General features: G+C 44.1%; 5 protein-coding genes across 7 annotated transcripts; 3 read left to right on the top strand and 2 right to left on the bottom strand.

Annotated features, from left to right (window-relative positions):
- Positions 1–58,723: 58,723 nt before the first annotated feature.
- FGF9 (fibroblast growth factor 9) lies at positions 58,724–155,794 on the bottom strand. The gene is made up of 4 exons (XM_030200307.1): positions 155,415–155,794; positions 154,769–155,055; positions 86,165–86,268; positions 58,724–59,859 (listed from the first exon to the last, which is right to left on the bottom strand). Exons 2-4 carry the CDS (start codon positions 155,043–155,045, stop codon positions 59,614–59,616), a joined length of 627 nt encoding a protein of 208 aa, XP_030056167.1. The 5' UTR covers positions 155,046–155,055; positions 155,415–155,794; the 3' UTR covers positions 58,724–59,613.
- Positions 155,795–253,315: 97,521 nt separating this feature from the next.
- On the top strand, positions 253,316–758,805 carry MICU2 (mitochondrial calcium uptake 2). Of its 2 annotated transcripts, none has more exons than XM_030200306.1 (12): positions 253,316–253,552; positions 486,659–486,803; positions 614,642–614,673; positions 615,958–616,033; positions 639,371–639,418; positions 650,376–650,458; positions 682,469–682,534; positions 702,627–702,724; positions 725,161–725,332; positions 728,991–729,099; positions 739,163–739,320; positions 757,970–758,805. In XM_030200306.1, the coding sequence occupies exons 2-12, from the start codon at positions 486,680–486,682 to the stop codon at positions 758,072–758,074; spliced, it is 1,071 nt and encodes a 356-aa protein (XP_030056166.1). In that variant the 5' UTR covers positions 253,316–253,552; positions 486,659–486,679; the 3' UTR covers positions 758,075–758,805. The 2 variants fall into 2 exon arrangements, with proteins under 2 accessions (XP_030056166.1, XP_030056165.1); XM_030200305.1 differs by having other exon boundaries at positions 757,967–758,805.
- Positions 758,806–787,195: 28,390 nt separating this feature from the next.
- On the top strand, positions 787,196–957,750 carry ZDHHC20 (zinc finger DHHC-type containing 20). The gene is given in 15 exon segments (XM_030200304.1): positions 787,196–787,395; positions 820,039–820,065; positions 852,949–852,960; positions 852,963–853,038; positions 863,522–863,646; positions 865,116–865,185; positions 877,440–877,472; positions 879,546–879,655; positions 892,327–892,337; positions 896,486–896,618; positions 915,429–915,555; positions 917,314–917,403; positions 921,202–921,317; positions 930,886–930,968; positions 957,146–957,750. Coding segments are annotated over 14 exon segments (1,128 nt in total). The 5' UTR covers positions 787,196–787,235; the 3' UTR covers positions 930,924–930,968; positions 957,146–957,750.
- A 25,157-nt stretch (positions 957,751–982,907) lies between these two features.
- On the top strand, positions 982,908–1,112,425 carry SKA3 (spindle and kinetochore associated complex subunit 3). 2 transcript variants are annotated; one of them, XM_030200301.1, is made up of 11 exons: positions 982,910–983,066; positions 1,007,118–1,007,232; positions 1,013,341–1,013,414; positions 1,048,364–1,048,529; positions 1,071,039–1,071,456; positions 1,094,160–1,094,260; positions 1,099,825–1,100,000; positions 1,105,122–1,105,196; positions 1,106,317–1,106,394; positions 1,111,547–1,111,668; positions 1,111,976–1,112,424. In XM_030200301.1, the coding sequence occupies exons 2-11, from the start codon at positions 1,007,130–1,007,132 to the stop codon at positions 1,112,007–1,112,009; spliced, it is 1,347 nt and encodes a 448-aa protein (XP_030056161.1). In that variant the 5' UTR covers positions 982,910–983,066; positions 1,007,118–1,007,129; the 3' UTR covers positions 1,112,010–1,112,424. The 2 variants fall into 2 exon arrangements, with proteins under 2 accessions (XP_030056162.1, XP_030056161.1); XM_030200302.1 differs by lacking the exon at positions 1,106,317–1,106,394 and having other exon boundaries at positions 982,908–983,066; positions 1,111,976–1,112,425.
- Positions 1,112,426–1,117,391: 4,966 nt separating this feature from the next.
- SAP18 (Sin3A associated protein 18) lies at positions 1,117,392–1,129,414 on the bottom strand. The gene is made up of 4 exons (XM_030200300.1): positions 1,129,265–1,129,414; positions 1,123,225–1,123,334; positions 1,120,409–1,120,531; positions 1,117,392–1,118,594 (listed from the first exon to the last, which is right to left on the bottom strand). Exons 1-4 carry the CDS (start codon positions 1,129,355–1,129,357, stop codon positions 1,118,438–1,118,440), a joined length of 483 nt encoding a protein of 160 aa, XP_030056160.1. The 5' UTR covers positions 1,129,358–1,129,414; the 3' UTR covers positions 1,117,392–1,118,437.
- Positions 1,129,415–1,153,433: the final 24,019 nt, after the last annotated feature.

Genomic DNA, 1,153,433 nt, shown 5'->3' with positions numbered 1-1,153,433 from the left:
TTGAACCCTTTTTAATATATTTTAATCTATCTTGAATTGCATTTGTGAAAAAAGTAGTTCTAGCAGATTTTAATAAATGATAAAGATTACTACGCGAAATTGCAGGAGGACCTTAGGAAATTGGAAGCCTAAGCATCCAAATGGCACATGAAATGTGGACAAATGCAAGTTTCAAGTTTATTTCAAATTTGAAGAGTTCTTCTAGTCCGTTGAATGTGTGTCTCACTTGGCTAGAAAGAGAAAACAGTCAAAGCAGATAGGTACCAAAAGAGGAACATTGTATTTGAGAAGAGCAGAAGACCAGGAGGAGGAAGCAAAATAGCGTCAATGGAAGATAAAAGCTTTTGGAATAGGAAGGATGCAGCTGTAGATCAAGGCTTTGGAAGTAGTGAAGAAGTACCTCCTGTTAACTCTTTACAGCATGAGCACTGGATAAGTATCTTCTTCATTATGTTTTCATAGAGGTGATGATATAAAGAGAAAGAGAGCACTTGCCTGAGACGTTACTGTACTAGAATCTATAGCTCAAGCAGATAAAAATATAAAAGTTATTTATGCCTCCTTTCCACATTTCTAATGGGAACTAATTTTCCATTAGAACCTCAGAACATATTCAGATAATAATGCCTTTCTGATAAAATAAACAGACTGTACTGTTTCTAATAGTTCAAGCAAAATAGCGTCAATGGTGTTGAATTTTTGAAACAGAATATTCCATTTTATGAAGTCCCTGCAAAATGCTTCATGGAGTAAGGCCAATAGGATGTATAATACAAACATGATGTGCCTGAATCTGAGTGATTGCCTCCATGAGACTCAAAAACTCTGTCAGGAACAGTGGCTAAGTAAAGATAGTGCTTTCAAATGACATTCTTTGATAGAAAACCTCTTGCAATATTGGATCTTTTGTCCTCTTTGCAGTCCTCTAAGTGATCTTTTTGTCACATTTACCGCAACACTCAAATTTTATGTTTAGCTGTGTATTGTTTTAGCATGCCACAGTTAAACTAATTGGAAGTACAATGCTGCTAAAACAGAGACTCAGGCATTCATAATCCCCAACAGTGCAATTAACCCTTCTTTTAGTGGAAGTTGAGAAAAGGAAAAGGAAACATTAGAATTATAAGTTGGAAAATTCATTAAGGATCACAGAAATTATACAGAAATTTTTTTTTACTTTCCTCCCACATTTATTAAAAGAAGAAAGAAATTGCTGTCTTGGTCTAAAACTATAGTTTGACTTGAAACGTATAGATGGGTCTGTGTGCTTATCAAAGGGAGAACTTACCTGTTGTTAATGTTTATTTTCCTCCATGCCTGGTCCTAGGGTTTAGGCTAAAGGCATTCAGTGCTACATGAGTGAGGGAGATCTCAGCTCAGATCACTGAAGAGATGAAACTGTAGAAAATATAAAAATTGTAGAAAAACATTATTTTGCCTTCAGACGCAGTTCTATATGTTACATGGCTAACAGCCTTCTAAGTCTCAACCAAGGCTCTATTCAAACATTATATGAAGAGAAAAAAATCACCTCATATTCCCTTCCAGAAGTCTATAATACAGCTGTAGTAATTCCAAAAGCTTATGTTCTACAAAGCCTTTTCTGTAGGTCTCATAAAAAGTGTTCCTAACCTAACCTGAAAGAACATAAGAATAGCCATACTGAATTAGACCAATGATCTATCTAGCACAGTATCCTGTTTCTAGCAGTGGCCAATCCAGGTCACAAGTACCTAGCAGAAACCCAAATAGTTTGAATAAACAAAAGGAGTAGCACAACTGAACAAAAGTGGTGAGAAACATAAGTCTATATAAGAAAAAAAAAGCCCAACAAAACTTAATAAGGAAAAACCAGATAGGAGGCATCATAGAGCAAATCAAATCGGCTATGTGATCTCCTGTAGCACAAAGCTATTCCAGATCTGCATAATTAAACTCTGGAATTCGTTGCCGGAGAACGTGGTGAAGGCAGTTAGCTTGGCAGAGTTTAAAAACGGGTTAGACGGTTTCCTAAAGGACAAGTCCATAAACCACTACTAAATGGACTTGGGAAAAATCCACAATTCCAGGAATAACATGTATAGAATGTTTGTACGTTTGGGAAGCTTGCCAGGTAACCTTGGTCTGGATTGGTCGCTGTCGTGGACAGGATGATGGACCCTTTGTCTTTTCCCAGTGTGGCATTACTTATGCACTTCATACATATTAATCACTTGCCTCCTATGCTGGATAAAACCTTTTGATTCTACTTTTAGAACATTGTTGGTAGTGAAGGGTAAGGCAAAGTTGTAACATATAGATGAGTAAGAAAGTAGGAAGAATTTAACTGACAGAACAATGGAACAGTGCTGAGAAAAAGACAAAGCTCCCGACACCCACTATGAGGACAGCATGGCGTTTGGATTCTACAGAACCTGCTTTCAGGGTAATTTTCAACGGGTCACTGAACAAACTTCAAGCCACAACACTTAAACGGCAACTGGAAAAGAGACACAAATGCTAAAACTATAGCGTCTTTTGAAAGATTGCCACCGATGTAACGCGGTTTGTTTTCTCATTCAGCAGTTTCTCTGGAACTAAAACGCCATGATGTTTTGAGCATGGGCGTTGGGAGTTTTAATCATCTCCAGCGCTGTGTTCCCTCTATGTCAGTTAAGTACTGGGGTCTCTGATGGTTGTTGAGAACAAAAAATAAAAAACAAAATTGAAGATTTGGTATCGGAGGCAGATGATTATTATATGTGCAAGTGCTGCAAATCTAGAAAAGTTGTGAGCAATAAGAGATCTCATAGCCTATAAAATTGATATATGATGCCTCTGAGCCACCATAATGCACAATTAGTTAATATACATGTAGTTTGGCAGTTGTTTCATATGTTTTAAAGAATTTGCCATTTTTGCTCTGCTGAAGTACTCCTTTATGTTTTGATTTTTCTGCTTTAGAATGCTATTGTTTCCCTCATTTTACTTGTGGATGAACCAAACCCAGGGCAAGCAGTGTCTTCCTCATATCTGTCTCAATAACAGATTATGGACTTTTCCTCCAGAAACTTGTACAAACCTTTTCAAAACCCAGGTACGCTAACCGCTGTTACTACATCTTCCGGCAAAGAGTTCCAGAACTTAACTATTCGCTGAGTGAAAATATTTCCTTCTATTTGTTTTAAAAGTATTTCCATGAGTGTCCTGTAGTCGTTGTACTTTTTGAAAGCGTAAAAAAAATTGATTCACTTCTACTCATTCTATTCTACTCAGGATTTTGTAGACCTCAATCATATCTTCCCTCAGCCATCTCTTTTCCAAGTTGAAGAGTCTTAACCTCTTTAGCCTTTCCTCATATGAGAGGAGTTCCATCGCCTTTATCATTTTGGTCGCTCTTCTTTGAACCTTTTCTAATTCTGCTATATCTTTTTTTAAATACGGCGACCAGAACCAAATGCAATACTCTAGGTGAGGTCACACCATAGAGCGATACAGAGGAATTATAGTATTCTCAGTCTTATTTACCATCCTTTTCCTAATAATTCCTTACATTCTGTTTGCTTTTATGGCCACCACCTCATGCTGGGCAGAAGATATCGACGTATTATCCACAACAACATCTAGATCTTTTTCTTGAGTGCTGATTTCAAAGGGTTGTCGGGAGCACATTTTTGAAGCGCAATTATACAGAAAAATATTTGAGAGTGGGGGATTAATTCATCCAGGGGCGTATCTGCTTGGGGCCACAGGGGCCTGGGCCCCCGCAGATTTCGCCCTGGACCCCCCTACCGCCACTAACACCTACCTTTGCTGGCGGGGGACCCCAACCCCCGCCAGCCGAGGTCCGCTTCCTCTAAAAATATTCGTTGAGCTGAGGTCTTTTAAGTTATTCATCCTCGCTCCTCCGTGCTGCTGTTGAAACTCTCCGGAATCCAGTTTCGGAGTCTGTCTGACGTCACTGCGCGTTGTACGTAGGGGGGTGGTGGTGATGGCGGCAGGGGGGTGGCAATGGTGGTGGCGGCAGGGGGCTGGCAATGGCAGCGGCGGGGGGGGGCTATAATGTGCCCCCCCCACTCCGGCTCTGGTCCCCCCTACGGCCGAATCCCAGATACGCCCCTGGATTCATCCACAGAGGGTTAGGGATCCAGAAGGTGAGTAATATAGTTTTATAATGTTTTTTTGTCTTTCCTTTCAAACAGGCATTTTTGTATGTTGAAAGGTTATACTTATTCCACAGATTTTGACATCTTGAATGGGGTCCCACAGGGCTCTTGTTTGTCTGCTATGCTTCTTAATATCTTTCTTTTATCGTTATGTAGACTTTTGAATTGTCTAGGTGTTCAGTTTTGAATTCATGCCAATGTCATTCAGTTTTTGGTACCTATCGAGAAAGAATGGAGTGATACTTCTGGGTTTCTTGGATTATGTCTTTCATCAATAAATCAGTGGATGATGGCCAATCGTCTTAACTTGTATGCTGCTAAAATGGATTTTACAGTTTGCTGGATATTGTGCTGATGATATTCCTGCCTTTTTCACTTTTGGCAGTGATGTTATTCCCTTAGGGCCCTGTTTACTAAGCTGCACTAAGGACGTGTTAGTATTTTAGCGTGCACTAACTGTGTAGGCGCCCACAATATTCCTATGGGCACTTACACAGCGCGTGATAATTTTGTGCATGCGCTAAAAATGCTAGCACCCTTAGGGGTCCTTTTTATCAAGCTGTGGGAAAAAGGTCTCTGTGCAGGTGGCAGGGGCCATTTTTCCCGTGCACCAGGGCCCTTTTTACGGAAGGGTAAAAAGAACCCAGGCACACATGGCCATGCGGTAAGAGAAATATGGACCTCTGGCCCACTGGACCACTAGAGGTGGGAGTTTGAATGGGGGGGATCCTGCATTGGAGCGATCAGAGTTTGATTGAGGGGGGGAGGTCCCAGATCAGCACTGTGCTTCTTTAAGACTCAGTGCAGGAGCAGCGGGCTGCAGCTTTGAAGCCCGATGTTTCCAGGCCTCTGGAATAATACTGCTTGCGAGGTAGCTCTCAAGTTGGATTATTCATTTAATACAGGAGTCAGCTGCCTGCAGCACTGAGATACCACAAGTTGCTGACTCCCATAGTAAATCAAGATGCAGTAAAACACCTTTTACCCGCACTATAATAACTTCCTCCTTTAGGGGGTCTTTTACTAAGCCATGGTATCTTTTTTAGTTCGCAGTAGAAATCAGCTGGCGGTAAACACTGAGACACCCATTATATTCTTATAGGCATCTCTGTATTTACCGCCAACTGATTTCTACTGTGAGCTAAAAATGCTGCCACGGCTTAGGAAAAGACCCCCTTAGTGTGTGCTAAACCAATTTAATGTACATTAATCTACAATTTTGCATTCATTAAAATGAAAATACAATGAGATGCTTATTCCTTATTTCTATTTTATCTACTAGTTCCACCACTTTCCCATCTGGGCTTTCCTTTATATGGTATGTTTCCCTCTCTTTTGACTAGGTCCAAGTGTATTCTCCACAATTTCCTTTAGATGTGATACAGTTTACACTCTATAAGATTTTCTTGCTTCAATATCCTTTCTTAGCTGTTGTTTTTTCCACTCAAGCAGTCTTCATAGATATGGCCCTGGTAATCTTTCTAATAAAAACTGCAAATCCTGAATGCCATTTGGACACCCAACACCATATTCAGAAAATTATTGAAAACTGTATTGTTCAAAAAGGCTTATTCTCCAGGCTCTTCATAATTTCAAATTAACTTCTAGTCTAACAATGATTCAAGGACACTAAGAGGGGCATAATCGAACAGAAACGCCTATCTCCATGGGCGTTTATCTCCGAGAACGGGTCCGTGAAGGGGTGGACCGAACCGTATTTTGGGAAAAAATAGACGTCCATGTTTTATTCGACAAATTGTGAGCTGGGCGTTTTTGGTTTTCAGCGATAATGGAAAATGAAAGCGCCCAGCTTAAAAACGAATAAATCCAAGGCATTTGTTCGTGGGAGGGGCCAGGATTCGTAGTGCACTGGTCCCTTCACATGCCAGGACACCAACCGGGCACCCTAGGGGGCACTTTTACAAAAACAAAAAAATGGTAAAAGAGCTCCCAGGTGCTTAGCACCCTTCCCTTGTGTGTTGAGCCCCCCAAATCCCCCTCAAAACCCACTGCCCACAAGTCTACACCATTACTATAGTTCTAAGGGGTGAAGGGGGGCACCTACATGTGGGTACAGTGGGTTTGGGGGGGCTGGACGACTAATAAGCATTAAGCAGCACAATTGTAACAGGTAGGGGGGATGGGCCTGGGTCCACCTGCCTGAAGTCCACTGCACCCCATAACAACTCCTCCAGTGACCTGCATACTGCTGCCAGGGAGGTGGGTATGACATTTGAGGGTGAAAATAAAAAGTTGTGAAACATCATTTTTTGTGGTGGGAGGGGGTTAGTGACCACTGGGGGAATCAGGGGAGGTCATCCCCGATTCCCTCCAGTGGTCATCTGGTCATTTAGGGCACTTTTTGGGGCCTTATTCGTGAAAAAACAGGGTCCAGGAAAAGTGTCCTAAATTCTAGCTAAAAACGCATACTTTTTTCCCATTATCGGTGAAATGCGCCCATCTTTGTTCGGCAGATAACCACGCCCCAGTTCCGCCTTCGCCACACCTCTGACACGCCCCCATCAACTTTGTCCGCATCCGCGACGGAGTGCAGTTGAAAACGTCCAAAAATCGGCTTTCAATTATACCGCTTTATTCGTTTTTGTGAGATAAACGTCCATCTCCCAATTTAGGTCGGAACTTGGGCGTTTTTCTCGTTCGATTATAAGCAGGTAAGTATCTTTGTTATCTTTTACATATTGTTGTTTTAAATGTTGTTTACTATCTTACTTTTAAACTGTATAATTGTACTTCACGCACTGTAGCCTTTTCTACAGATATGTGTAAGCCACATTGAGCCTGCAATTGGTGGGAAAATGTGAGATATAAATGTATTAAATAAATAAATAAATATTTCATGAGTTGTGAGGGTTTTTGTTTGTTTGTTTGGTGTTAGCAAAGCATAAAATGATTTGAAAAGCTGAAACTTTGTGTTTTAGAGAATGATGCATGTTCAAAGTTAATGGTCCTAAGATTTGCAACCTGCTTGCAATAATTTGTGCAGAAATAGAACAGACCGAATAGTACTTTTGTTTTACAGAGTACCGTGCTGCATTTGCAGCATCATGCTGACACATTGTACCGCTAATGATATGCCATAACACAGGCTATTTGCTGACTCACTGCAGCCTCAGTCACAAGAACTGAAAATCACACACCAGCCAAGCACTAAGATCTGCCAGAAACAAATTCATATCAGCTGTTGTAGTTTTGTAGGTTAAATCACAGAGGACCTGATTCATCCAAAAGCTTATGGGACAAACAGCAAGAAATATTCAGGTTCTACTGCATAGAAACATTATAAAAGGAGATATTTCCAATTTATTCCACGACACCAAAAAGAAAAAGATATTCATCATGCCCCAAACTAGATTTTTCCAATGGCAGGAGAAAATTCTTCCTCAAGGGGTCCATTAATGTCCATGACACCGCCCACAAACATGCCTATAAACATTCAACTTGCATGCTTTCTATTGACCTTCAGTAGATGCCAAGATAGCTACTTCTGCTGAAGACTGACATAAGTCCAAGCTAGACTGATCATGAGTTTGGCAGTTAAAGTTTAATGTGAAGAAATGCAGAGTAATGCACTTGGGGAGTAAAAATGCAAAGGAACTATATGCAATAAGGGATGATAGGGACCTTGTGGTGACAGTGTCTGAGAATCTCAAGGTTGTGAAAATATTTGAAAAGATGATGACCAAACCCAGAAGAATACTAGGCTGCATAGAAAGAGGTATAACCAGCAGAACAAAGGAGGAGTTAATGCTCTAGGATATGAATTGAGATGACAGGGAAGCAAATTTAGGAATAATATCAGGAAATATTATTTTAGGGAGAGGATGGTAAATGCCTGGAATACCCTCTTGATGGAGGTGGCGGGGTCAAAAGTTGTAACAAAATGCAATATACTGAAGGAAAATGGCCTTAATACTTAAGGTGTAACCCAAATGGCACGATAGGTGCAACCATAAAGTAAGGCATAGAAGGGTTATTCTGCACGGAGAAGCAGATACAATTCTAATCTAAGTCAGTGAAGAGAGGGAAGCAACGATCAGTAGCCCACAGCGAAAAGAAACCAAAATGAATGGCCACTGTTGGAAACAGGATGCTGGGTTTGATTGTCTTTTGGTCTGTCCCAGTATGGCAATGCTTATGTTCTTATGTTCTAGCATTGAATGTTGCGACTAATTGGGTTTCTGACAGGTACTTATGACCTGGATTGGCCATTTTTGGAAGCAGGATACTGGGCTAGATGGACCATTGGTCTGACCCAAAATGGCTATTCTTATGTTCTTATGAATACCTTCAAACTACTCCTAATAATCTACTCCTTAACACTGACCCACTTAACACTAACCACCCCTCTTGCAGAAAGTAACATTATACACATACTATACAATCATCAACGATTGATCAGATACACCACACCTCAACAAACTGACAACGTAAACAAAGGAAGACCACCAACATGCGGACAACCACCACAGAATGCAAAAGAAGGGTCCAAACAAACTCACCTCAACAAAGAAACGACAACTAATAAAAGTCCACACAATACCAAACGTAGAAGACCCATTCCAAACAATCCAAGTGGGCTACATCAACACCAGATCCACAGTAAACATGTCTAGTGCATTTGACATGGTAAACCACAATATATTAATAATAGTACTAGATAATTTCGGGATTGGTGGAAACATACTTAGCTGGATCAAGGGTTTCCTAACCACAAGAACATACCAAGTAAAATCAAACTCAAACATATCATCACCATGGAAAGCAGACTACGGAGTACCACAAGGATCACTGCTATCACTGATCCTCTTCAACCAAATGATGACCTCACTTGCCAAGTCCTTATCCAACCAAGGCCAAAACCCCTTCATCTATGCAGAAGATGTCACAATATACATTCCTTACAAATATAAACTGAAAGAAATCACTAACGAAATCAAGATCAGCTTGAACATCATGGACTCTTGGGCAAATGCATTTCAACTAAAACTCAACAAAGAAATAACACACTGTCTTATCCTCTCATCCCAACACAGCGTGGACAACCCCACAATTATCAACACCCCAGATTACACCCTCCCTATCTCAGACAGCCTGAAAATCCTTGGCGTTACATTGGACCACAACCTAACACTACAGAGCCAAGTGACATCCACAACAAAGAAAATGTTCCACTCAATGTGGAAACTCAAACGCGTGAAACAATTCTTCCCGAGGGAAACATTTTGCAACCTGATACAATCAATGGTACTAAGCCATTTAGACTACTGCAATGGAATGTATGCAGGATGCAAAGAATAAATATTAAAGAAACTTCAGACCACAGCTGGACTTATCTTTGGAAAAATGCAATTTGACAGCGCAAAACCCCTCCACGAAAAACTACATTGGCTCCCAATCAAAGAACGCATTGCTTTCAAAATCTGCACTCTGGTTCACAAAATTATCTACGGTGTAGCCCTGGGATACATGACAGACCTGATCGACCTACCAACTAGAAAAACATCCGAATCAACACGAACGTACCTAAATCTGCACTACCCAAGCTGCAAAGGACTCAAATACAAATCAACTTACGCATCCAGTTTCTCCTACATAAGCACACAACTGTGGAACGCATTACCAAAAGCCTTGAAAACTGTGTACGACCACCTAAACATCTGGAAAAAACTAAAAACTAACCTGTTTAACAGTGGCGTACCAAGGGGGGGGCGGTCCGCCCCGGGTGTCAGTTGGTGGGGGGGGGGTGATCCGCTTCGCTCCCGCTGCTCCCAATTTACCTTAAAAAAATTTTTTTTTGAAGCGTCGTTGCAGGCAGCGCCTTGCGTCTGCCCTGCTTGTTGTAAAAGAAGTAAATCTCTTCGCTTCGTCGTCGTCGGACCTCACTATGTCCCGCCCTCGCGGAAATTACCTCAGAGGAGGGCGGGACATAATGAGGCCCGACGACGACGAAGCGAAGAGATTTACTTCTTTTACAACAAGCAGGGCAGACGCAAGGCGCTGCCTGCAACGACGCTTCAAAAAACATTTTTTAAAGGTAGAGTGGGAGCAGGAGAGTCGAGTCGAGTCGGGTCGGGTCGGGGTGGGCTCCTCAGATGGGAGAGGGGTATTGTGGGGGTTCTCACATGGGGAGGGGAGGGGAGGGGGTTTTCATATGGGAGAAGGGGACTGAGTGGGGAGGGGGTTCTCAGATGGGAGAGGGGTGTTGTGGGGGTTATCACATGGGGAGGGGAGGGGGTTTTCATATGGGAGAAGGGGACTAGAGTGGGGAGGTGGCTCTCAGATGGGAGAGGGGTGTTGTGGGGGTTCTCAGATGGGGAGGGGAGGGGAGGGGGTTTTCATATGGGAGAAGGGGACTGGGGTGGGGAGGGGGCTCTCAGATGGGACTCATGGGAGAGGGGTGTTGTGGGGGTTCTCACATGGGGGGAAAGGGGTTTTTATATGGGAAAAGGGGTGTTGTGGGGGTTATCACATGGGGAGGGGGTTTTCATATGGGAGAAGGGGACTAGAGTGGGGAGGGGGCTCTCAGATGGGAGAGGGGTGTTGTGGGGGTTCTCACATGGGGGGAAGGGGTTTTTATATGGGAGAAGGGGACTGGGGTGGGGAGGGGGGTTCTCAGATGGGAGAGGGGTGTTGTGGGGGTTATCACATGGGGAGGGGGGTTTCATATGGGAGAAGGGGACTAGAGTGGGGAGGGGGCTCTCAGATGGGAGAGGGGTGTTGTGGGGGTTCTCACATGGGGGGAAGGGGTTTTTATATGGGAGAAGGGGACTGGGGTGGGGAGGGGGGTTCTCAGATGGGAGAGGGGTGTTGTGGGGGTTATCACATGGGGAGGGGAGGGGGTTTTCATATGGGAGAAGGGGACTAGAGTGGGGAGGGGTCTCTCAGATGGGAGAGGGGTGTTGTGGGGGTTCTCAGATGGGGAGGGGAGGGGGTTTTCATATGGAATAAGGGGACTGGGATGGGGAGGGGGCTCTCAGATGGGAGAGGGGTGTTGTGAGGGTTCTCACATGGGGGGAAGGGGTTTTTATGTGGGAAAAGGGGACTGGGGTGGGGAGGGGGTTCTCAGATGGGAGAGGGGTGTTGTGGGGGTTCTCACATGGGGGGAAGGGGTTTTTATATGGGAAAAGGGGACTGGAGTGGGGAGGGGTTTCCAGATGGGAGAAGGGGACTGGGGTGGGGAGGGGGGTTCTGGGGATTCTCAGATGGGAGAAGGACTGGGGTGGGGTGGGGTTTCCAGATGGGAGAAGGGGACTGGGGTGGGGAGGGGGGTTCTGGGGATTCTCAGATGGGAGAAGAACTGGGGTGGGGTGGGGTGGGGTATGGGTTCTCAGATGGGAGAAGGGGGCTAGAACTGGGGTCTGAGAAGGGGTCATGATGGAAAATGGGGCATGCCTGGGTCAGGTGGGAGAATGGGTCGGGCTGAAAAGGGGGGCAAGGCATGTGGATGACAGGGGCTGAAACTGGGGGCTAAAAGGAGGGTAGGTGGGATAAGGGGGCTAGTACTGGGACTGGGGGCTGAAAGGCGGCAGGGGCTGAAATTGTGGGGACTGGGGGCTGAAAAGGAGACAGGGAGAAGTGGCTGGGGCTGAAGCTCAGGACTGGTGAGAGAAAAGGGCTGGGGTTGAAACTGGGGGCTAAAAAGAGGACAGGGAGAAGTGGCTGGGGGCTAAAGCTCGGGACTGGTGGGAGAAAAGGACTGGGGCTGAAACTGGGGACTGGTGGGATAGTGGGGCTGGAACTGGGGGCTGAAAAAAAGGGGCAGAGAGAGGGGACCGATCCTGGATGGAAGGGGGAGGAGAGGGAGGGCAGACCCTGGATGGATGGGAGAGGGAGGGCAAATGATGGACTGAAAGGGCAGACAGTGGGTGGAAGGGATAGAAAGGGCAGACAGTGAATGGAAGGGGGAGAGAGAGAGGGCAGACAGGGGCAGAGATAGAGGGCACATATAGATGGAAGGGGCAGGGAGAGAGGGTAGACATTGGATGGAGGGAACAGCAGAGAGGGCAGACACTGGATGGCAGAGAGAGAACAAAGACAGATGCTGGATGGAAGGAAGACAGTGAAAAGAAGATGAGGAAAGCAGAAACCAGAGACAACAAACTGTAAATAAAATATATATTTATATATTTTTTTTTGCTTTAGGATAAAGTAGTATTGTAGCTGTGTTAATGTTTATAATAGAACTTGTAAACAATGTAATCTTTTTATTGGACTAATTTTAATACATTTTGGCTAACTTTTGGAGAACAAAACCCCCTTCCTCAGGTCCAGATAGGATATTATAACAGCACTATACTGTATTGACCTGAGGAAGGATGTTTTGGCCTCTGAAAGCTAAATGTATTAGTCCAATAAAATGGTATTATTTTATTTTCTATATTTGTTTTATTTCTATTTGTTAATTTGTAAAGTGGTGATTGGTACTTGTTAGTTTTTTCAAATTTACATCTGCTGTCTTTATATTTTGCACAGTACTAGGGGACATTTTCTGTTTCTGTGGTGTTGCATTGTATGCAGAGTCTGGCATCTTGGGGGTTCAGTTTAATTTTTGTCTAAATAGAAAGGTTATTATTGCTTATTCTATAGTGGATTAGGGTGTATCTGTGTTTGTGAAAAAGGCATGGCTTTCGGTTGGCATTGACTGTGCAAGATGGACGATCTGTGTTATTCTGCCTGGTTTCGTTTTACAGTAGGTGAATTGATGTTCTAGTGCTCACTATAGTGTTTAAGATGCTTTCCTTTTCCTTGTGTGACTTGTAGAAATTACTGCTTATGGTATGCTAGAATTGCTCTATAGGTCCTGAGTGTTTTGTATTCTCGGCATGATTAGTACTAGATTTTGGAAGGGGGGGGGGTGTTAAAAAATGACCGGCCCCGGGTGTCAACTACCCTAGGTACGCCACTGCTGTTTAAAAAGGCATACCCTACCAATCCAACATAAATGCCTGATCTCTGCAACACAACAAAACTAAAGTATGTAATGGACATAACACAACTCTTCCGTTGTATGATTCCTTAATGAGGCTGTGCCACATGAACATTATCTTACCACAATATCATTTTGTATTTGTTTACACCGGAGTCTGCAAACACCTTTCCGGTACTATGTAAGCCACATTGAGCCTACAAATAGGTGGGAAAATGTGGGATACAAATGTAACAAATAAATAAATAAAAATTAGCATGTGTTAGTGATTAAACAATTTAGTTAAAGGGCTCCTTAATGTTTATGTGTATGAAATATGCTATAAAAGTTTTTAAACTTGTTTGATATTTTTGTTTGGAATCTTATTTGTTGTCTTATTTGTTGTTTATATTTATTCATCCATTTTTTAAATTCTTGTTAGGAGTTTAGAAGGAGCATGGGGCCAAGGGAGACCATTGGGATGAAATGAGGAAGTCCAGGTTTGCAGAGGAAGACTGGTGTTGTTGCATCCCTAATGTTCTAATGTGTTAAAAATGTTATATTAACCAAAATATTTGAAACAAACAAGCAAGCAAAAAGTCCAAAAATAACCCAAGAATGAACAGCATTCCCTGTGAGCTAAAAATTCATAGAAAGTAATGCAACTGAGCAAATGTGGTAATATAGAGGGGCATTTTCGAAAGAAACGTCCAAGTTGCAATTTGGACATCCTTGCAAAACGGCGAACTCCAGGGGAGGGGAAACCCGTATTTTGAAAAAAGATGGACGTCCATCTTTTGTTTCAAAAATACCGTCAGAGATGTCCAAATCCTTAAATTTGGAAGTCCCTAGATTTGGATGTCCTTAGACATAGACGTTTCTGATGGTGATTTTCGAAACCAAAGATGTCCGTGTTAAAAACGTCTAAATGCAAGCCATTTGGGCTTGGGAGGAGCCAGCATTTGTAGTGCACTGATCCCCCTGACATACCAGGACACCAACCGGGCACCGTGGGGGCACTACAGTGGACTTTTTAAAATGCTCCCAGGAACATAGCTCCCTTACCTTGTGTGCTGAGTCCCCCAAAACCCACTACCCACAACTGTACACCACTATCATAGTCCTTACGGGTGAAGGGGGCACCTATATATGGGTATAGTGGGTTTGTGGTGGGTTTTGGAGAGCTCGCTGTTTTCTCCACAAATGTAACAGGTAGGGGGGGTATGGGCCTGGGTCCACCTGTCTGAAGTGCACTGCAGTACCCACTAAAACTGCTCCTGGGATCTGCATGCGCTGTCATGGACCTGAGTATGGCATCTGAGGCTGGAATAGAGGCTGGCACGACATATTTTTAAAGATGTTTTTGAGGGTGGGAGGGGGTTAGTGACCACTGGGGGAGTAACGGGAGGTCATCCTCGATTCTCTCCAGTGGTCACGTGGTCATTTCAGGCACCTTTTAGTGCCTTATTCGTAATAAAAACACGTCCTGGTGAAAATGTCCAAGTGTTCGTCAGGGATGTCCTTGTTTATTTTGATTATGGATCAAAGATGTCCAAGTGTTAGGCACGCCAAAGTCCAGCCTTCGCTACGCCTCCAACACGCCCCCTTGAAATTTGGATGTGCTTGCGACAGACTGCAGTTGGAGATGTCCAAAATCGGGTTTCGATTATACTGATTTGTACGTCTCTGGGAGAAGGACGTCCATCTTCTGATTTATGTCGAAAGATGGACATCCTTCTCTTTCGAAAATGAGCCCGATAGTGGCATAGTTACTAATGTGAGCCTCCATTAAGAGTTGTTATTTAACTGTTAACTGCCGTTATTAGTCCCATTGCATAAACTGGGACCTGTGCTAAAATGGCACCAGTTAGTGGTAAAATCTATCAAACATTTTTTCCCAATGCCACCAAAATGAGAGGGGAGGGGCTTGATAAATCATGTCCTTGTAAGCCCACAATAATTAGCTTGCTGCTTTACTGTGTATGAAGTTATTATTAAATAGTACATGCCTACTGGGGTAGAACATGTATATCTCTGATGTCTGCCTATTACCAGATTTTTATGCTCCACATAAATGCCTTCTGTTTTTTTTTCTGGTTTTTTTTTTAAGTCTCTGTTGGTTTAATTTCTTCTCACAGACTTTCAACATGTCACTTTGCCTCAAAATAGCTTTATGGTATTCATCAAAGACAATTTAATGGAAAGTCACATCATGTTTCTGTAATTTAATAATCATCTTAGGATAAAGTAATATAATTTTCAAAGATAGATGTTTCAAATGGGCAATTTCTGCTTCAGCAGATATAATTGATTTTATAGGCTGATTAGAGAGGCTTTTATCTAATATAGTTCAGGAAGACACCAGTGCAAGAATTATAAAGAGCAGTTTTAGGTTTAGAATGTGACTCATCGTAACTCACAGTTTTAATGAATACAGAGGTCACACTTTATAAGGTATTGAATTTGAAGACAACCTGTTAGTGTGCAAACCACATGGAAAAGTAAGGCGGAGATCCTGAGTGTTTGTTACATTTGGGGTTACTTGCCCTCTATAGTATGTATTCATTTCCTTGTGTTTTGGGGCTTCTTTAGTCCTGTAGAAGTATATTTTCAAAGCCATTTATGTATGGTAAAAAGCAATTAGGCATGTAAATTGGCTGTCTGAAGATCTGAATATTATTCCCCACCCCTCAGTTTCATTAAAAGTACCTATCTACTTTTATCTTCATTTAGAGGAAGCATTTCTGGAGAGAGGAAGAGCAATTTTTTAAGCAAAACTGAAAAATAACATATGGTACGTTTTAGGGCTTATTTTCAAAACAGAAAAACATCCATAAAGCAGCACAAAGCGGCAGATGGACATTTTGTTTGCAAAAACGTCCAAATCATTATTTTCAAAACCGTTTTTAAGACAGTTTTCTATGTAGTTTGTATGTAGTGCATCCAAATCAGGAGTATTGGGGTGGGTTTTGGGTATTCCCAAAACCTGGACATTTTTCTGCCATAATAGAACAATGCCAAAACATCTGGGGCTAAAAGTTAGACATTTTGGTCTAAACCTGCTCCAATCACAGCTAAGTCACAAAAAGATGCCCTAAATGACCACATGATCACTGGCTGGATTAAGGCATGACCCCCCTTACTTCCGCAATGGTCACTGACCCCCTCCCACTCCTCAAAGATGTGAAAGAAATAGTACATACCTGCTCCTGTGACAGCATCAGATGTTCTGGCCAGTCCTATCAGAGCAGCAAGCAGGTCCCTGGAGTAGCCAAGTCAGTGGTGTGCTGGTAAATGTTTAACTCAGGGGCGTAGCCAGACTTCGCCGGGAGGGGGGGGCCAGAGCCCGAGGTGGGGGGGCACTGTTTAGCCACCCCCCGAGCCACCACCACCCCGAGCCACCGCCGCCACATTTGACCCCCCCCCCCCTGCCGGCCTGCCCCACGATCCCCTTGAACCCCCCTCCCGCCATCAACTCTCCCCGCCGTCGCCGCCTGCCCTGCCGCCGCATCTGCTACCTTTTTTGAAGAGAGCGACTTTCTTCCGCGCTCCAGTAGTGCCTTTCTTCTACGAAGTTCCAGCAATCAGCTGTTTCGATCTGCTACCTTTTTTGAAGAGAGCAACTTTCTTCCGCGCTCCAGTAGCACCTTTCTTCTACGAAGTTCTGGTGATCAGCTGTTTTGACGCAGCGTCGAAACAGCTGATCGCTGGAACTTCGTAGAAGAAAGGTGCTACTGGAGCACGGAAGAAAGTCACTCTCTTCAAAAAAGGTAGCAGATGCGGCGGCGGGGCGGGCGGCGACGGCGGGGGAGAGTTGGTGGCGGGAGGGGGGTTCAAGGGGATCGTGGGGCAGGCCGGCAGGGGGGGGGGTCAAATGTGGCGGCGGTGGCTCGGGGGGGTGGTGGCTCGGGGGGCGGCTAAACAGTGCCCCCCCCACCTCAGGCCCCACGTAGCTACGCCACTGGTTTAACAGGCTCTCTGTAAAAACAAAAAACCTCCTGTAGATATGTACATACATTCTATTGGTACTAATGATATAATGCAGGCAGCAACCAATTTACAAATAACATTAAAACTTACAATATTATTTACTGTAGATTCGAAATGGCCAATTGACTTTCGCCACACTCTTGTATCTATAGCCAACCTATGTTTGTTATTCATCCCAATCTGCTAATTCTTTACACAATAAATTTATTGACATTAAATCTGGCATATGATTCACTGTCAGATTATTGCTTACCCTATATACCAATCTACCCAGTACTTGGAAACTGGAACAAGCTGGACTGTTACACATTCCTATATGGACACTACATGCCAGCAGAGTCCTTCACCTCAGTCGCATATGCAGGACATAGATCCTCAACTGATACAAATAGGGGACAACAAGAAACATGCAGACAAAAACTGGAGACACCACCTCCCTCCGCCCAAGAAAGCCAAATTATATATGCAGTGAAAATACTGGTAAAAGTAACAGAAATGCATTTTCTTCCATACTCCAATAAATACAAAATTAGAAAAGATATATATTTCCAAAAAAAAGCAAGCAAGCATGAGTTGCTTATCCCCCTTTTATTTTCCTCCCATCCTTGAGCAACATGTCCCCCTCTTCTCTCCATCCCCTTCTATATGATTTATTTCTCCCTTTTCCCTTCTCTCCATATAAGACATGTCTCCCTCTCTTCTCTCTTAAGGTCTCTCCCTCTCATTCACATGAAGCTTGTCTCCTTCTTTCCCTCTCATCCACGCAGCTTCTTCCCTTCCCTCCCTCTCATCCACACAGTTTGTTCGCTTCTCTCTCCCTCTCATCCACGCAGCTTGTCCTCTCCCTCGCGCAGCATATTTCTCAAAACCCCTTCCCCCTACCACCTCCCGATCCCCTCTCCTACCTTACACTGCCATGGTTGTCCAGTGGTCAGCTGGGGCAGGAGCAATCCTCCTACACTCCTGCCCATGCAGTCTCCTCTCTCCTCCATACTGAAAATGGCTGCCGTGAGTTCCTGCAGCAATCTTATGAGACTCATGCAAGTTCCCGTGGCAATCTCGTGAGACTGCTACCGAAACTTATAACAGTCACTTTCAGTATGGATGAAAGTGGAGATTGCATGGGCAGGACTGCAGGAGTATTGCTCCTGCCCCAGCTGATTAGTTTGTTGATTTGTTGTCCTCCCAAATCTATAAATTTAGGAATATTCCAATCTGATAAACCAAACCAGAGTAATTTTGTCTTTCCTGTATTCAGTTTCAGTAGCTATCTTTCATATATTATTCTGCTAGTAATTTGTATATCCAAAACCAAAATCTGAAAAAAAAGGCAAAAAATGAAAATTGTGCAAAAATCCAGAGTATTAAGTCAGTTCAAAAATGTTTTCAGAGGGGCCCTTTTACTAAGCTGCATAAGCGCTTACGTGTGCCCAATGCACGCCAAAATGGAGTAACCACACAGCTACTGTGTCGCCCTTGCGGTAATTTCATTGTTGGCAAGCGTCCACAACGCACGCCTCTAAAATATTTTTTATTTTCTAGAGCGTGTCAGCTACACGCACCAAGTGGCATTTGGCGCATGTAGGTCATTACTGCCTGGTTACCACATGAGACTTTACCACTAGGTCAATGGCTGGTGGCAAAGTCTTAGACCCAAAATGGATGCGTGGCAATTTTCATTTTGCTGCACGTCCATTTTCGGCTAAAATTTTAAAAAGGTCTTTTTTGCAGGCATGCTGAATAATGGATTGGCGCATGCCCAAAACCTGCGCCTACACTATCGCAAGCCATTTTTTTTAGCGCACCTTAGTAAAAGGACCCCAAAGTCTCCAACATGCCCTTCCAAATAAGCAGAACATCAACTATAATAGAACCAGGGGACACAAGATGAAATTAGAATGTGGTAGGTTTAAAACAAATCGGAGAAAATTTTTCTTTACTCAGCGCATGGTTAGACTCTGGAACTCATTGCCGGAGAAGGTAGTGACGGCAGCTAGCCTTGCTGAGTTTAAAGGGGGTCTGGACAGATTACTGAAGGACAAGTCAATTGATCGTTATTAAATTTGGGGGTTTTGCCAGGTTCTTGGGGCCTGGATTGGCCGCTGTCGGAGACAGAGTGCTGGGCTTGATGGACCTTTGGTCTTTTCCCAGCGTGGCAATGTTTATGTACTTATGTATTGCTGCCAAAATAAAAATCTGCTTTGACAACACAAAGGGGCCCTTTTGCTATGCTGTGGTAAAAGGAGGCCTGCGGTGTCCTTGGCACATGAATTTGCCGCACCCGAGGCACCTTTTACTGCAGCGGGGTTTTTGTGAAAAAAAGGAAATGGCTGTGCAGTAAGTATATACTTGCCACATGGCCATTTCCCGGGGGAGCCCTTACTGCCTCTCATTTAGGCTCCCATGCTAACCTGGCGGTAACCGGGCACCACCAGGTAAACAAGCCGGCAGTGGTGCCGGACTGGCACACGACAAAGCAGCGGTAACTCTACCACTGCTTTGTAAAATGGCCCCAAAATGTTCAACATAAGGGTTTTGCTACATCAGGTGCCATAGATTGGAATATGCCACGATATTTGGTACTTTTCTGTTGGAAAGGTTTTAGTGGATGTTAGATATAGAACTGGGTAAGAAGGTTCTGTAGCTTGGCCGCCATGGAATAGTAGTTAAAAGTTGTAAAATTATACTTCCATTTTTCCTTACTGAGACAAGAAATACTAATTTCTTATGTGCTCTCTAGCATTGCTTTAGAAGGTTTTCTTCTAAGTATTTATTTATTTAAAACATTTATATCCCACCTATTAACTAGGCAGGTTATAGAAAAACAAATGCACATCCATTAAAACAGTTCACATACATATACATATAATCAATTACTACACATTTTTATGAGTAACAATATTACAGAGCAGGGCCGCCGAGAGCCGGGCCCGGGGACTTTTGTCCCCCCTGTCCCCCCCTCTCGGCGGCCCTGTTACAGAGAAGGAATGACTAACAGCTCAATAAAGTATGAAGCTCCCATGCCCTTTACAATAACAAAAAATAAGACTCAAATTGCAATGCGTATGCTGCTACAAGCAGTGGCACTTCACTCTACCACAGTCGGATGAAAAGTAGGAGCTACTGTAGGCTAGTATAACTGGGCATACCTAGATGCCTCCAATCTGCAACACAGCAAAACCATAGACTGTATTTGACATTATCAATTACCTCTTCAATCAAGCTTACACAAATAACCTGAATTAAATAATAAGTCCATGTGTACCACTAGACCAATCTAAGAATTCAGAACCGGAACATACTCCTCTATTATTCCTTTAACATACTCCTTTTTTTACCCACCTCCACACAATCTATTATATCCTTCTTCTTACCCCTCCCCTACATTTTCCCTATAATAACTACATGTTATTGTAATAACTATATATCAATTTGTTATCCTGTAAGCCATCATTTTGTTAACCCGTTTTACTATGTAAGCCGCATTGAGCCTGCTATTGAGTGGGATAGTGCGGGGTACAAATGTTACAAATAAATAAATAAATTATATATTAATTCCTATCTTCAATCCCTAGGCACCTGAATATACTAACTTTACCCGACCCTAATATCAAATTGTATTTGTTTCCATACCGGTCTTGGCGATCGCCTTACGGTAAGATGTAAGCCACATTGAGCCTGCAAATAGGTGGGAAAATGTGGGATACAAATGTAACAAATAAATAAATAAATAAATGTTCATCGCCCAATATTGGGCTGCAGCAGAGATACAGAAAGTGTATGAACTCCTGGTCTCCTGGCTCTTCCTCCTCTCTTGTCCCTTCCTGTTTAGAAGGTAAGAAGGCAGGAATGCAAAGCATATGCTCCACATCTCTCTCTCTCTCTCTCTCTCTCTCTCTCTCTCTCTCTCTCTCGCCCTACATATCTGACCAGCTTCCTGTGGTTATGTCTGCTGAGGTCAACAATATCTTTAGCTTTAGCAAAGCAGCTCTTGCTGTCCTAGTATTTCTTTTTTCCCGCTCGGTAGTAGGTTCAGTGCGGCTTACATAGGATGGATTACATTGTATCACAGAAAGAACACAGCTGTAGCAATAGTAGAGGTATGATGTGGTTGTTAGGAAATAGGTTGAGATAGGTGAAATGGGCAGGGGATGTAGGGGTAGGAGAGGTGTAGAGTGGGTTCATAGGTTAAGTCTGGTCATTTGGGTAGGCTTGTTTGAAGAGGTAAGTTTTTAGCAACTTCAGGAAGGGTAGATGGTCGCTAACTGTTCAAATGGGTCTTGATAAGGCATTCCAGAGTTGGCTGCCTATAACGGAGAAGTTGGATGCGTAGTAGTAGTAGCAGGTAAAGTCCACCACAGGTAAAGCAGAAGGTCAGGCCTAACCTAAACACTAGGAGGGAGCAAGGGAGACGACAGAAGGCTGTGGCTCTCTACATGCCAGGAGTAAAAAGGGTAGTGTGTCTTTCTCTCCTCTGGAAAAGGGTTTTTTTTTTCTTCTCTCAAACTAGTTGGAATGGGTTTCAGGATAGACTTTGGGAGCAGTGCCTGAAAGTGGTATTCCAAAGTCTTGGAGATAAAGAAGCTCATTCTGCAGGCAGTTTTAACCAACCAGGTATTTCTATTCCTGCTCAATGGGAGAAGAGGATTTTCTAAGATCCACAAAGGAGATAAAAGCCCACAAATTCTTGCCAATATACAGTACTCAAATGGCCTCAGACACTGTATTTTTGTATTTTCTGGACACTCTATAAATTATTCTTATTTGTTTCTATATCACTGAACTCTATTTTTGCCATTCTAAATTTTTTGGAGCAACATTCTTTGTGTGTGGACTTTTATTGAGATACTGAGAATTGATCCTTTTTGGGCCTCTCATCTTTGCTGCCCCCATTGGAGCATCCTTATTCCAGAGCTGCAGCAATTGTTCAGTGCTTTGCTGCATTCAAAGGTGGCACCTTCTTTAGGCAATGCCATGAGGAAGGGGGTTGCAGAATCAAAACTGCAACACAAACATTTTTCCTGTGCACATCCCTACCAAATACTACAGGTAATTAAAATGCTTTGAATGCCCTCTATATCCTTTTTCATTTTCCTTCAGAGGTTATTGTACCTATTTTTATAATATATCCTGACTCATCCATTAGTGTTCTTGCAATCTCTTTGATCTGACCACAGAGGACACACCTCCTCTTTATAATATGTTATCATCATTTTTTTTCTATTCCTCAGTGATACATTTTCAGGTCCACTGTTCAAGTACACAGAATGTTCTTTGACTTCAAGTTTGCTCCCTACATTTACTCTGAGCAAAAGCTCCTTTTCTACCAGTTTCTTACCTGTTTTCTGAGTCACTATTGTTATTTGTAATACCCTCCTACCTTGTTCTTCGGGCAGTCACCCCAATCAGCTAGTCTCATCCCGTCATCAACTTCTCTCCCGCTGCCCAGCCTAGGTGGGATACTCCCTGTGGGATCCCTGCAACGTGAGAGCAGACCTAATTGGGCAGAACCACAAGAAGCTCTTCCTGTCTGTAACTGAACTCAAAAATCTGGGCAGATTTGAAATTTTGGTGTTCTCCATCTGTCACAAAATGCCTAGCCACCTGCCTGGGGTTACACCGCGCCACTTAGAGGGTCTATCCCCAGCACAGCTCAGGTCCGCCTGTGCCTGCCACTTGTGCTCTACACTAGCACCCTACTCCCACTGACTGAGTAAACACCGCCTCTAGGTGAGTCTCCCACTCTCCAATTATCCCCAGTGATTCCTAGGTTACTGGAGCCACACTCCCAGTGGTCCCACAATTCCCAGAAAGCACTTACAGACCCAACATACAAACCACCAGGATTCTTTATCAGTCCAGACAAGCAGAGCAAACAAACAATTGTGTTTATTCTCATAAAAAATTGAACAGTGGAACAAAAATGTGCAAATAGCAAACAGTAACAAGTAACTGAAAAATAGATAAATTAGAAAACTAACTAAGCATCTATATACTGTCTAAACAGTACCTGGAAAGATCAGGACATATAGGGGCCCTTCTACTAAGCCACATAGGCACCTACGTGCGCCAAATGCGCCCCAAATTGGAGTTACCACCCAGTTACCACATGGCCCTTGTGGTAATTTCAATTTTGGCACATGTCCGCTAAGCACGTCTGAAAAATATTTTTTATTTTTTTGTGCACGTAATGGATGCACGCCAAATGCCATTTGATGCCTGTAGGTCATTACCACCCAGATTCTTTATCACTAGGTCAATGGCTGGTGGTGAGGTCTCAGACCTAAAATGGATGGGTGAAAATTTTGATTTTGCCGCACGTCCATTTTCATCAAAAAAAGAGGCCTTTTTTACGGCACATTAAAAAATGGATCTGCGCACGTCCAAAACCCATGCCTACACTACTGTAAGCCATTTTCAATGTTCCTTTATAAAAGGACCCCATAGTTTGTTTACAGAGCCTTAGCAAAGAGAACTATCTCCCTCTTCTTCCAGGCTAAGACTGAAGCAACAGCCAGCCACTGCTGGGTAATTTTGAAAACTCCAGGCCAATCAGAGCCCAGAACAGTCAAGTTTCAAATAAAAACTGGTTACATCACTACAGGCACTTTCTATTATCTGTGTGCCATAAAAGAACGAGAAGTCAGTCTCCCGTAACAGCTTTAAGCATAAACATGCACCATCTGCTGGCCAAACAGGAGAAATACACTTCAGACATAATTAAGACAGGAAAATATCGAATGCATTTTACAGGCTTAAAACACTGTTTCTTCACATACTCTGCACTTCTGCATATCAGTTGACTCTAAGAATCATATGATAGGGACATTATGTAGTCCTATGAGGAAATGATAAGCTGAGGCAGCCATATGTTTTGTAGAGTGAGAATAATTGAGTCGTTTTGAATCCACGGACCCTGAAGCAGGACCCGAAACTCTGGCCACAGTTGGCCGTGGACTGCAGACAACTACACTATCACTCAGATAAGTTGCTATATGATATTTGACTCCAGATAGAGTATATCTGCAAGATATGGGGTTACCTCATGATACTTGAGGCTTTTTCCTCCATAAAAAAAAAAACAATATGTGTATCTGATATCGATCACATCCTTGTAATAACCTAAGGACTCCAAAGATTAATATATTTTGGAACACCTATGAAACGCCCATTTCCCCACACATAACCATGCCCCTTTTTGCCTGCGCACGTTAGAACTTAGGTGCACTGCATTATAGAATGCGCTTAGTGAGTTGTGCGTGTAAATTCTAATTATTGCCAATTAGTGCTCATTATTACTTATTAAGAGCTCTTATCAATGCTGATTAGCTTGTTAAGCCAATTAAGTTACGTGCGTTTTTATAGAATATGCTTGGATTTCAGCACAGATCTCTAGGCGCACTATATAGAATCCGGGGCATTATTTCTCTCTCTGTTCCCTGTACACATCCACCAACCTGTGAATGGCTTATGGGGGGTTGCCACAACTGTGGTGGTTTCCATGGTTGGCCCTCAACAATGTAATGTTGCCAATGTCACCCCTGGCCATCTCAAGACAATAGAAGGTTAAGAGATTTGCCCAACACTAGAAGGAGCTACTATAGGATTTAACCAGTGCCCTTCAGTTCCCAGCCCACTACTCTAACTTTTAGGCTCCTCTCCCCATACCTGTTATTTAGTACACACAAAATGTTTGAGAAAATATATGTATATACTTCTAAAAATCCAAAAGTACACATGAATGTCCAAACCTCTGCTCAGTGTGCAACGGCGGCTAAGAAAGCAAATGGGTATTATTAGGAAAGGAATGGAAAACAAAAATGAGGATGTTATAATGCCTTTGTATCGGTCCATGGTGCGACCACACCTCGAATACTGTGTTCAATTCTGGTCACTGCATCTCAAAAAAGATATAGCAGAATTAGAAAAGGTACAGAGATGGGCGACAAAAATGATAGAGGGGATGGGATGAATTCTCTATGAGGAAAGGCTAAAGCGGCAAGGGCTCTTCAGATTGGAAGAAAGACAGCTGAGGGGAGATATGATAGAGGTTTATAAAATAATGAGTGGAGTGGAACGGGTAGATGTGAATCACTTGTTTACTCTTTCCAAAAATATTAGGACTAGGGGACACACAAGGAAGCTACAAAATAGTATATTTAAAACAAATTGGAAAAAATATTTCTTCACTGAACATGTAATTAAACTCTGGAATTTGTTGCCAAAGAATGTAATAAAAGCAGTTAGCTTAGTGGGGTTTTAAAAACGTTTGGATGGCTTCCTAAAGGAAAAGTCCATAGACCATTATTAAAATGGACTTGGGGAAAGTCCACTGCTTATTTCTATGATAAGCCGCATAAAATGTATTGTACTTTTTTGGGATCTTGCCAGGTACTTGTGACCTGGATTGGCCACTGTTACAAACAGAATGCCGGGCTTGATGGACCTTCAGTCTGCCCCAGTATGGCAATACTTATGTACTTATGACTTTTATTGTGTAGCCGAACAAACAAAAGCAAACACTGGGCCTTCAGGATTGGGAAAAATGTAGTTCTTTAATATGACAAAGACCCGACATGGGCCATGTTTCGGCGTACAACCGCCTGCATCAGGGGTCAATAAAACTCTATTGGTCAACTTGCGAACTATTGCGCAAGAGGTAAGACAATCGGGTTGGAACTCCCGTTGTGTTAAACAATTCGTCTCTGTTCGAAAAGACGCCTTCGATAATGGCGGTTTTCATTATCGAAGGCATCTTTTCGAACAGAGACGAATTGTTTAACACAACAGGAGTTCCAACCCGATTGTCTTACCTCTTGCGCAATAATTCGCAAGTTGACCAATAGAGTTTTATTGACCCCTGATACAGGCGGTTGTACGCCAAAACACGGCCCGTGTCGGGTCTTTGTCATATTAAAGAACTACATTTTTCTCAATCCTGAAGGCCCAGTGTTTGCTTTTGTTTGTTCGGTTGTATTTGTATGCTTTTTTCCCTCTCTTTTGTGACTTTGATTGTGTAGCGCCATCACTTACACAATGTGTACACGTGGGATAAACACAATGGAATCCTTTTTAAAAGGAATGAATCCAGGGATTCTTAGCAGAGATTGGGTGGCAATGCTGGTAATTGGGAAGCAAAACCAGTACTGGGCAGACTTCAATGTCGCCTTAGGCCCCTAACCACCATACCCCTATTCAGGAAACCTAGACTGCCCCAACTTGACATTTCGCCCATTAGATTGTAAGCTCCTTTGAGCAGGGACTGTTCTTTTTTTGTTAATTTGTACAGCGCTGCGTAACCCTAGTAGCGCTCTAGAAATGTTAAGTAGTAGTAGTAGTACTTCTACGGTCTGTGCCCTGATCGTGACTGAATAGATATAGATGGGCTGGAGTGTAAATTTTAAGGGGCTTTGACGTTGCTTTCTGAACTTTTAGTAACAAGAAGAGTGCTGGGCAGACTTCTACGGTCTGTGCCCTGAGAATGGCAAGGACAAATCAAACTCGGGTATACATCTAAAGTAACACATACCATGCAAAATGAGTTTATCTTGTTGGGCAGACTGGATGGACCATACAGGTCTTTATCTGTTGTCATATACTATGTTACACTGTAGCATCGTTCACTAGTTTCTTCCTTACACATTAGTATTTCACATTACGATCTGTGAACTTATTTGCATATTTTTGGTAACACTGACCATTTTTCTTATTATATGCTGTCTTTATTAGGTTTCAATTTACTGTTTTCAAGTTTATCTCATCATTTTATTTATGTTTTACTTGGTCATTTTACTATTGTTATGCTGTTAACAAAATTGTAAGTTTTATGTTAAACTGTACCTGCTTTATACCACCTTTGGTGAATCTCTTCATAAAGACAACTTATAAATCTCAATAAAAAATCATATTTTGTTTTATGAAGTTTATTTTATATTTTTTAATCATTATTATTATCACCACTGGTTATTTATACTGATATATATGGTGTATGAGTTGGTCATTTTTATATTTACTGCTTTGTTGTATATAAATTGTATTTATTATTTTGTATTTAGTATTTATTTGTTATATGTTTCCATAAGGTTGAAAGACTCCTGTCTCAGGCATAATTGGCTGAAGCACAGCCATGTTGAATCCTCTCAACACATGTATTTCAGTACATTCAATAAATCTTCTGCATTTTTATACCATTTGAATCCATGTCTACTGGTGCCTCACTCCTTCCTTTTTGCTGCTGCATACTCATGACGCCGTCATCTCCTTTTTGTTGCATTTCAAAACTTACAGGTGATCTCTGATCATCTTACCCACTGGAAGATTAGTAGTGCTGGCCCACACATTTTGCAAAATGAGCTTAAGGGTAAATTCTATATTTGACGCTGTAAAACCGCACAGTTAGCACAATTCTATAAACGACCTAAAGTTAGGAGTAGTTTACAGAATACACTCACACACTCAGGGCCGTGCCGATGCGGTAAGCGAGGTAAGCGCCGCAGGGGGGCGCCCACCTCTGGAGGGCGCCGCCGCGGTGCTTACCCTCGCCCCGCCGAAGACTTTAAATCTTTTGGCACCAGAGAGGGGGGTGCCGCCGCTCCCGCAGCTCTTCACGATCCTGGCACCCCCCCCCCCCCCCCGCACCAGCCCTTTAAATTTACCTCGTGTGCAAGTAAAAGAAGCGGATCCAATCATCTCATTGGGCCTTCCCTCACTGTCCCGCCCTCCTCTGACGCAACTTCCTATTTCCTCTAGGGCGGGACAGTGAAAGAAGGCCCAATGAGATGATCGGATTCGCTTCTTTTACTTGCACATGAGGTGCTGCGCTCGCTATCGCGTCGGCATTGGCAATTTCTTTTTAAAGACGGGTGGCAGGGAGAAGACGAGGCAGGGTGAGGATGGGGGACAGATGGGGTGACCGTGAAGGTGGGGGGGGGGAGGACTCAGATAGCAGAAGGGACTGGATGGGAGACAGATGGGGTGAGGGGGATTCGGATGGGCAGAAGGGACTGGGTGGGAGACAGATGGGGTGAGGGTGGGGGGCACTTGGATAGCAGAAGGGACTGGGTAGGAGACAGATGGGGTGAGGGGGACTCGGATGGGCAGAAGGGACTGGGTGGGAGACAGATGGGGTGAGGGTGGGGGGCACTTGGATAGCAGAAGGGACTGGGTGGGAGACAGATGGGGTGAGGGGGACTCGGATGGGCAGAAGGGACTGGGTGGGAGACAGATGGGGTGAGGGTGGGGGGCACTTGGATAGCAGAAGGGACTGGGTGGGAGACAGATGGGGTGAGGGGGACTCGGATGGGCAGAAAGGACTGGGTGGGAGACAGATGGGAGAAGGGGCATGGAGCTGGAACTGGGGTCTGAAAAGTGAGCAGGAGGGAGAATGGGGTCAAGCCTGGGGCAGGGGTGGATGGGAGAATCAATGGATCTGGAACTAGGGGCAGCCGCAGGTGGGAACTGGGAGCCGAAAAGAGGGGGCAGTGAGAGAGGGGGGATAGATCCTGGATGGAATGGGGAGTGAGAGGGAGGGCAGACCCTGAATGGATGGGAGGGCAGAGAGGCATGGATGGGAGGGCAGGGCCCAAGGAGAGGACAAATTGCTGGAAGGGGAGGGGAGAGAGGATTGCTGGCTATGGATGGAGGAGGGAAGGGCAGAGAGGGACAAGGATGGACATGGGGGCCCAGGGAGAGGATAAATTGCTGGAAGGGGAGGGGAGAGAGGATTGCTGGCTATGGATGGAGGAGGGAAGGGCAGAGAGGGACAAGGATGGACATGGGGGCCCAGGGAGAGGACAAATTGCTGGAAGGGGAGGGGAGAGAGGATTGCTGGCTATGGATGGAGGAGGGAAGGGCAGAGAGGGACAAGGATGGATATGGGGGCCCAGGGAGAGGACAAATTGCTGGAAATGGAGGGGAGGGGAGAGAGGAGGATTGCTGGCTATGGATGGAGGAGGGAAGGGCAGAGAGGGACAAGAATGGACATGGATGGGAGGGCAGGACCCAGGGAGAGAGGAGAAATTGCTGGAAATGGATATAGAGCAAGAAATGAAGAAGAAAGGAGAAAAGTAAAGAAATAAATGGAAAGGAAGCCCTGGAAACGGAGTTAAGAGGACAGATAGCAGCAGAATCAGATACTGGGCCAGCATGATCAGAAAAAGAAAGTCACCAGACAACAAAGGTAGAAAAAAATCATTTTATTTTCATTTTAGTGTTTGGAATATGTCCACTTTGAGAATTTACATCTGCTATCTTATTTTGCAATGTATAGCAATTTGTTTCTAAGAATATTGCTGACAATTCCTTTCAGTGTGGCAAGTGGTGAGCGATCATTTTCATGGGGGGGGGTGATCATTTTCACGGGGGGGGGGCGCCAACTGATAGTCTGCAGGGGGGCGCCAGAGACCCTAGGCACGGCCCTGCACACACTTGTTCTTGTGCCTAAAATTTAGGCGCCCCATTTAAGCCACCGAAAACCAGGCCACATACCTGTGCCTGATCAGGTGTATTCTATAATAGTATACATAGTTTTTTGAATCACCCACAACCCGCCCATTCCACGCCCATGGCCATGCCCTCTTTTTGACTGTGTGCATTAAAATTTATATGCATTGTGTTATAGAATACGCCTAGAAAGTTGTGCGTGTAAATTCTACTTAAAACCAGTTAGTGCTGTTAATTGGTTGTTAAGTACCAATTATCGGCACTGATTAGCTTGTTAATCAATTCAGTTGTGTGCACAATTTGGCCATGTGACCAAATTAGCGTGCACAACTTAAGGCGCCATATATAGAATTTGGGGATTAGTGTCAGCATTGTAGGGGGAATGACATGCTGGAACAGAGGTTTTGGGTTGTCATCTGGGTCATGCATGCAAGGAGCTGCTGCCCCCTGCACTACACATTTTCCATCAAGAGGTCTGATTCAGTAAGCTTTATTCCTATTGGCACAGATTTGGAGAAATCAAGCCTTATGTGTTTCTCCAGTACAAGAACGTGCAAGGTTTCTACTGCAAAAAGAATTTACTTGAAACTAGATAAGAAAAAATGAAAAATCTGAGTCATCACCAAATGAAAAGAATATGACTAGAACAGCCATATGTGGTATTGAGACTGTAACAATACTTAATCACAGTCATCTGGAATCAAGACATCACAGTGGCAGAATCATTAAGTTTTGTGAAATTAAACATTTACACTGAAAATTCACTCAACAAGCTAAGGAAGATTTGAAGTAAAGCAGCATCACAATATTACAGCAGTGCCAACAAAATATTAATAAATAAATCTGATATTATGAAATGCAGCCGTGTATACCAAGGGTTCAAGTTGGTTAAGATCTGCAGGATGAATATCATAAAACCTTGAATAACATTTGTCTCATCTGTCACACTTAGTACTGGTCCAATAAAACAGCAAGGCAGATGGTTTGCAAGATCCAACATGGATAATAAAGAACAGCAGACCATATATAATTACAGACTTTATTCACTATGGGGATCTTTTACTAAGCAGCAGTAAGCCTAATGCGGGCTTGCCGCTCGCTAAACCAGAAGTACCGCCAGGCTACCGCACCTTTTTTTTTTACATTTTTTAAAAATTAAATTTGGCAGTACTGATAATAAAAGCAAGCATGAGATCTCTGAGCCATTTTTATGCTCAATGTCCTGCTACATCACCGCTCCCTCCAACATAAGCTTCCATTTCAGGGCTAGAGAGGACGTAGGGCTTTGAATACATGAATGGCTCAAAGGTTCTGCAATGACTTTTGTTTTCAGTACTACTAGGTGCTTCTTGAGCTGGTGCCTAGGGGTCACGGCTCCCTTCTGCTGCCTCAGCCCTCAGTACACCACTGGTCCCAATATTTTGTTACATGTTCACATTATCTCCCTGATGCAGCCATTGGAAGTGAAATATGGTACCAGGTCAGGGATTGACTCGGTGATATATTGCTAACATTCTTTCATCATTGTTCTTTGAGACAACGGATGCATTCTTCTGCAAATATTTCTGTTATACAATTTTAAGAGTGAATGAAATAGAGTCTGTACAGATTTTCTTCATGATGGATTAATCATTGTTTACTCACCTACGGGGTTAATTTTTGATCAACATAATTTTTTGAAGTGTTTTGTTTGAAACATTTTTATAAGATTTTTTTTTGTATTTGATTATCATAAAAGATTTTGATACAGAGGATTGAACCGTACACTTACTGTTTGAGATATACCATCAATAAACACACCTTTTTCCTTAATTTTTTAAAATTAAAGTTGGTGTTTGAATAGTTATTTAAACTATTCAGTAGGGTTTTTTGTTACATAATAATGATTTATGGACTTTTCTCTAAAACTTGTGTAAACTTTTTTTAAACCCAGCTATGCTGTCTGCTTTGACAAAAAGTAAATATAATGTTAGGAATTATTTGAAAAGAAATTTACACTTTTCACCATATCAAATAAATATCAATTTTATTAATATTCTACTCATCATAAATTTCCAAAGCAGAAAACAATATAGAAGGCAATATAATCCTCATTATACAATAAAAGTAAATAATAAACAGCATATGTTATCTATAATGTGGGTTAATACACACATGTGTGGCCTTATTAAAATTAATGGGGCCTAAGCAATAAACATGTACATTAAACTGGGTTGAAGTTAAGAACTTAAGAATCTAGTCCAGTATCCTGTTTCCAACAGAGGCCAATCCAGGTCAAAGTACCTGGCAGAAACCCAGTTTGCATTACTTTAGCATGGATTGCTGTGCTTTAGTGAATAGGGATAAAATGATAAAAATAAAATCAGATGCAACAAACATTCTTATCAATCCAAAATTAAATATTAAAATTATCATGATCCCCAATTTAGCTGGACAAATGCATGTCCATTTAGGGGGGGTGATGTTATAAAAGGATACCTTTGTGAGAAATCTAAAAAGGCACTTATTTTAAACCTATTTTACAAAACCAGCCCAGATACCTATCTGCTTTTATAACATAAGCTCCCGGAACCAACCACAGCAGTTCACAACTGCTCACGCACAAGTTTACATCTGCTTTGAACAAGGTGCAAATATGTGCATGTACTTTACATGTATATCTATGGGGCCCTTATACCAAGACCCATTCGAACAGTTAGCGACCATCTACCCTTCCGGAAGTTGCTAAAAACTTACCTCTTCAAGCAAGTCTACCCAAATGACCAGACTTAACCTATGACCCCACTCTACACCTCTCCTACCCCTACATCCCCTGCCCATTTCACCTATCTCAACCTATTTCCTAACAACCACATCATATCTCTACTATTGCTACAGCTGTGTTCTTCCTGTGATACTGTGTAATTCCATACTATGTAAGCCGCACTGAGCCTGCTACCGAGCGGGAAAGAGCGGGGTATAAATGCAACAAATAAATAAATAAATAAATAAGTTGCATTAGGTGCTAATGCACACAGTCCGTCCAATATTTAAAACCATTTAACCGACCAGGAGCTGTTAACCAGCTATTTGGCAATATTCAGCGGGAGATCGACGGTTTTCTCCTGCTGAATATTGCCAGTTAGCGCTTAGGGCCAGATTCTATATATAGCGCCTAGAAAATCCGCACGGAAAACATTTCTTCCTAAGCATATTCTATAAGGGGCACCTATATTAAGGCACGGTATATAGAATATGCTTAATTGATATCCTAGCACCTAAAACTATGTGCCATTCCACACTTCTTAAGTGAAAACACTTTTATCCTCCTAGCAAACTTCTGTCAGAATGTGTATGGGATCCTTGTATGTATTTTGCCTGTCAGGCAATGTTTTCAAAATAAATATACAATCTGTATATGAAGCTATAGCCATAGTCATAGAATGATTGATTTTATCATAGATGCCTATGTCAGAAGCACAGAACGGCACCTGTTTTAAACCTCTGTACCTTTATAAAATAGACCACCAGATCCAGCTTCAGTAGTATACAAATGTCAACATGCAAATGTATACCTGCTCTGAAGGTGTAAACATGTGCACATGTATTTTACACAATAACCCCCAGATTCTATCAGTCAATCAATATCCCCCAGTTGATTTTCGCGTGGAACTTAATTGGTTAACAAAACAATAGGCACTGATAATTGGATGTTAACAAGCCAATTAAGTTACGCACGTCGTTATAGAATATGCTTGGATTTCTGTGCGGATCTCTAGGCATACTATATAGAATCTGGGGGAAAACACAACTCCACCTCCACACAGCCCACACTATGCACCTGGAAACACCCAGGACTTCATTTGTAGGTAAAAAGGAAGTGGAACTGTGGAGCTGGGTGAGGGGGCAGGTAAGCCAAGGGCAGAAGCAACAGGAATCCAGAGGTGTTGGATTAGGGAGCTGAGTGACTGTTCTCTACTCTGCTCCAGGCTCACATCCTTCCCTACTCTTCATTATAGGCTGCCTAGGAGGTAGGGTTTAAAGAAAAACTCTTCTACTGCTCTGGAGTCTAAAAAGAAGTTTCAGAACTACATTCCAGTCCCTTCCCTCAGAAATTAAGCTCTAGAAACACCTATGTGTAGCTCGCATTGAAGATAACATGTACCTTCCATGTTGTACTTTTCACCCATGTAGGTAACATAAGAACATGGTCAATATGACGTCTAAGTCTGACTTTGGATGTTTTGTACAAAATGTCCAAAATCCGAATAGGAAAGAAGGTCATTTTCAAGAAAAGAAAAACATCTACTTTTTTTTCAAAAATGCTGTTTCAAACATGGTTTTGTGCTTTGGACGTTTTGGTTTTTTTTGGTCCATATTTTCAAAAAAATGAATAAGTGCAAAACTATAGATCCATGCCATTGGAGTGTAGGAACTGCCAGCATTTTTAGTAGACTGGTCCCCCAGACATCCCAGAAGAGCAATGGGGCACCCTAGAAGGCACTTCTGTGCACATCATGAAAATGCTCCCAGGTGCACATCTCACCCTTGCTCCCTTATTTTGTCCCCTGAGCCCCCCCAAAACCCACCCAAAACACATTGTCCCCCACTGTACACCACTACAATAGCCCTTATGGGTGAAGGGGGCACCTATATGTGGGTACAGAGGGTTTTGGTGACTATGGGAGGGGTCACAGTTTCCACCACAAGTGTGACAGGTAGAGGGAGCTAGGGACCTGGGTCCCCCACTGTGCACTCCACCAACCACTACACTACTCCAGGGACCTGAATGCTGCCCTAATAGACCTGACTCTAACATCTGCAGCTGTCATAGAGGCTGGTAAGTCATATTTTTGGGGGATGGGAGGGGGTCAGTGACCACTGGGGGGGGGGTTGGGGGGTCACCCCTGATTCCCTCCAATGGTCATCCGGTCATTTAGGGCACCTTTTTGTGCCTTATTTGTTCTGATAACAGGTCTAGATCAAAATGTCTTAGCTTTAGTCCTGGACGTTTTGATTTTGTTCATTATGGCTGTAAAACGTCCAAGTGTTAGGCATGCCCTAATCCCACCTTTAAAATGCCCCCAACATGCTCCCTTGTGATTTGGATGCACTGCAGATGAATTGCATACATAAACCTTCAAAATATATTTCAAAAATACTGATTTGGATGTTTTGAGAAGTCTGCCCAACAGTCATATCCATTATCAATTCAAGATTTAAATCAACAATGAAAGTGATATTATATACCTGACCACGGTCTTTCTTTGGTGTTTCTGGGACATTTTTATTTATTTATTTATTTATTGCATTTGTATCCCACATTTTCCCACCTATTTGCGGGTTCAGTGTGGCTTACAATACATTGTATTGATGGAAGTACAGTTTGTAACAACTCAATTGTGGTTACATTGTGAGGAGTAAAGTGAAAACAAAGTCTTTATATCGCAAGGGGAATAGGACAATGGAACAGAACAATGGAATAGTGGAAGAACAATGGATACTGATAGGATTACAGAGCAATAGCTAGAGAACGTTTGGTTATTACATTGTTACCTGTAGGTTAAGGTTTGAGTGTGTTAGAATTTCGGGGGATAAGAGTATAAATGAGTGTGTATTGATGCAGTATTAGCAGTATGCGTGGGCTTCATGTGTTTTAATCCTTTCGATAGATTTCTTCGAAGAGATAAGTCTTCAACGATTTGCAGAAGTCGGTCAGCTCGTAAGTCATCTTCAGGTTGCGTGGTAGTTTATTCCAGAATTGCGTGCTCATATAAGAGAAGGTCAATGCATGTAGCACTTTGTATTTTATGCCTTTGCAATTTGGGAAGTGGAGGTTAAGGACAGTTCGCCCGGTTCTGTCCCTATGTTCCAGTTACTGGAGTTGCCATCAAAGCCCACTCCAGCCTATCCAAATTCATCTTGTCACTTGCGGGACAAAGACTGTAAAAATCTGCCCGGCACTGTCCTCATGTTTCAAACCACTGGAGTTTCTGTTGAAGCTCTCTTCAGCCCATCCAAAACTGGATCGCCATATGAGGGACTCAGTCTATACAAGACAGCTCAGCACCAGCCTTAGTTGAGGCAGCCAGAGTTGTCATTAAAGCACCACTTGACATGCAAACACATATGCAACCCTTTAAGTTTTGTTTTTTATACCATTCATTTTCTAATTAGAGATCCTCTGTGTTCATCTCATGTCTTTTTGAATCCCACAACAGTATTTTTTTTTTCTACCACCTCCCTCAGGAGGTCATTCCAGGCATCCACCACCCTCTCCGTGAAAAAGAATTTTCTGACATTACTCCTAAGTCTACCACCCCACAACCTCAATTCATGTCCTCTAGTTTTACCACTTTCCTTTCTCTGGAAAATATTTGTTTCTATATTAATACCGTTCAAGTATTCAAACGTCTGTATCATATTTCCCCTGGCCCCATATCATTCTTGTTGTCTTCCTCTAGACTGCTTCAAGCCTTCTTACATCATTAGCAAGACACAGTTTCCAAAACTGAACACAGTACTCCAGGCAGGGCCTCACCAACGACTATGTGATCACACAATACTAAAAAAGCACTTTCACTGCATATAAAGTAGGTCTGCCATTTGTAAAACGTTTTATAACATTACGCCCTACATGGAGAGACAGTATTTTGCTTGTAGATAGGATGTTTTTGTATAAATAGATATGAAGTATCTGGATATGCAAGAAGCAAATTAAGAAAAAATGGCAAGAATAGCAGAACACCCAAGCTTAAATGTGGTATTCCATCTGTGCACATTAATATTCCAAATTACTCCAGAAATGGAATGTTCTCATGGTAGTATGATATTCATACAGAGATCTAAAACTAAAACTTTAGCCAGAAATTTGGTGGGCAAAACAGTGCAGGGTGGGGCTAGTATACATTTGAGTAATACATTCAAAATAGGTTTCTGGATGTCAGTGCTGCTGAATATAGCCAGGTAAAAATATGCAGATATCTTTATCCAGATATTTTGGAGATATCTGGTTATCTTAGGCTGCTATGTCTGTAGCCAACTTATCCTGTTTACCATAGTGGCTGAATACCATGGCTATCGCACACATTTAAATGTGCTGCTGTGATGCCTCTGACGCCTTCTCATTTTAAATAGATAACTTTTGACCAGAAAATTGTAAAAACAAACATTTATTCAGTTATGATAAACCCCTTTCAATATTGACCTCGGTAGTATCTTTTATTGATAAATAAACAAATAAATAGAGAGTCATTAGAACACGTGTTCATTTCTTCAAACACTTTGCTCATCGGGGGGGGGGGGGGAGTTGAAGACAATGCAGTTGTTTGATGAACATATTTTTTCCTATAGACATAAAAGAGGAGAACCTTTTATAAACTAAGCGCAATTAGTCTTCTTTAATGATTTGGAATCACCCTCCTCCTCTTGGTGTCTGGTAAATCAGAACATTAGGGACTAGATTATATATATGGCGCCTGAAAATTCCACAAGGAAAAAAATACGTCTAGGTGTATTCTCTAAAGTACACCTACATTTTATAGAATAGGCTTAAATTTCATATAGAATACGTATACAGAATATGTCGAGTGCTGGTCCATGCAACTAAATTTAGTCACGATCAATTATGGCAACGAAAACCTGGTGTAGATCCCAACTGCGAAATTAGGCACAGAACAGGTGTATTCTATAACAACACGTATAGATTTTAGAAATGCCCATGACCTGCCCATTCTACAACCATAACCATGCCCACTTTTCAACTATGTGGCTTAGAATTTAGGCAGGCCACATTACATAATACGCTTTGACAGTAATGTGCATAAATTCTAATTAATGCCAATTAGTGCTGATAATTGCTTGTTATCAGTACTGATTAGCTTGTTTACTAATAAAGTTATGTGCATTGTTCTAGATTACGCTTTGATTTCCACATGGAAATCTCAGCGAGATATATAGAATCTAGGGGTAGGTGGGTAATTTTATAAGGGGCATATAGTTTGAGGGAAAGTAGATGTCTGCAATTTATAAAGACATGTAGGCACCTACTTTATGAAATATTAGCGGACTTGTACACCTGCTCTTGAGGGCTTTCTTAAGATCCAAGAAGCCAAGCAGGAAATTGAAGAAAAATAGGCACATAAACCACTCCATAGACAAAAAAGATACTGAAGGAAAAGTCAACACATCCAAAATGTGACAGTTGTTTAAAAAAGGAACCTAGAAGAATGGACTCAAACGATGTATGGCAGCTCTGAAACAAATGCAATAAAGACTAAACTTGATAAAACATCCACTGACAGCAAGTGCCACCAATATCAATGTGGTTGAAAAGAAGCAGGTGTGGATTATAGATGCAGCAATACCTGGAGACAGGCTGAAGACAAACAGTTTAAGAAGATCACAAAATATCAAGACTTGAAAACTGAACCTGAGTGCTTCTGGTGAAAACCTGCAGTTATGGTTCCTGTAGTAATTGGTACCCTTGCAGCAATATCAAAAGACCTGGAACAACATCTGAACACCCTGGGCATTGAGAAAATCACCATCTGTCAACTACAAAAGGCAGCACTGCTTGGAACTACCCACATCCTGCATTGGTACCTCTGAATATCCTAGTTTTGGGGACAGGCATGACATTTTGTGTGCCAAATGAAGCCAATAACATCTGGCAGGTTATGCAAAACCACAATAATAACAATAATTAATTTAAATTATGGGACCTAGTGAACTGCATTACATAGTAAGATCAAACAACAATTAAAGGTATTCATCTAAATATAAAAAGCAAATCTATAAAATCGGTGCCTATAGATAGGTACCAACTGATCAGATAAGTTATAGGGGGGTCCTTTGACTAAAGGGTTGCTGTGTGACAGTCCAGAACTACCGCTGGCCCAACATGGCTGCCAGCAGTAGTTCCACCTCCAGCATGCACCATTTCTGGTGCTGCTGGATTTTTTTTTAAATACACCGCAGCAAGTTACATACCTGGGGTAGCGTGGGAGCCTTTACTACCACCTCAATGGGTGGCAATAAGTGCTTCCCCCGCATGACCATGTTGTAGGTGCAAGCTTACCCCATGACCATGTAATGTTTTGGGCTTTTTACCCACTGTGGTAAAAAAAAGGTCCTGGCACACTGCAAAAACAGCCACGGCCGCAACCACAGGGCCCTTTTTACTGCAGCTTGGTAAAGGGGCCACAGAATAAATAGCACGTATGTGCGTGATCGACGCCACATATTGACATTTAGGCATGTAAGTGCTAGTAGCTATTCTATATCATATGTGCCAATATCATTTACCCCCAGATTCTATAAAGGTTGCCCAAATTTGGTTGCCCAATTTCGGGCACGGATCACAGATCTGTGCATAAGCTAATTAGTTTACAAGTCGTTAACAATCAGTTATTGACGTTAATTGGCACTAATTAAGACTTATGCATGGATCTGCTTATGTATTATTCTATAACACTGCACATCTAAATTGTCTCGTGTGCAACTCAAAAGACAGCATGACCAGGGGAGGGGCATGGGCAGGTCAGGGGCATTCCCAAAATTTAGGCGCACCATTATAGAATGCAGTCATTTATATGTCCAGCTGTCAATGGTTGTGTGCCAACATTTACACCAGGCTTCAACAGGCGTAAGTCCTGGGCAAAGTTGAGCATGGGAATCCACACTAAGCACTATTCTATAAAAATTGCTTAACGCTTAACGACCTTTATAGAATTGGCACTTGACGTGGCTCTTCCTGGCGCCTAACTTTGGGTGTCATATATAGAACTTCCCCTTAGCATGCAGAAGCTGCACCCAAAACCACAGGAAGTATTTCTGTATCCTCCTGACAGAAACTGCATTTCTTGGTAGTTGAGGATCTTTTCTCTCTCCACAGTGGGAGTGGCATAGCCTGTGGGTAGACTGCTAGGTGGCTGGAGGAACAAGGATTTTGTAGGAACCATTCTTCAAGGCTACAGGAACATGAGGAAGGTGACCAGAAAAGCCAGAATTTCTTTGTTCCTTTTCTCCCTCCTCTCTGAGGGCACAATATTTTAACCCCCACACCTGGATAAAGGTATAAGGGAGAATTTTGCAGGGGTAATTCTCTAATCTCCTAACAATTGGTGTCAGTGTGCTTCACAAGACAGGCAAGCCAGCCACATATGTTTGTTCACCCAATGGCTGCAGTTTTCTTCCAGAGGCTATCTTGTTCCTGTCTCAATTCCTATATAAACCTAGTCACTATTCGTTTTCCTTGCCAGAGCTTGGTCTGCACTACTTGGTGTCATCTTGTGCTTTGGCTGCCGACTTCTTGCTGCATCCTAGTCATCTTGTTGGGTACTTCTTGATTGTGCTCCATTCCTTGGCCTTACACCTGCTTTGCTCCACATTGGTGAGTGCCCTGCACGTGTGTCTCCATTGGGGTTCCTCTGTTTTCTGCTTCTCTCCCCTGGCTCTGGGTTCAGGTAGTGAAGACCTGGTGGCCACCAGTACCAAAGAGTTCAAACCAAAGGGGAGGTAATTACTACAGTTAGAAGACCCCACTTTATCTTCTCTGGATCCTGGGGACCATGCCCTGGGGAGAATCTGTCCATGGACCTAATCTGTTTTCACTTCTGGGTTTTCTCTACTAATGAAAAGCACCACAAAAGGTGGGTACAACAACATCTTCATGAAAGATGTTGCAGAGCTTTTTTTATATATATATTTCAATATTTTTATTGATGACAAATCAAGCCAAAAACACTTCCAAATAGAGTGTAATACAAACATGCACTTACAACATCGTGCTCAACGAAGTCTAGATTATTCCTTTTATCATCACAATTTTCTCCCACGTTTATCCCCCCCTCTATTCTTAGTTATGAGTATCATCAATAATACTCATAACTAAGAATAGAGAGGGGGAATGGGGGGGATAAACGTGGGAGAAAAGAGCTTTTTTAGCACTTTGCTGACTCTGGGGTTGTCATCTTAGTTCATGGGTTTATGTTAAGTTAAAAACTATCAATACTATAAACTCAAATAAAATAGAAACTTTGCAACTGATTCACCCATTTTGTGGCCAGAAAGAAAGCTGATGTAAATAAGAACATAATAATAGCCATACTGGGTCAGACCAATGGTCCATCAGCCCAGTATCCTGCTTCCAACAGTGGCCAATCCAGGTCACAAGTTCCAGGCAGAAACCCAAATAGTAGCAACATTCCATGCTATCAATCCCAGGGCAACAGTGGCTTCTCCCTGTCAGTCTCAACAACAGACTATTGACTTTTCCACCAGGAACTTGTCCAAACCTTTTTTTAAACCCAGATACACTAACCGCTGTTACCACTTTCTCTGGTGATGAGTTCCAGATATTAACTATTCTTTGAGTGAGAAATGTTTCCTCCTATTTCTTTTAAAAGTATTTCCATGTAATTTCATTGAGAGTCCCCTAGTTGCAGATTTGTGAACAACAATATTTACTATTCAAAAACAGAGCATGGGCTGGATAGCAGAGCAAATGAGGTAAAAATGGCTGTTTAATAAGGCATTTTGGGTCTGCCCAACTCCGAGACATACAGTGTGTTAGTGCTTCATTTCCCCACATATAAGCATTATTATCCTTTTAAAAGATGCAAAGTTGCTTATAAAATATTGATCCCGTATAGAAAAAGGCTGAGAAACCATTTTGAGCAGACATGTCAGTAATATTTGTGCAATCTAAGGGGTATGTTTACTAAAGGACGTTAAGAATTAACACAGATTTTAGCACATGTGAGCTACAAATGTAATTTTTGAAGGAATGTTTTATGCAGGTCGTGCACTAGTGTAGTCATCAGCGGACATTAACTATAAGGTTTTTACATGGGAGCAGTTAGTGAATCCTTTGTAGGAGGTGCTAAGTGATCCAGCGGTAACTGACCTGTTTTCCCATTACCATGCATTAATGAGGACACACTAACAGGGTTATGTTTCCATGCCAATGCAATACCGACCTCACACCTTCTCCCAGAAAAATTCCCTAACGCACGCGCTAACGTATATTACTACAGAACACCTTATCACACTCATGTGGTAACCCTGAGTGCACATTAATAGCTTAACAGACTTTAGTACATATACCCCTAAGTGCAGAAGCCAAACAGGTGTGCCCATATTTGAGATTCATTTGCATATATCTTGAACCCCCCCCCCCCCACACACACACACACACACACACACACACACCAATTTACCTCAATTTAATAAAAGGGGAAAAAATCTCAGCACTGACGCAGATGAAAAAAAAAATCTTTATTGCAAATTAAAAAAACAAAATGTCAATGCCTTAGTGAGGCTGTCATATATCCAAATCAAAATCCAGCATGTTTCCACCTACACAATATACTTTCTGCATTCTATATATACAGCTGTCCAAGAAACACAGAATAAAATGGCAGGTAAAGGACAGGATATTATTTATTTTTATTCTTGACTGCTTTATGGTGAAATGTTTTAAAAAGAAAAAAAACAAAAGAATATAGAAAATGTTTTTCTTCCAAACTAAATAACACTGGGAATATAAAGAAAGTAAATGTAGATGAAAATTAACAAAATAGGAGAACGGTTTACTAAAGGGCAGGTAACACCATCCAAATAAGTGTGCAAGCCGCATTTATCACGCATCTTGATGGGCTATGTTAATGGGATGCAAATGAGCCTAGTAGGTAAGGTATGTGCAAACTTTATCTAGAGACTTTATTGCAAAAGCTTAGCTACCTGTGCTTGAGATGTACCTTATCTCTGCTTTGGTAGCTAACAAGATGCTTTACATACTTTTACATTGCATTAGCTCATTAATCTGGTTTTAAGTACACTTGGAAAGAGCATAAATAGTAGGTGAACACTGAGTTAATATACACTAACTGCACTATTTGGCGTGTACTCACATTTGCAAGTTTAAACACACTTCAGTACATTTAGAAAAGTGTAAGGCTAGCTGAGATAATATTTAACCATCTCTCTGACCTCATGTACAACTTTCTTTAAATCAATCACCTTACTTTCTAACTCTTCTAACTCTCTCACCTATATGTTCCATCTTTGCTTTACCCTTCACTATCAATTAAAATGTTCTATTACATATTGTGTTGACATTATAAGTAGTATACTAACCCATACTTTGTATTGTTATTTGAATATTTTTACTGCTGTAATTGCCTATTGCTCATGCTTGATCTATTCTTACTGTACACTGCCTCGAGTGAATTCCTTCAAAAAGGCAGTAAATAAATCCTAATAAATAAATAAATAATAAAATGGAAGCTGCAGAGAAGTCTGAGGAAAGACCATTGTGTTATGATAAGGAATGCAAATCAAATCAGCGGATAATAATGGGACATGTAAAATTCATTCCTAGGAGACCAGAGAACTAACGTTTTCTAAATAGATAAGTAATAGATGTATACTTTTCTAAGAGGATCTCCCTAAAATCTAAGATAATTTTAAAGGAGAAAATAATGTTAATTGAAGGAAGAATAGAGGTTGGGTCATTAATGTCATGGTGGTAGAAGGAGAATGGACCTACTAGGTCAAATGCCTTTTTTGGCCTGGTCAAGAGTAAGGAAGAAAAAGGGGAGCTCAGGGAGCAAGAGAGAAAAGAAATTAGGAGGGGCAGTGGGGCACAAACAGGTGAGTGAGGGGTGGGGTTGGGCCTTGGAATGGTAAAAAAGAAGGAATGAGGCAAAAGGGGGTATAAATGGGAGAGTTTAGGGTGGTAAGGGAGATGGGATTAGGGCTGGGCAAGATGGAAAGAAAAAGGAGGATGTGGGGGGAAGGAGGAAGTGGTGGGCAGAGTGAGGGAATTTCAGGGCACAAGGAGGGGGAAAGGATAAGGACAAAGAGGAGAGTATGATGTGGGTTTAGTAAGGAAGAGAGGACTATGACAACAGGAGGGGAAAAGAAGGTAATGGGAATGAGAGGGTGGGAAAAGATAGGAGGTAAGTGGGCAGTAGAATAAGGGGCAGGGGAGTCTGGGTGAAGGAGGGGAAATGAGTGAGTGGAAGTGCAAGAGATAAGAGAAACAAGGAGAGGAAAAAGCTGTTGTGTACAGTTTACAGGAGAAAAGAGGATTGTGAAGTGATACTGGTGGTATTTGGTTGGGGTCACTAGGTCCCACTGTCTCCACCGAGGGTGGGAATGATGTTGGGCCCCCAACCCCCACCCATCTTGTTTTTTGTTGGAGTGCAAGGTGTTTGATTGAGCCCACCAAGCCCTTCTTCCTGTTCTTGCTGAAGTGGGAGATATGGTATAGGGGCTGTTGAGCCATCTTGTTGTTTGTTGTTTTTATGAGGGTGGGAGGTTCTATATTAATGCCAATCTAAATAGGAGCCCCTATTCTTGTCGGCAGATTTACTGAATCCCCTGTTGTAAATGGCACTGCACGCCAATGCTATTTTTTTTTTATTAGGAAAATCTTGATATACCGCCTTAAACTTGTAGGTAGATCTAGGCGGTGTACAATAAAACATAAGTAATAAGAAAAAGAAAAGAACTACAATTGTTGACAGGAAAGTAAGTGCATTCATTCCACAAAGTTTAAGCAGCCATAAAGGAAGGTTACAAGAGTGGTAAGGGGAATAATGAAATAGTTTACTATTTAGGGAGAAGAATGGAGGGGGAGGTAAAATAGCAGTGGACAAAGAGAAAGAGAGTTGAGCCTTCAGCGGTAAACATCTCATGGGATTTTATAGGCCTGATGGAAAAAACAAGTCTTTATGGCTGATTTATTTTTTTAAAGAGGATTCAGCTCTAATTACACGAGGGGAGAGCTCCAGTGAAATGAAGCTGCAAAATATAATGCACAATATCTAATTGCTTCAAGAATAGTGTGTTTAGGAATAGGAAGAACTAACCGAAATTCATTTATAGATCGAAGAAGACACATTGGAGAGTAGGGAATAGTGAAATTAGATAAAGTGTTGTGGCAAACCTACACAAAAAGCTTTAAAGGTAATGGTCAGCAATTTATGAATGACTCTTTGGCCAATAGGGAGCCAATGATGTTTCTAGAGTAAAGGGGAGACATGATCAAATTTCTGAGCATGACAAAGTGGTCTGATAACAGTTTTGCAATGTTTAAAGTCATTTAAGTACATAGCAGGAGGAACCTAAATAAATAATATTGCCTTAATCCAGTCTAGAAATTAATTAAAATTAAAAAAGTCAAATGGAAATCTAAGATAACACCTAAAAAACAAAAGGAAGTAACTGGAATAATGGGAGTTTCAAACAAATTCAGGGCTGCAGTTGGCTACTGTTGTTTTCTTTATTTAAAGCCATCTTGTGATCCAAAAGCCATTTCTGAACTGCAGGAAGACATGCAATGGTTGGATGGAAGGGGAATATGGATTGATTGGGAATAACAATAGGACGGGCATCTATATGTCTTTCTAAAATACCGGGAGAAAAGCAGCTGAAACGGATGTTAAAATGTGGTTGCGTACATTTGCATCAGCTTGGGCAGCTGATGCAAATGTACGCATCATTATGCGGCTGAAGTAGATGCGTGAAGAACAGGTATCTTACAACCTAGGTGGGTAAGTTATGACTCTGCCCATCCTTCTCCCCTAAACTGCCTACAGTTAAGTCACGTACAAGTTAATGGCTATTAGCAGAGTGCATACTTGTATGGAAGGTGATTTTATAAGAGGAATTTTGTATGTGTATACTAACATATACTTCCTGTAGTCAAGAAGTAGCCCATGACCATCCTCTGGATGAAAGTATCCCTGATGAAATTGCATTTACTCAGATAGTGCCCAAATACATAAAGAACACAGATTAAAAAGATATATATAATAAAGATGGAGGTACATCAGATACTGTGGCTTTCACAGTAAACATAGGATGGAAACTTTGCTTGCGTCTTTAATTGATTCACTAAGCCGTGCTATCAATAGTTGTGAGTAGGAGAGGAAGAGAAGGGATTTTGGATTTAGATTGTGTCTTTTTTCTTTCGTAGCTCAAGGCAAGTTACATTCAGGTACAGAAGGTAGTTTTCTGTACCTGGAGGATTTACAATCTAAGGGGCCAATGCAGAAAACTACCACAAGCCAAACCATGCAAGTTACTGGTTGGACAACACAAAAAGGGGTTGAATGTGGGTGTTAACTTGCACAATAAACATGGCAACACACTACATTATAATGAATAACATAAGAACGTAAGTGTTGCCATACTAGGACAGACCAAAGGTCCATCAAGCTCAGTATCCTGTTTCCAACAGTGGCCAATCCAGGTCACAAGTACCTGGCAGGATCTCAAAAGAGTAAAACAGATTTTATGCTGCTTATCACAGGAATAAGCAGTGGATTTTCCCAAGTCCATCTTAATAATTTTCTATGGACTTTCTTTTAGGAAATTATCCAAACCTTTTTAAACCCTGCTAAGCTAACTGCTTTTAGCACATTCACTGGCAACGAATTCCATTGTTTAATTACATGTTGAGTGAAGAAATATTTTCTCCAATTTGTTTTAAATTTACTACTCAGTAATTTCATTGCATGCCCCCTAATACTTGTATTTTGGGAAAGAGTACACAAGCGATCCACGTCTACCTGTTCCACTCCACTCAGTACTTTATAGACCTCTATCATATCTCCCTTCAGTTGTCTCTTCTCCAAGCTGAAGAGCTCTAGCCTCTTTAGCCTTTCTTCAAAGGGAAGTCGTCCCATCCCCTTTATCATTTTGGTCGCCTTTCTCTGAACATTTTTTAATTCCACTATATATTTTTTGAGATGCGGTGACCAGAATTGCACACAGTATTTGAGGTGCAGTTGCACCATGGAATAATAAAAGGCATTATAATATTCTCATTTTTATTTTCTATTTCTTTCCTAATAATTCCTAATATTCTACTTGCTGTCATAGCTGCCGCAGAACGCTGAGCAGAGGGTTTCAACATATCATAAATGGTGACACCGAGATCCTTTTTCTGGGACTCCTAATCTGGATTCTTGCACCACGTAGTTATAGTTTTGATTCCTCTTTCCTACACGCATCACTTTGCATTTACTCATAAATGCCATCTGGGTACCCAGTCTTCAGTCTTGTAAGGTCCTCTTGCAATTTTTCACAATCCTCTTGTGATCTAACAACTTTGAATAGCTTTGTGTGATTAGCAAATTTAATTGTCTCACTAATTATTCCAACCTCTAGATCATTTATAAATATGTCAAAACGCAGCGGTCCCAGCACAGACCCCTGTGGAACCCCACTATCTACTCTTCTCCATTGAGAATACTGACCATTTAACCCTACTCTCTGTTTTCTGTCTTTTAATCAGTTCTTAATCCACAATAGGACACTGACTTCTATCCCATGGCTTTCTAATTTCCTCAGGAGGCATTCAAGAGGTACTTTGTCAAATGCCTTTTGAAACTCCATATACGTAATATCGACTGGCTCACCTTTATCCAATTTCCCAGCAATACAGAGAAAAAAAGGCTTTTGACACATACAGTGGCGTACCAAGGGGGGGGCGGTGGGGGCGGTCCGCCCCGGGTGCACGCCACTGGGGGGGGTGCCGTGCGCCTGTCGGCTCTTCGTTTTCATGCTCCCTTTGCCCCGGAACAGGTTACTTCCTGTTCCGGGGCAGAGGGAGCATGAAAACAAAGAGCCGACAGGCGCGCGGCACCCCCCCCCCCCTCAGCGGCGTGCACCCAGGGGGGGTTCTTTCGCCGGGGGATCAGGGGTTCTTTCGCCAGGAGGGGCATCGCGCTGTTCGGGGGGCGCTGCACCCGGGGAGTGGGGCACATCGGCGATCCGCCCCAGGTGTCAGCCCCCCTAGGAACGCCACTGGACACATATACAACACAAGAATTTTTTTGCAAGGTTTGGGGCAGTATTTCAGGGTAGAATGAAAGGAGTGGGTGCCTAGTGACATCGCCTGACCTGACTTACTCCTACCCCTGATAGCTTTCTGCATTAGTCCCTTGTGTCTAGTGCCCCCCCCCCATACTTCCTTCTGATCCAACACCTGTTCAAAAAATTAAAAATAAAAATAAATAGTAGTCTAGTGACCCCCTTTCCTACAACTCAAAGATTTCCCTAGCTCATTTTTAATCAAAGTAAGGCAAAAAAGGTGGGGAAAGCACAGGCCTTCAGTCGATCGGTCCCTGTGGCAAGCTGTCCCAGATCATCTGCAGCGTTTCCTTGAGTTCAGCGATTGTTTGCGGCTTTGGGTGGAGCTTGTGATAGGCCTCCAACATTGCTCCCCAGACAAAAGTCTACATCACTGTGACATCATTAACAGTAAGCTAATACACAATTTTTTTTTTCAAATTATCATAGTTTTACAGTGCAAACATATTTGAACGTGCAAAAATCTCTGAGTGGTCATGCTAAAAAGTCTGTAATTTCAACGTACTTAAGATAATCTCATTCCACTTAGCACGTAAATGTAGATATTAACAATACATGAATGTAAAATTTCGCTTGGAAATTCCAAGTGGTGACTGAGAAAACAGTAAAATAAACTCTAGGGGATTACCTTTTTTTTTTGCCTCAACCTGTAGAAACTGTGTGGAATTCTTTTGTCAGTGAATGAGAGAGGGACAGAGTACAAAACAGAAAGGGTGTGAAGAAAGAAATGTAAGGAATAGCAAATTTAGGTGGTCATAAAAATTAAATGGTAGCCATGTCTGGAGAAGCTTCTAATTGTTAGGATATGCCAAAATAATTTTTCAAAAGTGTACACCACCATTGCTTATGAGTACAGCATAGCTGGCCCTTAATTTTTTTTTTATTTGTTTACATTTGTATCCTACATTTTCCCACCTATTTGCAGGCGCAATGTGGCTTACATAGTACCGTAAAGGCGTTCGCCAATTCTGGTATGAACAAATACAGTAATGTTGTGGTAGAATAAGGTTCGTGTGTACAGACACATTAGGGAATCGTAGTTTATTTTGTTGGATTTTGCTCACACCTTTTCAGTAGTAGCTATGTGGTGCCATCACAGGAAATGTTAGCCAGTGTTTACAAATAAAGGTATGTTATTAAAAAATTGTTATGGGTATTATCTGAGTATCCATTTATTCCTGCCAGAGGAAATAATAGGAGCTATGTGACTGCAACATTTTTCTAACTAAAACTTTCTCCTTCATCAGTCAAGAGTAGATAGATTTGACATATGCTAGAAGCAAATTACACAAAGATGTGTAAAAGTTTCAGTAGGGATCTCAAGTAGAGGAGTGTGGTAGATTTGCTTATTTCCGATCTGACGAAGAAGGGCAACCTTCGAAAGCTAATCAAGAAATGTATTAAGTTATGTCCAATAAAAAAGGTATCATCTTATTTTCTTTTCCATGTTTTATTTTGTTTGATTTCTATTGATAAGTAGGGATCTCAAATGGTTCCATTTTTTTTCCAGACGAGTTTATTCAGTCTTAGCTTTTCCCTTTTGCATGCATGGATTTCTTGTTCTGATCCCTGCTGGGGTCATCTTTCCTCTCTTTCTCTACACATATCCAACAGACTGCTAAAACCCGTCATTTCTTTCTCTATAACATCACCAAATTCATCCCTTCCTTTCTGAGCACACTAGCAAAACACTTATTCACACTCTTATCACCTCTTGCTTAGACTACTGCAACCTCCTTCTCACAGGTCTCCCAGTAAGCTATCTCTCTCCCCTTCAGTATGTTCAAAATTGTGCTGCATGCCTTGTATTCTGCCAGTGTCACTATGCTCATCTTAGCCCTCTCCTCAAGTCACTTCATTGGCTCTCAATCCATTTCCATATACAGTTCAAACTCCTCTTGTTGGCTTACAAGTGCATTCACTCTGCAGCTCCTCACTACCTCTCCACTCTTATCTCTCCCTACACTCCTCCCCGGGAACTCCGTTCATCGGGTAAATCTCTCTTATCTGCACCCTTCTCCTCCACTGCCAACTCCAGACTCCTTTCATTTTATCCTGCTGCACCGTACACCTGGAATAGAATTCCCGAATCAGAACATCAAGCTCCAGCTCTGACCATCTTCAAATATAGGCTAAAAGTCCACCTTTTTGAGGCTGCTTTTAACTCCTATTCAGCTGCTCAGTACCCATGTCCGTTTTATCATTTCCTTAAGTAATTCCCTTAGCCCTTGTTTGTCCTGTTTGTCTGTCTTTAATAGATTGTAAGCTCTGTCTAGCAGGGACTATCTCTTACTTGTTCAGTGTACAGCGCTGAGTATGTCTAGCAGCACTATAGAAATGATAAGTAGTAGTAAAGATCTCAAATTGCAATCCTGGAAAACCACAAACCATTTGGGTTTCAATATTTTTTTTTTATGATTACTATTATTTTGTTATGACTTTTGCTTGAGTTTTTTTCATTTGGTTATAAGAACATCAGGTCAATTTACGAAGTACAAGTCAAGGCACTTTTCAATTTTTGATCTGGAGTTGTGAAATGACCTCCCTCTGTTTTTTAGTTGTAAGGGGAATATAAAAAGTTTCAAAAAACTAGTCAAAACCTGCTTTTTAACACTGAGTAAAAAGGATTTAAGTGTATTGAAGGGCTGAGGAAGATGACAATGAGTTGATTTTAATGTGGGTGGGATATATAGGTCTGGGGAAGACAAGGGTTGGACTTTATTGGATTTACATTTTAACCCACCCTTAGCATTTTGATAAGTTGAAATAAAATATGAGCTGTGCCAGCAATCCAGCTTGTCTCCGACAGTGGCAAATCCAGGTCATAAATACCCCATTGGATTCCAAAGAGTTGATCCATTCCATGTTGCTCAGTACCTAATAAGATCCTAGAGAAAATGCCCATACACCTTTATCTAAACCCTTTTTGCATCCAGCTACTCTAGACATCCTCTCAATAATCTCTTCTCAAAACTGAAAATGCCCTGACCGATTTAGCCTTTCTTCATAAGAGAGTCATTCCATTCCCTTTACCACTTTGGTTGCTTATGTCTGTTCCTTTTCAAATTCTAATTTTTTCTGAAATGGGCTAACCAGAAGTGCATACAATATTGAATTTCAGCACCATAGATCAATATAAAGAAAATATGACATTTGCCATTTTGTTCTCCATTTCTTTCCAACTAATTCCCAATATGCTATTTGCTTTTTTGATCACATAACACTTCGAACTAGGGATCCCCAGGATTCTATATAGCACAGTTGTGCATGCAAACCCAGTCATATTCTGCATTTGCACATGCAACTTAATTAGTTAACAGCCCAATCAGTGCCAATAATTGCCACTTATCAAGCAATTATTGACACTAATTGGCATTCATTAGAATTTATGCGAACTGCCTAAGCATATTCTGTAACGTGATGTATGTAAATTCTAAGTCGCATAGTTGAAAAGGGGGCGTGGTCATGGCATGGAATGTGTGGGTCATAGGCATTTCTAAAATCTATCCCCCCCCCTTTTTACAAAGCCTTGTTAGCGGCTGCCGCGTGGTAATGCCAACACAGCCCATTCTTTGAATGGGCTGTGTTGGCATTACCACACTGGCAGCTGGTAGCACGGCTTTGTAAAAGGGGGTATGTGCATGATTGTAGAATATACCCGGTCCGTGCTTAATTTAGGTGTTACTTGGTGTAACTGGCCATGACTCAATTTAATCATGCAGACAGACTTTCAGCATCTAATATAATAAAACGCACCGTGAACGTTCTAATGAGGACAACGTTCTGAAGCCATCTGACGTCACTCCCTGAGTCCCTGGCTGTAGGGTTCGTGGCGTTCGTGGTGTGAAGCCACCCAGCCGTCTCTGCCCCGCCCTCGTGTCTAAACAAACAAATCCAGAAGCGAAGCGTCAGGGAAGGAGGCGGCGCTCCCGACGTCTAGCCTTCCCTTCGCTGTGTTCCGCCTTCAAAAAAAGGCGGAACACAGCGAAGGGAAAGCTAGACGTCGGGAGCGCCGCCTCCTTCCCTGACACTTCGCTGCCGGAAACGCCACGGAGGTAAAGTTAAAAAGAATAAAAAAAACAAAAAAGGGATGCATGGATGCGAAGGGGGGGCATGGATGCGAAGGGGGGGAGAAGAGGGCGGGCCAGGCTGGGACATGGGAGAGAGAGGAGCATGGATGCGAGGGGGGGCCATGGAAGGGAGAGAGGGGACTTGCTGGAAAAGGATGAATGGAGGCAGCAGGGGACAGAGGAGCATGGATTGGGAGGGCAGGGCTCAGGGAAAGAGGGAAATTGCTGAAAAGGGATGAATGGAGGGGGCAAGGGACAGAGGAGCATGGATGGGCATGGATTGGGAGGGCAGGACTCAGGGAGAGAGGGAAATTGCTGGATAGGGATGAATAGAGGGGACAGATGGGCATGGATGGATATGGATTGCAGGTCAGGCCTCAGGCAGAGAGGGCAATTGCTGGATAGGGATGAATGGAGGGGCCAGGTGACAGAGGAGCATGGATGGGCATGGATTGGAAGGGCAGGACTCAGGGAGAGGGGACTTGCTGGATAGGGATGAATGGAGGGGACAGATGGGCATGGATGGATATGGATTGCAGGGCAGGCCTCAGGCAGAGAGGGGAAATGCTGGATAGGGATGAATGGAGGGGGCAGTGCCCATGGAGAGAGGGGAATTGCTGGAAATGGATGAATGGAGGGGGCAGGGGACAGAGGAGCATGGATGGGCATGGATTGGGAGGGCAGGACTCAGGGAGAGAGGGAAATTGCTGGATAGGGATGAATAGAGGGGACAGATGGGCATGGATGGATATGGATTGCAGGGCAGGCCTAAGGGAGAGAGGGCAATTGCTGGATAGTGATGAATGGAGGGGCCAGGTGACAGAGGAGCATGGATGGGCATGGATTGGAAGGGCAGGACTCAGGGAGAGGGGAATTGCTGGATAGGGATGAATGGAGGGGACAGATGGGCATGGATGGATATGGATTGCAGGGCAGGCCTCAGGCAGAGAGGGGAAATGCAGGATAGGGATGAATGGAGGGGGCAGGTGACAGAGAAATATGGATGGCCATGGATTGGGAGGGCAGGGCTCAGGGAGAGACTCACTCTCTCTCACACACACTCACACTTTCACTCTGACTCTCAAACAGTCACTCTCACATACACTCTCCCAAACATACACACTCCGAGGAAAACCTTGCTAGCGCCCTTTTCATTTGTGTCAGAAACGGGCCTTTTTTACTAGTATTCTATAAATTGCGCAGAAATTTAGGCTTATTCTACTATAAAGTACACCTAAATTTAAGCATACTTTGTAGAGTATGCCTAGGCGTATTTCATGCTGATTTTTTAGGTGTCATATATAGAATTTAGTCCAAGATCATTTTCCTGGATGGCAATTCCTAAAATGGATCTCAGCCTTGTGAACCTGTACTTATGATTAATTTTCCATTTAGCCCTTGTCCACATTAAATTTAATTTGCTATTTAGATGCTCATTCCCTCCAACTCCCCCACCCTTGTCTTGCAAGATCCTCTTGCAACTCCTCAAAATCTGCTCCTATTTTAACAACTTTGGTTAATCTGTGTCAGCTGCAAATTTGATCAACTTTACCAAATCTTGCCCCACTGGGACACTCCACTAATTTATTTCTCTCCATGGAGAAAACTGGTCATGTAGCCCTACTATGTGTTTCTTCCTTTTTAACCATTTTATCATTCCACAATGGAACATTTCTTCCTATTGCACGACTTTGTAATCTTTTCTGAGAAGCATCAAATGTCTTCCCAAAATGTAGTGCCCTATATTCCAAATGGTTTACCCAGGCAGGAGAGGTAATTTGCCCTTATATGGAGGGCTGACTCCATAGAGGTTATACTTTGAAACTATCTCTAAGGGTCAGCGCTATCGTTTTGAAACCCAGAGCCAACAGAGCAGGAGAAGAAAGGGAAATGCTTCAACCTCATCCCATTGGACACCAGAAATCACCTCTGGGTAAGTCCTAGGGTGTCTTGGGGTTTGGGAACATGACTGAGGAACAGAGTGAGAGGATCAGTGGAAATCGGAAAGAGAGGGTGACTGACAAAACCCTTATGTGAGTCCTGACTAAATATCAGCCAGTAAGATAGTAACATAGTAGATGACGGCAGGAAAAGACCTGCATGGTCCATCCAGTCTGCCCAACAAGATAAACTCATATGTGCTACTTTTTGTGTATACCCTACCTTGATTTGGACCTGTCCTTTTCAGGGCACAGACCGTATAAGTCTGCCCAGCACTATCCCCGCCTCCCAACCACCAGTCCCGCCTCCCACCACCGGCTCTGGCACAGACCGTATAAGTCTGCCCAGCACCATCCCCACCTCCCAACCACCAGTCCCGCCTCCCACCACCGGCTCTGGCACAAACCGTATAAGTCTGCCCTGCACCATCCCTGCCTCCCGCCACCGGCTCTGCCACCCAATCTCGGCTAAGCTCCTTAGGATCCATTCCTTCTGAACAGGATTCCTTTATGTATATCCCACACGTTTGAATTCCGTTACCGTTTTCATTTCCACCACCTCCCGCAGAAGTACCTGCACCCAGCAGATGCTTGGTCATGTCAATGCCTAAACATGGTTCAGCAATGAATATTCAAGTCTAATTTAACCAACAGTGGTCAGCACTTAAACGCTGACTGCCGCCTTCTGAATACTGACTGCTCAGATTATAGATCAACTGATTCATCCTTGTCTACATGTTTATTAACACCTTCAAAAAATCAAATGGATTGATAAAGCAAGACTTCCCTTCACAAAATCTATGTTGGCTCTTTCCTATTAAGACAGTTCCATCCATATGGCCCGTAAATTGGTTTTTCAGAATAGCATCTCCAGCTAACCTGACAGTGGCTCAAAATATCCCTATGAGCCCCTTTTAAAAATTGGCATTACATTAGTCACCTTCCAGTCCTCAAGAACAATGGCCAATTTTAATGACAGTGCAGAATCCTAATGGGTAATTTTAAGTTCTTTCAGTACCCTGAGGTTAATACCCTTTGGTCCTGGTGATTTGTTATACTTTAGTTTGTCAATTTGTTCTATCACATCTTTCAGTTTCAAAGTGATTTGCTTCAGGGCCTCTGAATCATCATCAAAGAAGGTAATTAGAAAGAGGGTTGGATTAATGTATGTTTATATATTTAGAGGGAAACATTCTCTCAGGGCTTATGTGGTTCTGTCTGTGATGTTTTTAATGTTGATTTACTGAGTTTGTGATTCACTTTATTGTATTTTACATACTCTTTTTCAACTGGAAAGGTAGATTAGACATTTTTAAATAAAATTAAATGTATAAATATGTAAGAGATTTGCATGCATGCACTGACTGAACCGTATACAAATATTTCTCATGCATATTTATTAGGGATATACTGAAAACCAGACTTATTTATGACCCTCTGGGGGTTGCACTTTGACACTCTTGGCACTGGAATAAAAGCACGACTATGCAGCCTGTCAACAGACAAAAAAAATCAGCCAGTCCAGAATTCTAGTACAAATGGGTGCTTACGAGTCTATATCTGGATGCAATAGTAAGCTTCTGTTCTGGCTCTTACATGCTCCAAATTTAGGGCCCTATTTACTAAGCCACACTATAGACGCGCTAGCGTTTTTATAGTGTGCTAAAAATGTGCGTGAGCTAAACGCTAGAGACACTCTTAGGAATATATGGGTGTCTCTAGTGTTTAGCGTGCGCGAAAAACACTAGTGCACCTTAGAAAACAAGGCCCATAATGTCAGTGGCGTACCAAGGGGGGGCGGTGGGGGCAGTCCGCCCCGGGTGTCAATGGGTGGGGGGGTGCTCTGCTGGCGAGTCCAGCTCCATCCACCCGGCAGCTATGTGGTGCGGCGCCTCGCGTCTGCTCTGCTGTAAAAGAAGAAAATCGCCTCGTCGGCCCTTCCCTTACTCTCTCTGTCCTGCCCTCGAGGAAATAGGATGTTACATCAGAGGGCGGGACAGAGAGAGTAAGGGAAGGGCTAAAGTGATTTTCTTCTTTTACAGCAGCGCAGAGGCGCCGGGTGGACGGAGCTCGTAAGACAGGTGGGGACTGGGACTGGGGGGGTGCCGTGTCACCTGGGTCAGAGGGGGGGTCATGCCAGGGGAGGCCGTGTTGCCCTGCAGCCAGGGGGGGTGCACGCAACAAGGATGCGCCCCAGGTGGAAGTGAACCACGGAACTCCACTGCATAATGTCAAGGTCCAGAACCAATATCTATTTCCTGAGTTATAAAGCTTTTTTAAAACAATCCCCTAAACATGCTTTTATGACAATAGTTTTTTGGGGGGAGAGGGGGACAGATAGGTGTTACCATTGTTTACCCTCTAGGAAGTCAAAGATGTTGTATGAACCAATTCCATACTTAGAAATGCTATTTGTTTCATTTTGCTAATGTGAAAGGCAATAAACAAAGTTCTGTCCACTGGTAAAAGGCTATTTCAATTCCCCCCCCCCCCCCCCCTCCATAGGCTTTATTACTGTTGTTTTCCTTGAATGTGGTATAAGTGCATTATAGTACATATCCCAAGAGTTGAACATGCATTTCTTGCACGGCAAGGGAAACAAGTATATAAATACTTTGGAATAATCAACATGATGCATGCACTTTTACTTTAAAAGTTCTCATACAGAAATCAGGCACAAATGTGTATGGGGATTTTTCCTTAGGCAATAATCAAAACAAAACTACCCACATTGTTCTGATTACCGTGTCAAATCTCCTGGACAAAAACGGTGTGGTTTTTCTTATCACAGGTAGTCTTATCATCCACTGCATGATGTACAAAGGGGTGTTAGGGCAGTTTACATTGCAAGCAATCTTTCTAAATATATAGGGGCCCTTTTACTAAACCGTGTAAAGCACCGACAGGTGCTTAATATGGGGGAAAAGGCTTACTGCAAAAACCTTTAGGAGCCTTTTTACAAAGCAATGGTAAGCCCAATGTGGGCTTACCATGTGCTAATCTGGAGCTACCGTCGACCCACCCCCCACCCCAGCGCGTGCCATTTCCCACGCTACAGAAAATAGGTCCCTGTTTTATAGCGCAGCAGTTACCCAGTGGTAAATAGGCACCGCATGCACTACCCGGTTACCATGGTCGTCCCTAGACTTGGTCGTTTCTGATTTTTGGCAATAATCGAAACCAAGGATGCCCATGTCAAAAACGACTAAATGCAAGCCATTTGGTCATGAGAGGAGCCAGCATTTGTAGTGCACTGGTCCCCCTCACATGCCAGGACACCAACCGGGCACCCTAGGAGGCACTGCAGAAGACTTCAAAAATTGCTCCCAGGTACATAGCTCCCTTACCTTGTGTGCTGAGCCCCCCAACCCCCCCCCCCCCACACACACACACACACAAAACCCACTACCCACAACTGTACACCACTACCATAGCCCTAAGGGGTGAAGGGGGACACCTAGATGTGGGTACAGTGGGTTTTCGAGGGCTCGCTGTTTCCTCCACAAATGTAACAGGTGGGGGGGGGCCTGGGTCCGCCTGCCTGAAGTGCACTGTACCCACTAAAACTGCTCCAGGGACCTGCATACTGCTGTGATGGAGCTGAGTATGACATCTGAGGCTGGCATATAATATTTTTAATCATGTTTTTTGAGGGTGGGAGGAGATTAGTGACCACTGGGGGAGTAAGGGGAGGTGATCCCGATTCTCTCTGGTAGTCATCTGGTCATTTCGGGCACCTTTTTGTGCCTTGGTCATAAGAAAAACATGACCAGGTAAAGTTGTCCAAGTGTTCATCAGGGACGTCCTTGCTTCTTTCGATTATGGGTCGAGGATGTCCAAGTGTTAGGCACGCCCAAGTCCCGACTTCGCTATGCCTTCAATACGTCCCCTTGAACTTTGGCTGTCCCTGCAATGGAAAGCAGTTGGGGATGTCCAAAATCGCCTTTCAATTATACTGATTTGGACGACCCTGGGAGAAGGACGTCCATCTTCCAATTTATATCGAAAGACAGGCGTCCTTCTCTTTCAAAAATGAGCCCAATAGTCTGCCAACATACTTTACATACAAGACCGTTCCTGTGTGCCTGGCATGTGACTCTTAGAATATCACACATTGTTTAAGCTGTTTAGGAAAATCTTAGGGATATATTCTGCAGTCTATTTGGCTGTTTCTTCCACATTTAGGAGCCTTTTTACGAAAGTGCGGTAAGCCTACCATGGGCTTGCCACTCAGTGATTAAGACCAGGCGCCAAAGGGAGCCCAGCAGTAATTCTGACACCCACCGCACACCATTCCCAGTGCTAGAAAATATTTTTAAATTTTCTAGCACCGGGGTGTGCCCGGCAGTAATCAGGCAGTGCTGCACGCTGCCTTGTCATTGCCAGGCTACTGCGGGAGCCCTTACCTAAATAGGAGGTGATAAGAGCTCCCCCGGGAAACTTACTGAACAGCCATTTCCTTGCTTGGTAAAAGGAGCCCTTAGTCCCCTAATTGAAAAAGGAAGTAAACTGCAATGGAAATGCAAATCTCCTTCATGCATATTCATTCTGGATATCCTGAAAACCTGACTGGCAAGGAAGTACAGCAAACAGCAAAAGGCGATGATCCGCAAACAAGCATAGCAATGAAGAAATGAGAAGACCAACAGTCTGATGAAGTGTGCGGTTTTATTAAAACAGTCACCCTTCATCAGACAGTTGGTCTGCTCATTTCCTCATGGAAGGGAGTACTCCAGGAACAACTTGGGAAACATTGGGGTCCTTTTACTAAGGTGCCCTGGAAAATGGCTTGCGGTAGTGTAGGTGCGGGTTTTGGGCGCACACCAATCCATTTTTCAGTGCGCCTGTAAAAAAGCCCTTTTCAAAAATGTTTTAAAGAAAATGGACATGCGGTAAAATCAAAATTGCCGCGCATCCATTTTGGGGCTGAGACCTTACTGCCAGCCATTGATCTAGTGGTAAAGTCTCATGCGGTAACTGGGCAGTAATGACCTATGTGCGCCAAATGCCACTTGGCATGCGTAACTGACGTGCGCCAGAAAATAAAATGAAAGTACCGCAAGGGCCACACAGTAGCCGTGCGGTAACTCCATTTTGGCATGCATTGGGCGTGCATAGACGCTTATGCGGCTTAATAAAAGGGCCCCACTGTGATAAGCCGAGCCCCTAATATGGCTGCCACCGTTGCATACTGATTTCTTGGATATCTGCTAACCAGCATATTGAGCATTTAAAATTAGATGTGTATATATCAGTTTGAACCTATGTATAATAGTGGAATACTGCAAGTCATTTATTAAAAAGAAAATATTAAAGACACAGAATAAAAATTGAAGACCCAACTTTATCTTTAATCCTCTGGGGTAAGCTATGAGACAAGCAGTCAGAAGAGTGAATACTCAGTGTCATGATTGGTGTGCATACCTTTACAATAATATGGGCACAGGATAGATTGCCACCTTTTGTACATTAGGGTCACTAGAATTTCATTGTATCCATGCATTTTTATATTTATTTGCATGAAACTTACCACAGGTTCATAGCGGCATTTGCCATTTAATGCTTACAGAGCCTAAAGCTTCCAAAATGCCTATCTGGCCTGTACATATTTCATTAAAAATAAACTCTATATAATAAATAAATATATAAAATAAATATAATGTTGCCTTTGGAATTTCTATAAATAAATTTTAACCTTTTATTTTACTAAGAGGTCTTTGCTTTGCTTTAAGCTCTATGGGCTGCTACCCAGTGAGCGGATTAACTGAAAAGTCTCTCGTTTAAGTAAGACTGCACCCTCCATGCCTTTGTAAATGCAGTGTACATTGGAGCAGGCCACCAGCCAATAATCCTGATGAATCGAAGTATGGCAGCTATGCTGATATATTGATGAAATACAACTGATCAAAATTTTAAAAGCGTGTCTATTTCCCTGCATGCATCCAGGCCTCTTCCCTCCTTCTTTCTTGCTCCTTTTCGTTCTTTCCTTTCTCTTTTCCTCGTTTTGTTCTAAATCAAGCACGTGGGCACAGACTCTCCTTCAGGAGGACAGACCCTTAAGTGCAGAATATAATCAGCATGTCCTCATCCAAGCCTCCTCATTCATTATGCATGCGACAAAGTTTGGCAACACTGGAGCCGATGTGATGACACAGCTAATCAATAAGAACCCACCGCGTGAAACCTTTTATAGTGGTTACTTTTTAAGGGCTCAGGTGAAGGAATTGTCTTTGTCAACTTTGGCTTAGAATATCCTTATATAGTTCTGGTACTTTGTCAGGGTCCACTGGTCTAGGTAAAAAATGTGTAAATTTTTGATGCCGTTTAGTCCTAGTCCCGTCTCTTGGCGTCCCGTCTTTATTTAATGCAACATAATATCGCCTTCCCGTGTCCATATGTTTGTATACATTTGATGAGTAGGTATTATACCAGTTTTCTTCAAATTGTTCTCTGAATACACATTCTTGGGTTAACTTGTCCTGGAAGACAACCAAAACAGGAAAACTATTAAAGATTTTACTCTAATCACATAAAATTATAAAAACTTAATTAAAATAGAACATACATGGCAGGCCACTTTTAGCACATCTTTGTAAATCGACCCCTAATTTTTCTATTAGCTTGTGAGACCTGCAAAAATATTAACACAGGAGCATTTAACACCTCGGTGCTACTAAGTGCTCCTGCGTTGCGTCTGCGTTATTCAGTTAGTTTGTGCTAGTACAAATGGGCTAGCCGGATAAAGTTTCCATGCCCATGACACGCCCATTCCCAAAAAAGTTGCTAAAAAAAAAGCCATTCAATTAGTGTGCACTGACAAGCAAGTTACCACAAAGCACTTTAGCATGTTTTGCAGTAAACCTGTTCTCACATGCTAAGCCCATATCAGGCTTTAGCACACTTCAGTAAAACGGCCCCCATGTATGAAGGTAATAACACACTGGAGTTGTGCATGTAGAACAGGGTTTTAGATGTTCAGTTAGGCCAGTGATTCCCAAACTGGGTTACAAAGAACCCTCTTCAGGGATTCCAAATCAGTCGGGGCAGGAGTAATCGTTAGTCACTTCTGCCCAGGCCAACTCCACTGACAAAATGTCTGCCGAGACTGCCACAGGAGGTCTCGGCAGCCATTTTATCAGTGTAGTTGGCCTAGGCAGGAGCGACTGGCAATCACTCCTGCCTCCTGTAGACCACCGACAGTACTGTAGGCCCAGGGGGGATAGGGGACGAGGAGGGGATTGGAAGTGGGTTTCTTGGTATATGAAAAATAATTTAGGGGTTCTGCCATAGAAAAAAGTTTAGGGATCACTGAATTAGGTGCTTATAAAACATACTGCAGCATGTAAATGCATACAGGTAGGTACTAGGAAAACACAGCACATACTTTAAAGTGATGCATAGGCATTCCAGGAGTGGAGAGTGGGTGGAGCTGGGAGTGGATCAGCACTTATGGGTGTATTTCAAAGCACATATGCATAAAACTGGCAATTTTTACCACACTTGCATGCACAAAGTCATTTGTGCCCTAGAGAAAGTGGAATTGTGTGGACAGTTTCAGGTAGGCTGTCTTTTTATTTAAAAAAAAAAAAAAAAAGACAACCTTTATTTTTAAATAAATATAATACATAAATTTTATATCTCAACATCATTAATCATGATAATATTTTACATTACCTTTTATACTACCCTTATTTCTAATACATTTTACTTAGAGTCCCTTGTACTGAGTTGTGGTAAAAGGGAGCCTGCGGTAGCATCGGTATGTGTTTTTGGTGCGCACCGAGGCCCCCTCTTACCGCAGCAGATAAAAGGCTTGAGGGATTTAAAGTAAATAGCCCTGCGCTAATCACTGGGATTGGCATGTGGCCATTTATGAGGGGGAGCCCTAACTTCCACCTATTTAGGTGACGTAAGGGCTCCTGTGCTAACCCGGCGGTAACCGGACAGCGTGCAGCGCTGCCTGATTACCACTGGGTAAGCTCCGGTGCTACAAAAATACAAAATATTTTTGTAGCATCAGAAATGGGGGCGCACTGGAGGTGGGAACTACTGCCAGGCTCCTCCGGTAGGCCGGCGGTAGTTCCAAATTGGCACACAGCAAGCCCAATGACACGTGGCAAACCCTTTGTAAAAGGGCCCCTTAATGAGCCATAAAAAGTTATTACTGAAAAAAAATGTAAAGTAATTAGAGACCATCTTCCTAAATCAAACCTTTCTGTACCTTTCTTAGGTTAGTTGATCCTTTTATTGTTTTCCTTTCACACAAATGATTTCATTTATTCTAAACATCAAATTGTAGGGTCAAAAATTACTATCTAGTACTTCTAATATATGACTTCTGTTTTCAATCAAATCTTCCATCTATTCTAAAGCAATTATAAATCAAAGTATACAACGTTTTAGACACCTTTCCCTTAAGGGCACACTGTCAGGGTTGATGAGAATTTCAATATGTGTATGAGATAATGCACTAAAATAACAAAATGTGACTGTTTAATGTGCCTTGTACTACAAGCATGCCATAGTTATAACAATCCTCAAAAAACTTTCATTGGACCCTACCTGCTTTTCCAATTATCGCACCATCTCCCTCATCCTTTCCTATACAAGATTCTTGAGCGTGCTGTTCACTACCGTTGTCTTGACTTTCTTTCATCTTAAGCTATTCTTGGTCCAATCTGGTTTTCGCCTCCTACATTCAACTGAAATAGCCATTGCTAAAGTCTCCAATGACCTATTCCTGGCCAGATCAAATGGTCTCTATTCTGTCCTCATCCTTCTCGATCTATCTGCTAATTTTGGCAGTGTTGATCACCACCTACTCCTTAATACGCTGTTCTCATCTGGAGTTCAGGGCTTTGTTCTTTCTTGGTTTTCGTCTTATCTCTCCCATCGCATTTTTAGTGTATGCTCTGGTGGATCCCCCTCTACTTCCATCCCACTACCAGTTGGTGTACTTCAGGGCTCTGTCTTAGAACCTCTTCTTTTCTCCATCTATACTTCTTTCCTTGGTGCTCTTGATCTCCTCCCATAGTTTTCAGTATCACCATTATGCTGATGACTCCCAGATCTACCTCTCCACACCAGAAATTTCAGCAGGAATCCAGGCCCAAGTATCAGCCTGCCTGGATGTCTCACCACAATCTGAAAATAAACATGGCCAAGACTGAGCTTCTTATCCTCTCCATCTCATCAGCTCATAACCTTGGGGTCATCTTTGACTCCTCTCTCTTTTTCTCTGCACATATTCAATAGACTGCTAAAACCTGTAATTTCTTTCTCTATCACCACCAAAATTCATCCTTTCATTTCTGAGCACACTACCAAAACCCTTATTCACACTCTTACTACCTCTCACTTAGACTACTGCAACTTAATTCTTAAAGGTCTCCCACTAAGCTATCTCTCTCCCCTTCAATCTCTTCAAAATTCTGCTTCATGACCTATATTCTGCCAGTATTGCTATGCTCATATTAGCCCTGGTACAAAATAAGTACCTGAATATATGTAAACTGCTTTGAATGTAGTTGTAAAAACCCCATAACTCTTCACAATGTAACCCATAATCGTACTGTAACAAACTGTATTTCCATCATTCACAATGTATTGTAAGCCACACTGAGCCCGCAAATAGGTGGGAAAATGTGGGATACAAATGCAATAAATAAATAAATAAACAAGCTAATCAGCAATGATAACAGCACTTAAGCAATAATGAACACTAATTGGCAATAATTAGAATTTACATGCGCAGTTCAAAGGGGGCATGGGCGGAACAGGAGCGTTCCTAAAATTAGCATGTGTTGATATAGAATAACGGGGATATGCGCCTAATTTAGGCATGTACATTTGCACCACATTTCAGATGGTGCAAATGGCCGAGCCTAAAGTTAGGTGCGATTCCTGGGCATAACTGCTATTATATAAACCGCGCATAACTTTAAGCACAGCTCATAGAAAAGTGCTTTTTTGTGCCGACTGTTTTGGTGCCATATATAAAATCTAGCTCTGAATGTGGAGTAGCATCTGCTTTCAATACATATGTGCTATAGGAAGCAATCTTTCAGCAAACAGTTATTAGTTGGTTTTCACAGTAGCGGTAGTATGCAGGTGCAAACTCACAAAAGGTCAAAATGCTGGTGATTCTGCTAATTTTTATTACCTTTAATGCCCTGGTACAAAAGCATCTTCATCTTAAAACATCATTTTCTAAGCCCTTTAATATCACAGCTGTAATGTTTACTATGAAAGGAACACCTCTCTCTCCATGTATTTGCAAAACTTATGGAGATAGTATTGGGCCAAATATCAAACTGAATGGCCCAACCAGAGAGAGAGAAAAGCAAGCATCATTAACTAGTTGCCATGGAGGGGCATAATCGAATGGCGCCAGCCAAACTGATGGCCGGCCATCTTCAGGGGCCGGCTCCGTGAGGGGGCGGAGCCAAGCATATTTTCAAAATACGCTTTGCACTGGCCAAATTGCTTGCCAGGTTTACAGCAGGATCGCCAGGTTTACATGAGATGGCCGGCTTCGTTTTCCAGCCATAATGGAAACCGGGCCCGGCCATCTCAAACCCGGCGAAATGCAAGGCATTTGGTCATGGGAGGAGCCAGCATTTGTAGTGCACTGGCCCCCCTGACGTGCCAGGACACCAACCGAGCACCCTAGGGGGCACTTAAAAAAATAAAAAAAAAAATAGCTTCCAGGTGCATAGCACCCTCCTTACCTTGGGTGCTGAACCCCCCCAAAACCCACTCCGCACAACTCTACACCATTACCATAGCCCTAAGGGGTGAAGGAGGGCACCTACATGTGGGTACAGTGGATTTTGGGGGGTTTTGGAGGGCTCATTAACCACCACAAGTGTAAGGTGGGGGGGATGGGCCTGGATCCACCTGCCTGAAGTGCACTGCACCCACTAAAAACTGTTTCAGGGACATGCATACTGCTGTCAAGGAGCTGGGTATGACATGTCAGGCTGGCATACAGGCTGGCAAAAAAGTTTTAGGGTTTTTTTTGGGGTGGAAGGGGGTTGGTGACCACTGGGGGAGTAAGGGGAAGTGATCCCCACTTCCCTCCGGTGGTCATCTGGTCAGTTGGGGCACTTTTTTCAGACTTGGTCCTAAAAATAAATGGACCAAGTCCGGCCGGCGAAATGCTCGTTCGAGCCGGCCATTTTTTTTCATTATAAGGTGAAGCCGGCCATCCTGTAACCACCTCCGCTATCCTACCAACATGCCCCCTTGAAGGTTGGCCGGCGCCACAACGAAAAAGCAGTTGGCACCGGCCAAAATCAACTTTCTATAATACCGATTTGGCTGGGATCAGGATATCGCCGGCGATCTCCCGATTTGTGTCGGAAGATCGCCGGCGAAACTATATAAAGAGGAAAGGTCCCACTGAACTTTCTTTCTGAGAAGTTCTGAGAGAAGAGGACATTTCTCTGGTAAGTGAACGCTATTTTGCTTTGTGCTTTGGGAACTTAAAGATTGGGGTTTAAAGGAGGAATTGTAGGTTAGTGTTAGGCAAAATAAAAAAAAGCTAATTTTATCAACTAATCTCCATAGTCTTTTCCACTTAGTTTTAAAAACTTTGTACCACAGCATTAACAGATAGAATCTAACAGGCACTGCAGGATCCAGTTTAGTCTTCCCACCCACCCCTAGGACAACTCTTCATTTATAGTCAGTTATTTTAATTAGGGTAACAAGCAAGGAGTGCTCTTACAGAGTTTTAAATACATTTCATTACCATCTAAGAAGGAAACACTAAATAAATCATACAATATACTATGTAAACTAAAAGACACTTTTATATTAGGCTAATATCCTTAATACTGTAGCAAGTTTTAAATTATTGAAAAACTCAAAAACACTAAGATGGAGTCAGCAGTCCAGCAGCAAGAGGGGTGCTATCCAGTCTTTTGCATTGAGTGTCACATGTATGATTATCTCCCAGTTGGTGAGATGTCATATGTGTGTGCCCGATGCAAAGAGCTCCCAGCTCTCAGAGAACGTGTCTGTTCTCTTGAGGCTACAGTAGCAGACTTGGTGGAGCTGAAGGAGACAGAGAGGTACATAGAGGCAGGGCTTTTTTGAGGGGGTACTAGGGGGTACTGAGTACCGGCACCTTTTCCACTGTCTGCTAAACTTGACCCATGGTTCTCGTATTTTAATGAAAGAGCTCAGGTTCTACATACAAATTCTGCCTTGCCATAGATTCTATGACTGGTTGTAGGGGTCCTGGCTATTGTGGGGTGAGTCCCTCAATGATCACTCCACTCCTGAAGGGTGGCCTGGTATTTCCGTACCGGCACCTTTTTTGCTAGACAAAATGCACTGCATAGAGGAGACCTACAGGGATGTTGTTGAGAAGTCCCACCTCCAGTCTGGTAGCCCCTGTGCTACCTTGGAGGAGGGAGGTCTCCTAGAAGGAGAGCATCACCATGGTGAAGTAGGAAGTACTCCTGTAGCCAGGACCTGCCCACCAGGGGATGTACTATCCTCTTGCACCGAGGATATGTCTCCAAGTGCTGACCACCACTGAGCGGAGGAGAAAGGTATAACTAAAAGAGACTTCCCAATGAACGGAGTTCCTGGGGAGGGATATAGGGAGAGATAAGAGTGGAAAGATACAGAGGAACTGCAGAATGAATGCACTTGTAAGTCAATAAGAGGACTTTGAACTGTATGTGGAAAAGGAGCCAATTAAGGAGCCCTTTTACTAAAGCACGTAGGCGCTTATGCACGTCCGATATGCGTCAAACTGGCACTACCACCTGGCAAACTAAGCAGTAGAAAATATTTTCTATTTTCTACCACAGGGCGCTTACCCAGTGATAATTGGTAGTTGGCGCGTGCTGGACACTTAGCGCCTAGTTAGCGCGTGAGTCCTTACCACTAAGTCAATGGGTGGTATTAAGGTCTCAGGCCAAAAATGGGCACGCGCTGGTTTTCATTTTGTTGCACATCCATTTTCCGGCACAGTAAAAACAAATCCCTTTTTTCTAGGCGCGCTCAGGAAATGGACCAGCACACATCCAAACACATACGTACACCAGTGCAGGCCACGTTTAGGTACACCTTAGTAAAAAGGCCCTAAGTGACTTGAGAAGACTAATGTGAGCGTAGCGACAATGACGGAATACTAGTCGTGCTGTAACATGAACAAATTCTGAATATCCAGACCTTTTTCAACTGCGGTGGCCAGCATTTTAAAACAAATGAACACACACACACACACAGAGTACAGCTCTATTAACTTCAAAACTGTGTTCACATATGACCATGTAAACATTACACACTGGAATAAAAAGATTTTTGGTGCTCTTACTCTTTGCAATTTGTATCTGGTCTATCTTGGTTATCTTCCATTCTTTTTGTTGTTTCTTGTTGTTTTTACGGGAGACTTGGACCTTCTTTTCGTTGGTTTAACATTACACACTGTACAGACAACAAGGGGGGGAATTCTATATATGTCGCCTAAAGTTGCACACACAAATTTGGCAGTACGGCCAAACTGCATGCACAACTTAATTGATTAACAAGCCATTTGGTGCCGATAAAAAGCAATTATTGGTACTAATTGGCAGTAAGTAGAATTTACACATGCAACTTTCTAAGCGTATTCTGTAATATGGTGCGAGTAAATTCTAAAGCGTGGATTAGAGACTTGCACAGGAACGGAGATCGTGGGAATCCCACGGGGATGGAAGCAGTTCTGCGGGGATCCCGTGGGGACGGAAGCAGTTCCTGTGGGGACAGAAGCAGTTCCTGCAGGGTTCCCGTTGGGACAGAAGCAGTTCCTGTGGGGTTCCAGTGGAAGTGTATGCTGCACTTGCGCCAGACTCTCACCTACCAAGTACCAAGTACTTTGAGTGCTGTGTCCTCCTCCTCCTTGCTTTAACAGCACAGATGCGGAAAGTCTCCATTAAGGAGGTGGTAGAGATAACAGATGGTGATGAAATTCAAAAAGGAATGGGATGAACACAGAGGATCTCTAATTAGAAAATTGAAGTTATAAAAAAAACCTAAACTTAAATGGCTGCATGTGTGTGGATGTGTCGAATGACAGTTAGATGGCGAATCTGGCTGTGATGAACTAGGGCCGATACCAGGAGACCAGTATGATCTGTGTCTCATATATGGCAATCTGGTTTAAGATGGGCTGGAAAGGGCTTAGACAGCAACTTTAGTGGCTGGAACATGAGGACAGTGCTGGACAAACTTTTACGGTCTGTGTCCAGCAAATGAGAAGATAAATAGGCTGGAGTGGGCTTCTAGGGCGACTCCAGCAGCTGGAACATAAGGATAGGGCAAGGTGGACTTCTATGGTCTATGTCCCAGAAACGCCACAGAAAGACAATAATCAAGTATATAATATCACATTCATTGTTGATTTAATCATAAATTGATCATGATTATGTCTATTGGGCAGACTGGATAGACCATTCTGGTTTTTATCTGCTGTCATTTACTATGTTACTATTAATCCTCTCTGCTCCCGGGCTGATGCACAGACCTCAGCTCTGACATAGGCACGAGCATCAGATGTCACCTGACCTACTGGCACGTGCATGTGGTGATCTCTTAGCACACAGTGCCAGTGAATCAGAGAAGTCTTACATGTGCGCACCAGAGTGTTCCAACTTCCGTTCCTTCCTTGCCTGCAGTGCTGCAGCTCAAACCCTGAGAGAGCAGACAGGATTTTTTTTTTAATGTACCATTAAATTCTTGCAGGACTGGGTGGAGACAAGTTAAATTCTTGCGGGGATGGGTGGGGACGGTTCCCACCCCCTGAACAGGAAGTAACATAAGAGGGGGCAGGGAACTTGTAGAGCCGACAGTCACACAACTGCTCCGTGCACCCCCTTGCTGCCTGCACCTGGGCGAACTGCTCCCACCGCCCCGCCCTTGGTATACGGCGGACCACCTATATTCTGTCCAAACTCCACCCATGTGAACCCCCCACCTGCAAAGTACGTGCCATTGAATATTGCCGGATACCTACTGAATAGCGCAGAGCTGGACATATAAGTGCATAAATAAGTAGACCACCATTTATATAAGTACTTATGCCTGAATCTAAGGCAGCTCCTTACAGAACTATGCCTAAATGTTTCTCATGAAGAAACAGATTCTAAAATATAACCAGATCTTAAAATGTACTTTTTTCCCTAGTGGTTTATATGATAACTAATGCAAACTTCATTTTAAAGTCTGAAAAACATAGAAATAAAGTCCAGAGTGGGTAAGCAAGACCAGTACCTCATTGTGGTCCAATTCTCAGGTTTAGAGAAATGATTTAAAATAGCAGGATCATTAAAATAAGGCTATGAATTAATACAATGAAGAACTCCGGGGTATCACAAAGAGCAGCCTGCTAATTCTTACACTGCAGATCCCTGCGGAGCAAGTCATTCGTAGTGTGAGGCTCTATGACAATGTTTAATCCATACAGATATTGGGTTGAAGCTAACATCTCTGGACTATTTTTTCTGAGGCTATATTATGATCACATTTGTGAATATTGTCTCCAAAGTAGTTTGGCCGAAGGCACAGTGGAAGAACCATAAAAACAGAAGTAGTATGATGGGAATTTGGATGCACTTTTTACAGAAAACGTTTACACGTATAAACAAAAGGCAAAGTCTGCTATCCTTAGGATGTGGACTCACTTCTTAAGAGTCTTCTGCAAGACTTGCTACGTCTATTCAGCTGTAGTTTTTTATTCCTCATTATATAGGTTATGGTGTGTTAGATCTCTACATTATTTGTTGTTGAGGTGGTTTATTAAATTTTGTATGTATATAGTGGTGATGTACACCACATTCAACAGCTATCAGTGGGCTGTCACATATAAATCCTGCATCTAAACATTTACATTAACCTGTTTATATACTTGCCTCCCTTCCTACCACAGGAATGTATCTTCAACCCTTGGATAAAAATAAGCACATTGTATCATAATGTACTTACTTATAACCACATCAGAGTGAACTATTTTTTAAAGCCTATTGTGGGGGGGTACATAGCATTTTACCAATGGACAGGGCTTTGTTTATTGCCTTCCACATTTGCAAAATAAAACAAACGCCTGGGTAAAGGTTAATATGGAATTAGTTCATGCAATATCTTTGTGACTCCTTCCCCCCTCCTCCCCCCCCCCCCCCAAAAAAAAAAGCAATTGTCATAAAAGCATATTTAGGGAATATTTGTACCCCTAACAGGAAACATAAAATTCATATACATATAGCAATAAAAACAAGTCACCATTAAGGACCACTGTCATAAGTACATCAGTATTGCCATACTGGGAAAGACCAAAAGTCCATCAAGCCCAGCATCCTGTTTCCAATGGTGGCCAATCCAGATCATAAATACCTGGCAAGATCCCAAAAAAGTACAAAACATTTTATACTGCTTATCCCAGAAATAGTGGATTTTCCCCAAGTCCATTTAATAACGGTCTATGGATGTTTCCTTTAGGAAGCCGCCCAAACCTTTTTTAAACTCTGCTAAGCTAACCGCCTTTACCACATTCTCTGGCAATGAATTACAGAGTTTAATTACATGTTGAGTGAAGAAAGAATTTCTCCAATTTGTTTTAAATTTACTACATTGTAGCTTCATCGCATGCCCCCTAGTCCTAGTATTTTTGGAAAGCGTGAACAGACGCTTCACATCTACCCGTTCAACTCCATTCATTATTTTATAGACCTCTATCATATCTCCCCTCAGCCGCCTTTTCTCCAAGCTAAAGAGCCCTAGCCGCTTTAGCCTTTCCTCATAGGGAAGTCGTCCCATCCCCTTTATCATTTTCGTCGCCCTTCTCTGCACCTTTTCTAATTCCACTATATCTTTTTTGAGATGCGGCGATCAGAATTGAACACAATATTCGAGGTGCGGTTGCACCATGGAGCAATACAAAGGCATTATAACATCCTCATTTTTGTTTTCCATTCCTTTCCTAATAATACCTAACCTTCTATTTACTTTCTTAGCCGCAGCAGCACACTGAGCAGAAGGTTTCAACGTATCATCAACGACAACACCTAGATCCCTTTCTTGGTCCGTGACTCCTAACGTGGAACCTTGCAAGACGTAGCTATAATTTGGGTTCCTCTTTCCCACATGCACCACTTTGCACTTGCTCACATTAAACGTCATCAGCCATTTAGACGCCCAGTCTCCCAGTTTCGTAAGGTCCTCTTGTAATTTCTTACAATTCTCCCGCGATTTAACGACTTTGAATAACTTTGTATCATCAGCACATTTAATTACGTCACTAGTTACTCCCATCTCTAGGTCATTTATAAATATGTTAAAAAGCAGCGGCCCCAGCACAGACCCCTGGTGAACCTCACTAACTACCCTTCTCCATTGAGAATACTGACCATTTAACCCTACTCTCTCTGTTTTCTATCTTTTAACCAGTTTTTAACCCACAATAGAACACTACCTCCTATCCCATGACTCTCCAATTTCCTCTGTAATCTTTCATGAGGTACTTTGTCAAATGCCTTCTGAAAATCCAGATACACAATATCAACCAGCTCACCTTTATCCACATGTTTGTTCACCCCTTCAAAGAAATGTAGTAGATTGGTGAGGCAATATTTCCCTTCACTAAAACCATGTTGACTTTGTCAGTGGATGTCATCAATTTCATAACAAACCATACATACATCAATGAATGAATGCACTTATAAGTCAATAACAGGAGTTTGAATGGCATGCAGAAATGGATAGGGAGCCAATGAAGTGACTTGAAGGTCTCACGACACACACACACACAAATATATGTATATATATATATATATATATATATATATATATATATATATATATATATATAATAGCAACACTGGTGGAATATAAGTCATGCAGCAGAATTTTGAACAGATTGAAGGGGAATGAGATTGTTTAGTGGGAGACCTGTGAGAAACAAGTTGCAGTAGTCTATGATAGAGAGTAAATAAGAGTGTGTATAAGGGTTTTGGTAATGTACTCAGAAAGAAAGGATGAATTTTGGTGATGTTATAGAGAAAGAAATGACAGGTCTCAACAGTCTGTTGGATATGTGCAGAGAAAGAGAGAGAGGAGTCAAAGATGACCTTAAGGTTACGAGAAGATGAGACAAGGAGATTGAGAGTGTTATTCACAGGGATAGAGAATGGGGAAAGAGGACAGGTGGGTTTAGGGAGAAAGATAAGAAGCTCAGTCTTGGCCATGTTTAGTTTCAGATGGTGGTGAGACATCCAGGCAGCAATGTCAGACAGGCACACTGAGACTTGGGCCTGGATTCCTGCTGAAATTTCTGGTGTGGAAAAGTAGATCTGAGAGTCATCAGCATAATAGTGATACTGAAAACTATGTGAGGAGATCAGAACACCAAGGGAAGAAGTATAGATGGAGACAAGAAAAGGTCCCAAGACAGAGCCCTGAGATACACCAGCTGATAGTGGAATAGAAGTGAAGGAGGATCCACCAGATCATACACTAAAAGAGCGATGGGAGAGAGAAGAAGAAAACCAAGAAAGAACAGAGTCTTGAAATCCAAGTGAGGATAGCATATCCTCACCACCACAGTAGATGGTGATCAACAGTGTAAAAAGCAGCAGACAGATCGAGAAGGATGAGGATAGAATAGAGACCTTTGGATCTGGCCAGGAACAGGAGATTGGAGACTTTAGGAAGAGCTGTTTCAGTTGAATGCAGAAGGCAAAAGACAGATTGAAGTGGATAAAGAATAGCTTGGGATGAAAGAAAGTCAGGACAATGGTGGTGAACAGTACGTTCAAGTATCTTGGATAGGAAAGGGAGGAGGGAGATGGGGGCAATAGTTGGAAGGGCAGGTAGGGTCCAATGAAGGTTTTTTTGAGGAGTGGTGTAACTACGGCATTTTTAAAGGCATCAAGAACAGTTGCAGTGGAAAGTAAAAGATTGCAGTTATGAAAGATAGAAGGGATGACAGTAGGAGAGATAGTGCTGAGTAGATGGGTGGGAATAGGATCAGAGGAGGAGGAAAGAAAACGTGCAGTTTCCTCTTCGGTAATTTCAGAAAAGGAAGAAAGGGCAACCTATCAAGGTGTTCTTGAGGGCAGTGTCTTGAAATTGATTAGTTTTGTGCATACCATGACAGTAATGAACCTCGCTCTGAAGCCAGGGTATGTGGAGTATGATCTCAGTCTCTCAAATTTACTGTTAATGCTCACTATAGTATTTACATCTTGCGAATGAGAGCTTCTTTCTGGAATTCATAAGATGTAATGTGAATAGGTAACCTATCTAGGTGTGCTGGAAAATTCCTTCTATTTAGGCCTTTGGTGCCCATAGTGAAAGAAAATATTTCTGTATCTTTCTGCCACATTTTCTTTGTCTCACACTGCATTTACTTGAGTATCTTCTCTCTGTCTACATGAACCACAGAGTAATCACTTGCCATCGACACCTCTATGATCAATGTTGTTCTCTTTATGACTATGTCCAGTTTCCTCGCATCTAGATTTATTATTTTGAAATGGAATTATCCCACATGATCATAATTCTCATAGGGTTATGATCCTAATACTTTAATACTTTTGTGGGACGGTGATGTTGTAACGTTTACAAAGGTTCCAATCAATGAATCGTGCTATCTCGTGCCTTTCTGTATAGAAATTTTCTGCAATCAAAATTTTTGCAGCCAGCTATGAGATGTGACCATTTCCAGCAGTTTCTTAAAGAAACTAACACCAACAGAAGGTAACCACTCCACTGAAGATCAAATGCCAAGCAAAGGATAGTAGAGCAAAAAACCTCTCTCAGATGGTGTCCACAATGAAGTCTTTATTCAAATAAGTAAAATGGGAGACCCGACACGAGTCACGTTTCGGCCCTACCGGCCTGCATCAGGGGTCTACAACAAGTAATGAAAAATGTAAAAACATCACCACATAAAATTATAAAGAATAAAGAATAAAATAAAACAAATTGTATATCATACATTTGAGGAAGAAAGCATGCCTAGCAATTTATAAAACAGTACATATTCCTAGAACAGTTGGATTACAGCCAAATCTCCTATAACGTATAAATAAAAAACAAAATGTTGATCAAAAGAAATATATACATATATCTATATAAATCTATATAAATAAAAATGTAAATGTTCGTTTGTTCAAAATCTTAAATCTCCAAAAGTTCTTCACCGATTGCTTTCAAATTTGGACACAACGTTGCATTCGAATATGTGCATGTTTTTATATACCTACTATTATATAGATGTCACAGCTGTCGTACTTGTGGAGCGGAAACAGTGCGATGAGTAATTGCAAATCAAACTAAGGAAGAACGGCCATCAGCGAACGAGCGAAACGCACAAAGAATGGCTCAAATACGTGCCGAGAAAGCAGCACAGCGACGTGCAGCCAGACTTGATGATGCACGGTTGCAAGCACCGCGATTGCGTTCTGCAGCTTCAGATCTGCTTTGTTCTCAACAGAATCAACACAACAGGCTGAGAGTGGCTTAAATCTCCAAAACTTCTTCACCGATTGCTTTGAAATTTCAACACAATGTTGCATTCGAATATGCGCGTGTTTTTATATACCTACAATTGCAAATCAAACTGAAGAAGAACGGGCATCAGCAAACGAGTGAAACAGACAAAGAATGGCTCGAATACGTACCGAGGCAACAGCACAGCGAAAAACATCGCTCGAGGCTACTACTACTACTATTTACTACTATTTAGCATTTCTATAGCGCTACAAGGCATACGCAGCGCTCTTGATCAATCATTGCAAGATTTGCGTGGAAACATCAGACCATTTGGGAACACATTAATATTGCTTGCAGGAGATTTCAGGCAAACATTACCTGTAGTTCCTCGATCGACACCAGCGGACGAAATAAATGCTTGCCTAAAATACTCTACGTTGTGGCAACATGTAAAGACGTTAAACTTAACTACAAATATGCGTGTCCAGCTGCAAAACGATCAATCAGCTCAGATATTCTCACATCAATTGCTGAAAATTGGGAACGGAAGGGTGCCGGTTGATCTGACCTCAGGACGAATTTCATTGCCTCATAACTTCTGCAATTTAATGACCTCAAAAGAACAATTGGTTGAAAAAGTATTTCCCAATATTCAAACCAATTATAAGAATCATGATTCGCTGAGTGAACGAGCTATTCTTGCGGCCAAGAACAAAGACGTCTACGAACTGAACAATATTATTCAGTCTAACATTCAAAGTGAGCCACTCACATACAAGTCCATCGACACTGTTCTGGAAGCAGATGAACCGCTTAATTATCCAACAAACTTTTTCAATTCACTCGATCTGCCAGGGATGCCACCGCACGTACTGCAACTGAAAATTGGCGTGCCAATTATCATGTTGCGAAATATCAACCGCCAAAGCTTTGCAACCGCACGCAGCTTGCAGTAAAAAAAGTAATGAGCAATGTCGTACAAGCAACAATCTTGACAAGACCTTTCAAAGGTGAACATGTCCTCATTCCTCGCATTCCTATGATTCCAACAGATATGCCATTTCAATTTAACAGATTGCAATTCCCAATTCGATTGGTGTTTGCAATCACCATCAACAATGCTCAGGGCCAATCTTTACAATTCACCCGTTTACATCTACATACGGATTGCTTCTCACATGGACAATTATATGTTGCATGTTCTACAGTCAGCAAACCAGACAACCTCTATCTCTGCACATACAATAGAACAACAAAAAATATTGTATACCCACAAGCATTGTGAAATTAAACATATTAGAAACGTGCGCTTCCTCTTTTCTTTCTTTTCCATTTAACCAGACTGAGCCACAGCAATGCGTGGCCGGGTAGAGCTAATATATATATATATATATATATATATATATATATATATATATATATATATATATATACACACACACACACACACACAAGACAAATCACATGATATACAGGTCACAAATATAAATAACAATGTAAGAGGCTAGGTTATTATGTGTATCCATTTAGATTACAATCTATACATAGGCATCTAAAATTGAAACATATTAACAAATAACCCAAGCAGAAACTTAGAAGATATTTCTTGTGAACAAACATACGCTATAGGAGATTTGGCTGTAATCCAACTGTTCTAGGAATATATACTGTCTTACAAATTCCTATGTATGCTTTCTTCCTCATATGTATGATATATAATTTGTTTTATTATTTATTATTTATAATTTTATGTGGTGATGTTTTTTACATTTTTTATTACTTGTTCTAGACCCCTGACGCAGGCCGGTAGGGCCGAAACACGACTTGTGTCGGGTCTCCTATTTTTCTTAAAGAATCTAAACATGTCCATTTTACCAGTTTTCCTACGCAGGCCGTGAACCATCTTGTCTGCAATCCACTGTCCTGGGCAGCCACTATCAATTTCTCATCTTTGGCTTTCAGGTTAATTCAATTTCAGCCGAAAATGCACTGGCATTTTTGGCCAAAACTGAAACAAGGCCGAATACCAATTTCAGACCAGTTTCAGCACCAAAATCATAATTTAGTTGGCCTCTTTTTATCTTCAGGAGCCAACTGTTTAGTCCTCTTAACTTTCTCATTATTTTCTGTGATTTCTCCTGCTGCAGTAGGTTCATGAATACATGCACCATGGCTTATTGTTGCAGTAGGGATATCTTCTTCTGAATATTTTGCACTACCACTGCCAGCATCATTAGCTCAACTGTAAGCTACAGATGGGCAACCTTTTTATCCTGGGTAATGTGCACACAGTATATATTCACATTTTTTCCTTCCTATCATACTTCCTCTGTAGTGTCGCCTTGCTGAGGTTTGGTATAGATCTTATACACTGGGGATCACCGTGTGAAGGCACTCAACAAGACCCTGAAGAAAAGTTTATATCCTCCCCCATAAAGATACACAGAAATTCTCCATCTTGGTTAATTCTATGCTGTGCTCTCTGTATGTAATGCCGCATGAATACACTGTAAAATAAATTTGGATCTTGACTGCTTAAAAGGCACTATTATATAATATACAACATTGCATTATAATTTCACTTGCATTAAGGTTGGATAAAATTGTTCAGATTAACACATCATCTCACCTACTAACCTATCACTAGTTGTGGACCAAATCTAAATCATATCCTGGCAATCTGATCTGTATGCAGATTTGTAGCACAATATCATAAATTTCAATGGTGCTATTACCATGGGAGGCTTATGCTGTGTTTTGTTTATGCTTTAATGTTTTATATATATTTTTTATTTATTCTGTTGTAATTCACCTTGAGAATGTTAAATGAAAAGGTAGTTATGAATTTGGTTGACCTTTAACCAGCCATTTTGATGTGTGTTTTTAAATGATTGGTCTATTGCGTAGGTACTAAATACGTTTGGACTGAGTCATAATTACAGCAGTGCAAATTCATGGACTCCCTTTTGGCAAGGTGCACCAGGTCAGGTCAGGTCAGGATTTTTACTTATCTGGTTCACAGCTGTCCATAATTTGGTACTATACATTTTGTTATAATACTCAAAGGGCCCTGTTTACTAAGGTGCACTAAAAATTAGCACGTGCTAATGCCAGAGACAACCACAGAGATATATGGGTGCCTCTAGTTTTAGCACATGCTAAAAATGTTAGCACGCCTACAGCGCAGCTTAGTAAACGGGGCCCAAATGGTTTTACTGAACTAATATTGTCCTCACATTCAGGCTGAAAGGCTAATATTGAGCTGGTCACCCTGCATAAAGATTAGCTCTAAATAGACATATGTGTATAAATAGGTATTCCGGTAGAACAGTATACCATTAGATACATGTACTAGGGGACTTATCCAGACCCGCAAAAAAAAAAAAAAATTCATGTCATTGGTTTTAATTTAGTGAAAAATGTAGTATGAAACTAATGGCAGCCCCTTTGTTTTCAGGAAAATGTTAAATGAATTACAGTACACAGGAGAAAGTCACTTTGTAAAGAGTATATATCTCTGTTAATACAGAGTTATTTTAGTGAGACAGAGGAGATGGACCAACCAGCAAGACCTCTCCATTCCGCTGAAGGCACCCACAGACCTCCTACACTTCCCCAAAAAGTACTTCGGTCTACCACCCTTCCAAAGACACCCCTTTTCCTGGTATCCAGTGGGCAGGTCAGGAGAAAATCTCAGTCATCCCTGTCCTGTTGGGAGCTGGGTTCATAAGGGTGCTGGTTGACCCTAGTGATAGTCACAAATAAAGTTCAATACAAGCTATATCATATTTGCATAATAATGAGGTGCTTTGCTTCTTATTATTATGTAGCATGCTTTGCAATTAACCACAGGTTAATTGGCAAAAATCCTTTGTTATTACCTTAACACACTTGAGTAACTACCCCCTCCCCACAGGTACAATCACAAATTGCTATCCTAACTAATCCAAAAAACATATCCACTTAAGTTCAGGGCCCCACATGGAATAGTTTGACTTAGATACGTTTACTGAAAACCCCCCTATGAGTTAACCGGACACATCAGCTGGTTAATTTTAACTGGGTTTACAATCGCTGATGATTGACCCCCCCTCCCCCTGTGTTTTTGTGTTATAAATAAACACAGTACATGGACCAAGGGGCTCTTTTCTGCTGTCATTTATGTTTCTCTGTTGTGGCACCTGCCAGCTCTCATCCAGTCAAATTGGGAAATATTCCATGTGTGTTATCAATTGCAACATATGGAACTATAGGTGGCAAGAGACAGCTTCAAAGAGCTATTTATTCACTACACATTTCACATCCTAAAAGTAGTTCAATTTCATACAAAAGTATAACAAAGGTGAGCTGTTCTAGAGTTTTTGTTCACTGTGACTTGCCAAATTATTTCGGAAAGGCATCAGTAATTACAAACCTTGAACTATTTTTCATTCAACATGAATACAAAGGATGCGAACACATTTTGGTTTTATGCAAACATTTATATTTTCTTTGTACATAAGGGCATGTCAGTTATATCCCAATATCTGCTTTTTAAAGATCTGTAACACTTATTCCTTTAAATATGTACATTTTGAGGACAATTCTCCAATGGGGTGCCTATAGCATGCATATACAGTAAACATGCCTATGTGTAGCCTATTCTATAAAGAAAAGACCTTGAGGCTTATTTTCAAAGCACTTAGCCTCCCAAAGTTCCATAGAAACATATGGAACTTAGCCTCCCAAAGTGCTTTGAAAATATGCCTCCTTATGTACTTTTCTTTATAGAATATCTGCGTACCACGGCAAGTAAGGCGTGATCACTTATAGCAGCCACTGAGCTGGTGCAAATGATCACACCTAAACTATGTATGCATTTTATAGTACTCTATAATCTAAGCACATAACATTGTGCCCTGTCCAGATTCCGCTGATGTGAATGTCCACTATTAAAATACACACCATCTTATAGAAGGTGCCATCTTATAGATAGTGTTTAGCCAGACTCCTGGCATTTCCAGTATATTTTATATATACCATAGTATTCTGGTCATTTATGTACATTTCTGGCCCCTTCTTTATAGAACTACTCCTTATCCTCAGATCTTATCAAGTGAAGGAAGGTTGCAGCTGAATTCTGCTTACCACTCATAAGCTTGGTCCTAACAAAGTGCAAACATAGGGCTGGAGTTACTAATGTGTACTACCACGTTAGTGCATGCTAATGCCATTAACATGTTATTTTACTACAGATCCATGTTATGCAATGGCACTCAGTTATTAGTGGATCCAAAAAAAACCTCTCTCAGATGGTGTTCTCAAACAAGGTCTTTATTCAAAATGATAAAATAACGACCCGACACGAGTCGTGTTTCTTCAAAACGATAAAATAACGACCCGACACGAGTTATTAGTAACACATGTGATATGTATGTGGGGTGGAGGAGTGATCTAGTGGTTAGGGGACCGGTCTTGACATCCAGAGGTGGCCGGCTCAAATCCCGCTGCTGCTCCTTGTGATCTTTGGCAAGTTACTTAACCCTCCATTGCCTCAGTAGCAAACATGGCCATTTTCAAACCAGAAAAACATCCAGCTTTTTGTTTCAAAAATTGCCTTTTGCAAGATGTTTTTGTGCTCAGTACAACTATCTTTTAGCATTCTTAGTAGACTGGCCACACAGAAATCCCAGCAGAGCAGTGAGGCACCCTTAGGGGACACTGCAGTGGACTCACATAAAAGGTCCCAGGTACACATCTCACCATTACCCCATTATATTGTATAATGAGCCCTCCAAAACCCACCAAAAACTACTGCACACAACTGTACAACACTACAATAGCCCTTATGCCTGCAGATGTCATCTACATGTAAGTACAGTAGGTTTTTGGTGGGTTTTGGAGAGCTCATACTTTCCACCACAAGTGTACCAGTTAGAGCAGGATATGGGCCTGAGTCCCCTTCTCTACAGTCCACTGCACCGACCACCAGCCTACTCCAGGGAAGCTGCCTGTTGCTGTAATAGGACTGGCCATAACATCTGAAGATGTCATAGAGGCCACCTTTGGGGGATGGGAAGGGATCAGTGACCACTTGGGAGTAAGGTGGTTATGCCTTAATCTCTCCAGTGATCATTGGGTCATTTGGTAATTTAGGGCACCTTTTGGTCACTTAGTCATGACTGAAACAGCTTACTAAGCCGCACTATAGGCGCGCTAGCGTTTTTAGCGTGCACTAAACTTTAGCATGCACTAACACTAGAGACACCCATATATTCCTATGGGTGTCTCTAGCGTTAGAATGTGCTAATTTTTAGCATGCACTAAAAATGCTAGCACACCTTAATAAACAGGGCCCTTAATTTTGGCCCTGAACATTTTCATTTAGTTCCATTTATTGCAGAAAAATGTCTATCTTTTGGTACCGACCATGTCCCACCCAAATTACACCCTAACATGCCCCCTTTGAAATTCAGACGAACTGTGGAACAAAGTGTCTAAAGTTAGGGTGTCAAAAATCGCTACTTGGACATTTTTGAGAGAAAAATGTCCTCCTGTCACCTTATCACACATTTTTTGGATGTTTTTTTGTTTTGAAAATGAGCCGCTAAGGGACTTAAGTGCACATTTTATAGAATAGCGCCTAGCTCATACTTGCATAACTGCCAATAATTGGCAGCAATCACCTGCGTAAGTGCTATTCTATAAATACGTCAATAATTTTCAAATCATCCCAAACACTAAACAATTATTATAAATGATCTTCTTGCAGTATATTCCTTATAAACTATTTCATATTGTAATATACGGGGATCCTCAGATATTATGCCAGCAGCAAACCATCTAAAAAACCTTACGTTATAATGATGGAGCTGTTCAACTCGTCATAGGTCCACCCGTTTTCTCCTGATTTCTTAGTTATATTTATTTATTCATTTTTTATAGGTTTTTTCTTGAAAAAAAATTTTTTTCTAATACTTTTTGATATTTCAAAAGAGTTAAAGTAATATAACTTAGCTTTTAACGTAACTTAAAGCAGCATTATCTCCAGAATAAACCTCTGCCGACTTGGCCAGGTTTCGAAGGTCTTCTTCAGGGAAGAGGTTTATATCATACTGCATAAATTCATATCAGCAAAATGGAGAAAACGGGTGGACCTATGACGAGTTGAACAGCTCCATCATTATAACGTAAGGTTTTTTAGATGGTTTGCTGCTGGCATAATATCTGAGGATCCCCGTATATTACAATATGAAATAGTTTATAAGGAATATACTGCAAGAAGATCATTTATAATAATTGTTTAGTGTTTGGGATGATTTGAAAATTATTGACGGATAAATTTAATCCTCACACCTACTTTATAAGGTCCCTTTAAAGTAGATTCTATAAATACGTGCACATTACCGGCACCTAACTTTAATCGTATCTTACAGAATTGAAGGCAGCCTTTAGTAACTAGGCCTCTTTAACAAAAAATATACAGACCACACACTTCTGAATGACCTTTTTGTAAAGGTGTAAATGGGTAGTTTGTACATTTTTCTCAGAGAGTTGCATGAGATTTTTTGCAAGTGTGAAACTTAATCAACTTCAGTCTTAACCCAATTGTCATTCTTTTAAGCAACTCGTGTGTACACACTTTCAGGGGAGGAGTTTGGGCAGGACTTGGGTGGAGTCAGAGCTATGCACCATGGGTGTAGTTTGCCTGTTTCATTTGGTGGGGCAAAGGGTGGGGCTTGGCACATTAGCATATTCATTTTGCATACATATATATTCATTATGGTTTTACACACAAACTAGAATAAAATACTGAATATGAAGTCAGCATATGAAAACAGTGAAGATATTTTTTCTTTAACTGAAATGAGCTAGCACCACAGGAAATTTCTCTCACTAAGCCCCCTCTCACATTCACATGAATTAGCAAGGGGAGAGTGCACTTTCCCTTTCCCTCTTCCCTAGGCCTGTCACCAGCACTCACCCATTTTCTCCTAAAAATCCCAGCCCTTTCTCCCTTCCTCCTTCTTACCTGCACTTCCCCAAACCATGCCACATGGATATATAAAATAGCAACCACTCCACCCTAAATAGGCAGCACTTCTTTCCTGGGGTCTTCCACAGGCAGCACTTTTTTCCAGCCAACCTCCCCCCAGAGTAGCACTTAAACCCCAGGCATTTTTTTCTCTTGGCCCCCTCCACTGACAGTACTTATTCCCAGGGGGTGACTCACGGTAACTTACTGCCTGAGGTGAGGGATGAGGTGGCACCCCACCCCCCAGGCACCCAAAAGAGAGGAATCCCTGAAAACTCTGATCACAGAGGAGGGCGAGGAGGTCCCTTCAACATTAGTCAGGCAGTTGCCCAAAGAAAGAATACAATTTATATTCCCAAGCTATACAAAAAAAAAAATAAATAAACGGTCAACATTGGTTACACTCAGCAAAAATTATTTGCATTACATTATGTTACTGACCCCTGACTCTGCATTGTCACAGTGTTAAATGCAAGCATACATTCTACATCCACAGGAGCCTTCTTCATGCAACATGGACAGAGAGCTGAACTAGAGCATTTCTGCCAGCTTTCTTCCCGGATATTCAATGCTGAGCCACGTCCAGGGAAAACGCAGCTGGATAAAATATAGCTAGTTAAAGGGTCCTTTTACTAAGGTGCGCTGAAAAATGACCTGCGGAAGTGTAGGCGTGGGTTTTGGGCATGCGCAGGTCCATTTTTCAGCATGCCTGTAAAAAAAAGGCCTTTTTTAAATTTTTGCCGAAAATAGGCGTGCGGCAAAATCAAAATTGGCGCGCGTCCATTTTGGATCTGAGACCTGACCGCCACCCATTGACATAGTGGTAAAGTCTCACTCGGTAACCAGGCAGTAATGGACCTATACGCATCAAATGCCACTTGGCGCAACCAATACACACATCCAAAACTAAAAATTATTTTTTGGACGTGCGTATCAGATGAACGCCAAAAATGAAATTACCGCAAGAGACACGCAGTAGCCTGGTGGTAGCTCCATTTTGGCACGCATTGGGTGCGCGTAGACACACAGCTTAGTAAAAGGGCCCCTCACTGTGATATTCGTCACGTAACCAGCTAGGATGAACTGCAAAAAGACAGGACTGTGTTTTATATGGTCATACTAGCTAGTTAAAAGGGTCTTTTACAAAGGCACACTAGCGTTTTTAGCATGCACTATAAATCAGCATGCGCTAAATGCAGAGACGCCCATTATATTCCTATGGGCATCTTAGCATTTAGCACACGATGATTGTTAGCATGTGCTAAAAACACTAGCACACCTTTGTAAAAGGGTAGGGTTACCATATGTCCGGAATTAACCGGACATGTCCTCTTTTGGAGGACATGTCCAGGCAACCGGGTGGGTTTTGCCAATCTGCCTGTTTGTTCGGATTTCTGGACAAACAGGCAGGCTGGTGGGCGACCCGTTTGTCCGGAAATCCGGACAAACGGGCAGATTGCTAGCCTCCCCTCCCCTTACTTACTACTGCCCTGGTGGTCTAGTGACCTCTTCCGCCTTTGGGGCAGGAAAGAGCCCCCACTTTCCTGCCCAGAGCGCTGCCCTGCATGCATCCTTCCTGTTTGTGATCTCGGCGCCAATTCAAAATGGCCGCCGAAAGTTGAAGTGACCTTGCGATACTTCAACTCTCGGTGGCCATGTTGAATTAGCGCCGAGATCACGAACAGAAAGGATGCATGCAGGGCAGCGCTCCGGGCAGGAAAGAGGAGGCTCTTTCCTACCCCGAAGTCACTAGACCACCAGGGCAGTAGTAAGGTAAGAGGAGGGGGGTGATGGGGAGGGGGAGTGACGGGGTGTTTGACAGGGGGGGAGGGGAAAATGTGACAGGGGGCGGAGTGAGGGCGTCAAATGGGGCGGGGCAGGACATGAAAGGGGCAGGGTGGGGTGTGAAAGGGGGCAGGTCATGTGTCCTCCTTTTTGGGGGACAAAATATAGTAACCCTATAAAAGGGGACCTAAGTGCTTTATCCCCCTTACAACTCACCATAGTATTTTATAATGGCACACAAACTCTTCTGAAGTATGGGCTTAGCACATTGCACAAAAAACAAAAAAACAAAAAACTACAGCATTAGTGCGCATAGACCTGCAGAGGATAACATTACGTACATAACAGGTCACCAATGTGTGAAGGCCGTCGACCCTATTTCCAGCCTATTTTATAAAGGCACACATGGGCAGATGATTGAAAGCCCCACGCTGTTTCAAACAGCATTCTAAAAACAGCGCAAATTTATGCTCACTATTATCTCTGATTATATAGTAAAGTGCGAGAAGATTATGCCTAAGGAGACCTGTCAAACACAGGGGCTGGAGGTCCATGGGACCACTAGACCTCAAACAGCATGGCCCTGGTGGTGTAGTACCCCCACCCCAAGCCAAGTGACACAGGGACTGGAGGTCCTGTGGACTTCCAGTCCCCCCAACACACACACACACTCACATAACACACACAAGTTCGGGGGGGGCTGGAGATCTGGTGGGTCTCCAGCCCCTTAACCCCCCCCCCCCCAGCATCCCCTCAAATAAATAGAGCCCTGGTACCCAGTGGGTGCGAGTCAACCCCCCCCCCCCCCCCACCTGGTGGTCTAGCGGCCCTCTTCCCTACTTCCCTTCCTTCGTTGGAGGAGGGAGGTGGCCTCCCTCCTCTTCCATCGGCACCCAGGATGCACTGGACAGGGCTCAGCACCACCATTTTTGAGGCAGCACCAATGGAAGAGGAAGGGAAGACACCTCCCTCCTCCAACGAAGGTAGAGGGTGGAGAAGAGGGCTGCTAGACCACCAGGTGGGGGGGGTTGACTCACAGCCCACTGGGCCACCAGGGCTCTATTTATTTGAGGAGATGCTAGGGGGGTTGGGGGGCTGAAGACCCACCAGAACTCCAGCCCCCCCTGAACTTGTGTCAGGTGGGTCAGGAGGACTGGAGGTCCATCGCTGGGGGGGGGGGGGTCAGGTTAGCACTCCTGCTCCTGTGGGGGGCGGATGCTGCATTATGGGGAATGGGGGGTCTGCTAGCAGGCAAATGCATGCTGGTCAGGGCTCAACATTCCTCCCCAATGGTCTGCAAACCCTAACGCCAGTTCTGAGCTGGCATAGGTTTTGCCAGGGACAGCATGCCAATGTTTGCTGCACTGCTCGCCGATCATTGGGGAGAATACATTTTTACCCTGAGCCCTGTTTTACATGCATTTCCATGACAGTTGTGTTCAGAGTCTGCAAGCCCGTTGTTTCACACAATCGAGGGCTCTGATCATGGGACAGTAGGAAACGCAAGCGCTATTATGGCGCTAACAACATCTAGCACCTGTGTTTGCTTCTGATCATCGGCCCAACAGGCAGGAATGTTCTCACCCCAAACAGCAGAAGGCAAGCCAAAAATCACACTGTTTAATGTAAATGCAGGCACGGTAAAATGCAAGTAGCATGAAAGTGACCTAATTAATCATTGCTGTGCTGTTTACTTCAAGAAATTGAGGCACTAGAGAACAATTTTATAAAATGGTGCATTGGCAGGGAAGACACTTAAGCAGATATTTTGTGCCTGTTTTTGTCCCTGGATAGTTTGAACCAGAGTTATCAGTAAATGAGTCCATTATTTTCAGTGAGGAAAGCACTGGTCCAAAACTTGAAATACTTAAACCTATTAGGGTACAAATTGTAATTCTCTCTTCTTCACAGTCAGTATGATGGTAGGAAGGTTACTTTATATCATTGTGTTTTTAGTTTAACCCAACTGTACCTGGGTAACACTTCTCCCTTCCCCTTTGGGAAAATCCACTGCTTATTTCTAGGATATGCAACATAAAGTACGTTTTACAGTTCTAGGATCTTGCCAGGTACTTGTGACCTGGATTGGGCACTGTTGAAAACAGGATACTTGATGGACCTTCAGTCTGTCCCAATGTGGCAAGGCTTAAGTTCTTATGGTTATAGGTATAGTTTTACTGCTTACTTTGTGGGGGGGGGGGGGGGGTAAAGAGGCTTAAGAGTAAGGCGGTCATATTGCTAGTGGGAGCAGAAGGACAAATTCAGCATTACAACCTGTAATATTTAGGTGGTACTGTCCCCCCCAATGGGTGCCCCAAAACGTTTGGGCAATCCCAGTACCAGGAACGCAACGCCAGGGCACTTAGCACAGAGGTGCCTGCAAACCTGTTTCTAAAATACTAGACTATTTAAAAAAAAAAAAAAGTGAGGTCCTCTTTTTGGATGAAAATCACATGAATCAGAGACACTGAGATATTCTAAAAGCAACATGAACATACCGATCCATAGAGCTCCCCCTTTTCATTCATTCCAAGGTACAGTCCACTGTCTACACCTCGAATGCTGACCAGTCCCACTGCTATACTGATAAATTCCAGTATGCCTACAAAACACAAAGAACAAGCAACAATTTGTAGACTGTTTTATTCATCAGCAATTCACTCGGTGATTAATGTTTAACAATTCTCAGCATGATAACATGAAAACCACTGCATCATTTTTTTTTTTTTTCGGATGCTGTCTCCAGCTGGTAGGAAATCCACTGAATAGATTCTGTCCATGAGAGCGTTTAACTTCTGTGTGCTAAAATGATGCAGTCCAGATAGCATAACAATGTTACAGCTCAAGAGATTAATGTATTCTGCACCTTTCAACATTTTTCTAACAAATCTCTACAACTGTTATGGAAAACAAATCTATAAAAAAAAATGTAAATAATATTACTATTTTTTCAAACTAAGAGTATACTTAAAACACACATATACACATCATAATTGTTGAAATAAAGAAACCACAAAAGAGAGCACGTACATTTATTGACGCCCTATGGCAAGCATTTGTCCCCGATCCACAAGAAACTTCCTTCTCTTATAGGCTAACATTGTGTCGTCATCTGCTGAGATTCTGAGGGAAGGAAAACCTGAGGTGTAATCCCTTTTCAATCACATCTGATCTGACAAGATTTCCCTTAAGAGTCATTTTGCCTCCTGCCATATCAATAACTTTTCTGATTTTAGTAATTACTCCTGTATAAATGCTTCATTTGCTTTGCCCATTTCCTTTAGACCTTGGAGAAGCATCAATACACTGGGCTATAATTTGCATTGAGCTCTGTAGAAAAAATGCCCTATTTGCAGAGAGTGTACACTGAGAAAGTGCATGGTACTCTACCCTGAACATCTGCATAAAACAGCTCAAAGTTATCTGGCTCTGGGGAGTATTTCTCTCCTCTGCAAAAATTGCTTAGCTCATCAATGAAGATAACACACACGCCTGCCTGGCACAAACCTGGAATTTTAATGAAGCAAACCAGATTCCATTTTTTAAAAAAGCAATAGTGTGAAGCTATTTTGATCCAACAATCGCTCAAAGAGAACATTAATATAGAATTCGCTTCTATATTTAGCCTTTGGATCTGCAGTTAAACAAGAACTACATGGTAAAGTGACAATCTGTAAATTGTGCAAAACAAGCTGATAATTATTAGAAATTCTCAGGTTCGCTTTTGAAAGCTGTTCAGAAAAAGAGCGTTTACAAAAATATCCAGTGCTGGCAAATGATAAAGCTTGGACAGACAACTTGATGTCTGGCCAAAATTTATTCATTTAAATTTAGGAGGGGCCATGGTATTTCAGTGCAAAGCCAAAATTTATGCAGATAGCAAGAATATTCAGCCACTATCCAGGAAATTTATCCACTTAGAAGGACCACACAAATAATAACCTTTAAAAAATTTTGGGGTCCTTTTACCAAGTTGCACTAAAAAGGGGTCAGTGCTGGTGTCAGTGTGTCAATTTTTTGTGCGCTGCGAAATGGCCACCTTGCCATATGTTTTCCTAATGGCCATGCGCTAAACTCCCTGTTAGCATGTGGCCATTACCGTTGAGCCCTTAATGCCCCCTATTTAGGAGGCGGTAAGGGCTTCCGCACTACTCTCACGCTAACTGAGTAGCACATAGTAATGTGCCTGTGATACCCAATTAGTGCAGGCACACCTAATTTCCACCCATGGACATGGCTCCTGCACTGGAAAATAAAAAATATTTTCCAGTGCGGGATTAAAATATGCTAAATGGAAAACTACCACGGGATGTCTCAGTGCGTCCTGCGGTAGTGCCCTTTTAGCGAGCAGTAGGCTTGCGTTAGGCCTACTTAGCATTCTGTGCCAAACTCCAAATGTATTCTGTAACAACACGTGTAACTTAATTGGCTTAACAGGTCAATCAGCATTGTTAACAGAACTTAACAAGCAACAATGAGCACTAATTGGCAATAATTATAATTTACGTGCATAACTCCCTAAGGGCTCTGTTTACTAAGATGCGCTAGCATTTTTAGCGCATGCACAAAATTAGCATGCACTGTGTAGTCGCCTATAACAATATTGTGAGCGCCTACTCAGTTAGCGAGCGCTAAAAGCACTAACACCCCTCTAGCGTGGCTTAGTAAACAGGGCCCTAAGTGTATTCTGCAATGCACTGCGCCTAAATTTTAATGCTCACAGGCAAAAAGGGGTGTGGATATGGATCTGGAAATAGGCGTACATTGGCCTTCCAAAATTTACGCTCTTTGTTATAGAATATAGCCCACTGTGCATAAATCTAGTACCAGGATTTACGCCACATTTTCACTGGTGTAAATGGAGGCGCATAGTCTTAGGCCCTAGAATATCAACTAAGCTTATTCTATTTACCACGTCTAATTATAGGCAACGCTTATAGAATATGTTTAGGCAGAAATGTTTTCTGTGCATATTTTCTAGGCACCATATATAGAATCTGGTCCCTTAGTAAAAGGGGCGCTAAATAAATAAGTTATTAATTTAAATTATGGATCACATAATCAGTGATCCTACTCAAATGAATAGGGCTACTGGTTATCGGGCATAAACACTGACCCCATTTGTATGTTGAATACAATACTACAGTACTGACGGTCTCATCTGACTAATAAAAGAGCACTCAGATTTTTAACAATTAATTTTGTATCTCCTGGAAAAATGACTGTCTCCTAATCAATAACATCCATAAACCACATAAATCTCAGCACTGGTTGAAGCGTCAGAGAAATGAGTGGCCAAGATAATGTAAACAGAAAACCTGCTCTTTACAAGGGAATATTGATCATAATGTTATATATTATTCAGAAGAAACAAGATGGAGCCCACTGTTTTGGCTTTAGTATTTACCTGGCTTACTATGACATGCACATTTCTCTAAATATATGAATAGACTTCAAAGAAAGGTTTGGAGGCAGGGGAAAATAAATGTATCTGTATATATTTGAAATATTTTCAATTTTCTAGAAATAAAATAATTATGCTTAGTAGGATATAGGTTGTGTGAAGTGTTTATAATGTTTTATATAGGCATTATCTGTCAGACTCTACATATCACGCCTTAATTTCTGCATGGACATCGAAGCATATTCTATAACAATACATGTAACTTAATTGGTTAGCTAATCAGTGCTGTCAATTGAATGTTTAAACAGTTATCAGCACTAATTGGCATCAAGATTTACATGCACAACTCATCAAGCGTATTCTGTAACATGGTGCGTATAAATTCAAAGTCGCATAGTTGAAAAGGGGACATGGCCATGGGTGGGCATGGGCGTTTCGAAAATCTGTGTGCGTTGTTATGTTATGTTACATGATTCTTCTATTCTGCAATAACCAATAATAGCTCTATGCGGATCACATAGTCAAAAAGAACAACAGGAACAATCCTCCTGGAATTACAGTAGCATATTACTACATAATTATATTAAAGGTGTTTTACAAATAAGTAGGTTTCAAGATTCTTGCGAAATATTAAATAATTTGGTATGACTTGAATCGACGTTGGTAGTGAATTCCACACAAAGGCAGCTTGATAATATAAGGAAGAATTAAATATTTTAAGTTTTTTAACCAGCTTGGGCGATTGAAAACAAAGTAGCATTTGATTACCAGTCTTACAATGAACACCATTGGAAGGAAGTGTTACCCAATCAGCTAAATACAACGAGGCCTCACCATACAGAAAACAATGAACTAAGGTACAGAGTTTGAATTGTACCCTGGTGTGCACAGGCAGCCAATGTAAATTCTTAAGCAATGGAGAGACAGAGTCTGATCATTAGACAGGATATATCAAGCTGGCAACTGTGTTTTGAACCAACTGCAATCGTCTTATCAAAGTCTTGGAACAACTCGTATAGAATACACCCGCTCTGCGCCTAATGTAGGCATCGGGATTTACGCCAAGTAATAAGTGGCATAAATGGCCACAACTAAATTTGGTCGCATGGAGAGGTGCTCGGCATATTCCATATACCGCACGGAAATTTAAGCTTATTCTATCAAATTTAGGCGTACTTTAGAGAATACGCGTATTTTTTTCCGTTTGGAATTTTCAAGCACCATATGTAGAATCTAGCCCTATACTTGTGTCTTAAGCCTGTTTACTTAAAATAAGCACTGTTGTATAGTGGGGATGGCAAGCCAGAAAATTTTTGTTTCGTCTTGCCTCACCAATCTAATGCATTTTTTTGAGGGGGTAAGCAAACATGTGGACAATGGGGAGCCGGTTGATATTGTATATCTGGATTTTCAGAAGGCGTTTGACAAAGTGCCGCACGAAAGACTCCTGAAGAAATTGCAGAGTCATGGAATCGGAGGTAGGGTATTATTATGGATTAAGAACTGGTTGAAAGATAGGAAGCAGAGAATAGGATTGCGTGGCCAGTATTCTCAGTGGAGGAGGGTAGTTAGTGGGGTCCCGCAGGGGTCTGTGCTGGGTCCGTTGCTTTTTAATGTATTTATAAATGACCTAGAGATGGGAATAACTAGTGAGGTAATTAAATTCGCCGATGACACAAAATTATTCAGGGTCGTCAAGTCGCAGGAGGAATGTGAACGATTACAGGAGGACCTTGCGAGACTGGGAGAATGGGCGTGCAAGTGGCAGATGAAGTTCAATGTTGACAAGTGCAAAGTGATGCATGTGGGTAAGAGGAACCCGAATTATAGCTACGTCTTGCAAGGTTCCGCGTTAGGAGTTACGGATCAAGAAAGGGATCTGGGTGTCGTCGTCGATGATACGCTGAAACCTTCTGCTCAGTGTGCTGCTGCGGCTAGGAAAGCGAATAGAATGTTGGGTGTTATTAGGAAGGGTATGGTGTGCGGATGTTATAATGCCGTTGTATCGCTCCATGGTGCGACCGCACCTGGAGTATTGTGTTCAGTACTGGTCTCCGTATCTCAAAAAAGATATAGTAGAATTGGAAAAGGTACAGCGAAGGGCGACGAAAATGATAGTGGGGATGGGACGACTTTCCTATGAAGAGAGGCTGAGAAGGCTAGGGCTTTTCAGCTTGGAGAAGAGACGGCTGAGGGGAGATATGATAGAAGTGTATAAAATAATGAGTGGAATGGATCGGGTGGATGTGAAGCGACTGTTCACGCTATCCAAAAATACTAGGACTAGAGGGCATGAGTTGAAGCTACAGTGTGGTAAATTTAAAACGAATCGGAGAAAATTTTTCTTCACCCAACGTGTAATTAGACTCTGGAATTCATTGCCGGAGAACGTGGTACGGGCGGTTAGCTTGACGGAGTTTAAAAAGGGGTTAGATAGATTCCTAAAGGACAAGTCCATAGACCGCTATTAAATGGACTTGGAAAAATTCCGCATTTTTAGGTATAACTTGTCTGGAATGTTTTTACGTTTGGGGAGCGTGCCAGGTGCCCTTGACCTGGATTGGCCACTGTCGGTGACAGGATGCTGGGCTAGATGGACCTTTGGTCTTTCCCAGTATGGCACTACTTATGTACTTATGTCTTGTTTCCCGTGTCACGTCTGGGAATGTTCTTTTTGATCATTTTCATTTGCCCATGTTTTTTATCATGGGAACAAGTCATACTGTATGCACGCAATAGCATATGCATGCACGGTGGTTCATGCATGTATGAGGGTTCACATACAGTGGGGGAAATAAGTATTTGATCCCTTGCTGATTTTGTAAGTTTGCCCACTGACAAAGACATGAGCAGCCCATAATTGAAGGGTAGGTTATTGGTAACAGTGAGAGATAGCACATCACAAATTAAATCCGGAAAATCACATTATGGAAAGTATATGAATTTATTTGCATTCTGCAGAGGGAAATAAGTATTTGATCCCCCACCAACCAGTAAGAGATCTGGCCCATACAGACCAGGTAGATGCTCCAAATCAACTCGTTACCTGCATGACAGACAGCTGTCGGCAATGGTCACCTGTATGAAAGACACCTGTCCATAGACTCAGTGAATCAGTCAGACTCTAATCTCTACAAAATGGCCAAGAGCAAGGAGCTGTCTAAGGATGTCAGGGACAAGATCATACACCTGCACAAGGCTGGAATGGGCTACAAAACCATCAGTAAGACGCTGGGCGAGAAGGAGACAACTGTTGGTGCCATAGTAAGAAAATGGAAGAAGTACAAAATGACTGTCAATCGACAAAGATCTGGGGCTCCACGCAAAATCTCACCTCGTGGGGTATCCTTGATCATGAGGAAGGTTAGAAATCAGCCTACAACTACAAGGGGGGAACTTGTCAATGATCTCAAGGCAGCTGGGACCACTGTCACCACGAAAACCATTGGTAACACATTACGACATAACGGATTGCAATCCTGCAGTGCCCGCAAGGTCCCCCTGCTCCGGAAGGCACATGTGACGGCCCGTCTGAAGTTTGCCAGTGAACACCTGGATGATGCCGAGAGTGATTGGGAGAAGGTGCTGTGGTCAGATGAGACAAAAATTGAGCTCTTTGGCATGAACTCAACTCGCCGTGTTTGGAGGAAGAGAAATGCTGCCTATGACCCAAAGAACACCGTCCCCACTGTCAAGCATGGAGGTGGAAATGTTATGTTTTGGGGGTGTTTCTCTGCTAAGGGCACAGGACTACTTCACCGCATCAATGGGAGAATGGATGGGGCCATGTACCGTACAATTCTGAGTGACAACCTCCTTCCCTCCGCCAGGGCCTTAAAAATGGGTCGTGGCTGGGTCTTCCAGCACGACAATGACCCAAAACATACAGCCAAGGCAACAAAGGAGTGGCTCAGGAAGAAGCACATTAGGGTCATGGAGTGGCCTAGTCAGTCACCAGACCTTAATCCCATTGAAAACTTATGGAGGGAGCTGAAGCTGCGAGTTGCCAAGCGACAGCCCAGAACTCTTAATGATTTAGAGATGATCTGCAAAGAGGAGTGGACCAAAATTCCTCCTGACATGTGTGCAAACCTCATCATCAACTACAGAAGACGTCTGACCGCTGTGCTTGCCAACAAGGGTTTTGCCACCAAGTATTAGGTCTTGTTTGCCAGAGGGATTAAATACTTATTTCCCTCTGCAGAATGCAAATAAATTCATATACTTTCCACAATGTGATTTTCCGGATTTAATTTGTGATGTGCTATCTCTCACTGTTACCAATAACCTACCCTTCAATTATGGGCTGCTCATGTCTTTGTCAGTGGGCAAACTTACAAAATCAGCAAGGGATCAAATACTTATTTCCCCCACTGTATGTGCAGAAAAAGAGTGTGTCCTATTATCCTCAAATAAAAAAAAAAGCATGAAATTTTGGTGTATTTTCTGCTTGTTTTCAGATTTTAACGACATACATGACATGGGATACGTCATTGACATTTCTCATGTTTTTGCAAACAACAGTCCCATGTACAGACCAGTTTCCGCAAGACAAAGGATGCCTCACTTTCTAACTCATACACTGTACAGAATCTAACAAGCTCAATTTGGAAGGCTAACAAAGAATTGCCATAGCTTTATATGCCTCATGTCAGCAGTATATGCTATTAAATCTGTTCCTAAATGTTAGTTAAATGACAACTACAAATTATCCGCAGGGATCCCTGTATTACTCGATGCAAAGTTTCATTATTATCAAAGGGAAAGTACCCACACAAGTGAGTCTGCTTTTTGGATAGGTACTTTAAGGTAAAAGGTGGGTTTGATGATTCAAAACTACACGCATGCTTCTTTCCCCACCTAACACCACATTGTAAAACACAAGCCGCACTAAAAAAACAGCCAATGCTGGTGTCAGCACGTGGGTTTTCCAAATGCTGCGGCCTCTTTTAGCATGGTGGTAAAATGGCCGTCGTGCCATATTTTATTGTAATGGCTATGCACTAATTTCCCTATTAGCACATGGCCTTTACCACCACCTATTTAGGAGGCAGTAACAGCTCCTGTGCTACTCCCTGCATTAATCGGGTAGCTCATGGTATTGAGCCCACGCTACCCGATTAGCACAGGCATACCTACTCTCCGCCCATGGGCGCACCCCCCATGCTGGAAAATAAAATATATTTTTCAGTCCAGGATTAGTGCGCACTGAGCGAGAAACTACCATGGAACACCTCAGCGCATCCCACAGTAGTGCCTTTTTAGCGTGAGGTAGGCCCACATTAGGCCTACTGCACCTTAGTAAAAGGGCCCCAGAATGGGCAAATACTAAAGAGCCCACTTCCCTCTACATTTCAGGCTCTCAAAAAACAGTCAAACCCTCCCAACATTAAAAAGAGACAACTGTATTATACAGTAAAAAAAAAAAAAAAAAAAAGCCAATGCAAAAAAAAAATGTGTATCAGGATGTTTTTAGTTCTGCAACATATCATCTTAACTTTCTTCGTACAAATAAATACGGTGCTCTGTAACTGTTCTAGACAGATTAGCACTGAAGATACCAGAGGTGTCTGCATTAAGTGTGGCTGGTGAAGGAAACCAATTATATCTACTTTAAGGGGAATAAATCTAACTATTCTGCACTTGGTCCTAGATCAACGATGTGACTATTTCTGTTCAGGAGTTTTTTGTGTGTGTGTGCTAACACATGAACATTCCTATCCCAGATTTGTAGTAAGGAGTTGTATTGCTATTGAAAAGCATTATCCACAGTGGGTTCAGAGTTATTTCACTGTCCATATCAAAGTACATTGGAACAGACCCTTGACAGAATTAGGAGGAGCAAAACTGTACAAGTCTTAGCTAGAAACAGTGCTGTTGTGATAGTTGGTTTAGTTCTGCTCTACTGCGTATTTTTAAAAATCTTTTCACTGGTAGTTGAAGACGAGTTACATTAAGGTACGGTAGATAATTTCCTGCCCCCGGAGCAGGGGCGTAGCCAGACACCCAATTTTGGGTAGGCCTGGGCCCAGGATGGGTGGGCAGAATAACTTTGCCCTGTCTCTCCCTCTCTCAACTACATGCCATTTGGTCACTCAAACATCCTCCCTCCCTCGCATGCAGTAACTAATACACACTGCTCATGTTGGCCCCACAGCCTTCCCTCTGATGCAACTTCCTGTTTCCGCATAGAAGGGAATACATAAGAGGGAAGGCTGTGGGGCTGGTGCAAATAATATGCATCAGTTGCTGCTCGCTGCAGGCGAAGATCTGCTATTTACAAGGTATGCAGGAGGGACAGTTGTTGGGAGTTTTTGGCTGGTGAGGCTTAGGGATCCCTGACAGCCATGTCATAAGTGTGCTACTACAGGGTGGGCCTGAGCCCAAAGTGGGTGGGCCTGGGCCCATCCAGGCCCACCCTTGGCTACGCCACTGCCCTGGAGGGCTTACAACCTAACAGATAGTAACATACATTGCCATTTCATGCAATGGGACCTAGTTAATAATAACAGGTATTAATGCACACTAATGACCAATAGTAACTCTAGCTGTAAGTTTTTGGCCCTGATGCAATAGAAGTTAAAGTGGTGTACCTTAAGTCACAAAACACACCAGCAGGATTTCAATCCTGTCTTCCCTGGATCTCAGCTTGCTGTTGTAACCACTAGGCTGCTGCTCCAGTACAACAGTTCCTAGGACACGAGTATAGATTAACTCCACAGGTTAAAAACAATAACATGCTAGCTATTGTTCTACAAAGATGGAAGTTGGATGTATTAGCATCCAGGGCCGGCTCAAGGGATAATGGTGTCCTGAGTCAACTTGCTTTGGTGGTGCACCCCCCACCCAATCATATCGTTTCCAGTGCCCCTTCCCTCCTCCCCCTCCTCATACTCCGGTCCAGTCTCTCTCTTCCCCCTCCCTGCGGGTCCGGCACTGCTCCCTCCCTCCAAGGGGTTGGCCGAAGGGAACCTGATATACTGTTGCTGTTGCCGGCGACCAATGTAAACCTTACAGGACCACTGGGGAGTGAGAGAGGTGAGGGATCAGGGAAGGGGAAAAGAGGAGAGACTGGACAGGAGGGGGGGGAGAAAAGGCTTACCTGTAGACCAGGCGAGGTCAGAGGCTGGGTGTTTTGGCATCCTAAACTGGGCCAGAGCCTCACCAGGTCCAAAGGTTAAGCCAGCCCTAATGGCATCCATAACAAAAAAAAATAAAGCATATTCTCATTTTTTGCCAAAACAATAGCTGACACATATCCCTGTGAAGCCACAGCAAATCCCAGATGGAAAGTTAGAGAGATTGTGTCCAGTGTGTATGCAATGTGACTCATAATTGACAGGCATGTGCTGAAAAGGTAGAGGAATGAAACAAGACAAAGAAACTTAGGAGTCACCATCATTCTACAAGAAGTCAGCCTGGGTACAGAATGATCTTCAGAGAAATTCCCCACCCCCACTCCTACGATGCACAAGAAGCAGTCTGGCGAATATCCAAAGCCCTATTATATTATTTGCAAGGACAATTTAAGCAGAATCTTAATTCTTGGTTGCATATTCTGCCTAAGATCCCAAGTAAATGAAAATTTGTGATTTTCCTTATAGATATATGCTTGTGGAAGGACATTTTCGATATGACATCTAAGCTGGACTTTGGATGTTTCGCGCTAAATGTCTCAAATCCAAATAAAAAATATGACCATTTTCAAAACAGCAAAATGTCAATTTTTTTTTAATGGCCACATGTAACATGTTTTTGTGCTCTGTGCGTTTATCTTTTCGATCCATTTTCAAAAAAAAAAACCGTACAAATGGAAAACAGAGAAAATCAGCCATTGGGATGTAGGAGGAGCCAGCATTCTTAGTCGACTGGTCACACAAACATCCCAGGAGAGCAATGGGGCACCCTAAGGGGCACTGCTGATGTCACATAAAAGTTCCCAGGTACACATCTCACTGTTACCCCCTTATCTTGTCTGCTGAACCCTCCAAAACCTACCACCCCCAACTGTACACTTCTACAATAGCCCAGTAGGGTTTTGGTGAGTTATGGAGGGCTCACATTTTCCACCACAAGTGTAACAGGTAGAGTGGTATATGGGCCTGGGTCCCCCTCTCTACAGTGCACTGCACTGACCACTACACTACTCCAGAAACCTGCTTGCTGCTCTAATAGAACTGGCTACAACATCTGCAGCTGTCATAGGGGCTGGTAAATTATATTTTTATTCACATCTTTGGGGGTAGGTGGGGGTCAGTGACCACTAGGGGAGTAAGGGGGTCATCCCTGATTCCTTCCAGTGGTCATCTGGGGCACTTTTTTGTGCCTTATCCATTCTAAAAACAGGTCTAGACCAAAGAGTTGACGTTTCAGCCCTAGACATTTTTATTTTGTTCTATTATGGCTGCAAAATGCCCAAATGTTAGGAATGCCCTAGTCCTGCCCTAATCCCACCTCCAACATGCCCCCAACATGTCCCCCTGTGATTTGGACACACTGCAAACAAATTGCATAGATTCGTCTGCAAAACAGGTTTCGAAAATACTGATTTGGACATTTTGAAAAGAAACTCATCCAAATGATGCTTTATGACACTTTTGAAAATGAACCCCATAGAGGGGCATAATCGAACGGCGCCGGGTTTAGAGAAGGGTCGCCGGGTTTATATGAGATGGTCGGCTTCGTTTTTCAGGCATAATGGAAACCGTGCCCAGCTATCTCAAACCTGGCGAAATGCAAGGCATTTGGCCGTGGGAGGAGCCAGCATTTGTAGTGCACTGCCCCCCCTCACATGCCAGGACACCAACTGGGCACCCTAGGGGGCGCTTAAAAAAAGGTAAAAAAATAGCTTCCAGGTGCATAGCACCCTTAACTTGTGTGCTGAGCCCCCCCAAATCCCCCCAAAACCCACTTGCCACAACTCTACACCATTACCATAGCCCTAAGGGGTGACGGGGGGCACCTACATGTGGGTACAGTGGGTTTTTGGGGGGGTTGGAGGGCTCTACATTAACCACCACAAGTGGAACAGGTAGGGAGGGGGATGGGCCTGGGTCCACCTGCCTGAAGTGCACTGCACCCACTAAAAACTGTTCCAGGGACATGCATACTGCTGTCAAGGAGCTGGGTATGACATTTCAGGCTGGCATACAGGCTGGCAAAAAAAGTTTTTTGTTTTTTTGGGGGGCGGGAGGGGGTTGGTGACCACTGGGGGAGTAAGGGGAGGTGATCCCCGTTTCCCTACGGTGGTCATCTGGTCAGTTGGGGCACTTTTTCCAAACTTGGTCCTAAAAATAAATGGACCAAGTCCAGCCAGCGAAATGCTCATTCGAGCCGGCCTCTTTTTTTTCCATTATAAGGCGAAGCCGGCCATCTCATACTCACGCCCCTGCCCCACCCCCATCCCGCCTTTGCTACCCTACCAACATGCCCCCTTGAAGGTTGGCCGGCACCGCGATGAATCAGCAGTTGAAGCCGGCCAAAATCGGCTTTTGATAATACTGATTTTGCCAGGATCAGGAGATCGCCGGCGATCTCCCAATTTGTGTCAGAGGATCGCCGGCAATCCCTTTTGAAAATAAACCTGATAGTGTCTTGTTGTATTGTTTCAAGTTCTGAATGGAATTCCAAAGAAAACAATGAAGATTTGCCAAAAGGTATATATATATATATATATATATATATATATATATATATATATATATAATTGGTCTGGTATTTGTATTAATTGTAAGAAAATATTAGTTTATTTGGGTGATTCTCTGGTCTCCAAAAATTATTTGTTTTTATTGCAAGTCTTATGATGTTAACACATACAGAACAAACTTGGCAACAATTTTTCTTTTTTCTTTCAATCATATTTCTCTACCAATCTTAACAAATACAACCAGTTACCATACTATAATACTCATAGATTAATTTACTCAAACATTTTGATAGATTTAAAGAACTAAACAACAAAAAAACACCCAACACAACAATGTATTTTTGAAATGGGGTTTTTATTACAGGGCTGTCCAGGGAAGAAAACAGGAGGGCTTCAGAATATTGCCTGCTTCCAGCTGGTATGGAGAATGTCTGTTTCTCTCTTGTGTTTTCTCCCTCCTAAGCACAAGGAAAAAGTCAATTACTACAGAATAATGTCAAACCTCCTTGAAATATTAGCCTACAATAGCTACAGTATGAATACTCGGTATGCAATCCTACAATGCAATCCTATGAGGACAGAGCAAAAGTAGAGGATAGCACGTGATGACATTTTGTAACATCACAAGTAGTTGAAAACATAATAAATTGCATAGTGCTGTTAACATTGAAAAGTCAAACAGCAGAGCCTGAAGTATCAACTGCTTCCTACAAAATGCTAATGTATGGTCATTATATAGTAGATGGTGCAGTGACAAGAACCAAGATGTAAGATACCAGAACTACAAAAATTCCAAGTACTAAAAAGTACTGAAATGTGGATAACAACAGAAAGAACAATCCTAGTTTTTCACCAAGGTAGTACAGACTCATGCGCAAAAACTGATCGCAGCACTCCTTGCTTCACACAAACAAATTTAAAAAAAGACATACTCAGGGGCGTAGCCAGACAACAGATTTTGGGTGGGCCTAGGCAAGAAGTGGGTGGGCACCAAGTGTTCTCTCCCACCCCCACCCAAAAAATGATCTCAGCTGGCAGGAAAACGCTTCTTTCCACTTTGGCAGTCTGCAGCAGGCATGCACTGAAAACTGAGCATGCTCAGGTGCTGGTATCATGGACAGTAGCATTTTCATTGCCATCAGGAGGAAGTCTTCAGCTGGCAGAGCTTGGGATCCCCACCAGCTACCGCTAAACGTGTGCTACTGTTAGGTGGGCCTGAGCCCTAAGTTGGTGGGCCCCTGCCCACCCAGGCCCACCTGTGGCTATGCCACATACATCTTAAAAACAAAGCAGCAGACATGCTTAAAACAGCACAAGCAATCAGGACAGGATACCAGTAAAGTACTCACATGGAAGGGAGAGAAAGAATACATCAATCGCACTGACTCAGGGAACAAGTATCTCTTTGGCCATTTGCGTAGCCACCAAGGTACCTTCCCATCCTCCAAGTGATCTCCCCTGTACTGAATAAGAAGGGTGCCTTCTTCAATGACCCATATCAACATGAGAAGGTTTATTTCACCTGTGTCTGTCTGAAAAGCAGAAGGGGAAAATATTTAGACTATCACCTCTTTTATGCCATGACTACATAATAAAGTGATAATAATCCGGTAGTTATACCAGTGGTTCCTAAACCTGTCCTGGGGGAACCACAGTCAGTAAGGTTTTCCAGATATCCATAATGAATATTCAGGAGTTAGATCTACATGCATTGCATCCACTGCATGCAAATCTAACTCAAAAATATTCATTGTGGATAGCCTGAAAACTTGACTGGCTAGTGTTCCCCCGGGACAGGTCGGGAAACCAAGAGTTATACATTAAATTACCACTTTTCGAGAAAGGGCAGATCAACTATTTCCAAACTATTGCCCTCATGTAAAATGTTATGTATACAAGAAAGTGATAGAAAGATGCTACTTACTGGTATGGGTAGGTGAGGCTGCCAAGGAACCCGTTCCAAGTCATGGTACTGCAATGAACAGTCAAGCTGGAGGAAATGGGGAAGGATTTGAGTGTAGATGCTGCAGCCCACATAATGATCAATAAGATTATACAAAAATATAATGGTTGCGCTTTTGTAGCCTTGGAGTTGACCATGAGAATAGCAAAAAAAGTGACAATGATCATGGCCTTCCAGAATGAATATCTTTTCATGTAGCTTTGTAGTCACCAGATCATTCTGGCTAGAAAGAATGACTGTCACTAGAAGAAGAGTAAGTGGTAGCATATCAGGTTCCTTATAATTGTCTAATTAAGCATCATGAAATATACGTGTACATGTGTGCATTCCTGAATGGTCATGTATTTCTCTGTCTACCCACTCTTCTATGCTAGGTGGCTCAGTATAGTGTTCTGAAGAGTTATCAGTTTGGTGGACAATAACATGTCATAGTTATGGATAACAGAGATACGTTGTTTGTGAAGGGAATGATTACAGCTGCTATATTGAACTCAACTATCAAGTAACATCTTGTCAGTGATTATGGCTTTTATGTGAACATAGACCAATTCTTGAATCACAGATTGTATTTCAATGGCAGATAGGTAAATATCAAACCCACATAACAGTGCTGAGATATATACATCAATGGTAAGACAATTTTGTTCAGACGGAAACATGCCCATATGGCAGATCCAATGCAAATAAGCAAACATCAGCATCCTCCAGTCCAGTGATTCCCAATCTTTTTACTCTATAGCACACCCAAACCTGTGTTCACTTTGTCACAACATACTATCACCTTCCTCTCCTGCTGACCTCACCACATTTCCTTGTGCCCCAGCCACCACCTGGAATCACTATCTTCCTTTCCCTTCCTACCAAGCCTTGGCAATACCACCTTCCCTTCCCTCACACTCCCACACCTGACATCATGACTTCCCTCCCGGTCCCCACCTATAATCACCATCTGGCAAGCAGTGCTTCTCACCTAATGCTCCTTTCTTCTCTGCTCATGTTCGGATATCTAGCTGTCAGTAGACATTTAATAGAGCAAGCATACTTACGGATTCTTTTCATTCCCCTTATTTCAATGAAGAGAGTGGAGTTGACTTTAAATAAAGCTTCTCTGGTGGCTAAACAGGGTACAAGCAATGCAGTTGTGTCATGTCAACACATGACTATCACACCCAAGCTATCTGCAAACAGGTCAGTGTCTAGCTGCTTCCAGTGGTATCTTCTGTCTGTGCCCACTACCACTTGCCCATAGCCACAAGACTTCACCAAGAATTCACCACCACCGGTATATTTTCACAATGAGATTCAACTGCGAGATGCATGGATAAAACTTTCCACTCTTTTCTTACATGAACATATGACCTCAGGCATGAAGTTTAGTAAATGTGAGCTCAAGAAGCTATTCAGATCTGGTGTCTTAATGACATTTTCACAAACTCTCATCTGTCCATAAGGATCACAGTTGCTTTCAGGTATTGTTTTGACAGTTAGCCTGCCCACGGTGGTATTTCAGCTTCCACCTTCACCACTGGCATAGTTCCAGAAAGCAATTCACCCTTTCATCAACAATGAGATAGTTGGACTTTGAAGATAATATTCATAGCTTTTGAATACTCATGTGTGCTGCTTGTAAAGGGAATGATCCAGTTGACATGTAGCTCTTCTTGTACGAGTGTGAATGAACACACACTATGCAAAGAAGCTTTCAAAGGGTTTGTTTACATCTACATATATGCAAGATTTCCTTAACTCCTTTACCTTGTATTCAATTTTCTTATAGGAATGTTTTTTCTACACAATGAAAGATTTTTTTTCTTTGAATTTTCCTTTTCACCATTAATTGGCAAAGAGATGGGCCTCGAAGAAGTTATGGAGCATTTTTAAAGGAGGCAGCATGATGACTGAGCTATAGGTGTGATTTTTTCCTTCTCATCTTTAGGTCAAGATATTATCACAGCTAGTCCATGTTCGAATGGTTTCTTTCACCCAATTTTAGACATTAGCAAAGCCTGCCAAGTAATGACAAGGTGACTTTATAAATCCTAAAAGGATACTGAGGATCATGAATATTGTAATGAGGCTGATAATGTATTACCACACACTATACCAAGAAGAAACATGTCTAAAAATAGACAGCCATAAAGGATGCTCACATGGTTTAATCAATATACACAAGGTCTCTGAGCCATTCCTCTAAAACACAGAATCTGATTATTTTTATTTGCTCAAGTCAGCAAATAGCTTTTGCACTACATTTCTCTAAGTCATAATTCTAATTGACTCTATGTTAGGGTAAAAGAAGTGATGAGGAAAGCCAGGAAAAAAAATAGTGCAAGTACTGCACATTACCATAGCATTAGAATACTCTCTGACTGCTATATTGCTGGATTTCAGTCTTTATTTTGACAACATACCCAAGCTAATATGTAATGACCAGGTAAAATACATCCACATAAAGTATGGCCATTCACTATAAATATCAAACAGGGCAAAAAATTAGAAACAAATATACCTATCAACATTATGACTAGTCTTTTTTTCTTGTTATACGTTTGTTTTATTTTACAGTCCTGTTTTACTTTTTATGAGTGTAAGCTGTAACCCGCTTAGATGTATTGGATAAGTGGGATATGAATTTGATAAATAAATAAATAATGACAGGTGAGAACTTTATGATCTACTCTTTCTTGAACTAGCAATTTCTTCATGCTCTCATAGAGGGGCATAATCGAACAGGGCACCCAAGTTTTGCTGAGGATGTCCTCGCAGGACGTGCCCGCAAAGGGGTGAGGAAACCCGTATTATCGAAACAAGATGGGAGGCCATCTTTCATTTCAATAATACGGTCGGGGATGCCCAAATCTCAACATTTAGGTCGACCTTAAAGATGGTCGTCCTTAGAGATGGTCGTCCCCGGTTTTCAGCGATAATGGAAACCGAGGTCGCCCATCTCAGAAATGACCAAATCCAAGCCATTTGGTCGTCAGAGGAGCCAGCATTCATAATGCACTGGTCCCCCTCACATGCCAAGACACCAACTGGGCACCCTAGGGGGCACTGCAGTGTACTTCAGAAATTTCTCCCAAGTGCATAGCTCCCTTACCTTGGGTGCTGAGCCCCCCAAAACCCACTCCCCACAACTGTACATCACTACCCTAAGCCCTAAGGGGTGAAGGGGAGCACCTACATGTGGGTACAGTGGGTTTCTGGTGGGTTTTGGAGGGCTCACTGTTTCCTCCACAAATGTAACAGGTAGGGGGGGTATGGGCCTGGGTCGCCTGTCTGAAGTGCACTGCAGTACCCACTAAAACTGCTCCAGGGACCTGCATACTGCTGTCAGGGAGCTGGGTATCATATCTGAGGCTGGCAAAAAATATTTTTAAAGTTTTTTTTAGGGTGGGAGGGGGTTAGTTACCACTGAGAGAGGTAATCCCTGATTCCCTCTGATGGCATCTGGTCAGTTCGGGCACCTTTTTGAGGCTTGGTCGCAAGAAAAAATGGACCAAGTAAAGTTGGTCAAGTGCTCGTCAGGGACACCATTCTTTTTTCCATTATCGGCTGAGGATGCCCATGTGTTAAGCACGCCCCAGTCCTGCCTTCGGTATGCTTCCAACACGCCCCCGTGAACTTTGGTTGTCCTCGTGATGGAAAGCAGTCGAGGACGCCCAAAATCGGCTTTCAATTATGCCAATTTGGGCGACCCTGGGAGGACGCCCATCTCCCGATTTGTGTCGAAAGATGTGTGCCCTTCTCTTTCGAAAATAAGCTTGTTAGGCTTCCAGCTCAATCACAGCCAGGTCTAGGATCAGGCACAATGACCTTTCCTTTACAAATACAAAAGTGTTCGTTTTCAACTAAGCTTCCTTCCCAATTTACTTTGAGTCCAATTATTTCAGCAACAGTCCCCAGCCAGAGGCTATACACTGGGTTCCTTCTCAAACTCTACAGTCATGGTCCCTAAGTCCAGCCATTAGGTTCACTTTTGTAGGCTAGGCATGATTCCTTTGGCCTCCCACAGACTGTGAAAATGATCTCTGGAGTACCTCAATCCTCAGTTGGCCTAGAAAGCAGATCTAAAGCAAAAAATGAAATCAGGTCCTTCGGTATGGCAGTGCACATGACTGCCACTGAGCTATCAAGCTAGTCCCACTTACACTGTATCTTCTGCTTAAAATGATCAGTTCTTCACAACAGCAAGGCTGTGAAACAATATAATGACATAAGAATTGCCATACTGTGTCAGACCAAAAGCCCATCTAGCCTAGTGTTCTGCTTCTAACAGTGGCCAAGCCACATCACAAGTAGCTGGCAGAATCCCAAAAAATAAGATTCCATGGCACCTAGCCCCAGGAATAAGCAGTGGTTTACCCTGGGTAAAAGTACTGTACCTGTTTTGTAGACTGGGAATTTATATTCATGCTTTCAATTGACCCTAAACAAAGGGCTTGATTTACTACTGTGTTTTAATGTGTGCTACTGTATATTAAAGAATGCACTTAAAATAACAAAATACACATTAACAAAAGTAATACACTTGAAATTGCACTAGTACACATTAATGCTCACTAACAAAACTCTAGCTCTAAGTTTTTCTTGTAATGATATGAATTAGGCAACAATTTTTTTTTTTACAGAGATGCATTGTAATCAATACTTAAAAAACAAAAAGCTTTTAAAAAATGTTTCTTCTGTCACAAATCTCGAATAAAGTGAGCAAATTATTTAAAACTAGTAAGGAAAGCCCGTTTCAAATCGCAATGAAACGGGCGCTAGCAAGGCTCCCCTCCGTCCCTTTGTGTCTCCGTGTGTCGCCGGCCCCCCTGCAGCCTCCGTGCGAATGTGTGACCCTGGCCCTTTTGGCACGCCCCCCGTGTGCTCCGCCCTCAACGTCATCGCGTTTTGACGCAAGGGCAGAGCAGAGGTACAGTGCAGTACAACGTTGGAGCAGAGAATGTGCTCCGCCCTCAACATCATAACGTTTGGCGCGAGGGCAGGGCCCACAGACTGTGATTTTCTGTGGCTTCAGAGCTTCGAACTCACGAACCTGGCTTCAGTGACGTCAGTGCAAATAGAACGTTGAGGGTGAGTTTTATATATATATAGATCATTTTATCATTAAGCTAATTACTTGCCTCAAATATTACAATCAGATTAGATTCCAGAATCAGCTATTTTATTTGCAGTTTCAATTACACAATTATACCCACTCACATCTTTTTCTTTAAAAACTTCTTTAACTATGACATTCTCCTAGCAAAATGTTGCTTAACTTTACTACAACTTGTGTAAGGAATCCTTTCCTCTAAAAAGTAATGAAATCTATTTCCGTAGCTTTAGAAGGTGCTCCCTTGTTTTGTTTCTCCAAATACCCAAAGGGTTCACCTGTATCTCCCCAATTCTATAAAAGTCACCAGTAATTGCATGTGCAAATTTAGGCATGCCCCTGATCTGCATGCACGATTTAATAAAATAAGCCAATTTGTATCAATAATTAGCTAACAATTAGATTTAATTGGGACTCATGTGCCTAAAATTTACATGCGGTCCGAAAAAGGGGGCATGGAAATGGGAGGGTCATGGGCATTTCAGGATGGATCGTGGGCATGATTTTGAGTTACACACATAATTATAGCCTATCAGTGCTCTGCGTGTAAATTTAGACATGGGCATTTGCACCACAATTTCATTGGTGCAAATGGCATCGCCTAAATTTATGTGCAGCCTCTCCACTTAACCATATAGAATACCAATTTGTAGGCACTATTTATAGAAATTTCTCCTATATGTGTACTTGTGGTTGACTATATATTATCTTTTTTCTAAAACAGAAAACAAACATTTCAACTTGGAAGTTCATTCAGTTCACACACAAACACACACTTTTGCACCCTTTGCTAAGGTCTGTGCTCCTCCCAGTGGAGAGCATATGAATACCAGTGAGTGTAGAATGGACCAAACCATCTTGTTATGATATTCCCCTCTAGGAATGACCACAGTGATAGAGCCGAGACTGATCAGTGTTGGCAGAAGGATCTTTGAGTCAGTTTTCTTTGACAGTAAGTGGAGGAGGTTCATTGAACATCTCTTGTTTGTGGTTAGTGGTTTGTGGAAGGGACAGGCAGCAACCTACTGGTCTGCTCCAGGGTACAAAAATAAAAGCACAGAGAGCCTTCGAGATTGTTGAATAAAACTCTGAGTTGCCGCCCCCACTCTCAAAGGCTCTCTGTGCTTTTATTTTCACTTCTGTGAGAGTGTACTTTTTATTCCCTCTTCTGTGGTTCCTGCTCCAGGGTTCACCAGCAGGAAGGACATGAGGATCCCGAAAGGCCACTGCTTCTCAGTCTTGTAGTTGATCATACAGAAGAGTCCCGATGTTGGTGCTTCTGACCTTTCATTTCCTGGAGCCTTTTCTATATGTGCCAAACCATGAAACGAGCAAAGAAGAAAGCTACCCAGCCAGAAGTAAGTTCAAGAAAAGTCTGCAAGAATTAAGTGCCAAACATTTGGGTGTTAAATATCAATTCTATAACAGCAGTTCTGCATAGAACGGCCATTATAGAGTACTAGAGTAAGGCCATATTTACATGCCAAACTTTAGATGCAAGCACCTACATCAGCTCAAAGATGAGTGTAAGTGCCCATGCCTAACTGTAGGCAGTTAGGTGCGTAAATGTTGGTATTTTGCCCAAGCCCCTCCTCAGTCCATGTCCCCTTACACCATGGGCTTTGCACAAACATTGTATAAAATACCAACTTAGTTGCATACGTAGCTGCTAACTTGTGCCAATTATTGCTAGTTTACATCAATTTTCAGCTCACATTATGCGCAACTGACCTTATTCTATAACTTGTGTGCACAACTTTGCACATTAAAGGCCAAATTCTATATATGGCGCCTAAAAATAAGTGCGGTAAATATTTCCATCTAGGTGTATTCTATAAATGGCGCCTAAATTTAGGCATGGTATATAAAATACGCCTAGGTGGAATTCATAGTGCCTAAAACTACATGCATCTATTTACACCAATGAAAATGTGGCGTAAATCCCAGCATGTAGATTTACGCGTACTAGGTCATATTCTGTAATAATGAGCATAAATTTGGGAATACACGAGAAATGCCCATTTCCCCACCTATAACCACACCCACGTTTGCCTGTGCGCATTAGAATATAGGCACAGTGCGTTACAGAATATGCTTAGGGATTTGTATGCGCAAATTCTAATTATTACCAATTAGTGCTCATTATTGCTTGCTAAGTTCTGTTAACAATGCTGACTAGCTTGTTAAACCAATTAAGTTATGCGCGTTGTTATACAGTCCTCTTGGATTTCAATGCGGAACTCTAGGTGTGCTACATACAATCCAAGGGAAAAGGCCAGATTCAGTAAATTGTGCCCACATATGGGAGCCAAAGAAAACAGTGCCCAGCATTATTCTATAAAAGGTGATCCAGGATGAGCTCATTACAGAATGGTGTACAGTGCTGAATTCCACACCCAACTTTGGAAGCAATGACTTACACTAACTGAAACCAGGTGCACATCCACAGCATTCTATAATACTGCGTGTAATTTCCGGAATGCCCCTGACCAACCCATGCCCCTCCCATGGCAATGCCCCCTCTGCAGCTCCAAGCAGATATACTTAGGCATTATCCCATAACTGGGTGTATAAATGAATTTCCACCCAGATCTGCCATTTCAACGCCTTGCAACCAAAAGTTAGGCACAGAATTAGCGCCTACCTTTAGGCGCCATTTATAGAATTTGCTAAAGACGTAAAACTGGGCACGCAAATTTCTAGAATTTGTGGGCCCAGTACTTAATCTATGATTCTGGAAGATTCCAGAAGGGAAAAGTTTTGGAGTTGTCAAAATATTCAGGAAGCTGGTTCAGATGTTATGGCTGAGTTGTTCCCTGAAGAAAGGCAGCTGGCACAAGTTCTGGAAATCAAATCTGATTTGCAGAGGAGATTTTCAAGTCTTGGCATATCAATGCACCATGTTCCTTGCGAAAGCACAGAAAGAACCCAGAGGAAGGGAAAGGAGGGTGTTTAAAAAAAAAAAAAAAAAAGTTCTGTTTTCTGCCTCTTGTTCTTGTAGGCTGTAAAACTGCATTGGAACCTGTTGCCATAGACAGTTTGCTTTGAAGAAAATCTATTCAGTAAATTTTATTTTGAAACCATCTACCATGACTCCTTGAACTAGAAATAGTATGATTTGGGTCCTGAAGTAGAACATCCTTCTTACCCATCCCACCCCTCCATCGGAGAGTACAAAAGCATAGAGGGATAAAGGGTCATGGATTTGATATGCTGCCTTTCTGTGGTAAAATCAAAGCAGTTTACATTTATTATATGCGGGTACATTTTCTGTCCCTAGTGGACTCACAATCTAAGGTTTTGTTCCTAGGGCAATGGAGGATTATGACTTGCCCAGGATCACAAAGGAACCACAGTGGAAACAGAAGCGTAGCCACGATGAGGGCGCGGGGGGAGCGGAGAGCGGACTGCCAGGCATCAAAAATAAGCGCCATCGGAAGTCCATTTGGGGGTGCGGCCGCTCCCTTGGCGACCCACCTAGCTACGCCTCTGAGTTGGAATCAAACCTAGATGCCCAGGTTCCAAGCCCACTGCGTGAATGACTAGGCTACATAGTACAGGAAGATTGCTTCCTTGCACTTTACTTCCTCCTCCATTTAACACATACCAACAGCTCTTTCTGCTGCTATAGCCTAGCCTTGCGTTCTCATGCCTGACTTTATCAGCTAATATACCAAAGCCTTTGCATTGATTAGCAAGTTTTACCGCTTCGGAATCCATTGCATCTGTCTATTCTTGTGTCTCAGATGCATTACCCTACACTTCTCAACATTAAATCACATCTGCTACTTCTCCACCCACTTGCCTAAGCTATCTATAACCCTCTCTGAAAACAGAGTGCATTTACAATGTAACAATGTAGTTTTGATGATATCTACAAATATCACTACATTACTACTTATTCCTATATCTAGATCATTAAAAACATTTATGTCTCTTGAAAATTAAGAAGATTCTCTAAGGGGCCCTTTCACAAAGCAGCAGTAGGGCTACTGCATGTGTAGCACGTACCAAATCAACACTACTGCCCGGTTAATGCGCCCACCTAGCGGTAATTTGGAAGTTGGCATGCACTGTTTCCTGCGGTTGACATTATTTTTCTATTACTGTCCCAATTAAAAAAGCCTTTTCCTTAGCCGCAGTAAAATATGGCCCAGCGCGGACCAAAAACACATGTCCACACTACCTCAGGCCACTTTCTACCACGGCTTAGTAAAACAACCCCTAAGGTACCTTTGCTTTTGAAATACATTTACCATTTTCCTTCATGATACCACCTCAGCAATGAAAAAGAGCAGTTTGTAGTAACAATTAAATTTTGGACTTATATAAAGAGTAGGGGAACAACCACTTCAGTATACCAATGGAGCAATTAGTAAACAAAGAAATTCTACGGTTTGTGAAGAGCTTCTAAACCAGTGCACAACTAGCCAGTCAGGTTTTCAGGATTTATTTCGTCAAGCCTTTCAGTGATAATGGTATATGTTGTTGGCAGACTAGGACATTTATATGGTACAAGCAACAAAGCCCGTTTCGTGAAAAACAAAACAGGCCCTAGGAAGGCTCTCGTCTAAGCGATTTCTCCTCTCTCCCCTGCCCTCCCCTCTATATCCAGCGATTCTTCCTTCCCCTCCCATCCCATCCATGTCCAGTGATTCTCCTCGCCCCTCCAATCCATGTCCAGCGATTCTCCTTTGCCCTGCCCTCCCCTCCGCATCCCGCGATTCTGGCCTCCCCTCCATGTCCAGCGATTCTCCTCTGCCCTGTCCTCCCATCCGTGTCCTGCGATTCTCCCCTCACCTCCCATCCCCTTCATATTCAGCAATTCTCCTCTGTCCTGTCCTCCCATCCGTGTCCTGCGATTCTCCCCTCTCCTCTCCTCCCATCCCATCCATGTCCAGCGATTCTCCCCTCCCATCAACCCTCCCATCCATGGCCACTGACTCTGTCCTTCCTGCCACCCTGCCTTTAAGCAGTTCATCTTACCTGAGGTCTAAGCGGCAGCAGGCTGGGCTTGTGTCACCTCCAGCCTTCCCTTGCCTTCCCTCTCAGTGTTCCACTCTCTTCTGACATCATTTCGTCTTTACGCGAGGGCGGGACACTGAGAGGGAAGGGAACACTGGAGACCAGCTGACGTCAGCCTGCTGTTACGAACCCAGCCATCCAGGGAAGCAGAGTTACCAATTATTATATAGATGTTTTGCCTTAATTATTACGGTGGATTCTGAATGATAACTAAAGGGCCCTTTCACAAAGCAGAGCTAAAAAGTGACCTTTGCATTCCCTTACACAGGTCTTTCCTGCACGCTAAGGCCAATTTTAGCACAACAGTAGAATGACCGATTTTTTTATTTTTGTATTAATGGCCAAAAAAGAAAATGCAACAAAAAAGAAAATAAACACCACAGCAAATAACAATCAAATATATACAAATGAAACTCAAGGAAACAGAGCGGAAAATGCTAAACCAGCAAAGCCCCAACTATGGAAAGGTCTCTTTGTCTTGCCTGCAGGAGTCTTACTGAGGGGAAAGGCATTGGATCTTGTCCCTGCTGCTGCTTTGTATCTGTAATGCAAGCTGCTTAAAGGATTGCAAGAAGCACTTTCTGTGTACAGATTTTGTGGTGCAATAGATCAACACAGAGAAGTGCTTCCCCAAATTTTGAAAAAGCCCATGGCATAGAGCAGTGGTAGATTAAACTAGCAGGCAATTTGTGTTGCAGCAAATGGCAGCTTGAAAAACGAGACCCCAGGATTACACTAATGAGGTCACAGGAGCAGCAGCAGCAGGAGCAGTATCAGTTGAATTTAGACTCAGGATGGAGGAGAAGAAAGGCAGATGCTAAGAAAAGAGGAAGCAAGCTAAGGAGAGGATGCTGGGAGAAGGGAGAAATACAAAAAAGAGGATGATTGGGAAGGAGAAAACAGGAGAGCCATATAACTGGAGGCACGAATGTCAGATATTTTTATTTTAGTTTTACAGAATAATTTAATATGCATATGCCCCACTGCCTTAACACCTTCACCTTAATGTATGTTTTCTTCTAATATACAGTGGTGGAAATAAGTATTTGATCCCTTGCTGATTTTGTAAGTTTGCCCACTGACAAAGACATGAGCAGCCCATAATTGAAGGGTAGGTTATTGGTAACAGTGAGAGATAGCACATCACAAATTAAATCCGGAAAATCACATTGTGGAAAGTATATGAATTTATTTGCATTCTGCAGAGGGAAATAAGTATTTGATCCCCCACCAACCAGTAAGAGATCTGGCCCCTACAGACCAGGTAGATGCTCCAAATCAACTCGTTACCTGCATGACAGACAGCTGTCGGCAATGGTCACCTGTATGAAAGACACCTGTCCACAGACTCAGTGAATCAGTCAGACTCTAACCTCTACAAAATGGCCAAGAGCAAGGAGCTGTCTAAGGATGTCAGGGACAAGATCATACACCTGCACAAGGCTGGAATGGGCTACAAAACCATCAGTAAGACGCTGGGCGAGAAGGAGACAACTGTTGGTGCCATAGTAAGAAAATGGAAGAAGTACAAAATGACTGTCAATCGACAAATATCTGGGGCTCCACGCAAAATCTCACCTCGTGGGTATCCTTGATCATGAGGAAGGTTAGAAATCAGCCTACAACTACAAGGGGGGAACTTGTCAATGATCTCAAGGCAGCTGGGACCACTGTCACCACGAAAACCATTGGTAACACATTACGACATAACGGATTGCAATCCTGCAGTGCCCGCAAGGTCCCCCTGCTCCGGAAGGCACATGTGACGGCCCGTCTGAAGTTTGCCAGTGAACACCTGGATGATGCCGAGAGTGATTGGGAGAAGGTGCTGTGGTCAGATGAGACAAAAATTGAGCTCTTTGGCATGAACTCAACTCGCCGTGTTTGGAGGAAGAGAAATGCTGCCTATGACCCAAAGAACACCGTCCCCACTGTCAAGCATGGAGGTGGAAATGTTATGTTTTGGGGGTGTTTCTCTGCTAAGGGCACAGGACTACTTCACCGCATCAATGGGAGAATGGATGGGGCCATGTACCGTACAATTCTGAGTGACAACCTCCTTCCCTCCGCCAGGGCCTTAAAAATGGGTCGTGGCTGGGTCTTCCAGCACGACAATGACCCAAAACATACAGCCAAGGCAACAAAGGAGTGGCTCAGGAAGAAGCACATTAGGGTCATGGAGTGGCCTAGCCAGTCACCAGACCTTAATCCCATTGAAAACTTATGGAGGGAGCTGAAGCTGCGAGTTGCCAAGTGACAGCCCAGAACTCTTAATGATTTAGAGATGATCTGCAAAGAGGAGTGGACCAAAATTCCTCCTGACATGTGTGCAAACCTCATCATCAACTACAGAAGACGTCTGACCGCTGTGCTTGCCAACAAGGGTTTTGCCACCAAGTATTAGGTCTTGTTTGTCAGAGGGATTAAATACTTATTTCCCTCTGCAGAATGCAAATAAATTCATATACTTTCCACAATGTGATTTTCCGGATTTAATTTGTGATGTGCTATCTCTCACTGTTACCAATAACCTACCCTTCAATTATGGGCTGCTCATGTCTTTGTCAGTGGGCAAACTTACAAAATCAGCAAGGGATCAAATACTTATTTCCACCACTGTAGTCTGACATTAAAATGGTTGACACTCCTGATCTAGAGCATTCTTTCCTTTGAGTGATATTTTCTTCTTATGTATCAACTAAAATGTGAGTATATTTGATTATCTCTATCATATCTACTCTATCTTTCAACTACTTTCAGATATACATATTTAAGTTCTAGTACTATACAAGTATATAATTCCTTCTCTGGATCACCTCTACCTTGTCTGTTTTCCATTGTGGAAGTATCACTTCCAAATCATATGAACTTATGAATAGCTATACTGGGTCAGACCATCTATCCCAATAATCTGTTTCCAACCATGGCCAATCCAGATCACATGTACCTGGCAGAAACTCATTTAGTAGCAAAATTCCATGCTACCAATCCCGGGGCAAGCAGTAGCTTCTCACATGTCCACCTCAATAACAGACTATGGACTTTTCCTCCAGGAACTTGTTCAAACCTTTTTTAAACTCAGATATTCTAACTGATGTTACCACATTCTCTGGGAATGAGTTCCAGAGCTTAACTATTCTTGAATGAAAAAATATTTCCTCCTATTTGTTCTAAACGTATTTCCATGTAACTTCATTGAGTGTCCCCTAGTCTTTGTATTTTTTGAAAGAGTAAAAAAAATCGATTCACTTCTACTCATTCTACACCACTCAGGATTTTGTAGGCCTCAAATCATAACTCCCCTCAGCCGTTTCTTTTCCAAGCTGAAGAGCCCTAAACTCTTTAGCCTGTCCTCATATGAGAGTAGTTCCATCCCCTTTATCACCTTGGTCGCTCTTCTTTGAACCTTTTCTAATTCCGCTATACCCTTTTTGAAATACAGCGACCAGAATTGAACACAATGCTCAAAGTGAGGTCACTTCATAGAGCGATACAGAGGCATTATGGTATTCTTGGTCTTATTTAGCATTCCTTTCCTAATAATTCCTAGCATCCTGTTTGATTTTTTTGCAGCCACCGCACACTAGGCAGAAGATTTCAGTGTATTGTCTACAATGACACCTAGATCTTTTTCTTGGGTGCTGACTTCCAAGGTGGACCCAAGGATCAGGTAACTATGATTTGGATTATCTTTCCCAATGTACATCACTTTTCATTTGTCTACGTTAAATTAAATCTGCCATTTGGATGCCCAGCCTTCTAATTTCCTAACAATTTTGAATAGCTTTATGTCATCTGCAAATTTAATTACCTCACTTGTCGTTCTAATTTCCAGATCATTTATAAATATGTTAAATAGTACCAGTCCCAGTACAGATCCCTGCAACACTCCCACTATTCACCCTCCTCCATTGAGAAAAATGTCCATTTAACCCTACCCTCTGTTGTCTGTCCAGTAATCAATTCCTAATCCACAACAGAACATTATACAAAACTCTCCCTTTGCACCCTAACATCTTCCTGGTTCTAACCTTCTTATCTTATTACACTGCTTTGCTACTTGAGATTAAACAGTCATCCCAAGGTTTATCGACTGGTTAGTGTGCATCCGTATCTCACCCTTCACTGTCTATGTTTATATTTATTAGAATATTGATATACCGCCTTATCTTATAGAAGTTCAAAGCATTGTACATTAAAATATATAAAAACAACACAAATCAGAAATGAACTCCATTAAAATAGTAAAAAATAGGTAATCAGTCGCATATTTAACAAGAAAAAGGAAGGGAAGCAGGGTGGGGGATGGGAGAGAGCATTTGTATCTCAGTTATTTACACATGGGTACCAGCATCCTGACAAGGGACACAGCAATAAAGCAGCTTGAAAGAAAAAAGGATTTTAGTTTGGTCTTAAATCTTGGCAAAGATTGTTCAGAATCCTTTCCTCTAAAACTAATAGCATCTATTCTTTCTTAGCTTGAAAATCTGTTCCTTGTACGCATGGGGCTGCACTATTTTGCACTGAATTTTAACTGCCATGCTCTTGCCCTCTCCTTGAGCTTTCTTAAGGGAAGGATTCGGGGTTTAGCTCACGCCTTTTCTGTAAGAGCTCAAGGCTAATTATATTCATATACAGTTGATATTTCCCTGTTTCCAGACGGTTTATAATCTTAGACCACATCTTAATCGGTCTAGTCCCTTCAGGGGAGGTGGGTCCATTCTGTTACCAATCTTATCACTTGCAGAAAAAAAAGCAACTTTTTGTTTTAACCCTTCTGCAACATCATTCACAAATACACTGTACAGAACTAGCCCAAGGACAGATCCCTGAGGCATTCCACTAATCAACCAATAAAGGGTGTGATGATAGATGAATATCACTCTGAGGAAAGAAGGTCTTCATTTAACCATTTTCTAATCCAGTCTATCAGCTTGTTCATTTTATTTACAAACCTCCTAAGACAGCACCAAAAGAATGCTGGGGAGGGGAATGTTAAGATGGCGTGATGATTAGATGTTTGTGTTGTAGACTCCCATTTGCTCTTTCTTGTGTTTTAGTGGTGCAATTATGAACTAAATAAATGCAAGATTTAAAAACGGCACCCAGTCATAATAGCCTTGACAAAATAGCCCCAACAAAAAAGCCCTAACAAAACAGCCTTGTAACAAAATAACCCTTGACATTTCACACCCTAACAAAATAGCCCTTGACAAAATGGCCCCTCCCACAAAACAACCCTTGACAAAAATAGCCTCTACACAAAATAGTCCCCTTAACAAAACAGCCCCCTAAGAAAAAATAACACCACAAAAAATATAATAAAACTACAACTGAAATCTTCACTGATAAAGACTCCTATCAGCATTCAATTGCATAAAGCATATATAAATAAACAAAATTCTATAGCTACAACCTGGTATTCATGACCTGTTCTACTATTTAAAGAAGCTATTCTTCCATCAACATGCTAATTAAAATATATATATATATTGTCATCATTTTCATAGTCTTGCCAACCTTATCCTGTTTGACAAGGTAAGATTATTAGGAAAAAAATGCAGTCCCATATTCTGGGCAGCCTGATCAGGCCCTTTTGTCATGTGGCTAACTTGTCATGGGTTATGTTGTGGGCAGGCCGTTTTGACAGTGGCTGTTATGTCGGGAGCTTTTTTTGGTTGGAGTTTTTTTGTTGTTGGGGATATTGTGTCGGGGTTATTTTGACCAGGAACCTCACTGGTATTATGCTGACATCATATTATATGTTATTTTAATATTATTCTATGCTGTCTATTATGGTATTATTTGCATAGTATCTGGCATCATATTTCCAAGTTGACCTCAATTATTATATTTATATTTGGTCATCTTACCATTGTTATGTTGTTATTAACAAAATTGTAAATTTTATGTTAAACTGGACCTGCTGTACACCGCCTTGGGTAAATCTGTTCATAAAGGCGGTTAATAAATCCCAATTGTAGCATGATATGAGTTTAATTGTCAGAGTTATTGATTTTGCTGGATCAGATACAAATATAAAAAATATACAGCTCCAAAGACTTCACTTCCCCTTTCCCCTGAAAACTAAACTAGCTGGGTGGTTACCTAAGCCCATCAACACATCTACTACAATTAACAAAAGACAGTGAAACTCCACCTATTCTCAGACAAAGACTCAGACTGAAAAGCCCATCTAAGTCCACTTACTCTCAGACAATGGACCAGCAGATGTGAAGATGTCATTAAACATGTGACCAGTTGCTAAAAATAGATAACTACAAATAGGTGAAACCAGTTGCTAGAGATGGATGGGACCAGCTACTACAAAACGGGCTTGAATTCTCTCTCTCTCTTCCTCTGGACACTTGGCTCATCGATTCCTGACTGGTCTCTCTCTCTCTTCCTGGGGATCTGCCTCCTGCCTCTCTACTGGATTTCAAACACACTCTGACAAGACTTTCTCCAAGCTCTAGGCTCCAACAGCTCTGCAAGAAAGACTTCTATTTCAACAAGGATCTGCTTCATCACTCCAACCAACTACCAGCAGACTCTATCAAAGTGAGTTACCATATCCAGTATAATTTATAATTCAGACTTGATATATTGAAAAGCACATTTCCACTTGTGATAAGATTCTTAAAATCTGCCTCTCTCTTGTAACATTATTACATTACCTGTATCGTAAATAAACCTTTTAAAGTTAAATATATGGCCTTTATGTTCTGAGCACGTCCTTAAACCTTACAGTGCAGGTTAATATAATTTAACAAATATAATATTTAATTCCCCTTGTCTTACATATTCTTATGCTTATCATATTACCTTATAGGTAATTGGTGGAGAATAAAATATATATTATTCTTACACAATAAATAAATAAATAAATAAATAAATAAATAAATAAATAAATATAGTGGCATCAGGACACCACTCTGTTACCACCATGAGGGGAGAATTGGGATCCTTGGAGGAGTTAAATGCAACATTAAGCTCCAACAGTAAGTCACCTCCCCCTTTCCCAATGATGCAATCACCAACCCAGGATGGAAGCCATGCCCAGACGAGGCCAGTATCACAGCCTCCAGCAGAAGTGGAACAGTAAGCCCAGAAAGATGAGGTTTCTCAGGCAGACTTATTTAGTAGCTGAGAATGTTGTTCCAAGCTCCTTGGGACATCCTCAAAAGGATATTGATGTCTCTAGCCTGGTGGGGAATTCCTCTTAGTCTCGTACTAGAGCCCCTATGCTGGTGGTGCTGTCATCTCTAGCTCCAAGGAGAAGCACAGAAAGGTATTATTAGAAGGTATCTGGGAGCTAATGGTAAGGATGTAAAGGACTTCATGCGATTCAGTTATCCAAATGTTGGGAGGGTTTCTACTAAAGGAACTGTTGCCAAGATAGAAAACATGATGGGAAGCTAACAGGCTCATTTTCGAAAGAGATGGACATCCAAATCGGTATAATCGAAACCCGATTTTTGACATCTCCAACTGCAGTCTGTCAGAAGGATGTCCAAATCTCAAGGGGGCATGCCAGGGGTGTGTCCAAGGTGGGACTTGGGTGTTCCTAAGACATGAACGTCTTTCAGAGATAATGGAACAAAACAAAGACGTCCAAGACTAAAACTTAGATGTTTTGAGTTAGACCTGTTTTTATAATGGATAGCTGCAGTGGGAATTGAACCCACTTCCCCAGGATCAAACTCTGCTGCACTAACCACTAGGCTACTCCTCTACTCCACACAAGAGGTGCCCCAAATGATCAGATGCCACTGGAGGGACTCATGGATCACTTCCCTTTACACCCCCAAATCACAAAACATTTTTCCAAACAGCAATTTCAAAAGGAAAAGATAGACTTTTTTTGTAGAAAAATGTCCAAATTCAGACTTAGATGTCATACCCAAAAATGCCCTTTCTGTATTTGACTTGCCCAAAGTCTGAAGGAGCAGCAGTGGGAATTGAACCCATGTTGCTGAATCAAAGCCCACTGCACTTACCATTAAGCCACTCCTCCTCTGTTTTGGACGTCTTGCATTTGGATGTCTTTTTGTTCAAAAATGGACCAAAAACAAGGGCATCCAAATCACAGGACGTCCTTGGTATTTTCGAAATGAAAGATGGACGTCCATCTTTTTTCGAAAATACGCTTTTTCCCGCCCCCGGATTTGGCCATTTTACAAAGACGTCCAAATCCAAACATAGACGTTTCTTTCGAAAATGCCCCTCCATGCCACCTAGAACAGCAGATGGATGAACCGGGGACTCAGGTGGCCTTATTGCATGCTGTTGGGGGCACTCACATGAAATGATAGCTTAGATCTTCATGGTACAATTGAACTGTTGGAGAATAGGTTGAGGAATAAGAAGGTTTTTGGCCCTCCAAGAACTATGGAAAATGTATTTGCATTTGAAAGAGACATTGAGCATATCTAATGTGGAAAATACTGGAGTCTCTAATACGTTCTCTCTCACCCAGGAGGCATATGGAAGCCACTGAGGAGGGTGAATTGGATACCACTGTATCAGCTGATAGCCTGAATATAACCTCTTTTTTGGAATCATCTCTGGATGACATTCCCCTTCTCCAATATTGACTTTGTACTCTGACATAGAGCCCAATTGAAATTAGTTTTCATTTTCAGATCTGGTGCCGAAAACGATCCATAAAACTGTTTTTGGCAGGGTTTGGTCCACAGAAAACAGCTGTCTTCCTTTTCTGTGGTTCAGCAGTAACTGATTCTCCAGTTTTCGGTGGTTACCGAACTCAGCTGCCACACTTTTAGATCCTCATTTCAAAGATGCATATCTTTCCAGGAAGGAAGCAGCGGCTGCCAAAGTGGAAATCACAGAATTTTTTCAATCAGCAACATCTGAACTGTCAAGGGATGATGCAACCATAGTGTGAGATGAGACATCGATTCCCCAGCAGTCTGAGTCTGCATCAACATCACCAGGATTGTGGGACGCACATGATAGCATGCCAACAAAGTCTGACATCACTGGAACTGAACGGGAGCCACTGTATGAACGAGAGCTAGAAACATATTTAAAAGAGCCATGTGTGCCTTGTTCCACCAACATTTTGGGGTATTGGTATTGTAGTTGGTTTCCAAGTTGGAACTAGCTGTCATCAAGTACTTGTCTGCTGCACCAATTACTATAGCAAGCAAGCAGCTGTTTAGATCAGCGCAGTACCTTGCTTGGAGAAGGATGCTGAAAAACTATTATTTATGGCTTAGAATATTCGCCTGTTGGACTTTAATTATTGGTCCCACTTAAGTTGGCGGGTTCGACTGCATAAATGTATTCAGGCAAAAGGGGGGCACTTTCAGCATCAGATTTAAATATTTCAGACTATTTCAGGTTGACATTAACTGTGCTAGAAACTCTCTTTGGGTAAGTGTTATTTAAAATTTGACATCTCAACATTAAGGTGGATTTCTACAAAACCACACAACATTGTTTGAAATAGATGTCACTTTGTGCATGTAAAATTTTAATTACTTTATTGCAGGTTTGCGGTTGTTATTGCAAAATGCTTAGGAGGCTCCCTTTTGCCCAAACATTTCAAAAATTATAATAATAAAAAAAAGTTTGTTCACATTCACACAACTAGACTCGAGGCCTTTTTTTCTGTTTTATTTTCAGTTTCGACTAAAATCAAGTGCCCAGTTTCGGGCACATTTTCAGTATCGGCAGAAAATGAATGAATAGTTTTGGTGGCAGTTTTGGTTACGGCTGAAAATGAAACACCCATTTTTGGTCAGCCTCTATTCTGACATGGACAAAAGTTTAACATTCATATAAGGATATTTCCTTTGTGGTCAGAGGATATATTTATTCCCAACGTGGCCAGATCCACCCAGCTTATGAGGAAGTTATTTCTCCAGCTTAAAGACTGTGTAGAGAGAGCAGGGGGATTTTTTTTTCTTAAGTTCCCCTATAAGTGTTTGGTAGATTAGGCTGAGAATAATTGTTTATCTTCTTTGACCTTGCTCAGGGTTGTTTCTCTGAGAAATAAATATTTAAAATATTCCTGTTTAAAAAATGTTTCTCCTCATGACCTGTTGGGAGTGGGAGATGTAGATAGCCTTGGAAAGTATACATACGGCTGGGGTTTGTTTCTCTTTTACTTTCTTTAATTTTCTTTGTTCCTTTTTGTATTGATTATATGCCCCCTCACTTCAATTATGAGGGCTCGAGTAGGATTCATATTTAGGGCAAGTTTACTAAGCCGTGCTATAGGCACGCTAGTGTTTTTAGCAAATGCTAAAAACGCTAGCGCATCTTAGTAAACAAGGCCCTCAATTTCTTATTATCAGTTTCTGGATTTGTTTAAGATTATGGCATATTTCCAACTTTTCCTGAGAATTTACTCTGTATTTTTTTTTTAAACAATTAAATTCCATCCAGTGTAAACCCTCAGTTGAAATCACTGATCATCCAATTAATGAAACTGACCAGAATTTTTTTTTCAAGAAAAATTTCCATTTAGTAAAACCATTCTGCCTTGGATTCTGCATCCTGTTGAATTCAAGATATTTAAATATTATTTTCTTTAGTACAGGCTCCATTGATTTATCCACCACCAAAATTAAGCTAACTGGTCTGTAATGTCCTACCTCCAAAATGTTACTATTTTTATGAAGAGGAATTTAATTGTCTTAATGGCATGCTGCCCAGGGCACTAAATAGTAATGTAGTAGATGACAGCAAAGACCCATCCAGTTTGCCTAGTTATTCTGTCCGCTTTGCTAAATCTGTATCCCAGTTGTCACCCATAAACAAAAACTTGACTACTTGTAGAAAACAGCTCCTTATCCAAGGGGTCCTTTTACTAAGGTGTGCTGGTGTAGACACGTGTATTGGACGGGCACAGGTCCATTGTTCAGCACACCTGCAAAAAAGGCGCTTTTTTTGGCCGAAAATGGACATGCGGCAAAATTTAAATTGGCACACGTCCATTTTGGGCCTGAGACCTTACTGCGTTAATCGGTATGTGTGGCATTTTAGCTTTTTCATTCAAATTAACTACCAGTTTTAAGACAGAATTAAATGGACACTGAAGCGATATTAAGATAGACATGTTCAAAAAAAAAGCTGAAAAAAGACCAAAGAGGCAAATAGAAAAACCAGGTCCTTCTTTTCATTATAAATATGGGAATGAACATATCATGAGGCTGAAGTCAGTAGAAAGAATAATATGGGAATAGTTAGAATTCCATGAAAGTTCAGTAAGTTTTTTGCGTCAACAGATCTGAGTTCATTTTTGCAAGCTTTATCACGTTACTTTTCTATGCGTTAAAAAGTAATGAGCTGTTTTGCATCTCATTACCTCAGTGGCAAAGGTGGTTGAGTTAAAAATCTTACAGGCTAATTAATGCATGTTAAAAATGCTGTTAATATGTGTTAATGCTAGCAATAGCATTAACACACATTCCTATACTGGCCACTCTAGATACTTTATCCAAAGAAAATTATTGCTATAATAGGATAACAAGGCTCATGTTTAAAAAAAAATCGTTTAAAATAAGCTCTTAATTCCCATTTTTGTAAAAAGCTGTTGATATTAACATTCTGAACAGTTAAATCAATGAAACAGGATTTCTAGGAGACCAGCATCATCTCTCTCAATAAGATAACTTACTCGTAAAATTAAATTAAACTACGAATTCCAGTTACTGATGTGTATATCAAAGTGCCATGCACCACTCAGAGACTGATTCTATATCAAAGATTAGAAAATTCAGTGATTATTCTGTTCTGTATTTGTGCATTCTTTAAATTTCTCAACATGCCATATTGCCTTTGCCTTGAAAACTTTTATAAAATAAAATTAATTTCCCAACCTTTGTTGTGTGCCTTTGGAATATTTTTTACGTTCTATTGCCACTAAATTCTTTTTTTAAAATCTTACGTTTCATTCTTTCCCTGGAGGACAGTAACAGTGCCACATCCTCATCCTGTGCTGCTCCTGTCTTTAGTGTCACTCTTTGAGCCACATGGCACACCATAGTCTTACACAGTTCAAAACGTGACCCTGGGGCAGCAGAGAGGCAGAATACGGCCCAAGGCACCATAGTGCCATACAGGGGCGTAGCTATGGGTGGGCCTGGACGGGCCCAGGCCCACCCACTTTTGCTCTAGTCCCGCCCCAACCCAACAACATCGCTGCCGGGAGTGTTGCCTGCCTGAAATTCTTCTCCCCGCTGCTGCCTCGGTCCCTGCAGTATTCTTTTCTTTCGCCCGTGACCAGCAGCGCTATGATTCACAGAGGCCGCTCCGCTCCCCACTGCAGCGTCCATTCGGCCCTACGAAAACAGGAAGTGCGTCAGAGAGGGCCGGATGGATGCTGCAGGGGGAGCGGAGTGGCCTCTGTGAATCATAGCACTGCTGGCAACGGGCAAAAAAAAAGAATGCTGCAGGGACCGATGCAGCAGCGGGGAGAAGAATTTCAGGCACAAGTTCTTCGAGAGTTGCTGCACAAGGGGGTAAGGAGTGAGGGAGAAAGTTGGACATGGGATGGGAGGGAGAGATGCAGAAGAAGAGAGAGGGAGAGAGAGAGAGAAAATGTTGGACATAGAAGTAGGAGAGAGGGTGACATGTGGGAGTAGGACAGGGGCAGAAAAAAATGTTGTGCCCATCCAATTTGGGCTCAGGCCCACCCAAAATTGGCTGTCTGGCTACGCCACTGGTGCCATATTCTCCTCCAGCAAGTGCAAATCACCATGCTGGAGAGCAGACCTGCTTACCATGCCTAGCATGCTGTTCTGCACTGGCTTCCCCTCCTTAGGAAGGAAATCGTGTGCAAATGAGCTAACAGCGAGCAGCTCATTTGCATGCGATTTCCTTCATGCATGCCCGTTCCTTTCCGAATCACTAAGGGATCAGTAAGGGAAGGGCTTTTTCCGTTCAGTTAGTCCACTGCAGTGCCCCCTAGGTTGCCCGGTTGGTGTCTTGGCATGTGAGGGGGACCAGTGCACTACGAATGCTGGCTCCTCCCATGACCAAATGAGTTGGATTTGGTCGTATTTGAGATGGGCGTCCTCGGTTTCCATTATCGCCGAAAACCGGAGACGACCATCTCTAAGGTCGACCTAAATGTTGAGATTTCGGCGTCCCCAACCGTATTATTGAAACGAAAGATAGCCGCCCATCTTGTTTTGATAATACGGGTTTCCCCGCCCCTTCGCGGGGGCATCCTGCGAGGACGCCCTCAGGAAAACTTGGGCGCCCCATTTGATTATGCCCCTCCACATGTTCTGATCAGTATCAGATCCCTTCTTTCACTACTACCTGTACTTTTCATCTCAGAGGCACCTCTTCTCTTTTATTTCTCATCTCTTCAACTGGCTCTCCTCTCGTCTGTTTATTCTCTTCCATCGCTTTCTTTATCTTCCCTCCATCTTTCCAAAATCTTTCATCCTTCCATTGTGGAGGAGTAGCCTAATGGTTAGAGCAGTGGAGAACCGGAAAAACCCAATTCAAAATCCCAATGCCGCTCCTTGTGACCTTGAGCTAGTCACTTAACTCCTAATTGCTTCAGGTACACAAATTTAGATTATAAGCCTTCTGAGGACAGAAAAATACAAACTGTACCTGAATGTAACTCACCTTGAATTACTGGGAAAAGGCATGAGCCAAATCCCTTCCAACCGACTTCTTATTCCTCCCACGTTTCCAGTCTTCTGTGCCTTTCGTTTCTGTCTCCTTTGAGTTTTTTCTCTCTCTCTCTCACTTGCCCAAACTAAGGGGTCCTTTTACAAAGGCACAATGAAAAATGGCTAGCAGTGGGTTTTGGGCATGCAACAATCCATTTTTTAGCTCGCCTGTAAAAAAGGCCTTTTTTAAATTTTTGCCGAAAATGGACATGCGACAAAATGAAAATTGACGTGCACTCATTTTGGGTCTGAGACCTTACCGCCAGCCATTGACCTAGCGGTAAAGACTCACACAGTAATGACCTTCTTGTGCCAAATGCCACTTGGCGCGTGTCCATTAAGCGCGCCCAAAAATAAAAAATATTTCAGATGCACGCCAAAAATGACATTACTGCAAGAGCCACACGGTAGTCGGGTGGTACCTCCATTTTGGCGTACATTGGGCATGCGTAGACACTTACACGACTTAGTAAAAGGACCCCTAAGTCCTCCAGCCTCACTCAAATGCAAAAGTACTTAAACAGCCCTTCCCCATAAAAAATAATGGGGAAAATTCTATATGATGGATATATATTTTTTCTACAGTGTCAGACCCCTGAAGCAGACAGTTGTTCCATCGAAACATGGCTCCTTGTCGGAATTTTTTGGTCCACCCTTACTTCTTGGATTTCCGCTTGGACTATACATAGAAGGGCATAATCGAAAGGGGCCGCCCATCTCTAAGGGCGCCCATCTCCAGGAACGGCTACAAGAAGGGGCGGTCCCAACCGTATTATCGAAAAAGATGGGCGGCCATCTTTTCTTTCAATAATACGGTTAGGGCCAACCAAATGCCTAGGATTTGGGCGGATTTGAGATGGCCGGCCTCAGTTTTCGGCGATAATGGAAACTGAAGGCGGCCATCTCAAAAATGAACACGTCCAAGGCATTTGGTTGTGGGACGGGCCAGGATTCGTAGTGCACTGGTCCCCCTCACATAACAGGACACCAACCGAGCACCCTAGGGGGCACTTTTAAAAATAAAAACAAAACATTAAAATACCTCCCAGGTGCATAGCTCCCTTACCTTGGGTGCTGAGCCCCCCACATCCTCCCCAAAACCCACTGCCCACAACTCTACACCATTACCATAGCACTTATGGGTGAAGGGGGGGCACCTAGATGCGGGTACAGTGGTTTGGGAGGGGGGGTTGGAGGGCTCCCATTTACCACCACAAGTGTAACAAGTGGGGGGGGGGGGTTGGGCCTGGGTCCACCTGCCTGAAGTACACTGCACCCACTAAAAACCGCTCCAGGGACCTGCATACTGCTGTGATGGAGCTGGATATGACATTTGAGGCTGGCATACAGGCTGGCAAAAAAAAGATTTTAAAGTTTTTTTTTGTGGGAGGGGGTTGGTGGCCACTGGGGGAGTCAGGGGAGGTCATCTGGGCAGTTTGGGCACTTTTTAGGGATTTGGTCGTGAAAAAAAGGGTCCACAAAAAGCGGACCAAATTTCGCAACAGCCACCCTTCTTTTTTCGATTATCGGCCAAGGGTGGCCATCTCTTAAGCATGCCCCAGCATGCCCCTGTCCCACCTTCGCTACCCTTCTGACACGCCCCCGAGAACTTTGTTCGTCTCCGCGATGGATTGCAGTTGGGGGCACCCAAAATTGGCTTTCAATTATACCGATTTGGGTGCCCACGGGAGAAGGACGGCCATCTCCCGATTTGGGTCGGAATATGGCCGCCCTTCTCTTTTGAAAATAAGCCTGCTGGGGTGTTTTTTACCTTTACCTTTGGGTTTTGATGGTGAAAATAAATGAAAGCAATACTCAAGTTTTGATCAACATATTTCAACTTACCAGAAAGATTATTGATAAAAATAATAGCAACTTTTAATGTGACCCACTCAGTATGAAAGTAATTAAGCACCTCTCAAGGATAGCATTAAAACTGAGGTGCCTAGGGGTGGCTAATGATCAGATATAATATAAATGATATAAACCAGAGAAGGTAGAGGCTAATGGAATTCAGGACATGGAAAAAAGTTATAATCAGTATGGCACCCTCAGCATTGGTCCTGAGGCCAGTTTTGGTCACTATTTTTGTGAGTAATATTACAAAGGGTTCAGAGGAAAAGTTTGACTTTTTTGAAATCACAGAATTCAAGAAGAGGCACGCAATCTACACAACCCAATATGTTGCATGCATATTTTTAATATTAAGATATTTTTCTCTATTAGCTATTTTATTGAGCAACTTTTCATATTACAAATGTATATTTCATTAATGTCTTGATCTGGCTTGGCAGTTTTCTCCTGCTCCATTAGACTTATAGCTAAATCATAATCTGCCTCTATGTTAGGTTATGACACCATGAGCCTTGATGTGCAAGAAATTATAGAAATATTTTATATTCCCTCCAACTTAGCCCAACAACCATCACAGCCACAATCTTTGGCCAGAGCCCATGCAGTGCAACTGCTTCAAAAATGTGTAATGTGGGCCCCGAATGCTGCCTGTAGGTGTCAGTGAAGAGAATTAGCTGAGATTTCCTGGGAGTTGTGAAGTCTGCTTTAACATCCAAGGCCCTGGCCAGCCCGGGGAGCAGAGTTCGGTCCCCAGGATCTCTGCCAATAAGCTACTGGGCCAGTCCTGCAAGGATAGTAGGAGAGAAGGGTTATGTTCTACCAAAGCCATAAACAGAGGGTCATCTGAACATGGATAAGTTTCACGATAAGTTTCACCATTTGCTACTGCCTGGTTTGTGATTGAGATGTGAATATTAACTTGTGTTATTGCTCATATGATTAAGATAAGGCAATGTCATATTGTTTATCCCTAGGTGCTACTGTTGATGATCCTGAATGTGCAAATGTTACATATCTTGTCAGCCAATGAAAGGTCAGGATATATCCCAGTATATAAAAATCTACGATACAAAAGCTGTGTTTGCACTCTGTTTTGTTTTTATTTAGGAGAGATTTGAGATTTTCATTTCGTTTTGTTTCTATTTTAGCATACTCTGTTTGCAAAAAGCATCTGTGAAAATGGAAACAAAACCAAAAGTTTTGTAGATTGTTTTTTCTTCTCATTTTTTAAACACTGTGAAACAAAACAGCTTGTTTTGTTGCATTTTCATATCATTTCAGAACAAATGCACATTCCTATTGCACAATCACACAGCTCTTCATGCATAAAGCCTCCACTGATCCCATGCCTTCCTCTATCAGCATTCTGCACAAACAATACAAAAAAAAAAAAAAAAAGTTTTACATGTTTTAAAATCCTTTTTTCAAAATTGCAAATCTGTCTATTTAGTAAGCTGTGCTTCATTAAAACAGATTTTTAAAAGTATAGGAGTTCACTGGAAAGAGACAGATTAATTCGATGAAATGGATGAAGCAAAAGGATTCTTCGTGCAAAGAAATGAAGGGACAACTGTGTTCTAATGATATCACAAAAGGAAGCAAATCTTGCAGACCAGAAGGACCTTGTCATACTCTAACAGGTCCATATTTGTGGTCGGTGATTTTTAAACACCAGCAATGGCACTTAGCTATAATCCAGATATTCAGTGCCTATATCTGAATAGTGGCTGGCATTGAATATTCAGATAAAGCAGCAACTGACGCCATTATCCAGATAGCTAAGAAGATAAAAGTAGGGCAGCCTTCTAGATGTCCTATCTGGTTAGTTATCTGATCAGTGGACTCAACAATTGCCACTAATTAAATAACTGGTAACTCTGTCCTAGCTCCACCAATGGACCACCATGGTACTATCCATCATGCACAACATAGTCCTTCAATCATTCTCCTATTTAAGGGGTCCTTTTTCCAAGCTGAAGGAAAAAGGGCCCTGCGCTGGTGGCAGGGGTCGTTTTTCCCGCGCACCATGGCCCTTTTTACTGCAGCAGGTAAAAAGACCCCAGGCACACATGGCCATGTGGTAAGAGAACTCTTACCGTATGGCCATGCGGCAGGGAGCTCTTACCGCCAACCACTCAACCGGGCAGCGAGTGGTGATGCCCAATTACTGCCAGGTTATCGATGCTCAAGTCATTTCCAGGGGTTTTCTTTTTTTTCCTGGAAATGGCACACGCTCGGAGTGGGACTACTACTGGCGGCTGCATTGGGCTGGTGGTAGTCCCGAAAGAGCAAGTGGTAAGCCCACTTTGGACTTACCGCCACTCTGTAAAAGGACCCTAATTTTCTCCTCAAATTATCCACATTCCTATCAAATCTTTACCCTCTTCTCTGTGAAGTGCCTCAGGGATCATTATTGGCCAACATGTTGTTCAACTGTTTCTCACCCACCAGCTATGCTGATCCAGGTCTATGGCAACAACAGTTACTTTTACTTCTATGTCATTTAGCTGGCTTTCTACATTGATCCTATACACTTGGATATATCTTCCCTCAGCTTCTGCTTGATAGGATTGCTTTCTGGTTCAATTAGCCAAGCTGAAGTCGAGTCCAGCTAAACGTAGGGCTCTTTGAAATCACCAGTAAGCCCAATAAGCAAGCTGTTGCTCCTCAACTGATGAGACAACCAATTTATCATATGGATTCCATTAAACTGATGAGTTGCTCCTCAAAATACAGACTATAGTTAATATTACAAGTTTCTTCAGAAATCAGGAGTTTTTTCTCTTGGTGGCAGGTCCATGCTGCTCGATCTTATGTCAACAAGCAAGCATTCATAACCTTGGAGCATTCATTACTCATTAGTCTGTTAGACTATAGCAATATCCTTTACTGTGGTCCTAAGCTTAACACCTTAAAATGCTTGTAGAATATTCAAAGCATTGTAGTAAAACTTCCTCACTCCACCTCAAAATATAACCATCAAATCAAATATTATATACCGCTAAAATCCCCTTTTCAGGGTTCAGTGCAGTTGACAAGGTACCTCATGAAAGGCTACAGAGGAAATTGGAGGGTCATGGGATAGGAGGAAATGTCCTATTGTGGATTAAAAACTGGTTGAAGGATAGGAAACAGAGAGTGGGGTTAAATGGGCAGTATTCACAATGGAGAAGGGTAGTTAGTGGGGTTCCTCAGGGGTCCGTGCTAGGACCGCTGCTTTTTTATATATTTATAAATGATTTAGAGATGGGAGTAACTAGCGAGGTAATTAAATTTGCTGATGACACAAAGTTATTCAAAGTTGTTAAATCGCGACAGGATTGTGAAAAATTACAAGAGGACCTTACGAGACTGGGAGACTGGGCGGCTAAATGGCAGATGATGTTTAATGTGAGCAAGTGCAAGGTGATGCATGTGGGAAAAAAGAACCCGAATTATAGCTACGTCATGCAAGGTTCCACGTTAGGAATTACGGACCAAGAAAGGGATCTGGGTGTCGTCGTCGATAACACACTGAAACCTTCTGCTCAGTGTGCTGCTGCGGCTAAGAGAGCGAATAGAATGTTGGGTATTATTAGGAAAGGTATGGAAAACAGGTGTGAGGATGTTATAATGCCGTTGTATCGCTCCATGGTGCGACCGCACCTTGAGTATTGTGTTCAATTCTGGTCGCCGCATCTCAAGAAAGATATAGTAGAATTGGAAAAGGTGCAGCGAAGGGCAACTAAAATGATAGCGGGGATGGGACGACTTCCCTATGAAGAAAGACTAAGGAGGCTAGGGCTATACAGCTTGGAGAAGAGACGGCTGAGGGGAGACATGATAGAGGTATATAAAATAATGAGTGGAGTGGAACAGGTGGATGTGAAGCGTCTGTTCACGCTTTCCAAAAATACTAGGACTAGGGGGCATGCGATGAAACTACAGTGTAGTAAATTTAAAACAAATCGTAGAAAATGTTTCTTCACCCAACGTGTAATTAAACTCTGGAATTCGTTGCCGGAGAAAGTGGTGAAGACGGTTAGCTTAGCAGAGTTTAAAAAGGGGTTGGACGGATTCCTAAAGGACAAGTCCATAAACCGCTACTAAACGGACTTGGAAAAATCCAAAATTCCAGGAATAACATGTATAGAATGTTTGTACGTTTGGGAAGCTTGCCAGGTGCCCTTGGCCTGGATTGGCTGCTGTCGTGGACAGGATGCTGGGCTCGATGGACCCTTGGTCTTTTCCCAGTATGGCATTACTTATGTACTTATGTACATTCTAAATGGACTTGACGTAGACCGATTAGAGAACATAAAAGTAATAAAAGGTGCATCATGAATAGTCTTGTAGATAGAAAAGGACACAAAAGTAGTAGTGCTTTGTTATATACCAGTTTTTGGAAAGAGACAAGATTTTAACGTCTTCCAGAAGCTGAAGTACCTATTATCTGACCTAATATTATCTGGCTTTCTCTGTAAGCCACATTGCGCCTGCATGAGTGGGAAAATGTGGGATATAAGTAACCCATAAATAAAATAAATAAATAATAGCAGTAGGTAAAGAATTCCATAATGACACTCCTAATACAGAGAAGAGAGAGCTAAAAGTCTTGTAAAGCAGCGACACTAACATGTATTGTTCAGTCTGTTAGATTAAACCAAACATAACGATGAGACATTAATCAACAATTCAGATGTGAAGCCATTTAAAATTTGGAAAATTAGACAAGCAGCTTTAAATCAGATGATTCTTTCAGCTATGAGCTCCCAATGGTATAGCCAATCCACTTTAAAATCCCGTTATGGGCTCACAAAGTCTGTTACACTGCATCCTCTGTTCATCGTCAAACCATCTGAACCCTTTGTCTTTTCGGCTGAGTCCCAGACACCGCCTTCTCCACATCTCCCCAGTTGCTTGTTCCCTATGGGAGGCCATACACCCAGAGACTCACTTATCTTACCCCAATACTTGAACTCCATGCCCAGATATCTTTGATTTTAATCCTGCAACCAAAGATCTAAAGAGGGCCTCATAACTTATTTTATCAAGACTGTCGATGAGCAGTAGAATAGTGGAGTTGCTGACAAATTACCTATTCTTTATCCCTCCTCCTATCTACTCCCAAGACCATATAGTGCCACTGAATATCAAGGTCAGCAGTACTTCTCTAGTTAGCTAACTGGATAATCGCTGCCGAAGTTTGACCTGTAGATTTATGTGCTGCTGGGAAGGAATGAAAATTAATGTTATAATTAGGCTCTGACACAAGAAACAGGCTCAGATTACAGCATCTGTATCTCAGGGAAGTATTAATACACTTTTATGTAGGTGGCCTACTGGTTAGCCTAATGGACTGGGAACCAAGAGGCCTGGATTCAAATCCTGTTTCTGCCACAAAGTCATTGTAATCTTGCAAAAGTCACATTTGAAGATAATTTTATAGCAGGATGCCTACGTGGAAAGTTAAAAAAAACTACTTGTTCTATTAAAGCAATATGCTGCCTGCTAAGCAAGAACACCGTTTCTGCTGTAAATCACATCTGAAGGAAAAGTGAACTTTTCTAACATTCCTTTGCTAGCATAACACTATGAGGCCCTTTTACTAAGTGGTGGTAAGCAAGAACACAAACACATGCTTACCGCACCCTAAAAAGGAACTACTGTGGGATGCACTCAAGCTTCCCCCACAAAAAAATACAAAATATTCTTTAGAATGGGGGGGGCATGTTTCGAGGCAGAGAACAGACGTGCCCTGAGCAAACTGACAAATCACTGCATGGTACCGCTCAGCATGGGTTTAGCACAGGAGCCCTTACTGCTTAGTAAATAGGTGTTAAGGGCTCCCGCGCTAATGGCCATACGCTAATTGGGAAAGTAAGCCATATTTTACTTGGCGTAAATCCCGTAGCCTAAATTAGGTGCAGAGCGGGTGTATTCTATAATAATGCACATAGATTTTTTAAATGTCCACAACCCGCCTGTTCCATGCCCATAACCATGTCCCCTTTTCAACTCTACAACCTGGAATTTACGTGCACCACGTCACAGAACACATTTAATGTGTTGTGCATTTAACAAGAGGTCTAGAGCTGTCACGACCGACAGCTCCAGCTCTCCCGTTAACTTTTCCACGGTAAAGCTAGGGACTGCTTCTGTGCATCACATCAGAAAATGGCTATGCATTGCCTTGCATGCACATTTGTATAGTAATTAGCTCATTATAATAGCTTTGCATTGCATTGCATTACATCTTTGTTAGCTGCTACCGTGATAGGAAAAGCGCTCGGAGAACCACTTTGTGTATGTCCCATTTTACTCCTTGCTTGCTAAACCAGCTAGAACTGGTATCAAAACCACATTGCTGGCTCATTAGGTATTTTGCATCTGGACCTTAGTGCTGTTAAAGTATGGTAAGATTCTGATGGGCCGATGCTCAGAACATAATGCTGGCACTGGACCCAATCAGCGCTAGACTAGCACCGGAAACAACATGCATGCCAAAGATTAGTGCAAATTGAATTTAAATATAGTCAAACAGATGTAAATTAGGTCATTTGATACTCCCAATGATCAGGGAACAGTGCACAAACATACCCTGCCCTTACCACTGAAAACCTAATGCCAGCTCAGAGCTGACATTGGTGTATTTGAAGAGAGGATTTCTAATTTTTTTAGCTTAAAATCTGCCAGTTTTGATTTGTTTCGGAGATGGAAGCAGGGCCGTGCCAATGCGGTAAGCGGGGTAAGCACCGCAGGAGGGCGCCCACCTCTGGAGGGCGCCACCGCAGTGCTTACCCTCGCCCCGCGCCGCCGAGGCCTTTAAATCTTTTACTTGCAGTCGCAGCAGCGTCTGTGAAAGCGGAGCGCTGCCGACGTCTCCCTTCCCTTGCACTCGTTGGTTCCCTCAGTGTCCCGCCTTCTTCTGACGTCAGAAGAAGGCGGACACTGAGGGAACCAAGAGCGCGAAGGGAAGGGAGACGTCGGCAGCGCTCCGCTTTCACAGACGCTGCTGCGACTGCAAGTAAAAGATTTAAAGGCCCCCAGGGCGCGCAGCGATCATCTTCACGGGGGGGGGAGAGGGGCGCGCGCGCCAACTGTTCTTCTGCGGGGGGGGCGCCAACTGTTCTTCTGCGGGGGGGGGGGGGCGCCAACAGTTCGTCTGTGGGGGGGCGGCATAGACCCTTGGCACGGGCCTGGATGGAAGGAAGCTCAAGCTCTAAGTGATGGGAGTGAAAACAAATGCGTGTGGGTCCAAGCAAACCTGAGAGTGAAAGCACACACTGGTGCCTGTTTTCTGCACTTAACTATAAGTCTTTCAAGTGAAAAAAATTTTGAAAAACTTTTAAAGGCACCGAACAGCGCTGAAATATGCTTCACTTCCTGGTTTGCCTGGGCATGCAAACAAGTGCTATGCCTACAGCAACTCTTCTGCACATACGACAGACACATTCTTCCCCCTTACTTTCTGTCTCACAACATGCATACCATTTGCATATCATTAGCTTTGAGCATTGGGGAAGTAAGTTTTGGCACTGTTCCCTAAAGCACGGGAGTTCTGAGCATCAGCCCATGAGTGCGTTTTTGCACAAGTTTGTTCATAGCGTTTTACAATGCAGGAATTGTGTGTTGGCCTTACTGAGGTGGCATCAAAACTTTAATCTAATATTAATTTGTCATAACATCAGACAGGGTTTAGAGAATTTTGCAGAATCTGTTGTGTGTTGAGGTGGTTGTCTTTATAGCAGTCTTGTATGTGATCAGGTTTAAGTTATGAAGCACTGCCTCTTGAGGGATCTTTAAATACAGTTGAATTGTTTCCATAGGTGTGTATATGGAGTTTGAAATAACTGAGTTTAAAATATGTAACATGACATCGATGATACAGAAATCCATTTTTTTTCAAGCATGTAAAAGCATTACTTGTCAATAAGAGTAGCCAGCAACCATTCGTTGGGCTTCAGTTCTTTCACCACCATGCCAAATTTATACATTGACCCCAGATTGTATAAACAGTGACTGAATGCATAGCCAATTTGTATGTACAACTTAATTGTTTAACAAGCTAATCAGTGCTGATAATTGGCCAACAAGCAATTATCTGCACTAATTAGAATTTATACACGCAACTTTCTAAGTGTATTTTGTAAAGTGGTCCGCCTAAATTCTAATACATGGCTCACAAAAGGGGGCCTGGGCGGGTCAGGGGCATTCCTGAAAATTACACACACTGTTACAGAATATATCAATCTGATCCCAAATAGGATGTGGACATTTAGACCAAGTTTTAGTTGGCATAAATGTTTGCATCCAAATTTTAGGCGCGGGATGGCTGCTACACGTATTCTATAAAACATGCCTAACCTTTGGCAAGGTTTACAGAATACCGTTAAGCGAGGTTTTTTCAGTGCTGATTTCTTGGGTGCCATATATAGAATCTGGCCCCGAACGAACAACAAGAAAAGCCTTACTCACTAACCTTCAAGTTCACTTATTTGGTAGTACATGTCACTGTTTTGGATGGAACCAGCAAAACCAAGGAGAGCTCACCCCGCAGAATACAAAGGAAAGACAAAAACAGCCATGGGATGCTGGGCAGAAGATCTTTATTTGATGAAAACGACCCATCAAATAAAGATCTTCTGCCCACCATCATTCACTTAGCTGTTTCTGTGTTTACTCTTTTGGATGGGCCACCCTTGGCATCCCTGCACTCTATTTGATTGCAAATCTAACTCACGCATATTCATTCTGCATATCCTGAAAACCCAATTAGCTGGGTGTGCTTTCAGGACTGGGTTGAAAACCACTGCCCTAAAGAGCAGAGGCTGGAACCTTATTGGAGCTGAAGCCACAAGTTACTGTGACAAGGTAGAAGTCACTGAATAGAGAATAAGACGGAAGGCCAAAGTACTCAGAGCCGCCCATAACATTGCACCGTACACCCATGCACCCACACCTCAGCTATGAGGGGGAGGGTGAGCTGCGATAGCTGGGGAGCCATGGTGACCGGGAGTTTTTGCGCCATGAGGAGCTCCCTGCAGGGAAGGAGGGACTGGAGTCGTGAGCTTGAAGCCTACAGCGTTACTGCACACTCCCCTCTTTCTTCCCTGGGGACACGAACAGGAGCAGCCTACCCTCCCACCCACCCTATGATCTAATTATATTGCATGTCGCAGCTTGGAGGGCGGAAATACCCAAGCCTGAGTGATTGGAGGAGCACTAATTCATCAAGTTACGGTTTGGTGCAGATGGGTTCACTGCACCTGGGTTGGACGCACCTTGCTGCGCAGCGGGTGCATCCTGTGTACTGCATATAGTGCATTTGGCAGTCTTGCTTATGGCGGCGGACTTGGTGCTTTCATTGTAGCTTGTTAAGAGCTTACAGTGTGGCTCGGATATCCTGTTTTTGATTGTCTGTATTATGTACAGTTTTGTCTTCTAATAAAGCTGCGGCCAAGTTGTTCCCACTTAATCCAAATTGAATTTGTTATTTATTAATTTGTGTTCAGAGTATTAAGGGGTTGGGACAGGGTGTCACGGTTGCCCATGTTAGTATCCTCTGGGCAGCATAAAGAGAGACACACTTTAGACCACCATGGGTGTGTCCTTGATTTGAGGCCAAATAGGGGTGGTGAGGATTCTCATTCTTTTGCCCAGAGGATAACTATTCACTGGTTTCTACAATGACTGTGCAGCTCCTTTGGTTTCAGCTGCAAGTCTTTACCCTTATTTGACTAGTAAGGGGTTATGGGTTTGATCCCAGTGCGCATCACATTAGCCAAATAAATACAATTTCCAATGGCCCCATAGACTAGACTGCTGCTGAAAGAAAATGGATTTTTGGATCATTCAGTTCATTTAGAGGGAAACCAAAACGGACCTCACTCATTGCATACTTACCATTTCAAAAAAAAAAAAAAGCACATCCCTATTATTGCTACTGCTACTAATCATTTCTATAGTGCTACTAGACGTAAGCAGCGCTGTACACTTGAACATGAAGAGACAGTTCCTGCTCAACAGAGCTTACAATCTAATCAAGACAGATAAACAGGACAAATAAGGGAATTACTAGGATGGGAATGATAAAACATACATGGGTACTGAACAAGTGAATAGGGGTTAGGAGTTAAAGGCAGCATCAAAAAGGTGGGCATCTAGCCTAAAGCTTAAGACAGCTGGAGCAGGAGCTTCACATACTGATTTAGGAAGTCTGTTCCAGGCATATGGTGCAGCAGGATAAAAGAAACGGAGTCTGGAGTTCACAGTGGAGGAGAAGAGTACAGATAAGAGGGATTTACCAGATGAACAGAGTTCCCAGGGAGAAGTGTAGGGAGAGAAAAGAGTGGAGAAGTACTGAGGGGCTGCAGAGTGAATGCACAACAGACTGAAAAATGATACCATGAAACATCAGTTTACAACCAATGTAAAACGTAGTATTGGCACTAATCTAAACTTTTTATACTAGAGGAAAATGTATAGAGCTCTCTTTTTCCTCAGTATTTGATTACAAGAACAACACTCTTTGAAGGACCAACTGAACCCTAATCACGCTTCCTTCTTTCCCTGCACCTGACCCTCCATATTCTCAAGGGAAATGCAGAACAGCTGAAAAGTTCTTGGGATAAGCGTTCCTTCAGATGTTTTCTCCTATTTTTACCCAATTATAATAAAAACATGAAAAACAAGGTCCAAAATGATACTTTGTGAGTAACTGAATCCCAGAAAGGCACAGCACATGTAAAATTAAAATATTGAATATTTCTTGTTATCATAGTATAACAAAGTTGTAATACGATAATCACTATGGGGCCTCAGCATGCATAAAAACACATGCTGACGATAGCACAGCAGGGGCGTAGCCAGACCTCGCAGTGGGAGGGGGCCAGAGCCCGAGGTGGGGGGGGCACATTTTAGCCACCCCACCCCCAGCTGCCTTGCCGTTTCCTCTCACCGCCTCGTCGCTCCCCCTGAAAAAACAAATATCTTTGCCGACAGGGGTCCCCAACCCCCGCCATCCAAAGCCTTCTTCAGTGCCGGTCTCCAGCGCAGCCGCGTTCGCTGCCCTGCTCTTTCTTCTTGTTGACATCCTGTGAACGCTCATTTACGCAAAACTGAGCATGCGCAGTTTCACTTAAAGGAACATGCAGGACATCAGGAGGAAGAAAGAGCACAGGGCAGGGAACGCAGCGCGCTGGACACCGGATCTGAAGAAGGCTTCGGCTGGCGGGGGTTTGGGACCCTCGCCAGCAAAGCCAGGGGCCCGGATGAAATTTTTTTGGGGGGGGCCAGGCCCCCGTAGCCCCACCTAGCTATGCTATTGTAGCGCAGGCCTCCTTTTACTGCAACTAAGTAAAAGGACCCCTAAATCAAGAGGATGCGCTCTATAAAACAAACAAGCAGGCTGAAAGTAAATCATGAAAAAGTATTTTCTCAGACTCGTAAGATAGAGAAACTGTTACCAGATGTGATCAAGGCAAGTGGCACAGCAAGGTTAGGGCTGAATATAAAATGTTGGCCTGTAGGCAGGGCTGGAGAGCAGAGGGGAAACCTCTCCTCAAATTATCATAGAGCACAGTGCTAAATCAAATATAATTTATCCCAGGTATTTGGTACCTTCAAATCTGATATCCTAAGGTAACTGCCTGTGTTACCTATACCTAAAACTTCTTCAAAGAGGTTCAAACAAATTCTTGGAGAGAAAGACTATTGAAAATTATTAGCCAAAGTAAACTTGGGAAAGCCACTGATTATAATTTGGAATGAACTATGAGTAATTAATCTACTTTTTGGGATCTTCAGGAAAGTTGTGACCTAGACTTTCCACACAGACAGGATACCAGTTTAAGTAGATCTTGGTCCTATGTTTGTTTTTATAAGTACAACATTTTTGTATCCCTGAATTTTACACTTTTCCTAGTTTTCTCTGCCTTAGCGTGCCCTTCATTTATAGTTTGTCCTGCACCCTTTGGTAGTCGATGACACTGTGCATCACTAAAGAGCAGCAATGTGTGTATTGAAAAGCTATACCAACTTGCATACAAAAATGCTTTTCCTGGTGTCTGGAAACCAAAGTCTCTTTGTCTGGTATGGACAACCTTGTGTCTGGTTGCCAATGTTGTCTTGAATGGGATGTTTTGTCTTTAAAGTTATCGTTACTTTGGTGCAGAAAGAAAGATTGGCATTCTGTGTTGGCAAGTTTTGAATAAGTACTTTGTAAGTAACATAGGTATACTGTATTTTTCAGATGACTCTGCACACATTGATGAGGATGATTTATAAAGCACCTCAAAAGAAGGAAGGTTAAAGTTGCAGATATAAAGCTGTCCTGAAAGAAAGATAAATTGGTGAAGACCTCAATGGCCATAAGAATGAAGAACATTTCTCTTGTTCCAGAACCAGTGTAAGTTTCAAGATGCTTTCATCACTTAATTTGAGGCCTACAGAGGCAATTTTTTTAAATATCTGTATTGATTAAAGGACAAGAACAGTATACAGTGTTTATGTATTTTGTACCTACAGGTCTGAAAGCTAAAGTTTCAAGAGGACATTCTCTGCCATGATTACCTTTTTAAAAATCAGGGCCAACCTGAACCCGTTTTTCAACGGGTGCAAAGTTGGCACTGTAAAGCAAGTGTGGAGATTTCAAAATTAAATCTTCACCCATTGCTGGCCTCACCCCTTTCACAGCATAGATCTTTTTTAACCACAGAGGAGGAGGGCAATTGTCACCAAAACCTTTACCTGGATAACTGCTTAGTTACTCAGGAACAATCAAAGTTGTCCTCTGCATGGTATAATTTGTGCAAAATGGGAAGAAGAATGTTAGCTATAAACAGATTGTAAGTTCTTCAGGAACAGGAAAATATCTACCTGCAGCTGAAGGTTAGTTGCATTCAAGTACAACTGGAAAAAAAAAACCCTGAGCTGAACCTAAAATCATTGCCCCCTGCAATAGATTTCAAAGTAAGACCTGGATTAGCCACTGTTAGAAGCAGGATACTAGACTAGGACCATTGGTCTGACTCATTATAGCTATTCTTATGTTCTCAGCTGCTTCAGCGACAGCAGTACGCCATCTTAAAAAACAGCTTTTCATATAAGGAAGTGCAACCAGTGATTTGTAGATTTTTAAAAAAAAACCTGCTGTCCTCTTTCCCTTTCTTGGTATGTGACCTGTAAAATTCTTAAATTGTTTAGAGTAGTTTTCCACAAGAAAAAAAAAAAACTAAAAGACGCTAAACTCTTTGGAAAGGTTATAATGGAAGATATTCAGCTACCAGAACAGAAAGGACTTTCTAGAAACATTCTAGACAAAAAAAAAAAAAAAGATTAGAAGTCAAGGAAAAGCATAAAAGCAATGTAGGTGTACAGTTAGAAAGAGTTACTTGAGATGATTCACAAATAAAGCAGAGGGCATGAATAGGATATCTATGGTGGTTCCACTTCCTGTGTTCCCCAGCTAGCTTTCTGACCACCCCAAATATCTAATTTTACAATAACTGCTCTAAGGTGCACTTTTACAAAGCAGCGGTAAAAACCACCACAAGCCTACCATGCGCCAATCCGGAGCTGGCATCAGTAGTAGTCCCACCCCAGTGGAACCCCAGCCTTTCCAGCGCTAGCAGCAATATTCAAAACATATTTGCGTAAGCGCTAACCTGGCAGTTAACGAGCAGCTCTGCATGCTACCCAGTTACCGCCGGGTTAGCACGGGAGCCCTCACTGGGTGGAGGTAAGTGTGCCTTCTCCCCCCCACCATGGCCACACAGCATGCAGTAAATGAAATCTTATCGCATGACCATTCAGCCTTTTTATCCACTGCAGCACAAAGGGTCTCACTGCATGACAAAAACAGCCTCCGCCGCTAGTGCAGGGCCCCTTTTACTGTAGCTTTGTAAAACCATCCCTAAATAATCTGAGATCTTTGATTTCTGGAGCCAAAATAGACAAGGAGTGAATTTAAATCTATTTTTGCTGTGTCAGCAGAACACATTCAACTTAATTTTCTCACACTATAATGTGTAAAATCAGCACCTCCAAAAACACATAGGCATAGTTGAACTGGATTACAAAGGAGATCATTCCATCTCTGCATGGTGTATACTGATTTACCGTGTCTAGTTTAGAAATTAGGATACCCCAACTAACAGCATTGAAATCACAAAAGTGAGGCATTGTGGGAGTATAAGATGCGCCAAGAACACTGGAAAGGAAAGATTTTAAGCATTTGAGACCACCTCTGGGGAAAGGTGACTAAAGAAACAAAAAAATGAGGTTTTAATTAATTTCTGCAAGAGCAAACAATTTGTAAAAGGACAAAAGCCCATCCTTTTAGGTATAAAAACAAGAGTTACAGAAGTTCAAACATGTATGTTTGATCTTCTATAACTCTTATTTTTTCACTTAAAAGGATGAGCTTTGGACTGTTTTACAAACTGTTCGCTCTATTGTTAGTGACAGTTGTCCTCCTCCTATTCTGCGGGTTAAAAAAAAAAGATCTGTGCTGTGAAAGGGGTGAGGCCAGCAATGTGCAAAGATTTAATTGTGAAATCTCCACTAATGCGTTACAGTGCCAGCGTTAAACGTGCTGAAAAACAGGTGCAGGTTGGCCCTGATTTTTAAAAAGGTAATCTCTTAAGAGAATGTCCTCTTGAAATTTTAGTTTTCAGACCTGTGGGTACAAAATACATACTCATCCTGCTTATGGATCCAAGTCAGCCATTCTCAACATTTAAAATAAATAAACAGCTGCAGGCTTTGCATCAATTATACATGCAAAAGAACACTAGTACAAAGTAAAACTCATCACTTATAACTGCTTTTCCTGTGGAAAGAGTTTTGCCAGAAAAGCATGAATACAGCTTTAATAACACCACCTATTCACATATTGTGACAGAACAGTGGGTTTTAAGCCTGTAAACTGTATCAATTCTTGAAATGTATTTATCTAGTTTGGCCAGCATGTGGTGCATGATTATGTTTAAAGCTGTTACAGAGAACTCTGACTGTTACTTCTTTAGTTAACACAGTGATGTGGCCAACTACTTTTAAAACTTGTTGCTCTGGACTCTGACCCAGGGACTCAAAATTCAGCTAGATAGTACTGGCTTTTTCTCCAGTCTTAGCCAGGAAGAATCTCCTTCCTGAGGCCCTGTGAACAGTTATATTTGATAACCTCTGAGCAGCTATATGTCCTGATCTCCCCAGGTACTAGATAGTAAACAAATGTTTAGATAGTTTTATAATTGATCCATATTTCAGTTACCTGTTATTGTTTGCAGACTGCACTTTTCGGTTCATTGTGCTACTACTACTACTACTACTACTTAACATTTCTAGAGCGCTACTAGGGTTACGCAGCGCTGTACAATTTAACAAAGAGAGACAGTCCCTGCTCAAAGAGCTTACAATCTAATAGACAAGTGAACGGTCGGTCCGATCGGGGCAGTCAAATTGGGGCAGTCTGGATTCACTGAACGGTAAGGGTTAGGTGCCGAACGCAGCATTGAAGAGGTGGGCTTTAAGCAAAGACTTGAAGATGGGCAGGGAGGGGGCTTGGCGTAAGGGTTCAGGAAGGTTGTTCCAAGCATAGGGTGAGGCGAGGCAGAATGAGCGGAGCCTGGAGTTGGCGGTGGTGGAGAAGGGTACTGAGAGGAGGGATTTATCCTGTGAACGGAGGTTACGGGCGGGAACGTAAGGGGAGATGAGGGTAGAGAGGTAGTGAGGGGCAGCAGACTGAGTGCATTTGTAGGTAAGAAGGAGAAGCTTGAATTGAATGCGGTATCTGATCGGAAGCCAGTGAAGTGACCTGAGGAGAGGGGTGATATGAGTATATCGGTTCTGGCGGAATATGAGACGTGCAGCAGAGTTCTGAACAGACTGAAGGGGGGATAGATGGCTAAGTGGGAGGCCGGTGAGGAGTAAGTTGCAGTAGTCCAGGCGAGAGGTAATGAGAGCGTGGACGAGAGTTCGGGTGGTGTGTTCAGAGAGGAAAGGGCGAATTTTGCTGATGTTAAAGAGGAAAAAGCGACAGGTCTTGGCTATCTGCTGGATATGCGCAGAGAAGGAAAGAGAGGAGTCAAAGATGACTCCGAGGTTGCGGGCAGATGAGACGGGGAGGATGAGGGTGTTATCAACTGAGATAGAAAGTGGAGGAAGAGGAGAAGTGGGTTTTGGTGGAAAGACGATAAGCTCGGTCTTGGACATGTTCAGTTTCAGGTGGCGGTTGGACATCCAGGCAGCAATGTCGGATAAGCAGGCCGATACCTTTGCCTGGGTCTCCGCGGTGATGTCTGGTGTGGAGAGATACAGTTGGGTGTCATCAGCATAGAGATGATACTGGAAACCATGAGATGAGATCAGGGAGCCCAGGGAAGAGGTGTAGATTGAGAAGAGAAGGGGTCCAAGGACCGATCCCTGGGGAACACCAACAGATAAGGGGATGGGGGTGGAGGAAGATCCATGAGAGTGAACTTTGAAGGTGCGGTGGGAGAGATAGGAGGAGAACCAGGAGAGGACAGAGCCCTGGAACCCAAATGAGGACAGTGTGGCAAGAAGTAAGTCATGATTGACAGTGTCAAAAGCAGCGGATAGATCCAGGAGGATGTGCTAACTTCTCATGACAATAAACATTTTTATTTTATTGCCTCTGCTTGTCTGGACTGACTAAGAATCCTGGTGGTTTATGTGTTAGGTCTGTGGGTGCTTTCTAGGAACTGTGAGACCACTGGGAGTGTGGCCCCAGTAACCTAGAAATCACTGGGGAACACCTTGAGAGTGAGAGACTTGCCCAGAGGTGGTTGGGACCCAGTCAGTGGGAGGAGGGTGCTAGTGTAGAGCACAAGCAGCAGGTGAAGGTGGGCCTGAGCTGTGCTGGGGACAGACCCTCTAAGTGGCCGCGGGGTAGCCCCAGGCGGATGGTTCGACATTTCGTGACACACACTTTAAAAAACATATCCCTCTTCTTCTCCTAAGAACTCTTACAAACACACTGAGGGAGCCAATTTTCAGACAGCTTTTTGAAATACAGTTAAAGTGCTTTTTATAAACAGTCTTAAAAGTAGTTTTCCTTATCCTGATATTCACTCCCAATCCTCAGGGGATGCCAATAAGTCAGGTTTTCAGGACATCCCTAATGAATAGGCATGAAGAAGATCAGCATGCCTACCGCCTTCATTGTATGCAACTTCTCATGTATATTAGGGATATACTGAAACCCAGACCCACTGGCGGTCCTCCAGACCTCGAACTGAATACCAAAGTCCTAATAAAAAGAAATACCAAAAATAATGATAGACATGCCAAATTAAACAGGTGTGTATAACACATTGCAAGGGGTTCTCAAATTGTAATTTCCCGATATTCTTAATGAATATATTTAAGACAAATTTGCATGCAAATCTTTCCTTTACCTATTCATTAGTAAGATTGTGGAAGTCCAATTTTAGCATAGAGACTGCTTTTTTAGTGGTTATTCTTTCAAATATCTTGCTTTGAGGAAAAATTTGTTTCTTGAGTTAAGACAATCAAAAAATATATACAAATGTTTTACCTAATCTGATTTTATTCACAACGTATCATTTTCAAAATGTGCCAAAAGCTTTCCCTACAATTATAATCCCCACCTATTTTTCAAATAACAGACATGATTTGTCTACACTTTCATCTTAAATGATACTAATAGGCCCTTTTACTAAAGGGTTGCTGCACAGCACCCAGAACTACCGCCGGACCAATACAGGTGCCGGCAGTACCTCCACCTCCAGTGCACGCCATTTCCAGTACCAGCAGAAATATTTTAAAAATATTTCTTCAGGGGGTTACCCAGCGGTAATCGGGAAGCACCACGCACTGCCCATTTACCGTTGGGTTAGCGTGGGAGCGCTTACCGCAACCTCAGTGAGTGGCGGTAAGTGCTCCCCCCCCCCCCAAAATGGCCATGTGGCAAGTGCAAGTTTACCACACAGCCATTTCTTTTTTCTGCCTTTTTACCCACTGCAGTAAAAAGGGCCCTGGCGTATGGCAAAAATGGCCACCGCCGCTGGTGCAGGGCTTCTTTTACAGCAGTTTAGTAAAATGGCCCCTAAGTAAATAAAACTCCCTACATCCCTTCCTGAGGAAGACACCCAGATACTGGCTAAGGTTTGTGACAACAGGTTAGAAGTCACATTTTTCAACTCAACTCCAAACCATGCTCCAGACTGGAGAATGCAAGATATAATAATAATAATAATAATAAAACACTTCAGAATGTAGACCAAGTGCTTGGGTCTCTTCGAAGAAAGCTGGTTTTGTGTTATATTACAAAATATATTTACAACATACATATGATATTTACAAAACACAAAATTATGCAAAATGTGCAAGTATTATACACTACTACCAAGGTCTTTTTAAAAAAAAAAAGCCCAAAATTAATTACAAATAATTAATGACAGACATATCAGGCAGAACTATCTTTCCACATAAGATGTTTTGTAAGAAAGAAAAAGCCCTATAACCACGTCAAAATTCACAAACACAAAGTATTGTGGGGGGGGGGAGGGAAGAGCCTGGGAAGGTTCCCAAGTTTCAAGAATTACATATTGCCTCTTGAAATTCTGAAAATAAAAAAGATAAAAGAAATACTAAAGAGCATGGGAAAACCAAGGTGCATGCAATTATACAATTAAAAAAAGGCGGGGAGAGGGTTTCTTGTACATAAAAATATCAAAGACAACTCTACTTTTTTCTTTTTTTATCTCCATGAGTTCAGCTTCAATTCCCTTCATGTTGCAATAAACCACACCAACATCAATGGAAGAGTAGACTTCTGATTAAAGCCACAGACTGAAAACTAGGGAAGCCAGGGTTCAAATCCCACTTCTGTCATGGATGTTCCTTGTAGCTTTGGACAAATTATTTCACCTGACATTGACTCATCTTCAAATTAGATAGTAAGCCAAACACCTTATGTAGTCGATTGTAACTTGCCTTAACAACAAGAGAGCGAGACAGACAGACAAGCGACAACATCTAAACAATTCAAGCAGACTTTTAAAAAAATTCTTATGAAATAATGTTTATCAAAATGCATTGATTAGTCAGCCAAGACTAACTACCTCCAACTTTGATGGCCAGCACAATCACCAAATCTCTAATCTTTAACATCCAAAAGGAATTGGCACAATCAACTCAGTTATTATTAACAAAGGATCACACCTACAGAGCTACATAATATCTACATCAATGTCCACATTTAAGATTTGTGGCTGTAATGGTTTTAAAAATAATCTACACTACTTTATCCAAAAATAATCCAACAATGTCCAGCAAAACTCAACAGTAGATCATAATCACTATAACAGACTTTGGAATCAAGTGTGCCATAGATATTCCCACATAAAAATGTATTATGCAGCTGTACTACCCCAATATTGACTGGGTAAATATAACATCAGGGCATGCTAGGGAGGTAAAATTCCTTGATGAAATCAAGGACTGCTTTATGGAGCAGCTGATGCAGGAGCCAACAAGGAGGAGGAAAAATTCTAGACCTAGTCCTTGGTGGAGTGTGTGATCTGGTGCAAGAGGTAATGGTGATGGGGCCATTTGATAACAGTGATCATAATATGATCAGATTTGATATCGGCTTTGGAGTAAATACACACAGGAAATCCAATACATTAGCAATTAACTTTCAAAAAGAAGACTTTGATAAAATGAGAAGAATGGTGAAAAATAAAACTTAGAGGAGCAGCAGCGAAGGTCAAAAATTTATATCAGACATAGAGGCTGTTCAAAAATACCATCCTGGAAGCCCAGGCCAAATATATTCCATGTATTAGAAAAAGGAGGAAGGAAGACCAAACAACAACTGGCATGGTTAAAAAGTAAGGTGAAGGAAGCTATTAAAACGTCAAGAAAATCCTTCAGAAAATGGAAGAAGGATCCGACTGAAAATAATAAGAAACAGCATAAGGAATGGCAAGTCAAATGCAAAGCACTGATAAGGAAGGCAAAGAGGGACTTCAAAAAAAGATTGCGTTGGAGGCAAAAACACGTGGAGGGGCATAATTGAAAGGGGCACCCAAGTTTTCCTGAGGACGTCCTCGCAGGACATCCCAGCGAAGGGGCGGAGAAACCCATATTATCGAAACAAGATGGGCGGCCATCTTTGGTTTCGATAATACGGTCGGGGATGCCCAAATTGCGAAATTTAGGCCGACCTTAGAGATGGTCGTCCCTGATTTTCGGTGATAATGGAAACCGAGGATGCCCATCTCAGAAATGACCAAATCCAATCCATTTGATCGTGGGAGGAGCCAGCATTCGTAGTGCACTGGTCCCCCTCACATGCCAGGACACCAACCGGGCACCCTAGGGGGCACTGCAGTGGACTTCATAAATTGCTCCCAGGTGCATAGCTCCCTTACCTTGTGTGTTGAGCCCCCCAACCCCCCCCCCCCCAAAACCCACTCCCCACAACTGTACACCACTACCATAGCCCTGTGAAGGGGGGCACCTACATGTGGGTACAGTGGGTTTCTGGTGGGTTTTGAAGGACTCACATTTACCACCACAAGTGTAACAGGTAGGTGGGGATGGGCCTGGGTCCGCCTGCCTGAAGTGCACTGCACCCACTAAAACTGCTCCAGGGACCTGCATACTGCTGTCATGGAGCTGGGTTATGACATTTGAGGCTGGCATAGAGGCTGGCAAAAACTATTTAAAAAGGTTTTTTTTAGGGTGGGAGGGGGTTGGTGACCACTGGGGGAGTAAGGGGAGGTCATCCCCGATTCCCTCCGGTGGTCATCTGGTCAGTTCAGGCACCCTTTTGAGGCTTGGTCGTAACAAAAAATGGACCAAGTAAAGTCGCCCAAATGCTTGTCAGGGATGCCCTTCTTTTTTCCATTCTTGATCAAGGACGCCCATGTGTTAGGCACGCCCCAGTCCCGCCTTCGCTACGCTTCCGACACGCCCCATAAACTTTGGTCATCCCCGTGATGGAAAGCAGTTGAGGACACCCAAAATCGGCTTTCATTTATGCCGATTTGGGCAACCCTGGGAGACGGATGCCCATCTCCCGATTTGTATCGAAACATGGGCGCCCTTCTCTTTCAAAAATAAGCCTGATAAAAAATTTTTTTAGGTATATTAAAAGCAAGAAGCTGGCAAAAGAATCAGTTGGACGGCTAGATGACCAAGAGGTAAAGGGGGCACTCAGGGAAGACAAAGCCATAGTGGAGAGATTACATGAATTCTTTGCTTAGGTCTTCGCAGAAAAAAATTTGGGAGAGATACCGGTGCCAGAAAAGATATTCAAAGCTGACAAGTCAGAGAAAGTGAATGAAATCTCTATAAACCTGGAAGATGTAATGGTGTAATTTGACAAACTAAAAAGTAGCAAAGCACCTGGACCAGATGGTATTCATCCCAGCATACTGATATAATTGAAAAACGAACTTGCAGAACAACTGTTCGTAATATGTAATTTATCTTTAAAATCAAGCATGGTACCGGAAGATTGGAGGGTGGCCAATGTAACGCCGATTTTTAGATATGTTCCAGAGGTGATCCAGGAAACTAAAGACCAGTGAGCCTGACAGAGCATATTCAAAAGCATGGATTAATGAAACAAAGCCAATACAGATTTAGTGAAAGAAAATCTTGGCTCGCCAATCTACATTTCTTTGAAGGGGTGAACAAACGTGCATAAAGGTGAGCTGGTCGATATTGTGTATCTGGATTTTCAAAAGGCATTTCACAAAGTACCTAATGAAAGACTCCAGAGGAAATTGGAGAGTCATGGGATAGGAGGTAGTGTACTATTGTGGATTAAAAACTTGTTAAAAGATAGAAATCTGAGAGTAGGGTTAAATAGTCAGTATTCTCAATGGAAAAGGATAGTTAGTAGGGTTCCCCAGGGGTCTGTGCTGGGACCGCTGCTTTTTACCATATTTATAAATGATCTGGAGATGGGAGTAACTAGTGAGGAAATTAAATTTGCTAACGACACAAAGTTATTCAAAGTTGTTAAATCGCAAGGGGATTGTGAAAAATTACAAAAGGACCATGCAAGACTGGGAGACTGAGCATCCAAATGGCAGATGACGTTTAATGTGAGCAAGTGCAAAGTGATGCAAGTGGGAAGGGGGAACCTGAACTATAGCTATGTAATGCAAGGTTCCATATTAGGAGTCACCTACCAGGAACGGGATCTAGTGTCATCGTTGATGATACTTTGAAACCCTCTGCTCAGTATGCAGCGGCAGCTAAGAAAGCAAATAGAATGTTAGGCATTATTAGGAAAGGAATGGAAAACAAAAATGAGGGCATTATAATTTATTTATTTATGCCTTTGAATCGCTCCATGGTATGACCGCACCTCAAATATTGTGTGTAATTCTGGTCAGCACATCTCAAAATAGATATAGTGGAATTAGAAAAGGTACGGAGAAGGGTGACAAAAATGATAAAGGGGATGGGACGACTTCCCTATGAGGAAAGGATAAAGCAGCTAGGGCTCTTCAGCTTGGAGAAAAGACGGCTGAAGGGAGATATGATAGAGGTCTATAAAATAATAAGTGGAATGGACCAGGTAGATGTGAATTGCTCGTTTACTCTTTCCAAAAATATTAGGACTAGGGGCATGCAATGAAGCTACAAAATAGTAAATTTAAAACAAATCGGAGAAAATATTTCTTCTCAGCATGTAATTAAACTCTGGAATTCGCTGTTAGAAAATGTAGTAAAAGCAGTTAGCTTATTGGGGTTTTAAAAAGGTAGATTAACTTTCTAAAAATCCATAAGCCATTATTAAAATGACTTGAAAATCCACTGCTTATTTCTAGGATAAGCAGCATAAAGTGTATTGTACTGTTTTGGTATCTTGCCTGGATTGGCCTGGAAACAGGATGCTGGGCTTGATGGACCTTCGGTCTGTCCCAGTATGACAATGCTTATGTACTTACAATGTTCAGTAACCCTCATTCATACTGTTCTTTTTGTCCTGCCCACATACAGCACCTTACAGGTACATATTATGACTGAGGTCTACAAAATCATTAGTGGTGTAGAATGAGTAGAAGTAAATCAAGTTTTTACTCATTCCAAACGTACAAAGACTAGGGAACATTCAATGAAGTTACATAGAAATGCTTTTAAAACAAATAGGAGGAAACATTTTTTCACTCAATGAATAGTTAAGCGCTGGAACTCTTTGCCAGAAGATGTGGTAACAATGGTTAGCATATCTGGGTTTAAAAAAAGCTTTGAACAAGTTCCTGGAGGAAAAGTCCACAGTCTGCTATTGAGACAGACATGGGGAAGCAACCAATTGCCCTGGGATTTGTAGCATGGAATGTTATCATGACTTGGATTTCTGCCAGGTACTCACCACCTCCATTACCACAAGAAAATCCACAAGTTCTTTAACATAAAAGTAAATACAAACATTCAATTACAAAGAAACCTAATCTAGTTTGGCCCCTCCATTCTCTTTCCTGTAATTTGTGACAAATGATGTATAATTTGATTTACCTTCCTCATTTTCTGATGTTATTTCTAATGACATTATTGATTTTCCTTTTTCTTGTCGCATGTTGAAATGTGTAAAATTTAAATGCAAATAAAAAAATTTAAAAACACTTTAGAAAATTATACTAAGGAGCTGCATCAGTGGCTGTACTGCGCAATGCTGTACAGAGAAAGTTGGATCTGATTCTTGGGTCTAGTGCTGACTCAGGTCGGAATGCTGCAGAGGCAGTACTCATAGCTATCGGGGAGCTTAGTCATTGTACAACAGATGACACCTAGTGGTCAATTTAAGGCTATGATTGCAAAGTTCTAGAAGTTGTTCTGGTTCATGGCCCCTGTCCGTCAGTGACTGGACTAGGTGAGGTGGGAAGGGATATAACATGGGGGGCGGGAACCCCAGGTCACGGAAAATGAAATGTCATGGTAGAAAGAAATTACCAAGCCCTTCCTACTACTCACCCACCAAAATATACATATATACTAAAAAGCATTGTTTCCTTTTACTCTTACCATCTGGTGTACCAAACAGCTTCTGACAATTTTATTTTCTTATTCACTTGAGAGGATGTCAAAATATACAGCACCAGTTCCAATGTTTCAGTTTAATGCATGGTACATATATTCTTTTAGTAGATGTACTCTCCAATCAGTCATGCATTTAAGTGAACTCAACTGCAGCTGTCCACTGCTGCTAAAACATATGATCTAACTGCATCAAGCTAAGCTAGTGAAATGTTTTCTACTGACCATTTCAATATGGTCATTACTCAGATTCAGTTAAAATTGTCCTAATCAGAACTATTCCAATACCAATGAAACTTAAGGATCAGGCCAACACTAGAATGGAGATATGAGCAAATTGATGCGAAAAAAAAATAATCAGGGAATCAATTCTTAGTTTATTAAGCATTTAAATAAAGAAAGCCACTTCTACAGAGCAGCATACATTAGCATTCACCAATTGGATGTGGATAGATTTGTATTGGAATCCAAACTGCAGCCACAAAACCCATCTGAAAGCAACTTTACACAGCTTTTTTTTGTGTGTGTGTTACATTTGTACCCCGCGCTTTCCCACTCATGGTAGGCTCAATGCGGCAGGCAATGGAGGGTTAAGTGACTTGCCCAGAGTCACAAGGAGCTGCCTGTGCCGGGAATCGAACTCAGTTCCTCAGGACCAAAGTCCACCACCCTAACCACTAGGCTTATTTCTGAAAGCCACACTTTCATTGTTTTTTTTCTTTTTTTTGCATTGCCACAATGGGTGGCTAAACAAGTCACTTACTAGACTACAGACTGTGGATGCTTTTCCTTGTTAGTTATCCTTCGTTTAACATTTTCATCTCTATTGTATGAGGCAGAAATCAGTTTCAAAAGAGAAAGTACAGAGCTGTCTATTTGACTGAAGTATAGATTTTCACCTCATCATCCTTAGCTAAAGGTGATGATAGTCTCAGTCTGCTTATGGCCCTAGTGCCTGCTACAATCCTAGACAAAACTAGAGGGGTTCTAGACAGCAGATCAATCTCTGCAAAGGGTGTGGAGCTGTCCTGCAGAGGAGGTCTTTTCTTTTCCTTCCATTGCCTGCTGTTTCTTGCCCTGAAGAATCAAGATTCAACAAAGGATGGGGTTAACTGTACTGATCATTTCTAGAAATTTATGAAAATATTCCCCCTGCTCAAAAACATTCAAACTACCCAATTTTAACTGTGGTCACTCACATTTTAGGAGACTGCCACTGGTTTTCTCCCCAATTGTTGTTAGCAAGTGTCCATGTGAACATTTTTTGTTGAGAGCAAGGTAACACATTGCACACATGTTCAGTATTTAAAGGCGATTATGTATCTAGAAATGTTGACCAAATGGGTTCAATCCAGAGATGAGACAACACTAGACATTTCCCCAAGCCAAGCAAGAGATTTCTGTTGCAGCATGAGAACAAAAATACCACAAATTACAAAAAAAACCTTCAAATATGTATACATTTACTCAGCTCAAGAATGCACACAGCTAAGATTATTAAATAAAGCTCTCAGAAGTCCCATAACCCAATTTAATATTCATCTAACTAATTGGGAGCACATTAGCCAAAGGCCTGCTGCATCTGCTAAATTTGAGAAATAAAATGCTCAATCATGGTGATGCACCAATAATACACTTACACAAATCACCAGTGCAGCCTACTGCACCAATCTGTCTTCTGGAAGATTAACACCAGTGTGTATGCATTGTAATTTAAAATAAAACCCTCCACCTCTGAACAGAGATACAGCAAGCTATGTGAAAGCTGCATGAAGCCTTTGTGTCTGTGCTAAACATCAGTTAAGAATCTTGCTTTCTGATTCTACCTGAATATGAGACTGCATAATACACATCATTTTCCCTGCCATTTCTCCAAGCTGCAGAGGTCACCTCCTGCCTTGGCTGATTCTTTCTGCATGCTCCTGTTTTATAATGCTGTGCCTGCAGTAGTTTTGCTGATGCAAGAGACACACCTCCAGTGAACAGTTACTGAAGCTACAACTTTACTGCCTACTCTGTATAACCCAGGTTAAAGGACTGCATAAAAATGTAAAGTCACTGTACAATAAATCTTTGACCAGACAGTGAAAACAAAGTTGTTGTCACTCCAAAAATTATTATTAAACCACTTCATTTTTACTTTCAGAAACAGATGCATATAAGAATTCTGAAAATTTTAATTTGGTAGCTAATGGCCAAAAGGACAGAATGTGTAGGATTTTAATATTCCTGTATACCACAGAATACAAGCTAGAAAGGCCTACAATAGATTTTGGCATTTGTGACACTGTATGTGGGCTACGCCCATACAGCCTTCACCAGCCTCAAAAATAATCCATTTATAGTATCAATATGAAAAATGTAAACTCCCTCCCCAACCCCCAGATGTCCATATACACACGCAGGTAAATACAGACATAATTCAGATCATGGGTAAAACCCAGTTATAAATGATCTAACACAAGCAAACCCACGTATAATAGGAAAGCTACACCACGGCACTGTGCAGCAGCTACATAAAAGTTTAATTTATCTGCACACTGGTTGAAAACGACCGAGCTGTCAATTCTCACCTTCTTGCCTGGATGCTAGTTTGTTTCAGCAAACTACTAGCCATGCTTCTGAGCCCGTGGGCGGCTGCTCTGGGTCACAGCAGAGCAGGTGCAGGGGCGGGACCACCTCATGATCGGGCAGGATTTAGGACCGCGCGAACGCCCGGGCGTTGTCCCGGCACCGGCGTAGCGCAGCCCAGCTGCCGGAGACTCCGCTACCTGCCGGAGGAGTGAACCAAGAGGCGTGGAAGAGTGGGGGGGGAGGTGTTTCGTCTCCTAGAATAGATCCGTGCTTACCTCTAAATTGTCCGCTGCTGGAGGACTAGCATTCCCCCTATCCCCATAGTGAAGTGTAACCCAGAGATCCAGCGACCAAAATACGTGAAGGAAAGAAAAAGAAAAAAAAAAACTTCTGCCCAGCTTTTACAGCCTATTGCCATGCCCGGCACACCGCTCCAGATAATAATAGTAAAACAGCTCTTACAGTTCCAGGGGTTTCTTTTTTTTTTAATCTTTGCCCTTTATAAGATATTTTCAGATTGGTTTATATTCCGTAAAGTGGCATTCCTTTCTCATTCTCACATTTTTAAAAAATAATTTTATTTTATTGTGCTGGGGAAGATGGCCTGACAGTTCTAGGTCTGTGAGGAAAATCCAGTTTTGGCTTTTTTTTTTTTTTTTTTAAAGGAAGAAAGTGTCCAGAAGGATGACATTTCATTAAAATGAAAAACGGGTAGATCTGATACCTCAGTGTGCAGGTTAAAGGTTTGGGTCCAGCATAAGCCCACCCATCAGACATTTGCACCGGTCTCGTTCATAGCATTGACATTAACTACAGCACCATAAAGCAATAAAATACAGTTTAGATCTTGTTCAACATCTGGTATTAAAGCGTAAAGTAAAAAAAAAAAACTGCCCACCCGACTTTTTATTTTTACGATCCCGTTTAAGTGTTGTCAGGTGGATTCACTCAGAAGTTAACTCCCTGCTAGAGACTTGCCTAAAACTATAAGTATCTGAAAGCAAAATACCGTCGCCTTTACTATGACTCGGTTGCTTTCATATACCATCCCGGGTATTTAAGACTGCATCACTACCATTTCCATGAAATCTGGTTTTAAAAAAAGCTCCACTAGACAGATACTTAAAGAGGAAGAAAGCAAAAACCCTCCAAGCTCCAGCTCCCAATACCAAGTCACAAATAACGTCCTATAGAAATGAAATAGGTGGAATGCTCTTTAAAATTAGCTGCCAGCTCTTACATTCATTCATATAGCACTGACAGTTCAGATTTTTGCAACAATTTGGTACCTTTTAAGCAAAGGATTTAGAGGTGTTGCCCAACGTAGATCCGACATCCAAACCTATTTGAACTCTTAATAAATCTAAATAGGTTATATGAAAATTACAAGCAAAATTACACGATTTCACTCACAGACTTCATGGTACAATGAGTTCAATTTGCAGGTCGCACACACATGTAATCAAAAAGGTTTCCAGGTTTTTATCTAGAACGATATGGTAGTCCCCCTTCAAGAAGCAGAAGAATGTATTTTAAATGTTTTACAGTACAGTTAACGATTAAAACCTCGAATCTGCCTATTCAGGTGAAAACTTCCTAACCCAGCCTTCCCGCAGCTAACCTTTACACTACCGGCTAGCTAGACCCTATTACATCTCGCGTGGCTTTTGTAAATGCTTCTATTTTAAGTGTTACAGCTGTGCCAGTATTACAGATTACCTGCAGTCCTTATGATCAGCCACACCAAATGCTTCTCCCCCACACAGTTTTTCATGTTTTTAGTTATTATAGTACTTGTTGGTAAATTCACCGTACGAGTACTAAAGGGTTAATGAAATACCTACCAAATCTGTTGTGATCTTGTCTTGTTCCCTGGATAGTACCATTAGGGAAGATTTCTAAATGAAATCCAGTCCTGCAGTATAGCTGCCTCCGTCTGAGGATCCCTTTTAAATGATCCAAGTCTGTGACTGCAGGCCCCCTGGGCAGTCCCCCTGCCTCAGACTGACCAAGGTGCTCACTTAATAAAACCGGGGCGTCCACCGGTAAAACGGGCACATTCCCAAAAGGTACTGCATCCTGCACACCGAAATAGTTCCCAACTTCACCTAAGGGAGCCATCAGATGGTTTCTGTTTTTAGAGAACAAAAATAAACAATATGATGGTGTCAAACCCAGGAGAGATTAGATTAGATATTTCCTCTCCCTCCCTACTGTAGTTAGAAAAAAAATGTCTTTTTTTTATTTCAATCCATTAAATATATAAATAAAGGTAATATTCTGTTTTGACTGGTACAGGTTCAAGGTCAAACCACTGTTAGTCTAAGAAACCACCACTTTATATTCAGACACTGACATATTTATAAACACATCTATCCCCAGCTCTCAGCAGGCAATACGGTCTTCAGCCCATCCAACTATAATAAGGCAAAAAATCCGTAGTTTCTCCATTTGGTTTAAAGATAAGGATGATCATAGCAACTTAAATACCTAGGCGTAACAGATTTTGTTTTAAGATGCACAGGCTACGTCAGAATTTATGGATTCTGACTCCAAAAAGGCATGCGCTGTTTTTACTCTATAACAGACTGCACACATCAGCATGAATCCTTGAACGAGAAGATCTCACGTTGTTGGCTGAGGCAAATCCCGGGGAGAGGAAAAAAAAAACTTTTGACGTCCAAATCTATTATCCAGATTTCTTATGGGGGTCAGTAGGTGTCCATTGGGTTAGGGTTAGTGGCAGCCGACAAGCAGAGAAAGAGCGTGCAAGTGCTTGTCCTCCTGGCTAGCTTGAGACAGGTGCTGCTTGTGCGGAGTTCCCTGTGAAATGTTGTACTCTAGCCCCGAGCTGCGGCTCTTCACTGAACCTCTCCATCCAGCACGCAGAGTGGCGCAGGAGCAGGCTATTGGGCTGGGTTTAAGGTAGTGCTGAGCGTCGCTGACAGGCTCTTTCTGGGTCCTAGCGCTCCCCTGCATCCACCGTGCGGTGTTCATCTGCGCCGCATATGTAAGTGTGAGAATTGCGCCTGGAGACAGCATCGTACGGTTTAATGTTCTGAAATAAATACTCTCAAGACTAGTCCTGCTTTCACCTAATGTTACAGTAGCCTATGTTCGTACATTCCTTACACTTTCAAGAATATAAGAGGTGTGGTAGCCGTGTTAGTCCACCTTTAAAGGTAATCAATAGAAATAAAACAAAATAAAACATGGAAAAGAAAATAAGATAATACCTTTTTTATTGGGCATAACTTAATACATTTCTTGACGAAGGATGCTATATTGGAGAAACAAGCCAGATGCTAAAGACAAGATTTAATTTACATAGACATCATATGACAAATGTCAGTGCCAGCCACGATGTCACGCCTGTGGGGCGGCACTTTACAAAACCAGAACACTGTACCAGTGATTTCATAGTAAGAATCCTGAAAGGTAACTTTAAAACAATACAGGAACCTAAGACCTTTGAAGTCAGAATGATTAAATATTTTGACATCCACCAGACAGGACTTAACAAAGAAAATGTACTGCTTTGTTGTCACCCTCCTGTCTCCATGCATATTCTCACCTATCCACCCCCATCCTGTTAGGCTGCCACTGAAATGCTTTGATATTTCACTTATATATACTGTCATCTACCAACATTTGCTTATTTCCGATCTGAAGAAGAAGGGCAACCTTCGAAAGCTAATCAAGAAATGTATTGTTATGTCCAATAAAAAAGGTATCATCTTATTTTCTTTTCCATCTTTTATTTTGTTTTATTTCTATCGATTACCTTAAGAATATAAGAAAACGATGCTGAAATCATACATATACAGAAATACTAATCAAAGACCTAAGCAGCTAGAAAGAAATAAGAAATTATACGTAGATTTATTGATCAAAAACTTGTAAACTCTAACTCACTAAAGTAAGAGTCAAGTTGTGTTTAAAAGGTCCACAATCACCGATACAGTGATCAGACACAATCATATACCTCATAACAAATACCAGAATGCAGCTAAACACAGAGAGTCTCATTTTTAATATGAAAGGTTCACACAAATTTAAGAGAGGAAAATGCCACCAAGAAGGATGGCATCCTACGCAAGGAAACGCACACAACAGGGAGTAGAAAGGGAAGGCTCCTACAAGAAACTGGGGAAGATGTATATACACAAATTTAAACCTCTGTGGCCAAAATAAATTATAAAGGGATCCTTTTATTAAGTTGTGGTAAAAATTGCCCTTATGTGGGTCTTTCCTCTGACATGCCCCCTCAAAAATATTTTAAAATATTTAACGCACAGAGGGGTCCTTTTACTCAGCAGCGGTAAAAAGTGGCCTGCAGTAGTGTGGACACGTGAAATTGGTGTGTGCTGGGCCATTTTATTCCACTGCTGGGAAAAAGGGCTTTTTTAATGGGGGGCAGTAAATGGTCACGTGGCTATTTACTGCCTGAGCCCTTACCACCGCCCACTGACCTAGCAGTAAGGGCTGACACGCTTCTCTTGTGGTAATCAGGCAGCACACACCAATGTGGCTGTGCTGCCGATTACCACCGGGAATGCTCCTGCGGTAGAAAATAGAAAAACAGAAACAGTATGCACCGACTTTGAAACTACCACAGGTCGCCCACACTACCCCTTTGATAGTGCTGATTTGACGCATGTTACCTGTGCATTAGCCCTACTGCTGCTTAGTAAAAGGATCCCAGAGTACACACATGACAAAACTAACACTGAATGCTTTTAGCACATCCCATGTCAGGCCATTTTTGCTGCATTACGTTTGCGTTAGCACCTAATGCAGCTTCATAAAACAGCCCCGAAGAGAGGCTGGCAATGAGTTATTTCAGCATCAGTTTATCTCTGCACTCTAATTTTTTTCCCTGTGTTGTGTTTACAAAAAACAAAATCTCTTTTGCTGGAAAAGAAAAATTAAGAAAATAAAAAATCCAACTTTCCCCTGAGAATTTGTCTGGGTATCAGAAATGATAATGGATGTTCTTTTGCCTTTTAGGGGTCCTTTTAGCGGCGTCGACACATGGATTTACCACACAGCGAGGCCCCTTTTACCGCAGCAGGTATTTTCTTTTTAAAAAAGGAAATGGCTGTGCTGTAAGTACATACTTGCCACATGGCTATTTCCTGGGAGAGCTCTTACCACCTCCTAATTACAAGGCAGTAAGGGCTCCCGAGCGAACCCGGTGGTAACCGGGCAGCATGCGGCGTTGACCAATTACCACCGGGTAAGCTCCTGGCACCAAAAAAAATCATTATTTTTTCATGCCAGACATGGTGCACGGTGGGGGCAGCACTACTGCCAGCTCCTCTGGTAGGTTAGTGCTAGTACTGTATTGGCGCGCGGCAAGCCCGCGGTAGGCTTGTCGCACCCTTGTAAAAGGACCCCTTAATGTGAAATTAAGATTTTGGGCTCCTTTTGCAAAGCCACACTAGTGATTCCCATGGAGCAAATCCATTTGCCGTGCCAGAATCTCTAGTGCAGCTTTCTAAAAGGGGCCCTTCATATTTTTTTCTAAGGTATTACATGTTTGCAATTTTCTGTGTTTTAATTCCACTCTTAATCATTGGTGCTTTTACCCCATTTTTTTCTCTTTGGTAACCTTTTACTAAGCTGCAGTAGAAGATGGCCTTAGCACACCTGATTTTCCATTTTCCCTAATAATGGCCATGTGCTAATGTTGCGATTAGCGCACGGCAAATTAAAAACAATTAGCGTGTGAGCCTTGGTTTTAAGCCGGGGGTTCTCAACCCAGTCCTCAGGAAACACCTAACCAGTCAGGTTTTCAGGATACCCACAATGAATATGCATGAGATAAATTTGCTTGTGCTACCTCCATTCTGTGCAAATCTATCTCACGCATGTTCACTGTAGGTATTCTGAAAATCTGACTGGCTAGGTGTATCCCGAGGACTGGGTTGAGAATCCCTGGTTTAAGAATTCTACTATCATACACCATAATCATATGAAGGGCAATTCTGTAACTGGGTACATGCAGTTACTTGTGCCTTGCACATGTAAGTGCACAGAAAAGAGCCATTTCTGCATGTATGTTCACTATGCACTAATCTATAAGATAGCTTGTAAGTGCCATAGCATGTAACTGTAAGGGGCTGAGCACGGAAGGAGTGTGGGTATGTCTCCAACATATGCACACAACTTATAGAATATTAGTTATACATTTTGCATGGCATCAGTGCGTTTTTTCTAGCAAAAAGGTGCCGGTACTCAAATGCTACGCCACCCTTCCAGGGTGGGGTGATCACTGAGGGACCCACCCCACAATAGCCAGGCCCCCTGCAACCAGTCACAGAACCTATGACAAGGCAGAATTGGTGTGTAGAGCCTGAGTTCTTTCATTAAAACTTGGGATCCATGGGTCAATTTTAGCAGGCAATGGAAAGGTGCAGGTACTCACTACCCCCAAGTACCTCCTCAAAAAAAGCCCTGCATGGCATACTTATGTGTGCCCATTTATGCCTGCCATTGACCTGACATAAATGATCATACCTACATTTAGACACACCAATCAGATTTGCACTAGTATTCTATAATGATATCTTGGCAACCAGATGCCGTTACAGAATTGGTGCTCAGAGCCTGGCATCAGTGTGCCTAAATGGAGACACCAAGTTATAGAATTGCCCTTTGTTATGAAGTTTTAAGACATCTGAAAATTACACCTCTGTGCCCCCCCCCCCCCCCATCCCCAATCCTCATGCACACATGGTGTTATGGGAATGGTAAAAGAGACTCCTGATTCAGTTTCCTGAAGCTGAGGCACATTAGTCCTGTTCAGGAGTTCTTGGAGGGAGGGGGGGGGGTACAATAAGGACACAGATCCTGAATCTTTTCAAGAGTCTCAATAAAGTTAACAGTGTAAATCCTCAGAAGGGTCACAAGAGGGAAGACAGATCACAGCTCTTTTCAAGATTTAATAATAATGGCATAGATTGTATTTTAAAGGGCTCAGAAGGAGGGGAGTGGAACAAGAGAACTGACATCTGAGATCTTTTCAAGAACCTCACTGAATGTAGAACTGTAAAGGGATATCTCCACTCACATGTGTATGGTGTACATTCCCTTAGCATGGTGTGGCAGTGCCCAGCTCTGGAACCTTCCACCTCATCATCTGCCAGCAAGACTCATGGGACCAAATACATTTCCAAGCACCCCTGCAAGATTTAACAAGGCAAATGGGGAGAAGGGGGAATGAAAGGGAAAAGGAAGGTGGAGAGAGCAGTGAATACTGAGATCTCTTACACTTCGGTACTCTTAATTAAATCCTTATCTTGGCATTGCCTTTATTTTGGCTGCAAATTTTTTGGTGGTGATGGATAACAGATCCACTTTGTTTTACACAATATTTGCAAAGATATTTGTGAGCATTGTAATTTTCAAGGCAGGTTGTTAGCTGTACTGGATACGTGGTAACATGAAGAAAAAAAATCATTATGAAAGCAGAGAAGTCAAAGGGTAGGACAAGATTTTATTTTATTATTAATTGTTTTTCTTTAGCAGAATTAATGGAACATTTCCCTGCTCTGCTGAAAAAAAATGCTTTTCTTTCTCTTTTGTCGTCACTAACACTTAAATTACGCTAATACTTGAATGAAACATATAACTCTAGAGCAGAGGTTCCAAACATTTTTTCAGTTGGGACACCTGAAGGATGATGCTCACATATGTGAAACACTGCACACATGAACCTCAAATGTAAACATACTCTGCAGCCACAAAAATCAAATTCCCCCCTCCCCCCCATTTCTTCATGGAAGTAACACTACAAAAATAAAAAAAGATATTCTGATTCTCACGTCATCTGACCAGTAGCTACATAAGTGCTCCTTTTACTAAACGGCGGTAAGCCCAACGCAGGCTTACCGCTCACTATATAGCAAGTACTGCCGGGCTACCGTAGCAGCCCGGTGGTACTTTCCACCCCTAGCACACCGTCATTTCCAGCGAGTGTACTTGGCGGTAATCGGGCAGTGTCGCGCGCTGCCCAGTTACTGCTGGGTTAACGCAGGAGCCCTTACCACCGCCTCAATGGGTGGTAGTAAGGGCTCCCCTGGAAATGGCTGCACGGCAAGTGCTTTACTTGCCGCCCAGCCATTTCCTGTAGGAAAATGAGACTTCCCTTTTACAAGCTGCGGTGAAAGGGGGCCTCAGCGCATGTGTAACACATGCGCAAATGCCAGCACCGGCCTCCTTTTGCTGTAGCTTGGTAAAAGGTGCACTAAGAGGCATATTTTCAAAGCACTTTGGGAGGCTAAGTTCCATAGGTTTCTATGGAACTTTGGGAGGCTAAGTGCTTTGAAAATGAGCCTCTAAGTCTCTAATAACCTGAAATAAAATCCTAATTCAACCTTCAGGTAGCAAACCTAGCATACAACATTAGCATTAATTTCTATCATTCAAACAAGAACTCTACCTATGAATAGGCAGCACTACAGATATTACCCTGGGCCCTAAAACACTAATATACTGGTAAAACAGAACAAGTGGGACTGCTACATATTTCTACACAGAAACTACATGCAAACAGAATATTGCACCTTGGTCACATGCAAAACACAGAAAAGTTCTCCCCATAATAAAGGACAAGGGATTACAAATTAGAAATAGAAATATGAAGGCAAAAATTGAACTGGTAGCCCCAACATACTACAACACTGGAAAATTTTGAATTAGTATGAGGTCAATATTCAAAGCAATTTAGTTGGCCACGAGAGGCTCCTGGCAGGTTAGCAATCTGCTGATATTCATTGCCACTTAACTGGTAAGTGCCGCTGAATATCAGCAATAACCACTAAAGCCATAGCTGGCTATTTTGTGGGTGGTCCGGGGTGGAGTTGACACTTATGCTGTTAAGGCTCAATATTCAGCACTTAGGAGCCCTTTTACTAAGCTGCAGTAAAAGTGGCCCTGCTCAAGTGGCAGTGGCCATTTTTGCCATGCACTGAGGCCTTTTTTACCACAGCAGGTAAAAAAGCCAATAAAAGAAATGGTCATGCGACTGAACTGGCCAGCATGTGGGGCTGCCCGATTACCACCAGGTAGCCCCTTGAGGAAATATTCTTCAAATATTTCCTCTAGCACCAGAAATGCCACACACTAGGGGTGGAACTACCGCTGGCACCCACATTGGGCCAGTGGTAGTTCCGGATTGCCAAACAGTAAGCCCAGGGTGGGCTTACATCTGCTTTGTAAAAGGGCCCCCTAACTGCCTGTGTTAACCGAACAAATCGGACCACATAAAACTCAGTCCTATCTTTATCTGGTTTCACTTAGCCGGCTAAGTTCTGAATATCACACTTAATAGGATAAGGGCAGTGGTGTGCTGGAACGGGCTCTCACGGGCTCGCAAGAGCCATTTGTTAAGTTTTTAAGTATTTTGGGAGCCGGTTGTTAAAGTAGGCCTCCCCATGGCTATTTTAACAACTGACTCCCAAAATGTGGGCTTGGGCCCCTTCCTGAATTCTCTTTTACTTTGCTGGCAGTGATGCTGGCCCCACCAGCCAAGTAAATAGACTGTTGCTGCTCCCTGCTCCTTGTTTCTGACTCTGATCATCAGGCTGGGACTTTTCATGCAAGTGCAAGAAGGTTCCATCATGTTGCTCAGAGCCAGAAACAAGCAGCAGAGAATAGTGGCAGTCCATTTATTGACTGGTGGGGCTCGGCAAAGGTATGCCTAGCGTGCCCGCACAAGGGAGAAGAGAGAGAGGCATGTATTCCCACACCCCACCCCCACCCCCAAATTTTCAGGGCCGGCTATGCCCAGAGAGAGAGCCCGTTGTTAAAAATTTACCAGCACACCCCTGGATAAGGGATAGCCAGCTGCATAAATCCAGATATTCAGTGCCAGTTTCTGGACATGGCCCAGCATTGAATATCCAGGCATAACACTGGTGATGACCAAAAAAAAAAAAAGTGTTGACCACAACCAGCTGAATATTTACCCCTATAACCTTACTTTTGTACAGAACACAATACAAAGATATCCGTGATGCACATTTCCCAAAACTAAGATATTCCAGTTAAGAAACCAAACCACTTTTTTTCTTTAAAAATGTTTTTAAAAATGCCATGCATTCTGCCTATGCATTCCAATAATGTCATAGGGAACAACATGATGGCCATGATTAAAACAGCCTTTAAAAACCTGTTTCAAGAACTAAAAGGTTAAAAATGAAGGGCATACCACCCAATCAAATCGTGTGGTTAAAACGCTTAACAAAAACTTCAAAAATCATGATTAATATCACTGAACCCATGTTATTTATTGTTTTAGGAACATCTCTGTGTGATTTTGATAAGTTTCTTACCTATATTTGGTGTTTTATTTAAGTAATAAGTGTCATCCTTGCTGTTGTGCCTTCAATGAGTCAATATGCAGGTCATGTGACCCATTATCAGTTCATTAGGCACACACTTGCCATATTCAAATGGTGTTGCCAGCACAGTGAGGTAGAGGTCCTGGTAAGGATTATTCTGGTTTATTTTTCTGTATGTTCCTTCAGTGGTTGTTTTATTTGGTTTATAGTTGAGTGTTATACTCACATATTGTTTTTACTGTTTTGTGTTTGCAATAATACCTATGATGAAATGAATGCTTTACCCCATAAGGGTTTGTTTTGAATTGTGGTTCCCCCACACACATTCTTGTTTTTATCTGTAGTTTGACACTTTGCAGGTTTCATGCAGAGTGCTTTGAGATGTTATCATTAATTGGTTTACGTACATACTCATTTTATTATTTATCTATTTTTTAGTTTATAATTCTGACACAATGGTTTTACTGTGATTATCTATGTTTTTTGTTCTCAAATTTAGATTTTATTTTTCTTAACAGTTATGTTGAGCCCTTGAGCAGCCCCTATTGGGCAAAATGTGGTCGTGTTGGGCGTTTTATTTTTAATAATTTGTTTACTGGAGGAGTTGCAATCTATGTGCATATTTTCTAAAATATGTGTGTATGTGCAAAGTGTACATGTTAACATTTGCATGTTTTACAGACCAGGGGCTCCTTTTACAAAGCTGTGCTACCATTAGTGACATGCTGAATGCAAGGAAGCCCATGGGAGTAGAATGGGCTTCTTCACATTTAGCATGCCGCTAATCAGTAGCATAGCTTCGAAAAAGGAGCCCCAGGCGTACATTTGTGTGTCAGCATATGTGCACTAATGGGGCTGATTCTGGGAGCCTTATTTATGAAACCACATTTGTTATAATGTCAGGCCCATAGAGCACTTGCACATTTTACTCCTTTGGAACAGGTATAAATTTGTGCACTATGGGGCCGGGAGGATATTTTAAAAAGGCACATAGGTGCATAGGTTTCCTTTTAAACAGAGGTGCCTTCCTGAAATCTTGGATCACATGTATGGACTTGAGTATAGTTTTCCTGTTAATGTGAAGCTTAAGCTTCACTTTTTTTTTCCTGTTTGTATTATTATTTTTTTTACATATTTTGTAGATTATTAGATACTTTTCCTGAACAAGAGGATTGTCTTGTAAAATATTGGATAATGTTAATAAATACATAAATAAAAAAAAATAAACAGAGGTGCCTTTTTGAAAATATTAAATAGATGCCCAGTGATGAAACTAGTTCCTAAGGGATCCTTCTGCAGTAGTGTGGGCACGTCTTTTAGGCAAGTGCTGAGCCATTTTTTTACTGAGGCTGAGAAAAAGGCTATTTTTTAATGGGCCAGGAAATGGGCCTGCTCTAATATTAAAACTAGCACGCGCCTATTTACAACCAGAACCCTTACCACATGTGATCTAGCGGTAAGGGCTCACACATCACCCACACAGTAATTATGCAGTGTGCACCAACATGGGTGCTGCCAGTTACCGCCAGGAATGCCCTCGTGGTAGAAAATAGAAAATTATTTTCTACTGCAGAATTCAGTGCATGCCAAGCTCTGAATTACTGCCAGGTGGATTCACTACTCCGGCAGTAGTGCCGATTGGGCGCACTCTACCCTCACGTTAGCCCCCCTGCACCTTTGTAAAAGGGCCCCTAATTGTCTAGGAAACCTTTAGTTCTGCCCCTACCAACAAGATGTATTTCCTGCTTCTTGTTTTATCTAAAATTAAATACTAGGTAAGATGGTTCCTTTTCTGGGTTTTCAAATTAGATTGTTTCCAGAGGGTTCTGTGTTTAATTTGGCAGACAGCATAGGTGCCAACTCTGAGGGATGCAGTAGGTGCTTAAGATCCTCCATTCATAGAAGCCAGGTCTGTGGGAGTCAGTAAGTACTGAGGGCCCCACAATATTGAGCATACTCCTACATTGTGTCCAGGAAGGAGTAATACATTTGTATTGTGTTTGGCACCCCCCAGTCTTTTTGAAATGTTGGTACCCAGTTTTGAGCAAACTCTTTCACTGTTGCCAGGGAGAAGTAATTTGTATTGAGTTCAGCATGCCAATTACTTTGAAATGTTGATGTCTATGGCAGACTGTATTTTAGGAGCTGCATGCTAGGGATGGGCATTTTCATTTGAAATGTAAATTTCCCAAGACATTGCAAAACAAACAAAAAGCACCAAGAACCTTCAAAATAGGGACAAATCTTTAACTCATGGATCCAACACGGGCTGTGTTTCAGCACACAGCACCTGTGTCAGGGGTCTTATTGTTTGAAACAACAAAATCTCAAATACAGTACACCCGATTCAGGGTTAATGACTGATGCAACAACCAAAGATGTTGTGCCTTCTAGCATTCCTGATGTAGGTGCTGTGCATAGGAGCCGGCTCTGTGGGTGCTGTGGGTGCTTGAGCACCCCCAGTGTTGAGAAAATTCCTTGTATATGTCCAGGGAGGGGTTATTTCCATTGGGCTTAGCACCCCCAATAATTTTGAAAAGTTGGCTCCCATGGTGCTGTGCACCAAAGCACGGCCCATGTCGGGTCCATGAGTTAAAGACTTGTCCTTATTTTGAAGGATCTTGGTGCTTCTTGTTTGTTTTGTGAGGTTTTTTTTTTTTTTCACCCTCTCCGTATTGCCACGCCAGTGCATGTCATTTTCAAATTTTATGTGTTTTCATGTGTCAGTAGTGTGCACGCTTTCAATTTTCACTGCCATCTAATTTAGACCCAGATATTCAGTGTCAAGCTATATCCAGGCACTGGCACTGAATATCCAAGTCAGCAGTAGTACCTGGAAGTTATGTAGGTATAGCCAATATTCAATGCATAGCTATCTCAGCAGTCCTTCTTGCCCAGTTTAGCAATGCAGTCACCAGCACAGAACATCACCGGTGCCCACATAACTCCTGGCTCTGCCCAAACTCTGACCCCAGCCCACCCTGGCACTGCCCCGAATAGTTAAGACAAGGGCAGACCCTTGACACTGCAGAAAACAAAATAAAATGTGTCACTATAATGACTATAATAAAAGGACACAATGGCATCAGATGCTTATATAAAAAGCTATAAGATCTCATAGGTCACAGCTATTCCAGATCAAAGCTGAAATCAATTCATCGATCACTTGCCATTGTGCACCACCTTGCTGTAACAACATTTTATTAGACACTACAAACATTTCTTCAAAAAGGAAAAAAAAAAAAAACAGCGACTACTTAGCTTGAAAGTGCTCCCTGAACTCTGTACTAGCAACATGGACAAAAAGGAGCACCTGACGCCCGCATTGAGAAATCAACGACATTTTGGTCTATTTATTTATTTATTTTTATTTATTTGTAGCATTTGTATCCCACATTTTCCCACCAATTTGCAGGCTCAATGTGGCTTACATTTGCCGAAGTGGCGATTGCCATTTCCGGTCAGTAGAATTACAAATGGTATTTCGCAGTGGCGTAGCAGGGGGGCTGCCACCCGGGGCGGGACGATTCGCCGTTGCACCCCCCCCCCCGGGTGCAGCACGATGACACCCCCCCCCCCCGACGACCAGCTCCCACACCCTATCTTTAAAAAGAATACCAGGAGTCGCGCCTGCCCTGCACGTACAAGAAATGTGGACCGTCGGCTCTTCCCTCGCTCTGTCCCGCCCTTGCGGAAATAGGCAGTTGCGTCAGCGGAGGGCGGGACAGAGTGAGGGAAGAGCCGACGGTCCACATTTCTTGTACGTGCAGGGCAGGCGCGTCTCCCGATATTCTTTTTAAAGGTGGGGGGGTGTCGATTCGCCGAGGGGGGGGGAGCTGGCAGGGAACACCTCCTCCCGAGCTGACACCCGGGGCGGACTGCCCCTCCCGCCCCCCCCTTGCTACGCCACTGGTATTTCGTTCAAGTGCGTACATACATGATAGAGGAATACATTAAGGTATTGCAAATAGATTCTTAAGTAATAGATTAGATTGTAACATATGTTGGGTCATCATTTATAGAAAGATCATTTTCAACATTATGGTAGAAGTGGTAACGTTTGTACATTAAAAGCAGTGAGGCTAGCCAGTCAGGTGATTAGAGATCGGTTCTGTCTCGTTCCTGATCAGTCTTATCGTTTAGTAATTATGATGGTTGTTTGTGGTATGCCTTCTTGAATAGGTCCGTTTTCAGTAGCCTTCGGAAGCTAGCCAGATCTATGACTGTTGCAGGAATTACCACTATTGTTAGCAGAATCTGTGGTCCTTCAGGAGTCAAACAGCACACACCAGAATGAGGGAGAAATCTTCTTTATTTGCCAGCAAACAAAGTAGAACATCAGCACTAAGTCTCTTCTTCTCTTTCTCAGCTCTCTGGATCTGATGGCTTCTGTCTCAGCTCCTTCTCTTCTTCTTAGCTCTCTCCTTCTTTCTTCTAACGTAAGCTGCTTCTGCTCCCAGTTATATACAGTTTTAAACCCCTCTAGCCCCCCTTACTTTCCAGATGGTAAAGAATAGATTGATTACCCTGCCTTGAACTAATCCTTACTTACACATTACTTAAAAATATCAGTTACATAGGTTTGATATTTCTTAAACTGACCTATGACCTGGGGCCTCTCACACTAGACATTGTGGCACCTATCTCTTGGCATTTTATTATTCACATAATCAGTTTCCCAATCAACTTCATACTAACTGGGTTCTGGCATTCATTAAGGGGTCAAGGGGCCAATCTTACTTAATCTCACACAGATATAGTTTGTTATTACTTTCAGGACCAGTCCTACACTTAGCTATTCATCAAGGAACAAAGTTGACTTTTCCTGACCTCTTTCACCTAGCTAGGACTGTGGATAATTCAAACCAGATGATCTATTTACACTTGCAGAAATATCACTTGAAAGGTCAGACAAAGTTGAATTGAAAAGATATTCTACATAGAAATAGAACTTAGTAATTACACAGAATAAACATATTCTAAATAAGCAGAAATCAGAATTCCTTATAAGACAAAATCTAACCCATCTAGAATATCTAGAATTATTTATCTCTACTCTATTTTCTTCTAACCAACATTAGCCTAATCTTTTTAAAACTATCTTCTAACACTGTTTGCTTGTTGATCCCTCGAGATTATCCACTATGCCCAATGGCCTTCAGATGTGGTAAATAATTACTTCTCTCTGACCTTTTAAACTCTAGTCTAGCAAAAGCTAGACATTCTTGAGCAATTGAAACCAGCTGGCATTCCTCCACTACTTGCAGAACTGAACCAAACTTTAAACACCAATTAACAAATATAATTTCTCTGCCCAAGCTGCCTCATTCCCCCATTGAGACTAAAATCAGCTTATGCAGAGATAAGTCTCACAACTCAAACTCTGGGGATTATAGTTTTTCTTCCTAATCTAAACAAATACAGCAAACTAATCAAGCAATAATATTTCAACAGTCTGTGCTAGTCACAGATTACTCTAATATAATGTTCTCAGTCTTTGAGTTCTTATACCAGTTGGGATAGAACCTTAACTGACAAGGATCAAGCTCTCAAATTCTAGGAAAGCCAGAATCAGGCAAGAAAGAGTCTCAGTATGAAGCCGAAGTCCAGCAGCTCCTGCGGTATGCAGTTGACCCTTCTTTTCAGCTAGTAGTTTCTTTGGTTCGGGTCAAGCGCAGCTTCAATGACTCCGCAGGATCACTTTCTGCTCTCCACTGTCTAGGCTCCGTCTGATCCGTACTGGGCTCAGTCTGATCAGCAAACTTGATTCGAGACCAATGGACCCATGGAGTTATCCCTGCGACCTTCATAGCTGTAGGGGTAGAAAGCAAAACAGTAAAAGGTCCTTTCCACCGGGGCCCCAAAGGCTGGAGCCTCCAGTCTTTCACCCAAACTCTATCCCTGGCAGGAAGGAATGTACCTGAGCCTGGAAGGGGACAGGGTTTATTTCTCTCACATAAGACTGAAGCTCAGAAATTATCCGGCCCAAGAGGGCTACCTGCTCCTGCACCTAGGCAGACCCTAAAGTCCCAATGTCTCCCTTAATTCCCTGCAAAATGGCTGGGGGCTTCCCATACACAATTTCAAAGGGAGAGAGGGCTGTTCCTTTAGTTGGGGTGCATCGGAGGCGGAAGAGGGCTAGTGGCAGTGCCTGTGGCCATTTCAGTGGGGTTTCCTGACAAATCTTTGCTAGGCTATTTTTCAAGGTTCTGTTTTCCCGCTCAACCTGCCCTGAACTCTGGGGACGGTAGGCCCAATGCAATTTCCAAGTAATGCGCAATGCGCGGGACAGGGCCTGAAGTGTGGCTTCAACAAAGGCGGGACCATTATCTGAACCTATGGCAAGGGGCAGTCCATACCTGGGGATAACATCCCTAAGGAGGGCTCGAGCTACTTCTGTGGCTTTCTCAGTGACTGTAGGATATGCTTCCACCCACCCAGAAAAAGTACAGACCATGACCAAGAGGTATCGGAGCCTACCGCTCCTGGGCATTTCTGTGAAGTCTATGACTAGGGACTCAAAGGGTGTTAGTCCTCTAGACTGAACTCCTGGTGGAATACGGGGTCCCTGACGAGCATTATTCTGGGCACAGAGAGTACATCGGGCAGAGGCAGTGGCAACCAGACTATCCAATCCTTCCAGCACCACTACTCGACTGAGTAGGCGGGCTAGTGCTGTTTTCCCTAAGTGTGACAGGTCATGAGCTTGAGACACTACCGGCCAAGCTAGGTGGCGTGGCACCAGAACTCTGGTATCAGGGAGATGTAACCAGCCATCAGGTCTCCTTACTGCACCTTCTTCTTGTGCCCATTTCTCTTCCGTTTGGGTGTACATAGGCGTCCATTCTTTGCAGTTGATTTGGAACAGGGGAGTCACAGTACCTACTGGGGGTCCTCGAGCAGCTTCCTTGGCCACCCGATCAGCATGGCGGTTCCCTCGGGCCACTGTAGTATCTATCCTTTGGTGTCCCCTGCAGTGAATGACAGCTACCTTCTTAGGGGCCCAAACAGCCTCTAGCAACTGCAGGTATTTCAGGTCCATACTTAACAGGTTTGCCTGCAGCATTTATGAGTCCCTTTTCCTTATACAAAGCTCCATGAGCATGTAGAGTTGTGAAGGCATACTTGAATCAGTATAAATGTTGGTCACCAGTCTGCTGCTAGCTCCAAGCTCGTATGAGGGCCACAAGTTCTGCTTTCTGGGCTGAAGTTCCTTGGGGCAGGGCCCTTGCTTCTATCACCTTGTCCTCTGTCACCACAGCATAGTCTGCCAATCACTTGGAGTTCTCCACGTAACTGCTTCCATCTGTGAAATAAATTACATCTGGGTCCCTCCAAGGAACATCTTTAAGATCTGGTCGACTGGAGTACACTTCATCCATGGTTTGGATACAGTCATGATCCGGTGGTCCCTCAGATGCTGGCAAAAGAGTGGCGGGACTGAATGTAGCTACTGTTTCCAGGTGTATCCTGTAAAGAGTATGTAGAAAGGGCTAGGGAACTAAAAGGGAAAAGGAGAGGAAGGAACTACAACTCCCAACATGCCCCAAAGGAACCCTGGGATAGGCAAGAGTACCCCTGTTACCGGCAGGCTTTCCCAAGAAAGACCTCGACATGAGAAACTACGACTCCCAGCAGGCCCCAAGGGAACCCGGGGATAGGAGAGAGTATGTGCATTCCGGGGAGTCACCAGAAGAGGGCCGCAGGGGAGTGAGTAAAGCCAATTCTCCAACCTGGGGGGGGGGGGGGATGGTGGAACAAGTGGCTGGAGAAAGAAAAGACACCAAAGAATCTTAATGAGGAAAAGGGGCAGCAGCTGGAAAGGGGGCGGGGTGCAGAGAATATGGATTGGGCTCCTGAGGAGGGAGGAGACAGAGAGGAGCCATTGCCCGATGGAGCTGACTGAACCTGAGAACGCCTTGGAAGAGCCGATGGACTGTGCAGCTCTGGCTCAGCGAAGGACAGAGAAAACCGCGGGGCCAAACCGGGTCAGCGGGAGGAGGTCAGGAGAGAGTGTGACTGACCAAGAGGGGTGGACCCTAGGCTTTGAGCCCGCGCAGAGCCATTGTTCGTAGAGAGCGAGAGAGATAGAGAGAGAGAAAAGACTGTTGCTTATTTTCTCAAGCTAAGGAAAGACTGCACTGTGGACATTGATACTGTGGTTTTTTTTTGCACTAACTACTGGGACTAAGAGGAGCCCAGGGGAGTTACTATAACTTGTAGGGCGTCACGGGTCGGGAACTAACCAGGGAGCCAGGAGCTGGCCATGACTCTCATTGTTTTTTTTTGTTTTTTCGAACCTCGGACTTTTTTGTTTTGGGTGATCCCAGAGCTACTTACCTTTGGAAGCTTAAAAAGGCAAGAAGTTGGTTGCTGTGTTTTTTTTTTGGCAATGCTCCAGGAGAAAAGAGGGAGAGGGGAAGTAGCTGCTGAAGCCTGGACTGTGTAACTGACCGGCCTTGAAAAGAGGGGAAGGGTGGTATGCCGTAAGAGGAATATAAAGGCTGAAAGACGGAGGGATTAACCTCCTATGCAATAAAAAGCTGTCCTGTGGATTTTTCTTTTGTTAAAGTGACCGGCCCCTGAGGTGGGGTTTTTTTTTTGGTTTTTGGAGCTGTACCAGACGAGAGAAGGAGGAGCAAACTTACAATTAGTGTCAGAAGTGGGATCAATGTGCGGACCTGTCGCTCGAGGAGGCCAAGACAAGCAAGAAAGAAAATCCCGACGGAGGGACCAACGCGGAGCACAGCGCAGACCCGTCTTGGGTTCTGGTAAGCAGGGCCAAGATTGGGTGGGGGGGGGGAATAGAGGGAAAACCTAAGTGGTGAAACCGCACTTGGAGTTTGTCCTCTGCTTTTCTTTCCTCAGGAGTAGCGGTTCCGGTGCAAGTATGGATCCCAAGGAGATCTTCGCCTGGATGACTATGCAGTTCCAGAAGCAGCAAGAACTGGCTGCGAAGATGGTGGAGGAGTCCTTGACTGCCGCCCGAGATCAACAACAACCAGTGTTGAATCTGCTCCAGGACTTTTTCAGAGGGGGAGCAGTACCCCTAGGGAGTTTGGATCCGGAACGGCCGGACAGGGGACCGGAGGAAACGGTGCGGTAGACCTATATCCATGAATTCACTTAACTGGGGGAAGTTATCTGAGCAGGATAATGTGGATGATTTCCTGACCGCATTTGAGAGGGTGGCGGCGGCCGCCGGATGGCCACAAGAGCAGTGGGCCATGCGATTAGTGCCTTCACTATCAGGGGAGGCTCTGGCCGCCTTTAGAGACTTGCCCACTGGGGACGCTGCCAACTATGGGAGGTTAAGAGAGGCCATCAAGGACCGATATGGACTAAGTACCCAGGCTTATAGGCGAAAGTTAGGTCCACGAAATGGGAAAAGGGGGAAACACCTAAAGCGGTGCCAATAGACTGATGGACTTAGTAAAAAAATGGTTGGAACCCGATCACCACACCACTGCCGAGATTCTGCAAGAACTGGTAGTGGAGCAATTCCTGCAGGGCCTACCCAGGGAGATTAGGGCAGGGCTGGTCCAAAGGGGCTGTAGGACGGTAGAAGGGCGTGGTAGCGGGGTTGGAATGGTACCTGGAAGCCCAACATTGGGGGGGGGACACGACCTGGAGGGCGGAAAGTCCCGGCCTCAGGAAGGCTGGGGTCCCAAAGTTTCCTTCCGCAAGAATGATCCCCAGGGAGGGCAGGCCGGTTCAAGTGGGGTGGGTAAAAAGCCAGTAGGGCCTGAAGGCCATGGTAAGAAGGCTACCTCTTATGAGGGAAAAACTATGTTATCAGTGTGGAAAACCAGGGCACTTCAAGAGGGATTGCCTAGGTCGGGAGGGGTGGATCTCGCAGGTTGCTCAGGGGTTCAGGCCACGTTATACAACCAAGGTGGAGGGTTTGCCTATTCTAGCCATGTTAGACTCGGGGGCCGACCAGTCCATGATCTCTAGGCGGTTATGGGAGCAACTAAGAAAGAGGAGGACACGGGGTAAGGATACCTATGAAGGAGCAGTGGCCATTCAGTATATACATGGCGCCAGTACGCGGTATACCCTCCATAGAGTTAATTTGAAGGGGCCCACAGAAGAGATAGAGATAGCCATGGCTGTTCTACCCAGGTTGCCACAGGAGATGATTTTAGGAAGGGATTGGCCGCCGTTTACAGACTGTATTAGTAAAAAAGAAGTGTTGGTAACTACCCGCGCACAGGCACAACAGGACCCTGAGGCGGAGGAAGAGGGAATAGGAGGTATTTTCCCTTTTCAGGGAGAGGTCTTAGGGGAGCCGGGAAAAGGGAGAAAGGGTAAAGCTTTGAGGAAAAAGGAGCAGAGGGGTAGACGGGAGGCATGGGAGCAGGTACAAAGAGAAAGTTACCTGCCGTAGCCCCGAAAGAATTGAAGGAACAGTTTCCCCAGTTTCATAGGGAGCAGGCCGCGGACCCCACTTTAGAATATGCCTGGGAGAGGGCACGCCAGGGGGGGGGCATTGAGGCTCCGGGTTTCATGGTAGAAGGGGGACATATTGTATCGTAGGGTGCCAAACTGGGAGAACGCTGAAGGAGGGAGACAGCTAGTAGTTCCGCAAACTTTTCGTCCACTAGTGGTAAGGCTGGCTCATGATCATCCTTTGGGGGGGCATAAGGGTTCTCAGGCGACCCTAACTCAGATATTGGCGCGTTTTTATTGGCTAGGAGTTTATGGGGAGGTGGAGAAGTATTGCAAGTCTTGCCCAAATTGTCAGAAGGTGGCAGAGCATCTCCCACCTAAGGCACCTCTAAGGCCACTCCCTAGGGTGGAACAACCGGGGAGGAGAATAGCCATGGATATTATTGGCCCAGTAACAAAATCTCTGAGAGGCTTCCTCTATGTGTTAGTGATAATGGATATGGCCACTAGGTACCCCTGGGCCATACCTTTAAGGAGCATATCCGCGAGGGGCATTGCCCGGGAACTGATAAAATTTTTGTGAGGTGGGGTTCCCCCAAGAGGTTTTGACAGATAGGGGATCCAACTTCATGTCAAGCACCTTAAGGCAAGTGTGGGAGGCTTTTGGGGTACAGCATATCCGTACCGCGGCCTACCATCCGCAAACAAATGGGATGGTGGAACGTTTTAATAGAACCTTAAAGGGGATGTTAAAAAAAGCGCTAGGCGAAGATAGGACGGGTTGGGACCAACTGTTACCCTTCGTGCTATATGCATATAGGGAGAAGGTGCAGGACTCCTTAGGAGTTTCCCCTTTTGAGCTAATGTTTGGCCGGAGGCCCAGGGGAATTTTGGATATCATACAGGAACATTGGGTACCTCCGGAAACGTCAGATCAGTCAGTGGTAGAATATCTACAGGATCTGAGAGCCCGATTGGATAAGTTACAGGAATATTCCCAGGAGAGGCTGGAACAGAGCCAGTCTCATCAAAAGGAATATTATGATAAAGGTACGCGGGAACGGGAGTTTGTAGCAGGAGATAGGGTCCTTATCCTGGTCTCTGAAGATCCTCATAAGTTTGCCTCTAGGTTGAAGGGGTCCATGGGTTGTGAAGAAGAGACTAGGGCCGCTTACGTATGAAGTGGCGAACGAGAAGGGTCGTGTCCAAACCTTCCATGTGAACCTTATGAAACCCTGGGTAGCAAGGGTAGACTTTCAGACCCGGGTGGAAGAAAAGGAGGGAGAGGAGTTGGGACCGCAAATAAGAGATATTTTCAAGCCCGGGGAGCCAGGGATTAATCCCCAGTTGCCCCAGGCACAAAAAAAGGAGATCGGAAGGCTCCTAAAAGGGTTTGACGATGTGTTAACGGCGTGTCCGGGGAATACTCACCTGGTGGAGCATGACATTAGAACAGAAAGGGGTAAAGTAGTTCGGCAAAGGCCATATAGGCTGTCCCCCTTGAAAAAGAGAGAGGTTATTAAACAGGTGCAGGAAATGTTAGATTTCGGGGTGATTGAGGAGTCAAATAGCCCCTGGTCAAGCCCCGTGGTATTAGTGCCAAAGCCCGAGGGGAGTGGAGATTCTGCATAGATTTCCGCCAGCTTAATACCATTTCTCAAGCAGATGCCTATCCTATGCCCTACATTGAGGAGCTGGTGGATAGGCTAGGATCCGCACAATATCTTACTACCCTGGACTTGACAAAAGGGTACTGGCAGATTCCACTTACCCCAGGGGCTCAAGCTAAGACGGCTTTTAGTACGCCCATGGGCCTGTACCAGTTTAAAAGATTACCCTTTGGCCTTAATTCAGCGGCTGCGAGCTGTCAGAGGTTGCTAGACAGGGTTCTCCGACCTCATCAGACATACGCCGCAGCGTATATGGATGATGTTGTAATACATAGTGGGGATTGGAATACCCATTTAAAACAGGTGGAGGCGGTTCTGCAGACTTTTAGGGATGCAGGACTTACCTTGAACCCCAAAAAGTGTTATTTTGCTCAGTACCGGGTGAAGTATTTGGGATATAATGTGGGCCGGGGAGAGGTGCGACCATTATTAAATAAGGTCAAGGGCATCCAGGAGTTTCCCCGACCAAACACAAAGAAACAATTACGTAGATTCCTGGGTATGGTAGGGTATTACCGCAGGTTCATCCCGCAGTTTTCCTCAATGGCCACGGCCCTTACTGACATGTTGAGAGGGAAAAAACCGGACCGATTGAGGTGGGGAGGAGTTGAGGGCATTTGAACGGATGCAGAGGGCCCTGTGCCAGGAACCGGTGTTGAAGGCGGTAGATTTCGAGAAACCCTTTGTCCTTCAAACAGATGCTTCGGGGAGGGGGTTAGGGGCAGTTCTGTCCCAAGAGCATGAAGGGGAAGAACATCCGGTGCTCTATTTAAGCCGGAAGCTCCTGCCTCATGAGGAGCATTACTCCACCATAGAGAAGGAGTGTTTGGCCATACGATGGGCAGTGCAAGAGTGTAGTGTCTATTTAGAAGGGAGGAAATTTAAGCTGGTTACTGATCATGCTCCATTGAAATGGCTAAATATGATGAAGAATAATAATGGGAGATTAATGCGATGGTACTTAGCTTTGCAGCCGTTCCAATATTCTGTGGAGCATCGCCCGGGTCGATGTTTAGAAAATGTGGATGCCCTGTCCCGGGTGGAGGAGAAGAAGGGGGAGAAGGAGGAAGAATGGGGAGAGGGAAGCTTAAGGGGGGGGGTAATGTAAAGAGTATGTAGAAAGGGCTAGGGAACTAAAAGGGAAAAGGAGAGGAAGGAACTACAACTCCCAACATGCCCCAAAGGAACCCTGGGATAGGCAAGAGTACCCCCGTTACCGGCAGGCTTTTCCCAAGAAAGACCTCGACATGAGAAACTACGACTCCCAGCAGGCCCCAAGGGAACCCGGGGAGAGGAGAGAGGAAGTGCATTCCGGGGAGTCACCAGAAGAGGGCCGCAGGGGAGTGAGTAAAGCCAATTCTCCAACCTGGGGGGGGGGATGGTGGAACAAGTGGCTGGAGAAAGAAAAGACACCAAAGAATCTTAATGAGGAAAAGGGGCAGCAGCTGGAAAGGGGGCGGGGTGCAGAGAATATGGATTGGGCTCCTGAGGAGGGAGGAGACAGAGAGGAGCCTTGCCCGATGGAGCTGACTGAACCTGAGAACGCCTTGGAAGAGCCGATGGACTGTGCAGCTCTGGCTCAGCGAAGGACAGAGAAACCGCGGGGCCAAACCGGGTCAGCGGGAGGAGGTCAGGAGAGAGTGTGACTGACCAAGAGGGTGGGACCCTAGGCTTTGAGCCCGCGCAGAGCCATTGTTCGTAGAGAGCGAGAGAGATAGAGAGAGAGAAAAGACTGTTGCTTATTTTTCTCAAGCTAAGGAAAGACTGCACTGTGGACATTGATACTGTGGTTTTTTTTTGCACCAACTACTGGGACTAAGAGGAGCCCAGGGGAGTTACTATAACTCGTAGGGCGTCACGGGTCGGGAACTAACCAGGGAGCCAGGAGCTGGCCATGACTCTCATTGTTTTTTTTTTGTTGTTTCGAACCTCGGACTTTTTTTGTTTTGGGTGATCCCAGAGCTACTTACCTTTGGAAGCTTAAAAAGGCAAGAAGTTGGTTGCTGTGTTTTTTTTTGGCAATGCTCCAGGAGAAAAGAGGGAGAGGGGAAGTAGCTGCTGAAGCCTGGACTGTGTAACTGACCGGCTTGAAAAGAGGGGAAGGGTGGTATGCCGTAAGAGGAATATAAAGGCTGAAAGACGGAGGGATTAACCTCCTATGCAATAAAAAGCTGTCCTGTGGATTTTCTTTTTTGTTAAAGTGACCGGCCCCTGAGGTTGGGGTTTTGTTTTTGGTTTTTGGAGCTGTACCAGACGAGAGAAGGAGGAGCAAACTTACAATCCGTGGATTCTCACATAAGCTGGCTTGGTACTTAACCATGCGGCTATTTGTAAACCAGTGGTTGCCCTTGTACTCCATGAGGGTGAGAACTGCGTGGGGGACTTTAACAACCAGTTCTTGCCCCAAGGTCAACTTGTCAGCTTCCTGGACCAGTAAGGCTGTCGCTGCAATGGCCCTCAGGCAGGCTGGCCATCCTTTAGCCACTCCATCCAGCTGTTTAGACAGGTATGCAACAGGCCTCTGCCAGGATCCCATCATCTGGGTCAACACACCCAGAGCAACCCCCTGTCGCTCGTGGACATACAGTGAGAAAGGTTTCTCCACATCAGGAAGGCCTAACGCAGGGGCTTGGAGGAGGGCTTTCTTTATGGCGATGAAGGATTGTTGAGCAATAGGTCCCCATTCAAATGGTTCCTTTTCACCCCCCTTTGTAGCCTGGTAAAGGGGTTTCGCCATCAGTGCAAAATTTGGAATCCAAATTCTGCAGAATCCGGCTGCTCCCAGAAATTCCCTAACTTCCCTTCTGGACTTGGGTTGGGGAATTGCAGCAACCGCTTGCTTCCTACTAACATCCAGTCTCCGACTTCCCTGGGAAATGCAGAAGCCCAGATACTTCACTTCTGACTGACAGAGTTGGGCCTTCGAGCGTGAGACCTTATAGCCTGCATCCAAGAGTAACTCCAGCAATTCTCTGGTAGCCTCGAAACACTCTTCCTGGGTCACTGCTGCAATCAGGAGGTCATCTACATACTGGAGTAAAACTCGCCTGGAAGGCTCAGATTTAAAAGTCTTAAGGTCTTGTCCTAGGGCAGTCCCAAAAATGGTGGGGGAGTTCTTGAACCCCTGTGGCAGGCGGGTCCATGTATACTGAAGCTTCCGTCCTGTTACTGGGTTTTCCCATTGAAAGGCGAAAAGCAATTGACTGGCAGGGGCCACCCGAATACAAAAGAAGGCATCTTTTAGGTCCAGTGTTGTGAAATGGGTAGCTCCAGAAGGTATCAATCCCAACAGGACATATGGATTAGGCACTACAGGGTGTAATGAAATAGTGGATTTGTTGACCACTCGTAAGTCTTGGACTGGCCGGTAGTCCTCAGTCCCTGGCTTCTGAACTGGCAACAGTGGCGTATTCCATGGAGACTGGCAAGGTCGAATAATTCCATGGGATAACAGACGATTCAGATGTGCTTGAATCCCTTCCAGAGCCTTTCGGGGAATTGGGTATTGGCGAAGATGGATTGGCCGGGCACTTGGAAGTAAATCTACATGGACAGGAGGAATATTTCGGGCCAACCCTGGGGGATTATCTTCTGCCCATACCCCATTGACCTGGAAGCTGTCGGCCAGGGATAGGTCAACTTGGCCCTGCGACTGATGCAACCGCCATTCTTCTTCAAGGGGGCAGCAGAAACTCAATATGCCCTTAGGGCTGGATATCGGGGGCCGAAAGGAGACTGAAGTCTGGCCATCAGAGTCAAAGGAAATTTGGGCCCTAAGCTTGGACAGCAGGTCCCGGCCTAACAAAGGGATTGGACAGTCTGGCATATACAGGAATTCATGAGTGACTGTGTGTGAGCCTAATTGGCATCTACGGGGTGGCAGAAAGGGCCTCCGGTTCTGCACCCCCGTGGCTCCCACCACTCGGACAGTTTTTTCCAGACACAGGCGCTAATCGCTCCGTCACAACAGAATGTTCAGCTCCTGTATCAATCATGAATGGAACTGAGCGGCTCCCTATGGTTAGCTTGACCATGGGTTCCTGGGAGCCCAGTTTGTAGGAACCCGATCTGTCCTATTCATCCCATTCTGCCATCTCGGGTATCCCAATGATGTCAGATTCAGAAGGCTCATATCTTCCCTCTCGAACTCGGCCTCGGCTTCCTCGATCTCCTGGTCCCCTTCTCAGTCCCTGGCGCCTCTGGGGGCATTCATCTTTCCAGTGCCCTCTTTCCTTGCAGTAGGCGCACTGATCCCTCTCCAATCGTGGTCTGGGATTCTCCCCTCATGGCCGGGATTGATTGAAGGAATCTCGGGGCCTGGCTGGCGGTCCGGGGTCCTACTTTGGCTTCCCATTGGCTAGAGGTCGACCTCGGTTAAGGGTGGAATTAGTAATGGCTGCCGCCAAAAGGTCGGCCTTCTTCTGCATCTTCCAGTCAGCCTCTCGGCGCACCTCCTGATCCCTATTAACGAAAACCTTTGTTGCGATCTCAATTAGCTGGGTGGTATTCATCCCTGCGAATCCCTCCTGACGCTGCAGCTTCTTCCGGATATCTGGCATACTCTGGGCCACCAATGCACTATTCACCATTCTCTGGTTTTCTAGTGCCTCAGGGTCAAATGGGGTGTATGTTCTGTAAGCTTCAATTAGTCGCTCTAAAAAGGCCCCAGGGGATTCAGTTGCCCCTTGGAGAATTTCAGAGACCTTTGCCAGATTAATGGGCCTCTTTATGCCTTTCCTCATACTTTCCAGCAAGTCCCGGCAATAGCCAGACAACAGTTCATAGTGCTGTCCATTATTTGGATCCCAAGCTGGAGCTGCGCGAGGGAACCGAATTCTAACCCATTCCTCTGGGTCCTGTGTCCCCTCAGGGACACGCACTCGCGTGATGGCCTCAGCATTTTGTAAAATCTTCCGCCTCTCCTCAGTTGTGAAGAGGGTCAGGAGAAGTTGTTGACAATCAGTCCAGGTTGGGTTATGGGTGGCCATAATGCTAGCCACTAGGTCCACCACTGCCTGAGGCTTTTCAGTATAAGAGGGGTAATGCGTCTTCCAATTCAGGAGATCGGTGGTTGTGAAGGGTACATACTGGTAGGCCTGTGCCTGTATAACCTGACCCTCATTATTAGGATCCGGTCGAGTGGTGGTTACCTGACGCAGGGGCAGAACTCTCGAGGAGGTGGGAATGGAACCTGAGGTAGAGCTAGGAGCTACCCCCCTATCATGCTCAAAAGTGATTGCAGCGGGTCTAACCCATTCAGGGGAGGCGTGTTGAACCCCTGAGGGATGGGGAGGGGTACTCATAGACTGAGAGGTGATCACAGGTGATTCAGTCCATTGAAAGGGATGCTGGGCCCCTGATGAGTGGGTAGGGGTACTAGAGGGAGAGGCTGGGCTGTCGGGAGTTGAGGAGTCAGGGAGTGGAGCCCAAAGCGGGTCTTGGGAGGTTAGCAGGGAAGGATGTGGCAGAGGAGGGTAGAGGCTGGGTGAAAAGTCCAACCTAGGATGTGGCGGGGTTCGCACAGAAGGGGAGGAACTATCCGGGGAAGCCTGTGCTAGAGAGGCTTCGGCTGGACGCCGTGGATCTCTGGGGGTGGCACGGAACCCCAACAATGGACCATAAGGTGGTTGCTCAAGATCTGAGGGGTCATCAGAGAGTATGGGTTTCTCGGACAGGGTAGGGGCGGAAGCCACCGATTGGGTGGTAGGCTTCCTGGGACTCTTTCCCTCCTCCAGTTTAGATTTTCTAATAATCTTTCTTTGAACGCGGCCCAGCATAAACTTCACTGGGGATCCCATATAAGTTTTCAACCAAGAGGGAGGGTCAGTCACAAGGCTGTCCCAGGAATCTATATAGGGGAGTTGTTCAGAATATTCTGGTTCTCCTACAATTATGCTAGACCTTCCGGATTACTTCAATATCTAAGCTGCCACTAGGGGGCCACCCCACTCCCATAGATGGCCACTCAACTTCACACAAGGTTCTTAGAGTACTTAAGCTTAAAGTCTGTCCATAATCATTGACTAAAAATCCTTTCTTAAAGTTCTTAAGCATACAATCTAGGGGAGTAGCAATTTGTCTAGATGATGTCCCCCCCATAATACTTACAGTTACAACACACAAAAAGAGAGGGAATTTTTTTGAAGTGTGGTAAGGGGTCCACACTCCCGAGACACAAGGTAAACAAACAACAATCGCTTCCTTCCGTCGCTGGCCAGTTGAACTCGCATTAACTGGAACCGCAGCTATAAGAAGTCCACACTCATTTAATCATTCATTCATGCATCACACACATACTGTACAAAAAATCCCACCCAACAATTTCAGATTTCTCAGATACAGATAAGCTCTGGCGGTTTCCCTACTAATGTCCACTAGACTAGAGGTACTAAGGCCTTCGCTGAGAGTTGATCAGACTTCCCTTCCCTCAATTTTTGAGGGGCTAGTTTACAGTTTCCTAGCTAGGATTACAATACAGAATACAGGATACAGAATACAAACCCGGCGAATGTTCCTCAGTCAGTTGGGTGCCAGAAATTGATGCAGGGTTCAGGACCCCACCGCTGCCACCAAGAATTGTTGCAGGAATTACCACTATTGTTAGCAGAATCTGTGGTCCTTCAGGAGTCAAACAGCACACACCAGAATGAGGGAGAAATCTTCTTTATTTGCCAGCAAACAAAGTAGAACATCAGCACTAAGTCTCTTCTTCTCTTTCTCAGCTCTCTGGATCTGATGGCTTCTGTCTCAGCTCCTTCTCTTCTTCTTAGCTCTCTCCTTCTTTCTTCTAACGTAAGCTGCTTCTGCTCCCAGTTATATACAGTTTTAAACCCCTCTAGCCCCCCTTACTTTCCAGATGGTAAAGAATAGATTGATTACCCTGCCTTGAACTAATCCTTACTTACACATTACTTAAAAATATCAGTTACATAGGTTTGATATTTCTTAAACTGACCTATGACCTGGGGCCTCTCACACTAGACATTGTGGCACCTATCTCTTGGCATTTTATTATTCACATAATCAGTTTCCCAATCAACTTCATACTAACTGGGTTCTGGCATTCATTAAGGGGTCAAGGGGCCAATCTTACTTAATCTCACACAGATATAGTTTGTTATTACTTTCAGGACCAGTCCTACACTTAGCTATTCATCAAGGAACAAAGTTGACTTTTCCTGACCTCTTTCATCTAGCTAGGACTGTGGATAATTCAAACCAGATGATCTATTTACACTTGCAGAAATATCACTTGAAAGGTCAGACAAAGTTGAATTGAAAAGATATTCTACATAGAAATAGAACTTATTAATTACACAGAATAAAACATATTCTAAAATAAGCAGAAATCAGAATTCCTTATAAGACAAAATCTAACCCATCTAGAATATCTAGAATTATTTATCTCTACTCTATTTTCTTCTAACCAACATTAGCCTAATCTTTTTAAAACTATCTTCTAACACTGTTTGCTTGTTGATCCCTCGAGATTATCCACTATGCCCAATGGCCTTCAGATGTGGTAAATAATTACTTCTCTCTGACCTTTTAAACTCTAGTCTAGCAAAAGCTAGACATTCTTGAGCAATTGAAACCAGCTGGCATTCCTCCACTACTTGCAGAACTGAACCAAACTTTTAAACACCAATTAACAAATATAATTTCTCTTCCCAAGCTGCCTCATGACCTATGTCCGGGGTAAATGAAGGTTATCGCAAATACCTTCTTCCATGCAGTGCAGCTTTCAGCATCTGGCCCAGCTTCCTTCCTTTTGGCCTTCCAACAGGAAGCCTGAATATTGCCATAACAGTCAGAGGGGGTATTCATTGGCACCTCCCAGTTAAGTACTGCTATATATCGCCTCCTGACTCGCTCAGTGTAATATTATTGGGCCCTATCTGGATCAAGTTAGGACAGCAAAAAGGCTGCCTTAATTTAAACTGAAATCGCTGCTATCCAGATAGCGGTGCTGGCATAGGCGCCCGGTATAAGAGGCTTGGACAGGCTAAGCCTCCCCTGCTGTGCTCTGAGAGGTTTAAATTGTTGATTTACCTCCATCCTCACAGCAGGAGCTGCAGTGAAAGCCCTCTAGCCTTGTCCAGTTGTAGAAATTGGTTTATGGTTTGTTTACCTTACTGCTGGGAGAGCGGGGGAGGGGGGGTTGGCTGGAGGTGTCATGGGTTGCCAGGGAGATATTTAAGGAGGATGACTTCCTGACCTGCACTGAGGACAGATAGCAGCAGAATCATACTGGGCCAGCAGGATCAGAAAACTCACCAGACAAAAAGGTAGAAAAGATCATTTTATTGTCATTATAGTGTTTGGAATATGTCCACTTTGAGAATCAGGTGCTCAACATTAAAAGTTTATATTTATTTACTTATTTATGGCATTTTATCCCACATTAAACATGAATTAGGGTGTTTTGTGGCTCTACATGAGAATTGTGATGATATGATCCCTTGTTTCATATTGTTGATGGTCTGCATTTTCCGTATGGGTGGTATATTGGTGTATTAGGTTCTGCTCAGTGTAATATTTATGGTACAGTAAGGTTCTGAGTGTGTTTTTGCACAAAGTTGTGCATAGTGTTTTGCAGTTGAGCGATTGTGCTTAGAATATGCTTTGAGCAACCACTTTATTCTTTGACATATGATACATATCTAATATCTAAATTTATAAAAGGTATTAATTGTGATTATTTTATTTTTATTTATTTTTTCTGTGTTATCAAGACAATTATGTATATAAGCTCCGCCCCTGGCTCCACCCCTAACCCCGCCCCATTTAGCCTCCCCAAACAGTTGGGCCACCGACTGCCTATGAGTGCTGGTCACCACTGAACCCATATATTCAGCTCCGGCCACTATCCGGATACTGGTACTAAATAGCCAGATTTATTTCAGCTGCAGCTGCCAGTGCTTAAAAGAAACACCGACCAAAGAGGCTGAATATCAGCTGGTGTTAGTTCAGTGAAAACTAGCTTAATTCCGCTCCATTATTTAGGTCAACCACTCAGGAGACAAAAAGAAGACTCACATGTTGGCAGCATATTCGAGCTTAACAGCAAAAACCATGGTTTCAAATATCCCATCAAACATAGCTTTGAGGCGGGCTTGTGGTGATTAACCGGCCTAAAGTAGTGACACTGCAGCTAATGGGGATCAGGGTGGAAAGTTCATGGCAGAAGATAGAAAGTTTGACATAAGGATAACACATTTTCTGTTTCTTTTACAGTGGTGGGTAACTGTCACCTGAAGTGACCTCATCCAGAAAAAAATAAAAAAATAATCCCAAACCCATAAAATTTGACCACAGACCGGGCTGGAGAGGAAGTTGCAGCAGTCAGATGTGCTGGAATTCTTCAGCAAGGCTTGCAGAACGTACCCTGGACCAAGACTGGGGTTATTTGTTATATCTCTTTTCTTTTTTTAAATTTATTTCTATGAACAATAATAATGCTTCCATGTGGTATTTATAATGTGCTAAATGTTTGCTTGCAGGTATGGTGGCAGACTGGAGTGGAGGGGACGTGTCTGGGTAGGGGAGTTCACTGCCCGCAAGAAAATTACAAGAGGGTTAGTGTTTTCAACATCAGTATTTACTGGCCAGGTTTTCCTGCTGACACAGAGAATGGCTAGATGGACGGTTAGACTGGTAGTGAAAATCATGCCTTTCCTGTGTGAAAACTTGAGAGTTCTGTTAATTTGGGTTAAAATTGTTGCATAAGACCAAAATCTTTATTTTGAACACCCATTAAAAATCTATGAAATCTAAAGTCCTCTGTCTCTCTGGTTTCCAATTAAAACTGGGACTATTTTAATCCTTTAAAATGATTTACTAAGCATTATCCATGACTGCATAACAGGACCTATCCCCCTCATTCTATAGCAGGTCACCTGAGCTCTGTTTCCTCTAAGCTGAATGGGAGTCCTCCAACTGCACTTCAGTCAGTGGGGGGCGGTGCCATAGGCGGTCGGTGGCCCAACTGTTTGGGGATGCTAAAGGGGGTGGGGTTAGGGGTGGAGCCAGGGGTGGAGCTTAAATCCATAATTGTCTGATAACACACAGAAAAAAAATAAATAAAAATTAAAGTCACAATTAATACCTTTTATTAAATTTAGATATTAGATATGTATCATATGTCAAAGAATAAAGTGGTTGCTCAAAGCATATTCTAAGCACAATCGCTCAACTGCAAAACACTATGCACAACTTTGTGCAAAAACACACTCAGAACCTTACTGTACCATAAATATTACACTGGGCAGAACTTAATACACCAATATACCACCCATACGGAAAATGTAGACCATCAACAATATGAAACAAGGGATCATATCATCACAATTCTCATGTAGAGCCACAAAACACCCTAATTCATGTTTAATGTGGGATAAAATGCCATAAATAAATAAATAAATATAAACTTTTAATGTTGAGCACCTGATTCTCAAAGTGGACATATTCCAAACACTATAATGAAAATAAAATGATCTTTTCTACCTTTGTTGTCTGGTGACTTTTTCTGATCATGCTGGCCCAGTATCCGATTCTGATGCTATCTGTCCTCAGTGCAGGTCAGGAAGTCATCCTCCTTAAATATCTCCCTGGCAACCCAGGACACCTCCAGCCAACCCCCCTTGCTCTCCCAGCAGTAAGGTAAACAAACCATAAACCAATTTCTATAACTGGTTACACAAGGCTAGAGGGCTTTCACTGCAGCTCCTGCTGTGAGGATGGAGGTAAATCAACAATTTAAACCCCTCAGAGCACAGCAGGGGAGGCTTAGCCTGTCCAAGCCTCTTATACCGGGCGCCTATGGGCGGTGCTTAAATATTGTGTTTTTAATCACTAGGGACAGGCAGGTTCCCTGGAGTCCGGCAGAGCTTACCTGTCTCTCATTATTGAAAAAGGTGATAGTGAAACAGCACCCCCCACTGGCAGGACTATCAGTGGAGGACACCCGCTCAGCTTAGAGGGCACCAGGTATCTGAGGGTAGGCTCCAATTGCACACATATGTTATAGGATATTAGCACGTAAGTGTGGGACTGTAACAGTTTAGCATGCGAGTGCTAGCTGTGAGCTCAGGGGGTATTCTATAAAATACATGCACAACTGTCTCAGTGTGCAAATGCAAGGGGGCAGTCATAGGGGGAGGGGCACAGGCATGGCTTATATTTACACATTTAACGTACAGAATACTCTTAGGTTATGGATGTAGCTGTCACATTTAAGCACACACATTTTTAGCTGCTATTGATATGGCATGAATGCGCATGCCTAAATGCTTGTATGAGGGTTAAGTGAAAGGTAATGCCTCTACCTCCATAATTCATCAACAGATGACAGCACTGACACACTCAGTTGGCAAGAAGTATCTGTGTGAAGAGAATATTTTGCTATTGCTTGTGAAATGAAAGCATGCAATAAGTACTCGGTGTGATTTAAGCAATGTGCCATGATAGAATTTCTGTTGAAGGAGTCTGTCCCAGGGGCGTATCTGCGTGGGGCCTCAGGGGCCTGGGCCCCCGCAGATTTCGCCCTGGACCCCCCTACCGCTGCCAACCCTCCCCCTCCGTTGCTCGCCTACCTTCGCTGGCGGGGGACCCCAACCCCCGCCAGCCGAGGTCCGCGTCCTCCTGCCGCTGCCGGCTGCCTCTGGTGCTTTCATTTGTCCATTGAAGCTGGCGCCGATGAAAGTTTCTTTTGAGTCTGACGTCGCTGCACGTTGTACGTGCAGGACGTCAGACTCAGAAACATTTTCTGAGTCTGACGTCCTGCACGTACAACGTGCAGCGACGTCAGAGTCAAAAGAAACTTTAGTTGGCGCCAGCTTCAATGGACAAATGAAAGCACCAAAGGCAGCCGGCAGCGGCAGCGGCAGGAGGACGCGGACCTCGGCTGGCGGGGGTTGGGGTCCCCCGCCAGCGAAGGTAAGCGAGCAACGGAGGGGGAGGGTTGGCAATGGTAGCGGCTGGGGGGAGGGGGATCGGCAATGGCAGCGGCGGCGGCGGCGGGGGGGGGGCTATAATGTGCCCCCTCACTCTGGCCCTGGCCCCCCCTACCGCCGCAGTTCAGATACGCCCCTGGTCTGTCCAAATGAAATTCACCACCACATGCAAGTTTATGGTGAGTACTGTGCTTTGCTAGGTCAAAAATGTAGAGACTGTGGACCAGGAAGGGCTGATTAAAAACAAAGCAGATGACCCATGACATCAATGGAAGAGTCTCATACATGAAAGGTTGACAAACTCATAAAGGCAATCAGAGGATCACTAAAAACATTACTTTGTAACCCTGAAAACTAAGAATGATTGAGAAGAGTTTGGAAGCACAAGACGAAAAATTTGTTGCAACATGACACTAGACATCACACAGCACAAAACACTATTGAGACAATTGCAAAGATGGGCTCACAGTCCTACCCCATCCACCATACAGCCCAGACTTACCCCCCTGATTACTAAAGCTTAGCTCAAGTTATCTGCAGCAAGGCCCATTTTATTCCTACGGGCCCTGCTGCAGAAAACTCAAGCTAAGCTTTAGTAAACAACCCCCTTAGCACCATACAATTTTTTCTTCTTTTTTTTTTTTTTGAAAATTGAAGGAATACCTTCGGGGGCATCTGTTTGACTTGAATGAAGAGGTGGAAAAGATTGTGAGCAACTGGTTGAAGAGACAAGATGTGCAGCTCATTCAAAACAACTTTCAAAAACGTGTCCATTGTTGGCAGAAATGTGTGGTGAATGGTGACAGCTATGTAGAAAATTGAATACATATAATACATTTCACTTTTATTTGATAGACTGCAAATAATAAAAATATATCTAAGCAATTTATATAGTCAAAACTGAAGGAAATTGAGGGACACACAATGTTAACTAGGTTACAATCCAGCTTATAATCGAACGAGAATAACGCCCAAGTTCCGACCTAAATCGGGAGATGGGCGTTCTTCTCACAAAAACGAATAACGCGGTATAATCAAAAGCCGAATTTGGGTCGCTTTCAACTGCACTCCGTCGCGGATGCGGACAAAGTGGACGGGGGCGTGTCGAAGGCGTGTCGAAGGCGGAACTGGGGCGTGGTTATCGGGCGAACAGAGATGGGCGCCCTTCGCCGATAATGGAACAGTTTTGAGCTAGAATTTAGGACACTTTTCCTGGACCCTGTTTTTTTACGAATAAGGCCCCCAAAAGTGCCCTAAATTACCAGATGACCCCCAGAGGGAGTCGGGGATGACCTCCCCTGACTCCCCCAGTGGTCACTAACCCCCTCCCACCACAACAAATGATGTTTCACAACTTTTTACTTTCACCCTCAAATGTCATACCCTCCTCCCAAGCAGCAGTATGCAGGTCCCTGGAGCAGTTGTTAGGGGGTGCAGTGGACGTCAGGCAGGTGGACCCAGGCCCATCCCCCCCCCCACCTGTTACAATTGTGCTGCTTAATGCTATTAGTCGTCCAACCCCCCCAAACCCACTGTACCCACATGTAGGTGCCCCCCTTCACCTCTTAGGGCTATAGTAATGATGTAGACTTGTGGGCAGTGGGTTTTGAGGGGGATTTGGGGGGCTCAACACCCAAGGGAAGGGTGCTATGCACCTGGGAGCTCTTTTACCTTTTATTTGGTTTTTGTAAAAGTGCCCCCTAGGGTGCCCGGTTGGTGTCCTGCCATGTGAGGGGGACCAGTGCACTATGAATCCTGGCCCCTCCCACGAACAAATGCCTTGGATTTATTCGTTTTTGAGCTGGGCGATTTCATTTTCCATTATCGCTGAAAAGCAAAAACGCCCAGCTCACACCTTGACGAATAAAACATGGGCGTCTTTTTCTTTTAAAAAATACGATCCGCCCCGCCCCTTCACGGACCCGTTCTCGGAGATAAACGCCCATGGAGATAGGCGTTTCTGTTCCATTATGCCCCTCCACGTAGCCATTAACACCCCCCTCCCCAGATTCTATATAGTGCAAATTAAGTTGCACATGTAAACACAGTCATATTCTGTATTTGTGCGCACAACTTAATTAGTTAACAAGCTAATCAGCACTGATAATTGCCAATTAACAATTATTGACATTAATTGGCAATACTTAGAATTTATATGCACAACTAAGTGTATTCTATAATGTTATGCATGTAAATTCTAAGTCGCATAGTTGAAAAGGGGCATGGCCATAGGTGTGGAATGGGCTGGTCATGGGCATTTCTAAAACCTCAGCGCATTGTTATAGAATACACCCAGTCCGTCCGTACATAATTTAGGCATTGGCATTTACACCAAGTAAAATGTGGCAAAAACGGCCATGACTAAATTTAGTCACATTGACAGGCACTCAATGTATTCTATAAACCACGTGGAAATTTAGGCTTATTCTATAAAGTATGCCTAAATTAAAGGCATACTTTATAGAACACACTTAGGCTTTTTTTCATTTTGGCACCAATTTTTTAGTCCTGGTATATAGAATCTAGCCCTAAAAGGGTCAAACATGAAAAGAAACAGCAACAAGAAATGGTGTAACACTATCAACTATCAGCAGGCCCCCACCTTCAGGCCTTCCTGCAGGTATGAACTCAGCTGACCCTGGAAGGGCCCTTCCCTGGACACAGCATTCCCAGAAGCAGACTCCAAAAATATGCTTAAAACCGCTTTATTCCATCAGCAAGGCCAAGACATTTCCTCTTTCAGACACAGTCCTTGGTTACAGCACAGATCACCCCTTGTTCCTTCCCCCCCCCCCCCCCCCCCCCCCCACTGGCCACAGTTTCTGGATACAGTTTAAATCATGCACTGCTTCCCCAGCATAGCCTGATTCCTGGACACAGTTTTAAATCACTCACTGTTTCACCAGCATGGCAGTGTTCTGAACACAGTTCAAGTCACTCACTGTTTCCCCAGCATGGCACCACTTCTGGACACAGTTTAAATTACTCACTGCTTCCTAGCATGGCATGACTTCTGGACATAGTTTAAATCACTCACTGCTTCCCCAGCATGGCATGACGTCTGGTGGTTACTAGGGCCTCCTTTTCTTTTAGACACTGAGAAAAAGGGGACCAGTCCCTGCCCAAAATAAGCTCCTGAGGAAGCCGGGAAAGGACAGCCACTGCTACCCAATTACTCCCCTTGTTCCCCCTTATCCTGACCTTATGCAGAGCATAGCGGGTCATAGCACCATGTATGCACTGAATCGCTACCTCCCCTTTATAGGATTTAGTTTCCATCCCTAACTTGTCCATAACTTGCTTCCACAATCCCCAAGACAACATCGTCTGATCAGCTGACTGGCATGAGAGGTGAGGCCCACCCTCCCATGACAGTCCTTGCGCCAATGCCCCTTCTTCCCGCACCTGTAACACAGCTTCCCCCTCTCCCCTTCCTCCTGTTGGGGACCCAATGGCACAGCCCGGTAGCTCTGACTACGCTCACCTCCTTGGGGTCCCTCCCCCCACCTTCCCATGGTGCTAAGATTCCAGTTAGCATTCCATACTTCCTATAGCCTCTTCTAAAGTTTTATAGCCCCTCTGCACCAGATCCACCCTTAATCTGGTAGGTAGGGCCTCTAAGTACTGTTCCAGGATTAATTCCTGCGTTATCTGGGGAACCGTTTTCCTCTCTGGCTATAACCACTTCCCTGCCAGATCCCCTAATTTCTGGGCCAAGGTCCTGAGTGTCTCCCCCTCTGCCCACCGTAACTCACTAAATTTCCTCCTATAGGTTTGCCTGCTCAGCCCATACCAGTCCAGAATTGCCCCTTTAAACTTAGCATAATTCCTTACCTCTAATGAGGGAAGGCTCTGGAAAGCCGCTAGAGCCTCCCCTGACAAGGAAGGGGCTAAGCTAATGGCCCACTGCTCCAGGGGCCACCCTGCAGCGCTGGCCACCCTTTCAAAAGCACCCAAATAGTCCTCTATATCATCTTTGTCCGCAAGCTTGCTCCATGAGAGCTAGTTAATATTTAAAGGTCCTACCGCCACAGAAGGTCCCTCTAAACTCATCAGGGCTGAGGTCAGACTCTCCGCCTGGGCGGCCCAACCTCCTCTCAAGAAGTCTTGGAATAAGTCCAATAAGGGCTGCTGCTGTGCCTGCGTGGCTGCCAAGGACTCTTCCATCAACTTCTGGGCCAGCTCCTGTTGCTTCTGGAACTGATGAGTCATGAAGGCAAACAGCTCCTTCGGATCCATAATGACCACCTTCCAGCGGCCCCTGAAAAGGGAAACACAAGAAACACACCAAGTGTGGCCGTCCAAAAAAAAAATGTTTCCCTTTTTTTTTTTCAAGCCCAGGTAAACACCTGAGAATCCTCAACTGCTTCCTTACACGCTTACCAGAAATAGGAGAGTATTTCGCCTTTAGCTGCGTCGGCCCCTTGGATAGGCTGCTGGAAACCTTGCGGCCTCCTGACCTCCATCCTCCCAATCACTATCCGGAATTCCCCCGAGTCTCCTGCACCTGGTAGTTCAACAGATCCCACCACTGCCACCAAAATAGGTCAGCAGGTCCCCACCTTCAGGCCTTCCTGCAGGTATGAACTCAGCTGACCCTGGAAGGGCCCTTCCCTGGACACAGCACTCCCAGAAGCAGACTCCAAAAATATGCTTAAAACCGCTTTATTCCATCAGCAAGGCCAAGACATTTTCTCTTCCAGACATAGTCCTTGGTGACAGCACATATCACCCCTTGTTCCTTCCCCCCCACCGGCCACAATTTCTGGATACAGTTTAAATCATTCACTGCTTCCCCAGCATGGCCTGATTCCTGGACACAGTTTTAAATCACTCACTGTTTCACCAGCACAGTACTACTTCTGGACACAGTTTAAATCACTCATTGCTTCCCCAGCATGGCACCACTTCTGGACACAGTTTAAATCATTCACTGCTTCCTCAGCATGGCACCACTTCTGGACACAGTTTTAAATCACTCACTGTTTCACCAGCATGGCACCACTTCTGGTCACAGTTTAAATCACTCACTGCTTCCCCAGCATGGCATGATTTCTGGACACAGTTTAAATCACTCACTGCTTCCCCAGCATGGCATGACTTCTGGACACAGTTTAAATCACTCACTGCTTCCCAGCATGGCATGACTTCTGGACACAGTTCAAATCACTCACCGCTCCCCCAGCATGGCATGACTTCTGGACACAGTTTAAATCACTCACTGCTTCCCCAGCATGGCATGACTTCTGGACATAGTTCAAATCACTCACTGCCTCCCCAGCAAGGCATGACTTCTGGACACAGTTCAAATCACTTACTGCCTCCCCAGCAAGGCATGACTTCTGGACACAGTTCAAATCACTCACTGCTTCCCCAGCGTGGCCAGGTTCCCGGACACAGTTCAAGTCACTACCTGTTTCTCCAGCCGGGTCTGACTTCTAGCCACAGCTGAAATCATTCACTGCTTTGCAGCATGGCACCTCTCTCCCCCTTGAATGGAACAGCTGCTTAACTTGTGCTCCAAGCTATCCCCAGCCTTGAAGAAGGTTTATTATGAAGCCTTTCAACCTCTTCCCTTGTACCTGAGCTAGAGCAGCAATCTCCATGGGCTCACTTCCCCAATCATCTTGGGCTTTGATCTCCTCTTCGGCCTCTTTCTCCACCTCCCATTCCATGGACTCCTCTCCCTTTATGGTCCCCAGCTGGTCCTCTCCCTCCTGATTATTCCTCCTCAGCTAATTCTCCCTCCTCTCCCTCGGGATCCTAGGACTTGTAGTTCCCTTGCTGCTCCCTTTGCCCCCAGGGCTTTGCAGGGGTTCTTGGGAACTGTAGTCCTCCTCCCTTCTCTGGCTGTTGGGAAACTTATGCCTCTGTGGGGGTGTGGCTTCCCAGCCCCTAGGATCCTGGGACTTGTAGTTGGAATCCCGGGTATGAAACCTACCCATCTTGCTCCTCTCCTGTATCTCTTCTTCCCTGACCCTCAGGGGTTCCTCACACAACCTTTTTGCTCCATGTAAAATTTTACTGCAGTGTTTTGAACAATCTGTTGTCTCCTAAGTTGACATTGCAATAGGTGTTACAAGGCAACTCTCATTGAGGAGACAGTTGCAATAGCCAACAGTGAACCAGTGGACACAGGGATGAAAAGTCAAAAAGAGCACACTGAGCAGATAAGTCGCAATGCCAGATATTTTCAAAGCACTTAGCCTTCCAAAGTTCCATAGGTTTCTATAGAACTTTGGAAGGCTAAGTGCTTTGAAAATATGCAGGAAGTCACTTAAGTCTGGACCAAAAGCTGACTAAATCACCAGCAGAGGGAATGAGGGCCTCAGAGTTAGAGCAAGTTAATGAGGTCAGTTCAGTCAGTACTGAATAGCATTAATGCTTTTAACCATCCAAAGAAGTTAAGTGAAGGGTAATAGGCTTTCTTAGAGTGATCAATCTCATGATGATATTGTTGATAAGTGGCTTTGTAATGAGCAAGAGAAGACAGAGTCAGATGCTTTCTCCATGATCTTTATGCATGATGTGGTATACCAAGGGACATTTAAAATGTTGAGATTGTTCAAGCCTTGGAATAGTTTTGGCCTCCAATATTTGGAGGTTCTGTTTGTTTCTTATTTTCCACCTCATTCTTTGAAGTCCCATCCAAGGAGTTCTTTTGGTTGTACTCTCATTCATGGATATAAGTTTCTCATTTGAAAGGATATGAGCATTTTTGATAGTTGCCCCTGTCCTCCATAGTGGTCTTCCTCAGGTAATGCCACAGGAAAGGAATTACTTGCCTTTCTGCAAAAAGGTAGAGGCTGGACTATGAAGGCAGATGTTTGCAGAAGGCTGAAGGATTGTAGATGGATGCACTCAATGGGATTTAGTGGAAGAAGTATTTGATGTATTAGACGAGGTGGAGATTTTATTCAGAATTTGATATTCGAGCGTTGATGTATATTTGGCTGTTTATTATGGGTGAGATGCTTTTGGAATATTTATTTGGATTTGCTTAGCTTCCTGTAGAGGTGTTTAAGAATTGAAGTAAATCAATTGATTTTGTTTCATTAGGATTGTTTCAATAACCCATCAAAAACTATGTCTTATAAGTTTAATTGAAGATGAAATACAATAAAAATAACTTTTTCTTGAGGTGAAAAACTTATTTACATGTGGCAAACGGTTCAGATTTTCCCATCCCTTGTGTATGTGAAACAACATACATGCTTTTAGCCATTGAAAGAAAGTGTTCCCAGAGGCATGTTTGTGCTGGAGAAAGAAAACATGCATGTAGACTGCATATTCAAGTCTTCATATTCAGAAATAGCAGACACAAATGACCATGTATACTTTATACTCGCAGCAATTTTCAAAACCAAAGTATATACAAACTTTTGCTTTCAGATCTATTGCAAAGCCTTTGAGTAAAATGTATGTGCTGTCTTTGCCCCAAGTTTAAAAATTGCATCCCTGAGGGACTAAATCCAGTGCTACTGATAAAGCTACCGTCCATATTATTCTCACTTTAGGGAGCCTTACTCTAAGATCAGACAAATAGAATGAGTTTCACAGAACTGCATGCTCAGTTTATGGATGCAATTGTTATCTGCTTCCAGCATAAAGCTAGAAATGAAGGTCACCTTGCCCGCAATTATTTCTTCATTTTCTGAGCCTTATGTTCACTTTGTATTTTGTTCAAAGTTCTCAACCTAGTTACTAGTAAGTAAAAGGCTATTTTAAAAAGGTGACAATACTTCTTTAGAAATCAAAAGTACATCTAGCTTACATCTTTTTAATAGCCCAAGAGCAGATGCATTTTTAAGAACATGAAAATTAATACATAGTAATTTCTTTTCTAAAATTCTACAAATTTTTCCCATTTCTTAAAAAAAAATTTTATTTAAAGATTTCAACAAATTACAATCAAGCAACAGCATACTTGTACAGAAAGTTGTAGAGTTAAAGCAAAATTTATTGAGCCAGATTCTATATATGGTGCACAAAAAATTGGCGCAAAAAAACATGCTTAGAGCTATTCTATAAACCCCATCTAAAGTTAGGCATGATTTATAAAATATGCACAGTAGCTATCCCTGTGACTAAAATTTAGGCACAGCCATTTAGCCAACTAAAACCTGGTGTAAATGCCCACATCATATTTAGGCGCAAATCGAGCATGTTCTGTAACAATGCGCATAAATTTCAAGAACGCTTATGACCCATCCATGCCCTCCTATGACCACGCCCCCTTTTGTGATCCACGCGTTAGGATTTACGTGCACGGCTTTACAGAATACGCTTACACAGTGCCAATTAGTGCCGATAATTGCTGATTAGTAGACAATTATCGGCACTGATTAGCTTGTTATACAATTAAGTTGAATGTGCAAATCGGCAATATGTGCTGACTTGTGCACACGCTTTAGTCGCCATATGTAGAATCCAGGGGGATTATGTAGAAATTTAGGGGTCCTTTTACTAAGGTGCGCTGAAAAATGACCTGCGCTGATGTAGATGCGTGTATTAGATGCGCGCAGGTCCATTTTTCAGCGTACCTGCAAAAAGGCTATTTTTGGCCAAAAATGGACATGCGGCAAAATTTAAATTGGCGTGCATCCATTTTGGGCCTGAGACCTTACCGCCACCCATTGACTTAGTGGGAAAGTCTCATATATTAACTGGGCAGTAATCATCAGTGCGCATATACTGCTGATTACTGCCCGGTTAGCATGTAGTGGACGCGTGTAAAAAATGAAATTACCGCCCAGGCCATGCAGTAGCCGGGCGATAGTTCCAAATTGGCACCTACGCGGCTTAGTAAAAGGGCCCCTTAGATAGGGTGCAAATACACTTTCTAACTAAGGAAATCAAACCTAAGTATAAATCTACAACTATAGTCTAACTAACTAACTACTAACTAACATTTCTAAAGCGCTACTAGGGTTACGCAGCGCTGTACAATTTAAACATAGAAGGACAGTCCCTGCTGAAAGAGCTTACAATCTAAAAGACAAGAGAACAATCTAAAGACAAGTGAACAATCTAGAGGACGAGTGAACAGTTAATCTGATAGGGTGGATAGATTGGGGCATTCTATATTTCTCGAGCGGTTAGGCACCGAAGGCAGCATTGAAGAGGTGAGTTTTAAGCAGAGATTTGAAGATGGGTAGGGAGGGGGCATGGCGTATGGGTAAAGGAAGATTGTTCCAGGCATAGGGTGAGGCAAGGCAGAATGAGCGGAGCCTGGAGTTGGCAGTGGTGGAGAAGGGTACTGAGAGAAGGGCTTTGTCCTGTGAGCGGAGGTTACGGGCGGGAACATAGGGGGAGATGAGGGTGGAGAAGGAGTGAGGAGCCGCAGACTGAGTGCATTTGTAGGTAAGGAGGAGGAGCTTGAATTGTATGCGATATCTGATCGGAAGCCAATGAAGTGATTTGAGGAGAGGGGTGATATGAGTATATCGGTTTTGGCGGAATATAAGACGTGCAGCAGCGTTCTGAACGGATTGAAGGGGGGATAGATGGCCGAGTGGGAGGCCGGTGAGGAGTAAGTTGCAGTAATCAAGGCGAGAGGTCATGAGAGCGTGGACGAGAGTTCTGGTGGTATGCTCAGAGAGGAAAGGGCGAATTTTGCTGATGTTGAAGAGGAAGAAGCGACAGGTCTTGGCAGTCTGTTGGATATGCGCAGAGAAGGAGAGGGAGGAGTCGAAGATGACTCCGAGGTTGCGGGCAGATGGGACGGGGAGGATGAGGGTGTTATCAACAGAGAGTGGAGGAAGAGGAGAAGTGGGTTTAGGAGGAAAGACGAGGAGCTCGGTCTTGGACATGTTCAGCTTCAGGTGGCGGTTGGACATCCATGCCGCAATGTCGGATAAACAGGCCGATACCTTGGCCTGGGTCTCTGCGGTGATGTCAGGTGTGGAGAGGTATAGCTGGGTGTCATCAGCATAAAGATGATACTGAAAACCATGAGACGAGATCAGCGAGCCCAGGGAAGAGGTGTAGATTGAGAAGAGAAGGGGTCCAAGGACAGATCCCTGGGGAACTCCAACAGATAGTGGGATGGGAGTGGAGGAAGATCCATGGGAGTGTACCCTGAAGGTGCGGTAGCCATAATTAAGCAAAAGGATCCACTATAAAAGGGAGGTTATATTAATATATCAGAAGAAAACAAAACAGAGATAAAAGCCAAGTACTAAGAGCCACATGAGCATATTTCTCTAGATACCTTCCATAACATAGGCAGGCTGCACATACTCTCACCCAACCCACATGAAGAAGGCACACAATAACTGGGCAAGAGACAGGCTTTGGGAATAAATGGCCACAGCTTTATTAATATACATTATCCTATTCCTAGGAAACACTCGAGCCTTGGGTTCTGTGCTGTAGATGGCTTCTCCCCACCTTGGCCTTCCAGCTAGGGAGCATGACTCACTGGTCAATGTGGTGGCCAACCATATCTCCTTCTCCAGCGTGTCCGCGGTGCTGGTCAGTGTGGTGGCCAGCCATATCTCCTCTCCAGCCTCGCCGCAGTATATGTGTGCTTTTTGACTCCACACCAGTCTGGCATTCCACCTGCCATTAGAGCCAGCTGGGGGATCAGCCCGTCGACAGTGGGTGTTCCTGTCCTCGGCTCAAGCGACCGAACTCCCTTTTGCCTGTTGATCCAGCTCCTCCGGCAGTTTCTAGGCTCGGGTGTCTTCGCAGCTGTGACAATGCTACTAATTATGCACAGACAATGTAAGAGAAGGTGACTAACAAAGCATGTCCTAGGCAGGCCCATCCCTTTACACAGTACAACTTAACATACAATACTGTTAAACTTTTTTAACTACATATCTGTACAGTTCACAACATCCTTATCAACTGATCGCCTTACACCTTGCGTAACCACATAGCAGAATTTAGTTGTCAATGCTTTCTAACACTTTGAACTACCTGAGAATAAACAGTGCCCCCATGATGCCCAGCTGTTTGTTAGGGAAACAAATAAAAAAAAGGGGGGAGGGTGGGGAAGCAATCCCGCCATCCGCCGCCAAAGAGGCTCTTTCCCTCCTTCACCAGCTCTTTATTTCTCCTCTTCCCGCCACTGTGCTTGGCTCACACCTCTTCCCCGGCTTCCCCACCAATCCCTGCTGGGTTTTCCTGTGAGATCACTCCGTGCAGCGGGGAAGCCAGGAAAGGGGCAGAACATGAGTCGGGAGCTTCCGCATGGCAGCCGCCATGTTATGTTCGGCTGCTCGCAAGTCAGCTCACCAGCCTTCTTAAACTGCAGTAGAAGGAGGCAACACGGTTGCTTTTTTCAATGCCAAAAAAGAAGTTAAATGTGGTTGTTCCCAAACTATATAGTTACTAGACTGGTATTGTATAAGGCATTTGCAGGGAAATTTCAGATAGAAAGATGCACCTAGCTGGATTACCCCAGGCTTAAGTAGTAAAAACTGCTTACACCTTTTTTTGAGTTTCACATGACACATCTAGAAATGCTAGAATCTTCTCCCCCCATAAATATTTGCTCACTAGGGGGTCCTTTTACTAAGCTGTGGCAAAAGGGGTCTGCAATGGTGTCGGCTCACGTTGACGCACACTGGGGTCCCCTTTTACCCCAGCAGGAAAAAGGCTGGGTTTTTTTTAAAAGAAATTGCCATGCAGCAAGTGAAGCACTTGCCACGCAGCCATTTTGCGGGGGGGGGGGCACTTACCACCATCCTTCAAGATGGCAGTAAGGGCTCCTGCGCTAACCTGGCAGTAACCATGCAGCACATGGCACTGCTCGATTACCACTGGGTAAACACCAGCACTACAAAGCTAAAAATATTTGTGTAGTGCCACAACTAGTGCACACTGGGGTGGGAACTACCGCCAGGCTGCTGTGGTTTACCGCCACTTAGTAAAAGACCCCCTACATCTGGAATAATATCTAAGTAGCAAATCCTTATCAATACTGCTGTTAAGTGTCACAACCAATATTGACCTAAATAGTTCAGGCTTCTTCCCAGTTAATTCTCTTGGTTCAGAAATGTCCAGGGAAAACAATGTAATATCTCTATTTGTAACTAGTAAACCCCATTTTTATTTGGAAGAGAGTATATACAAACAATCAGTAGAATAATCTCAGTAAACATGTATAGTACTTCCAACAGAAATCTTTTAAATAACTCCATAAGGGGCCCTTTTACAAAGCAGCGGTACCTGTACTGGCGCTTTGCCGTGCGCTAAATTGGGCCTACCGCCCAGGACCTCAGCGGTAGTTCTGGCTTCTGTAGGGAGATAGAAAATACATATATTTTCTAGTGCCGGGGGGGGGGGGGGCTGCCTAGTTATTGCTGGGCTACCACCGGACCCCTTATGGCTTGGTAAAAGGGGCCATAAGTGAAGAGTTTAGAACAAAAGGAAAGCTTAAGAGATGTAAATTAGCAGATGATGTTTAATGTGAGCAAGTGCAAAGTGATGCATGTGGGAAAGAGGAAGGTTCCACATTAGGTGTCATTGTTGATGATACCTTGAAACCTTCTGCTCAGTGTGCAGTGGTGGCTAAGAAAGCAAATAGAATGTTAGGAATGATTAGGAAAGGAATGAAAAACAAAAATGAGAATGTTATAATGCTTTTGTATCACTCCATGGTACGACCGCACCTCAAATACAGTGTGCAATTCTGGTCACCGCATCTCAAAAAAGATATAGCAGAATTAGAAAAGGTACAGAAAAGGGCAAAGAAATGATAAAGGGGATGAGATTACTTCCCTGTGAGTAAAGGCTATAGCAGCTAGGGCTCTTCAGCTTGGAGAAAAGATAGCTGAAGGGAGATATGATAGAGATCTATAAAATAATGAGTGGAGTGGAATGGGTAGATGTGAATCGCTTGTTTATGCTTTCCGAAAATACTAGGACTAGGGGGCATGCAATGAAGCCAATAAGTAGTACATTTAAAACAAACTGGAGAAAATATTTCTTCACTCAATGAGTAATTAAACTCTGGAATTCGTTGACAGAGAATGTAGTAAAAGCAGTTAGCTTAGCAGGGTTTAAAAAGTTGTGGATAATTTCCTATAAGAAAAGTCCATAAGCCATTATTAAGATGGACTTGGGAAAATCCACTGCTTTTTTCTAGAATAAGCAGCATAAAATCTGTTTTACCGTTTTGTGATTTTGCCAGGTACTTCTGACCTGCATTGGCTACTGTTGGAAACAGGATACTGCGTTTGATGGACCTTTAGTCTGTCCCAGCATGACAATGCTTATATTTTTAGCTCCTCTGAGTGTATTCTATACCTTCTCTAATTTTAAACGAACATTCAAATATGCAACACAATTGGTTTGTACCATTTTATCTGAGTAACTGTTGAATATCTTCCATCATATTTACTTACGTGCTAAATTTAGTAATAATAGATACCCTTTTACAAAGTGGCACTACCACTGACTCACCGCAGGAGCTGGTAGTGCCGCCCCCCCCCCCCCCATGCTATTTACAGCATGCCAGAAATTATTTTTTATTTTTTCCACTGGGGGCTTACCACTGGGTGAGCACACGAGCCCTTACCACCTTCTAATAGGAGGCAGCAATGGCTTCCCAGGAAATGGAAGCGTGGCAAGTATATACTTACCACACAGACATTTCCTTTTTTTTTTTTTTTAAACAAAAAGCCCACTGCAGTAAAAGGGCCCTTGGTGTGTGGCAGTACCAGGAGAGATAAAAATCTGCTTCAGATTCCAATCCGGAATCTTAGCAGCACACCATTTTTCATTTGGGTGCTGCCATTCCAGAGCTGGAGCGCTCGCCATACTGGGTTGCGGGGGCTGTGTCCATCCACCCAGGCTAAGTGTGACTTCTGGCCCAGGGAGCCACTCCTGCCCTCCTTCCACATTTGTAGTTTCCTGCAGGCTCTGCTCCAGATCTCTGTTCACTGTTGGTGTATGACAGGCATAGTGGTCGATCAGGCCCATATTAGGGAAAGCCGAGGTATAAGGCTGCCCATACACTTTTACCATGTTGAGGAAAACAAGAAAGAAGTACAGTGTGCACATACTGCTAGCATGCAGTGGTCATCTTGAATCTTCTTTCTTTTCAAATTTTTTCATATTTCTATGTAAAAGGAAATTTATTTAACAAGAATCACGTATCCCCAATGAAGTCTTCCTCTGACCTTCAAAATCATGAATGTTCTTAGTATGCTTTTTCTTTAATACAGACATCTAGTTCCAAAAACAGACCTGTCAATATTTATCCAGCAGGAATCAGCTTTATTTGAGGCTGAAAAATAAGTTTGGTATCAAATATTATTCCTAGAATATGCATTGAGTCTTGGAATAGAAGTATTACAGTCTCAGTCTGGAGGGGTTTCAATCAGATGGTGTAGGGATTAGGAAAATGAATTGTTTCACATTAGTTGAAATAAGTAAAAGATGACTGGATTGGCACCAAGTAGAAACAGCAGTTAAGCATTGATTGTGTATAGGGGAGTCAACAGAAGAGGCAGAGATGCAGAAAAGAATCTGAATGCCATCAGCGTACCAGTATGGGCAGCTCCCCAGAGACCTGAATGACAAGTAGAAGCAGTGAGAGGAAAATACTAAAAAGGCAAGGAGCCAAGATGGAGTCTTGAGGTGGAGGTAAGGGCTCCTGTGTTAACCCAGCGGTAACTGGGCAGCATGCAGCACTGCCCGATTACCACCAGGAACACTCTGGCGCTACAAAAATAATTCATTTTGTAGTGCCAGAAATGACAGTGCACTAGGGATGGGAAATACCACAGGGCTGCTATGGTAGCCCGGCGGTACTTCCTGTATAGCGAGTGGTAAGCCCATGTTATGCTTACCGCCATGTAGTAAAAGGAGCCCATAGTGAGCTAATCATGAACAATGCATTCTAGAAGTTTCAATATAAGCGGTAAATTAGAAATGGGCCTATAATTAACCAGGTCAGAGGAATCAAGCTGAAGTTTCTTCAATCTAAGTTTCCAAAGTGATGGCACATGGCCCAATATAAGACTTTCCTGTAGGGTGGCAGGTAAAGAGTTAACAAGAGGCTTGAGTACTTCTGGACCAAGTGGCCAGGCAAAGAGTCAGGTCCAGAAAAGATAAGTGTTTCTCTGCTATAAAGTGGGTGATGGGGTGAAAGGTAGCTCAGTGAGACTGCAGGGGAATGTCAGTAGTGCATTTGTCCAATAAATGCAATGAGGTATCCAATGGAAGAGAACCGGATCTAGTGGTGGAAGCCCAAGAACAGAGTGCAAGGAGGCAATTCTTTTTTTAAATTCAAACTTTTATTGTAACATTACATAACAAAGCAACATAAACAAAAGATAACATAGTATATTACTGTATAGCATTCCTATTAGAAGTACATAAGTACATAAGCATTGCCATACTGGGACAGACCAAAGGTCCATCAAGCCCAGCATCCTGTTTCCAACAGTGGCCAATCCAGGTCACAAATACCTGGAAAGGATCCCAAAAAAAGTACAAAACATTTTATGCTGCTTTTCCCAGAAATAAGCAGTGGATTTTCCCTAAGTCCATTTTAATGGAGTGGAAGAGTGGCCTAGTGGTTAGGGTGGTGGACTTTGGTCCTGGGAAACTGAAAGAAACTGAGTTTGATTCCCACTTCAGGCACAGGCAGCTCCTTGTGACTCTGGGCAAGTCACTTAACCCTCCATTGCCCCATGTAAGCCGCATTGAGCCTGCCATGAGTGGGAAAGCGCGGGGTACAAATGTAACATAAATTAAAAAAAATAATGGTAATGGACTTTTCTTTAGGAAGCTGTCCAACCCTTTTTTAAACCCCGCTAAGCTAACTGCCTTTATCACATTCTCTGGCAACGAATTCCAGAGTTTAATTACACGCTGAGTGAAGAAAACATTTGTCTCCGATTTGTTTTATATTTATTACTTTGTAGCTTCATGTAATGCCCCCTAGTCCTAAAGGGCATAGCGGCGACCAGCCCTGGGTGGCAGCCGACCTAGGTACACCACTGAACTATGATATAGAACATTAAAAGCATACGTTCACTTTCAGACTAATTAACAGTGTATCCCAGAGAGGGTACCAAAATGTTCAAGTGATATAAAAGACGGGACAGAACATTCAGGATCAAAAATATATAAAAGTATATCAGCTGCATACGCAGATAATTTAACCTCAGTGTTGCCTACTGGTATACTTGAATATTTGATTATCTCATAAACTTATAAGTAAACATTCTAAAGCCAAACTCAATAGTAAAGAAGAGAGAGGACATCCTGATGAGTGCCCCTGAATAAGCAAAAAGAATTAAAGTGGAATTAACATATTGCATTGTTTAGTACTTGAAATAAATAGAGCCATTCTACATAATTAAAAGCTTTTTCAACATCTAATGAGATAACACAAGCCGGGACTTGAAAGATATTTTGCAGCATGAAGTATGTGACTGAAAGCTCTAATATTATACATAGCTAAACAGCCTTTAACAAAACCATTTTGGTCCAGTGGCAATTAGAGAACTAAATGACTGATATCAAACAGTCTGCTAAAATTTTGACATAAATTTTAATGCCTAGAGTAGCGATATTGGCCTATAATTGCTGGCAAACATTGGACCTCTTCCTGGTTTAGCTAATAAGACTACTACTGCTTCAGTCATTGAATCAGAAAAACATTTGTCCTTAATAACCTGACAATAAAGTAGAAAAATGTTTGTAAAAGTCTGATGTAAGTCCATTACTCCCTGGTGCTTTTTGGATATCTTTACAAGATATTGGCTTGTCCAGAGAAGATAAGAACATAAGAATAGCCATACTGGGTCAGACCAATGGTCCATCTAGCCCAGTATCCTGTGTCCAGTAGTGGCTAACCAGGTGTACTACTACTACTACTATTTAGCATTTCTATAGCGCTACAAGGCATACGCAGCGCTGCACAAACATAGAAGAAACCTGGAAGTACCTGGAAGAAACCCAAATAGTAGCAACATTCCATGCTACCAAAGGGACACCAGGAATCAGAGTGCATCCAGTTTCCACCTTTGCAGAGCCCATGTCTCTGTGTAGATGTTTCACAGAGCACCTTTTTTCCTAGAGATTTGAACCCACCACTCATGAATGATAGGTCAACTGTTTTAACCACTAGGCCACCTCATCTGCTAATAAGCTAGTATTTGGATTAGAACATTTTATAGCTTCTTGTTTGCCAGGCTACTGCAAGCACATCCAGGGCTGATCTGTCACGTAACTAGAACAGTAGACAACAAAGAGTCAACAAGAGAGGTAGACTAATATTTTACATTGATGGTGGGGGTTATTAGAAGAACCTTCAATCAGATTGGAGAAATAGGAGCACCTGGCTTTATTGAGAGCAGGTCTGCACTTGCAATATGTGGTATGAGAGGAATGAAGCATCGAATAAGTTTACTGCTTGCACCACAGTTACTCCCACATGCCCGACTTGTTATTTCAGTAGTTTTAGGCAGATATGGTACTAGAGTGAGAACTGGCTGAGCCCCAACCATTGGTGTGCAGTGGGGCGAGGGAAATCAAGAATAGTGCACAGTGAAGTAGTTAAAGAAGAAAGTCAGGAGTCCAGAGAAGCTTCTGGAAGTGTGGAAGGGCTAGAAGATATGGTTGTGGTAAATTATTTTCATTAATCAGAGATAGAGACCATCTGCAATGAATAGATTGGGAGGGCACCATGGGATAGCAGGGAGTGGAAGAAAATATCAATTCAGAGCTCAGAAACAAGGTTCAACAAGTATCTCTTAAACTGAGCTATCCTCCTCTTGAGCTTCATAAATCAGCTTTTCAGCTACTCTTTGAACTCCACCAATAGAGACCTGTTATCAACCTCCATTCCCAGGTCCCCCAGTTGCTATGTGCCAGCCACATGATATAACTGTGTCTACCATGTTTTTCTGGTCTCTGAGCATACACACACCAGAAGGTGAAAAGTGGGCCCAGGTATCCTAGAGAAAATTAGTCCAAAGAAAAACACACACTGGAAAATACAGATGTCACACCAACATGTCAAACAGAACAGAGACTACTTGGAAAGACATTTTGCACATACATACTTGGCTCCATGATGGACAGTCACAGATTTGTATTCAAAAAAATACTTATTGCCTGAATCTCAGTCATCCACAGCATATCTTCTGGATCTTCAAACCACCGAAAGGGTTCAGACAGGGCCGGTTTTTGACATGCTGGGGCCTCCCTGATCTCCCCGCCTGCATTACTTGTGCATGCCAGACATGTAAAAGGTATATATGAATTCCAAACAATTCATACCAATAAATAAAGGATAAAACATACAAATCAGGGGGTTTAAAACCTTTTTTTTTTTTTCAAAAGAGACTTACCAACTCGTCTTTGAGTTGGTAAGTCTCTTTTGAAAAAAAAAAAAAAAGGTTTAAACCCCTGAAATTGCACTAGCTGAAATCGCCTTTGCACAAGCCACGATTCAAGGGAAGGAAGTGCACTAGTGCTTCCTCCTTACAGGCAATCTCGATATTGTGCCTCACCTTGTGATCGTCTTTAAAAATTTTATTCCTTTCTCAGAGGGGCCACGGCGCAGCAGCCATCCTCACAAGCTGCCTCCAGCTGCCTCAAGCTTTCTCTCTCTGCTGCGATCCACCCAGGCTGAAACAGGAAATTCCATCATAAGGGGGCAAATCACAGCAGAGAGAGGGAAAGCATCGGGGCAGCCGGAGGCAGCTTGTGAGGATGGCTGCTGTGCCGGGGACCCTCTGAGATGGGAAATTTTAAAAGAAGATTGGGAAGGGAGGAGGAGATAGAGCATGGTGGGGAGAAGGGACTGTGGGGCCCAGGGACATTGCCCTGTCCACCCCCCCCCCCCCGCCCCCCAACGTTGGCTCCAGTTTCAGAACAACATTCACACTAAACTGCATGTGAGACCTCCACCCATATTCCTGCCAATAAGAATGGTACTTCTTTATTGTGTTTTCATCTGCAAAGGGCATGTAGACCCTCTGAGAGTCTTCAAGAATCTGCTTGCCCCTTGCAATTGAAAGTGCAATATTGAAGCACCAGCCCCTCTGTCAGGTGGCAGACTCCCATGTAGCTTAAAGGGAAGACTGTCTCAGTGAGCACTTTTGCCTTCTCAAATTCTGCTTCCCACTAACTATAAGGCAGCAAATGCTTGAATCTGACTGATTCGGATCAGACACTTTGCAGATCTAAGTCTATCTGAAAAACCTCTGAAAACAAGAAGATACTCATTAGTGTACAAAGTCCAGGAAGTGCAAAGCAAAGTATTAATTTTGAGAAAAATGTCATTCTCATTTTGGCAGCATACACTTAATCAAGATAAAGAAGCTACCCCTCTCATGCTGAGACATAACAGCAGAAACTGCAGATTTATTGGAGTTGCAAGTGGACTTAACAGTGGTAGGGCTTACTGCAGAAAAGCTGACAGACTTACTGGATCTGGCTAAGATTTTGCTTTTGGCTGCCATTACAGCCTTTTCAATTAGAAAATGAGCATGATGCCTGCTTTTTAATGCTCTGTGCGTTGCCATTGCTGAAGTAGCACCTTAGCAACTTTTAAAGCAGCTGACATGCATCTTATGCTTTTTAGGGATTTTATACAAATGCTTGTGAAAAGGGACAAGAAGATGTACTAATGGAAGAAAAGAGTAACAAAAATGATTGTGTACAAAAGCAGTAAATAATGCACATTTTTTTTTTTTTTGTAATAGTGCACAAAAACACCATTAGGAAATTTTTCTTCTTCACAAAGTCTAGCATTTTATTTATAGTCTTCTTTGTGCAAAATTTATTCAAATTAAAAAAACTGCTGTGGTGAAAATCTGTGTACAAATCTTGCTTTACAAGCTTCATTTTGCAAAACAATAATTATACCTCAAGGATGTGCAAATGTGGGGGGTTTTTTCAAGCTATTTTTCTACTTTTTTCATTTGCATGGGCAAAAAAATATTACACAAAGAGGGGCATTTCCAATATAATTTCTAAATGGCATCCGAGACATTTATCAGAAAACGTCCAAAATAAAAGGTGTATTATTGAAAAAAATTAACAGTTTCAGAGAATTGAAAATATCATCAATAAACGTCTACAACTAATACATCCTGGAAGAGAGGCAAATTACGCCTCCGTGTTCGAAAATACAACACGGAAAATGTCCAGCTGAAAATGCCAGCAAGGTGTTCCCGCCTAGACATTCCCACAACGTGCACGATATCTATATACAGCTCTGCATGTGGAAGGACATCCCAGACAGAGTACACGTGTCCCTCAGGAGAGAGCCAAATTACTTTGTCCAAGAGGCACAGCTCCTGGTGCATCTATGCCTGAGGCCCAGTAGGCTCCTCTTCAAATTTCACCACCACCTGCCCCTAGAAATGTCTCCCTGCAAGCCTGGAGACAGATAAGACACATCCTGGCAAGATAAGTGTCCAGCATTGCCCCCTGGAGCACAGCAGCATTCATGTACTATACAGTGGTTGCAACACATGTTATTCCTGTCTTAGCAATGCATGTGTTGCAGTATCTCCCGTTCAGCATTAATCATGTGACATCATTAAAAATGTACCAGGTAAGCACCAACTAGCTCTGCTATCAAGGAGGAGGCAAAAAATCCACAATACCAGCAAGCCCAGCTCCTATATATATTTCTCACAAATTCACTTTAAAAGTCAGTTATAGAAGTACTGTTGGATCTATCAGATACACATGCTTCAACCATTAGGCTATGTTATTTGAGCCAAGCATACATATAGAATAAGCATGTAAAGCATGTAATCTTCATCAGTCCTTTAGCTATATATTTTTATTATTTTCATCTCAAAAGTAGTTAGTATATTTATCTTTATTTCTTCTTAAGTTTTTCATTTTGGAAGTACAGGTAAAATACTAGGAGACAATCAAAACCGTCATGAATCCATGTTTCGCCAAAAACTGTCTCAAGGTCTGTCTCCTGCAATATTAGAAAACAGTTTTACAGTATAATCTTCCTTAGAAATAGTCATATATCCAACAATATACTGTAAGTACCAACCGTATAGGTCCTAGCCAACGTCTTCTTCGCTCCAGAGCCGGGGGGCTCTGGAGCTCCGCCTACCTAGCACCAGATTGGAGGACCAGGGCGATGACTCCGCCTGGAGCTCGGGCAGAGCCAATCCTAGGGGCTCTGCCGACTCCCGGGGCCGGATTGGTGGGTTTCTTCCCCGAGGGCGGGGTGGCGCGATATTTAAACACAGAACCTAGCTGACATCCTTGCTTCAGGTTCTGTTCCCGAAGCCTGCGCAGCGGTTCCGTGTTACATCTTCCTGGACCCTGCCCAGAGACTGCTTGAACCGTCTATGATCCAGAGACTGTGTTATTCTTGACCAAGGATTGCTAGCCGTATCCAGGGACTGTGTCTATTCTTGACCACGGATTGCTAGCCGTTATCCAGAGACTGTGTTATTCTTGACCAAGGATTGCTAGCCGTATCCAGAGACTGTGTTTATTCTTGACCACGGATTGCTAGCCGTTATCCAGAGACTGTGTCATTCTTGACCACGGATTGCTAGCCGCTTATCAGAGACTGTGTTACTTGACCACAGATTACTAGCCGCCTGCCTAGAGAGCTGTTCTGCGCCGACGGCTGTTTACTGCTTGCCCGTTATCCCGACGCTGGTCATGTCAGCCATCTACCCCGCGGTTCCAGCAGTCCTGCTGACTGCCTGCAGCTGGGGGCTCAACCTCTGGTGAACGGCGGTCGCCGCGGGTGAAGATTGGGGTTGCACGGCTGTCCTCTGAGGTCTTTTGGGCCTTGCGGGACCTAAGGGCTCACTGACATTAAAGACAAGACAGAAGGAAAGAAACAGAGCCAAGGATTAGGCAAACTGCTATTTTGAGATGCATAGACAGTACCACTGCTTTAAATAAACTTCCCAGCATGCAGTCAATAAAGCTTTTCATTTTTAAAGCTGTAAGCAGTATTCTACATTGGAGTCCAGTGAAGTGATATTACAGCTCATCAGACCAATGTGATTGACATTACAAGCTTTGTGGCTCCAGAGAACCAATTTCACAGTGAGCACTGACATCAACTCAAACCAAACCAGTTTATTTACTGCAGATGTGGTTTCACTGTATACCAGATTGCTATAATGACCTTTACTTAGTAGTGCCATGTAGGGGGTCACAAACAGCTCTGGTTTCCAGCATGGCCAAATTATATAAACTGACCATAAACTGAAGCTATAGATTACAGTGACAAGTAGAGAGGTAAAGAATTAAAATATCATTCTTTTGCTTGGTATTCACAGTAGAAGGGGAAGGAGATGGAAATAAGATGGGACACTCCAGTGATAAATTCGAAATGATTAGAAATCAAATTACTGACTGAGGAAGAGGTGTTCAAAGTATTAACACAAATAAAAGCGGATAAGGCCATGGTACCTGATGGTGCACCAGAATATAAAAAAGTTCTAGACTGTGTCTCTTTGCAACTCTGTTTAAGTTGCCCCTTGGAAGCAGTACTACCAAGGGAGATGCAATCCCAGTACACAAAAGTGGAAGCAAGGGGGATGTAGGCAACTGCAGACCTCAGAGTCTAAATTCAGTAGCAGACAAAACTATGGAACCAATTCTGAGGAAAAAGACAATCTGGTATCTTGAGACATGCAGATTATTGGGCAGCTGGTTCCCAAAATTTCAAATACGCAAACTCTTTGTGCAGTTTCTATCTAAAGTAGATCTACTAGGAGGAAACGTTTTGGTGCAAACCAAACCATCACACACAACACACACTTATCACTTCCTCCCAGTATAGTGGATGCAGAAGTAAGTAGAAAAATTGGTAGGAAAGGCACACGCAAAGAAAAGCAACATATATAATGAGTATATGCTGATGATATATATAGCCTAGCAGTAGTTCTGGTTTAGCTAGTGTTAAGCCTGCGTTGGGCTTACTGCCGCTTCGTAAAAGACCCCTGAGTGCATAACTTATAAAATACCTACTAAGGGCAATTATGCATGTAACTGCTAATTGGTGCCAATTAGCATCAATTAAGACCAATTATAACCCATTATTGCTTATTAACACTGATTATCAGCTAATTATTAAATTAAGCTGTATGCGCAACTGACCTGATTCTATAATTGTACACACAAATTTGGGTGCACAGCTTTCTAGAATTAGGGGGGGGGGGGGGAATGAATAATATAGTACTAAATAGACCTCCCATGGTTTTCAGTTTCATCTTAAGCTAATAACTCCCAGAAATTTCAGCAGGAATCCAGGCCCAAGTTTCAGCCTGCTTGTATGACCTTGCTGCCTGGCTATCTGATTGGCATGTGAAACTGAACCTGGCCAAAATTGAACTTCTTCTCTTTCCCCCTAAATCCAACTCTCCTCTTCCCCATTCTCTATTTCTATGGATAACACTCTCATCCTCCCTGTCTCGTCAGTTTGTAACCTTGGGGTTCTCTTCCTCTTTCTCTGCACATATTCAAAAGAATGCTAAAACTTGTTATTGTATTCTCTATAACATCACCAAAATTTGTCCCTTCCTTTCTGAGCACTATCAAAACCCTTATCCACAGTCTCATCATCTCACAGGTCTCCCACTAAATCATCTTTCTTCCCTTCAATCTGTTCAAAATTCTATTTCTTGACTTCTGCCAGTGTCGCTACACTCACATAACCTCTCTCTTCAAGTCACTTCATTGGTTCCTTATACAAGTCCACGTACAGTTCAAATTCCTCTTGCTGACTTACAACTGCATTCAGAGATCCTTTTTTTTCTAAGCCGTGGCAAAAAGTGTCCTGCGCCAGGCCAGTTTTTTACCACATCTTGGAGAAAGGGCTTTGTTTTAATGGCAGAAACAAAAGGGGTTCGCAGTTCCCACAAAAATTCAACAAAAGAAGGAAGTGGAAAACACAACTTCAAGAGATCAATCCGAGACAAGGGGTGAGATGCTCCAGGAAAGCTTTATTAGGACCCTACACGGTATGTGTTTCGGCTTTTAAAAAAAGCCTTCATCAGGGGTCGATCAGTGGATGCACAAAATATATACTGATTGACAATGGAGCACATGAAATGTCGTCTCTGAATAAAATAAAGTGTACTGCCTCGTACCAACAGATTCAATTTGAAATAGTTTGAAAACTATTTCAAATTGAATCTGTTGGTACGAGGCAGTACACTTTATTTTATTCAGAGACGACATTTCATGTGCTCCATTGTCAATCAGTATATATTTTGTGCATCCACTGATCGACCCCTGATGAAGGCTTTTTTTAAAAGCCGAAACACGGACCGTGTAGGGTCCTAATAAAGCTTTCCTGGAGCATCTCACCCCTTGTCTCGGATTGATCTCTTGAAGTTGTGTTTTCCACTTCCTTCTTTTTTTGTTTGTTTTAATGGGCCAGGAAAAGAGCCTGTGGTAAAATTGAAACCAGTGTGCACCTACTTATGGCCTGAGCCTTAATACCACCCATTGATGTAATGTTAAGAGCTCATGTGCTACATGCACGGTGACCAGTCGGCATGTGCCAACTGCCACACCAGAAAAGCCACATGCGGTAGGAAATTAAAAAAATAATTTGTCCCAGAAGTATGGAAGCGTGCCAAATCTGAAATTACCACCAGGGGGCATGCTAGCCTGGTAGTAGTCTCATTTTGGTGTATGCTGCACGTGTATAGAGCCTACCACACCTTTGTAAAAGGGCCCCTCATTCAACTTCTCAGTATCTCTCCTCTCAAATCTCTCCGTTCACCCATCTCTGGGAGTACCATTCTTCTGGTAAGTTACTCTTATCTGTATCCTTTTCCTCCACTGCCAAATCTGGACTTTGTACCTTTATGCTTGGAATATACTTCCTGAGTCAGTACTTCCTGCTCCATCTCCGACCCTATTCAAATCTAGGCTAAAAGCCCATATTTTAAGGCTGCTTTTAACTCTTAATCCCTTATCCATCTGTTCAGTATCCATGTTTGTCCTAATCATTCCCATGGTAATTAGCTCCCTAATCCCTTATTTGTCCTATTTGTCTTTCTTGAATAGATTGTAAGCTCTGTCATAGTGCAGGCCACTTTGTAATGCAGCTTAGTAAAAGGGCTCCTAAATTTGTATTCATTTATAATTAGGTTTTACTTTCCTTAGAGTTAATCATTTTTGTATATTCCTGGGTATGCCTAGCTGTTTAATATAGTGACCCCCATTGAATCTCTAATTATGAAAGGTTGCGAGATATAACAAATGATATAATATAATGTAATAATGTAACGACTGTCTCTTATGTGTGTTGTGAACAGCACAGTGTATGTTTAGTAGTGTTGTTAGAATAAGTAGTAGTAGTAAGTAAATATAATAGGCATCTGAAAGACCTGGTGGAAGGAGGATAACCAATGGAACACTAGCGGGCTCTTTTCGAAGAGAAGGACGCCATCTTTCGAACACAAATCGGAAGATGGACGTCCTTCTCCCAGGGTCTTCCAATCGGTATAATCGAAAGCAGATTTTGGACGTCCCCAACTGCTTTCCATCGCAGGGACGGCCAAAGTTCAAGGGGGCATATCAGAGGCGTAGTGAAGGCAGGACTTGGGCGTGCCTAACACTAGGACGTCCTCGACCCATAATGGAAAAAAAGGACGTCCCTGACGAGCACTTGGACATCTTTACCTGGTCATGTTTTCTCACGACCAAGGCACAAAAAGGTGCCTGAAATGACTAGATGACCACCGGAGGGAATGGGGATGACCTCCCCTTACTCCCCTAGTGGTCACTAATCCCCTCCCACCCTAAAAAATATCTTTCAAAATATATTTTGCCAGCCTCTATGCCATACTCAGGTCCATCACAGCAGTATGCAGGTCCTGGAGCAGTTTCAGTGGGCGCAGTGCACTTTAGGCAGGCGGGACACAGGCCCATACCCCCCCCCCCCCACACCACACACACACACCTGTTATGTTTTGTGAAGGAAACAGCGATCCCTCCAAAAACCCACTAGAAATCCACTGTACCCACATCAAGGTGCCCCCTTCACCTAAAAGAACTATGGTAGTGGTGTACAGTTGTGGGTGGTGGGTTTAGGGGGGGGTTGGAGGGCTCAGCACACAAGGTAAGGGAGATATGTACCTGGGAGCAATTTCTGAAGTCCACTGCAGTGCCCCTAGGGTGCCCGGTTGGTGGCCTGGCATGTCAGAGGGACCAGTGCACTAGAAATGCTGGCTCCTCCATGACCAAAGGGCTTGCATTGGTCGTTTCTGAGATGGACGTCCTTGGTTTCCATTATCGCTGAAAATCAGAAACGACCAAGTCTAGGGATGACCATCTCTAAGGATGACCAAAATTTCAAGATTTGGACGTCCCCTGACCGTATTATGGAAAGAAAGATGACGTCCGTCTTGTTTTGATAATACAGGTTTCCCCGCCCCTGCATTGGGACGCTTTGCGAGGACATCCTCATCAAAACTTGGACACCCTGTGTTAAAATCCCATGCACTATAAAAAATTCCAGAATTTTTCTCAGATGGGGCTTGTCTTGGGGTGAAGAGTGGGTATGACAGCATGAGTCAGTGAATCCTTTGAGTGGAAGTTCCACAGTTTATACACTCCTGCACTAAGCATTTACTTTTTTTCCTGTGGAAGCTATTTAAAATATACAAGTTAGGCATTACAATGGTCATAGTTTAAGGTACATGACTGCTGATGCAGATATGAATTGCTGAAACACAGATCTGTGTTGGGTCCACTGTTGCATTAATGCTTCATTATAGTCCACTATTATTCTGTGCCCTTTTGGGCCCAATAACTTTTGTGTTACCATCTAACCTTCTTGGGCCTTCTCATTTGTGAGTGTTTGGAAGGTATATGTATCCCCCCCCCACACCCACTTTTGCCTTTTTATACTGTTTTTACATAGGGTTTTTTTTTTCCTTTTTTCACATGTGAATGGCAACATTAGCTCATGCAAAAATAGTTTGAATTTTGTATCACATTCACCTGTTCATATCACACCCAAGGGCCCTGTTTACTAAGCTGTGTTATAGGCACGTTAGCATTTTTAGCGTGCGCGCTAATTGTAGGCGCATTAAAAACTTTAATGTGCCATAGTAAAACAGGGCCACAAGGTCTTAATAATCAAGACCTCAAATCTCCTGATAGGGACAAATACCAAAATATTGCAACAAACCACTATCTTAAATGTAAGTAGGATATTATCATTGGTCAATAATCAAATATAGAAGGAGAAAAAGAATCAGCATTAAAACTATAAATGACAGAGAAAATCTACTGGTTCAAAATAAAACCCTCTATTCCATTAACTAGAACAAGTGAATGAAATACAAAATTATTTTAAAAATACATCAAAATCCTAACTTTGTATTATACTGAAAAAAAATGAACTTTCAAGCTGAGCCCCGCAAGTAAGCTTACTGCATGAAGTGTCAAAACTCAAGAGAAACAATATTTAAAAAACAGTCCAAAAAGCCCTACAGAGTCACTTAGCCACTCCTCTAATATTCAAACGTCCCTCGAAGTAGGCCCAAACTGAGCCTCCGCATACATCCACATCCGACACTAAGCAGTGCACTGTCGGTTCACATAGAAGAAAACATTTCTCTGCTCCACTTCTTCTTCACAAGAGTGCCTTGTTTCACTGTTTTCATTGCTGCTTTAGGAAGAATCTTGATATTTCCAAGGATTTTTACACTACTATCACTGACTCAAAGATGGCGCTGGGAAACCCACAGAGTACTGATAGAACTGAAAAATTAGCTTGCGGAGCTATTGTTAGTAATATGTAATTATCCTTAAAATCGAGCGTGGTGTTTGCTTACTTTATTTATTTTTTGTCTATTAGATTGTAAGCTCTTTGAGCAGGGACTGTCTTTCTTCTATGTTTGTGCAGTGCTGCGTAAGCCTTGTAGCGCTATAGAAATGCTAAATAGTAGTAGTGGTACCGGAAGATTGGAGGGTGGCCAATGTAACGCTGATTTTTTAAAAAGGTTCCAGAGGAGATCCGGGAAATTATAGACCGGCGAGTCTGACGTCGGTGCCGGGCAAAATGGTAGAGACTATTATTACGAACAAAATTACAGAGCATATTCAAAAGCATGGATTAATGAGACAAAGTCAACATGGATTTAGTGAAGGGAAATCTTGCCTCACCAATCTACTACATTCTTTGAAGGGGTGAACAAACATGTGGATAATGGTGAGCCAGTGATACTGTGTATCTGGATTTTCAAAAGGCATTTCACAAAGTACCTCATGAAAGACTGGAGAGTCATGGGGTAGGAGGTAGTGTTCTATTGTGGATTAAAAACTAGTTAAAAGACAGAAAACAGTGAGTAGGGTTAAATGGTCAGTATTCTCAATGGAGAAGAGTAGTTAGTGGGGTTGCCCAGGGGTCTGTGCTTTTTAACATATTTATAAATGACCTAGGGATGGGAGTAACTAGTTCAGTAATTAAATTTGCTGACGACACAAAGTTATTCAAAGTTGTTAAATCGCAAGAGTATTGTGAAAAATTACAAGAGGACCTTACGAGACTGAGAGAAATGACAGATGACGTTTAATGCGATCAAGTGAAAAGTGATGCATGTGGGAAAGAGGAATCCAAATTATAGCTACGTCATGCAAGGTTCCAAATTAGGAGTCACGGACCAAGAAAGGGATCTAGGTGTCGTCGTTGATGATACGTTGAAACCTTCTGCTCAGTGTACTGCTGCTACTAAGAAAGCAAATAGAATGTTAGGTATTATTAGGAAAGGAATGGAAAACAAAAATGAGGATGTTATAATGCCTTTGTATCACTCCATGGTGCGACCGCACCTCAAATTTTGTGTTCAATTCTGGTCGCCGCATCTCAAAAAAGATATAGTGGAATTAGAAAAGGTGCAGAGAAGGGCGACGAAAATGATAAAGGGGATGGGACGACTTCCCTATGAGGAAAGGCTAAAGTGGCTAGGGGTCTTCAGCTTGGAGAAAAGGCAGCTGAGGGGAAATGTGATAGAGGTCTATAAAATAATGAATGGAGTTAAACAGGTAGATGTGAAGCGTCTATTTACGCTTTCCAAAAATACTAGGACTAGGGGGCATGCGATGAAGCTACAATGTAATAAATTAAAAATGAATCGGACAAAATGTTTCTTTACTCAATGTGTACTTAAACTCTGGAATTCGTTGCCAGAGAATGTGGTAAAGGCGGTTAGCTTAGCGGAGTTTTAAAAAGGTCTGGACGGCTTCCTAAAGGAAAAGTCCATAGACCATTATTAAATGGACTTGGGGAAAATCCACTATTTCTGGATAAGCAGTACAAAATGTTTTGTACTTTTGGGGATCTTGCCAGGTATTTGTGACCTGGATTGGCCACTGTTGGAAACAGTTTGCTGGGCTTGATGGACCTTTGGTCTTTCCCAGTATGGCAATACTTATGTATTTATGCCAACAATTTAATGGCTAATAAGACCCAGATACTCTGTCAGGTACTAGTGACTTGGACTGGCCATTGTTGGAAACAGGACACTAGGCTAGATGAATCTTTGGACTGACCCAGTAGAGCAGCTCTTACATTCTTATGACACTGGTTCTCAAATTGTTCAGCAAATGCAGTAATGAGGCTCAATACATTGAACAATAATAGCAAGAGCACAGATCCCTGCAAGAGAACACATGACATAGAACAGGGGTGTCTGAATATCTGCCCTGCCAGACTAGTGATTGCAAAAGGTAACAATGATATAATCAATGCAGTATAACCCCATATACACCAGCCTAATTTTACTGATGTAGCAAAAGATCATGGTTCAGATCCACTTTGTCAAATGCTGCTGAAAGGTCTAAAAGCACTAACAGAGTCCAAATCTCTGTCAGCATCTAACTGTACCTCTTTAAACAGTGATAACAGCACAATCTCAGTCCCAAGTTCTCCATGAAATCCCAGTTGAAAAGGGTGCATAACTCTAACCCCCCTGAAATGGTTAAATAATTACCAATATTCAATCTTCTCCATAAAGTTTCCTAAAACCAACACTGGACAATAGAACTGGACATCATCTACATCCAAATTCAATTTCTTTAACAAAGATGGGCTCAGTGGTTTTTTTTTGACAATGCGGGAATATCCCTCGCACAAAAGAATTATACACCATCTCTGTCAGTAGCAACAGTAACAATTTTCAAGTTGTAACCAAGCCATCCAGCAAAGCATTTAATGCATATGTAGAGTATATGACTTCATAGAGCTAAGGGTTAACTTAATTGCATTCTCATACAGAGGCAGTATGCTGACATTCAAGATGGCAGCCACACACCAAAGTCTATCTGCTGCCCAGTCATATCTTACTGTTTGCAGTAGTTTGACCATCTTTCCTGATGGGCAAGGCAAGGAACCAGGATTGGCTCTCTCAGCTGGTTGTTCAGCCTGTGTCAGGCCCAATTGACTCATTTGTCCGAAGAGAAGAGTCCCCAGTATCAGGATCAGAAGGAAGAGAATGTGAGATTACTCACAATGTGGGAGAAGCAGAGCACTCTGTAGAACTGGATGTGCACTCAGTCCCAATTCAAGAACGCCTCCAATGCAGCCTCAGGCCTAGAGTTCACCAGTCCTAGTGGGTTTTGCTTGGCAGATGGAAAATGCTGGAGTATTGACCATGAGAGAGGGAACAAGTGAAAAGTTGCTGGCAGCTGCTTCTGTAAGTCCTGAGGCTTCTGGTAACATTGCAAATGTAGACTGCATTGGTAGGGTTTTGGAGAGACAGTAGCCTTCACCCAGGTACTTCGGTATCCCCAAGTGACAGCTATGGAGAGAGACAGGGTAACAATGGAGGAATTAATAGTACCAGACTTTATATTCTGAACCTTCTGTGGTGACTGTATTGTTTCTCTGGGTGGCGATTTCAGATTTGGCAAAAATAATGGTCCCCCAAGTCAAGTTTTGGAATCAAAATTTTCAAGCTGTATCTGCTAAGTTGGATGGTCATCTATCAGAGACCGGAGTGCTTCTCAAGAGCTGAATTTCTAGAAAAAGAATCTGAAAGTATTAAAGCTGTACAATAATTGATAATAACAGACTTAACTAGCTTAAGAGGTTAACCAGAGAATGTGAGAATGCGCTTAGGTGTGGGAATTTACAGTTTCTAAATTTCCCCTGATTGAAGAACATGTCACCAGTAGAAATTTAAAATTATCTGTTGGATATTCTGGGAATTCTCAAAGAGACTTTTATTTATGTATGTGTTTGTTTGTCTGTTTATTCGTTTATTTTAGTCATACTTATATCTCACAATTATCCAAAAAGAAGTTACAGTTCAATGTGGCTTACATTTAACAGTTGTTAGAGATTACATTGATTCAATTACATTTACAAGGTTGTATGATGCTGTGTTTTACAGTGGTTGGCAAGATAACTGTTAGTGCATATGGAATAATCATTGGTTTTCTTGAGAAATATGTCTTAGTTCATTTCTTATATGAAAAAATGCGTTACAGTTAGAGGTTGTGTTGTGCATTGTTGTTCCAGAATGATTAGTGCATATTTTACTCATAGAATTTCCTGAAGAGGTAGTCTTTAGGTCTTTTCTGAACTGGAGGTAGTTCTTGATGCTTCTTATGACTATGGCTGGTTGTTGAAGTTATATTTCAAGACTCACCATAAGTTATTCTGTAATCTAAAAATCTGGGTGTTCCAAAATGTCTCTAGAGAAACACAGAAGAAAAGGCAACAATTTATTCTGCTTTGGTCTGGTATTTTACAACTGGGTGTTTTATTTTTAACATTTCCCTGCAAATGTACAGTTAAATTTAATGCACAAAAAGTATGTCTTTTTATGTACCTTCTCAGCTGTCTGCTCTGTTGGCTGCCAAGAGGTTCACTGTCTGAATGCTTGGGATTCTCCTGATGATTAGTTCTATCTGTAATTTAGACTCTGTATTGGGCTGGGGGCTAAGTAAGCATTTTGACTTTGATTTCTTATATTTTGTTTTAATTTCTTGATGTTCTCCACTGTAGTTCTTGAGCACCCCTTTTTTGAGGCCTTAGATGAGTTCATGTTCTTTCTTCTTTTTAGAAGGAAGTTAGGGCCAAGTTCTATATGTCGCACCTGAAAAATCGATGTCGATTCTATAAATAGAGTGCACAACTTAACTGAACAAGCTAATCAACGCTGATAATTGGGTGATAATCAATTATCAGCAATAATTAGTATTTAGGCGCACATCTGATTCTAGAAAGGATTGCGTCTAAATCCTATCACACATAACAATTTGAGGGCTTGGTTAGGGGCATTCCTGGGGATGTTCCCAGATTTTATGCACATTCATACAGAATCACGCCTAAGTGCACCTAACTTAGGCACCAGTATTTAGACCTGTTTATTGCAGGCCTAATTGCAGGTGCCTACAGTTACGTGCAGCTTAGTGCTAAGCGAGATTCTATAAGGGACACATACTCTTTACAGAATCATGCTAAGAGTGACACATTATTGGCGCTGATTTTTAGGCACTACTTATAGAATTTACCCCTTAGTGTATTTTGTATACATTTCTTTTCTTTAAGAGCTCTGTTTCTGTAGAAGCTGTTTTTTGCTTGGTTAGTTTGTGAAAAATTGCATAAATTTAAAAAAAGAAACATTCTTTCTCAGACACAGTGTTCCAGTTCTCTGAGAGATTACCAAACTGGACACCTCCTCCATCTCCAAAAGATGTCTCAGATAACCTCCTCCCTATGCATTCCTACTTTCTTTGCAGCCCCCATTCTATATAAATCTTGGTCACTATTTAAATGACATCTGAATAGTGTCAACCTTCTTTAAAAAGATATCAAAGTCATACAGTAGAGCAATTCTTTCTTCCTCCTCCCCACCCCAAACTATTTCTGCTGTGGCCACTAAAATATTCTCCTTGGATATTTACCCTCAGTATAAACAATCAGGTTACTTTTGTCCTACGAAAAGAAACTTGAAGAGACTCTGAACTTAAAGTGCAATTCTGTAACCTAAGTGTCCACATTTATGTGTGCCTTGAATCCGTAAATGTTCAGAATACTAGCATTTATGCACAAATATGCACACAAACCCACATAAAAACACAGCCAGTTAAGTGCGATATTCAGCATTTAACTGGCTATGGGGAACTGCATAAAGACTGACTTTATGCAGTCCTATTTATGCAGTTACCTTGGCTGGTCAAGAGCTAATTTTCAGCACTTAACCAGCCAAGTGCTGACTCCACCCCTAGAATGCCCCCAAAATAACCAGTTTTGGTGTAAGCACTAACTGGATATTTTCATTGGCGCTAGCCAGTTAAGAGCCACTGAATATGCCCAGTTAACCCCAGAGAGGCAATTTAAACAGCCAGGACTTCTCCTAGCCATTTAAATCATTTTAAATATTGCGTCCTATATATTTGCGGGGGGGGGGGGGGGCATTCACAGGGCTCCCACTTAGACAGATACTTACAGAATACTGTAAGTTACATGGATCTCTGCTGCATTTAAAGGTCTGCATTTATGCCAGTTCTAGACCACCGGGTGCCTAAATGAACCCACTTACAGAATTGCCTCCTTAAAAGTGTAATAAAATCTAGGTAACATTATTTTTGTCTCTTGAAGATATGTAACACTTTTGAACAATTATATACACTTGGCTATTAATTCAACCTAAAATAGATGAAACTGATTACAGTAAATTAAAATATTTTTAAGCTGTATGGAAAGGCAAATGCTTCTATCTTTTCTATTTTAAAGCTGAAGTGCAATTAGAGACACAGCATGCCATCTACAGGAATTAACTTGTTGGGAATCTGACATAATGCTTCAATGGGTGATAAAAGTGTCATCACTATAATGCAATTAGTACAATTAGACTTAATAATTAGATGCATAGAATTACGAGATGAATAGGCATCACAGAACAATGGGGGTACTAAATGCACTGTTTTTGTTTCTTAAAGCTCTTATATGAATGTTCATTGTATATCCTTCTTCCTGCTCACTTTTTCCTAGAAGACTGCAGAAGGCAAGCAATACTTGGCACAAGAACACAATAAACATAGTTTGCATACTTATCAAGAACCATTGACCTTGTTCATTCTGCAGATTCCTCTGATAATATGCACAGGAATGTTTTGTTTGTGAGTGCATGGCATATAAAAATCTCTCAGCTCTGTTTTGGCTGCAAGATCAAGATGATCACAAGACAAAAAAAATTATATTTATTTTCACCAGAAAAAAAAGGTATTTAAGCATGTAAGAGGGTGAGCCATCATAAATGAAAGGTGAAAGGCAGGTGCAAATCCTTGAGCTAAGATCCCAGAAGAAAGTGAAAGGAGGAATCCCAATGAAGATTTGCAGGGAGAGAGCTGAGGGGCTCCTGAAAAGCTGGGGATGAGAGGAAGAGCCCTAGTGACCTGCTCAGGGCTTGCTGAACAAGAGGTAGGGTTTAACAGCAGTAGCTGGGCTGCTGGATTTTTAGAAGGTCAGTTTCTTGGGAGGTGATCCTGCTACAAGAAAGAAGAGACACCTAGAGGGGGTCAGAGCTAAAGTCAAAAAAGGCTGCTAAAGTCAAAGCTAAAGGCTGCTATAAATATGGCAACTGATCTTTACGCAAGGAAAGTAAACAAACCAAGAGAAACAGGAAGCCTATATGGTTCTCCAAACAAGTAGTTGAAAAAATAAGAGCAAAAGAGGCTTTGTTCAAGAATACAAAAGAAAGCAACGCGAGGATCATGGAAAGATTATCGGATTAAACTCAAAAAGTGAAGAGGAAATACGGCTAGATCTTTAGAGACAGGAGAGGTTCCGCGGGATTGGAGACGGGCAGATGTGGTCCCTCTTCACAAAAGTGGAGACAAGGAAGAAGTGTGAAACTACAGACCGGTAAGTCTCATGTCAGTGGTAGGAAGAATAATGGAGTCGCTGCTGAAAGAAAGGATAATTAACTTTCTAGAAGCCAAGGGGTTACAGGACCCGAGGCAACATGGCTTTACCAAAGGAAAATCCTGCCAAATGAATCTCATTGACTTCTTTGACTGGGTGACCAAAGAACTGGATGAAGGACATGCGCTAGATGTAATCTACTTGGATTTCAGCAAAGCCTTTGATACGGTCCCCCACAGAAGACTTGTGAATAAGCTGGAAAGGTTGAACTTAGGACCAAAAGTGGTGAACTGGATAGGAAACTGGTTGACCGACAGATGGCAGAGGGTGGTGGTAAATGAAATCCGCTTGGAGGAAAGGAAAGTGAGCAGTGGAGTTCCTCAGGGGTTGGTGCTGGGGCCTATTCTGTTTAATATATTTGTGAGAGATAGTGCTGAAGGGTTGGAAGAAAAGGTTTGCTTTTTTGTGGATGACACGAAGATAGCCAATAGAGTGGATACCCTGGAGGGAGTAGAAACAATGAGAAGGGATCTCCAAAATTTAGAAGAATGGTTGAGGGTCTAGCAGTTAAAATTTAATGCTCAAATATCAAAGAAACCCATACAAGACCTAAAAAGTGATAGCAAGTGTAATTTTTTTCTTTTTTTTAGATTGCAAATAGTGCTCAATGCATTACATTTGACCACAATCAATACAGCGGTAATGACACCGTCCAGACATCATCGCACAAGAGTCCACCTACCGACCACAAGTATTATTCAAGCAAAGTTTGCATCAAGTATCAAAATTGGATAACAAAAAGAGTTACTTAGCTTGTTGCGAACGACAGGCTGGCTCCTATGAGGGCTGAGTTATAATAGTTGAAATGGTTGTCATAGAACTTCCTCACCAATGTCTGGATCAATGTAATGCCACCAAATTAGTGAATATTAACCTTCACCGTGTGCTAAGTTTTGATTTCTTAGCACACGATGAAGGACGTATCTTGCTAAAGATGTAAAAAGACTGGAAGCGGTGCAAAGAAAAGCTACAAAAAATGGTATGGGATTTGCGTTGCAAACCGTATGAGGAGAGACTTGCTGACCTGAACACGTGTACCTTGGAGGAAAGGAAAAACAGGAGTGACATGATACAGATATTAAAATATTTGAAAGGTATTAATCCACAAACTAACCTTTTCCGGAGACGGGAAGATGATAGAACTAGAGGACATGAATTGAGGTTGAAGGGGGAGAGACTCAGAAGTAATATCAGAAGTATTTTCACAGAAAGGGTAGTAGATACGTGGAATGCCCTCCCGCGGGAGGTGGTGGAGATGAAAACGGTAATGGAATTCAAACATGCGTGGGATAACACAAAAGAATCCTGTTTAAAAGGAATGGATCTACGGAATCTTAGCTGAGATTGGGTGGCAATGCGGTAATTGGAGAGTAAAACCAGTGCTGGGCAGACTCCTACAGTCTGTGCCCTAATCGTGGTTGAATAGATATGGATTGGCTGGAGTGTAATTTTAAGGGGCGTCGAGTTAGCTTCAAAACTTTTAGTACAGGAACAGTGCTGGGCAGACTTTTACGGTCTGTGCCCTGAGAAAGGCAGGGACAAATCAAACTCGGGTATACATATAAAGTATCACATACCATGTAAATGAGTTTATCTTGGGCAGACTGAATGGACCATTCAGGTCTTTAACTGCCGTCATTTGCTATGTTACAGAGCCTTCAGGGAGCTGAGCTGGTGCTCCCAGGATAAAGAGAGACTAGAGGCCGATGATCAGAAGCAAATGCAGGCGCTAGAGGCTGTTAGTGCCATACCAGCGCCTGCGTTTGCTACTGTCCCATCGGCACCCGCCTCGAAAATGGCGGTGCCCAGTCCTGCCCAGTGCATCCTGGGATGCGCTGGGTGGGGCTTCACACCTTATAAGGCAGAAACTTCCCCCCGGATCTCCAGACCCCCTGAACTTGTGTTGGGGAGGTCAGGGAGACTGGAGATCCGCTGGACCTCCAGCCCTCGTGTCGCTTGGCTCAGGGTGGGGGTACTTGGGGTCTGGTGGTCCCATGGACCTCCAGCCCCTGTGTTTGTCAGGTCTGGGCTTTTGCTACCGTCCCATCATGGGACGGTAGCAAAGCCCAGACCTGACAAACACATGAAACAACGCGCTCGCAGGCTCTGAACGCAACTAGCATGCACATGCATGCAAATCAGGGCTCTTAGCGCAAGTAGCATACATGCTATTATCTGTGATCATAGGCTTGGTAGAGCCCCACACTGTTCCAATGCTATTTTTAGAGTGCTGTTTGGAACAGCGCGGGCTTTCGGTCATCTGCCCATAGGATAGGAAGGAATTCCTTGAGCTAAAATTAAGGACCAAAAAAAAAAAAACCTGGGAAAAGAGAGAGGGAAAGTTCCTTGGTGAAAAGGGAGTTAACTTAAGTGGGAAGCAGAAGAGAGCAAGCCCTGGTAAATGTTTTTTTCTTGCTGAAACAAACCCAGAAGAGAAGCTGGCAGGAAAAGGGTTTGGCAAGAGTAATTGCCTTATGAAATGTAAAGAAGGAAGAAATTCTGTTAGCTTGTGATAATGTGAATCATAGTTACCTGATGCTAAGGTCTACCTTAGAAGTCAGCACTCAAGAAAATGATCTAGGTGTCATTGTAGATAATACACTGAAATCTTCTGCCTCGTGTGTGGGGTAGCTAAAAAGGCAAACAGGATGCTAGGAACTATTAGGAAAGAGATGCAAAATAAGACCAAGAATATTATAATGCCTCTGTATTGTTCCATGGTGCAACCTCACACCTTGAGTATTGTGTTCAATTCTGGTTGCCCTATCTCAAGAAAGATATAGTGGAAAAGGTTCAAAGAAGAGTAATCAAAATGGTAAAGGGGATGGAACTCCTCCCATATGAGGAAAGGCTAAAGAGGTAAGGGCTCTTTGGCTTGGAAAAGAGATGATTGAGGTTTATGACACTCAATGAAATTACATGGAAATACTTTTAAAACAATAGGAGGAAATATTTTTCACTCAAAGAATAGTTAAGATGTGGAACTTGCTGCCGGAGAATGTGGTAACAGCAGTTAGCATATCTAGGTTTAAAAAAGGTTTGGACAAATTGCTGGAGGGAAAGTCTATGTTGTTGAGATGAACATGGGGGAAGCCACTGCTTGCCCCGGGATTGGTAGCATGGAATGTTGCCACTAATTGGGTTTCTGCCAGGTACTTGTGACCTGGATTGACCACTGTTGGAAACAGGATACTGGACTAGATGGGTCATTGGTCTGACCCAGTATGGCTATTCTTATGTTCTTATGAAATAAACCCAGAAGAGAAAGTAGGAAGAAAATGCCAAGGCAAAATTTGGTAAATGCAGACTGGTGCCTTCTTTGGAATGCTGAAGTTAATTAAGCTAAGGAGTGAGGGAGTTCTGTTGTTTCACTATTACCAAAGAGTAAATCTCTGAGGGAGGCTTAGTGAATGCAGAAGGCTGTTACTCCTAAGATTGCTGTAATTTAATTGAAAAGGGGGAAGGGTGAAATTATTCCTCTTTAGTAACGTGAGTCTCACTAGGAGAACCTGAAAACTTGGCACAAGATTTTGAAGCTGCCTGGAATACTGAAAGTCACAATGGTCTAGTACAGTGGTTCCCAAACCTGATCCTGGAGTTACCTCAGCCAGTCAGATTTTCAGGATATCTATAATGAATAGTCATGAGAAAGACTGAATGCAGTGGAAGCAGTGCATGCAGATCTCTCTCATGGATATTCATTGAGGATATACCGAAAACCTGACTGGCTGGGATGCCTCCAGGACCAGGTTTGGGAACCATTGGTCTAGTACATTTTAAAGTAGGTGTGACACTATTGTAATAAAATGTTTCACAGCTTGTTGTAAAGCAGAATGGTGATCTTCAATTCTTTATAATGTCTAGAGCCTGTGTGATTTAACAGTAACCCTAGGGAAAGGATCTTAATTTTCTTGTCTTTTATATAGAAGGGAGCTAGAAAGCTGTGGAGTTTAAATCTTAATGCAATTGAACAATAAAGAGCTCCAGTAACAATCCTGAGAGTTTGAAGATTCTTAGTTAATTAATATTTTCTTTATATTCTCTTCTGTTATGAGAACTGGAACTTCTAATTGTAGTGGGCTTGAACTGAATAATTTCTGGTTATTTTCATTGCTTAATACTAGGTTTCTTATGATAGCATTGTGCTTATTTGAAATAGTTTTTCTGTACAAGTTTTGCTTGATTTGTCTTTATTGAAATTTCATAAACAAAATATTTTAAAACACATCTTGTCAACAAGGGGTGGGACTAGGCAGGGGCCCCCGAATTGGTCTGCACAGGGCCCCACAACTGCTAAGACTGGCCCTGATAGCAATTGCACCATTAGCTCAAACAAATAACCAAGACAGAAGGGTCTCAGCTTAGGGCTATGCCTGGCTTTGGCCTGCCCACTTGCCACCACCCATGTAGCTCCACTTGCGGCTACAACCTATCACTGGCAGGAAAAAAACACGATTGGACTTTACCAAAACACATTCAAAAACAAAGCATCTTGTGGGGAACAAAAACACCCAACAAAATAAACCCCACAGGTAAAACAAACGAGAGTATCCCGTACCTTCAGACAGTGTTGCAACCTTAGACTAGGCTCAGGTGTCTCATACCTTGGCCTCCTTACACCTTAGACTCCTCCCTTATGCACCACCTCCCCCACCTGATTAGAGGCTCTACTGATCCATGCACTCTATTGGAAGGGCAAGAAGACCTCACTCTGTCATGTGTTCTCCCTGTTCTAGCTACTACTACTACTACTACTACTATTTAGCATTTCTATAGCGCTACAAGGCATACGCAGCGCTGCACAAACATAGAAGAAAGACAGTCCCTGCTCAAAGAGCTTACAATCTAATAGACAAAAAATAAATAAAGTAAGCAAATCAAATCAATTAATGTGAACGAGAAGGAAGAGAGGAGGGTAGGTGGAGGCGAGTGGTTACAAGTGGTTACGAGTCAAAAGCAATGTTAAAGAGGTGGGCTTTCAGTCTAGATTTAAAGGTGGCCAAGGATGGGGCAATATGTAGGGGCTCAGGAGGTTTATTCCAGGCGTAGGGTGCAGCGAGACAGAAGGCGCGAAGTCTGGAGTTGGCAGTAGTGGAGAAGGGAACAGATAAGAAGGATTTATCCATGGAGCGGAGTGCACGGGAAGGGGTGTAGGGAAGGACGAGTGTGGAGCGATACTGGGGAGCAGCAGAGTGAGTACATTTATAGGTTAGTAGAAGAAGTTTGAACAGGATGCGAAAACGGATAGGGAGCCAGTGAAGGGTCTTGAGGAGAGGGGTAGTATGAGTAAAGCGACCCTGGCGGAAGATGAGACGGGCAGCAGAGTTTTGAACCGACTGGAGAGGGGAGAGGTGACTAAGTGAGAGGCCAGCAAGAAGCAGATTGCAGTAGTCTAAACGAGAGGTGACAAGGGTGTGGATGAGGGTTTTGGTAGAGTGCTCGGAAAGAAAGGGGCGGATTTTACGGATGTTGTAAAGAAAGAAACGACAGGTCTTGGCAATCTGCTGGATATGAGCAGAGAAGGAGAGAGAAGAGTCAAAGATGACCCCAAGGTTTCGAGCTGAGGAGACAGGGAGAATGAGAGAGCCATCAACAGAAATAGAAAACGGGGGGAGCGGGGAGGTGGGTTTGGGGGGGAAAATGAGAAGCTCGGTTTTGGTCATATTTAATTTCAGGTGGCGTTGAGACATCCAGGCAGCAATGTCAGACAAGCACGCTGAAACTTTGGTTTGGATGCAAGGTGAGATATCAGGGGTAGAAAAGTAGATTTGGGAGTCATCAGCATAGAGATGGTAGGAAAAGCCATGGGATGAGATTAATGAACCAAGGGAAGAAGTGTAGATAGAAAAGAGGAGGGGACCAAGAACAGAACCCTGAGGTACGCCGACAGGCAGAGGGATAGAAGTAGAAGAGGATCCACCAGAGTGAACACTAAAGGTGCGGAGGGAGAGGTAGGAAGAGAACCAGGAAAGGACAGAGCCCTGGAATCCAAGTGAGGACAGGGTATCGAGAAGTATGCTGTGATCGACAGTGTCAAAAGCAGCGGAAAGATCAAGAAGAATGAGGATGGAATATTGACCTCTGGATTTAGCCAGTAATAGGTCATTGGAGACTTTAGTAAGTGCAGTTTCGGTTGAGTGGAGAGGGTGAAAACCAGATTGTAGTGGGTCAAGAATAGCATGTGAGGAGAGAAAATCAAGGCAGCGGCGGTGAACAGCACGCTCAAGTAATTTGGAGAGAAAAGGAAGGAGGGAGATGGGTCGGTAATTAGAGGGACAAGTAGGGTCGAGTGAAGGCTTCTTAAGGAAAGGTGTGACCACAGCAGGTTTAAAGGCAGCAGGGACAGTCGCAGTGGAAAGTGAGAGGTTGAGAATATGACAGATAAAAGGAATAAGAGCAAGAGAGATGGCATTAAGAAGGTGAGTGGGAATGGGATCAGAGGAACAGGTGGTACATTTTGAGGAAGAAAGGAGAAGTGTAGTTTCCTCAATAGTAACTTCAGGAAAGGAGGAAAGGGAATGAGGGGAAGGAGAGAGAGGGGAACGGACTAGTGGAGGGAGAGGTGGTGAGGTAGAGAAAGCAAGGTTTATCTTTTGAACCTAGCTGTTTCCCTGGTGAGCTCTGTTTTCCCCTTGCAGGACTGAAGCTGATTCTTTGGTGTCAGTCCCCACCTTCACCTTTTCTTCCCAGGTCTGAGATGGGACATAGACCCCATCACAGGTGCCAAAATTTCCAATTACCACTCAAATTTGGGCACACAGGTTATAGAATAGTGCCAGTTGTACGCCTAACTTTATTGTTAAATGAGGCACCAATTGGCATGAAGTACCATTAATAGCCCTTAAGTGGTGTTAATTAGCACTAATACGTAGTTATGCCCCCGTAACTACAAGGGGGCATGCCCATGAGTGGGTCAGAATAGGCTTTCAAAATAGGTATTCCTAACTATCCAGTCTCATGATTCCCTAAACGCCCACCAGGGTCCTTTGTTCTTTGAACGACCACCGTCTTGTCCTTCTAAGTCCTACATCTGCTTACTTTGAGTCTACTAGGTATAGTGCCTTCTTTTTTCTTTTTTCTTTTTTCTTTTGCCTTAAACTTGGAACCGTGTTCCTCTCTCTATTTGCAGTAATCCAAATGGCGCCTCCCAGACTTTGGAAGGAGAACAGAGACAAAAAAAAAGCTGACCGCTGAAAATTTCGTACAGACCTTGGACTATCCACACATGGATGAAAAGACAATTACAGTGTTAGAACAGGTTGACATTTGGAATACACACCTAGCCAAGACCTTAGAGAAAATGGCACCACTAACAAATTTCTTCACTCACAAACGCTCACCTTGATTTTCTCCAGAACTTTGGATCCTTACGTGCGAAGGATGGAAACTGGAAAGGAGATGGCATAAATCTTGCCTGGATGAGGATAGGCTAAAGTGTAGGAAACCCATGACAAAGTATCACCAAGAATTAACTGCAATCAAAAAAAACAGTATTTCTCTCAATGCATTGCATAAGCTGCCAATTCAACCAAGCAGTTGTTCAGTATAATTAACAGCCTACTGCAACCCCCACAACAGAACCAGCCTGCCCAGTCAAAATTAAATTGCAATGATTTTACTGCATACTTTGCCAACAAAGTTAAACATCTCCACCAGGATTTACAGGCAGTCCCACCCAGTCTCCAATCAGCTAACCAGGACTGCACAAACTCACACCCTCCTGACACAGACATATGGGACACTTTTAACCCAATAACAGCCTTGACAAAATCTTTAGAGACCTTTGGCCAACTACCTGCTCCCTCGACCCCTGCCCATCAAAGATAGTGCACAAGCAAGTAGGAGCCTCATAGAAGGAGCCACAAAAATCGTGAACTCCTCTCTTTCTATTAAAAAGGGCAGGGGTGCACTCTTTGCTAAATAAAAAGAACATTGACCAGGACAAACTTGAAAGTTACAGGCCAGTATCCAACATCCCATTTCTAGGAAAACTTATAGAACAAACAGTCTGTGTTCAACTCAGTGATTGACTAGAAGAGATAAACTGGCTAGATCCATGGATTCAGACCCGGTTATGGAACAGAAACGGTCCTCATATCCCTACTAGATGATCTTCACAAAAACCGGGAAAAGGAATTTGCTTCGATGTTAGTACTGCTAGATTTCTCAGCAGTTTTGACACTGTGGATCACGATATCATGCTAGCATGACTGGTAGAAACAGGTATCAGTGGAACAGTAATTACTTGGTTCAGATCCTCTCTGTCAGACAAACAACAATCCATAATGTTTGGCGGCACCTCATCACCACCATGGGTCCTGACCTGTGGGATACCACAAGGATCGATACTGTCACCTATACTGTTCAATATTTCAAGCCACCAGCCAAGCTGATTCAGTTTTTTGGACACTCAGTTCTACATCTACGCGGATGATGTGCAGCTACTCATACCCACTGAACCTGACTTACCAACAGCCCTGAATAAACTGATTAACTGTCTAATATCAATTCAAGAATGGGCTAAACACAACAAACTTTGCCTGAACCCAAGTTAAACCAAGCTTCTCTGGGTCCCTAACACAAGTGGCCACATATCTGACATCAAAATCTCTTTTGGGAAGTATGAACTCCCCCTCAAATCACAAGTCAGGAACCTTGGAATAAGTTAGATTCAACACTCACTCTGATTCCCCATATCCAAGCAACCTTCAAGAGTTGCTTCCACTATTTGTGACAACTACGCTGCCTCTCTCCTTACATTAAGAAGGCAAATCTTATCCCAGTTGTGCATGCCATGATAACATCAAGACTGGATTACTGTAATGCACTCTACACTGGTCTGACTACAAAGGGTCTGCACCAGCTCCAATTGATTCAGAATGCTGCAGCAAGACTAATAGAAGGTTTCAATCGACGTGACTAAATCACACCATTTTTGCAAAAACTTCACTGGCTACCAGTACAATATAGGGTTAAAATTAAAACTCTATGTCTGATCTTCAAGGCCCTTAAAGGAAATGGTCCAGAGTACTTGAAGAATAGGATCACCTTCTACACACTTCCAAGGACACTAAGGTCCTCTCAAGGACTATCACTAACCACATCCTCTCCAAAAGACATTACACAATGTGATACCCGCAAACAGCCTTTTCCGGAGTAGCCCCCGCACTCTAACACAAGACTATCTCTACTTCAGGAAGCAGGTGAAAGCTTGACTCTTCATCCAGGCCTTTAATGGAAGAAGTAACTAACTTGTTAGTCTCACTCACACACACAAGGAGTAACATGGGCTGCACAAGCCTGGGCCCGCAGCAGCCTTCAGGTATGCGCTGTCACTCTGCTGTTCTCTGCCCCTGCTGACGTCAATTTCCCATTCCAGGGGCAGAGGACTGGTAGAGTCGACAACACATGCCTGAAGGCTGCTGTGGCCCTGCACTTGTTTTTCTTCTTTTGCTGTGGCTGCGGTTGCTCATCAAGAGAGGTGGCGGCGGAGGCGGCAGCAGCAGTGGCAGCGGCAGTAGTGAATCTCAGCGGGAGACTTTCCTGCCTTGGCAGGAGTGCGGGAGATGACCCGCTAAATGCGGGAGACTTGGCAGGTCTGAAACTTATTTGTTTGGTGTGAAAGATATGGATTAATCTGAAGGATGTTTTAGAAGTCTAACTGTAACTTCCCAATTTGTGTGTAATTTTCCACTTATTGTGATCCACGTTGAATCCTATTCAGGAGATTTCATGTAATATAAGATATTGTAGCATAGCACAATTACGGGTGAATGGTGTGCACAATGAGAGACTTGGCCCACAAGGACGGGTGGGCAGCACAGAGACAGGAATCTTGGTCTATGTCCATGGGTAGGTGGTGTAACAGTGCCCAACTTTATAGAATCTGAGGGTAAATGTCTAGTTACCCTTGACTCATGGCTAGAAAGAGTAATAAGATCAAGAATTATGTTAAAGTGATCTGCTAGATCTACAGCTAAATTGATTTTTAGAGCGAAGAAATATGATAGACTTTTTCCAGTATTGATGAGGTTGCATTGGCTACCAATTTAGGCCTGCTTATTTTTTTTTAAGTGGCTTGGATAACTTTTAACACACTTTGAGGTTTCAGTCCAGAGTATTTTTATACTTTTTGTCTTTATTTACATCTAAACGGTCATTGAGTTGGCACGGTTTTTTACTCTAATTTCCGTCTAGCAGAGGTATTTGATTTAAATGAATTTTTGACTCTTCCTTCCAATTTCAAGCAACTAAGGTTTGGAATGCTTTCTCTTTATATTTAAGACAAGTTTCTTCTTATCAGAGCTTTCATCGGGCTATGAAGAGCTTTCATTGGGCTATGAAGACTTTCTAGTTTGGAAAATATTATGCTAATGATAATTAAGTTGTATTTTAGTATCTGATATTGTTTTAGTCTTGTAACTCCTGGCATATACACCAGTCTTACTTTTTGCATGTTGTTTAGAACCTAAATATTGAGGATTAGGTGACTAACAAATATAAAGAATGGAATAGAGTAGAATAATTTGCATAAAATATGGTAACAAAGAGAAAGTATGGCAAGTGAAAAAGTAACTAGTGCCAATGAATCCTTAAATGGAAAGAAAAGAAAGCCCAAAGCCTGAACAACTAGATTTAAGATTGCAAAGGAAATTCAGAGACAAGAGATGAAAACTATGAATTATCATGTTAAAGATTCTGTAGTGAGTGACCAGTGGCTAATGTGGTGTTTCTGTTCATAAAGGCTCAAAAGTAAGAATGGGATAAATTTATGCCCAATGGACTCCAATAAAGACTAATGTAGGTCGTGTATCATAGCAATAAAAATGAACATGCTGCATATTAGCTAAGTGGTAAAAAAATTGGTTATGGCAATACACGAAGGGTTCATGGAGAATGATTGATGACAGGCTGTAAATTTTACTACAATATTAAAATTAAGCAGATAAGAAATTAGCACCAAGAACTGTGGGCAGAGTTCAAACTTTCATCCTTGCACTGTGTTAATAATTCTAATGCTAGATTAGAAGTATGATTGATAGTGTTGGTCTTCCTATTTTGAGAGACAATAGATCCAGGAAATTGCAACACAGTGTCAGATTAATTAAAGGAATTAAATATTTGCCACATGAGGAATGGCTAGCCAAATTTACCTTAGAGAGGAGGAGATTAAGAAGCAATATCTATACACATTTCCAAGGTCAAAATGTAGATAAATTAGACAACATATTTACAATGGGACTAGAATCTTCGTAGCTTGTGATTCCTTTTATTGGGCCAAGCAAAAGGTTTTGCTTTCTTAGCTCTTTTATTCAGATGTGGCTAATGAGTGTTTAAAGATAAAAGCTAGAAAGACTGCTAAGGTCCCCTACAAGAGCAATATACTTCAAAAGAGGAAGAAATTCACAATAGCGGAGAAAATGAGCACAAGCAATAAATAGCCAGGTCGATATTCAATACCAATGGTGGGACCAACTGCATAAATGGTTTTATCTAAAAAAGCCCAGGTCACGTGAATGGACAATTTTGGCTTTATAAATTGTTATACAACATTATACAGCCAAAATTATCTATCCAAAAGAAGGCAGGATTTGAGGTTTTCCAGAAATGGTGCCACTTGGATATCTAAGTTAGGGGCATTTTTTTTACTAAGCTGCAAATTTAAATGCACTCCTGCAGCATTTTAGAAAAGCTCTCACCCCGCGTTACCAGAACACCTAAATGGAGGCGCCCTATTGTAGAATTGCCCCCTATCTGCCCTATTTTCTTATAAATGTCTCTTTTTGGACATACACAATTGATCTGGTGTCAGACTCCAACAGAAAAAGGCTAGGAAGCTATACAAACATAGGTAGATCATGATGTCAACATGATTTAAAGCAAAAAGTAACAAATAACTGCTTCAGTCTCGACATCACATTTCTTCCATACTCCCTGAAACAGTTACTCCCCTAGTTTCATAGGATTCAATAAGGAAAACTCCAAAAACTCACCACACCACACACTGGGGAGAAACCTTTTCTATGCCTTGAATGTGGAAAAAATCTCTGTAGGAAAGAAAGTCTAAAGATACACCAGAATATTCACACAGGAGTGGGGGTAGGATTGGCACGTATGCAAGAACTTTAGAAAATATGTGCCTATTCATCTTTTCTTTCTGACATATGGATGCCCTTGTACATTTTTGCAGATTTTGCTGCCTAAAAAATAAAATTCAAAGTGCATTAAAGCAGGAGTATGTTTCACTGATCTACACAATGTACCCTGCACTTTCACTGTGAAACTACAATTATAGAACTATTCAAAAAGTAATTAAATAAAAAAAAAGAAACTTAAAGGGAAAATTCAGTATAGGTCACTGTGAGGGGATTTATAGAACACTGCCCCTCACCCTTAAGAAAAATCCATCTGTAACTAGCCAGGGCCACCTTAAGAGCACTTATTCCACCTGGGATGAAAGTGAGCCAGGAGGGGTGGAGTCAATATCTAGGAGATTAAAAGGAAGGCAGGGCAAGGCTGAGTTTAAGAAGACCAAGGGAAGGAAGAACTGAAGCCCAAGTCTGTGCCTTTACTGAATACGTTTAGTGACTTGAACATGAGTTTAAGCACATAAAATTGCATTTTATATGGTCAGGAAGGCACTTGCAAATAGCCTGAAAACATTATGGGGCTCATTTTCAAAACAGAAAAACATCCAAAAAGTGGCACAAAGCAGCAGATAGATGTGTGTTGTGTTTTTTTTTTTTTTTTTACCAATTGCTATTTTTGAAACCCACTTTAAGACGTTTTGCTATGCAGTTCATCTGCAGTGCATCCAAATCACAAGGGGGCATGTTGGGGGCATATCGGGGGGGGGGGAGGTGGTGAGATTTGGGTGTTCCCAAAATATGGAACAAAACAGAAACATCCAGGGCTAAAAGCTAGATGTTTTGGTCTTGTTGTGTTTCAATCACGACTAAGTCACAAAAAGGTGCCCTAAATGACCAGATGACCACTGAAGGGATTAAAGCATGACACCCCCTTACTCCACCCCAGTCGTCACTGACTCCCTCCCACCCCCCAAAGCTCAGTGATTCTTTTACTATCCCACAGATAATAAAAGAACTGTTTTCCCATTCACTTTACGTTAATCTTACTACTTCCTTCCCCTCTTTTGAACTGTTTAAAATGCGTTACATAATCCCAGATTCTATGTAGGTTGCCCAAAGTTGGATGCCCAAATTTGGGCACATAGGGCAGATGCACACACAAATTAATGAGTTAAAGAGGTGTCTACAATCAATTACTGATGTTAATTGGCACTAATTTGGATTTCCGCCCCTTTCTTTCCGAGCACTCTACCAAAACCCTCATCTACACCCTTGTCACCTCTCGTTTAGACTACTGCAATCTGCTTCTTGCTGGCCTCCCACTTAGTCACCTCTCCCCTCTCCAGTCGGTTCAAAACTCTGCTGCCCGTCTCATCTTCCGCCAGGGTCGCTTTACTCATACTACCCCTCTCCTCAAGACCCTTCACTGGCTCCCTATCCGTTTTCGCATCCTGTTCAAACTTCTTCTACTAACCTATAAATGTATTCACTCTGCTGCTCCCCAGTATCTCTCCACACTCGTCCTTCCCTACACCCCTTCCCGTGCACTCCGCTCCATGGATAAATCCTTCTTATCTGTTCCCTTCTCCACTACTGCCAACTCCAGACTTCGTGCCTTCTGTCTCGCTGCACCCTACGCCTGGAATAAACTTCCTGAGCCCCTACGTCTTGCCCCATCCTTGGCCACCTTTAAATCTAGACTGAAAGCCCACCTCTTTAACATTGCTTTTGACTCGTAACCACTTGTAACCACTCGCCTCCACCTACCCTCCTCTCTTCCTTCCCGTTCACATTAATTGATTTGATTTGCTTATTTTTATTTTTGTCTATTAGATTTTAAGCTCCTTGAGCAGGGACTGTCTTTCTTCTATGTTTGTGCAGCGCTGCGTATGCCTTGTAGTGCTATAGAAATGCTAAATAGTAGTAATAGTAGTAATTTCCATGTGCATCTGCCTGTGCGCTATTCTATAACAGTGAGCACCTAAATTGTCTTGTGAGCAACTCAAAAGGGGGTGCGGCCATGGGAGGGGCATGGGCAGGTCAGGGGCAGTCCCAAAATTTAGGCACAGTGTTATAGAATACTGTGCCTATGCACCCAACTTGCACACCAGGATTTACACTAGGTTTCAGCAGGTGTAAATCCTGACGCCCAAAGTTGGGTGCAGGAATCAACACCAAGCACTATTCTATAAAGTACGTTCAGCCTGGAGTGCTCTTTTTGGAATAGCACTTAGCACGGATTTTTCCCAGTGCCTAAATTTGAGTGCCATTTACTGAATCTGGCCCATAGTGCGTAAATGTGACTGCATGTTAACCGTGGAGGGGCATAATCGAACGCGAACGCCCATCTCCATGGGCGTCTATGTCCGAAAACGGGTATGTGAAGAGGCGGGACAGACCGTATTATCGAAAAAGATGGCCGTCCATCTTTCGTTTAGAAAATACGGTTTGGACGGACCAAATGCCATGGATTTGGTCCCTTCTGAGATAGGCGTTTTTTTTTTTTAGCGATAATGGAAACTAAAAACGCCCAGCTCAGAAACGTCCCAATCCAAGCCATTTGGTTGTGGGAGGGACAAATGTACAACACTACCATAGCTCTTAGGGGTGAAGGGGGCAACTACATGTGGGTACAGTGGGTTTTAGAGGCCTCCCATTTACCACCACAAGTGTTACGGGTAAGGGGGATGAGCCTGGGTCTGCCTGCGTGAAGTGCACTGCAGTACCCACGAAAAGTGCTCCAGGGACAGGACTTGTTACTGGTGTATAACCTTGGCACAGCAGTTCACACCTGAAGACTAATCTCGCTGAAAACATCCTTTATTTATTTACTCACAGTTAACTGCAGATCAGAGGTTGTGCCCCACTGGCAACGAGTCTCGCTGGTACCGAGATTAGCAGTAGGTCCAAGCTGGCAGACTGGTGTACAACAGTGGCGTAGCCAGACCTGACATTTTGGGTGGGCCCAAAGCTAATATGGGTGGGCACTATCCATCCCCTTAGCCAGGCATTACCCCTTCCTTTCCCTCCCCATAGCTCAGCATTAGCCCTTCCCTATCCCCCATCCATCCATCCTCATAGCCTGCCATCAGCCTATCCCTTCCTTACCTCCATACATCCGTCACCATAGCCTGGCATCAGCCCTTTCATCCCTACTCCCCCCCCCCCCAATCCATCCTAATAGCCCAGCATCAGCCCTTCCCTTTCCTATCATCCCATAGCTAGGCATCAGCCCTACCCTACCCCACCCCACCCCCACTCCTCCCTGTAGCCTAGCATCAGCCCTGTCCTACCTCCTACCCACCACCCCCATAGTCTGGCATCTCCCCTCCCTCCACTCTGAAGTACACCAACATTTAAATATAAAACATTTGTTTTTGTTTTTTTTAATGTCTTAGGCACTGCAGAGACTAACCCCACCCAGAAACCTCTCCATTACATATAAAACATTTTTTTAAATTTTAACCTGGGTACTGCAGAACCATCCCCACTCAAAAACCCACACCAACATGAAAAATACACCTTTTTAAAAATTTTAACCTGAGCACTGAGCCCACCCCCACCCAGAAACCCACCAACCAGTGGCGTACCAAGGGGGGGGCGGTGGGGGCGGTCCGCCCCGGGTGCCAGTGGGTGGGGGGTGCTCCGCTCCCGCCGCCTCCCGTGGCCGTTCCCGCGGCGCCGCACATTAAAAAAAACGGCGAAGCAGCGTCGCAGGCAGCGCCTCGTGCCCTGCTTGTAAAAAAAAAAAATCAAATCTCCTTCCCCTCCTTCTCCTCCTCGTCTTGACGTCGACTCGGGCCTTCCAATCATTGGAAGGCCCGAGTCGACGTCAAGACGAGGAGAAGGAAGGAGATTTGATTTTTTTTTTTACAAGTAGGGCACGAGGCGCTGCCTGCGACGCTGCTTTGCCGGTGGGGAAGGAGAGGGGCGAAAGGGACTCGGGTGGGGGTGTTCAGAGGGGAGAAGGGGACTGGGGTGGGGGTCTCAGACAGGGGAGGGGAGAAGGGGACTGGGGTGGGGATCTCAGAGGGGAGAAGGGGACTGGGGTGGGGATCTCAGAGGGGAGAAGGGGAGGGGAGAAGGGGACTGGGGTGGGGGTGTTCAGAGGAGAGAAGGGGACTGGGGTGGGGGTCTCAGACAGGGGAGGGGAGAAGGGGACTGTGGTGGGGGTCTCAGACAGGAGAAGGGGAGGGGAGAAGGGGACTGGGGTGGGGGTGTTCAGAGGGGAAAGGGGAGGGGAGAAGGGGACTGGGGTGGGGATCTCAGACAGGGGAGAAGGGGACTGGGGTGGGGGTGTTCAGAGGGGAAAAGGGGAGGGGAGAAGGGGACTGGGGTGGGGATCTCAGAGGGGAGAAGGGGAGGGGAGAAGGGGACTGGGGTGGGGGTGTTCAGAGGAGAGAAGGGGACTGGGGTGGGGGTCTCAGACAGGGGAGGGGAGAAGGGGACTGGGGTGGGGTTGTTCAGAGGAGAGAAGGGGACTGGGGTGGGGGTCTCAGACAGGGGAGGGGAGAAGGGGACTGGGGTGGGGGTGTTCAGAGGGGAGAAGGGGGCTGGAACTGGGGGCTGAAAAAAGGGGCAGAGAGAGAGAGAGGGGACAGATCCTAGATGGAAGGGGGAGCGAGAGGGAGGGCAGACCCTGGATGGATGGGAGAGGGAGGGCAAATGGTGGATTGAAGGGGCAGAGAGAAAGGGCAGGCAGTGGATGGAAGGGACGGCAGAGAGGGCTGACACTGGATGGCAGAGAGAGAGAGAGAGAGTGAAGACAGATGCTGGATGGAAGGAAGACGGTGAAAAGAAGATGAGGAAAGCAGAAACCAGAGACAACAAACTGTAAATAAAATATATTTTTTTATTTTTTTTGCTTTAGGATAAAGTACTGTAGATATGTTAAATGTTTATAATAGAACATGTAAATAAGGTAATCTTTTTATTGGACTAATTTTAATACATTTTGACTAACTTTCGGAGAACAAAACCACCTTCCTCAGGTCAGGATAGGATACTGTAACAGCACTATACTGTACTGACCCGAGGACGGAGGTTTTGGCCTCTGAAAGCTAAATGTATTAGTCCAATAAAATGGTATTATTTTACTTTCTATATTTGTTTTATTTCTATTTGTTAATTTGTAAAGTGGTGATTGGTACTTGTTAGTTTTTTTTCAAATTTACATCTGCTGTCTTTATATTTTGCACAGTACTAGGGGACAGTTTCTGTTTCTGTGGTGTTGCATTGTATGCAGAGTCTGGCATTGGGGGTTCAGTTTAATTTTTGTCTAAATAGAAAGTTTATGATTACTTATTCTATAGTGGATTAGGGTGTATCTGTGTTTGTGAAAAAGACATGGCTTTCAGTTGGCATTGGACTGTGCAGGATCTACGATCTGTACTATTCTGTCTGGTTTCGTTTTACAATAGGTGAATTGATGTTCTAGTGCTCACTGTAGTGTTTAAGATGCTTTCCTTTTCCTTGTGTGACTCGTAGAAATGACTGCTTATGGTATGGTAGAATTGCTCTATAGGTCCTGAGTGTTTTGTATTCTCGGCATGCCTAGTACTGGATTTGAGGGGGGGGGGGTGTTAAAAAATGACCGGCCCCGGGTGTCAACTACCGTAGGTACGCCACTGCCACCAACAAAAAGTTTTAATGTTGGTGGGTTTCCGGGTGGGGGTGCATTACACTGTACATATATTTAAAAAAAAAAAAACATTTGTTTTACCTGCCAGCTGGGCTTATCTGTGTAAACGAGACAGCAATGCAGTGCTCCTGTGCCTGTTTGGAGCTGCGGGCTGGTGCAGAAACCTTTCAACTATTGTTGGCAGCCTGGCTGGAACAGTGAAGGAAACCCTCTAGGCCAAGAGTGAGCTGGGGCACTGGCAGCAGATTTTCCCTGCTCCCTGCGGGGGATGGGGACAATGCAAGGCAGGCATCCTGAGTGAGATGCTCATGGGACTGGTAGGAGAGCAGTGACTGCAGAGGGTCTTCAGCACTTTGGTTTCCTTTTTAAAGGAAGTTTTGAGGGAGTTTTCAAGGTGGCAGTTCTGGGCGTGCTCCATGGCTCTCTCTAAAGAGGAAATCCTCCAGATCTAACCAGTGCTTAGAAGACGGGCACCCATTGGAGCAGGACAAACTGGGCGGGCCTCAGCTAAGTTTGGGCGGGCCTGGGCCCACCCGGGCCCACCCGTAGCTATGCCCCTGGTGTACAATGCCCTCTTTCAGCAACATTCAAGGTAAGAACTAAGTGCTGTAACGTGGCTAACACATGAAAGGGATCTAAAAGTGTCTTACAAAAATGGTCACTACCTCATGGACTACCGGAAACAAAACAGGGCACACTCTGACCCAGTAAGCAGAGGGAAAAGCACCATGGGAGTAGAGCCTACCAACTACCAACATCGTGAGCATTTAACACAAGCTAGTGGAATCACAGAGCCCAATACCCTACACCCACCACAATGCATTGCTGATGTGACTCTGCAGTGCCCTTAACAGAAAAGGTGTCACACTCACCCGAGACCCACATCAGAACCAGGGAAAGGCTGTCAAAGGATAGAACACATTCTGCTGTCATGGAGGTAGGTACGGCATTTGAGGCTGGCATACAGGCTGGGACAAAAGTGTGTAAAGTGTTTTTTTTTGGTGGGAGGGGGTTAGTGACCACTGGGGGAGTCAGGGGAGGTGATCCCCGATTCCCTCCGGTGGTCATCTGGTCAGTTGGGGCACTTTTTTGGGACTTGGGCCTGAAAAAAAGGGTCCAAATAAAACAGACCAAATTCTCGTCAAAAACGCCCTTCTTGTTTCGATTATCAGCTAAAGACACCCATCTCTCCTCGGGCGATAACCACGCCCCAGTCCCGCCTTCGCCACGCCTCCGACACGCCCCCGTGATCTTTTTTCGTCTCTGTGTCGGACTGCAGTTGAGGACGCCAAAAATCAGGTTTCGATTATACTGATTTAGGTGCCCACGGGGAAACGGACGCCCATCTCCCAATTTGGGTCAAAATAGGGGCGTCTTTCTCTTTCAAAAATAAGCTGGATAGTGTCCTTGCGGGTTTTTGCCAGATGGTATGCAAGAAGTTCTTAAAACCTTGTTTTAATAAATGCTGATATTTATTTATTCATTTGTTTTGTAATCCAATTTTCCAAATGTAAGATCAAAGCATCTCACAACAGACATAAAATCATAAACAGATAATGCAGGAAAAGATGGCTTGACAGCATGCATACAATAACATTATGGCAATGAGGTCAAGTGTGGAAACAGGCACAGATATTTCATTTGGTAAATGACTACTGATACAAAATATTTCTGCAGATGTTTGCTATTATAGATTTAAAATATAACACAAATAATACATATCAGGTAAACAATCAATATCAAAGCTCCAGCTTCATTTTATAAAATTACAGATATAACAATTAATCCTTCAGCAACCTGGTGGTAAGCATCTCAGATCTCATTATAAATCAGTTTCAACATAACACTTTGACTGTTACGATTCATTTACTCCATATGACTGTTGAAACAGAAAGGTTTTCAAGTCTTTTTTAAACTGCCCCATGTTCTGAATTACGTGGAGGGGCATAATCGAACGTCGCCAGCGATCTATTTTGGCGGTGGCGCAACAGCTGGCCGGAACCGTATTTTTGAAAAAGATGGCCGGCCATCTTTTCTTTCGATAATACGTTTTAGCCCGGCCGAATGCCAGAGTTCGCCGGGTTTGAGTTGGCCGGTTTTGTTTTTCAGCGATAATGGAAAAAAATGCCGGCCATCTCAAACCCGGCAAAATCCAAGGCATTTGGTCATGGGAGGAGCCAGCATTTGTAGTACACTGGTCCCCCTCACATGCCAGGAAGGCAACCGGGCACCCTAGGGGGCACTTCTAAAAATGTTTTAAAAATACACAAATAGCTCCCAGGTGCACAGCTCCCTTACCTTGTGTGCTGAGCCCCCCAAATCCCCCCCAAACCCACTCCCCACAACTGTACACCATTACCATAGCCCTTATGGGTGAAGGGGGGCACCTACATGTGGGTACAGTGGGTTTTGGGGGGGGGTTGGAGGGCTCAACACTTAGCACCACAAGTGTAACAGGTAGGGGGGGGGATGGACCTGGATCTGCCTGCCTGAAGTGCACTGCACCCATTAAAAACTGCTCCAGGAACTTGCATACTGCTGTCATGGAGCTGGGTATGACATTTGAGGCTGGCATATAGGCTGGTAAAAAAAGATTTTTATTTTTTTAGTGTGGGACGGGGTTGGTGAGTACTGGGGGACTATGGGGAGGTCATCCCCCATTCCCTCCGGTGGTTATTTGGTCAGTTGGGGCACCTTTTTGAGGCTTGGTCGTGAAAATAAAAGGACCAAGTAAACCCAGTGAAATACTGCTTAATGCCGCTTTTTTTTTCCATTGTCCGCGAAAGCCGGCCATCTGGTAGCCCCGCCCATGTCCCGCCTTCGCTACGCTGCCAACACGCCCCCTTTAACTTTCGCCGGCGCGGCGACAGGAAAGCGATGATGGTGTCAAAAAAGCTGCTTTCGATTATACGGATTTCGACGCTTTTGAGAGATCGCCGGCCATCTCCCGATTTATGTCGGAAGATCGCCGGCGATCACTTTCAAAAATAAGCCTGATAGTAACAAAGTAGATAAAGACCTGTATGGTTCAACCATTCTGCCCAACAAGATAAGCTCATAGCTTAAGGTATGATGTGATACTTAATATCTGATTAATACCTGATCTTGATCTGTCCTTGCCATTTTCAGGGCATAGACCATAGAAGTCTGCCCAGCACTGTCCTTGTTCTCCAACTTCTGAAGTTTTCATCGAAGCTCCACTCCAGCCCATCAAAATCTGTCCAACCACGATCATGGCACAGACCATAGCAGTCTGCCCAGTACTGGCCTTGTTCTCTAACTTCTGAAGCTGAATCTGTCCAGCCGCAATCAGGGCACAGACTATAGAAGTCTGCCCAGCACTGGCTTTGCTTCCCAATTACTTTGTGAAACAGAATTCCATAATTTAGAGCCAATAATATAAAAGACAGCTATTCCTCAAGCCTTACTGTAGGAAAGGACAGTACATCAAGAGCATTTTATTAGATGATCTGAGAGCCCTCGATGGTTGATATACATCTAAGAATATCACAGATACAAAATTATTAGATACTTTGAAAACTAGCAGCAATATTTTAAATTTAATTCACTGTTCAATTGGAAGCCACTGTAGACTCTTTAGTACAAATGTAATATAGACTGCAATGCAAATATCTTGGCTAGCGGGGATCGCAAGGCCCAGCCAGCAGAAGAGGTCTTCCTCCAGCGCTGCTCTTCACCTTGCTCTATGCTTGCCCTGCTGCTTTTTCTCTCATAACATGCTTGGTTTCAAAACCGAGCATGCATGGCCTGAGAGGAACAGCAGCCACTTAACAAGCAATGGGCAGAGTGAAGAGCAGCAGTGGAGAAAGACCTGCAGTGTCTGCTCCTTCGGGTCCTCCCCAGCCTCCAAGGGGGGCCCAGTGCTGGAGTTTTCTCTCTCCTGATCCTGTCAGGACACAATCACCCAGGTTCCCGTCAGGAGCAGGAGAGAGAGAGAGAAAGACCCCGGCGCTGCCCCCCCCCTGGAGGCTCAGACCCAGGGAATTTTGCCCCCCATGCCCCCCCTCTCGGCAGCCCTGCTGTGGACATTTTTGAGGAAAGAAGTGCTACCCTGATAACTGCATTTAGGTTGAAACCTAGTTTGGGGGTGTGGGGGGGGGCATAGGTAGAGTAGTAATTTGTTATAAATCATAATCAGTGCGTCATTTTGAGGGACTGAATTAGGTTCAAACCTAGTTTGGGGGTATGGGGGAGGCATTGCTCCCCCTACATGAACTGCCATTTGTATTTATTTAGATCCCGGATTAAACATGAATTAGGTTGAAACCTAGTTTGGGGGGTCACATGAACTGTATGTGTGGAAGGGGAAAGGGATGTGTAAAAGATAATGTTGTGGGGGGTACTGCTCTCCCCCCCCCCCCCCCAATGATCTGGAAGAGAAAAGGGAGTGAAATTACTTGCTTTGTGTGTTTTGTATTTTTTGGGTTATGGGTGGGAATTGTCCAGATGGGAATTGGTGGGTGAGAACTGTCCAGTTGGGAACTGACCTAGAACCCCTGATATCATGGGGTCCAGGACAGTTTCTGTATTTCACACCCCACTAAAGATGGCTCTCTGTCCCTTTTATGTTTCAATCATTTTTATTAACAAATGTGCCAGATTCTCATTCTGTACATTGAAGCTAACAGGTTACAACCTGTCCCTTTTAAATCTGTTAACAAAATCACCTCTACAATACAGATAACCCAGTGAGGGTTTAACATGGCAAAATCATCATTCAATATCATGTACAGTTTTTCACTCTCTGCTTCTACATAATTAGGCCCCAACATATCTACCAACTAATAATCATAAGTATTAATAATGGTTAGTATTACTTCATAATATAAGGTTCTCAAAGCCTGAAACATTGTCATTCTGGGAACTGACTACTCTTTTTCTCTGAAATGAGATACTTCTTCTGCTTGCTGGTACGTGCCATTGTTCACACTTGTGTAAACCAATAGTTTGTACAGCCAACACTTAAAAGCTCTTAAGAGAGAGATTTGGGAGCAGAAAGAAGGAGATGCCTTAATCTCTCATTGAAGTGCAATGAAGTAAGGTAATTTTTAGGAGGGAGAACATGGAGAAATGGTCATTATTTTGGACAAATACAAGGGAGTCTGTATCTTAAACAGGGAGGGTTGACAGCTCTGATAGTCTTGAGATTAATCCCAGTTAGATTCATTTTCGCACTGTAGTGTTTTGTAAAGAAAACAACATAGAACCAGATTTAAGTTTCAGATGAAAGTCGGGGGAAAAAAAGGTGCAAAAAAATCTACAAGTTACCTTACTTGCACAATTTTTCTCCGAGGTTTTTGATCCTGCAACTTCAGTAAGATGAATGAATACACAGGAAAAAAAAACCCTGCACAAACAAAATGTTACATAATGGCACAGTGGACTTTTTCATTTATTTATTTATTTGTTCCATTTATATCCCACATTTTCCCACCTATTTGCAGGCTCAATGTGATACATATTTTAACACTTTCAGTCAACAGACCTACAGGACTCATTGTGGAAGATTTTGCTCGCACACTATTTTCCCTACATGTTTTTCATTCTTAAATTTCAGGAAATTAAAAGCCTCAGATAAAAGATGCACTATTTCAACACTGTACCACAAACTGACTTGCAGATTTCTTGCACTTCTGTGATCTGTTAATGTATATATGCCTTCCAAATATCATTCTTCTTTTAAAAATTACAAGAGTCAAGTAACAACGACTTCACTTTCACTACAGCATAAAACTACTTATTAATTGTAAATAATTTTAAGGACCATGTTGACAAATACATACCAATCAGCAATAACAAAATAAGATGGTTTTGTAAATTGTACCGAATATTTGGAACAAATGAAAAACACATAGCAGTCAAGCTCCTATGATTGACATGATCTATTTTTCTATAGTTTATTCAGCAACCTGATGTACTGCCTTTTAATCATGAGATACTTCAAGGCTGTATAGAATATTTATGATTAGGTTAAAGAAAAGAAAAATTTAAAGATCTTAGTTGAGCACGCTGCAAACCCCCCCCCCCCCCCCCCCCGCCACACACACTCAAGGAGAAGCATCTTAATCTCCTGACACCAACCTGACCCACCTCCATACTGATACTCCAAATGCCTGGGAAAAGTAACGTCTTCAGGGCAGATTTAGAGGGGTAGTTAAACTGCTAGGCTGCTAGCCTGTGTAATCTCCTGACACCAACCTGCCCCACCTCCATACTGATACTCCAAATGCCTGGGAAAAGTAACGTCTTCAGGGCAGATTTAGAGGGGTAGTTAAACTGCTAGGCTGCTAGCCTGTGTAATTTTCCCCTTAACACTGGTTTTAGTGCCTTAACATAGCATTTAGGTTACCCAGTGCTACATGGTAATGAGATGCAAAAATTTGGCCCGTAGTAAACACCAGGTGCACACTGTGAGCAATGTTATAGCTCACAGTGTAGGCCTGATGCTCCTGGACCACATCTTCAAGGGGCTGGCAACATTTTTAAAAAGCTGGTCCCAGAGTAACCCCAAGCACAAACCCCTCTCATGCAGCCACCCTCCTCAAATCAAGCTCCTCAAACAGTGTCTCCCCAACCTGAAGGAGCTCTCTCCAAATGTTGAACCTCTACCTGGAAGTTACTGTCCACACCAGAAGATCCCCCCCCCCAAGTTTTGAACCCTCAAATCCCCTCCCCCTCCAATGCCCGTCAGAGCCTACCCTTGAAAATCCCTGGTCCCTAGTAGGCTGAGCAGTAGCAACTCCCAGCGGTAGTCTCAAGGTGCTACCTCCATAGGCGCCCGGTATCGGAGGCTTGGGGAGGCTAAGCCTCCCCGGCCGAAGATCGGATCCTGATGACGACGACGACGGCGTTTGTCCCAACTGCCCACCCTCTTTCCCCCAAGATCCGTTTCCTTTTTTTAAAAATTTACCTCCAGTCCGGCAGCGCAGCGACAGACAGCGTCAGTGAAAGCGCTCCCAGTAAAAGCGCTTCTCTTCGCTCAGTGACCCGCCTTCTTCTGACTTCTTCTTCTGCCGGACTGGAGGTAAATTTGAAAGAAAAAAAAAAGTAAAGGGATCTTGGGGGGAGAAGAGGGTGGGCAGTTGGGGCAGGGGAGAGAGTGAGATGAATGGGATGGCAGGGCTCAGGGAAAGAGGGGAATTGCTGAATATGGGTGAATGGAGGGGGGCAGGGGAGAGAGGAGCATGGATGGGATGGCATGGCTCAGGGAAAGAGGGGAATTGCTGAATATGGGTGAATGGAGGGGGGCAAGGGAGAGAGGAGCATTGATGAACATGGATGGGAGGACTGGGCCCAGAGAGAGAGGAGAAATTGCTGGACATAGAGGGGAGGGGAGGGAAGAGAAGAGAGAGGAAAGAAATGAGATGAAGGAAAAGGAAAGGAGAAGAAAAACTGCACATGGATGGAGAAAATAGGCAGAAGCTGGATCCACTGGACAGTCAAGTCTGCGGAGGACCCAGCTTTTACTTACAGATGTAGGACAAGAAACGAAGAAGAAAGGCAGAAAGTAAAGAAATAAATGGAAAGGAAGCCCTGGAAATGGAGTTAAGAGGACAGATAGCAGCCGAATCGGATACTGGGCCAGCATGATCAGAAAAACAAAGTCACCAGACAACAAAGGTAGAAAAGATAATTTTATTTCATTATAGTGTTTGGAATATGTCCACTTTGAGAATCAGGTGCTCAACATTAAAAGTTTATATTTATTTACTTATTTATGGCATTTTATCCCACATTAAACATGAATTAGGGTGTTTTGTGGCTGTACATGAGAATTGTGATATTATGATCCCTTGTTTCATATTGTTGACGGTCTGCATTTTCCGTATGGGTGGTATATTGGTGTATTAAGTTATGCCCAGTGTAATATTTATGGTACAGTAAGGTTCTGAGTGTGTTTTTGCACAAAGTTGTGCATAGTGTTTTGCAGTTGAGCGATTGTGGTTAGTATATGCTTTGAGCAACCACTTTATTCTTTGACATATGATACATATCTAATATCTACATTTAATAAAAGGTATTAATTGTGATTTTTATTTTTATTTTTTTTCTGTGTGTTATCAGACAATTATGGATTTAAGCTCCACCCACGGCCCCACCCCTAACCCCACCCCTTTAGCCTCCCCAAAACAGTTGGGCCACCAACCGCCTATGGCTACCTCTGGGGGTCATGTTTCCATATAAGGGGTCTTATCCTAAGACCAGCACTATGGCAGCAGCAGATTAGGTGCTTTAACATTTCACTTGCTGCCAGGTCATATGGGGAAGAGTTTAAGGTCTGATTGGGAGGTGGTACAGCAGCATATTTAGAAGTAAGAGCAATGTTTGCCACACTCACCTCCTCCCAGCACCATCACTGCCCAGAGGTAGCTCAAGGGCAGTCTGCTACCTGAGGCAAGGAATGAGATGGCATCTCTCCTCCACCAGGAACCCAAAGTAGAGTGCCCCCTGAAAACTCTGGTCAGAGAGGAAGCTGAGGAGGTCCCCTTATTTAGAACTCTAGCCAGGCAATTGCTCCAAGAAAAAGAAACTGCAACATTGTTTCTAACCCCTGACCCTGCACTACCATGGGTTTAAATACAAATATATTAACTTGATTATCAATATGAAAGCTGTGACTGTTGGTGAACTAGGGCAAGTTTAGAGGGCAATGGGGGTGAGAGGAGAGAATGAGAGATGCTGGTCCACAGAGGGGAGAGGGAAGAAAGACAAAGAGATGCAAAGGAGGGCACAAGGGAATGGAGAGAGAGAGAGAGAGAAAGAAATGCCAGACCATGGCAGGGGCAGGGAGTCAATGCATTAGCTGAACAAGAGGGCCAAATGCATGTGCCACATGCCTAATGAGTGTAACTTGGCATGTTTGTAAGTTATGTACACTTTGCTGAATATTAGTTGCAGTTATTTGAGATTTTTAAAAAATGCAACATTTTCACAAAGAAAGTTCTCAGAAGGATCTGTAGGATACTTGTCAAGTAGACATTTATCCCCTAATTCTATAAAAGTCGTCAAAAAAATTGCACAATTTAATTGAATAATGAGCTAACTAGCACTAATAATTGGCTTTTTAACAAGAAATTATTGGCACTAATTAGATTTAATTGGCATATCTGCACCTAATTTATACATGATCAGAAAAAGTGGGTGCGGAAATAGAAGGGTCATGAGTTTAACCAGGGGCATTCTTAAAATTAATTCATGTTATAGATTAATGGGGATACACGCCTAACGTAGGTGTGTACATTTGCACCACTTTTCACTTGGTGCAAATGGCTATGCCTAAAGTTAGGCACAATTCTCAGGTGTAAGTACTATTCTATAAATGTGCCTAACTTTAAGCGCAGCTTATAAAATAGTGCATTTTTGCATCAATTTTTTTGACAACAATATACAATTTAGCCTTTAAAGAGCAATTGCCGGGCGCCAGCATCTACATGCCCTTGCACGTGTAAATGTATAGAATACTAGCACTTACATGCATAAGTGTACACTTCAGGGTCATAGCTTTATTTATTTATTTCAACATTTATTCACACATTTTCCAAACAACATTGTTTCAATGTGGCTTACAAACAAATAGGGGAGTTACATTTGATGAAAAGATTTCTATCCGTGGCAGGGAGGAAAGAAAGGGCATAGATTGGTGATATTCAAATTAACAAGGAACTATCTGATTAGCATGTCTAGTCTGAAGTCCCCTTTGAGACTTCATAGAAGAACTTTTGAAGAAGAATGCTTTTGTCATGTATTCAGGAGCTAGATCGAATATGATTTTGTAGGCTAGTGTACATAGCTTAAAGACTATTATTGCCATGACTGAGAGCCAATGCAAGGCCTGGAGTAGTGGTGCGGCTCTTTCATAATGAAATTTTTTGTGAATTAGTCGGGTGGTAGTGTTTTGTCTCATTTGTAATTTTCTTATAACCTGGTCTTTGTACCTGGCATATATCCCATTGCTGTAGTCTAGATGTGCTAAGGTTACTGATTGCACTAGCATGTGGAATATTTTGTTTGGAAAGTAGCCTCGTATGAGCCTTAGTTTCCACATTGTTTGGAACATTTTTGTTAAAACTTTTGTTGTTTGTTGTTCTAGAGATAGGGTTCTGTCTAGTGTGATCCCTAAGACTTTTAGGCTGTCTGCTATCAGGTGGGTATATCCATTTAGAGTGATGCTGGGGAAGGTGTTCTTGTAGTAGGTGGATGTGAGGATTAAGAATCGTGTTTTCTCTCTGTTTAGTTTTAATTTGAATGAATTTGGCCATGTTTCTAGGATATCCATTCCTTTGGTTATTTTTTGGATTTTTTTTATTATTTATTTATTGCATTTGTACCCCACATTTTCCCACCTATTTGCAGGCTCAATGTGGCTTACATAGTACTGTCAAAGGCGTTTGCCCAGTCGGTGGATAACAAATACAAAGTTGTATAGTGATCGTATGATGTATATGTGGAGGGTCGAAATGGATGAAGATTTAGTGTTGTCCTGTGCAATCATATTCATGCTGTGTTGGTAGGGGAAGAGGGTTACGTGGGGTCGTTGGGGTAGGCCTTTTTGAAGAGGTTGGTTGTGATGTCTGTCGTGCTCTTGTCAAATGGTATGTAGATTGATACAGCCATGTGCAGCTGTATGTGACCCTAAAAGACTGAGGTTGGCCACCCCTGATCAATATCTATATATGGTATATGGGCTATTACCATCCCTACAAGCAAGAGTGGAGGAGTAGCTTAATGGTTAATACAACAGCCTGGGGAACTGGGTTCATTTCCCACTGTAGCACTTTGTGAGTTTGGGAAGTCACTTAACCCTCCACTGCCCCAGGTACAAAATAAGTACTGGGTATAATATGTAAACCACTTTGATTGTAACTACCACAGAAAAGCAGTATGTCAAATCCCCATCCCCTTTCTCTTAAAATGATACACTGATGGTTCTTTGAGTTTGTGTAGCTCACAGAACCTATTACTTTTGTTTTTACTGCAGCTGCTCTTTGCCTAATCCTGAGATGCTACTGCCCTAGGCAACTTCTTCATGTACCTAATGATTAAGCTGGTTCTAGTTCCAACACACTTGGTTTTGATTGATCTGGATAGAAAGATCAAGAAATTTTTTTCCAGTGGCATATATTTAGTGTATTTTTGTATGTTGTGTCATACTGCATGCATACTTCTCATTATCTATGTCCTCTGCGCTGTCCTTTGCTGTTGAATCCAAAGAAAACACAGATATTGTGTGTCAAGCATGAGTGTGGTTTCTGAACTCATTACTTGCTGAAAATCCCAGTTCCCCTAGGCCAACAACAGAACCTAAGCATATATCACCTGCTGCCATGGGCCAATCTCACAGTAAGTTGGAGATGGGGTGTGTGTACTTGATCTTGCTGCTGGTCTGCAGAGCTGCCAAGGGGGCCCAGTTTTTGACATGCCTCCAGCCCCACTCCACTCTGCTTCCAGGCGTCACCCATGCAGATCTCAATTCTACAACCTTCTCTTCCTCCAATTCTTCAGCACCAACAAGCCAGCTTAATAAAATGTAATCTCCTGCTGCCATGGAGCCAGTCTCGTGATAGGAGCTGTGAAATTTTGCAGATCTTATTGCAAGACATCCTATATCAGCAGGAGATGACATCTTATTAATATGTCTCCTGCTGCCTATATCAGCAGGAGATGACATCTTATTAATATGACTCCTGTTGCCGATGGAGGGGGAGCAGAGATGCCAAGGGTGGCCCATCCCAAAGCTGGAGATTTAAGGCCAATAAATGAGCTTTCATTTCCCACAGGTTCCAGCCATTTCTAATACCTGGCACCAGCTCTAGCAGATAAATATTCCAAAAACTGAAATATTCTAATCAATAAATAGAAAATATAATTATTTTTTCTACTTTTGTTGTCTGGTTATTTTTTTTTTTAATGGTGTTGGTCTCACTCTTTGGTTTATTTTCCTCTGTCTTTTCTTAACTCTCATGCCATGGTCTCCTTGTCCATTTCATCTCTCTCCATGTTCACCACTCATCTTCCCTATGTGTTCTTATCTGCTCAGCCCAGCACCTTCCCTGTATCCCTACCTCAAATCACTGATATTGCTCACCTCTGTCCCTATGCCCCCCCCCCACATGCCCAGTATCACTCTTTGATATCTGTATACCCCTCCACATGTTGAGCTTTGTCCTTCTGTATTCCTATCCTCCTCCCCAAGTCCAGTATATCCTTCACTTTTCCTAAATTCTGCACCACTGCCTCACCCTTCTAGGGCCAGCATATCTCATTCTCTCTTGCTTTCCTTCTGTTCTCCACTCAACCCCACCCCAGGGCCAGCATGTCTCCCTCTCTCCATCTGTCACTCTTTCTGTTCAGCCAGCTAGCACCCCCAACCCTGAGTGAACTGGGGACCAGGGAAGTAGATGCAAAAATGTTTTTTGATGCTCTGTGGTTTTCCTATATAGGCAGCAGAGCAAGTAGCATTGATATTGAACATACTTCCTTCCCCATCCCCACAATCAAGTATTTAAAGTTTGCAACCCTAGTTTTCATGCCCAAGGCAGCACTGAATGAATACATAGAAACACCAGTGCTAAAACTCAGTGCTGAATTACAGCATAGGCAAACTAGGCACATGCCTAGGACCCAAACATTGACTGTGTAACTCAATGGCTACCAAGTCAGATTTTTGCTCTGCTTGTAAATCAGCAACTGGCAGAAAATTTTTGGGGAGAGGAAGGAGCACCAAAGCCATTCTTCCCCATCACCTGTGCTTTCTCTTCCAGTCACTTCCAGTCAGGAATTGGCTCTTTGGATTTCTGCCAGGTACATGTGAGCTGGATTGGCCACTGAAGCAGGATACTGGGCTAAATGGACCATTGATCTGACCCAGTATGACTATTCTTATGCTCTTTATTCCTTTGCTGGTTCTCCTCTGCAGTTAGAATCAGGCAGAGCCCCATTTATGGAAGCTTAAAAATGTATTTATAATAGGAGGAGAATCAATACTTGTTTGCCTAGGACCCAACAAAAAGTTAATACTGTCTTATTAAAACTGCAACTGTCTTTCATGTTAAGATACTATCCTTTTTACTTTAAATAGCAGACACTCCTCCACCCTTAGCTTTAGGGTTTGGGGGGGGGGGGGTCCGGTTATGGTTTGTGGAAATTAAAGTGGGCAATTCAACCTTGGGTATACTGTGAAGCAATGCCCTAGAAGTTAACATTGTAAAACTTATTCTATCAGACGTCAACCTACGGCACCAGGAGAAAGTGGAACTAAAGGACGGAAATTTCAAATGGGTGGGAAAAAGAACCGTTTTGTGACCGACAGTCCAGCACATCCTCTGAACGACATCACAGCGCGCCAGTCAGAGATGAGTCCGCGCGTTCATTTACTCTCGCGAGAGAAGCAGCTCATCAGCAGCCAGCAGTCACAGTCTGGTCACTTCCGTGAAGATGTTAGCTTGGCGGTTGGCAGTAAACGGGCTGAGGTGGGGGATAAGTGGGCTACGACCCCACGGGAGATCAGCCACTGGGTTGCTGCTTCTGTTTGGGGGGTGGCGTAGCATGGTACGGTGGCGGACGGGCCTGGAGGGAGCTGTGGAAGAGCGTGGACGGCGGTGACCGCCGGTTCTTCACAGTGTGGGCTCAGGTAAGGAACCTGACAGCTGCCATAAGGGAGGGGCGCGGAGTCTCGGACCTTTTCGACAACCAAACTTTCTTTCACTTGGTCTGTGTGAGTTTGTTCTGTACAGTTCAACACATGGAACAGTCCAGCGTGTGGGGTGTGTTTGTGAGGCGTGACATTAGTAGCTCCAAGACAAATGGAGAAGGGAAGGGCACCTGCGAGACGTCTGGTCCTTTAGGCTCCATAAAATACCCTATAGACATTTTGTTTCAATGCTCATTCTTCCCTAATTAGTGAACTCTGAGTCTGCTGTAAAGTTTGGAAACAGGAACGAAGAAGAAAATTTCCCAGGCAGTAGTTGCATGTGTTTGGGCTATTTGTTCATCTTAGTCTTCAGTGAAACTGTCTGTCATGATTTGGGCCAGGTATAAAGAATGCGCACCCTTTATATAAAAGCACTTCCTATCGTTTCTGGCACCCATTTTTTGAACGCTATTTATAGAATTCTCCCCCCCCCCCCCCATTCTACATTTTTAGTTAACTAAAAGTAAATCTACCATAATTATATTGAACTTGTACATGAAATAACCTTTCAAGGTGTGATTTCTTTGGAAAGCAAATCTCTCATGAATATATATTGTGGATGTCCTGAAAACCTGAATGGCTGGGGTACCTCCAGGACAAGGATTGGGAACCACTGAGCTAGTCATTACAATCCTTCAAATGGGAAAAAAAAAAAAGTCTTGGAACAATGTTATGATAAGCAAATTTTATTTTCAAAGTTAGCACAAAAATATTCTGCTGAAGGTGTTATTGCCATTCTCATGGCCATTCTCTTTATTTGTTGAAACATGGCCATTAACTACAAAATTTTTTTTTAAATACAGCCTGCTCTTATATTAAGAAATTGATGGGGTCTTTTACTAAGGCGCACTGGTGTTTTTAGTGCGCGCTAAATGTTAGAGACATCCATATATTCCTATGGACGTCTCTAACGTTATCATGTACTAAAACGCTAGCGCGCCTTTTATTAATTTGTACATTTGTACCCCACATTTTTCCACCTATTTGCAGGCTCAATGTGGCTTACATGGTACCGGAGAGGTGTTGATAGAATCCGGAGTAAAACAATACAAGTACTACGTTTGGTTGTGGTAGGAAAAGGTTCATGTGGTAGGAACCACATAAAGGTTCATGTGGTGGGACCACATAGAGGAAGACAAGAACAGATGAGCACTAGTAAAAGAGGCCCTGAACTTGGTTTGCCTGATTAATATATCCCCCCATTTACTAAACTGCGGCAATGCCAACATAGTCCATTTAAAGTGAATGGACTGTGTTGGCATTAGCGCAGCTTAGTAAACGGGGGATAGTTTGTAAAACTACTTAGAGCTAGAGTTTACAGTTTCTTGTAAGATGTTAGTGTATTATGGCATAATGTCCAGAGTACTACTACTACTACTACTTAACATTTCTAGAGTAACCAATTTATTTATAGCATTTGTATTCTGCATATTGCAATGTTGACTTACTACTGCCATTAGATTAAGTTGGCTGAATCTTTAATGTGATTATACTTGAAAAGCCAGTAGTTGTGAAAAATGTAAACCCAATCAAATGTAAACCCAATTTGTTGTTTCCAAAATGACTCAATGGCAAATATTTCTTGGGTGCCCTGGAAGGTGATCTGTGCTTTTATAGATCATAGTAGCCAATTAAAAAATAGGATAACATTCTCAAAATGTATATATTTATTTTGAGTTTTTGTATGACACCCATAGACAAAGTATCACTAAGGGCCCTGTTACTAAGGTGAGTTAATGTTTTTTAGCGTGCCATCCATGTAGGCGCCTATAAGGATATTGTAGGCACGTACATGGTTAGCATGCATACATGGTTAACATGCATTAAAAACGTTAATGCGCCTATAACGTTGCTTAGTAAACAGGGCCCTAAGAGTGGTTTTGTTTTCTGAGTGTATACCTAATGTGTCTCTGTTTAAAGGATGATTAAAGTTGTACAATTGAATTACTGTAACATGATATATTCATTGATATACTTTTCTTTGGTAGGCATTAAGCGGTTTACAATTACCAGTCATCCAAAAAATTTCCCCTTCTTTGTATGGTAATTTGATTAACTATAGAAGGATCCTATAAAATTCTTGTCTTTGGTACATAAAGAAAGAAGAGATTATTTCAAGATAGCTCAACATGGTTTGGACAAGCATGTTCTCAAATGACACACTATTAGGTTCCACAGGCCCTGGGAATATCCAAACAAGATTTAACATCTCAGTAACATCTGTGCAAGTCCTTTGGAATATTAACGAAAAATATTGCTAGTTTCAAATCGCACAAATACAAGTTTCAAGATTTGTAAAAAATCATATTTATTGTTAACAGATCATTGGAACTAGAGATACCTTTATTCAACAATGGCACCTTTTCTTCTGTAAGCTGCTTGGATGATAAATCGAACACATCGATATTGAACGTTCTGAGACTAGGTATTCCTTTGTGATGTTTCTGAACTGGCTCATCCCATATGCCAATTCTGAAATCTTCCTGACTGAATGCTATGGCTGTATTCTAAAATGATTTTTTGTAAGATTGATTAGAAATGCTTAAGACTTGTTTCAATATAGCCATCTCCTTGGTTTTACCCACTGAAGATTAAACATATCCCCAATTGTAATTTATCTCATCTTATTATAATTCTTGCATTTTAGTACTATTTTATTCCTAAATAGTTCCATCAGAAACTTTCAACAATTGCCTCACTTTTTGCAATTGTGATCTGCTCTGTAGCCAGGAAAGGCTGAATTGAAATATTAAATTATAAACCAGATAAAATGGTGGAAGCTGTAAGAACAGAAGTACTGACCATGTAGCAAACATGGATTAATGGGGGAAAGTAAATTTAGTAAATGGAAATCATAGCTTACCTTGCTATTAGTTTTGAAGATTTAACTTGCACAAAATCTGCTGGCTCCTCTTATTCAAATAAGTATCTTTTCTCCGAGGACAAGCAGGCTGCTTGTTCTCACTGATGGGTGACGTCCACGGCAGCCCCTCCAATCGGAATCTTTACTAGCAAAGTCCTTTGCTAGTCCTCGCGCGCCCGCGCGCACGCGCATGCGCGGCCGTCTTCCCGCCCGAAACCGGCTCGAGCCGGCCAGTCTTCTTTCGTCCGCACTCGGTACGGCTGTGTTTTGCCGTGTCGAGCCCCGGAGAGTCGACCTCGCGCGTCCGTTATTCAGATCGACGTGTTTTTTCTTCGGAAAAGGTTTAAATTCGTCGGAAAGTGCTCCGAAAACCCCCTTGGGTTTCGTTTGCCCCTTCCCGTACTTCCAGTCTTTGCCCCGGTAAGTTTTCTTTCGTCGTCGGGGTAGGCCTCTTTCGGCCCTCGGTCGAGATTTTTTTCTCCCTCAAAGTTTTGGTGCTCTAATTCGTCATTTCGGATTTTGACTTCGCCGGCGTGATTTTTCCGCCCATGACATCGAAGCCTTCCAGCGGCGTCAAGAAGTGCACCCAGTGCGCCCGGGTAATCTCGCTCACTGATAGGCACTCGTCGTGTCTTCAGTGTCTGGGGGCCGAGCACCGTCCTCAGAACTGTAGTCTGTGTTCCCTGTTACAAAGGCGGACTCAGGTAGCGAGATTGGCCCAGTGGAACGTTTTGTTCTCGGGCTCTTCGTCGGCATCGACACCAAGGTCATCGAGTGCATCGACGTCGTCAGCGTCCAGACCTTCATCCTCGGCCGCCAGTGCATCAAGGCATCGGCCCTCTGCATCGGCGCCGAGACATCGGATAGCTGCATCGACGTCGGTGGTACCGGGACCTCGTCTGCTGATGTCGTCGGACGGTGGTGCATCGTCAGGAGTGCAGGTGAGGGCTGTCCATTCCCCTGCTGGTGGCGGTGAGCCTTCGGGTGGGTCTCCCCCTACCCTGAGGGCTCCTGCGGTACAGCCCCCCCGAGATCGACCTCTTTCGACCTCGGCCCCGAGGAAGCGACGGCTGGATTCTACGTCCTCCTCGTCGGTGCCGGGGAGCTCCGGTGACATGCTTCGGAAGAAGTCGAAGAAGCATCGACACCAGTCTCCTCCCCGCGTTGGCACCGAGAGCTCTGGGTCGCCGAGGGAGTCGGCACCCAGCAGGCATCGGCACAGAGAGGACCGCTCACCCTCTGTTCAGGAGGTGTCGATGCGCTCCACTCTGGACAGCCCGGAACAGCCTCCACGCCCGGAACAGGTTCTGGACGTCGACGCCTGCATTGACCTCCATTGCCTTTCTCTGCAGCCGCTCTGAACGAGAGCCTCCGGGCCGTTCTCCCAGAGATTCTGGGAGAGCTGTTGCGCCCTACCCCTCCCGGTACCGGGCGGTGCTTGCGCCTCCGGTACCGTCGAGCGTGGCGCCGGCTGGCCCATGGCCCGGGGTGAGGTCCTCGACGTCGGTACCGCGTGCGGTGCCGGCTGCGGCCACCTCCCAGGAAGGCTCCCCGACTACGTCGGCGGAGGGAGCTTCGCCGATGCGGGCGAGGGAGTCTACCTCTCGACGCCCCCATCGTGGACGTGGCTCCACTGAGTCGAGCCGGGCGAGGTTGCAGACACAGGTTCGTGAACTTGTGTCTGACACCGAAGGTGAGGCCTCGTGGGAAGAAGAGGAAGACCCCAGATATTTCTCTGACGAGGAGTCTGAGGGTCTTCCTTCTGATCCCACTCCCTCCCCTGAAAGACAGCTTTCTCCTCCTGAGAGTCTGTCTTTCGCTTCCTTTGTCCGGGAGATGTCTACGGCCATCCCCTTCCCGGTGGTTGTGGAGGACGAGCCCAGGGCTGAAATGTTTGAGCTCCTGGACTATCCTTCTCCACCTAAGGAAGCGTCCACTGTTCCCTTGCACCATGTCCTGAAAAAGACATTGCTTGCGAACTGGACCAAGCCATTAAGTAATCCCCACATCCCCAAGAAGATCGAGTCCCAGTACCGGATCCATGGGGACCCAGAGCTGATGCGCACCCAGTTGCCTCACGACTCTGGAGTTGTGGATCTGGCCCTAAAGAAGGCTAAGAGTTCTAGGGAGCATGCTTCGGCGCCCCCGGGCAAAGACTCTAGAACCTTAGACTCCTTTGGGAGGAAGGCCTACCATTCCTCTATGCTCGTGGCCAAAATCCAGTCTTACCAGCTCTACACGAGCATACACATGCGGAACAATGTGCGGCAGTTGGCGGGCTTGGTTGATGCGCTCCCCCCTGAGCAAGCCAAGCCTTTTCAGGAGGTGGTCAGGCAGCTGAAGGCGTGCAGAAATTCCTGGCCAGAGGGGTGTATGACACCTTTGATGTTGCGTCCAGGGCCGCTGCTCAAGGTGTGGTGATGCGCAGGCTCTCATGGCTGCGTGCCTCCAACCTGGAGAATAGACTCCAGCAGCGGATTGCGGACTCGCCTTGCCGTGCGGACAATATTTTTGGAGAGAAGGTCGAACAGGTGGTAGAGCATCTCCACCAGCGGGATACCGCATTCGACAAGTTCTCCCGCCGGCAGCCTTCAGCATCTACCTCTACAGGTAGAAGATTTTTTGGGGGAAGGAGGACTGTTCCCTACTCTTCTGGCAAGCGTAGGTACAATCCTCCTTCTCGACAGCCTGCGGCCCAGGCTAAGCCCCAGCGCGCTCGCTCTCGTCAGCAGCGTGCGCCTCAGCAAGGCCCCGCGGCTCCCCAGCAAAAGCAAGGGGCGAGCTTTTGACTGGCTCCAGCAGAGCATAGCCGACATACAAGTGTCAGTGCCGGGCGACCTGCCGGTCGGGGGGAGGTTGAAAGCTTTCACCAAAGGTGGCCTCTCATAACCTCCGATCAGTGGGTTCTCCAAATAGTCCGGCAAGGATACACCCTCAATTTGGCCTCAAAACCTCCAAATTGTCCACCGGGAGCTCAGTCTTACAGCTTCCAGCACAAGCAGGTACTTGCAGAGGAACTCTCCGCCCTTCTCAGCGCCAATGCGGTCGAGCCCGTGCCATCCGGGCAAGAAGGGCTGGGATTCTATTCCAGGTACTTCCTTGTGGAAAAGAAAACAGGGGGGATGCGTCCCATCCTAGACCTAAGGGCCCTGAACAATATCTGGTCAAAGAAAAGTTCAGGATGCTTTCCCTGGGCACCCTACTTCCCATGATTCAGGAAAACGATTGGCTATGCTCTCTGGACTTGAAGGATGCCTACACACACATCCCGATACTGCCAGCTCACAGACAGTATCTGCGATTTCAGCTGGGCACACGTCACTTACAGTACTGTGTGCTACCCTTTGGGCTCGCCTCTGCGCCCAGGGTGTTCACAAATTGCTTGGCTGTAGTAGCAGCAGCACTTCGCAGGCTGGGGGTGCACGTGTTCCCATATCTCGACGATTGGCTGGTGAAGAACACGTCCAAGGCAGGAGCCCTGCAGTCCATGCAGATGACTATTCGCCTCCTGGAGCTGCTGGGGTTTGTGATAAATTACCCAAAGTCCCACCTTCTCCCGGCGCAGAGACTCAAATTCATAGGAGCTCTACTGGATTCTCGGACGGCTCGCGCCTATCTCCCAGAGGCGAGAGCCAACAACTTGTTGTCCCTCGTCTCGCGGGTGCGAGCGTCCCAGCAGATCACGGCTCGGCAGATGTGAGATTGCTGGGCCACATGGCCTCCACAGTTCATGTGACTCCCATGGCCCGCCTTCACATGAGATCTGCTCAATGGACCCTAGCTTCCCAGTGGTTTCAGGCTGCTGGGGATCTAGAAGACGTGATCCACCTGTCCACGAGTTTTCTCGAATCCCTGTATTGGTGGACGATTTGGTCCAATTTGACTCTGGGACGTCCTTTCCAAATTCCTCAGCCACAAAAAGTGCTGACCACGGATGCGTCTCTCCTGGGATGGGGAGCTCATGTCGATGGGCTTCACACCCAAGGAAGCTGGTCCCTCCAGGAACGCGATCTACAGATCAATCTTCTGGAGTTGCGAGCGATCTGGAACGCTCTGAAGGCTTTCAGAGATCGGCTGTCCCACCAAATTATCCAAATTCAGACAGACAACCAGGTTGCCATGTACTATGTCAACAAGCAGGGGGGCACCGGATCTCGCCCCCTGTGTCAGGAAGCCGTCAGCATGTGGCTCTGGGCTCGCCGTCAAGGCATGATGCTCCAAGCCACATATCTGGCAGGCGTAAACAACAGTCTGGCCGACAGACTGAGCAGGATTATGCAACCTCACGAGTGGTCGCTCAACTCCCGAGTGGTGCGCCAGATCTTCCAAGCGTGGGGCACCCCCTTGGTGGATCTCTTCGCATCTCGAGCAAACCACAAAGTCCCTCAGTTCTGTTCCAGGCTTCAGGCCCCCGGCAGACTGGCATCGGATGCCTTCCTCCTGGATTGGGGGGAGGGCCTGCTGTATGCTTATCCTCCCATTCCTCTGGTGGGGAAGACTTTGTTGAAACTCAAGCAAGACCGAGGCACCATGATTCTGATTGCTCCTTTTGGCCGCGTCAGATCTGGTTCCCTCTTCTTCTGGAGTTATCCTCAGAAGAACCGTGGAGATTGGAGTGTTTCCCGACCCTCATCACACAGGACGAAGGGGCGCTTCTGCATCCCAGCCTCCGGTCCCTGGCTCTCACGGCCTGGATGTTGAGAGCGTAGACTTTGCCTCTTTGGGTCTGTCAGAGGGTGTCTCCCGCATCTTGCTTGCTTCCAGGAAAGATTCCACTAAGAGGAGTTACTTCTTTCTATGGAGGAGGTTTGCCGTCTGGTGTGACAGCAAGGCCCTAGATCCTCGCTCTTGTCCTACACAGACCCTGCTTGAATACCTTCTGCACTTGTCTGAGTCTGGTCTCAAGACCAACTCTGTAAGAGTTCACCTTAGTGCAATCAGTGCATACCATTACCGTGTGGAAGGTAAGCCGATCTCAGGACAGCCTTTAGTTGTTCGCTTCATGAGAGGTTTGCTTTTGTCAAAGCCCCCTGTCAAGCCTCCTACAGTGTCATGGGATCTCAATGTCGTTCTCACCCAGCTGATGAACCTCCTTTTGAGCCACTGAATTCCTGCCATCCGAAGTACTTGACCTGGAAGGTCATTTTCTTGGTGGCAGTTACTTCAGCTCGTAGAGTCAGTGAGCTTCAGGCCCTGGTAGCCCAGGCCCCTTACACCAAATTCATCATAACAGAGTAGTCCTCCGCACTCACCCTAAGTTCTTGCCAAAGGTCGTGTCGGAGTTCCATCTGAACCAGTCAATTGTCTTGCCAACATTCTTTCCCCGTCCTCATTCCTGCCCTGCTGAACGTCAGCTGCACACATTGGACTGCAAGAGAGCATTGGCCTTCTACCTGGAGCGGACACAGCCCAACAGACAGTCCGCCCAATTGTTTGTTTCTTTTGATCCAATAGGAGGGGAGTGGCTGTAGGGAAACGCACCATATCCAATTGGCTAGCAGATTGCATTTCCTTCACTTACGCCCAGGCGGGGCTGGCTCTTGAAGGTCATGTCACGGCTCATAATGTTAGAGCCATGGCTGCGTCGGTAGCCCACTTGAAGTCAGCCTCCATTGAAGAAATTGCAAAGCTGCGACGTGGTCATCTGTCCACACATTCACATCTCATTACTGCCTGCAGCAGGATACCCGACGCGACAGTCGGTTCGGGGCAGTCAGTTCTTCAGAACCTGTTTGGGCTTTAGGATCCAACTCCACCCCCCGAGGGCCCTGTTTGTTCTGTTCCAGGCTGCACTCTCAGTTAGTTGGTAAATTTTTTAGGTCAATCTCAGTTATGTCCTCGCCGTTGCGAGGCCCAATTGACCATGGTTGTGTTTTGAGTGAGCCTGGGGGCTAGGGATACCCCATCAGTGAGAACAAGCAGCCTGCTTGTCCTCGGAGAGAAAGCGAATGCTACATACCTGTAGAAGGTATTCTCCGAGGACAGCAGGCTGATTGTTCTCACCAAACCCGCCCGCCTCCCCTTTGGAGTTGTGTCTTCCCTTGTATCTCTTTTGCTACATACGAGACTGGCCGGCTCGAGCCGGTTTCGGCGGGGAAGACGGCCGCGCATGCGCGCGAGGACTAGCAAAGGACTTTGCTAGTAAAGATTCCGATTGGAGGGGCTGCCGTGGACGTCACCCATCAGTGAGAACAATCAGCCTGCTGTCCTCGGAGAATACCTTCTACAGGTATGTAGCATTCGCTTTCAGAAGGCATTAGACAAAGTACCTCATGAGACTCCTGAGGAAATTGTAAGAAGTCTTGGGATTGGAGGTAGATTTCTGTTGTGGATTGGTAACTGCTTTAAAGACTTGGACATAGAGTAGGCCTAAATCGCCAGCTTTCCTAATGGGGAGATGAACATTGAGCACAGTACAGGTTCCGGAGATATTCCACTATTCAACTTATTCATTAATGATCTAGAGGAAGCAATAAATGATGTAATTGAATAATGTGTATTATGCAAATTTCTTAAGTAGTTTTAAAAATTAGTAGACTTGAGAATTGTAGGGGTGCCTTGCAAAACTGGGGAACAGAGAAGTTCTGAGAGAGGACATAAGAGTAACCATACTGGGCCAGACCAGTGGTCCATCTAGCTCAGTATTCTGTTTTCCAAACAGTGGCCAAGTCAGGTCACAAGTACCTGGCAGAAACCCAAATCGTGGCAACCTTTCTCTGTGTACATGAAAATTATTTTGCTCAGTGTTTGGTGATTTAAAGATTGGGAATAAAAGAGAAATTGTAGGTTTATTAATAAGACAGTTTGAATTTAAAAAGCTGACTTCATTAACTAGTTTCCATGATGTAAAACCCTTTTCCCCATAGTTTTAAATTTGAACTTTCTGTCAGAGGTAGAAACTTAACTGGCACTGCCTACAGCATTAACATCCTGTAGAGGGCACAGCAGGGCCTAGTTCAGTCTTCATGCCCACCCCTAAAACATCTCATCATTTATAGTCAGTTATACTAATTAGGATAACAAGAAAGGGGAGAGTTTTCATACAAAGTTTTAATTACATTTCATTACTTTCTGAGAAAGCAAACACTAAATAAATCACACAATATACTGTACCATATAATCTTATATTTTTATTTATTTATTTGTGGCATTATAACCCGCTGTTTCCAGCTCAATAGCAGGTTCAGTGCGGCCTTACAAAGTATGGTACATAGTATCACAGAGATAATACAAAGTATGGTACATAGTATCATGGAGATAACACAGTTAAAAAGAGTGGACAATAGTATGAGATTGGGGAAGGAATTGGAGTGTGGGTTTAGGTTGTGGTGTGGGTTAGGTACGAGACTTTGTAGGGTCGTTTGGGTAGGCTTGTTTGAATAGGTAAGTCTTCAGCAGCTTTCGGAAGGGTAGGTGTTCGCTGGTTTTTCAGATATGTTGAGGTAAGGCATTCCAGAGTTGGCTGCCTATGACAGAGAAGTTGGATGCATAATAGGTTTTGTATTTGAGGCCTTTACAGTTGGAAGATGAAGGTTGAGATATGTTCCAGAAGAGGTTGGATTGGTTCCTGGCTGGAAGATAGCTCAGGTTGGACATGTAGCTTGGAGATTCGCCATTGACAATCTTGTGGATCATAGTGTGGGCTTTGAAGTTTATTCGTTCCTTGATAGGGAGCCAGTGTAGCTTTTCTCGAAGTGGTGTTGTGCTTTTGAATCATAATTTGCCAAAAATAAGTCTAGCTGCTGTGTTTTGGGCAGTTTGGCGTTGTTTCATGATTTGGGCTTTGCAGCCGATGAAGATACTGTTGCAGTAGTCGGCATGGGTAAGTACTGTGGATTGCACTAGGTTGCGGAAAGTTTTCTGTGGGAGGAATGGTTTCACTCTTTCAGTACCCACATTATGTTGAACATCATCTTCGTCGTGGCTTTTGCATGAGTATCTAAGGTAAGTGTTTGTGTAATGTTACTCATAGGATTTTTAGATGTCAGATATGGGATTGTAATGTCTAGGGTTGTTCAGGGTAGTTGGGAGCAGGGTTAGAGTGTTGTGATGAAAGGATTAGACATTGAGTTTTTTCTTTGTTCAATTTCATTCTTGAAAGCGTTGGCCCAGGATGTTAGGATGTTCATGGCAGTGATTATTTTATCGAGATTTGTGTGAGGTTGGATTGGAAGGGAATGAATATTGTGACATCATCAGCGTAGATGAAGGGGTTTAGGTCAGATTTAGATAGGTATTTGGCCAGAGGAATCATCATGAGGTTGAAGAGGATCGGGGATAGGGGTGAGCCTTGGGGACTCCACATTTGATGGCCACGTAGGCGATATTGAAAATGTTGATTTGACTTGATAAGATCTGGTGGTGATGAAACTTTTTATCCATTTAATGATGTTTTCCGCCGATCCCTATTTTGTCAGTAATTTTGTGAAAATTTCATGGTCTACCATGTCAAATGCACTGGATAGGTCAAACTGCAGAAGAAGTATTTTGTTGCCAATTGAAATTTCTTGTTTGACTTGGATACCAGGGTGAGTAATACTGTTTCCTTGCTGTGTGCAGGTCGAAACCCGATTATGATTCATGTAGTATGGAGAACTTTTGTATGAATTCGTTAAGTTGGAAGGTTACTCTATTTTCCATCAGTTTGGTTATAAGTGGGATGGAGGCCACAGGTCGATAGTGGTGATGTCATTCGCTGGTTTCTTGGGTTTTTCGGTATTAGTCTAATATCCCTAGTACCTTAAGTTTTAATTAAACAACTCATAATATTAAGATGCCAGACAGTCTAGCAATGAGATGGGTGTTATCCATTCTGTTGCATTGAATGGTTATATATATGTGCTCGATGCAAAGAGCTCCTAAATCTGAGAGAACGAGTCCGTTCTCTTGAGGCTAGAGTAACAGACTTGGAGTAGCTGAGGGAGACAGAGGGGTACATAGAGGAGACCTAGAGGGATATTGTAGAGAAGTTTAATCTCCAGTCTGGCAGCCCCTGTGCTGCTTTGGAGGAGGCAGTTCACCTAAAAGGAGTGCCTCACCCTAGTGAAGTAGTAAGTCTTTCTGTAGGCAGGAACCTGCCCACTAGCAGATGCAATATCCTCTTCACCGATGATGTGTCTCCAGGATCTTCTGCCCAGGAGAGAAGGGTTGGGACAGCTGTTGTAATTGGTGATTTGATCATTAGGCATATAAATAACTGGGTGGCTGATGGCTGTGAGGATCGCTGGTTACTTGCTTGCCTGGTGCAAAGGTAGTGGACTTCACGTGTCACCTAGATCGGATTTTAGACAGCGCTGAGGAGGAGCCAGCTGTCTGGGTACATGTGGGATGGAGGTTCTGGAAGCCAAATTTAAACTCTTAGGTCCAGATGCTCAAAACTCCAGTGCTGTACCAAAACAGTGCCAGAAATACTGCCACTACAGCACGGCAAATAACTTCCCAATGCTCAGCGTTAATGGCATGCACATTTTATGATCGCTGTTAGTACTGAACATTGGGAAGTAAGGAGAGGGATATGTGCCCAGCACATGTGCACAAAAGAGAGCCCTGGATGGCCAGGAGGAGGAGTCACCAGTGCAGCAGCCCCGATACGAGGGTAAGGGTAAGTACCTTGTGGCAGGAAAATAGTACAGTTCCCTCTAATGTCTATATAGCAGCTAATACCCAACCCCACTCCCACCCATCTACTATAATAAAACTCACCCTCAACGTTCTGAGGACACTGACGTCAGTGAAGCCAAGCTCTGACTTCCTTCAAAAAGGTTCGAAGGTTCGTGGTGGTGAAGCCACCAAATCGCTCCGGGGCCCCGCCCTCGAGGGCGGAGCAATGGCAGAACAACGAAGGGTTGGCAGGGAGGGAGGCAGGGAGGTGGGGGTGGGAAATCGCTCCGGGCCCCGCCCTTGAGGGCGGAGCAATGGCAGAACAACGAAGGGGTTGGCAGGGAGGGAGGCAGGGAGGCGGGGATGGGTGGGAAATCACTCCGGACCCCCGCCCTCGCGTCTAACGTCATGACGGGGGTGGAGCAATGCCAGAACAACGAAGGGGTTGGCCAGGGAGGGAGGAGGGTGTTGGCGACGAAAACCTTGCTAGCGCCCGTTTCAATTTGCTCTGAAACGGGCTTCTTTTACTAGTCTTTTAATATTTGCTGTATATATTAGGAAATTTGGGAGAGATTTAAATTTAAAACCTAGGATCTTATCTGGCTTAAGCTCTGGCGCCATTTTGTAAAATGTTCGCTTAATTTTTTGTATCTTAAAGGCAACCTCATCCATTAAAGCATCTTCTAGCTTGCACGTAACGGTAGTCACCTTTCTTAAAAGAATTTCAGACCCATACCTTTTAGGCAAGAGTTCTGTATTTGCAAAGTCGCCTATTCAAAGTAATTTGCTAGGCTGCTTACCTAACGTCAGCTCGGAGCTGGCGTAAAATTCCCGTTGTAAGAGCGTCCTTGTTTGAGGCGCCTTTCTTTGAGCATTGTGCTGAATTGAAAATTACATAATTTAAATGCAATTAGCATGATATTTGCGTAATCTCTGTGCAGTTGTTTGTAGCTGTGGAGGAGCAGCGCAGACCTTTCTGATAGCGGTCTGCTATTGTTCCTGCGGCCTCTTCGGTAGTGCTATGAGGTCTCCTCCGGAGGGGAGAAGATTTCCTCTGCCTTTCGCGCTGTTAATTTGAAGGACGAACAGCCATTGCAGAATGAGAGGTTTGTGTGTGCGGGGGCAGACTCTCTCTATATTTTTTTTTTCTTTCAGCTGCTTTATGGTGAAGTGAGCTAGAGTGCAGACTACCATGTTTTGTGTTTGTCTGGAGTGGGAGGTACTCTCTCCTGTGGTTTCCCTTTCCTTGCATCGAAGCTGCCAGAATCTGATACAGTATGAGTGTAAATAAAAACTATCTCTGGTAAGGATTTTTTTTCTGACTACCAGATTCTGTATATGCAGGATAAAATAATTAATTTCTCTAGATTCTGGGTGTTGCAAGGACACAATATGCTGTTTTCTCCGACATCTAAATAGGGCACAGAAACTTCTCTGTGCTCTGTAGGTCTGTACTTCTTTACAGTTTGTATGGTGAATGGACAATATCTAATAGTTTTTTCTAGAATTGGAAATCTGCAAGGACATAACCTATTGGTTTTATACTAGTATAGTTTACTTGTTGAGGGTGTCTCGTTTGCCTGCCGAAAGCTGATTAATGCAGACACAAGTTATTTCTAATTTCTCTGGTCTCTATATAATGCCAGGGCATCTACTATAATAAAACTCACCCTCAACGTTCTGAAGTCACTCAGTCACTTCCTGAAGGGTTCATGGATTCATGGTGGTGAAGCCAGAACACTGACCATGTCTCTCTGCCCCACCCTCGCATGACGGACCAATCAGAAAAAACACCCTCAACATTCTGAAACACAAAGGACCATCACAACACCATTCCCAGGCAACACTAGGCAACGTAAGACGGACCAATCAGAGGAAACTACGTGACAATAAGGGAGGAGCATTCCCCAGCAGAATGGCTCATTATCTGTGCAGCACGGAGAGCACAGAACTACCGCTGGAACGAGAGAAGAATATTCCTGCTGTGGGTATGTGCAAAAATAGACCGGGGGGGGGGGAGAAATTTTTAAATGCCTAATGCCAGTACTGAAGAGTGCCAGAGGGCCCATAGCAAAGACTATATTTGGGATCGCTTGACATGGAGTCAGAGGAGCCGGAAAACAACGTACCCATCACCATCTGGGACGTGGGCGAACAGGACAAGCTGCGGCCCAGCTGGAAGGATTACCCGCGACCCAGCCAGCAGCAAACAGCGACCAAGGAAGGGGGAGGAGTGTTTCCCTACTCCTTCCCTGCCTAGGAATTGCTGGAGACTGGCTGCCAAACTAACGAAACAACCGCACACCAACGCACCACCTCCATCATTCAAAAGGCATCCACTCTTTCTTCAACAGAAATGCAAACTAATAATACAAAACAAAGAATACCCGTTTTCTCACGCAGCTACAGGTAACTCCCCACCCCCTTCCTCTTCCCCTTTTGCCAAAGCGGCCGTGCCCAACCATCCCCAGCCTCAGGCAAGCCGTCTCCCACCTCGGGGATTCCCAGAGCACCCGGAAAAAGATGGCGCAGCTTCCCGTAGCGCATGTTCCAGCATTCCCCTGCAGCCGGCCTGAAATGGACCGAACATACCAGATCACCACCTGATGGCCTGAGACCGTGCTCCTCTCCCTTCCGCCAACTTAAAACAACCATCCCCGTCCTCAGGCAAGCCGTCTCCCACCTCCAGGATGCCCAGAACCCCAGTCCAACGGAAAAAGACGGCGCTGCTTCCCACAGCACATTTCTCTTCCAGTGTTCCCCTACAGCAGCCCTGAAACGGCCCAAAAATACCGACAGACCAAGAACGTGCTCCTCTACCTTCCGCCCATCTAAAACAACACTGCTGCCTCAGCACAACACAAAAAAAAACCCCGGAAAAAACAATCCACCACTCAGCAAAGGCTGACCCCCCCTACAACCACATTTACATTTCACCAACAGAAAGACCCCCCTCCACAAACCTCCTTGACAGACAAAACCACACACACCCTCAAAGCCACACACCAATCCATCCCACTTTGCCAGCATAGCACAGCACATCCCCCAACCCCCCAAGCAAAAAAACAAACAAAAAAAAAAAGACACACATCAACAACCTGCACACACACCCCACCCTCACACAATCACACACACACACACACACACACACAAAAAAAAACCACATGCTAGCGCCCGTTTCATTGGTTTCGGAAACGGGCCTTTTTTACTAGTGATCTAATGTTTCTCTGCATGGTTCAGGTTTCTTTCCCTTTTGTATTCTTCTGGAATTTACACCCTTATTTATTTGAGGGTCTGTTTTTTTACAGTCTGTTTTATCCGCTGTGCTATGTTCTCTCTGGTATTCTAGGGTTCTAGATGTGTGCTAGCCCTGATAATCTCTGGGACTGTTACCTTTCGCCCATCTGTTCTGCTATTTGCTCATGCCTTTCAGGTTTGCAGCTAGTAGCTGCCCTGGTTCTGCTTGGTGGTTCAGCACATGCTTCTAGCCTTGCTCATGCAGGGTTTTTTTTTCCGGAGGGCTGTCTGACTGGTTTGGTATGACTAGTGAGTTGTGCTCTTTTAGTTAGAGCAACTTTTTGGGCACCTGTTTTTGTGGGCTCATCTCCCACTATTGTATATTATGGTGTGCTCTCTTGGAAGATCCTTACTGTTGGAAGACCTCCTTACTTTCTCTGGTCTGCTACATTAGGTGCTCATCTCCTCTCATCCCTCCTTACTTTCTCTGGTCTGCTACATTAGGTGCTCATCTCCTCTCATCCCTGAGTTAGGTAGCGAAGCACTATCTGTTGAACTGTTACGTTCCCCGTAGCCCAGTGGATGGTTTGGGGATGATTCTCCTATTCTGTCATGTTCTCTTAAGAAAAAAAAAAAAAGACTTTTACACTTTAGAAAAGGCACAACGTATGTCCACCGGAGATTGTGACAACATGTCAGTTTCTCATATTTTTCTGTTTCTGTGGGTCTATTCTCAGGGGGACCTTCTTTTAGCTTTGCAGAACCATATGGTTTTTTTCTCCTTCAATATTCCAGACGTCGAGAAATTTCTGTAATGTTTGTTACTTGCTGTTAAGTGTATTTTGCATTGACAGTTTTTTCTGTTCAAACGATCCTACTGAGGTCATACTTTACAGTTTGTTTCTCTGCATACCTGGTGTATCAGTGGTCTTTCCACAGCTGTTTGCAAGGAATTTATAACTGTCATTTCGAGCCAAAGCATTTTGTTTGTGGGCTCATGGTTTCTCTCCATACTTCATATATCAGTATCCTTTTCCCAGGTGTTGGCACAAGTTTTCTAGCTATCACAGCTTGCGTATATTGCCATTAGTGGATTTTGATTTACTTTCTCTTGCTTGTTTATTATCTTTCTCTCCTTTGTGATCTCTTTTCTCCTTGGTGACCTCATTTCTTTCACCATTTGAAGCAGCTAGCTGCCTTCTTGTTCTTCCTCTCTGAGATCCTCGAACTCTAAATTATTCAAAGGCTTGATGGTGCCTTTCTCAGCATGCCGTCTGCAGCCCTAACTATCTCCTATGGTGGTTATTGCATCCCGCGTGGCTTAGCATCGCCAGGGGTTGCTATCTTCAGCATTTCTCTTACATCCTTCCTCTGCTCTATTTAACCCTGTGTAGCTGAGATCCTACAGTTCGAGGATGGTGCACCAGGACTAACTGTTTCATCTCTCATTCCTTCAGTCAGACATGTTTTTAGCGGCTATTCTCGCACATTTGTCTTTTCCTCTGACTCCTATAAGTTTTCTGGTGGCTTCCTAATGAGTTGGGAACTCGCCAACATAAGATGTTAGGCATTTCTGCAGATTTCCTCCTGTTGGATTTGCAGAGTAGTCAGCTGTTTCTTTATCCTTTTCTGTGGAGGCTGATTGGCTTCCTGTATCTGTTATTTTCCAGGAGCTGGGAGTCTGAGGATGACTTTGCTCCTGAGATCTCAGTTGTTTTCCCTCCAGCAGCTCTATCGCTACTGAGCAGTTGTCGACATGGATGGAGTTCTGCCTAGCCCTCACACAGTCTTCCTTACTCGGTTATGCTTCCCATCTTGGCTGCTCAGCTTCTCGGTTAACAGTGGGAATTTTCTGGAGCTCATTTTTCTCTCTGCTCCAGTCTCTTACCGTGGCTAGGCTGGGATGACTGTTGTGGTTCCAGGGTCAAAGTGATTCGCTTGGAACATTGAGTGGTGCCATCTCTTTGGGAACTCAGCGCTGGTCTGTCAGGGAGGCCCCTGTGTGTCTGTTCTCCTCTGTCAGAGCAGCGAGATTGGCAGTCTCGATGAGCTGTGAGTCGTCTTGCAAGACAGAGAGTTTCCTCTAGGTTTTTCTTGAGGGATGATAAGGCACAGTTCCTGGATTTACTCATGTTTTTGGTTTGGTCTTCTAGGCCATGTTCAGTGGTTCTTCGTATCAGTAGTTTGGTAGTTCTGCCACTCACAGTTCTTTCCAGGGCCGACGACTTGGTCGTGTACAGCCTTTTGATGCCTTCTGCCTTGTCACTGATGGACCCGTTTTTCAGACACTGGGGATCCTCTTCTGTTGACTTAGCTCAGATGCTTGCTCTTGTCAAAGCTGTACTTCTTTGGCTTTTGTCTTAGTTTGGGATCCCTCGGACATCTCTCCTATACCCATGGACTGGTCCGCTGCCATTCAGTAGTGCCACATATTTTCTGGCACGCATAGCTGACACGTGTCATAAATGAAATTACCGCAAGGGCCACGCAGTATCCGGGCGGTAACTCCAAATTGACATGTGTTGGGCATGCATAGGCGCCTACGTGGCTTAGTAAAAGGGCCCCTAAATGTCTAAAAGTTTATATGAAACTTTCCTCAGGGGTCTACAACATAAAAAGATAAGTACAAAGCACAATATAAAAATGATATGTGTATATATGTATATATATATTTGTTATAAAAGTAGCAACACACAAAAAAGGACAAAATAAGGCACATACTTTAATGGTTCAAACCAATCAACTTCACAGTCATAAAAATATGGAGAACAAAAGGGCTATTAAGTGATGTTGCTAAAATGAGAATATACATAATAGATGCTAAATAATATATATAATAAATCTTCAGTTCTCCACATGGTGTGTGTAATGAACTCCACATGATATAAGATGATCATGTATATAAGAGTGATACCTCTGTGTTTAAAATCTCTGAGTTGGACCTTGAATTGTATTGCATTCAATGTTTGCATATTGAACAGGAATGAAATTTAAAAGCCAAAAACAAAAACCATTGTCTGTTCTCCCATTGGGGGAAAATAATCACAAGTGTGCTATTATGTGAAAAGAATGTGCAGTGAAAAATGGTGACGCAAAACATGCATAAAGACTAAAAGGCACCTCTGCGAGAAAAACAAACTGATGAAAAGGATGAACCAATCAGGCCAAAACGTGTGCTACAAACGTGTTGGAAAGTTTGAAAGCTATTAGGATGTTCAAAAAGCAGATCCATGATATATATAGCAGTGAAAAAAGGGGAAAAAGCAAGGGATTTATTTAAAAAATACAAATGCATTTGACCTAATGAATATAAAATACCAATACAGTTTGGCATTGTTGTGCATTAATGAAACACAGTGAGAAGTAAGTAAGTTGCCAGGTCATCTGCTGATGGGGTGTTCATGTTGGTTGAGGTAACCGGTGAGGTGTCAAGTAGTTTGTGCACGAGTTGGAATAGTTTGTTTGTCTTTGTACTCTGATCCAATTTTAGATTTGTAGTATGACTTTTTGGTTTGTCTTATTGTATATTTGTATTTTCTTAGCATTTGTTTCCATGCGTTGAGTGTGTGTTCATTTTCATTTTTTCCATGCACGTTCCAGTCTCCTTACTTGTGTTTTTAATTTTTTCAGTTCTTCGTTAAACCATGGTATTGAGATGTGCCTTCGTGAAGTTCTTATTTGTGTGCAATTATGTCCAGTATGTTCTTGCATCTATTGTCCCATTTTAAGAGGAAGTGTTTGGAGTCTGTTTTCACTGACCATTAGTTCATATAAAACTGTTGCCAGAAAATTCCAGGGTCAATTTGGCCTCTTGTAGTATAGGTTGTGCGTTCATGTTTGAGGTATGATTCTTTATTTCGCCATTGTAGGGATAGGTTTAGTTTTAGGTGGTCTGACCATGGTATGTCTGTCCATTTTGTGTCTGTTAATATTTGGGATTGATCTGAGGAGAATTTGTGTGTGATAAGGTCGAGTGAGTGACCTTTAACATGGGTTGGCTGCATATTAGGCCAGTTCAGGTCCCATAGTTGGAGGAAATCCTTGCATTCTCGTGTATTATTTGCGTTAGGATCTTCTAGGTGTAAATTTATGTCTCCTAATATAAGAAGATTAGAGTTAGATACACAGGTATTCGATATGAAATCCATGAAGTGTGATTGGGATTCCTGCCAATTGACTGGTGGTCTATAAAACAAGACAACATTTAGGAAGTTAGGCAAGGTAGTGTTGTTGATTCTAACTGAGGCAATTTCGAGTTGTGGTGTTATAGACTCAGCAGTAGTTGTTACGGTGAAATAAGATTTATAGATCAGCGCAATGCCGCCTCCTCTCTTTCCTTTTCTTGTCCAATGAGTAACTTTGTAGCCTGGGGGGCAAGGATAGAGGATTATGGGGTCATTCTGATCATGTATCCAGGTTTCGCTAATGAGTAATAGAACAAGATTGTCAGCCAATCTGTAATTATCTTAGCTTTGTTAACAGGTGATCTAGCATTTATGTATCCTACTTGAATTTTTTGGTAGGGATCATTTGGGCTTGAGATAGTGTTGATCTTCATTAGTTGTCTATTTTCCAGTGGTGTATGTTTGCTGTGTCCTTTCTTTCCTTTTTTATAATTTTGTCCATGTAAGGTAGTTCTACCATTGTTTCGATTATTATTGTATTGGTGATGAGTATAGTGTCTGGATGGTCTGTAGAGCTTGTATATTGTGGGAATGTTATTGGTTTCCAAGAGGAGGGTGGTTAGTGTGTGGTGAATTAGTGATAGTAAATTATAAGGAGCAATTTGGTAGTGTTCATTTTGAGCAGGTTAATTGATTAAAAGTGATTAGTTTACTCCTAATTAGTTGTGCAATCCTAGGGTTATACCAGTAGTCAAGGGTAATAGTAGTAAACCAGAATAGGCATATAGCTGGGGTGGATTGGTATAACAAACTTGGTAATAGGAGAGTATGATTTTCAGTTTAGGTTTAAACTAGAATCCCCTAAGTTGGTTGTAAGGGATTCACCCTTAAGTTGATTGTAAGGGATTCAGGCCCAGAGCTCGCGGTACTGCGACCAGTCTAGTTAGATGCCATCCTGAAATCTTTAACGTAGAGGTTATTTACTAAACAACAGGCATCAATTTCAGAAAAAAATGGGGTGCCTTTCTACAGAATAAAATTAGTCTTCGGCTAGCGGCGGGGGAACTCTGGGAGCGGGATCGTTTATTGTATGCTCCTCGTGGTGGTCTGCCCAGGGTCAGCCAGCTGCCTCGCTCCTGGGTGGTTAACAAATGGCAAGGGAGCTCCGGAAGCTTGATCGCCAGCGGCGATTTCCTCATGGTGGTTTACCCTAGGAGGGTCGTCGATTGCTTCGCTCATGGGAGGCTAACAGATGGCAGGAGAGTTCCGAAAGCTTGATCGTCAGCAGTATTTATGTATATGTATATTGCTATCATTTTTACATTGTGTATTTATGTATTTTTTTCATGTTGTAGACTCCTGAGGAAGACTTTTTAGCTGAAACACGGCCCGTGTTGGATCTTTTCTTTGGGTCAATTCACTTTTGGCAAATAAACTTTTAGGCACGTAATCTGTGGTTTACCTTGGTCCATTGGTGCATTTCCTCTTCCACCTGTGTTGTTGCTTTAAAGTTTTAAAGTGACAGTGCACTATGGCAGTGTCCACACTGTGCTCCGTGAATGGTGTCGCCCACATGTGAGAGTATATGCCTGCTGTCCTCGGAGAACACCTGCTACAGTTAAGAAACTTCGCTATATTGTCTATCTTAACTGCTGTGCCTTACTTGTCCTAACTGCACCATCACAGAAGTATAGAACAGCGGTGTTATGCAACCTATATTTTTGCTGGGAAATACAAAATGAAAGGCCAATGTTTTTAGTAAAACAGACTGGTAATTATTGGACAATGCTGGACAGACTAGATCCATTTTAAAAGAGTGAAATTTAGTAGTATGTAACTTTTTTAATGTTAAAAAAAATCCATCCAATTTAAATTTGAAAAAGTTCTAATTTAGGGCCTTGTTTACTAAGTTGTGCTGTTGGCGCGCTAACGATAGAGACACCCATTATATTCCTGTGGGTATGACTAGCGTTAGTGTGCGCTAATTTTAGTGCGTGCTAAAAAGTTTGTGCGCCTGCAGATCAGCTTAGTAAACAGGGCCCTTATTTTTTAAGACTGATTTTTATCTATCATGGTACTAGATAATTTCCACTGACTTTCAATTTAAAAACTGAATAAAGAGTGCACAAGGCCTTTGAGTCCAGTATGGTTTTATTTTGGTGGACATCTTTACACAATCCATGAGGGGTCCTTTTACAAAAGTGTAGGAAAATGTGGCCATAACACCTTGTCCTGTTTGCTAAGGATACTTTTTTTTACCGCAGCAGTAAAATGGCTAATTTCCCATTTTAAAAAATTAATGGCCATGCGCGAATGTCATTAGCGTGCAGCCATTAAATCAGATTAGTGCGTGAGCACTTAATGGCACCTATTTTGTAGACTGTAAGGGCTTACATGCTAATCATGCACTAATGATTAGTGCTGGCATGCCCACTGTATGGCCCTCCAACATGCCCCCTGTGCCATAAAAATGAAAATATTTCTTAGCATGCAGTTTGCACATGCTAATCCCAGACTTACTGTAGGACCTGCCACGGTAAGCCCTTTTAACCTGCAGTAAGCGTGTTCTAGCTCTTACTGCAGCATAGTGAAAGAACCTTTTTAGCACATCTACAGTGTTAATATCCATGGGACTTAAAGATTTTGAAAATAAATATAGTATAAATATAACACATTTTAGATGTGGCATAAGCAGGCTAGTGAACCACAAAAGATAAAAATAGAAAACACTTATAAAGGAAGAATTCAGAGCTTGTAATTAGTTTTTACCCAGCTAGGGAAATGTGTTAGGGCTTTTAATTTTATATTGCCACAAAGTAAAATATAAGAGGGGAAGGAAATGAAAAGGAAGACTTGAGTGGCAAGTAAATGAGGAGACGAGCTGATGGTGTTTGCTTCTAAGATAAGACAATCCACATTAGTGAATCGGTGTGCAAATAGAAAATCAAATGCATCCCAATATTGATCATCAACAGTTTTATGTTTAAAAATGGTATGATTTGTTGCATTTGTATGCTTGTCTAAAATTTCCACTTTACTAGATATTTGATATGAAAGATTGACATGAAAGCTTATCCTAATATACGTTGGGCACAGTTTTAAACATAAAAATGCTTGCTTTAAGTTGACCAACAACAGTCAGATGTGATAAGCACCATCTAGTCACCAGCAAACATGGTGAGAGAGCAACGAATGATGTGGCATTTTCTAGATCCTATTGGCTGCATCAGTAACCTCATCTTTGCTTGATAGTCAAACTTACTAGGGCAGCCTTGAAATCATTTAGGAAAACCTATAGTTTTAGAGAAGGTTTGCACCTGGTTGCTTTTGCATTGGGATTCCTAATGAGAGAAGCATTTGCAACAATGCAGAGGACCTGCTTATTGTGCCATTTGTTTTACCTATGGATAGTAGTGTAGAGATAAGAAGGTCAGGATATTTGATTGGCAAGGCATTTCAAAGGCAGGCTGAGGAATCTAAACTGGTCTAAGTGCCAAATATCAACCAAGTTTAAGGGACTTGTTGTCCTGGAGTTTTCCAGAGAGTATTGGTCTTTATACTGGTGATTTTTCTGGGAATAGTCAGTTTTTCTACTTCTATCTGCTGGTAAGCAGAGAATACAATTCACTAGTCAGGCAATTCATTCTTAGTCTCAAGTTTTTATGAACTAACAAGTCTGATAAGTTGTTTTTGCCCTATGAGCTAAAATATCAAGTTTGGTCCCAGTTGTTATCAAGTATGATAAACTCAGTTTTCAGACTTTTCCTTTCTCTGTTTTTTCCACAGGCAAATAAAAAAACTCTCAAAACAGGAGGGGAGAGTTCAGTTGGAATCTGTAACACCTTTGCAAAGCATCTAAATCTGTGCCAGAAGTAAAATTCACCTAGAGAAAATTGCTAAACAGGGTAATATTTTAACCTGCAGTGATCAGTGTTTTTAAAAAAAATGCTGGCCACCATGGGTTTTTCTTTATTCCTGACTGGTCTGTACCTCAGATACTGGTGCTGAGTATCTGGGTGTTTGACAGCCACTGGAAGTTACTGGGTACTGCGGATATTCAGCACCGATAGACAATTGTCCAGGCAAGTTGAGACAGCTACTGGTTTGGCCTAACTTGGATGGATAGTTATGTGGGTAGTACCCAGATAATTTACTACCCAGATAGTGCAGAGGTGTTCAGACATGATAATTCAGTGGCATTATTTGGATAATACCACTGAATATTGTTGCCTGGGTCCATTGAGGGCTACTTGGGTAGCCAATATTGTTACCTGGATATTTGGATTGATCTAGCAGGATGATCAGAAAAGTTAGGCTGACAGGTTATGTTGCCCTACTAGCAGATGGGAGGCAGAGAATTTGGAGTATTTTGGTGACAGAGAGGGGCATAATCGAACGCCCATCTCCATTGGCGTCTATCTCCGTGGATGGGTCTGCGAAGGGGCGGGCCAGACCGTATTTTCGAAAAAGATGGGTGTCCATCTTTTGTTTCGCTAATACAATTTGTGCTGGGCAAATTCATCGCATTTGGGCGGATTTGAGCTGGGCGGTATCGGTTTTCAGCGATAATGGAAACCGAAGGCGCCCAGCTAAAAAAACGAACAAATCCAAGGCATTCGGTCATGGGAGGGGCCAGGATTCATAGTGCACTGGTCTCCCTCACATGCCAGGACACCAACCGGGCACCCTAGGGGGCACATAATTAAAAAAAAAAAAATTAAAATACCTCCCAAGTCCATAGCTCCCTTACCTTGGGTGCTGAGCCCCCCAAATCCCCCCCAAAACCCACTGCCCACAACTCTACACCATTACCATACCACTTATGGCTGAAGGGGGGCACCTAGATGTGGGTTTGGGGGCCGTTTGGAGTGCTCCCATTTACCAGCACAAGTGTGACAGGTGGGGGGGGGGATGGGCCTGGGTCCATCTGCCTGAAGTCCACTGCACCCACTAACAACTGCTCCAGGGACCTGCATTTTGCTGTGATGGAGCTGGGTATTATATTTGAGGCTGGCATACAGGCTGGAAAAAAAAGTTTTTAAAGTTTTTTTTTTGGTGGGAGGAGGTTAGTGACCACTGGGGGAGTCAGGGGGAGTCAACCCCGATTCCCTCCGGTGATCATCTGGGCAGTTGGAGCACTTTTTGGGGACTTGTTTGTGAAAAAAAAAAAGGGTCCAGAAAAAGTGACCCAAATTCTGTCTTCTGGCGCCCTTCTTTTTTTCGATTATCTGCCGAGTGCGCCCATCTCTCTTTGACCAATAAACACGCCCCAGTCCCGCCTTCACCATGCCTCCGACACGCCCCGTCAACTTTGTCCGTTCCCGCAACAGACTGCAGTTGGAGACGCCCAAAATTGGCTTTCGATTATACTGATTTGGGTGCCCATGCGAGAAAGGTGCCCATCTCCCGATTTGGGTCGAAATATGGGCGTCTTTCTCTTTCGAAAATAAGCCTGAGAGTGGTGCAGCCTGGGACATCTTAATAGAATAGCACTTTGTGCTAATTTGTTTTCTTTTTTTGCCCCCAGATTTGTGTGCTGTTTATGAATTTAGTCCTTTGGGGTTTTTTTTTCTGCTTTACACCATTTAGTCCTTCGTTTTTTTTCTGCTTTACACTGAAGCTTGGCTGTTCTGTGGGTTCATGCCTCATGCTTGCTCACACTATCACATATTGGTACAGTATCTTTGAGAACGGTTGGGGTGCTCTGAATTCTTATAAGCAAGAGTGGGCATACTTGTGGCCTTATGGAAATCAAATAGTCTGAAATTTATCTAGATTAAGCTGATAAATATCTGTCTGAATCCTTTTTTCTAGTCCAGACTCCAAATGGACATTTAAACTTTTTGTCTCCCTTCGACTGTCCTTCAAAGCTAATGCTGTTGAGAAGTCTCATAGTAAAAGGAGTTGTCTGTTTTTGAGATTCTTTGACTTCAATTTTAGTTTTTCGTGCATCATAGAGGTTTTTTTTTTTTTTTTTTTTTTTATCATCATTTTGAAGTTTTAGGGCCCTGTTTATTAAGCTGCGTTATAGGCGCGTTAACATTTTTACCACGCGTTAACCATGTATGCGTATTAACTATGTATGTTCCTACAATATCCCTATAGGCGTCTACACAGCGTACGCGCTAATTGTAGGCGCATTACAAATGCTAACGCGCCTTAGTAAATAGGGCCCTTAATCTTTTTCCTGTGTGCTGAAAGTAATTTGGATCAGCATTGATTGGGATGAGTATGTGTGTCACCAGTTTGTCCTACTAGAGTTCACTGTAATCTATTCCTGGTTTTGTTTGTCCTTTTGAGAGTGGTGGCACAAATTCTAAGTGATTAAGGACAAATTATCAAAAATTAAAAGACCTCCCTACTATACAAATTTAATAATTTATTTTTTGAGTGTATTTCAAAATCATGATGCAGTTTTATTTTTTCAAAAATAAAGCTTGGTTTCACAATTAGGCAAAGCACACACACAAATTTTCGGAGAAAAACTTATGGTACTTGTTCTTAACATACATTAGAGCTTAGTTTTAACATAAATTAGATCTTAATATGCTGTTAAGTGGTAGCATATTGAGGACATGTTTGTTGGGAGGAATAGAAGAATCAGTTGTCTAAAATGTGGTGCCTATTACCATTACAGGGCTTGAAAGGCTTTCTTGTTGCGGCTGGTCTGGGGTTACAGGGCCCCACAGGAAGGGAGAGGAAAAGATGGGGGAGTGTAACAATTACTTTGTGCTATTGTGTTATGGTTTGCTTATTAACTACTGTATGCCATACTGAGCCTGCCCATGGGCGGGAATATTGTGGGATATAAATGTTATAAATAAATAAATAAATTAAGCAAAGTGACAAAAACATTTTTTTAAAGGGAAAATAACTGGTACCCATGTTTTCAAAATTAATTTTCTACCCCTGTTTTATTGACAAATACAAAAAAGATCAAAAGTCTATGACAAATTGATAGCTGGAAAATGTAAATGGAAGGACGCCAGTACTTCTAAACTCAACTGTGGTAACTGTTCCAAAAGAGAATGTAGAACTCTGTACTAACAATGAAAAAAAACAGGAATATCATATCCTGCTGATCGAATAAATATTTTGTGCTCAGACATATAAAATCATTAATCCTGCTTTTAGAACAAGACACTGTTGCTATCAATTGTAGCTATTTGTGAGAATCAATTAAATGAACATTAAAGTCCAAAAACTCAACGTAGAAGTACTGGCAAAATGTTTTTCAGGGGCAAACTGTACACTTATTTCTCATGGAAACGTAATATCATCTTCTTCCTTTCCAGGATCAGCATTTCATCAATTGACAATCTCCCAGGATGATGCTACATGGAAGAAATGAAGTGTATTATATGATATTTCAAAGCTTTTTCACTATCAGTACATTATTTTGTCATACATTCTCTTTTGGAATTATGGCTGTAGGGGATATGAAGAACATGGACTTATTACATCTTTATTGTATCTTGTGATATACTGCATTAGTTTCTCAACTGCAATACAGTTTGAAATTCCCTAAATGCCTAATTCTTTGAGGACAAGCAGGATGTAATAGCCTTACATGTGGGTGATGTTATCCAACAGATTCTGAGCAAGAATGCTCTCCAGCTTAACAACTTTTTAGAAAATTGCACCTTGCATGCATGGAGTGGAGGAGTGGCCTAGTGGTTAGGGTGGTGGACTTTGGTCCTGAGGAACTGAGTTCGATTCCCACTTCAGGCACAGGCAGCTCCTTGTGACTCTGGGCAAGCCACTTAACCCTCCATTGCCCCATGTAAGCAGCATTGAGCCTGTCATGAGTGGGAAAGCATGGGATACAAATGTAACAAAAAATATGCCTCTTCCTGCCTGCAGCTGTTATGTGGGCCTAACCATTCGCCATAGAGCATTGAAAGAACCCATCAGGAATGATCATTCTCTGAACTCCTCCCAAAGAATGTGAAGGATTCATCCCTGTCCTCGTGGCTCAGGGACAAAGATGCTGGTCATTGGACGGAGGCCAGGGCACACAGATATTAATCCCTTTCAAGGCACTGTGCTAAGAGCATTGAGGCATTGAGGTTACTGGTGTGCTCAACCCCTGACATGAGGTCCACTCATCCTTGGCATCAGAGGGGGTGCAATAGCCTCTAGGGAACTGAGACACAGCTTCTGATGCATCCCAAGAATTTTTTTGGGGGAGGGGGGATGTGGCCACTTCAACTGTATTGGTGTGAAGCTACAGCTTTCAATGCATTGATGCTGAGGCTCGAGGCAGTGCAGTCAAAACTCAAAACCCATTCACTGCCGATAGGAGCCGTACCAACACCAAAGTCTTTAAGGATTTCTGGGTTGGTGTAGACCTCACCAGTGTGATCTCCAGCTCATTGGGGGAGAAGAGTTCCCTGATGCCTTGACACCACAGGCCCAGACCTGAATAGGGAGTCAGTCGCACACGTAGGTTAAGCTCCAAGTGTCTTCTACAGAGAGCTTTGCGTCAGTTTGAGTTCTGGATATCTGAAATAGAACCTGAGGTGGTCTTTGAGTAGTGGTCCACCAGTTTTCTTTCAAATCCTCCTCCTTGCCACTCAAGAGATGTAAATCTACTCCAGAGGATCTCTTGTTCATCAGTTTTGTCAGATGACTAAATTCATCCCATTTCCTTTAGAGGCTGAGGATGAGCTCAGGGCAGAAACTTTTGGGCATCCTCAAGTTCAATGACCTCCCCCCCCTAAGGAAACTGTAATAGTTCCCATTTTCGGAATCCTGAGGCAACTACAAATGTGGGAGACCCTCATCTCTGTACAGCAAGTAAAGAAGGTCGACTATATGTATAAAGCTCAGAAGGCTCTGGGATTTGTGAAGCTGCAGCAAACTTACCATTCCATAGTGGTAGAATCTGCTCTGAAAAAAGCCAAGAGTACTAAGACTCATTCCTCAGTGCTCCTTGGAATGTTTTGGGGAAAAGGTTTACCAGAATGCTGTGTTTACAACCCACATAGCTTCTTGCCAGCTCTTCATGAGCTTGCACCTGCAGAATATTGTGCACAATGTGGCAGAATTTTCCAACGTTTTCCTCTAGGAGAATGCTGATGAACTTTGTCAGCTAGTAGCCAAAGAGTGAGGATGTTGAAAATACATGGTCCAAGCGGCTAATATTGTTGTTATAGCACCCAGAGCCCATCTTCTTTATCATTTTTGTTGCCCTTCTCTGCAGAAATGATAAAGGGGGTGGGAAAAATAAATAGGGAACCGAAGGGTATTCCATCTACTTTGTCAAAATTAGAGGAGGATGAATTTCATTCCTGTCTAGATCTCAAAGCTGTGAATGGTTTCTTCACTTTGTTGGATCTCAAGGTGACTTATCTCGATAATATGATTGGGCCATCAGTTCTTGATTTTGTGATCTGATGGATTTCCAGTTTTGAACAATCCCCATTGGATTAGTAATAGTGCACAAGACATTTTCCAAAGTCATGATTGGTAGTGGTGGCATTTGTCCACTGACAGGAAGTCAGAGTTGTCCTTATTCAGATGACTGGCCTATGTGAGATGGTACACACGAGGAGAGTAAATAAGTGGCACACAAGGTCCTTTTCTTACTGCAGTACAAAAATATTATGCACAGGAGTCACCTCTGTTACACAGAGCTAAATATCTATTGAGCTAACCTAATATTATTTGCTCAGCCTAAGAGGAAATGCCTCCATGTATTTGATCAATTATGTCACCAGGTTATTTTAAACATTTAAAGCCATATGATTTAATACAAATTAAGGGCATCTTTTACTAAGCTGCGATAATAGAGGGCCTGTGGTAGCACTGGTGCGTGTTTTTGATATGTGCCAAGGTCCCCTTTTACCGCAGCTGGTAAAGGCTGTTTGTCTTTTAAGGGAAATGGCCCTGCACTAATCACAGGGATTGGTGCACTGCCATTTCCGTGTGTGTGTGGGGGGGAGCCCTTTACTACCAGGTAAGCCCCAGCAGTACAAAAGCACAAAATATTTTTATAGCGACAGAAATGGTGTATGCTACCGCAGAAGCTCAGCGGTAGCTCAGAATTGGCGTTTGGCAAGTACTTCGTAAAACGGCCCCCTTAATTCTCAGAAAAGCCACATAGGGACATGCAAACTAATTCACAGTTCAATTAAGCAGGTCAATAAACTTGTAAAAATCTTGAGTGTATCAATTAATGGAACTAATTTTGCAAATCCAGTCAGATTTCCAGGTTTTCTTGGTAAGATTCAATAACTTCCCAAGATATCTGGGTTAAAGTTTAAAAAGTCTATCCAACTCAAGCCAGGTTGTAAAATTTACCTGGATTGAATCCAACCTCAAAATTTTAAACAGTTTTACATCAAATTTACTTTATGCACATGAGAATTCCAATCTGGATAGTCAGAACATCCAATTTGGGCACAGGATGTAGCCTGAGAAATCCAAATCGGGCCTCCAAACCAAGCTTTCAATTATCGTACTACATTTATTTTATTTTACATGATTTAATTAAATTTGATTTCCAGCTGTCCAGCAGTACTCTTAGAAATGCAAATAATGCAATTTGAAAATCAAAATTGTTATAAACCTTACTAGGGGAAACAGGAGCTAAGGAGTGGGAGATGCCATTAAATCTTAAAAATGCCAAACTATATGAAATATGCACAGAATTTTCCATTTGTTTTCAGGTCATTTTTCAGGCTGCTTAAATTTTCACATATTTGCATTAATAAAAATTGTGTCTATTTGACAAATTCTCTTGCCTCTAACCTTCGCCGCCTCTGACAAGCATAACCCCCTCTTCAAAGTGCCTCCACCTCTAATCCTCCTTCACATTCTGCCCCAACTATGGCTGTGTATTTCTATGACAGAGTTAATCTTGGTCACCAGGTCACCTCCATCTCCCCTTTTAACACTTCATTCTCACATCTGCCTTCAATCCCTGCCACCCTTTCTTCTTTCTCTAAAATCACAGTAGAAGACACTACACATCATCTTTCTTCCCAAACTTCTGCCTGTTTCTCTGATCCCATTCCCACCCATCTATCAAGTACATGACCTATCCATTTTCCATTGCAACTGTTTCTGATGCCTTCAAACAAGCTGCAGTTACACCAACCCTCAAGAAACTTTTACTGTACCCTAATTTGCCCTTTCAACCATTGTCTCTTCTCCTTTCTCCATTTGCATCCAAGCTACCTGAGCATGCTGTTTCCTTGTCATCAAGCAGATGAAGCCATTACGTATGGGTTGTGTCCATCAACCAGCAGGGGGAGATAGAGAGCACTCAACTTTTCACAGTGCCTCATGGCCAGCCAGCTCCACTGCCTCTTCAGTATTCTCTATCTCCCTAAGCAGGGTGGCTGCAGATTCTTCGAGCTCCATCAAAAATCTGCCTGGGGGTGGCTCCTGGCTTGCCAGTTGTTAGCCGGGGTGTTAGAGGCTATAGCAGCTTCACTTTGAAGGCACATAGGTTAGCCCTTTCCCTGCCTTACCCATGCCCCCGTGGATGTGGACATATTAGCTTGCTTTTCTCTGTCCTTTCCCACTCAGTGGATGCAGGCACATTGGTTCGCCTTTCCCTGCCTTTCCCACTCATCTGAGCCTCCGGAGTTCTTATTACCTCTGCTTTCCTCACAGCGTTAAAAAAAAAAAAAAAAATGGAACAGAGGTTTTCCTTTGATTCTTCTATGGGACCGGAGCTGTGATACTCGGTCCGGTGAGGTAAGAGTGTTTAATAACTCCTCCGGGGTGGGCCTGCGATCGGGGCGTTTTTGGCGCGAAACCACCATTTTGAATTTTCCCGCCGTTTTCGGCGATGGCTGCAGAGAATGTAAAGCGCTGTTCCCGGTGTGGCAAGCGCAAATCAGCAGCGGGGCTCTGTAAATCGTGCTGTACAGGTGTAACAGCCGGCCCGAGCATGGCGAGTGATGATTCTTCCCGCTCAGAGCTGGCAGTGGACGCCATTTTGAATTCTCCACATGGCGCGGCCTCCGTAGAGACGGAGAGCCCTGAGCCCGGGGGGGGGGGGGACCTCGAATTGAGGCTATTCAGGGAGCGGCTAGCCCCGGATGGGATCTGGGTGCCCAGGGCGAGTTTTTCTCCCCTGATTTTGTGTTGTTATTGCATAAAGCATACATGCTGAAAAGAGCTCTCCCTCAAGGGTCGTCTGAGGCCCCTTCTATTGTCCCCCCTGGTGGATTCTGGCCTGGGACTGCCCGCTGAAGCTATTTTCCCTGATAATTGGCATAAAGAAAAGCGTGGAAGGGCTAATTCCCCTTCAGATTATGGTGCACCTCCTCCCCCCCCCCCCCCCCTGTGGTCAGGCTGTGAGGATTCGGAGAGTCCCGGCAAGGCCTTCATGGTCTGAGGAGCCAGAGTCAGGTGCAGAATTACCACAGGATCTGGATGATCCCTCCGCGGTGAGGATTTTCCACCGTGATGAGCTGCCAACGCTTATTTCAGATGCCCTACAGGTCCTTTCTATTGAAGAGCCTGACAGTGGCACGGCCTCCTCTGTGAATCCTACGATGGTTAGTACCAAAAAGCCTGCTCGAGCCTTTCCTTTGCATGACTCCATCCAAGAGCTTATTTCCGCTCAGTAGGCTGACCCCGAGGGACCTTTGAAAGTTTCCAGGGCTATGGGGCAATTATACCCTCTGCGTGAGGAGCATTTGGCTCGCTTTGCAAGGCCTAAAGTAGATGCCCTAGTCACTGTGGTGACAAAGGCAACTACCTTCCCTGTGGAAGGAGGAGTTGCCCTGAAGGATATACAAGACCGTAGGCTGGAAGCAGCACTTAAACGGTCCTTTGAAATTGCAGGTCTTACTGTTCAGGCGTCTGCATGCAGTTGTTATGCTGCTAGAGCCTGCCTGGCGTGTTTGCAACAGGCAGTGGAACAGCCCGGAGATGGAGTGGAGCCCTTCTCGGATGTGGCTGTGCGGCTGGAGTCGGCCTTGGTTTTTTTGGCTGATGCCCTTTATGATATTGTCAGAACTTCGGCTAAACAAATGGCAGTAGCAGTGGCGGCTTGCCGTCTTATTTGGCTACGACATTGGGCAGCGGACATGGCCTCTAAGCAAAGGTTGGTGAAGTTGCCCTTTCAAGGCCTTCTCCTATTTGGTGAGGAGTTGGAAAAAAAAATTGTTAAAGGCCTGGGAGATCCTAAACCCCAGTGCTTGCCCGAAGATAGGCCTCGGCCTTCCTCCAAGGGCCAGGCGGTCCACTCCTCTTATAGACCTCGCTTCCGTGAAGCTAGAAGGTACCGCCCGGGGCGTTCTGCTGAGTTCACTTCTCGTGCCCGTTTTTCAGCAGAGGAACGCCTTTCGCTCGGACAAGCGTTCCACAGCCACCGGCTGTAGGCCTGGAGTTCAGGGGCGACCCTCTCAATGATGGTGCGCCGGCCCCCTCCTCGCTTCCTGTCATCGGAGGACGTCTTTCCCTCTTTGCCGAGGAGTGGGCCAATATTTCCTCAGATCAGTGGGTTCTGGACCTGACCAGAGATGGCTACAGAATAGAATTCAACGCCCCAGTAAGAGACGTGTTTGTGGAGTCCCGATGCGGTTCTGCCGCCAAACGGGCGGCGGTAGAGGAGACTTTACAAGGTCTGATTCAGTTAGGGGCCGTGTCCCCGGTACCTCCCGCCGAACACGGCTACGGCCGATACTCCATCTACTTTGTGGTGCCGCGAAAAGGTGGGTCTTTTCGCCCTATTCTGGACTTAAAAGAATTAAACAAGTCCCTGAGAGCGCGGCATTTCCATATGGAAACCCTGCGCTCTGTCATTGCTGCGGTACAGCCAGGAGAGTTTCTCACGTCTCTAGACCTGAAAGAAGCTTACTTGCACATACCAATTTGGCCCCCGCACCAGAAGTTTCTGAGGTTTGCGGTGTAGGAAAACATTTCCAGTTCCGGGCCTTGCCTTTTGGCCTCACCACAGCTCCCCGAACCTTTTCGAAGGTAATGGTGGTAGTAGCTGCTTTGCTCAGGCGAGAAGGTATCAGGGTTCACCCGTACCTAGACGACTGGCTCATCAGAGCAGACTCTGTAACAGAGAGCTATCAAGCTACAGCCAGAGTGGTCTCAGTACTTCAGTCTCTAGGCTGGGTTGTCAATATGGCCAAACGTCACCTGACCCCCTCGCAATCTCTAGAATATTTGGGGGCCAGGTTCGACACAGACTCGGGCTATGTATACCTATCCGAGCTAAGGCGGTGCAAGCTTCAGAATCAGGTCCGTCTGCTCCTGAGGGTGCCCCGCCCGCGAGCATGGGACATTGTCTAGCTGCTGGGATCGATGACAGCCACATTGGAAGTGGTGCCCTGGGTGAGAGCGCACCTGAGACCTCTACAGTATTCCCTACTTCAAAGATGGTCTCCAGTTTCTCAGGATTATCAATGCAGACTTCCTTGGCTCCCTGCAGCCCGACTCAGCATGGAGTGGTGGCTCTCAGACAGCATGCTGCGGCGAGGAATGCCGCTGGCGCTCCCCGATTGGTGTCTAGTAGTGACAGATGCCAGCCTGAAGGGCTGGGGCGCACATTGCAAGGGGAAGCATGCCCAAGGTCTATGGACACCCGAGGAGTCGGAGTGATCCATCAACCGCCTGGAGTTGAAAGCGGTGTTTCAGGCGCTTCTGGCCTTTCAAGTGACCCTGGAAGGATTGGCTGTCAGAGTGATGTCGGACAACACGACAGCAGTGGCCTACATAAATCGACAAGGCGGCACTCAGTGCAGAGCACTGGCCGCGCAGGCCGAACATATTTGCCACTGGGCCGAGCTGCATCTTCAGTTTCTGTCGGCAGCTCACATTGCAGGTCAGAGCAACGTGCAAGCCGATTATCTAAGCAGGCATCAGATCGATCCAGCAGAATGGGAACTAGCAGACGAAGTATTCCTGCAGATATGTGCCAAATGGGGCAAGCCCGTGATGGATCTTATGGCAACAAGTTCAAATGCCAAAGTCCCGTGCTTCTTCAGCAGATGGAGAGATCCTCGCTCGGCAGGGTTGGATGCCTTGACTCAGCCCTGGTATGCGGACCTCCGACAGATGCTAGTGGAGGCTCCCCTTCCTTTACCTCTGGTACCGAACCTGTTGTCACAGGGCCCAGTAGCCATGGAGGATGCCTGCCGCTTTGGTCTTATGGCATGGCGATTGAGAGGGCGCAATTGAGGGACAAAGGCTATTCAAACACAGTCATTTCCACTCTCCTGCAGGCCCGCAAGCGTTCCACTTCCGTGGCTTATGCCAGGATTTGGCGCCAGTTTGAGTCTTGGTGTGCTTCAAAAGCGATCACACTCATGCGGGCTCCTGTCTCGCCGATTTCTGGACTTTTTGCAGGATGGTGTACAAATAGGCTTGGCCTATAATTCCCTGCGGGTGTAAGTGGCAGCGTTGGCCTCTCTTCGTGGTAAGGTTGAAGGCTTGTCTTTAGCTGCTCATCCAGATGTGGCACGGTTTCTTAGTGGGGTGCTTCGGCTCCGGCCTTCCGTGCGAGCACCCTGTCCAGCTTGGAACCTGGGGCTAGTTTTGAAGGTCCTGCAGGCTTCTCCTTTTGAACCGCTTCGGTGAGCATCGGAGAAAGATTTGACACTAAAGGCCGTTTTTCTTGTGGCCATTACTTCGGCGAGACGGGTGTCAGAGCTCCAGGCGCTGTCCTGTAGAGACCCTTTTCTGCAATTCTCAGAGTCCGGGGTCAAGGTTCGGACCGTGCCTTCCTTCATGCCTAAGGTGGTTTCAGCGTTTCACCTAAACCAGCCTATTTTCTTGCCCTCCTTTGATAAGGAGGTGTTTCCAGAATCTTTTGGGCAGTTGCACCTGTTGGATGTGCGCAGGACTCTGCTGCAGTATCTGCGAGTTACTATCTCTTTCAGGATCTATGATCATCTGTTTGTTTTGCTATCAGGTCCTCGCAGAGGGTCTCCAGTGTCTAAAGCCACTATTGCCCGCTGGCTCAAAGAAACTATCTTTTCAGCTTATCTGCTTGCCGGCCAGTCTCCGCCTGTAGCCTTTAAGGCGCATTCTACCAGAGCGATTTCTTCCTCCTGGGCTGAAACTGGAGCACTCGCTTGTCAAGAGATATGCAGTGCAGCAACATGGGCTTCTAAGCTCTCTTTTGCCCGACATTACAGGCTGGATGTGGCTGCTAGGAGGGATGCGCATTTTGGAGCACAAGTGCTAGCGCGTGGTGTGACAACAGGAGGTAAGGGTTGGGCTCTGAATAGGGGACAAACCATTTGTAACTTTCCTCAGGTGCTGACCTGTCTGTCTGTACCTGAACCAAACTCCTGCAAAAGTAAAGCAAATTCTTCTCAACTTTCTGGCTATAGGTGAGATACCTGATATTCTCTTTAATTTAATGCTTATTCCTTAGCGTCCCTCCGGACCGGACCAGGATTGGACTGATGGGTTGTGCTCGCCTACCAGCAGGTGGAGACTGAGAAAAAACTCTGACTCTAGAGAGCCAATAGGAGCCCTGGCCATGTGACCTTAGCCTCAGTATTTTCTCAGTCTCCCAGCAGGTAGGAAGTGAGTCCATTAGTCTCTCTCCTTTTCTCTTTAGATATTACAGATATTTGTGATAATTCTTCTGTGCCTGGAATCTTATTTAGAGGCTTGACAGGGTTTCCTTTCTCTTCTTTCTTTGACAGCCTCGGGGGTGTTAAACTCGGGTGTCTCGAGTCCACCCCCCTTCCTCCCCATCTCCCTGGCTTAGCAGGGAAGGGCCGTCCCTTTCTCTGGAAAGGTGTACCGTCTTTGGGAGAGGCAGCCACTTTTAACAGGCAGCTGCTTTAAAAGAATTAAATCAAATAAAAGGAAATTCAAAGAAGCAGCCTTTCTTTCCCCAGACTTCTAATGAGCAGGCAGCTCCAGTGTTTTGTTGTGATTGAGGAGTTATAAAAAAAAAAAAAACAGAAGAAAATAATTCAGTGTCTGTGACTTTAAACAGCGATTTTTCTCGTCAGATTTAATTTCCTCCATTTTCTTGCGTTTTGGCGGCGGCAGTTTAAACAAATGAAAAAAAAAAAAAAAGAAAGGTGCGAACCGCGTAAGCGCGGCCACCTGTTTTTTCCCAAATATGGCTTAAAAGTTCAAACAGCTGCTGTCGGTCAGCGTTGCGCAGTTCACGCAGCCGGAACGTGTAAATTTTGCTCTCCCTTCAAGGTTTCTTCAGGTCCGGTGCTGCCTCCGGTTTTTTCGGGGCCTTTTTCGCCGGCTATTGTTTCTTCACTGTTCCACTGGGCTCCGCTTGTTCGGAGGTGTCGGGCGTGCTGTTGACGATCGCCACGGGACCAGTGGCGCGAACGGCGGCCATTTTGTTTCTCCCTACATCTTATCAGTCGGGGATCTCTCTGCTGAAGGTAGGGCTGCAGTTCATAGAGCAGTTCGGCTCCAAGATGTGTACACTTTTGTATGTGCTGAACGGCGTATTCTAAAATGCTCTTCACATCCGCAGGCAATATTTGGTTGAAAGGGGGCTCCTTTCATATATGGATATATAACAAGCTTTTCTTGTTTTAAATTTCTATGTATCACGGGGCTGTTAACACTAGTTTTTTCTGGTGCTCAGTCATTTTTTTCATTGCCTGGTGAAAAATCTACATCTTATCATAATATCATAATTCATTTCAAGCATTTTCCTCAATAGCTGTAGTATTATACAGTGTTTTAAGAACTTTAGAAACTTTCTCTATAGGCATAGAGTAAATTTCTGTCTTTCTCATTCCCTGGTGAATAGGACTACATTGTCTAAGAGTCAATTGATTGGTACTTTGCAATTCTGACCATAATATCTTAGTTCCTTTCAAGCATTTTACTCCATGCCTTTGATGTTATATAGTGTTTTAAGAACTTAACAGACAATCACTCTCAATGGCTGTAGTGTTATACAGTGTTTTCTTTTTCAGACTTTAAGAAGCCTTCTCTAGAGGCATACAGTAGATTGTTCAGATGCAATGGGGATATATCAGCTCTTTCATATCTCTGAGGGACAGTCCTGTCTACCAAGCTCCCAATCACTCAGCTGCCTTAGCAGGCATGCTTTATTCATGTCTTCCCTTCTTTTCCAGCTGCCTTGAAGCCTCTCATATTTCATTTTAGCTTTCTTCTGGGTTTTACAGGACATATGGTCACTAAGAGAATAAAGTCATCCTTTCATTTTGCATATTTCCCACTTAAAGATAGTGGAAGGTCCTCAAACCATCTACTCGTGTTTGTCTCTACTCTATCAGTTCAGCATTGGCAGATTATAAACATCCTGGTTTGGTCCAGTATGCCTATACATACCATCTGCTATCTCTTTCTCTTCCTTAGAGACCTGATGTTATATCAAGCTTTCTTGAATTCAGATACAGTCTTGTCTACACTGCCTTCACCAAGTGGCTGTGGCACAACTTCACTTTTTTCGTTACAGGTATTTTCCAAGTTTGTCCTTTTTCATTTTCATTCTATGCGCCTTCACTCCAGAGTGTTCTTTCAATTGGAAGGGGATTCACTCACTTCCTGTGTATTTATGCCATAGGTACATAAGTATGGTTATGCTGGGTAAGGCCTAAAGTCCATCAAGTCCAGCATTCATATCTAATGGGCATAGGTACATAAGTTTTGCCATTCTGGGAAAGCTCAAATGTCCACCTTTCTACAACCAGAACAGCATTTAAAAAAAAAAAAAAAAACCTCTCACGAGAGTATCGAACAGATATCTCTGCTCCAAAAGCAAGGCTTTGCAGTAATTCTGCAAACTAACGCATACAATATTTGCCATGGCTGTTCACCACTAGGAACACCGGGGACCCTGGGCCTAGGTTCGGTGTTTTAACCTGAAACAAACTCAACGTTCATATCTATTGGGTGTGAGTCTGGTACTACTACTACTACTACTTAACATTTCTAGAGCGCTACTAGGGTTATGCAGCGCTGTACAATTAATTAAAGAAGGACGTTCCCTGCTCACAGGAGCTTACAATCTACATCTCAGTGAGGGAGGACGCATGACCGTGGTATGTGGATTAGGGAGATCCAAGAAATTACAGGCCGGTGAATCAGACGTTCATACTGGGACAATTTTTTTCTGTCCGGAGCGTACTACCATAGCTGGTGGACTCCTATATTCAGAACTTTCTATATTCAGAACTTACCCAACTATGGAACGCCATAGAGATAGGGTTGGAGTTTGTAGCCCTATTTAACTGGTGTCCTTGGTCACCCTTCCTCTTCTCCTCAGGATCCAGAGAATGGCTAGTTTTTTGATTATGCATTAACCGGTCATTTTCAGCAGTACTCTCTCTTCCGTTCTTTTATAGATCTAAGAGGATGTTCATTGCGCTCTTAGGGTCATTTCATTCTTACCTAGATGACTGCCTAATTGGAGAAAGTCTTATCAGCAGAGTTCTCAGGTCACGCACCGGGTGTTGCATTTCTTACAGTCTCTAGGTTGGGTGGTGATTGTAGCCAGGCCTTTCATTTGATCTCTCATTTGATCTCTCATCAGATATCTCTGATTTTCTCTTTGTTTAGTCAGGTGGGCGCACAGTCTTTTGTCTCCTCTGCAAACATCCCAGTTTATATTTTTCTTGGTGACCTTGGGCCTTCGGCCATTTCCTCGCTCTATTCTGCAGAATGCAATTTTACTTTCTAATGCCCAAGAAGGAATTTTCCTTCATCCTATTGCGAATCTCAAGGTCATCAATCGCGCTATTTAAGTGTCATCTAGTTATCTCAAGAACCTTAGTTCTGTCATTGGGATGCTTTGTGCAGTACACTTTTTGGCAGAAGCTTGTTTGTATATATATATATATATATATATATTTTTTTTTTTCTGGGGGACCTCAGCAATTCATTTTACCTTCGGGTGAATTTTGTTTTCCCTACTGACAAACAAGGCGGAGAGAGCTATGTTGGTCCTTGCCATGGCAATGGGTTATGTCATCCGCCAAGGAGGAGTTAAGAGTATACTCTTGAGTTTGCAGTCATTTTTTCTTAGTTGTCTCACCCTGCATTTAGGTGAATGGACTCTCATTTTTTCAGCCTTACTTCCTCACTGTGACACTTCAGGGCTATCTCTTTTTGCCGTCAGGCTCACGAACATTTCTTGCTTCTTCCGTTCAGCAACAGTCTTGACGGAGACAGGGACAGATGCCAACGTCCAGCGGGGGGTTTTCAACCTTCTATATGCGTTTCTTCCGTCATCTCACTAGGTGTTCACGCAGAACCAAGGCACCTTTCTACATCCGGACCCCCAGTCACTCAAACTTATGGCGTGGTTACTGGGTCCGCAACGTCTTTGATATTTTCGCAGGAAGTACTTCAAGTTTTAATTGCTTCCAGACAGAAATCTACATTAAAGTCCTATGAATCAAAGGGGCGACGGTTCACTCTGTGGTGCTCCTCTCGCCACTTCATTTCACAAACAGTATCCATTTCGCATGTTTTGGAATATCTTCTGCATCTTGCGAAATCTGGTCTTTCTTACTTATCCATTTAGAGTTCATTTGGCAGCTCTATCAGTGATGCATGATACTGTTGACAACCGCACGCTTATGCAGCATCCACTGTCAAAGCGGTTTTCTTAAAGGAGTCCTGCACCTGTACCCCCCGCTTCGTCCCACCAGCTAGGTGAAACTACGTGAACAGACTCTTAAAGTTCTGTTTTCTAGTAGCCATAACTTTTTTCTATAAAGTTTTCCTCTTCAAGCAGTGTTTCCTAGTAGCCATTGCAGCAAGTAGATCTATGTGTGGAATACTTCTACGGTTGGTAACTCTTTTCGGTCTGCTGTAGTTTAAAGTTTTCACCTTTCCCAATCGTTTTTTTTCTTATTGGTTTTGTCCTTCTAGCCAGTAGGCGTAAAAGTTTTTCATTGTTTCTAACCCGCTATATCTCGAAGGATCAAGGAAATTAGAATGTCTATTTTTCTTCTCGCTGAGAGGGCAGTTCCACAGCGTATTACAACATATTCCACAACTTCAGAAGCGGGCTCTATTCTTACTACAGCGATTTTTGGTGCTCTTGGTGCACATTGGTAAGTTGGCAACTTAGTCCTAGTTTCATTTTATTTTGCTCATTGGGACACACTACATGTTAGTTGTCGCCAGGTGGCCTATGCAGCATGAACATTTCTCTGCAGTTTTCATAGGGTCCCTCCCTTCAGATTACTGCTTTGGTACTTCCCATCAGTCCAATCCTGGTCCGGTCCGGAGGGACGCTAAGGAAGGAGAAATTAGATCTTACCTGCTAATTTGCTTTCCTTTAGTCCCTCCGGCCCGGACCAGGCCCCTCCCATGTTCTCTCTACTCTTTAGCTTCTTTTATTAAGTAGGAAGTGTATTCATTCCTTTACGATTTGTGGAACAATACTATATATATACAGAACTTTACGTGGTCTATACCACTTCTCTGGTGGTTGCTGGTGAGCTCAATTGCTGGAGTCTATCTATAAAACCTTAAATACGCCATACCACTTCTCTGGTGAGAGTTGTGGCTGAGCTCAGTTGCTGGAATATCTATAAAACCTTAAATATGATTTACCACTTTTCTGGTGAGAGTTGCTGGTAAGCTCAGTTGATGGAATATATATAAAATCTTAAGTGGGCCATACCACTTCTCTGGTGAGAGTTGCTGGTGAGCTATAAGACAAGTGAGCCATACCACTTCTCTGGTGAGAGTTGCTGGTGAGCTATATTATACGTGAGCCATACCACTTCTCTGGGGAGAGTTGCTGGTGAACTATATTACATGTGAACCATATCGCTTCTCTGGTGAGAGTTGCTGGTGAGCTATAGTACAAGTGAGCCATACCACTTCTCTGGTGAGAGTTGCTGGTGAGCTGTAATACATATCGGGCCATACCACTTCTCTGGTGAGAGTTGCTGGTGAGCTCTGATACTTGGCATTGCCGAGTGCTTTGTGGCTGCTAGGATTCCATACGGCACAGAAGGTCTTTCTTTCTTTCCTGCTTTGTTATTCAAATACTGAGGCTAAGGTCACATGGCCAGGGCTCCTATTGCCTCTCTAGAGTCAGAGTTTTTTCTCAGTCTCCACCTGCTGGTAGGCGAGCACAACCCATCAGTCCAATCCTGGTCCGGTCCGGAGGGACTAAAGGAAAGCAAATTAGCAGGTAAGATCTAATTTCTCCTTGCTTAATTAATTAATTTGCCCTGTGAAACCTCTTATTTTCTTTTTCTCTTCCTGCCAAGCTCTGATAGAGAGGGAGGCTGCATTGCATTGTATTGAGGATCTAAAGTGCATTTTACATTGTTGAAACTGATATAATTATTGGGAATATCTGGATTTATATTACAACAAGGAAAGTTTTTTATATTCTAGGGCAATTTTGAAAATTAAATCATTTGAAAATTCTTTAACCAGACTGTACCATTTCTGGTCCCATCCAGAGAATTGCCTTGATAACAGCATTTAGCTGACCCATTGGGACTTATAATCCCACCCACCCCAGGGTTTTCCACTCATTTATAGACAAACCAAACCTCATTAACTTTACTCAAACATACACAGGCAGTCTTACAGACTGTTAACCCCAACTAAGTACACCTGTTCATACCCATTTCAACCAATGAGGATGACTTTTATTCTCTGCAATAATTGTGGTGCTTTAGTTTCAAGGCCAGTCATCTGGAGACTTAAAGCTTGTCCTATCTGTCTTCAGCTATCTAGTTTAAAACAAGAGCTCAGTAAAGTAATGCAAGAATTGGATACAATTAAAGCAGCTTCTAGGACTGCACACAATAAAAACTTCTCACCACTGCCTCAAAGAAAACCACATAAGAACAGATGGTTCACAGTAGGCTCAGGCAGACTTCGTCAGGTGACACAGAAGCATCCACCCGCACAAGTGTTGCCACTAAAGAATTCTTTTGGTCCATTACAGCACTGTGATGCTCCTAAAAATAAAACTGAGGCAGAGGAAAAAGCAAGAAAGTTGGAACAAAAAGATATGAAGGTTCCCAAAGTGAAAAGACACCCCCAAATCACTAATGTTGAAACACATACTAGGAAATATAGATGGAAAGTGATGGCCACAAATGCTCGTAGTCTAAGCAATAAAGTACATGACCTTCATCCCTGATGTTGGAGGCAGACTTAGACGTTGTTGCAATCACGGAGACGTGGCTCAATGGTTCCCATGAATGGGATGCAAACATACCAGGCTATAATCTATTTAGGAAGGATAGAGAGGGTCGAAAAGGTGGAGGAGTAGCTCTGTATGTAAAGAATGATATCATGGCGACTGAAATGACAAGGACCTGGGGAAAAGAAGAAGCAATATGGATCACCTTAAAAAGAGAGGATAGAACCTCTGTCCACGTGGGTGTTGTCTACAGACCCCCGACACAATTAGAGGAACTAGATAAAGATCTGATCGCAGATATTCAAAAATTAGGAAAGAAAAAAGAGGTTCTCTTGATGGGAGATTTCAGTCTGCCGGATGTAGATTGGAAGGTTCCGTCTGCAAAATCGGAAAGAAGTAGAGAGATTGTGGATGCCTTCCAAAGTGCTCTGCTCAGACAAATGGTGACGGAACCCATGAGGGAGGGAGTGACACTGGATCTGGTGCTCACAAATGGGGATAGTGTGTCAAATGTCCGAGTGGGTGCAAACCTGGGAAGCAGTGACCATCAAACAGTTTGGTTTGATATAACGGCTGAAGTAGAGGGCGGTCACTCTAAACTCAAAGTCCTGGATTTCAAGCGTGCTGACTTTAGTAAAATGGGGGAATACCTGAGGAAGGAACTGATGGGCTGGGAGGACGTACAAGAAGTGGAAGGATAGTGGTCCAGGCTGAAGGAAGTAATAAATAGGGCCACAGACCTTTATGTAAGGAGAGTAAATAAAAGCAAGAGAAAAAGGAAACCGATATGGTTCTCCAAGAAAGTGGCTGAGAAAATAAAGGCTAAAGTGTTAGCGTTCCAGAAATATAGAAAATCTCAAGAAGAGGAACACGGGGAGGAATACCGGGTGAAACTAAAAGAAGCCAAGAGAGAGATACGTCTGGCGAAGGTGCAAGCGGAAGAACAAATGGCTAGAAATGTAAGGAGGGAAGACAAAAATTTCTTCAGGTATATTAGTGAAAGGAGAATGACTAAAAAGGGAATTGTGAGACTAAAAGATACAGCGAGACGCTATGTAGATAATGATGAAGAAAAAGCCAATTTGCTAAATAGATACTTTTGTTCTGTTTTCACTGAAGAAAATCCTGGAGAAAGGACCGAGAGGGACTGGCAAAAGTAAACCTGAGAATGGAGTGGATAGAGCACCGTTCACGGAAGAGAGTGTGTATCAACAACTTGGAAAGCTAAAGGTGGACAAAGCCATGGGACCGGACGGGATCCACCCCAGAAGATTGAGGGAACTCAGAGAGGTTCTGGCGGGTCCTCTTAAAGATTTGTTTAATAAATCCTTGGAGACGGGAGAGGTTCCGAGGGATTGGAGAACGGTGGATGTGGTCCCTCTTCACAAAAGTGGTGATAGGGAAGAAGCTGGAAACTACAGGCCGGTAAGCCTCACTTCGGTTATTGGAAAAGTAATGGAAGCCATGCTGAAGGAAAGGATAGTGAATTTCCTGGAAGCCAATAAGTTGCAGGATCTGAGACAACATGGTTTTACCAGAGGGAAATCGTGCCAAACGAATCTCATTGAATTCTTTGATTGGGTGACAGGAGAATTGAATCAGGGACGAGCTATGGACGTAATCTACTTAGATTTTAGCAAAAGCTTTTGACACGGTTCCCCACAGGAGGCTCTTAAATAAACTCGATGGGCTGAAGATAGGTCCTGAAGTGGTGAACTGGATTAGGAACTGGTTGACGGACAGACGACAGAGGGTGGTGGTAAATGGAGTTTGCTCGGAAGAGGGAAAGGTGAGTAGTGGAGTGCCTCAGGGATCGGTGCTGGGGCCAATTCTGTTCAATATATTTGTGAGTGACATTGCCATAGGGTTAGAAGGTAAAGTTTGCCTATTTGCGGATGATACTAATCTGTAACAGAGTGGACACCCGGGAGGGAGTGGAAAGCATGAAAAAGGATCTGAGGAAGCTAGAAGAATGGTCTAAGGTTTGGCAATTAAAATTCAATGCGAAGAAATGCAAAGTGATGCACTTAGGGAGTAGAAACCCAAGAGAGACTTATGTGTTAGGCGGTGAGAGTCTGATAGGTACTGAGGGGGAGAGGGATCTTGGGGTGATAGTATCCGAGGATCTGAAGGCGATGAAACAGTGTGACAAGGCGGTGGCTGTAGCGAGAAGGTTGCTAGGCTGTATAGAGAGAGGTGTGATCAGCAGAAGAAAGGAAGTGTTGATGCCCCTGTACATTTCGTTGGTCAGGCCCCACCTAGAGTATTGTGTTCAGTTTTGGAGGCCGTACCTTGCGCAGGATGTTAAAAAATGGAAGCAGTGCAAAGAAAAGCTACGAGAATGGTACGGGATTTGCGTTCCATGACGTATGAGGAGAGACTTGCTGACCTGAACATGTATACCCTGGAGGAAAGGAGGAACAGGGATGATATGATACAGACGTTCAAATATTTGAAAGGTATTAATCCGCAAACAAATCTTTTCCGGAGATGGGAAGGCGGTAGAACGAGAGGACATGAAATGAAGTTGAAGGGGGGCAGCCTCAGGAAAGATGTCAGGAAGTATTTTTTCACGGAGAGGGTGGTGGATGCTTGGAATGCCCTCTTGCGGGAGGTGGTGGAGATGAAAACGGTAACGGAATTCAAAAATGCGTGGGATATGCATAAAGGAATCCTGTGCAGAAGGAATGGATCCTCAGAAGCCTAGCCGAAATTGGGTGGCGGAGCAGGTGGGGGGGAAGAGGGGTTGGTGGTTGGGAGGCGAGGATAGTGGAGAGCAGACTTATACGGTCTGTGCCAAAGCCGGTGATGGGAGGCGGGAAGTACTGCTGCGCAGACTTGTACGGTCTGTGCCCTGAATAAGGCAGGTACAAATCAAGGTAAGGTTTACACATAAGTTGTCTTGTTGGGCAGACTGGATGGACCATGCAGGTCTTTTTTATGCTGTCATTTACTATGTTTTTTTTTTTTTACTATGTTTACTATGTTCCCACCCTATATAGGGATTGCTTTGTTACATCCCATACGTAATGGCTTCATCTGCTTGATGACAAGGAAGGGAAAATTAGGTTCTTACCTTGGTAATTTTCTTTCCTTTAGTCATAGCAAATGAAGCCATGAGCCCTCCCTGTATGATTGTGTGTATGCTGTGAATCTGTTTCAGGTTCTGTTCTTGTTTCCTGAAGTTCCTTCCTTGGGAGAAAGTTCGAAAACAGTCTTCAGGATTCATGTTCACTTATAGGAGGATGAGTCCATTCCCTCCAATTTATGTTTTGGAGGATGAGTTTATTCCCTTCAGGAGGTTGCGTGTATCCCCTCCAGTTATACAATAAGGAGGACGAGTTTATTCCCTCCAGGAGGATGTGTTCATTCCCTCCTTTTGAGTTCATGCCCTTATTAAGGGGCCATCGTTCGCTGTGAGGAAAGTTCATGGTATTCCCATTGCGGTTTGCCATACTGCTTTGGAAGCTTCAAATACTGAAGAGGCAGTGGAGCTGGCTGGCCATGAGGCACTGTGAAAAGTTGAGTGCTCTCTATCTCCCCCTGCTGGTTGATGGACACAACCCATACGTAATGGCTTCATCTGCTATGACTAAAGGAAAGAAAATTACCAAGGTAAGAACCTAATTTTCCCTTACTGCTGCTGTCTTTGGCTTTTTCATATTAAGCTGGTCTTGATCCAGTCCAATCTGGCTTTCTCTTTCTACATTGTACAGAAACAGTGCTTACTAAACTTTCCAGTGACCATTTCCTAGCCAGATCCAAGGGCCTTCACTCAATTCTACATAAGAACATAAGTAATGCCATACCGGGAAAAGACCAAGGGTCCATCGAGCCCAGCATCCTGTCCACGATAGCGGCCAGTCCAGGCCAAGGGCACCTGGCAAGCTTCCCAAACGTACAAACATTCTTTACATGTTATTCCTGGAATTGTGGATTTTTCCCAAGTCCATTTAGTAGTGGTTTATGGACTTGGCCTTTAGGAAACCGTCTAACCCCTTTTTAAACTCTGTCAAGCTAACTGCCTTCACCACGTTCTCCTGCAACAAATTTGAGTTTAATTATGCGTTGGGTGAAGAAAAATTTTCTCCGATTGTTTTAAATTTACTACACTGTAGTTTCATTGCATGCCCCCTAGTCCTAAGTATTTAAAGCGTGAACAGACGCTTCACATCCATCTGTTCCACTCCACTCATTATTTATATACCTCTATCATGTCTCCCCTCAGCCGTCTCTTCTCCAAGCTGAAAAGCCCTAGCCTCCTTAGTCTTTCTTCATAGGGAAGTCGTCCCATCCCCGCTATCATTTTAGTTGCCCTTCGCTGCACCTTTTCCAATTCTGCTATATGTTCCTTGAGATGCGGCGACCAGAATTCAACACAATACTCAAGGTGCGGTCGCACCATGGAGCGATATAACAGCATTATGACATCCTCACATCTGTTTTCCATACCTTTCCTAATAATACCCAACATTCTATTCGCTTTCCTAGCCGCAGCAGCACACTGAGCAGAAGGTTTCAGTGTATTATCGACGACGACACCCAGATCCCTTTCTTGGTCTGTAACTCCCTAACGTGGAACCTTGCATGACGTAGCTATAATTCGGGGGTTTTTTTTTCCACTTGCATCACCTTGCACTTGCTCACATTAAACATCATCTGCCATTTAGCCGCCCAGTCTTTTAAGATCCTTCTGTAATTTTTCACAATCCTGTCGCGAGTTAATGACTTTGAATAACTTTGTGTCATCAGCAAATTTAATTACCTCACTATTTACTCCCATCTCTAAATCATTTATAAATATATTAAAAAGCAGCAGTCCTAGCACAGACCCCTGAGGAACCCCACTAACTACCCTTCTCCATTGTGAATACTGCCCATTTAACCCCACTCTCTGTTTCCTATTCTTTAACCAGTTTTTAATTCACAATAGGACATTTCCTCCTATCCCATGACCCTCCAATTTCCTCTGTAGCCTTTTATGAGGTACCTTGTCAAACGCCTTTTGAAAATCCAGATACACAATATCAACCGGCTCCCCTTTGTCCACATGTTTGTTTACTTCTTCAAAGAATTGAAGTAAATTGGTCAGGCAAGATTTCCCCACACAAAAGCCGTGCTGACTTGGTCTCAGTAATCCATGTCCTTGGATGTGCTCTGTAATTTTGTTTTTAATAATAGCTTCTACCATTTTTCCCGGCATCCTCATCCTCTTTGACCTACCTGCTGCTTTTGACACTATTGATCACTACTTATTCCTTACTACGTTGTCCTGTATAGGATTACATGGCTCTGTTCTGTCTTGGTTTCCTTATTTCTCCTATTGAATGGAAGGAGCCAGGTTTCAAATGAGTTATGATAAGTTTAAGATACCTTTCTTGGATATTATAATTCATGAGGATGGTAAAGTTAATACCACCTTATGCAGAAAGGAGACTGACATGAACAAATTGTTACATTATACGAGTTGCCACAGTCTCTGAAAAAATTCTTACCATTCAGTTTCTTAGGGTTAAACATATTTGCTCTGTAAAAGAAGAATATGATTTTCGTTCATGCATGGTGATGCACAGATTAGAGAGAGAGGATATCCTGTTAGTATATCAAGGCAGGTATGAACAGAACTAGGATATTAATAGAAAATCACTGCTGACACCTACAAATTTGAGTGACAGAAATAATAAGAAATATAAATTGGTATGTACCCTATTTTATGATCATGTCACATGAGATTGTACAGATACTTCATAGCATTGCCATGTAATTCAAGGTATTCCTAGTTTTTCTGAGAAAGAAATAATGGTTGCTTACAAGAGACAAAGGAACCTTCAGCAGTCCCTGTTACTCATAATACCAAAAGAAAAGAACATCTTTGGACATTCTTGTGGTAATAATTCTACTTGCGGAGTGAATCTCAAAACAAAAATGTTCATACATCTGAGGACTGGTGAGAAATATGAGCTAAGCCATCGCTCTAATTGTAGATCTGTAGTGATCTGCCCTTGTGGACTGCTGTATGTAGGAAAGACTAAAAGACAGTTTAAATCCAGGATCATAGAGCACAGAAGCGCAGTCACTCATAGCATTGCTAAAGAAACGACTGGTAGAACACTGCACACAAAACAACCATAAATTAAGATTCATGGTTATTAGTAAACCCACCATCTCATGGAGAGGTAGGAATTTAGTGAAAATACTGCTCCAAGAAGAACAGAAATTTATATTCAGGTTTAATACTGTGACACCTAATAGATCATATTTCTGGTTGTCCAACAGTTTTTTTTTTTTTTTTTGTAACTACTGTAATACATTAGTCTGTCTCTGTTTACCTATTATGAATGTAGTGTATCTTTTTGTTTTTAATTAAATGTTATAAGATATCATTTTATGGAATGCCCTTTGATGTATTTATTTATTTATTTATTGAAATGTGCCTTTTAATGGTTTTTATAAAGCACTGGATTATTTATCTTTTATAGTTAAGAAAAATCATTTGAACTTACTATCAAAGCAGCATTTTTAATTGATTGACTTTTCAGGTGGGTATAATGATTTTATAAGAATCTTAGCATTTTCTAGCTGGTTCCCATTCCAGTGAAGGCATTGCTGTGTCATGCACAAATGACTGCCGAATGCACATTTTTATTTTTTGAGCATTTTGACAGCGCTTTTGCAGTGATTTTTTAAAGTTTTAAGTGGGCAGATCTCTTTTTACTGAATGTGACTTATTTTATTGCAGTTTTTTTTAAATGGTCCCTTGGGAATGTATTTAAAGATGTTTTTCAGCTTTTTTTTTTTCTTTAAGACTTTTGGAATTGACTTTTGGTGATGACTTTAGTATTTTGAAGTTTTTAAAGAATTGTGACCTTTGACCTGCCACCATGCATATAAACCTCCAAAACGTAGGTTAGGTTGATTTGAGTAGGTTCTTAAGCGTTTTTTTAAATATATAATTGTCAGTATCTTTTAAAAAAATCTTTAAACAAGATTGATACCTGCTTTTAGAATGAATCCTCATTTATACTCTAGAGAGAAGAGATCATTCTGTTTTTACCTCTCTAGGTATGTACTTTATGTACTTTAAAATACAAGAAATGCCTGAGCCTTTTACTTGCTATTCTCATTTTTTCTGCCCACCTTTTATATATCATTTTTACACAACATTTTTCTGTACATTCCACTGTCACTATTCAAATGTAACTCTTTTTTGGCATGTTCAACATATATCTGCATGGTTTTGTATGATTTGATATGATTTCATGTATCACTTTTTCTCTGCATTTTCTACATAGTTATGCATGTTTGCTAAATGATTTTCTTACATTTATTTACTTGTTTTTTATTGATTGCTAATACATAATTTGATTGCCCTACAGTTCTGCTTCTGATTCATCCTTCTGACGGAATGTGCCCTTAGGCATATATGATTTTTGAATTAAAGTCCTTGATTAATCCTTTGTATTTGTTGGTCTGCTGTTTGTTCTTCTGTGTTTGCATCACAGATCTTCTGCCTCTTAATTATAATTCCATATCATCAAGCTGATCAATCCATAGACTGGTGGGTTGTGTCCATCTACCAGCAGGTGGAGATAGAGAGCAAACTTTTGCCTCCCTATATGTGGTCATGTGCTGCCGGAAACTCCTCAGTATGTTCTCTATCTCAGCAGGTGGTGGTCACACACAGCAGCAGCTCTGGCTAGGCCTCCAAGCCTAATCCTTAGGTTTTGTTGAGGCCTGGGGTTGAGGGCTCTTTGAGCAAGTGCAACCTGGTGGTGCCAGGTCCCTCCTTTTCTCCCCCTCCCGCTGGCTCCGTTTAAAAAAAAAAAAAAAAAATTTTTAAACGTCTTTAAAGGCGTTTAATTCGACGTTTCTTTAAACGTTCATTGCAGCTACTCACTGGGACACCAGTTCGTTACAGCTCGGAGCGGCAAGCAGGTAATTTTACCTTTTTATAGCGGGCAGGGGGTTCCCCGATTCTTCTCCTCGTGGCAATGGCGTCGGAGGGCGAGGGCGCAAAGGGTCGCTCCCCGGATCGCTGGAGCGCTTCTAGAGGGGATGCGGGGGTTTTACAACCTGATTCGCCCTTGATGGGTGATAGTTTAGTGACCGATGAATGTCCCGGTCGTTCCTCCGGCGTGGCGGTTTTTTCCCGCCATAAACGCCCATCCCCCGCTCCTCGCCTCCGCCATCTTGGCCGGCCACGCGGCTCGGACGGCTTCTTCGGGGCCGCCCTTGAGGTTGGAGACATTAATGCCATGAACGCCCTTAATTTGGGCGACGGCACAAAAGCGGCTAAACTTAAGCGCCGTTCTTCCCGCGCGGCTCCTTCACGGAGTTTCGCGCCGGACGCCATTTTGGATGCGCAGCATGTCTCTCCCCCGCTATTGCGAGCGCCGGTTGAGAGTGCGTCTAGGGCTGTTGCCCAGGCTGCGGAAGTGCACAGTCTGGGGGGTTTCTCCCCCGAGTTTGTTTTGCTGCTGCATCAGGCTTTCCTCATGCAAAATGCTGCCCCTGCTCCCTCTTCGGATAAAGAGGTTGAGGTTCCCAGAGGTAAACGCCCTCGGGTTGATTTCCAGGCCTTGGAGGACTTTTGTCTCCTCCGATGTAGATGAGGGCAGCGTGTCTGAGGTCTCCCAACGATCCTTTGCGGATTCCTTGGAGGAGATAGATCCCCGCTCGGATGGAGCGGATGACCCCTCTGCAGCGCGGCTTTTTAGCCCAGAGGATTTGCCCAACCTGTTGTTACAGGCCATGGACACTTTGAAGATTTCCTCTCCGGAGGACGTCTCTCCCTCAGCCCCTGTTGGCTCTGCCATTATGCTGGGGACGAAGCGCCCGCCTAGAACCTTCCACGTGCATGATGCCATGCACACCTTAATTGCGGCTCAATGGGATGTCCCAGAAACGAGCCTTAAAGTGGCTAGGGCTATGTCCCGCCTCTATCCTTTGGCTGTGAGTGAACGTGAGGCCTATCTGTGGCCTACCGTGGATTCTTTAATCACTGCGGTGACTAAGAAAACGGCGTTGCCGGTGGAAGGTGGCACGGCCCTAAAGGACGCCCAAGACAGAAGATTGGAGGCGGCCTTAAGGTCGTCCTTTGAGGCAGCTGCTTTAAGTTTGCAGGCCTCAGTTTGCGGCTCCTATGTGGCCAGGGCGTGCCGGACTATGGTGCAGCGGGCTTCCCCCTCGGTTCATTCCTTGAGGGCTGATTGGCCGGCCCTGGAATCGGGCTTAGCCTATTTGGCAGACTTGCTGTATGATGTCTGGAGAGCCTCAGCTAAAGGCATGGCTCAGACAGTCTCTGCGCGGCGGTGGCTTTGGCTGAAACATTGGTCTGCTGACCACGCCTCTAAATCCCGCCTGGCTAGATTGCCTTTTAAAGGCAAGCTGCTCTTTGGGGTCGAGCTGGACAAAATCGTGACCGATCTCGGCACGTCTATGGGCAAGAAATTACCAGAGGTCAGGGTTCGGGTTAGTACTCGTCCCGATACCTCCAGAGGACGGTTGCAGGAAGCCCATCGGTACCGCCCGGGCAAGTCGGGTTCCTCTGCCCCCTCTTCCTTCAAGAGGAATTTCTCCCCCAAGCAGCATTCCTTTCGCAGAGACCGCCGTCCCGGAGGTGCTCCCTCCGGTCCTCCCCCAGGGTCTCGTACCCAATGACGGGGCCTTGGTCCACGCCCCAGTGCAGATTGGAGGACGGCTGTCCTCGTTTCTGGGCGAGTGGACCACTATAACTTCAGACGCGTGGGTGCTGGAAGTCATCAGAGACGGCTACAAGCTAGAGTTCTGCCAACCCTTAAGAGACGGGTTTGTACTCTCTCCCTGCAAGTCTCCGGTCAAGCTGTGGTAGTGCAGCAGACCTTGGACAACCTGATCCGCCTGGGTGCGGTCGTTCCGGTGCCAAAAAAATCAGATTGGCAAGGGACGTTACTCCATTTACTTTGTGGTTCCAAAGAAAGGAGGTTCTGTCCGGCCTATCCTCGACCTCAAAGGGGTCAATCGGGCCTGGAAAGTGAGGCACTTTCGCATGGAGACTCTCCGCTCTGTTATAGCGGCAGTGAAGGCAGGAGAGTTCTTGGCTTCCTTGGACATCAAGGAAGCGTACCTGCATATTCCCATCTGGCCTCCTCTCCAACGCTTTCTGCGTTTTACAGTCCTGAGACGTCACTTCCAGTTCAGAGCCCTCCCTTTGGGGTTGGCTACTGCTCCGCGGACCTTTTCCAAAGTAATGGGGGTCATAGCGGCCTTCCTGCTAAAGGAAGGAGTACAAGTCCATCCTTATCTGGACGACTGGTTGATCCGAGCCCCCTCTTATGCAGAGTGCGGCAAAGCTATGGACCGGGTAGTTGCTCTTTTGAGCTCCCTGGGATGGATCATCAACTGGAAGAAGAGCCAGCTGCGCCCGACTCAGTCCCTGGTGTATCTGGGAGTTCGATTCGACACCCAAGTGGGCAGAGTGTTCCTGCCAGACAATCGGATTGTCAAGCTTCAGGCTCAGGTGGACTAGTTCCTAGTAGCCTCTCCTATTCGGGCTTGGGACTACGTGCAGCTGTTGGGCTCTATGACGGCCACGATGGAAGTAGTGCCCTGGGCCAGGGCTCATATGAGACCACTACAGCTATCTCTGCTGCTGCGCTGGACTCCGATGTCGGAGGATTATGCTGTGCGCCTTCCCGTGGACCCAGCAGTGCGCAAGGCGCTGAGCTGGTGGACGCAGACAGACAAGTTGTCTGCAGGATTGCCTCTGGTGACCCCGGAGTGGATTGTCGTCACGACAGACGCCTCTTGGATGGGCTGGGGAGCCCACTGCTTGGGAAGGACAGCGCAGGGGCTCTAGTCTCCTGCAGAGGCAAGTGGTCTATCAACCTCCTGGAACTCAGAGCCATTCGGTTGGTGTTGGAGTTCATCCCGGTACTGGTGTTGAAGCCTGTACGGGTCCTGTCGGACAATGCCACGGCTGTGGCCTATATCAACCGCCAGGGAGGTACCAAGAGCGCCCCTCTAGCCAGGAGGCTATGAGTCTTTGCCAGTGGGCGGAAGCGAACCTGGAGCAGCTTTCAGCGGCCCACATTGCCGGAGTCATGAATGTCAAGGCGGACTTTATCAGTCGCCATACCTTGGAGCCCGGAGAGTGGCAACTATCTGCTCAGGCGTTCTTGGACATCACGAAGCGCTGGGGCCAGCCGAGCCTAGATCTGATGGCGTCATCGGCCAATGGCCAAGTGCCGCGCTTTTTCAGCAGAGGACGGGACCCTCGATCCCTGGGAGTAGATGCTCTTCTCCAACAGTGGCCGACACAAGAGCTCCTCTATGTGTTCCCGCCCTGGCCCATGTTGGGCAGGGTGCTAGACCGGGTGGCAAAGCATCCCGGCAGGGTAATCCTGGTGGGTCCGGATTGGCCCAGACGTCCCTGGTATGCGGACTTGTTCAGGCTCTCAGTCGACGATCCTCTGCGGCTGTCAGTGGAGCAAGGCCTGTTACCTCAGGGTCCCGTGGTGATGGAGTATCCCTCTCCCTTTGGTCTTACGGCCTGGCTATTCAGCGGCAGCGTCTGAGGAAGAAGGGCTTCTCAGACAGGGTCATCGCCACTATGCTGAGAGCGAGGAAGCGCTCTACTTCTACTGCTTACGCCAGGGTTTGGCGTATCTTTGCAGCATGGTGTGAAGCAGGCTCACTTTCTCCCTTCACTGCTCCAATTTCTTCAGTGTTGGCGTTCCTGCAAGAAGGTCTGGAGAAAGGCCTGTCGCTCAGTTCCCTTAAAGTCCAGGTAGCGGCTCTGGCTTGCTTCAGGGGCCGCCTGAAGGGTGCTTCCCTGGCTTCGCAGCCAGATGTGGTGCGATTTCTCAAGGGAGTTAATCACCTGCGCCCTCCTCTGCACTCAGTGGTGCCTGCGTGGAATCTCAGCCTGGTGCTAAGAGCATTGCAGAAACCGCCTTTGGAACCCTTGTCGAGGGCATCTCTGAAAGACCTGGCGTTGAAAGCAGTCTTTTTGGTGGCTATCACTTCAGCCAGAAGAGTTTCCGAGCTCCAGGCGCTCTCATGTCGAGAGCCTTTTCTGCAGTTCACTGAGGCAGGAGTGACTATTCGCACAGTGCCTGCCTTCCTGCCCAAGATTGGTTCTCGCTTCCATGTGAATCAGCAGCTCTGTCTCCCTTCCTTTCGTAGGGAGGACTACCCAGAGGAGTACTCCGCTCTTGAATATCTGGATGTGAGACGAGTCATCATCAGATACTTGGAAGTGACCAATGATTTCCGGAAATCGGATCATCTGTTTGTCCTGTTTGCAGGTCCTCGTAAGGGTCTGCAGGCTGCTAAGCCTACAGTGGCAAGATGGGTCAAGGAAGCCATTGCAGCGGCTTATGTGGCCGCGGGGAAGGTGCCGCCTATCCAGCTGAAGGCTCACTCCACGAGAGCTCAGGCGGCCTCGATGGCAGAGGCCGGATCCGTCTCCTTGGAAGAGATATGCAAGGCGGCAACGTGGGCTTCGGCTCATACATTCTCCAAGCATTACCGTTTGACTGTGGCTGCACGGGCGGAGGCCCGGTTTGGAGCTTCAGTGTTGAGGTCAGGGATTTCTATGTCCCGCCCTGGGTGAGTACTGCTTCGGTACATCCCACCAGTCTATGGATTGATCAGCTTGATGATATGGAAGGTAAAATTATGTATAATCATACCTGATAATTTTCTTTCCATTAATCATAGCTGATCAATCCATAGCCCCTCCCAGATATCTGTACTGTTTATATTCTGGTTGAATTTTAGGTTCAAGTTTAGCCTTCAGTTACTTCAGGAGGACTTCGTGTTCAAGTTCTTCTTTCACTTGGATTCTTCAAGAGTTGAGACGAGTTTGTGTTACAGTGAGCTGCTGCATTCCTCTCCCCTCCGTTTTACGGGGCTGGATTGAGACATAAATTCTGCCGGCACTCCCTCCCGCTTCGTGCGGCTGTAGGGCAGCTTTGTACCCCTCCCGCTTCGGCGGTGTTAGGGTCAGTCAGCTCCTCCCGCGGTTGCGGTTGCAGGATAAGCCAGATCCCCCCGCATCGGCGGGTGTGGTGTCCCTCCCCCGCTCCGCGGGGATGAGCTGGACGGATTCCCCTCCCCCCACTTGTGTGGGGATGAGCTGGGTTAATTCCCCTCCCCCGTTTCGGCGGTGGTGAGCTGGGCAGAGTGTCCCTTCGTGGGTGTAATTCTCTAAGTGCTGAGTCCTGCGGATGGAGCTTTGATATCGACATACTGAGGAGTTTCCGGCAGCACATGACCACATATAGGGAGGCAAAAGTTTGCTCTCTATCTCCACCTGCTGGTAGATGGACACAACCCACCAGTCTATGGATTGATCAGCTATGATTAATGGAAAGAAAATTATCAGGTATGATTATACATAATTTTACCTTTCCAGTCCTTCCTAACAATCATCTGCAATTTTTCGCCAACACCACACCAACTTGCAGCATTGCTGTCTTTGCTCTAATAATTTTTCTGTAAACCAAGGAGACTTTACCTTCCTGTTTAATCTTACTTCTCGCTCAAGAGCTGTGTCATCTAAAACTTTCAAGGTGGAAAATTTCCATTTAAAAAATTTGTTTATGCAATCTACCTAATGGGAAAACAAACTGTAAAACTGATAATACCAAATACCAAAGTTTGTTTAAATCAAAAAATCCATAATACAGTAGCCTACACTCTTATTAGAGCTGCTGAGCTCCTAGCTTCATTGTAGCCTGCTCTTGGTGAATGCTTTCCTCAGCCATCATCTACCATCTTTCACAACATAATTTCAAACCAGGCAGATGGTTGGTGATGCCAGCAAGCACCTCCCACAATAGACAGCCTGTTTCTGAGGCATTCCTGAAGAGGCATGCCAAAGGGGCATGTCCCTTGTGTGTCCTTGCATGTGTCACTTCAAACTTTATCAAGGTGAGATCCCTCAGAAGAAGGTGGTCCCACTTTCTAGTACCTAATAAGGTTTCCTATCCTCTTTAAACTTGAATACAACTATTAAAGTGTCAAAATCCACCCTACACACTGTAAGCATCATTATTATATGCAGTTCAGAGCCGCAGTCCATGTTGGAGGCTATACTGGACCTTTCTTTACCACTGTATTGCAGCAAACCAATCAGAAGATGTGCTGAGTGGTTGATATCACCTCCCGCTCCACTTTGAATCTGCCTACAACTGCTGTGGCTTGCGCCCCTTCATGCATGACTTCGGCAGTCATCCAAAGGACTCTGGACCAGATTTGTTAGTCGATACCCTTCGTGAGCAACTTCAAGAGTAACTTGACAATATGCATTCCACTGACCTGAAGAACTGATAGCAATAGCGGAATATCAAAGTGCATCATTTCCTGCTACTTGGACTTGCTCAGATGTCAGTGAGTTTACTATTAAATTATTTATGTATAATTAGTTTCTCTCGTACACCTCTATTTTCTCATTATTTGACTCCTCACTCTTAATTCTGGTCATTTTAACGCTGTAGTCTAACACAGTATTTTTTACCATTGTCTGTTTTGGATTGCAAGAGTTGATAGATACCTTCTAACATCACTAGAAATCAACATTGTTTCTTCACCATCTTTACCTAATATTACATTGTGCACAGTTGCCAAAAAAATAAATAATAAAATCACTTTTCTCAGTGCTGTATAATGAGTTTCTAAAAATCTTGTTATACTGGTTACTTTACCTACTCTTTCTATCTAGACACACAAGTCATTTCACCGATGCTTTTGAACTCATCTATAATATCCCTGTGATGCACACCCCTTAGCACTATCCAAAAAGGTTACCTACCAGATGCCAAAATAATCCTTTTACTTTAGAATCTCAATACCTGGTTCATAATGCACTAAACATCACACTTTCCACTAAGTATCATAACAAAAAAAAACGTTCAAAAACTTCATACAACAAATGCATACTCACTAAAGTCCCATTGTCAATTACTGATAAGCATTTATATCTGTGTTTCCTGTGTTGTCAACAAGACCAAAATCATTAAAGATTGGATATCTGAAGCTCAATTCGGTCTAGCCCTTTTCGCCGAAACTTCAAAACATGATCCAGCAATCCTAGACATATGTCCACCTGGATACTCCAATTATTCATTTCCCCAGAGCTAAAAAGATAAGAGGTGACTTAGCTATTATTTATAAATCATTCTTCTAGTTAAAACCTATTACTGAATTTCAATCCCCTAACCTAGAAATTGTTGCCTTCTCTATAAAAGATGATTCCATATCCAAATCTGCCTCTTTTTACTACATTGTCCTTCTAATAGTTCAAACCTGGCCGAGGCCAGACTTACTGAGTTTATATTCAACATAAGTGTTGTTAATGGCAATATCATTATGATTGAAGATATCAACTTCTTGAAAATGCTACTAATCTACATACTAAACAATTCCTTGATTTCCTTAATGTCTAGCAGTGCTCACTCTTCAATGGACTGACGTCTCACATCAAAGGACATCAACTAGATTTATTAGCAACCAAATTTACAGACCCTATTAACTTTCACATATCTGAACCACAATGGTCCCGATACCTTGGTGAGATCATAGCAGCCTTTCTTTTAAGCTAAACTGGAAAGGATTCTCCCATTCATCTAAGCCTACTAACACATCACATACCTTCAAAACCAGAGGTAAAATTGACCCCTCAAAATTTTGGTCAAATGAACAATTTGGTAACTTGCTTTCCTCTAATTCATCTACTAATTTCATCTAACAATGGAACGACACTTGCAAAACTGTTGTAGATGGACTTGCACCAATTACAAACAAATCCCGACCAAAACAAATTGTCTTCATGGTTTTAACGATGACCTCCTACTAATGAAACGTAAGTGTAGAAGACAAGAATTTGGATTAAAAACAAATCCAATGAACAATGGACTAATTGGGAAAAAACCTCCTAAATCACAAGAGCATGATTATCCAAGCAAGAACCACTTACTATTCAACTTATAGGTGAAAAAACAGTTAATCCATGAAAACTTTGCACACTGGTAAATAAACTGTTGAGTACTCAACCTGTAATTACTACAAATGAACTTACTCCAACATCTGATCAACTGGCATCATATTTCTAGCAGAAAATAACTCTGACGAACTAAACTCCCTAACATCACTTTCTTAATCTATGTGATCCTTCACCGCTATGCTCCCAATCAGACAGAATCTGGACGGCCTTTCACCCACTTACAACTGATCAAGTCACATGCAGTCTTCACAAATACGCTAAATAAGAATGCCTACTTGATAACTACCCTAGTTACCTTCTCAAATCAGTCCCTAATTTACTCATAAGCTGTCACAGTCAAACATAACTTTAATGCTATCTCAGGGCCTATTTCTCCCTCAAAATGGCAACATTATTTTGACTCCCATACCGAAGAATACCCAAACCAGCCTAAGTGTAGTTAATAACTACAGACCAGTGGCTTTAATCCCATTATTGGTAAAGGTAATGGAGGGGTTAGTCATACACCAGCTAATGGACTATCTCCAAATTTACTCCATTTTACATAGCTCACAATCCAGTTTTAGACCTTCTCACAGTACTGAAACTGTTCTCACCACTCTTCTAGCTAAATGTAGATGAAAACTTAGTTTTAGTAATAAAATATTAATACTCCAATTTGATATGTCCAGTGCCTTTTGACACTGTTGATCATAATATCCTTCTAAACATCCTTGACCATTACAGAATCTGTGGAGCTGTGTTAAAATGGTTCTCAGGCTTCCTAAGGTCTAGATCATACCAAGTGAAACAATCGGGTACAATTTCATCAGCATGGTCCCCTGTTTGTGGAGTGCCCCAGGATCTCCATTGTCCCCCATCCTATTTAACATCATGTTGATTCCATTAGGCAGTTTACTGGAGAAAAATGGTCTCTCAACATTCATTTATGCAGACGATGTTGCCATCTATATTCCATTCACTAAAGAAATAAATGAAATTACTCAGATTAGATATCTCTTTTAATGGAATCTTGGGCATCCAATTTCAAATTAAGAACACCGGTAAAACTAAATTCTTAATAGTTACTAATCTTCATCACACTATAAATATTTAATCATTTACCATTGAGAACATCACAAAGCCCCTTGACTCAACTATGAAGATCTTAGTCACATTTGACCAATTTCTCACTCTTGATAACCAAGTTTCCAACATGGTTTCTTCAATTTATTATGTAAATTGAGGAGACTTAAGACCATTCTTCATAAAATTAATCTTCCGTACCCTAGTTCAATTCCTAGTCCTAACAAAATTTGATTACTGCAGCTCTATTCAAGCAAGATTTAAAGGTGTTCTCCTAAAAAAACTACAAACTACTCAAAACACTGCTGCATGTCTCCTATCCTATATAATAATTTGCACCTCCAACATTCTACGTCTGGATGCCTGGGTTCGTAACATCCATTCCCACTCATTGCCCAGCCCTCGCGTCAAAACATAATGACGTCAGAGGGCGGAACAATGAGGGGGGGGAGGGAACGCTGGAGGCGAGATGTCAGGAGGAGAGAATCGCGGGACATCGAGGGGAGGGAGGAAGGGGTGGCCAGGGCACAGGAGAATTGATGGGCATGGATGGGATGGGAGGACAGACGCATAGGCGCCCTGTAAAAGAGGCTTGAGGAGGCTAAGCCTCCCTAACCCAACCGTGACCTTCCCCTGGCTGCTGCCCCCCCCCCCCAACGCATGGTTGCCTGGCGCAGCAGCGCTGCAGCCAGGCAGCTCTCGGATGGTCCCTCTGCTTTTTCCTGCCCTCAGCTCCCCGATCGACAGCCCTCCTCTACGTTCCTCCCCCCCTTGTGCGTGTTTAACCCTTTTACTTTCAGGTGCAGTGACGGCAGTGAAGAGGACAACACAGTGGGCTTGCCTCAAGCTTCTCCCTAACCTCACACAGTGTCCCGCCTTCTGCAATGACGCATTTCCTGTTTCCACGAGGGCGGGACACTGTGCGAGGGAAGCTGTGTTGTACTCTTCACTGCTGTCACTGCGCCTGAAAGTAAAAGGGTTAAATGCGTGCGTGGGCGGGGGTGGAGGAAGGAACGGAGAGGAAGGCCTGTCAGGGAGCTGAGGGAGGGCGGGGAGAATCACTGGACATGGATGGGAGGGCAGGGGGAAAGAAGAGATGCCTGGAATTGGAGAGGAGGGCAGGGGGAAAAGAGATCGCTGGACAGGAGGGGAGGGTAGGGGGAGAGAAGAGATCACTGGACAGGAGGGGAGGGCAGGGGAGAGAGGAGAAATGCTGGACATGGATGGAGGGGAGGGCAGGGGAGAGGAGAATTGCTGGACATGGATGGAGGTGAGGGCAGGGGAGAGGAGAATTGCTGGACATGGATGGATGGAGAGGAGGGCATGGGAGAGGAGAATTGCTGGACATGGATGGATGGAGGGGACGGGAGAGAGGAGAATTGCTGGACATGGATGGATGGAGAAGAGGGCAGGGGAGAATGGAGAGTTGCTGGACATGAATGGGTGGAGGAGAGGGCAGGGGAGAATGGAGAGTTGCTGGACATGAATGGATGGAGGAGAGGGCAGGGGAGAATGGAGAGTTGCTGGACATGAATGGGTGGAGGAGAGGGCAGAGGAGAATGGAGAGTTGCTGGACATCGATGGAGGGGAGGGCAGGGGAGAGAGGAAATTTGCTGGATATGGGTGGATGAAGGAGAGGGCAGGAGAGAATGGAGAGTTGCTGGACATGGATGGATGGAGGGGAGGGAAGAGAGGAGAAATGCTGGAAATGGAGTCTGCGTACTCTATCTTTTAAAAAATACTATAAATAAAAATCACAAAGAAAAGATTAAAACAAAAAAAAACCCATAGATAAAACAATCCGTATCTCATACCCCTGGAGCATATTACTCAATATACACCCTTCCCAATTATTACTTATCATGACAGTACATTCCTCCTAACAGTTCTCTTAAAAACATAATCACCATTACGTGATAACCTTGCTAGCGGCCGTTTCATTTGTGTGAGAAACGGGCCTTTCTCTACTAGTTCAGAATAACATGCTTCACCAAAGCAACCCCCCTTCTGTATGATTTGCGTTGGCTTTCAATAAAAGGTAGAATATCATTCAAGCTATATACCTTCATTCACGAAATTTTGTATGGTTCGGCCCCAATATACATGAATAACTTCATTGAATTACCCTCACGTAATGCCTCTAAATCATTGCGAGAATATCTTCTCCTACATTTCTTGAATTGTAAGAAAGTAACCTACAAAACAATCCATACTGCTAACTTTTCAAATCAAGCCACTAAAATTTGGAACGCCTTACCTGAAACCATCAAATGCACCAATGATTATTTGTTATTCTGAAGTGTATTGAAAACTTACTTCCTCAGTCTAGCCTTTAAGGAAATAAGCACTCTTCTCAAATAAACTCATGGCATTAATTTTTACCTCATCCTACCTCCAGCTACTCCTGTCTATTCCAGCTAATCCTAGCCCTTACCTTTTTCCTCCATATTTCAATTATCTAGCTTAAATCAGTAAAGGGGTCTTTTACTAAGCCGCGGTAGCATTTTTTTTAGCTCATGGTAGAAATTGACTTGTGGTAAACGCTGAGATGCCCATAGGAATATAATGGGCATCTTGGCATTTACCACCAGCTGATTACTGCCATGAGCTAAAAATTCTAACTCGGCTTAGTAAAATTAGTAAAAGACCCCCTAAGTATTTGCTCCTCAAGTTTTACTGGTCTAACGTTATATGATACATTTTACTTTCTGTTAAAATATTTTGAACATGTTCGTACTTTTCTAATTGCTATGTAAGTCACATTGAATCTGAGTTCTACTTGGGCTAACGCGGGATATAAATGTCATAAATAATATTTTTTTTTTTGTTACATTTGTATCCCGCACTTTCCCACTCATGGCAGGCTCAGTGCGGCTTACATGGGGCAATGGAGGGTTAAGTGACTTGCCCAGAGTCACAAGGAGCTACCTGTGCCTGAAGTGGGAATCAAACTCAGTTCCTCAGTTCCCCAGGAGCAAAGTCCACCACCCTAATCACTAGGCCACTCCTCCACTCCTCTCTTGTAAGTAATTGGAACCTCAAATCTCCCAATAGGGGAAATCATAATAATTTTACCACCCTCTATCATAAAAAGGAGTCCTTTCTTATCATTGATTGCTTTAAGGGAATAAAATGAACCAGTGTAAAAAATAATAGTAACTAGTTAAAAAAGCCCCGTTTCTGATGCAAATGAAACGGGGGCTAGCAAGGTTTTCTTCAGAGTGTGCATGTGGGAGTGTCCCTGCCCTCTGCCCTCTCTCCCTCCCCCCTCCCAGTCCAGTCCTTCAGTGTTAAGTTTCCTGCTATGCTGTGTTTGTGTTACAGAGAGAGTGAGGGCATCTCTCTCCTCCCCCCTCTGAGTCCTTCACTGTTACAGAGAGAGGGATTTCGTGCTGTACTGTTTTCCTTCACTCATGGGGAAACCGGATATCTCTGGCGCTTCACACTTCTGGCTGGAGGCTTCATAGAATGTTGGGGTTGCCTTTTATATATATAGATAATCCCATCTTTTTGGAGAAAAACAACTGGTTTCAAAAACTCCCTTAAAATTATCATATATAAACCGGAGTGGAATAAATAAATAATCCTTTTTATATAGACAAAACAATCCCTCATGTGAGACACAAATTGTAGAAAATGGCAAGGCCAGCAATCTACAAAATACTTCAAAAAACCCCACTTGTGGAAAAGTGTGCACGTATCTGAAAAATGGTAGCACAGCTTGCTGCAATCTTCTGACATCACCGTTCAAAGCTCTTCCGCTAATCTATCATGTGTCTACAAAATGCAGTACACTGCCCATTCAACAATAGTCCAATCATATCATCTTCATTCTTCAACAAGAGTGCCTTGTTTCGCTATCAAATCTTGCTGCATCAGGAAGAACTCATTCCTAATGTGGAACTGTTACCTTTCAACTTACTAACTAAGGCTGCGTGGTTCAAAGAGACACCATTAACCCTGGTGAGCAATGAACAATCAAAACAAATTTAAATAAACAAATGCATGGTTAAAAGAATTCATTCCACTCAGCAGTCTTATTCAATCCTTGCAGTTCCACTGTATTCACAGACATGTCCAATAATGGAACTACTGAATACCAATACTGTATCTTATCAATTTTTCTTCTCCTGATTTTATTTTTCCTAAAAAAAGATTGTGGTTGGGATGAGGAATGAATGCTATGTAAATGTACAGTAGTGATGGTCAGACCAAATCAAAGGCTCCCAAATAAGAAAGGTTAATAAAGAAGAGTCATTAGCAATTACTAGGTCTAACAACACATGACCTTTTTCATCCACAGTTGTGGACCAGCTGGGTTCTCCTGTATTTTGGTGAAAGTTATAAATAAGAATTTTTTTGAAAAATAACACACACAAAATAAAATGTACTGGCTCTGACAGTCATCTCTTCCTGTATTTAAATTATGTAATCACGTTGCAATTATATTTGTATTCCTTTTCCAGCCTCCAGCACCTTGTCTTCTTCCCGTTGACCTCACAATAATCCCTAAACACCATCCTAAAGACTCACTGACTATAGATTATCCCAAAGTGCTGCCTCAACTACCCCCGCAATGGTCAATAAAAAGACATACTATAGCTGAAACTAATCATAGATCCTTAATACACATCATTTAGAGTAGTGATTCGAGAAAGCAGCACTTGGAGAAAGCCAAAATACAACTCTCCTCCCCCCCCCCCCCCACACACACACACAGATGTGGGAGCAGCTTTCTAAAATCTCTCTGTAAAGGACCCCAATCCCAGTATTAGTGGCTCTCCTTCCAATACCAGCCCTCCCCCCATCCACATACAGCCCTGCAGCCTCCAAAGCACCTCTCCTCCCTTTTCAGCCCCTTCAGTGGTGAAGGCCTCCATATATGTGCATCAACCCGACACATAGCAGCTTCCCCTCAGGTTGAACCCTCCCCCCCCGTACCACTTTTCTAACATTTCCCCTCCCAATAACCCCACCTATCCCAACCCACTGGACTTATTGAGGTCCCTTTTGTCTAGTGAGGTGGAAGCAATGCTCGCTCACTTCCACCTCATATCTCAGGCCATTCAAAACTGCTGCTGAGATCTCTAGCGCTGAATTCTGGTGATGCCTAACTCCCAGATCTGCCCAGACTCTGCCGTTGGATCACCTAGGCAATAACTGAATAATGCCATGGCGGACAGGTAGGATATTCAGCAGCAGCACTATCTGGTAATATCCTGTGGGGATCCAGTCAATGCTGGTTAACTGGTAGGAGCCTCTTCTACCTGGTTAACTAGAGCTGAATATCAACCCCAAGTTGTTTAACTAATGACTTAGTATATCACTATACAACTAGCAGATTTTGATTTAAAAGTGACCTTCAGATTTAATACTTAAAAAGTATAATAGCGGCTCCTACAAGCAAGAATGCAATCTTACCAGAATATGACCACTATTAAAAACAGACATAACAGTCACCATTTATGGCACTTCACTATAAGCAGGAATGGAAAAACAGAGTAAAAGCTTAGGCAGCAGCAAAAAATGTTTAGGAATGGGAAAAAAATGTTTTCTGCAATTTTTTCTATTTTATTTTTCTTCCACTCAGTTGGGCCTTCCTCCCTGGGCTTCACTTTCTCCTCCTCCTCATTCTCCCCTTCCTGACATGCAGTTCTACATGATTTCCTATCATACCCCTCCCTGTCTGTTACATAGTAACATAGTAGATGACGGCAGAGAAAGACCTGCACGGTCCATCCAGTCTGCCCAACAAGATAAACTCATACGTGCTACCTTTTGTGTATACCTGACCTTCATTAGTATCTGCCATCCTCACAGCACAGACCGTAGAGGTCTGCCCAGCACTAGCCCTGCCTCCCAACCACCAGCCCCGCCCCACACCACCGGCTTTGCCACCCAATCTCCGCTAAACTTCTGAGGATCCCTTCCTTCTGAACAGGATTCCTTTATGTTTATCCCAAGCATTTTTGAATTCCGTTACCGTTTTCATCTCCATCACCTCCCGCGGGAGGGCATTCCAAGCATCCACCACTCTCTCCGTGAAAAAGTACTTCCTGACATTTTTCTTGAGTCTGCCCGCCTTCAATCTCATTTCATGTCCTCTAGTTCTACTGCCTTCCCATCTCTGGAAAAGGTTCGTTTGCGGATTAATACCTTTCAAATATTTGAACGCCTGTATCATATCACCCCTGTTTCTCCTTTCCTCCAGGGTATACATGTTTAGGTCAGCAAGTCTCTCCTCATACGTCATGTAACGCAAATCCCATACCATTCTCGTAGCTTTTCTTTGCACCGCTTCAATTCTTCTTACATCCTTAGCAAGATACAGCCTCCAAAACTGAACACAGTACTCCAGGTGGGGCCTCACCAGCGACTTATACAGGGGCATCAACACTTCCTTTCTTCTGCTGGTCACACCTCTCTCTATACAGCCTAACAGCCTTATAGCTACGGCCACCGCCTTGTCACACTGTTTCGTCGCCTTCAGATTCTCGGATACTATCACCCCGAGATCCCTCTCCCCCTCAGTACCTATCAGACTCTCACCGCCTAACACATAAGTCTCTCTTGGGTTTCTACTCCCTAAGTGCATCACTTTGCATTTCTTCGCATTGAATTTTAATTGCCAAACCTTAGACCATTCTTCTAGCTTCCTCAGATCCTTTTTCATGTTTTCCACTCCCTCCCGGGTGTCCACTCTGTTACAGATCTTAGTATCATCCGCAAATAGGCAAACTTTACCTTCTAACCCTTCGGCAATGTCACTCACAAATATATTGAATAGAATCGGCCCCAGCACCAATCCCTGAGGCACTCCACTACTCACCTTTCCCTCATCCGAGCAAATTCCATTAACCACCACCCTCTGGCGTCTGTCCGTCAAACAGTTCCTAATCCAGTTCACCACGTCAGGTCCTATCTTCAGCCTGTCCAGTTTATTTAAGAGCCTCCTGTGGGGAACCGTGTCAAAAGCTTTGCTGAAATCTTAGTAGATTATATCTATAGCACGTCCCTGATTCAATTCTCTGGTCACCCATTCAAAGAATTCAATGAGTTTCATTTGGCACGATTTCTCTTTGGTAAAACCATGTTGTCTCGGATCTTGCAATTTATTGGCTTCCAGGAAATTCACTATCCTTTCCTTCAGCATCGCTTCCATTACTTTTCGGCCTGTAGTTTCCAGCTTCTTCCCTATCACCACTTTTGTGAAGAAGGACCACATCCGCCATTCTCCAATCCCACAGAACCTCTCCCGTCTCCAAGGATTTATTAAACAAATCTTTAAGAGGACCCACCAGAACCTCTTTGAGCTCCCTCAATATCCTGGGGTGGATCCCGTCCAGTCCCATGGCTTTGTCCACCTTTAGGTTTCCTAGTTGTTCATACACTGTGTTCCAGTCTCTGTTATGGTCCCATATTGTCACAATCTTCCCATAAACTCTCTCCTTGTGCGGCTCTTATTCCTTCTCCCCTTCATCTCTAACCCCTCCAAGAAAAAAAAAAGCACCTGCAATGTAAGCTTTAAACTGTGGGCTGACCGTAGCTGAACAAATAAAAATGAGCTATCCAGGGAGAGGTCAGGAAGGCATACATGGTGGCAGCAAAGGAGTCCAGAGTTGGCATAAGTGAAGGCGGAGCTGTATGGAGCCTAGGCCAGGGACGTTGATATAAAAAAAATACCAAGATTAGCAATCATTTGTGAATGTTACCCCCTTAGGATTAGTCATCAAGGATTTCCCCCCATAAGCCTTCCTCCCCTTCACCTCTCGTACGCTTTCTTTCTTCTTGGTGCACCTCCGCTTTATTACATACAGTCAACACATGTATGAGTCTCACAACACTACATAAATATTAGTTCCAGAAACAACCATCAACTCCTTCCAACCAGTTCCTGCTTGATCCTCAGGTAACTTCACCCGCAACAACTGTATTATTAACAAATCCCTCTCCAAAACCCCAACCCCTGCAACCCTCTTCCTCCTCCCCCCCCCTTTATTCTCTACCTGTCCTTCTTCCCTCCCCTTCCCTCCCCCCCTTGTTCTTAAATGTCTGAGTGGTCAGGGTAATTTCCACTATCTTATGCAATGGAAGGTGCAATTTTATGCCCATATTTGCCAGCCAGCTTATTGAGGATTCGTTGCTTTGACATGGGATGAAAAGTATTCCAGTGTCTCTCCCACACTTTTCTGAAGGCAGTCGGATCTTTCCCCCGGCCAACAGCGAAGGTAATTCCACACAACTCTAAGTGCAGTAGCTCTGTCATTTTCAATCTCCATAGTTCTCTTGTGGGTGCTTGCTCCTCCCTCCATTTAAGCAAGGTCACTGTCTTCCCAATCAAAGCTGTCCAGTGTAAAAATCCTACATATCCTGGTGGTAGGGGCTTCTCCATTGTAAAGACATCAAACAATCAGTGGATTGATCATTACTTTCCGCTTCCAGTATTGTCCAATTTCTGCCAGTATTTGTGACCAAAACTGTCTGATGCCCGGGCATAAACCAAAACATATGTCCCAGGGTTGCCATTTCGCTCCACACTTTAGGCAGTCTCCTGTTCCAAGCCCGCTTTCCTGTGCCCTGGCTGGTGCAATGTAGGCCCGCAGGGCAAACTTGTACTGTTGTTCCCACTGTCTAATGAATGGGAACCTTCGCAAGATAGCCAAAAGGAAATTCTGGAGCACCTCCACTGTAAGTTCAATCCTTAGTTCCTGCGTCCAGCTCCTTGCTGTTTTACAGTAATCAATGTCCTCTGTGGTATCCAGTAGGTGCCTGTGATGGAAGCGCAGTGGCACAATGTTTTGAGATCCCAGCGTAAGTGCTGTCAAGAGCGTGTCCTGCACATCCTTACTTAAGTTAAATGCTCCCAGGGAGTGTGCATAATGCTTTACCTGGGCGTATGCAAAAAGGTCTTTAGTCGGTAAGCCATATTCTCTCTGTATCTCCTCTTGGGGTTTCAGCTGCCCTTCCTCTTCCAGCAGCTGATATAGATAACATATACCCTTCTGCTTCCAGATCGCAAATGTTTTCCCCGTTGTCCCAGCCGAGAAATCCGGGTTCTAACTTAATGAGACAAAAGGGGTTGCCGCTGCCAAGAATCCGTGCCTGCGGCACAACCATCTCCACATCGCTCTCGCTGAGCGGACAAACCAGTTCATGGAGGGTATGCCCACAGGTCTCATCCTGGTGGTGTGTAATAGGCAACTCAAGTGCACCTCGGGCGCGAAAGAGGCCTCCAACTGGGTATTCGTAAATTGGTGACTTCCCTCCAGCCAGTCCCTGACATGTCTCATAGTGCAGGTGATGGTAAGATACCTAATATTGAGCAGTCCTATACCCCCATGTGTTTTAGGTTTATATAGCACTTCCAAGGGGAGTCTAGGGCGCTTGTTATTCCACAGAAATTTCCTTAACAGTGCCTGCAACTCCCTCTCCTCTCTCTCCCGCAGGTGCAACGGCAGCAATTGAAACTTATACAGCCACATAGGGGCTATCATCGTATTATAGAGGGCTATACGCCCTGCCAGAGAGAGAGGACAGGAGCCCCAAATTCCCAGCAAACGCCTGGTGTCTGCCAATAATGGCCGTATATTTTCTTTATATAGCATGGATAGATTAACCGGCACCTCCACCCCCAAATACTTCAGCTTTCCTACTGTCCACTTAAAAGGGAAGGGACCCCTCCACTCCCGTCGAGTGGAATTTGATATCGGAAGTGCCAGAGACTTGGAAAGATTTAAACAAAACCCCGAGAGTCTCCCATACTGCTCAATCTCTCTCAGTAGACAGGCCACCGAGTTCTGTGGGTCATCTACCAGCAACAACAAATCGTCCGCATATGCTAGTAGCTTTACCACTCCCCCCCCCCCCCCCCCCCCGGTCCTCATCCCTTTAATTTCCAGGGTTTTCCTAATGATGCCAAGCAGTGGCTTAAAGACTATCGAGAACAGCAAGGGGGAAAGTGGGCAGCCCTGTCTCGTTCCCCTCTTTATCAAGAACTCTGTGGTTCGGACCCCATTCACTAGCAGCCACACTTGGACCTGTATAGAGCGCCTGCATGGCTTTCACAAACCATCCCCGTAATCCGATCCATTGTAAAGTCTCATTCATGAATTGCCAGTCCACCCTGTCAAAGGTGCGCTCCACGTCTAGACTAATGACAAGGCCCTTGGGTGTCTTCTCAGGTGCTTCTGTCATGGCTGCTGTCAGTTTCCTCACATTTATCACAGAGTGTCGGCCTCGGACAAAACCTACTTGCTCCCCTCCTATTATGGAAGGCATTACTTGTGCCCCCGCGACAGAATTTTAATGTCTACGTTTATTAATGAAATTGGTCTATAGGCCGCCGGGTCCATTGAGTCTCTTCCTGGTTTTGGTATTAGGGTAATCAACGCTTCGTTAACATGTCTGGGAAACTGTCTCTCCTCCGTCACCTCCTCAAATAAGCTCACCAGTGGTCCCACTACCTGCCCTTTAAGCAACTTATAAAATTCTCCTGAGAACCCATCTGGGCCCGGGGCCGAGTGCATCTTTAATGCTTGTATGGCCTTCAACACCTCCTTTGCACCTAGGGGGAAATCTATCTGCTCCTTCGTTAGCTGTGGTATGTTTGACCTTTGCAAGTACTCCCTGATCTTGCCATGCACCCCCGATCCTGAGCACTCTTCTGAGTATAGCCCTTCAAAGTGCTTCCTAAAAATATCTGCGATCTCCTCTGGGCTCGAGGTGCATGCACCAGTAGAGCTACGTAGTCTGGCAACAATGTGCGAGGATAACGTGACTCCCATAATGTTTTTTAAAAAAAAAATCATTAAGACCTTAAGAAGCCAGGGTTAGTTAGTTTGTTTCTAAAAGAGCTCTGCAGAACTCTGTGCCAAATCCATGAAGACCAGGGGCTTTCCTCAAGGGCAGCGATTAATGGCCTCTACCACCTCAGAGATCAAAATAGGTTCTTCCAAATTCTCTCTGTCTGCATTGGCAATAAGATTAGTTGACCAAGCCCAAATAAACACCGGGATATCTGTACTTTTGGTACCGTAATCTCTGATGAATATGTATTTAAGGCATTTGATATACCGCTTGAGCCTATACATGGGCATAGAGCGGTACACACAAATGTCTGTACATCTACTTTCTGACCAAATGGGCTTACGGTCTAAATATTTTTTGCATCTGGCATCAGAAAACAACAAGGCAGGCGGTCCACCAAATCCAATGTGGAAGATAAAACCAGGAGGCAGACCTTGTGAAGAACAGTCTTTATTAATCAATTAAAAGCTCCCAGAAGTTCAGTGCTTGACATAGCCATATTTTGCCAGAGATTCAGACTACGTCGGGCAGTGGTTACTGGAAGTACAAATAAAAAAAATAAAAAAAAACATATTCAGATATTTACCAGAAGGAAAAAAACACCAAAATGAGACCAACAAATTAAAGAAGGAACTTTATAAAACAAGAATATCTTAAAACATGGTACAATATCTACATTACAAAATGAAACCTACAGTAGTCATCCAGGCTTAAAAATGTGAACTGTAAAATCATCATAAAAACAGTTGAAAAGACTGAGAGGCTTACCCAGCTGGTGTAAAACTTCAAACATCACCTTGGCTGGGTCCAACTGATTAAAAAGTGGCAAGCACTAGATTTATAAAATGTCCACCATATTTTAAAAACATTTTTGGGCTAGAAGGAAATTTTAGAACAAGATTCATAGAAGACCTTACACTCCACCTAAACTTCACGCTACAACAAGGTCTCTTCCCCGAGGAATATGGTAACATACTACTTACCCCAATACCAAAGACACTAAGAAAACGACAGACGACCTCACTTACCGCCCAATTGCGTCCATCCCTCTAGTAGTAAAATTGTTGGGAGAGTTTGGTAGCCAAACAGCTTACAAAATACCTGGACAAGTGCTCAATACTACACGACTCACAATCAGGATTCCGCTCCCACCATAGTACCAAAACCGTCCTAATCACTCTCCTGGCCAAATTCAAACAGGAAATAGCCATAGGTAAAAGCATACTTCTCTTTCAATTCAACATGGTAAACCATAATATACTACCAAGACTCCTCAGCCACTTTGGGATTGTTGGAAATGTACACAGTTGGCTCAAGGGCTTTCTAACCACCAGAACATACCAAGTAAAATCAATTTCAAACATATCACCACCGTGGAAAGCAGCCTGTGGAGTACCCCAAGGATCACCATTATCACCAATACTCTTCAACATGATGATGAGCCCATTGGCAAAGTCCTTATCCAAATGAGGCCTTAACCCATTCATGTATGCAGATGATGTTAAAATCTACATTCCCTTCAGACATGACTTGACTGAAATAACCAATGAAATAAATGATAGCCTGAACATCATGAACTCCTGGGCAAACTCATTCCACCTGAAACTGAACACCGAAAAAACACACTGCCTTATCCTCTCTTCTCAACATAACAACTTCAAACCTGCAACCTTAAACACCCCAGGACACACACTCCTATTTCATATAATCTAAAAATACTCGGAGTAACTATCGACCGCAACCTCACTCTCGAGAGCCAAGTAAAAACCGTAATACAGAAAATGTTTTACTCAATGTGGAAACTTAAACGAATAAAACCTTTCTTCCCGAGGGATACCTTTCGTAAACTAATACAATCAATGGTCCTAAGCCATGCAGATTACTGCAACGGAATCTATGTGGGATGCAAAGAACAACTCACAAAAAAAACTCCAGACCGCCCAACATACAGCAGCCAGACTGATATATGGTAAAGCACGATTCAAAAGAGCTAAACTCCTTCGAGAAAAGATGCACTGGCTCACAATCAAAGAATGGATCATCTTCAAAATCTGCACTTTAATCCAGAAAATCATTTACGGCATAGTCCCAGGATACATGACAGACCTCATTGATCTACCAACTAGAAACAGACTCAGATCAGCACGATCATACCTAAATGTCACATCCTTCGCTCCCTCCGGCTGCTCCTCTGCGGGAAGCAAGGGCCGGGAGGAAGGACCCACAGCCAGAGAGGACTTACCCGACGGTTCCCCGGATGGACGCCTGTCTCGAGTGCAGTCGGGGCCGAGCCAGTGTCCCTTGCGGCGATGGCCGGCCATTCTGAGGCCGCGGCTGAGAGCCAGGACCCATCACAGTGGTGGCCGCCCTGTCCGGGGCTGGGCCGTGGGCCGGCGATCGCGGCTTCCAGGCTATCGGTCGCCGGCTGCGGAGTCCGCGCTTGCACCAGCAGGGAAGATGGCGCCGAGACGCGATGGCCGGCGTTTACTCCACGTTCGGGCGTGGGAACCCAAAGCTCCGCCTCAGAGGAACCAGATTGGGATGCCCACCTTGGAGGCCAGATGGAACCAACCAGAGGGATTTCTTCAATAGCCGAGTTCCGATTGGCCGGCCATGTCGGCTGGGGCTGGGCGGTTGAATGCTGACAGTATTTAAGGAGCAGGGCTGGAACAGGACGTTGCTTCAGGTTCTGTTTCCCGAGGCCAGTCTTCGTGTGTTCCTGTTCTCTGTGCATTCCCTTGCTCTCCTGGTTTGACCTTTGGACTGTTACTGGACAACTCTGATAGCTGCCTGCCCTGACTTGTTGCCTGTTTTTGGACGACTCTGATAGCCGCCTGCCTTGACCTGTTGCCTGTTTCTGGACTTCTCTGATTTCCACCTGCCCTCCCCGCTCCCGGTTCCGGTGCTGGGTCAGTCCGTCAATCCCGTGGTTCCGGAAGTCCCGTTGGCCGCCTGCAGCTGGGCGTGAACGGCGGTCGCCGCGGGTGAAAACTTGGGGTTGCACGGCTGTCCTCCGAGGTCCTTCGGGGCCTTGCGGAACCTAAGGGCTCACCCTCTTCCCAGACAAGACAGGAACCTGAAGCCATGAGCTCGCCAACGCAACCCGATCTACGAGACCTGGCTAAGATTCTCCAGCAGGAGCAGTTGAATGCCCTGTCGGGGGCCCTGCAGAATGTCTGCTCCCAGTTAACCACGGTCCAGGCGCAGAACCAGGTCGCTGTGGCGAACCAGGCTGCTGCAGCGGCTCCCTGTCAGGGAGGGTCCTTCCCGGGACCTCGGTTCCCTGAGCCTACCCGGTTTGATGGTGTCCCTGGAAGCTGCCGAGGGTTCCTCAACCAGTGCAACTTGTACTTTAAAATGCAACCAGAGGCTTTTGTCTCAGACCAGGTAAAAGTGGCCTATGTTATTTCTTTGCTAACTGGACGAGCACTAGCCTGGGCGTCTCCGCTATGTGAACAGCAAGATCTGCTTTTGGACAACTACGCGGAGTTCCAGCGCCGGTTCCGCATGGTGTTTGATCTCCCAGGAAGGCCGTCTTCTGCCGCTTCCGAGCTGCTGCGGATTCAGCAGGGCGAAGGGACTTTGGCGGACTATGCGATACGGTTTCGGACTTTGGCAACAGAATTGCGCTGGAATCAGGAGTCCCTATCCGCTACCTTCCTGGAGGGGCTTCAGGATCGGATCAAGGACGAGCTGGCCGGTCGGGAGGTTCCGGGGCAGCTGATCTCGCTTTCTGTTCGGGTGGATACCCGATTCCAGGAAAGGGCTAGAACCCGTGCCGACCGGCAGAGGGGGTCCGGAGGCGGGCCCCGGCTTAGTTGGGTACTCTCCCCCCGACGGGGCTCCAGAGGGCCGAGAGAGGTCTCTGAGGAGCCTATGGTCATTGGCTGTCAACGGTTAACCCTGTCTGAGAGGTCTCAACGCCTCCGGGGCGGCCTTTGCCTGTATTGCGGTGAGGCCGGTCACTTCATCAGCACTTGCCCCGCACGGCCGGGAAACGCTGTTCCCAAGGCGCCATAATGGGAGGGGTCTTGGGGCACTCTAATCCCCTACCAGACAATTGATTACTCTCCCGGTGACCCTGCGGTGGCAGGAGACGGTGGTTCACACCCGAGCCTTGTTGGATTCCGGGGCAGGGGGAAATTTTATTAGTCTAGAGCTCCTGCGACAGATGGGATGGCCTATACTGCCCTATCGGCCCGCCTTGCAAGTGACGTCCATCCAGGGAACGGCGTTACCCCAGCCGATCACTGAGGTGACCCCATTCCTGGGGCTCCAGGTGGGGGAAGACCACCGAGAGGAGGCTGAATTTCTGATCCTGCCCCGTACCATTCATCCCGTGGTGCTGGGCCTGCCCTGGTTACGGCGTTATACCCCTGTAGTAGATTGGACTCTAGGGAAGATTCAAGCCTGGGGTGGCGCCTGCGCCAAGACCTGTTTGAGGGGTCGGGAGTCCAGCTGCCCCGCTGTGGTGGCCACTCCTAGAACCGTGCCAGTCTGTCAAGTTGCTCTGCCAGAAGAGTACCGGGACTTCACAGATGTGTTCAATCCCGTGGAAGCGGACATGCTACCCCCACATCGGTTCTTTGATTGCGCTATTAATTTGATGACCGGCAAAATGCCACCGCGGGGCTGGCTCTATATGTTATCCCAAGAGGAATCGAAGGTCATGCAAGCCTACATTCGGGAGAATCTCCAGAAGGGGTTCATTCACCCCTCCACGTCCCCTGCCGGGGCAGGATTCTTTTTTGTGACCAAGAAGGATGGCTCCTTGAGGCCCTGTATCGACTACCGGGGTCTAAATGCCATCACCGTAAAGGACCGATATCCTCTGCCCCTTATTCCGGAGTTGTTTGATCGGCTGCAGGGGGCCCAGAGTTTTACAACTTGGTCCGAATCCGGCAGGGGACGAATAGAAAACCGCGTTCAACACACACGAGGGGCACTTTGAATACCGGGTGATGCCTTTCGGCCTGTGCAACGCTCCAGCGGTGTTCCAAAGGTTCATGAACTTTGCCCTTGAAGACCTACTTTATTCCACTGTAATTGTATACCTGGACAACATCCTGATTTTCTCTAAAGATCCCCAGGAGCATGTGGCCCACGTCCGGACCGTCCTCCAGCGCTTGCGGCAGTACCGCTTGTTTGCCAAACTTAGCAAATGCTCTTTCCACCAGCAGACTTTGCCTTTTCTAGGGCATATTCTCCTACCTGGTGGTCTGCGGATGGATCCAGACAAACTCCGCGGTATCCGGGAGTGGCCCCAACCCCAAGGCCTGAAGGCGCTGCAACGGTTCTTGGGTTTGCTAATTACTATCGTCAAGTTATTCCCCATTATTCTCAATTGACGGCTCCGTTGACAGCGCTCACTAAGAAGCATGCGGATGTCAAGAACTGGCCGGCTGAGGCGCACACGGCGTTCGGTCAGTTGAAGAAAGCATTTGAATCCGCTCCCATCCTTCAGGCCCCGGATCCGGACAAACCTTTTGTGGTAGAGGTGGACGCCTCTGCTTTGGGCGCCGGGGCTGTCCTCTCTCAAGTTAACGCCAAGGGCCGGCGCCAACCCTGTTTCTTCTTCTCCCGGAAGTTTTCCCCAGCGGAGCGCAACTATACCGTAGGGGATAAAGAACTGCTAGCCTTGAAGTTAACGCTGCAAGAGTGGAGACATCTGCTGGAAGGGGCAGAGCATCGATTTATAGTGATTACGGATCACAAGAATCTTTTGTATCTAAAGGAGGCACAAAGGTTGAATCCGCGGCAGGCCCGCTGGTCGTTGTTCTTCGCCAGGTTCCGGTTTCAACTAGTGTTCCGGTCGGCTGCGCAAAATACCCCTGCGGACTCCCTCTCCAGAGCCTTCGAAGTTCCAGAGGACCTCGAGGAACCTCATCCTATGTTGGATCCGGCCTGCCTCTGTGCGGCCCCGGATGGGGTCACCCCTACGCGGGAATTCGTGCCTCCGCAGAACCGGGAAAAGGTAATGCACTGGGGACACTCGTCTGTATTGGCTGGACACTTCGGGTTCCAAAAAACCCTCCGTCTGATTACTCGACAGTACCGATGGCCTCGTATGAACCAAGATATCCTTCAGTTTGTCACGACCTGCCCCACCTGTGCCCGGACCAAGTCTGTTGTAGGGCGCCCCTGGGGGAATCTGCAGCCCTTGCCCATTCCTGCAGCCCCCTGGGAAGAATTGTCTATGGACTTCATTATGGATCTTCCCCGCTCCCAGGGGCACACAGTGATTTGGGTGGTGGTGGACCGGTTCTCCCGCAAGGCACACTTTGTTCCCCTGCCAGGCCTTCTGTTGGCAGCACTGTTAGCCCAGCATTTCATCCAGCACATCTTCCGGCTCCATGGGCTACCAGTCAGGATCATCAGCGACCGGGGAGCCCAATTCACTTCGCGATTCTGGAGAGCCCTGTGTTCCGCCCTGGGGGGTCGTCACCCATTTCTCCTCTGCCTACCATCCCCAGACCAATGGGATGGTCGAGCGGATTAACCAGACGCTAAAGGGATTCCTGCGGGCTTTTGTCAACAGACAACTGGGCATCTCTTCTCCCTTGGGCCGAGTTTGCCTATAACCACAGTGAACACTCTGCTTCCGGGCAATCTCCATTCTTCATTGTATACGGACAACATCCGCGGCGTCCTCCGCCCATTCCCTCTGACTCATCTAAGCCCCTGGTTACTCAAACCCTTGCTGATCTGCGGGAAGTCTGGAACATGGTCTGAGAACAACTACAGAAAGCAGCCGCCAGGTATAAGTCGTTCGCAGACCGGCACCGGCGCCCCGCTCCGGTCCTTCAGCCGGGGCAAAAGGTATGGTTGAGTACTAAATACCTGAGGCTCCGGGTGCCCTCCCAGAGGCTGGGGCCACGGTTCATCGGGCCATTCATGATCCAGTCTCGGATCGGAGCTGTGACATACCGCCTGCGGTTACCTAGAACTCTGCGAATACATAATGCTTTCCATGTTTCGCTGCTGAAGGTCTTTCGGGGGTCTAAGTGGCATCCACAGGGTAAAGAGTCAGTTGTTCCAGAGGCTGACCCCAATCCTGAGTATGAAGTTGAAGAAATCTTAGACTCCAAGAGGCGCCGGGGAAAGCTGCTCTACCTGTTATCATGGAAGCATTTCGGTCCCGAGGACAACTCTTGGGAGCCGGCCACCAATGTACATGCCCCAGAGTTGGTACGGGCCTTCCATGATCGTTATCCTCAGAAACCAGGACCCAGAAGGAAGGGGGCATCCGGGGAGGATACTGTCACATCCTTTGCTCCCTCCGGCTGCTCTTCTGCGGGAAGGTCCGGGAGGAAGGACCCGCAGCCAGAGAGGACTTACCCGACGGTTCCCCGGATGGACGCCTGTCTCGAGTGCAGTCGGGGCCGAGCCAGTGTCCTTTGCGGCGATGGCCGGCCATTCTGAGGCCGCGGCTGAGAGCCAGGACCCGTCGCAGCGGTGGCCGCCTTGTCCGGGGCCGGCCCGTGGGCCGGCGATCGTGGCTTCCGGGCTATCGGTCACCGGCTGCGGAGTCCGCGCTTGCACCAGCAGGGAAGATGGCACCGAGACGCGATGGCCGGCGTTTTCTCCACGTTCAGGCGTGGGAACCCAAAGCTCCGCCTAAAAATCCTTGGAGTAACGCTTGATAACCATTTATCTTTCGAAAACCATGCTAAATCCATCACAAAAAAAATGTTCAACATGATGTGGATACTGAAATGAGTGAAATTATATCTTCCCTTGGATACTTTCCGGAACCTGGTGCAATCCACAGTACTTACACATGCAGACTACTGCAACAGTGTTTTCTTAGGATGTAAGACCTTTATCCTGAAAAAACTTCAGACTACCCAAAACACAGCATCCAAAATTTGAGGTTAACATCAAATTCATTCAAGATTTTGAAAAAAACCCTGGAGTTTGGCCACTTTTCCTTTCCAGATCATGATGTCATCAATAGAACGTCTCCTTAAAATAAGGAAAAAAAGTACCATCAAAACAAAAATAGTTCTTCAGAGCTATGACTACCAATTCAGCTATAATTTCTACCGGAATGCAGGGACAAAAACGTTCCATGGTCAACGCATCTCTGATCAATTCAATGGCTTCATCCTGTGGGGATATTTGTATACAATAACTCATTGCCTAATGTTACAAGAAATATGTTACATGCCACCTGTGCTTCTTTTAGTATGTTGTTGATATCAGCAGAGTCTCTAAATGTAGGCAGTAATTTTTGGAATCATGGGTCTTAAAAATCTAAAAAATACACTGGTTTTAAAACCAAGCCAATTGACGCCACAATTGGTCTGCCAGGGGGATTGGATAGTGACGTATATTTTGGGGAGGATATAAATAGTTTGTGTGACAGGATTCTTAACTTGTAAAAATTCAATCTCTTGATTTGTCAGGAATCCACCTTCCTCAGCCGTCTTGATTAGGGTGTCAATCTCATCCTTGATCTCCGTAGTGGCATCTCCTCTAAGTTTGGAATAAAAAACATTCATAACCACCATGGCTCCACCGTTATCCACTGTCTTGATTACAATGGAATGATCTTGAACAAGTCTCTGAATTGCTGCATTCTGGTCTTTGGTGGTGGTAAAAAAAAAAAGTTCTCATTTTCTTATCTTCCAGCTGAGAAATATCTTTCAAAACCAGCTTCTCATATGTCTGAATAAGTGAATTGGTGTTGCCTGGTGGGTTCCATTTACTTGAGTTTCTAACAGTTACTACCAACATTACCGAATTTTCAATCTCCTTGTGAATTTGTACAAGTCTATTCTCGTGTTAAAAGCATTATAAGCAGAGGTGGGAACAAAAGACAGACCTTTACTTAACACATCTGTCTTACCATCATCTAATGCTCTATCAGATAGGTTTTGAATCCTGTTTACAACTTGTCTGTTACTGATCTCTTAAGGGTCTGACTGGTGGTAGGGCTTGATGTAGTAGGTCCTTACTGATGTTCCTCTCACCCTGCCTCTTCCTCGTCCTCTCTGCTGAAATAAATGTTGATCCCTCTGTCTCTCCTGGCTGAACTCTTTTATCTTGTAGTTCTGTTTCCAAAGTTGGCTTATCTGAAAAACCTGTCTCTGGATAGTTCACATTTTTAAGTCTGGATGATCACTGTTGGTTTCATTTTTTTAATGTAGATATTGAGTTTTTGGACTGTGTACAATATTTTTATGGAGTTCCTTCTTTAATCAGTTGGTTTCATGTTGGTATTCTTTTCCTTTTTGGTAAATGTCTGAATACATTTTTATTTGTACTTCCAGTAACCATTGCTTCTGATCCCCAGGATTTCATTAGATAACTCCTCCACTCCAGGGGCAACGGAGGGTTAAGTGACTTGTCCAGGGTCACAAGGGAGCAGCAGTGGGCATCAAACCCAGTTCCCCGGGTCCACAACCTGGTGTACCTAACCATTAGGTCACTCCACTACAGAATAGTATAAATAGAACTGATCCCAGATGCCTCATCTATATATACTTCTGATTCAAGAAGATTCACCAATACTTGTATTCTACTCCTATACTTCTTAACCTTTAGATATTGGGCCAAGAGATGCGCTGCCTTGTTAGTTACCTCATATCTATCTGGTTGTGTGTAAATTAAGATACTAGATTTTTGACTCAAAAGAGAGTTATAGTGGCATTTTAGGTCTGGCAACTAAATGAGAAGTTAATAGCTGTATTTATCAACTGGGGCACACTAAACTGTAAATCTTACATTCCCATATTGCCATTTCTTGCTTCTGCTTTCTGTTCATCTTAGCAGAGTAACCAATTATTACCTCACTAATGGCTACCTTAAACTCATTCCACCATGTTTTTTTTTTTTTGGAGGGGAGGGGTTTCTTCACCAATTCGCAGAATCATGTGTGTTCAAGTCCTGGGGCACTTTTGGGCAAAGAAAAATATAAAGTAAGGCTAACTGAAGCATGATCAGATACTATTATTCTACCAATTTGTGTCTGTGTCATGAGGAATTGGATCTATTAGCTACCAATAAATCAGCTCTAGTAAGGTGATATTGTTGGTAAATTTCATAGCTGTCAGATAATATAGGCACCAAGGATCTACTAGGTCCATTTCTGCATACAATTGTAGAGTGTTCCTAGACTTCAGGTGATGCATAGTATCTGAAGATTAATCTCCCTCTTGTTCCAGTCACGGATAGGCAAAGTCCCTACCAATAATATGACCAGTAGCAATTTGCACAAGAGTATTGGCCAACTCTTAAACGTGCTTGAATTTGATAGTTGGGCGACATCACAGCGTCTGAAATTAAATAGAGACAACAAAATTCCTATTAGGCAGCTCAGAAAACATTTGGTCTACCCAACCATTTCAGATACATTATATAACTTTGATGTACAGCTGCCCGAATTTTAGGAATACAAGTCGATAATCAGTGACGATGAATTTGCAGTTCAACAAAATAGTGAAAATTGCATTCATGCTATTAAGAAAACTAAGAACAAGGATGTGGGTAAAATTCAAATAGTTCTTTGTATTCAGAAAGGCTAGACTGAAGAAATGTGTTTTTAGAAGTCTTCTAAAAGTTTGGTAATCATCTTTAAACTTGATTGATTTTGGAAGAGAATTCCAAATTTTGGTGCCTTGATAAGAGAAATTAGCAGAATGAATTGTTTTATATATCACATTCTTACAGATAGGCAAATGTAAGACAAGATATTCTCTAGATGATGAAACAGCATTTTGAGGGGGTAATTCAATAAGATTATTCATATGTGATGATGATTGTTTATCCAATAGCAATTAAAATATGAGTGTCTGGCGAGCCACCTCTTGAGTTGGATGGTATATAAATATATTATCCTCCTTTCCTTGTCTATCAACCACTCATTTACGAACAAACAATATTCACATATACTAAGGCAAGTAAGTTTATGCAGGCATAAATCTTCCTGAATTTGACTGCAGGGTACTATTTCTAAGAAGAACAGCTGCCTCCCTACTTACTGCTTGTGTTATTCACTCCATAGAGTCAACACACACACTCCACACAGATAGAGATCGAAGGATTACCAAATTTGTCCAAGATGTGAAAGTTATAATCTTCTACCCCACCTCTCCAAGCTTATAAAAAGCCAGTCATTAGTCTCTACTCAAAGTTCAACCATTTAACTGGAATGGTGATAGTTGCAAGAAAGTGATAAATACCACTCGAGTCCCTTTTACAAGGCTCTTTTAAGTGTTGCTGTCCAACTGAGTGATATATTGAATGGGGAGAGTCTTTCAATCAGAAAATTCTCCAGTAGTCTTAATAGGATGATTTCTAGTATACTTTAGCAAGATGTAATCATTGATTCTCCATTCTGCTGTGTGACATAATAAGGAAAGAAATTCTCTTAATGCCGTTGGCTCATCAAAGTTACAAGTAACGTTATTTGGTCATTCCCATACGAACAGGATAGAACAGAACTGTGCATTTGCTTTCTTTAATTGGTTCCACAGCTCCAGCAGCTTCTTCCTCCTTAAGCCTGCAGACTTGTCAAGTCTGGAAAAACAGATGCCAGCTGACCTTTGTATCTGAGTAGGTGTGTCTAGTGTTAGTGTGTGCTAATTTTTAGCACGTGCCTATCTCATGGCTTAGTAAACAGGGCCTAAATTTGTCTCCAACTCTGAAATTTAGACCACTGGTGTAGGGAAAGAATAGCATCTGAGTTCACTACTGTTTGTTGTTCAAATGTTTTCATTTTCATTGTCACCACTGCAGTTTGCTCCTTCATTTGGACAAATTCTGTTCCCATTTCCTACATGGTGGAATTATCATCCTGTAAGAGATCTTTCACCTGCAGTATTTCATGCATCAGTGCAGATAAGGTCTTGTTCACTGCAGCCTGGTGGAGGGGGGGAGGGGGGGGAGTCTTCCACCCTTCTACAACTGGAGCAGGACTACAGCAGTCTTAACTTGCTCATCACGTTAGTTATGATGGCAAAAATTACAGTCAGCTTATTACATTTCATAAAAAGTACTCTCTAAAAAAGGAAAAACTCAATTTTTCCAAGGAATCTCACAAAGCTTTTGCCTTAGGCAGCCATCTTGTAACCCACTCTCTAGCAGACTCTTACCGGTTTTCTTTTAGCAAAATGCTCATCTCATATTCTTGAACTAGATAATGTTCTGTGACTATGTGCAACCAAAGGCTGTTTCCTTAGCGTCCCTCCGGACCGGACCAGGATTGGACTGATGGGTTGTGCTCGCCTACCAGCAGGTGGAGACTGAGAAAAACTCTGACTCTAGAGAGCCAATAGGAGCCCTGGCCATGTGACCTTAGCCTCAGTATTTTCTCAGTCTCCCAGCAGGTAGGAAGCGAGCCCATTAGTCTCTCTCTTTCTCTTTTAGAGGTTTACAATAAGAACAACATTGCTACCTCTTCTTCTGTGCCTAGGAATTCTCTGTTAGACGCTGGTCAGGTAGGGACTTCTTTTCCTTTCTTTTACAGCCTCTGGGGGTGTCAAACTCGGATGTCTCCGGGTCCCTGCCCCCTTCCTCCCCATCTCCCATACATAGCTGGGAAGGACTACCCTTTGTTTAGAAAGGTGTATGTCTTTGGGAGAGGCAGCCACTATAGAAAGTTAAATCTTATAAGCATTTTAAGGAGCAAGCTACATCCCCCGGCTTCTAACGAGCAGACAGCTATGTGTTGTTCTATTACTCTTCAGCGGAGTTTTCCCCATTACTTTAACGAGCAGGCAGCTCTGGTTGCTGTTTTAGGTGTCTATATTATCTAGCTGGTAAAAAAAAAAAAAAAGAGGCAGCAGTAATTTGGAGGAGTTTAGGTGTAAAAAAAAAAAAAAAATACAACTTGTCCCCACTGACTGAATGAGCAGACAGCTATGTTTGATTGCATGGGAATGCTGTGAGTCAGCTGTGTAAAAAAAAAAAAAAAAAGAGAGTAAGCGGCAGCATTTTGTTTTCAGCCCTCTTTGAGTTGAGCTGTATTTTATTTAGCACTGCCGTTTGTGTTCTTCCCTTAGCGGTTTGTTCGGCGGAGCAGGGCTTAAAAAAAAAAAAAAAAAAGAGATTTTGGCGCGAATCGGGTACGCGCGTGCACGCGCGTTACCGTCATGTCCGAGAAGCTGAGACGCGCTGTATGCCAGCGTCGGGGATCTCCTCTTCCGGCTCCTGTAAATATTGTGCGCCACTGGGGGGTGCGTCGGGACTTTCTCTTTCGCCGTCTTCGGGCCGTTTGGGGCCGAACTTTCTCAGGAGTCGCCTATGTTCTTTAGGGGGGTCATTTCTTTGCTTTTTATGTTTTTAATGTTGAGTAGCTGGTTGCTGTAGCCTAATAGTCAGCACTACAGTCTCTGAAGCTGCTACTACTACTATTTATCATTTCTAAAGCGCTACTAGAAAAACGCAGTGCTGTACACTTGAATATGAAGAGACAGTCCCTGCTCCTCAGATCTTACAATCTCATTAGGTCAGACAGAACAAACAGGAGATAAGGAGATTTTAAAGTGAGCAGGTTTAAAATAAGTGTTCTGAACAGAGTGAATAAGAGTTAGGAGTTAAAAGCAGCATCAAAAGGTGGGCTACAGAACTGGGTGCAGGTCCAAGTTTTAGCAATTTATTTCTCTATCTTGGACTCCTGTATGTCTATGTCCCACTATATATTCATCACTTGGCCAGCCTGTTTGATGTTTGTTTCTTTATAATCTCGGGTGGCGTTTGTCTGTGGGCTAGGAGCCAACTTTTCAAAATTATTGGGGGTGCTAAGTCCAATGGAAATGACCCCTCCTTGGACATATACATGAGTTTTTCTCAATATTGGGGGTGCTCAAGCACCCACAGCACCCACAGAGTCTGCTCCAATGTGACTGTTGGAAGGTAGTTCACAGTTGTGTTTTTTTTTGTTTTTTTTTTTGTTATAGCATTTTTCGAAAGGTTGCTTTCCATTCCAGGATATTTCCTATATGTCAGCTATACGTTTGTTCTTCCACAGGCATGGGGGCAGTAAGGATGTTGTCATAGGTACATGCCACTCTCACCTGTTTAACTTTGTGTCATGAAATCATAGTTGCAGGCTACTCTTACATGACAGTCATTTTCTTATTTCCTCTGTCCAGGAGTTCTTGCGGTTTTATTTTTAGATGGTTATGCTTTTCATTTCGCCTCCTTTCTCTATCGCTCTCACGGTAAGGCATGTGAAGTAGGGGTCTCCCTACATAGACTCTTGGATCTTAGACCATTTTCTCTCTTGATTCTTCCGAATGCAATTTTAATTTCTAGTTCCTAAGAATGGATCTCCCTTCCTCCTATTTGGAATCTCACTGCCGTCATGCGCACTTTCAATGTCTCAAATCTTTATCACAAGAACCTAGTTCCTAAGAAGGAATTTTCCTTCCTCCTATTTCAATTCTAAATGCTGTCAAGAGCGCTCTCAAAGTCTCAAGTCTTTTTCATGAAAGCCTTCGATCCATAGTGAAGCTTCGTGCAGCACATTTTTTGATACAAACTTTTCTGCATATTTCTCTTAGGAGAGTTTCTGAGAAGGATAGAGCCCGGTGTGAAGGAAGCTAAGCAGGGTCCGCCCGGGCTGGGTCCTGGAAGGGTGACCAGCTCACAATGCGCAATAATGTCCCTTCACAACACTGTTTTCCAGTCTCTAAAAGTTCATCATAGTTATGCTACCCCTCAGAAAAGGGGAGATTTTTCTCTCATGGCGAGTCAGCTAGCTATTTAAAAAAAAACAAAACCAACAAAAAAAAAAAAAACCTCTTGTCGACAAGTCAGCAAGTCGCAGACCGAGAAGTGCAATTTTTATGGTTCTCAGGATGCCTAGTACTGGTGGTAAAGAGTCTTCTAAATATTTCGCAGTCTCCACAATATTTTGGGGTTACGTGCGACATAGTTGCAAGGTTTTTTTTTCCCTGGGCAATTGCCTTTTGCAATCTCATGAGCTGCATTCCCGTGCTCTTTATCTTTTTGAGTGTTCTGAAGCATTTGCAGCTTCCCTTTTGTTTTTTTCCCCGAGACTGCTGCTCTTCTTTTAGGCATTAGTTGAGTAGGACATTCCTCCAGGCATTTGGTTGTTACTTCCAGGACTACCATGTGGTCTCTTTACTTTGCAACTTAATTTTTTCCTTCTTGCCTCTTGGCATTCGGTTTGCTTTCAGGATTACCATGTGGTCTCTTTACATTGAAACTAGGGGACTGTCAGTCGCTCTCGGAGCAAGGAGGTATCCCTGAGGGCTAGCGTTTGATTCTGAGCACTCTGTCTTTGGTCAGCATTGTTGCCATGTTATGTTAGTCCGGAATGCTCTTTCTGGACTCTCATAGGACTGTTATCATCTTAGGTTACTTCAAAGACTCAATCCTGCTCTCTGGCAGGACTGTTTCTAGCTTATGTTCTTTCAGAATGGTCTGCGGTCTCCTGGTAGGTCTGTTGCCTTCTTAGGCTACATATTGAGGCCCCTGGTAGGTCTCTGGTCTTCTTGTGTATTGAAGGTACATCCTTTCTGTTTCTTTACAGGGCTTGCATGTGCCCCCTTTACACGATTGACATGTATGTCATTTTATTTTTGCATGTTTTCACTTTTCTCTGTAAGCTGCCTAAGGGGTAATCTAGCGAACAGTGCAGTGAGATGTCATCCGGGAGGCCCAGCTTCGGTTCTCACTCTGACTCTAGTCGTCCTGCCTCCTAGGTGGGTTCACATCCGCACTGACGTTTGGTTTATTTCATGGCTGATGTCTGTTTTATTCAAGGGGAGTCATTTGTATGGATCTACCATCTGACCAGCCCTGACGCATGCCATCCCCTTCTGGCATGGTGGCCTTTTCTTCAGGTCGGGCATTTCGCTTAGATATTTATCCTTGCAGATATACCAGGCTGCCTTTTAGGTTGTCATCTTGACTTTTTATGGAGCCGAGGGGGTTTTCTGTTTTCTCTAGAGGACCTTCTCTCTTCTCCAGTCCGGCCTCTTTGTTTCTCTCTTGCTCAGGCTGGTGCATGCTCTCAGTCTGGGACAGGCATTCAGCCTTGCTAAGCAGGATGGCATCTTTTGTAGTTGCAGTATTCTCTTCTCACCTTTTAGCCTCTGTGCCTTAGTGACATTGTCAGAGGGACAGGGTGTTATTCTTCTTCGCACGATAATTCAAAATCATCTTGTTTCCTTTAAGGTTTCTTTCTCCTTTCAGACACTGTTGTTAGTAGCCATGGCTTCAGCTAGCAGGGTCAGGACTGCAAGTTTCTCTCATACAGGTTTTCTTTTTTACCAATCAGCTAGTACGTCTAGGTAAGAGGTACTTCTTTACCTGGGTATTTCTTTTTCACTCTACCGTAGTTTCCCATTTTTCATCTTTTCCAATCACTTTTTTCTTACTGGTCTGGACTCTTCTACTGGCGTTCAAGATCACAGGAAATTATATGCCTTATATATTAAAACAGATCTTATATATTTAGAGAGCTGTTACAAGCTATTTGGTCCTTCCTTTTGGTACTTCTAGTCAAGGTAAGGTTGCCGTTGTTTCGGCCTCACTATATCTCGACGTATTAAGGAATTCATACCTTCTATTTGTCTACTCACTGGGGGACCATTTCCTGAGAGTGTTAACATATGCTCCATCTTGAGAAGCGGGGTTCTTTCCTTCGCACAGCGATTTTTGGTGCACTAGGTGCACATTTTGTACGGTGCCATTTTGAGCTTATCTTCATTCTCTTTCGATTGGTATACACTCTACATGTTCATTGTCGCCAGGAGGTGATCTATGCAACTCGGAGATGCTTAGGGGTTTGAAAGGGTCCCTCCCTTAAGGTTACTGCTTTGGTACTTCCCATCAGTCCAATCCTGGTCCGGTCCGGAGGGACGCTAAGGAAGGAGAAATTAGATCTTACCTGCTAATTTGCTTTCCTTTAGTCCCTCCGGACCGGACCAGGCCCCTCCCATATTTTGTCACTTTTTCAACGGGGTATTAAAAAAAAAACAAAGACGCTTGTACATATATAGGACTTTAAGTGGACCATGCCACGTCTCTGGTCGGAGTTGCTGGTGGGTTCAGTTGCTGGAATATATGTGTATGTATGTATTTATATTACCTCTTTATAGACCTCTTTCTGACTCCGTCACACGGGGGACTAAAGGTACTTATTTCATATATCAGGTTCTGTATAGTTTCTCTGACCTCCATTGTCACCCAATCATAAGGGGGTGGCATTAGGAGCTGTAATTGAAAACTAATTCCCATAATTACTGCTTTCTGTTTGTTTTCTGGATCTAGATATACTCTGGGCCATTTATGTTCCCACATAAATCTTATTAAACATCTGTCTAAGTTTCTGCAAAGACTGAGTGTCACTTGTATATGATCTACCTTGTAGACTAAATGTTAGGTAAAGAGAAGATAGAATCAATAAAAATAAAGACAGAGATAGGTTTAGATAGATAGGTACATTTTATTTCTTACCCAAACACAAGTCTTCAAGTTGATACAAATACAGACATCAGATTCTGGTTTCAGCCGCACAGGGCTTCGCCGTCTGACAGAAGCTTTGGAGAAGACTCTCAAACTAAGCCAAAATCTGCCATCTTTTATACTCTATCCTCTCCATAGAAGTGAATGGTGAGAAACCTTGCTCCTAATCTTTCTCACTTTCTGAGATCATACTTTCCCATGCGATCTGCTGTCGGATGTGCCCACCTCCTTCCGTTCTCAGCTACTGCTAATTATCAACATGTTTTGGGAAGCGTTGAGATAACAGTTTCACATCTTCCGGCTGCAATACTTTTTCATACTTTTCTCATGAACTCTGTATTACCTCTGTATCATTGTATACCAAAACTAATAAGCTCCATTTTATTCATCTGATCTTTCATTACAGGTGCTATATTTGATTTAAAAATTGTACCAATTTGTGTCAGAAGTCATTATTCAGACCTGCTCTTTGCAGATTCTCAAATATTAATTCACTTGCTTGTTCTTTGGCCTAGTCAGTATTTTTTCCAGTTGTTCTTGGCTGCATAGCTTTGGCCATCACTATTCCAGTGGTAGCCTTAAAGCTAGGCCATATATTAACAGTATGTATATATTTATATATCTATATATGTATAGAACTTTGAGGTCCTTAGCACTTCTGTGCTGAGAGTTGCTGGTGAGTTCTAATTCAAGTGAGCCATACCACTTCTCTGGTAGGAGTTGCTGGTGAGCTTTCCTACAAAAGGGACATACCACTTCTCTGGTGAGAGTTGCTGGGGTACCCAATTGCTGGTATATATATATGTGAACCTTTAAGTAAGCCATGCTAGTATACATATGTGAAACTTTAAGTAAGCAATACCACTTCTCTGGTGAGAGTTGCTGGTGAGCTATAAGACAAGTGAGCCATACCACTTCTCTGGTGAGAGTTGCTGGTGAGCTATAAGACAAGTGAGCCATACCACTTCTCTGGTGAGAGTTGCTGGTGAGCTGTAAGACAAGGGAGCCATACCACTTCTCTGGTGAGAGTTGCTGGTGAGCTATAAGACAAGTGAGCCATACCACTTCTCTGGTGAGAGTTGCTGGTGAGCTGTAAGACAAGGGAGCCATACCACTTCTCTGGTGAGAGTTGCTGGTGAGCTGTAATACAAATCGGGCCATACCACTTCTCTGGTAAGAGTTGTTGGTGAGCTCTGATACTTGGCATTGCCGAGTGCTTTGTGGCTGCTAGGATTCCATACGGCACAGATGGTCTTTCTTTCTTTCCTGCTTTGTTATTCAAATACTGAGGCTAAGGTCACATGGCCAGGGCTCCTATTGGCTCTCTAGAGTCAGAGTTTTTCTCAGTCTCCACCTGCTGGTAGGCGAGCACAACCCATCAGTCCAATCCTGGTCCGGTCCGGAGGGACTAAAGGAAAGCAAATTAGCAGGTAAGATCTAATTTCTCCGTTTTGGTTACAACACACTCAATCTTCAGGCAAATTTATACTCTTCAAATACTGGATTCATATATCTATCCCAAAACGGTTTTACATATCCAGTCACAGATTTTTAAAGGACTTAATCATATTTCATGCAGAACAATCAGTATCGTATTCAAACACTCGTATCTTCAAGTCAGATCTTATATCTTTCGATTCATCTCATACAAATTCCCCAGAACCTCAGTGATGTGAATTGCTGTCAATTTTAGGCTAACGCGATATATATCACATCAAAATCTTCACCGGTTCTTTTTTATATATAAAGCATCTTCACAAGATTTAAAAAAAAAACTAACTTTAAAGTTTTTTTTGTAAATCTTGTGAAGATGCTTTATATATAAAAAAGAACTGGTGAAGGGGCTAAACTGCTGCTCAGCTTAGCACCCCCTAAGCAATTAAAATGTCTGCAGAAGGACCAGGTGAGAATGGGGTGCCTCCAAGGATAAAACCACCTAGGAATAGATGGTTCACAGTAGGCTCAGGCAGACTTCACTATGTGCACCAGAGGCATCCGCCCTCACAAGTGTTGCCCCTACAGAATTCTTTTGCTCCATTACAGCATGGTGATGATCCTGAAAATAGAACTGAGGCAGAAGAGAAAGAAATGAAGTTGGAACAAAAGGATATGAAGGTATCCAAAGAGAAAAGACAACCCCAAATCACAAATGTTGAAGCATATACCAGGAAATGTACATGGAAAGCGATGGCCACAAATGCTCGCAGTCTAAGCAATAACGTTCATGACCTTCAAGCCCTGATATTGGAGGCAGACTTAGACATTGTTGCAATTACGGAGACGTGGCTAAATGGTTCCCATGAATGGGATGCAAACATACCAGGCTATAATCTGTTTAGGAAGGATAGAGAGAGTCGTAAAGGTGGAGGAGTAGCTCTATATGTGAGAAATGATATCACGGCGACCGAAATGACAGGGACCTGGGGAAAGGAAGAAGCGATATGGATCACCTTAAAAAGAGAGGATAGAACCTCTATACACGTGGGTGTTGTCTACAGACCTCCGAAACAATTGGAGGAATTAGATAAAGATCTGATCGCAGATATTCAAAAGTTGGGAAACAAGAGAGAGGTGCTGTTGCTGGGAGATTTCAATCTGCCGGATGTAGATTGGAAGGTTCCGTCTGCGGAATCGGAAAGAAGTAGAGAGATCGTGGATGCTTTACAAAGCGGTTTGCTCAGACAAATGGTGACGGAACCCACGAGGGAGGGAGCGACACTGGATCTGGTGCTCACAAATGGGGATAGCGTGTCAAATATCAGAGTGGGTGCCCACCTGGGCAGCAGTGACCATCAAACGGTTTGGTTTGATATTACAGCTAAAGTGGAGCGCGGCCACTCAAAACTCAAAGTTCTGGATTTCAAGCGTGCTGACTTTAGTAAAATGGGGGAATACCTGAGGAAGGAGATGATGGGCTGGGAGGAAATACGAGAAGTGGAAGGAAGTGGTCCAGGCTGAAAAAACGAAAAATAGGGCCACGAACCTTTATGTAAGGAAAGTAAATAAAAGCAAGAGAAAAAGGAAACAGATATGGTTCTCCAAGCAAGTGGCTGAGAAAATAAAGGCGTTCCAGAAATACACAAAAACTCAAGAAAAGGAACACGAGGAGGAATACAGGATGAAACTGAAAGAAGCCGAGAGAGAGATACATCTGGCGCAAGCGGAAGAACAAATGGCTAGAAATGTAAGGAGGGGTGACAAAAATTTCTTCAGGTATGTAAGTGAAAGGAGAATGACTAAAAAGGGAATTGTGAGACTGAAAGATACTGCAAACCGCTATGTGGATAATGATGAAGAAAAAGCAAATTTGCTAAATAGATATTTTTGTTCTGTTTTCACAGAAGAAAATCCAGGAGAAGGACCGCGATGGAGTGCAAAAAGTACAAATGAGATTGAAGTGGATAGAGCACCGTTCACGGAAGAGAGTGTGTATGAACAGCTTGAAAAGCTAAAGGTGGACAAAGCCATGGGACTAGGGTTACCATTTGTCCGGATTTCCCCGGACATGTCCTCTTTTTGAGGGCGCTGTCGGGAGTCCGGGCGGATTTCTTTGTTTGCTGGCTTTGTCCGGGTTTTCTCCTCCTCCTCCGCTCCTCCTCCTGACTTTCAGTCTCCTCCCCTCGTCCGACGTGCAGCGTCCGTGCGTGATGACGTACACGCCCCAGTCAGCTGATTAATTGATCGATCCGCCCTCCCTCCGTCCTCAGTCCTCCTGCACGCACGAGTCAACTAGTACGTAGTGCCTGCTGCTGCTGCTGCTGCTGCTGCAGCCACGAGGTAAATTTGTTTTTTATCCGAGTTGTGTGGGTCTGGCTGGGGTCGGACGGACTGAGCCACTTTCTTGATGTAGCTGCTACTTGCTTCACTTGTTGGCAGGCAGTCGCGGTGTGGGGATTGGGGGGGGGGGGGGGGGGAAGTAATAAAACCGGAGATAGAAGTAATTGTTAAAGTAGAAGAAAACTGGGGCCCGCCTGGGGGGGGAGACCAGAATGGAACTGGCTGGGTAATTCAATTGGTTTCTCTCTCCCCGTTGCTTAAAATAAATCCTCCTGTTCTCGATTTCATTTGGATTATTGGAACAAAGGTGCACAAATGTCGGCCAGCTTCTCTGTGCTATCTTTTTCAACTCAGGGCTTCCTTACTGTTCCTCTCCTCATCTATCTGTACAAGTGGTATCCTCTGTCCCTATCACGCTGGCTGGGTTTTTTTTCTTTTTCTGTTAAATGTTTTATTGCCCAATGTTGTTTCTCTTAAGAGTGCCCCGCCCCCCGGCCATGCGGAACTAATCATCTTGTTGTGGGTTGCAGGGTGACTTGTTATTCTGTGTCTCCAGCTTTTAAGTGCTGCTGTCTAACTTGCCTGCCTGCAACGGGAGCGGAATATACAGAAAAAAAAAATAGAAAGGCTACAAAGGTTTGTTCTAACTTCTCTCTTTCTTTCCTTAAAAGACAAGCGTGTTAACTATGGGCTTAAGATACAATATCTTTGTAGATTCTGACATATTTGAAGTGTTGCTTTTTCATAGGTTGGATTGATGCTGTTTGAGTTCTGGTAATGTTTTTAGGTATTATGTGCAAAGCAACTTAAAGTTATAAGATAGAATAGGGGGCGGGGCAAGGGGCGGGGCATGGGCGGGATGGGGCGGGGAAGAGGTGTATCAAGGGGGCGGGGCATGTGTCCTCTTTTTTCTTAGGGCAAATATGGTAACCCTACATGGGACCGGATGGGATTCACCCCAGGATATTGAGGGAGCTCAGAGAGGTTCTGGCGGGTCTTCTTAAAGATTTGTTTAATATATCCTTGCAGACGGGAGAGGTTCCAAGGGATTGGAGAACGGCGGCAGTGGTCCCTCTTCACAAGAGTGGTGATAGGGAAGAAGCTGGAAACTACAGGCCGGTAATCCTCACTTCGATTATTGGAAAAGGAATGGAAGCGATGCTGAAGGAAAGGATAGTGAATTTCCTGGAAGCCAATAAGTTGCAAGATCCGAGACAACATGGTTTTACCAAAGGGAAATCGTGCCAAACGAATCTCATTGAGTTCTTTGATTGGGTGACAGGAGAATTGAATCAGGGACGAGCTATGGACGTAACCTACTTAGATTTCAGCAAAGCTTTTGACATGGTTCCCCACAGGAGGCTCTTAAATAAACTGGATGGGCTGAAGATTGGACCCGAAGTGGTGAACTGGATTAGGAACTGGTTGACGGACAGAAGCCAGAGGGTGGTGGTGAATGGAATTCGCTCTGAGGGAAAGATGAGTAGTGGTGTGCCTCAAGGATCGGTGCTGGGACCGATTCTGTTCAATATATTTGTGAGTGACATTGCTGAAGGGTTAGAAGGTAAAGTTTGCCTATTTGCGGATGATACTAAGATCTGTAACAGAGTGGACACCCGGGAGGGAGTGGAAAACATGAAAAAGGATCTGAGGAAGCTAGAAGAATGGTCTAAGGTTTGGCAATTAAAATTCAATGCGAAGAAATGCAAAGTGATGCACTTAGGGATGCACTTAGGGAATAGAAATCCTCGGGAGATGTATGTGTTAGGCGGGGAGAATCTGATAGGTACGGACGGGGAGAGGGATCTTGGGGTGATAGGATCTGAGGATCTGAAGGCGACGAAACAGTGTGACAAGGCGGTGGCCGTAGCTAGAAGGTTGTTAGTCTGTATAGAGAGAGGTGTGACCAGCAGAAAAAAGGAGGTGTTGATGCCCCTGTATAGGTCATTGGTGAGGCCCCACCTAGAGTATTGTGTTCAGTTTTGGAGGCCGTACCTTGCGAAGGATGTAAAAAGAATTGAAGTGGTGCAAAGAAAAGCTACGAGAATGGTAAGGGATTTGCGTTACAAGACGTATGAGGAGAGACTTGATGACCTGAACATGTATACTCTGGAAGAAAGGAGAAACAGGGGTGATATGATACAGCCGTTCAAATATTTGAAAAGTATTAATCCGCAAACGAACCTTTTCCGGAGGTGCGAAGGCGGTAGAACGAGAGGACATGAAGTGAGATTGAAGGGGGGCAGACTCAAGAAAAATGTCAGGAAGAATTTTTTCACAGAGAGAGTAGTGGATGCTTGGAATGCCCTCCCGCGGGAGGTGGTGGAAATGAAAACGGTAACAGAATTCAAACACGCGTGGGATAAACATAAAGGAATCCTGTTCAGAAGGAATGGATCCTAAGGAGATTAGCCGAGATTGGGTTGCAGAGCCTGTGGAGGGAGGCGGGGATAGTGCTGGGCAGACTTATATGGTCTGTGCCAGAGCCGGTGGTGGGAGGCGGGGCTGGTGGTTGGGAGATGGGGATAGTGCTGGGCAGACTTACACGGTCTGTGCCCTGAAAAGGACAGGTACAAATCAAGGTAAGGTATGCACAAAAAGTAGCACATATGAGTTTATCTTGTTGGGCAGACTGGATGGACCATGCAGGTCTTTTTCTGCAGTCATTTACTATGTTATGTTTTAAATATGATTAAGTCCTTTAAAAATCTGTGACTGGATATGTAAAACCGTTTTGGGGTTGGTTACAACACAGCCACTGCAGAAGTTTTCACATTGTAGCCTTTGTCAGATTCCTATCTCACCAATGACAATTTTTAACAAAAAAATCTTTTACCCAGTTACTAGGTAAGACAGGGCATTCCTTTAATACAAGATCCAGTGGCGTACCTAGGGTAGTTGACACCCAGGGCTGGTCATTTTTTAACACCCCCCTCCAAAATCCAGTACTAGGCATACCGAGACTACAAAACACTCGGGACCTATACAGTGATTCTACCATACCATAATCAGTAATTTCTATGAGTCACACAAGGAAAAGGAAAGCATCTTAAACACTACAGTGAGCACTAGAACATCAATTCATCTGTTGTAAAACAAAACCAGACAGAATAGTACAGATTGTCGATCCTGCAGAGTCAATACCAACTGAAAGCCATGTGTTTTTCACAAACACCTATACACGTTAATCCATTATAGAATAAGTAATCATAAATTTTCTATTTAGACAAAAATTAAACTGAACCCCCAAGATGCCAGACTCTGCTTACAATGCAACACCACAGAAACAGAAAATGTCCCCTAGTACTGTGCAAAATGTAAAGACAGCAGATGTAAATTTGAAAAATACCAATCACCACTTTACAAATTAACAAATAGAAATAAAACAAATAAAGAAAATAAAATACCATTTTATTGGACTAATACATTTAGCTTTCAGGGGCCAAAACCTCCTTCCTCAGGTCAATACAGTATAGTGCTGTTACAGTATCCTATCCTGACCTGAGGAAGGGAATTTTGTTCTCTGATAGTTAGTCAAAATGTATCAAAATTAGTCCAGTAAAAAGATTACCTTATTTTCATGTTCTATTTATAAACATTTATTAACACATCTACAATAGTACTTTATCCTAAAGCAAAAAAAGAAAAAATATTTTATTTACAGTTTGTTGTGTCTGGTTTCTGCTTTCCTCATCTTCTTTTCACTGTCTCCCTTCCATCCAGCATCTGTCTTCGCTCTCTCCCTGCCATCCAGTGTCTGCCTTCTCTCTCTCCTTGCCCCTGCCATCCACCTTCTGCCCTCTCTCCCTGCTTCTGCCATCCATTGTCTGCCCTCTCTCTCCCTTCCATCCATTGTCTGCTCGCTCTCTCCCATCCACCGTCTGCCCTATCTCTCCCTTCCATCTAGTGTCTGCCCTCTATCTCTGCCCCTTCGATCACCATTTGCCCTCCCTCTCCCATCCATCCAGTGTCTGCCCTCTCTCTCTGTCCCCCTTCCATCCAGGATCTGTGCCCTCATCTCTCTGCCCCCTCTTTTTGGCCCCCAGTTCCAGCCACACTATCCAACCAGTTCCCAGTTTCAGCCCCAGCCCTTTTCTCCCACCAGTCCTGAGCTTCAGCCCCAGCCAGTTCTCCCTGTCCCCTTTTCAGTCCCCAGTTTCAGTACTAGCCCCCTTATCCTACCTACCCTCCTTTTCAGCCCCCAGTTCCAGTCCCCTTCATCCATCTGCCTTGCATTAGGGCCCTCCTTTTCAGCCCCAGCCCCATTCTCTCAGCTGCCCTCCTTTGAAATCCCAGGCCCATTCCCCCACCTGCCCCTGCCCCAGACATGACTACAGTTTAGATTGTAAGCTCCTTTGAGCAGGGACTGTCCTTCTATGTTAAATTGTACAGCGCTGCGTAACCCTAGTAGCGCTTTAGAAATGTCAAGTAGTAGTAGTAGTACAGTTCCAGCTCAGGCCCCCTTCTCCCATCTGAGCCCCCCGACCCAGTCCCCACCTGCCTACCCTCAGCTCCCTTGACAGCCCTCTTCTCTCTGCCACCTGGCACCCTGCCTTAAAAAAAATCTCTGAATCGGCAGTGCAGCGGATTGCCTCGTTGGGCCTTCCCTCGCTGCGTCCTGCCCTCTGTGCCGCTGATTCAGAGATTTGTTTTAAATGCAGGGTGCCGGGTGGCAGAGAGAAGAGGGCTGTTGAGGGAGCTGAGGGTAGGCAAGTGGGGACTGTGGCGCCAGCGGCCTTTGGGTGGGAGCAGCGGGAGCGAAGCACCCCCCCTCGTGCTTACACCTGGGGCAGATTGCTCCCACCACCCCGCCCCACCCTTGGTACGCCACTGACAAGAACAAAGATTATAGTTCTCGTCAAATCTCTATACATCAGTAAGTGCTGTGGAAACAGAAATGCTCATGACATTGCCCCTCTGTTTTTCAGTTTCTGCAGAATTTGAGGCACTACCTCTGCTCTTTATAATTCTTTGTTTTTGTTTTCCCATACTGTGTACTAGAAAAATGATGACAGCTTTCAGAATCATTTTATAGCCACATCATGCTCAATTATGTTCACTAAAGTTTGGTTGTGAAGACAGTGATATCACAGAAAATGTGTTATATTTTCTGCTACATGCAAAGCTGGGTTTCAATTTCACACTCTGGACTCACCGAGAAGTTAAAGCTGTATTCCATCATTTTTTATTTTAATTATGTGACTCTAGAAGGAGTTACTAAAGATTTTTTTTAAGGGATTTTATGAGACATACATTTTACCAGCATACTAAATATAATAAAATCTTTTAAATTGCAATGGTGGTATGAAAATAATATGGAATGCTAAATGTTAGCTGTTGAAACTTCTCTGCTGATACGCTACTGTGGAAAAATAAGGGTCCTAGACTACCTTTGTAGCTCTATAGAGACTTGTAGTAAACAGCTGTCAACAAGCCTATGCATGATTGCAGTCAAATTACAAATAGTGATGGAATAGGTGTTTGAACTTCGTGCCAGCAAAATATCACATATCTAATCCATGAAACAATTACAGACCTTCAGATTACTATTACTTTATTAGCCATACCACTTAACATTTTGATCTCTTCCAGTAATGTTGTTTGAACTTACCTGCCAGTATCTTACAGAATCAATTATAATTGTTTCACCCTATATTCTGAAGAGCAAGTTTTCCGTTAAGTTTCCTGGGTTCTGAAATAACTGAAACATTTTAGTTGTCTTGATATTTTTTTTCTAAAAAGATAATATAATGATATGAACTAGCTTTCATCAAGCATAAAATTTCCAAACAGCACATAAAATTCCTACCATCTTTTAAGCAGCAAAAATTAATTGTATTTACTATGTAAGCCGCATTGAGCCCTGCAATATGTGGGAAAGCGCGGGGTACAAATGTAATAAATAAACCCAATGGCCATTACACTCCTGAGCATTAACAGGACAAAGTTAACAACTGCTCATTTGTGGGTACATGCACAACATAACAGTCTTCATTGAGTGTGCAACAAGCCACTTTTTGTTTAATATATTAATCTCCATCAACACATACACCTTTTCAGATCATACATCCATTGCTCTGTGCAATGACTTTGGAAGCTCACTATCTACTAAAGATTGCAAAAAAAAAAAAAAAAAGCCCAATCTGCCATTTTATACTTTATCTCAAGCTTGTTTTGTCATAATTAGTACAAAAACATGAAAAATCAAAATTTCTCTCTCTGAACCAATGGCAGCCCCTGGAGACCTCTGGAGCAGCCCTCATCATTCTATGTTTTTTTTTGTTTGTTTTTTAAATGCTACTGTCCACCTCTCTACCCAAGCTTGTGATAGAAAGGGTGAAGTGGATTGGGGGTGGATGGGTGGGGAAGATGAGCCACAAGCTTCAAAACAAAGCATTTCTCAATAGACAGAGAATGTATTTGGAAATGCCCACCTCCTTGAGGATACCCCCAATGAAAGTTTGAAGGCGGGCTGGTGTGGTCATTGATACCTGCTTGCCAGCAGTGTTGTGGCCCTATATTTGGCAGCTCTCCTTCAGCTCATTTGGATCCAAAGTGGCCCCAACTTAAAAATGAGTGAAGACCACTGCTCTAGAACATATTCAGGTCTTCATGTCTCCTCTCATACTATTTTTATCACATTTCTCTGAACCACTTTATCTCTCTCTGTTCTTAGTGAGATATAGCCTCCAAAACTGAACACAATATTCCATATAGCTTTGTGACATCTATGCCTGCCTGCTCTGTTTGAGCACACTGCCATCTGTGTTTTTCTCCAGACTTCCCCCTTCATTTGTCATCTGCAATGCTGTCTACCTGGAATACTGCTGTCCCTGCTTCCCTGTGACATGCTAGAGCGCAGTGTCATAAAGTTGAGGGTGATGCTGGAGGCGCTGTGCGCCTCATCGCACTGAAGGAGCATGACAAAGGAGTGTCCCTTTGTGCAGACATTGGGCATACAGAGGGGATACAGATCTGGTTGATTTTAAGGTTTGTTTAGTTTGGTAAATGACTGTTCATTCAATTCCCGTTCTCATGGGTAGGGGATGTCATGGAAAACGGCCTGTTGAAGAGGCGTGACTGTTTATCAAAAGATAAAAGTGGTCTTTGTTTGATAAATGGTTGATAAATGGAAGAGATTTTGGCTGGTTACATTAGATATTTCAGTGGCCTTTGACAACATTGATCATAGAATTCTATTGACCCATTTACAATCTGTTGGTTTGAGTGGACCGGTGTTGCAATGGTTTAGATTCTTTTCTGTTTGAGAGGAAATATTGTGTATTTAAGCAAGTAGAGAAATCTGAAATTGTAAGATTGTAGTACCTCAAGGGTCGTGTTTATCTGCTGTGTTATTTTATATTTTTTGTTGCCCTTATGCAGACTGCGGAATTGCTTGGATTTGCAATTTCGTTTATATGCCAATATCCAATTTTTGTTTCGCATTAGGATGTTGATGATGTGTTTGCGGTGGATGTCTGGTAACCATTTAAAATTAAATATGTCTAAAACTCAGGTAATGGTGTTGCCAGGATATCTTTCTACTGATATTCCATCTAATGTATTTATTGATGTGTTGATCCTGGTGGTGGGTAAAGCTTCATAATTTGGGTGTGGTCTTAGACTAGAATCAAACTATGACATCAAGAAGTCTAAGATCTGCAAATATGGCATTTGTTACATATTCCTTCTTTCCATGTTATTAGACAGGAGGAGTATCGATCATCAATTTTCTATGTAATTGATCTAGAGCTGTGGAATATGTTGCCGTGTCAACTCATAAGTGCAGAATATAGAAGTGTTTAAAAAGAGACAAACTTATTTCAGCAAGTGTATGAAAAGACTTGAAATGATAGCAGAGGTGGTTTTTAAATGTATGTTTTTTTTTAGGGGAGCAGATTTTATTGATGGATTGCTATTAATATGTTTTAATGTAAATACTTATTTTATAACGTTTTACGTTTATGATTGTACTGATTTTGTATGTATTGGATGTTATCCACCAAGAATATTAGATTGAGCAGACTATAAATATGAAAACAAAGTGGTTTTACATCCTTTGTGAGATATGGCCTCCAAAACTGAACACAATATTCCAAATAGGGCCTCGCTAACTTGAACAAGGGCATAAACACCTCCTTTTTTTCTGCTGATTTATACCACTCTATGCAGCCCAGCATCCTTCTAGTTATGGCCACCAGTCACATTGTTTCACCACCGTGAGGTCTTCAGTCACTACTATTGCTTCAAGGTGTCTCTCCTGAATCATGCTCATCAGTTTCTCACTTCCTATATTGTACATCTCCTTTGCATTACTGCACCCCAAGTGCATCTGTCTGCAGTTCTTCGCATTAAAATTTAACTGCCAGACCTTAGACCATGCATCTAATTTTTGGAGGTCTCTTCCCAGCCAATTGTGGTCGTCTTCCAGAATGTTCCTCCATATATACAGACCAGAATTATTTGTTTAGTGTGACCACTTTATCCTCATCATTCTCCACATAGTAACTCTCAGCATCTTTCACTCTTATACTCTTACAATTCCATTTCTAGCCTTCGTCCTTTCTCTAATATATCTGAAAAAGGTCTTGTCACCACAGTGTATGTCTTGCATTTCTTTAACGTGAAAAGGGCAAGCTGATTATTAAACAAATGCTGACTTTAAGGTTTGTGACTGAAGGTTCATGGTGAAATGCCTGTTATAACCCATAAGCCAGTTTCAAAAGCTATATTGTGAAAGGTCCCCGACAATGTAGAAGGGTTGGTTGAGAGAAGCAGGTGTCTAGCAGCATCTCTTCTCTTACTCCAATATGCATAACCCAGTGGCATAGCTACGGGAAGCTTTGGGGGCCCAGGCCCCCCAAACCTTGGTGGCCTGTCAAGTGCCTGTGTTTTGGACACTACTGACTGTTCTCCCTCTTCCTGCACCACCATCCTTCAATTTTCCAGGCTTCCGGCAGTGTCAGCGAGGTAAGCATGCTGCTTTCTTTTTGCTACAATTTCCTGTCCCGCATAGGTGAGACGCTGCAACAGAGGAATGAGTTTTTGGGGCCGCCAAAGTCAATGTGCTTACCTTACTGACATTGCCGGCGGCCAGGAAAATTGAAGAAGGGCAGTGTGCAGGGAGCGAGTAGGAGAGAGCTGACCAAGGAGATTAGATTGAGGAGATAGCATGACAGCTGAAGCTCATGAGGTTAATCTCCCATTTCCCTCTCCTCTGTGCACCACAGCTATCATCTCTGTTTACCCAAAACAAAGCAAGCAAACCTATGAGCTGCTGTGTCCATGTTGTCATTCTTTATTGTTGGTCGTATTTTCATTTGATCTTATTTATATTTTCAAGCATGCCAGCTTGTGCAGCATACAGATGTACAAAGAGGAAGCATTGGTTTCATCTGTTAGAGTAGTTGTTAGATCTAAATTGTAAATCATTGTGTAATTTGGAGGGGTTGGTTATAGGAACGCCCTGTATTTGTGCAGAGGTGTTTTCACCTAGTAAAAGGGCCATCATGTTATGAGTATCAGGTGCTTAACAATAAGACTTACTATTTATAAGTACAGTTTAAAAAATCATTAATTAGGTTGAGACCTGGGAGCATTAAACATATTTTTTTTCCTGTATCTACATCAAAACAAAAAGATGACATGTGGGAACTTGCTCCTTTGTTCTGTGGAATGCAGTGGTATATTATAAAAATGCATTTGCCTTTTTTTAATTACTACTATTTCACAGAGAGGTATTGAGTAATGAGGGAAGGGCTTCCTTCATGCTGACGGTCTGGCCAGAGTCAGTCTAAATGTGGCAACATTATCCAGTTTAGCACACTATTAGCCACCAAGTTCATACAAAGTTAATTTATGTTCAGTGGAATATAAATCTGTTGGCTGAGGCTGCTTGCTAAGTGAATATTCCATCACTGTTTCAGTATTGTTACCAGGTATTACATATTAAAGGCATTTGCTTTAAACTTTGTTTTAACTCGTTTATTCAGTCCTTACATGCAGGTTTTGCTGAATCCTAGGGTGGTTGAACAATTAGGTATAAACAGTGCCATTTCTGACTACTTGTTTTGGACTGCTTTGGGTTCTACTGATCTGTACATTTGATACCTAAAATTTTGGAAGATGGAAATGAGAACATAAAAAATTAAGATCTCTGTAGAAGTTTTTTTGTTTACTTTTGCAGTGTGTGTATAGATGTCTGTTCTGGTGTGTGCATGTCTATATATCTATGATTTCTGAACATTTGGCATCATTAAAGGACATACTTTTAAATGCCCATTTGGGTATATATGCTAATCGTAACTTTGTTAAATGTTTCAGACACATTCTTCTACTTGCTCCCATGATATAATTGAATTCTATTATTCTGTCTCACTGTATTTTCAAATGTAAGCCATATTGAACCTGAGTTTGCTTGGGATAATGTGGTATACAAATGTCAAAGAAATCCATTTTCCTCCGCTTTTTAAGACACTGCCTATCCAGATGGATGGTGATGGCATAAGGAATGCAGGTTTCGTCCATTGAAAACTAACTCAAAATAACCTGTTCCTTAGCTGGGCTATTGTATTACCGTATTGAAAATGTGTGGATCCATAGGATTCTGACTTGTCTGGCTTTTCCAATAGGAAGCATATTGTGGTTCTGTATATTCACTGCTGCCTTTTTAAAGGTACAATTACTGATATTTGTGTGTTCAGAATAGGTGCCATTAAGTTTGTTACATAGACTCTGAGAAACATTTTTGCAGGATTTAATGTTACTTCACAAAGTAATTTGGTAGACATCTTTATTTGTCTGCTCTTTGTAAGGAGAAGGGTGTAGAAAGAACACTATCAGGAACTAGAGACTTGAATTGGTTAATGTCAGCTTCAGAAAGGAGAAAGAGCAGTAGAACCAGAGGAAGGGACAAGAAGACTTATTTTATTAATACAGCTTAATAAGGCATTTTATATATTTGTTATAAAGCAAAGTTGAGGGATATGTGCCACTGCAGTAATTATTTTCCAGTATACTGTGATGTGTGTTGAGAGGTTGACCAGACTCAAGTCTACTATAATGGCAAAGTTTATGGGAATGCAACTTCATTTTAAAATGTCAGCATTTCCAAGGTTTCCATAAGTGTGCATGTAGTTTATGTTGATCAAGGACAGACTGTTTACTTTGAAATAAAGTGCACTCTAAGGCATTATTTAGGAGTATACCAAGCACTACTCACACTTATATGCCTAGTACCCCCCCCCCCCCCCAAATGTCAAGCCTGGCTGCACCCCTGGTACACCCTGCCTGGATTTACTTCCAACCTAAGAAAAATACATGCTTGCTATGCTCATCAGGAGAAAGATCAGAGTTGTCATTAAGTATGCTGCAAGTCCAATTTTCTGTTGTTGAGTATCCAAGGTGAGAAATCATCTTATAACCAGCATAAACTCAAGACACCTGAAGTTAGCCTGAAGAAAATCTAGCAAATCTAGCTATCTACATTCCTTTTAACACTCCTCTATGGAAGAAGGAAATATAAGCACTTGATTGAAACTGAATGAAGATACTACTTTAGGAAGGAAGGAACTGTTCTAATAGAAACTCTTGCTTTAGTAAAATAAAGGAAAGGTTCCCTGCACAATAGTGTTTTTAATTCAGCGATTCTGCAAGATGAAGAAAACCATCTGAAATATCTCCCTCTTGTGTCGCCCTCTTAAAAGGCTCAAAAGGTGGGAGTCCAAAAGACTTGAATATCAAATTCAAACTTCATTCAGGACAGGAGCTGTGAACAAGAGGTGAGAAACATGACGCACATAAGATATTTTATTTCTACACTACTTAAATCTTATTACAGTGTACAAAAATATATGAGCTGCTAAAGAGGTCCTTTTCAAATGGTCTCGAAAACATATAGTAACATAGTGATGGCAGATAAAGACCTGTACAGTCCATCCAGTCTGCCCAACAAGATAAACTCATTTTACTTGATATACGTTTAGTACAAGAAGAGTGCTGGGCAGACTTATACGGTTTGTGCCCTGAGAATGGCAAGGACAAATCAAACTCAGATATATATATGTCCTTGCCATTCTCAGGGCACAGCCCATATAAGTCTGCCCAGCACTCTTCTTGTACTAAAAGTTTTGAAGCTAACATCGAAGCCCCTTAAAATTTACACTCAAGCCCATCCCTATCTATTCAGTCATGATCAGGGCATAGACTGTAGAAGTCTGCCCAGCACTGGTTTCGCTTCCCAATTACCAGCGTCGCCACCCAATCTCCACCTGAACCGTTAAGGAACACTGAGGGCTTAGCCCTTGGGATTTCATCCTAAAGAAATGCTTTACTGTGAGCTACATATATAACAAAGGGGGATATTACTTCATCAGCATACCAAGATTCAAATACTCTCCAGACTCTAGCATACACTGTTAAAATGGAATGCTTTCTAACGTGGAACAATATGGTAATTAAGTCTTAAATGTGATCTTTCTGTATTGAAGCTGTATGATGGAAGGCAGCCAGGTCTTCCAAGATCACCAGCCCTTAAAAAGACCATTCTTCTGAGGAAGGAGCAACAGTTGATCTTGAAACACATGAGGTCTCCTTATTGAGCTACTAGGATCACTTTTGGCCAGAGTGGCACCGTATCCTTTTAAAGACTCTACCCAATACTGGACAGCAGCAACATGGGGCAGCTGTTCCAATAACTAAAGTAACAGTGTTCAAACTTTTGGATCCGCTCATTTTCCTCCAATTGTAGAAGCATACAACTCTGGCATTACCTTTTGTTGCCATGAGATCCAGTAGTGGCGTGCCTCAGGGGCTGTTACAGCAAAGGCCTTGGAAAACAGCTTCCACTGTCCCAAATCAAAGTACCATCTGTTGAGAAAGTTTGGCTGGATATTCTGTACCCCAGCTATATGCACCACCGATCAATTCTGTAACTTGTGTCTGCCCAGGCCAATAACAGACTCATCTCCCATACTCTGGCCAAGCTTCTGATATCCCTTTGTTTAAACAGCTGATAGACCAAGAGGCCTCTGTGCAAAACCATATGCCCTGTGCCATCAGTCCACTGCAATGAGCCCCCGCCCCCCCAACTGAATAGACTCAGTTGTGATCACTAATAAATTTTTGAAATCGGGAGGGGGGTATGCCTGTTCTGGGATCTTCAGAATTTCGGTTAAGTATTTTTTAAAAGTTATAAGAGGAGCAATTGAAACCTGTTTCGGAAAATGTATTAATCTCAATGTGTTATAGCGCTGTTGGTTTTCCAGGGTTTCAATCTTATTCTGAAGATATATATTCTCTTTTATCAGATTTACTTGGATTTGTTGGCAGTTTTGTATATTTTTAGAGTTATTCCCAATCTCTTTATCCATTGTGGCAATCTTTTCTTCTATTTTAGGAATTTTTTCCAATAGGGTTTGAGATTGTTGATTTAGGGGAATAAGCTTTTGTGAGAAGGAAGTTTGTAAGCCAATTAGAGCCTCCCAGATAGCATCTAAAGTGATTGTAACTGGGTTTTCTTGGGCAAAAAAGACTTACTTAATAATCCAGCTACTGGATCCTTTGACGGCTGTGCTTCCCTCGTCGTGCTGTTTTTTCCAAGAGCACTCTCTCCATTGTAGCCTGCAGCTGTTTGTGCAGACATGCCTGGCGTTGCATTACTCGACTTGGCACCCCCGCCAGGAAGCCCCATCTCCCCTTTGGAGCTAAGGGTTTCCTGGTCCCTTCTCGATGCGTCCACTGGCATAGGAGGAGGATTCCGTACCTTGGGACTGAACGAAAGTTCTGCTTCTGGCTGGGAGAGCAGCAGACCTCTCCCCACGCTTTCCAGCAGCGAAGCTATTTTCTATCTTTTAACCCATTTTTAATCCACAATAGGACACTACCTCCTATCCCATGACTTTCCAATTTCCTCTGGATTCTTTGATGAGGTACTTTGTCAAATGCCTTTTGGAATCCTATGTAACCACTGATTAAGGTTTTTTTTTTTTTTCGAAACTTTGCCAGGTTGGGTCCTGTTTCCATTAACATTGACTTGGATAAACTCTTGGGGTGTTTGTCCTTCCTTGGAGCGCTGCTGCCATTTGTTTGTCTGTAGTTCTTAAAATAAAATTTAACAAGTTAAGGTTTTATCTTGGATTAAACAGTAATAGTTTAAAAAAATTTAAATCTCTATTACTGTTCTGTTCAACATTGCATAATTATATCTGTGATTATGTTCTTTGTGAAACATAGCATTAACTAATAAGTAAAGAATAAAGCAGCATACAACGATAATGCACTTGTGTACACTGACAATAGGTTTAATTATAGAGAATTTGAGACTGGTATGCCAAGAATAATAAAGTTTACTACAGCATAGAAAAATGTAATAAGCATGAAATGTTATACACATCAGACTAAATCTTTTTTGCATCAGGAAAGCAGGAATGCAAAGAAGTTTTATTCTCTGTTGCCTCAGGTAAAAAAAAAAAAAAAAGTCTGTAGAAACAGATAAGTGATGACAAAGCTTTGATGTTAATAAACCCAAATGGAAGTCAAAAATCAAAGTGTGTAAAGGCTAGGTTATAAAAAGAAAGATGACAGAGTTATACCCTGTAATTAGATGTAATTTGTGCTTTTGGGATCACTGTTTGTCCTGCATGAATGAGAGGTTGTTTTATGTTTTCATGTTCTAATATAATGGAATTACAGTACTGCGACATCCCATTGTAAACTTGCAGAGACATTTTCTGAAAAAATTTAAGATAACAGATCACAGGCTCATTTTTTTAAATCTTATAAATATTCCTTTGCTTAGACAGCTTTTATCAAGTGCTTTTTGGAATAACTGCTCTGTTTGGTGTGGTAAATGGTAGAAGAGAGCAAATATTGTGGCACTTTTTCTGTAAATAAAGTAGGAAAACCAGCTTATTTCAGACATTCTAAAATATCAATTGCATACTGATTATACCATTTTATAAAGCTGTGACAGTGCTATGTTTTAGGGACAGGATTGTTATATATAATGTGGTGTTTTCAGTGATATGTGATTATCTCATATTTTAGGTTGCATATATGCTTTTGTATATTGGCTAAAGGCATGTTTGAATTTGGCAATCAATATCTGAAATTAACTAAGATTGGATGACAGAAAGTACTAGTTATATGTAGTCTGGAATGCTGTAGTTTGGAGTCTTACATTTTTGTTTTGTTTTTTAATGGCTAAAAGAACTCTTTAAAGCTAAGCCTTAGTATAGAACAAGAATCCACCTATGCTCTCTTGGCATCTCAGCCAACAGATGGAGGATCTTTCTCTTGAAGAATTAGTCAGCTATAACAGATTTAATTTATGGGCATACAAAGGAAATGCGTAACCCTAGACAACTATTTGAACTAGTAAAAGACTCCCAATAATTCTCCTTCAATATTCTTAACTAAATTTTGGATTTATTGTCTAATAATTTTGGAAATTGACTTTTATAACTTTCTAGTCTCCATTATTCATGTTTCTTCTGTCCAGTTCTTCAAACCTTATCCAGGACCCAACTTCTTGATGGATCTTCAAACTGTGCTGCTCCACACTTAAGTAATTATTTTACATTGGTTGTATGTAAAATATCTTGATATCATTCCTTTTTTTTTTATCTTTATACACAAAGTTGCTTTTGCTATGTACAGTCTCTACCTATCACTTTTCTCTTTTGAACCATAGGTTACGTCTTGTGCTCATTAACTGTAAGGATGCTTGAACATTTTGCTGTCAGGCTTCACCCAGGCAGATTCTAACCCAAAAAGAATACAGAACCATAGAAAATGATGGTAGATAAAGGTCATATGCCTATCAAGTCTCCCCATCCACACCTGCTACTAAACTCTACAATCCCTCCCTTCAGAGATCATCTGTGCTTGACCCCTGATTTCTTTGAAATCGCATATAGTTCATTTCTCCTCCATATACTCTGGGAGGCCATTCTATACATCCACCACTTTATGAAATAGGTAAATGGGATGGGAGTGTCACTGCCCTCTCTCTACCATTTAGTCTTTCCTCCTCTATTTTTCCTCTGAGGATCTGACTCTCACCTTCTATCCCACCAACTCATCCCCCCCCCCCCCCAAAAAAAAAAAAAAATCTGATCTTTCCTTTGTTCACTCACTTTTCATTTCATCCCATCAGACACTACAGTGGTCCTACCTTTTCTGTTGCAGATCCACACCATTGTGTCTCATCCAAATAGCCCTAAGAGGAGGAGACCCTGTGAGTGTTCAGTGTGTAGTGGACAGGGCATAGAGTTGACAGTGTGTTAGTAGGGTGACATGGACAGAGAGAGAATTTCCACAAGAAATGAGGTATGTACAGTTTGTGCAGATAAAGGAAATCAAGGCAGTGTGTGTAAGCACTTGGGAGGCACCCTTTTAAAAAAAGACTTTATGGAACCCATTTGAAACAAACTGCTGATTTTTCACAAGCTTTGTTAGATCAAGTAGGAAGATTCCTTTCAAAGTTTGCATGTTTCTAATTATGGACATGCATGGTTCCATCAATCGGTTTCAGAACATTTCTCATAAAATTCCTTGTCAGTGTAGCAGTCTCTGTTGTTTATTTCTTAGCCTTGGTAACTAGGAAAAAGAATTTGTTTCATGTCTTTTGCTTTCCATGGCTAATAGTCTACACTGAGGCAATTCTTTGTAGAAGTGGATGCCTTTAGCTTTGGAACTTGGAGCTGTGCCATCTCAGTGAAAGCACTGGAAGAAGTGCTGCACCCCTGTACCTTTTTTTTTTTTTTTTGTATCTCAAAATACAAATACAACCCAAATAAGTAGGACCCGTGCTAAGGGATTAGTGGCAGAAAGATACCACCTTCCTGCTTATTTGATTACAATATGATTTTGAAATTTTCTTTTTGTAAGTGATTAAAGTCTTCATAGATATCTTAAAGGTGTCATGCTAAGTCAACTTTTCTTTCCTGGATATTATAATGTTACTGATCAGGGCTTAATTTGTGAAGTGAGAATTGGGGGAAAGGATTGAGTGAGTCTGTAACAGAGGCAACAAGACATGAGGGGCTGGATTAGGAAGTGTTCTCTTCTCTAAGATCACCCCTTGCCCTCAAAGTTTCCGGGAGTGGAGGGGCTGAGGTAGAACATCTCTGTTGCTCTGGATTCTGAAAAGGAAGGGGTAGAACTGTGATCCAGGCCGTTCTCTTCCTTCCAAAAGAAATTAAACCCTGTTACTCACTTAGGGGGTCTTTTACTAAGCCACAGTAGCGTTTTTAGCTCGAGGTAGAAATCAGGTGGGGGTAAACGCTGAGATGCTCATTATTCCTATGGGTGTCTCGGCATTTACCGCCAGCTGATTTCTGCCACGCGCTAAAAACGCTTCCGCAGCTTAGTAAAAGACTCCCTTAAAGTCCTGGAGAATCTGATCACTGTGCTTTGGTCCTTCATAACTTTTTTTCATTTGCTGCTTAAAGGCTTGAAAAACCAAGATACCAGGTCACCATGGCAACTAGAAATTACTCTCTTGTGCCCAAGATTTTCTTGCCGTTATACATATATGTGTGCATATATGAATTTACAGAACACACATCTGTTCTAAAAAGGTTTGTATTTCCACTACTTCAAAGTCAAACAATGCCCGATACGGCCACGTTTCGCCTTCCTAGAGGCTGCATTAGGGGCTACAATTATACGGCAAAACATATAACATCATCAGTATATTAAAAAATAGTAAATGAATAGAGATATATTAAAAATACTCAACATTCATAAACTCTAAATTCTAAAACCATTAATAACAGAAGTGTTAGTGCAAAAAAAATATAAAACTCATAATATAAATACACAGGCAGTGGCAGAACAAGGTAAATTATACCACATAAACTGTGGATAAAATCATTAATATTAGAAGTATTGATGCACAACCCCCCTCCCATAAAACTCATAATACATATAATTACACAATTTAGCAAAGCAAGGTAAATTGTGCTACAAGACAGAACTAAAATTAAAACTTGCATCAAAATTATTTCCTTACCAAATTAAAGATCACAAAAGATTCACCAAAGGGACTTGCATCCTAAAACATATAAAAGAGAAACACACCAGAGGGCACTTGCAAATAGTAAGTTGTTAGTCCAAATTAAAAAAGCAGGAACTAGCAGCCCAGCTTAAAGGCAACAAAAGGGAATAACAATGGGGAATTAGTAAAAAGATCAAAGATAAACCAAATTAAAAATATAAGTATGGAAGAAAAAAACCACTATAACTCACAGCTAGCAGTAGTATTCTCATTCAGCACCAAACTGAATCAGGAAGCTGTTTTAAACTTCCTGGCTGAGGTCAGAGTTCATTCACATCAAAAATAACTTTAAAAACAGGCAAAGAAGAGCCAAAAGGCAAAACTAAACACATTAAGTTAGACACCTAAAGGCAAATTTTTCAAATAAAATTAAAAAACTCTCTCTTAAAAAAAATATATGGTTTTGTGAGGGAGTAGTAATCTTAGAAAACCACTAGTTTAAAAACCAAATCAGATCTTAAATCAAAAAATACCAGCATAGAGACTGGCATATACCAACACATGACACACAATTAGGAGTAATACAAAAATATACAATGTTAATCACTACAAGAGAAAAACCATAAATCATGAAAATTAGTAAATGAAAACAATTAGCATATCAAATTAAATATAATCGATTAATACATTCAATTCATAAATATAATATATTTCTTACAATAGAACCAAATATAAAATGCAAAATATCAGTAACTGATTTATAAAACATAAATCCTAATTAAAAAGATAAATATAAAATATGCTTTCCTCTATAAAAATAAATATGGCCCATCATTAAAATAAAAACAAAATGTGCATGTCCATCCTGTGGAGGGGAGGAGTAGCTTAGTGGTTAGAGCATCAGTCTTGACATCCAAAGGTAGCCAGTTCAAGTCTTATCACTGCTCCTTGTGATCTTGGGCAAGCCACCTAAACCTCCATTGCCTCAGGTACAAAATTAAATTGTGAGACCTCTAGGGACAGAGAAATACCCACTGTACCTGAATTTATCTCACCTTGAGCTACTACTGCAAACGTGAGCAAATTCCAAATAAATAGACGTATGTATCCCTTTTGTTACAATAAAACCATATGTTATATTTCTACTCAAATTATATCTTCAAGTATAACCTTAACCACCCCTCCAGTAAATGCAAAGAGCAAACCACTCTCATAAAAGAACTGACAAATACATTTCTTGATTCAAACCTCTTGGGGTTAAGGCCTGCCTAGGGTTACCATATCTCCGGATTTACCTGGACTGTCCGGGCGTCCGGACGGGTTTTGCCAGTCGCCCGTCTGTCCGGATTTCTGGACAAACGGGCGGCGGGCCTATCTTAGCCTCCCCTTCCCTTACTTATTATCTACTGCCCTGGTGGTCTAGTGACCTCTTTGGGGCAGGAAAGAGCCCCCTCTTTCCTGGCCGGAGTGCTGCCCTTGCCCTGCATCCTGTTGCTGTGACGGTCTCGGGATTCAAAATGGACGCCGAGAGTTGAAGTGGCCTTGCAAGACTTCAACTCTTGGTGGCCATTTTGAATCCCGAGACCGTCACAGCAACAGGATGTAGGGCAAGGACAGTGCTCTGGGCAGGAAAGAGGGGGCTTTTTCCTGCCCCGAAGAGGTCACTAGACCACCAGGGCAGTAAATAGTAAGTAAGGGGAGGTGACAGGGGGGCAGGGGAGGGGAATATGTGACCCGGGGGGAGGGGAATATGTGACGGGGCAGGTGCGGGACATGTGTCCTCTTTTTGAGAGGGTCGGGGCGAGGATGCGAAAGGGGCATGGGCGGGGCAGGGGGCGGGACATGTGTCCTCTTTTTGAGAGGACAAAATATGGTAACCCCAAGGCTTGCCACTTATGGGCTTATGAATGTCCAAGAATCTATAATCATCAAATTTGTGGTTAGCTTTCTTTGAATGTTCAACCATGGGCTTCTCTATTGCTTGCCTTTTAATTGTGCTTCTGTGTTCTATTATGTTCTATTAATCTCTTATTGAGTGCTCGCTCTGTTTTCCCCACATATAAAAAAGATTGCAGGGACACACAGCCAGGTGTTTTGCAATTTGTAAAGTGTCTTAACTCATATCTTTCATTTGTAATGGGATGATAAAAGCATTTAATTTTCAGATTCACATTACATACTGAGCAATTCCCACAAGGAAAATGCCCTTATAACTTCTTAGTACTACCAAAGTTGCTCTGTGGGAGTGCAGATGGTGCCAACAGATCCTTCAGATTCTAGTTCTTCCTATATGCCACTAAAAGTTCTATATCATAAAATGCATCTATATTTTGAACTATATACCAGTGTTTCTTCAAGATCCTAACAATGTTCTTGGAAAGATGATAGAATTGTTTGCACTTTAGGTTTCAATCTTCATTTTATCTTTATATTCCAATAACTATTTTCAATCCTACAGTGTTGGTGCATCCCATCGTTATGCTTGTTATTTTTTCATTTAAGATCTGATTTGGTTTTTAAACTAGTAGTTTTCTGAGGGGCCCTTTTACAAAGGTATGCAAGGGCCTATGTGTATGCAGTGTGTGTTAAATTGGCATTACTGCCCAGCTAGCGCATGCACCTGGTGGCAATACCGAGTTTGACGTGCGCCAAAAACCTGCGGTAGAAAATAATTTTTCTGTTTTCTATGGTGGGGGCATTCCTGGCAGTAACTGGCAGTTGGTGCTCGCTGGACGGTTACCACATGGGTAACACATGAGCCCTTACAGCTAAGTCAGTGGGTGGTGTTAAGGGCTCAGGCTGTAAATAGACATGCGCTGGTTTTCATTTTGCTGCACGTTCATTTCTTAGCCCAAACCCCCCCCCCTCTTTTTTTTTTTTTGACAGATGCGGTAGAAAAATGGTCCAGCATGCATCCAGTACACACGCCTACACTACTTTTTGGTGCACCTTTGTAAAAGGGCCCCTAAGTTTACTGCTTCATCGCAAAACCACATTTTTTAAGATAGTTTTTAAAAATTATATGATAATGTTGGCCTTTAGTTGATTTTATAACTTAGTTAATGTGTTTAGTTTTGCATTTTGGCTCTTTTTTGCTTGTTTTTAATTTTTTTTTTGTTGTGCGTGAACTCTGACCTCAGGAAGTTTAAAACAGCTTCCTGGTTCAGTTAGGTGCTGAATGAAAAGGAGTTCCTCTGGGAGTGAGAATACTACTGCTAGCTGTGAGTTATGGTGTTTTTTCTCCCCACTTTTTATTGTTAATTTGGTTTTATTCTTAATCTTTTTACTAATTACCATTTGTTTGACCAACTTCCGTAAACTACTAAAGACCCATCTCTTCGACAAGATATATCACAAAGATCAAATCATGTGATACTCTTACATATTTCCAGAAATGTCTACAATGCCTTCTATTATATTACTATCATGTTTTCCATTACCATGCAATCCAACTTCCTTCTGTAACACCAAATGCCTATTCTCTTTTCATTTCCATTATCCATGATGTTTTGTAAGCCACATTGTGCCTGCAAAGAGGTGGGAAAATGTGGGATACAAGTGCAATAAATAAATAAAATAAATAAATTATCTTTAGGCTGAGCTGCTAGTTCCTGGTTTGTTAGTTTTTTTTTTTTATTTGGACTAACTACTAACTATTAGGTGCAAGTGCCCTCTGGGACCTTAATAGGTATGTGTCCCTTTTACATGTTTTAGCATGTAAGTCCCTTTGGTGAATCTTTTGTGTTCTTTTATTTGGTAAGGATATCATTTTGATGCAAGTTTTAATTTTAGTTCTGTCTTGTGGCACAGTTTATCTTTGCTAAATAGACTGTGTATTTATATGTATTATGAGTTTTATGGGGGGAGGGTTGTGCATCAATACGTCTAATATTAATGATTTTATCCACAGTTTATGTGGTATAATTTACCTTGTTCTGCCACATAGCCTGTATATTTATATGTATTATGAGTTTATATATACAGTGCACTCCATTTAAGTGCACGTCGGATAAGCACGTGCTCTGTTTAACTGCATGCCGTACTTCGGTCCTGTTTTTGGCACCATCAATTTCTATGGGGACAAACTTCGGTTTAGCACACCGCTGATAAGTGCAAGATTTGCTTATATGCATGGTTCAAGACCGCTCCTCTGCAGGAAAGACTCCGCATAAGCACGCACATGGAATATGGAAGCCAATTGGCGCGTGACAACTAACGAGATTTCAAATTTACTGCCTCTTTAACTGCCACAGGCAGAATAAGCGAAATAATGTTGTTAGAGCGTACACTGGGGTCGTTGTCTTTACGGCAGAACTGTAAGATTTAAACACTGGCTGAACGAATAGAAGTTCTTAAAAAATTAGAAAACAAAGTCAAGCATCTATTGCTAAAGAATATGGTGTCAATCCCAGTCAAATTTCACGTGTCTTGAAGCAGAAAGACCAGCTTCTTGAAGACTGGCAAAACAATACAAATCCACAACGGAAACAAAAATAGGCGGGAAAAGCTGATGAGGTAGAAGATGCTCTTCGGTAGTTTTCTCGAGTCAGGAGCAGACAGTTTCTTGTCAGTGGTCCACTGCTTATGGAGAAACCTAACTAGCTAGCTGAAAGTCTTGGACTGACTGAATTCAAAGCCACTGTTGGATGGTTGGAAAGATGGAAGAAGAGGAACAGCATAAAATTCAAGAAACAGCATGGTGAGAAACAAGACACTGATGCCTTTGGTGGTGAAAATTGGGTTGTTTCAGTTCTTCCTACCATCTTGAACGAGTTTGCACCTCGTGACATTTTCAATGCTGACGAAAACGGTCTCTACTGGAGCGATTCCTGATGGAACACTTGCATTCAAACATGCCGAAACTACTGGAAGTAAACTGTCAAAGGACCGACTGACGATCCTCCTTTGCTGCAATATGGATAGGAGTGAGAAGTTGGAACCCCTCGTCATTGGAAAGAGCAAACAGCCCCATTGCTTCAAGAAAGTTAAGCGACTTCCTGTGTCATATGAGGCTAATGCAAATTCATGGATGACTGGAGATTTGAAAGCAGTGGCTAAAGAAGTTAGACACTAGAATGCGGGCACAAAAGCATCAGATTTTCCTGCTTTGTGATAATTTTGCTGCATACAGTGATGATGTCAGGCTGTCTAACGTCAAGGTGGTCTTCCTGCCACCAAACACTACCTATCTGATCCAACCTATGGATCAGGGCATAATAGCCAATTTCAAACAACATTATCAGGCTCTTGTGCTACGTCGTCTGATGAGTGTTATGGATGACCAGACTGGCAAGGATAAACGTGCTGTTGAACTGGCTCATGATAGATTTATCACTGTTGGATTCCCTACATGTGCAGAAAGAAGCCTGGAATCATGTTACACAGGCAACCATTGTGAACTGCTACAAGCGGGCAAGCTTTGTTAAGGATGTGGAGAGGGACAAAACAGGTGCAGCTGTTGCAAACGCGTCAGATGAAGAGATTATTGACATCCCAGCCGGTGTTACTGAAGAGGAGTTCCATCGCTACGTAGCTGTTGATTATGAGCTACAAACAGCTGAAGACAGCACTGATATCGAGATATGCGCCTATACGGAGGCAACAACGGCTGATGATGGAACAGATGACAAAATGAGCAGCGAGGCACATGCTGACAAAATTCAACAACCTCCTCCTGTCACTTTTGCAAGAGTGCTGGAGCGTCTCAACACCGTGCGGGCCTATCTGGAGGCCACTGGATGTCAGTGCTATGACAGTTTTTACCGTCTGGCAGACGTAGTCTATGCAACTCACAGACCCAAGATTGTACAGAGGACTATAACTGATTACTTCAAGTAAGCCTAATGTCAGTTAACAGAGACTGTATACTGTACGTACAATAATAAACAATACTGTACATATGTACGAGAAGAGACATACTGACCTGAACATGTATACCCTGGAGGAAAGGAGAAACAGGGATGATATGATATAGATGTTCAAATATTTGAAAGGTATTAATCCGCAAACAAACTTTATTCAGAGACGGGAATGCGCTAGAATGAGAGAACATAAATTGAAGTTGAAACGGACGGAGTCAGGAATAATGTCAGGAGGTATGGAGTGGAGGAGTAGCCTAGTGGTTAGTGCAGTGGACTTTGATCCTGGGGAACTGAGTTCGATTCCCACTGCAGCTCCTTGTGACTGGGCAAGTCACTTAACCCTCCATTGCCCCTGGTACCTGAATATATGTAAACCGCTTTGAATGTAGTTGCAAAAACCTCAAAGGCGGTATATCAAGTCCCATTTCCCTTTCCCTTTATCAGATGTGAAGCTTCTTTGGGTCACAGCGGTTAAGTGCACACTCTGGTTAAGTGCGTGCATTTCTTTGGTCCCAGACCCTTGCACTTAAGCGGATTGCACTGTATGTGTGTGTGTGTGTATATATATATGTGTGTGTGTGTGTGTGCGTGTATATATGTGTGTGTATCTATATATATATATATATATATATATATATATATAATGCACTAACACTTCTGCTATTTATGGTTTAGCTAGAGTTTATGTATGTCGAGCATTTTTAATATATCTCTATTCGTTTACTATTTTTCATGTACTGATGATGTTATATGTTTTGCCAAATAGCTGTAGCCCCAAATATAGCCTCTAGGAAGGTGAAATTTGGCCACACCTGGCATTGTTCGACTTTGAAGTAGTGGAAATAAAAACCTTTTTAGAACAGAAGATGTGTGTTTTGCTTTTGTGGACTGCTTTGTGGTTCTTGCACTCTACTATTTCCTCTTCTGGACTTTCCTATATGTATATGCATACATATAGTGTTTTTCTTAACTGTAACTGCCACTGGAAAAAAACATTTCCTCTGCTCAACACTTTGTGGCTGAGTTTGAGCGACATAGTGCACAAACTCTCATTCTGGTATCAGGTTCTCAAGTCTCCCAAGACCAGTGTGCTAATTACTGCACTACCTAGCTCAAACTTGCTGACAGCTGCATAGTACAGAGAAGAGGATTCTGATCTGGCAGTGGTAGCATATGCAAATTGAGTAGAGCTGCTTTAATGAGGAGCTCTACTTATTAAAGGGGAAGGGGAGATGGCTGTCTGGCAGAACAGTGACTATAAAGGAGGAGATTTAGCTGGCCAAATGGGAGGGGGGTAGTGGTTTGGGGGTGGCCAATTGACTTTCTAGGTGGTGAGGGAGGTAGAAGATAGTGACACAGGGGAGGAGGACTAATGGGAAAAGAAGGGTAAGAGAGAATGGGAGATGACTGGGGGGACTGATGTAGAAAGCTGTGCAGGAAAACCGCTGATCACTTGGCTTCTACCTTGAGCTTTCCACAAAAAATTACCCATGACAGACAGTATTGATTGGCATACAGCTTAAACCAGACTGTAGAACATCACTATGAGAAGACCAGAACTCTTGAGCCAAAATATTCTTTAATGCAGTAACAAGGAAAAATAACTTACAGTTCAGATGTGCTGGACAAGAGTTTTTGCCTGGTAAACCGGGAGTCTGTTCTCCACCAACTCTCTCACCATGCTGAATAGAGATGCTGTTTATACTTTTACACTGGTGAAATCTTGATAGTGTCACAGTAGCTTCCAGGGGGTCATACCACAAAATACAGCATAGGCAATTTCAGTTCACAGAGGAGAATGCTATAGACTAATTCTTAAGTCCTGATGGAGAGAGGGAAAGGATGGGGTTGGGAAGCAACTTGCCTAACGTGCACAGAGATCAATGCAAGCCAATAGAAGAGTCTCATAAAACACAGGGATCTGGAACGTGCTCTGGAAGAGCCTATTACATAGAACTACAAGACTACAGAGATTTGTAGTTCAGTGGCAGAACCTTAATTAAAGGTATAGGCAATGCAATCAGTTACAGACAATGCTTAACATATAAACAAACAGCCTGCCTCCATGCAAACGGGGGCAGAACATACAGAAATAATAGGAATTTGCATTTGGCATGCATTCATTCATTAGTGTGCCTTAAGTCAACTTAGAATATGCTAAATTTAATGCGTGTTGAGTCTAGTAGTTCACTTTCAAAAGTCCTAATGTGTTAATTAAAATGAAAAGTGTGAAAGAAAAAGGTCTCAAGATTCCAAGGTAATGCCGAAATGAACTGAAAATGAATAAAACTTTTTGTCCAATACACATTCATAAGAAGTAATGTTTGCAAAATTTGATAACAAACAAGGGTGGAAGAACGCCAAAAAATCCAAAAATGACCACTTCTGAAATCACGTTAGTAAGAGCACCAAATAAAAGTTGGATTTAGACATTAATTTCTCCATTGCGGACTGTGAACAGCACCGTGGTGTTAATTTTCTCTTCAGCTTGAGAGATCGAGAAGCCAATCTGTATACGTCAAGCTGTTGACCCCTGATGAAGGCTGTCTAGCCGAAACACAGACCGTGTAGGGTCCCAATAAACTTTTATTTGGTGCTCTTACTACTGTGATTTCAGAAGTGGTCATTTTTGGATTTTTGGGTGTTCTTCCACCCTTGTTTGTTTTCTGATTCCCTTGGTTTCTTTGTGGAAGTAGTGGACCCCCTCCTTTTTTTCTTTTTGCAAAATTTGATAGACATTCAGATGCAAGGCAGACTGATTCATCCTGTTAAAACAAGTTTTCTTCCCCAAATGTAAAAGCAGCTTATACAAGTCTTTGAAGCATCAGAAAAATTAGAATATAACATGTGAAGTAAGTTATACAGAGAGGGCTGACTGTAGTTTGCAATCTTCTTTTCAAAAGTGCACTACAGGGTTTATTTTCTGAGTGAATAGAGTTGTTTGTGTATTTCTGGCTTTTCCTGCTGTTCCAGTGCTCATTTCTACTTACTTCTCAATAACAATAAAGAAAAGAACATGTCTGTTAATGCAAACATCTTACTTTGTCACCATGCAGACCGTTTTGATGTTTACCTTAGTTCTGCTTTTGTCTGTAGCTTGTTTGAACATATCATTTGCACTATATTACAACAGTTTCTTTGTCAGTTTCTTTGTTTAATTTGTTTCTTATATAGTAGTATGACTTTCTGGTTACTGTGTGTTAATTACATTCTCTTTTTTTTTTTTTATTATTTTCTGGTTTGATAGCACATTGTATATATTTCATCAGATGTACCAAGCTATGGTATACCTAAGGAAATATGACCAATTATTTTTTATAAATATAACACTAGAACTTGTTTTATAACGTTAATAATGAAATTCATACTTAGAAATGTGGCACACAAAATGATTGGAAAAATTAACGAATTTAAAACTAGTTTCAAGCAATTATATAACAATAGGTTAAGGAGCATCTCACAAAATGCCCATGAGTTAGTTTTTTTTCTTTAACTTTTATTTTTAAGGGTAATGAGATTTAGACCTCCTATCTGTGGTACAATTGGAGTGGTTTGCAATTTTTATATGTAGATACTTTGTCCCTCGTGGGCTTTCACAATCTAAGTATTGTACCTGGGGCAATGGAGGGTAAAGTGACTTGCCCAGAGTCATAAGGAGCTGTAGTGGGAATCGAACCCAGTTCCCAAGGTTCTTAGCCCACTGCATTAACCACTAGGCTACTTAATCATGGCAAATTTTCACAGCAGTATAACACCAATCTCCCCCAACTCCCCTGCCCCCCCTACCAATTCCACCTTTAACATCTTTAATCTTTTAAGTTATTAAGCAGTTTAGCTTAGTAGTGCCAAATAGTATGTCTTATAGCATTATACACAAACCCTGGTATTCTTCTCAACAAACAGTCAGTATGCAGGAGTATGGTAATTTCATCTACCATACCATTCACACTTCACCCAGTCATATGTTTGATATTTTGCTTATACTTTATTTATGTCCAGGCAAGGAATGAAGCCCTCATCTGATGAAATTTCCCCACTATATTTTGATGCATTGCAGTCAGCCTACTTAGAAGATAGACGCACCAAAATCTCTTGTATATTAGCACAGGTGGCTATAGTGTCTTCCAGTTTCTTGCTACCTCAGTATGTGCCACAGCTACAAGAGAAGAGCAATCACCAGTGAGAAATGCAAAAAGTGGACATGACCTACTTTTACTTTGAAAGGCTGAATTGGATTCATTGAAGATATTGACAGTATTGGAATGACCAGTTCTTAGAAATGATACATTATAATTTCTTATTCCTTAGCATCCCTCTGGACCGGCCCAGATTGTGACTGATGGGTTGTGCATGCTTTCCAGCAGGTGGAGACTGAAAATTCTGAATCTACAGAGTGAGCCAATAAGAGCCCTTGCTAGGCAGAGAAAGATCCAGTAATCTCAGTCTCCAGCAGGTGGATGGTCATGAGCTCCTCAGTCTCTCTCTTTTTCTTGTCAAGATTTTTCTTCTTGGTATTTGTGAGTACTTTAATTTCTTCTGTGCCCCTGGGGTGTTTGCTGACATGTTCATTTGAGGCTGAGGTCCTCGGGGGTGTCGCATCTTGGGGGCCGGGTCCCTCCCCACACCCAATCCTCCCTTCTACAGCGTTTGTATCTGCTGTGCTGTGAATTGCCTTAGCCTCTTCAGCCTTTCTGGCTGATGCTTTGTATGATTTACTCTGTGCATCTGCCAGATCTATGGCTTTGGGGGTGGCTGCTAGGAGATCCCTTTGGCGTCGGGGCTGGTCGGCGGATGCGGTCTCTAAATCCAAAGTCAGTAAGTTTCCCTTTCAGGGCTCTTTCTTATTTGGTGAAGACTTAGATAAGCTGGTCAGTAGTTTAGGGGAGACTAAGGTTCTGAGACTCCCGGAGGACCGTCCGAAGGCTGGCAGGCGTGGTCTGTTTTCGGGCTGAGTTCGGGGTCCTGATTTCCGTCGTCTTAGATCAAGCAAGATGGCACCAGCCCAGCGATCCCGGTTTTTCCAGAGGAAGCAGTCCTTTCGGGGGGGTCTCGTAGAGGAGGTAGGGACTCGGCAGATTCTTTCCAGTCCTCTGCTTGCCCTTCCCAATGAAGATCTCAGGGCCCACCTTCCAGTTATAGGCGCACGTTTGATGCAGTTCTATGGGAGGTGGGCCCAGATCACCTCCGACCAGTGGGTTCTAGAGGTTATTCGGGAGGGGTATGCCTTAGAGTTTGTGCATCCTCTGCGAGATGCGTTTCTGGAGTCTCCTTGTCGCTCTCGTCTCAAGGTGGGAGTCAGGGAGACACTAGAAAGGCTTCTCTCTCTTCAAGCTATCTACCCGGTTCCTTCGGCAGAACTTCGTCAAGGACGGTATTCCATCTATTTCGTCATTCCCAAGAAAGAAGGTTCCTTCAGGCCTATTCTGGACCTCAAGGCAGTCAATCGGGTGCTCAAGGTGTCATCCTTTCGTATGGAGACGCTTTGCTCGGTTATAGTGGCCGTGCGCTCCGGAGAGTTTTTGACGGCCCTGGACCTTACCGAAGCCTATCTCACATTCCGATTCGTCCTTACCATCAACGTTTTCTGCGTTTCTCGGCAGACACTTTCAATTTCGGGCACTCCCATTCGGTCTGGCGACGGCTCCTCGCACCTTCACCAAGGTGGTGGTGGCAGCGGCTCTCGGGAAGGATGGGATCCTGGTTCATCCTTATCTAGACGATTGGCTAATCAGGGCAGAGTCTTCCCAGGAGAGTCGGCAAATCATGGAGAAGGTTGTCTGTTTCCTGCAGTCCCTGGACTATCTAGGTGTATGTTTCGACACTCAGAGGGGTCGAGTGTTCCTTACTCAGGCCAGGATTCTCAAGTTGTAGGGCTTGATTCACCAATTTCTGTGGACCTCTTTCCCGTGTGCACAGGATTACCTTCAGGTCTTGGGCTCCATGGTGGTGACCATAGAGGCAGTGCCATGGGCCACAGCACACATGAGATCACTGCAGAGGTCCCTCCGCTCCAAGTGATTGCCTCAGACAGATTCTCTCCAGAAGAAGTTACCTCTTCCGGTGCAGGAGAGGGGCGCTCTGCGTTGGTGACTCCGGTCATCCAATTTGATCAAGGGGATGCCTCTAGAAGCTTGTCAGTGGGTAGTAGTGACAACTGACGCCAGCCTGTCCGGTTGGGGAGCCCACTGTCGGGGTCAGTACGCCCAGGGTCTGTGGTCGCAGGAGGAGTCTTGCTATTCGATTAACCTCTTGGAAACCAGAGCAATTCGTCTGGCACTCCTAGCGTTTTGTCCTCTTCTGGAGGGTGCTTCGGTTCGCATCATGTCAGACAACGCCACAGCTGTGGCCTATGTAAATCGGCAGGGAAGAACAAGAAGTCATCAGTTAGAGCAAGAGACAACTCAAATAATGAGCTGGGCGGAGGCGCATCTAGACGCCCTCTCAGCAGCTCATGTGGCAGGAGTGGAGAATGTTCAGGCAGATTTTCTCAGTCGCACCACTCTAGATCCCGGGGAGTGGATCCTTAGCGATAGGGAGTTTCGGGCTCTGGTGTCTCGCTGGGGTCTCCCAGTCCTGGACCTCTTTGCTTCGGCATCCAATGCGAAGGTTCAGAGATATTTCAGTTGCTGCAAAGATCCGAGGTCTCAAGGGATCAATGCACTGCTTCAGCCCTGGCCGACAGACCTTCTGTACGCCTTTCCTCCGTGGCCTCTGTTGGGTTGGCTAATCCAAAGGATAGAGATGCATAGAGGTCGAGTGGTGTTAATAGCTCCAGATTGGCCTCGCAAGCCCTGGTACGCCGATCTCAGGCATCTGCTTGTCGAACTTCCTCTAAAGTTTCCAGAGGATCCCGGCCTGTTGGTCCAAGGTCCGCTGGCTCATCCAGATCCAGATCGATTTTGTCTTGAGGGGGTGCGTTTGACTAAGAGAGGCTATTCTTCAAGTGTAGTTTCCACTATGCTTCAAGCTCGATGTCACTCCACTTCTCTTAACTATATCAGGACTTGGAGAGTGTTTGTCATTGTGTGATGACTTGAGTATTTCTCCTTTTCAGGCCTCTGTAGCGCAGATTTTAGAGTTTTTAACACCGTGGTTTGGAGAGAGGTTTAGCACTCTCTTAGCTTAAAGTTCAGCTGGCGGCATTGTCTTGCTTTAGAGGGCGTATCCAGGGAAAGTCTTTGGCCTCTCATCCGGATGTGGTTCATTTTTTTTAAAGGGAGCAGGTCTGCTTCTTTGTCCTCCATTGCGGTCAGTCTTTCCCTTGCGGGATCTTAATCTGGTCCTGTCTGCTCTCTCTTGTGCTCCTTTCGAGCCTTTACAGTCCTGTACTTTGAAGGATCTAATTCTCAAGGTGGTTTTTCTGGTTGCTATTGCTTCAGCTCGGAGAGTGTCGGAGTTGCAGGCCCTTTCTTGTTGTTCTCCGTTTTTGGAATTTGCTCAGGACCGGGTGGTAGTGCGGCCCATACCTTCTTTTCTTCCTAAGGTCCTGTCACATTTTCATGTGTCCCAGTCAGTGGTTTTGCCCGTCCTGGGCTGCTGTTCCGGTCCAGAGGAGCAGCGTCGGCTAAAGTGTCTCGATGTCAGGAGAGCACTCAGATGTTATTTGAAGGTTACAGAGGAGTTCCATCAGACGGATCACTTGTTTGTGTTGATTGGAGGAGCTCGGAAGGGCTTGGCGGCCTCTAAGATGGCTTAAGGAAATGATAGCTTCAGCCTATCTTCTGGCAGGTAAACAGGTTCCTGAGGGAGTGAAGGCTCATTCTACTAGGGGGCAGGCAGCTTCCTGGGCTGAACGTTTTCTGGTTCCGCCCTTGGAGATTTGCAGGGCTGCAACTTGGTCTTCTTTGCACTCCTCTAAGCATTACAGATTGGATGTGCAGAGTCGTCAAGATGCAGTTTTTGGGGCGCATGTTCTCACAGTGGGGTTTCTGGGGTCCCGCCCATAATTTCACTGCTTTGTTACTTCCCATCAGTCACAATCTGGGCCAGTTCAGAGGGACGCAAAGGAAGGAGAAATTAGATCTTACCTGCTAATTTGCTTTCCTTTAGTCCTTCCGGACTGGCCCAGAACCCTCCCGTGATTTTTCTGTATGTGTGTTCAGGGAGAGCTGTGTTGTCTGTTTATTGTTCTGTAATTCTTTGGAAAAAAAAAAAGCATGATCCTATGTAATCTGAACAGGTCCCTGCAGCTCTTCTACTGTTAGGAGATTATCGGCATATGTAACTTTATGACACAGACTTGGTATACGTCTGTGGCTCGCGGCTGCTCAGGTTCCCAGGGGCATAGAACGCGTTTCTTCTACTGCTTGGTTATGATACTGGATCTTTCTGTGCCTAGCAAAGGTTCTTATTGGCTCACTCTGTAGATTCAGAATTCTCAGTCTCCAGCTGCTGGAAGGTGTGCACAACCCATCAGTCACAATCTGGGCTGGTCCGGAGAGACTAGAGGAAAGCAAATTAGCAGGTAAGATCTAATTTCTCCTTATTCTCCCCACCCTTACCATCCATTGGGTTAAGAAGGCTCCCCACCCTACCTTCCATTGGTTTTAGCAGGAGGGCTCAGACACTTAGTTTATTATTAAATTGTTAATAATAAAACTGTCTCCGTAATATCTACTCACCCATTTTATTGGGTCTCTGTGCATATTGTGAGTTATTTGTCTATTTGTTTCTCTAAGGATGTTATGGCTGCCCTTATAGCGATACATTTTTGGAAGGTCTTGTTGATCTTTCTTTACTAATTTAGAGGAATTGGCGATATGGGTTTATGTGGGGATCTTGAGTTGTAGGAGTGTATGGGTTGTGGAGGCTGGGGTATGAGTTGTGGGTGTGAAATGTTAATTTTTTTTCTTTTGTGAATGATTTCAGTCCAGCTGATTCTCTTGCTGCTTTGATTATTAGACGGTTATTTTACATGGTAATAATACATATAGTGTTGCAGAAGGTAAACCTAAGGTAAGTCTATATAAGGATACTAATGGAAGTAGAGTAGCTAAGGGAGTTTCCTGCCCAAAGGAACTTTGAATCTCTGATGTTATTTTCATCACAGTCAGGATTTCGATCCAACCATAGCACAGAAACAGTGCTAACCACTCTCATAACCAAATTTAAGCAACTAATTGCAACTGGGAACAATGTGCTACTCCTACAATTCGATATGTCCAGCGCGTTCGACATGGTCAGCCACCAAATACTCTCGAACATCCTGGACTACTTCGGGATTGGAGGAAACGTACTAAGATGGTTTACAGGCTTCTTAACAACAAGAACTTATCAAGTGACTTCCAAATCAAAAACATCATCACCATGGAAACCTGAATGCGGAGTACCACAAGGATCACCGCTCTCACCAACCCTTTTTAACTTAATGATGACACCTTTAGCCAAATCGCTATCCGACCAAGGACTCAACCCGTACATATATGCAGACGATGTCACGATATACATCCCGTTCAAACAAGACATAACCGAAATCACAAACGAAATCACACACAGCCTCCAAACAATGAACTCATGGGTGGACGCATTCCAACTAAAGCTAAACGCAGAAAAAACACAATGTCTCATCCTGTCCTCACAATACAACACAATCAAACCCAAGACCATAAACACCCCAGAATACACCCTTCCGGTCTCAGACAGCCTAAAAATTCTGGGAGTCACAATTGACCGAAATCTCACACTTGAAGACCATGCGAAAAATACAGCAAAGAAAATGTTCTACTCAATGTGGAAACTCAAAAGAATCAAACCTTTCTTCGCAAGGGATATATTCTGCAGCCTAGTACAATCAATGGTGCTAAGTCATCTAGACTACTGCAATGCCATCTACGCTGGATGCAAAGAACAAATAATTAAGAAGCTCCAAACACTCAAAACACAGCAGCCAGACTCATATTTGGGAAAACGAAATACGAAAGCGCCAAACCCTTAAGAGAAAAACTACACTGGCTCCCATTAAAAGAACGAATTGCATTCAAAGTTTGCACCCTGGTCCACAAAATCATCTACGGGGAAGCCCCAACCTATATGTCAGATTCTACTCCTCACTAAAGGTTGCAGTGTATCCCAAAAGTTCTCCCATGTCCTCTGGAAGTTCAATCCCTCTCTGGAGGACAAATCTAGTAGTCCGCACCTCTCCAACTTTAAGAGCTCTATCATATGTATTCTCCAGGTTCGTACAGTAGGAGCTCTGGTATCTCGCCAGTGCAATAAAGATGACTCTCTTTCCCATCAATATTGCTCTCTGCAAGAAGGACAGGAATCCTGGAAGTGTTGGCTTAATGCATTTGTATTCACCAAACAATAGCAAAGGATGTCTCTGTATTGTGCGACCCCAGTATCTCTTGATTTCACCCAGAATTTGGGCCCATAGCTGCAGCATGTGTGGGCAAAACCAAAACATGTGGCCGAGCGTAGCCGAAGCCTGGCCACACCAAGGGCATGCATCCGAGTCACCAAAACCAGCCTTTGAAGCTCTTGCTGGCGAGATATATAATCGTAGAGCAAACTTATATTGCATCTCCTAGTATCGAGTGAAGATGGAAACTCTCCAAATGGAGGATATAAACGTGTTCAAAACCTCTCCAGTAACATCGGACAGCAGGTCTGTGGACCAGCGTTGAGCTCTACTACAAAAGTCTATATCTTCAGTGGAATCTTGCAGAGCTCTGTGATGATATTTGAGGGGCACTGAATCCTGTGCCCCCAATGTCAGGTCTGTACTCAACATATCTTGAACATCTTCACTTAAGTTAGACCAGCCCAAGGCTATTGTATAATGCTGCACTTGTAAGTATGCAAACCGATCTATCTCCCTTAGTTTGAATTCCTGACGCAAATCTGTAAATGTCCGGATTTTACCCTCCTCAGACACCAATTGATATATGTACCTTATTCCAAGTTTCCGCCAGCGTCTAAAAGCCACAGACGACGTACCCTCCGGGAAATCTGGGTTATGAAGCAATGGCAAAAAAGGTGTCACTTTCCAGTCAAAATGGTGCCATCTGCAAAGCCATCGCCATGCTGCTCTCGCTGAGGTAACTAGAGGGTTCCTGCCCAGTTCTCTATTTAATCTCCTTCCGGGTGCATGAAGCACCCAGCCCAAGTGTGCAGTGGGGGACATAGCCAGCTCTATTGGAGTTGCAGAAAAGTCTTGACTCTCCAGCAGCCAATCCCTTATGTGCCTCATAGCACAGGCTACCATTAATTGTCGTATATTAAGCAAACCCATCCCCCCCTGTGGTCTCGGCTTCTGAATCACATTTATGGGGAGTCTAGGTTTTTTGTAATTCCAGAGGAAATTCTGTATTAATCTGTTTAGTATCTTTTCCTCCCTTCGCCGCAGATACAACGGCAACATCTGAAATTTGTAAAGCCACTTAGGAACTATTACCATGTTAAGGAGGCCTATCCAACCCATGAGCGAGAGCGGACATGAACTCCAAAGCTGCAACAAACATCTTGTGGTATCTAGAAGGGGTCGCACATTCCTATCATACAGGGACCCCAGATCAATTGGAATAGTGACTCCCAAATAACAAAACTGATGCTCTTCCCATTGTAAAGGGAGTGGACCCTTCCATGTAGTTCTAACTGCAGCATCTAAGGGTAAAGCCAGTGACTTCGCTTTATTAATCGTGTACCCTGACAGCTTGCCATATGCACTGATAACTCTGAGGAGACTCTCTAAAGAGGTCTGGGGGTCACCTAACAGCATCAGAACATCATCAGCATATGCCAGTACCTTAAGTTCTTTCCCAGAGACCTGTATGCCTTTGATGTCCCGTCGCATTCGAATCTCAGCTAAAAGGGGTTCCAATGTCAGCAAAAAGAGTAGCGGAGGGAGGGGACAGCCCTGCCGCGTGCCTCTTCCTATGTCAAACTCTGGCGTTCGAACCCCATTCACTCTAACTGTGGCTCTTGGTTGTGCATATAGGGTTGTTATCGCTTGGAAAGTCCATCCCTCTAAGCCTATGTTCTTTAATATTTCAAACATAAAGGACCAGTTCATCTGGTCAAATGCATGTTCTGCGTCTAGACTCACAATCATTCGACGGACCTCGGGTTCTGCCCTGGGAAGCATAGCCATAATTAGTTTCCTGACATTTAAAACTGAATGGCGGCCCCGCACAAAACCCGTCTGATCTTCCTGGATAAGTAAAGGCATCAAGGGTGCCAGACGGTCAGCCAAAATCCGGGAGAGCAATTTGGCCTCCACATTAATTAGGGAAATTGGCCTGTATGAGTTAGGCTGCAAGGGATCTTTACCTTTTTTTGGGATCAAGCTGATTGTCGCTGAGTTGGCATGTTGTGGAAAATGACCTGCATCTACTATAGCATTAAAATAGTCAGTTAGGGGCCCTATTATCTGTGATTTCAGCAGTTTGTAAAACTCTCCAGACAGACCATCTGGCCCCGGAGCAGAGTGTAGCTTTAATGCACCGATAGCCTTTTGCAACTCTTTTGCGTCTACCAGATTATTAAAAAGGGCCAGCCGATCTATAGGGATCTTCCCCAATCCCCTAGCTTGTAAATATCTCTGCATCTCTTCCCGGAGACCTACCTCCTCTGGGCCCCTTTCATACAGAGTGGCAAAATCTTTTCTAAATGTGAGTGCAATCTCCTCTAAATTAGTGGTTACCCCCCCTGTAGGCTTCTGTATGGCTGAAATGAAATATGTTTTCCGGGCCCCTTTCACCAATCTAGCCATCATTCCTCCCGCCCTGTCTCCAAACTTGTGGAGTTTATATTTCCGGTACAATAGAGATCTCATTGTCCTTTCATGTATTAAACTGTTTAAGGCTGCCCTAGTAGCTACCAGTAACTCATGTTTTCTCCGAGGACAAGCAGGCTGCTTGTTCTCACGACTGGGTTGACGTCCGCGGCAGCCCCCACCAACCGGAAGAAGCTTCGCGGGACGGTCGGCACGCAGGCCACGCCCACCGCGCATGCGCGGCCGCCTTCCCGCCCGTGCGCGACCGCTCCCGCCAGTTCCTTTTTTTCCGCGCCTGGAGAGAGTCGTGCTTTGCCGCTCTCTCTACTTCAGCCGCCGGATTCTTGCGATCGCGTATACGCGGATCGCGCTTCGTTAATTTAATTTAATTTCCTTTTATTATCTTTTCTTTCACAAAAAAAAACAAAAAAAAAAAAAAAAAGACTGCGCGTGTGGAGCACGCGCTCCCCTTTTCCCTCGCTTCCAGCGGGGACGCCTCATTGCGGCCTAGTGGCCGCTCGGTCGGCTAGTTTTTTCGTGGTGTGATTTTAGCCACCATTGCCGACTTTGACTTCGCCGACGCGATTTTTCCGTCGATGTCCTCGAAGGTCCCGAGTGGATTTAAAAAGTGTGGTCGCTGCGGCCGGCCGATCTCGCAGACCGACACCCACGCTTGGTGCCTCCAGTGCCTCGGGCCGGAGCACAATCTCAAGTCGTGCGCGCTGTGTCTCGGTCTCCGGAAACGGACTCAGGTTGCGAGGCAAGTTCTGCGGGACCGTCTTTTTGGAACTTGCGCCGGCCCCTCGACGTCGACCTCGACGGCATCGGTATCGAAGGCCGGATCTTCGGTACCGGTATCGATGCCCGAGACATCGGCACCGATGGCAGCGACCCCAGGAGAACAGGTCCCGTCGGCCCGCCGGTCCGCCGGTGAGAGTGGGGTTGAGAGGCCGCGTGGGCTGTCGGCCCCGGTCACTCCCTCAGCTCGTGAGCCACGGGACCGAACCCTGTCGGACCCGGTACCTCGAGACCGAGGGGGATCGACCTCCTCCTCCTCCATGCCCTCCGGCGCCGGTGACGTGCACCGGAAAAAAGACAAGAAGCGCCGTCACCGGGAGCCCTCGGTGCACCCTGAAGGGGAGTCGACGCCGAAGCGTCATCGCAGAGAGGAGAGATCTCCGTCGGTGGTGGAGGTACCGACGCGTCGGGGTTCCGGCACCTCGGTGCCGTCTCCTGGCCCCCAGCAGCTTCTGGCACCGACACCCTTACCGGCCCCACCGCCTTTCCCGGCAGCGGGCCTGGACGAGTGCCTCAGAGCCATCCTTCCGGGGATCCTGGAAGAGCTGATGCGCCAGGCTGTGCCGGCGTCGGGGGTGCTTGCGCCCCCGGCGCCGATGACTGTGGCGCCGGCGAGCTCTAGCCCGGCGCCGGGGCTGTCGACACCGCCGCCGCTTGCGGTGCCGGTCTCGACCGCCACGCAGGTGCAGTCCCCGTCGACGTCGATGGAGGGAGCTCCGTCCCCGCCGGCGCGGGAGTCCACCGCTCGACGACACCGAGGCCTCGGTGCCTCGACGTCGAGCAGGGCCCGGTACCGGACTCAGCTACATGAGCTAATGTCCGATACCGAGGATGAGGACTCGTGGGGGGAAGAGGAAGACCCGAGATATTTCTCCTCAGAGGAGTCTACGGGCCTTCCCTCGGACCCCACGCCGTCACCGGAGAGGAAGCTCTCACCTCCTGAGAGTCTCTCCTTTGCCTCCTTTGTGCGGGATATGTCTATAAGCATTCCCTTTCCCGTGGTCTCTGTGGAAGAGCCGAGGGCCGAGATGCTCGAGGTCCTCGACTATCCATCACCACCTAGAGAGTCCTCCACGGTACCGCTGCACAATGTCCTGAAGGAGACGCTGCTTCGGAACTGGGTGCGACCACTAACTAACCCCACCATTCCCAAGAAAGCAGAGTCCCAGTACAGGATCCACTCTGACCCAGAGCTCATGCGGCCCCAGTTGCCCCATGACTCAGCGGTCGTGGATTCTGCTCTCAAGAGGGCACGGAGTTCGAGGGATACCGCCTCGGCGCCCCCGGGGCGGGAGTCTCGCACTCTGGACTCATTTGGGAGGAAGGCCTACCAATCCTCCATGCTCGTGACCCGCATCCAATCTTACCTGCTCTATATGAGCATCCACATGCGGACCAATGTGCAACAGCTGGCGGACCTGGTCGATAAGCTCCCGCCGGAGCAGTCCAGGCCATATCAGGAGGTGGTCAGGCAGCTGAAGGCGTGCAGAAAGTTCCTGTCCAGGGGGATTTTTGACACCTGTGACGTGGCATCTCGTGCTGCGGCCCAAGGTATAGTGATGCGCAGGCTCTCATGGCTGCGTGCCTCTGACCTGGACAACCGCACCCAGCAGAGACTGGCTGACGTCCCTTGCCGGGGGGATAATATTTTTGGCGAGAAGGTCGAGCAGATGGTTGACCAACTGCATCAGCGGGAAACCGCTCTCGACAAGCTCTCCCACCGGGCGCCTTCAGCACCCGCCCCCGCGGGCGGGCGTTTTTCCCGGGCTCGGCAGGCTGCACCCTATTCTTTTGCGAAGCGTAGGTACAACCAGCCGGCCCGAAGGCCTCGTCAGGCACAGGGACAGCCCCAGCGCGCTCGTTCCCGTCAACAGCGTGCGCCTAAGCAGCCCCCTGCGCCTCCACAGCAAAAGCCGGGGACGGGCTTTTGACTGGATCCACGGGAACATAGCCGCCCTACAAGTGTCCGTACCGGACGACCTGCCGGTCGGAGGGAGGTTAAAATTCTTTCACCAAAGGTGGCCTCTCATAACCTCCGACCAGTGGGTTCTCCAAATAGTGCGGTGCGGATACGCCCTGAATTTGACCTCCCTGTCTCCAAATTGTCCTCCGGGAGCTCAGTCTTTCAGCTCCCATCACAAGCAGGTACTTGCAGAGGAACTCTCCGCCCTTCTCAGCGCCAATGCGGTCGAGCCCGTACCACCCGGGCAGGAAGGGCAGGGATTCTATTCCAGGTACTTCCTTGTGGAAAAGAAAACAGGGGGGATGCGTCCCATCCTAGACCTGAGAGGCCTGAACAAATTCCTGGTCAAAGAAAAGTTCAGGATGCTTTCCTTGGGCACCCTTCTGCCAATGATTCAGAAAAACGATTGGCTATGTTCCCTGGATTTAAAGGACGCATACACTCACATCCCGATACTGCCAGCTCACAGACAGTATCTCAGATTCCGCCTGGGCGCACGGCACTTTCAGTATTGTGTGCTGCCCTTTGGGCTCGCCTCTGCCCCACGAGTGTTTACAAAGTGCCTCGTGGTGGTAGTGGCCTACCTACGCAAGCTGGGAGTGCACGTGTTCCCATATCTCGACGATTGGCTGGTCAAGAACACCTCGGAGGCAGGAGCCCTCCGGTCCATGCAGTGCACTATTCAGCTTCTGGAGCTGCTGGGGTTTGTGATAAATTACCCAAAGTCCCATCTCCAGCCAACCCAGTCTCTGGAATTCATAGGAGCTCTGCTGAATACCCAGACGGCTCAGGCCTACCTTCCCGAAGCGAGGGCCACCAATCTCCTGGCCCTGGCTTCGCAGACCAGAGCGTCTCAGCAGATCACAGCTCGGCAGATGTTGAGACTTCTGGGTCATATGGCCTCCACAGTTCATGTGACTCCCATGGCTCGTCTTCACATGAGATCTGCTCAATGGACCCTAGCTTCCCAGTGGTTCCAAGCCACCGGGAATCTAGAAGATGTCATCCGCCTCTCCACCAGTTGCCGCACTTCACTGCTCTGGTGGACCATACGGACCAATTTGACCCTGGGACGTCCATTCCAAATTCCGCAGCCCACGAAAGTGCTGACGACGGATGCATCTCGCCTGGGGTGGGGAGCCCATGTCGATGGGCTTCACACCCAGGGTCTGTGGTCCCTCCAGGAAAAGGATCTGCAGATCAACCTCCTGGAGCTCCGAGCGATCTGGAACGCACTGAAGGCTTTCAGAGATCGGCTGTCCTGCCAAATTATCCAAATTCGGACAGACAATCAGGTTGCAATGTATTACGTCAACAAGCAGGGGGGCACCGGATCTCGCCCCCTGTGTCAGGAAGCCGTCGGTATGTGGCGTTGGGCGTGTCGGTTCGGCATGCTTCTCCAAGCCACGTACCTGGCAGGCGTAAACAACAGTCTGGCCGACAGACTGAGCAGAGTCATGCAACCGCACGAGTGGTCGCTCCATTCCAGAGTGGTACGCAAGATCTTCCGAGAGTGGGGCACCCCCTCGGTGGATCTTTTCGCCTCTCAGACCAACCACAAGCTGCCTCTGTTCTGTTCCAGACTTCAGACACACGGCAGGCTAGCGTCAGATGCCTTTCTCCTTCATTGGGGGACCGGCCTCCTGTATGCTTATCCTCCCATACCTTTGGTGGGGAAGACCTTACTGAAGCTCAAGCAAGACCGCGGCACCATGATTCTGATAGCGCCCTTTTGGCCTCGTCAGATCTGGTTCCCTCTTCTTCTGGAGTTGTCCTCCGAAGAACCGTGGAGATTGGAGTGTTTTCTGACTCTCATTTCGCAGAACGACGGAGCGTTGCTGCACCCCAACCTTCAATCCCTGGCTCTCACGGCCCGGATGTTCAGGGCGTAGACTTCGCTGCGTTGGGTCTGTCTGAGGGTGTCTCCCGGGTCTTGCTTGCCTCTAGGAAGGATTCCACTAAAAAGAGTTACTTTTTCAAGTGGAGGAGGTTTGTCGTTTGGTGTGAGAGCAAGGCCCTAGAACCTCGTTCTTGCCCTGCACAGAACCTGCTTGAATACCTTCTGCACTTATCAGAGTCTGGCCTCAAGACCAACTCAGTAAGGAATCACCTTAGTGCGATTAGTGCTTACCATTATCGTGTGGAAGGTAAAGCCATCTCTGGAGAGCCTTTAGTCGTTCGATTCATGAGAGGCTTGCTTTTGTCAAAGCCCCCTATCAAGCCTCCTACTGTGTCATGGGATCTCAACGTCGTCCTCACCCAGCTGATGAAACCTCCTTTTGAGCCACTGAATACCTGCCATCTGAAGTACTTGACCTGGAAGGTCATTTTCTTGGTGGCAGTTACTTCAGCTCGTAGGGTCAGTGAGCTTCAAGCCCTAGTAGCTCATGCTCCATATACTAAATTTCATCACAACAGAGTAGTGCTCCGCACTCACCCAAAGTTCCTGCCGAAGGTGGTGTCGGAGTTCCATCTTAACCAGTCAATTGTCTTGCCAACATTCTTCCCCAGGCCGCATACCCGCCCTGCTGAACGTCAGTTGCACACATTGGACTGCAAGAGAGCATTGGCCTTCTACTTGGAGCGGACGCAGCCCAACAGACAGTCCGCCCAATTGTTTATTTCTTTCGACCCTAACAGGCTAGGGGTCGCTGTCGGGAAACGCACCATCTCCAATTGGCTAGCAGATTGCATTTCCTTCACTTACGCCCAGGCTGGGCTGACTCTTGAGGGTCATGTCACGGCTCATAGTGTCAGAGCCATGGCAGCGTCGGTGGCCCACTTGAAGTCAGCCACTATTGAAGAGATCTGCAAGGCTGCGACGTGGTCATCTGTCCACACATTCACATCTCATTACTGCCTCCAGCAGGATACCCGACGCGACAGTCGGTTCGGGCAGTCGGTGTTGCAGAATCTGTTTGGGGTGTAAATCCAACTCCACCCTCCAGGACCCGAATTTATTCTGGTCAGGCTGCACTCTCAGTTAGTTGTTCTTCGTAGGTCAATTTCTGTTGTACCCTCGCCGTTGCGAGGTTCAATTGACCTGGGTTATTGTTTTGAGTGAGCCTGAGAGCTAGGGATACCCCAGTCGTGAGAACAAGCAGCCTGCTTGTCCTCGGAGAAAGGGTATGATACATACCTGTAGCAGTTGTTCTCCGAGGACAGCAGGCTGATTGTTCTCACCTACCCTCCCTCCTCCCCTTTGGAGTTGTGTGTTTCATATTTTATTGCTTGTCATTCAACTGGCGGGAGCGGTCGCGCACGGGCGGGAAGGCGGCCGCGCATGCGCGGTGGGCGTGGCCTGCGTGCCGACCGTCCCGCGAAGCTTCTTCCGGTTGGTGGGGGCTGCCGCGGACGTCAACCCAGTCGTGAGAACAATCAGCCTGCTGTCCTCGGAGAACAACTGCTACAGGTATGTATCATACCCTGTATCTGTGTGGGGTCTCTAGTGTACTTCCTTTTTACCACCCTCAATTTCTTCTCTAGGTCTGTTATGCCCTGCGTGATCTGCCGGTTGCATTTACTAACATAGGCAATTATTTCACCTCTTAATACCGCCTTGGCGGCTGACCAAAACAACACAGAGTCTTCACTATGGGCCTGATTGTGGGCTATGCACTCCTCCCATTTCTTTTGTAAAAAACTTGCAAAATCCTTAGAGGTGTAAAGATAAGCTGGAAACCGCCATCCCGGCCTCTGTTGAAAGTTTGGCATGGATTTCATGTCTACCCCCAAACCCACCTCCCCGCTCCCCCCGTTTTCTATTTCTGTTGATGGCTCTATCATTCTCCCTGTCTCCTCAGCTCGAAACCTTGGGGTCATCTTTGACTCTTCTCTCTCCTTCTCTGCTCATATCCAGCAGATTGCTAAGACCTGTCGTTTCTTTCTTTACAACATCCGTAAAATCCACCCCTTTCTTTCCGAGCACTCTACCAAAACCCTCATCCACACCCTTGTCACCTCTCGTTTAGACTACTGCAATCTGCTTCTTGCTGGCCTCCCACTTAGTCACCTCTCCCCTCTCCAGTCGGTTCAAAACTCTGCTGCCCGTCTCATCTTCCGCCAGAGTCGCTTTACTCATACTACCCCTCTCCTCAAGACCCTTCACTGGCTCCCTATCCGTTTTCGCATCCTGTTCAAACTTCTTCTACTAACCTATAAATGTACTCACTCTGCTGCTCCCCAGTATCTCTCCACACTCGTCCATCCCTACACCCCTTCCCGTGCACTCCGCTCCATGGATAAATCCTTCTTATCTGTTCCCTTCTCCACTACTGCCAACTCCAGACTTCGCGCCTTTTGTCTCGCTGCACCCTACGCCTGGAATAAACTTCCTGAGCCCCTACGTCTTGCCCCATCCTTGGCCACCTTTAAATCTAGACTGAAAGCCCACCTCTTTAACATTGCTTTTGACTCGTAACCACTTGTAACCACTCGCCTCCACCTACCCTCCTCTCTTCCTTCCCGTTCACATTAATTGATTTGATTTGCTTACTTTATTTATTTTTTGTCTATTAGATTGTAAGCTCTTTGAGCAGGGACTGTCTTTCTTCTATGTTTGTGCAGCGCTGCGTATGCTTTGTAGCACTATAGAAATGCTAAATAGTAGTAGTAGTAGTAGTACCCAGGTGAGCGAGTGATCCGAAATCTCTTCCGGGCCGATTTGGGCGCTGATTACTCTAGGAAAGAGATCTTGGATTGCAAATATATAGTCTATTCTAGACTGTGTGTGATGCGCTCTTGAGGTATGAGTGTAATCCCTCTCCTCCCCATGCAATAATCTCCATGTGTCCACTGGGCCCAGCTCCTGGCAGAAAGTTCCCAACAGCGATGTAACTGGCTCCCGCCGTAACTGACGGGTGCCAGGTCTATCTAGCTCCTCATCCGTTACTTGATTCATGTCACCCGCCAAGATCAAGGGGAGCTTCGTGGGGCTCTGATAACGTGCCAACAGCTGAGCATAAAAAGTATGTGCAGAGGAGTTTGGGCCATATATAGATGCTAGATGAAATTCCTTCGCCTGTAAATTAAGTCTAATCCCTACCACCCTCCCATCTCCATCTTTAAACATCATTTGTGCTTGACATAGCAAAGTTTTATGAATTAGGATGGCCACCCCCCCTCTCCGACCTGTTGCGGGGGGAGCAAAATACCTCACCCACTCAGTGTCTCTTTAATTTCTCATGCTCTTCCTGGGAGAGCCTAGTCTCTTGGAGGCAAGCTATCCCCATCTCGTGACGCTTCAGAGCTGCCAATATTTTAGTTCTCTTAATGGGGGAGGTAATACTTCCAACATTCCAGGAGATTATGTGCACTTTCCCAAAGGTCATGCTAGCTCTTTGACTGTCTAAACCTCATAGTAGCTCTATCTTCTATCTCCCCAGGGCACCCAGCCTTGCCCCAAGGGAGTGCGTCCCCCACCGCACACCACAGCATTGACAGTGTATTTTGATACCAGAAGGACCAGCAGGAATAGCGATACCCGAGTTCCATATCATCATCTTGTGCTCTTTCCCAACCTATAACCCCCCCTCCACCCTCCCTCTCCCTTCCTTTCCCTTCTCTCTCCCCTCCTGTCCCCCTCCCCCCTTCTTCGCCCCTCCAACCCTCGTAGAAACTACCCATTAACTGTGGGTCTCAGGGGTTCCTAGTCTCCCGGTCCCCGACTCCTATGTTCTAATTTTAACCAGTACAGCAACCCTGCATATCAAACAACAATGCTTAATGCCACAGCTTTAGTCAAGTACATTCATGTAAACAGCAATCCAGTCAATCATTACCAATGGCATCCCTTTCTCTCTGTTCCAATTGTTGTACATATTTCTTTGCTTCTTCTGGAGATCCTAAAACTTTCTATTGTCCTTGCTCTTTAACTTTTAATACCGCTGGGTATGCCAGCATGAACTGAATACTTAGCTCGTGCAGGCGTTTGCAGTGTGGAGTAAACAACTTCCTCTTTTCTTGTAAAGCTGCAGAGTAATCTTAGAATATGAAGATTTGATGGCCATCAAACTTAGTCTCGTTTCGTTTTTGTCGGTATCCTCGTAAAATCTCTTCCTTATGGATGTAATTGTGCACCTTTAAAATCACAGTTCGCGGGCTGCGTCGGCCATCTTGCTGCCGACCTATGCGGTGAGCCCTCTTTAAGCATAAGGGCCCCGCATGGTCAGACAGCGCGAACTCCTGCGACAGCCATTTCTCTAGCACCGACGATAGTACTGAGGCTCCCACTGATTCCGGTAAGCCTACTATTCTCAAGTTTGCCCGAAGAGACCTGTTTTCAAGTTCATCCAGTTTTTCGGCTAGAGATCCGGTTTTGGTTTCTAATGCTTTCAGCTGCTGCAAAGCAGAGGGTAGCGCCTCCTCCATCACCACGATCCGTTGTTCTATCTCTCCGGTTCTCCGTACTGTCTCTGTTAAAAGTTCTTCCAGCGTCGTCAACTGGGCAAAGACTTTATCAAATTTTAGCTGGATCGGCTCAATCACTGCTCCCACCATACTTGCTATTTAATGCAGCTGTTCATCGGAGAACACCGCGGGATCAGATTGTGGCGGGCTTTCTTCCACTCCGCCAGCCATCTTCGACTTCTCCTTATCTTTTTTAGTGCTTTTTGGCGCCATTGTCGCTTTTGAGGCACTTAAACAATTTTCCATGCGATTTGCTGACACTATTACCGTTAGTCAGCAATCTTTCTCCGCGGTATGCAGGGTTTATTAAAGATTAATTCGGGTTGGGGCCCAGGAGAACTCGGCACCACGTCTGCCTTGCCCTAAAGCATCGCGTGACCCCCCAAACATCCATCTTAAATACTAAATAATAACACTACACACGATCTATACAAAACCAAAATCGTATCACATAACAAGCACTACCACCTTAAACCTTTGTCAAACAGGGTCTCTCAATAGTCGATGACCTAAGGAAGATTATAATCCAATTAATTACTCAATGATGCAACACCATAATGTACTCTTCTTTACCATGTATGTACGCACATGGTATATATATATACATATATATATATATATATATATATATATATATATATACCAAGATCTGTTCCATATATGTTATGTTCCATGTATGTTATCATGTATGTATGCACCTCAACGCAATACCATTTGTAACTCTACCCGGAAATGGCAAGCGCCATTACGGCAAATGTAAGCCACATTGAGCCTGCAAACTGGTGGGAAAATGTGGGATACAAATGCTATAAATAAATAAAATACAAATCCACATAGATTTGAATATATATTAGTAGGTGCTCTAATTCAGTCTTTAAATTTGTTAGTAACATGTTTTAAAAATAATAGATTCTGTGTTATGTACAACATTACATAAGTACATTCTACAAGGTAATTTCTGCAGTATAACAGAAGGATAATTGCTAATGTTTGTGGCTTACACATCCTCTTGTGGTGTACAAAGATATAGCTGCACTTTGTTGCCTTTCTCTTGATTATATTGTTTTGTTTCCTTATTGCTTGTTTTATTATAATGTTTTCCTACTTAGACTGATTGAAGCCTTGCATATTATTTCCAAAACAGGGAGCATTTCTGTGTTAGTATACCTCCCATCTATGACTTTCATTAATTGTAAGGTATCCTTTAGATCATGAAGAAGAAAATTGTACAAGTTAGGTACTAGGACCAATCTGAAACATTTTAGGCTGCTTTTGTTTTGTGCAAGATGTTCATATTCAAGATGAGATGGTTTGATTTAGATTTTTGCCCTTATTTTAGATGCCCTGTTTTTGATTTTCCACATATAGATAGTGGCATTTACACATGTATATCTCATTTCAGAAAGCTGCTATTCCATAGCGTCCCACAGATCAATCCAGAGACTGGTGGGTTGTGTCCGTCTACCAGCAGGTGGAGATAGAGAGAACTTTTGAGGCTCTTATGTGGTCATGTGTAGTCAACCAAACCTCAGTATTCTCTCTATCTAGCAGGTGGATGGTCATAACTCAGCAGCTCTGGATTGGGGCCTCCTCGACTGTTCCCTCGGGATGAGTTGAGCTGCCTAAGGGGTTGAAGGCTCACTTTGGCTGAGCGCGGATACCTGGTGGTGCCAGGTCCCTCCATTTCTCCCCCCGTCCGCTGGTTCCTTGCCCAGGATTCGTGAGTGTACTCTCCTGTTTTTTTGTATAAAAGAAAAAAAAGGGGGGGGGTAATACCTCTTTAAATTTGCATTGCCGGTTCTCGGCACTCACAGTGAGCAGAAGTCTGCTCAGGCATCGGGTGGGGACCGTTGTTCTGTGGGTAGAGGGGCTGGTTCTGCAGATTTTACTCTTGGGCACTTGGCAGCCCCTTCAGAATCCATGAAGCGCTGCTCCCGGTGTGGGAACCAGAGAGCAGCGTCTGGCTCCTGCGATCTTTGCCCTCGGGGGGGTCTCCGGGGCTTGGGGCGTCGGGATCGGGTAGAGACCAACAGGATCGGGCTGCAGGTCAGCCCCATTGTCCTCCTCAGGCCGTTTTTTTTCCCGCCCTCCAGCGGATGATTTCGGAGCAGTTGCGCCTTTGAAGGAGAGAGAGGCTTCCAACTCGACAGCACGGAAAACAGCTGATTCTAAATCAGCTGTCGTCAGGGATTTTAGTGTGGCCGGGGGAGCGAAGGCAAAATCTGGTGCGGCTCATATGCTTTCCTGCGCGGAATCGCCACACAGATGTGAACCGGGCGCCATTTTGGACACAGGCACGTTGCAGGGTTCAGGGCCTCCCGTGGCAGATGGCCAGCGGGCGATGCCTGTCCCGCTGACAGGATTGCAGGCTGGGGATCCGGGGGAATCGGAAGTGCCATTTTCCCCCGAGTTTGTGTTATTGTTACACAGGGCCTTTTTATTGAAAAGGGCTGGGGGGGTTCTGGACAGTAGCAGTGACTTCGCGGGGCCTCAGTATAACGTTTTGGGATCTTCTTCCCTGTTGGCTAAGAGACCCTGCGTGGATTTACAGGAGGCGGATGCTCAGTCAAATTTTTCCGAGGTGGATGACGGTCAGTTGTCAGATGTTTCCCAACTGACCCGGTCGGTGGTAGCGGAGGAGGGGCAGTCTCAGTATGAGGGGGGTGATGACCCCATGGCGGCGCGGTTGTTTCGTCAGGATGAATTGGCAAATCTAATTGTCAAGGCCTTGGAGATACTGAACATTTCATCTCCGGATGGCAATGGCTCCTCTTCGTCAGCCCCCTCCATTATGTCAGGGACTAAGCGGCCGTCCCGTACATTTCACATTAATAAGGCTATGAGGATTCTCATTGCGGCGCAATGGGACACTCCGGACGCGGGTTTGCACGTGGCTCGGGCCATGACGCGTTTATATCCTCTTCCTGAAGGGGAAAGAGAAGAGTTGCGTTTGCCCGCGGTGGATTCTCTGTTCACGACTGTGACTAAGAGAACCACGTTGCTGGTGGAGGGCGGGACGGCCCTTAAGGACCCACAGGATAGGTCGCTGGAGTCTTCCTTGAAGGCTTCCTTTTGAGGTGGCAGCTTTATGCATGCAAGCGTCGATCTGCGGATCCTATTCTGCTAGAGCATGTCTGTCTTGGGTGCAGAAGGCGTCCTATCCAGAGGAGCTTGTGGCACATTTGCCGGAGCTCGAGTCGGGTCTGGCGTATTTGGCAGACTTGTATGATATTCTTCGGGCTTCGGCCAAGGAGATTGCCTTGGCGGTGGTAGCTCGCCGATGGTTGTGGCTACATCACTGGTCGGCGCATACGGCTTCCAAGTTACATCTGGCTTGCTTGCCTTTTAAGGGTAAGTTGTTGTTTGGTGAAGAGCTGGATCAGATTGTTAAGGATTTAGGTGATTCTAAGGGACGTCGGTTGCCGGAGGATAGGCCTGGATCGACGTCTCGGGCGGGCTCTTCTAGGGGTAGGTTTCGCGAGGCCAGGTGTTATCGGCTGGGCAGGTCGATTGCCTTCTCTAAACCCCGTATTCCTGCTAAGCAGCAGCCTTTTCGGGGAGAGCGCCGCTCAGGCAGCACAACCTCTAGACCCACCACAGGGTCGCGTACCCAATGATGGGGCCTTGGTCCATCTTCCAGGGTCCAAGGGGGGCAGCTGTCCCTTTTTCTGGGAGAATGGACCAGGGTTACTTCAGACGAATGGGTGTTAGAGGTGATAAGGAACGGTTACAAGCTGGAGTTGGTGCAAGACCCTTCAGAGTTTTTCGTGGTATCTCCTTGCAACTCCGCGAAAAAGAGGATGGCGGTTGCAAAATTTGATTCACATGGGAGTGGTGGTCCCCGTGCCAGTCTCTCAGTGGAGTCGGGGGCGTTATTCTATTTATTTCATCATTCCAAAGAAAAGAGGGTCTTTTCATCCGTTCCTCGATCTCAAGGGCGTAAACAAGGTGTTGCGGGTGCGACATTTTCGTATGGAAACGCTGCGCACTGTTATAGCCGCAGTTCAGCCCGGAGAGTTTCTGGCGTCGCTCGACCTCAGAGGCTTACTTGCACATTCCCATCTGGCCTCCTTATCACAGATTTCTAAGCTTTGCGGTGTTGGGACAGCATTTTCAGTTCCAGGCACTTCCCTTCGTGCTTGCTACAGCTCCTTGGACGTTTTCCAAGGTCATGGTCGTAGTCGCAGCGTTTCTGCGACAAGAGGGAGTGCAAGTGCATCCTTATCTCGACGACTGGTTGATCAGGGCTCCGTCTTTTCAGGACAGCATTCAAGCGACGGACAGAGTTGTCAGACTGCTGCAGTCGTAGGGATGGATTATCAACTCAGAGAAGAGCCGCTTGCGTCCCTCTCAGTCCCTAGAGTACCTGGGAGTGCTGTTCAATACCCGGGTGAGCAGAGTCTTTTTGCCAGAGACCCGGAGGGTGAAGCTGCAGTCACAGATTCAGTTTGCTGCGCAGTTCAGCTCCCAAGACCTGGGACTATGTGCAGGTGTTAGGATCTATGGCGGCCACGCTGGAGGTGGTGCCGTGGGCCAGGAGTCACATGAGGCCTCTGCAAAAGTCTCTCTTGAGTCGATGGTCTCCGGTGTCGGAGGATTACTCAGTTCAGTTGTCCTGGGAACCGATGGTTTGGATGGAGATGCGTTGGTGGCTCAGGGCTGACAAGTTGAAACTGGGGATGCCTCTGGCGGTTCCGGACTGGATAGTGGTGACTAAGGATGCCAGTCTGTCAGGATGGGGCGCCCATTGTCGGGGTCTCATGGCGCTGGAGGAGGCTTCTTGGTCCATCAATCGCTTCGAACTCTGAGCGGTGCAGCTGGCATTGCAGGCCTTTCTTACGGTTCTGAGAGGGAAGCCAGTCCGCGTGCTATCCGACAATGCAACGGCGGTAGCCTATGTCGATCAACAGGGAGGTACCAGGAGTCTTCCGCTGGCAAAGGAGGCAATGTGTCTTTGCCATTGGGCAGAGCAACATCTGGCTCAGCTGTCGGCGGTGCACATAGCGGAAGCGCTGAATAGTGAGGCGGATTTTCTGAGTCGGCATTTGTTGGATCCAGGAGAGTGGGAGCTCTCCGCACAGGCGTTTTTGTTGATTACGAACCGGTGGGGAGTTCCGGCAATGGATCTGATGGCGCGGGCGGACAATACCAAGGTGCCGCACTTTTTCAGCCGCGGCAGGGATCCCCAGTCTCGGGGGATAGAAGCGCTTCTGCAGCCGTGGCCTCAGTCAGTTCTGCTGTATGTTTTCCCGCCATGGCCCATGCTAGGCAGGGTATTGGGCCGGATGGCGTATCATCCAGGTCAAATGATCTTTGTGGAGCCGGATTGGCCCAGGAGTCCATGGTATGCGGATCTAATGTGCCTTCGAGTCAGCAGTCCGTTGTGATTTCCCATTCGGCGGGGTCTGTTGCATCAAGGTCCTATCCATTTGGTCTTATGGCCTGGCTATTGAGCAGGCGACTTTGAGGAAGAAGGGTTATCCGGATAGGGTGATAGCCACCATGTTGAGAGCTAGAAAGCATTCCACCTCGACAGCGTAAGCTAGGGTGTGGAGGATCTTTGAAGCATGGTGTGCAGCGGCAGGACTGTCAGCTTTTTCGGCGCCGGTATCTTCGATCTTGGCCTTTTTGCAGGATGGACTTGACAAATGTCTGTCGTTGAGCTCTTTGAAGGTTCAAGTTGCGGCCTTAGCATGTTTTCAGGGTCAGTTAAGTGATTCTTCCTTAGCCTCTCACCCTGATATTGTTTGCTTTTTGCGGGGGGGGGGGGGGGGGGGAGGGCAGTCAATCATTTGCGCCCGCCGTGATTACCCATTTTTCCAGAGTGGTATTTGAATTTGGTGCTGCAAGCTTTGCAGCAGCCTCCTTTTGAGCCTCTGTTGCGTCTGTCGGTTAAGGATTTGATGCTGAAGACAGTGTTTTTGGTTGCTATTTCTTCAGCTAGGCGAGTTTTGGAGATTCAGGCTTTGTCCTGTAGAGATCAGTTTCTTCGTTTTACAGAGGTGTGGGTGTCTTTATGCATGGTGCCGTCCTTTTTGCCTAAGGTTGTTTCTCGTTTCCATTTGAATCAGCAGCTCTCTCTTCCCTCTTTTCGGAGGGAGGATCATCCGACAGAGTTTCGGGTGCTTCGGTGTCTGGATGTTAAGAGGGCTATTATCAAGTATTTGGAAGTAATGAATGACTTCAGATGTTCAGATCATCTGTTTATCCTTTTTGCAGAGCAAAAGAAAGGACAGCAAGCTTCAAAGGCAACGGTGGCTCGCTGGTTGAAGGAAATGATTGCCTTGGCATATATCGCGTCTGGTAAGAGCTTCCGGCACAGTTATGAGCTCATTCCACGAGGGTGCAGGCGACTTCAGTGGTGGAGTCTAGGTCGATGTCTTTGGAGGAGATTTGTAGATCGGCCACTTGGTCCTCGGTGCATACTTTTGCAAAGCACTATAGATTAGACGTAGCGGCAAGGGCTGAGTCTGTGTTCGGATCGTCAGTGCTACAAACTGGGATTTCAAGGTCCCACCCTGATTAAGAACTGCTTGGGTACATCCCATCAGTCTCTGGATTGATCTGTGGGACGCTATGGAAGGAAAAATTAGTTATTACCTGATCATTTTCTTTCCATTGGTCCCTACAGATCAATCCAGAGGCCCCCCCTGGAAATTTTTGCTTATCTCTTGTTGTTTCTAGGTTCAGAATTGGTGTTCCAGTTTTTCGCTTGTTTGTTTGTTCTACATGCATTGGAGCAATTTTCTTACTTACTGTGAGCTGCATGAGTTCCTCCCGCATTTGCGGTGGCAGGGTATCTTTGAATTATCAAAAACAGGAGAATAATTCTCTACTGGGAGTTGGACATTTATATGGCTTTGATATGGATACTACTGTGGTTTGGCTGGCTACACATGACCACATATAGAGCCTCAGAAGTTCTCTCTATTTCCACCTGCTGGTAGACGGACACAACCCACCAGTCTCTGGATTGATCTGGCGGGACTAATGGAAAGAAAATTATCAGGTAATAACTAATTTTTCCTTTGCACATTACATGGGAAAGGGGGCATGGTAGGCAGGCCTTGGGTGGATCCAAATCTACATGTGTGTTCCCCATGTTAAAGGGAATATACATGTATGGGGATAATATTACATGCCATCTTTTGCAACTGCTCAATGGCATACACAGATTTTATTAAAACTATCATTTCGGCTACAGCTTCATATGAGGGATTAATCTCTTTAATCTCACATAGTTTTCAACCACTTCCAAAATGAAACCATGTTATAATAGCAGTATTGCAAATTAATTGGTGACATTTAAACTTCAAGTTAGTGAAATAGGGAGCCAAACATGTGTAAGTGCTGACACATATACATAGTTGTGTCTGGTATTGGTAAATTATGAGTTATCTTTATCTAGTGTCGCTGGTAGAAGCATAGGACTGTAACAGAGGTTGTGTATGCTATTCCCATTTGGTGGTGTTCACATTATCCCTGAGCTTCTAATTAAATATTAAACTTGTGACATCCTCTGACAGTGGTGAGCTAGCTTGCTGAATATTATTCAAATAATTTTAACTGGATTTTCAGCAGGACTTATCTAGATAAGTATGCAGCTGAATATATCTGGTTAAAGTTATCTGCATAACTTTAGGCCTGCTATTTTGGCTGCCTTACTTATCTTCCCCGCCCCCCTTCCTAAGTTTATTAAGCGCGCTAGCGGCTTTCGGTGCAGTAATTTCAACACAGCCCATTCACTTTGAATGGGCTGTGTTGGCAGTCGCTAGCGCAGCATAGTAAACAGGAGGGTAAGTTTGTCTGGACTGTTCTGAGTGTTAGTGTTGCCTGGACAAAGTTTTGCTGCACTCAGATAACTATCATTGCCTCTGATCAGGCTAAATTTTATCTGACCCAACATGTTGAATTTAGAAGTCTTGGCTGGTTAACTCCAAACCAACAAACCCTTTGAATATCAACAGCTGTGTGTTTCTGCATGATTTTCAGCATGTGACAATTTGACTGGTATGAATCCACTGGGTGTCATATTGCAGTGGTGATGAATTTCAAAGCCATATCTGTAACATTTGTGGGTGACACCAAAATGGCATGTAGTAAAGACAGGCAGCAGAAAGCAAGTAAAAAAAATTTTAGGTATTAAATGATTTGCTTCATATTTGTATCCTATGGGTTTATAATTTCCTCAGCAATCATGTTTTGCTTAGATAAATCAGTTTGTGAAAACATTTACTGCAGTTAAATGTTAACAATTGCCTAGATTGAGAGGGAAAGAAGGCACCTATTTCATAAAGACATATAGGTGCCTATGCTTCTTTATTAAGTATAAGGGTGAAACAGCAGAAATCACTGCTAGATTGAAGCTCTGGACATCTACACCTGCTTGGGAGAGGCAGAAATGCTTGTTCATAAAGTACATGCATATTTTATAGGATGTATGTAAAGTTAGTTCTCCAAGGACAAGCAGGCTGCTTGTTCTCACATGTGGTTCGACGTCCGCGTCTGCCCAGGAATCGGCAAATTTTGCAAGCAAAAAAGTTACGTTTTGCCAGAGTCTTCTGGCGCGCGTGGACTGATTTTCCACCCGTCGCGTGAGAACTTCTCAGTTTTTATTCGCGTTGAGGTGCGGCAGCGTTCGTTTTTCTGCTCCTCTCAGGCCCAAGAAGAGTCTTCTTCGTTTGCGATTTTGTTCGCTTCTGTTTCTTTGTTTTTTCTTCAAGATAAAAAAATAAATAAATAAGGTTCCCATAGTTTTCCCTTTAGTTATTTTCCCTATTTCAAGTTTTCTTTCTTTTTCGTCGCCGCCGGCCTTAGGCCGCGCGGTCGGGTTCTCCCCTTTTCTCTTTTGTACCTTTTTCTGATTTTTAGGCACAATCACGTCTTTTGATTTCGCTGAAGCCGTTTTTCCTTCCATGTCATCAAAGACTCTCAGCGGCTTCAAGCGTTGTACGTAGTGCAACAGGACTATATCAGGTACTGATACCCATGCCTGATGTATTCAGTGCCTTGGGCACTGCCATAGCCCAGCCACTTGCAGTCTGTGTCTTCGTATGAAGAAACGGACCCAAGCCTCTCGAAAGGCCCAACGTGAAAAACTCTCTGGGGCACAGTCCGGTCCTTCAACATCAACATCGGTACCGAGGTCGACGTCGGGGAGAGAGGTAATGGCTGCTATGAGACCAATTCGTGCTGGGAGCAGTGAGGCGTCAAGTGGGTCTCCACCTGCCTCGAGGCCTCCTGTTATGTAGGCCACCCGGGACCGGCCTTTGTCAGACCCGGCCCCGATGAGGTGTGAGGATTCCACATCCTCATCAGTACAGAGGAGTCTCGATGACGGGCTAAGAAGCACCGTCATCGTTCTCCTTCGACGCACGGTACCAGAGCTCCGGGACGTCGAGAGTGTCGGCACTGAGAAGATCGCTCACCCTCAATACAGGAGGTGCCGATGCATCAGTCTCCTAGCAGCCCGATGCCTGCGCCCGAGCCTCCACAGATACCGACCCCGCAACCTTCTCCGATGGTGGCTCTCGACGAGCACATCCGGGCCTTGTTTCCAGAACTTCTGGAGGGACTGCTACGTCAGTCAGCATCGGTGTCAGGGATGCTTGCACCTTCTGTACCATCTGCTGCAACGGTGTCTGGCCCTTTACCTGTGGTAAGGTCCCTGACCATGATGCCGCCTGCGGCATCAGCGTTGGCTGCCACCCAGGTCGACTCCCCTTCGACATCGGTGGAGGGAGCTTCACCGCAGTCGGACAGGGCATCAACCTCTCGGCATCGCAATAGAGGACATAGTTCTTCGGCGTCGAGGCAGGTCCATGTTGAAGCACCTTAACTCAGGTTTTATCCGACACTGAGCAGGAGCGTTTGTGGGAGTCAGATGAGGATCCCAGGTACTTCTCTTCTGATGAGTCCTTTGGGATTCCCTCTGATCCTTCCCTTCCACTAGAAAGGAGACTGTCTCCACCGGAGAGTCTGTCCTTTTCCTCTTTTGTCCGGGAAATGGCTACGACTATTCCCTTCCCTGTGGAGGTTGAGAATGAGCCCAGGACTGAGATGTTTGAGGTCTTGGATTATTCTTCTCCACCTAAAGAGGCTGTGACAGTTCCTCTGCATAAGGTACTGAAGGAAGTCCTTATGCGAAACTGGTCCCGAAAAAAGCTGAATCTCAGTATCAGATCCACGGTGAACCTGGGTTAATGAGGTCTCAGTTACCCCACAATTCCATGGTGGTGGACTCTGCCCTCAAGAGAGCCAGGGGTACTAGAGAGCCAGGCAGAGAAGCTAGGACTCCTGATTCTTTGGGGAGGAAGACTGATATATCAGGCTGCTCGCTGCCAAGATCCAGTCATACCAGCTCTTCACGAGCGTACACTTGCGGGACTCGATACATCAACTGTCCAGCTTGGTTGACACACTCCCTACGGAGCTGGCCGAGCCTTTTCACCAGGTGGTCAGGCAGCAGAAGGCGTGTCGCAAGTTCCTAGCCAGGGGTACTTCTGACACTTTTGATGTGACATCCAGAATCGCTGCTCAAGATATAGTGATGTGCAGACTCTCATGGCTGCGTGTCTCTGACCTGGATCATTCTGTCCAGCAGCAGATGTTCCTTGCTGGGGGGACAATCTTTTTGGAGAAAAAGTAGAGAATCTAGTTGATCAAATCAAGAAGCATAATGATGCTATGGATTGTCTTTCCCACCGGGCGTCTTCTGCTACTGCCTCCTCATCTAGGTTTTTTGGAGGGAGGAGGAGTGCCCCCTATACCTACTCTAGGCGTAGGTACACTGCTGCTTCTCGGCAGCCTGCCCAGGCTCAACCCCAGCGCGCTCGTTCTCGTCAACAGCCCATTCTGCTCCCCAGCAAAAGCAAGGGACGGGCTTTTGACTGGCTCCAGTTCAGCATAGCCTCAGTAAAAATGTCCATTCCGGATGACTCATCATTAGGGGGGAGGTTGATGTTTTTTCACCGAAGGTGGCCTCTCGTAACATCCGACCGGTGGGTTCTTCAGATTGTCCGGTTAGGATACACTCTCAGTTTGGAATCCAAACCTCTAAATTGCCCACCGGGAGCTCAATCTTACAGTTCCCAGCACAAGCAGGTACTTGCAGAGGAACTCTCTGCCCTTCTACAGGCCCCAGCGGTCAAACCTATTCCACCAGGGGAAGAAGGGCTGGGATTCTATTCCAGGTACTTCCTTGTGCAAAAGAAAACAGGGGGGATGCGTCCCATCCTAGACCTAAGGGGCCTGAACAAATTTCTAGTTCGAGAAAAGTTCAGGATGGTTTCCCTGGGCACCCCGCTTCCCATGATTCAAGAGAACGATTGACTATGCTCTCTGGACTTAAAGGATGCTTACACACACATGTCGATACTTCCTGTGAGCTGGAAGTATCTTTGATTTTGGCTGGGAACTTTCAGTACTGTGTGCTGCCTTTTGGTCTGGCGTCTGCACCCAGAGTATTCACAAAGTGTCTAGCGGTAGTTGCAGCGTCGCTACGCAGACTTGGGAGTACATGTGTTCCCGTATCTCGACTATTGGCTGGTGAAGAGCATCTCGAAGGCAGGCGCTCAGCAGTCCATGCAAATGACTGTTCAGGTGCTGGAACTACTGGGGTTCGTAATCAATTACCCCAAGTCCCATCCCACTCTGGTCCAAAAGTTGGAATTCATTGGAGCCCTGTTGAACACAGACAGTAAGAGCTTATCTTCCTGAGGCAAGGACAGACAACCTCCTGTCCCTGGTGTCCATAGCTCGAGCGTCTCAAGTCATGGCGCGGCAGATGTTGAGGCTTCTGGGCCACATGGCCTCCACAGTTCATGTGACTCCCATGGCATGCCTACACATGAGATCGTCTCAATGGACCCTAGCTTCCCAGTGGTACCAAGCTACGGGGAGTCTAGGGGAAGTAATCCCAACTGTCCACCGACTTTCGCAGTTCTCTTCAGTGGTGGACGATTCGATCCAATTTGACCTTGGGACGTCCATTCCAAATTCCTCATCCACAAAAAGTGCTGACAACGGATGCATCCCTCCTGGGGTGGGGAACTCATGTAGATGGGCTTCACACTCAAGGAGCCTGGTCCTTTTGGGAAAAAGGTCTTCAGATCAATCTCCTGGAATTGTGGGCGATCTGGAACGCTCTAAAGGCTTTCAGAGATCGGCTGTCCAAACAAATTATATTGATTCAGACAGACAATCAGGTTGCCATGTACTACAACAAGCAGAGGGGCACCAGATCTCGCCCTCTGTGTCAGGAAGCCATCTAGATGTGGCTTTGGGCTCGTCGTCACGGCATGTTTCTCCAAGCTACTTATCTGGCAGGCGTAAACAGCAGTGTGACTGACAGGTTGAGCAGGATAATGCAACCTCACGAGTGGTCACTGAACATGGGCGTAGTCCGCAAAATCTTCCGAGCGTGGGGCACCCCCTCGGTGAATCTTATTGCTACTCAGATCAATCACAAGGTCCCTCAGTTCTGTTCCAGGCTTCAGGCCCACGAAAGACTAGTGTCAGATGCTTTTCTCCTGCATTGGGGGACAGACCTTCTGTAAGCGTATCTTGCTGAAACTCAAGACTGCGGAACCATGATCCTGATTGCACTCTTCTGGCCGCGTCAGATTTGGTTCCCTCTTCTTCTGGAGTTGTCCTCCGAAGAACCGTTTCCAACCCTCACCTAGAACGAGGGGTTGCTTCTGCATCCCAACCTCCAGTCTCTGGCTTTCGCAGCCTGGATGTTGAGAGCTTAGAATTCGCCTCCTTGGGTCTTTCAGAGGGTGTCTCCCATGTCTTGCTTGCTTCCAGGAAAGATTCCACGAAGAGGTCGTATGCTTTTAAATGGAGGAAGTTTGCCGTCTGTTGTGACAGCAAGGCCCTAGATCCTCTTTCTTGTCCTACACAGACCCTGCTTGAATACCTTCTGCACTTATCAGAGTCTGGTCTCAAGACCAACTCTGTAAGAGTTCACCTTAGTGCGATTAGTGCTTATCATCGCCGTGTAGAGGGTAAGCCTATCTCTGGATAGCCTTTACTTGTTCGCTTTATGAGAGGTTTGCTTTTGTCAAAGCCCCCAGTCAAACCTCCACCAGTGTCATGGGATCTCAACATCATTCTCACCCAGCTGATGAAAGCTTCTTTTGAGCCACTGAATTCCTGCCATCTGAAGTACTTGACCTGGAAGGTCGTTTCTTGGTGGCTGTTACTTCAGCTCGTAGGGTTAGTGAGCTTCAGGCCTTGGTAGTGCATGCACCTTATATCAAGTTTCATCATAACAGAGTAGTCCTCCGCATGCACCCTGTGTTCCTGCCGAAGGTGGTGTCGGAGTTCCATCTGAACCAGTCAATTGTCTAGCCAACATTTTTTCCCCGTCCTCATACCCGCCCTATCAAAAGCAGGTTACATACCTTGGACTGCAAGAGAGCATTGGCCTTTTTCATGGAGTGGACAAAGCCCTTCAGACAGTCCACCCAGTTGTTTGTTTCTTTCTATCCCAACAGGAGGGGAGTCGCCATCGGAAAACGCACAAGCTCCAATTGGCTAGCACAGGGGTAGGCAACTCCGGTCCTCGAGAGCCGCAGGCAGGTCAGGTTTTCAGGATATCCACAATGAATATGCAGGAGATAGATTTGCAAGCACTGCCTCCATGGTATGTAAATCTATCTCCTGCATATTCATTGTGGCTATCCTGAAAACCTGACCTGCCTGCGGCTCTCGAGGACCAGAGTTGCCTACCCCTGGGCTAGCAGGTTGCATTTCCTTCACTTATGCCCAAGCTGGGCTGACTGTAGAGGGTCATGTCACGGCTCATAATATTAGAGCTATGGCTGCGTCAGTGGCTCATTTAGTCAGCCTCCATTGAGATTTGCAAGGCTGCAACGTGGTCATCAGTCCACTCATTCACATCTCACTACTGTCTTCAGCAGGATACCCGATGCGACAGTCTGTTTGGGCAGTCGGTGCTGCAGAATCTGTTTAGGATCCAACTCCACCCCCCCCTAGACCCATTTTTATTCTGTTCCAGGCTGCACTCTCAGTTAGTTGTTTATAGTTTCAGGTCAATCTATGTTATGTCCTCGCCGTTGCGAGGCCCAATTGACCAATGTTCATTGTTTTGAGTGAGCCTGGGTGCTAGGGATACCCCACACGTAAGAACAAGCAGCCTGCTTGTCCTCGGAGAAAGCAAAGATACTTACCTGTAGCCAGGTATTCTCCGAGGACAGCAGGCTGATTGTTCTCACAAACCCGACCATCTCCCCTTTGGAGTTATTTATTTCTCTATATGCTTTTGGATTTAACTGAGGAGAAGTGCTCACACAACAGGTGGGAAATCAGTCTGCGCATGCGCAGTGTGCGCTGCACGCACGCCCTAAGACTCTGGCAAAACTTTACATTTTTTGCTTGCAAATATTTCTGATTCTTGGGCCGATGTGGACATCGACCCACATGTAAGAACAATCAGCCTGCTGTCTTCGGAGAATACCTGCTATAGGTAAGTATCTTCGCTAAATAATATAATTGACAGGGTAAGCAATATATGTAAAAGGGGTGAAAGTGATTTGTTTTTGCTCATTAGATTTGGCCTTATATAACCCCTGCTATTTCCATGCTTATGATGTCATCCTTAACTTGTGAAAATAAATCTGCCCTCATAACTCCTACTGTGTTTTTTTGTACCTCCACCTTTCCAGCCGTGGAAGAAAAAAAATGTTCAGAGTTAAATTCACAAAAACAATGAAATGCTAGCACTTGGTATTTTCACAACTTGAAAAAGGAGAACACTGAAGTTTACTGTACCCTGCAATTAATTTTCTGTATTACCTGTGCTCTTATTGCACAGATTTCTGGTAAAGAGCTTATTTTTTTTCCAGAAACCCGCTTCTGTTTGCATTTGATCATACAGTGAAGTCATATAATCTGATTGATTTATCAAAGGATTTTTCCCCATAGGCACATAATAGGAGAAAACCACTGGTAAATCGGGCTTATAGTTATGTGTGTGATATCACCCATGAAATGGTTATTCAGTTATAAAATATAGCATTCCCATGACAAACTGAAGCTACACGTTGGGACCTTTTCAGAGTAATTTGTAGCATACGCACCTGTTCCTTGAGGGGCACAGGTTAGATTCCGGGAGAGCACAAGATGTGTAATTTGCTGTAACTTTACTTGTAAAGCAAAAGCTAATTTTAACTATTTGTTTGGGTGGAAGATGACAGGGGCTAAAAATATTAGAGATTAGAAAAGGAGCACAACCAAAACAGCATGTGAGAAAGCTAGTTTGAGGTACTTTGCTATACAAAACGTTTTTTGTTGTTGTTTTTTAATTTTAACCCTATTGAAAAGTCTGACAACATTATTACCATTTGATATTGCGAATAATAATTTTGCATTTGTGAAATGTAGTGTGGAGAACTACGCTGTATAAACACATAAATATTAACAGCCGTTTTGAAGAAAAATCATTCAGTGGAATACAGCAATAGAACTGGACATAAGTAATTTAAAATTATAGTAATAGTTTGATCTTAAATGCACAGGTATAAACTTTTTGCACAATTAGAACAGCTAATGTGGGATATCTTATTCGAGACGTGCGAATCTTTCAGATATGCCATTCTGATGTTTGGTCAATAAATGAAAATCATCATATGGGCCATAAAAAATGCTGCAGTTGTTCATTTTGTGACATTATGGTGGAGACCACTAAGTTTTGGGACAATATACATAATAAATGGCTTCACATTAATTGTTCAACTACCTGTAACTCAACAGCTGTAATTTATATGATTACATGCCTATGTGGACTTAGATACATTGGCCAAACTAAACGCAAGCTTAAAACCCAGTTGACAGAACACAAACATACCATCAAGTCAAAGAAACTACATATGCCATTAGCTAAACATTGTGATCGTCAACAACACTCTTTTGATCAACTATGTGTTGTTGTGATTGACAAGCTGAGGAATAATGGACAATCGGGAAGTGTATCCTGATACCTTCATCAGAAGGAACAAAAGTGGATATTTAAACTGCAAACAATGTCACCTATGGGCCTGAATGGTCCAATAGAATAGGAGGCGTTCTATTAACATCACTGATAGGTGATTGGTCATTAGATGATGACGTCGGCACGAAAAGGCGTGTTTAACAGCCAGCGCCTTATAAAGTGAGAAGCCATTTTGTACTAGTTTGCGATCATACTCTGGTGATATAAGAAAACTTCTTTTTCCCCTGAAGCAGGATTGAAATAGGGGTTTCCCCTGTCGGGATATTGAAAATGAGTGGCCACTCATGAGGATTATAATTTTGAAAAGTCAACTGTACTTGAATTGGACTAACTGGCGTGGTTCCAGGTTTCAAGCCAAGTACTTTGGTTTTTCCCTCATTTATGTGGTGCACCCCATATTTTTCTAAGAATTGAGGTTTCCCAGGTTAGATTATAGATTCTTTAGCTAGGAATTTTCCATTGTATAAAATATCCTCCGTTTTTTGCCACAGTGTTTTTTTCTCCATACAGGAGGTTTTTACACTATGATTGATTTCGGAGGTTGGTAGGGGAACCTATGATGAGGCGTGCAATAAGGGTTAGACCATCATTGTAGGTCACCTGGACTTGTGAGGTTCCATTTATTAAAATTGATTTTGATGTTGGAAAATGTCCTACCTATTTGAACTACATGAGAGAACTTAGTTTCTATATTTAGTTCCTATAATAGGGGCATGTGTCAACACAATTCATATGAAAACATATTAATAGACTAATATGAAGAACTTGAAGGATAAATTGCATGTACAATTTGGTAAGGTATAATTGATCTTGATGTGTATGTGGTATGCTAGTTCTTCTAAGGTGTGTGCAGTTGATCTCAGTGAGGTTGGAGATAGAGGGAGAGATCCCAAGATGGTGGTTGTTAGTAACTGTCATCTTGTCTGAGTTCTGGATAATGCCACTTGCTTTCTTATTAGAATAATGGCTAAAGTGACATATAAGTTTCTTTCCTCATGTCCAGACACACCTAACTTGTGTACTCATACATTTGTGAAGAGATTTAGCTAAGAGTAGTACCAAGGACCCAGGGATGGCTACAGCTTAAGCAGCTTTTCCCCCTAGGGACAGCCTGGTCCCCAGTATAGAGGTTATATAGCTACTCAAGTGTTAAAGATGGGAGGTGGATAATATTGAGCAGTTACTGCAGATGGATTCTTTGTATATGATTTCTATTCCAGTGAGAGGTCGTTTGACAAGCTCTGTATTTGATGAGAAATTTTGGCACACCACAGGAGGTTGCTAGATTTAGTCAACCACATAATTGAACTCCACTATTGATGAAGTCATCCAGAGATGATGACGATGAAGAACTGTTGGAAGACACACTGCTATGGCAGGGGAGTTCTTCTATCATATGGACTGTTTCACTTTCTCCTGGCTGTAGCAACTTGAATGCAGTGGCTCCCTGTTGCATTCTCTTTGGAACTGTACTCTAAGGCTAACTCTAATTCCCCAGAAGATCAATTCAAGTTATTTAAGAAGAATGATAGTCTACTTAAAATTTTGTTGAATTCTCTGTTTTCCAAAAAATCATTTAACTTTGTTTCTACCTAATAATTTGAATAAGCAATATTTGATTTTAGATGTCAGTGACTTGCAAGGTTCTTCTAACAGTGCAGTCTGAGCCAGTGAATACTTTATGGAAAACTTTTTCAAGGCTGGAGTCTGCTGTTATGGTAGGAATAGAGCTTCACCGCAATGTTGTAAAGTTTTCAAGAAAGGATTCAGCATAGTGAACAGACTGGGGCTAAAGTAGAAGGAAAATTTCCTCTTTGGAATCTGCAGTGGTTTCAGTTAAAGATGCTTGCTAAGTCTGAATTTTCTATTGTTTGCACAATGAAGAATATGTGAATTCTTTCTTTTTAAAAGAAGGAATATCAGGCTATCAATTTTTGCTCAAGTATCAATGATTACCCTGAAAGATATATTTCAGAGTTACTTGAAAGGAAGTTTTAGCAATTCCTGAGTCTGATTTGCCTCCTATTGTGACCACATATTTACCAACTCAGTCATCATTGAACGCTTCTAATATTAAGAAGAATGGGAAGAAGTTGAAAAATGTGAACCCTAAGATATCTAATTTAGATGTATTTAAATTTGTTGCTAGAAAATTTGGAATTTGCTACTTTGTTGGTTACTTTTCTTTTAGGGTCAGACCAAGATTGGATATTTTAGATTTTTTTTCCAAAATATGAAAAGAAATTTCTTGGCCAAATTATTCAATCAAAAAATCCCTTACGATCCTGAACAAGTATCAAACTTTTTGTCTGATCATTTGCAGGAATTAGCATTACAGAAATTCAGCTTTGAATTGGCCTTGGACATTTATTAGTGTTAGTTCAGGTTTGAGATGGGATAGGCTAACACATTTGTATTTTTTTTTTACTATATTGAGGACTATAAGGGAGTGAGTGACATAGCAACAGGTGTCCCTAAGAGCACTCCTTCATTGATTGTGTATTTAAGCCACCTAACAAAGATGGCGCTAACATGTCATGGCAGAGGCAGAGTTGGGGGCAGGGCTCAGACCATGCTGGAGTTAAATGCCCTGAGTCAGTGTAGAGAAGAAGAGGTCCCAAGGGAAGAGGATTCCATTCTAAGCTGAGGATCAGGGAAACTGTGTGGCTGAAGCTTAAGGCTCTAGCATAGGCGCCCCGTATAAGAGGCTTGGGGAGGCTATGCCTCCCCAGCCCAATCGTGACCATCTCCTTGTGTTTCTTCTGCTGCCCACCGTCTCGTCGTCATTTTTACTGCCCTGAAGCGTTCTGCCTCGGCACCGGCGATTCAATCAAATTCAGCCTTCTGCCAGCGTTGGGGCTTTCTCTTCAGGCGCGTCCCACTCCGAGTCCTACCTCTGCGGAAAAGAAGAAGTTGCGTTAGAGTAGGCGGGAGTACAGGACCCGCCTGAGGAGAAGCCCCGACACTGGCAGAAGGCTGACTCTGAATCGCCAGTGCTGAGGGGGAGAACTCTTCAGGGCAGTAAAAATGACGACGGGAGACAGCAGGCAGCAGAAGAAATGGAGAAAGATGCAAGACTCCGGGGGGAGAGCTGCCCAAGGAGGTTTAATAGACGAGTGGAAGTGAGGGGGAGAACTCTTCAGGGCAGTAAAAATGACGACGGGAGACAGCAGGCAGCAGAAGAAATGGAGAAAGATGCAAGACTCCGGGGGGAGAGCTGCCCAAGGAGGTTTAATAGACGAGTGGAAGTGAGGGGGAGAACTCTTCAGGGCAGTAAAAATGACGACGGGAGACAGCAGGCAGCAGAAGAAATGGAGAAAGATGCAAGACTCCGGGGGGAGAGCTGCCCAAGGAGGTTTAATAGACGAGTGGAAGTGAGCCTTTCTAGCCCAGTAAGTAAGCAAGGAAGCCAATTTGGTTAATGTGTTTCCCCCGTGTAGCCGTCATCGTCACTGCCTTCTCCCCAAACAAAACTAAGCAAACTTATGAGCTACTGCATCCACATTGTCGTTCCTTATTGTTGATCCGTAACAAGGCTAAATCTGTTTCTGTTAATAGGCAATGCCTTAAAAGCTGGAGGAGAAAGGAAATAAAACAGCTTCAAAAATTATTGCAGCTGGTAGAAAAAGCAATTATAAACTATGTAGTTTGTACTCATTTTTCTTCACTGTTCTTCTATACAATACATATGACCAAGATTTAAGTGAGGATATCCTGTTTCCTGATGAGTTTATCTTAACTGTTGTTGTACTCTGCCTTGGGAAGCTGGTGTTATAAAGATGATAGAATATATTTAAATTAAATGGAAGTAGAATTAAACTCACCTTTCATTGGGGCACATGGATGCACATTTTAACGTCATCTTATTTGTAGGAATTTACATTTTAGATACACAACTGGATTATTCTGTTTTTAGGTATGTTTCAGGGACAAGTGGTTTTATAGGTCAAAATAAAAATAAATAATTTTTTAATGCAGATCTCTTTTGTTTAAACATAACTAAATGGGCTATAAGCCCCTAATGGTGTATTAGGTTCTGCCCAGTGTAATATTTATGGTACAGTAAGGTTCTGAGTGTGTTTTTGCACAAAGATGTGCATAGTGTTTAGTAGTTGAGTGATTGTGGTTAGTATATGCTTTGAGCAACAACCACTTTATTCTTTGACATATGATACATATCTAATATCTAAATTTAATAAAAGGTATTAATTGTGACTTTTTTATTTTTTTTCTGTGCGTTATCAGACAATTATGGATTTAAGCTCCACCCCTGGCCCCACCCCTAACCCTGCCCCCTTTAGCCTCCCAAACAGTTGGGCCACTGACTGCCTATGGGCTCTAGCGTCTGTGTGTGAAGACTATCAAGGAAGGAGATAACCTTGAATTGTATGCAGAAAGTACTTGTTTTTGGTATATGTCTAGAGGGGACCCAAGATGATGATGATAATCAATGTATTGGGCTAGGCTGGGAGCCAGCCCTAGGAAGAGAGTGCTGACAGTGAAATGTGAAGAACCAGAGAGAAACAAAGACTTGACTAATGCTAGACTAAAGCCTGTGAAGTAACAGGAGTGCACATGTTGAGTTATAACAATAAAGGATTGTCCTTTGGCTTGCAAACCCTGCATATATGACTGTGTTTGTGACAGATCCAAGCCACACCCTCGTTCATGCTACCACAAGGGCTTCTTTTTTCAAGTTGCAGGGGTTAGTAAAGGATACTTCTGTGGAAACCTGAAATAATTATTTTAAATTTTTGGTATAATGCATAAGTACTAGGTATATGAATTATTTTTTTCTCTGTAATTTTGCTATTAGAAGGTTAATTTAAAAAAATTAGGTTGTATATGACTAGCTAGTTAGTTACCTGACCCATTAAAGGCATTGGAGAAGATCCAGTCTTTCATACATGTCCTGAAAAAAGGCTGTCTTGTGGAAGGAGAAGTCCTCCTGGAATTGAATTCCAGACTGTAGGGTCTGCTCTTGAGAAGACACAATAGTTGGTGACATATTGCATGGTTTCTTAGTGGGTAGGGTTCGGGGTGCTCCTTTAGAGGACCTTAGAGATAGAAAAAATGGGAAAGAGTAATTTAACAGGCATCCTCTATACACCTTTAACAAGAACCTTGAAAATCAGAGTTTAATTTTTTCCTGTAGTGAGGATTTCCAGACAAATGTATAATCAGAGTATTTCATAGGATTATGGAGACTGAAAGTACCTAGCTTTTGAGGACTAAAGCAAGAAATGAGAACAGGAAGGTGGTTTGTAGTTTTTGTTTCATCTGGCCAGTAGCAAAGATTTTGAGAAAACATTGGCACATAGTGCAAGACATTGAATTTTTTAAAACTTTTCTTAGAGACAGCGATGGTTCCTTGGGATTGGAGAAGAGTGGATGTGGTCCTTCTTTACACAGAAGAAGCTGGAAACTACAGGCCAGTAAGCCTCACTTCAGTTATTGGAAAAGTAATGGAAGCTATGCTGAAGGAAAGGATTTTAATTTCATGAAATCCAATAGGTTACCAGATCCGAGACAATATGGTTTTACCAAACGTAAATTATATTAAAAAAAAATCATTGAATTTTTTGACTGGGTGACCAGAGAATTGGATCGAGGACGTGCTCTAGATGTAATCTACTTAGATTTCAGCAAAGCCTTTGACACAGTTCCTCATAGGAGGCTCTTGAATAAGCTTGAAAGGCTGGAGTTAGGACCAAAAGTGGTGAACTGGATGCCACTAGTAAAAAAGAGTGTCTGGCCTTAGTGTGGGTCCTTAAGAAGTTACAACCATATCTATGTGGGCGAGACTTTACTGTCATCACAGATCACAATCCTTTGGTCTGGCTTAAGAGAGTCTCAGTAGAGAATGGGAAACTACTCCGGTGGAGCCTGTCCCTACAATTGTATAACTTCATCATACAGCACTGGAAAGGCAGTGGACATGGTAATGTTGATGGCCTCTTCAGAAAGGAAGAGCCAGAACCACCCTGACACTGGACTATCGAGACCCAATTAGTGTCTGTAGAGGCCGCAGTCAGGGGTCTCTCTCTTAAGGGGGGAGGTGTGAAGAAAGTATGTTTTAAGCCTGTAAAATATATTGGATATTTTCCTGTATTAATTATGTCTTTAAGTGTACTTCTCCTATTTGGCCAGCAGGTGGTATTTCTTTGTTGTGAAGCTGTTACAGAGAAGTTAATGTTCTTTTCTTTAGTTTTAGCACACAGACAGGAAGCAAGAAGCAGTATATTTTTGAAATTTTCTTGTTCTGTGCTCTGATTGACCCAGGAGCTCATTTTCATTGGAGAATACTGGTTTTTGCTCTAGTCTTAGCCAGGAAGAAGAGAGACAGATCTCTTTGCTAAACAGTTACATTTGATAACTTGTGAGCAACTGTATGTCCTGATCTTCCCAGGTACTTTTTAGAAAGTAAACAAATGTTTGGTTAGTGTTTATAATTGATTCATATTTCAGTTTACCTGTTATTGTTTGCTGATTGCACTTTTTATGTTACACTGTTCAATTTTGAAGACAATAAACAATTTAGTTTATTGCCTCTTTGTCTGGACTGATAAAGAATCCTGGTGGTTTGTGTATTGGGTCTGTGAGTGCTTTCTGGGAACTGTGGGACCACTGGGTGTGTGGCCAGTAACCTAGAAATTACTGGGGATAATTTGAGAATAGGAGACTCGCCTAGAGGCGGTTGTGACCCAGTCGGTGGGAGGAGGGTACTAGTGTAGAGGACGAATGGCAGGTGGAGGCAGACCTGAGCTGTGCTGGGGATAGACCCTCTAAGTGGCTGCGGGGTAACCCTAGGTGGGTAGCTAAGTGTTTTGTGACAGTTATGTTTGCCTTTTTGCGTATAATATCAAGATTTGTAACAGTGGACACCCTGGAGGGAGTGCAAAAGTTAGAAAAATGGTCTAATGCAGAGGAGTGGCCTAGTGGTTAGAGCACCAGTCTTGACATCCAGAGATGGTCGGGTACAGAATTAGATTGTGAGCTCTCTAGGGACAGGGAAATACCCAGCTACCACTAAAAAAGGTATGAGCAAAATCCAAATAAATAAATATAATTAAATAATGTTTGTTAATTAAAATTCAATGCAAAGAAGTGCAAAGTGATGCACTTAGGGAGTAGAAATCCAAGGGAGATGTATGTGTTAGGTGGTGAAAGGCTGATATGCACAGACAGGGAGAGGGATAAGAACATAAGTGTAGCCATACTGGGTTAGACCAATGGTCAGTCTAGCCCACTATCTTGTTTCCAAACAGTGGCCAAGCCAGGTCATAAGTACCTGGCAGAAACCCAATTAGCAGCAACATTCCATGCTACCAATCCCGGGGCAAGCAGTTGTTTCCCCATGTCTGTCTCAATAGCAGACTATGGACTTCCTTGTCATCAAGCAGATGAATCCATTACGAGTGGGTTGTGTCCATTAACCAGCAGGAGGAGATAGAGAGCACTGAAAAACCATAGTGCTTCATGGCCAGCTAGCTCCATTTGCCTCTTCAGTATTCTCTATCTCCCCAGCAGGGTGGACGCAGCTTGTTCAAGCTCCTTCAGAAATCTGCCTGGGGTGGCTCCTGTGCTGTTGCCAGTTGTAGCAGGGGTGTTGTGGCTGATGATGCCCACTTTAAAGGCACACAGGTACGCCCTGTCCCTGTCTTTGCCCACGCTGTGGATGCAGGCACATAGGTTCGCCCTTTCCCTGCCTTTCCTATGCTACTGATCCTCCAGAGTGGAAAAAGTTGCCTCTTGAGCTGTTGCCTCTAACTTTCCTCACAACGTCAAAAAAAAAAACCTTGCTTCGCGCTGTAGCCCTGCGATCCAAGAAAAGAGGCTTTCCTTCAGTTTGTGCAGCGGATCGGAGCTCTGTCGACTCGATCCGGAGAGATAAGAGCATTTTGAAGCTCCTCCGGGGTGGGCCCGCGTTCGGGGCAATTTTGGCGCAAATCCACCATTTTGAATTTCCCGCCGTTTTCGGCGATGGCTGCGGAGGTTGTAAAGCACTGTTCCTGTTGTGGCAAGCGCAGATCAGCAGCAGGGCTCTGTAAATCGTGCTCTTATGACGTCAGAGCCGGCCTGAGCATGGCGAGCGAGGTTTCTTCCCGCTCTGTGGAGCTGGCAGCGGGCGCCATTTTGGAACAGCATTGCGCGACCCCCACTGAGGCCGGAGGGGTGTGAGTCTGGAGGGTAGCCTCGAATGGAGGCTAATATGAGAGCCATTTCCCCCAGACTGGAAACGGGAGGCCAGGGTGAGCCATTCTCCCCTGAATTTGTTTTACTGCTGCATAAAGCATTTATGTTAAAAAGAGCTCTCCCACAGGGGTCTCAATCGGCCCGGCTGCCTGTGTCCCCTCCAGTAGAGCCTGGCCTTGAATTAACGTCAGGTGCGTTTTCCCCTGACAGATGGCCGCAGGACAAGCACAGAAGGGTGGATTCCCCTTCAGAGAGTGGCGCACCCCCATTCCCCCCCCTCCCCCCGTGGTCGGGATGTGAGGAGTCTGAGGGGTCTGGCAGGCCCTCGTGGTCTGGAGAGCCAGACGAAGGTGGATTGCCACTGGATCCGGGTGATCCTTCTGCGGTGAGGATTTTCCATCGCGATGAGCTGCCAGCGCTGATTTCTAATGCACTGCAGGCCCTCTCTATCGAAGATCCTGCGAGTGCTGAGCTCTCCTCTGCTAATACGAGGATGACAAGTACTAAGAAGCCTGCTCGAGCCTTTCCTTTGCATGACTCCATCCAAGAGCTTATTTCAGCTCAATGGGCTGACCCCGAGGGGCCTTTGAAAGTTGCCAGGGCTATGGGGCAGTTATACCCTCTAAGTGAGGAGAATTTGGCGTGCCTAGCTGTGCCTAAAGTGGATGCCCTAGTCACAGCTGTGACAAAGAGAACTACCCTCCCGGTTGAAGGAGGAATTGCCCTGAAGGACTTGCAGGACCGATGCCTTGAATCAGCTATAAAGCGGTCCTTTGAGATTTCAGACCTATCCTTACAGGCGTCTGCATGCAGCTGTTACACTGCCCGAGCCTGCCTTGCTTGGTTACAACAGGCAGTGGAACAGCCCGGAGATGGAGCGGAGCCCCTTGCAGAGGTGGCACCGCGGATGGATCGGCCTTGTCTTTCTTGGCTGATGCCCTTTATGATCTGGTCAGAGCTTTAGCTAAACAGATGGCTGTGGCGGTGGCGGCTCGCCTCCTGTTGTGGCTACGGCATTGGGCGGCTGACAAGGCCTCTAAGCAAAGGTTGGTGAAGTTGCCCTTTCGAGGCCTTCTCCTATTTGGTGAGGAGTTGGAGATCATTGTTAAAGGCCTGGGGGATGCTAAACCCCAGCGCTTACCCGAGGACAGGCCGCGGCCTTCCTCCAAGGGTCAGGCGGTTCCCTCCTCTTACAGACCTCGCTTCAGAGAAGCTCGAAGGTACCGCCCGGGGCGTTCTGCTGGGTTCACTTCTCGTGCCCGTTTTCAGCAGAGGAACTCCTTTCACTCAAACAAGCGTTCCGCAGCAGCTGGCTCAAGGCCTGGAGTTCAAGGGCGACCCTCTCAATGGTGGTGCGCCGGCCCTCTCCTCGCTCCCTGTTATAGGAGGACGACTTTCCCTCTTTCACGGGGAGTGGGCCATGATTTCCTCAGATCAGTGGGTCTTGGACCTGATCAGAGATGGCTACAGAGTAGAATTCAATGCCCCGATAAGAGACGTGTTTGTGGAGTCCCGATGCGGTTCTGCCGCCAAACGGGCGGCGGTAGAGGAGACTTTACAAGGCTTGATTCACCTAGGGGCGGTGTGCCCGATGCCTCCCGCTGAGCTCGGCTCTGACCATTACTCCATTTATTTTGTGGTGCCGTGAAAAGGAGGGTCTTTTCAGCCAATCCTAGACTTAAAAGAAGTCAACAAGTCTCTGTGGCATTTTCAAATGGAAACCCTGTGCTCCGTCATTGCGGCGGTGGAGAGTTTCTCACGTCTCTGGACCTGAAAGAAGCTTACTTGCACATACCAATTTGGCCCCCGCACCAGAGGTTTCTGCGTTTTGCGGTGATGGGAAAACATTTCCAGTTTCGGGCCTTGTCTTTTGGCCTCGCCACAGCTCCCCGAACCTTTTCAAAGGTAATGGTGGTAGTAGCTGTCTTTCTCAGGCGAGAGGGTATCCAGGTTCACCCGTACCTAGACGACTGGGGTAACATGATGACTCTTTCTGCAGAAGAGTCGTCATGTTACAGCCAGAGTGGTCTCAGTACTGCAATCTCTGGGCTGGGTCGTCAATATAGCCAAAACTCACCTGACCCCCCTCTCAATCTCTAGAATTTTTGGGGGTCCGGTTCGACACAGCCTTGGGGTATGTATATCTACCCGAGCAAAGGCGGTGCAAGCTTCAGAACCAGGTCCGTCTGCTCCTGAGGATGCCTCGCCCGCGAGCTTGGGACATTATCCAGCTGTTGGGGGTCGATGATGGCCACCTTGGAAGTGGTGCCATGGGCAAGAGCGCACCTGAGATCTCTGCAGTGTTCCCTGCTTCAACGAAGGTCTCCAATATCTCAGGATTACCAATGCAGACTCACGTGGCTCCCTGCGGCCCGACTCAGTATGGAGTGGTGGCTCTCAGACTGCATGCTGCGGCGAGGAATGCCGCTAGCGCTCCCCGATTGGTGCCTGGTGGTAACAGATGCCAGCCTGAAGGGCTGGGGTGCACATTGCCGGGCAAAGGCATGCTCAGGGTCTCTGGACACTCGAGGAGTCGGTGTGGTCCATCAATCGCTTGGAGTTGAAAGCGATATTTCAGGCGCTTCTGGCCTTTCAAGTGACTTTGGAAGGATTGGCTGTCAGAGTTCTGTCGGACAACACGACAGCAGTGGCCTACATAAATCGACAAGGCAGCACTCAGTGTCAAGCACTGGCCGCAGAGGCCGCTCAAATGTGCCACTGGGCCGAGCTACATCTGCAGTTTCTGTCAGCAGCTCACATAGCAGGTCAGAGCAAGGTGCAAGCCGATTATCTAAGCAGGAATCAAATCGACCCAGTGGAGTGGGAACTTGCAGACTAAGTATTCCTGCAGATCTGTGCCAAATGGGGGACGCCCGTAGCGGATCTTATGGCCTCAAGTGCAAATGCCAAAGTCCCGTGCTTTTACAGCAGACGGAGAGATCCTCGCTCGGCGGGGTTGGATGCCCTGGCTCAACCTTGGCCTCAGGGCCTCCTGTATGTGTTCCCTCCTTGGCCCTTGATAGGGCGAGTTCTCCTGCGGATTCGGCTACATCAAGGAGAGGTGGTTCTCATCGCCCCGGATTGGCCCAGGAGGCCATGGTATGCGGACCTCCAGCGGATGCTGGTGGATGCTCCCTGGCCGTTACCTCTGGTACCAAATCTGTTGTCACAGGGACCGGTTACCATGGAGGACGCCTGCGGCTTTGGTCTTACAGCATGGATATTGAGAGGGCGCAATTGAGAGACAAGGGCTATTCCAGTAAAGTCATTTCCACTCTCCTACAGGCCCGCAAGCGTTCCACTTCCATGGCTTATGCCAGGATTTGGCGCCAATTTGAGGCTTGGTGTGCTTCTAAAGCGATCACATCCAAGCGGGCTTCTGTCTCGCCGATACTTGACTTTTTGCAGGATGGTTTACAAAAAGGCTTGGCCTATAATTCCCTGCGTGTTCAAGTGGCAGCCTTAGCATGTTTTCAAGGGAAGGTCACTGGCCTCTCTCTGGCTGCCTGCCCGGATGTGGCACGGTTTCTCAGAGGGGTGCTTCGGCTCTGTCCTCCCATGCGGGCTCCCTGTCCGGCCTGGAACCTGGGGTTAGTTTTAAAGGCCCTTCAGTGTTCACCCTTCGAGCTGCTTAGGCGAGCTTCGGAGAAGGATGTGACCTTAAAAACGGTCTTTTTGGTGGCCATTACATCGGCGAGATAGGTATCTGTGCTCCAGGTGCTATCCTGTCAAGTCCCATTTTTGCAATTCTCAGAGTCCGGAGTTATGGTACGTACGGTGCCTTCCTTCATGCCTAAGGTGGTTTCAGTGTTTCATCTAAACCAGCCTATTTTCCTGACTTCCTTTTCTAACGAGGAATTTCCGGAAATATTTGGGCAGTTGCACCTTCTGGATGTGCGAAGGGCTCTGTTGCAATATCTGCGCATGTCAAATGCCTTCAGGATCTCTGACCATCTTTTTGTTCTATTGTCAGGTCCACACAGAGGGTCTCCAGCCTCTAAGGCCACTATAGCTCGTTGGCTCAAAGAAACTATTTTTCAGCATATTTGCTGTCTGGCCGGCCTCCGCCTGAAGCCTTTAAGGCACATGCCACAAGAGCGATTTCGTCTTCCTGGGCTGAAACTGGAGCACTCTCTCTTCAAGAGATATGCATTGCAGCGACAGGGGCTTCTAAGCTCTCTTTTGCCCGACATTACAGGCTGGATGTGGCTGCCAGGAGAGACGCGCATTTTGGAGCACAAGTGCTGGCGCGTGGTGTGGCTTGTTCCCACACTATCTAGGGATTGCTTTGATACATCCCACTGGTAATGGATTCATCTGCTTGATGACAAGGAAGGGAAAATTAGGTTCTTACCTTGGTAATTTTCTTTCCTTTAGTCATAGCAGAAGAATCCATGAGCCCTCCCTCAGTGGTTCATTATGTGATTGATGTTTATTTTATGTTCATTTTTTCCTGTAGATATGTTCCCTCATTGGGAGAAGCTGGAAAACAGTGTTCAGTATTTCTGTTCTGTTACAGGAGGTTGAGTTCGTCCCTCCTTTGAATTGTTGCTCCTGTTCTGGGGTGTTCATCCGCTGTGAGGAAAGTTCATGTTGTTATGCTTTGCGGTGTAACACTGCTTTGGAAGCTTCAAATACTGAAGAGGCAGATGGAGCTAGCTGGCCAAGAGGCACTATGGTTTTTCAGTGCTCTCTATCTCCCCCTGCTGGTTGATGGACACAACCCACTCGTAATGGATTCATCTGCTATGACTAAAGGAAAGAAAATTACCAAGGTAAGAACCTAATTTTCCTTTTTCCTCCAGGAATTTGTCCAAACCTTTTATAAACCCAGATACGCTAACCGCTGTTAGTACATCCTCTGGCAAAGAGTTCCAGAGCTTAACTATTCCTTGAGTGAAAAAAAATTTCTTCCTATTTGTGTTAAAAGTATTTCCATATAACCTCCTCTAGTGTCCCCTAGTCTTTGTACTTTTGGAACAAGTAAAAAATCGATTTACTTCTACTTGTTCTACACCACTCAGGATTTTGTAGACCTCAATCATATCTCCCCTCATCTTTCTCTTTTCCATGCTGAAGAGCCCGAACCTCTTCAGCCTTTCCTCATACTTGAGGAGTTCCATCCGCTTTATCATTTTGGTCGTTCTTCTTTGAACCTTTTCTAGTTCTGCTATATCTTTTTTGAGATACAGCGACCAAATCTGAACGCAGTACTCAAGGTGCGGTCGCACCATGGAACGATACAGAGGCATTGCAGTATTTTCGGTCTTATTCACCATCCCTTTCCTAATAATACCTAGTATCCTGCTTGCTTTTTTGGCCACTGCTGCACATTTTTCAGAAGATTTCAGTGTATTATCTACAACGACACACAGATCTTTTTCTTGAGTGCTGAACCCCATAGTGAACCCTAGCATCAGGTAACTATGATTTGGATTATTCTTTCCAATGTGCATGACCTTGCATTTGTCCACATTAAATTTCATCTGCCATTTGGATGCCCAGTCTTCCAATTTCCTAAGGACTTTGTGCAATATTTCACAGTCTGCACATGTTTTAACAACCTTGAGTAGTTTTGTACCATCTGCAAATTTAATCACCTCGCTCGTCATTCTGATTTCCACATCATTTATAAATATGTTAAATAGCACCGGTCCCTGCAGCACTCCATTGTTCACCCTCCTCCATTGAGAGAAATAACCATTTAACCCTATCCTCTGTTTTCTGTCGAGGGTAGGGTTAAATGAAAATTTCTCTCAATGGGATCTTAGAGTGATAGTTTCTGAGGATCTGAAGGCGACGAAACAGTGTGACAAGGTGGTGGCCATAGCCAGAAGGATGCAAGGCTGTATAGGGAGAGGTATACCAACAGAAGAAAGGAGGTGTTGATGTACTTGTACAAGTCAGTATTGAGGCCCCAGCTGGAGTATTGTGTTCAGTTTTGGAGGCCATATATTGCTAAAGATGTAAGAAGACTTGAAGCGGTTCAGAGGAAGGTGACAAAAATAATATAAGGCTTGCACCAAAAGACATATGAGAAGAGACTGGAAGACCTGAATATGTATACACTAGAGGAGAGGAGGGACTGATGCCAGACTATGGGGTAGGGGATAGGTCAGGGCTGATGCCAGACTATGGGGAAGGGGATAGGGTTGGGCTGGCACTAGTTACAGGGAGGGGTGGGGGTAGGAAAGGTTAGGGCTGATGCTGGATTGTATGGATGGGGGAGTAAGGAAGGGAAGGGTAGTGCTGATGCTGAGCTATAGGGAGGAATGGGGGAGTAGGGAAGGGTAAGGCTGATTTGGGGCTATAGGAATAGATTGGGGGGGATAAGAAGGGTAGGGTAGGGCTGATGTCTGGCTATGGGGATGGATGGGGGGTAGAGAAGGGTAGGGCTGATGTTAGGCTACAGTGATGAATGGGGGGGGGGGGGTAGGGACAATTTCAAATTTTTGGTCCTTTATCCTGTAATTGATCAGGGTTGATCTGTGTTCTGCATGTGACTGGGGTGAGAGATTCTGCTGGCATATGGTTAGTGTCGGGATCTATATTAGTCTGACTTGTCCGGTGCTGTTGTGTATATTCACTGCTTCCTTTTAAAGATACTGTCATTGGTATTTGTGAGTTCAGAATTGTTGTTAAGGTTTGCAGCATAGGTTCTGAGAAGCTTCTTCACAGGATTTAGTGTTACTTCACTAAGTATCTGGCAGTGAAGGAAGTTTGTGTTGCTATTATTGAGGTGCTCCCAGAATTTGGATATATTTTTCCTATGGAAAGCTGTAAGAGGAAACGTTTTGTATGCTACAGATTCCACAATAGGTGGGAGAAAAAAAAATCTTGATGTTGACAGTGTGATTTTGCTTATTTCATCAGTGAGAAATCTGGGCTTTGCTTCATGCAGTTTTTGATGTGTAGACAAAGGGTTAACATTTGTGAAAAATGTAAATTTATTAATGTGTGTAAATGAATTGATATTGAAATGAAAGTAAATTCTGTTAAGAGCAGTTTATATTTCCCTTGCTTCCCTTTAAAAAAATGAAAATAAATTATATTTGGGCTGTTTTTAGTTCTGCCACAGACTGCAAATTTCAGTGTACCATCAACATGAACATTTGCTATAAAGCAAAGTTTGAAGGATATGTACTATTGCTATAATTATTTTGCAGGGTATTTTCATTATAGTAGACTGGTCAAGTTTAAGTTATGGGACAACGTAACTATATTTTAAAATATCAGTGTTTCCATTAAGTATGTATGTGGTTTATGTTGATGCAGAACAGTTGTTGGGCAGATTATTTGGAAATCCATCATCAAGTGTACTCTAAGGCATTATTTAGTACTATCCCAAGAAACATACCTATATACAGACCCCCTGATATTCAGTGTTAAACCCAGATATTCAATTCCAGCCATTTCCGGCGTCTGGCAGAATATCCAGTTTCATTTTTGACTGTGGCAACTTAACTGGTTAAGTCAATATTCAGTGCTAACCCATTAAGTGCTTAGCGATTAAAGATAGGCCTGCTATTTATGCGGCCTAATCTAACCGCTAAACATACTTGGTTTGGCACTGAATACCCGTGCCTAGCCAGCTATGTTGCATGATATAGCCAGTTAGTGGCTAGCTGCTAAACGTAGATATTCAGCAGGAGATGACTTGTTATCTCCTGCTGAATATCCATGGTTATGTGCTAAAATGCTATTTAACTGGCCAGGAGCCATTCCTGGCTGGTTAAATAATTTTGAATATCAGGCCCATAGTGCCCACCCATATTAGCTCTGGGCCACCCAAAATGTCAGGTCTGGCTACGCCACTGGCGGCCAGAACTTCCCTAAATTCCTTCAGTAATCTTGAATGAATCCCATCTGGCCCCATCACTTTGTCTACCTTTATTTTAGCTTGCTCCTCAGGAACACAGTCTTGAAAGTTCGTCAAGGTCTATCATACATCCTTTCCTATTAACATTTGTGCTGTCCTACTCCTAGCACTTCATCTGTGAACAATCAACCCACCCTCACTGGGGGAGTCAGTTAAAGAATTGGTCATTTATTTATTTAACTATCAACTTGTTTTTTATTGAAAGAAAATAAATAGTACAAACACTAGGTTTTGTACTAGTTGGGTTTTGTTGTTTCAAAATATTTATGGAAAGCAAGATTTTCAGAAGTGTGCTACTACCATTAGCACACATTATTAATGAATAGATCCCATGGCAGCAGCATATGTCAGTGTGGCAGCACGCTTTAGTAAATGTAACCCAAAACATTTTACAACTTCAGAGTAGATGTTCTAAAGTTTAAACTATGCCTTCTGTGTATTTTGTTCTCTATTTCTCAGAAACAGGCACTAGAGCCATAAATATACATTTTAATGTTGAACAGCTATCAAAGTTAGGGGGTAGGTGAATTGCTCTTACATAACAGAAGGGCTAATATGATTAAAGCGGTATGAAGCTATTTATTTTTATCTGTATGGCACAAAAATATAAGTTAAGATTTCTTGCTTTGATCTCTGATAAACTAGCAAATGATCCAGGTCTTTTGTTTTTAAATATATCTTACCATGAAGGTCAGTATAATTAAATGAACTTCCTTTGAAAGGAGCTAAGTTGCCGTAGGGTATTGAAAATAATGGAAACTGTAATATGTCCTTAGTAATCAGAGTGAATTATGAAGACAGCCTCAATAGTGTATTTCTTTATTGAACTTTGTCTTCACTGTTCCAGTTGTGTGGGCCTACATGTATATAGCTTGCTTCTGATTTAGATAAAGTAAATATTTTCCATATCATTTACTGCCAGTTATAAAACAAGTTTTAAAAAATGGCATGTGACGTTATTCTGTTGTAGTATAGTGAATAACTGTTGACTATATCTAAGGTAGTAAAAAAAAGTATATCATAATTTAAAGTGATTTAGTAGCTGGGGAATAATGGTGGTAGAATGATCAAAGTGGTACCAAAGTGCTTGTTAAATCTGTTCTGTTGCATGCAATTGACCATTAAAATGCCAGGTTTAGTGAGGCCACTTAGATAAAAACAGTTTGTTTTAATTTTAATATTTGTTAAAGTTTATATTTAGTACAAATTTCTGTTAAATCCATATCCCAACAAAGTATTAATTAGAGAGAATAACACAGTATCATAATAAATTAGTTATTATAAGCGAAAGTGTGCTATAAGATAGGAACCAAGAATCACAGAGAAGAATAAAACTCTAAATACACATATAATACATAAACAAAAAGAAATCCATTAACACAGCATAAGTTCATACCAAAAGAAATAAACAGGAGTAAATAGGCAGTTTCTGTTACCCATACAAGGTACTTGAAAGAGAGACTGGTATAAGATTTAAGGGAGTAGTTAGCAAGCTGTGTTATAGCCCCTAACATATGTTGTTTGGCCCTTAAAGATCACTAAAGTGTGTTTATATTACCATAATATATGTTAATTTTAGGCACCATGGGTTACACAGTAATGAGATGCAACGCAGGTCAAATGCATGTAAAACAGCTCATAACTATGTAAATCCAATTGTGTTTTCAGAATGTCCATAATGAATATTTATGAGTTAGATTTGAATGCACTTATGCACATTCATTGTGGATATCCTCAAAACCTGATGGGACTAGGACCCAGATGCACCAAAGTCCCGGTAAAGCACCGATCGCTATTTCCACCTTGGTAAAAATTACTGAGGTTGGAAATAGCGCAGGATACGCAAAAGGAGCAAGATACGTATGAGTGACTCCCAAAAACAGCGAGCAGCTTGGCAGAGGGAAGCCAGTTGGTCACCAGAGCATGCGCAGAACAACCAATTACTAAGAGTGGCTGCTCTGCGCATGCTACAGACATCGTTCATACACATACAAGCTACATATATAAAAGTGTGTAGCTTTTTTTTTTTTTTTTTTTTTCATTTTTTTTTTATTGCCGCCAGCTGTCTCTTCTCAGCACTTTCCTGCAGCCAGACCTGCCCTGTCTGATCTGACCCTCAGCAGCAGTACAGCCAGGGAGCTGGTGTCAACTCTGCAAGCAGGCAAACAAGGAAACAAGGGAGAGTGAGGCAAAGGAGAGAATGAAGGATTGTGCCTGCATGCTTGGCGAGTTGGGGAGGGTGGACTGGGCTCTAGAGATGCTGCAGTTCTCTTCGGCTATCTATCTGCCACTATTTCATCAGTAATGTGAAGGAAACAGCACTACTGACAGCTCCTGACCACCCATAAAAATTTCATCCTAAAGGTAGGCGGTCCATAGGAAAACAGCTGTATATCACTCGGAATGCACATTTGATTAGTAATTAGTTCATTAAAATAACTTTGCATACAATTATCATTAGCTGCTACCGTGGCAAGAAAAGAGCCCACAGAACCCCTTTTGTACATGTCTTGCTGAACTCCATGCTTGCTTAACTGGCTACAACCTGTATAAAAAGCACATTGCTGGCTCATTAAGTTTTATGCATCTGGGTCTAGGTGTGTCCTAAGGACTGGGTTGGGAGTGGCTGGCCTAGTGGGTTCTGGGTAGGAGTAATGCCCAATTGCTCCTGCCTTTGCTGGCTGGGTTTAAAATGACACCAGAAACCCCTAATGGTAGTCTATTTGGTACTACCTCTAGGGATTATACTGCTATATAAGGGCAAAAGACAGCTTGACCCTTATCGGTTGTACTGTGATATTACCACTAAGGGGTCGCAAATGGCAAGGGCAGAGATCACTTCTGCTCAGACCCCAGGGATTTTTAGATAGTCCAAGGGAATTTGTTGATCTTAGAGTCTTGTGTGTGTGTGTGTGACACCTTAAGGGAGAGGTGCTTTGTAATTGTGTGTGTGTGGGGGGGAACCTGTCTGCTGAAGTAATCGGGACACACATTCTAGAGCCACACCTTGCAATAGCAAAAGCCAGTAATGACTACATTAAACTCAGAAAGGTACTTTTTGTAGGTATTAAGGAACTTTGTCCAGACTAGCTCTGAAAACTCTTAAGAATACTGCCATAGGGCTGTTCAGTGCTGTAACTCTTCAAATGCCAGCAGCCCAGCATGCTCAGTTTCACTAAAAGGAGCATGGCGGACGTGAAGGGAAGACGGAGCAGGGCAAGCAACATGGCGGCGCCGGAGACTGACGCTGGACAATACTTCAGCTGGTAGGGGTTGGGGACCCCCACCAGCAAATTCAGGGGCCCACAAGAAATTGGGGGGGGGGGGAGGCCCCTGAGGCTTGACATAGCTACGCCACTGAAACAATAAAACGTGGGCTGAAGGCTAGGCCATCTGTATATAGGCAACTAGGGGGTTCCCTCAGAATGGTTCTCTTTATCTGATGATTGTGGGTAGTTTTAGTTGTCTATTAGATTGTAAGCTCTTTGAGCAGGGACTGTCTTTCTTCTATGTTTGTGCAGCGCTGCGTACGCCTTGTAGCGCTATAGAAATGCTAAATAGTAGTAGTAGTAGTATCATTTTGGCCAGCCCCTTAAAGACGTGCCCAGGAACCTCAGGCTGCTGCTTTGTGGGCCTATGCTCCCAGACAGTAAAATAACACTGCTTATGAGGTTGACCACAAGCAAGTATTAGTCATATATTGTGGGAGTAACTAACCTGTAGTACTGATCTATCACAGATTTATCACTCCCATGTTGAATTATTCTCTGGTTTTGAGGGGCTAAGGACCTTAGTGCCATAGATAAATATGAAAAGGGAGATGAATAAGTGTACAGTGTAACAGCTTCAAAATTAAATCTATATTGTACAGTTGTGGCTTTTTGACATTGATATTTTTTCACTTTACTACAACTGAAAAGGCTAATATAATAATGTACTTCTACTTCAAGCAAATTACAGAAAGACTGGTACAATCCCATATTTCAGGAGAAATAGTTTTAAGGCAGATTTCCTGGGTAATTTAAATACTGTCGTGGGCTGAAACTGACGAAAAAAATTCTTGTAAGGATCTTCAGGGAGAAGATATACTCTGATCTGTTTTTCATTTAGTTGCTCTTACCCATCTTATATATAGAGGAGCCTGTAACTTTAAACTATCGGGTCAATTTTCAAACTGCATGGTTGACGTTTCATTTAAATGCTGGCCCATAGTGTTCGAAGTTACGCCTGAGTATTCAGCAAACTGACTGATATCTATATTGGTGCTAAATATCTGGGAATAATGGGCAAATAAGTGATTATCTGGATAACGGTGCTATTCAGCATCATTGCCAGGATAACCATCCATATAACTCAGGATATCCTAAATAAATTGAGATGATCAATAGCCAATCTGCTAAATGGCTATTAGTGACTAAATTCTTGATTGTTAGGCCACTCATATTTACAATGTAATGTTTCTGTGGGAGCCTAGCATATACCAAGGATCTACAATGAAATTTCTGAATCTCTCATTGCAAGTGGTTCCTCTTCTGAAGAATTTATAACACTTTTCCTAGTATTAAAGGGGTCAAGTAAGAAACAGACCCATCACATTAGATTAATTTAATTTGTCATTAGGTCAGGCAAGGACTTCTGCAGATTTCAGCAGTAGCTAAGCTATTTTGAGCTTTATATTACAGCTAGTTATTTAGTAGTAGTTTACCATTAGTATTCAACTAAAATTAAAGTTTAATGAAGCTTACCTGTGGTTTGACAAGCTTTCAGTTGTAAAAAGTTGCACTGTTGTATCAGGAAGTCATTACTAGCAAGCTGGCTCCAACCACAGCTTTCAATCCCACATCACCACTAGCAGTATACTTTATAATTCTAGCAATTCAGAAGCATACTTCTATGGTAAATTATTCTCGGTTGTGAGGGGCAAAGGAGGCTTTTCAACTCCCTTTTCATATTTATAGCACTAATAGTGATCTGCTCAGAAGCTTCCTAAGGGTGTTTACTTGTATCTCTCTATGCAGTAAGTCACTTGTTGAGGGTGCCATCCTCTTCCAGTGTACTACGTTTGGTTTATTTCTTGTTCACTCAAGGCATCAGAACAGTCTACACTCACACAGTGGATGGGCAGTTCTCCTGATACCTTAATTAGAATTGTGCCACTTCAGGGTTGTGCTCAGCCTTGCAAACATGAATCCCTCTGGGAACAGATTTTGTTTAATCTCTCTTCAATTAGCGGACTATCCAAATATCAGTGCTAAATATCCAGGTATAACAGGCAAAGCTATGTGATTACTGTGGTAGTTAGTGCTATGTTTCAGTATTTCAAAGTACCAGGCACTGATGTTTTTGCTTCTCTGAGACCCCAACGCTCAAAACTCTGGCGCTGTAAAGAACAGCACCCAAAAATAATTTCCTCATGCTCAAAGCTAATAGTATGGAAATGATATGTATGCTATTAGCTTTGAGCATGAGGAAGTAAAGTGGGAGGATTGTGCCTGGGCATGCACTCAAGAGCAACAAAAACAGAAGCAAAACACTCTGCAAATACACCACAAGCAGCAAAGCAGAGGTAGTCCAGAGAAGGAGAGATTAAGTAGATTTATTGAGAATTGACCCGACTCTAAAAGAAATGAGTGTAAATGTATAAATAACCAATATCAAATCATCGCTAATACATTACCAAAAAACAACTTCTCCTTGACACACACAAGTAAGTGGCACATGCCGGGTCCTTTACAAGTAAGTCTCTTTTATAAGCTAATCTATATATAAAAAAAGGTTCTATAAATATTTGAAAAAATATATTTATACATAAAAGTTTCATTAAAGTTATGATGAGACTGATGAGGATATTTTCGAGTCACTGGGTGAAGTCCAACAAGGAAAAAGTTCCAATCAATGTGGAAACTCAAACGAATAAAACCTTTCTTCCCGAGGGCAATATTCTGCAACTTGGTACAATCAATGGTACTATTTTGTAATGCAATCTACACAGGATGTAAAGAACAAATCATAAAGAAACTCCAAACCACTCAAAACACTGCATCCAGACTGATTTTTGGGAAAACGAAATACGAAAGTGCCAAACCTCTACGCAAAAAACTACATTGGCTCCCGATCAGAGAACGGATTGCCTTCAAAATCTGTACTCTAGTGCATAAAGTCATCTATGGTGAGACCCCGGGATACATGACAGACTTCATTGACCTTCAAGCCAGAAACACTACAAGATCAACACGCACATACCTAAACCTACACCACCCAAGCTGCAAAAGAATTAAATACAAATTAACCTATGCATCCAGCTTCTCCTTTATAAGCACGCAACTATGGAACGCACTACCAAACGCCTTGAAAACAATGCGCGACTTATCAAACTTTCGGAAATCACTAAAAACTGATGACCCAACTTAAATGCCTTGATCCCGCAACACAATGAAACTAAGACTCAAACTGATCACAACTCAACCCTTCCTCCTTATTCCCTGATGTGTCTATCCCACACGAACCTTCTACATTGTCACTCTGTATCTGTTATACCGGAACTGGCGATCGCCATCACGGTTATTATGTAAGCCACATTGAGCCTGCAAATAGGTGGGAAAATGTAGGATACAAATGCAATAAATAAATAAATATAGTCGCTTCTGAGGTCTTTGAGCACAGCTTTTGAAAGTTTGACTTGAGCGTTGGGATGGTCAAGGTATGTTTTAAAATTAAGGAAATCTGAGCAGCCCCCACCTTTGCTACCTTAGCATTAAACTGTATCAATTCTAGCACAGCCAAGCTAGGTCAGTGCTCAGAGCTTGTTTTAAAAAAATATATATTTTTGTCAGTGTGATTATAGGTGATGGCACGGCTGTTTTCAAAGGCAGTAGGTGAGCTGGCTGAACAGCAAATTTAGGCTGAAATGGATGAGGCCTCACACACAATGAAAGAAATCCCTGAGTATAAAGAGGAGTCCTTCTCCAGACCTCACAGACTATATAAGCTTACAGAGAAGTCCTTACTGAAGTATAGTGCAGATAAATAGGAACAACTGTCTAACTTAAACAGATAATGGCACAAAGTTGATCAACTTATATAAAGTGTTTAAAACCACCTCAAACATCAGTTACCGTATAGTGCATTTACAAACCAGCTTTACAGATTATCAACCAGCAGCAGAGAATTATCTTAAGTTCTCAGTAAGAACTAATAATGAGGATAACTTTAATGAGCACAGTCTTCAGTAGAGTCTGCATCAAATGTTCTACAGAGTGGTAGATGCTATTAACAGGGCAGAATCAAATCAAGAAAAAGATGGCATGTCACAGCACTCTGGTACTGCAAGGCATACCTCCAGTTGCTCCTTAAGGTTACATAGATCAATCCATTCTAGCAAGTCCACAACCAGCTCAGTGGGCATCCAGGCACAGGCAAAGAAGAGGCCATTAAATCGCTTGCTTCCTATAGTAAGCAGGAAGCAGCCCTGAAGCTAGAGAAACTTAAAATAGAAGAACAGAAAGCAGATGCTACCACTGCATGCGGGAGAGAAGAATTAGAAGAAGTGGAGGTGGAAGCTGCTGCTGTACACAGGAAAGCTGAGTTAGACATTGCCATGGAACTACTGCAGCAAGAGAAACAAGCAGCTGCCATTGAGGCCAACGCCAAGGCCCTCGAAGCAGTTACAAGGCAAGATGGCAGGGAGAACCAGCTTAGTCACATTACCTCTGAAGACCTTGCTCAATGAACCAAAGACTATGTATCAACCAGTGCTTCAAAGCACCATAGCACACAGTCACAAGCTGACTCAGAGGAGTCCTCAGATTCTGAGGAAGCAGATCTGTTTTTTTTTCCAGTGACTGGCTTGCCCAAGGTGCAACACACCGTGGAACCTAACTGCCACCACAGTGATCCATATGCTTACACATATACGGATGCACTACCACTGTATCATGATCCAGGTATATGCACCAAGGAAGATGCTCAACTTCAACCACCGAGTCCAGTGTTACATGGGAACTGGGCACAAGAGAGTCAGGCAGTTGCTTTCAGAGAGAGCTCCAGCTAAATGACCTCTGCTCAAGCAGGAAGCACCTGAGCAGCCACACTCCACAGCTGTCTTCAAAGAAACCAAAGCGAATAAACAGAGGAAATCTCCTCCACCTGAAATTTCAGAAAAAGATCTACTAAGGTATCTGGCTTGCAAATACCTGGGGGGGCACAAAGCTTATCCAGTTCAATGACTGCCATGAGCACTACAGGCGATGGAAATCTGACATCATGGATGCTATTGCAGATATGAAGCTTACTCCAAAGCAGGAAATGAGAATGATGCTGAATTGGCCAGGAAAGAAATCAGCTAAACATGTGGAAGGGTTGAAACATATATATCTTAATGACTCTACAAAAGGGTTAAAAGAGATGTGGGAAAGGCTTGAATGTTAGCGTTGGTAACGCCAACTATAAGCTGCTGGAGTTAGACCTCCTTCAAGAGCTAGAAGCAGCCAAAGCTCAACAGATCTTTCCAGGCCTTGATCAGTTGAACTCAGCTTGAGGCACAAAGTCCATTTTAGCAAAGCTACCATGTGACGTAAGAGGAAATGGTCAGCAGTTGGTACAAAATATAAAGAAGAAAATCAAGGGAAATATCCTCCACAGTCTTCATAAAGTTCATACAAGACTTGGCAAAAAGGAGAAATGATCCCAGCTTCATGACTGAAACAACCGAAGCAAGTAAAACAAGCCACTTCCTGAAGGGTAAGCCAGCCAAGGAGTATGGCAGCACTAGGAAGCCTGCATCTGTCAGTAAGACAGAGTGTTGCCCACAGCACACATTACATAAGTATTGCCATACTGGGAAAGACCAAAGGTCCATCGAGCCCATCATCCTGTTTCCAACAGTGGCCAATCCAGGTCACAAATACCCGGCAAGATCCCATCCCAGAAATAGTTGATTTTCCCCAAGTCCATTTAATAACGGTCTATGGACTTTTTCTTTAGGAAGTCGTCCAAACCTTTTTAAAACTCCGCTAAGCTAACCGCCTTTACCACATTCTCTGGCAACGAATTCCAGAGTTTAATTACATGTTGTGTGAAGAAAAAGTTTCTCCGATTCGTTTTAAATTTACTACATTCTAGCTTCATCGCATGCCCCCTAGTCCTACTGCAGACAAATTAGAGGACCAAATCGGCAGTGTTTTATACACATGCAAAAAAAAACTTCATCCTCTCAAAAGATGTTGAGGGTTTAGGGGAAACCCCTTGAAAGAATAAAAAGAATTGTTGTACAGAATTTGTTACAGATGTTGCTCATCAGCTAATCATACAGCTAAACATTGCAAAGCTACCATCAAATATACAGAATGTGATAGTGATCAACATGTCAGTGCTCCATCCCCTACGAAAGGATATAGAGCCCTTGAGTTAAGCTAAGATTGACAGAAGAAGGCAGAGATTGTCTATATTGCACACAAGTATGTGGAGAAGGTGCACTGCAAAGTTCTGCGCTAAGATATGATTAACCTAAGTATATCTTAAGGAGCAACTCAAGAAAGCAGTCAAAATGTATGTCATCACAGGTGAACAAAATAACAAGTCTCTGGCAAGGTCAGAATTCTTCAACTTGTTCAACATTCAAGGAGATTATTTTCATTACAGCCTCAAAACCTTCTCGGGGGTTGCACGAGTAATGGGAAGAAGAGCAAGTGGGTATATCATAGAAGCAATTGATGGCAGAAACAAGACATGCCTACTCTCATAGAGTGTAATTAGATACCTAATTACAAGGATGAAACTCCCATACCAGAGGTCGCACAGCACTACACTCACCTAAAGCCTATAGTCAAACACCTGCAACCTATTATCATTACAGCTGACTTTGGTTCAGGATCTAAAATGAGAAGAAATCTTACAGGCCCATAACTCTAACCTGAACTTCAAGTGTGACTGCAGAACTCATGATCTGGTGTGACATTCATGCAGCAGAAAGAGGAACGGGATGTAGGTGGAAAAACAGAATAACACTGTTTAGCAACATGGTGGTCACAGATGTTTTGGTGAAAAATAGAACAAGATAACTCCTCAGGAAGATGACTTAGTCTTCCAGGAACAGCTAGTCTATTATTAACTTTTCCAGTAAATGCTATTCAACTCATTACCATAGCCAATCAGTTTTAACTATGACATTAACATATATCCAGTAAGGTGTGAATATGTCAGATTACTTGTATCCTAAATGGACATATAAAAGTGATTGTACTTCCTACTTCAATGGGAGAGAGACGGTCACAGCCAGTACCTTTGTGCAAGCAGGGCTGCTCTCATGAGAAACCAATCAATTGTATCTGCATTGGCAAGTAATCCTATTGCTTTCTCATAAGTAACCTTGAGTCTTTTATATCTGCAAATTGGCTTTAGCTGGTAATTTGGGGTGAGGGCGGAAAAAGATCATAAATAAAACATTAGAGACTCAGACACAGAGAACACCTATGTGTAGTTGTGATACTGTACTCCCATAAGCAATTGATTGTACATATCTTTGGAGAATAGTAAACAAAAGTATCTGATTGCTTATATATTCTTTGGAGTCTCAGATATAGCAGTACTTTTGTACAGTAATGTTCCATACTTCCAGTGAGATATCACTGATTTGCTAATTGTACAAATACTTGATAAGAAATAAGGTATCTAATAAAGAGCAAACTGCTGCAGCCTTGGGTGATTTATTTCTTCCTAGGTTGCACCCTAAAAAAAAATACAAACCTTTGAACCCAAATGCTGAAATCCTACTATTAGGGAGAGATGTGCCACCATTGGTTAGATTTTGAAGATTACATACTGGTCCACCTGATGCTTCATATGCCTACTTACTCAACTTGGGATGGGTGACAGTAGATGGTCTGCCTCCACAGAATGAGAAGACCAAGTGTCGGTGTATATACCATAGATGTCCTAGAAAATGGGTGTACCACTTTAGTCAAGCCATGTCCTAACCATCTACATACAAAAGAGATTTTTAGTCATGAAGATTCAAGTCTGGTGTTAACCATCCGCCAGACTACTTCATCAGATTTGGGAGAACACTTAGGGAATACAGTGTTCTAAGCTACAAAATATATTCCAAACAGCTGGGTGGGTCCTCTACTGTTCCGTCGCCCTGTAACTTCCTAACGGAGACCAAGCTCTGTCTCGACTCACTTTCTTGCAAAAAAACTCTAAGGAGAAAACTAGAGACAAAACTAAGATTTCATAAATTTCATGCAAGACATGTTAGCTAATGGCCATGCCAGTGCCAGCTCCACATTTAAAAGAAAATGAAGAGTGTTGGTACCTACCCACCTTCGATGTGTACCACCTATAGAAGCCAAACCAGATCTGAATTGTGTTCAATTCCAGTGCCGAGTTCTAAGGAATTTCATTCAATGTACTACTGTCTGGTCTGACATGACAGTGTACTGTTTTATCATACGCCCAGATTACAGAAGCTACCTAAGCTTCTTGACAATGACACCAACAAAGAAATTGTGGAATACAGAATGAGAGTCCACGTATTTGGCAACAGTCTCACTGGCAGTAGCCACATATAGGCTCACTAGGACAACCCAGGAACGAAAGAGAGTATGGCGCAGCCACCAAACATTTTGTATAAAGAGACTTTTATGTGGACAGTGGGTTGAAGTCATTACCCACCACTGAAGAAGCACTGACTTGTTAAAGAGAACACAAGCAATATAGCAGAAGCTAATCTGAGACTTCACAAAATTGCCTCTAACAGTCCAGAAGTAATGAAAGCATTTCCTATAGAAGATCATGCTAAAGACTTAAAAGATTTAGACCTGAGTGTAGACACTCCTCCACTTCAGCGAAGCCTCGGATTACACTAGGACCTAAAGAGATGTCTTTACTTTCCAAGTCTCAACTGAAGATAAACCATATACTCATAGAGGTGTCTTGTCAATAGTCTATACAACCTACTGGGGTTTGTGGCTCCAGTCATCATTCAAGACAGATCCTTGTTAAGAGAATTGTTCCAAAGTACTGATGGGTGGAGTGACCCACTACCATAAGAAATTAGACAAGAATGGGAAAAATGGAGGGGTTCCCTAAAGACTCATGAACAGCTCCAAATACCACAAATATACATTCCTGCACCACCAGCCACAAGGAGATTTGCATCTTCTCAGATTCTTCTCTAAAAGCCATAGCTGCAGTGGCCTACTTGAAAGCAACATAAGCAGAAGGAGTATTTCACATAGGCTTTATCTTTAGCAAGGCCAAGTTAGCACCACAGCCTAATCGCACTATTGTGTGCCAAGAATTATTTGGAGCAATGCTGGCAACAGAGATGATAGAGCTGATACTGAGTGGCATGGACATTCAAGTAGACAGTCAATTTTTACACCAACAGTAAAGTAGTTCTGGGCTACCTATATAATCAAACCAAGAGATTCTATGTATATGGCAGCAATAGAGTGTATATGGAAGTCAACGTGACCAGAACAATGGTGGTATGTGCCCACTGACCAAAATCCAGCAGATTGTACTACAAGAACTGTTCCAGCATCTCAACCAGTAGAGACAAAATGGCTGACAGACCCAGAGTTTCTTTTGAAATCTGAACAGATATCTACAAATGCAGATCATTCCTTTGAGCTCATAGACCCTGACTCAGAAATCCATCCAGAAATGACTGCACTGGCTGCAATCGATGTTCCTGAAAGTGGCTTGGGAGCTCATCGCTTCTCTTGCTTTTGAAGTTGGGCTTTGATCACAAGAGCCATAGTGTACCTCATCCACATCACACTTTCATTAAATCAACCAATGAACCAACTGGTGGAAGTCCAGACACCTGTCATCAAATTGCCATTAGAGATGCAGACTTAGAAATTGCCAATGACAACTTGGCACCAACAGGGACTTTTGACACCATACTCCTGCAGAAAATGAGCTGTTTCATCAGAGACATCACTGAGCCAGTGTTCCTCATACCTCATGAAGAGATATGAACTCTGTGGACCATTGGCCACTCTAGAGACTCAGACTTTTTTTCTCTCTCTCTTTCATGTTTGTTTTGTGTTGTCTCTCATTTCAGCTACTGCAAGACAGAGAGAAGAGGTCACATGGATGAAAAACAGCCTGAGATAACAAGAAGTTGTCAAGCAACAAAGATCCAGCTTACATGAACTTGCATTCTTAAAATGTTTATTGGTAAAGGGTTAATAGTGGTATCTACCAATATTATGTGGGGAGTGTTCTTCCCCCATTGCATGGGGTAGCTTGTGCTGTCTGCATGTGACAGAGTAAATATCTGTATATTTATTGAGCTGTGTATATGGACCAGGTATTTCTGCAGTCCTCTTATTAGCCTTTTATGAACACCTGTGTTCTGCTTTCAATGCCTTCTGGAGCTTTGTTGGTGCTGCCTGCCTCACAGCATGCTGGGAGGAGCAGAATTCCCCACCCCCTTCCTCTGATTGCACTCTCCAGGAAAATAGCTGTGCCTAGGTCATAGATCCAGCTTGTTGAGAGAACTGAATCTGTCCATGCGGAGGCAGTAAACTATTGTTTGTTTTTTCCTCTCAGGGTACTAATTCATACTGATATTCAGTGCCATTGCCCAGATAACCATCTGAATAACTTAGAGCAGCTTTTTTGTTTGCTGTATCCTGATTACAAAGAGGACATGTCTTTCTTTACTTAATACTCCTAGTGGTCTTCTCTTTACATAAGCATCAATTAGATTGTAAGTCTTCCAGGGGAGAGGAAATAAACCACTGAACCTGAATGTAACTCGCCTTGAGCTACAGCTGAAAAAGGCATGAAGTAAAAAAAAAACCAAAAAACAATCCATTTTTTTAAACATCTGTTTATTATGTATGTAAAGTACAACACCAATAACACGATGCATAATCAGTGATGCAAAAAATAAATTAGAGTGTATATATGCACACATCACCAGACCTTCATAACAAGTAACAGTAGCAGCTACAAACAAGCAAATACCACAGCCGTATACCTACAATTTGCAGCAAGAAACTAAGTAAAGAAAGCACCTTTTCATTTTATAATTAAAAACCAACACCTATATCCTAAAGGGTAACAGAACAATGCACAACAGAGCAAAGTGGAATCTCCCTCCCCTAACCTTCCCCCTCCCTCCCAGAAATATAGCAGAGATGCTCGAACAAGCACAAATCAGAAACTAACTTTCATGGACATAATGTTCTATAGCCACTACGAAGAAACAGAGGCCAAGATGCACTAAAGACTCGTTAAAGCCCTTTCCTTATCGATTCCCTTAGCGAATCGGTAAGGAACGGGCATGCATCAAGGAATAGGAATGCAAATGAGCTGCTCGTTGTAGCTCACTTGCATTCACTATTCCATCGTTAAACAGTCGGCCGGTCGAGCATGCGCAGAGCAGCCAAGCGTTATGCTGGCTGCTCTGCGCATGCCAAGGACGTCCTTTACTATATAAGTTACTTACGTCAGACGAGGGCGGGCCAAGGAGGGAAGTCTGAAGGGAGGCGATAAGCTGTTGCATGCTGTAGCGCCTTCACACGGAGGTGAGAGGCGCTGTGAGGCCAGCCCGGTGGAGGGGGAGCGGCGGCGGTGACGACCTTGGGAGGCGGGGCCTGGGGTGCAGAGGATGGCAGGGAGGCCGGGGCTGCAGGAAGCTGTTATTTCAAGGGAGTGGGGAGCGGCGGCGATCTCGGGGGGGGGGGGGGGGCAAAGGACGTCCATTGGCACAGCTTGTCTTTTTTTAAATATTTATTTATTTTATTTATTTACAACACTTATATCCCACAATTTCCCACCCAAGGGTAGGCCCAATGTGGCTTACAACAATCTACATAAACATACAGCAGGCAAAGTCAAAACAATTAATGTTCTAGAAGTATAATGGGAAAGGACAGAAGTGAGGTGAAGAGAAAGGGAAAAAGCAGAGGTGGTAATATGACAGCGGGGAAGACAGTTCAGAAGTTAGAGATGCCAGACAGTAGTGGTGTGTACGCTTTGCCGAATAGAAAGGTCTTGAGGCGCTTTTTGAAGGTTGGATGATCAGTTTTGAATTTCACTAGCTTAGGTAGATCATCCCAGAGATGGGCACTAGTGTAGGAGAAAGTTGATGTGTAGGTTCTTTTGTATTTAAGTCCAGAATATACTGGGTAATGGAGGTTTAAGTACAATCGTGCAAACTTGTGTGCGTTCCTTGGTGGCAAGTTGATCAAGGTGTCCATGTATGCTGGGGCTTCGCCGTAGATGATTTTATGTACTAGGGCGCAAATTTTAAAAGTGATACGGTCCTTGACGGGAAGCCAGTGCAGTTTCTCTCGCAGTGGTCTTGCACTTTCAAATCTAGCTGCACCATAAATTAGCCTGGCAGCAGTATTCTGAGCCATCTGTAGTTTTTCAGGAGCACATTTCTGCACCCTGAATAGATGCCATTGCAATAGTCAAGGCGGCTGAGGACCAGTGATTGCAATAAAGTGCGAAAGACACCTCTAGGAAAGTATGGTTTTATACGTTTAAGTTTCCAAAGAATAAAGGACGTCCATAAACACAGCTCGTTTTTTTTTTTATATATAGTGAAGGATGTCCATAAAGGATGTCCATAGGCACAGCTCGTCTTTTTTTTTTTTTTTTAATAGTGAAGCACGTCCATAAAGGATGTCCCTGATGAGCACTTTTTTCCCCGATTTTATTTTTTGGTAACATTATAGACGTTTTTCAATCCCGCGCAGCCCCAACGACAGGTACAGACCTCTCGTTAGATTTTCCAGCGTTAAGGCAATCGGAAAAGGTTAGTGCATCTCATTACAATAGGGTTTCTACACAATTTGCTCATCTGCATTCCGTTTTCGTTAGCTGCTACTGTTGTCGGAAAAAGGCTCGGAGAAGTCTTTACTGCATGCCAGGGTTTACTACTTGCTCGTTGATGGCTCATTAAGTTTAGTACATCTGTCCCACAGTGATTACTACATTATCTCTCTATATAAAACGCACCTCCAACATTCTAATGAAGCCTCACTTTCCCAATGTTCTAAAATGAAGTGGCTGAGAGAAGTTTTCGTCCATGAGTGTCTGCCCCGCCCACGCGTCAAACGTGATGACGTCGAGGGTGGAGCAATGACAACGAATGGAGCAATAACGAATCACATCACCCACCCACCCCCCAACATCAAACACTCCCCTCCCACCACCCGAAGCACATCCACACCCCCCCCCACACACACACACACATCACTCCCTCCCTCCCTCCCTCCCAGTTCAAGGCCCATCACACACCTCCCACCGAGTTGCAGACTCCCCCCTCCCTCAGATTTGAACACCCCCCTCCGCGTAAATGACCCTGCTCGGCCCATCAAACACCCCCCTCCCACCACCCGAAGCACATCCACACACCCGCCCCCACACACACACGTCACTCCCTCCCTCCCCTCCCAGTTCAAGGCCCATCACGCCCCTCCAACCCAGTTGCAGACTCCCCCCTCCCTCAGATTTAAACACCCCCCTCCGCGTTAATGACACCTTGACCCCCCTACCGCGGCACTCTGGACACCACCCTTTCCTCGGAAATACCTCCCCTCTGCTGACGGATCCGAAGTTCTGTCCTGGGCTGCGGGGCGTGGCTTGATGAATGAGCATCTGTTGAAGTCTCTGTGCGTGCGTCTGACATCAGACGCCTGCACAGAAACTTCAACAGATGCTCATTCAACAAGGAACGCCACGCAGCCCAGAACAGTACTTCGGATACGTCAGCAGAGGGGAGGTATTTCCGAGGAAAGGGTGGTGTCCAGAGGGTCGTGGCAGGGGGGTCCAGGAGTCAATAACGCGGAGGGGGGGTTAAATCTGAGGGAGGGGGGACTCTGCAACTCGGTGGGAGGGGCGTGAAGGGGGCCTTGAACTAGGAGGGAGGGGGTCTGTAACTCTGGAGGGACTGAAGGGGGGGCAAGGGACCGAGCAGGGTGGTGTCCAGAGGGTCGCGCCACGGGGGGGGGGCAGGCAGTAACGTGAAGGGGGGGTTACAATCAGAGGGAGGGGGTAGTCTGCAACTCAGTGGGAGGGCGTGAAGGGGGCCTTGAACTGGGAGGGAGGTAGGGAGGGGGGTCTGCAACTCAGGAGGAAGGGAGACACGAAGGGACGGAGGGGGGTCTGGAGGGAGGGAGGGGGGTCTGCAACTCGGAAGGGAGGGAGGGAGGGGGGTATGGAACTCAGCAGGGAGGGAGGATGGGTGGAAGTTTACCTTGCTAGCGCCCGTTTCATTGCGTTTCGAAACGGGCCTTTTTTTTTTACTAGTAGCTATATAAAAGTGCAATAAACAGTACACACATATAACAAGTAGTTTCCCACCATATATGCAAAATATGTTGATAAACTTTGTCTGAAGAGAAACTCAAATGAAAATGTGCAGTGGGAACACCTCTAAAACAAATAATAAAGAAGGGTCGCAAATAACATCTATTAGATGTAAGGAAAAATGCATAAAATCATTTAACAACAAACTTTGATCCCTGTGAAGCAGAGAGAGCCAATATGGCTTCCTCCACTGAGGGTCACTTCCAGAACCAGCATCCTTCCATTCCAGCAATGCCATTTCAAAGATAAACCACTGCCAATGGTCATATTTGTGGAGGATATCTTACCCATTACCAGAGCCCTCTGCACAAATAGGTCCTGCCCCTGCAAAAGAACCCAGAGATCACCACCCTTCTGGAAGAGTTTACTCGCTGGTTGCAGAGCAAAATCAGTGGCGCATAATTGAATGACAACATTTCATACCTGTTTCCAGAAGTGCTGAAACTGCCCCCCCCCCCCCCCCCCATGGCATTCCCAAAACATGTGACCAAGGGTAGCCTTAGATGCTTTGCACTTTGTGCAACTACCATCTGTTTACCCCATCCTAGCACTAATAGCTCTCCATGGGAATACATACGTATGAAGAAGAAATTTATACTCTACCTCCTTTATAAGCATATTGATAGATATGAGGAATATCACTTGTTCCACCTTAGCAAATTTGTGAAAATGGGTAAGTGACAACCACACATACTCCTGCAATCTTAAACTCTGTTTCAAAGTTTGAGCTAAATCTATCTGTAAATCCTTTCCATCAAGGCTTAGAATATGTCAGGATTGAAAAATGTTTTAAAAAGGTCCCGAGATTGCAGCTCATACATGGAGCTGAGTACCTCATAAGAAAATAGTTTTCCTTGGCCATCCAGCATATACCCTACCCATTTCAGGCCCTTAGCATGCCACTGTCTGAATGGTTCCCCATCCATTCCTGGCTCAAAATTCACATTTCCTTTCAAAGGCAATAAGGGTGTCATCAGGTTACTGCATAGCCTGTGACACAACTGTCTCCAGCTCCCCTTCATATAAGACCAAACAATGGTTAGCAGCTCTGTCTTCCAAATGCATTGCTTTGCCATCACATTTTAATCCTGATGCATACCTACATTCTCTGGTATGAGCAACTCCGGCTGACAAGCATTCTCAATGGAACTAAAAGCCTATTTTTAGATCACCTTGTGTTTTTTGCTATTGCAGGATTCTTCTATAGCAAGGTCATGTTTCTATAGTCTTAGTTCTATTTTTTTTTTATTTATTTTTGTTTTTAACTTTGAACACTTTGTATTTTTATCATGGTCATCCAGTTTTTGCATGTAAGTTGAGCTTTACATGATTTTGGGGAGAAATTTCTTCTATTTCTTCTGCATAAGCCTCAAAAGCAAGGATAATCTGCTAAAAAGGAATTGAGCAAGTTTTCAAGTTAACAGAAAAGTCCAGTACTGTAACTGTAAACATGCAGACAGTCCTTGCAGTTGGTACTAGAAGAAATATAGTATAGCAGTTGTCTATCCTTTTCTGATGTTTTTCTGTGTCCAGGGCATGACAGTTTTTCTTCAAAGAAGTGCATGCTGCCTTTAATTTTTACCAGCTGCTTTTATCTTGGGTCAAAAGAAAGATTGACCCAGTGATCCTGTGAATGACCTCACATCTATATTTATCTGGGAAACATAATTGCTGAGATAGACCAACTGTTCTGTGTATTCCATTTGTTTGCTGTCAATAAATAATCTTTTCAGCTGGAGTTGGTTTGACCAGGAGCAGACTAGACTGATGGAGAACTTTTTTTTCCATTGACAAGCAGGTTGATCAGGTGTACAAGTGGATGATGTTATCCATGGTGCCTGTATGGCACAGAGCTCAGAGCTAAATTTAATGCTCTGAGCATACATGATATTTTCAAAGCACTTAGCCTTCCAAAGTTCCATAGAAACCTATGGAACTTTGGAAGGCTAAGTGCTTTGAAAATAATGGTCTTTCCTGTATGCAGATATCTCTTTAGCCCTTTGGTCTTGTTTTTTTTTTTCCCTATACTGCCATATAGGCATGAAAAGAAAGCTCTCTCATCAAATGTTTCTATGCCTCTGATGTTAGTTTTCATTATTTAAAAAACTTTTATTACGTTATTTTAAAAATTTGATATCCCAGATGAAGCTGAGATTCCACCCTTGCCTTTACTATGAAAGAAACATGCAGAGCAAGATTTTAATGCTTTTTATTGTCCAGAATCTTGAAAATAGTGCTTTACAATTGCAAAAAAATACTTCCTATTGTTCTTTACGACATTCAGTCCAGGCATTACTCAACAAATGTAGTCCTGTTTTTGTCCTTTTCTAACCTCTAACCTTCTTCAACATTCTAATTAATATATAAATAATATGCTGTGCAATTACTCTTTGGAAAACCATAGAATTTGGTTCTCCTGTTTGCTTTCTATTTATTCCTTTCTTGGCAATTTTATAACATTAGGGCCCTTTCCCTTTAAAAATTTTCAGACTGACCTTTTAACATCCATGTAAGCTTGTCATATTTCATCATCTCTCCCCATTTCCCCCACAAATCTCTGATTGTCAGCCTATACTCATCCTTCCATCTCCATGCAACTATCATTCTAACAACCAATAACATCTGCTGTATTAGCTCTACCCTTTTAGTTTCTATGTCTTTGGTACCAACCCCAAAAGAAAAATATAGAGTCCATTTCCCTCTCAATTTGATCCCTTACCCTCTTCCAAAATTCTCGATTATAAGGGCCTCATGCCCTGCACCTTTTCTAGCATCGGCTTGTTTGGAGCTTCCCTATCTTAAATAGTTGCAGTGGAGCATTATATATATTCACCTCACGATTTTATGTTGTTTATAATAAATGGCAAATGAACACTTGTGCACATATTTATATACTGTTTCCCGTTCTTTCTGAATCAGTGATCTTTCCCACCCCTCATACCATTCTTTCTCATGGTTTTTCAGTCTCCTCTCCCCCCCCCCCCCCCCCATCCTCCTTCTTTACCTCATACAATCTTGTAAAAACTTACTATAAATTCCACTGGGTGGTGGTTTTCCTGAATGTTAGCCATATTTTTCTCTGCCATGACAAAGTACCTTAATTGAAAGTATTGAAAATAAGGTGTCCTCTATTCTCCATTTGACTTGGGTGAAATAATCACACCCTGCTCCAGTAATCTCAAAATTTATTGTACCCTAAATTGCTTTTACCCTTGTTGTAAAAAATGTAGAAGTCTACAATTTTCTTTTGCAGAAATACTGATGATCTGAGTCCTATTTTCTTTACATCTTTCTACACTCAGAGTCATACAAACAGGGATATCCCTCCTTTCCTTCCCAGACTACCCTTGTTGATGCCCATAAACTCAAACATTGAGTGTGGGCTGAGCACTGCTCTTTCCATTCTCGCCCATTGCATCTCTTCAGTCTTACCATAGTGATACTTGACCACTTTCACCACCTCTGCTTTATAGTAGTCATTTAGAATTGGGAGTCCTAATCCCCTTTCCTCTTTACTCCATGACAACCTGTTTTGAATAATTCTCGCCCTTCCTCTCTCCTACACAATTTTCTATATCACTCACTGCCATTTTTGCAAATATTTAGTTGGGATAAATATTGGTAATCACATGAAAAGTAATTAAAGTTGGAAACTATTATTTTGTATTCCACTATTCTACCCATCAGGTAGTCTAATTTAACAAGCTCTTCTGGTTTACTGATATATGAGCACCTAAATATCTTTTCCCGTGCCTTGGTAATTTAAAAAGAAAGTCTCCTGGCATATTCTGTTCAGAGAATCCCACTGCTAGATCTTTGATTCCCCCCCCCCCCCCAATAAACATTGAAATCTATATACAGTACCTCAAATGTTCCTTTATCTCCTTCATCAACTGAGGAAGCAGATTCTCTGGGTCCTTCTTCATCACCAGGATATCTACATATATCAAAATTTTATGGCCTACCACATCCCCATGAACATTGGTTTCATCCTTTTATTTTGCCTAGTAAACACTCCTAATGGTTACAATCAAAGTGGTTTATGTATTATATACTTATTTTGTACCTGGGGCAATGGAGGGTTAAGTGACTTGCCCAGAGTCACAAGGAACTGCAGTGGGAATCAAACCCAGTTCACCAGGATCAAAGCACACTGCATTAACCACTAGGCTACTCCTCCACTCTACAGAGTGGAGCCAAGTTTCTAATGTAGTGCCGCCATCCACCTTACAAAGTTCTATTTGGGTCATCAGGGTAAGCAGAAGTTTCCATTCTACTGATGAATGCTTCGTGTGTATCCAACACCATACAGACATTTTCTTCTGTGAGATATTGATCATCCTCTATACATTATCCTGTTATGTGTTAAACTGCACGTTACTGAATTTTTCAGAATTTGTCTGTCAGGGTGTGGCATGGGTAGAGAGTGGGTGTGGAAGTATTAGCCAGCTAATGCAGAGTTAACATGGGAGCACTTAGTAACTCCTAAATAGGTGGTGGTAAGTGGTCCTGCATTAATTCTCAGCAGATACTGTGCACTAATGAAAACATTAATGCATGACCTGCAATTTTAACATACTGAGTACACCCCTTCTTGATGCAGTATTTGTTTTGGGCCTGCTGTGTAGTATAATCCTGTGTTAAACACATTAAACCCAAAACAAAACACTTTAGTAAAATGGCTACTTAGTAAATAGATCCTACCTATCTACTATAATAATTTGCACCTCCAACGTTCTGAAGCTGACTGCCAAGAAGTTGAAGCCCAGTTCGTAATGTCTGAAGCCTTCCGGTGATGTCACCGTGTTGCCTGGGAAACCGTGACGTGACTCAAGCATCTCCATCCCCTCCCAGTTCAGCAGTCCAGCCTCCTCCCCCCGTACGTCACCCCCCTCCCTCTGTCTCTGTGGCCTCCGAGTGCAAGGAGGACATGTGCGAGTACCCCAGCCCTTCGTACGTGGCAGCTGCTGTTTAAAAAGTTTTACCTCCTGCTTGGCTTATCAACCTGTAGTTCCCAACCTCGTCCTTCCACGTTTTTGGAGAGGGACCACATCTGCCCTTCTCGTCCTCTGGGACCACTCTCTCCTCTAATATTGAAAAGGTCAGTCAGCAAAGCCACCAAAACTTCCCTAAATTCCTTCAGTACCCTCAGATGTATGCCTGCTTAGTCCCACCTTTAATTTAGCTAGCTCCTCATGAACACAGTCCTCTGAAAATCGCTCAGGGACTACCACACTTCCGTTCCTATTTGTGTTTGTCTTCTATATTCCTGCTCCCGGCCCTTCGGCTGTGAACAGAGAACAGAAATATTTGTTAAACAATTCCACCTTATTTTTATCAGCTTCTATATATTCTTCCCCTTTACCTTTGAGTCTCAGAATGCCATTTTCACTTTTCTTCCTATCACTAGCATATCTAAAATATGTTTTGTTCCCCCATTTTACCATATTGGCTATTTTTTTCCATTTGCATCTTTGCTTTCCTGAGTACTCTTCCAGTTTCTCTTAGCTTTTCCAGGTTCTGTCGCCTTTCTTTTTCTTTCTGTGACCTCATGTAGTTTATGAAGTCTAGACTCTTTACTTTTTCAGCTAGTACTTTTGAGAACCAAAGTGGCCTTCTTTTCATCTTACTTTCCTTTAAAAAAGGTTTTTGCCCTTACAATAGCTCTTTTCAGTTTTGCCCACTGCTTTCCTGCTTCTCCCAGATGTTCTCAGTGCAGACAGTTCCTTGAGGTAATCCCCCATTTGAAAAACGTTATTTTGTTTTAAGTATAGAACCTTCACTTTCGAATGAACCCTCTCCACTACTGTATCTTAATATTAAACCACACCATCTGGTGGTCACTGGATGCCAGATGATCACCCACTATAACATCAGAAACATAAGCACCAAGTCTAGTATGGCCTCATCCCACCCCTATAGAGAATCCTGGATCTCCCTATGTCTAGAAGACCCTGCAATAGGGATATCCCAATCAACATATATGACACTTTAAAATCACCTATTAGTAGTACTTCCCCTTTCACAACTATATTTTGAATGTCTTCAATTAAAGCTATTTCTTCTGTCTGTGGAGAAGACTTGTATATCACACCAATGTAAATATATTTTCCATTCCCTCTTTCCAGATAGACTCATTGTCTCGTCTCTTAGCTTGTAGGTCCTGCAATTGTGTGGCTTTAATAAGTACATAAGTATTGCCATACTGGGAAAGACCAAAGGTCCATCAAGCCCAGCATCCTGTTTCCAACCGTGGCCAATCCAGATCACAATATACCTGGCAAGACCCCAAAAAGTATAAAACATTTTATACTGCTTATTCCAGAAATAGTGGATTTTCCCCAAGTCCATTCAATAACGGTCTATGGACTTTTCCTTTAGGAAGCCGTCCAAACCTTTTTTAAACTCCACTAAGCTAACTGCCTTTACCATATTCTCTGGCAACGAATTCTAGAGTTTAATTACACGTTGAATGAAGAAATATTTTCTCTAATTCGTTTTAAATTTACTACATTGTAGCTTCATCACCTGCCCCCTAGTCCTAGTATTTTTGGAAAGCGTAAACAGACGCTTCACATCTACCTGTTCAACTCCACTCATTATTTTATAGACCTCTATCATATTTCCCTTCAGCTGCCTTTTCTCCAAGCTGAAGAGCCCTAGCCGCTTTAGCCTTTCCTCATAGGGAAGTCATCCCATCCCCTTTATCATTTCCGTCGCCCTTCTCTGCACCTTTTCTAATTCCACTATATCTTTTTTTGAGATGCGGTGACCAGAATTAAACACAAAATTTGAGGTGCGTTCGCACCATGGAGCGATACAAAGGCATTATAATGTCCTCATTTTTGTTTTCCATTCCTTTCCAAATATTACCTAACATTCTATTTGCTTGCTTAGCCGCAGCAGCACACAGCAGAAGGTTTCAACATATCATTAACGATGACACTTAGATCCCTTTCTTGGTCCGTGACTCCTGGACCAAGAAAGGGATCTAAGTGTCGTCGTTGATGATACGTTGAAACCTGCTCAGTGTGCAGCTGCGGCTAAGAAAGCAAATTACATATATAATGCCACTCCCCCTCTCTTTCTTCCTACCTTGTTTTCCTGAACAGATTACAGCCCAGTATAACTATATCCCAGTCATGGTTCTTCATGATCAGTGTCTCCATGATCACCTCTAAATCCAAATCAGACTTTTCTGTCAGTATCTAGATCCAAAACCTTATTACCCATATACTGCTTTCCAGACATTGCCCCTTTTCCCCATTTGTATAGAGGTATTTAATGCTTCACTTACCTAAGAGCTATGATCATTTAGCTCTAATGATTTTAGTTTAAAGCCCTTGTGAAGATGAGGCTATTGTGAAGATGAAGCTCCCACCTCAGGATCCAACGTCCCTCTTTCACTCAGGGTGAGCTGGTTCTCAGTATGCAGATTTTATGCAAATTATTCTACTACCCCTTTCTGCTCAGGGTGACCTGCTTCTCAAAGGCAAACACAGTCAGGTCTCACCAACAGGATATTCTCTTACAAATCTTTTATTCCCCCTTCCTGGGGCACACTTCTTCCAGCTTAAAACACTTTTACAAGCTTAAACAGTCCTTCCAGCTTAAACATTTCTTCCTAGTCAGTTCAATCTTCCAGCTTAAGCACCTGGACACTCAGTCCTTCCTTGTAACATGAACACCCCAGTCCTTCCTTGTAACCCGGACAACCAGTCCGTCCTTGTAACACACAGTTCTTATACCTGGCACTCTAGGGCCTTCTTACCCCAGCCAGCTTCCTTGCTTTGCACACAGTTCACCACCAGTCCAAAGGGCTCAGCCAGTACTTCACATGGGGACCTCCTGCTTCAGCTACCAGCTCTCTTCTTCCGCTGCTAGCTCTCCTCTCCCCCCTCACCACTCAGGTGGGGTATTAAGTGTTTAATGGCCAAACAGGACCCAGCCCATAACCAGCTGCACCTGTTTCCACCTCCAGGACTCTCCCTGGTCCTAGCGACCTCCAGCTATACCTCCCCTTACTGGCTCCCTTCAGCAACTCACCCAGCCCTTCTCCCTGGACATTTTAGGGGAACAGCGCCCTCTAGGGGCCTAACCAGGGTAGGACAGCCTCTCCCTTCTCACACCCTCTTCTTAAGATTAGTCAGTCTGCTGCTGAAGACACTTCTTCCTGTCTTTGATAGATGGACACCATCTCTACTCAGCAGCCCTTGGAAAAGCATCTCATGATCTAGGAAGCCAAAACACTCTCGATGACACCATCTGCTGAGCCACATACAGTGGTGGAAATAAGTATTTGATCCCTTGCTGATTTTGTAAGTTTGCCCACTGACAAAGACATGAGCAGCCCATAATTGAAGGGTAGGTTATTAGTAACAGTGAGAGATAGCACATCACAAATTAAATCCGGAAAATCACATTGTGGAAAGTATATGAATTTATTTGCATTCTGCAGAGGGAAATAAGTATTTAATCCCTCTGGCAAACAAGACCTAATACTTGGTGGCAAAACCCTTGTTGGCAAGCACAGCGGTCAGACGTCTTCTGTAGTTGATGATGAGGTTTGCACACATGCTGGAGGAATTTTGGTCCACTCCTCTTTGCAGATCATCTCTAAATCATTAAGAGTTCTGGGCTGTCGCTTGGCAACTCGCAGCTTCAGCTCCCTCCATAAGTTTTCAATGGGATTAAGGTCTGGTGACTGGCTAGGCCACTCCATGACCCTAATGTGCTTCTTCCTGAGCCACTCCTTTGTTGCCTTGGCTGTATGTTTGGGTCATTGTCGTGCTGGAAGACCCGCCACGACCCATTTTTAAGGCCCTGGCGGAGGGAAGGAGGTTGTCACTCAGAATTGTACGGTACATGGCCCCATCCATTCTCCCATTGATGCGGTGAAGTAGTCCTGTGCCCTTAGCAGAGAAACACCCCCCAAAACATAACATTTCCACCTCCATGCTTGACAGTGGGGACGGTGTTCTTTGGGTCATAGGCAGCATTTCTCTTCCTCCAAACACGGCGAGTTGAGTCATGCCAAGAGCTCAATTTTTGTCTCATCTGACCACAAGCACCTTCTCCCAATCACTCTCGCATCATCCAGGTGTTCACTGGCAAACTTCAGACGGGCCGTCACATGTGCCTTCCGGAGCAGGGGGACCTTGCGGGCACTGCAGGATTGCAATCCGTTATGTCGTAATGTGTTACCAATGGTTTTCGTGGTGACAGTGGTCCCAGCTGCCTTGAGATCATTGACAAGTTCCCCCCTTGTAGTTGTAGGCTGATTTCTAACCTTCCTCATGATCAAGGGATACCCCACGAGGTGAGATTTTGCGTGGAGCCCCAGATCTTTGTCGAATTGACAGTCATTTTGTACTTCTTCCATTTTCTTACTATGGCACCAACAGTGTCTCCTTCTCGCCCAGCGTCTTACTGATTGGTTTTGTAGCCCATACCAGCCTTGTGCAGGTGTATGATCTTGTCCCTGACATCCTTAGACAGCTCCTTGCTCTTGGCCATTTGTAGAGGTTAGAGTCTGACTGATTCACTGAGTCTGTGGACAGGTGTCTTCATACAGGTGACCATTGCCGACAGCTGTCTGTCATGCAGGTAACGAGTTGATTGGAGCATCTACCTGGTCTGTAGGGGCCAGATCTCTTACTGGTTGGTGGGGGATCAATACTTATTTCCCTCTGCAGAATGCAAATAAATTCATATACTTTCCACAATGTGATTTTCCGGATTTAATTTGTGATGTGCTATCTCTCACTGTTACCAATAACCTACCCTTCAATTATGGGCTGCTCATGTCTTTGTCAGTGGGCAAACTTACAAAATCAGCAAGGGATCAAATACTTATTTCCACCACTGTATCTCCAGGATTCAGTCTTCTCTGCCTTGGCATTTACCCTCGAGAGGGAGGTTTGATGAGAACACCAACTGCGCTCCTGTCTGCTCACCTTCTTTCCAGAGCCATGAAGTCACTTTTGATACATTAGGAGAGAGGTACCTAGCAGTATCATTTGTGCCAACATAGATGAGAAACATTAGGTAATAGTCATTAGGCTTGATAAGTCTTGGCAAGGTCTCTGTAACATCCTGAAGTTTGGCACCTGGCAGACAGTTCAACTCCTGGGACATTGTCTGGTCTGCAGATGAATGCCTCTGTATCCCTCAGAAAGGAATCACCAGTCACCACTACCTTCTGTTTCCTATTGGCCACTGATCCAGCAACTTTAGGGTTTGATTCCTCCTCTCCCTGGGATGCTCTCATCTTCTCCACTTCCAGGGTTGCATACTGGCTCTTCAGTTTGAGGGCAGGTGGAGTCATAGTATCGATCCTGCAGGGTCTTGTGATCTGAGTCAAGTTGTCCTCTTTTAGCGCAGCTTCCTCCCCACTGCTAGAAATCTTTGATGCTTCATGAAGCATTTCATCGATGTATTTCTCATTTTTTCAGAGGCTTCCCAGCCTTGCCACCTCTTCTCTCAGTTCTTTCATGATTGATTCAAGCTGAAGACATGTTGCACATGAAACCAACCCCTCTCTTTGGATCTTATTTTCTGTCTGCTCAGACAGAAGTTGTAACTGGGTCAACAGCTTTGGTGACACGATGTTTCCCAGCCATACTGCAGTTGCTGAAGTATTTGCACCTTCTTCCAAGTTTGAATGCAATTTCCAGCAGATAAGATACTCTAGTGAAGTTTTCCTCCCCTCAGCAGGTCCTCTCTCTGCACCTCTTCAGGTTAAAAAAAATGTGTGATTATTTTGAATAATGCTACCTATTTGCAAGGGAATTGTAATTGAATTTTTGAACCTAACAACAAGAATTCTTGTCTCATAAGCAGAAACATTTTCCTCCTCTCCTGTGTCCAGTGAGAAATTTCATGAAATTTGCTTTCTGTCACCAAGAAACCAAACTTCAAATGGCCTTACATATAATGGAGGAGTAGCCTAGTGGTTAGGGTGGTGGACTTTGGTCCTGAGGAACTGAGTTCAATTCCCACTTCAGGCACAGGCAACTCCTTGTGACTCTGGGCAAGTCACTTAACCCTCCATTGTCCCAGGTACAAATAAGTACCTGTATACAATATGTAAGCCGCATTGAGCCTGCCATGAGTGGGAAAGTGCGGGGTACAAATGTAAGAAAAAAAATCTTACTATTGCCTTTATATCTTGGAGAAACACAAAAGAAACTAATAGAGTAGATCTACTTGAGACCTCTTCCTGTGACCTTTCCAAGATATAAGTCACATTCAAACTATCCGAGGATAGCTCTTCATGGACTAATTCTTGCCAAAATTCACGTTTTCCGAAGGAAGTTAGCAGATAATATAACCTTTGTAAAGGTGAAAGACCAGTCTCTAAAATTTTAAAGAATGTTTTCCTAGGTGTAACATGTTTCAAAATTGGAATATTCAGTAGTCTCAATGATTTCACACTGTTCTCCAAATTTTCATTCTTATGAATCTGGACATATTTGTCTTGAACTAAGTTTGATGGAACCCATTAATGTGATTCACAGTCTTTTCAACATCGGAGACATTTTTTTCTTGAAGAGATAAAGATTTTTAAGTTCTTTAATCTTAGTCAAATTTCCCATAGTGGCAGAGGCAAAAGTTATACAGACCTTCTGGAGTGTGTTCAAGCGCTGTTCCTCCACCAATGACTGAGAATCCATGCTCTTCTGAGCTGCCATTTTTGCCATTGTGGCTCTCAGCATGCATTGTGGGTCCAGAAGGGAACTAGGTGTCTGCGGACTTGGTGATACTTAGTGACCCTCCAGGTCAGGGCTCTTCTTCACCCTGACCACTGCAGAGACACCCACATGAATGGGGGCTGAACTTGTGAAGTAACTGATGCCTGACTCAGCATTGGGATTGCTGGTTGAGCAGGTGAAGAACCCTTCAACTTTCCTTTTTGCTTAGACATTGAGATAGGTAAGGTGAAAATAAAGAAATGCAGAACAACCTTCACAAGCAATCCTGTTCTGATACCATCTTGGTGTCACCACCTGAATTGCAAAACTCTTTTTTATATGAAATTTGAATGCTTTAATGCACAACCCTAAAAAAAAAAAATCCTAATCAACTTCTTATCAGTCTCAAACTGAGATTTGTATTTACTTTTATACTTTTAAGGTAATTGAATTATAAATGTTTAGAATGATGCACAAATGACCAGTAGCTACACCTGAAGACTTGATGATTGGCACTACTGTTCACAGGTTTCAAATTTGTGCTTATTCCAATTCTGAGCCACAAGAATGATTTCATACTGAATAGAACTGAAAAATAATGTGAGTAGTTATTTTTTAAACTTTTGTTTCTAGGTACTCAAGTATGAGTTAGTCCCTGATTAAATCAGCTGCAAATTTGAATTTATCTCATTTTACTCTGTTGAACAGGTGTGCTAATTGAAACAATATACTTAAATTTCTGAGACATATGAGGTCATTTAGTCTTACTAAACAATGAAAGAAATAACAGTTTACATTACCTATTAAACAAGGAAGCTTTTTGATGAAAACGTAGGTTGTTAGCTTGAGAAAGCTGTTATGTGATGTGCTGCATGTGCAGAGTTTACTTAATTTCAAGTAATTTGAGGAAACATAATCTGAAGATTAGAAATATCTTGTGTTTTTGAAACGACAACTGTTCATTAGTAAATAAAGCACTACTCAAGTATTGTTGGAACTATCTTCTATCATATATTTAAAGGTTCTAAGCCCTTCCTGTTTTCAAGTGATTTTTTTTTCCCCATAGATGTTGAATAAAATAAACCATTTTGGACATTGGGCCCTCTGTGTTTGTGTGGTATTGGGAATTCCTCTGGGAAACACCAGTCTGCTACAAGCTACAGTGGATGCAGGAAGGGCAGACTCACAAGGTGTGTGTGTGTGGGGTGGGAGGAGGGGAGGCAGTTAGGGACTTGGGAAACTAGAGAACTACAGATAGAGATTTTAAACCCTGAAAGATCTTCTGGAAATTAGTGTAAAATTCTGCTGACTTCTGGAAAAAGCCAGAGAGTTGGCAATCTTGACCACCTGAGTCCTGTATACATTTCACAGGGCCCCCCTTACAGATGTGGACACAAATATGTGCATAGTTAGCCACTGGCTTAATCTGACCCTGCTCATGGTAACAGATGATACTTGGCAATACACATAGCAATCAATATGAAAATATATGATTCTTGAAGTAGTTTTCAGAGTAGAATTAACAACAAAGAAAATGAAATAAAAAGGGGTCAGGAAATATTAGCATTCCATATGTGTGCATCTTTGAGTTCTGTATGTGTTTTTGTGTATGTTTCTGTTCTGTGTTGTATGTATGCTGGGTATCTGTTGTGTCTGTGTGGGAGATAGCTGGGGTTGTGGGGTGGCAAGTTTGGGGGAGGAGTTAGGACTGCATAGAGGTAGTTGTGGAGAGCTGGTTTTGGAGATGTTTTCAGTTCAGGTAGGTAGTTTTTGAGTGTGGAATTAATTTGTTGGGGGGCAATTTGGGGGTGGTACAATTTTTACATGGGATGGTTTTTGAGGATGGGAGAGTTTGGAGGTAGCATGTTGGAGTGGATCAGTTTGCAGGAGGTAGTTTTAGATGTGGGGCAATTTAGGGTCATTGGGGTAGAGGAAAAATGTTTGAATACTGATCAATATATGCGGGGTGGTATATAGCAGTTGCAGGGACTAAGTTCTGGTGGAGGGGCAGTTGGAGAGGGGTTTTTGTGAGGGAGCAAGTTTTTGGGGGGAGTAGTGTACTTTGGGGATTTAGATTAGGCATTCATCTTTTCGGCTGACATGGCCTGCTCTCCAATTGTGACATTTCACTCCTGTGTTTCTACACTACAGAAGCTGGAGCATCTTTCCCCATAGAAATATATTGGGCCATATTTTGGAGGGACTCGTAACTCTGGAACCTTTAGTCCGATTTGGCACATTTTTGAACTTGGTACATCAGTTTACTGTTTTCCCACATGCCAAGCGCTTCATCCCATTCTGTAAATGTTTCTATGCTATAGAACCTGGAATTCCTTCTCTCATAGCAATGCATTTGGGTTTTTTTTCAGGTAGTGTGTGTGTGTGGGGGGGGGGGGGGGGATTATATCTCTGGAACTCCCTGTCCAATTTGGCCCATTATCAAACTTATCTTTCTACCAGTTTTTCCCTCTTGTCACGTTTCATCTCATTCCATTAAATTTTTAGAAAGTTATTTTGCCCCTGCACAAAGACAGTCATTCTCTCCTCCTCTTGTATAATTCTTTCCAATTTCTATTGGATTGGAGAAAATAACAAATACATGATAACAAAATAATGCAAATAGTTTTCCTTTGAGAAATGTCACTTTGTTTCTCTCTTAGAGCCCTGTTTACCAAGGTGCGCTAGTATTTTTAGTGTGTACTAAAATTAGTGCATGCTAAGCGCTAGACAAACCATATATTCCTATGGGTGTCTTTAGCATTAGAGCTCGTTAATTTTTAGCGCGCACTAGAAACGCTAATGTGGCTTAGTAAATAGGGCCCTTAATGTGTTATTTTATCTGTGAAAGCGTGTAGGCAGATTTTAGAAAGGAAGTCCAAGTCAATACATTGCATATGGATGTCCATTTCTCATGTATTTTAGAAAAGGATCTGCTGATATACAGCCTGTTCTAAAAGAAATGGATGTACAAGGGCTGGCTACATACAGCACGAGTATCCATTTTAAAAACTGAAAATCAAAAAACTATGAATAGGAAAAAAACAATGCTGCAGCGGATGTCATTGTAGCAGTATAGGAATGTCTATGTTATATATATAACACTAGTAAAAAAGGCCCGTTTCTGACACATATGAAACGGGCGCTAGCAAGGTTTTCCTCATAATGTGTATGTTTTGGAGAGTGTATGTGAGAGTGAGTGTGTGTGATAGAGAGAGTGAAAGTGTGAGTGTGTGTGTATGTGTGTGTGTGAGAGAGAGAGTGAGTCTGGGTGTGAGCGTGTCTGTGAGAGAGTGTGTGTGTGAGAATGAGAGTGTGTGCAATTGTGTATGGGAGACACAGTGTGATAGAGAGAGAGAGAGTGTGTTTCACACAGATACAGTGTGTGCGTGAATGAGAGTGTGTGTGAGGCACAGATTGTCTGTGAGACTGAGTGTATGAGACCAAGCGAGTATGTAAGTGACTGTGTGACACATAGAGAGTGAATGTGATACAATGTGAGACATAGAGTGTATGAGAGTGAGAGACAGAAACACATTGTCTGTGAGAGAGAGAGTGTGTGTGTATGTGACAGAGATACCTCCCTCCCTGTCTCTCTATGGTGTCAGGCCCCCCTCTTTCTCTGGTGTCTGAGATTGCTGCCACTGCACCTAAGCAATTGGTGTGCTGGAGGAGAGGAAGAGAGAGAGAGAGTGTGTGTGTGGGGTGGGGGGGATGTGTTGGAGGGGTTCAGCTTGGAAGAAGAGGGGTGTGGGGGATTCTGGATGTGCTGCCAGATGAAAGTAAGTGAGTATGTGTGTGTGTGGGGGGGGGGGGGGGGTTCAGGAAGCAATGGCAGATGACAGAGTGAGGGAGTGTGTGTGGGGGGGGGGGCAGGGGGTACAGGAAGCGCTGCCAGATGAGAGAGTGAGTGTGTGTGTATGGGGTTTCATGAAGCGCTCCCATCCTTGAACCCCCTCCCCACCTCAGTCCCCTTCTCTCATTCAAGAACCCCCTCCCCAGTCTCTCCCATCCAAAACCCCAGTCCCCTCCCCACCCGTCCCCTTCTCCAATCCGAGAACCCCCTCCCCAGTCTCTCCCATCCAAAAACCCCAGTGCCCTTCCCACCCGTCCCTTCAAGCATCCAAGAACCCCCTCCCCATCCTTGAACCCCCTCCCCACCTCAGTCTCCTCCCATTCAAGAACCCCCTCCCCAGTCTCTCCCATCCAAAAACCCCAGTCCCCTCCCCACTCGTCCTCTTCGTATCCAGAACCCCCTCCCCACCTCAGTCCCCTTCTCCCATTCAGAATCCCAGTCCTCTCCCCATCCGTCCCCTTCTCCCATCCGAGAACCCCCTCCCCAGTCTCTCCCATCCAAGAACCCCAGTCCCCTCCCCACCCGTCCCCTTCAACTATCCAAGAACCCCCTCCCCACCCCCTTCTGCTTCTCCCATCCATGAACCCCTCCCACCTCAGTCTCCTTCCCATTTGAGACCCCCCTCCCCCCCACCTGAGAGCCCCACACCCTTCTCCCATCTGAGTCCCTCCCCACCTACCAGCTCCATTCTCCTGCCGCCCAGGCCCACCACCCTCACTGCCTTAAAAAAAAACCCAATTTGAAGCACTGGAGTAACAGGCAGCAGCGCCTCGCGTCTGCCCTTCTACTAAAAATCTCTTCCACGACGTCATTGGGCCTTCCCACATTGAGTCCCACCCGCCCTCGCGGTAATTGGAAGTTACCTGAGGAGGGCGGGACTCAATGTGGGAAGGCCCAATGACGTCGTCGAAGAGATTTTTAGTAGAAGGGCAGACGCGAGGCGCTGCTGCCTGTTATTCCAGCGCTTCAAATAGGGTTTTAAAGGCAGGACAGCGCCGGGAGAGGACTCGGAGCACCCCCCACCCGCTGACATCTGGGGCGGAGCGCCCCCACCACGTCGCCGTCGCGCGTTGCTGAACTTGGGAGGGAGGGAGAGTGGTGCTCGGTCGGTCGGGGCGGGGCTACCTGAGGCGCGCGGCGCGGTTGGTAGCCAGCGTTTCCTTGGCAGGGGGAGGAGTAGGGAAACACGCTCCGCGTGTTTCCCTACTCCTCCCCCTTCCTTGATGCGGTCCCTGCTTTCATTTTTCTGTTGGTTTTCCGCCCTCGACGTCATGACGTTTGACGCGAGGGCGGGGCAGCAAGTCGTTCAGTGGCTTCACCACCACGAACTTACGAACCGTTCTGGGAGTCTGAGTGACTTCAGAACGTTGTCCTCAGAACGTTGAGGGTGCCTTTTATTATATTAGATTAGATGGCCACATAGATATCCATGTAGAGGAGTAGCCTAATGGTTAGAGCAGCTGGCTAATAACCAGCATAGAGAACCAAAGGACCCTGTTTCAAGTCCCACTGCAGTTCTATATGAATTTCTTATTTTTAATTGTTTTAAATTAAATTGTGAGCCTTCCAGGGACAGGAAAATACTTACTGTGATTTTCCTTACTCCCTCCAGTGGAGAACTACTCAATTGCAGTACCTCTTTGTAACCTGGATGTGCTGGATATCAGGTCTAAATACTAACGTTCATTTTTTAAAATATATATGGGTGCCCTTTCTCTTTCTAAAATCAGTCAGATGTCCATATTTTGGCCCCTCCCTAGTCCTACCCGAACCACACCCAGGCCATGCCCCCTTGCCATAAGAACGCATTGTAGTTTTAGACATCAATATCCTAGCTTTATAAAACAGGGATTTGGATGTCCATGCAATATTGATGTCTAAATGGCAGTTTTCAGATGTGCAAAACACAAATAGAACTTCTAAAATAAGGGTTTTAGTCTTCTTTCATTTTTTACTTAGTTCACTGATGTAGCATATTTTGAATTGCACTGGAGTGGAGGAGTAACCTAATGGTTAGTACAGTGGACTTTGAGCCTGGCAACCTGGGTTCAATTCCCACTGCAGCCCCAGGTACAAAAAAAAATAGATGGTGAGCCCTCTAGGGACAGAGAAAAAGGATTTTAGATAGTGCTGGGGAGGAGTCCGCTGTCTTGGTACATGTGGGTACCAATGACATAGGAAAATGTGGGAGAGAGGTTCTGGAAGCCAAATTTAGGCTCTTAGGTAGAAAGCTCAAATCCAGATCCTCTAGGGTAGCATTTTCTGAAATGCTACCTGTTCCACGTGCAGGGCCCAAGAGACAGGCAGAGCTCCAGAGTCTCAATGCGTGGATGAGACGATGGTGCAGGGAGGAGGGTTTTAGATTTGTTAGGAACTGGGCAACATTCTGGGGAAGGGGGAGCCTATTCCGAAAGGATGGGCTCCACCTTAACCAGGGTGGGACCAGGCTGCTGGCGTCGGCATTTAAAAAGGAGATAGAGCAGCTTTTAAACTAGAAATGGGGGAAGGCCGACAGTCGCTCAAAAGCGCATGGTTCGGGAAAAGGTATCTTGCAAAGATACCTCACAAACAGGGAATATAGGGTTTCTGGATAGTGAGGTTGCACAACAGACCGTGGTAGACCAGGTTGCCTTTAAATACAACTAAAGATCAGACAAAAGATGTCAAATCAATAGTGTCAGGTACTAAGCATCATGCAAATAAGAACAACAGACATACTCTGAAATGTCTATATGCAAATGCTAGGAGTCTAAGAAATAAGATGGGAGAGTTGGAATATATTGCACTAAACGAAAAATTGGATATAATAGGCATTACTGAGACCTGGTGGAAGGAGGATAACCAGTGGGACACTGTCATACCGGGGTACAAAGTATATCATAGTGATAGGGTGGACCGGACTGGTGGAGGGGTAGCATTATATATTAACGAGAGCCTTGACTCAGATAGATTACAAATTCAGCAGGACACAAATCACACCTTTGAATCATTGTGGGTTGAAATTCCATGTATAAAGGGAAAAAAAACGGTGATAGGAGTGTACTACCGTCCGCCTCGCCAGGATGAGCAGGTAGACACAGAAATGATAAAAGAAATCAGAGACAAAATGGGCAATGTGATAATAATGGGTGACTTCAATTATCCAAATATAGACTGGGTAAATGTAACATCGGGACACGCTACAGAGATACAATTCCTTGATGAAATCAAGGACAGCTTTATGGAGCAACTGGTGCAGGAGCTGACAAGAGAAGGAAAAATTCTAGACTTGGGCCTTAGTGGAGCGCATGATCTGGTGAGGGACGTTATGGTACTGGGGCCGCTTGATAACAGTGACCATAATATGATCAGTTTTGATATCGACCTTGAAGTAACTGTACACAGAAAGTCAAATACATTAGCGTTTAACTTTAAAAAAGGAGACTATGATAAAATGAGAAGAACGGTAAAAAAAAAACTTAGGGGGGCAGCTGAGAGAGTAAAAACTGTACAACAGGCGTGGACGCTGTTCAAAAATACCATCCTGGAGGCCCAGGCCATACATATTCCGCGAATTAGAAAAGAAAGACGGAACTCCAAAAGACAGCCGGCCTGGTTGAAAAGTGAGGTGAAGGAAGCTATTAGGGCTAAAAGAAATGCCTTCAGAAAATGGAAGAAGGAACCGTCTGAAAATAACAAGAAGCAGCATAAGGAGTGTCAAAGCAAATGCAAGGCGCAGATAAAGAAGGCCAAGAGGGATTAGGAAAAAAAGATAGCATTAGAGGCAAAAAACATAGTAAAAAAATTTTTCAGTATATTAAAAGCAGGAAGCCGGCAAAAGAATTGGTTGGGCCGCTGGATGACGAGGGGTAAAAGGGGCGATCAAGGAAGACAAAGACGTAGCGGAGAGACTGAATGAATTCTTTGCTTCGGTCTTCACCGAGGAAGATTTGGGTGGGATACCGGTGTCGGAAATGGTATTTCAAGCGGACGAGTCGGAGAAACTTACTGACTTCACGGTAAACCTGGAGGACGTAATGGGGCAGTTCGGCAAACTGAAGAGTAGCAAATCTGGACCGGATGGTATTCATCCTAGAGTACTGATAGAACTGAAAAATGAGCTTGTGGAGCTACTGCTAGTGATATGCAATCCTTAAAATCGAGCGTGGTACCGGAAGACTGGAGGGTGGCCAATGTAACGCCCATTTTTAAAAAAGGCTCCAGGGGAGATCCGGGAAATTATAGACCGGTGAGTCTGACGTCGGTGCCGGGGAAAATGGTAGAGGCTATTATTAAAAACAAAATTACAGAGCACATCCGAGGACATGGATTACTGAGACCGAGTCAGCACAGCTTTTGTGTGGGGAAATCTTGCCTGACCAATTTACTTCAATTCTTTGAAGGAGTAAACAAACATGTGGACAAAGGGGAGCCGGTTGATATTGTGTATCTGGATTTTCAAAAGACGTTTGACAAGGTACCTCATGAAAGGCTACAGAGGAAATTGGAGGGTCATGGGATAGGAGGAAATGTCCTATTGTGGATTAAAAACTGGTTGAAGGATAGGAAACAGAGAGTGGAGTTAAATGGGCAGTATTCACAATGGAGAAGGGTAGTTAGTGGGGTTCCTCAGGGGTCTGTGCTAGGACCGCTGCTTTTTAATATATTTATAAATGATTTAGAGATGGGAGTAACTAGCGAGGTAAATAAATTTGCTGATGACACAAAGTTATTCAAAGTCGTTAACTCGCGACAGGATTGTGAAAAATGACAAGAGGACCTTACGAGACTGGGAGACTGGGCGGCTAAATGGCAGATGACGTTTAATGTGAGCAAGTGCAAGGTGATGCATGTGGGGAAAAAAGAACCCGAATTATAGCTACGTCATGCAAGGTTCCACGTTAGGAGTTACGGACCAAGAAAGGGATCTGGGTGTCGTTGTGGATAACACACTGAAACCTTCTGCTCAGTGTGTTGCTGCGGCTAGGAAAGCGAATAGAATGTTGGGTATTATTAGGAAAGGTATGGAAAACAGGTGTGAGGATGTTATAATGCCGTTGTATCGCTCCATGGTGCGACCGCACCATGAGTATTGTGTTCAATTCTGGTTGCCGCATCTCAAGAAAGATATAGTAGAATTGGAAAAGGTGCAGCGAAGGGCGACTAAAATGATAGCGGGGATGGGACGACTTCCCTATGAAGAAAGACTAAGGAGGCTAGGGCTATTCAGCTTGGAGAAGAGACGGCTGAGGGGAGACATGATAGAGGTATATAAAATAATGAGTGGAGTGGAACAGGTGGATGTGAAGCGTCTGTTCACGCTTTCCAAAAATGCTAGGAGTAGGGGGCATGTGATTAAACTACAGTGCAGTAAATTTAAAACAAATCGGAGAAAAGTTTTCTTCACCCAACGTGTAATTAAACTCTGGAATTCATTGCCGGAAAATGTGGTGAAGGCGGTTAGCTTAGCAGAGTTTAAAAAGGGGTTGGACGGTTTCCTAAAGGACAAGTCCATAAACCGCTACTAAACGGACTTGGAAAAATCCAAAATCCCAGGAATAACATGTATAGAACGTTTGTACGTTTGGGAAGCTTGTCGTGGACAAGATGCTGGGCTCGATGGACCTTGGTCTTTTCCCAGTATGACATTACTTATGTACCTATATATAACATGTACAGTGCTGTGTACCCTTTTTTATAAAAAGGTATATATGTGTATTCATGATTAAGATGTTCCTGTAAATTGGGTTGCTGTTCATTAAGGGGTCCTTTTACTAAGGCACGCTAAATGATGTCACTCATAAGAATATAGTGGGCACCGTATCATTTAGCGCGTGCTAATCATTATCGTGTGCTAAATCTGCTAGCACGCCTTAGTAAAAGGACCCCTAAGTTTCCCTCTCAGTAATGTTTCCAACCATGCTGCCATATATGTGGTCATTGCATGATTGTGGCTATTATTTTTAAAGTATATGGATGTCCCAAAATGCTGAAACAAACATCCATATGCTTGAAATGTCCAGATTCCAATTTTTCAAAGGCAGGTTTTGGACATCTGACACTGTTGTACTTCCAAATAGCAAGGGGACATGTTGTGTGCATGTTTTGGGTGGGACTAGGGAGGGCCCAAAATCAGGATGTCCAACAGTGATTACTGAAGGGGAAGAAGGATATTCTTATTTAGACCTGTTTCAGGAACGTTCAGGGTTCAAAAAGTACTCTTGAGCAGCTATTCACTGAAGGGATTAAGGCATGACACCTTAATACCTCGGTGGTTGCTGTCCCCCTTCCGCTCCCCTAAAAGTGAAACTGAAAGGGGATTTACTGTCTGATTCCTACAGATATTAGGCTTTAAATTTATTTGTCCTGGATCTAAAGTACTAATAAATATAACTTGTTTACCAGTACTTTAGATCCAGGATATATATATGATAAAATTGCCATATATTATAATGTAAGTTTTTATTTTGAAGCTGGAGTCAGTACATTTTTACCATCTATGACTCCATCCAAAATTGCTTCCAACTCCACAGCCCTGATAGTGTAGTGGACTGTAAACCAAGGGACCTAGGTTCAAATCCCACTTTAACTCTTTTCTTTTTTATTTTGAGCCCTCCAAGAACAGAAAAATACTTACTGTACTTAAATATATACCACCAACAGAAAAATGCTTACTGAGTTATATATGTATCTCAGGAACTGTTTATAGAATAGCGCTTAGTACCAGGAACCACGGCTACTTTTAGGCACGGCCATTTACACCAGTGAAACCCTAGTGTAAATCCATGTGCCTAAATTTAGATGTGGATCCCCCAAATTCTATAAAAATGTGCATAAATTAAAGGAATGCTCATGATCTGCCCATGACCCTCCCATACCTATGCCTCCTTTTGGACCCATTCCTAAATTTACGTGCATAAATTTTAATCCAGTTAGCACCAATAATTCTTAGAATTCCAATTATTGACACTAACAGGCTCATTATTTAAATTATGCACACAAATTGGGTGTGCACCCAAATTTGCACATGCAATTTAAAGTGCCATTTATAGAATTCGGGGGTTAGAGGGGAATTCTGTAGGTGGCTAGAATGTGTAAATGCTAGTATTCTAATCATTTATGTGTGTAAGTAGACTTAAACTAGATGAGCATATTCCAGCTATGTGCTATTCTGTAAGTAGACACTTGTATTTGATAGCACATATTTTGCAAGTGGGGTTTCACATAGGTGGAGTACACACTTAAGGTCCACTCCGATCCACTCAGGGCCTCCGCTCTAGCTGCCCAGCGCTCCCACCAGGTGCTGTGGACTCCGCTCTAGGTTCCCAGCGCTCCCACCAGGTGCTGTGGAGGACTTGCAGCCCTTCTGCATTTCCTCACAGCTGTATCCAGGGTGACTCCCAGGTCCACCCCGATCTTCCCAGGGCCCTCGCTCCAAGTGCCCGGGTTTTCCAGGTGCTGTTTGGCTAGGATCAGGTGACCCTCAGGGGGAGGAATGCTGGCTTCGGGCTAACCCCTGGTAAGCTTTTCCTTAGCTGAGAGATGCCCAGCTCTACCGCCGGCTACCTTTCAGGTGCTGTGGAGGACTTGTAGCTCATCTGCATATCCTTTACCCCCTTCTCCGTGACTCCCAGGTCCCCTCCGATCCACTCAGGGCCTCCGCTCTAGGGGCATTTTTCTCTTTACATTTACTTTTCTCCCAGTTACAACTTATGGCTCCAGTACACTTTTTCTTCTTGGTACTGGCCCTTCCTAATCTGTTTCTCCATCTGAAACCACTGTACACTGCAGGAACATGTCCACCCCAGAAGCGTAGCCACACCTGACATTTTGGGTGACCCAGAGCTAATATGGGTGGGCACTAGGTGTGAGTAGTGTTTCTTGGGATACTGCTTAGTAATGCCTTAGAGTGCACTGGATGATGGATTTCTAAGTAAACAGTCTGTGCAACAGGTCTCCTGCATTAACACAAACCACATACCTGGTTCATGGAACACCGACATTTTTAAATATAGTGATTTTATCCCATATCTTAAACTTGACCAAATATGACTGCTATAAGGCAAATGTGGCACATATCCTTCAAACTTTGCTTTGTAACAAATGCAAATGCCTGATTAAGCTGTATTCATAAAACAGGTAAATTCTGAAACTGACTTTCCCATTTAAAAAGCCAGAGAAGTCAGACTCATATAGATCCCCACACGAACTACATGCACACAGAATCTTTTACATCGGTCACATGTAGAACACAGACCACCCCTTACCAACTGCAGAATAAAGCACAAAAAATTAGAAATTGCAGAGATGCCAAGAACACAGACCACCCCTTACAAATTGCAGAATAAAACACAAAAAATTAGAAATCTTAGAGATGGCAAATTACCCAGTTCCAGGCTTGAGATTTTGTGCAGTCCTGATTTAAACTTTATAACCCAAATCAGTGTGGGATTTGCAGTGCCTGATTCTGCCCATGGAAATCAGTGCTGCAAGTCCCATAACAATGGGGTGGTCAGAAATGCAGGACTGTACCAAAATCTCCAGCCTGGAACTGTAGCCCGGCATCAACCCTGCCCTTCCCCCTCCCCCATAGTTTGGCATCAGCCGCGGGAGAAAAGGCAGCGACAGCGATCAAAGCAGTGGCGTACCTAGGGCAGTTAACACCCCACTCCAAAATCCAGTACTAGGCATACCAAGAATACAAAACACTCAGGACCTATAGCAGTGATGGCGAACCTTTCAGAGACCGAGTGCCCAAACAGCAACCCAAAATCTAATTATTTATCGCGAAGTGCCGGTACTCATTATGGGCGGGGTCACCACATATGACTCCACCCCTATGATAGCCACACCCCCTTACACCAGCCATGGCACATATAAACAGACATCATTGAAAATATTATACTAGTATAGGAGGAAAAAATAACATGATTTTCTTTCATAATAAATCATTTCTGTAAGTTGTTACAGCTCCAGTATACCCAGTGCAAAATAAGACAGCAGATGTAAATTCTCAAATTGGACATATTGCAAACACTAAAATGAAAATAAAATGATTTTTTCTACCTTTGTTGTCTGGTGATTTTGTTTTTTCTATCCATATTGGTCCTAGTCGCTGATTCTGCTGCTCTCTATCTGTTCTCTTAACTCCGTTTCCAGGGCTTCCTTTCCATTTATTTCTTTACTTTCCTCCTTTCTTCATTTCTTGCCCTCCATCCATGTCCAGCAACCCTCCTCTCCCCTCCAGCCACAAATGTCCAGTCACCCTCCTCCCCCCTCCAGCTGCCCATGTTTAGCCACCCTCCTCTCTCTCCTGCCCTCCCCTCCAGCCACCCATGTCCAGCCTCCCTCCCACCCAGCACCAGGCAGGCAGGCAGGCCTCCCTCCCACCCAGCACCAGGCCACCCAGCACTCCCACCCACCCAGCACCAGGCTTTCCTACCTCCCACCCAGGCCACCCAGCACCAGGCCTCGCACCTGGCACCCCTGCCTCCCACCCAGCACCAGGTACCAGGCCATCCACCCAGCACCAGGCCATCCACCCACCCAGCACTCCCACCCAAGCACCAGGACTGCCTGCCTCCCTCCCACCCACCCACCAGACCTCCCACCCAGCACCAGGCCTCCCTCCCTCCCATCCACCCGGCAGCAGGCACCAGGCCACCCGGTGTCAAGCATTCCTTCCTCCCTCCCACCCACCCAGCACCAGCCCGCCCGGCCTCCATCCCTCCCTCTGAGCAGGAAATGTAAAAGTCTTCCCTTGTCGGGGTTAAGGCAGCGTCAGCAGTAACAGTGAAAAGTGTGCTGCTGGTTCGGCACACCTTCAGCCTTCCGTCTCTCAAACTATGGTCCCGCCCTCATGTCCTGTTAGGGCGGGACCAGAGCTTGAGAGACGGAAGGCTGAAGGCGTGCCGAACCAGCAGCACGCTTTTCATTCCTACTGCTGACGCGGCGTTAACAGCGACAAGGGAAAACTTTTAAATTTCCTGCTCAGAGGGAGGGATGGAGGCCGGGCGGGCTGGTGCCGGGTGGGAGGGAGGGAGAAAGGAATGCTTGACGCCGGGTGGGTGGGAGGGAGGGCTGGAACGGGCTGAGGCAACGGGCGGTGCGTGTGCCAACAGAGAGGGCTCTGCGTGCCCTCTCTGGCACGCGTGCCATAGTTTCGCCATCACTGACCTATAGAGCAATTCTAGCATACCGTAAGCAGTCATTTCTACAAGTCACATAAGGAAAAGGAAAGCATCTTAAACACTACAGTGAGCATTAGAACATCAATTCACCTATTGTAAAACGAAACCAGACAGAATAGTACAGATCGTCGATCCTGCACAGTCAATGCCAACTGAAAGCCATGTCTTTTGTCACAAACACAGATACACCCTAATCCACTATAGAATAAGTAATCATAAACTTTCTATTTAGACAAAAATTAAACTGAACCCACAAGATGCCAGACTCTGCATACAATGCAACACCACAGAAACAGAAAATGTCCCCTAGTACTATTCAAAATATAAAGACAGCAGATGTAAATTTGAAAAAAAACTAACAAATATCAATCACCACTTTACAAATTAACAAATAGAAATAAAACAAATATAGAAAATAAAATAATACCATTTTATTGGACTAATACATTTAGCTTTCAGAGGCCAAAACCTCCGTCCTCAAGTCAATACAGTATAGTGCTGCTACAGTATCCTATCCTGACCTGAGGAAGGGGATTTTGTTCTCCGAAGGTTAGTCAAAATGTATTAAAATTTGTCCAATAAAGAGATTACGTTATTTACATGTTCTATTTATAAACATTTATTAACACATCTATAATACTATCTTATCCTAAAGCAAAAAAATAAAAATATATATTTTATTTACAGTTTGTTGCCTCTGGTTTCTGCTTTCCTCATTTTCTTTTCACCGTCTTCCTTCCATCCAGCATCTGTCTTCGCTCTCTCTATCTCTGCCATCCAGTGTCTGCCATCCCTTCCATCTACTGTCTGCCCTTTCTCTCTGCCCCTTCAAGCCACCATTTGCCCTCCCTCTCGCTGCCCCTTCTTTTTGGCCCCCAGTTCCAGCCCCATTATCCCACCTGCCCGTAGGTTTTTTTTTTGTTTTTGTTACATTTGTACCCCATGCTTTCCCACTCATGGCACGCTCAATGTGGCTTACATATTGTATACAGGTACTTATTTGTACCTGAGGCAATGGAGGGTTAAGTGACTTGCCCAGAGTCACAAGGAGCTGCCTGTGCCTGAAGTGGGAATCAAACTCAGTTCCTCAGTTCCCCAGGCCCAAGGTCCATCACCCTAACCACTAGGCCACTCCTCCACATCTCCCACCTGCCCCTCCTTTTCAGCCCCCAGTTTCAGCCCCACTATCCCACTAGTTCCCAGTTTCAGCCCCAGCCCTTTTCTCCCACCAGTCCCAAGCTTCAGCCCCAGCCACTTCTCCCTGTCCCCTTTTCAGCCCCCAGTCCGCACAGTTTCAGCCCCTGCCCCTTTTCAGCCCCCAGTTCCAGTACTAGCCCCCTTATCCCACCTACCCTCCTTTTCAGCCCCCCGTTTCCCTTCATCCATATGCTTTGCATTAGGGCCCCCCTTTTCAGCCCCAGACCCATTCTCCCTCCTGCCCCCTTCTCAGACCCCAGTTCTAGCTCCAGGCCCCATTCTCCCATCTGAGCCCCTCTTCTCCCCACTCCACCCCACCCAGACCCCTTCTCCCATTTGAGTCCCCCACCCCGACCCAGTCCCCACCTGCCTACCAGCTCCATCGTTGGAGGGCCAGACCGACCCTCTTCTGCCACCCGGCTTCCAGCCTTAAAAAAAGAAGCGGTGAAGCGCCTCGCGTCTGCTGTTCTGCCCTGCTCTGCTGCAGCTGTAAAGCGATTTGCTCATCGGCTCTTCCTTCACTGTGTCCCGCCCTCGCGGAAATAAGGAGTTACATCAGAGGGCGGGACACAGTGAAGGAAGGGCTGATGAGCAAATCGCTTTACAGCTGCAGCACCGCAGAGCAGGGCAGAGAGAGCAGCAGACGCAAGGTGCTTCACCGATTCTTTTTTTAAGGCTGGGTGCCGGGTGGCAGAAGAGGGTCGGTCTGTCCCTCGATGGAGCTGATGGGCAGGTGGGGACTGTGACGCCAGTGGAGCACCCCCCCCCCCCCACCACCACCACCTGCTGACACCCGGGGCAGACCGCCCCGCCCTTGGTACAAGGATGTTGGCTGGGTGGGCCTGGAGGGAAAGTGGCTGGGCCTGGGCCCATCCAGGCCCGCCCGTGGCTACGCCCCTGGTCCACCCTCTTTATTCATCACCTCACCATCTCTTTTTTCCTCTTCTTTTTTTTCTCTGCTCTCAACCTTCAACATTTCTTTCCTTCCTTCCAATCATCCATCTCCTTTCTATCTGAGTGCATCTCGCCTTCGTCGCTGTCGAAATACCTCTCCTAATCTTCTCCATACTCTCTTGCTCCTTCTCCTGCTCTCCGCTGGGGACATTAATCCCAATCCTGGTCCTCCACATCAGCTCTCATCCTATTTGTGCAGGTCACACTGTGATATCTCCAATCTAATTTCTGTTCCTCTGCTCCCCCCCCCCCCCCCCTTCTTCCCTGCCTTTCTCTTGCACTCAGTGGAATGCAAGCTCTGTCTGTAACAAACTTTCCTACGTCCATGGACCTCTTTATCTCTCGTACTCTCCATCTGCTTGCCCTAACTGAAACTTGGCTTTACCCTGAAGAATCTGCTTCAGTTGCGGTCCTATGCCATGGAGGTTATCTTTTCTCCCATACTCCTCGCCCGGTTGGCCGCTGAGGTGGTGTCAGGCTACTACTTTCACCCTGTTGTAGATTTCAACCTCTTCTTCCACCTCAGTCTCACTGTTTTTCTTCCATCGAAGTCCATCCGTCTATTTGCTCTTCTGCCTCTCTAAGTAGCAGTCATTTATCAACCCCCTGATAAGTCCCTTTCTTCCTTTCTCACTGACTTTGATGCCTGGCTTTCCTCCTTTCTTGAACCTTCATCTCCTTCCCTCATTCTTGGGGATTTTAAAATTCCTGCTAATTATCCCTCTGACTCTTATGCTTATTAGTTTCTTGCTTTAACATCCTCTTTCAATCTTCAACTGTGCTCCACTGCCCCCACTCACCAGAATGGCCACTGTCTTGATCTTATCCTCTTCTCAACTGCTCACTCTCCAGTTTCTGTGCCTCAACTCTTCCCCTCTCTGACCATCAGCTGATAACTTTCACACTTAAACACCCTCCTCCCCGGTCCCGTCCAATCTTAACCAATACATTTAGGAATCTTCAGGCTATTGACCCTTCTACTCTGTCCTCCAGTGTTTTAAATCTCTTCTCTACCACTATGTTATCCAAGTCTGTCAATGAGAATGTCTCTTCCTATAATACTATTCTCTCCTCTGCTCTGGATACTCTCGCTCCTCCCATTCCCCGTTCTGTAAAACGTACCAAACCCCAGCCTTGGCTGACCTCTAGAATCCGCTACCTATGTTCCTGTGCCCACTCTTCCAAACGCCTTTGGCTGAGATCCCGGGCCCATGCTGACTTCATACATTTCAAATTCTTGCTGACCTCCTTCCAGTCTGCTCTTTTACTTGCCAAACAGGACTATTACATCCAGTTGACAAATTCTCTTGGCCCAAACCCTCGATGTCTCTTTGCCACACTGAACTCTCTCCACAAAGTGCCTTCACCTCCAACCCCCCCCCCCCCCTTCACTTTCCCTCCAGACTCTGGCTGAGTTCTTTCATGATAAGGTTCACAAGATTAAACTTGAATTCTCAACCAGGTCACCTCCACCTCTCCTTCCCTTAGTCCATTCTCTCAACCCTCCACCCCCTGCCTCCTTTTTTTCCTTTTCTGAAATCACTGAAGAGGAAACTACACATCTTATTTCCTCCTCGAAACTAACTACCTGTTCCTCTGATCCTATTCCCACCCATCTACTTAAAAGGGATGACAGTAGGAGAGATAGTGTTATCTGTCATATCCTCAATCTTTCACTGTCCACTGCGACTGTTCCTGATGCCTTCAAGCATGCCGTAGTCACACCACTCCTTAAAAAACCTTCATTGGACCCTACCTGTCCTTCCAACTATCGCCCCATCTCCCTCCTCCCTTTCCTATCCAAGATACTTGAACATGCTGTTCACTGCTGTTGCCTTGACTTTCTTTCATATAGTAACATAGTAGATGACGGCAGAAAAAGACCTGCACGGTCCATCCAGTCTGCCCAACAAGACAAACCCACATGTGCCACCCCTTGTGCACACCCCATCCCGACCTGCACCTGTCCCCCCCAGGGCACAGACCGCACAAGTCTGCCCATCACTATCCCCAACTCCCACCACTGGCTCCGGCACAGACCGTACAAGTCTGCCCAGCACTATCCCAGCCTCCCAACCACCGGCTCTGGCACAGACCATATAAGTCTGCCCAGCACTATCCCCGCCTCCCAACTACCAGTCCCTCCTCCCACCACCAGCTCTGGCACTGACCGTATAAGTCTGCCCAGCACTATCCCCGCCTCCCACCACCGGCTCTGGCACAGAGTGTATAAGTCTGCCCAGCACTATCCCTGCCTCCCTACCACCAGTCCCGCCTCCCAACCACCGGCTCTGGCACAGACCGTATAAGTCTGCCCAGCACTATCCCCGCCTCCCAACCACCAGCCCCAGCTCCCACCACCAGCTCTGGCACAGACCGTATAAGTCTGCCCAGCACTATCCCCGCCTCCCAACCACCAGTCCCGCCTCCCACCACCGGCTCTGGCACATACTGTATAAGTCTGCCCAGCACTATCCCCGCCTCCCAACCACCAGCCCCCCCCCCCACCACCAGCTCTGCCTCCCAATCTCAGCTAAGCTTCTGAGGATCCATTCCCTACCCAAGCTATTCTTGATCCACTTCAATCTGGCTTTCGCACCCTTCATTCAACTGAAACAGCGCTTGCTCAAGTCTCCAATGATCTGTTCCTGGCCAGATCCAAAGGTCTGTATTCTATCCTTATCCTTCTCGATGTATCTGCTGCTTTTGACACTGTTGATCACAGCCTACTCCTTGATACGCTGTCCTCACTTGGATTTCAGGGCTCTGTTCTTCCCTGGTTTTTTTCTTATCTCTCCCAGCATACCTTTAGTGTATACTCTAGTGGATCCTCCTCTACTTCTATCCCACTGTCAGTTGGTGTACTTCAGGGATCTGTCCTGGGACCTCGTCTTTTCTCCATCTATACTTCTTCCCCTGGTACTCTGATCTCATCCCATGGTTTTCAGTATCATCTTTATGCTGATGACTCCCAGATCTACCTCTCCACACCAGAAATTTCAGCCGAAATCCAGGCCAAAGTATCAGCCTGCCTGTCTGGCATTGTTGCCTGGATGTCTCAGCGCCATCTGAAACTAAACATGACCAAGACTGAGCTTCTCATCTTTCCCCCTAAACCAACCTCTTCTCCTCCCCCATTCTCTGTTTCTGTGGATAACATTCTCATCTTCCCTGTCACATCAGCTCGTAACCTTGGGGTCATCTTTGACTCCTCCCTCCTTCTCTGCACATATTCAGCAGACTGCTAAAACATTTTGTTTCTTTCTCTATAATATCACCAAAATTCGCCCTTTCCTTTCTGAGCATACTACCAGAATCCTCATCCACACTCTTATCACCTCTCGCTTAGACTATTGCAACTTGCTTCTCCACAGGTCTCCCACTTAGCCATCTCTCTCCTCTTCAATCTGTTCAAATTCTGCTGCATGACTAATATTCTGCCAGTGTCGTTATGCTCATATTAGCCCTCTCCTCAAGTCACTTCACTGGCATCTTATCCGTTTCCGCATACAGTTCAAACTCCTCTTATTGACCTATTAGTGCATTCACTCTGCAGCTCTTCAGTACCTCTCCACTCTCATCTCTCTCTACATTCCTCTCCGGGGAACTCTGTTTACTGGGTAAATCTCTCTTATCTGCACCCTTCTCCTCCACTGCTAACTTCAGACTCCGTTCCTTTTATCTTGGTGCACCATATGCCTGGAATAGACTTCCTGAGCCGGTACGTCAAGCTCTATCTCTGGCCGTCTTCAAATCTAAGCTATAGTAGAGGTTATAGGTAGGTGCAGAATTAAGGGGTAGAAAGCAGATGGAGGGATCAATTGTGATTTAGGCAATAGTAATTGTGAGCTCATCTACCCAAGTTATTTAAAAAAAAAAAAAGAAGAAAGTTTTGCAGTTTGAACAGACTGGATGGACTGGTTGATTTTTATCTGCCTTCATTTACCACATATACAGATACTGTATATTTATTAAAAATCTTAAAATCATATCACATCAATTGATAAATTGAGTATGATTTAGTACCTCAGACTTAGAAAAGAATGGAATTGAATTTAGTACCCTTTTGTGTAACTTTTCTGCAGACTCATGATTAATGAGAAAATGTTCTCTTTTCCTTACCTCTCTAAGCATAACACACTTCTCTTCTACAAGCTTTTACTAATCTTACACCCCAACTTTATAATCTCTTGAGCTTCCCAGTACTAGGTACAGTATTTCACTATAATCGTAGAAGTATAATTAAAAGAAACCTAAGGATAGATGAAAGCTGTCCTGCTTAAAAAGAGTACATATAATAGAAAGTTTTAAAATATAATCATGTGTTTGGCACTTCTTTTTGGTTATCTTTTCTATGTGAATTATGAATAATATAGTAGTGCCAATAATATGATTAATGTATGTCATCTTTTCAGATATGACATGGCTATGTAAAATGTGGTTTCCCTTTGACTAAAAAAAAATATATATATATATTCAAAGTACCTACAGAGATAATTCTCATAAATAAAAGGAGAAAAGCCTTTTTCTTTCTTAAAAAATCATTATTGAGCAATTACGGAAAGCAGATTTGGTTTGTAGTATTCTAATTATTAGCTTACAAAAACTTACCCCCCTGTTTACTAAGCCATGCTAGTGCTGACATGGCCCATTAATTTTAAATAGGCTGTGTTGGCATTGCCATGTGCTCAATAAATGGGGGGGGGGGGGTTATTCTGAGTTCACTAGAGACAAAGTGCCTGCATATAATAAAAAAGTGAACCACGAGAGAGGAAATGACGTCACGATCTAAGGTGGCGGTCTAATCGAGGAGCTCCGCCGGGGCTGATAAACGGTGGTGCCAAAAACTTACCCTCACGACGAGCGACGGATCGGGAGAGCAGGAGGGCGTCCCATCGAGTTATGCCACCTAAACAAACTTTGGAGCAATATCGTTACACACCAGAGCGTCGCGAAAAAGAGAGAGAAGAGAAAGCGGGTCCGGAGCTGAGATGATCTAAGATGGCGGCCGCCTGCACCTCGCAGGAACCAGTGGTACGGGGCGAAGAGAAGGCAGAGGCTGCTAGCATGCTGCATTCCGATGTTGCGGGGTTGCTGCAGGAGTTAAGAACAGACTTTGCGGGAATCAGATCGGATGTCCAGAACGCCCTTAACGATATAAGAGCAGAGATCCACGAGTTGGGGTCCCGCTTGGGCGAAGTGGAAGAGGGGATGGTGGCCCTGCAGTCGGAGGTGGACACAATGCGGCGGAAGGCGGCTGAAGACCAGGGAGAATTGAGTCAGCTCAGGGATCAGGTTGAAGACCTAGAGAATAGGTCACGACGTAATAACCTCAGATTCAAAGGTATCCCTAAGCTTGATATTTTTGCTGTGAAGCTGTGATTAAAGAACTTTGTCAGCATATTTTGAGGCTTGGCTCAGAAGCTCACCCCCCCCTGAGATTCGTATACAACGGGCACATAGAGCGCTGGATCCGTGCAGGGACTCCCAACCTCGAGATATGGTCGTGTGCTTCTTGGACTTCCCTATAAAGGAGCAGATCTTGCGACAGGCCAGAGAGAGCAAGGAAATTACCTGGAAAAACTATAAAATTGAGGTTTTTCAAGACCTGGCCCGCACGACATTGTTGAAACGCGGAACATTTAAGGAAGTTACTAGGTTTATGCGCTCTAAAGGGATCAAATACAGATGGTTGTTTCCCTTTGCAGTCTGGATCACACTGGATGGGAAATCACGCACAGTCATAACGCCGGAGGAAGCGTGGTCGGCGCTGCGGGCCCTGGGATGTAAAGACGTTCCAGTGCAGGGTCCGGATTTGTGGACCCCGGCTGAACCGAGATGGGATTTTGCCTGGCAAGTGGTGGTCGGGAGAGGAAAGAGCAAGGATAAACAGGCGTCCTAAAGTGAACATTGTTGTAGACCACACAATTGCCTGGGTGACTCTGGTTTAATTTGTTGGGCTGGAAAAGTCTCTTTGGATGTTTCGCGTATGAGGACTGGCAAGAGTGTGGAGTGTTGGATTATTTGTAGTAAATAATTAGCAGATTTTAGTACACACAGCTTCAGCTTTAGAAATGTTAATTTCTTTCTTCATCTCTCTCTCATTCACCCCAGAATAATTCACTGCTGAGTCACTTTAAAGTTGAAGTAACAAAACATCTGTTTACTCACAGTTTGTAGTTAGATTATAATCAGACAGGCTTATATATACATATTACTATACATTTGTATTATCAGCTCCTTCCATGTGCTTAGATGGTAATGGATGCTCACACCACCATAGATCCTCTCAGGTTAGGAGAGATCATGAGCTCCATGTGCTCCATGTGCTGCATGTGCTGCATCTATCCCCCACAGGAAGTTGCATAGCTGTGTGACCTCTCTAAGTAATTCACATCAGAGGTCACAGAGTAATCACAGAGAAATAATAGCTGACAGGCAATGCATGTAAAATACAATTACATTCCAACAAACCCCTTCTCATGCATAACTGTCATGCAATTATTTATTCATACAAAGTCCAAGCTTTATACGCAGATTCACAAAATGTTCTCTGGGTAACGGTTTGGTCATGATGTCAGCTGTCATCTCACTGGTGTGACAATAGTGTAGACTGATGACCCCTTCTTTCGCCAACTCTCGCACGTTGTGGTATTTCGTTGCGATGTGCTTGGTGCGTGACTGAACCTTGTCATTCTGTGACAGTCGGATGCAGCTCTGATTATCTTCCATTATCTGGATTGGTCTCTTTTCAGCTATTCCGAAATCCAGCAAAAGTTTTTCAATCCACATCAGTTCTCTGCACGCTTCCGATACTGCCACATATTCAGCTTCTGTAGAAGACAAACTCACAATACTTTGTTTATGACTGGCCCATGAAATTTGTACATTTCCATACATAAACACATATCCACTTGTGGATTTATAATCAGAATGATCCCCTGCCCAATCTGAATCACAGTAACATATTAGTTTTGGATTACTATTGGCTGAAATCTTTAATTTACAATCAATGGTACCCTTTAAATACCTTACCATCCTTTTAACTGCAGTCCAATCTGATTTGGTAGGTGAGCTGACCCTTCTGCTCAAAATTCCTACTGCATTTGCTATATCAGCCCTGTATGTGGTAGCTAGATATAAAAGCTTACCTATGGCTGATCTATATTGGATGTTATCTGGTAAAGGTTCTCTTACTGTTTCATCCTTCAGAAAATCAGTGATCATGGGAGTGCTTACAACTTGGGCATCTTGCATACCTAAACTTTCAATAAGCTCATTTATTTTCTGCTTCTGGCTTAGAAGATAAGAACCATCATTTTGTTTCTCAATTTCTATACCAAGATAGTATGACACATTACCAAGTTCTTTTATCTCAACATTCAGGTTTAAACACTTTACAATGTCCTTGTACTCTTGCTCACTTTTGCTTGCAATGAGCAGATCATCAACAAAAGCTAAAATGTATGCATATTGTCCATTTGTGCACCTAGTGTACAAGCATTTATCTGCTTCACCTTGCTTAAATCCTAAATTTGTCAATATTTCATGCAATTTTTCATTCCAACATTTTGCACTTTGCTTTAATCCATAAAGACCTTTGTTTAATTTACACACTAGCTGTCTTTGTTTTGTATTTATGAAACCTGTTGGTTGTTCCATGTACAAGTCTTCAGTTATATCTCCATGAATAAATGCTGTTTTCACATCAATGTGTTTGACTTGCATGCCTTTTGAGACTGCAATGCTCAGAAGTGTTCTGATTGTCGTGTGTTTCACTACAGGTGCAAACACTTCATCAAAATCTTCTCCATATTTTTGAAGATATCCCTTTGCCACTAATCTGGCTTTATACCTTTCCACTTTTCCTTGTGCATTCCTTTTTAACTTGAATACCCATTTGCATCCTATAGCTTTCTTGCCAGGAGGTAATTTTGTAAGAATCCAAGTATTATTTTTATCCAATGCATCAATTTCTTCTTGTGCAGCTTTACGCCATTCAGCAGCTTCTTCTGCTGGCATTTTCTCAATCTCATCCCATGTTAAGGGCTCTTGAGCTTCTGCTGACTTTGTTAGGTAAGACAGTCTTGGGGGTGGAACACCTTTGTTTTCCCTGGATGAGCGTCTGACAACAGGTTGGTCTGACCTTTCCGCATCCTCTAAATCTGAGAGTCCTTCTCCAATTGATTCCCCTTCTCCAACTGTACTGTCTTCTTCAATGATCCTTTCTGTGTCTGCTTCCTCTGCCTGTTCCTCGTTAGATACAGATGAGTTGCTTTCAGACATCTGCCTTGGTATGGCATTTATATACACTGGCATGTCTATTATGGTTCTAGTTTCATATTCTGGATGATAAGGCTCATCTGGGATAATCCAGCCTTTATCAACCCTTTTGTTTTCATCAAAATATGTAACATGTCTTATGCCAACAATGCCAGTTTTCAGATTCAAAATTCTATATCCTTTGTGTCCCTGGAGCATAGCCAACTAAAATGCCCCTTTCTGTTGTGGAATCCAGCTTATGCCTTCTTTGCTTTGGTATATGAGCATATGCTGTACTTCCAAATGTTCTTATGTGTGACAGGTTTGGCTTCCTACCATGCCATGTCTCATGTGGTGTGCGCTCAGCGCCTTTAGTTGGCATTCTGTTTTGTAGGTACACTGCTGTGAGAATGGCTTCCCCCCATAGTCTTTTAGGGAGATTGCTATCTGACAGCATACATCTGGTCATTTCCACAAGTGACCTAAATTTTCTCTCTGCAACAGAATTTTGCTCTGGTGTATAAGCTACTGTTGTGATATGCTGAATGCCTTCTTGTTCTAGAAATGTGCGCATGCTTTGTGAAGTGAACTCACCACCATTGTCGGTCTGAAGAACCTTTGGTTTTCTTTCAAATTTATTGCTCACCATGGCTACGTATTTCTTCAGCATGTCTGTGACTTGACTTTTTTCTTTCAGCAAATAGGCCACACAATATCTAGAGAAATCATCCAAGAATATTAGCACAAATCTGTTATTTCCCAATGATGGGATATTAAACGGTCCACATAAGTCACTGTGTATTAAGTCCAGTACTTTATTACTCCTATTTCCTGTGTATGCAGGAAATGAGGGTCTCACACCTTTTTGAGTAACACAGTCTATGCATTTCTCCATTTTACCAGCATCTGCACTTATCTGAATGCCAGTGGCTAGATGCTTACTGTAAAGATCCTGGATCACCTTAGAATCACGATGTCCCAGGCGGCGGTGCCAGATTTCCAGACTACATTTACCATCATTCTTCCTTACTTGCGCCATATGTGAGGCTTCACCTGAAATGCTCAGTTTATAAACATCATTATGCATAAAAGCTTCAGCATACACTTCATCATTTTTAGAGATTGTGCACTTACTGTTTTCAAAATGAATCACAAATCCCTTCTTATCTAATGTAGATACACTAAGCATATTGCAAACTGCTTGGGGAATATACAAGACATCACTTACAGGAATTTCTTTAACTTCATTAGACACTTTGCATTTTAAGAATCCAATACCTTTTGCTTGGATCTTAGCAGTCCCTGCGTTTGCAGTTTTAAGAATTCCTTCTTCTGGACACATTTCCTGAAAGAAATCTTTACAATTGGTTAAATGGCATGTGCTCCCCCGAATCCAAAATCCAAGTACTTTCATTTGAATTATTATTTACCATAGTCAAAGATTTTTCTGCCATTAGAAAACCCTTGTGTTTATCTTTGTCCTTCATACATTTCCTGGTTTGAAAATTCTTTAGTTCCATTGGCTTAGGTGAGCTAGAGGGAGTGTTTTGTGTTTCCTTACACCATTTAGATACATGTCCCTCCTTTCCACATGAGTAGCAAATCAGCTTGCCCTTGGGTGGAGTTTTCCCATAGCTCCGCCTTCCTCTGTTCTTTGCCAAGAAATTTGTTTCATTTCTCTCTGACTTGCTTTGAGAACACATCTCCTCAGAATCATTTATTATGCATTCCTGCCTTAGTTTTGATGTTGCCTGTTCAAAAGATTGCCCTTCAATGGCCTCATTTACAGACCTAAAAACATCAAACTTCTTTGATAGTGAGGTAAAAAGAAATGCTCTTTTCAATGCATCACACATGGGAATTCCTGAAAGTTCTAACTTTTGAAATGAAGACATAAGATGCATAATGTGATCATTACATTTACTTTTATCCCTTAATTTGGTTTCATTCAACTCTGCCAGCCAAATTGGTTGCTGCTTTGCATATGTAGTTGCATACATAGTTCTCAGTTTATATAAAATGTCCTTTGGTGTATCTTTTCCCTCCACTAATATGGCTTGTTTCTCTGAGAGAGCTTCCAAAAGCATGCACTTCACATAATAGTTTGCATTGTCCCATTCAGCCATATTTTCAGCTGTTCTGTCTTGGTCTAAGCATATATTTAATCTTTTTGCTCGAAGGAGACATATGAATCTTAATTCCCACTGCTGATAATTAAACTCAGTTAATCTAGGCACCTTGAGAGAATAGAACAATGGTGAATTTCTTCCCTCAGCCATTTTCTTAGCCTTCTGTCTGCTGTGTGGGGGGAGAGAGAGACAGACTGAATCTTTCCTTTAAAACTTAAGAGAAAAATGTGGCCTTTTTTTCTGCCTGGTAATATTTCTCTTCTTTTTCAATTCCTGAGCCCTGGGCCCATAACCCTTTTGTTGGATTATTTGTAGTAAATAATTAGCAGATTTTAGTACACACAGCTTCAGCTTTAGAAATGTTAATTTCTTTCTTCATCTCTCTCTCATTCACCCCAGAATAATTCACTGCTGAGTCACTTTAAAGTTGAAGTAACAAAACATCTGTTTACTCACAGTTTGTAGTTAGATTATAATCAGACAGGCTTATATATACATATTACTATACATTTGTATTATCAGCTCCTTCCATGTGCTTAGATGGTAATGGATGCTCACACCACCATAGATCCTCTCAGGTTAGGAGAGATCATGAGCTCCATGTGCTCCATGTGCTGCATGTGCTGCATCTATCCCCCACAGGAAGTTGCATAGCTGTGTGACCTCTCTAAGTAATTCACATCAGAGGTCACAGAGTAATCACAGAGAAATAATAGCTGACAGGCAATGCATGTAAAATACAATTACATTCCAACATGGAGGAACTGGAGATAGATAACTTTCTTGCTATTTGTGCACTTTCCTTGGTCATGTGGATGAGGCTGCAATGCTGCTAATCGACAAGAATGCTTATCAGACCCAGAGGCGGGAGGTGAGAAGACTGTGCTGAGTGGTGGTCGGAGTGGTGGATGCAAAAGAACTGAGCTGTTACAAAGGAGTTACTGACGTTGTAATAATGGGGGCCCCCAATTTGTTTGATAGCTGTCCGGGAAGTGGGCTAAAACAGGAAGTTATGTTCAGTGCTGTTGGTGGGAGGAGGGGGTTGGTTGGGTGGGAAGCTTGGTTTTAAGTGGGGCAGGGTAAAGATGGGGATAAGGGGGGTTGACGGGTGTGTATATACATTAGGAGATGTGGGGAGAGGGGTTAGTTTTAAAAGGCTATTTTTGACCAAAGCTCTGGACCAGTGCGTACAATTTCCTACACTGGCTGGCCCTTTTATTAAAGGATCAGTAAAGGGAGGGGGGAGGGGAGAGGGGAGGTTTAGAAGTGGGGTCGTGGAATGTAAATGGGCTGAACCATCAGGGGAAACTTTGCCGAGTTTTTAAAGAATTGAATAGGCTGCAATGGGAGGTGGTAATGCTGCAAGAGACGCATCTGAGACCAAGGGATGCGCATTTGTTGCGGCATAGGTCCTACCGGGATGTGCTGACACACCAGGGACAGGAACCCAGAAGGGCTGGAGGGGTTGCTATTATGGTGCGACACACCTGTGGGCTGCGCATACAGGAGGAATTTCGAGATTTGAGCGGTCACTGTCTGGGAGTTAGGGGGCATCTACAGGGTGAAGAAATTACAATTATTAACATCTATGCACCAAATGACGGTCAAAAACAGTTTTTTGATTTGTTGAAGGGAGAACTTCAAGGCTTCATTAAAGGTCAAGTGATAATAGGAGGTGATTTTAACATAGCCCCAGATGTAGATTTGGATCATTCCAGAGGACGAGGAGGGGCGGGGGGGGGGGGGGGGGGGGCGCAAGGCCTTGTCATTTTTGAAGGAGTGTGAGGTGGTAGATGGGTGGAGATTGTTGCATGGGACACAAAGAAATTATACACATTTTTCTAATGCGGCACAATCATACGCTCGATTAGATAGTATTTGGGTTCATCGCAATAGCTGGCATCTGTTGGAAGCGGCAGAGATAGAGACTTGCCAGGTTTCTGATCATGCTCCCGTATGGATCAGGCTTCAAGGGTTAGGAGGCAGAAAGAGGGGGGGTTGGAAACTCAATGAAACTTTATTGGGGGATGAAGTGGTGAGAGAGGATGTCAGGAGGGCAATAGAGGAATTTTATCTGTTTAATGATAACGGTGAAGTCTCAGATGGGTCCTTATGGGATGCCATGAAAGCTGTGGTGAGAGGTGTTTTCATCAAATGGGGGGCGCGGGAAAAAAAGAGAAAGGGGGCGAAAATCGTTGGAGTTACGTACACTCTTTGGACTCCTGGAGAAACAGCATAAAAGACAACCCACTAGGAAGTTGGGGGAGGAACTCAAGGAGGTGCAGGGGGCGCTTGCACAGCTGCAAATAATAGACATAAAATATATGCAAACCAAGATGAAGCAGAGAACCTTTGAGTTTGCAAATAAGTCTAGTGCGCTTTTGGCGCGCAGGCTACGGGCTAGGCAAGTCAAGACACTCATTCAAAAATTAAAGGATGGTAAGGGTGGTTGGTACTATGGGGACACAGAAATAGCTAAAAGCTTCAGGTTATATTATGAACAATTATACGTGGCTGGGACGGAAATGGATGGGGGAGGGATGGGGCCATTCCTTGATCGGATACAGTTACACAAACTAGATGAAGCCACACAAGCTCGACTGGGGGAGCCGATCCGGAGGGGGGAAGTGGAGGGGGTAATCAAAAATCTCCCAAATGGAAAAGCCCCGGGGTTGGACGGCTTCACTGTGCGGTTCTTTAAATGTTATGTAGTAGAATTGGGGCCTCAGCTTGTTCGATTAGGGAATGGAGTTTTGGAAGGAAAGGATTTGGCAAATTCAATGATGGAGGCAGGGATCTCCTTGCTGTTAAAACCAGGGAAGGATCCCACTATATGTGGCTCATATTGTCCCATTTCATTATTAAATGTTGACGTTAAGATAATAGTCAAAGTGTTGGCTAATAGGCTGGGGCGGGTACTGCCTGGGTTAATAGGGGAAGACCAGTCAAGGTTTATTCCAGGCCGACAGGTGGGGGATATCATACGTCGTACCCTCCATTTACTACTACTACTTAACATTTCTAGAGCGCTACTAGGGTTACGCAGCGCTGTACAATTTAACAAAGAGAGACAGTCCCATTTACAGTGGGAAGCACAACAGAGACTCCCAGGGACCCTGATGTTAGCGATAGACGCTGAAAAAGCGTTTGACAGGGTGGACTGGGAGTTTTTGAGGGAGGTGATGCGACGTATGGGTATCAGTGAGAACTTTTGTAGGTGGATAGCAGCTCTGTATAGAGCCCCAACAGCTTGTATTCAGATCAACGGTCAATATACACCATTTTTCACAATTGCACGGGGAACTAGGCAGGGCTGCCCCCTGTCACCGCTATTCGCTATTTATATAGAGCCTCTAGCTGAGATGATACGCAGCCATCCTGAGTTTTGGGGCATTAGAGTGGGCAAGACGGAACATCGTGTTGCCTTATATGCGGATGACCTGCTGCTGTATGTGACAGACCCTGGGCAGACACTGGAGGTGGTGGAAGAGATGATGAGGGAGTATGAACGGTATGCTGGGTTGCGAGTTAACATAGATAAATGTGAAGTACTGGGCATTTCGATCTCTCAGGAGGAGGAAACCACTCTGAAGGTTAGATTTGCGTTTAAGTGGGCCAAGAATTTTATTCGATATTTGGGGGTTCTGATTCCCAAGGATCTGAATAAACTCTTTCACCTTAATTATGGGAAGATAATGGACCGCATTCGGCTGGAATTATCGCAGTGGAAGGGGTTGTGGTTGTCTTGGTGGGGGAGGATGGCGGTAATAAAAATGAACACCCTACCCAGGCTGTTGTTTTTGTTTCAGTGCCTGCTGGTGGCAGTGCCTAAGGGGAAACTGCGTCGGCTACAATATCAGATTTTCCAATTTGTCTGGGAGGGCAAGCACCCCCGTTTAGCAGGGAAAGTGCTTTGGGGAGAAGTAGAAAGAGGGGGCAGAGCTATGCCGCGGTTGGAATGGTATTATCAGGCAGCGCAGGTAAAGATGATTCTAGAATGGGAAAGGAAAAAATTAAAACCAGCAGGTCAGGTGGAACAGGAGTACTTTCCAGGGAGACAGTTAAAATCATTATTATGGACTACTGAGGGACTGGGGGGAAGGTTAGTGGGGGTAGACAACCCATTCTTAAGGCATCTCCTGCAGGTCTGGGAGGAGTTTCGGAGAAAAGGGGGACAGGGTGAGGGAGTATCTACTAGGGCGGGGATACGATGGGAGCCGAAATTTGGGGCAGGGAAAGATAATAGTGTTTTTTGGAGATGGGAACAGTTGGGCCTTTCCATTTTTCGGGACCTACTACAGGGTGGTCAGATAAAAAGCTTTGAGGAATTGAGACAGCAATATGGCCTCCCTGAAGCTGATTTCATATGCCCAGGTCAAGTTTTTTATGGGAGCAATGGGTTGGAAGGGGGAGAGGGGCACAGGAAAAGGAAAGTTTGGAGAATTTATGGGGTATATTACAGAGGGTGCCTAAATCCATTTCAGTGCTTTACAGTTTTATTAGAGGAAGTGACCCCACTCCTTTTAGCTTTAAGGGAGCATGGGGAAGGGATTTAAACTGTACCTTTAATGATCAGGAATGGGAAAGGATATGCGGGGAGGTCCAGAAGGCCTCTACATGTGCCCTAGTGCAAGAGAATGCTTATAAGGTACTTACCAGGTGGTATTATACCCCTGAGAGACTTAAACGTATGTACCCAGCAGCGTCTGACCGGTGCTGGAGATGTGGACAGGATAGGGGCACATATTTACATATTTGGTGGTCATGTCCACGATTATTACCCTTTTGGATAGCAGTAATGAAGGCTATGGTAAAAATGACTTGAGAATCTTTGGTGTGTAGCCCGCGGGTGTGTCTACTTGGTTTGCAAAATAAAAGGGAATCTTGGGAACGGAGTAAACTACTACGGTGGGGCCTGGCGGCGGCAAAATGCTTGATAGCTTGGAAGTGGAGAGCTATTTACCCTCCTTCCATAGGACTTTGGGGTCCTGTGAAATATTTTGGCATAGTTTGCAACTGGATAATGAAAAACTGAGGAAAATCATAAGAGATCTACAACCTATACTCCAGGAGGATGAATTACTGAAAGAGATATTCCCATCCCCACCAGTACTGGCCTTCCGACAGCCACCCAATTTAAAACACAAGCTAATCAGAAGTAAACTTCCTTCACAGACTGAAAGGAACAGAAGGGCACACTTCCCTGTAATTTATCCAGTTGCAAACTATGCCAAAATATTTCACAGGACCCCAAAGTCATCCACAAAGGAAAGATATTCAACATAAAGGGATCTTTCACTTGCTCATCTTCCAATGTGGTATATATCATTCAGTGTAAAAAATGTAACAAAGGATGCTATATTGGAGAAACAGGCCAGATGCTTAAGACAAGATTCAATTTACATAGACATCATATAAACAATACTGGTGCCAGCAGGGTTCCCACGCCTGTTGGTCAACATTTTACAGGACCAGGACACTGTACCAGTGATTTCACAGTGAGAATCCTGAAAGGTAACTTTAAAACCATACAAGAACGTAAGACCTTTGAAGTCAGAATGATTGAATATTTTAACACCCAACAGAAAGGACTTAACAAGGATCTGGGGTTCCTAGCCCATTATAAACCATAAAGCTGTATGTCTCTGTTGATCACCCTCCCCTCACCTATCCACACCCACCCTGTTAGAATATCAATGATATGCTTTGATGTCCCCATGCATACTTCCTACCCACCCTCCTCCTCCCACCCTGTCAGACTGTCATAGTAATGCTTGAATGTTTTCACTTATATACACTGTCAGCTAGCACATTTGCTTATTTCCGATCCAGAGATTAGGTGGAAACTGGTTTGAGGTCTTAGTTATTCTCAGTTACAGTGATAGAGATGCATTGATGGATTATTTGATATGTATGGTTTCTGCATTAAGTGTGGTTGTTGTTTCACATTTATTGTTGTACATGTGACATCAAACTTGTTCAATTAATAAAAATTAATAAAAATATTTAAAGATAAAAAAAAGTGAACCACATTAGTTGTGCACTAGAAAGGTAGTATGCCAAATCCATGACCCTTTAGCTTATTTCTTAGTTATGATTATGATGCTTAATTATAACTTAATTCACTGTTTTTTAATCAGATGTTTTGTTATAGTCACTTTGAAAGAAAAAAATATTAAGGCAAGCTCTTATCACACCTTGATTTACCACGGGATTCAGGAACCTGATAACAGTCCTGCAGATAGTTGAATCCCATGGTAAAAGAATAATGTTGCTTGCAAGGTGGCTCACAAGCAATGTTATTCCAGTGGCCAGGGAGCATCAGTGCTCCCGGGCCAGAGATTGTCAGTCTTCCTCACTCACCTGGTGGTGCACTGGTGATGGGGCAGGTGTGATCCCCAGTCATTCCTTCCCTGGCCAATGCTGTATCCAAAATGGCGCCGCTAGTGGTAATCTCATGCTACTACCCATGATCACCTAGCAGTAGCAGTGCAAGATTACTGCTGGGGTGTCATTTTGCAAATGGCGCTGAACAGAACAGGAACAACTTGAGATCGCTCCTACCTGATCACCACTGAACTACCATAAAATACATTTGGTAGGTCCTGCTAGGTGTAGACACCTTTTGGGGGGATGGGGGCTTGGGTTAGGGGATGGGGATGTCATCAGGGAGTGAGCGAAAGGATCTGACATCTCTGTCTCCAGCCTGGGTAATGGGGTATATCACCCCAAGTCGCATTAGGGTATTTGCATAGTAATGAAATGCAAAACATGCATTTCACATTTTACATCTCATTATTGTGTAACCCATGGCGACTTAAATATCATTGCAATGAATTAAGATAAGCTGCATTAGGGCCCTTGAAGTCACATTAAGGGGCAAATAATGCAACTTAAATCCCTAATACAGTTTGATAAATTTGCCCCCTAAGTAGTCTATTTTTTCTTTTCAGTAACCAGTTTTCATTCTGTAGGATATTGTAAAGAATCTTAAAACTTATTTTAGCATCATATAAATATTGAGAATAATTTAAAAAAAATTGTTGGCATCATTAATGGTACCAAAGAAATAATGTTTATCTGCCTCACTTCTAGCCACTCCAGTTATAATCATATTCCAAATGTTTTATGCAGCTGTTCTTCTTGCATAGAGTTGTTTTGATATAATCAAAACAGTATAACTTATCATGCAGTCATTTTTGTGAATGGTTATTTTTTGTTTGTTTTATTTTGCCTTAACTTTTGGTTTATCTCAAAAGCCAGTGATCGTATAAACTCCAGGACATTTCTAGAAGGTAAACATAACATTATTGCTGTTTCAGTTAAACAGCTTGCCTCAGAGGTAATTTCTGTTTAGTGAGCAGATTAGGTAAGCCAAATTATATGACTGCAAAATAAGTTTTGAGAGACTTTACAATATCCTACTTGTAATTATTGCAACATATTTGGAATTTTTAGAAGATTATACTCATTCTTTTGATTAGTTACAGTCACTAATAGATTCATATTCATGTTAAAGTTCAAGTACAATGTAAAGCATTGCACTGTTTCTTTGACACTGGGTTCATAGATTTCTCATTTGATTACACTTCTATAAATGAAAAATACTGTTTTAATTGTAATTTGTTTCCTTTCTCCAGAAGGAAGATGATGCTGATGAAATGGCAGAAAAGCAATCCATTCGAAAGCAACGTTTCATGAAGTTTGCTTCCTTAGAATATGAAGGGGAGTATTACATGACTCCAAGAGACTTCCTGTTCTCAGTGATATTTGAGCAAATGGAACGTAAGTATTTATTATTTACTTGTTATATTTATATCCCACATTTTCCCACCTATTTGCAGGCTCAATGTGGCTTACAAAGTACCGTAAAGGCGTTTGCCATTTCGGTTGATAACAAATACAAGATTGTGTTGTGATCAGATGAGGTAGAAGTGAGTCAGATGCATTTTTAACAGCTATTAACAAACAATAACGAGCACTAATTGGCAATAATTACAATTTATTTGCAGAAATTGCTAAGCGTATTCTATAAAGAACTGCACCTAAATTACAAAGCATGCAGTTCAAAATAAACATGCATAACTTAAAAGGGGTGTGTTTATAGGCGTATTTATGGGCATTTCATTGGCGTTGCAAAATTTCCATTTCATATGTATATTTAAAAATGGACAGGAGTGATAAATTAAGATCTAAGAGCCAGATTTGCTAAAGGGGTTTTCCCATTATGTGAAAACATTCGTGTTACATCTGACCCATAGAGAGGAGTAACTGATAGCCAATGCTTGAGTATAGTCACCAAGAGGCCCTTTTAGTAAGGTATGCCAAGTGTCCTTCGGTAATCATACATAAACTATTTTTTCAATATTTTGTTATGAGGGGTCGTGGAAGCGCTAACCACCTTGTACATTCACATTACTGCACGTTAATTGGTTAACATCGGGATTAACATGGAGGCAAGTGCTCCTGCGTTAATATTTTTGCTAGTCCCTCATACTAATTGAAATATTGACATGAGACCTGCAAAAATAAAATAGAAAAAAGTCCTATTTCACTTGCATTCGAATGCACTGTCTATTTTTTACCGCAGCTTAGTAAAAGGGTCCCAAATATTATTAAACATTTATCCGGAAAGAGAGCCAATAGAACAGATTTGTGATGTTACTAGAAACTTACATCAAACCCTCTAAAGGAATTGTGAGCATTTATGTAATTAAGATGATGAAAGAGAGAGGACAGTGTCAAAGAATCCGACAAGTATTGATCCTAATTGAAGGGGTGGGTACATGCTTGAGGAGACCTTTATAGTTAACTCATTCCATAAGAATATAAATACAACTGGAAGTGAATGATGTATCTTGCTGGGTAAAGATTGGGTAAATGTGAACAAGCTTGAATTCTAGAGCTAATTATTTCACCCAGCCCCTCCTACTACCGTAATCTTTATAAGAACAATGCAAATTTTTTCAAAAGTATACAAAGAGGGGCATTTTCGAAAGGGACATCCATGTTTTGATTTGGACGTCCTCGCAAAACGTCCCAATCTAGAGGCGGGGAAACTCATATTTTCGAAACAAGATGGACGTCCATCTTTCATTTCGAAAATACCGTCAGGGATGTCCAAATCCTTAAATTTGGTCGTCCCAAGACTTGGTCGTTTCTGATTTTCAACGATAATTGAAACCAAGGACATCCATCTCAGAAGCGACCAAATGCAAGCCATTTGGTTGTGGGAGGAGCCAGCATTTGTAGTGCACTGGTCCCCCTGACATGCCAGGACACCAGCCGGGCACCCTAGGGGGTACTGCAGTGGACTTCATAAATTGCTTCCAGGTACATAGCTCCCTTACCTTGTGTGCTGAGCCCCCCAAAACCCGCAACTGTACACCACTACAATAGCCCTTACGGGTGAAGGGGGACACCTAGATGTGGGTACAGTGGGTTTCCAGTGGGTTTTGGAGGGCTCGCTGTTTCCTCCACAAACGTAAGAAGTTGGGGGGGGATGGCCTGGGTCCACCTGCCTGAAGTGCACTGCAGTACCCACTAAAACTGCTCCAGGAACCTGCATACTGCTGTCATTGACCTGAGTATAACATCTGAGGTGGCATAGAGGCTGGCAATCCAATATTTTGAAAGATATTTTTTGAGGGTGGGAGGGGGTTAGTGACCACTGGGGGAGTAACAGGAGGTCATCCCCGATTCTCTGTGGTGGTCATCTGGTCATTTCGGGTACCTTTTTGTGCCTTGGTTGTAGGAAAAACACGACCAGGTAAAGTCGTCAGTGTTCGTCAGGGACATCTTTGTTTCTTTCAATTATGGGTCGAGGACGTCCAAGTGTTAGGCACGCCCAAGTCCCGCAGTCGCTAAGCCTCCAACACGCCCCCTTGAACTTTGGCCATCCCTGCGACGGAAAGCAGTTGGGGACATCCAAAATCGGCTTTCGATTATACTGATTTGGACAACCCTGGAAGAAGGATGTCCATCTTCCAGTTTATGCCGAAAGATGGGCATCCTTCTCTTTCGAAAATGAGCCCATTAGGGCGTCCTTCTCGTTCGAAAATGAGCCCAATAGTGTACTTTATTTCAGAGAATGTTAAAGGGTTTTGTATTTCAGATCAGCAGCATCTTCTTGGGCTGCATATCAGTGGCATCCTTGGGATAACATTTCACTGGGTAAATCTCTTATCTGCACCCTTCTCCTCCACTGCTAACTCCAGACTCCGTTCCTTTTATCTGTCTGCACCATATGCCTGGAATAGACTTCCTGAGCCGGTATGTCAAGCTCTATCTCTGGCCGTCTTCAAATCTAAGCTAAAAGCCCACCTTTTTGATGCTGCTTTTAACTCCTAACCCTTATTCACTTGTTCAGAACCCTTATTTCCTTAGCGTCCCTCCGGACCGGCCCAGGATTGGACTGATGGGTTGTGTACGCCTACCAGCAGGTGGAGACTGAGAAAATTCTGACTCTAGAGAGTCAGTAAGAGCCCTGGTTATGTGACGTTAGCCTCCGTATTTTCTTAGTCTCCAGCAGGTAGGACGTGAGCCCATTAGTCTCTCTTCTTTTCTTTTCTTCTCTTGTTTCTTTTAGTAGTTTCAATATTTCTTCTGTGTCTGGGGAATCTTTTTGAGGTTCAGTAGTTGGGAGTTTATTTTTCCTCTACTGCCTCTGGGGTGTTACACTCGGGTGTACCTGGGTCCCTCCCCCCCTTCCTCCCCATCTCCCTTTATTTTGGGAAGGGCTGCTCTTAGTCAAGGGCTTTGCCTTTGGGAGAGGCAGCCACTGTTAATTAAAAAAAAAAGAAAGAAAGAGAATCTTTTATTTCCCAAACAGTCTAACGAGCAGGCAGTTCCGTTGTCTCTGGGGAGAATTTTTGCTCTAAATGCTGCTCAGCTGTTTCTCTTTAAAAAAAACAAAAACTAAATATTATCGTTATTCCTGCCCCGTAGTTTAAACGAGCATTTGATTTACTTTTGTTCCGTTTTGCTCCTGTGTGGCGTTTAAAAAAAAAAAAAAAGCGCAGAGTGCTTAGCTGGCTGCAGAGTCAGCTCCGCTTTGTCGGAGAAATTTAAATTATGTGCGGTTTCCCAGCGCCGAGGAGTGGGCGTGGGCGGAGCATGTGAATACTGTTCGGCACTAGCAGAGGTAGCGATGCCTTAGTTTCCATCGCCGGTTTTTCTACCACCTCCTCAAACCTCCTCCATCGCGGTTTCTTCAGAGAGCTCCACGACGGCTAGGGATCCCGACTCGGCGATTTTGGTGCGAAAGGCGGCCATCTTGCCGGCAGCTGCAGGTTCTACTACTACTACTACTATTTATCATTTCTATAGCGCTACAAGGCATACGCAGCGCTGTACACCAAACACACCTGCATGTCATGTTTCTACTTTTCAGGCTTCGGGACCGCACAAAGAGTCATAGACAAGGTTCCTGGTGCAGTCAGGAGACACTCTGGAAGGGGGATTTCCTCCTAAGTTTTTCCTCCACATATACCAGCTCCTTTTTTAATGAAGAAAGCTGGTTTAGCAGCAGCAGTTTCTGTGGAGTTTTCAGGGTCTGTTTCCCCTGCAAAGAGGTCTAGAAGCTGGGATCCACAAGTTGATTTTTATTGATCCTGGATCAAGATATGCTTTTCTTAGAAGAGGAGAAAGGTCTAGCGGAGGAGGTTTGGGAGCATCAGTCTCCCATAGATCCTGTTTCTCTGCCCTTTTCACAAGGAGAACACCCTTCTGTAGCTAGGATTTTTCTTACAGAGGATTTACAAGAGTTAATTTCTTTGATTTTCTCTACGTTGCATTTTGAAGGGCTTCCTCTGGTGCCAGAGGTTCGTAAAGTTGATTTGTTAGTTAAAGGCACTAGATCTTCACCAAGAACTTTTCCTATCCATTAGGACATTTGGGATATTATTAAGGTACAGTGGTGGGCTGTTCCTGAAACCTCGTTTATGACAGCCAGGTCCATGTCCCGTCTTTATCCTCTGCTTAGGATCTTGGTAGTTGATGCGGTGGTGTCGGCAGTTACCAAGCAATACACGGTTCCCGTAGACAGAGGAACAGCCCTCCGAGATGTTCAGCACAGGAGGTTGGACTCTCTGCTTAAGCATAGTTTTGATGTTTGTTCTTTGGCAGTGCAGGTGGCTATTTGTGACTATGGTGGCCAGAGCCTGTTTTTCGCTAGGCGGAGAGAGACCTGGATAGGTCTTCAGATGATCTTCCTTCTATTGATGTTGGGGTGGCCAACATTGAGATGGGTTCTGCCTTTTTGCTAGATGCTTTGTGTGATATGAGACCATCTTCTAAATCCTTGGCTTTGAGAGTTCCATTGCGAGGTTGGCCGGTGGATGCTGTGTCCAAGTTTAAGTTTCCTTTCACAGGTTTGTTTCTGTTTGGAGAAGAATTGGATAAATTAGTGCATTCTTTGGGAGATGCTAGGGTTCCTTGTCTCCTAAAGGAGAGACCTCGTATGTCGAGTCGAAGTTCTTTGTTTGGTCGTGGTAGACCGAGAGATTTCCATAGGTTTTTAGTCTGGTCAAGGAGCTCAAGCTTAGAGGTCTAGATTTTTCAGTAGAGCTCAGTCCTTTCGAGGTTTCCATAGGGGAAGTAGAATCGCGGGCGCGCTCTTCCGGTTTCCTTCCCGTTCTTCACATTGAAGGTGTGAGGGCCTCTCCTCTGATTCTTGTAGGGGCTCGGCTTTCTCAGTTCTACCAGAGGTGGGCCCACATTACATCCGACCAGTGGGTCTTTGAGGTTATTCGAGAAGGTTATGCCTTAGAATTCGCAGCACCTCTTTTGGACGACTTTCTGGAGTTTCCCTGTCGCTCTCGTCAAAAAGCAGGAGCTATTCGGCAGAGTCTGCGAAGACTTTTAGACCTTCAGGCTATTTGTCCAGTCCCTCCTTCTGCGTGCAGACAGGGCCGGTATCTCTTTTACTTTGTGGTTCCCAAGAAGGAGGGGTCTTTTCATCTTATTTTGGATCTCAAAAGTTCTTGCGTTTCGCAATTCTCAGGCTCTGTCTTTTGGACTCGCGACAGCTCCTCGCACGTTCTCCAAGGTAATGGTAATTAAAGTTACCTCTGCGTTCCCAAGAGTGCAGCAGTCTTTTCTGGTGGTTGCGGACAAATAATCTCACCTTAGGAATGTCTTTGGAGTCTCCTCGGTGGCTAGCGTTAACGACAGATGCCAGTCTTTGAGGCTGGGGGTCTCATTGCTTGGACAGGTGGATCCAGGGACTGTCATCTCGTCTGGAGCTGTCTCAATCCATCAATTTTTGTTTGGAGATCAGAGCTATTCATCTAGCTCTGCTAGAGTTCCATCCTCTATTGGCAGGCGAAGTAGTGCCAGTTCTGTTGGACAGTGCCACGGCAGTGGCTTATGTCATCCGCCAGGGGGGAATGAAGAGTTGTCTTTTGAATCAAGAAACAGCGACTCTCATAGCTTGGGCACAGATTCATCTTTCTGCCATTTCAGTCTCTCATGTGGCAGGAGTCGAGAACTTTCAAGCACATTTTCTCAGTCACAGCGCTCTCGATCGAGAATGATTTCTCAGCGATCGGGCGTTTCAGTTGATAGTAGCACAGTGGGACACTCCAGTCCTAGATCTTTTTCATCTCCAGTCTCAACTCAAAACTTCTGTGCTTCTTCAGTCACCGAAGGGATGCATGAGCAGAGGGAGTAGACGCACTAATGCAGCAGTGGCTCTCCGGTCTCCTCTACGCGTTTCCTCCATGGCCTCTCTTAGGTCGTCGTCTTCAAAACATCGAGCGGCACCGGGGCCGGTAGTTCTGGTGGTTCCAGATTGGCCCCTCCGTCCTTAGTATGCAGACCTTCAGCGTCTTCAATCGGCCTCTCCTCTTCCTATACCGGTTCACAGGACCCTGCTGTTGGAAGGGTCAATTCCACATCCAGACCCGGCTCGATTTTGTCTTACGGCATAGCTCTTGAATGAGCCCGCTTAGCTAAGAGGGGGTTTTCAGCCCCAGTGATTGTTACCATGCTTAAGTCTAGGCGTCGATCGATCTCTCTGTTATATTCTTACCTGGCACATTTTTCAGGCTCATTGTGCAGATGCTGCTATTGCCCCCTTTTGGGCTTCAGTGGCACAGATGTTGGATTTTCTTCAGCGAGGTTTTGATAAGGGCTTGTCTCTTTCTTCTCTTAAAGTGCAGGGGGTGGCCCTTTCCTGTTTCGGAGGCCAAATCCAGCGGGAAAATCCTTGTCAAGTCTTCTTGACTTATCTCGTTTTCTGTATCGTGTCAGTCTTCTTTGCCCTTCAGTTAGATCCTTCTTTCCATTTTGGGATCTCAATCTGGTGCTTTCTACTCTCACAGGCCCTCCTTTTGAACCGCTGTTCAGCTTGTTCCCTAAAGGATTTGGTCCTCAAGACAGTGTTTTTGGGGGCCATTGCTTCAGCTAGAATTGCAAGCTTTTTTCTTGTCGACCTCCTTTTTTTTTTTTTTTTTTTTTTGCAGTTTTCCAAGGAGCGAGTAATTCTACGTCCAGTTCCTTTCCTGCCTATGGTAGTATCTAGTTTCCATCTTTCCCAATGGGATTTTTCTTCCGGTTCTCGGTTCTGTCTCGGGCACTGAGGAACAAAAGAATTTACACACTCTGGATGTTAAACAGTGTTTTAAAAATTATATGACAGTTACTGAACACTTTCGCCATGCAGATAGTCATTTTGTTCTTTTTGGTGGTCATCGCAAGAGTTTGGCCACTTCGAAGCCTACCTTGTCTCGATGGATTAAAGCGCTGTTACTTTCCTCTTACCTTCTGGCGGGCAGCGCAATCCCAGATAGTCTCAAAGCTTATTCCACGAGGGGACAGGCGGCGTCATGGGCGGAGTGTTTCTTAGGGCCTTCAGCTGGCATTTGTAGGGTGACGACATGGTTCTCGCTTCACACTTTTTTCCAGACATTACAGGCTTGACATACAGTGTAGGCACGAGGCAGTTTTTTGCTTCTCGAGTACGTACAGCGGTTTTTCTTGGCTCCCTCCTGTAGGATTACTGCTTTGTTACTTCCCATCAGTCCAATCCTGGGCCGGGCTGGAGGGACGCTACGGAAGGAGAACTTAGACCTTACCTGCTAATTTGCTTTCCTTTAGTCCCTCCGGACCGGCCCAGGTCCCTCCCGTAATTTTTTTCCATAGTTTGTTCAGTTGTTTCAGTCAGGGCTGTTTGGCAAGTTATGGTCCATACGTTTATTTAAAAATATTTTTATATATATTAATAACCGAAATAATAAATCTTAATCAGCTAATGATATTCGTGAGCCATACCACTTCTCTGGTCAGAGTTGTTGGTGAGCTCTATCTTAATCAGCTAATGATATTGGTGAGCCATACCACTTCTCTGGTCAGAGTTGTTGGTGAGCTCTATGTCACGGTAAGTCCGTGGGTTAAGTACGTTTCAACAGTACTTTGTGGCTGCTTGAATTCCACGGGACATAGAAGGTTGCTTGTTCTTTCTCTCCTGCTTTGTTATTCAAATACTGAGGCTAACGTCACATAACCAGGGCTCTTATTGGCTCTCTAGAGTCAGAGTTTTTTCAGTCTCCACCTGCTGGTAGGCGTACACAACCCATCAGTCCAATCCTGGGCCAGTCCGGAGGGACTAAAGGAAAGCAAATTAGCAGGTAAGATCTAATTTCTCCTTTATCATCCTCTCTTTAATATTCCCTTATCTCTTGTTTGTCCTGTTTGTGCTAATTAGATTGTAAGCTCTGTCGAGCAGGGATCTTCATGTTCAAATGTACAGTGCTGCATACATCTAGTAGCGCTTTAGAAATGATAAGTAGTAGTAGCAGCAAATTCTTGGGCTGTACATCAACTGTCTTTGGTTGGGCTGTATGTCAGTAGACCCTTATTAAGTTCATTTCAGTAGTCTTGTTTTAAGCTGTGTATCAGCAACTTCTTAATGTCTGCTTCTTAGTAGCCTCTTACTGGGCTGTGATTCAGCAACCTCTTAATGTCTGCTTATTGGCAGCCTCTCGCTGGGCTGTGGTTTGGCAGCCTCTCACTGAGCGGAGTATTGGTAAGCTCTTGTTAGGCTAATATTTGCAACTCTTATTAGGTTGTATTTCAGCATCCTATTAAGGTGCTGTATATGGGTAACTACTTCAGGGGGGTACATATGGTCCATTTTACTGGGAGGCATAGTGCAACATCTTAGTAACCAACGGCTTCCTGGGCTGTCTTTGGTCAGAAAATTTGTGATAAGCTCTTTTACAGCAGCTCTAGTCTCCATAAAGCTTGCATGTTTTACTGCATACTGTCACCGTGATCCTGTGTGACTCACTTGCATCAACATGCAAGGTTATGCATGGGGGCAGCCACTTGAGCTGCATGAAATCTTTTCTGTTCTTTAGAGGCATATTTCTCCTGGGGGTACAGTATTTTCCAGCAACAATACTTTGTCTTGCTTAACTACTGAGAAGCTACCAGTATGGTCCTCTAGTGCTTCTTTCCAATCACATTCTGGATAACAGATCCTGGTGCTGCTTTGCTATTTTTGTTTGGTGTCTGCATCCTCTTCAACTCCGGACGTGTTAACATGCCTGTATTCCCCCGTCCAGGATACATGCTATGTCTCTAATGTTTCAACGACTGGTTATTTCCTACATGCTTGGGCCATGTACAGTGGGGCTGGGGCTACAGCTGCCTCTATACCTACTAGTTATTCTGTTGTCCTTCTTTTCTTGGCTGCACATTACATCTGCCCCAGTAGCCTGTATGGCTTCTTCCAGCCAGGGTCATTACAGTGTAGTGCTTTTTATAGCCTCTATGGTACTTTACTTGACACAGTCTCTATGATAACCTTCCTGTACACACAGATGCAGTGGCTGCACCTTGATGCTGAGAGGCTACATGATTATTTAATTCACCTGTGGCAACTTCACACATAACATCTGGAAGTTTCTTCCTCAAGTATTGGGTTTTACAACATTCATGGTTTTGTTGGTGATATCAGTAGTTGTGGTTCAAGTGCTTCAGCCACGGGCATGGAATCTGATGCTGTATCCAGTGGCGTATCAAGGTGGGGGCGGTCCGCCCCGGGTGCACGCCGCTTGGGGGGGTGCTGCGCGCCGGTCAGCTTCGTTCGTTTCCATTCTCCCTCTGCCCCGGAACAGGAAGTAACCTGTTCCGGGGCAGAGGGAGCATGGAAACGAACGAAGCTGACCGGCGCGCGGCACCCCCCCCCCCCCAGCGGCGTGCACCCGGGGGGGGGTGCTTTTTCACCGGGGGGTGGGGGTGGTTACGCTGCACCCAGGGGGCGGGGCACATCGGCGATCCGCCCTGGGTGTCAGCCCCCCTAGGAATGCCACTGGCTGTATCCACTGGAGGAGCCTCAGGTACAGCTGTCACAAGTATGGTTGCAGATGCAGAAACATTAGAAAGAGTCCTAGATGCTACGTCTAAAGCCGTGGTGGCAAATGCTGGCTTGTACAGTGGAGTGGAGGAGTGGCCTAGTGGTTAGGGTGGTGGACTTTGGTCCTGAGGAACTGAGTTCGATTCCCGGCACAGGCAGCTCCTTGTGACTCTGGGCAAGTCACTTAACCCTCCATTGCCCGCCGCATTGAGCCTGCCATGAGTGGGAAAGCGCGGGGTACAAATGTAACAAAACAAACTTCAGCTGCAGCCTCCTCAGTCTTGCATCAATAGCCTCCCTTATACTATCTGTTGGAGAAGAAATATCATTTGATAGCAGCCACCTGTAATATGTTTCCAGTAAGGGCAGTGATCTCTCTGTTGCTGGTTTCTATGGCTTCCTTAGTACGTGCCCATACTACTGCAGGCCACTTCGTACCATGGCTTAGTAAAAGGACTCCTTTGAATGGGCTGTTGTCAGCATTGCCGCATAGGAACCGCTAGTGCAGCTTAGTAAACAGGAGGGTTAGGGAGGAGGGGAGAATAAGGTAGTGATGCCCTATTGCCTGCATTTCAGCTTCACAGTCAGCATCCCAACCTAAGGGAAACCTGGGACAGAAAGAAAAGTTCAAGACCAGCCTTAAATCTCTAACAAACTGATTCAGCATAAAGGGAGAATGGCAAAATATTCTAAAGCTAGATAAGAAAAGTTAGTCTGTTGGGTGATATGTAGATAGATGACCACAGGGGAGAGCATAGTAAGAAGACTCTCAAACTGTAAGTGGAGAAGTCATGGTGAATGGTAAGAGATAGTGTTTTAATAACTGTGTAATGATAGCTGAATAGAAAGCTCTGTATCTTGTAATATGGATCTTGAATTTAAGCCTGAAGATAAATGAAAACCAGCATTGAGCTTCCAGAGAGAAGTCACTTGATCTAACCCTACATATGAATAAGTTTGACAGTTATATTTTGGATGACCTTCAAATGATGTAATAATGATGTCTTCAAACCATTATACAGAGAGTTACAGTAATCAATGTGGTTCATTATCAGTGCTAGCATCAAAATCTTTAGAATCTGACAGAGGCTTATCAAATCAAATTTGTCTAAGAGTAACAAATGATGTATTCGCTACCAATAAAATGTGTTGCTCAAACATCAGGAAAGAGTCCAGTCGCACTTTGGATCTTACTGACTTTCTAGAATCTTCCAGGGATGAAAGCTGCAATAACCTCAACACTATTGGTCACATTGGTGTTAGAGATGGTCTACTGAGATGGTCTACTGAGACTTTATTTTAGGCATAGAAATTCTTCTTTGTTTCCTTAAAATGTGAGGATGTTTCCTGATGGTGCCTAAAGTTACTCAGAAGTGGTGTAAACAATTTCTTTAAATGTATCCTACAGTCTTTCCTCTAGGCATATTATTTTCATTAAAATTTCATTGTAAATGTGTTATAAAATATCAAAAACAATCCTACTTCATGAACCATTACAGTTAGTACTGTTTTTGATCAATAAAGTTGTGGCAGAGGACAGAGTGGATCTACCTCAGATTAGTAAGGGATCTAGTTTTTATTTGTGGTGGTGTGCCTGCAAGAAATGTTATGGAAAAATCTCTTCTCAAGGTATTTTCCTTTTAGGTTAGGTTTAGATTGTTTATTTTTTCCCTGTATTGTTTGATCTCTTAGATCCTACCACAATTCAGGACTTCCATTAGTTGTATAGAACTATTTTTAATATTTTGTTTTGTTATATATGAGTGCATAATTTTCTTCTGACAACTTGATTTCTAGTTCAAGATTATTATCAACATTCATGTTTAAGATGAAATAAAATTAAAAAAGAGTACAGTCAAACCTCTTGAGTCATGATACAATTGCATATTACAATCTTGTAACCACAGATAGTTGGAGATAATTGGGGTAGTGATTTTTTCTTAGTAATCTATATCACTTTAGACTTAGTAGGATTTATAGAGCCTATTTTTAGTAACCAGTTAGAAATGGTATTAAGAGGACCAAAATCTGTTGATAGGTCAATATATACTATTTCTAGGATATCATCTGCACAATTGTAACCACTAAGTTCATGATTTGGTCTGTAGCGGCCTATAGTGAGAAGTGATTACTACTGGTGCTAGTATTTAGCCTTGCAGAATGCCATTTGGCTTTAAAAAAATACTAGAACATGATCTACCAGTAGTGACATGGAACAATATTTAAGAAAGCGGTCAATGAACTAGTCCAGCAGAAATTACAAAAAAGAGATATAGGCTAAATACAGAAGAGGTTATAGTACATTAAACTTAACTCAGGAGTCCTGGTGGCTAGCTTGCCTGTAACAGCTGTACTCTGCACATAAGACATCACCAATGGCATATTCCCTTCTTTACTCTCTTCCTGAGTTAAACGTATTAATTCTAACAAAACTGAGAAGCAATGCTTAATTTCAGTGTTGTGGGAATTGTTACCCATGCCTACAGGGGGTTTTCCTGGGAAGCTCAGAAAATTTGTTAATGCCCTTTAATAATGTCACATATCAGGTTTAAATGGTGGTGATCCTCCTGTCTTCAAGAAGCTTTTCTTTCCCTTCTGATATTTTACTGGAACCAGAGCCTAAGATAAATGATCATCATGGTTTTCCTGAATGATGGTAGTTAACAAGATATTTTTAGTCATGTTCTGCTCAGTGAGGCAAAGTGAAAATGTTCTCTGTTCTTTCTTTCTAGTTAAGCATAATGACCCATTCATTTCATGTTTGTATATGAGTTTTCACAGGCCTCAAAGGGTAGGCATTACCTTTCTCTGCTTTGTACCCTCTTAGGGCTACAGTTCCAGCTTATAAGAGGCGGTTCTGAGTTCTCCAGCTTTCGTCTGCTTTAAATCATTGATATTTAATACATAGTCAAATTGTTTATCCAAACTTCATCAATACTAAACAAAAGTGCACATTAGATTAGTCCTATAACTAAGCCTGTTAAGCTTTTTGGCTCAATTAAATTCATCATTGTTGGCTATGTAGAAGTAATACATCAACCCATTGTGTTGAAATAGAATTGGTGCAATATTTCTCAAATCCATTGTGAGTCAGAAAGAAAATGATTCTCTCCCTGGCTATAAGAGTTTGCATCATTTGGAGTAGCCATTTGATAGCATCCAAAGAAACACAACTAATATGTTGTGATTTTTGTAGGACTGGCCCTGCCAAGAATGATGACTGTAAAGACAGAAACAATCATGAACTTAATCTTAGAGAGCATGTTTTATTTCTTTCTTTCTAGAATATTACTTCATCTGTTTATTCCAGCACATAGTGAAACACGGTATGGTTTTATTTGACATTTATCTGGACATGAATGTTAAAGGGAGGGCATTGAGGAACTAATTATGTAACAGTGCACATATGTGAAAAGTCCAAAAAGCCATATGTTTTATAAACCAATTACAAATTATGCGGTAAGATTATTAATCCACAAGAAAAACAGGAGAAAACTTCTATGAAGAACACAAGATACGACGTCTGATGACAGCATTGCCCTTGAACCTCGCTACTGTTTGACATAACTGCCCTCCGCTGGCAGTATCCTTTTGCTGTGTATACACTTGCACATACACATAACATAAGGTACCATAGAACAGTGGCTCAACCCAGGGGTGTAGCCAGACCAATAATTTGGGGTGGGCCCACTGTTAACTCCCCCCCCCCCCCACCCTCAAAGACTGGCATCTGCTCTGTCTCTGAATCTCCCCATCCCTCCCAGGTGTACCTCAGAAGCATCCTGCAGCTGCAGTGATTCATCTTCAGTAAAACACTGGGCCGCTCTGCCGCATCCTGCCCATGCTGACATTATTTCCTGTTTCCTCATTGGCAGAAAGCGGCAGAGGGAAGTCTGTGGGGACTGACAAAGATGAATCACTGCAGCTGAGGAATGCCTCTGAGGTACACCGGGGGAGGGTCAGGGGTATTCAGAGAGGGAGCAGATGCCAGGCCACTGGATGAGGAGAGGAAGAGAGGGGACTGAGGCATTGCCACCACTGGGTGGGCATGAGTCAAGAATGGTTACGTCTGTGCCCACCCAGGCCCACCCATAGCTATGCACAGAAGTGCAATTGAATACGCTGAGCTGTTTTTCCTGCAGCGGATTACAATTGTAGCAGAAGCCTTGCTTTCATCCTCTTTGAGCTTAATATTAGTATATTTATATATCACAAGACTCCTGAAGAAGGCGTCTGTAGCGCTGAAACACGGCTGTGTTGAGTCGAGTGTATATTTAAATAAAGAGATTGTTCCTAACCTACGTCGCCTACTAGTGTTCAAGAGCCTACTCCTCCTACTCCCCCTTTCCACCCATAGCTATGCCACTGGCTCAACCAAGTCCTATGACCCCTGAGGCAGGCAGCAAGTCTGCTGAAACACAGACCTGTGTCCAGTCTTACTTTGGTGCCTTAATAAAGACACTTTAAAGGGGCTCATTTTCAAGAAACCTATGGAACTTTGGAAGGCTAAGTGCTTTGAAAATATGCCGCCACGACTACTACTCTCATCTTGAGAATAGCAAGAGTATTAATGGAATAATTAGAAAAACCCATATATTACAAATGGAAATGTTATCTAAAAAAGTTATTAAATTTTATTTCAAATTTTAAAGAAACCATAAATTTAAAAAATAACATGCTCATATCTCAGAGAGACTGCTATGGCTATCAAAGTTGAACACCTTCAGATACATATAATCATAGCACTTCCTTGGACATATATACTAGATAAAAGATTAAAAAAAATAAACTTGTTTATAAAAGGCTTAGCTTGTATAAATGTCTTCCAAGAGTAGCTATTCAAGGGTCCCAACATGGACCATATTTCGCTGTATTATATCCAAATATTTACAAAATGTAGCAGTCTATATTTTATCATATGAATGTTCAAATGAGTCATTGATATTTGATAAAATCTAGACTAAACTATAGCAAGACACTGAGGGGAAAGAGTATGGACATGAATTGCTTTAGCAGAGCTGTATATTCAGTCCCCCTATCTGCATGGAAATAGAGGGAAACCAAGCAGGGGAAGTTTTGTCTTAAGGAACAGCTTTTCCACCAAGTATAGTGCTTGCCATGAAATGATATGGATTTGCAATATCCCCAGCCTCCATAATTTTGAGGTTTTGTACAACACCTTTGGAGCTGCTGCTTCAACAAGCGTTGAGGATAGACAGAAGATGAAAAGCCAGAGACATCCTTCACACTTTTTATTGCTATACTTGCAGGGTGCCCTTGACCCTGGAACTATCATTTCCTGTCTCCTCGCCACTTAGCATGCTAACAACAAAATTTTGAAGACTCACCTCATCTACTAAACTTTCAATATCTGTTTTTGGAAATTCCTCACATGAGGATTCATCAGATTCTGTATTTGCCAAAACCCAGTCCATATACTTCTCACAGAGAACACAATGTGCCTTCTACTATGCTGTCTTCTTAGTGACTTTTCCTGTTGCAGCTGTCCCCCCACCCCCAATACACACACACAAGGAGTCAGCAAAACAAAGAAGCAAATGGAAAACATTTTAAAAAGTCAATACATTAAAATGGGGAGACAAGACATTTTTAGATGTTGGTAAGAGGAGGAAGTATAAATGTGGCAGTGGAAGTCTCAAAGGGGAAGGGAAAGAATATGTAGAAGCTGAGTGTAAAAAACAGAATTGCTTAACAAATGACTTTTCTGTGTTCACAGATGAAGGGATACGAGCAGGAACAGAAAATAAAAACTCAGATAGGAATGGAAATGAGATGGTCCTTGAACAACTTTCATCAAATTGCATTCATGGGGACCTAGCTAAACTAACGGTTGACAAATTAATGGGGTGAGATAGGATGCATCTGACGGTATTGAACAACTTAGGTAACTTCTAGTGAGACTGCTGTCCTACATTTTATGTTTAACTCATTTTTATTAGAAAATTACAGGTAAAGAAGACATTCAATGACATTCACTTAATATAACAGGATATCTCAACATTCTGTGGCTTGCCAAATTGGTATTTATTTTTCACCTTCCTTCCCCCCTCCCCTAGGTTCCTCCCTCCCTTAACTCCCCTGTACCCTCCCCTGTCCCTCTCTACTCCAATTTCTAGCATATTATCCTCTATCATATAAGATTACATTCTCAGAAGTTTAGTAAGTGACTTCTTGCTGCCGGAGTCATTGTGTTCCAAAATGGGCTCCATCGTTGCTGAAATGCCTTACCCAACTTTGAGTCAGGGTCCTTTATGGCCATGCGCTCCATGCGCATCAGGAGTATCATTTGTGTATGCCACTGTTGCCAAGTAGGGGGTTGGTATGACATCCACTCAGATAGTATCGTTTGTTTGCCAACTAGAATGGCTCTGAGTACAAATACTTTATAACCTCGTTTAGCCACCTTCCCCAATTGTGGGTGGCCAAATAGCATGCGGGCGTCATAATGCCATTGTTGTCCCCAGACATTAACCACATTGGCTATAATCTTTTTCCAAAACTTCTGGACACCCACGCAATGCCAAAACATATGACCCACTGTTGCACCTGGAGCACCACATTTTGCGCATTCACCCCAAGGTGAGAGTCCCATGTGGAATGCTCTCTTCGGTGGGATATGCAAACGAAGGGCCATCTTGTATTGCAGTTCCCAATGCACAGCAGAGTCTGTAACTTTTCTTATATGGAGAATGTGGGTTTGTAGCTGTTGCGCCGTGATTATAATTTGTAAATCCTTGGTCCAGGCCTGCGCTAATCCCTGATAGTCTAGCTCCAGGGCTGTGTCTCTTATGTGTCTGTGGTGGTATGCCATGGGTACTTTCTGCTGTGACTCCAAAGAATATGCAGAGGAGAGCTCCTCTTGCACGTTCTCTGTCAGCGATATCCACTTTAGTGTTGATATGTAATGTCTTAACTGTCCATAAAAGAAATTATCGCTTGCTGGCAAACCATATTCTTTTTGCAAGTCCCCGAATGGTCTAATGTGACCTTCTCTATTCACCACGTGAAGGAGATATTTAATACCTTTGGTTTTCCATCTCCGAAATACAGAATACATTTGCCCAGGTACAAAGGCACAGTTATCACATATAGACAAATATGGTGTTGTTTTAATTGAAAAACGATGCAAGCAGCATACCCATCCCCAAACTGCCCTAGCAGTGGTCAGTATCCCAGAAGCTCTCAGCGCATGGGGCATGGGCACTCCTACACTGTGCAGATAGTTACTAAAATGTATCCCTGGTGTTAAACCCAACTCCAGGGACGTGTTAGTATAATCATTGGTGTGCCTGTACCAATCATTTATGTGTCTCATGCCACAGGCGACACTCGGGAACCTTATATTCAACAGTCCCAATCCCCCATATTCCACCGGTATACTTAACAAAGAGATAGGGAGCCGGGCTTTTTTCCCTTTCCAGAGAAAATGTTGTAAGTGGCGATGCAATAAACGTTCATCCCCCCTTTTCAAATACAGTGGTATTGTTTGAAAAGTGTATATACATCTCGGGGCAATAACCATGTTAAACAACGCAATCCTACCTAATAGGGATACAGGAAGTGCGTTCCAGGCCTTTAAAGTCTGTTTAGTCTCATATAGTAGTTTATGTATATTAAGCTCGTAGAGCTGGGATAGGTCTGCTGGTACACGAAATACTTGATAAAGGTCTTTTCCCAGGTAGGGGGAATTTTATCTTTCCAGCCCTTACGTATGCCCTTTACTATCTCGAGGGCTAAGTTTAATTTAAACCCTGAAATCCTACCAAAGTTTTCTATTTCTTGTAACAAAGGGTCCATGGATCTAGTGGGGTCTGTCACCGTCAATAATAGGTCGTCAGCAAAGGCCAGCACCTTTATGGTCTGACCCGCCACCGATACCCCTGAAATTATTTCCTTACTCATCAGTGTGCGCAGCAGCGGTTCTAGAGACAACACGAATAGTGCCGGTGAGAGGGGACAGCCCTGCCTGGTGCCCCTCTTTATGTCAAATTCACTTCCTTTTATGCCATTGACTAGTACTCTGGCTCTTGGTTTACAGTAAAGGGCTCTAACTGCCTGCATGAACCATCCCTCGATTCCCATCACTTTCATGGTCTGGAATAGGTATCCCCTACGTTCGAAATGTTGTTTTGACTTGACTTTGTCTTCCCATAACTCCTCATAATGTAACCCATAATTGTACTGTAACACATTGTATTTCCATCATTCACAATGTATTGTAAGCCACCCTGAGCCCGCAAATAGGTGGGAAAATGTGGGATACAAATGCAATAAAATAAATAAATCAAGGGTTTTGCAAATTATCAAGATGTTAGAAATGTAATGAGGGGTATTCTGTTGCAATGCTTTATGAATCAAGAGTAAAATGTTAAACCTTATCCAACACTCAGTCAGTAGCCAGTGTAATTTAGTCAAATATGGTGTGATTTGATGGTACCACGAAGCCCCTGTCAGTAATTGAATGGCAGCATTTTGGATCACTTGCAATGATTGTGGGCTAGTAGATGACAAACCAAGATATGAATTCCAATAATCTAATTTTGAGAGAATTATATTCTGCAAAACTGTTCTAAAGTCTTCAGCTTGGATCAAGGACTTTAGCTTACTCAACAAACATAATTTTAAAAAAATGACTTTCAAATCACAGCCCACATGTGGGTTTAAAGGACAATGGTGAATCCATAATTTATTTATTTATTTTACAGTGCTTGTATCCCACAATTTCCCACTTCTGGTAGGCTCAATGTGGCTTACAACAATTGAATAAAAAATAGACAGGGTACAGCAAATGGAAAGAGATAATTAGGGCAGAGACGTAAGGATAAAGAAATGAGTCCACAATAACAGCGCCAGAGCGCAATGGCAGCGTCCTGAAGTTAGTGAAGCTGGCCTGGATCTTTGGGGTATGCTTGCTCAAATAAGCAAGTCTTAAGTGACTTCGTAAAAGCCAGATGATCCTGAAGACTACAAATTTAGTGAACAATTTAAACTATCTTCCCTCCTATAGATACCTGTGCAGGAATCTGTGTTCCGAGGATCTATTCACCGTTGTGATTTCTCGTTTATTTCTCATGGTTTCTATTCCCTCTGGGGTATCTACTCTATTGGCTATCCTCATGTCATCCGCAAAAAGGCAAACTTTCCATTTAACCCATCAACAATGTTTCTCACAAATATATTAAACAGAATCGGCCCCAGTACCGACCCCTGAGCCACTCCACTACTCACTTTCCTTTCCTTTGAACAGATTCAGTTTACCACCACCCTCTGCGGCAGGTCATATAACCATTTCCCCTAAGTTCAGCCCTCTCAGCTTACTCAGGAGTCTTCTGTGAGGAACTGTATCAAAGGCTTTGCTGAAATCTAAATAGTTTACAACTAGTGCATGTCCTTCATCCGATTCTTTGGTCTAAACAGTCAAAGAAAGCAATCAGGTTCGTATGGCAGGATTTTCCTTTGATAACATATCTACCAACTTTCGTAAATCTCTGAAGACATACCTCTTCAACAAGGCCTACAAAGAAAACCCGTAGCCTTACTAAATTACTTTGCCAGCCCAACCAGTTAAGAAAGTGTACCTCTATACTCACCCACCTAACTCCCTTCTTTTTTCGCTCACTTAATCTCTGTATTTCACTAATTGTATCTGCTACCCTAGAATGAAAATGTCATAACAGGACTCTGTAAGCCACATTGAGCCTGCAAATAGGTGGGAAAATGTGGGATATAAATACAATAAATAAAATATAATAACCCACTCTATCGAACATCTTGTCGGCGTCTATACTCACTACTGCTGAGGGGACTTTCCTTTATTGGCAAGATGCCATGGCCAATAATAGGCATCGAACATTGTGTTGCTTGTCTATTTCTAATAAAGCCTACTTGTTCCAGGCTGATCAATTTGGGTAGACACTTTGCCAATCTTTCTGCCAGCATTCCTGCTAATATTTTGGTGTCAATGTTTAACAAAGATATAGGACGAAAATCTTCTGCTCTATTCAGGGGCTTCCCCGGTTTGGGTATTAGTGTAATTAATGCTGAATTGGCATACTTTGGAAATGCTCCTGTCTCTATTACTTCCTCATAGTGTGCCAATAATGCTATCTGCGCCTCCAGGGGTAGGGTCTTATAGTATTCCCCAGTATAACCATCAGGGTCTGGTGCGGATCGATATTTTAATTTTTTAATTTCCTGTTGGAGTTCCTTTAAGGTCAGTGGGGCGTTAAGCATTCTAAGGTCCTCTGGAGTTAGTGTTGCTAGACCTGCTTGTGTTAAGTATTCCTGTATCGACTTCTCGTTTGGTAGTGTCCCATCGGAGTACAGCCCTGCAAAATGTTGAGTAAAAATTTTCCCGATTTCCTTTTGTTCTACTGTTAATTTGCCTTGTTTGTCCCGCAGTGCCGCCACCACCCTGGGTCCACCCCAGTTCTTTATAACTTTAATGAGTCGTCCCGCCTTGTTCCCAAAGCGGTGTAATTTATATTTATAATATATCGAGGATCTAAGCTCATTTTCATGTAACAGGATGTTAAGAGTAATTTGTAAAGTCTTCATTTGTTCTAGAGTGGCCTGGGAAGGTCTACGAATATGGGCACACTTAGCACTAGTAAGTTGCTTTTCCAACTGCAATATTGTCACCGCTCGGCGTTTCTTTTTCAAATTACAGTAAGCAAGGATGTCCCCTCTAAGAACTGCTTTTGAAGCCGACCAGAACAGAACCGGATCCACCCGAGCGTGCTCCTTATTGTGAAGTGCATATTCTCCCCATTTTGCCACCAGGTACTCTTGGAATTGAGGATCATTACCTAGGTATGCTGGATATCTCCATCCTGCACTATCCCCTGGTACCTCTAACTCGATCCACGCCAAAGCGTGGTCCGATATCTCCTCCGGTCCTATACAGGCTGCCCTTACTTGATGAAATATGGTTCTTTCTAAGAGAATGTAATCTAGTCTCGATAGTGTGCCATGCGCCCTAGATCTATGCGTGTAATCATGCTCTCCTGGGTGCAGTACCCTCCATGCGTCTACCAAGCCCAACGTCTCCATAAGCATTTGTAACTCCCCTGCCCTCTGCCCTGAGTAATGTACCGACTGAGGGTTAGTGGTATCCTCTTTGGGATTGAGAACTAAATTAAAGTCCCCAAGTATTACCAGCCTACCCTTTGAGTGTTGAAGGCACCTACTCCCCAGAGTATGATAGAACTCTTTGTCATGCTCATTGGGGCCATACACTCCAACCAGTAAAAATTCAAAGCCCTGTACCCATACTTGTAATATTATGGAGTGCCCCTGTTTCCCCCTCTCTACTACTTGCACCTTACATGCCAAACCTTTACGGAAGAGCACTGCTACTCCTCCTTTTCGTCCTGTGGCAGCGACTGCATAACACTTGCCTACCCAGAACCGTTGTAATTTGGCATGTTCTACATCGTTAAGTCATGTTTCCTGTAAACAGACGATGTCCGCTTGGTGTCTTTTAAGGGCCGTTAATATTTTACTCCGTTTTATAGGGGACGTTATGCCCCCTACGTTCCATGTTGTTATTCTGATTGGCATGTCTGCGTTGTCTTATTTAACTCTCTCTGTCCTTTGGTTATAACAGGTGTTAGTGTGAGATGTTGGAATGTAATTGTATTTTACATGCATTGCCTGTCACCTATTATTTCTCTGTGATTACTCTGTGACCTCTGATGTGAATTACTTAGAGAGGTCACACAGCTATGCAACTTCCTGTGGGGGCTAGATGCAGCAGACACAGCACATGCAGCACATGGAGCACATGGAGCTCATGATCTCTCCTAACCTGAGAGGATCTATGGTGGTGTGAGCATCCATTACCATCTAAGCACATGGAAGGAGCTGATAATACAAATGTATAGTAATATGTATATATAAGCCTGTCTGATTATAATCTAACTACAAACTGTGAGTAAACAGATGTTTTGTTACTTCAACTTTAAAGTGACTCAGCAGTGAATTATTCAGGGGTGAATGAGAGAGAGATGAAGAAAGAAATTAACATTTCTAAAGCTGAAGCTGTGTGTACTAAAATCTGCTAATTATTTACTACAAATAATCCAACAAAAGGGTTACGGGCCCAGGGCCAGGAATTGAAAAAGAAGAGAAATATTACCAGGCAGAAAAAAAGGCCACATTTTTCTCTTAAGTTTTAAAGGAAAGATTCAGTCTGTCTCTCTCTCCCCCCACACAGCAGACAGAAGGCTAAGAAAATGGCTGAGGGAAGAAATTCACCATTGTTCTATTCTCTCAAGGTGCCTAAATTAACTGAGTTTAATTATCAGAAGTGGGAACTAAGATTCATATGTCTCCTTCGAGCAAAAAGATTAAATATATGCTTAGACCAAGACAGAACAGATGAAAATATGGCTGAATGGGACAATGCAAACTATTATGTGAAGTGCATGCTTTTGGAAGCTCTCTCAGAGAAACAAGCCATATTAGTGGAGGGAAAAGATACACCAAAGGACATTTTATATAAACTGAGAACTATGTATGCAACTACATATGCAAAGCAGCAACCAATTTGGTTGGCAGAATTGAATGAAACCAAATTAAGGGATAAAAGTAAATGTAATGATCACATTATGCATCTTATGTCTTCATTTCAAAAGTTAGAACTTTCTGGAATTCCCATGTGTGATGCATTGAAAAGAGCATTTCTTTTTACCTCACTATCAAAGAAGTTTGATGTTTTTAGGTCTGTAAATGAGGCCATTGAAGGGCAATCTTTTGAACAGGCAACATCAAAACTAAGGCAGGAATGCATAATAAATGATTCTGAGGAGATGTGTTCTCAAAGCAAGTCAGAGAGAAATGAAACAAATTTCTTGGCAAAGAACAGAGGAAGGCGGAGCTATGAGAAAACTCCACCCAAGGGCAAGCTGATTTGCTACTCATGTGGAAAGGAGGGACATGTATCTAAATGGTGTAAGGAAACACAAAACACTCCCTCTAGCTCACCTAAGCCAATGGAACTAAAGAATTTTCAAACCAGGAAATGTATGAAGGACAAAGATAAACACAAGGGTTTTCTAATGGCAGAAAAATCTTTGACTATGGTAAATAATAATTCAAATGAAAGTACTTGGATTTTGGATTCGGGGAGCACATGCCATTTAACCAATTGTAAGGATTTCTTTCAGGAAATGTGTCCAGAGGAAGGTATTCTTAAAACTGCAAACGCAGGGACTGCTAAGATCCAAGCAAAGGTATTGGATTCTTAAAATGCAAAGTGTCTAATGAAGTTAAAGAAATTCCTGTAAGTGATGTCTTGTATATTCCCCAAGCAGTTTGCAATATGCTTAGTGTATCTACATTAGATAAGAAGGGATTTGTGATTCATTTTGAAAACAGTAAGTGCACAATCTCTAAAAATGATGAAGTGTATGCTGAAGCTTTTATGCATAATGATGTTTATAAGCTGAACATTTCAGGTGAAGCCTCACATATGGCGCAAGTAAGGAAGAATGATGGTAAATGTAGTCTGGAAATCTGGCATCGCCGCCTGGGACATCGTGATTCTAAGGTGATCCAGGATCTTTACAGTAAGCAACTGGCCACCGGCATTCAGATAAGTGCAGATGCTGGTAAAATGGAGAAATGCATAGACTGTGTTACTCAAAAAGGTGTGAGACCCTCATTTCCTGCATACACAGGAAATAGGAGTAATAAAGTGCTGGACTTAATACACAGTGACTTATGTGGACCGTTTAATATCCCATCATTGGGAAATAACAGATTTGTGCTAATATTCTTGGATGATTTCTCTAGATATTGTGTGGCCTATTTGCTGAAAGAAAAAAGTCAAGTCACAGACATGCTGAAGAAATACGTAGCCATGGTGAGCAATAAATTTGAAAGAAAACCAAAGGTTCTTCAGACCGACAATGGTGGTGAGTTCACTTCACAAAGCATGCGCACATTTCTAGAACAAGAAGGCATTCAGCATATCACAACAGTAGCTTATACACCAGAGCAAAATTCTGTTGCAGAGAGAAAATTTAGGTCACTTGTGGAAATGACCAGATGTATGCTGTCAGATAGCAATCTCCCTAAAAGACTATGGGGGGAAGCCATTCTCACAGCAGTGTACCTACAAAACAGAATGCCAACTAAAGGCGCTGAGCGCACACCACATGAGACATGGCATGGTAGGAAGCCAAACCTGTCACACATAAGAACATTTGGAAGTACAGCATATGCTCATATACCAAAGCAAAGAAGGCATAAGCTGGATTCCACAACAGAAAGGGGCATTTTAGTTGGCTATACTCCAGGACACAAAGGATATAGAATTTTGAATCTGAAAACTGGCATTGTTGGCATAAGACATGTTACATATTTTGATGAAAACAAAAGGGTTGATAAAGGCTGGATTATCCCAGATGAGCCTTATCATCCAGAATATGAAAATAGAACCATAATAGACATGCCAGTGTATATAAATGCCATACCAAGGCAGATGTCTGAAAGCAACTCACCTGTATCTAACGAGGAACAGGCAGAGGAAGCAGACACAGAAAGGATCATTGAAGAAGACAGTACAGTTGGAGAAGGGGAATCAATTGGAGAAGAACTCTCAGATTTAGAGGATGCAGAAAGGTCAGACCAACCTGATGTCAGACGCTCATCCAGGGAAAACAAAGGTGTTCCACCCCTAAGACTGTCTTACCTAACAAAGTCAGCAGAAGCTCAAGAGCCCTTAACATGGGATGAGATTGAGAAAATGCCAGCAGAAGAAGCTGCTGAATGGCGTAAAGCTGCACAGGAAGAAATTGATGCATTGGATAAAAATAATACTTGGATTCTTACAAAATTACCTCCTGGCAAGAAAGCTATAGGATGCAAATGGGTATTCAAGTTAAAAAGGAATGCACAAGGAAAAGTGGAAAGGTATAAAGCCAGATTAGTGGCAAAGGGATATCTTCAAAAATATGGAGAAGATTTTGATGAAGTGTTTGCACCTGTAGTGAAACACACGACAATAAGAACACTTCTGAGCATTGCAGTCTCAAAAGGCATGCAAGTCAAACACATTGATGTGAAAACAGCGTTTCTTCACGGAGATATAACTGAAGACTTGTACATGGAACAGCCAACAGGTTTCATAAATACAAAACAAAGACAGCTAGTGTGTAAATTAAACAAAGGTCTTTATGGATTAAAGCAAAGTGCAAAATGTTGGAATGATAAATTGCATGAAATATTGACAAATTTAGGATTTAAGCAAGGTGAAGCAGATAAATGTTTGTACACTAGGTGCAGAAATGGACAATATGCATATATTTTAGCTTTTGTTGATGATCTGCTCATTGCAAGCAAAAGTGAGCAAGAGTACAAGGACATTGTAAAGTGTTTAAACCAGAATGTTGAGATAAAAGAACTTGGAAATGTGTCATACTATCTTGGTATAGAAATTGAGAAACAAAATGATGGTTCTTATCTTCTAAGCCAGAAGCAGAAAATAAATGAGCTTATTGAAAGTTTAAGTATGCAAGATGCCCAAGTTGTAAGCACTCCCATGATCACTGATTTTCTGAAGGATGAAACAGTAAGAGAACCTTTACCAGATAACATCCAATATAGATCAGCCATAGGTAAGCTTTTATATCTAGCTACCACATACAGGGCTGATATAGCAAATGCAGTAGGAATTTTGAGCAGAAGGGTCAGCTCACCTACCAAATCAGATTGGACTGCAGTTAAAAGGATGGTAAGGTATTTAAAGGGTACCATTGATTGTAAATTAAAGGTTTCAGCCAATAGTAATCCAAAACTAATATGTTACTGTGATTCAGATTGGGCAGGGGATCATTCTAATTATAAATCCACAAGTGGATATGTGTTTATGTATGGAAATGTACAAATTTCATGGGCCAGTCATAAACAAAGTATTGTGAGTTTGTCTTCTACAGAAGCTGAATACGTGGCCGTATCGGAAGCGTGCAGAGAACTGATGTGGATTGAAAAACTTTTGCTGGATTTTGGAATAGCTGAACAGAGACCAATCCAGATAGTGGAAGATAATCAGAGCTGCATCCGACTGTCACAGAATGACAAGGTTCAGTCACGCACCAAGCACATCGCAACGAAATACCACAACGTGCGAGAGTTGGCAAAAGAAGGGGTCATCAGTCTACACTATTGTCACACCAGTGAGATGACAGCTGACATCATGACCAAACCGTTACCCAGAGAACATTTTGTGAATCTGCGTATAAAGCTTGGACTTTGTATGAATAAATAATTGCATGACAGTTATGCATGAGAAGGGGTTTGTTGGAATGTAATTGTATTTTACATGCATTGCCTGTCACCTATTATTTCTCTGTGATTACTCTGTGACCTCTGATGTGAATTACTTAGAGAGGTCACACAGCTATGCAACTTCCTGTGGGGGCTAGATGCAGCAGACACAGCACATGCAGCACATGGAGCACATGGAGCTCATGATCTCTCCTAACCTGAGAGGATCTATGGTGGTGTGAGCATCCATTACCATCTAAGCACATGGAAGGAGCTGATAATACAAATGTATAGTAATATGTATATATAAGCCTGTCTGATTATAATCTAACTACAAACTGTGAGTAAACAGATGTTTTGTTACTTCAACTTTAAAGTGACTCAGCAGTGAATTATTCAGGGGTGAATGAGAGAGAGATGAAGAAAGAAATTAACATTTCTAAAGCTGAAGCTGTGTGTACTAAAATCTGCTAATTATTTACTACAAATAATCCAACATGAGAAACCCCTCATGTTTATCTTGAAATGTTTCTCCTCGTGTAACCTTTATATCCTTTCCCTTTAATGACTCCTTGTCCATTTCCCAATACTTGATTGCTGGAGTAGATCCTCCCCCCCCCCCCCCCCAATATTCCCGCTCCCCCCTCCCATCCCTCCAACTTCCCACCCACACATGAACCCTATTTCCAGCCGTCTAGCCATGCCAGGCGGATGATGTGGTACCCCAATGAACTATCGGGACCCCGAACCCCACAAATCTCCAAAACATTATATACTTTAACTATATAAACATTCACTATGTACATTTTGCAGCGCGTCTCACCAGTCCTTAAAGTAAGTTCAGTTCAAGCAGTTTCGAGTATCCTGTTATCCTGCTTTGCTTCTGCCACTGTGGAGAATGAATGCCATCTCTCCTGCGTAAACACTTTTAGTTGGGCTGGGTATTGTAGTCGGAACCACACATTCTTTTGCGCCATAGCTGAACACAGTGAGTGAAATTGCTTACGTTTCTCTTGTACAATTGTTGAGTAATCTTGAAAGATCAGAACATTTCGGTGATTGTATTTTAGCGATTCTCGCTTAATTTTGAAACCTTGCAAAATTTCAAGCTTGTGGCGATAGTTCAGCAGCTTTGCCACAACTACATGTGGTCAGGCTCGATCTTCCGCTCTGCGGCCCACGCGGTGCGCCCGCTCAATAACAACTGGGCCCATCGTATCTGTGAGTGCTAGTTCCTTAGATAGCCATGACTCCAACCATGTTTCGAGGTTTCGTTCTGGCAGTGCTTCATCCAGCCCCACAATGCGGATATTGTTTCTGCGCGCCCTGTTGTCATAGTCGTCGAGGAGGCTGCGTTGATCTGCTAGTTGTTGTAGCAAGGTTGCAATGTCGGGCCCGTATCCGCGGGAGTCGTCCTCTACCGCTGAGACCCTGGTCTCTAGGTCTCCCAGTCGGATGCCAAAGCCATCCAAGGTTGTCTGGTAAGTCTCCAATTTATTGTTCAGGGCTATCCACTTTGGCTCCCAGGCCCGTTCAATCGCCTGCGTGAGCTGTAATAATTGAGACTCCGTAAATGCATGCCCCGGCGTTGCGGTCTCCTCCGATAGTTTAGTATCTCCGCTGCCCGCTTTACTCCCTTTCTTTGCGGATTTTTGCGCCATAGTTAAGGGCGAAGTTTAAGGTATTTTTCCATATATTGAGGCCACGCTGCAACGTTTTGATCTGCATAAATTAATGTTTTGTAGGGTCAGGGCCTCGGAGCTTCGGATGTTTGCTGCTCCTCAGCTCATGACGTCACCGGAAGTTGCTGTCTGACATTTTAAACACTTCTTTAGAATGGAGTATGGTCCCAGTGGACAGGAGACAGGCAGATGTGGTTCCTCTTAACATTGCAATGTCTAGAATTCAATGGATTCCAAGATCCTAGCATGCACAGCCCTTCCTGCATGCAGCAGTCTTCTCAGCTTTGTTTCTTCTGCTGTAGAAAACAGACACAAGTCCAAGCTCTCCCTCTACTTAAAAAAAAAAAAAAAGGTATTTGCCCTGTTCTGGCATTGTTGTCCGTTTTTTTTTCTTCTCAAGATGACACATTTGTTGCTTTATTTTATTAAAAAAATAATAATAATGTCATCTGTCAGTTTTTACCTTGCCTAAACAGCAGGAGAAAAATCTAGAACTTCAATATTCATTCCAGTTGTCTCCTTTGTGTGGATCCTGGCCATGCTTAAGTGCATTGCACTCAAATATCTCCCACAGTGAGAAGAGTGTGTTCAGTGCAAACTCTTTTTAGCTTTTTCTGTTGCAGGAGATTCTTCTCAGTCTCCAACTGGTCACAATTCAGACAATCATTGGTAACGTCTGCACATACAAGTCCAGAATCTTCCAGGGAATTGCCTTCAACATCTGGGCATGGTTATCGCCACACCTCTACTGCCAAAGGAGGTTTCAGATTGTCTCTTAAGAAAATCTAAAACTGAAGTCTACTAGACCTATAGCACAGCTGCCATCAAATTGCCTGCAAGGCCTGAAGATGGCTGTTTCTGCCCCTTCATTGCATTTAGAGGAGCTTAGGTACAGTATGAAAGCTATCCAACACTACCTCCACTATGCCTGCACAGTCATCCACATCAGATTCCTCCTCCTACTCCAGTGCAGGTCACCATTTCTGATGAATCCTTTTCTGTCTCCATGCCTCTTCAGAACAACTGCACTCATTCTTGCAAATTTGATATAAATGTTGCATCGATTATATTTTTAAGCGGTGGAGAAGTACTTCAGATCAGCTTTGTCAGTTTCACTCAAGGCTTAACACAAGAGATGTCAATCTCAAAATGCATTTCCATCATGAAGAGTTTAATTTTCTTGACATTTTGATTTTAAAAATACTAATTGTTTCAATACATCCATTTACAAAAATCCACAGACAGGAACACATAGTTGCACTACACCAGTTTTCATGACAAGAATCTTAAAAAAAAAATTTGTCCTTTATGCCAGTTTCTAAGACTGCACAGGCTTTGTAGTAATTATGATGATTTTGATAGACATACAACTTTGATGATATCAAAATTCACAAGTAGAGGTTATCTGAGCAAATTTATGTATGAGGGCTATCATAGGGCTAAAATCAATGTTAGAGACACATTACTCATGAGTAGGTCAGACAGGGCAAGTCCAGACATTGTTAGCACATTTTCACATTTAGCTGGTGATATAAAGAAAATTATTTATAAATACTGGAACATATTGGAAAGTCATGAATGTTTTAAAGATTAAAAAAACTTGTAGTAGCTCACTCTAGGGAGCACAATCTGAAAGACTAGTTAGTAGCATCTGATCTCACAAATATTTTGTCTCCAGCACAGATTGAACAGTTGATGGGTCGTTCCAAGTACCATTCTTATAGTGTTTGCACACGTTCTTTAAATATCAGTCAATTTACACACCCCAAGATTGGATAAACCTTTAAGTTTAAAACGTACCTCTAACTGTAATACATCTTATGTCATCTAAATCATTATATGTCCCTACATTCTTTTTTATATGGGAAAAAAACAAATAGTTGATAAAAAAACATAATTATAGAACACAGTAGCTGCATCAATAGAAATATTCTTTCAGCGCCTCTGGGGGAACATTGGAATGACCTAGAACATTCCATAAGTGATTTAACCTTTTTTTTTGTTTTTAAAACATTTCAACAACGTTGGAGAGGTGGTAATTTTGATTCATATTTCCATGAAGAACAAAAGTCGAATTTTTTTTAATCAGTACTATCTCCCCATGGTTTAAACTCACAGTTTGATTACAGACCTTTTTTGTGATTCTCCTTTGTTCTTTTTTATTCCCCCTCTTTTATCTCCTCCTTCCTCTCCCTTTCCCTCATTCCACCTCCCTTCCTTTTCCCCTTCCCCTCCCTCCCTCCCCCAATTCCTATCTTCTACTTTTCCTTTTTTCTTTCCTGTTTCCTTTATCTCCCCCTTTTCCCCTCTTATTCCTTTTCCTCCTACCCCCGTTCCCTCTCCTTTCTCCTTCCCTTTTTTCCTCCTCTTTATTCTTTTTTCTTTCCTTCCCCCTTTGTCCCTTTCATTTCTTTTGCCCCTTTCCCTCCCCTTCTCCTTTACTCCCTTTTTCTCTTTTCTCCCTCTTTCCATTTTGCCACTCCAGTTCTTTGTGTCCCTTTTATTTACCTTATATTGACTTAACTCTCCTATTGGTTTTCAGTGTTTTCTATTATTTGTTATAGCAGTTTCATTGTTTTTGTTTTAAGTGTGGTGCAAAATAGAAGCAAAAGTTCTCCCTATTTTGTCACTTCAGTTGTTTTAAGGGTTCTGCAAGCCATATTCTATGCTAATTCGATGATTCGTATTTGTTTTTAATGCTTTCTATTGCTTTTGTTTTTTATTGTTCTCGTTTTAAATGTGGTACAAAATAGAAGCAGGAGTCCTTTGCTTGCTTTTTTGATATTGCTGGCATTTAACTTCTTATTGCTTTCAGAGATGTGACTTATCTCCTTTTGTTTTGTCATATAATATATATTTTTCACACACCCCACGATATTCCATACTTGTTTTTAATCTCCCCTTGTGCTTTAGCATACGTTTTCTTAATAGTTATTGAAAATAATAGTTTTTGAAAATATCAGGACTTTTTAATATACATTTTTGTGTCCCAAACTTTGGTGCAGCTTTTCCCAAAATAAGGCTTGGTACTCACTTCTAGCTTTTTCAAAACGAGGCTTGACCCTCATTCCCAGGTGCTGCAAATGATTTACTTGTTAGATGTCTTTTCTGTTTTTTCGACAACCACTATAGGAGTATATGAAAATAGTATATCCAGTGAATCTTCAATAAATCTTCAAAAAACACATATCAGATGTAGAAAAAGAAATCTCTTATAGCTACTAGAAGCTCAGCAGCACAGCTCACAGAAATATACCAGTAAAAATCCGGAGACTGACAGCACCCACTTCCTTATTGGTTCTTTTAAAACTTAGCAGTATAACATTTCATATTTTATATATAAATAAATAATAAACTTGTGCTTACCTTATTAAAGGTCAGCTCGGGGGATCATTCTCCGACATGTTCTGGTGTGTGCATGTCTATATATGTATGATTTCTGAACATTTGGCATCATTAAAGGACAGCCTTTTAGATGCCCATTTGGGTATATATTCTAATTGTAAGTTTGTTAAATGTTTCAGACACATCCATCTACTTGCTCCCATGATACAATTGAATTCTATTATTCTGTCTCACTGTATTTTCAAATGTAAGCCACATTGAACCTGAGTTTGCTTGGGATAATGTGGGATATACAGTGGTGGAAATAAGTATTTGATCCCTTGCTGATTTTGTAAGTTTGCCCACTGACAAAGACATGAGCAGCCCATAATTGAAGGGTAGGTTATTGGTAACAGTGAGAGATAGCACATCACAAATCAAATCCGGAAAATCACATTGTGGAAAGTATATGAATTTATTTGCATTCTGCAGAGGGAAATAAGTATTTAATCCCTCTGGCAAACAAGACCTAATACTTGGTGGCAAAACCCTTGTTGGCAAGCACAGCGGTCAGACGTCTTCTGTAGTTGATGATGAGGTTTGCACACATGTCAGGAGGAATTTTGGTCCACTCCTCTTTGCAGATCATCTCTAAATCATTAAGAGTTCTGGGCTGTCGCTTGGCAACTCGCAGCTTCAGCTCCCTCCATAAGTTTTCAATGGGATTAAGGTCTGGTGACTGGCTAGGCCACTCCATGACCCTAATGTGCTTCTTCCTGAGCCACTCCTTTGTTGCCTTGGCTGTATGTTTTGGGTCATTGTCGTGCTGGAAGACCCAGCCACGACCCATTTTTAAGGCCCTGGCGGAGGGAAGGAGGTTGTCACTCAGAATTGTACGGTACATGGCCCCATCCATTCTCCCATTGATGCGGTGAAGTAGTCCTGTGCCCTTAGCAGAGAAACACCCCCAAAACATAACATTTCCACCTCCATGCTTGATAGTGGGGACGGTGTTCTTTGGGTCATAGGCAGCATTTCTCTTCCTCCAAACACGGCGAGTTGAGTTCATGCCAAAGAGCTCAATTTTTGTCTCATCTGACCACAGCACCTTCTCCCAATCACTCTCAGCATCATCCAGGTGTTCACTGGCAAACTTCAGACGGGCCGTCACATGTGCCTTCCGGAGCAGGGGGACCTTGCGGGCACTGCAGGATTGCAATCCGTTATGTCGTAATGTGTTACCAATGGTTTTCGTGGTGACAGTGGTCCCAGCTGCCTTGAGATCATTGACAAGTTCCCCCCTTGTAGTTGTAGGCTGATTTCTAACCTTCCTCATGATCAAGGATACCTCACGAGGTGAGATTTTGCGTGGAGCCCCAGATCTTTGTCGATTGACAGTCATTTTGTACTTCTTCCATTTTCTTACTATGGCACCAACAGTTGTCTCCTTCTCGCCCAGCGTCTTACTGATGGTTTTGTAGCCCATTCCAGCCTTGTGCAGGTGTATGATCTTGTCCCTGACATCCTTAGACAGCTCCTTGCTCTTGGCCATTTTGTAGAGGTTAGAGTCTGACTGATTCACTGAGTCTGTGGACAGGTGTCTTTCATACAGGTGACCATTGCCGACAGCTGTCTGTCATGCAGGTAACGAGTTGATTTGGAGCATCTACCTGGTCTGTAGGGGCCAGATCTCTTACTGGTTGGTGGGGGATCAAATACTTATTTCCCTCTGCAGAATGCAAATAAATTCATATACTTTCCACAATGTGATTTTCCGGATTTAATTTGTGATGTGCTATCTCTCACTGTTACCAATAACCTACCCTTCAATTATGGGCTGCTCATGTCTTTGTCAGTGGGCAAACTTACAAAATCAGCAAGGGATCAAATACTTATTTCCACCACTGTAAATGTCAAAAAAAAGAAAAAGACATGCACCTTGTTTCGCTTTTGCTTTTTCAAGGATTACCCCCCTACAAAAAACTTGGAAAACTTCTTAATTATAGAGAACAGTTTTAGATTTTCAAACTGAGAACAGTTATACCACAAGGATTAAATATGGAGATAGAATGGATGATGCTGTTATGGGGTATTGTGCTCTGATTGGTGAGTTCAAATTTTACGGCTTGTATTTAAGAAAGTGATACTACCTAGCCACCATCTTGGCTGCATAAGGTTATGGTCGGCAAGACGAGTCAGGCTGACTTTCAGGTAAGAGGGGAATTTAGTTCCTTTTAGTGTTAGGTAAGAAATTGGTCAAGTGCAACATCTTATTTTGTTGTCTGTTTTTTCAGTATTGCTGCTTCTTGTGACCATGTTTTTTGAACCTGCAATTTAGTTGGTAAGTCTGCTTGCCCATTACATATTTTTCCTCCATATATACTTTTTTTTTTTCTTTCATCATTTGAGGACCAGCATAGTTCCTCACATTCTGAGGGAAATCGATCTTATCTCAGCATCAAGACTTACCCCCCCCCCCCCCCCCCCCCCCGTTTACTGTCTAAATAATGGACTTTCCTCCAGGAAATTGTCCAAACCTTTTTTTAAACCAAGATACACTAACTGTTGTTACCACACCCTCTGGCAACGAGTTCCAGAGCATAACTATTCTTTGTGTGAAAAAATATTTCCTTCTATTTGTTTTAAAAGTATTTCCATGCAGTTTCATTGAGTGTCCCCCTGGTCTTCGTACTTTTTGAATGAGTGAAAAATTGATTCACCTCCATCCGCTCCACACCACTCAGGATTTTGTAGACCTCAATCGTATCCCCCCCTAAGCCGTCTCTTTTCCAAGCTGAAGAGCCCTAACCACTTTAGCCTTTCCTCATATGGGAGCAGTTCCATTACCTTTATCATTTTGGTTGCTCATCTTTGAACATTTTCTAATTCTGCTATATATTTTTTGAGATACAGCAACCAGAATTGAATGCAGTACTCGTGAGGTTATACCATGGAGCAATACAGAGACATTATAATATTTTTGGTCTTATTTTGCATCCCTCTCCTAATAATTCCTAGCATCCTGTTTGCTTTTTTGGCCGCTGCCACATACTACGCAGAAGATTTTAGTGTGTTGTATACAATGACACCTAGGTCTTTTTCTTGAGTGCTGACTCCCTAAAGTGGACCCTAGCATCAGATAACTATGAATTAGATTATTCTTCCCAATTTGTATCACTTTGCATTTGTGTACATTAAATTTCATCTTCCATTTGGATTCCGAGTCTTATAGTTTCCTAAGGTCTTCCTGCAATTTTTCACAATCCACATGTGTTTTGACAATTTTGAATAGTTTCGTGTCATTTGCAAATTGTTTTTTAATTTTTATTTATAATTTTCAAAAAATAAATGACAAGTTTCATTATACATTGTCAAGGCAATACAGCAGTAATAGTACATGAAAATACAAGGATTAACCATAATATATAGAAAAAAGATAAACGTATATAAAGACAAAAGAAACTACATCTCAAACATCAGGAAAAATAAGAGTAATTGCTTCCTTAGACCACTATCAAAGGGGGGGGGGGGGGCGCATACATATTAGAGAAGGTTTTTGTTTAACATATAAGCATATAAAGCAAGACTTAATGCTATCCCCCAAATCTATTCTTTTGGCTTCACTTGCTTAGAATCTAGAAAGGATTTTAAATGGTCTGGGGGAGAAGAAAACGTATTTTGTCAATCCTAAACAGATTATACACTTAAAAGGGTAGGCCAAAACAAATTTCCACCCAAATCCAGGGTTTTCTGTTTCATTTCAAGGAAAATTTTTCTTCTTTGCTGTGTGGATTTAGTAACATCGGGGAAAATCTACATCTTCGCCCCAGCAAATAACATATGTGAGTTTCTGAAGTATAATTTTATTACTGCATTCAAATCTTGTTCGAAGACGAACAACACTAAAAGTGTCGTTCTCTCAGTTATGTTGTCCATGGATTGCTCTAATATAGCAGTTAAATTATTAAGATCCAAACTTTTATCTTCTAAATTTCCTTCATTTCCCAATTCCTTACTTTTCCATTGAGGGAGATAAAAGATCTTATTTATCGGGGGAAGTTCTTCAGGTGGCATCTTTAAGATCTCATTCAAATATCTTTTAAACATCTCCAGGTGCAAAGTTCCAGAAGATTTTGGGAAATTCAATATCCTTAGGTTTAAACGTCTATTAAAGTTTTCAATTTGTTCAATTTTGTTATGGAGAATAGTTTTATCTTTTATAACAGTTACTTTAACTTCACAAAGCTTATCTACTTCTTGTTGTAAAGTTTTAACTTTTGTTGAAAACTCGTCTTTCACTATTTCAACCATACCTTGTACTTCTCCAAATCTGGAGGCTAACACTTTAACCTCTTCTCAAGATTCTTGTATGATCGTGTCATCTGCAAATTTAATCACCTCACTCATTGTTCCCATTTCCAGATCATTTATAAATATGTTAAATAGCACCAGTCACAGTACATCCCTGTGCACTCCACTATTCACCATCCTTCATTGAGAAATTTGGCCATTTAACCCTACCTTCTGTTTTCTGTCCAATAACCAATTCGTAATCCACAGGACATTAACTCCTATCCCATGACTCCGTAATTTTCTCAGGAGTCTCTTGTGAGGTACTTTGTCAAAAGTTTCTGAAAATCTAGATATACTACATCAATCGGCTCACCTTTATCAACATTTTTATTCATGCCTTCAAAGAAGTAAAGCCAATTTGCTTTACTTCTTTGAAGGCAAGACCACCCTTGGCTGAATCCGACTCTGTCCATTAAACCATGTTGGTAAACATGTTCCCTAACTTTATTCTTTATAATAGTATCCACTATTTTGCTCGACACTGAAGTCAGGCTTACTAGGTTGTAATTTCCCATATCACACCTGGAACCCTTTTTAAAAATCAGCATCACATTGGCCACCCTCTAGTCTTCAGGTACTACTTTCGATTTTAACGACAGGTTACAGATCGTTTGAGTTCTTTCAATACCCTGGGGTATATACCATCTGGTCCAGGTGATTTTTCACTATTTAACTTGTCAGTTTGACTCAGTACATCTTCAATGTTCACTAAGTTTTCTTTCAGATCCTCCACTTCGCCACCCCTGAAAACCATTTCCAGTATAGGTAGATCTTGTACATCTTCTTCCATAAAGTCTAAAGCAACAAATTCATTTAATCTCTCCGCTATGACTGTCCTCCCTGAGTGCTCCTTTTGCTCCTCCCTGATCTAACTGTCCCACTGATTCCCTCGCAGGCTTCCTGCTTCTGAGATACCTGAAAAAAGTGTTACAATGAGTTTTTCTTTATCTGGCTTGAGAGTGCTTATGTTACTTCTCATTTTGTTCATTCAGTTCCTTCCATTTTTTTTTAAAAGGATGTTCTTTTGGCTCTAGTTGCCTCTTTCATCTCACCTTTTAACCACACTGGCTATCTTTTGCTCTTTTTTCCACCTTTGTTAATATGTGGAATACTTCTATGAACAACTAGGAAACCTAAAGGTGGACAAAGCCATGGGACTGGACGGGATCCACCCCAGGATATTGAGGGAGCTCAGAGAGGTTCTGGCGGGTCCTCTTAAAGATTTGTTTAATAAATCCTTGGAGACGGGAGAGGTTCCGTGCGATTGGAGAACGGCGGAGGTGGTCCCTCTTCACAAAAGTGGTGATAGGGAAGAAGCTGGAAACTACAGGCCGGTAAGCCTCACTTCGGTTATTGGAAAAGTAATGGAAGCGATGCTAAAGGACAGGATAGTGAATTTCCTGGAAGCCAATAAGTTGCAAGATCCAAAACAACATGGTTTTACCAAAGGGAAATCGTGTCAAACGAATCTCATTGAATTCTGTGACTGGGTGACTGGAGAATTGAATCAAGGACGTGCTATGGACGTAATCTATTTAGATTTCAGCAAAGCTTTTGACACGGTTCCCCACAGGAGGCTCTTGAATAAACTGGACAGGCTGAAGATAGGGCCTGAAGTGGTGAACTGGATTAGGAACTGGTTGACTGACAGAAACCAGAGGGTGGTGGTGAATGGAATTTGCTCGGCGGAGGGGAAGGTGAGTAGTGGAATGCCTCAGGGATCGGTGCTGGGACCGATTCTGTTCAATATATTTGTGAGTGACATTGCCGAAGGGTTAGAAGGTAAAGTTTGCCTTTTTGCAGACGATACTAAGATTTGTAACAGAGTGGACACCGGGGAGGGAGTGGAAAACATGAAAAAGGATCTGCGGAAAGTAGAAGAATGGTCTAAGGTTTGGCAATTAAAATTCAATGCGAGGAAATGCAAAGTGATGCACTTAGGGAGTAGAAATCCACAGGAGAAGTATGTGTTAGGCGGGGAGAGTCTGATAGTTACAGATGGGGAGATGGATCTTGGGGTGATAGTATCTGAGGATCTGAAGGCGACGAAACAGTGTGGCAAGGCGGTGGCCGTAGCCAGAAGGTTGCTAGGCTGTATAGAGAGAGGTGTGACCAGCAGAAGAAAAGAGGTGTTGATGCCCCTGTATAAGTCGTTGGTGAGGCCCCACCTGGAGTATTGTGTTCAGTTCTGGAGGCTGTACCTTGCTAAGGATGTAAAAAAAAATGGAAGCGGTGCAAAGAAAAGCTACAAGAATGGTATGGGATTTGTGTTACAAGACGTATGAGGAGAGACTTGCGGACCTGAACATTGTGAAGATGATGAGGCTATTGTGAAGATGAAGCTCCCACCTCAGGATCCCAGGTCCCTCTTTCACTCAGGGTGAGCTGGTTCTCAGTATGCAGATTGTATGCAAATTAGTCTACTACCCCTTTCTACTCGGGGTGACCTGGTTCTCAAAAAGGCAAACATAGTCAGGTCTCATCAACAGGATTTTTCTCATACAAATCTTTATTCCAGCCTCTGGGGCACACTTCTTTTAGCTTAAAACACTTTCACAAGCTTAAACAGTCCTTCCAGCTTAACCATTTCTTCCTACTCAGTGCAATCTTCCAGCTTAAACATTTCTTCTTGCACAGTTCAATACCCAACAGATTTCTTCCCCCTGAGCCCTCCCACACAGGCATCCGGGCTCAGTACTAACTCAGTCCTGGACACACAGTCCTTCCTTGTAGCACACAGTTCTTATACTTGATACTCAAGGCCTTCTTACCCCAGCCGTATTAACTCAGCCCTTCTTTGTAACACACAGTTCACCACCAGGCCATAGGGCTCAGCCAGTACTTTCCATGGGGATCTTCCTGCTTTAGCTACCAGCTCTCTTCTGCAGCGGCTAGCTCGCCTCTATCCCTCACAACTCAGGTGGGGTATTAAGTGGTTAATGGCCAAACAGGACCCAGCCCATAACCTGCTGCACCTGTTTCTATCCCCAAGACTCTCCTCGGTCCTAGCGACCTCCTGCTATACATCCCCTTACTGACTCACCCAGCCCTTCTCCCTGGACATTTTAGGGGAACAGCGCCCTCTAGGGGCCTAACCAGGGTAAGACAGCCTCTTCCTTCTCACAACATGTATACCCTGGAGGAAAGGAGAAACAGGGGTGATATGATACAGACGTTCAAATATTTGAAAGGTATTAATCCGCAAACGAACCTTTTCCGGAGATGGGAGGGCGGTAGAACGAGAGGACATGATATGAGAGTGAAGGGGGGCAGACTAAAGAAAAATGTCAGGAAGTATTTTTTCACAGAGAGAGAGGTAGATACTTGGAATGCCCTCCCGCGGGAGGTGGTGGTGGAGATGAAAATGGTAGCAGAATTCAAGCATGCGTGGGATAAACATAAAGGAATCCTGTGCAGAAGGAATAGATCCTCAGAAGCTTAGCCAAGATTGGGAGGCGGGGCTGGTGTTTGGGTGGTGGGGCTAGTTCTGGGCAAGACTTCTACGGTCTGTGTCCTGAAAATGGGGCTAGTTCTGGGCAAGACTTCTACGGTCTGTCCTGAAAATGGCAGATACAAATCAAGGTAAGGTATACACAAGAAGTAGCACATATGAGTTTATCTTGTTGGGCAGACTAGATGGACCGTGCAGCAGGGGCGTATCTGCGTGGGGCCACAGGGGCCTGGGCCCCCGCAGATTTCGCCCTGGACCCCCCTACCATCGACCCTCTCCCCCTCCCTCCCGCCCGCCACCAACCCGTCGCCGATCTTTGCTGGCGGGGGACCCCAAGCCCCCGCCAGCCGAAGTCCTCTCTTCCATGCAGGATGCAAGTACGCTTCGCTTCCTGTTCTTCTGAGTCTGACGTTCTGCACGTACAACGTGCAGGACGTCGGACTCAGAATTTGGAACTCAGTCTGTCGTCCTGCGCGTTGTACGTGCAGGACGTCAGACTCAGAAGAACAGGAAGCATTGCAACTTGCAGCCTGCATGGAAGAGAGGACCTCGGCTGGCAGGGGGTTGGGGTCCCCCGCCAGCAAAGGTAAGTGACAGCAGCGGGGGGGGGGGGGGGGGGATCGGTGACGCCGGGGGGGGGGGCTAAAATGTGCCCCCTGGCTCTGGCCCCCATACCGCCAGAGTCCAGATACGCCCCTGCCGTGCAGGTCTTTTTCTGCCATCATCTACTATGTTACTATGTGGAATACTTCTAGTCTGGGTTTCCACAATGGTATTTTTAAAGGAGATATAGACGGAGATTTAGGTGAGTTTTAAGGTCTCAGTCTATTTCCCAACATCTCCAATTTATGATGCAGGGATAAAGAACCTTTCATTCTCCGAGGACAAGCAGGCTGCTTGTTCTCACTGATGGGTGACGTCCACGGCAGCCCCTCCAATCGGAACACTTTTCTAGCAAAGTCCTTTGCTAGTCCTCGCGCGCCGATGCGCACCGCGCATGCGCGGCCGTCTTCCCGCCCGAACCGGTCTTCTTTTGTCCGCGCTCGGTACGGTCGTGTTACGCCGTTCGCGCCCCTTAAGTTGACCTTGCACGTCTTTTTTGGCTTTTCGCTAGTTAAAAAAAAAAAAAAAAAAAGGATTTCAGAAGGCGACCTTTTCGGTCTCTTTCCCCTTCCTGTATTTCCAGTTTTTGCCCCGTTAAGTTTCTTTTCGCTTTCGGGGTAGGCCCTTTTCAAGCCTCGGGTCGAATTTTTTTCTCCCCCTATTTTTTGGTGCCTTACCGCAATTACGAGTTTTGATTTCGCCGGCGTGATTTTTCCGCCCATGTCATTGAAGTCTCCCAGCGGCTTCAAGAAGTGCACCCAGTGCGCCCGGGTAATCTCGCTCACTGACAGGCACGTGTCGTGTCTTCAGTGTCTGGGGGCTGGGCACCGCCCGCAGGCCTGTAGTCTTTGCGCCCTTTTACAGAAAAGGGCTCAGGTAGCGAGCTTGGCCCAGTGGAACGTTTTGTTCTCGGGCTCTTCGTCGGCATCGGCACTGGGAGTATCGAGTGCGTCGACGTCGAAAGCGTCAAGACCTCCGTCCTCGGCCGTGACTGCATCGAGTGCATCGAGGCATCGACCCTCTGCATCGGGGCCGAGACATCAGAAGGCTGCGTCGGCGTCGGTGGTACCGGGACCTCCACTTCTGCTGATGTCGTCGGACGGTGGTGCTTCGACTGGAGTGCAGGTGAGGGCTGTCCATTCCCCTGCTGGTGGCGGTAAGCCTTCGGGTGGGTCTCCCCCTACCCTGAGGGCTCCTGCGGTACAGCCCCCCTGAGACCGACCTTCTTCGGCCTCGGCCCCGAGGAAGCGACGGCTGGATTCTACGTCCTCGTCGGTGCCGGGAAGCTCCGGTGACATGCTTCGTTCGAAAAAGTTGAAGAAGCATCGACACCGGTCTCCTTCCCGTATCGGTACCAAGAGCTCTGGGTCGCCGAGGGAGTCGGCACCCAGTAGGCATCGGCACCGAGAGGACCGCTCACCCTCTGTTCAGGAGGTGTCGATGCGCTCCACTTTGGACAGCCCGGAACAGCCTCCACACCCGGAACAGACTCTGACATCGACACCTGCATCGGCTTCCACGTCTTTCTCCACAGCCGCTCTGCATGAGAGTCTCCGGGCCGTTCTCCCAGAGATCCTGGGAGAGCTGTTGCGCCCTTCCCCTCCGGTACGGGGGGTGCTTGCGCCACCAGTACCGTCGAGTGAGGCGCCGGCTGGCCCCTTGCCCGGGGTGAGGTCTCCGACATCGGTGTCGCTTGCGGTACCGACTGCGGTCGCCTCCCAGGAAGGCTTCCCGACGACGTCGGCGGAGGGAGCTTCGCCGGTGCAGGCGAAGAAGTCTACCTCTCGATGCTCCCACCGTGGCCGTGGTTCCACGGAGTTGAGCCGGGCATGGCTTCAGACACAGGTCCGTGAACTTGTGTCTGATACCGATGGTGAGGCCTCGTGGGAGGAGGAGGAGGACATCAGATATTTCTCTGACGAGGAGTCTGATGGCCTGCCTTCTGATCCCACTCCCTCCCCTGAAAGGCAGCTTTCTCCCCCCGAGAGTCTCTTTTGCGGCGTTTGTCCGGGAGATGTCTACGGCCATCCCCTTCCCGGTGGTTGTGGAGGACGAGCCTAGGGCTGAAATGTTTGAGCTCCTGGACTATCCTTCTCCACCTAAGGAAGTGTCCACAGTACCCGTGCATCATGTCCGAAAAAAGACATTGCTGGCGAACTGGACCAAGCCTCTAAGTAATCCCCACATTCCCAAGAAGATCGAGTTCCAGTACCGAATCCATGGGGACCCAGAGCTGATGCGCACTCAGTTGCCTCACGACTCTGGAGTTGTGGATTTGGCCCTAAAGAAGGCTAAGAGTTCTAGAGAGCATGCTTCGGCGCCCCCGGGCAAAGACTCTAGAACCTTAGACTCCTTTGGGAGGAAGGCCTACCATTCCTCTATGCTCGTGGCCAAAATTCAGTCTTACCAGCTCTACACGAGCATACACATGCGGAACAATGTGCGGCAGTTGGCGGGCTTGGTTGACAAGCTCCCCCCTGAGCAAGCCAAGCCATTTCAGGAGGTGGTCAGGCAGCTGAAGGCGTGCAGAAAATTCCTGGCCAGAGGGGTGTATGACACCTTTGATGTTGCGTCCAGGGCCGCTGCTCAAGGTGTGGTGATGCGCAGACTCTCATGGCTGCATGCCTCCAACCTGGAGAATAGACTCCAGCAGCGGATTGCGGACTCGCCTTGCCGTGCGGATAACATTTTTGGAGAAAAAGTCGAGCAGGTGGTAGAGCAGCTTCACCAGCGGGATACCGCTTTCGACAAGTTCTCCCGCCGGCAGCCTTCAGCTTCTACCTCTACAGGTAGACGTTTTTATGGGGGAAGGAAGACTGTTCCCTACTCTTCTGGTAAGCGTAGGTACAATCCTCCTTCTCGACAGCCTGCGGCCCAGGCTAAGCCCCAGCGTGCTCGCTCTTGTCAGCAGCGTGCGCCTCAGCAAGGCCCCGCGGCTCCCCAGCAACAGCAAGGGACGATCTTTTGACTGGCTCCAGCAGAGCATAGCCGACATCCTAGTGTCAGTGCCGGGCGACCTGCCAGTCGGAGGGAGGTTCAAAGCTTTTCACCAAAGGTGGCCTCTCATAACCTCCGATCAGTGGGTTCTTCAAATAGTCCAGCAAGGATACACCCTCAATTTGGCCTCAAAACCTCCAAATTGTCCACCGGGAGCTCAGTCTTACAGCTTCCAACAGAAGCAGGTACTTGCAGAGGAACTCTCCGCCCTTCTCAGCGCCAATGCGGTCGAGCCCGTGCCATCCGGGCAAGAAGGGCTGGGATTCTATTCCAGGTACTTTCTTGTGGAAAAGAAAACAGGGGGGATGCGTCCCATCCTAGACCTAAGGGCCCTGAACAAATATCTGATCAAGGAAAAGTTCAGGATGCTTTCCCTGGGCACCTTTCTTCCCATGATTCAGGAAAATGACTGGCTATGCTCTCTGGACTTAAAGGACGCCTACACGCACATCCCGATACTGCCAGCTCACAGACAGTATCTGCGATTTCAGCTGGGCACACGTCACTTCCAGTACTGTGTGCTACCCTTTGGGCTCGCCTCTGCGCCCAGAGTGTTCACGAAGTGCTTGGCTGTAGTAGCAGCGGCACTTCGCTGGCTGGGGGTGCACGTGTTCCCATATCTCGACGATTGGCTGGTGAAGAACACATCCGAGGCAGGAGCCCTACAGTCCATGCAGATGACTATTCGCCTCCTGGAGCTACTGGGGTTTGTGATAAATTATCCAAAGTCCCATCTTCTTCCAGTGCAGAGACTGGAATTCATAGGAGCTCTGCTGGATTCTCGGACGGCTCGTGCCTATCTCCCAGAGACGAGCGCCAACAACTTGTTGTCCCTCGTCTCGCTGATGCCAGCGTCCCAGCAGATCACAGCTCGGCAGATGTTGAGATTGCTGGGCCACATGGCCTCCACAGTTCATGTGACTCCCATGGCCCGCCTTCACATGAGATCTGCTCAATGGACCCTAGCTTCTCAGTGGTTTCAGGCTGCTGGGGGTCTAGAAGACGTGATCCACCTGTCCACGAGTTTTCTCAAATCCCTGTATTGGTGGACGATTTGGTCCAATTTGACTCTGGGACGTCCTTCCCAAATTCCTCAGCCACAAAAAGTGCTGACGACGGAAGCGTCTCTCCTGGGGTGGGGAGCTCATGTCGATGGGCTTCACACCCAGGGAAGCTGGTCCCTCCAGGAACGCGATCTGCAGATCAATCTTCTGGAGTTGCGAGCGGTCTGGAACGCTCTGATGGCTTTCAGAGATCGGCTGTCCCACCAAATTATCCAAATTCAGACAGACAACCAGGTTGCCATGTATTACATCAACAAGCAGGGGGGCACCGGATCTCGCCCCCTGTGTCAGGAAGCCGTCAGCATGTGGCTCTGGGCTCGCCGTCACGGCATGGTGCTCCAAGCCACATATCTGGCAGGCGTAAACAACAGTCTGGCCGACAGGTTGAGCAGGATTATGCAACCTCACGAGTGGTCGCTCAATTCCCGAGTAGTGCGCCTGATCTTCCAGGTGTGGGGCACCCCTTTGGTAGATCTCTTCGCATCTCGAGCCAACCACAAGGTCCCTCAGTTCTGTTCCAGACTTCAGGCCCCCGGCAGACTTGGCATCGGATGCCTTCCTCCTGGACTGGGGGGGAGGTCTGCTGTATGCTTATCCTCCCATACCTCTGGTGGGGAAGACTTTGTTGAAACTCAAGCAAGACCGGGGCACCATGGTTCTGATTGCTCCTTTTTGGCCGCGTCAGATCTGGTTCCCTCTTCTTCTGGAGTTGTCCTCCGAAGAACCGTGGAGATTGGAGTGTTTTCCGACCCTCATCATACAGGACGAAGGGGCGCTTCTGCATCCCAACCTCCAGTCTCTGGCTCTCACGGCCTGGATGTTGAGAGCGTAGACTTTGCCTCTTTGGGTCTGTCGGAGGGTGTCTCCCGCATCTTGCTTGCTTCCAGGAAAGATTCTTTCTATGGAGGAGGTTTGTCGTCTGGTGTGACAGCAAGGCCCTAGATCGTCGCTCTTGTCCTACACAGACCCTGCTTGAATACCTTCTGCACTTGTCTGAGTCTGGTCTCAAGACTAACTCTGTAAGGGTTCACCTTAGCACAATCAGTGCATACCATTACCGTGTAGAAGGTAAGCCGATCTCAGGACAGCCTTTAGTTGTTCGCTTCATGAGAGGTTTGCTTTTGTCAAGGCCCCCCGTCAAGCCTCCTACAGTGTCATGGGATCTCAATGTCGTTCTCACCCAGCTGATGAAACCTCCTTTTGAGCCACTGAACTCCTGCCATCTGAAGTACTTGACCTGGAAGGTCATTTTCTTGGTGGCAGTTACTTCAGCTCGTAGAGTCAGTGAGCTTCAGGCCCTGGTAGCCCAGGCCCCTTACACCAAATTTCATCATAACAGAGTAGTCCTCCGCACTCACCCTTGCCAAAGGTGGTGTCAAGTTCTTGCCAAAGGTGGTGTCGGAGTTCCATCTGAACCAGTCAATTGTCTTGCCAACATTCTTTCCCCTTCCTCATTCCTGCCCTGCTGAACGTCAGCTGCACACATTGGACTGCAAAAGAGCATTGGCCTTCTATCTGGAGCGGACACAGCCCAACAGACAGTCCGCCCAATTGTTTGTTTCTTTTGATCCCAACAGGAGGGGAGTGGCTGTGGGGAAACGCACCATATCCAATTGGCTAGCAGATTGCATTTCCTTCACTTACGCCCAGGCTGGGCTAGCGCTTGAGGGTCATGTCACGGCTCATAATGTTAGAGCCATGGCAGCATCGGTGGCCCACTTGAAGTCAGCCACTATTGAAGAGATTTGCAAAGCTGCGACGTGGTCATCTGTCCACACATTCACATCTCATTACTGCCTCCAGCAGGATACCCGACGCGACAGTCGGTTCGGGCAGTCAGTGCTTCAGAATCTGTTCGGGGTTTAGGATCCAACTCCACCCCCCTAGGCCCATGGTTTATTCTGTTCCAGGCTGCACTCTCAGTTAGTTGGAAAAATTGTTAGGTCAATCTCAGTTATGTCCTCGCCGTTGCGAGGCCCAATTGACCATGTTTGTTGTTTTGAGTGAGCCTGGGGGCTAGGGATACCCCATCAGTGAGAACAAGCAGCCTGCTTGTCCTCGGAGAAAGCGAATGCTACATACCTGTAGAAGGTATTCTCCGAGGACAGCAGGCTGATTGTTCTCACAAACCCGCCCGCCTCCCCTTTGGAGTTGTGTCTTCCCTGTCTTTGTCTTGCTACATATGGGACTGACGAACACGAGCCGGTTCGGGAGGGAAGATGGCCGCGCATGCGTGGTGCGCATGGGCGCGCGAGGACTAGCAAAGGCTTTTGCTAGTGAAGTTTCCGATTGGAGGGGCTGCCGTGGACGTCACCCATCAGTGAGAACAATCAGCCTGCTGTCCTCGGAGAATACCTTCTACAGGTATGTAGCATTTGCTTTTTCATACTGTAGGGTTATTTCTTAATTTTTGAGTCACTTAGGAGCCCTTTTCCTAAAGCTTAACGCGTGCTAAATGCTAAGAATCCCATATTTTATCTATGGGCTTCTTGGAATTTAACGCATTCTATGTTTTAGGAAAAGGGCCCCTTAGGTTTTTTGGGGGGGTTTTGCATAATGTGTAAAATATAACTACAGACAAAATACACATACTACTGCCCAATAATTATTGTATTTGGGAGGGGGGGGGGCATTAGGAGTACCTGGTGTTTTCACATTCTCCACCCTATCCCATTATAGACATTTTACCCCCCTCCACACTGCAGTTCACCCAGTCCTCTTTCTCCTTTTCCACTCCTCCTCTCTTCCTCAGTCTATCTCCCCCCCCCCAAAAAAAAAAAACTCTGTTGCTTCTTCGTGTTTGCTGCTGTCCTCCTCCTCCTCCTCCTTTCTTCAATTCTGCTGTTGCATTCTAGGTTAGGATTGGAGTGAAGATGCAATCACCTCCTGCTCCCAGTATCATCTTGCCATACACAGATGACAAATTTGGGTCGCTTCATATCATTCCCTGCCCCTTACTGAGTGGAATTTGATGGGCATTTCATGGGCGTTCCAAAATGCCCATTGTTATAGAATATGGCCCTCTTTGCCTAAATCTACATGCCGGGATTTACGCCACATTTTTGTTACTGTAAATAGAGGCTCGTAGTTTTAGGTGCTAGCATATCAACTATGCATATTCTATTTACCATGCCTAAATATAGGCGCTGCTTATAGAATACACTTAGGTGGAAATGTTTTCTGCGTGGATTTTCTAGGCGCCATATATAGAATCTGGCCATCTATTGCTATCTATAAAGGCATTCTGTTTCCTTTAATAAACTCATTTTTGAAAAAAAAAAGTACTTAACAGGCTTTGGACCTCACCTCTTCATTTGCCTGAAGAATACATTATAAGGAATCTCAGACTGCTACTTCAGATGGACTAGTCCAATTGAAACAGGCTAGTAAATCAGAAGACAAAAGGCCAAATTTGGTTCCAAACAAGGCAACTTTATTACTAGCAAGTGAACAGTACCGAGTAGTCTCAGGACACTGTGTGTCGCAAATCACCTGACACTTACATTTATACTTCCCTACTGGGCCTGCGCACTAGGCCCCTTACACGTCACATTTGGCATGCGCAGTAAACAGTTGTAGTTCTTACAGTGCATAATTGTAGTTCTCAGTACGTACACACGTCATAATACTGAAAAGATACTGGCAAGAGAAACGAAACTTAGCAGCTTATTCTACATACACACAATGCTCCTTTCTAGCACAGGAGATAAGGCGCGTCGGCTCAGAGATGCAGGGCGGGGGTGTTAGCACCCTCCAAGGCCACCTATTCATGGGGCATCTACGTGCAAGCTGATCTCGTATACGCCTTGCTACTACAGTTACAGTTACAAGCTATATGTCTAATAGCCCTGCATTCTGTCTTACATTAGTAAACAATAAAACTGAGTAAGGCACAATGGTCCAGTGCAGTGATAAAATATGGCTAAAAGCCAAAAGCAGAGGTAGAATACATAAGTATAAGTCCATCAAATAGGCACAAAACATGAGGTTGTTCTGGTAGGCAGTAGTATTCGGGTAGTATCCGGTGTTCCACTCCTACAATTCCCCCCTTTTGATACTAGACAGTCATTCTGATGGAGAGTATCATTTCCAGAACCCTAAAACAGAAGGGAGAGACAAGAAGTATTAGCAAGGAGGTCACAAGGAGCCCTAAGCCTTTGTGCAGCCGCTGGTTACTTCGCCGGGGTTGAGACGGAGGGCCCCTAGTGGAATCCCCCCCCCCTTTGTAGCCGGTCTTATGCTGGCACAAGGGTATTGGCTCATAAACTGATTCGGGAGGACAGAAGTCCGTGTCAGCCACAAGGTTCTTCTTCGTCAGCTTCGTCAGCCTGGGGAATGGGGGAATACACCTGGAGAGCCATAAGTTGGGCAGCAGCCCGGCGGTCAGCGATACTTTCCATGGTGGAGCGGAGACACCTGAAAACTAAGGGAAGAGACAAAGGAATTAGTAGGCAGGACAGCAGAAATAGGCCACCCATGACCAGGAGGCCTTGCAGGCTCCCGGAAGTCGGCAACCAGCTGGTAAGGGAGGAAGTCCAATCCCAAGCGCTGTTCCAGGTTTGGACGGGGACGTGGGCTAATTTGACCATGCGGTCAGTTATCTCGCTGATGACTTGGCTTTGGTCATCAATCTGTAAGCAGCAATTACTGAGGTTAAACTTGCCACACACCCCGCCTTCCTGGGCTAAGAGGTAGTCGAGAGCCAAGCGATTTTGGTAAACTGCGGTAATGAGCTTAGTGTTCTGTCGGGCTAAAATGTTGAGGGCAAGTGCCGAATCGTTGGTAAGGATCTCGAGCACTGCCTGCAAGCGGATAATGCGATTCAGCATGTAGATAGGAGTACGGTACCCGTATGTGCCATCTTCAGCCCACGTGGCCGGTCCATAGTAATGAATGATACGTTCTGGCGGCCACTCGTTGTCTTTCCAGTCTCCAATTTGGACTTTAGGTTTGGTGCTTAGAAGAGACCGTTTACGTCTGGCAATGTTATCAGGCCCCTTTTCCACGTACAGGGGGATGCCCAACGTCTCGCCGACTCGCAGGGGCAGAAGGAAGAAACTAGGTCGGACGGTGCCTAAGAGACAGGTACCGTACCAGCGGGCCGGGAGCTGTTCATAGGCCCTGCGGCCGCAAATATAGTAGTAGCCCTCCGGGGCTACCCATTTAAGGGAGGCATTCCCTCCGTGTGTCCACGTTGCGTTCAAGGTGGGTTCAGTCCAGATGGGCTCCGGGGCAGGCAGGCGGTCCGTCTGCCACCAGGTATGTCGACTGCCGTTAAACTGAAGGACCCCCGTGCAAGCGGAATCTCCCACGGGTACAGAATAACGCTTCGATGGCGCTCGACTAGCGCAGAGGGTACCGATGATATTGGTTCTCAGGGCCCATTCGTACGGCTTCGGGCGCTGGGGAAAGGTAATGTTAGTAGTGTTGAGCGCATCCCATGTTTGCTGCCGGACCTCCTTCGCTTCCCAAGGCCATTGCTCACCCATATCCGTGCTTCCACAGACGAAACAGTTGGTAATTCCCAGGGAGAAGGCGATGTTTTCGGCCAGGTTGAGGAACATATTCCGCGCTTCTGTGGAGATGGGGAACTTAGTCGCTGCCTCTTCAGCGCGAGCGATTTCATCGAATACCTCTTGGTACCCAACGACAGTAGTCTGGTAGTGCGTGGGAGGCTTTGTTTCAAGGCTTTGATATATGGTAATATACGTCAGCGGATCCATCCCTCCGCCGTCAATGCCAAGGCCCCACGTTCCTCTCCAGGGCATGTCGTGGCCTCGGATGGGCCAGTCCAGGGACACATAGTTACCAGAACCTCGACGAAATTCGCCCAGGCCGGTGCATCCGGCATATCCTCCTCCCGTATAAGCGCATACTCGTTCCCAGCCCGAGGCTCGAGTGTCGCCGGCACAGGGGAGCCAAACCCAAGGGGAGCAGCATCTCATATCTGGACTGAAGGGGCAGACATACTTGTGGTCGTTCACATATGCCTGACGCCAACTTTGGCTTCCACACTTACGGGACCAAGGGTGTTTGTCCATGGCGGCGCAAACGTCGAAGGTGAGTGTAGCCACAGTTGGGATACCGCCAGCAAGGATGCGAGTGGAATTGACGTAATACAGAATGCCATCACCTTCAACTCCCGGGGGCCCGGCCACATACGCAGGGAGTCCTACACTGAGGGTGACATTGTAGTATCTCGGCTTGGTGGGACTATGGCAGACAGTGAGGTTGCCTTGGAGACATCTGTGGAACTGTTGGAGGCCATCCGGGGTGATGATGGCGCACGCCGGAAGGAGCTTGCAATTACCTTCCGGGGGCTGCGTCTGGTGGATGAGGGTGGTAACTAGGTGATATCCTCCCTCTATACGATGGCGCACCAGGCGCAAGCATTCAGTGCAATTCTGGCTCAGGGTGTTAGGACAGCTCGGGACTGAGCAAAGGAGGAGGAGTAGGCTCAGCATTATATATATGGTGGGAGGTATCCGAGCCTTTGCAGCAAGAAGACAATGAGGCCCACGATGAAGGCTGCAATGAACACAGAGCCAAAGACGCAGTGGGTCCAAAAGCTGAGCTCCTGTTGCGAGGCAGGCATGAATCTGTCGGTTCACGTCTTTCTTAGGGTCAGCCGTAGTAGAGCGTCAGGATGTTGATGCGCAGTCCAACGCTTCGGGGCGCTGCTAGTAGGAGCGGCAGGCTTCAATCGGGTCCAATGTATCCACACTGGGTTTCCTGCAATTTTAACAGCGGTTGGGGTCGTTAGGAGAACAAGGGAGGGCCCTTTCCATTTGGGTTTCAGACAGTCAGAGTCATCCCACTCTTTCACCCACACCTCCTCTCCTACCCTGAACCGGTGTATAGGACTGGTAAAAACCAGGGGAGCTACTCTCTCAGTGTATTGCTGGATGTTCTGCACTACCTCGTGTAAGGCTTTCATCTGTCTCACTAAGGAATTCTCGCCCTGTATCTGCAGGGAGTCGGGGAAAGAGGGTAGTGGCGGTGGCCTAGCGTACATCATCTCGTAAGGGGTAAGGCCGGTAGCCTTGGGGGTACACCTGAGATGTAGCAAGGCCAGTGGAAGCAGGTCGGGCCATTTGGCTTTGGCTTCTTGGCATAGCTTGGCTAGCTGGTTCTTCAGGGATCGGTTAGCTCTCTCCACTATTCCACTGCTCTGGGGTCTCCAGGCACAATGCAACTTCCAATCGAGGCCCAGTCTTGTACTGAGCTGTTGAGTTACTTCACTGGCAAAGGCTGGCCCGTTGTCGAAGTTTATCTGCTTGGGGAGACCGTATCTGGGTAGGATATGATGAATCAGTAGGGAGGTGACTTCTTTAGCCATTTCCGTTCTAGTGGGCTGGGCTTCAATCCATCCGGTGTACGTACACACTGCGACTAGGATGGCTTTGTAGCCCCGGGCCGGGGGCATATGCGTGAAGTCAATCTGGCAAACGTGAAAAGGGCTAGTGCCCCGGAGCACGTGTCCTGGCGCAGGACTGGGTCCTGTTCGGGGGTTATTCCGGGCACAAGTTACACATTGACTGGAAGCGTTTTTGGTCCACAAAGACAGTTTGTTGATGTAGTAGGTCTTCTCAAGTAGGCGCCCCAGAGCGTCCCTGCCCAGGTGGGTGCGATCATGAGCCTCTTTGGTCACTGCCCAGGCCAGGGCTTCGGGTATCCATATGCGCCCGTCCTGTAGTATCCACCATCCATTGCGTGACTCCAGGCCCTCTTGTCGGGCCCACTCCGTTTCTTGGGAGGTGTAGATAGGGGTCTCTGCGGGGAGCTGGACGACGAGTACGGGGTCAGGAGGATGAGATGAGTAAGGGAGCTGACTTGCCCTTTTTGCGGCATCATCCGCCCGTTGGTTACCACGGGCGATAGGGTCCGTCCGGCCGGTGTGGGCCCTGCAATGCATCACAGCTACTTTCTTTGGCTTCCAGACTGACTCGAGTAGTTGGCAAATCTCGGTGGCATTTGCGAGTCCTTTTCCCTCAGCTGTCAGAAATCCCCTCTCCTTGTACAGGGCTCCATGCACCTGGAGGGTGAGGAAGGCGTATTTGGAGTCGGTGTAGATGTTAACAACTTTTCCTTCAGCCCACAGGAGGGCTTTGGTGAGGGCGATCAGCTCCGCCTTCTGGGCTGACGTTCCGGGCGGCAGGGCCATAGCCTCGATCACGTGATCCTCAGATACAACAGCATAGCCAGCTCTTCGACTTCCCTCTATTACTTGGCTGCTTCCATCGGTGAACAGGGTAATGCCCCCTTGCCAGGGTTGGTCCTTGAGGTCAGGTCTGCTAGAATGCACAGTGGCCATTACCTCCTCACAGTCGTGGAATGGTGGTTCAGGGGCTGGAAGGAGAGTGGCGGGATTGAGGTTAGTTGTGTCCAGGATCCGCACCTCCGGATTTTCGCACAGGAGGGCTTGGTATTTAACCAATCGGGAGTTGGTCATCCATCTGGGTCCGTGACTCTCGAGTAGGCCGCGGATGGCGTGGGGTGTGGTCACAAAAAGTGTTTGGCCAAACGTGAGTTTATTGGCCTCGTGTATCAGCAGACAGGCTGCCGCAATGCTCCGGAGACAGCCCGGCCATCCTCGTGCTACATTGTCCATTCCCTTGGAGAGATATGCTACAGGGCGTTGCCAGGTGCCGACCAGTTGGGTGAGGACTCCAAGTGCCAATCCCTTCTTTTCGTCGATGAACAAGTGGAACGGCTTAGTCACATCTGGCAGTCCGAGCGCTGGTGGGGCCACAAGGGCCTCCTTGAGGTCCTGAAGGGCTTTCAGTTCGTGTTTTTCCCACTGGAGATTTTGGCCCTCGAGTTCAGGTCCTTTCAGTTTAGCGTACAAGTCTTGGGTCAGGACAGCGAAGTTGATGACCCAGATCCGGCAGTATCCAGCGGCTCCGAGGAGTGCCCGCAATTCCTTCTTATTCGCAGGAGTGGGTTGGTTGCGAATGGCTTGGGTTCGGGGGGTACCGAGCCTTCTGGTTCCTTCTCGGAGACGAAACCCCAGATACTCGACCTCGATCTCGCATATCTGGGCCTTTTTGCGACTGGCCCGGTACCCCTGGGCTTCCAGGGTTTGCAAGAGGTAAAGGGTAGCTTCTGCACAGTCCGTGTACGTTTCACGGGCCACTAATAAGTCATCCACGTATTGGACGACCGGCCCGTATTCGTCCTGGTACGTTTTCAGGTCCTGGGCAAGTTGCTCACCAAAGACGGTGGGTGAATTCTTGAACCCCTGGGGGAGCCGGGTCCATGTAAATTGCTGCTTATTTCCCGTTTGTAAGTCTTCCCACGTGAAGGCAAACAACTTCTGGCTGTCGGTAGCAAGGGGAATGGAGAAGAAGGCGTCCTTCAGATCAATGACACTATACCACTTGCTGTGGGCTGGCACTTGGGCTAGAATGGAGTAAGGGTTCGGTACGAGGGCAACTATGTCGGCTACCTGGTTGTTGACTTTCCTCAGGTCCTGGACGGGTCTGTATTCTGATGTGCCTGGCTTCTTAACGGGCAGTAATGGGGTGTTCCACGCGGATCTGATCGGTTTAAGGACCCCCTGTTGAAGAAGTTTGTGTAAGTGAATTTGCATACTATGCCGGGCCGCATAAGGGATATGGTATTGTCCTTGGTTGACGACTTGGGCATTTGGTTTGAGTTCAATCCATATGGGGATAGCATTTACGGCCAGTCCGCCTGAGTTCACTTCTGCCCATACATTAGGCACTTCATCCATTAGGGCCCGCCTCTGCTGGGCAAAAGGGGTGTTCTGGTCATACCGACAGTCGCCGGGCCCTACAGTTGGGAGGGCGTGTAGTCTCCATTCTTCTCTCACTGGGCAGACAAGTGTTACTGGCCGATCTTCAAAGCTAGCTTCCACCTCCCCCGTGGTCTTGAACTTCAAGGTGGCCTGGAGCTTACAGAGTAGGTCTCGACCAATCAAGGGGACTGGGCATCCGGGGATGTGTATGAACTGATGAGACACCATCGTCCCTCCGATCTGAACTTGGCGTTCCTTGAGGAGGGGCGCCGCAAGGGACTTCCCGGAGGCCCCCACAATTGGTATGGTTTCTTTTGTGGCCGGGGCTATGGCAGTGGTGATTACAGATCGTTGGGCCCCCGTGTCTAGTAAAGCTCTCATTAACTGCGTCCCCACCCGAATTTCCACCAGAGGGTCAGTGGGGACTCTGCCCTCCCGGTCTCTTCATGCGGTACTGTCCCGGGTAGCGTCAACAGCCATCTGCCATTCCCTTTGGTCATCCCATCCTCGACCTCCTCGGCCTCGGCCCCGACCTCGTCTGGGGCCCCCTGTGCGGTCGTTAGTCCCCTCCTCTCTCGGGCGGTCCCATGGTTCCTCCTCTCTCGGGCGGTCCCGTATCTCCTCTGGGCAGTCAGCCCACCAGTGCCCTTGCCGACAATTTGCACACTGGTTACGTCCTATGGGGGACCGTGTTCCTCTTGTCCTTTTGCCCCTCCCCTTTGGTCTAGACCTCAGGCGCTCTTCCAGTACCGTGGCCAACACATCCGCCTTCTCCCGCATCCGTCTGGTCGATTCCTTCCGGGCCTCCGTCTTCTCTTCTTGGTCGCGATATCCGAATACGCGATCAGCTATAGCTTTCAGTTGGCTGATGCTCATCCCTTCAAACCCCTCCGTTCTCTGCAGCTTTCTTCGTATATCCGGTGCTGACTGACTAACAAAACTCATAACCACGGTTGGGAGGTTCTTGGGATCTTCAGGGTTTATTGGACTGTGCCTTCTGAATGCCTCCATAAGTCGTTCAAGGAAGTCCCCCGGGCTCTCGTCCTTCAGTTGGACTACACTATGGATTTTCCCCATATTTGTAACCTTCTGCTTCCCCTTCTTCAAGGCTGCCAGGTACGCCTGCTGATACCGGCGGATAAAGGCCTGGCCTTCAACGGTCCGGTAATCCCACGCAGGGGCAGCGAGGGGCGCCTCCGTTTCTATTAGATTCTGTAAGTTAGCATGAGTCGGGTTCGCATCCCGGACAGCTTGCTCCATATTCTGTTGTAAGAGACGGCGTTCTTCCGTGGTCAGAATATGGGCGCTTAGTTGTCTAAGGTCTCCCCACGTAGGATTATAGCTGTATATAATGCCTTCCACTAATTCTACCAACTGCTCGGGCTTCTGGTCGTAAGATGGCCCATGCAATTTCCAATTGTACAAGTCGGCACTGGAGAAGGGAACGTGCTATAAACTGTTGATTCAATGGCTGACCCCTTCTTCTGTCGGGTTTGGGGTAAAAGTGGTAGATAGTCGGACTGGGTATATATTGATGGGCCCCCCTTTACGTGCCGGGAGGGATGGCCTTTTGTGGACTTAATTGGGGAAACCCGGGTATGTTCTTCACCCCCCGTGTAATCTTCGGGTAGTCGCGTGGCCCGTTGTTCAGGTGAGGCTGGTCGGGAAATCTCTTCGGCCTCCGACTCTGACCCGGAGGCTCCGGCGTTATCCGGGCCTCTGCTAGGCCCGCGAAGCCGGGGTACATAGGGGCATATGGCGGTGGCGCAATATCGTCTTCGTATGCTTCCGTCGTAGCAAGTATCGGGGCCTTTGGGGGCTTCTTTTCGGGCAAACCCTGAACTTTCCCTCGGGTTTCCTTCGGGGTTTTCATTCTAGAAAGTGTGTTGGTAGTACTGGGCGTGGTTTCTGCCTTAACAATGGTAGCAGGGGGCGTGGTCTCAGTGGCCTCTACGCTAGGGGCGGTCGGCCGTATAGGGGCGGTCCCTGCGGCCTTCTGAAGGCAGCGGTTGCCGGGCTTTGGAGAGCGAAGGCATAGGTCGGCAGGGCTTTAAGTTTAGTTTTCCGGCCCTTCCTCTGCTTCACCACCATGAGGGCGGCTTTCTCTACCTTCCGTTGGGCCCAAGCCGGCGGATCCCGGACTACATCCAACCACGCTTGGATGTATGGAATGTCCTCGGGGCAGCCTGGGTTCCCTTCAACTATGACAATATTCATGACCGCCGCCACCTTTTCATACTCAAATGACCCTCCCGGGGGCCATTCAGCAATCCCTAGCCCTGGCCACATAAATTGACATCGCTGTATCATCCCGGCCCTGCTACACTTATCTTGATCGAACACTTCGCTAAAGTGTTTCGTCATTAAATCTAACGGTGTGGACCCACCCCCGCCCATCCTAACCTGAGTGCCAAAGGACAGGTGACGGACAAAGGGGGAAAGGGGTGGTGGAGGAGTAAGGGGTCTCGTTCCACCAGACACAAAAGGTTCAACACTCGGCCTGACCAGATCGCGGTCGCCCGGCCTGGAACTGCAAGCCCATTCACACACTTTCATACGCCACAAGAAACCCTCCCGTTCGCCGCTCGGTTTTGTCGTCGGAGCCTAGTGAGTTTCGGGACCTAGTCTTATACCAATAGTCCGTATTAGTCACTGGCTAAAAGAGGGTGATCACGCCTCTTCTTCGGTCCTACTGGGCCGGTCACTACGTAGAGTATACTCGCCTGTCCGCCGGGGTCGCAGGCCGCGCCATCGTACGCTTCTCTCTGAAATAGAAAAAGGTGCCTTGCCGGAACCACACAGCCCCCTCTACAGTCAGGCGGAGTTGATCGGCCCTCCTCCGGGAGATGGACGCTGAAATCAGCGGTGGCCACTCACCACCTTCTCGGAAGGGGATCGGTGACCCGATCCGACCGCAGTGGGGGAGGGGAAGAATATAATCCGATTTCCCTTTTGATAACACTCCTGGCTGGCTCGCCAATGAAACAGGCTAGTAAATCAGAAGACAAAAGGCCAAATTTGGTTCCAAACAAGGCAACTTTATTACTAGCAAGTGAACAGTACCGAGTAGTCTCAGGACACTGTGTGTCGCAAATCACCTGACACTTACATTTATACTTCCCTACTGGGCCTGCGCACTAGGCCCCTTACACGTCACATTTGGCATGCGCAGTAAACAGTTGTAGTTCTTACAGTGCATAATTGTAGTTCTCAGTACGTACACACGTCATAATACTGAAAAGATACTGGCAAGAGAAACGAAACTTAGCAGCTTATTCTACATACACACAATGCTCCTTTCTAGCACAGGAGATAAGGCGCGTCGGCTCAGAGATGCAGGGCGGGGGTGTTAGCACCCTCCAAGGCCACCTATTCATGGGGCATCTACGTGCAAGCTGATCTCGTATACGCCTTGCTACTACAGTTACAGTTACAAGCTATATGTCTAATAGCCCTGCATTCTGTCTTACATTAGTAAACAATAAAACTGAGTAAGGCACAATGGTCCAGTGCAGTGATAAAATATGGCTAAAAGCCAAAAGCAGAGGTAGAATACATAAGTATAAGTCCATCAAATAGGCACAAAACATGAGGTTGTTCTGGTAGGCAGTAGTATTCGGGTAGTATCCGGTGTTCCACTCCTACACAATCAACATCTGGCAGATCAAAGTCTCCCTCCAGCAACATCTCCCCCTTCATTGTAGATTTATGTATGTCTTTTTTTTTTTTCAAAAATACGTAAAAAAAGAGGCTTATATATATAGAAAAGGAACGAGACTCGTATATTTTTGAAAGAAAAAAAAAAAAGGACATTTAGGAAATAGGTCATATAGCCTCAATAAAGACCTTAGCCAGTAAAAAAAAATAGGAAATAATTTACAAAGAAAACCCATAACTTCAGGTACACTCAATGCTACCTAATTCATCCAGATAGTAAGGTATTTCTACCTGTATCAGAGGAGTAAAATTTACTCAACAATCACTTCAGCTGTAATAGCTCAACAAAGATATAGGTCTTGGGCTGCCATTTAATAATAAAGTTCTCAGAAACAAGGCTACACATGACTTCCTAATATACTGGATAATAGGAGGGACATTAGGGAAAAACATTTTTGTGGTGGTGGTGGTTGTTGGGGGAGGGGGGAGGTTAACCATGAAACAAAGCCATCCTAGCTCTAAAACAAAACAATTTTAACACTATATACTGATCAGACAGCAAGGTGGCCCTGGTTGATAATTACATCACTGATGATTCCAAAAGGTTAGATACAATTAACCTGTCAAAGAGAGTAAACCAATCTTTCTCTTCTCCCCCACTCCCTAATTCTTCACACAGTGTTAGGAAGATAAGCCTATAAGCCTGGCTGAGAGCAAATCGGTATATAAAAGCAAAGCCTGTAGGAAATAACTTTTAAGCATGTCATACAGTGAAATTACTTTATAAAATGGAAAGTTAAGAATGCTTTAAACACACAATCTTATTCTGAAGCAATAGATTCCATTTGAGTAATGCTGCAGCTGAGCTATCTTCAATTTTTGAGCCTGGGTCTCTGCATAGTAGTTATCAATAGCTGTGCTATAAGAAGGCATCTTAGAAACAACTACATTAAAGAATTTACACAGCTGTTCTAAACAATTGGACACATCCTGAAAATTAATCTTCACAGTTCCAAATTAGTGACTTCTTTGAGGAGTTCCAGCAAGATTTCCAATACTCATAGAACTATATAGAAAAATAGGCAGCTTAATAGCCATCATCTATGGTTAATCTGGATCTTTAGATGCATGGAAGAACCCCTTGCAAAAGGAATCTTGATATCCTCCACCAAATCTCCTGTATGTAGATGCAATGTCCCAACCCCAGGTGCTGACCTCTTCCTCCGATCTGTGATGAGAATAAATTTGAGTGACTCCATATCATTCCTGCCCCTAGCTGAGTGGAATTTTCCACTGTGTCAGGGTTAGGAGAACCTGATACTGGGTTTGAGAGTGGAACATAGGAAATAGGGCTTAGATCTAATATGGGCTTTCTGCTTCCAGTGATAAGATTATCCACCTCCACATTTTGAGTTCCTGTACAGTCAAGTGCAGATAGTCTTTAGTCTTACCCTTCTGCTTACCTTCTATTAGGGACTAAATCTCTCTACAGTAGTCCAAGTCTGAATCCAGCAGTTTCATAGATCTTAAAATTATATGACATGACTCTCTCACCACTTTGGTGTTTCATAAAGGGCTCATTCAGGCATGTGCTTATGTTCATTTTCCACAGTCCTTTTCTGGGTTTTAGTCTTTCCTTTGGCGTTTCAATTATGTCATCAGATGGCTTGGCAATTTTCCAACAGGGCCCAATTGCTCTACTCTATCACACTGGCAACAATGGAAGTGGCATAGTGAGGAAATCCATTCTGTCCATGATATGTTGCCTTGAGCTCCAAACTGGGAAGTAGGTGACAATTCACCCCCACCCCGACCTATATATTTCTTTGACTTGAGTCACTATCCAATTATTCTGCTTTTGCTGACAGGCTGTAGATTAGACCAATGCAAATGAACTTCTATCTTTCCATGATAACTCCTACTATGTATCCCCTGCATTTCACTTCTCTCTTTTTTTGCCTCCATTGACCTTCTCAAACAGACTGTAGTATGGTATGATTATATCACAAACAAAACAAAAACAACCATAAAAGTGGAGAAACTGGATCTGCTATGAGGGGAAACGCAGAAACAGAAGAGTAGCATGATCAACAAGACACTTCCAAAGAGACCAAGGAGCCGAATAAATAAAGAATAAAAATGTACTTTAATAGTGGAAGATAAGACTCGACACGGCACCGTGTTTCAGCAATAAATTTCTGCCTCAGGAGTCTGTATGTGGCAAACGCCAGTAGGTGGAGCTGATCCAAATCAAGTCTTTAAAAAGACTGATGAGTCTTATCTTCCACGCTACTCTTCAGTTCATGATTATATCCCAGTCTGGAATTTATTAAATCAGTTCTGTGTGATAGCAGCAATATTTAAATGTGCCTCAATCACTATGACTTTAGTCTAGGTTTTATTGCGCAGAAATAAAATATAGGTAAGGCAAATGCTGGGAGAATAACATAATTTAAATATTATTTTCTCTAGTGCAATAAGGAGAAAAAGACCTTTAAAATTAGTCTTAGGTCAAACAAGTCTAAGGAAGGGTAGAGGGGAGAGGTATATAAGGGGGGGACATGGCTTTTTTGCATATGTTGGAGATGTACATGTGTATTGGAACGTGTTTATGCATATGGCAAGTATGGCTATGTTGGATTGCTGGGAGGGTTGAATGCTAGACTATAAGTTGATTCAGGTTGCTTAAGAGAGGTGATGTATAAATTGGATTAAATATATTTTATTTTTTCTTTTAAAAAATCAGCCTGTTCCTTAATGACAGCTGTCAAATCACTGGATGCTATCTTAAACCAGCTCATTTCAGTAGTTTTTATATTCCTGCAAGAATACTATCATCAGCTATCAAAAGAGTTATGACCAGGCAAAGAAAGAACACTGGACACCTTTTGTGCAATTATATACTACTATTTATAGGTGCATTTATCTTTGATACTGGTTCATTCAGCATTCCATTTAATTTTTGTGCTGTACAAAGGGATCCATTTCGTACTAAGTTGTTTCAGGATCTAACAGGCATATATGCCTTACAATCCACTGCATTTTCCCACAGCATCTGTCTCTATTTTTTCTTGGCAATTATTTAAGCCTTCCTAATTCAAAGCAGCCAATCATTAAGCAAGCACATGATCAGTGAGAGCTGATCAACAGTATGAACGTGAACCTGGCCATTTAAATCAAATACTATGGCATTTAAATAATGTTTTAAAAACACACTTTCAAATTAGTGTATTCATTTAAACTATACAGTTCTGTTGTGTTCAAATGAAAGATCCACCTTTGTTGTAACTGAAATAAGGCTTTCTCCCTATCACCCCCAGGTACGTTGTCAGTCACTTGGTGTATTCTGCTATGCCATGGAGAAGAAAGCCAATGACCTTTTTCCATACAATGGGAAACAAATGAGGCTTCTAAGTTAACTTTCTTTAAGCAATATTTTTGTTCTGCAAGCTGGGCTGTTGGGGGCCCTTTTACTAAGTCACAGTAGGATCTACGCGCATGCAGTGCACACCAAAATAAGACTACCGCCAAGCCAGCACACCCTCCTGGCGGTAATTTCAGGTTTGGCACGCACCTATAATGCCTGGATGATTTATTTATTTCCTTTACGTTCACCGGTTCTGGTGCTAATCGGCACTTGGTGCGTGCCGACTGGTCACCACATGTGTAATGCATGAGCCTTTACCACTAGATCAGTGGGTGGCGTTAAGGGCTCAGGCCAGTTTTGGGTGTGCGCTGGCTTCATTTTTACTTCATTTTCCCTTCCCATTAAAAGTGAGAATTGATGTTTTGTTAAGTTTTTTTTTTTAAGAGTATTCTTTTTGAACTAATGATTAATAAGGGTTGCCTAAGAGAAGTTTTTAAAGTTAGCTATATCTGAAGTTCTTTTTCTCATCTTTCTTTCTTTCTGTATTGTGTTTTGAGAGCCAGAGATTTTCATGGTGAATTATGGTACAAGGGCAATGGGTGTATTTTGAATTGTTCTTTTGCGCCTTGTTTGATCTGTGTTTTTTTTTTATCCTATAGAATCATGTACACCTTGAAGGTAGAACTGCATATAGTTGTCTGTTTAAATGTATACATTTTTTTATCTTGTTACAGTACTCATAGAAGGAAAAAATTGAAATTTTGGGATTTTTGTTATAACTAACTTACCTTCTAAAGGAGGGGAATCAGAAGTCTAAGTGAATTAGCCAATAACAGCAGCATTTGGATATAAACAGAATCATAAGGGCAGTGTTTTTAATTTTAAGCTATTACAGACCTTGAAAAACTGCAAATATTTAATTGAGGAAGATCAAGGAATTAATGAAAGTGGAAGGACTTGTCTATTGTACAGTCTAATTTCATCTTGCACTTGCTGTGAAAATGAGAAACAAGAAAAAGAATGGGAATTTGCAGAAACAAGGAAGTTGTGCATAATCTCTCTTTACAGAACAGAAAAGAATGGGCACACAAATACAAGCTGACCTCATTCAGTTTCAGGTTGCACAATTAGCTCATGTATAGTAGATCGTGTTATCTTTCAGTACCTTTGGCATCCTTATAAGAGATTATATATTCAGGTATTATGGATGAACTGTTCAGGAACAATTTCTTATTGAATTAAATATTAACAGACTTTTGTTCCACATGAAGTACACATCTCTTTTCATGATTTTTACCTTCTTTTTCTTATCAACATGTCTATTCCTAGTCTAACTCTCCATTGCAACTGCAATGGAATGCATCACTTTGGATGACTTTCATGAGAAATATCATCATCAGACAATAGGAAGGTTTTGTTTTATGATGTCATCTTCTGAAAGAACTATTCCAAATGCTTATGCAGTAAGTAATGGTAACAGAAAGGATAAGAGGATACGAACATAGGAATTACTGTAGGTCAGACCAAAGGTCCATCAAGCCAGGAGTCCTGTTTCAACAGTGGCCAATCTAGGTGACAGCTACTGGCAGAATCCCAAAAAGTAGCTAGATTCCATGTTGCTTATTCCCAGAGATAAACACTTAATTTCCTTCAAGTCTACTTTAATAATGGATTATGGGACTTTTCCTCCAGGAACCTGGACCAAATATTCTTTCAATCCAGGTATACACTATATAAGTAAGCAGAATAATACAGCGAGCTTGCCTATGGCAGTGTAAAATTCAGCTTTATCCAGTAACCTAAATAGGTACACAGTAACTCAAGTATGAGTAACAATGGGTGGGTTTCCTTTTTTCCATTTACCATGACCATTTTTATAACCAGTCAGAAAACAGAAATTTTTAAATAGAGGATAATTTTATAAAGGCATTTTTGTGCTATTCTAGGCAAAGTATAGAGTAGCATCACACAGCCAGCTTAAACCATCCCCAAGTACAAGCTTTACCAGTAGACTAACTCAACAAAGGAAATAAAGGGGAGAAACTCAGGATAAATAAAAGAGGAATAACTTGGGGAGATGGTGAAAAATCTTGAAAGAATTACAGTAAATTAAAGAAGGATCAACCCTTAAAACAGCTGCTGATCACAAAAGCATGCAAGGAAGACTGGGGCTTTCTCACATCAGCCCGCAGGGGCGAGAGGGAGAGCTGACCCTAGCCTCGAACCAATAGTGAAAGCTCACAAGGAGTCAATCACAGGATATTGTAAACGATAGGGGGAGAAACCCCAGTACACAGTACTACCTATTACACAGACAATGCAATTGAATACAAATAATACTATATACTCTGCCTCCATGAATATGGGAATATATAATGAACCAGGGTCTAACAGGGAAGGAGTAAATGAGAGAACGACAATAATATAGATAAACCAATCAACTCTTATAAAAATATTTAATATAATGGTGGAGAGATCTCAGAGTATAAACTCACTCAAGCGAGACTACACCGAAGTGATTTATGTCTCTGGGGGTGGATAAGCGTCTCAATTACAGAACTGCTCCACTACTTTTTATTTTTGTCATTAGTGAGCAAAAAACCTTTGTGCTCTTATGTCAACTTAAACCGTGAACTAAATGTCGTGCTTTAAAATATCTAGGTCAATTCTCTCATGCACTCCATCCGGTGTAAAGCACCTACACGAACACCTGACATATATTATGGAGATTCTCTCTCCCATAATTATTTTTCCTTTCTCCAATCTTATTAATGTGCTGTATTTCCTTAGCATAATTGGTTGATGGAGATCAATATAATTAATTCTAAAACAATATGGGCACTTAGCTTGTAAATTGGTGGTCCACTTCTGAATCATCTTTTGATTCGTGGTCGCCACATATAGTGGCGTCCGATGATACCACCGCTTCTACTTTGGAACATGCAGCGTGTAAAGGTGTAGGATAGTCGCAATCCTTAGGCGTACCCCCGCTCTGCTACATTGAAGCTTAATTATCCACACTCAACCTCTACAAGTTCGACTCTGCAGGGTTTCATGTTCACTTCTTCAGGAACTCCAAAGGTGATTTAACGAAATTAAGCTGGAAGAAAGCGAGCCACTCCTAGATTAGTGCTCCACTGTGGTCTAGCAATAACTATTTAAATGTTCCCTGGCAGGAAATGATGTCATACTCAGACTCCACCTCAAATTAATTAGTAAATGTTCTTAATAAGAAAATTAACAGAAAGATGATCAAGTAATAGTATTCCACTCAATCAGATCATTAAGTCCATTTGGAGTCAACGTATCCAGTTCAAAGATCCAAAATTGCTCCTTCTGGTTGAGGTACTTTGTCAAATGCCTTCTGAAAATAGATATAACTGGCTTCCTTTTAGCCACGTTTGTTCACTCCTTCAAAGAAATGTAGCAGTTTGATGATGCAAGACTTCCCTTGACTAAATCTGTGTTGGCTTTGGCCCATTAATCCATTCCTATGTATATGCTCAGTAATTTTGTTATTTATAATCTTTACCATTTTGCCCAGCACTGACATCAGGATCACCAGTCTATAATTTCCTGGGTCACCTCTGGAACCCTTTTATGCTTCTATCTTTTTATTAATTTTTGCAATTAGGCAACAAATTGCACAATAAAACAAGCAGCTAACAATACAGCAAAAACAACGAAATGCAAGGAGCCTGTGTTCTTATGGCTCCCCACAAAACTATCAGCAATATACAGATATATAGCGAAAAACTGAACCCTGTTTCAACTCCCAACCCCCCCCCCCCACCCACTCAAACCTATCAATTTACAATCGGTCCCAGTAGCAAACAGATCAACACTAAAATTACAAATAGAGATTATTAAGCACTAAACTATATGCCCTGGATGGAAGAGCTTGGATATAAGGCCCCCATATAGCCCAGAAGGTCTTCTGGCGTGTGTTAGTTAAAGAAGCATTTCTAGATTCCATCAATTAACAAAGCATGAAAGGCAGTTTTCCACATCCAAAATGAGGGAGTGTCCAAGAGCCAATGCAGCAGTACACATTTCTTCCCAACAATACAGGCTTTGGCCAAAAGGGACCGTTCATACCTGGAAAGGGGCACGCATGTGCTTATCAGACGTGCACTTAAATGGAGTGCACTGTATTTATAATATAGTTGATACTCTGGGAAGTATACCACAGCATAATTGGATTTGGATGTGGAGGAGTGGCCTAGTGGTTAGGGTGGTGGACTTTGGTCCTGGGGAACTGAGGAACTGAGTTTGATTCCCACTTCAGGCACAGGCAGCTCCTTGTGACTCTGGGCAAGTCACTTAACCCTCCATTACCCCATGTAAGCCGCATTGAGCCTGCCATGAGTGGGAAAGCGCGGGGTACAAATGTAACAAAAAAAAATACCATCTGATCCAGGTGATTTGCTACTCTTTTTAGTTTGGCAAATTGCCCCATTACATTTTTCAAGGTTTACAGAGATTTGTGTCAGTCCCTCTGACTCATCACCTTTAAATACAATTTCTGGCACTGGTTCTCCCTTACATCTTCTTTAGTGAAGACCGAAGTAAACAATTCATTTAGTCTCTTCGCTATGGCCTTGTCTTCCCTGAGTGTCCCTGTTACCCTTTAGTCATCTAGTGGTCGAACTGATTCTTTTACTGGCTTCTTGCTTCTAGTATACTAAAGTTTTTAGTATGCAAGTTTTTAGTATATGTTTTTGCTTCCAAGGCAATCTTCTTTTCAAAGTCTCTCTTTTTCTTCATTATCCGCACTTTGTATTTGACTTAACATTCCTTATGCTGTTTTTGTTATCTTCAGTTGGATCCTTCTTCCATTTTCTTTTTTTTTTCCACTTTAATTTTTATAGTATTTTCAATTAAAGATATAGTACATATACAGCATCTAATATACATTTTCTGAAGGAGGTTCTTTTAGTTCTAATAACCTTCACCTCACTTTTTAACCATGCTGGCTGTCATTTGATCTTCTTTCTGACTCTAATACGTGGGATATATCTGGTCTAGACTTCCAAGATGGTATTTTTGAGCAACATTGATACCTTTGCAGCTGCTCCTCTAAGTGGTTGGGTTTTTTTTTAACCATTCTTCTCATTTTATCGTAGCCTTCTTTTTGAAAATTAAATGCTAATGTTTTGGATTTTCTGTGTGTACTTACTCCATCTATTAAATATGATCATTTTGTGATCACTGTTGTCAGGTGGCCCCAGCATCATAACCTCTTGCACCAGATTATGCACTCAACTAAGGATTAAGTCTAGAATTGCTCCCCCTCTTGGTTCCTGAACCAGCTGCTCCATAAAGCAGTCCTTCATTTCTTGTAGGAACTTTGCTGGTTTCTCTGAGGACAAGCAGGCTGAATAATCCTCACAAGTGGGTCGGTGATCCGCGCCGGCCCAGGAACTGGCATTTCAAATAGCAAAAAGTTTGCTAGAGCCTTTTGAGCGTGCTGCGCAACCGACTGCCCATGCACTGAGTGTCTTCCTGCCCGATGTGCGGCTGTGGTCCTCAGTTACCTTTTTTCCACGTGAGGAGTGGTTGCTGTCTTCTGGCTCCAGTTCTTTGCGCAAGAGAGTCGTCAGTGTTTTTTCGCGGCATTTCACCAGTATTTCTTTATTTCTTTTTCATAGTGTTTCTGTTTAAAAAAAAAGCAGCCCTTTATTTTCTTAGATTATTTTGTCCTGTGTCAAGTTTTCTTTTCTTTTAGTTGTGGCCGCCCTTAGGCCTGCTCAGCTGGGTTATTTCCCTTTTTGTGCACTATTTTTCAGCACAGTCACGTTTTTTTATTTATTTATTTATTGCACTTGTATCCTACATTTTCCCACCTATTTGCAGGCTTAATGTGGCTTACAGAAATCTGTTATGGCATTACCGTAACAGAGAAGAAATACAATTGGTATTACAAAGGGCTAGGGCAGTCTTCCCTTCCATGTCATCAAAGACTCCCAGTGGCTTCAAATGCTGTTCTCGGTGCAACCGGACCATCTCAGGTAGTGATACCCATTCATGGTGTATTCAGTGCCTTGGCCCGACCATAGCCCAGCTCATTGTGCCCTTTGTCTTCGTATGAAGAAAAGGACTCAACTGGCTCAAGAAGCCCAGAGAGAAAAACATTTTGGGGCTCGGTCCTGTCCGTTGAAGTCGGCATCAACATTGGTACTGAGGTTGGCGGCGTCGACATCGAGGGATGTATCGACATCAGGAGTGGAGGTAGGTATGGCTGCTGAGAAGCCACGGCACACTGGAAATAGCGAGGCATTGAGTGGGTCTCCACCTGCCTTGAGGCCTCCTGGTATGCAAGCCTCCCGGGACCGTCCATCGTCGGACCCGACCCCGAGGCGACGTGGGGATTCGACATTATCCTCGTTGGCAGTGAGGAGCCTCAGTGAGTGCATTGAGCGAATGCTAAGAAGCACTGACTCCGTGCTCCCTCGACGCATGGTGCTGGGAGCTCCGGGGTGCCAAGGGAATCAGCACCCGAGAAGCATCAAATCTGGGAGGCCCGCTCCCCCTCCATACAAGAGGTGCCGACGCGTTGGTCTCTCAGCAGCCCAGTTCCTGCTCCCGAGCCCCAGTCATCAACTGCTCCACCGGCCCCACAGCCTTTTCCGATGGTGGCTCTCGATGAGCGCATTCGGGCCTTGCTACCAGAGCTTCTGGAAGGACTGCTGCGTAAATCTGCATCAGCGTCAGGGGTGCTTGCGCCAACCTTGCCGACTGCTGCAGCTGTGTCTGGCCCTCCACCCAAGGTGAGGCCCCTGAGCTCGGTGCGGCTTGATTCTCCAATATCGGCTGCCACCCAGGTTGACTCCCCTTCTATGGAGGAAGCTTCGCCGCAGTCCATGCAGGGGTCAGCCCCTCTACATTGCCATCAAGATCATGGGTCTTCGGCATCAAGGCGGATTCGGTTTTGGAAGTCACTGAGGGGGAATGCTCTCCGACACCGAGGAGCGCTCATGGGAATCAGAGGAAGATCCCAGGTACTCCTCAGATGAGTCCTTTGGGATTCCCCCTGAACCTTCCCCTCCACCTGAAAGGAGACTGTCTCCTCCTGAGAGCCTCTCCTTTTCATCTTTTGTGTGGGAAATGGCTCAGGCCATTCCATTCTCCGTAGACATGGAGGATGAGCCCAGGGCTGAGATGCTCGAGGTACTGGAATACACCTCTCCACCTAGAGAGGCAATGACAACTCCTTTGCATAAGGTACTCAAGGAAGTCCTTATGCAAAACTGTCCCCTGTCAGTCCCCATTGTCCCGAAGAAAACAGATTCCCAGTACCGGATCCACGGGGAGCCTGGGTTGATGAGGTCTCAGTTACCCCACAACTCCATGGTGGTGGACTACACTCTCAAGAGAGCCAAGAGTAATAGGGACTATGCTTCGGCGCCCCCAAGCAGAGAAGCTAGGACCTTGGATTCTTTTGGGAGAAAGATGTATCAGGCCACCTTGTTCGCTGCCCGTATTCAGTCATACCAGCTCTTCACGAGCTTCCACTTGCGGAACTCGGTGCAGTAGCTGTCTACTTTGGTCGATGCCCTTCCTCCAGAGCAGCTGGTCAAGCAGCAGAAGGCATTCTTGGCCAGGGGCGCTTACGACACTTTTGATGTAGCATGTAGGATCTCTGCTCAAGGTATAGCAATCCACAGACTCTCATTGCTGCATGTTTCTGACCTGGATCATTCGATCCAGCAGAGGATGCAGATGTTCCTTTCCAGGGGGATAATCTTTTTGGAGAGAAGGTGGAAGATCTGGTTGATCAGATGAAGAAGCATACTGATGCTATGGCTTCTCTCTCCCGCCAGGCGCCTTCCACCTCCTCCACTAGGAGGTTTTTTGGTGGGTCACAGAGCTCCCTATTCCTATTCAAGGCGTAGGTACACTCGGCGTCTCACCAGCCTCTTCAGGCTCAGCCCCAGTGTGCTCGTTCTCGTCAGCGTGTGCCCAAGGCACCTGCTGCTCCCCAGCAAAAGCCAGGGATGAGCTTTTGACTGGCTCCAGGAGAGCATAGCCGCTATAAAAGTGTCCGTGCTGGACGACTTGCCGGTTGAGGGGAGGTTAATGCTTTTTCACCAAAGGTGGCCTTTTATAACCTCCAACCAGTGGGTTCTTCAGATAGGATACACCCTCAATCTGGATTCCAGACCTCCAAATTGTCCACCGACAGCTCATTCATTCAGCTCTCTGCACAAGCAGGTACTTGCAGAGGAACTCTCCACCCTTCTACAGGCCAATGCGGTCGAACCCATTCCACCAGGGGAAGAAGGGATGGGGTTCTGTTCCAGGTACTTCCTTGTGCAGAAGAAAAAAGGGAGATTTTTATTTATTTATTAGGATTTATTTACCGCCTTTTTGAAGGAACTTACTCAAGGCGGTGTACAGTAAGACTAAATCAAACATAAGCAATAGACAATTACAGCAGTAAAAATATTCAAATGCATCCCATCCTAGACCTAAGGGCCCTGAACAGCTTCCTAGTCCAAGAGAAATTCAGGATGGTTTCCCTGGGCACCGTTCTTCCCATGATTCAGGAAAACGATTGGCTATGCTCGCTGGACTTGAAGGATGCTTATATTCATATCCTGATACTTCTAGCTCACAGGAAGTATCTTCGGTTTGGCTGGGAATGCAGCATTTCCAGTACCGCGTGCTGCCCTTTGGCCTAGCATCAGCTTCCAGGGTGTTCACAAAGTGGCTAGTGGTAGTTGCAGTGTCGCTACACAGACTGGGCGTGCATGTGTTAACTTATCTCAACGATTGGCTGGTGAAGAGCACCTCAAAGGATGGTGCTTGGGAGTCCATGCAGATGACTATTCAGGTGCTGGAACTACTAGGGTTCGTAATAAATTACCCAAGTCCCATCTAACTCCGGCCCAGAAATTGGAGTTCATTGGAGCATTGCTTGACACGAGAACGGTTTGAGCCTATCTTCCCGAGACCCGGGCAGGCAACCTTCTGTCTAGTGTCCAAGGTTCAAGCATCTCAGCAAGTCACAGCTCGGCAGATGTTGAGACTGTTGGGGCACATGACCTCCATGGTTCATGTTACGCCCATGGCACGTCTGCACATGAGATCTGCTCAGTGGACCCTAGCTTTTCAGTGACATCAAGCCACGGGAAACCTAGAAGATGTCATCCATGTGTCCACCAACTTTGCACATTCTCTTCAGTGGTGGACGATTCGATCCAATTTGGCAATGGGACGCCCATTCCAAATTTTTCAGCTGCAGAAGGTGCTGACAACGGATGCATCTCTCCTGGGGTAGGGGGCTCATGTAGATGGGCTTCACACTTAGGGAGCCTGGTCCCCCCAGGAAACAGATCTTCAGATCAACCTTCTGGAGCTCCAAGCGATCTGGAACGCACTAAAGGCTTTCAGAGATTGGCTATCCAACCAAATTATCTTAATTCAAACAATCAGGTTGCAATGTACTACACCAGCAAGCATAAAGATCTGAATGGGATGATAGGAGTCTGAAGACACTGGGAAGCCAGTACTTGGTGCAGCTAATACACCATCCCTTCTTGGATGTAAGCCTAATGACTCCATAAGGGTGCCAATATATTGTACTGGCTGATGATGCTACTACTTTTTCTGTATGGGTGGATGATCATCATCCATTTTATGCACTGGTTGATTTGTAATCGGCCTAAAATAATAAAGTGAATGCAGAATAGAAAATTTGAAAATAAATAAAAATAAGAGCTAGATTAAAACACGTCTTAGAGCCCCTCCAAACATTTATGTCCTATGGACATATCTATCTTGCCTATGCCTTACTCCCGCCCTGACAAAGTTATGCAGATAGTGGCAATATTCAGCTACTATCTGACTAACTTTATCTGTATAAGCAAACTGCATCAATAGCAGTCCTAACTTTAAACAGATAATTTATCTATTTAAGTTTATGATTGCATGTTCAGTGGCCCAACATTTACAGATGACTGGCTGAAGACTGTATAATTTATTTTATGGCCATCCCACTAAATATTATCCACTATTTCCATTTTTGGTGTTATAACAATTAGATTCAAGTTGTTTCACAAGGGTAAATGTTCTTTGTGACAGAATAAATTCTGAACCTTTTCACTTCCATCTTACACAGTCTTCAAATATTCTGGAAGGTAATTGTTTCATTTTATCTTTACTTCCTGATTTAGTAAAAATTAAATAACAGTTGTACTTTGAAGGTGAACCACAAAGGAGTAGAAATAGTAATAGAGTGGATTTTAAATGATATATTGAATTGAATAAATGTTTAACCAGAAAATAATCCAGATTTCAATATGATTTATGAAGTGGGCAATTCTTCTTGTCAAATTCTGTGTTTATGTGCTTTAGTATAGAAACCAACATAACTTATTTCATATGGGATAGTCTTTGGCAACCAATAGGCTGAAATGCCAGTCTTTGGAATGTATTTATCCACCAGTTGCATCTGGTTTCTTCATTCAGCCAAATGCTTAGACTTTTGGCCGTCTTAACTGCTGGCTGTCACAGACGCTCAGAATTGCCTTTGAGGTTTCTGATACGCTGTTTGGATGCTTTTAGGGGAATGTGCTCATAACTATATATTTCAAGGCAAGGCTATGTGTAAAGATTGCACAGAAGCTATTTAGAAGGCATTGCACAGTAATGAAAAATAAATATTTTACCATAACTGGGCTTTTTTGACACAGCAAGGAATATCCTGCACTCTCCTCTTCCCCCATTCTCTATTTCTGTGGATAACTCTCATCCTCCCTGTCTAATCAGCTCGTAACCTTGTGATCATCTTCGACTCCTCTCTTTCTCTCTCTCTCCTCTGCACATATTCAGCAGACTGCTAAAACCTGTTGTTTCTTTCTCTATAATTTCACCAAAATTCGCCCTTTCCTTTCTGAGCACACTACCAGAAACTTCTTCCTGTCTTTAAATTCCTGTCTTTAAATTAGTGGAGGGTAAAAAGGGATATAAAGATGAAAAAAATATTTGTAGTACCCAGTTGTAATTCAGAATGGTTGTATCTTACTTAAACAAGGTTAAAATCACCAGAAAACTGTGTATCTTTGGGTTATCATATGATGAATGTATTTGACACTTCCCCCAGATTCTATATAGCGCGCCTAGAGATCTGCACCATAATCTGTGCAGATTCTATAACAATGCGGTAACAGAAAGCTTAACAAGCTAATGAGTGCTGATAGCAGCACTTAACAAGCAATAATGAGCACTAATTGGTAATGTCTAGAATTTAGGCGCAGATGTCGCTAAGTATATTCTGTAATGATGTGCACCAAACTTCTAATGCGTGCAGGCAAAAAGGGGCATAGATATGGGCGGGGAAATGGGCTTTATGAAATTTACGTACCTACCATAATGCTTGGCTGCTCTGCACTGGCTTCCCCTCCTTAGGAAGGAAATCGTGTGCAAATTAGCTAACAGTGGGCAGCTCATTTGCATGCGATTTCCTTCATGCATGCCCGTTCCTTTCCGAATCGCTAAGGGTTAGGGAAGGGCTTTTTCTGTTCAGTAGTGCATCAGTTAGTCCACTGCACTGCCCCCTAGGGTGCCCATTTGGTGTCCTGGCATGTCAGGGGGACCAGTGCACTACGAATGCTGGCTCCTCCCATGACCAAATGAGTTTGATTTGGTCATTTCTGAGATGGGCATCCTCGCTTTCCATTATCGCTGAAAATCAGATACGACCAAGCCCTGGGACGACCATCTCTAAGGTTGACCTAAATTTGCTGATTTGGGCATCCCCAACCGTATTATCGAAATGAAAGATGGCCGCCCATCTTGTTTCGATAATACGGGTTTCCCCACCCCTTGCTGGAGCCGTCCTGCGAGGACGTCCCCAGGAAAACTTGGGCATCCCTTTCGATTATGCCCCTCTAGTCAGCACTGATTTCAATGCCAATTTCTTTAGGCGCCATATATAGAATCTACCCTTTTATGTGTTATGATGCTCTGGATGTACTGTTTGAGCTTTTCAACAAAAAGATTTGAACATTAATTAGTGGAGATGGGATGGAGAAAAACTGCATGAGGATAGGGTGGGGATGGAGAAAATATTGTGGGAATTATTTTCATTACCATGTCACTCTGCACTCTTTATACATCCTTATAATGACTCGCATATATTTTTCTGTTCACATCACTGCCACCACTGGGACATCTTACTAAATAAATCATATTTACAAATCATTACTGTTATTATTGCTGGCACACAGTTGTCTACTTGTAGTAGATATTCAAGGACACTGTGAGGCATATCAACCTTTTCCCTTCACCTGCCTGGGCTGGTCATACCCAAGAAAGGAATAAGAACATAAGAATAGCCATACTGGGTCAGACCAATGGTCCATCTAGCTCAGCATCCTGCTTCCAACAGTGGCCAATTAAGGTCACAAGTACCTGACAGAGGGGCCCTTTTACTAAGCCACATAGGTGCCTACACATGCCCAACGCGCATCAATTTTGAGTTACCACCCGGCTACCTAGTGGCCCTTTCAATAATTTCATTTTTGACGCATGTCCGCTACGCTCACCGTAAAAAGTTTTTATTTTCTGATGCGAGGGCGATAATTGGCATTTTACACGTGTAGACCATTACTGCCCGGTTACCACGTGAGACCTTACCGCTAGGTCAATGACTGGCAGTAAGATCTCAGACCCAAAATGGACGCTTGACAATTTTCATTTTTCCGCACGTCCATTTTTGGCAAAAAGTTTAAAAAGTCTTTTTTTTTTACAGGTGCTCTGAAAAATTATTCTGCCCCCCCCCCCCCCCCCACAGAAACACGCGTCTACACTACCGCAGGCCATTTTTCAGCGTGCCTTCGTAAAAGGACCCCAGAATCCCAAATAGTAGCAAGATTCATGCTACTGAGGAATGGTTGATTATAGTTAAGTTTGACAAAAGGGGAGTGCTGAAAAGTCTATTCAGAGCTAGATTTCATGATCGTATTCCCTTTATAATTGTAACTCAAACTGCATACCAAATCTCTGTACATTGTGAGCCCACTAGGGACAGAGAAAGTACCTACACATAATATATGTAAACCGCTTTGGTTGTATCCCCACAGGAAGGCGATATATCAAATCCATGAACCTTTACCTCTTTTGTATGTGTTATGTATTTTATGTTTTTGTAGTAGTAATCTAGAATCCTAACTTTTCCATGTTACAGATACCATTTAGATGAATACCAGGGACATTCCAGCTTTAACTGCCTGTAAAATAATTAACTATTGGTATACCTTGGTTGCTTGTCTGTTTTTAATTAAGATTGACAGTTAAAATGTGAAAGCCATACATTAATAGAATGTAATTGTGCCCTTGAAATGGTAGTTAGAATAATGTTATCCTAAAAAAACTATAGAATGCAAATGATTCTTTGCATGAGACTTGAGAATATCTGCACATAGCATTAACTTTCTTCATCGGATAGTTATTCTTGCATTATTCAATCTTTATCTCCTAAAGTGCATCTGATTTTTCTCTGAACTAGTAGAATATCTTCGTTCTCTGCCTGATTGGATTGTACTTGACTGCTGAAGTATGGGTTCAGCTTTACTATCTCAGAAATAGTTGAAATTAGCTTCCTTATTTCCTCATTCTAGTTCCTTGCTCTGCAGAATTACTGTCTAGCCATAGCCATTAAGGGGATAATATTACAACTGGCTGTGCAACTGGATGTGATTGGTATACATAGGAAAAGCAGCAATTTTGTAAAAGGACAATATATGTTTGGTCTTCCTTAAAGTGCTGCTTTAACATGCAACCAGAGGCAAAACAAATAATGCATATTTTCAGCATACTCTGGAACAGGTATAAATTTACATGTGTATATCTAACATGGAGGGGAATTTTTAAAAGAAATGTCCAAGTTGCGATTTGGACCTCTTTGCAAAACGTCGAAATCAGGGGCGAGGAAAACCGTATTTTTGAAAAAAGATGGTGCGTCCATCTTTCGTTTCAAAAATACCGTCAGAGACATCCAAATCCAAGGATGTCCTTAAATTTCGATGTCCCTAGATTTGGACGTCCCTTGACATGGACGTCTTTGGCTTTTGGCGATTTTCGGAGGGAGGGGGCCTGGAATTCAAAGGGAGGAGGGAGGGAGGGAACGAACTTCCTGTGGGTGAAATGTTGGGGATGCTCGAGCACCCACAGCACCCACGGAGTCGGCGCCTATGGTTACAGGATAGTTCCTCCTTGCCGCTTCCTTTCTCTTTTTCCTCTGACTGGTGGAAGTTTTCCCTTTTTGGGTTTCCCATTCTGCTCAGTATTCTGATTCAGGCTTAGAGATGATGACTTCAATTACTAGGTCTGGGTCTTTCTTCAAAAAAACAAAGAAACTCCTATATATGATTTCTATCTGCCACAATTGTTGCAGTTGGCTCTATGATAGTACTCCCGAACAGCTTTTAGCTGCTGTTCACTGTTTGTGGCTTTAGGATTACTTTTCCAGATCTGTAAGCATCTACTTTACTTTGGAAGATGTGCCTTCTGTTTTGCTGCTTTTTCATTAAGTTTCTTTACTAGAACAGGTGCTGTTTTCCTCATACCTCTTGTAATCCAGTTGCCTTCATTCCTGGAGAAATTGTAGTGCATTTGGTTTCATGCTATGACTTCAGTTCTTGTTAGAGCAGGCAGTTCCAGGTGTTCTCAAGGATAGCAGTATCAACTGTTAGGCTTCGCATGTGAACCAGATCTAGATCTGAAGAAAAAAAAAAAAAAGAATCTTCAAGCTGTGATGCCACAATATTCAGAACTTCTTAGTTCACCAATACCTTCCTCGGATGTAGTGAGGGGAGCTTGGCTATGCTTTGAGATGGAAATTAGCCTGATGCCTTAGACTGGGAGAGCTACACTACTCCCTTGGTTCTTGTGTGGAACTCCTGTGTTCTAATTGAAGAACTAGACTAATGGTTTGCTGCTGGAGAACTGAGCTAATCTCATGGTATTGGACAACTGAGCTACATGTTTCAACTGGCACAGTCATATGCGCTTAAGCAGAAATTAGCTCATGCATTGGGGCTGAGGAATTCAATTGTGCTTTTGGGCTTCCAAGAACTTTTATGCTTTAAAGTTGGAAAGCTTTATTATACTGCAGAACCAGGTAGCTTGACTGGCGAGAGGGTACTCCAGGACCAAATTGGGAAACACTGTTCTACATTTGTCTGAGTCTTAGAGTTCACCTCATTGTAATTCATGAGAGATTTGCTATTACTCAGGCTCCCAGTCAAGCCTCCCACAATGTCATGGGATCTCAGTATCGTTCTCACCCAGCTGATGAAAGCTCCATTTAAGCCACTTGATACCTGCCATCTAAAAGTTTTGACCTTGGTGGTGGTCACTTCAGCCCACAGAGTCAGTGAGCTCCAGGCCTTAGTAGCTAATCCACCATACACAAGATTTCATCAGAACAGAGTATTTCTTCACACACATCCTAAATTCTTAACTAAGGTAGTGTCGGAGTTCCATCTTAACTAGTCAGTTGTACTGCCATCATTCTTCCCAAAACCCCATGCCCGTCCTGGTGAAAGTGCACTGCACACTTCAGACTGAAAAAGAGTCTTCGCCTTCTATCGAGAACATACTAAAGCCCATGGACAGTCCATCCAGCTTTTTCTTTATTTTGACCCTAACAGGATAGGACCAGCCATCAATAAATGCACATTATCCAGTTAGCTAGCAGGATTGTATCTCCTTTGACTACACCCAAGCTGGATTGACTCTGGAGGATTATGTCACGACTCATAATAGTAACATAGTAAATGACGGCAGATAAAGGCCTGAATGGTCCATCCAGTCTGCCCAACAAGATAAACTCAATTTACATGGTATGTGATACTTTATATGTATACCTGAGTTTGATTTGTTCCTGCCTTTCTCAAGGCACAGACTGTAAAAGCTGTTCCTGTACTAAAGGTTCTGAAGCTGACGTCACACCCCCTTAAAATTTACACTCCAGCCCATCCATATTCAGCCACAATCGGGACGCAGACCGTAGAAGTCCACCCAGCTTTGGTTTTACTCTCCAAGCCATGGCTGCATCGGTAGCCCACTTGAAGTTAACCTCCATAGAGGCAATTTGCAAAGCAGCAACATGGTCATCTGTCTACACATTCACAACACTAGTATCTCGAACAAAATTCCTGAAGTGACAGGTGGTTTGTTCAATGTGCCCTTTAGAATTTAATTCCCACCCCCGGCCCGTTTGTTTCTTTTCTGTTCCAGGCTGTTTAAAAGAAAATAGTAGTTTGGCCTTAGCCTGTTGCAGACCTTGTTCTCCCCTTTTTATTTCAAACAGCCTGTTAGCTAGGGATTTCTACATGTAAGACTGTGTCCTGCTTGTCCTCAGAGAAAGCAACATTACTCACCGGAGGATAGCAGGACACACATTCTCACGTAACTGCCCACCTCACCTAGGAGTTGTAGTCCATTAGTTTTTATATTAGATTGTCTGGACCTGTGAGTTGGCAGTGGGGTGGGATTCTGGGAAGGAATGCACACATGCATGGTGCAGTCTTCCAAAGACTTCTGAAAGAGTTGCTAGGAAGTTCTCTGTGCCAGGGCTCCATCAGAAGATATCATCCACCTGGGAGAATATATATCCTCCTGTCCTCAGAGAACACCCTACTACTGGTGAGTAACTTTGCTTTCTCTGTGTAAGATGCTGAGCAGACCCCCAACAGTTAATGCATAGACTTTGAGGTTATTGTATGTTAATTTTTCCCATTAATGCACAGTAACTTCAAAATTTAAAGCATTTATTAAAGGGTGCCCTATAAATGCTAACATAAATTGAGTCATCAATGCAAGCCTTTGCAGACCAGGAAATTTTTAAGACCTGATTGTTCACTCACATTACAAAGTATGTTGAGATTTTTTTTTTCTTCAGGATATTGTATATAGTTCTGGAGTGTCTTTCAATACTCTGTGCACTGCTGCCACCTCCTGCATGCATTTATTTCACTCATATTTAATTAGTCATCATATCATTCTGAAGACCCAAGTTGACATGCAAATAGAAATTATAAGTTAACAATGTCAAACAGTTAAAACAAACACTTATTTCACCCAAATAAATCAGAGAGATTGCCAAATTACATTATACATCTATATATATAAAACTCACCCTCAACGTTCTATTTGCACTGACGTCACTGAAGCCAGGTTCGTAAGTTCGAAGCTCTGAAGCCACACAAAATCACAGTCTGTGGGCCCCGTTATGACGTTGAGGGCGGAGCACATTCTCAGCTCCAACGTTGTACTGCACTGTAGCTGTGCTCCGCCCTCGCGTCAAAACGCGATGACGTCGAGGGCGGAGCACACGTTACTCTATTGGTTCCTTTCGCCAGGTCAGTGGGGTGGGGGGGGCCTTCGGAGAGGGGGGAGCGCCGGCAGCCACGACATCGGTGGGGGTGGAAGGGGGTGCACTGCCAACACACACATTGGGGGGAAGGGAACGTTCACGGACGCTGGGGGGCGTGCCAAAAGGGCCAGGGTCACAGCACATTCGCACGGAGGCTGCAGGGGGGCCGGCGACACACGGAGACACAAAGGGACGGAGGGGAGCCTTGCTAGCGCCCGTTTCATTGCGATTTGAAACGGGCCTTCGTTACTAGTCATCAATATTAAAACAATCTTGTTAAGGGATACACTTCCCACAGTAAATTATCCAGGACCTGCAAAGGTTCAGCAACTATTACTCTGAATAAAGGTAAAAACAAGCCCTTGAAAATGATAAAATCCTCTTAAAGCAGCCATACTGAAGTCATCCTCTAGTTACATCATCCTTACTAGCATAATAAAAAGGTCTGAGAAAACAACCATGCTTTCAACTATTCTTAAACGTAAGGTATTTTTTCTCAAGGCAAATTTCTAAAGAGATATATATCTACAATGTTGTGACAAAATAACTCAAGATCTACCAAGGCTGACTTTTGAAGCATGGGACAAGTGTCAGTTTATATTTCAATACATTTCAGTGTAATTCATAAATTCAGAGAAAGCAATACCATGGTATGCAGGACAAATCACTTTCAGGTCTGCTTTTTGGACAGTAAGAATTATACACTTTACAGGGTAATTCTATGAAGTATTTTCCACATGTAAAATATGCTTATAAAAACAAAAATTGGTTACACACCAATATGTACTTTTATACTATCAGCCCTTATGCATTCCTAAGTACATAGTTTGAGCAGAATGCCAATGTACATATCTACTTTCTAAATATATGGAGTAATTTTTATTTAATTATTCATTTATAAATTTTGACAGAAATATCCAAGCATACCGCTTATACCAGCAATACAGAGAAAAAAATTATTTCAAGGAAAATAGAAGAACAATAAAGAAACATCTCTTCCTTACACCACCATTAAAAAAGGGGCAGCTAGCAATATAGAAGATTTACAAAAAGGGAAAACATTTTACAATAAAATTACTAATTATTTCCACATCTTATTAGATTAGTCAGCATTAGATGACACAACCTCATTAGAGATTTTCTTTAGGTTCAAAAATGATCTCAACTGTTCAGGAGCGAAAAACACATTTTTAACCCCAAAATATCAGATCTGGCATTTAAATGGATAAGCTAATAAATATGAAGCACCAAGCTTCTAATTTCATCTCTAAATCGATTGAAAAGTCTTATGCCTTTTCTGTGTTGACCTTGTCACATCTGGAAAAATCCAGATCCTGTGACTGCAGAATTGTACTTGACTAAATCTGAAAATAAAGTCTCAGAATAGCATTTGTCTTGCGCAAAAACCAGAGACCCTTAACGTCAATCTTTCCTTCAAATCAGAAAAAGATTCAATAGTCAAATTTTTAGCATTATTATTTTTGCTTATTTTTGATTGTCCATTTTCAAGAGTCCCGGTGTACCCTCTGGTTTATTAGAGGTGTCATGCAAATAATATATCTTATTAAGAGGGGGAATAGCTTCTGGAGGCAATTTAAAATTTTCAATCAAATATTTTTTAAACAGTTCCCGAAAAGGTATTGCTAGGACTTCAGGAAAGTTTAATAAGCGCAAATTAAGTCTCCTAATAAAATTCTCAATTTTGCGGTGAATCGCCATCTTATCTTTTACAACACCCTTGAGCTCTTTTTGTTCCACTTGTTCATCCATATTACATAAATACATAAGTATTGCCATACTGGGACAGACTGAAGGTCCTTCAAACCCAGCATCCTGTTTCCAGCAGTGGCCAGTTAGGTCACAAGTACCTGGCAAGATCCCAAAACAGCACAATACATTTTATGCTGCTTATTCTAGAAGTAAGCAGTGTATTTTCCCCTAGTCCATTTTAATAACAGTCTATGGACTATTCCTTTAGAAAGTCATCCAGACCTTTTTAAACCCTGCTAAGCTAACCAATTTTACTACATTGTGTGGCAGCGAATTCCAGAGTTTAATTACACGTTGAGTAAAGAAATATTTTCTCCAATTCATTTTAAATTTTCTACTTTGTAGTTTCATTTCATGCCCCCTAGTCGTAGTATTTTTGGAAAGAGTAAACAAGCGATTCACATCCACCCGTTCCACTCCACTCATTATTTATAGATCTCTATCATATCTCCCCTCAGCTATCTTTTCTCCAAGCTGAAGAGCCCTAGCTGCTTTAGCCTTTTCTCATAGGGAAGGCATCCCATCCCCTTTATTATTTTTGTCGCCCTTCTCTGTACCTTTTCTAATTCCACTATATCTTTTTTGAGATGCAGCGACCAGAATCGAACACAATATTCGAGGTGTGGTTGCACCAAGGACCAATATAAGGGTATTATAATGTCCTCATTTTTGTTTTCCATTCCTTTCCTAATAATACCTAACATTCTATTTGCTTTCTTAACCTCCGCAGCACACTGAGCAGAGGGTTTCAACGTGTCATCAACGACAATGCCGAGATCCCTTTCTTGGTCTGTGACTCCTAACATCGAACCTTGCATTACGTAGCTATAGTTTGAGTTCCTCTTTTCCATATGTATCACTTTGCACTTGCTGACATTAAACGCCATCTGCCGTTTAGATGCCCAGTCTCGTAAGGTCCTTTTGTAATTTTTCACAATCCTTTTGCAATTTAACAACTTTGAATAACTTAGAGGCATATTTTCAAAGCACTTAGCCTTCCAAAGTTCCATAGAAACCTATGGAACTTTGGAAGGCTAAGTGCTTTGAAAATATGCCTGTTAGTGTCATCAGCAAATGTAATTACCTCACTAGTTACCCCCATCTCTAGATCATTTATAAATATGTTAAAAAGCAGCGGTCCCAGCACAGACCCCTGGGGGAACCTCACTATCTACCCTTCTCAGTTGAAAATACTGGCCATTTAACCCTACACTCTTTCTCACTTTTAACCAGTTTTTAATTCACAATAGGACACTACCTCCTATCCCATGACACTCTAATTTCCTATGGAGACTTTTATGAGGTAGTTTGTCAAATGTCTTTTGAAAATCCAGATACACAATATCGACCGGGCTCCCCTTTATCCACATTATTGTCAAAGAAATGTAATAGATTTGTGAGGCAAGATTTCCCTTCACTAAATCCATGTTGGCTTTGTGTTATTAATCCATGCTTTTATATATGCTCAGTAATTTTGTTCTTTATTATAGTCTCTACCATTTTGCCCAGCACCAACATCAGGCTCACCGGTCTATAATTTCCCGGATCACCTCTGGAAACTTTTTAAAAAATCAGTGTTACATTGGCCACCCTCCAATCTTCTGGAACCATGCTTGATTTTAAAGAAAAATTACATATTACTAACAATAGTTCCGCAAGTTCATTTTTCAATTCTATCAGTACTCTGAGATGAATACCATCCAGTCCAGGAGATTTGCCACTCTTCAGTTTGTCAAATTGCACTATTACATCCTGCAGGTCTATAGAGATTTCATTCAGTTTCTGTGACTCATCAACTTTGAATACCATTTCTGGCACCGGTATCTCTCCCAAATCTTCCTTGGTGAAGACCGAAGCAAAGAATTCATTTCTTCTGTGTGCTATGGTTTTGTCTCTCCTAATTGCCCCTTTTACTACTCAATCATCTAGTGGTCCAATTGATTCTTTTGCCAGCTTCTTGCTTTTAATATAGCTGAAAAAAATTGTGTTGGAGGCAAAAACATATAGTAACATTTTTTTAAGTCCCTCTTTGCATTCCTTATCAGCACTTTGCATTTGACTTGCCATTCTTTATGCTGTTTCTTATTATTTTCAGTCTGTTCCTTCTTCCATTTTCTGAAAGGTTTTCTTTTAGCTCTAATAGCTTCCTTCACCTCACTTTTTATCCATACCAGCTGTTGTTTGGTCTTACTTCCTTCTTTTTTAATACACAGAATATATTTGGCCTGGGCTTCCAGGATGGTATTTTTGACCTTCATAGCGGCTCCTCTAAGAGATTTTTTCACCGTTCTTCTAATTTTATCATAGTCTCCTTTTAAATGCTAACGTATTGGATTTCCTGTGTGTACTTACTCCAAAGCTGATATCTAGGTCTAGAATTTTTTTTTCTCTTGTTGGCTGCTGTATCAGCTGCTTCATAAAGCAGTCCTTGATTTTGTCAAGGAATTTTACGTCCCTAATATGCCCTGATGTTACATTTACCCAGTCAATATTGGGGTAATATTGGGGGATATGAAGAGAAAGCAGGACAAAGCTAACATAATCGCTGTGGAAGTATCTGCTGTGATCTATAAAAGATTGTCTCAACATTATAGTTGCCATCCAAGATAAGTAACATTTGCGTTACATTGTTTATATATTACCGTGTCTCCATCTATGAAGTGTTGTTGAAGGTGGATGGACAATAAACTATGAAGTAATTGAATGTGGAGTTTTTTTGACTTATGATTAAAGAGGCATGCTTTCTTATTATAAGGTAATTCCTTTGGAAGGATGTGTTGCTGGTTATACTGAGGTCTTTTTTCTCCACAATTTTTCATGTATTTGAGTCCATGATCTCATCTCAACACTTTATTTATTTATTTATTGTTCGCTTATATCCCACATTTTCCCACTCATGCAGGCACAATGTGGCTTACAAAACATGAAATAAAATTACACAATAGGAAGCTTAGAAAAGTATACAAGGAGTAAGCAGGGGGAAAAGCATCTAACAGGGTGAACTAGCGGGGTAAGAGACAGGAGGGGTGTATCAGTCAGCAGTATAAAGTGAGGGGTAGGTCTTGGCAAAGAAGTATGTCTTCAACAACTTCTTAAAGAGGGCGTGGTCCGCTTGAGTTTTGAGGTGTTGCGGAAGAGCATTCCAGTGCTTAGGGCTCCAGTAGCGGAAGGACGAGGCGAAGATCTTCTTGTACTTGACACCCTTACAGTTTGGGAAGTGCAGATGAAGGTAAGAACGAGCAGCAGGATTGGCATTCCTGGGCGGGAGGTCGATCAAGGAGTGCATATACTCCGGGGCAAGTCCATAGATGATTTTATGGGTCAAGGAGCAGAGCTTAAAGGCAATGCGCTCCTGTACAGGCAGCCAATGTAATTTGAAACGCAAGGGTTCGGCATGTGCAAAGCGTCGTTCTCTTAGGATGAGTCTCGCGGCAGTGTTCTGAACTGTTTGGAACTTTTTCAACAGTGAGGCCTGGCAGCCTGCATAAATTCCGCTGCAATAGTCCAAGTGGGAGAGGACAAGCCAGTGGACAAGTGTGCGGAACAAATCTCTAGAAAGGAAGTATCTTATACGCCGAAGCCTCCACATGGCATGAAACATTTTTTTGGAGACCATGATTGTCCAGCTGGAGGTGTGTGTCCAATTGCACTCCTAAAAGCTGCAGGCTGGTGGCAATCGGAAGGGCAGAGCCCAGTACTGGGAGCACTGTGTCATTTACTGGGGTGTGGGTGGACGAGAGGATAAGACACTGGGTTTTGTCCATGTTTAATTTGAAACGGAAGACCTGAGCCCAGTGTTCTATGGAGGAGAAGCAGGCATCAATGAGGTGGACAATTTCCGACACGGTGGTGTGAAAGGGAATGTAGACTGTAATATCATCGGCATAGATGAAAGGGTTGAGGTCCAGTTTTGCAAGAGCAGCAGCTAAAGGCATCAACATAATATTGAATAAGGCAGGGTGAAGTGGAGAGCCCTGCGGAACCCCCACAGGAGGCCTTCCACGGATCAGGAGAGTGACCGAGTTCACTGTGAACCTGGTAAGTTCTTTGTTGTTAAAAAACCCTCAAACCAATGTAAGACGGACCCCCTATGCCAATAGAATCCAGCAGATGAAGTAAGCTGTCATGGTCCACCATATCGAAGGCACTAGACATGTCAAATTGTAGCAGTAAAACCTTCCGTCCAACGGATAGCTTCTCATTTGAAGTTTAGATAAGAGGGTAACCAGGACAGTCTCAGTGCTATAATTACATTGTAGAAAATTGTGAATTTATGGTAATTGAATCACCCATTATTATTTGTTGCCCAGTTTGTTAGCTTCCTTAATTTCTGATAACATTTCTACATCCGTTTGTTCAACCTGGCCAGGTGGACGGTAGTACACTCCTATCACTATCCTTATCCCCTTTACACATGGAATTTCAATCCATAGGGATTCCAAGATGTGTTTTGTTTTTGCAGAATTTTCTATCTATTTGATTCAAGGGCCTCCCTAACATACAGAGTTACTCCTCCACCAATTTGATCCACCCTCTCACTATGATATAATTTGTACTCTGGTAAGACAGTGTCCTACTGGTTATCCTCCTCCCACCAGGTCTCAGAGATGCCTATTATATCTAATTTTTCATTTAGTGTAATATATTCTAACTCTCCCATCTTAGTTCTTAAGCTTCTGGCATTCGCATATAGACATTTCAAACTATGTTTGCTGTGCCTATTTACATCTTCCTCATTTGTTGACAGTTATAATTTGCAATCTTTTGTCTGATTTTTATTTAAGGTCACCTGATCTACTATGGTTCTGTTTTGCAACTTTGCTATTGGGATACCTTATCTTCCTTATTTTGGTGATATCTTTGAAAGATACCTTGTTCCGAACCATGCATTTTTGAACGACTGTCAGCCTTCCCCCAAGGTTCTAGTTTAAAAGCTGCTCTATCTCTTTGATAAGGAAGCCTCAAGAGGGACTGCGGAAAAAAAAAGATTGCGTTGGAGGCCAAAAACACATTAGTAAAAAGTTTTTTAGGTATATTAAAGCAGGAGCCGGCAAAACGAATCATTGGACTACTAGATTACCGAGGGTAAAGGGGCGATCAGGAAAGACAAAGCCGTAGCAGAGAGATTAAATGAATTCTTTGCTTCAGTCTTCACCGAGGAAGATTTGGGTGGGATACCGGTGCCAGAAATGGTATTCAAAGCTGACGAGTCGGACAAGCTTAATGAATTCTCTGTTAAACCTGGAATGAGTGTAAGGGGGCAGTTCTAAAAACTGAAGCGGTAGCAAATCTCTGGACGGATGGCATTCATCACAGAGTACTGATAGAACTGAAAAATGAACTTGCGGAGCTATTATTGTTAGTAATATACTTTGTTTACTCTGTAACACCTCTCCGGTACTATGTAAACCACATTGAGCCTACAATAGGTGGGAAAATGTGTGATACAAATGTAACAAATAATATGTAATTTATCCTTAAAATTGAGCTTCGTACCGGAAGATTGGAGGGTGGCCAATGTAACGCCAATTTTTTAAAAGGTTTCCAGAGGAGATCCGGGAAATTATAGACCGGTGAGTCTGACGTCGGGTGCCGGGCAAAATGGTAGAGACTATTATAAAGAACAAAATTACAGAGCATATTCAAAAGCATGGATTAATGAGACAAAGTGGAGTGGAGTGGAGGAGTGGCCTAGTGGTTAGGGTGGTGGACTTTGGTCCTGAGGAACTGAGGTCGATTCCCGGCACAGGCAGCTCCTTGTGACTCTGGGCAAGTCACTTAACCCTCCATTGCCCCATGTAAGCCGCATTGAGCCTGCCATGAGTGGGAAAGCGCGGGGTACAAATGTAACAAAAAAAAAAAAGTCAAAATGGATTTAGTGAAGAGAAATCTTGCCTCACCAATCTACTACATTTCTTTGAAGGTGTGAACAAACATGTGGATAAAAGTGAGCCAGTTGATATTGTGTATCTGGATTTTCAGAAGGCATTTGACAAAGTAACTCATGAAAGACTCCAGAGGAAATTGGAGAGTCATGGGATAGGGGGTGGTGTTCTACTGTGGATTAAAAACTGGTTAAAAGATAGAAAACGGAGAGTATGGTTAAATGGTCAGTATTCTCAATGGAGAAGGGTAGTTAGTGGGGTTCCTCAGGGGTCTGTGCTAGGACCGCTGCTTTTTAACATACTTATAAATGACCTAGAAATGGGAGTGAGGTAATTAAATTTGCTGATGACACAAAGTTATTCAAAGTCGTTAAATCGCGGGAGGATTGTGAAAAATTACAAAAGGACCTTACCAGACTGGGAGACTGGGCGTCTAAATGGCAGATGACATTTAATGTGAGCAAATGCAAAGTGATGCATGTGGGAAAGAGGAACCCGAATAATAGCTACGTCATGCAAGGTTCCACATTAGGAGTCATGGACCAAGAAAGGGATCTAGGTGTCGTCGTTGGTGATACGTTGAAACCTTCTGCTCAGTGTGCTACGGCGGCTAACCACTGTAAAACACATCATACAACCTTGTAAATGTAATTGAATCAATGTAATCCCTAATGACTGTTAAATGTAAGCCACATTGAACCAAAACTCATTTTGGGATAATTGTGGGATTCAAGTACGAATAAAAATAAATTAAAAAAAACATAGGGAAAAATAATCCCAGCTACAGGTATAAAATGCCTTTCTTTATAAGGGAGATGTTCTAGCCCCTACCATTTTTGTCACCCTTTTCTGATCTTTTCTAGTTCTGCTACATCCTTATCAAGATGGAACAACCAGAACTGCATTAAGTACTTGAGGTCCAGTCGCAATTGGGACCTATATAGAGGTGTAATGATCTGTTTTGTTCTCTATCCCTCTTTGAAGAATAATGTTTGCTTTTCTAGAAGCTGCAGTACACTGGACTGAAAATTTCAATGTATTGACCAAAATGACTCCCAAGGTTTTTTTTTCTTGGCCAGTGACTCCTAATTCAGAACTCAGCATTTCAGCGAAGTCCATTTTCTGAAAGATGCTTTTTTGGCTTACACCCTCTCTTCTTCCTCACCATTATGCAACACTGCTGACTTTTTGAAACATGTTGTCAGAAAGAGGAACTGTTTCCATTTAGGATGCAATTTTGCTCTATCTTTCATCTGCTGGTAGGAGGGCATAGTCTGTTTGTTAGGGTGGTCTGACAGAACACAAGGAAAGACAATTATTAGATGAATATAATTGAACATTGGTTCGCTTTATCTCCTGCCCTTATTAGTAATAAGTACATATTTATCAAATTTTGGTCATTTTTAGTGCGTCCAAATCACAAGGGGACGTGTCGTGGGAGGGGGTTGAAAGCAGGATTAGGGCATGTCTAACACTTGGATGTTTTACAACCATAATGGTGCAAAATGAACAGTGGTCACTGACCCCCTCCCACTCCCAAAAAATGTGAATAAAAATAGTACTCACCAGCCTCTATGTCCACCTCAGGTGTTATAGCGAAGTCCATTAGAGAAGAATGCAGGTGTCACGGTCGCCCTCATTCTTACTTACCTCCCCATCGGGGCCCCATTGAATCGGCTCTGATGACCTCCGCGTTACTCCCTTCTCCGGCCAGCCAACTGCTGTGTTTGCTCTTTTGGGGAGGCTGGATTTGGGTTGACACTGCTTGGGCCTGCCCATTGCTGACATTATCACTCTGGGCCATCTTCTGCAGTCACTGCCCTCTGCCTCTTTGCTTTGCAACAGGTCATCCTGGTTTCCAGCTCTAGCTTCTAGCTCAGCTTCAACTTCCAGCCCTGGTTCCAGCTTCCAGCTCTGTTCCAGCTCAGCTGTCAGTTTCCAGCCCTGGTTTCTGCTTCCAGTCCTAGTTCCAGCTCCAGCACAGCTCCTGCTTCCAGTCCTTGCTCCAGCACAGCTCCTGCTTCCAGCTCCAGCACAGCTGGCTCTTCCAGTCCTGGTTCCAGATCCAGCACAGCTCCTGCTTCCAGTCCTGGCTCCTGGTTCCAAGTCCTGGTTCCAGCTCTAGCACAGCTTCAGCTTCCAGTTCTGGATACAGCTTCCTTGACACCTCTACTGGAGCAATCCCTTCTGCAGGGACTTGCCCGCCTCTTTCTACAGCCTGTCTGTCCCCTTGGCAGGCAGGCAGCACTGTTCCATCGTGGTCCAAGGGTTCATCATCCTGAAATGTGCCAGCAGGTCCCTGGACTAGTGTAGTTGTGGAACTGTGAGCCCTCCAAAACTCACCAGAAACCCACTTTACCCACATATAGGTGCCCCCTTCACCTATTAGGGCTGTTGTAGTGTGTACAGTTGGGGGTGGTTGGTTTTGGAGGGCTCACTCAGCAGACAAGGTAAGGGAGCAGATAAGGGTGCAATGGTGAGATGTGTACCTAGGAGCATTTATATGAATTCCCACAGCAGTGCCCACCCTAGGATGCCCTATTGCTGTCCTAGGATGTCTGGGGAACCAGTCTGCTAAAAATGCTGGCCCCTCCTACACCCAATGGCTTGATTTTCTACACTTTTTCACTTTTTCATTTGTTTTTTGGTTTTGTTTTGTTTTTTTTAATGGTCTGGAAAAAATAAATTCACAGAGCACAAACCTTGTAACAAACTGTATTAAAAAAGATAGACTTGCTGTTTCGAAAATGGTCATGTTTTCTATTTGGATTCAGAACATTTAATGCAAAACGTCCAGAGTCCAGCTTAGATGTCATATTGAAATTCCCTTCCACCTTGTTAAATTTTTTAGAAAGGATTTTTTCAAGGAATAGTCTATTTATATGATCAGCATTGGTGCTGATCATATAGCTCCCGATGCATTATTTCATACTTAGTGCTTTGGTGGCAAACCACTGTTAACTGGCACTGTGCGGCATGTCCCTCCGAGTTCTCGCTTCAATAACAGATGCACGGGCCAGCTGTACGTGGAGGTCATCATTTACATGTGCCAGTAGATCAGGTGATATCTTCTGCTTCTGCTTTGTTCATGTGTCAGTGTGAGCCTTTCTGCATCAGCCCGAGCAGAGAGCAAGTGCAGCTGCACTGAATTATTGATGGGAGGAGGAGGCAGGCGGTACTTGGATGTCTTGAAGGACCCTGGGTAGGTAAGTGGTCATTGAGAGGCTCATACGCATGGGAACCCCACAGGAACTACCTCCATCCCCATAAGATTTCTGCAGACCTTGAGGGGATTCCTGTGGAATCCCTGCAAACCCCATTCCTAATGTAGCTCTCAAGTGCAGCATATCTGGGGAGCAGCCATGGCACACCAGTTGAAAAATGCTGACTTATGTGGATAACTGTACTTATCAGTGAAAGTGCTAGCAGGGCACCCAAGCGCTAATCTGTAATGGTGCAAGTAAGTGGTATAGCACATAAATTTAAGGGGATGTGCACATATGCAGGCAATGACCCCGGATCCCATTTATGTGCATAACTTACAGAATACTGTAAGTTACATGCATCCCTGCTGCATTTAGGTGTTTGCAGGTCTACTAGGTTTATAACTGGCAAGTCACTTAACCCTCCATTGCCCCATGTAAGCCGCATTGAGCCTGCCATGAGTGGGAAAGCGCGGAGTACAAATGTAACAAAAATAAAAACATAAAATAAAAATTGTCCTTTCTATGCTTACTTGAATGTTGAGATAGTTAGATAAGGAATGAGGAGATTCATGTAAAATTAAGGGGAAACCAGAATGAAACATGCAGTGTATTAATACCAAGATTTTAAATGGGATTTTGTAAGACACAAGAAGCCAGTGAAGATCTCTCAACAAGGGAGTAATGTGGTCAACCTCTCTGACCCCTTCGTAAGTTTAGCAGCTATGTTTTGCACCATTTGGAGTTGTTTGATGTGTGATAATTTTCAGCCTTGATAAGATCATTACAGTCATTGTTGGCTCAAAGCAAGGACCAATTTGATAAGAGCAGAATCAACTGTGATGCTAAAAACTGACCTGAGTAAAGGTAGAGATGTGGGATACAAATGCAATAAATAAATAGAGTATAAAAATACATCTGTTACAATGTTGGAACACCGTAGTTCCAAAGTAAGCTGTTTAGTCAATATTACTGAAGAAAAAAAGAAGAGGGGGACAGCCTCCACACTTCAAAGCACAGTGACAAACAGTGAAGAAGGCCAAAATATCAGCGTGCAACCAAAGTCTTCAAAACGGTCCTTTATTAACAACAACTCACGTAAGTTGTATGCATTGTTATAATTACTGTTTTCATGTGCTGCTCTGATATGCGCACTCATTTATATACGCCAATCCATTTTACGTTTGGCACAGATTTTGTTATAGATATACATTTAATAAGACTCAGTGCGCAATCTGTTTGTTTTTTGCTTTTTATTTTTATGTACTTTTAACATCTTTTTTTGCAAATGGCCATTTTGGCCTTTTGACACATTTTTGCATTCTCCTTTTCTACATGCAAAGAGGTATATGCAAGAGGTCTACACATTAGTTTTTTAGATGCACGTCATGATGACATTTGTATGCACCTATTTCTTTAAACATCTCCCACTAGTGCCCTTTGTTTTGGTAAGATGGGATTGTTGACACTTGCTTGTCTTTCAACTTAGTAAGCTATTTCAGATTTTTTTGGGGGGGAGTGGGGAGATTTTTCAGTTAAATTTTAAAGATATTGTTGCTGTAGTTCCCCTAGAGCTTCCCCCCATTCCATTTCATGTCCACATAAAAGACCACCTCAGTTTATCTCCATTTGTATAAACATTATAGTGCTGCATTTGTGAATCACCATTATCTGTTGTATAATACTGCCATTTCAGAGTCACTCTCTCACACGTACTTGTATATCATTTGCACAGTTCCTTCATATGCACACAGTTTATTGCTTAATAGGCATCACATATTTTTACTATATTTTTGGTACCACATTCTCACTTTTATGCTTGACATCATCGTGTATTTATAGTGGACTTTTAAATATTTTTTAAGAATACATTTCCATATCATCAAGCTGATCAATCCATAGACTGGTGGGTTGTGTCCATCTACCAGCAGGTGGAGATAGAGAGCAAACTTTTGCCTCCCTATATGTGGTCATGTGCTGCCGGAAACTCCTCAGTATGTTCTCTATTTCAGCAGGGTGGTGGTCACACACAGCAGCAGCTCTGGCTAGGCCTCCAAGCCTAATCCTTAGTTTTGTTGAGGCCTGGGGTTGAGGGCTCTTTTGAGCAAGTGCAAACCTGGTGGTGCCAGGTCCCTCCTTTTCTTCTCTTCTCCCCCCTCCCGCTGGCTCCGTTTAAAAAAAAAAAAAAAAAAAAAAATTTTAAACGTCCTTAAAGGCGTTATTTCGCGTTTATTAAACGTTCATTGCAGCTACTCCTGGGACACCAGTTCGTTACAGCTCGGAGCGGCAAGCAGGTAATTTTTACCTTTTTATAGCGGGCAGGGGGTTGCCCCGATTCTTCTCCTCGTGGCATATGGCGTCGGAGGGCGAGGGCGCAAAGGGTCGCTCCCCGGATCGCTTGAGCGCTTCTAGAGGGGATGCGGGGGTCTTACAGCCTGATTCGCCCTTGTTGGGTGACAGTTTCGTGACCGATGAATGTTCCGGTCCTTCCTCCGGCGTGGCGGTTTTTTCCCGACATAAACGCCCATCCCCCGCTCCTCGCCTCCGCCATCTTGGCCGGCCACGCGGCTCGGACGGCTTCTTCGGGGCCGCCCTTGAGGTTGGAGACATTAATTCCATGAACGCCCTTAATTTGGGCGAGGGCACAAAGCGGCTAAAGTAAGCGCCGCTCTTTGCCCGCGCGGCTCCTTCGCGGAGTGTCGCGCCGGACGCCATGTTGGATGCGCAGCATGTTTCTCCCCCCGCTCTTGCGAGCGCCGGTTGAGGGTGCGTCTAGGGCTGTTGCCCAGGCTGCGGAAGTGCACAGTCTGGGGGGTTTCTCCCCGAGTGTTGTTTTGCGCTGCTGCATCAGGCTTTCCTCATGCACAACGCTGCCCCTGCTCCCTCTTCTGATAAAGAGGTTGAGGTTCCCAGAGGTAAACGCCCTCGGGTTGATTTCCAGGCCTGGAGGACTGTGTCTCCTCCGATGTAGATGAGGGCAGCGTGTCTGAGGTCTCCCAACGGTCCTTTGCGGATTCCTTGGAGGAGACGGATCCCCGCTCGGATGGAGCGGATGACCCCTCTGCAGCGCGTTTAGCCCAGAGGATTTGCCCAACCTGTTAGTGCAGGCCATGGGCATTTTGAAGATTTCCTCTCCGGAGGACGTCTCTCCCTCAGCCCCTGTTGGCTCTGCCATTATGCTGGGGACGAAGCGCCCAGCCTAGAACCTTCCACGTGCATGATGCCATGCACACCTTAATTTCGGCTCAATGGGATGTCCCGAAAGCGAGCCTCAAGGTGGCTAGGGCTATGTCCCGCCTCTATCCTTTACCTGAAAGTGAACGTGAGGCCTATCTGTGGCCTACTGTGGATTCTTTAATCACTGCGGTGACTAAGAAAACGGCTTTGCCGGTGGAAGGTGGCACTGGCCCTAAAGGACGCCCAAGACAGAAGATTGGAGGCGGCCTTAAGGTCGTCCTTGAGGCAACTGCTTTAAGTTTGCAGGCCTCGGTTTGCGGTTCCTATGTGGCCAGGGCGTGCCTGACTATGGTGCAGCGGGCTTCCCCCTCGGATCATTCCTTGAGGGTTGATTGGCCGGCCCTGGAATCGGGCCTAGCCTATTTTGGCAGACTTGCTGTATGATGTCTTGAGAGCCTCAGCTAAAGGCATTGCTCAGACAGTCTCTGCGCGGCGGTGGCTTTGGCTGAAACATTGGTCTGCTGACCACCGCTCTAAATCCCGCCTGGCTAGATTGCCTTTTAAAGGCAAGCTGCTCTTTGGGGTCGAGCTGGACAAAATCGTGACCGATCTCGGCACGTCTAAGGGCAGAAGTTACCAGAGGTCAGGGCTCGGGCTAGTACTCATCCCGGTACCTCCAGAGGACGGTTTCAGGAAGCCCGTCGGTACCGACCGTCGGGCAGGTCGGGCTCCTCTGCCCCTCTTCCTTCAGATAGTTTTTCCTCCCCCCAAAGCAGCATTCATTTCGCAGAGACCGCCGTCCCGGAGGTGCTCCCTCCGGTCCTCCCCAGGGTCTCGTACCCAGTGACGGGGCCTTGGTCCACGCCCCAGTGCAGATTGGAGGACGGCTGGCCCTCGTTTCTGGGTGAGCGGACCACAGTAACTTCACAAGCTTGGGTGCTGGAAGTCATCAGAGACAGCTGCAAGCTAGAGTTCTGCCGACCCTTAAGAGACGGGTTTGTACTCTCTCCCTGCAAGTCCTCCGGTCAAAGCTGTGGCAGTGCAGCAGGACCTTGGACAACCTGATCCGCCTGGGTGCGGTCCGTTCCGGTGCCAAAAAAATCAGATTGGCAAGGGAGGTTACTCCATTTACTTTGTGGTACCAAAGAAAGGAGATTCTGTCCGGCCTATCCTCGACCTCAAAGGGGTCAATCGGGCCTTGAAAGTGGAGACTCTCCGCTCTGTTATAGCGGCAGTGAAGGCAAGGAGAGTTCTTGGCTTTCTGGGCATCTAGGAAGCGTACCTGCATATTCCCATCTGGCCTCCTCTCCAACGCTTTCTGCGTTTTACAGTCCTGAGTCGACACTTCCAGTTCAGAGCCCTCCCTTTCGGGTTGGCTACTGCTCCGCGGACCTTTTCCAAAGTAATGGGGGTCATAGCGGCCTTCCTGCTAAGGAAGAAGTACAAGTCCATCCTATCTGGACGACTGGTTGATCCGAGCCCCCTCTTATGCAGAGTGCGGCAAGCTATGGACCGGTAGTTGCTCTTTGAGCTCCCTAGGATGGATCATCACTGGAAGAAGAGCCAGCTGCGCCCGACTCAGTCCCTGGAGTATCTGGGAGTTCGATTCGACACCCAAGTGGGCAGAGGTTCCTGCCAGACAATCGGATTGTCAGCTTCAGGCTCAGGTGGACTAGTTCCTAGTAGCCTCTCCTATTCGGGCTTCGGACTACGTGCAGCTGTTGGGCTCTATGACGGCCACGATGGAAGTAGTGCCCTGAGCCAGGGCTCATATGAGACCACTACAGCTATCTCTGCTGTTGCGCTGGACTCCGATGTCGGAGGATTATGCTGTGCGCCTTCCCTTGGACCCAGCAGTGCGCAAGGCGCTGAGGCTGGTGGACGCAGACAGTCAAGTTGTCTGCAGGAATGCCTCTGGTGACCCCCGGAGTGGATTGTCGTCACGACAGACGCCTCTTTGATGGGCTGGGGAGCCCAATGCTTGGGAAGGACAGCGCAGGGGCTCTGGTCTCCTGGCAGAGGCAAGTGGGTCTATCAACCTCCTGGAACTCAGAGCCATTCGGTTGGTGTTTTTGGAGTTCATTCCCGGTACTGGTGTTGAAGCCTGTACGGGTCCTGTCGGACAATGCCACGGCTGTGGCTTATATCAACCGCCAGGGAGGTACCAAGAGCGCCCCTCTAGCCAAGGAGGCTATGAGTCTATGCCAGTGGGCGGAAGCGAACCTGGAGCAGCTTTCAGCGGCCCACATTGCCGGAGTCATGAATGTCAAGGCGGACTTTCTCAGTCGCCATACCTTGGAGCCCGGAGAGTGGCAACTATCTGCTCAGGCGTTCTTGGACATCACGAAGCACTGGGGCCAGCCGAGCCTAGATCTGTTGGCGTCATCGGCCAATTGCCAAGTGCCGCGCTTTTTCAGCAGAGGACGGGACCCTCGATCCCTGGGAGTAGATGCTCTTCTCCAACAGTGGCCGACACAAGAGCTTCTCTATGTGTTCCCGCCCTGGCCCATGTTGGGCAGGGTGCTAGACCGGGTGGCAAAGCATCCCGGCAGGGTAATCCTGGTGGGTCCGGATTGGCCCAGACGTCCCTGGTATGCGGACTTGATCAGGCTCTCAGTCGACGATCCTCTGCGGCTCTCAGTGGAGCAGGGCCTGTTACATCAGGGTCCCGTGGTGATGGAGGATCCCTCCCCCTTTGGTCTTACGGCCTGGCTATTGAGCGGCAGCGTCTGAGGAAGAAGGGCTTCTCAGACAAGGTCATTGCCACTATGCTAAGAGCGAGGAAGCGCTCTACTTCTACTGCTTACGCCAGGGTTTGGCGTATCTTTGCAGCGTGGTGTGAAGCAGGCTCACTTTCTCCCTTCACTGCTCCAATTTCTTCAGTGTTGGCGTTCCTGCAAGAAGGTCTGGAGAAAGGCCTGTCGCTCAGTTCCCTTAAAGTCCAGGTAGCGGCTCTGGCGTGCTTCAGGGGCCGCCTGAAGGGTGCTTCCCTGGCTTCGCAGCCAGATGTGGTGCGCTTTCTCAAGGGAGTTAATCACCTGCGCCCTCCTCTGCACTCAGTGGTGCCTGCGTGGAATCTCAACCTGGTGTTAAGAGCCTTGCAGAAGCCGCCTTTTGAACCCTTGTCGAGGGCATCTCTGAAAGACCTGACGTTGAAAGCAGTCTTTTTGGTGGCTATCACTTCAGCCAGAAGAGTTTCCGAGCTCCAGGCGCTCTCATGTCGAGAGCCTTTTCTGCAGTTCACTGAGCAGGAGTGACTATTCGCACAGTGCCTTCCTTTCTGCCCAAGATTGTTTCTCGCTTCCATGTGAATCAGCAGCCCTGTCTCCCTTCCTTTCGGAGGGAGGACTACCCAGAGGAGTACTCTGCTCTTAATATCTGGATGTGAGACGAGTCATCATCAGATACTTGGAAGTGACCAATGATTTCCGGAAATCGGATCATCTGTTTGTCCTGTTTACAGGTCCTCGTAAGGGTCTGCAGGCTGCTAAGCCTACAGTGGCAAGATGGGTCAAGGAAGCCATTGCAGCGGCTTATGTGGCCGCAGGGAAGGTGCCGCCTATCCAGCTGAAGGCTCACTCCACGAGAGCTCAGGCGACCTCGATGGCAGAGGCCGGGTCCGTCTCCTTGGAAGAGATATGCAAGGCGGCAACTTGGGCTTCGGCTCATACATTCTCCAAGCATTACCGTTTGACTGTGGCTGCACGGGCGGAGGCCCGGTTTGGAGCTTCAGTGTTGAGGTCAGGGATTTCAATGTCCCGCCCTGGGTGAGTACTGCTTCGGTACATCCCACCAGTCTATGGGATTGATCAGCTTGATGATATGGAAGGTAAAATTATGTATAATCATACCTGATAATTTTCTTTCCATTATCATAGCTGATCAATCCATAGCCCCTCCCAGATATCTGTACTGTTTTTATTCTGGTTGCATTTCAGGTTCAAGTTTAGTCTTCAGTTTCTCAGAAAGACTTCGTGTTCAAGTTTTTTCACTTGGATTCTTCAAGAGTTGAGACGAGTTTGTGTTACAGTGAGCTGCTGCATTCCTCTCCCCTCCGTTTTACGGGGCTGGATTGAGACATAAATTCTGCCGGCACTCCCTCCCGCTTCGTGCGGCTGTAGGGCAGCTTTGTACCCTTCCCGCTTCGGCGGTGTTAGGGTCAGTCAGCTCCTCCCGCGGTTGCGGTTGCAGGATAAGCCAGATCCCCCCGCATCGGCGGGTGTGGTGTCCCTCCCCCGCTCCGCGGGGATGAGCTGGACGGATTCCCCTCCCCACTTGTGTGGGGATGAGCTGGGTTAATTCCCCTCCCCCGTTTCGGCGGTGGTGAGCTGGGCAGAGTGTCCCTTCGTGGGTGTAATTCTCTAAGTGCTGAGTCCTGCGGATGGAGCTTTGATATCGACATACTGAGGAGTTTCCGGCAGCACATGACCACATATAGGGAGGCAAAAGTTTGCTCTCTATCTCCACCTGCTGGTAGATGGACACAACCCACCAGTCTATGGATTGATCAGCTATGATTAATGGAAAGAAAATTATCAGGTATGATTATACATAATTTTACCTTATTTTTTATGCACTTATGTGTTTAGCTTTTTTTTCATATGATTTTTTATATTCACATTCCCCCTGATTCTGTAAAAGTCACCAAAAATTGCTTGCCCAATTTGTGTTCAATTTCATTAACAAGCTAATTAGTGCCAATAGTTGACTTTTTAACAAGCAATTATTGATGCTAATTAAATTTAATTGAACTTTACATGCATATACTTAGGTGCAAGATCCGTGCCTAAATTTTACACATGATCTGAAAAAGGGGGTGCAGAAATAGGACAGTCATGGACAGAAAGGGGGGGGGGGTCATTCCTAAAATTAATGTGCATTGTTAAAAAAAAAAATAGCATGGAAGCGCACCTAATATAAGCATATACATTTGCACTACATTTCAGTTGGTGGAAATGGCCGCACCTAAATTTAGGCACAATTCCCAGGCATAAACGCTATTCTATAACCGCATCTAAATTTAGGCACGATTCCCAGGCATAAGCGCTATTCTATAAACCCACATAAATTAAGTGCAGCTTATAGAATAGCACTTTTTGCACCGATTTTTGTTTGGTGCCATATATAGAATCTAGCCCATTGTGCACTTACACTACTTAAGTCTTGTTGTTAAGAAATTTTGTTTTACACATTGTGTGCCTATATATTTTGGTTTGTCTTTAGTCATTGTTCATTTTGGCTTATCACGTGCATCACTTTCCTTGTCATCAGCAGCAGAGAATCCATTAACTGATGGGTTTTATCCGCCTACCAGCAGGTGGAGATAGAGAACACTGAAAATCCACAGTGGACCCTTGGACGGCTAGCCCCATCTGCCTTCAGTATTTCTCTATCTCCCAGCAGGTGTGGACGCAGCTTGATCAGTAACTTACATCAGACGAGGGCAGGCCAGGGAGGAAAGGAGGGAAGTCCGAAGGGAAGCGATCAGCTGTTGCTTGCTGCAGCACCTTCACACGGAGGTGAGAGGCGCTCTGAGGGCCCGGCCCAGTGCCAGACGGAGGGGGGAGCGGCGGCGGTGATGACCTCAGGGGGGCGGGGCCTCAGGGGTGCGGAGGGTGGCGGGGAGGCAGGGGCTGTGGGAAGCTGTCATTTCAATGCAGGGGGGAGCATCGGCGATCTCGGGGGGGGGGGGGGCAAGGACGTCCATAGGCACAGCTCGTCTTTTTTTTTTTTTTTTTTTTATATATAGTGAAGGACGTCCATAAAGGACATCCACAGGCACAGCTCATCATTTTTTTTTAATGTAGTCAAGGACGTCCATAAAGGACATCCTTGGCATGCGCAGAGCAGCCAGCATAAACGCTTGGCTGTTCTGCACATGCTCGACCGGCCGACTGTTTAACGATGGAATAGAGAATGCAAGTGAGCTACAATGAGCAGCTTATTTGCATTCCTATTCCTTGATGCATGCCCATTCCTTACCGATTCGCTAAGGGAATCGGTAAGGAAAGGGCTTTAACGAGTCTTTAGTGCATCTTGGCCTCAGTTAGTATGTCTCTATCTCAGCAGGTGGTGGACGGCTTTTTCTTCAGCTCCTGGGCCCAAGGCTTCTGAGGGTGCCTCCTGGGCCGGTGGCCAGTTTGAAACCGGGGGTGGCAGACTGGTGGTGTCCCCTTTGGCAGCATTCGCAGTTGCTGGGTCCCTGCAGTACCTCTAATTCCCTCTGAACAGGCTTTTGCTGCTCCTTTCCTTCCCTGTTTGTTTCTGCCTCCTCGCTAAAAAAAAAAATTAAGAGAGCCATAGAATTTGTTTAAAAGAGAAACAGAAGCACAGGGAAGTGTGTTTTTGCCAAGAGCAGGTTTGGGTTACTGCTGTCCGAGTCCTGTTTTCTGTTGCCTGCTTGTCTGAGCCTGCGTCGAAGTGGAGTAGGAGAGTTTTTTTTTTTTGTTCGGCTCAGCTGTCAGTTCCCATGCATTCCCGGTCCGGGGTAAGTCCTGCTGGGTTCCTGTTCGGGGACGGGTGATGGCAGCGGAGGCAGTAAAATGCTGTTCCCGTTGCGGGAAACGGCGTTCGGTGGTGGGCCTTTGCAGCTGATTTGGCGGGACTCGACGGAGCGGGTGCCCCCCCCCCCCGAGAGCGTGCTTTTCCGCCTGGAGCCTGGCGATTCTCGCGCCATTTTGCGATCAGTCGCTGAGCCAGCTCCGGTAGCGGTTTTGGGCAAAGCTTCTTCTCCGCTGGTAGGGGAGTTGGGGGGGGGGGCCATCATGCACTGTGGGCGATGGTGCAGGTGCCATGGCTGCGACCTCCTCCGTTGCGAGGGAGGGGTTTTCACCAGAGTTTATTTTGCTACTCCATGAGGCGTTTTTGTTGAAAAGGGCCTTGCCCCCCCTCACACAGCTGCGACAGCTTCGGCCTTTGATTCTCTCAGGGTGTCTGGGGGTAACCAAGAGATTTTGGGTTTTTCTCCAGAGGATTTCTCCTCCCTTAAAAAGCCTAGGCTTTCTTTGGGGTCTGAGGAGGGGTCCTGCGTACGGTCGCCTGCAGCTTCCTCCGTGGTGGCTCTCTCGGAGCAGACGGGGGTAGAGAACATGGAGGACAGTGTCCTCACTGACCAGCCGGAGAGCTCTTCCACCATGAGGATTTTCCATAAGGAGGAGTTGTCCTCCTTTATCACTCAGGCGCTGGAAGCCCTGAATATAGAGGACCCTGAGGTTACGGCTTCTCAGGCAGTCAACCCCAAGATGGCTCGTACCAGACAACCTTCTAAGGCCTTTCCAGTACATGAAGCTATTGAACAGTTGATTTAGTCCCAGTGGGCGGATCTGGATGGGGGGCTGAAAGTAGCCAGGGCTATGGCCAGGCTGTATCCGGTTTCAGCGGACCGTTTAGAGCAGTTTGCTCTATCTAGGGTGGATGCCTTGGTGACGGCGATCACTAAGAAGACTACTCTTCCAGTGGAAGGTGGTGTGGCACTTAAGGTTATGCAAGACAGACGGCTAGAGGCCTCTTTAAAACGTGCCTTTGAGGTGGCCGCTTTGACACTTCAAGCTTCTGTTTGTAGTTCTTATGCGGCTAGAGCTTGTCTCGGTTGGCTACATTCTGTCATGGATTCGATTTCGGAGTCTGATATGCTGGGAACTCCTCAGATGTCGCTGATGGATATTGGGCTGGTGTACTGGTGGATGCCTTGTATGATTTGGTCTGTGCTTCGGCCAGACTCATGGTCTTGACCGTTTCCTCTCGGCGTCTTCTGTGGCTCCGTCATTGGGCCACAGATATGGCCTCTAAGCAACAGCTCATTAAATTGCCTTTCCAAGGGAAATTGCTTTTTGGGGAAGACCTAGAAAGGAGCCTCGCAGTCACTTTTCAGAGAGACGCGCCGGTATCGCCTGGGGCGGTCCATCACAGCCTTTCAGCGTCCTTGTTTTGGGCAGCGTTCTTCCTTTTGCAACGAGAAGCATCCGGCTGGACCCCCCGTCAGGGGGCTCCTTCTCGGACCTCCCAATGATGGGGCGTAGGTCCACTCGGGAGGAGAGCAGATCGGTGGTCGGCTTTCTTACAGAGTGGGCTAGAATTACTTTGGATCAGTGGGTCCTCGATGTGGTGCGAGAAGGTTACAAGCTAGAATTCTTCTCTCCCATCACAGACTTCTTTCTGGAGTCCCGCTGTGTATCGCGGGCCAAGAGAACAGCGGTTCTGCAGTGTTTGCAAGACCTGCTAAGGATATCGTGCCTGTTCCGCCTTTCGAAAGGCGCACAGGTCGGTACTCCATCTTCTTTGTGGTTCCAAAGAAGGGAGGGGCTTTTTGGCCTATTCTCGATCTCAGAAAAGTAAACCAGTTTTTGCGGTTTTGTCACTTCCGCATGGAGATGTTAAGGGCAGTTATTGCTACTGTTCAACCAGGCGAGTTTTTGACGGCTCTCGATTTGAGGGAAGCTTACCTGCACATTCCCATTTGGCAACCCCATCAGAGATTTCTCAGATTTGCGTTGCTGGGTCAGCACTTCCAGTTTATGGGCCCTTCCTTTCGGAATGGCCACTGCCCCACGCACGTTTTCCAAGGTCATGGTGTTGGTGTTCCTGCGGAAGGAGGGGATTCGAGTGCATCCATATCTCAACGACTGGCTGATTCGGGTGATGACAGCAGAGGAGAGTTGAGTGGTCACCAACCGAGTGATTGCGGTGTTGCAATCCTTAGGTTGGGTGGTCAATATGGACAAGAGCCATCTGGTTCCTACTCAGAGTCTGAAGTATCTTGGAGTGCAATTCGATACGAAGCGGGGGAAGGTGTTTCTCCCCGAGAGGCGAAGGATCAAATTGCTTTCTCAGGTACAGACCTTATTGAGTCGTCGTGCTCCCCAAGTGTGGGACTATGTTCAGATCCTCGGTTCCATGACGGCGACCTTGGAAGTCATTCCATGGGCAAGGGTTCACATGTGGCCTCTTCAGAATTTCCTTTTGAGCAGATGGTCACCAACAACGCTGGATTATCAACGACGCCTTTCTTGGGTTAGCCGGGCCAGGGACAGTCTCGTGTGGTGGCTCCTGTCAGCCAGTTTGCAGAAGGGTGTTTCTCTGGCGTCTCCCAATTGGGTGGTAGTCGTGACGGATGCCAGCCTTGCAGGCTGGGGAGCCCATTGTCTTCATCGAGTAGCCCAGGGATCGTGGACCCCTCTCGGAGTGACTTGGCCGATATATCGTCTGGAGTTGTGAGCAGTCGTGAATGCGCTGCGGAGTTTTCAGGACCTTCTGCAGGGGCAGGCGGTTCGTGTATTCTTGCACAACACCACAACGGTGGCCTACATCAATCGGCAGGGGGGCACTCACAGTCTTCCCTTGGCAGTGGAAGCGTCTCGTCTTCTATTATGGGTGGAAGCACATGTTCAGAGTCTGTCGGCAGCGCACTTTGCTAGTCAAGACTATGTTCAAGTGGATTTTCTCAGACGGACTCTTTTGGATGCAGCGGAATGGATGCTGCCGGACTCGGCTTTTTGGCTGAACTGTCAATGTTGGGGAAGACCAGCAATGGATCTCATGGCCATGACTTGCAATGCCAAAAGTTCCCCAGTTCTTCAGCCGCAAACAGCAGCCAGGATCTGCAGGATTGGACGCTCCTCTCCAGCCATGGCCGGAACAACAGCTACTGTATGTTTTTCCTCCGTGGCCTCTGATAGGGAGAGTTCTTTGCCGCATAGGGCGGCATTGGGGGCCGGTCATTCTAGTGGCCCCAGACTGGCCCGACGGCCGTGATATGCGGATCTTGTTCAAGCACTCTCAGAGCCACCATTGCGACTTCCGGTGACTCCCGATCTGCTGCATCAAGGGCCAGTTCAGATGGAAAATCTCTCCCGCTTTGGTCTTATGGCCTGGCTATTGAGAGGCGGCAGCTGAGGAAGAAGGGATTTTCAGGACCAGTCATTGCCACTCTTTTGGGGGCACGGAAGCAGTCTACGTCAGCAGCGTACACGCGAGTGTGGAAAGCTTTCTCGATGTGATGTGCTTTGCGTGCTGAATCGCCTTTTTGGGTGGACATTCCGGTTATTCTGGAGTTCCTTCAGAATGGTCTTCAAAAGGGATTGGCATATAATTCCCTTCGAGTGCAGGTGGCCGCGCTAGCTTGTTTTAGGGGCAAACTGGATGGTTCCTCTTTAGCAGCTCACTCTGATGTGGTCCGTTTCCTACGCGGGGCTCTTCGGCTTTGGCATCCTCTGCGGCAGCCGTGCCTGGAGTGGCATTTGAATGTGGTACTGCGTGCCCTCCAGGCCCCACCGTCTGAGCCATTGAATAAGGTTTCTAAGAAGGATCTAACACTTAAGACAGTGTTTTTGGTGGCCATTGTTTCGGCTAGGAGGATTTCTGAAATTCAGGCGTTGTCATCCAGAGATCCTTTTTTGCAGTTTTCTGAAGCAGGGGTGTCGATCCGGACAGTGCCGTCATTTCTACCTAAAGTGGTTTCGACTTTCCATGTCAATCAGGCGGTTTATCTTCCATCTTTTTGAAGAGAGGATTATCCGGGGGAGTTTGCCTTGCTACGTTTCCTGGACGTGCGGAGAGCCTTGTTTCGATACTTGCAGATCTCTAACAAGTTTCGACGCTCGGATCATCTCTTTGTGCTCTTGTCGGGATCGAAAAGAGGTGAGGAGGCTTCCATTGCTCGTTGGATTAGGGAAGCCATAGGAGCGGCGTATCTGCTACAAGGGCAAGCATCTCCAGTGGCCCTGAAGGCGCATTCTACTCGGGCACAGGCGGCTTCTTGGGCGGAGGAGTTGGCCTTATCTCTGGAAGAGATTTGTTGGGCGGCTACTTGGGCGTTCCGTAATACCTTTGCGAAGCATTACAGGCTAGACGTGTCTGCTTGGGAGAATGCGAGTTTTGGGCCGGGAGTGTTGGCGCGGGGAGCATCGGCTTACCACCCTACTTAAGGAATGCTTTGGTACATCCCACTAGTTCCTGGATTCATCTGCTGCAAGTGACAAGGAAGGTAAAATTATGTCTTACCTGATAATTTTCTTTCCTTTAACGCAGCACATGAATCCAGGATCCCTCCCTAGTTCAGCTGACCTTTTTTTTTTTTTCATTTTCCGCGCAGTGTGGCTATTTTTCCTTCCGGGTTCTCTTTTGCAGAGTTACAAGGATTCCGATTTCTGGATCAAGTTGCGATTGTTTCTAAGTTCTTATTTGGTTCTCTGTTTTTCATAGTGAGGTTGGTTTCTGGTTGTTATTGGTTTCATATTTTTGGCCTTGGCAAATGCTTACGAATGACATACTAACTGAGGAAGGAGCTGGCCGTTTGACATCACTACCTTTCGTTTGTGTTTGTTTATGTCTATCTCCACCTGCTGGTAGGCGGACTTAACCCACTAGTTCCTGGATTCATCTGCTGCGTTAAAGGAAAGAAAATTATCAGGTAAGACATAATTTTACCATTCAAGATACTGAGAACAGCTATTATGAATGACAACGTTTTCCATTTTTACCAGCTCCATTTTTTAGCCACTGTCAGTATCATCGATGTGCATTATATTCCACAGCTCTTCATTCCCCACATGGTACATCAGATACCGGGTGTTCTCTAGTTTAAGGGATCATGCTTAGTTTGTTCCATGCTATTAGACCACATGACAATTGTTCCGATGCCTTTTTATGTCTTTTATACTTTTTTTTTTAATTACCACATAACAGCTGGTATTAAAAAAGAGACAAATAACCAAATGTTGTAGCCGATTCTAATTTACCAGTTTTGGTTACACACATTTTTTAGTTTTTTTGGTTGTTTCATTACCATTGTTTGTTTTATACTCACTTCCCCCACAGTTTTTTACCTTTACACTTTTTTTATGTCTCTATTATTGAATATTTGGATTTCTTCAACCTTGTTATCCATTATCATTTTATCAATCACTGGAGAATGTTTTGCATTGTTTCCTGTCTTACCAAACTTTTTTCATGAAACTCTATTCATGGAGGTTTCACCAGTTATACATATCCGTTCATGTATTTACGTTTCTCACATTCAACGTTTTTTTTTTTTTCCTCTTGAAGTACCATTTTTCTCATGCAGTGTCATTTTTTTTAATTCCAGTATTTTCTCATTTCAGTGCAATCACACCAGTAAAATATAGACTTTTTCTAAAAATATATAATATATAACAATATAGATCATAATATCCATTGATGAACATAATAAGATTTCCATGTGGATATCTTCATAGACCATTCTATTTGACCTATTTGGAAGTGCTTCACATTTGGAATTCAGAAGTTCATCCATTTTTTAAAAATTAAGATTAGTAAGTTGTTTGAACATATACTTTTTTTAATATATTTTTTTACATGTACTAATAGGTTTATGCTCCTTAAAGTTGCTGCCCCTCATTTATGTACTATTATGATTCATCCAACTTTGTCCATTTATGAATTCATTTGTTCTTTGTGTTTTTATATATATCATTGTTTTTTTAAATATTTACCTTTGATATTGTATACATATAAATATTAGAAAACATTTTGTCATCTTTTACTTTATTGAGTTCTTTATGTTTACAAATGTATCTATTATCTTTTGTATTTATTTTCTTACTTATGAACGTATATTTCAAGCGTGCTGACTTTAGTAAAATGGGGGAATACCTGCGGAAGGAGCTGATGGGCTGGGAGGACGTACAAGAAGTGGAAGGACAGTGGTCCAGGCTGAAAGAAGTAATAAATAGGGCCACAGACCTTTATGTAAGGAGAGTAAATAAAAGCAAGAGAATGGTTCTCCAAGCAAGTGGTTGAGAAAATAAAGGCTAAAGAGTTGGTGTTCCTGAAATATAGAAAAACTCAAGAAGAGGAACACGGGGAGGAATACCGGATGAAACTGAAAGAAGCCAAGAGAGACGTACATCTGACGAAGGCGCAAGCAGAAGAACAAATGGCTAGAAATGTAAGGAGGGGCGACAAAAATTTCTTCAGGTATATTAGTGAAAGGAGAATGACTAAAAAGGGAATTGTGAGACTAAAAAATAACAGCAAACCGCTATGTAGATAATGATGAAGAAAAAGCCAATTTGCTAAATAGATACTTTTGTTCTGTTTTCACTGAAGAAAATCCTGGAGAAGGACCATGAGGGACTAACAAAAGTACATTTGAGAATGGAGTGGATATAGCACCGTTCACGGAAGAGAGTGTGTATGAACAACTTGGAAAGCTAAAGGTGGACAAAGCCATGGGACCGGACGGGATCCACCCCAGAATATTGAGAGAGCTCAGAGAGGTTCTGGCGGGTCCTCTTACAGATTTGTTTAATAAATCCTTGGAGACGGGAGAGGTTCTGAGGAATTGGAGAACGGCGGATGTGGTCCCTCTTCACAAAAGTGGTGATAGGGAAGAAACTGGAAACTACAGGCCGGTAAGCTTCACTTCGGTTATTGGAAAAGTAATGGAAGCGATGCTGAAGGAAAGGATAGTGAATTTCCTGGAAGCCAATAAGTTGCAAGATCCGAGACAATATGGTTTTACCAAAGGGAAATCGTGCCAAATGAATCTCATTGAATTCTTTGATTGGGTAACTGGAGAATTGAATCATCGACATGCTATAGACGTAATCTACTTAGATTTTAGCAAAGCTTTTGACACGGTTCCCCACAGGAGGCTTTTAAATAAACTCGATGGGCTGAAGATAGGTCCCGAAGTGGTGAACTGGATTAGGAACTGGTTGACGGACAGACGCCAGAGGGTGGTGGTGAATGGAATTCGCTCGGAGGAGGGAAAGGTGAGTAGTGGAGTGCCTCAGGGATCGGTGCTGGGGCCGATTCTGTTCAATATATTTGTGAGTGACATTGCCGAAGGGTTAGAAGGTAAAGTTTGCCTATTTGCGGATGATACTAAGATCTGTAACAGAGTGGACACCCGGGAGGGAGTGGAAAACATGAAAAAGGATTTGAGGAAGCTAGTAGAACGGTCTAAGCTTTAGCAATTAAAATTCAATGCGAAGAAATGCAAAGTGATGCACTTAGGGAGTAGAAACCCACGAGAGACTTATGTGTTAGGCAGTGAGAGTCTGATATGTAGTGAGGGGGAGAGGGATCTTGGGGTGATAGTATCCGAGGATCTGAAGGTGACGAAACAGTGTGACAAGGCGGTGGCCGTAGTGAGAAGGTTGTTAGGCTGTATAGAGAGAGGTGTGACCAGCAGAAGAAAGGAAGTGTTGATGCCCCCGTACAAGTCGTTGGTGAGGCCCCACCTGGAGTATTGTGTTCAGTTTTGGAGGCCGTACCTTGCTAAGGATGTAAAAAAAAATTGAAGCGGTGCAAAGAAAAGCTACGAGAATGGTATGGGATTTGCGTTACAAGACGTATGAGGAGAGACTTGCTGAACTAAACATGTATACTCTGAAGGAAAGGAGAAACAGGGGTGATATGATACAGACATTCAAATATTTGAAAGGTATTAATCTGCAAACGAACCTTTTCCGGAGATGGAAGGTGGTAGAACGAGAGGACATGAAATGAAATTGAAGGGGGGCAGACTCAAGAAAAATGTCAGGAAGTATTTTTTCACGGAGAGAGTGGTGGATGCTTGGAATGCCCTCCCGCGGGAGGTGGTGGAAATGAAAACAGTAACGGAATTCAAACATGCGTGGGATAAGCATAAAGGAATCCTGTGCCGAACAAATGGATCCTCAGGAGCTTAGTCAAGATCGGGAGGCGGGGCTGGTGGTAGGGAGGCGGGGATAGTGCTGGGAAGACTTATACGGTCTGTGCCAGAGCCGGTGGTTGGGAGGCGGGGCGGGTGGTTGGGAGGCGTGGATAGAGCTGGGCAGACTTATACGTTCTGTGCCAGAGCCAGTGGTTGGAAGGCGGGGATAGTGCTGGGCAGACTTATATGGTCTGTGCCCTGAAGAGCACAGGTACAAATCAAAGTAGGATATACACAAAAAGTAGCACATATGAGTTATCTTGTTGGGCAGACTGGATAGACCGTGCAGGTCTTTTTCTGCCGTCATCTACTATGTTACTATGTAACCCAAGAGAATATGTAAGCTCAACTAATATCCTCAGAGGGATAAGTACTCTATATAAAGAATGGAAATCACATTCATAACAGCAAGGTGCAAAACCATGTTCTGAATGCTATGATCAAGATTTCTATTGTAATCAGAATAGACTTCATAATCTATTATGGTTACTATTTGAAAACGTTCTTCATTCGTTTTCAGTCTTGTGGTATTCCTTAGCTGGGATAAAGGTTTAGAAACACTGAGTTTAAACTGACCATTTAATGACAGGTCACTACAGTTAAATATAAATCTTGTAAAGCTGGGCAAATTTGTGATCAGGATAACCTAGTGTTCTCCGAGGACAAGCAGGCTGCTTGTTCTCACTGATGGGTGACGTCCACGACAGCCCCTCCAATCGGAATCTTCACTAGCAAAAGCCTTTGCTAGCCCTCGCGCGCCGATGTGCACCGCGCATGCGCGGCCGTCTTCCCGCCCGAAACCGGCTCGTGCCGGCCAGTCTTCTTTTGTCCGCGCTCAGTACGGTCGTGTTTACGCCGTTCGTGCCCCGAAAGTCGACCTCGCGCGTCTTTTTTGGACTTCGCTACGAAAAAAAAAAAACCATTCGGAAGGAGACATTTTCGGTCTGTTCCCCGTCCTATATTTCTAGTTTTGCCCCGTTAAGTTTTCTTTCGTCGTCGGGGTAGGCCCCTTGGAGGCCTCGGTTTGAAGTTTTTCGTCCCCTTTTTTGTGGTGCCATCTTCGCCATTACGAGTTTTGATCTCGCTGGCGCGATTTTTCCGCCCATGACATCGAAGTCTCCCAGCGGCTTCAAGAAGTGCACCCAGTGCGCCCGGGTAATCTCGCTCACTGATAGGCACGCGTCGTGTCTTCAGTGTCTGGGGGCTGGGCACCGCCCGCAGGCCTGTAGTCTGTGCTCTCTTTTACAAAAGCGGACTCAGGTAGCGAGATTGGCCCAGTGGAATGTTTTGTTCTCGGGCTCTTCGTTGGCATCGGCACCGGGAGTATCGAGTGCATCGACATCGCCAGCGTCCAGACCTTCATCCTCAGCCGCGATTGCATCGAGGCATCGACCCTCTGCATCTGGGCTGAGACATCGGAAGGCTGCGTCGGCGTCGGTGGTACCGGGACCTCCTCGTCTGCTGATGTCATCGGACGGTGGTGCTTCGTCTGGAGTGCAGGTGAGGGCTGTCCATTCCCCTGCTGGTGGCGGTGAGCCTTCGGGTGGGTCTCCCCCTACCCTGAGGGTTCCTGCGGTACAGCCCCCCCGAAACCGACCTCCTTCGGCCTCGGCCCCGAGGAAGCGACGGTTAGATTCTACGTCCTCCTCGTCGGTGCCGGGAAGCTCCGGTGACATGCTTCGTCCCAAGAAGTCGAAGAAGCATAGACACCGGTCCCCTTCCCGTGTCGGCACCGAGAGCTCTGGGTCGCCGAGGGAGTCGGCACCCAGTAGGCATCGGCACAGAGAGGACCGCTCACCCTCTGTTCAAGAGGTGTCAATGCGCTCCACTATGGACAGCCCGGAACAGCCTCCACGCCCGGAACAGACTCTGACATCGACACCTGCATCGGCTTCCATCTCTTTCTCCACGGCCGCTCTGCACGAGAGTCTCCGGGCCGTTCTCCCAGAGATCCTGGGAGAGCTGTTGCGCCCTTCCCCTCCGGTACCGGGGGTGCTTGCACCACCGGTACCGTCGAGTGAGGCGCCGGCTGGCCCCTTGCCCGGGGTGAGGTCTCCGACATCGGTGCCGCTTGCGGTACCGACTGCGGTAGCCTCCCAGGAAGGCTCCCCGACGACATCGGCGGAGGGAGCTTCGCCGGTGCGGGCGAGGGAGTCTACCTCTCGACGCTCCCACCATGGCCGTGGTTCCACGGAGTCGAGCCGGGCACGGCTTCAGACACAGGTCCGCGAACTTGTGTCTGATACCGACGGTGAGGCCTCGTGGGAGGAGGAGGAGGACATCAGATATTTCTCTGACGAGGAGTCTGATGGCCTACCTTCTGATCCCACTCCCTCTCCTGAAAGGCAGCTTTCTCCTCCCGAGAGTCTGTCTTTCGCTTCCTTTGTCCGGGAGATGTCTACGGCCATCCCCTTCCCGGTGGTTGTGGAGGACGAGCCCAGGGCTGAAATGTTTGAGCTCCTGGACTATCCTTCTCCACCTAAGGAAGCGTCCACAGTACCCATGCATCATGTCCTAAAAAAGACATTGCTGGCGAACTGGACCAAACCACTAAGTAATCCCCACATTCCCAAGAAGATCGAGTCCCAGTACCGGATCCATGGGGACCCAGAGCTGATGCGCACTCAGTTGCCTCACGACTCTGGAGTTGTGGATTTGGCCCTAGAGAAGGCTAAGAGTTCTAGGGAGCATGCTTCGGCGCCCCCGGGCAAGGACTCTAGAACCTTAGACTCCTTTGGGAGGAAGGCCTACCATTCCTCTATGCTCGTGGCCAAAATTCAGTCTTACCAGCTCTACACGAGCATACACATGCGGAACAATGTGCGGCAGTTGGCGGGCTTGGTGGACAAGCTCCCCCCTGAGCAAGCCAAGCCATTTCAGGAGGTGGTCAGGCAGCTGAAGGCGTGCAGAAAATTCCTGGCCAGAGGGGTGTATGACACCTTTGATGTTGCATCCAGGGCCGCTGCTCAAGGTGTGGTGATTCGCAGACTCTCATGGCTGCATGCCTCCGACCTGGAGAATAGACTCCAGCAGCGGATTGCGGACTCGCCTTGCCGTGCGGATAACATTTTTGGAGAAAAAGTCGAGCAGGTGGTAGAGCAGCTTCACCAGCGGGATACCGCTTTTGACAAGTTCTCCCGCCGGCAGCCTTCAGCTTCTACCTCTACAGGTAGACGATTTTTGGGGGGAAGGAGGACTGTTCCCTACTCTTCTGGTAAGCGTAGGTACAACCCTCCTTCTCGACAGCCTGCGGCCCAGGCTAAGCCCCAGCGCGCTCGCTCTCGTCAGCAGTGTGCGCCTCCGCAAGGCCCCTCGGCTCCCCAGCTAAAGCAAGGGACGAGCTTTTGACTGGCTCCAGCAGAGCATAGCCAACATCCAAGTGTCAGTGCCGGGCGACCTGCCAGTCGGAGGGAGGTTGAAAGTTTTTCACCAAAGGTGGCCTCTCATAACCTCCGATCAGTGGGTTCTCCAAATAGTCCGGCAAGGATACACCCTCAATTTGGCCTCAAAACCTCCAAATTGTCCACCGGGAGCTCAGTCTTACAGCTTCCAGCACAAGCAGGTACTTGCAGAGGAACTCTCCGCCCTTCTCAGCGCCAATGCGGTCGAGCCCGAGCCATCCGGGCAAGAAGGGCTGGGATTCTATTCCAGGTACTTCCTTGTGGATAAGAAAACAGGGGGGATGCGTCCCATCCTAGACCTAAGGGCCCTGAACAAATATCTGGTCAAAGAAAAGTTCAGGATGCTTTCCTTGGGCACCCTTCTCCCCATGATTCAGGAAAACGATTGGCTATGCTCTCTGGACTTGAAAGACGCCTACACACACATCCCGATACTGCCAGCTCACAGACAGTATCTGCGATTTCAGCTGGGCACACGTCACTTCCAGTACTGTGTGCTACCCTTTGGGCTCGCCTCTGCGCCCAGAGTGTTCACGAAGTGCTTGGCTGTAGTAGCAGCGGCACTTCGCAGACTGGGGGTACACGTGTTCCCATATCTCGACGATTGGCTGGTGAAGAACACATCCGAGGCAGGAGCTCTACAGTCCATGCAGATGACTATTCTCCTCCTGGAGCTACTGGGGTTTGTGATAAATTATCCAAAGTCCCACCATCTTCCAGTGCAGAAACTCGAATTTATAGGAGCTCTGCTGGACTCTTGGACGGCTCGCACCTACCTCCCAGAGACGAGAGCCAACAACTTGTTGTCCCTCGTCTCGCGGGTGCGAGCGTCCCAGCAGATCACAGCTCGGCAGATGTTGAGATTGCTGGGCCACATGGCCTCCACAGTTCATGTGACTCCCATGGCCCGCCTTCACATGAGATCTGCTCAATGGACCCTAGCTTCCCAGTGGTTTCAGGCTGCTGGGGATCTAGAAGACGTGATCCACCTGTCTACGAGTTTTCTCAAATCCCTGTATTGGTGGACGATTTGGTCCAATTTGACTCTGGGACGTCCTTTCCAAATTCCTCAGCCACAAAAAGTGCTGACCACGAATGCGTCTCTCCCGGGGGGGGGGGGGGGGGGGGAGGGTAGCTCATGTCGATGGGCTTCACACCCAAGGAAGCTGGTCCCTCCAGGAACGCGATCTGCAGATCAATCTCCTGGAGTTACGAGCGGTCTGGAACGCTCTGAAGGCTTTCAGAGATCGGCTGTCCCACCAAATTATCCAAATTCAGACAGACAACCAGGTTGCCATGTATTACATCAACAAGTAGGGGGGGCACCAGATCTCGCCCCCTTTGTCAGGAAGCCGTCAGCATGTGGCTCTGGGCTCGCCGTCACGGCATGGTGCTCCAAGCCACATATCTGGCAGGCGTAAACAACAGTCTGGCCGACAGGTTGAGCAGGATTATGCAACCTCACGAGTGGTCGCTCAATTCCCATGTAGTGCAACAGATCTTCCAGGTGTGGGGCACCCCCTTGGTAGATCTCTTCGCATCTCGAGCCAACCACAAAGTCCCTCAGTTCTGTTCCAGGCTTCAGGCCCACGGCAGACTGGCATCGGATACCTTCCTCCTGGACTGGGGGCAGGGTCTGCTGTATGCTTATCCTTCCATACCTCTGATGGGGAAGACTTTGTTGAAACTCAAGCAAGACCGAGGCACCATGATTCTGATTGCTCCTTTTTGGCTGCGTCAGATCTGGTTTCCTCTTCTTCTGGAGTTGTCCTCCGAAGAACCGTGGAGATTGGAGTGTTTTCCGACCCTCATCACACAGGACGAGGGGGCGCTTCTGCATCCCAACCTCCAGTCTCTGGCTCTCACGGCCTGGATGTTGAGAGCGTAGACTTTGCCTCTTTGGGTCTGTCAGAGGGTGTCTTCCGCATCTTGCTTGCTTCCAGGAAAGATTCCACTAAGAGGAGTTATTTCTTTCTATGGAGGAGGTTTGCCGTCTGGTGTGACAGCAAGGCCCTAGATCCTCGCTCTTGTCCTACACAGACCCTGCTTGAATACCTTCTGCACTTGTCTGAGTCTGGTCTCAAGACCAACTCTATAAGGGTTCACCTTAGTGCAATCAGTGCATACCATTACCGTGTGGAAGGTAAGCCGATCTCAGCACAGCCTTTAGTTGTTCGCTTCATGAGAGGTTTGCTTTTGTCAAAGCCCCCCATCAATCCCCCTACAGTGTCATGGGATCTCAATGTCGTTCTCACCCAGCTGATGAAACCTCCTTTTGAGCCACTGAATTCATGCCATCTGAAGTACTTGACCTGGAAGGTCATTTTCTTGGTGGCAGTTACTTCAGCTCGCGAAGTCAGTGAGCTTCAAGCCCTGGTAGCTCATGCTCCTTATACCAAATTTCATCATAACAGAGTAGTCCTCCGTACTCACCCTAAGTTCTTGCCGAAGGTGGTGTCGGAGTTCCATCTGAACCAGTCAATTGTCTTGCCAACATTCTTTCCCCGTCCTTATACCCGCCCTGCTGAACACCAGCTGCACACATTGGACTGCAAGAGAGCATTGGCCTTCTATCTGGAGCGGACACAGCCCAACAAACAGTTCGCCCAATTGTTTGTTTCTTTTGATCCCAACAGGAGGGGAGTGGCTGTGGGGAAACGCACCATATCCAATTGGCTAGCAGATTGCATTTCCTTCACTTACGCCCAGGCTGGGCTGGCTCTTGAGGATCATGTCACGACTCATAATGTTAGAGCCATGGCAGCGTCGGTGGCCCACTTGAAGTCAGCCACTATTGAAGAGATTTGCAAAGCTGCGATGTGGTCATCTGTCCACACATTCACATCGCATTACTGCCTGCAGCAGGATACCCGACGCGACAGTCGGTTCGGGCAGTCAGTGCTTCAGAATCTGTTCGGGGTTTAGGATCCAACTCCACCCCCCTAGGCCCATGTTTTTTCTGTTCCAGGCTGCACTCTCAGTTAGTTGGATAAATTGTTAGGTCAATCTCAATTATGTCCTCGCCGTTGCGAGGCCCAATTGACCATGGTTGTTGTTTTGAGTGAGCCTGGGGGCTGGGGATACCCCATCAGTGAGAACAAGCAGCCTGCTTGTCCTCGGAGAAAGCGAATGCTACATACCTGTAGAAGGTATTCTCCGAGGACAGCAGGCTGATTGTTCTCACAAACCCGCCCGCCTCCCCTTTGGAGTTGTGTCTTCCCTTCTCTTTGTCTTGCTACATATGAGACTGGCCGGCACGAGCCGGTTTCGGGCGGGAAGACGGCCGCGCATGCGCGGTGCGCATCGGCGCGCGAGGGCTAGCAAAGGCTTTTGCTAGTGAAGATTCCGATTGGAGGGGCTGCCGTGGACGTCACCCATCAGTGAGAACAATCAGCCTGCTGTCCTCGGAGAATACCTTCTACAGGTATGTAGCATTCGCTCTATTGTAAGGAAAAAAAAAAAGTTACCTCTTATTGCAATATTGGAAGTGGGAAGAAGCATTGAAAGAAAAGAGCTGAGACACTTCTTTCACATAGCAGCAATTTTCTTTGACTATGTACTCCCTTTTCCAGTACTCCTGTCAGTTCTGCAAGAGAGAGAGAAATGAAGAATAAAAGAGCATGATTGAAGAAGATATGACCAGAAACATGTGTTTTATTATATCAACTCTGCTAACAGAGATGAAATCCAAGATTTTTCTTTACCTAAGGAATCATTGCCAAGCCCATTTGTCCCACTAGTTTTCCAGAGGACAGGGCGGGCCCAGCCACTATGCAAACTAGGTGTCTGCCTAGGGTGGCAGAATGTGTGTGTGGGGGACAGCAGTATGTGCTAGAGCCTTCCAGGCTGCTGCTGCCACTCCCCACACTGACTAAAGCTTAAAAGAAGATTGAGCATGGCTCGGGAGCAGAACTCCTGCCAGAGATCGGTAGCTCAGGGCCTTTGTGGGAAGAGATAGTGGAGGCAGCAGCAGCAGAAGGGGGACAGAAGAAAATGCTGAACATTGTATGCTGGTAGGGAAGGGGAGATGCTGGCAACCCTGATGCTGGATATGGAAGGGGTAGGTAGAGAGAGAGTAAGGGGAGATTCTGATCCAAGGTTGGTCTTGAGCCACACTAGGGGGGAGGAGGGGGGGACACAGCTGAAGGTTCACCAAGATCATCCAGTACCTTTGGACTGTCAGAGGATGAATGTATTTCTGGGGCTGGAAGTGTAGAAAGCAGATTTCTAATACACTTAGAGAAAACAGCAGGATGGTGAACCTCATCATAATGAGAGAAATGGGTTAGTAAAACAGAGCACTTTTATTTTTTTTAGCATTGGCTCAGTCACACATTTCTCAGTAGTAGCTTGCAGTGAGTTACACGCTATTCCTGTACTAACAAATTTGAGCGCAAAAATGTAGCTGCACTGATAAGGGAAATGGGACTTGATATACCGCCTTTCTGAGGTTTTTGCAACTACATTCAAAGCGGTTTACATATATTCAGGTACTTATTTTGTACCAGGGGCAATGGAGGGTTAAGTGACTTGCCCAGAGTCACAAGGAGCTGCAGTGGGAATCAAACTCAGTTCCCCAGGATCAAAGTCCACTGCATTAACCATTAGGCTACTCCTCCACTCTCTTAGCACAGGAATACCCACCCTTTGACATGCCTCCTCACAAAAAAATGTAAAATATTTTTAGCACGTACACATTTGGCATATACTACAGTATGACTGAGTGCGTCTTGCGGTACACCATTGAAAGTTGCATTAGGCACAGGTTAGCATCTAATGCAACTTATTAAAAGGGCCCTTAAGTTTATAACTCCCTTTAGTAAAAGTGACCCTAAACTTTTTATTGTCTGTATACTGTATTTTGTTGGAATCAACATTCAGAGCCTAAGACTTCATGTAAGTTGATTTTATGTATATAGTTTTGTTTTTATTTTTTATTGTAACATTATTTTGTAGGATGGTTTATTTGTAATTTCCTTCAGGTGTTTTGTGAAGTGTGTATTCAAATTTAAATAAGCTAAACAGAACAACAAATTTCCAGCAAAACCTTTGAACAGCTTTAAGTCAAAAGTCCTTGGAGCATATGGAAATGGGTTTTACATACAGAGAAAAAAAAAAGTTGAGTAAAAGAATTGGCAAAATAAAAATATGGAGTAACGGTATAAAGTAAGTGATAAACGGCCCTGTTTACTAAGCAATGCTAGTGGCTGCCGTGCGCTAATGCAGACACAGCCCATTCACTTTGAATGGGCTGTGTCAGCACTGCTGCACAGCAGCTGCTAGCACAGCTTAGTAAACAGGAAGTAAGACAGACCAGAAAAGGACAACTAAAGGAAGAGAAAATAACAAAGATGAAAAGAAACAATGCAAATTTAGTGGCCCTTTTACTAAACTCTGCTAAAAGGTGACCTGCGCTTTGACTAGCACGTGGGCTTCCCCACACACTGAGGCCACTTTAAGCAGTAAAATGGCCAGTTTTTCATTTCTTCAATTAATGGCTACACACTAATTTCCCAATTAACGCAGGAGCCTTTACAACACCTATTTACTAGGCAGTTAAAGACTACCGTGTTAACCATGTGCCAATCAGTTGGGTTGGTGTGCAGCAATGTAGCAGCAGCAACTGATTAGTGCTTGGTACACCTACTCTCTGCCCCCCCCCTTAATATTTACTGTTAAAGTGCGGTAAGTGCGTAAACTCACCACACTTTAGCAAAAAGGGCCCCTTTGTAGTCAGTGCTGGGATGAGAAGAAGGAGAAAGACAATAGAAGAAGGTGAAGAGATCTGGCGTAAGAGGGGGGGGAGAGAATCTCACCAGCAAAATGAAGAAGGGAGTAGAGGGATGGGGTAGAGGGAGGAAAAAAAAGAATTAGAGAACAGAGGAAAGATAGAGAAAGGAGGATGGGGAGGGAGATCATAGAGCTTATTAAATCATAAATGGTTCTGTTAGGAAATACTTACTTTTTTGAAGACATTCCATAAAATTGGCTTTTTTTTTGCTGTCCTAACTTTGTTCAGATACCTGATTAGCGAACTGAATATCAGGCGACCCTCAGGGGGAGGAATGCTGGCTTCGGCCTAACCCCTGGTAAGCCTTCCTCAGCTGAGAGGTGCCCAGCTCTACCACCAGCTGCCTTTCAGGTGCTGTGGAGGACTTGCAGCTCATCTGCATATCCTTTATAGCCTTCTCCGGGGTGACTCCCAGGTCCACTCCAATCCACTCAGGGTCTCCGCTCTAGGAGCATTTTTCTCTTTACATCTATTTTTCTCCCAGTTACTACTTATGGCTCCAGTACACTTTTTCTTCTTGGCACTGTCCCTTCCTATTTGTTTCTCCATCTTAAACCACTGTACACTGCAGGAACACAATTTCCACCATCTGTATTCGTCATCTCACCATCTCTTTTTTCCTCTTCCTTTTTCTCAGCTCTCAACCTTAAACATTTCCTTCCTTCTATTCATCCATCTCCTTTCTATCTGAGTACATCTCGCCTTCGTCGCTGTCGTCGTACCTCTCCTACTCTTCTCCGTACTCTCTTACTCCTCCTGCTCTCCGCTGGGGACATTAATCCCAATCCTGGTCCTCCACACCTGTCCTCGTCCTATCCATGCAAACAATTCCAGCATGTCTCCAATCTCATCTCTATTACCCTCCTCCCCCCCCCTCCCTCCCTTTCTCGTGTGCCCTTTGGAATGCCCGCTCAGTCTGCAACAAACTTTTCTTCACCCATGATCTCTTCATCTCCCGTTCCCTTCAACTGCTCGCCCTAACTGAAACCTGGCTCACCCCTGACAACTGTGCCTCAGTCGCAGCCCTATGCCATGGAGGTTATCTTTTCTCCCACACTCCCCGCCCAGTTGGCCGCAGAGGAGGCGTCGGGTTTCTACTTTCGCCCTCCTGTAGTTTTAAACCCCTCCTCCTACCGCAATCTCACTGCTTCTCATCCTTTGAAGTTCACTCCATCCGTCTATTCTACCCGCTGCAGAGTTGCAGTCATTTACCGCCCCCCTGATATGTCCCTCTCTTCCTTCCTTACCGACTTCGGTGCCTGGCTCTCTGTTTTTCTTGAACCCTTATCTCTGTCCCTCATTCTTGGAGACTTTAACATACACGCTGATGACCCATCTGACTCTTACACTTCTCAGTTCCTCACTCTGACATCCTCCTTCAACCTCCAGCTGAGCTCCACCACCCCTACTCACCAAACTGGCCATTGTCTTGACCTCGTCCTCTCCTCTACGTGCTCACCCTCCAAATTCTGCGCCTCAGTTCTTCCTCTCTCCGATCATCACCTAATCACCTTCACACTTCCATCACCCTCCCCCTCAGTCCCGCCCAACACTAACCACTACTTTCAGGAATCTCCAGGCTGTCGACCCTCCCTCCTTATCCTCTAGTATTTCTAATCTCCTCCCTTCCATCATGTCCTCCGAGTCTGTCAACAAGGCTGTCTCTGCTTACAATGCCACTCTCTTCTCTGCTCTCGACACCCTTGCACCATCCATCCTCCGTCCCACAAGGCGTACTAATCCCCAGCCCTGGCTGACACCTTGCATCCGATACATTCGCTCCTGTGCCCGATCTGCTGAACGCCTCTGGAGGAAATCTCGCACCCATAGCGACTTCATTCATTACAAATTCATGCTATCCTCCTTCCAGTCCTCCCTATTCCTTGCCAAACAGGACTATTACACCCAATTGACTAATTCTCTCGGCTCCAACCCTCGTCGTCTCTTCGCCACCCTCAACTCCCTCCTCAAAGTGCCCTCCGCTCCCACCCCCCCTCACTCTCTCCTCAATCACTGGCTGACTACTTCCGCGACAAGGTGCAGAAGATCAACCTCGAATTCACTACCAAGCCACCAACTCCTCTTCACCCTTTAACCCACTCCCTCAACCAACCAACCCAGGCCGCCTCCTCCTCTTTTCCTGATATCACTGAGGAGGAAACCGCCCACCTTCTTTCCTCCTCGAAATGCACCACCTGTTCCTCTGATCCCATCCCCACCAACTTACTAAACACCATCTCTCCTACTGTCACCCCCCCCCCCCCCCCCCCCCCAATCTGTCATATCCTCAATCTCTCTCTCTCCACTGCAACTGTCCCTGACACCTTCAAGCATGCTGTAGTCACACCACTCATCAAAAAACCATCACTAGACCCTACCTGTCCTTCCAACTACCGCCCCATCTCCCTCCTACCCTTCCTTTCCAAGATACTTGAACGCGCCGTTCACAGCCGCTGCCTTGATTTTCTCTCCTCTCATGCCATCCTCGATCCGCTTCAATCCGGTTTTCGCCCTCTACACTCGACAGAAATGGCACTCACTAAAGTCTGTAATGACCTGTTCCTTGCAAAATCCAAAGGTCACTACTCCATCCTCATTCTCCTCGACCTATCCGCCGCTTTTGACACTGTCAATCATAATCTACTCCTTTCCGCAGTATCCTCATTTTGGATTCCAGGGCTCTGTCCTCTCGTGGTTCTCCTCTTATCTCTCCCACCATACCTTCAGAGTACATTCTCATGGATCTTCCTCTACCCCCATCCCGCTCTCTGTTGGTGTTCCTCAGGGATCTGTCCTTGGACCCCTTCATTTCTCAATCTACACCTCTTCCCTGGGCTCGCTGATCTCATCTCATGGTTTCCAATATCATCTTTATGCTGACGACACCCAGCTTTATCTCTCCACACCTGACATCACTGCGGAAACCCAGGCCAAAGTATCAGCCTGCTTATCCGACATTGCTGCCTGGATGTCCAACCGCCACCTGAAACTGAACATGGCCAAGACAGAGCTTTCCACCCAAACCCACTTCTCCTCTCCCTCCACTCTCTGTTTCAGTCAATAACACCCTCATCTTCCCTGTCTCATCTGCCCGCAACCTCGGAGTCATCTTCGACTCCTTACTCTCCTCCTCTGCGCATATCCAGCAGACAGCCAAGACCTGTCGCTTCTTTCTCTATAACATCAGCAAAATTCGCCCTTTCCTTTCTGAGCACACCACCCGTACTCTCATCCACTCTCTCATTACCTCTCGTCTTGACTACTGCAACCTACTCCTCACTGGCCTCCCACTTAACCATCTATCCCCCATCAATCCGTTCAGAACTCTGCTGCGCGTCTTATCGTCCATCTAGACCGATAGGCTCATATCACCCCTCTCCTCAAGTCACTTCACTGGCTTCCGATCAGGTACCGCATACAATTCAAGCTTCTCTTATTAGAAGTGGAGGAGAAGTGGAGGAGTGGCCTAGTGGTTAGGGTGGTGGACTTTGGTCCTGGGGAACTGAGGAACTGAGTTCAATTCCCGGCACAGGCAGCTCCTTGTGATTCTGGGCAAGTCACTTAACCCTCCATTGCCTGCCGCATTGAGCCTGCCATGAGTGGGAAAGCGCGGGGTACAAATGTAAAAAAAAAAAAAAAAACCTACAAATGCATTCAATCTGCAGCCCCTCATTACCTCTCTACCCTCATCTCCCCTTACGCACCTACCCGTAACCTCTGCTCACAGGACAAATCTTTCCTCTCAGTACCCTTCTCCACCACCGCCAACTCCAGGCTCCGCCCTTTCTGCCTCGCCTCACCCTATGCTTGGAATAAACTCCCTGAGCCCATACGCCAGGCCCCCTCCCTGCCCATCTTCAAATCCTTGCTCAAAGCCCACGTCTTCAATGTCGCTTTCGGCACCTAACCATTATTCATCTATTCAGGAAATCTAGACTGCCCCAATTTGATTGCACTTTTTTGTCCTTTAGATTGTAAACTTCTTCGAGCAGGGACTGTCCTCTGTGTTAAATTGTACAGCGCTGCGTAACCCTGGTAGCGCTTTATAAATGTTAAGTAATAGTAATATCACCACTAACCAGATAACTGTGGGGATTGCCCTTGTGCCACCCTCAGACTACCACAGTGCTATCTGGATATTGCTTGGGCAGTCTGTAATAATTTTCAGCAGCACTATCATGGTTGGTGCCACTGAAAAATAAGAGGCGGCCCCAATAAGAGGCACGTAACCAGGTAGCCAGATAAGTGGCTTTGAATATTGGGCTGTAATTTTTTTTTTAATATGTAAACTAACTGTAAACTAACCACTAGCAGATTTAAAAGAAATTTTAAAATAGTATTTTTTTAAAGTCAGCATATAAATTTGTTGCTGGAGAATATGGTCAAAGCTAGTAAAATATCTGCGTTTTAAAAAAAGGTTCAGTAATTTCTTGTAGACTTGGAAATGAACAATAAAAAATGATCCTCCATAGTAGGATCTGTAGAGCATTTCCGAATAACCTGTGGTGGCCATTGTCAGAGACAGGATGTTGGGCTCAGTGTACAATTGGTCAAACAAAGGTTCTCTCATCCCAAGCCTTGGGACACACCCATCCAGTCAGGTTTTCAGGATAGCCACAATTAATATGGATGAGATAGATTTGCCTACAGTGGAGGTACTGCATTCAAATTTATCTCCTGCATATTCATTGTGGATATCTTGAAAACCAGATTGGTTTCCTGTGTTCCAAGGACTGAATTAAGAACCTTTGGTCTAACTCAACATTAGAACTTCATACATTAGGCTTCTCAAACCTGTCCTGGGGAACCAATAGCTAGTCAGGTTTCAGGATGTCTACAGTTAATATGATGAATTTGAATACACCAGAGACTTGTCATATGCAAATTCATCTCATGTACCTTTAGTGTGGATATACTGAAAAATCAGCTGGCTGTGGGCTCCCCAGGACAGATTTGGGCATTCTTGACTTATGTTTGTAAAGAATCATTAAATGACTATTCTCGAGAATGTAACCTTAGGTTAGTACCCAAAAATCTAGATTTTTTACCATAAGTAAATATGCAAATATCTGTCAAGCATAGCATGCACTGAACTTGAAAAGAAGGACTTGCATATCCATTTCAATGAGGACCTTGTTACTCCAGGCAAGTAGTACAGTGAAATGATTGAACACGAGTAGTGTAATAGTACAGTATGTCAGTACTGAATTAAATAATACATTGTACACATCACGCACATTGATAGCCTGGATCATCATTTGACCCAAAATAAGGTTGCAAAACATTTCTTCCTTCCTTTTGTATACTGCGCTGCTTCTTGTCTTCACTGCTTGTCTATGCAGATATGTTGTGCTATTGAAGTGTACTATTTTACATTAATTTTCTGTTGTAATTGCCTGCTTACTCTACCTTTTCAAAGGAAAAAAAAGCTATGGCCAAACTATTCATAAAACAGATGACAGCAGGGTTAGTTTTTCAGTACGATTTTTTTCTTATGGACCTTTTTTATAACAAGAATACCATGAGAATTCCAAAAAGGTGCTTATGTGCCTTTATAAAAGACTCCCAGAACTACCCCCAATAGTATGCAAATATTAATGTACACACCTACTATGAAGCTGTTGTACATGTGTGTGCATTTTACACGAATACTCACATATTTTAGAGAGTACATATGTACATCACAAGTCTGCCTGTGCTCCACCTGAAGTACATTCTGGGAAATACCTGCATGCATCTTGTAGGCAGGTGTGCTTACACCTGTGTAAACGATGTTGTACTTTAATAATAGTCCTTTTCTGCACATAAAACCAGCTTTTACATGCAGAAATAAACCTTTATAACATTTTCCCAACAGGATAATGATAACGTTATGCATAATTTTGTGATTTTAAAAAAAGCTCCTTTTTGTCTACTATTAGTACACACATGTTTTTTAAGATGAATCCCTATGTGTTCTGCTTCTCTGTTTATTTTTCACTGTTCTCCTCATTTTATCATAGTCTCCTTTTTGAAAGTTAAGTACTAACATATTGGATTTCCTGTGTGTACTTACTCCAGAGCTTAAATCAAATCTGATTGCATTATGATCACTGTTATCAAGAGGCCCCAGCACAATTACCTCCTGCACGAAATCATGCGCTCCACTAAGGACTAGGTCTAGAATTGTTCCTCCTGTTATTGGCTCCTGGAGCAGCTGCTCCATAAAGCAGTCCTTGATTTCATCATGGAAGTTTACCTCTCTAGCATGCCCTGATCTTACATTTACCCAGTCAATATCACGGTAATTACCCAGTTTGTTAGCCTCTCTAATTTCTGAAAACATTTCTACATATGTCTGTTCATCCTGGCCAGGCAGACGGTAGTACACTCCTTTCTCTATCCTTTTCCCTTTACACATGGAATTTTAATCCATGGGAATTCCAAGATGTGTTTCATGTCCTGTAGAATTTTTAGTCTATTCAATTCAACATACAATGCAACCCCTCCACCAATTCAATCAACTCTATCACGCAATATAATTTGTATCCTGAGTTATCCTCCTTCTACCAGGCCTTAGAAATGCCTATTATATCTATTTTTTCATTTAGTATCATATATTCTAACTCTCCCATTTTATTTCTTAGGCTTCTGGCATTTGCATATAAACATTTCAGACTATGTTTGTTCCTATCTATATCTTACTCAACAGTTGACAGTGATAATGTGCAATCTTGAAAATCTGTCTGCTTTTTTATTTAAAGACTCCTGGTCTACTATGCTCTCTATTGGTGATATCTTTGAAAGATACCTTATTCCGAACATTGCACTTTTGAGCGATGGTCTGCCTTTCCCCAGTTTCTAGTTTAAAAGTTGCTCTATCTCCTTTTTAAATGCCAATGCCAGCAGCCTGGTCCCACCCTGGATAAGGTGGAGCCCATCCTTTTGGAATAGGCTCCCTCTTCCCCAGAATGTTGCTCAGTTCCTAACAAATCTAAAACCCTCCTCCCTGCACCATTATCTCATCCACGCATTGAAACTCCAGAACTCTGCCTGTGTCTTGGGCCGTGCGCGAGGAACAGGGAGCATTTCTGAAAATGCTACCCTGGAGGATCTGGATTTCAGCTTTCTACCTAGGAGCCTAAATTTGTCTCCCTCAACGCCTCCAAGTCTGCTGCTCTAGCCTCAAGAGAACGGACTCATTCTCTGAGAGCTAGGAGCTCTTTGCATCGAGCACACACATATAACCTCTCACCAACTGGAAGTTAATCATACATGTGACATGGTGCAAAAGACTGGATAGCACCCCTCTCACTGCTGAACTATTGTCTGCATCTTAGTATTATAGAGTTGTTTAATTAAAACTTTTAAGGTACTAGTGATATTAGATGACTATAAAAAGCCTTAAGATTATATGGTATAATGTGTAATTTATTTAGTGTTTGCTTCCCAGAAACTAATTAAATGTAATTACAACTAATAAAGATGTAATTAAAACTCTAATCAAAACATTCCTCTTGTTATCCTAATTAGAATGATGATTATAAATGAAGAGTTGTGCTAGGGGTGGGTGGGAAATGGGGAAGGGAAGTGGGAGTGAAGACTGAACTAAGTCTTGCTGTGCCTGTTAGATGCTATCTGTTAATACTGTGGTACAAAGTTCAAGTTTTAAAACTAGGGGGGAAAGGGTATAGAGACTAGTTGATAAAATTTGCTTTTTCTTTTTTTTTTATTCTGCCTATCAGTAACCTACAATTCCTACTTTAAACCCAAATCACAGAGCCAAATAATGTTCTCTTACCAGAGAAATGTCCTCTTCTCTCAGAACATCTCAGAAAGAAAGTTAAGTGGAACCTTTCCTCTCTATATAGTTTTGATGCTAAAGGAACTGCTTCAGACAAACCCTTTGAAGCTAACTCAGTAATCAGATTTCCCTCAGTAACCTTTCCAAATATTATACTTCTTCACACCTTAATTAACACCGAATTCAGGTCAGTAGCAATGCTACCTCTCCAGCAGCCAAAGAGCAGAAAATAACTGTCTTTTAGGACAGAATCTGAGCCTTGCTACTATCAGGTTGTTTTAAAGTTCTTTGGCTGTAAGTTTCAATTTAAAACTATAGGTAAAGTTTCTACCTCTGCAAAAAGTTTGTTTAAAACTATGAGAAAAGGGTTGTACACTATGGAAACTTGTTAATAATGGTTGCTTCTCTCTTTTTTTTTTTTTTTTTTTTTTTTTTTTTAATTTCCCTAAGACTGAACTGAGTCCTGCTGTGCCTGTTAGAGGCTATCGTAATGCTGTGGTACAGTTTTAAAACTAGGGAGGAAAGGGTATAGAGACTAGTTGTTTAAAGTTTGCTTTTTCTTTTCTTTTTTATCATTCTGTCTATCAATAACCTACAATTTCTCCTCTACAAGAACCTGCTTGTGCCAAGAGCTGATGGACAATGCTCTCAGTCCATCTCGCTTACACCCTGCATTGGCATCAAAGACCATCAAATTGCTCACTATTTGAAGAACTCACTGGTCGTAGGTTACAAGGGGCCACCTGTGTTGGAAAAAAATCAGCCTCCCTCCCTCCCTACTGATAGGCTATCCAGGATGGTTGCTTTGAGTGTGACTATTCTGTCCTGGAGCCAGTCAAATGCTTGGCGCTTTCTTCGACTGGGGAGCCGGCTAGTACTTCTGAGGTCAGAACTGGCAAGGCTGAGAATGCTGGGCCTGGGGCAGAGCGAGAAGGCAGCAGAAATCTATGTCTTTGGGAGTAGTAGGGCCACCACCTAGATCCACTTGAAAAACACCTAGATGAAGAAGATGCAGTCTGGAGGTTGCCGAAACAGGGACTGGATGGTATCAATATGTTTCTTTATGAGGTCAGCGACCTCCTCCACCTTGTCCCCAAAAGATTATTTCCTTGGCAAGGTACATCCGCCAATCTCTCCTGAACTGCTGGTTCTAGGTCAGAGACATATAGTCATGAGAGTCTGCACATCCCCATACCCATGGCAGAGAGTCTAGACGCATTATCAAAAGAATCGTATGCACCCCTGGTCAGATTCTTTCTACACTCCAGCTGCTTACTAGCCAACTCGCGAAGTTCTGCGGACTGCTTCTGTGGGAGAGAATCAGCAAGACAGTGTACTGCTTACCAAAGGTTGCAAGTAAAGGCTTGTGTAGAGCTGGTAGGACTGGATACGGGCAATAAGCATTGAGGCCTGAAAAGTTTTCCTCCCAAACAAGTCTAATGTCTGAGCTTCTCTACCTGGGGGAGCTGAAGCATGAGCTCCTAGCTCGTTCGAGGGCAGAACTAATAACCAGGTAGTGGTGAGGTAGTTATGCCCTCTCAAATCCGGGAGCCTTCTGGATACAATACTGCTTATCTGCCTTCTTGGGTGTGACCTGCACTGAGAAGGGAGATTCCCAGTTCTTCGTCAGTTCATCTTTAAGGATAGTATGCAATGGCCCTGTGACCCCTTCCTTAGGAGGTGATTTATAGTCCAGAACAGATAAGATCTGTGCCCTGGGCTCCTCCTCCATCTCCAACTTAAATGGGATAGCAGAAGCCATCTCCTTGACAAAACTGGTGAGAGATCCTCAGGTAGAGATTTATGTCTCTCTTTAGGTGGGGAGGGATCAGAAGGTACCCCATAATACTGCTTCAAGAAGTAATGAGGGTTGGCTTCTGAGGCTCAGAAGCAGTCACACTCAGACTCCTCACAGTACCCAGACCAGACTGAGTGAATCTGTTCCTGCCTTGGCTCAGTGGAACCATGTCCACTTCCCGAAGAGTGCCGAGGTACAGCCCTACCCTCAGACTCCAGGGAAGCTTCCTCCCCCAACGTTGAGAGCGGTACTGCATGAGTTCATGTCAACACAGACACCCTTCAAGGTGCTGACTCTGAGGATCTCTCCACAGGAATGGATGGAGCCTCAGGAAGAACCTTGGGGCTGATCAGCGGTTGGCGCAAGCACCCTTGATGCCTAAGCAGATTACAACTTCAGCATCTGTGCCAGCTGCTCTATGAGCATGGCTCGGAGCTGCTCATCAGCAAAGACAGGGGAGGTAGGAGAGAGGCAGCCTGAGAAGGCATCGATGCCGAGCTGGAAGCTGGCTACTCGAAGTCTTGCACATCAGCTCCTCTACCAAAGAGAGGGGAGCACGCCTCCCAGTGCTAGTGCTTTCAGATACCATCTTTACCAATGCCCCGGAACTCCCGGCACTCTGCGTCAATGAGGACTGAATCTTATGCTTCTTGGGCTTACTCCAATGCTCAGCATCATGATCCTTCAGTGCTGATGAGGACAAAGTCAAACCCATACACGCCCTTGGTGTTGGCCAGTCCCAGGTCCTACTTTCAGCACCAGATGTCAAGAGAGGTGGAGACCTCCTTGATGCTGGTGCACTTTCAGTAGTAGTCGAAGTTTTAGCAACCTTTGAGGTCGATGCTTCTGGTGCCGCTGTTGATGGATCGGGCTTTGAGGAGCCAAAAAGTCTCTCCTGCTGGGCCTGTTGTGCCCTCTGTGTCCTCAACCTAATTTGCAAATAGAACAAGCGTTAAGCTCATGAATAGGCCCAAGGCACCCAATACACGAAGAGTGCGGGTCTGTCATGGAAATCACCCGATTTGCACTGGGCACACCTTGGAAGCCACTGGAGGCCTTCTAGGACATCAAGAAAAGAATCGCCGCCAAACTAAACTCTTCGATTATGAATTGTAAAAAGGAGCAACATTCAAATTGAGGTCGGTGCTTCGGCCTAAATGGGCCTAGCAACTTGTGAAAAAGAATGGAAATTTGAAGAGCCAAAAACACTACAAAAGTTAAAGGGTAACAGAATAAAATAAAGAGGGAGGAATAATCATGAAAGGGACAAATATACCCACGTGGGAAGGCACTGAAAATCTGGGAAAAAATCGCACTGAGAGGCAAACTCAATGATGCATGGCTTCCTGCTCCACAGAAAAATGAGGACTGAGGGAACCACGCTCGCTAGTTGGGCGGGAAGGCACCAGCACATGCGCGGTGGGACGCTGCTAGAAAATTGTACATTAATCTTGCTAGTCAGCATCCTCACTGGACTCCATCGGATGACGTCACCCAGCTGTGAGAATACAACTGGGCTGCTTGTCCTCTGAGAACACAGGAGCCCTTAGCACTTCCTTAATAAGAGGCGGTAAGTGCTTCCACAGTGCTTTTTTTCAATGGCCATGTGCTAATGCTAACATAAGCATATAGCCATATATTCAAAAATGGAACAGATAGTGAAAAAGCGAGGAAATACAAGTTAAGATAAGTTTGCTCCTTTCTGTTCTTCAACATTCTGGTGCTTTTGTGTATCTTGTATATTATAAATTTTGGATTTTATATGGACATACTTTTTTGATTATTTTTTTCAGTCAGTGGAATTGAGGAAGGGTGTATATGGATTTCTATTGAAGTTTTCACACTCCTGTTTGGATTTAATTACATGTATTGTGTGAAATATATGTTTTACATATAAGAAAAGAAATAAGGGTTACAAATAAGGAGTATAAATGATGTATAGAGCTTTCAAGTGAGCTGTTTTAACTCATTGAAATTCAAGCTCTGCTGTGGGAACGACCTATACTGAATTCTCCTTTTGTCCCTTTTTCAGTCAAGTTCTATTTAGTGCCACAGGATTGTGTAACTCTCTAGATATCTCTATACTTCCCATGTTTTGGGATTGGCTATTTTTGATTTTTTTGTAACAATTATTGGCATTAATTGGCACTAATTGGAACTTAACACAGATCTGCCTATTCACTATTTTAAAACATTGGGTGACTAAATTCTGTAACACACAACTCAAAAAGGGAAGTGGGCATGGGTGGGTTAGGTGCATTTCCGTGCCCAACTAAGCACTATTCTAAGTGCTAAGTGACCTTTTATAGAATTGGTGCTTAGCATGGATTTTAACAGTGCCTACCTTTGGGCCCCCTTGTACTGAATCTGGCCCTATATGTGTCACTGCAGTTTATAAAAAACAGATTGTATGCACTGTAGTTCTGCCCAGCTCCACCAAAACTACATCACCAGGAGCACCTACACACAGATCACACAAAATCACCCCCACCAGACATAATCTATATTTCAATTTTCAAAATGTCAAAAATTGCCATCTTTAGGTAATACTGACATATCTACATAGATGGCTAGATTGAGTTCATCAAATCCAGCTTCTCAGTTCCTGCTTCTGGAAACAATCTGTGGTTTCATAAGTGCTATAAGAAAATTTAACTCTGTTTCTTCATATTATCTGAGCACTGTAATATCATGATCATTGCTACAGTATGGAATCAAGACTCAGCTTTGTATTATATTCTTTAACATTTTCCTAAAAATATGTAAAACCTTTTTAAATGTTAAAGCAGAGTGACTTGCATGTATTATTAAATGTGGTTGTTTTTATTTCTTACAGGTAAAGCTATGCCTAAGAAACTGACAAATAAGGTAAGTAAAACAGTATCTCCTTTCTTAATTTTAAAACATGCCTACAGTCGTAACCATACAGATGTAGCCAATATCTGATGTTCCAAAATTTCAGTTTGGAAGATATATTTTCAGGCTCATTTTCAAAAGAGAAGGACATCCATCTTTCGACATAAAACCGAAGATGGATGTCCATCTCCCAGAGATGTCCAAATCGGTATAATCGAAACCCGATTTTGGACGTCTCCAAATGCAGTTCATCGCAAGGACGTCCAAATTTCAAGGGGGCATGTCAGAGGCATAGCGAAGGCGGGACTTGGGCGTGCCTAACACTTGGACGTCTTTCACCCATAATCGAGAAAAGCAAGGACGTCCATGACGAACACTTGGACGTTTTCACCTGGACATGTTTTTTTAATAAATAAGGCACAAAAAGGTGCCCGAAATGACCAGATGACCACTGGAGAGAATCGGGGATGACCTCCCATTACTCCCCCAGTGGTCACTAACCCCCTCCCGCCCTCAAAAAACATCTTTTAAAATATTTTGTGCCAGCCTCAGATGTCATACTCTGGTCCATTACAGCGCATGAAGGTCCCAGGAGCAGTTTTATTGGGTACTGCAGTGCACTTCAGGCAGGCGGAGGCGGACCCAGGCCCATACCCCCCCCCTACCTGTTACATTTGTGGAGGAAACCGTGATCTCTCCAAAATCCACCACCAACCTACTGTACCCACATCTAGGTGCCCCCCTTCACACGTAGTGGTGTACAGTTGTGGGTAGTGGGTTTTGGTGGGGATTGGGGGGCTCAGCACACAAGGTAAGGGAGCTATGTTCCTGGGAGCATTTTATGAAGTCCACTGCAGTGCCCCCTAGGGTGCCCGGTTGGTGTCCTGGCATGTCAGGGGGACCAGTGCACTAGCAATGCTAGCTCTTCCCACATCCAAATGGCTTGCATTTGGACGTTTTTGACTTGAACATCTTTGGTTTCGAAAATCGCCGAAAGTCAGAGACGTCCAAATCTAGGGACGTCCAAATTTAAGGACATCCTTGGATTTGGACGTCTCTGATGGTATTTTTGAAACAAAAGATGAACATCCATCTTTCTTCGAAAATGCGGTTTTCCCCACCCCCAGATTTGGACGTTTTACAAAGACGTCCAAATCGCACCTTGGACGTTTCTTTCAAAAATGCCCCTGTTTGTCATTAATTTTTAAGTGTGCATATTATCTACACTCTATTGTTCATGATATCTGAAAACTAATTTTATGTTGGGTTTTTTTTAATCTTTTTGTGAATTTGGAGGAGCTGGAGGCCACGTTGGCACAAGCCACAAGAGTTAAACCTGGAACAAACCTTTTTAGGGACCTTGGAGACAAAGGTAATATGTAGACACTGTAAGTCAGTCAAGCTTATATAAGCAGTGATTTTGTTTTGTGTGAATTTATATGCAGTACTAATAAGTGTGCATTTTGATTTTCATTCTACAGTACTCTCAACACCAAGACTGTTGTACAATTAAAAAAAAAATTTTTAAGTCTGCGAATAGTACTTGTTCATACAATAAAAATGTCAAATGTAAGGCTTCTTTTCTTTGTCAAAATGAAATATTTCATTGTACAGGTTTAAAATTATGCCAGTAATCAAGGGGGAAGACTGGGGGGAGTAAACATGGTTATTGGATCACTAATTTTGGGGTCTAGGGACTGTTGTGTAAAAGAAATACTGTACTTCAGGGCTAGATGACTATTAAGTTTGTAAACTAGCCTAATATATTAGTTACCCAGTGGGAGGGTTGAATTGTTTTCAGTTGTATATTTGTTAAGATGTAGAACTGCAAAAATTGATTGGCACCATGCAAGTTGAGTGTAAATAAAAGGATTTAAATTATAATATGAGGTACAGAATATATAATTCACAAATTACAGTAAGAAATAGAAGCTTTCTTTGATATGTATTGTTTAATATGTATTGTTTAAGATGAAAAGTCTTGACTATCCTGAGTAGATACTCTGTAACATAGAAGCAGGCATAATATGTAACCACTTGTCTCAGGCCTTTCCTCAACACATCTCCAAACTCAGCACAGCCCTGGTAATGATCTAAGGGTGTTTTGTGAGGGTGAGGAAGCTGTCCCTCCAGAGTACTGGGGACTTGGATTCAGTGCCATGAAAAGACACTTTTCACACACTGAGGGGGGGGGGGGGGTCTTTTACAAAGGCATGCTAGCGGTTTTAGTGTACGTTAATCATTAGCATGCACTAAACTCTAGAGATGCCCATTTTTTCCTATGGGCATCTCTAGCGTTTAGTGCGTGCTAAAAATGCTACATGCCTTTGTAAAAGGACCTCTAGATTTGTTATTCTCAGAAACGTTTTACTGAAGCAAATACTAAAGCTACAAGAAATTAACAAAAATATATTCTTGCAAAGTAGAAATACAGTCCAACAGAATACTTAAAAATAGTCAACGCTGACAGTTACCAGAAAGGCGGAAGGGTGAGCTGTTTGGCCTCTTCCTCCTTTAAGACACCCCAGAAATAAATTTGGGTTCTTCTGATTTTTGGATTGTCCTTGAATTGCTGCTGCTCTTCAGATAGGGAGCTCCTATCCTCTTACTGAGACAGATATATTTCCATAGTGTAGAGTTCTGAGATAATGCAGATGTCAGTAACTTCTGAGTCACTGAGGGAGTCTTTTACTAAGCTGCGGTAGAAATCAGCTGGCGGTAAAAGCTGAGACACCCATTATATTCCTACTAGGAAAAAAGGCCCGTTTCTGACACAAATGAAATGGGCGCTAGCAAGGTTTTCCTCGAAGTGTGTGTGTTTTACAGAGTGTGTGTGAGTGAATGTGAGAGTGAGTGTGTGATAGAGAGTGAATGTGTGAGTGTGTGTGACAGAGAGAGAGTGAATGTGTGAGTGTGTGTGACAGAGAGAGAGTGAATGTGTGTGTGTGCGCCAGGGGCCCCCTCCCTCCCTCCCAGTTTCAGGGTCCGCCCACCTCCCCCCTTCAAGTTCCAGGGTCGTTGCCCCCCCTCTCCCCCTCCCTCCCAGTTTTAGGGTCACCCTCCCTCCCAGTTTCAGGGTCCGCCTGGCCCCCCTCCAAGTTCCAGGGTCGTTGCCCCCCCCTCCCTCCCACCACCCAGTTCCAGGGTCATTGCCCCCCTCCCTCCCACCCACCCAGTTCCAAGGTAGTTGCCCCTCCTCTTCCCTCCCCCCCCCTTCAGGCACCCTGCGATGTTTAAGTGAAAAATTAGGGAGCTGTGAGTGTGTGTATGTGTGTGTGTGAGAATGAGAGTGTGTGCCAGGGGCCCCCTCCTTCCCTCCCAGTTTCAGGGTCTGCCCGCCCCCCCCTCCAAGTTCCAGGGTCAGTCCTCCCACCCACCCAGTTCCAGGGTCGTTGCCCCCCTCTTCCCCTCCCTCCCAGTTTCAGGGTCGTTGCCCCCCTCTCCCCCTCCCTCCCAGTTTCAGGGTCTCCCTCCCTCCCAGTTTCCGGGTCCGCCTGGCCCCACATCCAGTTCCAAGGTAGTTGCCCCCCCTCTCTCCCTCCCTCCCTCCCTCCCAGTTCCAAGGTAGTTGCCCCCCTCTCCCCCCCCCCCCTCCAGCCACCCTGCGACGTTTGTGAAAAATTAGGGAGCTGTGTAGTGTAACAAAACGCACCTGCAACGTTGTGAAGCTGACTCCATGGCTTCATTGAAGTGAAGGGTTGGTAAGGTTCGTCAGATTCGTCAGTCTGTCACCATCTCTCTCAGCCCCGCCCTCGCGCCTCTGATAGGTCCACCGTCCTCGACGTCAAAACGTGATGACATAGAGGGCAGCGGACCTATCAGAGGCGCGAGGGCGGGGCCGAGAGATGGTGACAGACTCAGGAATCTGACGAACCTTATGAACCCTTCACTTCAGTGAAGCCACGGAGTCAGTTTCAGAACGTTGGAGGTGCTTTTTATTATAGTAGAGATGGGTGTCTCAGCCTTTACCACCAGCTGATTTCTACTGCGAGTTAAAAACGCTACCGCAGCTTAGTAAAAGACCCTTTGAGTTAATAGACCCTTTCTCTGTCTTGATCTCCTAGAGCAGGAAATCAAAAGAGCTTTTGCTGCTGCTCCCTTTCACCAATTCCAACACTCCTCCTAGAGAGGCTGGGATATGCAAACTGTTAATAATATATATTCTCATAATAGTGGTTATATGATATTTGAAATTTGTGAATATCTAGCATCTCCAGCTATTCTAGAATAATAGGAAACAGTGATTTTCTAACCACATTTGTCAGTATTACTGATGGGAGGATGGTTAGTTCACGTTTCCTGCCTTCCTTTATTACCAAATGACTCAACTTCAGTTTCAAATGAAATAATAATTTTTTATTTACATAAGTCTCTTTTTTCATGTTTCCTCACCTCAAATAACAAACTAGGACAAAGCAGAATCCCTTGCTGGCTTGAAGACTAGTGAAATCTTTTATGAGACTAACACTGGCCCTATTATTGAAAAGAAAAAAGATGATCCCCATATATAGGGGTTGCTGCCTTAATTTGCTTGAGTCTTCCTAGTCAAGTTTTAAGTTATCTATATAAAGGCTTGGGGCTCAATATTCAAAAATGCTGAGCTCCTAAATTTAGGTCTTTGTTTTAGATAGGTTGTAGAGATTGGAATTCAAACATCCAGGCTAGCAATGGCTGAATTGCCTCTGAACTTTACAAAAGGCTCTGGTGAATACAGAGCTTTTTATAAAATACTTGTAAGCCTGTGCAGGAATGTATATGTATTTGCTGGCATGTACAGCAGGAACAGCCATTTTTTAAATTTACGCGTGCACAAAAAGAAGAACACAAACTCAGCATTTCCCTTGTGCAACTGCTGGCACTTACATGGGGTAGTTCCACATATAGCCAACACATTGTACAAACGTATACATTGCCATCAATTAAATAAAAAGGCTGCAATTTCAGTTTTTTGTTTTTAGTTTTTACAGGCAGAAATAAACAATGAAGGATTAAAGAGAATTACTTCCTTAATCCCTTGTGTCAAGCCCTGGGTGGAATGACACCTTTTTGAAATTATAAGTGTATCTAAGCTAGTGCAAAACTTAACAGGGCATAGATGTCTAGAGGTTTCCCTATTTAAGATAGGTGTCAGACCTGTGAGTTCTTGTACCAAGTACAGCGCTGCCGAGCCCGGTACTCGGACCAGGTTCAGCTTGGCAGCCGGACAACCCCGGGTTTCACCTGCGCTGACCGCCGTTCCCCAGAGGTTGAGCCCCTAGGTGCGGGCGGCCTGCAAGGCTTATGAGATGGAGCAGGAAGCGGGGTGATGAACGTGATGGCCAGACAGGCAGCAGACAAGAGAGTGATCCAGGTACAGGCAGAGTTAGTAGGCAGGCAGCAGGTACGAGAGTAATCCAGTTACAGGCAAGGTCAGTAGGCAGGCAGCAGACACGAGAGTAATCCAGGTACAGGCAGAGTCAGTAGGCAGGCAGCAGACACGAGAGTAATCCAGGTACAGGCAGAGTCAGTAGGCAGGCAGCAGACACAAGAGTAATCCAGGTACAGGCAAGGTCAGTAGGCAGGCAGCAGACACGAGAGTAATCCAGGTACAGGCAGAGTCAGTAGGCAGGCAGCAGACACGAGAGTAATCCAGGTACAGGCAGAGTCAGTAGGCAGGCAGCAGACACGAGAGTAATCCAGGTACAGGCAGAGTCAGTAGGCAGGCAGCAGACACGAGAGTAATCCAGGTACAGGCAAGGTCAGTAGGCAGGCAGCAGACACGAGAGTAATCCAGGTACAGGCAAGGTCAGTAGGCAGGCAGCAGACACAAGAGTAATCCAGGTACAGGCAAGGTCAGTAAGCAGGCAGCAGGCACAAAAGTAATCCAGGTACAGGCAGAGTCAGCAATGAAGAACAAAGTAGAGGAGAAACATACTACTGAGCAAGTAACACCTACCAAAGTAGAAGCCGAAGCAAGGAGTCTAGGGAGAGTTCAGCTGATAAAGTGCTGGCGTCTGACATCAGCATGGAGAAGGGGCACAGCCCTAGGAGAGCAGGGGAAGGAGGAACCGGAAGACCAATAGGAGAGAAGCAAGGGAAGCCAGGCAGAGGAAGAGCAGACCCAGGTGGGTGGAAGCAAAGCAATCAAGGAGCCTGGAAGCCAGGCAGAGAGAGAGCAGAGCCAGGTGCATGGAAGCAAAGCAATCAAGGAGCCTGCAGCAAGAAAAGAACTACACACATGGCTCAGGGATGTGCCAGTCAAGTGTGTGGGTTGACGGGAGCCTGCACAGCCCGAGGATGCCGCTTGCGTTGAGGTAGGGAACATGACAATAGGGAATACATGTGTAAACATTTTGCCCTCCTAAAACAAACCCAAGCCATACCCCCTTGAAAACATTGGGACCTGGTGATCTCCATTTGTAAATAGCTGCTTTCTGAAATCATCATTTACATATGTATGTGATCTATACATATAAATGCCACTGTTTGCATGTGAAGATGTTTTTAAACTAAAGACCTTAGGCTCCTAAGTTAGGTGTTTTCAGCCATAAGAGCCCGAATTTTCACCTGAAAAGTCACCTAAATTGAATAGTATTACAGGTTATGCTCCTAATTTAGGCCTCCACACCAAAATGGACCAGCTCCAAACCAATTAAAGATTTGTCTTACAGAATACACTTATATTTAGTAGCACTATTGGATCTATCGGATGCGCATGACACCACTACTATGGCTCAATTTAACGAGCCGAGCATTGCTTAGAGTGGGCATGTACTCGTCATTGATCCATAATGTTATTACTTTTTATATTTTTACTTATAAATTGTTATTTTTTATCAAAAAAACTCTTATTTTTCAAAATTAAAGTACTTTTCTTAAAAGCTTAGAAGCTTCTTCTTTTTGATTCTTAGTTCTATGCATATTATACTGAAGGAGACTTCTCATGCCAAAGCTGCTGTATCAAGGACTGTCTCCACTATAAAATAGACTGCATCTTCATCTCCCGTGGAATTAGGCATGTCATTCATTTACCTAGTATTAGGAGCCTGACGTAGGTGCCTAGTTTTGAAAAACAGTGCTAAGCTTTTACTCTTTGGTGGTCTTTTACTACAGCTTAGCTCGAGTTATCTGCATCAAGACCCATTTTATTCCTATGGGCCCTGCTGCAGATAACTCGAGCTAAGCTTTAGTAAAAGACCCCCTTTGTGCTCCAAGATTTAGGAGTTTAGTGAAATTTGGAACATAAATTACATCATCCCTCATAAATTTTCTCAAATGCCAATTTAGGAGAGGAGCCTAACTATTAAATTAAGGAGCATAAACCCTTTGAAAATTGACCCCATGATTTTTTAAAGGCTTTTTCTAAAATTATTTCTTAGTAATTCAGGTCCTTAGAAGGCCAAACTGATTTCAACATCATACAAGTCTGAGATTTGGAAAATGTGTCTTCATTAACAAGTTGTTAATTAGTGAATCTATGAAATAAATCAACTAAACCTTCACTTTTAAATAATGTGTTTTTTTTTTTTTAAATTTTAACTGGTCTATAATGGGTAATATAAATTTCAAAGAATTGGTTCTAGCTATATTTTCAGTCAAAGTAAGCTGCTTTCTTGCATTCCATTTCTCATATCATAATGGTTCCAGAGTTTCTCTCTGTCTAGACAAAACCCATCAGCACTGTTGTTCAAAGATCTGCTTTGTGCTTTTTAAATCATAACATAAAGGTTAGGCATTATCCATTGTTTAGAGAGATTTTTCCAGTATACTCAAGATAATAAAATAATTTCAAAGAGCATTCTAATTCAGCTCCAGCTGAGTCTCAGTCTCTGTGGTTAGAACTGCGTAAAATAAGCTGGTAAAAAAGTGTTTGGCTTGTAAGCTAGGCTTTATGGGAACAATTCCATAGTAAAAATCTGCTTCAAGTCAGCCAGATGTTTATTGATTATAGTACAATCTGTTGCAGTGAGAGAATGTAAAATGTTTCAATCTTGCATAAATGCTTTGAGGTACGTTTGGAAAACCAATTAGAATTATTTTTCTAAGTTGATTTTGCTCTGTGGAAAGACTATTACAGTTTAACAGACTTTATTATCCTGGATATCTATTAACCTTGTATTAACATTACTGGTGATTTTTAAGGTGGGAAATTGTTTTTCGGGGTTTTCCCCCCTTTTTTTCATTATTTATTTTTGAACTTTTTTGAAAAAACATAACAAAACATCCATTTGACAGTTTCTCCATTACAAACATCAGATTGCTAAATAAAGCTACAGTTATCCTTTATCCCTCACCCCCTCCCCAGACAAAACCGCCACCTTCTAGTATCTCAGCTTCGATAACAATATAGAAGGGTTAGGACCAGAAGACCATTACACATATGGGTCCCAGATGCGATGGTATGACAACAGGCTGCCAGTATGCATAGCTGTTAATTTAGACATTAAGTGAATATAGTCCAAGGTGGGAAATTGTTAAAGTTCAAAATGAAAGTTTCCATTGGTGCAGCCAGTGTGCCACACGAAGGTTTGGGACCATAAGTCCATTGGCTTTGATAGGCTGCCAACATAAAGGCCCTGCAATGGATGGCATCGTGAAAAGAGCTGACAAGGTGGTGTTCAATATGTCACTGATCCAAATGAAGCCAGTAGAAATGACATGTGACGTTGCCATGACAGGAGCCACACAGAGTTGTCTATACATGTTACGTCTTATGAACTCCAAGAAGAAGCTCTCTTTGGTATAATGCAAGTACTATGGCAAGCATTAGCTGTAAATGTGAGAGACTGAGATCATACTCACATGCACAGGCTTAAGAGTGAGGTTCATTCCTGTCATGGTATGAGTAAAATTAACCCATTTAGAGAAATACCCCCCCGCCCCCCCTCCCCGAGAGAGCCATATCCTTGTTTATTCTACCACAATTAGTCACTATGGAATATCTCTGTTAGCACTATCTGCCTTTAACTTTTATTAAAGTATTTCCTTCACAGAGATTTTAATATGGGAAATAACATTTGAGGGGAAGTTATCAATGTGGGCTATCATTAACGTGTTATTTTACTGTTAACCCAAGTTATTAGTAACGAGGTCTCATTGTATAAAATGGGACATGAGCTAAAATAGCATGAGTTAGTGGTAAAATAACACATTTTAACTATAGCCCACATTGATAGGTATACCCCTAATATAAAACCAACATAAAGTATTGTATGGTGGTATTTAGGGCTAGGCCTTTCCTTATATATTTTTCTTCTTTTATGTTCCCCTGAACAATTTTGACTCCTTCCTCTTTAATTGTGGTCAAAGGAAGATATGGTGAAATATTAATGTTTTTCTTTAGTTAATTTTGTTTCCACTTGAATGTTATGTATTAATCATATCTGTATTTCATGTTGCAAGTATAATGCTTGTAAAATTATGAAAATTTTCAATTATAAATAAATAAATAAATAATGCAACATCCTAAGCTTAAAGAAAACACTTCAGACAATAGTTCTAAGTTCCAAGTTTCCAAGCTAAGGAAGAATCCAAACTAACTCCCAGGTAATGCATCTCTCTCAATATGAAAATTTCAATTCCATTTATCAAAAAAGAAGCTGAAAATTCAGCACTATTAAAACCAGATAAAAATAAGACCTGTATTTTCTCAATGTTCAAACAAAATTTATTTGCAGTTAACCAAGCTGTTGTTGTCTTCAAACACAAAATCAAAACAGCAACAGATTCAGAAGATGATTTTTTTAATAGGGAAGAAAACCTGTATATCATCTGCATAAAAATGATACTTTACTCCCAAACATCTGAGTACTCTTCAAATTGATACCATAAATGTTGACAAAGCAGAGAAGATAAGCCTGAGCACTGGGAAACACCAGCAACACCCCAATTAAAACCACAACATATAGAATCCAAAACAGAAGTCAACAGTGTCTCAGTATTATAGAGCAACCCTAACTGGCATGGATCTAAAGTTCCTATTCCATCAAAAAATTTGCAACTGAGATAACACTAATTGCTCAATAACTTTTGCTAAGAATGGCAAAGAGGAAATGAGTCAATAACATAAAGGAATCCTTTTCAGAAGGAATGGATCCTAAGGAGCTTAGCTGAGATTGGGTGGCAGAGCCGGTGGCAGGAGGCGGGGATAGTGCTGGGCAGACTTATACGGTCTGTGCCATAGCCGGTGGTGGGAGGAGGGGCTGGTGGTTGGGAGGCGGGGATAGTGCTGGGCAGACTTACACGGTCTGTGCCCTGAAAAGGACAGGTACAAATCAAGGTAAGGTATACACAAAAAGTAGCACATATGAGTTTATCTTGTTGGGCAGACTGGATGGACCATGCAGGTCTTTTTCTGCCGTCATCTACTATGTTACTATGAGTCAATAATTATCTGGATTACATGTATCAAATTTACTGTTTTTCGGCAGTGGACTAATTATAGCCTGCTTTAATAAAGGTGGTAATTGTACCTTCATGAAAAGATTTGTTTACAATTATGGTTATTGGTAGAGGAATATCTTCAGTAAGAGATTTTTATAACTGCAGTAGAACAGACATTCAAAGTATAAGTTGAGTTATTCAGTGACTGAATAACTTTAGAAACTTGACCAACTGAGTCTTCAGAAAGTGTCGCATTTAGTCATGGCATCAAAATCAGTATCTACATTTGTCAAAACAGAGGAATCAAATGACAGCACTATATCAGAAACATTCTGATGAAATTAATCAGAAAATTGTTGACATGTAGGTAAATCAGCTGGTGACGATGAAATCATTCTAGAAACAACCATGAATCATTCCTTAGAGTTAGTCAAAACAGATAATGTTTGATAATCAAGAAACACTTTTTTGGGGGAGGAGGGGGGGCGGTGGCTATGTTAGTAGCTCTCTGATAATTATCCATTGGAAGACGATACTAAAGATTATCTCGAGTTATCTGCAGCAGAGCCCATAGGAATAAAACGGGACCTGCTGCAGATGACTCAAGGTAATCTTTAGTAAAAGACCCCCTTAGTTTCCTGAATAGGATTTCTCCTCCAAACATTCTCCTGTTTGCATAGTGAGCTGTTTTCATCTCTTAACTTTGATGTGAACCAAGGAACAGATCTAGTTATTTTCATTGTAACTTCTGAAAAAGGGATGATTTCTTGTAAAGCTGCTGCCATTGAAAAATTCCACAAGTTGACAACACTACTAACTGAGCATAAATCAACTTGTGTTGGATGTGGTAACCATAATTTCCTCAAATCAGCTAATTTTTACATCTCTTCAAAGTTTTAGGAGAAAAGTTATTTGGAAAAATTAATTCAACAGACAAGTAACACCAAATTAATGCATAGTCTCTGACCAAGGTACAAATTCAGCATTCGTCCTCGTCTCTTCATGTTCAAGTGTACAGCGCTGCGTACGTCTAGTAACGCTATAGAAATAAGTAGTAGTAGTAGTCTTTCCTAACTGAGCAATATGACCTAACATAGACTTATACGGTCTGTGCCCTGAAAAGGACAGGTACAAATTCAAGGTAAGGTATACACATATGAGTTTGTCTTGGGCAGACTGGATGGACCATGCAGGTCTTTTTCTGCCGTCATCTACTATGTTACTATATACGTGGGGCCTGCACTACTTGAATCCAGCCTAAAGATAAAGTAGATACAAAGTCTCCTGAAACCCTATCATTCTCAACCTGATCAACATACAAATTGAAATCCTCCAACAATACAGTATTATCAGATCTAATTCCATAAGAATAGCGTCAATCAATGGTGAAGGCCTGGGATCAATTAAATAAGACATTTTAAAAGGAGACACCAGAAATAAGACCCTGTAACCCTTAATATTTTAAGGGATAACTTATAAGAATGGCTAGATAGGTGAACAGTTGATATGTACTTTTAATCACAGAGGTTGCTCTAATCTTCAAAGGAAAATATACACAGCACTTCATTTTGGAAATTGCCTAAGAAACAGCATCTGGTCATATTTATCACCTGCTATGTTGTGCAAATACTTTTTTAAAGAAAAAATATACACTTTTTTTGAAAACTGAAGAGAATGCATAAGGCTTAGCGGACTTCAAAAAAAGGTTGGACGGCTTCCCGGAGGAAAAGGCCATAGAATGTTATTGAATGGACGAGGGAATAATACACTATTTCTAGGAGGGGCGGGACAAATTGCTTGTACTTTTGGCTGCTGTCGGTGACAGGGTGCTGGGCTCGATGGACCTTTGGTCTGTCCTAGCATGGTGATGCTTATGTACTTATGAAGTTCCATATCTTCCCCTGACCACAAGCTTTGTAGGTAAAGCATTGTTTCAGGGTATTATAATTTCTTTCTTAGTGTCCTTTATCATTGAATTATTCGTTATTCCTTTTTTATTTTAGTTGCACACTATATTCTAATTTTTGGTTGCTTTGAGTTCCTAAGCAAAAGTGATTTTATAAATCATTGATTGTTTGGTGAGATATATAGAGGAGCCTACAGAGACATAGTAGAGACATTCCACTTCTGGTCTGTCAATCTCTTGCTGCCAAGGAGGACAAAGGTCAGATCATCTGAAGGGAGAGCATCACCTTGGAAGTGATCCTGCAGCCAGGACCTATGCTCCAGGAGATGCAGTATCCTCTTGCAGCAACTAAGGATATGTCTCCAGAGGCTTTTGCACAGGAGGAAAGGGTTACGACAGCTGTTTTAGTAAGATATTCAATCATTAGGCATATAGATAGCTGGGTGGTTGGTGGATTTGAGGATTGCTTGGTCATGTGCCTGCCTGGTGCAAAGATTTTAGACGGTACTGGGGAGGAGCCAGCTATCTTGGTACATGTCGGTATCAATGACATAGGAAAATTTGGAAGGAGGTTCTGGAAGCCAAATTTAAGCTTTTAGATAGAAGATGAAATCCAGAACCTCCAGGATAGCATTTTCAGAAATGCTCCCCATTCCATGCATAGAGCCCTAAGACAGAGCTCTGGAGTCTCAATGCATGGATAAGACAATGGTACAGGGAGGGAGGGTTTTAGATTTATTAGGAACTGGGCAACGTTCTGGGAAGGGGGAGCCTATTCCAAAAAATTAACTCCACCTTAACCAGGGTGGAACCAGGCTGCTGGGTCAACATTTGTGTCCATATACCAATTCTAGAACCTAAAAAATAAGATGGGAGAGTTAGAATGTATAGTACCAATTGAAAAGATAGATGTAATTGACATCTCTGAGACCTGGTAGAAGAAAGATAACCATGGGACACTACCATACCAGGGTACAAGTTATTTTGCTGTGATAGGATAGATCAGATTGGTGGAAAAGTATTGTTATATCTTAGAGCTTCTTGAATCAAACAGACTAAAAGCTCTGCAGGACAAAAAATACACCTTGGAATCCTTACAGTTAGAAATTCTATGAGTAAACAGGAAAATGGTAGTGATAGGAGTATATTATCATCCGCTATCCAGAATTAACAAACAGATGTTGAAATATTAGCAGAAATTAGGAAACCTAACAAACTAGACAACACAATAATAATGGGTGATTTCTAGTACCCCTAGTACCCCAATATTTACTGGATAAGTGTAACATCAGAGCATGCTAGGGAGGTAAAGTTCTTAGATGAAATCAAGAATGGCTTTATGGAGCAGCTGGTTCAGGAACCAACAACAAAGAGAGTACCGTATTTTTCGGACTATAAGACGCACTTTTTCCCCCCAAATTTGGGAGGAAAATGGGGGGTGCGTCTTATAGTCCGAAGGTAGAGATTTGGCCGGCTGGCAGGCCGCCCACCCTCCCTCCGAGTTCGGGATCGCCCTCCCCCCGGCCCTGTCACCACTTCTCCCCTTACTCACGCGATCTTCCCTGGTGGTCTAGTGACGTCGGGGCAGGAAAGAGCCCCCTCTTTCCTGCCCAGCGCGCTGCTCTCCATCCTCCTGTATGCAGCCTGACGGTCTCGGCGAGATTCAAAATGGCCACCGAGACTTCAATTCTCGGCGGCCATTTTGAATCTCGCCGAGACCGTCAGGCAGCAATGCATACAGGAGGATGGAGAGCAGCGCGCTGGGCAGGAAAGAGGGGGCTCTTTCCTGCCCCGACGTCACTAGACCACCAGGGAAGATCGCGTGAGCAAGGGGAGAGGTGGTGACAGGGCCGGGGAGGAGGTAACCCTGAGGGCGATCCCGAACTTGGAGGGAGGGATTCGGACAAGACGCACTGGAGCACCTAGGTTTTAGAGGAGGGAAAAAGCAAATTTTTTTTTTTCCTATTTCCCTCCTCTAAAACCTAGGTGCGTCTTATGGTCCGGTGCGTCTTATGGTCCGAAAAATACGGTAATTCTAGATGTAGTCCTTAGTGGACCGCATGATTATAGGGCAAGAGATAATGGTGCTGGAACCACTTGACAACATTGACCATAACATCAAATTTGATTTAAGAACTGGGGTAAGTACACATAGTTAATCCAACATGTTAGCATTTAACTTTCAAAAAAGTGGGCCATGATAAAATGAAGAAATGATTTTAAAAAATCCTAGAGAAGCAGCTGCAAAGGTCAAAAATTTATGTCAGGTATGGATGCTGTTCAAAAATACCATCCTGGAAGCCCAAAGTGGATGTATTCCGTGTATTAAAAAAAAGGTGTAAGGAAGGCAAAATGATAGGCATCATGGTTAAAAAGTGAGGTGAAGGAGGTAATTATAGCTAAAATAACATCCTTCAGAAAATGGGAGAAGGATCCAACTGAAGATATGAAACAGCATAAGGGAATAGCAAGTCAAATGCAAAGTCTTGATAAGGAAGACAGAGAAACTGTAAAAGAAGCTTGCCTTTGAGGCAAAAACAGATAATAAAAACTATTTTAGATACATTCAAAGCAAGAAGCCAGTAAAAGAATCAGTTGGAGCGCTAGATGATCGAGGGGTAAAGGGGGCACCCAGGGAGGACAAGGCCATAGTGTAAAGACTAAATGAATTTTTGCTTTGGTCTTTACTGAGGAAGATGGGGAGATATCGATGCCAGAAATGGTATTTAATGATAACAAATCTCTGTAAACCTGGAAGATGTAATGGGCAATTTGACAAACTAGAGAGTAGCAAATCACCTGGACTAGATGATATATATACCAGAGCACTGATAGAATTAAAAAATGAAATTGCAGATCTATTATTAGTAATTTGTAATTTCTCTTTAAAATCAGGCTTGGTATCAAAGGATTGGGGGATGGCAAATGTAACACCATTTTGTAAAAGGGTTCCAGGGGTGACCCAGGAAATTATAGATCAGTGAGCCTGACATCAGTGCCAGGCAAAATGATAGATCAGTGGTTCCCAAACCTGGTCCTAGAGGCCCCTGCATCCAGTCAGGTTTTCAGGATAACCACAATGAATATTCAGGAGAGAGATTTGCATGCACTGCCTCCACTGCACGCAAATCTCTCTCCTGAATATTCATTGTGGATACCCTGAAAATCTAACTGGCTGGGGTGCCTCTAGGACCAGATTTGGAAACCATTGAAATAGACTATTATAAAGAACAAAATTAATGAGCATATACATAGGCACAGATTACTGGACAAAGCCAACATGGATTTAGCCACGGGAAATTTTGCCTCACCAATCTGCTACATCTTTGAAGGGGTGAATAAATTTGGATAAAAATGAGCCACTTAATATTGTGTATCTGGATTTTCAGAAGGCATTTGATAATGCAGTTCATGAACGATTCCTGAGGAAATTAACAGTCATGTGATAGGAGAATGGAGAAAGATAAAAAGTAGGATTCCCCAGGGATCTATGCTGGGATTGATGCATTTTATCATATTTATAAATGATCTGGAAACTGGAATAAGAAGTAAGGTGATCAAGATGAAGTGGAGGAGTGGCCTAGTGGTTAGAGTGGTGGACTTTTTGCTCCTTGTGACTCTGGGCAAGTCACTTAACCCTCCATTGCCCCATGTAAGCCGCATTGAGCCTGCCATGAGTGGGAAAGCACGGGGTACAAATGTAACAAAAAAAAAAGTTGCTGATGACACAAAGCTGCGGAACTCTTAGACTATTTGATTCAAGACCCTCTTTAAGTTATAACACTGCTCTTCCACCAATTTGATCCATCCTATCACAGCAAAATAATGTAGGCCGTGGTGTGACAGTGTTGGTTATCTTCCTTCCACCAGGTTTCAGAGATGCCAATTATATCTATCTTTTCATTTAATACTATATATTCTAACTCTCCCATCTTATTTTTTTAGGCATCTTGCATTGGTATATAGACGCTTTAAACAGTGTTTTTTATTCCTATTAACAAGCTAGGAATGGAATTGTAAGACTGAAAGGTGCTGAGAACAGCTATTTGGAGAATGATGAGGATAAAGTGAATGTGTTAAACAAGTACTTCTCTTCAGTGATCACGGAAGAAAATCCTGGAGAAAGACTGCAGTCAGCTGCTGAGGGTATATCCGGGAATGGAGTGGATATTACACCGTTCACAGAAGAAAGTGTTTATAAACAACTTGAAAATCTGAAAGTGGACAAAGCTATGGGGCCAGATAGGACACATCCGAGGATACTGAGGAAACTTAGAGAAATCTTGGTGGGACCTCTTAAGGCTTTATTTAATAGACCTTTAGAGACTAGAGAGGTTCCGCAAGATTGGCGACAAGTGGAAGTGGTCCCTCTTCACAAAAGCGGGAACAGGGAAGAAATGGGAAACTACAGGGTGGTAAGCCTCACATCGGTAGTAGGAAAAATAATGGAATCACTGCTGAAGGAGAAGATAATTAACTTTCTAGAAGTCAACGGGTTGCAGGATCTGAGACAACATGGCTTTACCAAAAGAAAATCCTGCTAATGATTGATTTCTTTGGTGACCAAAAAACTGGATAAAGGATGATGCACTAGATGTAATCTACTTGGATTTCAGTGCCGGGGCTGGTGGTTGGGCGGCGGGGATAGTGCTGGGCAGACTTATACGGTCTGTGCCAGAGCCGGTGGTGGGAGGCAGGGATAGTGCTGGGCAGACTTATACGGTCTGTGCCAGAGCTGGTGGTTGGGAGGCGGGGTTGGGAGGCGGGGATAGGGCTGGCCGGACTTATACGGTCTGTGCACTGAAGAGGACAGTACAAATAAAAAAGTAGCACATATGAATTTATCTTCTTGGGCAGACTGGATGGACCGTGCAGGTCTTTTTCTGCCGTCATCTACTATGTTACTATGATACGGTCCTCACAGAAGACTCATGAATAAGCTGAGAGGGCTGAACTGGTAGACTGGATTGCAAACTTGTTGACCCACAGGAGACAGAGTGTGGCAGTAAATGGAGTTCGCTCGGAGGAAAAGAATGTGAGTAGTGAAGGTCCCCCGAATTCCATAATACTGTATGCATATTTAGTGAACACCTCTGACCTGCCCATGCTTCTCCCATGGCCACTTCCCCTTTTCAATTGCATGCTAAAACATTTACGTGCACATCTTTCTCCGAGAACAAGCAGGCTGCTTGTTCTCACGACTGGGTTAACGTCCACGGCAGCCCCCACCAACCGGAAGAAAACTTCACGGGCGGTCCCGCACGCAGGGCATGCCCACCGCGCATGCGCGGCCGTCTTCCCGCTCGTGCGCAACCGTTCCCGCTCAGTTTTTTTTCTATTCCGCGCTGGAGAGAGACGTGTTATCGTCTCTCTCTCTGTCAGCCCCGGAAACCGGATCGCGGCCTAGCCGCGTTTTTTTTCTCCTTCGCGTACGCGTTCGTGTATCTCGTTTTGATTGCTAAAAAAAAAAAGAAGAAGAACGAACTGTGTCCTCGTCGTTTCTTAGCCGCGAGGGCGCTTCGTTGCGACCTTGTGGCCGCGCGGTCGTTTTCTTTTTCGGGTGTGCTTTTTCACCGCCACCATCGACGACTTTGACTTCGCCGACGCGATTTTTCCGTCATGTCCTCGAAGGTCCCGAGCGGATTCAAGAAGTGTGGTCGGTGCGGCCGGCAGATCTTGCAAACCGATACCCACGCTTGGTGCCTCCAGTGCCTCGGCCCGGAGCATAACACCAAGACATGCACCTTGTGTCTCAGCTTGAGGAAGCGGACACAGGTGGCGAGGCAAGTTCTTCGGGACCGTCTTTTCGGAACTTGCGCCAGCCCGTCGACTTCGACGGCATCGGTGTCGACGGCCGGATCTTCGGTACCAGTACCGATGTCGACGAAATCGGCGCCGACTCTGGCACCGACCCCAGGAGTACAGGTACCGTTGGCCCTCCGGCCTGCCGGTGACGGCGGGGGTGAGCGGCCGCGCAGGCAGTCGGCCCCAGCCACTCCCTCTACCCAGGGCCATCGGGACCGAACCCTGTCGGATCCGATTCCTCGAGGCCGGGGGGGGGGGTTCTACCTTCTCTTCATCTCTGCCGCCGAGCGCCGATGACGGGCACCGAAAAAGAGCCAAGAAGCACCGTCATCGGTCGCCCACGGCGCACGGAACTGCCAGCTCCGGCACCTCGAGGGAGGACTCGACACCGAGGAAGCGGCAGTGCCGAGAGGAGCGTTCCCCCTCAGTTGAAGAGGTGTCGCTGCGCCAGTCCGCGGGTGCTTCGGTACCATCTCCTGGACCCAAGCAGCTTCCGGCACCGACACCCACACCGGCCCCCCTGCCTTTCCCGACAGCGGGCCTGGACGAGTGCCTCCGAGCAATCCTTCCGGGGATTCTGGAAGGGCTGATGCGCCAGGCTCTGCTGGCACCGGGGGTGCTTGCGCCCCCGGCGCCGTTGATGGAGGCGCCGGCGTGCTCTAGTCCGATGCCGAGGCCTTCGACGCCGCTTGCGGCGCCGGTGTCGACCGCCACGCAGGTGGAGTCCCCGTCGACGTCAATGGAGGAAGCTTGATCCACGCCGGCGCGGGAGTCCACCGCTCGACGCCATCACCGAGGACGTGGTTCCTCGCAGTCGAGACGGACCCGGTTGAGGACTGAGCTGCAAGAGCTCATGTCCAACACCGAGGAAGAGGCCTCGTGGGGGGAGGAGGAGGACCCCAAATATTTCTCCACCGGAGAGGAAGCTCTCGCCTCTCCTTTGCCTCCTTCGTCAGGGATATGTCTATTGCATCCCCTTTCCCATGGTCTCTGTGGATGAGCCGAGGGCTGAGATGCTCAAGGTCCTCGACTATCCATCACCACCTAGAGAGTCTTCCACGGTGCCGTTGCACAATGTCCTCAAAGAGACACTGCTTCGGAACTGGCTGAAGCCATAATCTAACCCCACCATCCCCAAGAAAGCGGAGTCCCAGTACAGGATGCACTCTGACCCAGAGTTGATGCGGCCTCAATTGCCTCATGACTCGGCAGTCATGGACTCTACTCTCAAGAGGGCACGGAGTTCGAGGGATACCACCTCGGCGCACTCTGGACTCGTTTGGGAGGAAGGCCTACCAATCTTCCATTCTCGTGACCCGCATCCAATCATACCCAGCTCTACATGAGCATCCAATTGCAGAACAATGTGAGGCAACTGGCGGACCTGGTCGACAAGCTCCCTCCGGAGCAGTCCAGGCCTTTTCAGGAGGTGGTCAGGCAGCTGAAGGCGTGCAGAAAGTTCCTGTCCAGGGGTATCTATGACACCTGTGATGTGGCATCCCGAGCTGCGGCCCAAGGTATAGTGATGCGCAGACTCTCCTGGCTGCGTGCCAGGATGTCCCTTGCCGGGGGGATAACATTTTTGGCGAAAAGGTCGAGCAGTTAGTGGACCAACTACACCAGCGGGAAACCGCTCTCGACAAGCTCTCCCACCGGGCGCCTTCAGCATCCACCTCTGCAGGTGGACGTTTTTCCCGGGCCCGGCAGGCTGCTCCCTACGCCTACAACAAACGTAAGTACACCCAGCCGGCCCGAAGGCCTCCTCAGGCACAGGGACATTCCCAGCGCGCTCGTTCCCGTCAACAGCATGCGCCTAAGCAGCCCCCTGCGCCTCCACAGCAAAAACCGGGGACAGGCTTTTGACTGGATCCATGGGAACATAGCCACCATCAAAGTGTCCGTGCCGGACAGCCTGCCGGTCGGAGGGAGGTTGAAAGCTTTTCACCAAAGGTGGCCTCTGATAACCTCTGACCAGTGGGTTCTCCAAATAGTGCAGTGCGGATACGCCCTGAATTTGGCCTCCACTCCACCAAATTGCACTCCGGGAGCTCAATCCTTCAGTTCCCATCACAGGCAGGTACTTGCAGAGGAACTCTCCGCCCTTCTCAGCGCCAATGTGATCGAGCCCGTGCCACCCGGGCAGGAAGGGCAGGGATTCTATTCCAGGTACTTCCTTGTAGAAAAGAAAACAGGGGGGATGCGCCCCATCCTAGACTTGAGAGGCCTGAACAAATACCTGGTCAAAGAGAAGTTCAGGATGCTTTCCTTGGGCACCCATGATTCAGAAAGACGATTGGCTATGTTCCCTGGATTTAAAGGACGCTTACACTCACATCCCGATACTGCCAGCTCATAGACAGTATCTCAGATTTCGTCTGGGGACACGGCACTTTCAGTATTGTGTGCTGCCCTTTGGGCTCGCCTCTGCACCACGGGTGTTCACGAAGTGTCTCGTGGTGGTGGCGGCATACCTATGCAAGCTGGGAGTGCACGTGTTCCCGTACCTCGACGATTGGCTGGTCAAGAGCACCTCAGAGGCAGGAGCTCTTCGTGCATGCAGTGCTCTATCCACCTTCTGGAGCTGCTGGGGTTTGTGTTAAATTACCCGAAGTCCCATCTCCAGCCAGTCCAATCTCTGGAATTCATAGGAGCGCTGCTGAATTCTCAGACGGCTCAGGCCTTTCTCCCCGAAGCAAGGGCGCAGAACCTTCTATCCCTTGCCTCTCAGACCAGAGCGTCTCAGCAGGTCACAGCTCGGCAGATGTTGAGACTCCTGGGCCATATGGCCTCCACGGTTCATGTGACTCCCATGGCTCGCCTTCACATGAGACCTGCTCAATGGACCCTAGCTTCCCAGTGGTGTCAAGCTAACGGGAACCTAGAAGATGTCATCTGCCTGTCCATCAGTTGCCGCAATTCGCTGCACTGGTGGACCATTCGGACCAATTTGACCCTGGGACGTCCATTCCAAATTCCGCAGCCTACGAAAGTGCTGACAACGGATGCGTCTCGCCTGGGGTGGGGAGCTCATGTCGATGGACTCCACACCCAGGGGCTGTGGTCCCTTCAGGAACAAGATCTCCAGATCAACCTCCTGGAGCTCCGAGCGGTCTGGAATGCGCTGAAGGCCTTCAGAGATAGGCTGTCCTACCAAATCATCCAAATTCGAACAGACAATCAGGTTGCAATGTATTACATCAACAAGCAGGGGGTCACCAGATCTCACCCCCTGTGTCAGGAAGCCGTCGGGATGTGGCGTTGGGCTTGCCAGTTCGGCATGCTTCTCCAAGCCACATACCTGGCAGGCGTAAACAACAGTCTGGCCGACAGACTGAGCAGAGTCATGCAACCGCACGAGTGGTCGCTCCATTCCAGAGTGGTACGCAAGATCTTCCGAGAGTGGGGCACTCCCTCGGTGGACCTTTTCGCCTCTCAGACCAACCACAAGCTGCCTCTGTTCTGTTCCAGACTACAGGCACACTGCAGACTGACGTCGGATGCCTTTCTCCTCCATTGGGGGACCGGCCTCCTGTATGCTTATCCTCCCATACCTTTGGTGGGGAAGACCTTACTGAAGCTCAAGGAAGACCACAGCACCATGATTCTGATAGCGCCTTTTTGGCCCCGTCAGATCTGGTTCCCTCTACTTCTGGAGTTGTCCTCCGAAGAACCGTGGAGATTGGAGTGTTTTCCGACTCTCATTTCGCAGAACGACGGAGCGCTTCTGCACCCCAACCTTCAGTCTCTGGCTCTCACGGCCTGGATGTTGAGGGCGTAGATTTTGCTTCGTTGGGTCTGTCTGAGGGTGTCTCCCGTGTCTTGCTTGCCTCTAGAAAGGATTCCACTAAAAAGAGTTACTTTTTCAAATGGAGGAGGTTTGTCGTCTGGTGTGAGAGCAAGGCCCTAGAACCTCGTTCTTGTCCTGCACAGAACCTGCTTGAATACCTTCTGCACTTATCAGAGTCTGGTCTCAAGACCAACTCAGTAAGGAATCACCTTAGTGCGATTAGTGCTTACCATCATCGTGTAGAGGGTAAAGCCATCTCTGGAGAGCCTTTAGTCGTTCGATTCATGAGAGGCTTGCTTTTGTCAAGGCCCCCAGTCAAGCCTCCTGCAGTGTCATGGGATCTCAACATCGTCCTCACCCAGCTGATGAAACCTCCTTTTGAGCCACTGAATTCATGCCATCTGAAATACTTGACCTGGAAGGTCATTTTCTTGGTGGCAGTTACTTCAGCTCGTAGAGTCAGTGAGCTTCAAGCCCTGGTAGCCCATGCTCCTTATACCAAATTTCATCATAACAGGGTAGTACTCCGCACTCACCCCAAGTTTCTGCCAAAGGTGGTGTAGGAGTTCCATCTTAACCAGTCAATTGTCTTGCCAACATTCTTTCCCAGACCGCATACCCGCCCTGCTGAACGTCAGTTGCACACATTGGACTGCAAGCGAGCGTTGGCCTTCTATCTGGAGCGGACACAGCCCCACAGACAGTCCACCCAATTGTTTATTTCTTTCGACCCCAATAGGAAAGGGGTCGCTGTCGGGAAATGCAACATCTCCAATTGGCTAGCAGATTGCATTTCCTTCACTTACGCCCAGGCTGGGCTGACTCTTGAGGGTCATGTCACGGCTCATAGTGTTAGAGCCATGGCAGCGTCAGTGGCCCACTTGAAGTCAGCCACTCTTGAAGAGATTTGCAAGGCTGCGATGTGGTCATCTGTCCACACATTCACATCACATTACTGCCTCCAGCAGGATACCCGACGCGACAGTCGGTTCGGGCAGTCGGTGCTGCAGATTCTGTTTGGGGTTTGAATCCAACTCCACCCTCCAGGACCCGATTTTATTCTGGTCAGGCTGCACTCTCAGTTAGTTGTTCTTCGTAGGTCAATTTCTGTTATGCCCTCACCGTTGCGAGGTTCAATTGACCTGGGTTGTTTGAGTGAGCCTGAGAGCTAGGGATACCCCAGTCGTGAGAACAAGCAGCCTGCTTGTCTTCGGAGAAAGCGAATGATACATACCTGTAGCAGGTGTTCTCCGAAGACAGCAGGCTGATTGTTCTCACCTACCCTCCCTCCTCCCCTTTGGAGTTGCGTTTTACTCATTCCTTTGCTTGTCATTCAACTGAGCGGGAACGGTCGCGCACGGGCGGGAAGACGGCCGCGCATGCGTGGTGGGCGTGCCCTGCGTGCGGGACCGCCCACGAAGTTTTCTTCCGGTTGGTGGGGGCTGCCGTGGACGTCAACCCAGTCGTGAGAACAATCAGCCTGCTGTCCTTGGAGAACACCTGCTACAGGTATGTATCATTCGCTTTATAGAATAGTGCTGCACACATACTTACAAATTGTTGCCAACAATTGATAGCACCTTATTGGTGCTAAATGGCTCGTTACTCAAATTGCACAAGTCCAAATTTGCATGTACAATTTCAAGCAAAGCACCATATATAGAGTTTGGGGGAATGTGTAGAATTGGGAGCAAATTTGTTTTTATTAACCTGTGAATATTCACTTCTAAGGTATGATAGTTGAGTTAGCCCTATTTTATCACTGGAGTGCAGCTGGTTCCTACTATTAGTCAGAAATGAATTGACAGGTAAACCAACTCACCAGTTTCAATGATGAGCAATTAACTTTAGAAGATGTATGTATTTTATTTATTATAATCACAGATTGGCAGATTGTATAGTTTACACATGCCTTGTATATTATTTAGGTTAAGTGTTTAAAGTAGGTAGAGGACATTTAGAAAACCCTCAGCATAACATTGCCTTGCAAGATTTTGTCACAGTAGATGCTGACTGAATTCCAGTCTTCAACATAGTATTTATGTATGCTATGTTTATAAACTATATGTCGCTATTAAGATACTACCTTGTGTCCAGTCTTTTTCTGCAAATCATTAGTTCAAAAGGGAAATACTGGAATTGTCCTTTAAAAGGAGAAAAGAACATGTTCACCTTGTAGAAAGGACGTGTTCCTGTTATAGAAAGAAAAAGCCGTCTTTTCTTGGCACATGCCCAGCTGTACTATCAGTGTAATCCAGCAGCCTCCCAGCTTTCCGTGTTATATTCCGCTTGAGAATTAAAGGCAGGCTATTCTCTGTATTTTCAAGGCTGCCAAGGGATTCCACTAAGCAACACTGGAGCACTTTTACTCTCGAATACTAAATATGACAAAGCCTATTTAATTTATGTGCCCATTATATAATATTGCATATTTTCAGTTTTAGAAAAGTGTAAAATGTAAAACAGACTTTCTTAATTAAAAGAACAAAATAAGTCTAACCCTCTTAATTAAGCAAAAGCACAACACAGATGCTAGTCCAATATGTTCAAAATCACTACACTATGAACAAAAAATCTTATTCTAAACTCTACTGACTAAAATTTTGAACAGAGTTAAAAATAATGATTATTATATTCATAATAATGCAATTTATTTATTTCAAAGTACCACAATAAAACAACAATTTTCTTACAGTGAAAATAAGTCATATATTTTCAATTCTTGGAATATTTTATTGATTATCTTCAATGTGGGAATTGTTATAAGGTATGGAATAAGATGAGACCGTGATTTTATATATTTCAGTATATAATGTTATGCTGATCCAGTTTTTGCCCCTGTTTTTCAGGAGTGATCTCTTACACAGAATATTTATTTTTGCTGACAATCCTAACAAGTAAGTGACTAATTTTATCTTATAAATATGAAAGATTATCAGCTGCTCATGCTATTATATAATCTTTACTTCCCAGTTGTACTGTTTTATTGTCTTCTTATTTCCCCTTTTCTTTATGTACTCTTATCCTAATTAGCATGCCCCAGTGAATCAAATACCCTTTTAGTCCTGAGGAATGAAGGGAAGTCTCCTCTGAGATTATCTCTCAGGACAGCTCTGGTATCATCACTGCCTGCCACAGTAACAGCAGCCACCTTCTCTTCTTCTCTGGGCTTCAGTTCATCCTCTGTTTTATGATCCTGGGCTTTGTCAGACAGCAGATTGTTGCATGCCTTGCTGTAGCCAGAGACCAAGGGCCAATCTTGGCATTTTATTGTTATGCAGCAACCTGAATATGAGTTTGCAGTTATCCAGAACATCTGTATCTGATGTCAGTGGCATACTGTTTAATTCCTGGCACTGTCATTTGCCTTAATACATACAGGCGTCATGTAGCTTTCAGTTCAACAACATGCTCAACTTCCTCTCTCGCTTTCTGTCCTTTTTTTCTCTTCTGTGAAGTGCTAGCAGTTTTTAAAATCACCTCCTATTTAATTATTCTCAACATTATTTATCAAGTTAAATTAGTGAGTGATGGGGTGCTGTGCTCCTCCATCTCAGATCTTCTTGTTGGTAACCCAGTAGCATGCAGAATATAACACAAAGAATAGTATTGGGGAAAGAGGTGGGTTTTTTTTTAATTATGCTGCTTTAAAGTCTTTATAAAGCCATGCTACAAGAGTGACAGAGGGAAAATGCTGCTCAGAGACACAAAGATCCACATCTTAAAGGAAGTCCCCTACTACAGTCAATGTTTACAATATCAGTTTGGAACATCAAATAAGCACCCATAGATTTCCCGTTATACATGCAAAAAAGAAGTTGCTTAAAATAGGTTGTGATTGTGGGCATATATCCTTCAGCTATTATAATTAAGAACATAAATGCCAAATTGGGTCAGACTGATGATCCATCAAATCCAGCATCTTGTCTCTTCAACAGTGGCCAATCTGAGCTACGTGGAAATATCTGGCAGATCCCCAAATAGGAATTTCCATTTTCAGTGTCAGTTTTCTTTAATCTAACTGGGGTTTAGAATAGTTCTTAAAGGGCACAGAGAAAGTATCCTGCCAATCTGTAGAATACCAGATAATAATAGAAGGAAGGTTTGTACTTGATTGAATTCCAGTTCATTATCCACTTGTGAGATGAGAAATGTGCATTAAATGATGTAGATATTGCATGGTGTTGGTAGTTAAAAATGAGTGAATCTGCTAGGAATATGGTTAAGGAGTCGTCATTAAAGTGTGTTAAAAGCTTACATTACTGTAAACACCAAATAAATTCCTTTAATACAGAAAAAGTTCTTGTTGTCACATGCAAATGGGTGCAAATCAGTTCAGCATTAAAATGGCTTGATACATATCCCATGTGACTTGTATTAACTTCAAAAAATAGCTATACCTCAAGAGGTAGTTAACTTGTTTTGAGAGCATCAGCAGGCTAACATGTCAGCCAATATCTTGGTCACAACCCCTCATTCTCTGTAAAGTGTCCTCCTGAGTCACAAAGTAACTCTCCTCCCCTACTCCCCTAGCTGGAGACTGTCAAACAGCTCAAAGGGCTCTAATCTCCAGTGTCCCCATCCCCATTCAAAAAGCTTTGAGGAGGCTATGAACACCAAGATGCTCCTTTCCACTGGATTCTCCTACGTAACCAGAGTGGGCAAAGGTTTAGGTGGGGAACAAGAAAGATCTCTACTCGCTCCTACACATGGAAGCCTTCTGGTCAACTGGAGTCAAGTAGAACAGGAGTAAATTAGGCAGAGTGGCCCAGGAGAGAGAAAATGTAGAGGCTCTGAGCCTCAGTTGACACTCTTGGAGGGAGGGGACCATTAGAATGCAGAGCCCTTTAATACCTCTTTGGGAGGCCTTCAGGTAGAGGGGCTGTGCTGCTGTCAAAAGGAGGTATACTCTGCCAGTAGGTGTTATTTTGGGATGTGGAAGTCCCCTTACTGAGGTCAGTGGTGTCCACATTTGCAGGATTAGTAAAATCAGGCATACTAGGCTGCTTAAGCCCCATATTCCAAATCACTGTGAATTTTAGAAAACTGCTGAAGGTCTGTTTTTTTGTTTTTTATTTTGAGCTGGTCTGTGGCCATCTGCAATGATGCTATTTGGGAGGAATGATTTGTAATTAAACTGTGGTATCCAAAGCCTGATTTGTTATGAAAAGGAACAGGGAATATATGTTTTCACTCTTAGGCTAATTTTATGCATTAGATTTAGGATGATTTATGGAAAAAGCTAACTTTGGGGGCTCATTTTCAAAACAGGAAAAGTCCAAAAATGGCATAACAGTCAATGCAGGCCTCACTCAGCCCACTATCTCCAACTGCCTTGCCCAGTTCCTCGATGCCTTCCTCACCCACATCTCACACCTCAGACTATATTACCTTCTCCATTACCATCCAGGCAGTCCAGAACAACGTGGCTTAGTTCTATGCCATAGAGTTCTTCCCTTCAGTCAGAGGTATCAATTGCACACACGTTGCTGGACCTCCTGTGCATACAAAGCACCTACAGGAATAGAAAATCATATCACTCCATGAACATGCATGTCATGTGTGATGCCTAGGGGGAGATTGTGGATGTGTGTGCCCGCTACCCAGGCTCCACCTACGACGCTTACGTCCTTCAGCATTCAGAAATCTACCACAGGTTTGACTGAGGAGATATCACCAGTGGCTGGCTCCTAGGTAAGCAGTACAGGGATTCCCAAACCTCATACTCTCTACCCCTCCTAACCTTTAACACACTCCCTTCCTCTTGATACCCCCACAACCCAAAACCATTACCCCATCTCTACAATGTCACCTTACCAGTCAATACATATTCATTTCTGTGATTCTGCTTCTTCCCACAGATGACAGAGGCTACCCCAAGCAAGAGTAGCTCATGAATCCCATAGTCCACCCCTAAAATGAGGCGGAGAAGGAGTACAACAAGAGGCATAAGAATACACGCACCATCATAGAATGGACCTTTGGCCAGCTCAAATTTGCTTCATATGTCTGCACCATTCCGGAGAGGAGCTCCTCTACAGCCATGAAAAGGTTGCCAAAATTTTCATGGCCTGCTGCATGCTGCACAACCTGGCTCTCCAATGAGTAGGAACAGCAACTACAGCAGAAGCAAGGCTGCCATATAATCCTGGAGATCTCGCCGGATCCCCAGAAGCTACTGCCAAGATATTCTGGGATGCCTCCCAGCTCTCTTGCTCTATGGTATGCAGCAGCTGCCCGCATTCTTCTTGGAGCCCTTCACGCAACAACTGTAGCTTCTGCTGCCAGTAGTCTGCCAGCTACAAATTCTGCACCACCAGTTTCTTGGCCAGCCACAACACCTGCTGCAGTAGGGTCCTGTACAGTCCAGCTGTGGCTCCTCATCAGCCTCCTGTGCTTCTGTTGAGCCATCTGCAAATGCTGCAGGTAGGGTGGTGGGTTCCAATACTAATTGCTCCAGCTCTTCACCCTCTGTAGGCGTCTTCTGGCTAGTATCCTTAGTATGCTCTTCCTCTGCCCCCGGTACCCTCCTGTGAGCCCTCAGCTGCCACCAATTCGCCCTCCTCCTCCTCCTGATACTCCTGCGCTGCCTTCTGGTTCCTGGCTGTCCATCGGACTCTGTGCCCTCACCTACATAGGGAACATAGAGGTACCGTGTCTGTTGAACTAGTGAACCTGGTATTCTGCTGTAGCCTTCCTGAACGTACCCCTCCATATGCACTTCTAGACCCCAACTGATGAGGAATGGCAATGTCATGCAACCCAAATTTATATGCCTCTACATCCAACACTGCAGGAACCAAGGGGTATGGAGTACTGTGTACCTTAGAGGCCAGAGTGCTGGATAACCACACAGCCAGGTGGGTACAGAAGGAAGGCTTGTGGAAGTGGTGTGGAGGGCACAGTGAAAAGAACACAGAGGTGTAGAAAGCAGGAATAGACAGTGGTTGGTGATGGGCCAAGGTGGAGGGGGAGAAAAAAGGCATCTAAACACTACAGATACAGGGGTCCTCCACCTGATGAGCTGAGTGGCCCCAAATGTGCCCACTAACTAGTACTCCCTTTTGAATTATTGGGACATGGCCCCTGATAACCAGCCTTTCAGCATGTACTGAAGGAATGGATCCTCAGAAGCTTAGCTGAAATTGGGTGGCGGAGCAGTTGGGGGGAAGAGGGGGTGGTGGTTGGGAGACGAGGATAGGGGAGGGCAGACTTATACGGTCTGTAACAGAGCCGGTGATGGGAGGCGGGACTGGTGGTTGGGAGGCGGGAAATACTGCTGGGCAGACTTATATGGTCTGTGCCCTGAAAAGGACAGGTACAAATTCAAGGTAAGGTATACACATATGAGTTTGTCATGGGCAGACTGGATGGACCATGCAGGTCTTTTTCTGCCGTCATCTACTATGTTACTATGTACTCTAATATGCCTTCTTACTCCCTCCTCCACCTACCTGAGAATCTATATTATACATGGGAGTGCTAATAGTGAGGCCCCACACACACATTGTCCCTGCCTGAGGAAGAAAGGGTGAAACAGAGAGAACAGCCAGCACAGCTTTGTTCTCCCAAACTTGCCTGACTCCCCAGCCTTTGCTGTGTATCATGCGCTTTCCTAGAGATAAGTTTCTTGGTGTCTGCACCGGGGTTGGCCCCAGCCTTGTGCCTCACAGACCTCTTCAGCTGCTTCCATTTCCTTTTGCAGCCCTCTACCTCCCTATTTGTGTGGTAGACTGCATTAAGCTTGTTGCATGTGGTGACTCATTCATTTCCCTTGGTATATGCCTACATTGTTTCCCCTTTGGGGCAAAGAGATTGGCATAGCATGCTGTGATCTCCTTGACAAGTGCCTTAATCTCGCCATCGTTGGAATTGCACTTTCTGCTCGGGGCTTTTTTTGGGGTGCCATAGCAATTGCGGAATGTGGAGGGTTGAAAATCCCAAGATGCACGTTTTTGTAGGGCATGGTAGATGTTTCAGCTATGGCCACTTAGATGTTTGGGAGATGGACTTTTTTGGTTTTTTATTTTTGGGTTTTTTATTTATTTCATTTACATAATAGATTAGATTAGATTCAGGTTTTAGGAAGAATGATGCTAAATCCTGTGATTTAGACACCATTTTCAACCCTCAACGTTGCCTTAACATTCCTAAGAGAGAGGTAGCTTCTCATCTGCCTGGAATCTTCCACACCTGAGAAACTAATTCATTTGATCTCCATTCTGTTTCTGTAGCATCAGGCAGCTGAACCCCGGAAGCCGTGAGCCAGCTGGAGTCTCCTTTGACCACTATCTCTAGGTAAGCAGACACTTCTGATCCTCCCCTTCCCCTTCTGGAAGGGAGATGACCTGAAACCTGCTCTGCCTTATATTTCTGTTATCAATGGACTCCTTGCTTTATTGCAAGACCTGGCTGCTGGACAAGATAGAGCACAAGTCAGCAGGAACACAAGGGACAGTAGTGGACTATGATACAAACTACTATCATGCTATTTACCTATTTATTGTTTCCTCCAAAGCTGTTTATTATGCAAGTTTCCATTTTTATTCCATTGTTTCGCTAATCTTCTTTGTTTTAGTACTAGAAACTTGGAGTTAAACCATTTAAATTTTGGCAATAAATTGTCTAAAATGGACTCCCCTGTAACATTCCAATTAGTAATAAAAGATATGGGATTCAGACAGATTATCTTCCATTATTGCTTTCTGCCAAAAACACGTAGGATCAATCCTTTTTCTAATGCTATAATGGCTACTAGTTTTCATAGATCTTAGTTAAATGATTCCAGTTGATAGTAAAAGGTAGAGTATGATGGTCAGACCATAAGTTAGGGGACCAAGAGATATCTTGTCAACTGCTGTGATGGGCAACCTGTTATCGCAGGCTGTGGCAGGCCCTAAGACATTTGCTGTCACCTAATTTTTGCCTACTATAGGCACAGCATAATGGTTTGGGTTGTAGCCTGGGATCCTGGGAGGGGCGCCAGGTATGAGTCCCACGGAAGATAAGGGATCACAGGTACAGAAGTAAGGTTAGAAGGCTACAAGGGGCAGGAACTTTTATACCCCCTGAATGTTATCACCCTACAAGTAGGTACAAGCCTTTTAGATCTGTGCAGACTTGTTTGCAGCATATTTAGTCCTGGCCAGCCCAAGGTATAAAAGCCAGGGTTGAAAATTGCCTTTTCTATCATTTAAGGGGGTAATTTTACAAGAAAGTTGAGTGAGTTACAGTGTTCTGAATTGCCCCAGTGCATACATGCATAAAAACAGGTCTTCATAAAACATAGTACCTACCTTTACGCAATATGGGGGTTATTTTATAAAATAAAGTTACATACCTATAACAGGTTTTATTTGAGGACAGCAGGACTTGAATCCTAACAAAGTGGGTGATGTTAGTAAAGGAGCTCACTGCAGGAAAATGCTACTCCAGCAACTTTTCTAGAAGTGTTTGGACTGCCTCACCACACATGTGTGCCTGTACCACCTGCCTTGTGCAAGACCTCCTCAGCCTATTTCTAGCTAAAGGAATAGATTCTGATATTAGCCCATAGAGCAGTGGTTCTCAACATTTTTTCAGTCAGGTCATACCTGTGGGCACCTTTCACATAGAAGACACACTTCATACATGACTCACACAGACCTTTGGTCTGATATAGTATAGCAGTTCTTAGGAATTAAGTGTGAGTATGCTCTGTATCCACTAAAATCCTATCTCCCCCCAACCACAGGTGCAGGTCATCACTAACACATTTTCTCCATAGACGTTACAGTGCAAGAATCAAGGGACGGGGTTAAGATGGCAGCAGCATGTTGAGGCATGTGAGGACTACCTGCAGATTTTTACCTTTCACTTTAGTTTTCCTAATGTATCCGAAGTGCCGGGGTAGGGTTCTGACCTACCTGGCTCAGCAGGATTTAGCGGTGTCAGCTCAACAGACGATCACGCACTATGCCCAACCTCTTCCCATGATTTCCCTGGGCCACTCCTCTGCTGTGGTAGCTGTTGCTGGAACAGCGGCACTGCCTGGAGGGGGGGGGGGGATTGTACCCACTTCAGGTTCTCGCATCACCCCCGGTTTCTCTGCTTTGACCCCGGAAGTAATATTGGTAGTGCAGTCAGCACCCGCAGCAACAACTCAGGAGGTTCGGGGGCAGCATCTGGCACTGGGAGGAGAACAGGCAGCTTCCAGAAGAGGGGAACCACCTCGCAGCAGCCAGAGCAGAGTGAGGGTGGCCCAACGTTGTTGGTTGTGGCTGCCAGCTCCAAGATTGGGACTTGGGAGTCCTCTGGTACTCTAGGTATGTTGCCATCTTTGCCAGGTACAAGGGTCTCATTACACAAACTTTGGCAGATACTGGTTAAAATGGACTTGGGGATTACTAAATGTCCTTCGGAATTATCCTCTTCGGTCATTACTGTTGGGCAATTGTCTCAGAAACAAGAAACTACAACTCAAAAGCTGCAACATGATATATCAGAGGTGCAGGTCAAGGTTCATGAAAACCAGCAAGTGGTTAGTGGGGCTGGTTGAGGATAAATTTATGATGCATAGAAAATTGGAGTAAGTCAAAAATTAACTCAGACATTTAAATTTACAAATTTTGAATTTTCCTAAGGGTTATGGATAAACTCCAGTGATTACATGGAAGAATTTTCTGGTACAAGCTTATGGGATGGGAGATTAATCTTTTCCTCCAGTCAATAAGGTTTATTGTTTGTCTCAGAGATGCATCAGGTCTGAACTTAATCAACTAGTTCTCGACATTTCTGCAATATTGGAATCTTCTACTAAGGTAGTACAGGAAATAGCTACCTTATTGGTGAGCTTCATCTTTGAGCAAGATTTAAATGCTGTTCTGAGACTATACTTGTAATCCGAATTTGCACTATCTGGGACATAGAATATGGATATACCCTGATGTGGCTAGAGCCACACAAGAGAAACATAAACTGTTTCTACCCATGCGACAAGAAACAGTTTCCTTGGGTTAATCATTCTTTTTACGATGTCCTTGTAAATGTTTGGTAAAATATTTGAATGTTCAGTACATATTCTATTTATCAGACCAATTAGATTCTTTTCTTGATTTAAAGAAGTTGTCTGTATTAGCCGCTCTGCCAGTTGTTGAAGCTTATTGAGAATTTATGATATAGGGAAGTAGGTAGCTGTTAATGCCTTTTTTTCTCTCTCTCTCTCTATCTCTTTTCTTTACTTTACTTGATTAAGTGCTCTAATTATACCAACTCTGCCCCAGTTTGAATTGTGGGCTAAAGAGAAATACCAAGGATTTTGAGGTTTTCCTTGTGATATTATTATCCTTTTGGTTATTACATTTCCCTGTAATTTGTATGTTTCTATAAGCAAGATTACTTGTGATGATTATGTTTAAGCTTTGTAAATAAAATGAAAAAAAAAAGTTATAATGCAAAATATATTCTGATTCTCATGTCATCTAAGCAGTGCGTGTTTTCTAGCAAAAAAGGTGCCGGTACTCAAATGCCAGACCACCCTTCAGGGGTGGGGTGATCACTGAGGGACCCACCCCACAATAGCCAGGCCCCCTGCAAACAGTCACAGAATCTATGAAAAGGCAGAATTGGTGTGTAGAGCCTGAGCTCTTTTACTGTAACTTGGGGACTATGAGTCAATTTTAGCAGACAATGAAAAAGGTGCCAGTACTCAGTACCCCCAAGTACCCCCTCAAAAAAAAAAAACCTGCATCTAAGTAATACCAACATAAAACTGTCCACTACCAGGCACATTGTGAAATATTACAAAACTTGGAAAAAATCATAACTCTACATATGTCTAGCAAATCTAGCATACAATAGTAGCAATGATTTAAACAACATAAACCCTAAGATATTTACATGGTGCCCTAGAACACCAATACATCTATTACTGGTAAAACAGAACAAGTGGTACTGCTACAGAATTCTACACAGAAAGTATATGCAAACAGAATACCACACCTCAGTCACATGCAAAACACTGACAAACCCTCACTAAACACAGAACAAGGGATCACAAATTAGAAATAGAATTATAAAGTCAAAAATTGAACTGGGAACCCCAAGAAGTCACACTAGGCATGTACCATAACATAGAAGAATTAAAAACAGAAATGCATTTCCTCTTCTGCTGAACAAAATACAAAGATATCTGTGTTGCACATTTCCCAAAGCAAATATATTCCACCTAATAAATTCAAAGTAAAACATTTTTTTCCTACCTTTGTTTTCTGGGCATTTTTTTCCAAGCATATTGGTCCCAGTTTTTCTTTTCTGCTTTCTTGTCTGTCTTCTGCTTTGTTTATGGTGAGTGCTGTACATTTGTCCTTTCTCCGCTTCCCTTATGTCTTCTTCCTTTCCCTCACTACATCTTCCTGATATATTTCCTCTTTCTCCCTTTTCTGACTGCAGACTCAAATTCCACCCTATCACTCTTCAGTCCTTCACCTATATTTCACTTCCTTATCAACTTTCCATTTCCTCCTCTCACCCTCTAGCTTTTCTGTCTCGCTTCTTCCCTGATTCCTTCTCTTTCACCAACTCCCCATTGGTACACTTCTACCTTCTGTATTCACCATCCTTCTCTCACTCATCTCCTGGAGAACCCCCATGATTTCTCCCACTTGATTCCACCATGCCAAATATCTCCCCTTCCTCTTCTTCCCTAAGCCCTTGCAGCCTAGTGCCTCCTCTCTCTTTCTCCATCCACACTTCTAGCTTGACATCTCCTGTCCTACCCACCCCACTCTCTCTTCCACTCCTATAGCCCAGCAACTCCCTGTTCCTTCTCCCTTCCCTTCCACCCCTATGGTCTAGCAATTTCCAGTCCCCTCTCTTTCCCCTTCCCCTTTATGATGCAATTCTCTGATTCCTCATTCTTCCCCCTTCACCTCTATGGTCCATCAGCTCCTTGTCTCCCCCCCCCCCCCCCCCCCCCAAAAAAAAAGTGCACTTTCAATGTTCAGTAGGGCAGCAGCTCAGAAAACAGAGCAATTTCAGGAAGCCCAGTCTGGTGGCAGGAGATGCAGCTACACAAATCCCGATGCCATGCTCCTTCCTGTGTTGTGCAGACAGCTAACTATGCACTGGAAGTGAAAGCCTACTAAGTGTGGTTTACAATCTACATGGCTCAGGAAGGAGCACAGCATCAGGTTTTGTGTACTGTAGCTGCATCTCCCCCCCCCCCCCTTTCCTCCATCCCCTGCAGTCAGCACCTTTCTCTTATACTCACTCTCTCCCTCCTACCATGGTCTGACATCTCCCCAGGACCCCATAGTCTGACACCTTCTCCCGTCTCCCTTTTTTCCTCACCCATAGTGTGGCATCTCTCCTGTCCCCCTCCCTCTGCAGATCCAGCATCTCTTCCTCTCCCTCTCCTTCCTCCCTCCACCTCCTCCCCATGGGTCAACATCTCTCCCTTCCCCCCTCTCCCCACATGGGTGCAGTACCTCTCCCTCATCCTCCCTCAGCTCCCCCTCAGTGGAGTTTGGGTGGCGCATGAACAAAATCTCAATTTACATACTTTTGTAAAATAAACATATGTGTATACTACATTTTATACTAGTTCCTGAGCAGATGCAGATATATGGTGGGTTCACTTACCCACTGGTTGTCTGTAGGCATCTGTGTGTCTTTATAAAATAAGGCAATTTTTACCTGCACATGCACACACAAAGTTATGAGCTTTTGGATAGGTTATTTTATAAAGACACAGCCAGATAGATTGCCTTTATAAAATACATGTAATATATGCATCTATGTACCTTCCCTTTCCAGACTGTCCTATATGAGTACATGTATGCACCCTAAAATTTATTATTATATACATTATTCTAGAACCACAAACTGGATTCCATATTGCTTTTAAGATGCTGGATACAGATGGCAATGAGGAGGTTGAGAAAAAGGAATTCTTTAAGGTAAGCAAAAGTCATTTTGCCTTCCACAGATTTCTTTACACAAATGCTATTTTCATATTGTTGTGAATATGTGGCCCAATATGTCTAGCAAATTTGAAATGCATTAAGAAAATGAACTCAAAAGAAACTGTTCTAATTATTTAGGGGGTCTTTTACTAAGCCACGGTAGAAATCAGCCAGCAGTAAATGCCGAGATGCCCATAGGAATATAATGGGCGTCTTGGCGTTTACCGCCAGCTGATTTCTAACACGAGCTAAAAACGCTACCGCGGCTTAGTAAAAGACCCCCTTAGTTTTTTGGATTTTTTTTTTTTTTGAGAGAGAGAGAAAGGGGAGCTAACCCAGTGGTTTGGGCTTCCAGCTAAGTCAGAACCAGAGCTAGTTTTCATTTTCAACTAGTAGGGGGAGGAGATTTTTTCTTGTGGTTTATATCCCGTCCCAACTCACCTAGCCCAGTTCTCAGCCATGATCTATATGCATTAGGCCTCCTTCCAGATCCTGGCAAACTTGATCCCTAAATCCAGTCACTAGGTGTCACTGTTGCATGATGAATATGATTCTCTCCCCCAGGACCAACGAATGTTGCCACCACAGCATCTCGAGCCCCAGATGGGGTGCAGAGATGCTGCGGTAAAAGGGGGCTTGCGCTAACAGCACGTGTTTTTGACTTATGCTGAGGCCCTCTTTTACTGAAATGGGTAAAAGGCTGCTGTTTTATTTCTCAAAAAGAAATGGCCATGCGTAAGTGAACCACTTGTTGCGTGGCCATTTCAGGGGGAGAGGGGAGCACTTACTGCCACCTCAAGGGCTCCCGCACTAATCTGGTATGGTTCTGCCTGATTACCACCGGGCAAGCACCTGTGCTACAAAATAGAAATATTTAGTAGTGCCAGAAGTGGTGCACTCTGGGGGCGGGAACTACCGCTGGGATCCTGCAGTAGCCCGGCGGTAGTTCCGGACTTGCACGCGGCAAGCCTGTTGCCCGTACCAACGCTGTAGTAAAAGGGCCCCTAAATTAGGTATCAACCCAGGTTCCCCCACATAGTAGAATGCTACTAAGCCACTGGACTGGGCCAGCATTTGTTAAACATTATTTTTCAGTATAACAGAAGCATATAATTTTATTGGGTTGAAGCCAAAAGTAATAGATAGGAGGAAGCTTTATTAGAGTTCAATGGCAATATCTCATATTAAGTTAACATATTTCATATACAAACAAAGATCTGTAACATAGAATCAGATAGTAGATAAAGATAATAAGGCCTATTCAATCTGCCAAAACACCCCTTGCTGCAATACTGCTGATTCTACTTGGTCTCCAAGTTTTCTCTTTTCTTTTTCCATAATTCCTCAAATGATCTTCTTTGTTTTTCCTATGATTTCTTCAATTGTAATACCATTTCTCCGAGGATAAGCAGGCTGCTTGTTCTCACGAATGGGTGACGTCCACAGCAGCCCCTCCGATCGGAGATCTTCACTAGCAACAGCGTTTGCTAGCCCTCGCGTGCGCATGCGCAACCGTCTTCCCGGCCGAACGCGCTCGTGTTCGCCAGACTTCTTTTTACCGCGGCTCAGGACGGCTGTTTTTCGGTTGGTCTGTGCCCCAAGGAGACCCCTTGCGTCTTTTCGCCGCGTTTTTTCCGTTCGGAAGTGTCCGGTTTTTCTCTTTTTCCGTCGTGTGTTCTTAGTTTAAAAAAAAAAAAACTTCCCTTACGTCGAGTTTTTTCCCGTAAGTTTCCTTTCGTTGTCGGGTGCAGCCTTTTTTGCCGCAAGTACGGGTTTTTTCTAAATTTTTTTGTGCCATTAGCCATCATCACGAATTTTGACTTCGCCGGCATGATTTTTCCGCCTATGTCCTCGAAGCCTGCCAGCGGCTTTAAAAAGTGCACCCAGTGCAGCCGGACTATCTCCCTCACTGACAGGCACGTTTCATGCCTTCAGTGTCTGGGGGCCGGGCATCGCCCCCAGGCCTGTACTCTCTGCCTTCTGTTGAAGAAGCGGACTCAGGCGGCGAGATTGGCCCAGTGGAATTTGTAGTTCAGGGCCTCGTCCGGTGCTTCAACATCTTCGGTACCGAGGTCATCCGGTGCGTCGACATCTGCGGTACCCAGCTCTTCTGCCGGTGATCCAGCGTCTACGATACCGAGGTCATCGGTGCTATCGATGTCGTCGGAGGGTGCTTCGTCTTCCGGAGTGCAGGTGAGGGCTGTCCAATCCCCTGCTGGTGGTGGTGAGCCTTTGAGTAGGTCTCCGCCTGCTTCGAGGGCTCCTGCAGTACAGGCCCCCCGGGATCGACCTTCTTCGGACCCGGCCCACAGGAGATATTTGGATTCGACGTCCTCCTCTTCGGTACCAGGAGGTACCGGTGATGTGCTTCATGCGAAGGCAAAGAAGCATCGTCATTGGTCACCTTCCAGGCGTGGTACTGAGAGCTCTGGGTCACTGGTGCCACCGGCACCCAAGCGTTGACATCGGGAGTTCCGCTCACCCTCCATTCAGGAGGTGTCGATGCGCTCCCCTGTGGACAGCCCGGTACCGTCTCCGCGCCCTGGACAGATTCACAGCTCGTCGCCAGTACCGGACTCCTTGCCTCTCTCGACAGCCGCTCTGAACGAGAGCCTCAGGGCCATCCTTCCAGGGATCCTGGAATAGCTGTTGCGCCCTTCACCTGTACCGGGGATGCTTGCGCCGCCGGTACCGACGACTGAGGCGACGGCTGGGCCCTCATCCATGGTGAGGTCTCCTGTACCGGTACCGCTTGCCTCCCAGGCGGACTCCCCAATGACATCGATGGAGGGAGCTCCATCGCCGACGGTGCGGGAGTCTTCCTCTCGACACTCCCACCATGGACATGTTCCTACGGAGTTGAGGCGGGCACGGCTTCGGACAGAAGTTCATGAACTGGTGTCCGATACCGATGGTGAGGCCTCGTGGGAGGCAGAGGAAGACATCAGATATTTCTCAGATGAGGAGTCTGACGGTCTTCCTTCTGATCCCACTCCTTACCCTGAAAGACAGCCTTTGTCCGGGAAATGTCTACGGCCATTCCCTTCCCTGTGGTTATGGAGGATGAGCCAAGGGCTGAAATGTTTGAGCTTTTGGACTATCCTTCGCCACCTAAGGAATCGTCCACAGTACCCATGCATCATGTCCTCAAGAAGACATTGCTGGCGAACTGGGCGACGCCGCTAACTAATCTCCACATTCCCAAGAAGATAGAATCCCAGTATCGGACCCAGAGTTGATGCGGACTCAGTTACCTCACGACTCTGGTGTGGTGGATCTGACCCTTAAGAAGGTCAAGAGTTCTAGAGAGTATGCTTCGGCGCCCCCGGGCAAAGACTCTAGAACCTTGGATTCTTTTGGGAGGAAGGCCTACCATTCTTCAATGCTCATTTCCAAAATTCAGTCCTACCAGCTCTACACGAGCATTCATATGCGGAACAATGTGCGGCAGTTGGCGGACTTGGTGGACAAGCTCCCCTCTGAGCAAGCCAAGCCTTTTCAGCAGGTGGTCAGGCAGCTGAAGGCGTGTCGTAAATTCCTGGCCAGGGGTGTTTACAATACTTTTGATGTCGCGTCCAGGGCCGCTGCTCAAGGTGTGGTGATGCGTAGACTCTCATGGCTGCGCGCCTCAGACCTGGAGAATAGGCTCCAGCAGCGGATAGCGGATTCTCCTTGCCGGGGGGGATAATATTTTTGGAGAAAAGGTCAAACAGGTGGTAGAACAGCTCCATCAGCGGGACACCGCTTTCGACAAATTCTCCCGCCGGACGCCTTCAGCATCTACCTCAACTGGTAGACGTTTTTATGGGGGAAGGCGGACTGTTACCTATTCTTCTAATAAGCGTAGGTACAATCCTCCCTCTCGCCAGCCTGCTGCCCAGGCCAAACCCCAGCGCGCTCGTTCTCGTCAACAGCATGCGCCTCCACAGCCCCCTGCAGCTCCCCAGCAAAAGCAAGGGATGGGCTTTTGACTGGCTCCAGCAGAGCATAGCCACAATCAACATGTCCGTGCCGGACGATCTACCGGTCGGGGGAAGATTAAAAATTTTTCACCAAAGGTGGCCTCTCATAACCTCCGACCAGTGGGTTCTTCAAGTAGTCCGACTAGGATACTCCCTCAATTTGGTCACAAAGCCTCCAAATTGCCCACTGGGAGCTCAGTCCTTCAGCTTCCAGCACAAGCAGGTACTTGCAGAGGAACTCTCCGCCCTTCTCAGTGCCAATGCGGTCAAGCCCGTGCCACCGGGGCAAAAAGAGCTGGGATTCTATTCCAGGTACTTCCTTGTGGAAAAGAAAACAGGGGGGATGTGTCCCATTGTAGACCTAAGGGCCCTGAACAAATATCTGGTCCGAGAAAAGTTCAGGATGCTTTCCCTGGGCACTGTTCTCCCCATGATTCAGGAGAACGATTGGCTATGCTCTCTGTACTTAAAGGATGCTTACACTCATATTCCGATACTGCCAGCTCACAGACAGTATCTTTGATTCCGTCTGGGAACACGGCACTTTCAGTATTGTGTGCTACCCTTTGGTCTCGCCCTTCGCCCAGGGTGTTCACAAAATGCCTGGCTGTCGTAGCGGCGTCTCTACGCAGACTGGGAGTGCACGTGTTCCCTTACCTCGACGATTGGCTGGTGAAGAACATCTCGGAGGCAGGAGCTCTACAGTCCATGCAGATGACTATTCGACTCCTGGAGCTACTAGGGTTTGTGATAAATTATCCAAAGTCCCACCTTCTTCCAGTTCAAAAACTCGAATTCATAGGAGCTCTGCTGGATACTCAGACAGCTCATGCCTACCTTCCGGAAACGAAGGCCGACAATCTTCTGTCCCTCGTTTCCTGGGTGTGAGCGTCTCAGCAGATCACAGCTCGACAGATGTTGAGATTGCTCGGCCACATGGCCTCCACAGTTCATGTGACTCCCATGGCCCGTCTTCACATGAGATCAGCTCAATGGACCCTTGCTTCCCAGTGGTACCAAGCTGCTGGGGATCTAGAGGATGTAGTCCAACTGCCCACCAGTTTTCTTCGATCCCTGCAGTGGTGGACAATTTGGTCCAATTTGACTCTGGGACATCCCTTCCAAATTCCTCAGCCGGAAAAAGTGCTGACGACGGATGCGTCTCTCCTGGGATGGGGGGAGCTCATGTCGATGGGCTTCACATCCAAGGGAGTTGGTCCCTCCAGGAACAAGGTCTACAGATCAGTCTCTTGGAGTTACGAGCGGTCTGGAACGCTCTAAGGTCTTTCAGGGATCGGCTGTCCCACCAAATTATTCAAATTCAGACAGACAACCAGATTGCCATGTATTACATCAACAAGCAGGGGGGCACCGGATCTCGCCCTCTGTGTCAGGAGGCCGTCAGCATGTGGCTTTGGACTCACCGATATGGCATGTGTCTTCAGGCCACATATCTGGCAGGCGTAAACAACAGTCTGACCGACAGATTGAGCAGGATCATGCAACCTCACAAGTGGTCGCTCAATTCCAAAGTGGTACACGAGATCTTCCAAGTGTGGGGCACCCCCTTGGTGGATCTTTTTGCTACCCAAGCCAACCACAAGGTCCCTCAGTTCTGTTCCAGACTTTAGGCCCATGGCAGACTAGCGTCGGATGCCTTTCTCCTGGATTGGGGGGGAAGGCCTCCTGTATGCTTATCCTCCCATACCTTTGGTGGGGAAGACTTTGCTGAAACTCAGGCAAGACTGAGTCACGATGATTCTGATCGCTCCTTTCTGGCCGCGTCAGATCTGGTTCCCTCATCTTCTGGAGTTGTCCGAAGAACCGTGGAGATTGGAATGTTTTCCGACCCTCATTACACAGAACGAAGGGGCGCTTCTGCATCCCAACCTCCGGTCTCTGACTCTCATGGCCTGGATGAGAGCGTAGATTTTGCCTCCTTTGGTCTCTCCGAGGGTGTCTCCCGGGTCTTGCTTGCTTCCAGGAAAGATTCCACTAAGAAGAGTTACTTCTTTCTATGGCGGAGGCTTTGCCATCTGGTGTGACAGCAAGGCCCTAGATCCTCGCTCTTGTCCTACACAGATCCTGCTTGAATACCTTCTGCACTTGTCTAGTCTTAAGACTAACTCTGTAAGAGTTCATCTTAGTGCGATTAGTGCATACCATTACCATGTGGAAGGTAAACCGATCTCGGGACAGCCTTTAGTTGTTCGCTTCATGAGAGGTTTGCTTTTGTCAAAGCCCCCCATCAAACCCCCTACAGTGTCATGGGATCTCAATGTCGTTCTCACCCAGCTAATGAAACCTCCTTTCGAGCCACTGAATTCATGCCATCTGAAGTACTTGACCTGGAAGGTCATTTTCTTGGTGGCAGTTACTTCAGCTCGCAAAGTCAGTGAGCTTCAAGCCCTGGTAGCTCATGCTGCTTATACCAAATTTCATCATAACAGAGTAGTCCTCTGTACTCACCCTAAGTTCTTGCCGAAGGTGGTGTCGGAGTTCCATCTGAACCAGTCAATTGTCTTGCCAACATTCTTTCCCCGTCCTTATACCCGCCCTGCTGAACACCAGCTGCACACATTGGACTGCAAACGAGCATTGGCCTTCTATCTAGAGCGGACATGGCCCCACAGACAGTCCGCCCAATTGTTTGTTTCTTTTGATCCCAACAGAAGGGGAGTGGCTGTCGGGAAACGTACTATATCCAATTGGCTAGCAGATTGCATTTCCTTCACTTACGCCCAGACTGGGCTGACTCTTGAGGGTCATGTCACGGCTCATAGTGTTCGAGCCATGGCAGCGTCAGTGGCCCACTTGAAGTCAGCCACTATCGAAGAGATTTGCAAGGCTGCGACGTGGTCATCCGTCCACACATTCACATCTCATTACTGCCTTCAGCAGGATTCCCGACGCGACAGTCGGTTCGGGCAGTCGGTGCTGCAGAATCTGTTCGGGGTTTAGAATCCAGCTCCACCCCCCTAGGCCCATTTTTATTCTGTTCCAGGCTGCACTCTCAGTTAGTTGGTTAAGTTTAGGTCAATCTCAGTTATGTCCTCGCCGTTGCGAGGCCCAATTGACCCTGTTTGTTGTTTTGAGTGAGCCTGGGGGCTAGGGATAACCCATTCGTGAGAACAAGCAGCCTGCTTGTCCTCGGAGAAAGCGAATGCTACATACCTGTAGAAGGTATTCTCCGAGGACAGCAGGCTGATTGTTCTCACCAACCCGCCCGCCTCCCCTTTGGAGTTGTGTCTTCCCTTGTCTATGTCTTTGCTCTGTACTGGACTGGCGAACACGAGCGCGTTCGGGTGGGAAGACGGTCACGCATGCGCACGGTGCATGCGCACGCGAGGGCTAGCAAACGCTGTTGCTAGTGAAGATCTCCGATCGGAGGGGCTGCCGTGGACGTCACACATTCATGAGAACAATCAGCCTGATGTCCTCGGAGAATACCTTCTACAGGTATGTAGCATTCGCCCTTTGCTTCCTTATCTTAGAAACCTGTACTGCTTCCATCAACCTTTCTGTGATAAATGTTTTGGGGGTTTTTGTTATTCTTGAGTTCACCTTGTCCCCCATCTCATTTCACGATCCCTAGTTCTACATTTAATAAAATATAAAATACAGAACATTGTTTACGGAATCCAAATGCACTATTGGACTAAGCAATTTTCTGTTCCTTTAAATGAAAACATCATATAGTCCAATGTTAATGTTTCAGTCAACCCAACTGTACTTCTTTCAATTCTCTTCATCCTCTCTATAATGTTGTGACATTATGCTGTGTTTCTCATGGCAAACTTGAAGTGCATCTGAATATTTCCACATAAAATGTTTTATATATATTTTGGTCTTTATGTTTTAATGGTTTTATTGATGACAGGTCAAAAGACAATCCAGTTCGTAACCATAACATTGGTGCAATATCACATTAAACAGAATAACAACACGAGATACTGCACTCCTACTGCCATCGATTTTCACATTTATTAACCCCCCCCCCCCCCCCCATTTGACAAACAAAATTAAGGCTATTCAAACTCCTAGCCTGTACCTTATGTTAATCATCAGAATACATAAAATGAAACTATATGATAACCATCATTAGCCCTACCCCCCTATCCCCCCATCCCTCCCTTCCCGTTACTTGTTCAATTACAGGTATTAGCCATACTGACACACAGATACCAGTGCACTTGAGAACCCACACAGCTCCCATTGCTGTTAGCATCTGAGATACCTAGTACAAGGATATCGTGTACCTTAATTCACCCAAGTCCCATCATCCTATCCCCTCATCTCCGTGGCATTTGTGACAATCCACCCTCTTAGCCCCCCCCCCCCTTCCTTCCCGCTCCCCCACCCACCACCCACTATGGACCAGCATCCTTCTTAAAAATTCAACAAATATCTTCTGCCAGCCGAGGGAAGGGTAGTCCACAGTGGCTCCCACAATGTACAAAACTTACGGCCCGGCTCACTCTCAAAATCTGTGATACTACACCGGTCTAATCTCACGTGGTGTATTAACTGCGACCTCAGACCTGTGCTGAAGGTCTCGCTGAGGTCAACCAGGCCTGCAGAATTGAGGTGAGTCCAAAGAGCATAACCAGTTTAATAAACTCCTTAAAGCCCTTTGGAGGTTCTGATGTAAATTTATAGCTATGAAACAATATCAGAGGGTCTTGTATTAAAGTGCAGTTCCACATTCAGTCTACATTATTCTGTGAAATTTGACAGTGAACATATAATTTTGTGGAAGAGTAATTCTTCATCAACAAGCAGAATATAATCAAGCACACAAGTGGGTGATGTTACCACATGGTTATTGGAAAGGAACAGCTCTCCCAGAACTTAATGTAAAGTTCTGAACATGCATGGCCTTTCCCACATACAATGTCCTCTTCAACCTTTGTACTTCTCCTTTGCCAAATGGATGCAAAAACAAAGCTCTCCCATAGTTTTTGAAATTTCTCTTGTGTATAATTTTCTGACGTTTTCTGTTGTCTTTAGTTCTCTTGATAATATAAATTATTTTTTTCTAATTCTTCGGGCCTGAAGAGTATAGCACAGTCAGTCAGGTTTTAGGCCATGCATTGAATGTGTAAGAATTCAGGACTTCCACATCCATGCCAGGTGTTTCATCTACTTGAGCTAAGACTAGGCTGAATGCAAGGACTGCAGAAGAATGTCTTGCTCACAAAAACAGAGAAGCAAAGAACTTGCTCTGTGCAGAGATCAACTGACTCTACTCCAGTAGATCCTCCTCTGCTGATTTTTGCCTCTTCACCCCTAACTTCAGAAGTCCAGTTGTTGAGGGGAGCATCATGAATCTTTCAGCTCAAGTCTCAACTAAAACATAGATATTTTCAACATCGTTGCATAGCTCTGTGCACAACACAATTCCTAAAATGCACCCTAAAGTAATGGAAAAGTGCCATGACCTTTTGCATAGATGACTTCATCCAGGGCACATCCCTTCTGCAGTATCTGCACCAAGCAACAACCTCATCAAATGCACAGAGTTGACGTATGCCCCCTCACCATCAGAACAGAAAGTCTGACAGTCCTCTAGCGCAGATGCAGTTTCTTCAATGTGAACCAGTGCAGGTCAACTGGACTCCAAGACAGTGCCACGGCTGCTTCTATGCAATGATCAGTCCAGCACTGAGTCAGTCAATACAATGTCTTGTTCACCTATCATGAGTCAGGACTTTAGATTATCTTTTCCTACTTGATGATTCTCAAACTTTTAATCTGAAGATAATGAGGCCTCTGGCAACAACTCCACTGTTAGTCATGGCAGTAGATGAGTCTTCTGTCAATTTCACTGCCTCTACCAGAGCAGCTACATTCATTGTTCCAAAAGATGCTCAATGATTTTTTATGGGCTTTGTCATCCCTTTTCATGTGAATAAAGAAATGCTTCTGCCTTTTTTGTATCCTAAAGCATACAAGCATCCATATAAGAAATCTTTCTGTGCTCCAGACTGTAAATAGGCTCTTCCATACTGTCTTAAAAGAATGGAAAACCATCAGAATGTCTGGGTAGCTGTTCATATTCTTTGACCCAAACAGGTGTGGCATTCCAGTGAAATAGCAGATCCTAGCTGATTGGCTAATATCCTGTTTTCATTTCTGTTATGAGCAGATTGGTGTCCTTCTAACCAGTATAGTCAAATTTTGTTAAGTCACAGCCACTGCAACTACCATAGCTGTCTTGAGATCTGCTGTTCTGGAAAGCATCTGCAAAGCATCTACTTGGTTCACGCTTCATATCTTCTTGTCACACTGTTATTTGGATCAGTCTCAATGAGAGACAATGCATTCAATCGAATAATACTGACCAACCTGTCTTTGTACTAACCCATGAAAATGTTCACTAATTACATCCTTAGCTGTAATGTGCAGGAATTGTTTCACACATTTGTCCTTACCTGGCAATCTGACCCTTTGCAATATACCACAAGACTAGTATTAAGGGTCAGCCGGCAGACCGGGCGTGAGTAGGGGATCACTCCCATCCTCATAACTTCTGGACCCTTGAAATGAATCAGGGGGTGGAGGGAAGGTGAGCCAGGCCAGCCTATTGTGACCTTGTGGGGCTTCAGGGACAACTTTCTAGCATTTTGGCTGAGGTGGGGGGAGGGGCCATCGGAGCTAGTGGGCCACCAAGGATTGGAGGTCTTCCTTTGGGAGAGTTCCAGAAAATCTTCCAGTTCAAGACAAAGGATCCTTTCATTTTTTCTCAGCACTGCTGTATCAACAGAAATTTTGCTTTTTTTTGGCAGCACTTAAAAAAAATAACCATCTCTTTTTTTTTTTTTTTTTTTGCACACACTCATTTTCAGGATTTGTTTGGTTTGGGGGGGGGGGGGTTGCACTAATGAATTGCTTTGCATGATTTTACATCACAGCAGCTCATTGATGCAAAATTTACATAAACTTTCATATGAAGTGACTTTCACATGAAAGTTTACTACCACGCTTTTGCGTATTTCCAGGAACGTTTTGTGTTATTTTTTGGGTAAAGTGTACTTTGCCAAGTCACTTTCCGCTTTAGAACATATGGCTCTTTCTTGACATATGCAGCTCTTGCATCATCAGATCAAATTGCTCCTCACCGATGGAGAACTTATCTATAAAAGAGCTTATGTAAGTACATAAATACATAAGTATTGCTGTACTAGGACAGACCAAAGGTCCATCAAGCCCATTTCTTGTTTTCAAACAGTGGCCAATCCAGGTGACAAGTACTTGGCAATCCCAAAAGAGTAAAATAGATTTCTTGCTGCTTAACCCAGGAAGAAGCTATGGATTTCCCCAAGCCCACCTTAAAGGTTTATGGACTTTTCTTTTTATGAACTTGTTCAAACCTTGGACTTTTCTTTTAAGAACTTGTCCAAACCTTTTTTAAACCCTCTGTGCTAACTGCTTTTTACCAGGTTCACTGACAATGAATTCTAGAACTTAATTACATGTTGAGTGAAGAAATATTTTCTTCAATTTGTTCTAAATGGTACTACTTAGTAGTTCATTGCCCCCTAGTCTTTGTACTTTTGGAAAGCGTAAACAAATGATTAACATCTACCCATTGTGTTCCACTCCACTTGTAGGGCAGATGTATCTTTCCCTATATCATTTTGGTTGCCCTTCTCTGTACCTTTTCTAATTCCACTATATCTTTTTTTAGATGCAGTGACCAGAATTTCACACACTATTCTAGATGCAGTCGCACCATGGAATGATACAAACTCATTATAATATTCTGTTTTATTCTCCATTCCTTCCCTAATAATTCCTAATGTTCTATTTGCTATCTTAGCCGTCGCTGCACACTGAGCAGAGGATTTTAGTATATCATCAATGATGACACCTAGATCTTTTTCCTTGGCAGTGATACCTAATGTGGAACCCTGCCTCATGTAATATAGTTGGGTTCCTCTTCATAATGTACTTTACTTTACACTTGCTCACATTAAATTTGGATGCCCAGTCTCTTAAGATATTCTTGCAATTTTTCACAGACCTTTTGTGATTTAAAAGCTTTGAATAAATGTGTCATCAGATTTGACCACCCCACTCATTATTCCTTTTTCCAGGTCATTTATAAATATGTTAAAAAAGCAACAGTTCGAGCACAGATCCATGGGGAATCTGTGGAAGCTTATGAGTTACCCACTTGTGTGTTTGCTTTCATCCTGCTTATTGACAGATAAAGCTTGTTTGTTACAGGTTATCTCCATAGACAGCAGGATTTATCACTCAAACACTACCTCCCTCCTCCCCAGAGTTGAATTTATTCTTGATCTACAGAACTAATTGAGGTGCTGAGGAGGCAACTGCACATTGAAAGGGCCACGCATGCTCTGATCTTTAACTCCCAAGCTCCATGTTTATAGATAAATTTTTTATTGGTGAGGTCTAAGCATAGGGAGAACTGCTGTGCCCTGGCACTGTGTAATATCATAACCCACTTGTCTGTCCTAGATAGTTGGCTGTCTACTCTTCTCAGTAATTTTGCAGAACAGAGGATTCTGTGTTTTACAAACAGAAATTTTTAAAGAGAGATTTTACACATGTAGAAAACTTCCTTTTAATAATGGCTCCTCTCTGTGGGTTAAAGGGTGCTGCCGGGGTCAGGCTTAGGATACACAAACAGAAGGATATATAGGAATTTCATTTTTTTATTTTGAAATCCCCTACATGCTGTTTATCAATGTTCAAAGGAAAAAATTGAAAATTAGCTTGCAGGCCTGCAGGTACAAAGGGGTTAGATAGATTCCTAAAGGACAAGTCCATAGACCGCTATTAAATGGACTGGAAAAATTCCTCATTTTTAGGTATAACTTGTCTGGAATGTTTTTACGTTTGGGGAGCGTGCCAGGTGCCCTTGACCTGGATTGGCCACTGTCGGTGACAGGATGCTGGGCTAGATGGACCTTTGGTCTTTCTCAGTATGGCACTACTTATGTACTTATGTACTTATGCTAGCTGTCTGGAGGGAGGGACTAAAATGATAATAGCCCTCATAATTTTGCACATATGATGCCTTACACAGTAGAATAGTACTTCAGCAAAGGTATAAATCCATTCCAGCTGCCCAGATTACTTTCAATGTAACAAAATATTTTATTTCTATTAATATTTTATAATTCCTACCTTCTCACTCCCAGTGTTCCTTAGAATTTAACTACAAGGCTATTATTCAGTGTTCATGTGCAAGATGCTTTACTTTCCTCTCTAATAGCTGATATAGAGATCCCTGGGGCTGTACAAATGCATCCAGGTTTGGGAGGGTTCATGGTAATGATGTAGTAGAGAGGAAGGTCCTGCCTAATTCCAGCTGGGATAGAGAAGGGAAATTAATAAATAAGGGACTCAAGGAGGCCTAGGCCATCAAGGGGAGCCAGAAGAGCCATTCTCTTTGGGTTGGCCAAAGAAAGAAGAAAAGGTATTTCATTTCAGGGAGAGAGATTGTCCAGAGTGTTGAGAGGAGTTAGGAGGAGACTCTATGGGGTGTCCTACAGGAAGGTGATGATCCCACCAGACAAAGGAAGAATTAGCTGACCATGGATCACTACCTCACTAAAAGCTATTTTGTAGATTTTCTGTCTACGAAGAGGGTGACCAGGAGTTTCCCAGTTTCCTGTGGTTAGAGGAAAAGAAAATCCATAGAGGAAGCAGAGAGAGGCCCAAGGCTTGAAAGCAGTGAGTTTGCTAGGGTTTCAAAATGAGTGTACTTTGATTACCATGCTTTTGCTTTAGTGGTAGAGTTTCATTACAGCCTTGAACTGAGGACTTCCCAGATTGTTTTTATATGTCATATTTTTCCTACTGTGCTTTTGTTTCATTTTTGGGCTTAAGTAAATTTCTTTGATTTGGAACAAGAACACGGACTGGAGTATAGTTATTTGAGGGAGTGAGAAGAATGAATGATCCCTGAAGGCCAAGGCATTCTAACACCCCGGCCCCAGCCCAAAGAATGCTTTCCTAGAAGCTGTAGCAGCAAGGTTAACCTTTGGTGGACCCTAGGCACACAAGCATGGTGAATTCCCCATCATAATATACACTTGTGCATAAGCAAACAGAGCCATGCCTGATATCCTGAAATGACAATGTTAACAAAACTATGTAAGCCACATTGAGCCTGCAAATAGGTGGGAAAATGTGGGATACAAATGCAATAAATAAATAAAAAAATAAAAATGAGCAGCAGGTAAAATGAGCTGTTCACCGACTCTTCCAACTGGAGGACAGGGCTCAGGGTGGAAAGAATAGACAGACCTCTGGGCAGCAATGGCTCTTGTCCCCCTCCTTCTCTTTATTTTTTTTTTACAGCAGTTGACTTCTGAGGGCAAAGCTTCCTTGGGCATCACGGAATTTGCAGATGTAAGAGGACCCTTCCTAAGCATTTGGGTCCTAGGCCCTTGTCTTGTTTGCCTATTCCTTAATCCTGTCCTGTGAAGAAGTATATAATTGCTGCAGCACCCTTTGCCTTAACTTCTACCTAGACTGACCCCACCAAGAGTAAAAAGAAGGTTACACTGAAAAGTCAGATGCTTCATAATGTGACTTGTAATGCAGTAGTTATTTGGTGTGGGCAGCTCTTTGTTTTTTTTTTTACTAAAATGTTTATTGGTAGCATAGAGCTCATGACAACTTTATGCTTGCATAATATTATCCTAACTACTCTTTATTAAAAGTTGCCAAAAATTCTGTGTGCAATTTAATTGAATAATGAGCTAATTAGCACCAATAATTGTTTTTAAGAAGCAATTATTGGCACTGTTCTGCTCTGGTTTTACAGCCTGCCTCATTAACACAGACTACTCAACAATTACTGTGGATTCTTTTGGATTCGTATTAGGTAAATGAGACTTTTATTAGAGGTTCACTTTAAATGGAGAGTGTATAAGTCATTGTTGTCTAAGATACACAATGATTAAGCTATATAGTTGAAGAGAAACAATAATACCTATCTATAGTTGAAAAGAAACAATCATCACATCACTGGTCAGACACCATTACATCCAGGCTTTTTTGTCAGCGAAGCCAGGAGTCTGTTGACCAGGCAAGAAGCAATAATAAACAACCATAATATACATACATCACTGATCATGTATCACTACATCCAGGCTCTTGTCATCAGCTGGAGAAGCCCCATTTACAGTGATAGCCAGGAGTCTGTTGACCAGGAATGGTCTCTGTTCAATATGTCTACCCACAGATGAGCTTCTGATTTTGCTATAAGATGCCCCCCCTTTTTATTAGGTTTAGAACTCATTTTCAGAGCTAAGGAAAATTACAAAATGTGTTTAGGAAAGTGTTTACATGTTCTCTGTTCAGGTAAAGAAAACATTGGCCAGCTGTCTTATTTCCCAAGTCAGAGAGAGATGCCTCACTTTCCCACATGTATCAAATGAATTAGAGACGTGCCTTATCTTCTTACACATTCCAAATAATTTTCACACAAACAGAATTATTGTAATCAGAAACATAGGTTTAGAGTCACTGTCGGTTATACAGACAGAGTTGAAAAGTAATCTTTAAAATCCTTTTCATTACAGACACTAATTAGATTTAATTTGCATTTACAAGTGATCTGAAAAAGGGAACACAGAAATGGGAGGATCATGGCGTAACTGGGGCATTCCTAAAATTAACGTGCTTTATTATAGAATAATGTAGAATGGGGATATGTGCCTAGTGTAGGTGCATATATTTGCACCACATTCCAGTTATTGCAAATGGCTGCACCTAACATACATAGTAACATAGTAGATGACGGCAGAAAAAGACCTGCACGGTCCATCCAGTCTGCCCAACAAGATAACTCATATTTGCTGTTTTTTGTGTATACCCTACTTTGATTTGTACCTGTGCTCTTCAGGGCACAGACCATATAAGTCTGCCCCGCACTATCCCCGCCTCCCAACCACCAGCCCCACATCCCAACCACCGGCTCTGGCACAGGCACAGACCGTATAAGTCTGCCCAGCACTATCCTCACCTCCCCACCACCAGCCCTGCCTCCCAACCACCGGCTCTGGCACAGACCGTACAAGTCTGTCCAGCACTATCCCCGCCTCCCAACCACCAGTCCCGCTTCCCACCACCGGCTCTGGCACAGACCGTACAAGTCTGCCCAGCCCTATCCCCGCCTCCCAACCACCAGCCCCGCCTCCCGATCTTGACTAAGCTCCTGAGGATCCATTCCTTCGGCACAGGATTCCTTTATGCTTATCCCACGCATGTTTGAATTCCGTTACCGTTTTCATTTCCACCGCCTCCCGCGGGAGGGCATTCCAAGCATCCACTACTCTCTCCATGAAAAAATACTTCCTGACATTTTTCTTGAGTCTGCCCCCCTTCAATCTCATTTCATGTCCTCTCGTTCTACCACCTTCCCATCTCCGGAAAAGGTTCATTTGCGGATTAATACCTTTCAAATATTTGAACATCTGTATCATATCACCCCTGTTTCTCCTTTCCTCCAGAGTATACATGTTTAGTTCAGCAAGTCTCTCCTCATACGTCTTGTAACGCAAATCCCATACCATTCTCGTAGCTTTTCTTTGCACCGCTTCAATTCTTTTTACATCCTTAACAAGATACGGCCTCCAAAACTGAACACAATACTCCAGGTGGGGCATCACCAACGACTTATACAGGGGCATCAACACCCCCTTTCTTCTGCTGGTCACACCTCTCTTTATACAGCCTAACAACCTTCTAGCTACGGCCACCGCCTTGTCACACCTAAAGTTAGGCATGATTCCCAGGCGAGGCTTAAAGAATAGTGCTTTTTTTGGCACCAATTTTTTGGCACTATATATAGAATCTAGCTCTAATTGTGTGATATGCCACAATCAGAGACAAAGTTTATGGAGGGGGCATATATACTAAAAAAGCACGCTAAAATAGAGAGGCTATTTGTTAACAAGTAAGCATAGCAGTTTAAGCGTGTACATCCCCTGCTTTATCATTAACATATTTTTCTCATAAGGGTTAGCTAGCAGGATAAAAAAAAAAATGCTTTCCCAAAACAAATGCACACCAACCCTACTACCCTCAACAGTAATGTGTATCAACATGTAAGTTAATATGTTCACCATTTTGAAATAGACTGTGGATGTAACAGGAAACAAGTTGGTTTTCTGACCTCCTTCTGTCACTTCACCATTCCTGGGAGGAGTGGTGATGAATGTCTGCCTCATTTGGATTGACCAGCAATGTGTTTTTCTACTTCATGGGTGGGGGGGGGGGGGGCAGTGTATATGCCTTTATTGCTTTACTCTCTCTCCTCCCTCTTGTTTAACTGCTAGCCTGCCAGCACACAAGTAGCTACAACCCCAGGCTGTAGTTAAATCTCACACACTGAAGAAACCATATAAAATTTCACTCCAGCAACAAGAGGCTATATAAATAGCATGTAATGACTAATTAGGTAATTACCATGCCACTTTCATGTTTTGCATATGCAGCTGTATTAACTTGAGGTGAGCTTTTTGTAAATGGTATTATATCTTTTGTGCACATAAAGCACATTTACCAGTCACCCTAGATATTGTACAATATATATGCTCCTTAATTTGTAAGATAATTAAAAGGTTCTGAAATTTTGCTGAAAAAAACTATAGGGGGATGGATTGTGATTCTAAAGAAATTAGTATTATGGATTTTAATGATGAAAACGGAAGTTAGAGGTGCATCATGACAAATTTTTCCAGCAAGTCACTCTCCACTGAAGAATTCCAGTTAAAAGAACATTCTGCTCATAAAGCCTGGTTTCTTATTTCCTTTTTTTTTTTGTGGCAAGAATGTTTTTATAGGAAGAATCCATAAAACATCAGTATTTGAAACAGTAGCTATACTGAAAAATGAGACCAAAGAGCAGTGACTGGAAAGATGTAGCTGCTGTTATTCTAGAGAGAAAGAAACTATGGCAGAGGAATTGGTCAATACAAGAGAAAAACTTTTAGTATTTAGGTTAAAAGCGACATGTTTCATTGTGCAAGGACTGCTTTGGGGATAAAACAAGGCTGTAAGAATAAATAAAATAACATAGTCATAATAAAAATATACATATAAAAACAACTAAAAATACTCAGCCTCTAATAAATAAGATAACTTTATATAAAAAAAAAATAGTCTGAAAAGATCTTGAAAACATGCAAAGTGACATACAGCACCAAGAACATAGAAACTGTATGGGAACCAAAGCAGAGCTCTTTGACATTCACTTCATTAAAAAGCAATGCTGTAAGTAATGCAGAAATAAATATCAGTCCTAAACTAAAGCAATTGCAATCAAGCAAAACCTCAAAGTGGGTGAGAGATGAAACAAAGTAAAAGGGAGTAACCTACCAGGACCTCCAAACTCCAGGAGGGTCGCTGTTCAAACAGCATGTCTAGCTGTGGGTAAAGCCTTCTTTTAAAATGGTGCAGGGTCACATGAGCAAAGATGAACTATGCAGAATAAACAGTATAGCCTATATTGACCCTTAAAAAGCATGAATACACTAAAAAAAACTTTCTGAATCGGCTCAAAACCAATTTTAAAATGCATAACTTTAAAAATGCAAAAAAAAACCCGCCATGTTTTCTACAATGGCTGTGAGTCTGAATATTGCTGTTATAGTGTTTACATGCAACATGATCCTCCTTTTTTGACCACCTGAAAGTTAACATGGCTAAGACAGAACTTATAACCTTTCCCCCCAAATCCACTTCCCTTCTTCCTCCTTTTTCTGCCTCTATGAATGATAATCATTCTCCTGGTTCCTTTGGCCTGTCACCATGGAGTTATCTTTGATGCTTCTCATTCCTTTTCTTCATAAAAAATGTTTAAATTATGTAATTTCTTCCTTTATAGTATCACTAAAATGCATCTATCCAGGGATAGAGCTGGCAGAAAAGGAGGAGTGGTAGCTCTCTATGTCAAAAATAATATTTAGTGCCCAATATAACATAAGCATTGCCATACTGAGACAGACCAAAGGTCCATCATGCCCAGTATCCTGTTACCAACAGTGGCCAATCCAGGTCATAAGTATCTGGCAAGATCCCAAGTAAAAAAGATTTTATGCTGCTCATTCTAGAAATAAGCAGTGGATTTTCCCATCATAATAATGGATTATCATGTCTCTGGCAACGCATTCCAGAGTTTAATTACACATTGAGTGAAGAAATATTTTCTCTGCTTTGTTTTAAATTTATTACTTAGTAGCTTCATTGCATGCTCCCTAGTCCTTTTATTTTTGGAAAGAGTAAACGAGCGATTCACATCTATCCATTCTACTCCACTCAGTATTTTATAGACTGTATTATACTACTTAAGGGCTCTGTTTCCTAAGCCGTACTAGAGGCACATTAGAATTTTTAGCACATGCTAAGCATTAGTGTGTGCTAACCGTGTAGATGCCCATAATATTCCTATGGGTGCCTACACAGCCTGTGCTAATTTTTAGCACACGCTAAAAATGCTATCTCAGTAAACAGGGCCCTGAGTTTTATATCCCTTCCTTATCTAGGTTCAGAGCGGGTTACATAAAGAGCATAGGAAATAACATACAATAATTATGTCTCAACCCAATCATACATTTTTAATTTAATTAAAATAAGGCATCAAACAACCATGTCTTGACTCTCTTACAAAAACCAATATAAGATGAACTGTGGTGAGTATATAAAGGTAAGGAATTCCAGATTTCAACTGCACAATAGTAATAAGAACCTTGAAGCACACTGTTATAGTTAATATGTTTACATAATGGAAAATGCAACAGCAATCAATTACAATTTCAAGTTCCAACCTGCCCACCCAACAAACTAATTAAACAATGGAAATTATCACAGGTACATCTCCATATAGAGTTTTAAACACTAAGCAACACAGCTTAGTTGATCCACAATTCCACTGGAAGCCAGTGCAGATCCAGAAACAACTGTGTCACATGATCATATCTTGACTTCTGATATATCAATCTTGCAGATGTAGTCCGAACCAGACATAATTTCTCCATATGTTCTGCTGATAATCCAACATGCAAGAAATTACAATAGTCCAATGAAGACAATACCACAGACTGAATTAACACCCTAAAGTGGTGATGATAAAAATTCCTTTAATATCTCCCCTTAGCCAACTCTTTTCCAAGCTGAAGAGTCCTCGCCTTTTTTTTCCTCATAGGAGAGTCGTCCCATCTTTTTTATCATTTTTGTGGCCCTTCTCTGTACCTTTTCTAATTCCGCTATTTATTTTTTGGGATACAGTAGCCAGAATTGCACATAATATTCAAGGTACTGTAGTACCATGGAGCAATACAAAGGCAGTATAATCATCTCAACTTTGTTCTCTATTCCTTTCCTAATAATTCCTAACATTCTGTTTGCTTACTTAGCCACTCTACAGAGTGAGCGGAGGGCTTCAATGTATCATCGACGATGACACCTAGATCCTTTTCTTGTGTAGTGACTCCTAATATGGAACTTTGCATCATGTAACTATAGTTTGGTTTCTCTTTCCTACATGCATTACTTTGCAGTTGCTCAAATTAAATGTCATTTCCCAGTCGTGCTCAGCCTCCTAGTCTCATGAAGTCCTCTTGCAATTTTTCACAATACTCTTGTGATTTAACAACTTTGAGTAACTTTGTGAGTTGTCAGCAAATTTTATCACCTCGTTCATTATTCCCATTTCTGAATCATTTATAAATATGTTTAAAAAGCTGCGGTCCCAGCACAGACCCCTGGGGAACCCTACTTTTTACCCTTCTCCATTGAGAAAATTAACCATGTAAGCCTACTCTCTGTTTTTAATATTTTAACCAGTTCGTAATCCACAGTAGGACACTGCCATCTATCCTATGACTTTCTAATTTCCTCAGAAGTCATTCATGCAATACTTTGTCAAATGTCTTTTGAAAATCCAGTTATAAAATATCAACCAGCTTACCTTTATCCACATGTTTATTCACCTCATCAAACAAATGTAGCAGATTAATGAGGCAAGATTTCCCTTGACTAAATCCATGTTGGCTTTGTCCCAATAATACATGCTTATGTGTATGCTCAGTAGTTTTGTTCTTTATAATAGGCTTTGCCATTTTGCCTGGCACTGACGTCAGGTGTACCAGTCTATAATTTCCCAGGTCACCTCTGAAACCCTTTTTAAAAACCCCTTATATCCAGAAAATGCAGTTCTGTCAATCTGCCTTGTTAATAGTATACTTATAAATGGACCATCAGAGAAAGGTTCATAGCCATATCAGCATATCAAAATAATGTTTTGTGTTTTTTTAAGGCTTGCTTTTCTCAGTTATCAATCCCTTCAAGTACATAAGTCATATCTCCAGTTTAGAGCGGATACTTGTACATTAAGGATTTACTCCCCCCCCCCCCCCCCCACCCGTTTTAAGAAAATTGCTTTTTTTAAAGTGGGGGTTAGAGATAATAAAAAATATATTATTTTTTTTTCAAAAGTTTTTAATTGCAAATAAAATCTGGCATACAAAAACAGTAAGAAGTTTAGTTCTAAAAAGCTACAGGCTCTAAATGCCAATGTTGTTGTGAAAGCAGCAAGCTGTAAATACAGAGCTGACCTCTAATAATACTGAAAGTTGCTCTATTGTAAGATCAGACATTTATGTGTCACATACAGAAGCTTTCTTTCATTATGTAAATCTACTTATTTTTGTCTTGACTCTTCTCTTTTGTTTTTAATTAGCAGTTCTGCTTCTTTTGTGTTTTCAACTCCTGCTGTAACTTAGTCAGCAAAAGCCCACCCAGTACACCGAATAGGGCTTTGCCTGTCAATAATCTGTGCTAAAAAAAAAAAAAAAAACATCCACAATTGTAGCTATGCCAGTGCTTTCTGGTTCTCAACATTTTTTACCAAATAATAATAAGGCTTGGTCTTTTGATTCCCACACTGCTAAGATTACTAAATCGTGGGTGTTTTGGATAGAGGGGGTTTTCCATTGCATCTATTTAGATTTATCAGATTGCTACATCATAAACCACTGCTGTTTGTGCTTATTCATTCTTTAGTTATTAGTTGATCAACCATAAGAATAGCTATACTGGGTCAGACCGATGATCCATCTAGCCCAATATCCTGCTTCCATCAGTGACCAATCCAGATCGCAAGTACCTGGCAGAATCTCATATAGTAACGAGAATCCATGCTATCCAGAGAAAAGCAGCAGCTTTCTTCATATCTGTCTTAGTAGTAAATTATGGACTTTTCTCGAGGAACTTGTTCATACCTTTTTAAACCCAGATACGCTAATTGCTGCTACCAGACCCTCCAGTAACAAGTTCCAGAGCTTAACTACTCATTCAGCAAAAAAATATTTCCAGTTAAGAAGCTGGTGCTTCCAGTTAGGAAGATAGCATCAGACATAGATGTGCTGACTTGAGTTCCTGCAGAGCATTGAAACAGACTGCTGGTGAGAAGCTCTTTTCCCTGTATGGTGGGGAGAAAGAGAAAGGGAGCCACAAAGTCATTCCCTCCAACTCCTTGCTCTATTGTGGTTTCAAGGTAGCTTACCTTGGAAGCCTGTCAGGCATGAATCGAGGCTGCTAAAGGAGTTGTGACTTCAGCTGTGGGTCGCAGGGAGTCTGGCAGCCCACAGAGCAGATGAGGTGTCGTTTAGCCCCAGCTCCGTGGCAACCCAGAAGTGTATTTAGTGTGCTGGGAGAGCAGGACAGCATCTCCAGATTGGGCCAGGTGCCGGGGATTCTGCTGGAGGAACCCTCACTCACCTCTTCCACCCCAGCTAGGAAGGATCCAGGAACTATGTCTTCGTATGGAGATCTGGACCCGGTGAGCTCTCCTCCTGTGAAGAGAGAGGAAAATCTGCAAGCTGGATGCTGATGGTGAGACGGCCTGCTGTTGTGACTTTGGAGTCACTCTGGGAACCTATCCAGAGAGTGAATACTTATTTGAATAATGTGGTATCCCATTTGCAGAGTGACTTTGGTAGTCTTAAGAAGGTACAACGTGATCAGGCGCCTAGGAAAAAAACACACACACAAAAAAAACAAACCATAGAGATGGTTGTGTGGCACCATTCCTAGTAAATTGGCCACACAGTCAGAAAATTCTTTTTCACGGAGAGGGTGGTCGATGCCTAGAAACAAAAACAGTGACAGAATTCAAAAAGGCATGGGATGAAAACAAAGGAACTCTATTTAGAAAACAGATATAAAACAAAACATTTTTAAAAACCTTAAATGGCTGCAGGTGGGTGGATGTGTGAGTGACGTTTGGACAGTGACTCCAGCTGCAAAGAACTAAGGCCGGTGTCAGGCAGACTTTGTATGTTTGTCTGAATATGGCAGTCCAGTTTAGGATAGGCTGGAAAAGGCTTCAATGGCAACTTCAGTAGCTGGAATTGAGGACAGTGCTGGGCAATGCTGGATCCCACAAATGACTAGATGTATTTGGATAGGCTGGCGTGTGCTTTGAAGACAACTCCAGTAGGTGGAACATAAGGACAGAGCTGGGCAGACTTCTACGGTCTATGTCCCAGAAACACCACAGAAAGACTCGTGCTAAAGTATATAATATTACATTCTTTGTTGACTTAATCATGAATTGATAAGAGTGTAACTATTGGACAGACTAGATGGACTGCTCAGGTCTTTATCTGCCATCACTTACTATGTTACTATGACATCCCAGCAGAGCAGAGAGGCAGTCTAGTGGTCAGTGCAGTGGACTTCACGTATAGGAACCCAGGTATAAATCCCACCTTGACACCCTTATTTTGCCTTGTGAGCCCTCTATGAATACCTAAAAACCTATTGCACACCAATACAAAAGCCCTCAGGTCTACAAGTGTCTCTTATCTATAGGTACATTTGGTATTTTGGGGGTTTTGGAAGGCTCACAATGAACACCGCAAGAGTACTAGTTAGAGTGGGATATAGACCTTGGTCCCTTTCTCTACAGTCCATTGTACTGATCACTAGCCTACTCCTGGGAATCATCTTGCTGTTCTAATAGGAATGGCCATAATATCTGATGCTAGCTGTCAGAGCCTGGTATGTACTATCACTGGCACATCTTTGGGGGGGAGGGGTTACTGGCTACTCGGGGATTAAGGAAGGCCATGTCTTAATCCTTATCTGGTCATTTAGGACAACCTTTTTTGACTTAGTCATGATTGAAACAGGTCCAGATAAAATTCTCAATTTTTGCCCAAGACGTTTTTATCTTGGTCCACTATCCTGAAAAACGTCCAAATTCTGGACTCACCTGAAAAATGTCCCCAACATGCCCCCTTGTGATTTAGACAAACCCATCTAAAATCTGAGTTTCAAAAATCACGACTTCAATGTTTTCCAATGAAAAACATCCATCTGCCACTTTGTGCCACTGTTGAGATGTTTTTCTGTTTTAAAAATGTGCACCATATTATGCTAAAATGTGTACAGTTATTTGAATGTTTTTTTTTACTATTTTAAGCATGCTATTGCCTATGTCCAGGTTATTTTTGCTGTAAACCACCTGAGGTGAATTTCTTCAAAAAAAGTAGTAAATAAAACTTAATTAGTTAATTAATGAAACTGAAAAGTGACCATGAGCAGGAGTGAGCAGCAGTGTTGTCAAGCGTTATTAAATTATACAAATATATACAGTCATAGAAAATACCAACAATACATTTAGATAAATTGGAACATTAATTCACATTAAGCATAACTATTCAAGGAAAAGAAAGAATCTCCTATGTTTCTCTTTAAGGTGGTGATGTGTGTATTATATATTTTTTTTTTTGTAGTTATTTATGTATGCTGTAATCTGCACTGTCCATAAGGGTTGTGAAAAGTGTGGAATATAAATAAAGTTTAAAGAATTAAGTTACTAATCTCCACATATATTACCATATAGATAAAGAGAAGAATCCTATTTTTTTCATGTTCCACAGCAGTTTTCTTCTCCCTTTTCCTTTACATTTTGTCCCAAGTCTGCAACTGGACTGGTAGAAGCTGTGAATCTTCGAGAGGTGTGTCATATCTGAACTGACCATCTCTGTCACTAGGTCTTTCCTTTCTGGTGGACTGCTACACTACTGTCTCATTGTGATCGAGCCCTCTTTTACCATTTCTGAGCCCCTGGGCCACACTCCTCTGACCTAGGACCATCACTTCTCAGCTGCTGGGCTCCATTCCTCCTAGGGAGGAAGTTATCACTCCACCGCTTTTCCATGGGGGGGGTAGGGGGAATGTTGCTGCACCAGCTCCCAGTCTTGTTCTTCCTGCAGCTGTTAATCTGTTCCTCTAAGCTTTTGAACCCTGCTTCTCTTGGGGCCATTGGTCTGCCACTTCCTGGGCTACATCAGTGCCCCAATGTGCCTTTCTTGTTGGAAGGGGTTTTCAGGTTAGAGTTGTACTAGATCCATTGCTTCCCGGTTTGTTTAGTGATTCTAGCTTGGCTAAACCTATGGCCTGTAATTCAGTTTTCTCCAGATAGCAGGCATCCCCGCCTTTCTCAGTCATGGTGACAACTCATCACTATGACACTTCATCGTCATGGACATTTCCTTGTGCAACACTTCATCACATATTCAAGTTAAATATATTTAAATTATATGTACAGAAAACTTGCAGCCATTATGCATTAGCACCTGTTCTTGTACACCTAAATATGAGCCTTGCTAAAATTTCTTGCTCATATTTAGGTGCAGAAGAAGAGCTTTTCAATCACCCAACACTTCATCACGTGCAAAGCTAAATCTACTCAAATTATATGTGCAGCGAATTGAGCAAAGATATTTACATTTAAAATAGCACATCACATAATACACAATGAATATGCACAAAGGTGATGAAAGATCAAAACGTACTCTTCTATACCAGAATACAGTATAAGTGCAGTATAGACCTATTGCTTGAACTGTTCCTGTGTTATTGCTCGAAAAAGGGTTCCTTACTGGTGGCAGTCGTTCCTTCCCCACCCTTTCTTCTCTCCCCTGTTCTGACCCCAGTGGATTTCCCTTTCCTTTCCAAATGGAGCTCCCCAGGTGCTGCTTCCACTGCTCATGCAGTTGCTTTGGACAGCAAAGCATAGACAGGAATGTGACAGTGCTCCTACCAGTTGCTTTGCCAACATCACCCAGAGCCCTGAGTGTCTACCTTCAATGATTCGATAATATCTGTACATCATTAAAGGTGGATATTACAAGCTTCAGGTGAGGATGATAGCAGAGTGCTGGCATACTTGCCTCTGCTTTCCTCTTGGAGGCAATGAAAACAATGACACGGGCAATGGTGGGCAGGAGGGAATATAAAACTTGATGGTGTGGGTAAGCCAAATTTTAGGCCCCGCAAGCTGGGTTTAACAAATTGGCCATAGTTTGCCTGTCTCTAAACTGGTGGAAACATGAAATATTTTTCTTTACTGAGAGAATAGTTGTGCTTAAAACAGCCTATCAGCAGAGGAATAGTGGCAACCAAAACCATGGCTTGATAGTCACACATAATTTTGGTAAAAGGACAGTAATGGAAGGTGGTGGTATGAGCAAGATTGAGAGGCTAAGGAGGAAGCTGGTGTCAGTTTAGGCAACTTGGTGCTTATCTACCCCCAGTCCTAGAAAACTAGATGTATATAGTGAGTCATTCTCTGGATAGACTGGGTGGGCCAGGCAGCCTTATCTGCCATCATTTACAATGTTACTATATTAACATGTCAAAAAACTCCATTAACTAAAAAGATCTTTAAAAACATTGATGAATTCAACCACAAGCATGAAGCCAAAACATATCATAGTGCTATAATGTATATGCTGTATGGCTTCCTGCAAATCCTGTTATCTTTTAAACTGGAAAAAGTATTAATACAAGAGAGAAACTGTGTGAATTACAAATTTATATTCCATAATTGCTGAGGCTTAGTAATATTGTGCGCAGCCATTATATACTGTAATTTTAATCACAAACACATTGTTTTATTTCTGCTCTCCACTTGAGGAATCATACAAATATTTCTGAAAGGTATGTGTGCTTTGATGTACTATAAATTACTGTGCTTGAGAGACTAATGATTTTATTTCATGGTTGTAAAAAGGTTTTGTTTACTTGTTATTGCTAATTTCAGAACTTTTGTAATGGATTGCTACTACCAACAGTGCCAACTTTATGCAACCTCCGGTACTGTAACTCTAGAAGCACTGGGGGATTTGTAGAAAACTTTGATGACTGCTGAACCCCTGAAACTGCTGAAGTTTTAAAGCTACTGAATACAGCAGAGATTCTCTTTCAGGTTTCAAGGAAGGGGGAAAAAACTATTATCCGTGATAACCAAAAGTGCTGCATAAGTCACTTACCTTCAGATCATCCAGTTAGGGCTTGATTTTATTAACAGAATGATGAGAGATCCAAAAAGACACCTTTTTAATAAAGACAATAGAGATGTCCGTGTGCCTTTTATAGAACAGGTTTCCAGATCCAGTTCTAAAGCACACAAGTGCCTGCATACAAATTTGCACCCACTCTGAAAAAAGTGTGAATGTGTGTTTGTACTATACATGTGTATTTTATAAAATACCCACATATATTGGAACTCCACCCACACTCAACCCAGGAACACCTACACGCAGTTCACGTAAAAGCAGGTACTTACTTTCCAGGCATCTACTTCTTATGCACAATTCTCTAAAAGCCCTTTTCTCTCTATGAAATAGGCTTTACATGTGAAAAAAAAAGATTTATAAACAAACTTAGGACTAAATTTACTAATGTGTATTAGTGTATAGTAATGTGTTAATGAGATTTAAGTATGCCCCATTATTCTTAATGGGGTTTGTTTACCAAGGAGTCAAATTTGCATGTAAAGGCTTCCTAATTATGTAAAAGCATATGCAAGTATGCACAGTGACAAGAATGCATATACATACTTTTACACAACCCACATGTAGGTGTGTTCAGGTGTGATGTTTTGGAGGGGCATGAGTGGAGTAACACTCTATGCATGTTGTTTATAAAATAAGCATGAACTTTTACTTCTGCTCCTAAACATGTGTAAATGTTTCTGCCTTCATTCTAGCTGCCTTGAAACTAGTATTTTATAAATACAATAGACGCCTATATCTCTGCATAAAATAGGCACCTACTTGGCATTCACACATGGGCAACCTGTTATAAAATTAGCCTCCAGACACATAACTCACACTAAAGCACATTGATGTGCTAAAGTCTATTAATAAATCTAACTCTGGTTTTAAAGTGGCAGAAGGAAAGTTTAAAAAGTGTTATGATTTTTTGCTATTCTAAGCATAAAGTAAACTTTCTGCAGAGCAGATATCGGAGTGTAGTGGGTTACTATCTCTGACTCTTTTGTAAAAACATTTCTCAAAAAAGCTGTCTGCAGCAGGGTGATGCTTAATAATGTATCAGAAGTGTTTAGGCAAACCAATAAGCTGAGGCAGTTTTCTTGAAACCACAGAGTTCATTTATAGAATTGAGAGGTATACAAAATATAGACAAATTATTTTGTGTCATCGGTCTTCACAAGTGGGCATCGTGCATTCTGACAGTATTAAAATAGCTGCTGTCCTGATTCTAAAAAAAATAATTCTGAGCTAAAACTGATATGAATCTTTAAAGAGATTATATTAACTACTGTGATCACTATGTCAATTTATAACATTAATGTGTACTCTCCAGTGGCATCATTTATTAAACTGTTGATAAATTTCACTGGAAAATTAGGTCCTCATTTTATAACATGTGTTAACCAGGTAATGCATACTAAGGGACCCTTTTGCTAACTTGATCAGGGCCAGATTAACACTATATTGGGCCCTAGGCAAACATATATTTGTGGGGCCCCCTACCAAGGGTCCCCTCCCCTACTATCTATAGTTGATAGATGGTGATCATTAATAATATTTAGATTTAGCTCACATCTTTTCAAAATATTAAATAATAGCAGAACTCTTGTTGTAATCCAATCCACTGTGATGCCTTCATACCCATGAAGCTGAATGAGCTTTCTCTATCAAGAATGAAGCCATTTGAATTAGTTGTTCCTTAGAGAAGGAGGTTTGCTCATTGTAAGAGGCAGTGAGCCTGTGCTATGCCCTCCTATAGCACGTGTAGCTTCTCCTTCTGTGGCCAGGGATGATGAAATATGTCCTCTCTCTGACCATCATAATCCTGGCAAGCAGGAGTGTGTCTCCCTCAGAAAGGTTTGGCTGATGTCGGTGCTGAAATTTTCACAAGGAAAGTATCTGTGCAAAATTAGCCGCAGTGCTCAAGTTAGGTGTAGATATTTATAACTAACTTCCGCAAATCTCTGAAGACACATCTATTCAACAAGGCCTACAAAGAGAACCCATAGCCTTACAAAACTACCTCACCAACTCACCCAATTATTACAGTCTACCTTATATCTTGCCTAACACCTTCCTTCTCTTCTCTCCTCTCCTCCCTCACCTAATCCTAATTGTATCTGATATCATGGAATGATGATGTCATAACCAAACTCTGTAAGCCACATTGAGCCTGCAAATAGGTGGGAAAATGTGGGATACAAATGCAATAAATAAATGATTATTCAATAAAGGATGCCAAATAGATGGCATCCTTTATTAAATTGTGCTCTAAATATCCACACCTGTAGTTGATCACACATCCATTTATTTGGGTGCAGTTTACAGAATTTAGTCTAAATGTTTCAAATTATTCCCCAGATGTTATATTCAGAATTGGCCTTATAGATATATTTTATGAAATTATTTATACATATATATTAACATACTGCAACAAGGGATGGAATGATTTCTCTGTGAGGAAAGCCTAAAGAGTTTAAGGCTTTTCAGCTTAATGAAGAGATAGCTGAGCGGGAGATACGCTGGAAGTCTATAAAATCATGAATGGAGTGGATTAAATCAATATGAATTGACTGTTCATTCTTTCAAAAAGTACAAAGACTAGGGGACATGCCATGAACATACTAAATAATACATTTAACGCAAAGAGGAATACTTTTTCACTTAATACATGGGCTCTGGAATTATGTATAGCTTAGGGGCTTGGGCAAGTTTCTGGAGGAAACATCCATAAACCACTATTAAAGTAGACTTTGGGAAGGCCACTGCTTATCCTTGTGGATAAGTAGCATGGAATCTTACTACTTTTTTGTGAATCTGCCAGGTACTTGTGACCTGGATTGGAAATAGGATTCTGGGCTTACCAGCGCCTGTTTTCCCAGCTGCACTTTTTTACAATGGCAGGCCAGCAGGTGGCCCCCCTCCCCCCCCCCCCCCCCCAGCTATAGGCCCTCCCTGGGCCTACATTAAAAGCAGGAGAGATCCCCACTTGCTCCTCCCCATGTTAGTTTTGCAATCAAAATCGGTAGCAGGACTTCCCATGGCAGCTTTCAGCAGCCATTATGAGATGGAACAGGCATAGGTAGGAGCCACCAGTTCCAATCTTAAAAATGCCTGCTGCAACCTCCTCTGGCAGTCTCATGAGCTACTGAAGGAAGTCGTGGTAGCTATTTTGATTGTGAAATCAGCATGGGCAACGTGAGTGGGAGTGGGCCCCAAAGAGGGCCGCTAGATCACCAGGGCTTTTAAGGTAGGTCGGGACAGAGAGGAGCATGTGGTCATGTGGGGGGGGGGGGGGGGAGGAGGAAGAGACGTACTGGCACCTTTTCTCCTAGAAAAAAATGCACTGGATATAGATCACTATATAGCTATATATCTAGTTATATTTATATATTTTATGTATAAAAAATGTAAGATATATATTTAAAATGATTTTTTATTTAAGATTATTGAATATTTCTCACACACACACAGAACAATCTTTTGAATGCAAAAATATTTATGTCATTGCAGATGTATGTACAAATGTAGTAAGACTGTGCATTGTGGTAGAATATCAGCACTTCTTAGCAGTTTGGAATCATAATTCTGGTTTTCTGTAGTGATCAGCCTTGAGTAAATAGCTTGTGTTTATTCTAAGAATAATATAATGCATTATGTTTATGGACTCACATAATACATTCTTAGGAAAAGAGAAGCATGTTGCAGAGTAGTTTTGACATTCAAAAATATAAGCAAAGCTACTCTTACAATGATAAAGATACTTTTCATAGACTGTTGTATAGTATAATATGAAAGGGTTTAAGAAAGAAAATCGTTTCATTCTGAGAGCATTTAAGAATATTTGATTGTTTTAAGATTTGGCTGTTATAAAATTAATAATTAACAGAAAACAGTAAACCTGTTAGTAACATAGGGGCCCTTCTACTAAAGTACGCTTAATGCATGGTCATGCAGGATTTTAACACACACTAAGCCCAGATTTAATACGGCACCCTTGGGAGCATTACCTCTATTTTTTATTGCAAGTCATTCGTTAATATTACTATTGGTACATGGTAGCTGCAGAGAGTTCACGCGTGACCACTTACAGCCCCCTAAATAGGAGGTACACATGGGAATGCCACATGTTAAAATCCAGCATTACAGTGTGTTAAGCCCAAAACAATGCACTTAAATAAAAGGGCCCCTACATTTGTACCTGAGGCAATGGAGTACATGTAGTAAGCCTGATCTGTTTATATTTAAATTTGTTTATTAAATTTTTATAACAAGCAAAAACAAAAATTTTCTCTTGTAAAGAAACACAGAGCCACATTATTACAGGAATTAATACAGCAATTAAATATTCTCTCTTCCTTAGACCACAACATTAGTTGAGGGGGGCGATAGGTAACAAAGGAGAATTTATAAGCATCTACTACAACAAAACTCGACTTAACCTGATAACCGTATATTATTTATAACTGAAGTTATTATTTCTCTAACGGACTGCTTAGTTTTTTCTGGTCCAAGAACAGCTGTAGCTGTGATGGTTCTAGGAAAATATACTTATTCCCCAAGTATGTGATCTTACATTTACAGGGATATGCCAACATAAATGTAGCTCCCAAATTTTTTAACTCATTGCGCAAGCTCAAAAACATCTTTCTTCTATAAGCCTGATCTGTTTATTATTGTTGTTATATTTTATTACACTATAGCTGCAGAAGATCCTTGGACATAAAGATGATTTGACAACCGTTGCAGAAAGTTTGACAGGTTCCCAGGTAAATGTGTGTTTAGTAGCTAAAACCTTGTTTGTCTTGGAAGTCTGTGTGCACTGTTGGTTTAGTCTTTGAATGAAAGTTAATATAATGCAGTTTACCAAACAGTGAAGTTACTTACCTGGAGCAGATGTTCTCTGAGGACAGCAGGCTAGATATTCTCACATGTGGGTGATACCTTCCTACGGAGCCCAATGTGGACGCATGTTTCAAGAAAATTCTAGCAGCATCCCACTGAACATAACCAGGTTTCTCAATCAGGTAATATAGCAAAAGGAATATAATACCATGGGGGAGCTGGGAGGGTGTGTGAGAATGCCTGTCTTGCTGGCCTCAGAAAACAACTGCTACAGGTGAGTTACTTCTCTTTCTTCGAGGACAAGCAGGCCCAGTTGTATTCTCGCATGTTGGAATCCCTAGCTACCATGCTCACTGAAAATAATGCTAGGACAATAGGGTCTCAAAACATTAAGGCCTTAGTCAATTAACCTGAAACTACATACATACTAGTTGTGAAGGTGCAGCCTGGAACATAATAAAACTGGGCTTAGGGGGATGGAATTTGATTCTCGACACCAAACAGATTCTGCAGGACTGTCTGACCAAACCAGCTATCCTGCTGAAGGCACTAGTGAGATGTGAATGCGTGGACTGAAGACCACGTTGCAGGCTTGCAAATCTCCTCTATGGTGGCTGACCTCAAGTGGGCTACCGATGTAGCCATTGGCATGACCCTCAAGAGTCGGCGCAGCCTGGGCATTAGTAAGGGAGATGCAATCTGTTAGCCAATTGGAAATTGTGCATTTTGCAGATGACTACCCCCATCCAGTTTGGGTCAAAAGAAAGAAAAAGCTGGGTGGACTGTCTATGGTCACTGTTCGTAAGAGTGCTGGGAGTGTAGTGCCCAGCACGTGGTTTCATAGTTTCATCACAGCATTGGGATATCCAACGGGGTGGACGAATCAGAGCAACATGTAGTGGTAAAGTACATTTGAGCATGTATACAAAAGATAGAAGAAGTGTTCACAGATAAGTACAAGTTTCTGATGTTGTTTAGGGATATGTATATTGTATGATTACCCTTATGTTTCATTAGCACATTTGTTAGGCGTTTGAGTATTGCATACTGACTATATATATGCATAAGTTTCCCATGTTGCCTACCATTAATTATAATAATAAAATTTTATTTATAACCCGCTATATCTTTAAAAATTATTTCTTTACACAACAAACTATACAAAAAACTCAACAATTCAAACATACAGCAGATTAAAATTTATATGGTATTAAATTAATTTATACATCAGAGGAACCAAAAGCCTGAAGAAATAAATGAGTTTTCAATGCTTTTCTTAACTGGTCCATATTTTGTACTGAACGAAGTTCAATGGGCAAAGCATTCCATGATTTCGGACCTTTGATGTAGAAAGTAGATGATCTGCATTCTTCTAAATAAACCTGATGAAATGAAGGCACGTCAAGTAGCTATTTCTGAGATGATCTCATAGAGCGAATAGGTTGATAACATCTTTGAGTGGCACTAAGAGTTGGTGAAATATTACCATTCGATGCAAAATTTTACAGGGAGCCAATGCAGTGATTTCAAAATTGGAGTAACATGATCATAACAAGAACATCCTTTAATCACTCGGGCTGTAGTGTTCTGAACTATTTGTAGCGCCTTCAGCATGTTACCGGTAATCCCCATTAGGAAACCATTACAGTAATCTAACAGTGGACAAACTACAGACTGAAAAATTTTATGAACGTTTTCGACAGAAATCAATGATCTAATACGCTGTACAGTTCTTAAGTTATAAAATACCTTTGCTATTATGTTTCCAACCTGGTTTTTCATAGATAATGTAGTGTCTAGTTGCACCCCCAAATTTCTAATCTGATGGACAATAGGGATATTAGCAGAGTCAATGTTAAAACTCTTAGGACATTTTACCCCTTTTGTACCAGAGAGGAAAAGAATCTGAGTTTTTGAAATGTTCAATTTCAAACGATTTCCCTCCATCCATTGCAATATTTTTGAAAGGTAAAAGCTCAGTTTAACAAAAGTATCTTCAAACGAGTTCACCCCCAAACATCTCAACAATGTACATAAAGGTAAAAGAAAAAGATTAAATCACACAACTGAAAGACAGGAGCCTTGTAGAACACCTGTCAAACAGACTTTGATTTTTCTGCGTTTTTGAGTACACAGAACTTCCTGTCTTTCAAAAAAGATTTAAACCAGCTTAATACGAAGCCGGATAATCCAAGCGATTGTAATCAATTCAACAAAATAGAATGATCAATGGTTGGTGTGGAGATAAATACTGCACTATTTTAATACTTATATGTTAAATTTTATCTACTCTTGACCATTCTTCTAACTTTTGGAGATACCTTCTCATGGTTTCTACTCCTTCCAGGGTTTCCACTCTATTGCCTATCTTCGTGTCATCCGCAAAAAGGCAAACCTTTCCTTCTAACCCTTCAGCAATATCTCTCACAAATATATTAAACAGAATAGGCCACAGCACCAAACTCTGAAGCAATCCACTACTTGCCTTCCTTTTCTCCGAGCGGATTCCATTTACCACCACCCTCTGTCACCTGTTGGTCAACCAGTTTCCTATCCAGGTCACCACCTTGGGTCCTATGTTCAGCCCTGTCAGCTTATTCATGAGTCTTCTGTGAGGGACAGTATCAAAGGCTTTGCTGAAATCCAAGTAGATTATATCTAGCGCATGTCCTTCAACCAGTTCTTTGGTCACCCAGTCAATAAGATTTGTTTGGCAGGATTTTCCTTTGGTAAAGCCATGTTGCCTTGGATCCTGTAACGCATTGGCTTCTAGAAAGTTAAATATCCTTTCTTTCAGCAGCGACCCCATTATTTTTCCTACCACTGTGACTTACCAGCCTGTAGTTTCCTACCTTTTCCCTATCTCCACTTTTGTGAAGAGGGACCACATCTGCTCATCTCCAATCTCGCAGAACCTCTTCCGTCTCTAAATATCTATTAAATAAATCTTTAATAAATATTAAAATGATAGAGCGACATTTTCATGGATAGCCAAACACTCAAGTAATGAAAAGATCTATTGGTCCACCTCAACAGAAATGACCCACCCAATCTCATCAAACATGCTACGAGGAGGCCAGTGCCAAGGACTCTGTAGATTCAACTGGAATCCAGAGAAGTCACCACATTCCCTAAAAATTTCCATGTGCCTCAAGCTATTGTTGGGGATTAGAAGGATGAACCAAGAGGTCATCTGCAAATGCAGAGATTTTAAGTTCAAATGTCTTTATATCAGGATTCGCCAAAATATCCCTTATAAGGGAGTCCAATGCCAAAACAAAAAATAGAGGCGATAAAGGGCAGCCCTGATGTGTGCCCTGGCAGACCACAACTCACATAATCGCCTTAGGATTTGAGTAAACAACATGCACCGTGTCCAAAAAAAACCTCCAATAAAATAGGCCTGTAGAACTTTGAAAAGGAATGCCCAGTACACGTGATCAAAGGACTTCTCAGCATCAAAGCTTATTAAGAGAGAAGATAAATGTCTCTTCACCACTTCTAAGGAGGCCAAGAGCATGCAAATATTTTTAGTGGCCATTCTGCCCCGAACAAAACCTACCTGAGAACTTTCCACCAAAGATCGTCGGTGCATCTTTAAGGATATGGTTCAATAGAACCATGACCCCTTCCTTAAGAGGTGACTCATAATTCATGACAGATAACATCTCTGCCCTGGGTTTCTTTTCCATCTCCAACTTAAATGGGATAGCCAAAGACATCTCCTTCACAAAAACTGTGAAACAAAGACTCTCATGTGGAAGTTTACATCTCTCTTGAGGTGGAGAAGGATTAGAAAGGACCCCATAAGACTTCTCCAGTAAGTAATGAGGGTCCTCTTCTCAGTCCCATGAATATCCCAGTCAGACTCCTCATAGTACTCAGATTGAACAGAGTGAGTCTGTGCCTGCCCCGACTCAAGGGGACCAAGCCCATGCCCTGAAGTGCACCTGGGTACAGCCCTACCTTCCGACTTCGGGAAAGCTTCCTCTCCTAATGTCAAGACACTCATCAGGGCGCCAGCGTCAAAGACTGCTCCAGAGGCAAAGTAGGAGCTTCAGGAGGAAGCTGAGGCAGAGCTGCATCTGTTGCAAGCACTCTCAATGCTTGAGCAGTGTGCAGCTGCATCATCTGTGCCAGTTTATCTTGTTAGGCAGACTGGATGGATTGTACAGGTCTTTATCTGCCATTATCTACTATGTATGTTACTATGTAGCTCCTTCCTGAGCATGGCTTGGTACCACTTATCGAAGGTAGGCATCGGCAAAGGAACCCATGCCGAGCAAGCGGGAACCTGACTGCTCGAAGGCTGGCGCACTGACACCTCCATCAAGGAGGCTGAGTGCTCCTCCCCGGTGCCATCGCTTTTCAGGTACTGGTGAAGAGGACCGATGCTTGTGCTTCATGGGCTTCCCCCAACACTGAGTATTGCAGTCCATATCATCACCCTTGAAAACCATTTCCGGTACATGCAAATCTCTTATCTTTTTCTGTAAAGACAGAAGTAAAGAATTCATTGTTTCTCCATTATGGCCTTGTCCTCTCTGAGCACCCCTTTTGCTCCTTCATGATCTAATGGTCCCACGGATTCCCTTGCAGGCTTTCTGTTTCTGATGTACCTAAAAAAGTTGTTACTGTGAGTTTTAGCCTCTGCAGCAAGTTCTCTTCCTATTCTCTTTTAGCCTTCTTTATTAATGCTTTGCATCTGACTTGTCAGTGCTTATGTCGCTTCTTATTTTCTTCATTTGGGTCCTTTTACCATTCTTTGAAGGACAATCTTTTGGCTGTAATGGCCCACCTTTTAACCATGCTGGGTGATGTTTTCTCTTCTTTCCACCTTTGCAAATATGTGGAATGCATCTGGACTGGGCTTCCAAGTTGGTATTTTTGAATAACGTCCACGCCTGATCTGGAGGAGCATAATCGAAAGGGGCGGAAAGCAGTTGGGGACGCCCAAAATCGGCTTTCGATTATGCCGATTTGGGTGACCCTGGGAGAAGGACGCCCATTTCCCGATTTGTGTCAAAAGATGGGCGTCCTTCTCTTTCGAAAATAAGCCTGTTAGTGTCCTAACCTTTGCAGCCAATCCTTTTAGTTTATTTTTAACCATTTTAATTTCATTATAGTCACCCTTTCGAAAATTAAATGCAGCTATAATAGATTTCCTTTGCGGGTTTATCCCAGCGAAGAATTTAATTACGTATATTTTTTATACACTTTTTTGCATATTTAAAAAACAAAATAAAGTATCTAATGGGGTTTTTTTTATGTCTATGATTACTTTTTGCGCTGTGTGCACCTGAAAAGTGAGAGTGTTGCCACAGGAGTGTATGAGAGATTTTCCCCATTTTTTGAGAAGTCACATATTTTGGTCTTCACTGGTGGACATTCTGTTTCAGTAGTATCCTTCAAGGATATTCCACACTGAACCATATGCTCCTGGGCAACTGTCAGCTTCCCCCCACCCCCCATTCTAGTTTTAAAGCTGCTCTATCTCCTTTTTAAAAGTTAGCACCAGCATCCTGGTTCCATCCTGGTTAAGCCCATCCTTTTAGAACAGTCTCTTCCTTTCCCAGAATGTCGCCCAGTTCCTATGCACTAAGTGTGTGGGTCCATCACCGAAATCACCCAATTACATTGGGCACACCCCATGAAACCATTGGGGGTCATCTTGGACTTCGAGAAAAGAATTGCAGTTAAATTAAATTCCTCAATTTTGAACTACAAAAAGAGGCAGAATTCAAATTGAGGTCAGTGCTCAGGTCTAAGCGTGCCTGTCGAGCCTCAAAAAAGAAAGAAAACGTAAAGGTCCAAAAACACTAAGAACTAAAAGAGAAATAAATCAAAAGTGAAATCAGAGAAAATAAAGAAGAAAATAAGGGGGGGGAACTCACATGGAAAGGCAGAGAAAAAAGCTCTGAGAGGAGACCACATAGACGCTTCCTCCCTGCTGCACGGAAAAATGAAGACTGAGGGACCCATGCTCGCACATCAGGCAGGAAGTTACCTGCATGTGTGCGGTGGGATGCTTCTAGAATTTTCTTGAAACATCTACGTGCTAGCCAGGTTCCACACCAGGCTGTGTCAATGAACCCATTAGAACTTTGCACTGTTACGATAAGGTTAATACCTCTCACAGAAGATGTTTAGGAGGGAAGCAAAGGGTTCAGCCCAAACAAATTTTCCATGGGTTCTGTCTGCTTTAGTTTTGGGTCATTCTTAGCTACCTTAATTGAATTCTTTTCTTGGAGCTGAACTCTTGGGGAAAGGGGGTTCCCCCCCTGTACTTCTACCGTGAGAGGTGTAAGTGCATATGAGTGAAAGTGAGAATGCTAGTTTTGGGGGGGGGGGGTTTAATGGCAGCCCTTTCAGTGTGGGTTCTGTTTTTGTTATATATCATATGAAGATTAATCAGGAGTTCTTTTGTCACGATTTCCTGTTTGTAGCTTGTACATACTAAAAAATAGAAACACTAAATACAGTGCTCAGTTTATAGCAGGTTTTCCACAGATATACAAACATATATACATGCAATACTTATTTCATTTCTTGCATCCCAGAAAGGAGGAGAAGGAAAGGCAATGACATACAAAATAATTAAAATAGCACAGTATACATCAGGCACTATACAGCTATATATTACGTTTTGTTCTTGCTTCCAAAAACATGAACTTGTTATACTACTACATGTTCAGGTCAGGGACTCTTAATATTATAAAGGAACACATTTTCAACTATAAATTGTTCTGGCATTATCAGTTTTGGAATGTCGAAAAATATATGCGTTTTTGTTGGGTTATTAGGAGACAAAATTGTCAGCTTGTGTGATGTGTTCAAATTAGCAGAAGATACCCTAAGGCTTACGTGAAAGAAAGAGAACATATTCTAAAATGTACATTAGTTAAACATTATGAGGTGGTACCTATGGTTCAACTTTGTCTTACAGCAACCCTCTCAGCAGTTTCCTATTACATGTGTTCAGTTTTCAAGCAAGGTACTGTTCTGTACTGTTTGAATGCTGTCTGTTTTACTCCCACTAACATTGTGCTTGGAATTGTGCCAATTCTACCTTGGCATTTCAGCATATAAAGAGCCCAGCAAAACAAGTAGGTGCATATTTATTACAAACCTAGGAATATTCTTTGTCATCTTAGATAAACTAATACAATGCATTGTTTATATATGTCTTTTTGTCTGTATCTGTAGGAATCTAAGAATGGGAACTCTAGTCTTACTGGTATGGACTTAGTTTTAAAAATATTATTATAAGCACTCATCAATCAGAGTTTTCACTACAGCTCAACAGTAAGAGGATTTTAAATCCACTGAATTCTGCCCCTTCCCCCACCTCCCCATATATTTTCTCTTATTGCACATATTTTAATCTATCTTGAATATGCAGATTGAAAAGGCAAACCCCCCCCCCCCCCCCCCCCCCATGGTTAGAATTAATCATGTTGTTTCTTCTTTAAAAACTGTAGATTCTGACAAGGTAGAAAAATTTGCTTTAGCCATTCAGATAAGAACTGTAGATAGGAATGGTTGGTTTATGTATCAATCATGTTTGTAACCCAAGCACTAAACATCTTAAGTGCACACCTTGTGATATTGAAAAATGTTACCTTCAATCAATTAATGCAAATATGCATGTCGCATTGTTTTCAGGTTTGTTTAGTTGTTATTGGCATTTGGTGAACTGTTACATAGAATAGAAAAAGAAAAGTTATCTTTTAACAATAAAATACTTTACATGTCACATATGCAATAAGCATGAAACACACTGTAGACTAATGGGCCTTGTTACTGACGATGCTGAAAGCTAAATAACCATTAGTATTAAGTCTCATGAAAAGATTCTTGTCTTTCATCGTAGCTCCTCAGTGGGATAAAAGACAGAGAGGCTATTTAGATGTCATAAGAATAGTTCTGTTCAAATCCCTATGGACTTCCAAAACATCTCTCTTCATGTCGCTTAATGTTTTGTTGTATTCAAAGAATGCCACTATGCTAGTGGTGAAAGAAGAATATAAGGGAGAAATCCAGGGCACATTGTGCGGTTTTAGGCTTGCAGTTGTTGAGCTAAAGTATATTCTTTGTTTTCACTAGAGTTATTTTTTTTTTCTGAAGGAAAAAAATTACACAGCAAAAGAGCCTGTTTGATGGTTTACTGGTAAATGAATAGCTAACACAAACTGTCAGACTTAAAATAAAACATAACTACAAACAACTTATCTTGTCACATGTTGCATCTTGCTTTCTTCTGGTGTGGGAATATTTGGACAGTTTATATATTTATTTATATATTTATTGTTACATTTCTAGACTTGTGATTACACTGCAGGCAGGCAAAATTCAAATGAGCAAAAGTTAGCTCTACAACAAGTGGCTAAACATTAGTTTACGTCTGCCACTCATATCTACTGGAAGGAAAATCTTGTAAATCTAAAATTTGCTAAGTGCAAAATCTTCAGAGTTGGTAGTCATTTTTTAGCTTATAAAAGAGTGCATATTTTAGGTTGTAACAGGATGAAATGGGGTATTTTTGACAATTATGCAAGTTATCCTCAAATCTTAATAGCAGCCGCCTTCAATGCAATTATTAGGTATCTTTAGTAATAGTATTAGGATGTTTAAAAAGCACAAAAATACTTGGAAAATGAACCAAACATTATTTTATTTCTCTATATAATGCATTTGGGGGCCTAGATATAGTGTTCCTGTCTGTTGGAGTGTGTGATGCACTTTGCATGCATGCACACCCTATCGGCCATAGACTGACACGTGGCACTTCAGGCCATCCAGAACTGAAGAGAGATGCTGTGGGAGGAACTAGCAGGGGCAGGGGTAGAGAAAGGAGAGAGGGAAAATGTTTGTGTGTTTGTGCACCCAGTGAGGAGGGAGGGGGTTGAGGAGAGGAGAGACAGAGTGCCTAGGGGGAAAGTGGGAAAGAGTAAGTGCCTTGGAGGGGAGAGAAGAGAGAGTGCATGCCTGGGGTGTGGGGAGATAAGGGCAGTGGGTAGAGGACACCCTGTTAGGTGCCTTGGAGAGAAGAAAAAATAAAAAAGTCAGTGCTGGGTAGAGGACGAACAGAGAGTGTTTGTGTGTGTGTGCACATGCACACTTGGAGGGAAGAGAAAGCGAAAGTGCTTGAAGGAGGACACTTGGAAAGGGAAGAGAGAGTGTGCACACATGCTTGGAGAGAAGCACAGGGAAGGGAGGTAAAGGAGAGTGTGCTGCAGAGAGGAGAGGAAGTATGCTTGGAGAAAAAGGAAGGGGGAAAAGAATGTGACAGAATGTACCAAGGAGGAAGGGAAGAGAGAGAGTGCAGGAGAGGATGAGAGAGTGTGCCTAAGATAAGTGGGGGGAGGGGGGGAGAGAGTGTGCTGGGTGGAAGGGAGGGAGAAAGAGGAGAGAGAGAAAGGGAATGGACAAAGGGAGAGTGCCAGGGAGGGAAAGGAGGAAAGAGAGTGTGTGTGTCGGGGAAAGGAAGGGTGTGAGTGTGTTCTGAGGGGAGAGGGAGCATGCCTAGATCAGGTTGAGGTGGTGAATACTGAGTCCACCACCACATTTTGTTGTCTTCTAGTCTAGGTATATTATACATGTTGGATGAGAAGTCATCCTCATTTAGACCACCTATCTCAATACAAACCATTAGCCATAGCTACACATGAGCTATAAGGTTTGTTCAATGCTGAAAGTTTTTAGATAAACCTGCTCTATAAATGTGTCTGTTGTGATACTTCATGTTAAAATTTACTAATACTATTTTCAAAAGAATTTATTTTATAAGCTTGTAATAAAATACTTTTGAAAATATGAGCTTTATCTACCGTATGCTTTTATTATTGACAAGAAAATGTTTGTTTAGAGAAATTGCTATTTAGATAAAAGACTAAGGTCCATTTTGTGTGAGCCATTATCTGATATCTCTAGTTAGATACTATGTACCTAAATATGTATTGTTATAATTAACATTCTCCGAGGACAAGCAGGCTGCTTGTTCTCACTGATGGGTGACGTCCACGGCAGCCCCTCCAATCGGAATCTTCACTAGCAAAAGCCTTTGCTAGCCCTCGCGCGCCGATGCGCACCGCGCATGCGCAGCCGTCTTCCCGCCCGAAACCGGCTCGTGCCGGCCAGTCTTCTTTTGTCCGCGCTCGGTACGGTCGTGTTACGCCGTTCGCGCCCCTTAAGTCGACCTCGCGCGTCTCTTTTTGACTTTCGCGTTTAAAAAAAAAAAAAAGAAGGATTTCGGAAGAGGTCCTTTTCGGTCTTTTTCCCTTTCCGCTATTTCCAGTTTTTGCCCTGGTAAGTTTTCTTTCGTCTTCGGGGTAGGCCCTTTTCAGGCCTCGGGTCGAATTTTTTCTCCCCCTCTTTTTGGTGCCTGCCGCAATTACAAGTTTTGATTTCGCCAGCGCGATTTTTCCGCCCATGTCATCGAAGTCGCCCAGCGGCTTCAAGAAGTGCACCCAGTGCGCCCGGGTAATCTCGCTCACTGACGCGTCGTGTCTTCAGTGTCTGGGGGCTGGGCACCGCCCGCAGGCCTGTAGTCTGTGCACCCTTTTACAAAAGCGGACTCAGGTAGCGAGATTGGCCCAGTGGAACGTTTTGTTCTCGGGCTCTTCGTCGGCATCGGCACCGGGAGTATCGAGTGCATCGACGTCGACAGCGTCTAGACCTCCGTCCTCGGCCGCGACCATTCGGAAGGAGACCTTTTCGGTCTGTTCCCCTTCCTATATTTCTAGTTTTGCCCCGTTAAGTTTTCTTTCGTCATCGGGGTAGGCCCCTTGGAGGCCTCGTTCGAAGTTTTTCTTCCCCTTTTTTGTGGTGCCATCTTCGCCATTACGAGTTTTGATCTCGCCGGCGCGATTTTTCCGCCCATGACATCGAAGTCTCCCAGCGGCTTCAAGAAGTGCACCCAGTGCGCCCGGGTAATCTCGCTCACTGACAGGCACGCATAGTGTCTTCAGTGTCTGGGGGCTGAGCACCGCCCACAGGCCTGTAGTCTGTGCGCCCTTTTACAAAAGCGGACTCAGGTAGCGAGATTGGCCCAGTGGAACGTTTTGTTCTCGGGCTCTTCGTCGGCATCGGCACCGGGAGTATCGAGTGCATCGACTTCGACAGCATCTAGACCTCCGTCCTCGGCCGCGACTGCATCGAGTGCATCGAGGCATCGACCCTCTGCATCGGGGCTGAGTCATCGGAAGGCTGCGTCGGTGGTACCGGGACCTCCACTTCTGCTGATGTCGTCGGACGGTGGTGCTTCGACTGGAGTGCAGGTGAGGGCTGTCCATTCCCCTGCTGGTGGCGGTGAGCCTTCGGGTGGGTCTCCCCCTACCCTGAGGGCTCCTGCGGTACAGCCCCCCCGAGACCGACCTCCTTCGGCCTCGGCCCCGAGGAAGCGACGGCTGGATTCTACGTTCTCCTCGTCGGTGCCGGGAAGCTCCGGTGACATGCTTCGTTCCAAGAAGTCGAAGAAGCATCGACACAGGTCCCCTTCCCGTATCGGCACCGAGAGCTCTGGGTCGCCGAGGGAGTCGGCACCCAGTAGGCATCGGCACCGAGAGGACCGCTCACCCTCTGTTCAAGAGGTGTCGATGCGCTCCACTATGGACAGCCCGGAACAGCCTCCACGCCCGGAACAGACTCTGACATCGACACCTGCATCGGCTTCCACGTCTTTCTCCACAGCCGCTCTGCATGAGAGTCTCTGGGCTGTTCTCCCAGAGATTCTGGGAGAGCTGTTGCGCCCTTCCCCTCCGGTACCGGGGGTGCTTGCGCCACCGGTACCGTCGAGTGAGGCGCCGGCTGGCCCCTTGCCCGGGGTGAGGTCTCCGACATCGGTGCCGCGTGCGGTACCAACTGCGGTCGCCTCCCAGGAAGGTTCCCCGACGACGTCAGCGGAGGGAGCTTCGCCGGTACAGGCGAGGGAGTCTACCTCTCGACGCTCCCACCGTGGCCGTGGTTCCACGGAGTCGAGCCGGGCACGGCTTCAGACACAGGTCCGTGAACTTGTGTCTGATACCGAAGGTGAGGCCTCGTGGGAAGAGGAGGAGGACATCAGATATTTCTCTGACGAGGAGTCTGAGGGTCTTCCTTCTGATCCCACTCCCTCCCCTGAAAGGCAGCTTTCTCCTCCCGAGAGTCTGTCTTTTGCGGCCTTTGTCCGGGAGATGTCTACGGCCATCCCCTTCCCGGTGGTTGTGGAGGACGAGCCCAGGGCTGAAATGTTTGAGCTCCTGGACTATCCTTCTCCACCTAAGGAAGCGTCCACAGTACCCACGCATCATGTCCTAAAAAAGACATTGCTGGCGAACTGGACCAAGCCACTAAGTAATCCCCACATTCCCAAGAAGATCGAGTCCCAGTACCCGATCCATGGGGACCCAGAGCTGATGCGCACTCAGTTGCCTCATGACTCTGGAGTTGTGGATTTGGCCCTAAAGAAGGCTAAGAGTTCTAGGGAGCATGCTTCGGCGCCCCCGGGCAAGGACTCTAAAACCTTAGACTCCTTTGGGAGGAAGGCCTACCATTCTTCAATGCTCGTGGCCAAGATTCAGTCCTACCAGCTCTACACGAGCATCCACATGCGGAACAATGTGCGGCAGTTGGCGGGCTTGGTGGACAAGCTCCCCCCTGAGCAAGCCAAGCCATTTCAGGAGGTGGTCAGGCAGCTGAAGGCGTGCAGAAAATTCCTGGCCAGAGGGGTGTATGACACCTTTGATGTTGCGTCCAGGGCCGCTGCTCAAGGTGTGGTGATGCGCTGACTCTCATGGCTGCGTGCCTCCGACCTGGAGAATAGGATCCAGCAGCGGATTGCGGACTCGCCGTGCGGATAACATTTTTGGAGAGAAAGTCGAGCAGGTGGTAGAGCAGCTCCACCAGCGGGATACCGCTTTCGACAAGTTCTCCCGCCGGCAGCCTTCAGCTTCTACCTCTACAGGTAGACGATTTTTTGGGGGAAGGAAGACTGTTCCCTACTCTTCTGGTAAGCGTAGGTACAATCCTCTTTCTCGACAGCCTGCGGCCCAGGCTAAGCCCCAGCGCACGCGCTCTCGTCAGCAGCGTGCGCCTCAACAAGGCCCCTCGGCTCCCCAGCAAAAGCAAAGGACGAGCTTTTGACTGGCTCCAGCAGAGCATAGCCGACATCCAAGTGTCAGTGCCGGGCGACCTGCCAGTCGGAGGGAGGTTGAAAGTTTTTCACCAAAGGTGGCCTCTCATAACCTCCGATCAGTGGGTTCTTCAAATAGTCCGGCAAGGATACACCCTCAATTTGGCCTCAAAACCTCCAAATTGTCCACCGGGAGCTCAGTCTTACAGCTTCCAACACAAGCAGGTACTTGCAGAGGAACTCTCCGCCCTTCTCAGCGCCAATGCGGTTGAGCCCGTGCCATCCGGGCAGGAAGGGCTGGGATTCTATTCCAGGTACTTCCTTGTGGAAAAGAAAACAGGGGGGATGCGTCCCATCCTAGACCTAAGGGCCCTGAACAAATATCTGGTCAAAGAAAAGTTCAGGATGCTTTCCCTGGGCACCCTTCTCCCCATGATTCAGAAAAACAATTGGCTATGCTCTCTGGACTTGAAGGACTCCTACACACACATCCCGATACTGCCAGCTCACAGACAGTATCTGCGATTTCAGCTGGGCACACGTCACTTCCAGTACTGTGTGCTACCCTTTGGGCTCGCCTCTGCGCCCAGAGTGTTCACGAAGTGCTTGGCTGTAGTAGCGGCGGCACTTCGCAGGCTTGGGGGTACACGTGTTCCCATCTCGACGATTGGCTGGTGAAGAACACATCCGAGGCAGGAGCTCTACAGTCCATGCAGATGACTATTCGCCTCCTGGAGCTACTGGGGTTTGTGATAAATTATCCAAAGTCCCATCTTCTCCCAGTGCAGAAACTCGAATTCATAGGAGCTCTGCTGGATTCTCGGACAGCTCGGGCCTATCTCCCAGAGGCGAGAGCCAACAACTTGTCCCTCGTCTCGCGGGTGCGAGCGTCCCAGCAGATCACAGCTCGGCAGATGTTGAGATTGCTGGGCCACATGGCCTCCACAGTTCATGTGACTCCCATGGCCCGCCTTCACATGAGATCTGCTCAATGGACCCTGGCTTCCCAGTGGTTTCAGGCTGCTGGGGATCTAGAAGACGTGATCCACCTGTCCACGAGTTTTCTCAAATCCCTGTATTGGTGGACGATTTGGTCCAATTTGACTCTGGGATGTCCTTTCCAAATTCCTCAGCCACAAAAAGTGCTGACTATGGATGCGTCTCTCCTGGGGTGCGGAGCTCATGTCGATGGGCTTCACACCCAAGTAAGCTGGTCCCTCCAGGAACTCGATCTGCAGATCAATCTCCTGGAGTTACGAGCGGTCTGGAACGCTCTGAAGGCTTTCAGAGATCGGCTGTCCCACCAAATTATCCAAATTCAGACAGACAACCAGGTTGCCATGTATTACATCAACAAGCAGGGGGGCACCGGATCTCGCCCCCTGTGTCAGGAAGCCGTCAGCATGTGGCTCTGGGCTTGCCGTCACGGCATGGTGCTCCAAGCCACATATCTGGCAGGCGTAAACAACAGTCTGGCCGACAGGTTGAGCAGGATTATGCAACCTCACGAGTGGTCGCTCAATTCCCTTGTAGTGCGACAGATCTTCCAGGTGTGGGGCACCCCCTTGGTAGATCTCTTCGCATCTCGAGCCAACCACAAAGTCCCTCAGTTCTGTTCCAGGCTTCAGGCCCACGGCAGACTGGCATCGGATGCCTTCCTCCTGGACTGGGGGGAAGGCCTGCTGTATGCTTATCCTCCCATACCTCTGGTGGGGAAGACTTTGTTGAAACTCAAGCAAGACCGAGGCACCGTGATTCTGATTGCTCCCTTTTGGCCGCGTCAGATCTGGTTCCCTCTTCTTCTGGAGTTGTCCTCCGCAGAACCGTGGAGATTGGAGTGTTTTCCGACCCTCATCACACAGGACGAAGGGACGCTTTTGCATCCCAACCTCCGGTCTCTGGCTCTCACGGCCTGGATGTTGAGAGCGTAGACTTTGCCTCTTTGGGTCTGTCAGAGGGTGTCTCCCGCATCTTGCTTGATTCCAGGAAAGATTCCACTAAGAGGAGTTACTTCTTTCTATGGAGGAGGTTTGTCGTCTGGTGTGACAGCAAGGCCCTAGATCCTCGCTCTTGTCCTACACAGACCCTGCTTGAATACCTTCTGCACTTGTCTGAGTCTGGTCTCAAGACCAACTCTGTAAGGGTTCACCTTAGCGCAATCAGTGCATACCATTACCGTGTGGAAGGTAAGCCGATCTCAGGACAGCCTTTAGTTGTTCGCTTCATGAGAGGTTTGCTTTTGTCAAAGCCCCCTGTCAAGCCTCCTACAGTGTCATGGGATCTCAATGTCGTTCTCACCCAGCTGATGAAACCTCCTTTTGAGCCACTGAACTCCTGCCATCTGAAGTACTTGACCTGGAAGGTCATTTTCTTGGTGGCAGTTACTTCAGCTCGTAGAGTCAGTGAGCTTCAGGCCCTGGTAGCCCAGGCCCCTTACACAAAATTTCATCACAACAGAGTAGTCCTCCGCACTCACCCTAAGTTCTTGCCAAAGGTTGTGTCGGAGTTCCATCTGAACCAGTCAATTGTCTTGCCAACATTCTTTCCCTGTCCTCATTCCTGCCCTGCTGAACGTCAGCTGCACACATTGGACTGCAAGAGAGCATTGGCCTTCTACCTGGAGCGGACACAGCCCAACAGACAGTCCGCCCAATTGTTTGTTTCTTTTGATCCCAACAGGAGGGGAGTGGCTGTGGGGAAACGCACCATATCCAATTGGCTAGCAAATTGCATTTCCTTCACTTACGCCCAGGCTGGGCTGGCTCTTGAGGGTCATGTCACGGCTCATAATGTTAGAGCCATGGCAGCGTCGGTAGCCCATTTGAAGTCAGCCACTATTGAAGAGATCTGCAAAGCTGCGACGTGGTCATCTGTCCACACATTCACATCTCATTACTGCCTGCAGCAGGATACCCGGCGCGACAGTCGGTTCGGGCAGTCAGTGCTTCAGAATCTGTTCGGGGTTTAGAATCCAACTCCACCCCCCTAGGCCCATGTTTATTCTGTTCCAGGCTGCACTCTCAGTTAGTTGGATAAAGTTGTTAGGTCAATCTCAGTTATGTCCTCGCCGTTGCGAGGCCCAATTGACCATGTTTGTTGTTTTGAGTGAGCCTGGGGGCTAGGGATACCCCATCAGTGAGAACAAGCAGCCTGCTTGTCCTCGGAGAAAGCGAATGCTACATACCTGTAGAAGGTATTCTCCGAGGACAGCAGGCTGATTGTTCTCACAAACCCGCCCGCCTCCCCTTTTGGAGTTGTGTCTTCCCTTCTCTTTGTCTTGCTACATATGAGACTGGCCGGCCGAGCCGGTTTCGGGCGGGAAGACGGCCCGCGCATGCGCGGTGCGCATCGGCGTGCGAGGGCTAGCAAAGGCTTTTGCTAGTGAAGATTCCGATTGGAGGGGCTGCCGTGGACGTCACCCATCAGTGAGAACAATCAGCCTGCTGTCCTCGGAGAATACCTTCTGCAGGTATGTAGCATTCGCTTTTTATTTGGTCTGTATTATCAAGTTCATCATTATAGTAGCTGTGTATAATAAAATAGTGCTGTTTCACTGCTAAATACTGCTCTGAAAGGCATGTCTTATTTTTATATTATACAATTTCTATGCATACAAACTGACATGCCACTGTAAATTTTTTTAATCAATTTTTAAACTCTTTTAAACACCAGCCATGGTATTTATAGATATTCCAAAACATTCAGCACCTGCTGGTGTCTGGCTATTTGCTCTGAATATTTGGATATAGAAGTGGCTGGTGGCATTATCCGAGTGGATCCAAAACAAAGTCCTCTCACAATGAGTGTCTTCCTGAACAAGGTCTTTATTCAAATCTGCACAAATGACCCGACACGTGGCGTGTTTCGGCATAAAGGCCTGCATCAGGGGTCTAGTATTATCTGATGCAAAGAAAGCCTTGTTGGTCAGATGAAAAGCGGCACATAAACTGCTAACAGAGATATGCAATGCAACGCTGTGCTCCTCTGTCATGCGCTGATGCTCCTAAATAAATGATGTTACAGTAATCTAAGGAGCTCAAAATCATAGATTATACTATAAGTTTAAAGTGTTTTTGATTAAAATATTTTCTTCCATGTCGTAAATTTCGCATCATCAAAAATTATCTTTGTATTAGTTTAGAATCTGCGAATCTAATGACAACATATTATCCAGCTGAATTCCCAGAATTCGTATAGAAGAAGAAAAATTGTATAAATTCTGATTGATCATCACAGAGGTTTCAGTTTCTTCTCTAGAGTGACTAACTAACAGAAATTTAGTTTTATCTGAATTCAATTTTAACTTATGTTGTTTCATCCAAGAATCCAAGGTATTTAAAATATTGTGAAGCAAGTCAGATTGAGAAGAAACTGAAGAGATTATAGATACCATAATTGTTATGTCATCTGTATAGTTATACAGACACCAATCTTATCCAGGACAAAACCCAGGGAATATATGTAGATATTAACAGGGCTTTTTTTGAGGGGGTACTCGGGGGTACTGAGTACCGGCACCTTTTCCAGTGTCTTCTAAAATTGACCCATGAACCACAAGTTTTAATGAAAGAGCTCAATTCTGCCAATTGTCATAGATTCTGTGACTGGTTGCAGGGGGCCTGGCTATTGTGGAGTGAGTCCCTCAGTGATCACCCCATCCCTGAAGGGTGGTCTGGCATTTAAGTACCGGCACCTTTTTTGCTAGAAAAATTGCACTGGATATTAAAAAGTATGGGGGAAAGTGGGGATCCCTAAGGAACACCACTTGTTTTCTTCCATTTGTTTGAAAGTTTTTCCTTCCAGCTTAACTCTATAGGAACAGTCTTTTAAGAATCCAGAGAACCAGCTGTATACATTTCCTTCAATTCCTATTCTATCAGGTATCTGCAAAAGGATGTCGTGGTCAACCAGATCAAATGCACTGGAAAAGGTCAAACTGCAGCAGCAGAGCTTTTTTGCCTTCAGAGAGAAGTCTTTGGATGTTGTCAAAAAGAGAGCCAATAACTATCTCAGTGCTACAGTTTGACCTAAACCCTAACTGAGAATAATGCAGTACATTGTGATGTAGTCAGTATGCTGCAATTCCACTACTCCCGCCATAAATTTACAAAGCAAAGGAATAGAAGCAACTGGTCTATAGTTAGTCATCAAATAACTAGGCTCCTTAATATCCTTAATAATGGGAGTGATAATAATTTCACCCATAGGGGAAGGAAAAATCCTAAGATCTAAGGAAGATTGTAGCCATTCAAACAATAACAATTTACATTTGCTAGATGCCAATTTCATATATGGTAGACAAAAATCTAAGCTGCAAAAGTTTGTTATATATTTTGAAAACAAGTCTCTACTGTATCCCAAGATACAGCAGAAAAGTCTTTCCATATTTTATCCACTGGGGAAAAGTTCATTTCAGAAACCGAGAAGTCTTGTATTGGATAGCTGTTATCAAAAAGATTTCTTATTGTGCTGATCTTATCTCTAAAATATTTTGCCAACTGGATAGCTGAAGGTTTATTATCTACTGTTAATGTAGTACATGTTTCAGTATTGGTAAGACTATGAAGAATATTAAAGATCATCTTAGAAATCTACAGGATGTCCTATAATCAGTTTTGAGTAGTAATCTTTCCATTTTAGTTTTAGCTTTGTCTTATATTCCTTATTGGCTATTCTCCATAGCAACTTATTTTCCTTTGAAGGAGATTTGCGCCAATTTCTTTCTAATTTTCAACTTTTTTTGTACTTATAATCATTCAGTATATGATTGTCAACTATACAAAGCTGATTTTGTTTTTCTCCAAGAAAGGGAGCAATAATAATTAGACACTACTGAGGTATACATGAAAATCCGGCTTTAGAAAGAGGTACAATATATGAAAAGACCTTAGTCTGCTATTTTAAAACCTTGTACTTTGTTTAAACATTAGCAGCTGATTCAAGTTGCAGCACATGCGCTTTAATAACAATAAAAGACAACTTGTCTATGGCCCAATAGTGCGCCCAATGGTAGATAATACATAGAGTAAGGCAGGGGTTTCAGAAGCTGAAATGTGTGGTATGTTAAAAGACAGAAACACTGGTAGCAAATGACCTTTGAAAGCATAAACACATTTTGCTACAACAAACCACAATAAGGTTAAATCTTTAACCAGTGCTGCGCTGCAAAACTGAACTTGGAATCAATGTTCCTGAAACAGACATGAAAAGAAAACTTTATATCCAGCTACAGCTGTATGTGGTCTTTCTGTCCTAAGATTGCCTGCAGCTAATCTAATTATAAGTAATTATTTGGAACATATACTGTTAAGATGCTTGTTCTTTGCATATGGTGTATGTCAAAATTAGAAACAATTCTTCTAAAATGAGCTCAACTGGAAAATGCTATCTCTAGATAGCTGCAGATCTTTAATACATAGAGCAGATTCTTGAATCATTAAGTGAATTTGTAGATAAGGCTTTCAGTACAAGCAGAAGCATACTTATTATCACTATTAATAAGCAATGCTTGCTTTGTCATAAGAATATTACATAATGATAGATATTTCCAGAGATCATACATGTCAAAGTAGATGAGTAAAATTACATTGGGTTTCCATGTCATCAAAAATAAGCAACATTTATTGTCCAAGAGCAAAATAATGTTTCACAATTCTAAACTGAAAGAATCATTGTTAAGCACTGCACAGCAGATCATACCTCCAATAAGCAGAATTAAATGTTATTGGAAGACAGAGGGGTGTTCGTGGGATTTGCTTGAAATGTGAAATCTTTAGTTTTCTCTTTTTTTTAATAAACCTGTCACCATTTTTTACATGGAAAATATTTCTGTACTGAATTTGGAGGTTGAGCCAGTGTGTAATATACAAATGCCCATTGCTTTAGCATATTATTTTGCCTTACAGGAGTCAACTTTGGATGGTTCAGATATTAATACAACCCTGCTTGCTCATTTCTTTGGAAGGGGAGGTCAACACAAGCTGCAGTATTCTGAGTTTCACAGGTAGTGTATTGTAAGCCACTTTGAGCCTGCAATCAGTGGGAAAATGTGGGATATAAATGTAATAATAATAATAACATCCAATGTATTAATCATTCAGTACAATAAAGTCTCGTTTATTCAACCTAAACGGGACCTGTTGTCGGATAATACGGAAAACAATGGTAACTCCTCAAACAATGCAGAAACAAAAGCCGTGAAAGCAGGGTTCAGGCTCACAACTGTGGTAAAAGTAGGGTCCCGGGTTCAGAAAACAAAAAGAGAAGCCGCATGACATCACCAGTTGTTGTCAGATATGATGGATGGTCAAATAAGCGAGACTGTACAGTAGCTCTAGTTTGTACAAAAAGGTGGTATTTTGCCCATGCTGCTTCAAGTGGTGAACAAGGAAATACCAGTCCCTTGTTATGCAAAATATCCACAATAGCATCCTTGGTTTGCCATAAAAGGACACACAAGTATTTTTTAGAGTAATTAAATATTATTGGCACTAGCCAGCATCCAACTGGAAAAGAGACGGCTGAGGGGGATATGATTGAGGTCTATAAAATCCTGAGTGATGTAGAACGGGTAAAAGTGAATTGATTTTTTACTCTTTCAAAAAGTACAAAGACCAGGGGACACTCAATGGAATTACATGGAAATATTTGTAACTCAAATAGGAGGAAATATTTCTTCACTCAAAGAATAGTTAAGTTCTGGAACTTGTTGCCAGAGGATGTGGTAATGGTGGTTAACATATCTGGGTTTAAAAAAGGTCTGGACAAGTTCCTGGAGGAAAAGTCCATAGTCTGTTATTGAAATGGGGATTGGCAGTATGAAACATTGCTACTAATTGGGTTTCTGCCAGGTACTTGTGACCTGGATTGGTCACTGTTGGAAGCAGGATACTGGGCTAAATGGACCATTGGTCTCACCCAGTATAGCTGCTATTATGGTCTTCTGTGGATCCTCGCAAGCAGCAGCATTGCACATATGCTGTCTGGTCTGATGCTTTCCCTCTGACCTGTCCTACCCAGGCAGAAACAAGACGTGATGTTAGTGGAGGCAGACCAAGCCAGAGGTTTTAGCATAGGCCACAGGCAGCATATGTGCAATACTGCCATGCCCAGGACCAGCAGAAGACCACTTTTAAGATAAGACTAGTGGGGGTATTGAGAGTAGGGGCAGATGCTGAACCCTGGGTGGGGGAAGAAGTGTGAGCTACAGAACCGCAAGCAGAACTGGAGGGCTCACCGATGGAAGCTATGACCAAGGCAGTGAGCTCCAGAAGCCACAAGAAGAGCTTGTTGCTGCTCATGGGGGGGGGGAGGGGGGGAGAGAGAGAAATAATGGACCCCGGAAAGAAAGAGAAATAATGGACCTGAAGGAAGAGGAGAGGGAGGGAAGGTTGAGAAAGGGAGAGATATTGGATCTGGGGGTGGGAAGGAGGGAGATTCAGTCCTTTAGGGAAGGAGGATGGGATTTGATATACCATCTTTCTGTAGTTACAGTCAAAGTGGTTTAACAGGTACTTATTTTGTACTGGGGCAATGGATAGTTAAATGACTTGCCCCGAGCCACAAGGAGATGCAGTGGGAAATAAATAAAATACCATTAATTGTGCAATTAATCATGATTAAAAATTTTAATTGAAATGTGGCCCTACTACAAATAGTATATTACAAAGCAGTGGCGTAGCTAGGTGGGGCTTGGGCCCCCCCCCCCCCCCCCGCCAAATTTCATCAAGGCCCCTGGTTTTGCTGATAGGGGTCCCAAACCCGCACCAGCCGGAGGCCTTCTTCAGCACCGGTCTCCAGTGCGCTGCGTTCCCTGCCCTGTGCTTTTTCTTCCTCCTGATGTCCCTCATATTCCTTTAAGTGAAACTGAGCATGCTCAGTTTCACTTAAAGGAGCATGCACAGGACGTCAGGAGGAAGAAGGAGTAGGGCAGCAAACGCAGCGGCGCCGGAGACCGGTGCTGAAGAAGGCTTCAGCTGGTGGGGGTTGGGGACCCCCCCATCACCACCACCAGCAAAGGTATTTGCTGCTGTGGGGTGTGGTGGGGGGAGGCGAGGCGTTGGAGGAGGAGGCGAAGCAGCAGGGCGGCAGACTAAAATGTGCCCCCCCCCACCTCAGGCTCTGGCCCCCTCCCACTGCGAGGTCTGGCTACGCCCCTGCTACAAAGTGCCTTTTCATCTATAGATACAGATGGATAATTACTAATATGCATTAAGGGAATAACTTACAATTTTTTCTCTTTAATGCATGTTAAATAGCAAACTCATGTTATTTGGCCTTTGCCACATGTTAGTTTACCACAATATGAACTAAATGATAACAAAATGCAAAGCAAGCAAATATATGCAAAATACCTAATTATTATGTCAATTGAATAATGCAGCTTACATTTGTCTTTGCCAGCAGTATCATTCATGGAAAGTTATCACCAACTTTGAGCTGCTGTTATCCCTCTTCCCAAAGAGCATTGGGCCATTAACATTTTGACCTGATGCTCCCAGGAAGCCTCTTAAATAGGCCAGTAGCAGATACATATCTCCTCTCCCCCCCCCCCCCCCCATGACATAACAAGCCAAACTCCTCTCCCCTGAACCTCCCAATGACAAAACCATCTCCCCCCCTCTCCCCACTAGCCATGAGGGAGGTGCTATGTGTGTGAGGGGGGTATTATTGGCACTAGCTAGTCTCCACCATGACTTCGTCTATCATATTTGGCAGGGTGGAGTTCAGAATTGGAAGCGAGGGGGTTTAATTTAATTTGGAGGAGTTGAATCATGGTTAGTTTAGGGGGCTAAGAACCCTCCATTACACCAGGTACAAAACTTAGATTGTGAGCCACTGGGGAGAGAAAAATGTACTAGCCCCTTCAAGACATAGCAGGCCCAGGTGCTGTGTAGGACTTGCAGTCCACCTGCATATCCTCACATCCTTCTCTGGGGAGACTCCCAAGTCCACCCCAATTCACTTAGGGCCTTCGCTGCAGGCGCCTAGTGCTTCCACCAGCTGTCTTCCAGTGCTATGGAGGACTTGCAAGCTGCCTTCCAGGTGCTATGGAGGACTTGCAGCCCATCTGCATATCCTCACAGCCTTTTCTGGGGTGACTCCCAGGTCCACTCCGATTCATCCCGGTCCTTCACTCCAGGTGACTAGCACTTCCACTAGCTGCCTTACAGGTGCTGTGGAGGACTTGCAGCCCATCTGCATATCCTCAAAGCCTTCTCCGGGGTGACTCCCAGGTCCACCCCCATCTGTCCAGGGCCTTCACTCCAGTGAAACCTTTTCCCTATACACTTTGTATTTTCTCTCTGCTATTTCTTATGGCTCCATTACAGTTTCTTTTCTTGGGTACTGTCCCTTCCCAATCTCTTTCTCCATCTGAAACCACTGTATACTACAGGAACACATTGCCTACCTTCTGCTTTCATCATCTCACCATCCCTTTTGCCTTCTCCCTTCTTCTCAGCTCTAAACCTTCAACATTTCCTTTCTTTCATTCAGCCATCTCTATTCTTTGAGTACATCTCGCCTTCGTCGCTGTCATCATGCCTCTCCTACTCTTCTTTGTACTCTCTTGCTCCTTCTGCTCTCCACTGGGATATCAATCCCATTCCTGATCCTCCACATCAGCTCTCTTCCTATTCGTGCAGGTCACACTGTGATTTCTCCAATCTAATTTCTGTTCCTCGCCTCTCCCCATCTTCTCTGCCTTTCTCATGTGCTCTGTGGCATGCCCACTTTGCAACAAACTTTCCTACATCCTTTATCTCTCATACTCTCCATCTGCTTACCCTAACTGAGATTTGGCTTTGCTCTGAAAATGTTTCAGCCGCGGCCCTGTGTCATGGAGGTTACCTTTTCTCCCATACTCCTTGCCCGGTTGGCTGCGGAGGTGGTATCGGGCTACTACTGTCACCCTCTTGTAGATTTTTAACCTCTTCTTCCACCTCAGTTTCACTGCTTTTCTTCTTTTGAAGTCCACTCCACCTGTCTATTCACTCCTCTATCTCTTCAAGTAGTAGTCATTTATCAACCCCATGGTAAGTTCCTTTCTCACTGACTGACTCCTGGCTTTCCTTCTTTCTTGAACCTTCATCTCCTTCCCTCATTCTTAGGGATTTTAACATTCATGCTAATGATCCCTCTGACTCTTATGCTTCTCAGTTTCTCGCTTTAGCATCCTCTTTCAGTCTTGAACTGTGCTCCACTACCCCTATTCACCAGAATGGCCACTGTCTTGATCTTGTCTTCTTCTCCAGCTGCTTACTCTCCAGTTTCTCTGCCTCAGCTATTCCTCTCACTGACCATCATCTGATAATTTTCACACTTAAACACTGTCCCCTACCCCCAGTCCCATCCAATCTCCACCAATATATTTAGGAATCTTCAAGCTATTGACTCTTCTACTCTGTCCGCTAGGGAACCTCTTCGCAATTACTATGTTATCCAAGTCTGTCAATGAGGCTGTCTCTTCCTGTAATATTCTCTCCTCTGCTCTGGACACTCTAAATCCTCCCATGTCCTGTTCTGTAAGACGTACCAAACCCCAGCCTTGGCTGACCTCTAGAATCCGCTACCTGCGTTCCTGTGCCCGATCTTCCAAACGCCTGTGGATGAAATCCCATGCCCATGCTGACTTCATGCATTTCAAATTCTTGCTGACTCTGGCTGAGTACTTTCATAAGGTTCACAAGATTAACCTTGAAATTCTCAACCAAGTCACCTCCACCTCTCCTTCCCTCAGTTCATTCTTTCAACCCTCCTTCAACCCCTGCCTCCTTTTCTTCCATTTCTGAAACCACTGAAGAGAAAACTGCACATTTTCTTTCCTCCTCAAAACTAACTACCTGTTTCTCTGATATTATTCCCATCTTATCCCTTATTCCTTCTGATCGTATGCTCTCCTAGTGTCTGCCCTTCTATCTGTCATATACTCAATCTTTCACTTTCCACTGCAACTGTTCCTGATGCCTTCAAACATACCAAAGTTGCACCACTCCTGAAAAAACCTTCATTGGACCTACCTGCCTTCCAACTAATCACCCCATGTCCCTCCTCCCTTTCCTATCCAAGATACTTGAACGCACACTGTTCACTTCCATTGTCTTGACTTTCTTTCTTCTCAAGCTATTCTCGATCCACTTCAGTCTGGCTTTTGCCCTCTGCATTCAACTGAAACGGCTCTTGCTAAAGTCTCCAGTGGCCTGTTCCTGGTCAGATCCAAAGGTCTCTATTCTATCCTCATCCTTCTCGATCTATCTATTGCTTTTGACACTGTTGTTCACTACCTACTCCTTGATACGCTTTCCTCACTTGGATTTCAGGGCTCTGTTCTTTTCCTGGTTTTCTTCTTAACTGTCCCATCGCACTTTTAGTGTATACTCTGGTGGATCCTCCTCCACTTCTATCCCACTATTAGTTGGTGTACCTCAGGGCTCTTTCTTGGGACCTCTTCTTTTCTCCATCTATACTTCTTCTCTTGGTGCTCTGATCTTATCCCATGGTTTTCAGTATCACCTTTATGCTGATGACTCCCAGATCTACCTCTCCATGCCAGAAATTTCAGCAGGAATCTAGGCCCAAATATCATTCTGCCTGTCAGACATTGCTGCCTGGATGTCTTACCGCCATCTAAAACTAAACATGACCAAGACTGAGCTTCTTATCTTTCCCCCTAAACCAACCTCTCCTCCTCCCCCATTCTCTATATGTGTGGATAACACTCTCGCCCTCCATGTCTCATCAGTTCATAACCTTGGGGGTCATCTTTGACTCCTATCTCTCATTCTCTGCACATATTCAACAGATTTCTAAAACCTATCGTTTCTTTCTCTATAATATCACCAAATTTCATCCTTTCCTTTCTGAGCACACTACCAAAACCCTTATCCACACCAAGTAAAGTCGGCCAAGTGTTCGTCAAGGACGCCCTTCTTTTTTCCATTATCGGCCGAGGACGCCCATGTGTTAAGCACGCCCCAGTCCCTCCTTCGTTCCGCTTCCAACACGCCCCTGGGAACTTTGGTCGTCCCCGCAACGGAAAGCAGTTGAGGGCGCCCAAAATCGGCTTTTGATTATGCCTATTTGGGCGACCCTGGGAGAAGGACGCCCATCTCCTGATTTGTGTCGAAAGATGGGCGCCCTTCTCTTTTGAAAATGAGCCCCAAAGCCAACTTGGATTTAGTCAAGGGAAACCTTGCCTCGCCAATCTACTACATTTCTTTGAATGGGTGAATAAATATGTAGATAAAGGTGAGCCAGTTGATATTGCATATCTGGATTTTCAAAAGGCATTTGACAAAGCACCTCATGAAAGACTTCTGAGGAAATTAGAAAGTCATGGGATAGGAGGTAATGTCCTATTGTGGATTAAAAAGTGGTTAAAAGATTTTTTTTTTTTAAACAGAGTAGAGTTAAATGGTCAGTATTCTCATTAGAGAAGAGTAGATAGTGGGGTTCTCCAGGGGTCTGTGCTGGGGCCGTTGCTTTTTAACATGTTTATAAATGATGTAGAGATGGGAATAACTAGTGAGATAATTAAATTGGCTGATGACATAAAGTTATTCAAAGTTGTTAAATCGCAAGAGGATTGTGAAAAATTGCAATAGGACCTTATGATACTAGGCATCCAAATGGCAGATGATGTTTAATGTGAGCAAGTGCAAAGTGATGCATGTGGGAAAGAGGAACTCAAATTATAGCTACGTGATGCAAGGTTCCACATTATGAATAACTGCCCAGGAAAAGGATCTAGGTGTCATCGTTGGTATGTTGAAACCCTCTACTCAGTGTTCAGCTGCAGCTAAGAAAGCAAATAGAATGTTAGAAATTGTTAGGAAAGGAAAGGAAAACAAAAATGAGAATGTTATAGTGGCTTTGTATTGCTCAGTGGTGCAACTGCACTTCAAATACTGTATACAATTCTAGTCACTGAATCTCAAAATAGATATAGCGGAATTAGAAAAGAAGGGTAAAGAAAATGATAAAAGGGATGGGATAACTTTCCTATGAGGAAAGGCTAAAGTGGCTAGGGCTGTAAAGCTTGGAGAAGAGACGCTGAGGGGAGATATGATAGAGGTCTATAAACTACTGAGTGAAGTGGAACGGGTAGACTTGAATCATTTGTTTACTCTTTCCAAAAATACTAGGACTAGGGGGCATGCAATAAAGCTACTTAGTAGTAAATTTAAAACAAATTGGAGAAAATATTTCTTCACACAATGTGTAATTAAATTTTAAAAAATTAAAGTGAGGACCCCTCACAGGATTATACAAAACAGCTAAAAGACCTTATCAAAACATTTCCTACACAAGCGCAGCCTCATCTGAAGAAACTCATACCAAACCAGCCTTCTGTGGGCCCATTCTACATGCTACTCAAAATCCATAAACCTGGAAACCCTGGCAGACCAATCATATCAGGTATTGGCACACTCACGGAAGAAATATCTGGATTCATAGAGGGAATTCTGAAACCTCTCGTACACAAAACTAACAGCTTCATACAAGACACCACAGACTTTCTGAATAAATTGAAAAATATCAAGCAATTACCACCAAACACCCTTCTGGTCACGATGGATGTAGAATCACTATACAGCAACATTCCACATGCGGATGGCGTAGCTGCATGTGGGAGACTCCTAAAAAGATCCACACTGGACCATCAATACTCACCAGAAACTGTTACAAAATTAATCAAATTTATTTTAACTCACAACTACTTCCGCTTTAACAATGATATCTATCTACAAATAATGGGCACTGCAATAGGCACCAGGACAGCACCCCAATATGCCAACCTTTTTATGGCTGAGCTGGAAGAGACATTTCTGAATACCTACCAGACCAAACCTCTAAAATACTACCGGTACATCGATGACATTTTTATGATTTGGACGGAGGGGGAAAAAACTCTGAAACAATTTTACTATTCCTTCAATACATACCATCCTACAATCAGATTCAAAATTGACTACTCCCCAGAACAAGTCAATTTTTTGGACACCACAGTCTCAATCAGTGATGGCTGTATACAAACATCTATATACCCACAGACAGATGCAGCTACCTCCACAACTCCAGCTTCCACCCTTCACATACAAAAAGATCCATTATTTACAGCCAAGCCACAAGATACCACCGAATCTGCTCGGACCCAGGGGATAGAGACAGACACCTTGAAACCCTGACTGCATCCTTCAAACAGAGAGGCTACAACCCCAAAATAATCTTCAAAAATATTGCCTCCGCCCTCAAAACACCCAGGGGAAAATCTGCTACAGTACAAAGAAAAAAAAGCCACAGACAGAATTCCCCTTGTAGTGACATACAACCCAGAGCTGGAGAAACTGAGGAAAATCATAAGAGACCTACAGCCCCTACTCCAGGAAGATGAATTACTGAAAGAGATATTCCCATCCCCACCAGTGCTGGCCTTCCGACAGCCACCAAACTTAAAACACAAGCTAATCAGAAGTAAACTCCCAACACAGACTGAAAATGAAGAGAAGGGCATATTTCCATGCAATACATCCAGCTGCAAGCTATGCCAAAACATTTCACAGGACCCCACAGTCATTCACAAGGGAAAAATATTCAACATAAAGGAATCTTTCACATGCTCATCTTCCAATGTGGTATATATCATTCAGTGTAAAAAATGTAATGAAGGATGCTATTTTGGAGAAACAGGCCAGATGCTTAAGACAAGATTCAATCTGCACAGACATCACATGAAAATAGCCAGTTCCAGTCAGGCCCCCACCCCTGTGGGCCAACACTTTACAAGACCAGAACACTGCACCAGTGATTTCACAGTAAGAATCCTGAAAGGTAACTTTAAAACAATACAGGAACGTAAGAGCTTTGAAGTCAGAATGATTGAATATTTTGACACCCAACAGACAGGACTTAATGAGGATCTGGGTTTTCTAGCCCATTATAAACCATAAAGTTGTATTTCTCTGTTTATTTCTCTGTTTATCACCCTCCTCTCACCTACCCACATCCATCCTGTTAGAATATCAATGAAATGCTTTGATGTCCCCATGCATACCCCCAGCCTCCCACTCTGTCAGACTGTCAAAGTAATGCTTTGATGTTTCTCTTATATATACTATCTGCTACCATATTTGCTTATTTCTGATCTGACGAAGAAGGGCAACCTTCGAAAGCTAATCAAGAAATGTATTAAGTCCAATAAAAAAGGTATCATATTATTTTCTTTTCCATGTTTTATTTTGCTTGATTTCTATTGATAATAATTAAACTCTGAAATTCATTGCCAGAGAATGCACTAAAAGCAGTTAGCTGAGCAAGGTTTTAAAAAGGTGTGGATAATTTCCTAAAAGAAAAGTCCATAAGCCATTATTAAGATGGACTTGGGAAAATCCACTGCTTATTTCCAGGATATTTCTTTGGCTCTTTGTCTGCACCAGTTGCTGTTTAGTGTGGCCAGATGCCAGGTATATGCAAGTTTTCCCTTGACAAAGCGGGGTAACGCGAAACAGGCTCCTGTCGGGATAAGACATGATTTTATGACAACAGAGCAGTTTGTGGTTCTCTGCAAGACTAAGATAAGTCAAAACATTGTTTCTGTATTAGTTTGAAGCTCTGTAGAACAAACGCTGCAGTTTGTCTGCAGCACTGCAAATAATAGTGCACGATAAAAAATATATAAACAAAAAGAAAAGAAAAAGGAATTGATTGCTGCACAGAGATATTTGAAGCACCTAATGTCAAGGTGGTTGGGTGCACTATTGGTGGCAGGGGCTAGTCGATGATTATAAATAGTCACCAAAGCAGACGCTTTAAAGAAGCACAAAAATAAGTGCCTATGTGACGGCATGAGACATCCCCTTATTCAAGTATAATTTGTATATTGAGCTCCAGCTACTCCACCTTCAGTTTGTTGTGTATGTTTCAAGGTAAATTTGGTGGAGTGTTGCCATTTTTTAGCTATATTTTGATTATTTCTAGGATAAGCAACATAAAATCTGTTTTACTGTTTTTGAATCTTGCCAAGCACTTGTGAGCTGGATTGGCCATTATTGGAAACTTGGCTCTATTTACCTTCAGTCTATCTCACTATGGCAGCACTTATATGTTTAATGTGGCTTTTAACACGCATAACTGAATGATTCTGCATTAACAACATTCTGCAATTGCTGTGTTGTGCACCTATGAAGAAATTCCTGTTGGTGAGGAACAGATGGGAACTGTGCCTTGGAGTTAACATGGAGGTTGTTAACTACTAACACAGAAGATAACATATTTCAGTTATCTACACCTTTAGGGGTTGTAGCTAACTACACTTCATATTATCTGGCATACTCTTAATGCACAGTAGTGATTGTTGTTTTGGGTTAACTCCACAGCTGCCTTCCCCAGAGTGCTGGAAACATCCCTGACTGTTAGTGTAGAGGTTTTGCACTTAATGTATGTTAACAGCCAAAGTTAAGGTGTGTTAAGTGGAAACCCATACCACAGGTTAGTAAAAAAAAAAAAAAGGCCCCTTAGGGAAGAGTGTAGTTTTCACTATAACTACACTTATACAAAGGAATTTCTTAAATTGAAGAATCAAATGAGAAGGAAGACATGTGGCAAAATCTGATGTCATTGTTTTACTCATGGAGACACTGATTCAGATGTTCCACTATGCTGTGAAGGGCAAAGAAGCCCACTTTTCTGAAATCTCAGCAACTTAATGGCAAAGTGTGCAGAAAAGAACTCGTTTTTTTCTTGAGGGACTAGCTGATAGTCCTGACTTGCTATAGAAAGTTTAATCAGCAGTTTAATTTCAAGCACTCAGCTCTGATGAATACATAACTGATGAATACCTTTACAATAAGGAAAAAAAAGCCTTGTTCCTTGATTTCCTCCCTTAAGAAACAGCATAACCTTTTAACAGCTTCTGGCTTTACAAAGTTGTATCAGACTGCTGTCAACTCTGTTCTCACAGATAATTATTTCTGCAGTCACTGTAGCTTAAAGTAAAATTAAAGTAATAAAAAGACAGCAAAGCACAGTGGTAAGTGCAAGTGGAGGGAAATGGGTAGCAGAAATGAAGGAGGGGTCTGGTGTGTTTTTTCAGTCATATGAAATTTTAGAGGACCCAAGAGTACAAAATTCAATCCAAAATGTGGAGTGTGGTAGACAACTTCAAGATTAGGGTAACCAGCATGGAGGAGCTATAATTACAACTGCAACATTAATGAACATGCTTGGGACAAATATAGAGGGCATAATGCTTGGAATAGAGTCACTGGGTGTTGGTTTAAGTATGAGAGCGTATGGTACCCATCTACCCAAAGGAGTAGAAAGAGAGGAATGGCAGCTACACATACAGTACTATATGGGTCAAGTGGTCTTTGTCTACTACCATTTACATTAAATAAAGTTATTTTTTAACTCCTTGGTAAAGCAGCACTTCTATCTCAGGTTAGCCACAAACCAGAGTTCCAATATAAAGAAATTTAAAAATGCATAATGTAACAGTCTTCTTCACATGTCAGGTTTTCAAATACCCCTAGAATTAATTTAACATTTTCATGTTTTCTCTCCCACATAAACTGGCATTCTAACAAAACAAAGGACAGCCTACATCAGTAAAAGGTTTTGTTTGCATATACAGTTTAAACTGGAATGCCTTTGGTTTTAGATAAAATCCTGCTTTGACCCAGTGAGGCATAGCATTGATACAACTATGTACCTAGTACATTCAGAAAATGTTGTAGGTTAAAGACCTTTGCCTACCACACAGATAGAGGTCTGTAGTCAAAATCTAACTCCCACATCTTGCTCTTAAAGTTTCTGGGATAAGTGTAGGGTCTAATGCAGGTAATTTTTCAACAGTGGCAGGCTTTTTTTGTGTTTTTCTTTTCCCTTGAACTGGAATGTGCCTCTTTATCACCGCATGTACACCCCATTTAAATTGCAACATGACAGTGAAGTTTATTTAACTCAGAGAGCATTGTATGAAAGGTTCTATATCTTTTTAACCTAGTTCTGAGATATCACTTTTCACATAATTTTAATTGTAAGGAAATCAAGCACATCATTTCTTGTTCTGAGAAAATGCCCCCCCCCCTTCTGATGTCCTTTGACAACACGTAACCACCCATAGGAAACTTTTGTTAACAATCAAAATGTCACTCTTTTTATGCATCAGATGATTGATGAGCCAGAGCAACATGTATCATGTTTAAAAGGGGAAAATACATATATTTATATCATTTTGATCATGTCTAGGAGAACTGGATCAAGTTAAGGGAAGAATTTTATAAAGAATTTTTCATACATAAAGCCTTTTTATAAGTTATCTCTGAGATTACATAAAAGTATGTGTGGTGCCAAGAAGGAACCTGCTTTTATGCATTTAAAGTGTAGGCACGATCAGGGGAAGAGTTTGGGCAGAGTCAAGATTTATACATGTTTATAAAATACATATACATGTGTGTACTTTACACCTGCCCCTAAGCAAGCATAAATGCCTGCAGCTTCAAACTAGGCAAGGCGTTTTGCCCATACTATTATATATAGACTAGGGATACACATGCATGAAGGAGTGGGCACTATATGCAAACAATGCACCCACTTTAAGAAGAGTACACACTTTTAACGACATTCATTTGAAAAACAACAAAAAATGAACACAAAAACAAAACTTTTCTGGGTGCCTGAAGAAATTAGAAAAGCACCAGCACCTATCTAGTATAATCAGGTTTATAGTCACTAAAATGCACCATATTCATGCAACAAGTAAGGCAAAATTGTTCAAAAAAAATACACAAAACTTGAAGATAAGGTGCTAAAAATATATATTTTTTGGATTTAGCTTATACCTTTTTATTAGTAACTACTGTAGGGATTTATTGGTCTCCAGAGGGCTTAAACAGCTAGCATGGACATGACGGTCAGAGCAGAGGAGTGGCTGGCAGTGACAGCTAGCATATAGATCAGTACCATGCACTAGATGTCATAAGTGCCACTAGTGTGGCTGCACTTAATGCTACCTCAAGAGGCGGCATCAAGAGTACCTATGTTACCTGCAGTCTGGTAGTGGAGGTGTAGCCTAATGATTAGTGCAGCGGCCTGAGAACCAGGGGAACTGGATTCAATTCCCACTGCAGCTCCTTGTGACTCTGGGCAAGTCACATATGTAAACCGCTTTGATTGTAACCACAGAAAGGCGATATATCAAATCCCATCTCCCTTCCCTTTAGCTCAGCTGCTCCAACCTTCCACAAAATATGCACCAATTGCAGCACCTGTTTCCCTCAAAGCCCTCCATAGGTGATCTCCCCCCCCCCCCTGAATGCAGTACTGTGATCAAAGACCTCTCCCTGGTCAAAGCCCTCTCCCCTCACTCCAACCCAACTCTCTCCCCACCTCCCTGAGCTTCATCTGGAACTTACCTAAAGGTAACCTCTGGTCATCTAGTAGGATAGGGTGGGAGCAGGCTCCCTCCCTTCCACCCATCTGGCTCTGATTTTCAAAATAGCACCGAAGACCCCTACCAGTAGTCTTGCAGTACTACTGCTAGGGGTCAACCATCCATATAAGGGAAAATTAGCCATTTTGTCATCTGCTAATTTCTTTCCTTGAGTCCTGCTAGACCAGTCCAGCATCTGCCTGAGAGACTGGAGTTGGACTTCTTCCTTATGGTCCTCGGTCTCTAGTTATGCTCATCTTTGGGGTCATCTTTGGGGTCATCTTTGACTCTTCTCTCTCCTTCTCTGCTCATATCCAGCAGATTGCCGAGACCTGTTGTTTCTTTCTTTACAACATCCTTAAAATCCGCCCCTTTCTTTTCGAGCACTCTACCAAAACCCTCATCCACACCCTTGTCACCTCTCGTATAGACTACTGCAATCTGCTTCTTGCTGGCCACCTCTCCCCTCTCCAGTCAGTTCAAAACTCTGCTGCCCGTCTCATCTTCCGCCAGGGTCGCTTTACTCATACTACCCCTCTCCTCAAGACCCTTCACTGGCTCCCTATCCGTTTTCGCATCCTGTTCAAACTTCTTCTACTAACCTATAAATGTACTCACTCTGCTGCTCCCCAGTATCTCTCCACACTCGTCCATCCCTACACCCCTTCCCGTGCACTCCGCTCCATGGATAAATCCTTCTTATCTGTTCCCTTCTCCACTACTGCCAACTCCAGACTTCGCGCCTTCTGTCTCGCTGCACCCTACGCCTGGAATAAACTTTCTGAGCCCCTACGTCTTGCCCCATCCTTGGCCACCTTTAAATCTAGACTGAAAGCCCACCTCTTTAACATTGCTTTTGACTCGTAACCACTTGTAACCACTCGCCTCCACCTACCCTCCTCTCTTCCTTCCCGTTCACATTAATTGATTTGATTTGCTTACTTTATTTATTTTTTGTCTATTAGATTGTAAGCTCTTTGAGCAGGGACTGTCTTTCTTCTATGTTTGTGCAGCGCTGCATATGCCTTGTAGCGCTATAGAAATGCTAAATAGTAGTAGTAGTAGTAGTAGTTCCCTGAGGCTGGTTTTAGGACAGAATTTTATTTCCTGGAAGTGGCTAGAACCTGTGTGGTAGTTTGTGTTGTAGACTCAAGTTATGTTCCACAATTTTGATCTGGATTATTGCTCCATAAGAGTTCAGCAATGACACTACATAGCAATGATTCATTCACTAGGTTGGCCTATTGTGTTATAATTTTGTCTTATAATACTGTTCTGTGAAGTTCATTTATAATGCTATTTCAGTAGTATACTGGCAAGGTGATGTCATCTCTGAATTACATCACCTTTATTCTGGTGATGTCATCACTGAATTGTTAGAATTCACTGTCTCCATCTGCTTTGCATCAAGGAGGGGCTTGACCACAGCATCTGGGGGGGAGGGGCTTGGATGTGGGACTGAGTTAGGTGTGTGGCAGGCAGACAGGGCCAGGACTGCATTACATTCCTGAGCAGATAGCACTGGTTTTGCACGTTAATAAAAGGGCCCCAAAGTTTCTGTCTGAAGCAATGGAGGGTGAAGTGTCTTAAGGATTTGAACCCTGGTTTCTCTAGATCTCAATTTGATGTTCTAAGCCATTAGGTTACTACTCCACTAAAAGCAAGTAAATAATTAGCTACTTTAAGACCAATGACAAATTTAATTTTTCAGTGCCCTTTAGTGCTCTACTGAAATTCATTTTTGCTTACTATTAATTTTGTTCACTATTCTTTTTATCTTCTGCCTTTTTTCTTAGTTGATTTAGAGCTGGGGTGTTCAACCTCAGTCCTCAAGGGCTGCAATCCAGCCAGGTTTTCAGAATATCCCCAATAAATATGCATGCGTAAGATATATTTGCTTGCACTGCCTCCTTTGTATGCGAAAAGATCTCGTGCGTGTTCATTATGGAAATCCTGAAAACCCGATCTGGCAAGGGCCAAGATGGGACACCCCTGGCTTATAGCATTATACCTTACTAATTCCCTTCCCTGTAACTGGCATGTATCAAAAATCATGCTTTTGCCAATCGTAATGATTGTGTAATATCCCTTTAAGCTTCCTGTTTTCTTTCTAACACATTTCAGAAAAATGGCCAGGTAACTACATAACAGTAGTGTACTGAAATTTGTCAAAATGAACTGAGGCCATAATCATTAACTAATGAGGTACATAAGTACATAAGTAGTGCCATACTGGGAAAGACCAAAGGTCCATCTAGCCCAGCATCCTGTCACCGACAGTGGCCAATCCAGGTCAAGGGCACCTGGCACGCTCCCCAAACGTAAAAACATTCCAGACAAGTTATACCTAAAAATGCGGAATTTTTCCAAGTCCATTTAATAGCGGTCTATGGACTTGTCCTTTAGGAATCTATCTAACCCCTTTTTAAACTCCGTCAAGCTAACCGCCCGTACCACGTTCTCTGGCAACGAATTCCAGAGTCTAATTACACGTTGGGTGAAGAAAAATTTTCTCCGATTAGTTTTAAATTTACCACACTGTAGCTTCAACTCATGCCCTCTAGTCCTAGTATTTTTGGATAGCGTGAACAGTCGCTTCACATCCACCCGATCCATTCCACTCATTATTTTATACACTTCTATCATATCTCCCCTCAGCCGTCTCTTCTCCAAGCTGAAAAGCCCTAGCCTTCTCAGCCTCTCTTCATAGGAAAGTCGTCCTAAGATGGTATTAAAAGTATCCTTGATGAAAATACCTTCTCAAGTGGTTATGCTGTAACAAGATGATAGCATCAAGTTAAAAGTGTACATTAAAAGATATGGTAGGCCTGGGGAGCACCCTAGTGGTATATCTGTAGAAATAGCATTAAGAATGAAATGACAATAATACCTATTTATATTTGTCCATCGATAATAGAGACAGAAATATTTGAGCACAAGTTTAGTGTGCAAACTACAGAATGGTTGCTTACTACAAAAATGGTTTTATTATCTTGCTGTTTTCTTGTAGGAGGAATAGATTCCATAGCTAACTTGTGGCTTCAGCATTTGGCAGTTACAAAAACTCCTCATTCAACATAAGAATAGAATTTTGTAGTACAAATGTAGCAAGCAATTCTTTTGTAGAGTCTATACATAAATATTTGTAATGTACATACTAAAATTACACCTAATTGGTCATGAACAAATATTTTCTAGTTTAGCCATGCGCATGTGTGCAATCAGAGTATACATGAAACGACATTTTAGAAAGGATGCACAAGCCGCCTTAGAGACATCCAAGTTGGGACATCTACACTTAAGCAACTATTTTAGAAAAGGGACTGCTGACACAGAGATCCCCTTCTAAAATACATGCCAGCATGATCATCCCATCAACAGAACATCCAGCGGGAGCACTCATTTTACTGAAGCAGACAGAAAATAAACACCGACCACCCTGCCAGATAGGTATATCAGGACTGGCACTGCCACATATATGTGTGGATTTTATACCACAGATGTGGCAGTGCCAAACATGGCATACCCATTGCATCACTTCCTGATAACCCCACCATCTCATCTTCAAAATCCCCACTCCCTGATTGCACCTTCCAGACCCCCACCCTACCATCACTCTTCAAACCCCTCATCCCTGATTGCATCTTCCAGATGAGGAGGAGGAAAGTACAGAGTTGCTAGTATCAGTCTGTGCACCAAGTACAGGTACATGATTGTAATGCAGCAAAAATGGCCTAACACAGGGATGTGCTAAAGCTTTCTGCATTGGATTTTTGCCACGTGTGTGCACTAAATGCACACAATATTTTTTTGTATTTTTTGAATAGGCGTGTCAGGGACGGAGATTAGACATTACTACACTAATCAGTTAGCACATCTTCATTACCACGTGCTAACTGATTAGTTCACAGATAACCTGGGAGCCCTTACCACGTCCAAAATAGGTGGTAGTAAGTCCTTCTGCAGTAATTTTTTTAAATGGCCACGCGCTAATAACAATATTAGTGCACAAAGTAAATCTCACTGGCTCTAAATACATAAGTTATCACAACAGCTGTTCAATCAATGTCAAAATACTATACAATAATCGCTGCTGTTAAAAAATCTAACAAACATATAATAGAAAATATAGAAAACGGATCTTCAGAGGTGACCTTCCACTTAAGCCGTCGGCTTTGGAAATAATAGGAGTAGGTGTTTCACCTTATATCTTCATCAATCCGAAATCTTTTTGATCTTTTTATTATTTTTTTTGTTTTCTTAATCAAATTTTGTAGAAACAATCAATATATATAAACTTATTAACTTGCGCTATAACGCTATTGCTTCATCATGATAAGCGTTACTTATCTGAATTGCATAATGGGGGTAGATGTGCTAACACACATGTCACCCAAAGCTATCTCAAGTTATCCCCCCTCTCAATTCTTGTGTGGCATGTATCACGAACTGCTGAACAACCACTAATGAAACAAATACAAAATCAGGGTCTACAGCCATGGTAAAAATGGCATTAACAACTGGAAAATATCTGCATAAGGGCGCACGAAGGCCAATTTTTACCACAGCATTGAAGGACCCCTAATCCCTATATGGCTTGTGTTTTTTTCCTGCTGGTCAGTATTTTATGAGAGGTCATTTACATGTATATGTGACCACATACACACAACAATAACTTAATAAAATTACCTCCTAAGGGGGTAATTGCCATTTTGTTTTTTGTATATGTAATCTTTGTTCCTAATTGTTCTAAATCTTAGTGTTTAATTTGTTTGGTGTTTATTGATGGCTATTATCAACTGCTTTGATTAAAAAAAACAGTATATCAAATTTTAATAAACTAAACAAACTACAGTAAACTAATATTAGAAAAAATTTTCTATATGTGCTGCTTGTGGCATTGAACTTCCAGGTTGGTAGCCATACCTGAATATTAACTGGGCACAGCCATTGTACATGCCACATAAGGTTAGAACAGCTGTTTTGTTGTCCTAACTCTGCTCGGTTATTTAGCTGGTTAGCAGACTGAATGTCACCATTAACCAGCTAAGTTGCTGCTCCACCCACAGCCCATCCCTAACCTGGCCGGTTAGCAGGGATATTCAGCACCACCAACCAATTAAGTGCAACTGAATATTCCCGGTTAGCCCCACACAAGCAGTGTAAATGGCTAGGAGCCTCTCCTGATCGTGTAAATTGCTTTGTTTTGTTCTTATTCCTTTTTGATATATATATTTTTTGCAATTTTACATTTTAATGCAAGATTATAATCTTTATTCAGCAAAGTGTTAACATAAATCCAAATTTCAAAGAAATAATGTAATAAAGTTCTCACACCTCCGGTGAATACCTAGCAGATCGAACTTGGAATGACTTCGATCTGATAACCGAAGAAGCCATCATTCAAGCACTGAACAAATTCTCTAAAACCCACTCCAAACTGGATACTTGCCCCAGTAACCTAATAAGGTTTGCCCTCAAATGCTTCATAACAGACCTCACTTCACACCTGAACTGCATGCTCCAACAAGGACTTTTCCCCAAGGACAAAGGAAATATATTACTCACACCCATACCCAAAGACTTAAAAAATTAACGACACAACCAACTATCGACCAGTAGCATCCATTCCCCTGATAGTAAAACTAATGGAAAGTATGGTAACCAAACAACTCACCACTTACCTAAACAAATTCACAATAGTACATGAATCACAGTCAGGATTCCGATCCAACCATAGCACTGAAACAGTGCTAACCACTCTCATAACCAAATTTAAACAACTAATTGCAACAGGAAACAGTGTGCTACTTCTACAATTCGATATGTCCACCACGTTCAACATGGTCAGCCACCAAATACTCTCGAACATCTTAGACTACTTCAGGATTGGAGGAAACATACTAAGATGGTTTAAAGGCTTCTTAACAACAAGAACTTATCAAGTGACTTCTAAATCAAAAACATCAACACCGTGGAAACCTGAATGCGGAGTACCACAAGGATCACCGCTCTCACCAACCCTTTTTAACCGAATGATGACACCTTTAGCCAAATCGCAAATCTAACCAAGGACTCAATCCGTACATTTATGCAGACGATGTCACGATATACATCCCGTTCAAACAAGACATAACCGAAATCGCAAATGAAATCACACACAGCCTCCAAACAATGAAATCATGGGCGGAGGCATTCCAACTAAAACTAAACGCAGAAAAAACACAATGTCTCATCCTGTCCTCACAATACAACACAAACCCAATACCATAAACACCTCAGATTACACCCTTCCGGTTTCAGACAGCCTGAAAATTCTGGGAGTCACAATCGACCGAAATCTCACACTCGAAGACCATGCGAAAAATACAGCAAAGAAAATGTTCTACTCAATGTGGAAACTTAAAAGAATCAAACCTTTCTTCCCAAGGGAAGTATTCCGCAGCCTAGTACAATCAATGGCACTAAGTCATCTAGACTACTGCAATGCTATTTACGCCGGATGCAAAGAACAAATCATTAAGAAACTTCAAACCGCTCAAAACACAGCATCCAGACTCATATTTGGGAAAGCGAAATACGAAAGCGCCAAACCCCTAAAGAAAAACTACACTGGCTTCCATTAAAGGAACGAATTGCGTTCAAAGTTTGCACCCTGGTCCACAAAATCATTTACGGGGAAGCCCCGACATATATGTCAGACCTTATAGACTTGCCTATTAGGAACGCAAAACGATCATCACGCACATTCCTCAATCTCCACTATCCCAACTGTAAAGGGCTAAAATATAAATCCACATACGCGACCAGCTTCTCATACATTTGCACGCAGCTATGGAACACACTACCGAAAGTCATAAAAACAACGCAAGAGTTAACCATCTTCCGAAGGCAACTGAAAACAGATCTTTTCAAGAATGCATACCATAAATATCCATCCTAAATACTAAATAATAACACTACACAGGATCTATACAAATCCGAAAACTTATCACATGACTGATCAACCTCCTTGCTATTAACTATCAAGCACTACCTCCTTAAACCTTATGTCAAGTAGGGTCTCTCTATAGTCGATGACCTAATGTATGTTATAATCCTATTTATTGCTCAGGAACCTTCATTCAATACCATAAAGTATTATTCTTTAACATGTATGTATGCACATGATATATATATATACCATAATATGTTCCATTTATGTTATGTTCCATGTATGTTACCATGCATGTATGCACCTCAATGTATGTATATTAAGGTGCAATACCATTTGTAATGCTACTACCCGGAAATGGCAACCACCATTACGGCAAATGTAAGCCACATTGAGCCTGCAAATTGGTGGGAAAATGTGAGATACAAATGCTACAAATAAATATTAAACAAATCCAAGATTCCAATTACAGGATATTCAAAAGGAAATAATTACTAAGGTTAATAAGCATATAATACAGGACAGAAAATAATATTTATTTAAACTCCAACTGTTCTTTTAGAGGATATGAATGATGTCAAATGTGAAGGATCCACGAAAACGTACTTAAATGAATTAAGTCGAATAATGCATTTACAGGGGAACCTTAAGTAAAATACTCCTCCAAGTTGGAGAATGGCGGGTTTTAGTAGCAAAACTTGTTTACGCCTTTTCTGGGTCTCCTTTGAAATATCTGGAAACAAGTTTATTAAACCAAGGAAAGTCTTTTCCCGGTTCCTAAAAAACAATCGTAGAAGCCAATATTTATCAGGAATTAGGACAACAGTAGCTACTAAAGTAGCCGCTTGATCTATTTCAGAGGTTTCCAGAAATGTTGTCAAGTCTAAGGATTCTTTTCTCTCTTGTTGAGGCAATTCCTTCTGTGGTATGTAATACACTTGACCAAAGGGTAGTAAACTTTCTTCAGGAATTTCACGAAGATATCTCTTTAACATATCAATTGGCTTTATCATTTTTATCTTGGGGAAATTTATAAATCTTAGGTTATTATTCCTCATGAAATTATCATATATTTCTGTTTTTCTCCTTAAATTATCGGTTTTGTGAGTAATAGTTGATATAAACTGGGAGATTAAATCCCATAAAGAATCAAGCGTTGCCTCTGCCGGCGTCTCCAATATCCTTGGAGGAATATTACCAAGATTTTCTGGTTTCTTCAATAACTCCGTATCCTGTAATTCTGCAGACATTACAGCAGGACTGCTGTCCTCGGGCAATTTCACTTGTCCTTCGGATTGCCCCTCGGGTTGAATTTGAGCTTCTACCGCAGGATCTCTGCTCCTTAGTAGAGGTCCTGTCGGTCCCTCGAGGGGTGAGCTGGTTAACTGCTGCTGCAGAGGTGGAGCTCGATGATCAGGGCTCAGAGTGGTATCTAGGCCTGAAGACGCTGAACCTTCCTGCACCACGCGGGCGCCTTCTAGGGATTTGCCCATAATCCGTTGATTCTGTCCCGGGGTGCTCACTTATTCCTTTTTGAATAATCCCTGTCTTCAGTTCTTTTTAATATTTATAAGCTTTCTCTTTGTAAGCTTCTTAGAGGGTTGGGAGTGTTTTACCAGATAACTGGCCATTCATTATTCATACTCTCTGTAGTGTGAACATTGATGGCCCACCTTTTCTAGCCATCTTGCTTTCTTTAAATACCAGATTTTTACAAGGTTTTTAAGGAATTTGGTATCTTGGAATGGCACCATCCCCATCAATTGCTTTGATCACATGACTCCCAGATACACCTCTTTTTAACTAGTATTACAGAATTGGATACTCTGAAATTTTTCAAGTTGAAGTTATCCCAGTAGTGGCCAGGTCCAATGTAGATATATGCATGTACATGTCTGCAAGTTTGTGTATATGGATATTTAAACTGTTGTTTAAATATTTATAATTTCATTTTATTAAATTTTTAAGCATTTATTCATTTTACTTAATAGATTATAAAATACACATGATTTTCTTTGCTAATTTTTGATTTGTCATATATACCTGTTTCTAAATTATGCTTTTAAAAATTTAGATTCATGGAAAATTTACAAACGGAAGTGCAAGAAATGGAATTCATACAGTTTTCTAAAGGTTTAACCTTCATGAGGAAAGAGGACTTTGCTGAGTGGCTGCTGTTTTACACTGATGAAGACAACAATGAAATTTACTGGCAGAATGTGAGAGAGAGAATTCCAGCAGGCGAGGTTTGTAGCATTTTTGCCATCTCCATTTTAAACCATTCAGAACTAAGGAATTTCAATGGTAGATGACATAACATACTCAAGGTCATAAGGAGTACATGCGAGAGAAGCTGGATCTGAAACCTGGCTCTTAGCCTTCTCCTCCAAACAGTAGGCTAATATTCCACTCCTTTTTAAATATGTCCTGATTAAAGGACATGTTTCTGAGTTAATCTGCTTTCTTCATATTTTTGGGCGTAATGTCAGTTTTTAGGAAGTAGATGTAGCATGGCTTTTTCCCAGTTTCTTCCCACTTTACAACCTATGCTCCCAGACAATATGCCTGAAAATGTATGTTCCCTTGCTAACTGAAAACTGGAAGGAACATCTTCTGTTGAGATTTAACATCTTAATGCCATTCTTATGCCAGTAAGTTCTCTCTTCCCTAGAACCTGGACAAACCATTTTCATGATACATTCATACCCTATTAGCCCCATCAGAAAGGAAACTCAAATGTTAATCTCATGTACCATAGTCTAATGGAACTTCTGGCCCCCCAATATGACTTATTTTAATACAAACATTACAATTTTTATACTGCCTCTTTTAATCTAATCTAATATGGACATTTCTAGGCCACTTTACAGAGGAAGGGCTCAAGGTGGATTACAGAAGAAATAAATGGAACACAATACTATTGAATTATAAAAAATCAAATTAATAACCAAAATTATAAAAGCAGAGAAAAATCAAATTAAATTACAAAAAATCAAATAAATAACCCAAATTACAAAAACAGAGAATATCAAATTAAAAACTAACAAAGACGTCAGACATGAATCATTCAAATATAAAGAAAACAGATAAGAGCCTTTCTAAAGACTAAGGGGGTCTTTTACTAAAGCTTAGCTCAAGTTATCTGCAGTTGGCATTTTATTTCTATGGGCCCTGTTGCAGATAACTCGAGCTAACCTTTAGTAAAAGACCCCCTAAGAGCTCTGTTTACTAAACTGTGTTAGAGGTGTGTAACTGTGTAGATGCCCATAATATTCCTATGGGTGTCTACACAGCGTGTGCTAATTTTTATCTCGTGCTAAATACACTAGCACACCTTAGTAAAGAGGGCCCTAAATAAGAAGGAATACACTTGACTGAGCAAACTGTTCCATGATTGTGGATCCTTGCCGCTTATGGCTCTATTCCTGGTTAGCGTCTTATGATAAATTTGATGTGGCAGGCACTCTTAATCTTGTCTCTTGAGCTGATCGTAAGGACCTGGAGGCAGAATAAAGCAATACTTCTTGAGAGAGATAATCTGGCATTAAACCGTTTAAAATTTTAAAAACAAATGTAAGTAGCTTAAAATGTATCCTTGCACGGACCGGCAACCAAGGTGGTTTAACATAGAGCACTTAAAATAATACAAGTACAATAAATAAACATATTTCCTAAAGGAGGGGCAGCACTAAGTGAGTGCTGCTTATTGTTTTAGTGTATTGTAATAGCAGACCATGTATACACGAGACTGGGCTATGGAGGGAAGAAGCCTAAGTGTGTATATAGACAGATTTGGGAAACAAGGACAGAATTAGGGGACCATTGTTTATCTTTTTGTTAGAAAAAGCAACCACTTTCTCCCTTCATTCTCCATCAGTTGGAGCCCTGGTGCAGAGTACTGTGGCCAACTCAGGATTAGCATTTTTATTTAAATGTTAAAATACCCTCTGGTTCTAGTACTCCCAGTTCTCAGGGAATAAGACAAATACTGCTCTTATGGCAACACCTTAACTCATTCAGACTACAACAAAGTGTCTAGGCCATTTTTTTCTTAGCCACAGTGCATTACTGCAGTACTTACTACTTAACACTAAATGTAATAGCCCAACAGTAGAAAACAGAAAAGACATAAAGAGCCTTATTCTATAAAGGTTATGCTCCTAAATGTACGCTCCTTCATTTATGCTCTTAAATTTCGAGCATAATCTGTGCTCCAAAATAGATTAAGCTCGTAATTTAGGAGCATACATTTAGGAGCATAACCTTTATAGAATAGGGCTCCTATTGCAGCATAAACAAAAAGAATTATAACATGTTAACTGTTGGAAATCATAAGTTCATTGCTATCATATGAAGTAAAAGACTATTCTGCACTGCAAGAATTATTACAGCAATTCAGCATTTATGAATTATGTTTAAGTTTTGTTGCTTAAGACTGGCATAGCTAATAACATAATTTTTGGCCTTGGCAGAGAGAGACTAAAATAAGGAAAAATAGCTCAGAGAGAATGTGGAACAGTGGTCAGAGCAATGGGCTCTGTGGAAGCCAGGTTCAAAGCCTGCTTTTACCACTGACATTTTTTTGTGACCTGGGACAAATCACTTTCTCTCTTATTGCCTTGGGTACCCCCTTAGATGGTAAAGGGCCCTTTTATTAAACTGCGGTAAAAAGTGGCCTGTGCTAGTTTGGGCGCGTGAAATTGGTGTGCCCTGGACCACTTTTTACTGTGGTGTGAAAAAGGCCTTTTTTAAATGGAGCAATAAATGGCCATATGCTAATATTAAAATTAGCATGTGACTATTTACTGCCTGAACCCTTACCGCCACCGATTTAGTAGGTAGTAGGGGCTGCTACTCGTGCAGTAATCGGGCAGTGGTTGGCAATGTGATGATTAATGCCAAGAACACCCCCACAGTAGAAAATAAAAAATTGTTTTCTACCACGCGAAACTGTGCATGCCAACTTTGGAACTACTGCTGGGCTCCTGCACTACCCCCGGCAGTAGGGCCAATTTGGCACATGCTGCCCGCGTGTAGCCCTACAGTGGCTTAGTAAAAGGGCCCCTTTTAAGACAGGGATATATTCCATGTGAATATTTATCACCATTATTAGACTCAATAGCACTGTAAGAATATTATTACCACACATTCACATACCCCCAAATTCTATAAATGGTGCCTGAAGTTGTGTGAAATATTTTGGACGCATAGCCAAATTGCATGCACAACTTAACAAGCCAATTAGCACCAATAATTGGTACTCAACCAATTAGCGGCACTAATTGGCTTTAATTAGAATTTACGCACACATTCTAGGCGTATTCTGTAATGTGGTGCACGTAAATTCTGATGCGCACAGCCAAAAAGGGGGAGTGGAATGGGTGTTTCAAAAAACTATGCGCACTATTATGGAATACATCCGATCTGCGCCTGTGTTAGGTGCAGGTTTTTAGGCCTGGTTTTAAATGGGTGTGTCTAAATTTTAGTTGCAAGAATGGCATATGCTCATATTCTATAAAGTACGCCTAGCTTTAGCCGTAGTTTATAGACTTGTACTAAGCATATACTTTTTTGGCGCTGATTTTTCAGGCGCCATTTATAAAATTTGGCCTTTAGTATGTTTTTTCTTTACTTTTGATTCTTCTCTCTGCTTCTCCTCTACTGCCTTTTATTAAACCAACCGAGAAATTATAGAAATGCAGAATATAGTAGTTACTGTTAAAAAATAATATAAAATTATGAAATTAGCGGGGAAAAGATTAGAAATTATGTATTGGAAAATAACTCTTACACTTATGTAGCCCTAATCATTATCATCTTGGGTTTAGTGAATGTTTAAGTAAACTTCTCTTTTCACTTCCCATGATTTATATAGTAACCTATTTAAATATTTTCCATTTTAAGAGTATTAGCTTGGAAGAATTCAAGAATTTTTATCACTTCATGAACAACCTTGAGGATTTTTCTATCACAATGAAAATGTTTACTGTGGCCAATCGAGCTGTAAAATTGGGTAGGTACTCTTCTTACATCATATAGTTGATGGGCTCAGAGTATATGGATCCAGAAGACTTAATAAATATGGAAAGAATATAGGGCTTAAGCATAATTTGAATAAATGATCATATTCTGCTTTATCAACTTGATTAATCAGTTTTTAAAAGGTGAAATTGTCTTACCTGTTAATTTCCTTTCTTTTCCTTTCCTTTAGTAGGGCTGTAGCACTCAGAACAAGTGAGTGTTATCTCCTCCTACAAGCAGATGGAGGTAGAGAAAATTGATCATTTCCAGTGAACTCAGTGGTATAACCTGCTGGTTTCTCAGTGGAAAGTTCCAGTATTTTTCTCTACCTCTAGCAGATGGTAGGTCATTCAGGTTGGTGCTCCTGGTCCCTGGCCTAGCTCCCCGCTCTGCAGGCTGTGGCCGCACAGTGAGGTTGATCCTAAGGGCCACTTCCTAGTTCCTGACCCGTACCTGATAGAGCACAGAGCATGGCTCTGCTGCCTGCTGTCGCTCTTTTTAGCATCCACTGGGTGAGGCATTGGCTCCTCATCCCCTTATTGTGAGTAGAAGCGTCACCTAACCCTCCATTGTCCTAGGTACAAAAAAACAGATTGTGAGCCCAGTAAGGACAGAGAAAGTACCTGCATAGAGCATGTAAACCACTTTGGTTGTACCATAGAAAGGCGGTATATCAAGTCCATGACTCTTTACCCTGTTGGGTTGTTTTTCCCTTGGGCTCCTCTGCAGATCCCAGACAAAACAATTTTAATCTGGCTTGCCTGATTGGGGAAGTTCTGGGAGCTACGCTATCTGACCTTTTCGGTGCTTCTCGAGTCGGGAATGGTCCTGGAAGACTGGGGAAGGGTGTACAGTGGGGGAAATAAGTATTTGATCCCTTGCTGATTTTGTAAGTTTGCCCACTGACAAAGACATGAGCAGCCCATAATTGAAGGGTAGGTTATTGGTAACAGTGAGAGATAGCACATCACAAATTAAATCCGGAAAATCACATTGTGGAAAGTATATGAATTTATTTGCATTCTGCAGAGGGAAATAAGTATTTGATCCCTCTGGCAAACAAGACCTAATACTTGGTGGCAAAACCCTTGTTGGCAAGCACAGCGGTCAGACGTCTTCTGTAGTTGATGATGAGGTTTGCACACATGTCAGGAGGAATTTTGGTCCACTCCTCTTTGCAGATCATCTCTAAATCATTAAGAGTTCTGGGCTGTCGCTTGGCAACTCGCAGCTTCAGCTCCCTCCATAAGTTTTCAATGGGATTAAGGTCTGGTGACTGGCTAGGCCACTCCATGACCCTAATGTGCTTCTTCCTGAGCCACTCCTTTGTTGCCTTGGCTGTATGTTTTGGGTCATTGTCGTGCTGGAAGACCCAGCCACGACCCATTTTTAAGGCCCTGGCGGAGGGAAGGAGGTTGTCACTCAGAATTGTACGGTACATGGCCCCATCCATTCTCCCATTGATGCGGTGAAGTAGTCCTGTGCCCTTAGCAGAGAAACACCCCCAAAACATAACATTTCCACCTCCATGCTTGACAGTGGGGACGGTGTTCTTTGGGTCATAGGCAGCATTTCTCTTCCTCCAAACACGGCGAGTTGAGTTCATGCCAAAGAGCTCAATTTTTGTCTCATCTGACCACAGCACCTTCTCCCAATCACTCTCGGCATCATCCAGGTGTTCACTGGCAAACTTCAGATGGGCCGTCACATGTGCCTTCCGGAGCAGGGGGACCTTGCGGGCACTGCAGGATTGCAATCCGTTATGTCGTAATGTGTTACCAATGGTTTTCGTGGTGACAGTGGTCCCAGCTGCCTTGAGATCATTGACAAGTTCCCCCCTTGTAGTTGTAGGCTGATTTCTAACCTTCCTCATGATCAAGGATACCCCACGAGGTGAGATTTTGCGTGGAGCCCCAGATCTTTGTCGATTGACAGTCATTTTGTACTTCTTCCATTTTCTTACTATGGCACCAACAGTTGTCTCCTTCTCGCCCAGCGTCTTACTGATGGTTTTGTAGCCCATTCCAGCCTTGTGCAGGTGTATGATCTTGTCCCTGACATCCTTAGACAGCTCCTTGCTCTTGGCCATTTTGTAGAGGTTAGAGTCTGACTGATTCACTGAGTCTGTGGACAGGTGTCTTTCATACAGGTGACCATTGCCGACAGCTGTCTGTCATGCAGGTAACGAGTTGATTTGGAGCATCTACCTGGTCTGTAGGGGCCAGATCTCTTACTGGTTGGTGGGGGATCAAATACTTATTTCCCTCTGCAGAATGCAAATAAATTCATATACTTTCCACAATGTGATTTTCCGGATTTAATTTGTGATGTGCTATCTCTCACTGTTACCAATAACCTACCCTTCAATTATGGGCTGCTCATGTCTTTGTCAGTGGGCAAACTTACAAAATCAGCAAGGGATCAAATACTTATTTCCCCCACTGTATGTGGCCCTTCTCCACAAAAATAGAAGTAAGAAGGAAATTGGGAACTACAAGCTGGTTTGTCTGACCTCAGTGATAAGTAAATTAATGGAAATACTTTCTGGATTGCATGACCTGAGGCAGCATGATTATATACTAAAGACAGAAAGACAGTTCTTCTCAGACAAATGTGATTAATTTCTTTGACTAGGTGACCAGAGAGTTGGCTTGAGGAAAACTGCTATATAATATGCACTTAGATTTTAGCTAATCCTTTGGCACAGTTACACATACTGTAACTGAGAGCCTTCAGTATGGGCCCTAAAGAGACTGACTGGGTTAGGAACTATTTGAGTGGAAAGCGACAGAGGGTAATGGTAAATGGAGCTAAAAAGATGTTACCAGTGGAGAGCCGCAATGTTCGCTTCTTGGACCGATTCTTTTTAACAATTTTATAAGTGATATTACTGAAGGGCTGTCTGGTTTGCCTCTTTGCAGATGATACCAAAATCTGCAGTAGGGTAAATAGGTGTCCTCATCTCTAAAATATATGGCAAACCTGGGCTGCAATTTGCAATGATCTTTATAAGTGATTTCTGAAACATCTCACAGTAGTCTTTAGTTTTTGAACATTTTTTTTTGTAGAAATCAGTTAAATTTTTCTGATAGAAGCAACAAAACTGAAGATGAGGACTCCACTACTGTAACAAAGATTATAGTGAAAAGTAGTGGTGGTGGGGGGGGTTATTTGAAGACTGGATCTGTGCACAGAATAGCTGCACTGAGGATGCAGCAAAAGCATAGAGTTCTGAGCAGGAAATGGAGATGAAGAGAATATCTGCAGTTGCTTTGCACCAGTTGAGTCTGTACTGAGTTGTTGACAGTGCAGATATATGGACTGTATCAACATGTATAGAACATTGCACTGAAGCCAGCACAGGAACTTGATCCATGTTGGAATGCAGATGGTAGGACTTGCTGCCTTCTGTTCAGATTCTTCTGCACCTAACAAGTTTCTTTCATGTCAGAGTAGGACTATGTTTGAAGTCTTCTGCACTGAGGGAACAATGCTTGGAGACCTCACTGGAACTATGCATTTTTAGAATGCTGCTCCCTTTCAAACTTGTGTCAGTGCCAAGGAACCATCCACTTTTATTTAAGAAGTCTCATCCTGCGCCTGCTTTGTTCAGTTCTCCCCTTTCTTCACAACAGGACTCTTGACGACTACCTTAGGGGACCAAGGCAGCATCCAAGGAGGAAGATCTGCTGGACAGCTCAGAATCAGTCGGCTTTTGTGCCAAAGACAATGACTCCATTTTCAGGAGGCACCCTGAACGTCTTAGTATATCAGCCTGAACGTTTGCAAACCTGTAAGAGGTGCTGTTTTTCGGCCTTGGGAGACCTTTTTCATATGGCTATTGCTTGCCATTCTCCTCACAGGTGGGATCATATAATGACCCTGCCTTAAGAATGAGAACACAACGGGGGGTCACGTGATGCTGTGAGCGGCGGTGGACGTACACTAAACTGGCTGCTCAGGGACCCTCTTCCTTCGACTCCTTTTACAGAACGCATGGCGTTTTTTTGAAAATATCCATTATACTTATTAATCTGGGAGCCTATGGACAAATTTATAAATAGAACAACGCTCTCTATGTCGTCAAAATCATTGCAGAAAGGCCAGGATCAGACCCGCCCAATAGAGGACAAGATGGCGCCGTCTCCCCCATCGACGCCCCACGCATCAGAATTCATACCAGAACTAACCGAAGCTGTCGTTAAAGTGCTGGATTCTAGGTTCATGCAACTTTTTGGAACAAATTGCAGGGATTGCCCAGACTGCCTCGGATCTAACATGACGGACCGGCGAGCTGGAGTGTTGGGTTTCTGAGGTGGAAGATACACTTTGCAACTATCTTTCGACCTCTGCGTCAAGCTTGGTGATGGATATGTAAGTTTTACTCCATAAATCCTGAGATGTCCTTTCTACTCCCTATTCAGGTTAATCTGGCCTTCCCAGTGGTTGGTTCTTCTTTGACTTTTCGCAGGTGGTCCTCCAGGGGGATACATTATCTATTTCATGTGGTTACAGAGCGGGGAGTCATAAAGTCTTTTACGACTCTTTGCGAGGAATTTGGCTTAGATGGTGCAGATATGTTTGCCTATTTTCAACTTCGTCACTATGTACATTCTTTATCTCCTCTAGCATTGTCACTAGAGGTTTGGGAGCGTTTGAATGAGGTTCTAGATCTTGATGCTCAGCAACATACCCCGCTGAAATACTTTCACTCTTATTTAAGAGATTCGACTACAAAATATGACTTTTCCAAAGTAATTCAGCAATGAAACTCAGAACTGGGTTTGAAGCTCCAACCGGAGCAAGTAGAATCATGCTTATTATCAGTTTATCATTTGACAGAAAATGCTAACTGGTGGGAGCTACATTACAAATTTGTGCTACGACTACATATATCGCCTCATAGAGCCTTTCGAGCCATATTAAGAGACAATAACTCATGCCCTAGGTGTTCCGGTGGAGAAGCTCATATGGGATATATGCTCTGGTCTTGTTCTTTGACAGTGACTTTTTGGAAAGACCTATCTAATCATGTATCGAAGCTCTGGAACATCAAATGATATCCAACACCCAGCCAACTATTTGACATTTTCCATATTTCAGGTCCTGCACCTCAAGACTCGAAGGCTTTTCTAAAAAGATCTATGCTAATGGGAAAAAAAAGTAATCCTTCAGCTGTGGTTGGATCACAATGGCCCCACAATACCTCAGTGGTGCTCACCTATGATCCATCTCTGCTCCCTAGAGTGAACAGGAATCTCTGACTTAGCTTCAAAAAAAGGAGATCTACTTTGTAAAACCTGGTATCCTATTTGGGACTCACTCACTCCAAAATCTTTTCCGGAGATGGGAAGGCGGTAGAACGAGAGGACATGAAATGAGATTGAAGGGGGGCAGACTCAAAAAAGATGTCAGGAAGTATTTTTTCACGGAGAGGGTGGTGGATGCTTGGAATGCCCTCCCGCGGGAGGTGGTGGAGATGAAAACGGTAACGGAATTCAAACATGCGTGGGATATGCATAAAGGAATCCTGTGCAGCAGGAATGGATCCTCAGAAGCTTAGCTGAAATTGGGTGGCGGAGCAGGTGGGGGGAAGAGGGGTTGGTGGTTGGGAGGCTAGGATAGGGGAGGGCAGACTCATACGGTCTGTACCAGAGCCGGTGATGGGAGACGGGACTGGTGGTTGGGAGGTGGGAAATACTGCTGGGCAGACTTATACGGTCTGTGCCCTGAAAAAGACAGGTACAAATTCAAGATATGAGTTTATCTTGGGCAGACTAGATGGACCATGCAGGTCTTTTTCTGCCGTCATCTACTATGTTACTATGTTAACTGCACGTAGTAAGATTCTGAATTCTTGACTGAAAAAAACAAAAGGAATTAGTTGAGGGGGGAGGGATAGAAGGATTCTTGGGATAAAAATCAACGCCTATATTAGCGGTTTATTATGTCTGGATACTGTATTTTTTTTCTGACTGATGTTGTGAAGTCCCTTCATTTGTATCCTATTATACATATCAATAAACAAGATTTATACAAAAAAAAAAAAGAATGAGAACACAACTAAAAATAATAGTTTGGGGATTTTTTACTTGAGGACTAATGAAAAATAAAGTAAAAGAAAACAAGATATTGATAACATGAAGAGGATTCTCCTCAAAAATGTTTTGAGGTGGAGCTTTCTTTTTACATCTGTTTGGCAAAGCAGATAAAAATGAAACTGAGGAGACTTAGACGACTGCTGCATACAGGAAGGGTCACATATGTACAGTGCTGTGTATGTCTTGTAACACTACAGAAATGATTAATAGTGGTAGCACATATGCTCAGAATAAGTCTAAGCTCTGGTTGAGCTATTCAGTTCCAGCGCTATTGGATGTGTGGCTGATTCAATACCATTTCTTAAAAAAGAAATACTAAGACGTTTTCCTAAATATACACATCAGTTTTATGAAGTGTGTGCTGACACAGAACAATATGCATATTTGTTATTAAGAAATATCCCTCTGTGTAGACACAAATCCATTAGGGATACAGGGGAGGTTCAATAATACTGAATATATACGAGGTTTTGCTATGAAGTTTTCTGTACTAATATTTTAGGAGCCTGGGTAATGCTAGCTTCCCAACTGACCAAACTTAGGGCTCTTTTTCTAAGCGGCGGTAAGCCCATATTGGGCTTACCGCTCGCTGTAACGGAAGTACCACCAGGCTACTGCAGCAGCCCAGCGATACTTTCCACCCTTACTGCGCAGTCATTTCCAGCGCTACAAAAATGTATTTATTTTTGTAGCGTCGGACTGTACCCAGTGGTAATTGGGCAATGCTGTGTGCTGCATGGTTACTGCTGGGTTAGCGCAGGAGCCCTTACCGCCACCTCAATGGGCTTCCCCTCGAAATGGCTGCGTGGCAAGTGCTTTACTAGCCGCCTGGCCATTTCCTGCAGGAAAGCGAGATCTTCCCTTTTACCAGCTGCAGTAAAAGGGGGCCTTGGTGCATATGTAAAACACATGCCGATGCCATTGTCGGCCCCCTTTTGCTGCAGCTTGGTAAAACGGCCCCTGAAATTTGTCCTTTTGTCAAAAATATTTTGCAGCAATCAACATTATGCATTTCTTAATCACAATTTGTTAACTAATGTGATTTCTTTATATAACTGCAACAAATATTTATCAGTCTCATAAGTACTAGTATTAGAGATTGACTACAAACAGAAATTATAGTTTGATTGTTACATTTCTATCTAGTCTGGGTTTTATATACCGTAGTATCCCCAAGTAATGGTCCAGAGCGGTTTACAAAAGATAAGAACTACTACATATATCATTAACTTTTGAAAGTAAATTTAAAAGTCAAAATTACAAATCGCTCAATTTAAAAATGTATAGAATAAGGGGGAATAATGGGAGATGGGGATAACATGGGCAAATGTTGAACAAGTACAATTAACGTAGGTATATATAGGGAATTTATGTGAACAATAAAAAAAAAGAAAATTGAACATGATATAGAAGGGGGGAGGGAGGGTAAGAAGAGGGTAGGGTGTGGGGTAGATGTAAATGTTGCGCATGGTAGTGGAGGGATATAAGAGTCAAAGCTATCTACTGCCTTTATTGTGATGTATTGCATTTGGGGGGGGAAGGGTATATATGTTGGAATTGTGTATTATTAACATGTGGAAGTGTTATACTATATTAATAAAAAAGATTTCACATAAAAATGTATAGAATAATACAGTCTTAAGAAGCTTGTGAAATAATTCATGAGATGGTTGACATCTAACTGAAAGAGAGAGACCATTCCATACTTCTACAGCTTTATAAGAAAAAGTTGATTTCAATAATCTTTTAGAACTTATTCCCTTCAAGGATGGAAAGATCAATGTCAAATTACACCATAACCTAGAGTTACATCTACCTGAAGAAATTTGAATCAAATTTGTCAGTTTTGAGGGATGAAACTTTATAATATGTATGTCAGTACTAAACCCTGCACTTAGAAATGATTTTCTGTAATCTGCTAAGTAATACTTCTCGTAGTATACCAAAGATTTGATGAACTGTGGTTTTGTCACGGTCGTCGTCGCCGACGTCTGTGCCTTGCTCGTCTGTGCTGTATTCCTCCTCCTTACCTACTAAAATTACCTGCAGTTCTAGTTAGTGACCTGTGGGGTCACTGTAGAGTGGTGGAGGCCAAGCTGGTGATGTCATCAGCACTGAGCACGTCTTAAGCTGGCTTCTGAGAGTGCTCAAGGTTCTAGCCTGGGGAGTGCTAATTCCAACTTCAGTTCCTTTGTGAGGTGGTGGCCTGAAGCTTTGCTACATCTTTTCCTTATGCTGTGTTCCTGTGGAGAACTGTCTCCAAGCCAGGGCGTCCTGAGGAGTAAAAGCTTGGCCTACAGCTTTTCCTTATGCTGTGTTCCTGTGAAACCTGCTTTCAAGCTTGGGAGTCCTGAGGAGTAAAGCTTGACCTACAGCTTTCACCTTATGCTGTGTTCCAGTGGAAGACTACCTCCAAGCCAGGGAGTCCTGAGGAGTAAAGCTTTGCCTACAGCTTTCACCTATTGCTGTGTTCCTGTGAAGCTTGTTTTCAAGCTTGGTAGTTCTGAGGAGTAATAGCTCTGCCTCCAGCTTTCACCTGTTGCTGTGTTCCTGTGAAGCTTGTTTTCAAGCTTGGTAGTTAATAGCTCTGCCTCCAGCTTTCACCTTTGCTTGGGTCCAGTGAAGCCTGCTGCCAGGCCTGTGAGTCCAGAGCCTCCCGTGCCTCAGTTGAGATTCCAGTCGCCCACCGTGTGTCCTTACTCGCTGTATGCAGCGAGTGGCTTTGTGCTGTGTTTGGGACTGTGTGGGCTGGATGATGGGGAATGCTGCAGATGTATGTAGCGGCTGAGGCCACATCGCGAAGTATCTATGGACGAGGGAGCATTGCTTGCAGCGCGGAGGGGTCCGCGTGGGCTGATCCTGGCCGTTGGGTGCTGGGCAGGGCCGTTGAGTCTTCTACCTTGGGAGCATCGGCTCAGGTTTGGCTTCTTTACCTTGTTTGCCTTGGGAGCGTCGCCTTGGGCTTTGTTGCTTTATCTTGCTTGCCTTGGGAGTGTCTGGCTCAGGCGCCTCAGTGAGTGACTGCTTGTCTTAGGTGACATCCCTAGTTTTCTGTGAGCGGAGTGACCCACTCTTGCCTCCACAGTGCAGGTCCTCAAGAGACTTTCTTTTCTCTCTGTTTTGCTTCTGCTCCACTGGTTTTGAGGGAGCTTGCCGTGGTTGTTCCGTGGCTCTTCTGAGTGTACTGACAGAATGAACCCTTTCCTGAACCACTAGTGGTGTTTCCTCTATCAGCCAAGTATTGCCTGTTTGTCTTTAACCCGCTTGGGTGAGCCTTTTGCCTAGTGTATTGTGTTCTACTGTATGCATTGCTGTGCTAGTATTGAGAGGTGCAGCTAGGCTGCTTATGTTTGATTTCCCTATACAGCTAGGCTGTTTTACTTTACCTTTACTGTATACCTTATGCTTTGCATTATGTTTATTAGTATTGAGATGCGCAGCTAGGCTGCTTATGATACAGCTAGGCTGTTCTACGGTCTTTACTGTATATGTTATGCTTTGCATTGTTTCCACTAGTAGTGAGATGCGCAGCTAGGCTGCTTATGTTTGTTTCCCCTATACAGCTAGGCTGTTCTACTTTACCTTTTTATGTTTTATGTTTGCCTTGCTTCAACCAGGTTAGACTATATAGCTAGGCTGCCTGTTTTCCTTTCTGTGCCGTTTGGCTACCCTTTTAGCCCTATGTTTTTGCTGCTACTAAAGCTGCCTCAGTTCATCTCCACTTGTAGTCCAGTTCTTGGGAGCACTCTTAGTTCTGGGGGGACTCGGTCTACCCAGAGGTGGTTGGGTAATTCTCACACGGCCAGCTCTGGGCTAAGGGCTCACAAACATTACAGGTTTCATATCTACTGATACAATGTTATAATTTAATGACTGTGGTCATACAAGCCTTACATAGTATGTAATGCAACTGAGGGTCTCTCTTTTTTACTCTTTTTTTTTTTTTTTAATTAGCTGAGTTCAAGAGAGCTGTGAAAGTGGCAACAGGACAAGAAATTTCTAAAAATGTATTGGACACTGTCTTCAAGATCTTTGATTTAGATGGCGACAACTGCCTCAGTCATGGAGAATTTCTTGGAGTTTTGAGAAACAGACTTCACCGGGGCTTAAAGGTAACACAGGCTAGTTTTACCTAGCATCTCCCACTTGTTTACCTACAGTAGTTTAGTTTAAATCAGTATGTAGTGAGATATGTATAATTGCGCCTTGGATTAACTACCTTAAACCAGTAGCACTAATAGGTCTAGGTTTATCAAAATGAAATTCTAACATAATTGTGCATCAACATAATTTAACAAGTTCATTTCCTGTAGTTTTTCTTTTGAAAAAAGGAAATTCTGTAGAAAATGTGCACACAGTACTACTAGGAGTTAGGAAATGAATAATCATTCTTTCAGGCTGATATATTAATCTTTGAAAAGTTTTTACAAAAGGTTTTCACATCTTAAAATGTGCAAACATATCACCAAATGAAAAAAATAGCCCCCTTGCAGAAAATGTCATAAACATCAGCCAGGTGAGTAGTAAATTTTCATGCACAGCCCACTACACACTAAAGTTTAGTTGAATCTAAAATGAGCTACTGTAATGCAAAGCAGCACATTCATGTTAAATTTTGCAAAAAAACAAGTGCATGATAAATGTTCCACTGATCAATTTTTATCATGAAAAGGTATATCTTTCAAAAGACCCCAAAGGTCTTCATGCAGCAGCAGTAATGTATTAAAGGGGCTATGTGGCCCCTGAGACAGGTGAGCCACATGTGCACCAGCAATCCTTGTAGGACAGTGGGCCCCAGGTGCCTGTCGAGCACCAGTACCTGGCCAAAATAGAAAATAAATGGCATCATTTACAAACCTAACCTCCTTAAAACATAATGAATCCATAGATCCATGCTTCCTATCTCTCCCCCCCCCCCCCCCCCACAAGCTTACCCAATATTGGTGGCTTCTGTAGCAGACCAGAACGATCTCCCATCTCCCTTGCCCCACTAGTGCAGCAAATAAATAAATCTTAGAAAATGGTATAGCTAACCCCCTAGGGATTAGTGATGGGACTAAAATTCTTAGCCTCCCAACCAATGTTGGGTCTTATTAGCTAAATTCCATTAACCAACTAAATTGAACCACAATACTAAATAATAAGAATAAGTGTCTAACCCCCGTGTTTACTAAAGCTTAGCTCGAGTTATCTGGAACAGGGCCCATTTTATTCCTATGGGCCCTGCTGCAGATAACTCAAGCTAAGCTTTAGTAAACAACCCCCTAATAGTCTAAAATCCTCTCTAGACTTTTATAAATATTTCGGGTTAAAATAAGCACTTTTACTATATATGAAGTTTGTTACAGTTCTAATTTTGATTTGCTTGGAGTTGGAATTAAGCAGATTTAAAAAGTAATTACACAGAATGTATTCATTTATTTATATTTAGAGAAGAGAAAAAAAGAACCAGCCAACCTAACTGGAAGCATTGAGCATAAATACAAAAACCGTGGAAGCCAATTCTTTTATGAGTCTGGCAAACATACCCCTCCATAGTGGAGGAGTAGCCTAGTAGTTACAGCATCAGGCTGCTAACTGGTTGAAATACTGCTGCTGGTGCTTGTGATCTTGGGCAAGTCACTTAAACCTCCATTGTCTCAGGTACAAACTTAGTTTATAAGCCCTCTATGGACAAGGCCTGTACCTGAATGTACCTCAACTTGAGCTGATACTGAAAAAGATGTGAGCTAAATCTAAATAAATAAATAAAACCAAATGCAGAAAGTAGGAAAAGGTAGTTAAAAATGAATAGCTTCTCCAGATCAGGCAATACAGTCACTCTACAGCTATTTCTGTGTAGAATGATTATCCCATTGCCTACCCTCTCTCAATGAACCTTTTATTCCAAAGGCTACCGTATTTGTCCATCTTGTTAATTTATTTGAAATATAAACCTCCAGATAAGGGACATATAGTAACCATTGATCCCTCTAAGCTGTGCAGAAGTCCACTTATATTCTTGCCAGTCTCTAATTCAGTTCACCATTTTGGGTCCTGACTTCAGCCTGTTCAATTTGTTCACAAGCCTCCTATGAGGAATCATGACAAAGGCTTTACTGAAATCCAAATAGACCACATCTAGTGCACGACCTCAATCAAGTTATCTGGTCAACCAGTCAAAAAAATCAATAGGATTTATTTGACATGATTTTCCTTTGGTAAAACCATGTTGCCTCAAATCCAGTGGCTTACAAGATCCAAGACAACATGGTTTTAGCAAAGGAAAATTGTGTCAATCAAATCTGATTGATTTCTTTGACTGGGTGACTAGAGAACTGGATCAGGGGCACGTGCTAGATGTGGTCTACTTGGAATTCGCAATGCCTTTGTCACAGTTCCTCATAGGAGGCTTGTGAACAAATTGAACAGGCAAATGTTAGGACCCAAAATGGTAAACTGGTTGACAGACAGACATCAGAGGGTGTAGTGAACAGAATTCACTTGGGGGAAAGAAAGGTGAGTAGCGGAGTACCCCAAGGATCCCTATTGGGGCTGATTCTATTCGACATCGATCACCGATCCTTTTCAACCTCATGATCCATCCAAGGCCTTAATCCATTCATCTACGCTGATGACATGACAATATACATCCCCTACAAACACAACCTGGCAGAAATCACCAATGAAATCAAGCTCAGCTTAAACATCATGAACTCATGGGCAAATGCATTCCAACTAAAACTCAACACAGAAAAAACACATTGCCTTATCATTTCATCCCAATACAATGCATACAAATCCACTAACATTAACACCCCAGGTTACACCCTCCCTATCAGACAGCCTGAAAATTCTCAGAGTAACAATCGACCAGAACCTCTCACTAGAGACCCAAGCGAAATCCACCATAAAGAAAATGTTTTTCTCAATGTGGAAACTCAAACGCGTGAAACCATTCTTCCCGAGGGAAATATTTCGCAACCTGGTCAAATCAATGGTACTAAGCCACGTAGACTATTACAATGGAATTTATGTGGGATGCAAAGAAGAAATCATAAAGAAACTGCAGACCGCCCAAAACACAGCAGCAAGGCTCATATTTGGAAAAACGCATTTTGAAGCGCCAGTCCTCTCCGAGAAAAACTGCACTGGCTTCCAATCAAAGAACGTATTGCACAACAGTTCATAAAATAATTTACGGCGAAGCCCTGGGATACATGACAGACCTCATCAACCTGCCAACCAGAAACACTACAAAATCAGCACGATCATACCTAAACCTCCACTACCCAAGCAGCAAAGTACTCAAATACAAATCTATTTATGCATCCAGCTTTTCCTACTTAAGCGCACAACTATGGAACACACTGCCAAAAGTAGTAAAAACTATGCTCAACCACCTAAATTTCTGGAAAGCACTAAAAACAAACCTGTTCAGAAAGGCATATCCCACCGACCCAACATAAAAAACCTGGCCACCTGCGACATAACATAACCAAAGACCGTAATGGACATATCCTAACTCTTCCTCTTCCTCTCTAAGTTCCCCTAATGTATTTACCATACATGAACCTCATTCTACCATAATATCACCTTGTATTTGTTCATACCGGAACTGGCTAACGCCGTTACAGTACTATGTAAGCCACATTGAGCCTGCAAATAGGTGGGAAAATGTGGGATACAAATTTAACAAATAAATAAAATAAAACATATTTATGAGTTACATTGTCAAAGGGTTAGAAGGGAAAGTTTGCCTTTTTGCAGACAACACAAAGATTTGCAATAGAGTGGACACCTCAGACATGAGAAGTTATCTAAAACGATTAGAAGAATGGTTTAATGTTTGGCAGTGGAAGAGTGGCCTAATGGTTAGTGCAGCAGGCTTTGATCCTGGCAACCTAGGTTCAATTCCCACTGTAGCTCCTTGTGATCTTGGGCAAGTCATTTTAACTCTCCATTGCCCCAGGTACAAAAAATTCGGTTGTGAGCCCTCTAGGGAAAGAGAAAGTATCTGTAGCACTATATAAATGATTAATAGTAGTAAAACAAAGAAGTGTAGAGTGACACACATGGGGTATACAAACCAAAGAGAGTCATATTTGCTATGGGTTGAGAGGTTCATAAGCACAAACCGGGAGAGTGATAGTGTTGGAGGATCTTAAGACAGCCAAACAATTTGACAAGACAGAAGGATGTTAGGCTGCATAGGGAGAGGCATATCCAGTAGAAGAAAGGAGGTGTTAATGCCTTTGTGCAAGTTGTTGATGAGGTTCTGTTTGGCGCAGTGGCGTACTGCGGTGGGGGCGGTCCGCCCCAGGTGCACGCCGCTGGAGGGGTGTCGCGCGTCTGTCAGCAACGCTTGTTCTCTGCTCCCTCTGGCCCCGGAACGGGTTATTTCCTGTAACTGGGCAGAGGGAGCAGGGAACGAGCGTTGCTGACAGACGCGCGCCACCCCCCCCCAGCAGGTAAAGATGCACCGGGGGGGTCGTTTCGCCGGGGGGGAGCTGCCCCTTTCACATCCCCTGCCCCTTCCACGCCCTCACCCCGCCCCTGGCGCATATTCCCCTCCTCCCCCAATCACCTTGCCTCCCCCCTGTCATCTCCACTACCCCCCCATCACCTCCCCTCCCCTTACTCTACTATCCCTGGTGGTCTAGAGGTACCTCTTCGGGGCAGGAAAGAGCCCCCTCTTTCCTGTCCGGAGTGCTGCTGACAGCTGCCCTGCATCTTGTGGTGAGTCCAGCTCTCGGCGTTTCAAAATGGCCGCCGAGAGTTGAAGTCTTGCAGAGTAAGGGGAGGGGAGTCCCGCCCCCGCCAGCCAGCCTGTTTGTGTCCGTCGTTTCGCCGGGGGGGGGGTCGCGCTGCACCCAGGGGGGGGGCACATCGGCGATCCGCCCTGGGTGTCAGCCCCCCTAGGAACGCCACTGGTTTGGCGTATTGTGTTCAGATGATCAAAAGCCCCGCACTGTTCCAAACTGCGCTCTAAAAATAGCGCTGGAACAGCACGGGGCTTTACTGCACCGATGATCAGAGATAATACATGCAAATTTAAGCAGCGCAATTATCTCTGATCATCGGGTAGAGTGCGGGTGAATTGTGCCTGAGCATGCGCTCAGCACAATCCTCCCGCACTTGTTTGACAGGTCTGGGCTGTCAAAAGTCCAAACCTGTCAAACATCCGAAAGATCTGCCCCATCCCCTGCCCCGAGGCCCGAGCAACGGGGGCTGGAGGTCTGGTGGACCTCCGGTCCCCCCTATGATCCCACCCACCCCCCCACCCCCCAGGTTCAGGGAGGCCCCCCAAACCCCCTGAAATTGGTGCATGGTGGTTGTGGCAAAACCCCCTCCCACCCAGCGAGCGACGGGGGGGGGGGGGGGCTGGAGGTCCGGCAGACCTCCTGCCCACCCCAACTCCCCCCCCCCCCAGCGTTGTCCGAGCAGTCCCTAGTGGTCTAGTGTTAGGACAACCCCTACCTTCAGTTGGAGGAGGGACGCAGCCTGCCTCCTTCCTCTTCTTTGGGCTAACACCGCCGCAAAATGGCGGCGCTCAGCCCCGCCCAGTGCATCTTGGGATGCGCTGGGCGGGGCTGCAGACCATGCAAGGGAGCAATTCCCTTAAATGGTCTGTAGCCCTGCCCAGCGCATCCCAAGATGCATTGGGCAGGGCTGGGCGCCGCCATTTTGCGGTGGCATCAGCCCAAAGAAGAGGAGGGAGGCAGGCTGCGTCCCTCCTCCAACTGAAGGTAGGGGTTGTCCTAACACTAGACCACCAGGGACTGCTCGGACAACGCTTGGGGGGGGGAGTTGGGGTGGGCTGGAGGTCCGCCGGACCTCCAGGGCCCCCCTCCCCGTCACTCGCTGGGTGGCTGGGTGGGAGGGGGTTTTGCTGCGACCACCATGGAGCAATTTCTGGGGGGTTGGGGGGGCTGGAGACCCACCGGATCTCCAGCCCTCCCTGAACCTGGGGGGGGGGGGTGGGATCATCGGGGGGGGACCGGAGGTCCACCGGACCTCCAGCCCCCTGTTTGCAGGTTTGCTTTGGGGGGAAATGGGGGCCTGCCAGCATGCAACTGCATGCTGGACAGGGTTCACCATTCCTCCCCAATGATCGGCAAACCCTAATGCCAGCTCGGAGCTGGCGTAAGGTTTACTGCGGCCAGCGACCCAATCTTTGGCTCGCTGGTCGCTGATCATTGGGGATGAATGCACTGAGTCCTGTTTAGCATACATTTGCATGCTACTTGCGCAAAGAGCCCTCGAGCGCGTTGTTTCACTCGCTCGAGGGCTCTAATCATGGGGCAGTAGCAAACGCCAGCACTAGTATGGCGCTAACAGCCTCTAGCGCCGGCGTTTGCTTTTGATCATGAGGGTATGACATGAAGTGGTTCAGAGGAAGGCAACAGGGCTTGTGCCAAATGGCATATGCGAAGAAGACCTCAATATGTATATCCTAGAGGGATAGGAGAAACATGATATAGATGTTTAAATATTTTAAAATACTTAAAAAGCATTAATATGCAAACTAATCTTTTTTAGAGACAGGAATGTGATAGAACTAGAAGTCATGAGTTGAGGTTGCAGGGTGGGAGACTTAGGAGCAATGTTAGGAAATACTTTTTCACAGGAAGGGTGGTGGATGCGTGGAATGCCCTCCTGTGGGAGTTTGTGAGGACAAAAAAGGTGACAGAATTCAAGAATGCATGGGATAAACACAGAGGAACACTATATGGAAAAAGGATGGAATCCAATGAAAGGAAAACTTAAATGACCCCATAAGTGGCAGCTTCAGAGGTTGGGAAGTAAGACAAGTGCCGGGCAGACTTCTATGGTCTGGGTCCTGTAAATGGCAAAAAAAAGATCAGGATCAAGGCTGGAGTGAGCTTCGATGGCAACTGCAGTAGTTGGGAAGTAGGACCGGTGCCAGGCAGACTTCTATGGTCTGCACCTCAAAATGGGCAGGGAGAGACAGCGATTAAGTGTACCAGTGTTTAATTATGAAGAAGTGGAACCTATGCAGAGTGCCAGATTCAACTCCGGCCACCTTGTTGGGCAGACTGACCGGACCATGCAGGTCTTTATTTGCTAACATTTACTACCTTACTATGGGGTCCTTTTACTAAGGTGTGCCGAAAAATGGCCTGCGCTGTTTTAGGTGCGTGTATTGCATGCACACAGGTCCATTTTTCAGCACGCCTACAAAAAAAGGCCTTATTTTTTGGTCAAAATGGATATGCAACAAAATAAAAATTGGTGTACGTCCATTTTGGGCCTGAGACCTTACCACCACCCATTGACTTATCAGTAAGGTCTCGCACGTTAACCGGGCGGTAATAATCAGCGTGCATACACTGCTGATTACCGCCCGGTTAGCACCACACGGTAGAAAATATTTTCTGCAGTGCTTATTGGACGTGTGCGTAAAAAATGGAATTACCACTCGGGGCAAGCGGTAACCAGAAGACTAGCAAATTTTTTTTTGTTTTTGCTATGGCAAAATGCCGGTTCCCGGGCCTACGCGGACATCGACCCACGTGTGAGAATAATCAGCCTGCTGTCCTCGGAGAATACCTGCTACAGGTAAGTATCTTCGCTTTACTGCCTAGGGCACGTGGTAGCCAGGTGGTAGTTCCAAATTGACGCGTGTTGGATGCGAGGAGGTGCCTACGCGCCTTAGTAAAAGGACCCCATGTTACTAATTTCACATTTTCCACAGTGAGGCACAGGCAAGTTCTGCAGGACTCCAGAGGACCTGCCTGACCCTAGTGACACAATATTGAAGCACCACCCCCCACTGGTAGTAGTATGATTGGTGGACTCCTGTACTGCTTAGAGGGAACACTGATAGTAATAAATCATTGGCATACAAGTTGTTGTTCAGTCCTCCAAATTATTACTGATGCAGACTTCACTGACTCTATGTTAGAGAATAGAGTTTAAACCCACTGGGTTCTAAGGTGCCAGGTAAGTCAGATTATATATATAATATATATACACACTAGGAAAAAAGGCCCATTTCTGACAGAAATGAAACGGGTGCTAGCAAGGTTTTCCTTGGAGTGTGTGTGTTTTACTGAGCGTGTGTGATATAGAAAGAGTGAATGTGTGAGTGTGTGACAGAGCGAGAGTGAATGTGTGAGTATGTGTGACAGAGAGAGAGACAGACTGTGTGCGAGAGTGTGTGTGTGTGAGAATGAGAAGTGTGTGCCAGGGGCCCCCTCCCTCCCAGTTTCAGGGTCCGCCCCCCCCTGCAAGTTCCTGTGTCCGCTCTCCCACCCACCCACCCAGTTTCAGGGTCGTTTCCCCCCCTCTCCTCCTCCCTCCCAGTTTCAGGGTCCCCCCTCCCTCCCAGTTTCTGGGTCCGCCTGGCCCCCCCTCTAAGTTCCAGGGTCGGCCCCCCTCCAAGTTCTAGGGTCCGCTGTCCCTCCCACCATGTTCCAGGGTAGTTCCCCCCCTCTCCCCCTCCCTCCCAGTTTCAGGGCTCCTCCCTCCCTCCATCCCAGTTTCTGGGTCCGCCTGGCCCCCCTCCCACCCACCCAGTTCCAGGGTCATTGCCCCCTCCATTTCCCTCCCCTCCAGCCACTCACCTGCAACGTGGTGAAGCTGACTCCGTGGCTGAAGTGAATGCTTTTTTTTCTTCATGTTCGTCGCTCTGTAACCATCTCTGTCGGCCCCGCCCTCATGCCTCTGATAGGTCCGCCGCCTTCGACATCAAAACGTGATGACGTGAAGGGCGGCGGACCTATCAGAGGTGCGAGGGTGGGGCCGAGAGAGATGGTGACAGAGCGACGAACCTAACGAACCCTTCACTTGAAGCCATGGAGTCAGCTTTAGAACGTTGAAGGTGCTTTTTATTATAGTAGATTATATATATATATATATATATATATATATATATATATATTTATATATATATATATATATCATGAAGTATTACATTCTAAGCAGTGTTTTCTGGAGGTCCCTTCAGTAAAGTTGTACAGAAGCGATATCAGGAAAGAAGGGCATTTATGGAGAAAGAGTTGCTCGCTTTCAGGAAAAAGATTTGAAACCTATCTGTTTCTGCTTAGATGGTTACTTGATGGTCGTTTTCCTCAATGGTGGATTGATTTATACACTGTAGATCCCGTATGATGCTGCCGTTGAGATCCAAGATATTTGACTACATTATAAGTGAAACCATATCATATCAGACCTACAGTGTAAATATGTAATAAAAAAAGAAATGGAATTCAGCCTTAGACTGCCTTATAAGAAAACCCATATTATATTGAATCATGTTATATATGGGGTCTTCAATATATTTTACAAATGTCTGACTTGATGTAAACCACTTTGGATGTGCTTGGCTTAGGAATATGCAGTATGTAAGTTTTTAAATTAAAGAAATAAATAGAAAGGAAAACGGTGGTATCCCCTGCCTAGGTCCTGGACAAGGCTTGAAAAAGGCACAGGAGACACTATTCATTGACATTTCAGCCTTTTGGTATCTAGGGGGGCAATTCTACAACTCTGCACCTCCAATTTAGGTGCCACAAGGATGCATGTTGGGAGCCTATTCTATAATGGCATCCGGACGCCCACATTCTGTTATATAGTGTTAGCTTAACTACTACTACTTATCATTTCTATAGTGCTACAAGGCATACGCAGCACTGTACACCATACACAAAAAGACAGTCCCTGCTCAAAGAGCTTACAATCTAGATAAGACAAGCAGACAGACAGAACACTTAGGAGTAAAGGAATAAAGAGGTGAGCATAGGCGCCCGGTATAAGAGGCTTGGGGAGGCTAAGCCTCCCCAGCCACAGCAGGAAAGGGTCAGGCATCCGGGGGGGGGGGGGGGGGTTTGGCCGGCCGCCCGCCCGTTTGTCCGCATTTCTGGGCGGGCGAGCAGCGCCGTAAGTCTTCCCTTCCCTCCCCTTACTATACTCACGTCCCGAAGGGAGGGAAGAATAGAGACGTGCAGGGTGGGCTTTGAAATGACGTGGCCGCCGCAGCCTGGGAGTGGACAGAGGCAAATTAAAGATGGTGCGGGGCAGATAGTAAGTAAGGGGAGACTCACGGTGAGTGTCTCTGTGCCTTTGATTTGGAGGGATATATTGCTTGTGAGATTTTATTGATGGAGGCAGGAAGGGTCCGTGATTTGTGGGACAGAAAGTAGGGACATGGCCTGCCACTGATGAGAAATCTCTTAGCCTCCTGCAGTTGCCAGATTGCAAATTGCCTTCTATCTGGAGAAGCATTTGTGAGTCAATAGCTAAGCCCTGCCTGTGTTGCATAGCCAGGGGCTCTCAGGCAACTAGGTCATGCTAGACATATAGTCCTACTGGGAAAAATGGGAGATTGTGATTTTACAATTCCTGAAGCAGATATTACAGTCCTTGGTATGACATGGCTTTGAAAATATTTGTTGACATTGTCAGAATAAAAAAAAATAACCTTGAGGAGTTGAAAAGCACTTGTGCCTAGCTACACACCTTGGACAGTGCAGTAGAGTGTATTTGTTTTTCTCCGAGGACAAGCAGGCTGCTTGTTCTCACGACTGGGTGACGTCCGCGGCAGCCCCCACCAACCGGAAAGAAGCTTCGCGGGACGGTCGGCACGCAGGGCACGCCCACCGCGCATGCGCGGCCGTCTTCCCGCCCGTGCGCGACCGCTCCCGCCAGTTCCTTTTTTTCCGCGCCTGGAGAGAGTCGTGTTTTGCGCTCTCTCTGTTCAGCCGCCGGATCGTTCGATCGCGTATACGCTGATCGTGTTTTTTTCTAACTTTGTTTTTCGGTTTTAGTTACCGCCCGGTTTCCTTTAAAAAAAAAAAAAAAAAAAGAAACCCTGCGCGTGTGGGACACGCGCTCCCTTTTTTCCCTCGCTTCCAGCGGGGACGCCACATTGCGGCCTAGTGGCCGCTCGGTCGTTTGTTTTTCGTGGTGTGATTTTAGCCACCATTGACGACTTTGACTTCGCCGACGCGATTTTTCCGTCGATGTCCTCGAAGGTCCCGAGTGGATTTAAAAAGTGTGGTCGCTGCGGCCGGCCGATCTCGCAGACCGACACCCACGCTTGGTGCCTCCAGTGCCTCGGGCCGGAGCACAATCTCAAGTCGTGTTCTTTGTGTCTCGGTCTCCGGAAACGGACCCAGGTTGCGAGGCAAGTTCTGCGGGACCGTCTTTTTGGAACTTGCGCCGGCCCCTCGACGTCGACCTCGAAGGCATCGGTATCGACACCCGGCCCTTCGGTACCGGTATCGATGCCCGAGACATCGGCACCGATGGCAGCGACCCCAGGAGAACAGGTCCCGTCGGCCCGCCGGTCTTCCGGTGAGAGTGGGGGTGAGAGGCCGCGTGGGCAGTCGGCCCCGGTCATGCCCTCAGCTCGTAGGCCGCGGGACCGAACCCTGTCTGACCCGGTACCTCGAGACCGAGGGGGATCGACCTCCTCCTCCTCCATGCCCTCCGGCGCCGGTGACGTGCATCGGAAGAAAGACAAGAAGCGTCGTCACCGGTCGCCTTCGGTGCATCCCGATGTCGGAGAGGAGACGCCGCCGAAGCGTCATCGTCGTGAGGAGAGGTCTCCGTCGGTTGTGGAGGTACCGACGCGTCGGGGTTCCGGCACCTCGGTGCCGTCTCCTGGCCCCCAGCAGCTTCCGGCACCGACACCCTTACCGGCCCCACCGCCTTTCCCGACAGCGGGCCTGGACGAGTGCCTCAGAGCCATCCTTCCGGGGATCCTGGAAGGGCTGATGCGCCAGGCTGTGCCGGCGCCGGGGGTGCTTGCGCCCTCGGCGCCGATGACTGTGGCGCCGGTGAGCTCTAGCCCGGCGCCGGGGCTGTCGACACCGCCGCCGCTTGCGGTGCCGGTCTCGACCGCCACGCAGGTGGAGTCCCCGTCGACGTCGATGGAGGGAGCTCCGTCCCCGCCGGCGCGGGAGTCCACCGCTCGACGACACCGAGACCTCGGTGCCTCGACGTCGAGCCGGGCCCGGTACAGGACTCAGCTACATGAGCTAATGTCCGATACCGAGGATGAGGACTCGTGGGGGGAAGAGGAGGACCCTAGATATTTCTCCTCAGAGGAGTCTACGGGCCTTCCCTCGGACCCCACGCCTTCACCGGAGAGGAAGCTCTCACCTCCTGAGAGTCTCTCCTTTGCCTCCTTTGTGCGGGATATGTCTATCAGCATTCCCTTCCCCGTGGTCTCGGTGGAAGAGAGTCCTCCACGGTGCCGCTGCACAATGTCCTGAAGGAGACGCTGCTCCGGAACTGGGTGCGACCATTAACTAACCCCACCATTCCCAAGAAAGCAGAGTCCCAGTACAGGATCCACTCTGACCCAGAGCTCATGCGGCCCCAATTGCCCCATGACTCAGCGGTCGTGGATTCTGCTCTCAAGAGGGCACGGAGTTCGAGGGATACCGCCTCGGCGCCCCCGGGGCGGGAGTCTCGCACTCTGGACTCGTTTGGGAGGAAGGCCTACCAATCCTCCATGCTCGTGACCCGCATCCAGTCATACCTGCTCTATATGAGCATTCACATGCGGACCTATGTGCAACAACTGGCGGACCTGGTCGAGAAGCTCCCGCCGGAGCAGTCCAGGCCTTATCAGGAGGTGGTCAGGCAGCTGAAGGCGTGCAGAAAGTTCCTGTCCAGGGGTATTTTTGACACCTGTGACGTGGCATCTCGTGCTGCGGCCCAAGGTATAGTGATGCGCAGGCTCTCATGGCTGCGTGCCTCTGACCTGGACAACCGCACCCAGCAGAGACTGGCTGACGTCCCTTGCCGGGGGGATAACATTTTCGGTGAGAAGGTCGAGCAGATGGTGGACCAACTGCATCAGCGGGAAACCGCTCTCGACAAGCTCTCCCACCGGGCGCCTTCAGCATCCACCTCCACAGGTGGACGTTTTTCCCGGGCCCGGCAGGCTGCACCCTATTCTTTTGCGAAGCGTAGGTACAACCAGCCGGCCCGAAGGCCTCGTCAGGCACAGGGACAGCCCCAGCGCGCTCGTTCTCGTCAACAGCGTGCGCCTAAGCAGCCCCCTGCGCCTCCACAGCAAAAGCCGGGGACGGGCTTTTGACTGGATCCACGGGAACATAGCCGCCCTACAAGTGTCCGTACCAGACGATCTGCCGGTCGGAGGGAGGTTAAAATTCTTTCACCAAAGGTGGCCTCTCATAACCTCCGACCAGTGGGTTCTCCAAATAGTGCGGTGCGGATACGCCCTGAATTTGGCCTCCCTGCCTCCAAATTGTCCCCCGGGAGCTCAGTCTTTCAGCTCCCATCACAAGCAGGTACTTGCAGAGGAACTCTCCGCCCTTCTCAGCGCCAATGCGGTCGAGCCCGTACCACCCGGGCAGGAAGGGCAGGGATTCTATTCCAGGTACTTCCTTGTGGAAAAGAAAACAGGGGGGATGCGTCCCATCCTAGACCTGAGAGGCCTGAACAAATTCCTGGTCAAAGAAAAGTTCAGGATGCTTTCCTTGGGCACCCTTCTGCCATTGATTCAGAAAAACGATTGGCTATGTTCCCTGGATTTAAAGGACGCATATACTCACATACCGATACTGCCAGCTCACAGACAGTATCTCAGATTCCGCCTGGGCGCACGGCACTTTCAGTATTGTGTGCTGCCCTTTGGGCTCGCCTCTGCCCCACGAGTGTTTACCAAGTGCCTCGTGGTGGTAGCGGCCTACCTACGCAAGCTGGGAGTGCATGTGTTCCCATATCTCGACGATTGGCTGGTCAAGAACACCTCGGAGGCAGGAGCCCTCCGGTCCATGCAGTGCACTCTTCAACTTCTGGAGCTGCTGGGGTTTGTGATAAATTACCCAAAGTCCCATCTCCAGCCATCCCAGTCTCTGGAATTCATAGGAGCGCTGCTGAATACCCAGACGGCTCAGGCCTACCTTCCCGAAGCGCGGGCCACCAATCTCCTGGCCCTGGCTTCGCAGACCAGAGCGTCTCAGCAGGTCACAGCTCGGCAGATGTTGAGACTTCTGGGTCATATGGCCTCCACAGTTCATGTGACTCCCATGGCTCGTCTTCACATGAGATCTGCTCAATGGACCCTAGCTTCCCAGTGGTTCCAAGCCACCGGGAATCTAGAAGATGTCATCCGCCTCTCCACCAGTTGCCGCACTTCACTGCTCTGGTGGACCATCCGGACCAATTTGACCCTGGGACGTCCATTCCAAATTCCGCAGCCCTCGAAAGTGCTGATGACGGATGCATCTCGCCTGGGGTGGGGAGCTCACGTCGATGGGCTTCACACCCAGGGTCTGTGGTCCCTCCAGGAAAAGGATCTACAGATCAACCTCCTGGAGCTCCGAGCGATCTGGAACGCACTGAAGGCTTTCAGAGATCGGCTGTCCTACCAAATTATCCAAATTCGGACAGACAATCAGGTTGCAATGTATTACGTCAACAAGCAGGGGGGCACCGGATCTCGCCCCCTGTGTCAGGAAGCCGTCGGGATATGGCGTTGGGCGTGCCGGTTCGGCATGCTCCTCCAAGCCACATACCTGGCAGGCGTAAACAACAGTCTGGCCGACAGACTGAGCAGAGTCATGCAACCGCACGAGTGGTCGCTCCATTCCAGAGTGGTACGCAAGATCTTCCGAGAGTGGGGCACCCCCTCGGTGGATCTTTTCGCCTCTCAGACCAACCACAAGCTGCCTCTGTTCTGTTCCAGACTTCAGACACACGGCAGGCTAGCGTCAGATGCCTTTCTCCTTCATTGGGGGACCGGCCTCCTGTATGCTTATCCTCCCATACCTTTGGTGGGGAAGACCTTACTGAAGCTCAAGCAAGACCGCGGCACCATGATTCTGATAGCGCCCTTTTGGCCCCGTCAGATCTGGTTCCCTCTTCTTCTGGAGTTGTCCTCAGAAGAACCGTGGAGATTGGAGTGTTTTCCGACTCTCATTTCGCAGAACGACGGAGCGTTGCTGCACCCCAACCTTCAATCCCTGGCTCTCACGGCCTGGATGTTGAGTGCGTAGACTTCGCTGCGTTGGGTCTGTCTGAGGGTGTCTCCCGGGTCTTGCTTGCCTCTAGGAAGGATTCCACTAAAAAGAGTTACTTTTTCAAGTGGAGGAGGTTTGTCGTTTGGTGTGAGAGCAAGGCCCTAGAACCTCGTTCTTGCCCTGCACAGAACCTGCTTGAATACCTTCTGCACTTATCAGAGTCTGGCCTCAAGACCAACTCAGTAAGGAATCACCTTAGTGCGATTAGTGCTTACCATTATCGTGTGGAAGGTAAAGCCATCTCTGGAGAGCCTTTGGTCGTTCGATTCATGAGAGGCTTGCTTTTGTCAAAGCCCCCTATCAAGCCTCCTACTGTGTCATGGGATCTCAACGTCGTCCTCACCCAGCTGATGAAACCTCCTTTTGAGCCACTGAATACCTGCCATCTGAAGTACTTGACCTGGAAGGTCATTTTCTTGGTGGCAGTTACTTCAGCTCGTAGGGTCAGTGAGCTTCAAGCCCTAGTAGCTCATGCTCCATATACCAAATTTCATCACAATAGAGTAGTGCTCCGCACCCACCCAAAGTTCCTGCCGAAGGTGGTGTCGGAGTTCCATCTTAACCAGTCAATTGTCTTGCCAACATTCTTCCCCAGGCCGCATACCCGCCCTGCTGAACGTCAGTTGCACACATTGGACTGCAAGAGAGCATTGGCCTTCTACTTGGAGCGGACACAGCCCAACAGACAGTCCGCCCAATTGTTTATTTCTTTCGACCCTAACAGGCTAGGGGTCGCTGTCGGGAAACGCACCATCTCTAATTGGCTAGCAGATTGCATTTCCTTCACTTACGCCCAGGCTGGGCTGACTCTTGAGGGTCATGTCACGGCTCATAGTGTTAGAGCCATGGCAGCGTCAGTGGCCCACTTGAAGTCAGCCACTATTGAAGAGATTTGCAAGGCTGCGATAGTGGTCATCTGTCCACACATTCACATCACATTACTGCCTCCAGCAGGATACCCGACGCGACAGTCGGTTCGGGCAGTCGGTGCTGCAGAATCTGTTTGGGGTGTAAATCCAACTCCACCCTCCAGGACCCGAATTTATTCTGGTCAGGCTGCACTCTCAGTTAGTTGTTCTTCGTAGGTCAATTTCTGTTGTTTCCTCGCCGTTGCGAGGTTCCATTGACCTGGGTTCTTGTTTTGAGTGAGCCTGAGAGCTAGGGATACCCCAGTCGTGAGAACAAGCAGCCTGCTTGTCCTCGGAGAAAGGGTATGATACATACCTGTAGCAGGTGTTCTCCGAGGACAGCAGGCTGATTGTTCTCACCTACCCTCCCTCCTCCCCTTTGGAGTTGTGTGTTTCATCTTTTGCTAGTCATTCAACTGGCGGGAGCGGTCGTGCACGGGCGGGAAGACGGCCGCGCATGCGCGGTGGGCGTGCCCTGCGTGCCGACCGTCCCGCGAAGCTTCTTTCCGGTTGGTGGGGGCTGCCGCGGACGTCACCCAGTCGTGAGAACAATCAGCCTGCTGTCCTCGGAGAACACCTGCTACAGGTATGTATCATACCCTATGTCAAAATTGACCTTCAGAACTCTACCATCTATTAAAACTGTAGACACTGTACTTCCTCTCCCCTTCTTTCTTTCCTCCCCTGCTGGAATACTGGATCAGTCCCCATGGGAAAGTTTCCCAAAATTTAACTGCAGCCATTATAAACTTTGGAAGAATCCTAGAAAGGCTCATGCTTTGTAAAGGCATAAATTTTCTCTCCACCATACAGAATTCATTCTCCATCCTACAGCATATTCACTGCTGAAGTAATTGCTTTAGTTGAGCTGTTCAGTTTCTCTAAAATGAGCAAAATGAACACTAAAATTACTTGGTGTGATTGTGTCCTACCTTAAGCAATGCATGTTTAATTGAGAGGAGCAGAGCTGGTGAGAGCATCATGTAAGAACTTGGTTTTAGGGAAAGCCCCTTAACTGATAGCATATAACTGAGGAACACTCATTTTGATTAAAAAAAAATATCAGTTGTTTTTCAGTGGCATGCACAATAATTTGTTTCCATGAAGTGTTAAGATAGATTTCTCTCTCACCAACTTATCCATTAGCATTAGCCTTTGAAATTCTACTGCTGAACTCTTAAAAAAAAAAAAAAAAGCACAAACTCTGTGATGTGAAAACAATAGATTTTGTATCCCATCAAACAATGAGAGTTATTTCCTTTTTTTTTCCAGGACAGCTTGTCCTCATCACTTTTTTTACCCCATTGCATCAATGAACTTCTGGTTCTCACTTCCCAGTTCAATCCATTAAGTATACCAAGACTACACATACACACGATTGCAAAGAAATAAAACCACATTAAACATGAATTAGGGTGTTTTGTGGCTCTAGATGAGAATTGTGATATTATGATCCCTTGTTTCATATTGTTGACGGTCTGCATTTTCTGTATGGGTGGTATATTGGTGTATTCGGTTCTGCCCAGTGTAATATTTATGGTACAGTAAGGTTCTGAGTGTGTTTTTGCACAAAGTTATGCATAGTGTTTTGCAGTTGAGCGATTGTGGTTAGTATATGCATTGAGCAACCACTTTATTCTTTGACATATACATATCTAATATCTAAATTTAATAAAAAGTATTGTGACATTTTTATTTATTTTTCTGTGTGTTATCAGACAATTATGGATTTAAGCTCCACCCCTGGCCCCACCCCTAACCCCGCCCCCTTTAGCCTCCTCAAACAGTTGGGCCACCGACCGCCTAAGGAGGTGAGGATAAAAGGACAGGGCAAGTGAGCAGTGGTTAGGAGTCAAAAGCAGCTGGACTTGAAAACTGCCAAAGAGGGGACTAGACGCACAGGCTCAGGAAGTCTATTCCAGGCGTGAGGTGCAGCAAGCTAAAAGGAACGGAGTCTGTAATTAGCAGTAGAGGAGAAGGGGACAGATAAGAGAGATTTATCAACAGAACAGAGTACCCGAGGGGGGGCGTAGGGAGAGACAAGAGTGGAGAGGTACTGGGGAGCAGCAGAGTGAATGCATTTATAGGTCAATAAGAGAAAATAAGCTTAACCCAGTATAGGCATGCCTATCATTTACTTACCCACAGTTACACGAGCCAGAGACCTGATGTAGTAACTTCGCTCACATATATGTAGCATGGATGTGTTTAAAGTGCAGTATTCTGAGTTGCATGTGTAAGTTGGAGCCCCACCCATGCTCTTTGCTTGTATGTGCTGTGTAGATTCTGTCACGCTTGTGGAATAGCACTTAGAGCCCTGCTGGCACTTTCACAGGTAACACACCCAAGTGCCAATGTTCTAAGCATTTACGCATGCAAGGGTTACATAGATGTGGGCATCTAGATTATGGAATTGACCTTTATATGCTGTAATAATTTTAAAAAATACTCTCCCTAAAAGCAAAACATGCGCAAGGTTTCTCTTAAGAAAAGCCATTCTTTACAGTCAAAGGCCTTTTTTTTTTTTGTCAGGAGAGAAGTTGTGATGCATTTTTTTTGTCATTTGAGAAACTATGAAAGTGCAAAAGGGAGTTGTGGTAGCTTTAAATAGCCTGAATTCTCAACGTCATAATTTTTGTTTGCTGTATTAGAACTACAAAATTACTCTTACACAGTTTTTCTGAATTAATATATTTTAAATCATTATGAAATGGATGCACTGTCATCACTGAGTTGTCACATTGACACTGAAATATATTCATAAAGACTAAAACAATACTTGAGCCAATGTTAACTGCATCGCTAAAAAATATATGTACAAATAGTTCAGATTGGGATATTTTTAGCAGGTACCACAACAACAAGGGATTGAAGGATACTGGAAATGTGTGAAGAGAGAAACCATTAAAGGTGCCAAAGAAGCCTGGAAACAGACTGGAAAAAGTCCTTTCTGAAGGCCGCCTGAAAAATACCACTTGCTTCTTCCTGGTTGCATGCCATGGTATTGTGAGATTCTACTTATTTGGATTTTGAGGAGTGCCTTTTGTTTACATGCTTTAAAAAATATGTTTACAGGTATATAGCAAGTATAGTGATGGCATATAAATCATCTCCTGTTTTCAGTTTATATGTAGCCTAAGAATGTAACAGAACTGTTTCCTTTATGCGTTAATTTTACTATATGTATCATTATAGCCCACTTTCTACCTGATTTTTGTAACATTTTTAACATAATAAAAATGATGCAATAGGCCACGGGTGTAGTGATTACAAGAATTTATTTTCAAACAAATTCATATTGTGTTAAAATGTTCAGATGAGGGTATTTTCATGGTGATGGCTACTTTTTAGTATGAACTGCTTGCCTATTTAATTGCTATAACTTGTATTTTCTTGATTATGCTTTCAAGGTCCTAGAAGTTTGAAAGTTCAGTCTTCACTGGAAATAAACAAATGCTCTGTTTACATACTTTTTAAAAGTGATAAAATAGCTTTAATTTGTAAAATTCATATTATGGAGCCTCCCTTTCACTGCTGCTTCCTTCAGAAAGGCAGAAATGTTCAAAAATTCTGAAAATATGTTCTTGTTTTATAATTGAGATTGCTTGTAATTTTGAGGTTTCTTCATATCATGATTTAAGTTGTTTTGTTATTTCAAAATAAATGTCATGGTCCTATATCATGAGTATGTTTAGTCCATTTATTTTGCCTAATTTAAATTGCTTGATAAATAAAATGGCATAGTCCTGTCATTATCATTATATTAAGCGTCTTCACCAGGCAATACAGTATGAATGAAGGGAGCCACAATTTAAACACATAGAATGCCCAGCTTCAACTATAATTTATATAATCACACTTTTTTTGATCTAGTAAGTCTGGTATCATACCCTTTTTTTGAATCGTCAGATTCGCGCATCTGCCCCTGTTATGGCTAAAATGAGCCAAGCATATCTTGGGGGCAGTGACGTAATCCTCATTGATCCACTTTTTCCATTTTTTATAAGCAAATTTCATTTACAAATCTTCATGAATTTCTTAAATCTTGATAATAAATAGCTGTCACTTAGCTTTTTTAATTATAATGCACTTATTCTTTCATCCCAATGTACACAATGTACACAGCGGAGACCCGATTAAACCGACATGGTTCCATGTTTTGCGCAAATCGATGTATCAAGGTAGTCTCCTAGAAATTCAAATAGCAAAACAGAATTACCCACAAATAAACTGAAGCACTTTCATATCATAAAGTACAGATAAACTGATCCCAGACCTATAAATTGGAGAGCTTCAGATCTAGAACAGCTATACGCTATAGGAGATCCAGTAGTTTATTTTAGAGCCATATATGATGCCACGTTTTCTTTAAAAATTAAACAAAAATTACATATGTTGATGCAATAAATTGATTCATAGTGTGTTTGATTAGTAAGCATTTTGATATTGTTCCCACATAGTGTGCACTCCTGTACCTTTTGTGGTGTGAAAGTAATAGCAGGTGGGGAAATTGGAGGGGAGGCAGAGAGGAGTTCAGGGAGGGGGGGGGTCTCACTATTTTCTGACCTGGGCATGGCTACTAACATCAGTCCTGAATCTTGTGGTATAGCAGGTGGGGATCCCCAAGCATCCTGAGCTGTGGAATTCATCCAAAGACGGCCAAAACTCCCTTCTCTCAAGCTCTGCAGTCGATGACAGTATCTTTGAGCCACAAACAACTAAACGTGTGAGGGATACCGGCATCAGTGACTTAGGGATGACGCTGATGCCTGCCAAGCTTAGTAAAAGGGAATTGTGGCCTCCTTTAGAGAAACTGTCATTTATATTTTGAAGTGGGAGTAGGAAGGGGCAGAGAAACGTTTGAGCTCAGGCCCACCCAAAATTGGTTGTCTGGCTACGCCACTGCCCTGGAGCAGTAAGACTATGAAACAAGGGGCCCTAGGCTCGGATAACAAGTTTGAAGGCTAAGTACTTTTTCTGTGAGATTATGGATTTATTTTTTTTATGAATTACAGATTGTGGTTATGGCCCTTTATGTTATTTAACTGGTGGCTGTATGATACAACCCCAGCCATCACTTTGATTTTTTTGTTGAAGGGATTATTTTAAAATTTGAACAAGTGTGCTTTTAAAGATTATGGGCTTGCAATTATAAATGTATTATTGTGGGATTTGTTGACCTATGATAGACAAAAGCTATAGCCTTCTACACCAAGGGCTCTTTATGTGAGGGGTCCAGTTATAACACCCCCCCCCCCCCCCCCCCGTTTAAGGAATGTATGATTTAAAAGCACCTAGGGGGAAACATACCTAAACACAAGTACCAAATTCAGAATTCCCTTTAATTATCCACTGATGAGAAATACAGACCATGCAAAGCAAATAGAGGAAATATTTATTTACAAAGATAATGTGCAAAGGTGTATAGTGTAAATAAAGTTTTAGAACAGATTTATGTCCCTAATGCCAGCTCCTAATACAAACAGGATAATAAAATGAGAAGTCAGATGGAATAACATGCACCTCCCTACCTGCACAATCACCTGTAACCCAGCTGAAATAGTGATCACAGAACTTAAATTATATCACCTCAGTATGCTAGTAGAATTACCTCCTCATGGTGACAGCTGGCGTGGCAGACACAGCACTGCAGGACAGGGTGATTTTCTGTTGATGACATCATCATGTGTGCTCATTGACTCAAAAATGTCTTGGATGTCACCTTCAGATATCCTTCAGTTCTTGGGGGCACCAAGTAGTCTGGGGCTGCATGGACTATGTGAGCCAAGGTTATCTACATGTCTCCGACCTGAGTCAGATGAGTAATGTGATACAGTTCCTCAGGATCTCAGCCAGTGTCATTTTCAGATGAAAGGCGGGGCATCAGTCTTTCAGCATAGAGCATTCAATATATTGTGTATCCGGATTTTCAAAAGGCGTTTGGCAAAGTACCTCATGAAAGACTCCAGAGGAAATTGGAGAGTCATGGGATAGGAGGTAGTGTACAATTGTGGATTAAAAACTGGTTAAAAGATGGAAAACAGAGAGTAAGGTTAAATGGTCAGTATTCTCAATGGAGAAGGGTAGATACTGGGGTTCTCCAGGGGTCTGTGCTGGGACCGTTGTTTTTTAAACATATTTATAAATGATCTAGAGATGGGAGTAACTAGTGAGGTAATTAAATTTGCTGATCATACAAACTTCAAAGTTGTTAAATTGCAAGAGGATTGTGAAAAATTACAAGAGGATCTTGGGAGACTGGGCATCCAAATGGCAAATGACGTTTAATGTGAGCAAGTGCAAAGTGATGCATGTGGGAAAGAGGAACCCCAACTATAGCTACATAATGAAAGTTTCCACATTGGAAGTCACCAACCAGGAAAGGGATCTAGGTGTCATCATTGATGATTCATTGAAACCCTCCGCTCAGTGTGCGGCTAAAAAAGCAAATAGAATGTTAGGTATTATTAGGAAAGGAATGGAAAACAAAAATGAGGACGTTATAATGCCTTTGTATCACTCCATGGTGCAACCACACCTTGAATATTGTATGCAATTTTGGTCACCGCATTTCAAAAAAGATATAGTGGAATTAGAAAAGGTACAGAAAAAGGCAAAGAAAATGATAAAGGGGATGACTTCCCTATGAGGAAAGGCTAAATCAGCTAGGGCTTTTCATCTTGGAGAAGAGATGGCTGAAGGGAGATATGATAGAGATCTATAAAATACTGAGTGGAATGGAATAGGTAGTAATTAATTGCTTGTTTACTCTTTCCAAAAATACTAGAATATGGGAGTATGCAATAAAGCTAGTAAGTAGTAAATTTAAAACTGGAGAAAATATTTCCTCACTCAACATGTAATTACGCTCTGAAAGTCATTGCCAGAGAATGTGGTAAAAGCAGTTAGCTTAGTAGGGTTTTTAAAATGTTTGGATAATTTCCTAAAAGAAAAGTCCATAAGCCATTATTAAGATGGACCTGGGAAATTCCAATGCTTATTTATAGGATAAGCAGCATAAAATCTGTTTTACTGTTTTGGGATCTTGCCAGGTACTTGTGACCTGGATTGGCCACTGTTGGAAACAGGATATTGGACTTGGTGGACCTTCGGTCTGTCCCAGTATGGCAACACTTATATTCTTATGAGAAAAATGGGAATTTGTGTGGAAAAGGAGAGAATGTAAACAAAGAGCAGGGTACTCCATGCATGATTATAAGCAGACGTAGTAATCACTGTATAAATGTTAAAAAGTATTGTAAGCTAATGAGATCCTGGTGGGGTAAGTGAATATGGCAAGAAGGCTCCTTTAATCTTGATCAGATTGCTAAAGCTATGCAGCAGTTTCAGTTGTATACAAATGCTAAAATAGAAACAAATGTGAGCTGATTTTGTTTATACTTAAATCAGAACCAGACAGGTGTAAACTGGAATCTAGATGTCAGTTATTGCAAAATGAAATTAAGAATTCTGTTAAGAATCGAGAGGAATGGTATGGAGGTGAAAATGGAACTGACCATTTTTTCTGTGTCTGAATCGGTAGTACAGGAGGATGACAATGACAGATGATCTCTTTTTAGTATAGAGATGTCTACAGTCTTCTGCCTCTTCCCTGCCACAAGTCAGTGAAGAGGTGAGGCAGCTCTTCCCCAGTGTATCAGTGCTGGAGTAATCCGGCATCCATTTTTCTCCTCCAGACTCCTCCACAATACACTGAGAGTGCAGGGAGATTAGGGTTAGTGAGGAAAGCATTGGTAATTCAGTCCCCTGTGGATACTCGTTCCAGGGTTATGTATATAGGGACCAAACATAGCTTTAGAGCTCACCTGTGCACAATAATTGTGCTGGAGTCTCATGATAGTTACCACCTGGCAATTCCATAAGCCCTTTGGACTCCTACGGAAATGACTTCAATTTTGAAAGATTTTCCCACTCCTTCACAAGATATGACCCTTTTGCGGGCAAAACACCACTAATATATGAAGGCTTTGGTTGTAATATTGCAGATCTCCTTTCTTTGATGCAAGTTGCTCTCAAACCATACAAGTACATTAAACTTAGGGGCCCTTTTACTAAGTTGCATAGGCACCTCTGCCGCCCAACGTGCATCAGTTTGGAGTTACTGCCCGTCTACCGCATGGCCTTCGCGGTGATTTCATTTTTGATGCGCATCTGCTACGAGCACCGGATAAATCATTTTTATTTTCTGGTGCGTGGCAGAAACCGGGCGATAATCGTCATTCTATGTGTGTAGATGATTAACACACAGTTAACGCGTGAGACCTTAGTCAATGGCTTGCGGTAAGGTCTCAGACCCAAAATGGATGCGCACCAATTTTTATTTTGCCACACGTCCATTTTCGGCAAAAATTTTAAAAAGGCCTTTTTTACAGGCTCGCTGAAAAATGGATCTGCGTGCACCCAAAACATGTGCCTACACTAGCGCAGCCTATTTTCCGGCGCATCTTAGTAAAAGGGCCCCTTACTGAAACGCAAATCCCATTCCTGATCAACAAAAGTAGGAAGAGGAACCAGAATGTCTAATCGATTTGCTTGCTGAAATTCTCCCTACTCCTATTGATTGGGCTAAGATTCACACTTGTACACAGAGCAAGGGTGAATGAAACTTTGTGCTGTTACCTTGGCGCGTCGCTCTGGTCATTCCCATCCTTGTGGTTTGCTCCTGATTACTCTGAAACAGGGGTTCTTACTCCAGCCCTCAGGACACACCAAACCAGTCTGGTTTTCAAAGTATGCACAATGAATATGCATAAGATAAATTTGCAGTGATTCCCAGGACAGGTTTGGGAATCACTGCAGTATGTCATGAAGAAAGGCTTTTCTGTCCTTTATTCAGGAACAGGGCATCTGCCAGAGGCCGCTGGTGTATCTCTCCTCAAAGCATGATCTTGTAGCTGCAGCAATGTAAGCTTGTCTAGAAGGTGAACCTGCCCCAGTACTAGTCCTTGAAGGTTCTGCTAATCTGGTCCTAGGTCATCCTCTTACTGTGTATGTTGCTTATTCCCTGCATACGATTACTACTCAGTGTAGAGCACAAGAAGTTAAACTTAACATGTACTACAACAGTGGAGAAATAAAAATAGAAATGTATTTCCTTTTCTACTGAACACAATGCAAAGACATTTGCTATGCACATTTCCCAGGCTTAATAATTTGGTATTTATGTATTGTATTGTGGCTTCCCATCATCAGAGCAAATTAAAGCAGCATTTGCAGCAAGCTCCACGGGCAAACAGCAGAAAACTGACCTGCTGTCATCACCATGAAAGCTGACAAAAGATAAAGATGGCGCCGGTCCTGTGACTGAAGTTGCAGCAAGACTGCAGGAAATTATCACAATGCTGTTTGAAAATATATCTTTAATTCAAAATTTGCTTCCCTGGAATATTGCATTACTGAAGTGGAAATGAGAATCAGTCCTCTGGAAGATGACATGACACATGGCCATAAGCTACAAAAAAAGAAAATTGTGGGCATGCAACAAGCGATGGAGGATGCCAGTAACTGCAGTCGGCAGAATAATCTGAGAATCTTGTGGGTCCCAGAGGGATTGGAAAAAGACAGTGGTGGTGAGTTTCTTAGAAATATTTATTACATTGCTCCTCTCTCTACATTTTCACCGCCTGTTTGAGCTAGAGACGGTTCACAGAATACCTGCACATGCTTCAGTCATTCAGAAATATCCACATCCACTAATCTTCGTTTTCCACAAGTTATGCAATTATGTCCATTGCTAAATCCAAGCAGCAGCTTATCTGGAATGGACATCAAATCATGATTACTGATGACTTTGTTCAAACACCTGTAGATAAGTGTAAGCACTTCCTGGCCCTGCGTCCCAGATTGAAAAATATCAACACTAAATATGGGTTCTCCGAGGACAAGCAGGCTGCTTGTTCTCACTGATGGGTGACGTCCTCGGCAGCCCCTCCAATCGGAATCTTCCTAGCAAAGACCTTTGCTAGCTCTCGCGCGCCCGCGCGGCCGTCTTCCCGCCCGAAACCGGCTCGAGCCGGCCAGTCTTCTTTCGTCCGCACTCGGTACGGCTGTGTTTTTGTCGTGTCGAGCCCCGGAGAGTCGACCTCGCGCGTCCGTTATCTAAATCGACGTGTTTTTTCTTCGGAAAAGTTGCTTTTCGTTCGGAAAGTGCTCCGGAAACCCCCTTGGGTTTCGTTTGCCCCTTCCCGTATTTCCAGTTTTTGCCCCGGTAAGTTTTCTTTCGTTGTCGGGGTAGGCCTCTTTTCGGCCTCGGTCGAGATTTTTCTCCCTTAAAGTTTTGGTGCTCCAAATTCGTCATTTCGGATTTTGACTTCGCCGGCGTGATTTTTCCGCCCATGACATCGAAGCCTTCCAGCGGCTTCAAGAAGTGCACCCAGTGCGCCCGGGTAATCTCGCTCACTGATAGGCACTCTTCGTGTCTTCAGTGTCTGGGGGCCGAGCACCGTCCCCAGAACTGTAGTCTGTGTTCCCTCTTACAAAGGCGGACTCAAGTAGCGAGATTGGCCCAGTGGAACGTTTTGTTCTCGGGCTCTTCGTCGGCATCGGCACCGGGGTCATCGTGTGCATTGACGTCATCAGCGTCCAGACCTTCTTCCTTGGCTGCCAGTGCATCGAGTGCATCGAGGCATTGGCCCTCTGCATCGGCGCCGAGACATCGGATAGCTGCATCGACGTCGGTGGTACCGGGACCTCGTCTCCTGATGTCGTCGGACGGTGGTGCATCGAGTGGAGTGCAGGTGAGGGCTGTCCATTCCCCTGCTGGTGGCGGTGAGCCCTCGGGTGGGTCTCCTCCAACCCTGAGGGCTCCTGCGGTACAGCCCCCCCGAGACCGACCTCCTTCGGCCTCGGCCCCGAGGAAGCGACAGCTGGATTCTACGTCCTCCTCGTCGGTGCCGGGGAGCTCCGGTGACATGCTTCGGAAGAAGTCGAAGAAGCATCGACACCGGTCCCCTCCCCGCGTCGGCACCGAGAGCTCTGGGTCGCCGAGGGAGTCGGCACCCAGCAGGCATCGGCACCGAGAGGACCGCTCACCCTCTGTTCAGGAGGTGTCGATGCGCTCCACTCTGGACAGCCTGGAACAGCCTCCACGCCCGGAACAGGTTCTGACGTCGACGCCTGCATCGACCTCCATGCCTTTCTCTGCAGCCGCTCTGAACGAGAGCCTCCGGGCCGTTCTCCCAGAGATTCTGGGAGAGCTGTTGCGCCCTACCCCTCCGGTACCGGCGGTGCTTGCGCCTCCGGTACCGTCGAGCGTGGCGCCGGCTGGCCCATCGCCCGGGGTGAGGTCCCCGACGTCGGTACCGCGTGCGGTGCCGACTGCGGCCACCTCCCAGGAGGGCTCCCCGACTACGTCGGCGGAGGGAGCTTCGCCGATGCGGGCGAGGGAGTCTACCTCTCGACGCCCCCATCGTGGACGTGGCTCCACGGAGTCGAGCCGGGCACGGTTGCAGACGCAGGTCCGTGAACTTGTGTCTGACACCGAGGGTGAGGCCTCGTGGGAGGAAGAAGAAGACCCCAGATATTTCTCTGACGAGGAGTCTGAGGGTCTACCTTCTGATCCCACTCCCTCTCCTGAAAGACAGCTTTCTCCTCCCGAGAGTCTGTCTTTTGCTTCCTTTGTCCGGGAGATGTCTACGGCCATCCCCTTCCCGGTGGTTGTGGAGGACGAACCCAGGGCTGAAATGTTTGAGCTCCTGGATTATCCTTCTCCACCTAAGGAAGCGTCCACTGTTCCCCTGCACCATGTCCTCAAAAAGACATTGCTGGCGAACTGGACCAAGCCTTTAACTAATCCCCACATCCCCAAGAAGATCGAGTCCCAGTACCGGATCCATGGGGACCCAGAGCTGATGCGCACCCAGTTGCCTCACGACTCTGGAGTTGTGGATCTGGCCCTAAAGAAGGCTAAGAGTTCTAGGGAGCATGCTTCGGCGCCCCCGGGCAAAGACTCTAGAACCTTAGACTCCTTTGGGAGGAAGGCCTACCATTCCTCTATGCTCGTGGCCAAAATTCAGTCTTACCAGCTCTACACGAGCATACACATGCGGAATAATGTGCGACAGTTGGCGGGCTTGGTTGATGCTCTTCCCCCTGAGCAAGCCAAGCCTTTTCAGGAGGTGGTCAGGCAGCTGAAGGCGTGCAGAAAATTCCTGGCCAGAGGAGTTTATGACACTTTTGATGTTGCGTCCAGGGCCGCTGCTCAAGGTGTGGTGATGCGCAGGCTCTCATGGCTGCGTGCCGCCGACCTGGAGAATAGACTCCAGCAGCGGATTGCGGACTCGCCTTGCCATGCGGACAACATTTTTGGAGAAAAAGTCGAGCAGGTGGTAGAGTCTCTCCACCAGCGGGACACCGCATTCGACAAGTTCTCCCGCCGGCAGCCTTCAGCTTCTACCTCTACAGGTAGACGATTTTTCGGGGGAAGGAAGACTGTTCGCTATACTTCTGGTAAGCGTAGGTACAATCCTCCTTCCCGACAGCCTGCGGCCCAGGCTAAGCCCCAGCGCGCTCGCTCTCGTCAGCAGCGTGCGCCTCAGCAAGGCCCCGCGGCTCCCCAGCAAAAGCAAGGGGCGAGCTTTTGACTGGCTCCAGCAGAGCATAGCCGACATCCAAGTGTCAGTGTCGGGCGACCTGCCAGTCGGAGGGAGGCTGGAAGCTTTTCACCAAAGGTGGCCTCTCATAACCTCCGATCAGTGGGTTCTGCAAATAGTCCGGCAAGGATACACCCTCAATTTGGCCTCCAAACCTCCAAATTGTCCACCGGGAGCTCAGTCTTACAGCTTCCAGCACAAGCAGGTACTTGCAGAGGAACTCTCCGCCCTTCTCAGCGCCAATGCGGTCGAGCCCGTGCCATCCGGGCAAGAAGGGCTGGGATTCTATTCCAGGTACTTCCTTGTGGAAAAGAAAACAGGGGGGATGCGTCCCATCCTAGACCTAAGGGCCCTGAACAAATATCTCGTAAAAGAAAAGTTCAGGATGCTTTCCCTGGGCACCCTTCTCCCCATGATTCAGCAAAACGATTGGCTATGCTCTCTGGACTTAAAGGATGCCTACACACACATCCCGATACTGCCAGCTCACAGACAGTATCTGCGATTTCAGTTGGGCACACGCCACTTCCAGTACTGTGTGCTACCCTTTGGGCTCGCCTCTGCGCCCAGGGTGTTCACAAAGTGCCTAGCTGTAGTAGCAGCGGCACTTCGCAGGCTGGGGGTGCATGTGTTCCCATATCTCGACGATTGGCTGGTGAAGAACACATCCGAGGCAGGAGCCCTGCAGTCCATGTAGATGACTATTCGCCTCCTGGAGCTACTGGGGTTTGTGATAAATTACCCAAAGTCCCATCTTCTCCCAGTACAGAAACTCGAATTCATAGGAGCTCTGCTGGATTCTCGGACGGCCCGCGCCTATCTCCCAGAGACGAGAGCCAACAACTTGTTGTCCCTCGTCTCGCGGGTGCGAGCGTCCCAGCAGATCACAGCTCGGCAGATGTTGAGATTGCTGGGCCACATGGCCTCCACAGTCCATGTGACTCCCATGGCCCGTCTTCACATGAGATCTGCTCAATGGACCCTAGCCTCCCAGTGGTTTCAGGCTGCTGGGGGTCTAGAAGACGTGATCCACCTGTCCACGAGTTTTCTCGAATCCCTGTATTGGTGGACAATCTGGTCCAATTTGACTCTGGGACGTCCTTTCCAAATTCCTCAGCCACAAAAAGTGCTGACAACGGATGCGTCTCTCCTGGGATGGGGAGCTCATGTCGATGGCCTTCACACCCAAGGAAGCTGGTCCCTCCAGGAACGCGGTCTACAGATCAATCTCCTGGAGTTGCGAGCGATCTGGAACGCTCTGAAGGCTTTCAGAGATCGGCTGTCCCATCAAATTATCCAAATTCAGACAGACAACCAGGTTGCCATGTACTATGTCAACAAGCAGGGGGGCACCGGATCTCGCCCCCTGTGTCAGGAAGCCGTCAGCATGTGGCTCTGGGCTCGCCGTCTCGGCATGGTGCTCCAAGCCACATATCTGGCAGGCGTAAACAACAGTCTGGCCGACAGATTGAGCAGGATTATGCAACCTCACGAGTGGTCGCTCAACTCCAGTGTGGTGCGCCAGATCTTCCAAGCGTGGGGCACCCCCTTGGTGGATCTCTTCGCATCTCGAGTGAACCACAAAGTCCCTCAGTTCTGTTCCAGGCTTCAGGCCCCCGGCAGACTGGCATCGGATGCCTTCCTCCTGGATTGGGGGGAAGGCCTGCTGTATGCTTATCCTCCCATTCCTCTGGTGGGGAAGACTTTGTTGAAACTCAAACAAGACCAAGGCACCATGATTCTGATTGCTCCTTTTTGGCCGCGTCAGATCTGGTTCCCTCTTCTTCTGGAGTTATCCTCCGAAGAACCGTGGAGATTGGAGTGTTTTCCGACCCTCATCACGCAGAACGAAGGGGCTCTTCTGCATCCCAGCCTCCGGTCCCTGGCTCTCACGGCCTGGATGTTGAGAGCGTAGACTTTGCCTCTTTGGGTCTGTCAGAGGGTGTCTCCCGCGTCTTGCTTGCATCCAGGAAAGATTCCACCAAGAGGAGTTACTTCTTTCTGTGGAGGAGGTTTGCCGTCTGGTGTGACAGCAAGGCCCTAGCTCCTCGCTCTTGTCCTACACAGACCCTGCTTGAATACCTTCTGCACTTGTCTGAGTCTGGTCTCAAGACCAACTCTGTAAGAGTTCACCATAGCGCAATCAGTGCATACCATTACCATGTGGAAGGTAAGCCGATCTCGGGACAGCCTTTAGTTGTTCGCTTCATGAGAGGTTTGCTTTTGTCAAAGCCCCCTGTCAAGCCTCCTACAGTGTCATGGGATCTCAATGTCGTTCTCACCCAGCTGATGAAACCTCCTTTTGAGCCACTGAATTCCTGCCATCTGAGGTACTTGACCTGGAAGGTCATTTTCTTGGTGGCAGTTACTTCAGCTCGTAGAGTCAGTGAGCTTCAGGCCCTGGTAGCCCAGGCCCCTTACACCAAATTTCATCATAACAGAGTAGTCCTCCGCACTCACCCTAAGTTCTTGCCAAAGGTCGTGTCGGAGTTCCATCTGAACCAGTCAATTGTCTTGCCAACATTTTTTCCCCGTCCTCATTCCTGCCCTGCTGAACGTCAGCTGCACACATTGGACTGCAAGAGAGCATTGGCCTTCTACCTGGAGCGGACACAGCCCCACAGACAGTCCGCCCAATTGTTTGTTTCTTTTGATCCCAATAGGAGGGGAGTGGCTGTAGGGAAACGCACCATATCCAATTGGCTAGCAGATTGCATTTCCTTCACTTACGCCCAGGCGGGGCTGGCTCTTGAGGGTCATGTCACGGCTCATAATGTTAGAGCCATGGCTGCGTCGGTAGCCCACTTGAAGTCAGCCTCCATTGAAGAAATTTGCAAAGCTGCGACGTGGTCATCTGTCCACACATTCACATCTCATTACTGCCTGCAGCAGGATACCCGACGCGACAGTCGGTTCGGGCAGTCAGTTCTTCAGAACCTGTTTGGGCTTTAGGATCCAACTCCACCCCCCGAGGGCCCTGTTTGTTCTGTTCCAGGCTGCACTCTCAGTTAGTTGGTAAATTTTTTAGGTCAATCTCAGTTATGTCCTCGCCGTTGCGAGGCCCAATTGACCATGGTTGTTGTTTTGAGTGAGCCTGGGGGCTAGGGATACCCCATCAGTGAGAACAAGCAGCCTGCTTGTCCTCGGAGAAAGCGAATGCTACATACCTGTAGAAGGTATTCTCCGAGGACAGCAGGCTGATTGTTCTCACAAACCCGCCCGCCTCCCCTTTGGAGTTGTGTCTTCCCTTGAACTGTATTGCTACATACTGGACTGGCCGGCTCGAGCCGGTTTCGGGCGGGAAGACGGCCGCGCATGCGCGCGAGAGCTAGCAAAGGTCTTTGCTAGGAAGATTCCGATTGGAGGGGCTGCCGAGGACGTCACCCATCAGTGAGAACAATCAGCCTGCTGTCCTCGGAGAATACCTTCTACAGGTATGTAGCATTCGCTCTTTCTTCTCCAGCCACTGTGAAGGTTACCTATTGTAACTCCATGAAGTCGTACCAGTACTGTTGGGAAAATGTTTAGATGCACATGAGTTTCAAGGAATGCCATCCAATTAATGTTACTCTGTCTTTATTAGCCTGGATCACTTCATCATATATGTTATAAAGGAGATTCATGGAGTTTACCTCTCCTGCCACCTCTGCTCTCGGCCCGTTTTTTGCCTCAGTGGAGGGGCAGGTGACCTTTGCCTGATGTTATTGCTCTTATTTACTGTTTTGATCGTTATTTGCTCTCTTTTTTTTTTTTTTTTTACAGATTTTGGCCTTCCTTGAGATTATCAAAAGGCTTTTGGTTTTTGCTGGTAATGAACGGCCCGCTTTCTGAGGTGTTACTGTGACTTCCTCGGCATATTATCTTATATAATTTGTTTACTTTGTCTTCTGATTTATCTATATTATTTCTGAATGTGAAAGGGGTATCCCACCCAATTAAAAGGAAAAAATTACTGTTATGCTTTAAAAAATTGTACCCTGTTTTTATAAGTGACTTGTCTATCTGCAAATGAAGCTAGGAAGCTGAGACAGGACTGGGCTCAGGAATGTTATTTTTCCCCTGCTTTAGGTTTAAAAAAAAAAGGGACAACTATTTTGTTGTCTAACTCTTTCCATTACTCAGTCCTGTCCCATCTTTGTGATGCAGAAGGTAGATGGGTTATCACAATCCAGGTTGATAAAGTAAAACTGACGTTACTTTATGTATACACCCCTAATACTGGCAAACTTGCCATTTTTTTATACCCCGTCAGCTCGATTGACTTTGTTAAATGTGGATAAAGTAATTCTTGGAGGGGACATGAATAGTCCATTAAATCCATTTTTGGACTGAAAGCCTAAAGTAAAGGTTAGGCCATTGAAAGCTAATGAAGCACTATGAAATCTACATCAAATCTGGAATCTTATAGACTCAGGTGACTGCATCATCCATCTGACCTGGATTTCTCCTTTTATTCTGCGCCACATGATTCATTGTCAAGGTTGGACTATCTCTTTATATCAAAATCATTTGTACACGATATGGTTGGGCCAATAGAGCCTATACATACCTCCAACCATGCTTGTGTTACCATTACATTACGTTTATCAAATTCGGCTTCTCCCAAGCTTGGTTGGAGATTTAATTCCATGTCACTAGATGGTCTTTATAAGCATCCCATTGTGTGGGATGCTTATAAAACATGAGGAGAGAAACTAATAAATTTAGTTAATAAATCTAACAGATGCCATCAATAATCTGGAAAAGGAAATTATTCTACAGAGCTCTTATTTAAAAAATATTTAGTGCAACACTTTTGCTAAAAATCCAAAAATGAAAGTTTCAAATTAATCAAATACCTAGCACATCAGCTGGTATACATCTATTTTCCCAGCAAACTTCAAATTATGCTGGTTCAAATAAAGCAGGCAAAATGTTAACCCGTTACTTAAACAAAAAAAGGAAAAACACATACATTGCAGCCATCCGTAAAGAACCTAATATCCTTTTAACAAATAAAAATGGCATTCTTTACTATTTTGTGGAATTTTATTCTGAAATTTATAGTTCCCATGAATCTCCAACTAAAGAACAGTTTCCTAATTTTCTAAATCCTCTACCAAAACCATCACTATCATAAAAACAAGTGGAGCAACTTAATATCTTCATCACTACTGCTGAGATTGACTCTGCTATCAAATCTCTGAAATCTGGAAAAGCTCCAGGTAGAGATGGCTTTTCTATCAAATATTTTAATTTTTTTTTCTAGTATATTACCACCAAAACTATTAGATCAAATAATTGTTTTTTTTTTAATCCAAAAAAACTGCTGGATTATATTAATTCTAATGAGGGCGTTATAGATACTTTGGTTGCATCTAATAATTGAACTCGCTGTATATCGGCTGCGAACATTTGGCTCTCTACTGCTCTATTGATATAATAATTTTTTGTATTTCTTTATTTCTTAGTACTTGAATCTAAAATTGTGGACAAAGTGAAAATAATTATTATTGCAATTTATTATTATTTTTCTTGTTAATTAAGTTATGATAGTGCTTTAAACATTTATGTAAATATATAAATGTAAAATAAAATATATTGAAACAAAACTATTAGATCTTTATAATAATTTTTCATCTAGATCCGAAAGCCAGGGCTCTTTTCCTGAGGCAAATATAATTATCTTGGAAAAACCTGGCAAAAGACCCCTTACTTGCCAAGAATTATGTACCTATATCATTATTAAATCACAACTTTACAGTATGCAAAAATTTTAGGTTAACAGTTGTCCAGAGTAATTAATAACCTTATACAGCCATCTCAAAATGGCTTTGTCAAACATAGGATTTTTTCACGTCATTCCAGCTGCCCAAAAAATGACCACACCTGCATATGTCATCTCATTGGACGCCGAAAAGGCCTTTGATTATATTGAATAGCAATTTTTGTTTGAGGTCTTAGATTGGTTTGGCCTTGGAACACATTTTATTAATATGGTTAAAATCTATTACCCCAGGTCCCATTTCTTTATTTAGTGGAGGAGTAGCCTAGTGGTTAGTGCAGTGGACTTTGATCCTGGGGAACTGAGTTCAATTCCCACTGCAGCTCCTTGTGACTCTGGTGGGCAAGTCACTTAACCCTCCATTGCGCCTGGTACAAAATAAGTACCTGAATATATGTAAACCATTTTGAATGTAGTTGCATAAACCTCAGAAAGGTGGTATATCAAGTCCCATTTCCCTTTCCCCTTTATTAATGACATCCTGACCAAACTATTTTAACACGTGGTACAAGACAAGGCTATCCCCTTTCCCCAATTCCTTTCATTCTTACCCTTGAACCCTTACTTATAGCTATTTGTTCCTCACCACATATTCAAGGTATAAATATTGCAAACTCATCAGTAAAAATGTCTGCTTATGCTGATGTTTTGCTATATCATCACCTGAATCTTCCGTTCCCAGTTTCCAACTTATTGAACAATTTGGCATATTGTCTGGATACACCATTAATTGGACAAAAATGGAAAATGTTCCCCTTAATGTACATTGTGTTAAAGAATACATAAATGATCCCCAATGTACCTTCCTTGGTGGGGTAGATTGGCATCTATAAAAATGATGTTATCTGTTAGTTTTTTACTTATTGAGTATACTTAGGGTACAGTTTCCAAAATCATTTTTTAACAATGTCAAAAAGCTTTTAACTAATTTTTTGTGGCAACATAAACCCCCTAGAATAGTGCTCTGGAAATTAAAAGCTACTAGGGATAAAGGAGGCATAAAATTTCCTGACTTTGAACTCTATAATCAGGCTTTCCTACTAAGAGCTGCGTGGTGTATGTTAGATGTTCCTAATACCACCTCACCACTATGGCTTTTGATAGAGTAACAGTTATCTCATCCCATTCCCTTGAAAATCAGAATGGGTACCTCTTCTTGTGGCAATAACATTTCCGATATTGATATAATTCTTGATACACTTACAGCCATTAAACAATTAGATGCCACTTAGAAACTTTCAAATCACAATCCAAATATACACCTATATTGAAGAACTCCAAGATTTAAATTAATAACTGTCTTATAATATGGCATTCATGGATCTCCCTAGGAATCCAGAATGTGGCTGACATATCAGAGGATACGGATGTGTCATCATTTCATACACTGCACTCAAAACTCTCTGTACCCAATTCACTGGTTTTTAAATATCTTCAGCTCAGATCTGCCATTACCTCCAATTCTTAATCTCTCTTCAGAGCTTCCGGATATTTACTGTATTTTTACTGAGGCCCTATATAAAGGCAACTCTGCCTCCAAATATTATATCATCTTTACTTCCACATTTGATCAGCATGTTAGCATTGCAGCATGTATGGTCTAGTGACCTCTCGTTCTCTTTGATAATAATGGCACATTTTCTGGACTAAAGTTAATAGACCACTAGCATCTGCTTATATCTTGCAATCCCTTTATTTTCTGGTGCATAAGATTACCTGGACACCAGTTCAATTAACCAGGTTAAATAGTGATTCCTCTAACTTTTGCGGTTCCTATAAATCTATGGTTGGCATACTGAATAAATGCTATTTTCCTGCCCCCACCTACAATTATTTTGAAATCAAGTCTGGGACAGAATATCAATTCTCCTACATCTCCAATTGCCTTTGTCTTTCCATTAGATGTCAACAATATTGCTACAATAGATATACTATCGGCTATTACCATTAAAACTGTTATGTCAGAGTAGAAAGATAACACTAAGGTTTCATTCTCTTTTGGTGGAACTCTGTGTGTCTCATTTATAAACTAGTAAAAAAGGCCCGTTTCTGACACAAATGAAAAGGGCGCTAGCAAGGTTTTCCTCGGCTCCCCTGCAGCCACCCATGTCCAGCGACCCTCCTCTCCCCCTGCAGCCACCCATGTCCAGCGACCCTCCTCTCTCCCCTGCCCCCCCCTCCAGCCACCCATGTCCAGCGACCCTCCTCTGGCCATGGATCAGCTGTGAGGCATGTTTTTTCCCCCCGGGTTCTGAAGTTGACATCATAATGGCTACGGTGATGTCAGCCTGATCTACAAAGCCTAGCAGACCAACTCGGAATGAGCCACGGTCCCAGGCAAGTCAGAACGTTGGAGGTGAGAATTATTATGTAGGATATGTGAGAACTGCTGAAAAATTAAATCATAATAATTTTATTAAAATATGTTAACCAGTCAAATTCTTTTGCTGTAGTCCCATACAAGATTATTAAGTATGTGATAGTGTGACAAGATCTGTTTTATCTTGCCGATACATTGATTTGATGTGATTTGTAACTAGTTTTTTTTTTGTTAAAATTGTTAATAAAAAATATTTGAACTTAAAAAAATGTTTTAAATGCACTTAAAGAATGTATTTAATAATTTTATATAGATAGATACATTTTCAATCTGAGTTTTCCATTTATTAGTTCACTTATTGCACTGAACTAATTGGTTGTCACGTTTGGGTATAACAGGGGATGCCTGTGGTACCAGTATCCTTGTATGTTAAGAAATAATGATCCTGCATTTGTTTGCTGGTGGTCTGACCTGCATAATATGTGCCAACCCCCAGCAGAGTACAATCGTACTCTTACCTTGTGGTGTGCCTGGTCTGAGTAAACCACCTGGCAACAAACGTCTTCAGGATGGTGGACTGATCAAGGAGCAAAGCCTAGGATAGAGGAGGTTTATATTCTTGTCAGAACAAACTGGAGTTTGATAACTGCAGTTAATGATTACCTGATGAGTTCTCCTCCAAGACATAGCCCTTTCCGTGTTCTGGCTTGAATGTCTTGCCAGCCCATAAACCTTTTCTGATGAGTACAGTATGTGCCTCTGCAGTCTCACTTTTCAAATTTAACCTTTACTCCTGTGTAAAGAGTTTCTACCAGATACTTGTGAGCTGGATTGGCCACTGTTGGAAATAGGATATTGGGCTAGGTGGCACATTGGTCTGACCCAGTATGGCTATTCTTATGTCCCCAAGTATAATTTTTCTACTAACCTGAACTCTTTGAGGAAAGAATTGTATTATTGATGTGCTGAACACTCTCCCTTCCAGCAATGCAGATGTACCATGGAGAGTCAAACATTTAGACTCAAGCATGACCTAGGTACGATCTTATGTGTGGTGAAGGCTGGAGGAGCTATGATAAATTCCATGGCCCTTGTTGATAAGCAGTCATCTCAGATATCCCAGAATACTGCGTTGGGACTGGGCCTGTCCTCATCTGGCAAAGGTGAGGAAGAAATGGTTTCTAGAACGATAAAAGGGTTAAGATCTTGGGATACTTTAGCAGACTTGAGATAGAATTCTCTGAATCTGGCTGCTGAGTCTGCGAGGAGACTATTGGCCTCCATTGAAGCCTCCACCATGAATGCTGAAGGCAAGATTGCGTGCGCCTCTTCCCTCTCTGCAGTTTGGTATAGACTGCAAGGAGAAGCCAAGGAATGGAGACAGGTAATACTGGCCCCAATGTAAGCATACAGCTTGCACGTTTAATAAACTTTGCTGAGTGCAAGCCTCGGCCTATGGTAGGATAAGGTTCTCATTGGCCTTCATGTGGTTAAGAAGAGCCATCCCATATATGAGATACAAGTCACCTTTTCTATCTATGTAGACTTTGGGGCCACATTATTGGTGGGGAAGCATTCAGTGGCTCAATGCTCCCCTTTTCACAAATGGGACACATGGCATTACTGATTCTGCATGTTGTAGTACTCATCACTATATTCTGTGCTCAAAGAGATGTATTCCTCAAGTCTGACTTGTAGAGGGAGCACATCTTTATGTAGTGATCAGGGCAAGAGTATATTGTTTCTTTTGAAAATGGAACATACTGCCGGTAAACTGCAACACACAGTACTCATGAGCATACTACTTGCTCACTGCCTTCTGATTACTGTGTTGCATGTGTTATTCGCCCAGTGCATTTTTTTCTAGTAAAAAAAGGTGCCAATACTCAAATGGTAGGCCACGCTTCAGGGGTGGGGTGATCACTGACTCATCCCACAATAGCCAGGCCCCCTGCAGCCAGTCACAGAATCTATGAAAAGGTAGAATTGGTGTATAGAGCCTGAGCTCTTTCATTAAAACTTAGGGTCCATGGATCAATTTTAGCAGACAATGGAAAAGGTGCCGGTACTAGGTACCCCCAAGTACCCCCTCAAAAACAGCCCTGTATGCACCAATAATTAATGGACACTTATTGCCTTACCTCTTGTATTCATACTGTGCACTTAAGAACCAAGCATTTGACCTAGTGGATTGATTGAGGAAGCATGCAGACACGTTTATTTTATTAATATATTAAATGAATTTGATATTCTGCCATTGGCATTTGGCATACAACAGAGATATGACCCAGGAAGCCCAAGCCAATTATGGCAACGGACTCTGTTACTTGTGAAAAAGGAGGTATCCACCACAGTTGGACATACTCAACAAGATTTGATCATGCATACAAGCACTTAGGACTATACAGACAGAGTCATGGCTGAACTTCTTTAGCTTAGGAGACAGCCCAATTGTTAATTCTTTGAAGACAATACCCATGACTGTGTGGTGCTCCATCTTTCTCATGTGGATTGTCACCTGCTGTATGTATCATAGGGTAGTATGCAAAGGATATCATTTGCCAGTGGCTATAAGCACACTATCTTTCCCTATTTATGGGAGTCCCATGGATTCTGATGGAGCTGTTTATCTCAATATGCTGTGGAATCAAAGTAACAGTTATGGTTATAATACATAGGATAATTTATTATAAAGATGTGTGAATGTTGTGATAAATTAAAGAAATCTAAATATTCTTCAAAAGTGTTTGATTCTACTTTAGTTAGCGTAAGTTTATATATATATGGGTATGAACTGTGTGGAAAATTCTTTTGTAACCTAAACAGACTCCAAGGCTCACTGTTAAATCAGGAAAGTGTTGTATGACCTTTGCCATGAAATTTGTTGAGATCATGAGGTCAGGAGGGGGTCAACAAAAGGCATCACTGTCTTAACTAAGAATAGTATATCTGATCTTGAATATGTAACTAATACACTGGAACAACTGGTGAGCATAGGGAGAGAAAAAGGCTCTACAACCTTTTTAAGAAACTAATGTTTGATTGACAGGAATTTGGTTGCACAGCTGTGGAAACGTTTTATTGTATAAATTGTCTGTAAAGCACAAAGAAATGTTGAGTAGCCAATGGCAAGATCTAAAAGCGAGTCTATTGCATTACTTTGCAAACTACTGAGATTTTAAGAAGTGCTTAGCTTATCCTCCTTGACTCTGCTTATTTACCTACCTCAGGATTCCTTTCAAGGAATCCCAACAGCAGTGTTAACCAAAATGACCCAGCTCCTTGCAGCAATAGTAAATCTTCGCTTTCCTCCTCTGTGCCAAAACAAATCTGCAGACTGGACTGAAATGATCAGCCTCCAACACCCTCCTGGAATGGGAGTTGCTATAGACCCTTTCTTCTGCCTGCCATTCATCAGTCAGCTGCATCTTGTTCCAGCCTATCCAACTCACTTGCAGTAACTAGCACAGACATTCCTTCTGATGTAGCAAGATGTGAATGTTACTTTTCATAACTGAACCCAAGTTATGATGCTGTTCCTGCTCAGACCACTCAATTGTGGCGGTGACCAATTCGCAGAATATCATATGTGGATGATCTTTGTGTATCCTCTTGATTTCTCTCCTCAGGTTATCTCTTAACCCTGTAATAAATTGGTATCTCATAACCCTGTCATAAATTGGTATTTCTGGATCCCTCAGATAATCAGGGTCTTGTGACAATACTTTTTCCATCCTGTCCTGCAGGACTGGAGAAGGGCTGATGTGGTCCCTCTCCATAAAAGTGGAAGTAAAGAGGCGGTTGGTAACTACAGGATGACCTCTGTGGTAAATAAATTAATGATAATATTTTTAAAACAGACAATAGGGAGGTTTCTGGAATTCAATGGATTATAGAAACCAAGGCTTCATGATTTTACTAGCTGCAGTTCTGACTGAGTGAACAGAGATTTGGATCGAGGGAGAGGGTATTTAGATTTAAGCAGTGTGTTGTTTCTAGCAAAAAAGGTGCTGGTATTCAAATGCTAGGCCACCCTTCAGGAGTGGGGTGATCACTGAGGGATCCACCCCATAATAGCCAGGCCCCCTGCAACCAGTCACAGAATCTATGACAAGACAGAATTGGTGTGTAGAGCCTGAGATCTATCATTAAATGGGTCAATTTTAGCAGACAGTGGAAAAGGTGCCAGTACTCAGTACCCCCTCAAAAAAAGCCCTGGATTTAAGCAAAGTCTTTGATACAGTTATGCATAGGCAATTTATTAATAAACTGAGTGCCCTCAGCACAGTGGTTCTTAATTTTTTTTCATTTGGGACACTCCTGATGGGCGATGCTCACATATGTGACACACTGCATACATGATTTTCACTGACCTTTGTTCTGATACAATGACAGTTCTATGAATTAAATGTATACATGCTCTGCATTCACAAAAACCCTATCTCTCCCCAGCAACAGGCTGCAGATCATAACTAGCACATTTTCTCCATGGAACTTACTATAGGAAAAAAATATTTTTGATTTTCATGTTATCTGAGTAATAGCCCAAAATATATATACTCAAGTAACAAAAATGGTGTGTGAAAAACCAATATTAATATTATTACATCATATAATAATATAAATACATATATTTACATGAATGTACGCATATATAAGGCAGTTTTTATCAAACTGGGTTCCTTCAGAAATTAAATTGTAGAATATATTTGTATGAACATAAATATATGTTTACATAAATTGAAGGTTCCTCGGTGTGTAAAAAATATTTTAGGGGGTTCTACCATAGTAAAAAGTTTGAGAATCACTGATATATTACATACTTGCACTTTACCAGAACTAGAAATCGTAGCATATCAGATTAAAGATGATTCACTAGTCAATTCTTTCACTTGTATGATATTTTATGTGGCTCCAGGGAAGTGGTATGTTATTCAGGATAAATTTTATGATTTTATATTTCAAAATTCCTTACATTCTAAACCCCCGTCTATCCCAGCTTGTTCCAGTCCGCTGCTCTGCTCGTCCCAGTCCATCTGTTCCAGCTTGTTCCAGTCCTGCTGCTCCGCTGTCTTCTGCTCCAGCTCATCCCAGCCCGTCTGTTCCAGCTTGTTCCAGTCCGTCTGTCCCAGCGTGTTCCAGTCTTGCTGCTCCGCTGTCTTCTGCTCCAACTTGCTCCAGTCCATCTATTCCAGCTTGTTCCAGTCCGTCCGTTCCAGCTTGTTCCAGTCCGTCTGTTCCAGCGTGTCCCAATCCTGCTGCTCCGCTGTCTTCTGCTCCAACTTGTCCCAGTCCATCTGTTCCAGCTTGTTCCAGTCCATCTATTCCAACTTGTTCCTGTCCGTCTGTTCCAGCTTGTTCCAGTCCGTCTGTTCCAGCTTGTTCCTGTCTGTCCGTTCCAGCTGGTTCCAATCCGTCTGTTCCAGCTTGTTCCAGTCTTACTGCTGCAGTCTATCCGTCTGTCCATCTGTTCCAGCTTGTTCCAGTCCGTCCATTCCAACTTGTTCCTGTCCACATGTTCCAGCTTGTTCCAGTCCGCCCGTTCCAGGTTGTTCCAGTCACATCGCATCTGCCCCAGCCTACCTGCCTGCCTGCTTGTCAGCCCATCAACTACCTGCCTGCCTTCAAGCCTGCACTGCTACCTAACTGCCTCCCCGCCTGCCGGCTTGCCAGCCCATTAACCTACCTGCTCTATCTGCTTTCCTGCTCTGTTGCTTAACACCTCAGTCACTATATATGCACCCGTAAACACCTCAGTCACTTCTCATTGCCCCTATACACATTCTCTTCATCACCCTGTCCCTTCCTAATCTTTTCCCCCTCCCCCTACCGCTGTCTACCGCAGGAACTCATTGCCCATCCATGTCCTCTCCCGTCCTGCTCACTACTGCATTACCCTACCCACCCCCGTCCCTCACCACCTCACCATCTATCCTATCCCACCCTCCCTCCTAGCTCTCAACCTTCAACACTTCCTCCCTGCCATTAGCCCATCCTGTCTTCGTCACCCTACCTCCCCCACCCTCCTCCGCACTCTCTTGCTCCTTCTCCTGCTATCCGCTGGAGACATCAATCCCAATCCAGGTCCCCCATACCTGTCCTCGTCTTATCCATGCAAACAATTCCGGGATGTCTCCAATCTCATCTCTATTCCCCTCCTCCCCCCTCTTCCCTCCCTTTCTCATGTGCCCTGTGGAATGTCCGCTCTGTGTACAACAAACTTTCCTTCACCCATGATCTCTTCATCTCCCGTTCCCTTCAACTGCTCGCCCTAACTGAAACCTGGCTCACCCCCGACGACTCTGCCTCAGTTGCGGCCCTATGCTATGGAGGTTATATTTTCTCCCACACTCCCCGCCCAGTCGGCCGCTGAGGAGGTGTCGGGCTACTACTTTCGCCCGCCTGTAGCTTTCAACCCCTCCTCCTACCGCAGTCTCACTGCTTCTCATCCTTTGAAGTTCACTCCATCCGTCTATTCTACCCGCTGCCACTCAGAGTTGCAGTCATTTACCGCCCCCCCCCCCCTGATAAGTCCCTCCCCTCCTTCCTTACCAACTTTGATGCATGGCTCTCTGTTTTTCTTGAACCCTCATCTCCGTCCCTCATTCTTGGAGACTTTAACATACACACTGATGACCCATCCGACTCTTACGCTTCTCAGTTCCTCACTCTGACATCCTCCTTCAATCTCCAGCTGAGCTCCACCACCCCTACTCACCAAACTGGCCATTGTCTTGACCTCGTCCTCTCCTCTACCTGCTCACCCTCCAACTTCTGCGCCTCAGCTCTTCCTCTCTCAGATCATCTTCACACTTCATCACCCTCCCCCTCAGTCCCGCCCTACACTAACCACTACTTTCAGGAATCTCCAGGCCGTCGACCCTCCCACCTTATTCTCTAGTATCTCTAATCTCCTCCCCTCCATCATGTCCTCCGAGTCTGTCGACAAGGCTGTCTCCGCTTACAATGCCACTCTCTCCTCTGCTCTGGACACCCTTGCACCATCCATCTCCCGTCCCACAAGGCGTACTAATCCCCAGCCCTGGCTGACCCCTTGCATCCGATACCTTCGCTCCTGCGCCCGTTCTGCAGAACGCCTCTGGAGGAAATCTCGCACCCATACCGACTTCATTCATTACAAATTCATGCTATCCTCCTTCCAGTCCTCCCTATTCCTTGCCAAACAAGACTATTACACCCAATTGACTAATTCCCTCAGCTCCAACCCTCGTTGTCTCTTCGCCACCCTTAACTCCCTCCTCAAAGTGCCCTCCGCTCTCACCCCCCTCACTCTCTCCTCAATCACTGGCTGACTACTTCCGCAATAAGGTACAGAAGATCAACCTCGAATTCGCTACCAAACCACCTCCTCCTCCTCACCCTTTAACCCACTCCCTCAACCAACCAACCCAGGCCTCCTCTTGTCCTAATATCACCAAAGAGGAAACCGCCCACCTTCTTTTCTCCTTGAAATGCACCACCTGCTCCTCTGACCCCTTCCCTACCAACTTACTTAACACCATCTCTCCTACTGTCACCCCCTCCATCTGTCATATCCTCAACCTCTCTCTCTCTCCACTGCAACTGTCCCTGACACCTTTAAGCATGCTGTAGCCACACCACTCCTCAAAAAACCATCACTAGACCCTACCTGTCCTTCCAACTCTACCGCCCCATGTCCCTCCTACCCTTCCTCTCCAAGATACTTGAACGCGCCGTTCACAGCCGCTGCCTTGATTTTCTCTCCTCTCAGGCCATCCTCGATCCGCTTCAATCCGGTTTTCGCCCTCTACACTCGACAGAAACGGCACTCACTAAAGTCTGTAATGACCTGTTCCTTGCCAAATCCAAAGGTCACTACTCCATCCTCATCCTCCTTGACCTATTCGCTGCTTTTGACACTGTCAATCATAACTTCTTGCCGCACTGTCCTCATTTGGGTTCCAGGGCTCTGTCCTCTCCTGGTTCTCCTCTTATCTCTCCCACCGTACCTTCAGAGTACATTCTCATGGATCTTCCTCCACCCCCATCCTGCTCTCTGTTGGAGTTCCTCAGGGATCTGTCCTTGGACCCCTTCTTTTTTCAATCTACACCTCTTCCCTGGGCTCGCTGATCTTATCTCATGGTTTCCAGTATCATCTCTATGCTGACGACACCCAGCTTTATCTCTCCACACCAGACATCACTGCGGAAACCCAGGCCAAAGTATTGGCCTGCTTATCCCACATTGCTGCCTGGATGTCCAACCACCACCTGAAACTGAACGTGGCCAAGACCGAACTTATTCCCTTCCCACCCAAACCCACTTCTCCTCTCCCTCCACTCTCTATCTCAGTCGATGGCACCCTCATCCTCCCCGTCTCATCTGCCTGCAACCTCGGAGTCATCTTCGACTCCTCCCTCTCCTTCTCTGCGCATATCCAGCAGATAGCCAAGACCTGTCGCTTTTTTCTCTATAACATCAGCAAAATTTGCCCTTTCCTCTCTGAGCACACCACCCGAACTCTCGTCCACTCTCTCATTACCTCTCGCCTTGACTACTACAACCTACTCCTCACTGGCCTCCCACTTAGCCATCTATCCCCCCTTCAATCCGTTCAGAACTCTGCTACACGTCTTATCTTCCGCCTGGACCGATATGCTCATATCACCCCTCTCCTCAAGTCACTTCACTGGCTTCCGATTAGGTACCGCATACAGTTCAAGCTTCTCCTACTAACCTACAAATGCACTCAATCTGCAGCCCCTCATTACCTCTCTACCCTTATCTCCCCTTACGCTCCTACCCGAAACCTCCGCTCACAGGGCAAATCCCTCCTCTCAGTACCCTTCTCCACCACCGCCAATTCCAGGCTCCGCCCTTTCTGCCTTGCCTCTCCCTATGCTTGGAATAAACTTCCTGAGCCCATACGCCAAGCCCCCTCCCTGCCCATCTTCAAATCCTTGCTCAAAGCCCACCTCTTCAATGTCGCCTTTGGCACCTAACCATTATACCTCTATTCAGGAAACCTAGACTGCCCCAATTTGATTGACTGCACATTTTGTCCATTAGATTGTAAGCTCCTTTGAGCAGGGACTGTCCTTCTTTGTTAAACTGTACAGCGCTGTGTAACCCTAGTAGCGCTTTAGAAGTGTTAAGTAGTAGTAGTAGTAGTACTAAGCCATGTGGCAATGTCTACATGGCTTAGTAAACAGGGGGATAAATTTAATTTCTTGTTGGGTAATAAAAATCTACATCTAGACAAGGATGACACAAATGTGAATATATTTCATTTTTTATCTCATGCATTGTTATGTTCCAATTTTTGGAAGTACACATAATAAAGGACATCAACTACATTTAATTGCACTTTTCTAAAGAGGATATTAACTGATATTTTTTTTCAAGGTACTTGGTCAGAGATTCTTTGGTCAGATCACTTTATTTAACAATTTAATATAGATTGGAGACAATTAGAAAGAGCCAGACCATCACATAAAATTTCTTATTATACAAGAGGAATTATTGATAATGTTGCTTTTTGTTCACAGTTTGATGAAATAAGAGCATTTCGGGAGCCATTACAGTTTATTGAAGATTGGTTTCATTATAGCAAAGAAATTTTGAATAATTTGGCCCCCTATATGGCTTGAATTAAAGTAATCAGAATAAAGTGTATGGGGACAGACTTAAGATCTCAATATGTAAACTTTGGAAGAAAGGTGGGAGAGGGGAGATATAATAGACACATTTAAACACCTATGTGGCATAAATGCACAGGAGGCAAGCTCTTTCAATTGAAAGGAAGCTCTGGAACAAGGGGGCACAAGATGAAAGAGAAAAAGGATAGATTAAGAAGTAATGGTGAATTTGTGGAGCGGCCTCCTGGTGGGGACAAAAAAACATATCTGAATTCAAGACAGCTTGGGACAAGTACATAGGATCTGTAAGGGAGTGATGGGGAGAGTAGATGGTATGGATGGGTAAGCTGGATAGGCCATGTGGTCTTTATCTGCCTATACTTTTTCTCTGTTTCAGACAACAACAGTATGGAATCTGTGTTCTGCATAGGCCTTCTTACCCCGCCTCCCTGCAATGGTTTCCTGTTAGCTTGAGAAACCAAGGAGTGGGATCACAACAAGTGTAGCAGGCAGACTGCACTTCCTTTCTGACCTTTCCTGCTGCTGCTACAAAGTGAGAATGTCACAACAGGCACCTAGGACTGTTTGTGAGGTATGATACTGTCTCACATGCCTCCACCCCCAACTTTGCTCCTGCTGCAGTGCTGGCTAACCTCATCCCTCCAGCAGTGGAAAAGTGAGGCAATACATCCTTCTTGTGTCAGTGTAGTGGAGCCCTTCAGTAGTCAAACTCTGTACAAGATCCTTAGCACTGCTGGTAGAGTCCATCAGCAGTTGAAGGTCTGGAACTGCAGCAATCCGGACGGGGGAGAGAGGGTACTGGACAGGTAAGGAGGTGGGGTGCAATTAGGCAGTTGCCATGGGCTGCCATAGTACAGGGGACCCCAGCAAGCCTATATGAAGGAGATATATCCTGCTTGTGGGCTTTGGGCCCCCCTTCCAACTTTCTGCCCTGGGCTCCAGCACGTTTAGCACTGGCCCTAGCTAGGGAGAAAAACTTGTTGAGCAGGTGCTGGAAGACAGAAAGAGAAGGTATTGGTAATGTAATTGCACTATGAGGGCAAAGAAATTGGGGTGATGCTGTATGCTAGGTAGAATGTAGAAGGAAGAGAGCAAAATGCCATGAGGGAACAGAAATATGCTAAACCAGGAGGATAAAGAGGGAATGCTGGCCACTAATGCTGGATTTAGCTCGTGTTATTTATTTAAGTTAAAACAGTGTTCCTGGATGGCTTGCAATCTTAAGTTTGTACCTAATGGAATGGAGAGTTACGCGGCTTGCTGAGGATTATGACGAGCCGCACTGCAGGGTTCTCTTGTTCTCAGCCCACTTGTCTAACCACCTCGTTGTTTATAGCGTGTTACTGGACGGCCAATGGATGAAAAAAAAAAAAGATGTGCTAGATTCACCGTTACCTCAGACGGGATCACTGTGCGGGGATGCCTGCGTAGGCAAGCTGATCGAGGGCCACAAGGCTGAAGGTTCCCCAAGGATGCCTAATATCCTTCTGGTGGCCCTGGTCATAATATACCGAAAAGCAATAACAAGCCATGTGTCTCCCGACCTCACCCCTTCTTCTTCCGGCTTTGTCCTGGGCTTTCACTGGATTCATACATTTTGTGTCGTATAATCAATGAAATAATCACCTCGCGCCTTGAAGGCTTGTGTGTGTGTGGGCGGCTGCGCCCTGGCGGCGGCGCTTCTTTCTACCAGCCCCAAGATGGCCGCCGGAGGAGAAGGATGCGCTCCACCCCTTCGGCAGCTGAGGCCCTGCCCCTCGGGCCGCTGACAGCCGCTGATGAGTCTCGAGCCGCCGGTGCTCGGCTCGTACGGAGTCGTTATGGCGCCGTCGCACGTCCTCAGGTGCTGCCAGAAGGTATTTGGTTGGGTGCCGGTGTTCTTTATCGCGCTCGTGGTGTGCTGGTCATACTACGCCTACGTGGTGGAGTTGTGCATCGGTAAGTAATGGCGGGACTCTGAGCAGCTCTGTCACCTCTCTCTGGCATCTCACTTTTGGGGGTCTGTTCCCTGGGGTGCGCCAATTCTGTGCCCAACTATTCTTTTAGCATGCAGTATTGACGGTTCACGCCATGGTGTGTGGTTTCAATTTGGGGTCCTTAACTCTGTTTGCTCCTCACTTTTGGAACTGGCCTCAGGGTGTAGTAATACAGGGCCCCCTTTTGCTTATCACCTCTATCCCCCAGGGTGTAATAATGCTGGGACCCTTTTGCTTATGGCTGGGTGGTAGGGTGTAGTAGTCGGGTTGGGAGTCGGGACCCCCTTGGTTATGAGTGCAGTCCCCAGGCTGGGCCTCCTTTGCTTATGAGTATTGGCCCTAGAGTGTACTAACGTGTGGCCCCCGTTGCATATCCAGCACTGTCCCCAAGGCCCAATAACCCACGTGCTGTATCTCAGTGCGTGGGTTATTTCCGCCCCCACCCACCCTTTCCCATCTGGGGCTTGTGTAGTAATCTGTCAGATTTGCCTTCCTAGAGAGCATTGTTTGGGGCTTGCTGTAATATTTTTACATACACTGCACTTCAACGTTTTAAGAGACAAAGAACAAGAATATTATAGCATATATTCAACTGTGCTGACATCAAAGGAGGAAGTTTTGTCGGCCAATCTCTTGGTTTATGACTTTCTACACCACCATCATCTGTGTGGACTTATTATTGGTCAGGAGCAGAGATAAGGAAAGAGATGTTTCCTTGTTTTGTAACAGGAAGTTGGGCAAGTACAATTGAACACAAATCTGGGGGCTTTTTCATAGTCATACTAGAGATGAAAATGCTTTGTTTATTTTTGTACCTAGTAGTAGGGGAATAGGGGTTTAAGATTTAAGCATTTGTCAAGCTTGATGCTGCTGCAATGGTATTTTAGCAATTAGATGAACCTGGTGTGTATCCAGTGATCTATAATCTCTTTTGGTGTCTACATGTTATATGTTATTGCATATTGTAGCATGGTATGAAGAATCTATATTCTGATGCTGCCATTTTTGACTAGTATGGCAATCACAGTATGAAAGTCTAGGTTAGAGCCACCAGGAAATTGCTTTTTTAAAAAGAAATAATTTTATAATTGTAATAAACTGTGCAAGGATATATGTTGTACTTTGGTAATACACCTTCTTCCTGCTGCCTCAGCACACGTGCATTATTGTATAAAACCAAATGGAAACACAGGATATAAATTATTAAATTCAAACAATCGTTAGTACAAGATGGATAACAACAATAAAATAAGACAGCTATAAAATCAAAGAAAACAATGATACATTATTTTAAAAGTACAATAAAAGCAACATGATTAAAACAATCGGAAGTTAAGGTTTTCTTGTTGTTATAATGTTTGGAACATGTTTGTAAGGTACATTATGAGTACTTATATGGGCCATTTGTTGGGATATATGTTGCAGATCAAGAGGAACCCCTCTGAGGGGAACCACACTAAAAAAACAAAGGGGGGGGCATGGGGGGGGGAATATATATATAGATATATAATTTATTGAAACATAAAACAATCGGAAGCATCCTGAATAAAACGTATGACTGTCTGACTAAACCTAAGTCAAGATAGCTCACTAACATTTTCACTGAAGGTGTACAAATAACCACCCCTTAAGTTTACCCTCTAAACTGCTGATAATTTGCACATTATTTCAGTTCTGATGAGAGGGCAATCTACAGAGTGGGTGTAATGCCTAACAGCTGCCTGGCAAATGGCTGATATTTTGCCTAGGGTAGCATATATCCTTGGACCAGTCCTACTGATAGTTTGCCTAGGGTAGCATATATCCTTGGGCCAGCCCTACTATTCTGCATGTTTGTGTTCTTATATAAGGCTATTTTAATTCAGACTCATGCGTAGGTTTTGTGCATGAACTGCTCGTCTCAGGTCCTGCCACAGCATCTCTATTGAGGTCAAGGCAGGACTTTGACTAGGCTAATCCAAAGCTTTAACTTTGTTTCTCCTTCAATAAATGTCAAGTTTTCTGGGTCCTTTGGTGGCAAAGCATCTCACACTATCACACTACCACAACCTTGTTTGGCAATTGGTATGATACTGTAATTGTGAAGTGCTGTACTTGCTGTACATCAAACATAATGGGTCCTGTTGTCCAAAAATTCCACTTTAGACGTCTGCCCATAGAGCATTATTCCCAAAACCATGGGAATTATCCAGGTGTGTTTTTCTAAATGTGAGACGAGCATTTATGTTGCTCTTGGATAGCATCATTTTCTGCCTTGCTACTCTCCCATAAATGTTGTTTTTAACCAGTCATGAACACTGACCTTATCTGAGGGTAGAGAGTCATGAAGATCTGGGAAGTGTTATGATTTCCCGGATGAGTTGTCACTGTGCCCTTGGAGTAATTTTGGTAGGCCCACTACTCCTGGGAGGATTCACTACTGTTCTAAGTCTTCTCCATTTGGAAATAACGGGTCTCTCTCAGGGCTGTGGAGTTCGAGTTGGAGTCGGAAGCAAGTGGCAAATAGTTTGCCTGGGGTTTGGTCAGCCCTACTACTCAACATGTTTGTGTTCTTATATAGTCTAATTAAGCAGACCTTAATTTATAGTGTGGGGAATCTTTCAATATCAGTTCTATACCTTTCCCAAACACAAATTATTCATTTAAATTCTTCAAACTCACTTTTCACAAGTTAACTCCTACTGATAGACATTTAAGCGTTATTTTTGTTAGCTGGGGATCTTCAGATTTTTCAAGAATTTGCACCATGCGGGAACTACGCCCCAAACTATTAATGGTGTTCCTTATATCTTCATTGATCAACCAGTAGAGAACTTTTTCCTCTTTTTTATTTTTTCTTTATCTTAAACGGCATTTCTGTTCAATCGAGATTAATAGTTTGGGGCGTAGTTCCCCGCATGGTGCAAATTCTTGAAAAATCTGAAGATCTCCGGCTAACAAAAATAATGCTTAAATGTCTATCAGTAGGAGTTAACTTGTGAAAAGAGAGTTTGAAGAATTTAAATGAATAATTTGTGTTTGGGAAAGATATGTTCTTATATAGACATAGGGCTGGCTCTAGGCACCAGCAAGGCATGCACATGCTTGGGCTGTCGCATTTCTAGAGTCAAAAAAATTATCTTCAGTAGTGGAGAAAGATAACAGCTAGACAAAAACAAACGCTTCTTCCATTCGGTTAACTAAATTATATGTATGTGGATATAGATTTGTTGTTGGATAAGTTGTATGGGTATGGAATGACTGGAGTGGTATGGAAATGGTTTGCAACCTTTGTTAAAAGGATGCAGTACGCAAGTACAAAGTGGGGGACTTGTGTGTCACAAGTCATTCCAATGCGAAACATCCACAAGGTTCTTCACTTTCAGCGCTGTTATTTAATATCTATATGACGTCTTTGGGATGGGTCTTCAAAAGTTTCAGAGTACATTATAGGATGTATGTGAATGATGTACAATTCTTTTTTTGTGGTGCAAGATGGATTTGAATGGTGGCTTAGAAAGTTTGAGATCTTGTATGGATGAAGTGACGTTGTGGATGAGAGAGAATAGGTTAGCTCTGAATTTATCGATGGAGCTTATGTTTATTGGGAAGGATCAGGAATTGTTGGAGCTGCAGTCGGTAGTAGTAGGAGATACAAGTTTGCCAGTTAGATTGCAAATGTTGTGTGTTGTGTTAATTTTGGATTCTCAGTTGTCTACACAAAATCAAATTCTTTATGTGCTGAGTTCTTCTTTCTTCCAAGTGCATTTACTATCTAAATTGAAGCTGATGCTATCTGCAAGCGATTTTAGATCTGTGATACAGAGTTTAGTATTATCATGGATTGATTTTTGCAGTGCCTTGTATCTTGGAATCGTCAAATCTAGAGTGCAAGCATTGCAACTGATCCAGAATCCTGCTGCTAGGTTGATATTGGGGCCCTCAAGGTTTGAACGCATGATGCTATTGTTGAAACAATTGAGTTGGTTACCTATAAAACTTTTGTCATCCATCAGGCTTTGTAAGCGCTTGCACCTTTGGTACTTTCAGCAAATAATCGTCATTTATCGATCTGGAAGGGCTTTGAGAACTGAAACAGCAATGAAACTTTCTATGGAGAGAATAACAACTGTAAGGTATATAGAAATGCATTCAACAGCATTTTCCATCGCAGGGCAAATGGTGTGGAATAATTTGCCAGAAACTTTGTCGTGAGGTGAGAAAGTTTAGAAAAAGCTTGAAAACTCATTTCTTTGTTAGTGTTTTGCTGACAGTTGCTGTTGTGAGGGATGTGGGGGAAAGTATAGATTGTATTTTGTTTTATTTTATTGTGTGTATTATGTGTAATCTGCTTAGATGTAGGGGAAATAGATATTTAAAAAAAATATTACAATATTATTTTTGTTGGATTGAACAGAATAGTCAGATGTTCAGCACACTTGTAAATTCTTAGCATCAGGGCAAACTCTCATTCATCATTGATCCATTTTTTCCTTATCAGCAGCAGATGAATCCATTAACTGATGGGTTGTATCCGCCTACCAGCAGGTGGTGATAGAGAACACTGAAAAACCATAGTGCCTCTTGGACGGCTAGCCCCAACTGCCTTCAGTATTTCTCTATCCTCCAGCAGGTGTGGATGTAGCTTGATCAGCTCCTGGATTTCAGACTGCCTGGGGTGGCTCCTGTGCTTTGCCAGTTGAGCAGGGGTGTTGTGGCTGGTGGTGCCCACTTTAAAGGCATATAGGTTTACCCATTCCCCCCGCCTCCCGGAGTCCCTCTGTTGCTGCCTTCCTCCAACTTTCCTCACAGCGTTTAAAAAAAAAAAAAAAGCGTGCTATTACTGCGTGGCTGTTCTGAGGCTTTTTCCAGTGATTCTGGTTCTGTGCAGCTTGACCGGAGCTCGTTGAGTCAGTCCTCTGAGGTGAGAGTGGTGCCCAGCTCCTCCGGGGAGGTCCCACGGACGCCGTTCCGATCGGGGTAAGTTTTGGCGCGAAGCCGCCACTCTATTGCTATATTCCCGTCCTGTCGGGCAATGGCTGCTGAGGGAGTTAAGTGCTGCTCCCGTTGTGGTAAACGCAGATCAGCAGCGGGGCTGTGTAAAACGTGTTCCGTAGACGCTCATGCTAGTATGAGCATGGCGAGCGATGTTTCTTCCTGTTCGATGGCGCTGGCAGTGGACGCCATTTTGGAAGCAAATCCAAGAAGACAGGAGGAGCCTCCACGGAAAGTCAAAGCAAAACAGCAAAAGTAGAGGCTGACAAATGCGCAAACCAATAAGGAGATAATATCAAAAACCAGTTTATTCTGAATATTCATATCAAGGACCCGACACGGTCCGTGTTTCGGCGCCAAAGCGCCTGCCTCAGGGGTCACAATCAACTTTCTCTGAGAAGAAACTGATAGGCTTGAATAATTCCTTTATGTATGCTGATCGGTTGGCTGTTCTTTTGTTCTCTATGTGGATTAACTTGTATACATAAAGGAATTATTCAAGCCTATCAGCTTCTTCTCAGAGAAAGTTGATTGTGACCCCTGAGGCAGGCGCTTTGGCGCCGAAACACAGACCGTGTCGGGTCCTTGATATGAATATTCAGAATAAACTGGGTTTTGATATGATCTCCCTATTGGTTTGCGCATTTGTCAGCCTCTACTTTTGCTGTTTTGCCATTTTGGAAGCGCCACATATCTTGACCCTCGCAGTTGCGGAGGAGTCTGAGTGCAGGGGGACACCTCGTTTAGAGGCTATCAGAGGAGCTCCTACATCCGTTTCTCCTAATTCGGAGGCAGAGGGTCAGGGTGAGTTTTTCTCCCCAGTTTGTGCTTCTAATGCGTAAGGCTTTCATGCTGAAAAGAGCTCTGCCGCAGGTGTCTGACACTGCGTTGCATCCTGGGTTCCCTCCGGATGTTGATGCCCCAGGGATGGCTTCAGAGGTTATTTCCTCCCCCGAGCGTTGGAAACACGCTAAACATAGGTAAATTCCCCCTCTGAAAGTGGCGCATATCCTCCCTCTCCCCCCCCCCCCCCCCCCCCCCGGTCGTCTTGTGGAGAGTCTGAGGGATCTGGCAGGCCTTCAGGGATGGATGATCTAGAGGAGGGTGCCTGTTTGCCACTGGATTTGGGTGATCCCAGTGCGGTCCGGATTTTCCACCACGACAAGCTGCCAGCTCTCATTACCGACGCCTTGCAGGCCCTCTCAACTGATGATCCTACTGAAGGCGAGGCCTCTTCTGTTAATCTTAGGATGGTGAGTACTAAGAAGCCTACTCGGGTCTTTCCGGAGCATGACTCCATCCAAGAGCTTATTTCTGCTCAATGGTCTGACCCCGATGGGCCTTTGAAAGTGGCCAGGGCTATGGGTCAGCTTTACCCTCTGCGTGAGGAGCACTTGGCCCCTTTGGGGATGCCTAAAGTGGATGCGTTGGTCACGGTGGTGACAAAAAAGACCACTCTCCCAGTAGAGGGAGGGGTCGCTTTGAAAGACATGCAGGACCGGCGGCTGGAGTCCGCGCTGAAGTGGTCCTTGTCTTGAGGGCGTCTATTTGCAGTTCCTATGCAGCCCGGGCATGTCTTTCCTGGCTACAGCAGGCGGTGGAACAGCCCGCCGATGGTGCAGGCCCCCTTTCTGAGGTTGCCCCACGGATGGAGTTGGCCCTGTCATTTTTGGCTGACGCCCTTTATGATCTGGTCAAAGCTTCAGCTAAACAGATGTCTGTGGCGGTGTCTGCTCGCCGCCTTCTTTGGCTGCTGCATTGGGCAGCAGACATGGGAGAAGTTGGAAATCAGTTCTCAGAATTTCTACATGATGTTCTTCTACAGGGGGTTGAGATCGTCCCTTCTTGGTATGGTTATTGCTCCTGTTCTGGGGCGTTTGTTCGCTGTGAGGAAAGTTTATGTTGTTATACCTTTATGGTTCACTCTGCTTTGGAAATCTCAAATACTGAAGGCAGTTGGGGCTAGCCGAAAAAGAGGCACTATGGTTTTTCAGTGTTCTCTATCTCCACCTGCTGGTAGGCGGATACAACCCATCAGTTAATGGATTCATCTGCTGTGACTAAAGGAAAGAAAATTACTAAGGTAAGAACCTAATTTTCCCATTCCAAGTAGTCCATTAAATTAGTCCATTTGAGACCATTAAATATTGTGCAGTGTTAAACAATTGGAGCTAGACACCACCTTTCCAGTATTATTGTCTATGTTATAGTAGCCAATAATTAGCTTTTTGGATTCTCTCTTAATCGCGTGGGGGGGGGGGGGTGCAGTTGAGGATATTTTATTTTATTAATTGTTTTTGTGCTTGTTTGATTTTGTACTTGGTTCATAAAACTTTAGTAATAATGCTGACATGAATCCATGTTTTGCCATGCGGCTACATCACAGGCCAGTCTACTGAAAACAAATATAACATAGTAAAAAACATTTTGATCAAAAAATATATAATTAAAAATTTTTCCCCAAAAAACATATTTTAACATCCAAGAACAGAAACTGAACACATGGTTCACTAATTAAGTCAATTAGGGGCAACAGAATATAAGGTAAAAATCCCAAACTGTTCTTGTAGTTCAAATAACACTCAACATTACCACCCTCCCATTCTTCAGGAACGCAATAACTTGCCAATGAATTTCTGAAATCTAATGTTTTTTCAGTTCCCAATGTTGCATTACTGGAGCTGCACTATTATGTGTTGTTATCTTAGACTTATGTTCATTAAGACACACTTTTATAGAACGCTTACTCCTGCCTATATAAATCTTATCACTGGGGCATACAATAATATATCACCATGGATATAGAACAAACGGAATCCAAATGAGAATAAATACATCATTGAATTTGAGTGTCTATCCAAGATGGGCCTGACAAAGTACTTAAACGTAATTGACATTGACCACATGCTTTGTGGGAACCAGTAGAAGTATTCAGCCTAATTCTCCCATGATTCTTGGACAAAATCTCTCCTATATTTCAATTTCTCTGATAGACCACAATAGGAGGTTCATTAAAAAATTGTATGCAACTGTAAAATATGCCAATGAGACCAGCTGAGGAGATAAAGAAGAATATGGAAGGACATGTATGTTACTATGAAACACACCAAAACTGCCCTCTCATGTTCGCGATATCTTCTTCTATAATAAAACGCACCTCCAACGTTCTGAAGCTGACTCCGTGGTTTCAGTGAAGGAGTTCGTAAGGGTGTCACATCTCTCTCTGCCCCGCCCTCGCGTCAAAACGTGATGACGTCGAGGGCGGAACAATGAGAGTGCCCCGCCCTCATGTCAAAACGTGATGACGTCGAGGGCAGGTAATCCTACTATATAATGAAGAGCGCAGCACGACACAGGGGGGTGGAAACAGATTAACCAAACCGGCTTCTTTGCTTACAATGGACTACATAGGCTCACTTCCACTTCTGTCTATTAAAGCCTCCTTGGGCAGCTCTTTCTCCATTCCCCCCCCCCCCCCCCCCCCCAGTCTTACAGCTTTCGCGTTTTGCCCGCAGCCTCTCTACAGTGCACGTGGTCATTTTCAGTGCCCTGAAGCGTTCTCCCTCCGGCACCGGCGATTCATTGAGGCAGCCTTCCCAGCGTCGGGCCTCTCCTCAGGCGCATCCCACCTACTGTAATGCAACATCCTGTTTTCCGCAAAGGTGGGACGTGCCTGAGGAGAGGCCCCGACACTGGCAAGAAGGCTTACTCTCTGAATCGCCAGTGCCGGAGGGAGAACACTTCAGGGCTGTAAAAACGTGATGAGAGGAAACCTGATTTTAACAGATCCAGCTTCACTGATTTTGTCATGCTAAGGATCCAATATATCAGAATAAATGGCAGTTTCTCCAATATATTACAAAAAATCAGGAAGATCAAATCCAACCAACCAAGTTAAACCTTAAACTCACTATAGTAAACTTGGGTTCAGAATAATTTATCTTTTTATATATATATATATGTATGCACTTTAAAAAAATGCTAAAGTGTTTTAAATTGTTTTAAATGTGCTCAGACCATACCGTTTACACCCATTATATCCCCAAGAGGATTATGTGGTGGTGTCACAATGGAACCATCATTGCACATATGATGTTCCACCTCCTAATATTTGTGTATGTACATACAGCTGCGCCCAAGTAGATCTTACTCACCAATGTATGCGTATATCTATAATACATATGTATAAGTCATGGACTATTCACATTAAATATTGTTAGACTTGAGCTCAAACCTTTCTGATACATGGATAATAAAACATACAGTTCACCGTTTGTTTAAACCTAAAGGAGGAATATGTTAATTCATGACACCCTGATTTCTCTTCCCCCACATATCTTACACAAACCAACCCACAATGCGATATACACACATATTCACATAATTATTTCACTTCCCTTGGGGTATATTGTGCTCGTGCTTGTGCTTCATTAAAATCACATATCATTCATCCATTCCAATCTTGCCATCAAAATAACTGGGAGTTTCTCCAATATGTCAATTCCTTTGATCCTATCTCCATAAACTACAGTCAGTGAAAACATAGCTTCACCCCTAAGTTACTTAATGGAAGTGTGTAAAGTGTTTTTTTTTCTCACTTTTAAGCAAAACATCTTTCTATTGGTATGCATACGTGGAATGCTTGCAATACAAGGACAGTATGACTGTAGCCAATAGGTGAGTGCTCACACTTCCACACACAGACGCCGCTACACTGTCCCTCCCCACCCCACCCCCAACACCACCATCCACCCACATCATACATAAACTCTCCAAGGGACAATCAACAGACATACATTCCTTCAACCCCCCCCCCCCCCCCCCCAAATCATCATACACACACTCTGCCATAGAGAAACAGCATCTCTGTCACTCACACCCACACACTCCCCTCAATACACAAACTCTAAAATGGAAAATCAACATCTGTATCTCTCACTCAGACACACACACTTCCCCCAACCACCTCCACAACATCATACACAAACTCTGCCACAGTGAATCTAGATCTGTCTCTCACTCACACCCACACACTCCCCCCCCCCCCCCCCCCCACTAAATACACAAGCTGTACCATGGAGAATCACCATCTCTTACTCACACCCACACACACAACCAAACTCCACTCCCCCCCCCCCCCCCCCCCCAAGAACATACACACACTCTGCCATGGAGAGACAGCATCTCTCTCACTCACACACACACACACACTCCCAGCCCCACCCCCATTAATACACAAACTCTACCAAGGAAATTCAACATATCTCTCCGTGACTCACACACCCACAGCCCCCCAACCCCCCCCCCCCCCCCCAAAACACAAACACATACACTGATGCGGAACACCGCTACCATCCCCCCCCCAAGAATGGCAACGCAGATTGGTCATGCAACTCACACACTCCCAACCAAATCAATAACCAAGGCCCTTCCGCTACTGGGCTAAGGGAAAGTTCAGGGGAAGAAAGGCAATTGTCCCCCCTCCAAACACTCTCACACACAGACGCCGCTACCCTCTCCACAACCACCACCCACATCATACACAAACTCTCCAAGGGACAATCACCATCTTTCTGTCTGATACAGACACACATTCCTTCCACCCCCCCCCCCCCCCCCCAACATCATAACACACACTGTGCCATGGAGAAACAGCATCTCTCTCTCACTCACACCCACACACTCCCCTCCCACCCCCCTTAATACACAAACTCTAAAATGGAAAATCAAGATCTCTCTCTCTCTCTCACTAAGACACACACACACACATTCCCCCAACCACCATCACAACATCATACACAAACTCTGCCATGGTGAATCAAGATCTCTGTCTCTCACTCACACCCACACATTCCCCCTCCCCCAATAAATACACAAGCTCTAACATGCAGAATCAGCATCTCTCACTCACACCCACAACCAACGCAAAGAAAAAAAAAATGAAAAGCAACAAAAAAGATATTACATCTAATACAACAATGTAAATTATTCATTAGCATGACAACACATTTCTCCTAACAATCCCTTTCAAAACATTAATTGCAGGAAGCCAATACCTTTCTAGCGCCTGTTTCATTGGTTTCAGAAACGGGCCTTTTTTCCTAGTTGTAGTAATAAGTCTCGCTGAGCAAAACATGCCCTTAAATATGCTTTACGAACCACGGAATTTGGATAACCACACTGTCAAAAAAAGCAGCCTGTTTAAAGTCTGATGTAGAGGAGCATAATCTGTGTAATTACAGAAACTGACTTATTGGGAGGCTAACATTGTAACAAGGATGAAAACTATGAAATTGCAAATAATTATTGCAGTCAGTCTTTTAATGAAACAGTGTAGTAGAAATACACATTATGGAAAATAGAGGGTCTATCTCCCAAAAAAAATCCACATAATTTTAATATGCAGCAGTGAATTTCTAATTGTGATCTAAGGAATTCAGCCACTCAATAAAAACCCTCAATGAGTCCTCCGTATCAGTCCAGGTGAAAACATATCATCCAAAAAGTTTTCATGTTTGTACTGATGTAAAATAAGGTGACCCATACAGTAAATTTTCTTCAAACTGTGCCATGTACAAAGGTACAAAGTGTCCACTGAAGGTGCTAATATAGCCCTCGTGGCTACACCATGTGTCTGCTGGTAAAATGCCCCATCAATCCAAAAATAATTACGCCTAATCATTAAGTAAACTCAGAAGAGATGCAAGGAGTGGGTTGCCGCTTTGTAGATCTTCAGCAATAAGGTAAAATTATGTATCATACCTGATAATTTTCTTTCCATTAATCATAGCTGATCAATCCATAGACTGGTGGGTTGTGTCCATCTACCAGCAGGTGGAGATAGAGAGCAAACTTTTGCCTCCCTATATGTGGTCATGTGCTGCCGGAAACTCCTCAGTATATCGATATCAAAGCTCCATCCGCAGGACTCAGCACTTAGAGAATTACACCCACGAAGGGACACTCTGCCCAGCTCACCACCGCCGAAACGGGGGAGGGGAATTAACCCAGCTCATCCCCACACAAGTGGGGGAGGGGAATCCGTCCAGCTCATCCCCGCGGAGCGGGGGAGGGACACCACACCCGCCGATGCGGGGGGATCTGGCTTATCCTGCAACCGCGGGAGGAGCTGACTGACCCTAACACCGCCGAAGCGGGAGGAGTACAAAGCTGCCCTACAGCCGCACGAAGCGGGAGGGAGTGCCGGCAGAATTTAAATCTCAATCCAGCCCCGTAGAACGGAGGGGAGAGGAATGCAGCAGCTCACTGTAACACAAAACTCGTCTCAACTCTTGAAGAATCCAAGTGAAAGAAGAACTTGAACACGAAGTCCTCCTGAAGTAACTGAAGGCTAAACTTGAACCTAAAATTCAACCAGAATATAAACAGTACAGATATCTGGGAGGGGCTATGGATTGATCAGCTATGATTAATGGAAAGAAAATTATCAGGTATGATACATAATTTTACCTTCCATATCATCAAGCTGATCAATCCATAGACTGGTGGGATGTACCGAAGCAGTACTCACCCAGGGCGGGACATAGAAATCCCTGACCGCAACACTGAAGCTCCAAACCGGGCCTCCGCCCGAGCAGCCACAGTCAAGCGGTAATGCCTGGCAAAGGTATGGGCCGAAGCCCAAGTTGCCGCCTTGCAAATCTCTACCAAGGAGACGGACCCTAAGCCGCTGCAATGGCTTCCTTGCCCATCTTGCCACTGTAGGCTTAGAAGCCTGCAGACCCTTACGAGGACCTGTAAACAGGACAAACAGATGATCCGATTTCCGGAAATCATTGGTCACCTCCAAGTATCAGATGATGACTCGTCTCACATCCAGAAATTGAGAGCAGAGTATTCCTCTGGGTAGACCTCCCTACGAAAGGAAGGGAGACAGAGCTGCTGAATCACATGGAAGCGAAAAACAATCTTGGGCAGGAAGGAAGGCACTGTGCGAATAGACACTCCTGCCTCAGTGAACTGCAGAAAAAGCTCTCGACATGAGAGTGCCTGGAGCTCGGAAACTCTTCTGGCTGAAGTGATAGCCACCAAAAAGACTGCTTTCAACGTCAGGTCTTTCAGAGATGCCCTCGACAAGGGTTCAAAAGGCGGCTTCTGCAATGCTCTTAGCACCAGGTTGAGATTCCACGCAGGCACCACTGAGTGCAGAGGAGGGCGCAGGTGATTAACTCCCTTGAGAAAGCGCACCACATCTGGCTGCGAAGCCAGGGAAGCACCCTTCAGGCGGCCCCTGAAGCAAGCCAGAGCTGCTACCTGAACTTTCAGGGAACTGAGCGACAGGCCTTTGTCCAGACCTTCTTGCAGGAACGCCAACACTGAAGAAATTGGAGCAGTGAAGGGAGAAAGTGAGCCTGCTTCACACCACGCTGCAAAGATACGCCAAACCCTGGCGTAAGCAGTAGAAGTAGAGCGCTTCCTCGCTCTTAGCATAGTGGCGATGACCTTGTCTGAGAAGCCCTTCTTTCTCAGACGCTGCCGCTCAATAGCCAGGCTGTAAGACCAAAGGGGGAGGGATCCTCCATCACCACGGGACCCTGATGTAACAGGCCCTGCTCCACTGGCAGCCGCAGAGGATCGCCGACTGAGAGCCTGATCAAGTCCGCATACCAGGGACGTCTGGGCCAATCCGGACCCACCAGGATTAACCTGCCGGGATGCTTTGCCACCCGGTCTAGCACCCTGCCCAACATGGGCCAGGGCAGGAACACATAGAGAAGCTCTTGTGTCGGCCACTGTTGGAGAAGAGCATCTACTCCCAGGGATCGAGGGTCCCGTCCTCTGCTGAAAAAGCGCGGCACTTGGCAATTGGCCGATGACGCCATCAGATCTAGGCTCGGCTGGCCCCAGCGCTTCGTGATGACCAAGAACGCCTGAGCAGATAGCTGCCACTCTCCGGGCTCCAAGGTATGGCGACTGAGAAAGTCCGCCTTGACATTCATGACTCTGGCAATGTGGGCCGCTGAAAGCTGCTCCAGGTTCGCTTCCGCCCACTGGCATAGATTCATAGCCTCCTTGGCTAGAGGGGCGCTCTTGGTACCTCCCTGGCAGTTGACATAGGCCACAGCCGTGGCATTGTCCGACAGGACCCGTACAGGCTTCAACACCAGTATCGGGATGAACTCCAACAACACCAACCGAATGGCTCTGAGTTCCAGGAGGTTGATAGACCACTTGCCTCTGCAGGAGAGCAGAGCCCCTGCGCTGTCCTTCCCAAGCAGTGGGCTCCCCAGCCCATCAAAGAGGCGTCTGTCATGACAACAATCCACTCCGGGGTCACCAGAGGCATTCCTGCAGACAACTTGTCTGTCTGCGTCCACCAGCTCAGCGCCTTGCGCACTGCTGGGTCCAAGGGAAGGCGCACAGCATAATCCTCCGACATCGGAGTCCAGCGCAGCAGCAGAGATTGTTGTAGTGGTCTCATATGAGCCCTGGCCCAGGGCACTACTTCCATCGTGGCCGTCATAGAGCCCAACAGCTGCACGTAGTCCCAAGCCCGAATAGGAGAGGCTACTAGGAACTAGTCCACCTGAGCCTGAAGCTTGACAATCCGATTGTCTGGCAGGAACACTCTGCCCACTTGGGTGTCGAATTGAACTCCCAGATACTCCAGGGACTGAGTCGGGCGCAGCTGGCTTTACTCCCAGTTGATGATCCACCCCAGGAAGCTCAAAAGAGCAACCACCCGGTTCACAGCTTTGCCGCACTCTGCATAAGAGGGGGCTTGGATCAACCAGTCGTCCAGATAAGTATGGACTTGAACTCCTGCCTTCCTCAGGAAGGCCGCGATGACCACCATTACTTTGGAGAAGGTCCGCGGAGCAGTAGCCAACCCGAACGGGAGGGCTCTGAACTGAAAGTGTCGGCCCAGTACTGCAAAACGCAGAAAGCGTTGATGAGGAGGCCAGATGGGAATATGCAAGTACGCTTCCTTGATGTCCAAGGATGCCAGGAACTCTCCTGCCTTCACTGCCGCTATAACAGAGCGGAGGGTCTCCATGCGAAAGTGCCGAACTTTCAAGGCCCAATTGACCCCTTTGAGGTCGAGGATAGGCCGTACAGAACCTCCTTTCTTTGGTATCACAAAGAAAAAGGAATAACGTCCCTTGCCAAGCTGATTTTCTGGCACCGGAACGACCGCCCCCAGGCGGATCAGATTGTCCAAGGTCAGCTGCACTGCCACAGCTTGACCGGAGACTTGCAGGGAGAGAGTACAAACCCGTCTTTTAAGGGTCGGCAGAACTCTAGCTTGTAGCCGTCTCTGATGACTTCCAGCACCCAAGCGTCTGAAGTTATTGTGGTCCACTTGCCCATAAACGAGGACAGCCGTCCTCCAATCTGCACTGAGGCGTGGACCAAGGCCCCGTCATTGGGTACGAGACCCTGGGGGAGAACCGGAGGGAGCACCTCCGGGACGGCGGTCTCTGCGAAAGGAATGCTGCTTGGGGGAGAAGTTCCTCTTGAAGGAAGAGGGGGCAGAGGAGCCCGACCTGCCCGGGCGGTACTGATGGGCTTCCTGAAACCGTCCTCTGGAGGTACCAGGGCGAGTACTAGCCCGAGCCCTGACCTCTGGTAACTTCTTGCCCTTAGACGTGCCGAGATCGGTCACGATTTTGTCCAGCTCGACCCCAAAGAGCAGCTTGCCTTTAAAAGGCAATCTAGTCAGGCGGGATTTAGAGGCGTGGTCAGCAGACCAATGCTTCAGCCAAAGCCACCGCCGCGCAGAGATTGTCTGAGCCATGCCTTTAGCTGAGGCTCTCAAGACATCATACAGCAAGTCTGCCAAATAGGCTAAGCCCGATTCCAGGGCCGGCCAATCAGCCCTCAAGGAATGATCCGAGGGGGAAGCCCGCTGCACCATAGTCAGGCACGCCCTGGCCACATAGGAGCCGCAAACTGAGGCCTGCAAACTTAAAGCAGCTGCCTCAAAGGACGACCTTAAGGCCGCCTCCAATCTTCTGTCTTGGGCGTCCTTTAGGGCCGTGCCACCTTCCACCGGCAACGCCGTTTCTTAGTCACCGCAGTGATTAAAGAATCCACGGTAGGCCACAGAAAGGCCTCACGTTCACTTACAGGCAAAGGATAGAGGCGGGACATAGCCCTAGCCACTTTAAGGCTCGCTTCCGGGACATCCCATTGAGCCGAAATTAAGGTGTGCATGGCATCATGCACGTGGAAGGTTCTAGGCGGGCGTTTCGTCCCCAGCATAATGGCAGAGCCAACAGGGGCTGAGGGAGAGACGTCCTCCGGAGAGGAAATCTTCAAAATGCCCATGGCCTGCACAAACAGGTTGGGCAAATCCTCTGAGCTAAAAAGTCGCGCTGCAGAGGGGTCATCCGCTCCATCCGAGCGGGGATCCGTCTCCTCCAAGGAATCCGCAAAGGACCGTTGGGAGAACTCAGCTACGCTGCCCTCATCTACATCGGAGGAGACAAAGTCCTCCAAGGCCTGGGAATCAACCCGAGGGCGTTTACCTCCGGGGGCCTCAACCTCTTTACCTGACGAGGGAGCAGGGGCAGCGTTCTGCATAAGGAAGGCCTGATGCAGCAGCAAAATAAACTCGGGGGAGAAACCCCCCAGACTGTGCACTTCCGCAGCCTGGGCAACAGCCCTAGACGCACCCTCAACCGGCGCTCGCAAGAGCGGGGGAGAGACATGCTGCGCATCCAAGATGGCGTCCGGCGCGACACTCCGCGAAGGAGCCGCGCGGGAAAAACGGCGCTTAATTTTAGCCGCCTTTGTGCCGTCGCCCAAATTAAGGGCGTTCATGGCATTAATGTCTCCTACCTCAAGGGCGGCCCAAGAAGAAGCCGTCCGAGCCGCGTGGCCGGCCAAGATGGCGGGGGATGGGCGTTTATGGCGGGAAAAACCGCCACCCCGGAGGAAGGACCGGGACACTCATCGGTCACAAAACTGTCACCCAACAAGGGTGAATCAGACTTTAAGACCCCCGCATCCCCTCTAGAAGCGCCCAAGCGATCCGGGGAGCGACTCTTTACGCCCTCGCCCTCCGACGCCATATGCCACGAGGAGATAAATCGGGGAACCCCCTGCCCGCTATAAAAAGGTAAAAATTATCTGCTTTCCGCTCCGAGCTGTAACGACCTGGTGTCCCAGTGAGTAGCTGCAATGAACGTTTAAATAAACGTCGAAATAAACGCCTTTAAGGACGTTCAAAAAATTTTTTTTTTTTTTTTTTTTTTAACGGAGCCAGCGGGAGGGGGGGAGAAAAGGAGGGACCTGGCACCACCAGGTTTGCACTTGCTCAAAAGAGCCCTCAACCCCAGGCACTCAACAAAACCTAAAAATTAGGCTTGGAGGCCTAGCCAGAGCTGCTGCTGTGTGTGACCACCACCTGCTGAGATAGAGAACATACTGGGGAGTTTCCGGCTGCACATGACCACATATAGGGAGGCAAAAGTTTGCTCTCTATCTCCACCTGCTGGTAGATGGACACAACCCACCAGTCTATGGATTGATCAGCTTGATGATATGGAACTTCCAATGCTGCCTCCTGTGGGATGGCTTTATATACAGACAAATCGTGACAGCAGAGATATTAATTTGATCCTTCAAATGATGTAACAATATGGTATGAATCCTGAATAAATTATTTAACCTTCTTTATCTCTATTTGCAAAAAATAGTCAATAAATCTCAATATTGTCTCCACTGTCAACTCTGTATTTCAACCACTAGGTCTTCCTGGTGGTGGTTCCTGATTTTTATGTATCTTAGACAAGAAGTATATAATTGGAGTAAATGGAATCCGTTCCCTCAAAAAAATCTGCCTCTTTCTGTGTCAGCATACCTGTAGCCAAAGCTGGAAACACCAAATACACATAGAAGACGCTTGGACAGTTCTTGTGTAAATTCTAATTAATGCCAGTTAGTGTCAATTGCTTGTTAAGTGGCAATTATCAGTGCTGATTGGTTTGTAAAGTAATGCAACTTAAGTCGCACTATATAGAATCCCAGGGATTGTAACTTAGATTTGTACTTTTTTTTTGTCATATTTTGTGGTGTGTTTTTATAGCCACTCTTTATTCTAGTCCGGTCATATATTGGCCCTTAGAGGGATCTTGACTGACTAAAGTTGATAGTATGGTCCTTGCTTTGTAATCTGTCTTATAATTACATGATCTGTGTTATAATCGTAAACTAATACTTAGCGGTCCTTTTTCTAAGGTGCGCTGATGGATTTAGCATGGTCTATAATAATAATAACACATAGTAAATGTTAAGAAACCCATTTTATACCTGTGGGTTTCTTGGCATTTAGCGAGCGCTAAATCTGTTAGCTTACTTTAGTAAAGGACCCCTTAGGTTTCATGTGTGTATTCTTGCTGCTAATGAGTATTATGTTTATTATCTTCCTTACTTGTACTGTTTCTCACCTTAATAGCTAATATTTCTTCATTTTATATTGATTTTATGTTATGCATTGTGTCATGCTTTGCATTTCGGGAAAGCATGTAATAAATGATTTTGTAACTGGATCAAAGGAAGAAGGGAAAAGAATCTGTCATGTCTGAAAAAGATGCAGGGGATTTTTTTTTCTGTTCAAAGAAGGATCTCTATTGTTTCTGCCACTGTGGAGCAAAGAAGAACAATAGATTCCAGCAGTACTGTATAAGGAATGACCAGAGGTCTGCCAGCTTTTGCGGATGATATTCTTGTCCATCTAACTAATCCACAACACTCGATGGCTGTGCTTATGGACCTTTTTCAAGAATATGGTGTTTATGCAGGTTTTTGATTATATTGGAGGCATTACCTTCCTCTGATTTAGTGAAGCGGCAACGAGAGGGGGGTCTTCCTTTTACAATGGGTACAGCAATCTTTTAAATATCTGGGTGTTCAGTTTGTCCACAAGTGGCCTTTACCATTTACATATTACCAAATTACTTACCACTACGGAACACCATTTAATTCAGTGGGTGGATCCACCAATATCACTAACAGGTAGAATAAACCTTGTCTGGATGATTATTTTTCCTAAATGGCTAGATGTACTGCAGACATCACTGTTGCGACTGTTACAGAAAGATCTGAGACGTATAAACTCTTTATGTTCTAAGTTTTGCTGGGCTAACAGGAAACCTAAAATGAAATTCTCTTTTTTCCTAGGGAATTGGAGGCAGGGAAGATTGGGTCTTCCCAATTTGCACTCCTATAATACCGCCAGTTTACTTAGATATCAACTCGGGCATTCGGCACACACTCAGACGTCCTATCCCCTGTCCCCATCAATACCACTGCAAGCCGTATGTTCGTTAGAATTGGATTTATTTTGGCCGCAACCAGGTACATCAATACATTATAACTTGAACGAAATACATTATAATTTTAAATAACCATTATGTTAACAATTCTACCGGGGTACATAGCTTCTAAATGTAGATGTATATTCTAAGCCACAGGTCGTGCCGTCCCCAAGCCCCTGTGGCTCCTCTATGCTGTCTCCTCAAGCACACGCAGTCACTTGATGCTTCCTGTTGAAGGAGGCACCTACCACATTTATCAAGCGACGATCTCGGCCTTCCGGCCGTCGAAGCCAGGAGACAAGCTGTGTCCATGTTGCTTCTTTATTACAAGGCTGCTAACCTGCAAGCCTCACATTTGCATAAACTTGAAGTAACTTTGCACACAACTCTTTCTGCAGCAGTAGTTACCCCAAACTTGTAACTGCTAGGTATCAAGCTGCTGTGTACCCCCCTTGCTGGCTGTGCGAAAAACATTGTAGCCTAACGCCACAGGCCACGGTAACGAAACCTTGTTTGCCGTGGTCCCCCATCCCTCCTGTTTGCAGCCGTGCCCTAATGTTATGGCTTGTATGTAGTCTTGGATATCTGAATTGAAGATGTCAAGTCCTATGTCTGACAAGTGCACTCCATCGGCCCGGTACAGGCCCGCACAGGATTCTGCTAGCAAGTCGTGCGTAATCGTATGGCCCTTTAGTGTACACATGAATCTTGCCATCCACCGGTTAATTTTCTTTCGGGTGTTATCCAGTGCCCTATGTGATCGCTCCCCTCTCCACACTCTCCTCGGGATGATGTTGGACCAAGCCAAGTGTGACTGCGGCAACAAGCATGCCAGCTTTAGGATATCGTGCTGCATATTTTTCACTAGCAATACACTATTGACCAACGCCAAATCATTCCCTCCCAGATGCACTATTATTGCGTTTGGCGCTGGGGTGGACTGTAATGTCCATAGCACTGTTGGCATTAGCTGTGCCCAAGTCATCCCTCTCTTACCTAACCATGTGATGGCTACTTTATCTGCTTGAAAGCCCAGGTTCTCCCCGGTCGGTCTTATCGCTGCCCTTCTTTGCGCCCAGTGTACATACGAGTGACCGCATATCCAAATCCGCTGCTTCACATTTCGGATACCTGTAATACAATATAATGGGAAGTAACATGTTAGCACAGTGGAAGGAATTGACAGAAGTGATTGGCCTTCATACATTTTCCGGGGATGCCTGAACGGGTCTAATGTAACGCTTGTATACATTAGATCGCCAGCAGCCCAGGCGCTTTAGGGCCTCTGTGGATACTCCCCGTGCCGCTGCTAGCTGCCCCAATCCTAAATGAGTGGGTACTGTACATGTCTGTCATGCCTGCCTTTTCCACACACCGTTGCAGCACTTTGGTGAATTGGAAACGAGTTAATGGTGTCTTATCTGCGTGAATCAGGAGCCAGCCTGCACATTGTGGTCTGTGGTTTAAATAGGCTTGAAGGTTCATGACGGGGCATGTTTGATGTGCCTCCCTGCGGTGCAATATAATGTGAGTACCTTTTGCCATTTGATCCGTTTTGGATTTGCGAATAAGAAGGTCAATTGTTGGTGCTGTGCTGGCCACGTCACGTAATAGGAGGGCCATGTTCTGTTGGGCATGCTTGGATTTCGCCACCAGCTCACTGATGCGCAGAGCACCATGAAAAGCTAATGAGAAGGCGCATTTGAATAGGCGGCCCTCGAACTCACTGTGACATACCTCCTCTAGTGCAGCAACCTTGTCTGGATGATTATTTTTCCTAAATGGCTATGTACTGCACAACAAACTGTCAGTGGAGCAGCTCAAACTTATTTATGCTTTAATAAGGGGATGTCTCATACTGTCACACAGGCACTTCTTTTTTGTGCTTCCTTAAAGCCTCAGCTTTAGTGACTCAGTTATAATCATCGACTGCCCCCAACTGCTGATAGTGCTGTCAACCACCTCAAAATAAGTGTTCTGCAATAAATTAATCCATATTTCAACTGTGCTTATATAACAAAAAGTTATGTACTGCATATGTACTGTAGACATCACTGTTGTGACTGTTACAGAAAGATCTGAGACGTATAAACTCTTTATTTTCTAAGTTTTGCTGAGCTAACAGGAAACCTAAAATGAAATTCTCTTTTATCCTAGAGAATTGGAGGCAGGGAGGATTGGGTCTTCCCAATTTGCGCTCCCATAATACCACCAGTTTACTTAGATATATCTTAATGTTTGGCTTTTTTCTAGTGAGCGCTGTACACCTCTAGCTGTTGAACAAGCTGCTTATGCTCCTTACAATTTTTTTTCTCTTTTACATACTCCACTTAAGAAACTGCCTTCTCATGTGTCAAAAGTCTTCTGTTACACCCATTAAGAGAGGCCTGGAAAGTTTTGATCTCATGTCTTGGGGAGAACCCATCCATTACGGATTTGCTCTCGTAATGTCAGCTTTGATTTGGATCTCAAGAATACTGCTTTTTTGACCTGGGAAGTTGCAGGCTTTACATTGTTGGAACATACAATTGTAGAAGATAAATCTCTCCTCCATTTTGAAGACCTTCAAGCACATATAAGAGAATGATGGAGGAACAGATATGCATATTACCAGCTCAAGCATTAGATTTAGCACTTTCTTAACCTCTGCATGGGAGCTAAAGTACAGGCTTTTTTTCAGGATATCTGAGGAGGAGGTTTCAATTTCAGGTTTACATAAAGTGCTTACTAAATTGAAGGTAGTTAAAAATATGGAAGACATGACAGATGGGAACATGATATTGTTGGAGGATTGGGAGATGCTTAATAATATTAACGGTATTCCGGGTTTAACCACTAAGGCTGATTTTAGGGAATGTTACTTTTGTACCTTACATAGAGCTTATGCAGTCAAGTACAATTACATAATTCTGGTCATATTCAATCCCCTATTTGTGGTAAATGCTTAAACGTAGATAATACTCTATTTCACTCCTTTTGATCATGTCCTTTAATTAGACAGTTTTGGAATGTCATCGTTCAGTACATATTGAATATAACAAGTACAATTGGATTCACCAGTGAATCTTATCCTATATAATAATTCTCACCTCCAACGTTCTGTCTTGCTGCCTGTGTCCGTGGCTCCTTCGGAGTTGGTCTGCTAGGCTCCGTAGATCAGGCTGACGTCACAGTAGCCATTATGATGTCAACTTAAGAACCCGGGAAAAAGAAAAAAAACAAAACATGCCTCACAGCTGATCCATGTCCAGAGGAGGGTCGCTGGACATGGGTGGCTGGAGGGGGGGCAGGGAAGAGAGGAGGGTCGCTGGACATGGGTGGCTGCAGAGGGGGCATGGGGAGAGGAGGGTCACTGGACATGGGTGGCTGGAGGGGGGGCAGGGGGGAGAGAATGGTCGCTGGACATGGGTGGCAGGAGCGGGGGCAGGGGAGAGGGGAGGTTCGCTGGACATGGGTGGCTGGAGGGGGGCAGGGGAGAGAGGAGGGTCGCTGGACATGGGTGGCTGCAGGGGGAGAGGAGGGTCGCTGGACATGGGTGGCTGCAGGGGAGCCGAGGAAAACCTTGCTAGCGCCCGTTTCATTTGTGTCAGAAACAGGCCTTTTTTACTAGTTTTAGATAAAGCGGTGATTAATAGAGGATGCTCAAAGGGTGATACTCTACTGATCGGAAGCTATGCTTAGTGGCTCGCAAATGTATTTTACAGTCATGGACGGTTACTGAGCCTCCTACACGTTGGAAATGGAGAGGTCGGGTCCATCAGCTGCTTGCTTGGGAGGTGCATGGTTTCTGTAGACATAAAAAAACACTGACGGAAAATCCACAAAGCAAACTGTGATGAAAAAAATGTAATTAATAGATATTAAAAATTATATACAGTACAACCCGACACAGGCCATGTTTCACCCAGCAGGGCTGCAAAACAGATAAAATGACGTTTTAAAACACAATACAGATATGTCAAAAATAGTAATTATTATACACACATTACATATATATGTGTTTGTATATTGCATACCAAATACCTAAAGTAAATGTAACATGAAATAAATTTAACACAAATATCCCACACATATAATAAATGATTATAAATATATAATAATGATGTACATTTGCATTAAATAAATATAACACAAATATATCTCACACACATAATAGGTGTAATTATCATAAATAAGAGAACATTCCACAAATATGTCACACATTGTGATATCCCCCTTCTCACTCAGGGTGACCTGGTTCTCAATATGCAAATCATATGCAGATTAGTGTGCTACCCCTTCTCATTCATGGTGACCTGGTTTCCACTCAGCAAATTAAGCAGGTCTCACCAACTGCATATTTCTCAGGCAACTCTTTATTCCCGCCCCTGGGCACACTTCTTCTAGCTTAACACTTTATGCTTTCATACATCTTTACATTGAGCCTCCCCACACAGATACATGGGCTCAGTACTATACCAATACTTTGGGGACTCTCAACCCCAGGCTTTGCAGCCTGCTTCTCTCAGTACTTTGGACACACAGTCCCCTCTTTGAACACCCACAGTTCTGGACACACAGTCTTTTCTTCTTTGGACACACAGTCCCCTCTTTGAACACCCACAGTTCTGGACACACAGTCTTTTCTTCTTCGGACACACAGTCCCTCCACTGAACACACAGTTCCTATAAGTACTGAGGACTTCTTACCCCAGGACTTTCAGCCTGCTGATCTCCTTTGGACACCCAGTCCACCCCAAGTCCATAAGGTTAGCCAGTATCTTTCAGGGGCTCTCTCTTCTCCTGCTGCTAGCTCACTTCTCTTCCTTTCACAACTCAGGTGGGGTATAAAGTGGTTAATTAGCCACCCAGGACCCAGCCCATAATCTCCTACACCTGTGGACCTCCCAGGGCTCTTCCCCGGTCCTATCGACCGCCAACTTCTTCTAGCGCCCTCTAGTGGCCTACACTGTATAGGACACCCCCTTACTTATCACAACATACATAAATAATTAAAATAATAATAATAAAAATATATATATATAACATAAAAAACACTTTCTCATTGTTTGGGATAGTTATATTCAGCGCATGACACCAAGGGGAAGGAGTCTTATTTTGAATGCCTTATAGTCTATATACCTTAGGGATCATTGATGCTCTGCTTTTCTGCTTACATTGCCTCATTTATTACACTGCTATACCATATTTTCTTAAGTCACTGAACACCATAAGAAACAAGATGGACAGTGATGGCTATTTCTCTTTGATTGGGGATTCAACCGGGGGGGGGGGTTACTTACAATTTATGGTGAGCCACTTTTGTTAGTTTGCATTTCTTTCTTCTACGCTTATTGTTCCACTTGTTTTTCAATGTTATGTTTAGTACCTGCTTGTTTTTCCACCAATAAAAACATTTTTTTTATAAGGAATGTCCAGAGGTGCAGAAGGAAAAAAAATAAAGCAAAAACTCTCCTTTTTTTCCCCCAACCTGGAGAAAGGTTTTATGTGGATGGCTGCATGACTGATACTTCAACAACCCTATTCAACACATTGAAGACTGAAACTTCAACAACCCTACACATTCAATGTGTTGAAGACAATCTAGTAATAAGAAACTTAACCCATGTGTGGAGTCTGTAAGTTGTCTTCAGTCACATCTGTAGAGAAAAGCTGCAAGTGTCTGAAATGTCTTCTGATAGCGAAAACTGTAATTTTAACAAAAGGTTATGGGGTTTTGTCAAAGTTACAGCTTTTACGTATAAAGATAAAAAGGACTCTGCAGTGACTGTTAAGAGTTGCTGTTTTTATAATAGCCAGTCACACTGTGAGTCTGCGAGTCAGTTTTTGATCAGGCCAAGAAATTTGCAGTTCAGGCCTGAAAGAAAATCAGCAGCTAACAGGGGTCCAGGGATTCCCTCTCTAGCCCCCCCCCCCCCCCCCCCCCCCCCCCACACACACACACAAAAAAGAAGAAGCAATCTGCACAAGCCCAGAGATCCTCTCTCATATGCCAGAGAGATGCAGAAGATTACTGCATTATGGTAGTTGGTGAGGAGGTCTGGGGTAACTTTCCTCTGGGAAAGTTGCAGCAGTTGATGTGGGCTACGTATGAGCAAAGAGTGGATCCACACATCTGTAGCCACTTGTTCACATACTTGTAAGGAATGCACCCTATTTGTGTGGAAAACTCTATTAGGGGCACATTCTGTTGCTGTAAAGACATAGCTGAGATATGTTCAATGTTTTTATGAAAAGAAGGAAAGCATGTGGCACACGTGTCATGGAATTCTTTCCAACCCCTCCATATATGTGTATGGGTGTGTAGCTGCTTTCTCTTTGTGTCTTTTCAGAGAGGAGAAGGCTTGTTGGGGAGTGACGGATAGTTGTGGGGGTAGTTTGAGTGATGGGGTTGTTCGTGGGTGAGGGTTTTGTGGGGTTTGGAGGGTAATTTTCAGGCATCGTAAGGTTTGGGGGGGGGGGACAATTTGGGGTGGTTGTGAGGGGTAATTTTGGAAGGTGATGTGTGGTTGGAGAGGTCGTTGAGGGTAGTTTTGGTGGGTGTTGAGGTGGTTGTATGAGTTGGGGGTAGTTTTGGTGGGAGGAGGAGTGGTTGGGGAGGTAGTTTTGGGGGAAGTATTAGGCAGTTTGAAAGGAACATTCCTTGTCATCAAGCAGATGAAGCCATTACATATGGGTTGTGTCCATCAACCAACAGGGGGAGATAGAGAGCACTCAACTTTTCACAGTGCCTCATGGCCAGCTAGCTCCACTGCCTCTTCAGTATTCTCTATATCCCCAAGCAGGGTGGCTGCAGCAGCTTCGAGCTCCATCAAAAATCTGCCTGGGGGTGGCTCCTGGCTTGCCAGTTGTTAGCCGGGGTGTTAGAGGCTAAAGCAGCTTCACTTTGAAGGCACATAGGTCAGCCCTTTCCCTGCCTTACCCATGCCCCCGTGGATGTGGACATATTATCTTGCTTTTCCCTGTCCTTTCCCACTCAGTGGATGCAGGCGCATTGGTTTGCCTTTCCCTGCCTTTCCCACTTATCTGAGCATCCGAAATGTTTTTATTTACCTCTTTTGCTTCTGCTTTCCTCACAGCGTTAAAAAAAAAATAATAATAATAAAGTCGCGTTGTGCTTTAGCGCAGCGATCTTGGAAAAGAGGTTTTTTTCTTGAGATTCTTCTGCAGGACCGGAGCTGTGATACTCGGTCTAGTGAGGTAAGAGTGTTTTCTGATTCCTTTGGGGTGGGCCCGCGATCGGGACGTTTTTGGCGCGAACCGCCATTTTTGAATTTTACCGCTGTTTTCGGCGATGGCTGCAGAGACTGTAAAGCGCTGTTCTAAATGTGGCAAGCGCAAATCAGCAGCGGGGCTCTGTAATTCGTGCTGTACAGACGTTAGAGCCGGCCTGAGCATGGCGAACAGTGATCTGTTGCGCTCTGAGCTGGCAGCGGACGCCATTTTGGATTTTCCACATGGCGCGGCCTCCGTTGCGACGGAGAGCCCTGAATCTGGGGGGGGGGGGGTCCTCTGAGTGAGGCTAATAATAGAGCTGATAGCCCTGGGCAGGATCCGGGCGGTCAGGGAGCGGTTTTCCCCCCTGATTTTGTTTTAATGCTGCATAGGGCATACATGCTTAAAAGAGCTCTTCCACAGGGATCTTCGGACTCTCTGCCTGCCCCCCCCCCTCCCCCCCTCCCGGTGGATCCTGGCCTTTTGAAGTTGGCTTTGCCTGTTTCTTATCCTCCTGATAAACGCAGAAGGGCTAATGCCCCTTCTGAGTGTGGCGCCCCCCCCTTCCCCCCCCCCCCCCCCCCCCCCGTGGTCGGGCTATGAGGATTCTGAGGGGTCTGGCAGAACTTCTTGGGCTGAGGAGCCAATCAGGTGCAGAATTGCCACAGGAGCTTGATGATCCATCTGCAGTGAGGATTTTCCACCGCGAGGAGCTGCCAGCGCTTATTTCAGATGCCTTACAAGCCCTCTCGATTGAAGATCCTGGAAGTGGCACAGCCTCCTCTGTTAATCCAAGGATGGCTAGTACCAGAAAGCCTGCTCGAGCCTTTCCTTTTGCCTGACTCCATCCAAGAGCTTATTTCGGCTCAATGGGCTGACCCCGAGGGACCTTTGAAGGTAGCCAGGGCTATGGGGCAATTATACCCTCTTGAGTGAGGAACATTTGGCTCGCTTTGCAATGCCTAAAGTGGATGCCCTGGTCACGGCTGTGACAAAGAGAACTACCCTCCCTGTTGAAGGAGGTGTTGCCCTGAAGGATATTCAAGACTGCAGGCTTGATTCAGCTCTGAAGCAGTCCTTTGATTTGGCAGGTCTCACTGTTCGGGCGTCTGCATGCAGTTGTTATGCTGCTAGAGCTTGCCTGGCTTGGTTACAGCAGGCAGTGGAACAGCCCGGTGATGGAGCAGAGACCTTATCTGAAGTGGCTCCGCGGATGGAGTTGGCCTTGTCCTTTTTGGCTGACGCCCTTTATGATATGGTCAGAGCTTCGGCGAAACAAATGGCTGTAGCAGTGGCGGCTCGCCGCACTCTTTGGCTACGACATTGGGTGGCGGACATGGCCTCTAAGCAAAGGTTGGTGAAGTTGCCCTTTCAAGGCCTTCTCCTGTTTGGTGAGGAGCTGGAAAACATTGTTAAAGGCCTGGGGGATTCCAAACCTCAGCGCTTGCCCGAAGATAGGCCGAAGCCTTCCTCTAAGGGTCAGGCGGTCCGCTCCTCTTACAGACCTCGCTTCCGTGAAGCTAGAAGGTACCGCCCGGGGCGTGCTGCTGGGTTCACTTCGTGTGCCCGCTTTCAGCAGAGAAACTCCTTTCGCTCGGACAAACGTTCCGCAGCTGCCGGTTCAGGGGCAACCCTCTCAATGATGGTGCGCCGGCCCCCTCCTCGTTTCCTGTCATCGGAGGAAGACTTTCCCTCTTTTTTTCGAGGAGTGGGCCAAAATCTCCGCAGATCAGTGGGTCTTGGACCTGATCAGAGACAGATACCGAATAGAATTCGATGCCCCGGTGAGAGACATGTTTGTGGAGTCCTGATGCGGTTCTGCCGCCAAACGGGCGGCGGTAGAGGAGACTTTGCACAGTTTGTGCCAGATAGGGGCTGTGACTCCGGTGCCTCCCGCCGAACAAGGTCTAGGCCGCTACTCCATTTACTTTGTGGTGCCACGAAAAGGCAGGTCTTTTCACCCGATCCTGGGCTTAAAAGAGCTAAACAAGTCCTTAAGAGTGCGGCATTTTCACATGGAAACCCTGCGCTCCGTCATTGTGGCGGTACAGCCAGGAGAGTTTCTCACGTCTCTGGACCTGGAAGAAGCTTACTTGCACATACCAATTTGGCCCCCGCACCAGAAGTTTCTGCGGTTTGCGGTGTTGGGAAAACATTTCCAGTTTCGAGCCTTGCCTTTTGGCCTCGCCACAGCTCCCCAAACCTTCTCCAAGGTAATGGTGGTAGTAGCTGCCTTTCTCAGGCGAGAGGTTATCCGGGTTCACTCTTACCTAGACGACTGGCTTATCAGAGCAGACTCAGAAAAAGAGAGTCATCTAGCTACAGGCAGAGTGGTTTCAGTCCTTCAATCTCTGGGCTGGGTCGTCAATATGGCCAAAAGTTACCTGACCCCCTCGCAATCTCTAGAATATTTGGGGGCCAGGTTCGACACATCCTCGGGCTATGTGTTTCTTCCCGAACAAAGGCGGTGCAAGCTTCAGAATCGGGTCCGTCTGCTCCTGAGGATGCCCCACCCGCGAGCTTGGGACATTGTCCAGCTGTTGGGATCGATGACGGCCACCTTGGAAGTGGTGCCATGGGCGAGAGCGCTCCTGAGACCTCTACAGTATTCTCTACTTCAACGATGGTCTCCAGTATCTCAGGATTACCAGTGCAGACTTTCTTGGCTTCTTGCGGCCCGCCTCAGTATGGAGTGGTGGCTCTCGCACAGCATGTTGCGGTGGAGAATGCCGCTGGCGCTCCCCGATTGGTGCTTAGTGGTGACAGATGCCAGCCTGAAGGGCTGGGGCGCACATTGCCAGGGGAAGCATGCCCAGGGTCTGTGGACGCCCGACGAGTCGGAGTGGTCTATCAACCGCCTGGAGTTGAAAGCGGTGTTTCTGGCTCTTCTGGCCTTTCAAGTGACCCTGGAAGGATTGGCTGTCCGAGTGATGTCAGACAACATGACAGCAGTGGCCTATATAAATCGACAAGACGGCACTCAGTGCAGAGCTCTAGCCGCGCAGGCCTAACAAATTTGCCACTGGGCCGAGCTGCATCTACATTCCCTGTCAGCAGCTCACATTGCAGGTCAGAGTAACGTGCAAGCCGACTATCTAAGCAGGCATCAGATAGATCCAGCGGAGTGGGAACTATCAGACTATGTATTCCTGCAGATATGTGCCAAATGGGGCAAGCCAGTGATGGATCTTATGGCGACCAGTTCCAATGCCAAAGTCCCGTGCTTCTTCAGCAGACAGAGGGATCCTCGCTCTGCCGGGTTGGATGCCTTGGCTCAACCCTGGCCCCTGGGCTTGCTGTATGTCTTCCCTCCATGGCCCTTGATAGGGCGAGTGCTCCTGCGGATTCGGCTGCATCCAGGAGAAGTGGTGCTCATCGCCCCGGATTGGCCCAGGAGGCCTTAGTATGTGGACCTCTGACAGATGCTGTTGGAGGCTCTCTTTCCGTTACCTCTGGTTCCGCACCTGTTGTCACAGGGTCCGGTGGCTATGGAGGACGCCTGCCGCTTTGGTCTTGTGGCATGGCGATTGAGAGGGCGCAATTGAGAGATGAAGGCTACTCAAATAAGGTAATTTCCACTCTCCTGCAGGCCCGTAAGCGCTCCACTTCCATGGCTTATGCCAGGATTTGGCGCCAGTTTGGTGTGTTTCAAGAGCGCTTTCTCCGTTGCGGGCTCCTGTCTCGCCGATTCTGGACTTTTTGCAGGATGGTGTACACAAAGGCTTGACCTATAATTCCCTGCGGGTGCAAGTGGCAGCATTAGCCTTCCTGCGTGGCAAGGTTGAAGGCGTGTCCTTAGCTGCTCATCCAGATGTGGCACGGTTTCTTAGAGGGGTGCTTCAGCTCCGTCCTCCCGTGCGGGCACCTTGTCCAGCTTGGAACCTGGGGTTAGTATTGAAGGCCCTTCAGGGGGCTCCCTTTGAACCACTTTGGTGTGCTTCAGAGAAAGATTTGACGCTGAAGGCCATCTTTTTAGTGGCCATTACCTCGGCGAGACAGGTGTCAGAGCTGCAGGCGCTGTCCTGTAGAGACCCTTTTCTGCAATTCTCAGAGTCAGGGGTCACGGTTCGGACCGTGCCTTCCTTCATGCCTAAGGTGGTTTCAGCGTTTCACCTAAACCAGCCTGTTTTTCTTCCCTCCTTTGTTGAGGAGGAGTTTCCAGATTCATTTGGGCAGTTGCACCTTTTGGATGTGCGTAGGACTCTGTTGCAGTATCTGTGAATTACAAATTCTTTCAGGACCTCTGATCATCTTTTTGTGCTGTTTGCAGGTCCTCGCAGAGGGTCTTCAGCGTCTAAAGCCACTATTGCCCGGTGGCTCAAAGAAGCTATCTTTTCAGCATATCTGCTGTCTGGCCGGGCTCCACCTGAAGCCTTTAAGGCACATTCCACAAGAGTGATTTCCTCTTCCTGGGCGGAAACTGGAGCACTATCTCTTCATGAGATTTGCAGTGCTGCAACATGGGCTTCTAAGCTCTCTTTCGCCTGACATTACAGGCTGGATGTGGCTGCCAGGAGGGATGTGCGTTTTGGAGCACAGGTGCTAGCGCGTGGTGTGGCTTGTTCCCACCCTATTTAGGGATTGCTTTGTTACATCCCATACGTAATGGCTTCATCTGCTTGATGACAAGGAAGGGAAAATTAGGTTCTTACCATGATAATTTTCTTTCCTTAGTCATAGCAAATGAAGCCATGAGCCCTCCCTGTATGATTGTCTGTATTGCAGTGATTCTGATTTTAGGTGCTGTTCTTGTTTCCTGAAGTTATGTTCCTTCCTTGGGGAGTCGGAAAACAGTCTTCAGGATTCTTGTTAGTTATAGGAGGATGAGTTCATTCCCTCCAGTTCATGTTTTGGGAGGATTATTCCCTCCAGGAGGATGCAAGTATTCCCTCCGTTTATACAAAGTGGAGGACGAGTTTATTCCCTCCAGGAGGATGAGTTCATTCCCTCCTTTTTTGAGTTTATGCCCTTGTTAAGGGGCCATCGTTCGCTGTGAGGAAAGTTCATGTTATTCCCATTGCGGTTTGCCATACTGCTTTGGAAGCTTCAAATACTGAAGAGGCAGTGGAGTAGCTGGCCATGAGGCACTGTGAATAGTTGACTGCTCTCTATCTCCCCCTGCTGGTTGATGGACACAACCCATACGTAATGGCTTCATCTGCTATGACTAAAGGAAAGAAAATTATCATGGTAAGAACCTAATTTTCCCATTCCATAACTTCTGAGTGTGACTATATCTAAGGTTCTGTGCTGCAGATCTTGAACTGCGTCTCCCACAGAAATGCAATGGCCCATTTGTTGTTTGTTTTTTTTGTGGGGGGGGGGGGTTATTTCTCTGGAACCCCTAGTCCTGCTTGGTCCTTTTTTGAACTTGATGTGTCTTTTTTTTTTTTTTTTTGTGACAGTGATCTTAAAAGATCTGTATGGTGTCTTTTAAAATAGCCCATGTAAAAATTGCACAATACATTGGGTTCCAGTGTCATGGCAGTGCAAGACCTTAGATGCCCTATTGGGATGCAAGAGGAAAGAGAATGAGTGTATGACTGGTCAGTCCCTTTTTTGGGCCTCAGGAGAGAGTGAGCATACATAAGGTGAGGGATCTCTTCTATGGGCTGAAGCAGTAGTCTTGGGAATAGGTATGAGGGATTCCTCTCCCATCCAGTAAGAAAGATAGTGAACACTAAATAAAATGTTTTGAAAATATAATGGTTTTCTTTTCCCCAAATTCCCACTTATTGGATATAATACAAATCACTTCTGTATTCAGAATTGCATAGAGGAGCCTTTGAGACCAGAACTCCTGCCCATGTGTGCACAGTTGCTTTTTGGGGTCCTTGAGCCAGTTACTCTATTAGCTGTTTTTGTATTACCAGGAAGGATGACTGCCATGCATGAGACAGCAAAAACTTGTGACTTGACATGTGAAATTTGCAAAAAAAAAAAAAAATATTTATTGAATTGTTCTTAGAATTAACTATTTTGAGTTTTCAGCCTCCCTTCTTATTAACTCAGACTCTCTGTGCTTGCATTTATATTTTGGTTCTGTTAATACCAAAAATATTGCAGCATTTGAAACTATGCTTTAATCTTTAAGTCAAATCTATTTATCGCCTTCTTATTTTTTTTTCCAGTTACCATCGCTTCTACTGGAGAAAAAGGTAAAGAAATGGAAAATGTTAATATTTCTTGCACCATCTTGTATCTGTTATGAGAAGAAGTTCTTTAAACTTCCATTATTGGATGTATCATGACTATCCCAGTGCTTCCCTGCACATTCTAGTAGTATACAGATGTAATCATGTGCAATGTCTTTATAAGACAATGAAATTAAACTAATGTAAAATTTAATACAGAAAACCTGCAGTTGATGGCTGGAACATTACAAATATATTAATCTTGTTGTTTTATTTTGTTCAAGGTGCAAGTATTAATTAGTACTATAGAGGAAAACTCTATGCTCAAAGATGGTGCATAATGTATGTGTTTTACACGTAGGCATTCCCGGGGGAGTATTTTGGGAGCGTATAAGCAGAATTGCGGTATATGTATTTTATAAAATACATGTGTTTGTGCCAAGAGGGCATGAGCATATTTACATCTTTTGGAGCAGGTGTAAATTTATGTGCTACTGGAAGTCATTGGAGGAGCTCAACTCTTATAAACAGGCATCTTTTTTACATAGGTGTACCCTCTTATAAACTTCACCTTTAATTGTAAACCCTTGTGGAATGTGAGATGATTTATCCTGATGAGGGGTTCCAGTTACTGGTCATTTTATTCTATTAGTACTAGAATAGTGATGGAAATAAATGTTTTCCAGATAAAGAAATTATTATCTTTGAAAACATCACCAGGGGTCTAAACATTTATTAAAATTTTGAAGGCAAGTAGTGGGCCATAGTGGCCTGGGGAAACGGCAGGATTGACACACTTTGGTGCTACTACCCAGGCTTCCTTCTTTCTCCAGCCCTCACCACCTCCCCAAGCTTGATAGCTAGTTTGACCAACTGTATTGGAGAGGGTAGGGAAGAAGCAGTTCTATTGACTTTTTTTTTTCCAGATCTACAGGGACATGTTTCCTAAAGGTGCTCTTCTGATGCCACTTTCATCTTCGTGTTGCAAGAATGGCATTCACTGTGTTCTCCTTTGTATGACAGAAGAGATTACCCAAGCCTCATGATGCTGTCTCTGTTGTTTCATTTACTAACTTGAGGGCTATACTCTACTCTCCTTATGCACCTAGCACCTCACCCTTATGCCAGGGATACTGAAGATCACAATCTTCGTGATTTATTACTAATGTACTTTTCCTGTATAGTTAGTCCTGGAACAGGGAAAAAAGTTGAACTTACTGCTGTGTGATTAAGGCTTCAGTTTGGAAATATCAGGTGGCCTAATTTTTCACCCTTAAACTGGGTGCCAAGAAAGGGGGAGGGGGCCTCCCACCTCCAGGCTGAACGTCGGAGAACCCAAGCCTCAGGGTTCTCTAAAGCAGGGCCAGGCTTTTCCTTTGAACAGTTTTTATTCTTTTTCTTTTTTTCTTTTTTTAAATTTAATTTCCTTCCTTCACAACAGGACTGGATTGAGTCCCTTCACCAAGGCTTTTTGTAATACTCTTCTACCTGTCTCAAATCTACAAATTCAATTGGTCCTTGAGAGCCCACCTGGAAGGGGTAGGGAATAACACGTGGCAACAGAAAACAATGGCTGCTATTCCCGCTGATGAGTAAACCCAGTCTGATGCTGGAACTTTAGCCACCAGTATCTCAGTTGTGCCCAGGCAGCTGCTGCCTACCCAGACATGTTTATTTTTCTTACTGTACCACCCTTCAAACAGTGGTTTACAAGCTAGTTATAGCATAGCCAGAGAGGAGCTACAATTTATGGACAGGAAGAAACTTCAATTTATGTATAGGAGAAAAATAATAAAAAGGTAGCGGGTTATGGAGAGCAGAGAGTTACTGAGGCCACAGCTAAGTTGTATCTGCCAGTCCTGGGAAGGTGAGGGAGAAAAGGTGCATCTTCAGCATGGGTTTGAACTTCAGGAAAGACGGCTCACTGGAGTGGAAAGGGAAGTACATTTCAAAGGGAGAGGGAAACCCAGAAAAGGCACTTTGGTCAGGACAAATTGAGAACAGAAAACTGAAGAAATAGAAAAACAATGTTCTGTCACAGAGTGAAGAGATCTGGTGGGAATATAGGGTGAAATAGGCTTGCTGCCTTACTTTGCATCAACTATATGGTGTGCTCTAGGAGTTTAAGGTAAAGATTATGTGTTGTATCCTAAAGGGAACAAGAAGCCAGTGGTAGTGATGAAAAGAGTTGTCACTCTGTCAAATTGGTTAGCTTGCACTAATATTCTGATGGATGTGTTCTGAATAGCTTGTAAATACTTTAGGAGGTTAGAGTTAAGTTCAGCATAAATAGGGTTGCAGTAATCAAGTCAGTTTGCTACCAGGGCACAAGCTGACGTTGAGGTAACTTCAAACCCAATGAATGAGCCACAGAACATTGAAGCATGATCTAGAAATGGCAGAGGCCTGGAAGGAGTATTGATAATCAAAGTATATCCTAAGATATCGAAAGGATTAAGTCAATGCCAGTGGTGAACCATTAATAGTATGGACTAGTGATAGACAAAATGGTCATCTTATAATCCGTGATGCAGTTGATTTACTAGGAATCAGAACAAGGCACTGGGTCTGCAGCCAATTTGAGACACAATCAAGAGAAGTCTGAATAAGGGAGAGATTGGGTTTGTCTGACTCCTGTGGAGAGACTAAGAGGATATCAGCAGAGAAGTAAGCTGTGACTCAGAGCTCCTGAATAAGGGTAGCAAGAGGACTAGGGAAGATATTGAATAGGAGGGGCACCAGGTCAGATCCCCATAGTCATGAGTATATGTTGATGAAGTGGATGATGGCAGAGCGACAGAAAATGTACGGCCTGATAGAAATTAAGATAACCAGTGGAAGACTGTTCCTGATATGCCCACTTCAGAGAGTCTGTGCAGCAAGAGATGATAGTCTACAAAATCAAAGGCTGCACGCACTTAAGTCTAGGATGGCCTTTCCAGGTGTGAAAATAGAACGTAAGTCACTGATGAGAGAAGTAATCACATTTCAGTACTGTGGCAACAACAATAGCCTTATAGTCACAGATGGAGAATGTGAGATTCTTCAACATTCCAACTCAGTTGAAAGAAAACAATTTTTTTTCAGTCAGTCTGGAGACAAATCCAAGATTAGAAATTGGACGGTAACTAGAGGGAGAGGATCAGTCTAAGTTAGTACTTTTCACAATTGGACGAACGAGGGTATGTTTCCTTCTCCGAGGACAAGCAGGCTGCTTGTTCTCACTGATGGGTGACGTCCACGGCAGCCCCTCCAATCGGAATCTTCACTAGCAAAAGCCTTTGCTAGCCCTTGCGCGCCGATGCGCACCGCGCATGCGCGGCCGTCTTCCCGCCCGAAACCGGCTCGTGCCGGCCAGTCTTCTTTTGTCCACGCTCGGTACGGTCGTGTTTCGCCGTTCGTGCCCCAGAAAGTTGACCTCGCGCGTAGTTTTCGACTCGTTTCTTCTCAGAAAGTTTAAAAGTGTTCGGGAAGAGCCTGTTTGGTTTTTTCCTTCCCGTATTTCGAGCTTTTCGCCCCGGTAAGTTTTCTTTCGTCGTCGGGGTAGGCCTCAGTTAGGCCTCGGTCGAAATTTCTTCTCCCTATTTTTGTGGTGCCAATTTTCGTCATTTCGAGTTTTGACCTCGCCGGCGTGATTTTCCGCCCATGACATCGAAGCCTTCCAGCGCGCCCGGGTAATCTCGCTCACTGACAGGCACGCGTCGTGTCTTCAGTGTCTGGGGGCTGGGCACCGCCCTCAGGCCTGTAGTCTGTGTTCCCTTTTACAAAAGCGGACTCAGGTAGCGAGGTTAGCCCAGTGGAACATTTTGTTCTCGGGCTCTTCGTCGGCATCAGCACCGGGGGTATCGAGTGCATCGACGTCTTCAGCATCCAGACCTTCATCCTCGGCTGCCAGTGCATCGAGGCATCGGCCCTCTGCATCGGCGCTGAGACATCGGACGACTGTATCGACGTCGGTGGTACCGGGAACTCATCTGCTGATGTCGTCGGACGGTGGTGCTTCGTCTGGAGTGCAGGTGAGGGCTGTCCATTCCCCTGCTGGTGGCGGTGAGCCTTCGGGTGGGTCTCCCCCTACCCTGAGGGCTCCTGCGATACAGCCCCCCCGAGACCGACCTTCTTCGGCCTTGGCCCCGAGGAAGAGACGGCTGGATTCTACGTCCTCCTCGTCGGTGCCGGGAAGCTCCGGTGACATGCTTCGCAAGAAGTCGAAGAAGCATCGACACCGGTCCCCTTCCCGTGTCGGCACCGAGAGCTCTGGGTCGCCGAAGGAGTCGGCACCCAGTAGGCATCGGCACCGAGAGGACCGCTCACCCTCTGTCCAAGAGGTGTCGATGCGCTCCACTCTGGACAGCCCGGAACAGCCTCCACGCCCGGAACAGACTCTGACATCGACGCCTGCATCGACCTCCATGCCTTTTTCTGCAGCCGCTCTGAACGAGAGCCTCCGGGCCGTTCTCCCAGAGATCGTGGAAGAGCTGTTGCGCACCCCCGGTACCGTCGAGCGTGGCGCCGGCTGGTCCATCGCCCGGGGTGAGGTCTCCGGCGTCGGTGCCGCGTGCGGTACCGACTGCGGTCGCCTCCCAGGAAGGCTCCCCGACTACGTCGGCGGAGGGAGCTTCGCCGGTGCGGGCGAGGGAGTCTACCTCTCGACGCCCCCACCGTGGCCGTGGTTCCACGGAGTCGAGCCGGGCACGGTTGCAGACACAGGTCGTGAACTTGTGTCTGACACCGAGGGTGAGGCCTCGTGGGAAGACGAAGGAGACATCAGATATTTCTCTGACGAGGAGTCTGAGGGTCTTCCTTCTGATCCCACTCCCTCTCCTGAAAGACAGCTTTCTCCTCCCGAGAGTCTGTCTTTCACTTCCTTTGTCCGGGAGATGTCTACGGCCATCCCTTCCCGGTGGTTGTGGAGGACGAGCCCAGGGCTGAAATGTTTTGAGCTCCTGGACTATCCTTCTCCACCTAAGGAAGCGTCCACAGTACCCATGCATCATGTCCTAAAAAAGACATTGCTGGCGAACTGGACCAAGCCTTTAACTAACCCCCACATTCCCAAGAAGATTGAGTCCCAGTACCGGATCCATGGGGACCCAGAGCTGATGCGCACATCAGTTGCCTCACGACTCTGGAGTTGTGGATTTGGCCCTAAAGAAGGCCAAGAGTTCTAGGGAGCATGCTTCGGCGCCCCCGGGCAAGGACTCTAGAACCTTGGACTCCTTTGGGAGGAAGGCCTAACATTCTTCTATGCTCGTGGCCAAAATTCAGTCTTACCAGCTCTACACGATCATACACATGCGGAACAATGTGCGGCAGTTGGCGGGCTTGGTGGATGCGCTCCCCCCTGAGCAAGCCAAGCCATTTCAGGAGGTGGTCAGGCAGCTGAAGGTGTGCAGAAAATTCCTGGCCAGAGGGGTGTATGACACCTTTGATGTTGCGTCCAGGGCCGCTGCTCAAGGTGTGGTGATGCGCAGACTCTCATGGCTGCGTGCCTCTGACCTGGAGAATAGAATCCAGCAGCAGATTGCGGACTCGCCTTGCCGTGCGGATAACATTTTTGGAGAAAAAGTCAAGCAGGTGGTAGAGCAGCTCCACCAGCGGGACACCGCATTCGACAAGTTCTCCTGCCGGCAGCCTTCAGCCTCTACCTCTACAGGTAGAAGATTTTTCGGGGGAAGGAAGACTGTTCCCTACTCTTCTGGCAAGCGTAGGTACAATCCTCCTTCTCGACAGCCTGCGGCCCAGGCTAAGCCCCAGCGCGCTCGCTCTCGTCAGCAGCGTGCGCCTCAGCAAGGCCCCTCGGCTCCCCAGCAAAAGCAAGGGACGAGCTTTTGACTGGCTCCAGCAGAGCATAGCCGACATCCAAGTGTCAGCGCCGGGCGACCTGCCAGTCGGAGGGAGGTTGAAAGCTTTTCACCAAAGGTGGCCTCTCATAACCTCCGATCAGTGGGTTCTCCAAATAGTCCGGCAAGGATACACCCTCAATTTGGCCTCAAAACCTCCAAATTGTCCACCGGGAGCTCAGTCTTACAGCTTCCAGCACAAGCAGGTACTTGCAGAGGAACTCTCCGCCCTTCTCAGCGCCAATGCGGTCGAGCCCGTGCTATCCGGGCAAGAAGGGCTGGGATTCTATTCCAGGTACTTCCTTATGGAAAAGAAAACAGGGGGGATGCGTCCCATCCTAGACCTAAGGGCCCTGAACAAACATCTGGTCAAAGAAAAGTTCAGGATGCTTTCCCTGGGCACCCTTCTTCCCATGATTCAGGAAAACGATTGGCTATGCTCTCTGGACTTGAAGGACGCCTACACTCACATCCCGATACTGCCAGCTCACAGACAGTATCTGCGATTACAGCTGGGCACACGTCACTTCCAGTACTGTGTGCTACCCTTTGGGCTCGCCTCTGCGCCCAGGGTGTTCACGAAGTGCTTGGCTGTAGTAGCAGCGGCACTTCGCAGGCTGGGGGTACACGTGTTCCCATATCTCGACGATTGGCTGGTGAAGAACACATCCGAGGCAGGAGCCCCTGCAGTCCATGCAGATGACTATTCGCCTCCTGGAGCTACTGGGGTTTGTGATAAATTATCCAAAGTCCCAACTTCTCCCAGTGCAGAAACTCGAATTCATAGGAGCTCTGCTGGATTCTCGGACGGCTCGCGCCTATCTCCCAGAGGCAAGAGCCAACAACTTGTTGTCCCTCGTCTCACGGGTGCGAGCGTCACAGCAGATCACAGCTCGGCAGATGTTGAGATTGCTGGGCCACATGGCCTCCACAGTCCATGTGACTCCCATGGCCCGCCTTCACATGAGATCTGCTCAATGGACCCTAGCTTCCCAGTGGTTTCAGGCTGCTGGGGATCTGGAAGACGTGATCCACCTGTCCACGAGTTTTCTCAAATCCCTGTATTGGTGGGCGATTTGGTCCAATTTGACTCTGGGACGTCCTTTCCAAATTCCTCAGCCACAAAAAGTGCTGACCACGGATGCGTCTCTCCTGGGATGGGGAGCTCATGTCGATGGGCTTCACACCCAAGGAAGCTGGTCCCTCCAGGAACGCGATCTGCAGATCAATCTCCTGGAGTTACAAGCGGTCTGGAACGCTCTGAAGGCTTTCAGAGATCGGCTGTCCCACCAAATTATCCAAATTCAGACAGACAACCAGGTTGCCATGTATTACGTCAACAAGCAGGGGGGCACCGGATCTCGCCTCTTGTGTCAGGAAGCCGTCAGCATGTGGCTCTGGGCTCGCCGTCACGGCATGGTGCTCCAAGCCACATATCTGGCAGGCGTAAACAACAGTCTGGCCGACAGGTTGAGCAGGATTATGCAACCTCACGAGTGGTCGCTCAATTCCCGTGTAGTGCGACAGATCTTCCAGGTGTGGGGCACCCCCTTGGTAGACCTCTTCGCATCTCGAGCCAACCACAAAGTCCCTCAGTTCTGTTCCAGGCTTCAGGCCCACAGCAGACTGGCATCGGATCCCTTCCTCCTGGATTGGGGGGAGGGTCTGCTGTATGCTTATCCTCCCATACCTCTGGTGGGGAAGACTTTGTTGAAACTCAAGCAAGACCGAGGCACCATGATTCTGATTGCTCCTTTTTGGCCGCGTCAGATCTGGTTCCCTCTTCTTCTGGAGTTGTCCTCCGAAGAACCGTGGAGATTGGAGTGTTTTCCGACCCTCATCACACTGGACGAAGGGGCGCTTCTGCATCCCAGCCTCCAGTCTCTGGCTCTCATGGCCTGGATGTTGAGAGCGTAGACTTTGCCTCTTTGGGTCTGTCAGAGGGTGTCTCCCGCATCTTGCTTGCTTCCAGGAAAGAGTCCACTAAGAGGAGTTACTTCTTTCTGTGGAGGAGGTTTGCCTTCTGGTGTGACAGCAAGGCCCTAGATCGTCGCTCTTGTCCTACACAGACCCTGCTTGAATACCTTCTGCACTTGTCTGAGTCTGGTCTCAAGACCAACTCTGTAAGGGTTCACCTTAGTGCAATCAGTGCATACCATTACCGTGTGGAAGGTAAGCCGATCTCAGGACAGCTTTTAGTTGTTCGCTTCATGAGAGGTTTGCTGTTGTCAAGCCCCCTGTCAAGCCTCCTACAGTGTCATGGGATCTCAATGTCGTTCTCACCCAGCTGATGAACCTCCTATTGAGCCTCTGAATTCCTGCCATCTGAAGTACTTGACCTGGAAGGTCATTTTCTTGGTGGCAGTTACTTCAGCTCGTAGAGTCAGTGAGCTTCAGGCCCTGGTAGCCCAGGCCCCTTACACCAAATTTCATCATAACAGAGTAGTCCTCCGCACTCACCCTAAGTTTTCTGCCAAAGGTTGTGTCGGAGTTCCATCTGAACCAGTCAATTGTCTTGCCAACATTCTTTCCCCGTCCTCATTCCTGCCCTGCTGAACGTCAGCTGCACACATTGACTGCAAGAGAGCATTGGCCTTCTATCTGGAGCGGACACAGCCCAACAGACAGTCCGCCCAATTGTTTGTTTCTTTTGATCCCAACAGGAGGGGAGTGGCTGTAGGAAAACGCACCATATCCAATTGGCTAGCAGATTGCATTTCCTTCACTTACGCCCAGGCTGGGCTGGCTATTGAGGGTCATGTCACGGTTCATAATGTTAGAGCCATGGCAGCGTCGGTAGCCCACTTGAAGTCAGCCACTATTGAAGAGATTTGCAAAGCTGCAACGTGGTCATCTGTCCACACATTCACATCTCATTACTGCCTGCAGCAGGATACCCGACGCGACAGTCGGTTCGGGCAGTCAGTGCTTCAGAATCTGTTCGGGGTTTAGAATCCAACTCCACCCCCCTAGGCCCATGTTTGTTCTGTTCCAGGCTGCACTCTCAGTTAGTTGGTATATTTTTTAGGTCAATCTCAGTTATGTCCTCGCCATTGCGAGGCCCAATTGACCATGGTTGTTGTTTTGAGTGAGCCTGGGGGCTAGGGATACCCCATCAGTGAGAACAAGCAGCCTGCTTGTCCTCGGAGAAAGCGAATGCTATATACCTGTAGAAGGTATTCTCCGAGGACAGCAGGCTGATTGTTCTCACAAACCCGGCCGCCTCCCCTTTGGAGTTGTGTCTTCCCTTCTCTTTGTCTTGCTACATATGAGACTGGCCGGCACGAGCCGGTTTCGGGCGGGAAGATGGCCGCGCATCGGCGCGCGAGGGCTAGCAAAGGCTTTTGCTAGTGAAGATTCGAATTGGAGGGGCTGCCGTGGACGTCACCCATCAGTGAGAACAATCAGCCTGCTGTCCTCGGAGAATACCTTCTACAGGTATGTAGCATTCGCTTTTCCCTGGATACACCAGTACAGAGACTTTTGTTGATGCTTGAAAATAGCAAGGGGAGGAAACCAAGACTTGGGAGCTGTAAACATGGGAAGGGAATGGGGTTAAGGGAACAGGATGTCAGTTTGCAGGTCAACAGCATTTTTGAAAGGACAGTTAAAAATGAGTGTTGAAGTTTGACCAAGTGTTAAGAAGAGATTTTGAGGAAGAAGAGAGATTAATGTGCTGGGGAGAGGAATGGAAATGGGTAGGGCTAGGAGGTGGGTGAGGGAGGGGGAGGTGGGGGTATCATAGAGTCATGATTTTTGAGGAAAATGTGATGCAGCTCAGTAACTGAGGGGCATGAAGAAGTAGTTTGTGGACCAATGGAGGTTAACCTGTTGAGGATGGAAAAAGGTTCTTTGGAATGATTCACTGAGCTGTTGATCACCTAAGTATAGTAGGCACAGTGTAAGTCTCTCAAGTACTGTTGGTAGATAGGATAAATATCCATATCCCTACAGTGCTGTAGGTCATTGGATAAATAGGTTTTACACCAAAGTCATTCAAGTTGTCTGATTTGTCTTTTAAAAAGACAGAGATTGCACTGGTACTAAGGTTGTCGATCATGAGTTGTTTGAAATGGGTTTTAGGGGCGAAGCTTTTATTGCAGTAACAGAATTAAGATGGAGTCCCAGAGGGTGACGTGGTTAGAGGGAGAGAGACAGAGTCTGGCGGAAAGAAGGAGCAGAGATGTGAATAGAGGAGAGCAGGTTAGACCTATTAAAAGCTGAGTTGGGAACAAGGGAAGGGGCTTTACAAACTTCAGACCAGGAGAGAAGGAGGGAAGAAACATTAGAAAAAGTGAAAGCATCCAAGGAATGAAAGACGAGAAGATCCAAGCTATGGCCTGCGTCGTGTAGCAAACGGAACATGCTGAAGAAGGTCCAAGTTGGCAAAAAAGGACAGGAGATATTTGTCAGTGGGTTGAACAGGATTGTCAAAGTGGAGATTAAACTCTTCTAGAATAAGGAGGTTTGAGAAATGGATTGTGTCCTCAGTCAGCGTTTGGGTTAATTGATCAGGAGAGTTTGGGGCAGGATTTGGGAGAAAATATAATACTAGAATGTGGAGAGGTGTTTGGAGAATGGACATGGAGTAAAAGGACATCAGAGTGTGGAACCAAGTCAAGGTTGAATTTGGTTGTATCTAGAAATGAGAGAGCAATTAAAGCCAGCCCCCCCCCCCCCCTCCCCTGAGGTTGGAAGGTAAGGAAACCAATATAACCAGTAGGGAGGCATTGAGAGAGGAGGGCTTCCTGAACTCTTTTAAGCCAGGTTTTGGTCAGACAGTAGATAAGAGAAGGCTGATCCTTAATGAGGTCATGAATAATGGCAGTTTTAGAGCAAAGGGAGCAGGGACATAGCCAGACATATTTTTTTTTGGGGGGGGGGCTCAGAGTTGACATGGGGGGCACTAGGCATATAGGTGTGACTAGTGTTTAGGAGTATACCAAATAATGCCTTAGGGTGAACTTCATGATGGATTTCTAAGTAAACAGCCTATTCTGTGTCAATATAAGCCACACACCAAACAGTGGGAAATGATGGAAGGCTAGACAGACCACATGGTCAAACAAATAAAATTTATTGTGATATGTAAAATCAATACACAAGACTGTAGAAATATTTTGTTTGACCCTGTGGCTACTTTTCTCATGGGACTTTTTTGTTCATTACCTTTTGGTTCCTTCGTCAATAGAAACCACATGGAAACTTTGGCAACATTGATATTTTTAAATCTCTTCAAAGGAAAAGAGGAAAAAAGAAAGAGGAGGGGAGGAGAGGAAGAGAAGCAAATTTTTTTTTCCCTAAGTTGGGGTGGGAGGTGGGGGTAGGTATAGAGGACTAGCTAGTTTAGCTCATTTCTGCAAGATAAGATAACAATAATCTTATATTACTGTTGGGTTGCCTTTTGTGTTTTGAAACTTGAATTTGTAAATATTACATGGCAATGCTGTTGTTTTATTATTGTCATCAATAAAAACGGTTTAGCTGGGAGACGGGAGGCTATAAGAAACAAAGCCTCTTGTCTGGACAGTTGAAGGGCTTCCAAATATTGCACGACATGTGTGGTTACACTGAACTATGTCTTCTTTGTTATCAGATCATATGATTGTCTTGAAATGTGATTGCATTTGTTGCATGTACTGTTACTTTAACAAATAGACCCAGCCATTTTACAATCCTGAGAGAATGGTGGGTTATGGGAATGGACAGGGTGGGAAGAAAAGTGTTAAAATGTTGATGATATGATTAGTGTTGTGCTCTTACTCAGACGATTTGGTCCTGTAAAATGTATCTGGAGCTTGTTGGCGGTTTATTTGATATATCATCAATAAAAGGTTGAAACATAAATCTCTTACTTCAGTTACTTACAGAACACAGACCAATCTTCACCAATTACAGAATAAAGGACCCAAAATTAGAAAAGGAAATACTAAAAAATCACATTCTCTATAAGCAGTACAGCACAGGAGAAATAAAAATAAAAGTGCATTATATACTGTAGGAAGCAAAATGCAGATCACTTTCTACCACAAAATAAAACCCACAAATAAAATTATCTGGATACCCATGAAATATTAAAAAAAAAAAAAAAAACTTGTGGGACACAATGGGCCCCGATATTCAGACCACAGGAGGCAGCCCGCATAAGTGCCACAATCGGCGTTGACCCTGGATTTAATTTTGAGCTCCAACTGTTCTACTTCTGCTTTCCCTTAGCCATCATCCAGGGACTGATCTATATACAAAGATCACACACACACACCACACACACACCACACACACACGGAAATAGACTGACTCGAGGCGCTGCAGGAAAGTAGCTCTGCCTTCATTATTCATCTCTCTCTTATAAATAGTAATAAACAACATTAAGTGCATGTTTATAATATACCATTGCATTCCACAAACCATCTTTTCTTTTGATCTAGGCACAGGGAAAAACATTTTTAATGCTCTCAGGTTTCAACCTAATTCATGTTTAATGTGGGATATAAATGTCATAAATAGGTAAAACATATAATTAGACAGAAATTCTCTGAATGTTGAGCACCTGATTTCTCATAACATGATATCTCTTTTAGTGGCCCTTTACCAGGAGAAAAAAATCTCTGCGTGACTACAATGAGTACTAAGTTGTCCCTGTAACCAGCCTCTCCAAATGACACATTGATTACAATTTATAGCAAATTGTTACTCTACCTGTGAAAAGTTGTTCCATTACTAGTAAAAAAAAAAAGGCCCATTTCTGACACAAATGAAACGGGCGCTAGCAAGGTTTTCCTTGGAGTGTGTATGTTTGAGGAGAGTGTGTGTGAGAGTGACTGTGTAAGAGAGAGAGTGAATGTACGAGTGTGTGTGTGTGACAGAGAGAGAGAGTGAGACTGGGTGCGAGTGTGTGTGTGTATGAGCATGTGTGCCAGGCCCCCTCCTCCCTCCCAGTTCCAGGGTCGTCCCCTCCCTCCCTGCCTCCGAGTTCCAAGGTCGTCCCCTCCCTACCTCTCTCCGAGTTTCAGGGTCCCCTCCCTCCCCTGCATTATGCTCTCTCCCCTGCATTCATCCATATGCAGGCAACGTCATCTGAGCCCTGCTCCCTCCATCCATCCATGTGCAGCATCTCTCCCCGTCCCCCTCCCTCTGTCTGTCCCTCCCTCCCAGTTCCAGGGTCCCATGGAACTGGGAGGGAGGGGGGACGGACAACGTTGGAGGAGTGACGTCAGCAGGTGGTTACATCTCAGTGACACACATTGGAACGTTGGAGGAGAACGTTGAGGAGTGATGTCAGCAGGTGGTTACGATCCCAGTGAGACACATTGGAATGTTGGAGGAGCAAATTATTATATTAGATTATACTTCCTCTGTGTACATACATATACTGCATAAGCCGGCATGTTTGAAAATATAATGGGATCAAATAAAATGGTACCAACAAGAATGAGAATGTGGATGAAGTAGCTCATAGGTTTATTTGCTTTGTTTTGAGGGTACAGGAATTGATATGACGGCTGCGTGGGGAAACAAAAAGAGAGATTAACCTCCGTGGCTTCAGCTTTTTGACGTCTTACTCCTGTTCTCAGTCAGACCTCCTTGAACAGTGAGCCATGCAGGCAGTGCTGAAGACAGCTGCTTCTAGCTGTCTTGGTCCATCTCACTGCTTTGTCCCACTCACAGGAAGTTGAAAAGACGGGATGAAGCAGTGAACTGACCGGGGAAGCCAGAAGCAGCTGCCTTTAGTGTGCTGACCGTGCCGCAGCTCTCTGTTGGAAACAGGGAGGAGAGATGTAGCCAGCCAGACCAGAAGGAAGGGAGGAAGAGCTCAGCTGCCTGACGCAGGGACAGAGAGCAGGGAGCCTGAGGAAACAAAAAACAGCCTGGTTGGCTACTACTATTGGTGGAGACCTGAGACAAAAATGGGGGGGGGGGGCTGGGCTCCCGAAGCCCCCTGTATCTACACCACTGAAAGGGAATGACAAGCAAATAGATCAAAATGGAGAGAATGAATTCAGTGGCTATTTCAGGTTGAAATTGATAGCATTGGGTGGGTAGGAAAGTAGAAGCTACCAGAGAAGGCAGGGACTGAGGCAACAAGGCCAAGGTGCAGGAGGAATGGAGGGTGGGTGGGGACGGCAACCGCAAAGAACAGGGACTGGGTACATTATACTAACATACAGGAAGGAGAGGACAACATGCTTAAGGACAAGTGTCGGGTATAACAAAGCTGGCGAGGGAGGAAAAGGCATAGGAAGCTTTCTGGTGTGAGAGTTGGCCGAGAGTTGCCCCAAGGAGCATGACCTCCTCCTTTGTGTGCTGCTGAGGTGCACGTGCTGCAGTGGAGGAGTGGCCTAGTGGTTAGGGTGGTGGACTTGGTCCTGAGGAACTGAGTTCAATTCCATTTCAGGCACAGGCAGCTCCTTGTGACTCTGGGCAAGTCACTTAACCCTCCATTGCCCCATGTAAGCCGCATTGAGCCTGCCATTAGTGGGAAAGTGCGGGGTACAAAATAAATTACAGGCCAAGGCTCCTCCACCACACATGCCTATGTGGGTGAGTTTAGGGGGACCAAGGTCAGGCATCCAGTAGCAGAAGAGGCAGCAGGCAGCCATGGGCCAAGAGTCCTCCACCAGAGCTTCCCTAAGTGGGTGGAGTTAGAGGGACCAAGGTCAAGTATCCAGTAGCAGAAGAGGCAGCCTAAAGAGAGGGTGACAATCAGTGTACATCCAGAACAATAATACAATAGTACCCATTGAGGTGGCGGTAAGGCTTCCGTGCTAAACCCGACGGTTATCGGGCAGCATGCGGCACTGCCCAGTTACCATCGGGTACGTCCTGGTGCTACAAAAATTAATATTTTTTGTAGCACTGGATATGACAGCGCGATGGGGGTGGAAAGTACCGGCCGGCTGCTGTGGTAGTAAAGCACTTGTTGTGCGGCCATTTCAGGGGGGGGAGCCCTTACCACACTGCCCGATTACCACCGGGTACACCCCGGTGCTTTTTTGTTGTTGTTGCAACTGGCTATGACGGCGAGCGTGGGGTGGGAAGTACTGCCAGGCTGCTGTGGTAGCCCAGCGGTACTTTCAGTTAGCAAGCGGTAAGCCTAAAACCTAAAAATATAAACTTTCTAAATTATAGCTTAAATTAATTACTAAAGACAATAACATTAACATAATGTCTTATGGTCCGCTATCTACCTTGCAGTTCTGTACAGATTACAAAAATAGGTCAGAACATTACCAGCGAATAACAACCAAATAATATCAATAACAATATAAATTTCCATCAAATCATAATAATTTAATCTGATTAAACAGTAACCCCACCTTTTACAAAGCCACGCTGGTGAGGTCATGCCGACCACAGCTCATTCAATAGTATGTGACTTATGAAACGTAAAAACAGAAAAATATGTATAAATTAAAAAACTGAGGTCTTGTACAGCCGACATCCAAATGTCCGCTGAGACTCTACAGAAGAAACCACAAGTATATCGTCCTGATAGGTGCCTCATTACTGTATACTCAACAAGTTCTACCATACTACATGACTCTCAATCAGGATTCCGGTCAAATCACAGCACAGAAACAGTATTAATTACCCTATGACCAAATTAAACAATGATTGCAACCGGCAACCAATATACTCCTCTTACAATTTGACATGTCAAGTGCCTTTGATATGGTAGATCACGGATCCTATTACACATTCTCGAATATTTGGCATCGGAGGCAATGTCCTAAACTGGTTCAAGGGGTTCTTAACCTTACGCTCATACCAAGTCACATCAAACTCAACTACGTCTGCTGCATGGACACCTGATTGTGGAGTACCGCAAGGATCCCCCCTCTCTCCAACTATTTTCAATCTAATGATGACCCCCCTGGCAAAACTTCTATCAAACCAGAACCTTAACCCATACATATATGCCGATGATGTAACGATATACATTCCATTCAAAAAGACATTAATGAAATCTCTAACGAAATCAACCAAAGTCTACACATCATGAACACCTGGGCAGATGCATTCCGACTGAAACTGAACGCAGAAAAAACTCAGTGCCTCATACTAACCTCCCAATACAACACGAATAAGTTTACCGCATCAACACACCTAAACTAAATCTGCCAATCTTAGAAACCTTAAAATTCCTTGGAGTCGCTATTGACCGCCACCTAACACTCAAGACTCATGCGAACAACACAACAAAAAAAATGTTCTACTCCATGTGGAAACTGAAAAGAATTAAGACCATTCTTTCCAAGATCTGTCTTCCGCAGTCTAGTGCAATCACTCGTACTCAGTCACTTGGATTATTGCAACTCATTATACGCAGGATGCAAGGAACAAATACTGAGGAAACTTCAAACAGCCCAGTATACAGCAGCCAGACTCGTGTTCGGAAAACCAAATACGAAAGTGCTAAACCCTTACGGGAGAAACTACACTGGCTACCACTCAAGGAACGCATCACTTTCAAAGTATGCACCTTAGTCCATAAAATCATTCACGGTGAAGCCCCTGCATACATGTCTGATGTAATAGACCTACCACCCAGAAACGCTAAAAGATCTTCCCGAACCTTCCTCAATCTCCATTTCCCTAAGTGCAAAGGAATAAAATACAAAACATTGCACGGATCGACCTTCGCATACATGAGCACACAACTCTGGAATACACTACCACGCAATCTGAAAACGATCTATAAACTGACCGACTTCCGCAAACTACTGAAAACTTATCTCTTTGAGAAAATCTACGGCAAGGATCAAAACACATGAAGTCCATACAAAACTGATAGATACGCACCAAAACACTCTATCCTGAAGTCCCTTCTCCCGTATCCTCACCACCCTTAAAACCCTACCCACAAATAAAAATGTTAGACCTTTATGTTCCCTCGATATTGTTTGTCCCCCTCTCAACTCACCACTGTTATCTTCTGATGTTCTATTCCCAAATGATATCCTGTATTTACTCTGTCTTCTGTAACTCATCATAATGTAATCCATAATCGTACTGTAACCAATTGTACTTCCATCATTCTCAAGTATTGTAAGCCACACTGAGCCCGCAAATAGGTGGGAAAATGTGGGATGCAAATAAATAAATATAAACTTATGTCAAAAGTGACTTACCTTAAAAAAGACCTTTAGCAAATGCAAAATGCGGTGAGGCACTGAGTATATATCTCTCTGCATCGATGAAGAGCAAAAGGCGTATGTCAAACACATCAGCTGTTAAATAGTTCAGATTGGTGCCAAAAAACAAACTGAACTGATGTCATCAAATGCTAATGAGATAACATCAGAGAGACTCCGTCATAGAATTTAAATAAAGATAGAGGGCCATTTCCTCAAATCGACACATTGCAAGCCACAGGAATTATCGTCTATTTAAGACCACAGTGTGGTACTTGTAATTGCACAAACATCAGTAGGGCAGTGTACTACTTCTGTCAAATAAGATCATATGTTCATGCCTCGATGCCGATAATGACATTGAGCGTAGATGTGGTTCTTTTTGAAAGCATAATTGCATCAAACGGTTTCAAAGGGAAGATACTGATTAAGTGAATAATTATTGTCAATGGAATATATATGAGCATATGGGATATGTAAAAAAAAAAAAAAAACCCAAAAGATTGAAAAATGAAACATATAAAAAATAAACAGTAAGGGGATAAGCTGTAGAATGTGTAGAAATGGTCAAAAATAAAGCAAGTACAAAAAATAAAACGAGTGCAAAATTCTGCGCTACTATTGAACAGTTCGCGCTCTGGTTTAAGTGCATCTGCATGTATGAGAAAAAAGGTTTTTAAGGAAATGTCACCTGAGTACCACATGAGAACATAAACAAGTAAAATAACGAAAGAGCGAATTATAAACAGATTTTCACTAGGTTAAAAAAAATCCCTAAGTAAATGAAATAATAAAAAATATAGTAAACATGACTCATACTTGGATTATATATGAATTGTTGAAATTGCTATATGACCTAAAAAAAATCTAAACATTATTAGAAAAGTAATACCATAGGAGGGAGCCAGGATGTTTCATAAAAATACTGTGAAATGTATATCATTGTTGAGACCCATAGGTTGTTAGTGTCTGCAGATAAAAAAATAAGTCTCTGTTCTCTCAACAGAAGGCTATCCATATTACCCCTATTTGTTCACTTTAAAAGCTTTGAGAACCAGAAATGCCAAATCTTGTTTCGCCGTTATCCAATGGTCCACCAAGGGTGCATTTTTTATTTTCCTATTAATGCAGCTTCTGTACTCTATTATCCTAGTTTTAATTGCTCTAGTGGTTTTGCCTATGTATAGCATAGGACATGGGCACTGGATGAGATAGATAACACATGAAGTGTTGCAATCTGATGTGTGGTTCAAATGGTATTTTTGAGGTTCTTGGGTGTATGAATGTAGATGTGTCGAGTCTACATTAAAGTTTGTTTATTGTACACAACCACTGTCACGGTCTCTTTGAGTCAATGGTCCACTTCCCATTTCTTGTTATATCCTGACTTTTATACATCAGTTGAGAAACATCAGACTTACTTGCTGTCAATGTCAGAATCAAATGACTATGCAGAGAAATCCTTTGATGCCCACAAGGCAAAGACCAACAAGACGGAATTTTTAATAATGACATTGAAACTGCTAGCCTGACTACTACTACTATTTAGCATTTCTATAGCGCTACAAGGCGTACGCAGCGCTGCACAAACATAGAAGAAAGACAGTCCCTGCTCAAAGAGCTTACAATCTAATAGGGTGATCTGTCATAAAATCTGTCTTGATGTACATCACCTTGAGTGGAATTCCTCCAAAAAGGTGGTAAATAAATCCAAATGAATAAAATGAGTAAGAGCTGTATCCAATACAAATAGCTGTATTGATGCTATTGTTTGTTCTATTGAGCTTATTTTGTGCTTGTTGGGGGGGGGGGGGGGGGAAGGAATGGGACTTGACATACTGCCTTTCTGTGGTTTTTGCAACTACATTCAAAGCGGTTTACATATAATATACACAGTGGCGTCGCGAGGGCAGCTGACACCCGGGGTGGGTCGCCGCTGCGCACCCCCCCCCCCCCGGGTGCAGCGCGACGCACCCTCCCCCTCCGTAGCGCAACCCCCTCCCCCCCCCCCGCCCGCCCGCGAGAACATACCTGGAAGGCGGTGAGGGGCGGGTGGGCGGGCCAATCTGCTGAGAGCACGCCGCTGGGGGGGTGTCGGCGCCTCGCTGGTTCCCTGCTCGCTCTGCCCCGGAACAGGAAGTAACCTGTTCTGGGGCAGAGAGAGCAAGGAACCAGCGAGGCGCCGACACCCCCCAGCGGCGTGCACCCGGGGCAGACCGCCCCCCCCTTCCTACGCCACTGAATATACAGGTACTATGGGGCCCTTTTACTAAGCCTTGTAAGTGTCTACCCGTGCCAAAATGTAGTTACCACCTGGCTACCATGTGGCTCTTGTGATAATTTCATTTTTGGCTCGCATCTGAAAAGTAATTTTTATTTTCAGATACACATATCGGACGCATGCCAAGTGTCATTGATTGCAGTAGGTCATTACCGCCCAGTTACCATGTGAGACTTTATGCTAGGTCAATGACTGGCGGTAAGGTCTAGGACCCAAATGGACGCATGGCAATTTTATTTTGCCGCACGTGCATTTTCAGCAAAAATGTTTAAAAGGCATTTTTTACAGGTGCGCTGAAAATGATTCTGCGTGCGCCCAAAACATGCGTATATACTACTGCAGGCCATTTTTCAGAGCACCTTTGTAAAAGGGTCCCTTAGTTTGTACCTGGGCAATGGAGAGTTAAGTGACTTGCCCAGAGTCACAAGGAGCTGCAGTGGGAATCAAACCCAGTTCCACAGGATCAAGGTCCACTGCACTAACCACTAGGCTACTCCTCCACCAAACCTAAGTTGCTGGTTTACGTATAATATATAATAAAATATTGGTCTAAAATAAAAAAATAGGAAGGGGAGGTTTTCTGACTAGTGATGTGTTACAGCAGCTATGTTACAATTTTAGCGCTGTCTTACTGAAGTCTTTCCTCCACCTGAATGCAATTTGTCAGCAGCCTTTGTTTGTTCTGTCCGTTTGTTTTGGATCGTGCAGATAAGTGTTTTAAATAAATAAAATAACACCTCTAAAAGGTAATGGGACTTGATACACTGTCTTTCTGTGGTTGTTTGCAACTACATTCAAAGTGGTTTACATAATATATACAAGTACTTATTTTTACCCGGGGCAGTGGAGAGTTAAGTGACTTGCCCAGAGTTACAAGGAGCTGCAGTGGGAATTGAACCCAGTTCCCCAGGATCAAAGTCCACTGCACTAATCACTAGGCTACTTATCCACTCCCTACTGCTGTCAAAAGTGTCCAATGTGAGCTACAGTAGAGTAAAGGTCAGTAATGTCAGGTGAAGGGGATTAAAAAAACTACGCTTCCAAGCAGCAGATTAAAGTTGTAGCCACATACAGCAGGCAGTTGGCTTTCCAGTGCTATAGTCCAGACTATTAAGTAGCTTGAAGCGCTGTCTATGTCATTATATACATGTGCTGCGCACACACAAACATGTTTTCAAATGACAATGTGGCTGGATAGGAGGATTGGCTACATGTATGATTTCACTTGCATTCTTTCTATAGTATAAGCAACACCACTGCTTGAAATGCTACACTGGCTTCCAGTCACGACAAGGCTGTTTGTTAAAACCAGCATTCTCATTTTCAAAATAATGTTTGGAATGGCTCCTGAATATATGCTAGATTTGATTGAACTGTCCCCAAGCCCAGAAACTACTTACTTCATTTACCCAACTGTAAAACATAACTTACACACATAACTTACAAAACGATATACACGGCTGGATTTAGTTATCTGGGATACAAATGGTGGAACTCAGTCCCCAAGGCTACAAGAAGCATTGCTAACTATCTCCAGTTCAGAAAAAAAACTGAAGTCCTATCTTTTCAAAAAATTCTATAGTTAAATAAGAAATGGAACCGATGTCCTATACCACTTTCTAACTGTAATATTCTACTGTAACTTTGCCTAACTGTGAATTGTAAGCCACTTTGAACCGAAACTTGTTCTTGGATAATAGTGGGATACAAGACTGCATAAATAAGTAAATGTAGTATAATATGAATGCTTTGTTTCGTATTGCAAATCTAGCTGCATTGTTGTACCTTGACAGCGTGTCCCACATATTTTCATCTGTTTGTGTTCAGATAATGATGACGCAGGTTTTGGTTAATGTATGTTTGCCTTGTGTTACTGCAGATTCTCATTGAGTCATCCAGCATTGTGCTCGCTCTTATTATTATAAAAGCATTATTGGCTTTCCTTCTACTCATAGCAACAAGGTCAGATGCAGTTGCAAGAGCAGTGTTTCCCAAACTTTTCAAGTCCTAGTCATATCTACATTAATAAAAATGTGTAGCACACCTTCCACAGAGGCTTCTTTGAACAAAGGAATAGTCAGGGAATCGCTGAAAGGTCACTATACAAAGTGAGAAAGGGGACAGAGACCAACATGGAGTTACCACAACTGAGCACAATTCAAGTGGCTTTTGAAATTCACTGATACATATGTATTAGGGTAGGAAGTTCTGGCAGTTCCTCCTACCCAACCACCCCCCACACCACATACACACAGCCAACTTTGAGTGTAAATATATTTGTACATATTGTGGTGAATAAGTGACCATGCTGTCCCAGAAGTGGTGTTCCTTCCATTTGGTTTTGGTAAGGAGCTTCAGGAGAGTTTGGAGTTTCGGGTGGGGAGAGAAACACGGAATGGAATCCAGTTAAGTGGAAGGGAGTTGCCTTACCTGGGAGTTCTAGAGCCTGCTGGAGTTTGGCAGAGGTGGAGCATAGGCTGTGTTGGAAACTGGGATCTGTTGTGAATTGAGGAGGAGGAGGAGTTTCTAGGCTCCCTCAGTCCCCAGCAGTCCATCAAAGAAAGCCATGGTCTAGAAGGGGAGGTGTTGGAGGGCTTTAGCATGAAGGGTGGGGACAAGCAGGAAAAAGGAAGAGCCCCAGCCAAGAAGAGGAGGAGAGTCCCAGAGAGTGAAGCCTTCACACGGAGAAGAAAGGCCAGCCAGGAGTAGGCGGGCTACCCAACCCTGGGCAAGAAGGGACCCCAAAGTAAGGGCTGAGCCAGGAAGCTGTGAAAAGGAATGTGGTTCAAGCATATGGAACTTGCAGAAGCCGGTGAGCCGGAGGGGTGGCAGCGCATAGGGCTGGCCATGGTGTACTATTTTTCTCCAGTGGTAGCTAAGGGTGGGCAGTGTCTGCGGAACACTGCAACAAAGATGGCTGCCCTAGCTCTGGTGTCAGAAAACCTCCAGAGCTGGATATTTTTTCTGTTGCTAATTTGTGCTAAGGTATGTGTGTGGTAGATGCTATTGGACTGTTTAAACCCTTAAGAGCCATATGCGAAGTCTGTAAGACCTGGGTACTGCCTGGTAGATCTGCTCCAGAAAGCTCTGACTGTTTTGTTGAAACAGTAATGCACTGTGAAGGTGGTGAGAAGCTACAGAACTGTGTTAGTGGAAGGTTGAGCTGGGGAAAGGGCCTACATGGGCGAATTGTTGGAAGGCTACTTAGCGGTTCATAAGAAGACTGTTTTTTATTATGGGACACTGCAATAAAATTTATGTTGAGCACTGAAAGAGTGACTGCTTACGTGCCAGGGCACCAGGAAAATATCAGCACCTGAGCCAGCTTAACCCTGACGACATATACATATTTACAGAAGAAAGACATGCAGACACACAGTATACGGATAACTGTTGCAGATTTTTTTTCTTTGTTATCATTTCCTCCATGGCTTCTCTTGTACAAGAAGATGGAGTACAAGGTGCATTCTTGGGTTATCCATATCTCTAGCATGTTTTTCAGTAACATTTCCTTGGAATTCAGCCACATGTTTGTCCTGCTGTTGTGGGGAAAGTGAGCTTGGCTCATCATTTGGCTTATCACCCCCCCCCCCCCCCCCTCACCTTACCCCTCTCCACTGCTATCTTTCCTCTCAGCTATCATTTTTTTTAAGGTTAATGATTTTATTTTTGGGGGGAGATATAATTTACAACTTAGAATAGATATAAATTGTAATACCTTCATCATTCATATTGATCATTGTGTAGAAATCCTATATAGTTAGGCTACACTGGCAGCTCCATCTCATGGTACACAAGATTTATAAATGATTCTGCAAAGATACCTCCTTGGTGAATATTTTTTTTCCAAAAATTTGTGCACAGTACAGCTTGACAGCCCTTTAGTACAATGCAGACAAGGTCTCGGCTGTCTTTAACCATGGCACATTATCACCTGCCTTCCCTAGATCCTTACACTGCATATGCTGTCTGGGCTCCTCAATTGTCTGCAGCCTCTTACCCCTTCCCTACTCAACTTCTCACCAGGCATGGATTTCACTTCTCTCCATCCTGTCCCTTAATTTCTCACTGTACAGGGTGAAGCAAAAAAAAAAAAAGGTAACCCCTAGAGTTTATTGTTTTCTCAGCAACCACTTGGAATTTCAATGTGACATTTTACAGCTTTATTTGTTGTTACTATCTATGTGTATATGCTGAGTAGAATGAGATTATCTTTAAAAGCGGCAAAGTTAGATTTTTTAATGTGACAACCTAGTGATTTTTGCACATTCAAAAATGTTTGCACTGTAGAGAACCATTATTGGAAAACAAAAAGGAATACCAACTTACTGTTATTGACGTCATATTGACATAGATTTTTGTCTGGGGAGTAATTTTGTATATCTGTTACAAGCTCTACCAGAAGCCACAAATGATCATCAAACTCAAGGTAGTTCTGCAGATGATCTGGGACAGCCTGCCACGAGGACCAATCGACAAGGCTGTTAAGAACTTGCCAAAGCGACTGAAGACCTGTGTTAAAGCTGGAGTGGACACTTTGAGTATTTACAGTGACTGCGCAATTCTGACACATTGTAAATTGTATCGTTTGAATGACATTATTTACTGTGTTTTAGCTGAAACATTTTTAACGTGCAAAAATTGCTAGGTAATAATACTAAAATGTCAGTAATATCAACATAGCTTAAGATAGTTAAATATTGTTTAATAGTAATATGTAAGTATGATGACTAAGTATGTAAAATTTCTCATTGACATTCTAAGTGGTTGCTGAGAAAGGAGCAAACATTCTAGGGGGCAGAAGTTAATGTGGTTCCAACAGCAAACTCTGTTAGTTACCTTTGGCTTGCTGCTGAAAGTGATAAATTTGATTACCAGATCGTGGCTACTGCTGCTGCTCCCAGCACCCAGCATGAGTCTCATCTGGTACTGAATGGGTGGCACTTCACATCTTATGAGGATTAAATGAAAAGTAATGCCACAGTTAATTGTGACTTCACCCAGACACCTCCTAAATCCCATCCCCCAAAACACATATAAAACTATGTATGTCCTAGTCATCCTGCATACTTTTACATATGGGATAATTTTTATGAGGTATTTTATGTGTGTATACTCTCGTGTGCGAAAATGCCTTTATAAAAGTACCTTCTGTGTGTATATAGCTAACCAGTTTGTTAGGTCAGCACACTTTCTGGCCTACCTTAAACAGCTTAACTGTGAGTATTACCTCCAGGACCAGTTTAACCATTAAGTAGACTAGGCAGTCACCTAAGGCAACATCTTCCTGGCGGGTGGGGGGAGGAGGAGGCAGTGAAGAGTAGCTGCAATCAAAATAAAACAATTGGTCCTGACACATTTACTGAAAACCCATCAGCATATGCTTTACCTGCAGGGAGGGTGGGCATTTTTGAAATTCCTCTGTGTGTACTGTGTTCAATGTGTACATGGAGAAGAGACGGCTGAGGGGAGATATGATAGAAGTGTATAAAATAATGAGTGGAATGGATCGGGTGGATGTGAAGCGACTGTTCACGCTATCCAAAATACTAGGACTAGAGGGCATGAGTTGAAGCTACAGTGTGGTAAATTTAAAACGAATCGGAGAAAATTTTTCTTCACCCAATGTGTAATTAGACTCTGGAATTCGTTGCCGGAGAACGTGGTACGGGCGGTTAGCTTGACGGAGTTTAAAAAGGGGTTAGATAGATTCCTAAAGGACAAGTCCATAGACCACTATTAAATGGACTTGGAAAAATTCCGCATTTTTAGGTATAACTTGTCTGGAATGTTTTTACGTTTGAGGAGCGTGCCAGGTGCCCTTGACCTGGATTGGCCACTGTCGGTGACAGGATGCTGGGCTAGATGGACCTTTGGTCTTTCCCAGTATGGCACTACTTATGTACTTATGTACTTATGAAACTTAACATACTTTAAGTAGCATTTTTTTACTAGTTCTTGAAACAGTGACACTAGGATGATCATAAATGTTCAGTTTAATTATCAAATTCACAGGATGGGGGGAGATAGAGTCATGAAAGTTAATTTCTGGGTTACAAAGCTGATGTTTCAGCCAGACTGCTTGATACCCTTGCACCAGCCCTGATTGACGCTATCCTTGTAGAGGACCTGTCAAATAGTTGAGGCTGAGGTTGAACCCAGAAGCAGTTACACAAACAAATTTAGGCCCCCTTTTACCAAGCTGCGGCAAAAGGGGGCCTGCGTTGACGTCGGTGCGTGTTTTACATGCGCGCCAAGACCCCCTTTTACTGCACTTGGTAAAAGGGCCGGTCTCGCTTTCCTTCAGGAAATGGCCGGGCGGCAAGTGGCAGTAAGGGCTGTAGGATCGTTATCACAGCTAATAAATTATCTGCGTCCAAGATTCCCCCTATCTGCACACAGACTGCTCAGCACTCGGGTCTAGGGGGCGGGAACCTTGGATTAGAGCCTATACAGTTCTTCCGTAAGAAAGGAATGTGACTAGAAAAGCAAGCTGGAATATATATATATATATATATACAGTGGTGGAAATAAGTATTTGATCCCTTGCTGATTTTGTAAGTTTGCCCACTGACAAAGACATGAGCAGCACATAATTGAAGGGTAGGTTATTGGTAACAGTGAGAGATAGCACATCACAAATTAAATCCGGAAAATCACATTGTGGAAAGTATATGAATTTATTTGCATTCTGCAGAGGGAAATAAGTATTTGATCCCCCACCAACCAGTAAGAGATCTGGCCCCTACAGACCAGGTAGATGCTCCAAATCAACTCGTTACCTGCATGACAGACAGCTGTCGGCAATGGTCACCTGTATGAAAGACACCTGTCCACAGACTCAGTGAATCAGTCAGACTCTAACCTCTACAAAATGGCCAAGGAGCAAGGAGCTGTCTAAGGATGTCAGGGACAAGATCATACACCTGCACAAGGCTGGAATGGGCTACAAAACCATCAGTAAGACGCTGGGCGAGAAGGAGACAACTGTTGGTGCCATAGTAAGAAATGGAAGAAGTACAAAATGACTGTCAATCGACAAAGATCTGGGCTCCATGCAAAATCTCACCTCGTGGGGTATCCTTGATCATGAGGAAGGTTAGAAATCAGCCTACAACTACAAGGGGGGAACTTGTCAATGATCTCAAGGCAGCTGGGACCACTGTCACCACGAAAACCATTGGTAACACATTACGACATAACGGATTGCAATCCTGCAGTGCCCGCAAGGTCCCCCTGCTCCGGAAGGCACATGTGACGCCCGTCTGAAGTTTGCCAGTGAACACCTGGATGATGCCGAGAGTGATTGGGAGAAGGTGCTGTGGTCAGATGAGACAAAAATTGAGCTCTTTGGCATGAACTCAACTCGCCGTGTTTGGAGGAAGAGAAATGCTGCCTATGACCCAAAGAACACCGTCCCCACTGTCAAGCATGGAGGTGGAAATGTTATGTTTTGGGGGTGTTTCTCTGCTAAGGGCACAGGACTACTTCACCGCATCAATGGGAGAATGGATGGGGCCATGTACCGTACAATTCTGAGTGACAACCTCCTTCCCTCCGCCAGGGCCTTAAAAATGGGTCGTGGCTGGGTCTTCCAGCACGACAATGACCCAAAACATACAGCCAAGGCAACAAAGGAGTGGCTCAGGAAGAAGCACATTAGGGTCATGGAGTGGCCTAGCCAGTCACCAGACCTTAATCCCATTGAAAACTTATGGAGGGAGCTGAAGCTGCGAGTTGCCAAGCGACAGCCCAGAACTCTTAATGATTTAGAGATGATCTGCAAAGAGGAGTGGACCAAAATTCCTCCTGACATGTGTGCAAACCTCATCATCAACTACAGAAGACGTCTGACCGCTGTGCTTGCCAACAAGGGTTTTGCCACCAAGTATAGGTCTTGTTTGCCAGAGGGATTAAATACTTATTTCCCTCTGCAGAATGCAAATAAATTCATATACTTTCCACAATGTGATTTTCCGGATTTAATTTGTGATGTGCTATCTCTCACTGTTACCAATAACCTACCCTTCAATTATGGGCTGCTCATGTCTTTGTCAGTGGGCAAACTTACAAAATCAGCAAGGGATCAAATACTTATTTCCACCACTGTATAAGATTTTATTATATGGATATCATAGATAAGAAAATATAGCTAAGGTATACAAAATAGAACTCTGGCAAAGCTTTGGCTGTATACAGAATTACTGGCTGATAAAAATGACAATCATACGTCACACTACTAAACACTATTCTTACTGGTTACCAGATAAAATTAGACAACTGATTTGTCAGGTTACACTATGTTACGAGGTAGTACAGTTATTACCAGCTTATCTCCTGATCACGGGATGACTATACCCAGTCCTTGCTCAGGTAATTACCACTAACTAGCCCCCGACTAACAGGAAATAAATCACCGTGTTTCTCACCAGGCTGACCTCAGGGTCGTCTTCCGGGAATGCACGGGATACTCCACAGACTCAAGCTGAGATTGGCAGCGAGTCTTAGAGCTAGAAGGAACTCTGCAGCAGACAAGGAGGGCACAGGTCACTCAGTGCAGGTACAGCTGAACCACGATACTTTCCTCCAGATACACAGGTCATCAGTTGGTGGACCTTATTAGGTCTCACTGGTCTTCTTTCCACCTCCACCTTCTTCCAAGGTTTCTGACTAACCCTTTCTTGTTCCCGCTCTTCCCAGTACCTCTTGGTCCGGTGGCTGTAGGAACCAATCTGTATCTTCCTCGGCTCACTGCATGGCAAGACAGTCCGTTCTTGACCTTCAAGTTGTTACATTTTGGTATGCATTTTCTGTTTCTCACCCGCCTTGCTGGAGCCAGCTGCTCAGGGAGATAAGGGGGGCCTGGTTTGCCCACAGCATGTCCTTGGTTTTGAGCTTCTGCTGTAATTTTCCCACAAGCTGCAAAGCTGTTTCTTGCTGACACAGAGATGTGTGGGTCAGGGGTGGATGCAGCCATCTTGTTGTAACAGGATGTCATAGCTTGTATAGGCCAAGACCAGCAAGGTGAGACACACAGGGGAAATACTCCTACAGGGCTCTCGTGCTAACGCAGCACTGCCCAATTACTGCCAGGTAGTATCTGGCTCTACAAATTTGTGTAGCACCGGAAATGATGGCACAGTAAGGGGGGGAAGTAACCGCTGGGCTGCTGTGTTAGCCTGGCGGTACTTCCTAAATAGCCCACCATTTAGTAGAAGGAGCCCTTAGTAAAGTTGGAGGCCAAAATTATCTAAATCTCCTCCATAGCTGAACAACAACAAATCTAAATATTTTTTTTGTTAAAAATGATGTTAAGTAAGTTATGTAGAATATTTTTTAAACTTTTGTATAAGCAGTCAGTTGTAAAATTGTATTTTTGTTAAAGAAGTTTTAATCTTCATTTACTATATCAGTGAGAAATCTAGAACTGATACATTGCATACAGTTTTTTTCAATATTGGGTTTAATGGTAGGTAAATTCACACAGTTGTCAATATCAAGAAACTTTTACCTATTCTAGATTCTATACAGAGCATAGAGCTAGGATGTTTCCCTTTGCAGCTTGTCATATATTCAAATTCTGGTGTCACCTCAGTAACAGCAAAACAAATTCCCTCCAGTGCTAGATACTGTGAAGTAACACAAAACCTGCAATATGTTACTTGGAAACTACATAGCAAACAGAACTGATGGAGAGCTGACCTGCAACACTTCAGTTGGGCTGGTGACAGCAGTTATCACTGGAGGTAGTGGAGAAGCAGAAATAAGGATCAGTTATGAGGCATTCAACTACCCAGTTCCCTGAATCTGTGCTCTTTCTAGCTTCCAAGCACAGATGGTTGTTAAGGAGCACATAGGCTTGGTTTTCTGTGCCAGATGTTTGGTGATATACCTCCCATGTCTTGGTGTCACACCACTGTATCCCAGTAACACTGGCTGAGAACCACTAACTTAGAACAAAGTTTCTGGCAGGCACTGTAATTATATTTTAGAATAAGGAAGGAATCTGCTGTAGAGTACAAATAAAACTCCGGTTTATTTAATACCTCCCAATGCCAAAATATATACAGTAACAAGGACCCACAACACACACACTTTTTCTCTCTCCATTGGGTCTGAAGAGTTAGACTGCAGCATCTCCTCTATGAACTGAAATGGCCTATGCTGTATTTTGCTGTATGACCCCCTTCAAGCTACTGTGATGCTATCAAGATTTTATCAGTGTAAAAGTATGACTAGTATCTCTGCTCAGGGTGTTGTTGAATTGCTCCCAGTTTCTCTCTTGTATAGAGAGAGAGCTGTTGGAGAACAGCATATCGGAACTCGTTATTTTTCCTTGTTTGATTACTGCATTAAAGAAGATTTTGGTTCAAGAGTTCTAAATCATCTCATAGTGATGTTCTATAATCTGCTTTAAACTGCATGCCAATCACACCTAGTGAAAGGCCAGAACACGGTTAGCTATGCGAGTGCCAGCACTGGATATCTGCCAGTACCAGTGTTCCCGCTAAGGAACAGCCTGCTGCGTGCAAAACATTTTTTTCAATAGCCTGACAGCCAAAAAAGAGTGGGATGGGGGGTGGCCCCTCTCCCCCCAAGCTATCTGCATGGTCCATCTATAAAAAGTCAAAAGCTGTTCCAGTTGGATAGGCAGTGCCTTGAGAAGTGGAGGACAAAAGATTTTTTTTTTTTTGCTTATTCGACATCTTTTTAATTTATTTGAAAACTTCCCATATGTAGATATTCAGTTTTTATTTCATGATATTTATCACTAAAACAGCTTCAAACAGTAATATATGGCCAAATTTCAATGAGGATATCCTGTTTACTGATGGGTTCATCTTAACTGTTGTTGTAAACTGCCTTGGGAAGCCTGGTGTTTATGAAGATTGGAAGTAAAATTAAACTCGCCTTTCATCAGGGTACATGGAATCACATCTTCACCTCATCTCTTTTGTACAAATGGATTATTCTGTTTGAGTATGTTTCAAGGACAAGTGTTTTTCATAAGTCAAGTAATAAAAATAAATATTTTCTTTCATACAGAATCTCTCATTTGTTTAAACATAACTGAATGTGCTATAAGCCCCTAATGCAGTCCACTGGTTTTCTTATATTTTGTCCTTGTGGTGATGTATATACTATGCCAAAACTGGAAATACAGTGATACAGAATAATAGAATTCAGTAACTTCCAAAACTTATTATTAACATTATAATTGTGTTCACATCAGTGGCGTAGCTACGGGTGGGCCTGGGTGGGCACATGCCCATCCACTCTTTGCTCTGGCCCAACTTGTCTGGCCTCCAAAAGAGTTCAGCAGTGGCTGCCTCACTCCCCTCTGTCCCTCTCCTCCACCCCTGGATCTGGCATTTGCTTCCCGCTTGAAACTCCACAGCACCTGCCTTCTCTGTTCTACCTCAGCACCTTCATCAGCAGCAGCTGCGATGTATGTCTCTGTCACATTTAGATGCTTTCTTTGCCCTGCCCTCACTTCGTACCTGGCAGGACACGGAAGTGGGAAGCCTGCGGCAGTGGCCTGGCCATAGGTGGGCCTGGGTGGGCTGGGGGCCCCCACCCACTTAGGGCTCAGGCCCATCCAGCAGTAGCACATGGTAATGAAAATGCTGCTGTCCACTAGTACTGGCACCTTCGCATGCTCAGTTTTCAGCTCATGCCTGCTGCAGACTACCAAGGTGGAGACTGGAGAGAAGCATTTTCCCACCAGCTGAGATATTTTTTGAAGTGGGGGTGGGGGAGAGAACATTTGGTGCCCACCCACTTCTTTCCTAGGCCCATCCAAATCTGCTGTCTGGCTACACCCTGGCCTGCGGGGCTGGCCAGGCAGTGGATGTACATTGCTGTTGTCGAAAGTACTGAGGTATGAGGGTAGGTTCAGAGAGGGAGGAGATGCTGGTCGTCGGGGAGGGGGAATGCAAGATCTGGGGAGAGAGGGAGAAAGATGCAGGAAAATGGAGGGAGGATTTGGAAGGCCCACCCATCCAAAGGTCTGGGCCCACCCAAAATTAAATTTCTGGCTACGCCCCTGGTTCACATTTGGGTAATAACTTAAATTCTGTTAAAAAATTGTATTAGAAAGCATGAAGTCAACTTGCTAACTTCTGCTGTATATCAACCAGTAGTAAATAGTAGTAATAAACAATATTAAGTGTGTTACTATCCGTATGCTGCACAAGCCGGCATGTTTAAAAATATAAGTGAGATTAAATAAAAATGCAGCCCGTCTCCTGTTTTTATCCAACGTCCTTGGGTTCCTGCAGCCGGCAGTGATTCAACAATCATAGGCCGTCTCTGTGGCGTTCCTTCTGCCACATTCTGCCCTCTCTACTTCAACTTCCGGTTTTGATGCTGAACTGAAATGGGAAGTTGCAGTAGAAGGTGGGATGCAGCAGTAGGGAAAAACCACGGAGACAGTGTTTTACTGTGAATCGCTGCAGGATCCTGTGGGGAGGAAGCTGGAAACGGAGGAAAGGATTTCTTTACTGCAGGAACAACATTTTTCTGTTCCCGTGGGGCAGTAAAAGTTTTGTTCCCACATCTCTCTGAAGCGAACGCACACGCACATTGATCTTAAGTGAGTGATGCTCCTGATTTGTATGAGCAATCGCTCATTGCGCTCACCTTAAGGGAACACTGGGCCAGCACCTGCATAACTTCCAGGTCCCAGCTTGCAGATTACAGCATCTTCCCCTCCCTCCTACCCACCCTGACAATCTCTGGTTCCATCCCTCAACAATCATAGATCCCCCTGACACAGACTCCTCCCCCCCCCCCAACACACACACTTCAGTTGGAACAGACCCATCCCTGTTGGTCCAGTAGGGTAGTGAGGGCAGGAATTAACCCATTATCTCCTGCCTCTAGTACTGCTAGAGGTCATTGCATCCATTTTTACAGTGGTGTCACTTGGACAGGAGCAAGTGGGATTCGCTGTTGCCTCTATTGCTCCACTGAACCATCAGCTCCAGGGACCTGTTCTAACTGAAGGGAGTCTACAATTGTGTTGGGGGGGATGGAGGGGTCACAAATATATTTGGGGGGGGGGGATCTGCACACTCCGCTAATGTGGTCTTGGCCAAATGTTGGTCAGGACCACATTAATTCTGGCAGCCTGCATGATTCCCGTCAGATGCCATTATTAAGTGTTGTTGCCCAGACATGGCCTGGCAATTGAATATTGGGGGTCTAATGTAGCAGCAGTAGCAGCCGGTGTGAAAAACAAATGCTGACCACCACCTGAATATTAACCAGTCTGTTTTCTAGGAGCCAGTGGAAGAGCTACTCTAGTAGTTGGTCTTCCAGATTTACTCATAAATTCGATCATGTGAAAAATTAAAGTAGCACACTTTTTAGGAAAACTGTTTCTAAATTAGAGCCAACTTTTTCTTTAAAAAATGTTCACATACTTTCAGTGGTTGTGTTATACTTTTGTTTCACTTTTGTGCCTGTTCTTAAATTGTTTGGGAGAAACCTGCAGTGCTAACATTTATCATGCTATAGATGTAAAGGTCATTGTCTTTTGCTTGTAAAATAATAATGGTTTTCAGGGAATCCACAAATTCCTACACTTTTATGTTACAATTTTTTTTAACTGGTCACTGAAACGTTATTTGTATTTATTTTATTGCAGTTGTCTACCTTGTGATTTTCATCTGTCGTTTGTCATGTTTGTGTGGTCCTATTGGAAGACAATTTTTTCTTCTCCTGCTACCCATCAAAAGAGGGAATTCTAGTGTAGAACTGGGTTCAAGTTTGCATTTTCTAAGTATTCATTGTGCTGGTTATGTATGTGCAGATGATACACCTGGTCTGTTACCCCTTCATTAAAATGTATACTGTGCTGTGAATGTTCAGAATTATTTTAATTTTACCTATCATGTTACAGAAACTCAGAACATCCGTAATATTTTGATTTACCATTTTCAGTCTTATTGTTTCAAACTGTGTTATCCAGGATTGACTATTGTAAAAGAAGGTTAAATTTTTTAATGTACTGTCATCATTTTTGCCATATCAGGTAGCTACAGTTTGAACTACACTACCAATCTCCATTGAGGGTTCTAAGAAACTTTTTTTCTGTTTAGAAAAGTGCTAAAAATGTTTGTGTTTAAAAATATATTCGCTTAGTGTTTAAGTGGGAATTTTTTAGATGGATTGAATGGAATCTTAATGTAATTCCTAGATTTACTGTTTCTCACTTTCTTTTGTGTGCAGGTTATTACGGAATGTAATGTAATATAAAAATCTTGTTTTGGGTTGTTTTTTTTTTGAGTGAGACATTGAGGGGCATTTTCGAAAGTGGCGTCCTTGCAAAATGGAGAAATCCAGAGGTGGGGAAACCCGTATTTTCGAAACAAGATGGACGTCCATATTTTGCTTTGATAATATGGTCAGGGACGCCCAAATCCTGAATTTGGTCGTCCTTAGAGGATGGTCGTCCCTAGACTTGGTCATTTCTGATTTTTGGCAATAATTGAAACCAAGGACGTCCATCTCAGAAACGACCAAATGCAAGCCATTTGGGTCATGGGAGGAGCCAGCATTGTAGTGCACTGGTCCCCTGACATGCCAGGACACCAACCAGGCACCCTAGGGGGCACTGCAGGTGGACTTCATAAATTGCTCCCAGAAACATAGCTCCCTTACCTTGTGTGCTGAGCTCCCCAAACCCACTACCCACAACTGTACACCACTACCATAGCTCTTACGGGTGAAGGGGGCACCTATATATGGGTACAGTGGGTTGTGGTGGGGTTTTGGAGGGCTCGCTGTTTCCTCCACAAATGTAACAGGTAGGGGGGGTATGGGCCTGGGTCCGCCTGCCTGAAGTGCACTGCAGTACCCACTAAAACTGCTCCTGGGACCTTCATGCACTGTCATGGACCCGAGTATGACATCTGAGGCTGGCACGACATATTTTAAAGATGTCTTTGAGGGTGGGAGGGGGTTTAGTGGCCACTGGGGGAGTAACGGGAGTCATCCCCGATTCTTTCCGGTGGTCCATGTGGTCATTCGGTCACCTTTTGTGCCTTATTCGTAAGAAAAACAGGTCCGGGTGAAAACGTCCAAGTGTTCGTCAGGGACGTCCTTGTTTTTTTGATTATGGGTCAAAGACATCCAAGTGGTAGGCACACCCAAGTCCCGCCTTCGCTATGCCTCCGACTCGCCCCTTTGAGCTTTGGACATCCTTGCGACGGACTGCAGTTGGAGACGTCCAAAATCGGGTTCGATTATACCGATTTGGACGTCCTTCTCTTTCGAAAACGAGCCCATTGTGAACTAAGCAGTAAAGATGGTGAAAAGATTTAGGGGTCCTTTTACTTAGCTGCTGTAGAAAGTGGCCTCAGCTTCTTTAAGCAGGTTTTTCCCATGTACTAAGGCCAATTTTTACGCAGCTGCAAAATGGCCAGTTTTCCATGTTCCCTATTAATGACTATACGCTATGTTTCCATTAGTGCACAGCCATTAAAAAGAATTAGCATGCGGCCTGTGCGCGGCCTGCAGTAAGCCCTTTTAAGCTGTGGTAAGCATGCACTACTCTTATCACAGCGTATTAAAAGGACCCCTTTGAGCTTTCCCAAGTATGTATTGCTTGTGTAGTCATTGGTAGGGTTATGAAAATATAAAGATCCAAAGTTACTGTTAATTGAGAGAACTTGCTCGACCTTTTTACTGTAGTTACATCCTAGCAAGACTTCTTTTGTAATCATGAAACAAAGAACATTTGGAAGTGAATGCATTTCTCCCAGATATGTTTTCTTCCAGTTCCTGGATTGCCCACTGGTTGGAAACAGGATGCTGGGCTTGATGGATCTTTGGTCTTTCCCAGTATGGCAATACTTTATGTACTTTATTAATATGTCTGACTGAATAATTATTTGAATAATTTTTGATTTTATTTATTATCAGACTAACTACATACATTTTTGGCTAGCTTCTGGAGGCCAAAACTTCCTTCCTCAGATCAAGACAGTAGATTTATTTATTAACCTTTAAAGTGGACCACACAACAAACCTCACTAGTTTATCTACATTGTACGAGGAGGAAGTATGTCAAATGGTATGACTTTATTTTGGGAAGATAAGCTTATGTGACTAGTTAGCTGAGCCCATCTGTGTCTCTGAAAAGTAAATGCAGAGACACAGATGGGTTCAGCTCCTTAGGAAGCGTATAGCGAAACAGGAGCTCGCTGTCGGGCATACCCACTGAAAATACATATCAAGCAGCAGCTAAGTACACTCTTATTTAAGGGATTATTTGCCGAGAAAAATTAAGGCTTTATAGATTGAGGTTTTGACTCATGAGGATACTCGCCAGCAGTTTCACCTACACAAAAAAGAAGAATATCTTTTAAGGTAAACACTGAGCGACCCGACTCAAGCAACAGTTTTATCCGCTAGAGTCGAGTATCTGAAGTCTTGCCCTCATTTAAGTGAGATACATGATAGAGATTTTGCTTGCTAGTAGTAGATTTGTATAGCATACTACTACAATGAAATTTCAAAAGGACACTCCAACATGAAACCACTGAATTGGAATGCATCAAAATGCTTGACACCATCATTGTAGGCCTGAATAGAGACCCAGAATTCATGGCACACTATAGGTGTGAATGAATTTAACTACTCTGAGATTATCCTGTCTTCGTTCTCTCTCTCCCTGCCGTACCTGTCAATTAGCTGAACTATGCAGCCATTATCTCTTTCTTTTCACACCCTCCCTGCATTTTCTAATTCTTTATTTTGCATTTCTCTCCCTTCCTCATTCATCTTCCTTATATATACTTCATGCATCTGACACAGTGGTCCTCGATATTATTTTGCCTCAAACTGGTTAGTCTATAAGATGCCACCTGCCTCTGTCAATTTTGATATACTAGACTAACAGAATTGCCCCTTTTTATGAGTTGGACTTTGTGTTCTAATGATTTTATATGGAATTGATATTTGCACATCACCTTGAGAGGTTTATACAACTGGGGAAGCAAATCAAAAAAAATCTTTAGCATTAAAAAAAAAATGGATGGAGATGGTCCAAAGGGTAGCTACTAAAACGGTCAACAGTTTAATCATAAAGCATATGGAAGTCAGACTTAAAAGACCTAAATATGTATACCCTGGAATAAAGAAGAGACCAGAAAGATTGATGATGTGTAATTTTATAAAGTTTTTTTTCTATGTATAATGGCTGTTTTACATGCAGAAAAGAACTTTTATAAAACTGTGCATAAAGGAGTAAATTCAAGAAAGGCCACTTAAAGTTAGGCACCAAAATTTCATGTGCTCAGTGTGAATTCTATAACGGCAATTAATTGCTTAATTGCCATTACAGAATACTAGGGTAGGTTGGCATTTACATATCAACATTTAGGTGTGACCACTTTGAGGTCAAACAAGATGTAATTATTCTGACTGATGGGTGGCGTCATTCGATGGAGCAGATACGGTAATGGTTATCGTGGGAATTACCACGGTAATGGAAACATTTTTTTAAAACCTTATGGTACTACTACAGTAACTGTAGTATGTTACGTGGTAGAACCACAGGAGCTGGGACCGCAACTGGTTTTTATCTCGCGGTAATGGGGATAAAAGGTTTACCGCCCCTCACCCAAGCCTCAGTAGGCCCTCCCTGGGCCTACCTTAACATGCCCTGGTGATGTAGTGGTCTCATCAGGGGCAGGAAAGAACCCCATTCTTTGCTGCCGCTGCTCTGGCCAGTATTGCCGTGTCTTCAAAATGGCTGCCGAGATTTCAAGTGGAAGTCTCGGCAGCTGTTTTTAAGAAACAGTGACACTGGTCAGAGCAGCAGCAGCAGGCAGGAAAGATGTAGTTTTTTCCTGCCCTGAAGAAGTACTCATAAAGTGCATCCCTGCCCAACGCTGAATCGGTGAATGCGCAGGAGGGAGTATGGGTGGATGGAGTGTGAACGCCTCACATATCTTATTAATATATTTGCTTGATATGTACCAACCCAGCCTCTATGATTAAGCCAAGGGGCCCTGTAAAATGTAGCTGCAATGTCAGTGGTGAGGAAGAGATGGTCCCCATTTGTGAAATAGTTGTTTGTTTGAAGTACACTGCAAGGTAAATTTGAGATTTAGAAAGAAGGCAAAAAGCTTTCCTCTTTCCAGGGGATTAGGGTTGAAGTTTGGCTTTGGCAGGTGGCATATTGAGCCACCATACATCAACAAGCTCTAAAAGACCTCGGGCTATCTTGGGCCTGCTACATTTTTTTGTTGCCTCTGTATTCTATGTTTTATACTTTTTGTATGATTCCTAGGACAAGAATTGTGTTCATGCTATGTTATTTTGAGGAGGGTGGAGAGAAGGGTTTTAAGGGACAGGAGCGGGGGTCTTTGAATTGAGATATTAAGTCAGTAGAAAGAGGAAGGTGAGGTAACTAGGAGAGGTGTGGAATGTGCAAGTGACTATGGGAAGAGGGTGCGTATGGTGGTTATTTGTGTGTGAATGGTTCTTGAATGTTTTGTGGGGTGGGAGGACAAGGGTGTTATTGAGGAGTGCTCCCACTGCCCGGGCTGATCTTATCTGTTTCAGGGTCTAATGATGACCTATGCCCCTGGGAGCTTTGCTGGGAGGTGCCTGGGGCAGCCTATTTGGGAAAGAAACTGCGCTTCCTTTCTTATGGGAGTTGGCTGATCTGTGTATAGTATACCTTAATGTAGATATGCTGCATTTGCCAATAAAAAGAACAAAGGTTCTCCTAGCATGCACAGAGAGCGCACAGGTTTAGTGTTTATATAGGAGGTTCATTTAACAGGAGGGAACGCGTGTCTGGTTAAAAAAGGATTGGGTAGGTGATGTTTATGTAGCAGCATAAAAATGGTAGACGAATGGTGTGGCAATTCTTGTTAACAAAAAAACTAATGCCCACACCCCACACTGTCTTCAGGACCCCTGCAGTGTATACTCCTAATATATATTCACATACAAAAAAATTTTCAAATTGTTTGCTGAATTTGACATTTACCAACTAGGAGTCCGCAGGAAACTTAACAAGCAACCCTACTATTGATAGGAAGCCTTCTGGAAGATTCCCCTTTACATCGACCATACAGTGGTGAACTTCATATTAGAAGGATTTTTTTTTTTGACATTTATATCCCACATTATCCCAAGCAAACTTGGATTCAGTGTGGTTTACATTTGAAAATACAGTGAGACACAGAATGCTAAAGTTCAGTAACATCACGGAGCTGGGAAAAAGATAGATGGAGTTGGGGGGGCTCAAAAAGGTGTATGGAGTGTGGGTGCAGGGAGGGGGGTGAAAATTGCATAAAATCTTCCTTTCAGCTTTGAGTGGGGAGATGCAGGGAAGAAAATTGTCTGTGGGAATGGTGAGGGGACGGCAGTGAGGATGGACAATGCAGGGACAGTGAGAGGATCGAGTGAGGACAGGAAACGTTTGGTTGCATGAAGGGAATGGGGATGAATGTTTTGTCTCCATGTCACTCTCTAACAGTAACCATTTCCTAGCAACTTTCTAGAAGCATGTGAGAGCAAAGTGCCACACATGCTTATGTCTTTGTACATACTGTCATCATGTGGGACCAGGTCATCATCTTCATTCCACAGAGTAACGAGGACACGGTTTCTTTGCCTCCCCCTCAGCTCATGTCTTTCTCTGTCACAGTCTGTGCCATAGTTTTGCTTCTTTGTGTAAGTGTCGTGTGGGGCCAGATTCCTTGCCCTTTTTTGTTTGTTTGTTTTACTCAGGTTTTTGGCACTTTGAATTTCTTTATTTTCTGCAGCTCCTTAGGCTCAAAATCGAGCCATTTGATTTCACCTCAGCTGCTTTTCTGGATATTGGTTTTAAGAAGTGCAACAGGACCATGTCCCTTATAAACACCCATAATTGGTGCCTGGGGTCCAATCATAATCCTCTTTTTCAAACTCTGTTACTAGAAGTCAAAATGAGGACTTAAAGGTTGTTAGAAGCAGCACAAATTAAATTTTAGCACCGACAAGTCCGGTCCATCAACTTCAGTATCGGAAGCATCAGTCTCAATGGTTCCAGGAGCTGCATTAGATACTGGGGATGCATCGAGCATCAGTGGCACCCATCGAGATTGGACATCCTCCAATCCTATCCCAAGATCGAGGAAGGATTCATCTTTCTCCTTATTGGTTGAATAGAGGTCAAGAAGTATTGGTATCATTCTCCCCCCCCCCCCCCCCCCCCCCCCCCCCCCCCAAGCATGGTGTAGAGAGCACTGAAGCATCAAAGTTTTTGATACTCTCGAAGTGCCCCTGACGTGAGAGCAGCTCACCCAGGAATCAAACTGGGAGTAACAGCCTCAATTGAGCAGAGACTAGGTCACCAATTCAGCCCCATTGACTTCCACGCCCATCAAGATAAAAGTGCACTGCACACTCTGGACTGCAAGACAGCCTTGTTTTATTTGACCCCAAAAGGATGGGGACTGCTATCGGTAAATGCACCCTTTCAAATTGACTCGCACACTGCATCTCCTATATTTATGTCCAGGCTGGGCTATCTCTGCAGGATCATGTCACAGCTCACAATGTCAGAGCCATAGCTACTTCAGTAGCCCCACCTGAGGTTAGGCTCCATTGAGGCAATTTGCAGGACCTGCACCATGAATTTCAGGTCCACACTTTCAGATCTCACTACTGTTTGGAACAGGACTTCCAATATGACGCCAGTTTATAATTTAATTTGGGGTCTAGACTCCAACTCACCCCGTAGGCCTTGTTTCTTTTTTTTTCTAATCTGTCCAAAAAAAATAGGGAAACAAAGGTCCACGCTTTGCTTTATTCTGCCCTGGAGACCATTCACTTTGTGGACACAGCGCATTTAGTCTGTGCCTTGTTTAAGGGTTTTGTGCTTTCTGCATCCCTGTTGTACTTCTTAAGCATTTTGACCCCTGAGTAAGGCTTGTTGCCGAAACACGGACCGTGTAGGGTACCAATAAACTGTTTTGACGCTGTTACTTCCTGTTTGGGCTGGTCATTTGGACTTGGTTCTGCTTCCACCCTTTGGTGGTGTGCAAAAAAAAATTATGTATATAGATATATATATATATATATGGATTTATTTACCGCCTTTTTGAAGGAATTCACTCAAGGTGGTGTACAGTAAGATTAGATCAAACATGAGAAATAGGCAATTACAACAGTAAACATAACATACACTACTACTACTAATAATAATAATAACTTTTATACACAGGACTTTTGAACAATGTTTAGGCAAATAGAATAATTCTATGTATAATAACAAAGTCAATGAATATCTTTTTGTCGATAATGTATCTAAATAGAGAATCTGAGTGCTTGATAGTCAAGCTTCAACCCCCTGTGTGCAAAATATCCATAAGTTGTCAATAAAAATGATGAAAATAAATGTAACCCTAACCTTCAGTTGGGGCTTGCTGACCAAGCTCCTGAATCAGGGACCAGGGTCCACAAAACATTAGATGAGTAGGGTGCAGGCCAGGGCTGGGCTAAATCCCAGTAGGCTGTGGGGTCTTCAGCCATCACTTTCATCTCTGTATCACTGTTCACAAAATACACTCTCTCTCTGGTTAAGGTTTAACATTCAAATAACTTTACTAACAATTTGCAACAGTCCAACAAGTACAATAGCAGCAAGTATATAGTATGTTGGGGCTTGCCTGTTGCAGGCCTTTTTTCTTTCTTTATTTATTTTGGACAACCTGATAGCTAGGTATTCTCATCTGTCAGAACAATGGCATTGTGCTTGTTCTCGGAGAAAGCGAAGTTGCTAACGTAGCAGGTGTTCTCGGAGGACTGCAGGATGCTTATTCTGACTGCCCTGCCCACCTCCCATGGAGTTTATAAAATAAACTGACCTCCCACAAGACAATGGAGGGTGGGAAGACACATGCATGTGCAGTGCATGCTCTCAGATACTTCTAGAAAGTTGCTGGGGAGTGCTTACCATGCTGGGCTCCATCTGATGACAATACTCATCAGAATAAGCATCCTACTGCCCTTGGAGAACACCCGCTACAGGCGTGTAGCTGCTTTACACCATGTCTGTGAGAGGCAGAAATGTGCACGCTTAAATGAGGTACCTTGCACACATAACTGTAGTATTATATAAATCTGCATTAGAATAGTTGGAATGCCAGTCACCCACCAATGCCCCTCCCATGTGACTGCACCCATTTGCAGTTATGTACTAGACAATTTACGCATGTCTTTATAGAACAGTCACAGGTCACTTATGTAATTAACTTCAAATGTTCATGTTCATCCTTATTTGATATACTGTCGCAAGGACATACATTCTCAGTGGTTTACAATGATTTAAAAAAAAAAAAAAATGTCCACAAGTGGAGCATAGCAGGAAAAGAACTACAAATTCAGTAGTAAAGAGGAAAAAGAAAAAGGGATGATACAATTGTCCACAGAGGAGGGTAAAAGCAGTGGAGAACTACAGCAAAGGGTGCAGACTCAGTGCTCCAACGTGGACTCCCAGTGGCACAAAGAGACAGGAGTAATATCAGTTGGGACTGACAGTTGTCTGTCTAAACAGGTGGGTCTTAAGGGCTGCCTTATACCAGTATTTCCCAAGTCCGGTCCTGGAGTACCCCTTGCCAATCAGTTTTTCCAGGATATCCACAATGAATATGCATGAAACAGATTTGCATATAATTGAGGCAGTATATGCAAATCAAGTTCATGCATATTCATTGTGGATATCCTGGAAAATCTGACTGGCATGGGGTACTCCAGGACCGGACTTGGGAAACACGGCCTTATACGCTTAGTTAATTAGTGCCAATTAATGCAAGTTAAGGACAGTTATTGATTATTGTCAAGTAATTATGCTATGTAGATAACTGGTACTATTCTATAATTTATAGAATTAGAGGAATAATGTAGGTGCACCTGCCTAGTGCAGTCTGTGTGCAGACATTCCTGGTATAGTAGTTTGGGCAGGTTGGGAGGCAGAGCTGTGATTGTATATGTGTGTATTATGAAATATGCAAGTATATACATGAGGGTAATTTTTATAAAGCGTTTTTTCCATTGATATATGCTGCTTTATAAAATACTACCTCACCCGCCACATACAAGTATGCGCAGTGATATGCCATATGTATATGCGACTCAGAGGTAGGTGTGGTCAGTGTGGATTTTGGGTGAAGTATGGGTGGTCTCGATTTTATTCACACTTGTAGGTTGGTGCAAATGTACATTGTATAATTATATATGTGATTTCTGCAGCTCTTACGGGGCAATTTATCTTGCCTTCTTGACCTCCCAATCTAGGTCAGCTGTTCTAAAATTGTGCTTGTAGAGTACATCCATACATTTACTCCTTTTCTGGAGAAGAAATAAGTCTGTATGTGGATATTTGTATGCTGTTGGGGCTGAATCTGGAAACCTATTTTACAAAAAGCTTAAAGTAGGTGCCTTTTGATTTCTCAATAGACGATGTTGTTATAAAATTACCGCTTAATACTTCCAAGATATAAACGTAGAAGCAGTGAGCCTCTTTCAATGGCTAGAAGGCCATGGAACACGGGATCGTAAGATTAGGGTAAAAGGGAGTAGACTCAGAAGATACCTAAGGAAGTATTTCTTTTTTAAAAATGGTGTAGATGCACAGAAGGACAATACCTGAATTCAGTAAAGCATGGTACAAGCATAGAGGACCTTTGAGAGAGAGGAAAGGATTGTAGAACTGAGCAGTTGGTGTAAAATGTGCAGACTGGACAGATTGTTTGTTCTTTATCTGCTGTCAGTTTTTCCATTTCTGTTACCTCTTTTATGAAGAAGATAACTTCTTCTCTTCTCCAGTTTAGCAGACCCGCTTCTGTCTCCAAGACCACTTTGAACAGATACATCCGTTAGCTGCCTCTATTCTCAAACTTCGTTCATCCTTTTTCTGACTTTACCATTCGTATCTGACATTTTTCCTTGACTGTTCTTTGATTCTGGAACAATTTCTCCCTCCCTAAGCTTTTTACCATTTCTCCTATAAAGATCTTTTTAAAGCATATATCTTTACTACTGGTATTTCTAATATTATCCTTTGTTTATCATTCTCTCTTTCTATAAATTATGCTAGTAATTTAATTCATGTATGATACTTGTTTGTATTTTATATGCAGGTTGCTTTGAATAAAATGAATCGGTACAATTATTGCAATAAGTGTAATAAGACAACTTTTCCTTTGACTTTGGCAGTTTTGCTTATCCAAAACTGATAGAGAACAATTTGAAAGAGAAGAAGTACCAGAATCCCAGCATGAAATTCTTAGAAAGGCTGCTAAAGATTTACCAATCTACACAACAACAACTTCAAAAGGCAAGTAGCAGGAGTATGGGATGTGATCTGCTTTTATTTCCTATGAGAAATCTGTTATACTTCCTGTTTCAGCTCTTCCCCTCCCAGGCAGCAATGTGCAAGGAACAAGAGGGGAACGAGCAAAGCTGAAAGAGATGGAGTAGAACAGAAAAATAATCAATTTCTAGCAGCAACTCCTACCGGCAGAGGGAGACTGAGAACTACTGACTAACAATACGGTATAAGCCACTGTGCAACCCTTACTCCTTCAGTATTTCTCAGTCTCCCAACATAGGTAGGTGCAGGTCTGTGCAGCTCTGATTTGTGTGTCTTTGAGGCTGCATGTTGTTTGGCCCCATTGTGCATATTTTATTTCTCCTCTCTGGAACAGGAACTTTACAAGGGCTTAAAAGCAGAACCAAAAAAGAATTAAAATTCAGGGGTGCTCAGTCTTAAGTAGAGGAGCATTTAGGGGTATCGGCCTGTGTGGTCCCTGCACCCCCGGGGGTGTAGTCTCTGGGTCTCTCAACCCCCCGCCCTTTGGGACGTACTATGCCTCAGCCTATTACCTGGATTGCCTGGCTTGTGTCGGGGGGGGGGGGGGGGGGGTGGGACTGGAGCTCCGCCAGACCTCCAGCCCCGTGTAGCCGGCTTGAGGTGGGGATTCGGGTCTCCTGCAGGGGAGAATGGGATGGGGGGGGGTGTGCTAATATGCGAATGCATGCTGGACAGGGCTCTCCATTCCTCCCCAATGTTCCACAAACCCTAACACCAGGTCCAAGCTGGCATAGGGTTTGTCTTGTGCAGTGTGCTAATGTTTGGCACACTGCCCACTGATCATTGAGGAGGAATATGCTTAGTAACTAACTGAGAACCAACAGACTATTACTCCTCAGAAACAAATCTGGTAGCAGGTTGGTGGTGACAGGCCTGTCCAAGAAGGCCTTGGAAATATACATGACCCAATATTGGGGCAACATCCTCACTAATTTTTGTAGCATTGTACAGTATTGCAGTGCTGGAGGTAAGATTGTGAAGCTTGCAGGAGGGCTCAGGTATAGGATTATTTGCCCAGGATGGTAGAGACCCAAAAAGGAAGATGGCAAAAAGATGATTTAGATAAAGATGTTATCCTACAAGAAGTTAAGCTATTATGGCAGACAGCTGGGATATGAACCAAGAAAAACTGGGTAGGTTGCATGGGTTATTTGGTCTTTATCTGCTATCATCTAATATGGCAGCTTTAGTCTTTTCCTATATGGGTTTAGTAGTGTATCTAATATATGAACACATTTCTTTAGAGAGGTAAAAAATGAATAATAAGATATTATTTTAAAATAAATGCAAGAAAGTGCAAATTAAAAAGGAATGTATGCAACACCAGGTGAACATATTGAAAATGTTGCATGTGTGTGTGTGTGTGGATAACCCAGTGCAGTGACCTGTGAAAAACCAGATTAGAATTTGTTTTTCTCTTTCAATGAATACAGCTATCCGATATTGTGACAGATGCCAACTAATTAAACCTGATCGATGTCATCACTGTTCTGCCTGTGACATGTAAGTCACTTTCTGCTGTTCTGAGTGATCCACTCCCTTGGAAATGCACTTGCTTTCACTTGTTTTTTTTTGGATTACAATTTTTTATAGTTTTTCAATTTACATCTAACATACATTTACTTATGTTTCAGCAAATGTACTTATATTTTTACCTTCCACAAGTGACTGATGGATGATCGTATATAATGTCCAAATCACACAGGCAAAAAAAAAAAAACCCTAACAGAAATGCTTTAAAAAAACCAAAACATTACAGCAGCTAACATACAAAAATATAACATTTTCACTTTCAAAATACTGCATTTAAGCGTCTCCTAAAATAGTGTTACAAGTGTGGAAATGAAGCTTCCACGCCGTTCTTCATGTCAGGCTGAAATCTATGGCCTACTTGACAAACAACTGCAGTAACGTTATCACTTTAGAAATTTCCTTCTCTTTTCCTCCACTGTTTGTTGTCCATGTCTTGTACACAATCGGGAAGTTCTGGTACCACAAAGCCATCAGTCAATTTATAATAAACTATTGTCGAGTCCGACTCCACAATAGCTAGAATGACAGCCATGGGGGTGTTTTGTTTATTCTCAGTTTCACAAGCTACTTCCATAATCTTTCTTATCCTCTCCTGGCTGTATGACACCGAGACAGGGGTCGGCACCACCACCTGGGAGTTCTGTGCTTCTCTCTCACGACCATATAGGCATATCATCTGCAGTTCTGCTATACCTCGACATGTCACTTCCCACCAGTTCCTAGCTTCCAAGAGATCCAGGTATACCAAGAATGCTGCATACACTTGAGTGGTGTCAGCTACATCTAAGGCCATCATCTCCAGTAACCAAAGAGATGAAAGGACAGCGAGCAGTCAAACAGGAACCTGGAGTTGTTTGAGACTAGGGAAAATACTTATGGCGTTCTCAGGAGAAAATGAAGGGAAAGTATACTTCCCAGGATCAGAGATATTAAGACACATCCACTTGACTGTCCTCAACACCTTGCTTTCATTTGTTGAGAAACTAGTTAAGGTGACATGGTACTTCTGATTGTAAAGAGAGCCTAGCAGCGCTTTCTATTTCCTGCAGAATTGAAATTTGAAATGGGTAAGAGACTGAGAGAAATAAGAAATTGGTCTTTGTAAAACTTTCTCCATCCTCAGTGGAGGCATTCCCAGGGGTGAGGTCTGGTAGGGTTCAGGAGCCTGGAGATCAACAGGCCATGTAGTGGGGCCAGGGTGCAATCAGGAATTTCACTGCCTGCATCTCCTCATTCCTGTACAGCTCTTTCAAGCTTCCCACTGGCATGAAGTTTCACAGCAAGTAAGGAATAAGGGACCCATGATGCCAAGGAAGGCAGAAGAGTTAGGTCTGCAAGGACAGCCCATACTTAGGGCCATGCAAACATGAGCCTGTCTTCTTCCTCAGGAGACTGAACAGCTTCCCATTCAACATCCCTTCCACCCTATGTAGTGTGATTGAGAACATGCACAACAGTTTCAGGGAATCCTCAGTGAGGGAGGGTGGATGCAAGAGCATCACAACTTAGGGTGGGGGCCTTCAGGTCCAGCTGTGAGGCCAGTTACCCATAATGTCTGTGCCAATGAGCAGGTTATCTGTGAGACTAGCTTCACTTGAAGAGATCTGACCATTTTGTCTACAAGTGGTGCCACTGTAGGGTCAGCATAGGTCAGGCCAGCAGCATGGTCTGTGCCGATGAAATACCAAGCATTGTTGCAGGTTATGAACTGCTAGCTGTAGGACAGTCAAAGCCTTGTTGATGCCACAGGCAACAATACCCTTGCGTAAAGACAATTATTACCAGCCACTAATGGACATTGGTGTCAAAGGTTTACACCCTATTGATCTCTGTGATCATACAGAGGACATTATAAGCTGGATATGATGGGGGTGAAGGGAGGAGAGGGAAGGAAGAGGACAAATACATGTATAGGATACAAATTTGTATTTGTCCATGTTATGACAAAATCGTTACATCCTATTGATCTCTGTGATCATACAGAGGACATTATAAACTGGATAGGGTGGGAGTGGGGGGAGGAGAGGGAAGGAAGAGGCCAAATACATGTATAGGATATAAATTTGTATTCATGTTATCACAAAATCTAATATGTTAATTTTTTCTATCTTGAGTATTAATAATAAAACTGTAGCTAGTTGTATCCACTAAATACCCATGAGGGGCATTTTTGAAAGGTTGTCCAAGTATGAATTAGGATGCCCTCGTGAAGTCGGCCAAAATCAGGTAGGTATAATCGAAAAATAGTATGGACGTCCTTAGACATTCCATTATCGCAGTGCGAAACGCCCAAATCAGGGTGCCCATCTTCCAGAACCGCCAAAGGATGCCCCCAACATTCATTCTTGTCAACATTTGTCATATGGTCCTTGTGGAGTGAGCTGGAGGGTGCCAGTGCTTAGGGTTGCCTGGTGGAGGAGGTATAGTTTGGGCAGATCCATGCTGCACTTACCTAGGAGCCATCTGCCGGTGATCTCCCATTGCTCAAACCTGCGGAAGATTCCTGAGTGCTGCAATATATAGGCATCATGGGTGGAACCTGGGTATCGGGCACACGCGTCTAGAATCTCCCCCTGGGCGTCACACACAACTTGCATATTGAGTGAGTGGAATGCTTCCCTGTTCCTATAAGTGGCCTTGTGCCCCGGGGGGGGGGGGGGGGGGGGGGGGTCTGAGTGCAACATGTGTGTAGTCAATGGCACCTATGACCAAGGGGAAGCGAGCTATGGCGTAGATGTCAGCCATGTGTTCTGCAGGGCCTGGGGGGGTGGTGGGGAAGGTGATGTACTCAGAGGTGTGGGTAAGGAAGGCATCAAGGAACTGGGTGAGGCAGTTAGAAATGGAAGGCTGGGTGAGACCTGTGTTCACAGATAGGACAGACTGGAAACTCCCAGTGGCCAGAAAAAAAAGAGAAGCAGTGATCTTTAGGTGCACAGGGATGGGGTTGTTCCTACGGGTCCTGGGTTGCAGGAGGAGTTTGAGCTGGTCACAAAGGTACTGAATGGCAGCCCTTTCAAAGCGGTACCTAGTGAGACACTGCAGGTCAGTGAGGTGTAGGAAACTGCTACGGGGCCTGAAAACTCTGGGGCATGAGTACCTTCTGCGTTGCCTCCCCTCTTCCTCCAACATGTAAGCCACCAGTGCATTTAGGGGAAGATGCACTAAAAAATCGTTAAAGCCCTTCCCTTACCGATTCCCTTAGCGAATCGGTAAGGAAAAGGAATGCAAATGAGCTGCTCATTGTAGCTCACTTGCATTCTCTATTCCGTCGGTAAACAGTTGGCTGGTCGAGCATGCGCAGAGCAACCTAGCGTTATGCTGGCTGCTCTGCGCATGCCAAATATGCCTCTGTGCTGCCCGAAAGGAAGACGCCGCACCGCTTACCCCCTCCATGGCCTGTTGCAGGAAGGCTCCGATGCAGCTCGATCCTAGAAGGAGGGTGCAGTTGAGGACATCCATCCAAAAAGACGTCTTTTTGGATGTCCTTCCCCCCCCCCCCCCCCCCCCCCCCCCCCCCCCCCGCAATAATAAAACGTCCTTTTTGGACATGCTTCACTCAGCTGAGAGACCTGGAAGTCTCAGAGCCAATCAGCTAAACGCGATGTGATTGGCTCAGAGACTTCCAGGTCTCTCAGCTGAGTGAAGCATGTCCAAAAGGACGTTTTTATTATTGCGGGGGGGGGGGGGGGGAGGACGTCCAAAAAGGACGTCTTTTTGGATGGACGTCCTCAACTGCACTCTCCTGCTAGGATCGAGTCGCATTGGAGCCTTCCTGCAGCAAGCCGTGGAGGGGGTGAGCGGCACGGCGTCTTCCTTTTGGGCGGCACAGGTTTTATGTTTCAATAATTTTTATTAGAGAAATACCAAAACAACAATTCCCACAAGCAGCTTGTCATTACAGTCGACTAATTGTTTCAGCGCCTCTATTGGTATAAGCGAACATGTTTAGCATCATATATGAACTGCTCTAGTAACTTTTTACATTTTCTCCTCACCTCTCCCTCTCACAGGTACAGTCCACAGTCCGTGTAGTCTTGCTCTCAGTTTAAGGTCCATGTTACATATTCATTATTTGCCCTCTAGCATGAGGTGTTAGTGTAAGCCAAACGAGGTCCAGCAGTTCCAAAAGGCTTTTATGAACTGTGGCTTCTGACCTCTCAATCTCGTTCTCTCCTCCGTTCGGAGTAGGTGGATCATTTGTCCTCTCCATTGGGATACTTTGGGGCTTTCCGGCGAAAGCCAGGCCACTAGAATTGTTTTCTTCGCCACCATTATAGATCTGGCAATGAATGAACGGCACCCCCTTGGGAGGCGGCCCACCAGCCGCGGTTGCCCGACCAGGAGCTTGGCTTCTACTGTCCATTGTACATCCCAAATCACTGCGATCTGTTGGGCCAGTTCTTTTCAAAACCTACCCACCCGCGGGCATCTCCAAAACATATGGCCTAACGATGCCCCTTCCGCTTTGCATTTGGGGCATGCTCCATCTGGCGATAGTCCCATATGAAATGCTCTTCTAGGTGGGATGTATGCCCTCAGAACAAACTTAAATTGCAGCTCCCAGTAGTATGCTTGGTCCGCGTTTCTTACGATACCCAGGCAGGTGCTCCTTTACCATTGTCGCCGATATTTCTGTCCCCAGCTCCGCACTCCACAGCATGCTAGTGTTCCATAATCTGGTTCTTTTGCCATGTCCTTTAAATGCCTGTGATAGTACGTCAATGGGACTTTCTTTTGTGCCCCAACGATGAGCGCGGAGCCCAACTGTTCTTGCACGTCTTCTGCCATGGCCTCCTGCGGGAAACTGGCGATATAATGTTGTAGCTGGTAATAATGGAGCCAATCTGCTGGGTTTAGGGTGTATTGTGTCTGGAGCTCGGCCCAAGTTTTGGTTTTACCCTCTGTATCTATCGCCTGCAGTAGGTATTCTAGTCCTTTGTCCTTCCAGCGAGCAAAAGCTGTATGATGTTGGCCAGGCGGGAATTCTGGATTGCCGCAAATTGGGGAGATATGGAGTCACCCGGACGAAAATCTGTGGTGTCGGCACAACCAGCGCCACGCCGCCTGCGCAGCTGGCAAAAGCTGCGCTGCAACCAACAAGTTTGGTTCTCCCTTGCTACCCTGGTGGAGCAGGTAGCTAATATGGGTCTGCCCAGTCTCTTGTAATTCCAATCGGGTGGGAGTGAAATATTGTGTTTGCCTTAGCCAATCGTTCAAATGTCTCAAGCCAATTGCTATCGTCATGTAACGTAAGTTTAACAGTCCCATTCCTCCATATTCCACCGGCAAATGAAGGGTGGTCAACGCTATTCTTGGTTTTTTCTTGGCCCATAGAAATGCCTGTAGGATCTTGTTATGCCTCTTTTCATCTGCCCTGGTTAAGTATAAGGGCAGCGTCTGGAACACATACAGCCATCGGGGTATTATCACCATATTGTAGAGGGCTATCCTGCCTGAAAGCGACAGGGGAAGCCCCTGCCACATCTGCAGGCTAGGTCTCGTGTCATCCATCAGCTTTCTCACGTCCAATCATACACTTGTAGAAGCTCTTGGGGTATTCTAACTCCCAGGTACTTTACTACCTCTGTCTCCCAGTCTATAGGTAAGGCCAACCTCTGTTTTATGTCATCGCCCTGAAGAACTTCCAGGGCTTTAGATTTTTGTATGTTCAGTGTGTAGCCTGACAGTGTCCCAAAGTCCTGGATCACCTTTAAGATCCTGGGGATTGCCCTTTCGGGATCTTGGGTGATCACCAGAAGATCATCGGCAAAAGCCAGAGCCTTAACCGTACCTCCCGCTAGAAGAACTCCCCTAATCTTCCCATCCTCCCGTAGGGCGCAAAGCAAGGGTTCCATCGCCAGGACAAAGAGGAGGGGAGAGAGCGGGCAACCCTGCCGGGTCCCTTGTCGGATCTCAATGGGGTTCCCTTTACTCCATTTACCAGAACTGCTGCCCTGGGACAAGTGTACAATGCCCTCAGTGCATCTGCAAACCACCCCTGGATTCCCATATATGTCAGCAGCTCGAACAGGTACCCCCAGTCCACCTTGTCGAATGCCTTTTGGCATCTAGACTAAGTATCAATGCTGGTTCCTGGTCCTGCTGGCATTTTTGCCATCACCAACAGTAAGCGCCTGACATTGGTGCCTGCCTGTTTGTTTCTCAGAAAACCCACTTGCTCTTCCCCCACGAGTTCAGGAAGTAATTGTCCCAGGCGTGTTGCTAGAATGCGGGCCAGAATTTTGTATCCACATTTATCAGGGAAATAGGCCGGTAAGATCCTGGCTGTGTCTCGTCTTTTCCGGACTTGTGTATCAATGTTATCAGGGCCCCATTTGCATAAGGGGGAAATTCCCTGTCTTCAATTGTCTGTTCCAAGTGTCTCCCAATGCCTCGAGTCCGGGCTGCGGTAGGGTCTTATAGTAGTCCCCCATTAAGCCATCCGGCCCTGGGCCCAATTCAGGGCCAGGGCATTATGGTATCCTGTAGTTCCTGTCCTGTTATTGGGTTGTTTAATAGGCTATGTGATGTGGTTGCAACTTGGGCCATGCCAACCTGTTTCAAGTAGCTCGTTAATCTTCCCTGGTCCCGGGTTGGCATGCCCTCATAGAGCGTACTAAAGTATCTGTGAAAGATCTTCCCTATGTCCTCGCTTCTGTGTTTTATCCCCCCACCCAGGTCTTGGATTGCTGTTATTACTTTCCTGGAGTTTCCCGCTGCTGCCAGTCTGGCTAATAGGGTACCAGCCCTATTCCCAAATCTCTGAAGTTTGCATTTATAGTAAATCAGCGATCTCCTAGTTTGCTGGTGAATTAAGGTATTAAGTGCTACTTGGGCCACTAAGTACTGTTCTTTAGTGACTCCATTCGGAGATCTTATGTATTTTCGTTTGGCTTTCTGAAGTTGTGTTTCTAAATGTAAAATCGCCCTCGCCCTTTTTTTCTTCCGGGCCTGTACAAAAGCTATAATGTCCCCCCGTAATACCGCTTTGGAGGCCATCCAATAGAGTTTTGGGTTGTTCATATGCTGTTTGTTAAACCTCTCATATTCCCCCCATCTTGCGTGTTAAGTATTGTACAAATTCCCTCTCTCCATGTAGGTACCCCGGGTATCTCCACCCTCCTTGATGTTGGTAATGTTCTGGGGCTTCCAAATCCAACCAAATGAGTGCGTGATCTGAGATCTCTATGGGCCCTATACCAGTGGCATTCACCCATGAGAAGGCCTGTCTATCTACGAGTATGTAATCTATTCTTGTGCTGGTACCATGGGCCCTCGAGAGGTGTGTATAATCTTTGGTTTCTGGGTGTAGGGCTCGCCACGCATCCACCAAGTTCAAGGTGCGCATGAATGTAGGAGTGCCCGTTTCTTACTCCCTCCCTGTGGTGCTTCTCTGGGATTCGTTGTATCTAGCCCCGGGTCTGCTATTAAGTTAAAATCCCCACACACCAGTAGTTTCAGCGCCGGTGAGGGCGTGCATTGTTTTATTATGGCTTGGAAGAAGACGGGTATAAGTATTTGGTCCATACAGGGAGACCACTAAGAAGTCCCTATTCTGGAGCCACAAACGTACTATGATGTATCTCCCTTGGGTATCTGCTTGAATGAGCTTTGCCTTTGCTGCTACTTCCTTTTCTTATTATATCGCTACACCCCGCTTCCTACCTCCGCTGACACTGAGAACACCTCCCCCAACCATGCTCTTTTCAATTTGCTGTGTTCCTCCCTCCGTGAGATGGGTCTCCTGCAAGCAGGCAACATCCGCCTTATGCCTCTGCAAGGCCTGTAATATTTTTGATCTTTCACTGGCGTGGCTATTCCTCCTACGTTCCACGAAATGATGCGTGTCACCCTAACCATCCCTGTGGGCTGTTTATGGTATGTTGTGTGTTACTCTCAGTTGTTAGGTCTGGGGCCCGGGCGCCCAGCCTCGCCCGACTCCCCTTTGAACTGCAGTTGTGGGTAGGTTCTAGCCGTTGCTCTGCTCTCAGGCTTCTGCGCTCTTCCTTATAGGTGTGGTTTTGGCTGCTCGGCTATCCCTTATTAGACTAAATTGTGTCCTCCTCCTGTCTCTTTCTGTCCTCTGCCTTTCTCTACCTTTTTTGACTGCGGAACCCTCCTGTGAGTCTGCTCCCTCCCACTTCCCTCCCTCCTCCCCGTCCGCCCTCCCCTGTCTAGTCCTACCCTGCCCCTCCCCCTCCAGCCCCCATGTCCTCGACCCCCTAGTAACCCCATCCACCCTGTGGTGCAAGATCATGGGGCACAGGTTTTTATTAAGTGAAGGACATCCAAAAGGAATGTCTTTGGAGTGGGGGGGGGGGGGGGGGTTTTAGGGTGACTTTTTTTCTTCCGATTTGCCCTAACGAGAGGTGTAGACCTCCCGTTAGGTTTTTCACGGTAAGAGGATCGGAAAACTGTAGTGCATCTCATTATATAGCCTTTGGATCATCTGCATTCTGTTTTCATTAGCTGCTACCGTGATCGGAAAATGGCTTGGAGAAGCCTTTAGTGCATGCCATGGTTAACTACTTGCTTGTTAATGGCTCGTTAAGTTTAGCGCATCTGGCCCTTAGTGCCTCCATTTCCCCACACTGCAGGTGCAATGCAGTGCCACCAGTGCTCACCTCTCCCTACTTGGTGAAACACAGCAGCAACAAACAGAAGCTGACACTCACTCTCCCACCATTGACAAACAATGCGGTCACACACAGCAGAACTACACTGCAAGCACTCTCTGACCCACTACAAACTCTCCTGCCACACCCTCTAGCCACTCACTCTCCAAGTAGCAAACGACAGTCTTCACAAACACACTGCAGCAGTACACAGGACAAAGAGACAAACAGAGACTACAAACAGGTAAGGGAATGAATTATGAACTTGGGGACAGTGAATTGGAGAGGGATAGGGAGAGGGGATGGGGGGAGATAAAGGAAGGAGTAGTGGTGACTGGGTTTGGGGACTAGAAGGGGTAGGGAAAGCTGAAAAGGTATAAAACACAAATGAGGCAGGTGAGGGTGAAACACGTTCCGACTTCGGCACACAGACAAAGGTAACAGGTACTCAACAAACTCAGCTTTCTCTCCCAACAACGCTCTCGCCACTCTCCAACTGCACAAAATCGCTAATGGGTCTAAAGACGACTTCCCCTTACCCTAGTCGCTTTTATTTCAGGTCTAACTAAGGAAGCCCATATTCCAACCCATGCAAAACCATTTCGCTAGCCGTTATACGCTGGGGGCAACCATCTCGTAACGCCGCCCGTAACATGCCCCTAACACACCCCTTGTGGGGACGACCATAGATGGGTGTCCTCGCGCTGAGGACGCCCTTACGGCCCTGTTTCGATTATTGGATTTGGGTGACCTTTCACGGGGACGCCCATGTACCTTTTGTGTCGCTTTTTGGACGCCCTTTTTCTTTCGAAATGAGCCTGCATGTGATCAGAAACATTACCAGGTGGTAGCATGCCGTTCTGTGTCCCTGCTATGTATTTTTTCACATATATTGTACAGTAATGCATAACTGCATAAAATGACTAAGTTATGAGTGTTATATCCCAGGAGTTGCATGTATGTTCAGCTTATAAAACATATCTCATACAAAATAAACACCAGACTAAATTAATTTTTATAAAAATGGACCATCAGAGGTGATACTCAGAAGTTAATAGTTTTCACCGAGATTGATTCACCGTCTTCCTCATAGGTTCATATACTTTTTACTAATTTTGTTCTAATCTAAATTGAACAATGTTTTAATTGTTATATCAATTTCTCAAAATGTTATAAAAATAGAATGCTCATCTTTCTGAGCAAACTGTCAGTATGGGGACTCATATCTGACATGAAATCATGTTTGTGTAAAGCTGAACCAAGGAGTGTCCCCTTTAGATTTCTTAACCATCTTACAAATATGGCAGCATGCATAATCTAAGGGACACTCCTTGATATAGCTTTATACAAAACATGATTTCATGTCGGATATGAGTCCCTATGCTGACAGTTTGCTCAGAAAGATGAGCATTTTATTTTTATAGAATTTTGAGATATTGAAAAATTTATTTTTATATATATCAATTTAGATTAGAATAAAATTAGTAAAGAGTATATGGACCTGTGACGAAGAGGATGAATAAATCTCAGTGAAAAGTATGGTCCAATGTTACAAAAATTAATTTAGTCTGATCTTCATTTTGTATGAGATTTATCTGAAGATCTCCCTTGACTGTAGATATTGCATACAATTATTTGTCAATACAGTTATTCATAACTTAAGCACGTACATTCCACACAAATTAGGCAGCCAGTTAGAGGTTTTAGAGAATTTTATTACAGCTACCTAACTTGTCCAGCAGGTTTACACATAAGTTACACCAGTTTCCTTAGGAAAAGTGCAATTTGGGAAATGTAGGGTGAGATATAAGATTAGAGACCACAAAGAAGTAAACAACCATGAATGTATGATTTTTGCCTCTCTATTGTCTTATTTCACCAACTATGAATAGAGAGATGATTGGCATGAATTATTTTGGCAACCTATGTAAAAATGGTCATATCAGTATAGTTATCTACATTTGAGAGCTTATTTGTGTAGACAGTCTCCTGTGTTAACCTTCTTGGCCTACTGAAAGTGACATAGGTGTCACCTTTCCAGGAAGTTGTAACCATGCCAGAAATACATTTGTGGAAGTAGGAAGGCAAAACCAGAAATAAAGTAATAAACCAAATCTTTGGGGGGGGGGGGGGGGGGGGGTTCTAAGTAAATTAGAGTGATTGGCTCATGTAGCAGGAGGTAAAAATAGATATGAAATTATTGACTGAAGTAAATTTTAGTTAATGCAATTATGAATTAAACACTACTAATCTATGTATCATATTGGAGACGCCATACATTCTGTGAATGACTGGTCTCTTATCTTGCTCTACCTGTATTTTTACAAGAAAGTGCAGAGAAAACTGTGGTGTAGTACATTTTTTAATATGAAATCTGGACTCAGTAACTTGGGGGTAGTGGTAGATCGGACTGGTGTGATTAGACCACTGGAACAGTTGATCCCTAATGAGTCATTAGGCTGAGGAGACACCTTTGCCTACTGCCAATTGAAGCATTATGTACAATCTTTAGACAAGTCGTCTCTGAATTACAAGTTAGGGGAAAAGATTCAGACACTATTTGAGGAGGCCTCGGAAGAGGCTCCTTCAATCTCTGGCCTCCAGAAGAAATTATGGTCTTTGACACCTGACAAAGATTTGACACAGCTCAGACGCAGATTGGAAGTGGATGTGGGATGTGATCTCGCCTACTGGGATATTACAGCCCACCTCAAAGGTATTTTGCAAATAATTAGTGGGGCGGGGTACAGAGAATGTGCATATCGAGTCATACACAGGGCATATTTCTCACAAGTGCAGTTGTTTAGAGCGGGGGGAATTGACTCGCCTACTTGTATGAAATGTAATTTAGCTGATAACACACTATACCATGGTTTATGGGAATGTGGGATTATAAGATGTTTTTGGAAACGGGCGGTAGCTTTCTTTCCTTGATGTTGCCAGGACGGGTACAAGGCACACCTCAGCAGTTGGTGTTGGACTGTCCTGGTTCACTCAGGGGGCTAAAAAGCGGAGAAAGTCCTGCTGTGTAGAAAGCTTTGTTTGCTAGCTCAAAAATGTATTCTGCAAAAATGGACTGTTCCGGATAGACCTGAATTCTGGCACTGGCGCAACCAGGTGCATCAACTAATGACTTGGGAGAGGCGCAAGAGGCCAGGGGTTCCTTTAACGGAAATCACGATTTTTAAAGATTTGGAGTCCTCTATAGCCAAACTCACGCAGAGAGGTAGAAGTCTCATCCTTAACAAATTATGACTGAGGACTTTGAGGTTCCATTGATGCCTTTAGACGGTTTATAGGGAGAGTAAAGTGGGGGTGTGGAGGTTGTGGGGGGGGTGGTAAGATTATGTAAAAGTTTGATGTTGCTTTAGCAAAAAGTTTTGTTATGGTTTATAGAGATATAAAATTGGCGACTGTTATTGATTTAAATGTTGTGGATTGTGACATCAATAAAAAGTTAAATCATAAAATGAAATCTGAATAGTTTCCTAAAGATTATTTCTGTACTGCTATAAATTTTTTCTATTAGTATCATTGAGCTGAGATTATTTAATTAAATTATGATTTCAAATGCATTTAAACGTAGACTATAAATTTCTTTTCTTTTAGATGCGTGCTAAAAATGGATCATCATTGTCCTTGGTAAGTTGCCCGAGAATCTTATGGAATCAAAATAGAAATTCCTTACACATATATATGCAAATTGTATAAAGATTCAGAGCAGTAAGGTTTTATTGTGTTAAGAAAATATTTGCTGCATTTGTTAATAGAAATAAAACGAAAGGAAATAAGGAGATACCTTCGAAACCTTGTCAAAAAATGTATCTAGTCCACTAACAGGCTTATTTTCGAAAGAGAAGGGCGCCCATCTTCCAACACAAATCGGGAGATGAGCGTCCTTCTCTCAGGGTCGCCCAAATCGGCCTAATCGAAAGCCGATTTTGGGTGCCCTCAACTGCTTTCCGTCGCAGGGACGACCAAAGCTCACGGGCGTGTCGGCAGCGTAGCGAAGGCGGAACTGGGGCGTGCTTAAGAGATAGGTGTCCTCGGGCCGATAATGGAAAAAAGAAGGGCGTCCCTGACGAGCACTTGTCGACTTTACTTGGTCCATTTTTTCTTGCGACCAAGCCTCAAAAAGGTGCCCGAATTGACCAGATGAACACCGGAGGGCATCAGGGATGACCTCCCCTTACTCCCCCAGTGGTCACCAACCCCCTCCCACCCTAAAATAAAACTTTAAAAAAATGTTTTGCCAGCCTCAAATGTCATACCCTGCTCCATGACAGCAGTATGCAGGTCCCTGGAGCAGTTTTAGTGGGTGCAGTGCACTTCAGGCAGGTGGACCCAGGCCCATCCCCCCTACCTGTTACCCCTATGGTGGTACATGTGAGCCCTTCAAAACCCACCAGAAACCTACTGTACCCACATGTAGGTGCCCCTCTTCACCCCTTAGGGCTATGGTAGTGGTGTACAGTTGTGGGGAGTGGGTTTTTGAAGGGGTTTGGGGGGCTCAGCACACAAGGTAAGGGAGCTGTGCACCTGGGAGCAATTTCTGAAGTCCACTGTAGTGCCCCTAGGGTGCCCTGTCCTGGCATGTGAGGGGTCTAGTGCACTACGAATTTCTGAGATGGGCATCCTTGGTTTCCATTATCGCAGAAAGCCGGGGACGACCATCTCTAAGGATGACCTAAGAACGACCATCTCTAAGGTCGACCTAAATGTTGAGATTTGGGCGTCCCGACCGTATTATCGAAACAAAGATGGAGTGTGTATGTGAGGGAGAATGAGTGAGAGAGAGACAGACAGAGTGTGTGTTTGTGTCAGAGAGAGTGTGGGAGACACAGTGTGTGTGTGTGTGTGTGAGAGAGAGTGTATTTGAGAGAGAGAGAGTGTGTGTGTGTGAGAGAAAGTGAAGCCTTGAAGCATTCGTTCCCTCTGTAAGGCTCCATCTCCTCAATTGACAACACGTAGTTCTAGAACGTTGCAGGAATGCTTCAAGGCTTGAAGGCTTCACTTTCTCCGCTTCAGAATGTTGGAGGTGCGTTTTATTATATAGGATGTGTACCTGGGACCTTTTATGTGATGCAGTACCCCCTAGGCTGCCCCACTGCTCTGCTGGGATGTTTTTGTGGCCAATCTAGTAAGACTGCTGGCTCCCAGACATCCCAGTGTCTTGCTTTTTTGCATTTTTCCCTTTTGTTTGAAAATGACCCTTAAAGATGCACTGAAAACAAAAACATTTAAAATAGGGTGATTTTCAAACCATAAAAAGAGATGTTTTTCTAGTTCGAAAATGACCGTATTTGGCACTGGAGTTTTGGACATTTTTTGCAAAACGTTCAAAATTGGGTTTGGATATCATATTGAAAATGCCCTTCCACATCTTTTTGGACATTTAATATATGAATCCTGTTATGAAATTACTTTTCAGAATGTAAAGAATACCTTGGAATATTTGTGTACTCTGTGAAGTTCACCTTTCCCTTATGAGACAAAATGGGATTGTGTTGTCCTATACCATAAAATTTTCAGTCTCCCCAATCTATCATTTATGGCAGGTATTTTTATTATGATATGACTGATTTCACATGTAAATGCATTAAGGAATGTAGAATTAGCTTAGTAGCATAAATTACTCAGTCTTTCTTGTAAGTATAGTTTTTCATTTGTAATTTCCATGTATTGTTTTAACCTTATACCCTACTTCTTTTCTAGGGTGAATAATTGTGTGGGATTTTCTAATTACAAGTTCTTCCTTCTATTTTTAACATACTCCTTGTTGTACTGTCTGTTCATTGCTGCCACTGTTCTACAGTACTTCATAAGTTTTGGACAGTAAGTTTTATTTCCTTTTTAAAGTTTGCATGCAGTGAAAATGTTACCATTTTTATAGATATATATGATTCATTCTTCTTGCAAACCCATATCTGAGAATAGATCATATAAGGTACATTTTCAGTGGAATGGCTGCTGTTATCTGCTGTTTGTCTGCTGCAGCTTAAATATACAAGTTATACAGAGCACAGATGAATTTCGCCATTGTCCATATAGCTTTAAATCCTGCCCCTGGAATGCCCATAAGTTCACCCTAATTTTGACAAATACATTTCCACATGTAAAGCTGTTTTACTTGCAGAAAATGGCTCATATAATAAAATTGTATATGTAAGTATGTGTACCAACCAGGTGGTGTGCATTTATACGATGCTGTGCATAGGCATTCACGAGGGTGTAGTTTGGATGGATTGGTTTGAAATGTACACATTTTATAAAAGTGTGCTCATACGTATAAAGAGTATATACACAAACACGTCTTCTTTGGTGCAAGTATAAAATTTATGTGGGAATGTTTGTGAGCTGCTAGGAGTCATTGCTGGAGTGTATGTTAAATAGGTGCTGTTTTAGACTTTTTATGAATGCATCCTGTTAACAAAGTAAACTCCATAAGTAGTAACTTTATAAAGTATTTTCCGTGCGTACAGCATGTTTTACTGTGGGTAATAGCTATTTAAAATTTTGTGGGTATGTACACACTCATAAGTATGTTTGTCGACAAGAGCATGTGTGCTTTATGCAAGTCAGGAATAGCTGTTGCCAGAGACTTAGTAAGGGTGGAGTAGAGGTAGAGCTACTGGGGATCTGTGTATCTGGACATAGTACACACAGAAAGTTGAACTTGCTCATGGGAGGGGCAACTTTTAAGCAGGGTCTTTGTATACTGCTGGAGCTAATTCTGGTAGTCTTTCCAAAAGGCATAGAGGCAGATATAAATATATATTGCTTTTAATTTTCCTAGCACCCTATTATAATAATGTCCTCATAGTGACTTATACAGCCAAAGTTCAGAATTCCACAGACAGGAAAATTAAAAGGATTTATATGATTGACACCTGCAAACTGCTTTTGGATATTGAACTGTGTATTTTCATTTGTATATGTTGCCCCTGATTGTACGGCCAGCTATTGTACAGTAATGATTTATCAAATCAATTGAACTTTTTTTTGTTGTTTAAGATGACAGAAACATAGCTTTTGACATGGTCATCAGGTCATCAGGCCCATGCCACTTGTCAGGTCTTTTGAAGCATCTGCATACCACCTTCCTGTTCTCTTCTTAATATGGAGTAATATCAGAAAATTTTAACTGAAGCATATGAGCCACCCTGAAAAGCAACCAATGTTTAGCTAATTTTGTAAGCTGCTACTGTGCAGGATCCAGTACAATAATAACACAGTAAAAACTTCTGAAAAACAAATGGTTAAAGTGGAAACTCCAGTATGAAGAGCCCTTTTCCATATAGTCAGTGTTTTAGCACATGGAAGCTTCGGTATCAAAAACTGTGCTGTACTGGTGCTCTATGCTAGTTTGTTTAATTTTGTAATATTTACTTTTGTAGTCTTAGGGGCCTTTTTACTAAAGTGCGATAAGCTTTGCACGTACAACGCAACAATTAACATGTGGTAAGTGAAAGCCTATGTGCTAAATACAAGGAGTATGTCCATAATCTGCCCTGCATTTAACACACAGGGTACATAGTTAAGGCACGGCCACCACATTACATGCCTTGGCTGATAGTGCAGATCCTCCATGCTATTGGTCCAGGCGGCATGTAATGAGATGGCAAAGCGTTAACTCTTTATGACAGCTTATCCATGGTGGCACAAACAGTCCTTGGTGCACCCCAGTGCTCCACCAGTCCTACCCCCCAGCAGAAATCTATGTCCCCCCCCCCCAAAAGCCCTACTCTCCCCCATCCCCCTTTATAAGGTTTACTTCTTATATGGAAGGATGATCCCTAGAGGTAGTACCATGATACTACCACTTGGGGTCATCAGCACCATTTTGGATAACAGTGGCAACCCAGTCGGCAGTGGAGGAGGATGGCTGCCACCTAGGAATACTGCCTCACAAACGCTGACCCGGGTAAAGTCCTGGGGAGATCAGGAGAAAATACAGATTTGGGGGTATGTAGTCTTCTGACTATAGGTAGTACTTCTTCAGGGATAGAGTAGGAGTGGGAGGTCGGGTTGGACATTAGGGGGTTTAGGGGTTGCGGTTGCCATTAGGGGGGGTTGACCTTTTGGGGGGATTGGAGTTAGCCATGGGGGGGGGGGTCAGTTGTGTGATTTGGGGGGCATTACCAGTGGGGATCATGGGAGTACCACAGCACCTCCTCTGACAGTGTGTTATGCTTCTGAACTGCCAGTAGTGCAGACACACTTAACCACAGTATGTTCAGTTACACTGTCGACAGTCATGACAGCTAGTGCATGGTAATGATCCATGCACTAGCTGATGCACTCGGCCATACTGTGCACCCATGTAATGCCCATCTTCCACCCATCCACATTAGGCAGCTAACAAGAGATTACTGCATAGGCTGGCTTTTTAACACAGGAGGCAGTAGCATGGGCCTACACTACTGTCTACTGCGTGGTAAACCCGCATATTAACTGCTTAATGCAGCTTAGTAAAACGACCATGTGTTTCATTGTCAAAAACAAACAGTAACAAATCCGGGGCTTGACAAAGTACTAGATTTTGTTCCTAGAAAGAGTTACTGCTTAGAATAATATTAACATATTTTTTAATTTAAGCCAATGCGACATAAACATAGAAGGTGACACATTTAGAGGATATCTTTCTGGAGTCAGTGTCTCGAAATAAATAAGTTTTGCACACACCATGACAATAATGAACCTCACTCCTAAACTAGGGTATGTGGAGTATGATCTCCATCTCTCAAACTTACTGTAAAATGTTCAACGTAATACTTGCATCATGCCAAAGAGAGCTTCCATCTGGAATATATAAGATACAATATGTATAAGAAACTTATCAAGGTGTGCTTGGAAACTTGCTTTTAATCAAGCCTATGGTATCCAATGCAATGAGAAATATTTGTTTTTTTTCTGACATACTTTTCTTGGTATTTGAGGGCCTTTATTCTCTTCACTTCACAAAATAATTATCAGTATCAAAAAAGACAAAACAACCCAACTCAAATATTTTAAGTTAGATGGACCTTCATAAACAGAGACCGCCCAATATTCAAATGAAAATGGCTGCAAAAATGGCATTTAAGTGGCTATCCAGTGATATTCAGTGCCGGATAGTCGGCAATCTGGCACTGAATATTGCCACTTAGCAGCTTAAAGATAGCCAGTTCTATCGTGCAGTAAAACCGGCTAGTTTTTAAAGCGAGAGCGGTCAAGTTTGGAGGTCATATTTGGCCACCACAATAGGTGGAATAACTTTGGCCGGTCTCACTTTAAGCAGCCAGCGCTGAATATCAGCGTGGCTGGTTAAAATCGGACTAGCCAAAGTTAAACCGGATATTCAGTGCCAGTCGCTGGAAATGGACAGGCATTGAATATCCGGGTTTAGCGCCGACCATGGGAGATAGCCCAGCTATCTCCCATAGCCTGAATATCAGGGTCAATATTTAGTCTTTCAATTTCTTATGAGCTCTTATAATCATGGTCCAATCATAAGCGATCTTCAAACTTTCTGTACCTCAGTTGTTCACAGTTTCAAGTGTCGGTGTCTATGTTCATAGTGCAACCACAGAGCAACTATAAATTGGTGCCTCAATTTAGGCATTCCACTGCCACACACAGGGTGACAGTTCTATAAGAACATCTGTACACCAAGATGCCATTATAGAATAGTGTAAACCTGAACTGGTGCACCTAAGTTTAGGTTCACATATGTGTCCATGTATGTTCATAGCAGTGTTCCCTCTAAGCTGTGCAAGAGTCCTCCAACCACATTGCTGCTAGTGGGGGGTGGTGCTTCAATTGCTAGAGACAGGCAGGTCCTCTTTGGTCCTGGCAGAACTTGCGCTTATCTCACTATTAAAACATCAGCTCCCCGCACAGCTTAGCGGGAACATTGGTTCATAGTGCACTCACAACTCATAACATCATTAGAGATTACTTTAGTTGTCCAAAATTAGCAGCCACAGTCAAAAGAATTTTTTAATTCATCCAACATGAAATTATCTTTCATATATCCCAGGGATGAAGTGATTCCGATCCACCTTCAAATCGTGCTTTTCCTTAGCGTCAGCAGGAGATGAATCTTGTGGGTTGTGACCATCTACAAGCAGGTGGATATAAGCACTGAACTGAACTCCAGCAAGTGGTAGACAGTTCTTCACAAGTTCCTGGTTCATCTTTGGTTTTTGCTCTCTTTCTGGGTTGCCCAGTTCTGTCAAGCTTGGGGGTACCTAGGCTGCCTGGTGCCTGCTTTAGGGGGGTACACCTGGTGGTGCCAGATCCCTTCCCCACCCATTTATCTGTGCTCCCTCCTCACAGAGTGAGCCTTCTGGGGGGAAAAAAAGAACCCCAATACATTAATATCCATTGGAGAAAGACACATGCAGCTTTGAGCTGCTGGGAGGTTGTATGGTAAGAAGAGTGGTTTGTGTCTGCTGTGTTGAGCAGTGGCTTCAACAGACAGGCGAATTTCTTCATTTTCCTACAGCCAGGTGAGTATATCTTTACATTTTTTTTTTGGCATCGGCACTCACGGTTTTACTTTCGGTTTGGTGTGATGGCGGCTGAGTCGGTGAACCGTTGGTCCCGCTGTGGGACACGGCAAGCAGCGTCTGGTAAGTTTTCGGGGGCCTGTTTGGATGGTATTTCATCAGAGGGGGTCTCTGTCCCTGAGGAGTAGTTTTACCGCGCAGGTGTCTGTCTGGCATGCTCCCCTCAGCAATCATGGTCCGAGATGGGCACTTCTCTGCATACAGTTGTGGCCATCTTTCCTCAGAGGCCAGTGTCTCCCATGGTGGCAGCGTTCAAGGTGCAGGGTCCTCCCTCTCTTTCTTAATTCCCTGGGCTTTCCGTGTCATCTCAGGCACTGCTTCTTTGACACCTACTTTTCTCCAGAGTTTATTCTGCTCCTTCATCAAGCTGGAGTGGAGGAGTAGCGTAGTGGTTAGTGCAGCGGACTTTGATCCTGGGGAACTGGGTTCGATTCCCACTGCAGCTCCTTGTGACTGGGGGCAAGTCACTTAACACTCCATTGCCCCAGGTACAAAATAAGTACCTGTATATATGTAAACCGCTTTGAATGTAGTTGCAAAATACCACAGAAAGGCGGAATATCAAGTCCCATTTCCCTTACATGCTTGAAAGGTCTCATCGCCAGGGGGCTCCTTCTGGATTACCACACCATGTGGGCTCGGCTGAGTTCTTACAGGCTTCACAGCCTCTGAAGGTGATCCCTTATCTAAGAAGAGACGTTTAGATGTTATTCCTGAAGGGGGGTGATTCTACCCCTTCCATCATCTCCTCATTCTGAGGCTGGGTTCTCTGCATTTCTATGCAGGGCCCTTTTCCTAAGGGGCTTGATGAGGGTGAGCTGCTGGGTGATGAGACCAATGATCCTTCTGTGGTGAGGATCTTTCACAGGGAGGAGCTTCCTTCCTTTATTACAAAGGCCTTACAAGCACTTAATATGTCCAGTTCTGAGGAGCCGGTGCCTGCAGCTTCCAATCCTAAAATGACCAGCACTAGGCGACCACCCAGGGCCTTTCCGGGCCATGAGTCGATTCAGAAGCTTATATCTCTGCTCAGTGGTCAACCCCAGACAGGGGCCTATGGGTATCCAGGGCTATGTCTAAGCTTCATCCCATTGTCCAAGGTGAATTGGACAAGCTTAAGTTGCCCAAAATGGATACCTTGGTAGCTGTAGTTACTAAAAAGACCACTCTTCCAGTGGAAGGTGGTATTGCTTTGAAGGATGTTCAAGACAGGAAGCTTGAGTCCTCCTTAAAGATGTCCTTTGAGGTTTTGCTGTCGCTCCTAGTGGCTATATGTAGATCGGCATGCCTCAGTTGGGTGCGGCAGGCGCCTTGGCAGCGTCTGAGGATCAGTTGTCTTTGGAGCTCTCAAGCATGGAGACTGGCCTTGCATAATTTGGCAGGCTCTTTGGATGAGTTGCTCAGAGTTTCAGCCAAGCAAATGGCGCTGGAGGTAACTGCCTGCTGCTTGTTAGGGCTGCAGCTCTGGGTGATAGATGCAGCATCTAAGCAGTGTCTTAGCTGCCGTTCAGAGGGCGTCTCCTGTTTGGGGAGGATTTAGAGAAATTGGTTAAAGATCTGGGTGACTCGAAGATTCAGCGCTTGCTAGAGGATAAGCGAAAGTCGTCCTTTCGGGCTAATCGGTCATATTCTCGCCTGAAGGATGCGAAGCAGTATCTTCCGGGTCATCCTTCTTCCTTTGCTTCCTTTCCTTGATCACAGTTTCAGCAGCAGTAATCCTTTTACTTGGACAAAGCAGCCTGACAATCAGGCCACTTGAGCCACTGCCAACACCAGGCCTTCGCAATGATGAGAACACGGTCCATTCTTCGGTAGAAAAAGTGGGGTTTCTGTTTTACGAGGAGTGAGCCAAAATTACTACGGACCAGTGGGTCTTAGGAGAGAGTTAAAAATTTGATATTTTCCTCTCCCATTACCGATATTTTTTTCTTGGCGTCCCCTTGCAGCGCATCTGCAAAAAGGGTAGCAGTATAGTCCACCCTTTTCACATTGCAAGAGTTGGAGCCTTAGTGCCAGTGCTGTGTCAAAAGCTTGGTCAGGGACAGTACTCCATGTATTTCATAGTCCTGAAGAAAGGTGGGACTTACCACCGTGTTGGATCTTGAGAGTCAATCAGTTTCTTTGCATCTGATATTTTCGAATAGAGATCTTGGTTAGTGCTAGCTGTGGTACAGCTGGGAGAGTTTCTTACGTCTCTGGATCTCAAGAAGGCATATCTACATATTCCCATCTGGCCGCCCCATTGGTGATTTCTACACTTTGTCGTCCTGGTGGTGGTAGCAGCGCACCTCTGGCAGGGAGGTATACGAGATCACCTACAAAATGGGTAGCGGTATCACTCACGCTGTAACTTCTTTTTTTTTTTCTTTTTTTTTAACAGCGGCATGCTAACGACAATATTAGCACATAGCCATTAATAAAAAAAAAATACAAAAGGCCATTTTTACAGCTGTAGTAACAATGGCCTTGCTGCCCAGGAAGACCCACGGAAGGGAGTGGCAAGGTCACTTTTTACTGCAGCTTAATAAAAGCAGCCCTTAATAAAATAAATTAAGACCATGATAGATTGGATCCCATCATTTAAAAAGTAGCCATGGAGATGTTTTTCTTTTCTTTCCTTTTTTTTCCTTTTTGTGTTGGACTTTTCTTCCCTGCCCTTCCTCCCCCACCCCTTTGATATGCAGTTTTATATGTTCTTTGCTACTAAGATGCAAAGTGGTTGTTGTTGCATTAATATATTCTCTAGCAAAGGATAAGATGATTCAGTTCTTCCTGTGACTCATACCAAGAAACTTTGGTATTTATTTATTTACTTATTTACGGTTCATTTCTACCCCACATTTTGGTATAAAAAGAAAAATTACCATCTCAGTTTGAGGGCCCTGTTTACTAAGTCGCGCTAAGGGCATGCTAGTGTTTTTAGAGCACGCTAATGATTAGCACACACTAAATGCTAAGTCACCCAAAGGAACATATGAGCGACTCTAGCATTTAGCGCATGCTAAAAACATTAGAGTGGCTTAGTAAACAGGGCCTTGAATATTTCCATAGCTATGAATAATAGTCATGTTTAAGAGCTCTTAAATGAGGACATTGTGCAAATAATCCACATTTATTTTTCTCACCCTAGAGAAGTATTCAGAGAGGTTGTGAAAAAATATTTGTCCTTTTTTTTCTCTAGTTTTTTTTTTTATGTAGTGTTTATTCTTTTTCTTCTGTTATTTTAAAATGTCATGTACTTCACCTTTATATGTTCTGGAGTGTAAAGTAGAAGATTATGGTGCTCATTTTCAAAGCACATAGGCTTACAAAGTTACATGGTAACCGTATGTAACTTAAATCTGTGTGCTTTTAAAATGAGCCTCTATATATTTTAAATTAAATTGGTGACTTTTTCAGTAGTGAAACAATGTATTTATTTCAAAATTTTGAACAGGATGGCTATCTATTGTGACTGTATTATGAATGCTAGTGAAGAGATTAGGTGTATTCTACCAGTACAAACGGTGGGTATCACCATAATATCTATGCACTAATTTTCTCTCTTTTTTTTTTTAATGAAAAGTAAGAAGAAATTAAAGGAGCAAGTTACTAAACTGCAATAAAAGTTGGCCTTTTACTACAGCTTAGTTTACTGCAGTAGTCAGTAACCTGCAGTAATGCAATACCGCAGGTTAGTAACTCCCACAGTATAGGAATGATGCAACATTTGATAAATTTCAAAAGCTGCATTGATCTGCTCCCAGGGAGCATTTCTTAGAGTGGCTAATTCATGAACAATTGAAGCAGGTCTTTCAATCTCCCCAAATACCCCCACCTTCTCTGTAGGCTCCCACAGGCCTCCTTTAAGTCATCCCTGGTAGCCTAAGGTAGGCTGAGCAGTTCAAAATGGCATCTGCGACCTCTAACAGTAGTCTGTTGCTAGTAACATTAGAGGGTCAAACTGCCATATAGGAACAGCTTAAAACCTAGCGGTAGTACTGCAAGATTACCACCACAGATCACAGGTGCTATTTTGAACCCAGCATGGACAAGAGCAATGTGGCATAAGGATCATTCCTGCTGGCCTACCCTGGACCACCAGGGATAACTTAAGGTAGGGTGGAGATGCCTACAGTGGGGTGCTGGAGCATCAGGCCACATGTTAGCAGTTTGATGCTCCTGGGCAGCTTTGAGCTGGCATTATTTTTCCAGGAAAAACAAAGCGTATGAAGTTCACCGCAAGTTGCGTTATTCGATTTATATAACACAGTGTTTTGCATTCTTTGCATCTCATTATTAGGTAGCCTGTGGTAACCTGAACTAATGTGTTACAGTAATATAGTTCACATTGCTGTTTGTGCATTAAGGGAAAAATATTGTGCATTATTGTCTTAATGCATATTGGTAACTACCCTATAAATGTACAACATGACATTGTTTTATGTTCTTCTATTCAACTTAACTAATGTTTATAATGTTTGTTTATTTAACAAATTTATAAATCATTCATGCTGTGTAAAGGAGGAAAAACATCTTAAGATTGTGATGACCACAAGTATGCAAATAGTAATGTTTGCATGTGTGTACTCCATCCCTTAATTTCCACTGTCATCAGGTGAACACTTGCATTGATGTAATATTGATGTCTAACAAATTGTCTTTGTTTGCGCAAAGCTTTGCCGCAGGAAATCTGCAGAGAGTTGTCCAAAGGTAAAGCAAACTGTTGATGTGTGTAATTTTGCAGTGTGTCTTATCTTTATTCAAAACTTGATATATTAAGATCCCTTCTTGAAACAGGTGCAACGCTTAGGGGCTCATTTTCAAAGCACATAGACTTACACAGTTGCATAAGTTACTATGGAGCTGATTTCAAAAGAGAAAAACGTCCAAAAGTGGCAGAAATCTGCATTTGGATGTTTTTCTCACAAAAACATCCAAATAGGTATTTTCAAAACCAGTTTCTAGACGTTTTTCTATGAAGTCTGTCAGAATTGCGTTCAGATCACAAGGGGGCGTGTTAAGGGCGGGATCTGGGCATTCCTAACACTTGGACGTTTTTCACAAAGATGTTTTGCGCTAGACCTGTTTTTATAGTGAATAAGGCAAAAAAGGTGCCCTAAATGACCAGATGGCCACTGGAGGGAATCAGGGATGACTCTGCCAGTGGTCACTAATCTCCTCCCACCCCCCAAAAATGTGATTAAAAACATTACTTGCCAGTCTCAGATGTTATACTGAGGTCTATTAGAATAGCATGCAGGTCCCTGGAGTAGTCTAGTGGTGGGTGCAGTGCACTGCAGAAAGGTGGACCCAGGCTCCTACCTTCCCCTACCTGTTACACTTGCGGAGGAAACTGTGAGCCCTCGAAAACTCACCAGAAACCCATTGTAGCCAGATATAGGTGCCCCCTTCACCCTTAAGGGCTATGGTAGTGGTGTACAGTTGGGGGTAGTTGGTTTTGGGGGGCTCAGCAGACAAGATAAGGGAATAGTGAGATATGTACCTGGGAGCATTTTATGAAGTCCACTGCAGTGCCCCCTAGGGTGCCCTATTGCTTTCCTGGGATGTCTGGAGGACCAGTCTACTAAAAATGCTTGGCTTGATTTTGTGCGTTTTGCACTTGGACGTTCTTTTTTTTTTAATGGACCAAAAAAACAAAATGACCAAATCATAAGTGGAGGAGTGGCCTAGTGGTTAGGGTGGTGGACTTTGGTCCTGGGGAACTGAGGAACTGAGTTCGATTCCCACTTCAGGCACAGGCAGCTCCTTGTGACTCTGGGCAAGTCACTTAACCCTCCATTGCCCCATGTAAGCCGCATTGAGCCTGCCATGAGTGGGAAAGCGCGGGGTACAAATGTAACAACAAACAAAAATCTTGTTCAAAACAGTATTTTCGAGAAAAAAAAGGTAGCCGTTTTTCTTTTTTGAAAATGACCTTTGCTGTTTAGATTTAGGGCATTTTTTGCAAAGCATCCAAAGTCAGACTGATGTCATATCAAACATGCCCTTCTATGTAACTTTGTAAGTCTGTGTGCTTTGAAAATGAGCACCTAAATGTGTAATTGATAGGAATGTACACAGGGTAAAACATTTTGGATCATTTGGACTTTTTTTTGCCCCCCAATTTTAAGACTTTGTTTGATTCTTGCATTCATTTTAATTAAAAAAAAAATGTAACGGGTGTTAGAACTTTTTGATCAAATTGACTTAACATATTAAAATTTAGTGCATCCCAAATCAGTTTAAAACTCACTACCAAATTGAATGCATGCTAACAAATGCACTCGTGCAATAAATTGATTTTGCACACACTAAATTTTTGTAGCCATTAATCTATGAAGTAACATGGGCTAAGTAGATTTATGTGCATTAAATAATTCTAACACATATTTTAAAACGTTTATTAAAGCAAATGTGAGAAGAACTGAAAAACTGTCACTGAAAAAAGGCCAAAAAAACGTTTTTGGTGGTGGAGGGGGGTGATGAACCAAACATTTTGCCTTGTTCAGATCCCTTGTAATTGGCTTAGTTGAACTGTATTGTAGCTAGTCTAGAAAGAACAATATCTATTCCAGAATATTTGCAGGAAAAAAGTAAGTTCTAATTTAAAAAAAAAACTGTTCAGAAATACAGTAACTGTAGCAATTTCCAAAAGTATGCACATAATATTGTGCAAAAGTACTTGCACAAACCAGTAGGAGCAGTCTGTGACCAGAAAGTACACACACAGTTCACATACATGCATGTTGTTAGAAAAATGCCCCCCCCCCCCCCCCCCCACCCAAAATAAGTTTTGAGATTTAAATAACCGGTGATTATTAAATTATCTTATTGGCATTTTTAAAATCTGTAAAATCAAATTGTAGATTCTGACACTGAAATTATACCCATTTGTAATATATCTTTGCATGAATTGTTTGGTTTTAGTTTTCTGGAGGGAGGGGAAAGGAGGATTGCCTGGCTGTGACTGAAAACTGCCCTGTTTATGAAAGTGCTATATAGTAACTGCTTCTGAGTTCTTTGTGTTCTGCATTTTTCCGTCACTGTTCTTATTTTGATTGTCATCAACATGGCTATGTAACTCCCACATACAGGTTTGTTTTGTAACCGTTGTCAATCTATATGCTTTAAACAATTATAAAAACCAAATATACTAAAAATGCTACAAGAACTCCCACCAAAATAATAATAAAGTGACCATCAGAGAGGAGGGTTGATATATACTCCTGTCTGGTGATCCTCTTCTCATTTTGGTGAGAGTTCTTATTGTATTTTCAGTCAATCTATATGCAACATATCTGGAGGTTCATTTTGCTCCACTGGAACAATTCACATATACATGCAGAATTGTAGTCTGTTGTAGTTCAGCTGTAAAGGAGTTACTTCAAAATATAATCAAAATCTAATAGTGTGGTATTTAAGATTGCATGATAATGTGTATATATATCATGACTCTGTTTTACTGTTAGCTTTTTAAAACCAAGTTTATGACTCAAGAACACTTACCCTTTCCTTTCTGAAGTAAGAAGAGAGAAGCAGAGAGTCTAGGGGACAGTAAGTTTTGAGTATTGGCTATAGTAAGTGATCTGGGTGTAACACTGTCAATAAAAAGCTTTTACAATTTTTAATTTGGAGCGTTTGTATTTTAAGCATGTTCTTTTTCTTGTTTCTGTTTGATTTGGGTAAACTGGTAAGGTCCAGGGAGGCAATATGTGTTTTTAAAAATATTTTAGATAGATAAACTTCATTTTGTGGTGCTCAGTTATTGGAGCAGAATCTAGAGATATTTCCCCATTTCCTCTAGCCTAGCTATTCTTGTATCTGAAACAGTAACAGTTGAGAACTTAAGAGTGTTTTATATAGATTTGAGCTTTTAGAAGGCTCTACTGCTTATGAGGTAGGTTGAGCATCATAATGTGTTGTAGGGTGTTGATTTGTTTCATTTTGATTATCAAAACAAGAGTTCTATATTGTAGTTGATACTGGCAGATAAAGACTGTGAGGTAAATAAACTGTGGTCTTGCAAACTTCATATGTAGGTTTTACTCATCGAGTTTGTTGCAGTAACGAAAGTAAAATTGCATAGATTTTTGCTTTCATTACAAATGAAATCACTAACTACCATCCAGTTGCATCCATCTCGCTGACAACAAAACTGATGGAAAGCACGGTAGCCAAACAACTTACAGAATACATAGACAAATTCTCCATACTCCACGAATCGCAGTCTGGCTTCTGACCCCTCCACAGTACAGAAACAGTACTAGTCACTCTCCTAGCCAAATTCAAACAGGAAATAGCAATAGGCAAAAACATCTTCCTACTCCAATTTGACATGTCTAGTGCATTCGATATGTTAGACCATAATTTACTAATAAGATTACTAGATAAGCTCGGGATTGGAGGCAACGTACTTAACTAGATCAAGAATTTCCTAACTACAAGTACATATCAAGTAAAGTCAAACTCAAACATCTCATCACCGTGGAAAGCAGATTGCGGAGTACCACAAGGATCACCCCTCTCACCCATCCTCTTCAACCTAATGATGACTCCACTAGCCAAGTCCTTATCCAACTAAGGCCTTAACCCTTTTCTATATGCAGACGACATCACAATATACATACTTTTCAAATCTAACCCATCAGAAATCACCAACAAGATCAAGATCAGCTTGAACATCATGGACTCCTTTCAATAGCATTCAAATTAAAACTCAATAAAGAAAAAACACACTGCCTCATTCTCTCATCCCAACACAGCGTTGCCCACCCTACAACTATTAATACCCCAGACTAGTCCCTCCTCATCTCAGACAGCCTGAAAATCATCGGCATTACCATTGACCACAACCTAATACTAGAGAAACAAGCCACAACCACAATAAAGAAAATGTTTCACACAATGTGGAAACTCAAACGTGTGAAACAATTGTTCCCTAGGGGAATATTTCGCAACAAGATACTATCAATGGTACTAAGCCATGCTGATTACTGCAACGGAATATATGCAGGATGCAAAGAACAGATCCTAAAGAAACTGCAGACTGCCCAGAGCACGGCAGCTAGGCTTATCTTTGGTAAAACACGATTTGATAGTGCAAAACCCCTCCGCGAAAAACTGCACTGGCTTCCAATCAAAGAAGAATTGCTTTCAAAATCTGCTCACTGGTTCATAAAATAATCCACAGTCTAGCTCCAGGATATATGATCAACCTGATCAACCTACCAACAAAAAACATATCCGAATCAGCAAGAACATACCTAAATCTTCACTTCCCAAGATTAAAGGACTCAAGTACAAATCAACATATGCGTCCAGTTTTTCCTCCATTAGCACACAACTGTGGAACATATTACCAAAAGCCTTGAAAAATACGAATGACCACCTAAACTTTCGGAAAAACCTAAAAACTCATATGTTCAGAAAGGCATACCCCACCGATCCAACATAAATGCCCGATCTCTGCAACACAGCGTAACTAAATCATGGTACAGACTGGACACAAATCTTCCGTTGCATGATACCAATGTGGTTGCGCCACATTAATTCTATCAAACTACTTGACCACTACATCACCTTGTATTTGTCTACACCCGAGTCCGCAACTGCTGCTCCGGAACAATGTAAGCCACATTAAGCCTACAAATAGGTGGGAAAATGTGGGATACAAATGTAACAAAGAAAGAAATTCACTTGGAGAGATTTGGAGTGGAGGAGTGGCCTAGTGGTTAGGGTGGTGGACTCTGGTCCTGGGGAACTGAGTTCGATTCCCACTTCAGGCACAGGCAGCTCCTTGTGACTCTGGGGAAGTCACTTAACCCTCCATTGCCCCAGGTACAAATAAGTACCTGTATATGTAAGCCGCATTGAGCCTGCCATGAGTGGGAAAGCGCGGGGTACAAATGTAACAAAATAACAAAAATTTGTGCCTTTTTTCTCTGTTAATTTTCTATCAAAAGCAATGGCGTTAATTATATAAATTGGTGCTTAGGCATAGGTGTCACCTATACGCATCATAGGCAACTGTAACTGGTAGTTATGCATTTTATAAGGAATTCTATTCTAGAAGCATGTAACTACAGGGGGTAAAATGCTATGGGTATGTCACTTGGAGCATGTAGATGCGCCCATCTGCACCATGGTGTCAATGGTCACCCCTAAATTTAGGTGTCCATTCCACCGTACACTAGTATTCTCTAATGGCATCTTGGTGCACAGATACTGTTATAGAATTGGTGTCCAGCCCAAGTGGAGGCACCAACTTAAAGAATTTCCTCTAATGTAAATAGGAGCCCTTTTACCAAAGTACAGTAAAATTTGCAGTTACTGCAGCTTGACACAGGACTTTATTGCACAGTAGCCACAAATTTTGTGTGATAACCAGTGGAGGCAGAATCAGCATTTTCATATATAGGTCTTGTGTTAAAGTTCCAATTAGTGCTCGGTACCTGCATTTAGCAAGTTAGCATGCACTAATGCTTCCCACTCCTATTCGCCACCTGTGCTAAGCCTCCTAAAATAAAAAGCACTTAACACTTAGGTTACTTTATACTAATTCCTAAACTACTGCAAAATCCCTTAATATGGTTGTGCACTAGCAGTTACCCCATGGTACCCACTCATAAAGGGCTAGATTCTATATATGGTGCCTGAAAAATCCACACGGAATAAATTTTCACCTATGCATATTCTGTAAGCGGCACCTAGATTTAGGCACAGTATATAGAATATGCTTAGTTGATTTCCCAGCACCTAACTACATGCATCCATTTACATCAAGGGAAACAGGGCGTAAATACCAGCGTGTAGATTTAGGCACACAGGAGCATATTTTATAACAGTGCGTGTAAATTTTGAAATGCCCACGAAACACCCATTTCCCTGCCCAGAACCATGCCCCTTTTTGGCTCTGTGCATTAGAATTTAGGTGCTCTGCGTTACAGAATATGTTTAGCAAGTTATTTACTTAAATTTTAATTATTGCCAATTAGTGCTCTTTATTGCTTAAGTGCTGTTAAAAACACTAATTGGCTTGTTAAGCTCATTGTTATAGAATACACTTAGATTTCGGCACAGAATGCTAGGCACGATATATAGAATCTGTGGGTAAGTGCTTAATGTACTTTTAGTAAAAGGGTCCCATACTTTTGATTATACAAAATTATGCAGATTTCCTCCTCCAATGAAATTCCATCCTCAAGTGTTTCAAAACAGTGAGGGTGAAAGTACTCACATTGTTGAACAATGCATACACTTTTACCCACATTGGGAGTTGGGCAGTAATGAAGAAGCACTTTCTGTATGTAAAACGGTCTTTTGTCCATGGAAATTGGCTCTTTGGTTATTACCCTCCATGTAAACCACCCATCTGGTCAGTTGGCCCTGCCTACTCTACCCTAGCTTGAGAGATAACTTCTTACAACTTTATAAACTTGTCTTCCCTTACTGTTCTACCCTTATCCCATTCACTGCATTAAGGTCATCTACCAGTTGTCAACTGTACAAATTTCACTTTCTAAAAGACCTTGATCTTCCCTTCTTGTGAGAGACTACATGCTGCTCTGGCTACACATCATCCATGATTAAATCTAAGAATGTACCAAAATCTTTCCCCATGTCGTGTTAGCCATCTTAAGAGCAGTAACCTTGTTCCTTTTTTTGTCTCTATCATTTTGTGTAATAGACTAGTTAGAGAGACATTCCTCCCATTCTTCAGCATCACTTTTACCTACTGCTCCCCATCGTGCTCATATCACTGTCATGTTATTTATACCATACTCATTTTAGTAACTGTATAGTGTCCCAAGAGAAACATAATACAAGAGTGAAACAATTCATCAAAAACATTTTTTCTTTTCAAGGGAAAGAGAGGAAGCCACTGTAATGAGTATCTTATCTTTAAATATTTGTGGGGAGGGAAGGCATATCAAGTTGGAAGATCAGTTGCTACATAGCAATAATATTTATCTCAATCTAGTGTGAAGATGAGTTATTAAGTTGTCCTGCCAGATAGAAGGTCCTAGTTAAGAGAGTGATTTTTTTTTTGTTTTCCGCTATGAGTATGTAGTAAAATTAACAAATTAAGGCAAAACTGTAATCTCTTCCTTTTTTTTTCAGAATGATCTACAAGACACTCATGCAAAATTCCATGTCCTCTTCCTTTTCTTTGTGGCTGCCATGTTCTTCATCAGCATCTTGTCACTTTTCAGCTACCACTGTTGGCTGGTCAGCAAAAACCGATCCACAATAGGTCAGTTAACTATAAAAGGAGCTTTGTGAAACTTGATTGTATGTACAAAAGAGGTTAAAAATGATGTCTGTTGAAGGATTTTTTGTTTTTGGCTTCTGTTGAAGACACACAAGATGAAGAGAGCAAAGCACCTATTTTTATTTAAAAAATTGGATCATTCCATGTCAAGTGGTCTGATTTCAGAGAAGTGCCCTGCTCGATAAGTTCGGTTTCTTTTAGGCCAGCTTTTAATGACTTCAAATATTCACTTTGATGTTTTGAAATGAAGTGGTGGCCAGTCAGTTTCCAAATTTTCCTAGCGAGTTTTTCAATAAAGTTGTCAACAGTGAGAACATGTGTTTCGAGCGTTTCACGGTCAGTATGAACCCATTGTTTGAATTCTATTGATTCTTCTGAGTCTCAGTCCTCAAATATTTCTTCCAAATATGCTATCAGTGCCTCTTCACCAGGACAGTTTTGGCATCGCTGCAACATACAATCTTTGGCGTCCAGATCGCAAACTGCCTTTCCCATGAGCATCTTGTACATAAGTACATAAGTAGTGCCATACTGGGAAAGACCAAAGGTCCATCTAGCCCAGCATCCTGTCACCGACAGTGGCCAATCCAGGTCAAGGGCACCTGGCACGCTCCCCAAACGTAAAAACATTCCAGACAAGTTATACCTAAAAATGCGGAATTTTTCCATGTCCATTTAATAGCGGTCTATGGACTTGTCCTTTAGGAATCTATCTAACCCCTTTTTAAACTCCGTCAAGCTAACCGCCCGCACCACGTTCTCCGGCAACGAATTCCAGAGTCTAATTACACGTTGGGTGAAGAAAAATTTTCTCCGATTCGTTTTAAATTTACCACACTGTAGCTTCAACTCATGCCCTCTAGTCCTAGTATTTTTGGATAGCGTGAACAGTCGCTTCACATCCACCCGATCCATTCCACTCATTATTTATACACTTCTATCATATCTCCCCTCAGCCGTCTCTTCTCCAAGCTAAAAAGCCCTAGCCTTCTCAGCCTCTCTTCATAGGAAAGTCGTCCCATCCCCACTATCATTTTCGTCGCCCTTCGCTGTACCTTTTCCAATTCTACTATATCTTTTTTGAGATACGGAGACCAGTACTGAACACAATACTCCAGGTGCGGTCGCACCATGGAGCGATACAACGGCATTATAACATCCGCACACCTGGACTCCATACCCTTCCTAATGACACCCAACATTCTATTTGTTGGATTATTTGTAGTAAATAATTAGCAGATTTTAGTACACACAGCTTCAGCTTTAGAAATGTTAATTTCTTTCTTCATCTCTCTCTCATTCACCCCAGAATAATTCACTGCTGAGTCACTTTAAAGTTGAAGTAACAAAACATCTGTTTACTCACAGTTTGCAGTTAGATTATAATCAGACAGGCTTATATATACATATTACTATACATTTGTATTATCAGCTCCTTCCATGTGCTTAGATGGTAATGGATGCTCACACCACCATAGATCCTCTCAGGTTAGGAGAGATCATGAGCTCCATGTGCTCCATGTGCTGCATGTGCTGTGTCTACCCCCACAGGAAGTTGCATAGCAGTGTGACCTCTCTAAGTAATTCACATCAGAGGTCACAGAGTAATCACAGAGAAATAATAGGTGACAGGCAATGCATGTAAAATACAATTACATTCCAACAAACCCCTTCTCATGCATAACTGTCATGCAATTATTTATTCATACAAAGTCCAAGCTTTATACGCAAATTCACAAAATGTTCTCTGGGTAACGGTTTGGTCATGATGTCAGCTGTCATCTCACTGGTGTGACAATAGTGTAGACTGATGACCCCTTCTTTCGCCAACTCTCGCACGTTGTGGTATTTCGTTGCGATGTGCTTGGTGCGTGACTGAACCTTGTCATTCTGTGACAGTCGGATGCAGCTCTGATTATCTTCCATTATCTGGATTGGTCTTTTTTCAGCTATTCCAAAATCCAGCAAAAGTTTTTCAATCCACATCAGTTCTCTGCACGCTTCCGATACGGCCACATATTTAGCTTCTGTAGAAGACAAACTCACAATACTTTGTTTATGACTGGCCCATGAAATTTGTACATTTCCATACATAAACACATATCCACTTGTGGATTTATAATCAGAATGATCCCCTGCCCAATCTGAATCACAGTAACATATTAGTTTTGGATTACTATTGGCTGAAATCTTTAATTTACAATCAATGGTACCCTTTAAATACCTTACCATCCTTTTAACTGCAGTCCAATCTGATTTGGTAGGTGAGCTGACCCTTCTGCTCAAAATTCCTACTGCATTTGCTATATCAGCCCTGTATGTGGTAGTTAGATATAAAAGCTTACCTATGGCTGATCTATATTGGATGTTATCTGGTAAAGGTTCTCTTACTGTTTCATCCTTCAGAAAATCAGTGATCATGGGAGTGCTTACAACTTGGGCATCTTGCATACCTAAACTTTCAATAAGCTCATTTATTTTCTGCTTCTGGCTTAGAAGATAAGAACCATCATTTTGTTTCTCAATTTCTATCCCAAGATAGTATGACACATTACCAAGTTCTTTTATTTCAACATTGAGGTTTAAACACTTTACAATGTCCTTGTACTCTTGCTCACTTTTGCTTGCAATGAGCAGATCATCAACAAAAGCTAAAATGTATGCATATTGTCCATTTGTGCACCTAGTGTACAAGCATTTATCTGCTTCACCTTGCTTAAATCCTAAATTTGTCAATATTTCATGCAATTTATCATTCCAACATTTTGCACTTTGCTTTAATCCATAAAGACCTTTGTTTAATTTACACACTAGCTGTCTTTGTTTTGTATTTATGAAACCTGTTGGTTGTTCCATGTACAAGTCTTCAGTTATATCTTCATGAAAAAACGCTGTTTTCACATCAATGTGGTTGACTTGCATGCCTTTTGAGACTGCAATGCTCAGAAGTGTTCTAATTGTCGTGTGTTTCACTACAGGTGCAAACACTTCATCAAAATCTTCTCCATATTTTTGAAGATATCCCTTTGCCACTAATCTTGCTTTATACCTTTCCACTTTTCCTTGTGCATTCCTTTTTAACTTGAATACCCATTTGCATCCTATAGCTTTCTTGCCAGGAGGTAATTTTGTAAGAATCCAAGTATTATTTTTATCCAATGCATCAATTTCTTCTTGTGCAGCTTTATGCCATTCAGCAGCTTCTTCTGCTGGCATTTTCTCAATCTCATCCCATGTTAAGGGCTCTTGAGCTTCTGCTGACTTTGTTAGGTAAGACAGTCTTGGGGGTGGAACACCTTTGTTTTCCCTGGATGAGCGTCTGACAATAGGTTGGTCTGACCTTTCCGCATCCTCTAAATCTGAGAGTTCTTCTCCAATTGATTCCCCTTCTCCAACTGTACTGTCTTCTTCAATGATCCTTTCTGTGTCTGTTTCCTCTGCCTGTTCCTCGTTAGATACAGGTGAGTTGCTTTCAGACATCTGCCTTGGTATGGCATTTATATACACTGGCATGTCTATTATGGTTCTAGTTTCATATTCTGGATGATAAGGCTCATCTGGGATAATCCAGCCTTTATCAACCCTTTTGTTTTCATCAAAATATGTAACATGTCTTATGCCAACAATGCCAGTTTTCAGATTCAAAATTCTATATCCTTTGTGTCCTGGAGCATAGCCAACTAAAATGCCCCTTTCTGTTGTGGAATCCAGCTTATGCCTTCTTTGCTTTGGTACATGAGCATATGCTGTACTTCCAAATGTTCTTATGTGTGACAGGTTTGGCTTCCTACCATGCCATGTCTCATGTGGTGTGCGCTCAGCGCCTTTAGTTGGCATTCTGTTTTGTAGGTACACTGCTGTGAGAATGGCTTCCCCCCATAGTCTTTTAGGGAGATTGCTATCTGACAGCATACATCTGGTCATTTCCACAAGTGACCTAAATTTTCTCTCTGCAACAGAATTTTGTTCTGGTGTATAAGCTACTGTTGTGATATGCTGAATGCCTTCTTGTTCTAGAAATGTGCGCATGCTTTGTGAAGTGAACTCACCACCATTGTCGGTCTGAAGAACCTTTGATTTTCTTTCAAATTTATTGCTCACCATGGCTACGTATTTCTTCAGCATGTCTGTGACTTGACTTTTCTCTTTCAGCAAATAGGCCACACAATATCTAGAGAAATCATCCAAGAATATTAGCACAAATCTGTTATTTCCCAATGATGGGATATTAAACGGTCCACATAAGTCACTGTGTATTAAGTCCAGTACTTTATTACTCCTATTTCCTGTGTATGCAGGAAATGAGGGTCTCACACCTTTTTGAGTAACACAGTCTATGCATTTCTCCATTTTACCAGCATCTGCACTTATCTGAATGCCGGTGGCCAGTTGCTTACTGTAAAGATCCTGGATCACCTTAGAATCACGATGTCCCAGGCGGCTGTGCCAGATTTCCAGACTACATTTACCATCATTCTTCCTTACTTGCGCCATATGTGAGGCTTCACCTGAAATGTTCAGCTTATAAACATCATTATGCATAAAAGCTTCAGCATACACTTCATCATTTTTAGAGATTGTGCACTTACTGTTTTCAAAATGAATCGCAAATCCCTTCTTATCTAATGTAGATACACTAAGCATATTGCAAACTGCTTGGGGAATATACAAGACATCACTTACAGGAATTTCTTTAACTTCATTAGACACTTTGCATTTTAAGAATCCAATACCTTTTGCTTGGATCTTAGCAGTCCCTGCGTTTGCAGTTTTAAGAATACCTTCCTCTGGACACATTTCCTGAAAGAAATTCTTACAATTGGTTAAATGGCATGTGCTCCCTGAATCCAAAATCCAAGTACTTTCATTTGAATTATTATTTACCATAGTCAAAGATTTTTCTGCCATTAGAAAGCCCTTGTGTTTATCTTTGTCCTTCATACATTTCCTGGTTTGAAAATTCTTTAGTTCCATTGGCTTAGGTGAGCTAGAGGGAGTGTTTTGTGTTTCCTTACACCATTTAGATACATGTCCCTCCTTTCCACATGAGTAGCAAATCAGCTTGCCCTTGGGTGGAGTTTTCCCATAGCTCTGCCTTCCTCTGTTCTTTGCCAAGAAATTTGTTTCATTTCTCTCTGACTGACTTTGAGAACACATCTCCTCAGAATCATTTATTATGCATTCCTGCCTTAGTTTTGATGTTGCCTGTTCAAAAGATTGCCCTTCAATGGCCTCATTTACAGACCTAAAAACATCAAACTTCTTTGATAGTGAGGTAAAAAGAAATGCTCTTTTCAATGCATCACACATGGGAATTCCAGAAAGTTCTAGCTTTTGAAATGAAGACATAAGATACATAATGTGATCATTACATTTACTTTTATCCCTTAATTTGGTTTCATTCAACTCTGCCAACCAAATTGGTTGCTGCTTTGCATATGTAGTTGCATACATAGTTCTCAGTTTATATAAAATGTCCTTTGGTGTATCTTTTCCCTCCACTAATATGGCTTGTTTCTCTGAGAGAGCTTCCAAAAGCATGCACTTCACATAATAGTTTGCATTGTCCCATTCAGCCATATTTTCAGCTGTTCTGTCTTGATCTAAGCATATATATAATCCTTTTGCTCGAAGGAGACATATGAATCTTAGTTCCCACTGCTGATAATTAAACTCAGTTAATTTAGGCACCTTGAGAGAATAGAACAATGGTGAATTTCTTCCCTCAGCCATTTTCTTAGCCTTCTGTCTGCTGTGTGGGGGGAGAGAGAGACAGACTGAATCTTTCCTTTAAAACTTAAGAGAAAAATGTGGCCTTTTTTTTTTTTGCCTGGTAATATTTCTCTTCTTTTTCAATTCCTGAGCCCTGGGCCCATAACCCTTTTGTTGGATTATTTGTAGTAAATAATTAGCAGATTTTAGTACACACAGCTTCAGCTTTAGAAATGTTAATTTCTTTCTTCATCTCTCTCTCATTCACCCCAGAATAATTCACTGCTGAGTCACTTTAAAGTTGAAGTAACAAAACATCTGTTTACTCACAGTTTGCAGTTAGATTATAATCAGACAGGCTTATATATACATATTACTATACATTTGTATTATCAGCTCCTTCCATGTGCTTAGATGGTAATGGATGCTCACACCACCATAGATCCTCTCAGGTTAGGAGAGATCATGAGCTCCATGTGCTCCATGTGCTGCATGTGCTGTGTCTACCCCCACAGGAAGTTGCATAGCAGTGTGACCTCTCTAAGTAATTCACATCAGAGGTCACAGAGTAATCACAGAGAAATAATAGGTGACAGGCAATGCATGTAAAATACAATTACATTCCAACACTATTCGCTTTCCTAGCCGCAGCAGCACACTGAGCAGAAGGTTTCAGCGTATCATCGACGACGACACCCAGATCCCTTTCTTGATCCGTAACTCCTAACGCGGAACCTTGCAAGACGTAGCTATAATTCGGGTTCCTCTTACCCACATGCATCACTTTGCACTTGTCAACATTGAACTTCATCTGCCACTTGCACGCCCAATCTCCCAGTCTCGCAAGGTCCTCCTGTAATCGTTCACATTCCTCCTGCGACTTGACGACCCTGAATAATTTTGTGTCATCGGCGAATTTAATTACCTCACTAGTTATTCCCATCTCTAGGTCATTTATAAATACATTAAAAAGCAACGGACCCAGCACAGACCCCTGCGGGACCCCACTAACTACCCTCCTCCACTGAGAATACTGGCCACGCAATCCTACTCTCTGCTTCCTATCTTTCAACCAGTTCTTAATCCATAATAATACCCTACCTCCGATTCCATGACTCTGCAATTTCTTCAGGAGTCTTTCGTGCGGCACTTTGTCAACGCCTTCTGAAAATCCAGATATACAATATCAACCGGCTCCCCATTGTCCACATGTTTGCTTACCCCCTCAAAAAAATGCATTAGATTGGTGAGGCAAGACTTCCCTTCACTAAATCCGTGCTGACTTTGTCTCATCAGTCCATGTTTTTGTATATGCTCTGCAATTTTATTCTTAATAATAGCCTCCACCATCTTGCCCGGCACCGACGTCAGACTCACCGGTCTATAATTTCCCGGATCTCCTCTGGAACCCTTCTTAAAAATCGGAATAACATTGGCTACCCTCCAGTCTTCCGGTACTACACTCGATTTTAGGGACAGATTGCATATTTCTAACAGTAGCTCCGCAAGTTCATTTTTTAGTTCTATTAATACTCTGGGATGAATACCATCAGGTCCCGGTGATTTACTACTCTTCAGCTTGCTGAACTGACCCATTACATCCTCCAAGGTTACAGAGAATTCGTTTAGTTTCTCCGACTCCCCCGCTTCAAATATTCTTTCCGGCACCGGTGTCCCCCCCAAATCCTCCTCGGTGAAGACCGAATGTTGGCACCTTGTAGCATAAGCTTAACATTCTGATGGATGGTGCAGGCACAGACGGAATGTGTGCCTGAGGCACCGACAATAACACACCACTTTGGTCTGAACTCACAGAATTTGGAAAAACCAATTTCAGCACCATATTTGTTTCGATATGCTACATACAGTTCTTTCAGATTGCACAGTAGCAACCACTTTCGTTTTTGAACCTTGATGCCATCAAGCCGAACAGAAACAAAATCTTTTTTACCAGGGCACATCCTGCTAAATTCATCATCCTCGTTAAAATCTCGAACTTTGTCAGCGATTGCCTTTGGTAGCAATTTGCCAACTTTTGCATCCGGTAGTGCACAAATGCCTCTCTCTTGCTTTAATTTTCACGCTGTTTTAACCATACATTCTGAAACGCTAAACGTTTTTGTTGTCACTGGTATTGATCAACTCTTTGGGGCCAAAGTCAATAATTGAATTTTCATGGATCTATTGGATATTTTAATTTTCGTTTTCACATCTTCGATTAAGTCAGTGTAATCTTGGCATGACAGGCATTCCTTTGCAGCCGACTTGCTAGTTTGTCCAATATCTTCGGCTGATACTGCAGCGGCTACCATTATTTTTTCTGCATATGTTCAATTTTTCATTTCACATATCCAGTTTTATCCCTACTGGCCAACCTCCGAATTTTTAATGGAGAAGTCCCCAAATCAGTCAAACTTTGATCAAGAGTGTCTGAAATGTCCATATCGTAATTTTCTGATAACGATGACTCTGCCTTGCTTTCAACCATACAAACATATTTGGCTTTACACTTCGAACACATTTTTTGGCCCAGCTTCACATTTGTTTTCAATTTTTTCAAATCATCGGACATGGCTAGGTCGACAGTCCATGTTTAACTATGTGATTTTGTTTGTCGAATGGGTTGCAGCACGACTTCTACTTCATTTCGTACTTTTCCAAATACAATGCCGAGTAATGAGAATTTTTTCATTGGCGGACAAGCTGTGTACATAATGCAGCCCAATTTCTTTAGAATAAAATGAACTATGATGGCAAGTTGACGACACTTTTTTTCCAACAATGCAAATGGGCAAAGTGGGATTGTCAGTTGACTCTTTGACATTCATTTTTCGCATATTAAGCAAAATCGCAATAATTAATTATATGAAGTGTATTAAATTAATGCGAATCTGAAAAAGAGAAAGTTATAAAGATTCTTATGTTATGACAGAAACATACAACTACACCTGCACAGTACAGAATTCTATAGCCGAAACATGCTAATGACCGGCATCAATAAGGTACTTACAGAATATTTAACCAATGTCATTAGTGTAGAAGCACCGCTAGTAGACTAACAGATTTATATAGCATACAAAAAATGAATTATACACTTTAAACGTCAGCAGAAATGGAAAGAAAACGACACAATATAGAAAAATGCATGTTGAAGAATATGACGTTGCGATAGCAACATCCTCAACTTTGTCCCTATTTCTAGGGCCTTATATGCCAGCGATAAAAAAACAACCCTTCAATTTTTAAGGGGTTTGAAACATGCTCTTTCTAATGAAAATGATTAAAAAGAGTTTCCAGAAGGTCTTTTTTTGTAAAAGTGGGCTAAAAATACCCTATTTTGGGCGTTTTTGCAAAACTCATCAACTTTACACTCAATTTGTGAACTAATGGAAAATATTAGAAGAATGAAATTTTATCTTTGAAAACCTTGTGTTGATAAGTTGTTGTGTGCAAAGTTTCACGTTTATCACACCTTTAATTCCAGAGATATAAAAAGCCAAACTTTACAATTTTTTTCGTGCTGCAAATTTTTCAGACCAAGTTTGCTCCAAATTTTCTTCATGGAAATCGCTCATGAAGATTTTTTTATTATTTTGTTTAATAGAGCACAAAAAGTTGTACAAGGTGGCCAAGTTTTGTTTCTCTCAACAAACTATTGCCGGAGATACAGTGTCTCAAAGTTGCCGAAATCTCGGAGTCATACCATAGAAGGCTGCAGTATGGGGTAAAACAGATTACTATATCTCAGCAAGTATTGTATTGGTGAACATAAAACTTTACCAATGTTCATTGGGGACATGTATGAATGTTCACAGAAAATTTCATCGAAATCCGTGATGGTCGCACAGGGACCACCAGACCACTTGACATGGAATGATGTATCATTCACAGTTCTAGGCATAATACAGTTTAACATCCATAATAAAACATATAATAAAAACTAATAAGTATAAGTACACTAAAAACCTAATAAAACACACTTACTTTCTCCAAGAAAATAATACCTGTGATAGCATATACGTGTTGATTTGTATCTGTTTTGTTTGGTAAAATAAGAGTTCTATAATGTTAATATCAGCAGGTTACAATTGTGAGGTACAAGTAAACGTTCTGTGGTCTCACAAACCCCAAGCTTCCCCAGCTCAGATTCATCTGGATGCGTTTTTGAGAAGTCTCGCCACACATGCTCGCCATTTCCCACACATCATTCTTGCACAGGACCTCCTCTAGTTTTCTTTCTTCCACAAAGTCATTAAGATGCTTCTGTGCTGTGCTATGAAGAATACTCCTGAAACTTTTATTGCAAGAGGTTTGCTCTTTCGTTTGACAAAAGCCTGTAGACCCTTTTTCCTGTCTCGCACAACATTTCTTGAGTACCTTACGCATCTCTGAGTCAGGTTTAAAACAAACTCCATTAGGGTCTACCTCTGTGCAATTAGCACAGACTACCACCATGTAGTAGACTGCATTTCCTTCATGTATGCACAGTCAGGTCTGCTTCTTGAGGGTCATATCAAGGCTCATAATGTCTGAGCCCTAGCTACTTTAGTAGCCTATTTGAGGTCAACATTCATGAGGAGATTTGCAGAGATGTGACGTGAGCAACAGCCCATACATTCACATCTCACTACTGTTTGGAAATAGATTCCTGATGTGAAAGTAGGTTTAGCCAGCTGGTCTTCCAGAATCTCTTTGAGGATTAAAATCCAACTCCACTCCTAGTTTTCTTTATTTACAGGCTGTCTTTAAAAAGAAAACCTTTCAAAAGGCTAATTGCCACCAAAAATTTTAGATTTCCAACTGTTGCAATGCCTCTGTGATTCTATTTTTTTTCTTTTATGTTGAAGGCAACCTGTTAGGGAGTCCCATCTGTGAGGACTCGCTATCTTGCTTGTCCTCAGAGAAAACAGTACAAAAGGCAACAGTGATCCAAGGAAGGACAAGACAGCAAATGTTCATTCAAATGTAACTTTAATGGAAACTAGACCCAACCTGGCCAAGTTTCGGATAACTTTTGTCTGGGGTCTACAAACAACAAATACAAATATATGTAAATATAAACATAAAAATCTATAAAAACATCATATGACCGTCCATCAAATAAAAGACACCAATATTCACTAGTAAATGCATAAGTAGCCAATGTATACTGCAATTTCCTGTTGACATATAAAAACCACATGTAAATAGTTTCCTTAATAACATTTCTATAATTTTAATACAAAATAACCTAACTGCCTTAAATATAGGTTCCAAAATTATAAGCAGCTGTATATGCAGTGGCTAACTTCAAGAATCAATGAAATAATGTGTGAATCTTCTAAGAAACCTTTTTAATTATTTCTGCTGTCCTCAGAGAAAACCATGTTTTTTCCATGGTCAGCAAGATATAAATCCTCACACCTTACCACCACCCAAGATGATGTCTTCTGCTCCCATCTGTATTAAAGACTGCAGGAGATCCCCTGCAACAGTGATGAGTACTACTACTACTACTACTATTTAGCATTTCTATAGCAGTAGTAGTAGTAGAAATGGACACACGTGCAATGAGGCTTTTCAAAAGCTTTAGATGAACCTGAGCTGGGGAAGCTTTCTCTGTGGTAGGCTTCATCAGATGAAATCACCTATCTGTGAGGGCTTTTATCTTGCTGTCCACGGAGGATACCTACTACGGGTAAGTAATTTGGTTTTCTCAAGAGGAAAGAAGCATCTATGATAACATACATGTTGTGAGGCCACTTCCAGACAATTTGCATATACATTTTAAGGCTGTGTCTTGCAGAACAACAAAGAGAGTCCAGTTCTCCCGCAAAAACACACAAGGAAACAACAAGTCAAGCGAAAGATATTCAGAAGGACCAGACTGAAGTCGCAGATGTTAACAGCCAAAAATGATTTATTAAGACCCTACACGGTCCGTGTTTTGGCCAAAAGGCCTTCTTCAGGGGTCTTCAAATTGGCAAATACAGATAATCCAATCAAAAGTGCTTATGTAATAAACCTATCTGGATGGAACTCAGAATAAGAGCACTGAGTCTGTCCAATACAGCGTAAGCCTCCAAATCTGTGAGATTATCTGTATTTGCCAATTTGAAGACCCCTGAAGAAGGCCTTTTGGCCGAAACACGGACCGTGTAGGGTCTTAATAAATCATTTTTGGCTGTTAACATCTGCGACTTCAGTCTGGTCCTTCTGAATATCTTCCGCTTGACTTGTTGTTTCCAAGGCTGTGTCTTGCACCATTGTATCTTGAGAGGTGCTCTTGTATAATATAGATACCATAGTTATATACCAGCTGTTCTCCGAGGACAAGCAGGCTGCTTGTTCTCACGACTGGGTTGACGTCCACGGCAGCCCCCACCAACCGGAACAAAAACTTTGAGGGCGGTCCCGCACGCAGGGCACGCCCACCGCGCATGCGCGGCCGTCTTCCCGCCCGTGCGCGACCGTTCCTGCTCAGTCTTTTCTTTTCCGCGCTGGAGAGAGCCGTGTTCGTTTCTCTCTCTGTCAGCCCCGGAAACCGGACTGCGCCTTAGATGCGAGTTTTTTTCTTCGTTGTTTTTCTTTGATTGTTTTCTTTTGTTCTGTAAAAAAAGAAAACTTTGTTTTTCCCCTCGTACTTTTAGCGGGGGCGCCTCGTTGCGGCCTTGTGGCCACGCGGTCGATTTATTTTTTGAGGTGTGATTTTTACCGCCACCATCGACGACTTTGACTTCGCCGACCCGATTTTTCCGTCAATGTCCTCGAAGGTCCCGAGTGGATTTAAGAAGTGTGGTGGGTGCGGCCGGCATATCTTGCAGATCGACACTCACGCTTGGTACCTCCAGTGCCTCGGGCTGGAGCACGATACCAGGACGTGCACCTTGTGTCTCGGTTTACGGAAACAGACACAGGTGGCGAGGCAAGTTCTTCGGGACCGTCTTTTCGGAACTTGCGCCAGCCCGTCGACTTCGACGGCATCGGTGTCGAAGGCCGGATCTTCGGTACCGGTACCGATGTCCACGAAATCGGCACCGACCCCAGGAACACAGGTCCCGTTGGCCCGCCGGTCTTCCGGAGATGGCAGGGGTGAGCAGCCGCGTGGGCAATCGGCCCCGGTCACTCCCTCTACCCAGGGCCCTCGGGACCGAACCCTGTCGGACCCGATCCCTCGAGGCCGAGGGGGATCTACCTTCTCCTCTTCGGTACCGTCATCGGTCGCCCACGGCGCATGTGGCTACCGGCTCCAGAGATGATTCGACGCCGAGGAAGCGGCAGCGCCGGGAGGAGCGTTCCCCCTCGGTGGTAGAGGTATCGCTACGTCAGGGCACCAGCACTTCGGTGCCATCTCCTGGACCCGAGCAGATTCCGGCACCGGCACCTCTACCGGCCCCCTCGCCTTTCCCGACTGCGGGCCTTGACGAGTGCCTCCAAGCCATCCTTCCAGGGATCCTGGAAGGGCTGATGCGCCAGACTGCGCACGCACCCCCGGCGCCGTTGATGGAGGCGCCGGCGTGCTCTAGCCCGGTGCCGAGGCCTTCGACGCCAACGCCGCTTGCAGTGCCGGTCTCGACCGCCACGCAGGTGGAGTCCCCGTCGATGGAGGGAGCTTCATCCCCGTCGGCGCGGGAGTCCACCGCTCGACGACGCCACCGAGACTCGGTGCCTCGAAGTCGAGCCGGGCTCGGTTGAGGTCTGAGCTACAGGAGCTCATGTCCGACACCGAGGAAGAGGCCTCATGGGGGGAGGAGGAGGACCCCTGATATTTCTTCTCAGAGGAGTCTGTGGGCCTTCCCTCCGACCCCACTCCTTCACCAGAGAGGAAGCTCTCGCCACCTGAGAGCCTCTCCTTTGCCTCCTTCGTCAAGGATATGTCTATCTGCATTCCCTTCCCCATGGTCTCTGTGGATGAGCCGAGGGCCGAGATGCTCGAGGTCCTCGTCTATCCATCACCACCTAGAGAGTCCTCCACGGTACCGTTGCACAATGTCCTCAAAGAGACACTGCTTCGGAACTGGTTGAGACCTTTATCTAACCCCACCATCCCTAAGAAAGTGGAGTCCCAATACAGGATCCACTCAGACCCAGAGTTAATGCGGCCTCAATTGCCTCATGACTCGGCGGTCGTGGACTCTGCTCTCAAGAGGGCACGGAGTTCAAGGGATACCGCCTCGGCGCCCCCGGGGCGGGAGTCTCGCACTCTGGACTCGTTTGGGAGGAAGGCCTACCAATCTTCAATGCTCGTGACCCGCATCCAATCCTACCAGCTCTACACGAGCATACGCATGCGGAATAATGTGAAGCAACTGGCGGATCTGGTCAACAAGCTCCCCCCGGAGCAGTCCAGGCCTTTTCAGGAGGTGGTCAGGCAGAAAGTTCCTGTCCAGGGGTATATATGACACCTGTGATGTGGCATCTCGAGCTGCGGCCCAAGGTATAGTGATGCGCAGGCTCTCATGGCTGCGTGCCTCTGACCTGGACAACCGCTCCCAGCAGCGGCTGGCCGATGTCCCTTGCCGGGGGGATAATATTTTTGGTGAGAAAGTCGAGCAGTTGGTGGACCAACTACACCAGCGGGAAACCGCCCTCGACAAGCTCTCCCACCGGGCGCCTTCAGCATCCACCTCAGCAGGTGGACGTTTTTCCCGGGGCAGGCAGGCTGCGCCCTACGCCTACAACAAGCGTAGGTACACCCAGCCGGCTCGAAGGCCTCATCAGGCACAGGGACAGTCCCAGCGCGCTCGTTCCCGTCAACAAGCGTGCGCCTAAGCAGCCCCCGGCGCCTCCACAGCAAAAACCGGGGACGGGTTTTTGACTGGTTCCATGGGAACATAGCCGCCATCAAAGTGTCCGTACCGGACGATCTGCCAGTCGGGGGGAGGTTAAAACTTTTTCACCAAAGGTGGCCTCTAATAACCTCCGACCAGTGGGTTCTCCAAATAGTGCGGTGCGGATACGCCCTGAATTTGGCCTCCCCTCCACCAAATTGTCCTCCGGGAGCCCAATCCTTCAGCTCCCATCACAAGCAGGTACTTGCAGAGGAACTCTCCACCCTTCTCAGCGCCAATGCGGTCGAGCCCGTGCCACCCGGGCAGGAAGGGCAGGGATTCTATTCCAGGTACTTCCTTGTGGAAAGGAAAACAGGGGGGATGCGCCCCATCCTAGACCTGAGAGGCCTGAACAAATACCTGGTCAAAGAGAAGTTCAGGATGCTTTCCTTGGGCACCCTTCTACCAATGATTCAGAAAAACGATTGGCTATGTTCCCTGGATTTGAAGGACGCATACACTCATATCCCGATACTGCCAGCTCACAGACAGTATCTCAGATTCCGCCTGGGAACACGGCACTTTCAGTATTGTGTGCTGCCCTTTGGGCTCGCCTCTGCCCCACGGGTGTTCACGAAGTGCCTCGTGGTGGTCGCGGCGTATCTAAGCAAGCTGGGAGTGCACGTGTTCCCATATCTCAACGATTGGCTGGTCAAGAATACCTCGGAGGCAGGAGCTCTTCGGTCCATGCAGTGCACTATTCACCTCCTGGAGCTGCTGGGGTTTGTGATAAATTACCCAAAGTCCCAACTCCAGCCAGTCCAATCTCTGGAATTCATAGGAGCTCTGCTGAATTCACAGACAGCTCAGGCCTTTCTTCCCGAAGCGAGGGCCCACAACCTCCTGTCCCTCGCTTCCCAGACCAGAGCGTCTCAGCAGGTCACAGCTCGGCAGATGTTGAGACTCCTAGGTCATATGGCCTCCACAGTTCATGTGACTCCCATGGCTCGTCTTCACATGAGATCTGCTCAATGGACCCTAGCTTCCCAGTGGTGCCAAGCCACCGGGAATCTAGAAGATGTCATCCGCCTGTCCCTCAGTTGCCGCAATTCGCTGCACTGGTGGACACTTCGGACCAATTTGACCCTGGGACGTCCATTCCAAATTCCGCAGCCCACGAAGGTGCTGACGACGGATGCATCTCGCCTGGGTTGGGGAGCTCATGTCGATGGGCTTCACACCCAGGGACTGTGGTCCCTCCAGGAAAAAGATCTTCAGATCAACCTCCTGGAGCTCCGAGCGGTCTGGAACGCTCTGAAGGCCTTCAGAGATCGGCTGTCCTATCAAATTATCCAAATTCGGACAGACAATCAGGTTGCAATGTATTACATCAACAAGCAGGGGGGCACCGGATCTTGCCCCCTGTGTCAGGAAGCCGTCGGGATGTGGCGTTGGGCCTGCCAGTTCGGCATGCTTCTTCAAGCCACATACCTGGCAGGTGTAAACAACAGTCTGGCCGACAAACTGAGCAGAGTCATGCAACCGCACGAGTCGTTGCTCCATTCCAGAGTGGTACGCAAGATCTTCCGAGAGTGGGGCACTCCCTCGGTGGACCTTTTCGCCTCTCAGACCAACCACAAGCTGCCTCTGTTCTGTTCCAGACTACAGGCACACGGCAGACTAGCGTCGGATGCCTTTCTCCTCCATTGGGGGACTGGCCTCCTGTATGCTTATCCTCCCATACCTTTGGTGGGGAAGACCTTACTGAAGCTCAAGCAAGACCACGGCACCATGATTCTGATAGCGCCTTTTTGGCCCCGCCAGATCTGGTTCCCTCTTCTTCTGGAGTTGTCCTCCGAAGAACCGTGGAGATTGGAGTGTTTTCCGACTCTCATTTCGCAGAACGACGGAGCGCTTCTGCACCCCAGCCTTCAGTCTCTGGCTCTCACGGCCTGGATGTTGAGGGCGTAGACTTTGCTTCGTTGGGTCTGTCTGAGGGTGTCTCCCGTGTCTTGCTTGCCTCTAGAAAGGATTCCACTAAAAAGAGTCTGGTCTCAAGACCAACTCAGTAAGGAATCACCTTAGTGCAATTAGTGCTTACCATTATCATGTAGAGGATAAAGCCATCTCTGGAGAGCCTTTAGTCGTTCGATTCATGAGAGGCTTGCTTTTGTCAAAGCCCCCTGTCAAGCCTCCTGCAGTGTCATGGGATCTCAACGTCATCCTCACCCAGCTGATGAAACCTCCTTTTGAGCCACTGAATTCATGCCACCTAAAGTACTTGACCTGGAAGGTCATTTTCTTGGTGGCAGTTACTTCAGCTCGTAGAGTCAGTGAGCTTCAAGCCCTGGTAGCTCATGCTCCTTAAACTAAATTACATCATAACAGAGTAGTACTCCGCACTCATCCTGAGTTCCTGCCAAAGGTGGTGTCGGAGTTCCATCTTAACCAGTCAATTGTCTTGCCAACATTCTTTCCCAGACCGCATACCCGCCCTGCTAAATGTCAGTTGCACACATTGGACTGCAAGCGAGCTTTGGCCTTCTATCTGGAGCGAACACAGCCCCACAGACAAGTCCGCCCAATTGTTTATTTCTTTCGACCCCAATAGGAAAGGGGTCGCTGTCGGGAAACGCACCATCTCCAATTGGCTAGCAGATTGCATTTCCTTCACTTACGCCCAGACTGGGCTGACTCTTGAGGGTCATGTCACGGCTCATAGTGTCAGAGCCATGGCAGCGTCGGTGGCCCACTTGAAGTCAGCCACTATTGAAGAGATTTGCAAAGCTGTGACGTGGTCATCTGTCCACACATTCACATCTCATTACTGCCTACAGCAGGATACCTGACGCGACAGTCGGTTCAGGCAGTCGGTGCTGTAGAATCTGTTTGGGGTTTAAATCCAACTCCACCCTCCAGGACCCGAATTTATTCTGGTCAGGCTGCACTCTCAGTTAGTTGTTCTTCGTAGGTCAATTTCTGTTATATCCTCGCCGTTGCGAGGTTCAATTGACCTGGGTTCTTGTTTTGGGTGAGCCTGAGAGCTAGGGATACCCCAGTCGTGAGAACAAGCAGCCTGCTTGTCCTCGGAGAAAGCGAATGATACATACCTGTAGCAGGTGTTCTCCGAGGACAGCAGGCTGATTGTTCTCACCTACCCTCCCTCCTCCCCTTTGGAGTTGTGGTTTTTTCCTCATCCCTTTGCTTGTCATTCAACTGAGCGGGAACGGTCGCGCACGGGCGGGAAGACGGCCGCGCATGCACGGTGGGCGTGCCCTGCGTGCGGGACCGCCCGCAAAGTTTTTGTTCTGGTTGGTGGGGGCTGCCATGGACGTCAACCCAGTCGTGAGAACAATCAGCCTGCTGTCCTCGGAGAACACCTGCTACAGGTAAGTATCATTCGCTATATTGAGCCTTGGTGGTTGATGTTTTTTATTTTTTAAATACCTGCTGCTATGGCTTAAATATATCCAGATTTTCAATTCCGCTATCAGGATTGTGGCACTTGCTGAATATTCTGATTTATTTGTGATGCTATCTGGATAGCAAACAGATAAAGATAGGAGAGCCTTCTTGCTGTCCTAACTTTATCTGGATTGCAGACTGAGTATTGCCACTAAATGGATAACTTCTATCTGTATCCAAGCTCTGTTACTGGGCCATTCCAGCATTATCCAGATAGTTGTGGATATTTAATTGACACTATCTGGATAGTGCTGGAGTGGACAGCCCAGATATCCAGATGATCTCTGAAATTATAAGGATATGTATGTTTACATGTTAGGCTCATAGTTTTTAAAGACAGATCAAGGACCAGTTGTTCCATCCAGTAGGTTGGCTGCTTGTTATCCATGTCAGTTTTGTTATCTTCTTTGCTTCTATGTCATCCTGGGACAATGACGTTCATATACCTGAGGTCATTCATGTCGATTTGCAAATGGAGATTGTAGTATGCTTTGTTTTATTTTGTGTGGACTGGCATTAAAATTTTCTCTAGATGTTTCCAAAGTCTGGACTAGCCTTGTATAAACAAGACACTGCAGAATGACTTCAAATAGCTAGGATATACATTTTGATCAAAATCCATACTCAAAAAGAAAATTTTAGTTTGTATGGGGGAAGGCAATACAGATAGCCCTCTGACCCACAAATCTTTTGCTTCTTCACTACAGAATCTTGAACAAGGCCTAAGTATTATTGGAGTTTGCCTTTAAGCAGGTTTCAGGGTTTTGTTTTAGTTTTTTTGTTTTTCATCTACACTATTGTCATGTTTACAGTTGAAATATCTCACCTGGGTCATACACCAAATCTCCTTTTCTGCTTTTAACAGAGGCATTCCGTGCACCATCATTTCGAAATGGTCCTGATAAAAATGGTTTCTCTCTTGGATTCAGCAAAAATTTAAAACAAGTATTTGGAGATGAAAAGAAATATTGGTTGCTGCCTATTTTTACAAGGTATATCTACACAGCTTATTTTTTAAGTGATTTGTTTTTGTACCTCAGTGTCGCTCTTGGAGATCTACTTTCTTTTCCATGTACCTGGTATTGCTGATTCTTATACTGAGAGTTTGTATTTCCTAATCTAAACATGCCAATAGGATATCTGACGTTTCCTACAAGTCTGATGCTTATATTTGCTAATTCTCTTAGGCTACACACCCCTAACTGAGTGCTCTCTAAAGCAATACCAAGTTGCACCTGGAATGGGGGCAAGAAGGCAACAGCTGAAAGACAGGCAAGGGCAAATAGATTATCCATGTGGAGAGTAATTTTATAACAGGTCGCCTAGGTAGAAAGACCAAGTAGGGGTTTATTGTAAGCCTGTTTTATAAATATTAGGCGCTTAAATGTCTTTATAAAGTTCCTGCACAAGTTCAGCAGAAATTGCATCTAAAATGAACCCATATACAGTTACATACACATAAACCGTGGTAGGCACTAGAACCTGTCTGGTTTCTACCATGCACCATAAAGCACTTGTTCAGGACGCACTGAGGCGTCCCACGGTAGTGTGCTTTTCAGTGCACGCTAATCCCATGCTAGAAAATAGTTTTTATTTTTTTAGTGCAGGAGGCATGTCGGTGAGCGGAGAGTAGGCATGCCCTATGCCAAGTGGGTAGCGTGGGCATGGGAGCCCTCAGCACCTACAAAATAGGTGGCAGTAAGGGCTCCTCTGGTAATAGCCATGCACCATCAGTAGGTCTGAGCATTGGAGGGCTATATTTCTGCACTATTCACTTCAGCGCCAGAGCTTTCAGCATCAGAGCCAAAGAGAGAGGAGAAAAGTTTTGTAAGCAGACATTTGCAACTTTATACTGTTAATTGTTTTTAGTTTAGTGTGACAGTGTCTATCAGTGTTTAAGAAAGCATTTGTGAGTGGCTTAAGCCACGTCTCTGCTGTGCAGTGAAGGGGTAACTTTATAAACCTGATTTACATGAAGAAAAGAGCTATAATAAAATTGTGACTGCATTTATGTGTAAATAGTGCCCGTACAGAAAGTGTGTACCTCCTTTTATGCCCAAGTATTTTGGGGCATAGTTGCAATGTACTCATTTTATAAAATACGTGGGTATATATGTACACCTGTCTTTTTAGATTGTAAGCTCCTTGAGCAGGGACTGTCCTTCCATGTTAAATTGTACAGCGCTGCGTAACCCTAGTAGCGCTTTAGAAATGTTAAGTAGTAGTAAGTAGTATATGTAGAGTGCAAACACACATTTACACCAACTTTACAGCAGGTGTGAAGAAGTGTGCTGACATTTGTATACTATGATTTATTTATAAAATAGACTTAAATACACACTTTTGGAGTTCTGCCAAAGGGGTCCTGTTTTTTTATATATTTATTCATTCATTCTTATATCCCACGATTATCCAAAAACAAGTTTTGGTTCAATGTGATTAACAGTTTGGAGAAATTACAGTAATGTTCTACAGTTACAAAGCAGTATAGAACATCTGTAACATGTATAATTATGTAATATTTCTTGAAAAGGTAGGTTTTTAATTCTTTTCATTAAAAAATCAAGCCCTGAGTATGTGGGCAGTAGAAAGTTCAGATAAGTGACCACTTGTCCCATGATCAGGCAAATCTCGCAAGGATTTTCACATACTAATTGACTGCATGTATTCTTCTGCACATTCGAAAGAGAAGTTTCTTCTGGTTATGCTTCTATAGTTGATCTTATCCTACTGTGTTTGTCCTCCTCCAGCTTAGGTGATGGTTGTTCTTTTCCGACTCGACTTGTGATTTTGGATCCGGAACAACCTACATGCTCAAGTGAAAACAGTTGTACAAAAAAGTAAGATTTCACATTTCAATTTTATTTGATATACTACAAATAAAATATAATTATCTAAGTGGTTTGCAATATAATAATACTAAAATAAAAAGAATAACATGCTAAAGAATGCTGGGACCCAGGACAAATTGAGAGGAGGCCCCAAAACTCTTGAAAAAGCTATATCTTCTTCAGCTTTAGGCAGGCTTGGGGGGGGGGGGGGGGGCTATAGTATGGGCAGTCTCTTTAATACCAGCTCTGAGGAGAGGTTGATCTTTTTGTACCACATGACATCAGTGACTAAAGACTAGGCTGGAGAAACACTAGCACAGACATTCAGCCAACTTGAGAAGTATTTTTATACATGCTTACAGATCCCTCTAAAGCAGCCTTGCCCCTTTCACAAGTTTCCATGGCAGCAAGAAGCTTGAGAAGATGAAGGGGGTGAGGCTGCTGGAGGACCTATAAGCACACACTAGCTTACAAGCTTCATGTTAGTTTTGTTTCTTTATATTGCTGCTGTTGTCTTGGGCCCAGCGAAAGGGATAGGTCTGAACCCAGGAGGAAACCATTGGAATGGGGAGCCGAAACGAGAGGAATGGGGGTGGGGTTATCATGGGACATCCAGAAAGCACTTGGAATGCCCTCCCACAGAGGTGGTAGAGATAAAAACCATAACGGAATTCCAAAATGCATGGGAAAAACTCGTAGGAATCCTGTTTAGAAGGACTCGATCCAAAGAAGCTTAGCAGAGACTAGGTGGCAACACTGGTAATTGGGAAGTAAAGCCAGTATTGGACGGACTGTCTGTGCCCTGATTGTGGCTGGATAGATTTGGATGGGCTGGAAGGGCTTCGATAAAAACTTTAAAAGTTTTAGAACAAGGACAGTGCCAGGCAGACTTCTATGGTCTATGCCCTGAAAATAACAATGGACAAATCAAGATCAGGTATACATATATTATATGACATGATACCTTTATGTAATGAGTTTTTCTCGGGCAGACTGGATGGATTGTATAGGTCTTTATCTGCCATCATCTACTATGTTATCTTCTTTTTCTATAAGTTGAGTAACATTTAAAGAGTCAGAAGAAATTTCAGATCCCAAGACTTGTTGTCCTCCTTCATTTTTTGCAAAAAGTGGAGTATTTTGTAAACATGCCAATAAGATATGTAATATTTTCTTGCAGGTCTGATGTTCACATTTGCTAATATTCCTAGGACAAACACCCCTAGCTGTAAAGCAGTAATGAGCTGCATCTAGTGCGATGGCTCAGATAGTTTGGATAATACCACCACCTATTGCTGCTTTTGTGAAACTGTAAATGAGAAGACAGATTCTATGTGCTAAATCCAGAAGGGTTCCATATTAAAAAGCTTATTTACAACTACAGTCAGTAGGGGTCGAATCTTCCCTCAAAAAGACCAAGTAGACAAAAATCCACTCCTTGGTGCCTCCTGAGTGGGATGCTTGTACTCTGGACTTTCTTGGGAGCAAGATACTCCAGAGGGCTGTGCTCAAGTCCCGCATAATTCTTATCAGTTTTTCATGAGACAGTACATGTGAAATATTCTGAACAAGGGAGACGTTTCTCCCTCACAAGTGTGACAATCTTAGGTCACTAGTGGACAAAGGAAAGAAGTATGGAAAACTCATGTTTAGATTATGATGTTTTTCAGACAGCCCAGGTGGGCTTGACCTTGGGAGGGTTTATCAAGACTCATAATATAAGAGCCTCCTTTTTCCCCTTTTTTGACCTGTAGCTAGGAACTCCCAGCTGTGATGGTCCCATGTGATGATTCCAGCAACAGACATTCCACATATGTGGTTGCCAAGATACAAAACCTTTGTTACTTTTTTTTTTCCAACCTGGGCTACTACATTGGATCATTTCACCTAGTTGAGGGCATTTCGCTATCCTCTAAGAACACCTGTTACCAGTAACCAACTTTGTTTTTGCACCTTTATTCCTTCTGGCAGCTAAACAACTATGAATTTTTAGAATATCCATAGTAGATAAGTATGACAGAGCCACCTATTTTGGTGAAATCAGACCTGTTTGGACATTCTCCGAGGACAAGCAGGCTGCTTGTACATGTGGGTCGGCGTCCACGGTGGCCCAGGAAATGGCAAATTCTACGCAGACCCTGCTTGAATAGCTTCTACACTTGTCAGAGTCTGGTGTCAAGACTAACTCCATAAGGGTTCACCTTAGTGTGATTAGTGCTTATCACCGCTGTGTAGAGGGTAAGCCTATCTCTGGACAGCCTTTAGCTGTTCGCTTCATGAGAGGTTTGCTTTTGTTAAAGCCCCCTGTCAAACCTCCACCAGTGTCATGGGATCTCAACGTCGTTCTCACCCAGCTGATGAAAGCTCCATTTGAGCCACTGATTTCCTGCCATCTGAAGTACTTGACCTGGGAGGTCCTTTTCTTGGTGGCAGTTACTTCAGCTTGTAGAGTCAGTGAGCTTCAAGCCTTGGTAGCTCATGCTCCTTATACTAAATTTCATCATAACAGAGTAGTCCTCCACACTCACCCTAAGTTCTTGCCGAAGGTGGTGTCGGAGTTCCATCTGAACCAGTCAATTGTCTTGCCAACATTCTTTCCCCATCCTCATTCCCGCCCTGGCAAAAGCAGTTTGCACACCTTGGATTACAAGAGAGCATTGACCTTTTACGTGGAGCGGACAAAGCCCTTTAGACTGTCTGCCCAGTTGTTTGTTTCTTTTGATCCCAACAGGAAGGGAGATGCCATCGGAAAACGCACAATCTCCAATTGGCTAGCAGATTTCATATCCTTCACTTACGCCCAAGCTGGGCTGACTCTGGAGGGCCATGTCACGGCTCACAATGTTAGAGCCATGGATGTGTCAGTGGCTCACTTAGTCAGCCTCCATTGAGGAGATTTGCAAGGCTGCAACATGGTCATCAGTCCACACATTCACATCTCACTACTGCCTTCAGCAGGATACCCGATGCAACAGTCGGTTTGGGCAGTCGGTGCTGCAGAATCTGTTCGGGGTTTAGAATCCAACTCCACCCCTCTAGACCCCTTTTTCTTCTGTTCCAGGCTGCACTCTCACTTAGTTGTTTATGGTTTCAGATCAATCTATGTTATGTCCTCGCCGTTGCGAGGTCCAAGTGACCAATGTTTGTTGTTTTGAGTGAGCCTGGTTGCTAGGGATACCCCACATATGAGAACAAGCAGCCTGCTTGTCCTCGGAGAAAGCGAAGATACATATCTGTAGCAGGTATTCTCCGAGGACAGTAGGCTGATTGTTCTCACAAACCCGCCCACTTCCCCTTTGGAGTTGTTGTTTGTTTATTATATGCTTTTGATTAAATTGAGCGGGAACGCTCACGCGACAGGCGGGAAGTTGTCCGTGCATGCGCGGTGCACGTGATTTGCGCGCCAGAAGGCTCTGGCAAAACTTTTTTATTTTTGCTCTGAAAAACTTTGCCGTTTCCTGGGCCGCCATGGACGCCGACCCACATGCTACAGGTATGTATCTTCGCTTTATAAGGAGTCAATTAGAGAGCCACCACTGATCTATGGGAGATGAGAGAAGCATTTCAGAGACCAGCCAGAATTGTAGAAAACTGTAATAATAGTTTTGTACTTAAGAATTAATAAAAAGTGTTGATTAGTAATGCAGCTTCATAAAGTTAACAAAACCTTGTCTCTCTTCAGTTACCTGTACATCCATGACTGCAGATGTTAACCACTGCTAATATAACCATGATTGATTTGAATCCAATTAAGAGTTGTAATTCAGTGTTAAGACTAAAGTTTTTCTTTTGTTGTTCTGGTTCCAGCAGTGCAACTGGTCAGCCCTTTCCTGTCAGACCACTCAATGAGTCTCAGAATCGATTACTAGATAATGAAAATCTATGGGCCGAAGGTGGAACACAAAGAGAAAAGGCTAGAGCAGGTAAGGTGATTTGTTAGACAGTCTTCCTGCTGTTTGGTATAAGATTTTTAAAACGTACAGTGATAGTCCCTTCTGAAAGGTAAGGCAAATAGGGCTTCTTTTATAAAGCCATGCTACTGATTCTCGGTGTGGCAAATGAGAAGAAGCCCATTCAGTTCCTTTGGGCTTCCTCTCATTTGCCGCTCAGGAATTGCTAGCACAGCTTTGTAAAAGAAGCCCTTAGTACTTGGTATTGGAAGTTCATTCAAAAGGGTTTGAATCATTGATTTAGATTCTTTGGACAATTTAAGAGTAATGGAAATTATAAAAATACTAGTAAAAAAGGCCCGTTTCTGACACAAATGAAACGGGCGCTAGCAAGGTTTTCCTCGGAGTGTGTATGTTTGGGAGAGTGTATGTGAGAGTGACTGTTTGAGAGTCAGAGTGTGAGTGTGTGTGTGTGAGAGAGAGAGTGAGTCTGGGTGTGAGTGTGTTTGTGAGAGAGTGTGTGTGTGAGAATGAGAGTGTGTGCAAGTGTGTATGTGAGACACAGTGTGAGAGAGAGTGTGTGTGTGTGGGCGAGAGAGTGTGTGTGAGAGACAGATTCTCTGTGAGAGTGAGTGTATGAGACCAAGCGAGTGTGTGAGTGACTGTGTGGCACATAGAGAGTGAATGTGATACAGTGTGAGACAGAGTGTGTGAGAGTGAGAGTCAGAAGACATTGTATATGAGAGAGAGAGTGTGAGCCCTGCCCTCCCAATCCATGCCCATCTGTCCCCTGCCCCCTCCATTCATCCTTTTCCAGCAATTCCCCTCTCTCCCTGAGCCCTGCCCTCCCAATCCATGCCCATCCATGCTCCTCTGTCACCTGTCCCCTCCATTCATCCCTATCCAGCAATTCCCCTCTCTCCCTGAGCCCTGCCCTGCAATCCATATCCATCCATGCCCATCTGTCCCCTCCATTCATCCCTATCCAGCAATTCCCCTCTCTCCCTGAGCCCTGCCCTCCCAATCCATGCTCCTCTGTCCCCTGCTCCCTCCATTCATCCCTTTCCAGCAATTCCCCTCTCTCCCTGAGCCCTGCCCTCCCAATCCATGCCCATCCATGCTTCTCTGTCACCTGCTCCCTCCATTCATCCCTATCCAGCAATTCCCCTCTCTCCCTGAGCCCTGCCCTGCAATCCATATCCATCCATGCCCATCTGTCCCCTCCATTCATCCCTATCCAGCAATTCCCCTCTCTCCCTGAGCCCTGCCCTCCCAATCCATGCCCATCCATGCTCCTCTGTCCCCTGCCCCCTCCATTCATCCCTTTCCAGCAATTCCCCTCTCTCCCTGAGCCCTGCCCTCCCAATCCATGCCCATCCATGCTCCTCTGTCCTCTGCCGCCTCCATTCAACCTTTTCCAGCAAGTCCCCTCTCTCCCTTCCATGACCCCCCTCGCCTCCATGCTCCTCTTCTCCCCCCCCCCCCCTTCGCATCCATGCTGTCGTTTCTCCCCTGCCCTCCCGCTCCCATTGTTCAACTTTACTGGCCACCCTCTTCTCTCCCCCCAACTTTTTTTTTTTTTTTTTCTTCTTCTTTTAAATTTACCTCCGTGGCGGTTCCGGCAGCGAAGCGTCAGGGAAGGAGGCGGCGCTCCCGACGTCTAGCCTTCCCTTCGCTGTGTTCTGCCTTCTTCTGACGTCATCCTTGACGTCAGAAGAAGGCGGAACACAGCGAAGGGAAGGCTAGAGACGTCGGGAGTGCCGCCTCCTTCCCTGACGCTGCGCTGCCGGAATTGTTTTTTTTTTTTTTCCGCCCTCGACGTCATGACGTTTGACATGAGGGCGGGTCAGAGACGGCTGGCTGGCTTGAAGGCTTCACACCATGAATCCACGAACCCTTCAGCCTGGGAGTGACGTCAGATGGCTTCAGAACGTTGTCCTCAGAACGTTGAGGGTGCGTTTTATTATATTAGATAATGTTAGAGTGAAAGAAATTTGGTTTATTATGGATCCTAAACTGATGCACTTTTAATGCTGTGACTGTAATGGGAAAATTGTTTATTTTTCATAGAATAAGTATATTCTATTATATGATTAAAAAGTGCATGCTAAGATTAAAATAACTCTAGTAGTTTCTTTGATGGAAAGTAATCGGGTTGGCAATAATATATGGTATATTTTAATGTAGTACATATGTATCTGCTCTAAAATACTATCAAGAGTAGGTCAAAAATAATAACCCTGTTACAAAGAATAACCTGTAAACTACCAAAAATAAAACTCTTCAAAATTGTTTGTGGGAACCCAACATAAATCACTTCCAAATATGAAGAACCTAACCTCCAATTGATGATAGGTTCTTTCTAAACATAAATATGGTTACAGAACTGTGGTGATAAACTACATGTTTATATATGTAGCTATCAATATGTTAAAAGAGGAAGTAAAAATCTTCTGAGACTTATCCTTTACTTTCCTCTCAATTGTTTATGGTTCAATTATAATATTTTTTGTCCTTAAAAATATATAGCATTTATCTTTTGCATCCGACGGGGTCCCTTTTTGCCCATCAAAATATTCGGCTTTATCAAGGAAATCCATGTGCTTTATTTTCAAATCTGGAAATCAACCAATCAGAAATCCACATTACAAAAAAGCAATGATCCTGGAATTTTTAAATATTGAACTGTATAACTCTTTTAATATATGACCAATATTGCTTGTTAATGGATTAACAGCCTCCCCATAAGGTTTACCCAAAAATCTATTACTCAAAAATACTTGTTGTCTAACATCCACAAACAAAACAGATTGTGACTGTGGTTCAGGTTTTGTGCAATAAACTTTCCAATTGGGAATTTTGTGAAGAAAACTTGAAAAACATTGAAAAAAATGGGAAATTTCTTACTCATTTAATTACAGCATTCTTACTTGCAGCTTGTTTGATTTCACTGTTGTGTCAACATGGCGCCCATTTTTAAATGGACGCTAATTCAATGGTGACGTCAGTTATCAGAAACTATATGCTGAAGTCTTAAAGGAATACTTCCCATTGTATTGCTGTGTTCAAGCCCTTAGGCTCTAATGCTTGTAATTTATATATCCAACGTTGTTCTAATTGAAGGAGAAGTCTAGCTCTATCACCTCCTCTTTTGCTCATCTTGACTTGGTCAATAACAAAACATCAAATCATCCTATATAATAATTCTCACCTCCAACGTTCTGACTTGCCTGGGACCGTGGCTCATTCCAAGTTGGTCTGCTAGGCTCCGTAGATCAGGCTGACATCACTGTAACCATTATGATGTCAACTTCAGAACCCGGGGGGGAAAAAAACATGCCTCACAGCTGATCCATGTCCAGAGGAGGGTTGCTGGACATGGGTGGCTGCAGGGGGGGCAGGGGGTCGCTAGACATGGGTGGCTGCAGGGGGGGCAGGGGAGAGAGGAGGGTCGCTGGACATGGGTGGCTGCAGTGGGCGCAGGGGGAGAGGAGGGTCTCTGGACATGGGTGGCTGCAGGGGAGCCGAGGAAAACCTTGCTAGCGCCCGTTTCATTTGTGTCAGAAACAGGCCTTTCCTCAGCGACCCTCCAGACCGGTCAAGATGCGTGGGTTATGTCCTCCTACCAGCAGAGGGAGACTGAGAAAACACTAAGCTTTTGAAGCCTGTATATATAACCTGTGCAGAACCTCCACTAGCCAGTATTTTCTCAGTCTCAGCAGAGGTAGCAGTTGACAGCCTGTGCAGTCTCCAATAGTCTGGTGAGGTAGTTTGTCATTGGGTCGTAGGATTTTTTCCTTCCAAACTTTATTCTGTTGCAGTACCCTGTACGTGTGTGTAAAAAAAAAAAAAAAAAAGTGCTTTGGGGCCCTGGGTCCTGTGGGGCCCAGTTTTTCCCCCTGGGGTGTTACACCTATGTTTGGGTCCCTCCCCCTGTGCTGCTCTCTATTTCTGTTTGCTTGGCAGCTTTGTGCCTCGGCTGCTTTCTCAGTATTGTAGCCTTGAGTGCCTTACAATTTCCAGATGCCAGAGTTAGAGTACTGTGCCTTTAAGGTCAGTTATTCTATTTCATTTTGCTTGCCAGCTTTGTGCCTCGGCTGCTGTCTCAGTATTGTAGCTTTGAGTGCCTTACAATTTCCAGCTGCCAGAGTTGGAGTACTGTGCCTTTAAGGGCATTTATTTCTTTATTTTCAGCGGACCGAACGGGGGTTTCGATTCCTTGCTGGAACGAGGGAGCAGCGCTTTCTTCAGTGCTTTTGCAGTATGAGTGAGTTTTTGGTTTGGCGCGTTTGCGGAACAGCTTTTCCCTTCCCTCGTGGTTTATGGCGGCCCAGCTCCTCCGATGTCGCGCGTGCTTGTGGCGAGGGGTAGAGGCGCAGGGCGCTCAGTGTAGCTTTGCGGTGCGCCTATAAAGGTGGCTGCGGCTCCCCCCGTCTTGACCGCGGAGGGATCGATGGTGTCGGGAGTCTCCGGGTCAGCGGGAGCGTAGGCAGGGCCACTGTCAGCGGGAACAGTTTCGGCGGGAACGGCCGCCATCTTGAGTCCGACGCGGCCCGTGGAGCCAGCTGTTTTTGGGCGTGCGGCCTCCGTTTTTGGCACAAAAGGGCCTAATGACGGTCCAGGAATGGTGGGCTTTCCTCCAGATTTTGTCTGGACGCGGTATCAGGCCTGGAGATCGGGACCCCCCCCCCCCCCCCAATTGGAAGAGGGGGCTGTTTCCGTCTTGGCTGAGAGACCACGGTTAGAGTGGTCAGAGGACAGGCAATGTTTTTCTCCTGTAGCTGCAGAAGCTGCGCTTAGTGATCTGGGGGAGTCAGATGGAATTGATGGCTCTCAGGAGCAGGATTGTTGGATTCCTGGAGAGGATCCTTCAGTAGTGCGGATTTTCCATAGAGATGAGCTGTCAGAACTCATAGATCAGGTGTCGTCCACCCTTCAGTTTGGTCCTGAGGTGGCTTTGGGGGAAACTGTCCAAGATCCGTTGGTGAAGGGCATTCAGCGTCAGGCGTGATCCTTCCCTATGAACAAGGATCTCCGGGAGATGATTTGTCAGGAATGGGATTTGCCGTGTAAGGTGGCAAAGGCAATGGCGAGGCTTTATCCCCTCCCTCAGGACGATAGGGATTCCTTTAAGGCTCCCACGGTAGATGCAGTAGTGACGGCAGTAATTATAGCTACGGCTATCCTGGTTGATGGAGGAATGGCCCTCCGTGATCCTCAGGATAGGAGGTTGGGATCTTTTCTCTAGCGTAGTTTTGTTTTGTCGGCTCTAGCCCTGCAGGCCTCGGTTTGTGGGGTTCTGGTAGCTCGGGCATGTTTTCATTGGGCCGAGAAGCTCCTGGATGATTCAGTAGATGTTGGTTCTTCTGGGGGTCAGGAGTTAGCCAACTTGGACATGGGTTCATCCTTTTTGTCTGAGGCTTTTATGATTTGTTGCGTACTTCAGACAAAAAATATGGCTATGGTTGTGGGTCTCTGCCACTTAAGGGAGCTATGCTCTTTGGAGAAGATTTGGACGAGTTAGTGTGAGGTCTTAGTGATACCAAGGTTCTATGGCTTCCAGATTTTCGGTTCAAGGCAGGGGCCAGAACTAGTTCCTCTTGGGGACGGTTTAGGGAGGCTCAGCGGTATAGGCCGGGCAGATCGAGTGGGACCTACCCCTAGCTGTCTGTTCATCTGTCCAATTTAGATTGTAAGCTCTGTTGAGCAGGGACTGTCTTTTCATGTTAATTTGTACAGCGCTGCGTAAGTCTAGTAGCACTATAGAAATGTTTAATAGTAGTAGTAGTAGGACCTCTAGGGGTCGGTTTTTCCAGCGCACACAGTTCTTTCGTGAGAGTCGTCGCGGAGGGCGTGGCTTTTCCACGGGAGGTTAGTATTCAGGCCGCAATTCCCAATGAAGGTGTGTGGGCTCAGGCTCTGGTGCATGTTGGGGCTCGGCTGAGTCTGTTTTACCAGAGCTGGGCCCAAATCAGGTCAGATCAGTGGGTTCTCGAGGTGTTTCGAGGTGGATATGCGCTGGAATTCGAAAGCTGTTCTCCCGAAGTGTTTCTAGAATCCCTCTGTCAGTCTTGGAGCAAGAGGGCAGCAGTGAGGGACACTCTGCGGTGGCTGCTCGCGTTGGGAACCGTGGTTCCTGTTCCTTCAGATCAGCAACGCTCAGGGTGCTATTTGATCTATTTTGTGGTCCACAAGAAAGAGGACACTTTTCGTCCCATTTTAGATCTCAAAAGGGTCAATGCGGCACTCAAGGTGCCCTCTTTTCGGATGGAGACGTTGCGGTCGGTCACTCGTGCGGTCCGGAAAGGAGAGTTTCTCACTTCCTTGGATTTGACGGAAGCTTATCTTCACTTTCCTTCGTGCGGCCTTTTGGTTCCAAGTTACAGGGTTCGATTTGTCGGTTCCTTGCAGAGAAGGCGCCGACGGCCCGTACCTATCGTCAGGTCCTGGGCCTGATGGCGGCGACCATAGAGGTAGTTCCGTGGGCCAGGGCGCACATGCGTCAGGTACAGTCAGCTCTGCTCAGTCGTTGGTCCCCTCTGTCGCAGGACTTGGAGATGTGTTGTCTGCTGTCGGTGGTCCCTCATCTCAGTCTCCGCTGGTGGCTCAACCCGCGCAATTTGGGAAAAGGAATGCCGTTGGAGTCCCCACAGGGGCTGGTAATGGTCACGGATGCCAGTCTGCAAGATTGGGGGGCACATTGTCTCGGTCAGGTAGCTCAAGGTCGCTGGTCTCGGGCAGAAGCAGAATGGTCCATCAACCGGCTGGAAACTCGGGCCATTCTAGTGGCGCTCCAGGCCTTGCCGTCGGTGGTTCGCCACAAGGCAGTCCGTGCTCTGCGACAACGCCATGGCAGTAGCGTATGTCAACCGTCAAGGGGGGCGAAGAGCCTTGGCTGTGCAGTTGAACTCATCTTCAGGCTCTCTTGGCAGCGCATGTGGCCGGGGTAGGTCACATAGATGCAGATTATCTCAGCAGGCACACTCTAGATCCCAGAGAGTGGTCTTTTCTTCGGTCAGTGTTCCAGCGAGTTGTGTCGGTCTGGGGACTTTCGGTGATAGATCTTAGGGCAACGGCTCGCTATGTGCAAGTTCAGAGATTTTTTTTTTTTCAGTCGCTGAAGAGACCCTTGAGCGGAGGGAATCGACGCTCTTCTGTTGCCTTGGCCTCGGGAGTGGCTGTATGTGTTTCCTCCGTGGCTGTTAGTTGGTCAAGTAATATAGCGCATCGAACTTCACTCCGGTCGGGTGATTCTGGTGGCTCCGGATTGGCAGCGTCGACCATGGTACGGAGACCTGGTGCGGTTGGCAGGGGCGGCGGCCCTGCCTTTGTTGGGATCAGTTCTGTGTCAAGGCCCGATAATCATGCCGGATCCGGCTCGGTTTTCGCTTACGGCTTGGCTCTTGAGCGGCACAAGTTGAAGAAGAGGGGGCTTTCGTCCAGTGGCTTTGCTACGATGTTGAGTTCCCGTAGACGATCCACTTCCTTGGCGTATGTCCGGGTTTGGAGAATCTTTGAGCACTGGTGTGAAGACCATCAAGTTCGGCCGTGTCGCTCTTCGGTGGCGGAAGTTTTGGAATTTTTGCACGATGGTGTTGATAGGGGTCTGGCCTTATCTACACTGAAGGTTCAGGTGGCAGCTTTGTCATGTTTTCGTGGGAAGCTTCAGTGAAAGTCCTTCGCTTCTGTGCCTGAGGTAGTGCGTTTTTTGAAGGGTGTTAAGTTGCTGCGTCCGCCTCAGTGACGGATGGTGCCTCCGTGGGATTTGAAGCTAGTTTTGGATGCTTTGATCGGGCCTCTGGTATCGGCATCTTGTAAGGATTTATCTTTAAAGACGGTCTTGTTGGTGGCGATTACTTCAGCACGGAGGGTTTCAGAGCTTCAGGCTTTGTCTTGTAGGGAACCATTTTTGTCCTTTCTGAGGGAAAGGTTTCGTTGCGGACGGTGCTTTCCTTTTTTGCCCAAGGTGGTTTCCGAGTTCCATGTTAATCAGGTCATCTCTCTGCCAGTGTTGGGTGATATGGCTGGAGATTCGGAGCAGCGTGGTATTGCCAAGCTGGATGTCAGGAGAGTTTTGAGTTATTATCTCTCTGGAACTCAGGACTTCAGAGCCTCTGACCGTTTGTTCGTTCTTCATGCTGGCCCAAAGAAGGGTGCAGCGGCTCCTAAGGTGACCATAGCACGGTGGTTGAAGGAGGCGGTTGCATCTGCTTACTTGGTGAAGGGTCCTGTGGTGCCTAGGGGCTGGTCTGCTCATTCCACTAGGGGAATGGCAGCCTCGTGGGCGGAGAATAGTATGATTTCTCCGTTAGATATTTGTCGGGCTGCGGTTTGGTTTTCGTTGCATTCCTTTGTGAAGCATTATAGGATTCCTGTGCATGCAAAGGACAAGGTGCGCTTTGGGGCAGCAGTTTTGACCTCTGGCCTTAGTAGGTCCCTCCCGTAAGTTAGTTACTGCTCTGGTACGTCCCACGCGTCTTGACCGGTCTGGAGGGTCGCTGAGGAAGGTGAAATTAGATCTTACCTGCTAATTTTCTTTCCTCTAGACCCTCCAGACCAGTCAAGAGCACGCCCTGTCTGTATTGGAGGCCAGGAGGTGTGTTTGTTGGATAATTCTTGGCTTCTGTAGATTGTTGTTTCTCTAATTGCAGACTCTGTTTATTTCTGTTTTGTGATAGGAGTCTGGGACAGGTGGGGCTCTTCTTTGATGGTCCGCCTGTAGAAGCCCAACTGTTTTATCAAAGGCAAAGGAACATGTTTCCGTAAGAGCAAGCGGAAGATGTTTCTTGTTTTTGCAGTTTACTGTGACCACGTACAGGGTTGCTAGTTGTTGTTAGTGTTTTTTGTTTCTCTGCTTTGTCAGGGTTATACTGGCTAGTGGAGGTTCTGCACAGGTTATATATACAGGCTTCAAAAGCTTAGTGTTTTCTCAGTCTCCCTCTGCTGGTAGGAGGACATAACCCACGCGTCTTGACCGGTCTGGAGGGTCTAGAGGAAAGAAAATTAGCAGGTAAGATCTAATTTCACCTTTTTACTAGTGTTTAATAAAACCACATTGTGCTTTGAGTGGGGATCCTGCTTGCAACCTTTTGATGCAGGATTTATGTTCCAAAAATCTAGTGTGTAATTTTCGCATAGTTTCTCCAACATATATTTTATGACATGGACATTGTAGAATATAAATTACAAAATCTGAGCAGCAATTCATTTTAGATCTGATAACATATTTCTTCTGATCAACAGGATTTATAAATTCATCATATTCCATAGTTATATTACATGTGCTACAACCCCCACATTTAAAATGACCGTGAGGTGCTATAATATTATCTTGTTGTCTCAACTGTGCTGGACTAATTAACTCCTTTAGGTTCTGACCACGAGAAAAAGCTAAGCGCAAACTGCTATGTTGAAACAAAGGATGAGACTACATAATGTCCCAATTTTTCTTAATATAATATTATTAAGAAAAATTGGGACATTATGCAGTTTTTATGTTTTTAAATTGTTTTGATTACTATGTAGAAAAGGCAGTATATCAAATTTTTAAGAAACATAATAAACATAAAACATTCACTGCAGTCCTCTCTGTTGATTTCAGGTACAAAAAGCCATGTTGCAGTTTCAATGGAAAGTTGACTTCAGTCTGTAAGTGACCAACAACTTGAATAAGAAAAGCCAAGGGTAAGGCTAAAGATTTAGCATCTTACAGAAGCTATAGTATAATATCTAAAAGGTTATATTAAAGCAGCAGTATTTTCTGATGTCTGAACAAAAAAGAATATGGATTTAGTTCATGCCTTTTTTAGTAGTAGCTCAAGGTGAGTTACATTCAGATATAGCAGGCATTCGCCAATTCCTGGAGGGCTTACAGTCAAAGGGGCTCTATTACTAAGCTGTATAGGTGAGTATGCACATCAATTTTAAACTACCGCCCAGCTACAACAAGGGGTAATTTCATTTTCTATGTGCATCCGCTAACTGGGCGGTAATCGGCATTGTACTCGTAGACCATTACCGCACGGTTAATGCGTGAGACTTTACTGCTAGGTCAATGGGTGGCGATAAAGTCTCAGGCCCAAAATGGACGCACGCCAATTTTTATTTTGACGCACATCCATTTTTTCGGCCAAAAAAAAAAGGCCTTTTTTGCAGGTGTGCTGAAAAATGGATCTCCGCGTGGCCAAAACATGCGCCTACATTAGCGCAACCCATTTTTCAGCGCACCTTAGTAAAAGGACCCCTAAGTTTGTACCTGAGGTAGTGGAGAGTTGAGTGATGTGCTCAAGATCGCAAGAAATGGAAGAGAAGTGTAGTCCATGGATATACGTTAACCCAAGAACACAACAGCAAGAGGAATGAAGCTGTCTTTCCACAAAGACTAATGGTAATAATAATTAGATAATTAACTATAAAAAGATGAAAACAATTTATCAACCATGAATAAATATTTATGCATCACCCACAGGTACCTGGGCCATATGGTCTAGTTGGACATATACATTGTTCCTTACTGTAAAAGGTTTTTATGTGGTAAATATATGATTGATTTTGTACCCATGATGCAGACAAATGCCAAAACTTGTGACCTGGATTGGCCACTGTTGGAAACAGGATGCTGGGCTTGATGGACCTTTGGTCTGTCCCAGTATAGCAATACTTATGTACTTATGATACAGGATCTTACCTTGAAGTCAAATTTTCTGGTTGCTATCTGTTTAAGGAGAAGAGTATCAAAGTTGCAGACTCATTCCTATCGAGAACTATTTTTAGTCTTTTATGAGGAAAAAGTGGTTCTGCAGCCAGTTCCTTCTTTTCTTTCTAAAGTAGTTGCTCTGTTTCACCATAATCAGTATTCTTACGGGTCTTCAGACAGCCTGATAACAGGGATCATCATGGTTGTCATCATAGGTTGGATGTAGGACTAGTGCTGTGTTATTTGTCAAGGCCAGTGAGTTTAGAAAGTTAGACTGTGATTTTTGGTAGACCTAGGAAGGATGAAGTGGTTTTGAAGGCTACTGTTGCATGCTGGATTAATGAGGCGATTGCTTCACCACACATTTTTTAGGTCAGATTAGTTCCCTTAATTTTCAAGACTTATTTGTCTTGCGGTCAAGGGTCATCATGGGCAGAACACAAATTAATTCCGCCTAAAGAGATTTGCAAGATGGTCATCATTGCATTCCTTTGTCAAACGTTATAGACTAGATGTGCAGACAAGGCAAGAGGTTGCTTTTAGAGCCTGTGTGTTGTCAGTGTGTGTTGCTAGATTCCACCTTTAAAGAATACTGCCATTTGTAGTTCCATTAATTGATACTTCAGATGTTTACAATATGTCTGTCGTTGGGTTTCTCTTAGTGTTTATGGGGAGTTAGATTCACTTTTTTGTTAAGAAAACACTGGCTGTTGCTAGGCTGCATAGAATGCTATATAAAGTGATATCATAATTCAATAGTTCTCAGACTCCACCTGCTGGCAGGAGCATATGTACTCAAGCATCTAGATGAATCTGGAGGGACTCATGGCAAGAAAATTAGCAGGTAAGACCTAATTCCTTAGCATCCCTCTGGACCGGCCCAGGATTGGACTGATGGGTTGTGCTCGCCTACCAGCAGGTGGAGACTGAGAAAAAAACTCTGACTCTAGAGAGCCAATAAGAGCCCTGGTCATGTGACCCTAGCCTCAGTATTTTCTCAGTCTCCCAGCAGGTAGGAAGCGAGCCCATTAGTCTCTCTTTGTAGGATATATATCTATATATATTTGTATTCTGGTTTTCTCTTTATTTTTCTTTCTGTGCCTGGGGAATATTGTTAGAGGCTTTTTGTTCTACTTCTCTACTGTTTTCAGCCTCTGGGGTGTCACACTCGGATGTTCCCGGGTCCCTCCCCCACTCCTCCCCATCTCCCTAATGTTCAAATCAGAAATAATTATTAAAAGAAGGGAAGGGCCACCCTTTCTGAGGAGAGGTGTATGCCTTTGGGAGAGGCAGCCAGGATTGTTTAAAAAAAAAAAAAGAAGGAGAACTTTCCCCATTGACTGAATGAGCAGACAGCTCCGTTTGATGGTCTGGGAATGCTTTGCTGGCTGTGATTCAGCTGTGTGAAAAAAAAAAAAGAACTAAGCTGCAGCATTTCGTTTGTGCCCTATTTTATAGTAGTGCTGTATTTTATTAAGCAGTTCCGTTTGTTCTTCTGTATTGGGGGAGTTCTTTGTTAAGAAAGTAGATAAAGGGAACTCGCGCAAACCGCGTCGGCGCGAGCACGTTTTTTCCTCTGAAACGTCGGAGAAGTTGAAGAGGTGCTCTGTATGTCAGCGCCGAGGCATTAATGCCTCTGGCGCTTGTAAATACTGCACGGTGCTCGACGTTTTCTCTGCTCCTCTCCCTCCGTCGACTTCTGCGTCCGTTTTGGCGGTTGGCCCTTCTCCCGCAATGGCGTTGGCGCCGACGGCGGAGGCCTCAGGCTCGGCTTCGGGGAGCGGAGCTGGGAAGGGCCAGCTCCGATTATTCTTGCAGGGGGTCCGTCTGCTTTGCGCAGCTCAGCGATCTTAGGTGATACTGACTCAGGGACTATGGTGCAGGCTACTGGCACTCAGGCAGGAGGGTTTCCTCCTGAGTTTGTCCTGCAGATGTATCAGGCCTTTTTGATGCAGAGGGGCACGTCAGGAGCAGGAGTGTCAGAGGAGCCTGTTACAACTATCCTCCCTCCCAAGAGACCTAGGGATTGGGACACACAATTAGATTTTCTTTCCACTCAGGATCATGAAATGCCCCTTTTAGAGGAGGAAGAGGACTTAGCGGACCATTCTTGGGAAGATCCTTCCTCTTTAAATCCATACGCTGTGCCTTTGCCTCAGGGGGAGGATCCCGCTGTGGCTAGAGTGTTCCATAGGGAGGACTTGCAGGATCTCATTTCTATGGTATCCTCTACTTTGCATTTTGAGGATCCTCTTCTTGACTCTGAGGTCCGAAAGGTTGATATTTTGGTTAAGGGCTCCAGAGCTTCCACAAAAACTTTTCCCATGCATCAGGATATTTGGGAGGTTATTAAAGCTCAGTGGGAGGTCCCGGATGCGGCTTTTCGTCCCTCTAAGTCGATGTACCACCGTTACCCTGTCCCAGAGGCTGATAGAGCTCTGCTTAAACTTCCTGTTGTAGATGCCGTGGTTTCGGCTGTTACTAAGTGCAACACGGTCCCGGTGGATGGAGGAACTGCACTGCGGGATGCTCAGGACAGGAGACTTGACACTCTTCTAAAGAATAGTTTTGATGTTTCTTTCTGGCTGTTCAAGTGGCCATTTGTGGTTCTCTGGTGGCCAGAGCTTGTTTTCGTTGGGCGGAAAGAGTTTTGGACCGTTCTTCCAATGATCTAGGAGCGATTGATGTGGAAGTGGCTAAGATTGAGACGGGCTCTGCGTTTTTAGCCGATGCTCTGTATGATCTGTTGAGGGCTTCTTCTAAGTCCTTGGCCTTGGGGGTCGCAGCTCGTCGCTCTCTTTGGTTGAAGGGTTGGTCGGCGGATGCGGCCTCCAAGTCTAAATTAAGTAAATTCCCTTTAGGGGTTCTGTTTTGTTTGGAGAAGAATTGGATAAATTGGTTCATTCCCTAGGGGATTCTAAGGTTCCGCGTCTTCCGGAGGATAGACCTCGGCAGTCTAGTTGCGGGGCTTTGTTTGGTCGTGGTCGCATGCGCTCTTTTCGTAGATTTCAATCTGATAGGGGTCCTCAGACTCAGAGAACTCGGTTTTTCAACAGGACTCAGAGCGAGTGGTAGTGTTCTTGCAGTCCCTAGGTTGGGTGGTGAATCTAGCCAAGAGCAGTTTGGTTCCCTCGCAGTCTCTCGAGTATTTGGGGGTCATCTTCGATACGGCGAGGGGTCGAGTTTTCCTTCCGCAGGGCAGGGCAGGATTCTAAAGCTCCGGTCTCAGATTCTGAATTTGATACATCACAAGGTCCCTTGTGCTCGGGATTATCTTCAGGTTCTCGGGTCCATGGCAGCCACGATAGAGGTACTGCCCTGGGCCAGAGCTCATATGAGGTCTCTTCAGTGGTCTCTTCTGTCTCGGTGGTCGGCTCAAACGGATTCTCTCCTGAAGAAGTTGTCTCTGCGCAACCGGGAACGCATCTCTCTGTTTTGGTGGCTACGGATGCAGAATCTCACTGTAGAGATGCCATTGGAGTCTCCTCAGTGGATACCATTGACAACAGATGCTAGTCTCCGAGGCTGGGGAGCTCATTGCCTAGACCAGTGGACCCAGGGTCTCTGGTCTCCGCTGGAAGCAGCTCAATCCATCAACTTCTTGGAGACCAGATGGATTCGGTTAGCTCTGCAGCACTTCGTCTCTCCTGGTGGGCAAAGCGTGCGAGTTCTCTCGGACAACGCCTCGGCAGTGGCCTACATCAACCGCCAGGGAGGAACGAGGTGTCATCTGCTGTGTTGAGAAGCGGAAAGTCTTCTCGCCTGGGCGGAGATTCACCTCACAGCCATATCAGCCTCGCATGTAGCAGGAGTGGACAACGTTCAAGCAGACTTTCTCAGTCGTCACACTCTCGATCCCGGGGAGTGGGCTCTCAGCGATCGGGTGTTTCAGTTGATAGTAGACCACTGGGGTCTTCCAGTTTTAGATCTTTTCGCCTCAAGTCTCAACTCCAAAGCTCCTCACTTCTTCATTCGCCAAAGAGATGCAAGAGCGGTAGGGGTCGACGCCCTCTTGCAGCGGTAGCCCTCTGGTCTTCTTTACGCATTTCCTCCATGGCCACTAATAGGTCGTCTCCTACAGAGGATCGAGGAACATGGGGGGCCGATAGTGTTGGTGGCACCAGACTGGCCTCGGCATCCTTGGTATGCGGATCTGCAACGTCTAATGGTGGCGTCTCCTCTTCGGCTTCCAGTGCACAAGGCCTTGCTGGTACAAGGGCCAGTTCCTCATCCAGACCCGGCTCGATTTTGTCTTACGGCCTGGCTCTTGAACGGGGCCGTTTAGCTAAGAGGGGTTTCTCAGCTCCAGTAATTTCCACCATGCTTCGGTCTCATCGTCGCTCCACCCCTCTGAGTTATATTCGCACCTGGAAAATTTTTGAGGCTTGGTGTACGGATGCTGGCATTGTTCCTCTTCGGGCGTCCGTGCCTCAGATGTTAGATTTTTTGCAACGAGGCTTTGATAAAGGACTTTCGCTTTCTTCACTTAGAGTGCAGACGGCAGCCCTGTCCTGTTTCAGAGGTAGGATTCGTGGTAAGTCTTTGGCTAGTATTCCTGAGGAGGCCCGGTTTTTGAAGGGGGTTAGTCTTCTTCGTCCACCGGTCAGACCAATTTTTCCATCTTGGGACCTTAATCTGGTTCTTTCGGCTCTAACGAAGCCTCCTTTTGAGCCATTACAAGCATGTTCTCTGAAAGATTTAACGCTTTAAGACAGTGTTTTTGGTGGCTATTGTGTCAGCTAGGAGAGTCTCGGAGTTGCAAGCCTTTTCCTGTAGATCTCCATTTCTGCAATTTTCTAAAGAGCGAGTGGTCCTTCGGCCGGTTCCTTCCTTTTTGCCTAAGGTTATGTCTCGTTTTCATATGTCCCAGTCGGTTTTTCTCCCTGTTTTGGGATCGACCCCAGGAACGCAGGAGCAGCAGAGGTTGCATACTCTGGATGTTAAGAGAGTCCTCAAACGATATCTCGCAGTTACTGATGACTTCCGTCGCTCAGACCGTCTTTTTCTTCTTTTTGCTGGTCACTGCAAGGGCTTGTCAGCTTCTAAGCCCACGTTATCTCGGTGGATCAAGGAGATGATAGCGTCTGCTTATCTCTTGGCGGGCAGAACCATTCCAGATGCGCTTAAAGCTCATTCTACACGAGGGCAGTCAGCCTCGTGGGCGGAGTGCTTCTTGGTGCCTCCAGAGGAGATCTGTAAGGCGGCGACTTGGTCTTCTCTCCATTCTTTCTCTAAGCATTACAGGTTAGATGTCCAGTGTCGTCAGGAGCGGGCTTTGCATCGCGAGTGCTCACAGCGGGTTTGCTGGGGTCCCTCCCGTAGGACTACTGCTTTGTTACGTCCCATCAGTCCAATCCTGGGCCGGGCCGGAGGGATGCTAAGGAAGGAGAAATTAGACCTTACCTGCTAATTTGCTTTCCTTTAATCCCTCCGGACCGGCCCAGGCCCCTCCCCTGTGCTGTCTTTCAGTCGAAGTTTAACTTTACTGTGTACAGACATTCAACTGTCGTCTACAGAGCTGTTCTGCTCTGCGTATGCCTTGTAGCGCTATAGAAATGCTAAATAGTAGTAGTAGTAGTTCTGCAAGTTAGACAGTTAAAGAAATTACATACTGTTCTCCAAGTTAAATGGTTAAATAATTCATTATGTTATGCAAGTTCAGCAGTTTGAAGAATTTACTAACTCTAGGTTATGCAAGTTGAACAGTTTAAACAAATACAATTGGCCATACCTCAGCTCTGAAACGAGTTGTTGGTGAGCCCAGGGTCACAGCTAAGCTGTAGTTTAAGCACGTTTATCTGGTGCTTCCTGGCTGCTTGGATTCCTCACAGCACAGAATATAGGTTCTTCTTTTCCTTTCTGCTTTGTTATTCAAATACTGAGGCTAGGGTCACATGACCAGGGCTCTTATTGGCTCTCTAGAGTCAGAGATTTTTTTCTCAGTCTCCACCTGCTGGTAGGCGAGCACAACCCATCAGTCCAATCCTGGGCCGGTCTGGAGGGATTAAAGGAAAGCAAATTAGCAGGTAAGGTCTAATTTCTCCTTTAGCCTTTCAACATATTACATCTTTAAATTAGCAATAAAAGACAGAAGAAAAAAAGGGCCTTCTATGCATAAAGAAAGCCCACAGACAGTTTCAGCCACCTAATAGATAGCATCATTCAACAAATTAGTCTCTATGAGAGTGAAGTCTGGATTCTATCAGGATTACAGAATATCAATACAAAACTTGTACTTTTTGTTCTATAACACACTCTATATATCCAAACATAGCTCCTTGTGACTCTGGGCAAGTCACTTAACCCTCCATTGCCTGCCGCATTGAACCTGCCATGAGTGGGAAAACGCGGTGTACAAATGTAACTAAAATAAAATAAAAAATAAATAATGGAACTAGGATATTTCCCCTTTATGGAGCTAGGATATTTCCCCTTACATCTCGCCGTACAAAGAAAAAAATTAGATTGTGTGGTCCCCTCAAGAACAGCCCTACACTCTCCTCCTTCTTCCATACACTTTGTGAAATAAACAGACAGTACTATAAATATTACATCAGGTCCTATATATCAACTAGTAGTTCTGTACATGCTAGCAGAATCCTGCATAGGGTCGTCTGGCCATTTTTATTTATTTGGGGGTATTAAGCATGAGCCAAAAGGAAAAGAAAAAAAAACACACAGACCCAATTAGAAAAAGAAGCATGCAGAAAAAAAGCTGAAATACAAACCTCCAAGGAAGCTAGATTCCATAAGCAGTTCAGTATTGGAAAATGAGAAAAAGAAATGCATTTCCTCCTGTACTGTGCAAAATACAAAAATAGAAAATATGCACATTTCCCAAATGTCACACATTTTAATTCCTAAAAATTAAACTTTCTACTGTCCTAACTGTATCCTGAGAGTTAATGGGTAACGGATTGCATGTTGCTGCCTTAGATCTGACTGCCCTGACTCTACCCAGATAGAGCCAAGGCATTCTGTCAGATTTTTAGTGGCATTATCCAGATAATATATATATATTACTGGGGATAAATATTTAAACTAGAAGAACAGATCCCAAAACTATATCACAAAAAACGTTCTTCCTTTAAAATATTTAATTTCTTTTATTACAATACATATATCACATAAAACCACTTATGCTGTGTAAGTTCCGGAACTCGCCCAGTCACACCCTTCACTTCACCACCCATTCACATAAACCTTGTGTGGGCACATTTCTATATATCCACAATCTGTGTACATGCTCCCCAATTGTTGTTTCCTCAATTTCAAATCTTCTACTTGTGTCTTAGATATTGTCCTTAAAGGTTCAAATTATAGTCCTTATAAATCATAAAAATCTTCTAAATCACATCAAGCAGGAGCACAGTGTTCACAACAAAGTCTCTCCAGCACTCTTCTTGGAGTAGTGTTAGTTCAGCAGAGTGAATCAGTGCAGTGTGTCAAGGGCTTCCTGGAATTTACATACTGTTTCCAGACTTTAAGCACCTTCTAACTCTTCACACCTTCTCTCTCTTGTTCCTCGATGCGAGACCGCATTTCGAACACTCCTTCTTCAGGAGGAACATTTCCCTATACCAAAAACAGTACATAGTTTATCTATAACATTTCCCTACTTTCATTCCTATCTATCTCTTTTAACCCCCCTATACAAACTTATTCAATCTAAATCAAATTCAATAATGAAATCTTTAACCTTTAAATTTTAAGGCAGCCTACCTTAGGAATCATGAGTCCAGCACAGGACCCTCTGTGAGCGTCTCAGCAACTTAAATGACTAAAGCAGGAAATCACACTGCTTCCTTATATCAAATTTCACTAAATCATTTTCACCTGAGGGGCAAAACCTACTATGTCCATTCTACCTCCAGGTTCAGACCCCTGGGAGCCACCGTATCCCACTCAAAGATAAATCTCTGTTCAATATACAGCAGCTGTGCTGTGACGTCACCCCCTCCTCTGCATGGAGTGATCTGTCTAAGCACCGTGCATTTTAAATCAGCTACTTCATGAGCATGTGCTATCCAGTGGCTGACCAAAGGAGCCTCTTGTTTACCAATTCTAATGTTACTAGCATGCTCAGCCAGACGTTTTTTTAACTGGCGTTTCGTGTGCCCTATATAGTACATTTGACAAGGGCACACTATACAATAAACTACTCCTACACTGGTGCGATCAGTAATGCTGTGCAAATAATATTTCTTGGTGGTACCAGGGATCCAAACCCATTGAGTGGACATGGAAAATGTACAAAATGCGCACTTCCCACACGGTGAATGTTGCCCCTGGTTGCTACCATTATCTCTAGGTTTATGTAACAACTCCCCTAGATTAGACATGCAGGAATAGGCTATTTTTGGATGCTCAGCAAACACCGGATGAGTTCTTAGGATGTGCCAGTTCTTGTGTATAATATGTCCTATTTTAGAGGCTTTAACAGAAAAAGGCAGAACACAAGATAAAGTGCGATCTATGGATCTTGGGGTGGGGAGAAGTAACCAGGGACGTTGAGCATACAACGCTCTCTTGTATGCTTTTTTAATCACCCCCATAGGGTACCCTCTTTGCAGAAATCTTTGAGTCATAGGCTTAGCTTGTTTTCTAAATTCACTTGTGGTTGAACATATACGTCTAAGTCTCAAAAACTGGCTAATGGGAACCCCTCTCTTGAGAGCAGGATGGTGAAAGCTAGTGTAATGGAGTATGGAATTACGGTCTGTCTGTTTTCTATATATAGTGGTACTGAACTCATTATTATCCATTCTCTTATTATACAATTATTATACAGAGGGCAGACAAGGGGGGCTCCACGGTTATTATGGACTCTGAGAAATATGTTAGAGAAGCCCTTAATCACTTGAATCAACAACAGTTTTATAACAAAATTGGAAGAGATCCCACTCTAGAGTTAAAACAGCAAATAGATGAGTGGGTGGACACTGCAGTATTAAATGGTATACTTACGATTAAGGAGCAAAGATTTTTATGTCATCCGTGTCCGAAGATTCCGTATATATATTTTGTACCCAAGGTTCATAAAACCTTGGAGAATCCCCCCTGCCGCCCTATAGTATCGACACGTGACTCTGTCTTGGAACCTATATCTCAATTCATGGACAGGTTTTTAAAACCTTACGGGGGGTCATGTGATGCCTGCTACCTAGAAGGCAGCAAAGAAGAGAGGCTCCGCAATCCTCCCATCTATATCAGCTAATAGTACCAGACTAACAGGCTGCGATTTGGGGGAGAGTCGTGGCTAAGGAAGAGGACTCACCTTGGCAGTCGATTGAGGGAGTCCCTTGCGAGGTATGCCCACCAAAACCCCCAAAAAGTCGTCTAAAGCAACGAGTAACCGCATGGACAAAATGGCGGGGGAATCACCTAAGCAGACAACACTGGCGATTCCAACAACAGACTGGGCGCAGGAGATCTCCCGGTCTGTATCGGCAGCACTGGAGGACAAATTAAACAAATTGCAGTCCGCTGTAGACGAAATAAATGAGAAGTTTGACTCACATACGACCCGCATCACGGAGGTGGAACACCGGATCTCCGCTAGAGAAGAGGAGGCGCAGGCCGTTGCAGCGCAAGTCGCCACTCTTCAAAAGAATATCACGGAGTTGCAAGAGAAGGTAGAAGAGCATGAAAATCGGGCGCGACGAAATAATTTGCGGGTGATCGGGCTGCCTGAAACCGTGTCCGACAAAGGCCTGTATGACTTCTTTGTAAAATGGCTACCAAATCACTTAGGCCTGGCGGAACAGGAGGGCTACTTCTGCTGTGACAGAGCACACCGTATTGGAGCACGAGGCGAGGGGAACACAAGACCCCGGACGGCAATAGCCATTTCATAAACTGGCAGGCGAAGGAGAGGATTTTAAAAGCGGCAAGAATGAAGGAAGCGCTCCTCTACGAGGGGACATCGCTTGATGCTATTTAATGATTACTCCATGCGCGTGGCCCTAATGAGGAAGGCAATGGCGCCTATATGTACTGCTCTTTACAAAAAGGGGGTCAGATTCGCGCTGCTTTATCCGGCCAAGCTGAGGGTCTGGGTGGATGGGAAGACTCAGCTGATAAACGATGTGGCTGGAGCGAAGGTTTTTTGGAGAAATGTAACCAGGAGAAGGCTGCAGACCACCCGGAACCGGAATAGCAGAGAGCTGTGGACAGGGACGGTGAGGCCTGATGCAGAGAGTGTTATCGCCATGCTGACAAGGGGACTGCGGACATTTTGCCTGGCTTCAAGAGGCTAAGAAGTGAACAATGTCTACTGATATAGCAGGAAGCCAGAGCACAACCTATACTCAAGATCCCGGGAAGAAACGGAGTGGGGACCAGCGCAGTACCTGAGAGAAAATGTTTATCTGATCATCTCTGTGAATATGTTTCTGTTTTTTCCCTTTTGGGGTTTGTTGGGTAGTTATGAGATAGTCACAGGTTAAAAAAGGGGGAAGCAAAAAAAAAAAAAAAAAAAAAAAGTATGGTTTGGTACTGTTTTGAATTAAACCAGTTAGGGTGGGGGGAGGGGTTGGATGTCCTTTCTTTAAGCTGTTGTGGGTAGGTGAAGGATGTGGGGAAGTACTTTGGGAGGGAGAGGGGACAGACAGGAGATGGGGGGTAGGGGGGAGCGGGGGAGGGATGAGGGTGGGGAGAGGAATGAGTGTGTGTGTGATTGGTGTGTGGAAGTGAGTGGAAGAGGGGGGGGCAGGGGGGGAGTAAAGGGAACACAAAATGGAATTAAGATTCAGGCTCTGATACAAGGAGGAGGGGGACGGAGAGGAGTGTGGGAGAGAAATGGAAGGTCTTTGATGGGGCAGAGAGAGGGAATTCACTGGCTTAGCTGGGAGGCCAGTGAATGGAATACTAACATAATGATAACAAGGAATCCCAACTATGGTGCCAATGGTTAATCTGAAAGTGGTCACTCTTAATGTAGACGGGCTTCATTCCCCGGTTAAGAGAACGAAAGTGCTCTCCTGGCTGAAAAGGGAGAGATCCGATATAGCTTTCCTCCAGGAGACACACTTGAACATAACAGAACACCAAAAACTCCGGAGGAGTTGGGTAGGAGAGGTAGAATATGCTTCATACAACTCTAGGCAAAGGGGGGTGGCTATTTTGATACATAAGCAGCTGCCCTTTAAAACACAGAAAGTGATCACGGATAAGGAGGGTCGATATGTGCTGGTACTGGGAGATCTCTGGGGACAGAGTATCTTACTGTGTAACATTTATGGACCCAACATTTACTCCCATAGATTCTTCTCAGAGTTAGTGGCTAAAGTGGTGCCCTTCCCGGACTGTCACATAGTGATGGGGGGAGACTTTAACTGTGTAGCGGACCAGACGGTGGATTGTAAACCCAGGAAGCTAAGGGGGGGGAATTGGGGGAGCAGAGGGGTTAATTTTTTATCATCCCAGCTAGGGCTGGTGGATATATGGAGACTTCTGCACCCACACGATAGCGAATTTACCTTCTACTCCCACCCGCATAACACTTACTCCCGGATTGATTATCTGCTTACTACACCATCTCTGCTTTCTAGGTCCTCTGGGGTTCACATAGTGGATTGCGCCCTTAGTGATCACTCAGCAGTTACTATGACAATATCTTTTGCAGGGGGAAGGGAAGAGAGGGTGTGGAAGTTTCATCCTTCACTGTATCATGACAAAGAATTCAGGGAATACATACGAACTAAGTGGATAGATTATCAAACATATAATCAAACAATGGATGTAGATGTCGGCATGTATTGGGAAGCATCGAAGGCGGTGATGAGGGGTCACATAATAGCTTATACCGCGGGGAAAAAGAAGGAAAGAGAGGCAGACCTGCTGAGACTGTCTAGTGAATACCATCAATTGAGAAGAACACATATAGGTACTATGAATGCAAGAGATCGCTCACGCTTATTAGAGGTTAGACACCAGATAGACGACATCTTGAATCAGAGGGCGCAACGGGATATATACTTCCAACGTTTTAAAACTATTCAAATGGGGGAATAAAGCTGGGAAACTACTGGCAACACTGGTCAGGCCATATCGTAAAAGGCAAACCATTACAGCTATCAGGGATGCGGCAGGGATAGAACACACCACAGATAAACATATTACACAACAATTCGTCACCTATTACAGCTCCTTATACGGGGCAAGAGGGTTTAACTCCGAAGCATGCGAGGGGTTCTTTCAAGATATTTGCATACCTACACTTACGCATGACCAATTACAAACCCTTAATGGTCCTATAGTGGAACAAGAGATCAGACAAGCCATCAAGTCTTTAAAGCTGACCAAGGCGCCAGGACCAGATGGCTATGGCCCAGAATATTACCGAATAATGGTGGACTTGGTGGCGGGCCCCCTGGGAGATTGGTTCAATGGGATTGTGGATAACAACTTACCTATACAAAACAATATGGCCCATATAGTACTAATACCAAAGCCGGGCAAAGATCTAAATCAGGTGGGCTCATATCGACCCATTTCGCTGCTAAATCAGGATATTAAAATCCTGGCTGCCATAATGGCCCGGCGAATGAACGGGGTGATCTCCTCCTTGGTTCATGAGGACCAGGTGGGATTTGTCCCGGGAAGGCATGCCTCGATGAATATCATGAGAGCCCTCCTGGCTATACAGGAATGTAGGGGCAGAGGGGGCCTGGAAGGGATTGTGGGGTTGGATATGGAAAAAGCGTTCGACAGCATTTCGTGGCAGTATTTGTTTTGGGTCCTGAACCGTTATGGCATATCAGGGGCATACATATCTTGGATTAAAGCGCTGTACAACCTCCCTGTGGCCAGATTGCTGCTCAACGGCACACTCACAGAGAGCTTTCCCTTACAGCGGGGAACCCGGCAGGGATGCCCCTTGTCACCGCTCCTTTCTTGCTAGCTATAGAACCGTTAGCAATAACAATTAGGGAAACTAGGGCCATGAGGGGGATCAGGGTGGGCAGAAGGGACTTTAGAGTAAATCTATTTGCAGATGACATCTTAGTATACCTGGCTAATGGGCCTAGGGATCTCCCCCGGGTGCTGGCAATAATAGGTGATTTCGGGGATATATCGGGGCTGCGGGTCAACTGTTTAAAATCAGAGGTGCTCCCGTTATCAGGAAGCACTACAGACCCGGGCTGGTCGGGATTGCCAATACCCCTAGCACGAGGAGCTATGAGATATCTGGGAATCTTTCTTAGTGTTAACACATTGATATTCTACAAAAAGAATGTGGTCGATATAATAGAAAATATCAGGAAGCTGTGTGACAGATGGAAGCACTTGCCGCTTTCCCTGATGGGCAGAATAGCCCTAGTTAAAATGGTTTTGCTGCCAAAGATCTTATACCCATTACAAGCGGCTCCCATATGGCTGTTAAGGAGAGACGAACGTTTATACCGATCTATCATACGTTCCTTCATTTGGCAGGGGAGGGGAGCACGGATAGGGCACCAGAAGCTCTCTCTGAGTAAGAACGAGGGAGGCCTGGCGCTGCCTGAACTACGCCTATATAACGTGGCGGCACTTATGCGAATTATTTTTGAGGGAATGACGGGGACTTATCGGTTTTTGCCGAGCGGAGGACTGGAGGATTGGAGTGTCCCATGGTCATTCATAAATCTTATACATATGAGGCCTAGTAATATATATGACACAGCAGGGAGACTGACCTTTTTGCAACCTCTGCGGAGGGCGTGGGCCTGGTGGAGAGGGCATCAAAACCGAGCACCAGAGGCATCCCCCCTTCCTGGGGTTGGTGGGCAATGCAGATTTTCCGGCAGGCTTAGGATACTCTATATTTGACAAGTGGAAGGAGAAGGGCTGCGTAATGCTGGTCCATCTCATGGCACAAGGGCAGGAACAGTTAGAATCCTTTGATCAGCTGAAGGAGAGGTGGGATTTCCCCAATAAGCATTTACTACAATATCTTCAAGTACGGCATTATTATACTTCTTTACAACGGATACATGGAGATCGATGGCTGTGGGGGCCAATGGACAAGATTTTATTGAGTTTACCGTACAAGGCGAACAGCTTATCCACATGGTATAAAATATTGCAGATGCATAGGCCTCTGGGAGGGATGGAAAGATTGATGGACCAGTGGAACAGAGAGTTGAATAGAAACTACACGATAAAAGAATTTAGTAAGCTTTTTTCCAATATCTATGATATGGTTAAAGTAGCAAACCTGCAAGAAACCCAATACAGGATACTGCATCGAGCATACATTACAAAGGCTAAGGGGGCAGTCATGGGACTCTGGGGAGAGGGTCAATGCACCAAATGCCAGACAGGGCGGGGGACTTTTATTCATTCCTTTTTAGAATGCCCGTCTCTTTCACTGTGGAACCAGGCATTTCAGGTGATTACACAAGTCACAAATAGACAAATAGAGTGGGATTATGCAACCTTACTGTTGGGAGACCAAGACCTTCTGATTGCCCAGGGCCTTACTAAGTCACATAGGAGATTCATATACACATCCCTCTTATTGATCAAAAAGACCATTCTACAATTTTGGATACAACCAGACCATCCCCCGGTAGAAGTGTGGTACAATAAAATGAGAATGGTGGGCGAGAATGAGTGCCGTATCTATGCCACCTCAGCAAAGCTTACTATCAGGCAATATCGTGGTCTGTGGACAGCCTGTTTAAAAGTGCTACCTTTACAGGGCAATGAGGGGGGGGGGGAGGGAACGGGAGGGTATGAGGGGAGCGTCTGGGATAGCTGTTGAGTTCTGGAGTGGGATAAAGTGCTGAGTGTGCAGTATGATTGGGGAAGGGGAATAAAACAGAAAATGCAGGGTGTAGTGCGAACCAGGCCAATGATTTATGGTTAGATGCTTTGTAAGCTTCAAAATGTAGTCTTTATGTGTTACTGTACATACATAATTGGAAGTTTTGGATATGTCTGTGTGAGCACTGCTGTACTGCGTTAATAAAAATAAATAAATAAAAAAAAAACCTTACATGAGCCAGGCAGAGTCATATGTCAGAAATTCTTTACATTTTATTCAATTGCTAGAAGAGATTGATTTAACACACATACGGGATGGTGAATTTCACATGATTGGGCTAGATGTGGTAGCATTATATACCAACCTTCCTCAGGATCAACTCATTAAGATGGCATCAGAATATTTGATACGTTCTGCCATGCCTATGGCTAAAGTTAAGGTGTTGAGCCAATTGCTCACCTTATTTATTTATTTATTTATTGCATTTGTATCCCACATTTTCCCACCTTTTTGCGGGCTCAGTGTGGCTTACAATAGGATATGAATAATAGAAATACATTTGTTACAATTTGGTTATGGATTACATTGTGCAAAGGTATAAGAGACATTCAAATATCAGATTTGGAATATGACAATGGGATATCAACATAGAAGTAATTGGAAGGGGGCAATGGGAAGCTAAAGGGTAGTGTTAGACAAAGACATATGGTGTCCATAGTTCCGTGGATAGGTGCGTGATAGATTGGGGTGTGGGATGAGGGATCAAAGTGGATGTAAAATGCATTGATGAATAGTGAGTGTGGACTCTATGTGAGTTGGCTCTTTCCGTAAGTTTGTTCAAACAGGTGAGTCTTTAGTAGTTTACGGAAGGAAGCTTGATCGTCAATCCTTCTCAGGTTACGCGGTAGTGTATTCCATGCCTGCGTGCTCTTGTGGGAAAAGGTTGACGCGTGCAACGTCTTGTATTTCATGCCTTTGCAAGTGGGGAAGTGGAGGTTTAGGTGTGTTCGGGATGATCTTTTAGCGTTTCTGGGTGGTAGGTCTATTAGATCAGACATGTACGCTGGGGCTTCGCCGTAGATGATCTTATGGACTAGTGTACAAACTTTAAAAGTAACGCGTTCCTTGAGTGGAAGCCAATGTAATTTTTCTCGTAGTGGTTGTACCCTTTCATATCTTGGTTTTCCGAAGATGAGCCTGGCTGCTGTATTTTGGGCTGTTTGTAGTTTCCTCAGTATTTGCTCTTTGCAGCCCGCGTATAGTGAGTTGCAGTAGTCCAGGTGGCTGAGGACGAGGGATTGCACTAGGCTGCGGAAGACGTATCTTGGGAAGAATGGTCTTATTCTTTTCAATTTCCACATGCAGTAGAACATCTTCTTGGTTGTGTTGTTTGCGTGGGTTTCGAGTGTTAAGTGGCGGTCGATGGTGACTCCAAGGATTTTTAGCGTTTCTGAGACTGGAAGGTTTAGGGTTGGTGTGTTTATTGCGTTGAATTTATTTGTGTTATGTTGGGAGGTGAGTATCAGGCATTGGGTTTTTTCTGCATTTAGTTTCAGGCGGAATGCATCTGCCCATGTGTTCATGATGTGTAGACTTTGATTGATTTCGTTGGAGATTTCTTTGGTATCTTGTTTGAATGGGATATATATTGTCACATCGTCGGCGTATATGTATGGGTTGAGGTTGTGGTTTGATAGGAGTTTGGCTAAAGGGATCATCATTAGGTTGAATATAGTTGGTGATAGAGGCGATCCTTGTGGGACTCCACATTCAGGTGTCCATGCTTTGGACGTGGTTGAATTTGATGTGACTTGATACGAGCGCATGGTTAAGAACCCCTTGAACCAGTTCAGGACATTTCCTCCTATGCCAAAGTATTCAAGTATGTGTAGTAGGATTCCATGATCAACCATGTCGAAGGCGTTTGACATGTCGAATTGTAAGAGGAGTATATTGTTACCAGTTGCAATTATTTGTTTGAATTTGGTCATGAGAGTGACTAATACTGTTTCTGTGCTGTGATTCGAACGGAATCCTGATTGGGCATCATGGAGTATTGAATGTTTGTCTAGATAGTTTGTGAGCTGTTTAGTTACCATACCTTCAGTTATCTTGGTTATTAGTGGTATGGATGCTATTGGCCTGTAGTTGGTTATTTCGCTCGTGTTTTTCTTTGTATCTTTAGGAATTGGGGTGAGTAAGATTTTTCCTTTTTCCTTTGGGAAGAGTCCATTTTGTAGCATGTGATTTATATGGTTTGTTAGGTCTAGTATGAATTGTTGAGGAGCAGATTTCATGAGGCTATTTGGGCATATGTCTAGTTTGCAGTTGGATTTGGCATATCTTTTGAGAGTTATCGAGATGAGGTCTTCTGACAGTAGTTCAAATTCGGTCCAGGTTCTGTCTGCTGGGTGTGTTCCTTCTTCTGGATCTAGACAGTCTAGAAGAGTGGTGTATTCTGTAGGGCTGGCGGGTATTTTGTGTCGTAGTAGTATAATTTTCTCCTTGAAGTATGTCGCAAGGTTGTCAACACTTGGTGTATCTTTGCCGTTGGTTGTAACTGGTGTGGTGTCTAACAGTTTGTTCACGAGGTTGAAGAGTTTATGTGTGTCTTTGTAGTTTGGTCCTATTAGTGTTTTGTAGTGTAGTCTTTTTGTTTGTTTTATGGTATATTTGTATTTTCTTCGGAGTAGTTTCCAGTCGTTTCGTGTTTGTTCGTCTCTTTTTTTGTTCCAAGCTCGTTCTAGTCTCCTGACTTGTGTTTTTAGTTTTTTCAGCTCTTCGGTGAACCATGGATTTGCATTTTTCCTGTGTGATGTTCTTGTTTGGACTGGGGCAATTTTGTCTAATGTTCTTGTGCTTATATCGTCCCATTCTTGGAGGAATTGGGTGGTGTCTGCGTTTGTAGTCCATTCGTTCTGGTAGATCTGTTGCCAGAATGTTGTGGGGTCTATTTTTCCTCTCGTGGTGTAGGTTGTTCGTTTATGTTTGGTGTTTGTGTTTAGTTGTGTTTTTCGCCAGTAAAGAGTGACATTTGCTTTATGGTGGTCTGACCATAATGTGGGTGTCCATGTTACGTTAGCGAGTATGATAGATGAGTCCGGTTCGAATCTATTCGTTATGATATCTAGTGTGTGTCCTTTTTCGTGAGTTGGTTGTATGTTAGGTGTTTGCAGATCCCAGAGTTTTAGGAATTCTTTGAATTCTCGTGTATTTGGTAAGGTGGTCTGCCAGAATTATTTCAGTTTCCAGAATGAGTTTTATGTGCAGAGGGGAGGGGTGGCCATGGGGGCCACGGTCGCCCCCTCGCTGGCGTGTTTGTACATGACTCAGTTTGAGGAGAAATATGTATATCACTCACCATGGCAGGAACATATCCTGCTATGGAAGAGATACATAGACGATGTGATCTTATTCTGGCAGGGCACTAGGGAAGAGGCTCTTAAATTTGTTGAGTATTTGAACACATTGGACACTCATGTGCACTTCACCTTTCGTATGGATAGTGAGAAAATGGAGTTTTTGGATATATTGGTCAAGAGAATGGATAATAATGAGTTCAGTACCACTATATATAGAAAACAGACAGACCGTAATTCCATACTCCATTACACTAGCTTTCACCATCCTGCTCTCAAGAGAGGGGTTCCCATTAGCCAGTTTTTGAGACTTAGACGTATATGTTCAACCACAAGTGAATTTAGAAAACAAGCTAAGCCTATGACTCAAAGATTTCTGCAAAGAGGGTACCCTATGGGGGTGATTAAAAAAGCATACAAGAGAGCATTGTATGCTCAACGTCCCTGGTTACTTCTCCCCACCCCAAGATCCATAGATCGCACTTTATCTTGTGTTCTGCCTTTTTCTGTTAAAGCCTCTAAAATAGGACATATTATACACAAGAACTGGCACATCCTAAGAACTCATCCGGTGTTTGCTGAGCATCCAAAAATAGCCTATTCCCGCATGTCTAATCTAGGGGAGTTGTTACATAAACCTAGAGATAATGGTAACAACCAGGGGCAACATTCACCGTGTGGGAAGTGCGCATTTTGTACATTTTCCATGTCCACTCAATGGGTTTGGATCCCTGGTACCACCAAGAAATATTATTTGCGCAGCATTACTGATTGCACCAGTGTAGGAGTAGTTTATTGTATAGTGTGCCCTTGTCAAATGTACTATATAGGGCACACGAAACGCCAGTTAAAAAAACGTCTGGCTGAGCATGCTAGTAACATTAGAATTGGTAAACAAGAGGCTCCTTTGGTCAGCCACTGGATAGCACATGCTCATGAAGTAGCTGATTTAAAATGCATGGTGCTTAGACAGATCACTCCATGCAGAGGAGGGGGTGACGTCACAGCACAGCTGCTGTATATTGAACAGAGATTTATCTTTGAGTGGGATACGGTGGCTCCCAGGGGTCTGAACCTGGAGGTAGAATGGACATAGTAGGTTTTGCCCCTCAGGTGAAAATGATTTAGTGAAATTTGATATAAGGAAGCAGTGTGATTTCCTGCTTTAGTCATTTAAGTTGCTGAGACGCTCACAGAGGGTCCTGTACTGGACTCATGATTCCTAAGGTAGGCTGCCTTAAAATTTAAAGGTTAAAGATTTCATTATTGAATTTGATTTAGATTGAATAAGTTTGTATAGGGGGGTTAAAAGAGATAGATAGGAATGAAAGTAGGGAAATGTTATAGATAAACTATGTACTGTTTTTGGTATAGGGAAATGTTCCTCCTGAAGAAGGAGTGTTCGAAATGCGGTCTCGCATCGAGGAACAAAAGAGAGAAGGTGTGAAGAGTTAGAAGGTGCTTAAAGTCTGGAAACAGTATTTAAATTCCAGGAAGCCCTTGACACACTGCACTGATTCACTCTGCTGAACTAACACTACTCCAAGAAGAGTGCTGGAGAGACTTTGTTGTGAACACTGTGCTCCTGCTTGATGTGATTTAGAAGATTTTTATGATTTATAAGGACTATAATTTGAACCTTTAAGGACAATATCTAAGACACAAGTGGAAGATTTGAAATTGAGGAAACAACAATTGGGGAGCATGTACACAGATTGTGGATATATAGAAATGTGCCCACACAAGGTTTATGTGAATGGGTGGTGAAGTGAAGGGTGTGACTGGGCAAGTTCCGGAACTTACACAGCATAAGTGGTTTTATGTGATATATGTATTGTAATAAAAGAAATTAAATATTTTAAAGGAAGAACGTTTTTTGTGATATTATCCAGATAATGCCACTGAAAAACTGGGAATGAATCTGGTGAGCAGGACTTACTGGGTGGGAGCCATTCCACCTGGATAAGTTCTGTGAAATATCGACCTGTATAATTTTCAAAAGGCAAAAAACCTTTTTACAAATATACATTATTCATCTTTGTAACACGGGGCTCTTTTACTAAAATGCAATAAAGTTTTGCTCTCATCTTATGGTAAATACCAAGCCTGTGCAGTAACTATTGGGGCAAATCTTCCCATACTGTTACCGTAGGGGAGGGAGGGGGACTTCACTGCACTGCTTCCTATTTAGGAGGTGGTAAGTGCATCCATATCATCTGCACCAGTGACAGCACATAGTACATTACCATGCACTAACTGCATTGCACATTCTATGCCCATTTCTGCCTATAACATGCCCATTCCTGATTCCTAACAGGGTATTCAGATAGGGTAAAGGGCCATAGATTGGTTCTATGGTACAATCAATAAGGTTTTCATTTAATTTATCACATTCTCCTCCTACTACTGTCCCCAAGCTACTCCTCCACCTGAAGCCACTGTGCACTACAGTTATACATTGCCCTTTCATTGATTTTATTACCTCACCATCTCTCTTGTCCTCTTCCTCCCTCCTTGCTTTTTGCCTTCAACATTTCATTCCTTCCATTGTACCTTCCCCATTCTATCTGAGTTCTTCTCGCCTTCGTCGCCTTCATCTCCACTACTCTCCTCCGCACTCTCTTACTCCTTCTTCTTCTCTCTGCTGGAGACATCAATCCCAATCCTGGTCCCTCTCACCAACTCTCATCCTATTTGTGCAGGTCGCACCGTGACCTCTCCAATCTCATCTCTATTCCTCTCCTCCCCCCTCTTCTCTGCCCTTCTCATGCGCCCTATGGAATGCCCACTTCATCGGCAACAAACTTTCCTATATCCATTACCTTTTTATCTCTCGTAGCCTCCATCTGCTCGCCATAACAGAAACTTGGCTCTGCCCTGAAGACTCTGCTTCAGTCACAGCCCTCTGCCATGGTGGTTATCTCTTCTCCCATATTCCTCGCCCTGCTGGCCGCGGTGGTGGTGTTGGACAATTACTCTAACCCTTTTCCAAATTTCAATCTCTTCTGCCACCTCAGTCTCTCTGCTTTTCCTCCTTTGAAGTCCACTCTGTCCGCCTATTCACTCCTTTGCCTCTTCGAATAGCAGTTATTTATCGTCCCCCTGATAAGTCCCTTTCATCCTTTCTCAGCGACTTTGACGCTTGGCTTTCCTTCTTTCTTGATCCTTCTTCCCCCTCCCTCATCCTTGGCGACTTTAACATTCATGCTAATGATCCCTCAAACTCTTACGTTTCCCAGTTCCTCGCCTTAACATCCTCCTTCAATCTTCAAGTATGCTCCACTTCCCCCACTCACCAAAATAGTCACTGTCTTGATCTTATCTTCTCCTATAACTGCTCTCCCTCAAGTTCCTTTGCCTCAGATCTTCCCCTCTCTGACCATCATCTAATAGCCTTCACACTTAAACTTCCTCCTCCCAATCCCATCCAATCTTAACCAATTTATCTAGGAATCTTCAGGCTATTGACCCTACTACCCTGTCCTCAATGTCTCGAAAATCTTCTCTACCACTGCACCATCCAAATCTGTCAATGAAGCCGTCTCTTCCTACAATACTATTCTATCCTCTGCTTTAGACACTCTTGCACCTCTCATGCCCCGTCCTATGAGGCGTACCAAACTCCAGCCTTGGCTGACCTCTAAAATCCGCTACCTACGTTCCTGTGCCCGCTCCGCCGAATGCCTCTTGGCTGAAATCTCGTGCCCTTGCTGACTTCATACACTTCAAGTTCACGTTGACCTCCTTCCAATCTGCTCTTTTGCTTGCCAAACAGGACTATTACATCCAGCTGACTAATTCTCTTGGCTCAAACCCTCGACTTCTTTTCACCATACTGAACTCTCTCCTCAAGGTGCCTCCATCTCCAGCTCCCCCCTCACTATCTCCTCAGACCCTAGCTGAGTTCTTCCATGACAAGGTTCAGAAGGTAAACCTTGAATTCTACTACTACTACTATTTAACATTTCTAGAGTTCTCAACCAAGCCACCCCCACCTCTCTCTCCTCAAGGTGTGTCCATCTCCAACTCCCCCTCACTATCTCCTCAGACCCTAGCTGAGTTCTTCCATGACAAGGTTCAGAAGATAAACCTCGAATTCTCAACCAAGCCACCCCCACCTCTCCCTCCCCTTGTCCATTCCCCTAACTCCCCAACCCCTCCGTCCTTTTCCTCCTTTCACTAAATCACTGATGAGGAAACAATACATCTTCTCTCCTCCTCAAAATGAACTACCTGTTCCTCTGATCCCATTCCTACCCACCTTCTTAACCCCATCTCTCCTACTCTCACCCCTTTTATCTGTCATATCCTCAATCTTTCACTTTCCACTGCGACTGTTCCTGATGCCTTCAAACATGCCGTGGTCACACCACTCCTTAAGAAGCCTTCACTTGACCCTACCTGTCCTTCCAACTATCGACCCATCTCCCTCCTCCCCTTCCTCTCCAAGATACTTGAACGTATGCTGTTCACCGCCGCTGTCTTGACTTTATTTCATCTCAAACTGTTCTTGACCCACTCTAATCTGGCTTTCGCCCTCTTCATTCAACTGAAACTGCACTTACAAAAGTTTCCAACGACCTGTTACTGGCCAAATCCAAAGGTCTCTATTCTATCCTCAACCTTCTCGATCTATCCGCTGCTTTTGACACTGTTGATCACAGCTTACTCCTTGATACGTTGTCTTCACTTGGATTCCAGGGCTCTGTTCTTTCCTGGTTCTCCTCCTACCTCTCGCTTCGCACCTTTAGTGTACACTCTGGTGGATCCTCTTCCACTTCTATCCCACTACCAATCTGTGTACCTCAGGGTTCTGTTCTCGGTCCTCTCCTGTTCTCCATCTACATTTCTTCCCTTGGCTGTCTGATATCATCCCATGGCTTTCAATACCATCTCTACGCTGATGACTCCCAGATCTACCTCTCTACCCCCGAAATCTCAACCAGCATCCAGACCAATGTATCAGCCTGCCTATCTGATATCGCTGCCTGGATGTGTCAACATCATCTGAAACTTAACATGGCCAAAACCGAGCTTCTCATCTTTCCCCCTAAACCCACCTCTCCTCTCTCCCCTTTCTCTATTTCTGTGGATGGCACTCTCATTCTCCCTGTTTCATCAGCTCGTAACCTTGGGGTCATCTTCAACTCCTCTCTCTCTCCTTCTCTGCTCACATTCAGCAGATTGCCAAAACCTGTCGTTTCTTTCTCTATAACATCAGCAAAATCCGTCCCTTCCTCTCTGAGCACTCTACCAGAACCCTTATCCACACTCTTATCACCTCTCGCCTAGATTATTGCAACCTGCTTCTCACCGGCCTCCTACTTAGGCATCTCTCTCCTCTTCAATCAGTCCAAAACTCTGCTGCGCGACTCATTTTCCACCAGAGTCGCTATTCTCACAGCCCTCTCCTCAAGTAACTTCACTGGCTCCCTATCTGTTTCTGCATTCAATTCAAACTTCTCTTACTGACTTATAAGTGCATTCACTCTACCGCTCCCCAGTACCACTTCACTCTTGTCTCTCCCTACGCCCCCCCCCCTTGGGTACTCCGTTCTGTGGATAAATCTCGTGTGTCCCCTTCTCTTCTCCTCTACTGCTAATTCCAGACTCCGTTCCTTTTATCTCGCTGCACCTCACGCCTGGAATAGACTTCCCAAGCTTGTACGTCTAGCCCCGTCTTTGGCCGTTTTCAAATCCAGGCTAAAAGCCCACCTCTTTAACGCTGCTTTTGACTCCTAACCACTACTCACTTGCCCTGTACCCTTTTATCCCCACCTCTTTAATTCCCTTACCTCTTAGTTGTTCTGTTTGTCTGTCCTATTTAGATTGTGAGCTCTTTGAGCAGGCACTGTCTTTTCATGTATGGTATACAGCACTGCGTATGCCTTGTAGCGCTATAGAAGTGATAAGTAGTAGTAGTAAGTACTTTCTCTGTCCCTAATGGGCTCGCAATCCAAGTTTTGTATCTATGGCAATGAAGGGTTAAGTGATTTGCCCAGAGTCACAAGGGGCTGCAGTGGGAATTGAACCCAGTTCCCCAGATTCTCAGCCAAATGCACTAACCATTAAGCTACTCTTCCAGTTAGTACATGAAATAGTGTGTACCATCAAGTCAGTGTGGTAGCAGTTATGTGCAAATTCATACAATATATGCTTACCGCATAAACATAAAAGGGTGTCACAGTTCTTCATACAGGAACTAACAATACAGAAGTGATGTCTACAGTTTATTTCTAGCTGTCTACAGTGTCAGTCCTTTAGTACTGCCAGTAATGCATGATCATGCTGTGGCTATAATCCTTGTGCCTGTCATTGATCAGCAACTAGGTGTGTAGCAAATCTCAGGGACCATGATATGAAAACACAGCCAACCACAGCCTGTTCAAGAAATCTCTAAAGACTTACCTGTGTAATCATTCTTACTCCACTCCTGCTTGATCCCTGCATTCCCTCATTCCTCTCCCCTGTTGACCCCCTCTCTCCCCCTCCTCTACTCACTACTCCATCTTGCATATGACTTATTGTATTGTACTCTTCTTTTAACGTTGTAAGCCACATAGAGCCTGCCTTGTTGGGATTATGTGGGATATAAATGTTCACAATAAATAAATAAATAAACTGGATTTGGGCCAGTGATCTAAAGGTGAAAAGTTCTGTAATGCTACAACAATTTCCTTGAACTATTCAGTCTGTTAGCAAAAGGATCTGCTAGCGCAACTTTAAGCAGTGAAGAATGCAAACATCTTCATTAAATTCAAGTTTGTTTATACTTTCTATCCCGCCTGTGGGAGAAACCATCGAGGTGGCTTACAATCTAATTCTACAAGAATTAACCAATAATTAATTATGACAAGACGAGACATTGGGAAATGGAGTGGAACTACAATATAAATGGAAAAGGAGAGAGGGTTAAAACAAAAAGGTATATGCATTTGTGATCAGAATCACAGCGAAACCCTCAGAATCCCAAAGCAGATCTAATAAAAATAGAAGTCTCAGTTAATGGAAAAGGCATCCTTATTTAGCTTTAACCTGTTCTTTTTTCACTTAGGAACCTGCAGCACTGTATGGGTGAAATTTAAGTGTTCATCAGAAGTAAATGCGAAGAACATCGTCCTGTGGAGATGCTAGAAGTGTACCAGTGTAATATAACGGTCTTCATTTGCTCACAGTTGTCTGTGTGTGAGCGCTACAGCAGAATATGAAAACAGAGGCCTTAAGATTCTTACTGTACATTTATGCAACATAACAAACATGTATTGTACAAGAAAATGAATTGAAGTGGTAATCTCGCATAGCTTTCATAAAGGTATGTTGTTTGAATCTATTCCGTCAGCTTTTTTTAACAAATGGTATCAAGAAATTATTTTTTAGTTTAGTAGACAAACTTAGAATAAACATTGCTTTGTACATAAATCTTCTGAGTATAGAAAGATTGCTAACCCAAAAGAAATATTTTGATATTTTCTGTAAATAAGCATACAGTTAAGAATGCAGCATGGAATATAGTAATTGAATGGAAACTTTCTACCAACAGCATAAACATATCTCAGTAAAAATGAACCAGAAAAGAATTGCTGCTTTTGTACCCAACATCTGGATGTGTTTACTTCGGTTTTTTACCATTCTAATAAAGTAACAACCCTTCTTTTTAAATTGCCTACTTCAGAACCAGGAAACAGAGGGTGCTGCAGTAGCTGACTGCAGTGAACATGACTTGGGTCATGCACTTGTGAAAAACAATGAAAGTTCTGGGCACATGCTTGTATGCATCTGTCTGTTACTGCTTGTTACTGATAAGTACCAAAATCAATCCTAGTAACTGGTAGCAGAAACAAAAAAGAGACTGGTGGCACCTTGTAGACTAATTAGTTTGTTGAGGTATGAGCTTTTGCAGATACGTTTACTTGGATAGTATGTCCATGAAAAGCAAGAAGTATGTGCACTGTGAGAGAAGACGAGGAATGTCCGAACCTGGTTTTCTGCAATAAATTGCAATGGTTATTTTTCAATCAAATAGGGACGTGCTTGTTTTACATTAAGTAATTACACAGGAGGGCCTCTGTGTATTAATGTCCAAAACTATACACTGCAGGTAGGATAAGTGGCAATGTAAATTATATTCTCTGTTTTGAAAGTGCCCATATGCTACTGTGTTAGATAATGTGTCCATTGACTGCACTGTATATTTGAGCACCTCTTTAACAGGGATAATTGATCATTCCATGCATTATTAAAGGTGAAATACCTTGTCACATTATAGTCCTCTTTACAGAGATTCCAATTCCGTATCTGCCTCAGCTCAAAACAAAGCTGATACATGTATAACCTTACCAGTTGCACAAGAAGCAATAAAATAAGCCAAGGAATATTAAGAGTGTCAAACATTTTAACATTTCCTTTTTTTACTCTATGTAAAACTGTCATATGCAGAATAGCACAAATTATGGCTTTAAAATATAGTGTTATGTTTAAAGCATTTGCTTCAGGAATGTCCAAGTTATTTGAGATAAAAACAGGACTGGAGAAAACCAACTGGCAAGAGGCTGAAAGCTTAACTTTCTTTTTTTCTTTTCTTTTTTTTGTTTTGCTGAGTCTGGGGTTGTCCCGGGAAAATCGTTATCTCCCTGTATTCCATTTACCATCGGGAGATAATTATAATGGTAGCGTTCCTTCTCTATGTCCTCTTTGGAAACTTTGATTTTTGTTTAAGTGCCAGAAATATACTGCCTGAACATCAATCCTGAAGGGGGCTGTATTTATGGGTCTAAAGCGTGACAGTTTAGAAACTATGATGGCTTGTTTAGCGAATCTGCCTGGAGCTTTAGCAAGCATTATCTGATAATAGATGCCTGCTGTGGAAGCTCTCAGAGAAATAAAGCACAAGAAAAGAGAGGTATAGGGAGGATGGTCAGGAAGGAGACAAGGGAAAGATTGAAGGAACAGCAGCTTGAGAGAGAAAAGTAGGATATTTGAAAGCCAGAAGGAGATGTTCTGTTTTTTGAGAGTGACTGCTTGTCAGCACTGTAAACATAATTGACTTTGTCTTTCGATATTGCACCCTGTTCTTCAGCTCAGGGCACCTGACTTCAAGTTCAGGCACAACCAATAACCTTGTGTGTAGTGTTCTCATCTACAGAGAGACTTGCTTAAGTAAAGCTCTTTGAAATCCTGTTTGGAAGAAAGGTGCTACATGAATGTATCATAATACTCAGTTTGCCACTTAGGGCATAAGGCACTAATGCAAAATATTTTGGATGGCACTTTTCCATCAGTTGATTCTGTAAAAATTAAAAAGTTACCAGTAGAACACTGGGTAATGTACACTGATAAAAATAAGCATAAAGGTTGATAAAGTCTGTCTGCTTTTCAGTAACATTCATGTTGTACCAAGATGGTAGAGCAGTAAAAGGAGTAGTGTAGAAAGATGGTGGTCCTTGTTCCTCCACGTTGGTGGCTGATCTCCGTACCAAGATGGTAGATCATGCAGTTCTTGTTCAGATATCAGGTACACAGTACATGTCCACATCCTTCAAACAGGTTTTAGATTAGTAGTTTAAATAGGAATGTTGGAATCTGGTATACTACCTATCTTACCGTCATGAGTGGTGTTACTTGTGTATAGTCATATCTTTGGCATATAATGCAGAATACATTTGGTACTACCTCATTTAGATGCAGTACAATTTGCCAAAGCTGATGATCTGTACTAGCTTAATAGTACCAACACATGTCAGATTTGTTGTATATTAGTAGTCTTTTATAAACAGCCTATATTGTGTTGGACTTGTGCCTCCGATTCCAACTTGCACAGGGTAAGGGAGATGGGAACTGCTGCTCATAGCTGCTTTACAGTATTCCTTCAGTTTTAGTGGAAGGCTTAATTTTAGCATGTGGAAATATTACACAACTTGTAGTAGCACACATACAAGATCCAACAGTTTCTCAGAGCCCACAGATAGTTTTTAAGCTCATTGCTGATGCGTTTTGTCTAATGTCATTGACACTAACATTTATAAGAATTCAACATTCTAAAAAATATTGTGATTTGCTGTGAAGTCTTAATTGTTGCATTTGTCATAGCAATGTTTTTAAAACATATTTGCTGCACACATTCAAATTTGATAGGATTTCCAAAATACAGTGGAAACAGCCAACCAAAATCAAAACTTGTGAATTTTGTTTAAATGATCAAAAACCAGGGGCATTAGATTTCTAGTTTTGTCAACTGTGTTGGAGGCTGATGGACATATGGCTAGCTGGCACAGATGTATTGCAAATTCCTTTAACATTAACTAAAATGGTTTATCACTGCGTGTAAATGTTGGATTTCAATCAAACATATTTGGGAAATTTTTTTTTTAAACTGCTGAAGAACCACCCTGCAAAATAGCAGTACCGTAGGAAACGTTTTTGTAAATATTTTCAGTTGGAATTAAAACCATTAAACCCTACCTTTCTGTTCAGTATCTCTTTCCTAAGGAGATACTGGCACTCAGTGCTTTTGAAACACTGCTCTACTCAGCCACTCCCATAATTATGAATAGAGGTGCTTTATCAGAACCCCATTTTATCATCATACCTAATGCTAGATGTGGCAAGCATGGATACAGCATAGACTTGGATTAGGAGTTTTTGAAAACATGGCATGCCCATATGTTCTTGCCTTCCCTTCCCAAAATTATATTTCAAAAAGATTAAAAAGAAAAAAGCTAGGAATAAGACCCAAAAAGAGAAAACAGAGCTATAAAAAAAAATCTGCTTGATACCTTGAAGGATCTAACTTCTACTAAGTGTTAAGTGTCAGTAAAATTAACACCTTTTAAGAAGTAGTAGAACATTTAGGAATGATCAGCCACTCTACCCTCATAAATATGGAGGTTTAAGTAGTGCCAGTGTTGAAACAGAAATATTGTACACCGCTATGATCGTTCTGTAACTGTAAAGAGAATTTAAACTATGACTGTGTAACTTTCTGACACCAAAGATCAGCTGCAGTATTAAAACTCAAATAAATCTGTTTAATTTTTATATAGAGGCAGATTTTATGTGCAATATCTAATTGTCTCTCCTTAATTTAATATCTAGTAACTATTGAGGTAGATAGTATTTTGGGTCTGATTTATCAAGAATTTTTCCGACAAGCTTAAAATGGGAAAATACTTTAAACTCCAATCTAGTTGTAGTGCATCATAATATATAAGGATTATTAAAATGTTATTTTTACCTTGCATTATAAATTGGTACCATATGTTTGCAGAGATCACCGAAGTATGTTTTTACAGGTGGTGGTGATTTTTCGGATGTACTTTTACATAAAATCCCATGCTAAGTCATGTTAGGGAGAAGTGAAGGTTTTCTCAGGGCACAACAGTAGTTAGAAATTAGGAATCACTGCCATCTGAAAGAGAAGTCTTGTTTCTTCATTCCTCATATAACCATAAAGCTAGTCCATATCATGTTAGCATGATTAAGTACTTTCATAACCCACTTCTAGGTGTTAGGTATGTAGCCTGGGTCTCACAACCAGCTCGGTTCTCCAACTAAACCAAGGGCACCACAAACAGAACACTCTTACTTTCTTTTACCAACTCAGGGTGAGAGTCTGATATGTACAGACAGGGAGAGGGATCTTGGGGTAATAATATCTGAGGATCTGAAGCCGACGAAACAGTGTGACAAGGTGATGGCCGTAGCCATAAGGTTGCTAGGCTGTATAGAGAGAGGTGTGACCAGTAGAAGAAAGGAGGTGTTGATGCCCCTGTACAGGTCATCGTTAAGGCCCCACTTGGTACTGTGTTCAGTTTTGGAGGTCATATCTTGCTAAGGATGTAAAAAGAATTGAAGCGGTGCAAAGAAAAGCTACAGAAGTGGTATGGGATTTGCGTTACAAGACGTATGAGGAGAGACTTGCTGACCTGAACATGTATACCCTGGAGGAAAGGAGAAACAGGGGTGATATGATACAGACGTTCAAATATTTGAAAGGTATTAATCCGCAAACGAACCTTTTCTGGAGATGGGAAGGTGGTAAAACTAGAGGACATGAAATGAGGTTGAAGGGGGGCAGACTCAAGAAAACTGTCAGGAAGTATTTTTTTACAGAGAGAGTGGTGGATACTTGGAATGCCCTCCTGCGGGAGGTGGTGGAGATGAAAACGGTAACGGAATTCAAAAATGCGTGGGATAAACATAAAGGAATCCTGTTCAGAAGGAATGGATCCTCAGAAGCTTAGCAGAGATTGGGTGGTAGCGCTGGTGGTTGGGAGGTGGGGCTAGTGGTTGGGAGGCGGGGCTAGTGCTGGGCAAACTTCTACGGTCTGTGCCTTGAAAATGGCAGATACAAACCAAGGTCAGGTATACATATAAAGTAGCACATATGAGTTTATCTTGTTGGGCAGACTGGATGGACCGTACATGTCTTTCTCTGCCGTCATTTACTATGTTACTATCTCATCCAGTCTTTCTGATTCAAGCTTGGGCACAGGCCAGGGCCGGATAAAGATCCAGAAGGCCACAGGATGTTAAGCTGAGTTTATTCTTAAGTATCCTTTAGCAGTCCAGGAACAGGTACTTTGTTTTCTTTCTCTCTCAAAAGAATACTCAGCACACCAAGGGATTGTAATTCATTCAAAACTTTACTGAACTCTGCAACGGCAGTAAATCCAAGCTTCAAACTCTTTATATACAGTCAGCATTTGGTTTAAGAGATTTCTTTTGTTCCAATTCAGCCAAGGCTATTTAATCCATCCACTATTCAAACATCTTAGTTTATTCTACCTTTCCAAGATACCAAGACCATGTACTTGCTCAAACAAGAACTTTTATTGCCTTCAAATTCCACCTCCACTATCAATCATATACCAAACCCATTTTCCTCTGCAAGTTATTTCCACAACACTCCCCTTAGTCTGGGCTTCCCTCCCATACAGGGACATCCCACCCACTACTTCCAGTGACTACAGAGTGAACCCACCACCTCAGTAATCTCCATATAATGTGGGATTACAGTAGTATGCTACAGTCTGAAGGCAAAGAGATAGTAGTGGAATCTCCAGCACCAAAGAGCTAATTGGCCTGCAATTATACATTGAAACTAAAGCCACAGTATTGTGATGTGCTGGAGTACCTTTCTAAGAGAGTTTTTTACACAGTTCATCCCTAGTTTTTAATATTCTTTTGAAAGAAACAGTTTTCAATAATAATATTTTTAAACTTACAGTTGATTATAATTGAGAGTCTCATAGAATACATGACATCTTCTTGTCTAGCCCTGTAAAAGAATGCCCCCAGTCTAAATAATATCTGTTAGATCCATGTCGGCTGTATGCTTTCAAGCTTAAGGATGGCACTCTGCTAGTGCCAGTTTAATCCATTCTGTGCCAGCAGCAACAGAACAGTTGACAGTGTCAGCACATTTTTGTGGTAAAGGCACCTCCTCACGTCCTTAAAGCCTATTTCTTTGGTTTGAAAGATACAATAAAAGGGCCAAAGAAAAGGCCATGAGTCATTGATTTTAGTACATTCATTCCATGTAAAACATTTTCTCTGTCATCAAGCAGAATAAAATTGGCCACACTAATAGTGATGTCATCAGACAGCACCAACATAGCCCACTTTGAGATCACTTTCTAAGCATTTGCTGGAATTTCCTGCACATGCAGCTGCCCCTCTAATTCTTCAGTCTTTGTTTATCCAAGCTTTGGCATGGACACACATCCCTCTCTCCGCTCACTTGTGAAGTTTTCAAATTGGTTTCATCCTTTATGTAGTTTCTTACTGTTTGTCAGCATTTACTTATTTTCCTCTCTGTTTCTAGTCCCCTGTTAAGTTTTTTTTTAAAAAAGGCATTTTGTAAGGAGTTTTGTTCTGGGCCAATGTATTTTTGTTAAGACAGACAACATTTCAGGTTTCAAGCATATGTCTGCTAAGCTTCAGTGTCCTGAACACAGACAGCTACAATATGTGTCATTGCTACCTGGCACCCAACCATAATGTCCCCAATCAGCCACACTAGCAAGATGTCACTTAGAGGTTTTTAGCATTTATGTGGAGGCTGTTGGATCCCAGTCAGTTGAAGTCTCTCTCACCACAAACACCTCAGGCCAAGGAGGTAAGGGAAAAGGATTCTACTGCAAGATATTTCTAGTTTCCCAAGAGATCAAGAGGTTTGAGGTTCACTTTAGACTAGCACTTGCCAATCTTTCTGCAGGTACAACCTCAATTTGTGTGACAGCAGAAAGCATGCAACCCCCAGCCAGCACAGAACAATGACATCTGATGGAGCACCCACCATTTGGTGTTGTGAGCCATAGTTTGGGAAGCTCTGTTTTAGACCTAAGAGATCTAAACAATTTCCTAGTCAGGAAAGTTCAAGATGAATTTGCTGTTCAGAAGCCTTCCCTTAATAGACCTGAAGGATTGGTTGTACTCACTAGACCTGAAAGAGGCATGTGCACACATACCCAATCATCATCTTAAGAGAAAATGGAACTTATTACTAATGGAGGATCCTTTTGTTTTATTCTTGTAGCAGAATTCACAACTGCTGCCTAGCAGCAGTGACACCCCACCTCAGAAGACTGGATATTTTTTTTTTCTTGTTGTTCTAAACTGATTCATAAAGTATTTGTCACCCCCAACTGGCTGCAGTTCCTGGAATTTGTAATTGAGAAATCCAAGGTAATTCCATCACAGACTATCCTATTTGTAGGAGCCCTCATAGATACCCAACTTGGAGAAGCCTTCTTCCCTGACCGGAGACCACTGGTTGTTTTTTTTTTTTTTTTTTTTTGGGGGGGGGTGTTTTATTTTGTTTTTTTGAGGGGGGTTTTGTTTTGTTTTTGGAAGATGGTAAAGGCTTGATAGCTAAGGAAGATTTGTCAACTAGATTAATTACTGTGGAGGAATAGCCTAGAGGTTAGAGTACCAGAGCACCAGTCTTGACATCCAGAGGTGCCTGGTTCAAATCCCACTGCTGCTTCTTGTGATATTGGGCAAGTCAGTTAACCCTCCATTGCCTCAGGTACAGAATTAGATTGTGAGCCCTCCAGGGACAGGGAAATAGTATACTGAATGTAACTCACCTTAAGCTACTACTGAAAAGGTGTGAGCAAAATCCAAATATTGCTGGGCCACATGACAGCAACAGTTTGGGTCACCCGGTTCACCCATCTTCATAGGTGATTGGTCCAGTGGGTTATTAAGTCGCAATGGGAATAACTGACCCAATTTCTTTCGTCTGGTGTCTTATCACCAATACGTGATGAAATCTGGTGAAGGTCTTTGGCAGTGCTCATCAGAGAGCATACATTTTAAAGCCCAAACACCAGCTGATTCTAACCACAGATACCTTCCAAGTAAGCACATATCCTGTCCTTCCAGAACAAAGGGCACTGGTCAGAAAGGAAAGGCTTGTACCAGATAAATCTCTTAGAAATAAAGGAAATATTCAGTGGCCAATCCAGGTCACAAGTACTTGACAAAAACCCAGTTAGTAGCAACATTCCATGCTACTAATCCCAGGGCAAGCAATGACTTCCCCCATGTCCATCTCAATAACAGACTATGGACTTTTCCTCCAGGAACTTGTCCAAACCTTTTTTTAAACCCAGATCCACTAACCACTGTTACCACATCCTCCGGTAATGAGTTCCAGAGCTTAACTATTCTTTGAGTGAAAAAAAAATGTTTCCTCCTATTTGTTTTAAAAGTATTTCCATGTAATTTCATTTAGTGTCCCCTGGTCTTTGTACTTTTACTACAAATTAAAACATCAAACACACGATAAAACCTAACTAATGAGGTTATTTACCTGTTACAGGGCTTCTGTGTAGACAGAAAAAAATTACACAATAATTACACAGAAAATAGTTTATTTGATGATAAAGCTATATTACATCCATCGTTCCTGGATAAAATATTTTAAATAACTGAAACCTCAAATCTCCAAATAGGGGAATCTATACAAAACTTTTCACCATCACAGCAGGAGTCAGTTCATATCATTGGTTTCTAGGAAGAAAAAAAGAACCAGTTTAAAAAGCACCCACACTGTGGAGGAAGCCAAATGGGTCTTTAAAAAATCCTCCTTTCTTATTCACAGGATATATAGAATGTAAATGCTTTATTATAAATTATTCCAATTCAAGTTCTACATATACTAAATAGTTGAAACGGACTGGCTAGCCAGTCTGAAAACGTACAAAAAAATATTTCCCAATGTCCAAAAAATCTAACCATGAAAAACTCCCCCATACTTGTCTTAAAGACCGCTGCTGTTACTTCCAGCATCAGTCGTACCATGTGAGGCTCCATGCTTATATTCCAAACAGTTCAGCAGTGCACTGCCATTTCAACTAACTTATCTTCAACAAGAGCGCTTTGTCGCTATTTTTCTTGCTGCCTTAGGAAGAAACAAATCTCTTGTAGAACTAGTGATGCATGTATAAATCCAAGATAGCTGCAGGATTTAAACTAGATGCCTTCAAGTTATGGTGTCAAATAGAAACAGATCAACAAATCTTAAAGGAACATAGAGCCTAAGAAAATGTGTTCCATTCAATGGACTGTTTGGAATATAAGCATGAAGCCTTTCATGGTATGATAGCAATGCTACACTAGTAAGTGTAGTCCAGCCCAACTTTATTTCAGTCAGTTCAGTAAAGCATTGCCCCCTCTCAGAGCTTCCATCATTAAAGTTTAATAGAGCGCTGCTCCTGAGCTACCGGGGTTTTTCCCTCTGCACTTCAAAGAAAGCACAAAATGAATATACTTAATTTTTTTAAGCGTATTTAAAAATATTCTGGTTTCTTTATCATCAGTAGTCTTTATAATTGCATACCCTGTTTTCACAGTGCCAGGAGGAAAAAAAAAATATCCCTGGCATTTCACTAGCACAGCCCAGGGCTTGAAAACAGACTCCATACTTTCAGTGTTAGAACCACTGACACTCCTACAATGCTTAAAAACAAAAAAAAAAAATCAAAGCCTTGCTTTCTTAGAAGACAGCATTCAAGTTACACAAGTGTAGTATCAAGGTAATTCCCATACCTTCCATACCTTGCTGTGGCTTAGCAGGAGGCAAATTTTCAGGGTGTCTATCTCCATGACCTGCATCAGTTCCACTGAGCTAGGAGCCTCTGTCTGCATCTTCATGGACTCAGCCAACTGTTATATAGGCCCTTTGATCTGTGGCTCCTCCCATAACCATAGGACCCATGATGTATTGCTTTCCTCTCCTTCTAGCCTCACTCATAGCAGTGATATTTTAGTTCAGCATAAAGTTTTAGCTCTAGTTCTTTTTTCAGTTACAAAACATATAATTTTTATTCTTATTTTATTCTAGTTCTGACCATCTTAATTCTAGTTTTTATTCTATCCTCTTTTGAAAATTTTAGTTCTTATTCCGGTCACAAACTCATGACAATTTCAGTTCATGCAAAACAGACACAATAATTCTAGTTTTTATTCATTGCTGTTCCGAAAATTTTAGTTCTTATTCAGTTCATGCATATATATGTGTACAATTTTCATTCACATAAGCCATTTTCATTATTATTTATAGTTCTATTCGGGACAGTACATTTTGTATTCCTATTCAGTTTTTGCTTTGGAAAAAAAACATTATTTTTACTTTTAGTTCTCCTGAACTAATGGTCAACATTTTCTTTCTGATTCTTATTCTTGTTAATGAAAATATCCCAGTCTCATAGGCTTTGGGGAAGCCTACCCCCCCCCCCCCCCCCCCCCCCCCACTAAGCTTTTCAGCCTGCTGCTATTGCTGCCCCTCCCTTCCCTGGGCTGTAACTCAGGATTCCCTTGACTAGCCCAGGAAGTATTTTAATTTGGTACAGATCTTAAATGGCTCTAGGGCTCTGTAACCCTGACAATATCAACAATGACTTATCGTGAGATAGATTTGCATGCAGATTTATCATTGTGGATATCTTGAAATTTCATCTGGCTGAGGGTTCCCCAGTACAGGTTTGGGGAGCTACTGTTCTAGAGCATGCTTACAAAGATGGGCCAGCTCCATCATTAAGTAGCAAACCTTTTAAGTAATACCTTCAGTTGCTCGCCCCACTGGGCTAGAACTTGCCATTCTCTGGCTGGTGTCCATTCCCTACAACACTGTTCTGCCTTTTCCAAGGTCCCCTATTTCCCACTTAAGGGCAGTATATACTTCCTTCCCTGATTCACTCATAATGGATGCCTCTAACTAGCAGGGAATCCTTGTCTAGACAGAGCTACTCCAGTATGCATGGATCGAAAACATAGAATAATTGTTCCTATATTTACAAAAAATGAACATTCAAATTATATTTTGTGGGAAAAAATCCTAAGTTTATCTTTGTAATTATTCCATCATATATACCAGGTAGCATATACATTACACTGTTTAAGCAAAGTCCCAGCCTTTTCTTTTCATAGGATGTTACTTCATTTGTTTGTTTTTGAGCTATGGGGGAAAAAAAACTTTTTTAAAGGCTTTATGAAGTTATGTGTAATAAATGATTATGTATTGTAGTTTTTTGTACATGATAATGAATATTTTATACACAAACACATTACCATTTATAGTTTAATATTTTGAATTGACATTTTTCAAGTGTTTTTATAAATGAATTAAACATGAAAAACCAAATTCTTTGGCTTGATTTTTTTTCAGTCTGTACTGTGTAACATGTTTATTACTCCCCCTCTCTAAGTGTGGATCTTAATAGCTGCAGCGTTGGCAGTTCTTGCACAATGTATATAGATCTAAATGAGTATTTTTAGCAACATTACAGTTTTTCTTCTATTCATGCCAAGGCAAAAACTGCACCCAAGTATTGCTACATGCATAGGATATGCCAATGATGATTGCTTTGATCAGAAAGATTAAATAAAGTTAAAATATACTGAAAAAATGCCTTAAATTGTGTGTGTTTATTTTAAGAGCAATATTTATACTGCATGAATAATGCTGAAAATTGTAAAAGTAGTCACATGAACTACAAAGGTTCTTTTATTTGGAGCTTAAGAAATTCTAAGGCCTAGGCCATTTAGAGGATTTCATAATAGAGTTCTTATTAACATAAGGATGTAGTAGCATGTTAACTGTATTAAATTTGACCATCTGGGGAAAATTATGAATTTACTTATTAAAACATTTATTATTATTATTATTTATTGCATTTGTATCCCACATTCCCCCACCTATTTGCAGGCTCAATGTGGCTTACATAGATTTGTTGACATAATCATAACAAGATATCAGATACAATTTGTAATGTGTGGCATGTGTTCTGCTATCAAAATTCCTAAGTACTTCACAACAAAAATACAAATAAAATAATGAAAACTTAAAACCATAAATTGAACATCAGACACACAATAAAAACTAGTGTATAACATCCCTTCAGTTCAGCAAATGTATCTCCAAATGCATTTCAGTTGCTTGGAATTTCAAAGTAGAGAACTCACAATGGAGCACACGTGATGTTGTATACAAATCAGGCGAGGCTGCCTTGGATAGGTATGGAAAGCAAACCATGCCCTGAAGAATATAAAGGCAGCATAGTTTTACTAGAGGAAGGTCTTGTCAGACTAATCTGATTAACTTATTTGACTAGATGACTGAACAGTTGGATTTAGAGGGAGTGCTAGATGTGGTGTTCTTAGATTTCAGTAAAACCTTTGGCACGGTTCTGCATAGGCGACTGATAAACTGAGTGTCCTCGGTCTAGACTGAAACGTCACTAACTGGGTTAGAAACTGGTTAAGTAGAAGAAGACAGAGGATGATGATAGATGGAGTTCATGCAGAGAAAAAGGATGTTATCAGTGGTGTACCCCAGTCCTTGGCCCGACTCTTTTTAGCATCTTTGAGAGTGATATTGTGAAAGGGCTGTCGGGTAAGATTTGCTTGTTTGCAGATGATACAAAACTCTGTAATAGGCCCATTCTCCTTGCATCTCTAAACATATACCAAATTAGAAGCAGGCATACCAACAATTTCCTGAATGTACCGATGGAGGACTTCATTTTGGTGCTATGCTGCATTGCATATCTTAAGTCCTGACTAAATCAGATTAATAAAACAGATTACAGCACAGTCTTGAGTAAATGGACCGCACCATTTCACCTGTGGAGAAGGCACAGACATATAAAGAGCATAAAGAAACTTGTCTATCAGAAAATGCAGCTCCTCTTCCTTTGACATAATCCTGATGAGACCTATCCCTCTCACATAGTATACACGTACACTGTGCCCTAACAACCTTTGGGCTTGTTGAGCCTTCAGCATGGCTTGTATCATTGGATGCTGCTCTGGGAAATCCTTGTAGTTTGGGTCCCAGTATAGGTGCTCTGTGATCCCTTCAGTGACCTAATGATCCCGATTGCTCTCACTGTAGTATATTTAGGGCTATAGGGATATACAAATACCAGTATGGGTAGTTGACTTGGATAAAATGACTGAGTACTCTTTCTGCTTTTGAAAGGGGCAGCAAGTCCTGTTTCCCTCCTTTGCTGGGCTCATACCACATATGAAGTAATGAGGAGGTACCTTCAATGTGAAATACTTTTAATACCTTAATATTCTTGTACCACTCATAACACTTTAACGGTCTACACCACTTCTTCACTTAATCGTGTCACTATAATCGCCACTTGATCTACTGTAACTGCCCTATCATGTGTACTATAACTATCTAATCATGTATCCACTTATTTTACATGACTCTATTATGTAACCAGTTATTTGGGGGGGGGGGGGGGGGGGGGGGTTGTGTGTGTGTGTTTTTTTCAGTTCTCTGTGAAATGGTTGTTTATTGTTGAACGGTTAAGTGGACTATAATTGCACAAATTAAATTTAATGAAATGTGGAGATGTTAGAACTCCTTGGTAGCTTTCATCATGAGGGTGGATTTTTAAAAAAAACCCTTTCCCATGAGCCTTTATTTGAGGTGGAGGCAGGCAAATTGGTATCTCCTCACCAAAGATATATTTTGAGAAAATCCACATACAGAGGTGGAATCCTCTTTGCTAGTGGCAATCTGGGTATAATCTCCCCAAAATTCTAGTGACAGAAGGATTTGGCTCCATGGTCTGAGTATATGGTTGAATATCCTTGCCAGAACTTGTAGGAATAAATCTGGTGACCACCAATGGGACTTCCTCACTGTTTTGGGGGTTACAAACTTCCCAGCCCTTGATGCAATCATCCTAAGAGGGCAAAAAGCATGGTGCTCAGGCTCCCTATGGCAGACTTCACACTCCAGCTGTGGTCTGATCTCTGGTAGGCAAGTCACTCCTGCTGGGTCTCCTTCAGAACTCAATAAGCTTTCAGCAGTTTGGTGCTCTGAGCTGAATGAGGGCAAACTGATAATTCTTTCTCCTAATTCACTCCCACTTTGCTCATGTTTTTCTTTGGTATTGATCTGGAGGCTTAGGGATGTTTGCTAGCAGTGATTTTTGTTTGTTTTGTTGGAAGAGCAAATGTTATTGATCTGTTTTTATTGTGTATGTGAAAATTGTAAACCGCCTAGATAGTTTTATAGCACGGTATAGAAACTGTGTAATAAAGAAATAAAGAAGATCCAGCCCTTCTGCTGAGCATTAACACTGAATCCGGGGGATCCAGCTGGTGGGAATTAGTGATGTATCCTGATAGATTTAGCCCTTCTGGTAGGATTGAGTACTGGATCCGGGTGGATCCAGCCTTTTTTGTGGGATTAAATGCTGGATCCAGGTGGATCCCAGCCCTTCTGGTGGGATTTTGTGTTTTATCCGGTGGGATCCAGCCATATTGTTGGGTATCACAAAATAAGGGGGACAAGGGAATATCGGCCACAAGCAAGTGAGCCACCACTAGGGAAGAGGGGTACTGATGCTCTACCAAGCTGCTGCAGGTTCCAGTATGTGTGGAGACCCCAAGCCCTTTGGTTTTTGTCCTTGTCTTTGAAATCTGTACATTTATGACCAGAGTCAGCTAAAATGCTTTTGGTTTCAGGAGACACAAGCTCCTTCTGAACCCCACCCCGATCTCTGAACCAGCTCCTTTCCTGAATCCTACATCTCTTCCTTCCTTCACTACCATTCCATTGGTGTCACCCCCTGTATCCCCCACTCAGTGGTGTGCTGGAGCCAGCTTGCATTGTAGCTAAAATCAACCAAAGCATTCTGCAAAAATCAATTGGCCATATGGAATTTATAGTACAGAATATTATATGTTTTAATTTTTGTAAATTAGTTGCTGCCTACACATCCTTTGTACCAATAAAATTTATAATAAAGCCTTTGGGGGGGGGGGGGGTTTAAGCGAGAGAGAGACCATTGTTAAACATTCACCAGCACACCACTGACTGTGCAGCAAGTTCTCGCTTCAATAATTCAGCACAGCTGCACTTGTTCTCTGCCTGAGCTGCTGCAGGAAAGCTCACACTGACACACGCATGGGCCAACAGCATCAGAGATCATCCCATGATCTAATGGCTTGAGAGTGGGGTGACCTGCATATGGAAGTCACCACACATGTGCTAGTAGATCGTGACCTCTAATGCTGGTGGCCCATACATATGTCAGTGAGAGCCTTGCTGTAATAACCCAAGCAGAGAGCAAGTACAACTGCACTTGAATTATTGAGGGAAGAGGAGGTGGTACATGGATGTCTTGGAGGACCCTGAATACGTAGTAGTTCCCAGGCAGCTGTCTACTTCTAGCTTGTCTTTGAGATTGCCAGTGCCAGCAAGAAGGATGGAGAAAGAACAGGAGATGGCATAAACGTATCTGGCCCATTATGTGGGCTGAAGCCAGTAGGCGGAGCTTGCTGCCACACCAGCTTATTTTCGAAAGAGAAAGAAGCCCATATTTTGACCCAAATCGGCAGATGGGCGCCCAAATCCGGTATAATCGAAAGCCGATTTTGAGCGCCTCTAACTGCAGTCTGCCGTGGGAACGATCAAAGTTGATGGGGGCGTGGTGAAGGCGGTACTGGGGCATGTTTATCGGCAGAGGACAGATGGGCACCCTCGGCTGATAATGGAAAAAAAAAGGGCAGCAGTAGTGAGAATTTGGGCCGCTTTTTTGGACCCTTTTGTTTTCATGAACAAGTCCCCAAAGGGTGCCCCAACTGCCCAGATGACCACTGGAGGGAATCGGGGATCACCTCCCCTGACTCCCCCAGTGGTCACTAACCCCCTCCCACCAAAAAAAAGAACTTTAAAAACTTTTTTTTGCCAGCCTCAAATGTCATACCCAGCTCCATCACAGCAGTATGCAGGTCCCTGGTGCAGTGGACATCAGGCAGGTGGACCATGGCCCACCCCCCCCCCCCCCACCTGTTACACTTGTGCTGGTAAATGAGAGCCCTCCAAACCACCCCCAAAACCCACTGTACCCACATCTAGGTGCCCCCTTCACCCATAAGTGCTATGGTAATGGCGTAGAATTGTGGGGAGTGGGTTTTGGAGGGGATTTGGGGGGCTCAGCACCCACGGTAAGGGAGCTATGGACTTGGGAGCTATTTTAATTTTTTTTTTTTTAACTTTTTACAAGTGCCCCCTAGGGTGCCCGGTTGGTGTCCTGGCATGTGAGGGGGACCAGTGCACTACGAATCCTGGCCCCTCCCAAAATGCCTTGGAGGAGTTCGTTTTTGAGCTGGGCGTCTTCTATTTCCATTATCGCTGAAAACCGATACCGCCCAGCTCAAATCCGATGCATTTGCCCGGCACCACCCATATTATCGAAACAAAAGATGGACACCCATCTTTTTTGAAAATACGGTCTGTCCCGCCCCTTCACGGACCCGTCCTCGGAGATAGTCACCCATGGAGATGGGCGTCCACGTTCGATTATGCCCCTCTCAGTCACCCAAAACAATAGTAAAATAGACTGCCTATGCTCGGTCCATCTGTAAAAACTCTAAAGCTGTTCTAGTTGGATAAGCAGTGCCTTAAAAGATGGAAGATAAAGGATTTTATTATTTATTGGTCTATTTATTTGACATTTATATCCCACACTATCCCTTGCAAACTCTGCTTCAGTGTGACTTACAATTGAAAATACAGTGAGACAGAATAATAGAATTCAGTAACATCATGAGAGCAAGTTGATGGATATGTCTGAAACATTTAACAAAGTTGAGATTACCATATATACCCAACTGGGCATTTAAAAGTCTGTATTTTAATGCTGCTGCATGTTTAGAAATCATAGCCATAAGTATAGACAGTTATTAAAACATTATCACATGCACACAGGCATCCAAACATGTATTGCAAAAGCAAACAACAACTTCTACAGAGTACATCCAATGTCAAATAGAAAATATTCTTGTAGTGCTGAAAATGGTGCACATTGGGGGTGGGAACTACTGCCAGGCTCCTGCGGTAGCCCACTGGTAGTTCTGGATTGTCACATGGCAAGCCTTTAGTAAAAGGGCCCCATAATTTTTATTTCCTCATTTCCATCTTCCAAAATTCTAGACAACAGATGTTCAGATCAGTAGGATCAGTGGCATAGCTATGGATGGGCATAGGCCCACCCAGCTGCAGTGCCATGCTGCTCTCTTTCCCCCCCGCTCTTCTGCGGCGTCCCAGCATCTCCACTCCACTCTCTGCACCCCTTCCTTCCCCAGTGTTGGTACAGGTGTCCACGCTGCCTTCAGCGATTCATTCTCACTGCTTGCACCGGCCCCGCAGGTTTCAATATGAAACATTCCACCAGACATGAAACAGGCAATGATGTCAGCAAGGGCAGGCCATGGCAGATGGAAGCCTGCAGGGCTGGCGCAAGCAGCAAGAATGAATTGCTGCAGGTGCCAAGGATGCCTGTACCGACATCGGGGAGGGAAGGAGTTCAGAGACAGGAGCGCAGATGCCAGGACACTGCAGAGGAGAGGAAGAAGATGTGGAGTAGCTGAAAAAAAAACCTCAAGTTCTTAAAAAATATCTCCGGGAAGATATTTGTAGTGCGTGGTTGGGGAGGAGGGGGCATGTGTGCGTGGATGAACCCATCCAATCTAACTCTGGGTTCATCCAAAATACCAAGTCTGGCTACTCTTCTGAGTAGGACCCAAAGCAGTCCAAAACAAGTAAAGTCAGAAACAACATAATTTATACCTAATTTTTCAACAACCCATAGGTATCACCTAAGGGTGCATGCAAATCTCTTCATGAATATTTATTGTGGATAGCCTAAAAATCAGACTGGCTGGGGTGCCTCCAGGACCAGATTTGAGAACCACTGGTTTAAAAAGCAATATCATGTTCATGTAAGGTCTGGATGAACAAAGTAAGACCATTAAAGTTTAAATCAAATGCCCAAAATATGTAATGCTTGGTAGCAATAATGATTAAATATTCATGTAGCAGGCAGCCAACAGATTTATTTTCCACTGAAAATAATTAACTTTATATGAACTTGGTGGCTAATAGTTGCTGCTTGCTATTTTGTATTTTGGTGATGTATTGTTGGCCTGCATAATAAAATCGCACTTGAGAATATTTTCCAGTCACAGCTTTAACTAGAAAATGCACATTATTTCCTATTGGATCACATTTACTGTATACATGTGACCTGACAAAATGGAGAAGACAGTTCTGTTTGAGAAGCTTCTTAACACAGACTGCACTATTTCAAAACAAAAAATCTGAGAAAGGGAAGTTGCTGGGCTAGCTGGATTTGAGATATAGCATCTAAAAATTGTTCACACATAATACAAATTTCAATAACATCTGTTAAGGGAAAAATAAGGCAACCTTTACTTTTCTATGTTATCAATGAACACAGTTTACCGCCACTATCATCATTCAAAGTGTTTATGCAGGGCTCACAATATAGTGATGTTTTCAATGTAAAAACAACAAATCGAGCAATATATACAACAATTTTTTTCTGAACAAAATCTTCGGATATAAGTGTAATCATGGTCTGGTATTACGCTTTCATCAGGATCAGTGAGAATGTATCTGTATAGAATTAAAGACTGATGTTGATGCTGAGGGTGCTACTTTGACTATGTAATAGCTTAATATAATTAAAATGGAAACAGTTTCCAGAGGCAGGCAGTTACCTCGGATAATATCTTGCAGATCATTATGCACAAGCATTTTCTTGTGAAAATTACCAAATTGTGAACTGATATTGTATGAATGGTTGTGAACTTAAATTATTGTTTGAATAGGTTAACCTATCAGAGGCAGACATGGTCATATAATTTACATTATAATTGTGTTTGGATCTGGGTAATTACTGTTATGAAATCATATTAGGAAGCTTGAAGTCAACTCGGTTAACTTCTACTGAATATCAACTGTAATAGATTTAAGGCAATATTTTCTTTGTTGAACTTATGCTGAGTCATTTCCCCTATACCAGATTTGTTTCTCCTTGGTTGATTTTAAACAAAAAGCTAAGAAATGATTTATTCTGTTCTGACAAGGGATGTCCTTGTCAGAATATCAAGTGCATTTTTTATAATATACCACTGCATTCCACAAAACAAAAGGAGAATGGTCCTTCATAGTATCTTTCTCTTTTGATCCACCCACAGGAAAAAAAATAAAATTTTAAATGCTCCCAGGTTTCAACCCAATTAAGGTTTAAAAAAAAAACCCTTTGTAAAAAATAAAAACTCTGCTGAGCACCTGATTCTCATAACATCGTTTCAGGTTTATTATAGGCTTATTATCCTGCCCTTTGGAGTGCCTTCAGGATGGCTTACAATCTAAAATATAATAGAGAGTAGATGAGGTAGACAAAAGACTTTCAGACATGACTGTTAGGGTTAAGGGAGAACTACAATAATTGATAGGACAGAAAGGGGAAGGAAAGAACAAGGGGTACATGTATTTTCCAAGGTGGTTCCTGGGTTTCAGCTACAGCTTAATGTCTGTTTTAGTGGCCCTTTACTAGGTGAAAAATCTCAGCACCAATTCAACGCCTGCTAGGGTGTCCCTATAACCAGCCCCTTGAAATGACACAATGATTACCAATTTAGAACTAATTACAATTCTAACCTATGAAAGGTTATTCCATTGTGATAGATCCTCTGTGGCATCCTATATAATAATTTGCATCTCCAACGTTCTATGTCTGGATACCTGGGTTCGTAACACAATTCCCATTGGTCCGCCCTCGCATCTAAACGTGATGATGTCAGAGGGTGGATCAGTGAGAGGGAAGGGAAGCCAGCACCAGTCAGCCACAGAACGTTGGAGATGAGGATAGAATCGTGGGAGAATTGCCCCCTTCCCTACCCCCCCCCCCCCCCGCCCTCCGAGTTCCAGGCCCCCCTCTCCCGTCCGAGTGGCAGCCCGACCTGCGTTGCCTGCCCTCTTCTCCCAGTCATCCACCTGCCTTTCGCCTTCCTGCGTGCCGCCCAGAATTTAAAAGTTCTTACCTCGGGGTCCAGCAGCAGCAGTGAAAGGTGAGCAGGCACAGTGCTTCAGCCTGCCTTCCCATCTCTCTCAGCTCTGGCTCTGGTCCTGCCCTTCCAGAAACAGGAAATGAGGGCAGGACCAGAGGCGAGGGGCAGGTGGAGGACTGGGAGAAGAGGGCAGGCAACGCAGGTCGGCCTGCCACTCGGAGGCGTGGGGGTCTGGAACTCGGAGGAGAGGGAGGGAAGGGGGCCTGGAACTCAGATGAGAGGGAGAAGAGGGGGGCCAGGAACTGGGAGGGAGGGGGCCTGGAACTCGGAGGAGAGGGAGGGAGGGAGGGAGGGAGTGAGGGCGGGGGCCTGGAACTCAGAGGAGAGGGAGGGGGGCCTGGAACTCGGATGAGAGGGGGGAGGGAGGGGGACAAGCTGGAACTCGGAGGATAACCTTGCTAGCGCCCGTTTCATTTGTGTGAGAAACAGGCCTGTTTTACTAGTGTTTTGATAAAACAGCAAAGACAATGTGGATAGAGCAGCTGATAGTCTCTTTGCTTGAGTGTACCCATATGGTGGCTGAAGGGGGAACTGCTTCAGTCTTGTGACATCAGGCCATCTCCTGTCCCTTTTCCAACTTCCTTGGGTGACAGAACAAAATCCGCAGCTTTCCTTTTCCGGCATCCCACCCAAAGAGCTTTAATGAGACAGGAGCCTGTACGACATTAAAAAATTGAAGCTGGTTCCCCCCACACACACACACACAGCTGCCATCTTGGTACTACCAAAACAAACAGCTGCAGCATCCACGTCGTTCATTGTTTTATGTTATATTTAGAAACGTCGACTTGTGCAGAAGATGGATGTACACAGAGGAACTATCTGTGATCCTCTCCATTCCCAGCAGCCAGACTAAGCGTGTGGAAGTGGCCTCATGGCACTGCTACGGATGGACTGACAACTGTGGGAGCTTTAGAACTTGGGAACTTTTCTGTGGACTTAAATATTGTAAAGAGAGAGAAAACCAAAACCCCACACATCTGTGTGGGAATAAAAATTCTATAGGCATATGTAAAAGCTGGGAGTGATGAATAAAAACACAGATCTGGAGTTTGATTCCCTGCAGACTTGCTTCTACCCAGATGAGGTTGATTTCTACTTCTGCAGGCCATACTTAGCCCTGCTGGGGGAGGATATCTGGAAGAAGTTCAAGCTGCTTCCCATGCCACTGTTGTCACCGAGCCAGGCCAGGCTGCAGGGGGAAGGAGGCATATTCCACTAATCTACAATTACCCACATTCATCCATTTTTACTCCTACTTAACAGCAATTGATTATGGGTTAAATATTTATTTATTTATTGCATTTGTATCCCACATTTTCCCACCTATTTGCGGGCTCAGTGTGGCTTACAATAAGACATGAATAATAGAAATACATTTGATTCGACTAAGTTATGGATTACATTGAACAGAGTTGTGCAAGACATTCGAATATCAATAGGAGTATAACAATGGGACATCAACATGGAAACATTAGAAGGAGACAATGGGAAAAAGGGCATTGTTAGAAACCTGGTATATAATGTACTTTGTTTCATGAGTGAGTGAATGATTGACAGGATAGAGGGATGGGGGATCAGAAGTGGATGTGTGTTGAGTTGGAATATACCTCATAACCTAATTTTATTTGAAACCTCTAGTTTTTTGGTGCAATTAACAGCTCTATTATAACCAGTGGCGTAGCTAGGGTAGTTGACACCCAGGGCCGGTCATTCTTTAACCCCCCCCCCCCCCCCAAATCCAGTACTAGGCATACCGAGAATACAAAACACTCAGGACCTATAGAGCAATTCTACCATACCATAAGCAGTCATTTCTGCGAGTTACACAAGGAAAAGGAAAGCATCTTAAACATTACAGTGAGCACTAGAACATCAATTCACCTATTGTAAAACGAAACCAGACAGAATAGTACAGATCGTCGATCCTGCACAGTCAATGCCAATTGAAAGCCATGTCTTTTTCACAAACACAGATACACCCTAATCCACTATAGAATAAGTAATCATAAACTTTCTATTTAGACAAAAATTAAACTGAACCCCCGATGCCAGACTCTGCATACAATGCAACACCACAGAAACAGAAACTGTCCCCTAGTACTGTGCAAAATATAAAGACAGCAGATGTAAATTTGAAAAAACTAACAAATACCAATCACCACTTTACAAATTAACAAATAGAAATAAAACAAATACAGAAAATAAAATAATACCATTTTATTGGACTAATACATTTAGCTTCCAGAGGCCAAAATCTCCTTCCTCGGGTCAATACAGTATAGTGCTGTTACAGTATCCTATCGACCTGAGGAAGGGGGTTTTGTTCTCTGAAAGTTAAGTCAAAATGTATTAAAATTAGTCCAATAAAAAGATTACCTTATTTACATGTTCTATTTATAAACATTTATTAACACAGCTACAATACTATATCCTAAAGCAAAATAATAAAAATACATATTTACAGCTTGTTGTCTCTGGTTTCTGTTTCCTCATCTTCTTTTCACCGTCTTCCTTCCATCCAGCATCTGTCTTCGCTCTCTCTCTCTGCCATCCAGTGTCTGCCCTCTCTAATGTCCCTTCCACCCACTGTCTGCCCTCTCTCTCCCTTCCATCCACATCTGCCCTCTATTTCTGCCCCTTCCATCCACCATCTGCCCCAGTCTGCCATTTCTCTCTGCTCCTTCAATCAACATCTTCCCTCTCTCTCTCCCTTCCATCCACATCTGCCCTCTATCTCTGCCCCTTCCATCCACCATTTGCCCCAGTCTGCCCTCTTTCTCTCTCCCCCTTCCACCCACCATCTGCCCTTTCTCTCTGCCCCTTCAATCTGTCTGCCCTCCCTCTCCCATCCATCTAGGGTCTGCCCTCCCTCACGCTCCCCCCTTCCATCCAGGGTCTGTCCCCACCCTCCCCAATCCCCTTCTCCCCTCTGGGCACCCCTCTGGGCTCCCCCACCCTCCCCAATCCCCTTCTCCCCTATGGGCTCCCCCACCCTCCCCAATCCCCTTCTCCCCTCTGGGCACCCATCTGGGCTCCCCCACCCTCCCCAATCCCCTTCTCCCCTTTGAGCACCCCTCTGAGCTCCCCCACCCGACCCGACACACCTACCAGCTCCGTTCTCCTGCTCCCACCCTGTCCTGCCTTTAAAAAATTTTTTCAAAGCGCCGAAGTGTCAGGCAGCGCCTTGCGTCTGCCCTGCTAGTAAAAATATCCTTGACGTCGTCGTCGGGCCTTCCCACATTGAGTCCCGCCCGCCCTCGCGGTACTAGGAAATTACCTCAGAGGAAGGCGGGACTCAATGTGGGAAGACCTAACGACAACGTCGAGGAGATTTTTACTAGGGCAGACGCGAGGCGCTGCCTGTCACTCCGGCGCTTTGAAAATTTTTTTTAAGACAGGACAGGGTGGGAGCAGCGGGAGCGGAGCACCCCCACCCGCTGACACCCGGGGCGGACTGCCCCCACCGCCCCGCCCTTGCTACGCCACTGATTAGAACCAGCTTTAGTTTGATTACTTTGATTGGAACAATTACATCGTTAGTTACCTGTCATTAGATTTGTGCAGGTGTTTTTTTATTTCCAGGTCAGGTTAACTGACCTCTTACTTCAGTATTTAAGTTTCACATTTGGTTTACTTTAGTATTTCAGCATTCTAGAATTGTGAAGGTTCAGGACGGTGTTCACGTAAGTCTCCTTGCCTTCCCCTCTTTTTTTCACCTATTAGAAGAACTTGGTAAATGATATTCAATCTATGTGCTGTTTGGGAGCTATTGAATGTTTTTTAGGTTAGTGGGTTGTGGTCAATTATAGCTGATTTAAAAATACAGAGAGGCACTTATATAAACTTCTTTTTCTGCTTTTATGAGCTAGTACATACTTTCATTAATATATTTTTGATTATCATCATATAATGATTTTTAAATAAACAATAATAGAGAAGCATAAAGATTGTTAATCGGATTAGTTATTAAATTATTTGGAATAAACATAATGATAAGAAGGGACATAATTTAAAATTAAAAAGAATGCTTATTTTATTAAAATTGTTTAATCATTACTATTTAGGTCACTATCTTTTATGATTCATTCGGTTCATGCTGTTTTTTTTTTTACTGCACTTTGGAAGATTCATGATTTTAGACTTCCATAACTAAGTTTTTTTTAATTTGTCCTTTTTACGTTTTATACATTTTTACCTTTTATTCAATATATTTATGGTTATTTATATACATATTTTTCAGTTGTCATCTCAACTTTTAAAGAATACTGTGTAGGTGGGTGTCTTGTTTGTTTTATATTCAACATTTTTTGCCTATAATAATTTTTAATGTCTATAAATGATATTAATATCTTGATGATTCACAAATATATTCATTAATATTTATCTTTAGTGTTAATTTATTGATGTGGGATATTAACATCTGTATTATGTAGTCTCTATATATAATAATGCCATTTTTGTTATTGGTATGTATATCATCTATTTTCATATTTTTATATACATGGGTATTAACACACTGTTTTTTAGTAACATAATATATTTCTTAAAATAGTTTCTAAATATTTTGTCAGTCTATATATAATCTTTATTATTATTTTAACTGTGGTTTTTAAATGTTATGCTATTTGTTTTATAGTCCCTGACGCAGCCCTGTTGGGCGAAACATGGCCACTGTCGGGCTGATTTGTTTATTTGGTTGTCATTCTATAAACTATTTTCTTTGATCTGCTTTTTTTTGTCCCTGAATACAACATGTCAGGGAGTCCCTATAACCAGCCCCTCCAAATAACACACTGATTACGATTGATAACACTTTTTTTATGTCCAAGAATTTTATTGGTTTTAGTTTGCAATTTTGATTTTGTATGAAAATTTAATAAAATTTCTGGGGGGGGGGGGGGAGAAAGACAAACAATTTATCAAGCAATAACATCAACTATCACACAGAATTCAAACAACAACAAAAACCCCACCTGCAAATTAAAATAATAAATCTTAAACTAGTTACCTAAAATTATCCACGAGACCAAATGTTAGCAGTAGAACATGTCTCACCCGTTTTGTCTGCAACAGAGGTTTCTAACTATGAAAAGTTATTCTGTTGTTATAGTTCCTCTCTGTACGTCAGTATGCTACACAAGCTGGCAAGCTTGAAAATATAAGTGAGAGTTGAGATTACAAAATAAAGGCTACCAACAATAAAGAACGACAATGTCGATACAGTAGCTCATACGTTTGCTTCGTTTTGAGTGTACGCGGAACGACGGCTGGGAAACCTAAGTGGCTTCAACGTTTGACGTCATGCCGGCTCTAGTCTCAATCACACTTCCTTGCCAGATTGGCTCATGCAGTCTCCTATCATTAGCCTCCCTTGGTCCTGCCCTCCTCTGACGCAAAGCTTTTTTGAAATTTCTAGCGCGTTCCAAAATAACTGTATAACTTCCTGTTTTAATTAAAGCGGGAATTTGAAGCATCCAAGGAAGAAGAGGGGGTGGGGGTGGAGTGTCAGAGGGAACGAGCGCGGCACCGGAGAAGAAAGGTGTGGGTGACCTGAGGTATGTGCTTGACGGTAGATCGAGGGGGAGTAGAGTGGGGAGACCGAAAAAGAGAAGGAGAGATGGCAGACCACTGGGAAGGGAGACCTCTCTATTGTTCGCAGAATTCGCGTGAAAAGGGAGGGTGAGTGTTGGGTGTGTGAGTACGAGGACAGTCGAATGTGTGTGTGACTTGGTGGCGCTGGCATTTCTGATTCCAGAAGTTGCTGCTCGTTTGTCTGGGTGTCTCTGGATCTTTACACTTAAGAGTCAGTGTTCCTTTTGTCCTGGTTACTCCTGGCTGAAATTTGAGCCATAGAAGGATTCCAGGTGACGCTGCGGAATTATGTCATGTGCAGGCTTGAAAAAATGTTACCGGGCGCATCAAAGCGGCCTGGAGCTATCTCTCTGTTTCTGCAAATTAAACTAATTCCAGAGCAAATAGCTTGCACGGTACGCCTTGTAGCCAGTTTGGCTGGTATTATCCTGCTCTATTCAAAACAAATCGGGCATATCTGAGTGGGGAAGGACTCCGTAATATGTGGCATATAGCTGAAAGCAGGCACAAGTTTCAACATTGTTGTCCTGCGGGCATCAGAACCTCAGAGACGGCTTTACAAGCTGCTCATTGAGAGGGAGCTTGGCAGCGCCTAAGTGTGAGCTGTGCTCTTCGTTAATGTGCAAACACACAAACAGGACTCGCAGGGTTGCCAGGTGGAAAATTTTTTTCCCACCCAAACCAGCCTAATTCCAGCCCAAAACCCGCCCAAACTCAAACCCCGCCCCTGACTCCCCCGCCCCCGCCATCATCAACCCCGCCCTGCCGTCATCGGCCCCGCCCCCCGTCACCGGCCCCGTCCAGAACGTCACTAACCCTGCCCCCGCGGCTGAAAAAACCGCCTAAAAACCGCCCAAAAGACAAAAAAGAAGCCCAAAAAACCGCAACCCGCCGCAGGCAAAAATTTCCCGCGGTGGGTCACGGAAACCGCCCAATTGGGCGGTAAAACCGGGCAACACTGAACAGGAGATGCTTCTAAGACAGTGATGGGCAACCTTTTGAATTTGGTGTGTCAAAATTCGCCAAAAAACCAAGCATAACTCGGGTGGTGTGTCACTTTGAGAAAAAAAAACATAATTTCGCGATATTTATAGTTTAACAAAAATATATAATTGTAATATATAACTGTATTTAATAAACCAAAAACTAATTATTTAACTTACCTTCTTAGTGACTTCTTTGTTCATCTATCAGTTGGTTTCTTTTGTTGGTCTTGATATTATTTAACTTGTGTGGGGTGCCGTGAACTAAGATAAGTGAGGGGGAGGGGGAATTCTTTAACTAACCTGCCTATTAGTGACTTTTTTGTTGCTGAATTTCATTGGCTAAATCTTCAATTGAAGGTTGGTATTTTGTACACTTCAAGCCCAAGTAAGCGCTTCTAACTTCATCTGTCAATCTGTTTCTTTTGTTGGTTTTGATATTATTTAATGCTGAGAATAAGGTTTCACAAAAGTATGTAGAGGGAAAAATTGTGAGTAAAGCCATTGCTATATTTTTCAGGGTGCTAAAAGTGTCTGGTAATCGGTTCCAGGCACTCCAAATTTCCTGTTCGTAGTGGCACTCCTCTTGATTCTCCAAGCGGCACATTTCCAGATTCTCAAGCTTTGACCTCAAGTCGACAAACACCTGAGCCCAGATGCTGTCTTGAAATTCTACAAGTTGCATCTCCAAATCATCAATTTGCATCCATTGGAAACCATTTAATGCCAGACCATGAAAATAATTAAGTATCCTGATGTAGTAGTCTACAGTAGTTTGGCCAGTATGTTTGGCCAGTATGTTTTAATGCTGGTACTTTATATGCAAGGGTTCCATTTCATTTTGTATAGCTGCACTGGCCTTCTCAACATACTTTGTTACTCGAGGAAAATACTTATAAGTTTTAGTTTCTACATCTCGCTTGAAAATTTTAAGTTTACTTTCAAAAGCTTTTAGGTATCCAAACATAACGTCAATACTTTTGCCAAAACCTTGTAACTTTACGTTCAGTTCATTAATATGAACAGAGAGATCTGTAAAAAAACATCGGGGTGTTGACCCACTTATCATCATTGAGCTGAGGAAAGTTTCCCAGATCCTTATCCTCAAGAAATACCTTAATTTCTTCAAAGCACTCCACAAAGCGCTCAAGAACTTTGCCTCGGCTCAGCCACCTTACATTATTGTACATCAGCAGTCCACTGTAGGTGGAATCAACCTCCAGTAAAAGTGCAGAAAATTCTCGCTTGTGAAGGGGGAGCACCTATTAAATTAACTATTTTTGTAACAACTGACGTCGTTTAAGTCGGTGAATTTCTACTGAGTGGTAACTCAGATATTCTCTTAATAATTGCATCTTTATTCTGCATATCGTGAAATAGAACTGGTGCACATCTTAGAGTTTCTTTAATAAATTCTTCCTCACTGAGTGTTTTTCCATGCTGAGCTATGGAGTGAGCAATGCTCAAACTTGCAGATGTTAAATTTGTAGAACCTTTTTACAAATTTAAGGATGGAATTAGATTGGCTCTTACAAAAGTGTAGCTGCCTGGAAATGTATTCCTTCCTATCATCCTCACTTTTTTTTCAAGAGCTGGGAATGATTAGTTTCAAAATGTCTATATTCCACGTTCTGCTTACTACAGTTTCAGTACATAGAATGCAAAATGATCTGCCATTTTTCTCTATAATGCCATACATCTCAGTCCATGTCTCTTGAAAGGGTCGGCTACTGCTACTACCACTTCCTTTACTTAACCTTGGTTTTTTATTTTTTGGGTTCTCCATCATGGGGGCAGTGACAGAAGATAGAATTATAGATAGCCTGTTAGCCCTGCAGGCAATTAGGGGTTAACTAGCCTAACTGACCACCTTATGTAAATTAAGATGGCTGCCGCTATTTCTAATGGTGGGAAACGGCACCCATAGCACATGCCCTCGCCTCTCCCAGCCTCCCCCTCACCTATCTCAGTAATGATGGTCAATTAGAAATCCACGACACCCCAGAACAGTAGATTGGATGATGGTTGCTGTGGTTATGTGGTTGCTGGTAATGGCGATCACAGGGCCTTCAGAGATGCGTCCCCCCACGGCATTCCGCTGCTCTCTGCTCCGTCGGCCGGAAGTGAGGTCAAAGATCCCCTAACGGCCGTGCAGGAGCCGGGGAGAGGGAGCAGCAGGGAGGGAACGAGCAGAGGACTCGGAGGGAGCCAATAGGAGCGTGCACGGCACCCCCCCCCCCCCAGCAGGTAAACATGCACCGGGGGTGTGATTTCGCCGGGGGGGGGGCCGCGCTGCACCCGGGGGGGGGGCGCATCGGCGATCCGCCCCAGGTGTCGGCAAGCCTGGGAACGCTGTGTGTCATCGAAAATGGCTACGTGTGTCAGTGCTGACACGCGTGTCATAGGTTCTCCATCAAGGTTCTACGTCAAGAAGTAGAGGCTGAACAAAGACGAATCCAACACTGGAGATGTTATCCTGCAGTTCTTTACTGGAGCAGATATGAAGGGACCTGACACGGTCCGTGTTTCTGTACGCCTACGGCCCGGGTCAAATTACTAACTGAAGTCAAAAGAACTGATATTCAGATGCACTAAACCTTAACGACCCTCTAACAACCCTTTAACGAAGGAAATTCCTAACCGTTGCATGCATTAAAGGCCTTTTTCCAACGAAGCAAGCAGCTAACAAAAACGGAATACAAAAGAGTAACTAGCATTGTAATGGGGGCGATTCGGGATGCACTAACACTACCGAGGATCACACCGAATCATTTACCGCGACATATTAAACGTATGGTCAGAGCAGTCGTAAAGGCCTGAGCTGTCATCTCCCCGCTGCCCCCTGCACCATAAAAATCAAAGCTGGCATGTTTAAACAGAAAAGTGAGATAAAAAAACTTAAAACACCACAAACACTGGCTCCCCGCTGTCCCCTGCATAAAATATAAAAGCTTTACAAACATCAAAAAAGGATCGGGAGGGGGCAAAGGCGCTCATCAGGAGCGTCCTGTATGGACGGCCTTGCCCCCCCAAGATCGCCGCTGTTCCCCGCTTCCGCCCTTTACTAAATTAAAAACTGAAAATAAAAATCTAAACTTTTGCAGCGCCGGGCCCCCCTCCCTTCCTGTCTCGATCTTCTTCTTTTCCCAACACTGCTCCGCCTCCCGCCATCCCCTGGCCCTGCCCCCTGAGTTTGTCGCTGCCATTCCTCCCCTCCAACGGACCCCCCCTCCACTTTACCGGCCGTGCAGCGCCTCTCACCTGTGTGTGAAGGCGCTGCAAGGGGTGAAACAACAGATTGTCGATCGCTTCTGCCTCCACCGACGTCTGTCTCCTTCTTTCTGTGCCCGCCCTCCTCTGATGTAAGTTTCCTACACCAAAGGACTGCAATGCTGTGCATCGGGGAAGCCCAAGAAACATAAGCATCGGTCCTCCTCAATGCATGGTGCCGGGGCTCAAGAAGTGCTGGCACTGGGAAGAGTGCTAACCCTCCTTGGAAGAGGTGCTGGTGCACAGGTCTCCCACTAGCCAGGACCCCGCTACCACTCCAACATAGACACCTTCTCAGGCTGCCTCTCTTCCTGCACTCCTATTTTTGCCGATGTTTTCCTTCAATGAGTGGTGCCAAGCCATGCTCAGGGAGGAGCTGGCAAAGATGCTGCTTAGGCATCGATGGCGCTTGTGCCAACTGCGGATCAGCCCCAGGTTCTACTTCTGGAGGATCTCTGCACCAGCATTGAAGGAGCCTCAATATCAGCACCTCGGAGGGTGTCATCCTCGACACATACAGTACTGCTCTCAATGTCGGGAGAAGCTGTACCTCAGCGCTGCTTGGGGGCGTTGACATGGGTCCTCTCCACTGAGTCAAGACAGGCATAGACTCATTCAGTACAACATGAGTACGGTAAAGAGTCTGAATGGGACTGCTCATGGGATTCAGAGGGGACCCACATTATTTCTCAGAGGAATCGTCTTAAGGGATCCCTTCTGATCCCTCCCCACCTGTAAATCTCCACCTGAGGGTCTTTCTTTCAGCGATTTCATCAGGGAGATGGTTTCTACCATCCCATTTAAGTTAGAAACAAAGCTAGAGCCCTGGGTGGAAATGTTGACTGTTCTGGACTACAAGCCTCCTCTTAAAGAAAGGGTCAATATTCCATTGCACCCTATCCTTAAAGATGCACTGATGAAGAACTGGGAAGCTCCTCTCTCAGTGTAGCTTGAACCGAAGAAGGTGGATACGCAGTACCGTAGCCTTATATGCTCCTGGATTCCTGAGGGCTGAACTGCCACACCACTCTGCTGTGGTGGAATCTGCTCTTGAATAAGCTAGGAGCTCCAGGACTTATGTCTCGGTGCCCCCAGGTAGAGAAGAGGAAACTAGTCTGTAAATAATGCTGAGCAGAATATATGTCTTCTGATATTGGAGAATTTTATTCCAATTGATATCAAAACATACAATCTGCCTTCCTTCTATTTTGTAGTGCTGGTGCTTACCCAACAGTAATCGGGTAGCACTGCCCAGTTACCGCCAGGTTGGCTTTGGTGCAGGACCCCTTCCTCAATGGGTGGCGGTAAGTTCTCCCCCCCCCCCCCCCCCCAAATGGCCACGCGGCAAGTGGTTTACCTACAGCACAGCCGTTTCTTTTCAGGAAACAGCCTTTTACCTGCTTCGGTAAAAAGGGGCCTCAGCATGCGTCATACACGCGCTGATGCTAGTGCAGGTCCCCTTTTACCGCAGCTTAGTAAAAGGACCCCCAGGTTCTGGATGTACTCTGTAGAAGTTGTTTGCTTTTGCAGTGTGTGTATGGATGCCTGTGTGAATGTGATAATGTTTGAATGTTTGCATCAGGGGCTTACACTGTACAATTAACACATACAATAAATAAAAATCATAGACTCAAAAGTACCTAAATCCATTAAAATCATACAACTGATCAACAGCACAAATAAATCTTTAAATAGAAGTGTATGTCTGTATATGTATGTATGTAAATATATATATATTATTTTGCTTCAGAGGAAGGAAAGTATAACCCCTTAAGAGCACATAGCTAGATATAGCTAGACAAGACTAATCTATATTATACCAATAAATGGAGTCTACGCCAATCAATTAATTTACAAGAATAACTAAAAATTAGTCATAAACCTTATCATAATTAAATATAAATTAATTTATCAGACATACATACTAATACATATAAAAGCTAATACACATAAAAGGGACATATACCTATTAGGGTCCCAAGGGGCGCTTGAACCTAGTAGATAATATTGTGACACCGCTGCTATGCGTTTTTCAGCATAATGCCTGAAACATTTAAGGTTGATAAAAATAAAAAAAATTAATGAGGCAATGGATTCTGAGTTGCAAAAAAAAAAAAAAAAACCATAAGGGACAAGTACTTACAAACAGCAGCAGACTCTCACAGAGCTCATTCCTCATGGGCTTGCATACTTATATGCTGTTTGCCTTAGAAATGTATTAACATTTCTATTTAAAGATTTATTTATGCTCCATTGTTCAGTTATTTTTTATGCATGTTGATTAGTTGTATGATTTTATAATGAATTTAGTTGGTTTTGAGTATATCTTTATGATTTTTATTTATTTTGTATATTTTAATTGTACAGTGTAAACCCTTGACACAGTCTCTAGGAAGGTGAAATGTGGCCACATTGGACACTGTATAGTTTGATTTATTGATTGGAATAAAATTCTTCAACATCAGAAGACGTGTATTCTGCCCTTCCATATCATCAAGCTGATCAATCCATAGACTGGTGGTGGGTTGTGTCCATCTACCAGCAGGTGGAGATAGAGAGCAAACTTTTGCCTCCCTATATGTGGTCATGTGCTGCCGGAAACTCCTCAGTATGTTCTCTATCTCAGCAGGTGGTGGTCACACACAGCAGCAGCTCTGGCTAGGCCTCCAAGCCTAATTTTTAGGTTTTGTTGAGTGCCTGGGGTTGAGGGCTCTTTTGAGCAAGTGCAAACCTGGTGGTGCCAGGTCCCTCCTTTTCTCCCCCCTCCCGCTGGCTCCGTTAAAAAAAAAAAAAAAAATTTTGAACGTCCTTAAAGGCGTTTATTTCGACGTTTATTTAAACGTTTATTGCAGCTACTCACTGGGACACCAGGTCGTTACAGCTCGGAGCGGACAGCAGGTAATTTTTACCTTTTTATAGCGGGCAGGGGGTTCCCCGATTTATCTCCACGTGGCATATGGCGTTGGAGGGCGAGGGCGTAAAGAGTCGCTCCCCGGATCGCTTGGGCGCTTCTAGAGGGGATGCGGGGGTCTTAAAGCCTGATTCGCCCTTGTTGGGTGACAGTTTCGTGGCCGATGAATGTCCCGGTCCTTCCTCCGGCGTGGCGATTTTTCCCGCCATAAACGCCCATCCCCCGCTCCTCGCCTCCGCCATCTTGGCCGGCCACGCGGCTCGGACGGCTTCTTCTTGGGCCGCCCTTGAGGTTGGAGACATTAATGCCATGAACGCCCTTAATTTGGGCGACGGCACAAAAGCGGCTAAAGTTAAGCGCCGTTCTTCCCGCGCGGCTCCTTCGCGGAGTGTCGCGCCGGACGCCATTTTGGATGCGCAGCATGTCTCTCCCCCGCTATTGCGAGCGCCGGTTGAGGGTGCGTCTAGGGCTGTTGCCCAGGCTGCGGAAGTACACAGTCTGGGGGGTTTTCCCCCGAGTTTGTTTTGCTGCTGCATCAGGCCTTCCTTATGCAAAACGCTGCCCCTGCTCCCTCGTCTGGTAAAGAGGTTGAGGTTCCCAGAGGTAAACGCCCTCAGGTTGATTCCCAGGCCTTGAAGGACTTTGTCTCCTCCGATGTAGATGAGGGCAGCGTATCTGAGGTCTCCCAACGGTCCTTTGCGGATTCCTTGGAGGAGACGGATCCCCGCTCGGATGGAGCGGATGACCCCTCTGCAGCGCGGCTTTTTAGCTCAGAGGATTTGTCCAACCTGTTGGTACAGGCCATGGACACTTTGAAGATTTCCTCTCCGGAGGACGTCTCTCCCTCAGCCCCTGTTGGCTCTGCCATTATGCTGGGGACGAAGCGCCCGCCTAGAACCTTCCACGTGCATGATGCTATGCACACCTTAATTGTGGCTCAATGGGATGTCCCGGAAGCGAGCCTTAAAGTGGCTAGGGCTATGTCCCGCCTCTATCCTTTGACTGTGAGTGAACGTGAGGCCTATCTGTGGCCTACCGTGGATTCTTTAATCACTGCGGTGACTAAGAAAACGGCGTTGCCGGTGGAAGGTGGCACGGCCCTAAAGGACGCCCAAGACAGAAGATTGGAGGCGGCCTTAAGGTCGTCCTTTGAGGCAGCTGCTTTAAGTTTGCAGGCCTCAATTTGCGGCTCCTATGTGGCCAGGGCGTGCCTGACTATGGTGCAGCGGGCTTTCCCCTCGGATCTTTCCTTGAGGGCTGATTGGCCGGCCCTGGAATCGGGCTTAGCCTATTTGGCAGACTTGCTGTATGATGTCTTGAGGGCCTCAGCGAAAGGCATGGCTCAATCTCTGCGCGGCGGTGGCTTTGGCTGAAACATTGGTCTGCTGACCACGCCTCTAAATCCCGCCTGGCTAGATTGCCTTTTAAAGGCAAGCTGCTCTTTGGGGTCGAGCTGGACAAAATCGTGACCGATCTCGGCACGTCTAAGGGCAAGAAGTTACCAGAGGTCAGGGTTCGGGCTAGTACTCGCCCTGGTACCTCCAGAGGACGGTTTCAGGAAGCCCGTCGGTACCGCCCGGGCAGGTCGGGCTCCTCTGCCCCCTCTTCCTTCAAGAGGAACTTCTCCCCCAAGCAGCATTCCTTTCGCAGAGACCGCCGTCCCGGAGGTGCTCTCTCCGGTCCTCCCCCAGGGTCTCGTACCCAATGACGGGGCCTTGGTCCACGCCCCAGTGCAGATTGGAGGACGGCTGTCCTCGTTTATGGGCGAGTGGACCACAATAACTTCAGACGCTTGGGTGCTGGAAGTCATCAGAGACGGCTACAAGCTAGAGTTCTGCCGACCCTTAAAAGACGGGTTTGTACTTTCTCCCTGCAAGTCTCCGGTCAAAGCTGTGGTAGTGCAGCAGACCTTGAACAATCTGATCCGCCTGGGGGCGGTCGTTCCGGTGCCAGAAAATCAGCTTGGCAAGGGATGTTACTCCTTTTTCTTTGTGATACCAAAGAAAGGAGGTTCTGTACGGCCTATCCTCGACCTCAAAGGGATCAATTGGGCCTTGAAAGTTCGGCACTTTCGCTGGAGACCCTCCGCTCTGTTATAGCGGCAGTGAAGGCAGGAGAGTTCCTGGCATCCTTGGACATCAAGGAAGCGTACTTGCATATTCCCATCTGGCCTCCTCATCAACGCTTTCTGCGTTTTGCAGTACTGGGCCGACACTTCCAGTTCAGAGCCCTCCCGTTCGGGTTGGCTACTGCTCCGCGGACCTTCTCCAAAGTAATGGTGGTCATCGCGGCCTTCCTGAGGAAGGAAGGAGTTCAAGTCCATCCTTATCTGGACGACTGGTTGATCCAAGCCCCCTCTTATGCAGAGTGCGGCAAAGCTGTGAACCGGGTGGTTGCTCTTTTGAGCTCACTGGGGTGGATCATCAACTGGGAGTAAAGCCAGCTGCGCCCGACTCAGTCCCTGGAGTATCTGGGAAGTTCGATTCGACACCCAAGTGGGCAGAGTGTTCCTGCCAGACAATCGGTTTGTCAAGTTTCAGGCTCAGGTGGACTAGTTCCTAGTAGCCTCTCCTATTCGGGCTTGGGACTACGTGCAGCTGTTGGGCTCTATGACGGCCACGATGGAAGTAGTGCCCTGGGCCAGGGCTCATATGAGACCACTACAACAATCTCTGCTGCTGCGCTGGACTCCGATGTCGGAGGATTATGCTGTGCGCCTTCCCTTGGACCCAGCAGTGCGCATGGCGCTGAGCTGGTGGACGCAGACAGACAAGTTGTCTGCAGGAATGCCTCTGGTGACCCCGGAGTGGATTGTCGTCACGACAGACGCCTCTTTGATGGGCTGGGGAGCCCACTGCTTGGGAAGGACAGCGCAGGGGCTCTGGTCTCCTGCAGAGGCAAGTGGTCTATCAACCTCCTGGAACTCAGAGCCATTCGGTTGGTGTTGTTGGAGTTCATCCTGGTACTGGTGTTGAAGCCTGTACGGGTCCTGTCGGACAATGCCACGGCTGTGGCCTATGTCAACCGCCAGGGAGGTACCAAGAGCGCCCCTCTAGCCAAGGAGGCCATGAATCTATGCCAGTGGGCGGAAGCGAACCTGGAACAGCTGTCAGCGGCCCACATTGCCGGAGTCATGAATGTCAAGGCGGACTTTCTCAGTCGCCATACCTTGGAGCCCGGAGAGTGGCAGCTATCTGCTCAGGCGTTCTTGGGCATCACGAAGCGCTGGGGCCAGCCGAGCCTAGATCTGATGGCGTCATCGGCCAATTGTCAAGTGCCGCGCTTTTTCAGCAGAGGACGGGACCCTCGATCCCTGGGAGTAGATGCTCTTCTTCAACAGTGGCCGACACAAGAGCTTCTCTATGTGTTCCCGCCCTGGCCCATGTTGGGCAGGGTGCTAGACCGGGTGGCAAAGCATCCCGGCAGGGTAATCCTGGTGGGTCCGGATTGGCCCAGACGTCCCTGGTATGCGGACTTGATCAGGCTCTCAGTCGGCGATCCTCTGCGGCTGCCAGTGGAGCAGGGCCTGTTTCATCAGGGTCCCGTGGTGATGGAGGAGCCCTCCCCCTTTGGTCTTACGGCCTGGCTATTGAGCGGCAGCGTCTGAGAAAGAAGGGCTTCTCAGACAAGGTCATCGCCACTATGCTGAGAGCGAGGAAGCGCTCTACTTCTACTGCTTACGCCAGGGTTTGGCGTATCTTTGCAGCGTGGTGTGAAGCAGGCTCACTTTCTCCCTTCACTGCTCCAATTTCTTCAGTGTTGGCGTTCCTGCAAGAAGGTCTGGACATAGGCCTGTCGCTCAGTTCCATGAAAGTTCAGGTAGCGGCTCTGGCTTGCTTCAGGGGCCGCCTGAAGGGTGCTTCCCTGGCTTCGCAGCCAGATATGGTGCGCTTTCTCAAGGGAGTTAATCACCTGCGCCCTCCTCTGCACTCAGTGGTGCCTGCGTGGAATCTCAACCTGGTGCTAAGAGCATTGCAGAAGCCGCCTTTTGAACCCTTGTCGAGGGCATCTCTGAAAGACCTGACGTTGAAAGCAGTCTTTTTGGTGGCTATCACTTCAGCCAGAAGAGTTTCCGAGCTCCAGGCACTCTCATGTCGAGAGCTTTTTCTGCAGTTCACTGAGGCAGGAGTGACTATTCGCACAGTGCCTTCCTTCCTGCCCAAGATTGTTTTTCGCTTCCATGTGATTCAGCAGCTCTGTCTCCCTTCCTTTCGTAGGGAGGTCTACCCAGAGGAATACTCTGCTCTCAATTTCTGGATGTGAGACGAGTCATCATCAGATACTTGGAAGTGACCAATGATTTCCGGAAATCGGATCATCTGTTTGTCCTGTTTACAGGTCCTCGTAAGGGTCTGCAGGCTTCTAAGCCTACAGTGGCAAGATGGGCAAGGAAGCCATTGCAGCGGCTTGGGTGGCCGCAGGGAAGGCCCATACCTTTGCCAGGCATTACCGCTTGACTGTGGCTGCTCGGGCGGAGGCCCGGTTTGGAGCTTCAGTGTTGCGGTCAGGGATTTCTATGTCCCGCCCTGGGTGAGTACTGCTTCGGTACATCCCACCAGTCTATGGATTGATCAGCTTGATGATATGGAAGGTAAAATTATGTATCATACCTGATAATTTTCTTTCCATTAATCATAGCTGATCAATCCATAGCCCCTCCCAGATATCTGTACTGTTTATATTCTGGTTGAATTTTAGGTTCAAGTTTAGCCTTCAGTTACTTCAGGAGGACTTCGTGTTCAAGTTCTTCTTTCACTTGGATTCTTCAAGAGTTGAGACGAGTTTGTGTTACAGTGAGCTGCTGCATTCCTCTCCCCTCCGTTTTACGGACTGGATTGAGATTTAAATTCTGCCGGCACTCCCTCCCGCTTCGTGCGGCTGTAGGGCAGCTTTGTACCCCTCCCGCTTCGGCGGTGTTAGGGTCAGTCAGCTCCTCCCGCGGTTGCGGTTGCAGGATAAGCCAGATCCCCCCGCATCGGCGGGTGTGGTGTCCCTCCCCCGCTCCGCGGGGATGAGCTGGACGGATTCCCCTCCCCCACTTGTGTGGGGATGAGCTGGGTTAATTCCCCTCCCCCGTTTCGGCGGTGGTGAGCTGGGCAGAGTGTCCCTTCGTGGGTGTAATTCTCTAAGTGCTGAGTCCTGCGGATGGAGCTTTGATATCGACATACTGAGGAGTTTCCGGCAGCACATGACCACATATAGGGAGGCAAAAGTTTGCTCTCTATCTCCACCTGCTGGTAGATGGACACAACCCACCACCAGTCTATGGATTGATCAGCTATGATTAATGGAAAGAAAATTATCAGGTATGATACATAATTTTACCTTTATGAGCTACTCCCAGGTAGAGAGGCCAGGACATTAGACGCATTTGGGAGGAAAACTCTTCAAGCCTTGATTCTCATTGCCCACATCCAGTTCTACTAGCTCTACGTGAGCCTTTACTTGAAGTCTGATTCACAGTACACTCAAGTCTTGCAGATACACTCCCACAGGAGCAGGTGCAGAGCTTCGCCAGTTGTCCAGTAAGCAACTGGAGTGTAGACAATATCTGGCCAGGGGCACGTATGACTCTTTTGATATAGTGTCCAGACACTCCACTATGGGTGTAGGGATGTGTAGACTCTCTCTCATGGCTGTGTGTCTTTGACCTGGAAAATGGTGGTTTAGGAGAGGCTGGCAGACATTCCTTGCCAAGGTGACAGCTTTTGGAGATAAGGTGGAGGAGGTCGTTGACCTCATAATAAACCACGGACACCATCCAAACTCTGTCCTGGCACCCTCTAACTGTATCATCTCCGTCACAGGGGTTTTTGAGTGGACCTAGACAAACCTACTACTCTCAAAGGTGTGGGTTCCCACTGCCTTCACGATCTGCCCAACAGCTCCAGGCCCAGTGTTCTTTGCCTCGTCAATCCCGTCCTCAGAAGCTCCAACCGGTGCCCTAGTCAACGTAAGGGACAAGCTTTTGACTAGCTCCAAGAAAGCATAGACACAATCAAAGTAACTGTCCTGAGTGAAGCTGGGGTTTTTTTTTCTGTCCATCATAGGTGACACCCCCCCCCCCCCCCCCCAAAAAAAAAAAAACCTCATTTTTGGCTGTCTAGCTATTTTCAGCGCTGACTTGAAAAAAAAAACTTTGCACGCAGCAGATCGCTCCTTAGAGGGAACACTAGTCTGCTCAGGAAATGGATCTATCAATCTCATTGAGTTGAGGGCCATTTGGCACGCTGTAAAGGCTTTCAGAGATGGCTGCAAAACCAAATTATTCTCATCCAAATGGACAACCAGGTTTCAATGTTTTATGTAAACAAGCAGGGATGTATGGGAACCTACCCCTTGTCAGGAAGCAGTGGGGATGTGGCAGCGGGCCATTCTTCACAGGATGGACCTCCAAGCCACATACCTCCTACAGATAAGGGAGATGACACAGGAACACGGCAGCCAGACTAATTTTTGGTAAATCAAGATTTGAAAGTGCAACACCACTCCACGAAAAGCTACACTGGCTCCCCATCAAAGAGCGAATAGATTTTAAAATACACACACTGATCCACAAGATCCTCCACGGAGAATCTCCAAGCTACATGACCAAATTAATTGACCTCCCAAACAGAAACAAGACCAAATCCTCTCGAACATATCTCAATCTTCACCTTCCTAGTTGCAAAGGCCTTAAATACAAAACCTACTACGCTTCCAATTTTTCCGTGATAGGCAGTCAACTCTGGAACGCCATACCAAGACTCATTAGAACAACCAACGAACATCTACCCTTCCGAAAGTTGCTGAAAACATACCTCTTCAAACGAGCCTATTCGGACGACCCAACTTAATCTAATTACCTAAACCACATCTCTAAACCAAACCACTAGCATTAACCACACCTCATCCTGCCCCCATATCCCTTCATCTTCTCATTCCCCACACAATTTGTATCTCTGTAAAATGATGTGTCTATCTTTTGTTATCTCTGATACACCTTATTCCCTTTTATTGTAAGCCGCACTGAACCTATGTCATCTGTCACACTTTGTTCCCGTTTATTGTAAGCCGCACTGAGCCTGCAAATCAAGCAGGAAAGAGCGGGGTATAAATGCTACAAATAAATAAAGACAGAGCAGGGAGGGCGGGGCCCAGCAGGACAGGCCTTCTGTATGCATATCCTCCCATACCTCTAGTAGGGAAGACTTTGCTGAAACTCAAGCAAGACTGCGGAACTATGATCCTGATTGCACCCTTCTGGCCGCGTCAGATTTGGTTCCCTCTTCTTCTGGAGTTGTTCTCCGAAGAACCTTGGATATTGGGGTGTTTTCCAACCCTCCTCAGGACAAGGGGTCGCTTCTACATCTCAACCTCCAGTCTCTGGCTCTCATGACCTGGGTATTGAGAACTTAGAATTTGCCTCTTTGGGTCTTTCAGAGGGTGTCTCCCGAGTCTTGCTTGCTTCCAGGAAAGGTTCCACAAAGAGGTGTTACTCTATGGAGGAGGTTTGCCGTCTGGTTTGACAACAAGGCCCTAGATCATCTATCTTGTCCTACACAGACCCTGCTTGAATACCTTCTACACTTGTCAGAGTCTGTCTCAAGACCAACTCTGTAAGGGTTCACCTCAGTGCAATTAACGCTTATCGGCGTGTAGAGGGTAAGCCTATCTCTGGACAGCCTTTAGTTGTTCGCTTCATGAGAGGTTTGCTTTTGTCAAAACCTCCACCAGTGTCATGGGATCTCAACGTCGTTCTCGCCCAGCTGATGAAAGCTCCTTTTGAGCCACTGAATTCCTGCCATCTGAAGTACATGATCTGGAAGGTGATTTTCTTGGTGGCTGTTACTTCAGCTCGTAGGGTCAGTGAGCTTCAGGCCCTAGTAGTGGATGCACTTTATACTAAGTTTCATCACAACAGAGTAGTCCTCCGCACACACCCTATGTTCCTGCTGAAAGTGGTGTCGGAGTTCCATCTGAACCAGTCGATTGTCTTGCCAACATTTTTTCCCCGTCCTCATGCCCACCCTGGCGAAAGCAGTTTGCACACCTTGGACTGCAAGAGATCATTGGCCTTTTACATGGAGCCTCCATTGAAGAAATTTTCAAAACTGCAATGTAGTCTTCAGTCCACACATTCACCTCACATTTCTATCTTGAACAGGATACCCGACACAACAGTCAGTTTGGGTAGTCAGTGCTGCGGAATCTGTTTGGGGTTTAGAATCCACCTCCACCTCCCCTAGGCCCATTTTATTCTGTTCCAGGCTGCGCACTCAGCTAGCTGTATATAGTTTTAGGTTAACCTATGTTAAGTCCTCGCTGTTCCAAGGCCCAATTGACCAATGTTTATTGTCTTGAGTGAGCCTGGATGCTAGGGATACCCCACGTGTGAGAATAATGCAGCCTGCCTGCTTGTCCTCGGAGAAAGCAAAGATACTTATCTGTAGCAGGTATTCTCTGAGGACAGCAGGCTGATTATTCTCACAATCTCTCCCACCTCCCCTTGGAGTTGTTCTTTATTTGTTATGCTTTTTTACTTTACTGTGGTACGAGCTTGCGCGGCGGGAAGTCAGTCCGCGCATGCACGGTGTGTGCTGCACGTGCCCCAGAAGACTCTAGCAAAGTTTTTCTTCTTTGTTATGGCAAAATGCCGATTCCTGGGCCAATGCAAATGTTGACCCACATGTGAGAATAATCAGCTTGCTGTCCTCGGAGAATACCTGCTACAGGTAAGTATCTTCACTTTTTCATTGGATGTGCAGTCAGAGAATCTATTGGCAAATCCATGCTAATGTTGTAATGTTTGTGTGGTTATGGCTGGCACAGTCAAGTCGCTTATGCTCATGGAATTATATGTTTTGGTACGATGAGGAAATGGATTTGTCACTTCAATTATATTTGATGGATGCTATTGCACTTATCATGCCTCTGTGCTAGGTGGTTGTGAACAGTGGAATGCAGATGTTTAAGAGTCACTGGATGACTCTAATTGGGAGGTCATTTAGCCAATAGCACATGTCTCCATGTGCTTCCAGCAGGTGGATTTAATGGTTAAACTGCTACATCATACTTGCCATTCTTGATTTATGCCCAGCATGTTGGGGCATCCATGGCGCTGTGCTGGTAAGGTTGAAGAGGCAGATTTGTATTTATTTTTTCTAAATATGGTGGTCTTGTTCAGTATCATCCTACTTTTTTGACAACAGGTGAATAGAGATTTAGAGGATTTTTAGGCAGACCTCTCACTCTGGCCCCTCTTCTCTATCTCAGGATCGAGAGCTGACTGGTCATCCATAGGTTTCTATGGAACCTTGGAAGGCTAAGTGCTTTGAAAATGAGCCCCTCTGGCTATCTTTTGCCTATTCAAGACGGATGGGCTCCACCTTAACCAGGGTCAACATTTAAAAAGGAGAGAGAGCAGCCTTTAAACTGGAACCTGGGGAAAGGCTGAATTGCTCAAAAGCGCATGGTTGGGAACAAGGCTCTTTGAAGGATAGTGCCAAAAGAGGGAAGTTAGGAAATCCGGATAGTGTTGCAATAGTAAACTAGGTGCTTTTAAATAGTAGATGGACTTGACCGATGCAATTTATCACTGTCAACTGCTGAGCAAACAATGTTTATTCCTATTATTCCTTGTTATATTAACTTGAAGTGCTAGAAGTCTAAAAAATAAGATGGGAGATTTAAAATATATTGCACTAAATGAAAAGATAGCTATAATAGGCATCTTCAAGACCTGGTGGAAGGAAGATAACCAATTGGACAGAGTTATTTCAGGGTAAATATTATATTGTAGTGATAGGGTGGATCAAATTGGGTGAAGGTGACAAGCAGGATGAAGTGGCTAGCTCTCTCCTTTCTGTTCTCCATCAGCAGATGCCCCATGGGACCACCCTGGGTTCGCATAGAAATGAGTTTATTTTTTACACATGTATATATACATGTCCTGTTTCGTGGCTGACACATATATTTAATGTTATATGATTTTCTCCGAGGACAAGCAGGCTGCTTGTTCTCACTGATGGGGTGACGTCCACGGCAGCCCCTCCAATCGGAAACTTCACTAGCAAAGTCCTTTGCTAGTCCTCGCGCGCCCGCGCGCACCGCGCATGCGCGGCCGTCTTCCCGCCCGAAACCGGCTCGAGCCGGCCAGTCTTCTTTTGTCCGCACTCGGTACGGTCGTTTTTTCGCCGTGTCGAGCCCCGGAAAGTCGACCTCGCGCGTCCAAAGTTTTTTTGAGCGTGTTTTTTCTTCGGAAAAGCTTTCTTCTAGTGCGGGAAGTGCTCCGGAAACCCTCCCCGGGTTTCGTGTCAATCCTCCCCGTACTTCCAGCTTTTTGCCCCGATAAGTTTTCTTTCGTCGTCGGGGTAGGCCTCTTTCGGCCTCGGTCGAGATTTTTCTCCCTCTAAATTTTGGTGCTTCAATTTTCGCCATTTCGGCTTTTGATTTCGCCGGCGTGATTTTTCCGCCCATGACATCGAAGCCTTCCAGCGGCTTCAAGAAGTGCACCCAGTGCGCCCGGGTTATCTCGCTCACTGATCGACACTCGTCGTGTCTTCAGTGTCTGGGGGCTGAGCACCGCCCTCAGAACTGCAGTCTGTGTTCCCTGCTTCAAAGGCGGACTCAGGTAGCGAGACTAGCCCAGTGGAACGTGTTGTTCTCGGGCTCTTCGTCGGCATCGGCACCGGGATCTTCGAGTGCATCGACGTCGTCAGCGTCCAGACCATCTTCCTCGGCCGCCCTTGCATCGAGTGCATCGAGGCATCGGGCCTCTGCATCGGCGCCGAGACATCGGATAGCTGCATCGACGTCGGTGGTACCGGGACCTCGTCTCCTGATGTCGTCGGACGGTGGTGCATCGAGTGGAGTGCAGGTGAGGGCTGTCCATTCCCCTGCTGGTGGCGGTGAGCCCTCGGGTGGGTCTCCTCCTACCCTGAGGGCTCCTGCGGTACAGCCCCCCCGAGATCGACCCTCTTCGGTCTCGGCCCCGAGGAAGCGACGGATGGATTCTACGTCCTCCTCGTCGGTGCCGGGGAGCTCCGGTGACATGCTTCGGAAGAAATCGAAGAAGCATCGACACCGGTCTCCTCCCCGTGTCGGCACCGAGAGCTCTGGGTCGCCGAGGGATTCGGCACCCAGCAGGCATCGGCACCGAGAGGACCGCTCACCCTCTGTTCAAGAGGTGTCGATGCGCTCCACTCTGGACAGCCCGGAACAGCCTCCTCGCCCGGAACAGGTTCTGACGTCGACGCCTGCATCGACCTCTCAGCCTTTTTCTGCAGCCACTCTGAACGAGAGCCTCCGGGCCGTTCTCCCAGAGATTCTGGGAGAGCTGTTGCGCCCTACCCCTCCGGTACCGGCGGTGCTTGCGCCTCCGGTACCGTCGAGCGTGGCGCCGGCTGGCCCATCGCCCAGGTTGAGGTCCCCGACGTCGGTACCGCGTGCGGTGCCGACCGCGGCCACCTCCCAGGAGGGCTCCCCGACTACGTCGGCGGAGGGAGCTTCGCCGATGCGGGCGAGGGAGTCTTCCTCTCGACGCCCCCGTCGTGGACGTGGTTCCACTGAGTCGAGCAGGGCGAGGTTGCAGACACAGGTTCGGGAACTTGTCTGACACCGAGGGTGAGGCCTCGTGGGAGGAAGAGGAAGACCCCAGATATTTCTCTGACGAGGAGTCTGAGGGTCTTCCGTCTGATCCCACTCCCTCTCCTGAAAGGCAGCTTTCTCCTCCTGAGAGCCTGTCTTTCGCTTCCTTTGTCCGGGAGATGTCTACGGCCATCCCCTTCCCGGTGGTTGTGGAGGACGAGCCCAGGGCTGAAATGTTTGAGCTCCTGGACTATCCTTCTCCACCTAAGGAAGCGTCCACTGTTCCCTTGCACCATGTCCTAAAAAAGACATTGCTTGCGAACTGGACAAAACCCTTAACTAATCCCCACATTCCCAAGAAGATCGAGTCCCAGTACCGGATCCATGGGGACCCAGAGCTGATGCGCACTCAGTTGCCTCATGACTCTGGAGTTGTGGATTTGGCCCTAAAGAAGGCTAAGAGTTCTAGGGAACATGCTTCGGCGCCCCCGGGCAAGGACGCTAGAACCTTAGACTCCTTTGGGAGGAAGGCCTACCATTCCTCTATGCTCGTGTCCAAGATTCAGTCTTACCAGCTCTACACGAGCATACACATGCGGAACAATGTGCGGCAGTTGGCGGGCTTGGTTGATGCTCTTCCCCCCGAGCAAGCCAAGCCTTTTCAGGAGGTGGTCAGGCAGCTGAAGGCGTGCAGAAAATTCCTGGCCAGAGGAGTTTATGACACTTTTGATGTTGCGTCCAGGGCCGCTGCTCAAGGTGTGGTGATGCGCAGGCTCTCATGGCTGCGTGCCGCCGACCTGGAGAATAGACTCCAGCAGCGGATTGCGGACTCGCCTTGCCGTGCGGACAATATTTTTGGCGAAAAAGTTGAACAGGTGGTAGAGTCTCTCCACCAGCGGGACACCGCATTCGACAAATTCGCCCGCCGGCAGCCTTCAGCCTCTACCTCTACAGGTAGACGATTTTTTCGGGGGAAGGAAGACTGTTCCCTACTCTTCTGGCAAGCGTAGGTACAATCCTCCTTCCCGACAGCCTGCGGCCCAGGCTAAGCCCCAGCGCGCTCGCTCTCGTCAGCAGCGTGCGACTCAGCAAGGCCCCGCGGCTCCCCAGCAAAAGCAAGGGGCGAGCTTTTGACTGGCTCCAGCAGAGCATAGCCGACATCCAAGTGTCCGTGCCGGGCGACCTGCCAGTCGGAGGGAGGTTGAAAGCTTTTCACCAAAGGTGGCCTCTCATAACCTCCGATCAGTGGGTTCTGCAAATAGTCCGGCAGGGATACACCCTCAATTTGACATCAAAACCTCCAAATTGTCCACCGGGAGCTCAGTCTTACAGCTTCCAACACAAGAAGGTACTTGCAGAGGAACTCTCCGCCCTTCTCAGCGCCAATGCGGTCGAGCCCGTGCCATCCGGGCAAGAAGGGCTGGGATTCTATTCCAGGTACTTCCTTGTGGAAAAGAAAACAGGGGGGATGCGTCCCATCCTAGACCTAAGGGCCCTGAACAAATATCTCGAAAAAGAAAAGTTCAGGATGCTTTCCCTGGGCACCCTTCTCCCCATGATTCAGCAAAACGATTGGCTATGCTCTCTGGACTTGAAGGATGCCTACACACACATCCCGATACTGCCAGCTCACAGACAGTATCTGCGATTTCAGGTGGGCACACGCCACTTCCAGTACTGTGTGCTACCCTTTGGGCTCGCCTCTGCGCCCAGGGTGTTCACAAAGTGCCTAGCTGTGGTAGCAGCGGCACTCCGCAGGCTGGGGGTGCACGTGTTCCCATATCTCGACGATTGGCTGGTAAAGAACACATCAGAGGCAGGAGCCCTGCAGTCCATGCGGATGACTATTCGCCTACTGGAACTACTGGGGTTTGTGATAAATTATCCAAAGTCCCACCTTCTCCCAGCGCAGAGACTCGAATTCATAGGAGCTCTGCTGGATTCTCGGACGGCTCGCGCCTATCTCCCAGAGACGAGAGCCAACAACTTGTTGTCCCTCGTCTCGCGGGTGCGAGCGTCCCAGCAGATCACAGCTCGGCAGATGTTGAGATTGCTGGGCCACATGGCCTCCACAGTTCATGTGACTCCCATGGCCCGCCTTCACATGAGATCTGCTCAATGGACCCTGGCCTCTCAGTGGTATCAGGCCGCCGGAGGTCTAGAGGACGTGATCCACCTGTCCACGAGTTTTCTCGACTCCCTGTATTGGTGGACGATTTGCTCCAATTTGACTCTGGGACGTCCCTTCCAAATTCCTCAGCCACAAAAAGTGCTGACCACGGATGCGTCCCTCCTGGGATGGGGAGCTCATGTCGATGGGCTCCACACCCAAGGAAGCTGGTCCCTCCAGGAACGCGATCTGCAGATCAATCTTCTGGAGTTACGAGCGATCTGGAACGCTCTGAAGGCTTTCAGAGATCGGCTGTCCCACCAAATTATCCAAATTCAGACAGACAACCAGGTTGCCATGTACTATGTCAACAAGCAGGGGGGCACCGGATCTCGCCCCCTGTGTCAGGAAGCCGTCAGCATGTGGCTCTGGGCTCGCCGTCAAGGCATGGTGCTCCAAGCCACATATCTGGCAGGCGTAAACAACAGTCTGGCCGACAGGTTGAGCAGGATTATGCAACCTCACGAGTGGTCGCTCAACTCCCGAGTGGTGCGCCAGGTCTTCCAAGCGTGGGGCACCCCCTTGGTAGATCTCTTCGCATCTCGAGTGAACCACAAAGTCCCTCAGTTCTGTTCCAGGCTTCAGGCCCACGGCAGACTGGCATCGGATGCCTTCCTCCTGGATTGGGGGGAGGGCCTGCTGTATGCTTATCCTCCCATCCCTCTGGTGGGGAAGACTTTGTTGAAACTCAAGCAAGACCGAGGCACCATGATTCTGATTGCTCCCTTTTGGCCGCGTCAGATCTGGTTCCCTCTTCTTCTGGAGTTGTCCTCCGAAGAACCGTGGAGATTGGAGTGTTTTCCGACCCTCATCACACAGGACGAAGGGGCGCTTCTGCATCCCAACCTCCAGTCGCTGGCTCTTACGGCCTGGATGTTGAGGGCGTAGACTTTGCCTCTTTGGGTCTGTCAGAGGGTGTCTCCCGCATCTTGCTTGCTTCCAGGAAACATTCCACTAAGAGGAGTTACTTCTTCCATTGGAGGAGGTTTGCCGTCTGGTGTGACAGCAAGGCCTTAGATCCTCGCTCTTGTCCTACACAGACCCTGCTTGATTACCTTCTGCACTTGTCCGAGTCTGGTCTCAAGACCAACTCCGTAAGGGTTCACCTTAGTGCGATTAGTGCATACCATTACCGTGTGGAAGGTAAGCCGATCTCAGGACAGCCTTTAGTTGTTCGCTTCATGAGAGGTTTGCTTTTGTCAAAGCCCCCTGTCAAGCCTCCTACAGTGTCATGGGATCTCAATGTCGTTCTCACCCAGCTGATGAAACCTCCTTTTGAGCCACTGAATTCCTGCCATCCGAAGTACTTGACCTGGAAGGTCATTTTCTTGGTGGCAGTTACTTCGGCTCGTAGAGTCAGTGAGCTTCAGGCCCTGGTAGCCCAGGCCCCTTACACCAAATTTCATCACAACAGAGTAGTCCTCCGCACTCACCCTAAGTTTCTGCCAAAGGTCGTGTCGGAGTTCCATCTGAACCAGTCAATTGTCTTGCCAACATTCTTTCCCCGTCCTCATTCCTGCCCTGCTGAGCGTCAGCTGCACACATTGGACTGCAAGAGAGCATTGGCCTTCTATCTGGAGCGGACACAGCCCCACAGACAGTCCGCCCAATTGTTTGTTTCTTTTGATCCCAATAGGAGGGGAGTGGCTGTAGGAAAACGCACCATATCCAATTGGCTAGCAGATTGCATTTCCTTCACTTACGCCCAGGCGGGGCTGGCTCTTGAGGGTCATGTCACGGCTCATAATGTTCGAGCCATGGCTGCGTCGGTAGCCCACTTGAAGTCAGCCTCCATTGAAGAAATTTGCAAAGCTGCGACGTGGTCATCTGTCCACACATTCACATCTCATTACTGCCTACAGCAGGATACCCGACGCGACAGTCGGTTCGGGCAGTCAGTTCTTCAGAACCTGTTTGGGCTTTAGGATCCAACTCCACCCCCCGAGGGCCCTGTTTGTTCTGTTCCAGGCTACACTCTCAGTTAGTTGGTAAATTTTTTAGGTCAATCTCAGTTATGTCCTCGCCGTTGCGAGGCCCAATTGACCATGGTTGTTGTTTTGAGTGAGCCTGGGGGCTAGGGATACCCCATCAGTGAGAACAAGCAGCCTGCTTGTCCTCGGAGAAAGCGAATGCTACATACCTGTAGAAGGTATTCTCCGAGGACAGCAGGCTGATTGTTCTCACAAACCCGCCCGCCTCCCCTTTGGAGTTGTGTCTTCCCTTGAAGTGTATTGTCTTGCTACATACTGGACTGGCCGGCTCGAGCCGGTTTCGGGCGGGAAGACGGCCGCGCATGCGCGCGAGGACTAGCAAAGGACTTTGCTAGTGAAGTTTCCGATTGGAGGGGCTGCCGTGGACGTCACCCCATCAGTGAGAACAATCAGCCTGCTGTCCTCGGAGAATACCTTCTACAGGTATGTAGCATTCGCTTTATGCAAGTTATTAGGATGAAAGCTTGCAGGCATTATTGAAATAAATCAAAATAATGTAAATTGGGTAATACTTAACATGAATATGTGATTATCTATAATTTTGGGGCAAATGCAATAAATATTTCTGTAGATCTATTGTGAGACTAGCAATGTGCACTATGTAGTTGTATAGATGTACAATGTTGTAATTCCCACATACTGTGTTTTAATGCATATAACCAGTCATTTTTTTTAAAGCACGCTAATTGCAAAATTAACACATTTTGGGCCTCTTTTTACTAAACTGTGCTAATGATTCCCATGTGGAAAATGCAATGCAGCCCATTTGCTGTGCTGAGAATTGCTAGCGTGGTTTGGTAAGAGGCCCATTTGTTTTTAAGAGCTTTTCTCTTTAGACTCTTACAGATTAGTGCACAAAACCTGCAAAAAAACTTACCAAGAAAAGGACTTAAACTTGCAGATTTTGCAATTAACACGTCTTAATAAAAATACACTGGTGTAGTGGGCTCACACATATGACATGCAGAGGTTAGGTGCGATTTTGTAAAAACATGTATAATGCATACATTATACATGCAAAAATATGGCATATTTATGGTTAAGTTTGCAATCATCTTTAGCAATACTTGCTTTTTACTAAAAGTTATTAAGAGACTTTTAATTTATGTCTTGCATTTTAGCCATCCCTGAACATGGCAGTGACTGCACATTTCTTTGAAAAACTAAGGGCTTTAGCCCTTACGTTAGAGAAGGAGACTCAACACCTTGAACATGCATTTAATAACGATGACCTTGGTGAGTATGACATGATTGTTTCCAAAGTATGTGTTTGTTTTGTTTTTTTCCCCTTTATTTGACAGAATGATCAGAGTGAATACTATGAGGCATATTTTCAAAGCACTTTGGGAGGCTAAGTTCCATAGGTTTCTATGGAACTTTGGGAGGCTAAGTGCTTTGAAAATATGCCTCTATATACCTCTAATTCTGGTGCACCACAAAAAGCTATAAATTCCATCATCCTGTCAGAATGTCCATTAGGCTAACCTAGGGCTTGACACATCCTAGGTGCTAAGTCGTCATGGTGCCTAAAAATTGAAATCTGGTACCTAGGATTGTGTGCATATGAAGTATCTGTTGCCTCATCTCTTGCTGCTGAAGAAAGAAGCACTTAGAATCTACACCTGCATGAATGACTCGCATTAGATGTAAGTCACATGGAACTAGATTCTGTAAATGTGCTGAAACTTTTTAAGCACTAAGTGCTATTCTATAAAGGATCCGCATCCTTTATAGAATAGCACTAAGCACATTACTTAGGCACTGGTATTTTCGCTTGCTTAAAGCAGGTGTAAATACTGGCACCTAAGTCAGGCGCTGATCAAATCTATTCTGTAACAATGCAAATAATTTCTGGGAACACCCCCTGAAACACCTCCTGTCTATGCTGCCTTGAAATTATACACACATTGTTATAGAATACAATGTGCACATAACTCCCAATTAAGGTCAATGCCAATTACCGGTTGTTAGCAGCCAATTATGGTGCTGATTGGCTCACTTAATCAAGTTGCACATGCAAATCAGCAATGCGCACACAACTTTAGATGCCGTATATAGAATCCGATAACAGTAGTAGAAAACTAGTAACTGGTAAATCAATAAACTCAAATAGTTTACAAATAATTTTTAAATTTTTAGGGGGTGATGTGGAGAGTTCAGTATAGGCTGTACATACAGCCTAGCACTACTTCAGTGAGTCACACTGCCACAAAAGCGGCTCACATGAAAAGCTCTATACATCATGGGACACTCGCCCAAACAACACCTCAATTTTTAAATTAAGTGAATCGGTGCAAGTGCAAAATGAAAATGCTACCAAATACAACTAATAAAGAATTCTACTACTGTTCTGGTGTCGCCGGAGTTCACCACAAGGAGGAACAAAACAAACTCCTGAAAATGAGTGAAGAAAACTTCTGTTACTTCATTAAAAAGTCCCCACTGGAAACTGAAGAAACAAACAGGAGCGGACTTATCTGCATCCTTCACAATATCATCGCTCATTCACTGTAAGTTCCCAAACGTCCAACAGAAATTTCCATTTCAAAAAACCTTCCTCAGGGACACCAGTGGTAACCTGCTGATAAATCCTCCATTTAAACTAATCCCAGCAATGGCGGAACTTCCTTAAAAACGGATATATGTACCGGAAATACATCATGCTGGCCAAAGGCAAGAACCTATCAGATTGTGGCATTCCATTCAATATTATCATTTAAACCCTGCGGGGCAACCAAATTTAATTGGAAAATCCAAAATTATTCACGCATTGATAAAGCGTCCCTGTCTCCCTGAAAGTGCTGTGTAATCTGTTCAATTATGAACCATTGAATGTTCTCAAACGTGTGACCTAATTCTATGCAGTGGGCTACCATAAGGGCTGTGAGCACTCTATTCTTCAATCTGTTACGATGTTCACACAGACATTGTCTAATCCTTCTAGTACGTCCCACATAAATTTTTGCACACAGTTGTATGATAACGTAAACTACATTAGATGTATTGTGCTGATATCATAAATATCCTATTAATCCGCAAACGAACCTTTTCCGGAGATAGGAAGATGGTAGAACGAGAGGACATGAAATGAGATTGAAGGGGGGCAGACTCAAGAAAAATGTCAGGAAGTATTTTTTCACAGAGAGAGTAGTGGATGCTTGGAATGCCCTCCCGCGGGAGGTGGTGGAAATGAAAACGGTAACGGAATTCAAACATGCGTGGGATAAGCATAAAGGAATCCTGTGCCGAAGGAATGGATCCTCAGGAGCTTAGTCAAGATCGGGAGGCGGGGCTGGTGGTTGGGAGGCGGGGATAGTGCTGGGCAGACTTATACGGTCTGTGCCAGAGCCGGTGGTGGGAAGCGGGACTGGTGGTTGGGAGGCAGGGATAGTGCTGGACAGACTTGTACGGTCTGTGCCAGAGCCGGTGGTTGGGAGGCAGGGCTGGTGGTTGGGAGGTGAGGATAGTGCTGGGCAGACTTATATGGTCTGTGCCCTGAAGAGCACCGGTACAAATCAAAGTAGGGTATACACAAAAAGCAGCAAATATGAGTTATCTTGTTGGGCAGACTGGATGGACCGTGCAGGTCTTTTTCTGCCGTCATCTGCTATGTTACTATGTATTATTTGATTTTTTTTTTTCTAGCCGGTCAGGTTTTACCGCAGTGAAGATGCATGAGAAATTTACATATTACAAAGGCTTAGTTTTATCTCATGCATATTCATTCCAATCTTGAAAACCTGACCGACAAGGTGTGCCTCCAGAAGGGGGTTCAGAAGCACTAATTTATGGTATTGTGTACTCTGCTGACATTTCTTATCTGAGTTATGATTGTCTACTATTCTGTTGTAATTTATATATTTCTGATACTGTGCTGTTTAATTTGTATATTTCTGATACTGTATCTAGGATTCAATTTTTCATCTCCAAGTTTCTTATTGATTTTTGTTTCATTAGTTCACTATTGTTATGCTCTTGTAACTTTTATGTCAAGCCTTTACACCACCTTGGGTGAATCTCTTCATAAAGATGGTTAATAAATCTCAAATACATGGAAGTCCAATATATGCACATTTCTCATTCAGATCTGATATCCTGAAAACTAGGGATATACTTTCAGAAGCATCCATTTGGCTCATTAGCACAGTGTTTCATTGTGGATATCCTGAAAACCTGATTGGTAAGGGGTACTCCAGGTCAGGTCTTGGGAAACACTGCATTAGCACACCTTACATTTTGAGCCCCATTTACTACATATGTTCCTGTGGGTGACTTTAGTGTTTTTAGTGCGTGCTAAAAACACTAGTGTGCCCTTAGCGCGACTTAGCCCTTTGTGTGTTTGTCTAATGCACATTTATTAATTTATTATTTATTTTTATTTTGAAATCTGTTTATTAAATTTCAATATGTGAAAATATACATTCTAACTAATACAATCACATTGCTCATAGTACAGAAGGCTTGGTATCATTCACTAACATATATATCATGAAGAGCCTTGGCTCTTATAGCTCTTCATTATAGTCCCCGCCTCAGAAAGTTACTGGAACTTAAATATTCCCAGAGTTAAGTACTAATTAACAGAACTTCAACACTCATATAATTATAAGATACACTTGATTGGCTACCTATGTTCTGTGGTGTTACTAAGGTCAACACTGAAAGCAATCCTATGTCACAAACCCAAATCTGAACCTAGGCAAAGGCCATGTATCTCTCAATTCTTAGGCATGCTAAACGTGCCCAACTCCTAACATTCCTAAAGATAACTCCCCGCCCCCTTTAATCCCTCCTCCTCCCATACCCTCCCCTTTCCCCCCTTGTATTCTTGACCAGTCTCCTCTGCAACGTAATGACCATTAAACTTTACATGTTTAGTATGCGTCCTCTACCCCCTGGGGGTATAGTCTGCCAGAAAGGGGTCCATATGCGATAAAAGTCTTTTGTAGTAAATCTCCGGTCCCATTTGTAGTCTGCCATTTTCTTTTCAAACATCATATAATCCATCATCAGACCTCGCCACTGTTGTTGTGTGGGTGTTTTATTTGTAATCCACTCTGTGAGAATTAGCTTTTTCGCTATCATTGTTACTCTGCGGGTGAAGCTCTGGAATCCTGCTGGAATCGGGCTTACCAGTGTTGGACGACCAAACAGCAATCGAGGCCCTTTCTTGCATGTTGCGCCCCACAGGTTTGATGTCGTCTGGATAAGTAGGATCCAAAATCGCTGGATTTGTGGGCATGTCCAAAACATGTGTCTCAACTTCGCTCCTTGCGCCCCACATTTGGGGCATGCTCCATCTGGAGAGACTCCCATGTGGAAAGCTCTCCGCGGTGGTATGTAAGTCCGTAATGCAAACTTATATTCCATCTTGCAGTATAATATCATTTTTGAGGATTTGTGGACAGAGTACATGTATTCCTGTAGTAGCTGTGGCTCCCAAGTCGTTCCCAACTCTGTGTTCCAAGCCTTGGTCAGTGACTTATAGTCGAGCTCCTCTGTCATATCTCTCAGATGTCTATGATGCATTGTCAGTGACACTCTATTCTGCGATTGCAGCGAGTAGGCAGATAGTAGCTCTTCCTGCACATCTTCTGTGAGGCATTCCCAGGGTAAACTGCCAATATAGTGCTTTAATTGCCAGTAGTAGAAGTGATCTGCCATTGTAAATGAGAATTGACCTTTGAGTTCTTCAAATGATTTAATTCTCCCTTCTGCTGTCAAGACCTGATATATGTATACCAGTCCATGCTGTCGCCACTGCCGGAACCGTTGATGTAAGATTCCGGGTTGGAATTGTGGGTTATCACAGATTGCTAAGAATGGGGTGACTCGTCCAGAAAAATGGTGTTGTCTACAGACCCACCGCCACACTTCCTTGGCTGTGGGAACTATATGGGAGTGCCGCAACACATTAGGAATCTGCCCTCCGCCCACATGTAGGAGACAGCTAAAGTGGACTCCCTGCATTAACGAAAGTTCCAATGTGGTAGCAGAGAAGTCTGAGGTATTCTTATACCAGACTGAGATGTGTCTCATGCCACAGGCTATTGTAAGATATCTGATACTAAGCAATCCTGGGCCTCCATATTCCCGTGGTATTTGAAATCGAGATGCGTGCTTTTCGACCTCTCCACAAGAATCGCTGTACGTGTCCATCTAAGCGTTTCTCATCTTCTTGTGTCAAAAAGAGCGGAAGGGTCTGGAAAATGTATGTCCATTTTGGCACTATCATCATGTTGTACATGGCGATTTGTCCCATAAGGGACAATGGATAACTCTCCCACAGTCTAAGCTTTAGGCGGGTTGTTTCAAGCAAGGACTCCACATTCTCCTGGTATAGTCTAGTCAGATCCTGCGGTATGGTGGTGCCCAAGTACTTAATCCTGTTCTCTACCCTTGATAGGGGGCCCTCCACCCTGCCAGACTGATCTCCCTCTGGAAATATGTCCATAACCAAGGATTTTTTATTATTGAGGGTAAATCCGGAGAGCCGTCCAAATTCTCCAATGAGCTGCAGCATCTGGCCTAGGGAGTCCGAGGGCCGGGCAGTAACTATCAGCAAGTCATCTGCAAAAGCTAGGGCTTTAACAGTATCCCTCCCTACCCGGGACACCCCCGTCCCTCTTCAGAACTCTCAATAAGGGCTCCAGGGATAACACAAACAGTGTCAGGGACAGGGGGCAGCCCTGTCTTGTGCCTCTAGCGATTTCAAAGGGGTGGGCTCTTATCCCATTTACTAACACCATAGCAGTAGGGCCAGTGTATAAGGCTTCTATAGCTCTATAGAACCACCCCCGAATCCCATGTGCTGCAACACTGTCATCGTATATTTTTATTAATTTATTATAACTTTTTTTTTAAAACAAATACCTGAAAATTTATCCCATGCATATCCCTACTGAAAAAGCAAAATGCTGAGAGGTTTGGGAAGTCCTGGATTGTAGAGACTTCAGATAAATATACATCAGTTGAACACTAATGGGGTTATTTGAAATGATTTGTATATCCCAGCTACTCGGTATAAGAGGAAACTAATTTGATAAAATGCTGTTAACCAGGTATGTCCACTTCCTAGGATTTCATGCTACCTTCGTGCTTCCTGCTAGCTGTCATTTAACAAAATTACTGTATATACTTATTGCCTGTATTCTAGGAATGCTTTGGAAATTAGAATACTATAATATGTAGCTGAATCAGAAATGTTCATTAACATGAATTAAAACTATGAAGCTAAAAGGATGCTGCTGATAGAAATCCTTCATACAAAAGAATCTACATGATGGGTGGGGGTAGTAAACCCCCTAATAATAAACTTGATCTTTTTCTCTAATTTCTCATCAGATTTCAATGGTTATGAAGATGAAAGCCCAATGAGAATCTTGCACGATCTGCATTCAGAAATGAGGGCTTTGAAGGTATAATTCCTACTCCAGTGAATTCTTTTGCTTCTACAGGATGCCATTGGGTTCTTTCCAGTTCATGTTAAAGCCGTTCATAAGCCTATTCAGTTTCCCAAAATTAACCTTACATAAATTACTTTTACAATTGCAAGAAATACTTATGGAAAAATTGTTTGCTAATAACACATGTTGATGGCCTGTAATTTTGTCAGTAGTAAATGTCACTTTATTGCAGGAAGCTGATTATTTGACATCACTAGGAGGTCCACCATAAACACTGGACATGACACATTTAGAGGGTAATTTTATAACGGGTCACTATTTTATAAAGACATATGGGCGGACTATGTGCCTATAACAATCTGCAGAAATAGAAACATGGTAAATGTCAGCATTTTGCCCAACAAAGTGGCACTCTAAAATGGTTCCACTTTATGATTTAACACTGGTATACTCTGTACATCCTTGCCAGTTTTGGGGCACAGACCATAGAAATCTACCTGGCCCACTGGTCCTACTTTCCAGCTACTGGAGTTGACGTCTAAGCCCACTCCAGCCTTGTTCCTGATCTGTTTTTGTCATTTATGGAACCCAAACTGGAGAAGTCTGCCTTGCATTGGTCATATTTCCCAACCTCTGAAGCTGCTGTCAAAACTTACTCAAGTTGAAGTTATTTTAAGTTTGGTTTTTTTTTTTTTTTTTTGCTTTAGTTGGAATTCTAATTTTTTTTTCTATTTAGAGGTGTATTTTCAAAACACTGGACTTACAGAGTCCCATAGGTTTCTATGTAACTTTGTAAGTCTAAGTGCTTTGAAAATCAGCTTCTTTGTGTTCCTCTGTGTTTATACCACACATTCATGAAGGCTGTCATTGTTTCTTGTCTTCACCATCTTCTGTGGGAGGGCATTCCAGGCATCCACCACTCTTCTGTGAAGAAGTATTTCTCCAAGGACAAGCAGGCTGTTGTATTCTCTCAGCTGGGTGATGTCATCTGATGGAACCCGGTGCGCACGCTGACTAGCAAGATAAAAAATAACTTTCTAGCAGCGTCCCACCGCACCTGTGCGGGTCCAGGCCCCTCAGTCTTTGTGGAACAGGGAGGACCTGTCTTCTTGTTTTCCAAGTGCAAGTTGTACCTTTCTTCTTATGCTTTCCCATGTTGGTTTTCAAGGCCTCGTGGATAATATTTCCTTTAATTTTACCCTTCAGTTTCCCTTTTAATTTGGTTTAGTTTTTCGGTCCTTAAAGTTTCCTTTACTTTTCACAAGTGCTAGGCCCTTGTAGGCCGGGGGCGCGCCGACCTCGATTGGAACACGGCCCCTTTTTCTGGCTCTAGATTGAGGAGTTTAATATGGCTGTGATTCTTTTCTCGATGTCCAGGAAGACCCCCAGTGGCTTCAAAAGTTACATCCAATATACCAATATAATCAGGTGATTTTCATAATGGACTCGCACAGCTGGTGCATTGGGTGCCTTGGATCTGACCATGAGCCTAACTCTTATTCCTTAGCATCCCTCCGGACCGGACCAGGATTGGACTGTTGGGTTGTGCCCGCCTACCAGCAGGTGGAGACTGAGAAAAAACTCTGACTCTAGAGAGCCAATAGGAGCCCTGGCCATGTGACCTTAGCCTCAGTATTTTCTCAGTCTCTCAGCAGGTAGGAAGTGAGCCCATTAGTCTCTCTCTCTCTTTTTCTCTATAAGATATTACAGATATATTTATAATACTTCTGCTGTGCCTGGAATCGTAATTAGAGGCTTGACAGGGTTTCTTTTCTTTCTTTGACAGCCTCTGGGGTGTTAAACTCAGGTGTCTCGAGTCCACCCCCCTTCCTCCCCATCTCCCTGGCTTAGCAGGGAAGGGCCGTCCCTTTCTCTGGAAAGGTGTACCGTCTTTGGGAGAGGCAGTCACTTTTAATAGGCAGCTGTTGTTTTTAAAGAATTAAATCAAGTAAAAGAAAATTTAAAAAATTAATTCAAATGAAAGGAATTTAAAGGAAGTAGTTTTTGCTTTCCCCAGTCTTATAACGAGCAGGTAGCTGTTCTGTTTGAAGAGTCTTTATTTTCTTTTCTGGCGGAGCTATTTAAAAAAAAAAAGTGAAAAGTCAGCGTCTGTGACTTTAATCGGCGGTTTTTTGTTATCTTCATTATTTTTCCTCTGCTATCCGGCATTGTTAGCAGCGGTAGTTGTAAAAAAAAAAAAAGAGAGAGAGGCGCGAACTGGTAAGCGCGTGCTCGCTCTTGGACAGGTCTGTATAGCTTGGGAGCTGTATTGACGGTTCCTGTCGGGCCAGAGGCTAAACCATGTTTTGTGCGGCATCGGAGGTTATCTGTTTTTCAGCGGCACGGATTTCCTGCTTCTTCGTCGGTCTGGTCAGTGGTTTTCTCCCCCGAACTTTATTCTTCTCATTTTGGCGCGCTTGGCCGCCATTGTTTTGCCTGCAGCTGCAATTTCCCTTGATGCGGCACCTTTTTTCTGCTTTTACTGTGTTTGGCTGTTTGTGCAATGGAAAGGAGATATTGTTTCTCCGGTAGTTGGGGCAATTGGTAGTATATTTTCCCCGCAATTAATTTTTACATGTATTTTTCAAGCTATTAAAAAAAAAAAAAAAACGAAATGTTACGATGCGAATGACGCTCATTTTGTTTTCCCTCTGTTTTTTCTCCGTCGGGGACTTTTTGGTTGCTAGCAATGTTGTGAATTAAAGTGCAGCTCAGTTGGCGATTTCTTTGTTCTTGGCAAGACTCCGATTCAAAGTGCAGCTCAGTCGGGAATTCTCTGTTTTAGACAATGGGGCGAATTAAATTATATCTCAGCTCCAAAATAACCAATTTCTTATTCCTTTCCCTTGTGTGTGATGTTTGGAGGAAAGGTCTTTGCTATTGTCTAGCGCAGTTTTTATGGAGGTCCAGTGTGTGTCACTCTGTGTCTTTCTCATTTCCTGGTGAATAGGACTACATTGTCTAATAGTCAATTGATTAGTACTTTACAAATCTGGCCATAATATCTTAGTTCCTTTCAAGCATTTCCCTTCATGGCTATGATGTTATACAGTGTTTTAAGAACTTAACAAACATTTTCTATGGCATAGGCTATCTGGTTCAGGTGCCATTGTTTGGTACTTTACAATGCTCGACATAAGATCTTAATTCCTTTCAGGAAATTTTCCTCCGTGGCTATGTTCTTATACAGTGTTTTAAGATCTTAACAAACGTTCTCTAGAGCGTAGGCTATATGGTTCAGATGCCATGTGCAATGAAATACATTGTCTGATACTCAATTGTTGCGTACTTTGCAATTCTGGACATAAGGTCTTACTTCCTTTCAGCAATTTTCTTTCATGGCTATGCGTTCTCTTTGGCATAGCAGATGACAGCTGCAAAGGCTACATGGTTCAGATGGTTCTCATATTCTAGGAGACTCAGTCCTGTCTACCGAGCACCCAGTTTTCTCAGATGCTTTAGAAGGCATGTTTTATTCACGTCTTCTCTACTTTCCAACTGTCTTGGAGTTTCTCATGTGTTATCTTAGTTTTCTTCTAGGACTTACAAGATATATGTCCACTTAGGGAGTAAAGTTATCAGGTCAATTTGCATTTTCTCCCACTTAAGGATAGTGGGAGGTCCTCATGCCATCTACTTGTATTTTTGTTTCCTCTATCTATTCAGCCTGGGCACATGGTAAACATTCTGGTTTTGTCCAGTATGACCATCCATAACATCTGCTATCCCTTTCTCTTCCTTACAGATTTTAGGGTCTTGTTTCAAGCTTTCTTGACGTCAGGTACAGTCTTGTCTCCTGTGGCACAAATTCACCACCTTTTCCGTAATAGGTATTTTCCAAGTCTATTCCTTTTCATTTTCATTTTATTCTTCCTCTCTCCAGAATTTTTTTCTCTTGGAAGGAGATTCACTCATTTTCTGTGCATTTTTTGCCATAAGGGCATAAGTGTTGCCATAATGGGAAAGGCCAAGAGTCCCCATCCTGTTTTCAGATGGGGTCAATCCAGATTGCAAATACCACATTCATATCTTGTGAGTGTGCATCTGTTCATCTCTGTACATCTCAGTGAGGAAGGAGGCATGACATGATACGAGGTTTGGGGAGATCCGGTAAAATTAAAGGCCAGTGTGTCTCAGTCCACGCTCAACATATGGTGATCCTTTCATTTTCATTCTATATGTCCTCATTCCAGACCTTCCTTTCAATTGGAAGGGGATTCTTTCACTTCCTGTGCATTTTTGCTATTAGTATATGAGTATGGTCATATGGGGAAAGTCTAAGAGTCCATTAAGCCCAGCATCCTGTTCTCAGTTGTGGTCAATCCAGGTTGCAAGTACCACATTCATTTCTTATGGATGTGGGTCAGTACATCTTAGTACATCTCAGTATAGGAGGAGTAATGTCCGTGATACGAGGATGATAAGGTCCTCATTACCAGTTTTCTTGCCCTGCTCTTCGGTCTCGCGTCGGCTCCGCACACTTTTTTCTTAAGTTATGGTCATAGTAGCAGCGGCGCACATGAAACTACGTCTCGTCGTTTCATCCTTTCCATAGATGTCTGGTTCATTACAGACAGTCTTATTGGCAGAGTTGTCAGGTCAAGCAACGGGTGGTGCATTTCGGGCACACCCTAGGTTATGGGGTGCATGTAGCCAGGTCTCTCATTTGAGCTCTCTTTTGAGCTCTCGTGTGATCTCATTAGATTTTATAGCATGTTTCTATTTTTTCTCTCTTTGTTTAGTCAAGTTGGCGCAGACTGTTTTTGTCTTCTCTACAAGCGTCCCACTTTCTGTTTTCTCTGGATGTTCTTGGGCCTTCAGCCATTACCTTGCTCTATTTTGCAGAGTAAAATTTTACTTTCTAGCTCCCAAGAAGGAATTTTTTTCTTCATTCGCTTTGGAGTCTCGGTAGTCTTTTTTGGGCAGCTTTTCACTCTGTCAATTTCGTGACCATTGAAAAAAAAAAAAAAAGAGTTCTCAGTGGATAGTACCTTAAGGGGAGGTCCCAGTTCTACAACTATTTCTTTTCGCTCTGACCTTCCATGTGCCTCGCTTACTCTCTTGCTAAAAAGACTTGTCAGTGGCAGAGATAGATGCCCTCTCGTATCCAGATATTTATCTCTGATGGAATCCCTTTGCTCAGTTGGCCTCTGTATTCTCACTAGTGGTCTGGTGGTTGAGATTGAGCATTCTTCCTGCAGGTATGCCGGGAGCATATACACAGTGACCAGTTTTTTGATGGCTGCATCTGTGAAAATATATATGTATATTTATAGTTCTACTACATAAGTACATATGTAATTCCACACTGGGAAAAGCTCAAAGGTCCTATTGAGCCCACCTTTCTGTCCACGGCCAATCCACACCATGAGCACCTGGCTAGATTCCTAAACGTACAAACATTCTATACATGTTGTTCCTGGAACTGTGTAGTGTTTTATGGACTTCTATATGTTTCTAACAGATGAAAGGTACTAACAAGTGTCTACTGTTGATTTATTCCTGTTTTCACTAATTGGGGTCTACGACAAGAGTCTCAGGTGATTGGCTTGCAGAGGCAACAGCTACAGATGATTCTTTATCTCTCAGTTGAATTGCGCTCTGAGATATTTTTTTTCATGTTGGGTAACTGCAGCGGCTGTCAGTTTATTTGGACCTTCAGTCTAGTTTGCAGCAAGGATTTAGGTACCTTCTTCTGCATAGTATTTAACTGCATTCTTGTTTTTACCTATTTAGCTTCTAGTGATCAGGTACTTTCTCACTGACAGGCTTTATATACTTTCAATCTGTTGCTAGGTCAGCAATAGTCTACAATATCTGGAGTATTGTACTTCAGGATTTCGGTTTCCACTTTCTCAGCTGAGGTAGATTCATTGCAGTTTTTTGTTGCCAGGCGGCTCTGCTTCTACCTTTGTCATCCTTCTTTCAGTCGTTTTTTTTCTTGAGTCTCTCTGTCCTTTGCGCTGCACTGATAGTGCGGTAGGGGACAATATATAGCGGCCACTTGGTAGGGGACAATGTTCAGCGTCGCTTGGACTTTTCAGCTTCAGCTTTTTTGCTTTGTAGTCATTCTATTTAGTTTATTGGTGGTTCTTGGATCGTCAAGCTTTGGCTTCATATTCATCCTAGTTTGGGTGTCTTCAGGGACTCTACCACATTCTCAATGTCTGTCCCTCCCGTAAGATTACTGCTTTGGTACTTTCCAACAGTCCAATCCTGGTCCGGTCCGGAGGGATGCTAAGGAAGGAGAAATTAGATCTTACCTGCTAATTTGCTTTCCTTTAGTCCCTCCGGACCGGACCAGGCCCCTCCCATGTTCTATCAACTGTTTAGATTCTTTTATTAAGTTTGGAAGTGTATTCGTTCCTTTACGACACGTGGAATGTTTAAAAAAAAAAAAAAAAGACTTTGCGTGGTCCATACCACTTCTCTGGTGGTTGCTGGTGAGCTCGGTTGCTGGAATATATATAAAACCTTAATGGGTCATACCACTTCTCTGGTGAGAGTTGCTGGTGAGTTCAGTTGCTGGAATATATTTAAAGCCTTAAATATGTCATACCACTTCTCTGGTGAGAGTTGCTGGTGAGCTCAGTTGCTGGAATATATATATATAAAACCTTAATGGGTCATACCACTTCTTTGGTGAGAGTTGCTGGTGAGCTCAGTTGCTGGAATATATATGAAACCTTAAGTGAGTCATGCCACTTCTCTGGTGAGAGTTGCTGGTGAGCTCTAATATGAATGGGCCATGCCACTTCTCTGGTGAGAGTTGCTGGTGAGCTCTAATATGAATGGGCCATGCCACTTCTCTGGTGAGAGTTGCTGGCGAGCTCTAATACGAATGGGCCATACCACTTCTCTGGTGAGAGTTGCTGGTGAGCTCTAGTACTCGGTTTTGCCGAGGAATTTGTGGCTGCTAGGATTCCATACGGCACAGAAGTTCTTTCTTTCTTTCCTGCTTTGTTATTCAAATACTAAGGCTAAGGTCACATGGCCAGGGCTCCTATTGGCTCTCTAGAGTCAGAGTTTTTTCTCAGTCTCCACCTGCTGGTAGGCGGGCACAACCCAATCCTGGTCCGGTCCGGAGGGACTAAAGGAAAGCAAATTAGCAGGTAAGATCTAATTTCTCCTTCTCTTTGTTTTCAAATACATCTGAGGACACAAAGGGCACGGCAGATTCAGCAAGAGAAGCTTTTTTTGACTCCTTGAAGGCAGATACATCATTCTCCGAGGACAAGCAGGCTGCTTGTTCTCACGACTGGGTTGACGTCCACGGCAGCCTCCTCCAACCGGAAGAAAACTTCGCGGGAGGTCCCGCACGCAGGGCACGCCCACCGCGCATGCGCGGCCGTCTTCCTGCCCATGCGCGACCGTTCTCGCTCAGTTTTTTTCCTTTCCGCGCTGGAGAGACGTGTTCACGTCCCTCTCTTAGTCAGCCCCGGAAACCGGATTGCGGCCTAGCCCGCAGTTTTTCTTTGTTAGTGTACGCGTTCGCATTATTTTTTTTCTTTAAAAAAAAAACGAAAAAGAGTTTTCCTAGTCACGAGGGCGCGTCGTTGCGGTCGTTTCTTTCTTTTTTGGGTGTGCTTTTCACTGCCACCATCGACGATTTTGACTTCGCCGACGCGATTTTTCCGTCGATGTCCTCAAAGGTCCCGAGCAGATTCAAGAAGTGTGGTCGGTGCGGCCGGCAGATCTCGCAGACCGATACTCACCCTTGGTGTCTCCAGTGCTTCGGCCCGGAGCATAATTCCAAGACGTGCACCTTGTGTCTCGGCTTAAGGAAGCGGACGCAGGTGGCGAGGCAAGTTCTGCGGGACAGTCTTTTTGGAACTTGCGCCAGCCCGTCGACCTCGACGGCATCGGTGTCGACGGCTGGGTCTTCGGTGCCGGTACCGATGTCGACGGCGTGGGCGCCAACTATGGCATCGACCCCAGGAGCACAGGTACCTTTGGCCCGCCGGCGAGCGGCCGCGCGGGCAGCCTGCCCCGGCCACTCCCGCTGCTCAGGGCCATCGGGACCGAACCCTGTCGGATCCGATACCTCAAGGCCGGGGGGGCTCCACCTCCTCCTCGTCTCTTCCAAGAAGCACCGTCATCGGTCGCCCACGACGCACGGGACTGGCAGCTCCGGGACATTGAGGGACGATCGACACCCAGGAAGTGGCAGTGCTGGGAGGAGCGTTCCCCCTCGGTCGAAGAGGTGTCGCTGCATGGGTCCGCGGGTATCTCGGTACCGTCTCCTGGACCCGAGCAGGTTCCAGCACCGGCACCCATACCAGCCCCCCTGCCTTTCCCGACAGCGGGCCTTGACGAGTGCCTCCGAGCCATCCTTCCCGGGATCCTGGAAGGGCTGATGCACCAGGCTCTACCGGCACCGGGGGTGCTTGCGCCCACGGCGCCGTTGATGGAGGCACCGGTGGGCTCTGGCCCGATGCTGAGGCCTCCGACGCCGCTTGCGGCACCAGTGTCGACCGCCACTCAGGTGGAGTCCCCGTTGATGGAGGGAGCTTCGTCCCCGCCGGCGCAGGAGTCCACCGCTCGACGCCATCATCGAGGACGTGGTTCCTCGCAGTCGAGACGGGCCCGGTTGAGGTCTGAGCTGAGAGAGCTCATGTCCGACACCGAGGAGGAGGCCTCGTGGGGGGAGGAGGAGGACCCCAGATATTTCTCCTCAGAGGAGTCTGTGGGCCTTCCCTCCGACCCCCCTCCTTCACCGGAGAGGAAGCTCTCGCCTCCTGAGAGCCTCTCCTTTGCCTCTTTTGTCAGGGATATGTCTATCAGCATTCCCTTCCCCGTGGTTACTGTGGATGAGCCGAGGGCGGAGATGCTCGAAGTCCTCGACTATCAATCACCACCTAGAGAGTCTTCCACGGTGCCGTTGCACAATGTCCTTAAGGAGACACTGCTTCGGAACTGGTTGAAGCCACTATCTAATCCCACCATCCCCAAGAAAGCGGATTCCCAATACAGAATCCACTCAGACCCAGAGTTGATGCGGCCTCAATTGCCTCATGACTCGGCGATCGTGGACTCTGCTCTCAAAAGAGCACGGAGTTCGAGGGATACCGCCTCGGCGCCCCCTGGGCGGGAGTCTCGCACTCTGGATTCATTTGGGAGGAAGGCTACCAATCTTCCATGCTCATGACCCGCATCCAATCATACCAGCTCTACACGAGCATCCACATGCGGAATAATGTGTGGCAACTGGTGGACCTGGTCGACAAGCTCCCTCCGGAGCAGTCCAGGCCATTTCAGGAGGTGGTCAGGCAGCTGAAGACGTGCAGAAAGTTCCTGTCCAGGGGTATCTATAACACCTGTGATGTGGCATCTCGAGCTGCGGTCCAAGGTATAGTGATGCGCAGACTCTCCTGGCTGCGTGCCTGTGACCTGGACAACCGTACCCAGCAGCGGCTGGCAGATGTCCCTTGCCGGGGGGATAACATTTTCGGCGAGAAGGTCGAGCAGTTGGTGGACCAACTACACCAGTGGGAAACCGCTCTCGACAAGCTCTCCCACCGGGCGCCTTCAGCATCCACTTCAGCAGGTGGAAGTTTTTCCCGGGCCCGGCAGGCTGCACCCTACGCCTACACCAAGCGTAGGTACACCCAGTCGGCCCGAAGGCCTCCTCAGGCACAGGGACAGTCCCAGCGCACTCGTTCCCGTCAACAGCGTGTGCCTAAGCAGCCCCCTGCGCCTCCACAGCAAAAGCAGGGGACGGGCTTTTGACTGGATCCATGGGAACATAGCCGCCATCAAAGTATCCCTGCCGGACGGCCTGCCAGTCGGGGGGAGGTTGAAAGTTTTTCACGAAAGGTGGCCTCTTATAACCTCCAACCAGTGGGTTCTCCAAGTAGTGCGGTGCGGATACACCCTGAATTTGGTCTCCACTCCACCAAATTGCCCACCGGGAGCCCAATCCCTCAGCTCCCATCACAAGCAGGTACTTGCAGAGGAACTCTCCGCCCTTCTCAGCCCAATGCGGTCGAGCCCGTGCCACCCGGGCAGGAAGGGCAGGGATTGTATTCAAGGTACTTCCTTGTGGAAAAGAAAACAGGGGGGATGTGCCCTATCCTAGACCTGAGAGGCCTGAACAAGTTTCTGGTGCGAGAAAAGTTCAGGATGCTTTCCTTGGGCACCCTTCTCCCCATGATTCAGAAAGACGATTGGCTTTGTTCCCTGGATTTAAAGGATGCTTATACTCGCATCCCGATACTGCCAGCCCACAGACAGTATCTCCGATTCTGTCTGGGGACACGTCACTTTCAGTATTGTGTGCTACCCTTTGGGCTCGCCTCTGCACCACGGGTGTTCACGAAGTGTCTCGTGGTGGTTGCGGCGTACCTACGCAAGCTGGGGGTGCACGTGTTCCCGTATCTCGACGATTGGCTGATAAAGAGCACCTCAGAGGCAGGAGCTCTTCGGTCCATGCAGTGTACTATTCACCTTCTGGAGCTGCTGGGGTTTGTGATAAATTACCCGAAGTCCCATCTCCAGCCAGTTCAATCTCTGGAATTCATAGGAGCTCTGCTGAATTCACAGATGGCTCAAGCCTATCTTCCCGAGGCGAGGGCTCAGAATCTCCTGTCCCTCGCTTCCCAGACCAGAGCGTCTCAGCAGATCACAACTCGGCAGATGTTGAGACTCCTGGGCCATATAGCCTCTATGGTCCATGTGACTCCCATGGCTCGTCTTCACATGAGATCTGCTCAATGGACCCTAGCTTCCCAGTGGTGCCAATCCACCAGGAATCTAGAAGATGTCATCTGCCTGTCCATCATTTGCCGCACTTCGCTGCACTGGTGGACAAATCGGACCAATTTGACCCTGGGACGTCCATTTCAAATTCCGCAGCCCACGAAGGTGCTCACGACGGATGCATCTCGCCTGGGGTGGGGAGCTCATGTCGATGGGCTCCACACCCAGGGGGCGTGGTCCCCCCAGGAACAGGATCTTCAGATCAACCTCCTGGAGCTCCGAGCGGTCTGGAACGCACTGAAGGCCTTCAGGGATCGGCTGTCCTACCAAATCATCCAAATTCGGACAGACAATCAGGTTCCAATTTATTACATCAACAAGCAGGGGGGCACCGGATCTCGCCCTCTGTGTCAGGAAGCCATCAGGATGTGGCGTTGGGCCTGCCAGTTTGGCATGCTTCTCCAAGCCACATACCTGGCAGGCGTAAACAACAGTTTGGCCGACAGTGGTCGCTCCATTCCAGAGTGGTACGCAAGATCTTCCGAGAGTGGGGCACCCCCTCGGTGGACCTTTTCGCCTCTCAGACCAATCACAAGCTGCCTCTGTTCTGTTCCAGACTACAGGCACATGGCAGACTGGCGTCGGATGCCTTTCTCCTCCATTGGGGGAACGGCCTCCTGTATGCTTATCCTCCCATACCTTTGGTGGGGAAGACCTTACTGAAGCTCAAGCAAGACCACGGCACCCTGATTCTGATAGCGCCTTTTTGGCCCCGTCAGATCCGGTTCCCTCTTCTTCTGGAGTTGTCCTCCGAAGAATCATGGAGATTGGAGTGTTTTCCGACTTTCATTTCGCAGAACGAAGGAGCGCTTCTGCACCCCAACCTTCAGTCTCTGGCTCTCACAGCCTGGATGTTGAGGGCATAGACTTTGCTTCGTTGGGTCTGTCTGAGGGAGTCTCCCGTGTCTTGCTTGCTTCTCGAAAGGATTCCACTAAAAAGAGTTACTTTTTCAAGTGGAGGAGGTTTGTCGTTTGGTGTGAGAGCAAGGCCCTAGAACCTCGTTCTTGTCCTGCACAGAACCTGCTTGAATACCTTCTGCACTTATCAGAGTCTGGTCTCAAGACCAACTCAGTAAGGAATCACCTTAGTGCAATTAGTGCTTACCATTATCATGTAGAGGATAAAGCCATCTCTGGAGAGCCTTTAGTCGTTCGATTCATGAGAGGCTTGCTTTTGTCAAAGCCCCCTGTCAAGCCTCCTGCAGTGTCATGGTATCTCAACGTCGTCCTCACCCAGCTGATGAAACCTCCTTTTGAGCCACTGAATTCATGCCACCTAAAGTACTTGACCTGAAAGGTCATTTTCTTGGTGGCAGTTACTTCAGCTCGTAGAGTCAGTGAGCTTCAAGCCCTGGTAGCTCATGCTCCTTAAACTAAATTACATCATAACAGAGTAGTACTCCGCACTCATCCTAAGTTCCTGCCAAAGTTGGTGTCGGAGTTCCATCTTAACCAGTCAATTGTCTTGCCAACATTCTTTCCCAGACCGCATACCTGCCCTGCTGAACGTCAGTTGCACAGATTAGACTGCAAGCGAGCGTTGGCCTTCTATCTGGAGCGGACACAGTCCCACAGATAGTCCGCCCAATTGTTTATTTCTTTCGACCCCAATAGGAAAGGGGTCGCTGTCGGGAAACGCACCATCTCCAATTGGTTAGTAGATTGCATTTCCTTCACTTACGCCCAGGCTGGGCTGACTCTTGAGGGTCATGTCACGGCTCATAGTGTTAGAGCCATGGCAGCGTCGGTGGCCCACTTGAAGTCAGCCACTATTGAAGAGATTTGCAAGGCTGCGACGTGGTCATCGGTCCACACATTCACATCGCATTACTGCCTCCAGCAGGATACCCGACGCGACAGTCGGTTTGGGCAATCGGTGCTGCAGAATCTGTTTGGGGTTTGAATCCAGCTCCACCCTCCAGGACCCGATTTGTTCTGTTCAGGCTGCACTCTGTTAGTTGTTCTTCGTAGGTCAATTTCTGTTATGCCCTCGCCGTTGCGAGGTTCAATTGACCTGGGTTTTTGTTATGAGTGAGGCTGAGAGCTAGGGATACCCCAGTCGTGAGAACAAGCAGCCTGCTTGTCCTCGGAGAAAGCGAATGATACATACCTGTAGCAGGTGTTCTCCGAGGACAGCAGGCTGATTGTTCTCACCTACCCTCCCGCCTCCCCTTTGGAGTTGCGTTTTTTCTCATTCCTTTGCTTGTCATTCAACTGAGCGGGAACGGTTGCGCAAGGGCGGGAAGACGGCCGCGCATGCGCCGTGGGCGTGCCCTGCGTGCGGGACCTCCCGCGAAGTTTTCTTCCGGTTGGAGGGGGCTGCCGTGGACGTCAACCCAGTCGTGAGAATAATCAGCCTGCTGTCCTCGGAGAACACCTGCTACAGGTATGTATCATTCGCTACCTCGATGGCTGCCAAGACTTCAGCATCCACTGGGAGTGTACTGGCATCGAGGTCTATCTGCCTTCCTTGACATCGGGTGCTGAGACTAGGCTCTGGGACTGGTCAACGTTGGACCTGACACAAAGGGCACATATGTATTCAACGTTGACCTTGGCACCGAAATAATGTGCATCGGGGGAAGCCCAAGATGCACAAGTATTCTCTTCGACGCATTCTGCTGGGATCAATGAGGCGTCCTCACCAGCACAGGTAGGAGCACACCCCCTCTTTGAAAGACATGCCAGTGCCCAAATCTCCCAGCAGCCATGTCCCCGCTACCAGTCTGATGCCTTCTCAGGCTGCTTCTCTTCCAGCTCCCCCGCCTTTGCCAATGCTTTCCTTTGATGAGAATTTTCAGGCCATGCACAGGGAGGAGCTGGCACAGATGCTGCAGGTGCAAACCACTCAGGCATCAAGGGCACTTGTGCCAACTGTGGATCCAGCCCAGACTGTTCCTGAGGCTCGTTCCATGCCAGTGTAGAGATCTCAACACCAGCACCTCAAAGGGTGTAGCCTCGACACATACAGTACCGCTCTTGATGTCGGAGAGTAGGGCTGTATGTCGACGCTCTTCGGGGCATAAACGTAGTTCCACTGAGTCGAGGCAGGCACAGTACAACCTGAATACAGTGAATTGAATGGGACCATTAATGGAATTCAGAGGAGGACCCACATTACTTCTCGGAGGAGTCTTATGGGATCCCTTCTGATCCCTCCCCACCTCAAGAGAGACGTAAATCGCCACCTGAGGGTCTCTTACCGATTTTATCAGGGAAGATGGCTTCTGCCATCCTATTTAAGTTAGACATGGAGGAAGAGCCCAGGGCAGAGAGGTTGACTGTTGAGGACTACGAATTTCCTCCTAAGGAAGGGATCACTGTACTGTTGCAACTTATCCTTAAGAATGCACTGATGAAGAACTGGGAATCTCCCCTGTTGGTGCAGGTTGCACCTAAGAAGGTGGATACACAGTACAATATCCAAAAGGCTCCTGGATTCAAGAGGGCTCAACTGCCACAGCACTCTGTGGTGGTTAAATCTGCTCTCAAATGAGCTAGGAGCTCCAGAACTCATGCCAGATAGAGAGGCGAGGACACTAGACTTGTTTGGGAGGAAAACTTTTCAAGCCCCCATGCTCGTTGTCTGCATCCAGCCCTACCAGCTCTACATGAGCCTTTACTTGCAGTCTTTGGTCTGCAGTGCACTAAGTCTTGCGGATACTCTTCCACAGGAGCAGGCTGCAGAGCTTCACTAGTTGGCCAATTAGCAGCTGGAGTGTAGGAAATATCTGACCAGGAGTGTGTATGACTTTTTTAATATAGCGTCCAGACTCTCCACTATGGGTGTGGGGATGCACAGGCTCTCATAGCTGCTTGTCTCTGACCTAGAAACTGCAGTTCAGGAGAGGGGATGGCAGACATTTCTTGTTGGGGTGATAACTTGTTTGGCGATAAGGTGGAGGTCACCAACCTTATGAAGAAACATATGGACACCATCCAAACTCCCTCGACACCCTCCAGCAGCATCCTGTTCTTCAGAGAAGTTTTTGAGTGGGCCTAGACAGCAAACAAACTACTCTCAAAGAAGTAGATTTCCCACTTCCTTCCCAGCAGCCCCAGGCCCGCCCTCAAACACCTTAGTCGAAGCAGGAGGGACATGCTTTTGACTGGCTCCAAGAGAACATAAAACAAAAGGGCAGACGGTCTGCAAACTCCAAGACGGAAAATCAACAAAGCAGATCGTTATGAAAAAATGTAATTTATTAATAGATTGTACAGCTCAACACAGGCCATGTTTTGCCCAGCAGGGCTGCTTTAGGGGCTACAAAAAAGATAAAATGACATTTTAAAACACAATGCAGATATGACAAAAAATAGTAATTATTATACTCGCATTACATATATATGTATTTGTATATTGCATATCAAATACCTAAAGTAAATGTAACATGAAATAAATGTAACACAAATATCCCACACGTATAATAAATGATTATAAATATATAATACTGATGTACGTTTGCATTAAATACAACACAAATATATCTCACACATATAATAAATGACTAAAAAGGTGTAATTAATTTATCATAAATAAGAAACCATTCGACGACTTCCGGTGACGTCACGCTCTGCAATGGCGGTCTGATTGCGGAGCTCCCGTCTTCCAGCCCGAAAACGAGCTAATATAAAGAGCAAACGATCCACAAAACAAGGTGGAAGCTACGAGAGAGAGAGGTGAAAGCCCCGCGATTCGAAAGATGGCGGATACAAAACTTTAAAAGGCAGATTTGACGAACTTTGCTTACCGCCAACGGGAACGTGCGTCAGAGATACAGGCCGGAGAGCAAGAAGGCCAAGAGAACGCATCTAGCCCGAGCTCGCCGTCTAGCCAGAGAGAGCGGGAAACTGAAGGACAAAATGAGGTCCCGCCGGACAAATGGGACCAATTAAGCAAATGGCTCCAGGATATAAAAAAAGATATAAAAGAGATGCGGCAAGATTTTGCGCAACTGAGCGCGGATCTGAGGGAAGAAATCAAAGACTTGGGGAACAGCGTCAATGAGGTAGAAATGGGGCTAGAAGAACATACTGAAACTTTAAATGAAGTTGAGAAACATGTGACAGAACACCAATTGGATATGAAATTTCTAACGGACAAGGTAGAAGACCTTGAAAATAGAAGCCGACGCTCCAATATTAGAGTGCGAGGCCTACCGGAGTTACCTGAATATAATAATTGTGAAAAAGTAATACAAGCAATAGCAGCCCAACTCCTCTCCACATCTGACCACCCAATAGCCCCAGAAACTATCCGACTAGAACGAGCACATCGGGCGTTGGGGTCAAGAAAGACAAATACGCCAAAAGATATTGTGGCCTGCTTCTCGGAGTTTAAAGTGAAAGAAGAAGTTATGCACCAAGCTAGAGTGGCCAGCCCAATTACATGGGAGACATATCCCATTGAACTATTTCAAGACCTAGCAGCTATCACCTTAAAACGGCGTGGAGAATTGCGCCCACTGACGGAGAAGCTTAGAGCAGAAGGAATAAAATACAGGTGGCAACATCCGTTTGCCCTCATATTTTATAAAGAAGGCAAACAACGTAAGGTGGCATCGCTAGAAGAGGCTCAAGAATATTTGGGTCCGGAAAAGATGGATAAAGCATCGACACCAAAGCCACCATCTGGATTTCAAAGAAATGTCAAACAGAAGTGGCAGAGAGTCTCAAAAGGTCGTGGAAGGCTGCGGAGACAAGCGTCAGATCAGATAATACTACCAGGGAAAGGCCCGTGAAAGGGCAACTATAATTGGAATACAAAGATTACATATGATGTGTTAATAATATGATAAACTGGAACTGGCTAGAACGCACTGAGCAACAAAGAAGGATCAAACAAACTGAGCAGTCTGGAAAAGTAAACGGGACCGGAAGTCCACACCACTATAGGCATGATCTCGAATACAATAGAGATGTGCTTTATCAGATCATGGGGAAAGGAGGAGGGGGGGAGGGGGGAGGGAAAGGTGGTGTATATGTACTGACTTATTGTTTGATGTTGGGGGATAAAGTGTTCAAATGCGTAACATTTAATGTGCGGGGCCTGAACTCGCCTATGAAGCGCCAATTAACATTCAAAGAAATGGTGCGCTTGAACGCGGATGTGGTACTCCTACAAGAGACACACCTGAAAAAAGGTTTTGAGAAGTTGGTGCGTCATAAGCGATACCCCACTATATACTTCTCATCTTGCACAAACAATTCAAAACAGAGGGGGGTGTTAATAGCGTTGTCTAGCACACTCCCTTGGGATGTCAGTAAGGTTATAAAAGATGTAGAAGGTAGATTTTTGATAATATTAGTATCATTATATAATGTTCAATATACAATTGTTAATGTTTATGCACCAAACACGGGACAGGGACTGTTTGTAGAAAAAGTAGAACAGCAAATACAAAAACACTTGCAAGGTCACCTAATAATGGGTGGAGATTTTAATCTCACGATCCAACCACACTTAGATAACTCCACAGGCCAGGCAGTATATGCTAAATCAGATAGGAAAATATGGAGGAGATTCATGGCTAGATGGGGCCTAACAGATATATGGAGAACCAAACATGGACAAGAAAGAGACTACACATATTATTCTTCCCAATACAAGACATACTCTAGAATAGACGGATGGCTGGGAGATGTGATAGTGGCAAATAGAGCACGGGAGACATATATTGAACCTCGTACCTGGTCTGACCATGCCCCAGTGGTCCTGGAGCTAATGGCAGGGACCCGACAGGTGGGTGCCAGATATTGGCGGATGGACGAGACGCTCCTATTGGACACTAAAAATATCCCAGTAATAGAGAAATATATTCTGGAGTATCTGGAATATAATGATGTGGGAGAGATCCACCCACAATTCGTCTGGGAGGGTCTTAAAGCAGTGCTCCGAGGGAAATTAATAGCGTTGAGAGCCCATCTGACAAAAACGCGAGCAGTACAGGAGGATAATATTAGAATAGAATTACGACAGCTTGAACAACAACATAAAAAAGACCCCAAGGATATTAAAGGACTGTCAAAAATGCAGGAATTGAGATTAAAGCTGAATGAGCTACAGATGGCAGACTTAGCCGTCAAACTGCAAATAGCACAGCAGGAAAATTTCGAGTTTGGAGACAAAGCGGGTAGGCTATTAGCATGCAAGCTAAAAAAAAATGTCTCAACGCAATTATATAGGGGGTATACAAACGGCAGAAGGGGGCTATATCTCACAAATAGAACACATACACGAGGCATTTCTTGCTCACTTCACCAATTTATATGAACCAGAACAATCTCCTGAGTTAGATGAGATAGAGCAATATTTGCGGGAGGCAGATCTGCCCCAGATAGGAAGAGGGGGGTCGGCCCAATTATCCTCACCCATCACATCAGAGGAGATAGGGTGGGCTATAACAGATATGGCAAATGGCAAGGCTCCTGGCCCTGATGGGTTTCCCACAAGATTTTACAAACTATTTAGTAAACATCTTATACCAGTGTTACAGAAACTATTTAATGCATTAGAGGACTTACAGAAGCTACCAGACACCTGGAGACTGGCGGCGATAACCTTAATATTAAAACCAGGGAAAAACCCGAAGCTATGCAGCTCTTACAGACCAATATCACTCCTAAATGTGGATTATAAGATATTCACAAAAATCTTAGCTTGAAGGTTACAGAAGCAACTCCCAGGGGTTATACATACAGATCAGGCGGGATTTATAGAGGGGCGTCAGACCTTTGACAATATAAGGTGTCTAATGCATGTTATTCAACAGGTGAGAGACGACCAGATTCCGGCAGTATTGCTATCAATAGACGCAGAAAAAGCGGTCGACCGTGTGGACTGGTCGTTTCTATTTGCAACATTACAGCGAATAGGTATTGATGGGAGATTTTTGGACTGGCTACGATTGCTTTACCAGGCTCCAATGGCCACCATAAAGATCAATGGGACATACACAAAAACATTTAACCTTTGGCGGGGAACCAGACAGGGATGTGCAATGTCACCACTGCTATTTGCCCTGTCATTGGAACCATTGGCCAATATGATTAGGAAAGATAGAGAGGTGACAGGAGTGGTGAGGGGCTTAAGGGAACATAAACTTATGCTATTTGCCGATGATATTCTGATGACAATCTCGAACCCACTGAAAGCAGTAGAGAGGATAGTAGAACATTTAGCAAGATATGGGCAATTATCGGGATTTAAACCCAATCTAGATAAGTCGATCTTCCTTAATCTCACGGTACCGCCTGAGGAACTGGAGGCCCTTAAGGCCACCTTCCCTTTTGTATGGGCGACAAAATCCATACGATATTTGGGAATACAGGTAACAACACAAATAGAGGGATTATTTGCAGCTAACTACCCCCAAAAAGTTGAAGAACTATTTAGCGAATTGGACAAATGGGAAGGACTTAATGTTTCCTGGAAAGGACGTATTAATGCGATTAAAATGATGCTACTTCCGAAATTGTTGTATTTATTCATGGCAATTCCGATTCCAATCCCCAATAGCTTTTTTGCAAAACTCAATCGTAAAATATTCGCATATATATGGAAAAAGCGCCCACCAAGAGTTCGGCGAACTATGATGTACCAAACTTGGGAGAGAGGAGGAATGGTGGTACCAAACTTTTACTTATACTATCAAGCGGCACAACTTCGTATTTTGGCAGAATGGTCCCCTGGAGCAGCCAAGAAATGGTTACATTGGGAAAGAGCATGGTTGGGTAGGAGAGCAATTGGGGATATTTTATGGATACCAGGGGAGGAAATGGTCCCCATAATTAAACAAATGCCCATTGGATTAAAACATCCTATGTGGACATGGTATCAAGTGAGGAAGAAGCTTTTCCCTGAGAGGAATTATTATCGGCAAACGGCTATAAGGTGGGCAACAGGATTCTCATTGGGGAGATCGGAGAAGGTATTTGAGATATGGGCCCAAGCAGGGTTGTGCACACTGGGACAATTGTGGAAAGAGGGAAAAATGCTTCAATTCAATGAACTTCAGGAAGAGTATGGTCTAAAAGAAAGAGATCTCACATATTACTGTAACTTACGTAGCTTCCTTAAAAAGAAAGCGCAGGATGAGTTAGACCTAGCCGAAACAGATATGGAGATAGCTATTAGTAGAGGGGGAGGCAGGGGAGGCATAACTCGCATATACTTGGCCCTGCTGGGGCGTACCGACCCACAGGTGCGTTATCAAGCCCAGTGGGAAGAAGTGTTACAGACCACATACACTAAAACAGAATGGAAAGCAAATTATAAATACTTACTTAAACCATCGCTAGCACAATCAGTGAATGAAAATGGATTTAAAATGTTATACTGGTGGTACTACACGCCTGAGCGCCTCCATAAAATGTACCCGGGAGTCTCGGGGCAATGTTGGAGAGAATGTGGGCAAAGGGGATCATTTTATCACATTTGGTGGACTTGCGAGAAAGTAAAGGTATATTGGAAGGCTGTAATGGACCTGGTTAATAGAATATTACAGAGCACATTTGCATGGAAAGCGGAGAACTGTTTGCTTCATTTCCGTCCAGCGTCCATCCCAAGCTGGCGACACAGACTGGCGATTCAATACTTTGTGGCTGCAAAATTGGGATTGGCTCGAAAATGGAAGCAAGTAGAGACACCATCCTTACAGATGGTAACCAGGAAGGTAGACTTTCTTTACCAAATGTCCAAGCTAACAGCTATGCGAAGAGGGACCGTACTATCTTTCAATAAGATTTGGACACTTTATGAACAATATAATGATCACGCTCAGTCACCACCTGGGTAGGGAGGGAGGGTAAGATATGGATGATCAGAGGGGGGGAAATTAACAAATGAAAAGCAAATTGTAACTGAAGTGTTGGATGTTTGTAAGCTGTTTATTTGATAACAATTTCAATAAATAAATAAGAAACCATTCCACAATTGGGCTGTTTGTATCAACTATAAATGATCATGAATAAGGAGCCATATTTACTTAATCAAACATATATATACTAGAAGATTCACGACTGTGGTCTTCAGTACATGTGAGTTCATTGGATATTCAGTTTCTTTATTACTATTTTTTAAATTTATTTCTTCTTTTTTTTTTTTAACTATTTTTGTTATTGATTCAATCTCAAGTTTGTCATTCATTTTTTGATATTTTCTAGCTGGTTTCATCAAATCTACCATATTTTGACAGTAGAGGATCATTGTGTAGGTGGGTGTCCTTCTTTTGCTTAAAATTACAATTTGGACATGTTTGATTAAGTAAATATGGCTCCTTATTAATGATCATTTATAGTTGATACAAACAGCAGTTCTTTCTTTTCTTTTTGCTTTTCATTATCTTGGTCTACAAAAAAAAAAAACTTTTTTTCTGTAACAAGAACAAAACATACATTTTCTGGAAGATAATTCTTCCCTGAATCCAGATCTCATTTCAGAATTTCTGTATCAGCCTCAGTTTTCATGTGATAATGTTTTTTCTAAATGCTTGTGTCGACGTATGTAGCTGTTATATGTATCTGGCAAAATGACACGCTTCTGCTACAAGAGTTCCCAAAAAAACTGTGTCAGTTCACAAAGAAATCAAAGATATAAGCAACATAAGAGTAAAGAGAAATGAAGAAACATACCTAAAAAGATTTCCTTCCTGATTTCCTGTGGTACTTTGCCTCGGGAACGTCTCTCCGTAAGGTCCAGCAGTAGTCGGACAACATTGCGGCATTCCATTTGCCTTGATAATGCTTTTCCATTTGAGAAATGTCCTGGTGGAACCGTTCTAACGGATTCGATATCATTCCCACTCATGGCAGGCTCAGGAGAAATATTCAGAAAAAATAGCATGTCGGTCATGAAAAACACTCACTTTCGTATTGCAAGAAAGAAGATTCCATCCTTTTAATCTCGAACCTAAAAGCTCAGCCTGTTGCTTCGACAAATTTAAATCACGAACAAGATCGTTGAGATCCCCTTGTGTCAAAAAGTGGGGCACATTTGATTCATAGAGGAAATGATGGGTCAGTATGCATATCCCCTTCTCTGTCTTCTGCATGTTCGTCACTGTATTCATCTTCACTCACTATCAAATTCTCAGGAGGCACTGGGACTGGCAATTCTTCACTGTGACATACAGGTCTTATAGCAGATGGTAAGTTAGGATATTGCACAGTTTTCCTTGTTTTCGAGGTGATTCCTGCTATTTTTGTCAGACAGAAATAACAGTCTGTTGTATGATCCGTTGGTTCCCTCCAAATCATGGGAACAGCAAAGGGCATGTGACGTCTTCCTTTTAACCAGCCTGTCAGGAGTGTAACACACATCAAACAGCAAATGTGGGGAGCCCATTTGCAGTATTGTTCACCAACCTTACACCCGAAATATAGTTCGTAGCACTTTTTTTACAAGAGGATTAAGTTTTCGTTTTTGCGATTTCAGAGTAAACTCTCCACAGATATAACAAAAAGAATTTGGGCTATTTGCACAGGTACGAGGCATTTCTTCTGAAATGACACAAAACACAAACCTTCACAAACGTAGAACTACAAGCAGTCACTTCCAACAGCAATTGTTGACTGAACTCTCAATGCTGAGATACAGGTGGCAACTGACGCAACAGAATGCGTTTGAACATGTTCGAGCATGACTCATGGGCAATGTTGCCAAACCTCCCTTATTTCCTGGTGGTGGCTTTCTAAACTAAGGGTTTTGTATTGTAATTCCTAGTATATTTCAATTGTTTTTCTAACAATTACAACTGCTGAATTAAATTAATCCATAGCAGCAGGGCCGCCGAGAAACTTGGCCGGGCCCGGGACAAGGCCACCTCACCCCCCGCCGCTCCCCTCGCCCCTCCGAGGGCGCCGCTGCTGCTGCTGCTCCCCCGAAGGCAGGATACAGGGAGGGAAGGAGACCCGAAGAGAGGAGTTCCGCCTCACAGGGAGGTGAGAGGGAGAGTCGCACCGCACGGTGATTTAAATACAGGGGGGCGGCCCGATGGCAGACGGTCAGAGGGCGGGTGGGACTGGCACCGGGCCCCCCCCCCTCTCGGCCCTGCACAGTAGGGTACCAGAATGCAGCGTTTTCAAGGATTTTTATAAAAAGGGTAGCGTGTCACAAGAAAACTGAGCCCGATAGGCAAAAACTGATTTCATTTTCGAATTCAGCACCCATGACTTAGCTAAGAACACCATTCACATTCTTTGTAACAAAAATGCCGTTTACCAGTTTATTATATATATGTGACATAACTGTGGAATGGTTTCTTATTTATGATTAATTACACCTTTTTAGTCATTTATTTATTATATGTGTGGGATATTTGTGTTAGATTTATTTCATGTTACATTTACTTTAGGTATTTGATATGCAATTTACAAATACATATATATGTAATGAGTATAATAATTACTATTTTTTGTCATATCTGCATTGTTTTAAAATGTAATTTTATCTGTTTTGTAGCCCCTGAAGCAGCCCTGCTGGGCGAAACACGGCCTGTGTTGGGCTATACTGTATATAATTTTTAATATCTATTAATAAATTACATTTTTTCATATCAATCTGCTTTGTTGATTTTTCTGTCCAAGAGAACGTAGCCACACTCAAAATAACCATCATAGACAGCCTACCTTTTAAGAGGGAGGCTGAAGTTTTATCATAGATGGCACCTTGTAACCTCCAACCAGTGGGGTTTGTTCAAATAGTCTGTCTCGGTTATGCCCTGCATTGGCTTCAAAGACCACCAAATTGCCCGCTGAGAGCATCATCTCAGTAAAAAGCAGATATCTAAAGAGGAAATCTCCACCCTTCTCCAGGCCAATGTGGTTGAACCAGTGCCAGTAGAGGAAGAAGGGAAGGGATTCTATGCCAGGTACTTCTTTGTGCCCAAGAAAACGGGGGGGGGGTGGGGGATTTCATCCCATCCTAGAACTAAGGGACCTGAACAAATTCCTGATGAAAGAAAATATTCAGGATGGTTTCCCTGGGCACCCATGATTGAGGAGAATGATTGGCTTTGCTCTCTGGACAATACTTCCCATTCACAGGAAGTATCTCAGATTTCGAATAAGGGAAACATCACTATCTATACCGCATAGTGCCATTTTGGCTTTGCATCGGATCCCAGGGTCTTCACACAAACCTCCAGGGCTAGTAGTGGCATATCTATGCAGGCTGGGAGTGTACATATCTCCTATGTGGACAATTGGCTGCTCAAGAGCAAATCACAGGAGGGGGTGTCTGTCAATGCACTTAACTAGTCTGGTGTTGGAGTTACTAGGGTTTGTCATAAACTACCCTAAGTCTCACCTTCTCCCAGTCCAGCGATTTGGAATACATAGGAACCCTACCATATACGTTGCAGACTTGGGCTTTTCTTCCACAGGTGAGAGCAGACACCTTATTAGCACTCGCCTTGCAAGTCTGCAGCAGTAAGCAGGTTGCAGCTCGACAAACGTTAATGAGCAGTGCATGTCACTCCCATGGCACGTTTCCACCTGAGAGAAGCCCAGTGGACCCTAGCTTGCCAGTGGTCTCCGGCGGCTGGAAACCTAACAGATGCCATCCAGATTCCTCCAGAATTGGCTTACACCCTTCTCTGGTGGACAGTTTGGACAAATTTGAATGTGGGACTACTATTCCAATTTCACCACCTCAAAAGGTGCTAACAGATGCATCCAACCTAGTAAGGAGAGCTCATATAGATGGGTTTCACACCCAGGGGACTTGGTCTGCTAAGGAAATGGATCTCCATATCTATTTTCTCGAGCTGAGGGCCATTCGGAATGCTCTAAAGGCTTTCAAAGAGCAGCCAAACTATTCTTATCCAAATGGACAACCAGTTTGCAGTGTTTTTATGTAAACAAGCGGGGAAGGGTGGGGAATACTTGATCCTACCCCTTTGTGTCACAAAGCAGTGGGGATGTGACAGTGGGCCCTCTTTCACAGAATGGACCTCTGAGCCACATACCCCCCAAGAAATGACAACTGCCTGGCAGACAGACTGAGCAGGGTTTTACAGTCACACAAATGGTCTCTCAACATGGGCATAGCCCATAAGATAATCTGATAATGGGGTACCCCCTTAGTGGATCTTTTTGTTACTCATTTCAACAAGAAGGTCCCCCCGATCTGCTCCAGGCTCAGATCGCACAGCAGACTAGCATCAGATGCTTTTCTCCTACGTTGGGGGGAGGGTCTTCTGTATACATATCCTCCAATACCTCTCATGGAGAAGACTTTGCTAGAACTCAGGACCAGGAAACTATGATCCCAATTGCGCCTTACTGCCGAGGTAAATCTGGTTTCTTCTTCTTATGGCGTTATCCTTCGAATATCCGTGAAGATTGGACTGTTTTTTTTTCTGACCCTGACCAACATCAGGCAGAACAAGGGGTCTCTTCTACATACCAACCTCCAATCACTGGCCCTCACGACTTGGATGTTGAGAGCATAGAATTTGAAACCTTAGAATGTCTCCCTCATTTTGCTGGCTTCCAGGAAAGACTGCACTAAGAGGTGTCAATCATTTAAATGGAGCAGGTTTGTTGTCTTATGTGAGGGCAAGGCCTATCCCTCCAACTGTCATGGGATCTCAACGTTGTCCTCACCCAGCTGATTAATGTTTTTTTTTTAGCCTCTTGATTACTGTCATCTGAATTATTTGACTTGGAAAGTTATGTTTTTGGTGGCGGTCCATTCAGCTTGCAGGGTTAGTGAGCTTCAGGCCATAGTAGCTGGCCCCACCTTCCACTAAGTTTCATCACAATAGAGTAGTTCTCACGCACCCTACATTCCTTTCTAAGGTAGTGTTGGAGTTCTATCTTAATCAGTCAATCGTTCTGCCAACATTTTTCCCAAAACCACATGCCCATCCTTGTGAGAGTACTGCATACTTTGGATTTCAAGCGAACCTTAGCCTTCTACCTGTAGCAGACTAAAGCCCATATACAGTCCATCCAGCTTTTTGTTTCTTTTGACCCAAACAGGATGGGGGTAGCCATCGGCAAACACACAATTTTCAATTGGTTAGCAGATTGCCTCCACTTTACTTATGCCTAGGCTGGGCTGACTAAAGGGTCATGTCAAGGCTCATAATATCAGAGCCATGGCTACATCAGTAGCTCACTAGGAGGAGATTTACAAAGCTCTGAAATGGTCATCTTTCCACACATTCACATCTTGTTACTGCCTTGAGCAGGATACCTGAAGAGAGCCAGTTCGGGCAAGCAGTCCTGCAGAATTTGTTGAGAGTCTAGAATCCAACTCCACCCCCCTCCCCCCCAGGCCTAGCTTTGTTCTGTTCCAAGCTGCACCTCCACAACTAGTAGGTAAATGGTTTCAGGGTGATTGAATTACAGGCCTTGATATTTCAAGTCCCTATTGTCCTACCTGTGTTGTTTTCGGTGAGCTGTGAGGATGCAACAGCCTGCTTGTCCTCAGATTACAGGTTAAGTGTTCTCACCTCCCCTCGGAGTTGTATTCTTTAGCTTTTTACAATCACTGAAGGACCCATGCTCGCGCTGTCAGACGGGAAAGCACCAAAGTTTGTGCGGTGGAACGCTGCTAGTTGGCATCTTCACTGTGCTGTGTAAGATGACATCCAGCTGTGACTACTTGGCCTGCTGTCCTTGGAGAACATCTGCTACAGGTGAGTAACTTTTCTTTCTCTGAGGACAAGCAGGACAGTGGTATTCTTGTATCTGAATGATGTCATTCAACAGAGGCCAGTTCAGGATACTATCCAGCACTCTGTGACTGAGGCTTTTGGCAACAGCCCCATTTCACATGCACAAGTGCCTCCTCCCTCCCCCCCCCCCCCCCACCCGATGTGATTGTGTGGGACCCCCTCAGTCTTTTTTTTTCCACAGAGCTAGGAGATTGTTTTGTGTCTCTCCTAGCGCTTCTCCTTTTATTTTTTTTTTTAAAATTTTCTGCCTTCCCTTGCGGGGTTCTATAGGTTAGTTGACTTATTTTTTCCTAATAAAAGTTTTAGTTCCCTCATTTTTTTATTTTATAAAGTTTTGGGCATTTTTAAGTTTTCTTTCTTTTTTGCAACTCCAGAAGCCCTCTTAAGCCAGAGCACCAAGCTCAGGTTAATGATTGAAAACATAATATTGAAGTACCACACCCTACTGGCAGCAATTCAATTGGAGGACTCCTGCTCAGCTTAGAGGGAACAGTGCAGAAGACTCCCAGTGGCTTCAAGAGATGCACCCAATGTAATCGGATGATATCTTGCACTGATCCACACAATTGGTGTGTGGGGTGCTTGGGGGCCTGACCATGACCCATCTAACTGTGTTCTTTTCTTACAAAAGCAGAAAAACGCAGAAGGCACGTTGTGCCTGCCAGAGGATTCTCCAAGTCTGGTCCATTGACGTTAGCATCAGAAGCATTGACTTCCAATGGCTGCCAGGGTTTTGTCCAACACTGGGGGGTGGCATGGCATCAAGGAGGTCTCCACCTCCCTCGACATCTGGCACCGGTAGCAATCCCTGGTACTGATCTGCATCTGACCGGACACAGAGAACACGAGTGGATTCGATGTTGTCCTTGGCCCTAAGGGACACTGAGGCCAAGCATCAGACAAAGGCCATGAAACATTTGCATCTTTCCCCTTCGCATGGTGCCTGCAGCTCTAGGGAATCGCCGGCACTCGAAGTATCAGTTCCAAGAGGATTGCTCCCCCCTCTGTATTTCTGGTGCCATCGCTACAGTACCTGTGCAGCCAGGACCCCACTTCCAATATGGCACAGACAACTCAGCAGGCTGTCTCAACTTAGGCACCAGCTCCAATTTTCCCGATGCCTTTCCTTGATGACCAGTTCCGTGCCATGCCGAGAGAGGTTAGCAGGATTGCTACAGTTTTCTTGTGCTCAGGCATTGAAGGTATTTGCGCCAGCTGCAACACTAGGTCACTCTGACCTCTAGGTTCATAACGCTTCTGTGAAGTGGTCTCCGACCTCTATACCTCTTCGTGCACGGCACCACTCGACATTGGTGGAGTAAGCTCTCTTGAGGTTGAGATGTGAGCAGGCACCTTAGCGTCTGACCCTAAGGCCTGGACATATCTCCAGCAAGCTGAGAGGGGATCAGTCTCAGCTGTTTCATTCTGGCTTTGAGTCTTACACGTACCGGTCATGGGAGTCTGGGAACAACTAGACTACCTTTTGGAGGAGGGGGTCTTACATCATACCCTCAGATCCCTCTCCACCTGGTAAGAGGAGGAAGTCTTCACCTGAGCCACTCTTTTATTTTTTTTTTAACTCGTTTTATTAAGGAAATGGCAGAGGCCATTCCCTTTAAGTTGGAAATGGAGGAAGAAAATATCCCCACGGGCGTGGAGTCAAGTCTTGAATGTTTTAGGTTAGTCAGTGTGTATGGACGGAGTATGATAAGAGTGAATGAGGCGGGAATTAGCGTGATCATATAAGAAAAATTGGATGACAAGTTGTTGCATGATGGGTCTGGTGGGGTCACATAGCATGTCTGTCTACCAATAACAATATCAGAGTTAAGGGGGGGAAGGGGAGGGGGAGGGAGTTCTGGGGGGAAGGGAGGGGGAGATAAGATTAAAAATATTAGATGGTGGTCAATTAAGTATTTGAATGGTTGTAGCATGGTTTGTTTGTGAAGTTTGATCCATGAAAGTTTGTAATGCTATAACATGTGAAAATGTTAATAAAAATCGTTTAAATATAAGTTGGAAATGGAGGGTGGGCCATTGTTCCAGTTCTCCAGGCTGATCAGAGACAAAGCAGATACTCTGTCTACTTCATTGTCCCAAAGAAGGAAGGCATCTTTTGTCCAGTCTTAGATCACAAAGGTCTAAACGGCTGCCTCCGAGTGTCCTACTTTCACATGAAAACTTAGAGCAGTCATAGCCTCTGTCAATTGGGAGAATTTCTCACTGCCCTCATAAGTACATAAGTACATAAGTAGTGCCATACTGGGAAAGACCAAAGGTCCATCTAGCCCAGCATCCTGTCACCGACAGTGGCCAATCCAGGTCAAGGGCACCTGGCACGCTCCCCAAACGTAAAAACATTCCAGACAAGTTATACCTAAAAATGAGGAATTTTTCCAGTCCATTTAATAGCGGTCTATGGACTTGTCCTTTAGGAATCTATCTAACCCCTTTTTAAACTCCGTCAAGCTAACCGCCCGTACCACGTTCTCCGGCAATGAATTCCAGAGTCTAATTACACGTTGGGTGAAGAAAAATTTTCTCCGATTCGTTTTAAATTTACCACACTGTAGCTTCAACTCATGCCCTCTAGTCCTAGTATTTTTGGATAGCGTGAACAGTCGCTTCACATCCACCCGATCCATTCCACTCATTATTTTATACACTTCTATCATATCTCCCCTCAGCCGTCTCTTCTCCAAGCTGAAAAGCCCTAGCCTTCTCAGCCTCTCTTCATAGGAAAGTCGTCCCATCCCCACTATCATTTTCGTCGCCCTTCGCTGTACCTTTTCCAATTCTACTATATCTTTTTTGAGATACGGAGACCAGTACTGAACACAATACTCCAGGTGCGGTCGCACCATGGAGCGATACAACGGCATTATAACATCCGCACACCTGGACTCCATACCCTTCTTAATAACACCCAACATTCTATTCGCTTTCCTAGCCGCAGCAGCACACTGAGCAGAAGGTTTCAGCGTATCATCGACGACGACACCCAGATCCCTTTCTTGATCCGTAACTCCTAACGCGGAACCTTGCAAGACGTAGCTATAATTCGGGTTCCTCTTACCCACATGCATCACTTTGCACTTGTCAACATTGAACTTCATCTGCCACTTGCACGCCCATTCTCCCAGTCTCGCAAGGTCCTCCTGTAATCGTTCACATTCCTCCTGCGACTTGACGACCCTGAATAATTTTGTGTCATCGGCGAATTTAATTACCTCACTAGTTATTCCCATCTCTAGGTCATTTATAAATACATTAAAAAGCAACGGACCCAGCACAGACCCCTGCGGGACCCCACTAACTACCCTCCTCCACTGAGAATACTGGCCACGCAATCCTACTCTCTGCTTCCTATCTTTCAACCAGTTCTTAATCCATAATAATACCCTACCTCCGATTCCATGACTCTGCAATTTCTTCAGGAGTCTTTCGTGCGGCACTTCTGTCTCAAGAAGGCATACTTGCATATACCCATATGGCTTCTGCACCAGAGGTTTCTACGTTTTGCAATGCTGGGCCATCACTTGCATTTCTGGACTTTGTCTTTCTGTCTCACCATGGTACCTAGAACTTTTGCCAAGGTGGTGGTGGTGGCAGCTTAAAAAAATAGAAAGAGGAGTAACTCCATTCCTCTCAAGTACACAAAACCAACAGTAAGGAGTCCTTCCTTTGGTGTCAGGGAATTGGAGTTCACCCATATCTGAATGACAGGCTCATTTGTGTTTCGTTCTTTTTGGACAATGGGGCGGCAATGGACAAAGGTGTCCATCTTCTGCAGTCATTGGGTTAGATGGTCAATTTCAAGAAGAGCTGACTAACCGTCACAGACGCTGGAGTGTCTGGGTGTTCTATTTTGACCTAGCAAGGGCCTCCCCCTTTCTAGGTAAAATAATGCCTCACAGAATGCAGTTGGTGAAATTGGTTCAACAGATTCATCTTCTTAACCAAGGCAGGCCTGGTGTCTTGGGACTACGTGAAGGTTTTGGGGTCAATGACGACAGTGATGGAAGTGGTGCTGTAGGCAAGGGCTCATGTGCGGCCATTACAGGAGTTTTCTTCTCAGCTGCTGGTCTCCAGTGTCACAGAAGTACGACCTGACGGCAGCAATGGAAGTGGTGCTGTGGTCAAGGGCTCATATGTGGCCATTACAGGAGCCTCTTGTCAGCTGTTGGTCTCCGGTGCAACAGAAGTACGACCTTCATCTTCCTTGGATGCTGGCTGACAGATGGAGTATACAGTGGTGGTTGTCACCCAGCAATTTGACCATCGGCGCTCCCTTTCTGATAACTCATTGGGAGGTGAAGACAACTGGCACCAGCAAGTTGGGTTGGGGAGCTTATTACAAGTTCCATCTGGCAAAGGACACCTGGACAGAACAGGAGTCTCGGTGGTCAGTTAAACTGTTTGGAGGTCAGAGCAGTGCGGAATACCTTATGCAACTTTGTTCCCTTTCTGATGGGGACCCCGGTCAGAGTTTTCTCCAACAATGCAATAGTGGTGACAAGCAAGGCAGGACTTGCAGCTGTCTGATGGTGGAGGCAGCCTCCCTCATGAGCTGGGTGGAGAAAATCATCACTTCTTGTCAACAGCTCACATTGCTGGGTTCTTGAATGTGGAGGCAGACTTTCTCAGCAGGTGCTCTTTGGACCTGGGAGAATGGGAACTATCCAGCCAGGACCAATGGGGTTCTCCACTTCTGGACTTGATGGTGACTAAAAGGAATGCCAAAGTGCCCAAGTTCTTCAGCCATTAGAAAGAACTGGGCTCGAGAGGGATTGATACCCTACTGCATCCATGACCAGAGACTCATCTACTGTATGTCTTCCTTCCTTGGTCCATGGTAGGCCTCGTGTTGAAAAGGATCGCATTTGTTTCAGATGGGCTGGCCCACCTGAACACTCATTGGGGGATCATTCCCTTCACACCACCTTTGCGATGGGGGAAGCTTACCCAAATGATTCTCACAACCGGTTGTCAAATTCAACAAGATTCTCTTTTTCTTACTTCAAACAGCAGCCAATCACCATAAGCAACGGCAAAGTGCAAGCAGCTACTAAAACATAAAAGATAGAAAGGTTAAAAGTGGGACGCTAGGTGATAATCGGCTCCCTGACTAGCTTTTAGACTCTCCCATGAACTAAGGGTGGTTCCCTTATTTATAGGCTGCCTATCTAATTACCTGTCTCCTCCTCATATGCCTATCTCCTATCACCTATCATCTCTCATCCTGAGTATCATAATGCTCCAGTGCTGCAAAAGAATTCTGTTCTGCCACCAGTTGGACAGATGGATGCCTTTTTGTCATAGTCTTATTCTACCTGAGCCTACTATAATCTGTGTTTTGGGGTTCTTTTAATATGTTTTTTTTGGGGGGGGGGTTAATCTGTCAATGGAGGGAAACTAGTTGGATGCTGTGTATGCCTAACTTTAAGCTCCCTTTGCATATCAGATAGTTGAAGACATATGGGGTAAGCTCTGAGCCCGCCACATGGTTTGTCTTAGGAAAATGCACTGAGGTTATTGTACGGAATGAAAGTCATGTTGATTGGCACAACAGCTTTGTTGTGAAAATGAGTACAAATTAGGAAGAGTACCTGATTGGCATTAAATGATAAAGTGCCAATTATGTATATTAGGAGCCTATATAAGAGACAAAAGCACTGGGGAGGGTGGGAAGGAATTAGCAGGAGGATAGAAATGTAGCAGATTATAGGAGCAAGCTGCTCTGATAGAGGAAAAGAAGCTTGCTTTTAGATGAAGGCAAGGTCAACAAACTTTCTAGGAAGGAAAAGGGACATACAGGTAAGAGCAGTTTAGAATCTATGAATCCAAACCAAACACAAAAATCTGAAAATATGTAAATTCAGAAAAGCTTTGCTTTCAGGCTTGCAGTGTTTCTTAGGAATGGTGCCTAGCTTGAAGCTTGGGAGCAGGCATAAATGGTGGCACATCAAGAACACACACATTTTATAAAATTTGCATGTAAATTGTGATTGCCTACATTTTGCTTAAACTCCACCCTAGAGCACACCTATTCAAAGGCCACATAAAATTATGCTGCCTTGCACCACACATACTTTACACACTTAAACCCATGGGTAATTTTATAAAAGCCTTTTTGTGTGCCTAAAAATGCCATTACACACACAAATCCTTTATAAATTACCTCCTTAAGACCTAAATGTTGCCAAGGTATGGTGGCAATGCTGTATTAGTTATCCAGCGTAGAGGCTCAAAAGTTTGATCCATACAAGGATATTCATAAACAGTATAAAATCACTTAGTTTTGTTTTTGAGTATCAGGCTGTGAAGGAGCGGTACTAGGCAGGGTTTCCTTAGGAACACTCCCTCACTGAACTGGAGCCATACCTTAAGAATAGGTATGTTTAGCCTATCTGGCCAGAAGGGTAGGCTCAAACAGAGAGCAGGAAGATAAAAGCCCTCTAGCAGAATACGACAGGGAGGCCCCAGTGAAGAAGCCTCCAAGGGAACGACCCTGAGTAAAGACCTCCCAGCATATGCAGAGAGAAGGTTACCATACCTGAGGAAAGTGCAATGGAAGAGGAGTAGCCTGAGCCTCAGTATTTCCCTGGGGTGGGAAAATGTGTTTAACTCAGCCTCCAGGTGTTAATTATATATGTAAAGAAGACTGCCAAGATAGGAGATAACCTTGAAGCATATCCAGAGAATACTTGATTTTGGTGTATGCCCAAACAAGGGCCCAAGACAGCATTAGCAGCCACTGTGTTTGGGCCTGCTAAGAACATTTCCCGTAACTATATTGAGAGAGAGAGAATTTCAGAACTGGTCTTAACAATTGCGGGGCCCTATGCAGATCAGTTTGGTTCCTCCCCCCCGACCCCCAGTCCCATCTAGTCCCGCCCCTTGTTGACAAGTTGTGTTTTAAACATTTTTTTATTTCAAACATAGACAAATCAAGCAAAACTTGTACAGAAAAACTAATTCAAATATGCACAATACTATCATAGGAAATCTTTGGGTTTAAAAAGCAAAACCATGTGCATGTAAGGACTGGATAAATTAATTAAAAGAAATCCCCTTAATATGTAGTACTTGGTAGCAATAATGAAACAGTGATTGAATATTCACATAGTAAGCAGCCTGAGCCAATATATTTATTTTCCACTGAACATAATTAACTTTGTATGAACTTGGCTGCTGATAGTGTGCTGAACTGGACAATGTTGGCACATTTAGACTGACTCTGCACAGTTCTGCATGAAGGAAATCCTTCCCTCATTAATCAATACCTTCTCTGTGAAATAATTAAAAAGAAAAGGCTAGTGCATGTTTATAATATATCACTGCATTCCACAAACCAAAAGGAGCAAGTTCCCACATGCCATCTTTTTTTGTTTTGATGTAGACACAGAAAAAAAAAAGATTTAAAATGCGCCCAAGTTACAATCTAATTTATGATTAATGTGGGATAAAATGCCATAAATAGATAGATAGAAACTCTGAATGTTGAGCACCTGATTCTCATAACATGTCTGTTTAGTGGCCCTTTACCAGGGGAAAAAAATCTCTTCACAAATAATAGTACTAGGGTGTCCCTTTAACCAGCCCCTCCATATGACACAGATATTACCTTGATTTTTTTTCCAGTATCCTCCCCTTCCCTCCCTCCCACCTACCTACCTATTCCAGACTTCCTCCCCTGAGCTGCAGGGTGCCCTTCCGGCACATATCTGAAGCCACCCTGTTGGTCTAGTGGAGTCTTCTGAGCAGGAAAGATCCCCAGTCTTTCCTGGCCGCTGGCAGCACCGACCCTCTTGCTGCTGCATCTTCTTTACAACGGCTGCCGAGACTTCCAATGGCAGCCTCGCAAGTGGAAGTCTCGGCAGCCATTTTTAAAGAGCGATGCAGCAGCAAGAGGGTCAGTGCTGCCAGCGGGCAGGAAAGACTGGGGATCTTTCCTGCCCCGAAGACTCCACTAAACCACCAGGGTGGCTTCAGGTATGTGGCAGGAGGGAGTGCCGCGAGGCCCTGTGTGACTGCCCCTGTCGCCCCTGCCTAAGACCAGCCCTGGAGACTTTAAAAAGGGCAAAGCCTGTTAAGTAACAGAGCCGATTAGTATCCCTTTGTGTATATAAAGTGAGTGCTATTTGACAGATACTGCAACAGCATAGCAAATTTTTCTTTAAACCTTAAAGATCATTTTTCATGTCTCCCAAAGATAAATAGTATACTCCAAGCAAGATCATTGGTTTAACAGTAAATATACAAGCTTCTACTTTGAACATATTTTTCTTTTCTCATTTTAAGATCATCTTACATCAATTCCACTATCTTACATAGCACTAGAGTTTGTGTGAGATTAATTGGATAATTTTGTCATATGAAAGAACATGTTCATGATCTGAGAAATTGCCTGATACATTTCCTGCCAAATTGTATTGCTAAATGATTTGGAATTTCAGTGACTATAAGTTAAAAGCAATGTTTTGTTCTTTGTTTTATTTTTAATTGTCCACAAAGGGAAGCATGCAAAGCACTATTGATCAAACACATTCTAAGGCGGAAGAAATTACTGAATTCCTGAAGACTTGTAAAGTAGTAAAACAAAGAATTGCAGTGGATCTTGAAAACATCAAAGAGCTTTTTGAAAAATATGGATATAAGCTGCTTTCTGTGGAAGATCAAGGTAATAATCCATTTTATGTGTGTGATGGTGATGAGCTGAGCTAAAGATATTCTAATTTCCAGCCAAGTTTGGAGGCAGTATTCACTGTGCAGGAACTGAACACTTAGGTTACCTGCCTGTAATTATTTATATTGATGATAGGTTCTTATTTCTGACTTTTGTCCATCAGCTGCTTTAAAAACACTTTTTTTAATGAATTTATTTCCATTTCAGTGGAAATGACTGGCATATAAGAAACATTTAAGTACTTTGTTACTGTTAGTAGGTGTTGCTTAGGAGGCTCAGTTAACTCTCTTGAGGCCTATGTACTTAAAAGCCTTCTATTTGGAGATGACTTGAAAACGGTGTGCATAAAAAATATTTCCTGGTAGACTAGTGGTCATGCTAAGGGCTCCTTGTGAGCTGCTCTTCCCTTGAGACAAAACATATAAAATATGTAACATAGTAAATGACGGCAGATAACGACCTGAACGGTCCATCCAGTCTGCCCAACAAGATAAACTCATTTTACATGGTATGTGATACTTTATATGTATACCCGAGTTCGATTTGTCTTTGCCGTTCTCAGGGCACATACCGTATAAGTCTACCCAGCACTCTTCTTGTACTAAAAGTTCAGAAGCTAACATCAAAGGTCCTTAAAATTTACACTCCATCCCATCCATATCTATTCAGTTACAATTAGGGCGTAGACCGTAGAAGTCTGCCCAGCACTGGTTTTGCTTCCCAATTAGTGGCGTTGCCACCCAGTCCGCTAAGATTCCATAGATCTATTCCTTATAAACAGGATTCCTTTGAGTTTGTCCCATGCATGTTTGAATTCCATTACCATTTTCATCTCCACCACCTTCCGCAGGAGGGCATTCCATGTATCCACCACCCTTTCCGTGAAAAAATAGTCTGCTCCCCTTTAATCTCAATTCATATCCTCTAGTTCTATCACCTTCCTGTCTCCGGAAAAGATTTGTTTACAGATTAATACCTTTCAAATATTTGAATGTCTGTATCATGTCACCCCTGTTTCTCCTTTCCTCCAAGGTATACGTTTTCAGGTCGGCAAGTCTTTCCTCATACATTTTGCAACGCAAATACCATACCATTTTTGTAGCTTTTCTTTGCACCACTTCTAGTCTTTTTACATCTTTAGCAATATATGGCCTCCAAAACTGTGCCAAAATAATATTCCTTGTCATCTATACCAGACCAGTCCAGACTAATGGGTTGTGTCCATCTACCAGCGAAAGGAGACAGAAAAAGGTTCCAAGTAAACCGCCCCTTAAGGGTATCATGCAGCCTGGAATGTTCAGTATTTTCTCTTGTCTCCTAGCGGATGGTGCTCGGATCGTGCAGCTGCTCTGGATTGCTGGCTGGTAGCTCCTGTCCCAGATTCTTCTGGTGACAGTGGATCCAGAGGTGTGCTGGTAGCCATGTTGGGGCTAGTTTTAGATGATACTCAGTGGTCCTGAGTTCCTCATCTGCCAGCTAGGGTAGTATACAGTGACCCTGGTTCCCTCCCCTACCTCCCCTGGCTGTCTTTCTAGCAGGGTGATGGTTGATTGTGGCATAGGCGGATTTTGCCTTTTCTAGTTTCAGGCGCCTCTCTCCTAGCACATTTGGCACTCCTTCCTTTTTCTGTAAGGGGCGCAGTTCCCACTGAGCAGATCTATTGCTGTGCATCTGGATTATTGCCTCTTAGCTCTGCGCTTTTCTCTACTCTTCTGCAGGGAAGTAGCTCTGTTCTAGGTGTGGGTTTGACTCTCCCTTAGCTGGTTATTCCTCAGTTTGGTGTTAGTGGCCAGCTTCCTCTTTGTTCCTGGCCTGGCAAGAGTTGTTTCTTCCTCACTGCCTTAAGGCTGCATTTTACTCCCTATGGTCTGAGGATTCCAGATCTGTGATGCTTACCTCCTTCTTGGCGGGAGTTCTTTCTCTGTTGACTGCTGCTCCGTATCGGTTGCCTAGGAGGGCGTTCATTGTGGCTCAGAGACCACTTGGGGGCCGAGAGTGTCTCTTGGGGCACAGGGCTTTCTCTTGTAGTTTTAGTAGCTCTGGGCCAGGGGAGTGCAGCGCCAGGTCTGCATTTCCACAAGTTGTGCTCCTTTCCTGTTGGCCTGCTGGCAGCACCTTCTCTGGCTGTTTTCCGGGGCTCCATCTATGCATTTTTGCTTGTTGGGCACAGCCCCATCGCTGCATGTTGAGCAAGGCTCCATTATTCCATACAGTTCCACCATTCCATGTTGGGCACGGCTCCGTCGCTGCATGTTGGGCACAGTTCCGGGTTGGCTTTAGCTCCATCGCTGTATGTTGAGGACAGCTCTGTCATGGCATGTTGAGTGGAAGTTCCTTCGCTGCTTATTCTGCAACCTTTCATCTCTGCATGTTGAACGCAGCTCCATTGTCACATGTTGAGTGCAGTTCTTTCTCTGCAGGTCTCAGTGTGGGGCGCAGTCCTTTGTCTGCGTGTAGAACGCAGCTCCCTGTCTGCGTGCAGAGCACAGCTCCACCACCTGTTGAGTGTAGCTCCATCTCTGTGTGTTTAGCGCAACTCTTCTCTGCAAATTGGGTGAAGTTCCAGGGTGGTATGTGGAGCACAGCTCTGTGATTGCAGGTGCTACACAGCTTCATGTCTGCGTAGGAAGAATAACTCCTTGTCAGCGTGTGGAGTGCTGCTCCTTGCTGGTGTTTGGAGCACAGCTCCTTGCTGGCATCCGGAGCGCAGCTCCTTGTTTGCGTTTTATACACAGTTCCATTGCTACCGCAGCTTCAGTTCTGCAGGTACCTCTAACATCCAGCTCTTTCAGTGGGGCACTGCTCATCCTCTGTTTGTTACTCTCAGCTTCTTCTCTGCTTGTTCATGCATTTCTATCTTTTCTAGAGGTGTGCAACTCTTTCTCTGCCCGCAGTGCGTGGCTCAGTTTGTGTGCTTTGAGTACAAATCCGTTTGTTCTCGTTGAGCACAGATCCTACTCTGTCTGATGAGCGCAAATCCGTTTGTTCTCGTTGAGCACAGATCCTACTCTGTCTGATGAGCGCAATCCGTTTGTTCTCGTTGAGCACACAGTTCAGTGACTGTGGAGCGTATTTTCACCTTTGCCTGTTGGGCACTGTTTCACCTTGTCGGTTAACCCCAGCTGTTTTCTGCAGGTTGGATCGGCAGCTGCACTGGTGATGACCCTGAAAGCATTTATGAGAATATGACTGTCCTGTCCAGAGAAGAGTATCAAGGGTAAATACGAAAATGGAAGAATAATTAAGACAAGTGTTTCTTTTTAGCAAGCTGGTTCTTAAGTTTCATCAGATAGCTAATATCCTGTGCAGATGTTTAAAATTGTCTAAAATTGTAAACAAGCAAGTAAGAACAAGGAACTTAGCCTATATACTCTTGACCTTGAGCACACTGCATGTGCAAGCAGAAAACAGTATATGTGCCAACTGTATAAAATCCCTGTTGCTAATCCATTATTGTTGACGGTTGTTAAACTTTGTCCTACACTGCTAATAGCATGCTGATTGGAGCTGGATCTGCCCTTGGATCATCAATTTGTGCCTTTATGACTGATATCAAACTGCTGACCTGTTAACCCATGACCTGATAACTCTCTAATAAAAAGACAGAGGTGCTCGGGTGAGTTGAGCCAGTCCAGTGCAACTCCACTGCTAAGTGAACCGGTTGACTGCTCTACAAAGACCTTTGTTATTTAACCAACTACTTTCTATCAATGGGATTGAGGACCCTAAATTCCTCACCCACTCCTCTTTCACCCATGCTTCCCAAACCTACTACCTTCTGTACCACAGTATGCTTTACAGATTCTTCCCCTTAGGTCACCACCTAATGAATCATAACTCTTTCCTTTTCAGTGCCCTTTTACTACCAACCACAGTTCCTTCATAATTCCTGAAATACCAATAAGTATTTTATTTATTGTGAACATTTATATCCCACTAAGGCAGGCTCTATGTGGCTTACAACATTTGATGAAAAGAACATAATAACTCTAGTACAAAACAGAGAATAGGGCGAATGAGGGAGAGGGAGGGAAACAGCAGGAGAAAGGAATGCGGGATAGCAGGAGATCAAGCAGCAGAGGAGTATGAACGATCACATAGGTAGGTCTTTAGGGACTTATTGAAAAGACTGTTATCAGCTGTCTCTCTTAACGTTGATGGTAGAGCATTCCAGTAACGGGGACACATAAAGCTAAAAGAGGAGGCAAAGAATAGTTTGTATCTTAAGTTCCTGCAGTTAGGAAAGTGGAGATTGAGATAGGTACAGGACGACTTCTTGGAATTTCTGGGAGGGAGGTCAACCAGGCTGTACATATAAGCTGGAGCGTCCCTGTATACAATCTTGTAGGTAAGGGCACAGATTTTGAATTCGATACATTCTTTAATCGGGAGCCAGTGGAGCTCACAAAGGGGTTTTGCTGCCTCAAACTGAGATTTGCCAAATAGTAGCCTCGCCGCCGTGTTCTGCGCTGTCTGGAGTTTCTTAAGGGTGTGTTCTTTGCAGCCGGTGTAAATTCCATTGCAGTAGTCAAAATGGCTCAATATGAGGGAGTGGATTAGAGTCCTGAAAAGGTGAAACGGTAGGAACTGCTTGATACGCTTAAGGGACCTCATGGAAAGCAACATTCGCTTCGTAATTGACAAAACTTGAAGGTCGAGAGTCAAGTGGGAATCCAGAATAACCCCAAGTAGCTTCAAACATGCTGCGATAGGGATAGAGAAGTCCAGCACAGCAACCGTGCCCGGTATATTTTTGAACTGGGAGGAGAGAATGAGGCAATGCGTTTTTTTCCTTATTAAGCTTAAACTTAAATGTGTTAGCCCAATTGACCATGATGGCGAGACTGTTCTGAATTTCTGCTGAGATTTCGTCTAAGGCAGATCGGAAGGGGATGTAGATAGTCACATCATCAGCATAGATTCAGGGATTCAGGCCGTGGTTGAAAAGGGGCGCTTCTAGGGGAGTCATCATGATGTTGAATAGGGTAGGCGATAGGGAACTCCACAGTGAGATCTCCAAGATGGCGAAATAGTGGACTGGACTTTGACCCGATAGGATCAGCAAGACAAGAGTGGAGGAGTGGCCTAGTGGTTAGGGTGGTGGACTTTGATCCTGGGGAACTGAGGAACTGAGTTCGATTCCTGGCACAGGCAGCTCCTTGTTACTCTGGGCAAGTCACTTAACCCTCCATTGCCTGCCGCATTGAGCCTGCCATGGGTGGGAAAGCGCGGGGTACAAATGTAACTAAAATAAATAAAATAATCCAATCCAAGACAGTACGTCCAACACCATATTCAGCTAGTAACGTAAGGAGGAGATTGTGGTCAACCACGTCGAACATGCTCGACATATCAAATTGGAGAAGTAAGATGTTTTTCCCAAAAGACAGATCCTTCCTAAAGTTGGACAGGAGAGTGACCAGTACTGTCTCGGTACTGTGTTGAGACCGGAATCCAGATTGGGAGGAATGAAGAATCAAATATTTATCCAAATCAGCGAGCTGAGAATTTACCATGCTTGCCATAGTCTTGACAAGTAATGAGATTGTAGCAACAGGGCGATAGTTAGAAATAATGCTAGGCTCACACTTTGGGTCCTTTGGGATTGGTGTCAGGAGAATGTGACCGTGGTCAACCGGGAAGCGCCCGTGCTGGAGCATGTAGTTTAGATAGGATGTAAAGTCAGCAACAAAACACTCCGGTGCCGATTGCAGCAGGTAGTTAGGGCAGCTATCCAGCTTGCAGTGCGTTCGTGAAAACTTGTGAAAGGCCATAAAGACCTTCTCAGTGGTGACCGGCTCAAAGGAGGAACAATAACGGTCAGCTGGGCAAGGGCCAAGTGGGGGCGCAAGGCCAATAAGGAAGTCATCAACTCTAGTGGAGCTCAGGGGGAGCGAGTTCCGAAGTAGAAGGATTTTTTCCCTGAAATGGTTGGTGTTTTAATTCCCTCCTCTTATAGACCTCTTTCTGACTCCGTCACACGGGGGACTAAAGGTACTTATTTCATATATCAGGTTCTGTATAGTTTCTCTAACCTCCATTGTCACCCAATCACAAGGGGGTGGCATTAGGAGCCGTAATTGAAAACTAATTCCCATAACTACTGCTTTCTGTCCAAAACTGAGTGTCACTTGTATGTGATCTACCTTAGGCTAAATGTTAGGTAAAGAGAAGATAGAATCAATAAAAATAGAGACAGAGATAGGTTTAGATAGATAGGTACATTTTATTTCTTACCCAAACACAAGTCTTCAAGTTGATACAAATACAGACATCAGATTCTGGGTTTATCTGCACAGCGCCCTGCCGTCTGAGAGAAGCGTTGGGGAGGAGTTCCAAACTAAGGCAAAATCTCCCCTCTTTTATACACAAACCTCTCCATAGAAGTGAATGGTGAGAAACCTTGCTCCTAATCTTTCTCACTTTCTGAGATCATACTTTCCCACGCGGTCTGCTGTCTGATGTGCCCACCTCCTTCCGTTCTCAGCTACTGCTAATTATCAACATGTTTTGGGAAGCGTTGAGATAACAGTTTCACATCTTCCGGCTGCAATACTTTTCATACTTTTCATACCTTTCATACCATCTCATGAACTCTGTATTACCTCTGTATCATTGTATACCAAAACTAATAAGCTCCATTTTATTCATCTGATCTTTCATTACAGGTGCTGTATTTGATTTAAAAGTTGTACCAATTTGTGTCAGGACTCATTATTCAGACCTGCTTTTTGCAGATTCTCAAATATTAAATCACTTGCTTGTTCTTTGGCCTAGTCAGTACTTTTTCAGTTGTTCTAGGCTGCATAGCTTTACCCATCACTATTCCAGTGGTAGATCTAAAGCCAGGCCATATATTAACATTCCCCTCTTCACCCTATCCCATAGGGTGACACCAGGGTTAACGTACCTTGGTACCATCCGTTCCAGAAGGTATTCTATGAGGCCATCAAATTATCTGAGTCTTAAGATCAACTGGTACAATTTGTTTAGTTTTCGGTTGAGACTTACTCAAACCTGTAGCGAGAAATGTTTTTATGAATGGGACTAATCCATGAGCTCATTTACAAAATCCCATGAAATATAGGTATGCGGGTAATAGCAATTTCAGGTGGATCATACTAATAGGCTGTTTAAAGTTGTAGGTATTCAGAATCCTTAAACAGGTCGGGATGCCTGGACCTTACTAGTACTCATCATTGGCATCCAATCATGAGCACTAATAAGTGGATAGCAAGTATGAGGTTGCCTCATACAGCAAAAATGGTCAATCCTAGGAAAATTTATATTAACCAAGGTCATGCATGGATCTTGACATATGCATAATGACCTGGAAGTATGGGAAGCATTGTATATATCCGTTACCCCTCTTGGAGCTTAGTCAGACCTACAGAAAGACATGCAGCTCAAGTAAGCCTACACCAAAGTTAAACAATTGCATAACAGGTTGATACTAACAGAGTTTACATCTACATTATGATATCAGAGCCAGTATTAGGGTTTGATGTTACCCTTGTATCCGAGCAATATCGACTTCAATTTAAATTACATAAACAGAAATGACGGGGAAACTCGTGGAAAAACAATTAGAACAATTAAAGGAAATAATAGGAAAATAAAAATAAAACCTTTTCAATATCTAGACAGGATTGCTGCTAAACTGAAAATAAAACATAATATGAATCTATAATGTCCATAAACAGCAACAGTAATTCTCAAATTAAGTATCAGTTCTAAATTCTCTTTCATCGATCATGGTTGAGGCGGTGGAAGCGCTGAAGAATCTGGACGGAGATCTGGAAGATCTAACAGGGCTGGGTTTTCAGGCTGGCTTGCTGAAGGAAGTTGCCGGTCTTGAGATGGTTAGGCTCGTAACATCTGGTTCTATGGCTGAGTAAACACGTATATCTTTCACATGGACCCAAGACTTGTGGTCCAGTAGTTTGCAAGGTGTAAAGGTCATTGCCACAACCTTGGGGGATCTAACATCATTTGGGCCAGGATAGATTTTGAAGACGTACTTGTGGTGTACAAAGTGGGATCTTTTCATGTCTTTATTCTAGGCATACACCATCATAATCAGTCCATCAAGAGCCAGAGGCTGGCAAAGGAATAAGCAAAATAACTGTATGCTTGAATGATACATTGCTATATCTTAGTGGGCATAATGCGGTGTGAATTGAATAGACATGAAAGACAATGTCAACATGGAGAAAACAGTGTTAATTAGGTGCAAAAGCAAAAGGGAACCCAGAAGGGTTCAATAATGAAAAAAGGCAATTTACATAAATGCAAGATAGATTGGTAATTATTACAAAGGCATGATCAAATAACAATGGTAAAGTATATGGAACAAAAGAGAAGATTAAAAAAACAATTAGAATTTAGAGATGATGGTAAATGTTCATTTATTGATGTATGGAGGGCAATGCATCGCAATTTATCGCCAATAGATATGGAATCTTCACCTACGATGACTACCATTCACCAAGGGTTGAGCCCTCAGCTGCAGGAGGCCAGCAGGACTTACGAGTTAGATGATTCAGAAAGAAGGGTAGAGGCCAAAGCTTTGTGTAACTCCAGCAAGTGGAGAGCCTATCTCTTTTGCTCATGGACCAATTGATGCATCTGTCGAAACTCACGCTGAATAATGTCTCGTTTCTCACACCAGGTAATGTTGGGGTCTGTGCATCTGTCTTTTAATTTAGCGATTCTTTGGTGCAACATAGCCTTCAGATCAGATACATTATCGGGTAGCTCTTCTTTGCTAGCAGTCGTCTCCTCCATCTGGGGAAAGGCAAAACTTAAACAGACCAGTAGTGCAATTTATGTGGTTAAGTTATTGAAAGAAGTCAGAATGCTAGGAGGAGGGTCGTGGGTATAAATGGGGGCCAGGAAAGAGGCTTGGTAAGAAACAAAGCATTGAAAATGAAAAATTATAAAAATCCAAAAAAAAAAAGATAAAATATATATAAAAAAAAATAGGCTTACATACAGAAATAAAAGAAATTGAAAATAAAAATAAAACAAAATATTATACATCTGAATTGCAGCAAGGCATATTCAGATGGCAATGCAAGAAAAAGGTTCCTCGAAAAAGACAAATGAAAAAAACATTCAAAAGTGCAGACACCAGTGATTGACCTTCACATAGAGTTTAAGTAACCCTTTTCAATCAGACAAAGAAGTAGGAAGAAGCATATCGCTTCAAGACAAATCCACCACGCGGCAAGAGTTAGTTGAAGCAAGGTGTTAGTTAAATACACAAAGCATAAATTCCAGGACCGTTGCACCCAAATAATCTACACCAGTTTGTCTCACAATCACTCGCAGTGAAAGACAGACAGATAAAAAAAACAATAGTTGGGGTTATTGTGATTACCTGTTGTAAATAGAAAGGAATTAAAAAGTGGAGTGCATAATTTTCCTTATTCATGTCCGAAAGCTTCACCAATTCTCTGTTCAAGAATACTACAAATTGTATGATCAGCGCAAAATGCTCCCCCAAATGGCCAGTTCAAGGGAATATTTCTCGCATTCATTCCATATAACAGATAATGGTTATTAAATATTTCTTCTTTCTTAGACAAGGAAATAATGAAAAGCTTTCAGATGTCACATATATCATAGAGAGATTTCAAAAATGAAGGCTTTATATTCATAAAAAACTAAAGAAGTAAATGTCACATCAATTTAAACAGCTTAATAGTTAAAGCAGAAAACATTTTAACAATGAGCAATATACAGCTTTTATTTAAAAGGGATCTCGTATAAAGTAAAATGGCATAAATAAGTCAGTTCAGGTATATATATATAAATAGACATAAAATGAATATCCTCTGGGGATCGCTCACCCCTGCAGTTGATAAGGACTCCCCAGGGAAGGTATGCATAGAAACAACTAAATAACTTGCTGACTCAGTTAGGTCATTTGTATGGTACCATAAATATACACTTGAAATTAAACCAGGAGAAATATAAAATAAAAACATGTTACCTGCAATAGAAACAGAAACATCACACCAACACATATACAGAGAAATGGTTTCTGGATACTAAATGAGGAGCTGAGTACTATGAGTAACTGTGAACTACAAAATCAGATCGGGTTCGGAATACGCCTAGTCATTATGGACGGGTGGGGTGGGCGATTTTGATTTCTGGGCCAATGTTGAACTGGCAGAAGACATTTAGATGCATAATGTCCAATTTGACGGCAACGGAAACATGTCACACTAGCACGGCGATAGGGACTAGATTGGGAATCCTGGTTTCCAGCTTTAAGGCCTCTGCGATTGTCAGCATACCTGAATTGGGGGTTATGTTTTTCATAATCTGGCAAATCAGGGTAAACACGAGGGCAAGTAGTAGGTGAACTGGAACTAAGGATAACAGGGTACCTAGTGCCATGAGGAGAGGAAAGCAAATATAGGGTGGACGGGGTGCTAGAACTAGAAGGTGTGGAGGGGCTGATCTTAGAGGACATCTTAGCCTTCAAATCAGCAATCTGCAACATTGTGAGATTCCTGTGCAAAACCTGGTCCCGGCGGACCTCTCTTTGCCTATTCTCAATTTGTTGCCTACAATAGTGAAGGACATGTTCCCGAACCTGTGGCCATTCCATGTGTTGTAAACCTATCGTCTTATCTAGGTTCTTCCTGACCTTAGAGGGTAAGGTCTGTTTAAGTAAGTAATAGAATACAGGGAGAGCATTGTCTGAGTCAAATCTTTCCTCAATCTCATCATGAAACAACTGCTGCATCCTAATTAGGTAAGCTTCAATCAGTTCTGACCCCACCTCCCATCGTTGTGAAGTGATGACGGAGAAATCTTTCTGGGCAGGGAAGGAAGTACGTATCTCTTGAAACAATTTTTCTTTAATCACTGTCAAGGGGGCACTATCATACTGATTCTCAGTCACAAGTTCAGCATAGCCTGCTTGTGTGAACAAATCAGTGATGCTAGCATGGGCGGTCCTGCCCAATATGGCCTTCATATTTCCTACTGAAAGAGCTGTCCCTAGAGTGGCCTGTTGTAGTTTTAGTAGCCACTTGTTCCCTCCTTTAGTAATATTCGGGAGTCGCAGAACAAGGTCATTCAGCTCAGTTGCAGACAGGGGAGTAGTAATATACTCTGTATGAGGAAGACCAGCTGACATTCTATTCAGCAGGGGGAAAAGATTTGCAGCTCGGGAAAAGTTTAGCACCCTCTCCCCAGGAGGGGGTGGTGTGAGGGTGATCATATTGATTAAAATATTCAATGGTGGAATTTCAGCAATGATCTAGAACGTAGGTAGATAACTGTGGGCTAGAGCAAATATACATGAAACCCAGGCCTAGAACCAGTGGTTTGAAGCCATAAGTTAAGGACGGGACAAAATAAGTATCAGTGATAGTTGTATAGTTGTATAATAGTGAAAATAAATTATATAATAATTTTTTTCAGAGCCGCTATAGAACCCGATTTTGAACACAGTCCTAGGACCAAGGTTTCAGAGAATACAGTAGAATTATGAAAAGAGCTAGGGGCGGTACGCCAATAGTTTACAAGAGCATGCGATACTCACGTGTCTTCTATTATACTCAAATTCTGTGTAGGAGGTCTAAAATATAAATGATCAGTCGGCCTAAAGATCTACATACTAGTCGACATACAGAGGAGAGGTATAGATAATTCATATTAAGATAAAGGTAAAGATAAGAATATACGCTAGTGTGTATGCAACTATGTATAAATACTGCCTTCCAGGGTAAGCCTCTGGTCAAGAGCCAAATAAGCGCCTCATCAACCACTCTAGTCAAGAGCCCACTAAACGCTTCATCAACCACCAGGAGCCAAAATACACGCATCCCCGGTGCCAGGAGCCACAATACACGCTCACTGGTAGAGCCCTAAATCAGGGAGTGCACCCATCAAGGGATTCAAGTACCCGTGAAAAAGGTACAGTGAATCCGGAAGGCAGTAACCCAATGAGTTTTCACGTGCTAGGAGCCTTAAACGCATCAACTGTGACAAGAACCCTAAACGCTTCAACCAGCTCCCACTGGGTTTTCAATTAATCAAACTATAAATTTACGACCTCTGATTAGACTAGCTAGTAGGAAACGGTACAGAGGCGTCCCTCAGGAGTACCGGTGCTACAGGTTCTAGCCTAATTGGAAAAGAGGCAAGTGTTATAGACTGGGGGGCCGGGCACACCCTGAAAACTGGGTGGTATTAATGGCCCAATCCCTAACAATTTAGGTACCGTCATCCATCCAAGGGACAAAAATTTTGCCCCGTAGAGGGGTGTAAGCCCTTCCCCTTACCTTTCGCCGGGCATCGGTACGTAAGCCAATGGTTCTAGCGTAACACAAATAGGAATGAGAGTAAGGGTATAGTATGTATCAGGGAAGAGTCCCTAAAATATACTTCAGAAAAGGAAAAGAGGGGTGGGTGTGGATCATTAAAAGGAGTTTAGCCTGTAACAGGAAAAAAACTTTTGGGCACCTTATGGGCGGCGGCCGATCCAGAAGACTTTAAGGATCCAGCCACGAAATAAAAATAAAGTGTACATATTATATGGAAAAAACTGGGCCTACCTAATTTGTAATGTAAGGCCAAAATAAGCTGTAAGGGTAGGTTGGGAGCTGTATATGGCATCTAAATATAGACTTTAAACAAGACATGAAACTACTACATACTATAATAAGAGGAACAGGGGAGAACCATATATATAACTGGAACACCGATTTCAACAAAAGGCAAGAAAATGTATATTAACAAAGACATTATAACATGTGTAGTCCGGAGCTATAGCCCTAGAATAAATGAAATAAAGTTAAATACATATTAAATGCTTTTGGGGCGGGTACCGGATAGGTTGGAAGTAGCATCTAAACAGGAAAATATAAGAGAAGCATATAATTCAATAAATTTTGAAACAGGACACTAGAATCGTGGTGTAAATATGACAAGTTAATACCCATAAATATGACAAATTAATACCCATACACTCAGAAAAGGAGGAAGCTTTTGTGGATAAACAGGTAAAAGGGAAAAAAAAAATAAATTAAAACATGTGATTCTTACACCAAGAACTTCCAATGATACGGCATAAAACATACATACTAGTCAGTGACTGAAATGGTATGTCTAAATGATGACAAACAGAACAGCTGCAGCATTAGAAGGAAAGATAAGGCAGGGTTATAAAGAACCAACAGGAAATAACTGAAGAAGTGAAGTAACGCTGTATTATCATGGCACGCAGCCATCATCTTCTCAACCAAAAAGGTAAAACTTATTTTATATGCATATCTATTAAGGTAAAAGTAAAGGAATGCTTCTATATAGTACATAATACTTCTACTATCATATAAGTTATACAAGGGATTATCTAGCTCTTAATGTAACAATAAACCACTGTAATTTTATGTGACTTTCTGTGTTGGATCCCGGTTTACAATGCTGTCGAGTAAAAACAGAAAACTTTTTATAAAGACTTACACAATTTAATACATTATAGAACCATATTATTTAAAAGTGATTGTCATTCTTAGAACGTGGAAATATTCATCAAGAAATATTATAACCTAGCTCATTATTACAAGTGTTTAAAATAAGCCAGGACGAAAATCACAATGCAAGCGAGGAAGTGTAGTATTTCTTGTAGATAACGTTATAATATAGTCCTTAAAATGGGACTTAAATATGAGGACAATTTATAATTCTGACAATCTATAATACTGTTCAAAAATCAATGTTTCCTGAAGATAAGCAGGCTTGTATTAAACTAACACGATAGTACGGTGCTGGGGCTGTAACTTATATTTCTTTTAAACGAGTACACCATTAAAATAGAGTACAAGAAACTAGAACCAGAGTATCGGAGATCCAAAGCATACGAGAATCTTATCTAGAGGGTAACATTGTGGTTAAAAGACTGCTTCTGGGAAGTAAAACTTTTAATATGATTTAGCAGTAATCCTGTAGAGAGTTTAAGGAGAACCAGAACATCAAAGAGGTTTACAGAAAATTGTTATAAGGATTTAATGTTGACGTGGATGTTATAGGAAAAGGAGAATAAAAACCAGAAGGGAAGTGTGCTTCCTGTGCTTAATTTGAGTTTACTGCTCACTGCAAGCATTGGACATTACGGCTACTGAAAATAGAACTATACAGCACATAAAAACTGTAAGTTTGATTTTTCATATTAAAACTTTCTGCTGTTATAATTAATCAGGATAGGATTTTATCAGATCAAACGTATTGCAGTTCTTAGGAACTATTGTGTAAGGAACCAGGGAGTTAATGTTTGAGAAAGTATGACAATTCTAACTGCGTTATTACTTTACTTACTCAGATAGACAGCCGTAATCATTATGTGTTCATATGAAAGCTGAAACTGTCAATTCTACACTTAATACGACAGCTCCTTTAAGGCAAAAATTTCTAATGTCTTCTACTGTGTTTTTTAAAATAACGGCAATCTAAATTTCATTACTACCAGCATATCGCTTGATTCTGTTAAGTAAGGGTTAATTTTTAGTTTCCGGACTAAGGCTTCCTAGAAGCATTGTAATGTGATCACAGGAAACCACACTAGGACAAAGAAGGAGAAAGCTGGGTTTTTTAAAGGGGAAAGTCAAGTAATGTATGTTTGAAGGTGTGGCACGATAAGGTCTATCAAACTGTCACTTGCAGCACAAAAAGAAAGAAAAACCTGTCTCGGGGTTAAAATCACGGCTCAGAGACAGAATGAGAAAGCATTAGAGTCTCAGACGGTCTATTGTTTAAGGGAAATGAGATAAAAGAGAAAGAAACGCTCAAAAGTCAAAGCAATATGAGCAGAAAATTTTGGAAAGTGGGGGACAACGTCCTAATAAAATGACACAAAAGAGGAGAAAAAAGTATGCCCTGATAAAAGGAGAATGCAGAGTAAGACTAAAATGCAGTGCCATAATTTTAAAAGTGAAAGCAGAAATACATCCGTACAATCTTACATGCTCAGAGGTGCACGTATAACGGACTTGGCAGCATGAGGCATGAAAAGATAAGTCATTTTACAATTATGAGGGGAAATCGGAGTTGAAAGACATGAGAGAGAGTTAGTTAGACGGATTTTAGGAACAATACAGTTGACAGAGGGTTAAAAAGAATACCTGTGTAAATGACTGTTTAACTTGTACCACTTCAGCATAGAACAGGGACAAAAAACGAACGGAAAAGGGGAAAAAAAAAAATCACTTTTTTGAGCTTTCAAAAGTGAACTGTAGAGCCTCCTCTGCCAAAGCAGTGCTGGACTGATAAGGCAGCTAAAGTGGGCAAGCTTCCCAGATTCTCATGTCCTTGAGATAGTGAACTACAGCACTTGTTAGGGAAAACCTTTAAAAGCTACAGAAAGAAATGGCAGTTTCGGAAGCCTGGATAAGGATGTTAAAAAAAATGTGAGAAAAAGGGGTTTAGAACTTACAACTCTTCGGGCAAGTTTAAATAGATTTACAAAGGCAGATTCGAAGCCCAAGAGGGAGTATATATTTACTAGTAATGTAATAAGCTTTGTTCCGGAAAGAGAATCAAACCTCACAGCACATGGGACTGAGAAGGAAAAAGAAAAGTTTTCTAGGAAATCAAAAAATTAAAAAAAAATGATTTCTGGTTTGCACAGGAAGCCAAAAAGGTGTATGTAAGGTATTAAGTTACCCCAATTGGTACCGTGCGGGCCACACCCTTATAAATTTTACACGGACCGCAGACATATAGTGTAGGAGTCGGTAGAGCACCAGAGAGGAGGGCAGGGAGGATTATTGTGGCAGAAAAAGGGGGACAAGAACAAAATGTTGTGGAGGAAGGGATTCAGATTGGACTTAAGGAAAGAAAAATGGCTATGGGGGTGGGGTGAGAGCACAGGACTGAACAGCTGTGAAAAAGAGCAATCAGTTGAACCACGCAGTAAATAATAAAGATTTTGACAGGTGGAAATGAGAAATAAGAAAAGCAGAGACGGCAGACAGAGTGCAAAGACACACACAAAGATGCAAAAGGAAAAAGAACGGAATAAGAGATACTACGCAGTTATTCATGCTGCACTATGAAAAAGAGCCGAGAAAAGTGTGGACAGGAAGGGGGGTGTGGGCTGAGTGGTTAGAGAGAAAGCATAGTTCAGAAGACTGAAGGAACTGATTAGATAAGAGGAAAACAGCAGTTGGACGACGGTAAGCAGCTACAAAGCTGAACACCGTAATTACTGTTTCCAATAGGAAAAAAATGAGGAGGAATAATAAAAGGGACAGTCCCGAGACGTAAAAAGAATCTCGTGGATAACTGTCGCACACACAGAGTGAAGGCAATAGCAGATGTGAAAAGGTGGGGGCTGTCAGTTTTGAGGAGTGGTTATAAGAACAGAGAAACCAGAAGGATTTTTAGGGGAGAGCAATCTGAAAGCGTGCTGTTCTCCTAGAGTAAAGGAAATTCCCTCGATACGGGAACATACAGAAGAGAAAAGAGCAGGATTAGACCCAGGGGACTAATAGGAGAGATAGGTAGAAGAAGTTAGGATGAAGGAGAACAGGAAAAGGGATTGGGGAGGAAAATAAGGTCGACAGAAGAAGAAAGAACAGAATACATGATAAGAACAGGGGAACAGGGATTTGAAAAGGAGGGATTAAGACAGAACACAGGGTGGGATTGGAAGCAGAAAATGCGCAATCTCTAAGGATTGTTAAGCGAGAATTGCTAGCATAAAGACCAATCCAAAGATTTTGAACATTGAAATAAGCTTACAGCAAAACCCAAATCGCAGTCGCCTGGATTCGTTGTTATGCTTCATTCACACAACAAGCACACTCTTGCGCACATCACGCAAATCAAAGAGACGGACAGGATAGAAGAAATTTAGGGAAGCAGGTGTGTTAGTTCAGCGCAGGGCATGAAGACAGCAAGACGGTAAAAGAATATGTAAGATAGGGGTCAGAAAAAGTGTGCAAGTGTAGTGCTAAAGAAGGGAACCTGCAAAGAACAAAGGGAGAAGACAGAAAAAATAGAAAGACAGGGGTAAGAACAAGAAAATTGGACAGAACAATAGTGCCCAATACCCCTAAAGTGGGCAGTGTCCGTGATAGGGAGAAGGAGAAAAAGGAAGAGGAACAAAATGAAGGAATAACAGCAGGGAAAGATAAGAGAAAGAAAACATAGAACCTTTGAACGCACAAAATTAAGTATCCCCTCTTGCGTTCAAAAGAAGATAAAGAAGGATAGCGAGTACTGTCAGCGTTCGGGGCTCACCACTGTTTTAATTCCCTCCTCTTATAGACCTCTTTCTGACTCCGTCACACGGGGGACTAAAGGTACTTATTTCATATATCAGGTTCTGTATAGTTTCTCTAACCTCCATTGTCACCCAATCACAAGGGGGTGGCATTAGGAGCCGTAATTGAAAACTAATTCCCATAACTACTGCTTTCTGTCCAAAACTGAGTGTCACTTGTATGTGATCTACCTTAGGCTAAATGTTAGGTAAAGAGAAGATAGAATCAATAAAAATAGAGACAGAGATAGGTTTAGATAGATAGGTACATTTATTTCTTACCCAAACACAAGTCTTCAAGTTGATACAAATACAGACATCAGATTCTGGGTTTATCTGCACAGCGCCCTGCCGTCTGAGAGAAGCGTTGGGGAGGAGTTCCAAACTAAGGCAAAATCTCCCCTCTTTTATACACAAACCTCTCCATAGAAGTGAATGGTGAGAAACCTTGCTCCTAATCTTTCTCACTTTCTGAGATCATACTTTCCCACGCGGTCTGCTGTCTGATGTGCCCACCTCCTTCCGTTCTCAGCTACTGCTAATTATCAACATGTTTTGGGAAGCGTTGAGATAACAGTTTCACATCTTCCGGCTGCAATACTTTTCATACTTTTCATACCTTTCATACCATCTCATGAACTCTGTATTACCTCTGTATCATTGTATACCAAAACTAATAAGCTCCATTTTATTCATCTGATCTTTCATTACAGGTGCTGTATTTGATTTAAAAGTTGTACCAATTTGTGTCAGGACTCATTATTCAGACCTGCTTTTTGCAGATTCTCAAATATTAAATCACTTGCTTGTTCTTTGGCCTAGTCAGTACTTTTTCAGTTGTTCTAGGCTGCATAGCTTTACCCATCACTATTCCAGTGGTAGATCTAAAGCCAGGCCATATATTAACATTGGTCAACTGGGTCGCTGGTGGCATACCGTCACTTGGTGAAGTAACTGGGGTGGTGTCAAGTAGAGAATTCAGCTGACGGTAGAGCTTCTGTGCATCCAACATAACCGTTTGAATTCTTTTCTGGAAGAAAGTTCTTTTGGCTTGTTTGATTGCATATTTGTAAGTGCAGTGAGAGAGCTTCCAAGCTGATAAGGCGTGGTCGCTTTTAGACTTAAACCAAGCTCTTTCCAGGCTTCTAGTTTGTTGTTTTAGCGCTTTAGGGTCATGAGTAAACCAAGCTTTAGATGTGCGGTGGAAGGAGGATTTAAGTTGCAAAGGTGCAAGTCCGTCTAAGATGTGTTGACACCTGCTCTCCCAACGAGTGAGGTAATCAAAGGCATCAGCGTTTGCTTGCCAGTCAAACCCATAAATTTGTTCCCAAAATGATCTCAGGTCAACTTCCCCTCTTGTACAATAAGTGGATTCCTCGGGGAGTGGATGGCTAGTCTTCCGCCAGCAGATGGCAAACCTTAATTGGTAGTGATCTGTCCAAGGGACGGCAGACCATGCAGTAGTAGCTACACAGAGGACAGAGTCATTGAGGAACTTGTAAGCAAAGAGATCCAGGGTGTGGCCTTTTAAGTGCGTTGGATGCAGATCTGGATAATGAAGATCCAGGAGATTGAGGAAACTCAGGCACTGACAAGTGTTGGGAGAGTATTGATTTTCTAAATGGAGATTCAAGTCGCCAAGAATAAGGAGGTTGGATTAATTGGTGTAGGAAGTGGAGATAAAGTCCATGAAATCGGCCTGACTGGCAACCCAATTGTTTGGTGGTCTGTAGAACAGGATACAACATAGACAATCTTGAAGAGATCTGCTGTGGACCTTGATTGAAGCGATTTCGAGACTGGGCAAAATAACTCACTCTTTATATTGAAGATAGCATTCTTGAAGATCAAGACCCCCTATTCTTAATAGAGTTCTGGTTATGTTTCAAGGTTCAACAAAACCTCTACCCAAAGTAAAAGTCTGGAGTATTACAGATGGTATATGGAGCTACTGCAAGTTACAAGATAGTGCTGTCGTCTTGCCATCAAATGAATTGATAAAAGTACCTAAATCTCATTGAACTATATCTCTTGTGCCTTTGTGTAAAAAAACTCTAGTAGTATATTTATATCTGGATTTGAAACAGGCTAGTGAATCAGGAGACAAAAGGCCAAATTGGTTCCAAAGCAATGCAACTTTATTGCTAGCAATGAACAGCACTGAGTTCTCTCAGGATACTGTGTGTCATAAATCATCTGACACTTACATTTATACTTCCCTGCTGGGCCTGCGCATTAGGCCCCTTATACATCACAGTGGACATGCGCAGTAAACTTTTGTAGTTCTCACAGTACACATTTGTAGTTCACAGTACATACACACGTCATAATACTGAAATGATACTGGCAAGGGAAACGAAACTTAGCATCTTCTTCTACACACACAATGCTCCTTTCTAGCACAGGAGATAAGGTTCGTTAGGCTCAGAGATGCAGGGTGGGGGTGTTTACACCCTCTAAGGTTATCTATTCACATGACGCCTACGTGCAAGCTGGTCTTGTATAAGCCTTGCTACTACTGTTACAAACTGTATATCTAATGGCCCCTGCATTCTGTCTTACATTAGTAAGCAGCAAACTGGGTAACAAATGTTCAGTACATTCATTAAGTATAGCAAAAAGGCAAAAGCAGAGGTAGTATGCATAAGTATGAGTCCATCAGTATGCACAAAACATGAGGTTGTTCTGTTGGTCAGTAGTATTCGAGTAGTATCCGGCGTTCCACTCCTACAGATTGAGCCCTTGGTTTTCTTAACATACAAAACGCATCTGTTTTCTTGGATCTCTCTTCAATCACTCCATCACCACAATTTATTTTTTTATATTTCCAGCAAAGGAGAGAATACCAAAGAGGACACAAGCTATTGGCAGATTAGTAACATATTTAACAAAAAGTTACCCGTTTTGTTGAAAGAATCCTAAGACAATCTTCTACGTTAAATCCACATTTCTGGCCTACTTCTGTAATAAAATCCAAGTATTTCCTATATTGAGTCGTCTTCTTTGCAGTCAACTGTATTTTCCATAAAAATCAAAGCAACAACAAGGCAAAACAAAGTAGGACTGCTTCAGTGTATATCCTCTTTGTGCAGAATTGTGTTTCTGACGCTAAGAATAAATTGTCAGTCTTGATGATTTTCTTTTCTTTAGTCAGCAACATTATTCTGCAGTCTCGCTCTTGAAAGACCTCAGCCTGGGATTCTGGGTATACTCTGTGCTTTCTTTAAGTTAAAAAAAAAAATGGCAGCATTACAGGTTTCCTATGATACTGCTATTTTGTGGTTTATGGAGGGTAGCGAGTGCCACTCTGTGGTGGTATGCTTGCTTGGTTATCATTTCAGTGGTTACAAAAGGACTTTCTGCTGCTTGGGCAAATGCATACTGGAATCTTCCAGCATATTACTGGTGATATCACTGGTAGAGTTCAGTCTTTTCTCTACCTCCACCTGCTGGTAGGAGGGGATAACACCATTCGTGCAGAGTACTGTTGCTGACTAAAGCAAAGGAAATTTATAAGGTAAAACATAATTTCTCCTTGAGGAAAAGATTTTCTTTTCTTTATTATTTTTTTTCTGGTTTAGACAGACTCCTCCCCAGGCGGGAGGGAAAGACAAGCTGTATCAGGACCTGTGGCTTTTTGCAAATTTTATGTATTTTGGAATTTTTTCTTATCACTCTAGTCTATTTAACTAAGTGTTTTTCAGTTAATTCACCAACTTCCAAACCATATAAAATGGTGTTACCTTTTGTTTCCATGCCATAGTATAATGTATATGTAATAATCATAATAAATTATGGTTTGTGCTATATCACTTATGCAATTTTTATATTTATAAGTTTTTGTAAAGATTTTAAGAGAGTTTTTAAAATAACACTAAATTCATTTTATTATTTAAAAAATCTTAAGCTGCATAGAATGTTTGTTTCTTACACATGTAAACTGTAAATTCATGCTCCAGTGGTCATAACATAAGTGGTCCATCAAGCCCAGTATCCTGTTTTTCAACAGTGGACAATCCAGGTTACAAATAACTGGCAAGATCGCAGAACAGTAAAACAATGTGTTTTTTAAGGCCAAATTTTTAACCTTTTTTCCGCTATAGTTCAGAGTGAAAATAAAGCCTTGGTGAACAAAGGGGTTAAGTCAGAATCGGGTTTCTGTTGTGCATAGAACTCACTTTGCCTCATATGTTACTTGATTTTTTTTTTTAGCTATTCAGTTCTGCTCCATTCTTCAGTTCAGAGCTGCTGAAGAATATTGAAGTATGCTTACACCAATTCTTTTACACCAATCCAGTCTTAAGTCTAACAAACCAGTATTTGTGAGAAGATCTAGTCCATCCAATGGCAAAAGTTCAAATTGTATTCCCACGTGATTATTTCAGAAATGGTTCCCTGAAGTGAAGAGTCAACCTCAGAAGATATGAGCTGCTGCCAGTAGGACACCTCCCTTGGGGCCTGGACATAATTCAGTTCACTGAGGGCTCCTTTTATTAAGCAGCGGTAAGCCCAACGCGGGCTTACCGCTGGCTATACAGGAAGTACCACCGGGCTACCATAGCAGCCCGGCAGTACTTCCCACCCCTAACGCGCCATCATTTCTGGCGCTACAAAATTTTATTTTTTTAGCACCTAAGTATACCCAGCAATAATCAGGCGTTGCCTCGCACTGCCCAGTTACTTCCGGGTTAGTGCTGGAGCCCTTACCACCACCTCAATGGGTGGCGGTAAGGGCTCCCCCCTCCCGAAAAATGGCCGCACTAGTGCTTTACTTGCCGCACAGCCATTTCCTGTAGGAAAGCGAGACTTCCCTTTTACCTTGGCACATGTGAAAAACACATGCCAGTTCAGGCCCCCTTTTGCCACAGCTTGGTAAAAGGGGCCCTGAATCCATTGTTTTAAGTCAAATATTTCCCTTATCTTATACAGTTCCATGACTAACTGTTTTGTGTGGCTACTCTGCCATGTGAAGAGCACAAAAAGTGGAAAATAAGAGATATTTGGTGAAATCTCAGTTTGTGGTATTAGTTTGTGTTGTGCTGAGTTCTTGTTAGCTCTTTAAGTCCTAGAAGAAATGTATAGGAGCTTTCAACAACTTATCTTTAGATAATTCTTATGTTAGTCCAATCCAGTGAAAGGTATTGTGGTCTGCAAAGAATCCAGTAGTTCAGTGTTTTGGTGATTAATTGCTACTATAATCATCTTACAATGTTCAGGGAAAGAACAGGAGTCTGGCTGTGACAACCCTGACACATCTGATCATGAACATTTGCACAAGATTGATCTGGAACAAATAGAAAACAAGCTGCCTGCTCACAGAGACTTGCCACAAACTCCACAGTTATCAGCATTTGGCCTCTCTCACTATCAGTTTCACACAAGGAATGTGTCAAACATTACAGCACTTAATGGGATAACTGCTGTTAAAGAAGAGCCAAATAGCATACAAGTACCAGAAGACCGCCCAGAATTGGTAATGCCAAGGACGCCAAAGTGCACCTTATACATGGATGATGATGCCTTGCTTGAGTCTTGCTTTCCAAAGTTGGAACCATTTAGCGTTGGTGAATACCACATGAAACTGAATGATGACTACACAATGGCATTAATAAAAAGGGCTCAGGAAAGTAAAAAGTAAGTAGAATTAATAGTATGCATTTCCTCATGATGGAATTTATCTAGACTCAGCCTTTTTATCATTTGAACCACTGGACAGCAAAGCATGCAGTATTCTTGTCTATATGAGGGTCAATTTCTAATTACTATATATATTCGAATATAAACCTATTCAAGTATAAACCAAGATCAGTCTCCCCCCCCCCCCCCCCCCAATAAAAAAGGGGGTAAACATAACTCAAATATGAACTGGGGGAGGGGGAGTTTACATTAAAATGTACAGTAACCCCTTCCCCCCACCCAATGATGGCCATTTCTTCTTCCACACACACTGTCCCAGCAGTTACTGATATTTTTCTTCCTCTACCTTCCCCTCCCCCTGCGGTTGCTGCTTACAAGTTGCAGCTCCTTACAAGTTCTGGTTTATCCTGGGACAGCTGGGGTGTCCTTTAGGGCTCCAGGTCTATAGAAGGACTGGCTGCTTATTTGCTGCAGGTAGCTGAGGGCTGCTGGGGAAGATTGGGACAGCTGGAGACAGAGCTGCAGAACCTGGAAGAGTTCACAACAGGAACATTCCGGGATGGTGGGGACCCGGGCTGCTGTTTGTCAGTGTCCCAGTTTGTGTGTGTGTGTGGGGGGGTGCGGGCAGGAGAAAAAAAATGCTGATAATAGTGAGGAGACTCGAATATCTAATCAGATTTTTCTGTACCACTAAATTCCCATAAGGGTCCGAAGCAGTTTACAATGCGATAAGATGTACAGTAAAATCACAGTTAAATTTAAGATAATTACAAACAAGAAATATCTAATCATTATACAGTGATGGTCAATCAGATCTAGAAAACAGATATTTAGCAAACAAAAAGGTCTTCAGACTTTTACGAAAAGACATATAAATGATCAGTTCTTATTTCAACCGAGATCCCCATTTTTTTTTTTTGTGACCTAAAGATCTATTTATATATGGTAGGTTATTAGTTATTTTCATCAAATTACACAAAAACTATAATGTGCTATTTATTCCATTTACATATCCAAAAAAGGCTGCAAGACCGTTTCAGATAAATACTGCACATTTTGCTGCACTGGAAGTCTTTCTGGAGAAAACGTAGGGAAACGGACATAAGACGTCTCAAATTTGCCACTTCTTGAATTTTTGAAGTATGTGTTCTGGCTGCTAACACAATGGGATTGGATTTAACTCTTGGCGAGGAGCAGAGTTTTTATATTGGCCCACTGAACTAATCTTTTCTAGATAACCAAATGGTGGTGGTAGCTACTATGGGCCCGATTATTCAGTGCGAGTTAACCGGCTGAGAACGACTGTCGACCGATTCTTGTGTCCCGGCAGATAACCGATCATTCTCAGCAGCATTTCGTCAGTTATCGCTGAATATACCTGGTTAGTGCCAAAAATAAAGCTGGCAATGTTGGGGGTGTGACCGGTTAAGTCCTGATATTTGGAACTTAACCAACCAGGCTTAGTGGCCAAATAAGGACATGTAAAAAGCAGGCCTATCTTTGCCTGCTTAAGCCATAGCTGGTTAAGTCTGAATATTGATCTAACCAGTCATGCGCTAGCCGGTGTTGAAAAACCTGGATATTCAAAGCCAGGCCATTTCTGGTGATGCCATTGAATATCTGTGTTGAATACTGGCAGCAGGCAGTCAGTGTTACCCACTGCTGCCGACTGAATATTAGGGGGTTATGCGACTATAGCAAGAGAGCTAATGATAGCGTCAAAAGCAGGGCCCTACCCTAAACTGCTTTATAAACAACTAGTAAAAGAAGCCCGTTTCAGAGCAAATGAAACGGGCCCTAGCAAGGTTTTCTTCGCCAACACCCCCCTCCCTCCCTGGCCAACCCCTTCGTTGTTCTGGCATTGCTCTGCCCCCAACGTCATGACGTTTGACGTGAGGGCGGGGCCCAGAGCGATTTCCCCCCCCCCCCCGCCTCCCTGTCAACCCCTTCGTTGTTCTGCCATTGCTCCGCCCTCGAGGGCGGGGCCCGGAGCGATTTTGGTGGCTTCACCACCACGAACCTTCGAACCTTTTTGAAGGAAGTCAGAGCTTGGCTTCACTGACGTCAGTGTCCTCAGAAAGTTGAGGGTGAGTTTTATTATAGTAGATGTTCCTAATTTTGCCTTAACCCTGTGGTGGTAGAAGCTGGCAGAATTTGCTGCTTGCTATGGAACTGTGGGAGGCTGGTCACCAGCCTATCTCTCTCCTCCCTGTGCAGCCACAGTTGCTAATTGTCCTGGCTCACTAGCACCCCTTCCCTTTCTTTGTTGCCACCCTCAGTCTATCCCTAGCTTCTGCCGCTACCACTTGACTCTGGTTTCTGTGAAGTGAATTGCATATGTGGTGTTTATCTCAACAGGTGAGAAGCACATTTCTTTAGGCATCATGTGAGTAACTGCAAATAAAACAAGCGGGGAAGGTGGAGGAGCATAGTTCAAGGTTAGCCATAGCAGTCAAGGAAAGATGAAAGGAGACAAAAGTTGATTTCATAAGGGAAAGATGGGTGAATGAAAAAAATACGAAAAAAGGAATGATAGACTGAAGAGTAAAAAATGAGTGAATGCAGAAAGGTATTAAGGGAATGATGTGTGATTGGTGAAGAAAAGAAGGTACATGAAAAGGGAAGCAACTGGAGAACAGGAGGTGGTGAAAGGCCTTAATTTTATCCAGAATAGATTATTGTAATGTGTTTTTTTGTCGGATGTTCAAATGCTTGACTATTAAAAAAAGAAAAAAAGTATAAGTCATTCAGAACTCAGCTGCTAGTTTAATTTTTTTCTACGAGTAAATTTGAATCAATAAGGCCACTATTAACTCAATTGCACTGGCTGCCAGTTAAGGCCAAAGTTCAGTTCAAGTTGTGTACCATCATTTTTAAGATTTTAAATGGATTTACTCCTTATATTTGCAGTTGGGCAATTCTTCACAATAATTCCATAAGCAAAACTCATAACCAGATGCTTTTACTTTTTCCATCTTTAAAGGAGCTTAAATCTTGTAAAAAGTTCAATTCTTCAATTTATTATCAGTCTGCTATGGTATGGAATTTGTTGCCAGCATCTATACAAGTTATCACCAATTTTTTTTATAAATGTTTGAAAACTTGGTTGTTTAGTATTTGTCTTAGGCTATTCACTTGGATTTAATGTAATTGTAATTCTTTGATTTTATTGTATTCGATTTTTGATATTTTCCGCATAGAACTCTAAAGGTAGCTATGGAATTAAAAGCAAAGTGTAACATAACAAAGGAAAAGAAAAACCTTTGTCCCCAATTATAACCCATCCCTTTTCTGCCCAGAGAAGCTGGGGGGGGGGGGGGGAGTGAGCATTCTATTCCTTTTTCATCCTGCTAGACCAGTCTACACAATGGGTTGTGTTCCACTACTAGCAGATGGAAGCAAAAAGCTAAACAGTTCAGTGATATCACAACATAAAGAGTGGTGTAACCTGGAACTAGTCAGTATTTCTCTGCCTCCAGCAGATGATGCAGGTTAAATGGACGCATCAGGATTTCTTCAGCCCTAGAGATTGAGCCCTGTGGCTGATATTTTTATTCCTAGAGATTAGTCAATGGACCTTTTTTCCTTGAGTCCAGAGGTGCTTTTTTTGTTTTTCTTCCCCACCCCCCAGCCTCCATGTCTCAAGCTTCAGCCTTAAGGGCTTTCGTTTAGTGAGATGTACTGGCAGAGGGCCCACGAGGTCCGTGCCAGTAAGGATGGGTACTTTTTATGGTAGACTGCTGCCCACCCTTCCGACAAGGCTGCTGCACTCATCTTTAAAAAATAAAATAACAATTAGAGGAATTTTGTTTTGGCCTTTATTTTATTTAATCATGTACCACTCTACTGATAATACCTAGAGTGGGTTACAAAAGTTACATTCAAAGTAAAATTACAAAAGATATACAAAGAAGGCAGCAGGTAACTTGGACAGATACTGAAGAACTTCCTATGGTAGGGTGAGTCATCTGTGGCATGCCCGGTGGCAAGCAATGAAAGGTGTGTAGAAAATCGTGGCTCAGCAGTGCTGCCGGTGGCACTGATTTTTGTAATGGGGAAGCCATGCTATTGCTGCCAAATGGATCTGGACCCCTGTCAGAATCAGATTTGGGGAGTGGTTCAGCCATCGGTGGTTCCTGTCTAAGACTTGACTGCCGTTCCCACCAAAACTGCCATGTTTACCCTTTCCTCTAGCATTAAGCTCTGCTTAAGGGTTAGGGAGGTCTAGGAGAGCCCTCTGTTACCCTATTAGACTTGGGGCCTCCCAGGAGGTCTGTACTAGAGAGTTGCACGGGGACAGAAATGTGACCCATCCCCGCCAGAATCTAACCTGTCCCCGTGGGCAATCTCCTCCGTCCCTGTGAGTGATCTCCTCCATCCCCGTCCGGCCCCATAAAAAAAGGAAGTATAAAGTACTGAGTGGAGTGGGCAGGGGTCACACAATGCAGAGTAATACATTTAAAAAGAATCAGAGAAAATATTTCTTCACTCATTGATATACTTACTCGTAGAAAAAGGGCAATAAATATATAAAACAAACTGAAGTTTTTTCCACACTAAAATAGAGAGAATTATTGGTCAACCAAACAGCACAATGCCCTCAACAAAAGAAACAAGTGGGTATGCTAATGCTTTAGCTGCAGTAAAACAGCTCACAAAGCCAGTTCCCACCATGAGAGAAATAAACTGCCTATACAGATATAAAAAATAAAAGTAGTCGTTCCATCAGTGGCCTTGAACAGACTACAGTCTGATATCTCACAATTTGCATGGGGGGAGAGATGGGCAAGGTTATCCAAGCGAATAATGTGGGGAGGAGTGGAGGAAGGGGGAGGGGGATGCCCAACATCACATGGTACTACCAAGCAGCACAATTAAAGCAGGTGGCGGAATGGAGTAAAGGGGAAAGGGCACCAGTAGCTACCCTAGAACAACATTTGGAGCCTAGGTGTAACCTTGAAAGGGGATTGTGGAGGTCTAGGAAGATGTACACCTCACGTAGAGGAACTGCAAATTCTTTCATAGTGCACTTGCAGCGTACATGGGATGTGCTGAAAAGTAAATTTAAGAAGGGAGTTAAAACCTCCACATTGGCTCATATCATCCATGAAGCTGAGTTCCCAGCTGGGCAGGCGGGGGGGGTTGGGGTACATTTCATGAATTGTATAGAAAAGGCCTGTGGAGATTCCAGGATTTACTGTCAGATGGGACACTGAGAGCATTTGGGACACTACGGAGGAAGTTTGACCTGCGGGAGTCTGACTATTATGCATACCTGCAGGTTAAGCACTATATGAGCAGACAAGGGTGGCTACAAGTAGACCCGAGGGAACAGGAGCCCTTAGAAAACATCTGGGTCACTCTGGAAGGGGGGAGGAGAGGCCATTTCTAGACTTTATAAGTATATTAGGGGAAGCACTTTGAGTAAATTACCTTGTATGAAAGCATGGGAGCATGATTTGAATAATGAATTGAGTGTGAAGGAATGGGAACGGGTATGCCTGGAGGTGAAAAAGGCATCTGTATGTGTACTAATTAAAGAAAACGCCTACAAAGTTCTAAGCAAATGGTATTACACACCAGATACGTTAAAACGAATGTACCCCACTGCTTCAGACCGGTGTTGGCGGTGTGAAGAAGAATTAGGGAGTTTTTTACATGTGTGGTGGACTTGTACTTCTGTACGCTCATTTTGGGAAGAAATAGCTATGTGCTTGACATCTATCTTGGACACCCAATTCCCTGCAGAGACGAAGTGGTGTTTGTTGGGGTGGGGAAATAAAAGGGGCAAGAAGTGGCAGAAGCGGCTAAAAAGACTATGTTTGGCAGCTGCAAAGCTGGAGATAGCTGCTCACTGGAAGCAGAGAGTGGGCCCTACAATTTCAGAGTGGAAAACGAGACTCCGGAATATAGTGGGACTAGAGCAACTAACTGACAGAAGGATGGGCAGATATGAGCCTGCTGCGACGGAGTGGAGACATCTAGAACGTTTATGGACCACTGCTAATAATGCTTAAGAGTATTCAGCCATGAAAGAGAAGGGAGGGTGGAGAGGGGGGAGGTAGGGGAGAAAATCATTTATGTTTTTGAAACTGGTTGCATTGACGTTCACTTTGTTTGTATTATTGCGCAGCTGGTTAGCTAAGTGTATGTATGATATCAGTGATGGAGTGTTTAATAAAAATTATCTTTCAAATCAAAAAAAAAAAAAAAAAAAAGTAGTCAGCTGAGCTCACCTCTGTGCAGTTCTCTTCTGTGGATACTGAGGTCTGGCAGTGCCTGGAAGACTCACTACATACAACTTGAGCAAATCTCCTGCACGTGTTGAACTTGAGTTGAGACAGAGAGAGACCCGGGTGAAAACATGCAAGTGCTCGTCAGGGACGTCCCTTTTTTTTTATTTTTTTAGATTATGGATGAAGGACGTCTAAGTGTTAGGCGCTCAAGTCCCACCTTCGCTATGCCTCCAACACCCCCTTGAAATTTGGCCGTCCCTGCGATGGAGCAGTTAAAGACGCCCAAAATGGACGTTTCTTGGAGCACATCCTTGCCTTTGCTCTGCCTAACACCCCCCCCCCCCCTTTAAATTTGGCTGTCCCTGGCGTGGCAGGGCAGTTGAGGGCGTCCTTTTCCCACTGGAGAAGAGCTTGGTGTCTCCGCCCACTAAAAGAAGAGGCGATTGGCGAACCAGCAGCATGATTGATGCGATAGGGGCACAGATCAGCAGAAAAGCAGCAGGCTCTCAAACAAAAGTATGTGCACGTGTCCCCACAGGAATCCTGCCAGAACATCCTCCATCCCCACGGGAATCTCGCATGTTTATTTCCATCCCCGCGGCACTCACGCTGACCCGGAGGGGATTCCCGCAGACTCCACAGGATCCCCGCAAACCCCGTTCCCGTGCAGACCTCTAGTCTGTACTAGATTTGGGTCACAATTGAAAAGCACTTTTTTTTTCCAAAACGCACTCTGTCCCGCAACAGCAGCAGTTTGAGAAAAATAGGTAACTGCTTTTGGACTGAGTGAGTTTTGTATAGAATATTCAGCACAGAGTCATTTAAAATACCATGGACTTGGTGAGTTTGGCACAGGAATAAGCTACAGTAAATAAATCTTGCCTTGATAACTTAATTGCATAACTCAAAACTGACAAAAATGGATTGAGTAAATATTGGAAAAGTGTGCTCTTCCATTTTGTTCTGCCCTCATAGTGCCTCCAGAAGGCACTCGGGTGTCTGGGGCCAGGTCCAAACAGCTTCACTTCTAACCCAAGAGCTGCGGGGTCTTTGTGATCCAAGCTCCAGGCAGCAAAGCAATCTGGCACCCAAGCTAAGGGCCCTAGTCCCACCTGCCTCTACCCTAGAGGATACCTAGAGTTGAAGGCAGGGACAACTGTGCAGTTACGCCCCCCTGGCAGGGGAATCACCAGAGCTCAGAGAGCGTTCTCCAGTGCTGGTGGTACCTTTTTTTGCCGGAGGAGTTAGCCTCTCTCATTGACCAAATGGTTTCTGTGCTTCTCATTTCATCCCGAGGGGCTGCAGCATCCCTCAAAAACCTTTGTTACTCGAGGTGCTATCTCATTCCTCTTCCAGGGATTTCAGTTGCAAAACACGTTCCAAAAACTGGGGCCAATATTAAGTTGGTAAGAGATCCATAGGATCTTCCTCCTGAGGACCAAAGTGTCAGAGGCCTCAGTTCTTTCATATAGCAAGGAAGGTCCCTAGAGTCAGGGGACTCCCTTTTATAGGGGTGCAGATGTTGGGGTGAGGCTTTGCCTGTTCCACCAGGAGTTGGGGTCCATAGTCACCTTTTGATCAATGTGTTGCAGATCATGCAAGAGGACTGTGCCCTGAAGTTTGCAGAGCCGTCTGATGCCTTTCTGCAGTCCCCTTGTGGCACAGAGTTAGAAGCAGCTATGCAGACCACTCTGCGGCCATAACAAGGGCCATTATTTTATTTTATGGGTCGAAAGAAAGAGGCACATTTTCATCCCATTTTGGATCTGAAGGGAGTTAATACCTCTCTAAAGGTGTTGCACTTTTGCACGGAGAAGCCGATGTTGGTTATTTGGTCTGCCCCACAGATTTTGATGTCCCTGGATCTTCCCGAGGCCTACTTCCATATTGCTATCCTGGACTCCACCTCCTTTCTGAACTTTTTCCAAGGTCATGGTAGTGGTAAGGGAAGGAATTCATGTGCATCCCTACCTGGATGCTTGGCTCATCCAGACTGAATCAGAGGCAGACCACAGGCTGGAAACAGCCAGAGTAGTACATTTGTTGGAGAAAATCGACTAGGTGGTGAATTACTCCAGAAGTCACCTGATTCTGTCACAGGTGCTGAAGTACTTCAACGTTCACTTCAACATCAGATGGAAGACAGCTTTACTTCGCCTTGGAGGTGTTGAGAACATTCAAATCCAGAAGAGGTTATTTTGTGTACAGTGGGCTTCCAGGACTTGGGATTATCTCTGATCACAGCCTACTCCTTGATAACTCTGTCCTCACTTGGATTTCAGGGCTCTGTTCTTTCCTGGTTTTCTTCTTATCTCTCCTAGCGTACCTTTAGTGTATATTCTAGTGGATCCTCCTCTACTTCTATCCCACTGTTGGTTGGTGTACCTCAGGGATTTGTCCTGGGACCTCTTCTTTTCTCCATCTGTACTTCTTCCCTTGGTACTCTGATCTCGTCCCATGGTTTTCAGTATCATCTTTACGCTGATGACTCCCAGATCTACCTCTCCATACCAAAAATCTCAGCCGAAATCCAGGCCAAAGTATTAGCCTGCCTGGCTGACATTGCTACCTGGATGTCTCAGCACCATCTGAAACTAAACATGACCAAGACCAAGCTTCTTATCTTTCCCCCTAAACCAACCTCTCCTCCTCCCCCATTCTCTGTTTCTGTGGATAACACTCTCATCCTTCCTGTCTCATCAGCTCGTAACCTTGGGGTCATCTTCGACTTCTCCCTCTCCTTCTCTGCACATTTTCAGCAGACTGCTAAAACCTGTCATTTCTTTCTCTATAATATCACCCAAATTCGCCCTTTCCTTTCTGAGCACACTACCAGAACCCTCATCCACACTCTTATCACCTCTCGCTTAGACTATTGCAACTTGCTTCTTATAGGTCTCCCACTTAGCCATCTCTCTCCTCTTCAATCTGTTCAAAATTCTGCTCCATGACTAATATTCCACCAGTGTCGTTATGCACATATTAGCCCTCTCCTCAAGTCACTTCACTAGCTTCCTATCCGTTTCCACACGTTCAAACCCCTCTTATTGACCTATTAGTGCATTCACTCTGCAGCTCCTCAGTACTTCTCCACTCTCATCTCTCCCTACATTCCTCCCCGGGAACTCCGTTCACTGGGTAAATCTCTCTTTTCTGCACCCTTCTCCACTGCTAACTCCAGACTCCGTCCCTTTTATCTTGCTGCACCATATGCCTGGAATAAACTTCCTGAGCCAGTATGTCAAGCTCCATCTCTGGCCGTCTTCAAATCTAAGTTAAAGCCCACCTTTTTGATGCTGCTTTTAACTCTTAACCCTTATTCACTTGTTCAGAACCCTTATTTTATCATCCTCAGTTTAATATTCCCTTATCTCTTGTTTGTGCTGTTTGTCCTAATTAGATTGTAAGCTCTGTCGAGCAGGGACTGTCTCTTCATGTTCAAGTGTACAGTGCTGCGTATGTCTAGTAGTGTTATAGAAATAAGTAGTAGTAGTATCTCTAGCTTTTTGGCTGCATAGTGGCAACCTTGGAGGGTAGTTCCTTGGGCAAGGGCACACATGAGGGCACCAGAGTGCTCTGCTGCCTCTTTGGTTACTCAGGTCTCAGAGGTTTGAGACTTCTGTCCTTGTATTCCTCGAGTCAGTTGGCTTGATGGGAAGTCCAACCCATCTTCTGAAAGGGATTTCTCTGGACCCTCAAGTGGACGTTAGTGGCTGTCAATGCAGGCATCTGAAGTTGGGGGCTCATTATCTGAACTGGGTAGCCAAGAGGCACTGGTCAACTGTGGAGTCTTCATGGCCCATTAGTCTGTTGCAAGGCAGAGCTATCCATCTGACATTTTAGCACTTCTTCCCTTGGTTCAAGCATATGTCAACAAGTGGGTCGGGCAGGGAGGATGGTGGGGCACACTAAGTGCAGCAGTGGCTCTACAGCTGGGTGGAGCTCCATCTTAGTGGTTTGGTTCATACTGCAGGCAGCTACTGGATCCAGGAGAATGGGAAATTGAGCCCCACAGCTGTTCAACTTCTGGTAGACCGTTGAGGTCCTCCTGTTTTGACCTCATGGCAATTCAACAGAATGTGATATGTCCCAACTTCAGCCACAGGGTGGAAGTGGGTTCGGCAGGGATAGATGCGCTGGTGCAGCCTTGGTCCATGCAGGAACCTCTCAGTTTTTCTTCTGTGTCCATTAATAGGTTAGATTCTTTGGAAGGTGACAAGTCATCCTTTCTGGTGATCCTGGTGGCACTGGATTGGCCTTGCTGTCCTTGGTATGAGGATCTTATTCACTTGTTATTAAGTTCCCTAGTTCTGCTTCTGGGGGGTCCCGGTCTCTTGTTGCAGTATTCTGCGGTGATAAAGGACCCAGGTTCCTTTTGCTCACAGCTAGGCCTTTGGGAGATGACATCGGAAGTACATAATTACTTGACGTCTGTGATAGCTACCGAACTCAAGGCTCGTAAGAAGTCTATCTCCTTAGAGTATGTTCAGGATGGAGATTGAGTGCTCGTGTTAGGTCATTATACTTTACAGTGGCATGTGGACTTGCTGGCTATCCTTTCCTATCTCCAGAGAGGGTTAGATCATGGTCTGGTCTGAATTCCTTTCTCCATGGAGGATTAGATCATAGTCTAGTGCTGAATTCCCATCTTGCTACCCCAATGGGGGTCTTAATTTGGTATCGAGGGCCTCAACTGTTTCCCCCTTTTGAGCCACTATGTGGAATGTGGCATTAATTCGCCTATTAAGTGGAAACAAATTCTTACCACATTATGCTGTCGGGGGTGGGGATCACTATACTGCTTGAGACTAATTTGAATGATTTGGAACATCTCAGGCTTTGCTGGGAGTGGGTGGGGCATTGATATGCCACAGCCCCTGTCCATAGATGAGCTGGCATGGCTATACTGATTAATAAGTCTGTTCCATTTGAAGAATATAAATCTATCCACGATAGTCAAGGATGATGGGGCATGTTTTTATTCTTTGTATGGAACACCTTATGTCCTGGTTTCCTTATATGCCCTAAACATATAGGACAGATTTTTTTTTCTTCCTATGCTTATATATTTTTCTGGATATGCCACGCTGCACTTTTGTAATCGTTGGCAATGGTTATGCTGTAGCAGATCCCACTTTGGACAGAATTTGCTGCAAAGAGTAGGCTTCCTGCTAATCATTGGGGAGGAGACCTCTTTATGTCCCAATTTTTTATTGATGTATGGAAAATACTACATCCAGGAGAACATGAATATACCCATTTATTGAGCCCATCTTTCAGAAAACCGCTTAGATGATCTTTTATTGGAGTCCACTATGGGGACCGTCTCCTCTATAGATATCATCCATAGTGGTATCTCTGACCCATGCCATGGTGCAACTAACTGTGCTATCACCAAGGAAGGAGAGGTGACCCTTTTGATAGATACATCTGGGACTTAGGTTCAGACAGCCTCAATATCCTTTTCTTGTTAAGAAGTGGGAGGATTATAGTGCCCATAGGGATACCCCAGGAATTTTTGTGGAGATAGGAAATTCTCGCCCCGAAGAACAGCTTTTCCAATCAGTAGCATAATTTAATAAGCAATCGAATCACTGGATTTTACTCCCTCACTCACAGTTGGTGCAAGCCCATCGAGAGCTCTAAATTTGACTCAAGAAAAGAGAGATCAATAAATCTAATTGCAACGTACCCTTAATGGCTTGATCTATCAACATACTATTAATACTTTAAAATTTGGCCATCGCTTCTATAAATATGGAAATAGAATGAGTACTTGCTTGGCCCGGCTTGTGTGAAATGAGAAGGGATCTTGTTTTTGTCCCTATCCTCAAAGATCCCTCAGGACGGTTCTTGAATGATGATAAACTTATTAATCAGACATTGCATAATTATTACAAAACTTTTTGTACTGCTTAATGTGTGGATACTGACTCCCCCCCCCCCCCCCCCCCCCCCCAAATCTATCCTTACCAAGTGTGGCCGAGGTTGATCTGGCTGTTCTAAATCCCCTACTCCATCTCAGAAATTTACAATATGCCACTAAAACCTGCATCATTAAAGACACTGGGTCCAGATGAATTTCCACTAGAGTTTTTATAAGATTCTGAGCCATCATGTTGTTCCTACTATGTTAGTCTATAATGAGGCCCTGCTTTCAGGGAGAGTCCCTGATACTATGACAGGCACCTATCTGCTCATAGTCAGTAAATCCAAAGCTCTCTGCAGGGAAGCTTGCGGAGCAGTAAATGCTGTTAGATCATCCACGAACAAAGCTAATTTAAACTTACAGGACCTCACAGAAATACCTCAGATCCCTTCATCACTCAATATCTTCAATGCCAAAGGTTCTACACATAAGACAAAAAGTATAGGGGCTAAGGGGTAGCCCCGCCGTGTGCCTCTCTGGATGTCAAAGCAGGGGAAAGCACACTATTTATCAACACCTGAACCCAAAGATCTTTCTATAGTGTTTGAATCATGTGAAGAATAGGACCATGAAAATCAAAAGCCTGCAAACCTACCATAAAATAGGACCACGATACTGTGTCAAATGCAATTTCTATATCAAAACTTACTGGCCTGGCCAGGATCCCCATTTAATAAGATCTTATAGACCTATCTCCCTCCTTAATGTAGACCTTAAGCTTATGCAAAAACTGTTGGTAATAGATTGCTTGTGGGTTCTCATCAGATGGGATTCATTAAAGTCTATAATGCTGTACCTAATATATGGTGCTTGCTGTGTGCAATGGAAACAGTATGTAGCAAGTGTTTAGTACATTCTAGTAAGTTTTGATATAGAAAAGGCATTTGACACAGTGTCTTGGTCTTATTTATGGGAGGTTTTGCGGATTTTTTGTTTTCATGGCCCTATTCTTCACATGATTCAAATACTATAGAAAGATCCCTGGGCTCAGGTGTTGGTAAATAGTGTGCTTTCCCCTGCTTTGACAACCAGAGAGGGACACGACAGGGCTGCCCTTTATCCCCTTTACTTTTTGTCTTATGTATAGAACCTTGGGCATTGAAGATATTGGAGCTTTACGCAAAAATTATTCCTAATAGATTGCTGGTGGGTTCTCATCAGATGGGATTCATTAAAGGTCATAATGCTGAGTCACGTGACGCTATGTACCGGAGCGGTCGAGGCTAGACTAGCTCCAGGTACCTCCTTGTAATTCCCATCGAATTAACTCCAGAAACAAGGCGGTGTGAACCACAATTGCTAGCGGAAAGCTGACACATTAAGATTCTGCGGCCGAAAGAGAAATTGATAGCAGGTATGACGGCTAAATCGCTAAAAAAGGACAGAGACAAGAGTAAAGCGCTGGAAGACAAAATGGCGGCCCCAGCGAGCCCGCCAACTTCTGCAGTCGGGTCGGCGTGGGCAGCGGAGATTGTGGGAGAGGTGACGACCGCGATGGAGGCGATCCTAGATAAAAAGTTGGAAGGCTTGAATTCAAAACTGGAGGGATTACAAAATCATATGGCGCAATTGAGCCAAGACCTGGTAGCGCATCAACAGCGCACGGGGGCCCTGGAAGACCGTACGGGAGTTGTAGAAGAAAAATATGCTAAACTTCAAAAGCTGGTAGAAGATCAAGCTGAGAAACTCGAGGATCTAGAAAATAGATCCCGACGTAATAACTTACGCTTCGTGGGGCTCCCCGAAGAAATCAGCGATAAAGAACTGCGTACTTTTCTTGAAACATGGCTGATGAAAGAACTAAAATTGAGCACAGAGCTGGGCCCATTGCAAATTGAAAGAGCACACCGCATGGGGATGCAGAGAGCGGGTGACGCCAGACCCAGGATAGTTATCTGCCGTTTCCTGAATTTTGTTCAAAAAACAGCGATATTGCAAGCTATGAGAGGAGGTATGGCTCTTAAATACAATAACCAAAAAATCCTTTGCTTCCAGGACTACTCGGCGGCAGTTGCGGCGAAGAGAAGGAGCTTTTCACCAATTTGCTCCCAATTAATCCAACATAAGGTTAAATTTGCCTTGCTGTACCCGGCGAAACTACGGGTAACCCATCAGTCTGCGACGAAAACCTATGAAACAACACAAGCGGCACAAGACTTTGTAAAACAACTGCTGCAGACGAGAGATGAATAAGGTAAAGAAAGGCACATGTTACAACTGAAAGTTATTCAAGTAAAGAATTGCTTCCTTTGGCGGCAAGCGGCGGACATTTACAATGCGCAGAATAATTTAAGTAAGTTTTGAAGTATGATCTGCTGCTGACTCTTGAACAAAAGAGGAGCATTGGGATGCGAATTAAAAGACAATGGAGAAACTAATTGGAGCTCCATAGAAGTAATATTTGTTACTATACTGGGATGTTGGCAACTCTGAAATATAATAGAAGTGGACATATTAGTGAGAATGACCAGCAGGCTTCGGAGAAATAGATTGGAGAGAAGCAGGAGAGAAAGGGACTGCTATAAGAGGTCTAAAGAGATCAAGATTTAAATCCTCCGGCTTTGCTGAGTTATTACAGAACAAATGGTTTAATTATCTGATCGGCTGATTGACCCAACACCAGGGAGGTGAAATACAGTCTGTTAAAGTTGGGAACCAAGCCTATGGATGAAGACATGATGATATGCGGAAGAGAGTTCAGATAACTGTTTTGGTTTTATATACTTCTGCACTTCATTGCAGGCTAACAGAACTGAGAGAATAATCAAAGAATGGTTGAAATGGTAAAATTGTTTGACAGTTATAGGAAGTTGTAGTAGGTTCACATGATTGGAGCATTTTTGCGGGATAATATATGGGAAAACTGTAAACTTTAATCTGGGGAAAAAGGAGTTAAAGGGAATATAGAGGCTCTTACATGTAAATGAGAGTACAAGTTAAACCGGTTTAAGGAGCGGGGAATAGCAAGGGGGGGGGGGTCAAACGTGACTAAATTCCTTGGGGGGAATTAGCAGGGATAATAAAAGGGGATGGGGAGGGGGATCTGGGAGGAGAAGGGGAGTTATAGGGGAAGGGGATTCAGATTGTCATAAGATGGAAAACTCAAAGGGTAAATATAAACACTACAGAGGTAAAGAGGAATTGGAACACACTAACCTACAGCACACAGAGGTAACTGAGAGGGGTCATGGGCTGGGGTGGCCTCTTTTAGAAGATAAAAGGTTCAATGGCAAATAGGATGCTTTATGTTCCTTAAATGATAAAAATTGTAACATGGAATGTGGGTGGTATTAATTCACCCATCAAAAGATCAAAAATTTTGAAATATCTGCAAAGAATTCAAGCTGACATAGCTCTTTTACAAGAAACACATCTCTCGGATAAAGAACATGAAAAGCTGGCTAGGTGGTGGGTAGGACAGTGTGTAGCCGCACCAGCTAAAGGGAAAAAGGGAGGAGTAGCTATTCTAATCAGGAAAGGGCTGGTGACAGAAATGAGTGATGTGACTAAAGATCAAGAGGGGCGCTATGTTTTTGGTAAGGTGATAATAGCAAGACAGCAGGTACTATTAGGCAGCATATATGCTCCCAATCACTTTGAGGCTCAATTTTACAGAAGTTTGGTGGACATACTTACTGCAGTAGACCCCATCCCATTAATCCTAGGAGGGGACTTTAACATGGTGTGTGATCCAGAACTGGATAAATCTCAGCCTCCTCCTACGCTAAAACACTGGCCCTCGAGAGGGCTGCCCAATCTTTGCACTGTATTAGACCTGTTAGATGTATGGAGAGTGTTACATCCACAAGATAGGGACTATACTCATATATCAAGGGCGCATAATACCCAATCGAGGATAGATTATATACTGATGTCTCGATCACTGCTGGGAGGGGTTAGAGAGTCGAGAATAGGACCATACGCTATTTCAGACCACGCAGAAGTATGGGTGAAGTGGCAACCAGCGGGGATGGAAGAGAAAATGAGATGGTGGTCTTTTCCGAGCTATTTAGTCAAAGATATAGGCTTTAAAGAGGGATTGTTGGCTAAATGGGATGAATATAAAGCTACTAATGAAAACTCAGTTGAGAGTGCCTCCTCTTATTGGGAAGCAGCCAAGGCTGTCATGAGAGGAGAAATGATCAGTTATGTCAGCCATTTTAAAAAAGCAAGGGACAAAGAAATTTTGAGATTAGAGGCCCAGATTCGTACGTTACGGAAAAGATTTGGTGAAACTCCAAACGTTCATACTAGAAAGGAGCTCCTAGGGGCACAGGTGATGCTGAATACGCTGATCCATGAACGTGAGGTGAAATCACAAACCTATTATAAATTTCAATTATACAAATTTGGGGGTAAAGGTGGGAAGATGATGGCGCGACTTATAGCTCGGAAACAGGCTACCCGTACAGTAACAGCTTTGAAAGATCAGACAGGTAAACTATGCCATTCGGACGTGGAAATCCGAGATATTTTCCAGAACTTCTATCAGCAATTATATGCAGAAAGGGATAATTCAGGCCTTGACAGTACTTTATATTTGGACAATCTGGATTCTCCGAGACTGACTGATGGGGAGAGAGATCAGCTCAATGCCCCTATATCTAGTGATGAGGTGGGATGGGCCATTGGAAGTAGTCAATCAGGGAAAACTCCTGGACCGGATGGTTTGAAGATAGAGTTTTATAAATTGATGGGAGAGACCATTCTGCCACCTATGGTGGAAGCATATAATGAATGGGTGGAGAAGGGGTCACTGCCAGACCAATTGAATATAGCACGTATCATATTAATCCCGAAACCCAAGAGGGATGTGACTTTACCTGAATCTTACAGACCCATATCATTATTAAACTGTGAAGTTAAAATTTTTGCAAAGATACTGGCAAACAGAATGGGTCGAGTGTTGCCAAGACTGGTGCACGAAGCACAGGTGGGTTTTGTTAAAGGTCGAGTGGTATCTAAGAATCTCAGGCGGATTCTAATCTCTTTGGAACAGATTGGTAAGGCAAATAGATCAGCACTCGTAGTAAGCTTTGATGCGGAAAAGGCCTTTGATCGTGTGAAATGGGAGTTTCTGTTCACAGTAATGGGAAAATATGGATTTGACGGATGGTTTTTGGGAGCGGTTAATTCTCTTTACACCTCACCAAAAGCGAGAGTGATGGTGAATGGTAATTGTTCAGAAAATGTGAGGATAGAGAGAGGAACTCGTCAAGGTTGCCCCTTGTCACCGTTATTGTTTGCATTGTATTTGGACCCATTGATAAGAGAGGTATATTCTAATGCAGAAATTCATGGTGTAACCTTGGGTACGGTAAAATTCAAATTGGCGGCCTTTGCTGATGACTTGTTAGTTGTGATCACGAGACCGGAGACATCGTTACCAGCTTTATTAGAAGCATTGCAAGAATTTGGGGATTTCTCCGGTCTTAAGTTAAATCTGGAAAAGTCAGAGGCACTGGCTGTGGACGAAGAGATGAATAGAACCTGGCCAGGGATGTTCCCGTTGCGATGGGCAAAGGGGCACTTCCGCTATTTAGGAATCTTGCTATCAACGAAGACTAGGGACCTTTATAAACTTAATATAAAACAACTTTTGGCTCAAACTAAACAACAGCTGGAAAAATGGGAAACCTTGCCACTTTCTTTGATAGGTCGTTTGGGGCTTATACGTATGGTAATTCTTCCTCGCTGGCTATACGTCATGCAAACCCTTCCCCTTAGGCTGTTGAACAAAGATCTGAAAACGTTCTACAGACTGGTAATGAGATTTTGCTGGGCGAACAAAAAGGCGAAAATGAAATTCCAGCTGCTATGGGGGGGTTGGTCACAGGGGGGACTAGGCTTGCCTAACATGAAACTATATAATATGGCATGTTTATTGAGACATATTAGAGATTGGCTTTTTGAATCGAATAGTTATACCCCCCTAGAGATGGAAGAGGCATACTATGCTCCATATCGTTTGGTGTCATTGTTGCAAGTGGAGAGATCTTTGATCCCTAAACATCTAAGTCACAGTTTGTTGTTGACGCCGCTACGTGAGGCGTGGCAGTTTCTGGGAAAATGTCTGGAAGTGGACACTGAAGTCACGGAATTAATGACCATTCGGGGGAACCCTAAATTTGTGTCAGGCTTGGAGAATCCAGCATTTAAAAGATGGGAGGAAAGAGGAATAATGTATTTGGAAGATATAATGGGCGAGGAAGGGCAGATAAAATCGCGAGAACAAATACTGGGTAATGAGCCGATGCAATGGGGGGACACCTTTGCTTATTGCCAGCTGAAACATTTTATACATTCTCTAGATGGGGAGAAATTGAGACAAAAATCAGGGTCCAAGTTGAAAGAATTCTTTGAGGAAATCTCGGATACTGAGCCATCAGTCTCGGAAGTGTATAAGGCATTAGGTTCGGTGGGGATGAAAAAAAACTTGAAAATAGTTAAAGAACGGTGGGAGAAAGATTTGGGAATAGCCCTCCCCAATTGGGACATTAACAGACAAGTGAAGGGTATTGCAAATTTAGTAAGTGGAGCCCAATATCGGGAATGTGCATTTCGGGTACTTCATAGAGCCTACTTCACACAAGTTCAACTAGCAAAATGTGGGGGAACACAAAATGCAATATGCTTACGATGTAAAATCACAGAAAACTCATTCTATCATGCATTTTGGAGTTGTGAAGTCATACAGGGCTTCTGGTCTAGAGTGGCCAACTATCTGTCAAACCTGCTGTCTTGTGAAATAATAGGAACCCCCTCACAAATGTTGCTGGATATCTATGGGTCATTTAGAGGGAATACTTCAGAGGAAACACTATTTTTTCGTAAGGGATGTCTTCTGGCAAAGAAATGCATACTTCAAAATTGGACCTCGGAGGCTGTGCCAGAATTCTGGCACTGGCGGAATATGGTGCATCAGCTTCTGATGTGGGAGGCCAGAGAAGCCAGGGGATCCCCAAAACGAAAGAATCAGTTTCTGAAGATCTGGGGAAAATATATAGATACCCTATCAGCTAAGGGTAAAAGTTTTGTGCTTAATGTGCTGTAGACACTATATTGAAGTTGTGAGTGGGATAGTTCCTCTTTAAGATGATTGTGAGTTTTCCGGGGGGAGGGAGGTTAATAGGAGGGTTAACAGGAAGGGGGGGGAGGGGGGAGGTTAGGGAGTAGGGGGGATTAGGGAAAGGGGGGGGGAACGGGGGGAAAAGGAACACAAAGTGAAAACAGTAGGTCCAATTTGTTTGCTGGTTGTTTAGAAGGGAATGATATGACTGAATGTATATATTGAATATTTGATGTTGACACAATGTACACTGTTTTCAATAAAAACCGTTGAAATATAAAGGTCATAATGCTGTGGCTAATCTATGGTGCTTGCTGTGTGCAATGGAAACAGTATGTAGCAAGTGTTTAGTCCCCTTCTAGTAAGTTTTGATATAGAAATTGCATTTGACACAGTATCGTGGTCCTATTTTATGGTAGGTTTGCAGGCTTTTGATTTTCATGGTCCTATTCTTCACATGATTCAAACACTATAGAAAGATCTTTGGGTTCAGGTGTTGATAAATAGTGTGCTTTCCCCTGCTTTGACATCCAGAGAGGCACACGGCGGGGCTACCCCTTAGCCCCTATACTTTTTGTCTTATGTGTAGAACCTTTGGCATTGAAGATATTGAGTGATGAAGGGATCTGAGGTATTTCTGTGAGGTCCTGTAAGTTTAAATTAGCTTTGTTCGTGGATGATCTAACAGCATTTACTGCTCCGCAAGCTTCCCTGCAGAGAGCTTTGGATTTACTGACTATGAGCAGATTTCGGGGCTATGGATTAATGATGCATTTCCTTCAGCATTTATCTATTGCTATAAAACCATGCAACTTGAAATATTATAACAGCATGATTAGAAAGTTTCTTTGGGGGTCAGAAAAGTTTTGTATTACTCTTCGTCATCTATAATTACATCAAGAGGGCAGCTTGATTACCAGACCTCTGAGCATATAATATTGTGTGTCATTTAAAATATGTTAGAAATGAATCACCATCATTCTGGCACTGTCGCAATTTATTGCATACCTTGGCCCTTTGGGAAGCTAAAGATGCCAGGGGAACTATGAAACTGAACAAAAGCTACTGGCAGACCTGGGAACCTTATATACAATCACTTGGTAGTAGGGCCCGCAGTCTGATCCTGAACAACATCCAAAGTAATGGATAAATATGAACATCTCTATAAGATAGGAGAAGAAGGGAGGGCAGGGGGGAAGGGAACTAGAGGAATAAGACTCTCAGTCAATGTTATTGATAGGACCTTAGTTTATGTTAAAGGGAGGGAAGAAGGTAAAAGGGGGAACAGGGGAGGAGACAGGAAAGGGGAATAATGTTTGATGATAGTTACAGTTGTGTGTATATAGACTTAATAGATAGTGTATAAGAATACAACTAAAAGGGAAAGGAGAATGAAAACTCAAACTTCTCTGATAACATGTACTACAATAATTATATCAAAGTGGAATGGAGCACTAAATACTATGTACTAAATAAGGTATATCTGTTCACTCTGATGAGTCATCAATAAAAATATTGAAACATTAAAAAAAATGTTAGAGACTGGATTTTTTAACCTTCTGAATTTTGTAACATTGGATTTGAACAGAATGTGAGAGGAGACCTTGCCATAGCCTATCTAGTCCATTCCTATTTTAAAAACATTTATTACGCCAACCAATGAGGGTGGGGGGGGGGGGGGGAATTATGACTTACACTCTAATTAGTCTAGATATTTGTCCATAGTTGGCAATGCAGACTTTCAACCAGGATTACTGGATGCCTGTTTTAAAAGATGGGCCTCTCAAGGACTGTCCCTCAGTCAGTATTCAATTGGGGAGGATGAAGCAGTGATGTTACCTTATGGACGCCCTTAAAACTGCATATCTGTTGAGGCCACGGGATTGGTATTCGTACATGCAGTTGCAACACTATATTAACTTTCTTTTGCAGGGGACTTTATTGAATCACCCTTTGATGAATGTTGGCCCCTTCTTATTGTACATAAGGGACTGGTGGGCTGTTGTTATGAAGGCCTTAAAAAGCTGTTCAAAGTGGATACCCTGTAGAAAGTTGTTCATGGTTAGCCTCAGGAATTCGGGATATACTCGGGGGAAGATTTACTGCAGAGCTTAAAGGATAGTCCACAACTCACTGAGAGTATACAGTTACAAGAGTAAACCAAAAGAAAATAAGCAGATCAAAAAAGACAAAAAAAATGGAACAGGAGGGTAACAGAAGAAGTGGTTTATTACAAGGTTGCCCGACGTGGCCACGTTTTGCCCTCAGGCTGCGTCAGGGGTACAAAACACTAATAGGGGTAAAAAGCAAAGTGAACCCCTAAAAGTAGTCATACAACCACCTTACATAAATGCTCTTAAGTCTGAAGCAATATTCCAGTCAATATAGCATTGCGAAGTCTGCTGAGTAAGCTTGGGATATCGCTTCAGACTTAAGAAGCATTTATGTAAGGTGGTTATATGACTACTTTTAGGGGTTTACTTTGCTTTTTACCCCCTATTAATTTTTTGAACCCCTGACGCAGCCTGAGGGCGAAACGTGGCCACGTTGGGTAACCTTGTAATAAAACACTTCTTCTGTTACCCTCCTGTTCCATTTTTTTTTTTTTTTTGTGATCTGCTATTTCTGTGGCAGATCATTGCCTTTTTTTGTTTGTCTACAGTTACAAGAGTTACACTACAAACTCCTTATGAAAATGTATATCCATCTATCTAGAACACACAAGGTGGATCTCTCTTCAGATGAGATCTGTCTGAAATGTGGTGCCATTAATGCATAATACAGACATTGCACTTAGGGTTGTCTGAACGTTCACTGATTCTGAAGAGATTTATGGTTACATTTGGGTGCAATGTATAATCAACAATGGAATGCCACCCCAAGGATGAACTTATTGGATAATATGACTGAAATAGTGGAGGGTACTCGTGTTGGAATTTGGGTTGGGAGAAAAGGGATGAATAAAAATAAATTGGTGGTTTTCTTTGAATTTTCAGTGATATTTGCACAACACTGCTATGATTGGTTATTTAAATTGTTGTGAGTGTTCAGCCTTTAATAAAAATACTTAACATAAATAAGCTCGGAACAAATACAGAGGGCAGTGGTAAGAGCAGGGTTGAAAAGTTGGCTGAAAGGCATGAGGGAACCGTTTGAGTATGGGAATTTAAATGCATATTGTCCAAAGTGATAGAGAACCAGAGACAGGGCAGACTGAATGGTCCTACTATGTAATTGGGAATGGAAACCAAAGATCTCCAAATATGGAGATGGGGAAATCTAATATTTATGAAACTAACCCGCCACCATGTTAATGTCCTTCTGTCCTGATAATAGAAAGCTACTCTTTCTGTGCAAAACCTTTTAAGCCAATAAAAATATGTTAAAGGAACTAGGACTTTTCTTTAGTATGAGGCCTATTTAAATGACTGTCTTTATTTTTTTTCCCCCCTGTGTTATACTTCAGTGTACCTGAAGGTAAAGGCACTAATGTACATGCAGAACGGCCTGCATTTTTCCATGACATTACCACCCCTGTACCATCAAGTCAACTGTCGCATATGAGTGGTAAGATCAATTCTCATAACTGTCTTGGTCAACAATCACATTTTTAGCATACTTATTTTAGCATAATACTTCTGTTTTCCAGTAACTTTTTTGAGTGTGGTAGGGTGAACAGCTTTATTTAACAATGTTGGGAGCCACTACTTAAATTTAAAGACTACCTGTACTTTTTCTTTCATTTAGAGATTTGTCAATAAATTTAATTACTGATGACTTATTGTATAGCCCTTACAGTGAATTCCCAACTGGGAAGACTAGAATAAATCCCCATATTCATTTTGATCCAACAAATACCTACCTGGATGCTTAGGAGGGGAGGAGTTCACTTTGATTTTTAATGTGATTTTCTTGTAATTTTTAATCTTATGTATTTTTTCTACTGTAAATATTCCTGGGGATGCCCAGTCTTTGACATGTAAGCCACACTGAACTCAGGAGGTATGTGTGGGGTATAAGTACCTGTAATGTAATGTAAAAGCGGCATTATGGCCTTAACGCACATTAAGGGAATTAGCATGTGCTAAATGCCAAAAGCCCATTCTATACCTATGGGCTTTTAGCATTTAGTGCACACTGCTTGATGAATTTCCCCCCCCCCCCCCCCCCACCTAAGTGTTTTTGAGATGGCTTTTTACAATAGAAATTTAACTTTTTAGCAGTGCTAAATCTAAATTCCATAGCGTCCTACAGATTAATCCAGAGACTTGTGGGTTATGTCCCTCTACCAGCACGTGGCGCTAGAAAAAACTTCAGAGGTTTACTATGTGGTCACGTGCAGCTACCTTACCTTCAGTATTCTATCTAGCTTCCGTGGCTGCCCTTTGCAGTTCAGCCACTTGGTCCTCTGTCCTGCTGTGGATGGCTTTTGCAGATCGCCCACTTGATCTGCTATCCTTCACTTGCTAGGCTTTACAAGCTTGGTGTAGCAGCGCTAGGCATTCTAGCCTTGAACGTGGCAGAGCATGTAGCCGCGGTTTGTGGAGCATCACTCCAGTCTGCTGAGGTTGTAGTACCCCACCCCACTTGAGGACTTTGGTACATCCCAAAAGTCTCTGGATTGATCTGTGGGATGCTATTGAAGGTAAAATTAGTCCTTGCCTGATAATTTTCTTTCCATTAGTCCCAACAGATCAATCCAGAGGCCTGCCCTTTGTTCTGGGTTGAATATTTTCTTCTAGTTGCCTCAGTTTCATCAGATTCCTTCATTTTATTTTTGACTACAACAAAAAAATAAAGTAAAATAAAACCAAAACATAAAGGAAACCTTCTGTTGTTACCCTCCTGCAGGAGTGGTTGAGAAGTAGCTTACATGAGCTTTATGTAGGTAGGAGAGGACTTTCTGTTAGATTTCCTCTTCCTTTTTCCACTGCTTTAGTATCGACCATACTGAAGTTAAGGTGGTTGCACATGACCATATATAGTAAACCTTTGAAATTCTCTCTATCTCCACCTGCTGGTAGACGGACATAACCCACAAGTGTCTGGATTGATCTGTTGGGACTCGTCTGGATTGATCTGTTGGGACTCATGGAAAGAAAATGATCAGGTAAGGACTAATTTTACCTCCCCCCCCAAAAAAAACAAACAAACAGTGTTTTAGAAATGACTTTTTACAATAGAAATTTAAATTTTTAGTAATGCTAAATCCCACCCCACCCCACCCCCAATGAAAGCGTATTTTATTCCACCTTCTTTCCAACCTAATGAAAGTTGGAAAGAAGTATACCAAAGGATGGAAAATGTCTGGAGGCAGGATAAACTCTCAAAATTAATGGCATGGGATGAAACCGCATGGAGTAAAAACTGGTGAAAAGACAAGAGTTCAAAAATGAACTAATTGGACTGGGGGGTTCCAAAGACATAACCCCCCCCCCCCCCGCAGGTCAGCTTCAGCATAGAAACTAAAGTGAATCTATTAAGGAATTCATCCTTTCAAATTGTCTCTCCCCTGTTCTGTACTGTTCCCCAACAGCATACAATAGCGCCACAGTCTTTTGGAGGGGGGAGGAGACCTTTCACTGTACTATAGTAACATAAGAGGGAAATTATATAACAGCACCTATTTTATGCTTATTTATAAAGGGACATAGGTGTCTTGTGCCTTTTATAAAATTAAATATTCATAATCAGCCTTCATGATGCATACATTTTACACCTGTTCCTGAGAAGTGTGTGCATGTGTTGTATATATGAATTTTTGAATTTTAAGTTTAATAATTTTTTATTGATGAATGCAGATATAAAACAATTCCATGCCCATCAGTAGCACTCTGGCCATAAACATTTCAAACCTGTACTAATACAGCTGAACTGCTATCATCAACTTTTCTTGTATTTCTCCCCTCTAACCTTCCCCCCTCCCCTCCCCCCCTCCGCAGTACTATATTGATTAACAATGGCATATATATGCAAAAGTGTTGTACATAACTATTATCAATAAATCTGCATATTAACTTTAAAATGTCTCAAATAGTAACCTGAACACTCTGCAACAAGATTTAAAAATAAATATAAACTACTGGTGCCATTTTGTGGTCTTGGTTTTTGTTTCATTGCTCTATTATACTGTAGTTCTGCCAGTCTGCAAATTATCACCCACTTAGCAGGAGAATCACGTCGCATCTATATGGTGCCCCTTTCTCTGTCCCACTCCCATAACCTACCCCCCTATACTATACCTACCCCCTCTTCCCGTCCCCCCCCCCTACCAACCCCCCCTAAGGTATCTTCTAGAATTAACCCACCTATACCCCATGCCCTCTTCCGACAAAGTCAAAGGGAATTTAGTACCAAACTTCTACCTCTTGTATGCAGCGATTGAATGTATGGGCCCCAAATGTCCAAGAAAGTCTTCCTCCTCCTACAGGAGCCTCTTAATCCCCGGCGTTCATAAAGCATCAGCTCGTGAAATCTATTTCTCCAGTGCCAGAAGTCCGGGAGAGTACTGCCCACCCATTGACAGAGTAGCAACCTCTTGCCAACCAAACAGGCCTTACGGACCAAGTGTTTCCCAGATGTACTCAAGACAAAAACCTCATGCCTATCCAGCAGTACACCCATCGGAGAACATATAATCCTAGAGCCCAGCAAAGATGACAGATACTTCAAAACAGCAATCCAAAAGCGCTTTACCTGAAAGCATTCCCACAAACAGTGGAACAGAGAGCCTGGCACTCTCCCACACTTTTCACATAACGGGTCTTCCACCTCTCCCATCTGAAAAAGCTGAGTTTTTGTGAGATACGCTCTATGAAGAATTCGATATTGACATTCACGGAGGCCCGCATTACCCGTCATCTCCGGGATCCGAGAAGTCAATGTATCAAAATCTAAGGATAACCCCGGCCTTTAGCCCACCTCATCCTAATTAACTCTCTGTCCTTCTTAAGCGGCAATTTCCCTAATATCTTATACAACTTTGAGACTGACAGTCGATCCGTACCCTCTCTGTCCAAAAATTGCCTCATCCGATGACAATGCCTGTCTCTCAAAGCCTCCAAATCTAGGGACTGCACATAGTGTGCTACTTGGTGATAGGCAAAAATGTTGTTCATATCGTAACCAATACCTAGAGCTCCCAGATTTAACAGCCTCCCTTGCTCATTTAACAAATGTTCCAGACGACTGATACCCAAGTGCCCCCAGACCCGAAATGTCCCATTATCCATCCCTGGCTTAAAAGACAAATTACCACAGATAGGCAGCATATCCGACGTGTGGATCGATAAGCCCCAAACACCCATCAGCTCTTTCCAGAGAGACCGCAGAGATGTCAACAGCAGGCTATTCCGCAGGTGCTCCGGAACACTAGCCCTGGGCGCCTGTATTAAAAAATAGAAGTGACAAGGGGCAAAAAACTGGCCCTCAATTGTACGGGGTGTATAATCTTCCCGGTCAAAAAACCAGTCACCAAAATACCTCAATAAACATGCCCTATTATATCTTTTCAGGTCTGGCAAGGAGTCACATTCAATCTATATATCTCAGCCAGGTTCATAGACAGCCAAACCCCCAGATAACAAAATGAGCCATGCGCCCACCGGAGCGGAAAAGTCTGCCCCCACTCCCTCTTCCGCTCCTCTGAGGAGGCCAGTGCCAAGGATTTCATATAGTTAAGTTTGAACCCTGCATAATCGCCAAACTCCTTAAAAAGTTCTAACAAAGCTGGGAGTGACTGGGAGGGTTGTGTCAAATGCACCAGTAAGTCATCCGCAAAGGCCGACAATAAGAACCGCGAGACACCTATCGGCACTCCCTTGATCTCTGGATGGGTTTGTATTGCTCTAACCATACCCAGACATGTGCCTTAGGCTCCAGATAAAACACCTGAATCGCATCTAGAAAGAACCCCTGGATACCATATTGTTTCAAAGTCTCAAACAGATAGTGCCAGTTCACCCTGTCAAAAGCTTTCTCTGCGTCAAAGCTGATTAACAGAGAAGCCAGACGCCTATGTTGTACCGTCTCTAAAGAGGCCAAATGAATATTTGAATTTTATAAATGTATGCACCTGGCAACTTTGCTCCAGCATCGCCCAAAATATGTACCCCAGAAATCTCGTTGCCATCTTTATCAAGGTTTAGGACTGGGCTTTAAACCTGCTTCTATACTTGAGCTGTTTTGAAGGAGTGGCTGTATATTAAGATGGGTTTATGATTGGTAAAGCAGGCAAACAGGAGATAGAAGCAGGAAGAAACAGGAGAGAGAACAAGTCACAGTCTGCCTGCTTTGGTGCTGCTAAGTGCACTGTGGGTAAAACGTATAAATATACTAACCTAAACTGTACATAGATTGCATAAAAATAAGCACACTTTTTTTTTCTTTTTCTTCTGTCTACTTTATTTGTATATATACCAACACACAGCTTTCCATGTGTAAAGTATGCTTTATATGTGGAAAATACTCTATAAAATTACCCCAAAGTGGCCCAGCTTCAAACCTGTGAGTATTACTGCTAAAAGAATTGGGAAGAATTATGAAATGAGGGAGAATTTGCCTGGTAATAGTGGATAAAAGCTAATAGCACCAAATCAAATCCCCAGCTTTAAGCATCTACAAATCTCTAGGATCAGAAAGAAATTACCAGGCCAAAATGAGGTGGGGGGGACACTTTTAACCCCTGTTGTATAACTCTTTATAGTTTTTGTTGAGTTGGAAAGAATAAAATGAGATACCAAGATATCCTAAAATATTTATCCTATCTTCTTGATTTTCCTCTCAATTGTTCCCCTCCCCAGATTAGAACTCTGTTATGGTGACAATAAATTCCATGTTTGACTGAGAAATTAGATTGTAAATATCAAGAAATATACAGGGATAGTAAAATGTGTTATGTATCCAAAGCAATAGTTCTCAACCCAGTCCTCGTGACACAACCAGTCAGGTTTGCAGAATACCCACAATGAATATGCATAAGAACTTTGGTGCACTACCACCATTTATGCAAATCTATCTCGTGTGTATTCATTGTGGATATTCTGAACTTGCCTGATAGATTGTCCCGAGGACTGGGTTAAGAATCCCTGATACAAATGACTTGCCAATAATTCTAATTTTTTTTTCTGTAGGTGCTGATAATATAAATTCTCCATTGCCACCAATATTCTGTACTCCTGGTATAAAAATACATAAAAAGGAAAATATAAAGCCAGTGGAAACTCTTGAAACAGCACATCCAAGTAATGATGAGTTAACACCACCAGCTCCCAGCTTCCAAACACAATGTTTACAAAATGAAACTGTTGTAAGTTGCTGGCATCCTATCAGAAGGGACACCAAGAGGGTAGAGGGAATTAACCAGAATATACCGAGTGTGATAAAATGTCAGGAATATTTATAAATTAGGTTACCAAAGTATTTTCAAAAAGTAATATCAAAATTGTAATAGACCAGAATATTAAGCTCAAATCTTTCTAGCTACTTGATAAATAATATACGGAATGCTTGTGGAGTATGGGGGTAATTTTAAAAGCCATTTCTGACAACTCCTCAGTCTAACTGAAAGTAGTAAGAATGCTCCCATAGTTTTGAAGAGTGTTGGGGAGGGGGGGAGTTGGGGTGGATGGGGGAACTGGTTGACACAAAAAAAACTAGCAGCTGTTTGGTTCAAGCAATGTATTCTGTTGTTGTGCAATATTGAAACTGTTGCAATGTTTAATATGTTGAATTGTCAAAAAATAGTTGAAACATAAAAGCCATTTCTGTTAAGATTGTCTATTTCTGATGGAAATACTTTTATAAAATTGCCTCTTACCACCTACTTTTGGGGGCCTTCTTACTAAGCTGCATTAGGTGCTAATGCATGAATGTAGTTTGGATGTTTCTGTGCTAACCAGTTAGCCCCCGGTAATGCAAATGCACTAAGTGGTTAGCACAGGATTACTGCGTGAGCCCTTACTGTATGGGTGGTGGTAAGTGCTCACTTGGTAATTTTTAAAAATGGCCACATGCAAATGGCAACATTAGTGAATGGCATTTTTTTTTTTTTTGTATAAAGGGCTATTTTATGGCTGAGGATAAGAATGACCAAAACAAGTTATATCAATTTCACCATATTAGAAACGGTCTAAATCTAAAAATATCCTCTAGGGTAGCACCAAGAGACAGGCAGAGCTCCGGAGTCTCAATGCGTGGATGAGACGATGGTGCAGGGAGGAGGGTTGGAGGGTTTTAGATTTGTTAGGAACTAGGCAACATTCTGGGGAAGCGGGATCCTATTCCGAAAGGATGGGCTCCACCTTAACCAGGGTGGGACCAGGCTGCTGGCATCTGCATTTAAAACGGATATAGAGCAGCTTTTAAACTAGAAACTGGGGGAAGGCCGACAGTCGCTCAAAAGCACATGGTGCGGGATAAGGTATCTTTCAAAGAGATATCACCAAAACAGGGAAGATAGGGTATCCTGATAGTGAGGTTGCAAAAGAGACCGTAGTAGATCAGGTGTCCTTAAATAAAAATCAAACAAAAGATTGCAAATTAATACTGTCGAGTACTAAGCATGATGTAAATAGGAACAACAAACGAGTTTGAAATGTCTATATGCGAATGCCAGGAGCCTAAGAAATAAGATGGGAGAGTTAGAATATATTGCACTAAACGAAAAATTAGATATAATAGGCATCTCTGAGACCTGATGGAAGGAGGATAACCAAAGGGGCACTGTCATACCGGGGTATAAATTATATCGTAGTGATAGGGTGGATTGAAATTCCATGTGTAAAGGGGAAAAGGATAGATAGGAGTGTACTACCGTCCGCCTGGCCAGGATGAACAGACGGATGCAGAAATGTTAAAGGAAATTAGGGACGCAAACAAACTGGGCAACACAATAATAATGGGTGATTTCAATTACCCCGATATTGACTGGGTAAATGGAACATCAAGGCAAGCTAGGGAGGTAAAATTCCTTGATGAAATCAAGGACAGCTTCATGGAGCAGCTGGTACAGGAGCCGAAGAGAGAAGGAAAAATTCTAGACCTAGTCCTTAGTGGAGCACATGATCTGGTGCGGGAGGTAATGGTGCTGGGGCCGCTTGATAACAATGATCATCATATGATCGGATTTGATATTAGCTTTGAAGTAAGTATACATAGGAAATCAAATATGTTAGCGTTCAACTTTAAAATGAAAAGAACGGTGAAAAAAAAAACTTAGAGGAGCAGCTGCGTGGATGCTGTTCAAAAATACCATCCTGGAAGCCCAGGCCAAATATATTCCACCTGTTAAAAAAGGAGGACGGAACACCAAACGACAGCCGGCGTGGTTAAAAAGTGAGGTGAAGGAAGCTATTAGAGCTAAAATTAAATCCTTCAGAAAATGGAAGAAGGAACCGACTGAAAATAATAAGAAGCAGCATAAGGAATGTCAAGTCAAATGCAAAGCGCTGATAAGGAAGGCTAAGAGGGACTGCGAAAAAAAGATTGCGCTGGAGGCAAAAACACATAGTCAAACTTTTTTTAGGTATATTAAAAGCAGGAAGCCGGCAAAAGAATCGGTTGGACCGCTAGATGACCGAGGAGTGAAAGGGGCAATCAGTGAAGACAAAGCCGTAGCGGAGAGATTAAATTAATTCTTTGCTTCAGTCTTCACTGAGGAAGATTTGGGTGGGATGCCGGTGCCAGAAATGGTATTTGAAGCTGACAAGTCAGAGAAACTTAATGAATTCTCTGTAAACCTGGAGGATGTAATGGGGCAGTTCTACAAACTGAAGCGTAGCAAATCTGGACCGGATGGTATTCATCCCAGAGTACTGATAGAACTGAAAAATGAGCTTGCCAGAGCTATTGTTAGTAATATGTAATTTATCCTTAAAATCGAGCGTGGTACTGGAAGATTGGATGTAACGCTGATTTTTTAAAAAGGTTCCAGAGGAGATCCGGCAAATTATAGACTGGTGAGTCTGATGTCGGTGCCGGGCAAAATGGTAGAGACTATTAAGAACAAAATTACAGAGAATATTCAAAAGCATGGATTGAGACAAAGTCAACATGGATTTAGTGAAGGGAAATCTTGCCTCACAAATCTACTACATTTCTTTGAAGGGATGAACAAACATGTGGATAAAGGTGAGCTGGTTGATATTGTGTATCTGGATTTTCAGAAGGCGTTTGACAGTTACCTCATGAAAGACTCTAGAGGAAATTGGAGAGTCTTGGGATAGGAGGTAGTGTTCTAGTGTGGATTAAAAACTGGTTAAAAGAGAGAAAACAGACAGTAGGGTTAAATGGCCAGTATTCTCAATGGAGATGGGTAGTTAGTGGGGTTCCCCAGGGGTCTGTGCTGGGACCGCAGTTTTTTAACATATTTATATATTACCTAGAGTTGGGAGTAACTAGTGAGGTAATTAAATTTGCTGATGACACAAATTTATTCAAAGTCGTTAAATTGCGGGAGGATTGTGAAAAATTACAAGAGGACCTTACGAGACTGGGCGTCTAAATGGCAGATGACTAATGTGAGCAAGTGCAAAGTGATGCATGTGGGAAAGAGGAACCCAAATTATAGCTACATCATGCAAGGTTCCACGTTAGGAGTCACAGACCAAGAAAGGGATCTAGGTGTCACTGATGATGAGTTGAAACCTTCTGCTCAGTGTGCTGCTGCGGCTAAGAAAGCAAATAGAATGTTAGGTATTATTAGGAAAGGAATGGAAAATAAAAATAAGGATGTTATAATGCCCTTGTATCGCTCCATGGTGTGACCGCACCTCGAATATTGTGTTCAATTCTGGTCGCCGCATCTCAAAAAAGATATAGTGGAATTAGAAAAGGTGCAGAGAAGGGCGACAAAAATGATAAAGGGGATGGGACGACTTCCCTATGAGGAAAAGTTAAAGCGGCTAGGGCTCTTCAGCTTGGAGAAAAGGTGGCTGAGGGGAGATATGATAGAGGTCTATAAAATAATGAGTGGAGTTGAATGAGTAGATGTGAAGCATCTGTTTACATTTCCCAAAAATACTAGGACTAGGGGGCATGCGATGAAGCTACAATGTAGTAAATTTAAAACGAATCTGAGAAAACTTTTCTTCACTCATTGTTACCAGAGAATGTAGTAAAGGCGGTTAGCTTAGCGGAGTTTTAAAAAGGTTTGGATGGCTTCCTAAAGGAAAAGTCCATAGACCATTATTAAATGGACTTGGGGAAAATCTACTATTTCTGGGATAAGCAGTATAAAATGTTTTGTACTTTTTTGGGATCTTGCCAGGTATTTGTGACTTGGATTGGCCACTGTTGAAAACAGGATACTGGGCTTGATGGACCTTTGGTCTTTCCCAGTATGGCAATACTTATGTACTTATATAATGGTGAGTTTTGGAGAAATACAGGAAACTTATAAATTAGCAATATTCAAAAACATGGAGGTAAATACTGATACAGATAATGCTAAAGCATAAATCTTAAGTATGACCACTTACAAACTGTAGTCGATCAAAAAGTAATCCATAAGTTGCAAAACCTCCAAATATTCATTTCTTTAACAATATCAAAAAATATCTAAGCTCTTTAATAGTGTCCACCAAATAAACATAGTGTATCCCAAATAAAGCCATCTAATTCATATATGAAAAGCAAAATTCATACTACCCCATTGTTGCATGGAACAATTTTAATTTAGTGTTTGTAGATGTAAAGTGTAGTTCATTGTACAAAAACTTGAACATAACTTTAGCAGACCAAGGGGCTGATTCACTAAGTTGTGTTCTCCCCCCCCCCCCCCCCCCCCCCCCCCCCCCGCAATGGGTTTTCCAGAGTTGAAGCTCCTAAGTTTCATAGCTGTGGTAATTCAACCCCTTTTTGTGTATTTTCCAGTAGACAAGGGGTGGTAACTTTTATAAAGGCTTTTTCATGCATATATGCTTTTATATATTCTTAAAAGGTCTCTTATAAAATTAGTTCCCCCCCCCCCCCCCCATGTACAAGTATGCACTATATGAAAATAGGCATATACTTGTATGTGACATGGGTATAGATGTGTTTGGGGGGATTAGTTTGGGCAGAGCCATGAAGTATGCATGTAAGTTATTAAACATCAATGTGTGTACTTCTGCCAAAGCAGCATAAAATCTGTTTTACTTTTGAGATCTTGTCAGGTACTTGTGAATGGGATTGGCCACTGTTGGAAAAGGATACTGAGCTTGATGGATATTTGGTCTTATTTAGACTGCTGCATTTTGGTCACAATTGCTGCAGATTTTCTTAAGGCTCATAGGCTTACAACTTGTTGCAAAATTCTCAGAATGTGCAAAATAGCTCAGTGAATCAGACTATTAGATGCTATCAAAATTCTAAACTGGTTGTTTTTTTTCTTTTTGTGTGCTTGTTTGTTCTCCTTCCTGTTTCCAAATGTGCACCGACTTCTCTCAAGATTTCAGACTATGAAAGAATGCTTCAAACGCCCCAGCATCCAGAAATGGCTTCTTCTCTGACTGACATCTTAAAGGTGTTTATGGACTTTGATTTTAATCAGCAGTTAAATTTTCAGGACTATAACAGTGTGTTTATCAAATATGTACTTTGATTTTTTTAAATATGGTTTATCTTATTTGAAAATTAATTTCTATACAATTGTGTTGCATTACTTATTAGCTTTATAGCCGGTTTCCTACAGGGAACTTGGCCTATTTAAGATCATGCCTCTTTTTTGATTTTGAAGAATTCATCCAATTTCATTAAAATGTTCTGCCATAGAACACCCAGTGATATGAAGTTCTTGCTTTCAGATCCACCTAGTTACCCAGTTCTACAAGGAAAACATTTTTTAGTTTTTGAATTTAAAGTAGTTTTGTTTTTTTAATTAAGTTTCAACAAGTCTAGTGGACAAGCCAGAATAACAATTACCTGTCCTCTACTGCAATTAGCATACACATCATTAGCATACACATCAACAAGATGTTGCAACAGTCTTCAGTAAACACCAAAACAGTATAATATTTTTGTAGTTCTTGATTCTACCCATTGAATTTGTTGCTGCAGGTTTTGTAATGCATCATATGATCATCTGAAATCCAGAACTGACCTAAAATCTCCCTCCTGGAACTGGGTTACTTGGCAGCTCTGCACTTTTCATATACCTTTGATGCCCATGATATTGTTGGTCTGCTTACAATTATCACATATTAATCACCCCTGTTAACAAAACCACAACTGATTGGTGCTAGAACACGCACAGTCTTGGGTTTGTTTCTTACACTAATAAAACAAATATTTGCTTAGAAGTGAAAGAAAAGTTTATTCTAGAAACAAGTAATAGCTCAAGTAAAGGCTAATGCAAGCCTGAAATACAGAAATGAAATGATTAGAGGGACTCCCTTGTCTCCAAGCCAGTTCAGTGCCTTGGGAAAAAGGACGCCCCCCCCTCCCCACACACACACACATAGATTTCCCTCATTTGTATACAGTTTGATTTAGTACATGTTATACAAATTCTCAGAATGTGCAAAATAGCTCAGTGAATCAGACTATTAAATGCTTTCAAAATTCTAAACTGGTTGTTTTTTTTTGTTTTTGTGTGCTTGTTTGTTCTCCTTCCTGTTTCCAAATGTGCACCGACTTCTCTCAAGATGTCAGAGTATGAAAGAATGCTTCAAACGCCCCAGCGTCCAGAAATGGCTTCTTCTCTAATGACTGACATCTTAAAGGTGTTTATGGACTTTGATTTTAATCAGTAATTAAATTTTCAGGACTATAACAGTGTGTTTATCACGGAGAGAGTAGTGGATGCTTGGAATGCCGTCCTGTGGGAGGTGGTGGAAATGAAAACGGTAACAGAATTCAAACATACGTGGGATAAGCATAAATGAATCCTGAGCAGAAGGAATGGATCCTCAGGAGCTTAGTCAAGATCGGGAGGCGGGGCTGGTGGTTGGGAGGCGGGGATAGTGCTGGGCAGACTTATACGGTCTGTGCCAGAGCCGGTGGTGGGAAGCGGGACTGGTGGTTGGGAGGCAGGGATAGTGCTGGGCAGACTTATACGGTCTGTGCCGGGGCTGGTGGTTGGGAGGCAGGGATAGTGCTGGCCAGACTTATACGGTCTGTGCCAGAGCCGGTGGTTGGGAGGCGGGGCTGGTGGTTGGGAGGCAGGGATAGTGCTGGCCAGACTTATACGGTCTGTGCCAGAGCCGGTGGTTGGGAGTCGGGGCTGGTGGTTGGGAAGCGGGGATAGTGCTGGGCAGACTTATACGGTCTGTGCCCTGAAGAGCAGAGGTACAAATCAAAGTAGGGTATACACAAAAAGTAGCACATATGAGTTATCTTGTTGGGCAGACTGGATGGACCGTGCAGCTCTTTTTCTGCCGTCATCTACTATGTTACTATGTTTATCAAATGTATGATTTTTTTAAATATGGTTTATCTTATTTGAAAATTAATTTCTATACAATTGTGTTGCATTACTTATTAGCTTTATAGCCGGTTTCCTACAGGGAATTTGGCCTATTTAAGATCATGCCTCTTTTTTGATTTTGAAGAATTCATCCAATTTCATTAAAATGTTCTGCCATAGAACACCCAGTGATATGAAGTTCTTGCTTTCAGATCCACCTAGTTACCCAGTTCTACAAGGAAAACTTTTTAGTTTTTGAATTTAAAGTAGTTTTGTTTTTTTAATTAAGTTTCAACAAGTCTAGTGGACAAGCCAGAATAACAATTACCTGTCCTCTACTGCAATTAGCATACACATCAACAAGATGTTGTAACAGTCTTCAGTAAACACCAAAACAATATAATATTTTTGTAGTTCTTGATTCTACCCATTGAAATTGTTGCTGCAGGTTCTGTAATGCAACATATGATCATCTGAAATCCAGAACTGACCTAAAATCTCCCTCCTGCAACTGGGTTACTTGGCAGCTCTGCACTTTTCATATACCTTTTGATGCCCATGATAATTGTTGGAGTCTGCTTACAATTATCACATATCACCCCTGTTAACAAAACTACTACTACTACTTATCATTTCTATATCGCTACTAGACGTACGCAGCCCCAACTGATTGGTGCTAGAACACGCACATTTTGGGGTTTGTTTCTTACACTAATAAAACAAATAATATTTGCTTAGAAGTGAAAGGTTATTCTAGAAACAAGTATTCCATAGCGTCCCCAGATTAATCCAGAGACTTGTGGGTTATGACCCTCCACTAGCAGGTTAAATAGAGAGAACACCGGTTCGCCCACAAGAGGGCATGTGCAGCCAGCTTACCTTCAGTATTCTCTCTATCTAGCAGATGAAGAGACATTCTGTGCAGCTCTGAAGTGATTTGGCTCCTATCCCGTTCACTTGATTTGGGGTTGAGGTGCTTTGCGCACGTTGGGGTTAGACCTGGTGGTGCCAGGTCCCTACCCGTCTCACCCCACCAGCCTACTGCTGCTTAGGGATTCGTCTGTCGGTGTTTTCTCTCCTGCCTCTTAAAAAAAAAAAAAAAACTTCACAGAGACACGAACACATATCCCTACAGGTTAAGCAGTGTTTTCTCAGTCCTCAGAGTTCCAGGCTTCAGAGATATGTGAGCGCTAGGCTGGGAGCTGGTCTTAGGCCCATGTCGGAGTCAGAGTCCGTCAAAAGGTGTTCGCGCTGCGGGGCGCGTTGGATGGTCATATCTGTGCAGCTCTGGATTGATTGGCTCCTGGCCTGGTCCCCTGGGTCTAGTTGAGTGGCTGGGGTCTGAGGTGTCCCGGTCATGGGACTTGGGGGGTGCCCACCTGGTGGTGCCAGGTCCCTCCCTTCCTCCCCCTTCAACCCCTGTTCTCTGCCTGTCTGCGGTTTGTGGTTCTCACTCTCCTGACTTTAAAAATGAGTCTGATGTTTCTTTTGCTCTGGCGTCCTCTCCTGCCTTTAAAAAAAAAAAAAAAATCTCAGTCTGAGGTTTGTCCAGCACGGCAAGCTCATGCCGGCTTGCAGTACCAGCTGAATGGTGTGAGGACCGGCTTGGCAAGTGTCAGCGATTCCCGAGGGGGTGAGTACTCACTATCCTATCTGTGCCATTGGGCAGATCAAAAGCGGCTCCCAGTGTGGGAGCCACTGGACTGCTGCAGTTTCCCGTGCTGGAGTTCCACTGTACAGCCCAACTCTGTGGCAGTGTGCTCCTTCCCTCCCAGCTCATTTTGGGGGGCGCAGGGCAGTTGTTTTCTTGGGTGTGCGTGTGCACATGATGGCGCCATCTTTCTTGCCACTCCACATGGCAATGCTGAAGCCCCATTGCTCCCCTCGGTCCTGATGTGCTTGCAATTCAGGCAGTTTTATATGTAGACTTTTCAGAAATGTGACTGGGGAACTGGTGTGGATCACTCCCAGTTTCTTCAGATTGGTTTATTTAAGGGCTTCTAAGAAAGGAGGCCTGGGGAGGTTTGCAGACTCCAGTGGGAGTACTCGGGTCTTCCACAGCTTTCCAGGGGCGAGGTCGGAGACCCATTAGTCCCCTGCAGCTGTGCTGTGGCAGTGAGAGCCTTAAGCTGCAGCTTGGAAAGTACTGACTATCTGAAAGTCTTCTAGTAGAGATGCCTGTGCTTCACTTGGTGATTTTCACTAAGAATATTTCTGAGGTTCAGGGTGTGTGTACATCATTAATGGAAGGGAGAAAGGGATCAGGATTAGGGATCCTACTCTAGGTTTTTCACTCTTTCCCTCTTCCCCTGTCTCAGAGCATGGCAGTACAGTTTGTTTAGTTAGTCAGGCTTAGGGCTGTTGACTCCATGTTTCTGTGAGAAATGTTACATTTTGAGGCTAGTGCAGGCCTCTAAGGTTTCTCTCTGTTTCCATGGTAATCCTGCACCCTCTGTGCTCCCCTGGTGGCATTTGGTGTGTGTGTATTGTTTACATCAAACTAGTTTTATTGAGGAGGGTGGCTGGCCTTTCAGCCTGAAGGTTACAGGTTCAAGGCTGGTTTTATCCAGCCTATTAGAAACTGTGGGCTCAGCTAGATTTCCAGTGGGGCATATTTTATTTCATTCTCTCTTATTGCTTGCCTGGCCAAGTAGTTCTTATATGACTGGAACAGTTTTCAGAACTCTTCAGTACTAAAGATTGCCCTTCTCTCTCTCTCTCTCTCTCTCTTTGCACACTGATACTGGCCATACCTTTGCATATTAGCCTCAGCTACCTGGTATCTGCAGCGTACCCGATACCTCTAATTGCTTCTATGGTATTTTTGGCATCTTTTCATGGTATGGGGTACCTACATTTCATGGGGAGTGGTCCAGGAGCTACTTCAGTGTAGAGGTAGCTTAATAGTTGTTGCAATCAGCTGAGAGTAAGCACAGAACATACAAACATTAGGAGTCCTGAGCCCCCCCTTCCCACAAAGTTCCCTACAATAGTTACAATCTGTTTTCTTCCTTTCCTATAGGGAAAATGGGCTAGTTTTTAGCTCAGTTGAAATTCTAGGTCAAAGTGTTGTCATACCTGGAGTCGGGGGATTTATTTTCCCCAAAGTTTTCTTGTACGTTGCTATCCATTTATAAGCAACAAACTGGAATGCTAGCCCTGTGGTAGAAGGATAAGCTTTAGGTCCTCCTAGTGGTACTGTTTTTTGTTTTGTTTTTTAGACACCAAGGGAGTGCACGTCCATTTTATAACACATAAAGCCCTGCTTCCTATAAGATAGGAATTGGGATGTCCAGGTCAGGATGTTTAAATTTCCCTGAGTATTTTACAAAATGCTCTGCCAAACTCAGTCTCTTATAAAATGTCCATATATTTTCTAGCATCCTTATAGGTTATTTGCTGGTATGTACAGTGAGTGAGCATTGATTTTACAAACCTACAGGTCATGAAAGAGAGCAGCATCACACGAGCCACTAAGTACATGTAGAGGTGGCAATTTCATAACGTGTATGAAGTGCTGGTATTCACAAGACTTTGTATATAAGAAATTCCTAAGTGAAATAGATCACCACCTCAGAAAAAGAAATACCACTGATGTAAGCACACTTGCCCTCCCAATCACTGTGAAGACCCCAGGTCCAAACATGCAGGGATCTAACACTTCGACATTTCTTAGAATTTGTTTTACAATATAGGGCTTGATGTTCAAAATGATTTAAACAGACAGGAGAGTTTATATTACCTGTCCAGGGCTAACTGGGCTTTTCAGTGGCACTGTCTGTTAGCACTCAATTTGGAAGGGGGGCATTCCAGGGGGGGGGGGGGAGAATTGGCACTTAAGTGCCGAATATTGCACAAATCGATTAAGTGGTTAAACATAACAGTATAAACAGGACTGCCTAAAAGGGTCCTGCCTCTGTGCTATGTTTTCACTTTCTCCATATACTCAAATTCAATGCTGGAGCCCAGACATGGTCTGGCATTGAATTTCCAGGTATAATGCTGATCGCCACCAGCTGAATATTGGGCCTGTACATGTTACCATTTTTAAAAATGGGAGGAAAAACAATACAGTTTTTTGGACTACCCAAAACAAATCTATACTATACTCTAAAATCTACACATCCTGTGGCATCCACATGTGGTAATAACAGTATTGTAAAATCAGTATTTAAACGTTTATGACATTTCCACGTGTAAATGCCACACATGACTTCTTTAAAGGTGCCCCCTCCCCCCAAAGAAAACATTAAAATTTGTGATTTACTGATTTTGATCAGTTATTTAATCACATTCCATTCCAGATTTCTCCAGATACTGTATATTGCATGTCAAATATGCTCTTCCAAGTAAATTTAGAAAAAACTGAGAAATACCAGTATAGTCATATTTTTTTTTTCTACTGGTTCAAGTAGTACCCTCCTTCCACCAAACACTAAAATACTGAACTAAGTTTATTTTTTTTCTAGGTTTTACCTAATTATTATAGGAATATTAAGACCCCTACACCAGTGAAAATAGAAAGCATAAAAGGAGCTGTTACAAGACAAGAAGGAAAGTTTAATTCAAAGCATATTGATAAAGAGAATGTGTGAGTATGAATTCTCTTCCACTTTTAGTAGATTCAAATAGGCAAGCAAAGGTTGGCTCAAAATCGATGAATGTAATTTAAATGGGTCTTCCTTTCCTGTGGTTTTGGGGCATGTTTTCATTCCTGATATAAACAGTTATTGTACTGTCCAAAAAGAAAACAATTGCAATAATGTATTTGTTTAATATTACTTTTAATGAAGGCATGTTGGGGGATGAAGAAGACATCAGTTATATTTTATTGGGACTTGTCTAAGAGAGTGTGTATTATTAGAAAATGTAATACTCTTTCCTGGCCTTGTCTGCAGGGGAAGCACTGGATTCATCAAATGTGATGATTAAGGAAAGTTGTGCTCAAAACAGAATCCTGTATCAAGCCACAAATAAAGGAGCCCAAATCATCTTCCAAAGAATCGGCTCTATGTGAGCAGCCTGATTTTAAAGAATGTTGCCCTTGAACCATTTAAAGACTTTCTACTCTGTACAATGTAGAAGATCATTTAACTTTCACACTGTTTTTCTTATTTACTATTTTTTTCAAGTTTGGCAAAGCATATCCAAGCCATACTGGAAATGTACAAAATGATTTATGCACACGTGCACCATGATGTGATCCAGTGTTTGGAGTTCTGTTCTATAATAGTGTCTGAGTCTTTGTTAATATAAAATTTAAATGTGTGGTGGTCCTAAAGATTCTTTATTCAGGATGAGGTATGATTTAATAGCACATCACTGGGTTGAGTAAAAATTGGTAAGACAGAGCAATGCAGCTCAACAATGAAGTGTTTCCTGGTTGCTCAGGGAAGCAGATAGCTGCTAGATAAAACAGTAATCAATTGTTTTTTTAAGTTCAGGAACAAAATATATTTTGAATTTTGATCCCCCAAAGAATCAATTCATCAGGATTTACAGTAGAATACAAGAGACACTATTTTGTATCCAGAACTCCTGGAAAGTCCTCTCCAAACACACATGTATGCACTAGGGGAATTTAGCCTACAATTGCTATGCCATGAGTCCCATATGTCTATGGTTCACAAACAGGATACTGCATGAGATGATTCTATTCTGGGGGTTGCAGTAGGCTGTATATAATGTTTTTGACTGCTGTTAAGACTTGGTGCTACTTAGTCTGTGCTAATCCAGGTGCGATTTATACCATCGCCTTTCGGGTTTCCGTCATTTTGCGTTTAAGGGTCAGAAGTTCAAGAGAGAACTGAGGTGAACATTTGTGAATGGGGCATAAGACCTTTTTTAGTGGTACAGTTTCTCTAGGGCATTAGCTAAGTGTGCATTCTAAATCAACTTGCGCTGACTTTCTAGTTGTACTATCCATATGGGGATAGTCCAAGACCTGTAGGAAATTCTCAGCAGTCAGCTTTTTCTGACCCCTTCCAAACTCTAGGAGGTGCCATTTGTTTCAGGTGCTTGCTTAGAGAAAATGTAATTAGAAAGGAGTTTGTCCATGATGGGGATGTTATTTGTTCGGGGATGTCAGCCACCTTGTATAACACCATATCTAGTATGCCCTTTTTGTGGGTTTCCAGAATTGATCGCCTGTTTGAATCCTAGTGTTATCAAATGTGTCCAGGAAGACAGCTGTGGTGGTATCTAGGATTTCAAGTGTCCCATCAACACCATGCTCACCTTTGTCTTAAGATCAAGGAGTTCTTACACATGCAAGTTGTAATAGTTCCAGTTGTGCCTAAATTATTCAATTAGGTGCTAATTGGCTATCAATGAGCCTTAATTGAATTAAAATAGAATTGTTACTAATTTGCTGTTGTAACTTCACTTAGGTGCTATTCTACAACCATAGTGCACAAATGCATACTGCGTACACAATGCATAGTACTGTTAGGGAAGGGGGGGGGCATTTGTTGAAAGCTGTAAAATTTGCTGTATATCTCAAATACCATGTTTTAAAGGATTCTTTTTTTTTTTTTTAAGTTTGTCTTGTTTGGCACTGTTTTCAGTCAAAAGATTTGAACTAGTGCACATAGGTGGGTCAGGGGTGTGTGTTGTAGTTTTGCGTATGTTATAAAATACTATCACTTAAGCACACAACTACCACCATTTTAGATGTCAAAATCAAATATTTTCCAAACGGGCACAACAGCTTCAAAAACATATAACAAATCTTCATATGGTGGAAGCTCATCCTACTGATTAACTGCATTTCCCAATGCTTTTTCATACCATATTTGTGGTCATGTAGCAAAAACAATATTTAATATGAACACCTTGAGCAATCAACCATCAATACATAATATTCAAACCATTGACTGGATCCAAACCATGTTAGATGTGACCATTTACACTAACCTCTGACATGCTGTAAGTGCTTTTGCCTAAAGTTGAGCATTTAAGTGTTGACTTATGTATTCTATGATAGCAATAATTGCTGTTATAGAATTGGCACTTTGTGTCCAAATGTAAGTACAAGTCTAGTAGAGGATAAATTCTCAAATGGTTATGTGAGAATTTATCCCATGATGTGCTGTTTACAAGGCGAGTATGAGCAGCCAAATTGGTCTCATCTCTGCTAGGTGCATTAAAAGGGATTCTGATACATTTAGATAGGGGATGGTGATTCTACACAGTTGGGTTGTGACCCAAGTAAGGCCTGCTACCCCTCCTCTCACTTTCTTTACTCTTAGTTGAAAGTAGATGTTGAAACCTGTTACTATAGACAGTGGTAAACCCCTTCATCTAGCTAGGTTTGTTATTCCTAAAATGTCTAGATTCTGTCAGATGACTATGGATCACTAAAGATTGCTTAAGTAGCTGATCTTGCATTCAGTAGGCCTGTACTTCCAAAGGCTGGCTGGTCTGGGGATGCTGGGTGTAGCAGTGAGGTGATAGTTTTGGTGTTTGACCTCTTGGGACTTTTGCCTTGGTTGTTAGGCATTATAGTTTTCTTTTCCACCAACAACTGCGATAGCAGAGGTCTCCTACTATAGCACTACTCAGTGTAAGCAGCGCTCTACACATATGTAGGTACTTTCTCAGCCCCTGGTGGGCTTAAGATCTAAGTTACTTTGTACCTCCTCTACTAGACTAAGGCATGATTTTGGTGTTGGATTCTACTTGGGCAAACTTTACTAAGTGGCATTACAGGCCTAAGTCTCTATGGATCAGAAACTATTCAGTGGCTTGGATGCAGCAAAGCAGGTGTCACCAGTTGGCATCACACAAGCCTAAAGGCAGCAGGTTAAGAGCAGTGTGAGAATAAAGACTTTTTTCAGATAAAAAGGCTTTTAGTACTGAAAAGCAAATGACTGTATTTTGTATTCCTGTAAGAGTGTGTTCTGGAAGTTTAATGAACTTTGGTTTCAGTAGAATCTTAAAAATAGTTATGTAATTAAAAATAACATTTCTGCTTGTAAAGTGTAGTTCACTTTTGCATTTTCTGGTTCTGATATTGTTGGCTGGAAGGAGGGTTAAATATAGACAAACCCAGCTCAGATCACAAGAAATGACAGTTGGTTACAAGGTGTAGAAAATGGAAGAAATGCAAAGTAAAACTGAGGACTGCATCAACACAGACTAAATAGAAGATTAAACACTATAACCTTTTGTTTATTTGCAACTCAATTTATCAATCTAAGAACACAACTCAGCCCAATGGAACTGAAAAAAATGTTACACGACTATATTGACTAGCTTTACTTGCGCCTCTGAAACTATCACTAGATGGAACTTGCAAGTAATAGTTCATTTGCTATAAAAAGAAGTACAAGGAGGAAAAAGGACTTCAGTGGCTCAGGTCACATCTAAAGTAAAACTTGGATTAATGACTCCCCTTACTGCTTCACCAGTCCTAAAAAAAAAAAAAAAAAAGCTTTGATATTTAATTTCACAATTTTTTTCCATAAAGTCCATCTCTATACAAACTCTCCTAGGTACTTATCTGGCGTAATACTGTTATGCTCTACAGCACAGCTATTTCACTCTGGCTTTTATCAGGGGCGTTTTTATTATGCAGCACTACCCTAAAAAGGACATCCTTTCAAAACCTAGCTGCCATTTTGAAAATGTATATTTGTAAGATTATATGCCAAGAATTATCTACAGTCCGGTTGATGTGAGAAATACTATAACTTTAAGCTTGCAGTCAAGTAAGCATAGCTGTGAATAATTTGCTGAATATATTTTTTAAGGTACCGAGAGTGCTGCATAATAAAAAAGCTCCTGATAAGCCAGGGTGAAACCAGCCATACTGAGTGTAGCAGCATTACTCTAGATCAGTACTTGGAAGAGAGTTTGAATGTGGATTTTATGGAATAAAGAACAAAAATTGTACAATTAAATATCAGAGGTTTTTTAAGACTAGTGAAGCAGTAAGCCAAGTCATTAGTCCAAGTTTTATTTTAAAGGTGACCTAAGCTTCTGCAATCCTTTTTCTTCCTTGTACTTTTTTTTTTTAATAGCAAATTAACTGTTACTTGCTAGTTCCATCTAAGAACTGGAGAAGAGCCCCACAGCTCCAGAAGCCTGACAGGTCACTGTGCCAGATGTCTGGGAAACTAATGGCAGCAGCCTAAAAACCAAGCAGACAAGATTTTTCATGCAGAACAGTATAAAGTTGTGGAATTTGTTGTCTTAGGCTGTGGTCTCAAGGTAGCTAACAGCAGAATTCAAGAGTTCTACACACGCTCCTGGAAGACAAGTCCATAAAAATTAGTAGCGAGGTAGCATTCAGAAAGCCCCTGATCAACCATGGACATGAGTCATGAGAACTAGATCTATCTTTTTTTGGAGCTGCTGGGTAATTATGACCCAGACTGGCCCCTGGTAGGGACAGTAGGCTTGGCTCAATAAATATTAACATAAGGTTATCTAAATATAAATGAAGCCAGATAGGACAACACATGAGAAAGTCACATTAAAACAAAAAAAAAAAAAGGCCAAAACCCTTAATTGGTCTTTCTGAGCTCAGGTATGTGTGTCAGTACTGCTGGACATTACCCCCAGTGCTTTAGCCAATTCATCCTACTTATTGTTGGAAAAGAAAATGCAATGCTCCCATGAGCACAATACCACACTATAAAAAAAAATGACTGTTTACAGCTTTTTGTTATAAGAAATTTCCATGAAACAAACAGCCATCATGTCAATTTAGAAAAATTAACTGCTGTTTAATATAGTGATTTAATTATATCTAGACTGTGAACTTCATTTTTATAATAGGCATATATAGTAACATAGTAGATGACGGCAGAAATAGACCTGCATGGTCCATCCAGTCTGCCCAACAAGATAACTCATATGTGCTACTTTTTGTGTATACCCTACTTTGATTTGTACCTGTGCTCTTCAGGGCACAGACCGTATAAGTCTGCCCAGCACTATCCCCGCCTCCCAACCACCAGCCCCGGCACAGACCGTATAAGTCTGCCCAGCACTATCCCTGCCTCCCAACCACCAGTCCCGCTTCCCACCACCGGCTCTGGCACAGACCGTATAAGTCTGCCCAGCACTATCCCCGCCTCCCGATCTTGACTAAGCTCCTGAGGATCCATTCCTTCTGCTCAGGATTCCTTTATGCTTATCCCATGCATGTTTGAATTCCGTTACCATTTCCACCACCTCCCGCGGGAGGGCATTCCAAGCATCCACTACTCTCTCCGTGAAAAAATACTTCCTGACATTTTTCTTGAGTCTGCCCCCCTTCAATCTCATTTCATGTCCTCTCGTTCTACCATCTTCCCATCTCCGGAAATAATAGGCATATAAAAATTAACATCTCCAAAATCCCAAACTACTTTGGTAATACTCATTTACAGCAGTGGTTCTGAACACCTGGTCGGCTTTCCAGAATAGATATCCATGTACAGTAGAGACTCAATGCATGCAAGTCTCTCATACTTACTGTGGCTATCCTGAAGCCACCTCCGTGTGTGCCTCCAAGATGCAGGTGAGATCTACTAATTTACAGTAACTTTACTTACAATTTTGCAACAGACTTCTCTTAAGCCTTGGGATACTCAGTGTCAAGAGGGAATGAAATTAACAAACATGATCAAATACTTCTTTTTTTTTCTATACCTCAGCAAGATTTAATTTACACAATATTTCAACTATAACATTTTGTACATGCATGACAAATTTAATAAAGACACCCCCCCCCCCCCCCCAAAAAAAAAAAAAAAGCTGCTGCTTGTAGTATAACAAAACATATTACAACAAAAGAGGAATATTTTCAATCAATTCTGCACATGCCTATTACATTATACTTCATAGTTTGTACATAAACAAGCTGCAGAGAACTAATTTCATGGCAACATTTTTACAGCGTAAGCAACTTCTAAGCCATTTTAAAAGCTTAAAATTAAAGTGTTCCTTTGTAATTCAAATGTAGGCCACATTTTATTCTGCAGAGTTTGATGGGGTTGGAAAGGTTAGCTGCAGTAAGAAAAAAAATTCACGAATGGCAACCTTTCCCCAAGAATTACAGTATTGGAGAAAAGTGCCTGTCTACCACTTTCCCATGTTTTGGAACTATAGTGCACTATTTAAATTGACATAATGCACCACTGAGGATAAAATAATTCAAAGACACATAGCAAAACAGTGCAATGTGCTTTCTCTAAAGACTTGCATTACTTGGTATGGCACAAATGTCTAACTATGCAATGAAAACTATTGTAACCTGTACACCCATAAAGTGGCACAATAAGAATTTTTAGAACATTTTTGTATACATATCACCTTCTCATTATTGACTGTATTAGATAGAAAACACCACTGTCAAGTAATGTTTTGTCTTAATAAGGTCTCATACGTCCCAAAGGAGGTGGGGCTCGGTTTGGAGGAGTTATTGCTATATCCAAGTAATCTCCAATTTGAAACTTCTGTGAACTCAGGGTCATGGAATCATCTGAACCCTTTCTTCCTGACACTGTACTGCCAATCTCCTTCAATCTGGGTTTATAAAAAGAACACAGTTTGCTTTATCTTCCTTTACAATATTCATCACTCAACTTCCGAAATACTTTTGAATAGCCACACATATTTTAAAAAGGGTGTTTTACCAATACACTTAACACAGGACCATATCTTCTCAGTTCATTAGTTAAAATAATTGCTTTTATTCATACTGCACATTACAAAACATACATATCTCAGGAGTTGAAACTGAAAAATGCCTTCTAATTGTCTGATCAGCCCATCAGATCACTTTTTAGATTTGCATTCTGAATGCCCAACTTGTATGACATCAATTAATGTACAACCCTGCAGTTCAACTTCTGAAATTAGACTTTGCCATGTTAGTTCTATGTAATGAAATATTATTCACCTCAGTTATTCCAACCATTCATGTTTTTACTGCTATAGCTAAAGTAATTACTAGAAATAATTTTGTCTATCGTCACGATTGTAAGCTCCATGAAGGAGAAGGGATAGTCTATTTTATATTACCTACAGAGTGTTCAGTGCTACATAAGCACTACAGAAATGCTAAATAATGATAATGCCTAGACACAGTTTTGAAAAAATGTTTTACTAAACTGAATTAAGCGCTAATGTGCGCTTCATATGGGAAAAATAGCTTAACACAGGATGTGGTAAAGTGTTTTGCTTTAGTATTTCCCCCACGTGGTTTTTTTTTGGGGGGGGGGAGGGGGAGAAGGGTATTGACAGGGCTGAGAATAGGCGTGAAGTGTTATTCAGCTAGCCCACTGACAATTACCACATGCTACCTGAATAACACTAGCTTAATCCAGGAGCCCTTGGCACCTCCTAAATAGGAGTCTGTAAGTGCTCCTGCGTTAATTTTTTTTTCAGTGACCATGTGCTAATACTAACACATTGGCACACAGCCAGAAAAAGATATAATTAAAAAAGGCCAAATTTTACTGCTGCACTAGAAATGGACTTAGCATGCGGAAGTCCCGCATTAGGATACACTAAGCCCATTTACTAGCGCAGCTTAGTAAAAGGGCCCCTTAAGGCAGGGGCGTAGCCAGACTTCGATGGGAGGGGGGTCCAGAGCCCAAGGTGAGGGGGCACATTTTAGCCCCCCCCCCCGGGGCCGCCGCAACCCTCTCGACCCCCCCTTCCTGACGCCAACCCTCTCCCGCTGCGTACCTTTGCTGGCGGGGGACCCCAACCCCCGCCAGCCGAAGTTCTCTTCTCGGCCACGCGGTGTTGCTGAATGATCTGATCGAGTTTGAATCTGTTTCTGTGCATGCGTCTGACATCCTGCGACGTGAGACACACGCACAGAAACTTGATCAGATTATACAGCAAGCAACCCTGCGCGGCCGAGAGAACCTGGTCCCCCGCCAGCAAAGGTATGCGACGGCAGCGGGGAGGGTTGGTGGCAGGAAGGGGGGGTTCAGGGCCAAATCTACGGGGGCCCATGCCCCCGTGGCCCCATGATAGCTACGCCCCTGCCTTAAGGAGAAATAGATCGAGCAGTTGGGCACAAAAGGCTCATCACACCTCAACACTGGTTCTCCTCTAAAAATACAGCAGCAAGGAAGGAAAAAGCATGTTCTAATTATCTGTAACGTTCAGAAAAAGATAAGCAAGACTGCCTGGCGATTAATTTAAACCTCGGCCTATTCCAGCAAAAGAAAATCTCCACTACTTCAACCCATGCTATTACTATACATTCTTAATTGTCAGTTAACCCTGCAAATGTAACTATAACGTTTTCTGTGTTTATACTTGATCTTACAGCTTAATATCATCTAAGCAAATACCTTCTTGAAGTTAGGCTATTTATTTACCTGTAAGCAGGAAATTTGTTATCCGGAAAAACAATTGCAAAGTTAAAATGTGTTCCTTTCTTCCGAGCTTCTGGATACACTTCCTTCACTAAACTAGTCAACTCTTTTAATGTTGCATCCATCCTGGGGGGTGGGGGGAGAGAAAGTAAAATCAGAGCATGTTATTTTTGTTTTATGTCATGCGTTTTTGTAGGGTGGGGTAAGGTGCTCTCCCCCCCCCCCCCAAAAAAAAAAAAATCACTAACAGGGACCTTGCAATAGCAGTGTGATGACAAAAAGTTAGTCTTACATATTTATTTCCCTTCCATGAGTCCTGCTAGACCAGTTCATACCAATGGGTTATATGCCCGGATGAGGTTAGAGAAAAGAACAGTTTCCAGTGACATCACCAGCATAACACGAGGTGCAGCATGAAGCTAGTCAATAGCCCAGATATCCAATTTATAATGCTTCACAAAGGAAATCAGAGAGGCCAAAGTTGCTGCCCCAGAAATATTGTCTGAAGTAACTATGACTCAGCAGAATGAACCCTGATGACCACAGGAACCAAATTTGAGCCAAAATACAGGCCACCTCAATGATCTGCTTAATTTGGAGGGCAATAGAGGTCTTAGAGGCCACCTTCTCTTCGTGCAGCTTATGAAAAAACACAATTGATCTCACCTCCTTAAATCATTAGTTGCTACTAGATACCTAAACAAAACTCTGTGCATGTCTAGCTTAAATAGCTTGTGATCTAGCCCAGCAGTCGGGGTAAAGAAATCACCTGACGTGGAAGAGGGAGACTATTCTTGGCAGAAAGGAGGGTACCATATGAAATAATACAGAGTCCTCCAAAAAAGACAAATAAGGATCCCTGCATGAGAGTGCTGGCAGAGCAAATTACCACCAAAAATGCAGTTTTGAGGGAGCACACCAGGCCTTGAAGATCTTCTCTTAATGTAAGCCAAGGAGGTAGAGAGTTTACAAAAGGCCTTGACAAATTTTCATTAATCTAGCAGCAAATGTCTAAGACCTTTCTCGCTTCTTTCCAACTCTCCTAAAATTGGCCCCAGTTAATTTTTTTTTTTGGGGGGGGGGGGGGGGGGGGGGTTGGAATCCCTCACAGATTAGCAGTAGTTCCTTATTTTATGCCTGTGGGCTAAGAAACTTTAGTAAATCGGTTCATTAAGGGGCCCTTTTACAAAGCAGCGGTAGGGCCAACGCGTGGGTAGCGTGTGCCAAATCAGTACTACCGCTGGGGTAGCGCGCCAACCTGTCGGTAATTTCAAAGTTGGGACGAGCTGATACCCACAGTAGAAAACTTTCTATTTTCCACTGCAGGGGCATTCCCAGCGGTAATTGGCAGCACGGCCATGTTGGTGCACGCTGCATGGTTACCGTACAGGTAGCATGTGAGCCTTTACCACTAAGTCAATGGGTAGCAGTAACGGCTCAGGCCATAAAAATGCACACTCTAGTTTTGCTTTTAGTGCACACCCATTTCCCAGCCCATTAAAAAATTGTCTTTTTTTCCCCAGCCACAGTAAAAAAAAAAAAGGCTCAGAATGCTCCAAAAAAGAAAAATGCACCCACACTCCCACAAGCCACTTTTTACCACTGCTTAGTAACAGGACCCCTAAGGTGCCTCTGTTAACAGACTGCAAAGTTAATAGTCTCCCTTCCCAAAGCACGCTGTCACCCTCCAGGTAGGTGAAGTTTGCCTATCACCATAGCCTGGGTCCCCTTCAGTTTTTCTCTCATACCCTATTCCCACAGCCTTCACCTAGTCTATCTGCCTCTCATACCCCCTCAACAACCTTCATTCACCCAGTCGGTCTCTCTTATCCCCTTCCATCCTTTTTCCACATAAAGATCTGTTTATCCCATGCTATTCATTGTGGATGTCCTGAAAACCTGACTGGGGTAGGTGTCCTCAAGTGCCACAACCCAGTTGGATTTTCAGATTTCCCCAATGAATATGCACGAGATCCATGGGTTGCGACCCTTGAGGACCGAGGAAGCCCACCCCTGCTGTAGAGTATACATATTCAGGTCTTCAACTCTCTTCTCATATGTCTTTTGGTACAAGCCCTATACCATTTTGTCACCTTCCTCTGAACCACCTCATGATTATCAATGTAACAGATTTTGAGAAAAGGTTTAAGACACAGTAAATAAAGGAGCTAATGTTGAGTTGCCTATGGGACTTGAAAAGTGCATCTGCCAAAAATTGTAGAATCTCAGCTGAGCAGTGAATGTACCACTTTGGACTTTTCTATGTTGCTATTTCAGCTTCTTCATGTTCCCCGCAAAATATATCCATCATTTTCTAATAGCCACTGCCTTGTGCTGCGCTCCCTAAATTCACAATTCTCACCTTTTTCTTTAAAAAAAAAAAAAGGTAATCTATTTCTGTTACAATTATTTAACATTTTTCCGTAAGTCAGTACCATTATAGTACTAAACAAAATATCAGCAAACCTCCTCTCTCTTGCCCCAGTGTATAAGCAGCTGGTAAACAAAAGTTATATTGACACATCTTACCATGGCCATACATGTTAACACCCAAAAAAGACTCACTGTCCTTAATACCAAAGGATTAACAAGTAATTCTTTATTCACTGGTCGCACTTACAACATTCATCCTGCACAGCTAACTCAAGTATTTTTTTTCACCGTCTTTCATTCCCTTAAAATACTGCAGCACAAGAATTATTTTAAACCATGCACCTTCACAGGAGCAATACTGGCAAAATGAACAGATTTTTATTTACAGTTCAGAAGCAAATTTTGAAAATGAAATGTTGAGCGTCTCTGGTTTAAAAAACACTCACCAGGTATAGATCTGCAACTCACTAGACGGAACATTTCCTCTAGCAAACTCATCCATTCGATGGTGCCTTCCATTATTGGTTGTGAACACCCTCAGCAAAAGTGGACATGTCTATGCAAAAACAAATCAAGAGAAAAGCTTTAACCGTTTAGTAGCTATTTTTCCAGACAAAAGTATCATGCACCATAAGTCACTACCATATATATCAAAAACCCCTATACAGAACAAAGGGCCAGATGCACTAAACCTAACGAGCCAGCAACGTGGTTTTAAAAACAGTTCTAGCCAGTCTAGCAAGCAAGTAGTAAAACGAGACATGCACAAAAGGGTTCTCCGAGCCATTTTCCTGTCACGGTAGCAGCTAATGAAAACAGAATGCAAATGATCTAAAAGGTATTATAATGAGCTAATTATTATAATGTGCATGCAAGGCAGATGCACAGCCGTTTTCCGACCCCATGCACAAAAGCAGTCCTTACCTTTACCGTGGAAAACCTAATGGGAGGTCTGCACCTTTCGTTAATGCCTGGCTGGGGCTGCTGTGAGCTGTTGCAAGAAGCATAACAGGCACTACTGTGGCAATTTATTGGAGGTTGTAGATGGTTATTATACACACAGCTTGTCTGCATGTATGAAGCAGTCTTTTCTGGCCCCATTAGGAGTGTCATCAGAAGTAGTGGTGGTGAACTCAGGGGACAAGATCCCTCTGGGAAATCAGCCCAATAAATCAAACGTGGATAAAGCTGCTGAAAGTGCGGAGCCAAAGGTTTTGTGGAGAATACTGATTGACTCCGAGACTGGTCTTTCGAAGCCGATCACTATGCTTGAATACCTGTGTCTTACCAAGGGAGATTTTGAATCTAGTGGTCCTGGAGTGATGGCCATGGAGTGGACAGTCCTGAGCTCCGAGGTCGAACGCCTCTTAAGCAGTCTAGACCTTGGCCCAATATCTGTTGGAGGATACTGGGCAGTCGCATTGCCGGCCAATCAATTGTCTGGGCATTGGTTAGAAAACCCGATGCCAAAGATGTTACAGGAGCCCTGGATAGAAACGGGCAAAGCTAAAGGCCACAGACTCCCCCGAGTGAGCAGGGTGGACATCTATTTGAAGCAGCTGGTCTGGTATATGTGGGGGTTGGGATAACCCTATAACCCCTTGCTAGTTATGAGTGTCGTGGAGGTATGGAGAGAGATTTGGATTAAAAAAATGCTATCCATCAGCAGATGGGACCGTACCCGAACCGTTTGGTTGGACCCAGGGATGCCTATGTCTGTCAGCATATTAACCTAAATATAAGGAATAGGACTGGGACGGTCTATCGAAACAGAAGTGGAAATTACAGATTCCCACTTTCAGATACAGGTCTGCAGTACTTCTAGACTGCTGCATAGCGACATGATCCAAATTGATACAGCTGACAAACTGCTGAGTAGGACTCAGTTTCAGGAAAGACTGCGCTGGTTAACTGTTGAAAAAATGATGGGTTATGTGTTAAAATAAATAAAGTATACAGCTAAAAGTAAATGGTTGGGCAATGGGCCCTAGTTATAATGGAAAAAATGTTAAGGTGCGAAGATCAAATATGTGTAAAAAAAAAAAACAAAGCAGAAGAAAAATAACGGTTGACAAAAAGAAGGGAAAGGTAATGGGATTTGATATACCGCCTTTCTGTGGTTTTTGCAACTACACTCAAAGTGGTTTACATATTATAGACAGGTACTTATTTTGTACCTGGAGCAATGGAGGGTTAAGTGACTTGCCCAGAGTCACAAGGAGTTGCAGTGAAAATCAAACCCGGTTCCCCAGGATCAAAGTTTGCTGAACTAACCACTAGACTACAAATGTTTGGGTAAAAAGTGAATGTTGGGGTGGACCCCGATCCTGGAGGGAGGTGAGTCAGTCATGTGAATGGGGGGAGGGGGGAGGTGTGGCGGACATAAGAGGCAATACGTTCAGGAATATGATGTGGTAAATACAAGTTTGTATTGCTGTTAAAATAAAGTATTCTCAACTGTTTGGGAAAATGGTGGGAGAAGGGGGTAAGATGATAAACAGAATCCAGCTTAGTAGTAAAGAGGTTGGAGGAAAACTGACCCATATGAAAGAGAAATCTCCCTGAAGGAGAAGATTGTGGGAAAAGTTGAAGGGTCTCTCTGTAGGAAGAGATCCTGATTGAAGAAACAAAAAATCATTGATAACATGTCCAATGTCTGATGGAAAAAAATTGGGAGTGTGGGGTAAATGGTAATTTTCTTTTAATCTTTATTTATATAATTTTCAATTTATATTCCCAAAGTCAAACTTTGTCAAGAAATATTTAAAATTTTCAAAGAAATATACATAACATTATGGAAATTTCCATAAATCAAGAAAAAGTTTCTTTTATACATAGTCCTCAAATGTGGGAGGCTGATATCATATAAACCTTATATAGAGGATAAGGATATATTATAAAGAAACTAGTAAAAAAGCCCCGTTTCTGATGCAAATGAAAAGGGGGCTAGCAATGTTTTCTTCTGTGGGCATGTGGGAGTGTGTGTGTCCCTGCCCTCTGGCCTCTCTCCCCTCCTCCTTCACTGTTACAGAGCCAGTGATTTGATTTCCTGCTCTGCTGTTTTCCTTCACTGACTGTGTTACAGAGAGGGCGGGGCAGACACTCATGGGGAAACCGGATATCTCTCCCCCTTCACACTTCCGTCTGGAGGCTTCATAGAACGTTGGTGTTGCCTTTTATATAGAGAGATATCAATGGAAAACAAAGCGTCAAGAGTGTTACAACTTCCTAATTCAAAGTCCTAGGTTAGATTCCTAAGGGGGTTTTGGAACTCTCGCATTCAAAAAAGATCTAAGCCGTATTGGATTAAAAAAATGGTATGTCTTATTCTCAAAAAACATAACACATTTGCAAGGAAATTGTAACTGAAATTTAGCCCCCAATTGTATTTTCTCTCGTCTTAAAAGCAGAAATTTCTTCCTCCTTTCTTGCGTAGTCCTGGACACATCCGGGAATACCTGAATCTTCTCCCCCATATATACCATTGAGGAACTTTGTCGAAAATATTGTCTCAATAATGCCTCTTTATCCATAAGAAAAACAAAGGACACCAAAAAAGTAGATCTATATTCAACTTCTTCCTGTGACTGTTCCAATTGAGCAGAAACATCCAAAGACTCATGAGCTGTTTCCTTTGATTTTAAACCACGATTAGGCAACATATATAATTTTTGTATTGAGGGAAGATTATCTTCAGAGTAATTAAAAACTTCTTTAATAAACTTAAAAATAAGTCTCTTAATGGGGTAAATTTAAGAAAAGGAAAGTTCAAAATTCTCAAATTTAAATTTCTTGCCCCATTCTCTAAGTTTTCGATTTTTCTGTGTACGAGGTCTGCGTTCTGGAATAATTTAGTCTCTTGTTCTTTTAGCTGATTTACAGAATGTTCCAATTGTTTCAAATTTGTCCCTTATGAGGCTAATTCAGATTGAATACAATCAGTTTTAGCAATGTTCGCATTAGAAGTTATAACAAAGTTAAGGCATACCTTATGCAATGTTTCCATTGCCCTCCATAGGGATTCCAGCGTCACCGATGTTGGTTTCTCCAGGGGCAGTAGTTGGGGCACTGGAACTAGCTGCACTTCAGCCATTTGCTGTACAGCAGATTTTTAATCAGGATTGATTCCACTACTGATCCTGGGAGTAGAGGTAAGGCTCGGCTCTTCCAGAGTTATCTCAAGTTGAGGCACTTCCAAATCGCCGGAGTTCTCCTCTCCTCGCTGCACAGCTTCGCGCTCTGGCTGCTGGGCGGGACTTCCCCCGGCGCTGCTTCCCACCTCACGAGCCTGCCTAGGACTTCTGGGGCTGAGTGATATTTCACCCTCCAAGTCCGAGCTCCTCTCTGCTTTGGGCAGTGGAACGCCCTGAGTTGTTGTTTGGACAATAAAGTCCGTAATCGGAAGCTGCCGCCAGTTGGGGTCTGTCGAGGGTAGGGAGAAACCCCCTCTAACTTTCCCCTTCCTTTTAGGAATAGTAAACGAAGCACAAGTTAAACAGGTAACTTTCCCTTTCGAGTGTGTTACCCACGTCCTATCGCGACGCCATCTTGGATCAGCCTCGTAAATGGTAAATTTACTTGTACTATATAAGTAATGTGAAAAATGTTGATATGGATAAAGTGGTTCCATAACAAGGGTTATGTGAAGATATAGATCACTGGGAGAAGTGATCAAGGAAAAGATGCTGAAGTGATGTTATGTGATAAATAAAGCTAAATAATGTTGTGTGGGGTTTGGGTTACTCCAAAGGGAAGGGAGAACAAAACCTTGAGCAGTATCCCTTGAAGGTAAAGGATTTTTCTAACTGGGGGGGGGGGGAGGGGAAGTGTAATACCCCTATGGAATAGGTATTACTAGTGATAGATTCTTCTAGAGCCCGGGGGTAGGATGCCCCTGGGTGGAAGGAGGCCCAGCCCATGGGGAGTGGTTTTGAATAGAATGCAGAGGAAACGAGTCTTGCCCTTATGGAGAATGACAAGGGGGGAGCAGTTACAAAGTGGATACCAGTGTTCAAATTATGCCCATGAGGGAGTCTTTGGTTGCCTGATGGTCCCCTGCCAAAAGACTAGGAGGCAGAAAAGGTGAATCCTGAGTGAGGAGTGTGACCTTTGGATGTAAAGAAGAGTTGAAGCTCCTGAAAGTGGCAGCCAGGAGACTGTATGTGCTATGGGTGGGTAGAGAATAGACCCAGACCTGGAGCCGGGAATTGGAGCCAGGGAGAGCTCGGTCCCAAGTACAGGGTGGATCCAGAGAGGGATCACCACTGGCAGACGGTCAGACCAAAGGAAAATCTGAGCCTGCAGAGTTTAGAGCTTGTACAGAGAAAAGGAGAACAGCCACTAAGACTAGCACTGTCCTGCAGGATAGGCATGGACAGGTGAACTGTATATATGTACATATTTGGTGCCAATAAGGTATCCCTATAAATATACCTGACAGGAGAAGTGGTATAGGTGCTCCCCTGGGGAACACCAGACGGTTTAGATCTCAGTTTGAGTTTATATTCTACTTGGACTGCAAAATAAAATGTTTGAAGTACTGCCTGTTGCAGAATTAGAAGAAATAAACAGTCGAGTTTGCATAAGCTGTGACTACTGTGTGTCTCAGATCACTATTCCAGATCATAGATCCACTCCCAAGGTCAACTGCAGGCAAACTGGAACGGATGAGTGAGGCGAGTGGTCCTGAATGTGAACTTGAGAGAGTGTGAGTATGAGTGTGTGTAACATACACGTATATATGAGAAATCTACACGAGTGTTATGCAGTGGCGTACCAGGGGGGGGGGGGGCAGTGGGGGCGGTCCGCCCCGGGTGCACGCCGCTGCAGGGGGTACGCGCTGGTCAGCTTCGTTCGTTTCCATGCTCCCTCTGCCCCGGAACAGGAAGTAACCTGTTCCGGGGCAGAGGGAGCATGGAAACGAACGAAGCTGACCGGCGCGCGGCACCGCCCCCAATGGTGTGCACCCGGGGGGGGGGGGGTTCTTTCACCGGGGTGTCCTTTCATCAGGGGGGGTCGCACTGCACCGGGGGGGGGGGGGCGCATCAGCGATCCGCCCCGGGTGTCAGCCCCCCTAGGAACGCCACTGGTGTTATGTTAACAAATTTTGAATTTTATGTCGTGACTATACTGCAGTCATATTATGCTGGTAGCTTGTACCAGGCCAAAGCAAACGCTCCTCTAGATAAATAAACATTCAATCCCATCACATTATTTGCTAACCATTCAGCAGCTGAAATGTTGAATTTAATCCACTTCAAACTCAAGCATCCTTCGCAACAGCCCGTTTGTGTATATGTCGCTTAACAATTACTTTTGTAGAGAAAAACGAGTATTTTCGTAAAAACTGATTTCAAATCCCCCTCCAAGAAAGATGACAACAGGCATTGTAAGCCGAGTACTCTATAGAACGTTACCCGAGGCCCAGAGCAACCTATCGGCCAATGTAAGTAGTAGCATATCCAACCCCCATTCTCCCCCCTGTACCTTTTCTCTGTCTATGGGCTTCTCTGGCTCCTTCTTAATCTCCTCCTGGGTAACACGGGATTCCACCGCCATCTTCCCCCGCGCGGCAGCCATGGATGCACTTCAGTTCACAGTTCTCCGACTCCTACGCACGCACGCACGCGGTGTCGCGCGAGACTGACCGTCACCGTTGTTGTTGGCAAGGAGGTTGGATAAACCGTCAAAACGTTGATGCCAATTAGATCAATTTGTTTCTCCTTCCCCTCAGCCGTCATCGCCGTCCACTCAAAACAAAGCAAGCAAAGTTATGAGCTGCTGCATCCACGTTGTCGTTCTTTACTGTTAGTAATATTTAATCTCACTTATGTTTTTAAAGCATGCCGCTTTGTGCAGTATACGAATGTACACAGAGGAAGTATAATAACAGAATAACTGTTCATAAGTAGAGAAGTAATTTGTTTATAAATCGTAATTAGTGTGTTAACTTAGATTGTGAGCCTTCTAGGGACAGAGAAAGTACTACTACTACTACTACTACTTAACATTTCTAGAGCGCTACTAGGGTTACGCAGCGCTGTACAATTTAACAAAGAGAGACAGTCCCTGCTCAAAGAGCTTACAATCTAATAGACAAGTGAACGGTCGGTCCGATAGGGGCAGTCAAATTGGGGCAGTCTGGATTCACTGAACGGTAAGGGTTAGGTGCCGAACGCAGCATTGAAGAGGTGGGCTTTAAGCAAAGACTTGAAGACGGGCAGGGAGGGGGCTTGGCGTAAGGGTTCAGAAAGGTACCTGCATATAATGTGTACAGCGCTGCGTGTGTCTAGTAGCGCTATAGAAATGTTTTGGAGGAGGGGGGGCTGGTTATAGGGACACCTAGGACTGTTATAATCATGCAGAGATTTTTTTTCCTGGTAAGGGGGCCACTAAAACAGACATCATGTTATGAGAGTCAGTTGCTCAACATTTGAGTTGATATCATTTATTTATTTATTTATATCCCATAACATGAATTAAGTTGAAACTTGGGAGCATTTATAAAATCTTTTTTTTTTCATGTGCCTATATCAAAAGAAAAAGATGGCATGTGCGTACTTGCTCCTTTTGTTTTGTGGATTGCAGAGGTATATTATAAAAATGCACTTGATGGTTTTATTACTATTATTTAAAATCTCTCTATATAAAAGGCAACACAAACGTTCTATGAAGCCTCCAGCCGGAAGTGTGAAGGGGGCGAGATATCCGGTTTCCCTATGAGTGTCTGCCCCGCCCTCTCTGTAACACAGTCAGTGAAGGAAAACAGCAGAGCACGAAATCAAATCAATCAAATCGCTGGCTCTGTAACAGTGAAGGACTCAGAGGGGGGAGGGGAGAGAGGCCAGAGGGCAGGGACACACACACTCCCATATGCACACAGAAGAAAACATTGCTAGCCCCCGTTTCATTTGCATCAGAAACGGGGCTTTTTTACTAGTACATTATAAAGCATAAAATTGTATTGCTTTGTAAATTGTATTGCTCTGTCACCTTCCTGTCTCCCTGACGCTCACCTATTTATTTATTTATTTATTGCACTTGTATCCCTTCGGGCCTTCCCTCCCTGTGTCCTGCCCTTGTCTGATGTAACTTCCGTGAGGGCAGGACATAGGAAGGCCCAAAGGGAGGTGAATCCGATCTGCCGCGCTGCTGCACTTTCAGTCACGGAGGTGATAGGTGAGGTGCTGTGATTTCAATGCAGGGGGCCTGGCCCAGAGGGGGGCGGGTGGGGACTGCGGCGGGGCGGTGGCGACGGCGGCGACTACCTCGGGGGCTGGGGCCCGGCCCGACCCAGTCTCTCAGCAGCCCTGCCTGTGTGAATCACAGATGGCCCGAAAATGTAAGCTGCAAGTACTGCAGCAGTAGCAGGGGAAGGAGAAGGAAGTGGCAGCGATTCTGGATATGCGGGAGGGAAGGTAGCAAGTGATGCTGGATTTGGGGATGGCAGAGATGTGCTGGACTTATGGGAGGATGGGGGCTGCAGGGAAGGGAGAGATGTGCTGGACTATCTGTGAGGAAAAGAGCTGAAGGGAATGGTGTGCCGAACCTTCTGGGAGGAGAGGGGCAGCAGGGAATGGTGTGCTGGACTTTCTGGGAAGAGGGTGTCTGCAGGAAATGGAGAGCTGTGCTGGACTTTCTGGGAGGAGGGGGCTGCAGGGAAGGGAGAGGTGTGCTGGACTTTCTGGGAGGAGGGGGCTGCAGAGAAGGGAGAGGTGTGCTGGACTCCCTGGGAGGAAAGGGGCTGCAGAGAATGGTGTGCTGGACTTTCTGGGAGGAGGGGGGCTGCCAGGAAGGAAGGGATGTGCTGGACTATCTGTGAGGAAAGGAGCTGCAGGGAATGGTGTGCTGAACTTTCTGGGAGGAGGGAAGCTGCAGGGAAGGAAGAGGTGTGCTGGACTACCTGGGAGGAACGGGGCTGAAGAGAATGAAGAGGTGTGCTGGACTATCTGAGAGAAGAGGGGCTGTAGGGAAGTGAGAGGTGTGCTGGAGTGAGAGGAGGAGGGCTGCAGGGAAATGGAGATGTGTGCTGGACTTGTGTGAGGAGAAGGGGGCTGGCTGGAAGGAAGGGAGACAAGTGCTGGACCCTGGGAGGAAGGGGGACTGGAGGGAAGGGAGACAGGTGCTGAACCTATAGGAGGGGGAGGGAAAGGAAGGGAAAGAGAGATGCCAAATTCAAGGGATGAAGGAAGAGAGGATCAAATACTGAACCCATAGGAGGTAGGAGGAACAATCAGGCAAGCAAGCCAGATGCTGGAAGGGGGGGGGGGGGGAGTGAGAGGGAGAGAAGCTGGATGGAGTGGGGTCAGAAAAGAGAAAAACATTGGCATGGAGGAGGAAGAGAGAGGAGAAACTGGACAGTGAAACATAGGGACAGAGGGAAATAGGCACATAGATGGAAGAAGATGGATAGTGGACATGGAGAGAGAAAAAATCCAAATGGACAGAACTTGGTGATCCAGTTAAGAGAAACAGAAACCAGAGCCTGAGATCAACATGATTTGAAAAATAAAATGACCAGACAACAAAAGGTAGAAAAAATAATTCTATTTTTCTATTTTGTGATTAGAATATGTCAGATTTGAAACATACATCCTGCCAGAGCTGGTGTTAGACATGGAGGGGGACACCAAAGCTTACTACCAAGCTGCACCTTCTTCAGCTTATGACAGGCTTGGGGCTCTCTGGCCAGGGAGCCAAGGGCTTTTGCCCTAGTTTTACCCAGTGGCGTAGTTACAGGGGGCCTCGTGAGCCCAGGCCCCCGCATTCCTGTCTGAGAACCCCCCCCCCCCCAACAATGGTGGCCAGCCAGGTGCCTGTATGTCCATGCACTGCACCCCTGCCCCCGACTGTCCACGGATGCACCCAATGCAGGTGTCTCCCCTTCTCTCTCCCCGCGGTCCTTCCACTTTGCCTCCGTAGCAGCACCACAGTGATTGAAGCAAGACAGACGGCAGAACTGCCTCAGAGCCTCAGCCATTCCTGGAGCATACCCCACCCTCCTCTGTAACTTTGTTTCCACCTGCCCTCGCGGAAACAGGAAGTTACTTAAGAGGACAGTAGGGGGGGTTATGATCTAGGGAAGGCCGAGGCTCTGAGGCAGCCCTGCTTCAATCTCTGTGGTGCCGCTACGGAGGCAAGGTAGGAAAACTGTGGAGAGGGAGAGGGAAGGGTGCTGGATCCAGTAAAGAAGTGTTACTCTGCTGGGTTGGTCTGGAGAGTTGGGAGGGAGAGAGATGTGCTGGAAGGTGGTTAGGTCATGAGAACAGGAGATGGTATGAGCCTATCTAGACCATTATTTGTGCTGAAGCCACCCAAAACAATAGCAAAAGATTTTCCTGGGGTGGCTCTATAATTAGGCCAACTGAGGTGGAGGCCTCAGGTGGCTGCTTTCAGGGGGTGGCATCACAGGCAGGCAGCCAATAAAATTTCACGCACTGGAATTTCACGCACTGGAAAAGTCTGCTTTCAGGCCGGCATGTTGCCTCCTGCCTGTGAATACTTATACCCCAGTTGGCTCAGACTGTACCTGCCCACCCCGGTTTGGTCCAACGTTTCTCTCCTTCCATCTCCCTTCAATCCCCCCCCCCAACCTTTGGCCTTAACATCGTTCTCTCCCATCGCAAGAACTCCTCTCTAGCCTTATTATTCCGTCAACCACACACCCACATTGTTTGTTTTCTGTCACCCATACTGCTTCAACCCTGCTACACTCTCTGCCTTTTTTTCTTTTCCTTGCAGAGACTGGCTGAGCTCCTCCTCCCATCTTTAGGTGCTGGGACCCATACATCCCCACTGGCCTCATAGTGCAAGCATTTTCCATTGAAACCGCATGGCACTTTAGGGCTGATGCTGTAAGCTACTTCAAGCCTAATTGTGCAGTTACCATGGGGCATTGTTGGTTGAGCAATGCAGACAGGAGTCGAGCGCAAGTGTTCTCATGCAGAAGACATGGCCACACAGTGTTTTTAAATTATGCTAAATTAGGCCATTAAGCATTCTACTGCAATGCACAGAAAAAAACACAGTAATTTCTGATGCGCGCACAACGCAAGAAATGTTTTACCAGATCCAAGGCACTGTAGCCTGACCCAAACGCTTTCTACATCCAATACCCCCTGACCCAATACAACCACCCTCCCTCTCCCCAATATAAAAAAAAACTGACTCTGTAAAAAAAAAAAAATCCCTGGTTTCTCGCACACACCCCCATCCCTTCCTCCACCCCCCCAACCCCATCTGTAAGAACAAAAAAAACACCTTTCCCTGGTGTCCAGTGTACTCCCACTGCTCCTTCCACCTGCCCCAACCTCAAATATAAATAAAGGAGAAAGGGAAAGGGACTTAATATACCATTTTTCTGTTTTTTTTTGCAACTACATTCAAAGTGGTTTACGTTGTATATATACAGGTGCTTATTTGTACCTGGGGCAATGGAGGGTTAGGTGACTTGCCCAGAGTCACAAGGAGCTGCAGTGGAAATTGAACCTAGTTCACCAGAATCACAGTCTGCTGCACTAGCCACTAGTCTACTCCCCCACTGCTCCCTGGTCTCTAGTGCACCCTCCTTCCCCGATGCCTCTCCCAAGCCCCTCTACTAAAGCATATCTTAAAAGAGGTATGAGTGAAGCCCAGTCATGCCTGTCTCCAGCATCACCATCTTGAAAGATAGGATGCACTGAGCAGGGTTGATCTGCCATTTAAGGGAATGTTTTCCTTATTAAGTAGAATGGACAGAGACTACCAAATAACGGAAAATTCCTATATTTGGCATCTGATCCAGCACTGCGTGGAGTTAGGTGCCACCATATTTCAAGATGGTGGCGTTGGAAGAAGTGGACCACTAGACACCAGAGAATGTTTTCAGTCAAGGGAAGAAGGATCAGGTTGGGAGGAGCAGTTTGGCAGGGTATTGTGTCAAGGAGAGCTGATGCAGAATACTTTTCTTGCTCACAGTTCGATTTTTTTTTATGTCATCCTACCTGTTAGTGCACGAGCCAATCACCGCTCATGCACTGAAAGGACAGGTGACATTTTGCAATGAGCTGGCGTTTTTATTGTACACTAGTAAAAGAGGCCCGTTTCAGAGCAAATGAAACGGGCGCTAGCAAGGTTTTCGTCACCAACACCCCCCCTCCCTCCCTGGCCAACCCCTTCGTTGTTCTGCCATTGCTCCGCCCCCAACATCATGACGTTTGACGCGAGGGCGGGGCCCAGAGCGATTTCCCACCCACCCCCCGCCTCCCTCCCTGCCAACCCGTTCGTTGTTCTGCCATTGCTCCGCCCTCGAGGGCAGGGCCCGGAGCGGTTTTGGTGGCTTCACCACCACGAACCTTCGAACCTTTTTGAAAGAAGTCAGGGCTTGGCTTCACTGACGTCAGTGTCCTCAGAACGTTGAAGGTGAGTTTTATTATAGTAGATATGATTTTAAATGTATTTGTCTGTCTATGTTTTTTTACAATAGACCCCTGATGCAGGCATATTGTCGAAACACACCCCATGTTGGGTCTGTAATAAAGTTTGCTTCTTGAGGCCCACTGTTCTTCTTTTTGAAGTGCTTCAGTTGACTGTGCTGTTGATTCCCTCTGTCTTGTTTCATTTTGTAATTTTAAGATGGCTATAATTTGCATGCTTATTGGTTACTGCATGGCCACAGAATTGTTTTGGAGTTAATTTCATGGTAGAAGCCATGCGCTGAGCTGGCTCTACCGTGTGTCTTTCTGCATCAGCCCCTCTGTATATATGGAGCCCTGAGTAATTCAGACAGCAGCTATTTGAATGTATCTCTATGGCAGCCCGTGTTTCCAAGAAAGACGCAGAGAAGAACCATGGTGGAGGCCTAACGATAACAGAGAAAATTGCCCCCCCTCACCTACAGTAGGATCCACTTGGGCATCAGTGATAGTTACAGAGGTTCACCAGGCTGTGGAACAGGCCATGGGAACACAGTTGCAACAAATTATTGATAAATTGGATGGCATGGAACATCAGTTTGCTACTTTCACCAAAGATCTTCAGGAGGTTCAACAGAGAGTCAGTGAGGTGAAAACTTTGACCCAAGAATCTTCATTGGAAATCAAGTGTTTTCTAGAAAAGTTTGCTTCCTCGGAAAGCAAGGTTGATAACTTGGAAAATTGGTCTCACAGGAACAATCTGAGACTGGTTGGATTACCGGAATCGGTACATGATACAGAAGTGAGCGTTTTTTTTGCAAGCTTGGTACCCGAGATTCTTGCAACATCAAAGTACAGCTGGCCCTCTGCATATAGAGCAAGCACATTGTCTGGGTCCCAAAAGATCAGTTACGGATCACCTCAGGACAGTCATTCTTAGATTGCTTCATTATCATCATAAGATGGAGATATTTTCTGCTTTGCGAAGCGGAAAAACCTTGGAATACGAAGGACATAAGATCTTGTGTTTTCAAGACTATTCTCCCAAAGTCTCTCTTCAGTGTAAACAATTTTTCCCTCTTTGTAGCTGTTTACACAAGTTGCAAGTTCGTTTTAGTTTGTTGTATCTGCTAAGCTGTGAATCCATCATAACGGTACTTTCCACCATTATGATACTGTTGAAGTGGCACAAGCTTATGTGGATCAGCTGGAACAAGATAGGCCGAGCACATCCAAATGACTCTTGAGACTCTCAGTATTAAGCCTGGGACTTTTCAGGCTGTGGTTCTGAGGCTGGGGGGAGTATAATCAGTGTGGCTTTTGGATTTGTTTTTTTTGTATTAAGTTTCACAGGCTGAATCTCTGCTGTCCGTGCTGTTGTACTTGGCTGGGAGGGAGACTGGAAGCCATTAGATTTTTTTCAATTTTACTCCATAAAATGAGGTCTGCAGTTGGGGGTACGAAGGTCGTGAACCTAATGGTGCCCTTTAGGAGAGGGGAGGGGTTGAGGGAGGAGGGGAGGGAAGAAGGGTTAGGGTAGAAGGGGTTTGGATTGGGAGGACTGGGAGGTTGGAAGTAAGCAGGGAACTAGATTCTTGAATGGGAGTACAGACAGTATGGTTGGGAAAGACAGTATGGTTGGGGTGGTGGGGGTACTGGCTGGGATGCCCTTAACACCCTCTAAGAATGGTTATGAACTTTTTGTATGATCTGTATAATACTATTATGTAATGCTCTTTCAAATAGTGACCTGGAATGTGGGAAGTCTCTTCACCAATTAAGAATCAGAAAATACTTCAAGCATTAAGCCAACAGAAGGTGTCCATCGCCTTCCTCCAAGAAACACATTTAGATGCTAAGGAGTATCAAAAGCTATGTCGTTGGTGGGTTGGTTCTTATTTTTAATCTCCGGCATGGACCAAAAAGGCTGGTGTTATTATATTAGTTCAGAAAGGGATCCAGTTTGTTACTCATAAAATTATCCATGATGATGCTGGGCATTTTTTGTTGGTACATGTAACTATTGAACCAACCACTGCTCCTTTGTAATGTTTATGCACCAAATGCATACAGTAAAGCCTTCTACAAGCAGCTTCTTAATCATCATCTCCAAAGCTTTGATGGGGTCCCTTTGCTGGTAGGCGGGGATTTTAATGAAGGTTAAATAGATTTAATGGGACAGGGAGAGGCTTCTGCCGTGAATACCGGGGCATTCCAATGCTGAGTGAGGTCCTAGACTTGGTGGATGTTTGATGCACCTCGCATCTAGAAGAAAGGGACTATACTCACTTGTCTCAGGCGCACACCACCATGTCCAAGATTGATTATATTTTAATTTCTCATTGCTTGATTACAATAATACAAACAGCGGAGATTGGACCTATTAAAATCTCAGACCATGTTTTGGTATCTGCTTGCTTGGAGTTTCCCAGGGCATCTTCAAGACACTATCAGTGGAAGTTTCCTGTTCGTCTCTATGGGGATGGACAATTTCTAGACTTTATCTCACTGAAATATCAGATATTTAAAGAAACAAATGCTGCTCATGAGGCTAATCCTATCCTATATTGGGATACTGCTAAGGCAGTACTCAGGGGAGAGATTATGGCTTATGTTAGTCATCAAAAGAAGGTCAGAGATACGGAGCTACTCTGTTTGGAAAGGGAGGTTACATGCCTGAAATGTCTCTATGGGATCTATCATAACGTACAAGTTAAAACTCAGGTCTTAGTTGCAACATACCCTAAATGAATTAATACATCATACTACTCAAAAATCATGCACTTATTTTCAGTATCAACTATAGAAGCATGCAAATAAGAGTGGTATATTGCTAGTCCGCTTGGCTCATCCCCATCAGGGTCCATTTAAGATTGCTGCTCTGTATTCCCCCAATGGGGTTTTGGAAAATAAGGATATTCAAATCAACCTAATTCTGAGAGATTACTATGCCCAACTGTACTCGACCCCAGATCCTCCTCCGTTGGAAAGCTCTACGTATCTTTCCAGTTTAGATCTTTCACGGTTGGATACAGACAGCTTGGCTATATTATGATTCAATAATTTTTATTGATGACATAGATCAATTAACAAATCCAATAAACATTATACAAACAGAACAAAAACAATAGTCATCAGTTTTGAAACAATAATAACTGAAGTCATAATAACTGAGCATTAAAAGCCCGACTCATCTTTACAATCAATTGTAGGATAAGGAGGAGTAATGGGAACCCATACAGAGGGAGACTAAAACAAAGAAACACTGTTTAACTAAATAACGCACCTCCCCATCCCCAGAAGGAGGCCTGACCCTGCCCTCCCTCCCCCTCAACCTTCCTTCTTCAGATCACCCGCCCATTAACCTCTAGTCTTCTCCCCCCCCCTTTCCCCCCCTCTAGGAACTAGGTATAACCACCCCTCTAGGTGAGTGCAGTGGGATCACCCCTCATTAAGAAGCAAACTGTGACCTTGAGGGTATAGAATCTGGAGATACAAGCCCCAGATGGCGAGGAACCGCTTCCTTCTCTTTGGCGAGAAACGGGATTCCCTCACTTCCCAGGTCACCAAAAGATGAAGTTGGTTTCTCCAATGCCAATAAGCCGGGAGGTCTGGTGTCATCCAGTATTGCAGAATGCATTTGCGGGCCACTAAACACACCTTACGGAGGAACAGCACTTCATTCTTGTTCCAACTCCTGAATGCACCTGGTTCATCCAAGAGCATCTGTTCTACTCTTCCCAGGATCCAGACCCCCAGTTCTATGTCTAAAAAGCGTTGAATATGACCCCAGGAGACTTTTATAGATGGGCAGCTCCAGAACATATGGAAAAAGAAGCCCTGACTCCCCCCACACTTTAAACAAGTCGGTTCCGTAAGTCCCCCCATATGAAACAGCTGGGAGGAAGAGACATACCCTCTGTGTATAATCCTATAAGCGCATTCCCTTAGGCGAGCATCTGTAACCAGCGAGGGTATGCGGGCGATTGTAGTTGATATCTCCCAATGTGTTAATGAGGCCCCCAGCTCTTGTTCCCATTTACATTTGAGACCCATATAATCTCTGTGGGATTTCCACTTAAAGCTTTATGAAGTAGCGATACTGAGATCTCCCCTTCCCTTAAAGATTGAAAAAAACTCTAAGTTTGTTCCCCATTCACCCACTCAATGAAATACGGGTTAATGTGGAGATGTAGTGAGTAACCTGCCCAAATGCAAACCTATTTCCCAATGAATCTCCTACCTGGTTTAATAATTCCTCAGCTGAGATGGGCATCCCCTCCTCTGTCAGCAAGTGCTCTAGACGGGTAATACCCTGGGTGGCCCATTGTGCAAAAATTTTACTAGTAAGCCCTGGCTGAAAATCACAATTGCCCTGCAAAGTAAGCTGATCCGTGGCACAGGGGGTCCCCTCCTAAATGCTGAATAAGCACTTTCCACATGGCCCTCAACAGGGTAGCTTGGCTATATTAAATGCTCCTTTTGTGGCGGAGGAGGTATCTTGAGCTATACAAAGGAGACCCTTCGGTAAGGCTCCTGGACCTGATGGCTATAGAGGAAAATTCTATAAGATGTTGAGAGAGGAGGTTGTACCCCTGCTGACCTCTATGTTTAATACTATAGTAGGAAAGGGATGGCTGCCTGAATCCGTGTGGCTAGCCCAGATAGTCGTTTTGCCGAAACCAGGTCGAGATCCACAGAAACCAGAATCATATCGACTGATCTCATTGCTTAATTATGAAGCCAAATTATTTGCAAAAGTTTTGGCAAACTGTCTACCACTCAGGCTGTAACATTACTAAGAATGTGAGAAAGATTCTTACTACTCTAGAGCTGGCAGCTGGTCAAGATGTTCCCTCAGTGGTGATCAGTTTTGATGCTGAAAAGGCCTTTGACAAAAGGGTGGTGTGGGACTTTTTGTCTGGGGTGTTGGATGCTTATGGCATATAGGGGGGTTTTCAGGAACCAATTCGGGCTTTGTATTTTCTTCCTCAAGCTTAAGTGTGGGTGAATGGACTGCTTCCCCCCCCCCCCCCCCCCTTTTCAATATATCTTGGTACCAGACAGGGTTGCCCGCTCTCACCACTTTTGTTTGTCCCCTCCTACGTAATATTCAGAGGAATCCAGACATAAAAGGCTTTCAATTAGGTACAGATACCTTCAAAATAGCAGTATTTGCTGATGATTTGTTGGTTCGTGTGATTAATCTGTAAGTATCAATAGAGGCTTTGTTAGAATGCATGAGTGAATTTGGGGATTTTTCAGGCTTTAAGTTAAATCTCAACAAATCAGAGGCATTGCAAAGGGCAGGGGATTGGGGTGGGGTTGGACGGGAATATTATCCGTTGAAATGGGCCTGTGAATCTTTTCACTATCTGGGGGTGTTGATGGCTATGGAGCCTTTGAAACTCTATCGTTTGAACATTGATAGGTTGTTAAAAGACACCAAGCTTCAGTTTGAGAAATGGAGTAATTTATCTTTAATGGACAGGATAAATCTTTTTTAAATTATATTTCCTCGCTGGCTCTATGTCTTGCAAGTTTTACCACTGCGCCTTTTGCGGAAAGATCTCAAGCAGTTAAATAATGTAAGAAATGTATGTAGGGGGGGCGAGAAGAAACTGAAAATGCATCTAGAATATCTTTATGATTCCTGTCTGAAGGAGGTTTAGGTTTACCTTGCCGTAGGTGCTATAATCAGGCTTGTCTTCTGTGGCACCTTAGGGATTGGCTGTTTGGTACTGAGCAGTTTACTCCTACACATTGGGAAAGGGAATTGTTTTACACCTTGGTATTTTAATTTTCTTTTGCGTGTCCAGACAAAAAATTTGTGTCACTCTTGTCGTAGGAGTGTATTGCTGCAGCCACTGAGAGGCATCTGGAAGGCTCTTTTGAATTGATGGAATCAGAACCCAAATGTTAGTGATTTATTGCCATGTAGGGGTAATGCTGATTTTCCACCAGGGCTGGAGTACGTACAGTTTAAGAGATGGTCGTTCATAGGCATTGTTTTGATTGACTATTTTCTCAATGAGGAAGGTGTCTTTTATTCTTTTCAGAATTTACAGCAGAGGCTTTCCCCAACTCACACAGATTATTTTGCTTATCGGCAGCTGCACCACTATTACACTAGCTTGGATCACGGGGCTGTGCCTACAAGGTTGAGTCAGAAAATTCAAGATTTTTTGCAAGGGTATGTTTTTGGCCAGGTTTCTGTTTCAGGTTTTCATAGAGCCTTGATTTCTCTTCTCCCTCCCTGGGAGTATGATCCTCTTAAAGAAGCTTGGAGTAGGAACCTTGGGTATGAATTGAAGGGGGTTAATTTTCAAAAATTGATTAAAGCTATTCCAAAGCAGGTTGAAAATGCTGAACTTCAGGAGAGTGAATACTTTACAGAGCATATATATCACAATATCAGGCTGTTAGAGCAGGTTGGGTGCCTGTGGGTTAATGCCCCAAATGTCAGTGTGGGGGGGGGAGGAGGAACAAAATACCTTTTTTCATGCCTTTTGGAGATGTAGTGGCATTCAAGCATTTTGGAGGTCACTTCATCGATACGTAGGGATTCTTTTTGGTCATCATGTAGTCTTTTCCTGGATAGGAGTCTTGATGAATAAATGGGAGGCATGTGAGATCTCAGACAAAAACTGGCACCTACTACTCTGCAAAGCTCATGCATTGGGGAAGAAGTGCATACTTAAGCACTGGATGCAGGAAGAGCCTCCCTCTTTTTGGTACTGGAGAAATAGATTGCATGTCCTTATGTTGTGAGAGGCACGGGCTGTTAGGAATGCCCCAAAGGGAAGAAGGGCTTTAATGCCCCATGTAAGTCGCATTGAGTGGGAAAGCGCGGGGTACAAATGTAACAAAAATAAAAAAAATAAAATATCTAGAATTGTTATTTGCAAACTATCTCCCACAAAGCAAGAAGTGCAGTATTGAACAGGTTTCAGAGTGTTTCCTAAGTTGGTACTGTTATGTTAGGGGTTGTTTTTGGGTTCTCTGCTTGGGTAGGGGAGGGCAGATTGGGAACGCAACGTTATCCTTTCAAAGATGGCCTGGGGTCATAAGAGTCCAGACGCCGGGTCATCTCAGTGTATGTTTAAGATATGGGTTGGAGTAGGGTTGGGGGTGTGGAGGAGTGATTTGTATACAACCGTTCATTTTGAATGGAAACTAGGGTAATGAGGGGGGAGGGTGCAGGAGTTTTCTCACAAAACAAAAATGGGATCATGTGTGTTATCCAGCTTTTTGCTGTTTGATATTTTTGCCTATTCTGATATCTTTGATTGCTGTCATGTAATCGCTTGATGTTTTCATCTAGATTTGTTGTTAAATCTTAAATCATAGTTAATCTTGATCAACATTGACTTAACTTTTTCTTGCTAACAGCAAATTAGATTTCACTATTGTGGACTGCCACTTTAATATTATAAAACAGAAAGGAATAATGGAATGGCAATAATATTTTAACTTACGAAATCTAAGAGATTTATAACTGTGCCTATTGCACTGAAGTGAAGTGTCCTGAGAGATATAGAAGAGGGAATTTAGTTCATGGAAAACAGGTCTATATTGTCTGGAACATATGAATCAAAGAAAAGATGTCAGAGGTATATAAAATGATATAGGAAATGAACAAGAAACATACTATAAGGTTAGCTGAGTTAGTCTCAAATGTTAAAACACACAAGCTCAAGTACAGAATAAAATAGGTCCTTAGGGCACTGGGATTCTTTAACACTTAAACACTGATTTATATGTGGAAATTCATGATTAAATTGCAAACACCCAAGGGTCATGTTAACAGGCACATTTTGCAACAAGAGAGAATTAAAATTTGTTACAGACATTTGGGTTGGGTCCCTGTGCAACATAAATAAAATTTGCATTCCAGTTTATGACACACGCTGTATAATGCCAAATTTACAATTTATGTGCTATAAACTTAAAAATGCCTGGCCTCAAATGTACAAAAAAAAAAACCCACTTCCAATATAATCACATTTCTACATATGCATTTCATCCAACATTTAACAGGACTGGCAAAAAATATTGAAATATGACTTTTGATTGAGATGCCCATTAATGTCAGATTTGTGTGTATTTATTCCATCTATAGAGTAATAATAAGGATTTCAATGCAATTCAGACCTACAATTATTATTATTAGTATTTTTTAATTTACTTGGGATTTTGCTCACACCTTTACAGTAGTAGCTCAAGGTGAGTTACATTCAGCTTTACAATACACTTGGATCTACTTTAGTCTCTACTGTTATGTATATATTCAATTCATTAAGATCTCAAGTAATTTGGGTGCATTGAGCTCTTAGACCAAAACTATAAGCTTTGGTTTGGTGCACAGCTCCTAGCCAGAGCCTGTCACCACCCATGACTAAGCTAGGTGAGTTCAGAGGGAATATAAATTGGGGGAGGGAGGAGGAATTCTCAGGTAGTTCTGAATTAAATTCCTGACACCAGATCCTGGCTCTGATTCTGACTTTATAAGGATGCCCAAAAGAGCAGATGGAAAATGATGGACCATAGTCCCCCAAACCTTTTTTTTTATTTGTGACATTCGTTTTATGACAACAGCTTTTCAGAGCTCCAACATGTCCGTTCTTCAAAAATTAAGCTCTGCTTTAAAAACAAGCAAGAGCATTTGTATCTGTTCCCCAGGGTGTTCTTGTGAGAAGAATGTGCTGTACACATGATCTGGAATGTGATTAAGACACTGCAGCTAGCCAAGCTTGGGCCTTGCTGGCAGAGTCTTGAGTTCACAGCCCTTAAGTATACCCATGTTTAAGCAATCATACTTTATGCCTCAGTGGTTAGGCATGATAGCTATGCAAAGAATGAAGTTGTGCAAACTGTCCTGCTATTATGGTCTCTCTCATTTCGCAGGTATTCTACAGCTGTAGAACCCTACCCAGCTTTACAATACACTTGGATCTACTTCAGTCTCTACTGAGAATCTATTGGACTCTCAGCAGGATTACTGAAAGTTTCAGGGAAGATGTTTTTTTTCTTCACATTTTTCCGTACCAAAAAACAAAACTGGAACTGCAAGATTCGCTAATTTGGCAGGAGGAGTCTGGTTTATTATGACAATGCAAGGGACTGGAATTCTTCACAGATATATTGTTAAATTTACTTGCAATTAAGGATTTCAAGTTTTATGCCATGTATTTCTTGCTTTGATATTTGTGTACATTTATTATTTTAAAACATGCCTGCAATTTTTCACTGTTTTTTCATTTACATTCACCAAATTTATTCATTCAGCTTTTATCATAATCATAATTTTCTTCATCTCAGCTTCATGACACAATTGTTTTGTTATTTGTACCCCACACTTTCCCACTCATGGCAGGCTCAATGCAGCTTAGGTATTTATTTGTACCTGGGGCAATGGAGGGTTAAGTGACTTGCCCAGAGTCACAAGGAGCTGCCTGTGCCTGCAGTGGGAATCGAACCCAGTTCCCCAGGACTAAAGTCCACCACTAGGCCACTCCTAGTAAGATATCCTATTGTTAAAGGGCTACCTATGATATAAGTGTCAGCTCGACTCTATGTTCTCCTTTCATGCTATTTCTATATGGAATGATCTACCTCAATGTATCAGAATGGGGTGAAATTATTTACAATTTCGAAGGAAATTGAAAACCTTCTTATTTGATAAACTCTGAGAATTTTGTATTTGTGGATAATTTTATTCAGATGTAATCATTATAATTTTATTGTGCATTCATTGATGTATTATAATTGATAGTAAGGCATATTTTCAAAGCACTCACCCCCGTTTACTAAGCTGCCCCGCAGGGCAATGCCGACAAAGTGAATAGGCTGTGTTGGCATTAGCTCAAGGAAGCCACTAGTGCAGCTTAGTAATGAGAGGGGTTAGACTTAGAAAGTTACATAGGTTTCTATGGAACTTTGTCAGTCTAAATGCTTTGAAAATACGTCTCATAGTTTCCCATATGTAATTTCTGCACTTTTTATATTGCAAATCATCTAGAACCTGCAGTTGGGATTTGTGCAGTAAACAAGTTCTGGATTAGATTAGATGATATACCTCAAAATTGTATTTTCCCATGTTTACACATGAGGTATTCTGGCTTTTGGGTTTGAGATAGTTGTACATTATTAACTGTTATCTAAAAAAATACAACATTTATTTTCCTTTAATCTTTTTAAAATAGTTTATTTATACTTTTAAAAGCTTTTATAATGTTTTTCACAGCTGTTACTTACATCTACTCAAATCTTTGTGTCACACTATCACTGTAATACCGGCATTAATGATAATGTGGAATGTGCCATGCTTGTCGCTATCTACTGAGGCTCCAAGAGCCATATGGGGCAATTCTATAAACTCGCACTTAGGGCCCTATTTACTAAGCTGCGTTATAGGCATGTTAGTGTTTTTAACGCACGTTAACAGTGTACGCGCCTACAATAGGCGCCTACACAGTTAACGCGCGTGCTAACTGTAGGCACATTAAAAATGCTAACGCGCCTTTGTAAACAGGGCCCTTAGAGATATGTGCCACTTACGCACGTAAAAGGCACCTTTAATTGGTGGTTTCATGCACATGTGCACTAGGTGCTATATTATAAAGGCACGTAACTCAAAGGTGGACATAAATAGAACATAAGTATTGCCATACTGGGACAGACTGAAGGTCAATGAAGCCCAGCATCCTGTTTCCAACAGTGGCCAATCCAGGTTACAAGTACCTGGCAAGATCCCAAAACAGTACAATACATTTTATACTGTTTATCATAGAAATAAGCAGTGGATTTTCTCCAAGTCCATTTTAATAATGGTTATGGACTTTTCTTTTAGGAAGCTATCCAAACCTTTTTTAAGCCCCGCTAAAGCTAACTGCTTTAACTACATACTCTGGCAATGAATTTCAGAGTTTAAGTACACGTTGAGTGAAGAAACATTTTCTCCGATTTGTTTTAAATTTACTACTTTGTAGCTTAATTGCATGCCCCCTAGTCCTAGTATTTTTGGAAAGAGTAAACAAGTGATTCGTATCTACCCATTCCACTCCACTCATTATTTTATAGACCTCTATCATATCTACCCTCAGCTGCCTTTTCTCCAAGCTGAAGAGCCCTAGCTGCTTTAGCCTTTCCTGATAGGGAAGTCATCCCATCCCCTTCATCATTTTTGTTGCCCTTCTCTGTACCTTTTCTAATTCCACTTTTTTTTTTTTTGAGATGAGGTAACCAGAATTGCACACAATATTCAAGGTGTGGTCACACCATGGAGCAATGCAAAAGAATTATAATGTCCTCATTTTTGTTTTCCATTCCTTTCTTAATAATATCTAATATTCTATTTGCTTTCTTAGCCACCGCCAAACACTGAGCAGAGGGTTTCAACATATCATCAACAATGACACCTAGATCCCTTTCCTGGTCGGTGACTCCTAATGTGGAACCTTGCATCACATAGCTATAGTTTGTGTTCCTCTTTCCCACATGGATCACTTTGCAGTTGCTCACATTAAACGTCATCTGCCATTTGGATACCCAATCTCTCAGTCTCATAAGGTCCTCTTGTAATTTTTCACAATCCTCTTGCAATTTAACAACTTTGAATAACTTTGTGTCGTCAATTTAATTACTTCACTAGTTATTCCCATCTCTAGATAATTTGAACAAGACCCCTGGGGAACCCCACTATTTACCCATCTCCATTGAGAATACTGACCATTTAACCCTACTCTCTGTTTTCTATCATTTAACTGTTTTAAATCTAGTAGAACACTACCTCCTATCCCATGACTCTCCAATTTCCTCTGGAGTCTTTTATGAGGTACTTTGTCAAATGCCTTTTGAAAATCCAGATACACAATATCTACCGGATCATCTTTATCCATTTTTCCATTTATCCTTTTCAGCATCTTCTGTTATTGTTAAAACACAAGGATGCAAATACTTGGAATAAACATGTCAGTCGATATTTGTGGGGTGGGAGGAAACCGATGATGGAAATATTTACAGCTAAGGAGGGGAGATGGTGCTTAGGACTACCAGACCTACGAGCTTATGCCATTGCCAGTCAGCTACATTATGTTTGTGACTGGCTTTGCGGTTCTGCATATTTTTGTGATATTTCTTTGGAAGGCTTCTTAGGGGGGGTTGCTTGGCCCCTTCTTATCTGGTTCATGCAGAGGCCCGTACGCTTCCCTCAAAACTTGGTGGTTCTGTGCTCCTCCATCCTATGCGACAAGCATGGAGCGTGTTTTGAAAGCATTAGCTTTATCCCCGTTGCTCTCAATATCTTCGTATTGTGGGTAATGGTGATTTTGTGCCCGGACTGACTGACAAGGTATATGAAAGGTGTGCAATTAAAGGATTAACTAAAGTTTCTGATATATTGTAAGATGATAAACCCACCTTGTTGTCTAATGAAGTGTTAAAAGAAATTTATGATATTAGCCCTACTCATTGGTATCAGTATGTGCAGTTGTGCCACTATGTAATAGGCTGGGAACTGTTAACAGGAAAGATTTTGAGAAAAATCCCTTTGAGTGTTGGCCCTTGCCTGCAGTAACAAAGGGTCTTGTGGGTCGTTACTCTGAGAGCTTGAAGAATGTTCTGGGGACTCATACGTACAAGGAGATAGTGAGCAGATGGTCCTGAGATTTTGGAGATTATTTCCTGGATCAGCTCTTATTCAGTTGAAAGGCAGGCCCCCATTGGATAGAAAGTGCTAAGTATCGGGAACTGCATTATAAGTTTTTATTGTGCATCTATATCCATCCCCATAGAGCAAAGAATATAGGTGTTCCAACCACGGGGCTTGTTTAAAATGTTCTGCTCCAAATGCCTCATATAAACATTGTGTGTGGGAGTGTCCTCAAATACAGACTTTTTGGACGGCTCTCTGGGCCCATTTGAGTACTATGTGTGTCCGTCATTGGCTGGCACGCCCCTATAGATCTCTCCTGGATTTGATGGATGGCATAGTGGAGTACGTGGCATTTTCAGTAATCCTTTTGCGTAAAGCCTGATGGTGAAACATTGTATATTGTTACAATGGATTGATGTTGCCCCACTCACTGTGTCTCAATGGCACAATCAGATGTTTGTATGATGTTTGTATGTTCTTATGATACATCCACTTAGGCAGGAGGATCATCTTTACTAGCTGAATCCTGCCCCTGAGGGATATAGGCAAATGTATCCACTTTTGACACAAATCCTTTGTCATATGCAATAATGGAGTCACATTAAGCATGTAAAGCTGGGATAGGTCTCTTGGGATCTGAAGCTCCAGATCATGCAATTTGGGGCCTGCCTATCATCATGGGAAGGTCCACAACCACCTACTCTCCAGTCCCTCCCGCAAACTCAATAGTTCAAACTTATCAGCATTGATCCAGAGACCGAAAAGCTACCCAAATTGCTCCAACAATATAAAAGTCAATGGTAAGGTTCTCTGGGGCTCCATTAGCACCAACATATCATCAGCAAAGAGAGGTAGTTTATTTTGTGAGATGCTACCGGTATACCCCCTACACCCCTCCTCTTCCAACAATTTCAGGGCCAATGGTTCCATACAAAGAATTAACAATAAGAGAGACAGGAGGCATTTCTATTTAGTGCCACGTTCCACTGAAAAAGGGGGGATAAAAGTCCGTTAACAAGGACCTGGGCCAGTGGCTGCTGATACAGTAATTGAATTGTACCATAAATATCTCTCCTAAAGCCAAAACAGTTTAATATCTTTTTTTTTTTACCCTGCACTTTCCCACTCATGGCAGGCTCAACACGGCAGGCAATAGAGGGTTAAGTGACTTGCCCAGAGTCACAAGGAGCTGCCTGTGCTGGGAATTGAACTCAGTTCCTCAGTTCCCCAGGACCAAAGTCCACCACCCTAACCACTAGGCCACTCCTCCACTCCACCAATCTTCCACAAATAGGACCACAAGACAATGTCAAATGCCCTCTCTATATCAAAGCTCACTAACATTGCCTCAAGGTCCTGAATCCTGGACAAATCTATGGCCAGCAGCACTTGCCGCACATTTGCAACCACATTCCGTCCCTTGACAAGACCAACTTGGTGTTGGCCCACTATTTTAGGCACCATAGTGGACAAATGGTTCGCCAACACTTTGGCATATAGTTTAACATCAGTGTTCAATAAAGAAATTAATCAGTAAGAGCTAGTATATATGGGATCCTTAGTTGGTTTCAATATTGGGAGCACAGTCACCATTTGCATTGTTGGCAGAAAGACTCCTCTTGCGAAGGCATCTTCATACACAGGTAATAAGGTGGACACAATTCAATGCCCCAATATTCTATAAAACTCCAGGGGTAGACCATCAGGTCCAGGGATTTTACGCCTTGTCGATGTCTTGATTGCATATTGAATTTCTCCCAGTGCCAACGGAGCATTCAACAATTCCAGATCCACCTCAAGTAAGGTGGGAATGTGTACATTCTCAAAAAAGGGGTCAAAAGTCTGGGTCCCAGTCTCAGAAGCCATGTACAGCATTCTATACAAATTATGAAGTATATCACAAATAGCTTTATTACCTTTAAGTAAGGTTCCTCAGGCATCTTTAAGATTGGGATGAATCGAGATCCATTAATTATATGCAGCAATCAAGCCAAACAGGTCCCCATCTTATTACCATACTGAAAAAATCTATGACGATCCCTCTGTAAGGGAGTGTGTTAATGTAACAATTACTTTAAAGTGTGTTGCAGAGTAAAAAATACTGATCCTTATTCTCCTTAGTTAAATTATTTTGCTAAATCCCTCTGTACCAGCTGCAGTTGAGCTTACAACAATAAAATCTGATGATTCAAACGCTTAATACAAGACTATCTCTACTTCAGGAAGCAGGTGAAAGCTTGGCTCTTCAACCATGCCTTTAATGGAAGAATTAACTAACTTGTTAGTCTCACTTACACACACAAGGAATTACATGGCCTGCACATACTGCAGCAGGACATGTTTATCCACTCCTACCCTAGCTGATATAATATTTAACCATCTCTGAACTCATGTGCACTTTTCTTTAAATTAGTCACCTTATTTTCTAACTCGTCTTACTCTCTTACTTATCTATGTTAACCATCTCTCTGACCTCATGTGCAGCTTTATTTAGCGCCTTACTCTCTCTCTTCTTACTCTCTTACCTATCTATATGTTCCATCTTTGCTTATACCCTTTACTGTCAATTAAAATGTTCTATTATGCATTGTGTTGACATTGTAAGTAGTATACTATGCCATACTTTGTATTGTTATTTGAATATTTTTACTGCTGTAATTGCCTATTGCTCATGTTTGATTTATTCTTACTGTACACCACCTTGAGTGAATTCCTTCAAAAAGGCGGTAAATAAATCCTAATAATAATAAATATTAACCTTTTGGCCAAACCCGCTTTTTGCTGCCTCACATACACATTTGTCTCGGTTGAATATACCTGAAAAAATTCTTGTTGCCCTACCTTACATTTTCTAGCCATTTGTTCTTCCGCTTGCAGTTTTGCCAGACGTATAATCTCTCTTGGCTTCTTTCAGTTTCATCTGCTATTCCTCTCTGTGTTCCTCTTCTTGAGTTTTTATGTATTTCGTGAACGTCAACTCTTTAGCCTTTATTTTCTCAGCCACTTGCTTGAAGAACCATATTGGTTTCCTTTTTCTCTTGTTTTTATTTAATCTCCTTACATAAAGGTTAGTAGCCATATTTATAGCTCCTTTCAGCCTGGACCACTGCCTTTCCACTTCTCACATGTCCTCCAAGCCCATCAGCTCTTTCTTCAGGTAATCCCCTGTTTTACTAAAGTCAGCATGTTTGAAATCCAGGACTTTTGAGTGGATGCCCTCCACTTTAGCTGTTATATCAAACCAAACTGTTTGATGATCACTGCTGCTCTGGTGGGCACCCACATGGACAGTGGACATACTTTCCCCAATTGTGAGCGCCAGATCCAGTGTCGCTCCTTCCTTCATGGGTTCTGTCACCATTTGTCTGAGCAGAGCACTTTCAAAGGCATCCACGATCTCTCTACTTCTTTCTGATTCTGCAGATAGAATTTTCCAATCCACATCCAGCAGGTTGAAATTTCACAGCAACAGCACCTCTCTTGTCTTTCCCAACTTTTGGATATCTGTAACCAGATCTTTATCTAGATCCTCCAATTGTGTTGGAGGTCTGTAGACATTACCCATGTGGACAGAAGTTCCATCATCTCTTTTCAACGTGATCCATATCACTTCTTCCTTTCCCCAGGCCCCTGACATTTCAGTCACTACGATATCATTGCTCACATACAGAGCTACTCCTCCACCTTTACGACCACCTCTATCCTTCCTAAATTGATTGTAGCCTGGTATTTTTGCATCCCATTCATGGAAATCATTGAACCACGTCTATGTGATAGCAACAATGTCTAAGTCTGCCTCTAACATCAGGGCTTGCAGATCATTAACTTTGTTGCTTAGACTGTGAGCATTTGTGGTCATCACTTTCCAGCCACATTTCAGTGGCAGTCTCATTTTCTGTTTATGTTTTGTTTGGTCTCACTTCCTGCTATGTTGGTAAGAAGTGATTTGCTAAGATTGTTGTTTTAATTTGTTTTCTTTACTATTGTCACATCTTGTATATAGTTGGGGGTGACCACTGGTAGTGCCCTGCCTCCATATACCACCTCCACCTTCTAGTTTAAACGCCTAGAAGCATATTGTCTGAATTTCTCACCAAGGATTTTTTTTCCTGCCACAGTGAAGTGCAGCCCATCATTACAATATAGTCTTTTGTTTTTCCATTTATTGCCACATCCTCCTATGTATCTTCTTCTTGATGACACCAGGCTTTGAGCTACCTATTGAAATTCTCAGTATTTTGTAAACTTTTCTCTCCCTTTCCAAAAGTAGGTAGTACTTCAACAAAAGCTACTGTTTGAACCAAAGATTTTATCTGTGCTGCAAGTGGGGTATTATTGGCCAGGTCATTTGTTCCCAGGTGGATAACATTGGTGTTAGATTACCTAGTTTCTTCTCTGATTATAGTCAGTATTTGCCTTGTACTCCTTGTAGCTGAGAAGTCTGGAAGGCATTTTACTTGGTCTGGCCCCTTGAACTGTGTTCCAAAGTTAATGTCTCTGATAATGAATCCCCTAGCAGCAACAGTTTTCTGGTATGAGATTCTTTATCAGTGCTTTGGGGGTGTCTTTTCTCTTGAGACACCTTCATTGCTTTTTGTTCCACCTCAGTTCTATTTTCAGGAGCATCACAGTGCTGTAATAGAGCAAAAGAATTCTGCAGGGGCAACAATAGTGAGGGTGGATGCTTCTGTGACACATGTAGTAGTCTGAGCCTACTGTGATCCATCTATTCTTAGGTGGTTATATTCTTAGAGGTGAGAAATTGGTATGATTCTGAGTAGTGATAGAAGCTGCTTTAATTGCATCCAATTCCTGCTTTAGTTTGCTGAGCTTTTGTTTTATACCGATAGGACAAGCCTTAAGCCTCCAGCTGGTGTGCCTTGGGACTAAAGTGCCACAATTATTATACAGAATAAAAGTCATCTTGGTTGGAATGGGTATGAACAGGTGTACTATGATAGGGTTAACAGTCTGCAAGATTGCTTGTGTATGACTGAGGAGTAATGTTAATGAATTTTGGGTTGTCTATATATGAGTAGAAAACCCTGGGGAGGGTGGGTAGGACTATAAGCCCCAGTGAGTCAGCAAAGTATCAAAAAAGTTAGAAATGTGAAGGGTTTGTGTTGCTCCAAAGGGAAGGGAGAGCAAAACTTAGGAACTTGGCCCTTAAGGATTAGTGGGGATTAGTGAGTGGTGTCAGCTTTCTGGATGTTACTGGGGAGACAGTATGCGTTGTCCCTGGGTGGGAGGAAGTGTTGTGTTGTGGAAACAAGCTACAGAAAGTGGGGAGGCAGTTTGATTGACCACGGAGGTGGAACTGAAGGTGATAAAGGCTCCTGTTTGAAGGGAGAAGTGTCTTTGGTTGCCTTTACCTCTGCCAGGACCCTTGGTGGAGAGGGAGAACCCAAAGTGGCTAAATAAACTCAGGCTAAATTAAAGAGCAGTTGCTGCCCATACAAGTGGCAACTGAAATGGTGTACAAACTGAGATGGGTAAGAAGAACCCAACCCAAGAGCAGGACTAGAGCAGGGGGAGCCTGTTCAAGGCTAGGGTGCAGCTCCAGAAGTGCATCACTGGAAGGGTCTGTGCCTGAGGGAAGCGGACTGAA

This window comes from Microcaecilia unicolor, chromosome 4, assembly GCF_901765095.1.
Source record: "Microcaecilia unicolor chromosome 4, aMicUni1.1, whole genome shotgun sequence".
NCBI classification, from domain to species: Eukaryota; Metazoa; Chordata; class Amphibia; order Gymnophiona; family Siphonopidae; genus Microcaecilia; species Microcaecilia unicolor.
The sequence above is the reverse complement of the archived record's forward strand: the minus strand, read 5'-3'. Positions and strand labels throughout refer to the sequence as shown.

Bases quoted from the DNA above. Each gene is read 5' to 3' on its own strand.
- SKA3 (XM_030200301.1), top strand. From the start codon at position 1,007,130: ATGGCAGTGACTGCACATTTCTTTGAAAAACTAAGGGCTTTAGCCCTT. The intron at 1,048,530-1,071,038 runs GTAATAATCCAT...TACAATGTTCAG, and splicing joins GCTTTCTGTGGAAGATCAAG to GGAAAGAACAGGAGTCTGGC. The intron at 1,111,669-1,111,975 runs GTGAGTATGAAT...CCTTGTCTGCAG, and splicing joins CATATTGATAAAGAGAATGT to GGGAAGCACTGGATTCATCA.
- SAP18 (XM_030200300.1), bottom strand. From the start codon at position 1,129,357: ATGGCTGCCGCGCGGGGGAAGATGGCGGTGGAATCCCGTGTTACCCAG. The intron at 1,123,335-1,129,264 runs GTACAGGGGGGA...GTTTTTGCATAG, and splicing joins AGCCCATAGACAGAGAAAAG to ACATGTCCACTTTTGCTGAG. The intron at 1,120,532-1,123,224 runs GTGAGTGTTTTT...CCCACCCCCCAG, and splicing joins GAGTTGCAGATCTATACCTG to GATGGATGCAACATTAAAAG.
- FGF9 (XM_030200307.1), bottom strand. From the start codon at position 155,045: ATGGCTCCCTTAGGTGAAGTTGGGAACTATTTCGGTGTGCAGGATGCA. The intron at 86,269-154,768 runs GTAGGTATTTCA...TGTGTTTTGTAG, and splicing joins ACAAGATCACAACAGATTTG to GCATACTGGAATTTATCAGT. The intron at 59,860-86,164 runs GTATGTTCATGT...GTTGTCTTCCAG, and splicing joins AGGGGGAGCTCTATGGATCG to GACAAGTTAACCCAAGAATG.
- MICU2 (XM_030200305.1), top strand. From the start codon at position 486,680: ATGGCAGAAAAGCAATCCATTCGAAAGCAACGTTTCATGAAGTTTGCT. The intron at 486,804-614,641 runs GTAAGTATTTAT...TATTTCTTACAG, and splicing joins GATATTTGAGCAAATGGAAC to GTAAAGCTATGCCTAAGAAA. The intron at 739,321-757,966 runs GTAACACAGGCT...GGATATTTTTAG, and splicing joins GACTTCACCGGGGCTTAAAG to CAGGTACCACAACAACAAGG.